This window comes from Anolis sagrei, chromosome 4 (assembly GCF_037176765.1).
Source record: "Anolis sagrei isolate rAnoSag1 chromosome 4, rAnoSag1.mat, whole genome shotgun sequence".
In the NCBI taxonomy this organism is placed as follows: domain Eukaryota; kingdom Metazoa; phylum Chordata; class Lepidosauria; order Squamata; family Dactyloidae; genus Anolis; species Anolis sagrei.
This window is the reverse complement of record NC_090024.1, coordinates 123845291-124936680: the sequence shown is the minus strand read 5'-3', so window position 1 is coordinate 124936680 and position 1091390 is coordinate 123845291. Positions and strand designations below refer to the sequence as shown.

General features: G+C 42.8%; 4 protein-coding genes across 14 annotated transcripts; 3 read left to right on the top strand and 1 right to left on the bottom strand.

The window, feature by feature from the left end:
• Positions 1-4984: 4984 nt before the first annotated feature.
• KIAA1614 (KIAA1614 ortholog) lies at positions 4985-55945 on the top strand. Of its 5 annotated transcripts, none has more exons than XM_060774460.2 (11): positions 4985-5447; positions 10129-10221; positions 15512-16504; positions 22652-22715; positions 29831-29974; positions 35467-37148; positions 39581-39767; positions 45223-45493; positions 47918-48045; positions 49571-49755; positions 52811-55945. In XM_060774460.2, the coding sequence occupies exons 3-11, from the start codon at positions 15538-15540 to the stop codon at positions 53002-53004; spliced, it is 3822 nt and encodes a 1273-aa protein (XP_060630443.2). In that variant the 5' UTR covers positions 4985-5447; positions 10129-10221; positions 15512-15537; the 3' UTR covers positions 53005-55945. The 5 variants fall into 5 exon arrangements, 4 of the variants coding, with proteins under 4 accessions (XP_060630443.2, XP_060630445.2, XP_067323734.1 ...); XM_060774462.2 differs by having other exon boundaries at positions 10126-10221; XR_010909831.1 differs by lacking the exon at positions 4985-5447 and having other exon boundaries at positions 9541-10221; positions 52811-54352; positions 54734-55945.
• Positions 55946-64780: 8835 nt separating this feature from the next.
• On the bottom strand, positions 64781-88669 carry STX6 (syntaxin 6). The gene is made up of 8 exons (XM_060774463.2): positions 88459-88669; positions 84987-85156; positions 83966-84060; positions 77596-77658; positions 75739-75861; positions 74242-74348; positions 72077-72171; positions 64781-70085 (listed from the first exon to the last, which is right to left on the bottom strand). The coding sequence occupies exons 1-8, from the start codon at positions 88491-88493 to the stop codon at positions 70009-70011; spliced, it is 765 nt and encodes a 254-aa protein (XP_060630446.1). The 5' UTR covers positions 88494-88669; the 3' UTR covers positions 64781-70008.
• Positions 88670-102453: 13784 nt separating this feature from the next.
• On the top strand, positions 102454-103429 carry IER5 (immediate early response 5). Its single transcript, XM_060771621.2, has one exon. It carries the CDS (start codon positions 102592-102594, stop codon positions 103105-103107), a length of 516 nt encoding a protein of 171 aa, XP_060627604.2. The 5' UTR covers positions 102454-102591; the 3' UTR covers positions 103108-103429.
• A 362427-nt stretch (positions 103430-465856) lies between these two features.
• On the top strand, positions 465857-1041282 carry CACNA1E (calcium voltage-gated channel subunit alpha1 E). 7 transcript variants are annotated; one of them, XM_060774465.2, is made up of 48 exons: positions 465857-466321; positions 550026-550292; positions 612216-612321; positions 618603-618742; positions 715065-715168; positions 718996-719148; positions 725411-725592; positions 779826-779929; positions 837081-837196; positions 842091-842144; positions 846235-846321; positions 854933-855142; positions 859422-859534; positions 863414-863526; positions 865341-865472; positions 869234-869306; positions 876230-876347; positions 877386-877453; positions 882372-882469; positions 887689-887745; positions 893072-893671; positions 900347-900636; positions 909093-909258; positions 915898-916027; positions 920072-920131; positions 926210-926316; positions 946473-946569; positions 949260-949420; positions 955418-955555; positions 957890-958091; positions 965933-966097; positions 969216-969326; positions 970598-970681; positions 970811-970936; positions 973092-973157; positions 978196-978287; positions 979381-979546; positions 982319-982446; positions 999185-999281; positions 1005683-1005788; positions 1007385-1007492; positions 1009303-1009403; positions 1012729-1012835; positions 1020128-1020236; positions 1027497-1027625; positions 1033154-1033334; positions 1037135-1037325; positions 1039441-1041282. In XM_060774465.2, exons 1-48 carry the CDS (start codon positions 465873-465875, stop codon positions 1039978-1039980), a joined length of 7302 nt encoding a protein of 2433 aa, XP_060630448.2. In that variant the 5' UTR covers positions 465857-465872; the 3' UTR covers positions 1039981-1041282. The 7 variants fall into 7 exon arrangements, with proteins under 7 accessions (XP_060630448.2, XP_067323728.1, XP_067323729.1 ...); XM_067467627.1 differs by lacking the exon at positions 999185-999281 and adding an exon at positions 988667-988763; XM_067467628.1 differs by lacking the exon at positions 887689-887745.
• The last annotated feature ends 50108 nt before the right edge of the window (positions 1041283-1091390 follow it).

Here is a 1091390-nt window from a genome sequence, read left to right as displayed (position 1 = left end):
TCTTCCATGGACTGTACTGGAAGCAAAGCTGGCCAAAAACCGTTAGCATCTAAAGCAGAAAATCTAACTGGCAATTAAGCAATGTAAGACAATCTTATTCAAAGTGGTGATCTCCGGAACAATAATGGTCCCTGAGACATTGGCTGCTGGTCGCTGGTGAGTTTTCACAAAAGAAAAACAATCCAATACCGACAAATATGGATACTGGTCCTTTGTAGATTGGGGTTGCGATTGCTAGTTGCTCACATCAATAGTTTCAGATGCCCTGGTGCTAACAACAAACATAACATAACACAATTAAAACAGAGCAAATTGATTAAAATCTATATATATATAAATGCTCTGTGCATAATGAGTACCTTAAAAACAAAAGAACCACTGAACGAAATCCCACCAAATTTGGCAACAAAACGTCTCACAATACAAGGAGTGACCATCACTCAAAAATTATGATTTTGTCATTTGGGAGTTGAAGTTGCTGGGATTTATAGTTCACCTACAATCAAAGAGCATTCTGAACTCCATCAACGATGGCATTGAACCAAACGTGGCATACAGGACTCCCATGATCAACAGAAAACATTAGAAGGGTTTGGTGGGCATTGACCTTGAGTTTGGGAGTTGTAGTTCACCTACATCCAGAGAGCACTGTGGACTCAAACAATGATGGATCTGGACCAAACCTGACACAAGCACTCAATATGCCCAAATATGAACACAGATGGAGTTTGGGGGAAATAGACCTTGACATTTGGGAGTTCTAGTCACTGGGATTCACAGTCAACCTACAATCAAAGAGCATTCTGAACCCCACCAACGACAGAATCGGGGCAAACTTCCCACACAGAACCCCCATGACCATCAGAAAATACTTCAGGCCATCCAATCCAACTCCCTTCATCAGGGCAAGAAAACGTAATCAAAGTCATCCTGAGAAAAAGCCATCCAGCCATAGATATAGATAGATAGATAGATAGATAGATAGATAGATAGATAGATAGATAGATAGATAGATAGATATGATTCACCCACAGAGAGATATAGTATCATAGATTTGAAAGGGACCCTTCGAGAAGGACAATGATATGTTGCATGTTCCAGGGTGGGCAAACCAGACACTCTCCACATCAACACTGACAAAGAAACAGCAAGAAATACTGTTTACTCACAAGCATAAAGAAATTACATATATTAGAAACCAACACTTTCTCATTACTTTATTTTCCAGATCACCAGACTGAGCCACAGCAACGCATGGCAGGGGACGGCTAGTAGTAATATAAAAATGAATCCTGTGTGTCATGGAACACTTAAATATTAAAATATCTCAAAAACTACACAGCCCCACAAAATCCCATTCACACCATCCCCAGTAGCCTACCCCTGATCATTCCCTAGATGCCCGATTACAACCTGCCTCATAGACAGAGCTATTCAGGTCTCTAGTAATGGTCATTTCTTTCTTTTGTGAGAGGATGGGGAGGGTCGTGACAGTTCAACCACTTGGCAGCAGCAATTTATAGTAGCTGTAGATACACCTGACCATTTCAATTGTATGCAATTATTAATTCATAACAAAACAAAGTGAACTGGCCAGTAATTTAAAATGTTTGCCTACTAAACGTGAGAAGAGCTGGAAGAATCTGAACATCCAGAAGATGGCAACCCTGCAAAATAAGATAAGGCCTTATTGAGATATTCTCCATTTGCAGCATTATTTTTTTAGATTGGTTTCTAGATCAAAATGGTGAGTAAAACCTGACAATGTGATAACACATTAAACGACTTGTAATTTTTTTTTGTGTAATTGGAACATACTGACATCATGAAATGTACTGCTTTGAACTTGGGGCCATCATTTTGAAACAACTTCTAGTACAGTGATGTGTGCTTCAGGGAAGGGTCATCAGGTAAAGTAGACTTTTCTGATAGTTTGATTCAAGGAGGATACATACAGTGTGCTAACACACGCTGTCTTTTAAAACAGGACGTGCTCTTTGCGCCCAATGGGAGACCGGGGTGCCTCGGCTGAGAAGCCCTATGGATTTTCCTAAACAAAGTCTTTAGAAACTTGGAAAGTTTAACAAAATTCTTTATTATTGCTTAGATCTTCAACAAAACACATAAATTCTTCTTAACTTGCCCACAAAGAACAGGCAGCTTGCTTCTTGAACTATTTCTTTTACAAGGAAAACCCTCTGACCCCTCCCTGGGCAATCTGTCTTTAGGCTGGCTGGCGTGGGGCCTTACTCCCGGTTCCAATTTGCTTTTTGGGTACCCGAGTAAACCTTACCGGTCAAAACTTTAGAGATTTTCCAGCTGGAGATCTTTGGATCTATAAAACCGTTTTCTTCAGAAGCTTTAGGTCTGTCTTCCCCAGAGGCTTGTAGAGCTGTGAGGCTGTAAGTTCCCTAGCCAGAGCTTTGAAAACTGTCTTCCCCAGAAACTTTGGGACTATTTCCACCCAGAGCTTTTTAAGAAACGGAGCTTCTCTATAATTGGGAAAAGCTCTCACATGCTGTAACTGAGCTTCTAAACTGTAAGACTGAACTAAAAACTTTCCTTTCCTTCCCAGAACCCTGGGGAATGGGCAGAGCTAAAGAACTTAACGATGATAAGCAGGTGGCTGGCCCTATGGCTGCAGCCTGGAAGGAAGCACCCAACTGCAAAATGCATGGCCAAAACAAACACATGCATAGAAAGGAAATTTAGGCTTCTGATACAGCTGTACCATCACATACAGTTATAACAACAACAACACTATATTTCGCTCTATCTCCCCGAGGGGACTCCAGAGCAGATTACAACATACACAGATAGGCAAACATTCAATACATTTAATGAGATGTTTTGATGTTTAATTGATTGTTATAATGCTATTGTTTTAATTGTTTTTAGCTGTTTTATGATGTTTTAAGCATTGAATTTTGTTATTGTAAACCGCTCTGAGTCACCTGAGGGCTGAGAAGAGTGGTATACAAATATAGCAAATAAATAAATAAATTTAATACAGTGGAATAACAATGACATACAAATACACAGAACAAAGGTAAAGGCTTCCTCTTTCATTTCCGGCTTTCTGGAGATGGTGCTCAACTCTGGCCAAGGGGAGGTGCTCCCGTTCCATTTCCTAGCTGAGGAACTTGTTGTCCATACACACCTCCTGGTCCTGTTGGCGGTATGGCTTCATGGGCGCCTTTGCTACCTTCCCACCTAATTATACCTATTGATCTGCTCACATTTGCATGTTTTTGAACTGCTAGGTTAGCAGGAGCTAGGGCTAACAGCGGGAGCTCACCCTGACCCGTGGCTTCAAACTGTCAACCTTTAGGTCAGCAGATTCAACAGTTCAGTGGTTTAACTCGTGCCACTACAGCCCCATATTGTTCACTTAGAAGTTGCAATTTAAAAAATAAAACTAGTCACCTAGTATTAATTGTATGCCATAACTAAGCCTCCAGAACAGTGGTTCTCAACCTGAGGTCCCCAGATGTTTTTGGCCTACAACTCCCAGAAATCCTAACAGCTGGTAAACTGGCTGGGATTTCTGGGAGTTATAGGCCAAAAACATCTGGGGACCCCAGGTTGAGAACCACTGCTCCAGAACAATATGGCATAGCTAAGCCTCCAGAACACTATGTAACATTGAGTAGAAACCTGGCTGTACCTAGGACCAAGAACTATGATAAAGTGTATTATTATTATTATTATTATTATTATTATTATTATTAACTTTATTTGTACCCCGCTAACATCTCCCGAAGGACGCGATGCGGCTTACAAAGGCCAAGGCCTCAAAACATAGCATAACAATACACAACCTAAAGCAAATCAAAAACAGTTAAAGCAATATTAAAACAACAAGCAATAAAACAATACACCAAGACACAATAAAACTGGGCCGGGCCAGAGTAATGGGTCAGATTAAAAGTGCTGATGTGACAGGTGATATGTAGGATTATAGGGTAAGTGCAGTGTGCCAGCAATCTTAATTTCTACTAAAGTGCTTCTGGGACTTGTTGTTGGAGTTTTCTTATTCTGGAAAGGCACATCGGAATAGCCAGGTCTTCAAGTTCTTCCTAAAGACTGCCAATGTAGGGGCCTGTCTAAGATCTTTGGGGAGGGTGTTCCAGAGTCGGGGGGCCACCACAGAAAAGGCCCTGTCTCGTGTTCCCACCAGACGCGCCTGCGACGTAGGCGGAATCGCGAGCAGGGCCTCTCCAGATGAACGAAGTGAGCGCGTGGGTTCGTAGACGGAGATGCGGTCACGCAGGTAGGATGGTCCCAAACCGTTTAGGGCTTTGTAGGTAAGCACCTGCATCTTAAATTAGGCTCGAAAAATAAACGGCAGCCAATGGAGCTCCTTGAACAGGAGGGTTGACCTCTCTCTTTAAGGAGCACCAGTTAACATCCTGGCCGCTGCCTGTTGGACCAGTTGAAATTTCCGAGCTGTTTTCAAGGGCAGCCCCACGTAGAGCGCATTACAGTAGTCCAATCTAGAGGTGACCAAGGCATGGACCACCCCGGCCAGATCAGCCTTTGCAAGGTATGGTCGCAGTTGGCGCACGAGTCTCAGTTGTGCAAAAGCCTCCCCGGACACCGCCGACGCCTGAGCCTCAAGCGTAAGCGATGAATCCAAGAGGACTCCCAAACTGCGTACCTGTGACTTCAGGGGGAGTGTAACCCCGTCCAACACAGGTTGCCACCTTATACCCCGATCCAGTTTGCATACACCAATTTACTCTAATTTAGCCATCCCTGTTCCCCTCTCATCCTATGCAGACAGCTCTTGAAATTAGGCAGCCACACAAGCGCATTGAATTACATAGCAACAACTCCAAACATTGTAATCTTCCCTATTAGACTGCTGTGTCTATCTTCTGACAGAAATAGCATCTGTGCAAACATCAGTGACAAATCAAATCCCCAGTTTTCTTCTGTCTGATGGGATTTGCAAAATGGGCCGACTACCGGAAATTGAAACATTCTAGTTTGATTCTGTGGCAAGGTAGCAAAGGCCAGGGATGGATGGGGGGATGCCTCCCTCATTTCCTCATACCGTTTGTTGGGGCCTTTTTGGAACAGCTGGAGTCTGGGGGGACACTTTTGGAAGGTGCTGCTAAAAGGGGGTGCATTCCCAATATGTTGAATTCAACAGTCGTGTATTGGGCAGTGCTGGATTAAAACAATTTCATAATCCTAGCGATTTCCTTTGTTGATCAGGATTATGAAACCAATCATGAATATCAAAAGCCACGGCTTAAAGCATCAGTTTGGGACAGATGCCGTGCAGCAATGGATGCAACGGAAAATGCAGCAGACACAGCAAGAATAAAGACTGAAGGTTTCTGTTCCATTCAGTGATTTTCTCCCTGCCTTCTTTTTTCATTCCCAGCAAACAAAACATGTTGGACTGAACTGGGATAGCTGCACAATAGATACTTCAGGTAAGAATCACTTTTTTAAAACATTCATAACTTTTTAACTGCTGTTTATTTTGAACTCTGATAAACTATTTTACAGTTTGGGAATGCATGGCTAGTTCTTTGTGGACCTGTGTACAACGGTAACATTTGAGAGTGTAGAGACAGAGAAAGAAAGGCATTGATCTCTTAATCTCAGAACCTAATCAGAAATAAAGAAGGTAATAATAATAATGATAATAATAATAATTATTATTATTATTTCTGCTGGGACTTCTGGATTCAGACAGACAGAGTTTTGGAGCACAATACTCCTAACCTCACAATCGTGTTAAAAAACAAAGTATGGATTATCGATGTCGCAATCTCAGGTGACAGCAGGATTGCAGAGAAACAACTGGAAAAGCTGACACGATATGAGGATTTAAAGATCGAACTTCAAAGACTCTGGCACAAGCCAGTAAAGGTGGTCCCAGTGGTGATAGGCACACAGTACAGTGCCTAAAGACCTTGGCCTGCACTTCAACACAATTGGCGCTGACAAAATTACCATCTGCCAGCTGCAGATGGGATCTGGGATCTGCACGCATTATTCACCAATACATCACACAGCCCTAGACACTTAGGAAGTGGGTGGGCAGTGGGTTAAACCCCTGAGCCAGCAGGACTGAAGGCCGACAGGTCGCAGGTTCGAATCTGGGGAGAGGCAGATAAGCTCCCTCTATCAGCTCCAGCTCCTCATGCGGGGACATGAGAGAAGCCTCCCACAAGGATGATGAAAACATCAAATCATCCAGGCATCCCCTGGGCAACGTCCTTGCAGACGGCCAATTCTCTCACACCAGAAGCGACTTGCAGTTTCTCAAATTGCTCCTGACACGACCAAAAAAAAAAAAAGGAAGTGTCCGACGTGTGATCCAATTCAACAGCCAGCAGAGTGCCTGCTGTGAACTCATCTTGTTGTGTTTCAAATAATAATAGTAATAGTCATAATCATAATAATTTGGGAAACATGTATTTTGGGGGATTCATGCAACAGGCATTTTAGTTGAAAATCTCACTTCTACATCATTGTGTGATAGTGCAACAAAGTTACCTAGTTTTGCATAAGACAATGCAACAAAGCAAGGGGGGGGGGGGCAGGAGCACTGCCCAGAAGCCATCTGATGGCAGCCTTGACTCCCAGTAAATTTACAGTGGCTGCCAGTAAAATGGGGCGGGCTGTCAGTGTGATGAAGTGGTAAGAGCTAAATTCCACATCAGTTGCGGAAGTGCATTGTCTCCCTTTTGCTGAATCAAATTAAATCCCCTCTACATACATTTGAATGCACCCTTATCCAATCAGAATTTATTATTTTGATTTACTACATATATTTATACCCTACCCTTCTGCCCCCAAGGGAGGACTCAGGGTGGCCTTACAACAATCACTGTACGCATTGTACAGTCTCATAGAAATCAACAATACATTAAAACATTAAAACAATTCATTAAATCAATCAGATTAAACACGCCAGTTAAAATCAATCCAAGTCTGGGTTAAATAATTGTCGCAGAGTCCAAAGTCTTCTTTCCATATTTCCATTGTTCACTAGTCGAACGCCTGGTCCCTCCTTGTTTTGTAGAAGACAGGAGGGAGGTGGCCAGTCTGATGTCCCAGGAGAAGGAGTTCCACAGACGGGGCGCCACTGCCAAGAAGGCCCTGTCTCTCGTCCCCACTAAATGTGTTTGCGATGAGGGTGGGATAGAGAGCACGGCCTCTCCTGATGATGGCCGAGAATCGCAAACTTAGAAGAAAACTGAACATAGTGACTAGGCCAGGTGGACTTACAATAGATGATCCTAAAGTTGATGGGCTTTTGCTGCAGGTTTTATCCATGAACAATAGTGTATCCAAGCAAAATCATAAAGAAATAGAGGATTTTATAGTGAGTTTGGTTCAGGATTTGTTCACTAGTCGAACGCCTGGTCCCACAGCCAAGTCTTCAATTGTCTTCTAGAAGACAGGAGGGAGGTGGCCAGTCTGATGTCCCTGGAGAGGGAGTTCCACAGACGGGGCGCCACCGCCGGGAATGCCCTTTCTCTCGTCCCCACGAAACGCGTTTGCGATGAGGGTGGGATCGAGAGCACAGCCTCTCCTGGTGATGGCCGAGAATCGCGAACTTAGAAGAAAACTGAACATACTGACTCAGCCAAGTGGACTTACAATAGATGATCCTAAAGTTGATGGGCCTTTGGTGCAGATTTTATCCATGAACAATAGTGTATCCAAGCAATATCATCAAGAAATAGAGGATTTTATAGTGAGTTTGGTTCAGAATTTGTTCACTAGTCGAATGCCTGGTCCCAAAGCCAAGAAGGCCACTGCCAAGAAGGCCCTGTCTCTCGTTCCCACTAAATGCGTTTGCGATGAGGGTGGGATTGAGAGCACGGCCTCTCCTGATGATGGCTGAGAATCACGAACTTAGAAGAAAACTGAACATAGTGACTCGGCCAAGTGGACTTACAGTAGATGATCCTAAAGCTGATGGGTCTTTGCTGCAGATTTTATCCATGAACAATAGTGTATCCAAGCTATATCATCAAGAAATACAGGGTTTTATAGTGAGTTTGGTTCAGGATTTGTTCACTAGTCGAACGCCTGGTCCCAAAGCCAAGTCTTCAATTGTCTTCTAAAAGACAAGAGGGAGGTGTCTAGTCTGATGCCCCTGGAGAGGGAGTTCCACAGACGGGGCGCCACTACCGAGAAGGCCCTGTCTCTCGTTCCCACTAAATGCGTTTGCGATGAGGGTGGGATTGAGAGCACGGCCTCTCCTGATGATGGCTGAGAATCGCGAACTTAGAAAAAAACTGAACATACTGTGGACTTACAATAGATGATCCTAAAGTTGATGGGCCTTTGGTGCAGATTTTATCCATGAACAATAGTGTATCCAAGCAATATCATCAAGAAATAGAGGATTTTATAGTGAGTTTGGTTCAGGATTTTTTCACTAGTCAAACGCCTGGTCCCAAAGCCAAGAAGGCCACTGCCAAAAAGGCCCTGTCTCTCGTTCCCACTAAATGCGTTTGCGATGAGGGTGGAATCGAGAGCACAGCCTCTCCTGATGATGGGCGAGAATCGCAAACTTAGAAGAAAACTGAACATACTGACTCGGCCAAGTACACTTACAATAGATGATCCTCAAGTTGATGTGCCTTTGCTGCAGATTTTGTCCATGAACAATAGTGTATCCAAGCAATATCATCAAGAAATAGAGGATTTTATAGTGAGTTTGGTTCAGGATTTGTTCACTAGTCAAACACCTGGTCCCAAACTAGAAGAAAACTAGAAGACAAGAGGGAGGTGGCTAGTCTGATGTTCCTGGAGAGGGAGTTCCACAGATGGGGTGCCACTGCCAAGAAGGCCCTGTCTCTCATCCCCATTCAACGTGTTTGTGATGAGGGTGGGATCGAGAGCAGGCCCCTCCTGATGATCTTAAACTTTGTGATGGTTCGTAACAGGAGATACGTTTGGACAGGTAGCCTGCACCAGAACCGTTTAGGGCTTTAAAGGTTAAAACCAGCACTTTGAATTGTGCTAGGAAGGTGATCGGCAGCCAGTGGAGCTGTTGCAAGAGAGGAGTTGTATGTTCCCTGTATGAATCCTCCTAAACTTCTTGAAAAATGCTGCTTCTCTCTCAAAACGATTTTCCCAGGTCTCTGAGGGTGTTTAAAATTCTAGCCGGCTGCCTACAAAAATGGAGACTCAACAAAGCAAGGGGCATTCCTGAATGGCAGCCAAGGTTGGCCTAGCTTCCCCTCTCCTCCTCCCTATACTTTTCCTCCTTGATTTTTGTCCTCTGAGGGGGGCTTTGGTCCCGAGGTGTAGTGTTACATGCTGGGCCTTTCCCCCCCTCTCCTTTGCACTCAGCTAACTTGAGCCTTTTCATAACATTTCTTCCCGGTTTACATCCAGGCCTCTTCCTCCTCCCTCCTTTTTTGTGCTAGTCGGTAGCCATGGCAACGTGACAGGTCCCTCCACACACAGTGCGGCCTATGTAGAAGCAGGCCGCTCTCGTGGTTTTGGGTTGGATTCCCTGGTATGCGGCTCCTTGCAAAGCAGAAGGCCAATTCCCATTCCCAAGGCTTGTCCACAGCTGGCTTGAGGAAGCAGAGGCAGGCGGGAGAGAGAGGGAAGGAGGGAGAAGAGAGGTCACATTGCTGCTGAGGAGAGTTACTCAAACTCCAAAACTCCCCCCACTCCTCCTTCCTTTTGCTTTCTCCGCATCTTGCTCCCTTTAAGGGGTGTGACGCTTCGAAAGCCGCAGCAGGAAGCGTTATTTTCCTAAAGGCAGTTTGAGGCCTAGCTGGACTCTCTGAGGCCTCCCTATGTGGGATTTCTTTATCTGGGCGAAGGCCGATCCGACCATCCTTGGCTTGCTGATAGGCTCTACCGGTGTCATAAGCACAGCTTTAAAAACAGACAAACTTCTCTTGGGCTGTAAAGAAAACAGTATATCTTTGAATCATGCCTTTTGCTTAAAAAGATCAACCAAAAAAGGTACAGAGTCAATGGAAAGAAATAATATTTATGCCCCAAATCAAAGAGGCCTTATCATCCCGCTTCTCTTCAAGATCTAGAACCTGAGATGACTACAAACCAGAATTTCAACAACGATTTTTGTTTCTATTTCTTTTCATTTGCCTGCCTGGATCTAAGAAGAATGTCGTCCCAGAACGGTGGTTCTCTAGCGTGGCGGTCCACATCACCACACTTTTCATGGAAGCAGAGTTGCTGCTGATACAAAAAGGATTGGTGAGTATAAACCTGTTGGCTTTTCTAGAATATGGTAACTTTACTTCTCTTTTAGAGTGAACCACGTTCCCTTTTGCCTGCAAAATAGTTTGCCTTCTCTTGCCCACAAGTGCATGAAGTGCATTCCATCTGAACATGAGGAAGAACTTCCTGACTGTGAGAGCCGTTCAGCAGTGGAACTCTCTGCCCCAGAGTGTTTATTTATTTATTTATTTGTGTATTTATGTATTTATTTATTTGGGGTTCTTTTACCCCGCCCTTCCCACCCCGAAGGGGACTCAGGGCGGCTTACAAAAGCAAAGGCACAATTTGATGCCTGCATCATAAAGACAATCAAACACAAAATTACATCAATACACAGTTAACAACAAATATACATTATAACCATAAAATCAAGTGTGGTGGAGGCTCCTTCTTTGGAGGCTTTTAAGCAGAGGCTGGATGGCCATCTCACATATTTATACATGGCTATGAATATGTGGCTTCCTCTCACATATTCATAGCCATGTATAAATATGTGAGAGGAAGCCACAGGGAGGAGGGAGCAAGCTTGTTTTCTGCTTCCTTGGAGACTAGGACGCGGAACAATGGCTTCAAACTACAAGAGAGGAGATTCCATCTGAACATGAGGAAGAACTTCCTGACTGTGAGAGCCTTTCAGCAGTGGAACTCTCTGCCCCGGAGTGTGGTGGAGGCTCCTTCTTTGGAGGCTTTTAAGAAGAGGCTGGATGGCCATCTGTCAGGGGTGATTTGAATGCAATATTCCTGATTCTTGGCAGGGGGTTGGACTGGATGGCCCATGAGGTCTCTTCCATCTCTATGATTCTATGAAGAACTTCCTGACTGTGAGAGCTGTTCAGCAGTGGAACTCTCTGCCCCGGAGTGTGGTGGAAGCTCCTTCTTTGGAAGCTTTTAAACAGAGGCTGGATGGCCATCTGTCAGGGGTGATTTGAATGCAATATTCCTGCTTCTTGGCAGGGGGTTGGACTGGATGGCCCATGAGGTCTCTTCCAACTCTTTGATTCTATGAAGAACTTCCTGACTGTGAGAGCCGTTCAGCAGTGGAACTCTCTGCCCCAGAGTGTGGTGGAGGTTCCTTCTTTGGAAGCTTTTAAGCAGAGGCTGGATGGCCATCTGTCAGGGGTGATTTGAATGCAATATTCCTGCTTCTTGGCAGGGGGTTGGACTGGATGGCCCATGAGGTCTATTCCAACTCTTTGATTCTATGTCAGTGTTTCCTGCTAACTGGAATTGAGGGTTGGGATGAAAATAGGAGACAAATATCAAATCCAGGATTCAGTGGCAGAAGTGGCATCTCAGTTAAGGCTTCCCCTGTACATCTTAATTAATTATTTTATTTTATTTATTTTGGATATTTGTACCCCGCCCTTCTCAACCCCCTGTGAGGGGGGACTCAGAGCAACTTCCAGCCGGCACATATTTGATGCCTACAGATAAACGCAATAAATACATACCAAAACCAATAATTAAATAGTTAAAAACATTAAGTTAATACAATAAAATCTACAAAAATAAACCATCCTAGTGGCTATTGTCTAGCCAAATTCTGTAGATTGGAGAGACCATCAAGCTTGCCCATAGTCCATTTCCATGGCAATTGTCGTCATTGTCATAGTCAAGTCTGCATAGATCGGCCAAAGGCCTGGTCCCACATCCACGTGAGAGCCCCCGTGGCACAGTGGGTTAAAGCGCTGAGCTGCTGAGCTTGTTGACCGAAAGGTCGCAGTTCAGTTTCGGGGAGCGATGTGAGCTTCCACTGTCAGCCCTAGCTTCTGCCAACCTAGCAGTTCGAAAACATGCAAATGTGAGTAGATCAATAGGTACTGCTCCGGCGGGAAGGTAATGGCGCTCCATGCAGTCATGCCGGCCACATGACCTTGGAGGTGTCTATGGAAAATGCTGGCTCTTCAGCTTAGAAATGGAGATGAGCACCACACCCCAGAGTCAGATATGACTGGACTTAATGTCAGGGGACAACATTTACCTTTTTTTTAAAGGAGAGAATGGATGAAGATGACCTAATTTCCCTAAGAAGTGAATTCTACAGGTGGGGGGCCACCACTGAGAAGGCCCTGTCCCTCGTTCCCACCAAGCGCGTTTGCGACAAAAGTGGGGCCAAGAGCAGGGTCTCTCCAGAAGATCTTAAACTCCTAGATGGGACATAGAAAGAGATACATTCGGACAGGTAATCTGAAAGTCATTGTAAGTAGGAACCAAAAGCTGCTTGCTTTTCTACTTTCTGTATTACTTTGTGCAAGATGAGAATAGTAGTGCTGTTTAGCCAGGACCTTATCACATTGGGATACAATCCATTTATATCAGTATGCATCCCATATATTTTTAGGACTGGATGCATACTGTATTGAGACGGGATGCATACTCTCCTCATCACACCTGATTATTACAATTCTTATGATTGGAAAATACTGTGCTTTGACTCATCATACAATGGAAGGCTGGCTCCTCCCATTCAGAACACCCTCTACATCACTCTATAATGTTTTAAAAAGTATAATTGCTGATGAGATGCATACAGATTTTCCTATCACACACAGAAACAGCACTTTAGCAATGTATTTCAAAAAACACGATTAGAATTCTGTCTGCAAATACTCAATTTCTGCGATGCTTTGCAGACGGATTCTGACAGAATACTGACAGGATGAGGCAAATGTCATATGAAGGGACCTGTTCAAAATCATTCTCAAACAGTCTCAAAAATGGTGTATATCCTAATGTGGTAAAATCCCCAGTTGCCTCAGTACCAGTTTAGGTCTTGGCAAACATGTGACCTTGTCTAGTTCTGGATTTGGCCTTAGATAGCAGACTCCCCAGCTCACAGTCAGAGTGATGTAACGGCTGAAAGAATTGATGGTCCAAAATGGATGTGAATTGGAGCTGGCATTTATTGTGGTTTCCAGCAAGCCAGCATCATCTCTGTACTCTAATCCAGAGGTGATCTATGTCCTGCATTGTTTTTTCTTGTCATTGCTTCTAAAATCTTCTTGAAGATCTTTACCTTCCAATCGCAACCATCATTGAACTGGTAACTTTATTAAATCATCAGAGTCATGCATTGTATTGCTAAAGTATGGGCGAGTCTCAATTTACATTGAAGTTGTGTTCCTGTTCTTGCAGTGTAAATTGAGACTGAAGAAAATGGGGAAGACATTCAAGTTTAGGAGGGTGTTTTTCTGATGGTGCCACAAAGTTAATGAATTTACTCAAACCACAGTTCAAGAAGCTAATTTTTTCTAGGTTAGAGAAGTAGGGACCAGAAGAGGCAGTGTGCTGGTCTCTAGAGGGCTTAGACATGGTGAACTTGTTGCCTTTAGATGGAAACTCTTCCTCATGGGAGCACACAGAGAGCAACTGCTAAGAACTGTGTTTATTTATTTGTTTGTTTCCAACATTTCTACCCCGCCCTTCTCAACCCCCGAGGGGGGACTCAGAGCAGCTTACACAGGAAACAGTTTGATGCCACAACATACGAAACAATTATAACAGATATAACAACAATTTAAAACAGTAAGTTAAAACAATCTAAAACATTATCAGTCATATAACAATTTCCAGTTCAGTTCAACCTCCAGTTCAGTTCAACCTTCCAGTTCAGTTGTCATGCCTGTGTCATGAATGACTTTTCAATAACTTTGAAGCATAGGTTCTTTTTATTACAATTTCTAGTGTGAGAAGGTCTATCATATTACAGAAAACATTTGGACAAAGAATGACATTGGACATACATACAGATTCTATGCAACTACATTGGATTCACAATTACATTGGTTAACAAACAAACAAAGGGGAATTAAATTTTCACTCAACATTCACACAGATGTACATGCATTCATCCACATGCAACCAAAATCTTACCATATCATTTTTTCACTCCTTGGAGAAGCACCTGTTAGGCCAGACCCTGCTTTCCTGCAGCCTGCCAATGCATAGTTCCATAACTTCCATAACACCAAAACTTCAAATCTCTGAGATATCAAAACTTCTTTCCCTAAGCACAATCCCAAGAGCAAGATCTCTGTTTTCCATACAGCAGAACCTGACTCCCTGCACAAAATCTTAGACTCCAAAAGCACACTTCTTCCTCTTCACTTGAGAAAGAAGCCCCAAAGTGACCAGACTGCTCCCGTGCAGATCTGCCACTATCTGAATACACCATCTCTCTCCTTCCATGGAGCAGAGCATGGCGGGTGAACAGCGTCTCTGTCTGTCACAATTTGATCATTATTAGACTGAGTTTTTTATAGGAATATTCTGTTGATATAGTCCCAAAGTTGTAAATTAATGATAAACATCTTCCATCCTGTATCCATCCCAGTTTCCTGGCCAGATGTTGATCTTCTTGATTGGTGTTGATCTATATATAAGATATAGTATGTAGTAAACACAGCTCTGACAATGGTTATTGAGCAGAATTTCAGTAGTTGACATACTTAAGCTCCTTTCAATACTCAGGGTAAGCAGACGAAATCTATATAAATAAAAATGTAATGTTCGTTTGTGGGATTAACAGAACTCAAAAACCACTGGATGAACTGACACCAAATTTGGACACAAGACACCTAACAACCCAATGTATGTCTTATGTCCTTCACTCAAAAAAATTGATATTGTCATTTGAGAGTTGTAGTTGCTGGGATGTATAGTTCACTTGCAATCAAAGAGCATTCTGAACCCCACCAACGATGGAATTGAACCAAACGTGTTACACAGTTCTCCCATGAGCAACAGAAAATACTGGAAGTGTTTGGTGGGCAGTGTCCTTTGGTTTTAGTTCACCTACATCCAGAGAGCACTGTGGACTCAAACAATGATGGATCTGGACCAAACTCTACACGAATATGCCCAAATGTGAACCCTGGCAGAATTTGGGGAAAATAGAATCTTGACATTTGGGAGTTGTAGTTGCTGGGATTTGTAGTTCACCTACAATCACAGAGCATTCTGAACCCCACCAACAATAGAATTGGGCCAAACCTCCCACAAAGAACCCTCATGACCACCAGAGTGGGCCACAGCAAGGCGTGGCAGGGGATGGCTAGTAGTATAGATAAAAAATAAATGTTTCAATGTACAAATTATAGAAGTTATGCAGAATTGTCTTGTGGTGTTATTAGTATTTTGAGTGCAGAAATATAACAGAACTGTATACCACTTAAGTCTTCCTTGGTATGCATTATCTTTGGAGAATTACCTCCTGCCAAGCAAACAAGGATTTGTTCACATTGCTTTTCTTGTTTCTCCATGAAAGGTCTGTTGCCTACTGGTAGTGGAAACATGGATGGAAATTTCCCTACTGAAAAGAGGAAAGTCTTGAAAAGCATGAAGCAATGCATCAAAAATATTTCTAGATCCAAACATCCCCTTGAAAGCCCTGAGGAGATAGACAATTATTGCCTCAATGGCCCAGCATGGGTCCCAGTTGGACTTTCAGGGAATCCATGCAAGGGGACCTCTGTTTTGGAATCCAAGGTCAAAGCACTAAAAGAGAAGAGGGGTGTCACTAAGCAGGCTGAAGCACCATCCCAGGAACGGACTTCTATCAAAAAAAGTAAAGCCTGGAAAGGAAAGCCACCAAAAGACCCTGCTTCTCAGGATGCAGTTGTGGAACCACAGGCTCAGATTCGCACCTACCTGACAGATGTGCTGTTGGACAGTGCTGATTACCCACATTCCAGACAAAAGGAATCTCTAGAAGCAATCCCAGCAAGTTCACATGGCAGTGATTTTGAAAAGCATACAGGATCTAAGGCAGAAGAAGAACCTACAAACGTTGCCTGGATGTCACCTGAGGAGTTCCGGAGGCTTCGCGGAAGAAATATTCAGGATAAAAAGGGCTGTTCAGGAAGAACGACAAAAAGGGCATCCCGAAATGGTCTCTATGGAGCCAGCTCCCTAAAGGACCTTTCCTGCCTCCAGAAATCTTTTGAGGAAGTAAATGGTGGAGAAGGCCACCTAGTTCAAGTCAGAGATGTTGAAAGCTGTTCATTTGGCCACCCAACTGACACTTGTGGGATGGCAACAACAGGACGCCTTTGGAGGACGGAGAGCTGGGACAGTCTTGGCAGTGGTGGAAGCCATGCCACCACCCTGTCCCTGGCAGACAGAGTGGAAAAGAATCGATCTATGCTCCAGGAGATGCTGAACATGTCACAGCTTAATAACTGCTCTTCACATGAACTGCATACCCTCCATCGTCACAAGAAGGAAGCCTCAGCCCTTGGGAATGATGGGCCCAGTAATGGTATGTACATATGAGGGGAATGGAGCATTAGAAATTAAATGGTCTTTGTAATTAGGAGTTTGTGAACATACAAATGAGGAGAATTTAGAAAGCACTGTAGCAGAGAGCCACAACATAATTGAATCTCCCTTCCCACATTCAGTCCTGGCTTCCTTTTCCTTGGAGAGGGTTTTTAGGTATCTTATGTTTGTTGTTGTTCATTCGTTCAGTCATTTCCGACTGTTCGTGGTCTCATGGACCAGCCCACACCAGAGCTCCTTGTTGGCCGTCACCACCCCCAGCTCCTTCAAGGTCAATCCAGACACTTCAAGGATGTCATCCATCCATCTTGCCCTTGGTCTCTCTTCCTTTTCCTTACCATTTTCCCCAGCATAACTGTCTTCTCTAAGCTTTCCTTTTTTCTCATGATGTGGCCAAAATACTTCATCTTGGCCTCTACTATCCTTCCCTCCAATGAGCAGTCGGGCTTTATTTCTTGAAGTATGGACTGGTTGGAGCTTCTCGCGATCCAAGGCACTCTCAGAACTTTCCTCCAACACCAAAAGCATCTCTCTTATTTCGCTCAGCCTTCCCTATGGTCCAGCTCTCACATCCGTAGATGACTATCGGGAATCTTATAGGCTTCACTAAATAAAACACTGAAGAATCACTCAGTCAAAGAATGTACTTTTTCAGATACTGTTAAATTATTTACTGTCTATGGGAAAGTGTAGTGAAAACGACGAAGACCTGCTGTCTAATTACAAACAACAACACAAACAAGTTCCCAAAGTTTCATGTCATGCCAATGTGGCCAAAAGAAAATGCGAAAATAGAAAAAGTTTGAATTCATAGTAAATCTAATTAAATTACTGTATATAGTACTCATGGACAAGTCTAGAAATGTCCGTCAAAAAAGTCAACTCCAAAAAACTGGGTCGACTTATCCACAGGTAAATGAAATCACTTTACCATAACTCTTATATACCGTAACTCTTATCAATAAAGGAACCTCTTGAGAAGAGTGCTTAAAGGAGAGAGTTTAGTCTGTACCATGAGAACCTAAAAGAAATACCCACTCTTCCCACTCTCTGCCATGGTGCCATTGTGCTTTGTTGAATGCTAGGGCAAGAAAATGGCAGTGATGGCCAAGCGATGCATTCCTCATATGTAGAATGACCCTCGATTTATCTATAGAAATCTAAAATTTTAGTTCCAAAAACTGTCCTTATTTTATAAGATTAATTTATACATGAGTATATATCATGTGTGATCACTAACTATGACACAGGAAGGAAAGGACTAAATATGTCATTCTTTCCAGATGCTGGGATCACTAAAGAAAGTGTGCACGCAAGTACACTGCTTGTTTTACTCCTTGTGAGAGAGAAGTAAATAATGGACAGGGGCAGGATGAATTGGTTCCACTGAAAGCAAAACTTGCTTGCTATTCTTGAAAGTTAATGTTTCTGGGTCAAAAGAGACAAGACGTTGTACCTGCAATTCAAAGAATTGCTCCATTAAGCGATATAAACAATCTGATCATGAAAACATATTATTTTTCTCAAACGTTAATTTTACATGCCTTACCCTTTATTTCAGCCATGTGGCCCTTCAATGACACAATTCAGCTTCTTCTCAAAGTCAAACAAAGCCTTCTGCTTAGCCCCCATCTTAACCCAGTCCTTTTTTAGATTGTGTTGTAGCTCATTTTTTCCAGGTGCATCCAGAGATCATTCTTCCATCTAGCATTCTTGTGAGATGCCTTTTCTACCACCCTCTTCCCTTTTCTATTTACAAAACAAAATATTTCCTTGAATGGAGATTCGACCCCTACAGAAATCTTGTGATTCTCCTGGTGTTTCAGAAAGGGTATTGTTTAAACGTATGATTTGGAAGGGGAGGGATGATTCAGACCCACTTCCAATATACTGCAGATCATGATGCTTTGGATAAATAACCATAACCCGCTCTCTCTCCCCGAAAGGACTCAGGGCAGCTAGTATTCCCACATTTAAATTATCTGTTCACATTTAACCGTCGGTAACAATTAGGCATGGATAGAGTCTCCTGGATAACTAGTTGCTCGTAATAATTTCGTTAAAATTACCTTTTTGAAACGATATCAGAGCTTTTTTAAAAACCGGAAATCCCTTTCCCTTCCTAAGCTTTTTCTGCCATTTTTGTTACGACTCAGGAAGTGAGTCGGAAATTATTCAGCTTTTTCCCGCTTCTGGTCCCTGGCCTCAGATCAAGCCAGAGAAGCTGGTTTTAAACGAGAGAAGGAAGGAATTTCCTGGCCTCGGCTCAAGCCAGAGAAGCCAGTTTTAAACCAGAGAAGGAAAGAATTTCCTGGCCTCGACTCAAGCCAGAGAAGCCAGTTTTAAACCAGAGAAGGAGTGAATTTCCTCCGCTTGCTTTTCCCCGCTTCTGGTCCCTGGCCTCGGCTCAAGCCAGAGAAGCCAGTTTTAAACCAGAGAAGGAATGAATTTCCTCCGCTTGCTTTTCCCCGCTTCTGGTCCCTGGCCTCGGCTCAAGTCAGAGAAGCCAGTTTTAAACCAGAGAAGAAATGAATTTCCTCCGCTTGCTTTTCCCCGCTTCTGGTCTCTGGCCTCGGCTCAAGTCAGAGAAGCCAGTTTTAAACCAGAGAAGGAAATAATTTCCTGGCCTCAGCTCAAGCCAGTTTTAAACCAGAGAAGGAAGGAATTTCCTGGCCTCGACTCAAGCCAGAGAAGCCAGTTTTAAACCAGAGAAGGAATGAATTTCCTCCGCTTGCTTTTCCCCGCTTCTGGTCCCTGGCCTCGGCTCAAGTCAGAGAAGCCAGTTTTAAACCAGAGAAGGAATGAATTTCCTCCGCTTGCTTTTCCCCGCTTCTGGTCCCTGGCCTCGGCTCAAGCCAGAGAAGCCAGTTTTAAACCAGAGAAGGAATGAATTTTCTCCGCTTGCTTTTCCCCGCTTCTGGTCCCTGGCCTCGGTTCAAGTCAGAGAAGCCAGTTTTAAACCAGAGAAGAAATGAATTTCCTCCGCTTGCTTTTCCCCGCTTCTGGTCTCTGGCCTTGGCTCAAGTCAGAGAAGCCAGTTTTAAACCAGAGAAGGAAATAATTTCCTGGCCTCAGCTCAAGCCAGTTTTAAACCAGAGAAGGAAGGAATTTCCTGGCCTCGACTCAAGCCAGAGAAGCCAGTTTTAAACCAGAGAAGGAATGAATTTCCTCCGCTTGCTTTTCCCCGCTTCTGGTCCCTGGCCTCGGCTCAAGTCAGAGAAGCCAGTTTTAAACCAGAGAAGGAATGAATTTCCTCCGCTTGTTTTTCCCCGCTTCTGGTCCCTGGCCTCGGCTCAAGCCAGAGAAGCCAGTTTTAAACCAGAGAAGGAATGGATTTCCTCTGCTTGCTTTTCCCTGCTTCTGGTCCCTGGCTTTGGCTCAAGCCAGAGAAGCCAGTTTTAAACCAGAGAAGGAAGGAATTTCCTCTGCTTGCTTTCCCCCGCTTCTGGAGTAAAACAACTACTTTCAAAGTAAAGACCACCCAATGAAACAGGAAATAACACTTTCAAACCATTAATGAAAGGATTAGGAATTCTTGGAAGTTTTGAAAAGTTTTGAATTTTTTTTTCTTTGAAAATTGGAATTGACTTTAGAATCAAACCACCAGTGTCCCCTACATCCGAAACGAGTTTTGAATCATTTTTTTTTCAACCAAGCCTAGTAACCATTGTTGTGGACTACTATCAGGCGAAAGGCCCCTTTCCTTTAGTACATAAAAGTGAGAATTTCAGTTAATTCCAATGGCAGTTTTTTCCCTTTGACTGTTGTGATTTGCTATCTCTATTTCTTTTCATTCCCTTGAATTTTCCTATCCCCCTTCCGACCCTCACTTTCACCAAGATTAAATTGGAATCCTTACAGCATTTGCTTCAGTGTACATCTCAATGAAGTCAATGAGTTGATATTTGTGCCTTTAAAAACATTCAGAAATGAGATGAAGGAAAGAAGATATTGCGGCCCCTTCTACACTGCCCTGTGTTCCAGGATGTGATCCCAGATTATCCGCTTTGAAGTGGATTATATGAGTCTCTACTACCATATAATCTGGGATAATCAGATAATCTGGGACCAGATCCTGGAATATAGGTCAGTGTAGAAGGGGTCTGCCTTTTCTGACTCAAAGCAGAAATTCTTAGTAAACACATATTAGATTACATTGTATTTGTGGTAGCTTCAAATGACTTGGCATGATTGAAAAAATAAGTATTTTAAAATCAAATAGAGGATTTTTATTATAAAAAGGATTACACATGACTAATGAGACTTTGTATGTCTTGGATACCTGGATGATTTGAGGGGAAGAGATGGGCAACGTAGGCAATAGCACAACCACAGAATCAGCACCATGCCTCTAACCATTCCCACTTGAGAAGCAAAACAATTTAAAACCAAATTATGTGAATAGGAATATTTCCCCAATAAACCATGTGAATTGCTACAATGATTTAAAATGAACTGTTGTGATTCTAATGTTTTAAAAATGGTAGCATCAATATCTAAAAGAAGTATATCTTCTCTTATGAATTTACTCACACTTGTGGCCAATATTCTGATTTCAAGACCTTTTGTACTTATTCCCGGGAACCTGGTTTGGGTTGTCATTACGTTTTTCATGTGCTGCTGAAAATAACAATGCCATACTGGTGTCTATCTACAGGTGTTATGTTTGCTAGGTAAAGACTTCAGTCGTTCTTGTGCAATCTTATCTTACCAAAATATTGGGAAGAGAACTGACATGCTGAGTCAAAACAAAGATCCTAAATAGAAGTGCAGTGAGTTGATTGCCATTTGTTTATGTCCAGTATATAAAAAGATAAATGGCATGGATAGCTAGTTAGCAAATTTATAGGTGTAATTTTTTCCAGGCATGGACTACTTGTCTTAAAAGGACATGGTGGTTACCCTGAGCCTACTTTTTAAGAGTTTCATGAAATAATGTGTTTAACCAAAAAGATTCGGTTTTGTACAAGTGCTATGTGGTAGGTGGGAATAGTAATTAAAACCAGGGGGAAAATCATATCACGCTACATGATATGTATACAATTATTTTTCTGTGTCCACATCTTTTGGGATTTGCTGACATCAGAAGCAAACTTAAAACTAAACAAGCAAAAGTCCAAACAATAAGCTGTATCTTGGATCATACTATCTTGGAATGTGGGTCCACAGGCCAATTTTCTGCTCTGTGAACCCTCTGGAGGCTGCAAACCCAACCCAAAAAACGTGAAAGTGTCTATGAATCATAGACTCATAGAGTTGGAAGAGACCTTGTGAGCTATCAAGTCCAACCCCCTGCCAAGAAGCAGGAAAATCACATTCAAAGCACCCCTGACAGATGACCATCCAGCCTCTGCTTAAAAGGCTCCAGAGGAGGAGCCTCCACCACAGTCTGGGGCAGAGAGTTCAACTGCTGAACAGCTCCCACAGTTAGGCAGTTCTTCCTCATGTTCAGGTGGAATCTCCTTTCCTGAAATTTGAAATTAAAATACATATATTGTAATATGTAATGCAAGGGTGCTGTAAATTTTTAAAAGGTGAACACATGAGGCTAGTAAGCTTCGGTCTGATGGAGCCACACTCTTCTGTTGGGCTGTGGGTCACCAGCCTTGCGATGTTCTCAAACTGGTGTCATTTGTGACACCTTCAAAACTTACCCCTCAGTTTTGAAGACCTCATGAATGAGACCAGTTTGAAATTTTAGCAATGTAATTGAGCGAGTCCATCAACCTTGACCTGATAAGAGTGGTGTGGCTTCCCAAACAGTCTCATTTACACTGCCTGCCATCCTGACATGTTATGCCTGTGATGTTGGGTGCATTATATTTGAGGACAAATCATTTTTTTTGTAATGTGTACCGTTGAAATTGAAGTGTGCATTACATTCAATGGCACATTATACTCGAGTAAATATGGTAAGTTCAGTCAGAGGGAGAAAGTGGTGTGTGTGTGGATGAGTGATGGTGAGAGCATTGTTGACTTGGATAACGGCACTTTAGAGAAATACAGATTTGGGTATGAAGGGCACAGAGCTCAAAATACCTTTCTCTAGAAGACATGCATTTTTCATGTCCTGCTTCTTTACATGTGACAAAATTGATTAAGTGTTTCTCTTGTTGTATATCTACAGAGATTTTGCCAAATGATGTGGACTGGGATTCTGGTGTTTCCTTACAAGATTCTGAAAACTACCGGTAAGGTTACAGAAATCTAACAGTCAGTCCTACTTCAGTACTGGAAAAAGGAACCATTTTTTTATTTAATGTTGAATTTTCCTCCTTGGAAATAGTTTTTCCACATGATCCACCTCAGACTTTTATGAGTTTGAATAGATTTGTATCAGATCCATCCAGATAGAGCAGCTTTTCTCTTTGATTATGACCTTCCGAGCATCACTGTAAACACATTTAGCAGCTCTGAAGAGCCATTACCAGAGCTACATACCTGGTGTCAGTACTGTCCCACTCCTGTTATATTTCAATCTCTGGCCCTTCAGATGTTTCAGCCTATTAGTCTCATAATTCCTTTACATTGGTCTTAATAGTGGCCAGGGCTACTGGAAGTGGAAATCTGAAACATCAGAAGACCAACATTTCCCCATCCTTGGTCTATGCAATGACACCAGAACTGGTCGTTGATACTTCTTAGCTAATTGTTGGTGTCAAACAACAAGAAGAAATGGACAAATTGTTACAGGGGAAAAACGATAGAATTGTTGCGTGTTTTTAATATCTTATTCTGAGTTGCTAACTCTTTAACTCAGAATAAGATTTTAAAAAATCTTATCCTGAGTTGCTAACTCTTTAACTAGGAGCCCCCAGTAGCGCAGTGGGTTAAACCGCTGAGCTGCTGAGCTTGTTGACTGAAAGGTTGCAGGTTCGAATCCAGGGAGCGGTGTGTGCTTCAGCGGTCAGCCCCAGTTTCTGCCAACCTAGCAGTTCAAAAACATGCAAATGTGAGTAGATCAATAGCGGGAAGGTAACGGCGCTCCATGCAGTCATGCCGGCCACATGACGTTGGAGGTGCCTATGGACAACGCTGGCTCTTTGCCTTAGAAATGGAGATGAGCGCCACACCCCAGAGTCGGACACAACTGGACTTAATGTCAGGGGAAAACATTTTCCTTTACTAACTCTTTAACTTTAATGTTGAAATACCTGTATTTGCATATACATACATTACGAGAGAATTTGGAGATTGGACCAGGTCTAAATATACACACGCACAAACTTTGAGATTAGACCCAAGTCTAAACACAAAATCATTGATGATTCCTATATGATTTATACACATAGCTCAAAAGTCATTTTATACACAATAGTTATAACAATTTTCTGAATTGAACAAAGTTTATGGAAAGTGAACCACCTGAAAGTCAAAGAGTGACTATTGCAGCCACACATGTTGACTGTTTTGGATTTTAGAGCATTTCAGATTTTAGAATACTGGATAAAGAGATGCTAAATTTGTACCATTATTAGAAAGATCGTAGTGGTTTCCTTTTCATTCTTAGTTATTGTGCTGTCACGCGCTGGGCCTATAGCAGTTGGCTTTTGAACAGGACGTGCTCTTTGTGCCCAGCGGGAAGCCGGGGTGCCTCGAGTGAGAGGCCCTGGGGATTTTCCCATACAGAGTCTAGAAGCTTGAAAGGTTAACCAAGTCCTTTATTATTGCTTAAGTCTTCAACAAACAATCAAATACTTCTTAGATCTTCAACAAATCAAACAAATGCTTCAAGGCTTTGAATCAACTGGTGGCTTTCTTAATCTTGTCCACAAGGGACAGGCAACTGTCTTCGTGAACTGTTTCTTTTCTTTAAGAGGAAAACCCTTTTTAACCCCTCCTTGGGCAATCTACTTTCTAAACTTTGCTGGTGTGGGCTCTACTCCTGGCTCCAAACTGCTTCTTGGGTCCCGAGTAGACCTACCAGTCAAGGCTTTGTAGATTCTCCAGCTGGAGTCCTTTGGGACTGTTCCCCCCCCCCCCCCCCCAGAATTTCCTCCGGATGCTGTAAGAAATGAAGCTTCTCTACAGGTGGAGCTAATCCACATCCTGTAGCTAAGCTTTCCAATGCAAGACTAACCTAAAATGGCTCCCTCTCCTCCCAGAGCCCTGGGGAAAGGGGCGGAACCAAAACTTAACCATGATTGATGGGTCATTGGCCCTATAATTGCAAACCAAGGGAAGCCACCTTATTGCAAAATGCATGGAACTTTGGGATACATGCAAACACTCAAAGAAGGAAAAGTAAGTTGGAGCTTTTGGTACAGATGTACCAGCACAGTTATCTTAGTAAAAATCTTAAAATATGTCATCATTATTCCTGAATTGCAGTGGTAGGAAAGTCAGGTTAGAAAATGATGGCTTGTTGACTGCCTCCTGGTTAATTTGTGGCTGAAGTACATAATATTTGAACCCAGGATTTTCTGGTTCATACAATCACACCAGCTCAAATTAGGGTGATTAATTTAGTAGATAGGTGCATGTTTGTGTTCTACATTTAAGGAAATAAAAGTTTCAGAGGAAATTTACAAATAATAATAATAATCATTATTTATACCCCGCCACCATCTCCCCAAAGGGGACTCGGGGTGGCTTACATGAGGCCTAGCCCGATAATACAATTACAGTAAAAATACATACAAAACAGCAAAATAACATAGCAATAAAATAAGCGAAACAGAAGAATAAAATAAAACAGTGCAAAATTCAAAGAAAAAAACCAACACAGAGAGCAGGCCAAATGTATGAGATAAAATGATAAAACTCTGGGAGAGATCGCAATGAAAAGAATATATTTGTAAGGGTGGAGCACACAGAAAATAAAGGAGAGAGCAGTTGGAGGTGGTCAACCTGCTGGGATGTCTTATTGCCCCCTTCTCTTTCCTAGAATATTTCTTACAAGATTAAAGATTCTCAAACTCTGATTGTGTAAATATGAAGAGTAAGTCAATTCAGGATGGAGGTAGTAGTTCTTGACAATTTGAAGTATCTGACTTGATGTCATTATTCACATTTCTTTACGGGTCTCATGCAATAATTTGCATTATGAGAAATCTATAGGTTTCTGTGTGGTGTTTGCTAAAATATTTGCTTTTGTCTGGGTAAGCTCTGCCTGTAGGAAGGTATGATTCATCTCCTTTCTGCCTTCATCCTTCTGTAAGGCACACAGAAAAACTGTTGGAGGCATCTGATGCTGTAACAATGTCTTGGGTCATTTTGATGGCTTCCATTCATGCTAAATGTCTTAGCAAAGCTTCTTTGTAGGCTTTGGTCGATGACTCCGAGGATGTTTCGTATGTAAACAAATGGTCAGGTCCATTCCCCTTTCTAAGCTGAAAGGAAAAGCAGTGTGGGTGTATATAAGTATCTGTAGCTTTGTTGTGGAGACTGTGCTGAAAGAGTTAAGCTGAGGCCATCTGAAGTAACGCTCCGAGCAGATTAAAATAATCACCAGGATTATGGACAGGGCCAATGGGGAGGTTCTGAGTGAGCATGTTGAGTGGGGGCGGATAGAAGAGGAAAATGGGTCAGATGTTGAGTCAGTGGAAAGTAAGACTGATGGCACCCACATTTTTGGTGTTGCAGTAGCCGTGAAAAAAATAAAACAGAATAAGGAACATACTGTCCAGCTGCACTCAAGATGTCAACTACTTCTGTATGTATCAAGAACAATTTGGATTTTTGAAGCAGACAATATAAGAAGTTGCTACCAAATAATCTAACAGAAGATCCAGTGTGGTTTAGAACTTGAGTCACTGACTTGGTACAATCCTATTCCTAAAAGTTGGATTAAATTAATGCAGTGCGTCTTATTTCTTAGTAAATATCCCAAGGATAGCACTGTAAAAATCCTAAATTCAAATATATGTTTCCTCGCTTATCTTTAGACAGTAGTTCTCTCTCTCCTCAGTCTATCATATACACTGTCCTATCTCCCAGTGTTTTAAAATTTTATTCTTGCCCAGTGAAATCTTTTGTGTTTTAATGTTGATTTTATATTGTTGTGTCGCTTATTATATTGGTTTTGCATTTTATGTATTTTATTTTTGGATTTGTTGTGTTTTGTGTTATATTGTTGTGTACTGTACTGATGGGTGTGACCTCATGTAAGCCGCACCGAGTCCCCCTGGGGGAGATGGAGCGGGGTATAAATAATTTTATTATTATTATTATTATTATTATTATTATTTACACAAAATCACAGTATGACACAGCAAACGAGATCTATATGCTGGATTTCGTATTACAAAATCACAAGTCAAACACTTCCCAAGTGTCTAGGACTGTGTGATGTATTTTTGAATGATGCGCACAGATCCAAGTAAGGTGGCCTTTTGCAGTTGACAGATCGTGATTTTGTCGATGTTTATTGTTTCCAAATGCCATCTGAGATCTTTTGGCACGGCACCCAGTGCGCCAATGACCACTGGGACTACCTGTGTATGCCAGAGTCTTTATTATTATTAGGCTGGTTGTGAGAGTAAATAGGAAGAGACCTGTGAGCTTCTTTGCAGAAGGACAAAACACAAATACCTAGTTAAGTGAGTGTGAACCAGTGAGCAAAATCTTCACAGTGCCAGTCAGCTTTTTAAAAATAGAAATGACACCACCTTATAAGAATATTTTCCTCAAGGCAGTAACTTTATAGCAAAACATAAGATCTTATCTCTACACATGTAGATAATGTTTTCTTCTATTTGTGGTAGTGATGGAGAATTACATTCCTAATTAGGGAAAGTTGTGATGGAGAATTACATTCCTAATTAGGGGAGAGTAAAATGTTATAGTAAAATGCATTAAATATTTGCCTAATAAACACTGGCTTGCATCATTTTGTGAACATTATGTATTTTCTTTGGAGAGGTAATTTTGCTTTGAAGCTAAAGTTAATCTTTTGAAATAAGGGCACTATGTTGTAGAGCATTTATTGTTCATTGTAAAGATGTTCACCTTTTTGCCTTGCCATTATTTGTGATAAAATATATTTTAGGTTTATTTGGTTCTTGAGGTGTGCTTGAAAATCCAGAGCTAGCCATGCAACTAGTCATGAACTCGGTTGACACATGTTTGGCTATTCTAAGCAGCTGTGCTAACATCTCTGACATCCTGTGCGCCAAATGATTCATGCCAGTTCCCACTTCAATGCCTGGAATAATTTTCAAGTTTTCCGTAGACAATATGAAGAACAGTTTTAAAAAAACTTTACCCACTTTAATACTCATGTATCTTTCAAAGCTTTGGATAAAAGGACATTTTGTAATTGTGTTATACATCTATAAATCCTAATTTTAATAATCTATAAATATGTTTTTTTCAAAGTGTATATAGTCTTATGCCCATTTTGCATGGTCACTTAGGCTCATGAGCTGTCTGTTTTAAGTTTCTATCCAGGGTGGTTTAATCCTAGTAGGGATGGAAATAATATTTCAAAATACTGTATATACTTGTGTATAAGCCTAGTTTTTCAGTCATTTTTTTAGGCTGAAAAAGTCTCCCCCGGCTTATACTTGAGTCAAGGTTATTTATTATTTTACTTTGTTGTTGTTATTATTATTTTTGTTGTTTTACTTTATTATTCTTGTTATTACATTTATTATTTTACTCTATTTATTATTGTTATTGCTACATTTATTATTTTACTCTATTATTGTTATTATTACATTTATTATTTTACTCTATTATTATTATTATTTTACTCTATTTATTATTATTGGAAGGATACGTAAGCATCTTTACATTGAAGAAGGTTAGAATAATGGTTGAATCAGAGTTGGACAGTCTTATGTTGAATTACAGTTTTATGTAAATATTCAAAAACATTTAACCAACTGATGCCTCAATTAATGTAATTTTATTGGTTTCTATTTTTATTTTGAAATTTACCAGTAGCTGCTGAATTTCCCACCCTCGGCTTATATTCGAGTCAATCAATTTCCCCAGTTTTTTGTGGTAAAATTAGGTGCCTCGGCTTATATTCGGGTCAGCTTATACTCAAGTATATATGGTAATTAAAATGCTGGGTTAAATGTATTATCTTCAGTTTTAAGAAACTATGAGAGAAATCCTGAACAGATGAGAATCTTCACAGTTTGGAATTTATTGTGTCCAAAATTTGTCAGTGGCTGTTAGTGCCAAAACAGCAATGTTGGCAAAAAATCCACCTCACTACCTCTGAGGATGCTTGCCATAGATGCAGGCGAAACGTCAGGAGAAAATGCCTCTAGAACATGGCCCTATAGCCCGAAAAAACCCACAAGAACCTAGTGATTTCAGCCATGAAAGCCTTCGACAATACAATGCTATTAGTTATCCAGAAAAGGCTGTAATTGGTAACATAATCTGAACAAATTTCACATGTGTACAAAACAACCTGATGTACAAAACACCACCGGAGCCCCCAGTGGTGCAGTGGGTTAAACCGCTGACCTGCTGAGCTTGTTGATCGAAAGGTCGTAGGTTTGAATCTAGGGAGCGGCATGAGCTTGTGCTGTCCGCCCCAGCTTCTGCCAACCTAGCAGTTCGAAAACATACAAATGTGAGTAGATCAATAGGTGCCGCTCCAGCGGGAAGGTAACGGCTCTCCATACTTGAGTATAAGCCTAGTTTTTCAGTCCTTTTTTTAGGCTGAAAAAGTCTCCCCCAGCTTATACTCGAGTCAAGGTTATTTATTATTTTACTTTGTTGTTGTTATTATTGTTGTTTTACTTTATTATTGTTGTTATTACATTTATTATTTTACTCTATTTATTATTGTTATTGTTACATTTATTATTTTACTCTATTATTGATATTATTTTATTCTATTATTATTGGAAGGATACGTAAGCCGGCCACATGACCTCAGAGGTGTCTATGGACAATGCCGGCTCTTTGGCTTAGAAATAGAGATGAGCACCACACCCCAGAGTCGGACACGACTGGACTTAATGTCAGGGGAAAACCTTTACCTTTACAAAACAACCACAACATAAATCTGAAATTATGAATAGCCTTCAAAAATTGGGCAGTCACCGAAGACATTCTGGTAGCAAGAAAAAGTAATTCTAAAATCAGTCCTTGCTTCCTTAAAAAAATGTATATGCCAGTTTGATCACTGATATACTTAGACATCCCTTTAGTATTGATGTGACTGAGTAAGATGCCACCTAGTGTCAACTCAGGCTTCTGTAAAGGCCCTGAACCCAGCTTTGGTGAGTGTACAGTTTGCCCACTACAGTTTGCTGCTGTCACTGTTAAACCACTCTTAATCCTTGTTATTTTTTTCCCCTAATCCCGCTCTCCTTGCTCCCTGCTGCCTTGCTTGCAGGGCCTTTGTTCCCAGCCAGGAGCTGGAGCTGAGCCCTAGGCATGAACAGGCTAAGCAACTGCTACAGAGAGCGCGTATGAAGGCCAGAACAAACCCCCTTCGAGCTAGCCATAACATCCTGCCTACTTTCTCCCAGCAAAGGAGGTAAGACCATGGATTTTCTACAAAATTGTCAGTGTTTTCAAAAGGGAGGGAAGCAGAAAAAGGAATGTGTGTAATCTTCAGTGTGTGTTTCTCTGCTTTAACTTGTGTTTTACATGTACATGGACTGCTTATTTCACATTTTTAAATCACAAAGAGCACAAATCCGCTACAAGTTGTGGTACACAAAACACAAAGCTAAATATATTCTTTCAGTTAATATAATGCAATATTGAAGAAATAACAATTTACAGTTTTATATAGTGTGGCATACAGCAGTATATAATGAATTACAAACTTGGTTTACACAGTGGTTATACAACCGTAGCAAAAGTCTTTCTTGGTGTAAAGCCAACTTCTCTATAGGCCATGAAGTCCCTTACTCTAGAGAAGGATACTCTTGAGTGAGGTTTTCAGTTTCTTGTAAGAAGATACCCACACTTCTCTTGAGGGCATAAAATCCCTTACTTTAGAGAAAGTTACTCTTGAGTAAGTTTTGAGTTTCTTATATGAAGATATCCACTACTTTAGAGAAAGTTACTCTTGAGTAAGTTTAGAGTTTCTTGTATGAAGATATCCACGACCGGTTTCGACTAAAGTCTTCCTCAGGTGGAGAATTGTAGAGAGTAATGAAGTGGACATCAAGTTCATCACAATAACAATGCTTCCTTGGATGTTTCATACAGTGAGACAGTGGATCTACAGGGAATATACACAAGTGGCTAGAACATGTCCCACAAGGGATAAACATTTGCATATTATGATAACATGTAAGGTATACATAACAAAAAAGGCCTAGATACTTACAACAGGTTCTCAAGGGCCGTGCTCTGCAAAGGTATGTTTCTGTAGCAAGCCCATGGCCAACAGATAGAAACAAGTTTATAAAGTAAAGCAATTAAAAGGGCCGAACCCAGGTAGAGCAAGTCATGAAACTGTTAAAGAGCTATATATTATAATTTACATGAAACATTGGAATTAAATGGTGTCATTCAGGCCATTCGGATGTACAGTTTTAAGGGTGAAAATCCAAAAGGCTTCACGCTATAGTAATTTAGTACATAAACCAATCATCATCATCATCATCATCTGTATTATTCTTGAATGCAGTTAATCTGGCCCTGAAGACATTACCTTGCTATTCCTTTACTACCGCTTTACCTATTTTGGGCTGCCGTCCCCTTAGCTCACCATTTAGAGCCGTGGTTCTCAACCTTCCTAATGCCGCAACCCCTTAATACAGTTCCTCATGTTGTGGTACCCCCCAACCATAACATTATTTTTGTTGCTACTTCGTAACTATAATTTTGCTACTGCAATGAATCATAATGTAAATATCTGATATGCAGGATGTAATATCATTCACTGAACCAAATTTGGCACAAACACCTGAAATGCTCAAATTTGAATACTGGTGGGGTTGATTTTGTCATTTAGGAGTTGTAGTTGCTGGGATTTATAGTTCACCTACAATCAAAGAACATTCTGGGCTCCACCAACAATGGCATTGAGCCAAACTTGACATACAGAACTCGCACGACCAACAGAAAATACTGGAAGGGTTTGGTGGGCATTGGCCTTGAGTTTTGGAGTTGTAGTTCACCTACCTCCAGAGAGCACTGTGGAGTTAAACAATGATGGACCAAACTTGGCACGAATACTCAATACACCCAAATGTCAAGCCTGGTGGAGTCTGGGGAAAATAGACCTTGACATTTGGGAGTTGTTGTTGCTGGGATTTATAGTTAATCTACAATCAGAGTATTCTGAACCCTACCACTGATAGAATTGGGACAAACTTCCCACACAGAACCCCCATGACCAACAGAAAATACTGCTTTCTGGTGGTCTTTGACGACCCCTCTGACACTCCCTCGTGACCCACCCAGGGGTCCCGATCCCAGGTTGAGAAACGCTGATTTAGAGTTTTTTTTATTTACAGAGAAGACTGCGACAAAGAATATATTGAACATTTTGGCTTTCTCTCTTTCTACTGTTAGAATTTCACCATCTTCTCCATGCAATAGCCCTGTCTTTTCTTTTTATAATAATAATAATAATAATAATAATAATAATAATAAACAATATTTATACCCCGCCACCATCTCCCCCAAAGGGGACTCGGGGCGGCTTACATGAGGCCAAGCCCAATAATATAATACAGTAAAATACATACAAGACAGCAAAATAGCATAACAATAAAATAAATGAAATGTAAGAATAAAATAAAACAGTGCAAAATTCAAGGAGAGAAACAAACAGTGGGCGGGCCAGATGTACGATATAAAATGATAAAACTCTTGGAGAAATAGCAATGAAAAGGATATATATGTAAGGGAGGAGCACATTGGGGACAGAACAATGGAGTCAAACCTAAAACAGGTGGAGGAAGTGCAATATGGGGACTGCATTGTGGGAGAAAAGACAACAGGAAAGAAATATATGGTCACTCTCCATTTTCTTCTTCTTTTTCCTCTAAACCTGCACATATAATTCATTATTATTATTTTTAACTTCTTTAGCAAGCCTGTTCACTTTCTAAGCTTTCCTTTTTCTGAATTTCCCCAAACAAATACTTACATTTGTTTGTATTACTCTACAGTGATTTCCCCTTTCTCCCATTTCTCCCAATTCCTTTAAATTTTGGTTCATCTGAAAGTTCTTTGTACATTCACCGTAGGTTCTTTATACACATCCTACTTTGCTTTCTCCCTTGAATTCTTTGCCATTGTATTCAGTAAATCCCCTTTAACAAATTCTCATGCATCATAAACACCCTTTGAGGTTTTCTGACCATGGGATTTTACCTGGTATTTTCCTAAGCTTTTTGAATTCAACTTTCTCAAAGTCCAGAGTGCATACATTTGGTTTCCTATATCCTCTGTATAACAGACCCCCAAGAGGATATGATCATTCCCACTCAAGGTTCCCTTCTTTTACTCAATTGACCAGTTCATCTCTGTTGGTTAGGATCAAATCTAAAATAGCTGAACTGACAGTAGCCTTTCTGAGCTATCTTTGTTTTTTTTTCTTCCTAGATAAAAATGCAAAGACATGCTTTTGCATATATCAAAGCTTTGATCATTTTATTAGGGTTACATTTTTATACCACTTGTTGTATCCTTACCTCCCCCTGCCATAATTTGCTAGCTATTGCTTTTTAGTCTCGCAACTCTTATTTTTTAGGATCCTGTCCCTGCCTGATTCATGCCGATTATCTTTAAGTAGCCTGTGGTTGGGCTTCTGTCTTCAAAATGCAACTGTAGAAAGCAGTGGCATATTATTAGGATCCTTATAAAGAGCACATGTCATGTCAGTGTGATGTAGAAAGAGGAAGGTAGAATTTCTTGGGAGAAGTATAATAAGTACTCTATATTCTGGCGTATTAGACTAATTTTTAACCCAAGAAAATCTTCTCAAAAGTCAGGGGTTGTCTTATACACAGGAATCGTCTTATACGTGGGAGTCGTCTTATATGCAGGAGTAGCCTTATGCATGGGAGTCGTCTTATATGCGGGAGTAGTCTTATACGCTGGGAATCGTCTTATAGAGCGGGTGCTAAAACTTCCAATCCGGATTGGAGAATCTGTGGTTGCTGCATATTGTGGGGGGAGCTCAAAAATGGCAGTGGCCGCATCCCTGCCGTATGCTGTGGCTGTATGAAAGCATTAAGGGCAACGCTGTACAAGTATAGAATCATAGAATCAAAGAATCAAAGAGTTGGAAGAGACCTCATGGGCCATCCAGTCCAACCCCCTGCCAAGAAGCAGGAATATTGCATTCAAATCACCCCTGACAAATGGCCATCCAGCCTCTGCTTAAAAACTTCCAAAGAAGGAGCCTCCACCACACTCCGGGGCAGAGAGTTCCACTGCTGAACGGCTCTCACAGTCAGGAAGTTCTTCCTAATGTTCAGATGGAATCTCCTCTCTTGTAGTTTGAAGCCATTGTTCCGCGTCCTAGTCTCCAAGGAAGCAGAAAACAAGCTTGCTCCCTCCTCCCTGTGGCTTCCTCTCACATATTTATACATGGCTATCATATCTCCTCTATGGTAGAAGAAAATCCGTTCATCAGGATTCATGGACTTAATGCAGTCCCGATGGTGAGGTGAAGGGGCGCCTCATCAGGAAGGTGTAAGTGAAGGGCGGAGCAAGCTGCAGGCGTCCGGGGCACCCGTGGTATGGAAAAAAGAGATAGAGTGGCTCTGAGCCGAGAAAAACACACCTTTTTTACCTGTCTGGCCTGCCCTTGTATCCTATTACTATACCTCCTCCTCTGCTTCTCAGATCTTGTTCCTGAAGACTGCAGTAAATGGTGCAGGTGCGCATTTGCGAGATCTGAGAGGCTGAGAAGGAGGTACAGTAATAGGAAAATTACCATATTGAAATCAAATCTGATGCTTTTTAAATTTTTATTTGGTGTGTGTTGGAAGAGGGGTAGTCTTATACGGCGAGTATATCACAAACTCTATATTTATTTATTTATTTATTTACGACATTTATATGCCGCCCTTCTCACCCCGAAGGGGACTCAGAGCGGCTTACAAGGTATATATACATACAATATATTATTAACATAGTACAATATCAGTTTTAAATATTGCTATATTGCACTATATCAATTATACTGTAATATTATTAGTAATATTACATGTAATATAAATATATAATTATAATATCATATTATTATTGGTAGTATTATATGGCATTACATTACAATATTATAAATATTATATGTATATACAATATATTATATATTAAATTATATTATTAGAATAGCACAGGAGACAAGGTGGAACTGTCCCCTGGCCCCCCTTTCTTCACTCTGGCCCAGAGCCGCAGTTGGTGCTGGGGGGAGGGGTCCCCAATGGATGGGAAATGCAGCAGACAAGATGGTGCTGTCCCCTGGCCTCCCCTCTCTTTGCTCTGGCCCAGAGCAGTAGTTGGTGCTGGGGGGAGGGGTCCCCAACGGATGACAAATGCAGGAGATAAGGCGGTGCTGTCCCCTGGCCTGGAAAAGTTGGGGGTTGTCTTATACGCCCAGTGGTCTTATGTGCCGGAATATACGGTAATATTCTTTATTCAAGCCTCTTCAACCTGTGGCCCTCCTGGTGTTTTGGACTTTAGCTCCCAGGATTCCTGGCCATTAGACAAGCTGGCTAAGGCTTCTGAGTGTTGGAGGCCCAAACACCTAGAGAGCCATATGTTGAAGAGGCCTGTTGTAAGGTCTAGCTCAGGTATAGGCAAACTTTGACCCTCTAGGTATTCTGGATTTCAATCTCCAGAAATCCCAAACAGCTTGCCGACAGTTAGGAACTATGGAAGTTGAAGTCCAAAACATCTGGAAGGCCAAGGTTTGCCCATGTCTAGTCTAGCTCTTAATTATGCTGCTTTAAGCCAAGTAATACCTCCAGAGTTTGGAAATAGATCAGGTTGTATTTGGGCATTTCAGTTTGACAGAATTCAACGATCGTCTCTCTCTGTTTTGTGCCTCAGGGATCCATGTGAAATATCTGCTACAAAAGAAAATTTTGTCCTGAAGGATGGAGACTCCCATGCCAGTGGAAACTTGAGTGACTCATCCAGTGGGGAGTCCAGCTGTGGGCAGCAGAGGAAACGAGGGCCATCCCCGTCCCGAGTGCGTTTTGAGGATGAGTCGGCACGGGATGCTGAGGTCCGCTACTTGGAACGCTTGCAGCAACGTCAAAAGCGGGTCTTGGATTCAGTTCTCTTATCTCTGGGCCATGGTCCACTGGTCTCCAAACCAGATCTTTCAAATTATATAAATGGTGACCTCCAGCGTAAAGAGAATGGCATCTGCAAACCTGGTTGGAAACAGCAGAGCACACAGCAGGCGGCAGTCACTCACCAAAGCAGCAGGGGACGCGCCGAGAAGGGGACATCTCTGGTGGTCAACAAAGAGGGGAAATGCAGTGCCTGCGGGTCTTACGTCAGCAAATTGGCAAGTAGGAACCCTGATATCAGTGTAAACCAAACTGGGAGTGACATGCATAAAACGTGTAATGTCATACCACAAAGCAAACATGAACACAAGGAGCTCAGCACTTCTCAGGAGGACACGTGTATAAGGCCTCTTGGGCCCAAAGGAACTCCGCTGTGGATTCTTCCTTCTCGACAGCGTGTTTACACAGAACGCATCAGGGAGACTTACATTGGGGAAGTGACTTGTATAGATGACGTGGACTCGGCTTTAGATAGTACCACTGACACATCAGATAGTTACCGGACAGACAGTGAAGAAGCTGGTACCATCAGTCAACAAACAGTGTTCAAAACTCATTGGCACAGCGGGCCTGGTCCAGATTCTAGGCTACTTTGTCCTTCACAGAAGGAAGCCAAGAGTATGAAAAATGAGGAGGAGAGGCATTGGAGTAATGCCAGCAACAACCCTTACAGAGATGAACTCCAAGATAATGTGCCTAGCATTAAGAAAGGAGATCCTGAGTTAGGTGCTAATGAAACAAATCAATGTAAGGTTAAGGGAGCTTCTGAAATAAAAAGCCAGGCAAACAAAATTATTTCTAGCAAAGCAATCTCCAGAGGCAATCATCCTGTGGATGTGTATCCAGTAGCCAAGAAAGGCAAGGACCAAGGAGCCAAGACCCAGTTTAGGGAACCGATACCCACTGTCCACTCTCAACAGTTGCCCTCTTACAAGGCGCCTGATAGTTTAATAAACTCCTTAAACAAGAAATCAATGGAAAGCTTCAGTCACAAGCCAAGCAACAATTTAAGTCAAGGAACAGATCCTTCTCGGCAGCTAAATAAGGAGATGGCTGCTGGTTTCAACCTAGAAAATCAAGTACCTGCACTTGGTGCCACTGGAAAAACCCACTCCTCCCCTTTGCCTTACAGGAGGACTGTTTTAACAGGCAGCTATAACCTGGCCAGCCCTGATACTGGACAGGTAGAAGAAGCCAATGAACTGCCAGTTTATTCAACCTCTCCTAATATCCATAACACATGTATCTCTCAAATAGCAGAGCAGAATGGCATGCAAAGTCCAAAGATGTTTTCTAAGCGTCAGCTGTTGGCCTTGTCCACCAATAACTGCAATAATACCTATGCAAAGCGCCAGTCAAAAACCTCAGTGACTGCCACGGTGAAGAGTAAAGAAGAACAACTCCAGAACAGCCAGAAGATTGGCAAAAAACATGGTAAGTGAGCATGCTGATCTGTGACAGTCGCAATGAGGGAGGCTCTTCAGTTATGCAAGTCACATTGATTCGTCTACCTCAGGGGACCTCAAACTAAGGCCTGAGGGCCGGATATGGCCCTCCAAGTCATTTACCCGGTCCTTGCTCAGGGTCAACCTAAGTCTGAAATGACTTGAAAGCACACAACAACAATAACAATCCTATCTCATCAGCCAAAAGCAGGCCCACACTTCTGATTGAAATACTCATAAGTTTATATTTGTCAAAATTGTTCTTCTTTTTAATTATTGTATTGTTTTAAAGTGGTTTTTTGCACTACAAATAAGATATGTGCAGTGTGCATAGGAATTCATTCATTTTTTTCTTCAAATTATAATCTGGCCCTCCAACAGTTTGAGGGACTGTGACCTGGCCCTCTGTTTAAAAAATTTGAGGACCCCTGGTCTACATTATATGTTTTTGCTTATTTTCATGTTTTAGATTCTGTATAAATATTTTAATTTCTTCAGAATATTAATTTAGATTCTTTAAAGAATAGCTTCAGAGTAGCTGGGAGCATAGCAGTGGTTATGTAAGAAGGTAAGCAAAATTGAAAGGTCAAATTGTGAGAGATGTGTAGACAAGAAAGCAGGAAAACTGGGATGTACAAAACACTGTAACACAGGCATAGGCAAACTTCATCCCTCCAGGTGTTTTGGACTTCCAGCTCCCAGAAATCCCAGCTCGTTTACCGGCTGTTAGGAATTGTAGGAGCTGTAATCCAAACCACCTGGAGGGCTGAAGTTCGCCCATGCTCGCTATAACACATACTTAGCCCCACAACCCAACATAAGGGGACCTTTGCTGATCCTACCAGAAGTCCATTTATTTATTTATTTATTTATTTATTTATTTATTGACTATATTTATATACCAACCCTCTCAACCCACAGGCGACTCGGGGCGGTTTACAGTCGGTACCAAGACCATAAAATACAATTACAATACAGTATTGTAATTACAATTACAAGCATCCTCAGAGGTAGTGAGGTCTGTTGGAACTACCTCTGAGGATGCTTGCCATAGATGCAGGCGAAACGTCAGGAGAGAATGCCTCTAGACCATGGCCATATAGCCCGAAAAACCTACAACAACCCAGTGATTCCGGCCATGAAAGCCTTCGACAATACAATTACAACAAGATTTAAAACATTAAGATAATATAAAACCATAGCATAGTCAATGAAAACATATATTATTAGGGCCTCCTTGCTAAAACATTGTCCAATCACATCGTCCAACCATTCCATTTTCCTATGTCTGTTACACTGTGTTTGGAAACGCCTGCTCAAAAAGCCAAGTGTTGCCTCTTTTCTGAAAGGTTAAAAGGGAGGGGCCCAATTTGATATCCCTAGGGAGGGCATTCCATAGCTGAGGGCCCACCACTGAGAAGGCCCTGTCTCTCGTCCCCGTCCGCTGTACTTGTGACAAAAATGGGATTGAGAGCAGGGCCTCCCCAGACGATCTTAAGGTCCTGGAAGGTTCATAAGGAGAGATGTGTTTAGACAGGTAAGTTGGGCCAGAACCATTTAGGGCAGTGGTTCTCAAACTGTGGATCCCCAGATGTTTTGGGCTTCAACTCCCAGAAATCCTAACAGCTGGTAAACTGGCTGGATTTCTGGGAGCTGTAGGCCAAAACACCAAGGAACCCACAGGTTGAGAACCACTGATTTAGGGCATTATAGGCTTTATCTACTTCAATATTCCGCTTCCTACTGAGGCTGAAAGCAAACTATATCTCATTCTCAGTACTGTTTTCACTTGTGTGAGAGAGGAAAATGCAGGAAAGAAGTAATGCTGGAAATGACAGGGTAGCAGATGTCTCCTCTCTTAATCGCAGTATGTAGTACATAAGGCTTATAATGTCATTTCCTGTCCTAAAGTGAAAGTTCATGCAATCAGTCTCCTTTCTCCAAAGCTAAAATAAATAATAAGTGAATGATGATGATGATGATGATGATGATGGTGGTGGTGATGATGATAGAGAAACCTTTTTGTTTGTAATCTCCATTTCTAGGGTTAACTCAAGAAATTGTTCAGAAGAAATGAGTGAAGCAAGGGTTCTCTAACAAATTTGTCACTGCCCTTAGCAAGCTACTGTTTTCTAGCATTCTTTGGAGTGAGGTGGGAAATGAGTAACCCTCTGTGGACTGTACTTGCCATCTATCCTAGGTAGTACAATCACTGGTGACAAATAATGGGAGGCCCATGCATTCCACATGAAAAGCTATGGCATTTAAATTAATATAAACTAAAGGGTAACCCCTCTAATGGTCAGAAATTGATAGAAAATCATCTGACATAGATCTTTGTCTTTCTATATGTTAAGTTCTGTTATGCTTACAGAATGGTAAGTCCGTCCAAGAGCAGTAATTGGAAATGTCTTGTTCTAGGAAGTCCATCACCCCCAGTGTGTGGTGCTCCTCCTGTTAATTCCCGAGCCACAAATTGTATTGCCATCAGTCACTCCCTGACAACTGAGGAGACCAACTCTTCAATTTCTGGTCATTCTGTCATTAAGGAAGCTCCGGCAACAGGGGCACAGAAGACAAAGTCAGTCCAAGCAAGCACAGTCCAGCGGTAGGTAAAGATGCTATGCATTGTGAGAAAGTGGGGGCATGGATGCTTATGGAAGGAGTGGTTGTGAAACAGCATGCAAAGGACCTTACTGATGGTGGTTTCCACTCAATCTTGGAACATCTCTTCCAAAATTTAAATCTTATTAGTGAGAAGAAGCAAGTGTCCCCATTAGCTAGCTGGTGTGATTGGCTTTGTAGTTTATCACATTTGGAAGGCACCAATGTAGACAAAACCTGATGAAGACATTCTTCAGACTGGGTCTGCCCCGCTCCTCTTTGTGTTGCTGTCACTTTTTCTGTGGAAGGTGGCTAATAAATAAGAGAATCTTTCGGAACCTGATTTGTTTTTTGCTCTGGAAACATTGAGAGAAACAACTAGAAACGCTGACATGATATGAGGGTTTAAAGATCGAACTGCAAAGACTGCACAAGCCAATAAAGGTGATCCCAGTGGTGATCAGCACACTGGGTGCAGTGCCTAAAGACCTTGGCCTACACTTAAACACAATCGGCGCTGAAAAAATTACCAGCTGCCAGCTGCAGAGGGCCGCCTTACTGGGATCTGCATGCATTATTCGCCAGTACATCACACAGTCCTAGACACTTGGGAAGTGTCCGACGTGTGATCCAATACAACAACCAGCAGAGTGAACTTGTCTGCTGTGGACTCATCTTGTTGTGCTTCAAATAATAATAATAATAATAATAATAATAATAATAATAATAATAATAATTTATTTATTTATATTCCGCTCTGTCTCCCCGAAGGGACTCAGGGTGGATTCCAAACATAAAAGGCAAACATTCAACATGCCCGAATACAACAACAATGCATCAGTGAATCTGAGCAAAGCTTTTATCGGGTTGTTGTAGGTTTTTCGGGCTATATGGCCATGGTCTAGAGGCATTCTCTCCTGACATTTCACTTGCATCTATGGCAAGCATTCTCAGAGGTAGTGAGGTCTGTTGGAACTAAGAAAAAGGGTTTATATATCTGTGGAATGACCAGGGTGGGACAAAGGACTCTTGTCTGCTGGAGCTAGGTGTGAATGTTTCAACTGGCCACCTTGATTAGCATATAATGGCCTGACAGTGCCTCGAGCAAACTTTTGTTGGTAGGTGATTAGATGTCCTTGTTTGTTTCCTCTCTGTTGTTGTGCTGTTGTAATTTTAGAGTTTTTTTTAATACTGGTAGCCAGATTTTGTTCATTTTCATGGTTTCCTCCTTTCTGTTGATATTGTCCACATGCTTGTGGATTTCAATGGCTTCTCTGTGTATTCTGACATGGTGGTTGTGAGAGTGGTCCAGCATTTCTGTGTTCTCAAATAAAATGCTGTGTCCAGGCTGGTTCATCAGGTGCTCTGCTATGGCTGACTTCTCTGGTTGAAGTAGTCTGCAGTGTCTTTCATGTTCCTTGATTCGTGTTTGGGCAATGCTGTGTTTGGTGGTCCCTATGTAGACTCGGAAAAAAAAACCACATTCACACCTAGCTCCAGCAGACAAGAGTCCTTTGTCTCACCCTGGTCATTCCACAGATATATAAACCCTTTTTACTAGTTCCAACAGACCTCACTACCTTTGAGGATGCTTGCCATAGATGCAGGCGAAACGTCAGGAGAGAATGCCTCTAGACCATGGCCATATAGTCCGAAAAACCTACAATAACCCAGTGATTCCAGCCATGAAAGCCTTCGACAATACAAAGCTTTAATCGATGTTGCTTGCCTTGAGTTGGATAGAAAACTTCTGAAGAGTGCAAGAAGATGCTTATATGTATCTGTTGTCTGTCTGATTATAAAATGGTATAATCAGCATTTAATGTTTGTATATGTGTTCTGTGATCTGCCCTGAGTCCCCTTCGGGGTGAGAAAGGCGGAATATAAGTACTGTAAAATAAGAATGAAAAAATCAGTTGGAAGCTCTGTTAGAGACCTCTCAAGGGAATCAGAATAAGCCTGTTTGAGAACTCAAATAGCCTGCGATTTGAATGAACTTAGTACTCATATTTTTCTAACCTACATAGCTTGCATGCTTTCTCTAATGCCTCTCTCCCAGCCAGCCAATTTCTCTTCATAATAAAGTGCAATATGGAGGGGAGGTTTTTGAAGAGTGAAAGAGAGAAACTATGACCTTTCATAGAATCATAGAATCAAAGAGTTGGTTGGAAGAGACCTCATGGGCCATCCAATCCAACCCCCTGCCAAGAAGCAGGAATATTGCATTCAAAGCACCCCTGACAGATGGCCATCCAGCCTCTGTTTAAAAGCTTCCAAAGAAGGAGCCTCCACCACACTCCGGGGCAGAGAGTTCCACTGCTGAACGGCTCTCACAGTCAGGAAGTTCTTCCTCATGTTCAGATGGAATCTCCTTTCTTGTAGTTTGAAGCCATTGTTCCGTGTCCTAGTCTCCAGGGAAGCAGAAAACAAGCTTGCTCCCTCCTCCCTGTGGCTTCCTCTCACATATTTATACATGGCTATCATATCTCCTCTCAGCCTTCTCTTCTTCAGGCTAAACATGCCCAGCTCCTTAAGCCGCTCCTCATAGGGCTTGTTCTCCAGATCCTTGATCATTTTAGTCACCTTCCTCTGGACACATTCCAGCTTGTCATTATCTCTCTTAAATTGTGGTGCCCAGAATTGGACACAATATTCCAGGTGTGGTCTAACCAAAACAGAATAGAGGGGTAGCATGATTTCCCTAGATCTAGACACTATGCTCCTATTGATTCAGGCCAAAATCCCACTGGGTTTTTTTTGCCGCCGCATCACATTGTTGGCTCATGTTTAACTTGTTGTCCACGAGGACTCCAAGATCTTTTTCACACGTACTGCTCTTGGGCCAGGCATTGTCCCCCATTCTGTATCTTTGCGTTTCGTTTTTCCTGCTATCATAATTTCAAACTTCATTGTAAAAAAAGAAACACACTTTTAAAATCCTAATTCATTTACTAAATTCTTGCCTAAACTAACACTTAGTTTCCCTGAACATGCTGGGTTCCCTGTGGTATAGCTGTGTACACCATCAAAGGCTGTAAAAGGGGGTATAGCTTTTCCTGTTCGTTCTGATAAAATGTCTGCTGTAACTCTTCTTCCATCACTTTTATCCCATTGTAATTGTCCTTCATTTGGACCCAGGTGGGTGTGCTGCTCTCATAGCAGTACCTCTGTAGCCCAAGCTTTTCATTATTTCTGCCAGCTAGCCCCATCTTTTTGGTTCTGCCAGCTGACTCTGAATCTAGTTACCTTTCCCACTTCTGCCTCCCTGAAATCTGCCTTGACCTGCTTCTCTATTCCTGCCAAAATCCCCATAAAGTAGTTGCCATGGCTACAGATCTTGGTCCTCAGAAATTAAGCCTCTTCCACTTTACCAAGAGATTATGTCTAAAATTGTACAAAAAGGCACCCTATTGTTTCTTTCAATATAGTGTTTTAAAATGTCTGATTTATTCACAAAGGCAAACATGTTTAACAAAGTAAATAATGCACTCAGTTTTTAGTATGTTGTCATCTAACTATCTATATAAATAAAAATGTAATGTTAGCTTGTGGGATTAACATAACTCAAAAACCACTGAATGAATTGACCCCAAATTTGGACACGATACACCTATCAGGCCAACAAGTTTATTTATTTATCGTGTCATCAGCAATCATACCATTGTATTACATTTCTAACAGAACAAAACAAACACACAGGTTAAAAAAACCAAAAAAAACCCCACAGATTTTGCAAACGTGGTAGTTGGTTAAATGTCCTTTGACCAATATCTGGCCACTTGGAGTGCCTCTGGTGTTGCCGCAAGAAGGTCCTCCATTGTGCATGTGGCAGGGCTCAGGGTGCATTGCAGCAGGTGGTCAGTGGTTTGTTCTTCTCCGCACTCGCATGCCGAGGATTCCACCCTGTAGCCCCATTTCTTAAGATTGGCTCTGCATCTCGTGGTGCCAGAGCGCAGTCTGTTCAGCGCCTTCCAAGTCGCCCAGTCTTCTGTGTGCCCAGGGGGGAGTCTCTCATCTGGTATCACCCACGGATTGAGGTGCTGGGTTTGGGCCTGCCACTTTTGGACTCTCGCTTGCTGAGGTGTTCCAGCTAGTGTCTCTGTAGATCTAAGAAAACTATGTCTTGATTTAAGTCGTTGATGTGCTGGCTGATACCCAAACAGGGGATGAGCTGGAGATGTCCCTGCCTTGGTCCTTTCACTATTGGCTGCTACTTCCCGGCGGATGTCAGGTGGTGCAATACTGGCTAAGCAGTGTAATTTCTCCAGTGGTGTAGGGCGCAGACACCCTGTAATAATGCGGCATGTCTCATTAAGAGCCACATCTACTGTTTTAGTGTGGTGAGATGTGTTCCACACTGGGCATGCGTACTCAGCAGCAGAGTAGCATAGCGCAAGGGCAGATGTCTTCAGTGTGTCTGGTTGTGACCCCCAGGTTGTGCCAGTCAGCTTTCGTATGATGTTGTTTCTAGCGCCCACTTTTTGCTTGATGTTCAGGCAGTGCTTCTTGTAGGTCAGAGCACGGTCCAAAGTGACTCCCAGATATTTGGGTGTGCTGCAATGCTCCAGTGGGATTCCTTCCCAGGTAATCCTCAGAGCTCAGGATGCTTGTCTGTTCTTAAGGCGAAAGGCGCATGTCTGTGTTTTAGATGCATTAGGGATCAGTTGGTTTTCCCTGTAATAGGCAGTAAGAGCACCTAGAGCTTCGGAGAGCTTCTGTTCAACCATCTCAAAGCTCCCTGCTTGAGTGATAAGGCCAACAAGTAACAATCACTCATAAAAACACTGAAAAACACAGAAGGGACTTAAAAAGCCAAAAAACCCCAAAAATACATTACAACACATGCACAAAACCACACACAAACATATATGCAAACACATTTATACACAAATATATACATACAAAAAACACATACACAGACTGGGCCACAGCAACGCGTGGCAGGGGACGGCTAGTTTGGAAATAAAATAAAGCAAGCATATGCAAACTGCCTTCAGCACCGGCAAAATTTAATTTAGATCACTATGGTCCTTGCAATATTCCTACCAAGTGAGGTTGCAGGAAAGATTTCTCCCATGGCGTGTTTATGAAGGTCAGAGAGTCAGTATTGAATGGAACAGGAATGGACAATGAAACGGGATAGTGGGAGAAATCCATTATCCTTAGGAGTGCTTCTAGATAGAGTAGTTCTGCCAGTCAAAAATGTGGTGCATGTATTTCATCTTTTCCTCCTTCATGGATTGTTGAGGAGAGAAAAGAAGACAAAATAGTGGGGAAACAACAGGGTTTACAAGTACAGGGTGCAGCAGCATAACTTCCTTTTTTCAAAACTTAATAAAACTATATTTGAAGCCATATAACGTTTTGTAAAGCCATCCCGCATTTATTAAAATCTGAAAAATTACGTTGGGAGCAGTCATGTTTCATAATTGTCTTGACTGGTTTCTTTCCTCTTCCAGCAAACCCATAGAAATCTTCCCTGAAACAAAAAAGAAACAGTTTGCCAAGAAAGGGGGTACCTCTTCTTCCTCCTCCTCTGCATCAGGACTCAAGAAATTCTTCTCCAGCTTGAGCCAGAACACCAAGCAGAAGCTGGGCAGGTTCCGGTGCTACAGCATGGAGCAAATTTCTGCCCCAGAGCCAGGAGCACTGCCCACTGAGGAACCAGGCCTAGACACTACTAGATCGCCTAAAATGAAGAAAGCACCCTCCTTGCAGTCTTTGCAGCTGGTGAGTCCAAAGTGTGTTTGTTAGATGCTTTTAATGAGGTTATAACTCCATAGTGGGCTGCATCCCTTCAATTGAAGACTGTCTATTTCTAATTTCCATGGGAGCAAAAATGCAGCTCAGTAGTTCAGTGCATGCAACCTAGAACTTTTCCCAAAATTGTTTCCAATATGCTATGGTTCTGTGGCAATTTCCTAGGAAATTAGTCAATATGGAAAGTGATTGATGGAGTCTGAAAATTCATTGTGTAAGGAATGATGACTAATCAGTTAAAGCCACCAAGATGAACATAATAACCAATGGAGCAAACCTTTTTCCAACCCCCAGCCTGACCAATATTGTTTTCTGTCTCCAAACAACATGGAAAAACAAAATGGAATGAAATATCTATCTATCTATCTATCTATCTATCTATCTATCTATCTATCTATCTATCTTCAGTTGTTATATGATGATGGTGATGATAATGATAATGGGATTTTGGCCTGCATCAATAGGAGTATAGTGTCTAGATCAGGGGTCCTCAAACTAAGGCCCGGGGGCCGGATACGGCCCTCCAAGGTCATTTACCCGGCCCTCGCTCAAGGTCAACCTAAGTCTGAAACGACTTGAAAGCACACAATAACAACAACAACTACAACAACAACAACAATCCTATCTCATCAGCTAAAAGCGGGTCCACACTTCCCATTGAAATACTAATAAGCTTATATTTATTATAATTGTTCTTCGTTTTAATTATTGTATTGTTTTAAAGTGTTTTTGCACTACAAATAAGATATGTGCACTGTGCATAGGAATTCATGCATATTTTTTTCAAATTATAATCCGGTCCTCCAACAGTTTGAGGAACTGTGACCTGGGCCTCTGATTAAAAAGTTTGAGGACCCTTGGTCTATATCTAGGGAAGTCATGCTCCCCCTCTATTCTGCCTTTGTTAGACCACACCTGGAAAACTGTGTCCAATTCTGGGCACCACAATTGAAGAGATATTGACAAGCTGGAATGTGTCCAGAGGAGGGCAACTAAAATGATCAAGGGTCTGGAGAACAAGCCCTATGAGAAGCGGCTTAAGGAGCTGGGCATGTTTAGCCTGAAGAAGAGAAGGCTGAGAGGAGATATGATAGCCATGTATAAATTTGTGTGAGGAAGTCACAGGGAAGAGGGAGCAAGCTTGTTTTCTGCTTCCCTGGAGACTAGGACGCGGAACAATGGCTTCAAACTACAAGAAAGGATATTCCATCTGAACATGAGGAAGAACTTCCTGACTGTGAAAGCCGTTCAGCAGTGGAACTCTCTGCCCCAGAGTGTGGTGGAGGCTCCTTCTTTGGAAGCTTTTAAACAGAGGCTGGATGGCCATCTGTCAGGGGTGATTTGAATACAATATTCCTGCTTCTTGGCAGGGGATTGGACTGAATGGCCCATGAGGTCTCTTCCAAGTCTTTGATTCTATGATTCTAATAATAATAATAATAATAATAATAATAATAATAATAATATTTATACTCTGCTCCATCTCCCCCAAGGGGACTCGGTGCGGCTTACATGAGGCCATGTCCATCAGTACAATACACAACAATATAACACAAAACCATAATAAAGCCAAAAAAATAAAATGCATGAAATGCAAAACAATGTAATAAGCAACACAACAATATAAAATCGTTGTTGTGAGCATTTCACTCTATTTCACTTTGTAACATTTATATTTGATCAGAAGTGCTCCCTTAAACTCTTTTGTCTGCTTCCCAACTCTATAATACGGGGTTTTTGGAGACTCCATTCCAATTTCCAAGAAAAAATATTTGTAGTAAACCCCTGGAGAGTCACCTTTTCCAGGGGTTTAGCTGAGCATCTTTCAGAAATGTTCCTGTTTTAAATAAGGTTTTAAATTCTCTGTGTTATTGTTTATATGTGAGTTATATTAATTGTACTGTTTTATTTGCTTGCTGTTTTGTTTTTTACTGATGTGTTGTTGGGCTTGGCCTCATGTAAGCCGCCCCAAGTCTCCTTGGGGAGATGGTGGCAGGGTATAAATAAAGTATTATTATTATTATTATTATTATTATTATTATTATTATTCCTGTGCCATGTTATGTTGACACCATGTTATGTTATAGCTTGTTTTCTATGACTGGGATTAAGGTTTGCGATCTTCATCTCATTTTATTATTACATGACCTGATTGTATATTATGACAACAGGATTTCTTGTGATTTCCCAGAACATGGATAGGTAGAAAGCCTATCCATATCCTTCTAATAAAAGACAAGTCTTTCCTACATCTTGAAGAGGTCAATATGTAAGAGGTTGGGCAGTGCGCAAGTAAATTATTCAAGGTTTGGAATGGTAATTTTTGTTTACTTGCATCCATTGTATCTCCAGTTTAGTTCTCCAGCCCTTTCAGTAATTTTGTTTGCCCGCTAGGTGTCATCTTTCTGCCAACCAAGAAAAGCCTCTTCTGTTCAAAATCTGCATTCTCTATGGGGCAAAACTGACAGGTCTAGTCTATATCTGCTGGGGGACCCAAAAGAAGAAGATGCTCTTCCTAACAGGTGAGTGACGATGGAGAAGCTGGGAGTGGCTGTTTATGGCTTGGCACCTTTGTCTCTTTTTCCTGCTAGTGCTTGGGAATGCTTACTTTTCTGAACAATATTTCTCAGAATTCCTTGACTTGCGTTACCATTTTTGGCGAGGAATTCTGTTTACTAGGAGTTTAAATGTAAATATTCTATTCTCTGGACCTCAACTAGTATGTTTTGGCTTCCAAACAATACACCTTAATAGTATAATGCATATGTACGAGGGTCGAATGAAAAGTAATGCCTCCACCTTCGTTACTCGGGTTTGGATGGGGATATTTTAATAAATCAAATGCAGAAATAATATTTAGAATGTGCTCTTTAACTACTACTATTCACTTTTCGACACAATCACCAGACAATTGGATACATTTCTGCGAATGCTGAACAAGTTTTCTGAAGCCATCATGGAAGAAGTTGACACTCTGTTTCTGCAACCCATTGTGCACAGATCTTCTGATAGTCAAGCAAAGCAATAATGTGACCCACACATTCTTGTGAAATGCTGATTATGCTTGAAATTTATCTCTGAGTGATATAACGATTGTCCTGAATCAATCTGCCAATCTTTTGCTTGTGAAACTCAGTGGTTGCTGTCACAGGACGTCCAACTCTTTGTTTGTCACGCAAGTCAGATGTTCCCACCTCAATATCTTTAAACTATGGAGCCCTCGGTGGCGCAGTGGGTTAAACCCCTGTGCTGGCAGGACTGAAGACATGGCATTGTAAAACACCTCCCCTGCTTTTTAGCGGTACCTAATTTCTCTAATCACAGCTAAAGCTGTTTTCGAACTACATAGGTAAACAGTGGACAGGGCTGACGGTTGACTGCCCATGCTAACCCAGGGTTCGAACTTGCAACCTTTTGGTTGATAGATCTTATAGTTGCTGATGATTTACCAGCTGTGCTAAACCTCCGGCCATATGTCACAAAATGTGAAAAAGTGTTCCTGGTTTGGAAGTGTTATTTCTGTTTAATTGTGTGGTGCTTACTTTGAAAGTAGTTGTCATACTCCAGAAACTTGGTTTTTGTGGCTGCCACAAACTACATTGAATTGGTTGAGACTGGATGAGATATTTGTTGAAAAACTAGAGCAAAATGTTTTGTGGGATGTCCCGCAAAATCAAAGCTTTTGTAGTTTAATAAACTTTTTCCATGTTTTTTTTTTTTGATAGAGCCGATTAGGAAATGACATTTATAACCCAGGAACAAAAATAGTGTAACATAATGTTATTATTTTACCCTGCATAAATTAAATGTCTGAGAGCAAACTATCCAAATACAGATGTGCTTCTGACAGCAATTTTGATAGTGTTCAGTAATAATGAATAATGTGGTGTTGAGGAAATGATGATACCTGAATTGGCAGTTAAGAGACAAGTAGACTTTTTGGAGTAAGACTGAAAGAAAAAAAAAGAATCAATGCTCCTATCTGAGGCACGTTCCCTTGCCATGCACAACTCTAGTTTCCTTTTTTCTCTTTTCCCCTCCTTCCAGGAAAGCTGGGTCCCAACATCGGCGTTCTCTGAGTGTGGAGGACATTGGCTCTCCAAACTTGATGAGAACTGTGGGGCGAGTGGTGGAAGTTTTCCCAGATGGCACGAGTCAGTTGGAACTGCAGCGCTCCCCTCAGGGCAACTTTGGATTCCGTGTCTCTTCAGGAAATGGCCGTCCTGACACAGGTATTGTTAAGGAAACCAGTCTTCTTAAATCATAACTTGGTGCCGTTAGCTCAAAGTTTCACCTTTTTGTTGCAATGTCTCTCTGTGTTGCAAATGGTATTGTGTGTTCTGCTACCAGTTAACATGGCTATTTTCTGACTTAAACCATCATAATGTGAATCTGCCATAGGACGTTCAGCCTTCCTCTGAAGCTGAGAGAGGATGACTTGCCTAAAGCATCCAGCATTTCCAAGGCTGAGATCTGAACCCTGGTCTCTAGAGTTTTTTTTAAATATTTTTATTACTTTATCATAATTATTACATAATTATTATACATTTGTTTATAGCAGTTACATATTATTCAACACCCTCTTTAACATATAATCTTATTCTTCTGCTTAAGCATTTTATTCCCCTTTTTTCCCACCACTGTGCTCCCCTCCCCCCCATTTCAAGCCACAACTTTTACATATCATCTGTCCAAAATCTCATTTCTTCTTGTGGCGGTAACCTTTCTTCTTTATTTTTTAAACCATTTACAACAAATTTACCCCATACAACATCAAAATCACTTTGTTTCCATATACCTTTTTAACTTTTAATATACATGTCAGCTTATCATTTATGGCCAATTTCCATGCTTCCTTGTACCACTACTCTATTTGTATATTTATTTCTTTTTTCCAGTTCCTTGCTATGAGCAGTCTTGCTATTGTTAATAAATTTGTTATCACTTCTTTATCCTCCTTTTTCAATTGTTTGTTGTTATATAGTGATAATAAGGCTATACTAGGACTTTTCTCAATTTTCATATTCATTGTATCTTCTATTTCTCTAAATACCTTCTCCCAAAAATTATTTACATATTTACATTGCCACCACATATGTATATATGTTCCTGGTTCTTGACACCCTCTCCAACATTTTTTTGAATTTTTTTTATTTATATATGCTATTCTTACTGGTGTCAGATACCACTTCCATATTAGCTTATAATAATTTTCTTTAACCCATATTGATAAGTTTTTAAAATTGTTGCCACTCTGCTTCATTTATTTTTATCCCTAAATCTTCTTCCCAAACCTCTTTAAGGATGATATTTTTTGTATTTCCTTCCTTTATTTCAATTATTATCTTATCTATTTTACTAGTTATTCCTCTCAAATTTTCATGCTCTTCTACAACCCTTCCCTTCTGTATTATTGGTTCAAATTGGTTAAGTTTGCTTCCATTTCTATTATTTTTTCCCCAATTTTTGAGCCATTGTTCTAGTTGTATACAATGGAACCATGTCAATTTTATTTCTTTAAACTCTTCCATAATAAATTCCTTCTTCATTCCCACCTTTATCCAATCCCCTATCTTATCTAACTTTTTATCCATTACTTTTTTTTAGATTTTTTGGAAACTTCTTTTCCATTACAACCGGGGTTATAATTGACCCCTCCATTATTAACTTTCTCCTATATTTGTTCCATACTTCTAATGTATTGCTCAGCATTGGGTTTCTGATTTCCCTAATTTCTTTTCTCGTGAACTGTTTAAAAATATATTCCAAATTTCTTCCACTTCTTCTGAGTCATTACTAAGCCAGTCTGTTCCCTCTTTTTTAACCATTCCTTCTATAGCCAATCTTAATCTACTTGCTTCATAATATTTTTTAATATTAGGCAGTGCTAGTCCACCCTCTTTTTGCGATCTATACTATAACTGTTTATTTAATCTATTTCTTTTACTACCATTGCAGTACTTGTTTATCATTTGTTGCCATCTATTTAGTTCTTCTTCTGTGATTTGAAGTGGCAGCATCCTAAATATAAAATTTATCTTTGGAAGTACTAGGTTCTTGTGGGTTTTTTCGGGCTATAGAGCCATGTTCTAGAGGCATTTCTCCTGACGTTTGAGTTCTGTTAATCCCATGGCTCTATAGCCCGAAAAAACCCACAAGAACCTAGTGATTCCAGCCATGAAAGCCTTCGACAATATATTTGGAAGTATTTTCATTTTTACTAATGCTATTCTTCCAAACCAAGATAAGTGTATATCTTCATACTCTATTAACTTTTTCTGAACCACTTTCCTCAATGTTACTACATTTACCTCTTCCATTTCTTTTTAATCCTTTGTTATTATTACTCCCAGGTATTTTAATTTATTCTTAACTGGTCTCCAGAGTTGTAGTCCAGTACACCATGCTGTATGCAGTGGCACAGTGGGTTAAACCACTGAGCTGCTGAGCTTGTTGATCGAAAGGTGGCAGGTTTGAATCCAGGGAGCGGTGTGAGCTCCGGCAGGAAGGTAACGGCACTCCATGTAGTCATGCCGGTCACATGACCTTGGAGGTGTCTGTGAACAATGCTGGCTTTTTAGCTTAGAAATGGAGATGAGCACCAACCCCCAGAGTTGGACATAACTGGATTTAATGTCAGGGGAAAACCTTTACCTTTATGTTTACCTACACCATCCTGGCTCTTGGGGCAAGATTATCCCCAGGCAGATTGCTCAGGGCTACTCTCTTTCTGACCATTCTTTCTCTCCCATAGCAGCCAGCGTTTCACAGAATTAGACAGGATATCTATATAAATAAAAATGTAATGTTTGTTTGTGGGATTAACAGAACTCAAAAACCACTGGACAAATTGACACCAAATTTGGACACAATACACCAATCAGGCCAATGAGTGACCATCACTCATAAAAACATTGGTTTTGTGCATGCATTGTATTTTTTTTTGTTTTTTGGCTTTTTAGTCTCTTTTGCTGTGTTTTTCAGTGTTTTTATGAGTGATGGTCACTCATTGGCCTAATAGGTGTATTGTGTCCAAATTTGGTGTCAATACATCCAGTTGTTTTTGAGTTCTGTTAATCCCACAAACGAACATTACATTTTTATTTATATAGATTTTTAATATACGCATATTCCACATTCCTTTCCAGTTTTGAGGGTATCTTACTTTATTACAATCTGACTCCCACATTCTTTAGAGGTGGTCCTGCTCCTGGACTCCCTCCAAAATTCCTAGTATTTTAAAAATACATCTCTGTGCTTTTTTTCCTCTTCCTTTCTTCTTGGCAGGCATCTATGTCCAGGAGATGGCAGACCCAAACACAGCTAAACTCTATGCCGGCCTCCTTGGAGCTGGAGATGAGATATTGGAAGTGAACGGTGCCAAGGTTGCTGGGCTGGGCCTGGCCCAGATCAATGAACTGCTCTTATGGTCGGACACACTTGCGGTTAGAGTTCTGAGGCAGAGACCTCTCCGGCGGTAGCAAAGAAGCACTGGGTGACCACAGGGAATTGCTTGAAAGTGAAGTTTTCACTGCCCAACACACACAGAGCCTCTGGTGCCTACTAGGCCTGCCTGGGACTTGGAGCAGAGCCTACTTCCATCTCCATTATCGATGCCTTTCTGACTTGGTCTTGGGTACACCCCAACCTTACGTTTCATTAATGAACACTTTGGGCAGGCAAATGTCTCTCTCCCCCTCCTATTGCCCCTAACAGGGAAGATTTGGCATTGACATCTTGTTTTGGGGTATGTGGGATGAAATGAAAGGGTATCTCCCCACCTCTTAAACATATATATATTCATACACTTCCCCAGCTTTAAAGCCTGAAGGATGCTGGATCATCTAAACATAATAGGCCGAGTGGGCGCATAAAAGACTCCTCAAAGATACGTAGGCTCACAATTTGTCCTTGCTATAGGCATTGCCCTTCATCAAATGACATCTCTTCAAAATGTGGACACCCTGCAAATGGATAGTCTCCTCAGGAAGCTTCCAGGAGTGAAGAGGCTGTCGACTGTTTTGGGTAACTATAGTAACAGCTTCCCTCACTGAAAGGACATTGCCCACTCTGGAAGGCTTTGGCTTGCCTGGGCCAGCTCTCAGTCTCTCTTTGTGCTAATATCAGCCATTTCTGCACTGTGAGTGCCAGCTGTCCAATCTGTTTATTGTTTGTTGTCCTCTTAGGTAAGGTTGAAGCCTGCTCTTAGAGAATTAGCACCTCCTACACATAGTAACTACCAAGGTAAGATCCTAGGGTGCATTATACTTAAAATGTTCCTCAAGGTTATTTGCAGAAAGCCATAAAAGTTTAGATCATGGTTTTTATTGGTTCTGTACTTGCACTTGAACTCTGTTACCTCACAGTAAGAGCTCATGCTGTTCTTTAGAGGATCGGCACCTTTCCTCTACGTGGTCGCTGTGAAATACACACACATGGGTCTCCTGCGCCTGTGCAGGCCGTTTCAGAACTCTCTAAAACAGTGTTTCTCAACCTGGGGGTTGGGATCCCTGGAGGGGTCGTGATGGGTGTCAGAGGGGTCGCCAAAGACCATCAGAAAACATAGTATTTTCTGTTGGTCATGGGGGTTCTGTTTGGGAAGTTTGGCCCAATTCTAACCTTGGTGGGATTCAGAATGTTCTTTGATTGTAGGTGAACGATAAATCCCAGCAACTACAACTCCCAAATGCCAAGTCTATTTTCCCTCAACTCCATCAGAGTTCACATTTGGACATACTGATTTTCATGCCAAGTTTGGTCCAGATCCATCACTGTTTTGAGTCCACAGTGCTCTTGGGACGTAGGTGAACTACAACTCCAAAACTCTAGGTCAGGGGTCCTCAAACTTTTTAAACAGAGGGCCAGGTCATAGTCCCTCAAACTGTTGGAGGACCGGATTATAATTTGATAAAAACATGAATGAATTCCTATGTACACATATCTTATTTGTAGTGCAAAAAAAAAAAAACCCTTTAAAACAATACAATAATTAAAATGAAGAAAAATGTAAACAAATATAAACTTACTAGTATTTAAATGGGAAGTGTAGGCCCGTTTTTGGCTGATGAGATAGGATTGTTGTTGTTGTTGTTGTTGTTGTGTGCTTTCAAGTCATTTCAGACTTAGGTTGATTCTGAGTGAGGACCGGATAAATGACCTTGGAGGGCCGTATCCGGCCCCCGGGTTTTAGTTTGAGGACCCCTGCTCTAGGTCAATGCCCACCAAACCTTTCCAGTATTTTCTGTTGGTCATGGGAGTTCTGTGTGCCACGTTTGGTTCAATTCTATCATTGGTGGAGTTCAGAATGCTCTTTGATTGTTTGTGAACTATAAACCACAGCAACTACAACTCCCAAATGATGGAATCAATCCCCCCCAATCCCACCAGTATTCGAATTTGGGCGTATTGGGTCTTTGTGCCAAATTTGATCCAGTGAATGAAAATATCTCCTGCATAGCAGATATTTACATTACAATTCATAACAGTAGCAAAATGACAGTTGTGAAGTAGTAATGAAAATAATTTTATGGTTGGGAGTCACCATAACATAAGGAACTGTATTAAGGGGTCACAGCATTAGGAAGGTTGAGAACCACTGCTCTAGAAGCTCAAAGGAAACATTTTGGCAGTAGCCCCGCCCATCCTCCCTGTGTCCATAAGCATTGACTGTTTGACTTGACACAAGAAAGATGGCCAGGTGTGTACCTAAACCCATTTTCTTCAAGCACTTTTTTGGAGAGTATTTCAAATTTCTGGGAAAAGGAGTTTGAAAAGGCACTCCAAAAAGAGAGAGTGGTGGCTGCTTCCATTTCAGAGGTTGCAGACTTTTGAGGGATCTTCCAAGTAGTGGCCAGGCAGCCCCATCACCCTACAAGCCAATGTAGCCTGCCTATCACATTATTGTCCTCCATGAAGTTCAGAACATGACAATGGCCTCTTTCTCATGATGCGTTTGGCCTGTAGCATTTCAAGCTACAAGTGGGTTTCATATCACTGAATGTTCATTAGTACAAAAAAAATCATTCTATATAGAAAACCTAGTGAAAGACTAACCCACAGCTTGGCTTGCAAGTAATTTTTAAAAATTACTTTTGGTTTGAAGAAAAAAAACATATTCAATTGTGTAAGCTCCTGCCTGCAAGTTTGAAATTGTTCAACCTGGAGTCAGTCCAGGGAGAATGTGGCCTGAATATGATCTTACTGTTTTGTATCATTTTGTTTTCGAGCTGACTTGGTTTTCCAACCAGCTCAAACGACCAGGTTCACTCCTGAGCCTTGCAGCAAAAAGCTGATTGTGACAGGAGAGGTCTCTGTTTTCAGGGAGCAGATTTGTGTACTGCCATAGGTTGCTCTTGACAGCACTGGGAAACCTCTCTACCTTGGTTCACCATGGTTCGCTGATTAAATTATTTTTTTAAACAATCCTATGCCTTTGGCCTCGAGTGATTGATGGAAAAATAGCATTGTGAATTCAGGGAAAGGTAATGTGGGTGTTCCTTGTCTAAGAAAACCCTATAGAAATCATGGGATCGGAATTAGATGTTTTGTGTGTGTCAGGAGTGATTTGCAAGTCACTTCTGGTGTGAGAGAATTGGCAGTCTACAAGGACATTGTCCAGGGGATGCTCAGGTGTTTGATATTTTACCATCCTGTGGTAGGCTTCTCTCATGTCCCCTCATGGGAAGCTGGAGCTGAGACAGGAGCTTACCCCACTCCCTGGATTTGAACCACCAACCTGTCAGTAAGCAATAAACCTCACTGGAGGAAAAAAAAAAAAAACAACCCTCTAATCTATGGAAGAAAGGAGCTTGAGAGCGAATCCTTGGACAGCAACTAATAATTCCATTGAGCAGCATCTCCTGGGAAAATAAGGTAAGGAATTGGGTTGCTATGAGTTTTCCAGGCTGTATGGCCATGTTTTCCAGAAGCATTCTCTCCTGATGAATGGAGAGAATGCTTCTGGAACATGGCCATACAACCCGGAATACGCATAGCAACCCATTGATTCTGTCCATGAAAGCCTTTGACAACACAAGGTAAGGAACCGATTGAGCTCAGAATGGTGTTTTGTTTGGATCATAACTCCGAGAATCTCCCAACCATAATGACAAGAGATTGTGATGGTTAAAGTGCAAAAAAGCAGCTGTGCAGTCCAAAAAAGTAACTCACTTTTGCTAGTTCTGCTGTGCAGTTCACTATGAGCATAGGAGCTCCATTCTAATCTATGCAAACCAGAATTTAACAAATTTTCTCGTCACCTGCTTAAACATTCAAATCTTGTGCTAACTCAGTAGAAGGAGAAAAAGTATGAGTTGGCATGGCTGCATTTGGGAGAGACATTTAACTGTTTCTGTTACTTGCAATGTTATGGAAGTAGTGTATTGTAATGATTTGTGGGAGGCAATTAATAGCTGGGGACAACCATTGCTAACAGTGCGTTCCATTATCAGAAACCGAGCCTCTGTTGTTTGTCTTCCAAGAATGTTATTTGTATGTCGAAGGGTTAGAGCAGAGCTTTCCAAACTGTGTGTCGTGACACATTAAGTCTGTCGACTGCAGTGTGTAGGCGTGTCATGCAAACATACTGAGTCTCTGCAAAATAAGGCATAAAGCATATATTTTTGAAAAATACCAAATGAAAGCATTTCCCGAGCTATGTAGTGTCCCCATACATTTCATCATTACAATTTCTGTATGTTTGGTTGAACCTCTGGTTTGCTAGTAAAACAGCCAATCCCTTTCCAATGCCAGAGATACAGCTTAATGGTGTAACATTAGAAAATGTTGATCATTTCCGCTACCTTGGCAGCCACCTCTCCACCAAAGTCAACATCGACACCGAAATACAACACCGCCTGAGCTCTGCGAGTGCAGCATTTTTCCGAATGAAGGAGAGAGTGTTTGAGGACTGGGACATCCATAGGGATACAAAGGTGCTTGTTTATAAAGCTATTGTCCTCCCAACCCTGCTATATGCCTGCGAAACGTGGACTATCTACAGACGTCACATGCAACTCCTGGAACGATTCCATCAGCGTTGCCTCCAGAAAATCCTGCAAATCTCTTGGGAAGACAGGCGGACAAACGTCAGCATGCTGGAAGAAGCAAAGACCACCAGCACTGAAGCGATGGTCCTCCGCCATCAACTCCGCTGGACCGGTCACATTGTCTGGATGCCCGACCACCGTCTCCCAAAGCAGTTTCTCTACTCCGAACTCAATAACGGAAAGCGAATGTTGGTGGGCAGGAAAAGAGATTTAATGATGGGCTCAAAGCCAACCTCAAAAACTGTGGCATAGACACGGAGAACTGGGAAGCCCTGGCCCTTGAGAGCTCCAGCTGGAGGTCAGCTGTGACTAGCAGTGCTGCAGAATTTGAAGAGGCACAAATGGAGGGTGAAAGAGAGAAACGTGCCAAGAGAAAGGCGCATCAAGCCAACCCCAACCGAGACCGCCTTCCACCTGGAAACCAATGCCCTCACTGTGGGACAAGATGCAGATCGAAAATAGTGCTCCACAGTCACCTACAGACCCACCAGAATCCTACTCGAACAACGAGGGATCGCCTAAGTAAAGTAAGTAAAACTGAATTAGTGTCGCAAAAGGATGCCTGCCTAGAAAGTGTCACCAATATGAAATGTTCGGAAAGCTCTGGGTTAGAGGAAATGTAAGAAAGTGAAGAGAGCAAAAAGAAATGGTAGCCTTATAGCATAGTACCAAAAATATACATTTACTGGGTTGTTGTAGGTTTTTTCGGGCTATATGGCCATATTCTAGAGACATTCTTTCCCGACGTTACACCTTCATCTATGGCAAGCATCCTCAGAGGTTATGAGGTCTGTTGGAACTAGGAAAAATGGGTTTATATATCTGTGGAATGTCCAGGGTATATAAACCCAATTTTCCTACTTCCAACAGACCTCACTACCTCTGAGGATGCTTGCCATAGATGCAGGCGACACGTCAGGAGAGAATGCCTCTAGAACATGGCCATATAGCCCGAAAAAACGTACAAAAACCCAGTGATTCCGGCCATGAAAGCCTTCGACAATACAATATATGTTTATTTTGACAATAATTTGCATTTTTATTTCTATGAGTGCTTTTCCTAGGGGCCTTGTTTGGCTCTCATGCCACGCATTTGGCAGCAGCCCTAGTAGTCCTTCTTCCAAGTGGCAATTCCGTACTTTACTGGCTCTCTGCGCAGCCCTGGCAAAGGCAGCGGAGAATGGGGCTCTGGCTCCAGTTACCCATGGTTGCCTTGATGCATCAGAGAGGCCTGGGCTCTGCATCAAGACCATCTCGGCCAGCAGCCAAGCCCCCTTCCAGATGCCTTCTCCCTCCACTCCTTGGAGGAGTGATTCCAGCTTTTATTCTTGGCCTCCAGAAGCACATATTTCAAGGCTTATGGCTGCAGGGTGTCTGGACAGACTGCTTTGTTTTCCTCTCATGGGGGAGAGAGGGAGGGTGAGAGCTTGGGCTCCCTGGCAGCACTTGTATTCTCAAGAAAGAGTTGGCAGAAGTCGAAAAGTACACCCTCCCATTCGCTCCTTGAGTGGCCTTTTGCCTTTGCCCAACAAGGCAGGGGCTCTGGCTCCTTGAGAGGCATCTTGGAGGAGGCAAAGACAGGGCTGCTGTCCTTTGAGAGGGTCGAGGGAGCTGGTAAGAGTTGAAACGGTTTTCATATAATCACAGAGTTGGGGGAGATCCCAAGGGCCATCCAGTCCCACCCCATTTGGCTGTGAAGGAACACACAATCCTGACAGATGCCCCTCCCAGCCTCTGATCAAAAACCTCCAGAAGAAGGAGACTCCACCACAGTTTGAGGAGGCTGCTGAAAAGTTCTTATCATCAGAAGGTTCTTCCTAATGTTTAGATCAGGGTGCCCAAACTTTTTATGCCGAGGGGTAGTTCACAGTCCCTCAGCCTGTTGGGGGGCGAGACTATAGTTTGAAAAAAAAAATGAATGCATTCCTATGCACACTGCATATCTTATTTGTAGTGCAAAAACAAAAAAGGAAGAACAATACAATTTTCAGGCAGTGGCATATGCCACCCCAAAATCTGGTGGAGTCTCCTCTGGAGGTTTTTCAGCAGAGGCCATCTGTTGAGAGGGCTTTGATTGTGGCGGGAGGGGAGTAGCTTATATTTGCCGTCTGACTCTCCCCTTTTCTTACCAAGGAAGGGCAGTATTTTTGGAAAATGTGGGGAGACAATGCAGGATGAAGGTGTGGTGGAAAAAGGAAGAAGGAAACTAGAAAGGTGTTCGGCCTCCAGGGCTCACGCTTCCCAGCCATGCAGCAGCAGTTGTGGTGGCAACTGTGAGTGCCTTGGGCAAGCAGGGCAATTGGGGAGCCTTCTGTTGCAAACAAATAAAGAAAAAGTTGCAGGGCAAGAAAGAGAGATAAAGGGGCCACTGGGACAGGATGCCCGAGACTGGAGCAACCCAAGGAGAAGGGGACACTTAGTCGGGGTGAAGGAACACAAGAGGTTGTCATCTCTCTTTTTCTCCTCCCAAGGAGCCCACCTTTTCTGGGGTCCTGATCCCCAAGAAGGAAGGAACGAATGAATGAAAGAGAAGAAGGAAGTCAAAGAAGGGAGGCCTGAAGAGAGAGGGACAGTATAAATTTGAACAGGGGCCACATTTGGCCCCTGGGCTGGACTTCGTACATACCTGGTTTAGGTATGTCTTTGCCTGAACTATGAATTTATTTTTATTTATTTCTTTACAGAATTTATATTCCGCCCTTCTCACCCCGAAGGGACTCAGGGCGGATCACAATACACATGTACATGGCAAACATTCAATGCCATTTTTGACATACAAGACAAGTCTCCTGATTTCCTGGCTGCAGTCTTCATCTGCTGTAATCTTTGCACCTAGAAATACAAAGTCACTGCTTCCATGTTTTCTCCCTCTATTTCCCAGTTATCAATGACACAGATGAGTGTAAAAAGACTTTATATAAAGGAGCTTTTGGATCTGAAGCTTTGTTGACAGAGGTATGCCTATATACAGGCAGTCCCCCTAGTTACAAACATTCAACTTACAAACGACTCATAGTTAAAAACGGGGGTGAAACAACAGGGAGTGAATGAAAACTACCCCTAGGAAGGGAAATTAACTCCTGAAAGACAGAGGGTGGAGTGGTTAGGCCAAAGCTCTGAGAGCTCCTGCCTTTGCTGTGGAGTTCCCCAGGGTGCCATCCTCTCGCCCCTGTTATTTAACATCTACGTCCGGCCACTTACTGGACTGGTGCAGAGCTTTGGCATGGAGTGCTACCAGTATGCAGATGATACCCAGCTACTCTTGCATCTCGAACCTGGGACAACCGGGATTCCTGAGAACTTTAAGCTGTGTTTGGAAGCAGTGATGAGTTGGCTGCGAGCGAGCAGACTAAAAGTGAATCCTGCTAAAACTGAGATACTCTGGCCTGGCCAGCCGCCGGAATTAACCCAGTCTCTGCCTGATTTCGATGGGGAAGCTCTGGTTTCGTCTTCCACTGTTAAAAGCCTTGGGGTTGTGTTGGACTCATCGCTGACGATTGAGGCCCAGATCACTGCCATAAGTAAGCAGGCCTTTTTTCATCTTCGCCAGGCAAGGAAATTGGCATCCTACCTTTCGGTAGAAGCATTGGCAACGGTAATCCACCAACAGTCACCACGAGGTTGGACTATTGCAACGCCTTATATGCTGGCCTTCCGAAGTCAACAACCCAGAAGATTCGGATGGTCCAAAATGCGGTGGCCAGGCTGCTAGCGGGATCATCTCTAAGATCCCATATTACACCGATTCTGCAACAACTGCATTGGCTACCAATAGAACATCAGATCTCTTACAAGATACTGATCCTGACATTTGGAGCTCAAAATGGCCAAGGACCTCTATATCTTAGAGACCGCCTCATTCCTTTTCTCCATCAGTGGTCACCTCGATCCACCCAGGAAAATCTCCTATACATACCAGGCCCTAGGGAGGTACACCTGGAAGCTACACGGCGTAGAGCTTTTTCAACCTATGCTCCAATTCTGTGGAACTCATTGCCTCCATACATTAGAGCAATGTTGGAGTTGCAACCTTTTGTAAAGGCACTCAAGACTTGGCTGTTTGGTTGTGTATCTAAGTAATCAGATCTAATTTGCCAAATAGTCACTGTTGAATGTTTTTATATTGAATGTTTTTATATTGTGTAAATGCTATTTTAGACTAAGTCGCTCGGAGCACCTTGGTGGGGAGCGACTAATTAAGAAATGAAGTGAAGTGAAAGGGTTATCATGGGGAACGGATGTCTTCACTGAAGCTTCCTCACCAATCTTGTTTCCATACCAAGCCAAATTTTTCAAAATCCAATTCGCACAGGGACAGAAAAATGAGATGGTATCTTCTGAACAGGGGCACAGACAACAAAACAAAGACAACGGGGGTTAGCCCTTCCCTATGCTATCAAAGCTTGTGTATGTGTGTGTGTTTTGTGTGTGTGTATGGCTGGAGTTACACTTAAAAAGGTACGCATTCTGGCTTACATATAAATTCAACTTATAAACAAACCTACAGAACCTATCTTGCCCATAACCTGGGGGCTGCCTGTATGTGAGTGCACAGTCTGTCCCATCTACCACCCCACACAGCTGTTCCTAGAGTATCTAGTTTCAGGCCCTGAATATGGAAAAGTACCCTACAAGATTAAAAGATTTTAAAAAATGAAGTGGAGGAAGATTATGCTCCCAGGAACAAGTGTGGGGATCAAATTGGGGCAGTGTGAATGGTTGATGTCTGCCTCAAAGCCAAATCACGCTTTTCCCAACAGCTGCAAAACTCCTACTGCTTGAAATGTAACCAGACTCCACAGGTGCAAGGAGAATTTCCATTTTTAATACTGTAGCAAGATTGTTTTTTTAAAATGATTCCAACAGCATGAAAAAGAAACAGCGGTCGACAAAAATCCATAATTGCATGGTTTATTTTAGTGGTAATGGTTCCTCCTGCCAACGCTTGGATGCTTTCACCTGAGGACATGATGTGCAGCAACCCCTCATCTCATCTTGCCCCTGGATCACAATTTTTTCCATCCAAAATGGTGGTCGCCAGTTATCCTTACTGTGCATTTCAAAACCTATCTGTGGGTGTTTCTTCGGCAAGTTTGAGCCCTCTACAAAAATTCACAGAGCCTAATTTTCAAGTCAAGTGAGCAGGTAATTGAAGTGTATTACTACCTTTAGTTAAATACTTGGTGCTTCACAAAGCACCCAAGAGCACATTTTACTAATAATTTATTTAAAACTTTTATATCCCAATCTTCTCAACCTCCATAGAGGGACAGGAGGGAGATAAGTGTTTCTCCCTCCTTTTGGGTGGGTGATAATCTACAGGAAACAAAATGGTAAATATGTCTCCATTCTGTGCCCCCCCCCCCGCCGCCTTTCTCATCGAGTGATATGCTACATTACACATAATAGCACATATTTCTCAGGGACTGGCGCGACCGATGTGATCATGTCATCTAACATGACTGAGAATTTAGTCCAATCTGCCTTTCTGAAGTTGAATCTTCATTTGAATCAAACTTCCTGAGACCTTATGGTTGGGAACAGTTGGCATACTATTGGTCAGTGCTGTGTGTTTGGGATTGGTGTTCCCACTGATTTAGTGCATTGCTGTACAATGCTGTCACTCACAAATAAGAGGTCTGGGTTATATCCTCGGTGCCATCTCCCGCTGTTGTAGGGTGGTGGGAGCTTACTATCACGAATGAGTGATAGTTTGTGCAGTTCAGACCAGGAGAGGACAGCCTCTCCATTTTTGTCCTCTTGAGCATATCCCCATACATGGCTATGGCTGTTAAAGTCATCCCTTGTTTGGGTATCAGCCAGAACGTCAACGACTTAAAACAAGAAATTAGGTACCACTAAATAGCGGGGGAGGTGTTTTACGATGCCATAAAGAAAGAAGATCAGAAAATGCTGGGCGACCAAAAGGAAGGAGGAAGTACTGACAGCTCTTCATCAAATAGAATAGAGCAGGGGTCCTCAAACTAAGGCCCGGGGGCCGGATACGGCCCTCCAAGGTCATTTATCCGGCCCTCGCTCAGGGTCAACCTAAGTCTGAAACGACTTGGAAGCACACAACAACAATCCTATCTCATCAGCCAAAAGCAGGCCCGCACATCCCATTGAAATACTAATAATTTTATATTTGTTTAAATTGTTCTTTGTTTTCATTGTATTGTTTTAAGTGGGGTTTTTTTGCACTACAAATAAGATATGTGCAGTGTGCATAGGAATTCATTCATGTTTTTTCAAATTATAATCCGGCCCTCCGACAGATTGAAGGACTGTGACCTGGCCCTCTGTTTAAAAAGTTTGAGGACCCCTGATCTACAGGTTCTGGGTTTGAGCCTGCCACTTTTGGACTCTCGCTTGCTGAGGTGTTCCAGTGAGTGTCTCTGTTGCTATAGAGTTGCTAAAATGTGAAAGAGTTGAGGCACACTTTTTCCCCGAAAGAGAACTGGAGACCACCTGTACGCCTTAAAGCAGGGGTCCTCAAACTTTTTAAACAGAGGGCCAGGTCACAGTCCCTCAAACTGTTGTGTGAATGAATTCCTATGTGAACACTGGTGGAGTTTGAGGAAAATAGAATCTTGACATTTGGGAGTTGTAGTTCCTGGGATTTATAGTTCACCTACAATCACAAGCATTCTGAACCCCACCGACGATAGAATTGGGCCAAACCTCCCACACAGAACCCCCATGTGGGCCACAGCAACGCGTGGCAGGGGACGGCTAGTAAGGCACATAAAAAGCAGTATGAAATTAAAATGAGCAGTTGTGACGGATGAATTGGTGCAGTCTTGTCACCTTTGTAAACGGGATGAACAGCTACTTTGTGGTCGCTAACACCTGGGGCAATGAATCTTTGGCCTCTATTGGCTGGCTGGGGAGAAGAGGCATCTTTTTTGTTTCGAAAAGTAAGTCTCAAAAGATTGTTAACCTCGTGTCTAAAAGTAGTCGCTTTATGGAATTTAGTTGGAACAAAAGCACTGCCTGTCCTGAAGTAGCAGCCAAACCAGAAATTGTTCCCACACACAAAGGACCCCTTTGTTGAAGCAGCGCTGTGAAGGCAGCCACTCCAAGGGAGACACCGAGAGTCACACAGGCTTTTGTTACTACAGTCTCACCCTGGGTGTGTGTGTGTGGCTGCATTAAAGACACATGTAATTTAAAGGGGGAAACCACAATAATTCACTTGGTCACTAAGAGACACAGTAGACATCATTACAGTATTTATACAGGAGGTGGAGTGTAAGCAGTTCATTTAAAATGTTAAAAAAACATTATTACAAAAAAAGGTAAAGAATGAGAAAGAGAAGTGTGAGAAACAATGCAGCGGAATACTAGAAAACAAGCTCAGTTCTCACTACAAGCTTCTTCAACGAACACTGAAAGTACATTCATCTCTTTGAGGACAGAGCTTGAATCCCAAAACAACAAATGGACTTTCAGGCCTTCGAGAAATAAGTGTTAAAGACTGATGTACAAAGTAGACATTCTGAAACTTGGGGAAAGCTGGAGTGAGATACCTGGCCAACCGCATGGATTGGCTGTACAGTAGAAGAAGGGAAGAAAAGCTTACTGACACAGTAAAGTAGTGGTGTTCAAAACTTCCTTCCTTTAAGGAACTCCTCCATTCCTCATCAAGGAACTTCTCTGCACCTTTCAGAGAAACAGCAGCATAATGTAGACTGTATTGTCGAAGGCTTTCATGGCCGGAATCACTGGGTTGTTGTAGGTTTTTCGGGCTATATGGCCATGGTCTAGAGGCATTCTCTCCTGACGTTTCGCCTGCATCTATGGCAAGCATCCTCAGAGGTAGTGAGGTAACTCAGGGGACTGCCTGTATATAGGCATACCTCTGTCAACAAAGCTTCAGATTCAAAAGCACCTTTGTAAAAAGTCTTTTTACACTCATCTATCTCTTTTCACCTCCTCTGATTAGCTGGAATTTTTTTGAGCAGCATCAGCTCTGGGAAGATGTTGAAGGAAGGCTGGAGAAACAGACTGTCAGGTTGCATCTGCCTGTCTGCAGCAAACAAAGCAAGAATCAAGAAACATGGAAGGCACTGCAGACTACTTCAACTAGAGAAGTCAGCCATAGCAGAGCACCTGATGAACCAACCTGGACACAGCATATTAATCGAGAACACAGAAATGCTGGACCACTCTCACAACCACCATGTCAGACTACACAGAGAAGCCATTGAAATCCACAAGCATGTGGACAATTTCAACAGAAAGGAGGAAACCATGAAAATGAACAAAATCTGGCTACCAGTATAAAAAAAACTCTAAAATTACAACAGCACACCAACAGAGAGGAAACAAACAAGGACATCTAATCACCTTGCTCGAGGCACTGTCACGCCATTATATGCTAATCAAGGTGGTCAGTTGAAACATTCACACCTAGCTCCAGCAGACAAGAGTCCTTTGTCTCACCCTGGTCATTCCACAGATTTTTCCTTTTTCCTAGTTCCAACAGACCTCACTACCTCTGAGGATGCATGCCATAGATGCAGGCGAAACGTCAGGAGAGAATGCCTCTAGACCATGGCCATATAGCCCGAAAAACCTACAACAACCCAATAATGTAGACTAGTGGTTCTCAACCTGTGGTCCCTGGGTGTTTTGGCCTACAACTCCCAGAAATCCCAGCTAGTTAGGATTTCTGGGAGTTGAAGCCCAAAACATCTAGGGACCCACAGGTTGAGAACCACTGATGTAGACACTTCTAGGACACATAGGGCATGGAGAGAACTGGCTAGACCATTCTGCCTGCTGCCTGTAAGAATGTATTCATCTTCAATGATTTCCCCTGCTCCCAGAGCTCTCTGCTGCAGGCCAGGAGTGATTATGAGTATTTCCCTTTGTACAGGGTGAGGCAGCATAACTTCCTTTTTTAAAATGCTCGCCATTCAGTCGGTTGAAGACGTAGCGGAGTGCTAGTGGTCTCGTTCGAGAGGCGGGAGTATAAAGTTTTGTCCTGACACAGTTCAGTTGCCATCATGCGTTGGAACAGTGAGGAGCGTGCTTTTGCCGTTGAGGCCTACTTTTCGAGCGGATTTGGAGTGGCTGGCCTGCTCTCCAGATTTGGCCCCTTGTGATTTTTTTTCTATGGGGTTTTTTGAAATCCCGTGTTTATGTGAACCGTCCAAGGACCCTACAAGATTTGAAGACCAACATCCAGGAAGAAATTGCCAACATAACGCCTGCTATGCTGGCAAGAGTCATGACAAACACACCCCGGCAGCCTTAGTCCGGGCAGAAGTTGGTCTCCCCTCCATTAGATCACGTGTTCATTTTACCCTATTTAATTATTGGAGAAATGTAAAAGACTCCTCCGTTAGGGTTCTCCCCAAGGGATGTTTTGAACAGCTAGCAAAATGCAAAGTCTGGAATACTAGATACCAGAAGCTGCTGGAATTTCACCCTGCTCTGTCTGATAAGCCTTCTATCTTGAACTCAAGGGAGAAGCTCCAGGAATATATTTTTAATAATTGTGCCCACCATGATAGGCAGGCCATTAACAATTCCAAATTCTCCCACTAGTTTAGACTGTACAAACTTGACCATGATAGGGCTATCTACCTGACTAGGCTCACATTTCCAAAACTTAGACAAGCCTTCACAGCCCTTCATTTTCAAAGTATGCCCACAGCAGTGATTGATGGCAGATATACGGGTACACCTCTGGCTCTTCGTTTATGTGTTTGTGGGGCCCCAGAAATTGAGGATCTGCCTCACTATTTGCTTTTCTGCCCTTTGTATTCTGAACCAGGAACCAAAATCCTGGGGTTATTCTTCACCTCCTTCAGACCAACACTGTATCCGAAAAGATTGTCTATCTCTTGGCTGACACTAACCCTGTGGTTACTCACAAGGTGTCTCTTTTTGCCCTGGCAGCACAGAAAATCCGGGCAAAACTAATCTCTGATATTACAGTTGACTGTGCTGGGGATGCTCTCAACTAATAGTGGCTGTTTATGTAGTTTTAATAATGCTGCATCTATTTGCTTTTACTTGGTTTTTAATTATGCAGGTATGAGTCTGTACATTATGTAATATTTTAAAGGTGCATCTTGCCATCAATATATGTAGCATTTTAATGATTTATAGGATTTTATTATGTATTTCATATTGTATTTAATAATTCGGTGTTTATGTATTTATTTATCTGCCTTGCCTTGTATGTGAAAGACCTATGATCAAAGCATCGAATAAAATGCCGCATTATCACAGGGTGTCTGCGCCCTACATCACTGGAGAAATTACACTGCTTAGCTGGTATTGCACCACCTGACATCCACCGGGAAGTAGCAGTCAATAGTGAAAGGACCAAGGCAGAGACATCTCCAGCTCATCCCCTGTTTGGGTATCAGCCAGCACGTCAACGACTTAAATCTAGACATAGTTTTCTAAGATCTACAGAGACACTCGCTGGAAGATCTCAGCAAGCGAGAGTCCAAAAGTAGCAGGCTCAAACCCAGAACCTCAACCAATGGCTGATACCAAATGAGGACTGGGCGACTTGGAAGGCGCTGAACAGACTGCGCTCTGGCACCACGAGATGCAGAGCCAACCTTCAGAAATGGGGCTACAAAGTGGAATCCTCGACATGCGAGTGTGGAGAAGAGCAAACTACAGACCACCTGTTGCAATGCAACCTGAGCCCTGCCACATGCACAATGGAGGACCTCCTTGCAGGAACACCAGAAGCACTCCGAGTGGCCAGCTACTGGTCAAAGGACATTTAATCAACTACCAAACTCACACATTTTGTATTATGTCTGTTTGTTTGCTTTGTTCTGTTAGAAATGTAATATAATTGACTGGCTGCCCTGACACGAAATAAATAAATCGAATAAACTACATGACTAACGCCTTGGAGAATGGGGGACGTCACCTACTTAATTTGATCTTCAAAATTACGTAAAACAAAACTTTAGGTATGCGCCTGCGGTATAAAAAAAATGATTCATACAATGGGTTTTATTAAGTTTTGAAAAAAGGAAGTTATGCTGCCTCACCCTGTATTAAGCCTGACCAGCATCACTGACCTCTTCACTCAAGGACTCCCACAAGACACCAGGAGCCAAACCTCTTTTATCTATTCAAAGGAAGAAGTGCGATCTGTTTCAGCCACACAATTTTCCTCCCTATCCTACATGATTCATTCTTTAAAACTAGAGACCAAAATCTTTTCTCACAGGATTGGAAAAGGAGGAATTGTTAGCTTCCATTTTTGTAGTTTTCTTCTGCTCTGGACCAGCTTCACTATTGCTGTTGACAAGGTGGTGCAGTTCCACATATCTCTATGTGCATCTAAGATGTTCTCAACCTTAACAGGCGCATGTTACCCATACGCAGGAGAGAGCAATTTAACTGCGATTAAAACCTAGAACTGAAATAATTCAGTCACCAAACAGAAGCAGCTGTTAATGAAAAGCAGTAGAATCAAGAAAGGACAATCCCCCCATGGGCAAGAGTCTTTTTTTCCACAAAGGATCATTTTCAAAACCAAAAATAATTCATACACACAAAAAAAGCAGGCAAGACTTTAGCTACAGAAAGCTGACTGGCTTCCCACTTTGCAACACAGTAAAACTGTTAAAGCTCTGGAAATTGAAATCAAACTATCTCTGCCTGAAGCATGACAGCACAGTATGGTTACCATTCGAACACAGACAGTAGTTTTCACCAAGGTTTCTGCCCAGAAGCAGATATGCCTCACATGAAAGTAAGGGTCAGTATCATTCACCTAGACAAGAGTGGGAATTGCTGAGGCCGTATGTGCAAATGTCCCCTGCCTTCAAGATCTTCCTTAGACTTCTGGGCTCACAGCAATCCTCATTCTGGTTTTGTTTGTCTTCAGAAATGCCCAAAGATGTATTCCTCTGTGCCGTTATTTAACATGGGGGGTGGGAGGGGGGCTACATTTACCTTTCATGAACTGGCAGCACAAACCAGTGTGAATTAGTGACTGCTTTTGCAGACCCATGTGGCTCCATGGTTCTTTGCAAGGCAGTGCTGTAAGCTGTCTTATGAAGAGAATCCACTGGCCAATGTGGCTTTTAAAACACTGCCAAGAGTCCTGTCTTTACAAGCAGAAGAAAGGCATCTGAAGTACTTCCTGGAAACCATTCACACCTGCAGCAGGATGGAAATGGCTCTTTCCCTTCCAATTTGCAGGAAGTGCTTCCTGCGACAGACAGTAGAATTTGGGCATTTCTTTGTTTACCATTATTTCCTCAGCAAGTTGATCATGATGATGAGCAGAAGAGCCACGAGGTTCAGACAGTAATGACATTAGTGTCCATCCACAGAGGAGCACAGTCTCCTGCTCCCAAAACACAGTTCTCATAATGGGAATCGGAGGATTGTCTGGGAGTCCACTGAAAAGGGAGCAAGGAACAGCGCCCAAGTTCCACTTTGTCACAGCACAAAATACAAGATAATCACCACCATCAGGACAGCAAAGAGAATGATAATTGCACACCACTGTCGCCGATCTGCAAAAGAATAGGTACGGGTTAGGCCTCCATTTTTCAGAAAAGCTAAAGAAGAAATACTTTTCCATTTAGTATCCTCTCTAGCATACTAAGCCCCAGAAACTCAAGACACAATAAGAAAAGTGGTGCTGATACGTTGTCCGGACTCATTGTCTAGTCGTTCCATTTTCCAATGTCAATTACTCTGCATTTGCAAACGCTTGTTCAAAAAGCCACGTCTTGACTTTTTTCCGGAATCTTAAAAGGGAGATGGCCGATCTTATATCTATAGGGAGGGCGTTCCACAGCTGAGGGGCCACCACCGAGAAGGCCCTGTCTCTTGTCTCCACCAAACGTACTTGTGACAAAGGCGGTAACGAGAGCAGAGCCTCCCCAGACGATTTTAAGGTCCTGGGTGGTTCATAAGGGGAGATGCGTTCTGACTTGTTTTATTTTTAAATATATTTTTATTGATTTTCTTAGAATACATCAATACATCAATACCTTCAATACTCTTATATTCTGTCCTCAATTCACTACATCAACTATAAGTGTATACTCTTGTATACTTTTTTTCACCTCTGTGTCCCCCCCCCCCCCCCCCCCCCACTTCTGAGCCACCTCAATTTACATTCTCTTTCCAAAATACCATTTCTTCTTGTGGAGGTAATTTCCCATCTACTTCTTTTAAGCCATTCTCAATAAATTTTCCCCAAACTTCATCAAAGTCGTTTTCCTTCCATACCACTTTCCTGATTCTTAACCTACATGTCAATTTATCATTTATTGCTATTTTCCATAGTTCTTTATACCATTCTTCAATTGATATATTTATTTTACCTTTCCAATTATTCGCTATCAGTAATCTTGCTGCAGTTAACATGTTATCTATTGCATCTTTCTCTGGTTTTTTTTTTTAATTTTTTAACGTTATATAGTGACAACAGTGCAATGCTTGCACTTTTCCCTATCTTCATATCGATATAGCTTATAGCTTCTATTTCTCCAAATACATTCCGCTAAAATTCATTTACATATTTACATAGCCACCACATATGTATATATGTACCCACCTCCTGGCAACCCCTCCAACTATTTTTGTGGCATTCCTATTAATATTTGCAATCTTTAATGGTGTTAAGTACCATTTCCAAACCAATTTATAATAATTTTCTTTAACACGTATCGATAAATTCTTTAAATATCTTTGATCCCATAATTGTACCCAATCCACTTCTTTTATTCTAATCCCTAGGTCTTCTTCCCATATCTTTCTTAATGTTGTGCCCTTTATTTTTTCCCCTTAATATCAATTATTATCTTATACAATTTGCTGGTTTTTCCTTTTAACTTGCGTTCGGACCTGTAAGTCTGTATTCCCTTGACATTTTTGTGTGTATTGCTTGGGATTCTGGGGCAAGTTTCAGGGTTCACACCTAGTGAAGCAAATAAATGCTTTAGGACTTTCTCAGTACTCCCCTCCTGCTTATATGTTGCAAGGGAAGCATTACTAATTTCCTCCTTACTCATAGGCATCTAACAAACTCCCAAGAGTTGGGTGGAATGTAGTTTGAAAGCAATACTTCTTTCCAGCAAGATCCTGACCGCACTCATTCTTCCCTACCCACAAAGGTAACTGAGCTTTTGCTTTTGGTATCCTTGAACAACAAAACACAAGAAAAAGTGTGGGATGGAAATTTGAAGAGTCTCCGCCACTAAAGCAAGGACCTCCACCCCTGCAAAAGCTTCCAGATCACCATGCCATTTCGTTTAGCTGACAGTGCACAATGTCACAACTGGTCCTGAAAATTTGAGAAGTCAGTTGTAACCAAAAGATGAGAAAACCCCAAAGAAACTCTATGCTTGACTCAGTGGAATCCCACAGCCAGGAAAATCCAGCAGAGGATTCTGGGAGAGGTTGCCCAACTGGGGCCTTTCTGAGGTCAACCTCTGTCGGTTCCTGCAATGAAGGAAGATGTAATGTGTTCCTCTTAAGACTCCATGCTACTCACCACTGGTCATGTGGGACACTTTTGCAAGCTTCTTCATAACGTTATCTAGTCGTGACTGAGTGCTGTCCATCTCATGAGCAAAATCATCCAACATGCTGGGACCACAGAAAGGGAGACAAGAATATCAGATTATGCAATGGACTTGGTTTTAAAATTTAAAACTTAATTTTATTTTTAAAAAATATTTTATTATTTTATCATCTATATAAATAAAAATGTAATGTTCGTTTGTGGGATTAACAGAACTCTAAAACCACTGGACGAATTGACACCAAATTTGGACACAAGACACCTAACAACCCAATGTATGTCCTTCACTCATTTTTGATTTTGTCATTTGGGAATTTTAGTTTCTGGGATTTCAAATCAAATCATTTATTTCGGTCATTGACCAACACAGAAAATATTTATTGGGATTTATAGATGACCTACAATCAAAGAGCACTCTGAACCCCACCAACGATGGAATTGAACCAAATTTGGCACACAGTTCTCCCATGAGCAACAGAAAATACTGGAAGGGTTTGGTGGGCAGTGTCCTTTGGTTTTGGAGTTGTAGTTCACCTACATCCAGAGATCACTGTGGACGCAAACAATGATGGATCTGGACCAAACTCTATACGAATACTCAATACGCCCAAATGTGAACATTGGTGGAGTTTGGAGGAAATAGAATCTTGACATTTGGGAATTGTAGTTTCTGGGATTTATAGTTCACCTACAATCACAGAGCATTCTGAAGCCCACCAACGATAGGATTGGGCCAAACCTCCCGCACAGAACCCCCATGTGGGCCACAGCAACGTGTGGCAGGGGACGGCTAGTAGTTCAGTACATTTGTTATACATTGTTTATTTTACAGCAGATTCATATATTTCAATACAACCTACCATTCTTTAACTTTTGGCATCTACTGTTATTTTTCTGCCCCCCTCCCCCCTCCCAAGCAACAGCTTTTACATATCATCTGTCCAAAATGTCAGTTCTTCTTGTGGAGATAACTTTCCTTCTTTCTTTTTAAATCTTTTTTCAATAAATTTTCTCCATACTTCATCAAAATAACTTTGTTTCCATATACCTCTTTTAGCTTTTAATATACATTTCAGCTTATCATTTATTGCCAATTTCTATACTTTTTTTGTCGTGTCAGGAGCAACCGCTCCTGTTGTGAGAGAATTGGCCGTCTGCAAGGACGTTGCTCAGGGGACGCCTGGATGATTTTTGATGTTTTATCATCCTTGTGGGAGGCTTCTCTCATGTCCCCACATGAGGAGCTGGACCTAATAGAGGGAGCTCATCCGCCTCTCCCCAGATTCGAACCTGCGACCTGTCGGTCTTCAGTCCTGCCGGCACAGTGCTTTGACCCACTGAGGGCTCCATATACTTCCTTGTACCACTCCTCTATTTGTATATTTATTTCTCTTTTCCAATTCATTGCTATAAGCAGTCTTGCTGACTTAATTTTAAATTTAACTTGGGAAGGGAAGAATGCCGCTTCACTGGAGGTAACTTTTTGCCACAAAGAAAGGGATTTTCTCATCTTTGACATAAGACTTGGGGTATAAGAGTCTGCCTGGCACAAAGGCTAAATTATTTTAGATACCAGGCATTTAAAAAAATACCGATACCATAATTTCAAATCATCTTCTACTTTCATTTTTTATTTAATTTTATGCTTTGTCTAAAATAATAATAATAATAATAATAATAATAATAATAAACCTGCCATCAGAAGGAGGCAAGGGACGGGCAGATGGCTTCACGCGCGGGAGTGCCAGTGGCTCAGGGGGTTGGCTGCCATTTTGGAGGGGGCGCGGCTTCGCGACCCCCAGAAAATGGCCAAACGACCCCCCGAGGGGTCGCAACCCCCAGGTTGAGAACCGCTGTTCTAGTGGATCGGATCAAAGGTCAATCTAATCTAGAACTTTAGGGGCACCTGCACTGTAGAATTAACAGCCATGGCTCAAGGCAAAACTACAACTCCCTTGATTCCATAGCACTGAGTCATGGTAATCAGTGGTGTAAACTGCATCAATTCTATAATGAAGATGCACTCTCCTGCTAAGCCACAGGTTTCAGGAAAGCCCGCAAACATGACACAACATCAAAAACACATTTAATTTTACAGTTGGGAAGGCTGTGACTAAAACATGTTTGGTACTCACACTGCTTGTTCATCTAGCTCCCCTCCAATGCGCTGGGACATGTTCTTTAACACCCCAATGCTGCCGGAGACCAGCTCCAACTGTTCGTCCTGCTGTTCTATGATTAACTGAGGACCAAAAAAGAGGAATGTGTTCATCATTTGTTTTAATGAGAAAGAACGGATAATGTGGAACAAGTCTTAATGTAATCTTCAATTTTTCTTCTTTATAATTGTGCATGCATAGTCTTGATATCCTCCACCCTTGCCTCAACTAGGTATCCAAATACAACCGGTGCCATTTGCAGTTTCCTACACAAACAACCCTAATTTCCTAAGCACCTAAGGACTATCTGTAAGGGAAACCCAGTTTGTTCACCACACACAGAAGATTCCAAGAGGAATGTCTTCACCTCTATGGCTCAAATTCTCTCTTCAGAAGTTCTGTTCTTCTACTTTAGAGTGGGTGATAGTAAGTTAAAAGAGCACTTTGCCTCCCCCTCTCCCAAAATGTTGGTAAATAGTACTGCCCCATGACCACTACAAAGCATCATCTAGGGCAGGGGTCCTCAAACTTTTTAAACAGAGGGCCAGGTCACAGACCTTCAAACTGCGCCCGTACCTTGGGAAGTCTGATCTGGCCACAGTGGTCCACGCTCTTGTTACATCCCAAATAGATTACTGCAACGCGCTCTACGTGGGGTTGCCTTTGAAGACTGTTCGGAAACTTTAATTAGTCCAATGGGCGGCAGCTAGATTACTCACCGTAGCATCATACAGGGAGCATACCACCCACCTGTTATGTCAGCTCCACTGGCTGCCGATCCAGTTCCGAGCACAATTCAAAGTGCTGGTTTTGACCTACAAAACCCTATACGACTCCAGCCCAGTGTACCTGCCCAGTAGACTCAAATCAAGGAAAAGGTTTATGAGAACTACCACTCCTCTTGACGTTCCCCCTGCAACAGCAAGGGTATCCCTCCGGGCAGCTAGAACAGGAAATCCCAACTGGATGCCTCCCCCCGCCCTCCATGAGGGTCTTCCTCCAGGGGCAAATCAAGAATGGGCAACTTGGAATTCCCTGAACAGACTCAGAACTGGAGTGGGCAGAACAAAAGACAACCTGGCAAAATGGCACTACCTAAAAGAATCCCATACCTTGTGTGACAGTAGAGCAGAACAGACAAATCCACATCTGTATGCTTGCTCACTGTGCCCTGCCTCATGTACAGAGGAAGAATTGTTGCAGGCTACAGACAATGCCGTTGCTATTGCCCGTTTTTGGTCAAAAGATATTTAGCCGCCTATGCTCCTTCTATTCTTATCAGTTTTATACTAATTTATGCAATGCTTTTGATACGAAATAAAATACCATTACATTTTTATGGCAAAACCTGATCTACTAATCCCATTAGTATCAGTCAACAAAACTAACTTCTGTCCACAACTCCACCTTTATATACACTATACACAACATTGCTAATGAATACTGTATAGCGAATCATGAGAAATGTCTTACCTGTTGCTGAACTTGCTGATCCTCAATGAAGTTTGAATTCACAGACTGCATTTCACGATCCAAACGACTATATTTGTCAGCTCCAGAACTCCAGCCATGAGTTCCACTTTCTCCCAGAAGGACCTGTGTATCAGTAAAGAAACGGCAAATAAAAATTAAATGCTGTGACTTAAATATGTTTGTATCACACTTCCAAAATCAGTAAGTACCAAGACAGACCATTTATTCTTGGGAGCATTGGATATACTTACAGCTCCTACATAAGAGGAATCATTCGAGGGATTCTCTGGGGATGTTGGGTCAATGAGTGAGGAAGAGGAGGAAAACATCATTGATGAGTCTAGGGGATGGAAAAGGACTACTTGGGAGCAGGAGTCTGATGAAGAGGAACAAAGGAAGAGGATCCGGGATATACTTGCAGCTCCCACAGATGAGGAGTCATTTATGGGTTTCTCTGGGGTGCTGGGTCAAGCAGTGATGAAGATGGGGATGATACATTGGATTGGACTAGGGTAAAAGAAGTACAAGCTGTTTGTGTGGAACTGACGTCTAGTGATACATTTGTGGGGTTTTCTGGAAGTAAGGACTGGCAATTGGGGAATACAACTGAATCTTGGGGGGATCTAAGCCTTGACAGAAGGTGGAGAAGGTGGAGAGATGGGAGTAGACGTTCACGTGTGGAATTGGGATCAGCTGCAAGGGATAACGATGGGGCGGTGGTCAGCTCATCTTCGGATGATGAGGAGTAAGATAAAAGTAGGTTCAGAAACAATGGGTCTTTGCAGAAGGCAAGGTGTTGGTATACGTTTGTGATTTTGGGTATTGCATGGGACTTGTCGCTGCCTGTTCGTATTGGAATTGGGTCCGGGATCTGCAGGTTGGAGTTCCTGATAATGACTTGGACTGACTTCTCGTGAGTGTGAATTCCCCCTCCTTGACTTCGGACTGACTTGACGACGACGCTGCTTTTGTGGATATTGGAACGACGCTAATTCGGATTGCTGCTGCCTTGACTTCGTACTCAGGCTGACTACGGGTTCCTGCTTTGCGGCTTCACTGCTTTGTTAACTGTTTGTGTACCGTGTCTTTTGTTTTAGCTTCAACACATTTAGTTTAATCCGGGTTTTTTGTCTGGATAATCTGGGTTTTACCTTCTGTTACTCATTTTTTAACCAGGACTGGTTGTGGTTTGAGTTTTGACCAGAGGCACTGCAGTTAAGTGTCTCTGTGTCCTTTTGCTTTTGTTTAATAAACTCTGTTTGAGAACTACTTTAAGGCGTCTGTGATTCTGACATCAAATCCCAGGATGTTCTGAAGAAAATCATGTCAATTAAAGCGATACAAAACTAATACATTTGTGCAGGATGGATAAGACCCTTGGTTTGTTTTGCATCGTGAGCAGAAGAGAACCCATTATACTCCATCCTCCTGAGCTGTCATATTATATAGGAAGGCTCTGGGCCCCGGTTTATCAGGATTTTGGGAAACAAGGACCTCTTGCTGCTGATCCACACAAATGCATTCTTTGCAAGAACAGGGACTATTTTTAGAAAGGCAGAGTTACTATCATTGGGCATTTGCCTTGTCAAGAAATATTATCTTGAGCAAAAGCCCCATTCTTACAATGTTATGGAGAATATGTAAATTAATCCCAATGTCTATATACATTCCAGCCTTGGCAGAATTGTTTATAATCTTCAATATAATAACATGAATCTTGCTGCCTTAGCATATCAGAAACTAGGGCAAGTATGAATAATGCACAACATTTAAATACTAATATCCGGTAAAAATGACGTAACCAAACCCAATACATTTTGCAGACAATTTACAAGGCAATCTAACAATAATACTGACCTGCCTGTTCTTCCTTTCAGCCAGAGCTTGAACAGACGTATTTGACATCTGGTCCTTCATATCCTATTTTGTTAAAAAGAATGCAAACATATAACCACATATTTTAAAATTATTATTCTAAGGTAAGTATAACTAACAGGTATATTGGTGTACAAAAACTAAACTGCTTTATCTCCATGACAGGAAATGACTGAAATCCTGTTGGATGTTTTGCACATTGCCTAAGTTCCTCTATGGAAACAGCTGGACATTATCTTTTGATGCAATCTGTTTTCAGTTCAGTTTGTGGAAGTGAAGTAGTAAATATGATATTAATGCACATGCAGATACAGATATCCATGCATCTGTATAAACACAAAAACATAGTTGTGAATCTGGTGGTGGTGGTGGTGGTTGTTGTTGTTGTTGTTGTTATTATTATTATTATTATTATTATTATTATTATTATCTGCATTTCTATACCGCTTTTCTCACCCCTGGGGGGACTCAAAGCGGTTTACAACATAATAAATGGCAAATTCAATGCCTCACATACATATAAAAAAAATCACATATCTAAATCAATAACATATAACTGTAGGTAAAAACCATTAAAACTATAAAAACATCATAGATATAAGCAGAAACATTATTGCTGCAATTAAAAATATAAACCCCTTCTCTTCTCCCCCCCCCCCAACACTCCCCAACTCTCTCTCAAAGCATTTCAGCCCAATTTTATACCCCCCCTGTCCGTCCCCCCCATCCCAACAGACACAATGTTAACTATGTACAGATTGAATACAAAATGGGGAGGGTAAAAAAAAAAGGTCTGCTTTCAGATTTATGTTGTCATTAAACACAGGTGTTATGTAGCAGAATCAATTGTGTATTATTTACACAATGAAAATTGTGTATTATTTACACAATGACACTCTCAATCTCTGTGTCATAATGGGTAGCCCAACTTTACCATCTCTTTATTTCATATCTTCATCTGCTCACAAAAATTTTGAGAACCCCTCAAAGCCCACATTTAGACTTCACTGGACATTTACTTCATATAAGCAATTATCTTGTATGAACAGATGTATAAAACATATCCACGAATAGTTAATTTGGACAAATAGAAAAATACAACAACCGAAACCCACAAAACAGCAATACTTTTACTAGCAACCAAAAACACACCATCACACAAGTTTTTAAATTTTTATCAGGAAACAATATAAAATCATACAGGAGAAGAAAAATGACAATGTTGAGAGTCACATGCCTACATTTTGTCAAGACAATGATTTCTGTGATTGTCAGTTAAGATACTCTGAAGGGAGAGACAACTCTGCTCTTTTACTTGTTCTGTTGCTAATGGAGTTGACATTTTATTGGCTAGATTTTCTGACTCTTTTGTCTCTCAGTGTCCACATGGCCCAAGGGAGGAGTGACCTTTGTCTGTAATGATATCCTTCCAATCCAGACTATCTTAGCCTACAACAACAAAAACAACATCTTGACAAAATGTAGGCTTTAATATTTGCATATCTGGATATTTTAAATTGTATGCTAATACTTCTATGTTATTCTACTTTGAGTCTCCTTTGGGAGAGATAAAGCAGGGAAGAGGAAGAGGAAGAAGAAGAAGAAGAAGAAGAAGAAGAAGAAGAAGAAGAAGAAGAAGAAGAAGAAGAAGAAACAACTTATGACTCTCACATTGCTGTATTATTTTTATTTCTATGTGATTTTTAACACCTTTGCCTGATGTAGAAATCAGTGGGGCTTTGAAAGCCTGTCTGATATATTGTGTGCATTTTTGGTTGCTTTGAGGAGTACAAGTCTGACAGAAAACTTCAAATCCAAAATATATTTACACAGAGAATGATTTTGTATCAGAGTGGGAATGTATATCAACGGTTTCCAAACGTTTTTGGTCATGGAACCCTTCAGAAGACTCCCCACGGAACCCTAACTGCCCCAAAGCATTGCGAACCCCCAAATCTTTCTTTTTTTTATCTATTCCTATTGCCTGAATATTTTGCCTAATGTAGGTTTAGAAATAAAGAGAGTTAAATATTGTTTTAAAAGAATCAGTACATTGAATTTCAATAAGCTCTTCATATTCTGCCACAGACTTTTAAAAAGATATTTATTTATTTTTTAAGAACCTTATGATTCTTTTGTGGAATCCTAGCATTCTGCGGAACAGCCACTGATGTATATAATTGCTCTATAAGGAATATTTATGAGCCACCTTGTTAAAATTCCAAAAACAAAGAATAGTTAGCTGTGTTCTTTTTAGTAGTGGGTGTGGTGAATGCTAATAAAAAACCCACTATGTATACTAATTCATTCCAAAACCAATACAGAGTCACAAAAACAAACATTATTTTAGTAATTGCTTGGCTCCCAACATTAGTAAACATCTGTTTTAGATAAAACAATTGAAACAGAATAACAATTAACATTCATTAGGCAACCTGAACATTATTGTGTATTTGAAAATGCTAATCTTGACAGTTTTTTTATTAGCAAGTGAAATGGAACGGAATCCAAACTTTGATTTTTCTTGATGAATATAAATGGTATCCTATTACTTTAGTTTTGTTTGAGCAGGCTGCTACTTTAGATGTTTTTTTTAAAAAAAATACATTTTTATTGAATATTTTTTACATAGTAGGTTAAAAGAAGAAAGGGGAAGAGAGGAGGGAGAGAAGGGGTGGAGATAAAAAGTATGGGCAAGATGGGGGAAGAAAGGGATTGTTTGGGGAGGGAAAAGAATAAGGGGAGGATAGAAGAAAAACTTTCGGCTTCCAGTCACCTTCGCGTCTGACTTGAAGGTTTCTTTGAATGATTTTTCCATTGAAAGGTTATTCCTCTTGTAGCATTTTTTTATTAGAATGCTATGTTTAATTGTCGTTAAATGTTTCTCATCCATCTGAGGTTTTCCTGGATTAGATAGTTCTTGACTGGGTGTCAAACTGTTTTTGTTATCTTCATCTTTTGGTTTGCCTTCATTAACTGTGTTAATCTATCCAAATTCATGATATCTATTATCTTGACCAGCCACTGTTCTTGTGTAGGGATCTCCTTAGATCTCCAACATCTCGTGTAGCAAATCCTGGCCGCTGTTGTTAGGTAATGAATAAACCTTTATTTATATCCCGCTACCATCTCCCGCAGGACTCAGTGAGGCTTACAAGAGGCCGAGCCCAAAATACATCAGAAACAAAAAACACAACAACAACAACAATACAACAATAAATAACTCATAGCAAAGCAAAACAATAACAAAAATATCATGACGCATTTAAAAACCTGTGGCAGGGCCAAATGTAATGATTAAAATTTTAAAAAATGTTGGGCATGTCCAGGTGAAATAGGATGGATATTTTAAGGATAAGTGGGTGTGCAGACAATTCTCTCTTGTAAAGTGCATTTGGGACATATTGCTTGGGATTCCTTATTCTGGGAAGGCACACGGGAACATCCATGTTTTCAAGCTCCTTCTAAAGACTGCCAATGTTGGGGCATGCCTGATGTCCTTGGGGAGGGAGTTCCAGAGTCGTGGGGCCACCACCGAGAAGGTCCTGTCCTTCGTTTGCGAATTTAATTTGCGCTTGCGAATTAAATATTTTTTCTTCATTAGGTTCCAATTCAATCTCTGATATTCCTAATAAAAAGAGTTCCGGTTTGAATTCAATCTTTGTTTCTAATATCTTCTCAATTTTCCCGTGTATACTTCTCCAATATGATTTGGCAATTCTGCATGACCACCACATGTGAAAAAAGGAGCCGGTTTGTTCGTCACATTTCCAACGTATTTCACTTGTATTTGTATAACATCTAGCAAGCTTTTGTGGGTTAATGTACCATCTGTACATCATCTTCATCCAGTTTTCTCTCAAATCCACAGCACAAATGTATCTTATCTTTCTGTTCCATTTTTTTCCCCCAATGTTCTAGGTCAGGGGTCCTCAAACTATGGCCTGAGGGCCGGATACGGCCTCCAAGGTCATTTACCTGGCCCTCGCTCAGGATCAACCTAAGTCTGAAATGACTTGAAAGCACACAACAACAGCACCACCACCACCACCAACAATCCTATCTCATCAGCCAAAAGCAGGCCCACACTTCCCATTGAAATAATAAGTATATTTGTTAAAATTGTTCTTCATTTTAATTATTGTATTGTTTTAAGGGTTTTTGCACTACAAATAATATATGTGCAGTGTGCATAGGAATTCATTTTTTTTTTCAAATTATAATTCGGCCCTCCAACAGTTAGAGGGACTGTGACGTGGCCCTCTGTTTAAAAACTTTGAGGACCTCTGTTTTAGGTTAATTGGGTGGCCTATATTTTCGGCCCACTTGATCATGCATTCTTTAATCAATTCTGTCTTATTGAACCACTCTATTAGCTTCTTGAAAATTTTCGTTATCAGTTTATTTTCTGAGGTCAGTATTTTGTTCCAGACAGACTCTCGCTGCTACTTTAGATGTTGAATCAATCAGAAAAGTAATCCACATTTGTAGTTTTTATGAACTAGCTAATGGGGTTGCTGGACTACTGTGACTTATTATCTTTCACAAAACATTCTTATCAAAAATATATTTTAATGTCCTTCTGTTTTCCATAGTAAGACATTCAGATGTACTTTTCAGAAGGTGGGAAAGTGAAATAGAAAAAAATGCTACAGGCTGTTTTGCCAATTCAACTGGGAATTTTAAATGGAAGGAGGGGTTCTTGGACTAAAATTTGGCAGCCTTGAGGCCTCACTACTGTAGGCATACCATACTACAAAAAACAGTGGCAATTCATAGCTTACTCTAGCAAAAAGTACAGTATACAATGCTACAGAGTATATCAACTGTACCTTTCTCCCATAAGTGTTAAAAGCCTTGCTTTCCAATGATTTCACTGCATGTCAAATACCCTTTGCTTCCTTGCTAACCAAACATTGCTGCTCCTCTTATACATCAGACTGGCATTTTGAATCTGCAGGTTACAATCCAGAGCCCAGAACATTTTTTTCTCTTAAACGCTTTCTCTCACACACTTGTAAACTGATTTTGAAGCTTTCCCTGCTTTTACCCTGAAGTACAGAGGAAAATGGACAGTTGTTATTACATAATAATACTGGTAATTAATGCATCAAAACAAATGTTGGATGTATTGAACAGGCTGAATAGCAAACTCTTTTCAGTACCTATATATTTAAGTTCAAGATATTTTAACAGAAAAAAATCTTGACTAAAACCCCACACCATCCTCCAAATACTTGTTGATGTATAGCCTATCCTTCATACTCTCCCTAGAAGTTGGGATGATTAAAAGGGCCCCAAGACTGTCATTTGGTACTTAGCGCATATTTTGTGAAGACTTATTCGAAAAAAAGGTTAATGCTTGCTATGATTTTAAAAAGCAGTAAAGAGGAAGACTGCATGACAGATGGATAGGTTAAGTCAAGGACGCCATGGCCCTGAGTCTGCAAGGACTGCTGCAGAGGTGGTGGGTGACTTGAAGGTCTTATTGGGTTACCGTAAGTTAAAGCTGACGTGACAGCAGTAAACAGCCACAATTCTTCATGGGACATCCAGGAAACTTCTGAGGGAACGTTTTATGACAAATCCAGAGCTGCTACCAACATTAGAACATTCAGCAAGACAATGTAATAATTAAACAACAAATAACACTAAAAAGTAGTAAGGTTAATGACACCACCAACTAACTGCTCATAAATATTCAGACAAATTGCTGGATCCATGCCCAAACTCTCAAGGTTTATTAAAACACAGATTTTGTATTTCTTCAATTCTAAGAGGCACTTTCCCTATATGGTAGGTAAAGGTTTTCCCCTGACATTAAGTCCAGTCGTATCCGACTCTGGGGTGTGGTGCTCATCTCCATTTCTAAGCTGAAGAGCCGGCATTCTCCATAGACACCTCCAAGGTCATGTGGCCAACATGACTGCATGGAGCGCCGTTACCTTCCCACCGGAGCGGTACCTATTGATCTACTCACATTTGCATGTTTTCGAACTGCTAGGTTGGCAGAAGCTGGGGCTGACAGCAGAAGCTCACGCTGCTCCCCGGATTCGAACCTGCGACCTTTCGGTCAACAAGCTCAGCAGCTCAGCGGTTTAACCCACTGCGCCACTGGATCTTAGAATCATATAGGTGCTTTCGTATGATGGTATTGAAATTTATGGCACCTTAGAATCAAAGAAATACGATAATTTCTGTAAGCTATTTTTTCAGACTTATCCTCAGAAAAAATGTGTTTCACAATCATTATTCTTATTTTACTGTAGAGCTTTTGCATTCATACTTGGGAGAATTAGTGGTTGCTTTATCTTCTACAACATAATTTCCCCAAGAGACTCAAATGGCTTACCCTAACCACCTGCCGAGTGCTTGTGATGAAGGCTTTTCTTACACCCAGTTCCGTTGCATCGAGGTTGAACTTCCGAGGATTAGCTTCAACAATGCGTTGATAACAGCCAGTTAAGGAAATTGTCTGCTATACAGATTACCCTAATAAGCAGTAAGAAGGCCTTTTAAAAATAACACTGTCATTCCCTAATTGGTTCTATGATAAAAACATGGAATAGGTTTATTAAACTGCAAAAACTTTGTTTTTGCGGGACATCCTGCAGCACATTTTGCTATAGTTTTTCAGTGAATATGTCGTAGATTCTTAACCAATTCAATATAATTTGTGGCATCCACAAAAATGATGTTTCTGGAGTAGAGCAACTACTTTCAAAGTAAGGACCACACAATGAAACAGAAATTACCAGGAACATAACTTTTTTCAAATTTTGTTACATAGTGTAATTATTGTTAACAATAACAATTCATCAGATCATTTTTAGAATGTGCTTCAAAAGTATATGTAAAATGTCTACAATGCTTTGAAACAGAGGCTGGATGGCCATCTGTCGAGGGAGCTTTAATTGTGCTTTTCCTGAATGCCAGGGGGTTGGACTGGATGTCCTATGTGGTCTCTTCCAACTCTATGATTCTATGAGTGTGGCTATTTTATTTTCTGGGTTGTTTTTTTTTAATATACTTGAAACAGACAACTAATATTAAAAGTACTTGTACTTACTTCAATTTTTTTAAACAATTCTGAGGTTCTCAGCTGCCTTGGTATGCCATGGCTATTTAGTATATTTGCCTTTAATAACACTTTTTAAGGAACTATAGCACATGGAAGAGGAAATACAAATGGACTTGTACAGGATAACTTGAAGCATGAGAAGTAACTTTCTGGTATCAACAACATGTACAACATCAGCTATACTGAAACATATTTATTTATTGGATTAAATGACTGTCACAAAACCACCAGGTTTTCTGGATAAATACTACGTAGGTTCATTTAGTTATTGATCAGAGAACCTTAAGGATATTAATAGTTTCATCTAAGTCCTCAAGATCCCACTCAATGCTCCTTAGATTGTTCCTTAGCTCATTGGTGGTCCAGTCAATTTCTTCTCTTGTAGCTGTAGATGGATCTTGCAGGAGCTCCGTCCATCTCTGGAAGAGCCCCTGGGCAGTATTCACTGCCTTTTGAACTTCCCTGGAAATCAAGGAAAATAAATGAATTAAAGATCATTTAAACGTGACAGAACATCTCATTATCATTACTAAGGATGGCAACTTGCTATCTGTAAACACATTTAATACTATGTGGAAGGACCAAGGCAGAGACATCTCCAGCTCATCCCTTGTTTGGGCATCAGCCAGCACGTCAACAACTTAACTCAAGAAATAGTTTTCTAAGATCTACAGAGACACTTGCTGGAACACCTCAGCAAATGAGAGTCCAAAAGTGGCAGGCTCAAACCCAGAGCCTCAATCAATGGCTGATACCCAATGAGAGACTCCCCCCTGGGCACACAGAAAACTGGGCAACTTGGAAGGCGCTGAACAGACTGCACTCTGGCACCACGAGATGCAGAGCCAACCTTCAGAAATGGGGCTACAAAGTGGAATCCACAACATGCAAGTGTGGAGAAGAGGAAACCACAGACCAGCTGCTGCAATGCAACCTGAGCCCTGCTACATGCACAATGGATGACCTTCTTGCGGCAACACCAGAAGCACTCCAAGTGGCCAGTAGTCAAAGGACATTTAATCAACTACCAAGCTTGCAAATTCTGTGTCTTTTGTATGTTTGTTTGTTTGTTCTGTCAAAAATGTAATACAACTGTTCGGTTGCCCGACATGATAAATAAATAAATAACCATATGCTTATGTGCCTGCACTGAAATATCAACTATTTTAAGCTTGATCTTTCATACCATTTAGTATTGGGTAATTGAAATAAAATAGTAGATGTTGTCTATAGAGGGAATCCTTGTAGAGAGAAATCTATAGAGGGAATCCTTGTAGAGAGAAAATTTTGTTAATTTTGGCCCAGCTCTATAATCTGTTAAGGTCCTTTTGAATTCTGATTCTGTCCTCTGGTGCATTAGCTATCCCTCCTAATTTAGTTTCATCTGCCTATTACTGGGAAAACAAGCTGATTCCTAATCCATCTAAAACGCAGATGTGCTTTTCATCTTAAGAACAAGCCTCTCGAGCTCTGAGGATTATCTGGGAAGGAATCCCACTGGAGCATTCCAGCATACCAAAATACTGGACTGTGCTATGACTTACAAGCACTGCTTGATTATCTAGTGGGTACTAGAAATAATATTGTACAAAAGCCCACAGTGCTCTCTGGGTGTAGGTGAACTACAACTCCCAAACTCACAGTCAATGCCCACCAAACCCTTCTATTGTTTTCTGTTGGTGTTGGGGAGTCCTGTGTGCCAGGTTTAGTTCAATACCATCATTGGTGGAGTTCAGAATGCTCTTTGATTTGAAGTAAACTATAAATCCCAGCAACTACAACTCCCAAATGACAAAATCAATATTTTTTTTGATTGATGGTCACTCCTTGGGTGAGTAGGTGTCTTGTGGCCAAATTTGGCAGCAATTCATATAGTAGTTTTTGAGTTCTGTTAATCCCACAAATGAACATTACATTTTTATTTATCTTCTATATCTATAAAAATGCTCTGTGTATGAGTACCTTAAAAACAAAAGAACCAATGAACGAAATCGCACCAAATTTGGCAACAAAACATCTCACAACACAAGGAGTGACCACCACTCAAAAAATATGATTTTGTCATTTGGGAGTTGTAGTTGCTGGGATTTATAGTTCACCTACAATCAAAGAGCATTCTGAACTCCACTAACAATGGAATTGAACCAAACTTGGCATACAGAACTCCCATGACCAACAGAAAATACTGGAAGGGTATGGTGGGCATTGACCTTGAGTTTGGGAGCTGTAGTTCACCTACATCCAGAGAGCACTGTTGTTGTTGTTGTTCATTCGTTCAGTCATCTCCGACTCTTCGTGACCTCATGGACCAGCCCACGCCAGAGCTCCCTGTCGGCCGTCATCACCCCCAGCTCCTTCAAGGTCAGTCCAGTCACTTCAAGGATGCCATCCATCCATCTTGTCCTTGGTCAGCCCCTCTTCCTTTTGCCTTCCACTTTCCCCAGCATAATTGTCTTCTCTAGGCTTTGCTGTCTCCTCATGATGTGGCCAAAGTACTTCAACTTTGTCTCTAGTATCCTTCCCTCCAGTGAGCAGCTGGGCTTTATTTCCTGGAGGATGGACTGATTGGATCTTCTCGCACTGTGGACTCAAACAATGATGGATCTGGACCAAACTTGGCACAAGCACTCAATATGCCCAAATATGAACACAGATGGTGTTTGGGGGAAATAGACCTTGACATTTGGGATTTGTAGTCACTGGGATTCACAGTTCACCTACAACCAGAGAGCATGCTGAACCTCACCAATGACAGAATTGGGGCAAACTTCCCACACAGAACCCCCATAATTAAGGCCATGTGGTCCAGCTCCCTTCACCAGGACAAGAAAACATAATCAAAGCCCTCCTGACAAAGACCCATCCAGCCATAGATACAGATAGATAGATATGATTCACACACACATTTATTTATTTATTTACGACATTTATATGCCGCCCTTCTCACCCCGAAGGGGACTCAGAGCGGTTTACAAGGTATATATACATACAATATACTATTAACATAGTACAATATCAGTTTTAAAAATATTGCTATATTGCACTATATCAATTATACCGTAATATTATTAGTAATATTACATTTAATGTAAATATATAATTATAATATCATATTATTATTATTAGTAGTAGTATATTGCATTACATTACAATATTATAAATATTATATGTATACACAATATATTATATATTATATTATAACATATTATTAGAATAGCACAGGAGACAAGGTGGAACTGTCCCCTGCCCCCCCCCCTTTCTTCACTCCGGCCCAGAGTGGCAGTTGGTGCTGGGGGGAGGGGTCCCCAACTGATGGCAAATGCAGGAGACAAGATGGTGCTGTCCCCTGGTATCATAGATTTGAAAGGGACCCTTAAAGAAAGACAATGATATCTTGCATGTTCCAGGGTGGGCAAACCAGACACTCTCCACATCAACACTGACAAACTAACAGTAAGAAATACTCCTTACCCACAAGCACAAAGAAATTACATATATTAGAAACCAACACTTTCTCGTTACTTTATTTTCCAGATCACCAGACTGGGCCACAGCAACGCGTGGCAGGCGACAGCTAGTATAGATATAAATACAAATAGATATAGGTATTGACATACACATATACATAGGGGGAAAAACCCCGAACCTTTCCTCTAATGAACTTGTCTAAAAGGAAAACAATGGAACTGTTTGGACCAGGTGGAGTCCACCTCCCTCGCAGCTTCCGCTCAGCCAGAGCCAGGCCTCAGCCCCGGCCTACTCACCCTTTCACCACGAAGAAGGGGTCCTCCATGGACATGGCTTGGAGCCCCGCTTTCCCTCAGAACTGCTCCCTCTCCTCCTCCTCCCTTCAGCTGCCCGACGACCCCTTCCTCCCTTCCCCTCCCGTCCCTTCTCTTCCTTTCTCCCTCAGCTGCTGCTTCCAACCCCCTCGGCCATGAGCGCCCCTTTCACGTGACCCTGGGCGCCGCCTATTGGACCAGAAAGCCTGAAGCATTTCCTTGTCACGTGACAGGGGCGCCGGGGATAGCCCCGCCCTCAAACGGTTGTCATAGCATTGTCGAAGGCTTTCATGGCTGGAATCACTAGGTTCTTGTGGGTTTTTTCGGGCTATATGGCCATGTTCTAGAGGCATTCTCTCCTGACGTTTCGCCTGCATCTATGGCAAGCATCCTCAGAGGTAGTGAGGTCTGTTGGAAATAGGAAAAAGGGTTTATATATCTGTGGAATGACCAAGGTGGGGCAAGGAGCTCTCTGCTGAAGATAGGTATGAATGTTTCAGCTGACCACCTTAGAATCATAGAATCATAGAATCAAAGAATGGAAGAGACCTCATGGGCCATCCAGTCCAACCCCATTCTGTCAAGAAGCAGGAATATTGCATTCAAATCACCCCTGACAGATGGCTATCCAGCCTCTGTTTAAAAGCTTCCAAATAAGCAGCCTCCACCACACTCCGGGGCAGAGAGTTCCACTGCTGAACAGCTCTCACAGTCAGGAAGTTCTTCCTCATGTTCAGATGGAATCTCCTCTCTTGTAGTTTGAAGCCATTGTTTCGCGTCCTAGTCTCCAGGGAAGCAGAAAACAAGCTTGCTCCCTCCTCCCTGTGGCTTCCTCTCACATATTTATACATGGCTATCATATCCCCTCTCAGCCTTCTCTTCTTCAGGCTAAACATGCCCAGCTCCTTAAGCCACTCCTCATAGGGCTTGTTCTCCGGACCTTTTATCATTTTAGTCGCTCTCCTCTGGACACATTCCAGCTTGTCAATATCTCTCTTGAATTGTGGTGCCCAGAACTGGACACAATATTCCAGATATGGTCTAACCAAGGCAGAATGGAGTGATAGTATTACTTCCCTGGACCTAGACACTATGCTCCTATTGATGCAGGCCAAAATCCCATTGGCTTTTTTTGCCGCCACATCACATTGTTGGCTCATGTTTAACTTGTTGTCCATGAGGACTCCAAGATCTTTTTCACACGTACTGCTCTCGAGCCAGGCACTGTCCCCCATTCTGTATCTTTGCATTTCGTTTTTCCTGCCAAAGTGGAGTATCTTGCATTTGTCACTGTTGAACTTCATTTTGTTAGTTTTGGCCCATCTCTCTAATCTGTCAAGATTGTTTTGAATCCTGCTCCTGTCCTCTGGAGTATTGGCTATCCCGCCCAATTTGGTGTCATCTGCAAACTTGATGATCATGCCTTCTAGCCCTTCATCTAAGTCATTAATAAAGATGTTGATGTCCTTTGACCAGTAGCTGGCCACTTGGAGTGCTTCTGGTGTTGCCGAAAGAAGGTCCTCCATTGTGCATGTGGCAGTGCTCAGGTTGCATTGCAGGAAGTGGTCAGTGGTTTGCTCCTCTCCACACGTCTCCACTTGGTAGCCCCATTTCTTAAGATTGGCTCTGCATCTCGTGGTGCGAGAGCGCAGTCTGTTCAGTGCCTTCCAAGTCGCCCAGTTTTCTGTGTGCCCAGGAAGGAGTCTCTCATCTGGTATCAGCCATTGGTTGAGGTGCTGGGTTTGAGCCTGCCACTTTTGGACTCTCGCTTGCTGAGGTGTTCCAGCGAGTGTCTCTGTAGATCTTAGAAAACTATTTCTAGATTTAAGTCGCTGACGTGCTGGCTGATACCCAAACAGGGGATGAGCTGGAGATGTCTCTGCCTTGGTCCTTTCACTATTGGCTGCTACTTCCCGGCGGATGTCAGGTGGTGCAATACCGGCTAAACAGTGTAATTTTTCCAGTGGTGTAGGGTGCAGACACCCCGTGATAATGCGGCATGTCTCATTAAGAGCCACATCCACTGTTCTAGTGTGGTGAGATGTGTTCTACACTGAGCATGCATACTCAGCAGCAGAGTAGCACAGCGCAAGGGCAGATGTCTTCACTGTATCTGGTTGTGATCCCCAGGTTGTGCCAGTCAGCTTTTGTATGATATTGTTTCTAGCACCCACTTTTTGCTTGATGTTCAGGCAGTGCTTCTTGTAGGTCAGAGAACGGTCCAGAGTGACTCCCAGGACCATTCTCTGACCTACAAGAAGCACTGCCTGAATATCAAGTTCCAAGACCCTGTGGAGATAAAAATCTATGGATATTCCAGTCTCATGGATAATTTGATAAGAAAGCTAAATGAAGGAAAACATGTGATGGGGATAGGAAAATCATTAATTTCCAAAAGGGGTGTTGCAAAGCTTAAAGGCAAAACAACTATTCCCTTATCTTTAATTATTGCGTGGTCTGAAGTCCTAAATTTCTTCTCTAGAATTGAGGTCTACTTTTTTTCTCATGTTGTTGTTGTTCATTCGTTCAGTCGCTTCCAACTCTTCATGACCTCATGGACCAGCCCACCCCCAGCTCCTTCAAGGTCGAGCCAGTCACTTCAAGGATCCCATCCATCCAGCTTGCCCCTCTTCCTTTTTCCTGCAATTTTCCTCATTTTTCCTGCCATTTCCTGTCTTCTCATGATGTGGCCAAAATACTTCATCTTTGCCTCTACTATCCATCCCTCCAATGAGCAGTCGGGCATCATTTCCTGGAGTATGGGCTGGTTGGATCTTCTGGTGGTCCAAGGCACTCTCAGAACTTTCCTCCAACACCACAGTTCAAAAGCATCTATCTTCCTTCGCTCAGACTTCCCTATGGTCCAGCTCTCACATCCGTAGGTGACTACGGGGAATACCATGGCTTTGACTATGCAGATCTTCATACCAATGTGATGTCTCTACTCTTCACTATTTTATCGAGGTTGGTCCTCCCAAGAAGTAAGTGTCTTTTGATTTCCTGGCTGCAGTCTGCATCTGCAGTAATCTTTGCACCTAGAAATACAAAGTCTGTCATTGCCTCCACGTTTTCTCCCTCTATTTGCCAGTTATCAATCAGTCCGGCTGCCATAATCCTGTTTTTTTTATGTTTAGCTGCAACCCAGCTTTTGCACTTTCTTCTTTCACCTTGATTAGCAGGCTCCTCAGCTCCTCCTCGCTTTCGGCCATCAAAGTGGTATCATCTGCATATCTAAGGTTTATTTATTTATTTATTTCGCATATTTCTACCCCGCCCTTCTCAACCCCCGAGGGGGGACTCAGGGTGGCTTACAAAAGGCACAATTCGATGCCAATAAAACAGACAATAAGATAAAACATGTATCAACAACAATTATAAAACAATTAAAACAATCCACTTATACATCACAATCAATAAAAAACCAATCTAATGATCAACGTTCACCAAGCTCAGAATCCATAAGTTCATTCCACATTGTCAAATCCTATCAATTCTACTCATCATTGTCCTTTGTCTATCTGCCAGATTACCCAAAGGCCTGGTCCCATATCCATGTTTTTAGTTGCCTTCTAAAAGAGAGGAGGGATGTCGATGACCTAATTTCCCCAGGAAGCCAATTCCACAGGCGAGGGGCCACCACCGAGAAGGCCCTGCTCCTCGTCCCCACCAATCTAACTTGTGATAGAGGTGGGGCCGAGAGCAGGGCCTCCCCAGAAGATCTTAAACTCCGAGGTGGGACGTAGAAGGAGATGTGTTCGGACGGGTACACTGGGTCGGAGCCGTATAGGGTTTTGTAGGTCAGAACCAGCACTTTGAATTGCGCTCGGAACTGGATTGGCAGCCAGTGGAGCTGACATAACAGAGGGGTGATATGTTCCCTGTATGATGCTCCAGTGAGCAATCTGGCCGCCCCCCGCTGGACTAACTGAAGTTTCCGAACAGTCTTCAAAGGCAACCCCACGTAGAGTGCGTTGCAGTAATCTATTCGGGATGTAACAAGAGCGTGGACCAATGTGCCAGATCTGACTTCCCAAGGTACGGGCGCAACTGGCGCACAAGTTTTAATTGTGCAAAAGCTCTCCCGGCCACCGCTGAGACCTGGAGTTCCAGACTCAGCGATGAGTCCAGGATCACTCCCAAGCTGCGAACCTGCTTGTTTCTTCCAGCAATTTCTACCCCAGCCTTGCATTCATCAAGCCCCGCACATCGCATGATGTGTTCTGCATACAAGTTGAATAGGTTGGATAGCACTTACAAATGACTAAATACAGATTGATGTCCTTTCCCATCCAAGGCTCCTGTATTGCTGATCACAGTCAGCCACACTTCCACTACTTTTGTGAGTAAAACCTAGAAATAGCCCCGTATTGCCTCTTCCTGCTCCCCCTCTTTGTCGAGACACCAAGATTGCTGGCTCCTTGTTTGATTTGGCATGGGATCTTCTGTCATCCCAGCCTCCTTTGTTCACTCTTTGCCTGCCCTCTTTGCTTTCATTGTGAACTGGAGTGGCACTCCCAAGGCTTGGCCCAGGGTCCGGTCCCTCAGGTGTTTCATTGTCTCAAAGCCCTTGATTCTTGGCAGCGGAATGTGTTATTAAGGCCCTGCTTTTCAATACAAGAGGTGAGTGGAGCGAGGGGGGAAGAAGGGACACACACCCTCCCTCTCTTCATTTGAAGACAAAAATATAAATTGGCACCACGCAGAATATTTCAAAGGCAGTCTCCCATGGATGAGATTCTGCTCATTATTGTGACATGCTCTCAAGGGAGGCAGAGAATTGTGAAAATGCTCACCAGGTATTCAATCGCCAGAGAAACAGACTCGGCAACCTTTTCTGTCTCCTCTGATTTTATTCTTTAAAAGTTATTTCCATTGCAGAGGGCTTGTTAAAGAAGGACCTTTGTTGTCAGCCTTTTGCAGAGGGGATTCTTTAATTCGCACGGACACTCTGCAGTCCCAAACTGGCTTCCACAATCAAACACGAGCCAGCAAAAGTGCTTGTTAGGATACCATTGTTGCGGTGTTTTCTGCGTTGTGATGACTTCTAGCAGCCTAATCAAGCCCATTGCGCACAGGTTTTTGCTCAGAGCCGCAGGGCAGTGTCTTCTTTTTGCAGGCTTGCTGCAGGCTGTGAAGATTTCAATGGCCTTAGATGGGGGAAAGTCCAAGCACAAAAATGAGCATTTCAAATTGACTACATATTGCTTTTTAATAGTATCTTCCATGTTCTAATTTTAATTTATATAAGATTCAAACAGCCTTAATAATAATAATCATCATCATCTATATAAATAAAAATGTAATGTTCATTTGTGGGATTAACAGAACTCAAAAATCACTGGGAGAATTGACACCAAATTTGGACAGCATACACCTAACAACCTAATGTATGTCCTTCACTCATAAAAACACTGAAAAACACAGCAGAAGGGACTTTAAAAGCCCCAAAAAGCTGAATGACGAAAAGCTAAATGACAATACAGAAAAAAGGGAAGAAAGAGGGAGGGAAGGAGAGAAAAAAAGGGGGGGGGGAAGAAAGAAGGAAAGGGAGAAGGAAGCATGGAAGCAAAGAGAGAAGGAAGGAAGGAAAGAGGTAGCGAAGGAAGAAAGGAGAGAAAGAGGGAGGGAAGGAAAAAAGGGGAAGGACGGAAATTTAGAGAAGGAAGGAAGGAGAGAAGGAAAGAAAAAACAGAAAGAAGGAAGGAAAGAGGGAGCGAAGGAAGGGGGAAGATGTAGAGAAAGAGGGAGGGAAGGAAAAATAAGCAAGAAAAGAGAGAGCAGAAGAGAAAAAAGGGGTAGGAAGGAAAGAGATAGAGAAGGAAGGAAAGACTGGAAGGAAGGAAAGAGGGAGTGAAGGAAGGAGGGAAAGAAGGAGAGAAAGAGGGAAGGTTGGCCACAGCAAAGCGTGGTGGGTATAGCTAGTCTATATAAATAAAAATGTAATGTTTGTTTGTGGTATTAACAGAACTCAAAAACCACTGGATGAATTGACACCAAATTTAGACATGAGACACCTAACAACCCAATGTATGTCCTTCACTCAAAAAACTGATTTTGTCATTTGAGAGTTGCAGTATCTGGGATTTATAGTTCACCTACAATCAAAGAGCATTCTGAACTCCACCAACAATGGAATTTAACCAAACTTGGCACACAGAACTCCCATGACCAACAGAAAATACTGGAAGGGTTTGGTGGGCAGTGTCCTTTGGTTTTGGAGTTGTAGTTCACCTACATCCAGAGATCACTGTAGACTCAAACAATGATGGACCAAATTCTACACGAATACTCAGTATGCCCAAATGTGAACACCGGTGGAGTTTGGGGAAAATAGAATCATGACATTTGGGAGTTGTAGTTGCTGAGATTTATTGTTCACCTACAATCACTTACAGAGCATTCTGAACCCCACCAACCAGGCCCGTAGCCAGGATTTCGATTCAAGTGGGGGGGGGGGGGGGGAGCTGAGTTTGTTTCGGGGGGGGGGGGGGGGCTGAGTCTGAGTGAAAGAGGGTCTACCCTAGCAAACATTTTGTATCGTTACCACAATACCCGCATGCATATGAGATATACTGAGTATAGTGATCAGATCATGATATGAATAAACATAGCAGTTTAAATAATGCACCAGTAAGGCCTTTTCACGAACCACCATGAGAATTTCGGGGGAGGGGGGGGGCTACATGCCTCCCACCAACGATAGAATTGGGCCAAACCTCCCACACAGAACCCGCATGTGGACCACAGCAATGCGTAGCAGGGGACAGCTAGTAATTTATATAAATAAAAATGTAATGTTCGTTTGTGGGATTAACATAACTCAAAAACCACTGGACGAATCGACACCAAATTTGGACACAATACACCTATCAGGCCAACAAGTGACCATCACTCATAAAAACACTGAAAAACACAGCGGAAGAGACTTTAAAAATACATTACAACGCATGCACAAAACCACATATATATACGCAAACACACATATACAAAAATATATACACAGATACACACACACAAAGCACATATACATAGACTGGGCCACAGCAACACGTGACAAGGGAAGGCTAGTAATAATAATAATAATCTTTATTTATACCCCACCACCACCTCCCTGACACGTGGTGGCTAACATGAGTCCAAGCCCAAACAAAATTACAATAGAGCGAAAACATATAAACAAGACAATAACAACAAATAAATACTCAGTTATCTATATAAATAAAAATGTAATGTTCGTTTGTGGGATTAACATAACTCAAAAACCACTGGATGAATTGCTGCCAAATTTGGCAAATGGCCACAAGACATCTACTAACCCAAGGAGTGACCATCAATCAAAAAAATGATTTTTGTCATTTGGGAGTTGTAGTTGCTGGGATTTATAGTTCACCTACGATCAAGGACCATTCTGAACTCCACCAATGTTGGAATCGATCCAAACGTGGCACACAGGACTCCCATGACCAACAGAAAATACTGGAAGGGTTTGGTGGGCATTGACCTTGAGTTTGGGAGTTGTAGTACACCTACATCCAGACAGCACTGTGGAGTCAAACAATGATGGATCTGGACCAAACTTGGCATGAATATTCCATATGCTCAACTAGGAACACAGATGGAGCTTGGAGGAAATAGACCTTGACATTTGGGAGTTGTAGTTACTGGGATTTATAGTTAACCTACAATCAAAGAGCATTCTGAACCCCACAAATGATAGAACTGGGGCAAACTTCCCACACAGAACCCCCATACTTAAGGCCATCCAGTCCAACTCCCTTCATCAGGACAAGAAAACATGATCAAATACTGTTGATCCAAAAGCATAAAGAAATTACATATATTAGAAACCAACACTTTCTCATTACTTTATTTTCCAGATCACCAGACTGGGCCACAGCAACACATGGCAGGGACAGCTAGTATGTTTGTTTTTGAAAATGTAATTCAAGATATAGGAGAATTATACACAGCTGTGTAAAATCCCAGCTCTGAACTGGATTATATGCAGCATTTTCCCGAATGAAGCAGAGAGTGTTTGTGGATTGGGACATCCGTAAGGATACCAAGGTGCTTGTTTATAAAGCTATTGTCCTCCCAACCCTGCTATAAGCCTGCGAAACGTGGACTGTCTACAGATGTCACATGCAACTCCTGGAATGATTCCATCAGCGCTGCCTCCGGAAAATCCTGCAAATCTCTTGGGAAGACAAGCAGGCAAATGCCAGCGTGCTGAAATAAGCAAAGACCACCAGCATCGAAGCAATGGTCCTCCGCCATCAACTCTGCTAGATCTGCCACATTGTCCGGATGCCAGACCACCGTCTCCCAAAGCAGTTGCTCTACTCCGAACTCAAGAACAGAAAATGGAATGTTGGTGGACAGGAAAAGAGATTTAAAGACGGCTCAAAGCCAACCTTAAAACTCTGGTATAGACACTGAGAACTGGGAAGCCCTGGCCCTTGAGCGCTCCAGATGGAGGTCAGCTGTGACCAGCAGTGCTGTGGAGTTTGAAGAGGCACAAATGGAGGGCGAAAGAGAGAAACGTGTCAAGAGAAAGGTGCGTCAAGCCAACCCCAACTGGGACGCCTTCCACCTGGAAACCAATGTCCTCACTGCAGAAGATGCAGATCAAGAATAGGGCTCCACAGTCACCTACGGGCCCACCACCAGAACACAGATCTTGGAAGACTATTCTACTCGGATAATGAGGGATCGCCTACGTCATTTTACACAGCTTTGTAAAATCCCACATTATCGGCTCTGAACTGGATTATACGGCAGTGTGGACTTCGATAACCCAGTTCAAAGCAGATATTATGGATTAAAAAAAGGTAAAGGTTTTCCCCTGACATTAAGTCCAGTCATGTCTGACTCTGGGGTGTGGTGCTCATTTCCATTTCCAAGCCGAAGAGCCAGCGTTGTCCGTAGACACCTCCAAGGTCATGTGGCTGGCATGACTGCATGGAGCGCCGTTATTATGGATTACATGCCTTGATATTCTGGGTTATAGGGCTGTGTGGAAGGGCACTAGATCCAGCCTGATCACTCCAGTTGCATCATTCTAGACAAGTCCCACAGGCCCCTTCTACACCACCATATAATCCAGATTATCAAAGCAGCATTGCATGGAGGAGCTATTTTGGGAACTCCTGGCGAGGCGAGGGATTGTGTATTGTCTGCCCAGGTCTTCCAGATCAAGGGGGGCACAGGCACAGGGAAGGTTAACCAGCCCAGACACAGCCCTCCATCTCTGGCCTTGTCCTGGGGAAACGTGGGCGGCGGCCAAGCACTAAGAGAGAGAAAGCAGCCTCACAGTGAGCAGCCCAGAACAATGAGATAGAAGTCCCGCCTCGCCAGCGCCGTCTGATTCGCCAAGAAGCTGGCCAAGGCTACAGGGCGCTGACCAATCCCTACCCCTCGGCAGCCTCACAGAGACAAGGCTGGGCCAATGGCAGCCTCTGCCTGGGAGAAAACATTGGCACATGGGAGACAGCCCGAGAGGACCACGTGACCCGCTCACTCCGCCTGAGAGTGACGAAGGCATTACATCAGTTTGGGTCTGATCGGGGGAGGGGAAGACAACTAGGACCAAAACATTTGCCTTCTTAAAAGGGCGATGCCACAACACAGACGACTTGATGGGACTCGCAACCAAGAGCTCAGGTGGTTCAGGGGTTGGGGAAAAGTGAAAGGGTAGAATCATAGAGTTGGAAGAGACCTCATGGGCCATCCAGTCCAACCCCCTGCCAAGAAGCAGGAATATTGCATTCAAAGCACCCCTGACAGATGACCATCCAGCCTCTGTTTAAAAGCTTCCAAAGAAGGAGCCTCCACCACACTCCGGGGCAGAGAATTCCACTGCTGAACGGCTCTCACAGTCAGGAAGTTCTTCCTCATGTTCAGAGCATTCTGAACCCCACCAATGATGGAACTGAACCAATCTTGGCACTCAGGATTCCCATGACCATCAGAAAACACTGGCAGGGTTTGGTGGGCATGGATCTTGAGTTTGGGAGTTGTAGTTCATCTATATCTGTGGACTCAGACGATGATGGATCAGAACCAGATTTGGGACAAATACTCAATATGCCCAAATGTGAACACTAGTGGAGTTTGGGGGAAATAGACCTTGGTATTTAGGAGTTGTAGTTGCTGGGATTTATAGTTCACTTACAATCAAAGAGCATTCGGATCTCCACCAATGATGGAACTGAACCAATCTTGGCACACAGGACTCCCATGACTATCAGAAAACACCAGCAGGGTTTGGTGGGCATGGATCTTGAGTTTGGGAGTTGTAGTTCATCTACATCTGTGGACTCAAACAATGATGGATCAGGACCAAATTTGGCACAAATACTCAATATGCCCAAATGTGAACACTAGTGGAGTTTGGGGGAAATAGACCTTTGTATTTGGGAGTTGTAGTTGCTGGGATTTATAGTTCACCTACAATCAAAGAGCATTCTGAACCCCACCAACAATAGAATTGAACCTAACTTTCCACACGTAACCCAGATGACCAAAAGAAAATTGTGTGTTATCTGATGGTCTTTGGCGACCCCTCGGACACCCTCTCGCGACCCCCCTCCCCGGGGTCCCGACCCCCAGGTTGAGAAACACTGCTCTAGATGAAATAGCAATGTAGACAAAGCCATAGTGTAATCAGTTTGGGAGTCCTCTTGGATTCATTGCTTACGCTTGAGGCTCAGGCGTCGGCGGTGTCTGGGAGGGCTTTTGCACAATTGAGACTTGTGCGCCAACTGCAACCGTACCTCGCGAAGGCTGATCTGGCCGAGGTGGTCCATGCCTTGGTCACATCTAGATTTGACTACTGTAATGCGCTCTACGTGGGGCGGCTCTTGAAAACGGCTCAGAAATTCCAACTGGTCCAACGGGCAGCAGCCAGGATGTTAACTGGTGCTCCTTGCAGAGAGAGGTCAACCCTCCTGTTCAAGGAGCTCCACTGGCTGCCGTTTATTTTCCAAGCCCAATTTAAGGTGCAGGTGCCATCCTACCTGTGTCACCGCATCTCCGTTTATGAACCCACGCGCTCACTTCGATCATCCGGAGAGGCCCTGCTCGTGATTCCACCTGCGTCGCAGGCGCGTTTGGTGGGGACGCGGGACAGGGCCTTTTCTGTGGTGGCCCCCCGACTCTGGAACACCCTCTCAAAAGATCTTAGACAGGCCCCTACATTGGCAGTCTTTAGGAAGAACTTGAAGACCTGGCTGTTCCGATGTGCCTTTCCAGAATTGGAAAACTCCAACAACAAGTCCCAGAAGCACTTTATTAGAATTAAGATTACTGCACACTGCACTTACCCTATAATCCTTACATATCACCTGTCACATCAGCACTTTTAACCTTGTACCCATTACTCTGGCCCGGCCCGGTTTTATTGTGTCTTTGTGTATTGTTTTATTGTTTGTTGTTTAATATTGCTTTAATTGTTTTTAATTTGCTTTAGGTTTTGTATTGTTATGTTGTGTTTTGAGGCCTTGGCCTTTGTAAGCCGCATCGAGTCCTTCGGGAGATGCTAGCGGGGTACAAATAAAGGTAATAATAATAATAATAATAATAATAATTCCGTTCTTGAGTTCAGAGTAGAGCAACTGCTTTGGGAGACGGTGGTCAGGCATCCGGACAACGTGGCCGGTCCAGCGGAGTTGATGGCAGAGGACCATTGCTTCAATGCTGGTGGTCTTTGCTTCTTCCAGCACGCTGTTTGTCCACTTTTCTTCCCAAGATATTTGCAGGATTTTCTGGAGGCAGCACTGGTGGAATCGTTCCAGGAGTTGCATGTGACGTCTGTAGACAGTCCACGTTTCGCAGGCATAGAGCAGGGTTGGGAGGACAATAGCTTTATAGACAAGCACCTTGGTATCCCTACGGCTGTCCTGGTCCTCAAACACTCTCTGCTTCATTCGGGAAAATGCTGCACTCGCAGAACTCAGGTGGTGTTGTATTTCGGTGTCAATGCTGACTTTGGTGGAGAGGTGGCTGCCAAGGTAGCGGAAATGGTCAACATTTTCTAATGTTACACCATTAAGTTGTATCTCTGGCATTGGGGAGGGGATGGCTGGTGACTGCTGGAAGTTGACCAAGAGAAAATAGTGTGTTATCTGATGGTCTTTGGCCACTCCTCGGACACCCTCGCGACCCCCCCAGGGGTCCCGACCCCCAGGTTGAGAAACACTGCTCTAGATGAAATAGCAATGCAGATGAAGCTATAGTGCAGTAGTTCTCAACCCCAATAATACCGTGACCCCTTAATACATTTCCTCTATGTTGTGGTGACCCCCAACCATCAAATTATTTTCGTTGCTACTTCACAACTGTAATTTTGCTATTGTTATGAATCATCATGTAAATATCTGACATGCAGGATGTGTTTTCATTGATTGGACCAAATTTGGCACAAATACCCAACATGCCCAAATTTGAATGCTGTTGGGGTTGATGGGGGAGTTGATTTTTGTCATTTGGGAGTTTTATTTGCAGGGATTTATAGTTCACCTACAATCAAAGAGCATTCTGAACTCCACCAACAAACTTGGCACACAGAACTTCCAGGACCAACAGAAAATACGAGAAAATGTTGGTGGGCATTAACCTTGTGTTTGGGAGTTGTAGTTCATCTATATCCAGAGAGCACTGTGGACTCAAACAATGACAGACCTAGACCAAACTTGGCAGGAATACTCAATATGCTGAAATGTGAACACTGGTGGAGTTTGGGGAAACTAGACCTTGACATTTGGAAGTTGTAGTTGCTGGGATTTCTAGTTCACCTACAATCAGAGAGCATTCTGAACCCCAGCAACGATAGAATTGTGCCAAACTTTCCACACAGAACACTCATGAGCAACAGAAAATACTGTTCCACCCAGAACAGATCCACCCAGAGGAAAAGTGTTCCTGCCATACATCAAGTGAACCACTGACCGCATAGGGAAGCTGATGAGGAAACACAACATACAAACAATCTACAAACCCACCAAGAAAATCCAACAAATGCTACGTTCAGCAAAGGACAAGAGGGATCCTCTCACCTCTGCAGGAGTCTACCGTATACCATGCAGCTGTGGACAAGTCTACATAGGGACCACCAAACGCAGTGCCCAGACACGCATCAAGGAACATGAAAGGCACTGCAGACTACTACAACCAGAGAAGTCAGCCATAGCAGGGCACCTGATGAACCAGCCTGGACACAGCATATTATTTGAGAACACAGAAATGCTGGACCACACCAACAACCACCATGTCAGACTACACAGAGAAGCCATTGAAATCCACAAGCATGTGGACAATTTCAACAGAAAGGAAAAGACCATGAAAATGAACAAAATCTGGCTACCAGTATTAAAAAACTCTAAAATTATAACAGTTAAACAACAGAGAGGAAAAAAACAGGCACAGATTAACACCTCCCAGCAACAGATTTTCCCAGGCTCAGGCAGGCCTTCAAATGCTAATGAAGGTGATCAGCTAAACATTCACACCTAACTGCAGCAGGGAAGAGCTCCTTGCCCCACCCCAGCCATTCCACAGATATATAAACCCATTTTTCCTACTTCCAACAGACCTCACAACCTCTGAGGATGCTTGCCATAGATGCAGGTGAAACGTCAGGAGAAATGCCTCTAGAACATGGCTCTATAGCCCGAAAAAACCCACAAGAACCTAGTGATTCCAGCCATGAAAGCCTTCGACAATACAGAAAATACTGTGTTTTCTGATAGTCTTTGGTGACCCCTCTGACACCCCTTTGCGACTCCCTCAGGGGTCCCGACCCCCAGGTTGAGAAACACTGCATAGTGTAATCTGATGCTCCCCTCCCCTGCGAGTCGCTGCCCCTTTAAAAGCGTCGCGGGCCCGCTGGGGCTCCCCCGCCCACATTCGAAAACCTTCCCACTCTCTTCTTTTGATTGGGCGCGGGCGCGGAGAGGGGCGGAGTTTGGATTCCAGGCGAGTTGGCTCTTGATTGGCGGGGAGGCGGAGCGGCGGGGTAAAAAGCGCGCGTTCCAGGCAGCCTGGCTCTAATCGGGAGGAGAAGGATGGGGGACGCGTAGTGCTGTCGGAGGTGGAAGCGGAGGCGAGCGTCCGGGCATGGAGTGCCGGCTGGAGGCGCACCGCATCGTGAGCATCTCGCTGGGCAAGATGTACAACGCGCGGTGCCAGCGCGGCGGAGCCAAGCTGCACAAGAACCTCCTGGTCTCGCTGGTCCTGCGCAGCGCGCGCCAGGCTTTCCTGGAAGGAGGAGGAGGAGGAGGAATAGGAGGAACGGGGCTGCCTCCCTTCCTGGCGCCGGGCTGCCCCTGCTGTTGCTCCCGGCTGCCGGCCCCGCCCTTCTGCCCCAGGAAGCGCAGCGCCGCCCGCGAGGAAGAGGAGGAGGAGGGGGTGGAGGAAGGGGAGGCGCCCTCCAAGAAGCCCCGCCGCGAGGAAGAGGAGCCAGGCAGGGAGCCCGGCAACGTGGCCAGCCTCATCTCCATCTTCGGATCCAGCTTCTCGGGACTCTTGAGCAAGAAGGGAGGAGGAGGAGGAGGGCGAGGGAGGCGAAGGCAGGACGAGGAAGAGCCCCTCCGCAGCCTCAGCCCCTGGAGCACCGCCATCGTCGCCTTTTGACCTCTCTAGGAAGCATTGCAGGGAGTCTGGGACTCTCTCCTCCTGGGACTCTCTCCTCCTGGGACTCTCTCCTCCTGGGACTCTCTCCTCCTGGGACTCCCCCCTTGTTGGGTTGTGGCTTCCTGATGGAGTTGTCTTTGAGACCTTGGGGAGGATCTGTTGTTCCCTGGTGTGTCATGTTTTTGGACTACCCTTAGCCACCTTTGTTCTATAAAGGCGGTTGTTGGGGGAGCCTTTTGTACAGTTGTTCCCTTTCTTGGATCGTTGTGGGTTTTTGTATTATTTTGACGTGTGTGATACAGATTAAACACTTTGGATGTTACTGGATTGGCCTCTTCTTTTTTGTGGAGTTTTCTGCACTGCCAGATAAATACCAAAGGTACGCAGTGGGTTAAAGCGCTGAGCTGCTGAGCTTGTTGACCAAAAGGTCGCAGGTTCAATTCCAGGGAGCGGCATGAGCTTCCGCTGTCAGCCCTAGCTTCTGCCAACCTAGCAGTTCGAAAACATGCAAATGTGAGTAGATCAATAGGTACCGCACCGGCGGGAAGGTAACTGCACTCCATGTAGTCATGCTGGCCGCAAGACCTTGGAGGTGTCTATAGACAACGTTGCCTCTTCGGCTTAGAAATGGAGATGAGCACCACACCCCAGAGTCAGACATGATTGGACTTAATGTCAGGGGACTACCTTTACCTTTTTTAATCCATAATATCTGCTTTGAACTGGGTTATCGAAGTCCACACTGCCATATAATCCAGTTCAGAGCCGATAATGTGGGATTTTACAAAGCTGTGTAAAATGACGTAGGCGATCCCTCATTGTCCGAGTAGGATAGTCTTCCAAGATCTGTGTTCTGGCGGTGGGTCCGTAGGTGACTGTGGAGCCCTATTCTTGATCTGCATCTTCTGCAGTGAGGACATTGGTTTCCAGGTGGAAGGCGGTCCTGGTTGGGTTGGCTTGACGCACCTTTCTCTTGACATGTTTCTCTCTTTCGCCCTCCATTCGTGCCTCTTCAAACTCCACAGCACTGCTGGTCACAGCTGACCTCCATCTGTTCCATGGGAGCCCCCGGTGGTTAAACCACTGAGCTGCTAAACTTGTTGACCAAAAGGTCACAGGTTCAAATCTGGGGAGCGGCGTGAGCTTCCGCTGTCAGCCCCAGCTTCTGGCAACCTAGCAGTTCGAAAACATGCAAATGTAAGTAGATCAATAGGTATCGCTCCGGCGGGAAGGTAACTGCACTCCATGTAGTCATGCTGGCCGCAAGACCTTGGAGGTGTCTATAGACAACGTTGCCTCTTCGGCTTAGAAATGGAGATGAGCACCACACCCCAGAGTCAGACATGACTGGACTTAATGTCAGGGGACTACCTTTACCTTTTACTGTTCCATGGGAGCCCCCGGTGGTTAAACCACTGAGCTGCTAAACTTGTTGACCAAAAGGTCACAGGTTCGAATCTGGGGAGCGGTGTGAGCTTCCGCTGTCAGCCCCAGCTTCTGGCAACTTAGCAGTTCGAAAACATGCAAATGTGAGTAGATCAATAGGTACCGCACCGGCGGGAAGGTAACTGCACTCCATGTAGTCATGCTGGCCGCAAGACCTTGGAGGTGTCTATAGACAACGTTGCCTCTTCGGCTTAGAAATGGAGATGAGCACCACACCCCAGAGTCAGACATGATTGGACTTAATGTCAGGGGACTACCTTTACCTTTTACTGTTCCATGGGAGCCCTCGGTGGTTAAACCACTGAGCTGCTAAACTTGTTGACCAAAAGGTCACAGGTTCGAATCTGGGGAGTGGTGTGAGCTTCCGCTGTCAGCCCCAGCTTCTGGCAACCTAGCAGTTTGAAAACATGCAAATGTGAGTAGATCAATAGGTACCACTCTGGCGGGAAGGTAACTGCACTCCATGCAGGCCACATGAGCTTAGAGGTGACTATGGACAACGCCGACTCTTTGGCTTAGAAACAGAGATTAGCACTACACCCCAGAGTCTGGCAGAGGCGGCCCTAGGTAATTTTCAATGATAAGCAAACAGTATTTTGGCACCCCCCCCCCCCCGGCCAACCAATCATTGATATGGAGCAGGAACGAGAGGGGCTAGGCGAGGCTCAAGGGCCCAGCCCCTTCAGGATGAGGATCGCTCGGCAGTGAGGCAAGGAAGCTGAGGCTCCCCCCAGATTGCTAGGGCTGTTGTGAGCCGAGGGGGTGCTCCTCAAGTGGCGGTTGAGGGGCATTTACAGAGGCGCTTTTGCGCCCCTGGCAAAAAAAGTGTACCGCAACCGCTATCTTTACATAATGGACGGGCAGCTCTAGCACCTCATGTGGGGACATGAGAAGCCTCCCACAAGGATTATAAAACATCAAATCATCTGGGCGTCCCCTGGGCAACATCCTTGCAGACGGCCAATACTCTCACACCAGAAGCGACTTGCAGTTTCTCAGGTCGCTTCTGACATGACAAAAAAAAAAAAATCTCCCCGGTGGGGACTTGGAGCAGCTTACATGAGGCCAGGCCCGAACAACAATTACAGTAAACAAGACCTAACCGAAAATGCAAACAGGGATCCATACTTTGCACTTTAACAACACAACCATTCAATGCTAAGGCTTCCTACTGAAATGGAACTGTAGAGGAGAGTCTACTGAACAAGCCAGTACCTGCCACATACCGGTACTGCCATTTGTTGAGGAGTTATGAAGGTGGAGGCGTGACTTTTCATTCAACCCTCGTATGATTTCACATTCTGTTATCTCTCTGCTCTGAGAGAGTCCCACTGTTGATATGAATGAAAAAGTTTGAGAGAGGTGCCTGTCAAGGGGAAGGAGGGAGAAGTAGATGTAATAACCTTCAGATAGGAATGAGCAGCAAAGCAGTTCAGAGAAAAATTGGGCCATAGGAGAGGAGGAAGCTTGAATGGGACCGAGAGCTTTTGTAATAATATGTAGGTTAACAGTAAAAGGCTGCGTGTGCACTTCCGCTTCTGTTTAGACACGAACTTTCTAGTGGGATGCTTCATCCCTTCTGTGGTGTACTTCATAGTTAAGTCCAGAAAGCAATTTGGAAATGGGGAATTGGAAGCCCAAGAAGTCAATTTTGCACTTGCTGTTTGATGGTTGATTGTTTTAAGTGCAAGCAGTAATGGGACGAAAAATTAGCGGCTGGAGATGTTGGAACAAATGTCAAGCCTCCCTGGTTGGCAGCATTCAAAATGGACACTTAAAAAGCTGTTTGAAGAAAGCAAAGATACAGAATGGGGGACAATGCCTGGCTCGAGAGCAGTACGTGTGAAAAAGGGAGGGAGGGAACGAGGGAGAGGCGGACAATAAGGAGGGGAGCTGCTTTCGCAATGCCTTCATCTCACACTCTTGCAAGAAGGACACCACAGTCTTTGCATAAATTAGTACAAAACTAATAAAAATACAAGGAGCGCAGGCGACGAAATATCTTTCGACCCAAAACGGGCAACAGCAACGGCATTGTCTGTAGCCTCCAACAATTCTTCCTCTGTACGTGAGGCAGGGCGTAGTGGACAAGCATACAGATGCGCAGTTTATTTATTATTCGAACGTATATGCCACCACAAGATCTCGCAGTCCTCGTGGACAACAAGTTAAACATGAGCCAACAATGTGATGTGGCGGCAAAAAAAGCCAATGGGATTTTGGCCTGCATCAATTGGAGCCTAGTGTCTAGATCTAGGGAAGTCATGCTACCCCTCTATTCCACTTTGGTTAGACCACACCTGGAATATTGTGTCCAATTCTGGGCACCACAATTCAAGAGAGATCTTGACAAGCTGGAATGTGTCCAGAGGAGGGCGACTAAAATCATCAGGGGTCTGGAGAACAAGCCCTATGAGGAGTGGCTTAAGGAGCTGGGCATGTTTAGCCTGAAGAAGAGAAAGCTGAGAGGAGATATGATAGCCATGTATAAATATGTGAGAGGAAGCCACAGGGAGGAGGGAGCAAGCTTGTTTTCTGCTTCCCTGGAGACAATGGCTTCAATGGCTTCAAATTACAAGAAAGGAGATTCCATCTGGACATGAGGAAGAACTTCCTGACTCCGTATATGAACCCACGCGCTCCCTCCGTTCATCCGGAGAGGCCCTGCTCACGATTCCACCTGTGTCGCAGGCACGTTTGGTGGGGACGAGGGACAGGGCCTTCTCTGTGGTTGCCCCCTAACTTTGGAACACCCTCCCCAAAGACATTAGACTAGCACCTACGTTGGCAGTCTTTAGGAAGAACTTGAAGACCTGGCTATTCCGATGTGCCTTTCCTGAATAGGATAACCTCCAGCACTACGTCCCAGAAGCACTTTATTAGAGCTTAAGACTCTCTGCACATTGCACTTGCCCAGAATCCCAACATATCACCTCTTACACCCAGCACTTTTTTAACCTGTACCCTTCATTGGCCCGGCCCTGGTTTTATTGCGTAATAGTGTAATGTTTTGTTGTTGTTATTGCTTATGTTTTTAATTTGCTTGCATTGTATTGTTATTGTCTGTTGTTGTTGAGGCCTTGGCCTTTGTAAGCCGCATCGAGTCCTTCGGGAGATGCTAGCGGGGTACAAATAAAGTTTAATAATAATAATAATAATAATAATAATAATAATAACTCTGAGAGCCGTCCAGCAGTGGAACTCTCTGCCCCGGAGTGTGGTGGAGGCTCCTTCTTTAGAAGCTTTTAAACAGAGGCTGGATGGCCATCTGTCAGGGGTGATTTAAATGCAATATTCCTGCTTCTTGGCAGGGGGTTGGACTGGATGGCCCATGAGGTCTCTTCCAACTCTTTGATTCTATGACCCTGGAATTTGCCTCCAGTAATGGAAGGAGCTATTTCGAACGGATCTTCAGCTGGTGCGCAGTACTTCGAGGCAATCTATTTGTGGCTTTCTTTAACTGCAAAACACAACATATTTCTTCAAAAAATCTTTTTTAAATGTCATGATGGAAAGCCAGTCAAACTTTCCACGCCTTTAATTAATCCATATTCATATCCAGCGTGCTAGATCAAGGTTTGCATAATGCTCAGCCTTGGAAACCTATTCGGTGACCTTGTGCAAGTCATATTCTTCCAGCCTTAGAAAAAGGCAAAGGCGAACCCTCTCAAAACAAATCTTGCCACAAAAATCCATAATAGGATCTAATGTGAAGACATCAGGAGGGAGCCACCTGCAGTGTGTACCCATGTGCTCCGCAGGGTTTATTTGGGCCGCCCTATGTGATTGATTTTATTATGTTACTAGCTATCCACTGCCACGTGTTGCTGTGGCCCAGTTTGGTGATCTGGAATATAAAGTAATGAGAAAGTTTTGGTTTTCAATATATGAAATTTGTTTTTGCTTGTGGGTAAACAGTATTTCTTGCTGTTTCTTTGTCAGTGTTGATGTGGAGATTGTCTGGTTTGCCTACTCAACATGCAATATATAGTTGTCCTTCTTTAGGGGTCCCTTTGAAATCTATGATACTATATCTCTCTGTGTGTGAATCATATATATATCTATGGCTGGATGGATCTTTGTCAGGAGGGCTTTGATTACGTTTTCTTGCCCTGGTGGAGGGAGTTGGATTGGATGGTATTTTCTGTTGGTCATGGGGGTTCTGTGCGGGAAGTTTGCCCCAGTTCTGTCGTTGGTGGGGTTGAGAATGCTCTTTGATTGTAAGTGAACTGTGAATCTCAGTAACTACAACTCCCAATAGTCATATACAGGGGCGGCTCAACCCATTACGCAAAATAAGCATTTGCAGTATAGTTGATTTTGCCCAGGGGTACTCTTGAGGCACTCTTGGGGGAAAATAGACCTTGACATATGTGAATTGTTACTGGGATGTATAGTTCGCTTATAATCAAAGAGCATTCTGAACTCCACCAATGATGGAATTGAACCAAATATGGCACACAGGACTCCCATGACGAACAGAAAATATATATCAGTGATTGGGTGGGGTGGGGGGTGGGGGCAAAATACTGTTTGTTTACCATTGAAAATTACCTAGGGCCGCCTCTGGTCATATACAACACAGGCAGATACTCACACTGAGTCACACATGAGAGAGAAAGGTGGATTATTTCACCCTTCTTATACAGCCACCTTCAGATAGGTCATCAGTGAAGGAACACTGGCTGAATCAACCCCTTCGCAATAGATCTCAAGTGGTTATGGCTTAGCTATTACCACAACCCCTTAGGTTTTGCATCATGACAATTCACAGTCATTACCCAGGTGCTATCAATATTCCACATGTTCATCAATCAGTATTTTTATATGACTAGAAATACTGTGCCATTTCTATCTAACACATTCTGGGGTAGTAGTACAGGATAGGAAATTTCTGTAGAGAAAGGTTATCTCAAGGGCATGTGCTCAGTGATCCACTTCAGACATCAATGTGTTAGGACAGCATTTCTCAGCCTGGGGGTCGGGATCCCTGAGGGGGTCGCGAGGGGGGTGTCAAAGGGGTCGCCAAAGACCATCAGAAAACAGTATTTTCTGTTGGTCATGGGGGTTCTGTGCGGGAAGTTTGGCCCAATTCTATTGTTGGTGGGGTTCAAAATGGTCTTTGATTGTAAGTGAACTATAAATCCCAGCAACTACAACTCCCAAATGTCAAGGTCTATTTCCCCCAAACTCCACCAGTGTTCACATTTGGGCATATTGAGTATTTGTGCTAAGTTTGGTCCAGATCCATCATTGTTTTTGTTTACAGTGCTTTCTGGATATAGGTGAACTACAACTCCCAAACTCAAGATCAGTGTCATAGAATCATAGAATCATAGAATCAAAGAGTTGGAAGAGACCTCATGGGCCATCCAGTCCAACCCCCTGCCAAGAAGCAGGAATATTGCATTCAAATCACCCCCGACAAATGGCCATCCAGCCTCTGCTTAAAAGCTTCCAAAGAAGAAGCCTCCACCACACTCCGGGGCAGAGAGTTCCACTGCTGAACGGCTCTCACAGTCAGGAAGTTCTTCCTAATGTTCAGATGGAATCTCCTCTCTCCACCAAACCCTTCGAGTATCTTATGTTAGTCATGTTCTGTGTGCCAAGTCTGGTTCAATTCCATCATTGGTGGAGTTCAGAATGCTCTTTGGTGGTAGGTGAACTATAAATCCCAGCAACAACAACTCCCAAATGACAAAACAATCCACCCCCAACCCCACCAGTATTCAAATTTGGGTGTATCTGGTATTTATGCCAAATTTGGTCCAGTAAATGAAAATACATCGTGCATCTCAGATATTTACATCACAACTCATAACAGTAGCCATACATCAAGGGAACCACTGATCGCATAGGGAAGCTGATGAGGAAACACAACATACAAACCACCTACAGACCCACCAAGAAAATCCAACAAAAGGACAAGAGGGATCCTCTCACCTCTGCAGGAGTCTACCGTATACCATGCAGCTGTGGACAGGTCTACATAGGGACCACCAAACGCAGCATTGCCCAAACATGAATCAATGAACATGAAAGGCACTGCAGAAGCCAGAGAAGTCAGCCATAGCAGAGCACCCGATGAACCAGCCTGGACACAGCATATTATTTGAGAACACAGAAATGCTGGACCACTCCAACAACCACCATGTCAGACTACATAGAGAAGCCATTGAAATCCACAAGCATGTGGACAATTTCAACAGAAAAGAAGAGACTATGAAAATGAACAAAATCTGGCTGCCAGTATTAAAAAACTCTAAAATTACAACAGCAAAACAGCAGAGAGGAAACAACCAGGCACATCTTAACACCTCTCAACAAAACATTTTCCCAGGCTCAGCCAGGCCTTCAAATGCTAATGAAGGTGGTCAGCTGAAACATTCACACCTAGCTCCAGCAGACAAGAGTCCTTTGTCTCACCCTGGTCATTCCACAGATATATAAACCCACTTTCCTATTTCCAACAGACCTCACTACCTCTGAGGATGCTTGCCATAGATGCAGGCGAAACGTCAGGAGAAATGCCTCTAGAACATGGCCATATAGCCCGAAAAAACCCACAAGAACCTAGTAGCCAAATTACAATTATGAAGTAGCAACAAAAATAATGTTATGGTTGGAGGTCACCTCAACATGAGGAACTGTATTAAGGGGTTGCGGCATTAGGAAGGTTGAGAAACACTGTTAGAATGTTTTGTTAATATGTTCTGAAGTAGAGCAGTCCGAACACGTCCAGTATAATGACAACAGTGGGAACCAAGGGACGTTTGGCACACACAAATGGAAGAAAACTGTAAATATATCTCATACAGTTTTTGTGTGCAAGTGTCTGAGGAATAGGGAAGTTGGGGATAAATATAACCATGGGAAAGGTGTTTTTTTCTTTTTCTGTGGAAATGACAGAGTAAGGAAGGATGTCAGAGAAAGCTGGAAACTCCACCCAGTTACTAGCAATAAAAGTCACTTGACCAGAATAGGATGCAGTGGTTATTGCTGTAACTGCCTTTCTGATCAGCGCTCTCTCTGTGTTTGGAAACAGAAGTGGTGAGAGCGCATCAGTTGAAACATGCTATAACCAGAATGCGACACAAGTAAAAGCACAAGTAAAATGAAGAATCCTGGTTGGTAATTCAGTAATTCACAACCTCTGAGGATTTATTTATCGTGTCATCAGCAACCAAACCATTGTATTACATTTCTAACAGAACAAAACAAACAAACAGATAAATAACACAGATTTTGCAAACTTGGTAGTTGATTAAATGTCCTTTGACCAGTATCTGGCCACTTGGAGTGCCTCTGATGTTGCCGCAAGAAGGTCCTCCATTGTGCATGTAGCAGGGCTCAGGTTGCATTGCAGCAGGTGGTCAGTGGTTTGCTCTTCTCCGCACTCACATGTCGTGGATTCCACTTTATAGCCCCATTTCTTGAGGTTGGCTCTGCATCTTGTGGTGCCAGAGGGTAGTCTGTTCAGCGCCTTCCAAGTCGCCCAGTCTTCTGTGTGCCCAGGAGGGAGTCTCTCATCTTGTATCACCCACGGATTGAGGTGCTGGGTTTGAGCCTGCCACTTTTGGACTCTCGCTTGCTGAGGTGTTCCAGCGAGTGTCTCTGTAGATCTAAGAAAACTATTTCTTGATTTAAGTCATTGACGTGCTGGCTGATACCCAAACAAGGGATGAGCTGGAGATGTCACTGCCTTGGTGCTTTCACTATTCGCTGCTACTTCCCGGCGGATGTCAGGTGGTGCAATACCGGCTAAGCAGTGTAATTTCTCCAGTGGTGTAGGGCGATGACACCCCATGATAATGCGGCATGTCTCATTAAGAGCCACATCCAGTGTTTTAGTGTGGTGAGATGTGTTCCACACTGGGCATGCATACTCAGCAGCAGAATAGCACAGCGCAAGGGCAGATGTCTTCACTGTGTCTGGTTGTGATCCCCAGGTTGTGCCAGTCAGCTTTCCTCTGAGGATGCTTGCTACAGATGCAGGTGAAATGTCAGGAGAGAATGCTTCTAGAAGATGGCCATACAGCCCGAAAAACCTACAACAACCCAGTGATTCCGGCCATGAAAGCCTTCGACAATACATTAATTCAGTTTTACTAGCAAACCTGAGGCTAAACCAAGCCATGCCCACTCTAAGCCCCGCCGTGCCGCTTCCCGCACACACACATCCTGCCGCACGCACACACACAACCCCACGCTCCATCACTCCCCCGCCACCGCACACACACACGCAACCCCACGCTCCATCACTCCCCCCACCGCCACACACACACAACCCCACGCTCCATCACCCCCCCCCCCGCCGCCGCACACACACACGCAACCCCACTCCCCCCGCCGCCGCACACACACATGCAGCCCCACGCTCCATCACTCCCCCCGCCGCCACACGCACACACGCAACCCCACGCTCCATCACTCCCCCGCCGCCGCACACACACACGCAACCCCACGCTCCATCACTCCCTCCGCCGCCACACACATGCAACCTCACTCCCCCCGCCGCCGCACACACACACACAACCCCACGCTCCATCACTCCCTCGCCGCCGCACACACACACGCAACCCCACTCCCCCCGCTGCCGCACACACACACGCAACCCCATGCTCCATCACTCCCCCGCCGCCGCACACACACACGCAACCCCACTCCCCCCGCCGCCGCACATACACACACGCAACCCCACTCCCCCCACCGCCGCACACACACACGCAACCCCAGGCTCCATCATTCCCCCTGCCGCCGCACACACACACGCAACTCCACGCTACATCACTCCCCAGCCGCTGCACACATACACACGCAACCCCACGCTCCATCACTCCCTCCGCCGCCACACACATGCAACCCCACTCCCCCCGCCGCTGCACACACACGCAACCCCATGCTCCATCACTCCCCCCGCCGCCGGACACACACATGCAACCCCACGCTCCATTACTCCCTCACCGCTGCACACACACACGCAACCCCACGCTCCATCACTCCCCCTGCCGCCACACACACACACGCAACCCCACTCCCCCCGCCGCCGCACACACACACGCAACCCCAGGCTCCCATTCCCCCCGCCGCCGCACACACACACGCAACCCCACGCTCCATCACTCCCTCTGCCGCTGCACACACACACACGCACGCAACCCCACGCTCCTTCACTCCCCCCGCCGCCGCACACACACACGCAACCCCACGCTCCATCACTCCCTCCGCCGCCACACACATGCAACCCCACTCCCCCCGCCGCCGCACACACACACGCAACCCCACGCTCCATCACTCCCTCGCCGCCGCACACACACACGCAACCCCACGCTCCATCACTCCCCCCGCCGCCGCACACACACACGCAACCCCACTCCCCCCCGCCGCCGCACACACACACGCAACCCCAGGCTCCATCATTCCCCCCGCCTCTGCACACACATAATAGTCCAGATATCTACCTCAACTTTGATAAGTTTTACTATAGGCCACAGCAATGCGTGGCAGGGCACAGCTAGTTTATTTATATTTTTAAAAATATATGATTCACATAGAATCAGTTTTCTCCCTCTATTTTCCAGTTGTCAATCATTCTTGTTGCCATAATCTTGGTTTTTTTTTATGTTTAGCTGCAACCCAGCTTTTCTGCTTTCTTCTTTCACCTCGATTAGAAGGCTCCTCAGCTCCTCCTCGCTTTTGGCCATCAGAGTGGTGTCATCTGCATATCTGAGGTTGTTAATGTTTCTTCCAGCAATTTTCACCTCAGCCTTGCATTTGTCAAGCCCTGCACATCGCATGATGTGTTCTGCATACAAGTTGAATAGGTTGGGCGAGAGTATACAACCCTGCCATACGCCTTTCCCAATCTTGAATCAGTCTGTTGTTCCATGGTGAGTTCTTACTGTTGCTACTTGGTCCTTACACAGATTCCTCAGGAGAGAGACAAGGTGGCTTGGGATGCCCATACCACCAAGAACTTGCCACAATTTATTATGATCCACACAGTCAAAGGCTTTAGAATAGTCAATAAAACAGAAATAGATATTTTTCTGAAACTCCCTGCCTTTCTCCATTATCCAGTGGATATTGGCAATCTGGTTTCTCGTTCCTCTGCCTTTTCTAAACCCAGCTTGTACATCTGGCAACTCTCGCTCCATGTATTGCTGGAGTCTTCCTTGCAGGATCTTGAGCATTACCTTACTGGCACAGATGCAGAACTATTGCATTACATTGAAAGGGATTCTGGCAGATTTGCATGAAGAAAAACACTGGAGGCAGAGACTTATTGCCTATGTGTGATGAAGAAGATAGTGGGCACCTATGGGAAAGCACTACAAGTCTGATGAGAGGAGAATAAATGAAAATGAGCGAGGGAGGAGTGGAAGATATGACCAGCTCCTGATTCCTCTCTTTACTTAATGATGCCTCTCAATACTGCCATCTGATAAGATCCTATGACTCTTGATCTCCACTCGGATCTCCACTCGGAAATGGGACGACTCGGAGCAAGTCATATTCTCTCAGCCTCATAGGAAACCAAAAGCAAGGCCTCGCTGAACAAATGTCAAGAAAATCCCCATAAGTCAGAAACAACTCGAAGGCACACAATAACAGCAAGCCACCATCATTGCTGTTTATTTATTTCATGTCAAAACCATTACATTGTTATAAAGCAATGCTTTTGGGTTGGAAAAATTAGCCATTTACAAGAAACGTTGCTCTGGGGATGCCCGACTGTATTTACTCAGTCTTTGAGGAGGCTCTTTCTGTGTCCCCATCATTGCTGTGAATAATTCAGATGTTTAAAGCAAGGCTTAAGAGAGTCAAGAGAGTCTCCAACCCTGGAGAAGGGAGGCCTTTGTCTTGTATTTTTATACCCGTTTGGAAGAAAATGACCTGAGATGACCGACTTCATCAGCCATGTCATCCTGGGAAAATATAACAGCATCTATTCCTGGCCGCCCTCTCCCTCCCTCCCTTTCTCTCTTGTCTCAGCGGCCTGGAATTTAGTGAGTGTCTGAAAGGGAGAAGGAAACATCCGGGGGCTACATTCCTCCCAGGAGCCCTCCTTAGTCTGTGGAGTAACAGCTGGTTGCCGGCTTTAGGGAAAGTGGAGTCGCAACTGGGGCAAGGGCAGGATAAATCTGAAATTGCTGGCAAAATTCTCTATCCATGCTGCTTTCAGGGAGGAGTAGATCAAAACTACTTGTGTGTCATTGAAATATATCCTCATCATACACTTTGGATGTAGGCATTAATAGCCATGTTAGCAGGAGGTTTGTGGAAGTTATGATCCAAAGGAATAACAGCTTTCCTAGGGCTTGAGCTACCCTGGAGAAGGAGGGTTGCTACTCAGGCTTCTTTTCAATTTACTTACTTACTTAGGCGATCCCTCGTCGTCTGAGTAGGATAGTCCTCCAGGATCAGTGTGCAGTGGGTCCGTAGGTGACTGTGGAGCCCTATTCTTGATCTGCATCTTCTCCCGCAGTGAGGACATTGGTTTCCAGGTGGAAGGCAGTCCCGGTCGGGATAGGCTTGACGCGCCTTCCTCTTGGCACATTTCTCTCTTTCGCCCTTCATTCATGCCTCTGCAGCACTGCTGGTCACAGCTGGCCCTTGAGGGCCAGGGCTTCCCAGTTTTCAGTGTCTACGCCAGAGTTTTTAAGGTTGGCTTTGAGCCCATCTTTAAATCTCTTTTCCTGTCCACCAACATTCTGTTTTCCGTTCTTGAGTTCAGAGTAGAGCAACTGTTTTGGGAGACAGAGGTCGGGCATTCGGACAACGTGGCCAGTCCAGCGGAGTTGATGGACCATCGCTTCAATGCTGGTAGTCTTTGCTGCTTCCAGCATGCTGACATTTGTCTGCTTGTCTTTCCAAGAGATTTGCAGGATTTTCCAAAAGCAACGCTGATGGAATAGTTCCAGGAGTTGCATGTGATGTCTGTAGACAGTCCACGTTTCGCAGGCATATAGCAGGGTTGGGAGGACAATAGCTTTATAATCAAGCACCTTGGTATCCCTAAGGATGTCCCGGTCCTCAAACACTCTCTGCTATATTCGGAAAAATGCTGCACTCGCAGAGCTCAGGCGGTGTTGAATTTCAGTGTCGATGTTGACTTTGGTGGAGAGGTGCCAAGGTAGTGGAAATGATCAACATTTTCTAATGTTACGCCATTAAACTGTATCTCTGGCATTGGAGAGGGATTGGCCAGTAACTGCTGGAAGAGCACTTTGGTTTTCTCGATGTTCAATGACAGGCCGAGGTTCTCGAATGCTTCTGCAAAGGTGTTTAGAGTGGCTTGTAGATCTTCTTCTGAATGCGCACAGATGATGTTGATATCAGCATATTGGAGTTCTATAACAGATGTTGTTGTGACCTTGGTATCAAACAACGAAGACATATTTTTAATGGATAACAGTGTCCCAACTCCCAGACAAACAAAAGAGGGGCTCTCGAATCCCATGAGTTCTATTGTGAACTCATGGGATTCGAGATGATTGTCTCTATGAGCCCTGAATCCACAGGTCTGTTGACTTTGCTCCAGTATCCATTGTGTTTCAAAGCAAGATATTGTCCAAAGTGATGGGATAATAATAATAATAATAATAATAATAATAATAATAATAATAATACCTGGCAAAAGAAGGCTCTCCATGGACAGTTCCTGGGAAAAACTGTCAGGTTTTTTGAAAGGCATGTTATTTGAAAGGCAGTCAAGAACCAATGTTGAGGGAAGTCAATAGCAGTAAACTGCTTAAAGTGCAAAAGACAAAGAGTGAATACTGTAAAAAAAACAATCCAGAGCAGAAAAGAAAACTGGCAAAAGAAGGCTCTCCATGGACAGTTCCTGGGAAAAATTGCGAGCCAAATTGGCAAAGAGAAAACATGGTTGTGACTCACAAATGGAACTCTGAAAAAGAAGACAAAGGAGGGCCTGATTCTGGCAGCCCAAGAACAAGCCATTCGAACCAACGCCATCAAAGTCAGAATTGAAAAGTCGACGACAGATCCCAAATGTAGACTCTGCAAGGAAGCAGATGAAACAATAGTTCACATCCTGAGCTGCTGCAAGAAGATTGCGCAGACAGACTACAAGCAGAGGCATAACACCGTTGCTCAGTTGATTCATTGGAACTTGTGCCACAAATACCATCTGCTTGCGACAAAGAACTGGTGGGATCACAAGCCAGAAAAAGTTACAGAGAATGAACATGCCAAACTCCTCTGGGACTTCTGGATTCGGACAGACAGGGTTTTGGAGCATAATATTCCTGACCTCACAATCGTGTTAAAAAACGAAGTATGGATCATTGTGACAGCAGGATTGCAGAGAAACAACTGGAAAAGCTGACACAATATGAGGATTTAAAGATCAAACTGCAAAGACTCTGGCACAAACCAGTAAAGGTGGTCCCAATGGTGATCGGCACACTGGGTGCAGTGCCTAAAGACCTTGGCCTGCACTTAAACACAATCGGCGCTGACAAAATTACGATTTGCCAGCTGCAGAAGGCCACCTTACTGGGATCTGCTCGCATTATTCGCCGATACATCACACAGTACTTGGGAAGTGTCCGATGTGTGATCCAATTCAACAGCCAGCAGAGTGTCTGCTGTGGACTCATCTTGTTGTGTTTCAAATAACAACAACAACAACAACAACAACAACAACAGCTCCTCAAAGCTGAGCCTTTGAGCATAGATCTCCGCAGAGAAAAAAACTTCCCTCCACCACCACTACTGTATTCTAAAAACCCATACAGTTATATCAAGTGTGGCCCAAGCTTGCTGGTTGACCTACATTGCCAGCTGCACATAATAATTACCATCATAAGGTTTTTCTTCAACACACACACATGGGTCCTGCTACAACTTACTGTAACATACAAATTATATAAATGGCTTAGGGCCCTTCCACACAGCCATCTAACCCAGAATATCAAGGCCGAAAATCCCACAATATCTGCTTTGAATTGGGTTAACTGAGTTCACACTGCTATATATCTCAGTTCAGATAATGTGGGATTTTATTCAGCTGTGTAGAAGGGGGCATAGATGGTCAGGGATTATGAGAACTGCCGTCTCTGATGTTTGGTGTTAAATGCAGGGACAATAAGGCCTGAGTGGCCTTATTGTCAGGGCATGGAAAATTCAGATCAGTACAGTGTTTTCCGTATTTTGCAGTCTTAGCTCTATCACCTTGGATAAGAAATAGTCTCCATTACTTCAGAGAATGGTAATGGGAAACAGACTTCTTAGGCTGAACGTATCAAAACAGTTCCACTGGAATTTTGTAATTTCAATTTTCTCCTCTAGCTCTCCAGCTGTTGTTCATTTGCAAGTTGCTAACAGCGTGGTTTGGAAGTAAAAGGAGCAAAAACAGCAAAGGCTGCGTGCAACCTTGTACCCACTTACCAATGGGGCTGCCTTGTATATGGGTTGTTGCAGGTTTTTCGGGCTATATGACCTTGTTCTAGAAGCATTCTCTCCTGACATTTTGCCTCCATCTATGGCAAGCATCCTCAGAGGTTGTGAGGTCACAACCTCTGAGGATGCTTGCCATAGATGCAGGCGAAACATCTGTGGGCGCAGGAGAGAATGCTTCTAGAACAGGGGTCCTCAAACTAAGGCCCGGGGGGCAGATATGGCCCTCCAAGGTCATTTACCTGGCCCTCACTCAGGATCAACCTAAGATGCAAATGACTTGAAAACACACAACAACAACAACAACAGCAATAATAGAATAAGAGAATGAAAGAGTTGAAAGAGACCTCATGGGCCATCCAGTCCAACCCCCTGCCAAGAAGCAGGAATATTGCATTCAAATCACCCCTGACAGATGACCATCCAGCCTCTGTTTAAAAGCTTCCAAAGAAGGAGCCTCCACCACACTCCAGGGCAGAGAGTTCCACTGCTGAACGGCTCTCACAGTCAAGAAGTTCTTCCTCATGTTCAGATGGAATCTCCTTTCTTGTAGTTTGAAGCCATTGTTCCTTGCCCTAATCTCCATGGAAGCAGTAAACAAGCTTGCTCCCTCCTCCCTGTGGCTTCCTCTCACATATTTATACATGGCTATCATACCTCCTCTCATCCTTCTCTTCTTCAGGCTAAACAGCTCCTTAAGCCGCTCCTCATAGGGCTTGTTCTCCAGACCCTTGGTCATTTTAGTCGCCCTCCTCTGGACACATTCCAGCTTGTCAATATCCTATCTCATCAGCCAAAAGCAGGTCTACAATTCCCATTGAAAAACTAATAAGTTTATATTTGTTAAAACTGTTCTTCATTTTAATTGTTGTATTATTTTAAAGTGTTTTTTTGCACTAGAAATAAGATATGTGCAGTGTGCATAGGAATTCATTCATTTTTTTTCTTCAAATTATAATCCGGCCCTCCAACAGTTTGATGGACTGTGACCTGGCCCTCTGTTTAAAAAGTTTGAGGACCCCTGTTCTAGAACATGGCCATATAGCCCGAAAAACCTACAACAACCCAGTGAATCCAGCCATGAAAGCCTTTGACAATACAGCCTTGTATATGATCGCACTGTAAAAGACCCAGCTGGGAAGCAGACTGAAAATGTGTATTATTAATGCAAAAGGAAAGCCATGCCATTGCATTGAATGTAGAAGTAATTCCATGACAAGATAGAACAGTGCTTCCCAATCTTCCTAATGCTGCGACCCCTTAATACAGTTCTTCATGTTGTGGTGACCCCCAAACATAAAATGATTTTCATTGTGACTTCATAACTGTCATTTAACTCCTGTTATGAATTGTCATGTAAATATCTGATACGCAGGATGTATTTTCATTCACTGGACCAAATTTGGCACAATTTTGCCAAATTTGGGGGGGGGGGGGGGTGTTGAGGGATTGATTTTGCCATTTCGGAGTTGTAGTTGCTGGGATTTATAGTTCACCTAAAATCAAAGCGCATTCTGAACTCCACCAGCAATGTAGTTGAACCAAACTTGGCACACAGAACACCTGTGACCAATAGAAAATCCTAAAAGGGTTTGGTGGGACATGGACCTTGGGTTTGGGAGTTGTAATTCACCAACATCCAGAGAGCACTGTGGACTCAAGGAATGATGGAATACACAATATGCCCAAATGTGGACACTGGTAGAGTTTGGGGGAAATAGACCTTGACATTTGGGAATTGTAGTTGCTGGGATTTATAGTTCACCTACAATCAAAGAGCATTCTGAACTCCACCAGTGATGGAATTGAACCAAACTTGGCACACAGAACACCCATGACCGACCGAAAATACTGGAAGGGTTTGGTGGGCATTGACCTTGAGTTTTGGAGTTGTAGTTCACCTCCATCCAGAGAGCATTGTGGCCTCAAACAATGATGGATCTGGACCTAACTTGGCACCAATACTCAATATGCCTAACTGTGAACACTGGTGGAGTTTGGAGGAAACAGACAATGACATTTGGGAGTTATAGTTGTTGGGATGTATAGTTAACCTACAATCAAAGGGCTATCTGAACCCCACCAATGATAGAATTATACCAACATTGGCACACAGAGCTTCCATGAACAACAGAAAAGACTGATGGCCTTTAGCAACCCCTCTGACATCCCCTCACGATCCCTCCAGGGGTCCCGACCCCCAGGTTGAGAAACACTGAGATAGAAGGAAAAATCTATTTCCAAGATACAGTTTGAGAATGGAATGCATATAGGAGGAAAATTGGGGTGGAACCACCCTCCTGAATTGGCTAGCAACTGTCCGTCTGCATTCTGGGATTTCTTTCTCGTCTCTGGCTCTCTTTTTATTTGAACCAGATGGAATACATTCCCCGCCTCCCTGTATTCAGTGGTGTTATGTGTGTGTGTGTGTTTTATATATTTGGAGCACAGCACGTTTGGGAATGACTCCTCCTTTCTTCTTGGTGTGTGTGCCAGATTTCAGCTTGAAAACAGCTGTGGCCAGGATTGGGAAAAGGAAGAGCCTTGTGTAGAAATGAGTTGTTTCAGCACTATCACCTTTGCTAAAGCCTTTGGCTGTAGACTTGGGAGTCATTTTTCACAATAGCTAAGACAGTGAAATAGCTGAGACATTGCCATGCAAAAGGTATAATCACAATTGTATTGCCTGGATGGGTTGTTTTTAAGGATCTAGAATATTGTGTCCAATTCTGGGCACCACAATTCAAGAGAGATATTGACAAGCTGGAATGTGTCCAGAGGAGGGCGACTAAAATGATCAAGGGTCTGGAGAACAAGCCCTATGAGGAGCGGCTTAGGGAACTGGGCATGTTTAGCCTGAAGAAGAGAAGGCTGAGAGGAGATATGATAGCCATGTATAAATATGTGAAAGGAAGCCACAGGGAGGAGGGAGCAAGCTTGTTTTTTGCTTCCTTGGAGACTAGGACGCGGAACAATGGCTTCAAACTACAAGAGAGGAGATTCCATCTGAACATTAGGAAGAACTTCCTGACTGTGAGAGCCGTTCAGCAGTGGAACTCTCTGCCCCGGAGTGTGGTGGAGGCTCCTTCTTTGGAAGCTTTTAAGCAGAGGCTGGATGGCCATTTGTCGGGGGTGATTTGAATGCAATATTCCTGCTTCTTGGCAGGGGGTTGGACTGGATGGCCCATGAGGTCTCTTCCAACTCTTTGATTCTATGATTCTATGATTCTATGATTCTATGAGTGTGTGACTCATTTTTGGCTAAATGGATTCGTATCAGAACTTCCTCACAGTAAATGCCGGTCAACCATGAAGCAAACTCCCTTGGAAAGTGATAGACCCTCCTTCATTGGAGTTTTTTAAAAACAGAGTTTGGATACCCATTTCTACAGCCATGAGGATGTTTGGAACTGAAGGTTAGACTATCTGGCCCTTTGGATCCTTCTCAGTTCTGTGATCTTACATCATCGTCATCATCATCATCATCATCATCATCATCATCATCATCATCATCATGGCAAGCATCCTCAGAGGTAGTGAGGTCTGTTGGAGTTAGGAAAATGGGTTTATATATCTGTGGAATGACTGGGGTGGGGCAAAGAGCGCTTCTCTGCTAGAGCTAGGTGTGAATGTTTCAACTGACCACCTTCATTAGCATTTGAAGGCCTGGCTGAGCCTGGGGGAATCGTTTGTTGGTAGCCTAAACTCTAAAATTACAACAGCAAAACAGCAGAGAGGAAACAACCAGGCACATCTTAACACCTCTCAACAAAAGATTCCCCCAGGCTCAGCCAGGCCTTCAAATGCTAATGAAGGTGGTCAGTTGAAACATTCACACCTAGCTCCAGCAGAGAAGAGCTCTTTGCCCCACCCCAGTCATTCCACAGATATATAAACCCATTGTCCTAATTCCAACAGACCTCACACCTCTGAGGATGCTTGCCATAGATGCAGGCGAAACGTCAGGAGAAATGCCTCTAGAACATGGCTCTATAACCCGAAAAAACCCACAAGAACCTAGTGATTCCAGCCATGAAAGCCGTCGACAATAATAATAATAATAATAATAATAATAATAATAATAATTTTTATTTAATACCCCGCCACCATCTCCTCAATGGGGACTCGGGGTGGCTTACATGAGGCCAAGCCCAACAGAATATTACAATAAAGTAAAACCAAAACACAATAAGAACACAGTAAGACTTCTAAAAAAGCCTTCCCTTGACTCCACAGTGCTGAATAACTACAGACCTATCTCCCACAGACCTATCTCCAACCTCCCTATTTTGGGCAAGGTGCTGGAGCGGGTGGTCGCCTCTCAGCTCCAGGGATTTCTGGATGACATCAACTACCTGGATCAGTCACAGTCTGGTTTCAGACCCGGTCATGGCACCAAGATGGCTTTGGTTGCCTTGGTGGATGACCTCCACAGAGAACTGGACAGGGGGAGTGTGACCATGTTAGTTCTCCTGGACATCTCAGCAGCTTTCGATACCATCGATCATGGTATACTTCTGGGACGACTCTCCGGGATGGGTCTCGGGGGCACGGTTCTGTCATGGCTCCAGTCCTTCCTGGAGGGTTGTTCCCAGTTGGTGAAGCTGGGAGACGCCTGCTTGGACCCCTGGCATTTGACCTGTGGGGTCCCGCAAGGCTCCATTCTGTCTTCCATGCTTTTTAACATCTACATGAAACCGCTGGGTGAGGTCATCCGGAGTTTTGGAGTTGGTTGCCATCTCTACGCAGATAACACGTAACTCCACTACTCTTTTCCATCTAACTCCAAGGAAGCCCCTCAGGTGCTGGGCGAGTGTCTGACCACTGTGGCTGTCTGGATGAGGAAGAACAAGCTGAAGATCAATCCCAACAAGACTGAGGTCCTCCTGGTCAATCGTAAACTGGATCGGGGTATAGGGTGGCAACCGGTGCTGGATGGGGTTACACTCTCCCTGAAATCACAGGTTCGCAGTTTGGGTGTCCTCCTGGATTCATCACTGTCGTTTGAAGCTCAGGCGTCAGCGGTGGCCGGGAGGGCCTTCGCACAATTAAGACTTGTGTGCCAACTGCTACCGTACCTCATGAAGGCAGATCTGGCCAGGGTGGTCCACACCTTAGTCACTTCCAGATTGGACTACTGTAATGCATTCTACGTGGGGCTGCCCTTGAAAACGGCCCGGAAATTCCATTTGGTCCAACAGGCGGGGCCAAGTTGTTAACTGGTGCTCCTTACAGAGAGAGATCAACCCTCCTGTTTAAGGAGCTCCACTGGCTGCCATTCATTTTCCGGTCCCAGTTCAAGGTGCAGGTGCTTACCTACAAAGCCCTAAATGGTTTGGGACCCTCCTACCTACGTGACCGCATCTCTGAGTACGAACCGACACGATCCTTTGTTCATCTGGAGAGGCCCTGCTCACGGTCCCACCTGCATCGCAGGCGCGATTGGTGGGGACGAGGGATAGGGCTTTCTCGGTGGTGGCCCTACTTTCCTGTGAATCCCACACAAGGCTGACACTTTCAATACCAGAGATGTTCGGAGTGGGAGCCGCCCTAAGAGATAAATTATCTCTTGGGAGCATTGCCACTCCACCCCCCCCCCCGTCTCCCAGTCCACATCTGATTTTGCAGAATGAAGTCTGAAATCCTTTTAAATCCTTACTTTTACTCTCGAGGTGCAACGAACCAACCTGGAATTCTATGCATGTGGATTTTAAAAAGCCTCCCACCTTTTGTCTTTACCCTTCTCCTTCCCTGGAACAGAAACAGCCCAGACGGTGTTCAATCCACATGTTGACCTTGTCAGCTGTTGCTGGCAATGAAGCTTTCCACCCTTGAGTAATGCTAGTGAGAGAGCAGCCTCGTACACTCCCTTCCCATCTCTCAAAGTGACCTCTGATGCCAAAGAGAATAGCAGCAACATACCCGTATTTCTTTTTTCAGTAGAACTGATGGGAGTTTCCCATAGGGAAGGTTATCTTGGCTGTGTCACAAGCATTACAAACTCACCCCCACCTCCTCGTGCATCTGTATACAGCGCCATGCTGGGGCTGAGTGAAGTTTCAGCTCTCTTGCCAACATTTATTAATGCAGCCTTTTTAAAAAGCCATCTGCTCTTTCCATCCTGTGCTCCATTTTAGGGAATGCATGAAGCTTGGGAAGGGGGATTTTTCTGCTCTTCCACACTCTCTCTTTCTGCCAACAGTGTCTGACTTTATTTGTCATCTTGGGTTTTGGAGAGCATTTGTCTTGTGCCTAAGGGCAGGTTTGGACATGTCTAATGCAGAGGAAGACTAGCAGGGGAGGGAGAACAATGGAACCTTTTACGGCAGCTCCAGAAGGCTGTTGGTAAAGGAGTATGCATGTTGTTGTTGTTGTTCATTCGTTCAGTCGTCTCCAACTCTTCGTGACTTCATGGACCAGCCCACGCCAGAGCTCCCTGTCAGCCGTCACCACCCCCAGCTCCTTCAAGGTCAATCCAGTCACTTCAGGGATGCCATCCATCCATCTTGTCCTTGGTCGGCCCCTCTTCCTTTTGCCTTCCAGCATAATTGTCTTCTCTAGGCTTTGCTGTCTCCTCATGATGTGGCCAAAGTACTTCAACTTTGTCTCTAGTATCCTTCCCTCCAGTGAGCAGCCGGGCTTTATTTCCTGGAGGATGGACTGGTTGGATCTTCTCGCAGTCCAAGGCACTCTCAGCACTTTCATCCAGCACCACAGCTCAAAAGCATCGATCTTCCTTCGCTCAGCCTTCCCTAAGGTCCAGCTCTCACATCCGTAGGTGACTACACGGAATACCATGGCTTTGACTAGGCGGATCTTTGTTGCCAGTCTGATGTCTCTACTCTTTACTATTTTATCGAGACTGGACATTGCTCTTCTCCCAAGAAGTAAGCGTCTTCTGATTTCCTGGCCACAGTCTGCATCTGCAGTAATCTTTGAGCCTAGAAATACAAAGTCTGTCACGGCCTCCACGTTTTCTCCCTCTATTTCCCAGTTGTCAATCATTCTTGTTGTCATAATCTTGGTTTTTTTGATGTTTAGCTGCAACCCAGCTTTTGCGCTTTCTTCATTCACCTTGATTAGAAGGCTCCTCAGCTCCTCCTCGCTTTCGGCCATCAGAGTGGTGTCATCTGCATATCTGAGGAGTAGGCATAATATGTGAGAATGATCTAAGGCAGTGGGTCTCAACCTGGAGGTCGTGGCCCCCAGGGGGGTCATTAGGCCATTTTCGGGGGTCGCGAAGCTTCCTTGGTTGGCCCCGTCCCCTCCAAAATGGCTGCCGTGTGGGCAGCCTTTCCGCCCGGCCCACACACCTTTCCGAATTCGGAGGGGCGCCTGGGCCTGGCGGAGGGCTGCCCGCAAGGCCTCGCCATGCGGGCAGCCTTTCCGCCCGGCCCATGTGCCTTTCCGAACTTGGAGGGGCGCCTGGGCCAGGCAGAAAGGCTGCCCGGATTGCCGAGCTCGGTCCAGATACATTGGTGTTTGGGTTCACAGTGCTCTCTGCATGGAGGTCAACTACAACTTCAAATCAAGGTAAATTTCCCCTAAAGACCTTCGGTATTTTTTGCTGGCCATGGGGTTCTGTGTGCCAAGTTAAGTCCAATACCGTGTTTGGTGGAGCTTTACAAATTGCAGGAGGAACTGTAACTCCTACATGTCTGAACATATTTTCTCCAAACTTCTCCAGTATTTTCTATTGATAATGGGAGTTCTGTATGCCAAGTTTGGTTCAATTCCATTGTTGTATTGTCAAAGGCTTTCATGGCTGGAATCACTAGGTTCTTGTGGGTTTTTTTGGGCTATAGGGCCATGTTCTAGAGGCATTTCTCCTGACGTTTCGCCTGCATCTATGGCAAGCATCCTCAGAGGATGCTTGCCATAGATGCAGGTGAAACGTCAGGAGAAATGCCTCTAGAACATGGCCCTTTTGCCTGCATCTATGGCAAGCATCCTCAGAGGATGCTTGCCATAGATGCAGGCGAAACGTCAGGAGAAATGCCTCTAGAACATGGCCCTATAGCCCGAAAAAACCCCACAAGAACCTAATTCCATTGTTGTTGGAGTTCAGAATGCTCTTTGATGGCAGGGGAACTATACATCCCCCTAACTGCAACTCTCAAATGTCAATATCTGTTTCCCTCAAATTCCACCAGTGTTCAAATTTGGGCATATTGAGTATTTGTGCCAAGTTGGGTTCAAATGCACAGTCGTTCACAGTGCTCTCCATTTGTAGGTGAACTACATCTCCTGTAAATCATTGTCAATTCCTCCCAGCCCCCTCCAGTATTTTCTGTTGATCTGTGTGCCAAGTTTTATCCAGGTCTATAATTTGTAGGGGTCTCAGTGGTTTGGGGAAGTCAGAGCTGAATTGGTTGAAGGTACTGCAAATCCCATCATCCATACTCCCCGAGCATATTGTTTTTGTAATCAATCACTATGCTTTAATTATGTTCAATTTCTAACAATGAAAATACATCATGCATATCACATGTTTCCATTATGATTCATAAGAGTAGCAAAATTACCATTATGAAATAGCAACGAAAATATGTTTGGGGGTCACCACAACATAAGGAACTTTATTTAGGGGTCATGGCATTAGAAAGGTTGAGAACCACTGATCTAAGGGTAAGATGCTGTAGTCTAGAGAGTCCCTGGTTCAGGTTTGACTTAAGTCATGAGCCTCCAAGTGAAAGGACAAACAAGGCATAAGTGTAGTGGTTAGCTAGGACCCCGGATAAAAGGATCTGTGCCTGGTGAGCGTGTGCTAAACCAAAAGGGAGAGGGCAGAAAAACAACTCACCAGGTTGAAGACAAGCCTCAGAGGTTTAATACAAGGGATATAAGTACAAGCAAGATGCTTCAAATGTACAAGCATAAAATACAGAGGAAAGCAAGACATCTTATACAGTTTGACAGCCATTCAAACTTCCTGCTTCCTCTTCTAGTTGGCTGAAAAAGATGCCAGTCAGGATCTGTGCCCCTATTGGCTGGGGCTCTGCTGATGTCGCCACCTTCAGGCAGAGATTCCCTTGGCAGGCAAGTGACAGGCAAGTAGCATCACTCATAGATTGCTTAGCAATTAATGAATAATTTGCACATGAAATAGTAACAACAATGAGAGAGACATTGTGTCCAATTCTGGGCACCACAATTGAAGAGAGATATTGACAAGCTGGAATGTGTCCAGAGGAGGGCGACTAAAATGACCTAGCGTCTGGAGAACAAGCCCTATGAGGAGTGGCTTAAAGAGCTGGGCATGTTTAGCCTGAAGAAGAGAAGGCTGAGAGGAGACATCATAGCCATGTATAAATACGTGAGAGGAAGTCATAGGGAGGAGGGAGCGAACTTGTTTTCTGCTGCCATGGAGGCTAGGGCGCGGAACAATGGCTTCAAACTACAAGAAAGGAGATTCCATCTGAACATGAGGAAGAACTTCCTGACTGTGAGAGCTGTTCAGCAGTGGAACTCTCTGCCCCGGAGTGTGGTAGAGGCTCCTTCTTTGGAAGCTTTTAAACAGAGGCTGGATGGCCATCTGTCGGAAGTGCTTTGAATGCAATTTTCCTGCTTCTTGGAAGGGAGTTATTTATTTATTTATTTATTTATTTATTATTTACAGCTTTTATATTCCGCCCTTCTCACCCAGGGCGGATTACAGTGTACACATATATATGGCAAACATTCAATGCCAATTTTTGACATATAAACATATACAGACATACACAGAGGCTATTTAACTTTTTCTGGCCGCCAGGGGAGCTGTCGCTTTCATCGTCCATCTGCGACACTGATGAAGCACTTCCACATTCCCCCCATGCTTCCCCTCTGGAATGCTTTGCTGGAGTCTTCTTTTTATGGCCTCATAAATCAGTTAATTTAGCCTCCCCACACTTTAAGGTGGTACCTTATTTTCCTTCTTGACAGATGCAACTGTCTTTCGGGTTGCAAAGGTCGACAACAGGCTACACACAATTGGTTGGAAACCCACTCCAACCCGGGCTGGCTTCGAACTCATGACCTTTTTGGTCAGAGTGATCTTAATGCAGCTGACACTCAGCCAGCTGCGCCACAATCCCGGTGGATTGGACTGCATGGCCCATGAGGCCTCTTCCAACTCTATGATTCTATGATTCTAAGACATGTCCCACGCTTACTTCTTGGGAGGAGAGCAATGTCCAGTCTCGATAAAATAGTAAAGAGTAGAGACATCTGACTGGCAACAAAGATCCGCCTAGTCAAATGGTATACCCTGTAGTCACCTACGGATGTGAGAGCTGGACCTTAGGGAAGGCTGAGCGAAGGAAGATCGATGCTTTTGAGCTGTGGTGTTGGAGGAAACTGCTGAGAGTGCCTTGGACTGCGAGAAGATCCAACCAGTCCATCCTCCAGGAAATAAAGCCCGACTGCTCATTGGAGGGAAGGATACTAGAGACAAAGTTGAAGTACTTTGGCCACATCATGAGGAGACAGCAAAGCCTAGAGAAGACAATTATGCTGGGGAAAGTGGAAGGAAAAAGGAAGAGGGGCCGACCAAGGGCAAGATGGATGGATGGCATCCTTGAAGTGACTGGACTGACCTTGAAGGAGCTGGGGGTGGTGACGGCCGACAGGGAGCTCTGGCGTGGGCGGGTCCATGAGGTCACGAAGAGTCGGACGAATGAACAACAACAAAGACATGTCCCACATTTGGATTCCAGGGAGAATCAGCGGGTAAGGAGGCGCTGACCTCTTCCACACAGCTATATAAAATCCCACATTACCTGCTTTGAACTGGGTTATATGGCAGTGTGGACTCAGATCACCCACTTCAAAGCAGATATTATGGATTAACTGCCTTGATATCCGCTCTGAGTCCCTCTACGGAGGTTGAGAAGATCGGGATATAAAAGTTTTAAATAAATTTAAATAAATATTCTGGGTTATACGACTGTGTGGAAGGGCCCTTACTCAGCTCTCCCCTCAGGTATCTCATTTCAGTGTTTTCCCCGCAGTTATATGGGGCATAAATGGGGTTGTGGGTGAGAAATGGCAAGGATACAGATGGTTTTGCTACCTCCTGTTCTTTGTCTTGCTGGGTCCATATGCAACCTATGCAGTTGCTCCTGGAGTTCGGCTGAGATTTTCTTTGTGCTAGTATTTATGAAACATCACTGACACAACACTGCGTTTTACAGAGCGGCATATGTGTGCCTGTGCGCACACATCCTGTAATATCTATAAAAGTAACGAGTCTCTGGAGATGGCAATATAAGCACCATTCGGATGAAGCTATAAGAATCATACGGATCCTTTCTTTTCCCATGGCTGATTACAAGTAGAAACGGCTAGATAAAATATTTTTTTCCAAAGGATGCCAAGGACAAGATGAAGGGAGACATAGCATTGTTTAGCATGATTAAAATTCCCTGTAAAGGAAAAAGAAAATCCCACAGCCACTCCTTTCCCTGAATCTCCTTTCTTTCCTTCCTCTCCCTTTCACAATTGCTTGCTTATTTATCTTCCTCTTCTTTTCCACTGGTCGCCAGCTGATTTAAGGCGACTATGTCTTTTTTTTCCCTTCTTTTTTGCTGGAATGGAGAGGCAAAATGAGCTTTTTTTTGCCTGGAGCCTGCAGTCAAAATTCCAATTTAATTTCCAGCAGAGAAATTAATTTTCCAGGCTCTCATTCTTGGATGGAAATAGCTAGCATTCTATCACAAGGTTCCCAAAGTTGGGCTGCATACGACTGATGACTTGAGGTCTCTATAGCCACAGAAATCTATCTTGCTACTAATGACGTCAAATATGGAAATTCATTCTCAGTGACCTGGGAGTAAACTCCGTTGAACTCAGAGGAATTTACTTTTTTTGTAAACATGTCTAGGATTTAATGTAGTGGTTCTAAACCTTCCTAATGCTTCAACCACTTAATACAGTCCCTCATGTTGTGGTGACCCCCTAACCATAACATTGGTTCTGTTGCTACTTCATAACAGTCATTTTACTACAGTTATAAATCATAATGTAAATATCAGATATGCAAGATGTATTTTCATTCACTGGACCAAACTGGGCACAAATACCCACATGTAATGCTAGTGGGGTTGGGTGAGGACCAGGCCCCTAGCCAGGATTTCGATTGGGGGGGGGGTGCTGAATTTTTTTTCAGGGTGGGGGTTCGGGGGGTGAGTTTCAGGGGGGGCTGAGTCTGAGTGAAAGAGGGTCTACCCTAGCAAACCTTTTGTATCGTTACCCCAATACCCCCATGCATATGAGATATATTGAGTATGGTGATCAGATCATGATATGAATAAACAGTTTAAATAATGCACCAGTAAGGCCTTTTCGCGAACCACCATGAGAATTTGGGGGGGGGGGGGGCTGAAGTCCCTCAAGCCCCCCCCCCCCAGCTACATGCCTGGTGAGGACTGATTTTGTAATTTGGGAGTTGTAGTTGCTGGGATTTATAGTTCACCTATAATCAAAGAGCATTCTGAACTCCACCAGCATTGGATTTGAACCTAATTTGCCACACAGAACTCCCATGACCAACGGAAAACACTGGAAGGGTTTGGTGGGCATTGACCTTGAGTTTGGGAGTTGTAGTTCACCTATATCCAGAGAGCACTGTGGACTCATGCAATGGTGGATCTGGACCAAAATTGGCACAAATACTCAATATGTGCAAATGTGAACACTGGTGGAGTCTGGGGAAAATAGACCTTGACTTTTGGGAGTTGTAGTTGCTGGGATTTATAGTTCACTACAATCAAAGAACAATCTGACCTCCACCAACGATAGAATTGGCTCAAACTTCCCACATGGAATCCCCATGACCATCAGAAAATACTGTGTTTTCTGATGGTCTTTGGCGACCCCTCTGACACCGCTTCGCAACCCCCTCAGGGGTCCTGACCTCCAGGTTGAGAAACACTGATTTAATGTATTGTCGAAGGCTTTCATGGCCTGAATCACTGGGTTGTTGTAGGCTTTTTCGGGCTATATGGCCATGTTCTAGAGGTATTCTCTCCTGACGTTTCGCCTGCATCTATGGCAAGCATCCTCAGAGGTAGTGAGGTTTGTTGGAACTAGGAAAGTGGGTTTATATATCTGTGGAATGACCAGGGTGAGATAAAGAACTCTTGCCTGTTGGAGCTAGGTGTGAATGTTTCAACTGACCACCTTGATTAGCATTTATGGCCAGGCAGTGCCTGGGGCAATCTTTTGTTAAGAGGTGATTAGATGTTCCAGATTGTTTCCTCTCTGTTGTTTTCCTGTTGTAATTTTAGAGTTTTTTAATACTGGTAGCCAGTTTTTGTTCATTTTTATGGTTTCCTGATTTCTGTTGAAATATATATCTGTGGAATGACCAGGGTGGGACAAAGGACTCTTGTCTGCTGGAGCTAGGTGTGAATGTTTCAACTGACCACCTTGATTAGCATTTGAATCCTGTCTAGGATTGTTGCTGTATGTTTGGTTCTGCCAGGGAATTTGAGGCCGTTCCACACAGCCTTATATCCCATAACATCAAGGCAGAAAATCCCACATTATCTGAGTGTGGACTCAGATAACCCAGTTCAAAGCAGATATTGTCGAATTTTCCGCCTTGATATTCTGGGATATAGAGCTGTGAGGAAGGGCCCTTGGGGAACAACAATGGGATTACCTTACTCCAGGCTACACACTCCGTCTTTTGCATTTGCTCAATAGCCTCTGAGTGTTTGTGTATATATGTTGTGTGTCTATGGTATTGAATGTTTGCCATGTATATGTACATTGTAATCGACCCCGAGTCCCCTGCGGGGTGAGAAGGGCGGAATATAAATACTGTAAATCTATATAAATAAAAATGTAATGTTCGTTTTGTAAATGTAACTCAAAAACCACTGGGCGAATTGACACCAAATTTGGACACAAGACACCTCTCAGGCCAACGAGTGACCAGCACTCATAAAAACTCTGAAAAACACAGCAGAAGGGACTTAAAAAACAAAAACAAAAAACAAAAAACATAAAAACAACAACATTACAGTGCATGGCAAAACCATATATACAGGGTTAGTCAAAATGCATAGGCCAATAAGCCATTCAATTGAATGGCTTATTGGCCTATGCATTTTGACTAACCCTGTATATACACAAACACACATATATACACACATATATACATATACACACACAAAACACATACACAGAAAGGATGAAGGAAGGGAGAGAAGGAGGGATGGAAGGAGAGCAGGAAGGAAAGAAAGAAGGGTAGAGAAGGAAGGAGGGAGAGAAGAAGGGAAAGAAGGAGGGAAGGAGAGAAAGAAGGAAAGAAAGGTAGATAAGGGAGGAGGGAGAGAAAGAGGAAGAGAAAGAGGGAGAGAAGAAGAAAGAGGGAAGGAGAGAAGGAAGGAAAAAAAGAAGGGTAGAGAAGGAAGGGAGGAGAGAAGGAGGGAAAGAAGGAGGGAAGGAGATAAAGAAGGAAAGATAGAAGGGTAGAGAAGGAAGGAGAGAAGGATGGAGAGAAAGAGGGAAAGAAGGAGAGAAGGAACGAAAGAGAGAAAGAGGGAGGGAAGGTTGGCCACAGCAACGCATGGCGGGTACAGCTAGTCTATATAAATAAAAATGTAATGTTCGTTTGTAGGATTAACATAACTCAAAAACCACTGTATAAATTGCCACCAAATTTTGCCACAAGACACCTACAAACCCAAGGAGTGACCATCACTCAAATATTTGATTTTTTTTCATTTGGAAGTTGTAGTTGCTGGGATGTATAGTTAACCTACAATCAAAGAGCATTCTGAACTCCACCGATGATGGAATCGTACCAAACGTGGCACACAGGACTCCCATGACCAACTGAAAACACTAGAAGAGGTTGGTGAGCATTGACCTTGAGTTTGGGAGTTGTAATTCACCTACATCTAGAGAGCACTGGGGACTGAAACAATGAAGGATCTGGACGAAACTTGCCACGAATATTCCATATGCCAAAATATGAACACAGATGGAGTTTGGGGGAAATAGACTTTGACATTTGGGAGTTGTAGTTGCTGGGATTTATAGTTCACCTACAATCAAAGAGCATTCTGAACCCCACCAACTACCGAATTGGGGCAAATTTCCCACACTGAACCCCATGACCAACAGAAAATACTTAAGGTCATCCAATCCAACTCCCTTCACCAGGGCAAGAAAACGTAATCAAAATCTGCTGACAAAGAGCCATCCAGCCATAGATATAGATAGATGTATATAATTCACACACACAGAGATACAGTACCATAGATCTGAAAGGGACTCCCAAACAAGGACAATTCTATGTTGCATGTTCCAGAGTAGGCCAACCTGGCAATCTCTACATCAACACAAGCATAAAGAAATTACATTTATTAGAAACCGATACTTTCTCATTACTTCATTTTCCAGATCACCAGACAGGGCCACTGCAACATGTGGCAGGGGACAGGTAGTAAATAAATAAATAAATAAATAAATAAATAAAGGGCACATTAGACCAAGACGGACATTAAGATCTTCCGGAGAGGCCCTGCTTCACAAGCACGTTTGGTGGGAACGAGAGACAGGGCCTTCTCTGTGGTGGCCCCTTGGCTATGGAACTCTCTCCCGAGTGAGATTAGATCTGCCCCCTCCCTCTTGTCCTTCAGGAGGCTAGTGAAATCCTGGTTATGGAACGAAGCATTCCCAGAATAATGGCTGAGACTGGTTACAGACCAAAGTGAGTGATCACATATGCAGACTGAGTTGAACATGATTTTACCTTAGCGATTTGGTATATATGTATTTTATCTATATGTATTTTAATCTTGTATTGTGGTATGATGTTTTAACTTGTATTAGTAGCATTGAATCCTTGCTGTAAGCCGGTCCCTCTACAGACATGAGAAGATCGGGATATAAAAGTTTTAAATAAATAAATAAATAAAATATACCTTTCCCAGGCAGGTGAAAATGAACCTCTGCCATTGGGCATTTATGGATTCTTGAGAGGCAGGTTGCGTTTTGGATTTTGTTTCAGAATATTTTGTTTTGGACTATTTTCAAGCCATGGATAGAGAATCCTTGGATGTGGAGGGCTGACTGTACACACATCCTCTTACATGATTTTAGCCCATTTATGGGATGTTACCTTCACTCAGATGAAAATACAAAAACAACATCCACCGAAAGAGTGCTGATCCAGTCTGTTACAACAAAGAGTTGGGGTAGTCAGATTCAAAAGACACAACAGAAGTGCTGATGATGGAGTTAAAACATCTCCCTGGACTCAGCATGACCAGAAAAAAAGAGCTGTGTTGGTTTGGGTCTTGGTTTAGGATTGTGCCGGGAAGAGCCAGGAAAGTGAGTTGCTGTGGACAATTGCCGTAATTTGCTCGGCACCAAAGGGTGTGAGTCTGTCTGTAAGTTTGGATGGCTCTGTACAGCCCTTGGCCCCAGCTCCTCCTGGCCTGATGTTCTTCATTCTGGGGAGGAAGGAATTTTTTTTGTTGTGTCAGGAGCGACTTGAGAGATTGCAAGTCGCTTCTGGTGTGAGAGAATTGACCGTCTGCAAGGACATTGAGGTGCAACTGTTAGGAAGAAATAATATTATTGTAATGGTTGCCCTGCTTCTCCTCCAGCTTAAGGGCTTTTGGCCCTTGTGACAGAGTGGTGCTTTCTCTGGTGTCCTCCACCACAGCCACAAACTGTTTCCATCCTCAACTTGATCTGGCCACAGTGGTCCATGCTCTTGTTACATCCCAAATAGATTACTGCAATGCACTCTACATGGGGTTGTCTTTGAAGACTATTTGGAAACTCCAACTAGTCCATTGGGCGGCAGCTAGACTACTCACTGGAGAGTCATACAGGGAGCACACCACCCCCCTGTTATGTCAGCTCCATTGGCTGCCGGTCCAGTTCTGAGCACAATTTAAAGTGCTGGTCTTGACCTATAAAATCCTATACCAGTGGTTCTCAACTTGTGAGTCCCCAGATGTTTTGGCCTACTACTCCCAGAAATCCTTACAGTTGGTAAACTGGTTGGAAATTCTGGGAGTTGTAGGCTCAAACACCTGGGGACCCACAGGTTGAGAACCACTGTCCTATAGCGTACCTGTCTGAACATATCTCCTTTTACATCCCACCTCGGAGTTTAAGATCTCCTGAGGACGCCCTGCCTCTGTCACAAACGCGCTTGGCAGGGACAAGGGACAGGGCCTTCTCGGTGGTGGCCCCCGGACTGTGGAATTCATTCCCTGGTGAAATTAGATTATTGTTGCATCTCCCAAGAGCCTGGATTGCCCTACCTTTCAGCTGTTTGAGGCTGCTTTCTTTTGCATTTTGTCCCAAGGCTGCTGCAGTTTGCAAGAGCCCTAAAGGTTAATAGTAGCAGGTTTGCAAAGCCAGTCTGCAGGCCTCCTTTGCAGTTATTGGCCCAGAGAGTAACTTTTGAGCCCACCCCTTTTACCAGGCCTGACCTCCATTTTGGAGTCCTCCCTGCCTGTTCAGTTCTGAAGAAGGAATCTGATGTGCTGGAGGCCAGAAAGGTAGCTCCAACAAAACCACTGTAAAAACAATTAAGAATTGAGAACTATTGAGAACAATTGAGAATAGAGAATTGAGATATTATAGTTAGATAAGCTTAATTGAGCTATAGTTAGATAGATTATAAGAGAGTTATAGAGTGTAAAGAAGAATAGATATTGAGCTTTGAGAATTGAGTTTTATAGAGTCTTAGAGAGAGAGAGACTGCATTGCCTTATCTCCAAGGCTAATCTGGAGCTTAGATAGATAGGGAAAGATTTGTTCTTTCTAAAAGACAACAGCTCTGGATTAGGGTGAAGGATCCCTGGATCCCTTTGCCACTTGGGGAAAGGCTGACTCAGTAACTGGTGGAGAAGAGAAAGAAGAAATCTCTATTTGGTTCATCAATTGACTGTTCTGTTTGCAACTTTGAGAAATAAATATCCTTTTTGATGTTCAGAACTTGTAATAGACTCAGTTACAGAAAATCTCAATCTTCTCAAGAAAAGCACCAGCAGTTCACCCAGACATAGGGAACAGCACATCATAGTTTTGTTTTTATAAAAGCGTCTGGGTGTAACGGCACAATTATCAACGTCCCTCATTTTCTTTAGAAAGAAGTTAAAATGTGGCTGTAGGACCAGGCCTTCGGGTAATCTTGCTGACAATGATAGTGCCGATGATGACAATCGCTATGGAAATGGACTATGGTCATGCCTGATGGAGTCTCTAACTACAGAATTTGGCTCAGCTAAGGCCACCAGGCTGTTACTGAAACAGAAACAGATTTTAATTAATTAATGTGATTTAATGTTTTAAATGTATGTAATTATTGGATTTTATTATGCATTTTATTATGTGTACATTGGAGGCATCAAATTGTTGCCGGCTGGAAACCCCCCTGATTCCCCCCCCCCCCGGGGGGGGGGGGTTGAGAAGGGCAGGATACAAATATCTGAAATAAATAAATAAACTTTGCTTTCCTGCTGACAGTCTATTTCCAGGGAAATGTGGGAGCCAGATACCAGGAGCAGACTGCAGTAGGTCAAGGCAGGCAGGATTTGGAGCTTGGGGTTGGCCCGCCAAGCTGGCTGACTGTGTGTGTTAAAAGGAGGAGCAACACTGTTTTTTCTCCATGGTTTTGTCCTGGGGAAAGCAGCACAGAAGTGGAATCATGGCTCTGTCCCAAAGCCTCACACCAAGGAGAGTGGAGTCCCATCAACACAGAACCTCTTTGACATCAGTATTTAACATTGCTGAAGCAAAGCCCATGCCTGCTTCCAAAGGAGATATCCTTGGATTATGGAATCATAGAATCACAAAATGGGAAGTGAGCACAAGGGCAATCCAGTCCAAAACCCTGTCAGGCAGGAAATGCACAATCAAAGCACCTTTGACAGATGGCATCCAGCCTCTGCTTTAAAACCTCAAGAGAAGGAGACTGGGCCCTTCTACACAGCCATGTAACCCAGAATATCAAGGTGAAAAATCCCACAATATCTGCTTTGAACTGGGTTATCTGAGCCCACACTGCCATATATGATCCAGTTCAAAGCAGATAACGTGAGATGTTATTCAGCTGTGTGGAAGGGGCCTCCATCACACTTTGAGGCAACATATTCCATTTTCGAACAGCTCTTACCATCAAGAAGTTTTTCCCAATGTTTAGGTGGAATCTCTTTTCCTGCAATTTGAATCCATTGCTCCATGTCCTACAACTTCACCACATGGGCAAAATTGCCTGTCCTAGGACAGTGCAACCTTATTTATTTATTTATATTTCAAACTTATATGCCGCCACTCCCCTAGGGCTCGGAGCAGCTTACAAGAACAAACTAAAATCTAACACAAATTAAACAACATATCAAAGATCAAAAGCCTGTTGAAACAAATATGTCTTACAAGCCCTTTGGAAAGCTGATAAATCCCGCAAGGCACGGACTTCTGGTGGTAGAATGTTCCTTAATGATGGTGCCACTACTGTGAAGGCTCTGCATCTGGTTGCTGTTAGATGCAAGGTTTTAAAACTGGGGACTTCCAATAAATCTTGGTCCTCTGAGCGGAGGGATCTCTGGGGTTGGTAGGGGGTGAGGCGGTGGAGCCCACTGGATCTCATCATACAACATCGATCTACTTCCGGGGGGCTCCGTGCCTGAAGTGAGGTTGAACTGTCACAAGAGGCAGTGCCGGCAACACAGGAGGCTTCCCATGTTGCATAGAGAAGAATGGGGGGAAGCTGGGTGGTGAGGCTTCCCCCCATGGGATAAGGTGAGGGGCAATGCGAGTGATACAGGGTGCCGAGTTCCCCACCTCGCATGCCAGATTCGCCATGATCCATGGTGAATCATCTAGCTATTGCCCACAATTGTGACCTCAATGTGATGAAGTTCCTAGTCTCCAGAACAGCAGAAAAAACTAACCGCTTATATAACATCCTTCCAAATATTTAAACATAGCTACTGTGTCCCCTATTTTGTCCTACCCCTGAAAGAGACTTTTTTGCATCATCACTATGTGGCATTATGATTTCCTTTTTTCTGAACGTATTGCTATCATTAATATTTATTGATAGGTTTCCAGACCACTAAAAGCTGATTCCTCCTTGACCCCATTGAGCTGTGCAGGGGCTTACTAGCACCATCCCTGGTAGTGAAATATGATATAATAACATAGTAATTTGCTGCTTGAGGGCAAGCCCAAGAATTACAATCAAGCAAAATAAAATACAAACAAGCAAATAATAACATCAAAGTAAAATGCAAACAATAACAAAATATAGGTAAAAGATAAAGGTTGTCCCCTGACATTAAGTCCAGTCATGTCTGACTCTGGGGTGTGGCACTCATCTCTATTTCTAAGCCGAAGAGCTGGCGTTGTCCATAGACACCTCCAAGGTCATGTGGCCGGCATGACTGCATGGAGCACTGTTACCTTCCCACTGGAGCGGTACCTATTGACCTATTGATCTACTCACATTTGCATGTTTTTGAACTGCTAGGTTGGCAGAGGCTAGGGCTGACAGCGGAAGCTCACGCCGCTCCCTGGAATCAAACCTGCGACCTTTCGGTCAACAAGCTCAGCAGCTCAGTTCTTTAACCCACTACGCCACCAGGGGCTCCACAAAATAAAACAAATGCAAAATCAAATGGTAGAGGATTTAAAACACAGTGGGCAGGCCAAATGAAAAGGGTAAAATTTATAAAACCCTGGGTGAGATGGATAAATGGAGTAGTGTGTCTGAGGGGAGACTCGGAAGGGGCGAACAATGGGGTTAAACCTTCACTAAGGGATGAGAGAAAGTGCATCAAGAGGGCAGATTACTGGAACTGACATGGTAGGGGGAATATGTGATCATTGGTCAAAGTCATGCTGGAAGAGACAGATTTTTAGGCCTTTCTTAAAGGATGCAAGGATAGAAGCCGAGGGGCTACCACGGAGAAGGCCCTCTCCCTCGTCCCCACAAGTCACTCTTGCGATGGAGGTGGGAGCGAGAGGAGGGCCTCCCCGGATGATTGTAGAGATTATTCAGGTTCATAGAATGAAATGCAGTCACGAAGGTAGGCGGGTCCCAAACCATTCAGGGCTTTGTAGGTGATAATGTTCTGTCGTGCGCTGGGCCTGTACAGAATTTCCTTTAGAACAGGATGTGCAACCTTTGCCCAGTGGGAAGCCAGGGGGCCCAAAGAGACGTTCTCAGAGGTTTTCCACCACAAATGATCTTTAGGTGGCTTGTGAAGTATAACAAAGTTTTTTATTAACGAACAATCAAACAGAACTTTCTCTTGTCTTCAGTATAGTTAAACAACTGATTCCAGGCTTTTATGCAACTGGTAGCTTTCTAAACTTGCCCACGAAGGACAGGCAACTGTCTTCAATAACTTCTTCTTTACTTTAAAGGAAAATCCCCTTTTTAACTTCTCCCAGGCTGACTGTAATCTAACCCTTACTGATGTGGGCTCCGCTACCGGGTCAAACTGTGTCCCGAAGCACTGTGTGGACCTACCAGTAAGGGCTTGGATTTACTCCAGCTGGAGTTCTTTGGACTTCCAAACTGTTCACCCTCCGAAATTCCTCAAAGCTTTAGGACTGCTTCCCTGGAAATCTTTGGGTGCTCTTAAGACTGTTCTCCCCCGGAAAGTCTTGGATGCTCTTAAGACTGTTTTCCCCTGGAAAGTCTTAAGGGTTGAAGCTTTTGTACAGAGGAAGCTTGCACATGTCCTGTACATTAGCTTTCCCTGCTGAGACTAACTAAAAAATGGCTCCCTTCCCTTCCCAATTGCCCTGAGCAAGGGGTGGAACCAAAACTTAATGATGATGGACAGGTGACTTGCCCTACGACTGCAACCAAAGGAAGCTACCTATCTGCAGAGTCCCAGAAACCTTGGACTGCATACAAACATTCAATACAAAGCAAATAAAGTTGGAGCTCCTGATACAGCCGTACCAGCACACATAACCTGCATCTTGAATTGGGATCGGAAGATGAATGGCAGCCAATTGAGCTCCTTAAACAGGGGGGTAGACCTCTTCCTGTAATTTGCACCAGTTAACAATCTGGCTCCCAATCGTTGGGCCAATTGAAGTTTCCAGGCCGTCTTCAAGGGCAGCCCCACGTAGAGTGCATTGCAATAGTCCAATCTAGAGGTAACTAAGGCATGGACCACCATGGCTAGATCAGACTTCACAAGGTATTGTCACAGCTGGTACACACGTTTTAATTTAAGAGTACTCTGTGTGTGTATTTGTGAACGCACAGAATATCACACACACACATATCAGAATTCCAGCCTTCTCTTAGATGCAGCATATGACCTTTTTTGTTCATACCCATCTCCTCTGTGCAATGCATGTGATAAATCAGGTCAAAACCCAGTTTTCTTGCCATATCATGGCACTCATGGGACCAGTCACCTTGAACAATATAGCTTTTCAGTCTAAACAACTTTACAGGATTGTTTCTAGAAAAACAATGGGATGTGGAGTATGATGTAGAGGTCAGAGAACAAATGATGTACAGTACTTTTAGGTCCCGGAGATAAATGAAATAAAATCAGTTAAGCTGGAATAGCAGAATTGTTATAAGCAACACATGCATCCCAACAGCCTTTAAGAATGTACTGTCGAATGCTTTCATGGCCGGAATCACTGGGTTGTTGTAGTTTTTTTCGGGCTATATGGCCATGTTCTAAAGACATTTTCTCCTGACATTTCGCCTGCATCTATGGCAAGCATCCTCAAAGGTACTGAGGTCTGTTGGAACTAGGAAACATTCACACCTAGCTCCAGTTGAAACATTCACACCTAGCTCCAGAAGACAAGAGTCCTTTGCCCCACTCTGGTCATTCCACAGATATATAAACCCTTTTCCCTAGTTCCAAGAGGGATACGTGCTGGTATAGCTGTACCAGGAGCTCCAATCTAGTTCTCCTAGATTCATCGCTGAGCCTGGAGCCCTAGGTTTCGGCGGTGGTCAAGGGAGCTTTCGCAAAATTAAAACTTGTGCGTCAGCTGCGCCCGTACCTTGGGAAGTCTGACTTGGCCACGTTGGTCCACACTCTGGTTACATCCCGTTTAGATTACTGCAACGCTCTCTACGTGGGGCTGCCTCTGAAGACTGCCTGGAAGCTACAGCTAGTCCAACGCTCGGCAGACAGATTTCTAACGGGTGCTGGGTACAGGGAGCATACAACCCCTCTGTTACGCCAGCTCCACTGGCTGCCAATTAGCTTCCAAGCACAATTCAAAGTGCTGGTTTTGACCTACAAAGCCCTAAACGACTCTGGCCCTGTTTACCTGTCCGAACGGATTCTCCCCTATGAACCATCAAGGTCTTTAAGATCTTCCGGGGGGGGGGGGGGGCTGCTCTTGATCCCACCACTGTCACAATCGCGGTTGGTGGGGACGAGAGACAGGGCCTTCTCGATGGTGGCTCCCCGGTTTTGGAACTCCCTCCCACAGGAGATTAGAACTGCTCCCTCCCTCCTGACGTTCAGGAAGCTAACAAAGACTTGGCTATGGAATGCGGCCTTTGATAACTGAGTCAACTTTGGTCCACATGGAAGGAGAATGATTAACTGTGAATTATGACCAGGAATGTTTTGATGACGTGGCTGTGTGAGTGTGATGATGACGATGTTGTATTGTAATATGTTTTTAATTGTGTAAGGATAATACATTGTGTGGTTTGTATTTTTGTATATGAACACATGTTGTGAACCGGATCTGAGTCCCTCTTGGAGGTGAGAAGATCGGTATAGAAAACTTTTAAATAAATAAAAAAAATTAAAAAATAATTGCTTTATATTAAATGTTTGCTTGCAGTCCAAGGTCCAAGTAAATCCTAGGAAAGTCATGTGTAAAGAAATTCTGCCCAAGACATTCTTAAAGGCTGGGTTGTTGTAGGTCATCATGTACAGGGCCGTAGCCAGAAAAAAATTTCGGGAGGGGTTGAAATTTTCGGGGGGGGGGGGGGTTGAAAATTTCAGGAGGGGTTGAAAATTTCGCGGGGGGGGGGGGGGTTGAAAATTTCGCCTGCCTCCTAGCTCACACTGAAGCAAAAAGCACAGCAGGGGACAGAGCAGCCTTCAATAGCCTGCAGCTCTGCCCTTGTCAACCACCTCCACCAAGTCTGGCCTCCTTAATGAGAGCATTCAACATCCCCCGCCCCCAACTTGGTTGCTTCACTACTGTTCTGTCGCGCGCTGGGCCTGTAAATAATTGTCTCTAGAACAGGATGTGCAACCTTTGCCTAGCAGGAAGCCAGGGGGCCTAAAGAGAAGTTCTCAGAGGTTTCCACCACAAACAATCTTTAGATGGCTTGAGAAGTACAACAAAGTCTTTTATTAATGAACAATCAAACAGAAACTTCTCTTGTCTTCAGTAAAGTTAAGCAAATGATTCCAAGCTTTTAGGCAACTGGTGAATTCCTAATCTTGCCCACGAAGGACAGGCAACTGTCTTCAATAACTTCTTCTTTAAAGGAAAATCCCCTTTTTAACTTCTCCCAGGCTGACTGTAATCTAACCCTTACTGATGTGGGCTCTGCTACCGGGTCAAACAGCAAGGCAGTAGATGTTCTCCAGCTGGAGTTCTTTGGTCTTTAGGGCTGTTTTCCTGGAAATTCTTTGGAGACTCTTAAGACCTTTCTCCCCCGGAAGGTCTTAAGGGTTGAAGCTTTTGTACAGGGGAAGCTTGCACACATCCTATACATAAGCTTACCTTGCTGAGACTAACTAAAAATGGCTCCCTTCCCTTCCCAATTGCCCTGAGCAAGGGGCGGGACCAAAACTTAACAACGATGGACAGATGACTTGCCCTATGACTGCAACCAAAGAAGCCACCTATGTGCAGAGTCCCTGAAACCTAGGTCTGCAAGCAAACATTTAATACAAAGCAAATAAAGTTGGAGCTCCTGGTACAGCTGTATCAGAACAACTACATCAGCTATTGCTGCAAGTAATGACAGTGTGAATAAATTGCTAATATTTGCTTGAGCTAGTGCTTGCAGTTCTGGAGGGACTCTTGATTTTTTGCATCTCATAGACTTAGCATGGGGATTTGGTTAACCAGTTAAAATTCATGAGTAAACCAGGTTTTTTTTTAAAAAAATCTGAAACATTTCGGGGGGGGGGGGGGGGTTTGAACCCCTAACCCCCCCCCCCCTCGCTACGGGCCTGATCATGTATAATTCTTCCCCTTTCTTCCTTTCCAGTTTGTTTCCTCTCCCTCACTTCTATCCCTCTGTATATCATCTGTCTTCTTACCTAATCAATTTGTGGAACGTGCCATCACAAGAGATGGTGGTGGAGGCTGCTAGCCTGTATGGCTTTGCAACAGGATGAGACACATTTCCAGAGGATGGAGATATTAATAGCTCCAAGGGCTGCTTGCTACTTAACACCAGTTGCCAAGGAGGTGTTTTTGCTTGTCAACCTTGGGCTACCTGTGGGCTTCCTGGATGCATCTGGCCCTGCCATTGTGGGGAATAGTATACTCCAAAGGGGATATATTTTGCTTTCTTTATTTGCAGCCAGGAATGGGGGGGGGGGCATCCTCCCTCTGGTAGTCTCCCCCCTTGCTACGCTGCACTTGTTTGCTCTTGATGATTGCCTATTTAGTCGTTAAGCTCCTTTGAAGCATTTTGTGTTGCCAAACTGGGGAGTGAGGGAGTTGTATCTGCAGGCTGCTATACCTCTTTGCCTTGCTAACTCTTTCTTGTGTCAATTATTTATTTATTCACTAGCTGTCCCCTGCCACGCGTTGCTGTGGCCCAGTCTGGTGATCTGGAGAATAAAGTAATGAGAAAGTGTTGGTTTCTAATATATGTAATTCCTTTATGCTTGTGAGTAAACAGTATTTCTTGTTGTTTCTTTGTCAGTGTTGATGTGGAGAGTGTCTGGTTTGCCTACTCTGGAATATGCAACATATCATAGGCCTTCTTTAAGGGTCTCTTTCAAATCTATGATACTATATCTGTGTGTGTGTGAGAGAATCATATCTATCTAGCTAGCTAGCTAGCTATATGACTGGGTGGCTCTTTGTCAGGAGGGCTCTGATTACATTTTCTTGCCCTGGTGAAGAGAGTTGGACTGGATGGCCTTAAGTATTTTCTGTTGGTTATGGGGGTTCTGTGTGGGAAGTTTGCCCCATTTCTGTCATTTGTGGGTTTCAGAATGCTCTTTCCGGCGTTGCTGTTTGTGTGGTTGCGCTCCTGACTGTGCTGGCTGCTCGGCCCGATGTGGTGAGCCTCCTACATCTGCTGTCTCGCTGCTATAGCCGGCCCCAGGGACCGACGGCTCCGCGGACTCCGCGTCGACCCAACTCGGTGTGGGTTCGGTTGGACCGCTGTGGAGCAGCGTTGTGTCACCATTGGGCTTCATCTCGCCGGCTTGATACGCTGTCGCCATTTTGTGGGCCAGTCTGCCTCATTAAAACCTTAGCGGACCCTCATAACACACAGGCCCTAAATAAATTCCATCTTGACGGGCAACAAGCAATAGTGCCAGTTTAATCAACAGCTACCGGCCATTAATTTTTGCTGGTCTGCCCAGTTTCTCCATCACATCCCGGAACATTGAACTTGGCCACCTTTGACCAATTTTTTATATTTTTTATCTTTTTATCTTTACATCTCACTGATCCACTTTTGGACTGTAACGAACTGTATTATCGCTAATCGTTGTCAATTGTTGTTAATTCTAATTGTCTTTGCCGATCCTTTTTGATTGCAATCCATTTTTTCAAGTGTGCTGACCAACTTTGGTTGGATTGACCTCTATCTTATTTGGTGCTGATATTGTTATTGTGTTGACCTCCTTGATGGTGCTAATTAACTTTGGTTGCGCAACCACCTTTCAACTGTACGGACTAAAATCAGTACGGTTGTACAGAGCACTTTAACAACTTCATAAGCTTAGCACTTTATCTTATCTTATTAGCACTTTAAACTTTCTATCTCGGGGACACTTTAATCAATCCTAGCACTTTAATTGACTCGATACATCAGCGTTGAATCAGGCCTCCATGACGCATCTCATTAGGCACCTTGAGATTAATTGTTAGTCACTGCATTTTAATTGTTGACATAACTCCCAATTGCACTTTAAGAGCTTTAACCAAACCCCCTGACTGTATAATCAACTGTTATCCATGCTATTATTTAACTTCTTGCAATTGTTAACTTGGTTACTAATTGCATGTGGGGGACAAAGAAAATGGAATAGCTCCGGGGGACTTGATTATAACATAATAGGAGCAGGAGACGATTGGAGGGTAAAGCCTTGGCAAACTGGATTTGTACTCTATCAAACAGTCTATAATGATTCTTGGCTTACTATTATGGATGTTGAACGCGTCATGGAGGAGGGAGAGGCTTCCGTTAGTCGAGGAGCCCCCATAGAAGTCGTGGTGGGGAAGGGGAGATACGGGAAAGGGAGACCTTTAATTCGGCCTAGGGAACGTGGAACAACATTAGTAATCCCAAATCGGTCTCCTGATACGGTAAGTTGGTGTAACCAGGTTGGCGGTCCCTCCGGATTGAAGGTGGTGCTGTTGAACGCCAGATCTGTCAACGGTAAAACAACTTTTATCCAGGATTTAATCCTGGATGAACGGGCAGATCTGGCGTGCATCACAGAGACCTGGCTGGATGAAGCGGGAGGTGTAAATTTGACCCAGCTCTGTCCACCCGGGTTCTCTGTGCAGCACCAACCGAGATCCGGAGGGCGGGGAGGCGGGGTTGCAGTAGTCTATAGAGATTCCATTCTTCTGACCAGGACCCCCATCCCGCAGTCAACAAATTTTGAATGCGTCCACCTGAGGGTGGGTGACCGGGACAGATTAGGGATTCTGCTAGTGTACCGTCCACCTCGCTGCACTACAGTCTCCCTACCTGAGCTAGCAGGGGTAGTCTCGGACCTGGCATTGGAGTCCCAGCGGCTACTTGTGCTGGGGGACTTCAATGTCCATGCCGAGGCTGCCCTAACGGGAGCGGCTCAGGACTTCATGTCTACCATGGCAACCATGGGGCTGTCCCAACAAATATCTGGCCCCACCCACTGTGCTGGACATACATTGGACTTAGTTTTCTGTCAGGGATGGGAGGAAGGCGGCGGTGTCGAGGAGTTATCCATCTCTCCGTTGCCATGGACCGACCACCATCTGGTCAGCTTTAGACTTACTGCACCCCCTAACCTCCGCAGAGGTGGAGGACCTATTAAAATGGTCCGCCCCAGGAGGCTTATGGATCCGGAGGGATTCCTGATGGCTCTTGGGGAATTCCCCGCCACCTCGGTTGGCGATCCTGTTGATGCCCTGGTCGCTCTCTGGAATGGGGAGATGACCAGAGCAATAGACACGATCGCTCCAGAACGTCCCCTCTCAAGTAGCCGAACTAAACCAGCTCCTTGGTTTACTGAGGAGCTGGCAGCGTTGAAGCGAAAGAAGAGGGAACTAGAGGGCGTGTGGCGTTCGGATCCGAGCGAGCCAAATCGAACACGGTTTGTGGCCTTTTTAAGGTCATACGCCGCGGCAATAAGAGCCGCAAAGAAAATTTTCTTTGCGGCCACTATTGCGTCTGCAAAGAACCGTCCGGCTGAACTGTTCCGAGTTGTCAGAGGCCTGTTAAAACCCACCATTCAGGATGGGTGCCCTGATGACTCGGCGGCTCGCTGTGAAGCCTTTGCTCAGTTCTTTGCAGACAAAGTCGCTTTGATCCGCTCTGGACTGGACACCATATTAACGGCAGTCTCTGAGGATGTAACACGAGCATCTGCTTGTCCAATTTTGATGGATTCATTTCAATTGGTTCAAACCGAGGATGTGGACAAGGTGCTCGGAGGAATGAGAGCTACCACATGCATCCTAGACCCCTGCCCATCCTGGCTTCTAAAGGAGGCCAGAGGGGGATTGGCCGAGTGGGTTAAGGTGGTGGTTAATGCCTCCCTTCGGGAAGGCATATTTCCAGCCAGCTTAAAGCAAGCTGTGATAAAACCGCTGTTGAAGAAACCATCACTGGACCCCACTCAATTGGTTAACTATCGGCCTGTTTCCAATCTCCCCTTTTTGGGCAAAGTCATGGAACGTGTGGTGGCCTCACAACTCCAGGCATTCTTGGTAGACACGGATTATCTGGATCCGGCACAGTCTGGCTTCAGGCCGGGGCATGGTACTGAGACAGCCTTGGTCGCCTTAGTGGATGATCTCCGTCGGGAGCTCGACAGGGGGAGTGTGTCCTTGTTGGTGCTACTCGACCTCTCAGCGGCCTTCGATACCGTCGACCACGGTATCCTTCTGGGACGCCTCGCGGGAATGGGACTCGGAGGTACTGCTTTGCAGTGGCTCCGGTCATTCCTCGAGGGTCGGTCTCAGATGGTGTTACTGGGGGACTCCTGTTCAACCCCACAGCCTTTGTCTTGTGGGGTTCCTCAGGGTTCAATACTGTCCCCCATGTTGTTTAACATCTACATGAAGCCGCTGGGCGAGATCATCCGGAGTTTCGGGGTGCGGTGTCATCTGTACGCAGATGATGTCCAACTCTGTCACTCCTTCCCACCTGCTACTAAGGTGGCTGTCGAAGTCCTGAACCGGTGCTTGGCCGCTGTGACGGTCTGGATGGGGGCGAACAAATTGAAACTGAATCCAGACAAGACAGAGGTACTCCTGGTTAGTCGCAGGGCCGAACAGGGTATAGGGTTACAGCCTGTGTTAGACGGGGTCGCACTCCCCCTGAAGACACAGGTTCGCAGTTTGGGTGTGATCCTGGATTCATCGCTGAGCCTGGATCCCCAGGTTTCGGCGGTGACCAGGGGAGCATTCGCACAGTTAAGACTCGTGCGCCAACTGCGACCGTACCTTGGGAAGTCTGACTTGGCCACGGTAGTCCACGCTCTGGTTACATCCCGCCTCGACTACTGCAACGCTCTCTACGTGGGGTTGCCTTTGAAGACGGCCCGGAAGCTCCAACTAGTCCAACGGGCGGCAGCCATGGTACTAACAGGAGCAGGGCGCAGGGAGCATACAACTCCTCTGCTGTACCAGCTCCACTGGCTGCCGATTAGCTACCGGACCCAATTCAAAGTGCTGGCTTTGGCCTTTAAAGCCCTAAACGGTTCTGGCCCAACATATCTATCCGAACGTATCTCGACCTATCAGCCCACCAGGACCCTAAGATCTTCAGGAGAGGCCCTTCTCTCAATCCCGCCTGCTTCACAGGTGCGGTTGGCGGGAACGAGAGATAGGGCCTTTTCTGTGGTGGCCCCTCGGCTTTGGAATGCCCTCCCTATAGAGATAAGAACAGCCTCTTCACTGATGGTATTTCGTAAAAAACTGAAAACTTGGATGTTCGAGCAAGCCTTCGATTAACCCGATGCAAGGAATTCTCGACCTAGGACCGGCAATTACCGACAACGAATCAGGATCATGGCTAAACTAAGAGAAGCATTGGTCTGTATTGGTGGCCCAATACTGTGGAATGTACATGTTGTGTTTTTATATTTTAACTGGAATATTGTCGTTTTATTATTGTTGTTGTAAACCGCGATGAGTCGCCGTTTTAGGCTGAGATATCGGTGGTATACAAGCGTATTAAATAAATAAATAAATAAATAAATAATTGTAGTGAACTATAAATCCCAGTAACTACAAATCCCAAATGTCAAGGTCTATTTCCTCCAAACTCCATCTATGTTCATATTTAGGCATATGGAATTTTTGTGTCAAGTTTGGTCCAGATCCATCATTGTTTGAGTCCACAGTGCTCTCTGGATGTAGGTGAACTACAACTCCCAAACTCAAGGTCAATGCCCACCAAACCCTTCCAGTGTGTTCTGTTGGTCATGGAAGTCCTGTATGCCATGTTTGGTTGAATTCCATCATTGGTGGAGTTCAGAATGCTCTGATTGTAGGTGAACTGTAAATCGCAGCAACTACAACTCCCATATGTCAAGGTCTATTTCCCTTAAACTCCGTCTGTGTTCATATTTGGGCATATGGAATATTCGTGCCAAGTTTGGTCCAGATCCATCATTGTTTGAGTCCACAGTGCTCTCTGGATGTGGGTGAACTATAATTCCCAAACTCAAGGTCAATGTCCACCAAATCTTTCCAGTTTTTTCTGTTGGTCATGGGAGCCCTGTGTGCTAAGTTTGGCCTAATTCCATCATTGGTGGAGTTCAGAATGCTTATTGATTGTAGGTAAACTATAAATCCCAACAACGACAATTCCCAAATGACAAAATCTTTTTTTTTTAGTGGAGGACATACATTGGGTTGTTAGGTGTCTTGTGTCCAAATTTGGTGTCAATTCCCCCAGTGGCTTTTGAGTTCTGATGGTAGCACGAACTAACATTACATTTTTATTTATATAGATTTACCATATTTGTATACTGCCCTTCTCAGCCCTCATGCGACTCAGGGCGGTTTACAATGGCAACAATTTGATGCCCAAAAACACCATAAAACATTAACACATAATATAAAACCATAACAAGAATATTAAAACATAGATAATTTGCGTCTCTTAATAAAAAACATTGTCCCATCTCGTCGTCTAGTCATTCCAATTCGTATGTCTTTTACCTTGCATTTTCAAATGTTTGCTCAAACAACCAGGTCTTGACTCTTTTCCGAAATGTTAAGAGGGAGGGGGCTGATCTAATGTCCCTAGGAAAGGCATTCCATAGCTGAGGGGCCACCACTGAGAAGGCCCTGTCTCTCATCCCCACCAAACGTGTTTGTGACACAGGTAGGATCGAGAGCAGGGCCTCCCCGGACTATCTTAAAGTCCTAGCAGGTTCATAAGGGAAGATGCGTTCAGACAGGTAAGTTGGGCCAGAACCATTTAGGGGAGTGGTTCTCAACCTTTCTAACACCGTGACCCCTAAATATGCTTTCTCGTGTTGTGGTGACCCCCAACCATAAAATTATCTCGTGGTGCCAGAGCGCAGTCTGTTCAGTGCCTTCCAGGTTGCCCAGTCCTCTGTGTGCCCAGGAGGGAATCTCTCATTTGGTATCAGCCATTGGTTGAGGTTCTGGGTTTGGGCCTGCCACTTTTGGACTCTCGCTTGCTGAGGTGTTCCAGCGAGTGTTTCTCTAGATCTTAGAAAACTATTTCTAGATTTAAGTTGTTGACATGCTGGCTACCCAAAGAGTGGATGAGCTGGAGATGTCTCTGCCTTGGTCCTTTCACTATTGGCTGCTACTTCCCGGCGAATATCAGGTGGTGCAATACCGGCTAAGCAGTGTAATTTCTCCAGTGGTGTAGGGCGCAGACACCCTGTGATAATGTGGCATGTCTCATTAAGAGCCACATCCACTGTTTTAGTGTGGTGAGATGTGTTCCACACTGGGCATGCGTACTCAGCAGCAGAGTAGCACAGCGCAAGGGCAGATGTCTTCACTGTATCTGGTTGTGATCCCCAGGTTGTGCCAGTCAGCTTTCGTATGATATTGTTTCTGGCACCCACTTTTTGCTTGATGTTCAGGCAGTGCTTCTTGTAGGTCAGAGCACGGTCCAGAGTGACTCCCAGGTATTTGGGTGCTGATTTGTGTAAATTATACTGGATGTTGGTATTCTGTCACGCACTGGGCCTGTAATAATTGTCTTTTGAAATAGGATGTGCACCTTGTGCTCAGCGGGAAGCCAGGGTGCCAATGAAAGAGGCCCTCGAGGATTTTCCTGAAGAAAGGGTCTTTAGATGGCTTGAAACAAAGTCCTTTATTATTGAACAAATTAAACAGATATTTCTCAAATCTTCAATGAGTCAAACAAATGCTTCAAGACTTTAAATAATAGAATCATAGAATCAAAGAGTTGGAAGAGACCTCATGGGCCATCCAGTCCAACCCCCTGCCAAGAAGCAGGAATATTGCATTCAAATCACCCCTGACAGATGGCCATCCAGCCTCTGTTTAAAAGCTTCCAAAGAAGGAGCCTCCACAACACTCCGGGGCAGAGAGTTCCACTGCTGAACGGCTCTTACAGTCAGGAAGTTCTTCCTCTTGTTCAGATGGAATCTACTCTCTTGTAGTTTGAAGCCATTGTTCCACGTCCTAGTCTCCAAGGAAGCAGAAAACAAGCTTGCTCCCTCCTCCCTGTGGCTTCCTCTCACATATTTATACATAGCTATCATATCTCCTCTCAGCCTTCTCTTCTTCAGGCTAAACATGCCCAGCTCCTTAAGCCGCTCCTCATAGGGCTTGTTCTCCAGACTCTTGATCATTTGAGTCGCCCTCCTCTGGACACATTCCAGCTTGTCAATATCTCTCTTGAATTGTGGTGCCCAGAATTGGACACAATATTCCAGGTGTGGTCTAACCAGAGCAGAATAGAGGGGTAGCATTACTTCCCTAGATCTAGACACTATGCTCCTATTGATGCAGGCCAAAATCCCATTAGCTTTTTTTGCCGACACATCACATCAAATCAACTGGTGGCTTCCTTCGTCTTGTCCACAAGGGACAGGCAACTGTCTTCGTTAATTGTTCTTATACTTTGAGAGGAAAACCCCTTTTTAACCTCTCCCAGACTGTCTGTTATCTAAGTTTCGTTGGTGTGGGATCTACTACTAATTCCAAACTGCGTCTTGGCACCGAGTAAACCTACCAGACAAAGCTTGTAGATTCTCCAGCTGGAGTTCTTTGGGTCTGTAAACCTGTTTTCCTTCTGGAATTTCTTTAAGACTTTAGGACTGTTTCCCTCAGATGCTGTAAGGCTGAGAGGCTGCAAGCTCCCAGACAGAGCTTTGGGAATTTTCCCCTGGAATGTCTTGAGAAATGAAGCTTTTCTGCAGGTGAAGCTTGTCCATGTCCTCTAACTTAGCTTTCCTCACTAAGACTAACTAAAAATTGCCCCCTCTTCCCTTCCCGTCTCCCTGGGAGAAGGGGCGGATCCAAACTTAACAATGATAGACAAGTGGCTTTCCCTATGACTGCAAACCGAAGGAAGCCACCTTTTTGCAGAATCCCTGAAACTTTGGAATGCAGGCAAACATTTAATAGAAAGAAAATAAAGTTGGAGCTTCTGGTACAGACGTACCAGCACAGTTGGAGTGTGTGCTGTCGCACGCTGGGCCTGTGCATCAGACTGTAGACAGGACATACATTCTGTGTGCCCTACAGGACGCCGGGGCTGCCTCAGATTAAAGGCCCTTGGACCTCCCCAAAACAAAGTTCTGTAGAGGCTTAAAGTAAGTCCAACAAAGTTCTTTATTGATGAAAACAAACAGGTACTTTAAAGCATTCTTAACAGTCTATTGCAGTGGTTCTCAACCTACCTAATGTCACGACCTCTTAATACAGTTCCTTATGTTGTGGTGACCCCCAACCATAACATTATTTTTGTTGCTTCTTCTCAACTGTAATTTTGATATGGTTCTGAATCATAATGTAAATATCTGATATGCAGGATGGATTTTCATTCACTGGACCAAATTTGGCCCAAATACCCGATACGCCCAAATTTGAATACTGGTGGGGTTGGAGGAGATTGATGTTGTCGTTTGGGAGTTGTAGTGGCTGGGATTTATAGTTCGCCTACAATCAGAGAGCTTTCTGAACTCCACTAACAACGGAATTGAATCAGACCTGGCCACACAGAAATCCCATGACCAACAGAAAATGCTAGAACAGCTTGGTGGGCATTGACCTTGAGTTTGGGAGTTGTAGTTCACCTACATCCAGAGAGCACTGTGAACTCAAAGAATGATCAATCTGGACCAAACTTGGCACAAACACTCAATATGTCCAAATGTGGAGTTAGACCTTGACATTTGGGAGTTGGAGTTGCTGGGATTTACAGTTCACCTACAATCAAAGAGCATTCTGAACCCCACCAATGATAGAATCATAGAATCAAAGAGTTGGAAGAGACCTCATGGGCCATCCAGTCCAACCCCCTGCCAAGAAGCAGGAATATTGCATTCAAATCACCCCTGACAGATGGCCATCCAGCCTCTGTTTAAAAGAATTAGGCCAAACTTCCCACACAGAACCCCCACGATCATCAGAAAATATTGTATATTCTGATGGTCTTCGGGGACCCCTCTGACACCCCCTCGCGACCCCCCCAGGGGTCCCGACCCTCAGGTTGAGAAACACTGGTCTATTGGCTCTTGCAATCTTGTTCACTGGGAACAGGCACTATCTTCTTAACTGTAATTAACTAATGGGGAAATCCTTAACCTCTAATCTGGGCAGTCTGTACTTGCCTCTGTTGGCGTGGAGCCCCTTCCATGAGCGACCCTTGCCAAGCAGAGCTTTGTAGACTTCCAGGGGAAAAGAAGGAGTTCAGTTTCAGTGATGGCTGACTGAAGTCCCTCAGCGAAGGAGCTGCAAGGCTGTATAACTCCAGTCGGGCTGTAGGCTGTATATCTCCCCGGCCAAGCCGTAGAAGACGAAGCTTTCTACAGGAGCTCTTCGTTTTATGTCCTGTGCGAAAGCTGCTCTGTGTAGACTGAACTCAAAATGGCTCCTGTTCCCACTAAAACTCAAAAAGGGGCGGGACTAGGAACCTAACTATAATTGACAGGTGGCTTGCCCTATGATTGCAGCCAAAAGAAGCCACCTATCTGCAGAGTCCCTGAAATTTAGGACTGCAACAAACATTAAATGCAAAGCAAACAAAATTGGAGCTCCTGGTACAGTTGTACCTGCACAGAGTGAGCTTATGATGTTGGTGCTTGTGACTCTGTGGCCCACTGTGTGTGCGTGATTGTGTGCTACCAATGAAGATTTCTGTTTATGCCTATTTCCCGAAGGATATAGCTGATGGCCAGGATACCTCTTTTGTCTATCCTTTTCTGGTGTGCTGCAAAGCAAGTGAAAGGAAGGATTTCTTGAGATTGATGGGGAATTTGTGGCTTCCTAGCCTTGATCTGAGCAACGAAGGTGGTAAAAGGCAGATTAATGGTGGATTTGTGCAGAAGGCAGGGAATGGGAGGCATTTCTGTAAAAGGGCTGAGGTCAAGGAGTAGTGGATGGATGCACCTTTCCAAGATGCAGCATTTTAGGGGACGGCGACAGAATAGAGAGCACTCAGGAGGAAATGCTGTAAAAATAAACAGCACCAATAGATCATGAGGTAAAAAGGTCACCCTCTAAAAGGTCTAGGCACACCGGGCAGCCTAATTGCTCCTCGCCTTTCTCTGTCTAGTAAATGGAAAGCTGTAAAGTCCAGGGGTTAATGCCTTCTCCAGCTGGGACCTAGTGGTTGGTCTTGGAAACAGGAGTTCAGCATTTTATTCCCTGAGGTCAACTGTTTTATTGCACTTTTCTTGATGGGTGCAGTGGGAAAGTACTGGCTTCTTCCCTTTTGCAGATCTGCCTTCTAAATGAAAGACCAAGAAGTAGGAATCATATAAGGGGTAGCCATGTTGGCTGTAAATCACAATAACACAAAATCCACAAATGGCCAACCACAATGCACAAAATGCTTCATGCAAGCTTTCAAAGCTCCACTGGTTATTATTAAGGGAAAGATGAAAAAGTTTTAAGAAAATTATCCAGGAGACGAAAGAAAAGAAAAGCAACTTTTTATCAGATGTTGTTTCCATTGTCATTCTGTTGATTTGGAGGATTCGCAATGGATGCAGAGGCCATTCCCATGCTGCCTAGCTATGGATCCTCGCTTTCTGTAAGGACTTGGCATGAAGGCAACACACTGATCCAGTTCCGAGCACAATTCAGAGTGCTGGTTCTGACCTACAAAACCCTATACGGCTCCGACCCAGTGTACCTGTCCGAACACATCTCCTTCTATGTCCCACCGCGGAGTTTAAGATCTTCTGGGGAGGCCCTGCTCTCGGCCCCACCTTTATCACAAGTGAGGCTGGTGGGGACGAAGGACAGGGCCTTCTCAGTGGTGGCCCCTCACCTGTGGAATTCACTCCCCGGGGAAATCAGGTCATCAACATCTCTCCTCTCCTTCAGAAGGACATGGATATGGGACCAGGCATTTGGGTAATCTGGCAGACTAACAAGGTAATGAAGATGGATGGATGGCATCCTTGAAGTGACTGGACTGACCTTGAAGGAGCTGGGGGTGGTGACGGCCGACAGGGAGCTCTGGCGTGGGCTGGTCCATGAGGTCACGAAGAGTCGGAGACGACTGAACGAATGAACAACAACAACAACAAGGTAATGATGACTAGAGTTGGAAAGGATTATGGTAATGCTATTGACAGATTTTAGAACTTGATGAACGCGGGCTGTAGATCGGTTTTTAGTTGATATTGTATTAATTGTATGTTTTTAACTATTGTGTTTATTGTTATTGCATTTTTATTGTAATTGTTTGCATTAAATTGTGCCGGATGTAAGCCGCCCTGAGTCCCCCCTAGGGGGTGAGAAGGGTGGGGTAAAATGACCAAAATAAATAAATAAATAAATAAAATAATCCTAGAGGACCATCCTACTCGGACAACGAGGGATCGCCTAAGCAGGTAAGTAAAGGGTTAATGCCTGTGAGTTACAAATATAGGAATTCTTTCTATAAGCCTGTCAATAATAAGAGGAGAGATGTTAACTATCTGATTTCCCCAGGGAGTGAATTCCACAGGCGAGGGGCCACCACTGAGAAGGCCCTGTCCCTCGTCCCCACCAGCCTCACTTGTGATAAAGGTGGGGCCGAGAGCAGGGCCTCCCCAGAAGATCTTAAACTCCGCAGTGGGACATAGAATTTCTATCATCCTGTCAAGCCCCCAGTGGCGCAGTGGGTTAAACCCCTGTGCCAGCAGGACTGAAGACCGACAGGTCACAGGTTCGAATCCGGGGAGAGGCGGATGAGCTCCCTCTATCAGCTCCAGTTCCCCAAGCGGGGACATGAGAGAAGCCTCCCACAAGGATGATAAAAACATCAAATCATCCGGGTGTCCCCTGGGCAACGCCCTTGAAGACAGCCAATTCTCTCACACCAGAAGCGACTTACAGTTTCTCAAGTCGCTCCTGACACGACAAATAGTAATAATAATAATAATAATAATAATAATAATAATAATAAAACACTTTATTTGTACCCCGCTACCATCTCCCCAAGGGACTCGGTGCGGCTTACATGAGGCCGAGCCCAAATACAACAATACAAGCAATAATAACAACAATACAAACAATTAAAATAGAAACATAAACAATAAAAATGTAGCAATTAACAATAAGACAACACACAATTAAAACTGTGGGTAGGCCAAATGTAAAGTTAAAATTGGAAGACTCTAAACTTGGGATCTGTTGTTGACTTTTCAATTCTGGCTTTGATGGCATTTGTTCTAATGGCTTGTTCTTGTGCTGCCAGAATCAGGCCCTCCATCTCCTTTTTTCAGAGTTCCATTTGTGAGTCACAACCATGTTTTCTCTTTGCCAATTTGACTCGCAATTTTTCCCAGGAACTGTCCATGGAGAGCCTTCTTTCGCCAGTTTTCTTTTCTGCTCTGGATTGTTTTTTTTACGGTATTCACTCTTTGTCTTTTGCACTTTAAGCAGTTTACTGCTATTGACTTCCCTCAATGTTGGTTCTTGACTGCCTTTCAAATAACCTGCCAGTGCATGTTTCTCTTCTTCTACTGTTTGCTTCACTTGCAGAAGGCCTCTGCCTCCTGATTTTCTGGGCAGGTAAAGTCTGTCGACATCAGTACGCGGGTGTAATTGCCATAATCATCATCATCATCATCATCATCATCATCATCATCATCATGCAAACATTCAGGTGTTAGGAACTAATAAATAGTGCACTTGTTCTCCTGATTCAGGCATGAGAAACAGAACTGAAATTGGACTCAATGGCCCTTTAGGCAGAGGACTCTCCAGGGGCATCCCTTGAAACAGAGTGTTCCCATAAAGCAGGGCTTGGCCAATTTGTGCGCCATCCTGGTGCAGGTATAAACCAGCTCAGAAGGAAAGCTTTCCCCATGGTCAAAGATGAGTATGGTTGTGCTGTCGCATGCTGGGCCTGTGCATAAGACTGTAGACAGGACATAAATTCTGTGTGCCCAACGAGACGCCGGGGCTGCGTCAGATTAAAGGCCTTTGGATTTCCTTAAAACAGAGTCTTTAGATTGCTCAAAGGTACAACAAAGTTCTTTATTAATGAAAACAAACAGGTACTTTAAGGCTTTCTTAAAAGTCTATTGGCTCTCTCTCAGTTTTGTCCACAGGGAACAGGCACTATCTTCATAAACTGTATTTTAACAAATGGGGAAATCTTTAACTTCTAATCTGGGCAGTCTGTCTTTGCCTCTGTTGGCGTGGAGCCCCTGCATCCGGTACCAACTGCTTCTGGCTTCCGTGAGTGACTCTTACCAAACAGAGCTTTGTAGACTTCCAGGGAAAGAGGAGTTCAGGATTCAGTGATGGCTGACTGAAGTCCTTCAGCAAAGGAGCTGTAGGGCTGTATAACCCCAGTCAAGCTGTAGGCTGTATATCTCCCCAGCCAAGCCATAGAAGACGAAGCTTTCTACAGGAGCTCTTGGTATTATGTCCTGCATAGAAGGCTTCTCTGTGTGGACTGAACCCAAACCAGCTCCTATTTCCTCCAAAACCCAAAAAGGGGGTGGGACCAGGGAACCTAACTATAATTGACAGATGGCTAGCCCTATGATTGCAACCAAAAGAGGACACCTATCTGCAGAGTCCCTGAAACTTAGGACTACAACAAACATTCAATGCAAAGCAAACAAAATTGGAGCTCCTGGTACAGCTGTACCTGCACAATGGTCTCTGTCTAAAAGCTGCCTTCAAGCAGAGAACAAGCCATCTTTATGCGGGCAGGGCTTCTCCTTAGCTGTCCTTTCTCTGCCTGGGGGCAATGGTAGAAACACCATCCTTTCTCCTTGTTTCTCAGAGTGTATTACTGGAGGATGGAGGCAAGAAATTGGTGAATCAGTACTGACAAATCCACTGCTTTCTGTTTTTCGTTGAAAGATTCCGGGAGTTGCTTGAGGCATTTGTGGGATTTATTTTTGTCAGCAAAGAAAGATCTGGGACAACAAAAACTCTGTAAGCTAACATTTCTTTCCTCCTCACAAACCTCAAAGTAGGCCAGTTCAAAATTATGACTATGTGCTGCTCGCCATCTCCAGGCCATAGCCAAGGAAGTATATGTTAGTATATGCAATACCTTTTCCTGACCAAAGGAATGAGGGAATCGACTTCTTAAAAAATTATGGAAGCTGGCACAAGCGGCACAAACATTATTCACTTGGTTGTTGTAGGTTTTTTCGGGCTATATGGCCATGGTCTAGAGGCATTTTCTCCTGACGTTTCGCCTGCATCTATGGCAAGCATCCTCAGAGGTAGCAAGCATCCTCAGAGGCACTACCTCTGAGGATGCTTGCCATAGATGCAGGTGAAACGTCAGGAGAGAATGCTTCTAGACCAGGGGTCCACAAACTTTTTAAACAGAGGGCCAGGTCACAGTCCCTCAAACTGTTGGAGGGCCAGATTATAATTTTTTTAAAAAAAGAATGAGTTCCTATGCACACTGCACATATCTTATTTGCAGTGCAAAAAATACTTAAATACAATACGATAATTAAAATAAAGAACATTTTTTAACAAATATAAACTTATTAGTATTTCAATGGGAAGTGTGAACCTGCTTTTGGCTGATGAGATAGGATTGTTGTTGTTATTGTTGTGTGCTTTCAAATCATTTCATACTTAGGTTGACCCTGAGCGAGGGCCGAGTAAATGACCTTGGACGGCCATATCTGGCCCCCGGGCCTTAGTTTGAGGACCCCTGCTCTAGACCATGGCCATATAGCCCGAAAAAACCTACAACAACCCAGTGATTCTGGCCATGAAAGCCTTCGACAATACATTATTTACTTGAACTGCACAGATCTGGTCCCTTAAGGGATTTTTTCAGGACCACAGTCACCTCTAAACTTAAATGATCCCAAATAAATTAATTGAATAGCAATTTTATGCTGAGTTGGGAATGATGCTTTCGGGTAGGGAGAGAGAGCACTTGAAGGGGTGAAAAATATTTACATCTGGGGAGGACACACTTTGAGGTCTAGATATGGCTGTGTAATCATATCTCTGTGTTATCTCCCTGCTTAATAACAATTTTAAGAGGAAATAATACAGAATAGTATGGTTATTTATTTATTTATCGTGTCAGGAGCAAACCAAACAGTTGTATTGCATTTTTAACAAACAAACAAACAAACAAACAAACAAACAAACAAACATAGAAAACACAAAGTTTGCAAGCTTGGTAGTTGATTAAATGTCCTTTGACTAGTATCTGGCCACTTGGAGTGCCTCTGGTGTTGCTGCAAAAAGGTCTTCCATTGTGCATGTAGCAGGGCTCAGGTTGCATTGTAGCAGGTGGTCTGTGGTGTGCTCTTCTCCACACTCGCATGTCGTGGATTCCACTTTGTAGCCCCATTTCTTAAGGTTGGCTCTGCATCTCATGAGTGCAGTCTGTTCAGCGCCTTCTAAGTCACCCAGTTTTCTGTATGCCCAGAGGGGAGTCTCTCATTTGGTATCAGCCACTGATTGAGGTTTTAGGTTTGAGCCTGCCAGTTTTGGACTCTCGCTTGCTGAGGTGTTCCAGAGAGTGTCTCTGTAGATCTTAGAAAACTATTTCTTGATTTAAGTCATTGGCGTGCAGGCTGATACCCAAACAGAGGATGGGCTGGAGATATCTCTGCCTTGGTCCTTTCACTATTGGTTGCTATTTCCCAGCGGATGTCAGGTAGTGCAGTACTGGCTAAACAGTGTAATTTCTCCAATGGTGTAGGGCGCAGACACCCTGTGATAATGCAGTATGTCTCATTAAGAGCCACATCTACTGTTTTAGCGTGGTGAGATGTGTTCCACACTGGGAATGCATACTCAGCAGCAGAGAAGCATAGCGCAAGGGCAGATGTCTTCACTGTGTCTGGTTGTGATCCCCAGGTTGTGCCAGTCAGCTTTCATATGATATTATTTCTAGCGCCCACTTTTTGCTTGATGTTCAGGCAGTGCTTCTTGTAGGTCAGAGCATGGTGCAGGGTAATTCCCAGGAATTTGGGTGTGCTGCAATGCTCCAGTGGAATTCCTTCCCAGATAATCCTCAGTGCTTGGGATGCTTGTCTGTTCTTAAGGTGAAAAGCACATGTCTGTGTTTTAGATGGATTAGGGATCAGATGGTTCTCCCCTAATAGACAGTAAGAGCACCTAGAGCAAAGAAAAAGTGATTCTTCAGGGTTTCAAGAAACCACCCCCTCCATCATGTCTACAGTCCCATCTTGGAGTCTCTCTCATCTTCTGCCAACTGACAAAGAGTCCTTCTGAGTCCCTGGCCACTTGTGGCTTAGATCTCCTCAATATTTTGGTTGCTATATCTTCAACACAATGGGAAGGCAAAATGTGTCCCGTTTGTTGCTATCTCAACTTTGCAATGTTTTCTAATGACAAGATAGTCCTCCAACCAGAACTCCCCTTCCTGCTGAAAGTCACATCTTATTTCTATCTTGCAAAATGAAACACTTTTGCAAGTCCCCTAAGCTTTTTCTGTGTAAGTTAGGCCTCCTAGTGTCATCCTAGTGCTTCTCGAAATGACTCACTTTTGACCCTGGCCACAAACCACCACCTCCAGATGTTCAAAGTTACTCCACCAGAGCAATGTCCTCCTCTGTAGCTTTTCTAGTAGGAATTCTACTCCAAGATATATTTTGGAATCCACTTTTGTCCTCATTTTTTACATTTTTAAATCAATTTTTATCTTAATAGTCCCCCGTGGCATTCTGAGTCCCTCCATGGAGGTAGAGAAGAATGGGATATAAAAGTTCTAAATAAATAATGGGTTAAACCCTTGTACCAGCAGGACTGCTGACCGAAAGGTCGGTGGTTCAAATCCAGGGAGCAGGGTGAGCTCCCATCTGTCAGCTCCAGCTTCCTATGCGGGGAACATTAGAGAAGCCTCTCAAAGGATGATAAAACATCCAGGCATTCCCTGGGGAATGTCCTTCCAGACTGCCAATTCTCTCACACCAGAAGCGACTTGCAGTTTCTCAAGTCACAAAAAAACTTTTTTTAAAAAAAATATATATTGTAAACCATCTTAAATCTGATTTTGGGAAAAAAAGGCAGGATATAAATTCAATCAATCAACTCAATTGAGTAAACCTTCCTAATTCTGCCTTTAGCAAAAAGGTTGATGCTCAGACATTAGGAAATTATCATTATTATCTATTGAAAGGCATTGTCTTCTCTAACTGAATAGCTATAACTTCTACTAAAAACAGGCTTAGCAGTCAAATGATGGCTAGATGTTTTTCTCCTTGTCAAACACAGACCTCTTGAGGGCATGCCTGGTAGTGCGCCAAGGAATGAAAAAGTAGCTAAGCAACAGTTGCCATAGAACAGGGATGTCAAAGTCATTTTTATTGAGGGCCCCATCAGCCTTATGGTTGCCATCAAAGGGCTGCTGAATCCATGGATGGAGAATTAGTGGATACAAAGGGCCATCTATAATTCACATAGTGGTCGGTGCACTTTAGTTTTATCTCCAGTTTGCATCATCAGATGTTGCTGAATGACAGCTCCCATTGCTTTTGATGATCCATCATGCAGACTGGGGATAATGGGAATTCCAATCCAACTGCACTTGTGGCTCTGAGGATGAGGAAAGGTTAAAGGACATTGTAAGGTCAGACATCATATGCACAAGTGTTGTATCTCAATTCAAACCCCATTCTCCTGACTCAACAGAACAAAGTCCAGCCTGGGTTGTTGTAAGTTTTTTCCGGGCTGTATGGCCATGGTCTAGAGGCATTCTCTCCTGACGTTTCGCCTGCATCTATGGCAAGCATCCTCAGAGGTAGTGAGGTCTGTTGGAAGTAGGAAAAAGGTTTATATATCTGTGGAATGACCAGGGTGAGACAAAGGACTCTTGTCTGCTGGAGCTAGGTGTGAATGTTTCAACTGACCACCTTGATTAGCATACAATGGCCTGACATTGCCTAGGGCAAACTTTTGTTGAGAGGTAATTAGATGTCCAGCCTTCCAGGTGTTCCTGCATCACACTTCCCATCAGTTGTAGTCATTATGTCTAATGATAAGGAATTCATGAATTGTAGTCCAGCGTCTGAAGAGCCCAATCTTTCCCAACTCTTGGAGTAAAACTAACTGGTGGACAGTTAACCTTTTTGGACATTTTGTGATTCCAAATCCCATTGACATGAAAAATACTGATTTTACTCGAATCTAGTGTGCCATTGAACCTAATGGGCACCTCAATTTTCAAGACCCGGAAACAAACAAACCGACAAAAAGAAAGAAAGATAGATAGAAAGAAAAGGATTTGCTGGCAAATACTGTGCTGCGAAAAGGGGATGAAAAGAAGGTGCAAGAAGGAAGGGGAGAAAAAAGTCTTGAAAGAATAGACACAGACAGGGGTGGCTCAACCTATTACACAAAGTAAGCATTCGCAGTATGGTTGATTTTGCCCAGGGGCGCTCTTGAGGCACTCTTGGGGGAAAAATAGACCTTGACATATGCGAGCTGTAGTTACTGGGATGTATAGTTCACCTACAATCAAAGAGCATTCTGAACTCCACCAATGATAGAATTGAACCAAATATGGCACACAGAACTCCCATGACGAACAGAAAATATATATCAATGATTGGTTGGGGGGCGGGGTGCCAAAATACTCTTTGCTTACTGTTGAAAATTACCTAGGGCCGCCTCTGGACACAGAGAGGGAAAGATAATGGTAAGAAGGTGTAAGAAAGAAAAGACAGAGGAAACAAAAGGTGGAAGGGAGAGATAAATAAAAGGAAAGGAGTTCTGTGATGGCAGAGCCAAGGTTGGCTCCACTGAGGGAAAGTCCCCTGCAAGCCAGGGTGAAGGAGGTTACCTTCGCTACTGCTTCCTCCTCCACTTTGGTGCCTTTACTATCCACTTGCTGTGCTCTGGCTGCTTGTAGCGCTCTTCGCTGTCCTATTCTTTCTGAAGGTCCTGTTTGTGCCATGAACCCTGATTGCGCCAAAGGCCCTGGTTGCACCACAGACCCCACTCATGCTAAAGGCTCTGCTTTTGCCAAAGGCCCTGCTTGCACTGCAAGTCCCAGTCATACCAAAAGCCCCAACCCTGTGAAGGCCCTGCTTGTGCCACAGTTGCCTTTGCTCGTTGCTTTCTGCATGCCTCAGGAGCCAAGGATGAAGTGATGAAGGCGTTTGCAGAGGAGGAAGAAGAGCAGCAGCCTTCTTGGCTCCTGGGGTCTGCAGCAGGCTGGGAAAGCAGTTGGCAAAGCAGTGAGCTGGCAAAGCAGTGAGTGGCTGTAGGAGCCTAGGAGGAATAGGCAAAGGTGGTGGTGGAATGGCCTCCCCGGATCCTGGGACCTGTGGCCACCTTTGCATTTTCCTCCTTTCTTGGGTTGCTGCCTCATCAGGGCTAGCTCCTTTGCCAGCCACAGTGTTAGAGCCTGGTCAGATTCTGAGTGCTCAGAAGATGAGGAAGGAGATACTGTGATAGATTCAGTATCTGTCTCTCTGCTCTGAATGCAATATTCCTGCTTCTTGGCAGGGGGTTGGACTGGATGGCCCATGAGGTCTCTTCCAACTCTATAATTCTATGATTCTATGAGAGGGCCCAGAGGAGGATAGAAGTGGTTTGGAGAGAGTTGTTTTGAAATCTCCTGGCAGTTCCCATGAAACTGGAGAAGGTGATATCAGTTCTTATGAGAACCTTCCAGAAGTGCAGGCAGAGAGAAATGTGGGAGATGAATGTTTGTCCAGATCTAGGCACATGAAACTTCAGAGGCAGAGAGTACAACAAAGACAAACTCGTTTTTTTTCCAGAGGCTTAGAGGTAAAGCAAGGAAAAGCAGGTGTGTGGGGAATGATGTTATGGGAGAGACTGAGGCCTTTAAAAGTGGTTTCTTCTGGTACAATCCTTTGTGACAGCAATATATTCAATGTAAAAGGAATCACCTTTTCTGGGTTGTTGTAGGTTTTCTTCGGGCTATATGGCCATGTTCTAGAGGCATTTCTCCTGACGTTTCGCCTGCATCTATGGCAAGCATCCTCAGAGGTAGTGAGGTCTGTTGGAACTAGGAAAAAGGGGGTTTATATATCTGTGGAATGACCAAGGTGGGGCAAAGGACTCTTGTCTGCTGGAACTAGGTGTGAATGTTTCAACTGACCACCTTGATTAGCATTTGATTGCCTGGTAGTGCCTGGAGCAATCTTTTGTTGAGAGGTGATTAGATGTCCTTGTTTGTTTCCTCTCTGTTGTTGTGTTGTTCTAATTTTAGAGTTTTTTTAATACTGGTAGCCAGATTTTGTTCATTTTCATGGTTTCCTCCTTTTTGTTGAAATTGTCCACATGCTTGTCCACATCCTTGTGGGTTTCAATGGCTTCTCTGTGTAGTCTGACATGGTGGTTATTGGAGTGATCCACCTTTCCTCATTCTGGCAATAAAACAGTAAACTAAATAGTAAACTATTTATGACTGCCATCTTGAGTCCCTATATCGGGATACGTTTTTAAAAAGATAATACTGATCTCGATTGTTTTCTAGATACTCAAATATATGCAAGAGGAACATTGGTTACCCATCTCTCCAAAAGAACTATGAAATTTACCAGATGATCTTGAATCAATTGCTGACAGAGTTGTGAGGATAAAGTGAGGCAGGAGCGGGGAGAGGAGAGCCAAGAGAGCATGGATTTGAATTCAGATTAGAACCAAGAAGTAACTTCTTTGCGCCATGCGTTCTCTCGATATGCAGAGTGTTGCTCTTCTCTCATCTATTTCTATTACTGTGTCTGCTGTTAACCATAGTGACTCCTTGGAGTGCTATATAAATAGCAAACAGTACTTAAGGCTTCCTTGAACAATGACTGAATGAATCTAAGGAATTATTTAGGTTTTATTTTGGGGAACTGTTTAATGGTTACCTTCCTAATGTAATTTTTTTTGTGAAACATTGCAGTGCCCATTAGAGTTAATTGCACCCTGCCTCCTTGAACTCCTTTCTCTGTCTCTTTCCCCCAGTTGGAAATGTGCCTTTTTAAAATAGTTCCTTCTGATAGGGAAAGTTATCAGAAACTGCCCATTTATAGAATCATAGAATCATAGAGTTGGAAGAGACCTCATGGGCCATCCAGTCCAACCCCCTGCCAAGAAGCAGGAATATTGCATTCAAAGCACCCTCGACAGATGGCCATCCAGCCTCTGTTTAAAAGCTTCCAAAGAAGGAGCCTCCACCACATTCCGGGGCAGAGAGTTCCACTGCTGAACGGCTTTGCATTATATGTGGCAAATTTCACTGGCAACTCCAGTTGTGCCACAGCTTTGCCATGGAGCCCACTGGCTTCCACTACATGTGGGAAGTACTTCCGGGGCAGCTCCAGAGCAAAACTGTAGTGGAACCGGAGTCAACAGCTCTGAAAAAAAGCTGCCAGTGGCAACACAGGAGGCTTCCCATGTTGCATTGCCCTCAGCAGGCATGTAGCCGGGGGGGTGGGGGGTGGGGGGGTGGGGGTGCTTGGGGGCTTCAGTCCCAACCGAAATTCTCATGGTGGTCCGCGAGAAGGCTTTACTGGTACATGTTTATTCATATCATGATCTGATCACCATGCTCAATATATCCCATATGCATGGGGGTATTGGGGTAACAATACAAAAGGTTTGCTAGGGTAGACCCTCTTTCACTCAAACTCAGCCCCCCTGAACCAAACTCAGCCCCCCCGAAACAAATTCCTGGCTACGGGCCTAGCCCTCAGTGGAGTCCCCGGTGGCACAGTTGGTTAAACCCCTGTGCCAGCAGGACTGAAGACCGACAGGCCGCAGGTTCGAATCCGGGGAGAGGCAGATGACCTCCCTCTACCAACTCCAGCTCCTCATGCAGGGACATGAGAGAAGCCTCTCACAAAGATGATAAAAACATCATATCATCCGGGCATCCCCTGGGCAACGTCCTTGCAGACGGCGAATTCTCTCACACCAGAAGTGACTTGCAGATTCTCAAGTCGCTCCTGACACGACACACAAAAAAATTTGACCTCGGTGGGGCAGCCGGCCAGCAGATGCTTCCTCCCATTTGATGAGGGAGGAGGAAGCCAGAATGGTGTGAGGCATGGGGTGATAGGTCCCAGGGCATCCTGGGTTACTGCTGCCAGGATCACCACAATCTGCGGGGATCCGCAGCTATTTCGGCGGTGTGTTAATTCCTTCCTCAGATTTGGGAAGGCTGCAGTTAGTAAATCTAGACATTGCTCAGAAAACCTTCTGAAGGAAAGGTTATAATGTTGTAGTGTATTTATTTTCCAATCTTTTCATCTTCAATAGAAGCTTACAAGTTGCAGAACATTCTGGGTCACATACAAAAGATCATTTCCTACAAAGCTAAGGTGATGACCCTCATGGTATCCCACTGCAAACTGTCTTTGAGATAGTTTTGAAAGGCTTCTTTGATCAGAGTAGGGAAACGGTTACCCTCCAGAGTTTTTGGGCATCAGCTCCTACCAACATGGTAAGTGGTTGAGGAGAGTTGTTCTTCTTTAATAAATGGAGGGCTGCAGCTCCTTCGTTCCTGCCTTGGGAGCTCAGCAGATATTTCTTGTTAAGATAGCCATTAATGGCAACATTTCCTCACAAAACCCCACATCTTTCCATGTGGTGCAGACTTATGTATTATTATTTACTTTATTTCTATCCTGTTCCTCCTCAACCCCTGAAGGGGACTCAGGACGGCTTACATTTGGCAGCAGTTTGATACCACTACATATAACAAAGCAATATAATAACAATTAAAACAATAAGTAAAACATTAATTAAAACAGTAAAAAAACAGTATTAACAGCCGCATCATCATTCCAGTCAATTCCATATCAGTTCCATGTCCATAGTGCTATCTATGTCTGTTGTCCAAAAGCCTGATCCTAGAACTACGACTTCCATTTCTTCCGAAATGACAGGAGGGATGGAGCCGATCTTTCCTCAGGGGGCACAGCCCTGTCTCTCGTCCCCACCAGACGTATTTGTGACACTGGTGGGAGCGAGAGCAGGACCTCCCCAGATTATCTTAAACTGTGAGGTAGAGGGAAATGCGTTCGGACAAGTAAGCTGGGCCAGAACTGGATAGGGCTTTATAGGTCAAAACCAGCACTTTGAATTGAGCTCGGAAATGGATTGGCAGCCAGTGGAGCTGACACAACAAGGAATAATATGCTCCCTGTATGTCACTCCTGTTAGCAGTCTGGCTGCTGCCCTTTGTACTAGTTGTAATTTCTGAACAGTCTACAAAGGCAGCCCCACGTAGAGTGCATTGCAGTACTCTATTTGGGATATAACAAGAGCGTGGACCACCGTAGCCAGATTAGACTTCCCACTTTATGGTTTGTCTTTGACACTTTATGGTTTGTCAATACTTCACTGGCATTACACAAACTAGACGGTAGCTTCTACCATTCCCAATCTTTGATCTACCCTGGTTAGGGCCATTGGGAGTTGCAATTGCATAACTTTCAGAAGGCCAAACCTCCTTCTTCCACAGTCTGTACAAATTCACATTTCACACCCCAGTCCTCTCTGAAAACTCTACCTCAAGCCTGAACCTGGTACTCTACTGCTGAGTTATGGGATCCTGGGATGTCATCCCACAAGGGGGTGGGATGGTGGTGGTGCCAATCATTAACTGTGTGACGGTTGGATTAGTGAACATTGAGAAAACCAGTCACCAGCCAGTCCCTCTCCAATGCCAGAAATACAGCTTAATGGTGTAACATTAGAAAATGTTGACCATTTCTGCTACCTTGGCAGCCACCTCTCCACAAAAGTCAACATTGACACTGAAATCCAACACTGCCTGAGCTCTGTAAGTGCAGTTTTTCCCCCGAATGAAGCACAGAGTGTTTGAGGACTGGGACATCCGTAGGGATACCAAGGTGCTTGTTGATAAAACTATTGTCCTCCCAACCCTGCTAAACGCCTGCGAGACATGGACTGTCTACAGACATCACATGCAACTCCTGGAACGACTCCATCAGAGCTTCCTCCAGAAAATCTTGCAAATCTCTTGGAAAGACAAGAGGACAAATGTCAGCATGCTGGAAGAAGCAAAGACCACCAGCATTGAAGCGATGGTCCTCCGCCATCAACTCCGCTGAACCGGCCACGTTGTCCAGATGCCCGACCACCGTCTCCCAAAGCAGTTGCTCTACTCCGAACTCAAGAACAGAAAATTGAATGTTGGTGGACAGGAAAAGAGATTTAAAGACAGGCTCAAAGCCAACCTGGCAACTCTGGCATAGACACTGAGAACTGAGAAACCCTGGCCCTTGACCGCTCCAGCTGGAGGTCAGCTGTGACCAGCAGTGCTGTAGAATTTGAAGAAGCACAAATGAAGGGCGAAAGAGAGAAACTTGCCAAGAGGAAGGTGCGTCAAGCCAACCCCGACCGGGAACACCTTCCACCTGGAAACCAATGCCTTCACTGCGGGAGAACATGCAGAATAAGGAAAACTCTTAGCAATATGTCCTCAAATGCACTTTAATACTGATTTAGGATTGTTTATGTGCCCTCATCTTTCTTTGAAAACCCTATCCTGGTTTGCCTTACCTTGTTTCATGTCCAGCACTTTTAAATTTTAATTACTACATTTGGGCCAGCCATAGGTTTTTGAATGCTGTATGTTGTTGTTATTGTTTATTGCTTATTGTGTATTTTTTGTTTTTGAGTTTTATTTCAACTGTTTGTATTGATTATTTGTTATTGCTTTTGTTTATTGATGTGCTGTGGGCTTGGCCTCATGTAAGCCACACCGAGTCTGTTCTGTTGTGCGCTGGGCCTGTAAAGAATTTCCTTTAGAACAGGATGTGCAACCTTTGCCCAGCAGGAAGCCAGGGGCCTAAAGAGAAATTCTCAGAGGGTTTTCACCACAAATAGTCTTTAGATGGCTTGTGAAGTACAACAAAGTCTTTTATTAATGAACAATCAAACAGAAACTTCTCTTGTTTTCAGTAAAGTTAAGCAAATGATTCCAAGCTTTTAGGCAACTGGTGAATTCCTAATCTTGCCCACGAAGGACAGGCAACTGTCTTCAATAACTTCTTCTTTAAAGGAAAATCCCCTTTTTAACTTCTCCGAGGCTGACTGTAATCTAACCCTTACTGATGTGGGCTCCGCTACTGGGTCGAATTGCGTCTTGAATGCCGAGTGGACCTACCAGTAAGGCAGTAGACTCTCCAGCTGGAGTTCTGTGGTCTTTAGGGCTGTTTTCCTGGAAATTCTTGTATGCTCTTAAAACTGTCCCCCCGGAAATCTTAAGGGTTGAAGCTTTTATACAGGGGAAGCTTGCACACGTCCTGTACGTTAGCTTTCCTTGATGAGACTAACTAAAAAATGGCTCCCTAAGGGGCGGGACCAAAACTTAACAATGATGGACAGGTGACTTGCCCTATGACTGCAACCAAAGGAAGCCACCTATCTGCAGAGTCCCTGAAACCCAGGACTGCAAGCAAACATTTAATACAAAGCAAATAAAGTTGGAACTCCTGGTACAGCTGTACCAGAACTGACACTGAGAACTGGGAAGCCCTGGCCCTTGAGTGCTCCAGCTGGAGGTCAGCTGTGACCAGCAGTGCTGCAGAATTTGAAGAGGCACGAATGAAGGGCGAAAGAGAGAAATGTGCCAAGAGGAAGGTGAGTCAAGCCAACCCTGACCAGGACCGCCTTCCACTTGGAAACCAATGCCCTCACTGTGGGAGAAGATGCAGATCAAGAATAGGGCTCCAGAGTCACCTCCGGACCCACCGTTAGTACACTGGTCTTGGAAGACTATCCTGCTCGGACAATGAGGGATCACCTAAGTAAAGTAAGTAAGGGTTAGAGCAGTGGTTCTCAACCTGGGGTCCCCAGATGTTTTTGGCCTACAACTCCCAGAAATCCCAGCCAGTTTACCAGCTGTTAGGATTTCTGGGAGTTGAAGGCCAAAAACAGCTGGGGACCTCAGGTTGAGAACCACTGAGTTAGAGCAATATGATTATACAGAGGGCAAAGTCTTCTGCCAAATGGTTCTTTTGGGAATGGTTATCCTGAGCATCTGACGGATTTCACTTTCAGCCGCAGGGTCCTGAAATGAGATAAATGGCTGTGAAATTGGTATGGCTGTTCTGAGACTTGCCATCAGGTGGCATTGCAGGCCATCCTTGGGCTGTTGCTGCAAATAACAACAGGTGCCCAGCCACCAACCAGCCTTGGTTTCTCCCTCCTCCATGAAGTGACCTTTTTAGTAGTTCTCTGCTTCAGCCTCCAGAGTATGTCTTACATTTCTCACCACCTAGCTAACCTTTGCTGTGGGAATATTTTTGCAGAAAATCAGAATCCCGTTATGCTGTATTTTCAGGCTCTATAGGTGAATTTTTGGTTCTGTGGATATTACTTGTAAAGAAGAAGCTACCAAAGGAATTAAGGGCTTGTTCAAGAGACGTTCCTATCTGAAGCAGAACAACAAATGGCACCTATTCTGTCCTCCCAAAAGTCAAACTGTACAATTTCTTCAATGGTCGTATTTATTTTAATAGCCAAAGCAAAAAATATCACCACTGTTTTTCTCCCTACTAGGCATGAGATATTGACAAGCTGGAATGTGTCCAGAGGAGGGCGACTAAAATGATCAAGGGTCTGGAGAACAAGCCCTATGAGGAGCGGCTTAAGGAGCTGGGCATGTTTAGCCTGAAGAAGAGAAGGCTGAGAGGAGATATGATAGCCATGTATAAATATGTGAGAGGAAGCCACAGGGAGGAGGGAGCAAGCTTGTTTTCTGCTTCCTTGGAGACTAGGATGTGGAACAATGGCTTCAAACTACAAGAAAGGAGATTCCATCTGAACATTAGGAAGAAATTCCTGACTGTGAGAGCCGTTCAGCAGTGGAACTCTCTGCCCTGGAGTGTGGTGGAGGCTCCTTCTTTGCAAGCTTTTAAACAGAGGCTGGATGGCCATCTGTCAGGGGTGATTTAAATGCAATATTCCTGCTTCTTGGCAGGGGGTTGGACTGGATGGCCCATGAGGTCTCTTCCAACTCTTTGATTCTATGATTCTATGCAAGATGGTGATTTCGGCTTGTGACTTTTTCCTCTGTGCCAAGAAGCAAATGTTAAGCTGCAGCAATGCAAACAAAGAACTGAGGCTATGTAAACATGGAGAGGTTGCGCTTGGCTCCATGCCGCTTCCATTGAAATATGCAAGGCTGTTTATTTTGGCAAAGATGAAAAGAAAGGCTGCTTTGAACTGTGGCCTGAACTAGTCTCCGTACTCCTCTCCTGTTTTGGAATCCATCCTTTACCTTTTCTCAAATCAGTGAACAGCTGTCATTCAATGTCATGGTTTTAAAAAAAGCAAATCAAAGCTAAAGCATGTAGTGATGAGTTGTCAAAGGCTTTCATGGCCAGAATCACTGGGATGCTCTGATTTTTTAGGGTTGTGTAGCCATGTTGCATCGGTAGGAGCATAGTGTCTAGATCAGCGATTCTCAACCTGGGGGTCGCTGGGCCATTTTCTGGGGGTCGCGAAGGCGCCTCGGTTGGCCCCACGCCCTCAAAATGGTTGCATGAGGTCTCTCTCGTGTCCCTCGCGCTCCCACTGGCTGGCAAAGGGGGTCACCACAATATGAGGAAGCATATTTAGGGGTCACAGGCTTAGAAAGATTGAGAACCACTGGTCTAGATCTAGGAAAGTCATGACACCCCTCTATTCTGCCTTAGTTAGACCACACCTGGAATATTGTGTCCAGTTCTGGGCACTACAATTGAAGAGAGATATTGACAAGCTGGAATGTGTCCAGAGGAGGGCAACTAAAATGAACAAGGGCCTGGAAAACAAGCCCTATGAGGAGCGGCTTAAAGAGCTAGGCATGTTTAGCCTGAAGAAGAGAAGGCTGAGAAGAGACATGATAGCCATGTATAAATACGTGAGAAGAAGTCACAGGGAGGAGGGAGCAAGCTTGTTTTCTGGACACTAGGACACGGAACAATGGCTTCAAACTACAAGAAAGGAGATTCCATCTGAATATTATGAAGAACTTCCTGATTGTGAGAGCCGTTCAGCGGTGGAACTCTCTGCCCCGGAGTGTGGTAGAGGCTCCTTCTTTGGAAGCTTTTAAACAGAGGCTGGATGGCCATCTGTCTGGGGTGCTTTGAATGCAATATTCCTGCTTCTTGGCAGGGGGTTGGACTGGATGGCCCATGAGGTCTCTTCCAACTCTATGATTCTAAGCATTCTCTCTTGATATTTCACCTGCATCTGTGGCTGGCATCTTCAGAGGGTCTGTTAGCAATAATAATAATAATAATAATAATAATAATAATAATCTTTATTTATATCCCACCACCATCTCCCCAAAGGAGACTCAGAGCGGCTTACATGAGGCCAGCCCAACAATACATTACAGCAAAATAAAATATATAAACAACAAAATAATATCACAATAATATAAATAAACCAATCAAGTTAAATAAACAGTACAAAATAACATAATGGATAGTAAAACACAGTGGGTGAGCCAAATGTACGACATGAAATGATAAAACACTGGATGAGATAGCAATGAAAAGGTACATTTGTGGGGGAGGAGCTCATAGGGGACTGAATAGTGGAATTAGACTTTCAATAAGGTGGGGGAAAGTGCAATACGAGGGAAACAGTGATAGTGAAACAACAGGACTGGAATATATGGTCACTCTCCAAAGGCACGTCAGAAAAGCCAAGTCTTTAGATCTTTCTTAAAGGTTGCTAAGGTGGGGGTTTGCCTAATCTCACCAGGTAGTGAGTTCCAAAGTTGGGGAGGCACAGCGGAGAAGGCTTTCTCCTTCGTTCCCACAAATTGTGCCTGTGATAGAGGAAGAGATGAGAAGAGGGCCTCACCCGAGGATTGGAGGGAACGTGCAGGTTTGTGGAAGGAGATGCAGTCACGAAGGTAGGCAGGTCCCAAACCATTTGCAGTGATTCTCAACCTGTGGGTCCCCAGATGTTTTGGCTTACAACTCCCAGAAATTTATTTATTTATTTATTTATTTACTTTGCTTGTATACCGCAGTTTCTCAGCCCGTAGGCGACTCAATGCGGTCACAACAAGAGCAAAAAGACAATCATATACAATTTAAAAACCATTAAGAGCATAATATACAAAGTAATGACACATCAATAACAACACATTAACGTCTCGTAACTAGAATCGTGATCCAATTCATCGTCTATAATTCCGTTCCTATATTCATCGTATTCATTACACTGTTTATCCGAATGCCTGTTCAAACAGCCAGGTTTTTAGTTTTCTTAGAAACACCATTAACGTAGGAGCTGATCTAATGTCCATGGGAAGGGCGTTCCGCAGCCGAGGGGCCACCACAGAGAAGGCCTTGTCCCTCGTCCCCGCCAGCCGTGCTTGTGATGCAGGCGGGATCGAGAGCAGGGCCTCCCCAGAAGATCTTAGAGTCCTGGTGGGTTCATAGGCAGAGATACGTTCGGATAGGTAGCTTGGGCCCTAACCGTTTAGGGCTTTATAGGCCAACGCCAGCACTTTGAATTGAGCCCGGTAGCAAATCGGCAGCCAGTGGAGCTGGTGCAGCAGAGGAGTTGTATGCTCCCTGCGCTCCGCTCCTGTTAGTATCATGACTGCCGAGCGTTGGACTAGCTGGAGCTTCCGAGCCGTCTTCAAAGGCAACCCGACGTAGAGAGCCAGTTTGCTAGCTGTTAGGATTTCTGGGAGTTGTAGGCCAAAACATCTGGGGACCCACAGGTTGAGAACCACTGGTTTAGGGCTTCATAGGTGATAACCTGCACCTTGAATTGGGACTGGAAAATGAATGGCAGCCAATGGAGCTCCTTAAACAGGGAAGTTGACTGCTCCCTGTAATTCGCCCCAGTCAGTAGTCTGGCTGCCGAAGTTTGGACAAATGGAAGTTTCTGGGCCGTCTTCAAGGGAAGCCCCATGTAGAGTGCATTTCAGTAGTCCAGTCTAGAGTTAACTAAGGCGTGGACCACCATGGTCAGACCTCACGAGGTATGGTCGCAAGCTTTAATTGTGCGAAGGCCCTCCCAGTCACCGCCGACACCTGCGCATCAAGCGTCAGTGCTGAATCTAGGAGGATCCCCGTGCTGCAGACCTGTGACTTCAGGGGGAGTGTAACCCCGTCAATCACAGGTTGCTACCCAATACCCCGAGGAATCAAGTGGAGTGTATACATATCTATGGAATGTCTGGGTGGGAGAAAGAACCCATGTCTGTTTCAAACCTGAAATCTTGGCTGTTCTGATGTGCCTTTGGAGAGTGACCATCTATCCCATTTCTGTCTGCTCCATCTATAGTGTTGTCCCTATGTTGCACTTTCCTCCATCCTAAACTGAAAGTCTACATCATTGTTTATCCTTTTTGGGCTCCTCTCGATTAAATATTTTCTCGTTCTACCTCATCTAGGGTTTTATCATTTTACCTTGTTCATTTGGCCTGCCCATTCTGTTTCGATTTTATATTGTGCTAACTTGCTTTATTTATTTTATTTTGCAAAATGCAATTTTGTTGTCTGCATCTTGCATTTTATTTTGCTGTATTGTACTGTTGGGCTGGGCCTTTCGTTAGCTGCCCTGAGTCCCCTTTGGGGAGATGGTGGCGGGGTATAAATAAAGATTATTATTACTATTACTATTATTATTAGGCAGTGTTCTGGTACAGCTGTACCAGGAACTCCAATTTTGTTTGCTTTGCATTGAATGTTTGTTCAGTCCTAAGTTTCAGACACTCTGCAACGATAATGGACAGGTGGCTTCTTTTGGTTGCAGTTATAGGGCAAGCCACCTGTCCATTATCGTTGAGTTTGGTCCTGTCCCTTGCTCAGGGCAATTGGGAAGGGAAGGGGGGGATTTTTTCAGTTAGTCTCAGCTAGGAAGTCAATGTACAGGACATGTACAGACTTTCTCCTGTACAAAGGCTTCAACCCTTAAGACTTCCCAGGGGAGAACAGTCTTAAGAGCATCTAAAGATTCCCAAAGGTTCTCAGGAAAACAGCCTTACAGCCCTGAGGAATTTCAGAGGGAATAACAGCTTTAAACATCAAGAACTCCAGCTAAGTGACTACAGGCCTACTGGTAGGTCCACTCGGTTTTGAGACGCAGTTCAGCCCGGTAGTGGATCCACATCAGTCAGATCTAGGTTCACAGTTAGCCTGGGAGGAGCTAGAAAGGGATTTTCCTTGGAAGTAAAGCAAAGAAACAGTTAGAAGCCACCAGTTGTTTGAAACCTGGAAGCATTTGTTTAATCTTTGAAGACAAAAGAAGTTTCTGTTTAGTTGTTCATCAATAAAAGACTTTGTTGTATTTAAGCTCAAGCCTTGTAAAGACTGTTTAATGGGGGGAAATTCTCTAAGGGCTTCTCTTCGGGCCCCCTGGCTTCCCGTTGGTCTAAAGTTGTACGTCCTGTTTTAAAAGCACTTCGTTTCAAGCCCAGCGGCGACAGAACAGGCAGCATTCAACAGAATGGGTAAAGTATGCAGGTTAGAGAATATAGCACCCCAGATTATGACTCCATGATCTAAACCCCAACATTTTCTAGATCTTATAGTCAGTGGCTTAAAGAAGGACTGTCCTTAAACTCCATTTCTAGCTCTTTCTTCCAAAGTCTGAATAATGTTTTTATGTGTTTTATAGAAATGAGCATCTTTCGCCCATTTTCCCTTCCCAGACCTCATTTTTATGCCTTTCCCTCCTACCTCTTTGCCATCTGTCCATTAACTCTACACGGAGGCAAGAATTAATTTTAATTACGGGAACAACATGGTCTTCTCTGATCAATAAATTAACCTTTGCTACCACCAGAGTAATAAAATAAAAACTTAGGGGAATGACTAAAATGAAATCAGGTTGGGGTTTCCTTCATTGTCTTCTTCATATAGCAAAGCAAACTCATTCTGCTACGTATGTATATGTGAGTCTATGTCTTTCTACTTTCTAGCATAGTTACAAGATTGTGCTTCCTTCCTGGGAAAGCCCTGAAAGGAGCATCAGTTTGATTCTAAAGAAACAACCACAGCAGTGTTGTATTTGCCTCCCAGGTCACCTCCCCTAATTTACAAGTGGCCTCATTATAGTAAAGTCATTTCCACCAGATGTCTAAATACAGTATATTCCATGGGAGTGATTTCTTCTTCTTACATTCAGCCACAGTGTCATGAAATCATGCTTGGCCTAGGGTTGGAAGGTGCTCTAAATATCAATATGGAACCATATTCTTACCTGCCTATCCAGTCCAAAACTGGTCAGTTCATAGGAGACAGACCTATATAAGGTTTGCCTTACATTCTCAGAAGAGAAGGACTTCTCATCGGAGTTCTCGGCTCCTATGAGATAGGTCTGCCTTATGCACTATTCTCTCAGGTGCCTATAGAGGTGAGATATAGATGCTAGGCACACCTGTAATGGGCAGATTCTCATTGGAGGCCACTTTGTTTTGTATTTATTTATTTATTTACAGTATTTATATTTCGCCCTTCTCATCCCTTCTCACGGCCCTTGAGTGCTCCAGCTGGAGGTCAGCTGTGACCAGCAGTGCTGCAGAATTTGAAGAGGCACGAATGGAGGGCGAAAGAGAGAAATGTGCCAAGAGGAAGGCGCGTCAAGCCAATCCCGACCTTCCACCTGGAAACCAATGCCCTCACTACGGGAGAAGATGCAGATCAAGAATAGGGCTCCACAGTCACCTATGGACCTACCAGAACACTGATCCTGGAAGACTATCCTACTTGGCCATTGAGGGATCCGCTAATTAAGTAAGTAAGGCTTCTAGGGGGATAGTGTCCTCACATCAGGGATCACATCAAAGTGGTCTTCCTTCCTGGCCTTCCACAGAGACATATGGGACACAGAGGTGGGGTATAACGTAGCCAGGCCCCAGGGGATTAATACTTCACTAATAAATCCTCTAACACATACCCACATGTTCCTTCAGCTGCTCTATAGCACACAGCTGGCTACCACTTTGAAGAATCAGTTTAAAGGATTTTTGATTACTATGGCTCCAACTGGACACCAACACAATCCTGTCCCAAAGCGCTTTGATGTGTGATGAGGAAACGTGAACGTGTATTGGTATAGTTGCTGCCACCACTCAAATGGATTTGAGAAACTATCTTGAGGTAAACCTTGTTGTTCACCAGCCCTCCCCTTTAACTCCCTTGAAAATGATTGAGATAAAAAGATGTTAAAAATTATTGGAACAGATTCTATGGAATGATTAAATGCTGAGGCTGCTTTGAAGGTTAAACTAGAACAAAGTTTAATTATATACTTGAACACACAACTAAATTCTTCTATGAGGTACACAAGCATATTTGGTTAACAAAGCACAATCTTCTTAAATGGTTTCTTGGTCTTAACAAGCTTGATGGTTTCCTTGACTGGGTTTCTTTTCTTTAACGTGAGCAACATCTACACACATGTTCAACATCTACACAAATGACCAGCCACTGCCAGAAGGGACAGAGAGTTTCATCTATGCTGATGATCGTGCCATTACTGCTCAAGCAGGGAGCTTTGAGATGGTTGAACAGAAGCTCTCCGAAGCTCTGAGTGCTCTTACTGCCTATTACAGGGAAAACCAACTGATCCCTAATCCATCTAAAACACAGACATGCGCCTTTCACCTTAAGAACAGACAAGCATCCCAAGCTCTGAGGATTACCTGGGAAGGAATCCCACTGGAGCATTGCAGCACACCCAAATACCTGGAAGTCACTTTGGACCATTCTCTGACCTACAAGAAGCACTGCCTGAACATCAAACAAAACGTGGGCGCTAGAAACAACATCATACGAAAGCTGACTGGCACAACCTGGGGATCACAACCAGACACAGTGAAGACATCTGCCCTTGCGCTATGCTACCCTGCTGCTGAGTATGCATGCCCAGTGTGGAACACATCTCACCACACTAAAACAGTAGATGTGGCTCTTAATGAGACATGCCGCATTATCACAGGGTGTCTGCGCCCCACACCACTGGAGAAATTACACTGCTTAGCCGGTATTGCACCACCTGACATCCGCCGGGAAGTAGCAGCCAATAGTGAAAGGACCAAGGCATCTCCAGCTCATCCCCTGTTTGGGCATCAGCCAGCACGTCAACGACTTAAATCAAGACATAGTTTTCTTAGATCTACAGAGACACTCGCTGGAACACCCCAGCAAGCGAGAGTCCAAAAGTGGCAGGCCCAAACCTAGCACCTCAATCCATGGGTGATACCAGATGAGAGACTCCCCCCTGGGCACTCAGAAGACTGGGCGACTTGGAAGGCGCTGAACAGACTGCGCTCTGGCACCACGAGATGCAGAGCCAATCTTAAGAAATGGGGCTACAGGGTGGAATCCTCGGCATGCGAGTGCGGAGAAGAACAAACCACTGAGCACCTGCTGCAATGCACCCTGAGCCCTGCCACATGCACAAGGGAGGACCTTCTTGCGGCAACACCAGAGGCACTCCAAGTGGCCAGATACTGGTCAAAGGACATTTAACCAAATACCAAATTTGCAAAATCTGTGTGTTTTTTTCCTTTTTCTTTTTAATCTCTGTGTTTGTTTTGCTCTGTTAGAATTGTAATACAATGGTTGCTGATGACACGATAAATAAATAAATAAACGTGAGCAAGTTCCCTCACTCTACCTTGAATCTAGTAGCAATGAGTCCCTCTGACAAACCACTCCTGGCTGTCCCCAGAGTATCTAGCTTTCCTCCTCACAGAGATCCCTAATAGCTAAGATACCCTGTCCCCTAGAGAGTAAAAACAACTTGTGTTCTAACATTCACACAAGTCCACAGGTGGCTATCTTGACCCTTCCGGCCAATCTCTATAGACACACCTGCCTCCAAACACACTCTCACGGGAAAACTTGAGCTCACTAGAAATCCACCTGCTTCCCTCTCTGTCAGAAGCTGCCTGCCTTTTAACACTCACAGCTCCGGCTCCTCCCATCTGTCCTAGCCAATCCTGGGATAGCTGAACTCCTCCCCTCTGCTGATCTGCCTCTCCTAAGATGTCTGCCTCACTGTACTACCTTCCTAACATGGAGGCCGGCTTACTGACTTCTAGGCTTCGGCTTCAGCCTACAAAGGTACGTGTCATGATATCCAATAAACCTTAATCCTCAAAATCATCAGTCAATCAACCATAGAAAAATCTATTGTTCTGGCCTAATTTACCTGTCCAAATGCATTCCAGCTTTTTCATGAGGATATTCTGGCCACCAGGGAAGCTGTTGCTTCATCATCCATTTGTGACACTGATGAAGAACTTCCTCATTCTTTGCATGCTTGCTGGAGATTTTTATGGCATTGTAAATTAGCCTCCCTACATAAGCGGTACCTAAATTTCCTACTTGACAGATGCAACTGTCTTACGGGCTGCAGAGGTCGATAGCAAGTTACACAAATTGGTCGGAAGCTCACTCCAACCCGGGTTGGCTTTGAACTCATGACCTTTTGGTCAGTACTGATCTTAATGCAGCTGACTCCCAGCCAGCTGTGCCACATGGTGCATGATGCCTTCTACAGTGCTTGGATGAGCTTATTTTTGGATTACCACTTGGAATTGCAGTCCAACAACAATGCCTTTCCATGCTGTAGTCTTTCAGATATCCTAGACCCAGGCATGTAGCCGGGGGGGGGGGGGGGGGGGGGGGTTCACCCCCCCCCCCGAATTTCTCATTGTGGTCTGTGAAAAGGCCTTACTGGTACATTATATAAACTGTTATGTTTATTTATATCATGATCTGATCACCATGCTCAATATATCCCATATGCATGGGGGTATTGGGGTAATGATACAAAAGGTTTGCTAGGATAGACCCTCTTTCACTCAGACTCAGCGCCCCCCCCCCCCCACCTGTGAATCAGAATCCTGGCTATGGGCCTGACCCAACCCATTTAGGACTATGTAAATGAACATCTCCAACACTGAAATTGTGCTTGAAGACAACATGGATCCAGAAGCAGATTATCACATCCCTACTTGAACAAGAAAGCTCCATGCAAAGCATTTAGCATCAGCTGTAGAGTTCAAACCCTTTCAAAACCTAGCCCTACATGTACTGTATTGCAATAATCCAGTTTGGATGCAAGCAAGACATGTCTTGCCATGGCCACATGCCTCCTTTTTACACAGAATGGCACAACTTATTTCTTTGAAGCTGTGCAAAATTTGCTTCAGGCTACAGCCTTTGTCTGTTCAGTGCCAGGTCTAGACGTATTCCCAATCCTTGACACTGGTCCTTTAGGAGAGATGACACTCCATCCAGATTTGGCAGAATTCCTAATCCTGGATTAGTTTTCCTCCTAGCCAGAAGCATTTCTGTTTGCTCTGGATTAAGCTGCTATTTGCTACCACACATTCAGAGCACTCATTACTATTCCCAGAAAACTGTTTGGGATTTGATAGGATGGGGAAGCCAGATCATAGCACCTTTCATTTTAAAAAAATACATAGTATGTGTACCAACTGGCACCTTATTGAGACTAAAGGATACCAGCACCTAATCATAATCATCATCATCATCATCATCATAATCATCATCATCATCATCATCTTTATTTATATCCTGCCACCATCTCCCCAAAGGGGACTCGGGACAGCTTACATGAGACCAAGCCCGGACAACATATTACAGAAAAATAAAACCAAAACATAAGCAACAAGCAACAGCATCAAAATTATACTAAAAAAACATATTAATACAGTAAAAATAACATTACAATAAACACAATCACAGTGACAGTGGGCGGGCCACATGTGCAAGATAAAATGTTAAAAAACCCGAATGAGATAAGAATAGGAGCAAGTTATTTGCAGGAATCTCATAAAGAAACACAGGGTTGCGAAACTAAACTTCCCATTAGGGGGTGTGTACTCCAGTGACAGAAGCATGGAGGGGAGTAGTAGTGTCATGTTGTACACCTACTCACCAAAGGCGCAGCAGAAGAGCCAGGTTTTAAGGTTCTTTTTAAAGGTTTCTAGTGGAGGGGCTTTCCTGATCTCTCTAGGTAATGAGTACCAGAGTCGGGAAGCCACAGAGGAGAAGGCTCTCTCCCTTGTGCCCACAAGATGAAATAGATTTTCACTGAAAAGTTGGCATGCATTACAAAATTGCTTAGAAGATCACTAAGACGGGCTATTACACATTCCTTTCTGGGCACTATCAGTGTGGTTTGAGTCTATGAGAAAGGAAGGGAACCTTTTCGTCATGCCAAACTAATCTGATTTCTTTTTTCGATAGATTTACAAGCTGGGTAGATGTGGGGAATGCCATGGATGTAGCGTACCTGGATTTCAGTAAGGCCTTCAACAAGGTCCTCCATGACCTTCTGGCAAACAAACTAATCAAATGTGGGCTAGGCAAAACTATGGTTAGGTGGATCTGTAATTGGTTAAGCGGACGAACTCAGAGGGTGCTTACCAATGCTTCCTTTTCATCTTGGAAAGAAGTGACGAGCAGAGTGCCGCAGGGTTCTGTCTTAAGCCCAGTTCTGTTCAACATCTTTATTAATGACTTAGATGAAGGGTTAGAAGGCCTGATCATCAAGTTTGCAGATGACACCAAATTGGGAGGGATAGCCAATACTCCAGAAGGCAGGAGCAGAATTCAAAATGATCTGAACAGATTAGGGAGATGGGCCAAAACTAACAAAATGAAGTTCAACAGTGACAAATGCAAGATACTCCACTTAGGCAGAAAAAAGGAAATGCAAAGATACAGAATGGGGAACACATGGCTTGAGAGCAGTACGCGTGAAAAAGATCTTGGGGTCCTCATGTACAACAAGTTAAACATGAGCCAACAATATGATGCGGTGGCAAACAAAACCAATGGGATTTTGGCCTGCATAAATAAGAGTATAGTGTCTAGATCAGGGGTCCTCAAACTAAGGCCCAGGGGCCAGATACGACCCTCCAAGGTCATTTGCCCAGCCCTTGCTCAGGGTCAACCTACATCTGAAATGACTTGAAAGCATACAACAACACAACAACAACAACAATCCTATCTCATCAGCGAAAATCAGGCCCACACTTCCCATTGAAATACTAATAAGTTTATATTTGTTAAAATTGTTCTTCATTTTAATTATTGTATTGTTTTAAGTCTTTTTTGCACTATAAATAAGATATGTGCAGTGTGCACAGGAATTCATTCATGCTTTTTTCAAATTATTATCCGGCCCTCCAACAGTTTGAGGGACTGTGATCTGGCCCTCTGTTTAAAACGTTTGAGGACCCCTGGTCTAGATCCAGGGAAGTCATGCTACCCCCTCTATTCTGCCTTGGTCAGACCACATCTGGAATATTGTGTTCAATTCTGGGCACCACAATTGAGGAGAGATATTGACAAGCTGGAATGTGTCCAGAGGAGGGCAACTAACATGATAAAGGGGCTGGAGAACAAGCCCTATGAGGAGCGGCTTAAAGAACTGGGCATGTTTAGCCTGCAGAAGAGAAGGCTGAGAGGAGACATGATAGCCATGTATAAATATGTGAGGGGAAGTCATAGGGAGGAGGGAGCAAGCTTGTTTTCTACTGCCTTGGAGACTAGGATGCAGAGCAATGGCTTCAAACTACAGGAAAGGAGATCCCACCTGAACAACAGGAAGAACTTCCTGACTGTGAGAGCTCCTTGAGATTTATTTTAATTGCTTTGTATTGTTGTTGTTATTGCTTGTATTGATGTATTGTGGACTTGGCCTTATGTAAGCCACACCGAGTCCCTTGGGGAGATGGTAGTGGGGTACAAATAAAGTATTATTATTATTATTATTATTATTATTATTATTCTATGGAGGCTTTTAAACAGAGGCCGGGTGGCCATCTGTTGGGGGTGCTTTAAATGCAAATATCCTACTTCTTGGCAGGGGGTTGGACTGGATAGCCCGCAAGGTCTCTTCCAACTCTATGATTCAATGACACAAGGACCAAATTCATATTTAATATAAAGCTTTTATGGTTAGTGACTAAGGGTCCTTTCACAGTGTGAGTTTCCACACTATAATCTTAGGCTCCCTTTCAGAGAAATTGGGAACAAGAGTAAAAGAGAACTGCTTGCTGTTTGTACTTTCAGCAAATGGTGGTAATACAATACAGAGTTACATCCCAATCTTCCAAAGGTAAGGAAAAAAAATCAATGTGATGATCAGCCAAACTTCTTTCTTAAAAGCATTGTCTGAATCTCCAGGGGAAGAATAGAAACTTCAGCATTACAGGCAGCACCCAGGAGAGAGTGTCTGGTGGATGGGAAAGGAGGAGGGAGGAAATAAGTAGTATCCAGGTGTTTTCCCCGGCCAGTAATGTATAATAAGCTCCACAAAAGTGACCTTTAATGTCAATGTGTTCAATCTAACCTGCTGTGAAAGACCAGCAAGACCTCTGTTGTCTGGCGTCTGATCTCCTGATACAAATGGGAGAAGAAGGGCTGGAGTAGGAGGAGAGGAAGAAGGTAAAGCTTAGAAAAGGAGGGAGGAAGTATGCATCCATCAAGAAACACAGCCGAAAGGCTTTTGGGTGGATCTAAAAGGCAGATCGGAAATATGAGCAAGAGGGCAAAGGACCCCTCAACATTTCATTGCAACGCTGTCACTCTTCAGTTCTAAGGCCCCTTATACACTGCATATAAAATCCAGATTATCTGCTTTGGACTGGATTATATGGCAGTGTAGAAGGGGCCTAAGACACACCTTTCCCCCCATAAAACATATTTAAAAATGGGGTGCATCTTAGAACTGCAGATGTATATATCTTATATATTTTTGTTGGTGGCGGTGGTACTGGAATTAGTGTGCATCTTACAATTGATGGCATTTTAGGTAAAGGTAAAGGTTTCCCCCTGACATTAAGTCTAGTCGTGTCTGACTCTGGGGTGTGGTGCTCATCTCTATTTCTAAGCCGAAGAGCCGACGTTGTCCGTAGACATCTCCAAGGTCATGTGGCCAGTATGACTGCATGGAGCAGCGTTACCTTCCCGCCGGTGCGGTACCTATTGATCTACTCACATTTGCATTTTTTCGACCAGCTAGGTTGGCAGAAGCTAGGGCTGACAGTGGAAGCTCACGACACTCCCCAGATTCGAACCTGCGATCTTTCGGTCAACAAGCTCAGTAGCTCAGCGCTTTAACTCACTGCGCCACCGGTGGCTCCCTATGGCAATTTACAATTTAAGAAATATGGTATTTTGCTTATGTGCAACTCAGGACTGTCCTGTTAAAAGTGGCACCTCATCAGGAAGTTGATTTTGGAAGGCATGAGCTAATAGCCATTTAATTTATTATAACTGTATTTTTTTTCTTGATCAGGAGAGGGAGGAGTATGTGTGAAATGTGGTGTCTTCACTGTCAAAAGAGTTTGACCAACCTTTGGGTTGTTGCTGATTCATGGACAGGTGGTAGGAAGCTGAAGATGTTGTTCGGTAGTGTCATGTATTATGTTCTGCAGTTGATAGTCGTTGGTGATGGAAGGGTTAATGTAAGTCTTAGTTCTAAAGGGTTGAGTAATCTATAACTAAGAGTTTATGGGTGAACGCAACTCAGGGTGGAGGCATGCAAGAGATAGTTTGCAGCTGGGTGTTTCTGAAAATAAGGAGTTAGCGTTGGGACTGATCTTTGGGAGAAAAGTATTTGTTTCTTATTTTGGTGGTAGATGCTGCTGGTTTTCCCCCCAGGGTTTGTGGATTTTTGGTGTCCTGACCTGTCTCCTGTACCTTTGGAATCCTGGAACTGGCTTTTGACTACGGTATAGACTCTTGATCCCTGGACTTTGTTTATTGAACTCTCGGCGTTTGACCACTAGACTGGACTGTTTGACTACGGAGATATCTTGAACCTTGAACAAAGCCAACCTTAAAAACTCTGGCAACCTTAAAAACCCTTCTGTAACTGTCCGTTATATTTATATGTGGATGTATGTCAGTGTATGTATCTGTTTTATGCTTGTTCTGTATTTTATATGTAGATGTATGCAAAATAAAAAGTTTAATAAAAAAAAACTCTGGCATAGACTCTGAAAAATGGGAAGCCCTGGCCCTTGAGCGCTCCAGTTGGAGGTCAGCTGTGAACTGCAGAATTTGAAGAGGCATGAATGGAGGGCGAAAGAGAGAAACATGCCAAGAGGAAGGCACATCAAGCCAACCCCGACCGGGACTGCCTTCAGCCTGGAAACCGATGCCCTCAGTGGGAGAAGATGCAGATCAAGAATAGGGCTCCACAGTCATCTACGGACCCACCATCAGGATACTACACTTGGAAGACCATCATCCTCGGACTATGAGGGATCGCCTAAATAAGTAAGTAATCTTGAACCTGCAACAGTGTTTGCTGTTTTTGTTTTATATTCTGTGCCTGAGTGCAATCTTTATGCTAACCAAGGTGGTCAGTTGAAACATTCACACCTAGCTCCAGCAGACAAAAGTTCTTTGTCCCACCCTGGTCATTCCACAGATATATAAACCGTTTTTTCTACTTCCAACAGGCCTCACTACCTCTGAGGATGCTTGCCATAGATGCAGGCGAAACGTCAGGAGAAATTCCTCTAGAACATGGCCATATAGCCCGAAAAAACCTACAACAACCCAGTGATTCCAGTGATGAAAGCCTTTGACAATGCAATTTTTATGTTTTATATTTTGGACTATTAAAACAACGAGGAAGTAAATACTGTTTTAATTAAACTATTTTATACAAACTGGGTTTTTGTTGGGTTCGTCTCTGCCTCTGTAAAGGCAGAGCCCTGGCATCGTGACATGTAGGAGGCTTTATAGAGATGGCTTCAAGGTCTTTTAAAGGAACTGCTATTCAAACCTTTAAACCTGAGAACTAAAACTTATTTTCATAGAGAACTGGGATTCAATATCTAGCAGGAAGTTTTTTTTTTAACATTTGACTGTGAAAACATAACTGTGAAGAGATCTTTGTTTCCTCTCTTCTCAGGAACGAGGTGCATATCACTTCTGTGGTTTACGTAAGCCTCTTTGCTGCCTTGCTGTGTCCCACTTGGCTTGTCTCCTATATGACTCTTTCTTTGTGGAGGAAGTAATTAGCACTTGTGTTTGCTCAGTTAAACTGCAGCCAAAGCAACTGGGGATGGGGAGAGAAAAGGAGGGAGCTGATGGCCATGTGCCATTGGATGGCAGAAGAGACCCCTGGGTAGTTAGCCAACTTCATATTTCCCACTGCTCATAATTACAGTTTACCCAGCAAGGAGCTCCCTACTGCCCAGTGGGGCACCTGCTCTCCTGGGTGGAAAGAGGGCAGAGAAGAGACAATAGAGAGAGCCAGAGGTCACTTGACTGTGCCAGCCAGCGAGCCCCTGCGGAGGTGGTAGCCTTGAAGCAGCCTCTAAAGGCATTTGTGCATTTTTAAGAGCTGGAGTCTATGCAGGTTTACTCCAAAGTCACACAGCACTCCATACAAACAACTGCCTTATGACTCCATCACATTGAGAGGGGAAAGCATGGGTGACCGTCCCTTTAAGGTAGAGTATTGCTCCTCTTACATCTTCAGCAGCCCCATTTTGAGTTCTGCCTCCCCATCACAGTCACACATGGAAACTTAAGAGCTGGCAATACATTCATCTTACATTCATCAAAAGATCAGTATTACTTTAAACAAGTTCAATATTATTTTGAAATCACTTATTTCCATGGGATCTGCTTTGCCCCAAACTCCATAGGATACAAGAGGCTATTATCCAGGTTAAAACCATTGCTTTCCATGAGATCCTATGGTTCTTCATCAAAGCCTACGGGATACAACGTACTGCTGACAGTTGGGCAATGAAACAGGATGGAAAACATTTGATAACCCTAACCCTAACCCTAACCCCATCCCACCTTTTTTCCAGTTGTAAACATGGAAGTACAGTACAATAAGAGGTAGGAGCTTTGAACATAATTGCTGACCTGTGTTCAGAGTTCCCTCCTTTCAGGGCATTTCAAAACGATCTTGACAGACTAGAGAGATGGGCCAAAACTAACAAAATGAAGTTCAACAGTGACAAATGCAAGATTTGGAAGGAAAAACGAAATGCAAAGATACAGAATGGGGGACGATGCCTGGCTCGAGAGCAGTATGTGTGAAAAAGATCTTGGAGTCCTCATGGACAACAAGTTAAACATGAGCCAACAATGTGATGTGATGGCAAAAAAAGCCAATGGGATTTTGGCCTGCATCAATAGGAGCATAGTGTCTAGATCTAGAGAAGTAATGCTACCCCTCTATTCTGCTCTGGTTAGACCACACCTGGAATATTGTGTCCAATTCTGCGCACCACAATTCAAGAGAGATATTGACAAGCTGGAATGTGTCCAGAGGAGGGCGACTAAAATGATCAAGGGTCTAGAGAACAAGCCCTATGAGGAGCGGCTTAAGGAGCTGGGCATGTTTAGCCTGAAGAAGAGAAGGCTGAGAGGAGATATGATAGCCATGTATAAATATGTGAGAGGAAGCCACATTTACCAACCTTCACAGCAAAGAAAGGGGGAAACTCTGGTAATTGAACTCATCACAATGAGAAATATCCCCCTGATAGGACACTTCAACCTCTTTCCAAACATGAAGAGGCACTGAGCTCATTACATATTCCAGGGTTGAAAAGAATAATAGAATACTAGAATCATAGAATCAAAGAGTTGGAAGAGACCTCATGGACCATTCAGTCCAACCCCCTGCCAAGAAGCAGGAATATTGCATTCAAATCACCCCTGACAGATGGCCATCCAGCCTCTGTTTAAAATCTTCCAAAGAAGGAGCCTCCACCACACTCCAGGGCAGAGAGTTCCACTGCTGAACGGCTCTCATAGTCAGGAAGTTCTTCCTCATGTTCAGATGGAATCTCCTTTCTTGTAGTTTGAAGCCATTGTTTCGTGTCCTAGGCTCCAGGGAAGCAGAAAACAGCAAAAAGTCACTCAGAATATTGTAAAAGCAAGAAAGCTTTTCCTACGTTAATTCCTCTGTCCACTGATTTGTGTTACAAGATATCCCGTGACACACACACATTGAAAAGATATGTTGCCAACTAAACATATATATTGTGCATCATTTCAAATCTTTTGGCCTAAATACCTTTTTCCATTAAGCACACACACATTCTCAGAGCTAGCATGTGTGAACCACCTGGGTGGGGAATGTGGGAATGAATCTAGCTCTTACCTAAATGCCTCTGTGGCTCTCACAGGGCTGGATTGTTTCGCAACTGCTCTCAAGGTGTAAAAGTTGTTGGTACTCTGCTGGCACCTTACTGTGCCGTGAGCCAGCTGAGGAAGAAGCAAAGTTAAGCAATGAGCAAGCTACTTGACAGACTTCCATGGCTAACGTTATATTTCCGTGAAGGTACATGAAAATCAAACTGCATCCACCCACATCCTACAAATACATTTCCAGATGGAACTGGGATCCCCAAAGCAGCAAATATGTTGTTGTTGTTGTTCATTTGTTCAGTCATCTCCGACTCTTCGTGACCTCATGGACCAGCCCACGCCAGAGCTCCCTGTCGGCCGTTACCACCCCCAGCTCCCTCAAGGTCAGTCCAGTCACTTCAAGGATGCCATCCATCCATCTTGCCCTTGGTCGGCCCCTCTTCCTTTTTCCTTCCACTTTCCCCAGCATAATTGTCTTCTCTAGGCTTTCCTGTCTCCTCATGATGTGGCCAAAGTACTTCAACTTTGTCTCTAGTATCCTTCCCTCCAATGAGCAGTCGGGCTTTATTTCCTGGAGGATGGACTGGTTGGATCTTCTCGCAGTCCAAGGCACTCTCAGAACTTTCCTCCAACACCACAGTTCAAAAGCATCGATCTTCCTTCGCTCAGCCTTCCCTAAGGTCCAGCTCTCACATCCATAGGTTACTACAGGGAATACCATGGCTTTGACTAGGCGGATCTTTGTTGCCAGTCTGATGTCTCTACACTATTTTATCAAGACTGGACATTGCTCTCCTCCCAAGAAGTAAGCGTCTCCTGATTTCCTGGCCACAGTCTGCATCTGCAGTAATCTTTGCCCCTAGAAATACAAAGTCTGTCACTGCCTCCACCGTTTCTCCCTCTATTTTCCAGTTGTCAATCATTCTTGTTGCCATAATCTTGGTTTTTTTGATATTTAGCTACAACCCGGCTTTTGCGCTTTCTTCTTTCACCTTGATTAGAAGGCTCCTCAGCTCCTCCTCGTTTTCGGCCATCAGAGTGGTGTCATCTGCATATCTGAGGTTGTTAATGTTTCTTCCGGCAATTTTCACCCCAGCTTTGCATTCATCCAGTCCTGCACATCGCATGATGTGTTCTGCATACAAGTTAAAAAGGTTGGGTGAGAGTATGCAGCCTTGCCGTACGCCTTTCCCAATCTTGAACCAGTCTGTTGTTCCGTGGTCAGTTCTGACTGTTGCTACTTGGTCCTTGTACAGATTCCTCAGGAGAGAGACAAGGTGGCTTGGGATGCCCATCCCACTAAGAACTTGCCACAATTTATTATGATCCACACAGTCAAAGGCTTTAGAATAGTCAATGAAGCAGAAGTAGATGTTTTTCTGAAACTCCCTGCCTTTCTCTCTCCATTATCCAGCGGATATTGGCAATCTGGTCTCTCGTTCCTCTGCCTTTTCTAAACCCAGCTTGAACATCTGGCAACTCTCGCTCCATGTATTGCTGGAGTCTTCCTTGCAGGATCTTGAGCATTACCTTACTGGCATGAGAAATAAGGGCCACTGTACGGAAGTTGGAGCAGTCTTTCGCATTTCCCTTTTTTGGTATGGGGATATAAGTGGATTTTTTCCAGTCTGATGGCCATTCTTGTGTTTTCCATATTTGCTGGCAAATGGCATGCATCACCTCGACAGCATCATCTTTTAAGATTTTAAACAGTTCAGCTGGGATCCTGTCGTCTCCTGCTGCCTTGTTGTTAGCAATGCTTCTTAAGGCCCATTCAACTTCACTCCTCAGGATGTCTGGTTCTAATTCATTCACCACACCATCAAAAATATCCTCAATATTATTATCCTTCCTATACAGATCTTCTGTATAGTCTCGCCACCTTCTCTTGATCTCTTCAGCTTCTGTTAGGTCCCTGCCCTCTTTGTTTCTTATCATACCAATTTTTGCCTGAAATTTACCTCCAATGTTTCTAATTTTCTGGAAGAGGTCTCTTGTCCTTCCTATTCTGTTGTCTTCTTCCACTTCCATGCATTGCTTATTTAAAAATAGTTCCTTATCTCTTCTGGCTAACCTCTGGAATTGCGCATTTAACTGGGCATATCTCCCCTTACTATCACTGTTTCCTTTTGCTTTCCTCCTTTCTTGGGCTACTTCCAGTGTCTCAGCAGACAACCATTTTGCCTTCTTGGTTTTCTTTTTCTTTGGAACGTACTTTGTTGCCGCCTCCTGAACAATGTCGCGGACTTCTGTCCATAGTTCTTCTGGGACTCTGTTTACTAAATCTAGTCCTTCAAATCTGTTCTTCACTTCCACTGTATATTCGCTAGGAATGTTAGTGAGATCATATCTAACTGGTCTGTGTATTTTCCCTGATCTCTTTAGTTTTATTCTAAATTGGGCAATAAGAAGTTCGTGATCTGAGCTACAGTCAGCCCCTGGTCTTGTTTTCACCGACTGGATGGATGTCCGCCACCTTTGGCTGCAAAGGATGTAGTCAATCTGATTTCGGTGCTGACCATCTGGTGAGGTCCATGTATAAAGCCGTCTTTTAGGTTGTTGGAAGAAAGTATTCGTTATACACAGCGAGTTTTCCTGGCAGAATTCTATCAGCCTGCGTCCCGCTTCATTTTGTTCTCCCAGACCATGCTTGCCTGTGATCCCAGTTGTCATTTGACTTCCCACCTTGGCATTCCAGTCTCCTGTAATGAAAATAATGTCTCTTTTTGGTGTATTATCCAGTAGGTCCTGCAGATCCTCATAGAACTGATCTACTTCTGCTTCTTCAGCAGCTGTGGTTGGGGCGTATATTTGGATCACTGTAATGTTGAAGGGCTTTCCTTGCACTCGAATTGAGATCATTCTGTCATTTTTTGGGTTGTATCCAAGCACCGCTTTAGCGAATTTCTTATTAATTATGAAGGCTACTCCATTTCTTCGATGTTCCTCTTGTCCGCAGTAGTAGATCTGGTGGTCATCTGATGTGAAGTGGCCCATTCCAGTCCATTTCAGTTCGCTGACCCCCAGAATGTCTATCTTTAGTCTTGACATCTCACCAATAACAACATCCAATTTGCCCTGGCTCATAGATCTTACATTCCAGGTTCCTATGGTGTGTTGATCTTTAGAGCATCGGATTCGTCGTTCACCTCCAGTACCGTCGGCCGCTAGCCTTCCTTTCGGCTTTGAGCTAGCTGCGTCATCACATCTGGGGCTAGTTGAACTTATCCTCTGCTCCTCCCCAGTAGCATTTTGGCCATCTTCCGACCTGGGAGTCCCATCTTCCAATGGCATACCGACATATCTCTGGTTATACTGGTCCATTTAGTTTTCTTGGCAAGGATACTGGAGTGGTTTGCCATTGCCTTCCCCAGGGATCACGCTTGGTCTGACCTCTCTGCCACGACCGTCCCGTCTTGGATGGCCCTTCACGGTTTTGCTCATGACATCATTGAGGTGCTCAAGCTCCAGCGCACCGACAAGGCGGTGATCCTTTGCTGGAGGCAGCAAATATACTCCCTAGTAAATAGAGGTAATTGGATTACTCAACTCCACCTTTTCCTTTCCTGTTCTTCAAGACGGACTGTCCCCCTTGTTTTTAAAACCCACAAGAACTGAGTGATTCCGGCCATAAAAGCCTTCGACAATACATTGAATCATAGAACTGTTATGTCTTGTAAATGTAATCTTATGTCTAGTGGGGCAATTAATCAATGACTGTTTTTTTTCCCTCAGCCTCCAAGTAAAGTGGACAAATTGTACAGACATTGAGCCTGCTGAGAGGATGCATTAAATTTAGCAATGCCATATGTCCTTACTTGTCTTGCTGTCTCCCCAAGAAAAATGTCCCTTTGTTTGCATAGCTTGGACATAAAGTATTTTGCTGCCAAGTTGCATTATGACTGGGAATATTTATTTCACGGAGCAAACCATCTCTCATTTCTTGGACATACTAGTAACTAGTAACATTAAGCCACATCTGTTAGCATTTCTCTAAAATGAGAATATTTTCATGGGCTGGTATTGTTCACTGAGCACAAACGCTTAAAGGCTGAAGCTGGGACAAAAGGCAAGATTTATTTCGCAGTATGAAAATATGTTCTTCTAATATACAAGATGAAGATGTGTGGTTCAGTGGACTAATGCAAACTTGGGCAGGTGAGTTCAATACATAGCTGAACAGCAGTGCCACAGAATAGTCACCTCACTGAATTCTATGTTGGCTTGAAATCACAGTGTGCAGTTATTAACACTCTCTGAAAGAGAGTGTTAATAACTGTCTTCCATGCTTTTTAACATCTACATGAAACCACTGGGAGAGGTCATCCGGAGTTTTGGAGTTGGGTGCCATCTCTACGCAGATGACACACAACTCTACTACTCTTTTCCAAGGAAGCCCCTCGAGTACTAGATGAGTGCCTGACTGCTGTGGCTGTCTGGATGAGGATGAACAAGCTGAAGATTAATCCCGACAAGACAGAGGTCCTCCTGGTCGATCGTAAACCAGATCGGGGTATAGGGTGGCAATCTGTGCTGGACGGGGTTGCACTCCCCCTGAAGTCACAGGTCCACAGTTTGGGTGTCCTCCTGGATTCTTCACTTACACTTGAGGCTCAGGCATCGGCGGTGGCTGGGAAGGCCTTTGCACAATTAAGACTCGTGCGTCAACTGCGACCGTACCTCGGGAAGGCGGATCTGGCAAGGGTGGTCCATGTCTTAATCAACTCTAGACTGGATTACTGTAATGCACTCTACATGGGTCTGCCCTTGAAAACGGCTCGGAAATTCCAGATGGTCCAACGAGCGGCAGCCATGTTGTTAACTGGGGCTCCTTACAGAGAACGGTCAACCCTCTTGTTCAAGGAGCTCCACTGGTTGCCATTCATTTTCTGGACCCAATTCAAGGTGTAGGTTCTCACCTACAAAGCCGTGAACGGTTTGGGACCCGCCTACCTGCATGACCACATCTCTGTATACGAACCCACACAATCTCTTCGATCATCTGGAGAGGCCCTGCTCTTGATCCCACCTGCATCGCAGGCGCGATTGGTGGGGACGAAAGAGAGGGCCTTTTCGGTGGTGGCCCCTCGACTCTGGAACTCACTTCCTAAGGACATCAGGCAGGCCCCAACTCTGGCAGTCTTTAGGAGGAGCTTGAAGACCTGGTTGTTCCAGTGTCCTTCCCAGAATAATGATTCCATAGCACTTTGTCCTCTAAAGCACTTTACATTTTTTAGGTCTGCTTGTATGTTTTCCACAAACACCCCATCACTTTTTCGCCCATGTTCCAGTATTTTTTTCAATTTTAATTTTACGTTTGGCCTTCCCACAGTTTTAATTGTGTGTTGTCTTATTGTTAATTTTTCATTATTTTATTGTCCATGTTTTTATTTTAATTGCTTGTATTGTTGTTATTATTGCTTGTATTGTTGTATTTGGGCTCAGCCTCATGTAAGCCGCACCGAGTCCCTTGGGGAGATGGTAGCGGGGTACAAATAAAGTATTATTATAATTATAATTATTATATAGAATTTACTGAAGGCTGTGTAAGAACTGTTCTGAACTCATTGGTTGTGCCACAATTGTTAGTCTCAGTTAGAATAAAGCCACTGAATCAGTGAGAAGCACATAGAAGCTCAGAGTAGTAGTAGTAGTAGTAGTAGTAATACTAATACTAATACTAATAATACTTTATTTATATTCTGCTTTATCTCCCCAGAGGGGCACAGAGTGAATTGCAGTTTTACATACAGAAGGCAAACATTTAATGCCCTTTTACACAGTAAAAGTCCCAGCCAGCTGCGCCGGGACTGTGGCGCAGCTGGCTGGGAGTCAGCTGCATTAAGATCACTACTGACCGAAAGGTCATGAGTTCGAAGCCAGCCCAGGTCGGAGTGTGCTTCCGACCTTTGTGTAGCTTGCTGTTGACCTTTGCAGCCCAAAAGACAGTTGCATCAGTCAATTAGGAAATTTAGGTACCGCTTATGCGGGGAGGCTAATTTAACTAATTTATGATGCCATAAAATCTCCAGCAAGCAAGCAAAAAAGATTGAGGAAATACGCCATCAGTGTCTCAAATGGACGGTAAAGCAACAGCTCCCCTGGTGGCCAGAATACCCTCATGAAAGCTGGAAAGTTAAATAGCCTCTATATATGTTGTGTGTCTATGGTATTGAATGTTTGCCATGTATATGTACGTTGTAATCTGCCCTGAGACTCCTGCAGGGTGAGAAGGGCAAATATAAATACTGTAAATAAATAAATAAATAAACAACATACAATGCACAAACAGATGTAAAGGCCTTCTCCTTTCCATCCAATTGACACCAAATTTGGACACAAGACACCCAAGGAGTGACCATCACTCAAAAAATTATGATTTTGTCATTTAGGAGTTGTAGTTGCTGGGATTTATAGTTCACCTACAATCAAAGAGCATTCCGAACTCCACCAATGATGGAATTGAACCAAACATGGCACACAGGACTCCCATGACTAACAGAAAACACTAAAAGGGTTTGGTGGGCATTTACCTTGACTTTGGGAGTTGTAGTTCACCTACATCCAGAGAGCACTGTGGACTCAAACAATGATGGATCTGGACCAAACTTGGCACGGATATTTCATATGCCCAAATATGAACACAGATGGAGTTTGGGGAAAATAGACCTTGACATTTGGGAGTTGTAGTTATTGGGATTTATAGCTCACCTACAATCAAAGAGCATTCTGAACCCCACCAATGACATTACTTTATTTTCCAGATTGCAAGACCGGGCCACAGCAATGCCTGGCAGGGGACGGTTAGTGTATAATATAGATCTATAATTTAGATCGTGTTTACATGTATGCATGGACTCTTGACCTATATCAAGAATCACATCTACTACTGCCTTATATGAGATAAATTATGTGTTAGCCAAGCAATTTGTTTTTGGGGACAGACAAGTAAAATCCCTGCCAAAAGGATACAAATGAGAAATCATCTTCCACTTCAGTGACTCTCTTGCAAGCTTGCAAAGTAACGTGCCACCTATTCATGGAAAAAGTGCTTGCTGTTTCTAATCCATAGACAAATTAGGAGTTAATAGATATTGGCATGTTTGTGCAAAAGGGTAGACTGCTAACATCTGAAGGGGGAAGGACTGGAATGTGTGTGAGGCTTAGAGAGGCTTAAATGGTGTGCTTGACATGACTTGACATTGCAATTGATTGTGGCAATCATTTCCACTTGGTGTATACAAAAGTGAAACGTTTGATCAGAGCACACTCGATGGGCAATCCCAGCGGACTGGCAGAGGCATATGCCAAACAACAGTTGGAGCAAAAGGAATTGCTCTGCTGTATGTCAGAGGGAGGAAAGTGACACTGAGTTAGCAAATAACCAGAGAGGGTTCTTGTCTATAGGCCTATATTTCCTTCTGAGTCCACATTGGAAAGCTGTTTCATCCACTTTTGTTCATTTTTAGAGTAGTTAAGAAGAACCATTCGACTTCAGAGGAGCCTCTTCACTTTATTTTTCTGTATGAGAGTCACTGTTCTGCGTGTGTTGCTGTTCTGTCGCGCGCTGGGCCTGTAACAGCTGTACTTTTCTATAGGACGTCTACTTTAAGCCCAGCGGGAAGCCAGGGGTGCCTCAAAGAGAGGTTCTCAGGGATTTTTCTGAAGTGATAGTCTTTAGAGTCTTTGATGATGCAACAAAGTCTTTATTATGGAACAAACAACACATCTTCAGTGGTTCAAACAACACTTCAAGGCTTTCTTAGTCTATTTATTTATTTATTATTATTTATTTCGCATATTTCTACCCCACCTTTCTCAGCCCCTGAGGGGGGACTCAAGGCGGCTTACAAAATACAATACAAACAATAGAGAAAAAACATGTCAAAAGCAATTATAAAACAATTAAAACCATCAATTACACAACACAATCAATCAATAAAACCAGTCTAATGCTCAACGTTCGCCAGCTCAGAATCCATAAATTCATTCCACATTGTCAAATCCTATCCATTCCAGTTGTCGTTGTCCTTTGTCTATCTGCCAGATCACCCAAAGGCCTGGTCCCACATCCATGTTTTTAGTTTCCTTCTAAAAGAGAGGAGGGATGTCGATGACCTAATTTCCCCGGGAAGTGAATTCCACAGGCGAGGGGCCACCACCAAGAAGGCCCTGCTCCTTGTCCCCACCAATCTCACTTGTGATAGAGGTATGGCCGAGAGCAGGGCCTCCCCAGAAGATCTCAAACTTCGAGGTAGAAGGAAATGCGTTCAGAAAGATATGCTGGGCCAGAACCATATAGGGTTTTGTAGGTCAAAACCAGCGCTTTGAATTGTGCTTGGAACTGGATCGGCAGCCAGTGGAGCTGACATAACAGAGGGGTGGTATGCTCCCTGTATGATGCTCTGGTGAGTAATATGGCTGCCGCCCCCTGGACTAGTTTCTGAACAGTCTTCAAAGGCAACCCCATGTAGAGTGCATTACAGTAATCTATTCGGGATGTAACAAGAGCGTGGACCACTGTGGCCAGTCCTCAATGGACTGGCACCTGACTTTAACTAACTAAACTTTCTCTGTAGGAAAACCTCTTTTAAACCTCTCCCAGGCTGCTTTCTATCTATGCCTCATCGGTGTGGGACCTACTACCGATTCCAAATGCGTCTGGGTATCGAGTAGATCTACCAGCCGAGGCTTGAAGATATTTCAGCTAGAGTTCCATGGATCTGTAATGCTGTTTTCCCTTCAAGAATTCCTAGAAACTTCAGGGCTGTTCCCTCTGATGCTGTGAGGCTGAGAGGCTGTGAGCGCTCAGCCAGAGCTTTTGGGACCTTTCTCCTGGAATTTCTGTATCCCCGGATGTTACTTTTTCCCTGGATGGTTAATTCTCCTGGATGCTCTTGAGAAAGGAAGCTTTTCTACGGGACGAGCTGGTTTACGTCCTATAGCTTAGCTACCTTGTGTGAGACTGCTCAAAAAATGGCTCCTTTCCCTCCCAGAGCCCAGAACAAGGGAAAGAACCAAAGCTTAATTATGATGGACAGGAGGCCTGTCCTATAACTGCAAAACAGATAACAGACGGAAAATAAAGTTGAAGCTCCTGGTATGGCCATACCAGCACAGTTGCCCTGAAAGGCAAGAAACATTGGTTTTTCTTTGTTTATACGATCTGAAGAGAAACCAGAGTATACCAATTCTTTGTTTTTTAAAGTAATTTGTATTAATTGAAAAAGCAGATAAACAAACCTACGAACAACCAAATATAATAATCTATATAAATAAAAATGTAATGTTTGTTTGTGGGATGAACATAACTCAAAAACCACTAGACAAATGGCTACCAAATTTGGACACAAGACACCAACTAACCCATGGAGTGACCATCACTCAAAAAATGGATTTTCTCATTTGGGATTTGTAGTTGCTGGGATTTACAATTCACCTACAATCAAAGAGCATTCTGAACCCTACCAATGATGGAATAGAACCAAACTTAGCACATAGGAATCCCACAACCAATTCTGGAAGGGTTTGGTGGGCACTGACCTTGAGTTTGGAAGTTGTAGTTCACCTACATCCAGAGAGCACTGTGGACTCAAACAATGATGGATCTGGACCAAACTTGGCACGAATATTTCATATGCCCAAATGTGAATACAGATGCAGTTTGGGGGAAAATAGACCTTGTCATTTGGGAGTTGTAGTAACTGGAATTTATAGTTTACCTACAATCAAAGAGCATTCTGAACCCCACCAACAATAGAATTGGGCCAAACCTCCCACACAGAACTCCCATGACTAACAGAAAATATTGTGTTTTCTGGTGGTATTTGGTGACCCTTCTGACACCCCCTCACAACCCCCCCCCCAGTGGTCCTAACTGCCAAGTTGAGGAATTAGCCAGGAATACTGACAGTGGGAACAAGACCTTGCTTATGGTCTGTTTCTTTTATTCCCGAGGAAGGTTAAGGTAAAGGTAAAGGTAGTCCCCTGACATTAAGTCCAGTCATGTCTGACTCTGGGGTGTGGTGCTCATCTCCATTTCTAAGCCGAAGAGCCAGTGTTGTCCGTAGACACCTCCAAGGTCATGTGGCCGGCATGACTGCATGGAGCGCCGTTACCTTCCCGCCGGAGCGGTACCTATTGATCTACTCACATTTGCATGTTTTTGAACTGCTAGGTTGGCAGAAGCTAGGGCTGACAGCGGAAGCTCATGCCGCTCCCCAGAATCGAACCTGCGACCTTTCAATCAACAAGCTCAGCAGCTCAGTGCTTCAACCCGCTGCGCCACCGGGGGCTCGAGGAAGGTTAGGCCAAGGTTATTTGGCTAGATTCCAAAAAGTGGGAATTTGGTTTGGAATTATAATCAGGGATTAGTTTCCTGAGATAATGTCCTGTTTGTTAACTCTAGATTTGAACCCAGTACCCATCTGAGAATTGTACATCAAACGTAACCAAAAGCTTTTGTGCCATTCACTTACAGAAACCATTACGCATTTGTACCAGAAGAGTTTAAGCCTGTTAAATAAACGTTTTATTATAGTTAACACATTACAGCAGCCTGTGTGTGAACATCATTGGTATTTAAACCCTCTGAGGACAACAAACACCATAGTAACACAGAAGGGTGTTACTAAGTATCCTCTCCACACATATAATTCAGCCTGAATACTAAGCAATAAGGTGGCAGCGTACCCCAATTGAAGAAACATTTCAGGCTTAATTCAAATATATATTCAGTTACCTCCTTCCTGTGCTATTCATTATAATTTTGGTGAAGCAGCATTTGGATTATTCTTATATCTTTCCCTGTCTGATAAATTCAAAATATTTTAATTTCTTTTCTACTACTCAGCCTTCCTCTCCTGATAAACCTTATAATTGGTGGCACAGCAGTGTGATCCTTCCTGGGATAGTCTTTATAGGCGCCATAGGTGCCGATTTGTTAGCCGTCCTGAGTCCCTCTGCAGAGGTTGAGATAGGACGGGATATAAAAGCTCTAAATAAATAAATAATGAATAAATGAGTTGGTCATCTAGCATCTCCAACACATAGAACTCTGGTTTCATCATAAGTTTGACCTTAACAATTTGTTGCATTGGAACTGAGAGCATATTTCTACCATATTTCATTGCATAATAGTCACCATCACGCAATAGTTACACCCCCATTTTGGTGTATTTCTGTATTTCTCACATAATAGTCACACCCCTGCCTACACTCCTGTCCCTTGGAGCAGCCTCCATAGCTTCAAGGGGATGGCACATGTGTTGTTGTAAGTCATAGCAAGACCAAGGATGTGTGTGTGTGTGAGTTGGAAAAAAACCTTTACGGTGTTAATTATTATATGCAGCTGGTAATGTAGGTCAACCAGCAAGCTTGGATCACACCCAATGTGGCATATCTGTATGGGTTTTTTTAGAATACAGTTTGGGTGTGGGTGGTGGAGAGCTTCTGGAGAGCTTTAGGAGAGCCTTTTCTCTGAGGAGATCTATGCTCTTAGGCTTTGCTCTGGGGAGCAGCATGGAGAAGCTACTCTGAAGGAGGCTATGGTGGAATAGCTATTTACTCAAGGTTTATGTTTTTGCTCTCTCATTTGATTTAGGATGAAGATGCCTTATTTTGTGTTACTTACAAGAACTATGTAAGTTTCCTGCACTGTTTGATTTTTGTATGCAAGTTTATGTTCCATTTCTGCTGAGTAAAGAGTAAAGATTTTTCTGTTTATTTTTCATCTTGTCTATGAGTCTATTGCATTTGGACTTTGGGCGCTGGGTAAAATCCGCTGCTGTGCAACAACATGGATGGGTGAAGTTGCAATAGCTTGGAGGCTTCCTTCAGCTGCTGACAGCCAAGATAGGCCTCTATTCTGTCCAGCAGGTACCTGTGTGGATGAAGGCTGTGGTGAAGGCAAGAACTGCCTCCTATCATCAAAGCCTGATGCTTCTTGAAACTCTTACAGGTGTTTATCTCTGACTCAGTTCCTCGCAGTTGTCATATACAGCTGAGATATGCATTTCTTATTGTTCTCTGGACTGAATAAAAGCACACAATTTTCTGCAGGCCAGGCATCACAGGGAATGGGGCTCTTAAGACATCAGTTGCTTTGGCAACATATGCTATTTGGGAGAAAAAAACCCCACACCATTCATTGGATAAATATAGCAACCCTTACCTCCTTTGATCCATGTGTAGATGTAATTTTCTGTTAAGGGAATAAAATCTGAATGACAGGAGGAGAAAAATAAAAGAAAATAAATGTGTGACGGGCAAATAGGAAAATGTATGATGTAGAGACTGACTGGTTGTGCAATGTCAGTGTGAAAATCGGCAGTTTCTTATGCTGGAATCCCTTGAATTTATAGTCTATTGCTAAATCTGTAACTTTTTAAAAAATCAAGTAATCTGGAGAAAAGAAGAAACCCAAGAAGGAAATGTTGACAAGAATATTGCAGCCAGCCAGAGAATCTTGTAGTTAGTATGGAAACTCATTAAGGCAGAGTTTTTTTGGTCGTGTCAGGAGCAAGTCGCTGCTGGTGTGAGAGAATTGGCCATCTGCAAGGATGTTGCCAGGGAACACCTGGATGATTTGATGTTTTTATCATCCTTGTGGGAGGCTTCTCTCATGTCCCCACATGAGGAGCTGGAGCTGATAGAGGGAGCTCATCCGCCTCTCCCCGCATTCGAACATGCGACCTGTCAGTCTTCAGTTCTGCCTGCACAAGGGTTTAACCCACTGCGCCACCAGTGAGGATACTCTTTCTCTCTGCGTATTGTAATACCCATTCTTTTTTTAAAAATAAATGGTTGATTCACATATACAGATATATTGCATGACTAGCCGTCCCCTGCCAGGCATTGCTGTGGCCCAGCCTGGTGATCTGGAAAATAAAGTAATGACAAAGTGTTGGTTTCTAATCTATGTAATGTCTTTCTGCTTGTGTGTAAACAGTATTTCTTGCTGTTTCTTTGTTAGTGTTGATGTGGAGATTGTCTGGTTTGCCTACTCTGGAACATGCAATATAGAATTGTCCTTCTTTAGGGGGCCCTTTCAAGCCCATGATACTATATCTCTCTCTGTGTGAATCATATATATCTCTATATCTATGGCTGGATGGCTCTTTGTCAGGTGGGCTTCGTTGATGTTTTCTTGCCCGCAGTGAGGGCATTGGTTTCCAGGTGGAAGGCGGTCTCAGCCTGGGTTGGCTTGGTTCCTCTTGGCACGCTTCTCCCTTTCACCCTCCATTCGTGCCCCTTCAAATTCTGCAGCACTGCTGGTCACAGCTGACCTCCAGCTGGAGTGGTCAAGGGCCAGGGCTTCCCAGTTCTCAGTGTCTATGCCAGAGTTTTTAAGGTTGGCTTTGAGCCCATCTTTAAATCTCTTTTCCTGTCCACCAACATTCCGTTTTCCGTTCTTGAGTTCGGAGTAGAGCAACTGCTTTGGGAGACGGTGGTCGGGCATCCGGATAATGTGGCTGGTCCAGCGGAGTTGATGGCGGAGGACCATCACTTCAATGCTGGTGGTCTTTGCTTCTTTCAGCACGCTGACGTTTGTCCGCCTGTCTTCCCAAGAGATTTGCAGGATTTTCCAGAGGCAGCGCTGATGGAATCGTTCCAGGAGTTGAATGTGACGTCTGTAGACAGTCCACGTCTCGCAGGCATATAACAGGGTTGGGAAGACAACAGCTCTATAAACAAGCACCTTGGTATCCCTACGGGTGTCCCAGTCCTCAAACACTCTCTGCTTCATTTGGAAAAATGCTGCGCTCGCAGAGCTCAGGCAGTGTTGTATTTCGGTGTCGATGTTGACTTTGGTGGAGAGGTGGCTGCCAACGTAGTGAAAATGATCAACATTTTCTAATGTTACACCATTAAGCTGTATCACTGGCATTGGAGAGGGGTTGGCTGGTGTCTGCTGGAACAGCACCTTGATTTTTTCAATGTTCAATGACAGGCTGAGCTTCTCGTATGCTTCTGCAAAGGTGTTTAAGGTGGCTTGTAGATCTTCTTCTGAATGCGCATAGATGACGTTGTCACCAGCATACTGGAGTTCTATAACAGATGTTGTAACCTTGGTTTTGGCTTTCAGTCTGCTGAGATTGAATAGCTTGCCATCTGTCCGAGCGATGATTTCTATCAACAAGGGAATTATTTATTTATTTATTTACTATACTTGTATATACTATACTATATACAAGTATAGTAAATAAATAAATAATAAAGAGGAGTTTGTCATTGTTTTCAAAGGAAGGGGCCAAACATAGCTTTCCGTTCTTAGTTATACTTACTTCTATGGGAAGCCTTTTAAGAATGGAAAACGGACTGCTGATAGATTCCACAAGAAGAATCCCTGCAGCAGCACACTTTTATATTTTACTAGCGGTCCCCTGCCACACATTGCTGTGGCCCAGTCTGTTGATCTGGAAAATAAAGTAATTAGAAAGTGCTGGTTTCTAATATATGTAATATCTTTATGCTTGTGGGTAAACAGTATTTCTTGCTGGATTGTCGAAGGCTTTCATGGCTTTCATGGCCGGAATCACTGGGTTGTTGTAGGTTTTTCTGGGCTATATGGCCATGTTCTAGAGTATTTCTTGCTGTTTCTTTGTCAGTGTTGATGTGGAGATTGTCTGGTTTGCCTACTCTGGAACACGCAACATATAATTGTTCTTTTTTAGGGGCCCCTTTCAAATCTATGATACTATATCTGTATGTGTGTGTGAATCATATCTATCTATATCTATGGCTGGATGGCTCTCTGTCAGGAGGGCTTTGATTACGTTTTCTTGCCCTGCTGAAGGGAGTTGGACTGGATGGCCTTAAGTATTTTCTCTTGGTCATGGGGGTTCTGTGTGGGAAGTTTGCCCCAGTTCTGTCATTCGTGGGGTTCATTCAGAATGGTCTTTGATTGTAGGTGAACTATAAATCCCAGTAACTACAACTCCCAAATGCCAAGGTCTATTTCCCCCAAACTCCATCTGTGTTCCTATTTGGGCATATGGAATATTCATGCCGTGTGGTCCAGATCCATCATTGTCTGAGTCCACTGTGCTCTCTGGATGTAGATGAACTACAACTCTCAAACTCAAGGTCAATGCCCACCAAACGCTGCTAGTATTTTCTGTTAATCATGGGAGGCCTGTGTGCCAAGTTTGGTTCAATTCGATCGTTGGTGGAGTTCATACTGCTCTTTGATTGTAGGTGAACTATAAATCCCAGTAACTACAACTCCCAAATGACAAAATCATAATTTTTTGAGTGATGGTCATTCCTTGTGTTGTGAGACGTTTTGTTGCCACATTTGGTGTGATTTTGTTCATTGGTTCTTTTGTTTTTAGGGTACTCATTATGCACAGAGCATTTTTATATATATAGATGGTATATAACCACCAAAGAAATAATGTTGTTGTTCATTCGTTCAGTCGTCTCCGACTCTTCGTGACCTCATGGACCAGCCCATGCCAGAGCTCCCTGTCGGCCGTCACCACCCCCAGCTCCCTCAAGGTCAGTCCAGTCACTTCAAGGATGCCATCCATCCATCTTGCCCTTGGTCGGCCCCTCTTCCTTTTGCTAATAAATCAAACACTCGAAACATTGGTACAAGTTCAACTACAATGATTTTCTTTTCCCACAGGATAGTTATGCAATGTCAAATCAAACTATTCAAGGACCTGAGGTGGGACCTGAATGATTTCTTATTAATTAAAATGGAAGCGTATATGCTTCCAATAAATTGCATAAAGAAAAAAAAATATAAACAAGAGAGGGGAAACATTATTTATTCAACAGTTATGAAATATTTCTTAGCTTTTTTAACCGTTTTTCTGATAGCTGATAAAGAAGGCAAGGATGAAGCAGCACATTGCTTTCTGAACTAAATGTACCTACTCACTCCACGCCTTTAATGTATGCCCTGAGCTGAACCATTATTTATTCTGCACCATTTTGTTGCAAACAGTCACTGTGATTTCCCTGCAGGCATTTACATTTTTTTTTAAAAAAAATCCTCTTTGTACATATCAGTCTGAGAGATATTTTTTCTTCCTGCAGATGTTGGTTCTATCAGTGATTTTCTTGGGTTTTTTAAAATTAATATTTTATTTATTTATTATTTATTTATTTGATGCACTTATTAACCGCCATTCTCAGCCCATAAGGGCGACTCATGGCGGTGTACAGTACACATAAAAGACAATTACAAAAAAGCCAGTTTCAACAACATATAAACTATACAACAATTACAGACTACACTAAAAATCCGCTTCGTCTCTTAGTGGAATCATAGCCAGTCTCATATTCCTTGTTCCATTCCAGTTCTCATTACCGTATTGTTTAGCACTTAATTAAATGCCCTCTCGAACAGCCATGTCTTAAGGCTTTTTCGAAAGGACATGAGGGAAGGCGCCTGTCTGATGTGTGCAGGGAGAGTGTTCCACAGCCGGGGGGCCACCACCGAGAAGGCCCTCTCCCTCGTCCCCGCCAGCCGTGCCTGTGAGGCAGGCGGGATCGAGAGAAGGGCCTCCCCAGACGATCTCAAGGTCCTCGTGGGCTCGTAGGCCAAGATGCGGTCGGAAAGGTATTTTGGGCCGGAACCGTTTAGGGCTTTGTAGGCCAAAACCAGCACCTTGAATTGGGTCCGGTAGCAAATCGGCAGCCAGTGGAGCTGGGACAACAAGGGCGTTGTGTGCTCCCTGCCACCCGCTCCAGTTAGTAACATGGCTGCCGCGCGCTGAACCAGCTGAAGCTTCCGGGCCGTCTTCAAGGGCAGCCCCACGTAGAGAGCGTTGCAGTAGTCCAGGCGGGTTATTTTTGTTTTTCTAGTACAGAAAGTTTGGTAAGTGGAACAAGTGGGGGGGGGGGGGGGTTAGGATTCTCGAACTCTTCACCTGCTTTCTCAATTGTAGGGAATGGAAATCATGAGTGTCAGAGGAGTTTTATCATATTTACTCGATTGGTTTATGCCTGCTGGTAGAGCACTTTGGTTTTCTAAGTGTTCAGTGAGTGGCCAAGCTTTTCATATTAGAGAGATGGGCCAAAACTAACAAAATGAAGTTCAACAGGGACAAATGCAAGATTCTCCACTTTGGCAGGAAAAACAAAATGCAAAGATACAGAATGGGGGACAATGCCTGGCTCGAGAGCAGTACGTGTGAAAAAGATCTTGGAGTCCTTGTGGACAACAAGTTAAACATGAGCCAACAATGTGATGTGGCGGCAAACAAAGCCAATGGGATTTTGGCCTGCATCAATAGGAGCATAGTGTCTAGATCTAAGGAAGTAATGCTACCCCTCTATTCCACTTTGGTTAGACCACACCTGGAATATTGTGTACAATTCTGGGCACCACAATTCAAGAGAGATATTGACAAGCTGGAATGTGTCCAGAGGAGGGCGACTAAAATGATCAAGGGTCTGGAGAACAAGCCCTACGGGGAGCGGCTTAGGGAACTGGGCATGTTTAGCCTGAAGAAGAGAAGGCTGAGAGGAGATATGATAGCCATGTATAAATATGTGAGAGGAAGCCACAGGGAGGAGGGAGCAAGCTTGTTTTCTGCTTCCCTGGAGACTAGGACGCGGAACAATGGCTTCAAACTGCAAGGGAGGAGATTCCATCTGAACATTAGAAAGAACTTCCTGACTGTGAGAGCCATTCGGCAGTGGAACTCTCTGCCCCGGAGTGTGGTGGAGGCTCCTTCCTTGGAAGCTTTTAAGCAGAGGCTGGATGGCCATCTGTCAGGGGTGATTTGAATGCAATATTCCTGCTTCTTGGCAGGGGGTTGGACTGGATGGCCCATGAGGTCTCTTCCAACTCTTTGATTCTATGATTCTATGATTCTATATGCTTCTGCGAAAGGTGATTTCTTCTGAATGAGCACAGACGTTATCGTCAGCATATTTGAGAAATCGTTGTGACTTTATTTTTTACTTTGAGCCTGCTGAGGTTTTTAGTACAAGTAGAGGACATTGGTGGTGCAGCCAGAGGCAGCCCTAGGTAATTTTCAACAGTAAGCAAACAGTATTTTGGCGCCCCCCCCCCCCCCAACCAATCACTGATATATATTTTCTGTTCATTGTGGGAGTTCTGTGTGCCATATTTGGTTCAATTCCATCATTGGTGGAGTTCAGAATGCTCTTTGATTGTAGGTGAAATATACATCCCAGTAACTACAACTCGCATATGTCAAGGTCTATTTTCCCCCAAGAGCGCCTCAAGAGTGCCCCTGGGCAAAATCAACTATACTGCAAATGCTTACTTTGCATAATGGGTTGAGCCGCCCCTGGGTGCAGCAGGTTAAAACGCTGAGCTGCTGAACTTGCTGACCGAAAGATTGCTGACCGAAAGGGAGCGGGAGCTTCTGCCAACTTAGCAGTTCAAAAACATGCAAATGTGAGTAGATCAATAGGTACCGCCTTGGCGAGGAGGTAACGACACTCCATGCAGTCATGCTGGCCACATGACCTTGAAGTGTCTATGGACAACGCTGGCTTTTCAGCTAGGAAATGGGGACGAGGGCCACCTTTTTGCTAAATTGCATAGCCAAAAGTGATGTGCGCATTATTTATTTATTTATTTATTTTGAGCTTTTATAACCTGGTCTTCTCGACCTCCGGTTCACAACAGGAGATTCATAGACAAATAGTATAAACATAAAACATCATAATACATTAATACATAAAATACATTAAAATACAGATCATACATTTACATAAGGCCAGGTCGTCAGAGTAAGATCCGATGGTGCATTTGAATCATGCATGCAAACTTGCCTGCACCCCTCTGAACTTGGCAGACTCCACCTGACAGACTTGGCTTCCCAACCGGTCCCATCCTAAACCTGTAACTGATACAGTAGTATGACTAGGTAGGAAACTATGGGGGCAGCATGTCCTGGGTCAGAACAGATTTGGCACTCTTAAAACAATTGCCTTTCTTTCTGCTTACATACTCCCTTGCTTGTTTTCGTTGCTCACTCCTATCTAGTGACCCTTGGTAGCCTCAAAGTCAGTGCATCTCTACTCCAAGGTTCAGCACACACTTCCAAAGATTTATCCATGTTGCTGAAGTTATTGAGGGGATGTGGTCCTGTACCTTAGATAGGTCCTTTGTTGTCTGAACTAAAACTTGGAGCAGATTTATTGTCTCACTAGCTGTTCCCTGCCACATGTTGCTATGGCCTAGTCTGGTGATCTTGAAAATAAAGTAATGAGAAAGTGCTGGTTTCTAACATGTTATTTCTTTATGTTTGTGGGTAAACAGTATTTCTTGTTGTTTTTTTTGTCAGCGTTGATGTGGAGATTGTCTGGTTTGCCTACTCTGGAACATGCAACATATCATTGTCCTTTGTTAGGGGTCCCTTTCAAATCTATGATACTATATCTCTCTCTGTGTGAATCATTTATATATATATCTATGGCTGAATGGCTCTTTGTTAGGAGGGTTTTGATTATGTTTTCTTGCCCTGGTGAAGGGAGTCAGACTGGATGGCCTTGAGTATTTTCTGTTGGTCATGGGGGGTTCTGTGTAGGAAGTTTGCCCCAATTCTGTCGTTGGTGGGGTTCAGAATGTTCTTTGATTGTAGGTGAACTATAAATCCCAGTAACTACAACTCCCAAATGTCAACATCTATTTTCCCCAAACTCCATCTATGTTCATATTTGAGCATGTGGAATGTTCGTGCCAAGTTTGATCCAGCATTTTCAGTATTTTCTGTTGGCCATGGGACTCCTTCTTCTTCTGGCACACTCGCTGGAACACCCCAGCAAGCAAGAGTCCAAAAGTGGCAGGCTCAAACCCAGAACCTCAATCAATGGCTAATACCAAATGAGAGACTCCCCCCTGGGCACATAGAAAACTGGGCGACTTGGAAGGCGCTGAACAGACTGCGCTCTGGTACCACGAGATGCAGAGCCAACCTCAAGAAATGGGGCCACAAAGTGGAATCCACGACATGCGAGTGTGGAGAAGAGCAAACCATTGACCACCTGCTGCAGTGCACCCTGAGCCCTGCCACATGCACAATGGAGGACCTCCTTGCAGCAACACCAGAGGCACTCCAAGTGGCCAGCTACTGGTCAAAGATCATTTAATGAACTACCAAGCTTGCAAACTCTGTTTTGTCTGTTTGTTAAAAATTTGTTAAAAATGTAATACAATTGTCTGGTTGATACTGACACGATAAATAAATAATATGGGACTCCTGTATGGCGCGTTTGGTTCAATTCCATCATTGGTGGAGTTTAGAATGCTCTTTGATTGTAGGTGAACTATAAATCCCAGCAACTACAACTCCCAAATGACAAAATAATTTTTTGAGTGATGGTCACTCCTTGGGTTAGTAGGTGTCTTGCGGCCAAATTTGGTGGCAATTTGTCGAGTGGTTTTTGAGTTATGTTAATCCCACGAACGAACATTACATTTTTATTTATATGGACTAACCATCCCCTGCCATGCGTTGTTGTGGCCCAGTCTGTGTTTGTGTTTTGTGTGTGTATATATGTGTGTATGTGTGTATATATATTTGTGTATATATGTGGTTTTGCGAATGCATTATAATGTATTTTTTATTTTTGGGCTTTTAAAGTCTCCTCTGCTGTATTTTTCAGTGTTTTTATGTGTGATGGTCACTCGTTGGCCTGAGAGGTGTCTTGTGCCCAAATTTGGTGCCAATTCATCCAGTGGTTTTTGAGTTATGTTAATCCCACAAATCAACATTACATTTTTATTTATATAGACTAGCCGTTGCTGTGGCCCAGTTTGGTGAGCTGGAAAATCAAGTAATGAGAAAGTGTTGGTTTCTAATATATGTAATTTCTTGATGCTTGTGGGTTTCTTTGCAGTGTTGGTGTTGAGATGGTATGGTTTGCCCACTCTGGAATATGCAACATATCATTGTCCTTCTTTAGTGGTCCCTTTCAAATCTAGGATACTATATCTGTCATAGACACACATACACACACACAAACACACACACGTGTGTGTGAATCATATCTATCTATATCTATGGCTGGATGGCTCTTTGTCAGGAGAGCTTTGATTATGTTTTCTTTCCCTGGTGAAGGGAGTTGGACCGGATGGCCTTCAGGCAGCATTTCTCAACCTGTGGTTCAGGACCCGGGGGGGGGGGGGGAGTCATGAGGGGTTGTCAGAAGGGTCTCCCAAGACCACCAGAAAACACAGTATTTTCTGTTGGTTGAGGGTGTTCTATGTGGGAGGTTTAGCCCAAGTCTATCGTTGGTGGGGTTCAGAATGCTCTTTGATTGTAGGTGAACTATAAATCCGAGTAGCTACAACTCCCAAATGACAAAATCCATTTTTTGAGTGGACATACATTGGGTTGTTAGGTGCCCTGTGTCCAAATTTGGTGTCCATTCGCCCAGTGGTTTTTGAGTTCTGTTAATCCCACAAACGAACATTACATTTTTATTTATATAGAAGATTGACATGGAAGCCACCAGTCACCAGATCTCTGATCAAAGCACTTGTGTTATTCATGATCAGTCTTTAGATTCCTCTGTGTGCAACTCAAGGTCTGTTTCTTGAGACTCTTCCTCAGTATCTGCTCTTTCTGCTATGCTTTTTACCTGGATCACCAGCTTGACAGCTAAACTGCAAGCTACATTAAATATGCCACATGCGGTTTAAGATCCCTCTCTTTTCTACTTAAGTAATTATACACAGCTGTAGTCTCGATCAGGGCCAAGATATGTGGGTGGGAGAGGTTTAAACCTTACCTTCCATCTGTTTTTTAATTTATGTGATAGTTAAAAAAGAAAATAACTGTCAACTGACTGCTTCCTTTGTTCACAGTATCACCTTTCCTATTCTTATAAAACCCTGCCCACTGCTTTAATTCTTTTTATGGGTTTCAAGAAAGACTTTAAAAGTAGTCACTAAACACTGGAGATGAAGTCAAGGCAGTAAGCTGCATGCATGCAACAGTCCAGGGGTGGGATATGCAAGCATGTAGACTAGAGGAAGGTTACTGCAAACCACAAGTTGGATGTAGCATGTTCAGAATAATGACATTATTCATAGCACATTGCTTTGTGATGCCTTTGAGGAACGAGGGGTAATATCTTTAGTTTTCAATACATTTTTCAGAATTTTGGGAATGCTATTATGATTTGTTATGGCAAATCTGGCTTATTTGTTGAGGCAAATCATTTATTTGGGGTTGTTGGATTTCTTTGGCCAATTTTTGGGATATTTTAGTTAAAAATTAAGAATATTACTGAAATAAATGTTTGACCAGGGTATAAATCCAACCAACAGTGCTAGAGTGAAGAGAGAGGGGGCCAGTGGACAGTTCCCTCTTGTCTCCTGCATATGTCATAAGTTGGGGACATCTCCCCCCAGCGCCAACTGCCGCTCTGGCCAGAGTGAAGAGAGAGGGGGCCAGGGGACAGTTCCACCTTGTCTCCTGCATATGTCATGAGTTGGGGACCCCTCCCTCCTCACCAACTGCTGCTTTGCCAAAATGAAGAGAGAGGGGGCAGGGGGACAGTTCCACCTTGTCTCCTGTATATGTCATGAGTTGGGGACCCCTCCCTCTTCACCAACTGCTGCTTTGCCAAAATGAAGAGAGAGGGGGCCAGGGGACAGTTCCACCTTGTCTCCTGCCTATGTCATCATTTGGGGACCCCTCTCCCCAGCACCAACCGCTGCTCTAGGCCAGAGTGAAGAGAGAAGGGGCCAGGGGACAGTTCCGCCTTGTCTCCTGCATATGTCATCAGTTAGGGACCCCTCTCCCCAGCACCAACTGCTGTTCTGGGCCAGAGTGAAGAGAGAGGGGGCCAGGGGACAGTTCCACCTTATCTCCTGCATGTGTCATCAGTTGGGGGCCCCTCTCCCGAGCACCAACCATAGCTCTGGGCCAGAGCGAAGAGAGAGGGGGGCATAAGACAGTTCCACCTTGTCTCCTGCATATATCATCAGTTGGGGACCCCTCCCCCCAGCACCAACTGCTGCTCTGGGCCATAGTGAAGAGAGAGGAGCCCAGGGGGCAGTTCCACCTTATTCCCTGCATGTGCCATCAGTTAGGGACCCCTCCCCCATCACAAAATCCGGCTCTGGACCAGAGTGAAGAGAGAGGGGGCCAGAGGACAGTTCAATCTTGTCTCCTGCATATGTCATCAGTTAGGCACCCCTCCCCCCAGCACCAACTGCTGCTCTGGGCCAGAACAAAGAGAGAGGGGGCCATAAGACGGTTCCACCTTGTCTCCTGTGCTATGCTAGTAATATAATATACTATAATGTAATATAATATAATAGAATGTAATATAATATATATACATATAATATTTATAATATTATAATGCAATACAATATAATATTACTACTACTAATAATATGATATTATAATTATATATTTTATATGACATGTAATATTACTAATAATATTACAATATAATGGTATAGTACAATATAGTAATATATAATACTAATATTGTACTATGCTAATAATATAATATATATTGTATGTATATATATCTTGCAAGCCGCTCTGAGTTCCTTCAGAATGGAAGGGTGGCATATAAATGTCGTAAATTAAATAAATAAATAAATAGCTAAAGTAGACTCCTGATTCAGATCGCTGAAATCCACTTCCCTTTGCAGAGGTTCCTCTGACCTTCACAAACTCTGCTTTCTCTCAATTTCTACAGCTATTGAGTTTCTGCTACACCACACTGATTGTGATGTCTAGTAGTGTAATAATGCATTTTGAAAAGCAGGCATTCGGCATGACAGTTGCAGTAAACAAGGTCTGAAGGTGAATCACCAAATACAGACAGCTGTTTTCATCTCTGAATACCACCAGCACTGCCACATTTAAAACAAAACAAAACCAATACTGTTCTAGCAGATTTTGTCTACATCCCAAACAGGTCTTTTGTAAAGCTAACAACTCCTAAGTTTTCAAGCCATCCTGGTATCCTGTTTGTTACTTATGTAGGCATAAATCTGACCCCTGGCATTGTAATCCACTTTTGGGGTTCTAACAGAGGCTTCAATGTTCAATTAGCCGCACAAAAAGGAATGGGCTTTCTGTCACAGAGATACAACCAGTGCCTGGTTGTGTAGTGAAGATACAAACTGACCATAGAGTCTGCTACAACCCCAGTTTGACCCAGCCACATCTATTGAGATGATCATCAGTTCCAGATACCTACTGTGTACACTGGATTAACTGTATTGTGCCAATCAGAGCTCACCCATTAAGCTCATCAAGGATTTTTTAACATATTGCCACACTGCATTCCTTCCGATTACACCCCTTTCAGAGGCAGACCATTAAATGGACTGATACTTCAAATGCTCCAATAATAGTTTATTGAATTTCCCACCACAACCACCAAGAGCCAATCGGTGATGACTATGGAGTCCTCAGCCACTCACAGTATGGATCCTAGTGAGACAGGGTTTCTTGAATAGCTAGGTAAAGGTAAAGGTTTTCCCCTGACATTAAGCCCAGTTGTGTCCGACTCTGGTGCTTATCCCCATTTCTAAGCTGAAGAGCCGGCATTGTCCATAGACACCTCCAAGGTCATGTGGCCAGCATGACTGCATGGAGCACTCTTACTTTTCTGACCTATTGATCTACTCACATTTGCATGTTTTTTAACTGCTAGGTTGGCAGAAGCTGGGGCTAACAGTGGAAGCTCACGACGCTCCCCAGATTCGAACCTGCAACCTTTTGGTCAACAAGTTTAGCATCTCAGTGGTTTAACTCACTGCGCCATCGGGGGCTCCATTTGAATAGCTATTAAATGAAATAAAAATGCTCTGAATTGTCAAAGGCTTTCATGGCCGGAGTCACTGGGTTGTTGTAGGGTTTTTCGGGCTAAATGGCCATGTTCTAGAGGCATTCTCTCCTGACCTTTTGCCTGCATCTATGGCAAGCATCCTCAGAGGTAGTGAGGTCTGTTGGAACTAGGAAAATGGGTTTATATATCTGTGGAATGACCAAGGTGAGACCAAGAACTCTTGTCTGTTGGAGCTAGGTGTGAATGTTTCAACTAAGCACCCTGATTAGCATTTGATGGCCTGGCAGTGCCTGGGGCAATCTTTTGTTGAGAGGTGATTAGATGTCCTTGATTGTTACCTCTCTGTTGTTTTGCTGTTGTAATTTTAGAGTTTTTTTTTAATACTGGTAGCCAGAAATTGTTCATTTTCATGGTTTCCTCTGTTCTGTTGAAATTGTCCACATGCTTGTGGATTTTAATGGCTTGTCTGTGTAGTCTGACATGGTGGTTTTTAGAGTGGTCTATTTGAATGCTCTGTTTTTCACAACTGTGGTATCTTAGTACTTTGGAGCGCTTTCTGCGCTGACAACTTCTTTGTCCATCGAGAACAAACCTCTGGTTTTACTTTCTAACCTATCTGTGTCTGAATTGGCCTTCTGAATCGGCTTGACACACTGCACTTTCGAACCCATGGTTTTGCTGTAGCTGAAATCACTTAACAGCACGAGCGGATGGCATTGAATTTATGATTTATTCAGACGTACTGACCTTTTGTAAGTTGTATAATTGTTTTAATGTATTTCTGTACTATTGTATCATGATGTTTACTGTGGTTTATCTATTGTATTTTAACCCTCTGCTGTTAGCCGGCCTGAGTCCCTCTTTGGAAGTTGAGAAGACCGGGTTATAAAAGCTCGAAATAAATAATAAAATGAATCTAACACTTGTGAGTTCTGTTGGTTCAGTGCACCTACTCTGCTCAGGTCTAACAATTAAATTGAGGCCATTAATGTTGGAATTAACATCCATTATTCTGAGACTTAATGAGGTACTCTGAAGATTTCATCACATTTCCCATCACTCTATCTCAGCTTGCTTTATAGTTGGAGTGCTGAAATGGTGGGGGAGGCAAGGGCTTGGCATATCTTCCCTCTCTCCTGCTGCTTCCATGGCTCCACTTTTAATGTCCCCTCCCAAAGTGTAGTTGCTGAAAAATAAAAAGATGATGAGGGGGCACAATTACACATGTTGTGGTGTAACACATAGTTAACCCCTTAGGCATGACTAATGGTTGCTGCCGTGTTCCTCCCATTGTCTATTAACAGAAACACGTCCCTTTCTAAGTGCAGTACACCTACAAGGTAAGAAGAGTGCCCTGCTCTAGAAAAAGCAAGATGAATAGCGGTGTGTTACTAAACAATGGTCTGATTTGCTCGACTGTATTCGCTATTCAAAGGAGAAATGGGTTTACAGCTGCAGTGGGGATTTTTACCACTCTTGTCAGCCTGTTCCATTTGGTGACAAATACCGTAAGTGGAGGAGTAGTAAGAACTGATGAAGCTTTTACAGCTCTTGACAAGAACGTTATGGAGTTTTTCAAGGGGCATTTGCCATGCGTGGGCCTTAATGGAAAGCTAAAGGTTGTAAACTAAAAAAAATGTACATCTGCCACCTCGTAAGCAGATTGTAAACTGAATGTTGCAAAGACCTCTTCAGAAAATATTCACAATCAAGGTCTTATTAGACTGAATGTTGGGTAAATAAAGGCAACAAGTTTTGAGACGTCACAGAGTCTTTATGGAGGAATGAAGAGCTCTGTGGTACTGATAAGCCCATTACCATATATTCTGGTGTATAAGACTACTTTTTAACCCAAGAAAATCTTCCCAAAAGTCAGGGGTCATCTTATACGTGGGGTCGTCTTATACGCGGAGTAGTCTTATACATGGGAGTAGTCTTATACACTGGAGTAGTCTTTGTTGCGACCCAGGGCAGGAAACTGGACCCTCAGACAACAATCCACCACACTTGGTTTCAGGAAAACAATCCTTTTTTATTGATGAAAGATGAACACAAAATAGAAGAAAAAAATACAAAGGTAAAATGCCATAGTAAAAATCAGCAACAAGAAATGTCCATAAACAAGATCATGAAACCCACAGCTAAACTGCTGAGTCCTGGAACCTGTTAGCAAATCACTAACCGTACTTAGGGCAACTAGAAAACCTCCGAGGAACAAGGCTACTTGGATCAGGAGACCTGCAAACGCTGGCACATGAATCTGGAACGATGCCTGGTCTGAAGCTGGATTCAGAACAGGCATATTTAAGGCCAAGAAATCTATTGCGAGACACGCCTGAAGATTTTGTTTGGATTTCCTTCAATCTAGCTGACCTGCGTAAACATTGGGCTTCTCCCCGATTCTGCCAAATCTGCCCCCGGCTATCCTCATTAGGATTCTCTGGAGAGCTAAAACTGGGAGGAAAAGGGAGTGAACAGTCGCCGCTTGGCTCAGAATGTATGTTCTCATGGGAATCTTGACTTTTGCTTTCCAAGGCTGTAGGATTTTCACTACTCAAACCATCATAATCTAAATTGGCCTCAGAATTCACATTGACATCTACATGGGCATCAGGAAATTCAGGAAATACAATCAGAGAGTCAGAGTCAGGTTCACACACAGGCTGAACGCCAACAGTCTTATACACGGGAGTAGTCTTACAGAGCGGGTGCTGATACTTCCAATCGGATTGGAGAATCTGTGGATGCCGCATATGGTGGGGGGAGCTCAAAAATGGCAAAGGCCGTGTCCCTGCCATATGCAGTGACTGTATGAAAGCATTAAGGGCGACACTGCACAAGTACAGTAGAAGAAAATCCATTTATCAGGATTCGTGGACTTAATGCAGTTCCGATGGTGAGGTGAAGGGGCACTTCACCAGGAAGGTGTAAGTGAAGGGCGAAGCTAGCTGCAGGCATCTGGGGTATGGAAAAAAGAGATAGAGTGGCTCTGGGCCCAGACAAACACCCCTCTTTTACCTGTCTGACCTCCTCCTCTGCCTCTCAGATCTCGCTCCTGAAGACTGCAGTGAAGTGGTCCAGGTGCACATGTGAGAGATCTGAGAGAAGGAGGTACAGTAATAGGAAAATTACCATATTGAAATCAAATCTGATGCTTTAAATTTTTTTTTGGTGTGCGTTGGAAGATGGGTAGTCTTATACGGCAAATATATCCCAAACTCTATATTTTAACTGGAAAAGTTGGGGTCGTCTTATAAGCCCAGTCGTCTTATATGCCAGAATATACAGTACTTTCTGTCCCATAAAATATGCCACTTGAAACATGCTGGGTTTTATTTCTTTTCCTTCTATCTTCCTGCTGCATCCATACCTTGGGAAGTCAGACTTGGCCATGGCGGTCCACACTCTCATTACATCCAGGATAGACTACTGCAACACACTCTAGGTGAGGTTGCTTTTGAAGACTGCTCAGAAGCTTCAAATAGTCCAACAGGAGGCAGCCAGGTTAATAACTGGGGTGGCATACAGGGAGCATACAACTCTGGAGTCTATTCGTCCAGTGGTTTTTGAGTTATCTTAATCCCACAAACAAACATTACATTTTTATTTATATAGATTTGATAGTTAGCAATCAAACTCCAGCTTAAATTCTGTTGCTAGTCCTGCCTAAAGTAGATCCATTGAATAAATGATATTTACTTATGTGTTGATTTACCATTCAACAATTTATTGAATGGATCTACTGTACTTGGGACTAAATAAGAGGATTCCAGCTTATATCTTTGGTTAGTTATCACATTTCTTTGATTACAGTAAAACCAGATTGCTAGAAATCTAGCCCAATGGAAAATCAAGGGCTCTGTTGTTTTTGTGTTTATTTGTGAATCTGTACTATTCTGATGAGTTAATTAAATACAGAATGAATATTTTAAAAGCCTAGCAAGCAAGGAGTGATTGCTTTAATAAACAGAAGCTATTCAGTATTTACTTCATTATTTTAAAGAAGAAATACGCTTTTAGTAATAAGAAAATGTCTTTGAAATTTACCATATTTAGCTGATTACATAGAAGGCATGTGAATTATCTTTTGTAATGAAACAGATGTAGCATAGTCTTAATTTTATTGTTCCAGATGCTGGGAAGAACTAGGAAAGGGCCCTTGTACTGCACAGAATGGGTGCTTGTGGTGGATGGGACACCTCATTTTCAAATGGTAACTTTGAAAATGTCTTGGTGACTCTGAGATTTTGCTTACACAATTGCAAACATCATAGCAGCCTGACCTTGATGAAACGGGAATCTTAGATTGGGCTGACCGTTTGGAATTCAGAGTTCAAAGGAGTGTGAGAATAGCCAACAAGAAGCTATTTTGTTGATCAATGTTAAATTTTTGATGTATAGCTCTATGTTGTAATGTGGCAGAATTGGCAGAAATAGGGTAGCAACAGTAGAGGCAAAGTTAATTTGCATACATGCAGCTGATTGGTCGTATGCAGATGAGTGTAGGCCAGGATTTGAAAGGGCCACAGAGCCAGAAAGGCAGTTGGAGGGAAGAGAGCTGAACATTCCAAAGGGGTGAAGTTAAGTTTAAAAATAGGCAGTTAGAAAGTCAAAAAGTTTCAGTTAGGGATTCCTGTTTGTGAAGGACAGTTAGGAACTTCTGTGAGAGAAAAGCAGTTAGGAAAATGGAGCTTAAGTTTTAAGGAAAATAAAGAAGTGCCAGTGTGGTTTAAGGCAAAATATAGTTCTGTCAAGAATGTATGAAAAAGTAACATATTTGTTGATGTGAAACAGTTGAAGTTTGATAAGAAAAGTTAACTAAGTGAATGATATTGAATGTAAGACTCAAGACTGTAACAGAACACACAAATGTAACCATAAGCGTTGGAGCCAGAAGCTATAAATAAACTTTGTTACTTTGTTTACTACAAGAGTGTCTCAAGCCTGTAATATAAAAGCCTCAAGGAAAAATCTCACAAGAAAGCCCCAGCCAATTTAAAAAGGGGAAAATACATCTGTACAAGGCAGTAAAAAGATTTAAAAGAAAATATTTTCCCCCACATCGTCACACAATAAAAGACACCTGAAAAAGGACTGAAGTAGTGAAAGGTTGTCACAGAGGTCAGAGGCCAAAGAAATGCTTTCATGTATTGCAAAGAATATTAAGCAGTGTGCTTGAAAACAAACCTTTGTCAGAGCAACTTCTCACTCAACCAAGCAGCTTGGGCTCGTTTTCCTGTGTCCAGAGTCTTGGGATATTGTCATGTTCTCTGGGACTTTGTATCGTTGGTGCCATTTGGAATTCTGCTTTACAGCGCTATGTTTTATTAATCTTTGGAACACTATTTGCTTTTTAAACTTTTCATCATTTACTTTTTAATAAACTACAAAGACTTCAGTCTGTGTGCAGTTCTGGTGATTTCAGCAAGGTGAATCTATTCTGAGATGCAACACACGGGAGGCTTCCCATATTGCACAGGAAGCAATGGGAAAAAGCCACACAGTTGAAGCCTCCCCTCACGGGATCAGCTTCCTGCCAAGCCAGATGATTCAGGGCATGGGGCGATGAGTTCCCTATTCCCCCTGATGATGATCAATAGATTCGCTAGGATGCATGGCGATTCCTGTGGTCCATGTTATGGGGTTGTAAGACAGTGGAATACCATGGCTGGAATCCCTGATTGGCCATGGATACCCATTGAGTGATTTCGCATGTGCCATACTCTCTGTCTTCAAGAAACGCAATAGCGAACCTACTCTGAAAAATCTTGCCGAGAAAACCTTATGATGAGTGCATCTCTATGTGCCTTCTGTGACGGCGCGAGTGGCGCCACCTATGTGTAGAACTGTTAGTTGCAAGATTTAAACTGTTGTATCATGCTTAATCCTGCCCCTTTTACCCTGCTTATGTATAGTTGTATGGATTGGTTACTTATAGCTGTCAATCAGTACTGTTTGGCTTCACCTCTTCCTGCAGGAGGGGAGTGCTTCCTTTCTTTTCATTCTGCCATCAGAGTTCCTACCATATGGATGTGAGTAAGAGACTTGACTCTGAAAGACCCTAATTTAAATTACCTCTTAGCATCAGTTCTTGGGAAGTCTCAAGCGCCTTCAAACCGGTTCTTTTGGCACCAAAGGAAGATCCCGAGTCTTCAAACATAGGCCATCTGAACTGGGGTTGTGGTTTGCTCCGGCATTCACAGCCATTGAGGAAAGAGGAAACTTGGTGAGGCTTCTCAGCTTCAAAGAACCTTGGACCCAGGACTAATTGGGACTGTATCGTATATTTTCCTTCACCCCTCTGAAGTTTCCAGCTCATTGCTTTAAGAAATAACTCTTTGTGATAAATAAAACTTATTTTGAGTTATTTACAGAGTTTTGGGTTTTTGGGAGTTCCAGTTTCCTATAGGAGGGCAAGAAGCAATCCCCTGGGGGAGAGATGCCAGGCGCAACGGCACACCTTCAATTCACCTATTGATCTATGATAGGATCACTGATAAATCGAGGTCAATCTGAGGGCACAAACAAACCTCTTTGACTCGCTTACCATGAGCATGTTTACATTGACATTGAATGGATCTTCTAAATGGAAGCAGTCATACAGAGGTGAGTTTCCCCTTGTCCTTTCCCAAATTTGGGGCCTGTATTTACTATTAAAATGAAGAAATTAATCTGGGTGTCACTATTCTTACTGCACATGCCCAGAAGCGTTTGTCAATAGATCAATCAGTTTGAACTTTAATTTGATATTTTAGCTTATGGATTTTTTACAATGCCCTTTTCGATTCTTGTAAGGCACTTTGAGTCTAAGCCTGGGGAAAAGGCAGGATAGAAATAATCAGAATTGATGAGCAAGAAAAAAACCTCTTAATCACCAGATTTACCAATTTAAGTGCATGCTTATTTACTCATTTATAAAAATTGATTTTTTTTACTCTCTCTTGTCAGTGGTGGCCACAAAATGAGAAGACAAGAAAACATAGAATAGACAATGATGCTGGGGAAAATGGAAGGAAAAAGGATGAGAGGCCGACCAAGGGCAAGATGGATGGATGGTATCCTTGCTGTGACTGGCTTGACTTTGAAGGAGTTGGGGGTGGTGACAGTCAACAGGGAGCTCTGGTGTGGGCTGGTCCATGAGGTCACAAAGAGTCGGAAGAGACCGAACTAATAAACAACAACTTGTTGGAGTGGAAAAAAACTTTTGTTTTTGTGTTAATGTATATGTTATCCCACACTTCCTTCAATCACTTAGAAGGACATCTGTCAGAAATGTCTAAAAAAATTCATTTAATGATGGAGATGTCAAGCTAAAGAGGGCTCCCTTTTCATGTCAGGTGGACTTCTAAAAGTTATTGGTCTAAGATTTATATCTTAATCCTAAAATCAATTTAAAGTTAGATTTTGTAACATTACCACAAATAGTAATTAAATAATAATGTTAAGTGTATTACAGATAAAGATCCAGATGGTAAATATGGAATACATCTTTGCCAAATGACAACAGCAGCAAGAATATTGTTTTGCTCAAACTGGTTTTGATGATGGAAGAATTAATCATTAAGGTCACCGAACTAGCTGAAGTAACCAAATTAATGTGAATTTTCAAGGAGAAGATTTTTGAAGGATGAGAACAATTATTGACCTTTTCAGCATTAAGAAATCGAATCTAACAGTGCAATAATGTATGCTTATGATTATTCTTAAAACTGTTTAGTTGGATTTGTAATGGTAATATTATTTTGATTTCTCTTTTCATTATAATAAGTATATGGGGAAGGGGATGTCTGATTCCCTGCTTTAATTTAGATATATGTCTCTTCCTTTATCTTTCTGTCTCTTGTGCTTTTCCTTTCCTTTCTTTTTCTTTTGCATTTCTTTATTTTCTAAATATATAAATCTTACCTTATTTATTTGTTAATTAAACTTTGACTACGACTAACTTTTGTTTTGGGTATTTTAATATGTATTTTATGAAAATATGTTTTAATATGTGTATTCTACTGAGTGTTTTAAAATGACTTGAGAGCAGTGTGTGTGAAAAAGATCCTGGAGTCCTCATGGACAACAAGTTAAACATGAGCCAACAATGTGATGAGGCGGCAAAAAAAGGCCAATGGGATTTTGGCCTGCATCAATAGGAGCATAGTGTCTAGATCTAGGGAAGTCATGCTACCCATGCTCTATTCTGCTTTGGTTAGACCACACCTGGAATATTGTGACCAATTCTGGGCACCACAATTCAAGAGAGATATTGACAAGCTGGAATGTGTCCAGAGGAGGGTGACAAAAATGATCAAAGGTCTGGAGAACAAGCCCTATGAGGAGCGGCTTAAGGAGCTGGGCATGTTTAGCCTGAAGAAGAGAAGGCTGAGAGGAGATATGATAGCCATGTATCAATATGTGAGAGGAAGCCACAGGGAGGAGGGAGCAAGCTTGTTTTCTGCTTCCTTGGAGACTAGGACGCGGAACAATGGCTTCAAACTACAAGAGAGGAGATTCCATCTGAACATGAGGAAGAACTTCCTGACTGTGAGGGCCTTTCAGCAGTGGAACTCTCTGCCCCGGACTGTGGTGGGGGCTCCTTCTTTGGAAGCTTATTTATTTATTTATTTATTTATTTATTTGGGGTTCTTTTACCCCGCCCTTCTCACCGCGAAGGGGACTCAGGGCGGCTTACAAAAGCAAGGCACAATTTGATGCTTGCATCATAAAAACAATCAACACAAAATTACATCAATACACAGTTAACACCAAATATACATTATAACCATAAAATCAATAAAACCAAATACAAACCCAGTTTCTCCTCTTACATGGTCAGCGTTCGCTACTCATAGATCTAGTTTTACGTTCCACTTCATCAATCCTGCTGGACTTACTCGCCTGGTTGTCTGATTTAATTGCCGGAGTGCCCAAAGGCCTGGTCCCATAACCAAGTCTTCACCCTTCTCCTAAAGGCGAGGAGGGATGATGATGCCCTGATTTCCCCCAGGAGTGAGTTCCATAGGTGAGGGGCCACCACTGAGAAAGCCCTGCTCCTCGTCCCCACCAGCCTCACTTGTGACAGTGGTGGGGTTGAGAGCAGGGCCTCCCCAGATGATCTCAGACTCCGAGGCTTTTAAACAGAGGATGGATGGCCATCTGTCAGGGATGATTTGAATACAATATTCCTGCTTCTTGGCAGGGGGTTGGACTGGATGGCCCATGAGGTCTCTTCCAACTCTTCGATTCTATGATTCTATGATTATGTGTTTTGATTATGTGTTTTAGCAATGTTGTAACCCACCTTGAGCTGTGAGGAGAGGTGGGTAAGAAATAATAATAATCCAGTTCTTGTGGGTTTTTTCGGGCTATATGGCCATGTTCTAGAGGCATTTCTCCTGACGTTTCGCCTGCATCTATGGCAAGCATCCTCAGAGGTGAGATCTGCTTGCCATAGATGCAGGCGAAACGTCAGGAGAAATGCCTCTAGAACATGGCCATATAGCCCGAAAAAAACCACAAGAACTGAGTGATTCCGGCCATGAAAGCCTTCGACAATACAATAATAATAATAATAATAATAATAATAATAAATATAGTACATGTGAAAACACCTGGGCCATACCTGTCATAAGATACACTGCTGGCATCATAAACTGGACACAGGCAGAACTGGACAATATGAACAGAAAAACAAGAAAACCCATGACCATTCATAATTCACTACATCCTTGCAGTGATGTTGACCGGCTCTATCTGCCAAGAAAGTCTGGTGGCAGAGGACTCTTACAAGTAAAACAAGCGGTCAAAGAAGAAAAACACGCCCTGGCAGAATATGTCAAGGAAAGCCAAGAACCTGCTTAAATTGAAGTCAATAATCCGAAACTTCTCAAAGCACAGCATACAAAGAGTCAGTACAAGAAAACTGCACTCAAATCAAATCAAATCCTTTATTTCGGTCATTGACCAGCACAGGAAATAGAGTGCCAAAAGATCTCAGCCGGCATTTGGAAACAATAAACATAGACAAAATCACGATCTGTCAACTGCAAAAGGCCACCTTACTTGGATCTGCGCACATCATTCGAAAATACATCACACAGTCCTAGACGCTTGGGAAGTGTTCGACTTGTGATTTTGTGATACGAAATCCAGCATATAGATCTAGTTTGCTGTGACATACTGTGTTTTTGCGTCAGTAAAATAATTTAGTACTAGTGTTAATAATAAATACATTTCAAAAGGGTGCCTGTTACATGCACTTGACATGTTAAAAAACAGTCTCTTGCCTGATTCAGCAAGCAAAAAAATCCCCCTTATCTCTTTTGTGGGTAGGATCCTTTCAGTGTGTCTGGGGGCCAGGCTGCACCCTAATAATTTGGGATGGGCCACACACACTATTACTGAAACCCCTCTCCCAATATAGTGGCAAATTGCACTGCCAAACATCGGTGTAAAAGTGAGAAAGGCCATAATTGTTGGTTTCAAAGGCTTGTAGTAGTTTGTCACTAGGTTTTGGTGATGTGATTTGCTGTCAAAACTCAGCAGTAGAGGCAGAGGCGATGGGAACCATAAAATGGTCTTGGAATGTGTAAACATTACACAAGCTCCAGGCTGCAGTCCACATGATCAGGAAATTGTTTTCTATTTTCTTTTCTTTTTTAGGACAGAACATTTCAGCCACCTACCGCTCTGGTTACATCCTGCATAGACTACTGCAGCGCGCTCTACGTGGGGTTGCCTTTTAAAACTGTTCAGATGCTTCAAATGGTCCAGTGGGCGGCAGCCAGGCTACTAACGGGAGCAGTGCTTAGGAAGCACACAACATTGCTGTTGCGCCAACTCCACTGGCTCCTAATTTGCTACTGGGCACAATTCAAAGTGCTGGATTTAGCCTATAAAGCCCTAAATGGTTCTTGCCCAACTTACCTATCTAAATGTGTCTCCCCTTACGAACCTTCCATGAATTTAAGATAATCTGGGGAGGCCCTGCTCTCGATCCCACCTGCCTCACAGGTACGCTTGGCAGGGACGAGGGACAAGGCCTTCTCAGTGGTGGCCCCTCAGCTGTGGAACTCCCTTCCTGGGGATATTAGATCAGCCCCCTCCCTCCTGACCTTTATGTAAAAACCTGGCTCTTTGAGCAAGCTTTTGGAACCTCATTGTAAACTCAGTATTGTGGACGAATATGGAATGGCTTAACGATGCAAATGGACATGGATTTAAATCCAGAAGTAATTGATTTTTATAAAATTGCTATTTATTTATTTATTTATCCAACTTGTATACCGCTATTCCCAATTTGGCTCAGAGCGGTTTACAGAAACAGATTAAAATAATACAATTAGCTTTAAAATGACCATAACAATAACCATAGGCAGCGAGAACAGGCATAGCCCGGGTTGTTCACCCATCAAAAGCTTGTCGGAAAAGAAAAGTTTTACAGGCTTTCCGAAAAGTAAGTAGGTCTCGGATGGTTCGAGTTTCGACCGGCAAGGCATTCCATAAATAAGGGGCCATGATCGAGAAGGCTCTATGCCTAGTAGATGACAAATGATAGGTCCGGATGTTAGGGACTGCAAGCAGATTTTGGTCTTCAGATCGGAGTAATCTCTGGGGTTGGTAGGGGGATAAGCGGGCTCTTAGGTACGCCGGCCCCAGACCATATAAGGCCTTAAAGGTTAGTACCAGCACCTTGAAAGTGATCCGGTACTCAATCGGTAGCCAATGCAGCTGTTGGAGAATTGGGGTAATACGACACCTCATATAAAATTTTATATGAATTTTATTATGTGATTTAACCTGTTTCAAACATGTATTTATGTGTGTTCGGCATCTAATTGTTGCCAGTTTGTACGCCGCCCTGAGTTGCCTTCGGGCCGAAAAGGGCGGGATAAAAGTGTGGTAAATTAATTAATTAAATAAATAATGCTTAGACCAAATTATTCATTATCCACCTAAACATTAGGAAGTTCATGATTGGCAGCGAGATATGCTGCCTTGGAGTGTGGCGGAGTCTCCTTCTCTCAAAGATTTTAAGCAGAGTTTGTATGGCCATCTGTCAGGAATGCTTGGATTGTGTGTTCCTGCACGGCAGGGATCTGGACTGGATGGACCTTGTGTTCTCTATTGACTCTGTGATTTTATAAAGTGGGAGGAAACAGGGCAGCTGTTTCCAGGGACAAGAGGAAAGTGCTTGGCCCTCTGCATGTCACCTTAAGCCTGTGGATTCTCTGCCCACCTACGAAGGTGTGCCAAAACATGGCAGGAAACAGGAGTACTTCAACTTCACTCTCTGACAAGCTGTCATATGGAGATGGAAGTTGTCAGGTGCTGACTGAAGCCTCCTGGAGGAGAAGAAAATTTGGGGTTTGCTTATTTGTGAGATTGGCAGTGGAAAATCTTAAATTGCTCTCTCTCACAAGGATAATCTTGATAACAACCTCCTACTGTGAAGACTCCAAAAGTGCAGTTGGATGTGTTGATCAAAAACAATTTCTATCTGTTTTCATCTGTACCAGGAGAAGGGCTTTTGTGAAGCCACCCACAAATATAATGGTAGTTCATATAAATATATAATTGCTGGGGAAATCTATTTCCTTTTCAGGGACTGTAGGGGATAGCAGCAAAACTTAGGAGAACAAGGAAGTCCAAAGGGGATGGCAAATGATATTGATGTCCCTCTTGATCAGAAAATCTTGGGGCTTTGACTCTGCAAGATCTACTAGCTGGACTCTCTTCATATTCATCTAGGTCAGCATTTCTCAACTTGAGGGTCGGGACCTCTGGGAGGGCTGTAAGGGGGGTGCCAGAGGGGTTGACAAAGACAATCAGAAAACACAGTATTTTCTGTTGGTCATGGTGGTTCTGTGTGGGAGGTTTGGCCCAATTCTATCATTGGTGGAGTTCAGAATGCTCTTTGATTGTAGGCGAACTATAAATCCCAGCAACTACAACTGCCAAATGTCAAGATCTATTTTCCCCAAACTCCAACAGTGTTCACATTTGGGCATATTGCATCTTTGTGTAGAGTTTGGTCCAGATCCATCATTGTTGGATTCCACAGTGTTCTCTGGAGGTAGGTGAACTATAACTCCAAAACTCAAGGTCAGTGCCCACCAAACCCTTCCAGGAAATTCTGTTGGTCATGGGATTTCTGTGTGCTAAGTCTGGTTCAATTTCATTGTACCTTTGGAAGTCTGACTTGGCCACAGTGGTCCACGCTCTGGTTACATCCCGTATAGACTACTGCAACGCTCTCTACATGGGGTTGCCTCTGAAGACTGCCCGAAAGCTGCAATTATTCCAATGAGTGGCAGCCAGATTACTAATAGGAGCGGGGTACAGGGAGAATACTACTGCTCTTTTGCGCCAGCTCCACTGGCTGCCAATTAGCTTCCGAGCACAATTCAAAGTGCTGGTGTTGACCTATAAATCCCGAAATGACTCTGGCCCAGTTTGCTTGTCCGAACGGATTCTCCCCTATGAACCATCAAGGTTGTTAAGATCTTCTGGAGGGGCCCTGCTCTCAGTCCCACCACCTTCGCAAGCATGTCTGGTGGGGACGAGGGACAGGGCCTTCTCGTTGGTGGCCCCTCGGGTCTGGAACTCTCTCCCACCGGAGATTAGAACTGCCCCTTCTCTCCTGACGTTTACAAAGCTGGTGAAAACTTGGCTTTGGAATATAGCATTTGATGAGTGAGTCCATAACTCTTGACCACACGGACGGATGATGTTGAATTGTGATTTCATTCTGACGACTTGGCCTTATGTAATTATATGTTTGTATTTTAATGTATTTTATGGATTAGTGTATTATGAAGTGTGATGTTTTTATACTATTGTTTATGAATCTCTTGTTGTGAACCGGCCTGAGTCCCTCTTCGGAGGTCAAGAAGACCGGATTATAAAAGCTCTAAATAAATAAATAAATAATTGTTGTCATTCTGAATGCTCCTTGATTGTAGATTAACTATAAATCCCAGCAACTAAAACTCCCATATGACAAAATCACCCACCCCCCCAATCCCAACAGTATTCAAACTTTGACATATTGGGTATTTGTGCCAAATTTGGTCCAGTGAATGAAAATACATCCTGCATATCAGATATTTACATGACAATTCATAACAGTAGCAAAATTACAGTATGAAGTAGCAACTAAAGTAATTTTATGGTTGGGGGTCACCACAACATGAAGAACTGTATTAAGGGGTCGTGGCATTAGGAAGGTTGAGAACCACTGATCTAGGTCATGACAAGACTAATTGAAGGTTCTTCTATGTTTGTTGTTCATGTGCAATACCAATGCACTGCTTGGGTGTTAAATGCAATGATATTAATCTTTTCAGACCTGAGGCCCATCAGTTGAAACCTTTACTTTTGGTTCCACATTATCTGCTTTGAATGGGATTATCTGAGTCTACACTGGATTATCTGAGTCTTAACTACATAAACCAGTTAAAAGAAGTTGATTTTATACAGCTGTGTAGAAGGGGCCTCTGTGAAACACATGAACACTAGGTAATGAAACACCAGTCTGCTTAAGTATGTAAGGAAAATGGGGAGTCATCGAATCATAGAATCATAGAGTTGGAAGAGACTTCATGGGCCATCCAGTCCAACCCCCTGCCAAGAAGCAGGAATATTGCATTCAAAGCACCCCTGACAGATGGCTATCCAGCCTCTGTTTAAAAGCTTCCAAAAAAGGAGCCTCCACCACACACCAGAGCAGAGAGTTCCACTGCTGAATGGCTCTCATAGTCAGGAAGTTCTTCCTAATGTTCAGATGGAATCTCCTTTCTTGTAGTTTGAAGCCATTGTTCCGCGTCCTAGTCTTCAGGGAAGCAGAAAACAAGCTTGCTCCCTCCTCCCTGTGGCTTCCTCTCACATATTTATACATGGCTATCATGTCTCCTCTCAGCCTTCTCTTCTTCAGGCTAAACATGCCCAGCTCTTTAAGCCGCTTCTCATAGGGCTTGTTTTCCAGACCTTGATCATTTTCGTCGCCCTCCTCTGGACACATTCCAGCTTGTCAATATCTGCCTTCAATTGTGGTGCCCAGAATTGGACACAATATTCCAGGTGTAGAATCAAAACATTTACTTTTGATTCCACATTATCTTCTTTGAACTGGATTATCTGAGTCTACATTGCCATATGAACCAGTTCAATAAAGTCGATCTGGATTTTATACAGCTGTGTAGCAGGGGCCTATGTGAAACACATGAACACTGGGTAATAAAACATAATCCTGTTTAAGTATGTAAGGAAAGTGTGAAGATTTCAAGTGTTCAGAAAGGAGGACAATGATGCCACTTCATACTCCCCTTCCCATGGCCAGATATGGAAATGTGTTTGGTTAAAGAATAGTAAGGGTTATAGAATTTTGGCTAGTATTCAGTTCCTACCAAGGTCATTACTTGTTTTGCATCTGGAAGTGTATGTAGACATACCATGTCTCATTTTAGGATGAATGGCTCCCAAGTCCTTTAGATGGCTGCAGTAAGCCCTGGCGGGGACGAGAGATAGGGCCTTCTCGGTGGTGGCTCCTCGGCTGTGGAACGCCCTTCCTACGGACATTAGACTAGCACCATCTCTAATGGTATTCCGCAAAAAGGTGAAGACCTGGATGTTTGTGCAGGCGTTTGAGTAATTTAGTGCAATCTGGTAATGGAACATAGGAATGGAACAATGGACGACGAACCTGGACTACGCTTGGATGATGAGAAGATTGGGTACGGTTGTTTTTTGTAATAATTGTGCATTGTAATTGCTTATTGGTAATTTATGGATAATGTGTTAAGTCAATTGTTATATGTTGTATGGAACCACTGCTGTTTCTACTGTTTGTGAACCGCTGTGAGTCGCCTTCGGGCTTGAGATACAGCAGTATATAAGCAAAGTAAATAATAATAATAATAAATAAGTACCTTGGGCATTTAAACCAGTGCTTAGCTGGGTTGTTGTAGGTTTTTTTGGCCATGTTCTAGAGGCATGGCCATATAGCCCGAAAAAACCTACAACAACCCAGTGATTCCAGCCATGAAAACCTTCGACAATACAGTGCTTAACTGTTTTTCTGTAGCCAACCCTTCTTATCATTACAGAGCCATTTGCAGTGGTTCTCAACCTGTGGGTCCCCAGGTGTTTTGGCCTACAACTCCCAGAAATCCCAGCCAGTTTACCAGCTGTTAGGATTTCTTGGAGTTGAAGGCCAAAACATCTGGGGACCCACAGGTTGAGAACCACTGTGTTATAGTGATTAGAGTGTTGTACTGGGATGTAGAAATACATCTTGTAGTCCCCATTCAGCCGCGAAATTCACTAAGGTGACCACCAACCGACCTTTATATTTCTCTCCCCTCTTTCTCTTGGCACTCATAGGGTTGTTGTGAAGATTAAATCGGGATGCCAAGAGGCAAAGAGGCAGAATATAAAAGTATCCAATAAATAAAGCAAATGAGACTTTGATGATTTATAGCTCCATGTGACACTTTCCCCATGAACAATGGAAATTTCAGCTGGAGACATAATAGGGTTTTTTTTGTTTTGCGTGTTGAAAATGGTGCAAGACAGAGACTGTTGCTCATGATTTTTGCAATCATTGCAATGGAAATTGGCAAGATGGTAATGCATTTCTGTGATTACATTTTCGAGTGTATATATTGTATGCACATAGTAGGTGGGTGGCTATTCCAGATGGTATCATTTTACATCAGTGGGAAAATAGGATGGCTGTCGTAATATCAATAAAACTTTTGCCAGCCAAAAATTCCTCTTTAATTTTGCTTAACTCCCATGTGATTAAATCTGTAATAGAGAATATAAGCACACTCTTCCTGATGCCCTGAAAGGTGTCTAATGTGTGTAAAACCCAGGATGGATCTACACTGCCATATGATGTAGCTTGAATCTGTATTATATGAGGTAGACCCAAGTAATGCAGTTAAATTATATGGCAGTGTAGATCCATCCCCAAATTTCCTATGTCCAGAAAACTAGAGGTGTATTCTGAGAGACTCTGTGTATGGGGAGAACAAAGAGTGGAAGATATCAAACATTTCTTAATTGACTGTCCAGCATATGCTGAACTACGATACAGATATTTACATCCAATATTATCCCGCTGCAGGTCCCCCAACAGAAATGATCTTCTGACATCCCTCTTGCAAAGACAAGAAAGATCCACCATAATCAGAGTAAGCCTTTTAATTCTGAAAACTATCAAGAAAATAAGATTCTGGCTGTAAATAGAATGTCAGCTGATGTCCTCTTCTTTTTGCCTTGTATTTTATTCATGTTGCATTTTGAAATGGCCATATGACTAGTCAAATAAATAATAATATTATTAAGGGAATATCCAGAATTAATGCACCATATAAAATATGCACAGGCACCACCTAAAATATGAATGGGTGCTCACCAAATATATAATAACGCAGCAAGTAATTAGATTTTAACTTAAATTATATAGATGGGGAAATCCATATAAAATAATCCCAATGCTGCTCAGCCAAAATTATAACGCACACAAAAGGAAGAGGGAGTATGGTTGCTGAACCAACTGTATATTTAAAAGTTAGGAAATGGGAACCACTTGAACTGAGAGACTTAAAAATGATTCTTCAAATGAATTCCGCTGCCACCATTTCAATATTAATCAGGCTGAGGCAATATGGAGTTTGTTTTGTAACACATACAGTGCCACTGTAGTTTCTTAGAGGCTGCTGTGAAGCTTACTTATCGTGTCATCCGCAACCAGAACATTGTAAAAGCTGTGAAGCTGACTTTTAGTAATACTTTGACCACAAAGGTATTCACACTGAGGCTGGTATAAATTGATAAAAATAACAAGAACGTTTATTGAACAGGCTTGAATTAATCAGGTACAAATGCTTAATGGTTTCAGTAAAATACTGACATAAAAAGCTTGTGGTTGCGTTAGAGTCAAGATCTTAAAAACTTCTGGGTTACAAGTCTTCAAAGTTCCACCACAGAAAATTACTTCAGGAAATGAATCTCTGAAAGTAACTCTCAAAAATGCCCTTTAGGAATCTAGCCAAAAACCCTGAACTAGACTTCCTTAGGAATTGAACAGTCCACTAATGGAGTACTGCTCCTCCACAGTATTCTAGCTATTTACTCAATAGCTACTCTGAATACTTCACAAAAGACTAACCCAAACTCAAACTCGCTCTCACTAACACCAACACTTCTTCTCTCTCTAACACCCAACTCCAACTGACTAAACTGGGACTTCAAGCCTCAGTTTAAAAGACACTTTCCCCTCTAAACCACTTAGGCTCTGCCCCTATCTTCCTAACCAATCCAAGCCTTCTATTTTCCCTCTAAGACTGGAACACACCCCTTCAAGGCAAACCTAACTAAGATGGCTTCTCCCTCTCTCCCTTTTCTAAAATGGATACTGTGGCTTCACCAGGCCCACTCCCTTTAGGCTTCAGCCAGCCTGCTAGGGTAAGGGATTCATTACACACCACTTTGACTTCTGTGGTTTGATGCTATGGAATTATGGAAATTATAGTTTTACATAGTTTTATCCTTCTCTATCAGAGGGTGCTGATGCCAGAACAAACTAAAAATCTCAGGACTCCATGACATTGAACAATGGCATTTAAAAGTGTGGTCAAACTGCATTAATTCTACTTTGCTAACACACCCCAAGTGACAGAAATCTGTTTTTTGGTGGATCAGTCCTTATCACATTGAGAAATTTCTCCATCATAGGACACTTCAGCCTCTTTTTAAGCATGGAGAGGCACTGTGCTCATCACATGAGTTGAACAACTTCCAGCTGTCATGCATAGTCCTCTGTGGTTGAAAAGAGGCAGAGATGTCCTGAAAGTGGGGACTCCAACAATTGACCTCATCACATTGAGAAATGTCTTCCTCATAGGACACTTCAGACTCTTTTCAAGCATGGAGAGGCACGGATCTCATCACATGTTCCAGGGCTGAAAAGAGGCTGAAATGCCCTGAAAGGAGGGAATGTATGTATGTATGTATGTATTTATTTCAAACATTTGTACCCCACCCTTCTCAATCCCCCCCCCCCCCCGGGGGACAGACGGACTCAGAGAGGCTTACATTCGGCACAATTCAATGGCATTACACATAAATAATACATACAGTAATACATATAAAACACAGTAAATTGATTACAAAATTAGTTTAAAATAAAAAGTACAATGATAAATAAAACAATAATTTATCTGTCTAGCCTGGTCTAAAAATGAATTCAGCAAATGCAACACAATCAGAAACCTATCCATAGTCTATTTTCCATTACATTATCGTCATTGTCATTGTCAATTATCTGCAGGCTACTTGAAGGCCTGGTTTCATAACCACATTTTTAATTTTCTCTTGAAGGCGAGGAGGGATACTGCTGATCTGATTTCGCTGGGGAGTTAGTTCCACAAGCAGGGGGCCACCACCGAGAAGGCCCTGTCCCTCATGTTACGCCAGCTCCACTGGCTGCCAGTTTGCTACTGGGCACAATTCAAAGTGCTGGCTTTGGCCTATAAAGCCCTAAATGGCCCCAGCCCAAATTACCTGTCCGAATGCATCTCCCCCTATGTACCATCATGGAGATTAAGATCCTCTCAGAAGGCCCTGCTTTTCGTCCTGCCATTGTCACAGGCACGATTGGTGGAGACGAGAGACAGGGCCTTCTTGGTTATTGCTCCCCAGCTATGGAACTCCTTTCCTGGTGAGATCAGGTCGGCCCCCTCCCTCCTGTCCTTTCGAAGGATGGTAAAAACTTGGCTGTGGGACCAAGCTTTCGGGACAGGGCAATGAAGCCACAGTGGGAAAGATGACCAGGCCAATTGGACTTGGGAGCTCCTCTTGGATTCCTCTTGGATTCATCACAGCTTGGGAATCCTCTTGGATTCATCACTTACGCTTGAGGCTCAGGTGTCGGCGTTGTCCGGGAGGGCTTTTGCACAGCTAAGACTTGTGTGCCCGCTGCAATCGTACCTCGCAAAGGTTGATTTGGCCGGGGTGGTCCATGCCTTGGTCACCTCTAGATTGGATTACTGTAATGCGCTCTACGTGGGACTGCCCTTGAAAACGGCTCGGAAATTCCAACTGGTCCAACGGGCGGCGGCCAGGATGTTAACCGGCGCTCCTTACAGAGAGAGGTCAACCCTCCTGTTTAAGGAGCTCCATTGGCTGCTGTTTACCTACTGAACCCAATTCAAGGTGCAGGTGCTTACCTACAAAGCCCTAAACGGTTTGGGACCTGCCTACCTGCGTGACCGCATCTCCGTCTATGAACCCACGTGCTCCCTTCGTTCATCCGGAGAGGCCCTGGTCGCGATCCCACCTTTGTTGCAGGCGCATTTGGTGGGGACAAGGGACAGGGCCTTCTCTGTGGTTGCCCCCCGACATTGGAACACCCTCCCCAAAGATATTAGACTAGCACCTGGCTATTCTTTAGGAAGAACTTGAAGACCTGGCTATTCCGATGTGCCTTTCCAGAATAGGATAACCCCCAGCACTATGTCCTAGAAGCACTTTATTAGAGTTTAAGACTCTCTGCACATTGCACTTGCCCAGAATTCCAACATACCACCTGTCACACTCAGCACTTTTTTAACCTGTACCCATCACTGGCCCGGCCCTGGTTTTTTATTGCATAATGGTGTAATGTTTTGTTATTGCTTATGTTTTTAATTTGCTTTGTATTGTATTGTTATTGTTTGCTGTTGTTGCGTTGAGGCCTTGGCCTTTGTAAGCTGCATCGAATCCTTCGGGAGATGCTAGCGGGGTACAAATAAAGTTTAATAATTTAATAATAATAATCCCTGTCACCAAAGGTGGGGCTGAGAGCAGGGCCTCCCCAGAAGATCTTGAATTTTGAGGTGGAACATAGAGGGAGATATGTTCAGACAGGTAATCTGGGCCGGAGCTGTATAGAGTAGGCCTGGGCGGTTTCGTTCGTTAATTTTGTAATTCGTTAAATATTCGTTATTTTTAACAATTACAAAACGATTACAAAACTTATTTTCAAACCCGGAAGTGTTTTTAAATATCGAAACGGCATCCTCCATCTTTTTTACGAGCTTCCGCCCGTTTCGGAAATGACGTTTTAGGGATGGAGGATGCTGGGTGCGCCGGGAGCCAATCCGGCGCTCCCAAGCACCGTGGCTCATTGTGATTGGGCGGGCTGCCCTTTAAAAGCGGCTCCGCGTGGCCGCATCGCTCATTGCGAAGGAGACGGGAGGTGCGGGAGGGAGGCTTGGTTGGCTCTTGGCTGCTTGCTTGCATTCATTCATTCATTCATTCATTCATTGCTTGCTTGCATTCATTCATTCATTGCTTGTGCTTGCATTCATTCATTCATTCATTGCTGGGAGCAGCGGGGAGGCTTTGCCCTGTTTTCGCCCCACAACAGGGCAGGGCAAGCATTTTGTTAATTTTCCATTTTTAAATATTTCTGATAAATATATTTCTTTTATTCTTTAAAAAATTCAAAAAATATTCTAAAAAAAAGAAAAAAACCTTGTGTGCCTGTGTGTGTGTTTGTCCCTGTCCTGTGGCTGTGTTCGCTCCACAACAGGGCAAGCATTTTGTTAAAAATTTTCCATTTTTAAATATTTCTGATAAATATTTCTTTTATTCTTAAAAAAATTCAAAAAATATTCTAAAAAAAGAAAAAAAAGTGATTTGCGCATGCGCGGGGGGTCCGCCATCTTAACGAATCGATTCGTTAATAATAACGAAATTTCGTAAATACCGAACTTTTTTAAAGGAAAATTTTGTAATTCTTTTAAATAACGAAACGCAAAACCCCCCCAAAAACTAATCGATTTTAGAAACAAATTTTTGCGTTGTTACCCAGGCCTAGTATAGAGCTTTGTAGGTCAAGACCAGCACTTTGAATTGTACTTGGAATTGGACCGGCAGCCAGTGGAGCAGACATAACAGAGGGGTGGTATGCTCTCTGTATGATGCTCCAGTGAGTAGTCTAGCTGCCACCTGCTGGACTAGTTGAAGTTTTTTTTTTTTTTTTTAATAATTTTTATTGAATTTTTCACCATTATAAACATAAAAGAAAACGAATAATAACGTGATCGTACACTAATAACCCACCACCACACCTATAAAGCCCCAAAACACCCAAAAAGAGAAAAAGGAAAAATTAAAAAACACTAAACATCCTACTCTATACCCTAGTGTGACTTCCTTTCTTCTTACTTTCCTCTAATATTTTTTCCATTACCTCCTCTTCTTCTTTTCTTTATTTCCAATATCACTGGTTAATATACTAACAAGGAGGATTTTATACCTTTTCTTCCCACTCTCTTATTTAAGTTTCTTTTAACCATTCTCTCTTTTCAATATATTCTTCGACAGGGTTCCAATCTGTTTGTTTCATCCCTTGTCCATTACATTGTCTTAGCCAATATGTTAACTCATCCATATCTTTAATATCCATAATTTTTTTAATCCAATCCATTTTTTGAGGGATTTTCTCCTGTTTCCACACTTTGGCTAATACCATTCTCGCTGCTGTAATTAAAAAGGTAAATAGTTTTTCAATATTCTTGTCTTTGAATATATCCGAATCAAACATACCCAATAGATACATTTCTGGCCTAAACGGAAATTCCTTTTTTAGTATTATTTTACATTCTTTGTGAATCATTTTCCAATATTCATTAATTTTTCCACATGACCACCAAAGGTGGTAGAAAGTGCCTTCTTGGCTTTTGCATTTCCAACACTTATTGTCAATCTGTTTATTCATAATATTCAATTTTTGAGGAGTCATATACCACCTATGTAGCATCTTCAACCAGTTTTCCTGGAGGTCCGATGCATAGGTGTATTTCAACCTCTTTGTCCATATAACTTCCCATTCTTCAAGTCGGATTACCCTTCCAATATTTTTGGCCCATCGTATCATAGAGTCTTTTATAACTTCTCTTTCTGTTGCCCATTCCAGCAACTTTCTATAAATTTTTGTAATTGTCTTTTTCCCCCCTTTCTGTATTTTATCCCAAAAATCTTCTTTAGTTCCAAATCCCTTTTCTTTATCTTGTTTAAATACTTCCTGCACTTGTCTATAATGCAGCCATGAAACATTTTTGAATTTACTTCTGATTTCTTCCTGTGATTTCAGCACATACGTATCTCCTCTTTTAATTAACAAATCACCATATGTCGGCCAATATGTCCAACCAAGAAGTCGTCTTTGATTTGCTTCTAGGGGCGAAACCCATTGGGGAGTTTTCTCGAAAAAATAGTTTTTGTAATGCTCCCAAGTTTTCAGCAATGATGACCTAATGAAATGATTCCCGAAATTCTTTTCTTTATGCTTTCCTTCATACCAAATATATGAATGCCACCCTTTTCTTAGATCGAAACCTTCTAACGTTAAAATTTTTATATTAACCAATTTACTCCATTCTAAGATCCACATTAGGGCGGCTGCTTCATAATATAATTTCAAATTGGGTAAACCAAATCCTCCCTTTTCCTTCGCCGTATTCATAATTGTTGCATTAATTCTAGGTTTTTTGTTTTTCCAAACAAATTTCGTAATATTACTATTCCATTCTTTAAAGTAGTTATTGTTCCTTATAATTGGCAAGTTTTGAAAAAGATATAACATTTTAGGCAGGATATTCATTTTAACCGTTGAAGTTTTTGATCAGTCTTCAAAGGCAGCCCCACATAGAGCAGATTGCAGGGAACTCTGAACATGGGCTAGCAATCTAACTCTTATTGCGCTTTACTCCCTTTTGACTGTGGAGCTTCTCAGTTGCCTCCCTCCCTTCCCTACAAGGTCTTTCAGCATCCTTCATAAGTAGTGCATATGGGGGAGTTTGAATGAGTCTGGCACTTGGGGGCTGTAGCAATGAATGAGCCTGTCATTATGGTTTTGTCTAAAGCATTTTCTGTGGGAAGTCAGGGGTATGACAAAGGAAAACAATGAATGAAGGATTGCAGCTGTTCTCCAGTGGAGGACCAATTTACCTGCAGAGGTGGAATCTGTGACCATTACGCCATTGGTGCAGGTGTTGTTGTTGTTCATTCGTTCAGTCGTCTCCGACTCTTCGTGACCTCATGGACCAGTCCACGCCAGAGCTCCCTGTCGGCCGTCACCACCCCCAGCTCCCTCAAGGTCAGTCCGGTCACTTCAAGGATGCCATCCATCCATCTTGCCCTTGGTCAGCCCCTCTTCCTTTTTCCTTCCACTTTCCCCAGCATAATTGTCTTCTCTAGGCTTTCCTGTCTCCTCATGATGTGGCCAAGGTATTTCAATTTTGTCTCTAGTATCTTTCCCTCCAGTGAGCAGTCGGGCTTTATTTCCTGGAGGATGGACTGGTTGGATCTTCTCGCAGTCCAAGGCACTCTCAGAACTTTCCTCCAGCACCACAGTTCAAAAGCATCGATCTTCCTTCACTCAGCCTTCCCTAAGGTCCAGCTCTCACATCCGTAGGTTACTACAGGGAATACCATGGCTTTGACTAGGCGGATCTTTGTTGCCAGTCTGATGTCTCTACTCTTTATTATTTTGTCGAGACTGGACATTGCTCTCTTCCCAAGAAGTAAGCATCTTCTGATTTCCTGGCTACAGTCTGCATCTGCAGTAATCTTTGCACCTAGAAATACAAAGTCTGTCACGGCCTCCACGGTTTCTCCCTCTATTTTCCAGTTGTCAATCATTCTTGTTGCCATAATCTTGGTTTTTTTGACGTTTAGCTGCAATCCGGCTTTTGCGCTTTCTTCTTTCACCTTGATTAGAAGGCTCCTCAGCTCCTCCTTGCTTTCAGCCATCAGAGTGGTGTCATCTGCATATCTGAGGTTGTTAATGTTTCTTCCAGCAATTTTCACCCCAGCTTTGCATTCATTGAGCCCCGCACATCGCATGATGTGTTCTGCATACAAGTTAAAAAGGTTGGGTGAGAGTATGCAGCCTTGCCGTACGCCTTTCCCAATCTTGAACCAGTCTGTTGTTCCGTGGTCAGTTCTGACTGTTGCTACTTGGTCCTTGTACAGATTCCTCAGGAGAGAGACAAGGTGGCTTGGTATGCCTATCCCAAGTGCAGGTGAGAGAAAGCAAAAGGGAGGAGATGATTTGCAGGCTGAATTGAGAGAGATTTTGAGCAAAGGAGGATGCTTTATTTAAAGTGGCGGATTCTTGTCCTTGAGACGCTGCTGTAGAAGGCATGGTATGTTCTCTCCACTAAACATAGCAGGGATATTTCCTAGTGAAGTGGTCTTTACAAGGACAATACATTCTCTCACTCACTCACTCACACATACCTTCTAGGGAAATAAAATGATGTGGCATTGCCCTTGGAACCAATTACTGCTAAGATGTATAAAGGAATAATCATAGAATAACAGAGTTGGAAGAGACTACATGGGCCATTTCGTCCTACCCTCTGCCATGCAGGAAAAGCACAATCAAAGCACCTCTGACAGATGGCCATCCAGCTTCTGCGTAAAAGCCTCCAAGGAAGGAGCTTGGAAGAAGAGAGATTGGAAAAGTGACTTTTTGGAGTATATAATGGTGGGCTTTTAAGAATGACTCTTAAGGTTAGTACTTTGATATTTGGCTTATGCCTTTTTCTGTCTGATAGGTCTATGGTCTTAGAAAGCGGCATCCTGACTGTGAAAAGTTTATTTATTTATTTATTTACAGTATTTATATTCCGCCCTTCTCACCCCGCAGGGGACTCAGGGCAGATTACATTGTACACATATATGGCAAACATTCAATGCCAATTTGACATACAATGTATACAAACATACACAGAGAGGTGGGCATGGCCAAGCACAGCGCCGTTCTTACCCATGCCCACCTCCTTCCTCTTTGCATCGGCGGCTTTGCAAGGTGGGCTTTGCGAGGTGGGCTTTGCAAGGTGGGCTTTGCGAGGTGGGCTTTGCAAGGTGGGCTTTGCGAGGTGGGCTTTGCAAGGTGGGCTTTGCGAGGTGGGCTTTGCAAGGTGGGCTTTGCAAGGTGGGCTTTGCGAGGTGGGCGTGGCTACGCCCAACTCTTCCGCATTGCTGTTGTCACTGGTAGCCACGCCCACCTTGCAACGCCCACCTCACAAAGCCGCTGATGCAAAGAGGAAGGAGGTGGGCGTGGGTAAGAACAGCTGTTCCTGAAGGCCACGGCCCTAGCATTTACGATTCACTGCCGGAAGTCGTAAGGAAGATGGCGGACATGGCTTTGATATGGCAAAAACACTTCCGGGTTGCCAAAACATGTCGATATCACTTCTAAAGGTATTTTATTTATGATTTCATAACGATATTAGAAATTAATGAGCTGGATCAACCAAGCCTACTTTGTAGCTAAGAACCTGCACCTTAAATTGGGACTGAAAATGAACAGCAGCCAGTGGAGCTCCTTGAACAGGAGGGTTGACCTCTCCCTGTAAGGAGCACCAGGTAACAACCTGGCAGCTGCCCGTTGTACCAATTGAAATTTCCGGGCTGTTTTCAAGGGCAGCCCCACGTAGAGTGCATTACAGTAGTTCAATCTGGAGGTGACTAAGGCATGGACCACCCTGGCCAGATCCACCTGAAGTCCTAATTAACTTGACTATCTCATTAGCCGAAAGCAGCTCCACACTTTCCATTGAAACACTGGTAAATTTATGCTGGTTAAAATTTTTCTTTATTTTATATTGTATTATTCTTTCACTTGCATTTGTTCTTGGCCAGAACATAATCAAAGCCTTTGTCTCTGTCTGCGCTTCCTAGTGAGTCTTTAATCTGGAACCGATTGTTAGCGTAAATGCTTGCCTGGCTGGACTCTCATTTAATTGGGTCTAAATTTCAACTTCACTACAAATAAGATAAGTGCAGTGTGCATAAGAATTCATAGTTTTTCAGACTATAGTCTAGCCCTCCAAAAGTATTCGTGTTCTGGTACAGCCGCACCAGGAGCTCCAGCTTATCTTGCTATTTGTTGATTAGGTTCTTGTGGGTTTTTTCGGGCTATAGAGCCATGTTCTAGAGGCATTTCTCCTGACGTTTCGCCTACATCTATGGCAAGCATCCTCAGAGGTAGTGAGGTCCTCAGCAGGGCCGTAGCCAGAAAAAAATTTCGGGGAGGGTTGACAATTTGGGGGGGGGGGGGGGTGTTGAAAATTTCAGGGAGGGTTGAAAATTTCGGGGGGGGGGGGGGTTGAAACCTGCCTCCTAGCTGACGCTGAAGCAAAGAGCACAGCAGGGGGCAGAGCAACCTTCAATAGCCTGCAGCTCCGCCCCTGTCAACCACCTCCACCAAGTCTGGCCTCCTTAATGAGAGCATTCAGCACACACACACCCAACTTGGTTGCTTCACTACATCGGCTATTGCTGCAAGTAATGACAGTGTGAATAAATTGTCAATATTTGCTTGAGATAGTGCTTGCAGTTCTGGAGGGACTCTTAATTTTTTGCATCTCATATACTTAGCATGGGGATTTGGTTAACCAGTTAAAATTCATAAACCAGTTTTTTTTTAAAAAATCAGAAACATTTCGGGGGGGGGGGTTGAACCCCTAAAACCACTCCCTCGCTACAGGCCTGGTCCTCAGAGGTAGTGAGGTATTTGTTGATTACTGCATGTATTTTAAAGTTCTATGTCTTTGCAGTTAGATGGCTTTCCTTACTTTGCAGTTATTGGGTCAATTGCTTGTCAATTATCATTAGGTTCCTTGGTCCCGCCCTACTTTTGGGCTTTGGAGGGAAGGTGAGCCATTTTGTTAGTTAGTCTCAGCCAGGTTAGCTTTTGCATAGGATGTGTGTAACTTCCCCTGTACAAAGGCTTCAAGCTTTGGGAATTTCCAGAATTATAGAAATTCCAACAGAAACAGAAAAGAAAGAACTCCAGAGGAGAACAGCTTTAAGAGTCTCCCAAGAACTCCAGGGAAGCATTCCCACAGCTTTGGGAATTTCCAGGAAAACAGCCTTAAAGACTAAAGAACTCCAGCTGGAGAATATCCACTGCCTTGCTGGTAGGTCCACTCGGCGTCCGAGAAGCAGTTCGGCCCGGTAGCGGAGCACACATCACAGGGGGTTGGATTTCAGCCAGCCTGGGAGAAGTTAAAAAGGGGAATTTTCCTTTAAAGAAAACGTTATTGAAGACAGTGCCTGTCCCCTGTGAACAAGATTGAGAGAACCAATACTTTATCAAGAAAGCCTTGAAGTTCCTGTTTGATTTCATTAATAAAAGACTTTGCTGTACTTATCTAGCTGTCTGAAGATTCTTTGTAGTGGAAACCTCTGAGAACTTCTCCTTAGGCCCCTGGCTTCCTGCTGGGCAAAGGTTACACATCCTATTTTTAAAGTCAACTAACTAAAGGCCCAGCGGCGACAGAACAATTAGGGACTGTGAAATGGCCCTCGGCTTTAAAAATTTGAGGATCTCTGGATTAAGCAGCATATTTTACTTGCATTTAGAAATCAGTGTGTGTGTTTTGTAAGATTTGCTTCGCTTGTCTTCATCTTTACTTACTGTTGCCCCTTCTTCCTCTGACTCTTTTTGTGGGGCAACAATTACTCATAGGTTTAGAAAGCTTCCTTTTTGAACTACAACTTCTTGAATCTCCCAGAGAGGTCTTGGGAACTAAAAGGTAACTAATTTGAGTTCCAGTCTTGCTTATATTATTATGAAAAGCTCGGGATATATTTGAAAGTGCTACACAAGTACTGATGCTAATTACCGACAACAATGGCAACAATTTATTTGGCCAGACTGTGCTCATAAAACGATTGCTTTCATCGTTTCGTGATGGATTGGGTTGCTGCTGGTTTTCTGTAGTTGGTTTTTAAATGTGCGCAATAAATGTCAGAAAGACAGATTATAAATGTTTGCGAGAAATGTGCTGGGTTGGATGCAGAATTAGTCACATTTTGAGCAAATCCACTAGAGTTAATAAGATTTACATGACCAGCAAGTACTTTAAGATGGCACCAAATTCTTCGGTGTCTTTGTATGTACGCTTAGAAGTTACGATAGAAGGGCCTAAAATGGTTTCAGGATGGAGTAAAATTTATTTATTTACTTTATTTGTATACCGCTCTTCTCAGCCCTTAGGCGACTCAGAGCGGTTAACAACACAGTTACAATATACATAGTACAAAATCATTGGACATTTAAAGCAATAGTAACAATTAATTAAACATCAGACATCAAACATTAATATAACAAATCCATCACGTCTCATCGATAGAATCAGAATCCAGTCTCATTATCCTTATTCCGCGTTCCAATAATCGATTACACTGCCTAGTTGAATGCCTGTTCGAAAAGCCAGGTTTTCACTTTCCTCCGGAATGCCAACAGGGAGGGGGCCGATCTGATTTCTGTAGGAAGGGAGTTCCACAGCCGAGGGGCCACCGCTGAGAAGGCCCTGTCTCTCGTCCTCGCCAGGCGTGCTTGTGAAGCTGGCGGGATCGAGAGAAGGGCCTCCCCGGATGATCTTAATGTCCTAATTGGTTCATAGGAGGAGATACGTTCAGACAGGTAGGTCGGGCCAGAACCGTTTAGGACTTTAAAGGCTAAAGCCAGCACTGAATTGTGCCCAGTAGCAAATTGGGAGATACCATTCTTTTCAACTGATAAATTTGAGAAGTCTTTCCTAAACAAAGCGATCCCCTTTGCCCACCCCACACACCAGCAATCCCATCAGTTATAAAAATACATTTTCTCTTCCAAACTTCAGGTTTTATTTATTTATTTATTTGCAGTATTTATATTCCACCCTTCTCACCCCGCAGGGGACTCAGGGCAGATTACAATGTACATACACATGGCAAACATTCAATGCCACAGACACACAACATATATAGACAGACACTCAGGGGCTATTTAACATTCCAGCTTTTCTTGAGGGTATTCTGGCCACCAGGGGAGCTGTCCCTTCACCGACCATTTATGACACTGATGAAGTACTTCCTCATTCTTTGCGTGCTTGCTGGAGATTTTTATGGCCTCGTAAATTAGTTAAACTTGCCTCCCCGCATAAGCGGTACCTTAATTTCCTACTTGACAGATGCAACTGTCTTTCGGGCTGCAAAGGTCGACAGCAAGCTACACAAAATTGGTTGGAAGCTCACTCCGACCTGGGCTGGCTTTGAACTCATGAGCTTTTGGTCAGTAGTGATCTTAATGCAGCTGACTCCCAGCCAGCTGGGAATCTTATATGAGGGGTATTTTTAAAGTAAGGTCCGTTTTGTTGTAGACACTAGTAGTTCATGCACATACCACAACGAGCGCGTGCGTCGTGTACCGGCATGCCTCGGGAACAACTGTGCTCAGTTTCCACTCTGTAGCTAACTTGTACGTTTCTGTTCTGTGCTTTAAAAATGTTTAAGACTATCAACTCACCCGCCGCATGTGAGGTTTGCTCAGTGATATGGTTTTGGTCAGCAAGGAACCTGCCTGCTGCAGAAATTCATCGACAGATTTGTGAAGTGTACGGTGATACTGTTATGAGTGGAAGCAAAGTGTGTAAGTGGGTACGACAATTCAAAGATGGCCGTGACAACGTCCATGATGAGGACCGCTCCAGTCGCCCTTCTTTGATTACAGTGAACTCTTGGTTATCAGAGCAGGCGGCAAGTTTTTATGAAGAGAGTATTTTAAAATTGGTTCAGAGGTATGATAAGTGTTTGAACAAACTTGGCAACAATGTCAAAAAATAGAATGAAATATGTACTTTCTGAAAATAAATTTACTTTTTTGAAACAAACTTTCGTTGTGCACTTATGTTAGAATGGACTTTACTTAAAAAATACCCCTCGTATATACATACTTGGGAATAAACTCCACTGAATCAGTGAATCAGTGACACCTGATTATAAATATGTGCCCATAGCTTTACACTGTATCCCTGGCTGTTTTCAGAGAAATCAAACTGAACCATAATCTCCGAGCCCTGAAATGGCAGAACTAAACTTTGAAGACTGTTTGGAAGCTTCAAATGGTCCAATGAAAGGAAGCCAGGTTAATAACTGGAGTGGCATACAGGGAGCATACAACTCCCATGTTACACCAGCTCCACTGGCTGCCAGTTTGCTACCAGGTACAATTCAAAGTGCTGGCTTTGGTCTATAAAGCCCTAAACGGCCTTGGCCCAAATTACCTGTCTGAACGCATCTCCCCCTATGAACCATTGCGGAGATTAAGATCTTCCAGGGAGGCCCTGCTTTCCATCCCGCCATTGTCACAGGCGCGATTGGTGGGGACGAGAGACAGGGCCTTCTCGGTGATTGCTCCCTGGCTATGGAACTCCCTTCCTCGTGAGATCAGGTCGGCCCCCTCCCTCCTGTCCTTTAGAAGGAGGGTAAAAACTTGGCTGTGGGACCAAGCATTCGGGACAGGACAATAAAGTGGCAATAGTAAAGATGACCAGGCCAATGATTTGACGCAGATGACTAGGACGGTTTTAAATGGTGTATTTTAATATTTTGATAAATGTTTTTTAATGTTTATATATTGTACGGCATATACCTGGCATTGAATGTTTGCCGTGTATATGCCGTGCTCCGCCCTGAGTCCCCTTTGGGGTGAGAAGGGCGGAATATAAATGTTTTAAATAAATAAATAAATAAATAAATAAATAAATAAATAAATATGCTTATTTTAGGTTTTATTGGATTTTAAACATTTTCTTACACGAACTACAACTTTGGGGAAAACTTACACTGAAAGAAAACATTGTGATCCTTAAGTTCTGTGACTTGGTTGGTAGAGCACAGCTTGTAATGTTTTCTTTGCCTCATTATGTTGCTAAATACCTAGTTGAAAATGTATTTAATTGTTTTATTCGTAAGGACACATATCTATTGCTACTCTAATATAGTGTCATGCACTTATAGACCACACCATATAAATATGTTGGTGGTGATGATACTTACTTACTTAGGTGATCCCTCATAGTCTGAGTATGATGGTCCTCCAAGGTTCTGTCAGTGGGTCCGTAGGTGACTGTGGAACCCAATTCTTGATCTGCGGAGTTGATGGGAGAGGACCATTACTTCAATGCTGGTGCTCTTTGCTTCTTCCAGCACACTGACATTTGCCCACTTCTCTTCTCAAAAGATTTGCAGGATTTTCTGGAGGCAGCGCTGATGGAATCGTTCTTGGAGTTGCATGTGACGTCTGTAGACAGTCCACGTCTCACAAGCGTAAAGCAGTGTTGGGAGGACAATAGCTTTATAAACAAGCACCTTGGTATCCGAACGGATGTCCCGGTCCTCAAACACTTTCTGCTTCATTCAAAAAAAGGCAGCACTCGCAGAGCTCAGGCAGTGTTGAATTTCAGTGTCAATGTTGACTTTTGTGGAGAGGTGGCTGCCAAGGTAGCGGAAATGGCACATTACACTGAAAGAAAACATTGTGATTCTTAAGTTCTGTGACTTTGGTTGGTAGAGCACAGCTTATAATTTTTCTTTGCCTCATTATATTGCTAAATACCAAGTTGAAATGTAACATTTTCTAATGTTACACCATTAAGCTGTATTTCTGGCATTGGAGAGGGATTGGCTGGTGACTGCTGGAAGAACACTTTGGTTTTCTCAATGTTTAATGACAGGCCGAGGTGCTCGTATGCTTCTGCGAAGGTGTTTAGAGTGGCTTATAGGTCTTCTTCTGAATGTGCACAGAAATGATGATAATGACACCTAGAATCAGAGAATCATAGAATCACAGAGTTGGAAGAGACCTCATGGGCCATCCAGTCCAACCCCCTGCCAAGAAACAGGAATATTGCATTCAAAGCACCCCTGATAGATGGTCATCCAGCCTCTGTTTAAAAGCTTTCAAAGAAGGAGCCTCCACCATACTCTGGGGCAGAGAGTTCCCCTGCTGAATGGCTCTCACAGTCAGGAAGTTCTTCCTCATGTTCAGATGGAATCTCCTGTGTCCTTTGTGTGCCTTTTATGAACTGAAATTTTTGCAAAACCTCATACAATTTTCCCTTGCAGAATTTTTTGCTCAACTATTTATGGTGTTCTTGGCTTAGAATGCTTGTGTGAATACAGATAGCTTTCCTTAGTTGGTTTACTCTCAGTTGTATTTTTTGAGAACATTGTTAGAAAATGAGGCTAATTAGTCCCTCTGTTTCAGTCTTCAGTCTTGCCTTTCCATTTGCACTTTGTAGACATATCAATTTTGTTCTCCTAACCATCCATCTCCCAGGAAAGCGCAAAGTTGTGTTTACCTTCTTCTTAGGCTTTTCATTACACAAATGCTGGCTATATATTTTAATAAGCATTTCCTCCACTGCTTGGTGTGGGCAGAAGCAGTCTCATTGCACTGCTCTGGAGTAAAACATTTGCCCTCTCAATTGTTTTGTTCTACCATTCCTGCAGTATGAGGTTTTAGCTCTCTGTACCTTGCTTTGGGCATTCTTGTCCCTGTACACACATTTATTTGCTATACTTGCTATACTTGTATACCGCCGTTTCTCAGCCTAGCCGGCGACTCAACGCGGTTTACAACAACTTATAACAAACAACAGTATACAGTTTAAAAACATAGAAACACAATCCACAATACATATATCAATAAACAATCCAATTCATCTCTTGACTAAAATCGCGATCCAGTTTCGTCGTCCAAATTGCCAGTCCTTCAATCATTACACTTATTGCACTGAGTTAACCGAACGCCTGCTCGAACATCCAGGTTTTTAGTCTTTTCCGGAATACCATCAATGAGGGGGCTGATCTTACCTCCATGGGGAGGGCGTTCCATAGCCGCGGGGCCACCACAGAAAAGGCCCTGTCTCTCGTCCCCGCCAGCCGCACCTGTGAAGCAGGCGGGATAGAGAGCAGGCCCCCCCCAGCAGATCTTAGGGTCCTGGTGGGCTGATAGGCCGAGATACGTTCGGATAGGTAAATTGGGCCAGAACCGTTTAGGGCTTTAAAGGCCAACGCCAGCACTTTGAATTGAGCCCGGTAGCAGATCGGCAGCCAGTGGAGCTGGTGCAGCAGAGGAGTTGTATGCTCCCTGCGCTCCGCTCCAGTTAGTATCATGGCTGCCGAGCGTTGGACTAATTGGAGCTTCCGGGCCGTCTTCAAAGGCAACCCCACGTAGAGAGCGTTGCAGTAGTCTAAACGGGATGTAACCAGAGCGTGGACTACCGTAGCCAAGTCAGACTTCCCAAGGTACGGGCGCAGTTGGCGCACGAGTTTTAACTGTGCGAATGCTCCCCTGGTCACCGCTGAAACCTGGGGTTCCAGGCTCAACGATGAGTCCAGGATCACACCCAAACTGCGAACCTGTATCTTCAGGGGAACACATGTTCATTTCATGTATTTTTATCCCTTTGTATGTCAATTTGAAATCCAGCTGGGGTAGATGTGAACAGAGGCTTACTGCAAGAATGTTAGCACTGTTCCATCATTAACAGTCTCATATTTTCATTTCCTGCTTGCTGGTCGTCTTTTAAGACTCTGGTGGTAAACAACATTGACACTGAAATACTACGCTGCCTGAGCTCTGCGAGTGCAGCATTTTTCTGAATGAAGCACAGAGTGTTTGAAGACTGGGACATCTGTAGGGATACCAAGATGCTTGTCTATAAAGCTATTGTCTTCCCAAACCTGCTATACACCTGTAGTTCCAACAGACCTCACTACCTCTGAGGATGCTTGCCATAGATGTAGGCGAAACGTTAGGAGAGAATGCCTAACCACCGTCATCAATAGCTCTTGCAAGGGCTATACAAGCACTACTGTAAATGCTCTTAAATACACTGGGGTTTTTTCATGGCTCTTCAGTTTAAGAATGAGCCATATTTGAAATCTGCCTCTGCTCCTGAAATCTGATGTGGCATTTCTGTTTCCAGCTTTAAAGTTCAACATTTAGGGGATTAAAAGATGATGTTCAGTTTCATATTTGACACCACATAATAAGACTCCAGGGACACAACCTAAGCAGGCTTTTCAGAGAGATTTTCCACCGCAGTGTATTCCTACTGGTTTGGCACTGATAATGCTGCCAAGGGTAGACTCTGAAATGCTGGCACACTGTTAGCAGGAGTGAAACTGCTATTCCCCTTGTACACAGAACGGCATGCCCTGCCTTTGGCTAGATAGGGATATGCACTCTTCTCAGTGCCCAAAGTGGGTTTTCCTGGCAGCAGCAAATGCTTTAGGAATTGTACTGACAGCTTGAATTGAACAGAGGCTACAAATTCTGATTCATCCCCATAGAACAGGTGAAGGGGTGAGCATTCACACTGATTTGTATTTTGAAACTATGAAGCGTTTTATTTTGGAGGGTCAGGAGGAAGGAAAGCAAAACCAAAGGACATCTGCTCAACAGGAGCTCCCCCTCACCGCCAGGGTTCAGCTACCCTTGTCATAAAATTGTAACCATGGAAACATCAGACTCCCTATCATCCTTTGGTCCCTGAACAACCCTAGATGATCAGAGGGTAACTTGTTCTCAAATATTTTGTTCTGAAGGATGAATCACAGTGTTGGAAGGACCATCTTAGACAGGGACGGCTCATCCATTACGCGAAGTAAGCGGTCGCAGAACACTTTTTTTTGCCAGGGGCGCAGAGGCGCCTCTGTAAAAGCCCCTTGACCTCCACTTGAGGAGCGTCCCCTCAGCTCACAACAACCCTAGCAGTCCAGGGGGAGCCTCGGCTTTCTTGCCTTGCTGCCGGGTGATCCTCGTTCCCAAAGGGGCCGGACCTAGCCTCGTTCCTGCTCCACCCGGCCACCAGGTGTGCGAGCAGAGCCAGCACTCAATCGTTCTCCATGTTCGATCCCTTCCCATGACCGGCTCCCATGACCGGCTCCACCCGCCTCCTCTCCTCTCCCCAATCTGTGGGTGGGCCAAGGGGCGGAGCCGCCACGCCTGGCCTGCTTTGGGTCCGGAGGCATGTCTGAAGACCCCAGCGTGCACACCAAAAGTCGCCTCTTCTCCTGACTTTCTCTTCAGCCATTGGGACCAAGAGAGAGAGAGAAAGAAAGAGCCCCTCCGGCTGAAGGTATCTCCCACCTCCGCTCCCTCCTTTGTTTTTGCGCCTACCTTCAGGAAAGGTGGGCATCTCCACCTCTCTCTCTCTCTCTTGGTCCCAATGGCTGAGGAGAAAGTCAGGAGAAGAGGTGACTTTTGGTGCACACGCCGGGGTCTTCAGGCACGTCTCTGGACCCAAAGCGGGCCAGGCAAGGGAGCAAATGCGGCAAGTGTAGTTACTGGGATGTATAGTTCACCTATAACCAAAGAGCATTCTGAACTCCACCCATGATGGAATTGAACCAAATATGGCACACAGAACTCCCACGACGAACAGAAAATATATATCAATGATTGGTTGGGGGGGGGGGGGGGCGCCAAAATACTGTTTGCTTACCGTTGAAAATTACCTAGGGCCGCCTCTGATCTTAGACCAACCTCCTTTTCATACAGCTCAAGCACTCCTGAGAGGTGGCCATTCAATCTCTGTTTGAAACCCTCAGAAAAGGAGAGTCCACTATCTGTTTATGCGGTTCATTCTACTGTTAAACAGCCATCACAATAAAGACTTAAGATCTTCTTTCTAACATTTAGGTGGAATCTGTTCTTGTAATTTGAATCCCTTAGTTCATGTTCTAGTCCAGCGATTCTCAATATCAATATCTCAACAGGCTGCATTTGCATTTGATTGGATCCATCAGCTACCTCAAAGAAGTAGCTGATGGACAACCTGGGGATCACAACCAGACACAGTGAAGACATCCGCCCTTGCGCTATGCTACTCTGCTGCTGAGTATGCATGCCCAGTGTGGAACACATCTCACCACATTAAAGCAGTGGATGTGGCTCTTAATGAGACATGCCGCATCATCACGGGGTGTCTGCACCCTACGCCTCTGAAGAAATTACACTGCTAAGCCGGTATTGCACCACCTGACATCCGCCGGGAAGTAGCAGCCAATAGTGAAAGGACCAAGGCAGTGACATCTCCAGCTCATCGCTTGTTTGGGCATCAGCCAGCACGCCAACGACTTAAATCAAGAAATAATTTTCTAAGATCTACAGAGACACTTGCTAAAACACCTAAGCAAGCGAGAGTCCAAAAGTGGCAGGCTCAAACCCAGAGCCTCAATCAATGGCTGATACCCAATGAGAGACTCCCCCTGGGCACACAGAAAACTGGGTGACTTGGAAGGCGCTGAACAGACTGCGCTCTGGCACCACGAGATGCAGAGCCAACCTTAAGAAATGGGGCTACAAAGTGGAATCCACAACATGTGAGTGTGGAGAAGAGCAAACTACAGACCACTTACTGCAATGCAACCTGAGCCCTGCTACATGCACAATGGAGGACCTTCTTGCGGCAACACCAGAAGCACTCCAAGTGGCCAGATACTGGTCAAAGGACATTTAATCAAGTACCAAGCTTGCAAACTCTGTGTCTTTTGTATATTTGTTTGTTTGTTCTGTCAAAAATGTAATACAACTGTTTGGTTGCCTGACACGATAAATAAATGACCTCAATGGAACCCATACAACTTGAGGCAATGTAAAGGATAACAGGAACCGGATTGTCCACAATTCCCTTGAGTCACCACTTGGACTATATACAATATTTGCAATCCCAGCATGAGGATTCCAAGGGATAATCATGCCATTGTGTTTGGAAATGGTAGTCTCCCTCTTTGTTATTCCCAGCCATTGGGCATTTGTCATGAAAATATCATTGCAGATAAATATGGATTTAATATGATGTGTGGGAATGAATGGAAGAATGGAAGATGAATGTATGGATGGAGCTAATAATTTTGGAGACACCAGTAAAAGACCCAGGCCTGCAATGACTAACTATTTATTTTATTTTATTTTTATTTTGAACATTTTTACCCCGCCCTTCTCAACCCCTGGGGGGATGCAGGGCGGCTTGCAATTGGCAATAATTCAATGCCGCATCATAAAATACAGAATATCAAAAATAACAATTAAACATGAACATTAATAAATAAAGATTAAAACAGTATACTTACACTCTGATTAGCTATTGCCCGTCTGGTGGCTGTTTAGCTAGCCTTCTATTAATGATTACTCCGCTTAACTTATCCAAATCCTCTTCCATGCCATAATCAAACATTATCAATTGTCCTTTAACCTGATTGCCCGAAGGCCTGGTCCCACAGCCACGTTTTAACCATTTTTCTAAAGGTGAGGAGGGATGACAATGACCTAATTTCCCCGGGGGGCAAATTCCACAGGCCACCACCGAGAAGGCCCTGTCCCTTGTCCCCACCAAGAGTGTTTGAGACAAAGGCAGGGCCGAGGGCAGGGCCTCCCCAGACGATCTTAAGCTCCAAGGTGGGACGTAGAAGGAGATACGTTCGGACAGGTATGCTGGACCGGAGCCGTATAGGGTTTTATAACAACCTGCTTGCTGGATTGTAATTAAAAGTTGCTAATGAGATCGGAAAAGTATACTCTGATAAGAATTGGGACAGTTATAACAGAAATGTTTACAATGTTAAGAAGGAAGTCAACATAAGATCAACAGCAATCAAGAAGATCAACATCTGGCCAGGAAACTGAGATGGATCCAGGATGGAAGACGACTATTATTAATTTACAACTCTGGGACAACATCAACAGAATATTCCTATAAAGGACTCAGTCTAATAATGCTCTAAAAATGGGTAAATCTGGAGAAGCACTTGCTCTTTTCCTCAATAATTTTCCAGAGTGTGTGTACAGCTTTACTAGCTGTATTTGCGAACAGTGGCTTAGTATTGCTGATGACTACATGCAATATCTATATATATAAATCTGTTCTGGGCATTAAATGGAGCTGCAAAACTCAAAAAACCCCCAACGGAAATTAACCAAAATTCCCATGTACCTACCACAACCCACAAGGTACAAACAAATCAAATCAAAGTAAAAAACAACACAACAACACACTCACAAAATGACAAAACAACTGAGCATGCGCAATGGCACCCAGCCGCAAGTTCCCTGGCGCGCGCACATGCCCTGCCGGCCAACGCTCCCTCCGCGCAAGCCATGCCCCCATCCTCCCGCCGCGCCGCTTCCCACCCTGTCAAAACCATCCCTCCGCCCCTCCTTCATCTAACCCCGCCCACGCCGCCTCCAAGCCCCGCCCACTTTTAACCCCACCCACCCCCTTCCCCCTTGTCAAAACCATCTCTCGGCGGGCGCGTGATGTCACCCAGATGGGGCGCGGGACAGTGATGTCAGCGGCGCCAGTGGAAGGAAGGGAGAGAGAGAGAGAGAGAGAGGAGAGTGAGGCCTGCCTCCCTCCAGGGCCTTCCCCAACACAATATCCCCGCCAGGTAGGCCTCAGAACCACCTCTCGAGACAAGTTGAGAAGACAAGGGGGAAGGAAGGAAAGTAAGAGAAAGAAGGAAGAAGAAAAGGAAAGAAAAGGAAAGATGGAAGGAAAGATACGAGAGACAGCAGAAGAGAAAGAAAAAGGGGGAAGGAAGGAAAGAGGTAGAGAAGAAAGAAATGAGAGAAAGAGGGAGGGAAAGAAAAAGGGGGAAGGAAGGAAGGAGAGAAGGAAAGAAAAAAGGGAATGAAGGAAGGAAAGAGGGAGTGAAGGAAGGGGGAAGATGTAGAGAAAGAGGGAGGGAAGGAAAGAGAGAAGGAAGAAAAGGGAGATAGCAGAAGAGAAAGAAAAAGGGGGAAGGAAGGAAAGAGAAATTGAAGGAAGAGGAGAAGGAAAGATGGGAAGGAAGGAAGGAGGGAAAGAAGGAGAGAAAGAGGGAAGGTTGGCCACAGCAAATAAAAAGTGAAAGAAGGAAGGAAACATGGAGGGAAGAAAGGAGGCAAAGGAAGAAAGGGGGAGGGAATGAAGGAAAGAGAGAAGGTACCTCTCTTTCATGTTGTTCATTCGTTCAGTCGTCTCCGACTCTTCATGACCTCATGGACCAGCCCACGCCAGAGCTCCCTGTCGGCCGTCACCACCCCCAGCTCCTTCAAGGTCAGTCCAGTCACTGAGTTGCCAGATGTTCAGGCTGGGTTTAGAAAAGGCAGAGGAACGAGAGACCAGATTGCCAATATCCACTGGATAATGGAGAAAGGCAGGGAGTTTCAGAAAAACATCTACTTCTGCTTCATTGACTATTCTAAAGCCTTTGACTGTGTGGATCACAATAAATTGTGGCAAGTTCTTGGTGGGATGGGCATACCAAGCCACCTTGTCTCTCTCCTGAGGAATCTGTACAAGGACCAAGCAGCAACAGTAAGAACTGACCACGGAACAACAGACTGGTTCAAGATTGGGAAAGGCGTACAGCAAGGCTGCATACTCTCGCCCAACCTTTTTAACTTGTATGCAGAACACATCATGCGATGTGCGGGGCTTGATGAATGCAAAGCTGGGGTGAAAATTGCTGGAAGAAACATTAACAATCTCAGATATGCAGATGACACCACTCTGATGGCCGAAAGCGAGGAGGAGCTGAGGAGCCTTCTAATCAAGGTGAAAGAAGAAAGCGCAAAAGCTGGGTTGCAGCTAAACATCAAAAAAACCAAGATTATGGCAACCTCTCTTTCATAATAGACCAGCTATCTACCTCTACTATGAAAAGATTTACTATAGGCCACAGCAACGCGTGGCAGGGCACAGCTAGTATAAAATAAAAATGGTCCCAGCATCATAACTATCAGTTCAACAGTGCAATTCAAGGGGGAAATGTTTGAATAATCACCCAAGATCAGCACAAGGGGGGGGGGGGGGGGATACCATCACCTCTCAATGTACGCCTGTTCAAGGTGTGCACAAAAAGACAACAACCAAAAAGTCCTCACACTGTGGCACATGTTGTTTTTTTAAATAATTTTTATTGAAGTATTTTCATCGTTACACACATACATACAAGCATTTATATATTCACATAGACCGGTTACAGTATCGATCCCAACAGTTGAATCCATACCAAGAGGTCTTATATATACCTGTCCCTATCTATGCTTACATATAATCCACGCATACCTGGGAGGGGAGGGGTGGGGCATGGGTACGGAGGGGGTGTGTGTGGGTGGGGTGTGGTGATTTGGGAAGTGTTAGTGTGCTGTTTTCCATACAACCGGTTGACTTCCCAACCTTCTGCGAGGTGTCTAATTGTTTCCTTATTTTCTTTATTATTGCGTTGCTCTCGTCAACTTTCGAATTTTTCATATCTTAATATTTTTCCTTTCTTTTAAGTATCATCTAAGTGGATGCCAATCTACTTTTCTCTTTTTACTTACATCATACACTATATTCGCTAATGAATCTAGTTCCATGTAATCAGGGCCGTAGCCAGAAAATTTTTTTGGGGAGGGTTGAAAATTTCGGGGGGGGGGGGGGGGTTGAAACCTGCCTCCTAGCTCACGCTGAAGCAAAGAGCACAGCAGAGGGCAGAGCAACCTTCAATAGCCTGCAGCTCCACCCCTGTCAACCACCTCCACCAAGTCTGGCCTCCTTAATGAGTTGCTTGGTTGCTTCAGTACATTGGCTATTGCTGCAAGTAATGACAGTGTGAATAAATTGTCAATATTTGCTTGAGATAGTGTTTACAGTTCTGGAGGGACTCTTAATTTTTTGCTTCTCATAGACTTAGCATGGGGATTTGGTTAGCCAGTTAAAATTCATGAGTAAACCAGTTTTTTTAAAAAAAATCTGAAACATTTCGGGGGGAGGGGTTGAACCCCTAAAACCACCCCCTCGCTACAGGCCTGCATGTAATCCTTTATTTTAAGTAGCCAAGACTCTACTGAAGGCAGCTCCCTCGATTTCCATCTACTTGCAAACACAGTTCTTGCTGCTGCCGATAAGTGATATAATAACATCTCCTTATTGCGTTCCAGCCCAAAATCTAATAGGTGTAGTAGGTAATATTCTGCCTTTAACTCAAATTTTGTTTGTAATACACCTTGTATAATGTAGATGAATCTCCCTCCAGAATATCCTTGTTCTCTTACACTGCCACCAAATATGTAGATATGAGCCCACCTTAGTACCACATTTCCAGCAGTTTGGGTTTGAGCTCTTATAGAATTTCGCCAATCTCTGAGGTGTTAAATGCCAGCGTACAAACATCTTGTACCAGCTCTCTGTGATGTTTATCGATTTGGTGAATTTTGTTTTAACTTTCCATATATCCTCCCAGTCTTTTAACAAGATGGAATGCCCCAGGTCTGTTGACACTGTGGCACATGTTGACGTGTTCTAATGTTTATCCTAAGCATTGTTTGATTGTGTAAAAATGGAGCAAATGTTTCTACTTGATTTCTTGGAATGAAATGCTCAATGAGACTTTGGTGTTTCTTTTGTTTTGCTTTTCCCCAGGACTGGAATTTTTAATGTGGTGGCGGCACTAATAATTAGAGAGATGCAAGTGTTTAAGCACTGTGAATAATTAGGGGCATACGTGATGTAACTGGAAAGCCCGAGGAGCCTAGCATCACATGGGTAAACAAGCATGTGTGTGTTTTCCACTGCTTTCTCCTCCTTTCCCCTTCTCACAACTGGATGTCAGAGAGCCAGTTACCATGGCTACTAAATGGAATCCGTGCACTGAATTATTAAACTGGGCCTGTTCTTTGGAGCCAGTGCTACTGGTAATGAAGTCAAGTTAGGTGGCGGCGCGTGTACAGCAAATGCATTTGTCAGACTATTGAATGGCAATTGCTCGTTTGGAAGGATGCTCTCATGGCACTGGGACAGAATAAGCGGGTGATGGCCAAAGGGTACCAAGACCAGTCCAGGGATGGTCTATGACCGGGATGCATTGAGTCAGTACTACATTTTATTCCAGGCTTTTAAAGGTGGATCTGTAATTGGTTAAGCGGATGAACCTAGAGGGAAGAAAGTGACGAGCGGAGTGCCGCAGGGTTCCATCCTGAGCCCGATCCTGTTCAACATCTTTATTAATGACTTGGATGAAGGAGATTCCATCTGAACATTAGGAAGAACTTCCTGACTGTGAGAACCGTTCAGCAGTGGAACTCTCTGCCCCGGAGTGTGGTGGAGGCTCCTTCTTTGGAAGCTTTTAAACAGAGGCTGGATGGCCATCTGTCAGGGGTGATTTGAATGCAATATTCCTGCTTCTTGGCAGGGGGTTGGACTGAATGGCCCATGAGGTCTCTTCCAACACTATGATTCTATGATTCTATACTTTACTTACTTAGGCGATCCCTCGTAGTCCAAGGATGATGGTCATCCAAGTTTGGTGTCCTGGCGGTGGGTCTGTAGGTGACTGTGGAGCCCTATTCTTGATCTGCATCTTCTTCTGCAGTGAGGGCATTGGTTTCCAGGTGGAAGGCAGTCTCGGTCGGGGTTAACTTGACGCGCCTTCCTCTTGGCATGTTTCTCTCTTTCACCCTCCATTCATGCCTCTTCAGATTCTATTCTATGAAGGGCTAGAAAGCATGATCATCAAGTTTGCAGATGACACCAAATTGGGAGGTGCAATAGTATCCCACTTCGCTGACACCAATTTGCAATGGTGTCCCACCAATTTGTAAAGATTGCCGTTCTAATGCCACCGAATGCCACAAATTTGCAATGAGATTTGTTTGTTAGCAACACTGGCCAATCTGCGAAGGTATTCCATCTACTACTGTTTAAATCTCCAAAGGTTTGCTAATTTATAAAAGGTGTGGATAATTATAGATTTGAGAACTTTGTATGTACCTTGGTTCGTAATACAGTTCACTCTTCTGTATAACACAACTTGTATTTGACTTTTACTGTAGTGAAACCCTTTCTTAAACAATGTTTCCTGAGGTGAATAGCCTTCCTGTTTGATCCTTTCTTGATCAAACCCTAGATCTCTAGTTCTTTCCTAACTAGTGATCTAAACAAGCTTCCCTTAGTCCTTTCTGACTAATGAAACTAATCAGGTTTCCCCCTTCAACCGTCCTAGACTGAAGAAACCTCTGGCTGTTCACACACACTGCTTCTCCACTTCCCTCTCTCCTCTCTCAACTGCTCACTCCGAACTCCAAACCCTAACAAACTGCTTCTTTTCAAAACGCAGATAGATTTCTCTTGCTAGGCTCCGCCCACTTTCCACTCTCTCCTGCCTGGTCTCCTTGGCAACGCCACAATGGATACAACTAGTTATCTCTAGCTTTCAGCTACTGTTACCAAACAAATAGTTAAACAGTTCAAATACATATACCTAGTTTCAATAACTTCCTTACAGAGGGATAGCCAATACTCCATGCCCAGGACCAGAATTCAAAACGATCTTGACAGATTAGAGAGATGGGCCAAAACTAACAAAATGAAGTTCAACAGTGACAAATGCAAGATACTCCACTTAGGCAGAAAAAAATGAAATGCAAAGATACAAAATGGGGGATGTGTGGCTCGAGGGCAGTACGTGTGAAAAAGATCTTGGAGTCCTCGTGGACAACAAGTTAAACATGAGCTAACAATGTGATGCGGCGGCAAAAAAAAGCCAGTGGTATTTTGGCCTGCATCAATAGAAGCATCGTGTCTAGATCTAGGGAAGTCATGCTATCACTCTCTTCAGCCTTGGTTAGACCACATCTGAAATATTGTGTCTAATTTTGGGCACCACAATTAAAGAGAGATATTGACAAGCTGGAATGTGTCCAGAGGAGGGCAATTAAAATGATCAAGCATCTGGAGAACAAGGCCTATGAGGAGTGGCTTAAAGAGCTGAGCATGTTTAGGCTGAAGAAGAGAAGTCTGAAAGGAGACATGTTAGCCATGTATAAATATGTGAGAGGAAGCCACAGGGAGGAGGGAGCAAGCGTGTTTTCTGCTCCCCTGGAGACTAGGATGCAATGGAAGAATGCCTTCAAACTACAAGAAAGGAGATTCCATCTTAACATGAGGAAGAACTTCCTGACTGTGAGAGCCTGTGGAACTCTCTGACCTGGCATGTGGCAGGGGCTCCTTCTTTGAAAGCTTTTAAACAGCGGCTGGATGGCCATCTGTCAGGGGTGCTTTGAAAGCAATTTTCCTTTGATAGGGGGTTGGACTGGATGGCCCATGAGGTCTCTTCCAACTCTATGATTCTATGATTTTATGATTCTAAGACCTCCCCAGAGTTGCAGAACACATTTTGAGGACTGGGGTCAGGGGCACAGATCTGAAACTGAAAGCAAGTTCAGCAACTGGCATGGAGACCACAAGTTGCATCTGCAGATCATCCTTTCAGCCTAAAGACTAGAGTCTGAGATAAACAGTAAGCTCAGAGGTCTTCAGCCTTTTCACATCCAGGAGCAGAGGCAGGGGCGGCTCAACCCATTACGCAAAGTAAGCATTTGCAGTATAGTTGATTTTGCCCAGGGGCACTCTTGAGGCGCTCTTGGGGGAAAATAGACCTTGACATATGCGAGTTGTAGTTACTGGGATGTATAGTTCACCTACAATCAAAGAGCATTCTGAGCTCCACCAATGATGGAATTGAACCAAATATGGCACTCAGAACTCCCATGATGAACAGAAAATATACATCAGTGATTGGTTGGGGGGGGGGGGGGTGCGCCAAAATACTGTCTGCTTACCGTTGAAAATTACCTAGGGCCGCCTCTGAGCAGAGAAGAGACTTTTCGTCTGCATGTGTGACAGGAGAGAATGCTATTGGAACATGGTCATACAGCCCAAAAATCTCAAAGAAACCCAGTGATTCTGGCCAGGAAAGCCTTTCACAACACAAGAGAAAAGTTCTTAAAACTGGAACTTGCAGTATCTCTTGGCCACCATGGCCAGAGGCAGATGAGGCTTAAAAATGAGCTTTTCCAAAATACTCTCTGGAAGCAGCCTAGAACCCAAACATGCCACTGGGGGTCCAGTTCCTCTTTTCATTGACATGTTTTCTGCAAAATATTTGCTTGGTGATGGTGACACTACTTCAGACCACTTTAGGTCAGGTCATAATTTGACCACTGTACTAGATCCTGTTTGCTGTTATTAGTATTGTCCCTGAGCACCTACTGAATGATAATGATGATGATGATAATAATAATAATAATAATAATAATACTTTATTTATACCCTGCCATCATCTCCACAAGGGAACTTGGGGTGGCTTACATGAGGCCAAGCCCAACAACACATCAGTAAAAACAAAACAGCAAGCAAAATAAAACAGTACAATTAATATAACTCACATATAAACAATAACATACAGAATTTAAAACCTTATGGCCGGGCCAGATGTAATAAATTAATTTTTTAAGAAAAAAACACTGGGCGTGATATATGGCTTCACATATATACACTAAATAAATACCTAGCACAGTCGTTCTCAATCTGTGGGTCCCCAGGTGTTTTGGCCTACAACTCCCAGAAATCCCAGCCAGTTTACCAGCTGTTAGGATTTCTGGGAGTTGAAGGCCAAAAACATCTGGGGGGCCCAGGTTGAGAACCACTGATAGCAGATAACAGAACTAGTTATCTCATGAAGCCAGAGTTCATAGGATCAGAGAAGCGCTTTTGTTTGTTTGGTTTTCCCCTGACATTAAGTCCAGTCGTGTCCAACTCTGGCGTGTGGTGCTCATCTCCATTTCCAAGCCGAAGAGCCGCCGTTGTCCGTAGACACCTCCAGGGTCATGTTGCTGGCATGACTACATGGAGTGCCGTTATCTTCCTGCTGGAACAGTACCTATTGATCTACTCACATTTGCATGCTTTCGAACTGCTAAGTTGGCAGAAGCTGGAGCTGACAGCGGAAGCTCACACCGCTCCCCGGATTTGAACCTGTGACCTTTTGGTCAACAAACTCAGCAGCTCAGCGCTTTAACCCACTGCACCCCCGGGGGGGGGGGGGTTGGTTGTAGAAGCGCTACAACTCTTGAATTGCAAGTGATGACATCAGTTTCCTCATCGCTTTCCCTCCATTTGTTTGTTCTCTCTGAGTTTAGCAGCAGTTTTTTGCAGTAGTTGGTATTTTGTTTGAACTTTTCCTAGGAACAATATATTGTTCTGATCTATTGTTGTCATACAAAAGCCTTGAGTGGCCAATTAAAGCTCATTAACTTTACAAAAGACATGTTTCTGTTACAGATCAAAACAGATACAGATTTGTTGCTACAGATCCACATGTCTGATTTTTTTTCCTTAGGAGTATGTCTGTGGGGATTGTCATTATAAGTGCCTACATTCCAAAATTACTTTTTATTGATTGACTGATTCATTTTAACACTAAGAATCTAATTTTCAAAGTAATAGATATATTCAAATAAAAAAAAGAGAAAAAACGGAAAAAGGCATATAACTAAAACACAGTAAATCTCTGACATTCTCTCCCCAGTCCTAACTGTAATGAAAAGAAAAAGAAAAAAGAGATCTATATAAATAAAAATGTAGTGTTCGTTTGTGGTATTCACAGAACTCAAAAACCACTGGACGAATTGACACCAAATTTGAACACAATACATCTATCAGGCCAATGTATGTCCTTCAATTAAAAATTAAAAAATTTGGGAGTTGTAGTTGCTGGGATTTATAGTTCACCTACAATTAAAGAACATTCTGAACTCCACCAATGATGGAATTGAACCAATCTTGGGACACAGAACTCCCATGATCAACAGAAAACACTACAAGAGTTTGGTGGGCATTGACGTTGAGTTTGGGAGTTGTAGTTCACCTACATCCAGATATCACTGTGGACTCAAACAATGATGGATCTGGACCAAACTCTACACGAATACTCAATATACCCAAAAGTGAACACTGGTGGAGTTTGGAGAAAATAGAATCTTGACATTTGGGAGTTGTAGTTGCTGGGATTTATAGTTCACCTACAATCACAGAGCATTCTGAACCCCACCCATGACAGAATTGGGCCAAACCTTCCACACAGAGCCCCCATGTGGGCCACAGTAATGCGTGGCAGGGGACGGCTAGTATATAATAAAATAACATGTATTGATTTCTGGTAAAAAAAATTGGATTCCTGCATTGCTCCCATTGTAAGATGCCATTGATTGTGAGACACACTCTAATTTCAGTACCACTGCTAACAACAAACATGCATAAGAAACACCTACTTTTAGAGGTGGTTATATAGGAAAAAAGTCTCAGAACTGAAGAAATATAGTAATTTACGGTTATGTAGAAGTCTTAGACCAGTAACTTTTTGCCTTCTTACAAGTCCACCACATGTGAAAAAAAGCCTGCCTTTGCTTGACATCACCAACATTAGTTTGAAACATTTTAGGATATTTTCAGAAGTTTATTTCGATTATATACCATCTATACACCATCTCACACACTTTTTTTAAAAATATATATATACAAAATAAATTATATATTTGGACCACATGGCTTTATGACTTTGGCAAACTTTCTGTGAATAAATTTTGTCCTGAAAATCCTATCGTAGGGTTGCCATAAAGTAGAACTAATTTGAAGGCACATAACAACAGCAGCAAACCTACTTGAAGGCACATAACAACATATCAGCCTCCTCCCAGTGTCATCGAGGGCATCGGAGGCCCCCGCTTTCAAGTTGGTCTAACCGCAGCGGAGAGTTCTGCAGTTCCTGGAAGCCATAATTGGGACAAACTGATGAAATGTGCCCCAACAGACAGCTCAAACAGGGACTACACACAGCTTCTATGCCTTTCTATCACTTTCCCCAAGCCCTAACTTTGTAACAATTCCCCTAATAAAGGTACTTGAATTTGCAACTTTTTAACTCTCTAGCTTGATACTCTGTGTCACTTTTTGCCTGAACTATCTAAATGCATGAATTCTAAGTTTTCCGGGCTGCAGGAGACTGCGAGCCTGCCCGGAATGCCTCCCTGGCGTTCCGGGGACACCAGATCCACGTCGCTTCAAACCGCGGATATGGAATCTCTCCTTTCAGATCTCCGTATCCACAAAATGGCGGATCGGCTCTGTTTTAATGACTTATTTTTCTGTGTCAAATTCTAACCCTATCTGCCATTTCGCTTTTCTGATTTTGGGTCCCTACGCTCAGGAAATAACCTCTCAAGTTTTGAGAATATATTTTATTAGAAACAGATGATTGTCAAAAGTGCCGGTTCCATTGAAATTATCACATTCTCTACATTCAGATATGTCTACATTTACCCATGATTCACTGTCTTCTTTAAAAGAAATCACATGATGAAAAATAAACAGACTAAAGGGGTCTGTGCTGGTTTAGAAGCTTGATTAGATTTTTTTTAAATGACAAACTCATAATACACCACCTGTCTGGTGTTTGTTTGCAGAAGATTGCAGCTATCCCAACAGCATGCTTGGTAAAGCTAAACAACCGACCCTAGTTTATTCATTTGGAAAGTTTCCACATTACTCTAATTAGCAGGCGGTTCTAATAAATAGCAGAAGAAGATATAACTGGATAGTTTTTGTGTTCCTTCTACCTTGGTAAAATATTTATAGAAATATTTGCTCTGACAGGGCATAGAATCCTATGGGGCCCATATGCTCAGGATTCTGAACCAGCTTTTTTTTTTTTACTTCTCAGAGTAATATAATGCTATGCTCTGTTAATTGGCTAGTATTTAGGATGAAAGCAAGCCAAGGAATTCAAGATTCTGCTACTGACTTTGCTTGGATGACCATCTAAATGTGGTCCATGGACCGCCATTGCTCCGTAAGAATTAAAATATGGTCCACGGCCTCACTGTTACTACACCATTGACTGGTTTCGCAAAACTCTCTTATAGTTCCAAGGCTCATTAAATATGTTTTTCTGTGGGTGAGCAGATGGCGACTACTGGATGGCATATGTTCTGTATCGGAAAATAGAGCTGATGTGGTCTATCCAATGCAATTTTCTGAATCAGCACCTCAAATAACCAAACCAAATCTAAAGTTGAACAAAAACTTATTCGTAGCCCTTTTGGTACTAATGTGGGAGAGTGGTCCCTGGTCAAAAAAAAAAAAAAAGTTGGGAACCACTGATCTAAATTCATGCTCTCCAAACTAAAGAGCGGTCGAGAGACAGTCCTCTCTTTGAAGTGCTAAACAGTCCTGGTTTGTATTTCTGTTGAAATAATTTTCATTTACAGATTTATTTACATTTCTGGCATCTTGTATTCGCTTTCTGTGATATTTTTCTCCTTTTCTGGCAGAGTTTAAGTGGCTATCCTAGGCTTTTGATTTTTCTGTGGTGTGAATGTTTCAACTGACCACCTTGATTAGCATTTGATGGCCTGGCATTTCAATGGCTTTTCTGTGTAGTCTGCCATTGAAATCCACAAGCATGTGGACAGTTTCAACAGAAAGGAGGAAACCATGAAAATGAACAAAATCTGGTTACCAGTATTAAAAATACTCTAAAATTATAACTGTCAGGACTCGGTTTCCTGGCCTTGGATGTTGGCGCAAAAAACCGGATTCCTGACATGGAGGACTGATAAGGATTTGCAGCTGGTGGCCTTGGGAGGGGCAGTTGGTGGTTTGGCGGGGAATATTGAGCGGGATTCTTGGTCGGCAGGAAGAGGGGATTCGAATGTGGGGGAGGGTATATAAGGGTTGACTTGCGTCTGTATGCCAATCCTGGCTTTCATTGTGTATATGCATCCAGTAGTAAAAGTTTCCTGATTGATTACGGATTGGTGTCCTGTGTCCTTTCTGGGAGCGGCTGCTGTGAGCTTACATTAAGCCAGGATTCATCGGTGCCATCCCACGGCCGTGGTGAGGTACCCCTATGCAACAGGAGGAAGATCCAACGGAGGGGGGAGAACCAGCCTCCCCTTTTGAGAATGCGGAAGAGGAGCTGGAGAGAGTGAATGCCTTGGCTTCATCGACTGCGTACGCCCAGCCCAACGGAGTCACACAGAGGCGAGTGAAGGGGGCAGGGGCAGCAACGAGAGAAAGCAGCGGGCTAGATTTTCCCTCCCCGCAGAGGTTGGATTTCCTGGAGGAAAAGATGGCATCAATGGAGACCACCCTCACGATGATGTCAAAGGTGATGGAGCGGCTGGCCCCCCTGTTAGAGGAACCACCACCCCGAGGGGAATCGATGTGGAGCGCGGAGGAGAGGAGTGACCGGGGACCCGGGGCACGTCCTAAAGCGCAGACGAGTTGGAGGGCCGCTGCGGAGAGCGATGAGGAGGAGGAATGACCCCGGGGACTGACGTCCCAGCAGACGTTCCTGGTGCCCCCGGCCGGAGCCGGGCGCGGCACAGGGCGTCAGGAATTGCCCCCGGAGCAGCGAGGGCTCCAGGGAGGGCCACCGCGAGCGGAGAACCGGGAGAGGCAGCCCCTTCTCTACCAACCTAGAAGGGAGGAGCTGAGGATCGGGTTCGGAGGAGAAGCCGGGAACCTCGCGTACTTCCTGACTATGGTGAGGGGATATCTAGAAGATAACGCCCTTACCTTCGGATCGGAGGCAAGCAGGGTGCGAGCAGTGGGCGCAGCACTGAGAGGGGGAGCAGCGGAGTGGTACGTCCAGCTCCACGCCAGGCACGACCCATGTTTGGGATCTACGAGGCGATTCCTGGCTGCGATGGAGGCACGCTTCAGGGATCCGCTCGAGAGGGTCTGGGCGAGGGAAAAGCTGCAGACGATAACCCAAGGACATCGCTCCGTGTCCGAGTACGTGGAGGAATTCCAGTTGAGGGCGGAGAAGGTGCCAGAGTGGTCCAATACCACCAAGGTCCAGATATTCAAAGAGGGCCTGCGGAAAGAAATCTTGACCTGGGCACTTCATCGTGACGATCCGGAGGAGATAGGCGGATGGATTGAGCTGGCCGGCCGCATCGAGACAACCTTGGCACAGGTCAAGAGGCATCAAGGGGCAGCGCCACAGCAGATGAGAGCAAAGGAGGAGAATCGGAGGACGGAGAGAGGCACGGTCGGGAAAGCCCCAACCGGAGGGCCCAAGGAGCAGAGGGGCGGCTGTTTTGTATGCGGTCGCCTTGGCCATCGGGCTGCCGAATGTCGACAAAGGAAAGGGGGAGAGTCCCATTTCCCAAAGTTCAAACCGGCTGCAGGGAAGAGAGCGGAGGAGAGCCCCCCTTCTAGGGCCCCAGTGGGAGATCTGGTGAGTCACAGCCCGGGAATGCTGGTGTTCCCGATCAGGCTAGAAGGGGAGGGGAAGTGGGCCAGCTGCAAAGCCCTCATGGATTGCGGCTGCTCAAGAAACATTATGACCCCAGAATTAGCGGACGAACTGAAATGTGAGAAAACCCCCTTGCAGAGCCCCATAGCATTCTCGCAGCTAGATGGATCAGTGGCGGCTGGGGCCCCGGCGCGATTTGAAGTGGGAGAAGTGAGATGTAAAGTGGGGAGCTGGGAAGGCAGCATAACCTTTGTAGTATCCCCTATGGCTACTTACAATGTAATACTGGGGATGCCATGGTTAAAGGAAGCCAACCCACAGATCAATTGGAGGGAAGGCAGCATAACATTCCAGAGCGAGGGGGAAGAAGGCACGGCAGGCGGAGTGCAGGAAATTCCCCCTGAGTACAGAGACTTCGAGGATGTATTTGACGAAAAGGAAGCAGATCAGCTTCCCCCTCCTAGGAGGGTCGAAGTAAAGATTGAACTCAATGAGGATGCTAAGTTACCCAGGAGTAGATTATACCCCATGTCGATCAAGGAGATGGAGGAACTGAGGAAATATGTTGATAAAAACTTGGCCCGAGGGTTTATAAGGCCATCCGAATCACCCTTGGGAGCCCCAGTGCTGTTTAGGCACAAAAAGGACGGCTCGTTGAGGCTGTGCGTGGACTATAGGGGGCTGAACGCAGTGAGCACCACCAACAACTACCCCATGCCACTAACTAAGGACTTGCTATCGAGACTATCAGAAGCAAGGGTGTTCACGAAAATTGACTTGATCGAGGCTTATCATAAGCTGCGCATAAGGCCCGAGGACAGGTGGAAAACGGCGTTCACCTGCGCGCTCGGCCATTTAGAATTTTCCGTCTGTCCTTTTGGGTTAAAAGGCTCTGGATCAGCATTTATGCAAATGATTAATGAGGTGTTACACCCATTATTGTATCGCGGGGTGTTTTGCTTTGTGGACGATGTAATTGTGTTTACCCGGGATAGACGATCTCATATCAAATTGGTGAGAGAGGTGCTCCAGAAATTGAGGGAGGAAAAATTGTTTGCAAAGCTGCCAAAATGTGAGTTCAATAAGGAGCAGATAGATTTCCTGGGATACCGAATCTCCAAGGGAGGGATAGCAATGGATCCGGCAAAGGTGGAGGATGTCAGGGGGTGGAGCCCTCCCCAAACGCGCAAACAGTTGCAATCATTCCTAGGATTTGCAAATTTCTACCGGGGTTTCATAGAGGACTTTGCTCAGGTAACATTGCCCCTAACTGAACTGCTAAAAACAAAGGGAAAGGGGGAAACGGTAAAGGTACGATCCCCGGGAGCAAAGCTAAATTGGTCACAGAGTGCCAAAGAGCTTTTGAAGAACTGAAACGCAGATTCACTGAGGAACCAGTCTTAATCCACCCCGATTTGACCAAACCGTTCGTAATCCATTGTGACGCATCAGATTGGGCTTACGGGGTGGCCCTGATGCAAAGGGACCCAGAAGGGAGGTTGAAACCCTGCGGGTTCATCTCAAAAAAGTTCAGCGAAACTGAACGGAACTGGCCAGTGTGGGAGAAGGAGGCCCTGTCAGTAGTGAGAGCTCTAGAAACATGGAGGCACCTATTAGAGGGAAGCGGCATCCCCTTTGAAGTGTGGACCGACCAGAAAAACTTACAATACCTCACTTCACCCAGGCAATTGTCAGCAAAGCAAATAAGATGGGGACAATATTTCAGCAGGTTTGATTTTAAGCTGCGGTTCCAAAAGGGAAAACAAAATGTAATCGCAGACACGTTGTCAAGAATGCCAGAGGATGGAGGGAGGGGGCGAGGCCCAAAGGGGAGCATATTCTCAGAGCGGCAGTGGGGCATGGCAGTGCAAACCCGAGCACAAACGGAGCGCAGTCAAAAACTGGTGGGGGTTGAGAGCAAGGACGGGGGATGGGAGGAGGAGATAAGGCAAGCATGCAGGGAGGATGAGTGGCTAGAAAGAAATAAGGAAAAGGTGGAATGGAAGGATGGATTGGGATTTGTACACAAGAAGTTATACATCCCAGGCAACCTGAGGGAAAAGATGATGGTCAGATGCCATGGCAACAAGGGAGCAGGACACTGGGGAGTAACGAAAACCCTGAAAATGTTGGCACGTCAGTGTTGGTGGCCCAGGATGAGGGGTGACACCAAAATGTATGTATCCCGATGTAATGCGTGTGCACAAAATAAGGCAACCACACAAAAGCCAACGGGGTTATTGCAAAAGGTGGCAGAACCATCCAAACCCTGGAGGGTGATTGCTATGGACTTTGTGGGCGAACTCCCAATTAGCCGAGGTCAACGTTACATATGGACGGTGATGGATCTGTTCTCAAAGCAAGCGCATTTCATAGCACTGCCTAAATTGCCATCTGCAGAGAAATTGGCTGAGTTGTTTATCAAACATATCTACCGGTTGCATGGTTGCCCGGACCAGGTGATTAGTGACCGAGGGGTGCAATTCACGGCCCGATTCTGGGAAAGATTCATGCAGTTGATGGGGGTGGAAAGGACCTTAAGTTCAGCGTTCCATCCCATGACCAATGGGGGGGTCGAGCGCACACAACAGACCTTGGGACTGTTCCTAAGGACATACACAAACCAATGCCAAACCGATTGGGCTGATCTACTCCCGTTTGCAGAAATTGCATACAATGGGGCCTGTCACGCATCCACAGGGAAATCCCCCTTTGAGGTAGTATACGGCATGGAAGTAACCCCTTTACCCAAACTGCCGAGTTGGGGGGAGGAACTGGAGGGAGAGGAAGGATGGCCAGACAAAATGAAAGCGAACTGGGAGGAAGTGGCAAAATCACTACGAGAGGCCCAACGAAAATATAAATTGTTTGCAGATCGGAAAAGGAGGGAAGGTGAAAGATTGGAAGAAGGGGATTTAGTGTGGCTGAGCACCAAAAACCTCAAGCTAAATACCCCCTCTCGGAAATTGTCTCCCAAATACATTGGTCCCTTCAGGATTTCTGACAAAATAAATGAAGTGACATATACTTTGAAACTACCTAAGGTGTTGGGGAAAGTACACCCAACGTTCCATTGTAATTTGTTGAAAAAATACCAAGGTCCGCTAGACAAAGAAGGGACATGATGGTGACGTGTGTTTCCCTTCCAGGAAGAAGAGGAGGTGGAGGGGGACGTTATGTCAGGACTCGGTTTCCTGGCCTTGGATGTTGGCGCAAAAAACCGGATTCCTGACATGGAGGACAGATAAGGATTTGCAGCTGGTGGCCTTGGGAGGGGCAGTTGGTGGTTTGGCGGGGAATATTGAGCGGGATTCTTGGTCGGCGGGAAGAGGGGATTCGAATGTGGGGGAGGGTATATAAGGGTTGGCTTGCGTCTGTATGCCAATCCTGGCTTTCATTGTGTATATGCATCCAGTAGTAAAAGTTTCCTGATTGATTACGGATTGGCGTCCTGTGTCCTTTCTGGGAGCGGCTGCTGTGAGCTTACAATAACAGCAAAACAATGGAGAGGAAACAAACAAGGACATCTAATCACCTCTCAACAAAAGATTGCCCCAGGCACTGCCAGGCCATCAAATGCTAATCAAGGTAGTCAGTTGAAACATTCACACCTAGCTCCAACAGACAAGAGTTCTTTGTCCCACCCTGGTCATTACACAGATATATAAACCCACTTTCCTAGTTCCAACATATCTCTGAGGATGCTTGCCATAGATGCAGGCGAAACGTCAGGAGAGAATGACTCTAGAACATGGCCATATAGCCCGAAAAAATCTACAACAACCCAGTGATTCCGGCCATGAAAGCCTTCGACAATACATTAAACAAACTGTGTTTATAGTGATGTAACACCCAAGTGAAGTGCAGAGGCACTCTTACTGTTGTTCAGTTGGACAACTTAAGGTCAAAGCCAGCATGATGAAGCTAGGTGTGTTTGTGGTTCATGTACTTTTGCCTCCATCTGGTCTCATCTCCAGCCATGTGGGATAAGTCGTTGCTAGCTGCAGAAGAGCTGCTTTGCCTCACTGCTGTCAGGTAGAAAGCTCACAAGTTTGTTTCTTTGTCCTGTTTCTTAGACAGTTGTCCTTTAAAATGTACACATATTGTTTTCTAAGGTGGAGTGCTTTAAGGAAGGGGTTCTTTAACAGCTTACTTGCCAACCCTGTAAATCAGTGGTTCTCAACCTGGGGGTCGGGACCCCTAGAGGGGTCACAAGGGAGTGTCAGAGGGGTCACTAAAGACCATCAGAAAACACAGTATTTTCTGTTGGTCATGGAGGTTCTATGTGGGAAGTTTGGCCCAATTCCGTTGTCGGTGTGGTTCAGAATGTTCTTTGATTGTAGGTGAACTATAAATCCCAGCAACTACAACTCCCAAAAGTCAAGGTCTATTTTCCCCAGGCTCCACCAGTGTTCACATTTGTGCATATTGAGTATTTGTGCCAAGTTTGATCCAGATCCACCATTGCGTGAGTCCACAGTGCTCTCTGGATGTACGTGAACTACAACTCCCAAGCTAAAGGTCAATACCCACCAAACCCTTCCAGTGTTTTCCGTTGGTCATGGGAGTTCTGTGTGGCAAATTAGGTTCAAATCTATCGCTGGTGGAGTTCAGAATGCTCTTTGATTTTAGGTGAACTATAAATCCCAGCAACTACAACTCCCAAATTACAAAGTCAATCTTCCCCCAACCCCACTAGCATTTACATGTGGGTGCACTGGGTATTTGTGCCCAGTTTGGTCCAGTGAATGAAAATACATCTTGCATATCTGGTATTTACATTATGATTTATAACAGTAGGAAAATGACTGTGATGAAGTCGCAACAAAAACAATGTTATGGTTGGGGGTCACCACCACAGGAGGGACTGTATTCAGGGGTCACTGCATTAGGAAGGTGGAGAACCACTGCTGTAAATACTGCAGGTTGCTGCTATCAGATTTGTGCAATGTCTAAAACAACCACTAGGTGGCATTCAGAAACCTTTTACTGTTGCCAAATTTGTCGCAACCCCAACATTGAGCTAAGGTGACCCCATTGGGATCCACAGTTTTAAACACAGTGCTTTGAAAATGAGGGAGGAAGGAAGACAAGGAGAAAATGGTTTCACGGAGCACAGGAATTTTGTTACTCTGTTCGCTATTCTTATAATCACAAAGGCTGACAACTTCTCACTATAAAAAAAGGAAAGTAGAAATTCCCAGAAATCTGTATCTTCTAGGCTTGGGCGGTTTTGTTCGTTAATTTCGTAATTCGGTATTGATTCGTATTTAAATTAGCTTACGATCCAATATTGAGCCATGCAGGAATAGTGTGAGGAATAAATTAGATTCGAAACAATTTTTTCAATTTATTTCATAATTATTTTGTAACTATTTAGTAATTATTTTGTAATTATTTCGTAATTATTTCGTAATTATTTTCGCATGTCTGGTGCAAGTTTTATAGTTGTTGTGTGTTTTATCACACCAACAGTCAACAACAGAGGGAGAGGGAAGCTTCAGAAGTTCCCCCTGTCCCATTTGGAGGTTTTTTTAGCATATTGTGCAATCGCGTCCGCCATTAACGAATCAATTCGTAATTATACGAAATTTCGTATATATTTCAAAATTTTTAAAAGTAAAATTTCGGAATTCTTTAAAAAAACGAAACGCAAGGGCCCCCTAAAAACGAAACGAGTTTAGAACCACTTTTTTCGTGGTTACCCGAGCCTAGTATCTTCTGTTAAACAGTCACCTTATTTTTGTTGGAAGTTGACATTAATAAAGAATAAGGTCCTGGCCTTTGCCGAGTGGCTGAACTTATTATTTTTACTACTAGCAGAAGTAGTTTAATTTCTTATGTAGGTTATAGCATATATTTTTTTTGTCGTGCCAGGAGCGACTTGAGAAACTGCAAGTTGCTTCTGGTGTGAGAGAATTGGCAGCTGTCCACAGGCAAGATTTTTCCCATTAGTTTCTGAACCTTGTATATTCTATATGCTTGTTTTGAATGACAGGACACAGGAAATTGCTGACCTGCCTCACAGCATGACAGTTATAAAAACAGCCTGAGCATTTTAGTTGGTGTGTTTCCAGACAGATGGCTCTTAGTACTAAGGAGTCATTTCTTTGCTATGAATTCCCAGTGGAATAGCAACGGACTTTCTACACTACCAGATGATATTGTATTTTTGCTGTGTGCATATGTTTGCTCTGTTCTGTTCATACCACCACCCTTAGTGCAACAACCTGAGATGCTATCTCTATGCAGATGATATCCAAATCTGTCACTCCTTCTCACCTGTCACCAAGGAGGCTGTCCAGACTCTGAACCGGTGCTTGGCTGCTGTGTTGGACTGGATGAGAGCTAACAAATTGAAACTGAATCCAGACAAGACAGAGGTCCTACTGGTCAGTCGCAAGGCCGAACAGGGCATAGGGTTACAGCCTGTGTTAGATGGGGTTACACTCTCCCTGAAGATGCAGGTTCGCAGCTTGGGAGTGATCCTGGACTCATCGCTGAGCCTGGAACCCCAGGTCTCAGCGGTGGCCGGGAGAGCTTTCGCACAATTAAAACTTGTGCACCAGCTGCGCCCGTACCTTGGGAAGTCTGATCTGGCCACAATGGTCCACACTCTTGTTACATCCCGAATAGATTACTGCAACGTGCTCTACGTGGGGTTGCCTTTGAAGACTGTTCAGAAACTTCAACTAGTCCAGCGGGCGGCAGCTAGACTGCTCACTGGAGCACCATACAGAGAGCATACCATCCCTCTGTTATGTCAGCTCCACTGGCTACCGATTCAGTTCCGAGCACAATTCAAAGTGCTGGTCTTGGCATGAATATTCCATATGCCCAAATGTGAACACTGATGGAGTTTGGGGGAAATAGACCTTGACATTTGGGAGTTGTAGTTACTGGGATTTATAGTTCACTTACAATCAAAAAGCATTCTGAACCCCACCAACGACAGATTTAGGCCAAACTTCCCACACATAACCCCCATGACCAATAGAAAATACTAAGGCCATCCAGACCAACTCCCTTCACCAGGGCAAGAAAACTTAATCAAAGCCCTCCTGACAAAGAGCCATCCAGCCGTAGATATAGATATGATTCATACACAGAGATATATTATCATAGATTTGAAAGGGACCCCCTAAAGATGGACAATTATATGTTGCATGTTCCAGAGGAGGCAAATCAGACAAAGAAGCAGCAAGAAATACTGTTTACCCTCAAGCATAAAGAAATTACATATATTAGAAACTTTACTTTATTTTCCAGATCACCAGACTGGGCCACAGCAATGTGTAGCAGGGGACGGCTAGTAAATAAATAAATGTTCAGCTTTGCAAATATATATATATATATATCACTAAAAAGAAGGGTAGTTATAGTGCTGTAATGAACCTCAGTTCCCAAGGCAAACAAAGCTCAAGGGTCTGTCAAAATGAAACCGAGCTACAGCTGAACCAAAACAACGTTTTATTGATTATGCGAAGGTGTTAAGTGAGATTCAGCAAGAAAACCAAAAAAGCAAAGTTAGCATGCATCCCTTCATGTGATCAAAGTAGCTCTTTCATCACAGCTGCTGCTCACTGGGGTCCACATGACAAACTAGATGCCACCTCAATGCACTGGATTGGACTACAATCTATTTTACACCCCCTTAGGAAGAGATCAAAGAATCCGACTTCCCTCTGATCTTTATATATTTTCCTCCCTCGTTCTGAGAAGTACTGATACCTTTTCAGGTAAAGGTGCAGGGAGATCACATTCTTATAATTTGAGCTAAATTTGTATAGTCTACTAGACAAAGTCCACTACCGAAAGCTGCATTTTATTTTATCCTGCCCTCTAACAAGCCTGCTTTATTAACTAAATGCTCAATTACTGGGCTATGCATCTAAATCAGTGGTTCTCAACCTATGGGTCCCAGATGTTTTGGCCTTCAACTCCCAGAAATCCTAACAGCTGGTAAACTGGCTGGGATTTCTGGAAGTTGTAGGCCTAAACACCTGGGGACCCATAGGCTGAGAACCACTGATCTAAATCAACCTATGGCTTTCCCACTTTTGCTTGATGTTCAGGCAGTGCTTCTTGTAGGTCAGGGCACGGCCCAGAGTGACTCCCAGGTATTTGGGTGTGCTGCAATGCTCCAGTGGGATTCCTTCCCAGGTAATCCTCAGAGCTCAGGATGCTTGTCTGTTCTTGAGGTGAAAAGCACATGTTTGTGTTTTAGATGGGTTGGGGATCAGCTGGTTTCCCCTATAATAGGCAGTCAGAGCACCTAGAGCTTCGGAGAGCTTCTGTTCTACCATCTCAAAGTCCCTGCTTGAGCAGTGATGGCACAATCATCAGCATAGATGAAACTCTCTGTCCCTTCTGGCAGTGGCTGGTCATTTGTGTAGATGTTGTACATGGATGGAGCAAGCACGCTCCCCTGAAGCAGGCCGTTCTTCTGTTTCCGCCATGTGCTTCTCTGGCCCTGGAACTCAACAAAAAAACTCCTGTTTTGTAGCAGGTTTCCTATGAGGCAGGTGAGATGGTAGTCCTTTGTGATATTATACATTTTTCTCAGGAGGAGGTGGTGGTTCACAGTATCATAGGCTGCTGACATGTCTATGAAGAGAGCTCCTGTGATCTGCTGCCTTTCAAAGCCATCTTCTATGTGCTGAGTCAGGGTCAGCACTTGCGATGTGCAGCTTTTGTCTTTCCTGAAGCCAGAAACAATAGAAACAATATCATATGAAAGCTGACTGGCACAACCTGGGGATCACAACCAGACACAGTGAAGACATCTGCCCTTGCGCTATGCTACTCTGCTGCTGAGTGTACATGCCCAGTGTGGAACACATCTCATCACACTAAAACAGTAGATGTGGCTCTTAATGACACATGTCACATTATCGTGGGGTGTCTGCGCCCTACATTACTGGAGAAATTACACTGTTTAGCCGGTATTGCACCACCTGACATCTGCTGGGAAGTAGCAGCCAATAGTGAAAGGAACAAGACAGTGACATCTCCAGCTCATCCCCTGTTTGGGTATCAGCCAGCACGTCAACGACTTAAATGAAGAAATAGTTGCACTATGCTACTCTGCTGCTGAGTACGCATGCCCAGTGTGGAACACATCTCACCACACTAAAACAGTAGATGTGGCACTTAATGAGACATTTTATTTTTTGGCTTTTAAAGTCTCTTCTGCTGTGTTTTCCAGTGCTTTTATGAGCCCAGTCTGTGTATATGTGTTTTGTGTGTGTGTATATGTGTGTGTGTATGTGGTTTTGTGCATGTGCATTGTTTTGCATTTTTGGCTTTTAAGTCCCTTCCACTGTGTTTTCAGTGTTTTCATCAGTGATGGTCACTTGTTGGCCTGATAGGTGTATTGTGTCTAAATTTGATGTCAATTCGTCCAGTGGTTTTTGAGTTATGTTAATCCCACAAACGAACATTACATTTTTATTTATATAGATACTAGCGGTCCCCTGCCACACGTTGCTGTGGCCCAGTCTGGTGATCTGGAAAATAAAGTAATGAGAAAGTGTTGGTTTCTAATATACATAATGTCTTTATACTTGTGGGTAAACCGTATTTCTTGCTGTTTCTTTGCCAGTATTGATGTGGAGATTGTCTAGTTTGCCTACTCTGGAAGATGCAACACAGAATTGTCCTTCTTTAGGGGTCCCTTTCAAATCTAGGATACTATATCTGCCATAAACATGTGTGTGTGAATCATATATATTTATCTATATCTGTGGCGGGATGGCTCTTTTTCAGGAGGTTTTCTTGCTCAGGTGAAGGGAATTGGACGGAATGGCCTTAAGACAGCATTTCTCAACCTGGGGTTTGGGACCCGTGGGGGGGTTGCGAGAGGGTGTCAGAAGGGTCACCAAAGACCACCAGAAAACCCAGTATTTTCTGTTGGTCATGAAGGTTCTGCGTGGGAGGTTTGGCCCAATTCTGTCGGTGGGTTCAGAATGCTTCTTGATTGTAGGTGAACTTTAAATCCCAGTAACTACAACTCCAAAATGTGAAGGTCTATTTCCCCCAAACTCCTTCTGTGTTTATATTTGGGCATATGGAATATTCGTGCCAAGTTTGGTCCAGATCCATCATTGTTTGAGTCCACAGTGCTCTCTAGATGTAGGTGAACTACAATTCCAAAATTCAAGGTCAATGCCCACCAAACCCTTTTAGTGTTTTCTAGTGTTCATGGGAGCTCTGTGTCCCAAGCTTGGTTCACTTCCATCGTTGGTGGGGTTCAGAATGCTCTTTGATTGTTAGGCAAACTATAAATCCCAGCAACTACAATTCCCAAATGACATAATCAAATTTTTTTTTAGTGAAGGACATACATTAGGTTGTTAGGTGTCTTGTGCCCAAATTTGGTGTCAATTTGTCCAGTGGTTTTTGAGTTATGTTAATCCCACAAACGAACATTACATTTTTATTTATATAGATATATGCTATACCTTTGTAATGCTGTTTTCTCTAAAGTAGTGATGCAGAGCATCCCCCCCCCAAGTATTTTGTAGTTCGCCAAGGGCTGGACAATGGATTCTGCTGCTTCCTGACCCAGCACACATAACTGGGTTCCTGTTTCCTCTCTGTGAATTCTCTGGCTTGTGCACTGGACCCTGGCCCCTGATCGGGGAAATGTAGTTCTCCAAAGGACATTGCTCCACTCTCCACTACTTGCAGATTCTTTGCGGACCTTTCTGCCTTCTCTGATTGACTTGGTGCCCTAGCATCACGGACTTCCTCCCTGAACTCCAAAAGCCAAGCCGCTTGGGAAGCATGGCCCCCGCCTGTGGGTGCATGCCCTTGTTACAAAGGATCATACCTCAGGAACTCTGCTGATTGCCTTTATTAACTGCCTTGGCTGCCAGGTGGGAGGGGATTCTAGGTTTTCTGAACCAGCTTCGGAGTCGGCCCACTGGGGAGGGATTCTCTAGGTCTCGGTAACAAATTCCTGGCGGGGGGTAGCGAACATCCACGTTTGAGGCCTGGAATAGCAACTCAGCTTGCTTTTGCGGACTTGGCTGGAGCTACGCTGGAAAGGGAGCCCTCCCCTTTCGGACTGCCTAGCTGTCCAAGTGCTGATCGCCTCGAGCTCTCCTGCTAGGGGACCGTTCGGGCTCTAGCCTGCCAGCGGTTGGGGGGGCTACCCTGATTAGCCACTTCAGTGTGGGGCTACCAGGAGAGATGGGCGCATGTTATTCTGGGGTCAAACGTCCTGCTTCATCAGAAACATCTTTTGGGAAGATACTGGCGGAATGGGGCAGGGTTGCGTCGCCGACGCAGGCCAGTAGGGTAAAAATCGCATGGAGAGGTGGCCCTCCAGGCCCTCAGCAGGTGGAGTTTCGTGGCCCCTCATGGCAGTCGGATCGCTGTGAGGGGGCCAAGAGGACCGAAACCGCCTCTGCCTCATGCTTTTTGCCATGTGCCGGAGGGAGGTGGAAGGGGAGGTAGTTGTGGCCAACTCCTACCATGCAAGGGGAAGGTAACAAAGCCCCAACCCCCCAGGAAACCCCCTCCAGACCCCTTCACCCTCTCCCTTTGGAAGAAATTGCTTGTTCCCCTACCATCCCATTCCCATTTCCCTTTACCCAATCTCCCTGACTCCTTCCTTCCCTTCCCAACCCCTCCATTTCCCTATTCCCTATTTATGATGCATTTATATGCCCCTCTGTTTGTTTGTCTTTTTTCACTGCTCCTTGAGGAAATGATCAGGGAAATTCTTTGCTCTCCTCCTCTCCTGCTTTCTCCTGTGCCACCTTTTTTCCTTCCTTCAGATGGAAAAGGGAGGCCTTGCTCATTCCCCTCTTCACCAAGCTACTACATCCCTTTCTTTCAAAAGCTGAATCTTCAGTGCCTGTTTATTTATAATAAACAGTGTTTCCCCTCACCAGGAGAGACCCTGCCACTGATGTGACTCAGCTGCCTTGCAAAAAGTCTCTCTCTCGCCTGGTTTCCCTGACCCAAGAACTCTCTTCCTCTCCCCTTCTCTTCTGTGCAACTACAAAACCCATTTTTCAGGGGCAGTCACCAATGTCCCTGCCTTTCCTTTGTTTTCTCTTCACTCACCAACTCCCCTTTTTTGCTTTCAAACCCCTCCTCCCTCTCTCCTCTTGCAAACAAAGGGAGGTGTAAGGGGGGGGGGGACCTTTTTCCTGCTCCTGTTTCCTTTTGCCAAGTAAAGTTTGCTGGGTTTCTCTCTCTCTCTCTCTCTTCTCCCTCCCCTCCCATCTTCTAAGAAGCCAGCATTCTGTGAATTTTTTTTCCTCTATCCCCCAGAGAAATCCTGCTGCTCCCTCTTACCTCCTTCTCCAAAAACCTAAGGAAGGGATGTTCCAGAAGCATTCCCTCCTGACGTTTCACCCACATCTATGGTTAAGTCTCTCACACACGCAGTCCCTCGGACGCTTTTTTCCTTCCTGGCCCTTCCTCCCTCCCCTTTCCCTGAGCGCATGTATGTGTATGTCTAAATTATCCCATTAACTGCCTTAAATATGAAGGGGGCGTCGAGGTCCAGGGGTCCCCTCTGCACAGTGAAGAGGCCCAGATCGAACTGTGGGACCCATAATCCACTCCTGGCACTGAGGACAACTACCTGGGTGAGGTGAACAATGGGAGGTCTGTGGACTTTCCTGTGTGGAACCCAGATGGCACAGGAGGATCCCACAGAGAGCAGGACCAGACCCCATGCCGCCCAGAAGAGACAGCCCCTCCTAGAGGCTGATCTGAGCCCCCACGGGGGAATGCCATCGCAGGAGGAGCAACCAGGATCCCACAGCAACTGCCATGAAGGAAGGAGGCCCTGCCCGTTCCAGAGGCTGTGCAGAGGAGTGGCCCAAAAGGAGACCACTGACATCCCCACTAGGTATGAGAGTTTTTTTTCTCCCTTTTGTTTCCCCACTAACTACCCTTGGGCTGGGAAAGGGGGGGGGTGGGAAGGGGCTGTAAACCTTCTTTCTGACTGTCCTAGACTCTACCCCTGAGTCTCTGTGATGATGGAGAGCCGGACCTGTCTGCGGTCACCAGGAGGCGCCACGCCAGAAGGAGTAGCCAGACTGTGCCCCATCTTCTCCCTCCCCCAAGCGCCAAGGGAGGAGCCAGCGCCCCCAGGAGGCCTGAGGACCACTGCCAGATGGGAGAATTCCACCGTGTGCTATCCTTCTTCATTGGGAACTCACTCGGGACTCCTGAATGCTCCATGCTGGCTGCCATCACAGACTCCATCATCCCCTGCCTCCACCGTCTTCGCCTTCTTACTTCAGTCTTTTTTTTCCTCCAACCCAAAGGACATTCTGCCACTGGTCTCTCCCACCCGGCTGGGTCCTGCTGTTGTTGCTTGAGTTGGGCCCCGAAATAATCAACAGAATACAATCTAATCAGTCTAGAAAGAGGCCCTGGGTGCTTGGGGGGGGGATTGTCGAGGCTTGAGGAAATGAGTGTGACCATTTCCCAGCCTCGAAGGGAGGATTTGATGCAGAGCATCCCCCCCCAAGTATTTTGTAGTTCGCCAAGGGCTGGACAATGGATTCTGCTGCTTCCTGACCCAGCACACATAACTGGGTTCCTGTTTCCTCTCTGTGAATTCTCTGGCTTGTGCACTGGACCCTGGCCCCTGATCGGGGAAATGTAGTTCTCCAAAGGACATTGCTCCACTCTCCACTACTTGCAGATTCTTTGCGGACCTTTCTGCCTTCTCTGATTGACTTGGTGCCCTAGCATCACGGACTTCCTCCCTGAACTCCAAAAGCCAAGCCGCTTGGGAAGCATGGCCCCCGCCTGTGGGTGCATGCCCTTGTTACAAAGGATCATACCTCAGGAACTCTGCTGATTGCCTTTATTAATTGCTGTGGGTTTTCTAATAAACTTTACTGGGATGGGGATCTTTCCTATGAAATCTATGAAGAATATATATGAAGTATATGATATGTAATGAGATGAAATGAAATGAGATGTACCCTCACCTTTTCCTTGCCTTTTCCCCCCTTGAACTTTACCCTACAAAGAGTATGTGACCTGGGGATTACAGTTTAAGGAATCCAATTTCCTTGGAAGAAACTCCATTCATATTGACATTGCATGGATAAATACTGGCAAATCTATGGCTTTGTTTTCAGAGTCAGACGAACAAAGGCCAGAGATTTTGTCAGCCAAAAGCCCGGAAAAACAGACTGATTAAAATCAATCATGGTGTTTGTGTATGCTCCCTTGTGTCAAAGGATCTCCTTTGCCTACAGGGTTGAGATCCAGACACCATCCATAGCCTCCCTTTTTGCTCATACACATCTTTTATCAAGACCCAGGAAATCCCTTGTTCTCCCCATCCGCCTCCCTGCCGTGAAGAGACAAAAGGTGTTCCATCAGCGGGCAGTCGCCTCCCAGGCATTCCGCCCCTCTGCGCTGTCAAACTAGAGCCCGCCTCCTGGCCGCTGATTGGACAATCTCTGGAGGCGCTCCGAGGGCTCCGATTGGCCCTCTGGAGGCAACAGCGGCCGGCGATTGGAGGGAGGGTGGGACCAGCGGCCAAGCCTCCTCCCAGCTGTTCCGGAGCCGGCCAATCAGGACAGAGGGAACTGACAGGAGGCGGGCGGGGGATTCAAACCTGGATTTCTTTGTTTTGCCTGTATAAATATGCCTGAAATTCACTGTACTGTATGCTTATAGAGGAAATATCCCTGTAATGCATCCTTTTCAGCTGAATCGCTAAATAAACGCCTCGGTCGTAGACTTCTCTTCAGCCTCTGGCGAGATTGATCTTCAGTAACTTTGCGTCTTCTTGAATTGGCGTCCGCTGGCCGCTCGCCAAGGTCAGGACCCCATTCGAGGTCCTTTGGGTCTCCCCTCGCTGGGAGAACCCCCCCAAAAGAGCTCGATATCAGTAGCATCAAGGGGTGAAATGCTATACTTCTGTATCATTGTTTTAAAATAACTTTCCAAACGCTTTTGCTCGTCATCACTATTACCTGTCTTGTTAAAATGGCAGTGACTGAACAGCCTTTTCCTTCATCATTAAAGAAACCATGCTTCAATTTGAGTGACATTTTGTTGTTACTTTGATATTTTTTAAATAAAAAAATACCAGTGGAAAAGTGCTTCAGTGTTACTTAAAGGTTATGACGAATAGACCTTTAAGTAACAGGTGACAAATGGCAATAGTTCTAGTGAATCTGTGCTGACTCATGATCGGTTCATCTGTCTGATAGATCAGTGCCCAGATCAAAAACACCCTTCTTTAAACAGGCAGAAGAGAGACGACATCTGAGCACAATCTGTTATTCTTCCATCTCTTTTAAAGAAGTCAGGTTTTCTCTGGTTAAGAAAAAGACAGAACTGTTGGAAATGCCTAGAGAAGGATTCCAAATGAACGAACCATGGAAATTATATACCAGATCCTTACCTGGAAGTGGTTTTGCAGGGCATAAGTGCTATTGTGTATTTACAAGACATAAACCAACATCATTTTAGCAGTCTTCAAACTAGTCACAAGTTCAATTTCCTACTTGACTGGGTGACACAGATCCTGCCATAATTTCTCAACCTAACCAACCTGTTGTAAGGATAAAGTTGAATGACAAACTTTGGACTCTTGGGCAAAGGAAGCGAATGTTCTCATTCATAACTTGGAAAGAAATTGGAAATTTTTAAGTTTTAACAGATTGGAGAGAAGGTTGGCTAAAACTAACAAAGTGAAGTTCAACAGGGACAAATGCAAGATACTCCACTTAGGCTGAAAAAAATGAAATGCAAAAATACAGAATCACTTCACTTTCACTTAGGCGATCCCTCGTTTTCTGAGGATGATTGTCTTCCAGTGTTCTTGTGGGTCCGTATGTGGCTGTGGAGCCCTATTCTTGCTCTGCATCTTCTTCCGCAGTGAGGGCATTGGTTTCCAGGTGGAAGGCGGTCTCGGTCGGGGTTGGCTTGACGCGCCTTCCTCTTGGCACGCTTCTCCCTTTCGCCCTCCATTCGTGCCTCTTCAAATTCTGCAGCACTGCTGGTCACAGCTGACCTCCAGCTGGAGCCAGGGCTTCCCAGTTCTCAGTGTCTATGCCAGAGTTTTTAAGGTCGGCTTTGAGCCCATCTTTAAATCTCTTTTCCTGCCCACCAACATTCCGTTTTCCGTTCTTAAGTTTGGAGTAGAGCAACTGCTTTGGGAGACGGTGGTCTGGGATCCGGACAATGTGGCTGGTCCAGCGGAGTTGATGGTGGAGGACCATCGCTTCAATGCTGGAGGTCTTTGCTTTGCAAAGGAAACAAATGTTCTCATTCATAACTTGGAAAGAAATTGGACATTTTAAAGTTTTAACAGATTGGAGAGATGATTGGCCAAAACTAACAAAATGAAGTTCAACAGGGACAAATGCAAGATACCCCACTTAGGCAGAAAAAAATGAAATGCAAAGATACAGAATGGGGGACGCCTGACTCGACAGCAGTATGTGTGAAAATGATCTTGGAGTCCTTGTGGACAACAAGTTGAACGTGAGCCAACAATGTAATGCGGCAGCTTAAAAAACCAATGGGATTGGATATTGTTGAATAAAGAAGACTTTTTGAATATAGAAGGAAATGATCTAAGAGTAGGATGGCATGCTTATTTATGGTATGAAAGGGAAAAGAAAGAAAAGAGTTTTGGTAATCATTTTGTGAGAGCATCCCTATTAAGAGTATGGCAAAAATATAAAAGATACTTTTATTCTAAAACACCTTTATGGGTCTCTCCCATGGAAGCAAACCAGCGAAGACTTTTAGGATGGAGAAAATGGCCAATCTACAAAGATTTGTTAAACAAAGTTACCAACAATATTAAGTCTTGTCGAAGGCTTTCATGGCTGGAATCACTAGGTTCTTGTGGGTTTTTTCGGGCTATAGGGCCATGTTCTAGAGGCATTTCTCCTGACGTTTCGCCTGCATCTATGGCAAGCATCCTCAGAGGTAGTGAGGTCTGTTGGAATTAGGACAATAGGTTTATATATGTGGAATGGCTGGGGTGGGGCAAGTCTACATAGGGACCACCAAACGCAGCATTGCCCAGACATGCATCAAGGAACATGAAAGGCACTGCAGACTACTTCAACCAGAGAAGTCAGCCATAGCAGAGCACCTGATGAACCAGCCTGGACACAGCATATTATTTGAGAACACAGAAATGCTGGACCACACCAACAACCACCATGTCAGACTACACAGAGAAGCCATTGAAATCCACAAGCATGTGGACAATTTCAACAGAAAGGAAGAGACCATGAAAATGAACAAAATCTGGCAACCAGTATTAAAAAACTCTAAAATTATAACAGCAAAACAACATAGAGGACCAACCAGGCACAGATTAACACCTCCCAGCAAGAGATTTTCCCAGGCTCAGGCAGGCCTTCAAATGCTAATGAAGGTGATCAGCTGAACATTCACACCTAACTGCAGCAGGGAAGAGCTCTGTGCCCCACCCCAGCCATTCCACAGATATATAAACCCATTGTCCTAATTCCAACAGACCTCACTACCTTTGAGGATGCTTGCCATAGATGCAGGCGAAACGTCAGGAGAAATGCCTCTAGAACATGGCTCTATAGCCCGAAAAAACCCACAAGAACCTAATATTAAGTCTTATGAGGAATTAAAACAAAATTTTTCTAATACTTGATTATATGCAAATTAAAGAATATTACAATCAAGATAAAAAAAATTGGATTTTCCTGGGAGGAAACAGCGTGGGATAAAATTTTAAAATTGGAAAAGAAAGTAATATCAAATATTTATAATATATTACTTACCTGGCTGACTGAAAAAGAACAGGTTAAAAACTGTATGAAAAAATGGGCTCAAAATTTAAGAAGACCAATTCAAATGAGGGAATGGGAACAGAAGGTCTATTTCCTCCAAACTCCATCTGTGTTCATATTTGGGCATATGGAATTTTTGTGTCAAGTTTAGTCCAGATCCATCATTGTTTGAGTCCACAGTGCTCTCTGGATGTAGGTGAACTACAACTCCCAAACTCAAGGTCAATGCCCACCAAACCCTTCCAGTGTGTTCTGTTGGTCATGGAAGTCCTGTATGCCATGTTTGGTTCAATTCCATCATTGGTGGAATTCAGAATGCTCTTTGATTGTAGGTGAACTATAAATCCCAGTAACCACAACTCCCAAATGTCATGGTCTATTTCCCTTAAACTCCATCTGTGTTCATATTTGGGCATATGGAATATTCGTGCCAAGTTTGGTCCAGATCCATTATTATTATTATTATTATTATTATTATTATTATTATTATTAACTTTATTTGTACCCCGCTAGCATCTCCCGAAGGACTCGATGCGGCTTACACGGGCCGAAGCCTCAAAACACAATACAATAGAAAAAACATAACACAGCAATAAACAAAGCAAATCAAAACAATTAAGCAAAATAACAACAATGACAATAATATCAAGACACTATTAAAACTGGTTCGGCCGGCACAATGGGGTACAGGGGTTAAAAGTGCTGAAATGGCAGGAGGAACGTAGGATTAAAAGTGCGGTGTGCAGCAACATTGGTTGTGCTAAAGTGCTTCAAGGACTTGGGATGGGGATTCCTAATCTGCGAAGGCACATCGGAACAGCCAAGTTTTTAGGTTCCTTCTGAAAACTGCTAGAGTAGGGGCCTGACGAAGATCTTTTGGAAGGGCATTCCAGAGTCAGGGGGCCGCCACAGAGAAAGCCCTGTCCCGTGTTCCCACCAAGCGCGCTTGCGACGTAGGTGGGATCACGAGCAGGGCCTCCCCAGATGACCGGAGCGAGCGTGTGGGTTCGTAGATGGAGATGCGGTCACGCAGGTAGGGTGTTTGAGTCCACAGTGCTCTCTGGATGTGGGTGAACTATAATTCTCAAACTCAAGGTCAATGTCCACCAAACCCTTCCAGTTTTTCCTGTTGGTCATGGGAGCCCTGTGTGCTAAGTTTGGCCCAATTCCATCATTGGTGGAGTTCAGAATGCTCTTTGATTGTAGGTAAACTATAAATCCCAGCAACGACAATTCCCAAATGACAAACTCATTTTTTTTTAGTGGAGGACATAAATTGGACTGTTAGGTGTCTTGTGTCCAAATTTGGTGTCAATTCCCCCAGTGGTTTTTGAGTTCTGATGGTAGCACAAACTAACATTACATTTTTATTTATATAGATCCCCACCCCTCTTTATTAATCCATCTTAACACCAGGACTGATCTTGCAATTAGGCAGACAATAGCCCCAGGTGGCAGAAGCCGTGTGAGTGTTGGTGGGTGGCTAGTAGCAGTGCCTAGGTATCTCTTTGGAGCCTGCCCTCGGGTGCTATGGAGGACTTTTCTCTTTTCATCAATGCGGAAGGTAAGATTCAGCAGATAGTCCAGTATACTTCTGTGTGTCAGAGGGAGATTGCCTTCTTGTCCCTTGCTTTTGGAAGTGAAATATCTTAAGCTGGTTCTGTTGGGTGCTTATACTGGAAACAGGGTGAGGAGGGAGAGAATGCTCAAGCAGGGAACTTTGAGATGGTTGAACAAAAGCTCTCCGAAGCTCTAGGTGTTCTTACTGCCTAATATTAATATTAATAATAATAATAATAATAATCATCATCATCATCATCATCATCATCATCTTTATTTGTACCTCGCTACCATCTCTCCATGGGACTCGTGCGGCTTACATGAGGCCAAGCCCAAAGTAAATCAAACAAAACATCAATAAACAATCAATAAAATACAAATCATATAAATCACATAAACAAAAAGCAATCAATAGTGACAAAAACAATTTAACAAATGGCCAGGACAAATGTAATAGATTAAAATTGAAAATATGCTGACGTGAACAAGGTAAAATATAACTAGGATAAGATTTTTCGGAGAGAAATGAGGGAGCATAGTCCATGCTAAGTCAGTATTAAAGTGCATTGTGAGACACTGAGAACTGGAAAGCCCTGACCCTTGAGTACGCCAGCTGGAGGTCAGCTGTAACCAGCAGTGCTGCAGAATTCGAGGAGGCACGAGTGGAGGGTGAAAGAGAGAAACGTGCCATGAGGAAGGCACGTCAAGCCAACCCCGACCGGGACCGCCTTCCACCTGGAAACCAATGCCTTCACTGTGGGAGAAGATGCGGGTCAAGAATAGGGCTCCACAGCCACCTACGAATCCACAAGGAAACCTATCATGGAAGACCATCTTACTCGTCCAACGAGGGATTGCCTAAGAAGAAGGCATTGTGAGGACATACTGCTGAGAGTTCTCCTTATTCTGGGAAGGCACACTGGAACAACCACGTTTTCAGGCTCCTCCTAAAGACTGCCAGTGTTGGGGCATGTCTAATGTCCCTGGGAAGTGAATTCCAGAGTCGGGGGCCACCACCGAGAAGGCCCTCTCCCTCGTCCCCACCAATCGTGCCTGCCTATTATAGGGAAAACCAGCTGATCCCTGATTGATCTAAAACACAGACATGTGCTTTCCACCTTAAGAACAGACAAGCATTCCGAGCTCTGAGGATTACCTGGGAAGGAATCCCACTGGAGCATTGCAGCACACCCAAATACCTGGGAGTCACTCTGGACCGTGCTCTGACCTACAAGAAGCACTGCCTGAATATCAAGCAAGAAGTGGGTGCTAGAAACAATATCATACGAAAGCTGACTGGCATAACCTGGGGATCACAACCAGACACAGTGAAGACATCTGCCCTTGCGCTATGCTACTCTGCTGCTGAGTGTACATGCCCAGTGTGGAACACATCTCATCACGCTAAAACAGTAGATGTGGCTCTTAATGACACATGTCACATTATCGTGGGGTGTCTGCGCCCTACATTACTGGAGAAATTACACTGTTTAGCCGGTATTGCACCACCTGACATCTGCTGGGAAGTAGCAGCCAATAGTGAAAGGAACAAGACAGTGACATCTCCAGCTCATCCCCTGTTTGGGTATCAGCCAGCACGTCAACGACTTAAATGAAGAAATAGTTTTCTTAGATCTACAGAGACACTCGCTGAAACACCTCAGCAAGCAAGAGTCCAAAAGTGGCAGGCTCAAACCCAGAACCTCAATCTATGTCTGATACAAAATGAGAGACTCCCCCCTGGGCACACAGAAAACTGGACGACTTGGAAGGCGCTGAACAGACTGCGCTCTGGCACCACGAGATGCAGAGCCAACCTTAAGAAATGGGGCTACAAAGTGGAATCCACAACATGCGAGTGTGGAGAAGAGCAAACTACAGACCACCTGCTGCAATGCAACCTGAGCCCTGCTACATGCACAATGGAGGACCTTCTTATAGTAACACCAGAGGCACTCCAAGTAGCCAGCTACTGGTCAAAGGACATTTAATCGACTACCAGGCTTGCAAACTTTGTATTTTGTTTGTTTGTTAAAAAATGCAATACAACTGTTTGGTTTGCTCCTGACACGATAAATAAATAAACCATGAAATGCACTGACATACTCACAGTCAAACTGGGATGTTGAATCAGTAGTGATTGGGAACTCTTTAGAGACTAAAACACATACTGATGACATCTCTATGGGCTGCTGTGACTCAATGAAATGCATATAGAAACCATATCAAAGTTAAGAACCAGTAGTATGTCTACAGTATTTTTCAGATATAGTTTGGGTATTCCACGTACCCTATAATACTCTAAAGCAGTGTTTCTCAAACTCTGCTCCCCCAGGTGTTTTGGACTTCAGCTCCAGAAATCCCAGCTGTTAGGAATTGAGAGTGTTGAAATCCAAAACATCTGGAGGAATAGAGTTTGAGAAACACTGCTCCAAAGGAAAAGGAACATTTATCCTGGTAGCTCAAAGACTCATAAACTTGATGAAGACAATTGACTTGACAGGGAAATAATAAATTTGTACAGCAAAGATTGAAAAAAAAATGAGCCATATAAAATGAGGCTGGATGGCCATCTGTCGGGGGTGATTTGAATGCAATATTCCTGCTTCTTGGCAGGGGGTTGGACTGGATGGCCCATGAGGTCTCTTCCAACTCTTTGATTCTATGATTCTATGACTATAGTTGTGCAAATCAGGCTCATGAAACATGACTTCAAATCCTGGTTCTACCACTGATTTAACAGATGGCTTTGGTACTTCATTCACTATCGTGCCCTGTCCATTTGCAAAAATGGAATTAAACATCTGCCTCAGTTATTGTAAAACCTGATAAAGAAGGATGTATTTATTGCATCTTATGTGAAACTTTTGCAAACCAGCATTCTTCACTTAAAGCCAACATAAAATACAACATATTCCATAGCTGTTACGAGTTCAAGCCTGTCTTTTTTCCAAGGAGCTCAGGATGACATGCTTGGGGATATCGCCTTGTATCCTTACAACAAGTTTGTGGTAGTGTATTGTTGAAGGCTTTCATGGCCGGAATCACTGGGTTGTTGTAGGTTTTTTTCGGGCTATATGGCCATGGTCTCAGGCATGTAGCTGGAGAGGGGGGGGGGGGCTCGGGGGGCTTCAGCCCCCCCCCCCCACTAAAATTTTCATGGTGGTTCACGAAAAGGCCTTAATGGTGCATTATTTAAACTGTTATGTTTATTCATATCATGATCTGATCACCTTAACTTTAACTTAGGCGATCCCTCGTTGGACGAGTAAGATGGTCTTCCATTATGGATTTCCTTGTGGGTCCGTATGTGGCTGTGGAGCCCTATTCTTGCTCTGCATCTTCTTCCGCAGTGAGGGCATTGGTTTCCAGGTGGAAGGCGGTCCCGGTCGGGGTTGGCTTGACGCGCCTTCCTCCTGGCACGTTTCTCTCTTTCACCCTCCACTCGTGCCTCCTCAAATTCTGCAGCACTGCTGGTCACAGCTGACCTCCAGCTGGAGCGCTCAAGGGCCAGGGCTTCTGATCTGATCTGATCACCATGCTCAATATATTCCATATGCATGGGGGTATTGGGGTAATGATCCAAAAGGTTTGCTAGGCTAGACCCTCTTTCACTCAGACTCAGCCCCCCCGAAACTCAGCCCCCCCGAACCCCCCCTGAAAAAAAAATTCAGCCCCCCCCCCGAAACGAAATCTTGGCTACGGGCCTGCATGGTCTAGAGGCATTCTAAGAGCGGGATACAGAGACCATACGACCCCTCTGTTACGCCAGCTCCACTGGCTGCCGATTAGCTTCCAAAGCCTAAATGACTCCAGCCCAGTTTACCTGTCCGAACGGATTCTCCCCTATGAACCATCAAGGTTATTAAGATCTTCCGGGGGGGGGGGGGAGCTGCTCTCGGTCCCATCACCCTCGCAATCATGGTTGGTGGGGACGAGGGACATGGCCTTCTCGGTGGTGGCTCCCCGGCTTTGGAACTCCCTCCCACTAGAGATTAGATCTGCTCCCTCCCTCCTGACTTTCAGGAAACTACTAAAGACCTGGCTCTGGAATGTGGCATTCGAGGACTGAATCTATAACCTCCGCCCACAAGGAAGGAGGATGATGAACTGTGACTATGACTATGACTATGACTGGATTGACGACTTGGCTTAGGTAATTGTGATGACGATGTTTTTATTGTACTTTATTGTACTATTTTAATCTGTAATGACGTTGCAATTTGTTGTACTTATATATTATTGTATTTGCATATATGTTGTAAACCGACCTGAGTCCCTCATTGAGGTGAGAAGGCCGGTATAGAAAACGTCTAAATAAATAAATAAATAAATAATCTCCTGACGTTTCGCCTGCATCTATGGCAAGCATCCTCAGAGGTAGTGAGGTCTGTTGGAACTAGGAAAAAAAGTTTATATATCTGTGGAATGACCAGGGTGGGACAAAGGACTCTTGTCTGCTGGAGCTAGGTGTGAATGTTTCAACTGACCACCTTGATTAGCATATAATGGGCTGACAGTGCCTGGAGCAAACTTTTGTTGAGAGGTGATTACATGTCCTTGTTTGTTTCCTCTCTGTTGTTGTGCTGTTGTAATTTTAGAAAAGAAAGGAGGAAAGGAGAAAACTATGAAAATGAACAGAAAATGAACAGAAAGAAGGAAACCATGAAAATGAACAAAATCTGGCTAGCAGTATTAAAAAACTAATTTTAGAGTTTTTTTAATACTGGTAGCCAGATTTTGTTCATTTTCATGGTTTCCTCCTTTCTGTTGAAATTGTCCACATGCTTGTGTATTTCAATGGCTTCTCTGTGTAGTCTGACATGGTGGTTGTTAATTACAAATTAAATTAAATTAAAATTACAACAGCACAACAACAGAGAGGAAACGAACAAGGACATCTAATCACCTCTCAACAAAAGTTTGCTCCAGGCACTGTCAGGCCATTATATGCTAATCAAGGTGGTCAGTTGAAACATTCACACCTAGCTCCAGCAGACAAGAGTCCTTTGTCCCACCCTGGTCATTCCACAGATATATAAACCCTTTTCCCTAGTAACAACAGACCTCACTACCTCTGAGGATGCTTGCCATAGATGCAGGCAAAACGACAGGAGAGAATGCCTCTAGACCATGGCTATATAGCCCGAAAAAACCTACAACAACCAAGTTTCTGGTAGTTGTTACAGTAAGTCATAGCAGGATCAAGTGTGTGTTAAAGAAAAAACCTTATGATGTTAATTATGTACAGCTGGTAATGTAGGTCAGCCAGCATGTTTGGGCCACACCCGATGAGCTATAACTGGATGGATTTTAGAATACAGTTTGGAGAAGCAAGATGCTGTAATGCTGCTATGCCAGTGGTTCTCAACTTGTGGGTCCCCAGATTTTTTGGCCTTTAATTCCCAGGAATCAGAACAGCTGGAAAATTGGCTGGGATTTCTGGGACTCGTAGGCCAAAACACCTGGGGACCTACAGGTTGAGGACCACCGTGCTGTGCTCTAACAGCGATGCTCTTTGCTATGGTAGAATAGCTATTTACTCAAGGTTTATGTTTTGCTCTCTCATTTGAATGAAAATGAAGAAGCCTTTTTTCTGTGTTACTTATAAGGACTATGTAAGTTTGTTGCACGGTTTGATTTTGTATGCAACATTGCAAGTTTATGCCTCTGTTGATAAGAGTTAAGTTTTTCTGTCCTTTTTTCCTCTTGTTTGTGTGTCTTTTTGCATGGGATTTGGCTAAAACATGCTTTGCGCAACAGTAGTGTGGTCTAAGAAATAGTGATTTACAACTAACTCTTCATACAAAGAGAAACTTTAAACCAGCTCAAGCTTTATTGATTCTATATTCATCAAAATGTTACACACCTTGCCAGTTAGAAGCAGGAATCAACATACCGGTAACTGTTCATACGACAGATGTTGTATACTATAATATAATATATTTCAAACAAATGAGTGAAAAAAGCCCCACAATATCCAACATCAATGAACATAAACCAAATGCTTCTTCCAAGAATCAATTCAAACCAAGTTTTGGAAAGCTTGTTTGTGGGTTCTCCCTGTCCATGAATGCAACCAATCATGGATTTTAAAATATATAACATGGTACAATATGTACTATATTTGTGAAGATGGAGAAAGATGTGAGACTGTAGAACAGCGTTTCTCAACCTGGAGGTTGGGGCCCCTGGGGTGGGGGGTGTCGCGAAAGGGTGCCAGAGTGGTCACCATAAGAAAACACAGTATTTTCTGTTGGTTGTGGGGGTTCTGTGTGGGAAGTTTGGCCCAATTCTTTCATTGATGGGGTTCAGAATGCTCTTTGACTGTAGGTGAACTATAAATCCCAGCAACTACAACTCCCAAATGTCAAGGTCTATTTTCCCCAAACTCCACCTGTGTTCACATTTGGGCATATTGAGTATTTGCGCCAAATTTGGTCCAGATCCATTATTCTTTGAGTCCACAGTGCTCTCTGGATGTTGGTGAACTACAACTCCCAAACTCAAGGTCAATGCCTACCAATTCCTTCTAGTGTTGTCTGTTGATCAAGATCCATCATTGTTTGAGTCCACAGTGCTCTCTAGATGTAGGTGAACTTCAATTCCAAAATTCAAGGTCAATGCGCACCAAACCCTTCTAGTATTTTCTGTTGGCCATGGGAGTTCTGTGTGGGAAATGTGGTTGGATTCCATCGTTGGTGGAATTCAGAATGCTCTCTGATTGTAGGTTAACTATAAATCCCAGTAACTACAACTCTCAAATGACAAAATGAACCCCTCCAACCCCATGAGTATTCAAATTTGGGTGTATTGGTTATTTGTGCCAAATTTGGTCCAGTGAATTATTGGATATTAATATTACGATTCATAACAGTAGCAGTTATGAAGTAGCAACAAAAATAATGTTATGGCTGGGGGTCACCACAACATGAGGAACTGAATTAAGGGTTCACATCATAAGAGAGACAGAGAATGTGTGAAATGGTGGGAGGCACAGGTTTATGCAGAGCACTACACTTGGATTCCCATTATTTCACACATTCAGTAGAATATACTACGCTACACAAATTCAGAAGAGTATATGCTATGCTACTTGTGGCATTCATTATGAAGAGAGACTGAAGATCTGTGAAATGGTATGAAGCCAAGCATAATGTCTCCCTACAGTCTTGCAAACACAGTATGTATTATGCCATTTTGTCTAATGAGATTTGACCATCCATGTACATATTTTGGTGCAGTCATGGAACCATGCCCCCTGTTGCACTCCAGGACAGGAAAAGCCCTATGACTTTAAACACCACACCATTGGATGGAAAACAATCCTTTTATTGAAGATAGTTAAAAAGCAATAAGGTAAAAACACTTTAAAGAAATAGGTAAATCCAATTAGGTAGGAAGAATAGCAGGAACAAATTAGTCCAGAGTAATAGTCCAGCAAAGTCCATAAAAAGAAAGGCAAAACTTCCCAAATAAAATGCAAGGAATCAAGATGAATCCAAGGCATGAATTTAGAGCATAAAATCCATGAATCATAACTATGAAACAAAGGCAATTAAAACATGAACTTCCCAAGCTAAACTTCCATGAACAAGAACGAGATCTTGACTTGATTCCAAACAATGCTTCATCTGACTACATATCCTGTACTTAAGACTTTTATCTCTTTGTTAGCTAAGTCTCTAGCATTCAGAAACTGGTTTTGTTTTAACTGAGAATTTCTTAGCTTTTTCTCTCGGAGCCTGGCAGACCGCCGAAGCCACTGTTCGGCTCTCCTGTTTTGACTAATCTCCTCGCGTCTCTTTGCTCATTATCTGTTTGCTCATTAATTTCTGCAGCTGGGCCAGGTGCCGAGCTGTTTTCATGTTCCCTATCACGGGAACTCTCTGGTAACAATTCAGAAAGCCATCATCCCCTCAGGGACATTCTCATGGGAAACTATACTTTGAACAGGGATATCCTGGTTATTCTCTGCATCACAATTATTGCCATCTTGAAACTCATCTTGAAACTCATTGACATCACTCCTCACATCCAAAGCACCCTGATCCTGGAACATAATCACAGGCTGAGCTACAACACCCCCATGAATACAGAGGGCTGACTGTACATATGCATGCATGCAGCATACAGGCACACCAATACTGCAATAGGCCTTGCTTGTTGGTACTTTCCCCCGTAAAGTTACTCCTCTTATTTTGCCTCCTGAGTGTGTGTTGTTGAAAGTCTGTTAACAAGAGTTGATAAACACTAATATTCTTCAGTTTTTACCTTCTACCAGGCTTTAGTCCCTCCAAAAGGGTGGGGATAGAACACATGAACACCTCTAAAAAACATGGAGGTAAATGCACATACACAAATACTGGGGCACCATGTATTGTGCAGTCTGCCATTTTAAAGGCAGCAGTTGTTGAGGTTTATTTTAAGCTCTTGTTAACACAGCATAAGTCTGTGTTTCCCTGGGCTATTTCCAAATAAATAAACAGTCTACATAAATAGGCACAATTATCCAGAAGGAAGGATATAAATATGAGAGATAAACAAGATGCAACAGACACAGTGAAGTCTCTAGCAATGCATGGTGGCAGTGAGGGTGGGCTGCTTGGTATGTTACAAGGGTACGTAAATGCTTACATTAGGGTGGCCATTGGGTTTGGTGTCCTCTCTAGTGGACTCTCCAGGAAAATCCAGTTTAAAGTAGAGGAGAACCATACCAAAAGTGGTTTTCTGGGGAACTGAGAATGTCTCTTCATATTTAGGCAGCAGAATCTAAAGTGGGTCATGGGGGCTCTGTGTGCCAAGTTTGGTCCTGATCCATCATTGGTGTGGGTCACAGTGGTCTCAGGAAGTGAGTGAAGATATTGGAAGTCCCATTGCCCATGGTTCATCCTCCTTCAAACTGCACCAGGATGTAACATGGGTTAAGGAAGTTCTGTATGCCAAATTTGATCTTGATGTGGATATGCTATTGTGTATTTTGTTTGCCAGGGGAAGTTGTTTTGTGCATGCACTGTAGCGTCTTTTTGTTGTTGTTTTTTTAAAACTTTTTAAATGCCTTCCACTGGGTTTTTCAGTGTTTTTATAAGTAACGGTCACTTGTTGGCCTGATAGGTGTATTTGTCCAAAACTGGTCTCAATTCATCCAGTGGTTTTTGAGTTATGTTAATCCCACAAACAAACATTACAATTTTATTTATATAGACTAGCCATACCCTGCCACACGTTGCTGTGGCCCAGTCTGGTGATCTGGGGGAGAAAAAAAAAAACGAATGAGAAAGTGTTGGTTTTTAATATATGCAATTTCTTTATGCTTGTGGGTAAACAGTATCTCTTGTTGTTTCTTTGTCACTGTTGATGTGGAGATTGTCTGGTTTGCCTACTCTGGAACATGCAACATATAATTGTCCATCTTTAGGGGTCCCTTTCAAATCTATGATACAATATATGTGAGAGGAAGCCACAGGGAGGAGGGAGCAAGCTTGTTTTCTGCTTCCATGGTCACGGAACAATGGCTTCAAATTACAAGAGAGGAGATTCCATCTGAACATGAGGAAGAACTTCCTGACTGTGAGGAGCCGTTCAGCAGCGGAACTCTCTGCCCCGGAGTGTGGTGGAGGCTCCTTTTTTGGAAGCTTTTAAACAGAGGCTGGATGGCCATCTGGCAGGGGTGATTTGAATGCAATATTCCTGCTTCTTGACAGGAAGTTGGACTGGATGGCCCATGAGGTCTCTTCCAACTCTTTGATTCTATGATTCTATATCTGTGTGTGTATGTGTGAATTATATCTATTTATCTATATCTATGGCTGGATGGCTCTTTGTCAGGAGGGCTTTGATTATGTTTTCTTGTCCTGATGAAGAGAGTTGGACTGGATGGCCTTAAGTATTTCCTGTTGGTTATGGGGGCTCTGTGTGGGAAGTCTGCCCCAAATCTGTCGGTGTGGTTCAGAATGCTCTTTGATTGTTGGTGAACTATAAATCCCAGTAACTACAACTCCCAATTGTCAAGGTCTATTTTCCCCAAACTCCATCTGTGTTCATTGAGTCCACAGTGCTCCCTAGATGTAGGTGAACTACAAGTCCCAAACTTAAGCTCAATGCCCACCAAACACTTCCAGTGTTTTCTGTTGTTCATGGGAGTTCTGTGTGCCATGTTTGGTTAAATTCCATCGTTTGTGGAGTTTAGAATGCTCTTTGATTGTAGGTGAACTATAAATCCCAGCAACTACAACTCCCAAATGCCAAGGTCTATTTCCCTTAAACTCCATCTGTGTTCATATTTCGGCATATTGAATATTCGTGCCAAGTTTGGTCCAGATCCATCATTATTTGAGTCCACAGTGCTCTCTGGATGTGGGTGAACTACAATTCCCAAACTCAAGGTCAATGTCCACCAAACCCTTCCAGTTTTTTCTGTTGGTCATGGGAGCCCTGCGTGCTAAGTTTGGCCCAATTCCATCATTGATGGAGTTCAGAATGCTCTTTGATTGTAGGTAAATTATAAATCCCAGCAACTACCACTCCCAAATGACAAAATCGATTTTTTTAGTGATGGTCACTCCTTGGGTTAGTAGGTGTCTTGTGGCCAAATTTGGTGGCAATTAGTCCAGCGGTTTTTGAGTTATGTTCTGCTAGGGAGTAAGCAGAACTGAGTTATGTTAATCCCACAAACAAACATTACATTTTTATTTCTATAGACTAGCCGTCCCCTGCCACATGTTGCTGTGGCCCACATGGGAGTTCTGTGTGGGAGGTTTGGCCAAATTCCATCGTTGATGGGGTTCAGAATGCTCTGTGATTGTAGGTGAACTACAACTCCCGAATGTCAAGATTCTATTTTCCCCAAACTCTACCAGTGTTTACATTTGGGCATATTGAGTATTTTTGCCAAGTTTGGTCCAGATCCATCATTGTTTGAGTCCACAGTGCTCCCTAGATGTAGGTGAACTACAACTCCCAAACATAAGCTCAATGCCCACCAAACCCTTGCAGTGTTTTCTGTTGTTCATGGGAGTTCTGTGTGCCATGTTTCGTTAAATTCCATTGTTGGTGGAGTTCAGAATGCTCTTTGATTGTAGATGAACTATAAATCCCAGCAACTACCGCTCCTAAATGACAAAATCAATTTTTTTGTGATGGTCACTCCTTGGGTTAGTAGGTGTCTTGTGGCCACATTTGGTGTCAATTCGTCCAGTGGTTTTTGAGTTATGTTAATCCCACAAACAAACATTACATTTTTATTTCTATAGATGGTGATCCTGTCTCCTCTCATCATGGTGAACTTCCTCAAAGTTGTGGCCGGTTTGCTTCCAATGGACTTTCTCTCTCTCTCTCTCTCTCTCTCTATATATATATATATATAATGTTTTTTTCTCATGTATATATATATTATATTTCTATATTTCTATATTTCTCTATTTCTATTTATATATATATATATAGAGAGAGAGAGAGAGAGAGAGAGAAAGTCCATTTACTGGAGTATAGAGAAAGGATATAGGAAAGTATAAGAGAAGAAAGAAGATCAAGAATATAGGGGATGGTGGATGGGGTGGGGGGGTGATACAGAAAACTACCGCTCCCAAATGACAAATCAATTTTTTAGTGATGGTCACTCCTTGGGTTAGTAGGTGTCTTGTGGCCAAATTTGGTGTCAATTCGTCCAGTGGTTTTTTGAGTTATGTTAATCCAACAAACAAACATTACATTTTTATTTCTATAGATGGTGATCCTGTCTCCTCTCATCATGGTGAACTTCCTCAAAGTTGTGGCCGGTTTGCTTCCAATTGACTTTCTCTCTCTCTCTCTCTCTCTCTCTCTCTATATATATATATATATATATAAAATGTTTTTCTCATATATATATATATATATATATATATATATATATATATAATATACATTATATATATTTCTCTATTTCTATTTCTATATATATATTATACAGAGAACTACCCCTCCCAAATGACAAATCAATTTTTTAGTGATGGTCACTCCTTGGGTTAGTAGGTGTCTTGTGGCCAAATTTGGTGTCAATTCGTCCAGTGGTTTTTGAGTTATGTTAATCCCACAAACAAACATTACATTTTTATCTCTATAGATGGTGATCCTGTCTCCTCTCAGCATGGTGAACTTCCTCAAAGTTGTGGCTGGTTTGCTTCCAAAGCTCCTTTCACAACTTCCAGCCAAATAATAGACAGTAAGCAGAACTGGGCTGTATATTTGAGAGATTTTAAAGACTTTTTCCACTCACTCCTCTTGCCAAATTGCCAAGAAATGAGCTACAGGTGTCCAAACTTTCATCAACCCAGCTGATCAAAATGACCAGAGATAGGAAAGGCAAGCACCAGTTTCTCAGACCCCTCACCCCAAATAGTCTTGGATATCTTATGATGCTTGGACACTTCTCTTACTGTTTTGCTTTTGCTTGATTCCCTGTTCTGCTTTGCGATTTCCCTGATCTTCGTCTCTGGGTTTGTATATGTGTGAGATCTCTCTCTCTCTCCCTTTCTCTCTGCTTGTCAGAATTTTCTTTTCCACTGTGTGGGCAGGAGTCAGATTTTTACCATCTCGGTTTTCATCCTCTCCCTGCCGTCTTTCCTTCTGCCCCTTCCCACCTCTCCTTCTTCTTCTGCCTTTCTCTCCATCCTCAGTCCTTTTATCCGTTCAATATTTATTTCCCTCCACCTTTTCCTCCTCCCTTTCCTTCTCTCCTCCCTCTTTCAGTCTTCTTTTCTCTTCCATGTAGAAATAATGCTTCTTTAATGCTACCACAGTCCAGATCCTGGAGCCATGCAAGTGATCCAAGGTAAGTGCTTCTTTTAGCTTTGCCTATGTTTGCAAGGATGTCTATCTGGGGGTAGATTGCTAGCTTTCTTAAAGTAGACAATGCCACTTTAATTTTTTTTAAAAAAATTACTTATTATTTTTTGCCGTCATACATAAAAGGAATCCTAGACGGAGCTGATCTCAGTGCAATGCTGCTACCTGTTGGGGAGAAATGGATGGCTTCAGGACTCCCCAGTCTCTTTCCCAATGGTTACTATTTGCTTCCCATTGTACACACACATTGGCATCTTAGCTGAATTTTACCTTACCTCGAATGGCTTTTCTTTTTAGTACTACTTTTATGGCAATGCTGGACAGCGACATAGATGCTTTTTGCTCATCTTGAGGATGATCAGCAGATTTAAGAGCAACCTGGTCAGAGGTAAGAGCATGACAGTCTCTTTGCCATCCTTTCCTCTGTATGCCCAGGAATAGCTTGGTGAAGGTATTAGGTGGGTGAATGGGGTACTGCCCCCTCCACTACACCTCTATTTACAAAGATGCATTTGCAAAGACCCCTCTCCAACCCTCTTTGTGTGTTTTTAAAGTTTTAAAGAGGTACTTCAGTCAAGAGGAGTGATGCTCTCTGCTTGTCTTTGCTGCCTTCTGGCCGGAGAAAGTTTTTATTAAGGTAGCCTTAGTGCATCCAGAGGTTACTCAGTTTTTTTAAGGTGGATCCCTTTAAGGTATTTATTTATCATGTCATCAGCAACCATACCATTGTATTACATTTCTAACAGAACAAAACAAACAAACAGATTTAAAAAAACACAAATTTTGCAAAACTTGGTAGTTGATTAAATGTCCTTTGACCAGTATCTGGCCACTTGGAGTGCCTCTGGTGTTGCCGCAAGGAGGTCCTCCATCGTGCATGTGGCAGGGCTCAGGTTGCATTGCAGCAGATGGTCTGTTGTTTGCTCTTCTCCACACTTGTATGTCGTGGATTCCACTTTGTAGCCCCATTTCTTAAGGTTGGCTCTGCATCTCGTGGTGCCAGAGCGCAGTCTGTTCAGCGCCTTCCTAGTCGCCCAGTCTTCTGTGTGCCCAGGGGGGAGGCTCTCATCTGGTATCACCCACGGACTGAGGTGCTGGGTTTGAGCCTGCCACTTTTGGACTCTCGCTTGCTGAGGTGTTCCAGCGAGTGTCTCTGTAGATCTAAGAAAACTATTTCTTGATTTAAGTCGTTGACGTGCTGGCTGATACCCAAACAAGGGATGAGCTGGATATGTCACTGCCTTGGTCCTTTCACTATTGGCTGCTACTTCCTGGTGGATGTCAGATGGTGCGATAGAATAATAGAATCATAGAATCAAAGAGTTGGAAGAGACCTCATGGGCCATCCAGTCCAACCCCCTGCCAAGAAGCAGGGATATTGCATTCAAATCACCCTTGACAGATGGCCATCCAGCCTCCGTTTAAAAGCTTCCAAAGAAGGAGCCTCCACCACACTCCGGGGCAGAGAGTTCCACTGCTGAACGGCTCTCAAAATCAGGACGTTCTTCCTCATGTTCAGATGGAATCTCCTCTCTTGAAGTTTGAAGCCATTGTTTTGCATCCTAGTCTCCAGGGAAGCAGAAAACAAGCTTGCTCCCTCCTCCCTGTGGCTTCCTCTCACATATTTATACATGGCTATCATATCTCCTCTTAGCCTTCTCTTCTTCAGGCTAAACATGCACAGCTCCTTAAGCCTCTCCTCATAGGGCTTGTTCTCCAGACCCTTGACCATTTTAGTTGCCCTCCTCTGGACACATTCCAGCTTGTCAATATCTCTCTTGAATTGTGGTGCCCAGAATTGGACACAATATTCCAGGTGTGGTCTAACCAAAGCGGAATAGAGGGGTAGCATTACTTCGCTAGATCTAGACACTATGCTCCTATTGATGCAGGCCAAAATCCCATTGGCTTTTTTTGCCGCCACATCACATTGTTGGCTCATGTTTAACTTGTTGTCCACGAGGACTCCAAGATCTTTTTCACACGTACTCCTCTCGAGCCAGGCATTGTCCCCCATTCTGTATCTTTGCATTTCGTTTTTTCTGCCAGAGTGGAGTATCTTGCATTTGTCACTGTTCAACTTCATTTTGTTAGTTTTGGCCCATCCCTCTAATCTGTCAAGATCATTTTGAATCCTGCTCCTGTCCTCTGGAGTGTTGGCTATCCCTCCCAATACCGGCTAAACAATGTAATTTCTCCAGTGGTGTAGGGCGCAGACAACCCGTGATAATGTGACATGTCTCATTAAGAGCCACATCCACTGTTTTACCATGGTGAAATGTGTTCCATACTGGGCATGTGTACTCAGCAGCAGAGTAGCATAGTGCAAGGGCAAATGTCTTCACTGTGTCTGGTTGTGATCCCCAGGTTGTGCCAGTCAGCTTTTGTATGATATTGTTTCTAGCACCCACTTTTTGCTTGATGTTCAGGCAGTGCTTCTAGCAATAGTTCCCTTTAAGGTGAACTATTGCTAAAATATACAAGGGTAGGACTGGACCGTTCATGGCTGTTTTAAAAGACCAAGGAATGACAGGCTTTTTGTTGTTTGTTTGACTTCTCTCCTCCTCCTCCTCCCCCAAAATATTGCATCTTTTATTTTGTCAGTTTAATTGTCAACTTGTTAATGTTAAGAGTCATAATCTTGCTTCATTCACAATTTTGGACCGCCATTCATTGGGGTTTCTAGAGAGTCTTTTCAGCTAATTCATGTCACATTCTGGCCATGTGCTTAGTACAAGTGTTCCCTGTCACACCATATGTGATTCATTTCTACTTTTGGAGGCTGAATCAGAATTTGGGAAAGTGTTTGACTTCATCTCTCCCTCCTCCCAGCACAAATGGACTTGAATCTCAGCCCCCTTCGACACTGTCATATTATCCAGATTATCTGTGGTCCCCTCCACAAGGCTGTATAAAAACCCACACTGAACCGGGTTATATGGCAATGTGGGATCAGATAATCCAGTTCAAAGCAGATATTGTGGATTATCTGCCTTGATGTTCTTGGTTATATTATTTATTATTTACTAGCTGTCCCCTGCCATGCATTGCTGTGGCCCAGTCTGTTGATCTGGAAAATAAAGTAACGAGAAAGTGTTGGTTTCTAATATATGTAATGTCTTGATGCTTGTGGTTAAACAGTATTTCTTAGAATCATAGAATCAATCATAGAATCAAAGAGTTGGAAGAGACCTCATGGGCCATCCAGTCCAACCCCCTGCCAAGAAGCAGGAATATTGCATTCAAATCACCCCTGACAGATGGCCATCCAGCCTCTGCTTAAAAGCTTCCAAAGAAGGAGATTCCACCACACTCCGGGGCAGAGAGTTCCACTGCTGAACGGCTCTCACAGTCAGGAAGTTCTTCCTAATGTTCAGATTGAATCTCCTCTCTTGTAGTTTGAAGCCATTGTTCCGCGTCCTAGTCTCCAAGGAAGCAGAAAACAAGCTTGCTCCCTCCTCCCTGTGGCTTCCTCTCACATATTTATACATGGTTATCATATCTCCTCTCAGCCTTCTCTTCTTCAGGCTAAACATGCCCAGTTCCCTAAGCCGCTCCTCACAGGGCTTGTTCTCCAGACCCTTGATCATTTTAGTCGCCCTCCTCTGGACACATTCCAGCTTGTCAATATCTCTCTTGAATTGTGGTGCCCAGAATTGGACACAATATTCCAGATGTGGTCTAACCAAAGCAGAATAGAGGGGTAGCATTACTTCCTTAGTAATGCTGTTTCTTTGTCAGTGTTGATGTGGAGAGTGTCTGGTTTGCCTACTCTGGATCATGCAATAATAATAATAATAATAATAATAATACTTTATTTATACCCCGCTACCATCTCCCCAAGGGATTCAGTGCAGCTTACATGAGGCCAAGCCGACAGCACATCAATAAAAAATCAATAACAACAAGCAATACAAAACAGTCAAAATAAATGTCATAAACAAAAAAGCAGTAAACATTAACACGGAATGTTAAAAGGGAGGGGGCTGATCTGATATCCCTAGGAAGGGCATTCCATAGCCGAGGGGCCACCACTGAGAAGGCCTTGTCTCTCGTCCCCACCAGGCGTACTTGTGACGAAGGCAACATCTCCTCCTACAAACCTGCCCGTTCCCTTCGTTCTTTGGGGGAGGCCCTTCTTTCGCCCCCTCCATTATCACAGACCCGACTTAAGGGAACGAGGGAGAGAACTTTCTCCTCTTTGGCCCCTCGACTCTGGAACGCATTACCTAGCGAGATTAGGCTAGCCCCTTCCTTAGAAATTTTAAAGAAGAACCTCAAGACGTGGCTTTTCCGTTGCCAGGTCACAGACCCTCAAACTGTTGGAGGGCCGGATTATACTTGGAAAAGAACATGAATGAATTCCTATGCACACTGCATATATCCTATTTGTAGTGCAAAAAACCAAAAACAATACAATAATTAAAATGAAGAACAATTTTAACAAATATAAACTTATTAGTATTTCAATGAGAAGTGCCCGCCTGCTTTTGCCTGATGAGATAGGATTGTTGTTGTTGTTGTGTGCTTTCATTTCGGATTTAGGTTGACCCTGAGTGAGGGCCAGGTAAATGACCTTGGAGGGCCGTATCTGGGCCCCGGACCTTAGTTTGAGGACCCCTGGCCTAGATGGTTCATAAGGGGAGATGCGTTTGGACAGGTAGGTTGGGCCAGAATAGTTTAGGGCTTTATTGGGTAAAGCCAGTACTTTGAATTGTGCCCAGTAGTAAACTGGCAGCCTGTGGAGCTGGCGCAACAGAGGAGTTGTGTGCTCCCTGAATGCCGCTCCTGTTAGCAATCTGGCTGCCGTTAGTTGCACCATTTGAAGCTTCTAGACAGTCTTCAAAGGCAGCCCCACATAGAGTGTGTTGTGGTAGTCTATTTGTTTGTGTTTTTTCACTACAAATATGATATGTATAATATGCATAGAGATTTGCTCATTATTTTTGTTCCAAATTATAGTCTGATGGATCGTGAACCGGCCCTTGTCTTAAAAAGTTTGAAATCCTTAAAATCCTTTTCCATTGGTTTCCAAGCATGTTTTAGCTTAGTCTTAGACAAAGTGTACACTTGTCTCTGCTGTGCTTGGTATACTCAGGTAGGAGTAGGAGGTAGACAATTCCTTAACTATTATTTCTTCCTCTAATTAGGTTGTGTCAGCTCTCTAATTAACTCCCTGCTTCTTAACAATTGTGGGACAGGGAAGAGATTTATTTTATTTTGTTTGGGTGACAGGTTACTACTTGAAGGATCACAATTCTTCCATGTTATGTTTGTCTCATGCCTACTTTTCGAACAGTGGCTTTTCCGTTGGTCTGCTTCTAAGGAAGTGTGCGTTTGAAATGCTTTCTCAACAATAGAATTGACAAGGTATCCATCCAAGAGCTGAGCAGTTTCAAAATGCACACCATCTCAACAAGATCAAGCAAGGTATGATTCGGAGAAGGAAATCAAAAGGTCAAACAAGAGAAGAGAGAAGCAATTTTGTCGCTGTGCAGAGCGAAAATGAATCCATTCATGCTCATTTGTGATGTAATCTAACTATTGTATTCCTTTTTGCATAGTATGATGAAATACTATTTCTGAATGTGAAAATGCACAAATGCACAAGCTGCAATATATTTTCTTCGTGGTACGTAAGTGGGAACTTCATAAATGCCAGCACACAAACAACTCTCTCTGCTAACATGACCACATACGGCATCTGACAAAGGAGGCTGTCAACCCCAAATGCTTATGACATGATAAATGGCCTTTAATTGTCTTTTCGAAGACAGATAATTTTTCTGACAGCGGCAGATTAACATGGCTCCCACTCTAGAATCTGCTGATGTTGAAGCCCATTAGACATTGTCTTGACTTCCTTTCCTATTGCAAACTGCTCAATTTCTCTTCAGTTTGGGGACTCATGTCAGAACATGAGCACATTAATTCGCTCTACCCAAGAGTCTTCCCTATCTGGAATAACATTCATTTATCAACTCATTAAAATTATCCAGACTTTTCTTTCTTTTTCTCTTTGAGGATCAATCTTGAGGTCTCTTTTGAGAAATGTTGATTGGGATATGATGAGTAACGTGTCCCAATACTGTAGCTCTGAGTTATTTCTTTCTGTTCATTGGCACTGCCAACACCTCTTCCATTATACAATTCTGTAGTGTGTTTTCAAGGACATAAATGATGCTTCCTTTCCCCCCTTCTCTTGTCCCAAATGTAACATGAAGTAACTTCGGTTCTCCTTTCTGCTGATATTGGAATATAGAGATTCCCAATTCCCCTAATAATAATAATAATAATAATAATAATAATAAACTTGCCCAGCTCTTTAAGCTGCTCCAATACAACAATCAGCAGAGTGTCTGCTGTGGACTTATCTTGTTGTGTTACAAATAATAATAATATAATAAGGCCTCTGGCATAAACCAGTATAGGTGGTCCCAGTGGTCATCGGCACACTGGGTGCCCTGCCAAAAGATCTCAGCTGGCATTTGGAAACCATAAACATTGACAAAATCACAATCTGTCAACTGTAAAAGACCACCTTTCCTGGACCTGCACGCATCATTCGAAAATACATCACACAGTCCTAGATGCTTGAGAAGTGTTCGACTTGTGATTTTGTGATACAAAATCCAGCATATAGAACTCGTTTGCTGTGATATACTGTGCTCTTTAAGCTGCTCCTCATAGGGCTTGTTCTCTAGACCCATGATCATTTTAGTCACCCTCCTCTGGACACATTTCAGCTTGTCAATATCTCTTTTCAATTGTGGTGCCCATAACTGGACACAGTGTGATTCCAGATATGGTCTAACCAAGGCAAAATAGAGGGGTAGCATGACTTCCCTGGATCTATTTATGTAGGTCAAAACTGTTGTACAGCAGCAGATTTTAGCCACGTCCCATGCAAAAGACACACAAGCAACAGGTAAAAGGAACAGAAAAACTTTACCCTTTACTCAGCAGAGATAGAACATAAACTTGCAGTGTTGCATACAAAATCAAACAGTGCAACAAACTTATATAGTCCTTGTAAGTAACACAGAATAAGGCTTCTTCATCTTCATTCAAATGAGAGAGCAAAACATAAACTTTGAGTAAATAGCTATTCCACCACAGCAAAGATCATAGCTGTTAAATCACAGCAGCATTACAGCATATTGCTTCTCCAAACTGTATTCTAAGATCCATACAGTTATACCACACTGGGTGTGACTCAAACATGCTGGCTGACCTACATTACCAGCTGCACATAATATTTAACACACACTTGATCCTGTTACAACTTACTGTAACAAAACCTCCATTGGCTTTTTTAGCTGAAGCATCACATTGTTGGCTCATGTTTAACTTGTTCTCTACAAGGACTCCAAGATCTTTTTCACATATACTGCTGTCAAGCCAGGCGTCCCCCATTCTGTATCTTTGCATTACATTTTTTCTGCCTAAGTGAAGTATTACACATTTGTCCCTGTAGAACTTCATTTTATTAGTTCTGGCCCATCTCTCTGATCTGTTAACATCGTTTTGAATTCTACTCCTGTCTTCTGGAGTATTGGCTATCCCTCCCAATTTGATGTCGTCTGCAAACTTGATGATCATGCCTTCTAACCCTTCATCTAAGTCATTAATAAAGATGTTGAACAGGACCAGGCCCAGGAGGGAACCCTGCTGATGGCACTCCGCTCGTCACTTCTTTCCAGGATGAAGAGGAAGCATTGGTGAGCACCCTCTGGGTTTGTCCACTTAACCAATTACAGATCCACCTCACCATATTTTTGCCTAGCCCACATTTGACTAGTTTGTTTGCCAGAAGGTCATGGAGATTGTGTTGAATAGATTTCTGTCATGGAGTAACTTGAATTAGTTGGCTGAGAGCATTCAGAGATAGGGAAGGTGTTCTGGAATTCTATATTAAAGTATCTCTAACAACAGCAACAACTGAAATAAATTGTGCAAATTAACTTAGATTTCCCAGCCAATTTTTAATAAACCTTTAAAATAACTTTACTGAAGGCAAAGAAATAACTGTAACAACAAAACAAAACCACATGCAGTAATAAAGCATATGCTAAACAAAAAAAAACCATTAAATTTATTAAAATGACTTCCAGCGAGAGCCTCTAAAAGTATATAACTCCATATATCATTATTACTCTCTCTAATTAAGATGGAAACAAATAAACATATCCCTATCACCGGATTATTTCTATATAATTAGTTTAAATATCAACTAAGAATAAATATATTCACATTTATTTCAGTTGACAAAGTAATATATAATAACTATACATTTACTCAGTAAATGTATTCAAGTAACTCCTCAAACCCTAGCCAATTTTATATATGTCTCCTTGGAAGAAATTTTCAGGGTAGTCTCTTGAGGCTTCTTTCCACATATGTTTGAATGAGTTTGTAATTTGCATTGATTTTGTTGGACTTCCTTTGCAAAAATTGGATTTTTGGGTTTATTGTGGTCAATAAACTGGGGAAGAAGAGTGTTAATGGGGAGTAGCAAGTTTCACGCTCTCACTCTCTTTTGCAAACCCTCTCTGAACTAGTATTGCCCGAAAATCCCAGGATAGGTTGCTGGTGATATGCATGGCCCATAGTAAGGGACTCTATGGGCCCTTCCACACAGCCAGGGGCGGCTCAACCATTACGCAAAGTAAGCATTCGCAGTATAGTTGATTTTGCCCAGGGGTGCTTTTGAGGCACTCTTGGGGGAAAATAGACCTTGACATATGCGACTTGTAGTTACTGGGATGTATAGTTCACCTACAATCAAAGAGCATTCTGAACTCCACCAATGATGGAATTGAACCAAATATGGCACACAGAACTCCCACGACGAACAGAAAAAAAATATCAATGATTAGTTGGGGGGGGGGGGGCGGCACCAAAATACTGTTTGCTTACCGTTGAAAATTACCTGGGGCCGCCTCTGCACACAGCCATATAACGCAGAATATCAAGACAGATAATCCACAATATCTGCTTTGAACTGAATTATTTGAGTCCATACTGCCATATAATCCAGTTCAGTGTGGATTTTATACATTTCCTAAGAAAGAAAATTCAAAACATCTGGAGTATCAAAGATCTAGATCAGTGGTTCTCAACCAGGTATTATGGCCTACAACTCCCAGAAATCCCAGGCAGTTTACCAGCTGCCAGGATTTCTAGGAGTTGGAGGCCAAAACATCTGGGGACCCACAGCCCTATGAAGAGCGGCTTAAGGAGCTGGGCATGTTTAGCCTGAGGAAGAGAAGGCTGAGAGGAGATATGATAGCCATGTATAAATATGTGAGAGGAAGCCACAGGGAGGAGGGAGCAAGCTTGTTTTCTGCTTCCCTGGAGACTAGAGCATGGAACAATGGCTTCAAACTACAAAAAAGGAGATTCCATCTGAACATGAGGAAGAACTTCCTGACTGTGAGAGCCGTTCAGCAGTGGAACTCTCTGCCCCGGAGCGTGGTGGAGGCTCCTTCTTTGGAAGCTTTTAAACAGAGGCTGGATGGCCATCTGTCAGGGGTGATTTGAATGCAATATTCCTGCTTTTTGGCAGGGGGTTGGACTAGATGGCCCATGAGGTCTCTTCCAACTCTTTGATTCTATGATTCTAGGTTAAGAACCACTGGTCTAGATAGTATAATTTCCTGAAACAGTGCCTTTAATTTCACTTAAAAAAAGTTAGTTTGAGTTTATGTTTTGTTGTGATCCTCAGTGCTCATACTAATTATTTTACCTTAAATCAAAACATGAACTGGAGTATTGCTCTCCCCCCTGGTTTGTAACTGCTGCTTGTGATACAAGTGACAACACAGAACTTTGTGCCTTACCAATGCCTGTCTATGAGTCTTTAAAAAGCTCCTTCTAATACCTCCACAATATTAGGTGTGTTCTCTCACTGCTCATGTTTAATGTATACATTATGTGAGTGTGTGACATGCAGTCATTTCCAGAAGTGTTGTGTGGTTTCCAGGCTGTATGGCCATGTTCTAAGAGCCTTTTCTCCTGGTGTTTTGCTTGCATCTGTGGTTGGCATCTTCAGAGGATCCTCTGAAGATACCAGCCACAGATGCAGGTGAAACAGCCGGAGAAAAGGCTGCTAGAACATGGCCATACAGCCTGGAAACCACACAACACTCCAGTGATTCCGGCCGTGAAATCTTTCGACAATAAATGATTTTCAGGCTAGGGATCATTTTCCAATTTATGAAGGTATCAAGGTAGTTGGTGGAGCCAAGAGAAAAGTAGAAGGGATAAAAAAGAGGGTGTATATAGATGTAATTTTTACCCCTTTGGACATTCCTACACCCGGCATGGAAAGCCCAGATCAATTTTGTGCATATTTGTTCAGATATAAGCCCCAGTGTATCATCTCTCCTGCCTGCATTCCACAGTTCAGTTCTATGCATTAATTTAAAGTTATACCTTTATATACCTTCTTATCACTAAATGGAGATAAGAACAGGATAAGCTTGGAGAGTTCACAGAAGCTATGAAATCAGACCTGGACAGACAAATCCATATATATATATATATATCTTTATTGGTTTTATTTTGCAAGTTAAAATTAGATAGAAAGAGAAAAAAAAAGAGAAAGGAGAGAGAAAATTAAAGCAAAAAAGGGGGGGGGGGGAGGGGGTAGTGGGATATTTATAAATCTTCCTAAATCTTGACCGTGGGCCTGGATTGTTGGGTTCTTCGTTGCCAATTCTTAACTAGATTGATTGTCTGCTCCAAGTGATTGAACTATTCTTTGTTCTTCTATTCATAGCATAATCTTCACCTTCTCCCCTTTCAGAACGTTGATTAGTTGTGACCAGTCCATCTCTTTTCTAGTTATGTTTTGGTTGTGAGCAAGTTGTTGAGTTAGTAAATCCATTTTCATAATCGCTATCATTTTTGTCAAGCTAGCATGTTTGGGCTAATGTGCCAAGTTCTAAGATATTGCTAGATAATGAGAATTTTCCAAAGTGCTCCATTGACATCTTTTAAAATACGAAAGGTAATTGCTAATGTATATGACGCGGCAATAAAGGCCACAAAGAAATCCTTCTTTGTGGCCAATATTGCATCCGCAAAGAACCGTCCGGTGGAGCTGTTTCGAGTCGTCAGAGGCCTGTTAAATCCCACTGCTCCGAATGTGCACCCTGACAACTTGGCAGCCTGCTGTGAAGCATTTGCTCGGTTCTTTGCAGACAAAGTCGCTTTGATCCATTCCGATTTGGACACCATGTTAATGGCAGTCTCTGAGGATGTAACACGAGCATCTGCTTGTCCAATTTTGATGGAGTCATTTCCATTGGTGAAACCCGAGGATGCAGACAAGATACTTGGAGGAATGAGAGCGACCACATACATCCTAGCGGGGACGAGAGACAGGGCCTTCTCAGTGGTGGCCCCTCGGCTATGGAACGCCCTCCCCAAGGAGATTAGATTAGCTCCCTCACTCTTAATGTTTCAGAGACAAGGTAAGACATGGATATATGAGCAAGCCAAGCCATCAAATGCTAATTAAGGTGGTCAGTTGAAACATTCACACCTAGCTCCAGCAGACAAGAGTCCTTTGTCCCACCTTGGTCATTCCACAGATATATAAACCCTTTTTTCCTAGTTCCAACAGACCTCACTACCTCTGAGGATGCTTGCCATAGATGCAGGCGAAACGTCAGGAGAAAATGCCTCTAGAACATGGCCATATAGCCCGGAAAAACCTACAACAACCCACTATATGAGCAAGTGTTTACAAATGCAGAGTAACTGACATAGGAAATGGAATCACTCGACAATGGAACTTGAACAACATTATTTAACTAGGAGAAGCTGATGATAATGATGTTTGTTTTTATTGTTTTATTGTTTTCATTGTTGCTTCTATTGTGGTTTTATACTGTTTAAATGTTTAATTTGTATTTTGTTGTTATGTGTACTGACTTGTTGTAAACCGCCTTGAGTTGCCGATAAGGCTGATAAAGGCGGTATACAAGTACAGTAAATAAATAAATAGTGTTCCATAGCCCTGGAAATGCATTTTTGCTTAAGATCATAGGAACATTGGAGGATTATGACCAGGGCCACCTCATCTAGTAGTCTCAGCAAGTAGAGGAAAATTATAGGTAGTTGCTTACAAAGACTCATTTCCTTCCAAAATATTCAACTGAATAGATCTTATAGGTGTCGCTGGCCACATCGAACAAATACTTCAAAATTAATTTTGTTCCCCGCCGTGTACTAGAAGCTGGAACAAGTTGGGAAAAGAGAAACTTCTGGAAAAACTGCCAAAATGGCTATGGCATTATGGAATGTACCATTTTCCTAGTAACGGATCCATTGTTCCAATGTGTGCTAGATGGCATCGTGCTGTTCAATGAGTTGTAAAATTGCAGCTTGTAGTCTAGGAATTGGGCCAGCTGAAATAATTATACTGTTTCTTAACAAATACCCCTGTACTTTGAAGCGGCATTGTCTTAAGAAATGTCTCTTATCCACCTCCTGCTGGAAACATCTGTGTAGCTGTTGCTTGAATAGCTTCTTTGGCTGGTGTATGCCAGGGCATCTTTTACCTGAACTTCATCTCAGGTGCCAGATTAGCTTCAGGACTAGTATCCAGCCTAGTGTTTCCTTCAGTGGCAAGTAGAGCATCTCCTGGCCAGCCTGTACCATGTCTTTCCTGGCACAAACAATACTTGTAGAGCCAAAAGGTTCACAAACAATTCCCTTTGCTGCTTTATTTTGCCTTCTAGAGACCTTCATGTCAATCATTTCTCATACTGCAGATCCAAACTGCAACAGTGGCTGTTCCCTCTTTCGAAAGAAGTAATTGTAGTTCATATGGGACACCATGGATCAGTGGTTCTCAACGTTCCTCATGCTGTGACCCCTTAATACAATTCTGCATGTTGTGGTGACCCCCAACCATAAAATTATTATCGTTGTTACTTCAAAACTGTCATTTTGCTACTGTTATGCATCGTAATGTAAATATCTGATATGCAGGATGTATTTTCATTCACTGGACCAAATTTGGCACAAATACCTGATATGCCCAAATACTGGTGGGGTTGGAGGTAGGTTGATTTTGTCATTTGAGAATTGTAGTTGCTGGGATTTATAGTTCACCTGCAATCAAAGAGCATTCTGAACTCCACCAACAATGGAATTGGGCTAAACTTGGCACACTGAACTCCCATGACTAACAGAAAATACTGGAGGGGTTTGGTGGGCATTGGCCTTGAGTTTTGGAGTTGTAGTTCGCCTACATCCAGAGACCATTGTGGACTCAAACAATGATGGATCTGGGACTAAACTTGGCACGAATACTCAATATGACCAAATGTGAACACTAGTGGAGTCTGGGGAAAATAGTCCTTGACATTTTGGGAGTTGTAGTTGCTGGAATTTATAGTTCACCTACAATCAAAGAGCATTCTGAATGCCACCAATGATAGAATAGAACATCCCACACAGAACCCCCATGACCAACAGAAAATACTGTGTTTTCTGATGGTCCTTTGTGACCCCTCCAGGGGTCCCGACCCCCAGGTTGAGAACCACTGCCATGGATGCTTACCATTCCCAGCACTCTTTGGACAGGTTCATACAATTGCCAACTAGGAAGGGACCACAAGGACTATTTAGCTTAACTCACTGCCCTGAAGGAAAGCACAATTACAGCACCATCCTTACAGCTCAAGTTACATAAAACAGATAAAGATATTTGTAGCAATGTATCCCTGTGAGACTGTTCAGATGGCACTGATGCTATTTGCAGTCATAAGAGTTCTGAGCTGAGTTGCAGGTCACACAGGGGGCAATGGCAAGGTGCTCTACTGTTCCAGAACACCCCACCAACCGTACTTGGGCACCATGTCTCTTAATTTTTTCTTTTTCCTTCTCCTTGAAACAATCATTTTCTAACAGATAAATTCCAGGCACAATTTTAGCAATAACTTTATTTTTGCTACATTTTGTGTGTGGCTGTTTTGGTGATTCTACACTTTCCCAAAATCTCTATGCAATCTATCTATATAAATAAAAATGTAATGTTCGTTTGTAGGATTAACAGAACTCAAAAACCACTGGGGGAATTGACACCAAATTTGGACACAATACACCTAACAACCCAATGTATGTCCTTCACTGAAAAACACAGCAGAAGGGACTTAAAATGCCCCAAAAAGCTAAATGACAATACAGAAAAAAGGGAAGAAAGAGGGGGGGAAGGGGAGGAAAAAAAAGAAAGAAAGAAAAGGAAAAGAGGGAGGGAAAGAAAGAAGGAAAGGGAGAAAGAAGTATGGAAGCAAAGAGAGAAGGAAGGAAAGAGGTAGAGAAGGAAAAAAGTAGAGAAAAAGGGAGGGAAAGAAAAAGGGGGAAGGAAGAAAAGTTAGAGAAGGAAGGAGATTAGGAAAGAAAAAAGGGAAAGAAGGAAAGAAAGAGGGAGTGAAGGAAGGGGGAAGATGTAGTAAAAGAGGGAGGGAAGGAAAGAAGGAAAGAGAGAAGAAAGAAAAGTGAGACAGCAGAAGAGAAAGAAAAAGAAGAAAGAAAGGAAAGAGATAGAGAAGGAAGGGAGAAGAGAAGGAAAGACGGGAAGGAAGGAAAGAAAGAGGGAATGAAGGAAGGAGGGAAAGAAGGAGAGAAAGAGGGAAGTTTGGCCACAGAAATGCGTGGCGGGTACAGCTAGTATAAATAAAAAATGTGATGTTCGTTTGTGGGATTAACATAACTCAAAAACCACTGGACGAATTGCCGCCAAATGTGGCCACAAGACACCTACTAACCCAAGGAGTGACCATCACTCAAAAACAATTGATTTTGTCATTTGGGAGTTGTAGTTGCTGGGATGTATAGTTTACCTACAATCAAAGAGCATTCTGAACTCCACCAATGATAGAATTGATCAACATGATCAACAGAAAACACTAGAAGGGTTTTCTTGAGTTTGGGAGTTGTAGTTCACCTATATCCAGAGAGTACTGTGGACTCCAACAATGATGGATCTGAACCAAACTTGGCACAAATATTCTAAATGCCCAAATATGAACACAGATGGAGTTCGGGGGAAATAGACCTTGACATTTGGAAGTTGTAGTTAATGGGATTTATAGTTTACCTACAATCAAAGAGCATTCTGAACTCCACCAGTGACAGAATTAGGGCACGCTTCCCATACAGAACCTCCATGACCAACAAAAAATACTTAAGGCCACCCAGTCCAACTCCCTTTACCAGGGCAAAAAAAGTAATGAAAACCCTCCTGACAAAGAGCCATCCAGCTATAGATATATATATATATATATATATATATATATATATATATATATATATATATATGATTCACACACACAGAGATATAGTATCATAGATTTGAAATGGACCCCTAAAGAAGGGCAATTATATGTTGCCTGTTCCAGAGTAGGCAAACCAGACAATCTCCACATCAACACTGACAAAGAAACAGCAAGAAATACTGTTTACCCACAAGCATAAAGAAATTACATATATTAGAAGCTATCACTTTCTCATTACTTTATTTTCCAGATCACCAGACTGGGCCACAGCAATGCGTGGCAGGGGATGGCTAGTTGTTTATTAAGAAAACAGTGCCAGTTGTGTCCAGAAACTTCTACAGATAGGCGAACTATTTGAAATTATTCCTGATGATATCAAAGCTTTCTGGGTTTTCTAAACCACAGAACCCTTTAGGTAGTAAACAAAGCACATTTTGTTTTTTGTTTTTCTCTCTTTTGCAACTGCCCATTCAATTGTGGCTGGATGATATAGTGTCTGGTGGAGTGTCCAGGTAGCTCCCATATTAGGTATTTTGTTTGCCTTTTTCTTCTATAACTCTATTCCACTCTGTAGATTTTCCTTTTTTAAAAAAATGATCTGCAACTTCTTTCTCTTCCCTTAAATCTTCAAACCCCAATTTCAATGTAGAATTTTACAATCCTCCGAGCGTACTATATATTGTGCTGTTACGAATGTACCTTAAGAAACTAGTGTTCTGTCTTTGCAAGGGATTGTAAACTAATGTCTTGTCTCTCCCCGTGTGGTTCTATAAAACTGATTGCATTGAATCTCACTGTGCTCCTGTGTGAGAGCAAGAGGCTTTAGCAGTATGAGATATTTGGATATATGAAGCTATCTTACAGGGCTGTAAAAGAAAGTGCAAAAGCTGGGTTGCAATTAAACATAAAAAAACCAAGATTATTGCAACGAGACTGATGGATAACTGGCAAATAGAGGGAGAAAATGTGGAGGCAGTGACAGACTTTGTATTTCTAGGTGCAAAGATTACTGCAGACGCAGGAGATGCTTACTTCTTGGGAGGAGAGCAATGTCCAGTCTCGATAAAATAGTGAGGAGTAGAGACATCACACTGGCAACCAAGATCTGCATAGTTGTGTTGTTCACTCGTTCAGTCGTCTCTGACTCTTCGTGACCTCATGGACCAGCCCACGCCAGAGCTCCCGGTCAGCCGTCACCACCCCCAGCTCCTTCAGGATCAGTCCAGTCACTTCAAGGATGCCATCCATCCATCTTGCCCTTGGTCGGCCCCTCTTCCTTTTGCCTTCCACTTTCCCCAGCATAATTATCTTCTCTAGGCTTTCCTGTCTCCTCATGATGTGGCCAAAAGACTTCAACATAGTTAAAGCAATGGTATTCCCCGTAGTCACCTACGGATGTGAGAGCTGGATCATAGGGAAGGCGGAGCGAAGGAAGATAGATGCTTTTGCATTTTTGAATTTCTGTTGCTGTATTAAAAAAAACTCACTTTTTAAGTATATTAAATTTTCTTGAACCTCATCAATCTCAATTTTATCCAATTCTTTTTTTTGGCACTTAGTTTTATATATGTTTGTTTATCTACCTTTCTAATATAATCCTTCTACAGCTCTTCTATATCTTTATTCAAACTCTTTTCCCTTTCTTCTTCTTTCCTCTTTAATTTGCTTGCCTCTTTTATGCATAAGCCTCTTATCACCGCCTTCATTGTATCCCACAGTATTCCTTTTGATGCGTCCCCTTCATTTATTTTCCATATTTCTTGCCATTCGACGCTTACTTTTTCCACGATCTTTTTATAGTTCAGTATCATAGAATCATAGAATCAAAGAGTTGGAAGACACCTCATGGGCCACCCAGTCCAACCCCCTGCCAAGAAGCAGGAATATTGTATTCAAATCACCCCCGACAGATGGCCATCCAGCCTCTGTTTAAAAGCTTCCAAAGAAGGAGCCTCCACCACAATCTGGGGCAGAGAGTTCCACTGCTGAACGGCTCTCACAGTTAGGAAGTTCTTCCTCATGTTCAGATGGAATCTCCTTTCTTGTAGTTTGAAGCCATTGTTTCATGTCCTAGTCTCCATGGAAGCAGAAAACAAGCTTTCTCCTTCCTCCCTGTGGCTTCCTCTCACATATTTATACATGGCTATCATAGCTCCTCTCAGCCTTCTCTTCTTCAGGCTAAACATGCCCAGCTCCTTAAGCTGCTCCTCATAAGGCTTGTTCTCCAGACCCTTGATCATTAGTGTCGCTTAGTGTTTAGTCGCCTAGTATCCTAGTGTTTAACCTCCACCTTTTTATTTTTTCATAGTCACATTTTAACACATTTTCCATTGACACCAAGGCATGATCAGAGACCCTTATGTTACTAATATTTGCATTTAACAATTTACTCAACATATTTGCAGAAACAAAAAAGGTAATATATTCTTGTGTATACTTTATGTATAGCAGAATAAAATGTGTATTTCTTTTCGTCACCCTTTACCACCCTCCATACATCCTTTAAATGCCATTTATTCATAATTTTACTTAAGTCTGTTAATACACTCTTTATTCTTTGCATTGTTTTGTCTTTTTCTTCATCCATACAACAATTACAATTTCCTCCAAAGATAATATTTTGCTGGTGGTAGTTTTCTACTTGATAGATGCTTTGAACTGTGGGGTTGGAGGAAAGTTCTGAGAGTGCCTTGGACCGTGAGAAAATCTAACCAGTCCATACTTCTATGCCAGAGTTTTTAAGGTTGGCTTTGAGCCCATCTTTAAATCTCTTTTCCTGCCCACCAACTTTCCATTTTCTGTTCTTGAGTTTGGAGTAGAGCAACTGCTTTGGGAGACAGTGGTCGGGCATTCGGACAACATGGCCAGTCCAGTAGAGTTGATGGCGGAGGACCATCACTGCAATGCTGGTGGTCTTTGCTTCTTCCAGTACACTGTCATTTGTTCACTTGTCTTCCCAAGAGATCTGCAGGATTTTTCAGAGGCAGTGCAGGTGGAATCATTCCAGGAGTTGCATGTGAGGTCTTTATATAGTCCATGTCTCGCAGGCATATAGCAGGATTCGGAGGACAATAGCTTTATAAACAAGCACCTTGGTATCCCTACGGATGTCTCGGTCCTCAAACAGTCTCTGCTTCATTCGGAAAAATGATATTTATTTATCGTGTCATCAGCAACCAGACATTTGTATTACATTTTAAACAAAAACAAACAAACAGACAAAACACAGAATTTGCAAGCTTGGTAGTTGATTAAATGTCCTTTGACCAGTTGCTGGCCACTTGGAGTGCTTCTGGTGTTGCTGCAAGAAGGTCCTCCATTGTGCATGTGGCAGGGCTCAGGTTACATTGCAGCAGGTGGTCTGTAGTTTGCTCTTCTCCACACTCGCATGTCGTGGATTCAACTTTGTAGCCCCATTTCTTGAGATTGGCTCTGCATCTCGTGGTGCCAGAGCGCAGTCTGTTCAGCGCCTTCCAAGTCGCCCAGTCTTCTGTGTGCCCAGGGGGGAGTCTCTCATTTAGTATCAGCCATTGATTGAGGTTCTGGGTTTGAGCCTGCCACTTTTGGACTCTCGCTTGCTGGGGTGTTCCAGCAAGTGTCTCTGTAGATCTTAGAAAACTATTTCTAGATTTAAGTCGTTGACGTGCTGGCTGATACCCAAACAAGGGATGGGCTGGAGATGTCACTGCCTTGGTCCTTTCAATATTGGCTGCTACTTCCTGGCGGATGTCAGGTGGTGCAATACCGGCTAAACAGTGTAATTTCTCCAGTGGTGTAGGGCGCAGACAACCCGTGATAATGTGGCATGTCTCATTAAGAGCCACATCCACTGTTTTAGCGTGGTGAGATGCGTTCCGCATCAGGCTGGCATACTCAGCAGCAGAGTAGCATAGCGCAAGGACAGATGTCTTCACTGTGTCTGGTTGTGATCCCCAGGTTGTGCTAGTAAGCTTTCGTATGATATTGTTTCTAGCGCCCACTTTTTGCTTGATATTCAGGCAGTGCTTCTTGTAGGTCAGAGCACGGTCCAGAGTGACTCCCAGGTATTTGGGGTGTGCTGCAATGCTCCAGTGGGATTCCTTCCCAGGTGATCCTCAGAGCTCGGGATGCTTGTCTGTTCTTATGGTGAAAGGCACATGTCTGTGTTTTAGATGGATTAGGGATCAGCTCGTTTCCCCTGTAATAGGCAGTAAGAGCACCTAGAGCTTCGGAGAGCTTCTGTTCTACCATCTCAAAGCTCCCTGCTTGAGCAGTAATGGCACGATCATCAGCATAGATGAAGCTCTCTGTCCCTTCTGGCAGTAGCTGGTCATTTGTGTAGATGTTGAACATGGATGGAGCAAGCATGCTTCCCTGAGGCAGGCCGTTCTTCTGTTTCCGCCATCTGTTTCTCTGGCCCTGGATCTCAACAAAGAAGCTCCTGTTTTGTAGCAGGTTTCCTATGAGGTGGGTGAGATGGTAGTCCTTTGTGATATTATACATTTTTCTCAGGAGGAGGCGGTGGTTTATGGTATCATAAGCCGCTGACAGGTCTATGAAGCCAGCTCCTGTGATTTGCTGCCTTTCAAAGCCATCTTCTATGTGCTGAGTCAGATTCAGCACTTGTTATGTGCTGCACTCACAGAGCTCAGGCGGTGTTGTATTTCAGTGTCAATGTTGACTTTTGTGGAGAGGTGGCTGCCAAGGTAGCAGAAATGGTCAACATTTTCTAACAGGAGTAAAACCATTTCCCTCTCTTTTCCTGTTATTTCCCCACCCATGTCCCTGTCATGGGTGGGAAAATATGGGGAGCGGGAATAACCAGCGAAAACGGGGAAATTGTTTCCCTCCATCAATCCCCCCCCCCCCCCAAATGGACTGTCCATCTTGACAATTACGGCTAAACATTCATGTCATTCTTTCCAAACTGCAAAGGCAATTTTCTTGGTATGGAAACAGAATGTGGTCAGGTTATTCCATCTTAGATTTTGATCTGAAAAAAAAAGTTCATTCTGGGACAGTACAACCCTTTTGGCAGATAGCAAAAATATTTCTTACCACCGCGCTAATAATTTTGACTAGGATGTTATTAAATCAAATTCTTGACTCAGATTTTAATATACGAAAAGGTTTAAAATATATATAGTGCATGACTGTCTCACTTAACTGGCAGATATTATAATGAAGGACCTGGGAATAATTCATTAGTTGAAGATGGGGGTGGGGGAGCTCTAATGCTGATTGAAATAGGGCAAAAAAGAAAGAAAAGAATGTGAAAGGAAAATCTATATGATAGTACATTAAGGTATGAAGCAACCTTAACAGAGCTTATTCCAAATAAACTGTTCATTCCGTAAATTGCTGAGGAAACCCAGGGAACATATGGAATTTGGGGAAAAACCTATGCCAATTCTTTAATGTATTTGGTAAACTAAAGATGTTTACAAATATATGTCATCTGGATTGGGAGAACAGAACCCGATAAGTAAAGTGTTTCCAGGGAGGTGAAACTAGATTTCTGAGCATGTGCCAAATAATAATAACAAAACATTTTGTTCGAATGATATTTGTTTCCATTACTTACTTTCTTACTTACTTAGGTAATCCCTCATTGTCCGAGTTGGATAGTCTTCCAGGATTAGTGTGCTTGCGGTTGGTCTGTAGATGACTGTGGAGCCCTATTCTTGATTTGCATCTTCTCCTGCAGTGTGGGCATTGGTTTCCAGGTGGAAGGCGGTCCCAGTCAGGGTTGGCTTGATGCGCCTTCCTCTTGGCATGTTTCTCTTTCGCCCTCCATTCGTGCTTCTTCAAATTCTACAGCACTGCTGGTCACAGCTGACCTCCATCTGGAGCGCTCACAGGCCAGGGCTTCCCAATTCTCAGTGTCTATGCCAGAGGTTTTAAGGTTGGCTTTGAGCTCATCTTTAAATCTCTTTTCCTGTCCACCAACATTCAGTTTTCTGTTCTTGAGTTCGGAATAGAGCACCTGCTTTGGGAGACGGTGGTCAGGCATCCGGACAACGTGGCCAGTCCAGCGGAGTTGATGGCGGAGGACCATGGCTTCAATGCTGGTGGTCTTTGCTTCTTCCAGCACGTTGACATTTGTCTGCTTGGCTACCCAAGAGATTTGTTTGTTTCCATTAAGCATGTATGAATATGTAGGTCAAGTAATAAATACCAGAAGTGTAAGCTTTTACTGAGTTCTAAGAAATGCGGGGTATTTATTCCTGATGGATCCAGTGGCTATACTTGCTTTGTTAGGTTAAGATTAATTCTGTCAGAAGACATCAAAGGGGGGCTATTTAGCTGTTACATCAGATGGAAACGCATTAAAACTCTCCCATTGAATGAGAGACTTTTCAGAGTATTTGGGGCATTGCTTAGTAATTAACTTCTATACGTCATCTTTCTCCCAATAGAAGACCCAAAATGGCCCAGTCTGTGTATATGTGTTTTGTGTGTGTGTATATGTGTGTGTGTATGTGGTTTTGTGCATGTGCTGTAGCATTGTTTTGCATTTTTGGCTTTTAAGTCCCTTCCACTGTGTTCTTCAATGTTTTCATCAGTGATGGTCACTTGTTGGCCTGATAGGTGAATTGTGTCCAAATTTGGTATCAATTCAATCAGGGGTTTTTGAGTTACGTTAATCCCACAAACGAACATTACTGGGCGTTGCTGTGGCCCAGTCTGGTTATCTGGAAAATAAAGTAATTAGAAAGTGTTGGTTTCTAACATATATAATGTCTTTACACTTGAGGGTAAACACTATTTCTTGCTGTTTCTTTGTCAGTGTTAATGTGGTGATTGTCTGCTTTGCCTACTCTGGAACATGCAACATATCATAGTCCTTCTTTAGGGGTCCCTTTCAAATCTATGATACTATATCTCTGTGTGCGTGAATCATATATACATCTATCTATATCTATGGCTGGATGGCTCTTTGTCAGGAGGCCGACTAAAATGATCAAGGATCTGGAGAAGAAGCCCTATGAGGAGTGGCTTAAGGAGCTGGGCATGTTTAGCCTGAAGAAGAGAAGGCTGAGAGGAGATATGATAGCCATGTATAAATGTGTGTGTGTGTGTGTGTGTGAATCATATATATCTATCTATACCAGGGTTCCACAAACTTTTTAAACAGAGGGCCAGGTCACAGTCCCTCAAACTATTGGAGGGCTGGATTATAATGTGAAAAAAACATGAATGAATTCCTATGTACACTGCACATATTTTATTTGTAGTGCAAAAAACACTTTAAAACAATACAATAATTAAAATGAAGAACAATTTTAATAAACATAAGCTTATTAGTATTTCAATGGGAAGTGTGGGCCTGCTTTTGGCTGATGAGATAGGATTGTTGTTGTTGTTGCTGTTGTTGTGTGCTTTCAAGTCATTTCAGACTTAGGTTGACGCTGAGCGAGAGCTGGGTAAATGATCTTGGAGGGCCGCATCCGGCCCCCGGGCCTTAGTTTGAGGACCCATGATCTATATCTATGGCTGGATGGCTCTCTGTTGGGAGGGCTTTGATTACAGTTTTCTTGCTTTTGTGAAGGGAGTTGGACTGGATGGCTTTAAGTATTTTCTGTTGGTCATGGGGATTCTGTGTGGGAAGTTTGCCCCAATTCTGTCATTGGTGGGGTTCAGAATCCTCTTTGATTGTAGGCAAACTATAAATCCCATTAACTACAACTCCCAAATGTCAAGATCTATTTCCCACAAACTCTATTTGTGTTCATATCTGGGCATTTGGAATATTCGTGCCAAGTTTGGTCCAGATCCATCATTGTTGGAGTCCACAGTACTCTCTGGATGTAGGTGAATTACAACTCCCAAACTCATGGTCAATGCTCACCACACCCTTCTTGTGCTTTCTGTTGGTCATGGGAATCCTGCATGCCACGTTTGGTTCAATTCCATCGTTGGTGGGGTTCAGAATGCTCTTTGATTGTAGGTTAACTATAAATCCCCGCAACTACAACTCCCAAATGGGAAAATCATTTTTTTTTGAGTGAAGGACATACATTGGGTTGTTAGGTGTATGCTGTCCAAATTTAGTGTCAATTGGCTCACTGGTTTTTGAGTTCTGTTAATACCACAAACAAACATTACATTTTTATTTATATAGATTAAACACACAGTTGAAACCTGTTGTCTCCAAAAGTTTTATTCTACAGTTTTTAATCAACATTGATCAAAAAATAGTTTAAAAACACATTAGATCATATTGAAATGGATAAAAGCATAACACAGCCAGATAAAAGAACTTTATTCTGTGGTAAGTTAGGTGTAAAGGTCTAAATAGAAGTCCCTTTGTGTTTTGAAGCCTTTCATGGCCAGAATCACTGGGTTGCTGTGAGTTTTCTGGGATGTATGGCCATGATCCAGAAGTATTCTCTCCTGATGTTTTGCCCACATCTATGGCAGGCATCCTCAGAGGTTGTGAGGTCCGTTGGAAACTATTTATTTATTTATTTCGGGTACTTCTACCCCGCTCTACTCAACCCCCTAAGGGGGACTCGGCAGCTTCCAGCCGGCATACGTTTGATGCCTACAATTCAACACAATAAATACATAGTAACAATAATTATAAACAGTTAAAACATTACATTAATACAATAAATAGCCAGCCTGGTGGCCATCGTTTCTCCAAGTCCATAATTAATAAATTCATTCCGCTTATCATAGTCTGTTTCCAAAGCTTTAGTCATCATTATCCTTGTCAGTCTGCCAGATTACCCAAAGGCCTGGTCCCATATCCATGTTTTTAATTTTCTTCTGAAAGAGAGGAAAGATGATGATGATCTAATTTCCCCGGGGAGTGAATTCCACAGGCGGGGGGCCACCACCAAAAAGGCCCTGTCCCCCGTCCCCGCCAATCTAATCTGTGACGAGGGTGGGGCCGAGAGCAGGGCCCCTCCAGAAGATCTTAAATTCCTAGGCGGGATGTAGAAGGAGATACGTTCGGACAGGTATGCTGGGCCGGTGCCGTATATGCAACTGAGGTTTATATATCTGTGGAATGTCCAGAGTGGGAGCAAGAACTCTTGTCTATTCGAGACATGTGTGACTATTGCAATTGGCCACCTTGATTAGCATTGAATGGCCTTGCAGCTTCAAAGCCTGGCTGGTTCCTGCCAGGGGGAATCCTTTGTTGGGAGGTGTTAGCTGGTCTTTGCCTTCTGTTGGAAGGAGATCAGATAGGTGGCCAACTGAGCCATTGGAAAGTTCTGCATCCTCATCAAATGCTTTTTGACAAAACATCCCAATCCCCCAGATCTTAAAGGTAAGGCAGAGAAATGATATAACAGTGGATATGGCCTTTCTGATAATCTGGATCCAAGCCATTATTGTATGGGCAAGCTAATATTATTAGAACGAAAGAAGGACAAACACAAGTGAAATGGAGATTATTTATTGTTTACTGGAATAAGGAAGTACAAATTACAGCTTAGCCATTTGCTGCATTGAGAACGCTATCATTATCAAACATGTATATAAAAGTTTAATGGTCAATAAAATGTATAAAATTCAATTGCTGTTATTTTGTGCAAATCAGCTCTGACTGATGGAGACCCTGTTTTATTAGTAAGGTTTAATATCCAGAAGCAGTTTGCCATTTCTGTTCCCTTCAGTGGAGAGTGTGACTTGCTCAAAGTCATCTATCGGCATGGCATGGATGAGCAAACACTCAAACCTTGGTCTCCATGAGTCCCAGTCCAACCTTCTAGCTGCAACACCATGGTGGCTCTCTGAATGTTCAATAGCCTGGGAATATTATATAGGTTAAATATCCCTTAATTCAGGTGTGTCAAACTCATTTTCATCAATAGCCATATCAGTCTTATGGTTGTCTTCAAAGTGCCGTTGAATCCATGAACAGAGAAACGATAATTTTTGGTGCACCAGACCGGGGTATAGGGTGGCAACCTGTGCTGGACAGGGTTGCACTACCCCTGAAGCCACAGGTCTGCAGTTTGGGGGTCCTCCTGGATTCTTCACTTACGTTTGAGGCTCAGGCGTCAGTGGTGGCCGGGAGGGCCTTTGTACAATTAAGACTCATGCGCCAACTGCGACCGTACCTCGGGAAGGCAGATCTGGCCAAAGTGGTCCACGCCTTAGTCACCTCTAGACTGGATTACTGCAATGCACTCTACGTGGGGCTGCCCTTGAAAATGGCCCAGAAATTTCAGATGATCCAACGGGTGGCAGCCAGGTTGTTAACTGGGGCTCCTTACATGGAGCGGTCATCCCTCCTGTTCAAGGAGCCCACTGGCTGCCATTCATTTACCGGACCCAATTCAAGGTGCAGGTTCTTATTTATTTATTATTTATTTTATTTGCTGCATTTATTAACCGCCGTTCTCAGCCCTTTAGGGCGACTCACGGCGGTGTACAATATATAAAAGACAGTTTACAATCAAGCCATAACAACAAAAATCAATATATCACTAATACACAGTTATCTAATTACACTAAAAATCCGCTCCGTCTTATAGTAGAATCATAACCAATCTCGTAATCCATATTCCGTTCCAGTTGTCATTTCCAGTTACTGTAGCACTCAGTTAAATGCCTTCTCAAATAGCCATGTCTTGAGGCTCTTACGGAAGGACATAAGGGAGGGCGCCTGTCTGATGTCAGCAGGGAGGGTGTTCCACATCCGGGGGGCCACCACCGAGAAGGCCCTCTCTCTCGTCCCCGCCAGACGTGCCTGTGAAGCAGGCGGGATCGAGAGAAGGGCCTCCCCGGACGATCTCAAGGTCCTCGTGGGCTCATAGGCCGAGATGCGGTCTGAAAGGTATTTTGGGCCGGAACCGTTTAGGATACCTACAAAGCCCTGAATGTTTTGGACCCGCCTATCTGCATGACCGCATCTCCATATACTAGGCCCGTACCCAGGATTTCGATTCGGGGGGGGGGGGGGGGGCTGAGTTTTTCACCTGTTTTTCAGGTGGATGGCAACCATATTTGCTCAATGTAAATAGAACTCTCTACACTGATAGTTCTCCCTCCCTCCCTCCCTCCACTCCATGATTAAGTCAAGGCAGCCCACCCACTAAATCCAGCACAGTGACTCAGAGACTTTTCATACATGGGTATGAATCACTCACTCAGTGCGACACTGATGACTTTTTAGTGACAGCTGAAGAGTCTTTTTTTTTTTTAAGCTCATCTTCCTTTTCCTTTCAGAGCCCAACCCATTCCTGCTTAAACAAGCTCCTTGGTTTAGAATTGGGAAAGCAGGCTGTAGTTGAGTGAGATTTGCTACTCATAAGAAACACAAGTAGTGAACTTCACTATAAGAAATTATGTTGGAACTTCCTAGTGCAGCGGCTAACAATGTCATGATAACTACACCTGATGAACCAGCCTGGACACAGCATATTATTTGAGAACACAGAAATGCTGGACCACACCAACAACCACCATGTCAGACTACACAGAGAAGCCATTGAAATCCACAAGCATGTGGACAATTTCAACAGAAAGGAGGAGACCATGAAAATGAACAAAATCTGGCTACCAGTATTAAAAAAAACTCTAAAATTACAACAGCAAAACAGCAGAGAGGAAACAACCAGGCACATCTTAACACCTCTCAACAAAAGATTTTCCCAGGCTCAGCCAGGCCTTCAAATGCTAATGAAGGTGGTCAGTTGAAACATTCACACCTAGCTCCAGCAGAGAAGAGCTCCTTGCCCCACCCCAGCCGTTCCACAGATATATAAACCCATTGTCCTAATTCCAACAGACCTCACTACCTCTGAGGATGCTTGCCATAGATGCAGGCGAAACGTCAGGAGAAATGCCTCTAGAACATGGCCCTATAGCCCGAAAAAACCCACAAGAACCTAGTGATTCCAGCCATGAAAGCCTTCGACAATACAATGTCATGATAAGATTAGCTGTTTGGACTGTGGCAAAACTGTTGTTTTGTTATCACACATGGGGAGGAAAAGAGCTGGAGTGATACATGAACAGTCAATGTATAAACTCGGTGACATGTCACCGTTACAGGTCATGTTGGAATCTGATGAGTTGCCAGATTTCAGGTCTGGACAGCACTTTGCTACGACTGAGTAGTTAGGCAGGAGAAGAGAAAGAAAGAAGTACAGCTCTGCTAAATTCCTACATTTATTTTTTTATATACAACTAGCCGTCCCCTGCCACGCATTGCTGTGGCCCAGTCTGGTGATCTGGAAAATTAAGTAATGGTTTCTAATATATGTAATTTCTTTATGCTTGTGGGTAAACAGTATTCCTTGTTGTTTCTATGTCAGTGTTGATGTGGAGATTGTCTGGTTTGCCTACTTTGGAACATATAACATATAATTGTCCGTCTTTAGGGGTCCCTTTCAAATTGATGATACTATATCTCTGTGCGTGTGAATCATATATATCTATATCTATGGCTGGATGGCTCTTTGTCAGGAGGACTTTGTGTTTTCTTTCCCTGATGAAGGGAGTTGGATTGGATGGCCTTAAGTATTTTCTGATGGTCATCTGTGTTGGAAGTTTGCCCCGATTCTGTCGTTCATGGGATTCAGAATGCTCTTTGAACTATAAATCCCAGCAACTACAACTCTCAAATGACAAGGTCTATTTTCCCCAAACTCCATCTGTGTTCATATTTGGGCACAGGCATGTAGCCGGGGGGGAGGGGGGCTTGAGGGGCTTCAGCCCCCCCCCCCCGAAATTCTCATGGTGGTTCGCGAAAAGGCCTTACTGGTGCATTATTTAAACTGTTATGTTTATTCATATCATGATCTGATCACCATACTCAATATATCCCATATGCATGGGGGTATTGGGGTAACGATACAAAAGGTTTGCTAGGCTAGACCCTCTTTCACTCAGACTCAGCCCCCCCCTGAAACTCAGCCCCCCCAAAAAAACCCCTGAAAAAAATTCAGCCCCCCCCCCCCCCCCCCCGGAAACGAAATCCTGGCTACGGGCCTGTTTGGGCATATTGAGGATTCGTGCCAAGTTTGGTCCAGATCCATCATTGTTTGAGTCCACAGTGCTCTCTAGATGTAGGTGAACTACAACTCCCAAACTCAAGGTCAATGCCCACCAAACCCTTCCAATATTTTCTGTTGGTCATGGGAGTTCTGTGTACCAAGTTTGGTTCAATTCCATCGTTGTTGGAATTCAGAATGCTCTTTGATTGTAGGTGAGCTATAAATCCCAGCAACTACAACTCCCAAATGACGAAATCATAATTTTTTGAGTGATGGTCACTTCTTGCGTTGTGAGACATTTAGTTGCCAAATTTGGTGTGATTTCGTTCATTGGTTCTTTTGTTTTTAAGGTACTCATTATGCACAGAGCATTTATATATATATAGATAGATACAGATAGATGTGTATACCTGACTGTTAATTATTTCAGTCACCTAGAACAGATGCAATGAACAAATCCAGTAAATAAGCTGGCAGTAGCTTTTCTTCACCCAAGTGTAGCTGTGGCCAAGAAAGCCACACCACCTCAGATCTTCTAATTTGCATCCAGGTAGCATAGAAGGATCTCTGTCCCAAATGGGGACGGGCATCCTTGTGTTCCATATATATCTAGAGTTTTTGTCAGTCCAAGGCCTGCATGAAGTACTAGACTATAGATTCCATTTTCAGAGAATCATAGAATCAAAGAGCTGGAAGAGACCTCATGGGCCATCCAGTCCAACCCTCTGCCAAGAAGCAGGAATATTGCATTCAAATCACCCCTGACAGATGGCCATCCAGCCTCTGTTTAAAAGCTTCCAAAGAAGGAGCCTCCACTACACTCCGGGGCAGTGAGTTCCACTGCTGAATGGCTCTCACAGTCAGGAAGTTCTTCCTCATGTTCAGATGGAATCTCCTTTCTTGTAGTTTGAAGCTATTGTTCCTTGTCCTAATCTCCTTGGAAGCAGTAAACAAGCTTGCTCCCTCCTCCCTGTGGCTTCCTCTCACATATTTATACATAGCTATCATATCCCCTCTCAGCCTTCTCTTCTTCAGGCTAAACATACCCAGCTCCTTAAGCCGCTCCTCATAGGGCTTGTTCTCCAGACCCTTGAACATTTTAGTCGCCCTCCTCTGGACACATTCCAGCTTGTCAATATCTCTCTTGATTTGTGGTGCCTGGAATTGGACACAATATTCCAGATGTGGTCTAACCAAAGCAGAATAGAGGGGTACTTCAGCACTTCAGCTATGGAGTGATGGGCATTGCCATCCAGCACATCAGGATGGCATTAGATTAGAGATGGCTGATATTAAGATGTTAGTTCAATGAGGCAACTCTGCCTGCAGAAAGATCCAGAGAATCTGGAAATCTCATTGAGCAAAATTGTGGGAATACTGGCACTGCAACTGCATATTGATTTAATAACATATGTTGGATCCAATTGTTCTCTTCTGTTGCATCCTGCTGCTTCCTCTGAATAGATGATTTCACTCCTTTCTTCAGCATCACCTACCAATGCACTCTAAAAAATCCAGTCTGTAGGACTGTAAAATCTCTGAGACAGATTTTGATACTTTGTAGGTCTAAAGCAAGAGAGGGATGAGAATGAAAATCCCATTTTCTCAGGCCCTGGATGTGTAAGTACATCATTAGGGACCTTATCACATTAAGTGAAGGATGCCACAGATCGTGGCGAATCTGTTGGGCCCAAAGTGGGGAGTGGGGAACACAATGCCCCACATTGCCCAGCTTCCCCCTTTCCCCATCGCTCGGGGGAAGCGTCCACTGCCTGGCTTCTTCCCATTGTTGGCAATGCAACATGGAAAGCGTTCCCTATTGGTGCTGCAGTGGCATATGCTGGTTCCCCATCACTTTTGCCACAGAGACCCACCAAAAATAGATGTACATTGTGGGATGGGAGCCGGTGGGTTCCGTGGCAAAAGTGAAGAGGAACCGGCGTATGACGGCCAATTTTGCCCATCTAATGAGGTCATTGGTCTTGGTCATAATGCCTCAACTGCTGTGGTCCATTATACTTTGTCCTGATCCTGATCAGCCCTCCAGTGGAAATATTTTTATTTTGCCAATTTTTAAAAAAAGAATTCAAGGTTGGAAAATGATCATTTGTGCTTGGGACACAGCCATGCTTGCATACAAGGTTTAGTTCATTGTCGTGTCAGGAGCAACCTGAGGAACTGCAAGTCGCTTCTGGTGTGAGAGAATTGGCCGTCTGCAAGGACGTTGCCCAGGGGACGCCCGGATGATTTAATGTTTTATCATCCTTGTGGGAGGCTTCTCTCATGTCCCCGCATGAGGAGCTGGAGCTGATAGAGGGAGCTCATCTGCCTCTCCCCAGATTCAAACCTGCGACCTGTCGGTCTTCAGTCCTGCCAGCACAGGGGTTTAACCCACTGCGCCACCGGGGGGGGTGGATTCTTTGTTGATGTGAGATCTCTAAAGTAGTTGCCAAAGCATGTGGGAAAAACTGATTCTTGAGGACACTTTCAGGTGGAAAACTTTTGTCATTCAACCCAGACACTAGTTAAAATAAATCAGGCTAGGAAAATTGAGCTAGTACGATGGAGGAACAGCAAATGCAATATAATGGCTGAGAGGATCAGATATTCAAATACCTTCTTAGCAACCAACACACTTGGTCTCTTTAAGCAAGTCATACTCTCCCTTTCAACATGGGTCTAGCTTAAAAGACTGTAAGAGTTAGTGATCTTCCTTTGAAGTACTGTAAACACTCTAATACTGTAATTGCAATTGCTATCATGTTAGCTACAACTAATGTAACAGTGATTATTTGCACATTACCACCTATCCAGGTCCTGCACTTTAACATGGTCCCTTTCTGGCACTTCTTTGAGTTCCCCCAGAGGTGAAAAAGGCAGAATATAAATACTGTAAAAAAATAAATAAACTTCTAATACTTTAATAGCCTAAGGACATTTGCCTCCTAGCCAAACCTTTCGATTGTTGCACTTTCCCTGGCTGTACTTAGGATTCATTGCACTTAGTAATTATGAAGCGAACCCAGCACTTTATTTTCTCAGCCATGATATTGCTTTTAATTGTTTTTATAACGTTGTCTGATTTTCTGTTTAAAAGTTTATGTTTTAATTGTTTTTATAATGTATTGTCGGAGGTTTTCATGGCTGGAATCACTGGGTTGTTGTAGTTTTTTTCGGGATATATGGCCTTGTTCTAGAGGCGTTCTCTCTTGACATTTCGCCTGCATCTATGGCAAGCATCCTCAGAGGTAGTGAGGTCTGTTGGAACTAGCAAATTGTTTTTATAATGTTGTCTGATTTTAGGTTTTAAATGGCGTATTTTAATATTGAGATATTTTTTTAATTTTTATGTATGCGTATATGAATTCTTGTCCCGGCATTGAATGTTTGCTGTATATATGCTGTGCTCCACCCTGTCCCCTTCAGGGTGAGAGGGCGGAATATAAATGTTTTAAATCTATATAAATAAAAATGTAATGTTCATTTGTGGGATTAAATTTAAATCTATATAAATAAAAATGTAATGTTCGTTTGTGGGAGAGGTCAACCCTCCTGTTTAAGGAGCTCCATTGGCTGCCGTTCATTTTTCAAGGTGCAGGTGCTTACCTACAAAGCCCTAAACAGTTTGGGACCAGCCTACCTTCGTGACTGCATCTCCGTACATGAACCCATACGATCTCTCCGATCATCTGGAGAGGCCCTGCTCACGATCCCACCTGCGTCGCAAGCGTGATTGGTGGGGACGAGGGACAGGGCCTTCTCCATGGTGGCCCCCCAACTCTGGAACTCTCTCCCCAAGGACATCAGACAAGCCCCAACGTTGGCAGTCTTTAGGAAGAGCTTGAAGACGTGGCTGTTCCAGTGTGCCTTTCCAGAATAGGAAACTCCTAGCATCATGTCCCAAATGCACTTTATTAGAGATTTAAGATTGTCTGCATACCGCACTTATCTCCAAAAACCTATCCATCTCACCTGTCATGTTCAGCATTTTAAAATTTTAATCATTACATTTGGCCCGGACTTAGTTTTAAATGTGTCATGGTGTTATTGTCTAATATTTATTGGTATTGTTCTAATGTTTATTGCTTGTTTTATGAGTTTATTTATTGTTGTATTTGTTATGCTGTTGTTTTATTTATAGTCCTTCGGAAGATGTTAGCGGGGTATAAATAAAGGATTATTATTATTATTATTATTATTATTATTATTATTATTATTATTGGGCATGTCCCTTTGTAAGCTGCCCCGAGTCCCTTTGGGGAGATGGAGGTGGGGTATAAAAATAAAGTTATTATGGCTGAATGAGCACTCAAAATCCCAAGTAGCTTATTTGGTGGTGTTGTCATCTGACCTCTGCTGTTATACCCAATAGTTACAATGCTTAATTTTTATCTGGAAAAAACAGTGCTTGCTGATTAGGATACACTGAAAAGTGCACAGTGATAGTGGTTTTTCTGTTCAGTTGGCAACCAAGCAACTCATGCTCTCTTGTTTTTGAATACTGATTCTAAGACCATTAAAAAAATTGCTAGAGCAGAACCATTGGGCCATGTAATCCTGATCTCTTTCCCACTCGCCATGGGCGACTAAAATGATCAAGGGTCTGGAGAACAAGCCCTATGAGGAGCGGCTTAAGGAGCTGGGCATGTTTAGCCTGAAGAAGAGAAGGCTGAGAGGAGATATGATAGCCATGTTTAAATATGTGAGAGGAAGCCACAGGGAGGAGGGAACAAGCTTGTTTTCTGCTTCCCTGGAGACTAGGACGCGGAACAATGGCTTCAAACTACAAGAAAGGAGATTCCATCTGAACATGAGGAAGAACTTCCTGACTGTGAGAGCCGTTCAGCAGTGGAACTCTCTGCCCCGGAGTGTGGTGGAGGCTCCTTCTTTGGAAGCTTTTAAACAGAGGCTGGATGGCCATCTGTCAGGGGTGATTTGAATGCAATATTCCTGCTTCTTGGCAGGGGGTTGGACTGGATGGTCCATGAGGTCTCTTCCAACTCTTTGATTCTTTGAGATACCTGTCTCTCGTGTTAGGAAGCTCATAAGTAGAACATGATGGAAAGATCTTTCTGTTGCTGTTGTTGTTTGTTACCAGTTTCAGCAAGGTCACAGTTTCTCAGTGTTATGCAATCATCATTGTGGGTTAATCCAACGAATATTCATTTAAAAACTCTGTGTAGGCAGTCATTATCACATTTTTGGCAATGATTCCAATAATCAAATTATGCATTGCATGAATTAAACACTTCAAAATTTTCCCTTAGGTCTGCCAGTGACATGCACTAAATGACTTGGAGTTCTAGCATTCACAAAAAGAAAAAGACCTTAATATCATTCACCTTTTTGGAGCTAAATTAACCCAAGCCATGTGTTCTATGTAAAATTATATTTCTCCACTATTTCTTAGACAAACTCTCTTGGGCTATTCTGTTGCCTAGTTGGACTATGAAACATTGTTTTCACAAATACATTCTGAACTGCAATGACCAGGAGCCTAAAATAGGAAACAGCGATAAAACATAGGTGCGGAATGAGAGAAGGTAACTCATATTATTATGGAGAAAGTAATCAGAGGCAATTTATTTATTTATCATGTCAGGAGCAAACCAAACAGTTGTATTGCATTTTTTAACAAACAAACAAACAAACTACGAAGTTTGTCCTTTGACCAGTAGCTGGAGTGCCTCTGGTGTTGCTGCAAGAAGGTCCTCCATTGTCCATGTAGCAGGGCTCAGGTTGCATTGCAGCAGGTGGTCTGTAGTTTGCTCTTTTCCGCACTCGCATGCCGTGGATTCCACTTTGTAGCCCCATTTCTTAAAGTTGGCTCTGCATCTCGTGGTGCCAGAGTGTAGTCTGTTCAGCGCCTTCCAAGTCGCCCAGTTTTCTGTGTGCCCGGGGGGGGGGGGGGGGTCTCTCATTTGGTATCAGCCATTGATTGAGGTTCTGGGTTTTAGCCTGCCACTTTTGGACTCTCGCTTGCTGAGGTGTTCCAGCGAGTGTCTCTGTAGATCTTAGAAAACTATTTCTTGACTTAAGTCATTGACATGCTGGCTGATACCCAAACAGGGGATGAGCTGGAGATGTCACTGCCTTGGTCCTTTCACTATTGGCTGCTACTTCCCGGTGGATGTCAGGTGGTGCGATACCGGCTAGACAGTGTAATTTCTCCAGTGGTGTAGGGCGCAGACACCCCGTGATAATGCGGCATGTCTCATTAAGAGCCACATCTTCTGTTTTAGCGTGGTGAGATGTATTCCACACTGGGCATGCATACTCAGCAGCAGAGTAGCAGAGGTAATGGAATATGAAGTGTCTTTGTTTTTGATAAACACCGATAGTATAAGTACAACACAAAGGACTTTGGCTTCTGAATGGATGGAAAGCCCAAATACCTTCCTAAAAGGAAGCAGATAATGGGACTGAGAGACAGGGGAGTTGTTGTTTATTTGTTCAGTCGCTTCCTACTCTTCGTGATCTCATGGACCAGCCCATGCCAGGGCTCCCTGTTGGCCGTCACCACCCCGAGCTCCTTCAGAGTCAAGCCAGTCACTTCAAGGATACCATCCATCCATCTTGCCCTTGGTCAGCCCCTCTTCCTTTTTCCTTCCATTTCCCCCAGCATCATTGTCTTCTCTAAGCTTTCCTGTCTTCTCATGATGTGGCCAAAGTACTTCATCTTTGCCTCTAATATCCTTTCATTCAATGAGCAGTTGGGCTTTATTTCCTGAAGTATGGACTGGTTGGATCTTCTCATGGTCCAAGGCACTCTCAGAACTTTCCTCCACCACCACGGTTCAAAAGCATCTATCTTCCCTCGCTCAGCCTTCCCTGTGATCCAGCTCTCACATTTGTAGGTGACTATGGGGAATACCATTGCTTTGGCTGTGTGGATCTTCATTGCCAGTGTGATGTAGAATCATAGAATCATAGATGTCTCTACTCTTCACTATTTTATTGAGATTAGTCATTGCTCTCCTCCCAAGAAGTAAACGTCTTCTGATTTCCTCTTTCACTGAGATAGGGGAGAAGTGTTCATTAAAAAAAAACCATGTTTAAATGTTACCTGTGGACTCAGTATTAGAGAAGCAGAAACAAAACTTTAGATTATTCCTGATGCCATGATGGTGCTAAGGTTTGGCATATTTCAAAGACAAAACTGGGCATACTTAGAATGTTCCCTTTTTTAAAAAAACAACAACAAGGCATCAATAATAATAAATAGAGCCTTTGTGTATTTCCTTGATGTAGCATAAATGCAAAACAAGTAATAAAGCATGAATGGGAAAAGAGAGGACAGAAATGTTAGTACAAAGTCCAATAGTAAAACAGTGCTGACTCAGTTCCCACTGCCACCCTCTACAGGACCATTAAGTTCCCAGAATCTAAAATTATGTATCTGCACTAGCATTTCAAAGGCACTTCAGTGTATAAAGCAATTTAGATGCATTGTGTGAGTAGTTCTTATCACCCTATTAATCAGTAGTTGTAGCCTGTTTTCAGATCTCTCTGTCTTTGTATGTGTGGGACTAGTTTATCATATATTGCAGCCCCAGAGGCCACCTGAAGCGATTTCAGCTAGGACCGTAGATAAGAAGGTCCGTCCCCGGTGAGGTTCTGCTAAACCAGATCAGCCAGGATAAAGAACAAACACCTCAGGTTGAATTCAAACTACAGAGGTGTATTACAGTTTGGCCTAAAGGGATGCACGTACCAGCCAATGCACAAAATGTACAATTGTAACTCCATAGAAAAATACAAGACATTTTATTCACTTTTGACAGCTATTCCAACTTCCCATGCCTCCTCCTGACTGGTTGAGAAAATGAGTCGGCTAGGATCTACACAGGGATTGGACAGATATTTCCCTGATGTGATTGATAGGAGGAGGGGATCTCCATGACAGGAAGAAGAAATACTGATTATTGGTAGGTTTAAAATTTATTTATTTATTTATTTACTTCATTTGTATACCGCCATTCTCAGCCCTAAGGCGACTCATAGCGGTTTACAACAAGCAAAAACAAGGCGAACAATCAAGGCAAAAATTCAATGCGACATCAACAAGGTACTTAAAAACAGTTAACACAGAAACAAATTAAACAATTTAACAGTCATAAACATTCAGTGGCGTCTCATAACTAGAATCATGATCCAAACTCGTCAGTCGTAGTTCCATTTCCTGAAATTAATTGCACTGCTTATTCAAACGCCTGTTCAAATAACCAGGTTTTCACTTTCCTCCGGAATACCATCAATGAGGGGGCCAATCTGATGTCCTTGGGAAGGGCGTTCCACAGCCGAGGGGCCACGACCGAAAAGGCCCTGTCTCTCGTCCCTGCCAGCCGCGCCTGCCAGCAGGGCCTCCCCGGAAGATCTCTAAGTCCTAGTGGGTTCGTAGGTGGAGATGCAATCGGATAGGTAACTTGGGCCAGAACCGTTTAGGGCTTTATAGGCCCTGAATTGGGCCAGGTAGCAAATTGGTAGCCAATGGAGCTGGCGCAATAGAGGGGTTGTATGCTCCCTGTGTGCCGCCCCTGTTAGTATCATGGCTGCCACACGCTGGACCAATTGAAGCTTCCGAGCCGTCTTCAATGGCAACCCCATGTAGAGAGCGTTGCAGTAGTCTAAACGGGATGTAACAAGAGCGTGGACTACCGTGGCCAAGTCAGTCCAGTCCATTGTAGACACCCACATGGAGAGTGCAAAATGAAGTGTCCAGTTCCACAGAGACAAAGGTGCAAGACCCGAAAAACAAAAGGTGACAATCCTGGCCAATCAGAGGCTTGGGTGCTTCTTCAGAAGGCTAATATATTCATACCTGTTTTGCCTTCTCTTCCATGGGAATGGTAAGCCTCCAATTATAACTACACAAGTAAACACCCTAAGCCCATCTTGGTGATAAAGGGATAATCTGTCTTACACACATACACAAAAGGCCTGATATTATCTGGCTTGCGAGTCCGCTGGAGGGACCTTCCTTAATTGTTCAGTGATCTCAGTTCCCAAGAGCTTATCTAAATAGGAGGAACTGGGGAAGCAGATGTCTCCATGATACATTTTATACAGTTTTATAGATTTAGAAATTGATATAGTACACAACTGATTGGCCTACCTTACGGGGTTGGTGTAAAAGCATTAAACCGGGCTGGCTTGGAAAAGCTAAGTAGAGCAGGGGGGGGGGGGGGTGAAACGATTGTCCTCCATAGCTGGAAGGACAGTCTGACTGGCTGATGAAACTGGAAGGAATTGCTTAGCAATGGAAATTGGCAGAACTAAAGGGAAAGGAAGGAGCAAAGGCAGCCATAGTTTAGTTCAGTTAGGACAGTGGTTCTCAACCTTCTTAATGCCACGACCCCTTAAAACAGTTCCTCGTGTGGTGGTGACCCCCAACCGTAACATTATTTTCGTTGCTACTTCATAACTGTAATTTTGCTACTGTTATGAATTGTAATGTAATATCTGATATGCAAGATGTATTTTCAAATCCCAGATACCTGATATGCCCAAATTTGAATACTGGTGGGATGGGAGTGATTGATTTTGTCATTTGGGAATGTTGGAGTTGCTGGGATTTATAGTTCGCCTAAAATCAAAGAGCCTTCTGAACTCCACCAATGATGGAATTGAATCAAACTTGGCACACAGAATTCCCATGACCAAGAGAAAATACTGGGAGGGCCTGATGGACATTGACCTTGAGTTTTTGGAGTTGTAGTTCACCAACACCCAGAGAACACTGTGGACTCAAACAATGGTGGATCTGGACCAAACTTGGCACCAATACTCAATATGCCCAAATGTGAACACTGGTGGAGTTTGGGGAAAATAGACCTTGCCATTTGGGAGTTGTAGTTGTTGGGATTTATAGTTCAGTCACAATGAAATAGCATTCTGAACGCCACCAATGATAGAATTGGACCAAACTTCCCACACAGAACCCCCATCACCAACAGAAAATACTATATTTTCTGATGGTCTTTGGCGACCCCTCTGACACCCCCTTGCGACCCCCACAGGGGTCCCGACCCCCAGGTTGAGAAACACTGAGTTAGGAGTTTGGAATTTGAAGGGTTGGTTCGGAGTTTTGAAGGGGAAGGAAGGAAGGAAGAGTTTTGGGAACTGTTGTTAAAAGATACCTCTTTGAGGAAAATAGTTAGGCCTCTATAGTATAAGAGGGCTTTTTGTATTCCTGTGTGTGGAACATTGCTTTTAAGGAACTCAAGTTAAAAGGCCATTCTCTGTAAAGTTAAGCCTGACATTTTATTGAAACCATTACACATCTTTCTGTTCAACAACAAAATAAACAACATATTCTTCCCTCAGTTCTTGTGGGTTTTTTCGGGCTATATGGCCATGTTCTAGAGGCATTTCTCCTGACGTTTCGCCTGCATCTATGGCAGGCATCCTCAGAGACCTCACCCTCTGAGGATGCCTGCCATAGATGCAGGCGAAACGTCAGGAGAAATGCCTCTAGAACATGGCCATATAGCCCGAAAAAACCCACAAGAACTGAGTGATTCCGGCCATGAAAGCCTTCGACAACATATTCTTGTTTCATTTCACCTGAAGAGTTTGTGTGTCTTCTTAAACATTCTGGCAAGGAGGTGACCTAGGAAACAATAGAAGGTGGCAGAAAAAGAAATCTTATTAAATATTTGGTGGCAGCAAAGAAAAATATAATATACAGTGTGCTGCACTCCAGAACAGGAATAACCCTCTGACTTCAAAACACCACACGTTGAGTATAATCCTTTTTTTATTGAAGATAAGTAAAAGCAACAAAGTTAAAAAAAAGCACTTCAAGGGAATACGTAAATCCAATTAGGTAAGAAGATAAGCAAGGAGAAAATAGATGGGGCAGAGTAAGCACTTGTCTGTTGCCACTCTTCTCACAGAAAGATACGTTTCCTTTTTTGATAAGAGTTAAGGTATATTGATCTGTGGATAGGTCGCCATTGGATTTTTTTGGTTGATTTTTTTAAACGAAAATTTCTAGACTTATACATGAATATCTAGGGTAATTAATAAGGTAAAGGTAAAGGTAGTCCCCTGACATTAAGTCCAGTCATGTCTGACTCTGGGGTGTGGTGCTCATCTCCATTTCTAAGCCGAAGAGCCAGCGTTGTCCGTAGACACCTCCAAGGTCATGTGGCTGGCATGACTGCATGGAGCGCTGTTACCTTCCCGCCAGAGCGGTACCTATTGATCTACTCACATTTGCATGTTTTCGAACTGCTAGGTTGGCAGGAGCTAGGGCTGACAGCGGAAGCTCACGCCGCTCCTCAGAATCGAACCTGCAACCTTTCGATCAACAAGCTCAGCAGCTCAGTGCTTTAACCCACTGCGCCACCGGGGGCTCAGGGTAATTAATATGCAAACAAAAAGAAAAGAGGACTAAGTCTGGCAGATACTGCCTTTTCTTCTCTCCCTCCAAGACCAGGGCAATGGCAGTGTCCTGTTTTGCTCTTAAAAATAGCCTCAATACAAAATTGAAAGTAAAAGAAAAATGCTTTACTCCAGCAAACAAAATAAGCAAACGCAATTGAAAAAGAAAACAAGGAAGTCTTACTACAAACGCCAATGAAAGTCTTTTGCAAAAGTCCCATCAAAATCAGCAGACAATAAGGCACAGATCACAAAGCAGGTTCCAGCAGTAACAGAGATGTTGTTAGCAGCGAAAAGCTAAGTTCTCCTGCTTCTGATTTATACCCCATGCAGGAGGGCTTAGGGCAGTGTTTCTCAACCTGGGGGTCGGGACCCCTGAGGGGGTCGCGAAGGGGTGTCAGAGGGGTCGCCAAAGACCATCAGAAAACACAGTATTTTCTGATGTTCATGGGGATTCCATGTAGGAAATTTGAGCCAATTTTATCATTGGTGGAGTTCTGAATGTTCTTTGATTGTAATGAACTATAAATCCCAGCAATTACAACTCCCCAAAGTCAAGGTCTATTTTCCCCAGGCTCCACCAGTGTTCACATTTGTGCATATTGAGTATTTGTGCCAAGTTTGGTCCAGATCCACCATTGTGTGAGTCCACAGTGCTCTCTGGATATAGGTGAACTACAACTCCCAAACTCAAGGTCAATGCCCACCAAACCCTTCCAGTGTTTTCTGTTGGGCATGGGAGTTTTGTGTGGCTAATTAGGTTCAAATCCATTGCTGGTGGAGCCCAGAATGCTCTTTGATTATAGGTGAACTACAAATCCCAGCAACTACAACTTCCAAATTACAAAATCAATCCTCCCCCAACCCCACTAACATTTAGATGTGGGTGCATTGGGTATTTGTGCCCAGTTTGGTCCAGTGAATGAAAATACATCTTGCATATCTGATATTTACATTATGATTTATAACAGTCGTAAAATGACTGTTATGATGTAGCAACAAAAACAATGTTATGATTGGGGGTCTCCACAACATGAGGGACTGTATTCAGGAGTCACGGCATTAGGAAGGTTGAGAACCACTGGCTTAGGGTGTCACCCAATTAGGTCATCAATCTTTTAGCCACTAATCGAGCTGACCGCCGTCTGTTCTCTGACTCCTTCCGTCTTTCTACAAAAGTAGGCACCTGCAAAGCCTCATTGTCGGATTCTTCTTCCTCTCCCTCCAAGACCTGAGCACCTCCCTGCTCCCCTTCCTCTTCTGACGATGAGGAACCCCTAACAGGCAGGTGGGGTGGGAGGAAGGCCTTTCATCCATGGTGAGCATCACAGAGCCATGCAAAACTATTTCTTCTTTCCTTTCAGCACCTCCTCGCAATCCACACTCATTTCTCAGCCTGATGCACAGCTCAGTTCCCTGGGCAGAGGGCCTCACAGATCCAACTAATGGAATGTTTTGACATCTCTGCATTATTCCGACACTTATTTTCAGCTGTAGGGAATAAGAAAAGAAGAAAGAAAATGTGGCAATGGTGCTCTCAACTGCTGTTGTAGCAGCCATGGCAGGGAGGCACTTCTTCCTTTGCAAGAACTCTAAACAGGTGCACCCTCAAAATGATGTTTTTAAAACATGTAAACAAGGAATGGCAGTGCCCTTCTTAAGGACTGCCTTGCTATCTGACATGAATTCATATATATTCAGAGAATACATTTGTAGAAGGTTTCTTCTGACTTTGGCAGGTACGCATCCCAAAACAGTGGTTGTTTTGGGATGCTTTGAAAAACCTTTCTCTTCTTTTAATCTTAGGGTCCATCCAGACAGGCCTTTAAAGCGAGACCTATCTTAATTTTATTGGAGGCGTCCAAATGCCACCTCCCATAAAACTGAATTAATTCAGAACAAAGCAGGGTTTACCTGCTTTATATTGAATTAATTAGATATTCCATTAGATCCGGGCCTTCTTGAAAGGCCCAGGTCTAATGGTGTTGTGACACAGTTGGAATCAGAGGGTGTTTCTGACTAGGATGATGGGATTCAGGTTCACAGTGTGGTTCAAGATGTCCCTGCTATAAACAGTGAAGCAGAAGGGCAGTTTCCCACAGCAAGGCCTGAGAGCGTAGAGACTGAAGATAGCAGCCAGTTGCAGATTGACTCTGAAAGAGAAGATAGCTCTTTGCCTAGGCTGCTAACTAACAGATTGACCTTGATGAAATGGGAACGTTAGATAGGGCCGCTCGGTTGGAATTCCATGTCCAAAGGAGTGAAAGGATTGCAAACAAGAGGGAAGCTAGAGGCCAACGAAACACCTTCATGTTTGCAAAGGATATATTACAGGAGGTTTGAGATCAGATCTTTGTCAAAGCAACTTCCGCGTTCACCTAAGAAGTTTGCCTAAGCTAGGCTGGATTTACCTTGCAGTTTTTGTGTTCATGATTCTAGGACTTTGTCATGTTCTCTTGGGTCTTGTTTTGCTGATGCCTATTTAGATTATGCTTCAAGTGCTATGTTATCCTGATCTTTGAAAACATTACTTTTGCTTTGAAAAACCTTTTACCTTTTACTCTTAATAAACCATAAAAACTATTGTCTTTACTAATAATATAATATAATATATTGGAATGAGGATTGGAATGAGAGGATATATCTCTTTTTAAATTGTTATTGCACTGTCTTTTTTGTCTAAATGCACTTAATTGTTTTTGCTTTTGTATTGTATTGATGGCATCAAATTGTGCCGATATGTAGACCGCCCTGAGTCGCCTGCGGGCTGATATGGGTGGGATATAAGTGATGTAAATAAATAAATAAATAAATATTGTATATACATATAATATTTATAATATTATAATGTAATACAATATACTAGTAATAATAATTCAATATTATAATTATAATTATATATTTACATTACATGTAATATTACTAATAATATTACAATATAATGGTATAGTACAATATAGTAATATATAATACTGACATTGTACTATGCTAATAATATAATATATTGTATGAAAATATATATTGTAAGCCGCTCTGAGTCCCCTTCGGGGTGAGAAGGGCGGCATATAAATGCCGTAAATAAATAAATAAATAAATAAATATTGGCTGTGTGCAGTTTGGTGTCCTTCAGCAAGGTGATTCTACTCTGAGGTGCAACAAATGGGGCATTGGGCCTGTGGGGACTCACCCCAGGGTAGTTCCATGACCAACCGGAACTACCCAAGGGTAAGTCCCCACAGCCATCTCACTTGTTTTGAGCTCTTGGAAATGACACACAAGGAATCTGGGGCGGGGGTGAGGAGTGATTTTCCTCCTCATTCCCTGTCTCCTGGTGCATCATTTCTAAGTGCCAAGAGGACTGAAGATCACCTTAATGGAGGCTTGGTAAGTTTTTAAAAAAGAAAATTAAAACTTGTTTTGGGGGACCTCGAGATGGCACCTATACAACCCTCCAGGAAAGCCTGTCTTTTTTTTTTTTTTTTGCAAAGGGTGTGTGGGGACAGAAATGCATGCCAAAGCAGGTTTTAAAAACCCACTTGGTGCACATTTCTGTCATGTGTGGAAGTGCCCTTAGATATTTCCGAAGTTTGTCTTTGTCTTGATTGTGTCCCTATAACACAGTGGTTCTCAACCTGGGGTCCCCAGATGTTTTTGGCCTACAACTCCCAGAAATCCCAGCCAGTTTACCAGCTGTTAGGATTTCTGGTAATTGAAGGCCAAAAACATCTGGGGACCCCAGGTTGAGAATCACTGCTATAACAGTTGCTACATGAGAGATTCTCCAGTGCAGAATTGTATAAATCCCAGATTCAGATAGGATGGAATTGACTGTGTAGTGTAGATACTTATTTATTTCATGGTGTTTTGGAGGAATTGTGCTTATAGCAAACTGTGATCTTATATTCACAGTTTTTCCCATGGAGATAGCCAGCTCCAAAAAGGTTGATGTATGTTCCAATCGGCTTTCCCTGGGAAATCTGTTTTGTGTGGAGCTGGGCCAATCTTTTTTGCAGGTAAATGTGTGAGATTAACAATCTGCATCCAGAGATGTTTTACACATAAAAAAGTTTGGATGGGATGCTGCCTCTTTTGGGTACTGCCCACTTGATTCCAAGTCAAAATATTTCCTTTGTTTGGTTTATTCATCCAGTGCATTAGTGGGACTGTTGACATAAACTCCATTGACACTCGGCACTTTGTGAATTGATGGCAGCTAGTTTTACAGTTGTTTTAAAAATTGTATTATTTTGATTTTATGTAACTTGTTTTATACTCATGTACCGTTTTAACCTCTTGTATGTTATATATGCACCCTGGGGTGTCTTTGTAAGCCACCCCAAGTCCCTTTGGGGAGATGGTGGCAGGATATAAATGAATTTTTTCATTGTCACCATCATCATCATCATCATCTAGATCAGTGTTTCTCAACCTGGGGGTCGGGATCCCTAGGGAGGTCGTGAGAGGGTGTCAGAGGGGTCACCAAAGACACAGTATTTTCTGTTGGTCATGGGGGTTCTATGTGGGAAGCTTGTCCCAATTCGGTCATTGGTGAGGTTCAGAGTGCTCTGTGATTGTAGGTGAACTATAAATCCCAGCCACTACAACTCCAAAATGCCAAGGTCTGTTTTCCCCAAACTCCACTAGTGTTCATATTTGGGCATATTGGGTATCTGTGTCAAGTTTGGTCCAGATCAATCATTATTTGAGTACACAGTGCTCTCTGGAAGTAGGTGAACTACAACTCCAAAATTCAAGGTCAATGCCCACCCACGAAACCCTTCCAGTATTTTCTTTTGGTCATGGGAGTTCTGTATGCCAAGTTTGGTTCAACTCCATCCTTGGTGGAATTCAGAATCCTCTTTGCTTGCAGGTGAACTTTAAATCCCAGGAATTACAACTCCCAAATGACAAAATGCACCCCCCCCCCGAACCCACCAGTATTCAAATTTGGATGTAGCGGATATTTGTGCCAAATTTGGTCCAGTGAACGAAGATACATCCTGCATATCAGATATTTACATTACGATTCATAACAGTAGCAAAATTACAGTTATGAAGTAACAAACAAAAGGAATGCGGGGAATGCCGTGGATGTAGCATACCTGTCTTTCAGTAAGGCCTTCGACAAGGTCCCCCATGACCTTCTGGCAAGGAAACTAGTCCAATGTGGGCTAGGCAAAACTACAGTTAGGTGGATCTGTAATTGGTTAAATGGACGAACCCAGAGGGTGATTCTCACCAATGCTTCCTCTTCATCTTGGAAAGAAGTGATGAGCGGAGTGCCGCAGGGTTCCGTCCTGGGCCCGGTCCTGTTCAACATCTTTATTAATGACTTAGATGAAGGGCTAGAAGGCAGGATCATCAAGTTTGCAGACGACACCAAATTGGGAGGGATAGCCAATACTCCAGAGGACAGGAGCAGGATTCAAAACGATCTTGACAGATTAGAGAGATGGGCCAAAACTAATAAAATGAAGTTCAACAGTGACAAATGCAAGATACTCCACTTTGGCAGGAAAAACGAAATGCAAAGATACAGAATGGGAGACGCCTGGCTCGAGAGCAGTACGTGTGAAAAAGATCTTGGAGTCCTCGTGGGGAGGAAGGTGAACATGAGCCAGGAATGTGATGTGGCGGCAAAAAAAGCCAATGGGATTTTGGCCTGCATCAATAGGAGCATAGTGTCTAGATCTAGGGAAGTAATGCTACCCCTCTATTCTGTTTTGGTTAGACCACATCTGGAATATTGCGTCCAATTCTGGGCACCACAATTCAAGAGAGATATTGACAAGCTGGAATGTGTCCAAAGGAGAGCGACTAAAATGATAAAAGGTCTGGAGAACAAGCCCTATGAGGAGCAGCTTAAGGAGCTGGGCATGTTTAGCCTGAAGGAGAGAAGGCTGAGAGGGGATATGATAGCCATGTATAAATATGTGAGAGGAAGCCACAGGGAGGAGGGAGCAAGCTTGTTTTCTGCTTCCCTGGAGACTAGGACGCGGAACAATGGCTTCAAACTACAAGAGAGGAGATTCCATCTGAACATGAGGAAGAACTTCCTGACTGTGAGAGCCGTTCAGCAGTGGAACTCTTTGCCCCGGAGTGTGGTGGAGGCTCCTTCTTTGGAAGCTGTTAAACAGAGGCTGGATGGCCATCTGTTAGGGGTGATTTGAATGCAATATTCCTGCTTGGCAGGGGGTTGGACTGGATGTCCCATGAGGTCTCTTCCAACTCTTTGATTCTATGATTCTATGATTCTATGATTCTATGATTCTAATGTTAGGGTTGGGGGTCACCACCACATGAGGAACTGTATTAAGGGGTCGCGGCATTAGGAAGGTTGAGAAACACTGATCTAGATATTGCAGAGAACCACAAACCAGTCAAATTATTTTGATATATGAAGCATAAAAATCTCAAAAGACCTTTTCTTATCCCCAGGAGGCTGCCCCACTCTTGGCTATATTTATATCTTTTTAGATATAAAGATGTTCCTACTACTCCTGTAATTCCCACACTGGGACCTGCTGCATCTTTTAGTATAACTGAAATGCCAAAAGATTGTCTCTTTCAATCTGAATCTTGGCATTTTGTGTGGTATGCGCTGCTGTTGATCCTGTTCAGTGAACTTTAGATTACATCACTGGCTAGTCTTCATATGGCAAAAAAACCTCAAAAATATTATTTCCAGATCTTACATTGCACCATTATTTCTGTTTATAGCTCACATAACTGAATCCTTTTCCTTCTGGCACTGCAGCCCCCAGAGACAGATTTGCTACATATGTTTAGACTTGTAAAACAATTTAGTTATTGCAAGAAGATATGATTAGATAAATAAATGTTGTGTTTTGGGCTACATGCTTTATGGTCCTGCATCTTATATGATGGTGATAATTTCCAGCCATTTGGATTCTGAGCGTTAATCAGAAAGTCTAGATTGCCAGATCTGTCTTAATTCCAAACAAATTATCTTAAAGGCTTGGAAATCAGCTGAGTTAAGAAACTCTGCTCCTGCAGCTGTCACTTGTATAGCTGTCAATGGGGTGAGGAAAAGGTATTCAGAGAAAGATCGGTGTGTATGTGTCGGGGTGGGTGGAGAGACATGTTTTTGTGAAGCAAGAATGCCTTTAAATTACTTTACTATGCAAAGTCAGATCAGTATTCCTTGGCTGTTCACACTTCTCTTTCCTTAGGCACCTTTTTTGCTCTTTCTCTCTTTTTCATCTCCTCTGGAATAACAGATCATTAATTGTCAGAGCTTGATAAAACCGATTTTCAATATTTGATGTTTTTTAAGTGGCTGATTTGTGTGGTTCATTTTTTGTCTGGAACATTAGTAAGATGCATAAAGCATCTTGATGAAACTACTGGTAATGAGTTTTTGGAACTAATAATTTATTACAAATCTGAAGAACTAGAAGCAGATGAATGAAGGCCCAGTAGTCTAGATGAGTAGAAGACCCTGTGCCCATTCCCACCCAATATCTCTGTTTGGAGGGCTTTCTGGGTTGTCAAGAGTAGGCTGATCTAGGCTGATCTCTGGAGAACATAGTAAATGCCCCACTTATCTGGGTACTTGATTTGGGACGACTTTCCGGGATTGGCCTTGGGGGCACGGTTCTATCGTGGCTCCGTTCTTTCCTAGAGGGTCGTTCCCAGTTGGTGAAGCTGGGAGACACCTGCTCGGACCCCTGGCCTTTGACCTGTGGGATCCCACAAGGTTCCATTCTATCTCCCATGCTTTTCAACATCTACATGAAACCGCTGGGTGAGGTCATCTGGAGTTTTGGAGTTGGTTGCCATCTCTACGCAGATGACACACAACTCTACTACTCTTTTCCACCTAACTCCAAGGAAGCCCCTCGGGTTCTGGACAAGTGTCTGACCGCTGTGGTTGTCTGGATGAGGAAGAACAAGCCGAAGATCAATCCTGACAAGACAGAGGTCCTCCTGGTCGATCGTAAACCGGATCGGGGTATAGGGTGGCAACCTCTGCTGGACGGTGTTACACTCCCCCTGAAGTCACAGGTCCGCAGTTTGGGTGTCCTCCTGGACTCATCACTGTCGCTTGAAACTCAGGAGTCGGTGGTGGCCGGGAGGGCCTTCGCACAATTAAGACTCGTGCGCCAACTGCGACCGTACCTCGTGAAGGCGGATCTGGCCAGGGTGGTGCATGCCTTAGTCACTTCCAGATTGGACTACTGTAATGCACTCTATGTGGGGCTGCCCTTGAAAACGGCCCGGAAATTTCAATTGGTCCAACGGGCGGCGGCCAGGTTGTTAACTGGTGCTCCTTACAACCCTCCTGTTTAAGGAGCTCCACTGGCTGCCATTCATTTTCTGGTCCCAATTCAAGGTGCAGGTGCTTACCTACAAAGCTCTAAATGGTTTGGGACCCGCCTACCTGCGTGACCGCATCTCTGTGTATGAACCCACATGATCTCTTCGTTCATCTGGAGAGGTCCTGGTCACGATCCCACCGGCATCGCAAGCACTTTCTTGGTGGTGGCCCCTCGACTCTGGAACTCTCTCCCTAAGGACATCAAGCAGGCCCCGTCGCTAGCAATCTTCAGGAGGAGCTTGAAAACGTGGTTGTTCCAGTGTGCCTTTCCAGAATAAGGAAACTCCTAGCATTATGTCCCAACGCACTTTATCAGAGATCCAGGATATCTGCATACCCATCCCTCTCCAAACACCCCACCTTGTCACGCCCAGCACTTTTAATTTTAATTTTAATTATTACACTTGGCCCGGCCATTGTTTTTAATTGCGTCATTGGGTGTTGTTAATGTTATTGCTTTGTTTTTTGAGTTATTGTGTTGTTGTTGCTGCTGTTTTAATTGTTGTATTTGGGCTCGGCCTCTTGTAAGCTGCACCGAGTCCTTCGGGAAATGGTAGCGGGGTACAAATAAAGGATTATTATTATTATTATTATTAAGGGCTGATGGTAGCCCAAATTCCCCCTTTAAATTCTAAAATTGACTTCAAAATGGAGCAAAGAAAAAACAACTTGATGCAAAGGAGATGGGTTTGCTTAACCTTTTCCTAAACATCTTTTCACTTACAAATATGTCTGGAATCTTACTTCATGTTATGTATATGGGTAAATTTGTGCACACTTAAGGTGAAGTTGAAAGTACAAAACAATAAAGCCTTAGACACAGAAAAAAAAAGTTGTGTAATATTGGCCTGGAATAAACTGATTTCTGAATTTGTGTAGTTGACAGAAGTTGAGCCCGAATTGGTTTGAACAAAATGATTTGTAATGTTTGGTGACCTGTTTTGTATAATATCTGAAAACAGAATAGGGAGGAGGGAGCTGCAAAGCCCGCCAAAACAGATTAAGGGAGCCAGATTTCATCGGCTCCTGGAAAGGAAGGGGTTAATACCTGAAGCAAGAGTCTGCCACAGGGCTCCTGGAGAAGGTGGGATTAACTGTAGTGCCTTTTCTGCTTCCCCAACAGTGGAAAAGTTTCCTAGGCTCCTCCTCCAGAGAGGATCCTGTTGGGGAATTCACTTTCCCAGCAGGTTGCATGGGGCGGGCATTAAAAAGTCACTCTCTGAGTCCATCTTGGAGCATGATGGAAGTTTCTCTGTTTCTCGACCAATAAAAAGCCTAATTGTGTCCATGCTCTGATTGGCTGAGAAAGGACACAAGCCGTGACTACAATTCCCAGAACCCTCTCTTGTGGTTTGTCTTATTTTATTTATTTCAATTAAAGCCTGTGCGCCAGCTGCGCCCGTACCTTGGGAAGTCTGACTTGGCCACGATAGTCCACGCTCTCGTTACATCCCGTATAGACTACTGCAACGCTCTCTATGTGGGGTTGCCTCTGAAGACTGTCTGGAAGCTTCAACTGGTCCCAACGGACAGCAGCCAGATTGCTAACTGGAGCGGCTCTCAGGGAGCATACAACTCCCCGTTGCGCCAGCTCCACTGGCTGCCAGTTTGCTACTGGGCACAATTCAAAGTGCTGGTTTAAACCTTTAAAGCCCTAAACGGTTCTGGCCCAACTTACCTGTCCGATAGGCTTGGGCGGTTTCGTTCGTTAATTTCGTAATTTGTTATTAATTCGTATTTAAATTAGCTTACGATCCAATATCGAGTCATGCAGGAATAGTGTGAGGAGTAAATTAGATTCGAAACAATTTTTTCAATTTATTTCGTAATTATTTTGTAATTATTTCGTAATTATTTTGTAATTATTTCGTAATTATTTTGTAATTATTTCGTAATTATTTTCGCATGTCTGGTGCAAGTTTTATAGTTGTTGTTTGTTTTATCACACCAACAGTCAACAAAAGAGGGAGAGGGAATCTTCAGAAGTTCCCCCTGTCCCATTTGGAAGTTTTTTTAGCATATTACGCAATCGCGTCTGCCATTAACAAATCAATTCATAATTATACAAAATTTCGTATATTTCGAAATTTTTAAAAGGAAAATTTTGGAATTATTAAAAAAAAACGAAACGCAAGGGTCCCCTAAAAACAAAACGAGTTTAGAACCATATTTTTCCGTGGTTACCCAAGCCTACTGTCTGAACGTATCTCCCCTTATGAACCATCTAGAACCTTCATATATCAAAATAGTTTTGGGACAAAACAGGAAAACTTTGCTTTGTGCTGAAGTAATTTGTCAGCTGGGAAGGCCTGGGTCTTTCAGAAGACCCCGGTCTTTCCAGTTGTGGGTGCTGTGTAGATGGGGACTGTGGAATCACATCATGTGACTTCCAGCACCCATCTATGCAGCTGTCTTGGTTTTCTTGGGATCCTGGAGCCCAGAAAACCCAAAACAGCCCACACCCTCTCCCAAAACGCCTTCAAAAGTCTTAAAAAAAGAAAACAACTCACCCGGCTGCCATTCCCCCTTCTACAGAGCTCTCTTGACACGTACCAATGATGTGCCAGGAGAACACCGGAGAAGGCTGGGCGAGTTGTTTATCTTTTTAAAGGCTTTTTTTTTGGGGGGGGGGGAGTTGTGCCCCGGTGCTCTGCCAAAAAACCCAGCAGGGCATCTCAACCACCCCCCCCCCCGAAAGCATGCGCCAGGCGCAATTGTGTTTTTAAAATGTGATTGCTCCTGGCTTAAAAGGCTGTGTGGAACCACCCTAGGTTAAGACTATACACCTGTAACACGGCCTTCCTCTTTTCCTATTAATATATTAATAATTAATATACTTTATATATATATTCCACTCTCCATTTTGATTAATGATTGAGTCGAGATATAGGAAATCTGCATGTTGGTTTTTGCAAAAGTTCTGTCACTGCTCTGCTTGCCTCCTCACTGGATGCAGACAAAGGTTTCCGATCATCCATTTGTCTTGTCCCTCATTTTCTGTGACATGCAATTCAAATAACCCAGATCTACACCATTTATTTTGAGCTAGGTTTTCCCCAAGGCAGAAACAGTTGTAACCTGAAACTGAGGAGGACATGTTAGCAGAATCTGTCAAGGCAGTTGTCACAATAATGTGTAAAGATGTCAATATTTGCAGATTTCACTTTTGCAATTAAGAAAAGATAATTTTTGAAAATGTTATCCCAACTGGGCCAAACTGCAAGAACTTTTGCACATTTGGAGATACTGCATTAGGATTTTTTTGCGGGTGGGGTTGTGAAATATGTTTTTTTTGTGTGTGTGTAAACAGAGGCAGCCCTAGGTAATTTTCAACGGTAAGCAAACAGTATTTTGGTGCCGCCCCCCCCCCCCCCAAACCAATCACTGATAAATATTTTCTGTTTGTCGTGGGAGTTCTGTGTACCATATTTGGTTAATTTCCATCATTGGTGGAGTTCAGAATGCTCTCTGATTGTAGGTGAACTATACATCCCAGTAACTACAACTTGCATATGTCAAGGTCTATTTTCCCCCAAGAGCGCCTCAAGAGCGCCCCTGGGCAAAATCAACTATACTGAAAATGCTTACTTTGTGTAATGGGTTGAGCCGCCTCTGTGTGCAAACTCCAACATTTTGTGTATTTATTCAAAGTATTGTGCTTCCTGTGGGCATTTTTGGGTTTTGCACAAATCTAAGGTTTCTATGCCAACAAAGTGTTTGGATGTTTGATTGATTGTTTGCAATTGTTCATGAAATAATAATAAAATGATGATGAGTATGAGCAGGCATCAGCTTGTACAGAAATATGCTATAAGAAACTAAATCTCCTGTTCAGATCTCATCTCAGCTGTGAACTCACCAGGTAAGTCACCTGCTCATCTCTCTGTAGCCCTCCTGCCTGTTGTAATTGATAGAGAGGATTCATTGGCTAAGAATGACCTATTTATTTATCATGTCATCAGCAACGATACCATTGTATTACAATTCTAACAGAACAAAACAAACACACAGATTAAAAAGAAAGAAAAGAAAGAAGAAAAAAACACACAGATTTTGCAAACTTGGTAGTTGGTTAAATGTCCTTTGACCAGTATCTGACCACTTGGAGTGCCTCTGGTGTTGCCGCAAGAAGATCCTCCATGGTGCATGTGGCAGGGCTCAGGTTGCATTGCAGCAGGTGGTCAGTGGTTTGCTCTTCTCCACACTCGCATGCCGAGGATTCCACCCTGTAGCCCCATTTCTTAAGGTTGGCTCTGCATCTCGTGGTGCCAGAGCGCAGTCTGTTCAGCGCCTTCCAAGTCGCCCAGTCTTCTGTGTGCCCAGGGGGGAGTCTCTCATTTGGTATCACCCATGGATTGAGGTGCTGGGTTTGGGCCTGCCATTTTTGGACTCTCGCTTGCTGGGGTGTTCCAGCGAGTGTCTCTGTAGATCTAAGAAAACTATTATTATTATTATTATTATTATTATTATTATTATTAAACTTTATTTGTACCCCGCTAGCATCTCCCGAAGGATTTGATGCGGCTTACACAGGCCGAGGCCTCAACACACAACACAACAATACAATCTAAGCAAATCAAACAATTAAAAACAGAATAAAGCAGAATAAACAACAGGCACAATACAGTAAACACAATAAAACTGGGCCGGGCCAGAGCAATGGGTACAAGATTAAAAGTGCTGATGTGACAGGAGGTGTATATAGGGCTTCCAGGGCAAGTGCGATGTGCGATGTGCAGCAATCATTGGTTCTGATAAAGTGCTTATGGGACTTGGTGGTGGAGATTTCCTAATCTGGGAAGGCGCATCGGAAAAGCCAGGTCTTCAAGTTCTTTCTGAAGACAGCCAATGTAGGGGCCTGTCTAAGGTCTTTGGGGAGGGTGTTCCAGAGTCGGGGGGCCACCACGGAAAAGGCCCTGTCCCGCCTGTTCTTAAGGTGAAAGGCGCATGTCTGTGTTTTAGATGGATTAGGGATCAGTTGGTTTTCCCTGTAATAGGCAGTAAGAGCACCTAGAGCTTCGGATGTCTTGATTTCAGTCGTTGATGTGCTGGCTGATACCCAAACAGGGGATGAGCTGGAGATGTCTCTGCCTTGGTCCTTTCACTATTGGCTGCTACTTCCCGGTGGATGTCAGGTGGTGCGATACCGGCTAAGCAGTGTAATTTCTCCAGTGGTGTAGGGCGCAGACACCCTGTGATAATGCGGCATGTCTCATTAAGAGCCACATCTACTGTTTTAGTGTGGTGAGATGTGTTCCACACTGGGCATGCATACTCAGCAGCAGAGTAGCATAGCACAAGGGCAGATGTCTTCACTGTGTCTGGTTGTGATCCCCAGGTTGTGCCAGTCAGCTTTCGTATGATGTTGTTTCTAGCGCCCACTTTTTGCTTGATGTTCAGGCAGTGCTTCTTGTAGATCAGAGCACGGTCCAAGTGACTCCCAGGTATTTGGGTGTATTGCAATGCTCCAGTGGGATTCCTTCCGAGGTAATCCTCAGAGCTCGGGATGCTTGCCTGTTCTTAAGGTGAAAGGCGCATGTCTGTGTTTTAGATGGATTAGGGATCAGTTGGTTTTCCCTGTAATAGGCAGTAAGAGCACCTACAGCTTCGGAGAGCTTCTTTTCAACCATCTCAAAGCTCCCTGCTTGAGCGGTAAGAATGACCTATGAAGTGGATGGAGTTGCCATGATCATGGGAAGTTGATTGATGTTTCCCTAGACAAATCATGCACACTGTCTCCCCACTTTAACCACCCAAACTAGGAAATTATAACACAACAGAAGTGGGAAAGGAGTTAATTATCTGTTTTTTGTATTACTAAAAAGAAATGTTTTTGAAGTAGTCTCCCATACGAAAACTACAGAAAAGATGTCATTTATTTATTTATTTATTTATCAATCATGTCAGGGGCAGACCAAACAAATTGCACTGCATTTTTTAACAAACAAACAAACAGAACACAAAGTTTGCAAGCTTGGTAGTTGATTAAATGTCCTTTGACCAGTATCTGGCCACTTGGAGTGCTTCCGGTGTTGCTGCAAGAAGGTCCTCCATTGTGCATGTGGCAGGGCTCAGGTTGCATTGCAGCAGGTGGTCAGTGGTTTGCTCCTCTCCACACTCGCATGTTGTGGATTCCAGTTTGTAGCCCCATTTCTTAAGGTTGGCTCTGCATCTTGTGGTGCATGTCATGCGATAAGCCCCAAATAAAGGTGCTAATACTCCTGAAGTAATTGCAATTTAACGTCCTCTTGCGGAAAAGCCCAAAGGTGAACCTTCCATGGGGATTTCATGGGATGGTTTGTTCAGATGAGGCTTGGCATTGGCTTCTTCAGAGAGGGAGAAAGTGTGATTTGCCCAAGGTCAGTTGGGTTTCGAATTAAAGGTGCAGGTGCTTACCTACAAAGCCCTAAACGGTTTGGTACCCGCGTACCTGCGTGACCGCTTCTCTGTGTACGAACCCACACGATCTCTACGCTCATCTGGAGAGGCCCTGCTTACGATCCCACCTGCATTGCAAGCGCGATTGGTGGGTACAAGGGATAGGGCTTTCTCGGTGGTGGCGCCTCGACTCTGGAACTCTCTCCCTAAAGACATCCGGCAGGCCCCGTCGCTACCAATCTTTAGGAGGAGCTTGAAAACATTGTTCCAGTGTGCCTTTCCAGAATAAGGAAACTCCTAGCGTTATGTCCCAACGTACTTTATCAGAGATTTAGGATATCTGTATGCCCATCCCCCTCCAAACTCCCCACCTTGCCATGCCCAGCACTTTTAATTTTTAATTATTACATTTGACCCAGCCAGTGTTTTAATTGCGTCATTGGGTGTTGTTAATGTTATTGCTTTGTTTTTGAGTTATTGCATTGTTGTTGTTGTTGTTGTTGTTTTATTGTTGTATTTGGGCTTGGCCTCTTGTAAGCCATACCGAGTCCTTCGGGAGATGGTAGCGGGGTACAAATAAAGGATTATTATTATTATTATTATTATGAACAGGACGTTCGGACATTGGTCTTAGACACGTAAACCCTATACCCTCCTGCCTCATCTTCTAAGCTGTCCATTAACTGCTGTTGCCATAGATCACTGCTCTCTAATTGCTTCCTTCCTTATTAACCTTTAAAAAATAAGGCATGTGTAGAGTGAGTAAAGTGTTCATGGGAGAAGAAAAGAAAGTGGGGCATTTAAGATGGTGATACTCACTATTTGACATATTCTTCCCTCATAATTAAGCATGCTCTTACATTTTTCGTTTTTAAATGTGAGTCAAAGGCAAACCGATATCACTGTTCAATGGAGAAAAAGTTGCGGGCCTGAAAATAATTGTTCTTTTATGATTTTGGGGTGCTGAAAACGAAAATGACATTTAAAAATGTATATTGGCTCTAGTTTTTATGATATAAGCAATCATGTGATCACGTATGGTTGAAAAAATGCATGTTGCGACTTACACTATGGAACATTCTAGATTATTCTAGAAAGTTTGATGATGCAGTATTAGTGCTGTGTGCAAAAGCCAGAAAGCCCTATATAAGGCCAGACTTTTGAACGGTGAGGGTCAGTCAGTTGAAGACTGAGACAGTATCGTTAAACATCGTTTTACATTGTTCTTTTTACTGTAGTTATGCCTCGCACGTGTGTAAATAAAGCACTATGGAAAAAAGATATCAAGGTAAATGGACTCCGTCAATGCTGTCAGATTACTGCTGGAGCATTGTAAGAGACAATCCTTTCCTTGAATACAAAAGAAAAGTCAAGAGAAGCAAACAGGATATAAACTCAAGTCACGATTAAAGCGGCCTTTAAACTTTCAGACTTTTCAACTGCATTAGGCCTACTAATATAGTTTCTTGCTGCACAAACATAAACAATAGACTAATTAAATAAATATTTCTCATGTATAAACTATTGGCAATATAATTTGACTAAAATTTAGTAAATATTCACAGTTTATATACATGCAGTAAGGTTAGGCGCATTATCATAATATTAACGAATTACCTATTGTGGAGAAAATTGAAATAGCTGTTGCCTAAAAACCAGAGCCAATTAACACATTTAATTATTATATTTGAATTCAGCATGTTAAATTTATTAAGAAACGGCACATTTCGTTTCCGCAACTGAGAAAAACTGAAAATTTGTAGAACAGTGTATTTTGCAAGCCTATTTATTATTTATTTATTTACTTCATTTGTATACCGCCATTCTCAGCCCTAAGGCGACTCATAGCGGTTTACAACAAGCAAAAACAAGGCGAACAATCAAGGCAAAAATTCAATGCGGTATCAACAAGGTACTTAAAAACAGTTAACACAGAAACAAATTAAACAATTTAACAGTAATAAACATTCAGTGGCGTCTCATAACTAGAATCATGATCCAAACTCGTCAGTCGTAGTTCCATTTCCTGAAATTAATTGCACTGCTTATTCAAACGCCTGTTCAAATAACCAGTTTTTCACTTTTCTCCGGAATACCATCAATGAGGGGGCCAATCTGATGTCCGTGGGAAGGGCGTTCCATAGCCGAGGGGCCACCACCGAGAAGGCCCTGTCTCTCGTCCCTGCCAGCCGCATCTGTGTTGCAGGCGGGATCGAGAGCAGGGCCTCCCCGGAAGATCTCAAAGTCCTAGTGGGTTCGTAGGTGGAGATGCGATCGGATAGGTAACTTGGGCCAGAACCGTTTAGGGCTTTATAGGCCAAAGCCAGCACTTTGAATTGGGCCCGGTAGCAAATTGGTAGCCAATGGAGCTGGCGCAACAGAGGGGTTGTATGCTCCCTGTGTGCCGCCCCTGTATCATGGCTGCCACACGCTGGACCAATTGAAGCTTCCGAGCCGTCTTCAATGGCAACCCCACGTAGAGAGCATTGCAGTACTCTAAACAGGATGTAACAAGAGCGTGGACTACCGTGGCCAAGTCAGAGTTCCCAAGGTACGGGCGCAGCTGGCTACTATAGTACAACCTTCTATATATTTTACTGTTATAGATAGTGTACATATCTAATAGTGGCTTAACTTGTGCAGTTTCTCAAGTCGCTCCTGACATGAAAAAAGTGGTTTAATGTAGCAGTGTGTATTGTAAGTTTATGATTGTTGCATGTACATTCCATACCATGAAATGTAAGTGGTTTATGCATATTTGTGAAAAAGTAAATAGTAATAAATAATGTAAAAGCTGTGCTTGACACTGCTAAGTGCACTGGTGGACCCATGTTTATGCTGAGTATTCTTGGGAATGCCACCCTTCAGTTGGAAAGCAGAAGATGCTGCCTTTGTTTGCGATCATTATGTAATAACAATCATTACTAGCAGTGGGAAGAAAAATGTTTCTGTACTGAGCTCCGGCATATGTATTGGTATGAGACTCAGTGAAAGGGAAGTGTGGGTTGCAACACTTCCTGCTGGAGAAAATCTTTTAAGCTGTGAAATGGCTTCTAAAGATGATGCAGCAAAGCCCCTATTGTTCGCCAGTTCTTCATGCAGCCTTGAAGAAACATATTTAACATGATCTCAGCTATTCCCTGCATTTGCAAAGTGTGAATCTTGCCACAAAGGGTATTTTCTAACAGGAACCTTCTCTGCTCATATAATGTCTGTTTAAAATCAAGAGGTGTTCAAGAAAAAGAGAGAAAGAGACAGTAAGAATCTTATTGGGTTGTTGTAGATTTTTTCGGGCTATATGGCCATGGTCTAGAGCAGGGGTCCCCAAACTACGGCCCGCAGGCCACTTCCGGCCCACCAAGGGCCCTTATTTGGCCCGCGGAGGAGGAGCGCCCCCCCACACAGTGCCCCTCCCTTGGCTGGCTCACGCTATCCGTCAGGCCCGATGGACAGCATGAGCCAGCCAAGAGCGGCTGCTCCACATGGTCTACTCGCGTGTAAAGCACCTTGTGAGGTGCTTTACTCGCAAGTAGGCTGCGCGGGCCTGCTCCTCCCTTGGCAGGCTCACGCTATCTGTCAGGCCCGATGGACAGCGTGAGCCAGCCAAGGGAGGCTGTTCTGCGTGGTCTACTCGCGTGTAAAGCACCTTGCGAGGTGCTTTACTCGCAAGTAGGCCACGCCGGGCTGCTCCCCCTTTGGCAGGCTCACGCTATCAGTCAGGCCCGATGGGCAGCGTTAGCCAGCCAAGGGAGGCTGCCCCGGCACTCCATGCAGTCATGCTGGCCACATGACCTTGGAAGTGTCTACGGACAACGCCGGCTCTTTGACTTAGAAATGCAGATGAGCACCACACCCCAGAGTCAGACATGACTGGACTTCATGTCAGAGGAAAATCTTTAACCAGGAAAATTGTGGAAGATCCAGGGTGGGAGAAAGAACTCTTGTCTGTTGGAGTTCCCCTGTGTTTGAGTGTTGTTCTTTATTTACAGTTATAATTTTAGAGTTTTTAAAATACTGGTAGCCAGATTTTGTTCAGACTAGAAATAGGAAGATTTCCCATTCTCTGCTCCTGGAATTACTGCCTAAAGAGGGCTAGAAAGTACCCCCTCTAAGGGTCCTTCCACACAACAAAATAAGATATGTGCAATGTCCATAGGAATTTTTAAATTGATTTTTTTAAAAAAACTATAGTCCGACCCTCCATCGGTCTGAAGGACAGTAAACTGGCCCCCGGTTTAAAAAATTTGAGGACCCCTGGTCTAGAGCCATTCTCTCCTGACATTTCGCCTGCATCTATGGCAAGCATCCTCAGAGGTAGTGAGGTCTGTTGGAACTAGGAAAAAAGGGTTTATATATCTGTGGAATGACCAGGGTGAGACAAAGGACTCTTGTCTGCTGGAGCTAGGTGTGAATGTTTCAACTGACCACCTTGATAAGGATATAATGGCCTGACAGTGCCTAGAGCAAACTTTTGTTGAGAGGTGGTTAGAGGTCCTTGTTTGTTTCCTCTCTGTTGTTGTGCTGTTGTAATTTTAATTTAATTTGTAACTCTCACAACCACCATGTCAGACTACACAGAGAAGCCATTGAAATAGCCAAGCATGTGGACAATTTCAACAGAAAGGAGGAAACCATGAAAATGAACAAAATCTGGCTACCAGTATTAAAAAAAACCTCTAAAATTACAACAGCACAACAACAGAGAGGAAACAAACAGGGACAAAGACTCGCTGGTTTGTAAGTTTTTGAAAATATTAATAAAAATTAAAAAAAATATTTACGTCCAGTGGAGGCCAGGGACCCTGGAAGTGCGGCGGCTTGAGGCACGGCAGGGAAGACCTGTTGTGATGAATTCCCTACCTGTTAGGCTTGGAAAAGCTTAGAAAAGTAGGCCCAGGAACTTTGGCAGCCATTTTAAATATTATTTCCTGGAGGGGGTGTGCTTAGGAACAGCTTGGAGGGAAATGAGGGGAGTTAGTGATTGGCTGGGAGAGAGTGGGTGGAGCTTAACTTAGAAAAGGAAAAAAAATGGCTTTAAGGGTGTGTTTTAAAACCCTATCAGCTCAGATTGAGTCTGGGTGTCAGAGAAGTAAGAGTTAGGAGTTTGGAGTAGAGAAGAGAGAGTCAGGGAAGCCTAAAGTGGACAGTTAGCTAGCAGAAATAGCTAGTGAGAAGATTTTACAGCTATTAGGGAAGATAGCTGGTGGAGGAGTGTAGAGATAGATCCAGAAAAGGACTATATGTGGTGGAGTTTAGAATTACTTTCAGAGAAGAAATCCTGTCAGTAATTTCTGGAGGGAGAGAAGAGTGTTATTTGCAACTAAGTTTGAACTGCTTAAAGAAACCACACGCTTTTAAGTCAATACTTCAGAACAGCTAAGCTTAATGCCTGTTTTGTTCAAGTTCTCTTAAATAAACATCATTGTTTTATTGTTCACAACACCTGTCTCACGTGTTCCTCTGTGGGTGAAGTTTTAAAAGCAGTTTCCTGCAGCAATCAAAAGTCTAATGGTGGCAGCGTATATTTTAAAAGAGTAATCTTTTTAGTTTTATCTCAAGCACAAGCCTGAGTGCAAATCCAACACATTTTCGCCTTAAAAGTAAGCCTCAAGTAAGCCAAGGGCTTAACATTGCTTTTAAGTTTGGTGGTGACTAGAGTTCTTTCAAAAGGGTTTTTCAGCCAGAAGAAAGTTCCAGCTGTAGTGCAGCTTATTACAGCTTTTTTATTTTAATTTTTAATTACAGAAGTCATATTCTATCACAAGTGGTGTACAAGCATTTGGGATTTATATTGCCCAAATAGCCTCTATCATGAGTTGACTACGGGCTGAGAGAGTGCGGTATACAAATGAAGTAAATAATTAGTAAATAATAAATTATACGTGGTTGTCATCTTGTGGGATTTTTAGTCCCTACCTTTTACATTTGGCTTGCAGCGGTTGGGATTTAGTGCCAAATAAGCCCCTTTCCATTATAATTGGTGGCAAGTGCTGGGATTTACACTTAAGTAATCCCTCAATTTTTATACCTGTCTCCCTGGCCTCCACAGACTTTGGAAGTGTGGCAGCCTGAGGTGTGGTGGGGAAGGCCTGCCTCCCTGGCCTGGTGCTACCTGCATGGCTCTGAGGGCTTTGCCAGGGTCTGCAGAGGCCAGGGAGGCAGGCAGGTGCCCTTGGGATGGGCGAGGGGGTGGGTAAGGAAGCAAAGGCAAGAAAATAATATATAATATATATAAAATAATGTATAAATATTAAAATGAATCTGGTGTTTCTTCTTTGCGGATTTTCACTTATCCTGGAATAGAACCCCCACGATAAGTGAGGGAACACTGTAATATAATATAATATCTATATAAATAAAAATGTAATGTTCGTTTGTGGTATTCACAGAACTCAAAAACCACTGGACGAATTGACACCAAATTTGGACACAAGACACCTATCAGGCCAATGTATGTCCTTCACTCACAAAATTGATTTTGTCATTTGGGAGTTGTAGTTACTGGGATTTATAGTTCACCTACAATCAAGAACATTCTGAACTCCACCAATGATGGAATTGAACCAATCTTGGGACACAGAACTCCCATGATCAACAGAAAACACTACAAGAGTTTGGGGGCATTGACATTGAGTTTGGGAGTTGTAGTCCACCTACATCCAGAGGTCACTGTGGACTCAAACAATGATGGATCTGGACCAAACTCTACACAAATACTCAATATGCCCAAAAGTGAACACTGGTGGAGTTTGGAGAAAATAGAATCTTGACATTTGGGAGTTGTAGTTGCTGGGATTTATAGTTCACCTACAATCACAGATCATTCCGAACCCCACCAACAATGGAATTGAACCAAACCTTCCACACAGAACCCCCATGTAGGCCACAGCAATGCGTGGCAGGGGACGGCTAATAATACAATACAATACAATACAATACAATACAATACAATACAATACAAACTTGTTTCTTTGACTTCTTTCCGAGAAGAGATACATTAGTAAAACAAATGCATTGACATAACATTAAAATAAAACTGAACATAGCAGAGGTGTCCTTTTAAACTGGCTTTTTGGCCAGTAGGGAGATATCACGTGTCTGTTGCTTCTCATAAAATAGGTGTAGCAGTGAAAACCAAAGCATCTTTTCTTCAAAAAGTCATTAATTGCTTCAGAATGTCAGTTACTTAGAAGTGAGAATGCCATTTTGCAGAGGTTCCTTACGGCTAATAGGAAAAAAAAACCTAATCACTTCCTTTCATGTCTGTTTTGGCTCTTTAATGATGAAGTTTTTGTCATCTTTTCCTCACTCATACTGAAAAGTGTTAATCTCATTTGGTTGATTGGTGTTTAAAACCAAAGCTCTGTGTTGTTGGAGCATTCATTTAAAAGGACACCTCTGCTATGAAACTCCATCAGAGGCAGGTAGAAGCGGTTCTCTCTTATAGGTCAGGGTTGGAAATGGCAATCTTCTACAAGCCTCCTATACTAGTTATTTGTTATGTGTCCCATTCTGGGCACCACAATTGAAAAGAGATATTGACAAGCTGGAATGTGTCCAGAGGATGGTGACTAAAATAATCAAGGGTCTGGAGAACAAGCCCTATGAGGAGCGGCTTAAAGAACTGGGCATGTTTAGCCTGAAGAAGGCTGAGAGGAGACATGATAGTCATGTATAAATATGTGAGAGGAAGTCATAGAGAGGAGGGAGCGAACTTGTTTTCTGCTTCCCTGGAGACTAGGACACGGAACAATGGCTTCAAACTACAAGAGAGGAGATTCCATCTGAACATGAGAAAGAACTTCCTGACTGTGAGAGCTGTTCAGCAGTGGAACTCTCTTCCCCAGAGTGTGGTAGAGGCTCCTTCTTTGGAAGCTGTTAAACAGAGGCTGGGTGGCCATCTGCCAGGGGTGCTTAGAATGCAATTTTCCTACTTCTTGGCAGGGGGTTGGACTGGATGGCCCATGAGGTCTCTTCCAACTCTATGATTCCATGATTCTATATAATTGAGATTATTTACTATATTGTATATAATAGAGGCATTGTAGAACAGAAAACACGCCGTTTTGTTTTGCTGATTTGTTCCAGTTATAATATTGTACTTAGACGAGAGCTGTCGTCCCTGTTTATAGAAATGCATGATTGCTCCTTCCTATGGAAAGAAGTGGTTTAAAACAGCATCCCTATTTCAAGGGCCCAATGGGTGTTGATGCAGAACAATTGGATTCAGGCATGTAGCCGGGGGGGGGGGGGGGGGAGGCTTGAGGGGCTTCAGCCCCCCCCCCCCCCCAAAATTCTCATGGTGGTTCGCGAAAAGGCCTTACTGGTACTGCTATGTTTATTCATATCATGATCTGATCACCATACTCAATATATCCCATATGCATGGGGGTATTGGGGCAATGATACAAAAGGTTTGCTAGGCTAGACCCTCTTTCACTCAGACTCAGCCCCCCCCCCCCGAAACTCAGCCGCCCCCGAAACCCCCCCTGAAAAAAATTCAGCCCCTCCCCCCCCAAACGAAATCCTGGCTACAGGCCTGATTGGATCCCATGGATAGCAATTGTTTAAATCAGCATCCCTATTTCATGGGCTCAATGGGTTTTGAGAGAATAATTGAATCCCATGGAAAGCAATGTTTTAAAGCAGCATGGGTCAAATAGGTTTAGATGCAGGGCTATTGCATCCCATGAAAAACAAATGGTTTAAAACAGCATCCCTATCAAGGATTCAATGGACTTTGATGCAGAATTATTGGATCCCATGGAAAGCAATGGTTTAAAACAGTATCCCTGTCTCCAGTGGGTTTAGATGCCGAACAACTGGATCCCATTGAAAGCAGCGTTTGAAAACAGCATCCCTGTCTCAAGGGTCCAATGGGTTTAGATGCAGAAAACTATTGCATCCCATGGAAAGGGATTCTTGCAGATTTGCCTGTAGGAAAAAAAAAGCTGGGGGAGGAGGTTGTGTGTGATGAGGACACCTACGGGAAAGTCTGATGAGAGGAGAATGAATGAAAATGAGCAAGGGAGGACTGGAAGGTATGATCAGCTTCCAATTCCTCTTTTTTACTTAACAATGCCTCTCAATACTGCTATCTTTTATGAGCCAAGTCATCACACACAAAGTTAACTTACTTAGGCGATCCCTCATTGGACGAGTAAGATGGTCTTCCATTATGGGTTTCCTTGTGGATTCGTAGGTGGCTGTGGAGCCCTATTCTTGACCCGCATCTTCTCCCACAGTGAAGGCATTGGTTTCCAGGTGGAAGGCGGTCCCGGTCGGGGTTGGCTTGGCGCGCCTTCTTCCTGGCACGTTTCTCTCTTTTACCCTCCACTCATGCCTCCTCGAATTCTGCAGCACTGCTGGTCACAGCTGACCTCTAGCTGGAGCGCTCAAGGGCCAGGGCTTCCCAGTTCTCAGTGTCCATGCCAGAGTTTTTAAGGTTGGCTTTGAGCCCATCTTTAAATCTCTTTTCCTGTCCACCGACATTCCGTTTTCCGTTCTTGAGTTCAGAGTAGAGCAACTGCTTTGAGAGACGGTGGTCAGGCATCCGGACAACGTGGCCAGTCCAGCGGAGTTGATGGCAGAGGACCATCGCTTCAATGCTGGTGGTCTTTGCTTCTTCCAGCACGCTGACATTTGTCCGCTTGTCTTCCCAAGAGATTTGCAGGATTTTCCGGACGCAGCGCTGATGGAATCGTTCCAGGAGTTGCATGTGACATCTGTAGACAGTCCACGTCTCGCAGGCATATAGCAGGGTTGGGAGAACAATAGCTTTATAGACAAGCACCTTGGTATCCCTACGGATGTCCTGGTTCTCAAACACTCTCTGTTTCATTCGGGAAAATGCTGCACTCGCAGAGCTCAGGCGGTGTTGTATTTCGGTGTCGATGTCGACTTTGGTGGAGAGGTGGCTGCCAAGGTAGCGGAAGTGGTCAACATTTTCTAATGTTACACCATTAAGTTGTATCTCTGGCATTGGGGAGGGGATGGCTGGTGTCTCCTGGAACAGCACCTTGGTTTTTTCGATGTTCAGTGACAGGCCAAGTTTTGTGTATGCTTCTGCAAAGGTGTTTAGAGTGGCTTGTAGATCTTCTTCTGAATGCGCACAGATGACATTGTCATCAGCATACTGGAGTTCTGTAACAGATGTTGTTGTAACCTTGGTTTTGGCTTTCAGTCTGCTGAGGTTAAACAGCTTGCCATCTGTCCGATAGATGACTTCCACTCCGGTGGGAAGCTTCCCGTCAACAAAGTTAACTGGGCTAGAGTCAATCTGCATGCTACTCATGTTATCGCATGACAATAAGGTCCTAAGCCAAATTTGTTGTGGGATTTTATGGACCTGAGAGTGCATAATTCTCTCAAGATCACTGGGGTTTTCAGGTCTGAGTGGGAATCAAACCCTGTTCTCCATGGCCTAATGCTCAAATGACTGCACTTTTGCACTCCAGGACAGGAAAAGCCCTCTGACTGTAAACACCACATTGTTGATTGGAAAACAATCCTTTTATTGAAGATAGTTAAAAAGCAGCAAGTAAAAAGCACTTTAAAGAAATATGGTAAATCCGATAAGGTAAGAAGAGAAGCAGGAGCATAAATAGTCCAGGGTAAAGTTCAGCAAAGTCCATAAAAACAAAGTCCACACTTCTCTAATATAATTCAGAAAACCAGGAAACATTAATCCAAGGCATGAGTAGGCATTCATATAATCCAAGAATCCAAATTATGAAACAAGAAACAAGAATCTTGAAACGAGAACGAGAACTTCCCTTGATTCCAAATGATGCTTCATCTGACTGTATTTCTCATACTTGGAACTTTTATCCCCTTGTTAAGCTATCCCAAGCACTCAGAAATTGGTTTTGCCTTAATTGAGATTCCCTTATCTTTTTCTGTTGGATTCTAGCAGACCGCCGAAGCCACTATTCGGCCTGCCTGTTTTGACTAATCTCCTGCCTCCTATTTGCTCATTAAGTTTTCAAGCTGGGCCAGGTGCCCAGTTGTTTTCAAGCCCCAAATCCATTCTCATGGGAAACTACACTTTGCACAGGGGTCTCCTGGTCCTTCTCTGCATCAGTGTCATTGACCAAACCATTGCCATCTTGAAATTCATTGGCATCACTTCCCACATCCAAAGCACCCTGATCCTGAAACACATCACAAGCTGAACTCCAACATGCACTATGCTAGCTCATAGTTACATGCTAATCACTCTCCCCTTTTCCAATATAAGTCCTGGCAAAAATTAATTTGCTGGTTAACAATGTCCATTGTCAGAGTCTAGAAATAAGTACTTCAAATTACTAGTTAAGTTTCTGTTGTGCTAATTAGCTCTCATGTCCCCGAAAGAGGCATTTGCTCGGTTCTTTGCGGACAAAGTCGCTTTGATCCGCTCTGGCCTGGATACCACGTTAACGGCAGTCTCTGAGGATGTAACACGAGCATCTGCTTGTCCGATTTTGATGGATTCATTTCAATTGGTGAAACCCGAGGATGTGGACAAGATACTTGGAGGAATGAGAGCTACCACATGCATCCTAGACCCCTGCCCATCCTGGCTTCTAAAGGAGGCCAGAGGGGGATTGGCCGAGTGGGTGGAGGTGGTGGTTAATGCCTCCCTTCGGGAAGGCAATATTCCAGCCAGCTTAAAACAAGCTGTAATAAAACCGCTGTTGAAAAAACCATCACTAGACCCCACTCAATTCGTCAACTATCGGCCTGTTTCCAATCTTCCCTTTTTGAGCAAAGTCCTGGAACGTGTGGTGGCCTCACAACTCCAGGTATTCTTGGTAGACACTGATTATCTGGATCCGGCACAGTCTGGCTTTAGGCCGGGACATGGTACCGAGACAGCCCTGGTCGCCTTAGTGGATGATCTCCGCAGAGAGCTCGACAGGGGGAGTGTGTCCCTGTTGGTCCTGCTGGATCTCTCAGCGGCCTTCGATACCGTCGACCACGGTATCCTTCTGGGACGCCTCGCGGGAATGGGCCTTGGTGGCACTGTTTTACAGTGGCTCGGGTCCTTCCTAGAGGGTCGTACCCAGAAGGTGTTGATGGGGGACAGCTGCTCGTCCTCACAACCTTTGTCTTGTGGGGTCCCGCAGGGTTCAATACTGTCCCCCATGTTGTTTAACATCTACATGAAGCCGTTGGGAGAGATCATCCGGAGTTTCGGGGTGCGGTGTTATCTGTACGCAGATGATGTCCAACTCTGTCACTCCTTTCCACCTACTTCTAAGGAGGCTGTTCAGGTCCTGAACCGGTGCTTGGCTGCTGTGTCGGACTGGATGAGGGTGAACAAATTGAAGTTGAATCCAGACAAGACAGAGGCACTCCTGGTCAGTCGAAAGGCCGAACGGGGCATAGGGTTACAGCCTGTGTTGGACGGGGTTACACTCCCCCTGAAGACGCAGGTTCGCAGCTTGGGTGTGACCCTGGATTCATAGCTGAGCCTGGAGCCTCAGGTCTCAGCGGTGGCCAGGGGAGCATTTGCACAGCTTCGGCTCGTGCGCCAGCTGCGCCCGTACCTCGGGAAGTCGGACTTGGCCACGGTAGTCCACGCTCTGGTCACATCCCGCATAGATTACTGCAACGCGCTCTACGTGGGGCTGCCCTTGAAGACTGCCCGGAAGCTCCAGATGGTCCAGCGCTCGGCAGCCAGGTTGCTAACAGGAGCAGCTCTCAGGGAGCATACCACTCCTCTGTTGAGCCAGCTCCACTGGCTGCCAATTCCCTACCGGGCACAATTCAAGGTGCTGGCATTAGCCTACAAAGCCCTAAACGGTTCCGGCCCCACCTACCTCTCCGAACGCATCTCCTCCTATGAACCGACACGGACATTAAGATCGTCCGGGGAGGCCCTGCTCTCGGTTCCGCCTGCGTCACAGGCACGGTTGGCGGGAACGAGAGACAGGGCCTTCTCGGTGGTGGCCCCTCGGTTATGGAATGCCCTACCAAGCGACATCAGACAGGCCCCTTCGTTGCTGGCATTTAGGAAGAAGCTCAAAACCTGGCTTTTTGAGCAAGCGTTTGGCTAATCAGCGCAATTGTACACAGAATGACGGTAAACTGAACATAGGAACGGTATAAGAATATGAGACTGGATCTTGGTTGCGATCGAGGCACTGTATGAATGGTTGTGTGTTTGTTATTGGGTATGCTGTGTTTTAATTGTTATTGTTGTGGTAATTAATATTGTGTAAACCGCATTGAGTCACCTATTATAGGTTGAGAAACGCGGTATAGAAATAAAGCAAATAAATAAATAAATAAATAAATAAACTAACAGAACTCATTGTTTTCATAGTTCAATGAATAAATGATTGCTGAGGTGGCCTCAAAGAATGGATGTTTGTGTGTCACACATTTCAGGAATGTAGAATCTCCAAACAACTGGCCTAGACTATATTTGAGACAGAGATGGAAGTATTTATTATTTATTTATTTACTTTATTTATATACCGCTTTTCTCAACCCTCAGGCGACTCAAAGCGGTGAACAACACCAATACAAACATCACGAGACAAGTACAGGGCAATTAAAAACAATTGTAACATAAATCATTAAACATCCGTATAACAATCATTAGCGCCTCAACAGTAAAATCAGAGTATTGTCGAAGGCTTTCATGGCCAGAATCCATGGGTTGTTGTAGGTTTTTCCGGGCTATATGGCCATGTTCTGGAGGCAATTTTTCTCCTGACGTTTCGCCTGCATCTATGGCAAGCATGACCTCATTACCTCTGAGGATGCCATATAGCCCAGAAAAACCTACAACAACCCAGTAAAATCAGAATCCAGTCTCATCATCCATTATTCCATATTCCTATGTTCAATTACACTGTTTAATCAAATGCTTGTTCGAACAGCAGGGTCTTCACTTTCCTCCGAAATGCCAGCAGGGAGGGGGCCGATCTGATATCTGCAGGCAGGGCATTCCACAGCCGAGGGGCCACCACTGAGAAGGCTCTTTTTCTCGTTCCCGCCAAGCACGCCTGTGATGCAGGCAGGACAGAGAGCAAGGGCCCCCCAGATGATATTAGTGTCCTAGCCGGTTCATAGGAGGAGATGCGTTCGGAGAGGTAAGTAGGGCCAGAACCGTTTAGGGCTTTATAGGCTAACGGCAGCACTTTGAATTGTGCCCGGTAGCAAACTGGCAGCCAGTGCAGCTGGCGCAACAGAGGAGTAGTATGCTCCCTGAGTGCCACTCCTGTTAGCAACCTGGCTGCTGAACGCTGGATCATTTGAAGCTTCCGAGCAGTCTTCAAAGGCAACCCCACGTAGAGAGCGTTGCAGTAGTCTATACAGGATGTAACCAGAGCATGGACTACCGTGGCCAAGTCAAACTTCCCAAGGTACGGGCACAGCTGGCGCACAAGTTTTAACTGTGCAAATGCTCCCCTGGTAACCGCTGAAACCTGGGGTTCCAGGCTCAGCGACGAGTCCAAGATCACACCCAAGCTGCGAACCTGCGTCTTCAGGGGGAGTGTAACCCCGTCCAACGCAGGCTGTAACCCTATGCCCTGTTCGGCCTTGCGACTGACCAGGAGTACCTCTGTCTTGTCTGGATTCGATTTCAATTTGTTCGCCCTCATCCAGACTGTTTAGAGCCCCCGGTGGCGCAGTGGGTTAAAGCACTGTGCCGGCAGGACTGAAGACCGACAGGTCGCAGGTTCGAATCCGGGGAGAGGTGGATGAGCTCCCTCTATCAGCTCCAGCTCCTCATGCGGGGACATGAGAGAAGCCTCCCACAAGGATGATAAAACATCAAAATCATCCAGGCGTCCCCTGGGCAACATCCTTGCAGATGGCCAATTCTCTCACACCAGGAGTCACTCCTGACACGACAAAAAAAAAAAAAAATCCAGACTGTTACAGCGGCCAAGCACCGGTTCAGGACCTGAACAGCTTCCTTAGTAGCAGGTGGAAAGGAGTGACAGAGTTGGACATCATCCACGTACAGATGTCACCGTACCCCGAAACTCCGGATGATCTCCCCCAGCGGCTTTATGTAGATGTTAAACAACATGGGAGACAATATTGATAAAGTAAAGAGAAGATCCTGCAGTTTTCCTTCAGATTTGTCTACCTACCCCTGCCCTTACCCTAAGTTGGCTGGTCTCCTCAGCCTCTCCTGGCCCTATCCCAAAATTCATTAAATAAAACACTTTAAATACATTCAAAGGATGTGGGACATTGGGTAAGACACTTCAAAAGTTTCCCCGGCTGAAAAACATTTTTGGAAGAGCCCACAAGGAAATGAGAACAATCATGATAAACATACATGCCATTCTCTGTTAACTCTGTAATTTCTTTTAATAATGAACGATTTAATTATTAGTTAATGAGTAATGCAATGAATTAATTTTCCAACTTCCAACGTCAATCATAAGAAATTATGGCTTCCAGCTATTAACTTTTTATAACTATTGTTGCAAACTCTGGAATAGCACTGAAGAAATATCTGAAAAGGCACAAGTTACCCATTTCTGCACCTGAAAAGCAGTAGTAGCACAATGCAATTTATAAGTGCTAACTGAACACTGTGTAGTAATGAGTAGGACTTGGAAATGACTGGTTACAAATAACCACACTATTGGCTTATTTTCTCAGTAAGAGAGGCAATACCCAATTACATTATGATTGAGGCTAATTTTACCCCTTTGTAAAATGTAACCTCTTAGGTCAGTGTTTCTCAACCTGGGGGTCGGGACCCCTGGAGGGGTCGCGAGGGGGTGTCAGAGGGGTCACCAAACACAACCAGAAAACACAGTATTTTCTGTTGGTCATGGAGGTTCTGTGTGGGAAGTTTGACCCAATTCAATCGTTGGTAGGGTTCAGAATGCCCTTTGATTGTAGGTGAACTATAAATCCCAGCAACTACAACTTCCAAATGTCAAGGTCTATTTTCCCCAAACTCCACTAGTGTTTACATTTGGGCATATTGAGAACTCGTGCCAAGTTTGGTCCAGATCCATCGTTGTTTGAGTCCACAGTGCTCTCTTGATGTAGGTGAACTATAACTCCAAAACTCAAGGTCAATGCCCACCATCATAGAATCAAAGAATTGGAAGAGACCTCATGGGCCATCCAGTCCAACCCCCTGCCAAGAAGCAGGAATATTGCATTCAAATCACCCCTGACATCATCATCACCATAACCATCATAGGTGGCTGAGTATGACACCCTTCCAAAGGCAAGTTTGATGGTGGGTCTGTGACTGTGATGACCTATTCTGGATCTGTATGGTCTTTCACACTGAAAATGTAAATTTCCAGATAGAAGGCAGTCACAAAGGTTTGCTTGGGATGCTTTTTTCTTGGCACGTTTCTCCCTTTTGCTCTCTATTCATGCCTCTTCAAAATCCCAAGTACCATAGGAACAGCTGATCTCCAGGGTAGCAGGGCTTCCCAGTTCTTGATGTTTATATCACTTTTTTGGTTAGATTTAAATCTATCTTTAAATCCCTTTTGTTGTCCACTGGCATTTTTTTCTGTTCTTAAGATTTGTGTGTGTGTCAGGAGCGACTTGAGAAACTGCAGGTTGCTTCTGGTGTGAGAGAATTGGCCGTCTGCAAGGACGTTCCCTTCCAGTATTTTCTGTTGGTCATGGGAGTTCTGTGTGCCAAGTTTGATTCAATTCCATCATTGGTGGAGTTCAGAATGCTCTTTGATTGTAGGTGAACTATACATCCCAGCAACAACAACTCTCACAGGACAAAATCAATACCCTCCCCCAATCCCACCAGTATTGAAATTTGGGTGTATTGGGTATTTTTTATTATTTGCAATATTTGTATGGAGATTCAGGGTAGTTAGCAGTGTTGGCAACAATTCAATGCCATCGATAAAACAGTATATTTATTTATTTATTTACTTTGCTTATATACTGCAGTTCTCAGCCCAGGGGCGACTCACTGCGGTGTACAACATAGAAAAACAAGGTGCAAAATACAAGACACAGTATAAAATAATCTACAATTCATCATTATCAAAAACATCCTCATCAAAAACATCATCATTACTACCAAAGCCATTCCGTGTCGTCTCATCGTCAAAACCACAATCCAGTATCATTTTCCGTTGTATAAAACATTAAAATTGACCCTCCCCTAATAAAGCATTAAACATTATTAAACACATCACATAAAATAACATCACTTATCACACAGAGACACAGCCATTGTAATAAGCAATCCTGGGTCATTGCACTTTCAACTTTAACTTTGAACATTCCTATGATGGGAGAGTGCTTGGTTCCACAGCCAGGTCTTTAGCTGTTTCCTAAAGGTCAGGAGGGAGGGGGTGGACCTGATCTTACTCAGGAAGGAGTTCTACAGCTGTGGGGCCACCACTGAGAAGGCCCTGTCCCTCATCCCCACCCGCCACCCCTGTGAGAGCAGGACCTCCCTGGAAGAGAAACAAAATAGAAATGTGGAAAACAAACCACAGTTTGTTTCATCATCATTAGTCAAATAATATGAATACATTATGGTTACGATAATATATTTGGATGCTTAAAATGTCCTAAACTCTGAACAGGTGGTCCATGTTCATTATATCTAGTATCTTTTCTAGCCAATCTTCCTTCGATGGTATTTTAAAAAGACCATAGATTTAATTTGGTCAAAAGTGTTCTGTCTAGACCTCTGTCTGGTGCGTTATCACTGAAGCACAAGTTTCCACTGATTGTCTCTTTGTGTTGTCGAAGGCATTCTTGGCCGGAATCACTGGCTTGCTGTGAATTTTTGGGCTGCATGGCTATGTTCCAGCAGCATTCTCTCCTGACATTTTGCCTGCACATGTAGCTGATATCTTCAGACTTCTCATCTGCATCTGTGGCTCTTCAAGCCTCTGTAGATGCCAGCCACAGATGCCGGTAAAACATCAGGAGAAAGTGCTACTGGAACATGACCATCTGCCCCAAAAACATCAATCCACTTATCTCTTTGTTTCTAAGGTTAATGTAGAGATCTGTTGCAATCCTTATTTTGTCTCCAAACTCTCGCAAGAACAATTCGCGCTGCTGATGTTAGGTAAACAAACAACTTGTCTGAGTTTATATCCCAATCCATGTTGCCCATCCCTAAGAGGCAATGATCTGGTTTTAAGGGAATAGTTATTTACAGAATATTTTGACATACTTCTTGGATTATTTTCCAGAAAGGCTTCCACTTTTTTAACCTGCTTATTCTCAATGACTAACTGCTCTCATTTCTGTCCAGACTAAAACTGGTATCCCCATTTTGGACGGTTGGGCAGGAGGACAGGAGATGCAGAGTTTTCTTGGTGATGGCACCACAGCTTTGAAATACCACCGTAGTTGAGGTTTGATAGGCTTCTTTTTGGCAGAAACTGTAATCACTTTTGTTTTGACAGGTTTTTAATGTGCAATTTCTGCTGTTATTTTAAAAGTGTTTGTTTTTGAGATGCAATTTTGTCTTCAGATTAAATAGTTTTGTCTTGAAATAACAGTACCGTGCTTCTTTGATGTGAGCTGCTCTGGGTTACTTTTTGAGCAACACAACGGAGTGAATGGTGTTGTCGGCAAGAATGTTGTCACTCATTTGAGCCTTCCAGCGAATTAGAGAATTTTGTAATGCTGAGCTTTAGTACTGTATCACTGTGTGTATGTGTACATCTGTGTGAGTGCAAGTGGCAAGGCATTTTAGAGGAGAAACCCATCAGAAGCCTACAAGCTGCGTCTAGGGAACCGGCCTTGAAGATATGAATATGTTGGTCTGTAGTGAACCTTGTGCAAGAAATGGCCAACCACAAATTAATCCAGGATGAAAGGCTGGCAACTGACAAGTTCTTGTTGCTATGGGAACTAACAACATCAAAGAGGTAGAGGTCAACTGGGAGAGACCTTGGAGAGGGAAAATGAACCATCGTTTTGGCAGAAAACAGCTCTCTTGGCAACCTGTTGAGGTTCTGTGAGAAGTTTTTGCCAGAATGCCAAGGAGAGTTTTACCTTTTAGATGGTTGGAGACCTTCCTCAATATATAGGGGATGGGAGACCAGGAAACTAAAACTCTGTTGTTGTTCATTCGTTCAGTCATTTCGACTCTTCATGACCTCATGGACCAGCCCACGCCAGAGCTCCCTGTTGGCCATCACCACCCCCAGCTCCTTCAAGGTCAATCCAGTCACGTCAAGGATCCCATCCATCCATCATGCCCTTGGTCACCCCCTCTTCCTTTTTCCTTCCATTTTCCCCAGCATCATTGTCTTCTCTAAGCTTCCCTGTCTCCTCATGATGTGGCCAAAGTACTTCAACTTTGTCTCGAATATCCTTCCCTCCAATGACCAGTCGGGGTTTATCTCCTGAAGTATGGACTGGTTGGATCTTCTCGCAGTCCAAGGCACTCTCAGAACTTTCCTCCAACACCACAGCTCAAAAGCATCTATCTTCCTTCGCTCAGCCTTCCCTATGGTCCAGCTCTCACATCCATAGGTGACTACAGGGAATACAATTGCTTTAACTATGTGGATCTTCGTTGTCAGTGTGATGTCTCTACTCTTCACCATTTTATCGAGAATGGACATTGCTCTCCTCCCAAGAAGTAAGCGTCTCCTGATTTTCTGGCTGCAGTCTGCGTCTGTAGTAATCTTTGCACCTAGAAATACAAAGTCTGCCACTGCCTCTACGATTCCCCCCTCTATTTCCCAGTTGTCAATGATTCTTGTTGCCATAATCTTGTTTTTTTTTTATGTTTAACTGCAAGCCAGCTTTTGCGCTTTCTTCTTTCACCTTGATTAGAAGGCTCCTCAGCTCCTCCTCGCTTTCAGCCATCAAAGTGGTGTCATCTGCATATCTAAGATTGTTAATGTTTCTTCCAGCAATTTTTACCCCAGCCTTGCATTCGTCAAGCCCTGCACATTGCATGATGTGTTCTGCATACGTATAGGGGATGGGAGACCAGGAAAATAAAACTCTGAATCTCTCTAAATATTGGTGCCTAAGAGGGATCCTCCAGTCTAGAGTTTGGAAGTGTCATCTTTTTGGATTACAACTCATAGAACCCCATGGGCCATCTAGTCCAGCACCTTGCCATGCAGGAAAAGCACAAAGTACTTCTGACAGATGGCCATCCAACCTCTGTTGAAAAGCCTCCAAAGAAGACGTTTCCACCACACTCCAAGGTAGTGAGTCAAGAAGTTCTTCCTAATATTTATTTATCGTGTCATCAGCAACCATTGTATTACAATTCTAACAGAGCAAAACAAACACAGAGATTAAAAAGAAAAAGAAAAAAAAAAGAAAAAAAAGAAAAAGAAAGAAAGAAAAAAAAACCCACACAGATTTTGTAAATTTGGTATTTGGTTAAATGTCCTTTGACCAGTATCTGGCCACTTGGAGTGCCTCTGGGTTGCCGCAAGAAGGTCCTCCATCGTGCATGTGGCAGGGCTCAGGGTGCATTGCAGCAGGTGGTCAGTGGTTTGTTCTTCTCCGCACTCGCATGCTGAGGATTCCACCCTGTAGCCCCATTTCTTAAGATTGGCTCTGCATCTCGTGGTGCCAGAGCGCAATCTGTTCAGCGCCTTCCAAGTCGCCCAGTCTTCTGAGTGCCCAGGGGGGAGTCTCTCATCTGGTATCATCTATGAATTGAGGTGCTGGGTTTGGGCCTGCCACTTTTGGACTCTCGCTTGCTGGGGTGTTCCAGCGAGTGTCTCTGTAGATCTAAGAAAACTATGTCTTGATTTAAGTCGTTGACGTGCTGGCTGATGCCCAAACAGGGGATGAGCTGGAGATGTCTCTGCCTTGGTCCTTTCATTATTGGCTGCTACTTCCCGGCGGATGTCAGGTGGTGCAATACCGGCTAAGCAGTGTAATTTCTCCAGTGGTGTGGGGCGCAGACACCCCGTGATAATGCGGCATGTCTCATTAAGAGCCACATCCACTGTTTTAGTGTGATGAGATGTGTTCCACACTGGGCATGCATACTCAGCAGCAGAGTAGCATAGCGCAAGGGCAGATGTCTTCACTAATGTTCCTAATGTTCAGGTGGAATCTTCTTTCTTGTCATTTGAACCCATTGCTCCAAGTCCTAGTCTCCAGGGCAGCAGAAAATTTATTATTTACTAGCCGTCCCCTGCCACACGTTGCTGTTGCTCGATCTGGTGATCTGGAAAATAAAGTAATGAGAAAGTGTTGGTTTCTAATATTTGTAATTTCTTTATGCTTGTGGGTAAACAGTATTTCTTGCTGTTTCTTTGTCAGTGTTGATGTGGAGAGTGTCTGGTTTGCCCACCCTAGAACATGCAACATATCATTGTCCTTCTATAAGGGTCCCTTTCAAATCTATGCTACTATATCTGTGTGTGTGTATTATTAGCCGTCCCCTGCCACACGTTGCTGTGGCTTGATCTGGTGATCTGGAAAATAAAGTAATGAGAAAGTGTTGGTTTCTAACATATGTAATTTATTTCTGCTTATGGGTAAACAGTATTTCTTGTTTCTATGTCAGTGTTGATATGGAGATTGTGTGGTTTGTCTACTCTGGAACAGGCAACATATAATTGTCCTTCTTTAGGGGTCCCTTTCAAATCTATGATATTGTAGCTTTCTGTGTGTGTGAATCATATATATCTATCTATATCTATGGCTGGATGGCTTTTTGTCAGGAGGGCTTTGATTACATTTTCATGCCCTGGTGAAGGGAGTTGGACTGGATGGCCTTAAGTATTTTTTATTGGTCATGGGGGTTCTGTGTGGGAAATATGCCCCAATTCTGTCATTCGTGGGGTTCGGAATGTTCTTTTATTGCAGGTGAACTATAAATCCCAGTAACTACAACCCCCAAATGTCAAGGTCTATTTCCCCCAAACTCCATCTGTGTTTATATTGATATAGGATTCTGGCAATTATATTCGGTACAGAGCAAGCTGTGCAAATATACAATGCGTGAATTTCACACTCGATAACTTCCAAAAAGTGAATTGTCTTCTCAAACCTACCTCCTACTTGAGCATTTCTTTCAGGGATGTGTTTCTCTCTCAATCCAACTTTTTTAGAATTCATACAGTGAAGCTTTGGATTTCTTGCCCCCAAAACATTGGAAATGAAGTACTACAGGCATGGGTGCCTGTTTGGGCAAATCCTAAGGCTTTCCTAAGGCTCGATCAGGGGGTTGAACCACTCCTGAATTGATCTGGCAAATTTGGATCCCCAAGATCCATATGTCATTGGCTTTCTCAAATGACCAAGTTTTAAGAATATTAAGACATCTGCTGTTCTTGGGCTCTGCCAGGAATAATAATGATTGCCTGCAATCTATCTTATGCAAACTTACTTGAGAGACGATGACACTGAACACATGGAGAACTTCTTTATGAACACATTGTGCTTGGAAGAGTCTTCATATTTAAGGCGTGAGAATGGATGGGAAATGAAATTCGTTCTCCTCCTGCAAGTAAGCAATAAAAAATACTGCCTACCAATACTGGGCCCCCTCAGCGTACACACCTTACACACAATTCTGGAGGCCTGACTAGAAGACCATCTTGCAACATTACATTTTCAGGAATGCAGCTATTATGCTGAAAATGTTGGTGTAGTAGGTTGTGCAGAGTGTGTTTTAGCCAAGTTTTAGCCAAGTCCCATGCAGAAGACACAAAGGCAAGAGGAAAAAAGAAACAGATTTTATTTATTTACAGCTTTTATATTCCGCCCTTCTCACCCCGCAGGGGACTCAGGGCGGATTACAGTGTACACATATATGGCAAACATTCAATGCCAATTTTTGACATACAAACATATACAGACATACACAGAGGCTATTTAACTTTTCTGGCCGCCAGGGAAGCTGTCGCTTTCATCGTCCACCTGCGATGCTGATGAAGCACTTCCACATTCCCCGCTGCAATGCTTTGCTGGAGTCTTCTTTATGACCTCATAAATCAGTTAATTTAGCCAGAAAAACAGAAAAACTTTACTCTTATCAACAGAGGCATAAACTTGCAGTGTTGCATATAAAATCAAACAGTGCGATAAACTTACATAGTCCTTGTAAGTAACACAGAATAAGGCTTCTTCATCTTCATTCAAATGAGAGAGCGAAACATAAACCTTGAGTAAACAGCTATTCCACTATAGCAAAGAGCATCGCTGTTAGAGCATAGCAGCATTACAGCATATTGCTTCTCCAAACTGTATTCACCGGGTATGGCCCAAACATGCTGGCTGACCTACATTACCAGCTGCACATAATAATTAACATCATAAGGTTTTTCTTTGACACACACTTGATCTTGCTACCACTTACTGTAACATAGTATAAGAACTGAAAATTTAGCAAGTCTGTTTTAGTGGCCTGATTAACTTTATTCTCACAATAGCTGACCTATGATCTGTATTATTTTGCTGAACTCTTCCATTTGTGGTATGCTAGAAATGCTGTAACTGCAATATTATTTGCTCATGACCACCTTACTTACTTACTTAGGCGATCCCTCGTAGTCCGAGGATGATGGTCCTCCAAGTTTGGTGTCCTGGGAGTGGGTTCGAAGTCGGCTGTGGAGCCCTATTCTTGATCTGCATCTTCTCCCACAGTGAGGGCATTGATTTCCAGGTGGGAGGCGTTCTCGGTCGGGGTTGGCTTGACACGTCTTCCTCTTGGCACGTTTCTCTCTTTCACCCTCCATTCATGCCTCTTCAAATTCTGCAGCACTGCTGGTCACAGCTGACCTCCATGGCCACCAACCTGATGTTGGTATCAGACCCTCAGAAGCATACCCGTGAACAAGAAGTATTAAAAACATGCTGTACAGGTCACATAGACCTCGGATAAGGAATACCACATATGCAATAAATATTGCTCATGTGCACATTGTCTTTGTCTGTGTAACTCTGAAGTTCTATAAAATATGAATGTATGAAATTAACGGTATCTGTCTCTACTGGTGCTGTGAGCACTAGGTTGGACTAAAAGCAGTGCTGGACTTTGGTCAAAGTCATTGTTTTTTTTCTGCTCTGTCTCAGAGCTCACCATAGTTTCATGTCCTACCTGGGAGGATACTCTAGAGTTGTCATTTCAGTCCTACACAATAAAAGTATATATTTTCCAGCTTCCATGCATCTATGTGATAATAAGTGTGTGGTATGGGAGATCCAATCCACAGAGTCAATATCCATGGTTTCTCTTACCCATGTTCCCAAAAATATTCCTCTGCCCCAGAAGTGTTTGCGAGTCTCTCTAGGTCCTCAAGTGTGATTCTATGGTATGCTTCTACCCAGCATATAGTGAAAATATAGAATTCATACAGCGAAGAATTCATACACTACACCCGGAGTGTAGTAGAGGCTCCCTCTTTGAAAGCTTTTAAACAGAGGCTGGATGGCCATCTGTCAGGGGTGCTTTGAATGCAATATTCCTGCTTCTTGGCATGGGGTTGGACTGGATGGCCCATGAGGTCTCTTCTAACTCTATGACTCTATGATTCTAGGAAGGTGGCCAATCTGATGTCCCTGGGGAGGGAGTTGTACAGATGGGGGGCAACTGCAGAGAAGGCCCTGACCCTCGTCCTCACCAGATCAAGATCAAGTGCAGGGCCTTTCCATTGGGATCAAGAGCAGGGCCTTTCCATTGCAGGAAGCAGGGGCGGCTCGTCCATTATGCGAAGTAAGCGGTCGCAGAACACTTTTTTTTTTGCCAGGGGCGCTGAGGCGCCTCTGTAAATGCCCTTTGACCACCACTTGAGGAGCGCCCCCTCAGCTCACAACAGCCCTAGCAGTCTGGGGGGAGCTTCGGCTTTCTTGCCTCGCTGCCGGGCGATCCTCTTCCCAAAGGGGCCGGGCCCTTGAGCCTCGCCTAGCCCCTCTCGTTCCTGCTCCACCCAGCCACAGGGTGCGCGAGCAGAGCTGGCGCTCAATCGGTCTCCGTGTTCGATCCCTTCCCCATGACCGGCTCCCTTTCCTGATCCCCGGTGTTCCACCCGCCTCCTCTCCTCTCCCCAATCCACAGGTGGGCCAAGGGGCAGAGCCGTCGCGCCCGCTTCGGGTCCAGAGGCGTGTCTGAAGACCCCAGGTGAACTATACATTCCAGTAACTACACTTGCCGCACTTGCTCCCTTACCTGTCCCGTTTTGGGTCCGGAGGCATGCCTGAAGACCCAGCGTGTGCACCAAAAGTCACCTCTTCTCCTGACTTTCTCTTCAGCCATTGGGACAAAGAGAGAGAGAGAGAGAGAGAGAGAGAGAGAGAGAGAGAGAGAGAAAGAGAGAGAGAGAGCCCTTCTGGCTGGAGGTATCTCCCACCTCCGCTCCCTCCTTTGTTTTTGCACCACCTCTCCCTCTCTCTCTCTCTCTCTCTCTCTCTCTCTCTCGGTCCCAATGGCTGAGGAGAAAGTCAGGAGAAGAGGTGACTTTTGGTGCACACGCTGGGTCTTCAGGCATGCCTCCGGACCCAAAACGGAACAGGTAAGGGAGCAAGTGCGGCAAGTGTAGTTACTGGAATGTATAGTTCACCTGCAATTAAAGAGCATTCTGAACTCCCACAACGAACAGAAAATATATATCAATGATTGGTTGGGGGGGGGGGCAAAATACTGTTTGCTTACCATTGAAAATTACCTAGGGCCGCCTCTGGCAGGAAGTGAAAGTAATTCAGCCATAGAACAGTCATATTCCCTGCATTTGCATGTCTTTGGTTACTTTGTCAGCCCCTGTTCCTTGGATGCCTAAATGATATTTAAGAACGTCAGTTGACGTTTTATGTTATTTCAATGCTAAAAATTTGAGGGTATTGGAATTCGTATTTGAGGAGGGGATTCCCTCATTTTGTCCTCCTCATAATTATGGACTTTCTTTTTACGAGGAAGGTAGACAACGGCCAAGTTTGTCTTCACGCTAGAAAACACATAGACATCCAAAATTGCTTTACTGTCAAAGAATGTTAGCAAAATGTAGGAACTGGAAAGAGGACAAAATATAGAAGACCCGAGGATGTTGTTGGTAACAGAAGAGTTCTAAATATATTTGTGTTCTAAAATGCTAGAGACCTGTTGATGCCAGAAGGAAGGGGATGAGATGATCTGTCTGTACAAACAGCAGGACAGATTGGAGTGCTCGGATGGGAGGCTTACATTCTAACTTCTCAGCTCAGATGCCAGTTGCCAACAGGCATTCTTTTTTAGACACTGTGCCCATAGCATTCAGTACCCCAGGTAAAGAAAAAGTAACATTGCGGAAATGGATTAAGGCATGGAAACATTTTTTTCCTTTTAGATGTTCATGTGAACTGATTTATAAAAGGCTATTAGGTAAAGGTAAAGGTAGTCCCCTGACATTAAGTCCAGTCATGTCCGACTCTGGGGTGTGGTGCTCATCTCCATTTCCAAGCCGAAGAGCCAGCGTTGTCCGTAGACACCTCCAAGGTCATGTGGCCGGCATGACTGCATGGAGCGCTGTTACCTTCCCGCCGGAGCGGTACCTATTGATCTACTCACATTTGCATGTTTTCGAACTGCTAGGTTGGCAGAAGCTAGGGCTGACAGCGGAAGCTCACGCCGCTCCCCGGAATCGAACCTGCAACCTTTTGATCAACAAGCTCAACAGCTCAGTGCTTTAACCCACTGTGCCACCGGGGGCTCCGGCTATTACAACATCTATATAAATAAAAATGTAATGTTGGTTTGTGGGATTAACAGAACTCAAAAACCAATGGACAAATTGACACCAAATTTGGACACAAGACACATAACAACCCAATGTATGTCCTTCACTAAAAAAATTGGTTTTGTCATTTGGGAGTTGTAGTTGCTGGGATTTATAGTTCACCTACAATCAAAGAACATTCTGAACCCCACCAACGATGGAATGGAACCAAACTTGGCACACAGTTCTCCCATGACCAACAGAAAATACTGGAAGGGTTTGGTGGGCAGTGTCCTTTGGTTTTGGAGTTGTAGTTCACCTACATCCACAGGCAGGCATGTAGCCGGGGGGGGGGGGGGGCTCAGGGGGCTTCAGCCCCCCCGAAATTCTCATGGTGATTCGCGAAAAGGCCTTACTGGTGCATTATTTAAACTGTTATGTTTATTCATATCATGATCTGATCACCATACTCAATATATCCCATATTTATTTATTTATTTATTTACTTTACTTCTATACCGCTATTCAATACACCAATATAAAAACAGTTAACAACCTAATCAATACACAGTTAGTACACAAATTACTATAATAACCAATCACTAGCATCTGCATTGGGGGTATTGGGGTAATGATACAAAAGGTTTGCTAGGCTAGACCCTCTTTCACTCAGACTCAGCCCCCCCCCCCGAAACTCACCCCCCCGACACCGCCCCTGAAAAAAATTCACACACCCCCACCCCCCCCGAAACGAAATCCTGGCTACGGGCCTGTCCACAGGTCACTGTGGACTCAAACAATGATGGATCAGGACCAAACTCAACACGAATACTCAATATGCCCAGATGTGAACACTGGTGGAGTTTGGGGGAAAATAGAATCTTGACATTTGGGAGTTGTAGTTTCTGGGATTTATAGTTCACCTACAATCAAAGAACATTCTGAACCCCACCAACGATAGAATTGGGCCAAACCTCCCACACAGAACCCCCATGTGGGCCACAGCAATGCGTGGCTTGGGACGGCTAGTCTATATAAATAAAAATGCAATGTTCATTTGTGGGATTAACAGAACTCAAAAACCACTGGGGGAATTGACACCAAATTTGGACACAAGACAACCCAATGTATATCCTTCACTTATAAACACTGAAAAACACAGCAGAAGAGAGTTAAAAAGCCCCCAAAAGCTAAATGATGAAAAGCTAAATGACAATACAGAAAAAAAGGGAAGAAAGAGGGAGGGAAGGGGAGAAAAGAAAGAAAGAAAAGAAAAAAAGAGGGAAAGAAAGAAAGAAAGAAGGAAAGGGAGAAGGAAGCATGGAAGCAAAGAGAGAAGGAAGGAAGGAAAGAGGTAGAGAAGGAAGGAAGGAGAGAAAGAGGGAAGGAAAGAAAAGGGGAAGGAAGGAAAGTTAGATAAGGAAGGAAGGAGAGAAGCAAAGAAAAAAGGGAAAGAAGGAAGGAAAGAGGGAGTGAAGGAAGGGGGAAGATTTAGAGAAAGACGGAGGGAAGGAATGAAGGAAAGAGAGAAGGAAGAAAAGAGACAGCAGAAGAGAAAGAAAAAGGGGAAAGGAAGGAAAGAGATAGAGAAGGAAGGAAGACGGGAAGGAAGGAAGGAAAAAGGGAGCGAAGGAAGGGGGGAAAGAAGGAGAGAAAGAGGGAAGGTTGTCCACAGCAACACGTGGTGGTTACAATTAGTTTTAAAATAAATGTTTTAAGAACTTTTCTGTTCCAAATGTAGGAAATAAATCTTTTGCTCCATTTTGTACCCTGAAACCAAATAGTTTATTATTTTGCTTGTCCTTTCTGGGTCCCTTAAGTATTTCTTTCTTTTAAAAAAAGAACCAATATATTTAATGGGTGGAATTTCTGTTCACGATCTATGTGCGAGGGGGTTGCTAATTATTCTTCACAACTATATTGCACCAAGTTCAAAGTGAGAAGCTGCACTGAATGTCAGTCTTTCATTGGAAGAATTTTGTGGCTGCTGGTAGCACTTGGCCTGCCCTAAGCAAGGCTGGCACATGAATTATTGCTTTAATTATCCAGGAATCTTACCCAAAGGCAACATTCTCCGTTTTAATTTTGGTTTGCTGTGGTATGTTCCAGCTCTCTCCCGCTCCTGATCTTGTAATCGGTAATGCTGAAAACATCCCTGAGGGACTTAGACTAGGACACAGATGACTGGTGTACAAGAAAGCTTTTATTAATGCTGAGAAATGTTGCAGTTTGATTCCAAGTGTGTGTGAGGGGGAGAAAATCCTTTCCATTATAGCGTGGCTAGACAGAGAGACAGAAAGCACTGTTGCACTTCCCCTCTGGAGGCCGTCATAGCTAAAGCAGGCTGTGGTTTTGATTTCATGTGCTTTTGTCAACAAGTTGTTCCTATCTTCAAGAAGGGGAAAAAAAAGGACCCAAACAATGACTGTCCAGTCACCCGCATTATCACAGGGTGTCTGCGCCCTACACCACTGAAGAAATTATACTGTTTAGCCGGTATTGCACCACCTGGCATTCGCCGGGAAGTAGCAACCAATAGTGAAAGGACCAAGGCAGTGACATCTCCGACCCATCCTCTGTTTGGGTATCAGCCAGCATGCCAATGACTTAAATCAAGAAATAATTTTCTAAGATCTACAGAGACACTCACTGGAACACCTCAGCAAGCGAGAGTCCAAAAGTGGCAGGCTCAAACCCAGAACCTCAATCAATGGCTGATACCAAATGAGAAACTCCCTCCTGGGCAGACAGAAAACTTGGAAGGCGCTGAACAGACTGCGCTCTGGTACCACAAGATGCAGAGCCAACCTTAAGAAATGGGGCTACAAAGTGGAATCCACGACATGCGAGTATGGAGAAGAGCAAACCACAGACCACCTGCTGCAATGCAACCTGAGCCCTGCCACATCCACGATGGAGGACCTTTTTGCAGCAACACCAGAGGCACTCCAAGTGACCAGCTACAAGGACATTTAATAGAATACCAAGTTTGCAAATTTTGTGTTTTGTTTGTTTGTCTATTTTTTAATGCAATGCAACTGGTTTGGTTCGCTCCTGACACAATAAATAAATAAGCCGGACATCAATTCCAGATCATTCAGAAGGCAATCTGCAATCACTTAGAAAGGAATGCTGTGATTACTAAAAGTCATCATGGATTTTTCCAAAAACAATTCTCGCCAGACTAATCTTATCTCTTTTTTTATAGTTACAAGCTTGGTAGATGCAGGGAATGCTGTGGATGTAGCATATCTTTATTTCAGTAAGATCTTCAACAAAGTCCTCCATGACCTTCTTGCAAGCAAGCTAGTCGTAGGTGGGCCAGGCAATACTACTATTAGGTGGATCTGTAATTGGTTAAGTGAACAAACCCAAAGGGTGCTCACCAATGGTTCCGCTTCATCTTGGAAAGAAGTGACTAGTGGAGTGTTGCAGGGTTCATCCCTGGGCACAGTATTGTTTAGCATCTTTATTAATGACTTGGATGTAGGTTTAGAAGGCATACTTATCCAATTTACAGATGACACCAAATTGGGAGGGGTAGCTAATACTCCAGAGGACATGATCAGAATTTAAAAAGAGCTGGGTCAAAATCTTGAAGAACTTGGTGTGTTTAGCCTGCTGAAGAGAAGGTTGAGAGGAAACGTGATAGCCATATATAAATATGTGAAAGGGTGTCATGAGGAAGAAGGAGCAGGCTTATTTTCTGCTGCCCTGGAAACTAGGACTAGGAGCAATGGGTTCAAATTACAGGAAAGGAGATTCCACCTGAACATTAGGAAGAACTCCCTGACAGTGTGAGCTGTTCAACAGTGGAACTCTCTGGTGGAAGCTCCTTCCTTGAAAACTTTCAAACAGAGACTGGATGGCCATCAGTCAGGGATACCTTGATTGTACTTTTCCTGCATGCCAGGGGATTGGACTAGATGGACCATGTGGTCTCTTCCAACTCTATTATTTTAACATTCTAATAGCTGTCCCCTGCCACACATTGCTGTGGCCCAGTCTATGTATATGTGTTTTGTGTGTGTATATATTTGTATATATGTGCTTCTGCGCATGTGTTGTTATGTATTTTTAATTTATTGGCTTTTTAAGTCTCTTCCGCTGTGTTTTTCAGGGTTTTTACGAGTGATGGTCATTTGTTGGCCTGATAGGTGTCTTGTGTCCAAATTTGTTGTCAATTCGCCCAGTGGTTGTTGAGTTATGTTAATCCCACAAACAAACATTGCATTTTTATTTATATAGATGACTAGCTGTCCCCTGCCACGCGTTGCTGTGGCCCAGTCTTTTGATCTGGAAAATAAAGTAATGAGAAAGTGTTGGTTTCTAATATATGTAATTTCTTTATGCTTGTGGGTAAACAGTATTCCTTGCTGTTTCTTTGTCAGTGTTGAGTGTCTTGTTTGCCCACCCTGGAACATGCAACATACCATTGTTCTGCTTTAAGGGTCCCTTTCAAATCTATGATACTATATCTCTCTGTGTGTGAATCATATCTATATCTATGGCTGGATGGCTCTTTGTCAGGAGGACTTTGATTACGTTTTCTTCCCCTGATGAAGGGAGTTGGATTGGATGGCCTTAAGTATTTTCTGTTGGTCATGGGGATTCTGTGTGGGAAGTTTGTCCCGATTCTGTCGTTCGTGGGGTTCAGAATGCTTTTTGATTGTAGGTGAACTGTGACTCCCGGTGACTACAACTCCCAAATGTCAAGGTCTATTTCCCATAAACTCCATCTGTGTTCATATTTGGGCGTATTGAGTGCTTGTGCCAAGTTTGGTCCAGATCCATCATTGTTTGAGTCCATAGTGTTCTCTGGATGTAGGTGAACTACAACTCCCAAACTCAAGGTCAATGCCCACCAAACCCTTCCAGTATTTTCTGTTGGTCATGGAAATTCTGTGTGCTGAGTTTGGTTCAATTGCATCGTTGATGGAGTTCAGAATGATCTTTGATTGTAGGTGAACTATAAATCCCAGCAACTACAACTCCCAAATGACAAAATCATATTTTTTGAGTGATGGTCACTCCTTGAGTTGTGAGATGTTTTGTTGCCAAATTTGGTGTGATTTCGTTCATTGGTTCTTCTGTTTTTAAGGTACTCATTACGCACAGAACATGTATATATATATAGATTCTAAGTGTGATTGGAACCATTTTTAGTGCTACTTTAAGATGAGCAAAAGGTGGATGATGAGGAAGGCTCAGCAAGGTCAGGCATTTGATGTGGCAGTTCAGCCAAGATGATGCAGGTCAGGCCCGTAGCCAGGATTTCGTTTCGGGGGGGGGGGGGCTAATTTTTTTCAGGGGGGTTTCAGGGGGGTGTGTGTGTGAGTTTTTTGGGGGGGCTGAGTCTGAGTGAAAGAGGGTCTAGCCTAGCAAACCTTTTGTATCATTACCCCAATACCCCCATGCATATGGGATATATTGAGTATGGTGATCAGATCATGATATGAATAAACATAACAGTTTAAATAATGCACCAGTAAGGCCAGTATTTTCTGTTGGTCATGGGAGTTCCATTTGCCAAGATTAGTTCCATTCCATCGTTGGTGAAGTTCAGAATGCTCTTTGATTGTAGGCAGGGCCGTAGCCAGAAAAAAATTTCGGGGAGGGTTGACAATTTCGGCGGGGTGGTGGTGAAAATTTCGGGGGGGGGGGTGAAACCTGCCTCCTAGCTCACGCTGAATCAAAGAGCACAGCAGGGGGCAGAGCAACCTTCAATAGCCTGCAGCTCCGCCCCTGTCAACCACCTCCACCAAGTCTGGCCTCCTTAATGAGAGCATTCAACACACACACACACAACTTGGTTGCTTCACTACATTGGCTATTGCTGCAAGTAATGACAGTGTGAATAAATTGTCAATATTTGCCTGAGATAGTGCTTGCAGTTCTGGGGGGACTCTTGATTTTTGGCATCTCATAGACTTAGCATGGGGATTTGGTTAACCAGTTAAAATTCATGAGTAAACCAGTTTTTTAAAAAAAAAAATCTGAAACATTTCGGGGGGGGGGGGGGTTAAACCCCTAAAACCACCCCTCGCTACAGGCCTGATTCTAGGTGAACTATAAATCCCAGCAACTACAACTCCCAAATGACAAAATCAATTTTTTTAGAATGAAGGACATACATTGGCCTGATAAGTGTCTTGTGTCCAAATTTGGCGTCAATTCGTCCAGTGGTTTTTGAGTTCTGTTCATCCCACAAACGAACATTACATTTTTATTTATATAAATTATTATTTGAAACACAACAAGATGAGTCCACAGCAGACAAGATCACTCTGCTGGCTGTTGTATTGGATCACATGTTGGACACTTCCTAAATGTCCAGGACTCTGATGTATTGGCGAATAATGCGTGCAGATCCCAGTTGGGTTGCCTTCTGCAGCTGGCAGATGGTTATCTTGTCAGCGCCGATTGTGTTTAAGTGCAGGCCAAGGTCTTTAGGCACTGCACCCAGCATGCCGATCACCACTGGGACCATCTTGACTGGCTTGTGCCAGAGTCTTTGCAGTTTGATCTTTAAATCCTCATATCGTGTCAGCTTTTCCAGTTGTTTCTCTTCAATCCTGCTGCCACCTGGGATTGCAACATCGACAATCCAGACTTTGTTTTTTAACATGATTGTGAGGTCCGGAGTATTGAGGGAAGGAAGCATAGGTTTCTGCAAGCTAAAAGAGTCGGGAGGCTGTCATTTATAGCTAACAGCAGAAGCAGCACTTTGTTGCTGCTGTTGTTCTCTGAACCCTTTCTCTCACCCATAGCTTTTAATAATTCATGGTCTACTTTATTTCCACAGACAAGATTAAGTAAATAATGGGGATGTTATTTCTTGAAACTACTGATACTATATAGAAGTTTTATGGTTCTTTTTCTCAAGCAATATTGAATTTTGATTCTTATTGGAAAACAGGAATAAATCACGAAGGGAAATGTTTATATCCTTGCAGATCAGTATTGATGGTTGGTTGAAACATTGCCTTGGCAGAGATTAAGTATAATGAAGTTGTTTGATATAAGGATCCCCAAGTGGGGAACTAGGTAAGGAAAAGAAAAAATATAATTTTAGAGGAGGGAATTTATTTGTCGTGTCAGGACAACCAGTCAAATTATTAGGGCTGGGCGGTTTCGTTTTGTTAATTCGTAATTCGTTAATAATTCGTTAATTTTTTCAATTACAAAACGATAACGAACCATTCTGGAGCAATTATTAAAAAAAAACGAATTTTCAAAAACGTTTTGTAAATGCTTCGTATTTTGATATTGTATTCGTTTCGTTATTGTTTTGAGGTCGTTTCGTTATTATTTCCGCATGTCTGGGCCAGTTTTATGGTTTAATTAGTGAAAAAAAATTATAACATCACACCAACAGTCAACAACAGAGGGAGAGGGAAGCTTCAGAAGGTTTTGGAGGTTTTTTAGCGTATTTCGCGGTCGCTCCGCCATTAACGAATCGATTCGTTATTGTTTCGGAAATCGATTCGTTAATTTTTTACCATTTACGAAATTTCGTAAATATCGAACTTTTTAAAAGGAAAATTTTGTAATTATTTTAAATATCGAAACAAAAAAAACCCCCAAATACAAATCGATTTTAGAAACAAATTTTTCCGTTGTTACCCAGGCCTACAAATTATATCACATTTCTAACAGAACAAAGCAAACAAACAGACAAAATACAAAATTTGTGAGTTTGGTAGTTGATTAAATGTCCTTTGACCAGTATCTGGCCACTTGGAGTGCTTCTGGTGTTGCTGCAAGAAGGTCCTCCATGGTGCATGTGGCAGGGCTCAGGTTGCATTGCAGCAGGTGGTCAGTGGTTTGCTCCTCTCCCAGGCCTGTAGCCAGGATTTCGTTGGGGGGAGGGGGCTGAATTTTGGGGGGGGGGGTGAGTCTGAGTGAAAGAGGGTCTAGCCTAGCAAACCTTTTGTATCGTTACCCCAATACCTCCATGCATAAGGGATATATTGAGTATGGTGATCAGATCATGATATGAATAAACATAACAGTTTCAATAATGCACCAGTAAGGCCTTTTCGCCATGAGAATTTCGGGGGGGGGGGGGGGAGCTGAAGCCCCCCGAGCCCCCCCCCCCCCGGCTACATGCCTGTCCTCTCCACATTCGCATGTCGAGGATTCCACTTTGTAGCCCCATTTCTGAAGGTTGGCTCTGCATCTCGTGGTGCCAGAGCGCAGTCTGTTCAGCGCCTTCCAAGTCGCCCAATCTTCTGTGTGCCCAGGGGGGAGTCTCTCATTTGGTATCAGCCATTGGTTGAGGTTCTGGGTTTGAGCTTGCCACTTTTGGACTCTCACTTGCTGAGGTGTTCCAGCGAGTGTCTCTGTAGATCTTAGAAAACTATTTCTAGATTTAAGTCATTGACGTGCTGGCTGATACCCAAACAGGGGATGAGCTGGAGATGTCTCTGCCTTGGTCCTTTCACTATTGGCTGCTACTTCCCGGCGGATGTCAGGTGGTGCAATACCGGCTAAGCAGTGTAATTTCTCCAGTGGTGTAGGGCGCAGGCACCCCATGATAATGCGGCATGTCTCATTAAGAGCCACATCCACTGTTTTAGTGTGGTGAGATGTGTTCCACACTGGGCATGCATACTCAGCAGCAGAGTAGCACAGTGCAAGGGCAGATGTCTTCATTGTATCTGGTTGTGATCCTCAGGTTGTGCCAGTTAGCTTTCGTATGATATTGTTTCTAGCACCCACATTTTGCTTGATGTTCAGGCAGTGCTTCTTGTAGGTAAGAGCACGGTCCAGAGTGACTCCCAGGTACTTGGGTGCGCTGCAATGCTCCAGTGGGATTCCTTCCCAGGTGATCTTCACAGCTCGGGATGCTTGTCTGTTCTTGAGATGAAAGGCACATGTCTGTGTTTTGGATGGGTTGGGGATCAGCTGGTTTTCCCTGTAGAGGAGGGAAGAAAAACAACAAGAACAGCCACCTGTAGTGGGAGCCATAAGGAATCTCTTATGTTCACCCCCTCCCCCTCAAACCATTCTAATTTGGTGGAGACAGTGCTAAGTATTCCTCTGCTGTACCGTGGTTTCAGCTGCTTTTAAAAATGTCAGTTTCTCTTACCCTACCTTCACCCCCGACTGCAAGAATCAGGCCTTCTGTCTCCTTCTTCAGGGTTCCATTTGTGAGCCATAACCAGGTCTTCTCCTTGACAACTTTTCCTTAAATTTGGTCAAGGAACTGCCCATGCAATGCTTTGTTATGCCAGCTATCAGCTCTGGTTTGGAGTGCAGTTTTCTTGTACTGATTCTTTGTCTAATGTGCTTTGAGAAGTTTCTGATTATTGACTTCAATTAAAGCAAGTTCTTGGCTTTCCTTTACATATTGTGCCAGATTATTATTATTATTATTATTATTATTATTATTATTATTATTATTGTCAATGAAATGATAATGAGCTTTTGTTTAGACGTCCTCTGTTTGGGATGTGTTAACTGGCACTTGATTGTTTGCTGTCTGGAGTTTTCCTGTTTCTGAGTGGTGTTCATTGGGAGAACTCCAGGCAGCAAACAATCAAGTGCCAGTTAACACCTCCTCACTGATTGACTTTGCAGCTTCATGGCTACTCAGTGCTAATTGCAACATTCACGCTTGCTTTAAACAGACAAGGGTTCTTTCTCCCACACTGGACATTCCTATACATACACACACACACACACACACACACACACTCCACTTGCTTCACTGCCAACAGAGCCTCTGAAGATGCCAGCCACGGATGCAGGCAAAATGTCAGGAGAGAATGCTACTGGAGCATGGCCATACAGCCCCCCAAAAACACCTCACAGCAACACAGCCGGACTAGATCCCCTCCAGTCCGGCTTCCGTGTGGGGCATGGGACAGAGACTGTGCTGGTCTCCATCACAGATCACCTTCGATGCCAGCTTGACCAGGGTGGGTCAGCGCTGCTTGTGTTATTGGATCTCACAGCAGCATTTGACACAGTCGACCACAATCTTTTGACCCACCGCCTTGCTGTTGCTGGAGTCAGGGGGACAGCTTTAAACTGGCTGTCCTCCTTTCTTCACAACCTTAGACAGCGAGTGGAAAGGGGAGGCCTGGTCTCTGAGAGGTCCCCTCTATCTTGTGGGGTTCCTCAGGGGGCCATTCTCTCCCCTCTGTTATTTAACATCTATATGCGACCACTTGCTCAGCTGGTTCGAGGTTTTGGGCTTGAGTGTTACCAGTACGCTGATGACACTCAGCTGGTGCTGAAGATGGAAGGCCGACCGGACTCTGTACCCGATTGTTTCCATCAGTGCCTCGAGGCCGTTACTGGATGGCTGCGTGCCAGCAGGTTGAGGGTGCACCCAGCAAAGACGGAGATCCTATGGCTGGGTCAACCGGGCAGTGGGGATATCCAGCTGCCTACCCTGGATGGTGAGGCGCTATGCCCATCATCATTGGTAAAGAGTCTGGGAGTCCTTTTGGATGATGGAGGCCCAGGTCTCCGCCGTTAGCAGAACCGCTTTTTTTCATCTGCGGCAGGCTAGACGGCTGCCCCCTACCTGTCTAGGGACAACCTAGCTATGGTAATCCAGGCTACGGTCATCTCAAGACTGGACTACTGTAACACCCTCTACATTGGCCTTCCTCTGTCGGTGATCCGAAAGCTCAAGTTGGTACAAAACGCAGCTGTTCGGCTTCTTGCGGGAATTCCGATGAGATGCCACATAACACCAATCTTACTGCAGCTGCATTGGTTACCAATTGAGCACCGGATCACTTTCAAAGTGATGGTACTCACCTTTAAGGCCTTGCACGGTCTGGAGCCAATGTACCTGAGGGACCGCCTCACCCGCTACCAACCCCAGAGATCCCTCCGTTCTGAGGACCAAGATCTATTGGAAATTCCCAGTGTCAAGACCCTGCGTCTAACAGCAACCAGACGTAGAGCCTTTACAGCAGTGGCACCATCACTCTGGAATACTCTGCCACCGGAAGTCCATGCCTTGCGGGACTTATCAGCTTTCCGCAGGGCATGTAAGACATACCTGTTTCAACAGGCCTTTGATTTTTGATATTGCTGTTTTTAAATTGTTTTTAAATTGTTTTTAAATTGTGTTAGATTTTAGCCATTCTTGTAAGCCGCTCCGAGCCCCAGGGGAGTGGCGGCATAAAAGTACGAATAATAAATAAATAAATAAATAAATAAATAAATAAACTCAGTGATTCCAGCCATGAAAGCCTTCAACAACATATATGAGGATAAGTTGCATTCTTCCTGTGCATGCAGCTCATTACATGCTGCATTTAGCAACTCTTAGGCCTGGGTAACAACGCAAAAATTTGTTTCTAAAATCTATTAGTTTTTGGGGTTTTTTTGCGTTTCGTTATTTAAAAGAATTACAAAATTTTCCTTTAAAAAAGTTCGGTATTTACGAAATTTCGTTATTATTAACGAATTGATTCGTTAAGATGGCGGACCCCTGCGCATGCGCAAATCACTTCCGAAACTTCGTTATTGATGCGGGGTCGATTCGTTAAGGTAATAACGAATCGATTCGTTAAAATGGCGGACGCGATTTGCGCATGCGCAAAAACAACTTCCGAACTTCGTTATTATATACGAATCGATTCGTTATTATAATAATAACGAATCGATTCGTTAAAATGGCAGACGCGATTGCGCAATGCTAAATGCTCTATAAACAAAATCATTTCATAAAATAAATCAATAAAATAATCAAATACAACAAGATATTAAGATAAAGATATTAAATAAAAAAGTAATAAGATAAAGTAGCCAAAACTGAGTCAATAATGAAAAAAAAAATTTTTTTTAAGAATATTTTTTGAATTTTTTGAAGAATAAAAGAAATATATTTTTCAGCAATATTTAAAAATGGAAAATTAACAAAATGCTTGCCCTGTTGTGGAGCGAACACAGCCACAGGACAGGGACAAACGCACACACAGGCACACAAGTTTCTTTTCTTTTTTTAGAATATTTTTTGAATTTTTTGAAGAATAAAAGAAATATATTTTTCAGAAATATTTAAAAATGTAGGGCGAAAACGGGGCAAAGCCTCCCCGCTGCTCCCAGCCCAGGGAATGAATGCAAGCAATGAATGAATGCAAGCAAGCCAAGCCTCCCTCCCGAACCTCCGTCTCCTCGCCTTCCCCAGCAATGAGCAATGCGGCCACGTGGAGCCGCTTTTAAAGGGCAGCCCGCCCAATCACAATGAGCCACAGTGCTTGGGAGCGTCGGATTGGCTCCCGGCGCACCCAGCATCCTCCATCCCTAAAATGTCATTTCCGAAATGGGCGGAAGCTCGTAAAAAAGATGGAGGATGCCGTTTCGATATTTAAAAACACTTCCGGGTTTGAAAATAAGTTTTGTAATCGTTTTGTAATTGCTAAAAATAATGAATATTTAACGAATTACAAAATTAACAAACGAAACCGCCCAGGCCTAGCAACTCTGAATCCTAGGACTGGGAAAGAGGCAGAAGGAAGATGCCCATAAGTAGAAGCAGCAGAAATATAATCTTTGCAGTAGCTGACATTCTTATCATTCATTTTCAGATTTCATTTTTAAACAGCTCCGAAATGCTTTCCCAGTTTCCCACAATTACAATATTATGCTCCCTTCACAATATGGGGTGCAGATAATTAATATTTCAACAATATGTTTAAAATGATGGGGGAAGTGGCTTGGGAGTTAATCAGTACTTTTCTGTCTAATTAACAACCTTCTTAATAGAGTGATTACTTTGATTTTTGTCCTCATTTAAAAATGTTCGTATTATAGCTTATCAGGGTGCAGCACCTCAATGCTCCTTTAATTTTCCTGTGTTGTTTTCTAATTTAATATTTTTAAACTTGTATTTTTGAATGTATTTTGTTTAAAATTGTAATGGAAAATGTGCTTATACTATCTGAAATATTAAGTAGGAGATTAAAAATGCTTGCTGCTTAAAATGCATGCTACATCTACACCAATGGTGATTTCATTACTCTTCAATTTTTCTCTAAAATCTGGGACTTTTGTTATAAAAAAAGGCACAAAAGGCACACCAGGAAAAACTTCAGAAGACTACAACTAGATGATGCTTCCATATGAATTCATGCTGTTAAAATATGAGTGGATCAGCCACGATGATTCCCCCACAAATCGTTATTTGGAAGAGTCACTGCAGCAAAACTTATTTATTATTGATACCCATTTTGTGGTTTACTCTTAATTTCCCATCTAAGGACCTACTTTGCAGCAAGTAACCACACATGTTTCACAGGGAATCCTTGTCTGTTGATGGGGATTATCCATAGATCCGATACTTTTTATGGCAAATCTTGTACCCAGGAGAAGATGAGCAAAGAAACATACCATTTCACTGGACAGCTAGGACCACATTGCCCAACCTCTTGACATTAAGAAATACACAACTAAACCACTCCTCAGATCTGGTGTCTCAACCTCATTTCCTATTATTTATTTATTTATTTACAGTATTTATATTCCGCCCTTCTCACCCCGCAGGGGTCTTGGTGTGATGGCGCAAGTGGCGCCACCTATGTGTAAAACTGTTAGTTGCAAGACTTAAGCTGTTGTATCATGTTTAATCCTGCCCCTTTTTACCCTGCTTATGTATAGTTGTATGGATTGGTTACTTATAGCTGTCAATCAGTACTGTTTGGCTCCACCCCTTCCTGCAGGAGGGGAGAGCTTCCTTTTCTTTCTCATTCTGCCATCAGAGTTTCTACCATATGGACATGAGTAAGAGACTTGGCTCTAAAAGACCCTGATTTAAATTACCTCTTAGCATCAATTCTGAGGTTTTTTACCCTTGGGACTCATGCTTTATGTCCAGATCGTCTTGGACAACATTGAGGAGACCCAAGCGCCTTCAAACCGGTTCTTTTGGCACCAAAGGAAGATCCTGAGTCTTCAAAACATAGGCCATCTGAACTTGGGTTGTGGTTTGCCCTGGCATTCACAACCATTGAGGAAAGAGGAAACTTGGTGAGGCTTCTCAGCTTCAAACCCCTTGGACCCAGGACTAATTAAGTCTATAACGTATATTTTCCTTCACCCCTCTGAAGTTTTCCAGCTCATTGCTTTAAAGAAATGACTTTGTGATAAATAAAACTTATTTTGAGTTATTTACAGTATTTTGGGTTCTTGAAAGTTCCAGTTTCCTATAGGACGGCAAGAAGCAATCCCCTGGGGGAAAGATGCCACATCCATCCCTTCTTTATTGAGAATAATAGCCCCCAGGCGCGACGGCACACTTGGGGCAGATTACAATGTACACATACATGGTAAACATTCAATGCCATAGACACACAACATATATAGACAGACACACAGAGGCTATTTAACTTTCCAGCTTTTTCATGAGGGTATTCTGGCCACCAGGGGAGCTGTTGGTTCACCGTCCATTTGTGACACTGATGAAGTACTTCCTCATTCTTTGCATGCTTGCTGGAGATTTTTATGGCATCATAAATTAGCCTCCCCACTAAGTGGTACCTAAATTTCCTACTTGACAGATGCAACTGTCTTTCGGGCTTCAAAGGTCGACAGCAAGCAACACAAATTGGTCAGAAGCTCACTCTGACCAGGGCTGGCTTCGAACTCATGACCTTTTGGTCAGTAGTGATCTTAATGCAGCTGACCCCCAGCCAGTTGCGCCTCAGATTCCTGTTTATAATCTCAGGCTAGTGTTATTCAAGTAGATTGTAGCCTTGTGCACAAAAAAAAAATGGGTGGGTTGAGGTAGCAAGCATTTTTTCAAAAGCATCCATAGGTTACCCAATGCTTAACATGGTATTTCCTTCTTTTTTCAACTTCACATTTGTATAATGTGGCATTGAAATGGCACATTTTTCTATTATTTGTTCTTGCACTTTTACAGCTGGCTTATACACACTTGCTTTTCTGATATGGAGATGATAGGTAGGCAGGGAAGACGCGCGAGGGAGAAGGGAAAGGTGCGCGCCTTTCTCTCCTCCCATGCCTTGTGCACGCCTTTACTGCTGCTGCCGAAGAAGCCGCACACCTTTCCCTTCTCCCTCGCGCGTCTTCTCTGCCTCCGCCGCCGAAGAAGGTGTGCACGTGGCAAGAGAGGAAGGGGAGTGGCGCGCACTTGCCCTGCCCCCCTCACTCCATGCGCGGCTTTCCTGCGTCCTCCCGCCACTGCCCCCGCCACCGTGGCCACGCATGGGACAAGAAGGTGCGCGCACGGCAAGAGAGGAAGGGGAGCGGCGAGCACTTTCCCCTCCCCCCTCGCCCCATGCGTGGCTTTTCTGCTTCCTCCCGCCACTGCCCCCCGCCACTGCGGCCGCGCATGGGACCAGGAAGAAGGAGAACAAGCCTGCGGAAAAGCCTGCTACAGGGGCTTCCTCCTCCTCTGCCACCGCCGAGGAAAGCTCGTGCTCCGCGAGGTGGGGAGGAGGGAATGGTCATCTGTCAAATTGACCAGTAGCAGCTGCATTTCTCACCCTCAGCTTATACTCGAGTCAATAAGATTTCCCAGTTTTTTGTGGTAAAATTAGGTGCCTCGGCTTATATTCGGGTCGGCTTATACTCGAGTATATACGATACATCAAGGTGATGCAACCAAGACACAGGGAAGAATATACTCTTCTTCTGCTCCCTCCTCCATTCTTGTTCTGGTTGTCTGCTGAAAATACTCAAACATCAGTTCTCTCTAAATATATGCTATACCAGGATAATTAGAAACCAGACAGATTGTACCTGTTGACATATGTGGTTGTGGGAAGAAGACAAATGAGCACCCTCTTTCAAACTGTGGTTGATTCCCAGCAGTGTTATTTGCCTCAAACTGTTTTAGGATGTGCATAATGATTTCCAGCAGTGGTCGTATATTTTCTTGACTAGTTCATATGGGTTAAGTTTCGTATTATGTTTGCTTGTGCTCCTGAATGTTTAGATAACAATGATTGCTGTTGCTGTTGTCGTTATTTCTATAAGTATCCCTTCCTTTTGGCAATAGTTTTGAGGGGACTTCATAGTGTGTCTCAAGAAATGCTATGGAGCAATAGAGCAATTGACTCAAGCATTACATTCTGATTAAGCAAAAGTAATAGGAAAAAACGGTGACACAGACCTTGTTAAGTGTTGTAGATGTAAAAGGAATATCTACAAAATAACATACGATCCCTTAACATTAGGTTAAGGTAGTCCCCTGACATTAAGTCCCGTCATGTCTGACTCTGGGGTGTGGTGCTCATCTCCATTTCTAAGCCGAAGAGCCAGCGTTGTCCGTAGACACCTCCAAGGTCATGTGGCCAGCATGACTGCATGGAGCGCCGTTACCTTCCCACCGGAGTGGTACCTATTGATCTACTCACATTTGCATGTTTTCGAACTGCTAGGTTGGCAGAAGCTAGGGCTGACAGCGGAAGCTCACACTGCTCCCCGGAATCGAACCTGCGACCTTTCGATCAACAAGCTCAGCAGCTCAGTGCTTTAACCCACTGCGCCACCGGGGGCCCTTAACATTAAATGTTCAGATTTTTAATTTTTTTTATTGAGTTTTACAGGACTGATAGATCTAACAAACAACAAATAACAAATAACATCTACAAAATTTACATACTGACCACCCTATAACAATAACATACAGAACACTTAATATGACATTTTCCCTCTAACTTCCAGATACCTCAAATGAGCATTAGTCTTCTTTCTTTTAGATTTTGTGCAATGAGTCAGGTTCTGCTGTATGGAAAACAGAGATCTGGTCCTTGGCATTGCTCTTAGGGATTACATCAGCAGAACATTCCCATAAAAGACTCAGTCTAATAATGCTCAAAGTGTGGCAGACCTGAGGAGTCTGTTCCACCCGCTATGCTCTGCTCCATGGGAAGGAGAGAGATAGTGTACCTATGGGTAGTGGCAGATTTGCACGGGAGCACTCTGGTCACTTTGGGGCTTCTTTCTCAAGCGAAGAGGAAGAAGTGCAATTTTGGAGTCTTAGACTTTGTGTTTTCCATACAGGTTCTGCTGTATGGAAAACAGAGATTTGGTCCTTGGCATTGTTCTTAGGGAAAGAAGTTTTGGCATTTCGGCGTTTTGAAGTTTTGGCGTTATGGAACTATGCATTGACAGGCTTCAGAAAAGCAGGGAGAAAAGGATATGGTAATATTTGAATGCTTGAGGATGAATGTGTGTACATGTGGTATGAATGTTGAGTGAAAATGTAATTCCTCTTTGGTTGTTTGTTAGCCATATAATTGTAAATCCAATCTTGTTGCATAGAATCTGTATGTCCAATGTCATTCTTTTGTCTAAATGTTTTTCTGTAATCTGATATACCCTCTCACCCTGGAAATTGCAATCAAAAGAAACCATGCTTTAAAGTTATTGAAAAGTCATTCATGACACATGGCCTCATCATTACTACGCTGTTGCCTTGAAACCATGCAACAACGAGAGCTACTGTTCTCACAAAGCCAAGGCAACGGGGATGTTGGGAGGGGAGAGGCTGACTACCCACGAAAGATTACTACTACCCAGAGGCGGCCCTAGGTAATTTTCAATGGTAAGCAAACAGTATTTTGCCCCCCCCCCCCCACACCAATCACTGATATATATTTTCTGTTCGTTGTGGGAGTTCTGTGTGCCATATTTGGTCCAATTCCATCATTGGTGGAGTTCAGAATGCTCTTTGATCGTAGGTGAACTATACATCCCAGTAACTACAACTCGCATATGTCAAGATCTATTTCCCCCCAAGAGCGCCTCAAGAGCACCCCTGTGCAAAATCAACTATACTGCAAATGCTTACTTTGCGTAATGGGTTGAGCCGCCCCTGCTACTACCACATCTGCTCTAGATGATTAAATATGGTTTTCTGTGAGCGAGCAGATGGCGACTACTGGATGGCATATGTTCTGTATCAGAAACTAGAGCTGATGTGGTCTATCCAATGTAATTTTCTGAATCAGCACCCCAGATAACCAAACCGAACCAAACGTTGACTAAAAACTGATTCGTCACCTTTTTGGTACTAATGTTGGAGAGTGGTCTCTTGTCAAAGTGATCCCTGGTCAAAAAAAGGTTGGGAACCACTGATCTAGTTAGATGTTCTTTTGGGCAAGTCCAATAGAAAGCAATGGTACCTCCCTTATGATAACTGCAGAGTGATTTGATCATATAAACCTAAGAATACATAGATCTTAAAACAATAATAATGGTTCAATGTATTGTCGAAGGCTTTCATGGCCGGAATCACTGGGTTCTTGTTGGTTTTTTCGGGCTATATGGCCATGTTCTAGAACATGGCCATATAGCCCGAAAAAACCTACAACAACCCAATAATGATGGTTTTTGAAGATAATAATAGCTGAAAGGTACAGATGCATATATCTTGCAGTCCAATTCCAATTATATGTATTTGAAAATATGGCTCACTGCTTTCAGTGGAAATTGCTTATGAGCAGGACTGCAGCTTTATAGTCTGAGTCACTGTAATATTACTTACCCAGAAATAAATTCCACTACATTCAGTGGACTATATGGATGGCTTGTTTGGGAATGCAGACATTCACTTTAGTTATTTGGATGTAAATCTTATTGAAGTTGGTGAAAGGCCTACTTCAAATGTGGACACTAGGCCTGTTTGATCAAGAAAAAATTTGTTTCTAAATTCGATTCTTAATTGGGGTGTTTTTTTGTTTCGATATTAAAAATATTTACAAAACTTTCAAAAAAAATGTTTTGTTATTTACGAATTTTCGTTATTATTTACAAAACATTTTTGAAAAAAAATTTTTCTTGATCAAACAGGCTAAGTGTGAATGTTGCAGTAATGGTCACCTTGATTAGCATTGAATGGCTTTCTCCCACCCTGGACATTCCATAGATAATATTAGATGATATATAACTCACCATTTGCCTAGTTTCCAACAGACCTCTGAGGATGCCTGCCATAGATGTGGGCAAAATGTCAGGAGAGAATGCTTCTGGAACATGGTCATACAGCCCTGAAAAGTCACACAAGCCGGATGGCGCGCGGAGGCCGCTTGTGAGCCCGCGCGTGCCATCCAATGGGCTCCGGCGCCCCCCTCCTCCTCCTCCTCCTCCTCTTCTTCCTCCCAGCTGGGAGGAAGAGGAGGAGGAGGAGGAGGAGGGGGGGGGGCGCAGGAGCCAGAGCCGGATGGCGCGCGGAGGCCGCTTGTGAGCCCGCGCGCGCCATCCAATGGGCTCCGGCGCCCCCCTCCTCCTCCTCCTCCTCCTCTTCTTCCTCCCAGCTGGGAGGAAGAGGAGGAGGAGGAGGAGGAGGAGGGGGGGCGCAGGAGCCAGAGCCGGATGGCGCGCGGAGGCCGCTTGTGAGCCCGCGCGCGCCATCCAATGGGCTCCGGCGCCCCCCCTCCTCCTCCTCCTCCTCCTCTTCTTCCTCCCAGCTGGGAGGAAGAGGAGGAGGAGGAGGAGGAGGAGGGGGGCGCAGGAGCCAGAGCCGGATGGCGCGCGGAGGCCGCTTGTGAGCCCGCGCGCGCCATCCAATGGGCTCCGGCGCCCCCCTCCTCCTCCTCCTCCTCCTCTTCTTCCTCCCAGCTGGGAGGAAGAGGAGGAGGAGGAGGAGGGGGGCGCAGGAGCCAGAGCCGGATGGCGCGCGGAGGCCGCTTGTGAGCCCGCGCGCGCCATCCAATGGGCTCCGGCGCCCCCCTCCTCCTCCTCCTCCTCCTCTTCTTCCTCCCAGCTGGGAGGAGGAGGAGGAGGAGGAGGAGGGGGGCGCAGGAGCCAGAGCCGGATGGCGCGCGGAGGCCGCTTGTGAGCCCGCGCGCGCCATCCAATGGGCTCCGGCGCCCCCCTCCTCCTCCTCCTCCTCCTCTTCTTCCTCCCAGCTGGGAGGAAGAGGAGGAGGAGGAGGAGGAGGAGGGGGGCGCAGGAGCCAGAGCCGGATGGCGCGCGGAGGCCGCTTGTGAGCCCGCGCGCGCCATCCAATGGGCTCCGGCGCCCCCCTCCTCCTCCTCCTCCTCCTCTTCTTCCTCCCAGCTGGGAGGAGGAGGAGGAGGAGGAGGAGGGGGGCGCAGGAGCCAGAGCCGGATGGCGCGCGGAGGCCGCTTGTGAGCCCGCACGCGCCATCCAATGGGCTCCGGCGCCCCCCTCCTCCTCCTCCTCCTCCTCTTCTTCCTCCCAGCTGGGAGGAAGAGGAGGAGGAGGAGGAGGGGGGCGCAGGAGCCAGAGCCGGATGGCGCGCGGAGGCCGCTTGTGAGCCCGCGCGCGCCATCCAATGGGCTCCGGCGCCCCCCTCCTCCTCCTCCTCCTCCTCTTCTTCCTCCCAGCTGGGAGGAGGAGGAGGAGGAGGAGGAGGGGGGCGCAGGAGCCAGAGCCGGATGGCGCGCGGAGGCCGCTTGTGAGCCCGCGCGCGCCATCCAATGGGTTCCGGAGGAAGAGGAGGAGCCAGAGCCGGATGGCGCGCTCAGCAGCAGCCTCCATGCAATTAACGAGCGGAGCTTCAGCTCGTAAAATACATGGGGCTGCTGCTTCGATATTTTTAAACCCTTCCGGGTTTAAAAATATGTTTTGATATCACTTCGGATATGCAAAAAATAACGATTTTAATACGAATTAACGAATTAACGAAACGAAACCGACAGGCCTAGTGGACACCCAGAGAATTGAGTTGGTAATATTATGCATCTCTCCTGTCCCCCAGTCCTGTGTATTGCTGGGGGGCAGATGTGTTTTTTTCCTTTTTCTTTCCTATGAAACCTAACTAGCACATTATACGCAAAGGCACTTGCCACCTGTTAGAGAAATATTTTTAGAATCCTGGAGGAGTTGTAGTAATTGTTAATGTTACTTGTTTTAATTGGTTTATTTGGGTAGATGTGTAGCCTGATCCTTGCCATGTTTTGTTGGAAGTAAGTCCACTGTCTTCAGCAGTTTATTGCCAAGCAGACTGACGGACTTGCATGTTGACAAGAAAATGTGCCTGATTAATTGGGGATAATGTTAATAGGTGGATCGTAGCTTGTTTTCTAGGGCTATTTTTGTCTTATCATGTTAAAATTTACAGTAAGAGTAAAATATTCAAGATGACTTTTCTTCCTAATGATGACTGGCAACTTACAGTTTCATAAATGGAACCATTTTGCTTTTTCCATTCGAGTTTTGAAAAGCACCTATATTTAGGTTGCACCAATAATCAAATTAATTTAAAATTAATGCATTGGAGAAGAACATGGGATTAACAGAAATAATGTAATGAGTTGACAGCCCATTATCTTGTGGAAAAGCAAAGAAGATGGAATCTGTGATCAGAAGTGTCTCCATCACTGTGGAAGTGATGCAGGCAGAAGGAAGAGAAAATAGATCCTGGCGCCTGTGAGTGTTTGTCTCTCACTCCCAGCCCTGTCACCACCTGCTTCATAGAGCTAAAACTATAGCTGTTGATAGTGAATTCTTTAAACCTGTGGAGACCATGAATTCTTTAGATCTAAGTGGAAGACACAGACAGGCAAAAGTTGTTCGTCTACATCAGGGGTCCTCAAACTAAGGCCAGAGGGCCAGATATGGCCCTCCAAGGTCATTTACCTGGCCCTTGCTCAGGCTCAACCTAAGTCTGAAATGACTTGCAAGCATACAACAACAACAACAACAACAACAACAATCCTAACTCATCAGCCAAAAGCAAGCCCACACTTCCCATTGAAATACTAATAAGCTTATATTCGTTAAAATTGTTCTTCATTTTAATTATTGTATTGTTGCTCTGTCACACACTGGGTCTGAACAAATTGTCTTTATTCTATAGGACGTTGTAATAAAGATCAACGTCAACTTAGGCAGGGGGGACAAACAATCCACCCACTGCCCTACAGTGTAAAGATGTTAACGTTCAGCTGGACACTACTTTAATGACGATAAACAACTATGACAAGGGGGAAAGACTCTCTTATCCCACCTCAGTAATATTATTCAGTGACCAACTATGTTAATGATGTTAATTGCCGATGTAATTGATAGATTCGCCGCCACCACCTCAATTAATGTCTGAGGAAAACATAAGTGTGAATGTGAAATAGGTAAAGTATATTCAAGCCCTTAGTTCTTCTTTGATAACTGTTTCTTTCGCTGACTGGACTGGAACTAAGTTGTCTTTAGGCTAGCTGAGATCTAATTAGTGTGACAGACCGAGGCAGGCACCAGTTTAAAGATGAAATAAGCAACAGGTTTATTGAAACTTGGTGAACAAATCAACTCTTAACAAGAGTGGTACAAAAGCGTATTGCTGTTACTTGAGGCTTAGCTGGTTAGACAGGCAGTCTTCTCTTAGGACTTTAACTTTTGTTCCCTGTGAGTTCCTTGTTTCACACTGTTCACTAACTCTGACACAGTGTGTCCCTGAGAACAGCCCCACTGACTGCCTCACAGAGCAAACCAGGCTTTCCTTCACTGACCCTACTCTGTACAGTGTTTCAGGAACCTCTGCCTATCCTATGCTCTAATCCCAAGGCTCACTTCAAAAGTTTTCCCTGTCTAAATTCCTCTCAGCTCCCTCTTCCTAAATATACTTCTTCACTCTACAATGTTTAAAACTCTTCTCTCCAGCTTGTCAAATAAGACAGCCTTTTCCCCCTCTCAAACCTAACTCCTCCCCTGACTGCTCTAGCCAATCAGGAGTCGGCTGACTCCTCCCTCTTGCCTCTTAGCTCTCCAGCCTATCTCTCAACATGTCAGCTACTGACTTTCCAGGCTTCGGCCTTCCTGGCAAAAGGTTAGATTCATGACAGACATATACTTTAAACCAAGTGGGCAGCCGAGGTGCCTCAAAGAGAGATTCTTAGGAATTTCCTGAAGTGATGGTCTTTAGAGTCTTTAATGGTACAAGGAAGTCTTTATTAAGGAACAAATAACAAATCTTCAAACAACACTTCAAGGCTTTCTTATTCTAGTCTTTAAGAGACTGGCACTGACTTGGATTAACTGTACTTTCTCAGAATGAGGAAGAACCCTTTATAATCTCTCCCAGGCTGTCTATCATCTGGGCCTCGCTGGTCTGGGTCTTACTACCGATCCCAAATGCGTCTGGACATCAAGTTAACCTACCAGCAAAGCTTGAAGCTATTTCCACTGGAATTATGTGGTTCTGTAATGCTGTCCTGTGGGAACTTCAGGGCTGTTTTCCCCTCTGGTGCTGTGAGGCTGAGATGCTGTGAGCTCTCAGCCAGAGCAGGGCCTCCCTGGATGATCAAAGGGATCGTGTGGGTTGTGGTCACGCAGGTACGCGATTGGTGGAGACGAGAGAGAGGGCCTTTTCGGTGGTGACCCCTCGACTCTGGAACTCACTCCCTAAAGACATCAGACAGGCTCCAACTTTGGCAGTTTTCAGGAGGAATTTGAAGACGTGGCTGTTCCAGTGTGCCTTCCCGGATTAATGACCCATAGCACTTTGTCCTCCAAAGCACTTTACATTTCTTTAGGTCTGCTCGTATGCCCTTCCATAAACACCAGCATCACCTTCCGTTCATGTCCCAGCATTATTTCCAATTTTAACCTAACATTTGGCCTTCCCACTGTTTTTAATTATGTATTGTCTTATTGATAATGTTTTTTTTATTGTGTATGTGTTTTTAATTGTTTGTATTGTTGTTATTATTGCTTGTGTTGTTGTGTTTGGGCTCGGCCCCATGTAAGCCGCACCGAGTCCCTTGGGGAGATGGTAGCGGGGTACAAATAAAGTATTATTATTATTATTATTATTATTATTGTATGAAGTCACTTCATTATGCAGTATGCCAGAAAGTCCATTCATTTGGCCTGTTGCTTTCCACTCTGAGGCCAGGAGGCCTCCAGGGTCTCATGCGCAAACCTTTTCTACTACAGAGACAGTGATGCACATGGGCACCCTCACTGAATATTTCACACAATCCGATTCTGATTCTGATTCAACCACTCAAAAATGAGGCTGATGTTTGGAAATGCTTCATGTTCTGTTTCACATAGCAGAGAAAACATAAAACCTGCCCAAAGGGACTAATTTCCTGGATTTAAGAGAAGGTTAGGATCATTAATACAGGACTATTCCACCAGCAATTAAGCGAACTATCATGAAAGGGCTCCTTCCTGTGGAGACCAGAACTTGAGAATGTTTTTTTTTTGGAGGTTCTGGAAGGTATTGTTTAAAGTGGGGGTGGGCATAGGGGAGAAACAGCCTTTCTAAGCTTTAATTTGGGAAAAATTCATAGCCTCAGAGGAAGTCGCACTCCCTCTGAACAAATCTTGTGAAGAAAAACCCATGATAGGTTCACCTGAGGATCAGCATGAGTTGGAAACAACTTGAAGACACACATCAACATAGTTCAATAGCTGTTCTAAGAGGCAGGGGGCAGACAGGGAGAAGGAAATGTGAGCATTGGCGGGCTGTTACTGGAAATAAAATCTTAGTTTTACTATTTTTTAAAGTGTAGTTACAGAGAAAGAAAGAGTAGAGAAAAGGGGAAAGTGGGGGGAGTGCATACGCCATGAATAAGTGATATAAGCTGATCCCATTTCCAAATACACATTACTCAAAGTGTCTATAAAATATAGCAGGAAGATTATGTGATTATTGATTAATACATGTGGTGAATAGTTATCTTTCCAATCTTGGTATAAGATTTTAGCAACAATAAAAACACACACGATCCACACAAATGGAACATTACATTTTACGCCACAGGGATACAACTTAAAAGTAAAAGTTGAGTCTACAAATGCGAAACATTTTTCTGATATGAAGCGGATACATCAAGCTAAAAAGAGATAGCCAAGGAACATGGCCACATCATATAACTCTGTCTAGATCTAGGGAAGTAATGCTACCCCTCTATCCTGGAATATTGAGTCCAATTCTGTTCACCACAATTGAAGGGAGATGTTGACAAGCTGGAATGTGTCCAGAGAAGGGCGACTAAAATGATCAAGGGTCTGGAGAACAAGCCCTATTGATATCGAGCTCCCTTTTGGAGGGTTCTCCCAGCGAGGGGGAACCCTGGAGACCTCTAATGGGGTCTTGACCTTGGCGAGCTGCCAGCAGAAGCCAATCCAAAGCGCACAATATTAAGAATTAATCTCGCCAGAGGCTGAAGAGGTACCCAGCGACCGAAGCGTTTATTTAGCGATTCAGCTGAAAAGGATGCATTACAGGGATATTTCCTCAAGTAAGCATACAGTACAGTGATTTTCAGGCATATTTATACAGACAGAACAAAGGAATCCTGGCTTGAATCTCCCGCCCGCCTCCTGTCAGTCCCCTCTGTCCTGGTTGGCCGGCTCTGGAACAGCTGGGAGGAGGCTTGGCCGCTGGTCCCACCCTCCCTCCAATCGCCGGCCGCTGTTGCCTCCAGAGGGCCAATCAGAGCCCTCGGAGCGCCTCCAGAGATTGTCCAATCAGCGGCCAGGAGGCGGGCTCTAGTTTGACAGCGCAGAGGGGCGGAATGCCTGGGAGGCGTCTGCCAGCTGATGGAACACCTTTTGTCTCTTCACGGCAGGGAGGCGGATGGGGAGAACAAGGGATTTCCTGGGTCCTGATAAAAGATGTGTATAGGCAAAAAGGGTGGCTATGGGTGGTGTCTGGATCTTCAACCTTGTGGGCAAAGAGATCCTTTGTCACAAGGGAGCATGCACAAACACCATAATTGATGCAATCAGTCTGTCTTTTGGTTGACAAATCTCTGGCTTTTGTTTGTCTGAACTCTGAAAAACAAAGCCATAGATTTGCCAGTATTTTCCATGCAATGTCAATATGGATGGAGTTTCTTCCAAGGAAATTGGATTCCTTAAACTGCAATCCCCAGGTCACATACTCTTTTGTAGGGCAAAGTTCAAGAGGGGAAAGGCAAGGAAAGGGGTGAGGGTGCACCTCATTTCATTACATTCCATATTACACACACTTCATACATATATTCTTTACAGTCTTTCATAGTTCATAGATTTCATAGGAAAGATCCCCATCCCAGTAAAGTTTATTAGAAAACCCACAGCAATTTAATAAAGGCAATCAGCAGAGTTCCTGAGGTATGATCCTTTGCAACAAGGGCACGCACCCACAGGCGGGGGCCATGCTTCTCAAGCGGCTGGGTTTGGAGTTCATAGAGGAAGTCCGTGGCGCTAGGGCACCAAGTCAATCAGAGAAGGCAGAAAGGTCCGCAAAGAATCCGCAAATGGTGGAGAGTGGGGCAATGTCCTTTGGAGAACTACATTTCCCTGATCTTTGGGCCAGGGTCCAGTGCACAAGCCAGAGAATTCACAGAGAGAAAACAGGGACCCAGTTATGTGTGCTGGGTCAGGAAGCGGCAGAATCCATTGTCTGGCCCTTGGCGAACTACAAATGCTTGGGGGGGGGATGCTCTGCATCACTATGAGGAGTGGCTTAAAGAGCTGGGCATGTTTAGCCTGAAGAAGAGAAGGCTGAGAGGAGATATGATAGCCATGTATAAATATGTGAGAGGAAGCCACAGGGAGGAGGGAGCAAGCTTGTTTTCTGCTTCTCTGGAGACTACGACAAGGAACAATGGCTTCAAACTACAAGAGAGGAGATTCCATCTGAACATGAGGAAGAACTTCCTGACTGTGAGAGCCGTTCAGCAGTGGAACTCTCTGCTTCGGAGTGTGGTGGAGGCTCCTTCTTTGGAAGCTTTTAAACAGGCTGGATGGCCATCTGTCAGGGGTGATTTGAATGCAATATTCCTGCTTCTTGGCAGGCGGTTGGACTGGATGGCCCATGAGGTTTCTTCCAACTCTTTGATTTTATGATTCTATGATTCTATCTGTATTATGTTGCCAACATTAAGTTGAAGTAGACAATTTCCATCTAAACAGACTCAATGTTATCTAATATGTGGTGGACCTTTGATATCTGCTGTGGTTTGGTTCCAGGAAACCCATCACAAAAAATTATGATTTTGTCATTTGGGAGTTATAGTTGCTGAAATTTATAGTTCACCTACAATCAAAGAGCATTCTGAATTCCATCAACGATGGAATTGAACCAAACTTGGCACCCCGAACTCCCATGATCAACAGAAAATACTGGAAGGGTTTGGTGGGCATTGACCTTGAGTTTGGGAGTTGTAGTTCACCTACATCCAGAGATCACTGTGGACTCAAACAATGATGGATCTGGACCAAACTTGGCATGAGCACTCAATACGCCCAAATATGAACACGGATAGAGTTTGGGGGAAATAGACCTTGACATTTGGGAGTTGTAGTCACTGGGATTCACAGTTCACCTACAATCAAAGAGCATTCTGAACCCCATGAACGACAGAATCGGGGCAAACTTCCCACACAGAACCCCCCTGACTATCAGAAAATACTTAAGGCCATCCAATCCAACTTCCTTCATCGGGACAAGAAAATGTAATCAAAGTCCTCCTGGCAAAGAGCCATCCAGCCATAGATAGAGATAGATAGATAGATATGATTCATACACACACACAGATATAGTAGCATAGATTTGAAAGGGACCCTTAAAGAAGGACAATGATATGTTGCATGTTCCAGGGTGTGCAAACCAGAAACTCTCCTCATCAACATTGACAAATACTGTTTACCCACAAACATAAAGAAATTACAAATATTAGAAACCAACACTTTCTCATTACTTTATTTTCCAGATCACCAGACTGGGCCACAGCAACGCGTGGCAGGGGATGGCTAGTGGCATAGTAAAATAGTATAGAATGAAAAAGAAAATCAATGTTTATTTTTTTGGAATGTATTTTTCATGGTTGAAACCATGAATGCAGAATCCCAGCAAACAGAGTGCTGATGCTACCCAAAACATACGTTTTACTGCACTGAACATAGTTTTAAATATATATAAAAATTAGATATTGTACAGGACAAATGGTTTTACTAAACTGATTCTCAGACGTCTGGTGGCATAATCTCAGCCTGAACCTGATTTGTTAAGAACATTCCAGTCTCCTGCTTCTTCCTTGCTCCCATGACTCAGTCTTGCTATTGAAACTGAGTCATACTCAAACCCAGTGGAAAAATACCTTTATGACCCACAAAGACCTGAGTGCACAACTCTGTTGGTGGCTCATACTGATGCTCTGCCTGGCCCAGTTCTGATGAGATGATGGCCTCTGATGGTACATACAGCAGATAGGTTTGGAGGGTCAGGATAAAGGTACAGTTCACATGTCAAGAGGACTTGATATGAACTGAGGGTTGCATAGATCTGTATGGAATTGGGATGTAGTTATCTCTGTTCATTATAGAATCATAGAATCACAGAGTTGGAAGAGACCTCATGGGTCATCCAGTCCAACCCCTGCCAAGAAGCAGGAAATTTGCATTCAAAGCACCCCCGACAGATGGCCATCCAGCCTCTGTTTAAAAGCTTCCAAAGAAGGAGCCTACACCACACTCCGGAGCAGAGAGTTCCACCGCTGAACGGCTCTCACAGTCAGGAAGTTCTTCCTCATGTTCAGATGGAATCTCCTTTCTTGTAGTTTGAAGCCATTGTTCCGCGTCCTAGTCTCCAGGGAAGCAGAAAACAAGCTTGCTCCCTAGGCATGTAGCCGAGGGGGGGGGGGGTCGGGGGGGGGCTTTAGCCCCCCCCCCCCCAAATTTTCATGGTGGTTCGCGAAAAGGCCTTACTGGTGCATTATTTAAACTGTTATGTTTATTCATATCATGATCTGATCACCATACTCAATATATCCCATATGCATGGGGGTATTGGGGTAATGATACAAAAGGTTTGCTAGGCTAGACCCTCTTTCACTCAGACTCAGCTCCCCCCGAAACTCAGCCCCCCCTGAAAAAAATTCAGCCCCCCCCCCCCCCCCCGAAACGAAATCCTGGCTACGGGCCTGTTGCTCCCTTCTCCCTATGACTTCCTCTCACATATTTATACATGGCTATCATGTCTCCTCTCAGCCTTCTCTTCTTTGTCTTTGGCAATTACACCCATAATTGGTGGTTCAGAAGTAACTTGACAAATGATAAAGCTATTTTTTTGTAGATTTTCCTTTGTGTATATCTATATGTACAGTAGGCCCTTGGTATCTGTTAGGGTTTGGTTCCAGTATCTCCTTGGATACCAAAATCTGTGGATGCTCAAGTAAAATGGTGCCCCTTATATAAAATTTCTAAATCAAGGTTTGGATTTTTAAAAATATCATCATGCCATGAATGGTTGACTCTGTGGATGCAGACTATATGGATACAGACTGTATTTGAACTATTCCACATGGCCCTTCAGCTGTCAGGCTGTTGAAAAATGAAAAAACAGAATACAAATGCAGGCATAACATTTTGACCCAGGTGTTTACTTAGTAAAGTCTCAGATCCTATTATAATCGAGTTGCTGGGTTACAGTGAAAACAAAGATGCACTTTGGTGGAGAAATCCGTGTTTCCTCTAGTTAGACTGCAAAAGGCAAATATTTTGGTGTTGCTCTCTTGCAGTTGGCCAAGGGAGGCAGGAAGAGATTAATGACCCAGTCCCATGACTCACCTGGATTTTGTTAGTTGTATGACATGATACATAACAAGTAGAGTCTTTGTGGTTAGTTTATCTGTTGTGGTTCTGTTCTAAACACTATATGCAGAAGGTTTCTGTGAGTTGTTCGGGCTGTATGGCAATGTCCCAGTAGTATTCTCCCTTGATATTTCGCCTGCATCTGTGGCTGGCATCTTCAGAGGATCAGTTAGCAATAATAATAATGTATTGTCGCAGGCTTTCATGGCTGGAATCACTGGGTTGTTGTAGGTTTTTTCGGGCTATATGGCCATGGTTTAGAGGCATTCTCTCCTGACGTTTCGCCTGCATCTATGGCAAGCATCCTCAGAGGTAGTGAGGTCTGTTGGAACTAGAAAAAAGGGTTTATATATCTGTGGAATGACCAGGGTGGGACAAAGGACTCTTGTCTGCTGGAGCTAGGTGTGAATGTTTCAACTGACCACTTTGATTAGCATATAATGGCCTGACAGTGCCTAGAGCAAACTTTTGTTGTGAGGTGATTAGATGTCCTTATTTGTTTCCTCTCTGTTGTTGTGCTGTTGGAATTTTAGAGTTTTTTAATACTGGTAGCCAGATTTTGTTCATTTTCATGGTTTCCTCCTTTCTGTTGAAATTGTCCACATGCTTGTATATTTGAATGGCTTCTCTGTGTAGTCTGACATGGTGGTTGTTGGAGTGGTCCAGCATTTCTGTGTTCTCAAATAAAATGCTGTGTCCAGGTTGGTTCATCAGGTGCTCTGCTATGGCTGACTTCTCTGGTTGAAGTAGTCTGCAGTGCCTTTCATGTTCCTTGATTCGTGTTTGGGCAATGCTGTGTTTGGTGGTCCCTATGTAGACTTTTCCACAGCTGCATGGTACACGGTAGACTCCTGCAGAAGTGAGAGGATCCCTCTTGTCCTTTGCTGAACGTAGCATTTGTTGGATTTTCTTGGTGGGTCTGTAGATAGTTTGTATGTTGTGTTTCCTCATCAGCTTCCCTATGTGGTCAGTGGTTCCCTTGATGTATGGCAAGAACACTTTTCCTCTGGGTGGATCTTCATCTTTACTCTCATGGCTTGTTCTCGGTCTTGCAGCTCTTCTGATGTCTGAGGTGGAGTATCCATTGGCCTGGAGAGCTCAGTTGAGGTGGTTCAGTTCATCTTGGAGGAGGTGGGGTTCGCAGAAATGAGAGGCAGACTACTTCAACCAGAGAAATCAGCCATAGCAGAGCACCTGATGAACCAACCTGGACACAGCATTTTTGAAAACACCATAGAAATGGAGTTATTCTGGAACAGGAACAACCAGATAGATTGTGGAATTAAATATCGTTAAGTTGATGACTTGAGTTTTCCAGGTGAGACAGTTCACCCTATGGGAAGACCACCCGAAAAAAGGAGACCAGGGAACCTGGAAGGCTACGATTTGCCCATCCAAGATATAAAGTCATGGCAAATTTTCCCACTTTATTTGTGTTCTTAAAGCTAAAATGTTATCTGGGTTGGAAGGTGCTAACTAGAATAGAACTCCATCATTGTTTGTATACACACAACATGTTTATTGCAATGTCATACCCCTTTATCTGTTGTGGATCCATCTTACAGAATCCAGGGATTTGGAGTTCGATATGATACTTTGAATTCTCTTTTGCTTTTTCCTGTACTTCATCGTCATCCTTGGCTGAGAATTCTAAATGTCCCAAGAAACTATAAACCGAGAATTCCAAAGGATGGCACCATGGCAGTTAAGTGGGAATCAGATTGGTATAATGTGTAGTGTAGATATTGTGCTGGTACAGCTGTACCAGGAGCTCCAACTCTATTTGCTTTGTATTGGATGTTTGTTTGCAGTCCTAGGTTTCAGGGACTCTGCAGTAGGGTGGCTTCCTTTGGTTGCAGTCATAGGGCAAGTCACCTGTCCATCATCATTAAGTTTTGGTCCCGCCCCTTGCTCAGGGCAATTGGGAAGGGAAGGGAGCCATTTTTTAGTTAGTCTCAGCAAGGAAAGCTAATGTACAGGATGTGTGCAAGCTTCCCCTGTACAAAAGCTTCAACCCTTAAGACTTTCCGGGGGAAAACAGTCTTAAGAGTCTCCAAAATTTTCCAGGAAAACAGCCCTAAAGACCAAAGAACTCCAGCTGGAGAACATCTAAACCTTTAGTGGTAGGTCCACCTGGTGCTTCGAGACACAGTTCGACCCAGTAGCGGAGCCCACATCAGTAAGGGTTAGATTACTGGGAGAAGTTAAAAAGGGGGATTTTCCTTTAAAGTAAAGAAGAAGTTATTGAAGACAGTTGCCTGTCCTTCGTGGGCAAGATTAGGAAGTCACCAGTTGCATAAAGCTTGGAAGCATTTGTTTAGCTTTATTGAAGACAAGAGAAGGTTCTGTTTGGTTGTTCATTAATAAAAGACTTTGTTATACTTCACAAGCCATCTAAAGATCATTTGTGGTGGAAAACCTCTGAGAACTTCTCCTTGGGCAAAGGTTGCACGTCCTGTTCTAAAGGAAATTTTTTACAGGCCCAGCGCACGACAGAACACATATGCTCATAGCCTTTTTGTTCACAAAGTATGTTGGGAATGTTAAGCTGAAGGTCCAAATGTGAGGTATAATCTGTTATTTATGAATTTGTTATCCTGAATATAATAAACATTTCAACAACCATTTTTAAATGTTGAAATGAGAAGAACATGAAAGACTAAACGTTGATTCACGTTGTTTTCATTCATTTGGAGAATGATTGGGCCATTTTTGGCCATTTTAATTTTTTTTTTGTAAAATTACAAGCAACAAATTATCAATGTCTTATTCATGGCATAAACCCATTTTATCTTTTCAGAGAAGCATTTATGTTAATTAATTAATTTTAATCTAATATTAAAATGTTAGTACCAAACTCTAGTTGCTTCAAACGCAGTAAAGGTGGGAGACTGGGTGTGTCGGAGAACCTTGGGATTCACATTATAACATTATCACAACTAGAAAGGGTTTTATTTAAATGGAATTAACTGTTGCTGAAATGTTTGCCTCTCATGCATATTTATGCCACCATTTTTTTCTTAGCAAGCAAAGCTGAGGACGTGATAAAATGGGGATTGGAGAATCTTTTCTCTTTTCAAAGCTGAACTCTTTTTGTGTTTGTGTCAGCAGAACAGAATTCCCTATTCATTGGTGGCAAATTGCGCCAAGAGAGTGGGGAGAATAAAAATTGGAGGAAGATTGGGGAAGCAAAGAAAAAGAATGAGAACTGCAGAGGCAAGAGTGGCCAGACTTAGGAAGATGAGCACTTCACCATGTATGCTTGAAGCTGCAGAATGACAGATGTAGAAGATGACTTTTTTTTTGTCGTGTCAGGAGCGACCTGAGAAACTGCAAGTCACTCCTGTTGTGAGAGAATTGGCCGTCTGCAAGGACGTTGCCCAGGGGACGCCCAGATGATTTGATGTTTTTATCATCCTTGTGGGAGGCTTCTCTCATGTCCCCGCATGAGGAGCTGGAGCTGATAGAGGGAGCTCATCTGCCTCTCCCCGGATTCGAACCTGTGACCTGTCGGTCTTCAGTCCTGCCGGCACAGGGGTTTAACCCACTGCGCCACCGGGGGCTCCAGAAGATGACTAAGATTAAGGGTCACCTTTTCCTGAAAGGGCAGGACAAGAATTAGGATTACACTCCTATGCTGGCAGTTTGGCAATTCTGCCTTCAGCACTCAGGTTTGCCAGTCTGTCTTTGCACTTGTGAGCTGTCCAACAAGGATTGGGATGACCAGTCTCAGGACATCTTGATAATTCAATTGCTTTCTTTGGGCTTTGTTTTAGGGATGTGGTGTTTGTGGCCCTTCAGATATTGCTGAATGGCTACTCCTTATGCCTTGGTGTTGTTGAAAAAAAAACCCAATCTCTTCTCAAAATAATAACTTAAATTAAGTCTCTGGAACATGTTGACTAGAGCAGGGGAGGAGGAGGGAAGCACAGAACCCCTCAGTATGCTCCGCTGAACCCCAAGGGCTCCATGGAGCACACTTTGAGAACCTACCTGTCCGATTGCATGTCCGAACGCATCATCTCTTATGAACCTGCTAGGACAGTGGTTCTCAACATTCCTAATGCCGTGACATCTTAATACAATTCCTCATGTTGTGATGATCCCCAGCCATTAAATTGTTTTCATTGCTTCTTCATAATTGTAATTTTGCTAGTTATGAATCGTTATGTAAATATCTGGTAAGCAGGATGTATTCTGTGTATTGTCGAAGGCTTTCATGGCTGGAATCACTAGGTTCTTGTGGGTTTTTTTCGGGCTATAGGGCTATGTTCTAGAGGCATTTCTCCTGACGTTTCGCCTGCATCTATGGCAAGCATCCTCAGAGGTAGTGAGGTCTGTTGGAAATAGGACAATGGGTTTATATATCTGTGGAATGACTGGGGTGGGGCAAAGAGCTCTTCTCTGCTAGAGGTAGGTGTGAATGTTTTAGCTGACCACCTTCATTAGCATTTGAAGGCCTGCCTGAGCCTGGGAAAACCTTTTTTTGTTGAGAGGTTGACAGGCACATCTTAACACCTACAATCAAAGAGCATTCGGAACTCCACCAATGATGGAATTGAACCAAATATGGCACACAGAACTCCCACGATGAACAGAAAATATATATCAATGATTAGTTGGGGGGGGGGGGGGTTGTGCCAAAATACTGTTTGCATACCGTTGAAAATTACCTAGGGCCACCTCTGGGTGTAAACTGAATTCAAAGTGAAGACGTCTGTACTCTGAACAGAAGGGAGATGTGAATGTGGAATCTTGCACTTCCCAGTAAGTACAGGCAAAAGCAAACTGCTGTACTCTCTCCTAGCTTGTATTTTCCCCTCTTTAATAACTTAGGCACTCTGATGTTGCTTGGCCACAAATATCCTGGTTTTTATCTGTGAAGCATTGCAGGATATGGAAAAAAATTATTCCTAAAAGAGTACATTATGATCTTTGGAGAGGTAGCTAGATTTATACTCTTTAACATTTCCCATATGAAAACAGGGATCCATGTGGCTGAGTGGCATGACTGTGGACAAATGGCAAAATAATAATAAAAAACTTTATTTATACCTCGCCACCATCTCCCCAATGGGGACTCGGAGCGGCTTACATGGGGCCAAGCCCGGACAACATATTACAGCAAAAATAAAACCAAAACATAAACAGCAAGCAACAGCATCAAAATTACATGAAACAAACCATATGAATACAATAACAAAATAACATTGCAATAAACGCAATCGCAGTGACAGTGGGCGGGCCACATGTACAGAATAAAATGTTAAAAAACTTTAATGAGATAAGAATAGGTGCAAGTTATTTGCAGGAGGTCATAAAGAAACACAGGGTTGTGAAACTAAACTTCCCATTAGGGGGGCATGTACAGGCCCGTAGCCGGGATTTCGATTCTGGGCGGGGGGGGGGGGGGGTTGAGTTTTTTTCAGGGGGGGTTGGGGGGGCTGAGTTTTGGGGGGGGGGGCTGAGTCTGAGTGAAAGAGGGTCTACCCTAGCAAACCTTTTGTATCATTACCCCAATACCCCCATGCATATGGGATATATTGAGTATGGTGATCAGATCATTATATGAATAAACATAACAGTTTAAATAACGCACCAGTAAGGCTTTTTTGCGAACCATCATGAGAATTTCGGGGGGGAGGGTGAAGCCCCTCAAGCCCCCCCCCCCCCTCTGGCTACATGTTGGGTGTGTATTCTAATGACAGAGACGTTGAGGGGAGCAGTAGTTGTGCATCTACTCGCCAAAGGTGCCGCAGAAGAGCCAGGTTTTAAGGTTCTTTTAAAAAGTTCCTGGTGTAGGGGTTTTTCTGATCTCTCCAGGTAATGAGTTCCAACTTCTCTGTGTAAAAACAGTGTCCAGACACCCTGCTAGCTGCTTCCAAGCTTTTCAGAAATTCCTTGAATTCCTATGACCATTGGGGAGGAATCCACGCCATTGATTCCTGCAGTATCTCTCATACTGTACAAAAAGACTTCCTTTTGTCAGACAACTTGGTGAGATTTACTGGAAAACTTAGGAAAATTTCTTATAGGTGCTTTCTGTCTCGCCAGGGTTAACGGATCCTCTTTGATGGGTCTGGCCAGTTTCTGTCCTTAATCCTTAAGGCAGGACCTCCCAAATTCGTGTTCGACTTCAATGTGTTCTTAGAGATGTTTCCTCTCAGGTATAAAAACTCCAGTATTTTAAAAATTCACTTCCTCCTCCCCGCTTTTACGGGTCAGGCACTCATAACAACTGCTAATGTGGAGGGTTGATGATAGTCTCTTATGAGAAACACAGGGAGCTTTTGAGTAGGGGGATCCATTTTGCAGACATGTCTGTGCACAATAGACACTCATTTAGGAAGACATTGCACATCTCCCCTTTGAGCTTCTTTTTCAAGGAGTCTATTGTTCTAGTCTCTCTGGGGTGTTCTTACTCTTGGGTGCTGAATTGGAGATTTGCATGATCTTATAATTGCCTTAGTAGGTCGATTTAAGTAATGACATATATTGTGGTTTCTGACTCACCACAGCAAATGGCAACAATTGTAGTGAGAATGTCTCCTCGATGGCTTTGCACAGTTTAATAAGAGCTTAGTTATGATGATGGGGATTATTAATTTTGTGAACAATATGGGGGACTGCTTGGGAGGGAACGAACAGTGAAATGAGCAGCCAGAAACCCCAACGGATTATGAGAGTTGTAGGAAAGAATGGCAGAAGGAAGTCTGAAGGAGCTTTTGCATCTGCAGAGATCTATTGTTCTTGCCAAGGACAATGGTGCTCACTCATCAGGCTTTTCCTGGAGCTCACGTGTTTAATTAGAGCCTTAGCCTGCATTTGGATTCTGAGTTCTCAAACTACACTTCAATGCTTCTCTATTTGAAAAACTCTTTCTGGGTCTCTCTTTCACATACATACCTCTTTCATTTTCTCTTGAACTTCTTTCACTCTCATATTTTGTGACAAGTTGTGCTGACCTTGCAGTCCTCCTGAAATCCCAGCCACTTTACCAGCTGTTAGGATTTCTGGGAGTTGACGGCCAAAAACATCTTGGGACCCCAGGTTGAGAACCACTGGTCTTGAGCCAGGGAAGTCATGTTACACCTCTATTCTGCCTTGGTTACACCACACCTGGAATATTATGCCCAATTCTGGTCACCACAATTGAAGGGAGATGTTGATGAGCTGGAATGTATCCAAAGGAGGGTGACTAAAATGATCAAGGGTCTGGAGAACAAGCCCTGTGAGGAGCGGCTTAAAGAGCTGGGCATGTTTAGCCTGAAGAAGAGAAGGCTGAGAGGAGACATGATAGAAATGTATAAATATGTGAGGGGAAGTAATAGGAAGGAGGAAGCAAGCTTGTTTTCTGCTGCCCTGGAGACTAGGACGTGGAACAATAGCTTCAAATTACAAGAAAGGAGATTCCATCTGAACATGAGGAAGAACTTCCTGACTGTGAGAGCTGTTCGGCAGTGGAACTCTCCACCCCAGAATGTGGCAGAGGCTTTTCATCATCCATCTACGACACTGATTAAATACTTCCGCATTCCCTCATGCTTTTTTGCTGGAGTGCTTTGCTGGAGTCTTTTTTATGGCCTCATAAATTCATTAATTTAGCCTCCCCACACTTTAAGGTGGTACCTAATTTTCCTGCTTGACAGATGCAACTGTCTTTTGGGTTGCAAAGGTCGACAACAGGCTACACAATTGGTTGGAAACCCACTCCAACCCGGGCTGGCTTCGAACTCATGACCTTTTGGTCAGAGTGATCTTAATGCAGTTGACACTCAGCCAGCTGCGCCACAATCCCAGTAACTACAAATTCCAAATGTCAAGGTCTATTTCCCCCAAACTCCACTTGTGTTCATATTTGGGCACATGGCATATTTGTGCTAAGTTTGGTCCAGATCCATCATTGCTTGAGTCTACAGTGCTCTCTAGATTTAAGAGAACTACAACTCCCAAACCCAAGGTCAATGCCCACCAAACCCTTCTAGTGTTTTCTGTTGGCCATGTGAGTTCTGTGTGCCTTGTTTGATTTACTTCCATCAGTGGTGGATTTCAGAATGCTCTTTGATTGTAGGTGAACTATAAATCCCAGAAACTACAACTCCCAAATGACAAAATTATAATTTTTTGAGTGATGGTCACTCCTTGTGTTGTGAGACGTTTAGTTGCCAAATTTGGTGTGATTTCGTTTTTTTAGTGAAGGACATACATTGGGTTGTTAGGTGTCTTGTGTCCAAATTTGATGTCAATTCATCCAGTGGTTTTTGAGTTCTGTTAATCCCACAAACAAACATTACATTTTATTTATACAGATTCATTTTTAGGTTACGATTGTAACTGTATTTCATTATTATTGTGCTCCGCTTGAGCAAATTTCTTGGCAACATATAAATACAAATGAATGCAAATAAAAATAACAGTATACCAGCCTCAGTCTTGAGTGTCGACATCATGCTGATTCCCATGGCTTTTGGTTTTCATGTCTTCTAGGCATTCAGCTTGTTTTCACAATCCCTTCACCTGCCATAAAGGCACAAGCTTGGTTTCTGAATGTTTTACTTCATCCCCAGCAGTGATGTAAAAACTGTTTAGAGGTTTTGGAACAGTGATTGCAAAGAGGGAGGAAAGGTTGTCATCCGGATGATGAGCCATGTGCAGAAAACACTCTGACGCATTTACTTACTTGACAGCGTGTTTCCCTCCCGCTCACTAGACTGCATAGTCATGAATCCTGCCTGATGCATGATTGATGGTGTGCTTGTCAGCTCTGACAGTGATGATGAGTGGTTGGAGCTGCAGACCATCCGCTTTCAGCAACCTGTAGTAGCTGCAGAAGAACTCTTAGCATTCCCAGCAGGAGGAGCAAGCAAAAGTCAGTACTTCAGTGCAGACTTTTGAAGAGTTAACTACTCCTTCTCATGTGCAATTTCACAGAGAGCAGGCTCAATTGCACAGGTCTGCTAGATTAGCTGAGAAGCAGGCTATCCACAAGCAACACTTGTGGCCTTAACATAAAAGGCTCTTGAGTTCACAGTCCTGCTGCTGGAGGCAACGTCTTGCTGGGTGGTGTTATTGTGAACTTGTATGACTGAGGTTATGAACCCTGGACTGGACTGAGACTTAAGTACTTTGGATTCTGTCTTGCAATTAGTTTTTTAAATATCTTTATTAGAAAACTAGCTGTCCCCTGCCACACGTTGCTGTGGCCCAGTCTGTTGATCTGGAAAATGAAGTAATGAGAAAGTGTTGGTTTCTAATATATGTAATTTCTTTATGCTTGTGGGTAAACAGTATTTCTTGTTGTTTCTTTGTCAGTGTTGACGTGGAGATTGTCTGGTTTACCCACTCTGGAACATGCAACATATAATTGTCGTTCTTTAGGGCTCCTTTTCAAATCTATGATACTATCTCTCTCTCTCTCTCTCTCTCTCTGTGAATCATATATATCTATCTCTATCAGTGGTTCTCAACCTGGGGTCCCCAGATGTTTTTAGCCTACAACTCCCAGAAATCCCAGCCAGTTTACTAGCTGTTAGGATTTCTGGGAGTTGAAGGCCAAAAGTATCTGGGGACCCCAGGTTGAGAACCACTGATCTATATCTATGGCTGGATGGCTCTTTGTCAGGAGGGCTTTGATTACGTTTTCTTGCCCTGATGAAGGGAGTTGGATTGGATGGCCTTAAGTATTTTCTGTTGGTCATGGGGGTTCTGTGTGGGAAGTTTGCCCCGATTCTGTCGTTCGTGGGGTTCAGAATGCCCTTTGATTGTAGGTGAACTGTGAATCCCAGTAACTACAACTCCCAAATGTCTATTTCCTCCAAACTCCATCTGTGTTCATATTTGGGCGTATTGAGTGCTTATGCCAAGTTTGGTCCAGATCCATCATTGTTTGAGTCCACAGTGCTCTCTGGATGTAGGTGAACTACAACTCTCAAGGTCAATGTCCACCAAACCCTTCCAGTATTTTCTGTTGGTCATGGGAGTCCTGTATGCCCCGGTTGGTTCAATTCTATTTGATTGTAGGTGAACTATAAATCCCAGCAACTACAACTCCCTATCTCCCTCTCTCTCTCTCTCTCTCTCTCTCTCTCTCTCTCATACAAATGATAAAATCATAATTTTTTGAGTGATGGTCACTCCTTGTGTTGTGAGATTTTTTTTGTCAAATTTGGTGTGATTTCATCCATTGATTCTTTTGTTTTTAAGGTACACATTATGCACAGAGCATTTTTATATATATAGATTTCCAGTTTTACAAAAAAAGGGGGAAAGGGAAGGGGAGGAGTTTTATGGGAAGGGAAAACTCTGTGGGAGGTCAGAGGGATTTCCATACAAATGAATCTGCTCCACATTTTGGTTTGATTCTTAAAGGACTAATATATGTTGTTTGGACCTGGGAACACTTCTCTAAAGCTCCAGTCTAATCTTCAATATAGATTGATTGCCTAGCTGACATGGTAGGTACTAGCTACCACTTTGCTCCGTCTTTGGTTTATGGCTACTTCAGGTTGCAGAAAACCAAAACACTTGCCATGATAATTTCTACACCTATTTCTTATCCCAAATCTTCTGTGAGAATGCAGAACTTATTGTGAGAAGGAGAATTTTACTACAGATCGAATATCACTTGTCTGGAAATCTGAAATAATCCAAAATTGTCCACATGAGTGACTGAGATACTGACATTTTGGCTTTCTGATGTGTCAATGTACACAAATGAATACTGTTTACAAAATTACTTTCAGATTATGTGCAAATGGTGTGAATGCTACATTAATGGATTTGCTGGATAAACTTGGGTCCTATCTCTAAGAATAATTATATAATACAAATATTCCAAAATCTGAACTCCAAAGGACTCTGATCATAAGCATTTTGGATAAGTGATATTGTTGATCTCAAGTAGTGTAGTTAGAGGGCCTACAAGCTTTTGACATGGTGAATCACTGCTTCTTTGCCTATTTTGCTCTGATAACTATTGCATAACACTTGGGATATGTTTCTGGATTTCACATGGATACAAAAAACTACAGATAACCTATAAACACTACTGAAATGAAGGACTTCCAGCCCAAGAATAACAGAGTTGCACTAGATTAGACAGCACCTGGAATATTGTGTCCAATTCTGGGCACCACAATTGAAGAGAGATATTGACAAGCTGGAATGTATCCAGAGGAGGGTGACTAAAATGATCAAGGCTCCGGAGAACAAGCCCTATGAGGAGCGGCTTAAGGAGCTGGGCATGTTTAGCCTAAAGAAGAGAAGGCTGAGAGGAGATATGATAGCCATGTATAAATATGTGAGAGGAAGCCACAGGGAGGAGGGAGCAAGCTTGTTTTCTGTTTCCCTGGAGATTAGGACGTGGAACTATGGCTTCAAACTACAAGAAAGGAGATTCCATCTGAGCATTAGGAAGAACTTCCTGACTGTGAGAGCCGTTCAGCAGTGGAACTCTCTGCCCTGGAGCATGGTGGAGGCTCCTTCTTTGGAAGCTTTTAAACAGAGGCTGGATGGCCATCTGTCAGGGGTGCTTTGAATGCAATATTCCTGCTTCTTGGCAGCGGGTTGGACTGGATGGCCCATGAGGTCTCTTCCAACACTTTGATTCTATGATTCTAGAGGACCTAGAAAATGCCTAGAGATTTTGTATCTGCAGTAACAGTACCTGAGATTTTCTTTATTTATTTCTGACAAAACAGGACATCACTAGGCATTCATCATTTTAAAAATTAAAAATGGTTTCCTGGTTACTTCCATACAATTTCATGAGACCAGGAAAGTTCTCTGAAGAAGAAAAAAACCCAGATGTGTGTATGAACTGTCCTAGGTCCCTTCCATACAGCCTTATATATCAGAATATCAAAGCAGAAAATCCCACATTATCTGAATGTGGACTCAGATAACCCAGTTCAAAGCAGAGATTGAGGGATTTTCTGCCTTGATTTTCTGGGATATAGGGCTGTGTGGATGGGCACTAATTCCTGTAAGACTTTGGGGTTTCTATGGCATTACAGCATATATTAGGCCTGTGCGATTTCGTTCGTTAATTCGTTATTTCGTAATTAAATCGTTATTTTTACCATATCCGAAGCGATTTCAAAACACATTTTCAAACCCGGAAGGGTTTAAAAATATCGAAACAGCAGCCCCATATATTTTACGAGCTTCAGCTCGTGTCGTTAATGGGATGGAGGCTGCTGCGCTGCCTGAGTGCTGCTGCTGGTGCCTGGGAGCCAATCCGGCGCTCCCAAGCACCCCAGCAGTGCACCGTGGCAGGAGCCGATTGGATGGCGCGCGCGCGCGCTCACCCTTACAACCGGCCTCCGCGCGCCATCCGGCTGCGGCTCCTGCGCCCTCCTCCTCCTCCTCCTCCTCCTCCTAGCACTTCCTGCAACACAGCTGGGAGGAGGAGGAGGAGGAGGGGGGCGCAGGAGCCGGAGCCGATTGGATGGCGCGCGGAGGCCGGTTGTAAGGGTGAGCGCGCGCTCCTGCGCCCTCCTCCTCCTCCTCCTCCTCCTGACACTTCCTGCAACACAGCTGGGAGGAGGAGGAGGAGGAGGGCGCAGGAGCGCGCGCTCACCCTTACAACCGGCCTCCGCGCGCCATCCGGCTCCGGCTCCTGCGCCCTCCTCCTCCTCCTCCTCCTCCCAGCTGTGTTGCAGGAAGTGTCAGGAGGAGGAGGAGGAGGAGGAGGGCGCAGGAGCCGGAGCCGGATGGCGCGCGGAGGCCGGTTGTGTGAGTTTTCAGGGCTGTATGTATGACCATGTTCCAGAAGCATTCTCTCCTGACATTTTGCCCACATCTATGGCAGGCATCCTCAGAGGTCTGTTGGAAACTAGGCAAATGGAGTTATCTAATATCTATGGAATGTCCAGGGTGGGAGAAATGAAAGCCATTCAATGCTAATCAAGGTGACCATTACTGCAACATTCACACTTACAAAATGTTTTGTAAATATTAACGAAATTTCGTAAATAACAAAACATTTTTTTGAAAAGTTTTGTAAATATTTTAAATATCGAAACAAAAAAACACTCCAATTACAAATCGATTTTAGAAACAAATTTTTTCTTGATCAAACAGGCCTAGCATATATCACATCAGCAGTCCTCAATTTGGCACCATCAATATTTTTTTTCATGTCAGGAGTGACTTGAGAAACTGTAAGTTGCTTCTGGTGTGAGAGAATTCGCCTTCTGCAAGGATGTTGCTCAGGATACACCCGGATGTTTTTTTAAATGTTTTTATTATTTATTTATTTACAACATTTATATGCCGCCCTCCCACCCCGAAGGGGACTCAGAGCAGCTTACAAGATATATACACACACACACACACACACACACACACACACATATACACACACACACACATTTATATACATATATATATACATACATATAATATATTATATTATTAGCATAGTACAATATCAGTATTAAATATTACTATATTGTACTATACCATTGTATTGTAATATTATTAGTAATATTACATGTAATATAAATATATAATTATAATATTAGTATTATATTGCATTACATTATAATATTATAAATATCATATTATATTATATTATATTAGAATAGCACAGGAGACAAGGTGGAACTGTCTTCTGCCCCCCCCCCCCCCCTTCATTCTGGCCCAGAGTAGCAATTTTACCATCCTTGTGGGAGGCTTCTCTCATGTTCCCGCATGGGGTGCTGGAGCTGATACAAGGAGCTCATCCACACTCTCCCTGGATTCAAACCACTGACCTGTCGGTCTTCAATCCTGCCATTGCACCACCATTGCACCCATTGCATCACCGGGGGTCCTAACATCCCCATCATTCCCTAATAGCACTGTCATGGCTTGGATGATGAGAACCAGGATTGTGGCGCAGCAGGCTGAGTGTCAGCTGCATTAAGATCACTCTGACCAAAAGGTCATGAGTTCGAAGCCAGCCCGGGTTGGAGTGGGTTTCCAACCAATTATGTGTAGCCTGTTGTTGACCTTTGCAACCTGAAAGACAGTTGCATCTGTCAAGTAGGAAAATAAGGTACCACCTTAAAAGTGTGGGGAGGCTAAATTAACTGATTTGTGAGGCCATAAAGAAGACTCCAGCAAAGCATTCCAGTGGGGAAGCATGCGGGGAATGCGGAAGTGCTTCATCAGCATCACAGATGGACAATGAAAGTGACAGCTCCCCGGCGGCCAGAAAAAAAGTTAAATAGCCTCTGTGTATGTCTGTATATGTTTGTATGTCAAAAACTGGCATTGAATGTTTGCCATATATGTGTACATTGTAATCCGCCCTGAGTCCCCTGCGGGGTGAGAAGGGCAGAATATAAAAGCTGTAAATAATAATAATAATAATAATAATAATAATAATAATAATAATAATAAACTTGGGCACAATTGGCTTGGATGACAAGAACTGTAGTCCAACAAATCTGGGAGGCTCTTTGTGTGGAGAAATCAACATGCGGTCTTGGAAATTTTTTCTGCATTTTCTTTCATCTCAGGGTCTTAATATTTAAAGCTGATTTATGTACCGAACATACGTCATAGCTCTTGGTTCTTAGTACTTTTAGATAAATGTGCTAGAAGCAAGGGAATGTTCGTGATTCTAGCTTAAGTACAATACTAGCAGAATGGATTCTTTTTTTAAAAAGGCATTAGATTGCTTTTGAAAGTGACTGAGCAGGAAAAAAAACATTTTGGAGAAAGAAAAATCTGCAGTTTTTTGACGGAAATAAATAATTTCTCCTCAAAATGTTCCATTCCAGGTTACTGATGACTGTGCAGAGAGAATTGAGGGCCTCTAGTAATGAAAGACACAAATATAAATGGGGGATATTTTCACTTACCAACTGACACTGCTTTCTTTCTTGGCGTATGGAATATGGCTTTCTTTTTACCTTTAAATTACTAAATTCCCCACTGTATCCCTCGTAGCGAACATTTCAGTGTTCAGAGTAGAGCTACCTTTTTTCGTAGACATTCCAACAATTCCTTTATAAATAAGCCTTGCTCCAGTGCAGCATTCTGAGAATTGAGGACAACATTGATACTGGACTGGAAACTACTGTGGTTTGAAATACTGCAGTCTGCAAAGCCTGCCTCTGGCTCTGTGGAACTCGAAATTCTTTCAGTGCCTGTCTCTGAAAGGAATCAAGGTCTGTTTGAAATGAACGTTTCGTACATACCTTTTTTTTTCAGCAGGGCTCTCTCTATCTTTAAGGTTTGATCAAACAGTTCATGCCTCTAAAACTATAACAGCTAAACAACAGAGAGGAAAAAAACCAGGCACAGATTAACACCTCCCAGCAACAGATTTCCCAGGCTGAGGCAGGCCTTCAAATGCTAATGAAGGTGATCAGCTAAACATTCACACCTAACTGCAGCAGGGAAGAGCTCCTTGCCCCACCCCAGCCATTCCACAGATATATAAACCCACTGTCCTAATTCCAACAGACCTCACACCTCTGAGGATGCTTGCCATAGATGCAGGCGAAACGTCAGGAGAAATGCCTCTAGAACATGGCTCTATAGCCCGAAAAAACCCACAAGAACCTAGTGATTCCAGCCATGAAAGCCTTCAACAATACAGTTCATGCCTCTATTCTTCAAGGGTCTATAGCACTGTTTCTCAACCTGGGGGTCGGGACCCCTGTGGGGGTCGCGAGGGGGTGTCAGAGGGGTTGCCAAAGACCATCAGAAAACACAGTGTTTTCTGTTGGTCATGGGGGTTCTGTGCCATCGCACCTGGGGGCTATTATTCTCAATAAAGGAGGGATGGACGCTCTGGTTACATCCCGTCTAGACTACTACAACGCTCTCTACGTGGGGTTGCCTTTGAAGACGGCTCGGAAGCTCCAGCTAGTCCAACGCTCGGCAGCCATGATACTAACAGGAGCGGAGCGCAGGGAGCATACAACTCCTCTGCTGCACCAGCTCCACTGGCTGCCGATTTGCTACTGGGCTCAATTCAAAGTGCTGGCGTTGGCCTATAAAGCCCTAAACAGTTCTGGCCCAAGTTACCTATCCGAACGTATCTCTGCCTATCAGCCCGCCAGGACCCTAAGATCTTCTGGGGAGGCCCTGCTCTCTATCCCGCCTGCTTCACAGGTGCGGCTGGCGGGGACGAGAGACAGGGCCTTTTCTGTGGTGGCCCCCCCGGCTGTGGAACGCCCTTCCTATGGAGGTAAGATCAGCCCCCTCGCCAATGGTGTTCCAAAGAAGAAAAAAAACTTGGATGTTTGAATGGGCATTCGGTTAAACAGTGCAATGAATGTGATGATTACAGGAATGGAAATTTGGACGACGGATTGGATCACGACTCTAGTTATGAGATGCATTGTGTTGTCTATTGTTGTGTCAATATTGTATATTATGCTTTTATGGTTTTAAATTGTATATCGTTGATTGATTCTTATCCTTGTTGTAAACCGCGTTGAGTCGCCTGTTGGGCTGAGAAACTGCCGTATACAAGTAAAGTAAATAAAATAAAATAAATCTTTCCCCCAGGGGATTGCTTCTTGCCCTCCTATAGGAAACTGGAACTCCCAAAAACCCAAAATGCTGTAAATAACTCAAAATAAGTTTTATTTATCACAAAGTCATTTCTTTAAAGCAGTGAGTTGGAAAACTTCAGAGGGGTGAAGGAAAACATACGTTACAATCTTAATTAGTCCTGGATCTGAGGGGTTTGAAGCTGAGAAGTCTCACTAAGTTTACTCTTTCCTCAATGGCTGTGAATGCCGGAGCAAACCACAACCCCAGTTCAGATGGCCTATGTTTTGAAGACTCAGGATCTTCCTTTGGTACCAAAAGAACCGGTTTGAAGGCGCTTGGGTCTCCTCAATGTTGTCCAGGACGATCTGGACATAAAGCATGAGTCCCAAGGGTAAAAAAACCTCAGAGTTGATGCTAAAAGGTAACTTAAATCAGGGTCTTTCAGAGTCAAGTCTCTTACTCATGTGCATGTGGTATGAACTCTGCTGGCAGAATGAGAAAGAAAAGGGAAGCACTCCCCTCCTGCAGGAAGAGGTGGAGCCAAACAGTACTGATTGACAGCTATAAGTAACCAATCCATACAACTATACATAAGCAGGGTAAAAGGGGCAGGATTAAGCATGATACAATGGTTTAAATCTTGCAACTAACAGTTCTATACATAGGTGGCGCCATTCGCGCCATCACAGGTTCTGTGTGAGAAGTTTGGTCCAATTCTGTCGTTGGTGGAGTTCAGAATGTTATTTCATTGTGGGTGAACTATAGGTCCCAGCAACTACAACTCCCAAATGTCAAGGTCTATTTTCCTCAAACTCCTCCAGTGTTCACATTTGGGCATATTGAGTATTCGTGCCAAGTTTGATCCAGATCCATCTTTATTTGAGTCCACAGTGCTCTCTGGACTACAACTCCAAAACTCAAGGCCAATGCCCACCAAATCCTTCCAGTATTTTCCGTTGGTCATGGGAATTCTTTGTGCCAAGTTTGATTCAATTCCATCACTGGTGAAGTTGAGAAGCCTCTTTGATTGTAGGTGAACTATAAATCCCAGCAACTCCAACACTTCCAAATGACAAAATCAATCCCCCCAACCCCACCAGTAATCAAATTTGGGTATATTGGGCATTTGTGCATCCTGCATATCAGATATTTACATTTCGATTCATAACCGTAGCAAAATTACAGTTATGAAGTAGCAACCAAAATAACGTTATGGTTGGGGGTCACCACCACATGAAGAATTGTACTAAGGGGTCGCGGCATTAGTAAGGTTGAGAACCACTGGTCTATAGGTAACAAAGTGCATGTGTTCCTGAGGCATTCCTTCTTTAAAAGAAAGTTTGGGAGCGGAGGCAGAAATAACATAGGAAGAGTGTTGGAGCTCAACCTGTGATTGTGTTTCAGGATCAGGGTGCTTTGGATGTGGGGAGTGATGTCAATGAGTTTCAAGATGGCAATGGTTTGGTCAATGATATTGATGCAGAGAATGAACAGGAGATCAAGACACTCTACTTGTTTGTTGTTGTTCATTCATTCAGTCGTCTCCGACTCTTCGTGACCTCGTGGACCAGCCCACGCCAGAGCTCCCTGTCGGCCGTCACCACCCTAGCTCCTTCAAGGTCAGTCCAGTCACTTCAAGGATGCCATCCATCCATCTTGCCCTTGGTCGGCCCCTCTTCCTTTTTCCTTCCATTTTCCCCATCATCATTGTCTTCTCTAGGCTTTGCTGTCTCCTCATGATGTGGCCAAAGTACTTCAACTTTGTCTCTAGTATCCTTCCCTCCAATGAGCAGTCGGGCTTTATTTCCTGGAGGATGGACTGGTTGGATCTTCTTGCAGTCCAAGGCACTCTCAGAACTTTCCTCCAACACCACAGCTCAAAAGCATCTATCTTCCTTCGCTCAGCCTTCCCTAAGGTCCAGCTCTCACATCCGTAGGTTACTACAGGGAATACCATGGCTTTGACTATGTGGATCTTTGTGGGAATGTAATAATGTAATCTCCAAAATCCGAGCACATAACTGATAATATGCTAAAATAATATCACAGTATGTAAGTACTACTGAACTCAAGAGGATGTCTAGGCAAATGGGTATAAATTGCAGCCTAATTGACTATCTTGACAAAGCAATTAGAAAGTTTATTGGTGTTATTACTGCTATTTATAGGTTTCTTTTCATCATAACAACTTCCAAAGTGGAAGGCAGAAGAAAAAGAATAATAAATTCAACAAAACCAAATGACTAATAGGAGTAAAACCATCAAAGAGCCAATAAAACCATACCCTGCCTAAAATCTTCAGTTTAAAAGTCTGATTAATTTCATCATTGGAACTGCGTGCGTGCCAGCTAGTAGCTAGTAGTTTTGCTCACAAGAAACCAAATAAGAGTCTAATAATAATGAGATGCATATTTGTTCATGTCTACTCAAAACTAAGCCCTAGACCAGGGGTCCTCAAACTAAGGCCCGGGGGCTGAATACGGCCCTTCAAGGTCATTTACCCGCCCCTCGCTCAGGGTCAACCTAAGTCTGAAACGACTTGAAAGCACACAACAACAACAACAATCCTATCTCATCAGCCAAAAGCAGGCCCACACTTCCCATCGAAATACTAATAAGCTTATATTTGTTAAAATTGTTCTTCATTTTAATGATTGTATTGTTTTAAAGTGTTTTTTTTTGCACTACAAATAAGATATGTGCAGTGTGCATAGGAATTCATTCATGTTTTTTACAAATTATAATCCGGCCCTCCAACAGTTTGAGGGACTGTGACCTGGCCCTCTGTTTAAAAAGTTTGAGGACCCTTACCCTAGACTGTTAAATGATGATCTTAGGAACCCCTTTGGCAGAGAAGGCTGAAGACCTCTCCACCGGTCCTTCTCTTCCTTTTTGGTGTTGGTGAACTACAACTCCCAAAATTCAAAAACACCCCTGCCCAATGCCACCAGTATTCAATGTTGGTCATGTAGGTAATGTGCCAATTTTTGTGAAGATTCATTGTGGGCTGGGTTCAGAGTTAACCATAAATCCCAGCAATTATAACTTTCAAATGTCATGGTCTATTTTTCCCAAACTCCACCAGTGTTCACATCTGGGCATATTGGATATTCGTGCCATGTTTGGTCCAGAACTATCATTGCTTGAGTCCACAGCTATCTGGATGTAGGTGAACTACAACTCCAAAACTCAAGGTCAATGCCCAACAAACCCTTCCAGTATTTTCTCTTGGTCATGGAAGTTCTGTGGGCCAAGTTTGGTTCAGTTTCATTGTTGGTGGAGTTCAGAATGCTCTTTGATTGTAGATGAACTATACATCCCAGCAACTACAACTCCCAAATGAAAAAACCAATGCCCCCACCAACCCCACCAGTATTCAGATTTGGGCGTATTGGGTATTTGTGCCAAATTTGGCCCAGTGAATGAAAGCACATCCTGCATATCTGATATTTACATGACGATTCATAACAGTAGCAAAATCACAGGAAGTAGCAACAAAAATAAAGTTATGGTTGGGGGTCACCACAACATGAGGAACTGTATTAATGGTCGCAGCAGTAGGAAGGTTGAGAACCACTGAATTAGATGGTCTCCAGACCTTCTGGATCAGCATCTCCTATGAGCCGTAGCTAGGAGATATAGTCCAAAAAGCCACTTTTCCAAACTTTGATGCAGGTTCCACTCATCCCCACTTCTACCCATGTGTAAACTCTAAAATGTTGCACGGAGAACCATCTCAACCAAGTTGCCCACTTGTACTCTAGTGAATATAATTTTTTAAAAATATGAATAGCTAGATATCAAATTAACTTAGAATGTTGTTTTCTTGATACTAACTATATCAGCTTTTCAAGAATTTCTGGCAAAATAAAGGTTTGGGCTAGTCATCTGAGACAAATTTCTAATTACTGTATATACTCGAGTATAAGCCTAGTTTTTCAGACCTTTTTGGGGGCTGAAAAAGTCCCACTCGGCTTATACTTGAGTCAAAGTTATTTATTATTTTACTCTGTTATAAATACGTAATAAATGTATTATTATTATTATTATTATTACATTTATTATTTTACTTTATTATTGTTGTTATTATTACATTTATTATTTTACTCTATTTATTACTGTTGTTATTATTACATTTATTATTTTACTCTATTTATTTTTATTGGAAGGGTATGCAAGTTTTATGTAAAAATCACAGTTTTATATAAATATTCAAAAAGATTTAACCTTCTGATGCTTCAATTAATATAATTTTATTGGTATCTATTTTTATTTTGAAATTTACCAGCATTTGTTGCATTTCCCATCCTCGGCTTATACTCGAGTCAATCTATTTTCCCAGTTTTTTGTGGTAAAATTAAGTGCCTTGGCTTATATTCAGGTCAGTTTATACTCGAGTATATACGGTAACTATGGAGGAGACAGTAAACTACAACAGAGAGGACCAGATAATAAGTAAAAATTTGATTAGGATGAAGAATCAAATTAAAATGGTACACATGAGTGGAATCCCTTGTCACCTAATATTTCCCATTTGCTGGAATACTGTGCCACCTAATCTTTCCACACAGGTAGAATCCTTCTCATTTAATCTCTTGTTAACTAGTTGGAATCGCTTATCACTGAATGTCTTCCCACCTGGGTGGAATCCATTGTCACCTCATCTCTTCCTACCCAGATAGAATTTTTGACATTTAATCTCTTCATAACCAGTTGTAATCCATTGTCACCTAATCTCCTCCAATCTGAGCGGAATCACCTGTCACCTCATCTCTTCCCACCCAGATGGAATACTTTGTCACTAAATCTCTTCCCACCAGGGGCGGCTCAACCCATTACGCAAAGTAAGCATTTGCAGTATAGTTGATTTTGCCCAGAGGGGCTCTTGAGGCACTCTTGGGGGAAAATAGACCTTGACATGCGAGTTGTAGTTACTGGGATGTATAGTTCACCTACAATCAAAGAGCATTCTGAACTCCACCAATGATGGAATTGAACTAAATATGGCACACAGAACTCCCATGATGAATAGAAAATATATATCAGTGATTGGTTGGGGGGGGGGGGGCGCCAAAATACTGTTCGCTTACCGTTGAAAATTACCTAAGGTCGCCTCTGCTTCCCACCCAGGTAGAATCCTTGTCACCTAATCTCTTTGCATTTTGGTGGATTCCCTTTATACCTAATTTCTAGGGCTGGGCGGTTTCGTTTCATTAATTCGTAATTCGTTAAAAATTCGTTATTTTTTTTGTAACGAAGCGATAACGAACAATTCTGGAGCAACTTAAAAACGAAACGAATTTTTAAATTCATTTCGTAAATGCTTCGGATTCGTTATGTATTCGTTTCGTTATCGGTTTGAGGTCGTTTCGTTATTATTTCCGCATGTCTGGGGCAAGTTTTATAGTTGTTTTTTGTTTAATGAGTGAAAAAAAAATTATAATATCACACCAACAGTCAACAACAGAGGGAGAGGGAAGCTTCAGAAGTTCCCCCTGTCCCATTTGGAGGTTTTTTAGCGTATTGCGCAGTCGCGTCCGCCATTAACGAATCGATTCGTTATTGTTTCGTATTTGTTTCGTTAATGTTTTGTAATTTTTTTAACATTTACGAAATTTCATAAATATCGAACTTTTTAAAAGAAAAATTTCGGAATTCTTTTAAATATCGAAACGCAAAAACCCCCAAAAAACGAATCGATTTTAGAAACAAATTTTTCCGTTGTTACCCAGGCCTACTAATTTCTCCTCACTTGTGTGGAATCCTTTGTCACCCAACCTCTTTTCATCTGGCTGAACTGCCTTGTCACCCTATCTCTTCCCACCTGGCTGAACTGTCTTGTCATCTAATCTCTTCCCACCTGGCTGAAATGTCACCTAATCTCTTCCCACCCAGATGCAATCTTGTCTCACCTAATGTCTTCCCACCTAAGAAGAATACTTGTCATTAAAACTCTTCCTAATGAGTTGGAATCTGTTGTCACCTAATTTCTTCTCACCTGGCTGGAATCCGTTGTCACCTCATCTATTCACACCCAAATACAATCCTTGTCATTTAATGTCTTGCTAGCCATTTGGAGTCCCATGTAACCTAATAATTTCTTCCCAATATGGATGTTGCAATACTGATCTTGCAGATACAATTTTGAAGTACATTGATGAAGGCCAACAATAAGCCATCATAAAATTTCAGAGTTTGAGTGATCAAAGCTCTTTGATGCAATTCTATCGATGCTATTTATCATCATCATAATCATCATCATCATCATTTAATTACTTATTAATCACCCTCTATCCAAGATGCTCTAGGTGATTTACAAGCTAAATTGTAAAGGATAAAAATACATACATACAGATATTGATAAAACACAGATCAAAAGCTCTAGTAAAACGCCAGGTCTTAAGTGCTAGGGTAAAAGGCCCTAACTCACGCACGACTCTCATATAGGGCGGCAAGGAATTCCATAAGGCAGGGGCAGAAATAGAAAAAGCCCTGCGTCTGGTCCTTTCCAAGTGCACTTCTCTAGGAACTGGTATATAAAGTAAGTCACGTTGGGATGGTCGTTGCGACCTCCGATGATGGGAGAATGAGAGACGGTACCTAAGATACGATGAACCCTGGCCGTAAAGAATTTTAAAGGTCAGAACTAGCATCTTATATAGACCACGGTAATCAGCTGGAAGCCAATGCAAATGCCGCAACACTGGTGTTATATGGCATTTCATGGGTGTTCTTGTGAGTAGCCTGGCTGCCGCTTTCTAAACAATACGGACCTTTAGGGTCATAGACATCGGAAGGCCAACATACAGGACGTTGCAATAGTCCAGCCTAGACGTGACCGTGGCATGGATGACAGTTGCAAGAGCCTCATCAGATAGGTAGGGTGCCAGTTGCCTCACTTGTCGTAGATGGAAAAAGGCCTGTTTGCTGGCAGCAGCGACCTGAGCTTCCATTGTCAGTTGCAAATCCAAAATGACACCCAAGCTCTTAAAGGTAGGCGAAGGAGATAGGGCAGCACCATCGAAGGTGGGTAGCAAATGGGTCAGACCAATCGAGCGGCCATGTCAGAGAATCTCAGTCTTCGCTGGGTTCACCTTCAGTCTACTAGCACTTAGCCAGTTCGACAGAGCCTCCAGACATAAGGTGAAATTGTCTGGTATTGACGTTGCTCCAGGCTCCAAACGCAGAAGGAGTTGGGTGTCTTCCACATATTGATAGCAGTCTAGGCCGAAACTCCGAGCCAAACTAGCAAGGGGTCTAACATAGATATTGAAGAGAAAAGGGGAGAGAATTGCACTTTGGGGTACCCCACATAGGAGAGGAGATCTTTAAGAGACTTGATCCCTATACTCCACGCATTGGCTCCGGTTTCGGATAAACAAGTCAAATCAATTGAGGGCCTGACCGCGAACTCCGGGTATGGCAAGATGGTGAATCATTAGATCGTAGTCAACGGTGTCAAACATTGCAGTAAGGTCGAGAAATACCAGTAGTGCTGATCCGCCGCTATCAGACTGGCGACGAAGTTCATCTGTAATGGCAACCAGGACTGTCTCTATCCCATGGCCAGGGCGGAAACCTGACTGGAAAGGGTCTAGGCTGGCTGTGTCATCCAAAAATTGTTGCAATTGGCCCAGTACAGCCCGCTCTATCATCTTGGCTAAGAATGGAAGGTTAGAGACAGGACGATAATTGGCAAGTGTCGTGGGATCCAAGCTAGGCTTCTTTAGCAAGGGACGAACCCTTGCCTCTTTTAGGTTGTCTGGGAAGAGAGTTCAAGAGAGTCATTGATTGTATTACTCAACTGATCGAGTAGACCTTCCAGGCAGCTCTTAACCAGCCAAGAGGGGCACGGATCAAGGGAACAGGTGGTTGGCTTTGCAGCAGCCAGGATTCTGGTAACATCTTCCCTGTCAAACGGAGTATTTATGATTTTAAGGTGCTGATAATGTATCTTGGTTTAGGGATGTCAGGGGTTTGATCAAAAGAATTCAAAATTCTTCTAGGGTTAGGATTAGCAAAAGTGGTGCTGACCAGTATAGGTGGCCCGATGGTCATAGTTGTGGAAGGGTCTAGTGTACAATTTTAGTCAGAAATTTTAGTCTAGGAAGTCTGGGAGTTGTATTACAAAAAAAAAAAAAAATTCCCAAGATCTGGTTCCTACCTCCACAAATGTATTGGCCTTTTAAACACATTTAGATAGCTTTTGCTTCCCTTTTCATCCTTTTTAAAGTCATTCCTGGTCATTTTTGCCTTCCCTTTGTCACCCTTTCTTCGCTTTATTCATAGTTTCAACCAAATAACTTATCATTATAGTGCTTAAAATATGATGTTTTGTTTGAAAGACATTCCTGCTTTTAAAAATGAACAATTCCTCCCTTGGGAAAAATTCCCAGCTGAGAGACACTTCAGCCTTTCATTGTTTCCAAAAATACTGTTCTCCCACTGAGACATGCTGTTTTTGTAGATGGACCACCTGGGTTGTGCTGGGCATCTTTTTGACTATCCTCATGAGACATAGAGTGAGGATATAATACCATAGGAATCTGTTAAGACAGAGCAGTCACTAAAGCTCAAAATTGCCGAAAAACACAAGAAAGAAAGAAAAGAGGGAAAGAGAATCATTTCTCTTTAACCCTCCCACCCACTTTCATAACTGTGTAAGTGTTTACATACCGCATAGGGAAGCTGATGAGGAAACACAACATACAAACAATCTACAAACCCACCAAGAAAATCCAATAAATGCTACATTCAGCAAAGGACAAAAGGGATCCTCTCACCTCTGCAGGAGTCTACCGTATACCATGCAGTTGTGGACAAGTCTACATAGGGACCACCAAACGCAGCATTGCCCAAACACGAATCAAGGAACATGAATGGCACTGCAGACAACTTCAGCCAGAGAAGTCAGCCATAGCAGAGCACCTGATGAACCAACCTGGACACAGCATATTATTTGAGAACACAAAAACGCTGGACCACTCTCACAACCACCATGTTAGACTACACAGAGAAACCATTGAAATCCACAAACGTGGACAATTTCAACAGAAAGGAAGAAACCATGAAAATGAACAAAATCTGGCTACCAGTATTAAAAAATTCTAAAATTGCAACAGCAAAAACAGCAGAGAGAAAAACAGGCAGGGACATCTAATCACCTTTCAAGAAGAGTTTGCTCCAGGCACAGTCAGCCCATTGTATGCTAATCAAGGTGGTCAGTTGAAAGATTCACACCTAGCCCAACTTACAAAAGCCCTTTGTCTCACCCTGGTCATTCCACAGATATATAAACCCAATTTTTTCAAATTCCAGCAGACCTCACCTCTGAGGATGCTTGCCATAGATTCAGGCGAAACGTCAGGAGAAATGCCTCTAGAACATGGCCATATAGCCCGAAAAAACCCACAAGAACTGAGTGTTTACATAACTCTTTTTAATTATGATGTAGATACTGTATAATATAGACAAAACATGATGCAGTCTTTTAGCACAGTTATTCCTGTTAAAAATTATTAATTCATTATTCCTCCATGTTTAGAGAGGTCCCCAACTTTAACATTTCTCAAATGAAGGTATTCCATGTGGTTGCAAACCTGTCTGTTCTGTGTGCATTTTAAACCATTCTTATTTTTAGTTAATCTACCATCATTTGGGTAGATATTCAATCTAGATAGAGTCATGCTACCCCTCTATTCTGCCTTGGTTAGACCACACCTGGGATATTGTGTCCAATTCTGGGCACCACAATTCAAGAGAGATATTGACAAGCTGGAATGTGTCCAGAGGAGGGCGACTAAAACGATCAAGGGTCTGAAGAACCAGCCCTATGAGGAGCGGCTTAAAGAGCTGGGCATGTTTAGCCTGAAGAAGAGAAGGCTGAGAGGAGACATGATAGCCATGTATAAATATGTGAGAGGAAGTCACAGGGAGGAGGGAGCAAACTTGTTTTCTGCTGCCCCGGAGACTAGGACACAGAAAAATGGCTTCAAGCTACAAGAAAGGAGATTCCATCTGAACACGAGGAAGAACTTCCTGACTGTTAAAGTCATTCAGTAGTGGAACTCTCTGCCCTGGAGTGTGGTGGAGGCTCCTTCTTTGGAAGCTTTTAAACAGAGGCTGGATGGCCATCTGTCAGGGGTGATTTGAATGCAATATTCCTGCTTCTTGGCAGGGGGTTGGACTGGATGGCCCATGAGGTCTCTTCCAATTCTTTGATTCTATGATTCTATGATTCTATGTCCCAGTCTCCATCTGTGAAATGTTAGAGGACCAGTATGCTTTTAAAAAATTACAATGAAAATTGCTTGATAGGTTTAGGTTAATCTGCTGTCATGCCTCTGGATGTGGCAGCTGTCAGCCCCAGGGTCTTTGCTTCTGTTCGTCATGAGAAACAAATAAAGCCGTGCATTTTAAAGTAGCAATGCACTACTTTGGAGCAACTTGCTTGCTGCTGGAGACTCACAAGAAGTGTTCCTGCCATACATCAAGGGAACCACTGACCGCATAGGGAAGCTGATGAGGAAACACAACATACAAACAATCTACAAACCCACCAAGAAAATCCAACAAATGCTACGTTCAGCAAAGGACAAGAGGGATCCTCTCACCTCTGCTGGAGTCTACCGTATACCATGCAGCTGTGGACAAGTCTACATAGTCTACCACCAAACGCAGCATTGCCCAAACACAAATCAAGGAACATGAAAGGCACTGCAGACTCCTTCAACCAGAGAAGTCAGCCATAGCAGAGCACCTGATGAACCAGCCTGGACACAGCATATTATTTGAGAACACAGAAATGCTGGACCACACCAACAACCACCATGTCAGACTACACAGAGAAGCCATTGAAATCCACAAGCATGTGGACAATTTCAACAGAAAGGAAGAGACCATGAAAATGAACAAAATCTGGCTACCAGTATTAAAAAACTCTAAAATTATAACAGCTAAACAACAGAGAGGAAAAAACCAGGCACAGATTAACACCTCCCAGCAACAGATTTTCCCAGGCGCAGGCAGGCCTTCCAATGCTAATGAAGGTGATCAGCTAAACATTCACACCTAACTGCAGCAGGGAAGAGCTCCTTGCCCCACCCCAGCCATTCCACAGATATATATAAACCCATTGTCCTAATTCCAACAGACCTCTACCTCTGAGGATGCTTGCCATAGATGCAGGCGAAACGTCAGGAGAAATGCCTCTAGAACATGGCTCTATAGCCCGAAAAAACCCACAAGAACCTACTCACAAGAAGCTCTAAGAGCAACAGAGTGATTTACAACAAAGGAAAGAACAGGAAAGTTTTTTGAAACAGTTCTCCATGAATCAATCCGAGAGAACCTGCCCCATCTTCTGAAGGGTTTTGAAGGGTTTAATTCATCCTCCTCTCTCATGCCTTTGAGCTCTCCACTCACATTCTACATCATTTCATGCATTTTTCCACATTCCTCTCACCTCTCTGTGACCAATGACTAATCCGCTGCATGCTCAAATGGAAGGCACACAGAGCAAGAAAAATAGATTAGCTGCCTTGATAATTACCTAGTCAGGATATGGTGGAGATGTGAAATGAAGTGAGTTCGACAGCTGAGAGACAAGCAGAAATTCTGGAGTGACAGAAACTAGGGCTTTGGAACCTGAAAGGTGATGGCAGATCTAAATTGTAGCTGTAGTTATTGTGGTTGGAGAGTGTGAATACTGCTTCCTAAAGAGCCACATGTTGTATTTGTTTGTCCTGAGATCTTGCCTGCTTTTTGCATAGTTCTGCAATGGAAATCTTGCTGTAATGTGTCGCTAGTAAGCAATGTCATTAAAATCACCTCTTAGTGAATTTTATTCTTGGTAAGGATAAATGAATACATCCCATTGTAAAATTGCTTTGGTATATGCCTGTTAGTAACTTTACTTACTTAGGCAATCCCTCGTAGTCCAAGGATGATGGTCCTCCAAGGTCGGTGTTCTGGCGGTGGGTCCGTAGGCGACTGTGGAGCCCTGTTCTTGATCTACATCTTTTCCCACAGTGAGAGCATTGGCAGGCGGTCCCGGTTGGGGTTGGGTTGACGCGCCTTCCTCTTGGCACATTTCTCTCTTTCGCCCTCCATTCGTGCCTCTTCAAATTCTACAGCACTGCTGGTCACAGCTGACCTCCAGCTGGAGCGCTCAAGGGCCAGGGCTTCCCAGTTCTCAGTGTCTATGCCAGAGTTTTTAAGGTTGGCTTTGAGTCCATCTTTAAATCTGTTTTCCTGTCCTCCAACATTCTGTTTTGCATTCTTGAGTTCAGAATAGAACAACTGCTTTGGGAAACGGTGGTCAGGCATCCGGACAATGTGGCCAGTCCAGCGGAGTTGATGGCGGAGGACCATCGCTTCAATGCTGGTAGTCTTTGCATCTTTCAGCATGCTGACATTTGTCCGCTTGTCTTCCCAAGAGATTTGCAGGATTTTTCGGAGGCAGCGCTGATGTAATCGTTCCAGGAGTTGCATGTGACGTTGGTAGACTGTCCACATCTCGCAAGCATATAGCAGGGTTGGGAAGACAACAGCTTTATAACCAAATTTGAGAGGAAATTGTTTACTTACATCCCCATATAATTTTGAAAGCAAAGGTCTTTATAAAGGTCTTCATAAAGGTGTTTAAAACATAGTCTGGACCCTACACACCATCATAGCATCATAGAGTTGGAATAGACCTCATGGACCATCCAGTCCAACCACCTGCCAAGAAGAAGGAAAATTGCATTCAAAGCACCCCTGACAGATGGCCATCCAGCCTCTGTTTAAAAGCTTCCAAAGAAGGAGCGTCTACCACACCCAGGGCAAAGAGTTCCACTGCTGAACAGCTAGCTCTCACAGTCAGGAAGTTCTACCTAATCTTCTGACAGAATCTCCTTTCTTGTAGTTTGAAGCCATTGTTCCGCGTCCTAGTCTCCAGGGCAGCAGAAAACAAGTTCGCTCCCTCCTCCCTCTGACTTCCTCTCACATATTTATATTTATTTATTTACTGTATTTGTATATCGCCTTTCTCAGCCTATCTGCGACTCAAAACGATACATGACTATCATTTCTCCTGTCAGCCTTCTCTTCTTCAGGCTAAACATGCCCAGCTCTTTAAGCCACTCCTCATAGGACCTGTTCTCCAGACGCTTGATCATTTTAGTTACTTTCCTCTGGACACATTCCAGCTTATCAATATCTCTCTTCAATTGTGGTGCCCAGAAATGGACACAATATTCCAGGCGTGGTCTAACCAAGACATTCATTCCCTACCCAGTGATGGTGCACAGAAGACACCTTTCTTCTGCTGTACCATCTCCACCTGTACCAGGGATCCGCAAACTTTTTAAACTCCTCATAGGGCTTGTTCTCCAGTCCCTTGATCATTTTAGTCGCCTTCCTCTGGACACATTCCAGCTTGTCAACATCTCTCTTGAATTGTGGTGCCCAGAATTGGACACAATATTCCAGGTGTGGTCTAAGCAAAGCAGAATAGAGGGGTAGCATTACTTCCCTAGATCTAGACACTATGCTCCTATTGTTGCGGGCCAAAATCCCGTTGGCTTTTTTTTGCTGCCACATCACATTGTTGGCTCATGTTTAACTTGTTGTCCACGAGGACTCCAAGATCTTTTTCACACGTACCACTCTCAAGCCAGGCATTGTCCCCCATTCTATATCTTTGCATTTCGTTTTTCCTGCCTAAGTGGAGTATCTTGCATTTGTCACTGTTGAACTTCATTTTCTTAGTTTTGGCCCATCTCTCTAATCTGTCAAGATCGCTTTGAATCCTGCTCCTGTCCTCTGGAGTATTGGCTATCCCTCCCAATTTGGTGTCGTCTGCAAACTTGATGATCATGCCTTCTAGCCCTTCATCTATTTATTTATTTATTAATGCACTTGTATACCGCTAATATCTCAGCCTAAATCGGCGACTCATTGCGGTTTACAACACTTAAAAAACAACAATATTCAGTTTAAAAGCATAAAACACATATACAATACAAATTATTGGGCCACCAATAACAATCCAATGCATCTCGTAACTGGAATCGCAATCCAAATTCATCGTCCATGATTACCAATCCTTTAGTCATCATAATTCGTAGCAACGGATTAACCGAATGCTTGTTTAAACATCCATGTCTTCAATCTTTTCCGAAACACCATCAGTGACGGGGCTGATCTTACCTCTATGGGGAGGGTGTTCCAAAGCCGAGGGGCCACCACAGAAAAGGCCCTGTCTCTCGTTCCCGCCAGCCGCACTTGTGAAGCCGGCGGGATAGAGAGCAGGGTCTCCCCAGAAGATCTTAGGGTCCTGGTGGGCTGATAGGCTGAGATACTTTCGGATAGATAAGTTGGGCCAGAACCGTTTAGGGCTTTAAAGGCCAACGCCAGCGCTTTGAATTGAGCCCGGTAGCAGATCGGCAGCCAGTGGAGCTGGTGCAGCAGAGGAGTTGTATGCTCCCTGCGCCCCGCTCCTGTTAGTATCAAGGCTGCCGCCCGTTGGACTAATTGGAGCTTCCGGGCTGTCTTCAAAGGCAACCCTACGTAGAGAGCGTTGCAGTAGTCAAGACGGGAGTCAGTGGTTCTCAACTTTCCTAATGCCGTGACCCCTTAATGCAGTCCCTCATGTTGTGGTGACCCCCAACCATAATATTGTTTTCGTTGCTACTTCATAACAGTAATTTTACTACTGTTATAAATCATAATGTAAATATCTGATATGCAGGATGCATTTTCATTCACTGAACCAAACTGGGCACAAATACCCAATACACCCAAATGTGAATGCTAGTGGGGTTGGAGGAGGATTGATTTTGTAATTTGGGAGTTGTAGTTGCTGGGATTTATAGTTCACTTATAACCAAAGAGCATTCTGAACTCCACCAGCAATGGATTTGAACCAAACTTGGCTCCCATTACCAATGGAAAACACTGGAAGGTTTGATGGGCATTGACCTTGAGTTTGGGAGTTGTAGTTCACCTATATCCAGAGAGCACTGTGGACTCATGCCATGGTGGATCTGGACCAAACTTGGCATTAATACTCAATATGCCCAAATGTGAACACTGGTGGAGTCTAGGGATCTTGACATTTGGGAGTTGTAGTTGCTGGGATTTATAGTTCATTACAATCAAAGAATATTCTGAACTCCACCAACGATAGAATTGGCTCAAACTTCCCCCATGGAATCCCCATGATCATCAGAAAATACTGTCTTTTCTTATGGTCTTTGGCGACCCCTCTCACACCCCCTCGCGACCCCCTCAGGGGTCCCGACCCCCAGGTTGAGAAACACTGATCTAAGTCATTAATAAAGATGTTGAACAGGACCGGGCCCTGGACGAAACCCTGCGGCACTCCACTTGTCACTTCTTTCCAAGATGAAGAGGAAGCATTGGTGAGCACCCTCTGGGTTCATCCATTTAACCAATTACTGAGCCTGGCAATCTGCAGCAACCAAATAAATTAATCCTTTCAAATTGTAGCAAGCTGCTGCTCCTCCAACTAAGTGAGCTGGAGATTTGGACCCAACTCTTTTCTTGTACTTGGAGTTGAGCCACCCAGAATGGGAGAATTTTCACCCTCATCTCCTGCCTGGAGATAACCTATGAAAACTGCAGACTTGGGGCCAGGTGTCGGGTACCTCACTGCTTCTCTGTGCTATTTCTAAATAAGCAGTTATTTTCCCCTTTAAACATGTTATAAGCATTTAGTTCTGCCTCTTTACAAGGGAAAAGCTACTGTAAAGTGCTTTCCCAGGAGCACTCTACTGAAGCGGCAAGCATGAAACTGCTTGGATCCATCCACACTTTTCTCCCGATGTGTGAAATCTCATCAAAAAGGCTAGATTTTTCTATTGGGATGCAAATGAGAGCAAGTATTTTTATCTGACTCTTCCGAGGAGGATTAAGCAGCATCTCTTCATACAGAATCGTGGCAGCTCATGATGTTTGTTGCAAAATGACTTAAGAAAGGCAAAGCGAGGAAGGCAAATTTCTCTTCCTCTGCCATGCCCAGGTTGTGTGCCCAAAGGGAACTGTTAAAGACTTCTGTCAACCCAAAGAATTCCCGATCTACAGTGAAGGCTGTCCATTGCCTCTTACAGATTTCCAAACAGCCTCCACAGTGAAAAATAACTCTACCATTTGTTTACATTGCAGGGAGACTCCCCAATATGTCTTTGTATTGTCGAAGGCCTTCATGGCCAGAATAACTGCATTGTTGTGTGCTTTCCAGGCTGTATGGTCATGTTACAGAAGCATTATCTCCTGATGTTTCACCTGCATCTATGACAAGCATCCTCAGAGGTTGTAAGGTCTGATGAAACATCAGGAGATAATGCTTCTAGAACATGGCCATACAGCCCGGAAAACACACACAACCCTTTATGTCTTACCTTGAATCTCTTTTGTCTGGATTTGCCTCCTTTCCCAACCGAATGATTTAGTGCAGAAATCAGATGGTGATCTCTCCTAAGGATGAGCGCCTTTTGTTTTTATACCCAGTATCAGCAAAACTGTAGTTTGAAGAGGAAGCAAGTTCTGGAGAACAAGCCCTTTGAGGAGTGGCTTAAAGAGCTGGGCATGTTTAGCCTGAAGAAGAGAAGGTTGAAAGGAGACATCATAGCCATGTATAAATATGTGAGAGGAAGTCATAGGGAGAAGGGAGCAAGCTTGTTTTCTGCTGCCCTGGAGACTAGGACGCGGAGCAATGGCTTCAAAGTGCTGGTGTTAACCTATAAAGCCCTAAACGACTCCGGCCCTGTTTACCTCTCCGAATGTATTCTCCCCTACGAACCATCAAGATTATTAAGATCATCTGGAGAGGCCCTGCTCTCGGTCCCACCAGCCTCGCAAGCGCGTCTGGTGGGGACGAGGGACAGGGCCTTCTCGGTGGTGGCCCCTCGACTCTGGAACTCTCTCCCACAGGAGATCAGAACTGCCCCTTCTATCCTGACATTCAGGAAGCAGGTGAAGACGTGGTTATGGAGACAGGCATTCGATGAGTGAGCCAACACCTGGAGATTGGATGGAGGATGATGAACATCAAATTTAGTGGGATGAATGACCATTGTATTTATTGAATGTAATTGTTGTTTTGCTGTTTTAATGTTTTAAGGTTTTATTGCTATATGAAGTACGATGTTTACTGACTGTATGTATTTTATGGTTGGAAACCTGTCTGAGTCCCTCAAGAGAGGTGAGAAGGTCGGTATATAAAACTTTTTAAATAAATAAATAAAAAACTACAAGAAAGGAGATTCCATCTGAACATTAGGAAGAACTTCCTGACTGTGAGAGCTGTTTAGCAGTGGAACTCTCTGCCCCAGGGTGAGGTAGAGGCTCCTTTTTTGGAAGCTTTTGAACAGAGGCTGGATGGCCATCTGTCGGGAGTGCTTTGAATGCAATTTTCCTGCTTCTTGGCAGGGGGTTGGACTGGATGGCCCATGAGGTCTCTTCCAACTCTACGATTTCTAAGTTGTATGACTCTCCATGTGTTATTGGGCTGTGTATCCCGACAGGAGCAGCCAGCTTAGCCAGTGGTGAAGAATAGAGTGAAGGGTCCCTCAGCTGTTACAGGAGTGGTCTACACTTGAAAAATAAATCCATACCCACTTTGATTTGGGTGGTGTGGAAATGCATGGAATAGGACTATTTTGGAAGTAAATTTGCATTGTTTAAACCTTGGATGCAATTTTTTTAAAGTCCTGCTTACCCCAGAATTTCCTGAAAATGCAGATTTTTTTGGATGTGTGATCTGCACTCTAAATCATGCTTGGGTGTAATCAAGGAGGGGGTGCTTGGAAAATTACCTTGGCATCTGTGTTCACTATGGCTTTCATGACCAGAGTCACTGGGTTGTTGTAGGTTTTTCAGGCCATGTTCTAGAAGTATTCTCTGACGTGGCAGCAAAAAACGCGAATAGGATTTTTCCCTGCATCAATTGGAGCATAGTGTCTAGATCTAGGGAACTAATACTACCCCTCTATTCTGCCTTGGTTAGACCACAACTGGAATATTGTGTCCAATTCTGGGCACCACAATTGAAGAGAGATATTGACAAGCTGGAATGTGTCCAGAAGAGGGTGACTAAAATGATCAAGGGTCTGGAGAACAAGCCCTATGAGGAGCGGCTTAAGGAGCTGGGCATGTTTAGCCTGAAGAAGAGAAGGCTGAGAGGAAACATGATAGCCATGCATAAATATGTGAGAGGAAGTCATAGGGAGGAGGGACTGAACTTGTTTTCTGCTGCCCTGGAGACAAGGATGCGGAACAATGCCTTCAAACTACAAGAAAGGAGTGTGCAGAAGTTATTGATACTTTGCATGTTTTAAACTGTATATATATGTGTTTGGGTTAGCTACAGTAACACTGGGGCAGCCTATTTCAGAGATCCTCAGTCAGCGTTACCATGGAGACCAAGGCAAGCTGGCAGAAGGAGAAGTGGGAGGAGCCAAGTGGAGAGAGTTTTGAAAACAGACAGTTTGAGAGTCAGTTAGGAGTTGATTTTGTATCTGAGAGGAGTAAAAGAGTGGAAGTAAAGAGTAGAGTGGGAGAGTGAAGTGTGAAGCAAAGAATTGTGGCTTTGGGAAGCCTGAATAGCTACTGGAGGTTTCTCAGTCTAAGGAGGTTGAAAGGAGAAACATAGCCAGTTTTCTTTAGTCAAGGGAAAGGCTAAAGTATAAACTTGGTAATTTATTTGATCAAGGAAAGATCAAATAGGGAAGATATTCCTGTACTGAAACATTGTTTAGTAATAAGAGCTTCACCTCAGTAAGATACTGTGTAACCTGGAAGAGTGAAATGTTTAACTAACCAAGTATTATTCAAAGTTCTATAAAATAAGTTACAATCTTGCAACCACACGCTTTGTACTCAATAAACCAGTTATCTTTTGTTGAAGACAGTCTCATCTCCATCCATTCTGCGTCTGTATTGCCATATCTCACAGTAATACCTCATATCTCACGTTGGTGGCAGTTACCATAGATTACATATAACAATTGGCCTCCACTATACCAGTTGGTGGCAGAATTCAGAGAAATAAACAATAAATCTCCCTCTACTCTCCTGCCACATGACAGCACGTGTGCTTTCTCTCCACTCTGATCACCTCCTCGCAAGGAGATTCCATCTGAACTTTAGGAAGAACTTCCTGACTGTGAGAGCTGTTCAGCAGTGGAACTCTCTGCCCTGGAATATGGTGGAGGCTCCTTTGGAAGCTTTTAAACAGAGGCTGGATGGCCATCTGTCGGGGGTGCTTTGAATGCAATTTTCCTGCTTCTTGGCAGGAGGTCAGTATCTCTCTTCAGTTGTGATGCCCAGAACTTGACAATATTCCAGGTGTGGTTTCCAGACACCCTTCCAATGGACATTATTTAGTTAAGTTCTTTTGTGTTTGATTTTTCCTGCATTTCCCTCTTTCTTTAATGAAAAGCTCTCCTTCATCTACTGAAGGGCTCTCTTCTGCATAGGTGTTTTAAGGTGAGGGAGGCTTGTGTTTTTCAGTAAATTGCCAAGGTCTTTCGTGCACAATCAGATTCATTTATCTCACCATTGTGACTGTGGTTCAATTGGACAAAGTCATTGTCCACTTTCAAATTTGGACAAACCTGCTCAGCAACCAGACCTTATTTGTTATGCAAATCAGCTCTGGTTCACGGATGCTGTTTTCATCGAAGCGCTTCAGAGTACGTCAGACTGCATTTCCTTGATCTCTGTGACATCTGGTCAAGAAATGCAAACTGTTGAAATGCTTTAGCGTCTGTTGCTACGCAGGGTGTCGCTTACATAAGTGGGAGCGTTTGGCTCTCTCAATCCCTCTGCCAGTTGTCTCCTGTAGCTAACAAGACAGCATCATGAATCCTTTATGGGTTTTGACGGTTCAGCCCGAAGATGCTCAAAGTCTTGCTTATTTCCTCAAAAAGCCCATTCTTTTGCAAGGGATACAACTGTTCTTTAACTGCTTCCTGGCATGCACCAGGATTCCAGTGTGGCGGAGGGGTCTTAGCAGGACTCTGCCTGGTTTAAAGAGAAGCGGACGCTGTGCTGGATTGTTAGTTTCTATCCTTGGCTCTTTATTACCTCTTGGCCATGCTGGGAAAGCAGCTGGTGCAATTATATTGTTCCCTTCTTTTTAGTTGCTGCTGTTCCATTTCTAAGCAGTCTTCTGGGCAGGATGTCTCACATCCTTGATCTCTGGGTATTGTCAGAGGTGGCAAGAGGGAATTTGCCATTCCTTTTGACAGCTAGTGGACATCTGTATACATCGGGCATTTTTGGCCTGCTACATGATGTTGGATCACAACTCCCATAATCGCTCATCATTGGCTGTGCTGGCTAAGGAGGACAGGGGTTGTTTGCTGTCTTCACAACAACACTGAGACCAATCTCAATATATTCTCAGTACCTAAACAAGTAGGTGAGGTGTATATGATCTTCTCCATCACAGGAGGGTTTTTTTGTGTCAGGGTTGACTTGAGAAACCACAAGTTGCTTTCGTTGTAAGAGAATTTATTTAGCTATTTATTTACAGCAGTGGTTCTCAACCTTCCTGATGCCGCGACCCCTTAACACAGTTCCTCATATTGTGGTGACCACCAACCAGCAAATTATTTTCATGACAACTTCACAACTGTAATTTTGCTACTGTTTTGAAGCATAATGTAAATATCTGATATGCAGGATGTATTTTCATTCACTGGACCAAATTTGGTCAGTGAATGAAATACCTGATACACCCAAATCTAAATACTGGTGGCATTGGGTGGGGGATTAATTTTGTCATTTGGGAGTTGTAGTTGCTAGGATTTATAGTTCAACTACAATCAAAGAGCATTCCGAACTCCACCAATGATGGAATTGAACCAAACTTGACACACAGAATTCCCATGACCAATAGAAAATACTAGAAGGGTTTGATGGGCATTGACCTTGAGTTTTGGAGTTGTAGTTCACCTACATCCCAAGAGCATTGTGGACTCAAGCAATAATGGATCTGGACCAAATTTGGCATGAAAATCAATATGCCCAAATGTGAACTCTGCTGGAGTTTGGGGAAAATAGACCTTGACATTGTGAGTTGTAGTTGCTGGGATTTATAGTTCACCTACAATCAAAGAGCATTCTGAACCCCACCAAGATTAGAATTGGGCCAAACTTCCCACACAGAACCCTCATGACTAACAGAAAATTCTGTGTCTTTGGCGACCCCTCTGATACCCCCTTGTGACCCCTCCAGGGGTCCCAACCCCCAGGTTGAGAAACGCTGATTTACAGTATTTATATTCCGCCTATAAAGGCCGAAGAGGATCCTGAACTAATATTTCCCTAACAGATCCCCTCAGACACACACACACACACACACGTTCCTTCAGCTGTTAAACATCTCACAGCTGAACACCACTTTGAAAGATCAGGGTACAGGATTTTACTTCTTTAGGTTCTGGCTGAACACTAACATAATCCTGTCAAAAAGCACTGCATAGTGTGTTGTGTAAATGTGAGGGTATAATGGTAGGGTTGCTGCCACCACTCAAACTTTGGTTTGAGAAATTGTCTTGTTAAACTTGAGGTAAATCTTCTTATACACCAACTCCTTCTATTTGGCTCCTTTCACGTTACTGAATAGTAAAGATGTTGAGATTACTGGAACTTATCTAATGAATAAAGGCTGAGGCAGTTTAAACAGTGAACTAGAGAACACATTTATTAAGATCTTTGAACATACAACTGACTTCTATGAGGTACACAAGCTTATTTTGTTACTGAAGCACAATCCTCTTAAGAAATGGTTTCTTTAAACTTAGGTTCCTTTCTTTACCATGAGCTATTTACTAGGGCTGGGCAACCACGGAAAAATTTGTTTCTAAACTCGATTAGTTTTTAGGGGGTTTTTGCGTTTCGATTTTTAAAAGAATTCCGAAATTTTCCTTAAAAAAAGTTCAAAATTTACGAAATTTCAGAAATTACGAAACAATTACGAAACAATAACGAATCGATTCGTTAATGGTAGACGCGATCATGCAATACGCTAAAAAAACCTCCAAATGGGACAGGGGGAACTTCTGAAGCTTCCCTCTCCCTCTGTTGTTGACTGTTGGTGCGATAATTATATATATTTTTTCACTGAGAAAACAAACAGCAACCCTAAAACTTGCACCAGACATGCGGAAATAATAACGAAACGATTTCGAAACAATTACGAAACAATTACGAAACGAATTGAAAAATTTGTTTCGTTTTTTAGTTGCTCCTGAATGGTTCAATATCGCTTCGTTATAAAAAAAATAACGAATTAATAACGAATTACGAAATTAACGAACGAAATCGCCCAGCCCTACTATTTACCTCACTCTACTCTATACTTTGTAGCAGTGAATTTCTTCGACAAGCCTCTCTTGGCTGTCTCCCAGAGTATCTAAGTTTCCTCAGACTACTCTGTCCCTGAGAATATAACCACTTGTATCCTAACTCAACACAAGAATGCAGGTCTTCACTTTGACTCTCCTAGTCAAACTCTATAGAAGCACCTGCCTTAAACTATTCTCTAACAGGCAAACTCTTAGCTCACTAAGAAAATCTACTCTCTTTCCCCTGTCAGAAATCCTTCTTCTTCTCTCCCTGTCAAAACTGTTTCTCTCCTCTCTGTCAGAACTGACAGCCTTTTTACACTCTCTCCCTCCAACTCCTCCCCTTGGTCTTAGCCAATCAGGAGATAGCTGGGCTCCTCCCCTCTGCTTAGCTGCCTCTCCTAAGATGTCTGCTACACTGAGCTGCCTTACCAACATGAAGGCCGGCTCACTGACTTCTAGGCTGTGACCTACCAAAGATATGAATCACTACACCGCCCTTCTCACCCCGCAGGGGACTCAGGGCAGATTACAATGTACACATATATGGCAAACATTCAATGCCAATTTGACATACAACATATACAGACATACTCAGAGGCTATTTAACTTTTTCTGGCCACCAGGGGAGCTGTCACTTTCATCGTCCATCTGCAACATTGATGAAGTACTTCTGCATTCCCTGCATGCTTTTTGCTGGAGTGCTTTGCTGGAGTCTTGGCTGTCTGCAAGAATGTTGCCGAGGAGACACCTGGATGTTTTGATGTTTTATCATCCTTGTGGGAGGCTTTTCCCATGTCCTTGCAATGGGGAGCTGGAGCTGATAGAGGAAGGTGATCCGCGCTCTCCCTGGATTCGAAAGTGTGACTGTTGTGAAATATATGTTACTCAAGATCATTAGAGTAACATAATATAATAAAATTAATAAATAATAAAATTAAAGAGATATCTGGGCAGGGGGAAACAAAGAATCCCACTGCTGCCACCAGTATAACAAAGTTAGCTGCTGACCATGGGTTAAATATATCAATGACCGATGTTATTGGTAGTATTAGCTGCCACCACCTCAGCTTTATTGGTCTGAGGAACCAAAGGTGTGAATGTGTTTTAGGTAAGGTGTGTTTGCTCTTGGTTCTTCTATTGCTTCTTCACTGGCTGCCTGGACTTTGAAATGGTTTGACAGAGTGAGGCTGACACCAGTTAAAAGTGAACTAGAAAGAGTTTATTGAACTTGGAACAAATATCACCTCATAGCATGAGGGGTACAGAAGCGTAATTCAGTTGCAGAGACTTAGTTGTATTAAACAGTTAGTTCTATTGACCAAAAAGCTTTTAAACCTGTGAGTTTCCTTAAACACACTGTTCTATCCTTAGAAACAGTAACTCTTAGAGAACAGACTCCTGTCTGTCTCACACACAGGGCAGTAAGATATCTTAAACTTCTCTTAAGCTTAATAAGACAAAACTCTCTTTTACTGGTCCTCTCAACACAGTAAAACCCTAGCCTTTGTCTCAACCTTATTCCCTAACCTTAAGGCTCACTTACTAGCTTTCTTTCCTGTCAGAACCCTATTTTAGCTTCCTCTCCTAAAATCTCATCCTTCTGTGTCTGATGTTAAGACACTTCTCTCCCTCTGTCAAAAGCTGACAGCTTATTTTCCCTCTCTCCACCGACTCCTCCCCTAATTGCTCTACCCAATCAGGAGTCGGCTTGACTCCTCCTCCTGCCTCTGCCTGCCTTTCAAGCTGAAAGCTACTGATATTCAGGCTTTGGCCTGGTCGCCTAAAAGGTAGATTTCACTACATCCGCGCTCTCCCTGGATTCAACAGTGCGACTGTTGCGAAATATATGTTACTCGAGATCATTAGAGTACTTTTGGAGAAGGAAGAAGATGGAGACAGTTTGTCCGATTTCCAAGGCTTTATTACTATCTCTGCAGAGTATAGGGTGAACAGCTCAAATGACTGTCACAACTGAGGTCTGAATCACTTCAAACTTTTATAGCAGAATATCACTCTTTCCATACATGCACAGAAAGAGTCTGACATTTACATAATACAATCATTAACAGATGTTTCCATGTATAGTTTCCAAGGACATCTTTATCAGGTCTTGGCAGCCACATTGTGACCCCAAACATCTGCTTGATTATATAACTTATCCCAACCTTCACCCGTTACCCTAAGATGACTATTATATGTTCAATTCCTTAAATCTCTAATTAAATTATAACTTTTATATGCTTATAACATAAGATTTGATCAAGGCAATCTCCTCTAATCAATCCAGCCTTAATTACTTCATTATAACTTATTTCTTGATATGAAGACCATGAAAGAATTTACTTAGATGAAACTCTTCTGAAATTGCCTGCTATTTACATTAAGTGGTCAGAGGATGGCGCTCTCTCACCATATGAACTTAGATGTTCCAAGTCTTGGATCGATACTGTTGATTTCTTTGTCCTGCCAAACTGACCCCTGGTCTAGTGTCAATCAATGTCATCTGTAGGTTTCTCATGCTTGCAAATTTACACATTAGAAATGGTCTTTTCAGGATCAGGTAGGAACATGAATCTTCTATTTTATTCTAAATTATTATGATTTCCCTTTATTATTTTATTTTCTCCTAACAGCTGCCACACGACCAGTTCTGGGGAGGTGGTGTGTACTTTCATGTAATGTCTGACTTACAGTGACCCTAAAGCAAACTATCATCGTGTAAGGAAAGCTTACCTGTCTGAATGCATCTCTCCTTATGAACCTTCTAGTACTCTAAGATCTTCTGGGGAGGCCCTGCTCTCGCTCCTGCCGTCTTCACAGATGTGCTTGGTGGGGACAAAAGACAGGGCCTTCTCAGCAGTGGCCCCTCAGCTGTGGAACTCCCTTCCTAGGGACATTCGATCAGTCCTCTCCCTCCTAACATTTTGAAAACAAGTCAAAACCTGGCTTTTCGAGCAAGCTTTTGCAAATGCAGTGTAACTGACAAATTTAGACCCATGGAATGACTGGATGATGCAATTGGAAAATATTTTAGTAATGAGACGCTGAGTACTTATGTTTTTACTGGTTTTACATGGTTTTATATTATATGTTAATTGTTTTAAATGGTAATTTATGTTGTCGGGGGCATTGAATTGTCCCGACTGTAAACCGCCTTGAGTCACCTTCGGGCTGAGAACGGCGGTACATAAATTTTATTTATTTATTTATTTACAGATTTTATATTCCGCCCTTCTCACCCCGCAGGGGACTCAGGGCGGATTACAGTGTACACATATATGGCAAACATTCAATGCCAATTTTAACATACAACATATACAGACATACACAGAGGCTATTTAACTTTTTCTGGCTGCCAGGGGAGCTGTCGCTTTCATCGTCCATCTGCGACACTGATGAAGTACTTCCGCATTCCCCGCATGCTTTCTGCTGGAGTGCTTTGCTGGAGTCTTTTTTATGGCCTCATAAATCAGTTAATTTAGCCTCCACACGCTTTAAGGTGGTACCTAATTTTCCTACTTGACAGATGCAACTGTCTTTTGGGTTGCAAAGGTCGACAACAGGCTACACAACTGGTTGGAAACCCACTCCAACGCGGCTGGCTTCGAACTCATGACCTTTTGGTCAGAGTGATCTTAATGCAGCTGACACTCAGCCAGCTGCACCACAATCCTGGTAAATATGGTAAATAAATGAACAAACAAACAAATAAATTTTCTTAGCAGAATTTGCTAAGAGGGTGTTTAACCTTGCCTTCCTCAGAGAGAGAGTATGACGTGCACAAGGGCACCCAGTGGGTTTCTACGGGCTTCCAGTGTCCCAATCCTATACTGAAACCATTACACCACATTGGCTCTCAAACTAACAAGATATTTCAGGGCAACTTACAAAGACCAGGTTATTAATCACATTAAGCTCAGGTTTAAAGTGAGTTAATATTTGCCCCATGGGATAAGCAGCACAGAGAATTTCCGTAATTAAGAACCAGCCCTTCTATTTGTGTCTTTTCGCCTGTGTGTAGGAGGTAAAAACTTGATTTGTCTACCTCAATGCTTTTATAAGGGAGAGAAGCTTAATTCTGTGCAGTATTAATTCCTTTCTTTAAAACTTTGCTACATAAGTTCTTTGCTGTATCTCAGTATCATACTGTGGCATAAAGTGATTAATATAATCATATGTCTTTGTGGTAATGTTTGTGTTGCCTGGGATATGGCCCACCATTCGTTTTGAAGGGATTTAGGCTCCATGTCAGCTGTAAGGCTGATAATATTTTTTGCTGTTGATATTTGTTGCATCCATTAATCAGGAGCACAGTCACCTTTTACACACAGGTAGCCTTGGTCAGTTGTAACATCATATGAATCTCCTGGAGAAGCTTCCTGCCAGACCTCAATACTATGAACGAAGTCAATGATTTCTTGAGCCTAGTTCTTCAAGGCCTTGAATCTTTTGTGATGGAAAAATTCAGTGCAAAATGTGTTGTAGAATCATAGAATCATAGAGTTGGACGAGACCTTGTGGGCCATCCAGTCCAACCCCCTGCCAAGAAGCAGGAAAATTGCATTCAAAACACTCCCGGCAGATGGCCATCCAGCTTCTGTTTAAAAGCTTCCAAAGAAGGAGCCTCCACCACACTCTGGGGCAGAGAGTTCCACTGCTGAACAGCTCTCACAGTCAGGAAGTTCTTCCTCATGTTCAGATAGAATCTCCTTTCTTGTAGGCCCTCCTTTCACCCCTACCAATCTCACAAGCTCATCTTGTGGGCAAAAGGGAGAGACTCTTCTCCTCTGTGGCTCCCAGACTTTGGAACTCATTACCTGGAGAGATCAGGAAAGCCCCTTCTCTAGAAACATTCGAAAAGAACCTTAAAACCTGGCTCTTCCGCTACACCTTTGGCGAGTAGGTGCACAATATGACACCATTGCACCCCTCAACGCTCTTCCCACTGGAATACACGCCCCCCCCCCCAATGGGAAGTTGAGCTTCACAACTCTGTGTGTTTTTATGAGTTCCCTGCAAATAACTTGCTCCTATTTTTATCTCATTAGAATCTTTTAAGCGTTTTATCCTGTACATGTGGCCCACCCATTGTTATTGTGATTGTGCTTATATAAACTGTGTCTATATATTTTTTCCTTTAAGTAATTTTGATGTTCTTTGTTGTTTATGTTCTGGTTTTATTTTGTTGTAATATGTTGTCTGGGCTTGGCCCCGTGCGCCAACTGCGACCGTACCTCGTGAAGGCGGATCTGGCAAGGGTGGTCCATGCCTTAATCACCTCCAGATTGGACTACTGTAATGCACTCTATGTGGGGCTACCCTTGAAAACGACCCGGAAATTCCAACTGGTTCAACGAGCGGCGGCCAGGTTGCTAACTGGAGCTCCTTACAGGGAGCGGTCAACCCTCCTGTTTAAGGAGCTCCATTGGCTGCTGTTCATTTACCAGACCCAATTCAAGGTGCAGGTGCTTACCTACAAAGCCCTAAACGGTTTCGGACCCACCTACCTGAATGACCACATCTCTGTGTACGAACCCACACGATCTCTTCGATCATCTGGAGAGGCCCTCCTCACGCTCCCACCACCGTCGCAAGCGCGATTGGTGGGGACGAGGGAGAGGGCCTTCTCGGTGGTGGCCCCTCGACTCTGGAACTCACTCCCCAGGGATATTAGACAAGCCCCAACTCTGGCAGTCTTTAGGAGGAGCCTGAAAACATGGCTGTTTCAGTGTGCCGTCCCAGAATAAGGAAACTCCCAGCAATATGTCCTCAAATGCACTTTAATAATGGTTTTGGATTGTCTGCACATTTCTTCCCTCTTCAAAACATTATTCCAATTACATGCTACCTGTTTATGTCCAGCATTATTTTTTAAATTTTTAATTATTGCATTTGGCCCATTTTAAATGCGTCGCATTTTAAATGCGTCGTGTTATTGTTATTGTTTTTGCTATTTTGCTATGAGTTTTGTATTGTTTTTGTATTATTGGTGTTATTGTTATTGTTGTGTTTGGGCTCGGCCTCATGTAAACCGCACCGAGTCCCTCGGGAGATGGTAGCGGGGTACAAATAAAGTCTTATTATTATATTATTATTATGTAAGCCACTCCGAGTCCCCATTGGGGAGATGGTGGCAGGGTATAAATAAAGATTATTGTTGTTGTTGTTGTAGTAGTAGTTTGAAGCCATTGTTCCGCATCCTAGTCTCCAGGGCAGCAGAAAACAAGCTTGCTCCCTCCTCCCTATGACTTCCTCTCACATATTTATACATGGTTATCATGTCTCCTCTCAGCCTGCTCTTCTTCAGGCTAAACATGCCCAGCTCTTTAAGCTGCTCCTCATATGGCTTGTGTAAGAAGGCTCCCCTCTTCACCACTGGATCAGCTTAGACATTTCCTAATATGCAATAAAAGCAGTGACAGCAATACCGACATCATCCCAGCCTACATTTTTCCCCTCTTGGGTCCCTTGGTCTTTGGTTAACTCAGGAGCAATTTTGTTTTCAGTGAAGTGTGAAAAGCTACAAACTCAATAATGTTAGTTAAAGCACAGGCAGGATGTCTTAAAGATTAAAAGTGAATGGGACATCAAATTAATGGGATGAGGCTGTTCAGAGTGGTGATATTTTACCCTGCCAAAATGCTGTGAGGTCTTCGGGGTTGTACAGGCAATTGTGATGCTTTAGAGAATGGGCTATGGCTGTGGTTTTAATTGCTTTCAAATACTCAATGTTTGAGTAACCTTTTCTGTATTGACATGCCTGCCAAAAAATTCCTATGTGTCTGCCATGGAAATCTAGGGTGCCGCCTTCTGGGTTGTGTTAATTGATATGAAACGCTCATATAATATCTTAAAAAGCACCTTTCCACAGTCAATGCTAAGGCCATTTCTGCATTCAGGCATACTTTTCATAAGTCCGTACCTCAAAAGAAAACAGGTTGGAAGAGAAGAGAGGCTGTCATGGGAAATGTATTGTCGAGGGCTTTCATGGCCGGAATCACTGGGTTGTTGTAGGTTTTTTCGGGCTATATGGCCATGGTCTAGAGGCATGCATCCTCAGAGGTAGTGAGGTCTGTTGGAACTAGGAAAAAGGGTTTATATATCAGTGGAATGACCAGGGTGGGACAAAGGACTCTTGTTTGCTGGAGCTAGGTGTGAATGTTTCAACTGACCACCTTGATTATCATATAATGGCCTGACAGTGCCTGGAGCAAACTTTTGTTGAGAGGTGATTAGATGTCATTCTTTGTTTCCTCTCTGTTGTTGTGCTGTTGTAATTTTAGAGTTTTTTTATTACTGGTAGCCAGATTTTGTTCATTTTCATGGTTTCCTCCTATCTGTTGAAATTGTCCACCTGCTTGTGGATTTCAATGGCTTCTCTGTGTAGCCTGACATGGTGGTTGTGAGAGTGGCCCAGCATTTCTGTGTTCTCAAATAAAATGCTGTGTCCAGATTGGTTCATCAGGTGCTCTGCTATGTCTGACTTCTCTGGTTGAAGTAGTCTGCAGTGCCTTTCATGTTCCTTGATTCATGTTTGGGCAATGCTGAGTTTGGTGGTCCCTATGTAGACTTGTCCACAGCTGCATGGTACACGGTAGACTCCTGCAGAAGTGAGAGGATCCCTCTTGTCCTTTGCTGAACGTAGCATTTGTTGGATTTTCTTGGTGGGTCTGTAGATAGTTTGTATGTTGTGTTTCCTCATCAGCTTCCCTATGCGGTCAGTGGTTCCCTTGGCAGACTGTGCAAAAAGAATCTGCGAACCCCACCTCCTCTAAGATGGACTGAACCACCTCAACTGGGCTCTACAGGCCAATGGATACTCCGCCTCAGACATCAGAAGAGCTTTTTTTTTTTTTTGGTCATGTCAGGAGTGATTTGAGAAACTGCAAGTCACTTCTGGTGTGAGAGAATTGGCCGTCTGCAAGGAAGTTGCCCAGGAGACGCCTGGATGATTTGATGTTTTTATCATCCTTGTGGGAGGCTTCTCTCATGTCCCCGTATGAGGAGCTGGAGCTGATAGAGGGAGCTCATCTGCCTCTCCCCGGATTTGAACCTGCAACCTGTCGGTCTTCAGTCCTGCCGGCACAGGGGTTTAACCCACTGCGCCACCGGGGACTCCATATAAGAAGAGCTGCAAGACCGAGAACAAGCCACGAGATTAAAGACGAAGATCCACCCACTCTCACAACCACCAATTTTATTTGGTGTGCGTTGGAAGTTGGGGGTCGTCTTATATGCCCAGTTGTCTTATATGCCGGAATATATGGTAGATCAATAGGTACCACTTCGGCGGGAAGGTAATGGCACTTCATGCAGTAATGTTGACCACATGACCAAGGAGGTGTCTACGGACAACGCTGGCTCTTTGGCTTAGAAATGGAAATGAGCACTACCTCCCAGAGTCGGTCTTGACTTAATGTCAAGTTGAAACCTTTACTTTTACTTATGGCCACCTCAAGGCTCTGCTTCCTGTCTGGGTGCATTACTCTGGCCAACATACTTTTTGGTACCTCAAAAGTTAGTTCTGTTTCTGGGTATATCTGACCTGCTGATTCCTGAAACTTCAGTCATTATCCCCTATCACAGTGTTTCTCAACCTTCCTAATGCTGTGACCCCTTAATCCAGTTCCTCATGTTGTGGTGACCCCCAGCCATAACATTATTTTTATTGCTACTTCATAACTGTAATTTTGCTACTGTTATGAATCATAACATTGATATCTAATAATTCACTGGAACAAATTTGGCGCAAATACCCAATACGCCCAAATTTGAATACTGGTGGGGTTGGGATTGATTTTGTCATATGAGAGTTGTAGTTGCTGGGATTTATAGTTAACCTACAATCAGAGAGCATTCCAAACTCCACCAATGATGGAATTCAACCAAACTTCCCACACAGAACTCCCATGTCCAACAGAAAATACTGGAAGGGTTTCGTGCGCATTGACCTTGAATTTTGGAGTTGTAGTTCACGTACACCCAGAGAGCACTGTGGACTCAAACAATGATGGATCTGGACCAAATTTGGTGCAAATACTCAATATGCCCAAATGTGAACACTGGTGGAGTTTGGGGAAAATAGACCTTGACATTTGGGAATTGTAGTTGCTGGGATTTATAGTCCACCTACAGTCAAAGAGCATTCTGAACCCCACCAACAAAAGAATTAGGCCAAACTTCCTACACAGAACCCCACAACCAACAGAAAATACTGTGTTTTCTGATGGTGACCCCTCTGGCACCCTTTCGCACCCCCCCCCCCGGGGTCCCGACCCCCAGGTTGAGAAACGCTGCCCTATCACGCTCGAGTTTTTGAAAAAACAGAAATATGCCATCTACCAATCACCAACTCCTTATTCATAGAAAACCAAGATAATGAATAACTAAGAAATGTCCAAGAATGATAAAGGGTCTGGAGAACAAGCCCTATGAGGAGCAGCTTAAGGAGCTGGGCATGTTTAGCCTGAAGAAGAGAAGGCTGAGAGGAGATATGATAGCCATGTATAAATATGTGAGAGGAAGCCACAGGGAGGAGGGAGCAAGCTTGTTTTCTGCTTCCTTGCAGACTAGGACGTGGAACAATGGCTTCAAACTACAAGAGAGGAGATTCCATCTGAACATGAGGAAGAACTTCCTGACTGTGAGAGCCGTTCAGCAGTGGAACTCTCTGCCCCGGAGTGTGGTGGAGGCTCCTTTTTTGGAAGCTTTTAAACAGAGGCTGGATGGCCATCTGTCAGGGGTGATTTGAATGCAATATTCCTGCTTCTTGGCAGGGGGTTGGACTGGATGGCCCATGAGGTCTCTTCCAACTCTTTGATTCTATGATTCTATGATTCTATCTAGAACTGATGTGATCTATCCAATGCAATTTTCTGAATCTGCACCCCAAATAACCCCAGGAAGAGGCCTAAAAACCAAGACACCAGTATCTTTTTTTTTTGTTGGTCTATGTCTTCTTTCTCTTAGTTCTTATAGACTTGTGTCACCTCTCCGCTCCATTCTAATGTGGCTTATTTTGGTGAGAAGCTGCTGCTTTGTTCAGAAAGACACCCTGTTGCTCATTCCTCCTGACTGAAAAGCCTTGACATTTTCTCAAATGCCACATTTACTCTGCCTCATTTCTTCCCAGCCACAAGCAGCATTGGTTGACTCACTGACATTGCTGTCCTTGTGAAAGTGCTCAGGTGAGAGAATGAGATCCTAAAGCACAAAAGAGTCAAAGCGAATGCTACAGGTACCAGGGGAGAGTTTGGTATCTTGAGGTACAGCACCATCTACTGCTTGAGACACTGCTTTGCATTTCTTTCCTTAATTCATATCCAGTGCACATGAATTAAGTAGCTGACTGGAGGAAACTTTGCTGTCTTAATGGACAGAAAAGGTGACAGTGGATGCAGAGGCAAAAAGAAATGTAGAACAGCCTAGCAGAGTTCCAGAGAAACGCCACTACTTCTAGTGTTTACATCCCTTTCCTGGGTAGGTAATCACATTGGAAACTTTTGAGAATGTTTTGTGCTATTTTAATCAAACAAGGTTACAGAGTCTCATCTGCATGGTTTAAAATATTGTACTTGTTTATATAACAGCGTTTTGGGTTGTTGTAGGTTTTTCGGGCTATATGGCCATGTTCTAGAAGCATTCTCTCCTGACGTTTTGCCTGCATCCATGGCAAGCATCCTTAGAGGTTGTGAGGTCTGTTGGAAACTAGGAAAATTGGGTTTCTATTAGCACTTAATAGGAAATCACAGGAGTGGCACAGGAATGGATGAATGAGGGCCAGATTCACTGCCTTCTACAACAACAACAACAACAACAACAACAACAACAACAACTTTATTTATATACTGCTCTGTCTCCCCAAGGGGACTCAGAGCGGTTTCCAAATAACATAAACAGCGGGTTGTTGTAGGTTATTTCGGGCTATAGGGCCATGGTCTAGAGGCATTTTCTCCCGACGTTTCACCTGCATCTATGGCAAGCATCCTCAAAGGTAGCGAGGTCTGTTGGAACTAGGAAAAGGGGTTTATATATCTCTGGAATGACCAGGGTGAGACCAAGGACTCTTGTCTGCTGGAGCTAGGTGTGAATGTTTCAGCTGACCATCTTGATTAGCATTTGATGGCCTGGCAGTGCCTGGGGCAATCTTTTGTTGAGAGGTGATTAGATGTTCCAGATTGTTTCCTCTCTGTTGTTGTGCTGTTGTAATTTTAGAGTTTTTTTTAATACTGGTAGCCAGATTTTGTTCATTTTCATGGTTTCCTCCTTTCTGTTGAAATTGTCCACATGCTCAACAAAATCACCTCTCAACAAAAGTTTGCTCTAGGCACTGTCAGGCCATTAAATGCTAATCAAGGTGGTCAGTTTTTCCAACGGTCTGAGGGACAGTGAACTGGCCCCCGGTTTAAAAAGTTTGAGGACCCCTGGTCTAGATAAACAGAGAAAAAATTCCTATGCACATTGCACATATCTTATTTTGCTGTGTGGAAGGGCCCTTAGAGGGGGTTCTTTCTAGCCCTCTTTAGGCAGTAATTCCAGGAGCAGAGAATGAGAAATCTTCCTATTTCTAGTCTGAACAAAATCTGGCTACCAATATTAAAAAAACCCTCTAAAATTATAACTGTAAATAAAGAACAACACTCAAACACAGGGGAACTCCAGACAAGAAACAATCAGGGCCAGCTAATCACCTCTCAACAAAGGATTCCCCCTAAGAACTGTCAGGCTATGAAATGGTAATCAAGGTGGCCAATTGAAACATTCATACCTACCTCCAACAGACAAGAGTTCTTTCTCCCACCCTGGATCTTCCACAATTTTCATAGTTAAAGGTTTTCCTCTGACATGAAGTCCAGTCATGTCTGACTCTGGGGTGTGGTGCTCGTTTGCATTTCTAAGTCGAAGAGCCAGCGTTGTCCGTAGACACCTCCAAGGTAATGTGGCCGGCATGACTGCATGGAGAGCTGGGGCAGCCTCCCTTGGCTGGCTCACGCTGCCCATCGGGCCCGATGGGCAGCGTGAGCCTGCCAAGGGAGGAGCAGCACCGCGTGGCCTACTCTCACGTAAAGCACCTTGCGAGGTGCTTTACGTGAGAGTAGGCCACGCAGAGCAGCTGCCCTTGGCTGGCTCACGCTGCCCATCAGGCATGATGGGCAGCGTGAGCCTGCCAAGGGAGGAGCAGTACCGCATGGCCTACTCTCCCGTAAAGCACCTTGCGAAGTGCTTTACGCGAGAGTAGGCCGTGTGGATCAGCTGCTCTTGGCTGGCTCACGCTGCCCATCGGGCCTCACGGATAGTGTGAGCCAGCCAAGGGAGGGGCACTGTGTGTGGGAGGGCACTCCTCCTCCGCAGGCCGGATAAGTGCCCTTGGCAGGCCAGAAGTGGCCCGCGGGCCGTAGTTTGAGGACCCCTGGTAGAGACTAACATACTATCCTTCTCTGTCTAGGCCCTCTTTTGGATTCTGCCTGGATAATGGAACCGTACCAAAAAGTCTTCAGTAATGCCAGGGGTTCCCAGGAAATAGTTGAAGAGAAATCAACTGTCATCTGGATCTCCAAAATAAAATTGTTTTGTATAGTAACAGAGCCCACTATTTCCTGAGACTTGTTTCCTGCTTGGTGGTACCCATTACTGGAAAGGAGGCGGTGGGGCGGGGGTATTACATGCATATTCGCTTACGTGGGAGTAAGTGTCATTAAACCAAGTGGGATTTTATTCTGAATAGGCACGCCTTGCAGTTGATTCATGTATGAAGGAAGACTAAAGTGATCTGCCTGCAATTCTGAAGTTGCTTCCTGTATATGCAGACTGCATTTGGCAACCACCCACCGCTAGATTGTATCCCTATATTTTTCTCAGATTGAAATTCATCCCAATTTATACCTTTTGCAGCCCCCAACCCAGAGCAGGGTCGCACTGGGAAACAGACAAAGAGAGAAAGCAAATGCACAGAAGGTGTGATGTATTTTTGATAGCTATCTGTTCAGAAATATACAAGCATCATACGGTATATATAAAGCAAGCAGATTTTCAAAGCAGATTGTATAATAACTAAACCTGCATTGGTTTCTTTAAGTGAAATATTTACAGAGACCACTGCCAAGCCTTCATTTTCAATTGATTACAAAAATATACCTCTGCGCTCTCTCTGTCTGCTTATATTCACTTTTCAAGGTTTGTCTCTTTTTCATTCTAGAGGCAGAAGTGAGGCTTCCAGTCATGATGAACAATTAAGCTAGCATTTTCTTCCATCCATAGTGAAGATACCTGTTCACAATAACCAGATTAGTCAAGCAAAATGTGTATTGACCAGTCTTTGGAAAGATTTCACTAGAAGAAGAAGAATATTGTATTGTTGAAGGCTTTCATGGCTGGAATCACTGGGTTGTTGTAAGTTTTTTCGGGCTATATGGTCTTGTTCTAAAGGCATTTTCTCCTGACGTTTCACCTGCATCTATGGCAAGCATCCTCAGCGGTAGTGAGGTACCTCTGAGGATGCTTGCCATAGATGCAGGTGAAACGTCAGGAGAAAATGCCTTTAGAACATGGCCATATAGCCCGAAAAAACCTACAACAACCAAGAAGAACTTTATTTTTCTACCCCGAATCCATCTCCCCGAAGGGACTCAGGGTGGCTTATATGGGGCCCAAGCCCAGGCAGAATACAATTAAAATAAAGCAATAACAATTAAAATAACATCAAACCAGCATAAAACAACATAACAAAAATGACTAGCAACAACAATAACAGCAGACTAATTTTGGAGGCGGCGGGGGGGGGGGGGAGGAAAACCACCACGTGAACTAGTTAAAGGATAAAGTGGTTTAGTAAGGTAGATGGCAATGAATAACGGCATAGGAAAAATCATGGAAACAGAGCAAATTAACAGGATTCGTTAATATAATATAGTGTGACGGCGTGTGTGGCGCCACCTATATGTAGAATATGTAGAACACCTCCCAAGAAAGTGTTGTTGGGGGACACCTGTTCTACCCCACAACCATTGTCTTGTGGGGTTCCTCAGGGCTCAATCTTGTCTCCTATGTTGTTTAACATCTACATGAAGCCGTTGGGGGAGATCATCCGGAGTTTCGAGGTACGGTGTCATCTGTACGCAGATGATGTCCAACTCTGTCACTCCTTCCCACCTGCTACTAAGGAGGCTGTCGAAGTCCTGAACCGGTGCTTGGCCGCTGTAATGGTCTGGATGAGGGTGAACAAATTGAAATTGAATCCAGGCAAGACAGAGGTACTCTTGGTCAGTTGTAAGGCCAAACAGGGCATAGGGTTACAGCCTGTGTTGGACGGAGTTACACTCCCCCTGAAGACGCAGGTTCGCAGCCTGGGTGTGATCCTGGACTCATCGCTGAGCCTGCAACCCCAGGTCTCAGCGGTGACCAGGGGAGCATTCGCACATTTAAAACTTGCGCGCCAGCTGCGCCCGTACCTTGGGAAGTCTGACTTGGCCACGGTAGTCCGCGCTCTGGTTGCATCCCGTATAGATTACTGCAACACTCTCTATGTGGGGTTGCCTCGGAAGACTGCTCGGAAGCTTCAAATGGTCCAACGATCGGCAGCCAGGATGCTAACAGGAGCGGCACTCAGGGAACATACAACTCCTCTGTTGCGCCAGCTCCACTGGCTGCCAATTTGTTACCGGGCACAATTCAAAGTGCTGGCTTTAGCCTTTAAAGCCCTAAATGGTTCTGGCCTGACCTATCTGTCCGAACGCATCTCCTCCTATGAACCAGTTAAGACGTTAAGATCGTCTGGGGATGCCCTGTTCTCCATCCCGCCGGCTTCACAAGCACGTCTGGCAGGGACGAGAGACAGGGCCTTCTCAGTAGTGGTCGGCCCCCTCCTTACTGGCATTCCGGAAGAGTGTGAAGACCTGGCTTTTCGAACAGGCTTTCAACTAAGCAGTACAATTGAGTGATTATTGGAATGGAATAATGGACAACGAGATCAGATGCTGATTCTATTGATGAGACATGATGGATTGTTATATTGCTGTACTGTTGTATCGATTCAGGTGTTAATTAATTGATATTACTGTTTTAATTGATTACTGATTTTGTATCGTCTTGTTGAAACTGGTTGTTAACCGCTCTGAGTCACCTGAGGGCTGAGAAGAGCGGTATATAAATGAAGCAAATAAATAAATAAATAAATGCCACCATGGTAGTAACATGGGAGTCTTCTTGTGTTGCCTTCTCAGTAGTAGGGGGAAGCTGGGGGGCAACATTTCCCCGATTGGATGAGGGGCATGTAAGGCGGGCAATGTGGGGTGTGGAGTGACGGGTTCTCCATGCCCCCCACCAGGAGCCCATGGATTCACTACAATGCGGGGCAAATCCATGGGCCTTTATGATGAGGTCCTATTTCTCAATTCTTGTTGTCCAGTGTGTTGTGTGGATATGGCAGTGCACAGTTAATATGGATTTATTAAGAGGAATAATAGAATCATAGAGTTGGAAGAGACCTCATGGGCCATCCAGTCTGTCATGATTCGTACCATTGTAGGCCGAAACTGAAGCCTAGAAGTCAGTAAGCCGGCCTCCATGTTGGTAAGGTAGTACAGTGAGGCAGACATCTTAGGAGAGGCAGATCAGCAGAGGGGAGGAGCTCAGCTATGCCAGGATTGGCTAAGACTGATGGGAGGAGCCGGAGCTGTGAGTGTAAAAAGGCAGGCAGCTTCTGACAGAGAGAGAGATTGGATTGTGATCTGAAGGGAAGTGGGTGGATTTTTAGTGAGCTCAAGTTTTCCTGTGAGAGACTGTTTGAAGGCAGGTGTGTCTATAGAGATTGGCCGGGAGGGTCAAGATAGCCACCTGTGGACTTGTGTGAGTGTTAGAACACAAGTTGTTTTTACTCACTAGGGGACAGGGTATCTTAGCTATTAGGGATCTCTGTGAGGAGGGAAGCTAGATACTCAGGGGTGGTTTGTCAGAGGGACTCATTGCTACTAGATTTAAGGTAGAGTGAGGGAACTTGCTCACGTTAAAGAAAAGAAACCCAGCTAAGGAAACCATCAAGCTTGTTAAGACCAAGAAACCATTTAAGAAGATTGTGCTTTGTTAATTAAATATGCTTGTGTACCTCATAGAAGAAGTTAGTTGTGTGTTCAAGTATACAAATAAACTTTGTTCTAGTTCAACCTTCAAAGCAGCCTCAGCATTGAATAATTCCATAGAATCTGTTCCAGTAATTTTAACCTCTTTTTACCTCAGACATTTTAAAGGGAGTTAAAGGGGAGGGCTGGTGAACAACGGGGTTTACATCAGGCATAACATCAAGATAATTTCTCAAATCCATTTGAGTGGTGGCAGCAACTATACCAATACACATTCACGTTTCTTCAACACACATCAAAGCACTTTGGGACAGGATTGTGTTGGTGTCCAGTTGGAGCCGTAGTAATCAAAAATCCTTTACACTGATTCTTCAAAGTGGTAACCAGCTGTGGGCTATATAGCAGCTGAAGGAACATGTGGGTGTGTGTGTTAGGGGGTTTATTAGTGAAGTATTCATCCCCTGGGTCCTGACTACATTATACAGTCCAACCCCCCGCCAAGAAGCGGGAAAATTGCATTAAAAGCACCCCCAACAGATGGCCATCCAGCCTCTGTTTAAAAGCTTCCAAAGAAGGAGTCTCTACCACACTCTGGGGTAGAGAGTTCCACTACTGAACAGCTCTCACAGTTAGGAAGTTCTTCCTAATGTTCAGATGGAATCTCCTTTCTTGTAGTTTGAAGCCATTGTTCCGCATCCTAGTCTCCAGGGCAGCAGAAAAAAGCTTGCTCCCTCCTCCCTATGACTTCCTCTCACATATTTATACATAGCTATCATGTCTCCTCTCAGCCTTCTCTTCTTCAAGCTAAACATGCCCAGCTCTTTAAGCCGCTCCTCATAGGGCTTGTTCTCCAGACCACTGATCATTTTAGTCGCCCTCCTCTGGACAATTTCCAGCTTGTCAATACCTCTCTTCAATTATGATGCCCAGAATTGGACACAGTATTCCAGGTGTGGTCTAACCAAGGTAGAATAGAGAGGTAGCATGACTTCCCTGGATCTAGACACTACACTCCTATTGATGGAGGCCAAAACCCCATTGGCTTTTTTTGCCATCACATCACATTGTTGGCTCATGTTTGACTTGTTGTCCATGAGGACCCCAAGGTCTTTTTCACACGTACTGCTCTCGAGACATGCTCTCTTCTTCTTCTTCTTCTTAGGCAATCCCTCGCTTTCTGAGGATGATTGTCTTCCAGTATTCTTGTGGGTCCGTATGTGGCTGTGGAGCCCTATTCTTGCTCTGCATCTTCTTCCGCAGTGAAGGCATTGGTTTCCAGGTGGAAGGCGCCTTCCTCTTGGCACGCTTCTCCCTTTTGCCTTTCATTCGTGCCTCTTCAAATTCTGCAGCACTGCTGGACACAGCTGACCTCCAGCAGGAGCGGTCAAGGGCCAGGGCTTCCCAGTTCTCAGTGTCTATGCCAGAGTATTTAAGGTTGGCTTTGAGCCCATCTTTAAATCTCTTTTCCTGTCCACTAACATTCGGTTTTCAGTTGTTGAGTTCGGAGTAGAGCAACAGCTTTGGGAGACGCTGGTCGGGCATCCGGACAACGTGGCCAGTCCAGTGGAGTTGATGGTGGAGGACCATCGCTTCAATGCTGGTGGTCTCTGCTTCTTCCAGCACGCTGACGTTTGGCCGCTTGTCTTCCCAAGATATTTGCAGGATTTTCCGGAGGCAGCGCTGATGGAATCTTTCCAGGAGTTGCATGTGACGTCTGTAGACAGTCCACGTTTCGCAGGCATAGAGCAGGGTTGGGAGGACAATAGCTCTATAAACAAGCACCTTGGTATCCCTACGGATGTCCCGGTCCTCAAACACTCTCTGCTTCATTCGGAAAAATGCTGCACTCGCAGAGCTCAGGCGGTGTTGTATTTTGGTGTCGATGTTGACTTTGGTGGAGAGGTTGCTGCCAAGGTAGCGGAAATTATCAACATTTTCTAATGTTACACCATTAAGCTGTATCACTGGCATTAGAGAGGGGTTGGTTGGTGTCTGCTGGAACAGCACCTTGGTTTTTTAAATGTTCAATGACAGGCTGAGCTTCTCATATGCTTCTGCGAAGGTGTTTAGAGTGGCTTGTAGATCTTCTTCTGAATGCACACAGACAACGTTGTCATCAGCATACTGGAGTTCTATAACAGATGTTGTTGTAACCTTGGTTTTGGCTTTCAGTCTGCTGAGGTTGAATAGCTTGCCATCTGTCCGATAGATGATTTCCATTCCGGTGGGAAGCTTCCCATCGAGACATGCATCCCCCATTCTGTATCTTTGCATTTCCTTTTTTCTGCCTAAGTGGAGTGTCTTGTATTTGTCACTGTTGAACTTCATTTTGTTAGTTTTGGCCCATCTCTCTAATCTGTTAAGATTGATTTGAAATCTGCTTCTACTCTGACCTCCAGGTGCGGCCTTAATCTGCCACAGAGTCCTGTTGCTAACTTTTCTTCCCTTCCTTTGCCTCCACAGAGTGATGCCCTGTAGGTGTATCCATGATGCTCAGCCTCAGCACATGTTCCATCAGCACTCACATGCTCTCTGAGGCAGGTTTTCCTGTGGATGGAGCCCCTGAATTGGAAAATGATCCCCACAGATGTGTGCTGGCCCTGCCAGAAGAAGAGGAATGGCGAAAGCACAGGCTCGGACCAATGCAGTCTACTCAGTCTTGCAACTTGCTTGACCCAGAGACCTTGAGTGATGCTCTTGTCTCACGGACTGCCAGCTTTGACGCCCTCTATGAGCTGCGTTCACAGGACATGGAATCCAGTTTGGGTTTGGATGGCAGCAGCACTTTTGATGTGGGGCAGAGCCAGCTTCTCCCTGTGAGCCCTGAAGTCATCAAGCGCCGGCGAGGAGGACTGATTGAACAGCGGGATATCGTTAAAGCGCATGAAGCTCATAAGATACAGAGCACGCCACAAGCAAGGCGGAAGGAGTGGGAGTAAGTATGTGGCCGGATTTAAAGCATCTTCCCCTCACTCTTAAATGCCTGGCAGAGGAATATTGTTCTTGCTTCTCTCTTTAGCTCAAGTAAAACCAAGCAGAGCTAGGGAAATTTTTCAAAATGAAAAATCTGTATGTCAAGGATTTTTGTAACATTGTAAAGACTAATGAGCAGAATGAAGTTGGTAGTGTCAGCTCTCGTAAAATAAGCCTACAGTGCATCTGAGGAAGTAGACTTAGGACCTCATCACATTGATAGTGGGGGACAGTGGGGGAAACTGCGGAGCAGGATACTGCTTTGTCCCCTTACCATGGTTATTCATGGCTACCATCCCATGTACTTCCCTGCTGTCCCTGGCTTCGTATATAGGAGTCGGGTAGTCGCGAAGTCCAACAAAGCCCCACCGGAAGTCGTTCTGCGTCATTGGATGGGCTTTGGTGTGCTGGCAGTGTACAAAGATGGAGAAAACCATTGATGTGATGAGAGCTTATGCTACCGACTTTGTTGTATCAGTCTCTAAGAAGAAACACAATCCCTTTACATACAGAATTAGGAAAAGTTACTTTTTGGATTTATTTATTTATTTATAGACTGCAAGTCGCTTCTGGTGTGAGAGAATTGGCCGTCTGCAAGGACGTTGCCCAGGGGATGCCCGGATGATTAGATTTTTTTTATCATCCTTGTGGGAGGCTTCTCTCATGTCCTCGCATGAGGAGCTGGAGCTGATAGAGGGAGCTCATCCGCCTCTCCCTGGATTCGAACCTGCAACCTGTCGGTCTTCAGTCCTGCCAGCACAGGGGTTTAACCCACTGCGCCACCGGGGACTTTTTGGATTGATACTCCCAGATTCTCTCAAACAGCATGACCAGTATCCATTGTTGCTAGGGGATTGTGGTAGTTCAAAAATAATGTTTCTAAGATATGTGACCTAGTGTGGAGTTTTCTCAATAGCCAACTGAGTGCCTGGGGAAAACCATCTTACACCTTACCAAGTTTGATTAAAACTTGACTGCTTGAGAAATTTCTGTGGGACCTGTTAGCTTGCTTTGAGTTTTGTAAGTGTTCCTACTGAATTATGATGCAGTTTTCATCTAAGACACTTCAGAAACCCTCTTCACGTCAGTGTGGATATCAGAGGTACATGGATTAATGGTTAGATGGGGTGTAAGACAAGCTTACATTGGGTTGGGTTGTTGTAGGTTTTTTCGGGCTATATGGCCATGTTCTAGAGGCATTCTCTCCTGACGTTTCGCCTGCATCTATGGCAAGCATCCTCAGAGGTAGTGAGGTCTAGGTTCTTGTAGGTTTTTTCGGGCTATAGGGCCATGTTCTAGAGGCATTCTCTCCTGACGTTTCGCCTGCATCTGTGGCAAGCATCCTCAGAGGTAGTGAGGTTTGTTGGAACTAGGAAAAAGGGTTTATATATCTGTGGAATGACCAGGGTGGGACAAAGGACTCTTGTCTGCTGGAGCTAGGTGTGAATGCTTCAACTGACCACCTTGATTAGCATTTGATAGCCTGGAAGTGCCTGGAGCAATCTTTTGTTGAGAGGTGATTAGATATCCCTGATTGCTTTCCCTCTGCTGTTTTGCTGTTTTAATTTTAGAGTTTTTTAATACTGGTAGCCAGATTTTGTTCATTTTCATGGTTTCCTCCTTTCTGTTGAAATTGTTCACATGTTTGTGGATTTCAATTGCTTCTCTGAGTAGTCTGACATGGTGGTTGTGAGAATGATCCAGCATTTCTGTGTTCTCAAATAATATGCCGTGTCCAGGTTGGTTCATCAGGTGCTCTGCTATGGCTGATTTCTCTGGTTGAAGTAGTCTGCAGTGCCTTTCATGTTCCTTGATTCGTGTTTGGGCAATGCTGCGTTTGGTGGTCCCTATGTAGACTTGTCCATAACTGCATGGTATACGGTAAACTCCTGCAGAAGTGAGAGGATCCCTCTTGTCCTTTGCTGAACGTATCCTTTGTTAGATTTTCTTGCTGGGTCTGTAGATAGTTTGTATGTTGTGTTTCCTCATCAGCTTCCCTATGCGATCAGTGGTTCCCTTGATGTATGGCAAGAACACTTTCCCTCTTTGTCTTGACTCTCGTGGCTTGTTCTCAGTCTTGCAGTTTTTCTGTCTGAGGTGGAGTATCCATTGGCCTGTAGAGCCCAGTTGAGGTGGTTCAGTCCATCTTAGAGGAGGTGGGGTTCGCAAATTCTTTTTGCACAGTCTGCCAAGGCTTTAATGGTGCTTCTTTTTTTACTTGGGTGATGGTTGGAGTTTTTATGTAGATATCTATCTCTGTGTGTGGGTTTTCTGGCAACGGTGTGACCCAATTGTTGATCTGGTTTGCGGATGACTAGGACATTAGAAAAAGCAGTCTCCCTTCATTTTCTTTTTCCATGGTGAACTGGATGTTTGGGTGGATGCTGTTGAGATGGTCCAGGAACCTGTTTAGTTCTTCTTCTTCATGGCTCCAAATGGTGAAAGTGTCATCCACATATCTGAACCATATAGTGGGCTTTTTTTGTTGTTGTTTCAAGGTCTTGTTTTTCAAAGTGTTCCATGTAGAAATTAGCTATGACCGGGCTGAGAGGGCTCCCCATAGCTACATCTTTCTGTTCGTAGAACTCATTGTCCCACTGAAAGTAGCTGGTGGTGAGGCAATGTTGAAACAGAGCTGTGATGTCTTCTGGGAACATCTGATTGATTAGTGCAATGGTGCCTGCTACCGGGACCATGGTAAATAGAGACACCACATTGAAGCTGATCAGTTTGTCGTTGGTATTTAGCTTGAGATTGCTGATTTTTTCAATGAGGTGGGCTGAGTCCTTGATGTAGTGTGTAGTGAGCCCAATATAGCTTTGTAGCTGTGCAACAAGAACCCAGTGATTCCAGCCATGAAAGCCTTTGACATTACATTGGGTCGTTGTAGGTTTTTTTGGGCTATATGGCCATGTTCTGGAGGCATTCTCTCCTGACGTTTCGCCTGCATCTATGGCAAGCATCCTCAGAAGTAGTAGGAAGCTTACATTCTCATTTGATTTTCTTCTAGAACACATTGTATTATGAATGGGAGATTACAGAAGGCCAACCCCTTGTTTGCAGGCAAAAATGCGAGGCTCACATTTTCAGAATTACTAAGCAAAGGTATATTGAGAATACCCCTTTTATGGGAATTGCAAATCTTGGTCTTGTCGCCATATCTGTTCTCTTTGGTCCATGCCAAATATTCGCAATCTTCATCATGAAGCAAAAATTCCATCCACCGCATCTTGCAATTCTTCACATTATGTTTGCAATATAAAGAAAAGCCTAAAATAAGATGTCAAATATTTTCCAGACTAGATTGAATTGTGTTCAGATCACAGTAATTTGGAAGGTTTTGGCGACAGCAGTCAAATCTGTAATCAGGGAAGATTGAATTGTGTTCAGATCACAGTAATTTGGAAGGCTTTGGCTGTAGCACAGTCAAATTGTAGTCAGGGAAAATAATATATCATGTACACAATTGGAACCTGCAACAGAATCCTGTGATGTTCCTGTTTGGGATTCCAACTTTAGCTTTAAGTAGATTTGGCATATGCAGTATACAGTAAATGCATGCTTTTCTCTTTCCCTTCCCTCTAATAATCAGCTAGCAGTTCATGCTAATAAAATGTGTTCCATCTTGTGTCACGGTTTCCCATTGTTTAGCAATCTCATGAAATTAGTTTTTCACTTTTGTAAACCTTTGAGTCCCTCTAGGCCTCTTGACATATTCCTTTTGTATGTAAATTATGATGTTTCGGTTGTTGTAGGTTTTTTTCGGGCTATATGGCCATGGTCTAGAGGCATTCTCTCCTGACGTTCTGCCTGCATCTATGGCAAGCATCCTCAGAGGTAGTGAGGTCTGTTGGAACTAGGAAAAAAGGTTTATATATCTGTGGAATGACCAGGGTGGGACAAAGGACTCTTGTCTGCTGGAGCTAGGTGTGAAAGTTTCAACTGACCACCTCGATTAGCATACAATGGCCTGACTGTGCCTGGAGCAAAATTGTGTTGAGAGGTGATTAGATGTCCTTGCTTGTTTCCTCTCTGTTGTGCTGTTGCAATTTTAGAGTTTTTTAATACTGGTAGCCAGATTTTGTTCATTTTCATGGTTTCCTCCTTTCTGTTGAAATTGTCCACATGCTTGTGTATTTCAATGGCTTCTCTGTGTAGTCTGACATGGTGGTTGTTGGTGTGGTCCAGCATTTCTGTGTTCTCAAATAATATGCTGTGTCCAGGTTGGTTCATCAGGTGCTCTGCTATGGCTGACTTCTCTGGTTGAAATAGTCTGCAGTGCCTTTCATGTTCCTTGATTTGTGTTTGGGCAATGCTGCATTTGGTGGTCCCTATGTAGACTTGAAAAAGTGTTCTTGCCATACATCAAGGGAACCACTGACTGCATAGGGAAGCTGATGAGGAAACACAACATACAAACTATCTACAGACCCACCAAGGAAATCCAACAAATGCTTCGTTCAGCAAAGGACAAGGGGGATCCTCTCACTTCTGCAGGAGTCTACCGTGTACCATGCACCTGTGGGCAAGTCTACATAGGGACCACCAAACGCAGCATTGCCCAAACACGAATCAAGGAACATGAAAGGCACTGCAGACTACTTCAACCAGAGAAGTCAGCCATAGCAGAGCACCTGATGAACCAATCTGGACACAGCATTTTATGTGAGAACACAGAAATGCTGGACCACTCTCACAACCACCATGTCAGACTACACAGAGAGCCATTGAAATACGCAAGCATGTGGACAATTTCAACAGAAAGGAGGAAACCATGAAAATGAACAAACTCTGGCTACCAGTAATAAAAAAACCTCTAAAATTGCAACAGCACAACAACAAAGAGGAAATAAACAAGGACATCTAATCACCTCTCCACAAAAGTTTGCTCCAGGCACAGTCAGGCCATTGTATGCTAATCAAGGTGGTCAGTTGAAACATTCACACCTAGCTCCAGCAGACAAGAGTCCTTTGTCCCACCCTGGTCATTCCACAGATATATAAACCCTTGTTCCTATTCTAACAGACCTCACTACCTCTGAGGATGCTTGCCGTAGATGCAGGCGAAACGTCAGGAGAGAATGCCTCTAGACCATGGCCATATAGTCCGAAAAAACCTACAACAACCCAGTGATTCCGGCCGTGAAAGCCTTCGACAATACTTATTATTCCTCCAGGAGGCACAATTTAAGATTTCAGTCGAGTGGAGCACAACTAGACTCTTGCATACCTGATGATAGCAATGTGTTTTGAAGTGATTTTCTAGATTATATGTTATTTATGTTGTTTGACATAGCACTTGTATGGGTGTGCCAGAGGTTTTGGTTTGGTTTTTTTTTTCTTTCACTGTTATTCAGGACTGTTTAAAAATAATACTCCAACTCGCTCTGAGTTCTTGAGGACACAACTGATTTATGCAGTATATATGCTAAGTATCATTGCTGCACTTGGTAAAAGAGGATGCAGATGTACATGAATATAAGATGAATGTGGAAATCCTCCTCTGAAAACCTTTTTTGCGAGAGGGTGTGAAGGCCAATCCACTGAAGCCATGTAGTCTTCTCAGCTTCTGCCTGGCCAGAGGTTACCTGCCAGGAGACAGTCTCCATGGCAGCTCTGCCTGGAATACGTCAAGCCCTTAGCAAAGTTCCTATCTCTGTAATTGCACCAGGGAACAAAGAGAAAGCTAGGTCTGGTGGTTCCCAGTGCTCAGCATTGCTAAGCAACTGGGTAGCTGCAATTTGCAAAGCCTGGAAATAGTAGTCACTTCTAAAACCTCATTGTAAATATTGTAGACTTGCATTATGATTAGGCAACCACAAGCTGGATGACTTGGAGTGGCCTCAGGGGCTTTACAGCTGACCTCACTAGATCACCACCCAGTAGCAAAGATACACCTTTCAATGTGTATCACAGTTATTTTCTATCACTTAAATAAATAGAATAAATGAACTGACAACCTTGCCACAGGGCTGCCAGAATTGCCATGCATTGTGGTGAATCCAGCAAATCTCTTCGTGAGGCATGGGGAACCTGTCGCTCCATGGCCTGCATCGCCTGGCTCCTCAGTCAGCTGATCCTATAGGGATCCCCCATTGTTTTCTATGGCAGCACGGGTAGCTTCCCATGTTGACATGGTGGCAGCATATGCTGGCTTCACCGTACATTATCCACAAGGTCTTGCTGGTGTTGTTTGATGAGAGCCAGTGGGCTCCATGGATGACCTAGGGCTTAACCGGAATATGCCGCCAGTTTAAGCCCTGTATAATGAGGTGGAGAGAGAAAGAAGTTGGTAGCATATGCTTTCATAGAGTGCTTCATCAGATGCATGGTGTCAGATGTCTAGGAACAGATAGAGCTTTATGAGCAAAGTATATGTGTACTGTAATGAGTGACAAGTTCAATTTTAATTATGGCGGTTGCAGGACAAAACCAGAAGGAACGATATTGGCCAAAGACAAGGAGAATAGATAGATAGATAGATAGATAGATAGATAGATAGATAGATAGATAGATAGAGTGTGAACTAGAATTTCAGGAAATCATTGTTTCTCTTCAACCAGATTTCAATAGAATTGAGTGTATGGACACTTTCCATTTCTGCTGTTTCTCTTTCCAAACTTTCTTTAGAGTTTTGGGGAGAGGAAAGAGGAGCAAAGGCAGGGAGGAGAATCTTTGCTATGTCCAATTGTTGATAGTGCGTCTTAACTTTACAATAAATCCAAGGATGGAACATAAAAGGAGGCCGTCTGTAGGTGGCTAGAAAGAAATTAAAATCATGGTTTTGGGACCATGCTTTTGGACAGTAGATGTATATAGCACTTTAGAGGGACATTGACTGGAACTGTAATATGACTGATGAGACTCTTTTACTGTTTTAATGATGGCTGATGTATTGTTTTAATTATGATTTATGTTCAATTGTGGTTTTATTATTGTAAATGTTATGTAGTGGCATCGTATCAATGCCCATTGTAAGCCGTCCTGAGTCCCCCTTCGGGGGTAGAGCAGTGACGGGGTAGAAATACCAGAAATAAATAAATACTGTCTATTTCTGTAGTGGTGCTCCTGATGAAGCCACCGATATATAAAGAAATCGCAAACAATCTCTATCTGCTCCTAGCACCTTGTTAACAAAGCTCCCCTTTTCCCAGTGTAAAAGTGTAGAATGTTCCTCTCAACCCAACTCACCCGTGATAGTGTTCATTTACTTGGAGGTTGGAGTCATGTGTCAGAAAATTTCCATGAGGACTCTTGGAGCACCTCTTGAGGGTGGAAATGACCATAATTTTGTTATTGTACTCCAAATGCTTTCACTACTCCACTTTCAGTGTAGGTTGAATCATTCAGTTTATGAATACTATAACATGTGTATGTTCTAGCACCTTAGTAGAGCTCATTATATTATAATTACGATATTGGCGGATGTGTTGGCACTTGGCCTCTTAACCCAGCCTGTGCTGTCGCACGCTGGGCCTGTGCATAAGACTGTAGACAGGACATAAATTCTGTGTGCCCAACGGGATGCCGGGGCTGCCTCAGATTAAAGGCCTTTGGATTTCCTTAAAACACAGTCTCTAGAATGCTTAAAGGTTCAACAAAGTTCTTTATTAATGAAAACAAACAGGTACTTTAAGGCTTTCTTAACAGTCTATTGGCTCTTTCAATCTTGTCCACAGGGAACAGGCACTATCTTCATGACTGGTATTTTAACTAATGGGGAAATCCTTAACTTCTAATCTGGGCAGTCTTTCTTTGCCTCTGTTGGCGTGGAGCTCCTACACCCGGTACCAACTGCTTCTGGCTTCCACGAGTGACCCTTACGAAGCAGAGCTTTGTAGACTTCCAGGGGAAAAAGGAGTTCAGGTTTCAGTGATGGCTGACTGAAGTCCCTCAGCAAAGGAGCTGTAAGGCTGTATGATCCTCGGCCAAGCTGTAGGCTGTATAACCCTGGCAAAGCTGTAGAAGACGAAGCTTTCTACAGGAGCTCTTGGTTTCATGTCCTGTGTGAAAGGCTTCTCTGTGTAGACTGAACTCAAAATGGCTCCTATTCCCTCTAAAACTCAAAAAGGGGGCGGGACCAGAGAACCGAACTATAATTGACAGGTGGCTTGCCCTATGATTGCAGCCAAAAGAAGCCACCTATCTGCAGAGTCCCTGAAACTTAGGACTGCAACAAACATTCAATGCAAAGCAAACAAAATTGGAGCTCCTGGTACAGCTGTACCTGCACACAGCCACAACACACAACATCCAAGCCACAAGAAGAGTGGGGAGCAGCTCCTGGCCTTTGCACTTTCCACCTCATCACAAAAGGCTAAAATTGGCAGCATACACTGATTTTAGCCCAGGCCACCCATGGAGCTAGCCAGCTCCCATCACATGACACCACCCTGAACTACATTTCCCAGAATTCTGCAGGAGCAATTCTCACAATTGGCAGATGATTTGCCTCCACTCTATAAGACTGGTGGGAAAATCTCCGTAGACACTATTATAAATCTGGCCAAGGTGGTCCACGCCTTAGTCACCTCTAGACTGGATTACTGCAATGCACTCTATGTGGGGCTGCCCTTGAAAACGGCCCGGAAAATTCAGATGATCCAACGGGCGGCAGCCAGGTTGTTAACTGGGGCTCCTTACAGGGAGCGGTCATCCCTCCTGTTCAAGGAGCTCCACTGGCTGCCATTCATCTACCGGACCCAATTCAAGGTTCAGGTTCTTACCTACAAAGCCTTGAACGGTTTGGGACCCGCCTACCTACGTTATCGCATCTCTGTATACGAACCCACACGAGCCCTTCGATCTTCTGGAGAGGCCCTGCTCTCGATCCCACCAGCATCACAGGCGAGTTTGGTGGGGACGAGGGAGAGGGCCTTTTCGGTGGTGGCCCCTCGATTCTGGAACTCACTCCCTAAAGACATCAGACAGGGCCGAACCCTGGCAGTCTTCAGGAGAAGCTTGAAGACGTGGCTGTTCCAGTGTGCCTTCCCGGAATAATGAATCCCATAGCACTTTGTCCTCCAAAGCACTTTACATTTTCCTGAGTCTGCTTGTATACCCTCCACAAACACTAGTATCACCTTTCGTTCATGGCCCAGCATTATTTCCAATTTTAACTCTACATTTGACCTTCCCACTGTTTTAATTATGTGTTGCTTTTTTGATAATGTTGTGTATTTATTGTCTATGTTTTTTTAATTGCTTGTATTGATGTTTTCATAGAATCATAGAATCCTAGAGTTGGAAGAGACCTCATGGGCCATCCAGTCCAACCCCCTGCCAAGAAGCAGGAATATTGCATTCAAATCACCCCCTGACAGATGGCCATCCAGCCTCTGTTTAAAAGCTTCCAAAGAAGGAGCCTCCACCACACTCCGGGGCAGAGAGTTCCACTGCTGAACGGCTCTCACAGTCAGGAAGTTCTTCCTCATGTTCAGATGGAATCTCCTCTCTTGTAGTTTGAAGCCATTGTTCCACTTCAACAATATCGCTTTTATTGTTGTGTCTGGGCTCGGCCTCATGTAAGCCACACGAGTCCCTTGGGGAGATGGTAGCGGGGTACAAATAAAGTTAATAAATAAATAATAAATAGGGACTGATGATCCGACGTGGAATAAGACAGCTCCCAATGTTCTGAATTCATTGCACTATAAAGTACAGTAGTCATGGAATTGCTTCAGAATGCGCGCTGCTAATCACAGATGTATTCTTGCCCAGATCAGCAAGCTGTAAATAGCTAGTTATTAATAATTATCCTGTTTCCCAAGAACTGAGACATAAATAAGTTATATAACTTTACTTTTGTATGTTTATTTATTTGTATAGGCAAGAGGCATGTGGCATTATTGGGTGGAGGAGCTTAGGTGCTGGATCATGCTCTTTTATGGGTGTTGAAGTAACAGGTCTTTTGACTTACTTGGTCTTCAGCTGAGGGATACAGCTCTGCCAAAAGCAAAGGTCCTACAATTAGGTAGATGGAGGCAACAGATATGGGGGGAAAGGTTACAGCCACTGATATAGTCTTCTCTCTTGCGGAACAATAGCTTGTCTTGTGGGTTCTCTTCAACTACCACAACTAGCCTTGGATATACAGATGACACCACTTTGATGGCCGACAGCGAGGAGGAGCTGAGGAGCCTCCTAATCAAGGTTAAAGAAGAAAGTGCAAAAGCTGGGTTGCAACTAAGCATCAAAAAAACCAATATTATGGCAACAAGAATGATTGTCAACTGGGAAATAGAGGGAGAAAACGTGGAGGCAGTGACAGACTTTGTATTTCTAGGCACAAAGATTACTGCAGATGCAGACTGCAGCCAGGAAATCAGGAGACGCTTACTTCTTGGGAGGAGAGCAATGACCAATTTCAATAAAATAGTGAAGAGTCAAGACATCACACTGGCAACAAAGCTCTGCATAGTTAAAGTAATGGTATTCCCCATAGTCACCTATGGATGTGAGAGCTGGATCATAGGGAAGGCTGAGCAAAGAAAGATAGATGCTTTTGAACTGTGGTGCTGGAGGAAAGTTCTGAGAATGCCTTGGACTGCCAGAAGATCCAACCAGTCCATACTTCAGGAAATAAAGCCCGACTGCTCATTGGAGGGAAGGATAGTAGAGGCAAAGATGAAGTATTTTGGCCACATCATGAGAAGAAAGGAAAGCTTAGAGAAGACAATGATGCTGGGGAAAATGGAAGGAAAAAGGAAGAGGGGCTGACCAAGGGCAAGATGGATGGATGGGACCTTGAAGGAGCTGGGGGTGGTGACAGCAACAGGAAGCTCTGGCGTGGGCTGGTCCATGAGGTCACAAAGAGTCAGAAACGACTGAATGAATGAACAACAAGAAGAAGATGTGATTGGATTCTAGTGGTATGTGCTTATAGGCACAGGGTAGAATTATGGCATTAAATGATTGTTTTTTATGTTGTGAGCCGCCCAGAGTTCCCACGGTGAGATAGGCCAGGATAGAAATAAAGTTTTACTTACTTACTTACTCGCTTATTTTCTTGAAAATAGGTATTAGAGCTTGGAAAAACAAAACCTTCAAAATACAGGTAACACTTCCACAATTCCAGTGGCATTTGAAGCAGCAGTTGCCGACCTCCTCCAGAAAAAAAAGTGCTTGCTTACTTACTTAGGCGATTTCATTGGCCAAGTAAGATAGTCTTCCAGGATCAGAATTCTTGTGAGTCTGTAGGTGGCTGTGGAGCCCTATTCTTGATCTGCATCTTCTTCCACAGTGAGAGCATTGGTTTCCAGGTGGAAGGCAATCTCGGTCGGGGTTGGCTTGATGCACCTTCCTCTTGGCACGTTTCTCTCTTTCATCCTCCACTCGTGCCTCTTCAAATTCTGCAGCACTGCTGGTCACAGCTGACTCCCAGCTGGAGCACTCAAGGGCCAGGGCTTCCCAGTTCTCAGTGTCTATGCCAGAGTTGGCTTTGAGCCCATCTTTAAATCTCTTTTCCTGCCCTCCAACATTCCGTTTTCCATTCTTGAGTTCGGAATAGAGCAACTGCTTTGGGAGACGGTGGTCGGGCATCCGGACAACGTGGCCGGTCCAGCGGAGTTGATGGCGGAGGACTATCACTTCAGTGCTGGTGGTTTTGCTTCTTCCAGCACACTGACGTTTGTCTGCCTGTCTTCCCAAGAGATTTGCAGGATTTTTCGGAGGCAGCGCTGATGGAACCGTTCCAGGAGTTGCATGTGACATCTGTAGACAGTCCACGTTTCACAGGCATATAGCAGGGTTGGGAGGACAATAGCTTTATAAACAAGCACTTTGGTATCCCTATGGAAGTCCCAGTACTCAAACACTCTCTTGCTTTATTCGGAAAAATGCTGAGCTCGCAGAGCTCAGGCGGTGTTGTATTTTGGTGTAGATGTTGACTTTGATAGAGAGGTGGCTGCCAAGGTAGCGGAAATGATCAACATTTTCTAATGTTACATTTTCTAATGTGAGAGGAAGCCACAGGGAGGAGGGAGCAAGCTTGTTTTCTGCTTCCTTGGAGACTAGGACATGGAACAATGGCTTCAAACTACAAGAGAGGAGATTCCATCTGAACATGAGGAAGAACTTCCTGACTGTGAGAGCTGTTCAGCAGTGGAACTCTCTGCCCCGGAGTGTGGTGGAGGCTCCTTCTTTGGAAGCTTTTAAATAGAGGCTGGATGGCCCTCTGTCAGGGGTGATTTGAATGCAATATTCCTGCTTCTTGGCAGGGGGTTGGACTGGATGGCCCATGAGGTCTCTTCCAATTCTTTGATTCTATGATTCTATGATTAAGTGGTATCTCTGGCATTGGAAAGGGGTTGGCCGGTGACTGCTGGAACAGCACTTTGGTTTTCTCGATGTTTAATGACAGGCTGAGCTTCTCATATGCTTCTGCAAAGGTATTTAGAGTGGCTTGTAGATCTTCTTCTGAATGCACACAGACGACGTTGTCATCAGCATACTGGAGTTCTATAACAGATGTTGTTGTAGTTGCCGACCTCCTCCAGAAAAAAAAGTGCATTAGCATCCCGGCAGGTAGATAGACTGGCTGTGGCTCTCTGCCAGGTGAACAGGACAATTCCGGGTTTACTGCATGAAATGTGTGAAAGCCATGAAGTGTGTAGAGCTTCTCCATATGCTGTCCCATCCCATCCCTGTTGTAATGGTGGGTGGGTGAATGTAGAAGCCTTCCAGTCAAACTGAAGGTGTCTTTCTAGGCTCATTGGATTGATAGGTAGACATAGAACACACAGGGGAGGGGAAGCATGTAGGGGAGAAAATAGGTGTTTTATTTTGACATATCAGGTAGCTTAATGATATGCTGAAGCCTTCTATATTTGAGAAATGATGCTCTGGACTTCAAGCATCCGCCTACTACTGCTCAGCATATGTCTATATTTCTTTTCCTCCTCTGTATTTACAGAGGACTTCAGAATGTTAGCATCTTAGTTGGTATAACAGTAACTTCCAAAAATTTGATTGTCAGGAATATGAACACTTCACTTGACGTTTCACTTGCCACAGCTATTTCACATAAGCAACTCATCATTTAGCATTGCAGCCAATATGCATGTGTGAAAGTATTGTTAGATGTATGCTCTCTCTCAACATATCCTCCCCAGGATTGGGGAGGGGGGGGGGACCGCTAGACCACTATCTTGGCCTAAGAAAACCCTAATTTCAATCCCTGATGTATCAAATAAAAAGGATCAGGAAACAGGGATTGAGAACAACCTATGCGCCGGGACTGTGGCACAGCTGGCTGGGAGTCAGCTGCATTAAGATCACTAATGACTGAAAGGTCAAGAGGTCGAAGCCAGCCCAGGTCGGAGTGAGCTTCCGACCAATTTTGTGTAGCTTGCTGTTGACCTTTGCAGCCCAAAAGACAATTGCATCTGTCAAGTAGGAAATTTAGGTACCTCTTATCCGGGGAGGCAAATTTAACTAATTTATGAGGCCATAAAAATCTCCAGCAAGCATGCAAAGAATGAGGAAGTACTTCATCAGTGTCACAAATGGTCAGTGAAGGGACAGCTCCCCCGGTGGTGAGAATACCCTCAAGAAAAGCTGGAATGTTAAATTGCCTCTGTGTCTGTCTATATATGCTGTGTGTCTATGGCATTGAATGTTTGCCATGTGTATGTACATTGTAATCCGCCCAGAGTCCCCTGCGGGGTGAGAAGGGCAGAATATAAATACTGTAAATAAGTAAATCTATATAAATAAATTTGCAATCATGCCGGCCACATGACCTTGGAGGTGTCTACTGACAACGCTGGCTCTTCGGCTTAGAAATGGAGATGAGCACCACACCCCAGAGTCAAACATGACTGGACTTAATGTCAGGGGACTACCTTTACCTATATAAATAAAAATGTAATGTTCGTTTGTGGGATTAACAGAACTCAAAAACCACTGGACGATTGACACCAAATTTGGACACAAGACACCTAACAACCCAATATATGTCCTTCACTCAAAAAAAATGATTTTGTCATTTGGGAGTTGTAGTTGCTGGGATTTATAGTTCACCTACAATCAAAGAACATTCTGAACCCCACCAACGATGGATTTGAACCAAACTTGGCACACAGTTCTCCCATGGCCAACAGAAAATACTGGAAGGGTTTGGTTTTGGAGTTGTAGTTCACCTACATCCAGAGATCACTCAAACAATAATGGATCTGGACCAAACTCTACACGAATACTCACTATGCCCAAATGTGAACACTGGTGGAGTTTGGGGAAAATAGAATCTTGACATTTGGGAGTTATAGTTGCTGGGATTTATAGTTCACCTACAATCACAGAGCATTCTGAACCCCACAAATGATAGAATTGGGCCAAGCCTCCCACACAGAACCCCCATGTGGGCCACAGCAACGCGTGGCAGGGGATGGCTAGTCACAAATAAATATGTCCCAAACCCTAGTGGGCTGCCACCAGGTGGAGTTGAAAATTCTGACTGGAGTAGATGCACAAATAGTTTAACTCAGAAGCTGGCATAAGAGAGATTCCTGTGCTCCTCTAAGAATATGTCATGGAGATTAACAGAACTCAGAGAAAAATGCATTAGGTTTAGTAACCTTTGAATGTCAGTACTCACTAATTGCTAATTTGCATGTTTGGAGACTTCCTGCATGTTTGCTTTCTTCCTACATCACGCTAGCCTACAGACATTTTCTTCTTCTTCCCTCTTTCTCCTCTATATGACTCCATACTTGATTCTGCACATGTTTTAGTAATTAAAGCTATTTTTTTATGATTTACAAAGATGAAACATTTATTTTCTCTACTAGGCTTTTGGATTGTTATTGTTCAGCATCTGTGTTGCCAGCTTCATTACACCATTTCAGAGAGCAAGTACTATTTCTCACATTTACCAATAAATTCAAACCTCATATGTAGAACAACAGCATAATCCAATTTGTAGAGTTGTGTAGATGTTGGGCGAATGCCTGTATGTAATCCAAAGCAAAGAAAAATCAAATTGGTTCATGTGTTGTGCATTCTTGCTGCAAACAAAGTTGGCAGGATGGGCAATGGGAGACATCAATTTCCAGGACCAGCAGTGGAAGGGACCAGGACCAGCCAAGGATGTTTTGGCTCCTTTGTAGAAATATGTGATGTGTCCCTTCCTTATACATGAGCAAATGAGACTAGTAGTTGAATTTTACTTCAACAGTATTAATGGAAAGGAATAACCATGTTGATCAACCTAGTTGTGGTTGTTGTTGTTCATTCGTTCAGTCGTTTCCAACTCTTCGTGACCTCATGGACCAGTCCACACCAGACCTCCTGTCGGCTGTCACCACCCCCAGCTCTTTCAAGGTTAATCCAGTCACTTCAAGGATCCCATCCACCCATCTTGCCCTTGGTCGGACCCTCTTCCTTTTTCCTTCCATTTTCCCCAGCATAATTGTCTTCTCTAAGCTTTCCTTTCGTCTCATCATGTGGCCAAAGTACTTCATCTTGGCCTCTCCTCTTCTACCCTCCAATGAGCAGTCAGGTTTTATTTCTTGAAGTATGGACTGGTTGGATCTTCTCGCAGTCCAAGGCACTCTCAGAACTTTCCTCCAGCACCACAGTTCAAAAGCATCTATCTTCCTTCGCTCAGCCTTCCCTAAGGTCCAGCTCTCACATCTGTAGGTGACTATGGGGAATACCATTGCTTTAACTATGCAGATCTTTGTTGCCAGTGTGATGTCTCTACTCTTCACTATTTTATTGAGATTGGACATTGTTCACCTCCCAAGAAGTGTCTCCTGATTTCCTGGCTGCAGTCTGCATCTGCAGCAGTCTTTGAACCACGAAATGACATTTTACATTCACCCTTTACATTTTTTAAATACAGGCAGCTTCGAGTTACAAACATTTGACTTATAAATTATTCATAGTTAAGAACAGGGGTGAGACAACAGAAGTGAGAGAAATCTACCCATCAGAAGGGAAATTCACTCCTGGAAGAGTTATTATCATGGGGAATAATAATAATAACAACAACAACAACAACACTTTATTTGAACCCCACTACCATCTCCCTAAGGGACTCGGTGCGGCTTACATGAGGCCGAGCCCAAATACAACAATACAGACAATAAACAACAGTACAAGCAATTAAAAATAAAAACATAGGCAATAAAAATATACAACATTATCAATAAGACAACACACAATTAAAAACAGTGGGAAGGCCAAATGTACAGTTAAAATTGGAAATAATTATGGGACATAGACGAAAAGGAGATGGTGGTGTTTGCGGAAGGGCATATGAGCAGACCCAAAGAAATGTAAAGTGCTTTGGAGGACAAAGTGCTATGGGATCATTATTCCAGGAAGGCACACTGGAGCAGCCACGTCTTCAAGCTCCTCCTGAAGACTGCCAAAGTTGGGGCCTGTCTGATGTCTTTAGGGAGTGTGTTCCAGAGTGGAGGGGCCACCACCGAAAAGGCCCTCTCTCTCATCCCCACCAACTGCGCCTGCGATGCTGGTGGGATCAAGAGCAGGGCCTCTCCGGATGATCGAAGGGATCGTGTGGGTTCGTATATGGAAATGCGGTCACGCATGTAGGCGGGTCCCAAACCATTCAGGGCTTTTTAGGTAAGAACCTGCACCTTGAATTGGGCCCGGTCAATGAATGGCAGCCAGTGGAGCTCCTTGAACAGGAGAGTTGACCGCTCCCTGTAAGGAGCCCCAGTTAACAACCTGACTGCTGCCCGTTGTATCATCTGAAATTTCCGGGTTGTTTTCAAGGGTAGCCCCACGTAGAGTACATTGCAGTAATCCAGTCTAGAGGTAACTAAGGCGTGGACCACTTTGGCCAGATCCGCCTTCCTGAGGTATGGTCACAGTTGGCACACGAGTCTTAATTGTGCAAAGGCCCTCCCAGCCACCACCGACGCTTGAGCCTCAAACATAAGTGAAGTATCCAGGAGGACCCCCAAACTGCAGACCTGTGGCTTCAGGGGGAGTGCAACCCCATCCAGCACAGGTTGCCACCCTATACCCCAGTCTGGTTTTCCATTGACCAGGAGGACCTCTGTCTTGTCGGGATTAATCTTCAGCTTGTTCTTCCTAATCCAGACAGCCACAGCGGTCAGGCACTCGTCTAGCACTCAAGGGGCTTCCTTAGAGTTAGGTGGAAAAGAATAGTAGAGTTGTGTGTCATCTGCGTAGAGATGGCACTCAACTCCAAAACTCCAGATGACCTCACCCAGTGGTTTCATGTAGATGTTAAAAAGCATGGGTGACAGAATGGAACATTGAAGGACCCCACAGGTCAAAGGCCAGGGGTCCGAGCAGGTGTCTCCCAGCTTCACTATCTGGGATCGACCCTCCAGGAAGGACCGGAGCCACGACAAAGCCGTACCTCCTAGGCCCATCCCGGAGAGGCGTCCCAGAAGGATACCATGATCGATGGTATCGAAAGCCGCTGAGATGTCCAAGAGAACCAACAGGGTCACACAAGTTTTATCACCAATCCTCCGAAACAAGCCAATGTTTTCAAAATCCAATTATAACAGGGACAGAAAGTACGATGAACAGGGACACAGACAGCTAAACCAACAGTACAGGTATGTTCCTTCCCTATGCTATCTAAAGGGACAGGGCCTTCTCTGTGGTGGCCCCTTGGCTGTGGAACGCCCTTCCCATGGACATAAGATCAGCTCCGACGTTAATGGTGTTTCGGAAAAAGCTAAAAACCTGGTTGTTCGAACAGGCATTCAGATAAACGGTGCAATGAATATGATGAATATAGGAATGGAATTACAGACGACGAATTGGATCACGATTTTAGTTACGAGACGTTGTTGTGTTGTTGTTGATGTGCCATTATTGTATATTGTGCTTTCATGGTTTTTAAATCGTTCTGCTATTTTGTTATGACTGTTTTTGCTATGCTGTGAACCGCGTTGAGTCACTTACGGGCTGAGAAACTGCGGTATACAAGCAAAGTAAATAAATAAATAAATAAATAAATAAAGCTTATACACATACACAGGATGGAGTTACATTCAAAAATGTAGCTGTTTTGACTTACATACAATTTCAACTTAAGAACAAATTTACAGAGCCTATCTTGTTTGTAACATAAGGCAAACAGCAGTGGAAACTTCTTGGTTGTGTACCTAACAACACATACTAAGTACACTAGGACACATATTGTAAGTATACTACAAAGGCGGAATGCAATTTCTTATCAGTTCAAATTGCTGTAGTCAGGTCACGCACCAGTACTCTATCCTTAATGGTCATGGCTATTATAAATGATTTAATTAAGACAGCAGCACTCTTTCATTATTTAGACAGTATGTTCCTTTTGGTCTCAGCTGCCAAGAGTTATGGCAGTCATATCCTCCCTATTTTGGTATTCGTGTCACTAATGCACTGCTATAGTTTCCAAAGACTTAATTAAATCAGCAAAATACTATGTTAAACTAACATTTAGCCTGGCTGGAATCCCCCAGAGTCAGAAAAGACATGGGGAAAGGAACAAAACTCTTGCTAATTCTTCTCAGTATTGCATCTACATATGATAGCAGAGGTTAGTATGAACTCATTTTTCTCATGCGTTCTCAAATGTGAGAAAGTCAAAGAAAGATCAATTTAATTTCTGACTTTTTAACTTTGCCTTATTCCTCCATGCTTTTAAGGACAAATTGGAATTGTCTCTAACCTTGTGCCAATTTGTGGCCTATATTATGGACTAACAAGAAAGGCAAGAAAAATGCAATCTTGATCAACAAAAGAAGTCTCCATTGTTTGGTGATTCTATCTTCCTTTGCTCAGCCTTCCCTACAGTCCAGCTCTTCCATCCTTAGGTGTTTATTTTATTTATTTATCGTGTTAGGCAACCGAACAGTTGTATTACATTTTTGACAGAACAAACAAACAAACAAACATACAAAAGACACAGGGTTTGCTAGCTTGGTAGTTGATTAAATGTCCTTTGACCAGTATCTGGCCACTTGGAGTGCTTCTGGTGTTGCTGCAAGAAGGTCCTCCATTGTGCATGTGGCAGGGCTCAGGGTGCATTGCAGCAGGTGGTCAGTGGTTTGCTCTCCTCCACACTCGCATGTTGTGGATTCCACTTTGTAGCCCCATTTCTGAAGGTTGGCTCTGCATCTCGTGGTGCCAGAGCACAGTCTGTTCAGCGCTTTCCAAGTCGCCCAATCCTCTGTGTGCCCAGGGGGGAATCATTTGGTATCAGCCATTGGTTGAGGTTCTGGATTTGAGCCTGCCACTTTTGGACTCTCACTTGCTGAGGTGTTCCAGTGAGTGTCTCTGTAGATCTTAGAAAACTATTTCTTTATTTAAGTCATTGACGTGCTGGCTGATACCCAAACAAGGAATGAGCTGAAGATGTCTCTGCCTTGGTCCTTTCGCTATTGGCTGCTACTTCCCGGCGGATGTCAGGTGGTGCAATACCAGCTAAGCAGTGTAATTTCTCCAGTGGTGTAGGGCGCAGACACCCCATAATAATGCGGCATTAAGAGCCACATCTACTGTTTTAGTGTGGTGAGATGTGTTCCACACTGGGCATGCATACTCAGCAGCAGAGTAGCACAGCGCAAGGGCAGATGTCTTCACTGTGTCTGGTTGTGATCCCCAGATTGTGCCAGTAAGCTTTCGTATGATATTGTTTCTAGCACCCACTTTTTGCTTGATGTTCAGGCAGTGCTTCTTGTAGGTCAGGGCACGGTCCAGAGTGTCTCCCAGGTATTTGGGTGTGCTGCAATGCTCCAGTGGGATTCCTTCCCAGTTGATCCTCAGAGCTCGGGATGCTTGTCTGTTCTTGAGATGAAAAGCACATGGATTAGGGATTAGCTGGTTTTCCCTGTAATAGGCAGTAAGAGCATCTAGAGCTTCAGAGAGCTTCTGTTCAACCATCTCAAAGCTCCCTGCTTGAACAGTAATGGCACGATCATCAGCATAGATGAAGCTCTCTGTCCCTTCTGGCAATGGCTGGTCATTTGTGTAGATGTTGAACATGGATGGGGCAAGCACGCTTCCCTGAGACAGACTGTTCTTCTGTTTCCGCCATCTGCTTCTCTGGCCCTCTAACTCAACAAAGAAAGCTCCTGTTTTGTAGCAGGTTTCCTATGAGGCGGGTGAGGTGGTAGTCCTTTGTGATATTATACATTTTTCTCAGGAGGAGACGGTGGTTTATTTATTTATTTATTTATTTATTTATTTACAGTTCTTATATTCCGCCCTTCTCACCCCGCAGGGGACTCAGGGCGGATTACAGTAAACACATATATGGCAAACATTCAATGCCAGTTTGACAGACAACAAATACAGACAAATACACCAAGGCTATTTAACTTTTTTCTGGCCGCCAGGGGAGCTGCTGCTTTTCATCGTCCATCAGCGACACCGATGAAGTTCTTCCGCATTCCACATTCCCCGGAGTCTTCTTTCTTTATGGCCTCATAAATTAGTTAAATTCAGCCTCCCACACTTTAAGGTGGTACCTTATTTTCCTACTTGACAGATGCAACTGTCTTTCGGGTTGCAAAGGTCGACAATGGGCTACACAATGGCTGGACACCCACTCCAGCCCGGGCTGGCCTCGAACTCATGACCTTTTGGTCAGAGTGATCTTAATACAGCTGACACTCAGCCAGCTGAGCCACAATCCTGGTTTACAGTATCATAGGCTGCTGGCAGGTCCATGAAGACAGTTCCTGTGATCTGCTGCCTTTCAAAGCCATCTTCTATGTGCTGAGTCAGGTTCAGCACTTGCGATGTGCAGCTTTTACCTTTCCTGAAGCCAGCTTGCTGTGGGATCAGACATGGGTCTATTTTTTCCGTAATTCTATGCAAATAGGTCTCTCCAGAACTTTGTAGAGGTGGCACAACAGGGAGACTGGTCTATAGCTTTTTGGGTCATTACGGTCTTTGCCTGGCTTCAAGATGGTGACGACTCTTGTTTTCCTCCAGATTTTGGGGATCTGACAGGATGCAGTGCAGTTGTTCATCAGCTCCAGCAGCCAGTGCCTTGCCTTTGGACCAAAGGTCTTGATTTGTTCCCTCCGTAGATCATCCAGGCCAGCTGCTTTGCCATTCTTACATTTATTGAGAGCCATGTCCAATTCAGTAGATGTAAAGGGTTCATGAAGGTTGTTGTTCTCAATCTCTTGTTGTCTGGCTATTGGTTTCTTTCCTACTTTGGTGGCAAAGTTGGGTTTCCCATTCTTCAAGAGTTGGTGTGCATCCTTAGGTTACTACGGGGAATACCATTGCTTCAACTATGTAGATCTTTGTTGCTAATGTGATGTCTCTTCTCTTCGTTATTTTATCGAGATTGGTCATTGCTCTCCTCCCAAGAAGGAAACGTCTTCTGATTTCCTGGCTGCAGTCTGCATCTGCAGTAGTCTTTGCACCTAGAAATACAAAGTCTGTCACTACCTCCACGTTTAATCCCTCTATTTGCCAGCTATCAATCAGTCTTGTTGCCATAATCTTGGTTTTTTATGTTTAACTGCAACCCAGCTTTTGCACTTTCTTCTTTCACCTTGATTAGATGGCTCCTCAATTCCTCCTCGCTTTTGGCCATCAAAGTAGTATCATCTGCATATCTAAGGTTGTTAATGTTTCTTCCAGCAATTTTCACCCCAGCCTTACTTTCGTCAAGCCCCAGACATCGCATGATGTGTTCTGCATACAAGTTGAATAGGTTGGGTGAGAGTATACAACCCTGCCGTATGCCTTTTCCAATCTTGAACCAGTCTGTTGTTCCGTGGTCAGTTCTTACTGTTGCTACTTGGTCCTTATACAGATTCCTCAGGAGAGAAACAAGATGGCTTGGTATACCCATACCACGAAGAACTTGCCACAATTTATTATGATCCACACAGTCAAAGGCTTATGACTACAACATAAACAAACAAACACAAACAACAAAAAACAAAGGCTTAAGACTACAAACAACTCCCACTATAATTCCACAACTCCCATTATAATGAGCCCTCCTCCGTAAATTACTTGCTTCTCTCTTTTATTTCGCCCGAGCTTTTAATTAGTTTTAATCAGTTTGTCCTTTAATCATTACATGTAGCCTGCCCATTGTTACTGTGCTTGTGCATATTGTAATTTTTATATTGTTATGTATTCATATGTTTTATGTAACTATTATGTTATTGTTTATTGTTTGCATTTTGGTTGTGTTTTGGTTTTTCTTTATTGTCATTTGGCTTGGCCTCATGTAAGCCACTCCGAGTCCCCATCGGGGAGATGGTGGCGGGGTATAAATAAAGATTATTATTATTATTATTATTATTATTATTATTATTATTATTAAGGCTACAACATATAAGGTGGTTGGAAAATATAGGTTCTGTGCAGGATATGTAAAAAGAGACTGGCCTCATCCTATTTCTAATTTAGATAACAATAACAATACACATATCTTAAAACTGGAGGGGTAGACAAATCATTTCTGAATATACAATGAAGCAATAAGTAAACGGTTTTGTTTTTAAAGCGAAAGGTTAAATGCATATTGATTTGTAAAGCGCTGATAAAGAGAAATAAGAAAACAAATGTTGCAAAAAGGAGGAAGAGGTTCTTGTTGTGTGTCTCCAAGCCATTTCTGACTGATGGTAGTCACAAGAGGACCCTATCATGGCAGTATCTCAGCAACATTTTTCAGAGGGGAGTTGCCCTTGCCTTCCTCTGAAGCTGAGAGAGTATCACTTTCCCAAGTTGTACCACTGAGTGTCCATCACCGAGTGGGGATTTGAAACATGGTGTTGCAAACCAGAGCAGGAAACTGGACCCTCAGACAACAATCCACCATGCTTGGCTTCAGAAAAACAATCTTTTTTATTGATGAAAGATGAATACAAAATAGAGGAAAAAATGCAAATGTAAAAAGCCACAGTAAAAATCAGCAACAAGAAATGTCCATAAACAAGATCATTAAACCCACAGCTAAACTGCTGAATCCTGGAAACTGTTAGCAAATCACTAACTGTACTTAGGGCAACTAGAAAAACCTTAGTGCAACAAGGCTACTTGGATCAGGAGACCTGCAAACGCTGGCACATGAATCTGGAATGATGCCTGGTCTGAAGCTATATTCAGAGCAGTCATATTTAAGGCCAAGAAATCTATTGCGAGACCGCCTTAAGATTTTGTTTGGATTTCCTTCAATCTGGCTGACCTGCGTAAACATTGGGCTTCTCCCCGACTCTGCCAAATCTGCCCCCGCCTATTCTCATTAGGCAGGCCAGATGCCTGATTCTCTGGAGAGCTAAATCTGGGAGGAAAAGGGAGTGAACCATCTCCACTTGGCCCGGAATGTATGTTCTCATGGGAATCTTGACTTTCGCTTTCCAAGGCTGTAGGAGTTTCACTACTCAACCCATCCTCATCTAAACTGGCCTCAGAATTCACATGGGCATCAGGAAATACATGAACATCAGGAAATACAATCAGAGAGTCAGGTTCAATTCACACACAGGCTGAGCCCCAACACATGGCCTCCCAGTATCCCAGTCCAATGTCCTAGTATCCTAGTCTATTATGTTAGCTCTTAAAGGGAAAAATACAGAGTTTAATAAGCACAGAGAAGGAGAGCATGCCAAGTTCGAGGAGGAGACCATGAATAAATCAGAGATATGAGATCAGCAGGAGTAAGGGAAAGAATGACTTTAGAAGTAATTAACAGAGCCTTAAATTGGATGCAAAGTAGACAACATTGTCCGTTGAACAGAAATGAAGCATAATTATATTTGCATGTGGAAAATACTCAGCTGGGCTACATCAGTAAGCACAAATTAGACAAATCTAAAAATGGGGTGAGGAAAAAGCAAGTTAAAGATTTTCAGAATGGTCCAACCGAAACAAAATAAGGAAATGAAAAAAAAAATAGCCCAAAGCTGTTACAAGACTAACTTCTAGCAGTTTTTGACATTTGTAAATGAGACAACTCAGCTAATGATGACATCGGAAGAGAAGGCAAAGGAGAAGGGTCAAAAGATAATACCAAAGGCCTCTTGCGGCTTTGAGCAGCAGGGACTTTTGAAGCTGTAGTTGAATAGAAGCTGACTTTTTAAAAAGGATCTGTTTTCGAAATGATGCTTCCAGTCTTCCATTGCTAATGCTGATGAAAGCCATGTTTGGCCAGGCTAAACACAATGCTAATTAATTACCAGTCAGTTCAGAGACTGGTGGCTAAAAAGAGCTCATTGAGAAGCCAGATTAAAATCCTCAGTGTTTTAATGCTCTCTTTCTCTCTCTCCATCATCTCATGGTATGGGATATAAAGTGAAACATGTTACCACAGTATCCAACCCTGTAGCAGTACCCTTTATATGAAAAGCTATATAGTATACAGCTTCCCAGACTACAAAGCAGAGTTCAATGAGAGATTCATGGGCAGCAAAGCATAACTTGCTGCCTTAGAAAAGCTCCCCAGCTTTAAATAGCCTTTTATTTCAGAGATAACAGGAAGTGAAACTTGTGAATCCAATGGAAAACTTTGCAAAGTACATAACACCATCTCAAATCTGGATTCTTCTTCCACTCAAAGAAATAAATATGACAGAATTGCAGAATTGTCTGGAAACGAGAATGCATTTATAACTTTATTTTTATACCCTGCCTCCATCTCCCCGAAGGGACTCGGGGTGGCTTACGAAGGGACAAGCCCAAAAATACAGATTAAAAACAAGGACAGAAAATACAAACAACAAACAAAAATCAATTAAAAATCAATAAAAACATCATAATCAGACAACATCATAATTAATTAAAAATAAATTAAAAATCAATAAAAAACATCATAATCAGACATCATAATTAATTAAAAATAAATTAAAAATCAATAAAAACATCGTAATCAGACAACATGTATCAAATGCTGGTTTTGGGCTCATAATTTCTATATGCAATAATTCCTACATAGAGCCACGGGAAAGTGCAAGAGACATACAGCTCGGCTTGAAGGATAGTGTCCTTAACTATTAACATATCAAAAGTGCGAAGAAGGGACTAATCAAAGTGTGGAAGCTAGGTAGGGTTGGAAAAATATTCTTTAGTGAACTGCCTAGCCAAAGGCACAGTGGAATAACCAAGTTTTTAATTCCTTGCGAAAAATTAGCAGTGTGGGGGCCCATCTGATCTCCCTAGGGAGAGAGTTCCAGAGATGAGGAACTCTCTCCACAGAGAGGGCCTTTTCCTTCATCCCCACCAACCATGCTTGAGGCGGCAGTGGAAGCAAGAGAAGAGCCTCACCAGATGATCTTAGAGTGTGCATTGGTTCGTAGGGGAAGATGCGATCACCAAGATAGGCGAGTCCCGAATTGCATTGGGTTGTTATCTAATTTAATGCTTCTGCAAAGGAAAGGCCAAGTAGTTATCAACTCTCCTTTATTTATCTAGGGAGGTATTGTAAAAATGCCACCATTTTGTAACGACAACACCAGATGTCGTAGGGTTGTCACTTTTTTATCAGGGTCTCCTACTAGTTGTAATGGATTTACAAAATTGATAACACAGCTAATAGCTTGTAATACTTTGTTGGTCTTTCTTCAATGTATAGCGCGGCTTGACTTGAAAGTATTCGTAACAGAGACTTGGCTTTAAGAGAAACAGTAACAAGTTTATTGAAGTATAGAAGAAGCTTAATGGTTTCAATGTTTCTCAACTCTTAGAGGCACATTTCTTTAGAAGTTATATTTATAACATTTAATAAAACAACTCTTAAGAGGACTGTTCCTTCCACTAGACAGATTTTAAACTTATTTTCCTTCAAAATGTGTTTCTTAACAGATTACTTCAGGTACTAGCTTCCTTATATTATTTCTGTTGCAGTAAAGATGCTCACTGGGTTTCTCTCCTCCTTTTTTACTCATACACTAACTACTAATCTAAATAAGTCAACTTGACCTATCTAAATCTCATAGGCTAAAAGCCTAAACCTTCCTGGTTCTCAACACAGTAGAATCAGCCTTCCCTGTAGTTCTCTAACTACACTGTTTCCCTGATTCTCAACATGGTAGAACCAGCCTTTCCTGCAGTTCTCAGACTACAGACTGCTTTCCTGGTTCTCAACACAGTAGAACCAGCCTTTCCTGCAGTTCACAGACTACAGACTGACCGTTTTAAAATGCCTGCCCTGCCAAAAGGCAGTTGACTTTGCCCCTTTTTCCTTGGCAACCCAGCTCAGAGTGAGCTGAGCTGGCTACCATCCCCCCAGTTATGTTATTTTAAATACTTACCCTTTTTAAACACCTATCTATAATTATACATAACTGTAGGTTAAAATGTATACTTCACCACAGGTATGGTCACAATGTACACAGTACAGTTGCCTTGTAGGAGGGTATTTATGGGCAAAGTGATCTTGAAATTTAAGCAGAGGTGGGGATTGTCCAACTTTCCATATGCTGTGGCCTTCCACTCCCAGTATTCATTTCTATTAGCTATCCTGTTGTAGTGATTTCAGCTAGGATCATGGATAAGGAGGTCCATGCTTGGCAGGATTCTGCTAAGCCAGATCAGCCAAGACTAAAAACAAGTACTCCAGGTTGAAGGGAAACTACAGAGGTTTATTACAGTATGGCTAAAAGGAATGTAAGTGCCCGTAAAGCACTTCAAAATGTACAAGCATAAATTCACAGAAAAATATATGGCATTTTATGCAGTTCTAACAGCTATTCAGAATTCTTGCGCCTCCCCCTGATTGGCTGAGAAACCATGCCAACTAGAATCAATACAAGTATTGGCTTGAGGTTTTTCTGAGGTCACGGGGAGAAGAAGGAGATCCCTGTAGTGGGAAGAACAGTGGATGGTTGCTCAGTTTAAAGGTCCAGTTGGGTGTAGAGACGCTTTCTGGGAGGGTGCAAAGCTGGGGGAAGTGATGACATGGGTATGCAGATGATTCCTTAATTAACTTATGTGCCCAATTCTGTGGAGCCAAATGTGCAAGACCCAAAGACAAAAGGTGACTGTCCCAAATAATTAGAGACTTGGTTTCTTACTCCAAAAAATTAATGTATTTATATTTGTTTAGTCTTCTTTTCTGTGGGAGTGACAAGCCTCCAGCTCTTAAACAGGTAAACATCTTAAGCTCATTTGTCTCAAATATACACACAAAGGGTTTGATGTTATCTGGCTTAAGAGATAGCTGGAAAGACCTTTGTGAATTATCTGGTGATTTCTGTTCCCAGAAGCTTATTGAAAAAGAGAACACAGGGATGTCAGATGTCTTCAGGACACATGTGATACAGGTTTAAACATTTAAGAATTGATACAGTACACAAACAATACAAGTTACACAAAAGTATCTTTATTAGGGCTGGGCGGTTTAGTTTCGTAATTCGTTAAAAATTCGTTATTTTTTTTTATAACGAAGCGATAACGAACCATTTAGGAGCAACTAAAAAACGAAACGAATTTTTAAATTTGTTTCGTAATTGTTTCGAATTCGTTATGTATTCGTTTTGTTATCGTTTTGAAATCGTTTCGTTATTATTTCCGCATGTCTGGGGCAAGTTTTATAGTTGTTGTTTGTTTAATCAGTGAAAGAAAATTATAAATATCACACCAACAGTCAACAACAGAGGGAGAGGGAAGCTTCAGAAGTTCCCCCTGTCCCATTTGGAGGTTTTTTAGCTTATTGCGCGGTCGCGTCCGCCATTAACGAATCGATTCGTAATTGTTTTGTAATTGTTTCGTAATTGTTTTGTAATTTACGAAATTTCGTAAATATCGAACTTTTTTAAAGGAAAATTTCGGAATTCTTTTAAATAACAAAACGCAAAAACCCCTAAAAAACGAATAGATTTTAGAAACAAATTTTTCCGTGGTTGGACAGCCCTAATCTTTATACATTTATTAAAGGGGGTTTGATAAAATTTGGGGTACAGCTGCTGCTGGGTCCTACTGGTACCTCTAGTGGCACTGACATTTCAAAACTTTGAAACTACGGAAAATGTTTTAAAAATAAAGAAAAAACATATTTCTTGCTATCTCATTTTGTTCATCAAATCCCGATAGCACTTTGAGAACTGTTAGACACTACAGATCAATATCATTGATCCCCTACTCAAAAGTATTCATTTGAAGATCTCTCTTCAGTGTTAAATTAGAGATTTTCTGTAGTGGATAAACATCCTGTACAAAGCAACAGATTTTAAAGTGGGTTGTCAGAATTATCATGTTGGCTGCGTGATGGGGTGGAAGTAGCAACAAATTATATAAGTTTTTTCACAGATAATCCAATTACTTAACAGTGTTTTTGAATTGGAAGCATGGAGGAGAGGGGGTTTAGTGGCACATGCTTATTTCTGCAGTCTATTTTAGTAGTTCGGCACAAAAAGTCATTAGTTATTAAAGTTAGTTATTGTTGCCACATTACAACACAATCTCTGAAAATTGCCTTTATTTTTCAGTTTTTTAAAAGTAGATCTTTGCTTTACTTGCTATTAAAAAAACAACTAAAATTATTACTTTGAGGAACTTTTAGAAATAACCCATCATAATGCCCTTTGTTGTAAAACACTCCTAAACTGTAACTATAAAAAAACAATTTAAGCCTGTCAAAGTTATACTGCAAAATAAATGAAATTATCCTTTGTTATGATATGATTGGAATATAACTTAGTTGTATCCACCATTATTACAAAAAGGAATTTATGGTCAACAATGTACAAGGGGTATTTTTTAAGTAAGGTCCGTTGGAACATAAGTACACAACGAAAATTTATTTCAAAAGAGTAAATTTATTTTCAGAAAGTAGAATACTTTATAGACTGTATTCCACCCAAAGAGAAATTGAGGATCCCTGACGTTAACCATTCATCTCCTACACTTAGGATCTCATCACATTGAGGTCCTTGGTATGGTACACCTATAAGTCAGTGAGGCAAATTGTGGGGCAGTGGGGTGAATCTAGTGCCCAGTGCCCCATATCACCCGCACCACCCACTTACCCATCACACATTGGAAAGCATAGCTTTCCGGTGTGATCTCGCATTTTCCCCATGATGCCTAATTGGAACATGAGTAGTCTCCCATGTTCAGGTTTCCCCTTCTCATCATAGTTTCCTGACACAGCTGGCACGGAGCTCCACGGGAACTGGATTTACATCATGGGATGAGATTCGGCAGGGGTCACTGCGACAAGGAAGTGTCATAGGATGGGGAATTTAGGTAATGTGCTGAGGTCCTTAGATTAATTCTCAGATTTCCATTCTCAGACCCCCCCCCCCCCCCCCTTAGCTTTTCTTCTCTAAGCAAAATGTGCCAAAATGCAGGTCATGATATGATACAAAATCAGAATATATAAAGTGCCATGAAGTCTTTTTCATTTTTTGGGCGTTATTGTTAGAGCTTGGAAGTAACTTGAAACAAATAACTATTTGGTTGTAATTAATGTGTTTATTGAAAAATGAATGTAGAACTACAGTATACAGTGATAGGTATGTTGTGGATGTTGATGTAATGATGAGGTTTGAAGGAGAAAAGTGTATTAGTTTCTAGAGTTCAGATATCTGTTTAAAAACCAATGGCATAAAAGTAAAAATTATTTTAAGCAGCAAAAGTTTTAAAGTTTTAAACATTTTACTTAAAGAAATGGAACTGTATTTGTTTTAGGTAGGGTTTGAATTTTTTTGTTGTTGTCTGACTTATGGCAACACTAAGGTGATCCTATCATGAGGTTTTCATGGCAAGAATTTGTTCAGAGGATGTTTTCTATTGCCTTCCTCTGAGGCTGACAAAGTATAATGAGTCCAAGGTCACCCATCAGGTTTCCTTTGCTGAAGGGAGATTTGAATTCTGCTTTCCAGTGTCATAAAGCAAAGTTCAAACCACCACATCTTCCTGTAACTATAACAACTAACTTAATGATTTTTCCAAAAGAAAATGTCCAAGCTCTGGTAATGTTATATGAAAACCACCTTGAGTCCCTAAATCAGAAGAAAAGCCGCTTTGAGTCTTCTTGTGGAAAGAAAAAGTGAAGTATGAATAAACATAATCATAATAAACATAATAATAAACATAATAATAATAAGGCAGGATAAGAAAAGAAGAAAAAGGCTGGATAAGAAGGAAAAAGAAGGGAGAGGTATGAAATTAAGAAACTAAAAAGGAAAGACAAAATGGAGGAAGGGGAAGTGTGGGGAAAAGGGAGAATGGGAAAAGAAAGGATTGAGGGAATAAAGAAAGAGAAAAATAACAAATTAAAAGAAAGTGGGGAAAGTGTGTGAGGGCCCGTCCAGACAAATAATGCGCCAGGAGAGCGGCGGGGGGGGGGGGGAAGGAAAATTGCTCTACCCCGCTCTCCTGGCACGCCATTTCCACACACTGAGCCGGCCAAGGCTTATAATGGAGGATGGGTACATTTTTATTACTTTTCTAAAGGGTCTGGGGGCTTGGGGGGGGGGGGCAGGGTAGGGCCTCCAGACGTCATCTCTTGCTAGTCCCAAGAGAACATGTGGACACCCACCCCAGAAAGCCGGGTGAGAGAAAGAAAAGCAGGGAAAGAAAGAAAGAAGGAAAGGGAAAGGGAAAGGGAAAGGGAAAGGGAAAGGGAAAGGGAAAGGGAAAGGGAAAGGAAAGGGGGGGAAGAAATAAAAAGAAGAGTGAAGGAAGTAAAGAAAAGGGAAGAAAAGAGAAAGGGAAGCAGGAATTGAATGAAGGGGAAGGAAGGAAAGAAAGGGAAAGAAGGGTTGAAGGGAGGAGAAAGAGAAAGAATGGAAGGGAAAGGAGAGGAAAGGAGGAAACAAGAAGGTAGAGGTATATGAATGACAGAGAAGGAAGGAAAGATCCACAGAGAAAAGGCTAACCCAGGCAATGTCATGTATATATACTGGTAATATTAATAAAAATGGAAATTATAGCCTTAGGTATTGTCTGGATTTTTTTGTCTCTCTGCTTCTCTAGCTGTCTTCTGAAAGCTGTAATGAAGAACTTTGTGTGAAAGGGAAGGACTTTTTTTTTCCTATAGAGAGATTTGAAGATGATAATTTTGTAGTGCACTGTCTTGGTATTGACAGGCAAGATCATTGTGTAGGCCATGATCTTTAGAGCAAATCTTGTGCCAGAGTATGCTGATGCAGGGAAATTCATGAAATCCAAAAGTCAATTTCATCTATATAAATAAAAATGTAATATTCGTTTGTGGGATTAACATAATGCAAAAACCACTGGACAAAGCGTCACCAAATTTGGACACAATACACCTATCAGGCCAACGAGTGTCCATCATTCATAAAAACACTGAAAACACAGCAGAAGAGACTTAAAAAGCAAAAAAAAGAACCCCAACAAAATTACATTACAATGCACGCACAAAATCACATATATACACAAACACACACATATATATACAAAAATATATACGCACACACATATATATACAGATATACACACAAACACATATACACAGATTGGACCACAGCAAAGCGTGGCAGGGGACGGCTAGAATTTACATAGTGTTCTGGTACAGCTGTACCAGGAGCTCCAACTTTATTTGCTTTGTATTAAATGTTTGGTTGCAGTCCTGGGTTTCAGGGACTCTGCAGATAGGTGGCTTCCTTTGGTTGCAGTCATAGGGGAAGTCACCTGTCTATCATCGTTAAGTTTTGATCCCACCCCTTGCTCAGGGCAATTGGGAAGGGAGCCATTTTTTAGTTAGTCTCAGCAAGGAAAGCTAATGTACAGGACGTGTGCAAGCTTCCCCTGTACAAAAGCTTCAACCCTTAAGACTTTCTGGGGGGAAACAGCCTTAAGTGCATCCAAGATTTTCCGGGGGAAAACCGTCTTAAGAGTCTTCAAAGATTTCCAGGAAAACAGCCCTAAAGACCAAAGAACTCCAGCTGGAGAATATTTAAGCCTTTACTGGTAGGTCCACTCGGTGCTTCGAGATGCAGTTCGACCCGGTAGCGGAGCCCACATCAGTAAGGGTTAGATTACAGTCAGCCTGGGAGAAGTTAAAAAGGGGATTTTCCATTTAAAGTAAAGAAGAAGTTATTGAAGACAGTTGCCTGTCCTTGTGGGCAAGATTAGGAAGTCATCAGTTGTATACAGCTTGGAAGCATTTGTTTAGCTTTATTGAAAACAAGAGAACTTTCTGTTTGACTGTTCATTAATAAAAGACTTTGTTATACTTCACAAGCCATCTAAAGGTCATTTGTGGTGGAAAACCTCTGAGAACTTCTCCTTGGGCCCCCTGGCTTCCCGCTGGGCAAAAGTTGCACGTCCTGTCTTAAAGGAAATTCTTTACAGGCCCAGCGTGTGACAGAACACATAGGGATGGTAGCTCGACTTCCCTAAAAGTTCATCATGCTGGATTTTGCTAGCACTGGCTGTAGGGTTCCCATTTATGTGCCACAACTGGTGTCAAAATTCTATTTAATGATTGACAGTTTCAATTGAAGTAAAGGGCATGGCAGGCAGTAAATGGATGGATTTCTAATTTTTAAAATGCACATCCTTGGCTGCAGCACAATTGTCTAAGGCTTAACCTAAGAAATGATAATATTTTCCAGAAAACATGGAGCTGAGAGAACTATGTTAATCAACTGAAATGACAAATATTTTTAGGGGGGAGTGGCAGGAGCCATATGCCATGTCTACATAAGAACAGCCATGTGCTACTTCCAGATGGTGACTGTTGACAAACTGTCAATCCAAGTCTATACCAGGCTTCTGACAGTGGCCAGATCCAGATGTCTTGAGGCTTATTAACAATGAATACAGTGTTGAAATACTCTTCAGCTCTCCATTTTGCAGCTTGCTATCACTTGACTTTCTTATCAATCCATGTCCCTTTTAATACTGGCTAACTAGCTGTCCCCTGCCACGCATTGCTGTGGCCCAGTCTGGTGATCTGGAAAATAAAGTAATGAGAAAGTGTTGGTTTCTAATATATGTAACTCCTTTATGCTTGTGAGTAAACAAACAGTATTTCTTGTTTCTTTGTCAGTGTTGATGTGGAGAGTGTCTGGTTTGCCTACTCTGGAACATGCAACATATTATATAGTCCTTCTTTAAGGGTCTCTTTCAAATCTATGATACTATATCTGTGTGCGCGTGTGTGAATCATATCTATCTATCTATATTTATGACTGGATGGCTCTTTGTCGGGAGGGCTCTGATTACATTTTCTTGCCCTGGTGAAGAGAGTTGGACTGGATGGCCCCTTAAGTATTTTCTGTTGGTCATGGAGGCTCTGTGTGGGAAGTTTGCCCCATTTCTGTCGTTTGTGGGTTTCAGAATGCTCTTTAATTGTAGTGAACTATAAATCCCAGTAACTACAAATCCCAAATGTCAAGGTATATTTCCTCCAAACTCCATCTGTGTTCATATTTAGGCATATGGAAATTTTGTGTCAAGTTTGGTCCAGATCCATCATTGTTTGAGTCCACAGTGCTCTCTGGAAGTAGGTGAACTACAACTCCCAAACTCAAGGTCAATGCCCACCAAACCCTTCCGGTGTGTTCTGTTGGTCATGGAAGTCCTGTATGCTATGTTTGGTTGAATTCCATCATTGGTGGAGTTCAGAATGCTCTTTGATTGTAGGTGAACTATAAATCCCAGTAACTTCAATTTCCAAATGTCAAGGTCTATTTCCCTTAAACTCCATTTGTGTTCATATTTGGGCATTTGGAATATTCGTGCCAAGTTTTGTCCAGATCCATCATTGTTTGAGTCCACAGTGCTCTCTGGATGTGGGTGAACTATAATTCCCAAACTCAAGGTCCGTGTCCACCAAACCCTTCTAGTTTTTTCTGTTGGTCATGGGAGCCCTGTGTGCTATGTTTGGCCCAATTCCATCATTGGTGGAGTTCAGAATGCTCTTTGATTGTAGGTAAACTATAAATCCCAGCAACAAGAATTCCCAAATGACAAATGACAAAAAAATTTTTTGAGTGGAGGACATAAATTGGACTGTTAGGTGTCTTGTGTCCAAATTTGGTGTCAATTCCCCCAGTGGTTTTTGAGTTCTGATGGTAGCACGAACTAATATTACATTTTTATTTATATAGATGTGCAGGCAAGTGTCCCTGCATTTTGCAAAAATTGATGGGCAAAACCAAGCAAATACCAGAACTCATACAGATTTCATTTGGAAGCCAAGGTGTAGTCAAGGCAGTCCAAGGTCCAAATGGGAAAAGCAGTCCAGAGACAACTCCAAAGTTGAGGAGGCTGTTGCAAAAAAGATTAATCTGCATTACACACCAAAGTTCAAATATCCACAAAGCCAGACAGTATTAAGTAGGGTCATTAAGAACTGTTGGAGCTGGTTGTTTACAGCAATGGAATGACCTTGGTTGACCCAATTTATAGCCAGCAGTAAATCAGATTGGCTGCCCTCATTAGCTTAGCGTCTTCCATTTAAAGACTACCAGAGTGGTTCCTGACCCTTTGTTCCTGGTATTTTGATTTACAATGTTCTACTGGGTATAGTGTCTCTGTATTCTTCTGATTTTCCAGAGTTGCCTGAGGCCCCTTCCACACAGCAGCATAAAATCCATACTGAACTGGATTATATGGCAGTGTGTACTCAGATAACCCAGTTCAAAGCAGGTAGCCCAAAGAGGCTTACTTCAGGTAGAATATGGTACCACCACAGAATCATAGAATCAAAGAGTTGGAAGAGACCTCATGGGCCATCCAGTCCAACCCCCTGCCAAGAAGCAGGAATATTGCATTCAAATCACCCCTGACAGATGGCCATCCAGCCTCTGTTTAAAAGCTTCCAAAGAAGGAGCCTCCACCACACTCCAAGGCAGAGAGTTCCACTGCTGAACGGCTCTCACAGTCAGGAAGTTCTTCCTCATGTTCAGATGGAATCTCCTCTCTTGTAGTTTGAAGCCATTGTTCCGCGTTCTAGTCTCCAAGGAAGGAGAAAACAAGCTTGCTCCCTCCTCCCTGTGGCTTCCTCTCACATATTTATACATGGCTATCATATCTCCTCTCAGCCTTCTCTTCTTCAAGCTAAACATGCCCAGCTCCTTAAGCCGCTCCTCATAGGGCTTGTTCTCCAGACCCTTGATAATTTTAGTCGCCCTCCTCCGGACACATTCCAGCTTGTCAATATCTCTCTTGAATTGTGGTGTCCAGAATTGGACACAATATTCCAGGTGTGGTCTAACCAAAGCAGAACTCTGCTCTTTATAAAGAATTCCAGTTCTGGGATCACTTGATGATCTAGCTGGTGGGAGAACTCCGTTCTGGCTTTAGTATTATTGGTTCATTCCAGTGTAGGGGCTCTTATTATTTATTAATTTTACCAGCCGCCCCCTGCCATGCGTTACCCAGTCTGGTGATCTGGAAAATAAAGTAATGAGAAAGTGTTGGTTTCTAATATATGTAATTTATTTATGCTTGTGGGCAATTTTTTGTTGTTTCTTTGTCATTGTTGATGTGGTTTGCCTACTCTGGAACATGCAACATATCATTGTCCATCTTTAGGGGTCCCTTTCAAATCTATGATACTGTATCTGCGTGTGTGTGTGTGAATAATATATATCTATCTATATCTATGGCTGGATGGCTCTTTTTCAGGAGGGCTTTGATTACATTTTCCTGCCCTGGTGAAGGGAGTTGGACTGGATGGCCTTAAGGCAGCATTTCTGTTGGTCATGGGAGTTCTCTGTGGGAAGTTTGGTCCAATTCTCTCGTTGGTGTGGTTCAGAATGCTCTTTGATTGTAGGTGAACTATAAATCCCAGTAACTACAACTCCCAAATGTCAAGGTCTATTTTCCCCACACTCCATCTGTATTCATATTTGGATATATGGAATATTCGTGCCAAGTTTGGTCCAGATCCATCATTGTTTGAGTCCACAGTGCTCTCTGGATGTAGGTGAACTACAACTCCCAAACTCAACGCCAATGCCCACCAAACCCTTCTAGTGTTTTCTGTTGGTCATGAGGGTTTGGTTCAATTCCATTGTTGGTGGAGCTCAGAATGCTCTTTGATTGTAGGTGAACTATAAACCCCAGCGACTACATCTCCCAAATGACAAAATCAGTTTTTTTGAGTGAAGGACATACATTGGGTTGTTAGGTGTCCTGTGCCCAAATTTGGTATCAATTCGTCCAGTGGTTTTTGAGTTCTGTAATTCCCACAAACGAGCATTACATTTTTATTTATATAGATTGATTTATTTATTTGAGAAATTTATATCCCACCTTTCTCTGAGGACAGACCAAGGTGGCTGCAACAGAACAAAAAAACCTGAAGTACAAACCTGCATAAAATCATAAATATTTGGAATAGGAAACACTTAAAATATAAACATTAAAACCAACTTATTTGGCTTAATTAAAGGCTTTCTTGAAAAGAATTATCTCCACCCTACTACCATGCAATTAGAGCACTATTATATTAATTTAACTTGGCTTTATCTTATGGAATCCTGAAATGACAGCTTGGGGAGGGGCATTAAATATTCTCAGCCAGATTGCGATACTAAAAACACCAGAATTCCTTAGAATGCAGCCGTGGTCCTGACATCCATATCACGTAAATCCAAGGTGCATCTACACTGTAAAATGAATTCAGTTTGACACCACTTGAATTGCCATGCCTTGATGCTACAGGATCATGAGACTTGTAGTTTGATGAGGCACAGCACTACTTTCCAACCAAGGTTAAAAACCTCATAAAACTACAAATTCCATAAAACCAGAGTACTGAGCTATGGTAGTTAAAGTGGTTTCAAATTGTGTTAATTTTACTGTGTAGATGCACCCCCAAAGAACTATAATTGGGCAGTGCGAGAAATTTATTTATTTATTTATTTGCAGCTTTTATATTCCGCCCTTCTCACCCCGCAGGGGACTCAGGCCGGATTACAGTGTACACATATATGGCAAACATTCAATGCCAATTTTTGACATACAAACATATACAGACATACACAGAGGCTATTTAACTTTTTTCTGGCCGCCAGGGGAGCTGTTGCTTTCATAGTCCATCTGTGACGCTGATGAAGCACCTCCGCATTCCCCACATGCTTCCCCGCTGGAATGCTTTGCTGGAGTCTTCTTTATGGCCTCATAAATCAGTTAATTTAGCCTCCCCACACTTTAAGGTGGTACCTTATTTACCTACTTGGCAGATGCAACTGTCTTTCGGGTTGCAAAGGTCGACAACAGGCTACACACAATTGGCTGGAAACCCACTCCAACCCGGGCTGGCTTCGAACTCAAGACCTTTTGGTCAGAGTGATCTTAATGCAGCTGACACTCAGCCAGCTGCACCACAATCCCGGTGCTTGTTGTTGCTATGTGCTTTCAAGTCATTTCAGACTTAGGTTGACCCTGAGTGAGGTCCGGGTAAATGACTTTAGAGGGTGTTCTGTCGGGCGCTGGGCCTGTAACAGCTGTCTTTTATATAGGACGTATACTTTAAGCCCAGCGGGAAGCCGGGGCGCCTCAAAGAGAGGTTCTCAGGGATTTTTCTGAAGTAATGGTCTTTAGAGTCTTTAATGATACAACAAAGCCTTTATTATGGAACAAACAACAAATCTTCAATGGTTCAAACAACACTTCAAGGCTTTATAGTCTAGTCCTCAATGGACTGGTACCTGACTTTAATTAACTGTACTTTCTCTGTAGGAAAAAGCCCTATTTAACCTCTCCCAGGCTGTTTACTATCTATGCCTCATCGGTGTGGGTCCTACTACCGATTCCAAATGCGTCTGGGCATCGAGTAGACCTACTAGCCGAGGCTTGTAGGTATTTCAGATGGAGTTCCGTGGATCTGTAATGCTGTCCTCCCTCAGAGAATTCTTTGAAAATCTCAGGGTTGTTTTCCCTCTGATTGCTGTGAGGCTGAGAGGCTGTGAGCTCTTAGCCAGAGCCTTGGGACCTTTTCCCTGGAATTTCTGTTTCTGTTTCCCCGGATGTTCTTGAGAAAAGAAGCTTTTCTACAGGACGAGCTGGTCTACATCTTATAGTTTAGCTTCCTTATGTGAGACTGCCCAAAAATGGCTCCTTTCCCTCCCAGAGCCCTAAACAAGGGGCGGAACCAAAGCTTAATTATGATGGACAGGAAGCCTGCCCTATGACTGCAAACAGATAACAGAAAGAAAATAAAGTTGGAGCTCCTGGTACAGCCGTACCAGCACAGAGGGCTATATCTGGCCCCCGGGCCTTAGTTTGAGGACCCCTGCTCTAAAGTATGATCTGCCCAAGGTCATCCAGTATGTTTCCACAGCCAAGTGAGGAGTTGTAGTCCAGCATTCTAACACTACACCACACTGGGTCTCTGTGTGTAGTACAAGCCTTCTGCTCCAGTCTTCCTTTTTGCTGTGCTGCCTCTTTAAAGAATCAGTTCCCTATAGCTACACAAGTGGGACACTATCATAGAGTACAGAAGCTGAGAGAAAAACGACTCCGAGCTAATTATACAAAAACTTTGGAACAGCTGGAGGCGGTTTTACTGCAAATTGTAGTGTGATATGTTTAAAGTCTCATTTGCTTGTATAGCAATGAAAACAAACAGAAGTTTGTTTTATGTATGCGATGGTTCCAGTCATTTTAAGATCAGACATTTGGGCCATAAATCTGCAATTGGATATTAGTTTCGTTACTATTCAGAGTGTGCCCCAGCTTTTTCAGCATGAATTGTTGTAATTTTTATGATTATAAGAAAAAAGAGATCACAACTAGAAGAAGAAGACTTTATTTAGATTTAGATTTATATTCCGCCCTTCTTGGCCCGAAGGGGACTCAGGGCGGGTCACACCACACATACATGGCAAAGATTCAATGCCGATTTTGTATAGACAATACACAGAAAGACAGAACAGAAAGGAAGTGTTGTTGACTCAGTGTCCAGTTGTGGTTTTTGTGTGTGCCAAGGAAGGTGAATCCACCCACAGTGGGTTCTGTTGCTCCATTCTCTATGACGAAGAGCCCTCAGGACTTCCTCCTTCCTTTTTGGTTGCCCAGCATTTTCTGATCTTCTTTCTTTATGGCGTCATAAAACACCTCCCCCACTTTTAGCGGTACCTAATTTTTCTAATTACAGCTAAAGCTGTTTTTGAACTGCTTAGGGAAACAGTGAGCAGGGCTAACAGTCGACCGCTCACACCGACCTGGGGCTTTGAACTTGCAATTTTTCGGATGACAGAGCTTCTAGTTGCTGGTGATTTATCAGCTGTGCTAAACCTCTGGCCCCAACTATTCCCAACTTGTTGGTGCGAGATTTAATTTAGTTAATATCTAGCTTAATCAATAAAATTTTAATTGCAATTTGACTGTAATGAATATCAACCTACAAAGTTATGTTACTTCAAAAAAGCTTCAAGTTTTGAAACATTGAAATATTAACAAAAACTGCTGTGCTGTCAGAATTAGAGATATTGTATCCACTAGGCTTGGGCCCAAATCAGTTTGACTGAAAACGATTTGTAATATTTGGTAGTCCATTTCATGTAATCACCCAAAAATAGAACAGGGAGAACAGAACCAAAAAGCTGGGCAAAATGGATCAAGAGAGGCAGCCTTATCGGCTACTGGAGAGGATAGAGTTAAATCTGCAATATACCTGAGGCAGTGGTGTGCTGGTACAGCAGTACCAGAAGCTCCCACTTTATTTGCCTTGTTTTAAGTGTTTGCTTGCAGCTCAAGGCTTGGGATTCTGCAGAAGGGTGGCTTCCTGTTAAAGTTTGCAGTTATAGGGCAGGCCCCCTGTCAATCATCGTTAAGTTTGGTTCTGCCCCCTGTTCAGGACAATTGAGAAGGGAAGGGAGCCATTTTCAGTCAGTCTCAGCAAGGAAAGTCAATGTACAGGACGTATACAGACTTCTCCTGTACAAAGGCTTCAACCCTTAAGACTTTCCAGGGGAGAACAGTCTTAAGAGCAAAAGGATTCCCGAAGATTCCCAGGGAAACAGCCCTAAAGCTCTGAGGAATTTTGGAGGGAAAAGCAGCTTTGAATATCAAAGAACTCCAGCTGAAGTGACTACAGGCCGACTGGTAGGTCCACTCGGTGCTTTGAGACGCAGTTCAACCCGGTAGTGGAGCCCACATCAATTAGGTTTAGGTTCACAGTCAGCCTGGGAGAAGTTTGGAAAGGGATTTTCCTTTAGAGTAAAAGTAACAGTTAGAAGCCACCAGTTGCTCAAAGGCCTGGAAGCATTTGTTTAACCTTTTGAAGACAAAAGAAGTTTCTGTTGATTGTTCACCAATAAAAGACTTTGTTATATTTCACAAACCCTCTAAAGACTGTTTATGGTGAAAATCCTTACGAATTTCTCTTTGGGCCCCCTGGCTTCCCGCTGGGCTAAAGTTACACGTCCTGTTTTAAAAGCAATTTATTTCAAGCCTAGCACGCGACAGAACAAGTGGTCTGCTGTGAAACTCCTGGAGAAGATGGGATTACCTGCAATGCCATTCCCTCAGCCCCCGGCAGCAAAGTGTACTGTCCATTTATTTTGGAAAAGTTCCCTAAGTTACTCCTCCAGAGTGGGTCCTACTGGGAGCTTGCTTTCCCAACAGCACCTTCAAGAAATAAAGGTTTTAGGCAGTTGAACTTAGAAGCCTGTTTCATAACTATCTAGGTGCTCATTCATTTTAAAGACAGGTTGGTTAAGGTCAGAATTTGATATTAGTGTATATCTAGCTAGCAAACATTTGCCCATCTTATAGTTTTGAAAACCCATTCTTGCTTCCCTAGTCCCTGACATATTTTCTATGATATGGTGACTCAAACCATAGTAGGAGGTGCTGGTTACTACTGGTTAGCTACAAAATGTATCAGCTTAGTTCCATGCCCCCATGGTCATCTTTCTTGGGTATCTATTTTATTTGAATATACAATGCAGTGGGTCCATTTGTTTCATCTATTTAGAAGAAAAACCTCCTCCTGAGAAAAATGTATAATATCACAAAGGACTACCACCTCATCCACCTCATAGGAAACCTGCTACAAAACAGGAGCTTTTTTGTTGAGTTCCAGGGCCAGAGAAGCAGATGGCGGAAACAGAAGAACGGCCTGCCTCAGGGGAGCGTGCTTGCCCCATCCATGTTCAACATCTACACAAATGACCAGTCACTGCCAGAAGGGACAGAGAGTTTCATCTATGCTGATGATTGTGCCATTACTGCTCAAGCAGGGAGCTTTGAGATGGTAGAACGGAAGCTTTCCGAAGCTCTAGGTCAGTGGTTCTCAACCTGGGGTCCCCAGATGTTTTTGGCCTTCAACTCCCAGAAATCCTAACAGCTGGTAAACTGACTGGGATTTCTGGGAGTTGTAGGCCAAAAACATCTGGGGACCCCAGGTTGAGAACCACTGCTTTAGGTGCTATTACTGCCTATTACAGGGAAAACCAGCTGATCCCCAACCCATCTAAAACCCTGACATGTGCCTTTCATCTCAAGAACAGAGAAGCATCCTGATATCTGAAGATCACCTGGGAAGGAATCCCACTGGAGCATTGCAGCGCACCCAAATACCTGGGAGTCACTCTGGACCGTGCTCTTACGTACAAGAAGCACTGCCTGAACATCAAGCAAAAAGTGGGTGCTAGAAACAATATCATACGAAAGCTGATGGGCACAACTTGGGGATCACAACCAGATACAGTGAAGACATCTGCCCTTGCGCTGTGCTACTCTGCTGCCGAGTACGCATGTCCAGTGTGGAACACATCTCACCGCACTAAAACAGTGGATGTGGCTCTTAATGAGACATACCGCATTATCACGGGGTGTATGTGCCCTACACCACTGGAGAAATTACACTGCTTAGCCGGTATTGCACCACCTGACATTCGCCGGGAAGTAGCAGCCAATAGTAAAAGGACCAAGGCAGAAACATCTCCAGCTCATCCCCTGTTTGGGTATCAGCCAGCACATCAACGACTTAAATCTAGAAATAGTTTTTTAAGATCTACAGAGACACTCGCTGGAACACCTCAGCAAGCGAGAGTCCAAAAGTGGCAGGCTCAAACCCAGAACCTCAACCAATGGCTGATACCAAATGAGAGACTCCTCCCTGGGCACACAGAGGACTGGGCGACTTGGAAGGCGCTGAACAGACTGCGCTCTTACACCACGAGATGCAGATCAGAAATGGGGCTACAAAGTGGAATCCTCGACATGCAAATGTGGAGAGGAGCAAACTACAGACCACCTGCTGCAATGCAACCTGAGCCCTGCCACATGCACAATGGAGGACCTTCTTGCGGCAACACCGGGGGCACCCCAAGTGGCCAGCTACTGGTCAAAGGACATTTAGTCAACTACCAAACTCACAAATTTTGTATTTTGTCTGTTTGTTTGCTTTGTTCTGTTAGAAATGTAATATAATTGACTGGCTGCTCTGACACGACAAATAAAGAAGAAAAACATATGAACCAATATGCATTTAAGGCATTAATTTAAACTCCAGGTTAGTTTGTATGGTGAACGTTAGAAAGCACCCAGGTCATCCCACATTATCAGTATTATTGAACCCTGTAATTTCCTCCTTTGGTTTCCATTTCTATTCCTATTGTAGTAAAGAGACATTCATAATAGTGTTCTTTAAACTGTCCAGGGTCAGAGAGAGACATGTGAGTATTTGCAGTTGACTTGTATCTTTTGAATAGTTCCTAGTCATCTGCCAATTCTCTCTAGAATTTGCTTCCCTTTGAGAGAGATTAGGATGAGAAGCAACCTAAATTGAATATATTTGTGGAATGCAACAAGTACATAGCCTTGTCATTAACAATTTTTCGGTTGCTATTGGTGACTATAAGTTGTCCACAGGTGGTGGCTTTTAGTTCATGGTTTGCAGCATGTTCCTCAGTATACTCCTAGGCATTAGGAGAAAAATTCATTCTCTGCAAGTTGGTAATTGGTAGATCACACACATCCCTCCCTAGGAATCAGTGATCCTTACAGACTCACCAGGCCTAATGGGAAATAACTGTTCTGGTTGTGTGCAATTTATTTTTTCTATGTTTAAATGGTTCTCCACCAGGTGCTAACGGTATTAGTAAAGGTACTTCAGTTCCATTAATATGAAGAAAAATATTCTAGTATTCACAGAATAAACATGGATCAGTATGCTTCTCCACCTTAAGAATGAAGCTATTGTTCAGGGGAGCATGGTCTGTCATTTCAAGAAGGATTTTTAAATGAACTTGGATAACAATGTTTAACCCCAGCCACTCCCACCCAAACTGAGATTCAAAGGAATTGATGGCATCAATTCAATAATTCAGTACAAGTACTGTATAATTTGTGAAAGTGACCACCACCACCCACATGCATTTCTGTGCAAATTGACTGAGAACAGCCTTTAAAACATATTGTCAGAGTGTTTCCCAGAAAGGAGCTTGGGGCATATGTTGCAGATTGCTGTGCAAGGTTCTTAGGCCCAGATTTGCTTAATAGTTCTGGTCTCATTGATTTATAGATGTCTCCAAGAAGCAATTGAAGGTCTTTTAAATCAAATTTATTTATTTATTTCATATATTTAATATATTTATAACCAGAAGCGACCCTAGGTAATTTTAAACAGTAAGCCATCAGTATTTGCCCCCCCCCCCCCCAACCAATCACTGATATATATTTTCTAGGGCTGGTCAATTCGTTTCGTTAATTCGTAATTCGTTAAAAAATTCGTTAATTTTTGAATTACGAAACGATTACAAAACTTTTTTTTTAACCTGGAAGTGTTTTTAAATATCGAAACGGCAGGCGCCAAAAAATTTTGTATTTCCGTCCATTTCGGAAATACGTAAGATGGCCGCCTGCCGATGCTTGCTGGGAGCTCTCCTCTCTCGGCGCCGGCTGAGCAAGCGAGCGAGCGGCGAGCGAGAGAGGCGAGCGAGGCATTCTCTCCTGACGTTTTGCCTGCATCTATGGCAAGCATCCTCAGAGGTAGTGAGGTCTGTTGGAAGTAGGAAAAAGGGTTTATATTTATGTGGAATAATGACCAGGATGGGACAAAGGACTCTTGTCTGCTGGAGCGAGGTGTGAATGTTTCAACTGACCACCTTGATTAGCATTTGATGGCTTGGCAGTGCCTGGAGCAATCTTTTGTTGAGAGGTGATTAGATGTCCCTGATTGGGTTGTTGTAGGTTTTTTCAGGCTATATGGCCATGGCCTAGAGGCATTTTCTCCTGACTTTTCGCCTGCATCTATGGCGAGCGAGAGGGGCGAGCGAGCGGTGAGCGAGCGGCGAGCGAGAGGGCCCGCCAGAGTGAGTGCCTGCCTTCCCTCCTTAATAATAATTTTAATTTCTCCTCCCTATTCTACTAAATTAATAATTAAATTTAAAAAATATTTAAAAATATTGGAAAAAAAGGGCGCCATCTTTACAAAATGTTTTGTAAATATTTACGAAATTTCGTAAATACCGAACCTTTTTTTTTGGAAAATTTTGTAATTATTTTAAATATCGAAACAAAAAAAAACCCCAATTACAAATCGATTTTAGAAACAAATTTTTGCGTTGTTACCCAGGCCTAATATTTTCTGTTCTTCGAGGGAGTTTTGTGTGCCATATTTGGTTCAATTCCATCACTGGTGGAGTTCAGAATGCTCTTTGATTGTAGGTGAACTATACATCCCAGTAACTACAACTTGCATATGTCAAGGTTTATTTCCCCCCAAGAGCGCCTCAAGAGCGCCCCTGGGCAAAATCAACTATACTGCAAATGCTTACTTTGCGTAATGGGTTGAGCCGCCCCTGTTTATAACTCACCCTTCTCAGCCCTGAGGGGTGACTCAGGGTGGCCTCACAACAAGCACCGTACGATGCTATCACCATCATAAACAATCAACAAATACATTAAAACAATTCATTAAAACAATCGATTAAACACGCCAGTTAAAAACCAAATCCAAGTCTGGGGTAGTACAGTGTCACAAGTTGCCTGAGTCTTTTTTCCATTTGCCACTATTCACTAGTCGAACGCCTGGTCCCAAAACCAAGTCTTCAGTTTTATTCTAAAAGACAGGAGGGAGGTGGCCTGTCTGATGTTCTGGGGAGAGAGTTCCACAGACTGGGGGCCACTGCCAAGAAGGACCTGTTTCTCGTCCCCACCAATCGCGTTTGCGATGGTGGTGGGATGAAGCAGGGCCTCTCCTGATGATCTTAAACTCCATGATGGGTTGGTAACAGAAGATATGTTTAGACAGGTAGTCTGGGCCAGAACCGTTTAGGGCTTTAAAGGTTAAAACCAGCACTTTGAATTCTGCTCGGAAGCTGATTGGCAGCCAGTGGAGCTGGCGTAACAGAAGAGTTGTGTGCTCCCTGTACGCTGCTCCGGTGAGCAACCTGGCTACCGACAGCTGGACTAGTTGAAACTTCTGGGCAGTCTTCAAAGGCAGCACCATGTAGAGTGCATTGCAGTAGTCTATTTGGGATGTAACAAGAGCATGGACCACCGTAGCCAGACTTCCCAAAGTGTTCAATGACAGGCCGATCTTCTCGTATGCTTCTGCATATGACGCAATAAGCAAGCATGCAAAGAATGAGGAAGTACTCCATCAGTGTCACAAACGGACGTGAAGTGACAGCTCCCCTGGTGGCCAGAATACCGTCATGAAAAAGCTGGAATGTTAAATAGCCTCTGTTTGTCTGTCTATATATGTTGTGTGTCTATGGCATTGAATGTTTGCCATGTCTATGTACATTGTAATCCACCCTGAGTCCCCTGTGGGGTGAGAAGGACAGAATATAAATACTGTAAATAAATAAATAAATAAATAAATAACTTGCTAATTACAAAGTAAAAGCACAGAGACTAATATGGTAGGAAAGCGGTCCCAAATCTATATTTTGTCATGGGTGTGTGTGTGTGTGTGTGTGAGAGAGAGAGCACTGAAAAAATGTTCTCAAAATACTATGTCCTTCTTGAGTACTGAGGACCTTATCACATTGGGATATAATCCATTTATGTCAGTATGCATCCCATATTTTTAAAGAACTGGATGCATACTATATTGAGACGGGATGCATACTCTCTAATTATATAATTTTTGATGCTTGTGGGTAAACAGTATTTCTTGCTGTTTCTTTGTCAGTGTTGATGTGGAGATTGTCTGGTTTGCCTACTCTGGAACATGCAACATATAATTGTCCTTCTCTAGGGGTCCCTTTCAAATCTATGATACTATATCTCTATGGCTGGATGGTTCTTCATCAGGAGGGCTTTGATCACATTTTCTTGCCCTGGTGAAGGCAGTTGGACTGGGTGGCCTTAAGTATTTTCTGTTGGTCATGGGAGTTCTGTGTGGAAAGTTTGCCTCAATTCTGTCATTGGTGTGGTTCAGAATGCTCTTTGATTGTAGGTGAACTATAAATCCCAGTAACTACAACCCCCAAATGTCAAGATCTATTTCCCCCAAGCTCCATCTGTGTTCATATTTGGACATATGGAATATTCATGCCAAGTTTGGTCCAGATCCATCATTGTTTGAGTGCACAGTGCTCTCTGGATGTAGGTGAACTACAACTCTCAAACTCAAGGTCAATGTCACCAAGCCCTGCTAATGTTTTCTGTTGGTCATGGGAGTCCTGTGTGCCATGTTTGGTTCTATTTCATCATTGGTGGAGTTCCGAATGCTCTTTGATTGTAGGTGTACTATAAATCCCAGTAACTACAACTCCCAAATGACAAAATCAATTTTTTAAAGTGATGGTCACTCCTTGGGTTAGTAGGCGTCTTGTGGCCAAATTTTTGTCAATTCACCCAGTAGTTTTTGAGTTATGTTAATCCCACAAACAAACATTACATTTTTATTTATATAGATGTTCACTCATTGGCCCAGTAGGTGTATTGTGCCGTCGTGCCTGGGGCTACTATTCTCAATAAAGGAGGGGTGGATGTGGCATCTTTCCCCCAGGGAATTGTTTCTTGCCCTCCTATAGGAAACTGGAACTCCCCAAAACCCAAAACTCTGTAAATAGCTCAAAGTAAGTTTTATTTATCACAAAATCATTTCTTCAAAGCAATGAACTGGAAAACTTTAGAGGGGTGAAGGAAAACATACATTACAGTCTCAATTAGCCCTGGGTCCAAGCTGAGAAGCCTCACCAAGTTTCCTCTTTTCTCAATGGCTGTGAATGCCAAAGCAAACCACAACCCCAGTTCGGATGGCCTATGTTTTGAAGGCTCAGGATCTTCCTCTGGTGCCAAAAGAACCGGCTTGAAGGCGCTTGGGATCTCCTCAATGTTATCCAGGACGATCTGGACATAAAGCATGAGTCCCAAGGGTAAAAAACCTCAGAACTGGTGCTAAGAGGTAACTTAAATCAGGGCCCTTTAGAATCAAGTCTTTTACTCATGTCCATGTGGTATGAACTTTGATGGCAGAATGAAAAGAAAAAAGGAAGCTCTCCCCTCCTGCAGGAAGAGGTGGAGCCAAACAGTACTGATTGACAGCTACAAGCAACCAATCCATACAACTATACATAAGTAGGGTAAAAAGGGGCAGGATTAAGCATGAAACAACAGTTTAAATCTTACAACTAACTGTTCTACACATAGGTCGTGCCATTCACGTCATAGAATCATAGAATCATAGAATCAAAGAGTTGGAAGAGACCTCATGGGCCATCCAGTCCAACCCCCTGTCAAGAAGCAGGAATATTGCATTCAAATCACCCCTGACAGATGGCCATCCAGCCTCTGTTTAAAAGCTTCCAAAGAAGGAGCCTCCACCACACTCCGGGGCAGAGAGTTCCACTGCTGAACGGCTCTCACAGTCAGGAAGTTCTTCCTCATGTTCAGATGGAATCTCCTCTCTTGTAGTTTGAAGCCATTGTTCCACGTCCTAGTCTCCATGGAAGCAGAAAACAAGCTTGCTCCCTCCTCCCTGTGGCTTCCTCTCACATATTTATACATGGCTATCATATCCCCTCTCAACCTTCTCTTCTTCAGGCTAAACATGCCCAGCTTCTTAAGCTGCTCCTCATAGGGCTTTTTCTCCAGACCTTTTATCATTTTAGTCGTCCTCCTCTGGACACATTCCAGCTTGTCAATATCTCTCTTGAATTGTGGTGCCCAGAATTGGACACAATATTCCAGATGTGGTATAACCAAAACAGAATAGAGGGGTAGCATTACTTCCCTAGGTCTGGACACTATGCTCCTATTGATCCCATTGGCTTTTTTTTTGCCGCCACATCACATTGTTGGCTCGTTTAACTTGTCTTCACATGTATTGTGTCCAGATTTGGTGTCAATTCCCCCAGTGGTTTTTGAGTTATGTTAATCCCATAAACGAACATTACATTTTCATTTATATAGATGTATATCCCACTCTCTCTCACCCCAAGGGGGACTCAGATTGGCTTACAACATGGCAATATTCAATGCCACATACACAAGGTTCTGAGAATTGGATAAAGGAAAAAAGGCACAATTAACAGGCAAAATGATGTTATAGGACCCCTTTCTTTTCAGAAGTTTAGTAAACCTGAACTCCTTAAATCAGTTGGCACAGATTTTCATGGCAATTAAAACAGCAGATTTTGTTACACAGAGAGAGCAGCAAAGCACAGATGGCTAGCTGGTGGGGGGTGGTGGTGGTGGTTCTATGCAAAGAACAAGAAAAGGAAAGAACAAAAGGAGTGGAACTGACCCTAATGTGTCTTACAGAGACATAAAGTATTTTCATTGATGAACATGCATACGCGTTGGAAATTGGCAAGTCGGTTGATGCCATCCTATCACTGCATGTGCTGACAAGGAAGGCCAGCACAAACAAAATTGAGCCAGTCACCCATTTGGCTGGTGAATCAGAAATGCGTGTTAATTTTGGTAGTGTCACAATCCAAGCTCATCTTGTTGAACATTCGTGTTCCAGAGACTGGTTGATATGAAAATCCTAAATTAAGTCTTCCCATGTGTAGAAGTCTCTGTTCTGGAAGGTTTCACAGCAGTTCTTGTACAGCCCTTTGCTTAAGAACCAGTTCCACTACTGTGTACCTTCTACAGCATCATCTGGCATTATTTATTTATTATTTATTTACAGTATTTATATTCCACCCTTCTCACCACGCAGGGGACTCAGGACGGATTACAAAGTATATATACATCTTCACTTCACTTCATTTCACTTTATTTCTTAATTAGTCGCACTCCACCAAGGTGCTCCGAGCGACTTACAATCTAAAATAGCATTTACACAACATAAAAACATTCAACAGTGACTATTTGGCAAATTAGATCTGATTACTTAAATGCACAACCAAACAGCCAAGTCTTGAGTGGCTTTACAAAAGGTTGCAACTCCGACATTGCTCTAATGTATGGATTTCAGTAAGGCCTTCGACAAGGTCCCCCATGATCTTCTGACAAACAAACTAGTCCAATGTGGGCTAGGCAAAACTATGGTGAGGTGGATCAGTAATTGGTTAAATGGACAAACCCAGAGGGTGCTCACTAATGCTTCTGGAAAGAAGTGACGAGTGGAGTGCCACAAGCAGGTTTCCGTCATGGGCCTGGTCCTGTTCAACATCTTTATTAATGACTTAGATGAAGGGCTAGAAGGCATGATCATCAAGTTTGCAGACGACATCAAATTGGGAGGGATAGCCAATACTCCAGAGGACAGGAGCAGAATTCAAAACGATCTTGACAGATTAGAGAGATGGGCCAAAACTAACAAAAAATGAAGTTCAACAGTGACAAATGCAAGATACTCCACTTTGGCAGGAAAAACAAAATGCAAAGATACAAAATGGGGGATGCCTCGCTCGAGAGCAGTACGTGTGAAAAATATCTTGGAGTCCTCGTGGACAACAAGTTAAACATGAGCCAACAATGTGATGTGGCGGCAAAAAAAGCCAATGGGTTTTGGCCTGTATCAATAGGAGCCTAGTGTCTAGATCTAAGGAAGTCATGCTACCCCTCTATTCCGCCTTGGTTAGACCACACCTGGAATATTGTGTCCAATTCTGGGCACCACAATTGAAGAGAGATATTGACAAGCTGGAATGTGTCCAGAGGAGGGCGACTAAAATGATCAAGGGTCTGGAGAACAAGCCCTATGAGGAGCGGCTTAAGGAGCTGGGCATGTTTAGCCTGAAGAAGAGAAGGCTGAGAGGAGATATGATAGCCATGTATAAATATGTGAGAGGAAGCCACAGGGAGGAGGGAGCAAGCTTGTTTTCTGCTTTCCTGGGGACTAGGACGCGAAACAATGGCTACAAACTACAAGAAAGGAGATTCCATCTGAACATGAGGAAGAACTTCCTGACTGTGAGAGCCGTTCAGCAGTGGAACTCTCTGCCCCAGAGTATGGTGGAGGCTCCTTCTTTGGAAGCTTTTAAGCAGAGGCTGGATGGCCATTTGTTAGGGGTGATTTGAATGCAATATTCCTGCTTCTTGGCAGGGGGTTGGACTGGATGGCCCATGAGGTCTCTTCCAACACTTTGATTCTATGATTCTATGGAGGCAAAGAGTTCCACAGAATCGGAGCATAGGTCGAAAAAGCTCTACGCCTTGTAGCTTCCAGGTGTAGGGCCCGGTATGTATAGGAGATTTTCCTGGGTGGATCGAGGTGACCAGACCACTGATGGAGAAAAGGAATGTAAAGGTCCTTGGCCATTTTGAGCTCTAAATGTCAGGATCACTATATTGTAAGAGATCCAATGTTCTATTGGTAGCCAATGCAGTTATTGCAGAATCGGTGTAATATGGGATCTTATAATTGATCCCGCTAGCAGCCTGGCCGCTGCATTTTGGACCATCCGAATCTTCTGGGTTGTTGACTTCGGAAGGCCGGCATATAAGGCATTGCAATAGTCCAACCTCGTGGTGACTGTTGCATGAATTACCATTGCCAATGCTTCTACCGAAAGGTAAGATGCCAATTTCCTTGTCTGATGAAGATGAAAAAAGGCCTGCTTACTTATGGCAGTGATCTGGGCCTCCTTCGTCAGCGATGAGTCCAACACAACCCCAAGGCTTTTAACAGTGGCAGATGGAACCAGAGCTTCCCCATTGAAATCAGGCAGAGACTGGATTAATTCTGGCGGCTGGCCGGACCAGAGTATCTCAGTTTTTGCAGGATTCACTTTTAGTCTGCTCGCTCTCAGCCAACTCATCACTGCTTCCAAACACAGCCTAAAGTTCTCAGGAATCGCGGTTGTCCCAGGTTCGAGACACAAGAGTAGCTGGGTATCATCTGCATACTGGTAGCACTCTATGCCAAAGCTCCGCACCAGTCCAGCAAGTGGTTGGACGTAGATGTTAAATAACAGGGGCGAGAGGATAGCACCCTGGGGAACTCCACAGCAAAGGCAGGAGCAAACATTCAATGCCATTGATACACAACATATATAGACAGACACACAGAGGCTATTTAACATTCCAGCTTTTTCATGAGGGTATTCTGGCCACCAGGGGAGCTGTCACTTCACCGTCCATTTGTTTTTGTTTTTGTTTTTGTTTTGTTTTTGTCGTGTCAGGAGCATCCTGTTGTGAGAGAATTGGCCGTCTACAAGGACGTTGCCCAGGGGACGCCCGGATTATTTTTGATGTTTTATCATCCTTTTGGGAGGCTTCTCTCATGTCCCCGCATGAGGAGCTGGAGCTGATAGAGGGAGCTCATCTGCCTCTCCCTGGATTCGAACCTGCGACCTGTCGGTCTTCAGTCCTGCCGGCACAGGGGTTTAACCCACTGCACCACTGGGGGCTTCGCCGTCCATTTGTGACACTGATGGAGTACTTCCTCATTCTTTGCATGCTTGCTGGAGATTTTTTTTATGATGTTGTAAATTAGTTAGTAAATTAGCACCCCCCCCCCCTAAATTTCCTACTTGACAGATGCAACTATCTTTCAGGCTGCAAAGGTCGACAGCAAACTACACAAATTGGTCGGAAACTCACTCTGACCTAGGCTGGCTTCAAACTCATGACCTTGAAGCCTCCTTAATACCCCTGAGTCCCAGCCAGCTGCACCACAGTCCCAGTGCTGTATTTAATGTACTGTAGTGTATAGATGGAGTGTATAGATGGAGCCCCCGGTGGCGCAGTGGGTTAAAGCACTGAGCTGCTGAGCTTGTTGATCGAAAGGTCGCAGGTTCGATTCCGGGGAGCGGCGTGAGCTTCCGCTGTCAGCCCTAGCTTCTGCCAACCTAGCAGTTCGAAAACATGCAAATGTGAGTAGATCAATAGGTACCACTCCGGCGGGAAGGTAACGGCGCTCCATGCAGTCATGCCGGCCACATGACCTTGGAGGTGTCTACGGACAGCTCTGGCTCTTCGGCTTAGAAATGGAGATGAGCACCACACCCCAGAGTCAGACATGACTGGACTTAATGTCAGGGGAATACCTTTACCTTTACCTTAGTATATATATATAAATACAATGTAGTGTATTTAATCCAGTGTATTAGCTATACTAGCCGAAATGAGCTCAGTTTTGGATTTGCTGTGCTCATGAGTCCTGGATTTTAACTATAATGGGAAGGTCTGGTCTGTAATAATCTTTCTGTTGCATTATTAAGAACCTTGTTTATCTAAAGTCAAGGAAAGCTTGAGAACTTCTTTGCAAAGAAGAGGGAGAAACAAGAAGTCAGCTCATTTTGTTAAATGTGTGTTTGGTACACTCTCTTTCTCCCTCTGTCAGGAGATAAACATTGGCAGCAGGCCTGGAACCTGTGGGATACTAGGCAGGAATTCAACCTTTTGCTGCCACCAAGCTTTGGCCAAAGAAGGGAATGCTACCACAGGGAATCCAGCCAGATTCGCTGGCAAACCTTTTAGTAGCAACTAGCTGTCCCCTGCCATGCTTTGCTGTGGCCCAGTCTGGTGATCTAGAAAATAAAGTAATGAGAAAGTGTTGGTTTCTAATATATGTAATTCCTTTATGCTTATGAGTAAACAGTATTTCTTGTTGTTTCTTTGTCAGTGTTGATGTGGAGAGTGTCTGGTTTGCCTACTCTGGAATATGCAACATATCATAGTCCTTCTTTAAGGGTCTCTTTCAAATCTATGATACTATATCTGTGCCTGTGTGTGAGAATCATATCTATCTATCTATATTTATGACTGGATGGCTCTTTGTCAGGAGGGCTCTGATTACATTTTCTTGCCCTGGTGAAGAGAGTTGGACTGGATGCCCTTAAGCATTTTCTGTTGGTCATGGGGGTTCTGTGTGGGACGTTTGCCCCACTTCTGTCATTTGTGGGTTTCAGAATGCTCTTTAATTGTAGGTAAAGGTAAAGGTAGTCCCCTGACATTAAGTCCAGTCATGTCTGACTCTGGGGTGTAGTGCTCATCTCCATTTCTAAGCCGAAGAGCCAGCGTTGTCCATAGACACCTCCAAGGTCATGTGGCCGGCATGACTGCATGGAGCGCCGTTACCTTCCTGCGGGAGCGGTACCTATTGATCTACTCACATTTGCATGTTTTCGAACTGCTAGGTTGGCAGAAGCTAGGGCTGACAGCGGAAGCTCATGCCGCTCCCCGGAATCTAACCTGCGACCTTCCGATCAACAAGCTCAGCAGCTCAGTGCTTTAACCCACTGCACCACCGGGGGCTTTAATTGTAGTGAACTATAAATCCCAGTAAGTACAAATCCCAAATGTCAAGGTCTATTTCCTCCCAACTCCATCTGTGTTCACATTTGGGCATATTGAGTATTCATGTCAAGTTTGGTCCAGATCCATCATTGTTCGAGTCCACAGTGCTCTCTGGATGTAGGTGAACTACAACTCCCAAACTCAAGGTCAATGCCCACCAAACCCTTCCAGTATGTTCTGTTGGTCATGGAAGTCCTGTATGCTGTGTTTGGTTCAATTCCATCATTGGTGGAGTTCAGAATGCTCTTTGATTGTAGATGAACTATAAATCCCACTAACTACAAATCCCAAATATCAAGTTCTATTTCCTCCAAACTCCATCTGTGTTCATATTTGGGCATTTGGAATATTCGTGCCAAGTTTGGTCCAGATCCATCATTGTTTGAGTCCACAGTGCTCTCTGGATGTGGGTGAACTATAATTCCCAAACTCAAGGTCAATGTCCACCAAACTCTACAAGAATACTCAATATGTCCAAATGTGAACACTGGTGGAGTTTGGGGAATATAGACATTTGGGAGTTATAGTTGCTGTGATTTATACTTCACTTACAGTCAAAGAGCATTCTGAACCTCTCCAACGATAGAATTGGGCCAAACCTCCCACACAGAACCCCCATGTGGGCCACAGCAACATGTGGCAGGTGACGGCTAGTAAATAAATAAATTCAAAATGCTTATAGGACATACAAAATTGCCTGTCTTCCAAACTAGACTTTTGGGAACAACTTATCATGTAGGTAAAGGTAAAGGTTTTTCCCTGACTTTAAGTCCAGTCATGTCTGACTCATCTCCATTTCTAAGATGAAGAGCTGGCGTTGTCCGTAGATGCCTCTTCATGTGGCTGGCATGACTGCATGGAGCACTGTTACCTTCCCGCTGGAGCGGTACCAATTGATCTACTCACATTTGCATGTTTTTGAACTCTTAGGAAGTCAACCGTCCTGTTTAAGGAGCTCCATTGGCTGCCGTTCATCTTCCTGTCCCAATTCAAGGTGCAGGTGCTTACCTACAAAGCCCTAAATGGTTTGGGACCCGCCTACCTGCGTGACTGCATCTCCGTATATGAACCCACACATTCCCTTCGATCATCTGGAGAGGCCCTGCTCACGATCCCACCTGCGTCACAGGCGCATTTGGTGGGGACGAGGGACAGGGCCTTCTCTGTGGTGGCCCCCCAACTCTGGAACTCTCTCCCCAAGGACATCAGACAAGCCCCAACGCTGGCTGTCTTTAGGAAGAGCCTGAAGACCTGGCTGTTCCAGTGTGCCTTTCCAGAATAGGAAACTCCTGGCATCAAGTCCCAAATGCACTTTGTTAGAGATTCAGGATTATTTGCACATTGCACCTACCTCCAAATACCTCTACATTTCACTTGTCAAGTCTAGCACTTTAAATTTTGTCTATTACATTTGGCCCAGCCCTTGGTTTTAAATGCATCACTGTGTCATTGTTTTTTATTGTTCCAATGCTTTGCTTAATGTTTTTATTTGCTTATGACTTTTATTGTGTATGTGTATGTTATTGTTTGTTGGCGGCCTTGGCCTTTGTAAGCCACATCGAGTCCTTCGGGAGATTTTGCGGGGTATAAATAAAGTTAATAATAATAATAATAATAATAATAAATAATAGGCTGGCAGAAGCTGGGGCTAACAGTAGGAGCTCAGCCTGCTCCCTGGATTCAAACCTGTGATCTTTCAATCAGCAAGTTCAGCAGCTCAGTCATTTAACCCACTGCACCACTGGGATTATATGGGATTAAGGTGTTTTGAAAAATAGCTTGTTTATCTCAATCTTTTTTTTTATGCTATCCCATTTTTGCAAGCTGGAAACAGAATATGCACAACAATATTATTAGAAATAGCCAGTAGATGGCACCTTAGTTGCAGGAAGGAACTTTGGAAGGCAAACAAAAAGCCCTTTTGGATTTATAACAGGAGTGTAGAGGAGGCTTTTCTCACTTCATTATATCACTGTAATATTGTTCCCATGTGTGCTTCAAATCTGGATTATGGAATGACAAGAATATGTTCAGTGTATTGGCTGTCACGCGAAGATTCCCATTTCAGATCTCTAGTTTCTTTTGAGAAATGTTAACAGTAATCTACACATCAAGGTAGTTGCATGGCTGCACATGACAGAGCCTTATTCAGTACTCTCTTTTTATGTCAGGGATGCAATGCAGTTGAGATTTACAGTGATGCTTCCATGCCAGCCGTTTCCTGTTGCATACCTTTGTTTTGTTCACTGACTTTGTTCTTACTTACTTACTTACTTACTTAGGCGATCCCTCGTTGGACGAGTAAGATGGTCTTCCATTATGGATTTCCTTGTGGGTCCGTATGTGGCTGTGGAGCCCTATTCTTGCTCTGCATCTTCTTCCGCAGTGAGGGCATTGGTTTCCAGGTGGAAGGCGGTCCCGGTCGGGGTTGGCTTGACGCGCTTTCCTCCTGGCACGTTTCACTCTTTCACCCTCCACTTGTGCCTCCTCAAATTCTGCAGCACTGCTGGTCACAGCTGTCCTCCAGCTGGAGCGCTCAAGGGCCAGGGCTTCCCAGTTCTCAGTGTCCATGCCAGAGTTTTTAAGGTTGGCTTTGAGCCCATCTTTAAATCTCTTTTCCTGTCCACCAACGTTCCGTTTTCCGTTCTTAAGTTCGGAGTAGAGCAGCTGCTTTGGGAGACGGTGGTCAGGCGTCCGGACAACGTGGCCGGCCCAGCGGAGTTGATGTTGGAGGACCATCGCTTCAATGCTGGTGGTCTTTGCTTCTTCCAGCACACTGACGTTTGTCCGCTTGTCTTCCCAGGAGATTTGCAGGATTTTCCGGAGGCAGCGCTGATGGAAACGTTCCAGGAGCTGCATGTGACGTCTGTAAACAGTCCACGTCTCACAGGCATATAGCAGGGTTGGGAGGACAATAGCTTTATAAACAAGCACCTTGGTATCCCTACGGATGTCCTGGTCCTCAAACACTCTCTGCTTCATTCTGGAAAATGCTGCACTTGCAGAGCTCAGGCGGTGTTGTATTTCGGCGTCGATGTTGACTTTGGTGGAGAGGTGGCTGCCAAGGTAGCGGAAATGGTCCACATTTTCTAATGTTACGCCATTAAGCTGTATTACTGGCATTGGAGAGGGATTGGCTGGCGACTGCTGGAACAGCACCTTGGTTTTCTCAATGTTCAGTGACAGGCCGAGCTTCTCATATGCTTCTGCGAAGGTGTTTGACTTTGTTCAGGGCAATGTTGTCCTTGAATTTTTGCCACGTTCTGGTTTTTTTTCTCTCCCTCTGAATCTCTTTTATCCTTTTTAGGCCACAGAAAAACCTGCCTTTACAAAAATTGAAGCTGTAGCAGTTTCCAAAGATAAAGACTTCTTAACACATTGTTTACCATTTTTTAAAAAGTCATAGTTCAGGTGTGTTTTGAGTGAAGTCTCACTGCCTAAGAGCAAGCATTTCTGCCTCTTTCCACTTTTGCTTTTCAGGGTGATACAATCCTTTTTCAATTTGTATTTTTGGTTTTTTAAAAGAAAAAGATTTAAAAATATTTGTGCAGTGCTGCTTAAGTTAAAAAGCACTTTGATGCAAATAAAAAAACTGTGATCCCTCAGTTCTTTCTGGCCAGCATTGTTCTAGTAATACTACTACTACTAATAATAATACACTTTATTTATATTCCACTTCATCTCCCCAGAGGGACTCAGAGCAGATTACAATACACATATAAGGCAAACTTTCAATGTATTTTTATATGGACTGTTCAGTCGCTGCTGGACCTGAAGTGAAGTGCCTTTAAAAGAGGATGTATGGCTTGGATCCAGCGGGAAGCCAGGGGGCCCTAAAAGAAGCCTTTAGAGAAATTTCCTTTATTAAACAGTCTTTAGGAGGCTTGAGATTAAATATAACAGTCTTTTATTGATGAACAAACAGGAATTGTAAAGCTTTCTTGGTAAAGAAACCAGTTCTCTCAAACTTGTCCACAGGGAACAGGCACTATCTTCAATAACTTTGGTCAAAAGAAAATTCCCCTTTCTAGCTCCTCCCAGGCTACTGTGAACCTAAACCTGACTGATTTGAATCCACTACCGGCTGAACTGCGTCTCAGAACCGTGCAGACGTACAAGCAGGCCTGTAGTCACTTAGCTGGAGATCTTGACAATTAGAGCTGTTATTCCCTCCGAAATTCCTCAGGGCTGTAAGGCTGTTTCCCCGGAACCTTTGGGAATCTTTAGAGGCTCTTAAGACTGTTCTCCCCCGGGAAGTCTTGAGGGACAAAGCCTTTGCACAGGAAGACGTCTGTATACATCCTCTGCATAGACTTCCTTTGCCGAGACTAACTGAAAAATAGCCCCTCCCCTCCAAAAAATCCAGAGAGGGGCAGGACCAGGGATCCTAACTATAATTGACAGGTGGCTTGCCCTATGAATGCAGCCAAAGGAAGCCACCTATTTGCAAAGTCCCTGCAACTTAGGACTATGAAAAAACACTCAGTGCAAAACACAAAACTGGAGCCCCTGGAACAGCCATTCCAGAACATGGACAGTGCTGGTACGGCTGTACCAGGAGCTCCAGCTTTATTTTCTTTCTGTTATCTGTTTGCAGTCATAGCGCAGGCCTCCTGTCCATCATAATTAAGCTTTGGTTCCGCTCCTTGTTCAGGGCTCTGGGAGGGAAAGAAGCCATTTTTTTTGGGCAGTCTCACATAAGGAAGCTAAACTATAGGACGTAGACCAGCTCGTCCCGTAGAAAAGCTTCTTTTCTCAAGAACATCCGGGGAAACAGAAACAGAAATTCCAGGGAAAAGGTCCCAAGGCTCTGGCTGAGAGCTCACAACCTCTCAGCCTCACAGCAATCAGAGGGAAAACAGCCCTGAAGTTCTCAAAGAATTCTCTGAGGGAGGACAGCACTACAGATCCACGGAACTCCATCTGAAATATCTACAAGCCTCAGCTGGTAGGTCTACTCGATACCCAGACGCATTTGGAATCGGTAGTAGGACCCACACCGATGAGGCATAGATAGTAAACAGCCTGGGAGAGGTTAAATAGGGTTTTTTCCTACAGAGAAAGTACAGTTAATTAAAGTCAGGTACCAGTCCATTGAGGACTAGAGTAAGAAAGCCTTGAAGTGTTGTTTGAACCATTGAAGATTTGTTGTTGTTCCATAATAAAGACTTTGTTGTATCATTAAAGACTCTAAAGACCATTACTTCAGAAAAATCCCTGAGAACCTCTCTTTGAGGCGCCCTGGCTTCCCGCTGGGCTTAAAGTATACGTCCTATAGAAAAGACAGCTGTTACAGGCCCAGCGCGCAACAGAATGTGGACAACGACACACAACAGCACACAATACACAGATAAGGTAAAGGCCTTTCCCTTTTTCCATCTCTAGTGTCTGGAGGCGATGCTCAACTTCCGGCTATGGGGAAGTTCATTTTCTGTGTCGAAGGAGCCATGCTGTCCGTAGACATCTCTGATCTTTTTGCCGGCATGTCTGCATGGGGCACCCTTTTGACCTTCCCACTGAGATGGTGCCTATTGATCTACTTGCATTGCATGCTTTCGAATCGCTAGGTTGGCAGAAGCTAGGACTGACAATTGGGAGCTCACCCCAACTCACGGCTCCAAAATGTTGACCCATCAATCAGCAGCTTTTCATGCAGATAGCAGCTTTAACTGCTGTGCTACCGTGTCCCCTTCTAGTACTGTGCATTGTTTCCTCAAAATTAGAATCATAGTTGGAAGGGGCCTTATGTGGTGTAGAGTCCAACCTCTTGCTCGGTGCAGGATCTCCATAGAACATCTCAAGCAGTCAAGCCTCTTTCTGAAGGTATTGTTGCCTTCCAGGACAGGAAAAGCCCTCTGACTTTAAACACCACAGCATTGGATGGAAAACAATCCTTTTATTGAAGATACTTAAAAAGCAGTAAGGTAAAAAAAAAAAAAACACTTTAAAGAAATAGGTAAATCCAATTAGGTAGGAAGATTAGCAGGAGCAAAGTAGCCCAGGGTAATAGTTCAGCAAAGTCCATAAAAACAAAGTCAAAACTTACCAAATAAAATGCAAGAAATCATGAATCATGAGTCCAAGACATGAATATAGAAGCATAAAATCCAAGAATCAAAACCATGAAACAAAGGCACTTAAAACATGAATTTTCCAAAGAAAGTTTCCATGAACAAGGACGAGATCTTGACTTGATTCCAAACAATGCTTCATCTGACTACATATCCTGTACTTGGGACTTTTATCTCCTTGTTAGCTGTATCTCTAGCACTCAGAAATTGGTCTCGCTTTAGCTGAGAATTTCTTATCTTTTTTTCTCTCAGAGCCTGGCAGAGCACCGAAGGCACTATTCGGCTCTCTTGTTTTGACTGATCTCCTCCTGTCTATCTATTTGCTCATTTATTTCTGCAGCTGGGCCAGGTGCTGAGCTGTTTTTATGTACCCTATCATGGGAACTCTCTGGTAACAATTCGGAAAGCACACCATCATCCCCACACCCCTCAGGGACATTCTCATGGGAAACTACACTTTGAACAGGGATCTCCTGGTCATTCTCTGCATCAATATCCTTGGCCAAACCATTGCCATCTTGAAACTCATCTTGCAACTCATTGACATCACTCCCCACATCCAATGCACCCTGATCCTGAAACACATTCACAGGCTGAGCTCCAACAGGTATCCAGAAGGGGCTTTTAAGCAGAGGCCATCTGTCGGGGTGCTGCTTTGAATACGCTTTTCCTGCTTCTTGGCAGGGGGTTGGACTGGATGGCCCACAAGGTCTCTTCCAACTCTGTGATTCTAGGATTCCATGACTCAGTTCCCTGCATGATGTAATGCTTTGAGTGTATTGTCGAAGTGCTTTGAGTGTTAGGTTACAATTGTGGAAACCATCATTTGAATCCTTGCTTGGCCATGGAAATACACTGGGTGACCTTGGGCAAGTAACACTTTCTTAGCCCCAGAAGAAAGCAATGGCAACTTTTTCCACAAGAAATCTTCCCAAGAAAACCACATTTATTTATTTATTTAGAATTTTATATACCGGTCTTCTCACCTCCGATGAGGGACTCAGGCCGGTTCACAACAGATGATTCATACACAATAGTTTAAAACATCACATCACATAATACAATAATATAAAAACACATTAAAATACAATCATATAATTACATAAGGCCAAGTCGTCAGAATGAAATCACAATTCAACATCATCCGTCCGTGAGGTCAAGAGTTATTGACTCACTCATCAAATGCCAGATTCCAGAGCCAAGTTTTCACCAGCTTTCTACAAGTCAGGAGAGAAGGGGCAGTTCTAATCTCCAATAGGAGAGAGTTCCAGAGCCAAGGGGCCACCACTGAGAAGGCCCTGTCCCTCGTCCCCACCAGACGCGATTGCGAGGGTGGTGGGACTGAGAGCAGGGCCCCTCCAGAAGATCTTAACAACCTTGATGGTTCATAGGGGAGAATCCGTTTGGACAGGTAAACTGGGCCGGAGTCGTTTAGGGATTTATAGGTCAACACCAGCACTTTGAATTGTGCTCGGAAGCTAATTGGCAGCCAGTGGAGCTGGTGCAACAGAGGAGTAGTATGCTCCCTGTACCCCGCTCCTGTTAGTAATCTGGCTGCCGCTCGTTGGACTAATTGCAGCTTCCGGGCAGTCTTCAGAGGCAACTCCCACATAGAGAGCGTTGCAGTAGTCTATACGGGATGTAACCAGAGCATGATAGGTTCATATAATTACGATTGCTATAATTAGACATAATTAGAAATGACTTGAATGCAATTTTATCATTACTGGCCTAAGCAAAGGCTGGTTATTGCTCTGTGCTCTATGTGAGGCATTAAGGTTGGTCCAGAGGTTGCCACTACTGCAGAATGGTCCTGCTGGGCTTCTGAATGACACTGCCTTTCAGGAGCACCTAACATCTGTACTAAAAGGTTTGTGCTGGCTGCCTATGTGCTACCAGGCCAAGGTTTCATTGGCAGTGTTTAAAGCCTTAAAACAGGGGTCCACAAACTTTTTAAACAGAGGGCCAGGTCACAGTCCCTCAAACTGTCGGAGGGCCGGATTATAATTTGAAAAAAGCATGAATGAATTCCTATGCACACATCTTATTTGTAGTGCAAAAAACACTAAAAAACAATACAATAATTAAAATGAAGAACAATTTTAACAAATATAAACTTATTAGTATTTCAATGGGAAGTGTGGGCCTGCTTTTGGCTGATGAGATAGGATTGTTGTTATTGTTTTGTGCTTTCAAGTAGTTTCAGACTTAGGCTGACCCTGAGGGAGGGCCGGGTAAATGACCTTGGAGGGCTGTATCTGGTCCTCGGGCCTTAGTTTGAGGACCCCTGCCTTAAAACAATTTGGGATTTTGTTAGTAAGCGAGACCAACATTTCCCATGTACAGATGGTCCTTGAGACCATCTAGAGCAGCGTTTCTCAACCTGTGGGGGTCGCGAAGGAATGTCAGAGGGGTCACCAAAGACCAGCGGAAAACACAGTATTTTCTGTTGGTCATAGGGGTTCTGTGTGGGAAGTTTGGCCCAATTCTAACGTTGGTGGTGTTCAGAATGCTCTTCGATTGTAGGTGAACTATAAATCCCAGCAACTACAACTCCCAATGTCAAGGTCTATTCTCCCAAAACTCCACCAGTATTCACATTTGGGCATATTGAGTATTCATGCCCAGTTTGGTCCAGATCCTTCATTGTTTGAGTCCACAGTGCTCTCAAAATATAGGTAAACTATAACTGCCAAACTCAAGGTCAATGCCCACCAAACCCTTCCAGTATTTTCTGTTGGTCATGGAAGTACTGTTTGCCAAGTTTGGTTGAATTCCACCATTGGTGGAATTCAGAATGCTCTTTGATTGTAGGTGAACTATAAATCCCAGCAACAACTTCCAGATCACAAAATCAACCCCCCCCCCCAATATTGGCATATTGGGTATTTGTGCCAAATTTGGTTTGTTGAATGAAAATACATCCTGCATATGATATTTACACGACGATTCGTAACAGTAGCAAAATAATCATTGTGAAGTAGCAACAAAAATAATGTTATGGTTGGGGGTCACCACAACATGAGGAACAGTATTAAGGGGTCACGATATTAGGAAGTTTGAGAAACACTGATCTATAGAGATGCTCTTGCTCCCAATGTTGCCAGATGCTCCTACAGTCTGCCCTCTAGTCAATCAGAACTGGACATTTAGTGTGGTGGCACCTCTTCCATCAAATCATCTATATATATAAAAAGAGAAAGGGCGTTCAACGGGACAGTAAAACGCGAAAACCCCTGGACCAAAACTCCCCAAATTTGGTGTGCACATACCTCAACCCACAAGGTATGCACAACTCTCATCAAAATAGTAAACAACATTTCAACAAACCCACAATTTTGAAAACAAAGGGAGCATGTGCAGAGGCGCCCCAGCGCAAGTCCCCCGCCGCGTGCACATTGCCGGACAACGCTCCCTCGCCGCAAACCACGCCCCCTCCCTTTGCCGCCCCGCCCCTACCCGCCCTGACTCACTTCTTTCCTTCCTCCACCTCCTCCTCCGCCTCTGACCACGCCCCCTCCACGGAAGCCATGCCCCCTCCCTTCGCCGCCCTGCCCTTTCCCGCCCTGACTCAATCCTTCCCTCCTCCCACACCCCCTCCGGGAAGTCATGCCCCCTTCCTTTGCCCCCCCACCCCTTCCCGCACTTCCGCTCCCTCGCCTGTCAGTCTTGCTCCCAGCACTTCCGGCGGAACCGCCATAACAACCGATGTCTTGCCGAGCGACGCGGTGGTTGCAGCCTCCTAGGCGGCGGGCCCAATCAAGGAAGAGGAAAAACATCAAAGGAAGGAAGGAAACAGAGAAGGAAACATGGAAGCAAAGAGCGAAGGAAGGAAGGAAGGAAGGAAAGAGGTAGAGAAGGAAGAAAAGAGAGAAAGAGGAAAAGAAGAGGGGTGGAAAGAAATGGGTAGAGAAAGAAGGAAGGAGATAAGGAAAGAAAAGGAAGGAAAGAGGAGCGAAGGAAGAAGAGAAAGAAAGAGAAAGAGGGGGGAAGGAAGGACAGACAAAAGGAAGAATGGAAACAAAAACCAAAGGAAGGAAGGAAGGAAAGAGGCAGAGAAGGAAGAAAGAGAAAGGGAAAGAAAAGAAAAAAGGAAGAAGGAAAGAGGAAGAGAAGGAAGGAAGGAGAGAAGGAAAGAAGAAAAGGGAATGAGGCAAAGAAGGAGAGAAAGAGGGAGGTAAGGTGGGCCACAGCAACGCGTGGCAGGGTACAGCTAGTTTTTCTATAAAAACAAACATACTCCAACATATTTTGAAAATAATTGTGTAAGCACTTCCTCTTTAGTCTAACCTAGCCTGTAGTAAACTGACCATGTAAGCACTGTGCCTTGATATGTATATTTACTTTTTAAATATATATTATGCCTAATTTAAGTACACAGCTTTGAAATTACAGGGTCTAAGCAGTATAGAAATATTTGTAAAGAAATATTAAATACTAAAATACCCTTTTCTAGGCTGTAAATTGGGATGTTGGGAGAGAGGAGAAGACTAACAATACTCCCCATTTTTAATTGGGTTGAGTCATTTGGAATCTGCATTCCTTTAAATGTATGAATTGGTTACAGCTATGATACTGAGAAATGAGTCACAAAGATTTTTTTTCCCTTTGCCATAAATTTGGAACTGCGATGTTGGAGAGTGGGGTGATCTTTTCCACACCAGAATAGGAATTTGTTTTGTTTTGGTTTTTGATATGACGTTTCCAAAGGTACAGCTTTTTTCATACATTTTTTAAAAAACAACTTGAGATTTAAAGTGTTCCAATGTAGAGAGAGCAATACTCGTAAATTGATTCACCCGGGCAAAGGGCTTCAAGTGCTTGGCTCATAAAAATCTGTCTTTGAGGACCTCATCACTTTAGACAATTTCCCTGTTTCTAGACACTGTTAAATTGAAGTCCCTTGGTAGCTATCACATGACGCAAGCCTACTTCTGATGGTTGCCCAACAGTCATTAAAAATGTGTGTTATTTGGAGCTGGCAATCTACCTGCTCCAGCTGTCTGTACAAGACCAGTTGTGATGACCAGTTGTGATGGCAACTGGTCATTTTCACCATGCAAAACCATTTTGTCACGTCAGTTGGTGGGCAAAAAGTAGGCAGTTACAACCATTAACCGTAAATCTTCTCTTGCTGCCATTACTTCCTCGGGTCTTGTTCCGTCTCCCAGGAGCCTGGTTTGCCCTACCTTTCAGCTGCTTAAGGCTGCTTGTGCTGTCGCATGCTGGACCTGTGCATAAGACTGTAGTCAAGACATAAATTCTGTGTGCCCAACGGGATGCCGGGGTTGCCTCAGATTAAAGGCCCTTGGATTCTCCCAAAAAGAGTCTTTAGAGTGCTTAAAGGTTCAACAAAGTTCTTTATTGATGAAAACAAACAAGTACTTTCAAGCTTTCTTAACAGTCTATTGACTCTTGCAATCTTGTTCACTGGGAACAGGCACTATCTTCATAACTGGTATTTTACTAATGGGGAAATCCTTAACTTCTAATCTGGGCAGTCTGTACTTGCCTCTGTTGGCGTGGAGCCCCTGCACCCGGTACCAACTGCGTCTGGCTTCCGCGAGCGACCCTTACCAAGCAGAGCTTTGTAGACTTCCAGGGAAAAAGATGTTCAGGTTTCAGTGATGGCTGACTGAAGTCCTTCAGCAAAGAGCTGTAAGGCTGTATAATCCATGGCCAAGCTGTGGGCTGTATCTCCCCAGCCAAGCTGTGGGGCTGTATTTCCTCGGCCAAGCCATAGAAGACGAAGCTTTCTACAGGAGCTCTTGGTTTTATGTCCTGTATGAAAAGCTTCTCTGTGTGGACTGAACTCAAAAACGCTCCTATTCCCTCCAAAAACCCAAAGGGGGCGGGACCAGGGAACCTAACTATAATTGACAGGTGGCTTGCCCTATGATTGCAGCCAAAAGGAGCCACCTATCTGCAGAGTCCCTAAATCTTAGGACTGCAACAAACATTCAATGCAAAGCAAACAAAATTGGAGCTCCTGGATCAGCTGTTCCAGAACACTGCTTTCTTTTGCATTTTGTCCCAGGGCTGTTGCAGTTTGCAAGAGCCCCAAAGGTTAATAGTAGCAAGTCTGCAAGCCAGTCTGCAGGCCTCCTTTGCAATTATTGGCCCAAAGAGTAACTTCTGAGCCCGCCCCTTTTACCAGGTCAGACCTCCATTTTGGAGTCCTCCCTGCCTTCAGTTTGGAAAGAAAGTCCTGATATGCTGGAAGCTATCAAGGAAACCCTAGAGAAAACCATCGCAAGTACTAAACTAAACTGAATAAATTGGGCTGTAGATAAAAGGTTAAATAATTTAGGATAGAAAGGTCAATTAGGCTATAGATAGAAATAACTATATATAAACTAAATATAAGTAAATTGGGCTTATAGATAGATAGAAAGGCTTAGGGAGCTATTGAGCTATAGAGGAGTTTATTGAGCTATAGAACTTGCAACCTTTTGGTTGATAGATTTTATAATTGCTGATGATTTACAAGCCGTGCTAAACCTCTGGCCTTGGGAGTTATAGCAGCGTACCTAGTAGCCATGTGGACCAAAACAGTACTTCTTAATCTATCAGTTAGCTGGATGGGGGTGGGGGCTGGCAATCCCACATTTCACATATGCCAGGAACTGGTACTATATTTGTGTTATATTTATTTCCTCTTTCTTGAAAACTCTCTGCAGAAAAGCAGACAATGCCAGCCAGAGAAGCCCTCATCAGGACTCACCATTTTGGGTATCAACCGTGTAAGGGATTCTGGAAGATGGAGTCCAATAAAGTAACATATCCAAGCTCTGGTTCTGAATTTTGAATTCCAATGTTTGTCTTTCAAAGCTGTGAAGTGGCTGAAACTGAACTCCTTTGAGGTGCACAAAACAATTCCTCTCTCTGCGTGTAATTGAAATATTACTGGGCCTGCTATAAAGTGACTCATTCTTGTATATATGTAAATAAATCAAGTATTTGAAAGCAATTGTAAGTCTCCAATGAAGCAAAGAAAACAAAATCTGGTGGTAATGTTATCATGGGGACTTCAAAGCATTTGGAGCATCAGTGGAAGGGTACTTACCATATTTATTGTTTTGTTCCTTATGACTTGAGTTCAGTCCTATTATTTATGGATCGCTGTGAATTTAGTGTCTTACGTTATGTCTACTCTTTCCAAATTAAGTGTAAGGGGAAAAATGTACAAGACAAAAATGTGGAAACCTCTCATAACAAGGTGTTGGTTGCATTTTGGAATGTGTTGGTTCCTCATCTATTTTTTGGGGAGAGGCTTTTGTTTTATATTTTGTTTTTTACAATAGTTGATACCGCTGTGTGACCAAAGTCAACAACACTTGGTACATTGTGCCAAAGGAGGCAGTGCTCACTCTCAGTGCCCAGAAATGATATTTGCTGATTTCACAGAATGGAGCCACACATGCACTAGTGGCCTGGATGTCATGCCAGAAAGAGTGGCAACATTTGGCTTGCTGCAGGGGATCGTTGCTTGGCCGCTGGCCATGCTACAAGCAGAATTAACACAAGCGAAAGGAGCTGTGAAGTCAGGAGTTATGCCATCATTTTTAACTTGGAGAGATATTGTAAGGATCTTTGAGTGAAATTTGCAAATGCTAAACAAGGGGCTTTGAATGAAATTAACAGAAAAAGAGAAACATACTCTTTCTCTGTAGAAAAAGAGCAACATAGAAGAAAATGTTTTTAAGAAACAAGATGTGACATGTAGAGGTCGGAAGTTGTATTGTGGTTAAGTTCAAAGGTTGTGGTTAAGCGCAGAGTCTTCAGGTACAAGAAGTAGGCCTGGGTAACAACGGAAAAATTTGTTTCTAAAATTGATTCGTTTTTTTGGGGGGGTTTGCGTTTCGATTTTTAAAAGAATTCCGACATTTTTCTTTTAAAAAGTTCGATATTTACGAAATTTCGTAAATGTTAAAAAAATTACGAAACAATAACGAATCGATTTCGAAACAATAACGAATCGATTCGTTGATGGCGGACGCGACCGCGAAATATGCTAAAAAACCTCCAAATGGAACAGGGGGAACTTCTGAAGCTTCCCTCTCCCTCTGTTGTTGACTGTTGGTGTGATATTATAATTTTTTCACTAATTAAACAAAAAACAACTATAAAACTTGCCCCAGACATGCGGAAATAATAACGAAACGACTTCAAAACGATAACGAAACAAATACATAACAAATCCGAAACAATTACGAAACGAATTTAAAAATTCGTTTTGTTTTTAAGTTGCTCCAGAATGGTTCGTTATTGCTTCGTTATAAAAAAAATAACGAATTTTTAACGAATTACGAATTAACGAAACGAAACCGCCCAGCCCTAACAAGAAGGTACTTTCTATCAAAAGGTCAAGGGAGGGGGCTGGAAAGAGAGTAATTTCCATGACAAAAAAATGTTCTTGTTTACTTGAGGTTATATATCGGTGGTCAAAAGCCAAGGGGACGCTGCAGTCACTGGAAGGGTAGCATCTACATATGCTGCCAGGCTGTCCGTCTTCTTCATGAAGAAACTAAAATAAACCTTGTTTTTTGATCTTTTTAGGGGGACTGTCTCCTTCCTTTCATGCTCCCGTGATGTGGGCCTAAGAAGACCCAATTTAGGGTCTCTAACAGTATGTATTAGACAAATGCTCAATATAGGCTACAAACTTTTTAAACAGAGGGCCAGGTCACAGTCCCTCAAACTGTTGGAGGGCCGGATTATAATTTGAAAAAAATATATGATTGAATTCCTATGCACACAGCACATATCTTATTTGTCGTGCAACAAACACTTAAAAACAACACATTAATTAAAATGAAGAACAATTTTAACGAATATAAACTTATTAGTATTTCAATGGGAAGTGTGGGCCTGCTTTTGGCTGATGGGATTGTTGTTATTGTTGTTGTTGTTGTGTGCTTTCAAGTAATTTCAGACTTAGGTTGACCCTGAGGGAGGGCCGGGTAAATGACCTTGGAGGGCCGTATCCAGCCCCTGGGCCTTAGTTTGAGGACCGGAGCCCCCGGTGGCGCAGTGGGTTAAACCCCTGTGCCGGCAGGACTGAAGACCGACAGGTCGCAGGTTCGAATCCGGGGAGAGGCGGATGAGCTCCCTCTATCAGCTCCAGCTCCTCATGCGGGGACATGAGAGAAGCCTCCCACGAGGATGACAAAACATCAAATCATCTGGGTGTCCCCTAGGCAACGTCCTTGTGGATGGCCAATTCTCTCACACCAGAAGCGACTTGCAGTTTCTCAGGTCGCTCCTGACACGACAAAAAAAAAGTTTGAGGACCCTTGGACTACATCAGATTATTAGGCTACATCAGATTACTTTTTCCTGTAAGAAATCAGTCAGATTTTTCTTTAGTCTTTGGTTGATAAACTCTCAACTCTCTGTAGAAAAGAGCACCGGGATTGTGGCGCAGCTGGCTGAATGTCAGCTGCATTAAGATCACTCTGACCAAAGGTCATGAGTTCGAAGCCAACCCGGATTGGAGTGGGTTTCCAACCAATTGTGTAGCCTGTTGTCGACCTTTGCAACCCAAAAGACAGTTGCATCTGTCAAGTAGGAAAATTAGGTACCACCTTAAAGTGTGGGGAGGCTAAATTAACTAATTTATGAGGCCATAAAAAGACTCCAGCAAAGCACTCCAGCAAAAGCATGCGGGGAATGCGGAAGTACTTCATCAGTGTCACAGATGGACGATGAAAGCGACAGCTCCCCTGGTGGCCAGAAAAAGTTAAATAGCCTCTGTGTATGTCTGTATATGTTGTATGTCAAAATTGGCATTGAATGTTTGCCATATATGTGTACACTGTAATCCCCCCTGAGTCCCCTGCGGGGTGAGAAGGGTGGAATATAAAACTGTAAATATATAAATAAATAAATAAATAAATAAATAAACTGGCAATGAATGAGGCCATGTTGGTTTGCATAGAATGAGCAAGAAGAGCTGAGGCTACATCTGTAGAGAGTTTGGACTGTGTTTCCTCTCTGTGGATTTGATCTTAGCCATTACATGGAACAAAGATACCTGGCTCTGTGCTCAATTTTCCAGCCACTCCGAGTTTCCTCAAGGAAGAGCCAGTCTGTAAGTGAGAGATCAATATGCATACAACATGATTCTGCTCCTCGTGGCATCTTTTGTCTTTTGGGACACCAGAGTGCTATAAAGATGTAAACTTCAGTCGATATGGTGAATCACTCTGTCGCTATGTAATCCTGTCTCTGCAGATATGGCCTCAAGTAAACGAACCATGTCTATGGATAATGTGTTGTTAGTATGATATCCAGAAATCGAATTTTCTTGCCAGGGTTGTCTGTGTCCATACACCCAAGTGAATGCAAAAGCCTTACTGAAGTCGAGCAGGAATTTAAAAGGGTCTGGCCCTGAAGGAGAGACCCTGCAGACCCACCAAAGAAGACTCGCTACAATGGTGAACAGAAGAAGCCGCGATTTGACAATCAGCTGTTTCCTTTTAAAATATATATTCTCAAAAATAAAAAGGTTATTCCCAGAGTGCAGGAACCTGAAATGCAAAAAGCGAGATAGCAGATAGTGTTAGAATTTAGCTAGGAAAAATATGGCACCAAAATGGAGTTGTTTCGTCAACTCGTGGATACAGGGGCCCGAGGGGTTTCCGTATCCGTGGTTTGAAGAAACGCAGATTCGGCCTCCCTGTGATGCCTGGAAGGCATCCCAGGCGGGCCAGCGGCTGCCCACGGACTGGAAAAGGGTAAATTCATGCATTACATACTGGTGAGTAAGGAAAAGGAAACAATATATCACTATGAAGAGGTGAAGGTTACAATTCAATTAGCCTTTATTAGGGGTTTTGTTACAATGTTTGGGCTTGGGGAGAGAAGCAAAAGGAGAGAGCTCAAGGTTGCAAGGAGTCCTTGGTTGAGTCTGCTCCTGGGGCACATTTCATCAGCGCTGGCCCAACGGGGCATCCAGGAACTGAGGAATTCCCTGCAGCTGGTCAGATCAACTGGAAGGCAGGGGTCTGGGGCTAGTGTTAGAATTCTAGTGTTAGAATTTAGCTAGGGAAAATATGGCACCAAAATGGAGTTGTTTCGTCAACTCGTGGATACAGGGGCTCGAGGGGTTTCCGTATCCGTGGTTTGAAGAAACGCAGATTCACCTGGAAGGCATCTCAGGCGGGCCAGCGGCTGCCCGCGGACTGGAAAAGGGTAAATTCATGCATTACATACTGGTGAGTCAGGAAAAGGACACAATATATCAATATGAAGAGGTGAAGGTTCAATTAACCTTTATTAGGGGTTTTGTTACGATGTTTGGGCTTGGGGAGAGAAGCAAAAGGAGGGAGCTCAAGGTTGCAAAGAGTCCTTGGTTGAGGCTGCTCCTGGGGCACATTTCATCAGCGCTGGCCCAACGGGGCATCCAGGAACTGAGGAACTCCCTGCAGCTGGTCAGATCAACTGGAAGGCAGGGGTCTGGGGCGGATTAGACCTCACTACAAACTAATCCAATATGATATTAGTCAACATAGTGGGATCTGAGAAACATATTCAGAAGTAGCAGTGTTGGCGATAAAGTAAAACCCTAAATCCAGAAAGGAGCCATGCCTTTAAGAGCCGAGAAAGAAGTTAAAAATCATGTAAGAAAAGTTAAGTCGTTACAATCACAGGCCTACAATTTGTCTCAGATATTACTGTGTTGTTATTTAAAATGGTCTGACTCAGAAGGATTTCATTTGAGGCAAATAGTCTTCCTTAGCCTCTGTGAGAATCAGAGACAAAGGGCAATAAACGACACTGGTAATATTTCAACTCCATTAGCAACAGACAAGTTACTTCCCTAGAGATCCAGCAGTCCTTGTGATCTGAAACCATTTAATCTGGAAACTTGATAGAAGTGCATTTGAAGCAGTGTGTAGTATAGGCCTATTTCACAGTGCATCACCTTTCAAGGATACCTGGGAAGCAGTCGAGGAGAGGGCATTCTTAAAGTTGCCCCCACTTTTATGGGATGCCCTTCTTTGGTAAACTGAGTAGTCATCACTAGCATGATTTCATTTAGCCGTGGTGGCACAATGGATTAAACCAGTGTTTCTCAACCTGGGGGTTGGGACCCCTGGGGGTGTCATAGGGGTCGCCAAAGACCATCAGAAAACACAGTATTTGCTTTTGGTCATGAGGGTTCTGTGCGGGAAGTTTGGCCCAATTGTATCGTTGGTGGGGTACAGAATGCTCTTTGATTGTAAGTGAACTATAAATCCCAGCAACTACAACTCCCAAGTGCCAAGGCCTATTTTCTCCAAACTTGACCTGTGTTCACATTTCGGCATATTGAGCATTTGTGCCAAGTTTGGTTCAGATCTACCATTGGTTGAGTCCACAGTACTCTCTGGGCGTAGGCAAACTACAACTCTAAAACTCAAGGTCAATGCTCACCAAACGCTTCCTGTATTTTCTGTTGGTAATGGGAGTTCTGTGTGCCAAGTTTGGTTCAGTTACATCTTTGGTGGAATTCCAAATGCTCTTTAATTGAAGGTTAACTATAAATCCCAGGAACGACAACTCCCAAATGACAAATTCAGCCCCCCCCCCTCCAACCCCACCAGTACTCCAATTTGGGTGTATTGGTTATTTGTGCCAAATTTGGTCCAGTGAATGAAAATACACCCTGCATATCAGATATTTACATTATAATTCACAACAGGAGCAAAATTACAGTTATGAAGTTGCAACGAGAATAATGTTATGATTGGGGGTCACCACAACATAGGGAACTGTATTAAGGGGTCGCGGCATTAGGAAGGTTGAGAAACACTGGATTAAACCCTTGTGCCGGCTGAATTGTTGACCTGAAGATATGAAAGTTGGTTCAAATCCATGAAATGGGATGAGGTCCCATCTGTCAGCCCCAGCTTCCCATGCAGGGACATGAGAGAAGCCTCCCACAGAATGGTAACACATCCGGGCGTCCCCTGGACAGCGTTCTTGCAGACGGCCGAGTCTCTCACATCAGAAGTGACTTGCATTATATTCTCAATTCGCTTCTGACATGATAAAAAAATAGAAACAATATAAAAATTATTCCATTCTGATTTTAGATGCCTGTATTTAATCTGCAGATATACTTACTAGGCATGTGCAATCCATGGTTCTAAATGGTTCTAAAGTACTTACAAAACTAAAGTTCTGGTGGTGAAAACTAGGGGGTGCTGGCGCTTTGCTTCTACAGTGTTGCTAAAGTTCTGGTGGTGAAAATTTCAGAACTCTAACAAAACTTTCAAAATGTCATTATTATTTCATTATTGGTGATTTTTTTTTACGACAGAACCTATTAGGAACTGCCTTTTATAATGAAATTTTGAGAGTTGTGTTAGAGTTCTGAAAGTTTCACCACCAGAACTTTAACAACACTGTAGAAGCAAAGCACTAGCGCCCCCTAGTTTTCACCACCAGAACTTTAATTTTGTAAGTACTTTACAACCATTTAGAACCATGGATTGCACATGCCTACATATCAGGGGAGTTGTTTTCTCTTTGAGGTTTTACTACTTGCACTTGTTATTTTGGATTGGGTGATTTGGACATAGGAATTTTGCTTCAGGATTGGGCTTATTCGCCATTTCTGCTTTTATTTGGTTGGATGAATAGGCTCTTAGGCTACCTTGTGTTTAGTGTTTTGCTCAGTTCAAAGCAGCTTTGTAGACTTTTAAAATGAAAAGCAATATGCCCATTCTTAAATAATAAATAAAATATCTATTGTCGAAGGCTTTCATGGCCAGAATCACTAGGTTGTTGTAGGTTTTTTGGGCTGTATGGCCATGGTCTAGAGGCATTCTCTCCTGACGTTTCGCCTGCATCTATGGCAAGCATCCTCAGGGGTAGTGAGGTCTGTTGGAACTAGGCAATAGGGTTTATATATCTGTGGAATGACCAGGGTGAGACAAATGACTTTTGTCTGCTGGAGCTAGGTGTGAATGTTTCAACTGACCACCTTGATTAGCATATAATGGCCTGACAGAGCCTGGAGCAAAATTCCTCTCTGTTGTTGTGCTGTTGTAATTTTAGAGTTTTTTTAATACTGGTAGCCAGATTTTGTTCATTTTCATGGTTTCCTCCTTTCTGTTGAAATTGTCCACATGCTTGTGGATTTCAATGGCTTCTCTGTGTAGTCTGACATGGTGGTTGTGAGAGTGGTCCAGCATTTCTGTGTTCTCAAATAAAATGCTGTGTCCAGGTTGGTTCATCAAGTGCTTTAAAAAACTCTAAAATTGCAACAGCACAACAACAGAGAGGAAGCAGGCAGGGACATCTAATTACCTCTCAACAAAAGTTTGCTCCAGGCTCTGTCAGGCCATTATATGCTAATCAAGGTGGTCACTTGAAACATTCACACCTAGTTCCAGCAGACAAGAGTCCTTTGTCTCACCCTGGTCATTCCACAGATATAGAAACCCCTTTTCCTAGTTCCAACAGACCTCACTACCTCTGAGGATGCTTGCCATAGATGCAGGTGAAACGTCAGGAGAGAATGCCTCTAGACCATGGCCATATAGCCTGAAAAAACCTACAACAACCTAATAAAATACCTGCTTATCTAAGTGATTTGTTGTGATGAAGAAGTGTGTGTGAGATTACAGAAGGAGAGCTTGGATTTCTCTGGCTTTATTCTGCACTTACCTGAAACATGTAAACAAGCATTGCATCCCCCCTTCGCACGCAGGTACATCTGGCTCTTTTCCACGTGTTCTAGAACTCACGATTTTACTATTCATTGAGCTTTCACTGGGCTACTTGTATACTGTGAACATTTCTACAGGTTCTTGGCATCTTTTCTTTCCTCCCTTGCTCCATCTGTTGTATCACTTTTCCTCCAAGTTGCTATGGACAGCATTACTCAGCTTTATGCCATTTTTATATCCCGCAAACTCTATTAGGTAGGGATGGGAGAGAATGATGTACCCAAAGCCATCAGGTCAATTTTGTGGTTGAATGTGGATGTGAATCCACGTTTTCCAAATTCGCTTGCTTCCACGGTGGCTCTCCTTTCCTGTTCTTTGTGTCCTAACCCAAATGTGTCAAGATCATTTTATGTGGCCCTGCAGGTGCCGAGCCACAACTCCTATATTCCTCATTATTAGACATCATGATTAGAGTTTATTGGAGTTGTGTTACAGTAACATTTGGAAGGCTGCTGTTTGTTATGTTTTGTAAGGAGAGTGGGGTTTGAATTTGAAAATAAAGTTTGTGGATATGATGTGTGACTTTAAAATGCCCTTTAACCTTTCCCCAACTTCAGAACTACAAGAGCTGCTGGTTGCAGGTCCCATCATCCCCAGTCTGCATGATAGATAAACAAGGCTGATGAGAGTTGTTGTTCAAATAATAATAATAATAATAATAATAATAATAACACTTTATTTGTACCCCGCTACCATCTCCCCAAGGGACTCGGTGCGGCTTACTTGAGGCCGAGCCCAAACACAACAATACAAGCAATAATAACAACAATACAAGCAACAATACATGCAATTCTGGAGTAAAACAACTACTTTCAAAGTAAAGACCACCCAATGGAACAGGAAATTATTTTATTATTATTATTAAACTTTATTTGTACCCCGCTAGCATCTCCCGAAGGACTCGATGCGGCTTACAAAGGCCAAGGCCTCAATACACAACATAACAATACACTTAAAGCAAATTAAAAACAATTAAAGCAGTATTAAAACAACAAAACCACAAGCAATAAACAATACATCAAACAAAACTGGGCCGGGCCAGAGTAAAGGGTACAGGATTAAAAAGTGCTGATGTGACAGGTGATATGTAAGGATTATAGGGCAAGTGCAGTGTGCAGTGTGCGGCAGTCTTAATTCTAATAAAGTGCATCTGGGACTTGGTATTGGAGATTTCCTAATAGGTTGCCACCCTATACCCCGGTCAGGTTTACGATTGACCAGGAGGACCTCTGTCTTGTCGGGATTGATCTTCAGCTTGTTCCTCCTCATCCAGATAGACACAGAGGCCAGGCACTCGTCCAGCACCTGAGAGGCCTCCTTGGAATTGGGTGGAAATGAGTAGTAGAGTTGTGTGTCATCTGCGTAGAGGTGGCACCTAACTCCAAAACTCTGGATGACCTCTCCCAGCGGTTTCATGTAGATGTTAAAAAGCATGGAAGACAGAATGGAGCCTTGCGGGACCCCACAGGTCAAGGGCCAGGGGTCCGAGCAGGCGTCTCCCAGCTTCACTAACTGGGATCGACCCTCCAGGAAGGATCGGAGCCACGACAGAACCGTGCCCCCGAGACCCATCCCAGAGGGACGACCCAGAAGGATACCATGATCCATGGTATCGAAAGCCGCTGAGATGTCCAAGAGAACCAACAGAGTCACACTCCCCCTGTCTAGCTCTCTACGGAGGTCATCCACCAAGGCGACCAAGGCTGTCTCGGTGCCGTGACCAGGCCTGAAACCAGACTGAGACTGATCTAGGTATCTGATGTCGTCCAAAAAGCCCTGGAGCTGGGAGGCGACCACCCGCTCCAGCACCTTACCCAAAAAAGGGAGGTTGGAGATCGGTCTGTAATTGTTCAGCACCGTGGAGTCAAGGGAAGTCTTTTTGAGGAGTGGCCGAACCACAGCCTGTTTCAAATTAGATGGAAAAATCCCTTGCTCCAACGATGCATTAATGATCAACACAAACCAATCAACCAGCCCCTCCTTGGCCGATTTAATTAGCCAAGATGGGCAAGGGTCTAGAGTCGAAGTGGTCGCCCTCACAGCCCCAAGGATCTCTTCCATGGTCTCAGGAAGAACAAGCCTAAAAGAATCCCACAAAATTGGACAAGCAGATGCCTCAATCACCTCACCTGGTACTGTGATGAAATTGGAGTCGAGCTCGAGACATATCTGAGCAACTTTGCCTGCAAAATGGTGTGCGAACTTGCAACACCGAGTTGCTGGGTCGTCGAAGGTCTCCTCCACCACAGGTAAATGAAGGAGTTCCCCGACAACCCGAAACAGCTCCGATGATCTATTTGCTGCAGACGCTATACGGGTGGTCGTGAAAGATTCCCTGGCCACCTGAATAGCCACGGAATATGCCTTAAGAGAGGCTTTAGCCCGTGCTTGGTCAGACACGTCCCAGGATTTCCTCCAAATGCGCTCTAGGCCCCTTCTCTTTAAAACCATTAAGGAAGAATTCGGAAGTCTCGGAAGTTATGAAAAGTTTTGAACTTTTTTTTTGTGAAAATCTGAATCGACTTTAGAATTGACACATTTTTTGGGCTCAAACAAGCCTACTTTTTACCCATGGCACTTTGGTTTCCCTCACATGCTTTCCTTATACAGACCTACGGTTGGCATATGGCCTTCTTGGTCCCATTCAGGCCAACGTGGTGGTGGCGGCAGGTGTCTCCCCATCCTTGCCCCAAAAGATTTATAGTCAGCATGACAATCCTGGTGGCAATATAGAAATAATTCAGCAATTATCTACTGCATTTTTGCTAAAGCAAAATCTGAACTGGCAGGTAGGGACCGCTCAGTTTCACCCAGTCTTTTTTACAAGACTATTTTATCCCAAAATTATTTGGGACACTGGGAGTGGCTGCAGTAAATAACAGTCTGGGGTGCCAACCACAGCAGCATCAATCACAGATTTGGACAGAGGTCTGAGGTTTCTGCCTTTTTTCAGTTTTGTACAGATGTATGTAATGTAATAACGTCTGGCATTTATCAGCAGGCTTGCGTATTTGAAAGTACTCAAGGACAACAGACTCAAAAGCAATGCAAATGTCAGTTTAAAAAGAATAACATCCCTTGTTCTTTAAATGCCAAACATTAATCTAAACAGCAATCATCTATGAGCATTTACAATATGTCAGCTCAATGTCCAGCCAATTCTGCTACATTCCAATCATGCTGAGATGCCCTGGTTTGAGGCATCCAATTGCAAGCTTTCTTAGATATGTTTTGCTGGGGAGAAGTTTTCTTCTAGAGTTGGAAAGGCGGGGGGTTGTGGTTTGAGACAAGAGGACACGGATGGGCAGAAAACACCCCATATTGTCATGCTCATTCCTGGGTATGTTGCAAGCAATTGCATAAAAGAAAAGAATGGGAAATTGGGTTGTTGTAGGTTTTTTCAGGCTATGTGGACATGGTCTAGAGGCATTCTCTCCTGATGTTTCACCTGTATCTATGGCAAGCATCCTCAGAGGTAGTGAGGTCTGTTGGAACTAGGAAAAAGGGTTTATATATCTGTGGAATGACCAAGGACTCTTGTCTGCTGGAGCTAGGTGTGAATGTTTCAATTGACCACCTTCATTAGCATATAATGGCCTGACAGTGCCTGGAGCAAACTTTTCTTGAGAGGTGATTAGATGCCCTTGTTTGTTTCCTCTCTGTTGTTGGAAACAGACCTCACTACCTCTGAGGTTGCTTGCCATAGATGCAGGCAAAACGTCAGGAGAGAATGCCTCTAGACCATGGCCATATAGCCCGAAAAAACTTACAACAACCCAGTGATTCCGGCCATGAAAGCCTTCAACAATACATAGAATGGGAAATATTCATTCATTCATTCATTTACTATACTTGTATACTGCCTTTCTCAGCCTATTGGTGACTCAAGGCGGTTTACAACAAGGTAGTACACACAATAGCAAAATACAGATTAAGCATGAAAGCAATATAAAACCACAATAGGAACAATAAAAACCAACATCATTATCATTACTGTCTTCTAGTTAAAAACGTTGTCCAAATTCCATTGTCTAGTGATTCCATTTCCTTTGTCAGTTACTCTGCATTTGTAAACGCTTGCTCATATAACCGTGTCTTACCTTGTCTCCGAAACATTAAGAGTGAGGGAGCCAATCTAATCTCTTTAGAGAGGGTATTCCATAGCCGAGGGGCCACCACAGAGAAGGCCCTGTCTCTCGTCCCCGCCAAGCGTATTTGTGACGCAGATGGAGTCGAGAGAAGGGCCTCCCTGGATGATCTTAAAGTCCTAGATGGTTCATAAGGGGAAGTGCCTGCTCGAACAGCCAGGTTTTGACTTTTCTTTAGAAAATCAAAAGGGAGGGAGCTAATCTAATGTGCCTAGGAAGGGCGTGCCATAGCCGAGAGGCCACCACAGAGAAGGCCCTGTCTCTCATCCCCGCCAAGCGTATTTGTGACGCAGATGGAGTCGAGAGAAGGGCCTCCCTGGATGATATTAAAGTCCTAGATGGTTCATAAGGGGAAGTGCCTGCTCGAACAGCCAGGTTTTGACTTTTCTTTAGAAAATCAAAAGGGAGGGAGCTAATCTAATGTGCCTAGGAAGGGCGTGCCATAGCCGAGAGGCCACCACAGAGAAGGCCCTGTCTCTCATCCCCGCCAAGCGTATTTGTGACGCAGATGGAGTCGAGAGAAGGGCCTCCCTGGATGATCTTAAAGTCCTAGATGGTTCATAAGGGGAAGTGCCTGCTCGAACAGCCAGGTTTTGACTTTTCTTCAGAAAATCAAAAGGGAGGGAGCTGATCTAATGTGCCTAGGAAGGGCGTGCCATAGCCGAGGGGCCACCACTGAGAAGGCCCTGTCTCTCGTCCCCGCCAAGCATATTTGTGATGCAGATGGAGTCGAGAGCAGGGCCCTGGGCGATCTTAAAGTCCTAGGTGGTTCATAAGGGGAGATGCGTTCGGACAGATAGGTTGGGCTAGAACCATTTAGGGCTTTGTAGGCTAAAGCCAGCACTTTGAATTGTGCCCGGTAGGAGACTGGCAGCCAGTGGAGCTGGCGCAGCAAAGGAGTTGTATGCTCCCTGAGCGCCGCTCCTGTTAGCAATCTGGCTGCCGTCTGTTGGACCATTTGAAGCTTCCGGACATATTCAGAACTACATTCAAGTCCCATTTTCTTTCTATGAATTTTATTTCCAGTTTGAGGGATGCAGGGAGGGAGTGCTGCTAAGAGCATGTGATGGCCTTGCTGCATGGCCAGCTGTAGTAAAAAAGTAACTTTTCCAAAGTTGCTGCAAAGGCACCTATGTCAGCAAATGATAGCTTTTGAAGGACAGTTTTCTGGCAGCCTGGACATCTCAGCTGGGTTTTCTTAAGCTCATCTGGGGAATGGGCATTGCTCTTCATTTTCCAGATTTTCATTCCATCTCCATTCACATATCTGCACGTTAAAAAGAAAGAAAAGAAACAGAGTTACAAAGAGAGAAATGGAAGCCATCTTCAGACTCTTATTAAAAGTCAGCAGCTATTGAGAAGTTATCTATGAAGAAATAACCTAGTGGGCTCTTTGTGTGTGGTTTGCGTTTTCCTATTCAGTGATTTTATATGTATTTATTTATTTACTAGCCGTCCCCTGCCACACGTTGCTGTGGCCCACATGTGGGTTCTATGTGGGAGGTTTGGCCCAATTCTATCGTTGGTGGGGTTCAGAATGCTCTGTGATTGTAGGTGAACTATAAATCCCAGCAACTACAACTCCCAAATGTCAAGATTCTATTTTCAGCAAACTGCACCAGTGTTCACATTTGGGCATATTGAGTATTCTTGTAGAGTTTGGTCCAGATCCATCATTGTTTAAGTCCACAGTGATCTCTGGATGTAGGTGAACTACATCTCCAAAACCAAAGGACACTGCCCACCAAACCCTTCCAGTATTTTCTGTTGGCCATGGGAGTAATGTTTGCCAAGTTTGGTTCAATTCCATTGTTGATGGGGTTCAGAATGTTCTTTGATTGTAGGTGAACTATAAATCCCAGCAACTACAACTCCCAAGTGACAAAATCAATTTTTTAAGTGAAGGACATACATTGGGTTGTTAGGTGACTTGTGTCCAAATTTGGTGTCAATTCCCCCAGTGGTTTTTGAACTCCCATGACCAACAGAAAATACTGGAAGGATTTGGTGGATATTGACCTTGAATTTGGGAGTTGTAGTTCACCTACATCCAGAGAGCACTGTGAACTCAAACAATAATGGATCTGGACCAAACTTGGCACAAGCACTCAATATGCCCAAATATGAACACAGAGGGAGTTTGGGTGAAATAGACCTTGACATTTGGGATTCACAGTTCACCTACAATCAAAGAGCATTCTGAACCTCACGAACAACAGAATTGGGACAAACTTCCCACACAGAACCCCCATGACCAACAGAAAATACTTAAGGCCATCCAATCCAACTCCCTTCATTAGGGCAAGAAAACATAATCAAAGCCCTCCTGACAAAGAGCCATCCAGCCATAGATATAGATAGATAGATAGATAGATAGATAGATAGATAGATAGATAGTAGGCTTGGGCAGTTTCGTTCATTAATTTCGTAATTCGTTATTAATTCGTATTTAAATTAGCTTACGATCCAATATTGAGCCATGCAGGACTACTGTGAGGAGTAATTAAGAATCGAAACAATTTTTCCAATTTATTTTGTAATTGTTTCGTAATTGTTTCGTAATTATTTCCGTATGTCTGGTGCAAGTTTTATAGTTGTTGTTTGTTTTATCAGTGATAAAAAATAAATTATCACACTAACAGTCAACAACAGAGGGAGAGGGAAGCTTCAGAAGTTCCCCCGTCCCATTTGGAGGGTTTTTTAGCATATTGCGCAACCGCGTCCGCCATTAATGAATCGATTCGTAATTTTACGAAATTTCGTATATTTCGAACTTTTTTAAAGGAAAATTTCGGAATTCTTTTAAAAAAACGAAACGCAAAGGCCCCCTAAAAACGAAACGAGTTTAGAACCAAATTTTTCCGTGGTTACCCAAGCCTAATAGATAGATATTAGGCCTGTTTGATCAAGAAAAAATTTGTTTCTAAAATCGATTTGTAATTGGGGTGTTTTTTTGTTTCGATATTTAAAATATTTACAAAACTTTCCAAAAAATGTTTTGTTATTTACGAAATTTCGTAAATATTTACAAAACATTTTGTAAGTGTGAATGTTGCAGTAATGGTCACCTTGATTAGCATTGAATGGCTTTCATTTCTCCCACCCTGGACATTCCATAGATAAACTCCATTTGCCTAGTTTCCAACAGACCTCTGAGGATGCCTGCCATAGATGTGGGCAAAATGTCAGGAGAGAATGCTTCTGGAACATGGTCATACACTCATACAGCCCTGAAAACTCACACAACCGGCCTCCGCGCGCCATCCAATCGGCTCCGGCTCCTGCGCCCTCCTCCTCCTCCTCCTCCTCCTCCCAGCTGTGTTGCAGGAAGTGCCAGGAGGAGGAGGAGGAGCAGGAGGGCGCAGGAGCCGGAGCCGATTGGATGGCGCGCGGAGGCTCACCCTTACAACCGGCCTCCGCGCGCCATCCAATCGGCTCCGGCTCCTGCGCCCTCCTCCTCCTCCTCCTCCTCCTCCCAGCTGTGTTGCAGGAAGTGCCAGGAGGAGGAGGAGGAGCAGGAGGGCGCAGGAGCCGGAGCCGATTGGATGGCGCGCGGAGGCCGGTTGTAAGGGTGAGCGCGCACGGGCCGGGCGCCCAACAGGCAGGGGCGGTGCACTGCTGGGGTGCTTGGGAGCGCCGGATTGGCTCCCAGGCACCAGCAGCACTCAGCAGCCTCCATCCCATTAACGACACGCGCTGAAGCTCGTAAAATATATGGGGCTGCTGTTTCGATATTTTTAAACCCTTCCGGGTTTGAAAATGTGTTTTGAAATCGCGTCGGATGTGGTAAAAATAACGAATTAATAACGAAATAACGAATTAACGAACGAAACCGCACAGGCCTAATAGATATGATTCACACACAAACAGATATAGTAGCCTAGATTTGAAAGGGACCCTTAAAGAAGTACAATGATATGTTGTGGGCAAACCAGACACTCTCCACATCAACACTGACAAAGAAATAGCAAGACATACTGTTTACCCACAAGCATCAATACATTACATATATTAGAAACCAACATGTTCTCATTACTTTATTTTCCAGATCAACAGACTGGGCCACAGCAACATGTGGTGAGGGACAGCTAGTTGTTGTTGTTATTATTGATGACCCTCCGCATTCCTTTCTTTCTTATCCTCTTTTGGGAAAATTACTCTGGTTGTTAAAACAGAAAATCATTCTCCCTCCTCCCCTCTCTGCTGTGTGTGTGTAGAAAGGGGGGAGATGCATAGAAGGGCACACAAGCTTAGTCAAAGCCATTGTTAGCATTCACTCCTGTTTCAGAATAATGGTATTAATTCTCTTGTGAAAGGTACATGTGTGGGAGAAAGAGAGGGAGATGGATGCTTCTTTCCCCACTCCTTTCAGGAATAAATTGAGAGTCTTTTCTCCTTTTAAGCAGGAAGATGGAGCCGGCTGCAAGGAAGTTGAAACACTTTGCTCTCTAACTAGAGCAGAGTGGGCTGCAACCTGTTTCTCCACCTCTTCTCATCCTCGCTCTCACCCAATTGCAATTTTCTCCCTTTCCTGATGGGCAGATGGAAGGGCTTGGATCACAGCCCCTTTCCTGTCTGATTTTGACAACCACCCCGAGTGCCTCTAGATTGGATCCTTGGTGGGGGTCCAAGGAAGGAAGTGGAGAAGGGGAGAAGCCCTGTTTTATTATTATTATTTTGGTGATTGTCCTTAAACAAAGCCAGGAGGAGGAGGAAAAGGAGGAGCAGGAGAACGCCTCTGATTAAAAGCCCAGCCTCGGTGCAGAGATCTCCATGGGAAAAAAAAGGGGCTGAATCTGAGCTTGCTTCTTCCAGCTTGCACACACACATTCTCTCTCATACATACATCCACACGCACACCTACCTACCTCCTTTTAGGAGAATTCTGGCCATTCTCTGAAGCATTCGGCATGGCTTTTGTTTGCTGAGTTGGCTCAGTTGTAGGTGGGATTTTCTTCCCCTTTTTCTTTCAAAAATGCCTTGTGCTTTGTATTGAAAGGATTGTATGCCTGGCTACTAAGTGCTGTTTCCAGAGGAATGGAGGAGTCTATGAACGTGTGGCTTTGAAAGCATCAACAAGGAAGAGGCTAGCGGGGGTGCTTTTTGTGGGAAGACCACCACCCTGCTCCTCCCCGCTCACCTTCATTGCTGTTGGACTGCTTCTTTTTGAGCAGGAGGGGAGCCTTGATCAGATCACTTCTCTCTTTTCCTTCTAGAATGGCTCGTTTTGGAGAAGCGATGGCTGGCAGGGTGGGATCCGGCGATGGAGCCACCGAACAGAACAGGAACCGCCAGGGAACCCCTGCACCCCCAGGAGGAACCCCGGTAGCGTACAAGCAAACCAAAGCCCAGCGGGCCAGGACGATGGCACTGTACAACCCCATACCTGTCCGACAGAACTGCTTCACAGTCAACAGATCTCTCTTCATCTTTGGGGAAGATAATATTGTCAGGAAATATGCCAAGAAGCTCATCGACTGGCCATATCCTTTCTTGTTCCCTCTTCTCCTGCCCCTTCCCAAGCTGAGTTTTACATATCATGCATGGTACCTGCTAAACCGGCAACGTGGGTAAAGGTAAGCTCTCCTGGCTCCCATTTCATTCTGTATCCGGCCACATGGAGAGGGTGCCACTAAGGAAACGTATGTCAGATCTACCCTCACTTTTTAATTTTCACCACTTCTATAAGGTTAGTTGTCTTTCTAGTTTTTCTGATGTTGCAACCTGTCTGTCTTCTCACCTTGCTACAGGTGAGGTCTGTTATCTCTGTGTTGCACGGGTTGGCTCTTTAGGGAAAGCCACAGCCCAAATTATTGGCTGCAGAGATCCGGAATAGAATGCAATGGATCCAGCCAAGTCTAGAGAATACAAGTTCTCCAGAATCTTGATGGGAAAGTAATGCATGAGGAAAGGGGGACTTGAGTTCATATTTAATCAGTAACTTACTATATAGAGTAGTGTTTCTCAACCTGGGGGTCGGGACCCCTGAGGGGGTCATGAAGGGGTGTCAGAGGGGTCGCCAAAGACCATCAGAAAACACAGTATTTTCTGTTGGTCATGGGGGTTCTGTGTGGAAAGTTTCTATCATTGGTGGGGTTCAGAACGCTCCTTGATTGTAGGTGAACTATAAATCCCAGTATCTACAACTCCCAAATGTCAAAGTCTATTTTTCCCAAACCCCATCAGTGTTCACATTTGGGCATACTGAGTATCCGTACCAAGTTTGGTCCAGATCCATCATTGTTTGAGCCCATAGTGCTGTCTGGATGTAGGCGAACTACAACTCCCAAACTCAAGGTCAACGCCCACCAAACCCTTTCAGGATTTTCTGTTGATCATGGGAGTTCTCTGTCCCAACTTTGGTTCAATACCATTGTTGGTGGGGTTCAGAATGCTCTTTGTTTACATATTAACTATAAATCCCAGCAACTACAACTCCCAAATGACAAAATCAATGCTCCCGCCAACCCCACCAGTATTCAAATTTGGGCATACTGGGTATTTGTGCCAAATTTGCTCCAGTGAATGAAAATACATCCTGCAGATCATTATTTACATGGCCATTCATAATGTTAGGGTTATGGTTGGGGGTCACCACAACATGAAGAACTGCATTAAGGGGTCGCGGCATTAGGAAGGTTGAGAACCACTGATATAGGGTGTCATCAAGTTTTGTTGGGTTTGGTTTTGTCATATGGCCTAAGGGCTAATCAATAAAATCATTACCTCTTTTCAAAGCCCAATTTTTATGTAGCATTCTCAAGAGACTCCTCCACTCAATTGTAAAGGTTTATTCTGTGTAGTCAATAAATGTATCTTTTATTTATTTATTTATTTATTTACAACATTTATACGCCATCCTTCTCACCCTGAAGGGGACTCAGAGCAGCCAAGAAGATATATATATAGTCGAAGGCTTTCATGGCCGGAATCACTAGGTTGTTGTAGGTTTTTCGGGCTATATGGCCATGTTCTAGAGCAGTGTTTCTCAACTGGGGGTCGGGACCCCTGGGGGGGTCGTGAGAGGGTGTCTGAGGGGTCGCCAAAGACCATCAGATCACACACTATTTTCTCTTGGTCATCTGCGTTACGTGTGGAACGTTAGGTCCAATTCTATTGTTGGTGGGGTTCAGAATGCTCTTTGATTGTAGGTGAACTATAAATCCCAGCAACTACAACTCCCAAATACCAAAGTCTATTTCCCCCAAACTCCACCAGTGTTCACATTTGGGCATATTGAGTATTTATGCCAAATTTGGTCCTGATCCATCATTGTTTGAGTCCACAGATGTAGATGAACTACAACTCCCAAACTCAAGATCCATGCCCACCAAACCCTGCTAGTGTTTTCTGATGGTCATGGGAGTCCTGTGTGCCAAGATTGGTTCAGTTCCATCACTGGTGGAGATCAGAATGCTCTTTGATTGTAGATGAACTATAAATTCCAGCAAGTACAACTCTCAAATGATAAAACTAGTCCCTCCCCCCAACCCCACTAGTATTAAAATTTGGGAATATTGGGTATTTGTGCCAAATTTTGTTCAGTGAAAGAAAATACATCCTGCATATCAGATATTTATATTACGATTCATAACAGTAGCAAAATTACATTTATGAAGTAACAATGAAAATAATTTTATGGTTGGGGGTCACCACAACATGAGGAACTGTATTAAGGGGTCGCGGCATCAGGAAGGTTGAGAGCCACTGTTCTAGAGGCATTCTCTCCTGACATTTCGCCTGCATCTATGGCAAGCATCTTCAGAGGTAGTGAGGTCTGTTGGAACTAGGAAAATGGGTTTATATATCTGTGGAATGACCAGGGTGGGGCAAAGAACTCTTGTCTGTTGGAGCTAGGCGTGAATGTTTCAACTGACCACCTCGATTAGCATTTGATGGCCTGGCAGTTGTTTGGTGTGGCCATGTTCTAGAGGCATTCTCTCCTGACGTTTCGCCTGCATCTAGGACAAGCATCCTCAGAGGTAGTGAGGTAGTGCGGATGCTTGCCATAGATGCAGGCGAAACGTCAGGAGAGAATGCCTCTAGAACATGGCCATATGGCCCAAAAAAACCTACAACGACCCTATACACACACACACACACATACCATATATTATATTATTAGCATATTACAATATCAGTATTATATATTACTATATTGTACTATATCATTATATTGTAATATTATTATTAATATGACATGTAATATAAAATATATTATTATAATATCATATCATTATTGTTAGTATTATATTGTATTACATTATAATACTATAACTATTATATGCATATACAATATATTAATGTAATCCACATTGAAATCCACAAGCATGTGGACAATTTCAATAGAAAGGAAGAAACCATGAAAATGAACAAAATCTGGCTACCAGTATTAAAAAAAACTCAAAAATTACAACCGCAAAACAACAGAGAGTAAACAATCAGGCACATCAAATCACTTTCAACAAAAGATTCCCCCCAGGCACTTCCAAGCCATTAAATGCTAATCAAGGTGGTCAGTTGAAACATTCACACCTAGCTGCAGCAGACAAAAGTCCTTTGTCCCACCCTGGTCATTCCACAGATATATAAACTCATTTTCCTAGTTCCAACAGACCTCACTACCTCTGAGGATGCTTGCCATAGATGCAGGCGAAACGTCAGGAGAGAATGCCTTTAGAACATGGCCATATAGCCCAGAAAAACCTACAACAACCCTACAATATATTATATTATTAGCATCGCAGAAGAGACAAGGTGGAACTGACCCCTGCCCCCCCCCCTTCACTCTGGCCCAGAGCAGCAGTTAGTGCTGGGTGGAGGGGTCTCCAACTAATGACATATGCAGGAGACAAGATGGAACTGTCCCCTGCCCCCCTTTCTTCACTCTGCCCCCTCCATTCTTCACTCTTTTGACTTTTTTCAACCTTTTGCAAGAAATCCATCCTCAATAGGCATTGCATTCTTTTGATTTGAGTGAGTTTGGTATGTTGCAAGTGTAGGCAAGCGTTTATATTGCACAGAACTCTTCGGCAGGCTGAAGGAACCTTCATTTATAGCAATGGAAGTTGATTTAGGTGAAATAATTACCTTATTATTGACTGAAACAAAAGTGTGAGTAGAATAATTTGTGGACCCTCTTTCACTTTGTAGACAGCAGACAATCCCTTCCCATTCTTCTCCTAAATGGGAAAAACCCCTTGAAAGATTGCATATACCTTTGATTGCAATGTGCCATGGATTTTTTTCTATAATACCTTCCTCATTACCTTAGCTCATATATAGTACAGTAGTTTTCTTGCAGAAATAAACATGTGGACATTTCTGCGGGTTTTTTTTTTGGTCATGTCAGGAGTGACTTGAGAAACTGCAAGTCGCTTCTGGTGCAAGAGAATTGGCCGTCTGCAAGGACATTGTCCAGGGGACGCCCGGATGTTTTGATGTTTTATCATCCTTGTGGGAGGCTTCTCTCATGTCCCCGCATGAGGAGCTGGAGCTGATAGAGGGAGCTCATCCGCACTCTCTCTGGATTTGAACCTGCGACCTGTCGGTCTTCAGTCCTGCCAGCACAGGGGTTTAACCCACTGTGCCACCGGGGGCCTTCTCAGTGGTGCCCCCCCCCCTCCCGTCTCTGGAATGCCCTTCCAAGGGAAATAAGACAGGCCTCATCCCTCCCCTCCTTTCGTAAGATCTTGAAGACCTGGTGGTTTCAACAAGCCTTTGAAAATGACCAGTTCTAACTCAGCCCTACACATTGTCGAATACGGCCTTATTCTTCCTACTAGTTACCCAGATTCTTTCCTCTAATCGGCCCCAGAATGAACAGCCACAGATCCGTACCTAATATTATCGTTGCCTGCCATAGCATTGCATAGCATTGCACTTAATTCTCGGGCCCCGGAAAAATGTTTGGACTTGCACAAATCTTGGCCCGGCAATTTTTAATTGCCTTTTTTTTGCCTTGAACAGGTAGAATTACTTTTAATATGTGTGTGTTATGGCGACAATTTTTATGCTTATATTTTGTTTGTTAATCTTATTGTTATGTTGTGTTTACTCTGTACGTTTTGTGATGTTACTTGGGAACCGCTCTGAATCCCCTCAGGGAGATGGAGCAGTATATAAATAAAGTTGTTGCTGTTATAATAATAATAATAATAATAATAATAATTATTATTATTATTATTATTATTATTATTATTATTATCCGTCCCCTGCTACGCATTGCTGTGGCCCAGTCTAGTGATCTGGAAAATAAAGTAATGGTTTCTAATATATGTAATTCCTTTATGCTTGTGGCTAAACAGTATTCCTTGTTGTTTCTATGTCAGTGTTGATGTGGAGATTGTCTGGTTTGCCTACTCGGGAACATGCGACATATAATTGTCGTGTTTTAGGGGTCCCTTCCAAATCTATCTATATCTCTCTGTGTGAATCATAACTATCTATCTATCTATCTATCTATCTATCTATCTATCTATCTATCTATATCTATGGCTGGATGGCTCTTTCTCAGGAGGGCTTTGATTACGTTTTCTTGCCCTGGTGAAGGGAGTTGGACTGGTCATGGGGGTCCTGTGTGGGAAGTTTGCCCCAATTCTGTCATTGGTGGGGTTCAACATGCTCTTTGATTGTAGGTGAAGTATAAATCCCAGAGACTACAACTCCCAAATGTCAGGGTCTATTTCCCACAAACTCCACCAGAATTCACATTTGGGCAAATTGAGGATTCGTGCCAAGTTTGGTCCAGATCCATCATTGTTTGAGTTCACAGTGCTCTCTAGATGTAGGTGAACTAAAACTCCCAAACACAAGATCAATGCTCACCAAACCCTTCTAGTATTTTCTGTTGGTCATGGGAGTCCTGTGTCCCAAGATTGGTTCCATTCCATCATTGGTGGAGTTCAGAATGCTGTTTGATTGTAGGTGAACTGCAAATCCCAAGAACTACAACTCCCAAATTACAAAATCACGTTTTCTTGCCCTGGTGAAGGGAGTTGGACTGGATGGCCTTAAGTATGGTGGTTCTGTGTGGGAAGTTTGCCCCAATTCTGTCATTGGTGGGGTTCAGCATGCTCTTTAGGGGTCCCTTTCAAATCTATGATACTATATGTCTCTCTGTGTGTGAATAATATATATCTATCTATATCTATGGCTGGATGGCTCTTTGTCAGGAGGACTTTGATTACATTTTCCTGCCCTGGTGAAGGGAGTTGGACTGGATGGCCTTAAGGCAGCATTTCTGTTGGTCATGGGAGTTCTCTGTGGGAAGTTTGGCCCAATTCTCTCGTTGGTGTTGTTCAGAGTGCTCTTTGATTGTAGGTGAACTATAAATCCCAGTAACTACAACTCCCAAATGTCAGGGTCTATTTCCCCCAAACTCCATCTGTGGTTCATATTTGGGCATATGTTTGAGGACACAAACAATCTATCATTGTTTGTGTCCTCAGTGCTCTCTGGATATAGGTGAACTACAACTCCCAAACTCAAGGTCAATGCCCACCAAACCTTTCTAGTATTATCTGTTGGTCATGGGAGTCCTGTGTCCCAAGACTGGTTCAATTCCATCACTGGTGGAGTTCAGAATGCTCTTTGATTTAGGGGAACTATAAAGCCCAGCAACTACAACTCCCAAATGACAAACTCAATTTTTTTTGAGAGAAGGACATACATTGGGTTGTTAGGTATGTTGTGTCCAAATTTGGTGTCAATTTCCCTAGTGGATTTTGAGTTTTGTTAATCCCACAAACGAACATTACATTTTTATTTATATAGATTATTATTGGGAGGGCATTGGATTGAAGGGAGTCTTTTCATTGCCACCTCAGTCACTGTTGTGTTGTTGCCCTGTTGAAAGAGGCCAGATACTGTCCTCCCAAGAGTTGGGAACTGGGGCTCATGACAGTTGAACCACATTAAGACAAGTGGTTTTTGAGTTCTGTTAATCCCACAAACAATCATTACATTTTTATTTATATAGATAATTATTGGGAGGGCATTGGATTGAGGGGAGTCTTTTCATTGTTGTGTTGTTGCCCTGTTGAAAGAGGCCAGATACTGTCCTCCCAAGAGTTGGAAACTGGGGCTCATGACAGTTGAACCACATTAAGACAAGTGGTTTTTGAGTTCTGTTAATCCCACAAACGAACATTACATTTGTATTTATATAGATTATTATTGGGAGGGCATTGGATTGAGGGGAGTCTTTTCATTGTTGTGTTGTTGCCCTGTTGAAAGAGGCCAGATACTGTCCTCCCAAGAGTTGGGAACTGGGGCTCATGACAGTCGAACCACATTAAGACAAGTGGTGTTTGTGTTCTGTTAACCCCACAAACAAACATTACATTTTTATTTATATAGATTATTATTGGGAGGGCATTGGATTGAGGGGAGTCTTTTCATTGCCACCTCAGTCACTGTTGTGTTGTTGCCCTGTTGAAAGAGGCCAGATACTGTCCTCCCAAGAGTTGGGAACTGGGGCTCATGACAGTCGAACCACATTAAGACAAGTGGTTTTTGAGTTCTGTTAATCCCACAAACGATCATTACATTTTTATTTATATAGATTATTATTGGGGGGCATTGGATTGAGGGGAGTCTTTTCGTTGCCACCTCAGTCACTGTTGTGTTGTTGCCCTGTTGAAAGAGGCCAGATACTGTCCTCCCAATAGTTGGGAACTGGGGCTCATGACAGTTGAACCACATTAAGACAAGTGGTTTTTGAGTTCTGTCAATCCCACAAACGAACATTACATTTGTATTTATATAGATTATTATTGGGAGGGCATTGGATTGAGGGGAGTTTTTTCATTGTTGTGTTGTTGCCCTGTTGAAAGAGGCCAGATACTGTCCTCCCAAGATTTGGGAACTGGGGCTCATGACAGTTGAACCACATTAAGACAAGTGGTTTTTGAGTTCTGTTAATCCCACAAACGAACATTACATTTGTATTTATATAGATTATTATTGGGAGGGCATTGGATTGAGGGGAGTCTTTTCATTGTTGTGTTGTTGCCCTGTTGAAAGAGGCCAGATACTGTCCTCCCAAGAGTTGGGAACTGGGGCTCATGACAGTTGAACCACATTAAGACAAGTGGTTTTTGAGTTCTGTTAATCCCACAAACGAACATTACATTTTTATTTATATAGATTATTATTGGGAGGGCATTGGATTGAGGGGAGTCTTTTCATTGTTGTGTTGTTGCCCTGTTGAAAGAGGCCAGATACTGTCCTCCCAAGAGTTGGGAACTGGGGCTCATGACAGTTGAACCACATTAAGACAAGTGGTTTTTGAGTTCTGTTAATCCCACAAACGAACATTACATTTTTATTTATATAGATTATTATTGGGAGGGCATTGGATTGAGGGGAGTCTTTTCATTGTTGTGTTGTTGCCCTGTTGAAAGAGGCCAGATACTGTCCTCCCAAGAGTTGGGAACTGGGGCGCATGACAGTTGAACCACATTACGACAAGTGGTTTTTGAGTTCTGTTAATCCCACAAACGAACATTACATTTTTATTTATATAGATTATTATTGGGAGGGCATTGGATTGAGGGGAGTCTTTTCATTGCCACCTCAGGCCCTGTTGTGTTGTTGCTCTGTTGAAAGAGGCCAGATACTGTCCTCCCAAGAGTTGGGAACTGAGGCTCATGACAGTTGAACCACATTAAGACAAGTGGTTTTTGAGTTCTGTTAATTCCACAAACGAACATTACATTTTGATTTGTATAGATTATTATTGGGGGGGCATTGGATTGAGGGGAGTCTTTTCATTGTTGTGTTGTTGCCCTGTTGAAAGAGGCCAGATACTGTCCTCCCAAGAGTTGGGAACTGGGGCTCATGACAGTTGAACCACATTAAGACAAGTGGTTTTTGAATTCTGTTAATCCCACAAACGAACATTGCCTTTTTATTTATATAGATTATTATTGGGAGGGCATTGGATTGAGGGGAGTCTTTTCATTGTTGTGTTGTTGCCCTGTTGAAAGAGGCCAGATACTGTCCTCCTAAGAGTTGGGAACTGGGGCACATGACAGTTGAACCACATTACGACATGGGCGATTTAAATCTGACTGTAGCTGGATGCATTAGCTGTTTTGTTGCCATGAGCGAATCAAAACTCAACCCTCCTCCTCTCTTTGGGAGGGATCTAAGGCACAAGACACTAAAGCATGAAGTTATTGCTTTAACTACCTCAAGCCCACCCACGCCCACCATTTCTTCCTGCCAGGCTTTTGTACGGCTGATTTCTAGCTCAAGCAGTTCAGACAAATGGCTCTTTTCACCACACTTGGCACACCTGGGCTGCCTGTTGAGGGGGTTGGTCCCCATTGTGGAGGAGATTGTGCCCTTTTGTCTGAACCGAGCCACGGCTAAGCAGTACTGATAGTGTAATCAGCCCCAGGGAAAGGACCCTCTGCCCCCAGCCCAGCAGGCCAAAGAACACGCTTCATTCAGCACCATGGACAGGTCAGGGTGTTTCCGTTGAATGCTCACTCTAGGCTCCCGGCTCCTTCATGCTTGCCGAATTCGCCTTAGCATGCTATGACCTGCCTTTTTGTACATGCTGTGATGGTGGTGAAAGAATACTACAAAGCAAGGTCTTTCCCACTATTTCAGAGTGTGTTTATCTATAGGGTGGCGATTCTAATTGGAATCGTTCTCATGCAAATCATTATGTGATTAATTTTCATCCTGGCTTCAAAAGTCGCTCAATTCCAAATTGAACCCATTTGCTGTGAAGGGAAATGTGTGATGTGAAAGATCCTGCCTCTTTCTCTGAGCTGCCCCACCCAGACCAAGGCATCTGGTGTGAGATGGTGGCTGAAAAAGTTCTCTGTTCTTTTAGCTAAGGGTATGCATAGAAGGTGTGTTGATCTTTAGAGCATCGGATTCGTCGTTCACCTCCAGTACCGTTGGCCGCTAGCCTTCCTTTCGGCTTTGAGCTAGCTGCGTCATCACATCTGGGGCTAGTTGAACTTATCCTCTGCTCCTCCTCAGTAGCATTTTGGCCATCTTCCGACCTGGGAGTCCCATCTTCCAATGGCATACCGACATATCTCTGGTTGTACTGGTCCATTTAGTTTTCTTGGCAAGGATACTGGAGTGGTTTGCCATTGCCTTCCCCAGGGATCACGCTTGGTCTGACCTCTCTGCCACAACCGTCCCGTCTTGGGTGTCCCTTCACGGTTTCGCTCATGATATCATTGAGGTGCTCAAGCTCCAGCGCCCCGAGCTCACTGGAGGGAAAGATACTAGAGACAAAGTTGAAGTACTTTGGCCACATCATGAGGAGACAGGAAAGCCTAGAGAAGACAATTATGCTGGGGAAAGTGGAAGGCAAAAGGAAGAGGGGCCGACCAAGGGCAAGATGGATGGATGGCATCCTTGAAGTGACTGGACTGACCTTGAGGGAGCTGGGGGTGGTGACGGCCGACAGGGAGCTCTGGCGTGGGCTGGTCCATGAGGTCACGAAGAGTCGGAGACGACTGAACGAATGAACAACAATGCATAGAAGGAAGGCCTGTATATAATAATAATAATCATCATCATCATCATTATCATCATCATCTATATAAATAAAAAATGTAATATAAATAAAAATAAGACTGTAACTCCCAAATGACAAACTCAATTTTTTGAGTGAAGGACATACATTGAGTTGTTACGTGTCTTGTGTCCAAATTTGGTGTCAATTCGTCCAACGGTTTGTGGGATTCACAGAACTCAAAAACCGTTGGACGAATTGACACCAAATTTGGACACAAGACACCTAACAACCCAATGTATGTCCTTCACTCAAAAAAAATGATTTTGTCATTTGGGAATTGTCGTTGCTGGGATTTATAGTTTACCTACAATCAAAGATGTGTGATGCAATTCAACAGCCAGCAGAGTGTCTACTGTGGACTCATCTTGTTGTGTTTCAAATAATAATAATAATAATAATAATAATAATAATAATAATAATCTTTATTTATACCCCGCCACCATCTCCCCAATGGGAACATGAGGCCGAGCCCAAGAATAATACAATATAAAACAATTAAAAAATATTAAACACAACAAAATACACAATGCAACAAAATGAAATAAACCATACAAAATAACATAATAAAACCAATATATACGGAATTGACAGGGAGACATTTGGCAGGAAGAACTGCAATTTTTGAATTGCTTGTTTCCCCTCTTTTGTATGTTCTAGATTGCACTTAACTCAAAGAGAATGGCTATGACATGATCCTGGCCTTTTGTCTGCCTACTCCACCCTTGGTTATGGTGAAGAAATCCAGAAACTGCTTATTGTGCAAAACCTTTCAGCAGCAGCATTTCTCAGTCACTTTTTAATGACTGCAAAACGTAATATTCAAAATGCCTTACTCAGCAGTATCAAATAACAGGGCCATATGGAATCAGGTCCAGAGACAGTGACACTGTATCTTCATATCAATAAGCAGGGCACCACAATGCAGCCACCGTAAGGACAGTACCAATAGCCTAAGCAGGAAAATTAAAGCCAAGTCAATAGATGCCTCTTATAGCAACATATAGGTCTCTCATTGGAGGATCCTTCCTTCTTTATATTTTCAAAACAATGCTTGTAGTGCACTTATTCCTCTGTCTTTGCACACCAAGGGAAGGTAGGCGAAGTGCAATGGATGCTGCCATAATGGATCAAGAATTGCAGCCTTGTCTGTCCCTAAATTGCCCTCTGCACTAGATGTCTAGAGAAGGGGTTCTCAAACTTTTTCAGCTGTGGGACCCTGTTTGAAGCAAAACTTTTGTTGTGGAGCCTCAATAAATGTCTATATATTATATTCATTATATTATATTATGAATAATAATAATAATATTTGGGAAGTGTCCAACACGTGATCTGATACAACAGCCAGCATAGTGACCTTGTTTGCTGTGTACTAGAATCACAGAATCATAGAATCAAAGAGTTGGAAGAGACCGCATGGGCCATCCAGTCCAACCCCCTGCCAAGAAGCAGGAATATTGCATTCAAATCACCCCTGACAGATGGCCATCCAGCCTCTGTTTAAAAGCTTCCAAAGAAGGAGCCTCCACCACATCCTTAGGTGACTATGGGGAATACCATTGCTTTAACTATGCGGATCTTGGTTGCCATTGTGGTGTCTCTACTCTTCACTATTTTATCGAGATTGGACATTGCTCTCCTCCCAAGAAGTAATGTGACTTATTAGGTGACAGCTAGATTAAGGCAGGTATGGACTTTTCAAGCAGCTTTCCTAGTTACCAAAGTCTGTTGGAAGAATTTATGTTGATTCAGATGTCTCAAAATTGTGTGGTTCATGTACATTCGGAAGCAAGTGTGTTTAATGATGCACGAGAGTTATATATCCAGCATATGGCTTGATGTTTAATGAATACATTATAGTACATATCAACACTTTGGTACATGCAACAACTTCTCTTAATCATGGCCTATGGGTCACTCGTATAGAAGAAAAGAAAATCAACCCTTCCTCACAAATTATTTTTCCAAAGAAAAAAAGGTTGTTGCTTCAGATACATTTAAGTGTATTTCCTAAGTAATATACTGTTTTGCAGAGCTTGTTTGATTTTTTTTTCCTTTTTGCTACACCTCTTAGAAATCTACTGTCACAATGTGTGGCCATACTGACAACAGGGTTCTGGGAATGGTAGTCCAAAACAAGAAAGAAATTCCAAGTACCTTATTGAATATAATAATAATAATAATAATAATAATAATAATAACCTGCCTAACTGCGTGACCGCATCTCCATATATGAACCCACATGATCCCTTCGATCAGCTGGAGAGGCCCTGCTCTCGATCCCACTAGCATCGCAGGCGCGATTGGCGGGGACGAGAGAGAGGGCCTTTTCGGTGGTGGCCCCTCGACTCTGGAACGCACTCCCTAAAGACATCAGACAGGCCCCAACTTTGGCAGTCTTCAGGACGAGCTTGAAGACGTTGCTGTTCCAGTGTGCCTTCCCGGAATAATGATCTCATAGCACTTTGTCTGGAGCCCCCGGTGGCGCAGTGGGTTAAAGCACTGAGCTGCTGAGCTTGTTGATCGAAAGGTCGCAGGTTCGATTCCGGGGAGCGGCGTGAGCTTCCGCTGTCAGCCCTAGCTTCTGCCAACCTAGCAGTTCAAAAACATGCAAATGTGAGTAGATCAATAGGTACTGCTCCGGCGGGAAGGTAACAGTGCTCCATGCAGTCATGCCAGCCACATGACCTTGGAGGTGTCTATGGACAACGCTGGCTCTTCGGCTTAGAAATGGAGATGAGCACCACACCCCAGAGTCAGACATGACTGGACTTAATGTCAGGGGACTACATTTACCTTTTAGCACTTTGTCCTCCAAATCACTTAATAATAATGATGATGATATAATGATAATAATAATAATAAACTTTATTTATATCCCACCACCATCTCCCCAAGGGGACTCAGGACAGCTTACATGAAGCCAAGCCCGACAATACATACATCAGTAAAACAACATTATTATTATTATATCACCCACTGGGTTTCCATGGCGGAGCAGGGATTTAGTCCCCAGTCTCCCAATGTCCTAGTCCAACACTCAAACCACGAAACCACAGAGAACCAGGTTCTCTGAACCTCTTATCCTAAGCCTTTTAGTGAAACCTCTTTTGCTTTGAGCAAAACCTGCTTTGCTTTCCAAAAGTCTAAATTTTACAAACTGCTTCTCTATGTGTTCTGGCTCGATGAAGTGTCTTAGTAGACATATGTGCAGAATGTTTTCCTGCCCCCATCCATGCAGCTCTTTTCGGGTGTGCATCATTTATTCGCTTAAGGTGTTTCATTGCCATGAATTTGCCAAGGTATTAGTCATCTTCAGTTTGTACTTTATGGCAGTGATTTGTTACTTTTCCTTGTTATTAATAGCAATTTGTTTTCTTTACCATATAGAATAATAGAAGACAATTGTATCAATACTTATCATTTATACTGCAAGAATATACCAATTATAAGTATGGCTGAAGGCAAGAAGCTCAGATGATGTCTCCTACTAATCTGCAGGGCCTTTCACAGCAAGCACCTACTTCAGCCTGTCTATTAGCAGAGTCCAACTGCCAGCATCCAAACTTACATACACACCATATAGTACATTCATGGATTCAGGTTTTCATCCAAATTTTCATAGTTGCAATATGTACAAGTATACAAACAGGATATGCAGATCCACTTTCTCTCTTTTACTTGCAAACAACCAGAGTCATCAGATATTCACATACAACATGGGCAGATACTCACACTGAGTCACACAGGAGAGAGAAACATGGATTCTTTCATCCTCTTTATATAGCCTCACCACACACACTTGGGTTAGATTACAACTGCATTTCAAATCTTCTAAGACATAACGATGCCAGCTTGACCAAGGTGGGTCGGCTCTGCTTGTGTTATTGGATCTCACAGCAGCATTTGACACAGTCGATTACAATCTTCTGATCCATCGCCTTGCTGTTGTTGGAGTCAGGGGGACAGCTTTAAATTGGCTGTCCTCCTTCCTTCACAACCATGGACAGCGAGTGGAGAGGGGAGGCCTGGTCTCTGAGTGTCCCCTCTATTTTGCGGGGTTCCTCAAGGGGCCATTCTCTCCCCTCTGTTATTTAACATCTACATTCGCCCACTTGCTCAGCTGGTTCGAGGTTTTGGGCTTGAGTGTTACCAGTACGCTGATGACACTCAGCTTATGTTGAAGATGGAAGGCCGACCGGACTCTGTACCCGATAATTTTCATCAATGCCTTGAGGCCATTACTGCATGCCAGCAGGTTGAGGGTGAACCCGGCAAAAATGGAAATTCTGTGGCTGGGTCGACTGGGCAGTGGGGATATCCAGCTGCCTACCCTGGATGACAAGGCACTATGCCCGTCATCATTGGTAAAGAGTCTGGGAGTCCTTTTGGGCCCTCTGCTGACGATGGAGGCCCAGGTCTCTGCCGTTAGCAGAACCACTTTCTTTCATCTGCGGCAGGCTAGACGGCTGGCCCCCTACCTGTCCAGGGATGACCTAGCTACGGTGATCCAGGCTACAGTCATCTCAAGACTGGACTACTGTAATGCCCTCTACATTGGCCTTCCTCTACTGGTGATCCAGAAGCTCAAGTTGGTACAAAATGCAGTTGCTCGGCTTCTTGCGAGAACTCCAGTGAGATGCCATAAAACACCAATTTTATTGCAACTGCATTGGTTACCAATTGAGCACCGGTTCACTTTTAAAGTGATGGTGCTTACCTTTAAGGCCTTGTATGGTCTGGGGCCGATGTACCTGAGGGACCACCTCACCCCCTACCAACCCCAGAGATCCCTCCGCTCTGAGGACCAAGATTTATTGGAAGTTCCCAATTTTAAAACCTTGCGTCTAACAGCAACCAGACGCAGAGCCTTCACAGTAGTGGCACCATTGTTATGGAACACTCTGCCACCAGAAGTCTGTGCCTTGCGGGATTTATCAGCTTTCCACTGGGCTTGTAAGACATATTTGTCTTTTGATCTTTGATATGTTGTTTAATTTGTGTTAGTTTTTAGTTTGTTCTTGTAAGCCGCTCCGAGCCCTAGGGGAGTGGCGGCATATAAGATATATATATATATATATATATATATATATATATATATATATATATCTCTGTGTGTGTGTGTGTGTGTGTATAACAGCAAGAAAGAATAATCATATCTAGAGAGCGTGAGCAGTAGTATTATGTGGCTAGCATCCTGTATCTTTAAGATGCATGTTAGAGCTGTCTGAACATTATGGATCCGCAAGGATCTGTTTGGTCAAAGCCAAGCAGCTCCTCTTGCCTTCTGTCTACTTCATATTATAAAGAAAGGAATATTTTATGTACTGAAAAAATGTTGTTTCCATCTACCCACTGAAGCGTTAAAAAGTTTCTACTAATAAATTTAAATTAAACATTGAATGAAAGTAGTTAGTTAGTCATCCCTTAAGTATTCATAATGAGCTATGAGAATTTGACCTCCTTAAATCTCCTGTCGACATAAACCTTCATTTTCTGTTCAAATGTCATCCTGTGTCTTAATTAAAAAGGATGGAGTTCTGATTTCTGCCTCATGATATACATTTACTGAGCAGGTCCTTGTTTCTGATGAACCAGAAAGCTTTCAGAAGGATTTCCTAACCCTTGTAGGATCATATTCCTATGGTAATTATCTTACCCACTTACTGCAGTTAAATATCCCTTCTCTGAAATGCTTGGGAAAAGAAGCATTTTGGATTTTGAAAAACCCGTATTTCCATATACATGCATAATGAGTTATTGTAGAGATGGGATCCAAGTCTAAACATTAATTAATGTATTTTTATATACATACTAGCTGTCCCCTGCCACGTGTTGCTGTGGCCCAGTCTGGTGATCTGGAAAATAAAGTAATGAGAAAGCATTGGTTTCTAATCTATGTAATTTCTTGATGCTTGTGGGTAAATAGTATTTCTTGTTGTTACTTTTTCAGTGTTGATGTGGAGATTGTCTGGTTTGCCCACTCTAGAAAATGCAACATATCATTGTCCTTCTTTAGGGGTCCCTTTCAAATCTATGATGCGATATCTGTGTATGTGTGTGCAGGGGCGGCTCAACCCATTATGCAAAATAAGCATTTGCAGTATAGTTGATTTTGCCCAAGTGTGCTCTTGAGGCACTTTTGGGGGAAAATAGACCTTGACATATGTGTGTTGTAGCTACTGGGATGTATAGTTCACCTACAATCAAAGAGCATTCTGAACTCCACCAAAGATGGAATTGAACCAAATATGGCACACAGAACTCCCAGGATGAACAGAATATATATATCAGTGATTGGTTTGGGGGGGGGGGGCGCCAAAATACTGTTTGCTTACCGTTGAAAATTACCTAGGGCCGCCTCTGTGTGTAAATCATATCTATCTATCTATCTATCTATCTATCTATCTATCTATATATGTGGTTGGATGGCTCTTTGTCAGGAGGGCTCTAATTACATTTCCTTGCCCTGGTGAAGAGAATTGGACTGGATGGCCTTAAGTATTTTCTGTTGGTCAGGAGGGTTCTGTGTGAGAAATTTGCCCCAATTCCGTCGTTTGTGGGATTCAGAATGCTCTTTGATTGTAAGTGAACTATAAATCCCTGTATCGACAAATCCCAAATGTCAAGGTCTATTTCCCCCAAACTCCATCTGTGTTCATATTTGGGCATATGGAATATTTGTGCCAAGTTTGGTCCAGATCCCTCATTGTTTGAATACACAGTGCTCTCTGGATGTAGGTGAACTACAACTCCCAAACTCAAAGTCAATGCCCACCAAACCCTTCTAGTGTTTTCTGTTGGTCATGGGAGTTTTGTGTGCCATGTTTGGTTCAATTCCATCATTGATGGAGTTCTGAATGCTCTTTGATTGTAAGTAAACTATAAATCCCAGCAACTACAACTCCCAAATGACAAAATCAAAAATTTTGTGTGTGAAGGACATACATTGCGTTGTTAGGTGTATGCTGTCCAAATTTTGTGCCAATTGGCCCACTGGTTTTTGGGTTCTGTTAATCCCACAAACGAACATTACATTTTTATTTATAAAGATTTTACACACAGAATGAAGGGAATTTTATACACAATATTTTAAAATAATTTTGTGCCTCAAACAAAGTTTATGTGTATTGAACAATGAGAAAGCAAAGGTACTACAGTTTCAGCCACTCATATGGTCAATTTGCAGTTTTGGAGTATTTTGGATTTTGGAATTCAGGATAAGGGATGCTTAGCCTGTAATGTGGAGACAGTCAACACTCAGAGGGATCAGCCATTTTAATGCTTGGGTTTAGGGCACACAGTTTCTTGGATTTGCAGAGACCTAAAGAACAACATAAGGACTTCATCACACAGCCGGTGGAGGTGCTCCTCTAAGGGTGAGGCATAGAGCCCTCATCTTGCCTCACCTCGCCAGCTGAGAGGGCAATCACATGGAATTGGAAGCGAGGAACACGCGTAGTGTGCACAGCTTCCCCCCATGGAGCTGGCAACACAGGAGGCTTCCCATGTTGCTAGATCCATGCCAGCTACATGGGGAAAAGTTGTGTAAACCACGTGTGCTCCTCACTTCTCTTTATGTGATTATCCTGTTGGCTGGCGAGACAAGGCGATGCGTTGCAAGATGAAGGCTCTACGCCTCGCCCTAAAGAGGAGCTCCACCACCACTCGCCACTGGCCATGTAACGAGGTCCAAGATGGAGATGATGTTTCAGAAGCAGTACCTAATGGCCAAATAGTGTGGAGGATGTATTGTCTAAGATGGGTAAGAAGTCAAGATTCAGAGGTAGCAATCTAAGGATTTCAAACTCTGGGCTTCTAGATGTTTAGGACTACAACACTCATAATTCTTCAAAAATGAGTATGTTGCTTGGGGCTTTTCGATGTCTGGAAGACCAAAGTTAGGGAACCATTGAAAGGGATTCCAGTTCCAGAATACAAAGATGGGCTAGTTATAGGATTTCAGTACATAATTTCTTCTAAATCAGCAAACTTGATGGTGCTTTTAAAACAAATAAACAACATTGATAAGTATTGTCTAAGGCTTTCATGGCCGGAATCACTGTTTGTTGTAGGTTTTTTCGGGCTATATGGCCATGTTCTAGAGGCATTCTCTCCTGACATTTCGCCTGCATCTATGGCAAGCATAGTGAGGTCTGTTGGAACTAGGAAAATGGGTTTATATATCTGTGGAATGACCAGGGTGGGACAAAGAACTCTTGTCTGTTGGAGCTAGTTGTTTCTAAAGGCTAAATAGAGAGCACTGGATGCTTAGTGAATTATGCATTGATAACGCAGGCTCTCTCCAGGATTATGTGATCTTTATCGATGGACCAAATCTTTCAGTTGGATTTGAAGGAAAGATACTGGTTTCTTTCAGAAAACAATGTTTGTTAACGTATCTTGGAAAGGTTAGGGGTTCTGTTTTTTTTTTTTTTGGATCATCTTTCATCATCATCATCATCATCATCATCATCATCATTTAATAACTTATTAATCGCCCTCCATCTGAGAATGCTCCAGGCGATTTACAGCTAAATTATAAAAGATAAAATACATACATACAAAAATTAAAAATTAACAGAGATCGAATGCTCTAGTAAAAAGCCAGGTCTTAAGTGCGAGAGTAAAAGGCCCTCAGTCACGCATGGCTCTCATGTAGGGCGGCAAGGAATTCCACAAGGCAGGGGCAGAAATAGAAAAAGCCCTGCGTCTGGTCCTTTCCAAGTCCACTTCTCTAGGACCCGGTATATGGAGTAAGTCACATTGGGCTGGTCGTTGCGACCTCCGATGATGGGAGAAGGAGAGGCGGTCCCTAAGGTACGATGGACCCTGGCCGTAAAGGGTTTTAAAGGTCAGAGCTAGCATCTTATACAGGCCACGGTACTCAGTTGGAAGCCAATGTAAATGTTGCAGCACTGGTGTTATATGGCATTTCATGGGCGTTCTTGTGAGTAGCCTGGCTGCCGCATTCTGAACAATACGAAGCTTTCGGGTCGTAGACATCGGAAGGCCCACATACAGGGCATTGCAATAGTCCAGCCTAGATGTGACCGTGGCATGGATGACAGTTGCCAGAGCCTCGTCAGATAGGTAGGGTGCCAGTTGCCTCACGTGTCGTAGATGGAAAAAGGCCTGTTTGCTGGCAGCAGCGACCTGAGCTTCCATTGTCAGCTGTGAATCCAGGATGACACCTAAGCTCTTAACAGTGGTCGATGGAGATAGGGCGGCACCATCGAAGGTGGGTAATGGAGGAGTCAGACCTGCCGGGCGGCCATGCCAGAGAATCTCAGTCTTCGCCAGGTTCACCTTCAGTCTGCTAGCACGTAGCCAGTTTGACAGAGCTTCCAGAAATAGGGTGAAATTGTCTGGAATTGACGTTGCTCCAGGCGCAGGAGTTGGGTATCGTCTGCATATTGATAGCAGTCCAGGCCGAAACTCCGAGCCAAACTAGCAAGGGGTCTAACGTAGATGTTGAAGAGAAGAGGAAAGAGAATTGCACCTTGGGGGACCCCACATAGGAGGGGGGATCTATCGGAGACTTGATCCATGTACTCCACGCGTTGACTCCGGTTCCAGAGAAATGAGTTGAACCAATTAAGGGCCATATCTTAATTGATATGTTATTGCTTTTAAATGTTTTATGATGTTGTTGGCATCAAATTGCTATCTTATGAACCGCCCCAAGTTGCCTGTAGCAAATGTAGCAAATAAATAAATAAAAAGGTTCTTGTAGGTTTTTTCGGGCTATAGGGCCATGTTCTAGAGGCATTTCTCCTGACGTTTCACCTGCATCTATGGCAGGCATCCTCAGAGGTAGTGAGGTCTGTTGGAACTAGGAAAATGGGTATATATATCTGTGGAATGACTGGGGTGGGGCAAAGAGCTCTCTGCTGAAGCTAGGTGTGAATGTTTCAGCTGACCACCTTCATTAGCATTTGAAGGCCTGGCTGAGCCTGGGAAAATGTTCTGTTGAGAGGTGTTAAGATGTGCCTGGTTGTTTCCTCTCTGCTGCTTTGCTGTAGTAATTTTAGAGTTTTTTTAATACTGGTAGCCAGATTTTGTTCATTTTCATGGTCTCCAATAAATAAAATTGGTCGTCTTCTGCACTGCAGAGCTGGACATGCATGACAGTTCTACGCCTGCGTGTTGTCATGAAAGGAAAACTTGGTCACTTGATTCTGCTCATTTTGTGAACTAACCTCATGTGGATGACTTAGAAAAAAGCAAACCGGCGATTATGGTGATAGAGGAAGCATTGGGTTGCTTCATCCAAATCAGTTGACTGATAAAAATAACTAGCTGGTGGTGATTCAGTCATATATATCTGCTGGGTGAGTGTATAATAATTATACCAGCAGCCTGTGCTGTTTTGCTTTCCAATGTAAATAGAGGGTGAAACATAGGTTGAAATGCATTTTTTCATTTGGGGTTTCCTGGGGAGCAAGCTGATCCTTAGGCATTTCAGATCTCAAAACCAGATTTAGCGGCATCTGAGCAGTGCTGCTCTTTTTGCTTCTAATATGCGGAGCAGTAAATGAAATTTATTTCTGCTATTATTAAGGAAGCATCTTAGCGAGTTTTTAAAAAGATCCATTGTAGCCTAAGTAAAAATCTAAAACACGTTCAGAAGCCTTCAGCCTCTTGTCTGCTCAGATGTTTTGTTTCTTTATTAGCATAGAAGCAGGCAAGTGGCCAGGCCTCCTTTCTTGATTTCATTTACATGGCTGCTTGGAAAGTTACAATTTAGTTAGGCAATGAGATGGAAAGTGCAGGCCATCAATATCTGGGCAATTCATCTTCTATTAATCATATTTGACCACAAAGGGAGACCCAAAACAAATGTTCTAGGCTTATAAAGGCTAAGCAGAGAGCATTGGATGCTTAGTGAATTATGCATTGATAGTGCAGGCTCTCTCCAGGATTATGTGATCTTTATCGATGGGCCAAATCTTTCAGTTGGATTTGGAGGAAAGATATTGGTTTCTTTCAGAAAACAATGTTTTTGAACATAGCTTGGAAAGGTTAGCTTTTCTGGATCATATATCTCAGGAACACTCAAAGAGATATAGTTCCACAAATTTAATGCTTCTAAGCTCTGGTTTTGACATTAACCCAATGGAATGATTACACAGTCCAACAAGAATACTGTATATACTCGAGTATAAGCCGACCCAAATATAAGCCGAGGCACCTAATTTTACCACAAAAAACTGGGAAAACGGATTGACTCGAGTCAGGCCCGTAGCCAGGATTTCAATTCGGGGGGGGGGGGGGGGCTGAATTTTTTTCAGGGGGGGTTTGGGGGGGTGAGTTTCCGGGGGGGGGGAGTTGAGTCTGAGTGAAAGAGTGTCTACCCTAGCAAACCTTTTGTATCGTTACCCCAAAACCCCCATGCATATGGGATATATTGAGTATGGTGATCAGATCATGATATGAATAAACATAACAGTTTAAATAATGCACCAGTAAGACCTTTTCGTGAACCACCATGAGAATTTCGGGGGGGGGCTGAAGCCCCTCAAGCCCCCCCCCCCCCCCGCCGGCTGGCCGCGCGGTGAGACCCAGAGAAGGAGAGAGTGGCCAAAGCAGAGGGTGTCCGCAATGGGCGGAGTGGTGCCGGGTGGGCATGGCCAGGCCAGGCCACGCGGGCAGGAGAAAGGCCCTCAGCGGGCCGCATACAGCCCGCGGGCCGTAGTTTGGGGACCCCTGATCTAAACGCTCCGTGCCAGAATCATATTGGTGTGATTATTCTGCATGTTTCATTCAGTGCTGTGTTCACCTGCTTTGCATGGACATATTTATTCCAAACAGGCCAGGCATACTCATCAGTTGAGTAAAACAGGGCTAGGGCTGATGTTTTATTGTCCTTCACCATTGACTGTGCTGGTTGAGAATGATGGGAATGGTTACTCAACACAATCCAGAGCATCATACATAACTAATCATTGGTGTACTGCACTTGCTGCTTTGAGTAACCTCTTGTGGGGTTTCTGCAGGAGAACTTCCTAGTAGGAACCCTTTGTTAGGAAGCCTACATCAGCAAGGAAACAACACAGGGAAATACATTGATGCCCATCTTGAAATGCATTTTTTAAAAATTCATAAATAACACAACATCAGAAAACAGCTGCCTCTCCCCCAACACCTGGAACCAGTTGTTTCTAGCCTGTTGTTTGTGTTGTCCTATATGGTGCTGTTTCTTTTGCTTTTTGTTCCTTTTATTTCAAGCGTTTGTGGGGAGAAGGTATGCTGGTAGGTCCTTCTTTTTGACAGCAGAAGAGAAGGAAGGAAGGAGGGAGCGGTGCCCTGTCAGATGGTGAATTGAAACAGAGGCAGCGGTTACCATGGCAATGCCAAGTTGCATCCAATTGCTATGGCAACCAAAGTATAAAAAAACTCAATAAGGCAAGGGAAAAAAAATCACATGGCATGACTTTTATTTTAATGAAGAGTCGGAAAGCACAACATCTTTTAACGAAAAGAATTGGTTAAAAAAAAGGTGTTTTTGTGTTGCTGCATTTTCTATGTGAAGTTATTTTTTTCTAAAAAAAACATCCCACATCCCAAACCCCTGGGTATTCAATGCATAAGTGAAAGCAGGTGAATGAATAAGGTCAAAATGCATAGCATAATTTATGCAAAGCAGTTTATGATGGAATTTGTTTAGGTTCTTTTGTCCCATTCCATCTGGATGGTTCGGAGCAGTTTTCGACAGTTTAAAATCCTTTTCATGAATTAACACTAAAAAAAATATGGATTTTTAAAGGCTTTCACACGCTGACTATCCTAGGATCTTAACCAAGACCCCAAACCTCCATCTAATTAAGTTTCTCCCTTTTTAAAAATTCAAATAGCAGGCTTGCAAAGATGATTCTATAGAATCAGGACATTAAGATCGTCTGGGGAGGCCCTGCTCTCGGTCCCGCCCGCATCGCAGGCGCGGTTGGCAGGGACGAGAGACAGGGCCTTCTCGGTGGTGGCCCCTCGGCTATGGAACGCCCTACCTGTGGACATCAGACAGGCCCCTTCACTGCTGGCATTCCGGAGGAAGGTCAAGACTTGGCTCTACGAACAAGCGTTTGGCTAAATAATGCAATGAAATACAGTAAGACGGTACAATTGATCACAGGAATTAGTATAAAGGATTATGATTACGGATTCTGATTCTGATTTGTTTGCTGAGGCGCATATCTATGATTATGATTGTTTTGACCTGATGTTTTGTATAATGTGTTTTAACTGCCTTCTTGATGTTGTTGTGTTGACCTTTACTATGTAAACCGCCTTGAGTCGCCATTTCGGCAGAGAAAGGCGGTATAGAAGTAAAGCAAACAATAAATAAATAAATAAATAAATAGAACAGAGCTTGGGAATGTGTGGGCCTCAAGATGTTGCTGGACAGCTCAATAAAATCCCACATTATCTCCTTTGGACTGGATTATATGGCAGTATGGACTCAGATAACTTCAAAGCAAATATTGTAGGTATTGTTGAAGGCTTTCATGGCTAGAATTACCGGGTTGTTGTAGTTTTTTCGGGCTATATGGCCATGTTCTAGAAGCATTCTCTCCTGACGTTTCACCAGCATCAGATCCCATAGCACTTTGTCCCTCTAAAGCACTTAATATTTTTTAGGTCTGCTCATATGTCTTTCCACAAATGCCACTATCACCTTTTCGTCCATGTTCAGTGCTATTTCCAATTTTAATTTTACATTTGGCCTTCCCATAGTTTTAATTGTATGTTGTCTTAATGATAATGTTATATGTTTATGTTTTATTTTAATTGCTTGTATTGTTGTTATTATTGCTTGTATTGTTGTGTTCAGGCTCGGCCTCATGTAAGCCGCACCAAGTCCCTTGGGGAGATGGTAGCAGGGTACAAATAAAGTGTTATTATTATTATTATTATTATTATTATTATTATTATTATCTATGGCAGGCATACTCAGAGGTTGTGACCTCACAACCTCTGAGGATGCTTGCCATAGATGCAGGTGAAATGTCAGGAGGGAATGCTTCTAGAACAGTAGTTCTCAATCTTCCTAATGCCACGACTCCTTAATACGCTTCCTCATGTTATGGTGACCCCCAACCCTAAAATTAGTTTTGTTGCTACTTCATAACTGTCATTTTGCTGCTGTTATGAATCATAATGTAAATATCTGATATGCAGGAAGTATTTTCTTACACTGGACCAAATTTGGCACAAATACCCAGTACACCCAAATTTGAATACTGGTGGGATTGGGGGAGAGTATTGATTTTGTCCTGTGGGAGTTGTAGTTGCTGGAATTTATAGTTTACCTACAATCAAAGAGCATTCTGAACTCCATCAACGATGGAATTGAATCAAACTTGGCACACAGAACTCCCATGACCAACAGAAAATACTGGAAGGATTTGGTGGTCCACAGTGCTCTCTGGATGTAGGTGAACTACAACTCCAAAACTTAAGGTTTGGGTTTGGTGGGCATTGACCTTGAGTTTTGGAGTTGTAGTTTACCTACATCCAGAGAGCACCGTGGACTCAAACAAGGATGGATCTGGACCAAACTTGGCACAAATTCTCACTATGCCCAAATGTAAACACTAGTGGGGTTTGGTGAAAATAGACCTTGACATGTGGGAGTTGCAGTTGCTGGGATTTATAGTTCACCTACAATCAAAGAGCATTCTGAACCCTACCAACAATTGAATTGGGTCAAACTTCCCACAAAGAATCTCCATGACCAACAGAAAGTACTGTGTTTTCTGGTGGTCTTTGGTGACCCCTCTGACACTCCCTCGTGACCCCTCCAGGGGCCCCGACCCCCAGGTTGAGAAACACTGTTCTAGAACATGGCCATATAGCCCGAAAAACCTACAACAACCCAGATATTGTAGGATTTTCCACCATGATATTCTGGGTTATGTGGCTGTGCAGATGGGCCCATGGACTCCCATTAGTCTTTCAGCGATTTCATGTGAAAAGAGCAACATTAGAATATAATTGCAAGGTTAACCGCATGGTACCCAAGGCAATATTTATATTATTTTAATTCTGCCTTTGCCTCCAAAACTGGGACTCGAGACAGTCCACACAATTAAAACAAATACACTGTGGATAAAAACTGTGTCTTGTGAAAAATGTAATTACACTATAATATAAAAAACCTGTGAAAGCACCCATTACAAAACTAAAATGATAAAAAGCAAGTATAGCCTCTCTGCTGGTGGAAGTACAGAAAAGAGAATTACTAGGGGCCCTTCCACACAGCCATATAACCCAGAATATCAAGACAGATAATCCACAATATCTGTTTTGAGCTGGATTATCTGAGCCACACTGCCATATATATATATATATATATATATATATATATATATATATATTGTTGTTGTTGTTGTTCATTCGTTCAGTCGTCTCCGACTCTTCGTGACCTCATGGACCAGCCCACGCCAGAGCTCCCTGTCGGCCGTTACCACCCTCAGCTCCTTCAAGGTCAGTCCAGTCACTTCAAGGATGCCATCCATCCATCTTGCCCTTGGTCAGCCCCTCTTCCTTTTGCCTTCCACTTTCCCCAGCATAATTGTCTTCTCTAGGCTTTCCTGTCTCCTCATGATGTGGCCAAAGTACTTCAACTTTGTCTCTAGTATCTTTCCCTCCAGTGAGCAGTCGGGCTTTATTTCCTGGAGGATGGACTGGTTGGATCTTCTTGCAGTCCAAGGCACTCTCAGAACTTTCCTCCAACACCACAGCTCAAAAGCATCGATCTTCCTTCGCTCAGCCTTCCCTAAGGTCCAGCTCTCACATCCGTAGGTGACTACAGGGAATACCATGGCTTGGACTAGGCGGATCTTTGTTGCCAGTCTGATGTCTCTACTCTTTACTATTTTATCGAAACTGGACATTGCTCTCCTCCCAAGAAGTAAGCGTCTTCTGATTTCCTGGCTACAGTCTGCATCTGCAGTAATCTTTGCACCTAGAAATACAAAGTCTGTCACGGCCTCCACGGTTTCTCCCTCTATTTTCCAGTTGTCTATCATTCTTGTTGCCATAATCTTGGTTTTTTTGACATTTAGCTGCAACCCGGCTTTTGCGCTTTCTTCTTTCACCTTGATTAGAAGGCTCCTCAGCTCCTCCTCGCTTTCGGCCATCAGAGTGGTGTCATCTGCATATCTGAGGTTGTTAATGTTTCTTCCAGCAATTTTCACCCCAGCTTTGCATTCATCCAGCCCCGCACATCGCATGATGTGTTCTGCATAGACGTTAAAAAGGTTGGGTGAGAGGATGCAGCCTTGCCGTATGCCTTTCCCAATCTTGAACCAGTCTGTTGTTCCGTGGTCAGTTCTGACTGTTGCTACTTGGTCCTTATACAGATTCCTCAGGAGAGAGAAAAGGTGGCTTGGGATGCCCATCCCACCAAGAACTTGCCACAATTTATTATGATCCACACAGTCAAAGGCTTTAGAATAGTCAATGAAGCAGAAGTAGATGTTTTTCTGAAACTCCCTGCCTTTCTCCATTATCCAGCGGATATTGGCAATCTGGTCTCTCGTTCCTCTGCCTTTTCTAAACCCAGCTTGAACATCTGGCAACTCTCGCTCCATGTATTGCTGGAGTCTTCCTTGCAGGATCTTGAGCATTACCTTACTGGCATGAGAAATAAGGGCCACTGTACGGAAGTTTGAGCAGTCTTTCGCATTTCCCTTTTTTGGTATGGGGATATAAGTTGATTTTTTCCAGTCTGATGGCCATTCTTGTGTTTTCCATATTTGCTGGCAAATGGCATGCATCACCTTGACAGCATCATCTTTTAAGATTTTAAACAGTTCAGCTGGGATCCCGTCGTCTCCTGCTGCCTTGTTGTTAGCAATGCTTCTTAAGGCCCATTCAACCTCACTCCTCAGGATGTCTGGTTCTAATTCATTCACCACACCGTTAAAACTATCCTCAATATTATTATCCTTCCTATACAGATCTTCTGTATAGTCTTGCCACCTTCTCTTGATCTCTTCAGCTTCTGTTAGGTCCCTGCCATTTTTGTTTCTTATCATATCAATTTTTGCCTGAAATTTACCTCCAATGTTTCTAATTTTCTGGAAGAGGTCTCTTGTCCTTCCTATTCTGTTGTCTTCTTCCACTTCCATGCATTGCTTATTTAAAAATAGTTCCTTATCTCTTCTGGCTAACCTCTGGAATTGCGCATTTAACTGGGCATATCTCCCCTTATCCCTGTTTCCTTTTGCTTTCCTCCTTTCTTGGGCTACTTCCAGTGTCTCAGCAGACAACCATTTTGCCTTCTTGGTTTTCTTTTTCTTTGGAATGTACTTTGTTGCCGTCTCCTGAACAATGTCTCGGACTTCTGTCCATAGTTCTTCTGGGACTCTGTTTACTAAATCTAGTCCTTCAAATCTGTTCTTCACTTCCACTGTATATTCGCTCGGAATGTTAGTGAGATCATATCTAACTGGTCTGTGTATTTTCCCTGATCTCTTTAGTTTTATTCTAAATTGGGCAATAAGATATATATATATATATATATATATATATATATATATATATATATATATAGCATTATATATATATTATATATTATATATATATATAGCATTGCATAAATTAGTATAAAACTGATAAAAATAGAAGGAGTGCAAGCGGCTAAATATCCTTGGACCAAAAACGGGTGACAGCAATGGCATTGTCTGTAGCCTCCAACAATTCTTCCTCTGTACATGAGGCAAGGCATCGTGGACAAGCATACAGATGCAGAGTTGTCTGTTCTGCTCCTCAGTCACACAAGGTGTGGGATTCTTTTAGGTAGTGCCATTTCGCCAGGTTGTCTTTTGATCTGCCCACTCCGCTTCTGAGTCTGTTCGGGGACTTCCAAGTTGCCCATTCTTGGTTTCCCCCTGGAGGAAGACCCTCATGGGGGGGGGGGGGGCATCCAGTTGGGGTTTCCTGGTCTAGCTGCCCAGAGGGATACCCTTGCTGTTGCTGGGGGGACACCAAGAGGAGTGGTAGTTCTCATAAAACTTTCCCTTGATTTGAGTCTACTGGGAGGAGGCTGGTAGCCATGTAGTGGGTGAGTTTCACGGTGTTCAACCTTATTTCTCTTACATTTAGCAGCAACTTCCCATCACATATTGGGGGGGGGGGGGCAATGCCAGCTAGCTTGTAGAGTTTATCAACAGGTGTAGGTGTAAGACATCCTGTGATTATTCCGCATTTTTCATTAAATGCTATGTTCACCTGCTTTGCATGGGCAGAACTATGCCAAACAAGGCAGGCATACTCGGTAGTTAGGTAAGACAAGGCTAGGGATAATGTTCTTACTAATTTTGGGTCTGCACCCCATGTGCTGCCAGTAAGTTTCCACAGGATGTTATTGCGTGTAGCTACTTTGTGCTTGGTGTTCAAGCAGTGTTTCCTATATGCTAGTGTTCGATCTAAGGTGATAACAAGATATTTAGGATGGAAACAATGACAATGCCAGATAACCCAGTTTAATGTGGATTTTATACAGCTGAGTGGAAGGGGCCTAGGAAGAGAATTCCAGAACCTAGGAGCAGCCACTGAGAAGGCCCTCTTTGATAATCCAGTAAGACTTTAACAGTTCCACCTTGTTTGCAAAGTACACGTCCATGAATAAATATGCTTTGTACTGCCCCGGTTAAATAATAATGTTCTGGTATTCAGTGTTGATAGGATTGTCACCGAAATGGCCTTTGAGAAACAAGAGAGGGGGAGATACTAGAACTTTGGAGGAACGCCATAGCTTGCAGAGGCTGTATAAAATACACAGTAACATATCCTGTGCAACAGCAGTAGACATAATACTGTGCAAATAGCCCAATTAGAATGGCATATGTTCAGTAGTAGGGTTGCCAGATTCAAAACTGGAGATGCCTTTTATACCTTTAATGGTTGTGTAGAAGTGGGAATTTTAGCTGCTGTTGCTTGTCATGGTACCAAGTAACCTTTTGTTGAAGGCTTTCACAGCCGGAATCACCGGAGTGTTGTGTGGTTTCTGTGTTCTAGCAGTTTTTTCTCCTGGTGTTTTGCCTGCATCTGTGGCTGGCATCTTCAGGTTTATTTATTTATTGTGTCAGGAGCAAACCAAACAGTTGTATTGCATTTTTAAACAAACAAACAAACCACAAAGTTTGCAAGTTTGGTAGTTGATTAAATGTCCTTTGACCAGTAGCTTGCCACTTGGAGTGCATCTGGTGTTACTATAAGAAGGTCCTCCATTGTGCGTGTAGCAGGGCTCAGGTTGCATTGCAGCGGGTGGTCGGTAGTGTGCTTTTCTCCACACTCGCATGTCATGGATTCCCCTTTGTGGCCCCGTTTTTGAAGGTTGGCTCTGCATCTCGTGGTACCAGAATGCAGTCTGTTCAGCGCCTTCCTAGTCCCCCAGTTTTCTGTGTGCCCAGGAGGGAGTCTCTCATTTGGTATCAGCTATTGATTGAGGTGCTGGGTTTGAGCCTGCCACTTTTGGACTCTCGCTTGCTGAGGTGTTCCAGCGAGTGTCTCTGTAGATCTTAGAAAACTATTTCTTGATTTAAGTCGTTGACGTGCTGGCTGATACCCAAACAGGGGATGATCTGTAGATATCACTGCCTTGGTCCTTTTACTATTGGTTGCTACTTTCAGGCGGATGTCAGGTGGTGCTATACCGGCTAAACAGTGTAATTTCTCCAGTGGTGTAGGGCGCAGACACCCCATGATAATGCGGCATCAGGGGCGGCTCAACCCATTACGCAAAGTAAGCATTTGCAGTATAGTTGATTTTGCCCAGGGGCGCTCTTGAGGCGCTCTTGGGGGAAAATAGACCTTGACATATGCAAGTTGTAGTTACTGGGATGTATAGTTCACCTACAAGCATTCTGAACTCCACCAATGATGGAATTGAACCAAATATGGCACACAGAACTCCCACGACGAACGGAAAATATATATCAGTGATTGGTTGAGGGAGGGGACGCCAAAATACTGTTTGCTTACTGTTGAAAATTACCTAGGGCCGCCTCTGTGCAGCATGTCTCATTAAGGGCCACATCTACTGTTTTATAGTGGTGAGATGTGTTCCACACTGGGCATGCGTACTCAGCAGCAGAGTAACAAAATGCAAGGGCAGATGTCTTCACTGTGTCTTGTTGTGATCCCCAGGTTGTGCCAGTCAGCTCTTCAGATTTTTTTTTGTTGTGTCAGGAGCAATTTGAGAAACTGCAAGTCGCTTCTGGTGTGAGAGAATTGGCCGTCTGCAAGGACATTGCCCGGATATTTTGATGTTTTACCATCCTTGTGGGAGGCCTCTCACATGTCCCGGCAATGGGGAGCTGGAGCTGATAGAGGGAGCTCATCCATGCTCTCCCCAGATTCGAACCTGCAACCTTCAGTCCTGCCGGCACAGGGATTTAACCCACTGCACCACTGGGGGCTCCTTCAGATGATCTGATAGTACTCAAGCAAGTATGTATATTTGGATGTGAGGTTTTGTTATGCAGTGCAAATTACAATAATTTGAACTTTATTTCACTTGATGGGTCAGGCATTGCACTGCAATCTTGACGTATAGGATATGCAGTTTAATGACACTTTTGGACATGGAAGGGGAGCTGAATTTTCAGTTTTCTCTGTCTGTGACAGGTCTTTAATGGTCTGCACATGGGAATCCATGACAAAAGAAACAGCCAAGTTTGGCTATTTGGAGTTCACGTATTCATATAAATCAAATCCATATGTATGAGCATTTGATCAAGGGCTTTGCAATGGATGCACATGGGAGGGCCTTTGATGATATAGTATTTGCAAGTTGCACTTCTCATTACCCAGTGAAAATGCAAGTATGTAGGATGGTCTGCTGGAGAGTGAAAATTCCAGAAGGAACTAAATTTTTCAAGTGTCAAGGCAGATTGCAGCATGATTATGTACATGATTACCCAAAGCCTTAAAAGTGTTAGATCATTATTTAATGTCTTGTTCTGAAGCAGAAGAAGTGAAATGTGTTTTCCTATCAACTGGGAAATGAGTGTCTTTCTTTTGCTCCAGAAGAAGAAATAGTGACCAGTTAGAACTAAATGCATCCTAGACTTCAACACTTTGTGTATAAGTAGCCCAAGAAATTTTTCTGCCTAAAGCAAAGCAGCATATGGTTGTTGTAGGTTTTTCGGGCTATATGGCCATGGTCTAGAGGCATTCTCTCCTGACGTTTCACCCACAAGCCCACATACTGCACTGGCTATGCCGCACCAAACAATTCTTACAAATAATAGCTGGTAGACTGTGCAATTGAGATTTTTATTTTGAAGCATGTAGTGGGAAGCTAGGCTGCTTTGATGTATTGTCGAAGGCTTTCATGGCCAGAATCACTGGGTTGTTGTAGGTTTTTTCGGGCTATATGGCCATGGTGTAGAGGCATTCTCTCCTAACGTTTCGCCTGCATCTATGGCAAGCATCCTCAGAGGTAGTGAGGTCTGTTGGAACTAGGGAAAAGGGTTTTGTGGGAATTCCTTTCAGAGATTCATTTCCTGAAGTAATTTTCTGTGTTGAAACATTAAGACTTGAAACCCAGAAGTTTTTAAGATCTCTTCTCAAACGTAACCACAAACTTTGTATGCCAGATTTTTACTGAAACCATCAAGCATTTGTACCTGAAATATCCAAGTTTGTTCAAAAAAAGTATTGTTATTTTTACCAACTTATACCAGCCTCAGTGTGAATACCTTTGTGGCAAAAGTGTTATTCAAGCCAGCCTTTTAGCAGCCTCTAAGAAAACTAGAGTAACACAGAGTGTGTTACTGAAGAACCTCTCAATAGTACCTCAGCCTGTTCATTAGTAATATGGTGGCAGCGAAAACCTTTTAAAGAATTCTTTTAAGTCTCACAGTTCCAGTGATTCCTAGTTCCTAGCTTCTAAATATTCTGTTGGTTCAACAACTAATCTCCCTCTATATTTTTGGTGAGCTAATCGGTAGTGGTGTCATCGTGATCATTTGAAGGAGCAGCGGTTTGATCTTTATAATTTGGTGGTACAGCGGTGTGAATGTTATAATATGCTTTCTATTTTGTTTTAGTATTAAATATTAAGTTTATTTCAAATTGCTGTTCTTGTTTTGGGTAGAAAAGGACAGAAATACCGACAATTTAGACTTCCATCCCTGGTATGTGCCATGCTACCTCTATAGCAGTCATGATTATTACCGATGGCCTACCAGAAAGGCTAAAGCAAAGTTCTTCATAAAGTAAATATTTAGGCATTCTTAGCCATAGCTAGGTGTTGAAAACACACAGATAGTGCAAGATGATATCTCCCAGCCTTCTTCACCATTAGTTAAAGCTGGGGCAATGTGTGGTCACAACTAATTTAAATTCTTTTATATTCTACTAGCCGTCCCCTAGCACGCGTTGCTGTGGCCCAGTCTGTGTATATGTGTTTTGTGTGTGTATATGTGTTTTTGCGTGTGTGTGTGAGAGAGAGTATGGTTTTGCACATGCACTGTAATGTATTCTTTGGTTTTGGGGTTTTTAAGTCCCTTCTGCTGTGTTTTTCAGTGTTTTAATGAGTGATGGTCACTTGTTGGCATAATAGGTGTTTTGTGTCCAAATTTCGTGTCAATTTGTCCAGTGGTTTTTGAGTTGTGTTAATCCCATAAACGAACATTACATTTTTATTTATATAGACTTAGGTTGGAATTAGGACCATGTTACCAAACTCTCATCATATACCTGGCTACTCCAAAAGGATATTTACTATTATTCATATTATATTATTGTTATATTATTTCTATTTATAATTCTAAGGTAGAGAGGAAGGACGGTAATACCTGGATTATTGGATTATTTATTATTATTTTAATCTATATATATAAAAATGCTCTGTGCATAATGAGTTCCTTAAAAACAAAAGAACCAATGAACCAAATCACACCAAATTTGGCAACAAAACGTCTCACAACACAAGGAGTGACCATCACTCAAAAATTATGATTTTGTCATTTGGGAGTTGTAGTTACTGGGATTTATAGTTCACCTACAATCAAAGAGCATTCTGAACTCCACCAATGATGGAATTGTGCGAAACCTGGCACACAGAACTTCCATGACCAACAGAAAATATTGGAAGAGTTTGGTGAGCACTGACCTTGAGTTTGGGAGTTGTAGTTCACCTACATCCAGAGAGCACTGTGGACTCAAACAATGATGGATCTGGATCAAACTTGGCACAAGCACTCAATACGCCCAAATATGAACACAGATAGAGTTTGGGGAAAATAGACCTTGACATTTGGGAGTTGTAGTCACTGGGATTCACAGTTCATCTACAATCAAAGAGCGTTCTGAACCCCACCAATGACAGAATTGGGGCAATCTTCCCACACAGAACCCCCATGACCAACAGAAAATACTTAAGGCCATCCAGTCCAACTCCCTTCAACTCATATAGTAGGGTTCCCATGAGATCCTAGGAAATCTAGAACTCTGGGGGTAAGCAATTTAGCACATTCCCTATACTTTTTGTAGCTTCTTTATGTGTGTGTAAAGGTCTTCTTATTAGATTCTTTACAAAGTAATTCTTTGAGGTATATTAAGCACAAAATTTCGTTTTCACGGCAGGACAACCCTTTTACCCAATTTGCGTCTCTCTGATCTTACCTCTTTCTAAAGGATTTTGAACTGGCAGCTGTTTTGCAACAGCTTCTGCCTTAATCTGTTCCCTGCCACCCACTGCTATTTCCAAAAAGAGAGCTTTCTTAACCATACCATTGCAAAAAACTGATTTCAGAGATACATACAAAGAGGTTCTGATAGACTATTCTGCAAATAGAGAATTTTATTTTTTCACAAGAAGCCACAGTGCTTTTAAAGCAAGACCTTCGACCTCATCAGATAGGCCGATTTGCCCATTGTATGCTACTTCACCTCCCTTTATGGTACGGAGCCCTTCTCATGATGTAAAGGGACTTCCAGCCAGGCTCCATGCTGAAAAGGGAAGTGAAGCGGCACACGCTGCCACTTTGGCAATAAGGGAGGCTTCCTGTGTTGCCTTCACTTCAATTGGGGGGAAGCGAGGCAGCTACGCTTCCCCTCATGGGATGACGGAGAAGGTAAGGTGGGTAATATGGGGTGTGGAACAGCGGCTTCTCCATGCTCCCTCAATTCACCTCAGATACACTTCAATTAAGGGTGAATCCATGGACCTTTATACAAGGGTTGAATGAAAAGTAATGCCTCCACCTTTGTAACTCCTTAACAGATGGCAGTACTGGTATGCAGTAGGTACTGACTTGTTCAGTAGATTCTCCTCTACAATTCCATTTTGGTGGGAAGCCTTATTTATTTATTTAGAGCTTTTATAACCCGGTCTTCTCAACCTCCGAAGAGGGACTCAGGCCCGCTCACAACAGAAGATTCGTAGACAATAGTATAAAAACATCACAACCTCATAATAAACTAATTCATAAAATACATTAAAATACAATCATAAAATTACATAAGGCCAGGTCGTCAGAGTGAAATCACAATTCATCACCATCTGTCAATGTGGTCAAGAGTTATTGACTCAATCATCAAATGCCATATTCCAAAGTCAAGATTTCACCAACTTTCTAAAAGTCAGGAGAGAAGGGGCAGATCTAATCTCCAGCAGGAGAGTTCCAGAGCCAAGGGGTGTCTGCTGGAATAGTAACTTGGTTTTTTCAATGTTCAATGACAGGCTGAGCTTCTCCTATGCTTCTGCAAAGGTGTTTAGAGTGGCTTGTAGATCTTCTTCTGAATGCGCACAGGCGACGTCATCAGCATACTGGAGTTCTATAACAGATGTTGTTGTAACCTTGGTTTTGGCTTTCAGTCTGCTGAGGTTGAATAGCTTGCCATCTGTCCGATAGATGATTTCCACTCCGGTGGGAAGCTTCCCATCAACAAGTCCCATGCCCACGAGGTGTCTTAGAAGGATACCATGACCAACTGTTCGAAGGCCGCTGAGAGGTCCAGGTAAACCAACAGGGACACATTCCCCCTGTCTAGTTCCTGGCATAGATTATCCACCAAGGTGACCAAGGCTGTTTCAATTCCAAACAATTAAGTGATTGCAGAGAGATTTTGTTGAGGGAACCCTCCACCCCTGTTAGCTCTCCCTTTCCCCACCATAATGCTTTTTGTCTTGGATGAAAGCGCAGGGGACTGCAACAGCAATGAGATATAGCTCGCAATTCATTTGGGGGTACTTTAAACACCCATGTTTTAAAAATTCTCCATCCCATTCTCTCTTACATTTTATCCCCCATCTGCAGTACACGGGCAACAATATAGAAATGCCTTACAGGGCAATACCGTGCTGCAGTATTTTATGTTTAAACACACTCAACACTTTCAAGAAGAAACCAGCCTTCTGGTACTGTTCTGCCTCTAATTGCAGCTTGATCCGCACCAATTAACAAAGAACATTTTTGCAAGTTGTACTTGTCATCCAGATTTTACTGTTCTGATGGAACTAAAGTTATTGCCTATTTTTATCTGTACCTTTCAATTGTGAAGGCCAAGGGAGTTTGCAGAATCTCACATTATTTAAAAATACACCGCTATTGGAAGAGTGGAATCAAATCAAGAAAGACCTACTGTGCAACCTGAGCTAGGAAATAATTTATGCCCAAACAACTGCATAACATATATTGTAAATATGTGATATCAGGCTCATAAATTCTTCCAGGCAGTTGCATTGTATTAACAACAGGCTCTGGTCTAGCTCTTATGGTCCATTTTCCTGCAATCAGTTCTGTTACCAAGAGACAGCTGATACAATGGGCTATACTGTCATATGAGCTTTTTATCGTCATTTCTTCTCTCAGAGCCCTGACTATATAGAGATCCTGGAGCAATATTTATTTATTGATTTATTTACCGCATTTGCATACTGCCTTTCTCAGCCAGAGGCGACTCAAGGCGGTTCACAGTTGGCAGCAATTTGATGCCATAACAATTATCAAAATACAGTTTAAAAAATTATAAAAACAATTAAAACATTTAAAACGCTTGATACTTGTTATTACTGTTATGATGTTTGTGCTATTTTAATTTGTAATTTGCTGTTGTTTTTCTTTTAATCTGTATGTTGCCTGGGCTTGGGCCCCATGTAAGCCGCCCTGAGTCCCCTTGGGGAGATGGAGGCGGGGTAGAAAAATAAACAAATTCTTCTACTTCTTCTTCTACTACTCTACTTCTTCTTCTTCTACTACTACTTCTTCTTCTTCAACTTATTCTTCTTCAACTTCTTCTTCAACAACTTCTTCTTCAACAACTTCTTCTTCTACTTCTACTTCTGCTTCTGTTGCAACCCAGAGCAGGAAACGAGGCCCTAAGATAACCATCCACCACACTTGACTGGGAAAAAACAATCCTTTTTTATTGATGAAAAATAGTTACCAAATAAAGGAAAATGCAAAGTCAAAAGCCACAGAAAATCAGCAAACATGAATGTCCAAGAACAAGATCAAAAACCCAAAGCCACACTGTAAAATACTGGAACCTGTTAGCAATCCACTAACCGTACTTGGTGTCCTAGAAATCTCTCAAGACGATGGCCAGAGGAACCGGGAGAACTGCCAAGGTCTTCATCAATCTAAAACGATGCCTGAACTGAGAAAGTCAGCCCGGTGGAAGGCACTTAAAGCCGAGGAATTGGTTTCGTGATATGCCTCCCTTCTTTGAAGCCCTTGTTTGTTTTTCTTTTAATCTCGAAGACCTTCGCAAGCTGAGTGATTCACTCCTGTCTTGCCAGATCTGCCCCCTTCTATTCTCATTAAGGTTCCCAGGTGCAGAAGGGAGTGAAAGGTCATTGCTTCCCTCTGAAACATTCTCATGAACACTGGTACTTTCGTTTTCCAAATCTACAGAAGTTTCTTCCTCACTAATTTCAGGAGCATTGTCACTAATTTCAGGATCATTGACATCAAGAAGTACGTTTTCATTAGCATCAGGAAGTACATTTTCATTAGCATCAGTAAATATATTTTCATTAGCATCAGGAGGTACAAATAGAGAATCAGGTTCAAACTCAGGCTGAACCCCAACGGCTTCTTCTTCTTTGTTGTAAAGAAGAGCCATTTAGTTGTAGTGATTCTTACCTAGTAGGCCGGAAAAGAAGCCTGGATAACAGTGTGGCAATCCTCCATTTTGAGAGTGTATACCAGGGACGCAGCCATCTTGAGTGAGGATAGCTAGAAGATTGGAGGAGTTTGAGGTCTCCTGACATTGGCTAGAGCAGATGGGAGGAGCCAAGTCTTAAAAGGGAAAAGAGGAGAAGAGAGTTGGGAGCTGGTGGAAGAAGTAGTGTTTTTGGAAACTGGGTTTTCAAAGAGAGAGCATCTGTGTCAGGCAGGGAAAGGTCAAGCAGCAACCTGATTTCTTGTGGGATATAGCACAAGGGATTAGCTCTCTAGACTGAGTTAGTTAGCTGTAAGAACTCTGGAAGAGTTAGCTGATAACTCAGGGGACTACCTAGGTTAGGTTAGTCAGAAACTCATTGCTATTTCTCGGAAGTAGAGTGAGGGATTTCTGTAACCAGCAGCTATATCTGTTTGAATAGCTCTGTATGTAACTAAGTGAAGAAGCTCTTTTCAAGCAATCATCAAGCTATAGTACACTTTTGTAACAAGTCAAGGGTTTTGTGCCTCTCAGAAGAAGAAGTTAGTTGTCTGTTGTTTGTATAAATAAATCTTTTTCTATTTAACTTTCAAAAAGGTCTCTATCGTTCCTCAATCTATCAGTAATCCTTTGTGATAATTCTAGCCTCTTTAACATCCTAATGCCACAGAAATGTCTCTTATCCAAACAGTCATTTTGGGAGCTAAGGGAAGAGTTGTGTTGGCAGAAGGGGAAAAGTTTACCTCAGAAACTCAATTAAAATATCCTAAGGCATCTTGGGTTGGTGGCAACCTTAAACCAAAAGAAGACTGAAGCAGTGTTCACTCTACCATTACACATTCTATCTAGCATCAACTCGCTACCATACTATTGTCCAGTAGTGGTGTATTACATATAATCCTTTACAGTGGTGTTCAGCTGTGGGATATATTATAGTACATAACATGCGCTTCTCTATAATTGGCGCCAGTGGCGAGATTGATATCACATACGCTTCTTTATAGTAGACATATTTATTTATTTATCGTGTCATCAGCAACCATTGTATTACTATTCTAACAGAGCAAAACAAACACACAGATTAAAAAGAAAAAGAAAAAAGGCAGATCACAGGAGCTGTCTTCATAGACTTGTCAGCTGCCTATGATACTGTGAACCACCGCCTCATCCTGAGAAAAATGTATAATATCACAAAGGATTACCACCTCACCCGCCTCATAGGACACCTGCTACAAAACAGGAGCTTTTTTGTTGAGTCCAGGGCCAGAGAAGCAGATGGCGGAAATAGAAGAACGGCCTGCCTCAGGGGAGCGTGCTTGCTCCATCCATGTTCAACATCTATACAAATGACCAGCCACTGCCAGAAGGGACAGAGAGTTTCATCTATGCTGATGATCGTGCCATTACTGCTCAAGCAGGGAGCTTTGAGATGGTAGAACAGAAGCTCTCAGAAGCTCTAGGTGCTCTTACTGCCTATTACAGGGAAAACCAACTGATCCCTAATCCATCTAAAACACAGACATGCGCCTTTCACCTTAAGAACAAGCAAGCATCCCGAGCTCTGAGGATTACCTGGGAAGGAATCCCACTGGAGCATTGCAAGACACCCAAATACCTGGGAGTCACTTTGGACCCTGCTCTGACCTACAAGAAGCACTGCCTGAACATCAAACAAAAAGTGGGCACTAGAAACAACATCATACGAAAGCTGACTGGCACAACCTGGGGATCACAACCAGACACAGTGAAGACATCTGCCCTTGCGCTATGCTACTCTGCTGCTGAGTATGCATGCCCAGTGTAGAACACATCTCACCACACTAAAACAGTAGATGTGGCTCTTAATGAGACATTCCGCATTATCACAGGGTGTCTGCGCCCCACACCACTGGAGAAATTACACTGCTTAGCTGGTATTGCACCACCTGACATCCGCCGGGAAGTTGCAGCCAATAGTGAAAGGACCAAGGCAGAGACATCTCCAGCTCATCCCCTGTTTGGGTATCAGCCAGCACATCAATGACTTAAATCAAGACATAGTTTTCTTAGATCTACAGAGACACTCGCTGGAACACCCCAGCAAGCGAGAGTCCAAAAGTGGCAGGCCCAAACCCAGCACCTCAATTCATGGGTGTTACCAGATGAGAGACTCCCCCCTGGGCACTCAGAAGACTGGGCGACTTGGAAGGCGCTGAACAGACTGCGCTCTGGCACCACGAGATGTAGAGCCAATCTTAAGAAATGGGGCTACAGGGTGGAATCCTCGGCATGCGAGTGCGGAGAAGAACAAACCACTGACCACCTGCTGCATTGCAACCTGAGCCCTGCCACATGCACGATGGAGGACCTTCTTGCAGCAACACCAGAGGCACTCCAAGTGGCCAGATACTGGTCAAAGGATATTTAACCAACTACCAAATTTGCAAAATCTGTGTGTTTTTTTTCTTTTATAGTAGACATGATTTCTATGTATTCTGAATTCTTGTTGTATACCTTCAAGTCGTTTCTGATTCATAGGGACCTTAAGATGAATCCATCATAGGGTTAGAGTTCTTTGAGGTTGTGTGAAGGTGGCTTTCCCAAATCCAACCAACGGGTTTCCATGGCTGAGTGACAAATGAAACCTTTATTTCCAGACTCCTAGTCCAACACTCAAATCAATACACTACACTGGCTTTCTGTGCTCTGAATTAGCACAATTCAAGGACTGGTTCATCTCCTTGGTATGAATTCAGCTTCAAAAGAACATCTTTAGTTCTCGGTTACAAAGTAGTCTTCTCCAGTGGATAAAGAGCAGCAAACTGTTTGCTCAGTTTTCCGTTTTGTTAGCCCCAAACTGGCAGTAAAAAGAGGACTCACAACATCAATTCTACTCCCACCAATCACAACCTCTCACATTCTTAATTATTGGGAAGGAAATTGAACAAATGGCAGGTGTAATGCAGAGCTGGCTGAAATGAGCATTGTTGCTAAGGAAACAAGTAAACTGTCCCAAAGAGGGGGAAATATTAGGTGAATGGAGATAAAGCTGTAAGAGAAGAACTCTCATTTTATTATTTCCCTGATGATCCTGTATGAACAGCTAGGCTGGGGAGAAGCTTTAGTTTCAGAGCCTGGGGAAGGCTTTGGTATTAATAGGTCTTGAAGTGGCTAGACATTTTGTCTAATTAGAAACACCTAGGAAGGAAAGCAGAGGTAGGCAGGCAGGAAGGCAAGGCTGCATCATTATATATACGTTGGATGTACACAGTTGCAAACTTTCTTAATCATAGAATCAAAGAGTTGGAAGAGACCTCATGGGCCATCCAATCCAACCCCCTGCCAAGAAGCAGGAAAATTGCATTCAAAGCACCCCCGACAGATGGCCATCCAGCCTCTGTTTAAAAGCTTCCAAAGAAGGAGCCTCCACCACACTCCGGGGCAGAGAGTTCCACTGCTGAACAGCTCTCAAAGTCAGAAAGATCTTCCTAATGTTAAGGTGGAATCTCCTTTCCTGTAGATTAAAGCCATTGTTTCGCATCCTAGTCTCCAGGGTAGCTTCCTCCCTATGACTTCCCCTCACATATTTATACATGGCTATCATGTCTCCTCTTAGCCTTCTCTTCTGCAGGCTAAACATGCCTAGCTCTTTAAGCCGCTCCTCATAGGGCTTGTTCTCCAGACTCTTGATCATTTTAGTTGCCCTCCTCTGGACACATTCCAGCTTGTCAACATCTCCCTTCAACTGCATTCCCCAGAATTGGACACAATACTCCATGTGTGGTCTAACCAAGGCAGAATAGACGGGTAGCATAACTTCCCTGGATCTAGACACTATACTCCTATTGATGCAGGCCAAAATCCTGTTGGCTTTTTTTGCCGCTGCATCACATTGTTGGCTCATGTTTACCTTGTTGTCCACGAGGACTCCAAGATCTTTTTTCACACATACTGCTCTCGAGCCACACGTCTCCCATTCGGTATCTTTGCATATTGCTATATAAGAGACACTTTACAATCCAAAAAGTTGTGGCAGACCAAAGGAGTCTTGTTCACCCACCACTCTTCTCCAAGGATGTTAGAGTTCAGCCTGTGATTGTGTTTCAAGATCAAGGTGCTTTGGATGTGGGGAATGATGCCAATGAGGGCCAAGATGGCAATGGTTTGGTCAATGATATTAATGCAGAGAAGGAAATAGAGACGCTAGTTCAAAGTGTAGTTTCCCATGAGAATGTTCCTACAGGGTATAGGGAGTTTACTCCCCGAATTGCTCCCAGATAGTTCCCAGGATTTGGGGCTTGAAAACAACTTGGCACCTGCAGGAACTAATGAGCATATAGACAGGTGGGTGGAAATTAGCCAAAACAGACAGCTCGACCAAGGCCTTTGACGTTCTGCCAGGCTTCGGCAGATAAGGATGAGAGGCATTCAGGGAAAACGAAACCAATTTCTGAGTGCTTGGAATGGCTGAATGTGAGGATATAAAGTTTGAACTTTGCTAAACCCTACCTTGGACTACTTTGTTCCTGCTTATCTTCTTACCTAATTGGAATTACCTCTTCTCTAAAAGTGTCTTTTTACCTTGCTGCTTTTACTTATTTTCAATCAAAAAGTATTGTTTTCCTACTAAATGTATGGTGTATTGTTGAAGGCTTTCATGGCCGGAATCACTGGGTTGTTGTAGGTTTTTTCGGACTATATGGCTATTAATTTTACAGTGTAGATACATCCATGAACATAATAAGATGGCCAAGAAAGCATTATCTGTGCAATTTCCTCCTTAGCAGGCTCTTATTAAAGGTCAAGAACAAGGCTAATAAAAAATGACCAACCCTAAAGTTATTTTAAAGTGAATCTCAGATCTCCACCTAAATCCACTTTTATTCTTATGTTAACTTACTTGTTTAGAAGACTATTTAAATTTTCCCATTACATCAAATGTTTGGATATTATTCATCGTCAGTATAATGGAGGAAGATAAGAAAGGTAGTTGTATACTGAGAAGAGGGAACCTCTGTGTGTCAGTGCTGTAGAGGACATGCTGTCCCTGCTCACATTTCCTTTTCTGTTTTGAGTATTAATAACTCCCAATACTCTGTGCAGAGAGGAGTGCTTACAATGGGGAATGTGAGTTCTGAGGCCTTTTTCTTTCAAAAGGAAATGTCAAAGAGAACTGACAGATTATATCTACCTTGTTCAACTTGGCTCCTTAAATGTCCTTTTACTTCAAATTGCAAAGCATCTTTCTGCAGTAATTATAAAAAGCACCTGCACTGATATTTCAGTTGAATAGATTTATTACTTAATTGGTTCGCCAGCAGATGGGTTCAAAAGCAGGATGGCTCTATTGTAGTCTATATAACCTGGGATTGCAAGGTTTTCAGAGAACAGTTTCACAGGACTTCTATTTAAAAAAAAACCCCAAACCAAACCACCCTACTCTCCCGCTTCATTCACTAAATTTTCATTGGCGGCAAGTCAGGAAATCTCATTATCTATGTATAACCATTCATAGTTTCCCTTTCTTCTACCATGGAAAATCAATTTAGTCTGACTTGGCCACGGTAGTCCACGCTCTGGTTACATCCCGCCTAGACTACTGCAAAGCTCTCTACGTGGGGCTGCCCTTGAAGACAGCCCGGAAGCTTCAATTAGTCCAACGTGCGGCAGCCATGATTCTAACAGGAGCGGAGCGCAGGGAGCATACAACCCCCCTGTTGCGCCAGCTCCACTGGCTGCCGATCTGCTACCGGGCTCAATTCAAGGTGTTGGCGTTGGCCTATAAAGCTCTAAATGGTTCTGGCCCAAGATACCTATCTGACCGCATCTCAGCCTATGAACCCACCAGAACTTTGAGATCTTCCGGGGAGGCCCTGCTCTCAGTCCCGCCGGCTTCTCAAGCACGGTTAGCGGGGACGAGAGATAGGGCCTTCTCGGTGGTGTCCCCTCGGCTGTGGAACGCCCTTCCTACGGACATTAGGCTGGCACCATCCCTCATGGCATTCCGAAAAAAGTTGAAGACCTGGATGTTTCTGCAGGCGTTCGAGTAATCTAGTGCAATATTTGGTAATTGAACATAGGAATGGAACAATGGACGATGAATCTGGACTACGCTTTGACGATGAGACGATTGGGTTTGGTTATGGTAATAACTGTTATTATAATTGCTTATTGTTTATTAGTGGATATTGTGTTAAGTGGTTTATTGTTATGTGTTGCAATGAATTATTGCTGTTTTCATTGTGTGTGAACCGCTGTGAGTCGCCTCCGGGCTGAGAACAGCGGTATATAAGCAAAGTAAATAAATAAATAAGAGATAAAATAGCTGCATGGTGCATTCTGATGGCCTTTCCCCTAGAAATGCCTTGCTTAGAGCCTATTTATTTATTTATTTATTTACTATATTATACCACTTTATTCAGCCCTCGGGCGACTCAAAGCAGTTTACAGTAGCAAAAGTCAATGCTCAAAACGGCTAACATATAGTCAATTATTAAAGATAAATATGCAAGGGGCATCACTAAAAACAAAAGCAGAAGAGCTCATGGGGATCAAGTATCCAACACTGCGCAGAGGAGCTCAATTGCCATTCTTTAATATCTTAAGACAAGAGGGGGCCACTTCACACCGGCAGCGCTCAAGCTGTTTGAAGCTAAGTCATTAGCCCAACTCTTGTATGGGGCTCAGCTGGGCCCCTCCCCCAGTTTTGCCCCATTAGAGCTGGTGCAGTCAAAGTTTCTGAAATCGGCCTTGCAGGTCCCTAAATGCGTTTCTAATGCCACCCTGCAACTAGAGGCTTTATGAGAGTGGAGGCCAAGGTGTGGGTGGCCATACTCAACCTCTGGCTCAGACTATCCCGTGCACCCTTTGGTCTTGCCCCACTAACCATGAAGGATGACTTCCAATCCACATGGAAGCAGGCGGTAGCATCAAAAATCTCCTCATTGGAATTCTCTCCAGGTCTACTATTCGCTATGGATTACAATCAAGCCAAAGCACTTATTAAACAACGTATCACAGACACAGAGCAACAACTAGATCTGGCCTCGGTTCCAACCTTCCTTATCAATGAAGGCAGCAGATATCTTACCTCCCCATGGCATATTTAACAAATTTAGAGGCTCCCATTCATCGAAGGGCTTTCATCCTGGCTCGATGCCACGCTCTTCCATCAGCTGTACTCGAAGGCCGCTACCAGAAGATCCCTTTCCCAGAGAGACTCTGCCCCTGTGACTTGGGTCATGTAGAAACAATAGAACATGTGCTCCTTCAGTGCCCGTTCTACAGGGATATCCATGCCAGGCTTATCTTACCTCTGTTATACAAGCACCCAGGCCATTCAGGACAATTTTATACCTCCATGCTACTTGCAGATATTAATTAAGCTACAACCTACAATATTGCAAAGTTCTGTGGAGCAGCATACAAAATCCATCAGGGAATGACTAGTCCCAAAAGTTAACTGTGTGTCCAGTAATCTTCTTCCCTGAATCTACAATTTGGTGATGGATCTGGGCATTGTATGTTTTTACCCTGTTTCCCCTTCCGCTCCCTCACCCAAATTGTGCTTCAGTAGTTATATTTATATTTTTAATGTACCAAACATACCAAGTTTGTATGACAATGTGATTCTATTTCCTGTGCTGGTCAATGACCGAAATAAATGATTTGATTGATTTGAAGAATTAGCATCAATAGAACCAACTGTCATGAACCAGATGCCTTAAAGGAGCCAGACACAAACTAAAGGTCCAAACAATGTTTATTAACACAACAAAACATAGGGACCACCAAACGCAGCATTGCCCAAACACGAATCAAGGAACATGAAAGGCACTGCAGACTACTTCAACCAGAGAAGTCAGCCATAGCAGAGCACCTGATGAACCAGCCTGGACACAGCATATTATTTGAGATCACAGAAATGCTGGACCACTCCAACAACCACCATGTCAGACTACACAGAGAAGCCATTGAAATCCACAAGCATGTGGACAATTTCAACAGAAAGGAGGAGACCATGAAAATGAACAAAATCTGGCTACCAGTATTAAAAAACTCTAAAATCACAACAACAAAACAGCAGAGAGGAAACAACCAGGCACATCTTAACACCTCTCAACAGAACATTTTCCCAGGCTCAGGCAGGCCTTCAAATGCTAATGCAGGCCTTCAAATGCTAAGGTGGTCAGCTGAAACATTCACACCTAGCTTCAGCAGAGAGCTCTCTGCCCCACCCCAGTCATTCCACAGATATATAAACCCATTTTCCTATTTCCAACAGACCTCACTACCTCTGAGGATGCTTGCCATAGATGCAGGCGAAACGTCAGGAGAGAATGCCTCTAGACCATGACCCTATAGCCCGAAAAAACCTACAAGAACCTAGTGATTCCAGCCATGAAAACCTTCGACAGTACATACAACAAAAATAGCTTAGAAACACTTAGTGTTATTAGCAATAACTAAAAAGACTGCAGCAACTGCTGTTCAAAAAACAAAAACGTAGCAAATTATCCGGATTATGCTGGAATATAATCTGGGATAACAAAAGCTCTAGCAAACTGCTTCAAAATCACAGAGTTCAATAACTAAGAGGAAACAAGGTGGAAGCAAGCAAAATCGTAGTCCAGAAACAGTCCCAAGTCAAAACACGTTCAAAAGCAGAAGATAAAGTCCAGGAAGCAATGTCGTCGTCCAAAAACTATCCGGAGTCAAAACGGGAGTGGAAGTCAGCACTTACGAGATTACAGTCTGTAGAAGCACGGTAACACAGCAATCTGCAGTCCCAGGACCCAAGTCAAGAGTAATGGCAGCAAGTCCCAAGCACGAATACAACACTTTGCCTACTGCAAAGTCCCCAATGTTTGATACCTTATTTTATCCTATAACTCATTATCGGATGATGAACTGCTCTCCATCTTGTCTTCATCTCTCTCAGCTGCCTTATCTTCCACAGCTGCTCCCCACCGCCCGTCTCTCCAACTTTTCCAGCGCCTATCAAGACTTAGATCACCCCATGTATTACCAGGTTGCCAGTTTCCCGAAAACCCTTCAAACTCATCACTAGATGTTGGTTGTGTACATATGTCCCTGATCTCTTGCACACGGGTCCAGTCCAGCCCATCCTCCTCTCTGTTATCACTCCCAGTCCCATCACTCCCCATGAACCCCATAAAGTCTTCCTCCTCCATTGGAGCATTAAGTATTTCACGGATCCGCTTCCTTTCCTGTTCTCCATCTGACTCTTGTTCCCGAATAACCCGCTTCAAACCTCTACTCCCATCTCCCTCCTCCTCCATTTCAGAATCTGAGAAACCTTCGAACGAATCAGTATCTGTTGGTGTCATGAATATCTCCCTAATTCGTTTCCTTTGCTGCTCTTGTTCAAGCACCTGAGCAGCCCTCTTTCCCCTTCTACTACCAGTTGTAGCTTGACCAGCACACTCTACTACAACACCAACCATGTCATGATTTCAGTATCGCCAAATCAAAGAAAACTTTAACATAGATAATAAGATAGGTTTTGAAGCAAAAGATACATTTTGGGATAAAGTCCTAAGAACAGACACAAAATTAATTTAAAAAATATACCAACAATTACTAATTTGATCTACGGAAATCGATCAAGTTAAGGATAACATGATAAGCTGGTCAAAAGATATAGGCCACTCCATACTGATTGCAGAATGGAAAGAGATTTCGTTAAAGAAATTAAGATATTCCTATGCAATGGATCTCAAGGAAAACTGGTATAAAATCTTTTATAGATGGTACCTAACACCAGAAATACTTTCAAAAATTAGCAAAGGCAAAACGAAAGATGAATGTTGGAAGTGTGGAAAAGACAAAGGCAACTTTATCCACATGTGGTGGAAGTGTAAGAAAATAAAGGATTTTTGGTACCAAATACATAAGAAGATATAGCAGATCCTACATATAAAATTTGATCCAAAACCAGAAACACTGCCGCTAGGGATCTTGGATCTCAAAATGGATAAAAATACAGACAAGATATTTTTTACCTAATAGCGGCTGCTAGAATGACCCTGGCCAAAGTATGGAGATTCAAGGAAATACCCATAGTGGAACATTGGATGATAAAGGTACTGGACATAATAAATATGGACATACTAACCCAAAAAAAATTCAAACAATATAATCAAACCTCAAAGAACGGACTGGAAAAAAATTCTGGAATATGTAAAAGAAGAAAATGAAGAAGTATATATTAGAACCTTATAACAGAAACTCAAAGGAGAAATAAAATAAAAGGAGTACTAAAACAATTTTATTCAAAGAATTCAGCAGTGATAACTATAAATGATGGAGTGACAAACGAAATAAAAGTGACTAGAGGAACTAGACAAGGGTGCCCTTTGTCCCCAATATTATTTGCTATGGTGATAGAACTTTTTGCTAATAATATAAGGAACGATAAAAATTTAGAAGGATTAGGAAAAAAGGAGAAACAGAAGGTGAGCTTATTCGCTGACGATACATTGTTATTTATAGAAAATATAGCGGAGAAAATAGATAGAATAAAAGAACATTTGGAGATATTTGGGAAAGCAACGGGATTACAAGTTAATTGGAATAAGTCAGAAATGATGCTACTCAATTATACAAGAGAAGAAGAAAAAAAATTTATAGAGCAGAGAAAAATGGGAATAAGAATTAAGAATAAATTAAAATACTTGGGAGTAATAATAACTAAGGATTTAAAAGAGATAGAGGAAGTAAATGTAGTAACTTTAAGAAAAGAAGTTCAGAAAAAGTTAATAGAGTACGAAGGTATACATTTATCCTGGTTTGGAAGAATAGCATTAGTAAAAATGAAAATACTTCCAAAGATAAATTTTATATTTAGAATGTTACCACTTCAAATTACAGAAGAAGAGCTAATTAGATGGCAACAAATGATTAATAAGTACTGCAATGGAAGTAAAAGAAATAGGCTAAATAAACAGTTATGGTATAGATCGCAAAAGGAGGGTGGACTAGCACTACCTAATATAAAAAAATATTATGAAGCAAGTAGATTAAATTTGGTTATAGAAGGAATGGTTAAAAAAGAGGGAATAGATTGGCTTAGTAATGAATCAGGAAAAGTGGAAGATGAAACTTGGAATATATTTTTTAAACAATTTACTAGAAAAGAACTGAGGGAAATTAGAAACCCAATGCTGAGCAACATACTGAAAGTATGGAATAAATACAAGGGGAGGTTAATAAAGGAAGGATCAATTATAACCCCAATAGTGATGGAAAAGAAATTCCCAAAAAATTTAAAAAAAGCAATGGATAAAAAGGTAAGGGAAATAAATTTAGATAGAATAGGGGATTGGATGAAGGCGGAAATGAAGAGGGAAAGGATGTTGGAAGAGTTTAAAGAAATAAAATTATCATGGTTTCATTGTATACAACTAGAACAATGGTTAATAAACTGGAAAAAAAATAATAGAAACGGAAACCAACTCAATCAATTTGAACAAATAATACAGAAGGGAAGGGCAGTAGAAGAGCACGAAAACTTGAGAGGTATAATTAGCAAAATCTATAAGATACTAATTGAAATGAAGGATGGGAAAACGAAAAAGAGTACCCTTAAGGAGATTTGGGAAGAGGATTTAGGGATAAAAATAAGTGAAATAGAGTGGCAACAGTTATGGGGACAAAGACATTTAAAAAACCTATCGATACGTGTTAAAGAAAATTATTACAAGTTAATATGGAAGTGGTACTTAACACCGGTAAGAATAGCATATATGAATAAAAACAATTCAACAAATTGTTGGAGAGGATGTAAAGAACCAGGAACATATATACATATGTGGTGGCAATGTAAATATGTAAATAACTTTTGGGAGAAAGTATTTAGAGAAATAGAAAGCATAATGAATATGAAAATAGACAAAAGTCCTAGTATAGCCTTATTATCATTATATACCAATAAGCAACTGAAAAAGGAGGATAAAGATGCGATAACAAACTTACTAACTATAGCAAGACTGCTCATAGCAAGGAATTGGAAAAAAGAAATGAATATACGAATAGAGGAGTGGTACAAGGAAGCATGGAAAATGGCATTAAATGATAAACTGACATGTATATTAAAGGTTAAAAAAGGTATATGGAAACAAAGTGATTTTGATGCTATATGGGGTAAATTTGTGGTAAATGGATTAAAAAATAAGGAAGGAAAATTACCGTCACAAGAAGAAATGAAATTTTGGACAGATGAAATGTAAAAAATGTGGCTTGAGACGGGTGGAGGGGAGCACAGAGGTGAAAAAAGGGGAAAAAAAAGAGAAAAGGGGAGGAAATGTCAAAGCAAAACAACAAAACAATATGTTAAAGAGGTTGATGTATAAAATGCAACAGTATGTAATAATTGTGATAAATCAATAATAAAAAAAAAAAAAAAAAAAAAGAAACTCAAAGGAAATATCAATACGAAACCAACGACAACACAAATGAAGATAAGGAGAAAAAAAATTGAACAATTGTGACATCCTGGAAGATCCTGGAAGTACTTCACCCAACCCTACCCTTTGTGTTTTTAATTATTTTTTTCTTTAAATATATCTTCACTATCCTATTTTCCTACTTTCTTTCACAAGATTTATTGTTCCCACTCTTTTTAAGTAAATAAAATGAAAAATAATTTTAAAACATTTTTTAAAAAACATCATAGAACAGTTAAAAACAATTAAAACAATAGCATAATAAACAATCATTATAAAGTCAATAAAACATCTCATTAGCGCCTCTTAGTTACAATCAAGATCCAATCTCATCATCCAATTGTTCCTAGGACCTCATCCCACGAGGAGGAGAAAGCAAGGAAATTGTCTTCTTAACATAACATTTGTTCCGTTCTGTTTATAAGGAAAGTGGATAAAATAGTTAGTCACCCCTATGACATTCAATGTACTTTTGTCTGTTTCTACTATAATCCTCCACTTTGTGACTCTAGTTTCTGCCCAGTTGTCGTCTTCCTTTTTAAGAAGGGTAACTTTGCAATTGCCGAAGTCTGAAATCTAGGTCTTTAAAAAGAGGAAAATATAGCCACAGTGGTGTTATATCAAAATTGTGCAACTCCTGAAGAATAAATTATTTCTTAAAAATATTGTAATATTCATGCAAGATATTCATGCAAAATATTCATGCAAGAGAATTAAGGGCAAGAAAAGGAGCTTGAGACCGCTCACAGGAATGCTCACTCTTTAATGCTGCTAAAATGATCAAACACAAGTGAACCTGACAATTCCCAACCCACATGTAAATAAGGGCCTTTACCCATTTCTGTGTGAATCAAGCCGGTTAGAGAAATGGTCTGTCCCCTTGATTGTTATTTTGAGAAGTTGCTCTTTTCCCAGGGATATGAGAAAGAAATGAAAGGCCTGTTTTTTAAATAACACTTGGAGACCTGACAGCCCTGATTTTTACAATTTAGTAACTGGCAGATATAAATATTAGATGTAGAAATGGAATTAATAACTGGTATGTATAAATTAAAATGCAGACTAGCAAAAAAAATGTTGCAATGTGGATGGAGTATTCCTGTCCTGGAGTTCAATCTGTTTTAGCCTGATTCAGAAGATGAGGAAGGGGATGCTAGGATAGATTCAGAGGGCTCAGAGAAGGATAGAAGTGGCCTGGAGAGAGTTGTTTTGGAATCTCCCGGCAGTTCCCACGAGACTGGAGAAAGCAATATCAGTTCTCATGAGAACCTGCCAGAAGTGCAAACTGAGAAAAATGTGGGAGACAAATGTTTGTATAGGTCAAAGTGATTGGAACTGCGGAGACAGAGCATGCAACAAAGACAGGCTTTCCTTTCCCCAGAGGCTTAGAGATAAGAAAAGGGGAATCAGGTGTGTGGGAAATGATGTTATTGGAGGGATTGAGGCTTTGTAAAGTGGTTCCCGCTGGTACAATCATTTGTGAGAGCAACATTGTATTCAGGTGAACAGCTCTTGGGTCTTGGTCCTATGTTCTTGGAATTCATGTATTCAAGTTTTTAAGTTTGTTCTTGCTTCTGGCATAGGTTGCCTGCTGTAGCGAGGGAGGGAGACTATTTCCTCTTTTAAAAACCACTTTGCTGCCTTATATTAGTTCAGTTTCTTCTTTTATATTGGCTGGGACTTTCTGTATGCTGTTAAACCTTTGTACTTTATATCACAGGCAATGAAACACTCTTGTGTATAACAAAGTAACACAGTTTATTTATAACTTCTGGCTCCAACGCTTGTGGTTACATTTGTGTTTTGTTGCAATCTTGAGGCTTACAGTCAGTATCATTTACTTGGTTAACTTTTCTGAATAAACTATCAATGTTTCACATTCACAAACATGTTACTTGCTTTACACACTCTTGGCTGAATTATATTCTGAACTAAGGCAACACTAGCCTTCTTTATGTACCTTAAAACTCGAGCTCTATTTAACTAATTGCTTCTCTTTATCAGAAGTCTTTAACACATCTTCACAACTGCTTATTTCTATCAGGCACTCAAAAACCAACTCTCCTCTTCACACACAGATTCCTAACTGTCATTTCCCCTCACTCTAACTGCCTCACTCTAACTGCCTCTTTCAGAACCTTGGCTCTGCCCCTTTGGAATGTTCAGCTCTGATCTCCCCAACTGTCATTTTGGCCTAGCAGCCTTTTCAAATCCTGGGCCTACACTAATCTGCATATGACCAATCGGCTTCACATATGCAAATGAATCCTATCTCTGCTGTTGCTACCCTGTCTGTGCCTATTCTTCCCTATTCTTCTGCCATATGTAAACATAGAGCTATACACCAAAACTTTAACATAGAGTAGCAATTTCACTACACCTGCCTTGGATTTATGCTATCTTATTTATGGATATTTTTGTGGATTGATCCTGGAGATAGTATTTGAAAGGAAATAAACTTTTAAACTTTGATTCTCTCTTTTGAATTTGCTTATTTTATATATACTCTTCTTTAAATAAACATTTACTTACTGGATTATCTGAACAGAGTGTGGTTTGTGGGGAAAAGGTGTTTCAGGGCTCTAGTGCAACAAGCCAGCCATGCCTTCTTTCAATGTCTTTCATTCCACTCTTCTTCCCTGCTAAACAGTTATTTTCTTTCCAAAGTGATATGAGTGTGATCAATTCCCAATTGCTTTTAGGTTCCCTCCTTACTGCTATTTTTTAAAGTTCTGTAAAGCCTTAGAGTCCCCCAGATCTGTTGGTAACTCTCTTCTGTATAGGTATGACTGTTTTGGCTATGATTGCCAGTCAGGGAATTAATTTACTGTTGGTATAAAACAATTGTGTGCGCTGGGTTGTTGTAGGTTTTTCGGGCTAGATGGCCATGTTCTAGAAGCATTCTCTCCTGATGTTTTGCCTGCATCTATGGCAAGCATCCTCAGAGGTTGTGAGGTCCATAGATGCAGGTGAAACGTCAGGAGAGAATGCTTCTAGAACATGGCCATCTAGCCCGAAAAACCTACAATGACCCAGTGATTCCAGCCACGAAAGCCTTCGACAATATATTGTGTGTGCATTTGTCTTTATTTTGCACCATCCTGAAAATGCTGTAAGGTAGTATAATCTACTTGTTTTTAAAGAGCATATAAACAATTTAAAGCATTTAATTGTAAGGAAAAACAGACTTGCGTCGAGTGCAGTTCTGCGAACTCTGCCTTCATTTTGAGCTAGCCAAATGAATCTGTTACCCAAGAGATTTGTCTTCCAGTTGCAACACCAGCAAAATAAATGCTTTCCCCCTTTGAGCCAGTATTAATTACTTACAGGTTTTTGGAGAAATGAAAAAAGGTGAAAGAAATAAAAGTCTAAAAAAGATAGGTGATTCTAGTCCAAATATTTTATTTCCCATGGCTTTGCTGGAATTTTTCCTGGTTGAAGGTTGAAAAAGTCTGTATGCCATGAGGCATGTCGACTAGCATTTGCTTTACATAGAATCGTAGAATCATAGAATCAAAGAGTTGGAAGAGACCTCATGGGCCATGCAGTCCAACCCCCTGCCAAGAAGCAGGAATATTGCATTCAAATCACCCCTGACAGATGACCATCCAGCCTCTGTTTAAAAGCTTCCAAAGAAGGAGCCTCCACTACACTCCGAGGCAGAGAGTTCCACTGCTGAACGGCTCTCACAGTCAGGAAGTTCTTCCTCATGTTCAGATGGAATCTCCTCTCTTGTAGTTTGAAGCCATTGTTTCGCGTCCTAGTCTCCAGGGAAGCAGAAAACAAGATTGCTCCCTCCTCCCTGTGGCTTCCTCTCACATATTTACCCATGGCTATCATATCTCCTCTCAGCCTTCTCTTCTTCAGGCTAAACATGCCCAGTTCCCTAAGCCGCTCCTCATAGGGCTTGTTCTCCAGACCCTTGATCATTTTAGTCGCCCTCCTCTGGACACATTCCAGCTTGTCAATATCTCTCTTGAACTGTGGAGCCCAGAATTGGACACAATATTCCAGGTGTGGTCTAACCAAAGCAGAATAGAGGGATAGCATTACTTCCCTAGATCTAAACACTATGCTCCTATTGATGCAGGCCAAAATCCCATTGGCTTTTTTTGCCACCACATCACATTGTTGGCTCATGTTTAATTTGTTTTCCACGCGTACTCCAAGATCTTTTTTGTACGTACTGCTCTTGAGCCAGGCATCGTCCCCCATTCTGTATCTTTGCATTTTGTTTTTTTCTGCCTAAGTGGAGTATCTTGCATTTGTCACTGTTGAACTTCGTTTTGTTAGTTTTGGCCCATCTCTCTAATCTGTCAAGATCGTTTTGAATCCTGCTCCTGTCCTCTGGAGTATTGGCTATCCCTCCCAATTTGGTGTCGCCTACAAACTTGATGATCCTGCCTTCTAGCCCTTCATCTAAGTCATTAATAAAGATGTTGAACAGGACCGGGCCCAGGACAGAACCCTGCGTCACTCCACTCGTCACTTCTTTCCAAGATGAAGAGGAAGCATTCGTGAGCACCCTCCGGGTTCGTCCATTTAACCCATTACATAAAATCACAAGGGAATCAAAAAGGTTGTAGGAGAATATTTGGAGACCTGAGTAGGTGTTCAGTGAGATTCCTTCAGCTTCATTTAATTCATCATCATCATCATTTAATTACTTATTAATCGCCCTCCATACGAGAATGCTCTAGGCAATTTACAGCTAAATTGTAAAAGATAAAATACATACATACAAAAATTAAAAATTAATCAACATGTCCTTCTATCTATAGCACATTTAGAGCTATAGGGGACATCGTAACTACTGTAGACTTGCCCTTACAAATGTTAGTTTGTAGCCCCTCTTTGGCAAATGGGAAAATTGCAATGGGTGATTTTTCTTTTCAAGAAAATTAATAGAGATCTCATCTGAGTCCACTTATTTACCATTATATTATTGGGCTAATAGAATACATGAACATCTGTTATGTGTAGATTCTTTTTAAACAGAGGTTAGATGGCCACTTCTCAGCCTGCTTTAGTGGTGGATTTCTCGCAGGGGTTTGGGCAGGGTGGCCCTCCCATCAACTTTATAGATCACCTTGATGGTGGATCTGTAACTTGAAGATCTCTTGGATCTGAATCTGAGGACCCATTGGACTTAATTGGTAAGCAAAGTCCCCAATGTCCCTGCACAGATACCTTTAACAAGGTAGCAAAAGTCGAGGTCATCTTTGACTGTGTCCTTATAGGTTGTTGGCTTCCTGTTTGATAGCTTGTGTCATGAGAGGGTAAGTGGCCATCTCATGCCACTGGTTATTATAAAGCTCATTTATTGGCCATGTGCCAAGATTGGTATTACTTTTATGGGGAAGGAACATTGATTCAGATAGCTTGGCTGATAATGAAATACAAGGCACAAAGGCAAAATCTCTCGCGCATTGCTGTAAGTGTAATGAGTAACGTTGTCTTTCTTGCAGGAATACTGCTTATTTGTTTCAGTCCTGTGCTGCAAAAAGCAGAACACTCACTTTGCTTAGCATAGACAGCCTTTTAATAGTATCCGAGCTTCGCTTCAGTGAATGTCATAAGAAAACAATGTTGTACTGATATACTTTATTTGTTAATAATTTTGTTTTTGAATAGTTTCTTCAGCTACTTCTGGTTTCTTTTTCAGTTAAAACAACATCAATCCTTATTCTCCAATTATTTCCCTCAGGAAGTTTACTCATCACATTATACTGCAGTGTTGTAGGGCTATTATTCCACTTGAATTCCTGTGGAATCTTGGGGTTTGCAGTTTAGGAAAAGGTATTTCGAATTCTCAGCCAGAGACCTCACCAAACTACAACCCCCAGAATTCCAGCATTTATTATTCATGGAAGGTGTGACGATATTTCCCTACTTCAGTCCTTTTTCAGGTGTCTTTTTATGTGTGACGATGTGGGGGGTGGGGATATTTTCTTTTCAATCTTTTTACTGCCTTGTATTGATGTATTTTTCCCTTTTTAAATTGGCTGGGGCTTTCTTGTGAGCTTTTACCTTGAGGCTTTTATATTACAGGCTTGAGATACTCTTGTAGTAAACGAAGTAACACAGTTTATTTATAGCTTCTGGCTCCAACGCTTATGGTTACATTTGTTTGTTCCGTTACAGTCTTGAGCCTTACATTCAATATCATTCACTTAGTTAACCTTTCTTATCAAACTTCAACTGTTTTACATCAACAAATATGTTACTTTTTCATACACTCTTGACAGAACTATATTCTGCCTTAAACCACACTGGCACTTCTTTATTTTCCTTAAAACTTAAGCTCCATTTTCCTAACTTCTTTTCTCTCACAGAAGTTCCTAACTGTCCTTCACAAACAGGAATCCCTAAATCAACTTTTCTGACTCTCTCACTGCCTATTTTTAAACTTAACTCCGCCTCTTTGGAATGTTCAGCTCTCTTCCCCCCAACTGCCATCCTGGCTCAGTGGCCCTTTCAAATCCTGGCCTACACTCATCTGCATACGACCAATCGACGTATGCAAATTAATCTTGCCTCTACTGTTGCTACCTAATTTCTGCCAATTCTGCCACATTGCAACATAGAGCTATACATCAAAAATTTAACATAGATCAACAAATTCGCTACAGAAGGACATTAAAATAAGCACTGTTAGTATATCTTAGTACTTCATCATCTAGTACACCCACAACTCATCCCTGTTCCCTGTCTGCAGTGATAGAAGTAGGAAAATTCTTCTCTAGGCTGCTACATGCTCTTACATTCCTATCCAACAATATTCATTCTTGAGATCAATCATTTATTTCTCTCACTGCAGAAGTTTGTACACTTCCAAGCACCCATGGGAGCCAAGTCCTGGCTCACTGCCTCAAATATGAGACTTGCAAGCCTATTACATGAACAGGTGATATTCCCCTCCCAGCTATTGTCCTCCCAACCCTGCTATATGCCTGCGAAATGTGGACTGTCTACAGACGTCACATGCAACTCCTGGAACGATTCTATCAGCGCTGCCTCCGGAAAATCCTGCAAATCTCTTGGGAAGACAAGCAGACAAACGTCAGCGTGCTGGAAGAAGCAAAGACCACGAGTATTGAAGCTATGGTCCTCAACTCCACTGACCATCAACTCCGCTGGGCCAGCCACGTTGTCCGGATGCCTGACCACCGTCTCCCAAAGCAGTTGCTCTACTCTGTACTTAAGAATGGAAAACGGAACGTTGGTGGACAGGAAAAGAGATTTAAAGATGCCCTCAAAGCCAACCTTAAAATCTCTGGCATAGACACTGAGAACTGGGAAGCCCTGGCCCTTGAGCGCTCCAGCTGGAGGTCAGCTGTGACCAGCAGTGCTGCAGAATTCGAGGAGGCACGAGTGGAGGGTGAAAGAGAGAAACGTGCCAGGACGAAGACGCGTCAAGCCAACCCCGACCGGGACCGCCTTCCACCTGGAAACCAATGCCTTCACTGTGGGAGAAGATGCAGGTCAAGAATAGGGCTCCACAGCCATCTGTGAATCCACAAGGAAACCCATCATGGAAGACCATCTTACTCGTCCAACGAGGGATCGCCTAAGTAAGTAAGTAATTCCCCTCATCCGGTATCAGGTAACATATAGGAAACACTGCATGAACACAAAGCACAAAGTAGCTGCACGCAGTGACATCCTGTGGAAACTTACTGGCAGCACATGGGGTGCAGATCCAAAATTAATAAGAACATCAGCCCTAGCCTTGTCTTACACAACTGCCGAGAATCCTGCCCTGTTTGGCACAAGTCTACCCATGTGAAACAGGTGAACATAGCATTGAACGAAACATGCAGAATAATGACAGGATGTCTTAAACCTATGTCTGTTGATAAACTCTACAAACTAGCTGGCATTGCCCCCCCCCACCCTACCCCCGATGTGCGATGTGAAGTTGCTGCTAACTGTGAGAGAAATAAGGTTGAACACTGTGAAAGCCATCCACTACATGGCAACCACCCTCGGCTATGGTGCCACCACTGAAATATTAGATCGGAGATATCTAATATCTCCCCAGAGATATTAGATCGGCTCCCACTCTCCTAACATTCCGGAAAAAAAGTCAAAACCTGGCTTTGTGAGCAGGCTTTCTCAAATGCAATGTAGTAAATAATTACTTGACCTCCGAATGGCTGGACAATTGCAATCGGATAATGATTCTGAAAAGTAATTATGGAGGATTTATGTTTTATTTTTTATTGATTGTATTGTTTATGGAATTTTAAGGATGTTTATATGCTTTTAACTGTTTATATTATTGTGGCATCGAATTGTGCTGTTTTGTAAACCGCCCTGAGTCGCCCTCGGGCTATCAAGGGCGGCATAGAAATACAGTAAATAAATATAAACAATAAACAATAAATAATATTTATTTGGACTGGATGGCCCATGATGGACTGGATGGCCCATGAGATCTCTTCCAACTCTTTGATTCTATGAGTCTAATATATTTTAATATAGTTAAATTGTTTTTATGACATATGTTGTGTCCCCATACATTTAGGTGTGCTAATAAAATTGAATTATTATGTTATGAAATTATGCATGTCTAAAAGTGTGTCAATAACATGAAATGTTTGGAAAGTTCTGGTCTAGTCATATACCAGTGAACACTGTCTAGTTCAGGACATACGAGATGGCTTATTGTTAGAGCTCTAAAATGGCCGGGGCGATGGAAACAAACTAATCCAATGTGGGCTAGGCAAAACTACAGTGAGGTGGATCTGTAATTGGTTAAATGGACGAACCCAGAGGGTGATTCTCACCAATGCTTCCTCTTCATCCTGGAAAGAAGTGACGAGCGGAGTGCCGCAGGGTTCGTCCTGGGCCCGGTCCTGTTCAACATCTTTATTAATGACTTAGATGAAGGGCTAGAAGGCATGATCATCAAGTTTGCAGACGACACCAAATTGGGAGGGATAGCCAATACTCCAGAGGACAGGAGCAGGATTCAAAACAATCTTGACAGATTAGAGAGATGGGCCAAAACTAACAAAATGAAGTTCAACAGTGACAAATGCGAGATACTCCACTTTGGCAGAAAAAACAAAATGCAGAGATACAGAATGGGGGATGATGTCTGGCTCGAGAGCAGTACGTGTGAAAAAGATCTTGGAGTCCTCATGGACAACAAGTTAAACATGAGCCAACAATGTGATGTGGCAGCAAAAAAAGCCAATGGGATTTTGGCCTGCATCAATAGGAGCATAGTGTTTAGATCTAGGGAAGTAATGCTACCCCTCGATTCCACTTAAGTTAGACCACACCTGGAATATTGTATCCAATTCTGGGCACCACAATTGAAGAGAGATATTAACAAGCTGGAATGTGTCCAGAGGAGGACGACTAAAATGATCAAGGGTCTGGAGAACAAGCCCTATGAGGAGTGGCTTAAGGAGCTGGCCATGTTTAGCCTGAAGAAGAGAAGGCTGAGAGGAGATATGATAGCCATGTATAAATATGTGAGAGGAAACCACAGGAGGAGGGAGCAATCTTGTTTTCTGCTTCCCTGGAGACCAGGACGCAGAACAATGGCTTCAGACTACAAGAAAGGAGTTTCCATCTGAACATGAGGAAGAACTTCCTGACTGTGAGAGCCATTCAGCAGTGGAACTCTCTGCCCCGGAGTGTGGTGGAGGCTCCTTCTTTGGAGGCTTTTAAACAGAGGCTGGATGGCCATCTGTCAGGGGTGATTTGAATGCAATATTCCTGCTTCTTGGCAGGGGGTTGGACTGGATGGCCCATGAGGTCTCTTCCAACTCTTTGATTCTATGAAACATGTTCAAGATTTGATTTGAGTCGAGGGAGAATGAGAAAGATGAAACTGAGAGAAAAGGAGACAGTTTGAAGAGGGCCAAAACCATGCGAGTTTTGGCTTAATTATTTGAGAAATTGGTTCATCCCGGCCTTACTGACCTTGACAACTCACACTACATTGTTAAAACCAATCTCTTCCTACGCAGCCAGTTGGAAAGTGGAACTCTGCGGCACATAATATTAATAACAATTATAATAATATTTTTCAGCTCCTTAATGCACTGTTCACTGAGATAACTTCCCCCTCCTGGCCACCCTCAAGCAACAGTTCAATTGTCAATAGCAGAGGCTGACAGATCATTCTTTTCAATAGTTCCTAGTGGAACACTTAGTTTAAGCACAAAGGACCTCTTGCATGCCGTCAGCATGGGATGAGCCCCGCTACAGACTGGTGCTGCTTTTCAGATGGCAGTGAGCCAGCCCTGACAATCATTGTTTTGTGTTGTCGAATTGCCTCGAGAGGCTGACAAAGTTGACACCCTGGGGCAACCATAAAAGGAGATCAGACACTTTTTCTGGACAATTAGTTCCTGAAATCCAGTCTAAATCGCTGTTGTGACTTACTGACTTTTGTGTGCAAATGTGTTTAGCCCACTCACCCTCTAATGATTTTCAGTTTGCTTTTGTGACATTATTCTCACAAGAACCCTTGAACTTTACAAATGTGTGGGGATCTGAGCTGAGTTTTTCTGTTCTTTACCTGCCTATGAGCTTTCTGACTTAAAACTACCGAGGTTGTTTCCTACATGATGAAGAACTTGTCTTTGTAAAAAGACAGCTGCCAATACACTTTGCTCTTTCCTTTATTGCTCACAGCTTTCAAATAGCTTTATCAGAGTGCTTCACTACACTCCACACCAAACTGAAGGCTCATCTTTCTTATTGTGTGTGTGTGTGTGTCTGAGCGAGAGAGCGAGATTAATAAATGGTCACTGATCAGTAATGGATGGAGTAATAAAAGGGTTGCGCGAAAGTGAGTGAGCAAGGAAGCTGATGAATCTAGAGCAGTGTATTGTCGAAGGTTTTCATGGCCGGAATCACTGGGTTGTTGTAGGTTTTTCCGGGTTATATGGCCATGTTCTAGAGGTATTTTCTCCTGATGTTTCGCCTGCATCTATGGCAAGCATCCTCAGAGGTTGTGAGGTCTGTTGGAAGTAGGAAAATGGGTTTAAATATCTGTGGCCTTGTCTGTGTTTGCAAGTTCTTTGCGGATGGTGTGAAGGAGAAACGTCAGGAGAAAATGCCTCTAGAACATGGCCATATAGCCCGGAAAAACCTACAACAACCCAATCTAGAGCAGTGTTTCTCAACCTGGGGGTCGGGACCCCTGAGGGGGTCGCAAAGGGGTGTCAGAGGGGTTGCCAAAGACCATCAGAAACCACAGTATTTTCATGGGGTCATGGGGATTCCATGTGGGAAGTTTGAGCCAATTCTATCATTGGTGGAGTTCAGAATGTTCTTTGATTGTGTTGTTGTTCATTCGTTCAGTCGTCTCCGACTCTTCGTGACCTCATGGACCAGCCCACGCCAGAGCTCCCTGTCGGCCATCACCACCCCCAGCTCCTTCAAGGTCAGTCCAGTCACTTCAAGGATGCCATCCATCCATCTTGCCCTTGGTCGGTCCCTCTTCCTTTTGCCTTCCACTTTCCCCAGCATAATTGTCTTCTCTAGGCTTTGCTGTCTCCTCATGATGTGGCCAAAGTACTTCAAATTTGTCTCTAGTATCCTTCCCTCCAGTGAGCAGTCGGGCTTTATTTCCTGGAGGATGGACTGGTTGGATCTTCTCACAGTTGGATCTTCTCTTTGATTGTAATGAACTATAAATCCCAGCAACTACAACTCCCAAAAGTCAAGGTCTATTTCCCCCAGGCTCCACCAGTGTTCACATTTGCAGATATAGAGTATTTGTGCCAAGTTTGGTCCAGATCCACCATTGCATGCATCCACAGTGCTCTCTGGATATAGGTGAACTACAACTTCCAAACTCAAGGTCAATACCCACCAAACCCTTCCAGTGTTTTCCGTTGGTCATGGGAGTTCTGTGTGACAAATTAGGTTCAAATCCATCGCTGGTGGAGTTCAGAATGCTCTTTGATTATAGGTGAACTATAAATCCCAGCAACTACAACTCCCAAATTACAAAATCAATCCTCCCCCAACCCCACTAGCATTTACATGTAGGTGCATTGGGTATTTGTGCCCAGTTTGGTCCGGTGAATGAATATACATCTTGCATATCTGATATTTACATTATGATTTATAACAGTAGTAAAATGATTGTTATGAAGTAGCAACAAAAACAATGTTATGGTTGGGGGTCACCACAACATGAGGGATTGTATTAAGGGGTCGCGGCATTAGGAAGGTTGAGAACCACTGATCTAGAGTTTTGTTCCACTTTTGTTGTTTTCCTTGTTTTCCTTAACTTTGTGATCCACTCCTTTTGAATACATGATTCTGGCAACCATCATTGCGAACTGCATCGTTCTGGCCCTGGAACAGCATCTCCCCGAGGATGATAAGACGCCTATGTCTCGGCGATTAGTAAGTTGAATTTGGTTGATTCCCTTCACTTCTTTTTTTTCTCTTTACCTGGATATTGGATGCTGTTTGAGTTCTCAGTATCAAAGCCAGATGTACCAATGGTGAATCTGATGGCTATAAAAAAAAAGCCAACATTTTATTTATTTTATTTTATTTACTGTATTTATATTCCACTCTTCTCACCCCGCAGGGGACTCAGGGCGGATTACAATGTACATGGCAAACATTCAATGCCATAGACACACAACCTATATAGACAGACACTCAGAGGCTATTTAACATTCCAGCTTCTGGCCACCAGGGGAGCTGTTGCTTCCTCATTCTTTGCATACTTCCTGGAGATTTTTATGGCCTCGTAAATCAGTTAAATTGGCCTCCCCACAAAGTGGTACCTAATTTCCCTACTTGACGGATGCAACTGTCTTTCGGGCTGCAAAGGTCGACAACAAGCTACACAATTTTGGTCGGGAGCTCACTCTGACCCAGGCTGGCTTTGAACTCATGACCTTTCGGTCAGTAGTGATCTTAATTCAGCTGACGCCCAGCCAGCTGTGCCACAGTCCTGGTCCTTCAAAAGTGGTAATGAGACAAAACACCCCTTCAGTGTTTCTGTAGTATTTGAGATATTATCCTGACTGATGTTATTTTTTGATAGGAAACTGCAGGATATGTTTACAGCATTTCTGGGTCACTAGAAGTGTGACTTCTCATGCATTATTTGACTATTTGAGTGTTTGCAGGCATGATGATGATTATAATAATCTATATAAATAAAAATGTAGTGTTCGTTTGTGGGATTAACAGAACTCAAAAACCACTGGGGGAATTGACACCAAATTTGGACACAAGACACGTAACAACCCAATGTATGTCCTTCACTCATTAAAAACAAAAAACACAGCAGAAGGGACTTAAAAAGCCCCCAAAACCTAAATGACGAAAAGCTAAATGACAATACAGAAAAAGGAAGAAAGAGGGATGGAAGGGGAGAAAAGAAAGAAAGAAAGAAAAGAAAGAGGGAGGGAAAGAAAGAAGGAAAGGGAGAAGGAAGCATGGAAGCAAAGAGAGAAGGAAGGAAAGAGGTAGAGAAGGAAGAGAGAAAGAGGGAGGGAAAGAAAAAGGGGGAAGGAAGGAGAGAAGGAAAGAAGGAAGGAAAGAGGGAGCAAAGAAGGGGGGACGATGTAGAGAAAGAGGGAGGGAAGGAAAGAGAAGGAAGAAAAGAAAGCCAGCAGAAGAGAAAGAAAGGGGGGGGGGAAGGAAAGAGATAGAGAAGGAAGGAAGAAGAGAAGGAACGATGGGAAGGAAGGAAGGAAGGAAGGAAGGAAAGAGGGAGTGAAGGAAGGAGTGAAAGAAGGAGAGAAAGAGGGAAGGTTGGCCGCAGCAACGCGTGGCGGGTACAGCTAGTAATAAATATAATAATAAATATAAGAATATAATATACTAATATATAATAATAATAATAATAATAATAATAATAATTTGTGAAAGGCTTTCATGGCCGGAATCACTGGGTTGTTGTAGGTTTTCTGGACTATACGGCCATGTTCTAGAACCATGATGGCGAACCTATGACACGTGTGTCAGCACTGACACGCGTAGCCATTTTCGATGACACACAGCCGCATGTGGCCGCATACAGAGAAGATGGGGCTGCATCCCAAGAAGGACATTTCATCTTCGGCTCCTACACCAGCATTTTTCTATTATGCCGAGATATATGGCATTATAGAAAAAGCAGGGAAGTTAAATAATTAGTTTTTGGTTTATTAAATACAGTTCTATATTACAATAATAAATTTTTGTTATTAAACTATAAATATCATGAAATTATGGTTTTTTTCTCGAAGTGACACCTCACTCGAGTTATGCTCGGTTTTTTGGCGAGCATTGACACACCAAGCTCAAAAGATTGCCCATCATTGTTCTAGAACATGGCCATATAGCCCGGAAAACCTACAACAACCCAATAATAATAATAATAATAATAATAATAATAATAATAAATGACTCTGGCACAAGCCAGTCAAGGTGGTCCCAGTGGTGATTGGCACACTAGGTGCAGTGCCTAAAGACCTTGGCCTGCACTTAAAAACAATCGCCACTGACAAAATTACCATCTGTCAGCTGCAGAAGGCCACCTTACTGGGATCTGCATGCATTATTCGCTGATACATCACACAGTCCTTGTCATTGTTATAGATATCTGTGTTTCTTTGACAAAAAAACAACCCTATCGGAACAAGGAATTTCACTAAAAGAGTATTTCATAAGAAGAAACTATGTAACTATGGAAATAGAAAATCAAAAGATCCTAGTATGCTGCATCTATTCCCCCAATGGCCCCAAAACCAAATTCGTAGAAAGCCTAACAGACAAAATATTAGGACAAGAATATGATAGCCTTGTAATCATGGGTGATTTCAACGGGGTAATGGACGCCACTAGGGATAAATCTAAAAATATAAAGGGAAAGAACAAAAAAGGAAAACAGGCTAGTGTCCTTCCAAAATCGTTCCAGAGACTCAAAGAAGAATTCAACTTACAAGACACCTGGCGGGTTCACAACCAAGAGGAAGAGGATTACACTCATCTATCAGCAAGACATAATACTTGGGCTAGAATTGATATGATTTGGACATCGAACAACTTAACATCAAAGGTATCCAACATCAAAATATTAAGTAGAGACTACTCAGATAATTGTGCATTAACAATGACCATAAATCATGTTCGTAAAGGCAGGAGATGGAGATTAAATGATAACCTCCTAAAGAAGGAAAAAGACATAGAGAAAAATCTAAAATTGATGAGCGAATTCTTTGAGATCAACGACACACCACAAATGAAGATAGAGATCCTGTGGGATGCCTTCAAAGCTACAGTGCGAGGGTTCCTCATTCAACAAAACTCAATAAGAAACAAAATCAAGAGACAAAGATCTGAAGATATTAACAACTCCATTGAGAACGCAGAAAAAGAACTAAAGAAAAACCCTATGAACCTCATAGCGAAGAGAGACTTAGAACGACTACATAAGCAAAAACAAGAACTAGATACAGAACAGCTGGCCAATAAATTAAAATTCATAAAACAAAACTCATTTCAAAACGCAAATAAACCAGGCCGCTGGCTCGCCCGTAGGATAAGGAAAAAAATCCAAACAAACTATGTTGTGAGGCTAAGAAAAGATGATAAAAACTTAGTAACAGATAAGGAAATCATCAACGAATTTCAAAACTTTTTTCAGGCACTTTATGCAAACGATCAAATCCCTGGCGACAAGGTGGCCACATACATAGGAAAACAAAAACTGGAAAAAATAACAGAAATACAAAGAAAAGACCTAAACAGAGAAATCACGGATGAAGAAATAGACACGGCAATTAAGAACCTCAAAAACAACAAAGCGCCCGGCCCGGACGGCTTCACGGGAACATTTTACAAAACCATGAAAGAAGCCATCCGCCCCTATCTAAAAAGACTCATGAACAAAATAATGACAGAAAAAGCAATACCTGACTCATGGAAAGTAGCACACATTACATTAATCCATAAAGAAGACTCAGACCCTTGTAATGCAAAAAACTACAGACCAATATCACTTTTAAACATAAATTACAAAATCTTCACAAACATCCTAGCCAATAGATTAAAGCAATTCTTAAACAGATGGATCGGAGAGGAACAAACTGGCTTCCTCCCAGGAAGGCAAATCAGGGACAATGTAAGAACAATCATAAATGTCTTAGAATATTATGATATACACCACCAGAAAGAACTGGCCCTGCTGGCACTAGACGCCGAAAAGGCGTTTGACAGCCTAAACTGGGATTTTGTGAAGCTGCTACTTAAGGAATTAGATATAGGACATCAACTGGAAAACGCCATAGAAGCTATCTACAGCAATCAAAGAGCAACTTTATGGATAAATGGTTGTCCCTCCGAAGAAATCACCATAAACAAAGGGACGCGCCAGGGGTGCCCGATGTCGCCATTAATTTACATCATGGCAATGGAGATTTTATTGAAAAATATAAGAGAAGACCCAAACCTCCAAGGTTTACAAATAGCTAAACACGCTTTCAAATATAGAGCTTTTGCAGACGATTTAATCTGCATTATCGAAAACCCTGAAGAAAAAATTGGAAAATGGCTGGAGAAAATCGAGGAATACGGAGCGGTGGCCGGACTCAAACTGAACAAAAAGAAAACCATGATATTGACAAAAAACATCTCTAAACCAAAACAAGAAGAACTGACCAGGAAGACAGGGATTCCAGTAACTTCCAAAATCAAATATTTGGGGATACAGATCACGGCAAAGAACTCACAACTTTTACAGAACAATTACGAAACTAAATGGAAAAAAATTAGGGAAGAAATGAAGAGATGGAGGAACTTAGATCTATCGCTGCTAGGGAGGATCGCAGCCGTAAAAATGAATATCCTCCCTCAAATGACATACCTCTTTCAAAATTTACCAGTAATAAGAACAAACAAACTATTTAAGACCTGGAAAAAAGACCTTTTACAATACATCTGGAAGGGACGGAAACCAAGAATTAAATTCACAAACTTGATTGATCGAAAGAGAAGAGGTGGATTCGGTTTTCCGGACTTCCAACTATACTATGAGGCGTGTTGTCTGACATGGATCAAGGACTGGATCCGATTAGACAAGACCAAAATTCTCACATTGGAGGGGTTTGATCTAAGATCTGGGTGGCACTCCTATCTTTGGTACTCGAAGGTTAAAATTGAAAAAAATTTCAAAAACCACTTCGTAAGATCTGCTTTGATAAAAATATGGGCCAAGTACAAAGATAGACTATATCCAAAAACCCCGATGTGGCTCTCTCCCTTGGAGGCCCAGCAGAGAAGACTACTTGGGGGGGTATGCTGGCCCAAATACAGAGAGATCTTGAAGAAAACTAACGGCACTTTCACCCTGAAACCGCAAGAAGAAATTTCATCATCTTTCAATAACATATCCTGGTTTCAATATGCACAGCTGAATGAATATTTCAAGAAAGATAAAGATTTAGGGTTCTGCGAAAAGGACAAATTCTGGGAAACCATAGTAAGACGAGATAGGAAAAATATTACAAACACCTATTTAATCCTGTTGGATTGGGCAACGGAAAAGGAAGTTATAAAGGAAAGTATGATAAAATGGGCTGCCAACATCGGAAGATCTATAAACTATGACGAATGGGAACAACTATGGAACAACAAGATGAAGTACATGTATGCTACGGATCTTAAGGAAAACTATTACAAAATGATATATAGATGGCATATAACACCGCACAAGCTCAGCTTAATGTATAATAAAACCTCAAACAAATGTTGGAAGTGTAGATCCCAAGTAGGAACTTTTTACCACCTTTGGTGGACTTGTCCAATAGCTCACGACTATTGGAAAATAATTAAGGAAACCATCCAGAAGATATTAAATACAAAAATCCAGTTGAAACCGGAATACTTCCTGCTGGGAATCACAGATAACGACATCAACCTTGACTCAAACCAAGACATACTCTTCAGCTACTGTTCAACAGCTGCCAGAATCGTTTACGCCAGGAAATGGAAACAAAAAGATTCCAGCACAATGGAAGACTGGTTATTAAAACTGTGTGACTTAAAAAACATGGACAAGCTAACGTATTACCTAAAAGACTACTCAGGCATCCCAACAAGAAGAACAGACTGGAAACAATTCGAGGACTTTATGAAGAATTACTAAGAACCTTATAGACATTTGGAACCACAAAAGCAATTAAAAACACAATGGAAGAAAGAGGAATGCAAAGAGTAAGAGCCGAGACATAAAACTCAAAGTTAATGATAAGCAAGAAAGACACGGGATACGCCGAAAGGACGTTCGGGAAGTCAACACACCACCCCCTCCTTCCTCCCTCTTTTCCCTTTCCCGTAACCCTCCCACTCCCCCCCCCCCCACCCTAGCCACAACCTCCCCTGCCCCACCCTTCCCTCTGCATAATTATTTTTGTAAAACTACAATAAAGATATATATATATATATATAAAAGAAGAAAACAATTCACTAGATGTCTAGAATTATTGGGATATGTCATATAGACCCATTGATTCAACAGGACTTATATGCTGCTTACTTTTCAAAGCCCCTCATTAAATAAAATATATTTTTGTACAAATACCCTAGTGTCAAGTCTTGAAATGTAAGTATGGATATACCATTTCTTCCTGGATATTTGCTGATCTTGTTTCTTTGAACTGTTCTTTGCTCTTTCCCTGTAGGAGAAGACAGAACCTTATTTCATTGGGATATTTTGCTTTGAAGCTGGCATTAAAATTGTGGCTTTGGGATTTGTTTTCCATAAGGGCTCCTACCTGCGCAATGGATGGAATGTAATGGATTTCATCGTCGTTCTGAGTGGGTAAGTCCTTAGTATTTTGAAGGGTAAAAGAGGGACTGGGATTCTCATGAGACTGAACATTGTGAGTGGAAAGAACTTCTCTGGATCCATTCTGTTGTGTAGCACTCCAAGCCTATCTGTATTGATGGCAACGAAAATGAAAGGGAATATATCTCCTATATGACCATCCTGGTATAATTCTTATTACCTATTTATTGGGGACTTTAAAGCTGCTTCTACCTGAAACTGTATTATGTGTGCTTTTCTCAAGTGATGGTTTCTTTTGAAAGCTGATGGTGAAGAATAGTGTAAAAGTCTAAAACCTTCTGAAAGCACTTTTTAGTTGTGGGACAAGGCAAGGACATGCGGTAGGCACAACATAGTTGTTTTTGCCGATGTTTTAGTGGTGAGTTGAATGATTATAATAGCAAGAGTGGCAATTTATGCCCCCTGATGTAATTGCTTTTGTTGTGTTTTGCCGAAGACACCCACACATATCATTGTAGTCATCATGGAGGGTTTTGTTTGTTCAGTAATTGTGATTTTTCCAGGATTTCTGAAAGCATGGAGATGAGCCTTCTGAGCATACAGCTGCTCTTGAGTGGCTCGGTTTACCAGTATAATGAATGTTCATATAGGTGGCTGCAGAGCCTACAACCACAATACTGTCTTCTCCATGCCTTCATTGCATGGAGAATTTGGAAAAGGATGCAGGATAAATGAAAGTTGCTTGTGAGCTTGGTTAAGGTCCCTGTTTGGATTATAGGCAGTACAGGAGTTGCAAACATCTGACTTAGAACCTTAGTGCACTTGGTGCTTTTGGTCCCATTCTCCTCTTTGGGGATGGAGTCTGCAAGGTAAGTTGTGTTTTGGGTAGCTACCCATATTTTTCTCCCTTTCCCCTCATCTGATGGTGGTGACCAGGAGAGCATTTGCACAGTTAAAACTTGTGCGCCAGCTGCGCCCGTACCTTGGGAAGTCTGACTTGGCCACAGTAGTCCACGCTCTGATTACATCCCATATAGACTACTGCAATGCGCTCTACGTGGGGTTGCCTTTGAAGACTGTTCGGAAGCTTCGATTGGTCCAGCGGACTGCAGCCAGATTACTAACAGGAGTGGTGCTCAGGGAGCATACAACTCCTCTGCTGCGCCAGCTCCACTGGCTGCCAGTTTGCTACTGGGCACAATTCAAAGTGCTGGCTTTAGCCCAGAGGTGGCCCTAGGTAATTTTCAACGGTAAGAAAACAATATTTTGGTGCCCCCCCCCCCCCACCAATCACTGATATATATTTTCTGTTCGTCGTGGGAGTTCTGTGTGCCATACTTGGTTCAATTCCATCATTGGTGGAGTTCAGAATGCTCTTTGATTGTAGGTGAACTATACATCCCAGTAACTACAACTCGCATATGTCAAGGTCTATTTTCCCCCAAGAGCACCTCAAGAGCGCCCTGGGGAAAATAAACTATACTGCAAATGCTTACTTTCCGTAATGGGTTGAGCCACCCCTGCTTTAGCCTATAAATATACATTTGGCAGGGAGGAGAGACAGGGCCTTCTCAGTGGTGGCCTCTTGGCTATGGAATGCCCTTCCTAGGAACATTAGATTGGCTCCTTCCCTTTTGATTTTCCAAAGAAAAGTCAAAACCTGGTTGTTCGAGCAGGCGTTTGAAAAGGCAGTGTAACAGACATTGGATTTTGGAACAATTGGATTATGAGTTTGGATGACGTTTTTATTCAGGAGATGAAATGACTTGGTTTTTTTTTTTTTACTATTGTTATGGTCTTAATTGATATGCTATTGCTTTTAAATGTTTTAAAGTTTTTATGATGTTGTTGGCATTGAATTGTTGCCTTGTGAAGCACCCCAAGGTGGCAATGTATGTTGCTGCCCTTTCCCCCATCTGACGGAGACACAAACAGGGCATCAGCACCACTTGTTCCGTTCGCTAGGTGTGATGTGGGAAGGAGGGAGGGCACGTGGTGCACCACGCCTGCCAAAAGCCCTAAGTGTGATAAGGTCCTAAAGACAGGTTAGTGGGAAGAGGTCCTTCAGAATGAATCATAGCTACAAAGGGAAGTGAGACAACAGAAAGTGAGAGGAAGTCTGTCCCTTGGAAGGGAAATTCACTCCTGGAAGAATTATCATTGGAAAAGGATGTTTCCAGTGAAGCTTTATCACCAACAAGCCATTATTTTTCAAAACTCAGTTATCGCAGGGGCAGAAAGTGAGGTGAAATCTGAACAGGGACACAGACATACATATATGAGGGGTATTTTTTAAGTAAGGTCCGTTGGAACATAAGTACACAACGAAAGTTTATTTCAAAAAAGTCAATATATTTTCAGAAAGTACATACTTCACTCTATTTTTCGACATAGTTGCCAAGTTTGTTCAAACACTTATCATACCTCTGAACCAATTTTAAAATACCCTCTTCAAAAAAACTTGCTGCCTGCTCCGATAACCAAATCATCTGTAATCAAAGAAGGGCGACCGGAGCGGTCCTCATCATGGACGTTGTCATGGCCATCTTTGAATTGTCGTACCCACTTACGCACTTTACTTTCACTCATAACAGTATCAGCGTACACTTCACAAATCTGTCAATGAATTTCTGCAGCAGGCAGGTTCCTTGCTGACAAAAACCGTATCACTGAGCGAACCTCACATGCGGCGAGTGAGTTGATAGTCTTAAACATTTTTAAAGCACAGAACAGAACTGTACAGGTTAGCTACAGAGCGGAAACTGAGCACAGTTGTTCCCGAGGCATGCCGGTACACGACGCACGTGCTCGTTGCGGTATGCGCGCGAACTACTAGTGTCTACAACAAAACGGACCTTACTTAAAAAATACCCCTTGTATTTTGAGCTGGAATTACACTTAAAAAATCTACCTGTTCCAGCTTACATGCAAATTCAACTTAAGAACAAACCTACAGAATTTATCTTGTTCATAACAAAATAGCCCATAGGGTCTCCCAGACAGCATTCTGGGAATTGTAGTCCAAAAATATTTTTTTCCAAGCTATGATTGTATGTGCAAGAAAACATGGGAACTAGGCTATTGTATGCCTCCCCCCCCCCCCCCCGGGTGCAATTCTCTGCCTTCTTCTCCAGAGTGTCTATGCTGGTAAAGTTGAAATAAATGTTTTCTGAGAACAGAAGAAAAAGCGTAGTCTATTTGTGATGCAATCTGTAGCCTTCATCTGATCAACCATCTTGCAAATGAAAGCGCATTGGAGAAAAAGCACCTGTGCCTTTTTATAAAACTGGTAATTACTTCACAAGCTGGTATGCTGAATGTTATCTATTTCTAAGATTTACAGGTTTAGTTACCCCTGAAGAAATTGCCTGATGCTAAATCCATTGAACCTTAATAAAATGTTTCAAGTGCAGTGGGCCTTGGAAGCCACTTGGGTTTCTTCCCAGAATACCAAAAGCTGCAGATGTTTAAGTCCCATTAGATACAATGGCATATTAACATTTTGTCTTTAATATAAATGGCAATTTCAGTATTTGCTTTCTCTGTGTGTGTGTGTGTGTATTTCAGTCTTTGGATGTAGAACTTGTGAATATGGAGGATGGACTCTATAGAATCATAGAATCAAAGAGTTGGAAGAGACCTCATGGGCCATCCAGTCCAACCCCCTGCCAAGAAGCAGGAATATTGCATTCAAATCACCCCCGACAGATGGCCATCCAGCCTCTGTTTAAAAGCTTCCAAAGAAGGAGCCTCCACCACACTCCGGGGCAGAGAGTTCCACTGCTGAACGGCTCTCACAGTCAGGAAGTTCTTCCTCATGTTCCACCCTATACATTGTAAAGTTTTCTTTACTTTATTTGGCCTCATGTAAGCCGCCCCGAGTCCCCGTCGGGGAGATGGTGGCGGGGTATAAATTTATTTTATTTTATTTAGAATTTTTATATACTGGTCTTCTCAACCTCCGGAGAGAGACTCAGGCCGGTTTACAACAAGATTAATAAACAATAGTTTAAAACATCACACCCCATAATACACTAATACATAAAATACATTAAAAAGCAATAATATAATTACATAAGGCCAAGTCGTCAAAGTGAAATCACAATTCATCACCATCCGTCTGTGTGGTCAGAAGTTATTGACTCACTCATCAAATGCTAAATTCCAGAGCCAAGTTTTCACCAGCTTTCTAAAAGTTAGGAGAGAAGAGGCAGTTCTAATCTCCAGTGGGAGAGAGTTCCAGAGCCGAGGGGCCACCACCGAGAAGGCCCTGTCCCTCGTCCCCACCAGACGCGATTGTGAGGGTGGTGGGACCGAGAGCAGGGCCCTTCCAGAAGATCTTAACAACCTTGATGGTTCATAGGGGAGAATCTGTTCGGACAGGTTTATTATTATTAATACTTTTATATTGATGCCTTCCATTTTTTCCTTAATATAGAAATGAACAAATAGCACATCCATACTGTACACAGAGGTTGGGGAACATTTAGCTCTCTAGTTTTTTTTTTATATTGCGTCAGAAGCAACTTGAGAAAATTCAAGTTGCTTCTGGTGTGAGAGTTGGCCATCTGCAGGGACGTTGCCCAGGGGACACCCAGATATTTTACCATCCTGTGAGAGGCTTCTTTCGTGTCCCCGCATGGGAAGCTGAAGCTGACAGACATAAGCTTGCCTCATCTTATGGGTTCGAACCACCAACCTTCAGGTCAGCAGTTCAGCCGGCACAAGGGTTTAACCCATTGTACCACCGCGGCTCTCTATATAAAGATGTTGTTGCTCTGTTATCTCTCATTATCTCTAACTTTTGGAAATACTGGGGAGGGCCAACTTATTTATACCCCAGTTGTTTCTCTGCAATCCTGCTGTCACCTGGGATTGCAACATCGATGATTCATACTTTGTTTTTTAACACGATTTTGAGGTCGGGAGTATTATGCTCCAAAACTCTGTCTGTCTAAATCTGGAAGTTCCAGAGGCGTTTGACGTGTTCATTCTCTGTAACTTTTACTGGCTTGTGATCCCACCAGTTCTTTGTCACAGGCAGATGATATTTGTGGTACAAGTTCCAATGAATCATCTGAGCAATGGTGTTGTGCCTCTGCTTGTAGTCTGTTTGCTCGATCTTCTTGCAGCAGCTCAGGATGTGATCTATTGTTTCGTCTGCTTCCTTGCAGAGTCTAAATTTGGGATCTGTTGTCAACTTGTCAATTATTATTATTATTATTATTAATATTATTATGTTACTAGTCATGGAGATTTCCACCACATGCGTGGCAGTGATAGTTACTGCTGGGGCTTTGCTTCAATCCAAATGGGATCCTACTGAAATGGCATAATCAGGTCTTGAAGTGTCTGTGTTCTGATACAGCTGTACCAAGAGCTCCAATTTTGTTTGCTTTGCATTGAATGTTTGTTTGCAGTCCTAAGTTTCAGGGACTCTGCAGATAGGTGGCTTCTTTGGTTGCAGTTATAGGGCAAGCTGCCTGTCCATCATCATTAAGTTTGGTCCCACCCCTTGCTCAGGGCAATTGGGAAGGGAAGGGAACCATTTTAGTTAGTCTCAGCAAGGAAAGCTAATGTACAGGACGTGTGTAAAGCTTCCCCTGTACAAAAGCTTCAACCTTTAAGAATTTCCAGGGTTACAGAAATTCCAACAGAAACAGAAGGAAAAGAGTCTCCAAAGACTTTCCAGGGGAACAGCCCTAAATATCAAAGAACTCTAGCTGAAGAGACTGCAGGCCTTGCTGGTAGGTCCACTCGGTGCTTTGAGATGCAGTTCAACCCGGTAGTGGTGCCCACATCAGTTAGGTTTAAGTTTACAGTCAGCCTGGGAGAAGTTAAAAAGGGGATTTTCCTTTAAAGTAAAGAAGAAGTTATTGAAGACAGTTGCCTGTCCTTCGTGGGCAAGATTAGGAATTCACCAGTTACCTAAAAACTTGGAATCATTTGCTTAATTTTACTGAAGACAAGAGAAGTTTCTGTTTTATTGTTCATTAATAAAAGACTTTGTTGTACTTCTCAAGCCATCTAAAGACTATTTGTGGTGGAAACCTCTGAGAACTTCTCTTTGGGCCCCCTGGCTTCCCGTTGGGCAAAGGTTGCACGTCCTGTTTTAAAGACAATTATTTACAGCCCCAACGCGCGACAGAACAGTCAGTGTGATAAAGAAAAAGAATAATAGAGTGGGCATGATAATACTATTTCAAGCAAGGTGGAAAATATTGTTTCTTCTTTGAGGTAATTTCCAAAAAAGTATTCCACAAGCAGCACAGAACTGGTCAGGCTTTGCAACAAAGTCATTAGCAACCACTAAGGAGGATCAAATATGGGAAAGCATTAGTTTCTAATTAGCATAATTATCAACATTAGAAAGTTGCTTATTAAGCATATGTGCTGCCTTAGCATTCATTGTCTGTGGGAAATGGAACACTATATTGCAGTTGACTTTAATTGCTATCCTTTACTTCCAGTCGCAGCAGGGGAAATATCTGAGGAATGAATGGTTCTGAAAAAATCAGATTTTCATCTGGAGTAGGAGGTGGTCTTTTGGTAGGTCGGGAAGTTGAAGGCGACAGTGTTACACCAGTGAGATCTCAGATAGTATAGCATTTTTTATAAAAAAAGCTGTCAGATCAGACATGAGGTCTCTGTGTATCCATAGGAAATCTGCAACTTCACTGCCTAAACCAGGAAATACAGGGATTATGGCAAAGGGCAGGATTCTGTTTAGCCTCATAATCTGCAGTTGTTTTCCCACTTCCATCCAGGACAGATCACACAAGATCAGGAGGAGCTTCAGATGCCTAAATCTTGTTATACAGGGATTGTGGCAAAGGAAATACAAGGAGTGGGTGGAGGGAGACAGGAAAGAGAATGGGAGAGTTGCAGGAGGCATGGTTTCCAGGGAAATAAGGCAGAAAAGAGCTCAGAAAGAGTATGTGGCAGGTCAACATACAAATTATAGTGTGTGTGTGTTTATTTTTGCAATGGTTGCAAACATTTCCAATAAGAGATCATAAACCTGTGATGGGAAACATAGGCCTGTAACTTTCAAATAATAATAATAATAATCTATATAAATAAAAATGTAATGTTCGTTTGTGGGATTAACAGAACTCAAAAACCACTGGACAAATTGACACCAGATTTGGACATAGTACATCTAACAACCCAATGTATGTTCTTCACTCAAAAAAATGATTTTGTCATTTGGGAGTTGTAGTTGCTGGGATTTATAGTTAACCTACAATGAAAGAGCATTCTGTGCCCCATCAATGATGGAATTGAACCAAACGTGGCACACAGTTCTTCCATGACCAACAGAAAATACTGGAAGGGTTTGGTGGGCGGTGTCCTTTGATTTTGGAGTTGTAGTTCACCTACATCCAGAGATCACTGTGGACTCAAACAATGATGGATCTGGACCAAACTCTACACAAATATGTATTGTCGAAGGCTTTCATGGCTGGAATCACTAGGTTCTTGTGGGTTTTTTCGGGCTATAGGGCCATGTTCTAGAGGCATTTCTCCTGACGTTTCGCCTGCATCTATGGCAAGCATCCTCAGAGGTAGTGTACACAAATACTCAATATGCCCAAATGTGAACATTGGTGGAGTTCCGGGAAAATAGAATCTTGACATTTGGGAGTTGTAGTTGCTGGGATTTATAGTTCACCTACAATCAAAGAGCATTCTGAACCCCACCAACGATAGAATTGGGCCAAACCTCCCACACAGAACCCCCATGTGGGCCACAGCAACGCATGGCAGGGGACGGCTAGTAATAATAATAATAACAACAACAACAAAAACAATAATAATAATAATAATAAACAAAGGCACAACTCTGTGGCCCAAATGATTCACTGGAACTTATGTCACAAGTACCACCTGCCAGCAATAAAGAATTGGTGGGATCATAAACCGGCAAAGGTAGTGGGAAATGAACACGCAAAAATACTGTGGGACTTTCGAATCCAGACTGACAAAGTTTTGGAACACAATACACCAGACATCACGATTGTGGAAAAGAAAAAAGTTTGGATTATTAATGTAGCTATACCAGGTGAGTTGCATTGAGGAAAAACAAGAAAAACTCAACCGTTATCAGGACCTCAAAATTGAACTGCAAAGGCTCTGGCATAAACCATTACAGGTGGTCCCAGTGGTCATCGGCACACTGGGTGCCATGCCAAAAAATTACAGCCGGCATTTGGAAACAATAAACATCGACAAAATCATGATCTGTTAACTGCAAAAGGCCATCTTACTTGGATCTGCGTGCATCATTTGAAAATACATCACATAGTCCTAGACGCTTGGGAAGTGTTCGACTTGTGATTTTGTGATACGAAATCCAACATATAGATCTTATTTACTGTGACATATTGTGTTTTTGTATAAGTAAAATAATAATAATAATAATAATAATAATAATAATAATAATAAATTGTAGAGGACAGCATTCACAGAATTTGTTTACATTTTCCCATTTTAGTATATTTCTGTAAAAACTTCATCCCACAAAACAGGTCAAGTGTTTGGGAGGGTAGGTTTTCCATAAAGCTCCAACATACTCTGTTTTGTAATTTAATGGAAGATTTTCCTACCTCTATCACACCTAATCCTTCTCTCTGCTTTCTTTGAGAGTTATCTGTTTGATTTGCCATTACACAGTGAAGACTTGTTTCCCACACTGTCCCTCCCCATTTTATTTTCTTTTTTTAACTTCTCTCTTTCTCGGGAGTTCAACTTTGTTTTGTTGTTGTTTATTTGTTCAGTTGTTCAGTTGGTGACCTCATGGACCAGCCCATGCCAGAGTTCCCTGTCGGCCTTCACCACCCCCAGCTCATTCAAGGTCAAGCCAGTCACTTCAAGAATACCATCCATCTATCTTGCTCTTGGTCGGCCCCTCTTCCTTTTTCCATTTTCCCCAGCATCATTGTCTTCTCTAAGCTTTCCTTTCTTCTCATGATGTGGCCAAAGTACTTCAACTTTGTCTCTACTATCCTTCCCTCCAATGAGCAGTCGGGCTTTATTTCCTGATGTATGGACCGTTTGGATCTTCTTGCAGTCCAAGGCACTCTCAGAACTTTCCTCCAGCACCACAGCTCAAAAGCATCTATTTTCCTTTGCCCAGCATTCCCTAAGGTCCAGCTCTCACATCCAGAGGTGACTACAGGGAATACCATTGCTTTAACTATGAGGAGTTCAACTTACAGCCCACAATACCAACATATACATTATTATTGAGTTCTTACAGGAGAGAGAATTAGGGGAGGGGGGAATGAAGTTTTAGCTCTCTCAAATCTTTCTCTTTTCATAGGAATACAAAAGCAGCATAGTAGGAGTTTCAGAAAGAGTTCAAAAGGACTTTTATGACCCAACACAGGAAGAGGGAGCAGAAAGCTTGCTAAGGTTACAGAGACACGAAGTACAAAATTTGCATGCTTGCTATTTTCTCCTGAATGTTCTGAATATGTCAATTGCTATAACTCCTCAATCCCAAAATGGTAACGGTGGCAGAAAGGAATCAATTCTGCCCATCTCGGCTTCTCCCTCCATGTTGTGTGATCCCTACCTTAACATCAGATTGGTTCTGGAAAAGACATGAGCAGGAAGGAGCACATAATTCACTCCAGTGAGACCACTGTGACTTAGCCTTCCTGGACTTACTTGTGGGAGTAATTCTTGCTTACCTTCCCACAGGAGAAATAAAGTTGGCCTATTGCAGTGTTAATGAGTATGTAAAATGTTTTTACGTTTTCTGGATGCAAAAGATGACAGTCTTTTTGCTTTTGTAATAGTTGCATGGGGGAGAAAAACGTTTGTTAGCTAGGTTTAAACAGATTATCTCTTACCTTACAGCAGTGTTTCTCAACCTGGGGGTCGGGACCCCTAATGGGGTCGTGAAGGGGTGTCAAAGGGGTCGCCAAAGACCATCAGAAAACACAGTATTTTCTGATGGTCATGGGGATTCCATGTGGGTAGTTTGAGCCAATTCTATCATTGGTGGAGTTCAGAATGTTCTTTGATTGTAATGAACTATAAATCCCAGCAATTACAACTCCCAAAAGTCAAGGCTCCACCAGTGTTCACATTTGCGCATATTAAGTATTTGTGCCAATACTTTGGTCCAGATCCACCATTGTTCGAGTCCACAGTGCTCTCTGGATATAAGTGAACTACAATTCCCAAACTCAAGGTCAATACCCACCAAACCCTTCCAGTGTTTTCCGTTGGTCCTGGGAGTTCTGTGTGGCAAATTAGGTTCAAATCCATCGCTGGTGGAGTTCAGAATCCTCTTTGATTATAGGTGAACTATAAATCCCAGCAACTACAACTCCCAAATGACAAAATCAATCCTCCCCCAACCTCACTAGCATTTACATGTGGGTGCATTGGGTATTTGTGCCCAGTTTGGTCCAGTGAATGAAAATACATCTTGCATATCAGATATTTACATTATGATTTATAACAATAGTAAAATGACTGTTATGAAGTCGCAACAAAAACAATGTTATGGTTGGGGGTCACCACAACATGAGGATCTGGATTAAGGGGTCACGGCATTAGGAAGGTTGAGAACCACTGCCTTACAGGAAGATCATGCCCCAGGGAACTTTCTCTGGCAGTTGCCTTGGGATTCGTTTTACAAGCCCAGGGACAGGAATCAAATGATTCCAAACAACACACTCGTGAAAGATATACATCAACATGTATTTATTTATTTACTTCATTTTTATCCTTCCTTTCTTCTGATATAGGGACTCAAATAGCAGACACAACACAAACATAGCATATCTGGATTTAATAAGTTATTAAGTAACACCAAACAGGGAAATATTGTCTGTGATATTTAAACATTTGCTCCTTAAAATAATCTATATCAGCATTTCTCAACCTGCGGGTCAGGACTACTAGGGTGTGTGTGTGTGTGAGGGAATGTCAAAAGGTCGCCAAAGACCATCAGAAAACACAATATTTTCTGTTGGACATGAGGGTTTTGTGTGGAAAGTTTGGACCAATTCTATTGTTGGTAGGGTTCAGAATGCTCTTTGATTGTAGGTGAGCTATAAATCCCAGCAAGTACAACTCCAAAATGTCTATTTCCCACATATATACACATATTCACAAATATATACAAACATATACACACATATATATATACACACAAAACACATATACAGAGACTGGGCTACAGCAAGGTGTGGCAGAGGACGGCTATCTATATAAATAAAAATGTGATGTTCATTTGTGAGATTAACATAACTCAAAAACCACTGGGTGAATTGACACCAAATTTGGACACAATACACCTATCAGGCCAACAAGTGACCACCATTCATAAAAACACTAAAAAGCACAGCGGAAGAAACTTTAAAAGCAAAAAATATATACAATGCATGCACAAAACCACATATATACACACTAAACACATATACACAGACTGGGCCACAGCAAAGTATGGCAGGGGACAGCTAGTAGAATAATGGAGTTGGAAGAGACCACACGGGCCATCCAGTCCAACTGCCTGCCATGCAGGAAAATCACAATCAAAGCACCTATGGCAGATAGCCACACAGTCTCTATTGAAAAGCCTTCAAAAAGCAGTGAGTTCCACTGTTTAACAACTCTTATGATCAATAAATTATTTCTTTCTCCTTTTCTGTACTTTGAACTCATTGTTCCAAGACCTACAACTTTTTCACCTGTGCCATTGCGCCGGCAATCACCAGCAAAAGGGAAGGTGCGCTGGGTGGTTTGTGGCACCCTGTGCACCCTCCCTCCTCCCCTCATCACATAGGGAGGATGGGAGAGAGTGCTTTGGCACTCTCCCTCCCCTCATCAGACAGCAGAAAGGGCGGCTGTCTGGCTTTAGGATTTTTCCGGTGTCAAGCTGTAGTGGTGGAGTTTAAGGAAGTGCAGTAGACATCCCTAGCACGAATATGAAGTCGTTTGCCACACTAAAAATACTAGTATTTCATATGACGGAAAGTGAATGCAGACAGCTGTAATTCTGCATCTTGCATCTTTGATCTCTTCTTTACCTGCAGCATCCACACCCTGTCATGGGGCTTGATCAAAGCATATGGTTTTCTGAGGCCAACGATGAGATGATGCTTTGCTTGCATTCCTAAAAAAACTTATCAGACTAACAATGACACCTTTTGAAATGGGATATCAAACCAGCATGCAGTAAGGCCCCTTCTACACTGCCATATGAAATCCAAATTATCTGCTTTAAACTGGATTATATGCCAGTGTAGACTCATATAATCCAGTTCAAAGCACTTAATGTGGTTCATCTGCTTTGATAATCTGGATTATACGGCAGTATACATGTGGCCAAAGATAGATTAGGCACACCAAATAGCTCTGTGCCCCAGTGCTTTATCTCTACTGTGTCCCTTCCCCATAGCATTTACCACCTGAGTTGGCTGCCTCATTGTGCCTAATGGCATAAACCCACTGTAAAAGTACAGACTGTGCTGCCGTTGTTTATTCAGTTCTTAAGTGAACAAATAATTGTTGTTTCATAAGAACCCACTTGCCTTCTAGCAGTATTCCCGAAAGAACTGCAATTGGCTCTAGCTTGTTTTGCCAACTGTTGGTTGTACCAAGCACCTGACAAGCTGTATTGATGAAATTCCCTTTTCCGAACAACTGGCAAAGTACAAGAGCTATGTCCCTTTGTGCATTTCTACCATAAGAAAAAATACTATAACAAGACAAGGGTACAGTCAAAAGACTGCCAACCAATCAAGATAAGTTGGCACATTATCAAAACCTTCATAGTAGTGCTTTTATTGCCCTAAGGAAATATATTTATTTAAAATAAGAGAACAGACTTTTTTCATTCTCTAAAGGGAAGAATGCCTTTCATTTTCGCCTTTTAATTCAGTCTTAACACCAACACAGAAGAATAAATTTTGCCTTGAAAAATAAGTGCATTTTTGTATGAGGCCAGCATGGTATAGTGATTTGAGTGTTGGACTATGACTCTGGAGACTAGAGTTCAAATCCCTGCTTTGCCATGAAAACCAACTGGGTTACTTTGGGAAAGTTGCTTTCCTTCAGCCTCAGAGGAAAGCAAGGACAAATCCCCTGTGAAGATATTTTATTTATTTATTTATTTACTAGCGGTCCCCTGCCACACGTTGCTGTGGCCCAGTCTGGTGATCTGGAAAATAATGAGAAAGTGTTGGTTTTTAATATATGTAATGTCTTTATGCTTGTGGGTAAACAGTATTTCTTGCTGTGTCTTGGCCAGTGTTGATGGGGAGATTGTCTGGTTTGCCACATATCATTGTCCTTCTTTAGGAGTCCCATTCAAATCTTTGATACTGCATCTGTCATATACATATATGTGTGTCTGTGAATGGCTGGATGGCCCTTTGTCAGGAGGGCTTTGATTATGTTTTCTTGCCCTGGTGAAGGGAGTTGGACTGAATGGCCTTAAGGCAGCATTTCTTAACTTGGGAAGTCAAGACCCCGGGGAGGGGGGGGGTGTCAGAAGGGTCACCAAAGACCACCAGAAAACACAGTATTTTCTGTATTGTCGAAGGCTTTCATGGCTGGCATCACTAGGTTCTTGTGGGTTTTTTCGGGCTATAGAGCCATGTTCTAGAGGCATTTCTCCTGACGTTTCGCCTGCATCTATGGCAAGCATCCTCAGAGGTAGTGAGGATGCTTGCTCACTACCTCTGAGGATGCTTGCCATAGATGCAGGCGAAACGTCAGGAGAAATGCCTCTAGAACATGGCTCTATAGCCCAAAAAACCCCACAAGAACCTACAGTATTTTCTGTTGGTCATGAGGGTTCTGTGTGGGAAGTTTGCACCAATTCTGTCGTTGGTGGGGTTCAGATTGCTCCTTGATTGTAGGGGAATTATAAATCCCAGTAACTACAACTCCCAAATGTCAAGGTCTATTTCCCCCAAACTCTCTGGATGTAAGTGAACTAGAACTCCAAAACTCAAGGTCAATGCCCACCAAGCCCTCCCAGTATTTTCAGTTGGTCAGGGGAGTCCTGTGTGCGAAGTTTGGTTCAATTCCATCGTTGGTGGAGTTCAGAATGGTCTTTGATTATAGGTGAACTACTAGCCGTCTCCTGCCACATGTTGCTGTGGCCCAGTCTTTGTATAAGTGTTTTGTGTGCATCAAGCCCGTAGCCAGGATTTCATTTCGGCGGGGGGGGGGGGGGGGGGCTGATTTTTTTCAGGGGGGTTTCGGGGGGGCTGAGTTTCGGGGGGGGGGGCTGAGTCTGACTGAAAGAGGGTCTAGCCTAGCAAACCTTTTGTATCATTACCCCAATACCCCCATGCATATGGGATATATTGAGTATGGTGATCAGATCATGATATGAATAAACATAACAGTTTAAATAATGCACCATTAAGGCCTTTTTGCGAACCACCATGAAAATTTCGGGGGGGGGGGCTGAAGCCCCCCGAGCCCCCCCTCCCGGCTACATGCCTGGTGTGCATATATATGTGTATATGTGTGGGTATATATTTGTGTATATGTGTAGATATGTGTGCTTGTGTATATAAGTGGTTTTGCGCATGCGTTGCAATGCATTTTTTTTCTTTTTAAGTCTCTTCTGCTGTGTTTTTCAGTGTTTTTATGAGTGATGGTCACTCGTTGGCCTGATAGGTATATTGTGTCCAAATTTGGTGTCAGTTCGCCCAGTGGTTTTTGAGTTATGTTAATCCCACAAACGGACATTACATTTTTATTTATACAGATACACACACACACACATGTACACATATATTCAAAAACAGATATAATAAAGAAAAATGGAGAAATAGTTTAAAAGAAAAATGTTTGTTGACTTCCATGGGTTTCTTCGGAGTGGGTTCTTCCTTGTCTTTCTCTTATCTTATATTTTTTTCAACTTCTTTGTCTTTTCTATCCCTTTCTTTCCCCCTTTCCTTCCTCCTACTCTTTTTCTTTCCTCTTCTCCTTCCTTCTATATTAGTGTGTCTCTCTTTTTCGATCTTAAATAACCTGTTACTTTCAACCAGTCTGTTTCCTTTATCGGGATCCCCTTATTTTTAGATATTAGAAATGTTAGTCTGTCCATATTTCTTCATTTTTTTCCATCCAAGCTTCATATTCTGGGATGTCTTCCTTTTTCCAAAATCTTATGGGTGATTCTGTATTCTTAAAGGGACGTCACCCATGCTTTCCCTCTCAGTGTGATGAGGTGGACAGTCTTTTGTACATGATATGGTGGGACTGGATAATGGAGAAAGGCAGGGAGTTTCAGAAAAACATCTACTTCTGCTTCATTGACTATTCTAAAGCCTTTGACTGTGTGGATCATAATAAATTGTGGCAAGTTCTTAGTGGGATGGGCATCCCAAGCCACCTTGTCTCTCTCCTGAGGAATCTGTACAAGGACCAAGTAGCAACAGTCAGAACTGACCACGGAACAACAGACTGGTTCAAGATTGGGAAAGGCGTACGGCAAGGCTGCATACTCTCACCCAACCTTTTTAACTTGTATGCAGAACACATCATGCGATGTGCGGGGCTGGATGAATGCAAAGCTGGGGTGAAAATTGCTGGAAGAAACATTAACAACCTCAGATATGCAGATGACACCACTCTGATGGCCGAAAGCGAGGAGGAGCTGAGGAGCCTTCTAATCAAGGTGAAAGAGGAAAGCGCAAAAGCCGGGTTGCAGCTAAACGTCAAAAAAACCAAGATTATGGCAACAAGAATGATTGACAACTGGAAAATAGAGGGAGAAACCGTGGAGGCCGTGACAGACTTTGTATTTCTAGGTGCAAAGATTACTGCAGATGCAGACTGTAGCCAGGAAATCAGAAGACGCTTACTTCTTGGGAGGAGAGCAATGTCCAGTCTCGATAAAATAGTGAAGAGTAGAGACATCACACTGGCAACAAAGATCTGCCTAGTCAAAGCCATGGTATTCCCTGTAGTAACCTACGGATGTGAGAGCTGGACCTTAGGGAAGGCTGAGCGAAGGAAGATCGATGCTTTTGAGCTGTGGTGTTGGAGGAAAGTGCTGAGAGTGCCTTGGACTGCGAGAAGATCCAACCAGTCCATCCTCCAGGAAATAATGCCCGACTGCTCACTGGAGGGAAAGATACTAGAGACAAAGTTGAAGTATTTTGGCCACATCATGAGGAGACAGGAAAGCCTAGAGAAGACAATTATGCTGGGGAAAGTGGAAGGCAAAAGGAAGAGGGGCCGACCAAGGGCAAGATGGATGGATGGCATCCTTGAAGTGACTGGACTGACCTTGAGGGAGCTGGGGGTGGTAACGGCCGACAGGGAGCTCTGGCGTGGGCTGGTCCATGAGGTCACGAAGAGTCGGAGACGACTGAACGAATGAACAAAAACAATGGTGGGACTGTGATCCTGTCTTCTGCCAGAGGCACAAAGTTGTCTTGGACTGGCCCTCCTCAGCACAGTGTTAGACAGACATCCCTGCCCTTCTCTGCAACTTGGAGAAATGCAGGGGTTTATTGTTTTGTTTCCCCCCCATCCCTTGTCCTTCCTGATCCCACAGTTGGCCCTGGAAGGCAGAAAGAGCTCAGCCCACTGCATCTTATTGCGAGAAAAGTCAAATGTCAAGGATTTAAGAGGCATATACTAGTGATAATGCCAAAGAGGCTGTGTGGGTAGAGGAGAGAAGTAAGACTGGCAGCAGTGACAAACTACAGACAGTGCTTCAGGGTCAGGCCAGAGAATTAAAAAGGAACATAACAGAGTAAAGCAAGAAGTAGAGGCTGTGAGCTAGCTGTTGCTTTGTTGCACATGGAAACATCCAGTTCAAATGTACCCAGGCTGCCCAGGGGTCTCATTCATTCACTCACTCATTCAGGCATTTGTGGCATCCATACTCGCACTTTGCAGCTGGAGGAACGCTCAGCTCAGTTTCTACATTGATGAATAAAAACAGGGCTGCTCTCAAGTTTTACAACCTTTTAAAATGACACAGAAGGGGATGGGGAAGGAGCAATGGGAGTGCTCTCCCGTCTTTCTCCATCACATCAGCAACATTTTAACTAAGGAACTCCATGCCAGTATCTTCTTATTCATGTGCATGAGTCATATAATTCTCAAATTGGAACTCATAGAATCATAGAATCATAGAATCAAAGAGTTGGAAGGGACCTCATGGGCCATCCAGTCCAACCCCCTGCCAAGAAGCAGGAATATTGCATTCAGAGCACCCCTGACAAATGGCCATCCAGCCTCTGCTTAAAAGCTTCCAAAGAAGGAGCCTCCACCACACTCCGGGGCAGAGAGTTCCACTGCTGAACGGCTCTCACAGTCAGGAAGTTCTTCCTAATGTTCAGATGGAATCTCCTCTCTTGTAGTTTGAAGCCATTGTTCCGCGTCCTAGTCTCCAAGGAAGCAGAAAACAAGCTTGCTCCCTCCTCCCTGTGGCTTCCTCTCACATATTTATACATGGCTATCATATCTCCTCTCAGCCTTCTCTTCTTCAGGCTAAACATGCCCAGTTCCCTAAGCCGCTCCTCATAGGGCTTGTTCTCCAGACCCTTGATCATTTTAGTCGCCCTCCTCTGGACACATTCCAGCTTGTCAATATCTCTCTTGAATTGTGGTGCCCAGAATTGGACACAATATTCCAGATGTGGTCTAACCAAAGCAGAATAGAGGGGTAGAATTACTTCCTTAGATCTAGACACTATGCTCCTATTGATGCAGGCCAAAATCCCATTGGCCTGCATCAATAGGAGCATGCAGAGGAAGGCTCACAGAAGTGCAGGATCAAGTGAGGAGCTGTGTAAAGGCACTCGGCCTTTAGAAATCTGTGTTATAATTTACAGAGATACAACAAACTCAAGGAGCTTCACCAGTCTTCCAGGAAACTAATGACAAACTCTGCTAGCTTGACCAGTAGGGGATTTGGGGAGTTATAATCCAGAAAAGTAACTTACCTGTGCCCTGCAATGGACTATGTATGTTCTTCCTTCTAGTGTAGACAACCTGATGTGTCTATACTTTGGGGGCTGGGAGTGCACACTTTCCAGTTCTTCATTGTAATATATTTATTGAAAGTCTCATCTCAGAGTGGTAAAGTCTTCCCATTGATTCATTTTTGGGTTCAATACCATTCTGCTAATTTACCTGCTTTTTTATATCTGATTTTTGTCATTTGATATAGAAAACTTTTGGTATGTTCTGTTTTTCAGTTCATCCTTATTCACATACAATCAGAAAGGCACCAAGCTAATTAAACACTGGTGTATTTTTAGGAGTCGTTGAAGGTGACTTTAGGAATGACATTGTATCTCAGCTATTACTTACCTCACAGGAGTGACGTAGGGCTAAAATGGTGTACAGGAAAGCTAACCATTTGCATTATAAATTTTACAGTACTCTTGAGCATTTTATAAGACGAGTAGGTTAACAATGCAATGAATAATGTATTCTGGTAACCTGACTTGAGCATAAAGTTGCCCTTTTGCTCTTCCTTTTCCTCTTGTCTCTTGGTGTCTGTGCTTTCTGTAGAAAAGACTGTATCATGCATTATTGGACCTCTGACAATTTAATTATAACTTTCCTTGGGTTGAAATGATTTTTTCCTCTTTCAAATGAGTTGAGAATAATAATTAGCCAAGGTAAAGACTAGAGATGAGGACTTCAGTGTGGAGAAGTATTTTGGATGTTAGCCTCCAGGTGTCTTGCTAGATAGCCCAACAATAGAGAATTTTAGGGTGTTGCTGTCTAAAACTTCTGGAGGGTTTAATGCTTGCCATCCATGCCCTAGACCAGACGTTCTAGACCAGCGGTTTTCAATCATTGGGTCCCCAGATGTTTTGACCTTCAACTCCCATAAATCCTAACAGCTGGTAAACTGGCTGGGATTTCTAGGAGTTGTAGGCTAAAATACACGTTGAGATCCACTGCCCTGGACTAGAGTTCCTTAAACTGTGCTCCTCCCAATGTTTTGGACTTCAGCTCCCACAATTCCCAACACCTGGTAAACTATTATTATTATCATTATTATTATTATCTTTATTTATACCCCGCAAAATCTCCCGAAGGACTCGATGCGTCTTACAATGGCCAAGGCCGCCGCCAACAACAACATACAAATATAACAGTAAAACTCATAAGCAAATAATAAAACATCAAGCAAAACAATACAAAACAATCAAAACAATAAAACTGGCTGGGATTTCTGGGATCTCTGGGAGCTGAAGCCCAAAACACCTGTGAGAGCACAGTTTGAGAAATACTGCCCTAAACTATTGCAGATGACTCTTACTAGCAGGCACTAATAATCAATGCTCTTTAGAAAGTTATGTGTCTCCCCTTACAAACCATCGAGGACTCTAGATCGTCTGGGGATGTCCTGCTCTCGGTCCCGCCTTCATCTCAAGTATGTTCGGTGGGGACGAGAGACAGGGCCTTCTCAGTGGTGGCTTTGGAACACCCTCCCTAGGGAGATTAGATCTGCTCCCTCCCTCTTAACGTTTTCGAGGCAAGTTTGAGCAGTTTGAGCAAGCGTTTACAAATGCAGAGTTCAGAATGCTCTTTGATTGTAGGTGAACTGTAAATCCCAGTAACTACAACTGCCAAATGTCAAGGTCTATTTCCCCCAAACTGAATCTGTGTTCATATTTGGGCATATGGAAAATTCATGCCAAGTTTGGTCCAGACCCATCATTGTTTCAGTCTACAGTGCTCTTGGGATGTAGGTAAACTACAATTCCCAAACTCAAGGTCAATGCCCACCAAACCCTTCCAGTATTTTCTGCTTGTCATGGGAGTTCTGTGTGCCAAGTTTGGTTCAATTCCATCATTGGTGGAGTTCAGAATGCTCTATGATTGTAGGTGAACTGTAAGTCCCAGCAACTACAACTCCCAAATGACAAAATCAATTTTTTGAGTGAAGGACATACATTGGGTTGTTAGGTGTATGTTGTCCAAATTTGGTGTCAATTCCTCCAGTGGTTTTTGAGTTCCGATGGTAGCACAAACTAACATTACATTTTTATTTAGATAGATAGATAGATAGATAGATAGATAGATAGATAGATAGATAGATAGATAGATAGATGGTGAAGGGAGTTGAGCAGAAAAGGCCAGGGGTGATCAAAGAGAGAAAAATACTTTTAGTTTCTCAGTTACCTTTTCCTGTGGATCAGTAAGCCTCTGATAAAAAATAGTTTCTCCATCCAGATGTGGAGTGTAGCCCTCCAGTTCATGAATTAAAGTGGGTAAGATTAATTTCAGATAGCATATAGGGCAATTATGTTTTTGATATTACAGTGTGTTTATTTTCGAAAATCAATTCCCATCTTTGTTAATATAGGGACTGCCACGTTTTCTGCTCTATGCTTTACAGAGGCTCCGTGTGCTCCAATTAGTGCTGGTAACAAGTTCCAGTAATTGCTGGCTTTTCCAAGGGGAAAACTATCATTTCCTAGGGGAGAGTACACATTGATTCTTTGCTCCACATATCTTTACAGCAACCAGAGATCTTTTTTTTTTTGAAGCAGGCTCCTGAAGAACAAACAAAACACCCTTCTTAACTTTAAATCAGTCCAGGACAGACTCTTGATGAATAAATGAGGTCTGTATTCAGCAGGTGCAGAAGTTCTTTCAGCACTGCATCATGGCTATGGAAAGAAAGAGATACCGTATATACCCGAGTATAAGCCGACCCGAATATAAGCCGAGGCACCTAATTTTACCACAAAAAACTGGGGAAACGTATTGACTCGAGTGTAAGCCGAGAGTGGGAAATACAGCCGCTACAGGTAAATTTCAAAATAAAAATAGATACCAATAAAATTGCATTAATTGATGTTCTTGAATATTTACATTAAAATGTCATTTGAGGTAAGACTGTCCAACTCTGATTAAATCATTATTCTAACCTTCTTTGGTGTAAATGTACTTACATATCCTTACAACAATAATAAAGAGAGAAAAATAATAATAGTAATAATAATAATAGTAATAATAATAATAATAGAGTAAAATAATGGAAATGCAATAATAACAGTAATAATAGAGTAAAATAATAACTGCAATAACAATAACAATAATAAATAGAATATTAAATGTAATAATAATAATAATAATAATAATAATAGGACAAAATGTATTGTCAAAGGCTTTCATGGCCGGAATCACTGGGTTGTTGTAGGATTTTCGGGCTATATGGCTATGTTCTAGAGGCATTCTCTCCTGACGTTTCGCCTGCATCTATGGAAAGCATCCTCAGAAGTAGTGAGGTCTGTTGGAACTAGGAAAATGGGTGTGGCGAGTGAGGGAGTCTATTTTCTTATTAAAAAGATAAACCTCTTTATTGCCTTATACTGATTCAGTTTCTTCTTTTATATTAGCTGGGACTTTCTGTATGCTGTTTAACCTTTGTACAGGCAATGAGACACTCTTGTGTATAACCAAGTAACACGGTTTATTTATAACTTCTGGCTCCAGCGCTTGTGATTACATTTGTATTTTGTTGCAATCTTGAGGCTTTCAGTCAGTATCATATACTTGGTTTACTTTTCTGAATAGATTTTCAATGTTTCACATTCACAAACATGTTACTTGCTTTACACACTCTTGACTGAAATTATATTCACCACTGGCTTTCTTTATGTTCCTTAAAACTTATGTTCTATTTAACTAACTGTTTCACTATATCAGTAGTCTTTAACACATCTTCATAACTGTTTATTTCTAACAGGCACTCAAAAAACCAACTATCCTTTTCACACACAGATTCCTAACTCTTTCCTCTCACAGAAGTTCCTAACTGTCTCTCACAAACAGGAATCCCTAACTCACTCTTTTGACTCTCTAACTGCCTATTTTTAAACCTTGGCTCCACCCCTTTGGAATGTTCAGCTCTGCTCTCTCTCCAACTGTCATTTTGGCCTAGCAGCCTTTTCAAATCCTGGGCCTACTCTAATCTGCATATAACCAATCGGCTTCACATATGCAAATAAATCCTATCTCTGCTGTTGCTACCCTGTCTGCGCCTATTCTTCCCTATCTGCCATATGTAAACATAGAACTATACACCAAAATTTTAACATAGAGTAGCAATTTCGCTACTCTGTGGAATATCTGTGGGTTGATCAGGGTGGGACAAAGAACTCTTGTCTGCTGTAGCTAGGTGTGAATGTTTCAACTGGCCACCTTGATTAGCATTGCCTGGGGCAATCTTTTGTTGAGAGGTGATTAGATGTCCCTGATTGTTTTCCCTCTGTTGTTTTACTGTTGTAATTTTAGAGTTTTTTAATACTGGTAGCCAGATTTTGTTCATTTTCATGGTTTCCTCCTTTCTGTTGAAATTGTCCACATGCTTGTGGATTTCAGTGGCTTCTCTGTGTAGTCTGACATGGTGGTTGTGAGAGTGGTCCAGCATTTCTGTCTTCTCAAATATTATGCTGTGTCCAATAGGGCAAAATACTGTAAATGTAATAATAATAGAGTAAAATAATACATGAAATAAAAATAATACTAATAACAGAGTAAAATAATAAATAACCTGGATTCGAGTATAAGCCGAGGGGAGCTTTTTCAGCCTAAAAAAGGAGGCTGAAAAACTAGGTTTCTACTCGAGTATATACAGTACTTGATGCAGACTACTTCAACCAGAGAAATCAGCCATAGCAGAGCACCTGATGAACCAACCTGGACACAGCATGTTATTTGAGAGCACAGAAATGCTGGACCACTCTCACAACCACCATGTCAGACTACACAGAGAAGCCACAAGCATGTGGACAATTTCAACAGAAAGGAGGAAACCATGAACATGAACAAAATCTGGCTACCAGTATTAAAAAACTCTAAAATTACAACAGCACAACAACAGAGAGGAAACAAACAAGGACGAAAAACCTACAACAACCCAATGACAATACAGCTTCTGCAGGTGCACGAAAGTGAGGCTATTTCATCTGAGAAATGTTGAAGCAAAATTAGACATTTTCAAACTACAACTGCCAGAATCCCCAAGACAACTTGACCACGGGGAGTTGTCATGACCCAAATCTAACTTGTCCAAGCTCTACGTATTTCATACATTTAATTTCTTGGGTATGATCTGGCAATTAAAACCCACTGAGCAGGATTATACACATAATAGACAAAACATTAATAAAGGGTTAAAGAATTAGATGGGCTGAAATGGAGCATTTGTACCACAGAAGGACAGCAACCTTCTCCATTATTTGTTTTATCCGTACACTGTTATAATTATGGGCAAAGCTGTTTGGACTTCCACCGCATACATCAGGGATTATTTGTGCTACCTCTGGTTGGGACTTCATATCCTTATGTGGTCAAATAATGTGTCACCTTGTCACATTAGATATTTATTGTTATGTTGAGTAGCACAGACTGGATCTTCTAGGGGGACCTTTCCCCTGTAGACTGGAATTGAATTTCCCTATCAATCTATCCCCAGGTGGTTCCTTGGTATTTACAGCCCTTTGTCTCAGGCTGAGTTTCATGTAAGGCTCCCTGCTAAGCATGAGACAAAGGATGTAAAGCTTCTGAAAGTGTGGGTGGCAATGGACAAGAGAACATGGATGATAAATTAACCAATGGTCATGGGGAATAATGGAGTCATCTGGGAATTTTAGGATGTTACAAGACAAAGAGGGTAGCCCATCATGGTATAGAGATATACGTATATAGACCTTCCGTTTAGGGGTGGGATCACAGGAAGTCCCTGGAAAGAAGGGACGAGCAGAGTGCCGCAGGGTTCCGTCCTGGGCCCGGTTCTGTTCAACATCTTTATTAATGACTTAGATGAAGGGCTAGAAGGCATGATCATCAAGTTTGCAGACAACACCAAATTGGGAGAGATAGCCAATACTCCAGAGGACAGGAGCAGGATTCAAAACGATCTTGACAGATTAGAGAGATGGACCAAAACTAACAAAATGAAGTTCAACAGGGACAAATGCACGATACTCCACTTAGGCAGAAAAAACGAAGTGCAAAGATACAGAATGGAGTATGCACGGTTCGGGAGCAGTACGTGTGAAAAAGATCTTGGGGTCCTCGAGGACAACAAGTTAAACATGAGGCAACAATGTCATGTAGTGGCAAAAAAGCCAGTGGGATTTTGGCCTGCATCAGTAGGAGTCTAGTGTCTAGATCTAGGGAAGTCATGCTACCCCTCTATTCTGCTTTGGTTAGATCGCACCTGGAATATTGTGTCCAATTCTGGGCACCACAATAAAAGAGAGATATTGACAAGCTGGAATGTGTCCAGAGGAGGACGACTAAAATGATCAAGGGTCTGGAGAACGAGCCCTATGAGGAGCAGCTTAAAGAGCTGGGCATGTTTAGCCTGAGGAAGAGAAGGCTGAGAGGAGACATGATAGCCATGTATAAATATGTGAGAGGAAGTCACAGGGAGGAGGGAGCAAGCTTGTTTTCTGCTTCCCTGGAGACTAGGACACGAAACAATGGCTTCAAACTACAAGAAAGGAGATTCCATCTGAACATGAGGAAGAACTTCCTGACTGTGAGAGCTGTTCAGCAGTGGAACTCTCTGCCCCGGAGTGTGGTGGAGGCTCCTTCTTTGGAAGCTTTTAAACAGAGGCTGGATGGCCATCTGTCAGGGGTGCTTTGAATACAATATTCCTGCTTCTTGGCATGGGGGTTGGACTGGATAGCCCATGAGGTCTCTTCCAACTCTAGGATTCTATGATTCTATGAAGTCTTCACCTGCACTGACTGGTGAAGACTTTCAGTGCTAGCTGGATGGCAGGGGAGAGTGGAGAACCTTGAACTGTTTGGCTTCTTTTATTATTTGGCTACTTTCTAGACCAGCTTTTCACAACCTGGGGGTCGGGATCCCTGGTTGGGGGGGGGGTATGTGTGGGTGTCAGAGGGGTCGCTAAAGACCATCAGAAAACACATTATTTTCTGTTGATCATGGGGGTTCTGTGTGGGAAATTTGGCCCAATTCTCTCGTTGGTGGGGTTCAGAATGCTCTTTGATTGTAGGTGAACTATAAATCCCAGCAACTACAACTCCTAAATGTCAAGATCTGTTTTCCCACACTCCACCAGTCCACCAGTACTTTCAGTACTACAACTAAAGAACTCAATCTCAATGCCCACCAAACCCTTCCAGTATTTTCTGTTGGTCATGGGTGTTCTGTGTGCCAAGTTTGCTTCAATTCCATCATTGGTGGTGTTCAGAATGTTCTTTGATTGTAGGTGAACTATAAATCCCAGCAACTACAACTCCCAAATGACAAAATCAATCCCCCACAACCCCACCAGTATACAAATTTGCATATTAGGTATTTGTGCCAAATTTGTTCCAGTGAATGAAAATACTTCCTGCATATCAGACTGTTATGATTCATAACAATAGCAAAATGACAGTTATGAAGTAGTAACAAAAATAATTTTCTTGTTGTGGGGGGGGGGGGGGGGTCACCACAACAGGAGGAACTGAATTAAGGGGTCACGGCATTCGTAAGGTTGAGAGCCATTGTTCTAGACATTTCACACAACTTCATACATTCATAGAGTGATAGAAATGACATGAGGCATGAAGTCCAGATGTAGCATTTTAAATTTGGATAAGCTATTAGGCCTGGGCGATCCAGTTCGTTAATTTCGTTATTTGTTATTGATTCGTATTTAAATTAGCTTACGATCCAATATCGAGCCATGCAGGAATAGTGTGAGGAGTAATTAAGAATCGAAACAATTTTTTCCAATTTTCGTAATTATTTCGTAATTATTTTCATATGTCTGGTGCATTATATTGTATATTATATTATATTACTATATTATATAACTATATTATTATTATGTTATATTATAATTGTATATTATAATATAATATTATAATATATAATATAATATATAATAATAATATAATATACAATAAGCACGGTTGGCGGGGACGAGGGATAGGGCCTTCTCGGTGGTGGCTCCTCGGCTGTGGAATGCCCTTCCTGTAGAGGTTAGGCTGGCACCATCTCTCATGACATTCCGTAGAAAGTTGAAGACCTGGATGTTTGTGCAGGCGTTTGAGTAATTCAGTGCAATTCTGGAAATTTGAACATAGGAACGGAACAATGGACGACGAATTTGGATTACGCTTAGAATAATGAGGCGATTGCGATAACTGTGTATTGATGTTGGTTTATTAGCTAGTAATGGAAATGTGTAAGTTAATTGTTTTGCATATTAATTATTGCTGTTTTTATTGTCCTTGTTGTTTGCTGTCTGGAAACCGCTGTGAGTCGCCCTCGGGCTTGAGATACAGCGGTATACAAGAATAGTAAATAAATAAATAAATAAATAATATACAACAATATAATAATATAATATAATATAATATAATATAATATAATACAATATAATATAATATAGTTGTTGTTTGTTTTATCACACCAACAGTCAACAGAAGTTTCCTCTGTCCCATTTGGAGTTTTTTTTAGCATATTAGCATATTTAGAGAGGAGATTCCATCTGAACATTAGGAAGAACTTCCTGACTGTGAGAGCCGTTCAGCAGTGGAACTCTCTGCCCCGGAGTGTGGTGGAGGCTCCTTCTTTGGAAGCTTTTAAGCAGAGGCTGGATGGCCATCTGTCAGGGGTGATTTGAATGCAATATTCCTGCTTCCTGGCAGGGGGTTGGACTGGATGGCCCATGAGGTCTCTTCCAACTCTTTGATTCTATGATTCTATGATTCTATTGCGCAATCGATTCGTAATTTACGAAATTTTGGAAATTTCAAAATTTTGAAATCTTAAATTTCGGAAATCCTCAGAATTTCGAAACGCTAGCGCACCCTAGAAACGAAACGAGTTTAGAACCAATTTTTTTCTTGATCGCCCAAGCCTATAAGCTATGTCTCCCAGTCTTGTGTCATCCACAAATTTGATAAGGATTGTCTTCATCCCATCATCTAAATATCGAAGAGCATCAGACACAAGACAGAACCTCTGGCACTCCACTTAAGACCTCTTTGTAGTTTGAAGCACAGTCACTACTGGCAACTCTTTCCAACCAATTATGGATCCATCTGATGATCTTTCCATCTGTTCCGCATTTAGTCAGTTTGCTAGTCAACAAAGCATGAAGCATTGGCAGTATATCTGACCTAGGAAAGCTTACACCACAATAAGTCTTTCAACTACTGATAAAATGATCCCAACTAAGTAAATTAGGGACCACAGCAGCCCATAGCCTTGATCTGATTTTCCAGACTCAGTTTACATATATCACCCCCTCTCTCCGTCCATTCTTTCGCTGAGATTGGGCTATTAAAATGCTCTGCTTGTACCAGAAGTCTCACTGCTCTGGGGGAAATGGAATTATTGTTTGAAGAAGTCTCTCTCACACACACATATACAAACACTGAAAATGTCCTTTTTACCTAAGTACATTTGATAGCCTAAATTGGAACAACTGGAAGGGGTTTAAAGGCTTAAATGTGTTGGACTGGCACGAGAGGGCAAAGGGAACAAAAAACAAAAAAAAACTGTCATCGGCTTCTTTTCAGAATTTATTTTCAGATCTGTGGGCAGAGGAACCAAGGAGAAAGTCAATGTGTTCAGAGAGAGAAGCATAGTTATTTTTGCTGCACATACTAATTACAGTATGCAAAGGGATTTGGTAGCACCTCAGAGATTGAGAGAAAGAAGTTGGCAGCACAAACTTTTGTAGACGAAGCATTTATCTACACTGTAAAATTAATGCAGTGCCACACCACTTTAACTGCAATGGTTCAATGGTATGGAATCCTAGAGCTGTCGTTTTATAAGATCTTTAGATTTCCCTGCGAAATAGTGCTTGTTTTCTGCTTTCCTGGAGACTAGGACCCAGAACAATGGCTTCAAACGACAAGAAAGGAGATTCCATCTGAACATGAGGAAGAACTTTCTGACTGTGGGAGCCATTCAGCAGTGGAACTCTCTGCCCTGGGGTGTGGTGGAGGCTCCTTCTTTGGAAGCTTTTAAACAGAGGCTGGATGGCCATCTGTTAGGGGTGCTTTGAATGCAATATTCCTGCTTCTTGGCAGGGGGTTGGACTGGATGGCCCATGAGGTCTCTTCCAACTCTAGGATTCTATGACTCACCAGACAACTCTTAGATTCCACAGCATTGAGCCATGGCAGTTAAAGTGGTGTCAAACTGCATTATAGAATTTAGTTGTCTCTAAAGTGCTACAAGATCTCTTTGGATACTGATATTCCAGCACGGTTATGTCTTTGTAGACCAATTTCTGTAATATGCTGTCTTTTCACTTTTGTTTTATTTCTGAATGGGAATACTTAATTATCAGAAAGTACTGCCAGTCTGTCCATCTGTCCATCCATCCATCTTTCAATAATAATAATAATAATAATAATAATAATACTTTATAATACTTTATTTATACCCCACCACCATCTCCCCAAGGGGACTCGGGGAGATGCCCAACAACACATCAGTAAAAACAACAAAGCAATAAGCAAATAAAACAATACAATTAATATAACTCACATATAGACAATAACACTCAAAAATTAAAAAACCTATCCATCTTCTCTGCCCAGAGACAATATCCTTTGAGTACACCATAGGTATCTGTGGATAGTAGCAACTGTGGCAGAGATACACTGACATCCCAGCCACTCCCATTTAGATGGAATGAATTTGACTCAAGTTGTGATGGCATTGGCAGAATACCTGGAGAACAAGCCCTATGAATTTGGTGATGGATCTGGGCATTGTATGTTTTTACCCTGTTTCCCCTTCTGCTCCCTCACCCACATTGTGTTTTTAGTAGTTATATTTATATTTTTAATGTACCAAACATGCCAGGTTTGTATGGAAATGTGACACTATTTCCTGTGCTGGTCAATGACCGAAATAAATGTTTTGATTTGATTTGAAGCCCTATGAGGAGCGGCTTAAAGAGCTGGTCATGTTTAGCCTGAAGAAGAGAAGGCTGAGAGGAGACATGATAACCCTAACCCTAACCGCATCTCCTACCACAAACCTGCACGATCTCTTCAATCCGCTGAAGAGGCCCTTCTCTCGCCCTTCCTCTATCACAGACTCGTCTTATGGGAACAAGGGAGAGGGCCTTTTCCGCTGTGTCTCCTCACTTTTGGAATTCGCTGCCTAGGGAGATCAGGCAAGCCCCCACACTAGCTGGTTTAAAGAAAGACCTAAAATCCTGGCTCTTCTGTTGTGCTTTTGGAGAATGACCACTCAACCCATCTGGTTGTCTTAGCCTATAGCTGCGCTCTCTCTCTCTCTCTCTCTCTCTCTCCCCCCCCCCCCCCCCCACAAAATGGCTAAATCCCATGGTTCCTCCTTGTTGGGCTCCTCTCCTACAAATGCACTTTTATCCCTCACTCAGGGTTTTAAACTTTTAACATTTTACCTATTACATTTGGCCCGCCCTCTGTGTCAGGTTTTACTATATGCTTTATATTGTTTATAAGGGCGGTCTACATATCGGCACAATTCGATGCCATCAATTCATACATTCAAAAAGCAAAAACAATTAAGTGCATTTAGACAAAAAAAAAAACAGTGCAATAACAGTTTTAAAAGAGCTATGTCCTCTCGTTCCAATTCTTGATTTTGTTATTTCATATTTTGTTATAATGTATTTTTATTGTGTGTTCATTACTTTGTATTATTTTGGGCTTGGCCTCATGTTAGCCGCCCCGAGTCCACCTTTGAGGAGATGGTGGCGGGTTATAAATAAAGTGTATTATTATCATTATCATTATCATTATTATATGATAACCATGTATAAATATGTGAGAGGAAGTCTTAGGGAGGAGGGAACAAGCTTGCTTTCTGCTGCCCTGGAGACTAGGACGTGGAACAATGGTTTCAAACTACAAGAAAGGAGATTCCATCTGAACATTTGGAAGAACTTCCTGACTGTGAGAGCCGTTCAGCTCTGATTGTGAGAGCTGTGAGCTCTACCACACTCTCTGCCCCAGAGTGTGGTAGAGGCTCCTTCTTTGGGTGCTTTTAAACAGAGGCTGGATGGCCATCTGTCAGGGGTGCTTTGAATGCAATTTTCCTGCTTCTTGGCAGGGGGTTGGACTGGATGGCCCGTGAGGTCTCTTCCAACTCTATGATTCTATGAATAGCAGTTTTAGCGGCATTTCTTGAACAGAAGCTATTTTCTCCCAGTTTATCATGGACCACCTCTCTCCCTCAGGTGTGTTGTACCTTCAAGTTGCCTTTCAACTTATGGCAACCCCATGAATTTTTTATAGGGTATTCTTAGGCAAGGAATACCCAAAGCGGTTTTGCCAGTTCTTTCCTCTGAAATATAGCCTACAACACCTGGTATTCACAGATGAGAAATCCAGGGAAAGGCTTTCACACAATCCCTCCCTCTCCCAGCATGTCTCTAAGCTCTTTTTTGCTAACATTTTGAGTTTACATTGAACCTTCTATTATAAAGCTGTGCTGGGGATCATTTAGATCAAATTCCAAGATTCAAATCTTTGAATATTTCTACCTCCCTCTCTTGTTTTTCCATTAATTAAGCTCTGAACAATTTGGGCTGCAACCACCTTTCAAAAGCATACAACAAAAGTCAGTATAATTCAAGGAAACTTCAGCAAGCCAGTATCTGTGTATATGGATTTTTTTAAAAATCAAAGAACATGGAGTTTTGATTTGTCACTTCATTAAATGTGGTTGCTCACTCTTTTATTTTTCTTCATACTCCACTGTAAAATATTTTATGTCTTGAGTGTTTTAAAAGGTTTTGAATGAGTCGAGTATTGAGTAACAAGTTGACCTGCTACCGTTCAAAGAGTATAGAAATATTTCAGGCACAAAAGAATGTGGTCCTTTCAACACTAGCGCATTGATTGTTACAAACCTTCATAGGCATAAGCAGCCTTTCTTTTTGTGAGTTTGTACTATAGCTCTCAGAATCCCCCAGCTAATAGGAGTAGTCTCAGAAGGTGTCTTTCCCAAACTCTGGACATAACAGCAGTCCTTTTGGGTCAGACTTAGGATCTATCTTGTTCAGCATTGTGTGCTCATTGCAAATTCAGATACACAACGGGCACTGAGCTGAAAAAAAAATGGATATACTGTACATGAAGAATGGGGAATGTAAGGTCTGCTGGCTTCTTGTGACTCACAGAGCCCACTTCGTGGTCCTCTAAAGCAGCGTTTCTCAACCTAGGGGTCGGGACTCCTGGGGGGGAGGGGATGGGGGTTGTCAGAGGGGTTGCCAAAGACCATCAGAAAACAGTATTTTTATTTATTCTGTTGGTCTGGGAGTTCTGGGTGGGACGTTTGGCCCAATTCTCTCATTGGTGGGGTTCAGAATGCTCTTTGATTGTAGGTGAACTATAAATCCCAGCAACTGCAACTTCCAAATGTCATGGTCTGTTCCTCCAAACTCCACCAGTGTTCACATTTGGGCCTATTGAACATTCATGCCAAGTTTGGTTCAGATCTATCCTTGCTTGAGTCCACAGTGCTCTCTGTGAACTATAACTCCAAAACCCAGGGTCAATGCCCACCAAACTGTTCCAGTATTTTCTCTTGGTCATGGGAGTTCTGTGTTCCAAGATTGGTTCAATTCCATCATTGGTCAAGTTCAGAATGCTCTTTGATTGTAGGTGAACTATAAATCTCCCAGATTTCAAGGTCTATTTTCCCCAAACTCCACCAGTGTGCACATTTGGGCATATCGAGCATTCGTGCCAAGTTTGGTCCAGATCCGTCCTTGCTTGAGTCCACAGTGCTCTCTGGAGGTAGGTGAACTACAACTTCAAAACTCAAGGTCGATGCCCCCCTGTACAGAAGTGTTTATTATAATGTGTTTAAAAATGTATTTGTGTTTTACATTGGTTGCCTATGGCTGGAGCGGCCCAGCTGTGAGAGATATGTTGCCATGGAAACAAGGCAGAAGAGGAGGTGGGAGGAGCTTAGAGAGAAAAAGGTTTGAAAGTGACAGTTAAGTTTCAGTCAGGAGGAAGAGACCCTGAGAGAGTAGCAGAGTCAAATAGGGACTCTGAGAGAGTAACTCAGTCAGGAGGAAGAGACCCTGAGAGAGTAGCAGAGTCAGATAGGGACTCTGAGAGAGTAGCAGAGTCAGGGAAGAGACTCTGAGGAGTGAAGAAGTGTAGAGTTAGTTTAGTGTTCGTGAATATTTCTTCAGCCAGGGAGCTGAAGGGTAAAACCTCGTTAGATTACTTTGGTTAAAAGGACTAACTGAGGCTTTGTATGATCGCCAGTCGGTGGAAGACTGGAGTTCTATTATTTGATCCAGTATAGATCAAACAGTGAGAATATTCACAGCAGGGAACACTGAATAATAAAACCTTCACCAGAGCAAGAGTTTATAAGTTGTAACATCAAAAGCCTGAATTGTATCTCAACCAAGTCATATTGTAACCATCAAGTATATGCCAAGCTGAACATCTTTATATTGCAACCACAAGCTTCGTTCAACAATAAACTTGTTCTCTTTGTTATTTTTAAAACTGCCTCATCTCCATTGATTTTACGTTCGGTGCATTCCACTCTACCGAAATTACCTCACAACATAAACAGAGACTAACAGAGACTTTAATACCAGCGTCTCTATACATTATGGTGGCAGTTTAATTAGCATTGACAGAGGTTCTTTACAATTGTTGGTGGCATTAATACTTCTTTGCACCCCCAAACCCTTTCAGTATTTTTTCATGGCCATGGGAGTTTTGTGTGCCAAGATTGGTTCAACTCTATTGTTGGGGGGTTCAGAATGCTCTTTGATTATAGATGAACTATAAATCCCAGCAGCTACAACTCCGAAATGACAAATCCCCAACCCCACCAGTATTCAAATTTGGGCGTATCAGGTATTTCTGCCAAATTTGGTCCAGTGAATGAAAATACATCCTGAATATCAGATATTTACATGACGATTCATAACAGTAGCAAAATTAGAGTTCTGAAGTAGCAACGATGTTATGGTTGGGGTTCACCACAACATCAGGAACTATATTAAGGGGTCGTAGCATTAGGAAGGCCGAGAAACACTGCTCTAAAGCCTGGTAGTAGTCCCTGAAGCCCCTCACTTTGAAAAAGAAAAATTAGAACTATTGTTTTTGATTCCATCATGAAGAATTTTCTCTACACACAATTTACTCTACTACCCAAGACTTTCCAGTTCCCTGAAACTATCAGAAAATCAAAACAAAACAGCAACTGGAGGTGATCTGATGTCACATATGGTTCATTGGGAAGTGTAAGTGTTGACCACAGGGCAAAACTATACTTGGATTTTGTCGAAGGCTTTCATGGCCGGAATCACTGGGTTGTTGTAGGTTTTTTCGGGCTATATGACCATGTTCTAGAGGCATTCTCTCCTGACGTTTTGCCTGCATCTATGGCAAGCATCCTCAGAGGTAGTGAGGCACTACCTCTGAGGATGCTTGCCATAGATGCAGGCAAAACGTCAGGAGAGAATGCTTCTAGAACATGGCCATATAGCCCAAAAAAACCTACAACAACCCACTATACTTGAATTCTTTTGCACAACTCTCCCTCCATTCCACTATGTAGACTGAGGGCCAAATAGGATGTTATAAGGAAAGTATATTCCTGCAATTCACTATTTTCCTTTCCACACTAGGATTTCATGAACATCTCTCAGCAATCAGATTTGCTAATTCAGTCCATCTTTGCTTTCCAGTGACCGGTCTCAAAACAAAGCAAGATAAATGCATAGTATTAGGATTAAGACAATCACAAGATGTCTTTTATCATTTGGGAGACAACCTGTGTAGAATTCATGTTAAACATATTGTCTCATTTGACCCTTACTCTGAATATAGACATTCCACTTTCGCTCCCAGTGCTGCCAGCTGGTGATAAACCTATCTGTCATAAATGTGTCATACTTTTTAAAAACGCCTTCTACATTTTTCCTTCCACATATATCTGCATACATTTAGGATACTGGTAGAATGTATTTATCTGCAGTGTGATAGCTCTGCTGTATGGGTGGGATGTATGTGAATAAAGCAACCACATGAGCTCACTCCCACACTGATGTGCATGTTCACATGTGAGTAAGAAAGAGACCTATGCTAGAATTGATCACCACATATGGGAATAATAGGCAGGAGTCTACTTTGTCAGGTATACAAAATGGGAAGTGAAGGTTTTATGTATTATGCAGAGGAAAATCCAAAGATACGTTTGAACCGAAAACACAAGAGGATCTGGCCAAGAAATAGACATTGTGCCATCGCGCCTGGGAGTTATTATTCTCAATAAAGGAGGGATAGACGTGGCACCTTTCCCCCAGGGGATTGCTTCTTGTCCTCCTATAGGAAACTGGAACTCCCAAAAACCCAAAACACTGTAAATAGCTCAAAATAAGTTTTATTTATCACAAAGTCATTTCTTCAAAGCATTGAGCTGGAAAACTTTAGAGGGGTGAAGGAAAACATACATTACAGTCTCAATTAGTCCTGGGTCCAAGGGGTTTGAAGCTGAGAAGCCTCACCAAGTTTCCTCTTTCCTCAATGGCTGTGAATGCCGGAGCAAACCACAACCCCAGTTCAGATGGCCTATGTTTTGAAGATTCAGGATCTTCCTTTGGTGCCAAAAGAACCGGCTTGAAGGCGCCTGGGTCTCCTCAATAATTGTCCAGGACGATCTGGACATAAAGCATGAGTCCCAGGGGTAAAAAACCTCAGAACTGGTGCTAAGAGGTAACCTAAATCAGGGTCCTTTAGAGTCAGGTCTCTTACTCACGTCCATCTGGTACGAACTCTGAAGGCAGAATGAAAAGGAAAGGAAGTTCTCCCCTCTTGCAGGAAGAGGTGGAGCCAAACTGTACTGATTGACAGCTACAAGCAACCAATCCATACAACTATACATAAACAGGGTAAAAGGGGCAAGATTAAGCATGATACAACAGTTTAAATCTTACAACTAACAGTTCTATACAGAGGTGGCGCCACTCGCGATGTCACAGACATTTAACGTGGTTTCAGTATGCTCAGATAAAAGAATCTTTCAACCAGGACAAGAAGTTAGGCTTTAATGACAATGAAGAATTTTGGGACAAATTATTAAAATCAGAAAAGAAAAATATAACAAAAATCTATAACAAACTTCTAGACTACAGAGACAGAGGGAGTAAAAAACTGTATGATAAACTGGACAAAAAACACTGGCAAACAAATAAAAATTTAGGAATGGGAGCAACTATGGAAAAAGAAATTAAGATATACATATTCATCCGATCTCAAAGAAAATTGGCTCAAAATATTTCATAGATGGTATATAACCCACCCCCCCCCCCCCCAAATTAGGACTAATGCATAAAAATATACGAACAAATTGTTGGAAATGTTAATCACATGAGGGAAGTTTCTTCCGCACTCCAACACCACAGCTCAAAAGCATCGATCTTCCTTCACTCAGCCTTCCCTAAGGTCCAGCTCTCACATCCGTAGGTTACTACAGGGAATACCATGGCTTTGACTAGGCGGATCTTTGTTGCCAGTCTGATGTCTCTACTCTTTACGATTTTATCGAGACTGGACATTGCTCTCCTCCCAAGAAGGAAGCGTCTTCTGATTTCCTGGCCACAGTCTGCATCTGCAGTAATCTTTGCGCCTAGAAATACAAAGTCTGTCACGGCCTCCACATTTTCTCCCTCTATTTTCCAGTTGTCAGTGAAGTATACTGTCCATTTATTTACTTATTTATTTCCAACATTTCTACCCTACCCTTCTCAACTCAGTGCGGCTTACACTCAGCACAATTTGATACCGCAACATACAAACAAATACAACAAACAAGTCAACAATTTTAAACAATAGATTAAAAAAAACATTAAATTAAAACAAGTTAAGAGAATTATTGTCAAACCATATAGCCATTGTATTGTCGAAGGCTTTCATAGCCAGAATCACTGGGTTGTTGTAGGTTTTTCCGGGCTATAGGGCCATGTTCTAGAGGCATTTTCTCCTGACGTTTTGCCTGCATCTATGGCAAGCATCCTCAGAGGTAGTGAGATCTGTTGGAAGTAGGAAATTGGGTTTATATATCTGTGGAATGACTAGGGTGGGACAAAGAACTCCTGTCTGTTGGAGCTAGGTGTGAATGATTCAACTGCCCACCTTGATTAGCATTTAATGGCTTGGAAGTGCCTGGGGGGAATCCTTTGTTCAGAGTGATTTGATGTGCCTGATTGTTTACTATCTGTTGTTTTGCTGTTGTAATTTTTGAGTTTTTTTTTAATACTGGTAGCCAGATTTTATTCATTTTCATGGTTTGCTCCTTTCTGTTGAAATTGTCCACATGCTTGTGTATTTCAATGGCTTCTCTGTGTAGTCTGACATGGTGGTTGTGAGAGTGGTCCAGCATTTCTGTGTTCTCAAATAATATGCTGTGTGATGAGCAGGCCCATAGCCAGGATTTCGTTTCGGGGGGGGGGGGGGGTTGGGGGTTGGGGCTGAATTTTTTTTCAGGGGGGGTGTTTCGGGGGGGACTGAGTTTCGGGGGGGCTGAGTCTGAGTGGAAGAGGGTCTAGCCTAGCAAACCTTTTGTATCATTACCCCAATACCCCCATGCATATGGGATATATTGAGTATGGTGATCAGATCATGATATGAATAAACATAACAGTTTAAATAATGCACCAGTAAGGCCTTTTCGCGAACCATCATGAGAATTTCGGGGGGGGGGGGGGGGCGGCGGCGGCTGAAGCCCCTCAAGCCCCCCCCCCCCGGCTACATGCCTGGTGATGAGCCAACCTGGACACAGCATATTATTTGAGAACACAGAAATGCTGGACCACTCTCACAACCACCATGTCAGACTACACAGTTATGGTAACTATTTGAAATAATTCTAAAAAAATTCAGTAGATTGGTGAATTGTTCTGAAACTTGGCAGACCTGAAGTTGTAAATGGGTTCTAGAACCGAGGTAGGTTTCGTGCAGATAGGCCTTAAAATGAACAAGAAGTGAGCATTAAAAATTTCCCATTGTCGCCAATGGGCCGAATCTTTGCCGAATGAAAACAGCAACACTCCTCCCAATTTGAGTAATTTCCCAGTAAACAGAATGAGGGGTTAGCTGAAAATGGACCCCGAATCGGCATGCCTTTTGGCCGAATTGCGTACACTTACCAGGCATGCTGTGTCTTCGTGTTAATATCATTCTAATCTAACCATGATTTTCAAATGGCACTTTTGATGAATTAGGAAAACAGAGATAAAAAGGCTGTACGGACCCCAGCAGCAATTTCTTTTAGGCTTCTATGTCTAATTTGTAGTGTCCTGCTGGTTGCAAATGTTGTCTGTTAACAGTTTCATGGAATTTGGCTTCTATTGATTTTTTCTTTTAAGCCTAATGCAGCATCTAAAACTATTTCCAGCTTTGTTCTTATAAAGACTTCCTATTTTCTTTTTTACTTCTATTTTCCACCATTCAGAGAACTTGACTGATTTGTCTAGAGACAGAAGTAGATCTGAGTAACAGCTGGATTTATTTTTATTTTCAAAAAATGGGATATCAAACATGTTTTTTTTTTTGGTTTCTGATTCCCTGCGGTAGTTGCAGGTGCAGCCTGAAAGCATAATCTCTCCTCACTAGATCCCAATTTGAATGTTGGCAAACACCTTTTGTTTCATCTCAAGTCTTTGATCTACTGCACATGTTAAACTGGCCCCCGGGCCAAATCGTGGCAGCCCAGATTCTGGACAGCAGCTGCTGTATTCCCCATCATAGAATCATAGAATCATAGAATCAAAGAGTTGGAAGAGACCTCATGGGCCATCCAGTCCAACCCCCTGCCAAGAAGCAGGAATATTGCATTCAAATCACCCCTGACAAATGGCCATCCAGCCTCTGCTTAAAAGCTTCCAAAGAAGGAGCCTCCACCACACTCTGGGGCAGAGAGTTCCACTGCTGAACGGCTCTCACAGTCAGGAAGTTCTTCCTCATGTTCAGATGGAATCTCCTCTCTTGTAGTTTGAAGCCATTGTTCCGCGTCCTAGTCTCCAAGGAAGCAGAAAACAAGCTTGCTCCCTCATCCCTGTGGCTTCCTCTCACATATTTATACATGGCTATCATATCTCCTCTCAGCCTTCTCTTCTTCAGGCTAAACATGCCCAGTTCATTACGCATCATAATTAGAGCGAATGGAAGTTGTATTACAGTAATATCTAGAAGGCTGCAGTTGATTCTGTATAGTCAGGATAGTGGAGTTTGAATTTAGAGCAAGACTTGTGGATATGATGTCTGTTCAAATGTCCTTTAACCTTTCCCCAACCTCATAGCCATCAGTGCTGTTGGGTTGCAATTGCCATTATCCCCAGTCTGCATGGTGGATAACCAAAAATGTTGTTGTTCAATCATATCTGTGTGTGTGTGTATATATATATATATATATATATATATATATTAGGCCTGGGTAACAACGGAAAAATTTGTTTCTAAAATCGATTTGTATTTGGGGTTTTTTTTTGTTTCGATATTTAAAATAATTACAAAATTTTCCTTTTAAAAGTTCGATATTTACGAAATTTCGTAAATGGTAAAAAATTAACGAATCAATTTCCGAAACAATAACGAATCGATTCGTTAATGGCGGACGCGACCGCGAAACACGCTAAAAAACCTCCAAAACCTTCTGAAGCTTCCCTCTCCCTCTGTTGTTGACTGTTGGTGTGATATTATAATTTTTTTTCACTAATTAAACCATAAAACTGGCCCAGACATGCGGAAATAATAACGAAACGACCTCAAAACAATAACGAAACAAATACAATATCGAAATACGAAGCATGTACAAAACGTTTTTGAAAATTCGTTTTTTTTAATAATTGCTCCAGAATGGTTCGTTATCGTTTTGTAATTGAAAAAATTAACGAATTATTAACGAATTACGAATTAACAAAACAAAACCGCCCAGCCCTAAGATATATATATATATATATATATATATATATATATATATATGGTAAAGGTTGTCCCCTGACATTAAGTCCAGTCATGTCTGACTCTGGGGTGTGGTGCTCATCTCCATTTCTAAGCCGAAGAGCCAGCGTTGTCCATAGACACCTCCAAGGTCATGTGGCCAGCATGACTGCATGGAGCGCCATTATCTTCCTGCTGGAGCGGTACCTATTGATCTACTAATATTTGCATGTTTTCGAACTGCTAGGTTGGCAGAAGCTGGGGGTAACAGCGGAAGCTCACGGCACTCCCTGGAATTGATCCTGTGACCTTTCAGTCAACAAGCTCAGCAGCTCAGCGCTTTAACCCACTTCGCCACCGGGGGCTCCTATATATATATAACTAGCGGTCCCCTGCCACGCGTTGCTGTGGCCCAGTCTGGTGATTTGGAAAAGAAAGTAATGAGAAAGTGTTGGTTTCTAATATATGTAATATGTTTATGCTTGTGGGTAAACATTTCTTGCTGGGTTTTTTTTGTCAGTGTTGATGCAGAGATCGTCTGGTTTGCCTACTCTGGAACATGCAACATATCATTGTACTTCTTTAGGGGTCCCTTTCAAATCTAGGATACTGCATCTGCCATATGTGTGTGTGTGTGTGTGTGTGTGCACGAATGGCTGGGTGGCCCTTTGTCAGGAGTGAAGGGAGTTGGAGTGGATGGTCTTAAGGCAGCATTTCTCAACCTGGGAAGTCAAGACCCCAGGTGGGGGGGGGGTCACCAGGGGGGTGTCAGAAGGGTCAGAAAGACCACCAGAAAACAGTATTTTCTGTGTGGGATGTTTGGCCCAATTCCATTGTTGGTGGGGCTCGGAATGCTCTTTGCTTGTAGGTGAACTATAAATCCCACTAACTACAACTCCCAAATGTCAAGGTCTATTTCCCCCCAAACTCCATCTGTGTTTATATTTGGGCATATTGAGTATTTGTGCCAAGTTTGGTCCAGATCCATCATTGTTTGAGCCCACAGTGCTGTCTAGGTGAACTACAACTCCAAAACCCAAGGTCATTGCTCTCTAAACCCTTCTAGTGTTTTCTGTTGGTCATGGGAGTTCTGTGTGCCAAGTTTGGTTCAATTCCATCGTTGGTGGCGTTCAGAATGCTCTTTGGTTATAGGTGAACTATAAATCCCAGCAACTACAACTCCCAAATGACAAAATCATAATTTTTTGAGTGATGGTCACTCCTTGTGTCGTGAGACGTTTTGTTGCCAAATTTGGTGTGATTTCGTTCATTGGTTCTTCCAGAAGATCTTAATAACCTTGATGGTTCATAGGGGAGAATCCGTTTGGACAGGTAAACTGGGCCAGAGTAATTTAGGGCTTTATAGGTCAAGACCAGCACTTTGAATTGTGCTTGGAAGCTAATCGGCAGCCAGTGGAGCTGGCGTAACAGAGGGGTCGTATGGTCTCTGTACCCCGCTCCTGTTAGCAATCTGGCTGCCGCTCGTTGGACTGATTGAAGCTTCCGGGCAGTCTTCAGAGGCAACCCCACATAAAACAATAACATAAGCATTATCAATAGGACAACACACTTTAAAATCTATGGGTAGGCCAAATGTAATTCAAATTAAAGGATTAAAAAATAATGCTGGACATGGGCGAAAATGATGGGGAGGTTTGTGGGAACATACGAGCAGACCTAAAGCAATATAAAGTGCTTGGAGGACGAAGTGCTATGGGATCATTATTCTGGGAAGGCACACTGGAACAACCACGTCTTCAAGCTCCTCTAAAAGACTGCCAAAGTTGGGGCATGCCCGATGTCCTTAGGGAATGAGTTCCAGAGTCGAGGGGCCACCACCGAAAAGGCCCTCTCCCTCGTCCCCACCAATCGCGCTTGCGATGCAGGTGGGAGCATGAGCAGGGCCTCTCCAGATGATCGAAGAGATTGTGTGGGTTCGTATACAGAGATAATAATTTAAGAACATCGGCCCTGGCCTTGTCTTACTCTGCACCCCATGTGCTGCCAGTAAGTTTCCGCAGGATGTATTGTCGAAGGCTTTCATGGCCGAAATCACTGGGTTGTTGTAGGTTTTTCCAGGCTATATGGCTATGTTCTGGAGGCAATTTTTTTCTCCTGACGTTTCGCCTGCATCTATGGCAAGCATCCTCAGAGGTAGTGAGGTCTGTTGGAAATAGGAAAAAGGGATTATATTATCTGTGGAATGACCAGGGTGAGACAAAGGACTTTTTCTGCTGGGGCTAGGTGTGAATGTTTCAGCTGATCACCTTGATTAGCATTCAATGGCTTGGAAGTGCCTGGGGGGGGGAATCCTTTGTTGAGAGTGATTTTATGTGCCTGTTTGTTTCCCCTCTGTTGTTTTGCTGTTGTAATTTTTGAGTTTTTTAATATTGGTAGCCAGATTTTGTTCATTTTCATGGTTTCTTCCTTTCTGTTGAAATTGTCCACATGCTTGTGGATTTCAATGGCTTCTCTGTGTAGTCTGACATGGTGGTTGTGAGAGTGGTCCAGCACTTCTGTCTTCTCAATTGATATGCTGTGTCCAGGTTGGTTCATCAGGTGCTCTGCTATGGCTGATTTCTCTGGTTGGAGTAGTTTGCAGTGCCTTTCATGTTCCTTGATGCGTGTCTGGGCGCTGCGTTTGGTGGTCCCTATGTAGACTTGTCCACAGCTGCATGGTACACGGTAGACTCCTGCAGAGGTGAGAGGATCCCTCTTGTCCTTTGCTGAATGTTGCATTTGTTGGATTTTCTTGGTGGGTCTGTAAGTGGTTTGTATGTTGTGTTTCCTCATCAGTTTCCCTATGCGGTCAGTGGTTCCCTTGATGTATGGCAAGAACACTTTTCCTCTGGGTGGATCTTCATCTTTACTCTCGTGGCTTGTTCTCGGTCTTGCAGCTCTTCTGATGCCTGAGGTGGAGTATCCATTGGCCTGTAGAGCCCAGTTGAGGTGGTTCAGTTCATCTTGGAGAAGGTGGGGTTCGCAGATTCTTTTTGCACGATCTGCCAAGGCTTTAATTGTGCTTCTTTTTTGACTTGGGTGATGGTTGGAGTTTTTATGTAGATATCTATCCGTGTGTGTGGGTTTTCTGTAAACGGTGTGACCGTTTCCGCAGGATGTTATTGCATGCAGCAGGAATTCTGCTTTAAACTACCAGATAATCTGAGATAAAGAGAAAACCTGGGATCAGATCCTGGGATATAGGTCCTGTTTGGAAGGACCCTGGCCAACTTTTCTTTTTGTGTGTTTTTAAGCTCAGTATCTATTGCATCACACCACCATCTGAGCTACTTTGGCTTAGTGTACAGTGAGGCCCACATAAGCCCTTCCTTTTGCTGATGAATGGGTCTGTCTTAAAAGGCATACAGTCAAAGGCACAAACTAATTATCTGATCAGCCCAGGCGAAGCTTTCATTTCATTTTATTCCATTCCCTAGCCCCACTCCACCCTCTTTCTTTCTTTGTGAATCATGACGCCTGCCAGTCAGTTACCTACATGAAACCTTCCAGTCCTCTCCCTCTCTCAGACAATTAGCAAAGTGTTTGGTCTTCTGGTTTGGATGAATAATTAATTTGCCCACTTTGTGAATGATTCATAGACCATATGCCAAGGTGGCAGGATGTGTGTGTGTGTTTGTATGACACAGTCACTTTCTGCAAAAGGCACCATTGCTACCCTCCCTCCTTCTACCAAATGGAGGATGGGGCAAGACAGTGCATCCCCTCCTTTGAGTTGGTCGACTTTTTCCTTCTCTGGCATGCCCCTGCTATTGGGTCTAACTGCAGTTTAACCTGCAAATGTTAGCAGACGACGTTGCCTACTTTCATGCCCACATCTCGGCAAATCAAATTGCAACTTAAAGGTATCAAGGGAGGGCTTCTGAATGGTATTTATTTGTCGTGTCAGGACGACCAGTCAAATTATATTACATTTCTAACAGAACAAAGCAAACAAACAGACAAAATACAAAATTTGTGGGTTTGGTAGTTGATTAAATGTCCTTTGACCAGTATCTGGCCACTTGGAGTGCCTCTGGTGTTGCTGCAAGAAGGTCCTCCATTGTGCATGTGGCAGGGCTCAGGTTGCATTGCAGCAGGTGGTCTGTGGTTTGCTCCTCTCCACACTTACATGTCTAGGATTTCACTTTGTAGCCCCATTTCTGAAGGTTGGCTTTGCATTTCATGGTGCCAGAGCGCAGTCTGTTCAGTGCCCTACAAGTTGCCCAGTCCTCTGTGTGCCCAGGGGGAGTCTCTCATTTGGTATCAGCCATTGGTTGAGGTTCTGGGTTTGAGCCTGCCACTTTTGGACTCTCACTTGCTGAGGTGTTCCAGCGAGTGTCTCTGTAGATCTTAGAAAACTATTTCTAGATTTAAGTCGTTGACGTGCTGGCTGATACCCAAACAGGGGATGAGCTGGAGATGTCTCTGCCTTGGTCCTTTCACTATTGGCTGCAACTTCCCGGTGGACGTCAGGTGGTGCAATACCGACTAAGCAGTGTAATTTCTCCAGTGGTGTAGGGCGCAGACACCCCGTGATAATGCGGCATGTCTCATTAAGAGCCACATCCACTGTTTTAGTGGGGTGAGATGTGTTCCACACTGGGCATGCATACTCAGCAGCAGAGTAGCATAGCGCAAGGGCAGATGTCTTCACTGTATCTGGTTGTGATCCCCAGGTTGTGCCAGTCAGCTTTCGTATGATATTGTTTCTAGCACCCACGTTTTGCTTGATGTTCAGGCAGTGCTTCTTGTAGGTAAGAGCATGGTCCAGAGTGACTCCCAGGTATTTGGGTGTGCTGCAATGCTCCAGTGGGATTCCTTCCCAGATAATCCTCAGAGCTCAGGATGCTTCTCTATTTTTGGGATGAAAGGCACATGTCTGTGTTTTGGATGGGTTGGGGATCAGCTGGTTTTCCCTGTAATAGGCAGTAAGAGCCTATTCATAAAGCTTTCATACAGTCGCTATTCTGAATGATATTATCATATATTCCGGCTTATAAGACGACTGGGCATATAAGAGGACCCCCAACTTTTTCAGTTAAAATATAGAGTTTGGGATATACTCGCCATATAAGACTACCCTTCTTCCAACACACACCAAATAAAATTTTTAAAAGCATCAGATTTGATTTCAATATGGTAATTTTCCTATTACTGTACCTCCTTCTCTGCCTCTCAGATCTCGCACCTGCGCACCTGCACCACTTCACTGCAGTCTTCAGGAGCGAGATCTGAGAGGCAGAGGAGGAGGTACGGTAATAGGATACAAGGGCGGGCCAGACAGGTAAAAGAGGTGTGTTTTTCTGGGTCCAGAGCCACTCTATCTCTTTTTTCCATACCCCGGGCGCCCCGGATACCTGCAGCTTGCTCCGCCCTTCACTTACACCTTCCCGGTGAGGCACTCCTTCACCTCACCATCGGGACCACCTTAAGTTCACGAATCCTGATGAATGGATTTTCTTCTATCGTACTTGTACAGCGTCGCCCTTAATGCTTTCATACAGTTGCTGCATACGGCAGGGATGTGGCCACTGCCATTTTTGAGCTCCCCCCACAATATGCAGCAACAACAGATTCTCCAATTCAGACTGGAAGTTTCAGCACCCGCTCTATAAGATGACTTACACCATATAAGACTACTCCCACATATAAGCCGCATCGAGTCCTGCGGGAGATGCTAGCGGGGTACAAATAAAGTTAATAATAATAATAATAATAATAATAATAAGACGACTCCCACATATAAGACGACTCCCATGCATAGGCTACTCCAGCATATAAGATGACTCCCATGTATAAGATGACTCCCATGTATAAGACTACTCCCGCGTATAAGATGACCCCCTGGCTTTTGAGAAGATATTCTTGGGTTAAAAAGTAGTCTAATACACCAGAATATACGGTATATTTGCTATTCAAACAAATACAGGCAGTCCCCAAGTTACAAACATCTGACTTACATATGACTCATAGTTCAAAAAAGGGGTGAGATTTTTTTCATGTCAGGAAAAACTTGAGAAACTGCAAGTCACTTCTGATGTGAGAGAATTGGCCGTCTGCAAGGACGTTGCCCAGGGGATGCCTGGATGTTTTGATGTTTTACCATCCTTGTGGGAGGCTTCTCTCATGTCCCCGCATGGGGAGCTGGAGCTGACAGAGGGAGCTCACCCACGCTCTCCCCAGATTCAAACCTGTGACCTGTCAGTCTTCAGTCCTGCTGGCACAAGGGTTTAACCCATTGCACCACCGGTGGTGAGACAACAGGAAGTGAGAGAAATCTACCCCTAGATTTCTGGAAAAATCAGACACATCCAAAAGCAGATCCACACTTCCCACTGAAATACTAATAAGCTTATATTTGTTAAAATTGTTCTTAATTTTAATTATTTAATTGTTTTTAAGTGTTTTTTGCACTACAAATAAGATATGTGCAATGTGCATAGGAATTCATTCATTTTTTAAAAAAATTATAATCCGGCCCTCCAACAGTTGTGACCCGGCCCTCTGTTTAAAAAGTTTGAGGACCCCTGGTTTAGAGCTTTATAGGGAATCCTTTGTTGGGAGGTTGATTCTTGTCTGGATTTCCCTTGCTTTGTTGGGGGTTGCTCTTTATTTACTGACCTGATATTTGATTTTTTTAAATACTGGTAGCCAGATTTTGTTCATTTTCATGGTTTCTTCCTTTCAGCTGAAATTGTCCAGTGGTCCAGCATGAAAGCCTTCGACAACCTATCAAAGTTGTCTCATTACAACTTTATTGCCTCCTTACTTCCAGGGCCATCATTTCAGAGGAGGGAAGGGGGAAAGCATTCAGCTCTCCAAATGGGAAACCAGTGCTAATTGCAGTTTCACGTGTGTGTGGATGTAGCAGAGAACACTGCTACGCAATCATTGCTAATTTTAACTTACATTTGGTTTCATGCCAGTGCCAACTTAGAACTGTTCCCTTTTCTGCTGTCATGTAGGAATGTTACAGATTGTGAAATGGCCTTGGAGTTAAAGAGCTGGGGTTGTAGGGTAGGAAACTATAAGGAAAACTTTGAAATAAGATGCAAACCGCACAGACCAGAGGAAAGGATCAGTGCTCGTTCACAGCTCCAGTCACAGCTCAGGGAGAACTGTTAATATCATTTTCATTTCCTTTTTTAACTGTTAGAAAAGGTGAGATCAACTGACATGGAATGAAATATCATGCACCTCGGCTAGAGGTGTCAGAATTCATCATTACGAGAATATTTCATAATTTTACAGAATGCTGTAGCTCTCAAATATTCTGACTACAAGTAGTGCTTGGTATTATTGGGTTTTTTTTTGTTTCAGGTCATGTCAGGTCTTCACCCAATCTACAATTTAAAGTTGACTTTCTTGTAGTGTGCTGTCGCACGCTGGGCCTGTGCACATGACTGTAGACAGGACATAACTTCTGTGTGCCCAATGGGACGCCGGGGCTGCATCAAATTTAAGGCCCTTGGACCTCCCCACAAACAAAGTTCTGTAGAGGCTTAAAGTAAGTCCAACAAAGTTCTTTATTGATGAAAACAAACAGGTACTTTCAAGCTTTCTTAACAGTCTGTTGGCTCTTGCAATCTTGTTCACTGGGAACAGGCACTATCTTCATAACTGTAATTAACTAATGGGGAAATCCTTAACTTCTAATCTGGGCAGTCTGTACTTGCCTCTGTTGGCGTGGAGCCCCTGCACCCGGTACCAACTGCGTCTGGCTTCCGCGAGAGACCCTTGCTAAGCAGAGCTTTGTAGACTTCCAGGGGAAAAGAAGGAGTTCAGGTTTCAGTGATGGCTGACTGAAGTCCCTCAGCGAAGGAGCTGTAAGGCTTTATAACTCCAGTCGAGCTGTAGGTTGTATATCTCCCCGGCCAAGCCATAGAAGACGAAGCTTTCTACAGGAGCTCTTCATTTTATGTCCTGTGCTAAAGCTGCTCTGTGTAGACTGAACTCAAAATGGCTCCTATTCCTACTAAAACTCAAAAAGGGGCAGGACCAGGGAACCTAACAATAATTGACAGGTGGCTTTCCCTATGATTGCAGCCAAAAGAAGCCACCTATCTGCAGAGTACCTGAAACTTAGGACTGCAACAAACATTAAATGCAAAGCAAACAAAATTGGAGCTCCTGGTGCAGTTGTACCAGCACATGTAGGGATGTAGTCTTTGGGTTTTCCTTTATCCTCGATGCTCATTTCTCAAGTCTTTCACCTTGTTACTATGTACTGTTTTATTTACTTTTATGTTTTTTGTCATTTGGGATTTTTGTCATTTGGATGAAAGGGATTGTCTGCTCCACCCCTTCCATCCCAGAAGAGCTAGCTCTTATGGGATGCCTACTAACATCTTTGTTAGCTTTCTCCTTTCCATACAATAGGTAGGCATACCAACCAAATCTTAGATTGTGCCCCAGTAGATTAAATAAAGTTCTATTTTCTTATTTAATCCAGTCCTTTAACCAGCTAAAGCCTGCAGCTTCATAATCTATATATATATAAATGCTCTGTGCATAATGAGTACCTTAAAAACAAAAGAACCAATGAACGAAATCACACCAAATTTGGCAACAAAATGTCTCACAACACAAGGAGTGACAATCACTCAAAAATTTTGATTTTGTCATTTGGGAGTTGTAGTTGATGGGATTTATAGTTCACCGAAATATCGAAGAGCATTCTGAACTCCATCAACGATAGAATTGAACCAAACTTGGCACACAGAACGCCCATGACCAACAGAAAAAACTGGAAGGGTTTTGGTGGGCATTGATCTTGAGTTTGGGAGTTATAGTTCACCTACATCCAGAGTGCACCATGGACTGAAACAATGATGGATCTGGACCAAACTTGGAACAAGCACTCAATACGCCCAAATATGAACACAGATGGAATTTGGGGGAAATAGACCTCGAAATTTGGGAGTTGTCGTCACTGGGATTCACAGTTCACCTACAATCAAAGAGCGTTCTGAACCCCACGAATGGCAGAATTGGGGCAAACTTCCCACACTGAACCCCCATGACCAACAGAAAATACTTAAGGCCATCCAATCCAACTTGCTTCATCGGGGCAAGAAAACGTAATTAAAGTTCTCCTGACAAAGAGCCACCCAGCCATAGATATAGATATAGATATATATATATATATAGAGAGAGAGAGAGAGAGAGAGAGATATGATTAACACACACACAGATATAGTATCATAGATTTGAAAGAAGGACAATGATATCTTGCATGTTCCAGGGTGGGCAAACCAGACACTCTCCACATCAACACTGACAAAAAACAGCAAGAAATACTGTTTACCCACAAGCATCAAGAAATTACATAGATTAGAAACAACACTTTCTCATTACTTTATTTTCCAGATCAACAGACTGGGCCACAGCAACGCATGGCAGGGGACAGCTAGTAGTATCTAAAATCTGGAAGCACCAATCCTCCTCTATCTGTTGTATCTATTATATTTCTATATGCAATTCTAACCATTTTCCCATTCCATCTAAATTTAACTAATTCTTTTCTCCATTTCTCAAAAACATTCACTCCCTTAATTTTCAGTAAATTTTGAAACAGAAACAGCATTTTTGGTAAAATCAGGAACTTTCTTGGTAGTAAGAGCAGTTTGGCAATAGACCCAACAGCTAGAGGCAGAGGGGTCTCCTCTGAGTGGCTTCAAAAACAGGCTGGACAGCTGCCTACAAGAGATGCTTTAGCTGAGATTTTGCACTGAACAGGAAGTTGGCTCCTTTCAACTGTGATTCTGTATCTTCCAATGTTTCCAGTCCAGATCCAACCCAAGGAGTAAAAAAAAATAGTTAGTACCAGGACTAAGGTCAGGTGGTCATACACTTTCCCACTATTATGAGAAGTATTTTATTTGCATTTAATTTATAGTAATTATAAATGCACACATACGCGTATATAAAATTATGCAGATGTCTGTGTTCTCTTTTGTCCTTCTGTTTTTTTTCCCTTTGTCCCTTATTATTTAAGGGCAAACCATGTAATTAATGTAACCCATAGTTTAGTCTTTCATCTCTTTTCTCTTTTGCCACAATAGTAACAATATTTTGTTTAAACAAAGGAAATCTGTTCAAAATTAGTTTAAAAATAGAAGACAAATTTGGGTTGTTGTAGGTTCTTCCGGGCTATATGGCCATGTTCTGGAGGCAATTTTTCTCCTGACGTTTCACCTGCATCTATGGCAAGCATCCTCAACTACCTCTGAGGATGCTTGCCATAGATGCAGGCGAAACGTCAGGAGAAAAATTGGCTCCAGAACATGGCCATATAGCCCGGAAAAACCTACAACAACCCAGTGATCCCGGCCATGAAAGCCTTCGACAATACGAAGACAAATTTGCTTGGTACTTACCTACTGATATGATAGTCTTGTGTTCTCTATTGTGAAGAGGCGGACCTAGAGTTAGCACCCAGCATGGCAGGGGAAGCGGCTCCTGTTCCATTATCCAGGCAGGGGCCGCAAGGGGGCACTAGACAGAGATAGTCCATTTTATGGGGTTGTGCAGCGAATTTTGGCCAATGCCCAAAGTCCAAATGCAAAAAGACTCACAGATCAGAGTAAAAATGAAACAAAAAAAATCTTTACTCTTATTTATTATTATTATTATTATTATTATTATTATCTTTATTTATACCCCGCTAACATCTCCCGAAGGACTCGGTGCGGCTTACAAAGGCCAAGGCCCTCAATAAAACAACAGCATAACAAATACAACAATAAAACTCATAAGGCAAACCAATAAATATTAAAGCAATAACAGTAAAACATTAAAAACAATAACATCATGACACATTTAAAAACTAAGGCCGGGCCAAATGTAATGAATAAAATTCAAAGTCCTGGACATGACAGGTGAAATGTAAGGATTTTAGGGTAGGTGCGATGTGCAGGCAATCTTAAATCTCTAATAAAGTGCGTTTGGGACATGATGCTGGGAGTTTCCTATTCTGGAAAGGCACACTGGAACAGCCAGGTCTTCAAGCTCTTCCTAAAGACTGCCAGCGTTGGGGATTGTCTGATGTCCTTGGGGAGAGAGTTCCAGAGTCGGGGACTACCACAGAGAAGGCCCTGTCCCTCGTCCCCACCAAACGCGCTTGCGACGCAGGTGGGATCGTGAGCAGGGCCTCTCCAGATGCAGAGATATAAACTTGCATACCAAAAATCAAACAATGCAAGAAACTTATATAGTCCACAAAATAAGGCATCACCATCTTACAGCAGAATAGAGAGCAAAAATAAACCTTGGATAAATAGCTATTTCACCATAGCTTCCTTTAGAGTAGCTTCTCCAGCATCCACCAGCTCTCCGATACTCAAAACCCACCAACAACAACCTATACCCACACTGTAAAAACACATACAGATATACACCATCTCTAGCACCCCTTTGCGGCATCCACTTGGATAATGGAACAGTACTGTTTCCCCCTGTTTTGCTGTGCAGTAATTTGAGAAACTGCAAGACTCTTCTGGTGCGAGAGAATTGGCTGTCTGCAAGGACATTGTTCAGGGGACTCCTGGATGTTTTGATGTTTTACCATCCTTGTGGGAGGCTTTTCGTCTGGAATTTTTTTTCCGTCATGTCAGGAGTGACTTGAGAAACTGCAGGTCGCTTCTGGTGTGAGAGAATTAGCCATCTGCAAGGATGTTGGCCAGGGGACGCCCAGATGTTTTGATGTTTTACCATCCTTGTGGGAGGCTTCTCTCATGTCCTCGCATGAGGAGCCGAAGCTGATAGAGGGAGCTCATCCATAGAATTATTGAGTTGGAAGAGACCTTGCGGACCATAGAATTATAGAATCATAGAGTTGGAAGAGACCTCATGGGCCATCCAGTCCAACCCCCTGCCAAGAAGCAGGAATATTGCATTCAAAGCACCCCTGACAGATGGCCATCCAGCCTCTGTTTAAAAGCTTCCAAAGAAGGAGCCTCCACCACATTCCGGGGCAGAGAGTTCCACTGCTGAACGGCTCTCACAGTCAGGAAGTTCTTCCTCATGTTCAGATGGAATCGCCTTTCCTGTAGTTTGAAGCCATTTTTCCATGTCCTATTCTCCAGGGCAGCAGAAAACAAGCTTGCTCCCTACTCCCTGTGACTTCCTCTCACATATTTATACATGGCTATCATATCTCCTCTCAACCTTCTCTTCTTCAGGCTAAACATGCCCAATTCTTTAAGCTGCTCTTCATAGGGCTTGTTCTCTAGACCCTTAATCTGAACACATTCCAGCTTGTCAACATCTCTCTTCAATTGTGGTGCCCAGAATTGGACACAATATTTAAGGTGTGGTCTAACCAAAGCAGAATAGAGTGGTAGCATTACTTCCCTAGATCTAGACACTATCCTCCTATTGATGCAGGCCAAAGTCCCATTGGCTTTTTTTTTTGCTGCTACGTGACATTGTTGGCTCATGTTTAACTTACTGTCCACGAGGACCCCAAGATCTTTTTCACATGTACTGCTCTCGAGCCACACGTCCCCTATTCTGTATCTTTGCATTTCATTTTTTTCTGCCTAAGTGGAGTATCTTGCATTTGTCCCTGTTGAACTTCATTTTGTTAGCTTTGGCCCATCTCTCTAATCTATCAAGATTCAGTCCATCCAGTCCAACCCCTGCCAAGAAGCAGGAAAATCGCATTCAAAGCAATAATGGAACAATACTGGGAAATGCAACTCTGAACCTACCATTAGATCATATCAAAATCTTTAATTTTGGTGCCTAAACCTGCTCGTAACATGGGGTAGTTTGTCCTAGTGGCCAGTTCCTATCCCATCCTGGTTCATTCAGAACTTATATACAGTAAGGTGTTGTTGTTGTTTTTTTGGAGAGATGGGGGTTAAAAGGTAATGCTTGTGCAAGACCCAAAACAAATCAATATATTACTAAATCACTAGTAACTCAAGAAGGAAACTTTGCAATTAAAAACTTAAAACCTGTGTGTAAATAAAATCTCAGTCTAATTACGAGCACATCAACCTTTCCCTGTTGCCTCCGAAGCACATATCTCATGCCGATGATTGCTTACTAATCTATTGCACCATTCTTGTTAGCATCCTCTTCTCCTTCCACTTCCCTGAAATAGATCATTGGTTGCTTGCTGCTTTCTGTTTTGCTTGGTTTCGATTTCTTTTTTTTTCTCTGAAGGAGTTTCAAACGTAGTCTTTTACCTATTAGACCTACAAAAAAACACCCTCGTGCTCTCTCTTTTTGGTGCTTATGATGAAAAAGCATGAGATCACTGTGATTTTTATAGATCAAACCTGGCAGCATTTCGAAATCAAATTGGATGGTGATATGTCATTTTAATATGGGCCTCTAAGTAAAAACAAGAAATAATTATTCGTTTTTAATACAAGCAGTCCATATAAAGCAAGTTAATTTTAAATGCTGGATGGGTGTGAGTTACTGTGAATGTCTAGAAAAATGCCTGTAGCCGTACCAAAATATTCTGCTTCCCTCTCAATTCCTTTTACGTTGGTTCTGAGGAATAATCTCCATATCTGAGTACCCTCAGAGATATATATTTAGCTAATTTAGTTAAAAAGCCGACCCAAAAATCCTGGGTTACATATTTATTATTTATTTATTTGCAGCATTAATATTCCACCCTTCTCACCCCGCAGGGGACTCAGGGTGGATTACAGTGTACACATATATGGCAAACATTCAATGCCAATTTTGGCATACAACATATACAGACATAAGTAAAGGTAGTCCCCTGACATTAAGTCCAGTCATGTCTGACTCTGGGGGGTGGTGTTCATCTCCATTTCTAAGCCGAAGAGCCAGCGTTGTCCGTAGACACCTCCAAGGTCATGTGGCCGGCATGACTGCATGGAGCGCCGTTACCTTCCCGCCGGAGCGGTACATATTGATCTACTCACATTTGCATGTTTTCGAACTGCTAGGTTGGCAGAAGCTAGGGCTGACAGCGGAAGCTCACGCCGCTCCCCGGAATCGAACCTGCGACCTTTCGATCAACAAGCTCAGCAGCTCAGTGCTTTAACCCACTGCGCCACCGGGGGCTCCTATATACAGACATACACAGAGGTTATTTAACTTTTTCTGGCCACCAGGGGAGCTGTCGCTTTCATCGTCCATCTGCGACACTGATGAAGTACTTCCGCATTCCCCGCATGCTTTTTTGCTGGAGTGCTTTGCTGGAGTCTTTTTGATGGCCTCATAAATTAGTTAATTTAGCCTCCCCACAATTTAAGGTGGTACCTAATTTTCCTACTTGACAGATGCAAGTGTCTTTCGGGTTGCAAAGGTCGACAACAAGCTACACAATTGGCCGGAAGCTCACTTCGACCCAGGCTGGTTTCGAACTCATGACCTTTTGGTCAGTAGTGATCTTTAATGCAGTTGACACCAAGCCATCTGCTCCACAGTCCCTGTTTAGACTCCTATATTGAAGTTGAGCACAATTTACACAGTTATGCATGCCAAACTTTTCAGCAGATGGATATTCAAGCATATTTTTGTTACAGGAAACATTTTGCTTCCTCGTCTGGAATTTTTTTTTGTCATGTCAGGAGTCACTTGAGAAACTGCAAGTCGCTTCTGGTGTGAGAGAATTGACCGTCTGCAAGGACGTTGCTCAGGGGACACCCGGATGTTTTTGATGTTTTATCATCCTTGTGGGAGGCTTGCGAGGACATGAGGAGCTGGAGCTGATAGAGGGAGCTCATCCACTCTCTGTGGATTCGAACCTGCAACCTGTCGGTCTTCAGTCCTGCTGGCACAAGGTGGTGAAATAACAGGAAGTGAGAGAACTCTACCCCTAGATAGAGTTCCTCCAGGGGCAAATCAAGAATGGGCAACTTGGAAGTCCCTAAACAGACTCAGAAGTGGAGTGGGAAGATCAAAAGACAACCTGGCAAAATGGCACTACCTAAAAGAATCCCATACCTTGTGTGACTGTGGAGCAGAACAGACAACTCTGCATCTGTATGCTTGTCCACTATGTTCTGCCTCATGTACAGAGGAAGAATTGTTGGAGGCTACAGACAATGCCATTGCTGTCACCCATTTTTGGTCAAAAGACATTTAGCTGCCTGCACTCCTTCTATTTTTATCAGTTTTATACAAATTTATGCAATGCTTTTGATAGGTCCTTTATCTGGGAATCTAGCAGCAGTTCAAAGCCTCCTAAGACAATTCATTATGTCCATACTGTATATGCAAATACAGGCATTACAAAATGAACTTCTAACTGTCCCAATCAGAGGCTGGATGTCCATCTGTCAGGGGTGCTTTGAATGCAATATTCCTGCTTCTTGGCAGGGGTTGGACTGGATGGCCCATGAGGTCTTTTCCAACTCTATGATTCTATGGTTCTATTCTGTCTACAAACTAGGTATATATGATTCCGATGGGACAGTTCATAAGTTTTCTAATGCAAACATACAGTACTATTTCAGACCAATTTATGTAATCCTGGGTGCATCTATACTGCGGAATTAATGCATTTTAATTTACTTTATCTGCCATGGCTCAGTGCAGTGCGCTAGTATAGTAAATGTTCTGTCACGCGCTGGGCTTGAAATGAAGTGCCTATAAAACAGGACGTGCAGCTTGAGCCCAGCGGGAAGCCAGGGGGCCTGAAGAGAAGCTCTTAGGGATTTTCCACCACAAACAGTCCTTAGAGGGCTTGTGAAATATAACAAAGTCTTTTATTGAGCAACAATCAAACAGAAACTTCTCTTGTCTTCAAAAGGTTAAACAAATGCTTCCAAGCTTTATGCAACGGGTGACTTCCTAATCTTGCCCACGAAGGACAGGCAACTGTCTTCAATAACTTCTTCTTTACTTTAAATGGAAAATCCCCCTTTTAACTTCTCCCAGGCTGACTGTAATCTAACCCTTACTGATGTGGGCTCCACTACTGGGTCGAACTGCGTGTCAAAGCACCGAGTGGACCTACCAGCAATGCCTGTAGTCTCTTCAGCTGGAGTTCTTTGATATTCAAAGCTGTTTTTCCCTCCAAAATTCCTCAGAGCTTTAGGGCTGTTTCCCTGGGAATCTCTGGATGCTCTTAAGACTGTTTTCCCCCGGAAAGTCTTAAGGGTCGAAGCTTTTACACAGGAGAAGCCTGTACACATCCTGTACATTAGTTATCCTTGCTGAGACTGACCAAAATGGTTCCTATTCCTCTCAGAGCCTGAACAGGGGGTGGAACCAAAGCTTAATAATGATGGACAGGTGACCTGCCCTATAACTGCAAGCTTTAACAGGAAGCCACCCTTCTGCAGAATCCCAAGCCTTGGACTGCAAGCAAACATTTAATACAAAGCAAATAAAGCTGGAGCTTCTAGTACGGCCGTACCAGCACAGTAAAGTTTATTGATTAGTCCATTTTCAGTGCAGTGGAATCATGGAAAGTGTAGTTTTACATGACCTTTAGCCTTCTTGATCAAAGAATGCAGGTGACTTACTAAATTACAACTCCCAGAATTCCATACATCAGAGCCATGGTGTTTAAAGTGATGTCAAATTGCAGTAATTCTACAATGTAGATGCACCCTTCCTCTCCTTGCCCTCCTTCTTATTTCATTTTGAGATATTTTGACATATTTTGTCAAAGGTGATTAGACTTTTTAAAAATACCTCTCACCCTGCAAATATTTAAACATGGCAAAGATAAAATAGTCTAAAGCCCTTGTGAGATCATTTCCAAGTGATTTCGATGTCAGATTTCCCCCCATTCTTATAATAATTTGAATTTGGAGGCAATAAAGAGACCTGAGTGCCAGTCAAATTAAAATCTTTTCACTGCATCACATCTTCTACAGGCATGTAAATATGCGAAGTTCAGGCACTGATCCAGTGCCATCTTGTGATGCTCATCAAACTGATTTAATCTAGGGAAAATATTTAAACGTGGCTCTGTGTATGTTTCAAAAGTGACGACTGCGATACTGGATGTTTGAAATCACCTTCCTTATAATTTCCTTGCTTCCTTCTGTCAAAGCTAGTTTCTAGTCCTTTTGGGTTCAAAGACACGCTTCAGAGTGTGTGGGCAAGGAAATCTCACATGGGCGGCTGAATAAGTTTCTCAGCAGATGGATTTCAGTACCTTCTGTACCGTGCTAACCCTCTTATGCCACCCAGCAATAAAAGGAAGCACGGTAAATTATGCAACACAGCAAAAATGGTTGGATATTATGTAAAACGTAAGTGTGTGCATGCATGAGCCATAAATGTATATATAGATTTGTTTAAATTGCATAATTTTTAACACTTTTAAGTTTTTTTGCTACATAATTTGGATATTCCAGCAGAGAATGGGTTTTATTTCTTAGATGACTTGGGCAACAGTTAATTGAAGGCTGTTTGGTCTTCTGCTTGAAACAGATGTCAGAGCTACACTAATGATGAAAAAGAGGGCTGAAAGAGCATACTGGCATATTGGCTAATAGCACCACATCTAAGCGTTTACATTATTATTAGATGAGGCATTTTTTAAAGATATTTTTGTCAGGAAAAAAAATTACTAGTTCCTGCAATTAGCAAGTTTACTTCCTCTGCTCAGCCTTTTTCATGGCACCCTCACTGCTGTAGGCTGAGCTGTAAGTTTTAACATTATTCAGAATTTTTAAGCAAAGGGATGTGATCTTAGCATGTGGCGTTGCAATCAAAGCCTGTACGGGTTGAAAGCTTTTGCTGTTTGCTTCTCCTGCTCCTGTTATTCAAACTCATCCCATCTCTAACAGCTAGTTTGGACTGCTCATGCAGTAGCTGTCGTCACCATTTTGACTAAACTCCATCCTATCTCACTTGATGTCAGATTCTGCCCTGCATCTCATAGTCCAGGTAGTGGTGTAGTGGAGCCAAGAATTGCAGAGTTGGTAATGCTGAGATATTTTGATCATCATCATCATCATCATCATCTAATAACTTATTAATCGCCCTCCATCCGAGAATGCTCTAGGCGATTTACAGCTAAATTATAAAAGATAAAATGCATACATACAAAAATTAAAAATTAACAGAGATCGAATGCTCTAGTAAAAAGCCAGGTCTTAAGTGTGAGAGTAAAAGGCCCTAAGTCACACATGGCTCTCATATAGGGCGGCAAGGAATTCCACAAGGCAGGGGCAGAAGTAGAAAAAATCCTGCGTCTGGTCCTTTCCAAGTGCACTTCTCTAGGACCTGGTATATGGAGTAAGTCACGTTGGGCTGGTCGTTGCGACCTCCGATGATGGGAGAAGGAGAGGCGGTCCCTAAGGTACAATGGATCCTGGCCGTAAAGAGTTTTAAAGGTCAGAACTAGCATCTTATACAGGCCACGGTACTCAGTTGGAAGCCAATGTAAATGTTGCAGCACTGGTGTTATATGGCATTTCATGGGCGTTCTTGTGAGTAACCTGGCTGCCGCATTCTGAACAATACGAAGTTTTTAGGTCGTAGACATCGGAAGGCCCACATACAGGGCGTTGCAATAGTCCAGCTTAGATGTGACCGTGGCATGGATGACAGTTGCCAGAGCCTCGTCAGATAGGTAGGGTGCTAGTTGCCTCGCTTGTCGTAGATGGAAAAAGGACTGTTTGCTGGCAGCAGCGACCTGAGCTTCCATTGTCAGCTGTGAATCCAGGATGACACCTAAGCTCTTAACAGTGGTCGATGGAGATAGGGCAGCACCATCGAAGGTCGGTAATGGAGGAGTCAGACCTGCCGGGTGGCCATGCCAGAGAATCTCAGTCTTCGCTGGGTTCACCTTCAGTCTGCTAGCATGTAGTCAGTTTGACAGAGCTTCCAGACATAGGGTGAAATTGTCTGGAATTGACGTTGCTCCAGGCTCCAGGCGCAGAAGGAGCTGGGTATCGTCTGCATATTGGTAGCAGTCCAGGCCGAAACTCCGAGCCAAACTAGCAAGGGGTCTAACGTAGATGTTGAAGAGAAGAGGAGAGAGAATTGCACCTTGGGGGACCCCACATAGGAGGGGGGATCTATCGGAGACTTGATCCATGTACTCCACGCGTTGACTCCGGTTCCAGAGAAATGAGTTGAACCAATTGAGGGCCTGACCACGAACTCTGGACATGGCAAGATGGTGAATCATTAGATCATAGTCGACGGTGTCAAACGGTGCGGTAAGGTCGAGAAGTACCAGTAGTGTGGATCCACCGTTGTCAGACTGGCGACGGAGTTCATCCGTAATGGCAACCAGGACTGTCTCCGTCCCATGACCCGGGCGAAAACCTGGCTGGAAAGGGTCCAGGCCGGCTGTGTCATCCAGGAATTGTTGCAATTGTCCCAGTACAGCCCACTCTATCACCTTGCCTAAGAATGGCAGATTAGAAACAGGACGGTAATTGGCAAGGGTCATAGGATCCAAGCTAGGTTTCTTTAACAAGGGACAAACCCTTGCCTCTTTTAGGTTGTCCGGAAAAAAACCCTGCTCAAGAGAGCCATTCATTATACTGCACAACGGATCGAGTAGACCTTCCAAGCAGCTCTTGATCAGCCAAGAGGGGCACGGATCAAAAGAACAGGTGGTTGCTTTTGCAGTAGCCAGAATTCTGGCGACATCCTCCGTGTGAAGCGGTGTAAATTGATCGAAGATAGGCCCGCTAAGCGGCCACAAGGTCTCCAGCTCACTCAAAGTGTCAACTGTGGGAGGGAGTTCCTGCCGAAGCATGGTAATTTTGTTAGTGAAAAATTCCTGGAATGCCAAAGCTGTAATAGGCATAGTTGTTGGGTTCTGGATTAAAGGAGCTGGACTAATCAAGGCACGAACAATTACCTTTCACTTTGCCCCTCAAAGAGCCCGTGTAGTGTTTTGAACCTGCGACCTGTTGGTCTTCAGTCCTGCTGGCACAGGGGTTTAACCCACTGTGCCACCGGGGGCTCATGGCAGTCATGGTGAGGGCCTGCATTTGGAGCTATGTCACTATGCCACCGTGTCCCTGCTCCAAAGACCTGTAATGGTACCTGAAATCAGCCTCCACATCTTTCTTCTAGTAGGACTGCTTCTCCTTTAAAGCTCAAGTTACAAGGAAAGAGAAGAGATGGAATTTAGCTCATGCAAAACACTGTTGCATGAGCAGAATGAGATGCAGTGGATTGTGACATTAGAGCCAATTAAGGAAAGCATATCTATCTACCTAGAGCTCTGGGCCTCTTTGGCTTAATTAGACCCCAGGCCAGCGAGCACTGAAGCTTGTGCCCAGTAGAGATCAATGCAGCTCCTTTTGTGCCTAAGTAGGGCACATGTACCGCTACTTTGCTCACCAACTGTGCTGCAATGCCAGAGGAAAACTATCAGTGCTGATTGCTACCAGCATATTTTTTTTTTAAATGGCAAGACTTGAATGCACACTTCAAATATATACTCCAGAATTTCACGGTGAAAATGTTTTACATTGATGCAGCCCAACCTCCCCACACCAAGTGTCACTGGCTTCTATACAATTCCATGTCATGGACATAGACACCATCAGTTATTGCGCACGGTTGAGAGGTTTATTGAGCATAAGGTAAAGGTTTCCCCTGACATTAAGTCTAGTCATGTCCGACTCTGAGGGGTGGTGCTCATCACAATTTCTAAGCTAAAGAGCCAGCGTTGTCAGTAGACACCTCCAAGGTCATGTGGCCGGTATGACTGCATGGAGCACTGTTATTGAGCATATTTGATATTAAATGGGCATATTTGATAGCAACGGCTTTGGGAGACAGTAGTCAGGCATCCGGACAACGTGGCCAGTCCAGCAAAGTTGATAGTGGAGGGCCATCGCTTCAGTGATGGTGGTCTTTGCTTCTTCCAGCACACTGACATTTGTCTACTTGTCTTCCCAAGATATTTGCAGGATTTTTCAGAGGCAACACTGATAGAATCGTTCCAGGAGTTGCATGTGACGTCTGTAGACAGTTCACGTCTCGCAGGCGTACAGCAGGGTTGGGAGGACAATAGCTTTATAAACAAGCACCTTGGTATCCCTACGGATGTTCCGATCCTCAAACACTCTGTGTTTCTTTCGGAAAAATACTGCACTTGCAGAGCTCAAGCGGTGATGTATTTCAGAGTCAAATTTCAGCACAACAGTAATACCAACTATCGAAACATAACTTTTTAATTTTGAATACACTTCTCATACATTCTTATGAGAAAGTAGTAAGGTAGGTCAGTATTCTAATCAACATTTTGTAACTTGAAAATGGAGAGGGGGTAATGGAGACAGGGAACAAATTTTGATAGATAGTAATAATAATAATAATAATAATAATAATAATAATAATAATAATAGTTTGGTTTATTACCACCTCTCCTTGCAACTCGGGGTAGGTTACAACATTGCTAAAACACATAATCAAGACACATAATCATTTTAAAACACTCAGCAGAATCACATATTAAAATGTAGTTCCATAAAATACATATTAAAATACACAGAACAAAAGTTTGGAACTTGAGTTAGTAATTTGGAGCTCAGTATCCTAGCTATTATATTCCACCAGCTCAAATTCAAAATTCACATTCAGTTTCTAAATCTAAGAAATAAACTTCTTCTAGTCTCATAAATCCTAACTGTATTGGCTTTGATTTCTAGAAGCTGTGATCTAAAACATTTGGGGACCCCTGTGGTGTTTGTTTTGCTGTCTTTGCCCCTGTTCAGAAAATTTCACCCCACCTTCTGTCTCTGTAAAATTGGATATTGAAAAAAAATGGCTTGTTGTGGAAACAAAGATTGGTGATACGACTTCAGTGGAGACACCTTTCCCCTATGAGAACTCTTTTAGGAGTGACTTTCCCTTCCTAGGAGTCGATTTCTATTGTCTCACCCCATTTTTAACTATGAGTTATTTGGGTTGTTGTAGGTTTTTCCGGGCTATATGGCCATGTTCTGGAGGCAATTTTTCTCTTGACGTTTGGCCTGCATCTATGGCAAGCATCCTCAGAGGTAGTGAGGTAGTGACCTCACTACCACTACCTAGTGAGGTAGTGACCAATGCAGTTAGGATTTATGAGACTACAAGAAGTTTATTTCTTAGATTTAGAAACTGAATGTGAATTTTGAATTTGAGCTGGTGGAATATAATGCCTAGGATACTTAGCTCCAAATTACTAACTCAAGTCCCAAACTTTTGTTCTGTGTATTTTAATATGTATTTTATGGCTATATGGCCATGTTCTGGAGGCAATTTTTCTCCTGACGTTTCGCCTGCATCTATGGCAAGCATCCTCAGAGGTAGTGAGGTAGTGACCTCACTACCTCTGAGGATGCTTGCCATAGATGCAGGCGAGACGTCAGGAGAAAAATTGCCTCCAGAACATGGCCATATAGCCCGGAAAAACCTACAACAACCCAGTGATTCCGGCCATGAAAGCCTTCGACAATACATATGAGTTATTTGTAAGTGTAATGTTTGTAATTTGGAGGCTGACCTATGTATGTAAATGTAAGTATTCCAAAATCCCCCCAAAAATAATAATCTGAAAACCAAAATACTTCTGGTTTCAATGATTCCAGTAAGGAATGCTCAGTCTGTTTTGTTTGTTTTTTTCTTGGAAGGGGGATAAAAAATTGATGGGCATGCTTCCAGTGTGATTTTTTTTAAAAAAGAGAGATCTCTGTATTGATTGGTAACTAGCATGTCAAGGAGAAGATGCTAAGCCAGACTCCTGTGGTTTAAACTGGAGGAGCCTTTGAAATTACTTACACACAGCAAGATGTTAGATTAAATCTATCACGTCTTACGAACTGTGCTTGTGTTTTGGTGGATCTGACTTTGGCTATTTCTTGTCCAGTTGTGACAGCTCTGTTTTGTAAAGATTATCGTTTTCTTGGTGAGTACATCTATGGTTCAAAAGAATGAGCAGTGAAGAAACCAAGCCATGCTAGAGTTAAACACAGAGGACCTATAAAAGCAGAAGTCAACATGGTCAATGTAAATGTATGAATGCAAAAAGCAGTCTAAAAGGGTCTCCTAAGAGAATAGTCCTATAAACAAGCCAAATGTCAGGATGCAATGATCCCGAATAGTGGCCATAGAGCTGACGCCTTGCAACAAAACATTGGCTGTCCTAAATTATCTTAGTGTTTTATTTATTACTAGCGGTCCCCTGCCACGTGTTGCTGTGGCCCAGTCTGGTGATTTGGAAAATAAAGTAATGAGAAAGTGTTGGTTTCTAATATATGTAATGTTTGATGCTTGAGGGAAAACAGTATTTCTTGTTTCTTTGTCAGTGTTGATGTGGAGATTGTCTGGTTTGCCCACCCTGGAACATGCAACATATAATTGTCCTTCTTTAGGGGCTTCCTTCAAATCTATGATACTATATCTGTGTGTGTGTGAATCATATATATCTATCTATATCTATGGCTGGATGGCTCTTTGTCAGGTGGGCTTTGATTATGTTTTTTTGCCCTGGTAAAGGGAGTTGGACTGGATGGTCGTAAGTATGGGGGTTCTGTGTGGGAAGTTTGCCCCAATTCTGTCGTTGGTGGGGTTCAGCATGCTCTTTGATTGTAGGTGAACTATACATCCCAGAAACTACAACTCCCAAATGTCAGGATGTATTTTCCCCAAACTCCACCAGTATTCACATTTGAGCATATTTAGTATTCATGTAGAGTTTGGTCCAGATCTATCATTGTTTGAATCCACAGTGATCTCTGGGTGTAGGTGAACTACAACTCCAAAACCAAAAGACACTGCCCACTAAACCCTTCCAGTATTTTCTGTTGGTCATGGGAGAACTGGGTGCCAAGTTTGGTTCAGTTCTCTCGTTGGTGGGGTTCAGAATGCTCTTTGATTGTAGGTGAACTATAAATCCCAAGAACTACAACTCCCAAATGACAAAATAAAAAAAATGAGTGAAGGACATACATTGGATTGTTAGGTGTCTTGTGTCCAAATTTGGTGTCAATTCCCCCAGTGGTTTTTGAGTTCTGGTAATATCACAAATGAACATTACATTTTTATTTATATAGATTATTATTTATTTACAGTATTTATATTCCGCTCTTCTCACCCCGCAGGGAATTCAGGGCGGATTACAATGTACATATACATGGCAAACATTCAATGCAATAGACACACAACATATATAAACAGACACTCAGAGGCCATTAACTTTCCACCTTCTGGCCACCAGGGGAGCTGTTGCTTCCTCATTCTTTACCCCTTCACTAGAAATGTTCAAAAAGAACCTTAAAACCTGGCTCTTCCACTTTGCCTTTGGCGAGTAGGTGCACAACATGACACTATTGCTTCCCTCAATGCTTCTGCCACTGAAGTACACACCACGTTGGGGAGTCACAGAGGAGAAGGCTCTCTCTCTTGTGCCCACAAGACGAGCTTGTGAAACTGGCAGGGGCATAAGGAGGGCCTCTCCCGAAGATCGAAGGGCCCGGGTCACAACCTCTGAGGATGCTTGCCATAGATGCAGGCAAAATGTCAGTATAGAATGCTTCCAAAACATGGCCATATAGCCCGAAAAACCTACTACAACTTAGTGATTCCGGCCGTGAAAGCCTTCGACAATACAAAGAAGTTGTCACCACATTTTCCTCCAACAATGCATTTGAAATGACACCACCACCACACCATGTTACTTCACAGCATTTCAGTGAGTTTGGGGGAAGCATTGTGTAGCAGCCATGGCCACTAGACTATTTGAAAGAGCACCACTGGTTCTGTAGGAGGTAGGGAGAAAGGCTTCTTGTTTATTATGACTAGATAAAGCTCTCTGATTTTCCAAAATATTGGTATTTTTCCCTATTCTCTCTAAAGATTATAGGAAACAAAGGCATGCACACACAATCAAGGCTTGTAATGATTTTTGGTAGAGTTGGTGTTCTGGTACAGTTGTACCAGGAGCTCCAATTTTGTTTGCTTTGCATTGAATGTTTGTTTGCAGTCCTAAGTTTCAGGGACTCTGCAGATAGGTGGCTTCTTTTGGTTGCAGTTATAGGGCAAGTCACCTGTCCATCATCATTAAATTTTGGTCCCGCCCCTTGCTCAGGGCAATTGGGAAGGGAAGGTAGCCATTTTTTTAGTTAGTCTCAGCAAGGAAAGCTATGTACAGGACGTGTGTAAAGCTTCCCCTGTACAAAAGCTTCAACATTTAGGAATTTCCAGGGAAGTATCCCCACAGCTTTGAGATTTTCCAGGGTTACAGAAATTCCAACAGAAACAGAAGGAAAAGAGTCTCCAAAGACTTTCCAGGGAAACAGCCCTAAAGATCAAACAACTCCAGTTGAAGAGACTACAGGCCTTGCTGGTAGGTCCACTCGGTGCTTTGAGACGCAGTTCAACCTGGTAGTGGTGCCCACATCAGTTAGGTTTAAGTTTCAGTCAGCCTGGGAGAAGTTAAAAAGGGGATTTTCCTTTAAAGAAGAAGTTATTGAAGGTAGTTGCCTGTCGTTCGTGGGCAAGTTTAGGAATTCACCAGTTGCCCAAAAGCTTGGAATCATTTACTTAACTTTACTGAAGACAAGAGAAGTTTCGGTTTGATTGTTCATTAATAAAAGACTTTGTTGTACTTCTCAAACCATCTAAAGACTGTTTGTAGTGGAAACCTCTGAGAACTTCTCTTTAGGCCCCCTGGCTTCCCGTTGGGCAAAGGTTGCACGTCCTGTTTTAAAGACAACTATTTGCAGGCCCAGCGCGTGACAGAACAGTTGGTCAAAGGATATTTCACTGTGGATTGTCATTAAGCTGCATATGGCTGCAAGGAGATGTGAATATGTAGATACTGCAGCCTTTGGTGATCTTAATGGGACCTTCCCACCCCTTGTCACATTTTCACTTTATTATTTTTAGCGTCTCTTCACCATTTCCCCCCATGTTCTCCCATTCTCTCTTCAGTAAAGGCTTTTGTTGCTTTCATTCCACATCTACATGATCTGATTCACAGCCTACTCTTCTCCATATCTTGTGACATGCATAGTCCACCCACTATATATAGTCACACTTCATTATATTAATCATGAACATGTTTCATCTTCTCTTAGCTTTCAATCATACCACATTCTATGGTTGAACAGTGAATAAAACTGCTTAAATATACAGCTCTGCATTCATCCCCGTTAGCTGTATTTGGAAATTGTCTTTTCAATTAGTTATCAGTTCACTGACTAGGTGGGTGCATGGACTATGTTAGGTAATATTTGGATTTAGATCTTCTTTCAAAATATGGTCATGCATGCTGACCTCTAATGAGTTATCTTGAGACCAACTGCATGTTACATTATTCACACCAACCATCCTTCCCCAAACACAATGCTTGAAACACCCATTGTATTCTGAAAATAAAGCAGGGTCCCAGCCTGTTCTCCTTTCCTAATATAGATTGAGGATCTGTGGCATTTTTCTGATGAAAATAATCTCCATGGGCCTTAAAATGCTGCTTATGCCAAACAGCATCTGCTGAGGAAGAATTCAGAATGTGCTGGTACAGCTGTACCAGAAGCTCCCACTTTATTTGCCTTGTATTAAGTGTTTGTTTGCAGCCCAAGGCTTGGGATTCTGCAGAAGGGTGGCTTCCTGTTAAAGTTTGCAGTTATAGGGCAGTCTATCATCGTTAAGTTTTGTTCCGCCCCCTGTTAAGGACAATTGAGAAGGGAAGGGAGCCATTTTCAGTCAGTCTCAGCAAAGAAAGTCAATGTACAAGACGTGTACAGACTTCTCCTGTACAAAGGCTTCAACCCTTAAGACTTCCCAGGGGAGAACAGTCTTAAGAGCGAAAGGATTCCCCAAGATTCCCAGGGAAACAGCCCTAAAGCTCTGAGGAATTTCGGAGGGAAAAACAGCTTTGAATATCTAAGAACTCCAGCTGAAGTGATTACAGGCCTACTGGTAGGTCCACTCGGTGCTTTGAGACGCAGTTCAACCCGGTAGTGGCGCCCACATCAGTTAGGTTTAGGTTCACAGTTAGCCTGGGAGAAGTTTGGAAAGGGATCTTCCTTTAGAGTAAAGTAACAGTTAGAAGCCACCAGTTGCACAAAGTCTGGAAGCATTTTTTTAACCCTTTGACAACAAAGGAAGTTTCTGTTGATTGTTCACCAATAAAAGACTTTGTTATATTTTACAAGCCCTCTAGAGACTGTTTATGGTGAAAATCCTTCCGAATTTCTCTTTGGGCCCCCTGGCTTCCCGCTGGGCTAAAGTTGCACGTTCTGTTTTAAAAGAAAATTTGTTTCAAGCCCAATGCGCGACAGAACACAGAACATAAGACTTTAAAAACCAAAGCTCGCTAAGATTTGAGTTAGAGGGTTATAAAATCAAATCATATTAATTTTACTAGCCATCCCTGCCACGCATTGCTGTGGCCCAGTCTGGTGATCTGGAAAATAAACTAATAAGAAAGTGTTGGTTTCTAATATATGTAATTTCTTTATGCTTGTGGATAAACACAGCATTTCTTGCTGTCTCTTTGTCAGTGTTGATGTGGAGATTGTCTGGTTTGCCTGCTCTGGAATGTGCAACATATAATTGTCCTTCTTTAGGGGTCCCCTTCAAACCTATGATACTATATCTGTCATATATGTATATATATGTGTATGTGTGAATTATATCTATATATCTATACCTATGGTTGGATAACTCTTTGTCAGAAGGGCTTTGGTTATGTTTTCTTGCCCTGGTGAAGGGGGTTGGCCTGGATGGCCTTATTTATTTACATTATTTCTATCTCTTAAGGCACCATTTCTCAACCTGGGGGTCGGGATCCCTGCGGAGGTCATAAAGGGGTGTTAGAGGGGTTGCCAAAGACCATCAGAAAACACAGGAGTTTTTGTTGGTCATGGGGGTTCTGTGTGAAAAGTTTGGCCCAATTCTGTCGTTGGTGGGGTTTCGAATGCTCTTTGATTGAAGGTGAACTATAAATCCCAGAAATTACAACTCCCAAATGTCAAGGTCTATTTTCCCAAAACTCCACCAGTGTTCATATTTGGGCATATGGAGTATTTGTGCCAAGTTGGGGCTAGATCCATCGTTGTTTGGGTCCACAGTGCTCTTTGGATGTAGGTAAACTATAACTCCAAAACTCAAGGTCAATACCTACCAAACCCTTCTACTGTTTTCTGTTGGTCCTGGAAGCCCTGTGTGCCAGGTTTGGTTCAATTCCATCGTTAGTGAAGTTCAAACTGCTCTTTGATTGTAGGTGAACTATAAATCCCAGCAACTACAACTCCCAAATGACAAAATCAATATTTTTGAGTGATGGTCACTCCTTGGCTTGATAGGTGAATTGTGTCCAAATTCGGTGTCAATTTGCCCAGTGGTTTTTGAGTTATGTTAATCCCACACACGAACATTACATTTTATTTATATAGATGATTAATAAGTAATTTTAGGGCACTGAGCTCACTGAATATCTTTAAATTATTCGTTAATTTTATATGTGATGCCAGGAAAAGGTGGCATATGCTACCGCAGTTGGCACCATTGCCCTCTAGTGTTGTGTTCTTTTTTAAATTGGCTCCTTTTGTACTCCTCAAGCTGCCAGATGCCAGTTACCTTGGACTACACACCCTCACCATTCAGTTGTGTAATCTATGATCCTACACATGTGGAAACTGCCCAGTTAAAATTGATTGCTGTCAATCAACGAATAAAACAAATGTGTTTTATCACTGCATCTCTCTTATTTTCATCCCCACTGTGGCAATGTGTATGCTATTCCCGCCTTCATTAAACACTGTGAATGTTTTTGTGATTAGTTTTATTTAGCTATGTCACAATGTCCATTGCTAAACACTATGTTAATACAATATACCTGCCAGAACAAATTGAAGACTACCAGGATACTTCTGTATGACAAAAGAATCACATAAAAGGGGGGGGGGGGGGAGAAAATGACAAAACTATAATAATATAGTTTAGACTACTGCAACGCTCTCTACGTGGGGTTGCTTTTGAAGATGGCCCGGAAGCTCCAACTGGTCCAACGGGCGGCAGCCATGATACTAACAGGAGCGGGACGCAGGGAGCATACAACCCCCCTGCTGTACCAGCTCCACTGGCTGCTGATCTGCTACCGGGCTCAATTCAAGGTGCTGGCATTGGCCTATAAAGCCCTAAATGGTTCCGGCCCAAGATACCTAACTGACCGCCTCTCGGCCTATGAGCCCACAAGGACTTTGAGATCTTCCGGGGACGCCCTGCTCTCGATCCCGCCTGCGTCACAGGCACGGCTGGCAGGGACGAGAGATAGGGCCTTCTCGGTGGTGGCTCCTCGGCTGTGGAACACCCTTCCCGTGGACATCAGGCTAGCTCCCTCCCTGTTGATATTCCACAGGAAATTAAAGACCTGGCTGTTTAAGAAGGCATTTGAACAAGAAGTGCAATGATTGGTAATCACCTGACCCCCTTTGCAGTCCATTGCCGACAGCCTTGGAAATTTGTAGCCGATGTTTTGATCTGTTACTGCAAAAAGTTCCAAATTTTGATCTGCCAAAAAATCACAAATACTACCAGACTAATACTAACATCCATCCAGCTCTTTCTTTGAAATGATCTCCAAAGAAATGGGTTCTGGAGTATCATGGACAATGTAAAAATTAATTAACTCTCCTATAATAATAATAATAATCATCATCATCATCATCAACATCATCATCATCATCATCTTTATTTATACCCTGCCGCCATCTCAACGACTGGGATTTGGGGCACCTAAATGAAGCCAAGCCGGTGGCAGTGTAATATGTAATTTGGGGGGGGGGGGGGTATTTAGAGAAATAGAGAATATAATGAACATCAAAATAGAAAGAAGTCCTACTTTAGCTTTATTATCATTATCTATATAAATAAAAATGTAATGTTAATTTGTGGGATTAACAGAACTCAAAAACCACCGGACGAATTGCCCCCAAATTTGGCCATAAGACACCTACTAACCCAAAGAGTGACCATCACTCAAAAATTGATTTGGTCATTTGAGAGTTGTAGTTGCTGGGATTTATAGTTCACCTACCATCAAAGAGCATTCTGAACTCTACCAATTATGGCATTGAACCAAACAAGGCACACAGGACTCCCATGAGCAACAGAAAATACTAGAAGGGTTTGGTGGCCATTGACATTGAGTTTGGGAATTGTGGTACACCTACATCCACAGAGCACTGTGGACTCAAACAATGATGGATCTGGACCAAACTTGGCATGAGTATTCCATGTACCCAACTAGGAACTCAGATGGAGCTTGGGGGAAATAGAACTTGACATTTGGGAGTTGTAGTTACTGGGATTTATAGTTCACCTACAAAGAGCATTCTGAACCCCATGAACGATAGAATTGGGTCACACTCCCCACACAGAACCCTATGACAAATAGAAAATACTTAAGGCCATCCAGTCCAACTCCTTTCACCAGGACAAGAAATCATAATCAAATACTGTTTACCAACAAGCATAAAGAAATTACATATGTCAGAAACCAACACTTTCTCGTTACTTTATTTTCCAGATCACCAGACTGGGTCACAGCAACGCCTGGCAGGGGGAGGCTAGTCTTCTATAATAGACGACATGTGGATATTCTAAATGTGAGAGAGGGGCTTAATAAATACATCTTCTAGTCTATTAGAAACAAACACTTTCTCATTACTTTATTTTCCAGATCACCAGACCGGGCCACAGCAAGGTGTGGCAGGGGATGGCTAGTCTATATAAATAAAAATGTAATGTTCATTTGTGGGACTAACATAATTCAAAAACCACCGGACTATTTGCCCCAAATGCCAGTAAGGTAATGCTCAAGATCCTGCAAGGAAGACTCCAGCAATACATGGAGCAAGATTTGCCAGATGTTCAAGCTGGGTTTAGAAAAGGCAGAGGAACGAGAGACCGAATTGCCAATATCCGCTGGATAATGGAGAAAGGCAGGGAGTTTCAGAAAAACATCTATTTCTGCTTCATTGACTATTCTAAAGCCTTTGACTGTGTGGATCATAATAAATTGTGGCAAGTCTTTGGTGGGATGGGCATCCCAAGCCACCTTGTCTCTCTCCTGAGGAATCTGTACAAGGACCAAGTAGCAACAGTCAGAACTGACCACGGAACAACAGACTGGTTCAAGATTGGGAAAGGAGTACGGCAGGCCCGTAGCCAGGATTTCATTTCGGGGGGGGGGGGGCTGAATTTTTTTCGGGGGGGGTTCGGGGGGGCTGAGTTTCGGGGGGGGGGCTGAGTCTGAGTGAAAGAGGGTCTAGCCTAGCAAACCTTTTGTATCATTACCCCAATACCCCCGTGCATATGAGATATATTGAGTATGGTGATCAGATCGTGATATGAATAAACATAACAGTTTAAATAATGCATCATTAAGGCCTTTTCGCGAACCACCATGAAAATTTCGGGGGGGGGGGGGCTGAAGCCCCCCCAAGCCCCCCCCCCCCGGCTACATGCCTGGCGTACGGCAAGCTGCATCCTCTCACCCAACCTTTTTAACTTGTATGCAGAACACATCATGCGATGTGCGGGGCTTGATGAATGCAAAGTTGGGGTGAAAATTGCTGGAAGAAACATTAACAACCTCAGATATGCAGATGACACCATTGAAAATTGTTCTGTTGTGAAGAACAATTTTCACAAATATAAACTTATTAGTATTTCAATGGGAAGTTTGGGCCAGCTTTTGACTGATGAGATAGGATTGTTGTTGTTGTTGTTGTTGTTGTTGTTGTTGTTGTTGTGTGCTTTCAAGTTGTTTCAGACTTAGGTTGACCCCGAGCGAGGACCAGGTAAATGACCTTGAAGGGCCGTCTCTGGCCCCTGGGCTTAGTTTGAGGACCCCTGCTGTAGAGCATACCGTCCAGTATTTCACAGAAGAAAATGGGGACACATGTTGCTGAGCTATATTGAACTGTGATCAAAATGATATGGCCAGGCAACAAGAGGGCAAAAGGTACTAATGAGGAAGGACACCAAAAACCCACTATATCAAGTTGAGAAACCTTGGATTTATATAATGAATTTAGGGAAATTTGGAGGGGAAAAAAGAGGCAGACATCAATAAATACAATATTCTGTGAACTGCATGATTAACAGTAAACGCAATGTTATATAACACATTATTATAAAACCACAATTTATCAGACCTACTCAGAAATACAGTTTTTTCTCAGATCCATGGTCACTGCTTGAAATCTGTATTCAGACCCACTCCCTCTGCCCAATATGCATTATGTAGTGAATCATCCCTCAAGATGTATACATTTCCTTGAGCTAGGCATATCCTTCCACCCTATTCTTCTTTACAGGGCAGCAGTTAGGATAAAAATGGGAACGATGAGTAAAAGTAATGCACAGTATTTGTGGTTCTAAGACAGGGGTCCTCAAACTTTTTAAACCGGGGGCCAGTTCACTGTCCCTCAGACCGATGGAGGGCCGGACTACAGTTTTTTTAAAAAATCAATTAAAAAAATGCCTATGCACATTGCACATATCTTATTTTGCTGTGTGGAAGGGCGCTTAGAGGGGGTTCTTTCTAGTCCTCTTTAGGCAGTAATTCCAGGAGCAGAGAATGGGAAATCTATTTCTAGTCTGAACAAAATCTGGCTACCAGTATTTAAAAAAAATTCTAAAATTATAACTGTAAATAAAGAAACACTCCAACATAGGGGAACTCCAGACAAGAAACAATCAGGGCCAGCTAATCACCTCTCAAGAAAGGATTCTCCCTCAAAACTGTCAGGCTATGAAATAGTAATCAAGGTGGTCAATTGAAACATTCATACCTACCTCCAACAGACAAGAGTTCTTTCTCCCACCCTGAGTCTTCCACAATTTTCCTAGTTAAAGGTTTTCCTCTGACATGAAGTCCAGTCGTGTCCGACTCTGGGGTGTGGAGCTCATCTGCATTTCTAAGTCGAAGAGCCGGCATTGTCCGTAGATACCTCCAAGGTCATGTGGCCGGCATGACTGCATGGAGCGCCGGGGCAGCCTCCCTTGGCTGGCTCCTGCTGCACATCGGGCCTGACAGATAGCGTGAGCCTGCCAAGGGAGGAGCAGCACCGCGCAGCCTACTCTCGCATAAAGCGCCTTGCAATGTGCTTTACGTGAGAGTAGGCCGTGCAGGGCAGCTGCTCTTGGCTGGCTCACACTGCCCATCAGGCCTGACGGATAACGTGAGCCAACCAAGGGAGGGGCACTGTCTGTGGGGGGGGGAGCTCCTCCTCCGCGGGCCGGATAAGTGCCCTTGACGGGCTGGAAGTGGCCCGCGGGCCTTAGTTTGGGGACCCCTGTTCTAAGACATCAACAGAATGCAATTAGTTAAGAAATATACTGCTGGAAGAAACACAGAAGTCATAAAAGAAATCCACCCATCTCAATGCCGTTTTACAATATCTCATTTAGGCTACACCCATGAACACCTTTACCCAGGAGTAAGTCCTGCTGACACTCATTTAATCTTACTTCGGAATAGATGTGTGTAAGTCTACTAATGTAAATGGATTATTGCTCTGCAGAAGAAAACTCTCATAGTAGATAGTAGGGTTGGATAGGTTCGCTCGAATGTGGTGTAATTCGGAAAAAAATCTGATGTTTTAGTCTTCTGAAGGGACTTCTGCCACATTTCTGTGAGGCTGTGGTCCTCTATATTTTCAACTCACCTTGCGTGATTAATTTCAGGGATGCAGAAGTGAGTCGGAATTATGATGAAGCGTTTTTAATGCAACTAAGCCAATCAGGGGTTACGGGGAGGGGAGGAGTTTGCGGTGTGGGGCACGGCAGCCTTTTCAAGTACTGTGACCTGCGTGTGCAGTACGGCTGATCCATCTCCTTATGGCCATAATGGAATAAACCTCGTTTTTGATCTACTCCTGAGACTGGACCTTTTGGCTGTTTGCTTCCCGCGACCGGACCTTCAATAGGGGCCAACATTTGGGGTCCCTTACACTATGAGTAATTGCTTCTAGATAGCTTTCCTTCGAAATTCATATTACCCAGTCACACAAAGCAAATGTATGTTTTTCTACAAACTTCCTTTGTTCTTCTCAGCTCTCCTTGTTTCAGGCCCCTTCTACACTGCCATATAAAATACAGATTATCTGCTTTGAACTGGATTATATGGCAGTGTGGACTCATATAACCCAGTTCAAAGAAGATAATGTGGATTATCTCCTTTGCTGATCTGGATTATATGGTAGTATAGAAGGGCCCTCAGACACACAAAAACACTTCTCTTAAAAGGCCAAAACCTATCTCTACTGTAAGCTACAAGGGAAAATATTGATTTCAGAAAGTTATATATGACTAATTATAAAGTAAAAAGAGGGGCAAAGAAGACAGTGCCATATTGTCTTCAGTGTCATCAGTTGGGAGCCCCTTCCCCAACACCAACTGCTACTCTGGGACCAGAGTAAAGAGAGGTCCAGGAAGATATTGTATTTATTTTATTTATTGTATTGTATTTTACTTGTAAGCCACTCTGAGAAAAACCTCTTCACTCTTATACTGATTCAGTTTCTTCTTTTTATTAGCTGGGACTTTCTGTGTACTGTTTAACCTTAGTACAGGCACTGAGACACACTTCTGTATAACAAAGTAACACAGTTTATTTATAACTTCTGGCTCCAATGCTTGTGGTTACATTTGAGTTTTGTTGCAATCTTGAGGCTTACAGTCAGTATAATATACTTGGTTTACTTTTCTGAAGTAGACTTTCAATGTTTCACATTCACAAACATGTTACTTGCTTTACACATTCTTGACTGAAATTATATTCTGACTAAAGCACCACTGGCTTTCTTTATGTTCCTAAAACTTTAGCTCTATTTAACTAACTGTTTCTCTATATCAGAAGTCTTTAACACATCTTCATAACTGCTTATTTCTAACAGGAGTTCCTAACACTTTTCTCTCACAGAAGTTCCTAACTGTCTCTCACAAACAGGAATCCCTAACTCTTCTCACAAACAGCAATTCCTAACTCACTCTTTTTACTCTCTAACTGCCTATTTTTAAACTTTGGCTCCACCCCTTTGGAATGTTCAGCTCTTCTCTCTCCAGCTGTCATTTTGGCCTAGCAACCTTTTCAAATCCTGGGCCTACGCTAATCTGCATATGACCAATTGGCTTCCATATGCAAATGAATCCTATCTCTGCTGTTGCTACCCTGTCTGTGCCTATTCTTCCCTATCTGCCATATGTAAACATAGAGCTATACACCAAAAATTTAACATAGAGTAGCAATTTCACTACAGTGGCATATACATATCTTAAATAAATAAATAATTGAACCATCCCATCTTCCCCTCTCCTTTCAGCAGCCCAGAGCAACCAAGTCTAGAGCCAATCTAAACCATTTGCAACCATTTGCTAAAGTTAAAGTGTTCCTTGTGTTGGTTTGGGGCTTCCTTTTGTCAGATTCTGTTTGTAGTGATGTCAAACCCTCATTGATATGAAAGGCAATAATGCAAAATAAATTACTCTTATTTTTGGAGAAAAATGGCCTGGGAAAGAGAATTTTTCACCAAAGAAGTTGTGTGGGGTCCATTTAAGTATACTTTATTTGAAAAGGTGTCAATTGTGTAATATGTAGGTTGGCTATCATTTCTCCCCTCGCTAATCATTACGTAGAGTAATTTACATGAATTACTACTTACTCTTTGTTATTGGTACTCTGGTACATAGAAGGGTGATATCCTGAGCCACTTCCTAGAGGTGTGTCAAACTTTCTTAAAAATGTCATGATTATATAGCAACTTTGGAAATAATAGCTTTTCATGTTGTATTTAATGGAAATGGTGGTAGGTGTGCTTTCTGGGAAATTTTGCTTCAAGGTATTTGGAACAAATCTTCATAATTGATATTGAATGAGGTAGATTTCATGTGAATTGTCTTGCGATTCCAGGCATGCTGCCTTTTCAAAAGTAGATATTGAAGATTATTTATTTCATATGCCATTGTTACAAAGTAAGTTTTGAAAGAGATTTCCCACTCAACATAGGCCTGTTTTAGTTTTCTTATTGTGACTCATAGCGGTACCTAGAAATGGTTCCTCCAGTCTGTTTTTCTGGATCTTGGGCAAGCCAATCTGAAAAGTTCTGAATTGGAGGCAAGAAGATGATAAATGAAATATATCAGTAACTTTGTCCTTCCTTCTCATCCATCATTGTAAACAACAATAACAACAACAACAACAACAATGGTATTTGTTGGGAAAGTGTTAGCTGTGACATTGGGTTGTTGTAGGTTTTTGCGGGCTAAATGGCCATGTTCTAGAGGCACTCTCTCCTGATGTTTTGCCTACATCTATGGCAAGCATCCTCAGAGGTAGTGAGGTCTGTTGGAACTAGGAAAAAGGGTTTATATATCTGTGGAATGACCAGAGTGAGACAAAGGACTCTTGTCTGCTGTCAGAATTATCAGTGGTGAGCATAATAACTATTCAGTATAAACATTAAAGAACAGCCATAAAATTGTTCAGAGTTTGATCTTGAATGCCTCAGGGAAGAAGCATTTAAATTATCTTGTGGATACCGCCTCCGCCAAACTTCTGACCAAAATTCTCCCTTCTTCCTCATATCTGCAATCTGAATTGTATGAGTTCTAGATTGGGAAAGTTTGGGAGCCAACCATATATTAGGATTTTAATTATTATATTACCTGTACTCTTCATGGACATATGGAGAGAAAGAGAGAGAGGTCTTCGGGGTAATGTAGCAATGACTGTCACTCCATCTTCCATGCCCGGGAACTTTCCTCTGATCAATGTGCTTTTAAGGGCTCCTTTATTACCTTCTGTCACGATGCCAAGACTCTGCCTTATTCAGGTAGAGATGAACCAAACAAATATCCAGTTTGTATCAAGCAGTTTAATTAAAACAGCACTTACTTTCTGGCTGTTTTAATAGTCCAAAATATAAAACATAAAGATTGCACTCAGCCACAGAATATAAAACAAAAACAGCAAACACTGTTGCATATTCAAGATAACTCCATAGTCAAAAGGTCCAGTCCAGTGGTCAAACGCCGAGAGTTCAATAAACAAAGTCCAGGGATCAAGAGTCTATACCAGGGGTCCTCAAACTAAGGTCCAGGGGCTGGATATGGCCCTCCAAGGTCATTTACCTGGCCCTCACTCAGGGTCAATTTAAATCTGAAATGACTTGAAAGCACACAACAACAATCCTATCTCAACAGCCAAAAGCAAGCCCACACTTCCCATTGAAATACTAATAAGTTTATATTTGTAAAAAATGTTTTTCATTTTAATTATTGTATTTTTGAAGTGTTTCTTGCACTACAAATAAGATATGTGCAGTGTGCATAAGAATTCATTCATGTTTTTTTTTCAAATTATAATCTGGCCCTCCAACAGTTTGAGGAACTGTGACCTGGCCCTCTGTTTAAAATGTTTGAGGACCCCTGGTCTATACCTTAGTCAGAAGCCAGTCCAAAGATTCAAGGTTCCAGGATTCCAAAGGTTCAGGAGACAGGTCAGGACACCGAATATGCACAAACCTGGGGGGGAAACCATCAGCATCTACCACCAAGATAAAACAAATCTTTTTCTCCCAAGGCTAGTTCCTTATATTCAGGAACACCCAGCTGCAACCCATCTCTTGCATACCTCCACCCTTAATTACCCAACCCTTTAGAACTAAGATTTACATTAAGCCTTCCATCACCAACTGCTAGGCCTGCCACCACCAACCACCATCAACTGAAGAACATGATACATGCTAAAAATGGTACCTAGTTTATCTACTTGCATTTCTGCTTTCAACCTGCTAGGTGGGTAGGTGAGCTGGGGCTAACAACAGGTGCTCATCCCACCCAGTCTCGAACTTCTGACCTTCCAATCAGCAGAATTTTACTGCAGCACAGCAGTTTAGCCTGCTATGCAAACCTGGCCCCTTTCTAGCTCATATAAGAAGCCACTGCTTTTTGTGAAGAGATATACGTATCTTGCAGGCACACTGCAGCTGATGTGAAGTGATAAAATATGGGAGATAATATTATATACAAGACTGCATATGCTGTGCAAAAACAAACTAGCCAGTAATCTTGCAACAAAAACACAGTTTAGCAGCTTGTAAAAACTCAGCAACATATATTGCTTTTGGCTGACCAAAGTGACATTTTTGATTCAGTTTTCTATTAGTTAGTTTGCAGTGCAGTAAACCCTGTTGAACACTGTGTTTTTTCAGCAGAGAGTATAGTTCTGTGTTTGAAACTGGAAAGCCAGCTTGATCCCTGTGGCCATTTTCAAAGTGAGAAAGTAAATACAAAGTACAAGAAGTCTTAACCGAAGATTCAGTGATCATGATGAAAGTTGGTGTGCAAATCCAAGAGCAACATTCTGCATGAGAAATACAAACTTAGCTATTAGGCTTGGGCAATCCATGGTTCTAAATGGTTCTAAAGTACTTACAAAACTAAAGTTCTGGTGGTGAAAATTTCAGAACTCTAACAAAACTTTCAAAATTTAATTATTATTTCATTATTGGTGATTTTAATGACAGAACCAATTAGGAACTACCATTTATTATGAAATTTTGAGAGTTTTGTTGGAGTTCTGAAATTTTCACCACCAGAACTTTAGTTTTGTAAGTATTTTAGAACCATTTAGAACCATGGATTGCCCAAGCCTACTAGCTATAGCTCCACACGTGTATTCAAGAGGGGAATGTAACATGGGAAATACAATCAAGTGTGAGTTATTCCTTCCGGACTTCACAATGGAAGCTGGCGTACTTGTTCAAAACATGCAAAGTTTCAAATATAAAGCTCAACATGGCTTCTTTCTTTTAAAGGAAAGACAATGCAGGGAAATCCCACAACACACAAATGACACAATCCAATATATGAAGCGAGATAATTTTAATTGTGTCTCACAAATGCATGTATTGTTCTCCCTCCACTAGTCTATATAAATAAAAATGTAATGTTCGCTTGTGGTATTCACAGAACTCAAAAACCACTGGACGAATTGACACCAAATTTGGAAACAACCCAATGTATGTCCTTCACTCAAAGAAATTGATTTTGTCATTTGGGAGTTGTAGCTGCTGGGATTTATAGTTCACCTACAATCAAAGAGCATTCTGAACTCCACCAATGATGGAATTGAACCAAACTTGGCAAACAGTTCTCCCATGACCAACAGAAAATACTAGAAGGGTTTGGTGGGTATTGACCTTGAGTACTGGAGATGTAGTTCACCTACATCCAGAGAGCACTGTGGACTCAAACAATGATGGATCTGGACCAAACTTGCCACGAATACTCAATATGCCCAAATATGAACACTGCTGGAGTTCGGGGGAAATAGAATCTTGACATTTGGGAGTTGTAGTTGCTGGGATTTATAGTTCACCTACAATCACAGACCATTCTGAACCCCACCAATGATAGAATTGGGCCAAACCTCCCACACAGAATCCCCAAGTGGGCCACAGCAACGCGTGGCAAGGGACGGCTAGTGTTTATGTAAAAATTAGAACATTAGAAGGCCAAATTTCATGCAAAACGGTATCTTCTTTTTGAGTGTTGCATAATCATTCAATCCACCCACACAAGAGAGAGAAACTCTCAATTTAAAGATTTAAACTGAGGGTTTTATTTTAGGAAGTTGCATTTTGTTACCAACAATACCATAGTTTGTGAGTTTTTGGGTCTGCCATAGAATGGCAGCCCACACAAGCACACGCATAGAGTCCTGCTTCTGTGGCTTTTTTGGCAAGACTGTGCAGCAGAGTCACATCTAACAAGAGCGTCGGGCACAGCCAACTTTTCTGGTTAACCTAATGATGAATGGAATAACTATACCTTTCAATTCATCCTGTTCACATTTGTCATAATAAACAGGAGGAGCAGAGGGGGAACAAATCTGTTGCCACTACCTCTTTTGCTGATGTGAAATAGTTTCTCCTGTCTTGGTATCCTAGGAAACAGAATTTTTGTTATTGAAGGAAGCCTGGTTTTATCCAACTATATACTGGGGAGAGTGAAAAACATTATGAAGAAATAAGGGTGGTTAATTGCGCAGCAAGGGAGACATAGCCAAGAGCCATGTTGGCCTATAATTAGGTGAATTAGTAGAACAATGACCCAATTTTCTCTGGTTTCTGGACGGGCGCACAAAACTCAGATGGCTGCTTCTTATCACTGCTTGTCTGTGCCTGTGTTCTTGCTCTTCTGTTTTCTTAAATCTGGCAGACAGCCTCCCCTAATTTGTCATAATAACCCCCCCCCCCCCCCCCCCCCAGAATTTCACAAGTTGACACATAGGTTGAAGGCAGCATTGATCTAGGGTGCTTTCCAAAGGTGGTTATAGTTGAAATAGTCCTTTCAGTTGGGTGTGTAATTGGTATTTGTCATTTCCACTGGCTACCGTTCATTTTCCCATCCCAATACAAGGTGCAGGTGCTTACCTACAAAGCCCTAAACTCTTGTGGGTTTTTTCGGGCTATATGGCCATGTTCTAGAGGCATTTCTCCTGACGTTTCGCCTGCATCTATGGCAGGCATCCTCAGAGGTGAGGTCAGACCTCACCTCTGAGGATGCCTGCCATAGATGCAGGCGAAACGTCAGGAGAAATGCCTCTAGAACATGGCCATATAGCCCGAAAAAACCCACAAGAACTGAGTGATTCCGGCCATGAAAGCCTTCGACAAAGCCCTAAACTGTTTGGGACCCGACTACCTGCGTGACTGCATTTCGGTGTACGAACCCACACAATCTCTTCAATCTTCCGGGGAGGCCTTGTTCGCGATCCCACCTGCATCGCAAGCACGATTGGTGGGCACAAGGGACAGGGCCTTCTCTGTAGTGGCCCCTCGACTCTGGAACTCACTCCCCAAAGATATCAGGCAGGCCCCAAAGTTGGCAATCTTTAGGAGGAGCTGTTTCAGTGTGCCTTCCCAGAATAGGAAACTACAAGCACTTTGTCCCAAATGCACTTTACGAGAGATTTAGGTCTGTCCACATGCCCTACCTATTCGCCAAATACCTATCCATTTTACCCAGTCATGCCCAGCTTTTTAAAATTTTTAACCATTACATTTGGCCCTGACATTGGTTTTAATTGTGTAGTGTTTACTGTTAATGTTTACTGTTTGGTTTTTTTATTTACTCCTGTATTGTTGTTGTCTTTTATTGTTGCATTGGGTCTCGGCCTATTGTAAGCCACACCGAGTCCTTTGGGAGATGGTAGCGGGGTATAAATAAAGGTTTATTAATTTTTTTATTATTATTATTATTATTATTTCAAACTCTTACCAAATCAGTTTTTGTGTACCACAGGGCACTCAAGGCTGAACAGTCTGTAAACTGTGCAGAAGCTTGCACCAATACATAATATAATATAAGGCCCAAGCTACCTATCCGAACGTATCTCTGCCTACGAACCCACCAGGACTCTAAGATCTTCTGGGGAGGCCCTGCTCTCAATCCCGCCTGCATCACAAGCACGGCTGGCGGGGATGAGGGACAGGGCCTTCTCTGTGGTGGCCCCCCGGCTGTGGAACATCCTTCCCATGGACATTAGATCAGCTCCTACGCTAATGGTGTTTCGAAGGAAACTAAAAACCTGGCTGTTTGAACAGGCATTCGGATAAACAGTGCAATGAATATGATGAATATAGGAACGGAATTACGGACGACGAATTGGATCACGATTCTAGTGACGAGACGTTAAGGTGTTGTATTGATGTGTCATTACTTTGTATACTATGCTCTTAATGGTTTTTAAATTGTATGCTGTTATGATTGTCTTTTTGCTCTTGTTGTGAACCGCGTTGAGTCGCCTACGGGCTGAGAAACTGCGGTATACAAGCAAAGTAAATAAATAAATAAATAAATAAATAAATATAATACCCTACCTCGTAAAGATGACAGCCCACCTTTCCAAATGTCAGCCCAGGTAGATGCAATGGTCAGGAGCACTTGCTACCGGCTTCAGTTCATATGTCAGTTGTGCTCCTTGCAAGACTTAGAAAGCCTAAAGATGGTAGTGCATGCACTAGTAACCTCAAGGTTGGACTTCTGCAATGCGCTTTACATTGAACTACCGCTGTACCAAGTTTGGAAATTCCAATTTGTTCAAAAAACAGCAGCCAGATTTAGCGATGTAGCTGGGGGGGGGGGGGGTCAACTCCCCCCCCCCAAAAAATGTGTCAGGTTTTTAAAAACCCTGGTTTATTCATGAATTGGTTAACTAGTTAATATTCATGAATAAACCAGGTTTTTTTTTTAATAAAAAAAACTGACACATTTGGGGGGAATTGAACCCATAACACACACACATCCCACCCCCCAGCTATAGTCCTGGCCAGATTGGTTGCAGGAACATCCAAGAGTGAGCATATCATACCTATAGTATAGTCACTCCAACAGTTTATTTCCTATATTTATACCCTGCCCTTCTCACCTCTGAGGGGGGACTCAGGGCAGCCAATTAGTTTCTGGGTAAAATATAAAGTGTTGGTTTTGACATTTAAAACCCCACATGATTTGGGTCCAGATTACTTACAAGATCATCTTCTTCTGTACAATTCACCTCAGACACTTAGATCTTATGGGGGGCATCTACTCCAGCTTGCCAAAACCCAACTTGCGACTGTCACCCAGAGGACCTTTTCACTGGCCACCCCAAGACTGTGGAATGACCTGCCAGAAGAGGGTGGACAGCTAGATCAGCTCTTGGAATTTAAGACACAACTGGAGTCCTTAGCTCTTTCAGGAGTTTTAAGTTGTGAATTTTAGTCTACATTTCATCATTGGATTTTAACTTGTATTTTAACTCTGTGTTGTATGTGTTTTAATAGTGTTTGGTCTCTTGGTTTAATTATGTTGTGATCCATGAGCCTTAGAGATAAGTGGGTAATAATAATAATAGGAGGGGGGAAAGGAAGGGGCCTGAGGCTATTAGGAATGGTGGGAGTTGGTCCAATGCGGTTTTCTGGCATTGTATATTTCTGCCCCTTCTGTGATTGTTCATTTGTATTTTGATTCTGTAGCTCACTTGTTGATGGGTGTCCAGAATCAGCAGCAGTCCTTTTTATCCTGGGCATCATCCAAGCCAGTATAGACTTGGTTTTGGTTTGCTTCTCCATAGTGCTAATGGGTTAGGTGCTATTAGTTCCACTCCTCAGCTAAGACCTTTCAGGCTTGGTTGGACGTGCTGGTAGTTACACTACTGCCAGCACAGCTCTCAGCATCTTTGGAGCAGTTAAGCCCCCACCACCCCAAGGTGGCATCCATCGGGGTGACAAAACTGACAAAGATTTAGAACAGAATACGCCAGACATCACGATTGTGGAAAAGAAAAAAGTTTGGATTATTGATGTCGCCATATCGGGTAACAGTTGTATTGAGGAAAAACAATAGGAAAAACTCAGCCGTTATCAGGACCTCAAAATCGAACTGCAAAGGCTCTGGCATAAACCAGTACAGGTGGTCCCAGTGGTCATTAGTTTTTGGGTAAAGTATAAAGTGTTGGTTTTGACCTTAAAAACCCCACATGATTTGGGTTTAGATTGCCTACAGATTACCTACAGGATCTCAGATTACCTACAAGATCTCAGCCGGCATTTGGAAACAATAAACATTGACAAAAATCACAATCTCTCAACTACAAAAGACAGCCTTACTTGGATCTGCGTGCATCGTTCGAAAATACATCACACAGTTCTAGATGCTTGGGAAGTGTTTGACTTAAGATTTTGTGATATGAAATCCAGCATATATCTCTCATTTGCTGTGACATACTGTGTTTTTGTGTCAGTAAAATATAATAATAATAATAATTATTATTATTATTATTATTATTATTTTACCAGAGTATTATATACAAATGATCTGTACGTTAGGTCTGTGATCTTTTGCAGGGATAGCTCAAGGTGTTTGATGACTAGCAAGCACATATATTTGCATTCTAAAACTTAGAGATTATTCCCTACACCAGTTTTGAAAACTGTTGTGCTTGTTCTTGGACCTACACACATATACACACACTGCTCCCCCCTATTTCTCATATATTTAGGCAGATTTTTCTGGAGTCCTTCGCTCTTCTTTACATGTCACAGTAAGCTTCACTGGCTGTGATCTGTTTTCCACTTAATCCCTTTCCTTAGTCTGTTGGATTTTTCTCCTCCCCTTGAATCTCATCTCAAATACCATTCAAATCGTTTGCCTGCTTCTTAGTTTCTTTCTTCCCACTTTTGGTATCCAGACTTAGTTCTTTTTATCACAACTCTGGTTTCTGAGCAAATTATATACTTTTAGAACATGAAAAGAGCAAGATTGCCCAAATTTTGAAGAAAGATAATAGGAGGAGGAGGAGGAATTATTATCATTATGATTATTGGGTTGTTGTAGGTTTTTTCGGGCTATATGGCCATGTTCTAGAGCAGTGGTTCTCAACCTGGGGTCCCCAGATGTTTTTGGCCTACAACTCCCAGAAATCCCAGCCAGTTTACCAGCTGTTAGGATTTTTGGAAGTTGAAGGCCAAAAACATCTGGGGACCCCAGGTTGAGAACCACTGTTCTGGAGGCATTCTCTCCTGACGTTTTGCCTGTATCTATTGCAAGCATCCTCAGAGGTTGTGAGGTCTGTTGGAACTCGAAAATGGGGTTTATATATCTGTGGAATGACCAGGGTGGGACAAAGAACTCCTGTCTGTTGGAGCTAGGTGTGAATGTTTCAGTTGGCCACCTTGATTAGCATTTGATGGCCTGGCAGTGCCTGGGAGAATCTTTTGTTGAGAGGTCATTAGCTGTCCCTGATTGTTTCCTCTCTGTTGTTTTGCTGTTGTAATTTTAGAGTTTTTTTTTAATACTGGTAGCCAGATTTTGTTCATTTTCATGGTTTCCTCCTTTCTGTTAAAATTGTCCACATGCTTGTGGAGTTCAATGGCTTCTCTGTGTAGTCTGACGTGGTGATTATTATGATAATAATAATCATTATGATTATTTGTGCTAGGCAGGATGATGGCGATCTGGGTGTAGAGGAACTTTCTATAGATCCTTTGATCACCTATATATCTAAATGGATTCCCAGTGAATCTTGCAGAATTTCCTCTTGTCATGGCAAATGATACTGTCAAAATCCTTGTTGGTGGCTAGAATGGCAGGGTAGTCGGTATAGTGGATATACAATTATCACTGAGCATTCCCTATCACAGAACCAAGCCTATTGGTTTACTACAGCGTTAGCAGTGATGAAAGAGATGCAAAAGAAACTAGGAAGATATCTGAAATCACACAAGTGATAACTCACTGGAAGGGCAACTCCATGGTGATAGTGACAGCAAGGTAATCCTACTTCCTTGCCACAATTGCATTTGTCATGTAGCAGAGCTGTCTCAAGTGATCAGGGCTTCTTATGCTATGCGTCACAAGAACAGAATGTAGACCACTCAACAGCTCACTGTGAAGAATTTGCCAGACAAAATTGCTTCAATCTGCTGTCTTGGATGTTTGATTTGATGCAGAAAGAATGGATAAAATGTTGACTGTTGCTTCTCTGATGTTATTGGATACATTTTTTATTCAGCTCATGGAATTTGGATAGGATCGTTGCAGAAGTGAGGCCCAGCACATATGTATTGTATTCATTCCCTTCCTAGCTGAATGCATATATGAAGCGGTTAATGACTTGCTACTATAAGGAAGGCTTCCAACCTGTGGTAAGACTTTACCAAACACACACACCACATTAGATAATATGAGTCTTATAAATCATACAACTCCTCTGTTGCGCCAGCTCCACTGGCTGCCAGTCTGCTACCGGGCACAATTCAAAGTGCTGGCTTTAGCCTATAAAGCCCTAAACAGTTCTGGCCCAACTTACCTGTCCAAACACATCTCTCCTTATGAACCTTCCAGGACTTTAAGATCATCTGGGGAGGCTCTGCTCTCGATCCCGCCTTCATCACAAGCACAGCTGACGGGGACAAGAGACAGGGCCTTCTCAGTGGATCTGGCCAAGGTGGTCCACACCTTAGTCACCTCTAGATTGTATTACTGCAATACACTCTATGTGGGGCTGCCATTGAAAATGGCCCTGAAATTTCAGATGATCCAACGGACGGCAGCCAGGTCATCCCTCCTGTTCAAGGAGCTCCACTGGCTGCCATTCATCTACCGGACCCAATTCAAGGTGCAGGTTCTCACCTACAAAGCCCTGAATGGTTTGGGACCCGCCTACCTATGTGATCGCATCTCTGTATACGAACCCACACGATCCCTTTGATCATCCGGAGAGGCCCTGCTCTCGATCCCACCAGCATCGCAGGCGCGATTGGTGGGGACAAGAGAGAGGGCCTTTTCAGTGGTGGCCCCTTAACTCTGGAACTCACTCCCTAAAGACATCAGACAGGCTCCAACTTTGGCAGTCTTCAGGAGGAACTTGAAGATGTGGCTGTTCCAGTGTGCCTTCCCGGAATAATGACCCCATAGCACTTTGTCCTCCAAAGCACTTTACATTTCTTTAAGTCTGCTCATGTGCCCTTCCACAAACACCAGTATCACCTTCCGTTCATGTCCCAGCATTACTTCCAATTTTAGCTCTACATTTGGCCTCCCACTGTTTTTAATTATGTGTTGTTTTATTGATAATGTTGTGTATCTTATTGTTTATGTGTTTTTTAATTGCTTGTACTGTGTTATTATTGCTTGTATTGTTATGTTTGGGTTCGGCCTCATGTAAGCCACACCGAGATGGTAGCGGGAGATGGTAGCGGGGTACAAATAAAGTATTATTATTATTATTATTATTATTATTATTATTATTATTATAGTGGTGGCCCCTCGGCTATGGAACACTCTCCCTAAGGACATCAGATTGGCCCCCTCCGTTTTAACATTTTGGAAGAGAGCTAAAACTTGACTTTTTGAGCAGGCATTTTCAAATACAATGTAACAGACATAGGAAAATGGAATGGTTTGATGATGTGATTGGACGGTGTTTTTAACGAGGAGACCCTAATGATACATATTTTATTGATTTTATTGATTCTGTTATGGTTGTATTATTCAATTGTTTTATTATATTGAAATTGTATTTTATGGTCTTGGTGCCAATTGTAAACTGTCCCGGGTCGCCTGCGGGCTGGGAGGAATGGTATATAAATGCAGTAAATAAATAAATAATAAATAATAAATAATTTGGCTAATTCAACATGTAGCAGCCTCCCAGTTCCAGGGATTTCTAGATGGAACAGATTATTTAGAATGATCTCAATCTAACTTCAGGCTTGGCTATGGGATAGAAACAGCATTAGTCACCTTGGTAGATGACCTGTATGGAGACTGGACAGAGAAAATGTGCCCATGCTAGTTGAGCTAAACCTCTCTGTAATTTCCTGTACCAGCTACAACGGTATCCTAAGGATGCCTCTCTAGAATACAACTTGGCAAACTGTTCTATGATGACTGTAGACTTTCCCAAAGGGACAAACCCTGAAGTTGGCTTTTTTTGTCCCCTATGCTGTTTTTCATAGACATATAATCTCTGTGAATGGTTACTTAGAATTTCAGAGTTTGGGGTCACTATTGTACTGATAGTTCAGTCAATATTCGGCCATTGTGTACTCATAGTAATGGACTGGATGAAGGCGAACAAATGGAAACTATATGCAGACAACGCAGAGGTACTCTTGATCAAGTGAAAGGCAGCACAATGAATAATTTATTTATTTTATTTACAGCATTTCTACCCTGCTCTTCTCACCCCTGCAGGGGGACTCAGAGCGGCTAACAATCGCAATGATTCGATGCCGCAATAATTACAATTACAAAAGCAAAATAAAGTCATACAATATAATAAATTAAAACAACATTAGTTATCCAATCATAAAAACATTTCCATTATAGCAACCGTCTGGTCCAATTCACTGGTTTGGTTTTGTTGGTTTTTTGTCATAACAGGAGCATCCTGTTGTGAGAGAATTGTCCGTCTGCAAGGACGTTGCCCAGGAGACTCCGGATGATTTTTGATGTTTTGTCAGCCTTGTGGGAGGCTTCTCTCATGTCCCTGCATGAGGAGCTGGAGCTGATAGAGGGAGCTCATCCACCTCTCCCCGGATTTGAACCTGCAATCTGTCAGTCTTCAGTCCTGTCGGCACCGGGCTTTAACCCACTGCGCCACCGGGGGCTCCTAATTCACTGTTCAGGTGTCATTATATCCTCCCTCCTTCCTTTCAGAAGAAAACTGAAGATGTAATTGTGGAACCCGGCTTTTGGTTAATTCACTGTTCAGGTGCTGTTATATCCATTAGCCAAAAGCCTGGTTCCACAATTACGTCTTCAGTTTTCTTCTGGAGGGAGGGAGGACACCAATCTAATTTCGCTGGGGAGTGAATTCCACAGACGGGGGGTCACCACCGAGAAAGTCCTGTCCCTCATCTCCACCAGCCGCGTTTGCGAAGCTGGTGTGACCGAGAGCAGGGCCTCCCAGGCAGATCTTAGACTACGAGGCGGAACGTAGAGGGAGATACGTTCTGACAAGTAAGCAGGGCTGGAATCGTATAGGGCTTTATAGGCCAAGACCAGCACTTTGAACTGTGCTTGGAAATGGACCGGCAGCCAGTGGAGTTGACGTAATGGGGGGTGGGGAGTGGTATGCTCCCTGTACGATGCTCCAGTGAGCAATCTGGCTGCCGCCCATTGGGCTAGTTGAAGTTTCCGAACAGTCTTCATAGGCAACCCCATGTAGAGTGCGTTGCAGTAATCTATTCGGGATGTAACCAGAGTGTGGACCACCATGGCCAGATCAGGATTCAGCTTGTGCTGAGTGGGGTCACACTCCTCCTGAAACCTCAGGTTCACAGTCTGGACTCAGCCTATGGATGCCCAGATTTTAGCCCCAATACTGTGTTTACACTGTTAAAGCTTGTGAACTATCTTTGCCTGTTCATGAACATGTCAGATCAAAGGTTTGGTTGGCTACTAGGGCTGGGTAACCACGGAAAAATTTGTTTCTAAACTCGATTCATTTTTAAGGGGTCCATCACATTTCGTTTCTTTAAAGAATTCCGAAATTTTCCTTTTAAAAATTTTGAAATATACGAAATTTTGTAAATTTCGAATCGATTCGTTAATGGTGGACGCAATTGCGCAATATGCTAAAAAACCTCCAAATATGCTAAAAATATGCTGAAAAAACCTCCAAATGGGACAGGGGGAACTTCTGAAGCTTCCCTCTCCCTCTGTTGTTGACTGTTGGTGTGATAAAACAAACAACAACTATAAAACTTGCACCAGGCATGCGAAAATAATTACGAAACAATTTCGAAACAATTTCGAAATAATTACGAAATAAATTGAAAAATTGTTTCGAATTTATTTAACTTCTCACACTATTCCAAAATGGCTCAATATCGAATCGTAAGCTAATTTAAATATGAATTAATAACGAATTACGAAATTAACGAACGAAACCACCCAGCCCTATTGGCTACCTCTCTGCTTTCTTTTCAATGACTGACAAAGACTTTTAAAATTTAGGCACACTTTCAACTTTCTGGTTGTGATAGAATTTTTTTTACATGGGATTTACATGTTAATCTCCAAATTTTAAAATTTTATCTTCATATTTTAATTTAATTTTAATATGATTGGTTCTCTGTTTTTAAATATATATATTTTAGTTGTATTTTTAACCTTCATTGTGAAGTGTCTTGGGTACCCCTTTGGGAGCAATATGGGAAATAAGCTAAATAAATAAGTAAATTAGAACATGAACATCTGAAATGTTAGAGTCAAACAGAATAGGATTAGCAAAGAGGCTGGCAGACAAAAAATCAATTATGGTAAGGCCTTTGTGTTCTAGCGTCTAGCATCCTTCTAAATGGAACTGCAATTTCTCTACAGTGACACTGATTTCAGGAGACAAATTTTTCAATAGCTGATATTGCCTGATAGAAATTGTGTGTGTGTAGGCTTTGTCGCTAAGGAAGAAGATAAATTGTTGATTTTCATTCATAGATCTTAATAAACATATTGTCCTGAATGACTTTTATTCAGGACAAAAGAAGGTTGTTCTTCTACAAGTATATTTATTTCCTCTTTCTGAACTTCTAATATAGTGTATAGAGTGGACCTACACGCTTGGGACCTGCCACCTTGGTAAGATTGTCAACCCTGCCAGTTTTTTAGTTAAACTTTCCTGGATGATCCCTGTAGCTCAGTATTTCTCAACCTGGGGGTCGGGAACCCTGAGGGGGTTGTGAGGGGGTGTCAAAGGGGTCGCCAAAGACCACCAGAAAACATAGTATTTTCTAGGTTCTTGTGGGTTTTTTTGGGCTATAAGGCCATGTTCTAGAGGCATTTCTCCTGACGTTTTGCCTGCATCTATGGCAAGCATCTTCAGAGGTAGTGAGGTCTGTTGGAAATAGGAAAATGGGTTTATATATCTGTGGAATGGCTGGGGTGGGGCAAAGAGCTCTTCTCTGCTAGAGCTAGATGTGAATGTTTCAACTGACCACCTTCATTAGCATTTGAAGGCCTGCCTGAGCCTGGGAAAATGTTTTGTTCAGAGGTGTTAAGATGTGCCTGGTTGTTTCCTCTCTGCTGTTTTGCTGTTGTAATTTTAGAGTTTTTTTAATACTGGTAGCCAGATTTTGTTCATTTTCATGGTCTCTTCCTTTCTGTTGAAATTGTCCACATGCTTGTGGATTTCAATGGCTTCTCTGTGTAGTCTGACATGGTGGTTGTTGGTGTGGTCCAGCATTTCTGTGTTCTCAAATAATATGCTGTGTCCAGGCTAGTTCATCAGGTGCTCTGCTATGGCTGACTTCTCTGGTTGAAGTAGTCTGCAGTGCCTTTCATGTTCCTTGATTCGTGTTTGGGCAATGCTGCGTTTGGTGGTCCCTATGTAGACTGCATGGTATACGGTAGACTCCTGCAGAGGTGAGAGGATCCCTCTTGTCCTATTTCCAACAGACCTCACTACCTCTGAGGATGCTTGCCATAGATACAGGCGAAACGTCAGGAGAAATGCCTCTAGAACAGGGGTCCACAAACTTTTTAAACAGAGGGCCAGGTCACAGTTCCTCAAACTGTTGGAGGGCCAGATTATAATTTGAAAAAAAAACATGAATGAATTCCTATGCATACCACATAACTTATTTGTAGTGCAAAAATCACTTAAAAACAACACAACAATTAAAATGAAGAACAATTTAACAAATATAAACTTATTAGTATCTCAATGGGAAGTATGGGCCTGCTTTTGGCTCATGAGATAGGATTGTTGTCATTGTTGTTGTGTGCTTTCAAGTCGTTTCAGACTTAGGTTAACCCTGAGCGAGGGCCAGATAAATGACCTTGGAGGGCCGCATCCAGCCCCCGGGCCTTAGTTTGAGGACCCCTGCTCTAGAACATGGCCCTATAGCCCGAAAAAACCCACAAGAACCTAGTGATTCCAGCCATGAAAGCCTTTGACAATACATAGTATTTTCTGTTGGTCATTGGGATTCCATGTGGGAAGTTTGACCCAATTCTATTGTTGGTCGAGTTCAGAATGCTCTTTGATTGTAGGTGAACTATAAATCCCAACAACTACAACTCCCAAATGTCAAGGTCTATTTTCCCCAGACTCCACCAGTGTTCTCATTTGGGCATATTGAGTATTCGTGCCAGGTTTGGTCCAGATCCATCATTGCATGAATCCACAGCACTCCTCTGGATATAGGTGAACTACAACTCCCAAACTCAAGGTCAATGTTCACCAAACCCTTCCAGTATTTTCTATTGGTCATGGGAGTTCTGTGTGCTAAGTTCGGTTTAAATCCATCGCTGGTGGAGTTCAGAATGCTCTTTGATTATAAGTGAACTATAAATCCCAGCAACTACAACTCCCAAATTACAAAATCAATCCTCCCCCAACCCCACTTGCATTCACATTTGGGCATATTAGGCAATTTCACCACAGTGACACTGATTTCAGGAGACAAATTTTTCAATAGCTGATATTGCCTGATAGAAATTGTTTGTGTGTAGGCTTTGTCGCTAAGGAAGAATTTAGTCCAGTGAATGAAAATACATCCTGCATATTGGATATTTACATTACGATTTATAACAGTAGCAAAATGACAGGTATCAAGTAGCAACGAAAACAATATTATGGTTGGGGGTCACCACAAGATATGGAACTGCATTAAGGGGTCACGGCATTTGCAAGGTTGAGAACCACTGCTGTAGCTTGTTTTCTAGTTTGTGACACTGATGGTGTAAAGAAACATTTGAAAAAAAATATTAATCTTGAGAAGTTGTCAGTTGTTACTTGAGGAAAGACTCATATCTTCACAGGGCTGACTCTGCATTGGATTGATTGTACCCCAGGGGAAGATAAAACTGATGCCATGAAGAAAAGTAGCAATTTTGAAGAGTAACATTTCATCTACAGTCATTTATGAGCCTGGGTTATAATTATGCAGGATGCTGAATGGACTGGTGTGTTGTGATATTGGCTGGGAGGATGGAGAAGACATTTAATGGCCTTGTGCTATCAACAAAATGTATGCAGTTGGTCCACAGAGCTGGCTTTCTTATAATAATCACTTAATTGATATATTATCTGTGATTTAAATGTAATATTTCACTAGTTTTTTGGGGGGATAAATATTTACCAATAAAAATTAACAATATCAATCATAATCGTGGCACACTGCGTCTCATGCAGCTCCACAGGTCCTCAATGAGCCAATGTTGTTGAGAAGGAAGCAATGCAGATTTTAGCCCATATTTTAAAGGGGATGTCCAGTTAGCTGAATCATATTCTGGCCACTTTTCTCTGTTCCATTTTTTTTTCTGCCTGTTATGATGAATTCCATCATACGAGCCCTCACTTGAAGCACAAAAACAGTGAGAGGTGACCTTTATCGAGTCTACTTTTACTTTATTAGTTTCTTGTTTTATCAAGTTTCTCACCTGTCAATTTTAGAAGCTTAATTTCTTTTGCTTTGTATGTTTTATATGATTCCCTCGATCAATAACATTTGAAGATGTATCTAATAATCCACCTTCTTTTCTTGTACAAACTTTTCTGTTGACCTGAAATGAAAAGCAAATGCAATGCATAATGGAAAAATGTTTGTTGTAGAGAAAATCTAGGATTTTTACTTTGTATTTTATATGAATCGTAAGAGACAAATTTGACAATCCTTCTGAAATATTGAAAAGGAAATAAAAAAGCATGGCTTCTGCACACATTTATTGTGTCAAAATGGAATTACCCTGTGTGACGATGTGTAATTTTATTTCTATGGTTATGTGTTGTTTAAACAGTAGTTAATAAACGGTAAGTATGTAGGATTATATTTATATTTGATTATATTGATTATATTTATATATGTAGGATTATATTTGTAGGATCTCTAGATAGTGGCTGGTTTGGCTTGAGCAGAGTTGCCATAGCAACGGGGGCGGAGCCAACTGTCACTTCACGGGGCAGCTGTTTGAAAGTGGCAGTCTGTGACCGGTAGAGTTACAGGGAAGACTGATTTCTCTAGTGGGAGAAACAGGGAACTAGTCTGTGACCAAAGAGTTACAGGAGAAGGTAGTTGATCCTGTGGTGTGTGGAAAACCATCAGGAATACTATAGTTAGAGAAATATAGGGAAGACTGGTTCTTTAATATTAAGAATCAGGGTTTGGCTGGGAGCCAATTCTGTTAAATAAGCCTTTTAGCTTATTTGTTTTATTAGGACAGTTGTCCAGGAAAGATACATCTGCTTATAGAAACCTTTTAAAGTCTGTACCTAAAGTTACTCATGAAACCTTACTAATGTAACCTATCAAGATTTGTGCCTCTTGTGAAGAAACAATCGAATATGTTATACCTTGCTTGTTCCAATAAAATTGTTACTGTTCTCCTCAAGTCTTGCCTGATACAGTTTCTCCTAAGTCAAACAGCCTGCATAAGTAGAAAAACCAAACCAGGGACATTAAACGCTACACTATCAAATAAATAAATACTTCTGTAACTAATAGTCCCTTTATAAACCAGCTCCTAAGTTGATGCTGAGAATTACAGGGCTTCCTCACAAATTTGGTGGCAGTAATTTTACGCTCCTTCACACCCTGAAATTCCTAAATAACAACAACAACAACAACAACAACAACAACAACAACACTTTATTTAAGTTCGAGGTCAACGTAATGCTTTCATGCTTGGGAAACATATTTAACGATCTGATTGAAGTCAATCCTTTGTCAGTGCAATGTTGCTTACACCCTGTTAACTTCTTTGGAATTACCTCGGCTTTTGGGAAAAGCTTTTAGCTCTTTGGGACTTTGGTTTTGATCTTAGTTTTTGGGGACCTTGCCATGCTGCCATGGACTCTTGTTTAACCAATGCTAAAGGATTATACTTCATGTTATTTGCCTTTGGATCTTGGAAACTTTGCCTTTGCATTTAAGACTCTGTTTTGGCTATTGAACTTTTGCAACTATATTTCTATGTTTTTGATTTTTCTTTTTCTTCAATAAACTACAAAACCTACAGCCTTGGTGTGCGGTGGTGTCTTGAGCAAGGTGAATCTATCCTGAGTTGCGACAGTATGTATTGTTGATGTTAATTGGAAACCGCTCTGAGTCCCCCCAGGGAGATAGAGCGGTATATAAATAAAGTTTTATTTTATTACTAGCCGTTCCCTGCCATGCGTTGCTGTGGCCCAGTCTGTTGATCTGGAAAATAAAGTAATGGTTTCTAATCTATGTAATTTCTTTATGCTTGTGGGTAAACAGTATTTCTTGTCTCTTTGTCAGTGTTAATGTGGAGATTGTCTGGTTTGCCTACTCTGGAATATGCAATATATCATTTTCCTTCTTTAGGGTCCCTTTCAAATCTAGGATACTATATCTGTTTGTGTGTGTGTGAATCATATCTATCTATCTATCTCTATGGCTGGATGGCTCTTTGTCAGGAGGGCTTTGATTAGATTTTCTTGCCCTAGTGAAGAGAGTTGGACTGGATGTCCTTAAGTATTTTCCGTTGGTGATGGGGGTTCTGTGTGGGAAATTTGCCCCAATTCTGTCGTTTGTGGGGTTCAGAATGCTCTTTGATTGTAGGTAAACTATAAATCCCAGTAACTACAACTCCCAAATGTCAAGGTCTATTTCTTCCAAACTCCATCTGTGTTGATATTTGGGCATATTGAGTGCTTGTGCCAGGGCCGTAGCCAGAAAAAAAATTCGATAGGGGTTGAAATTTTCGGGGGGGGGGGGTTGAAACCTGCCTCCTTACTCACGCTGAAGCAAAGAGCACAGCAGAGGGCAGAGCAGCCTTCCATAGCCAGCAGCTCTGCCCCTGTCAACCACCTCCACCAAGTCTGACTTCCTTAGTGAGAACATTCAACACACACACACCCAACTTGGTTGCTTCACTACATCGGCTATTGCTGCAAGTAATGACAGTGTGAATAAATTGTCAATATTTGCCTGAGTTAGTGCTTGCAGTTCTGGAGGGACTCTTAATTTTTTGCATCTCATAGACTTAGCATGGCGATTTGGTTAACCAGTTAAAATTCATGAGTAAACCAGTTTTTTTAAAAAAATCTGAAACATTTCGGGGGGGGGGGGTTGAATCCCTAACCCCCCCCCCCTCGCTACAGGTTTGACTTGTGCCAAGTTTGGTCCAGATCCATCATTGTTTGAGTCCACAGTGGTCTCTGGATGTAGGTGAACTACAACTCCCAAACTCAAGGTCAATGCCCACCAAACCCTTCTAGTGTTTTCATGGGAGTTCTGTGTGCCAAGTTTGGTTCAATTCCATCGTTCATGGAGTTCTGAATGCTCTTTGATTGTAGGTGAACTATAAATCCCAGCAACTACAACCCCAAAATGACAAAGTCATATTTTTTTTGAGTGATGGTCACTCCTTGTGTTGTGAGACGTTTTGTTGCCAAATTTGGTGTGATTTTGTTCATTGGTTCTTTTGTTTTTAAGGTACTCATTATGCACAGAGCATTTATATATATATAGATTGGTGGGGGTGGGGGGAGCAAAATACAGTTTGCTTACTGTTGAAAATTACCTAAGGCCGCCTCTGTTTGTGGGGTTCAGAATGCTCTTTGATTGTAGGTGAACTGTGAATCCCAGTGACTACAACTCCCAAATGTGAAGGCCTATTTCCCCCAAACTCCATCTGTGTTGATATTTGGGCATATTGAGTGCTTGTGCCAAGTTTGGTCCAGATCCATCATTGTTTGAGTCCACAGTACTCTCTGGATGTAGGTGAACTACAACTCCCAAACTCAATGTCAATGCCCACCAAACCCTTCTAGTGTTTTCTCTCGGTCATGCGAGTCCTGTGTGTCACATTTGGTTCAATTCCATCATTGGTGGGGTTCAGAATGCTCTTTGATTGTAGGTAAACTATAAATCCCAGCAACGACAATTCCCAAATGACAAAATCAATTTTTTTGAGTGAAGGACATACATTGGGTTGTTAGGTGTCTTGTGTCCAAATTTGGTGTCAATTCGTCCAGTGATTTTTGAGTTCTGTTAATCTCACAAACGAACATTACATTTTTATTTATATAGATGTGTTCTGGCGACAATTTTCATGCTTATATTGTTTTGTTCATCTTATGGCTATGTTGTATTGTTGATGTTACTTGGAAACCGCTCTGAGTCCCCCCAGGGAGATAGAGCAGTATATAAATAAAGTTTTATTTTATTATTTCATTACTATGCCCTAAATGTATTGTCGAAGGCTTTCATGGCTGGAATCACTGGGTTGTTGTAGGTTTTTCCAGGCTATATGGCCATGTTCTAGAGGCATTTTCTCCTGACGTTTCGCCTGCATCTATGGCAAGCATCCTCAGAGGTAGTGAGGTCTTTTTTCCTAGTTCCAACAGACCTCACTACCTCTGAGGATGCTTGCCATAGATGCAGGTGAAACGTCAGTAGAGAATGCCTCTAGAACATGGCCATATAGCCCGGAAAGGCCTACAACAACCTATGCCCTAGATATCAAGCTTCCAGGGACTTCAATTCCAGTTCAACTTTCAAGGCTGCCATGGAATCTTGGAATTTGTAGTTTCAGAAGATATTCAGAATTTTCTATCAGAAAGTTCAGTTTTCCTAAAATGCATATCCCACGATGCTGTAGCCATGGCAATTAAAGTGGAATCAAAATGCATTCATTGTATAGTGCAAATGTGCCCCAGGTGTTTTTGTACTGAAGCACTGGGTTGCGCTTGTCGCTTCTGGTGCGAAAGGATCAGATGGAGCTTGAAAATGTGAGTCCCACCACCAGTGTGTATATTTTAATTGCTGCACAGCTAACAGATGCTAAGTTTAGACAGAGAAATGGCTGTTGAGTCACAGTGGAGGGTAAGGTGCACCAATTCTGGCTGTCAGGTGCCTGGTGTGCGGAACGCCCCCTCCTGCAGGCAGGGAGGGAGGCATATGCGCTTTGCCCCAAATCTATCTTTAGTAACTTTTCTCTTTTTCTTGTTTATCTCCAGAATTCTTGCCACAGCAGGGACGCATTTCAACACCCATGTGGACCTCCGGACTCTGCGGGCAGTGAGGGTTCTCAGACCCTTGAAGCTTGTCTCGGGCATTCCTAGTAAGCATCTTTGCCTCCTGTTTTCCTCTTCCTGTTTTTTTGCAGAGCAATACTGGTGTTTTATCATATGCATCCATAGAATCATATAATAAATAATAATAAAACTTTATTTATACCCTGTTGCCATCTCCCCAAGGGACTCGGAGCAGCTTACATGAGGCCAAGCCCGACAACTCAGCAACAAAACAAAAAACAATAAGTAAAACAATACAATTAATGGGTTGTTGCAGGTTTTCTGGGCTATATGGCCATGTTCTAGAGGTATTTTCTCCTGACGTTTCACCTGCATCTATGGCAAGCATCCTCAGAGGTAGTGAGGTCTGTAATGAGCGTGACTACTATGGGAGCCAGTATTAAGAGCATCCAAAGAAGCATACATCCCTTCCACTACTCAATTCAGAAGCATACATCCCTTGTTGTTGTTGTTGTTGTTCATTCGTTCAGTCGTCTCCGACTCTTCGTGACCTCATGGACCAGCCTACGCCAGAGCTCCCTGTCGGCCGTTACCACCCCCAGCTCCCTCAAGGTCAGTCCAGTCACTTCAAGGATGCCATCCATCCATCTTGCCCTTGGTCGGCCCCTCCTCCTTTTGCCTTTCACTTTCCCCAGCATAATTGTCTTCTCTAGGTTTTCCTGTCTCCTCATGATGTGGCCAAAGTACTTCAACTTTGTCTCTAGTATCTTTCCCTCCAGTGAGCAGTCGGGCTTTATTTCCTGGAGGATGGACTAGTTGGATCTTCTCGCAGTCCAAGGCACTCTCAGCACTTTCCTCCAACACCACAGCTCAAAAGCATCGATCTTCCTTCGCTCAGCCTTCCCTAAGGTCCAGCTCTCACATCTGTAGGGAATACCATGGCTTTGACTAGGCGGATCTTTGTTGCCAGTCTGATGTCTCTACTCTTCACTATTTTATCGAGACTGGACATTGCTCTCCTCCCAAGAAGTAAGCGTCTTCTGATTTCCTGGCCACAGTCTGCATCTGCAGTAATCTTTGCACCTAGAAATACAAAGTCTGTCACGGCCTCCATGGTTTCTCCCTCTATTTTCCAGTTGTCAATCATTCTTGTTGCCATAATCTTGGTTTTTTTGACGTTTAGCTGCAACCCAGCTTTTGCGCTTTCTTCTTTCACCTTGATTAGAAGGCTCTTCAGGTCCTCCTCGCTTTCGGCCATCAGAGTGGTGTCATCTGCATATCTGAGGTTGTTAATGTTTCTTCCAGCAATTTTCACCCCAGCTTTGCATTCATCAAGCCCCGCACATCGCATGATGTGTTCTGCATACAAGTTAAAAAGGTTGGGTGAGAGGATGCAGCCTTGCCGGACGCCTTTCCCAATCTTGAACCAGTCTGTTGTTCCGTGGTCAGTTCTGACTGTTGCTACTTGGTCCTTGTACAGATTCCTCAGGAGAGAGGCAAGGTGGCTTGGTATGCCCATCCCACCAAGAACTTGCCACAATTTATTATGATCCACACAGTCAAAGGCTTTAGAATAGTCAATACAGCCCTTACACTACTCAATTTCCACATTGTTCATTTTAATACAGAGCTTGCAACCTGCATGCACAAGGGTGGCCAGTCTGGGGGCCTCATGTCATGCTTGTTTTTACTATTCCACCTATTATTATTATTATTATTATTATTATTATTAATAATAATAATAATAATAATAACTTTATTTTTATACCCCATCAACCATCTCCCCGGCTTACAAGGGACAAGTCCAGAATTACGATTAAAACACACAAGTAAAACACTTTAACCAATTAAAACATCAGACAAAACAAATACAACACAGGGTTGTTGTAGGTGTTTTTGGGCTGTATGGCCATGGTCTAGAGGTTTTGCCTGCATCTATGGCAAGCATCCTCAGAGGTAGTGAGGTCTGTTGGAACTAGGAAAAAGGGTTTATATATCTGTGGAATGACCAGGGTGGGAGAAATGACTCTTGTCTGCTGGAGCTAGGTGTGAATGTTTCAACTGACCACCTTGATTAGCATTTAATGGCTTGGAAGTGCCTGAGGGAATCTTTCTTTGAGAGGTGGTTTGATGTACCTGATTGTTTACTCTCTGTTTTTTTTCTGTTGTAATTTTAGAGTTTTTTTAATACTGGTAACTGTTGTAAAAAATTACAGCAGCAAAACATCAGAGAGTAAATAATCAGGCACATCAAATCACCTCTCAAAGAAAGATTCCCCCAGGCACTTCCAAGCCATTAAATGCTAATTAGGATGGTCAGTTGAAACATTCACACCTAGCTCCAGCAGACAAAAGTCCTTTGTCCCACCCTGGTCATTCCACAGATATATAAACCCTTTTTCCTAGTTCCAACAAACCTCACTACCTCTGAGGATGCTTGCCATAGATGCAGGCGTAACGTCAGGAGAAAATGCCTCAAGAACATGGCCATATAGCCCGGAAAACCTACAACAACCCAGTGATTCCGGCCATGAAAGTCTTCGACAATACAATACAATTAATATAACATGTAAACAATAACACACAAGGATTTAAAACCTATGGCCGGGCCAAATGTGATAATTTAAAGTTTAAAAAATAAATGCTTCCAATCATAGAGTTGGAAGAGAACTCCAGTCCAACCCCTTTCTGCCAAGAAGCAGGAAAATCGCATTCAAAGCACCCCCGACAGATGGCCATCCAGCCACTGTTTAAAAGCTTCCAAAGAAGGAGCCTCTACCTCACTCCAGGGCAGAGAGCTCCATTGCTGAACAGTTCTCACAGTCAGGAAGTTCGTCCTAATGTTCAGGTGGAATCTCCTTTCTTGTAGTTTGAAGCCATTGTTCCATGTCCTAGTCTCCAGGGCAGCAAAAAACAAGCTTACTCCCTCCTCCCTGTGACTTCCTCTCACATATTTATACATGGCTATCATGTCTTCTTTCAGCCTTCTCTTCTTCAGGCTAAACATGCCCAGGTCTTTAAGCCGCTCCTCATAGGTATTGTTCTCCAGACCCTTGATCATTTTAGTCGTCCTCCTCTGGACACATTCCAGCTTGTCAATATCTCTCATTGATTGTGGTGCTCAGAATTGGACACAATATTCCAGGTGCGGTCTAACCAAGGCAGAATACCAATCTTGATAAAATAGTGAAGAGTAGCGACATCACACTGGAAACAAAGATCCGCATAGTTAAAGCAATGGTATTCCCTGTAGTCACCTACGGATGTGAGAGCTGGACCATAGGGAAGACTGAGCAAAGGAAGATATATGCTTTTGAACTGTGGTGTTGGAGGAAAGTTCTGAGAGTGCCTTGGACCACGAGAAGATCCAACCAGTCCATACTTCAAGAAATAAAGCCTGATTGCTCATTGGAGGGAAGGATAGTAGAAGCCAAGACGAAGTTCTTTGGCCACATCATGAGAAGAAAAGAAAGCTTAGAGAAGAGTATGATGCTGGGGAAAATGGAAGGAAAAAGGAAGAGGGGTCAACCAAGGGCAAGATGGATGGATGGTATTCTTGAAGTGACTGGATTGACCTTGAAGGAGCTGGGGGTGGTGACGACCGACAGGGAGCTCTGGCGTGGACTGGTCCATGAAGTCACGAAGAGTCGGAAACGACTGAACGAATGAACAACAACAACAACATGGGACAAGCAGGCACCCCATTTTTGCTTGTTGATTGCTTATTCTGTTTATTGTATATGACTGCTTCCTGTACTTCATTACTTCTTCCAGGACCAAACTGCCAATTGCCAAATTGTATGTGTAGATTCTCTTTCAATGCTTTCCCTGTTGCAGAAAAAATGTTATGATTACTGGATATGGCGATGGTCACCATGTTTAGTTACAGTGTCCCTTTTTCTTTTTATCCAAGGTTTGCAGATTGTACTTAAATCCATCATGAAGGCAATGGTGCCTCTCCTCCAGATTGGCCTGCTCCTTTTCTTCGCTATTCTGATGTTTGCCATCATTGGCCTGGAATTCTATAGTGGGAAGCTGCACCGGGCTTGTTATGTGAACAATTCAGGTGAGGAATACTTTCTGTTCCCAATTCCTTTTCTGACTTTATTCTTCCCCTTGGCTTTTCAAATGCAGACATAGTATGACCATATATGTGGCTGTTGTGCATAGTCTTTTGCTTCTACTGTAGCCACAGCTAATACAGACATAGGGTGGTGTGTGATTTCCAGGCTGTATGGCTATGTTCTAGCAGCATTTTCTCCTGATGCATCTGTGACTGGCATCTCTGGAGGACCCCAAGTTTCGGCGGTGACCAGGGGAGCATTTGCACAGTTAAAACTTGTGCGCCAGCTGCACCTGTACCTTGGGAAGTCTGACTTGGCCATGGTGGTCCACACTCTTGTTACATCCTGAATAGATTACTGTAATGTGCTCTATGTGGGGTTGTCTTTGAAGACTGTTTGGAAACTTCAAATGGTCCAACGGGTGGCAGCCAGGTTACTAACAGGAGCGGCACTCAGGGAGCACACTACTCCTCTGTTGCATCAGCTTCACTGGCTGCCAATTTGCTACCGAGCACAATTTGAAAGTGTTGGCTTTAGCCTGTAAAGCCTAAACATTTTCAGCCCAGCTTACCTGTCCGAACGTATCTCGTCCTATGAGCTGAAGATCGGCTGGGGAGGCCTTGCTCTCGATCCCACCTGCCTCGCAAATGTGATTGGCAGAGATGAAGGACAGAGCTGTGATGAAGTGTGAGTTTTAATCTAAAGTTATGTATAATAATGGATAGGTGTTTAAAAGGGTAAGTATTTAAACTAGCATAACTGGGGGGATGGTAGCCAGCTCAACTCACTTTGAGCTGGCTTGCCATGGAAAAAGGGGTGGAGCCAACTGCCACTTGGCAGGGCAGCCATTTTAAAACAGTTAGTCTGTAGTCAGCGAACTACAGGGAAGGCTGGTTCTGTTGTGTGTTGAGAACCAGTGAAGTAGTCTGTAGTCTAAGAACTACAGGGAAAGGCTGATTCTACTGTGTTGAGAATCAGGAAGGTTTTGGCTTTTAGCCTGTGTAGTTTAGATAGGTCGAGTTGACTTATTTATATTAATAGTTAGTGTATGAGCAAAAGGGGGAGAGAAGCCTAATAAGAATCTTTACTGCAACAGAAATAACATAAGGAAAGAATAAGCTTGTGCCTGAAGTAATCTGTTAAAGAAAGAAACACATTTTGAAGGAAAATAAGTTTGAAACCTGTTTAGTGGAAGGAATAGTCCTCTTAAGAGTTGTTTTATGAAATGTTATAAATGTAACCTCTGAAGATATGTGCCTCTAAGGGTTAAGAAACATTGAAACTATCAAGCTTCTTCTATACTTCAATAAACTTGTTACAGTTTCTTCTAAAGCCAAGTCTCTTACAAATACTTTCAAGTTAAGCCACACTACACCTCGAAGAAAGACCAATTCAATATTACAACTCATTAGTTGTGTTATCAATTGGGTTACGTCCTAGCATAACTGGGGGGATGGTAGCCACCTCAACTCACTTTGAGCTGGGTGGCTCCTTTACAAACCGTTACAAACTGGTGCATCTTTACAAGGGCCTTCTCAGTGGTGCCCTCCTCCCCCCGGCTATGGAATTCCCTCCCCAGGAATATTAGATCGGCCCCCTCCCTCCTGACTTTCTGAAAAAAAAACTGGCTCTTTGAGCAAGCTTTTGAGAATGCAGCGGAATACATAATACCGATCTATGAATGATGAACATGGAATGGCCAGATGATGTTACTGGATAATGTTTTTAACAGGATGACACCGATGAGTATATGCTTTAACCGTTTTTATTAGGGCTGGGCGGTTTCGTTTCGTTAATTCGTAATTCGTTAATAATTCGTTAATTTTTTCAATTACAAAACGATAATGAACCATTCTGGAGCAATTATTAAAAAAAACGAATTTTCAAAAACATTTTGTAAATGCTTCGTATTTCGATATTGTATTCGTTTCGTTATTGTTTTGAGGTCGTTTCGTTATTATTTCCGCATGTCTGGGCCAGTTTTATGGTTTAATTAGTGAAAAAAAAATATAATATCACACCAACAGTCAACAACAGAGGGAGAGGGAAGCTTCAGAAGGTTTTGGAGGTTTTTTAGCATATTTCGCGGTCGCGTCCGCCATTAACAAATCAATTTGTTATTGTTTCGGAAATCGATTCGTTAATTTTTTACCATTTACGAAATTTCGTAAATATCGAACTTTTTAAAAGGAAAATTTTGTAATTATTTTAAATATCGAAACAAAAAAAAACCCCAAATACAAATCGATTTTAGAAACAAATTTTTCCGTTGTTACCCAGGCCTAGTTTTTATATATGTTTTATATTGTAATGTTGATTGTTTTTAATGGCACTTTTATGAATGCCTGGCATCGAATTGTGTCAATCTGTAACCCGCATAGAGTCGATGTATGGCTGAGAAAAGCGGGCTATAAATATCGTAAATAAACAAATAAATCCTCTGAAGATGCCAGCCACAGATTCAGGCAAAACATCAGGAGAAAACGCTGCTATATAACACGGTCATACAACCCGCAAGCCACCCAACACCCCAGTGATTCAGGTCATGAAAGATTTTGACAAAACAATAGAGACCTATGTGTTGTCAAAAGCTTTCATGGCCAGAATCACTGGGTTGCTGCAAGCTTTCCGGGCTGTATGGCCATGCTCCAAGTTTCCAACAGACTTCACAACCTCTGGAGATGCCTACCATAGAAACATCAGAAGAGAATGCTTCTGGAACATGGCCGTACAGCCAGGAAGGCATGCAGCAATCCAATACAGACTTAGCTTGGGAATCACTGAGAACAAAGGTAGTCTAGCAGAGTTCTGAGATACAAATACATAGTTAAAAGCTTTAAAAATGATTTTAAAGAAACCAATAAGGCAGGGTAGCTTTTCATCGAGCTGAAATCTTCATAGAAATATCCTTACACTTTGTTGACATCACCCTGAAAAACCTCTGCGTGCAAATACACACTTGGGGAGGTTTATTGAAACTAGCCTGTGCAGGCAAGGTTTTTGTTTAGCTTTCTTTTGTGTTTGTTGGGTGGAAGTGGGTGGATGTTTGCATGGCAGCACTGATACTTTGGGCGTCAACATTAACGTCATTGTTTCGCGATGAGAATAGAAAAAGAAAAATCCCAACTGCTTGGAACCAGCGCTGCACAGTGAAAACCAGAACGTAGTTAAAATCAAATCACTACCAGATGGCATCTGTGGCTGTAAGATTCTGTATTCCTGTAATGAGGGTGACTACTCTGTTGTATTTATGTGTTGTCGAAGGCTTTCATGGCCGGAATCACTGGGTTGTTGTAGGTTTTTTCGGGCTGTATGGCCATGGTCTAGAGGCATTCTCTCCTGACGTTTCGCCTGCATCTATGGCAAGCATCCTCAGAGGTAGTGAGGTCTGTTGGAACTAGGAAAAAGGATTTATATATCTGTGGAATGACCAGGGTGAGACAAAGGACTCTTGTCTGCTGGAGCTAGGTGTGAATGTTTCAACTGACCACCTTGATTAGCATACAATGGGCTGACTGTGCCTGGAGCAATCTTTTGTTGAGAGGTGATTAGATGTCCTTGTTTGTTTCCTCTCTGTTGATGTGCTTTTTGTAATTTTAGAGTTTTTTTAATACTAGTAGCCATATTTTGTTCATTTTCATGGTTTCCTCCTTTCTGTTGAAATTGTCCACATGCTTGTGGATTTCAATGGCTTCTCTGTGTAGTCAGACATGGTAGTTGTTGGAGTGATCCAGCATTTCTGTGTTCTCGAATAATATGCTGTGTCCAGGTTGGTTCATCAGGTGCTCTGCAATGGCTGACTTCTCTGGTTGAAGTAGTCTGCAGTGCCTTTCATGTTCCTTGATTCGTGTTTGGGCAATGCTGTGTTTGGTGGTCCCTATGTAGACTTGTCCACAGCTGCATGGTATACAGTAGACTCCTCTCAACAAAAGATTGCTCCAGGCACTGTCAGGCAATCAAATGCTAATCAAGGTGGCCAGTTGAAACATTCACACCTAGCTCCAGCAGACAAGAGTCCTTTGTCCCACCCTGGTCATTCCACAGATATATAAACCCTTTTTCCTAGTTCCAACAGACATCACTACCTCTGGGGATGCTTGCCATAGATGCAGGTGAAACGTCAGGAGAGAATGCCTCTAGAACATGACCATATAGCCCGAAAAAACCTACAACAACCCATGAATTAATTCCTATGCACACTGCACATATCTTATTTGTAGTGTAAATAACACTTAAAAACAATTCAATAATTAAAATGAAGAACCATTTTAACAAATATAAACTTATTAGTATTTCAATGGAAAGTGTGGGCCTACTTTTGGCTGATGAGATAGGATTGTTGTTGTTGTTGTTGTTGTTGTTGTTATGTGCTTTCAAGTCATTTCAGACTTAGTTTGACCCTGAGCGAGGGCCGGGTAAATGACCTTGGAGGGCCGTATTCGGACCCCGGGCCTTAGTTTGAGGACCCTGCTCTAGAACATGGTCATATAGCCCAAAAAAAACCTACAATAACCCATAATATAGATTATCAAAGGAAATCATACAGGGACATGAGAGAAGCCTCCCACAAGGATAGTAACACATCAAAAACATCTGGGCATCCCCTGAAAACATCCTTGCAGACAGCCAATTCTCTCACACCAGAGAGTGAGTTTCTCAAGTCGCTCCTGATACAACAAAAAAAATCAAAGGAAATAATCTACATTATCTGCGTTGAACTTGATTATATGAGTTTACACTGCCACATAATCCAGTTCAAAGCAGATAATCTGGATTTTATATGGCAGTGAAGAAGGAGCCTGTGATTGTACCAATATCCTGCCCAATGAGTTTTTGCTGCTGCACAAAAGCTGGCAACTTCAGCTGTATTTCAGAAGACTGGTCAACCAAAAGATAATCAGTATAAAACCTTTCAGGTCACCCTGGAATATTTTGTAAAATTGGATTAGTAAAATGTTGCCAAAGTTCTTGATAAAAAAAGCACTACAATAAAACATTCTCCCCAGTTTCTACCACCTCAGTCTCACAGGAACATAGGTGTTTACTAGGGCTGGGCGATTTCGTTTTGTTAATTCGTAATTCGTTAATAATTCGTTAATTTTGTTGATTACGAAGCGATAACGAACCATTCTGGAGCAATTTGTTTAAAAAATGAATTTTTAAACACGTTTTGTAAATGCTTCGTATTTCGTTATTGTATTCGTTTCGTTATTGTTCTGAGGTCGTTTCGTTATTATTTCCGCATGTCTGGGGCAAGTTTTTTGTTTAATTAGTGAAAAAAAATTATAATATCACACCAACAGTCAACAACAGAGGGAGAGAGAAGCTTCAGAAGTTTTTGGAGGTTTTTTAGCGTATTTCGCGGTCGCGTCCGCCATTAACGAATCGATTCGTTATTGTTTCGGAAATCGATTCGTTAATGTTTTGTAATTTTTTTCACATTTACGAAATTTCGTAAATATCGAACTTTTTTAAAGGAAAATTTTGTAATTATTTTAAATAACGAAACGCAAAAACCCCCCAAAAACGAATCTATTTTAGAAACAAATTTTTCCGTTGTTACCCAGGCCTAGTGTTTACAGTATCATATCATCCCTTCAGTAATGCAGAAGGTAGCACATTGAATTTAACCAAAGAGAATGCCTTCCTATATTCTGGGACAATTAGGTTACTTAGGCACTCTGCAGGAAAAAGAGCCCTCCTATTGTCTTTGAACATATATTAAAATGATGCAAATGAAAATACATGCAAAAATCAACAAAATATAGAACATTGACTTTAAAGTGCAAAATAAACAGTATTCCAGGATAAAACATGTTTCAAAAATCAATTTTCTGCTGTGAAAAAAACAAGATGAAACACAATTTTCAGCCATCCTGTTCCTCAATCTAAAAGTGATGATAGGAAGCAGGCAATGGTTGCAACTGTCATCAGCTCTTACTGCCCCTGTCCATCTAAAGAAGATGGTTACACATGTGTCAGAGGGTGGAGGGATGGGTCCTACTTTAACCTCTCCCTCTGCCATTCAGATACAGAAAGAGGGGTTGGTGATGGCCCCCCTCCCTGGGGCCTTAAGCAGCTGCCTTATGATGCCTCCCCTTGATCTCAGACCAGTTGATAACCATCTGAGGAATCTCAACATTTCCTTTGAAAAGGCATGGTATAGGAAGGTCCTGTTTCACTGTGATTGTCTTGGTAAGTATGGTTGCCGTTTTTTACAAATTCATTTCTGTACCATTTGGTTTAATTTGTGTGTGACTGCAGGTGAATTACAAGAGCTGGACCCACCTCATCCTTGTGGGGTGCAAGGATGCCCTGCAGGTTACGAGTGCAGAGACTGGATTGGTCCCAACGATGGGATCACTCAGTTTGACAACATTCTCTTTGCTGTGTTGACTGTCTTCCAGTGCATTACCATGGAAGGATGGACTACAGTGCTGTACAATGTGAGTAAGACGTATGAGGAAGGACTGGGATACTCTGGTGGGAAGCAACCGGGTTGGACACAGCATTTTCTTTGTTAAAATTTGGCTGGGTATACATTTTCAATGGGAATGTAAGGACTTAACTTGGCATACATTTGGTTACATTCTGTTTGCAATTTACCTGATCTATTCAGGTGCAGTGGGTTAAAGCACTAAGCTACTAAGCTTGTTGACCAAAAGGTTGCAGGTTTGATTCCGGGTAGTGGCGTGAGCTTCCACTGTCAGCCCCAGCTTCTGCCAACCTAGCAGTTCAAAAACATGCAAATGTGAGTAGATCAATAGGTACCCCTTCGGCAGGAAACAGCGCTCCATGCAGTCCACATGACCTTGGAAGTGTTTACGGACAATGCTGGCTCTTCGGCTTAGAAATGGAGATGAGCACCACACCCCAGAGTCGAACACGACTGGACTTAATGTCAGGGGAAAACCTTTACCTTTACTATTCATATTATTTCTTCCTTCAATGTGTGGCGTTATGTAAGTTGTGGCCACTTCATGTGATCTAGAGCTAAAATTTAGGGGTCTTTGCCAGGAGGCAGAGACCAATTAGACTCATCAAAGAGTTCTTTTTCCCTGGCAAGACAGAGAAGCATCCCATATTTTTCCCTGATTTCCCAATGAAAAGTCTCACCAGTTGAAGAAAAGCCATTGAGGTTTAATGCGATTCAGCTGAAACGGATGCAAAGCTGCAATAATTCGCCAAAGCTAAGTATGAGGGGAATACACCAATACAGTCATATTTATAGCAAATTCAAAGTTGCAGAGTTCAAACTCCCCGCCCCGGCTTCCCTGTTGTCCCCTGCCATGATTGGGCGATGGGCTCCAGTGGTCCATAGGAACCAATGGGGAGACCTCTGTCATCTGGTGGCGACAGCCAATCAGGAGAGATGGAGGCGGGATGAGGGAGCACAAAGGAATCTGGGAAAGGAGTAAACAAAGGAAATGCCATGCCATGTGGCCGGCGAGACAAAGGGAAAATCTCAAGCCAGCCTGATCTATTGTACTTTGAGTGGAATGAATAATCAGAGCAAAGGCAAAAGGTTTTTTTGAGGACCCTTTGTCCTTCAGGAGGAAATATGATTAAGATTTTTGCCAAAGGAGCAAGCTGAGGTCTGGGCAATTCCTCCGAGGGCCACCAGCTGCCCAGGCTATTGTTCATGCAAAGGGAAGTTGTGGATAAAAAAATATCCTGGAATGTTTGGGGCTTTGTAGTCCCTTTGGTGGAGTTTCTTCATGTATATAGGGGAAACAAAGGGCAGAGGAAAAGGGGAAAGGCTTCTGCCACACAAAGAATTCAGAAAACACATTTCATATATCTAAAGTTCATAAAAGGCAAGATTTCATAAGGTTTGTCCATGTGGAGGGAAAGAGTGTCCATAGGGGATGGCTAAAATGCAAGGGTGTTGCACAAAGGTCCTGGCAGGAGTTCTAGAGTGGCCCAAATGGACCTGGTGTCTCTGGAAACTAGCTTTGCTCCCCGTCCTTGGAGAACTACAGCTCCCGAGAGAGGCAGAGACCCCAAGGTCTAGCTATTCCCGAAGTTTCATGGGGTCCTCATTGTTGTTAAGGCCTTGGCAAATTGACCAAGACTTAACCCCTATTGTGCAGTCTGGTACCTTTGTCCTTTGCAGAACTATAAGTTACCATCCCTTGTTAGGGGGGAGGAGCATGCTCGATGTCACATGTACCATGATGAATCAGGCATATGTTTGTTTGTAAAGCATAATATGTCATTTTTAATTACTCCTTTATCAAAGTACATAATGGCTGGACAGTGTAGGATTTTAACATTCCAAACGTCAAAATCCTACAATGTTCTAATAAAGCAACTATAGTTTTCCCTCAGTTAAAGCATACTTTTGGTACAGGAATTCTTCTGCGAGTATGGACAACAGTCTCGTTCAGATTGCTTGTGATGAGTAAGACTTGCTTCCAGATGGTTAGGTGGGAAAGTTTTGTAACTGGCCTCATTTATTTATTTATTTTCTTTCAGGCTGTCAATTTGTATGTGTGCGTAGGAAGGCCACAGTGTAATTTGTTTTTTGTTTTTTTTGTGGACTAGTAACTTTTCTAGACACTTTCCAAAGCAGGTTAAATATATATAATCCGATCTTTGCTGCTCTGGTATATGATAAGCAGTCCCTGGTTAAACCTGTAAAGCTTTCTCCATATTAAGAATATGAGTTATTTTGAGCTAGAAACAGATGGAAGGTTTAGGGTTTTTTGTTCTTTTCAGAAGGAATTTTTGGAAGAAGGGATCATTGCTTGTGGTGGGTACAGTCATCTCACTTTTAACTACAGTAAATCTTGAATTTTTCAGAAACCGGTAGGACCTGTTATGTCAGGAAATATGTATGTACCATAGGGTTGTGCATTTGGGGTAAACCTTGACCCGTTTTGTGTTCCAGCTTTTGGTGGGGGCCTTGATCCATTTTTTGGGAACCTCCCAAAATTGGGAGTGCAGGTATCTGTTTTCACTCTGGGGTGGTGAAAGATCCTGGCATGCACTTCAAGTAGCTTTTTACCTGCTGTCTCTACTCTAGAGGAGCCACTCAGTTGCAAGCACTTTCAGGCTCACATGCTTTTTGGGCCTATACACCACACACGCACTCGCTTTTGAAGGCAAGGAGGCAAAAAATCCTGTTTCTTACTCTAGAGGAGGTGCTCGACTGCAGGCACTGGCAAGCATGCATGCTTTCTGGGCCTGCACGCTACACATATACACTCTTTCCAAGGCAAAGGAAGCAAATTTTGGGAGACACTCGGCTTCAGGTGTTCACACTTTCTCTCCCTGGTTACACCATGCTAGCCAGCCACGCACTCTCCAAGGCGTTTTAAGGAGGCTTCCCACTTCCAGGTAAGGAAGAGGGATGTCCTAGAATCATAGAATGATAGTTGGAAGAGACCTCATAGGCCATCCAGTCCAACCCCCTGCCAAGAAGCAGGAAAATTGCATTCAAAGCACCTCTGACAGATGGACATCCAGCCTCTGTTTAAAAGCTTCCAAAGAAGGAGCCTCCACCACACTCCAGGGCAGAGAGTTCCACTGCTGAACAGCTCTCACAGTCAGGAAGTTCTTCCTCATGTTCAGATGGAATCTCCTTTCTTGTAGTTTGAAACCATTGTTCCATTGCGTCCTAGTCTCCAGAGCAGCAGAAAACAAGTTAGCTCCCTCCTCCCTATGACTTCCTCTCACATACTTATACATGGCTATAATGTCTCCTCTCCACCTTCTCTTCTTCAGGCTAAACATGCCCAGCTCTTTAACCTGGAAGAGGAGAGTAGTTTTCAGGGAATGAGGGTTTACTTTTTGTTTCCTGGGGATTAATAAAAAAATCTTTGCCCAGCGGGAAGCCAGGGGGCCAAAGAGAAGTTCTCAGAGGTTTTCCACAAATGATCTTTAGATGGCTTGTGAAGTATAAAAAGTTCTTTATTAATGAACAATCAAACAGAAACTTCTCTTGTCTTCAATAAAAATAAACGAATGATTCCAGGCTTTTATGCAACTGGTGACTTCCTAATCTTGCCCACAAAGGACAGGCAACTGTCTTCAATAACTTCTTCTTTACTTTAAAGGAAAATCCCCTTTTTAACTTCTCCCAGGCTGACTGTAATCTAACCCTTACTGATGTGGGCTCGCTACCGGGTCGAACTGCTTCTCGAACGCCGAGTGGACCTACCAGTAAAGGCTTAGATGTTCTCCAGCTGGAGTTCTTTGGTCTTTAGGGCTGTTTCCCTGGAAATCTTTGGAGACTCTTAAGACTGTTCTCCCCCAGAAAGTCTTGGATGTTCTTAAGACTGTTTCCCCCTGGAAAGTCTTAAGGGTAGAAGCTTTTGTACAGGGGAAGCTTGCACACATCCTGTACATTAGCTTTCCTTTCTGAGACTAACTAAAAATGGCCCTTCCCTTCCCAATTGCCCTGAGCAAAGGGCGGAACCAAAACTTAACAATCATAGTATCATAGAATCAAAGAGTTGGAAGAGACCTCATGGGCCATCCAGTCCAACCCCCTGCCCAGAAGCAGGAATATTGCATTCAAATCACCCCTGACAGATGACCATCCTTCAACCATAAAGAAGGAGCCTCCACCACACTCCGGGGCAGAGAGTTCCACTGCTGAACGGCTCTCACAGTCAGGAAGTTCTTCCTCATGTTCAGATGGAATCTCCTCTCTTGTAGTTTGAAGCCATTGTTCCGCGTCCTAGTCTCCAGGGAAGCAGAAAACAAGCTTGCTCCCTCCTCCCTGTGGCTTCCTCTCACATATTTATACATGGCTATCATATCCCCTCTCAGCCTTCTCTTCTTCAGGCTAAACATGCCCAGCTCCTTAAGCCGCTCCTCATAGGGCTTGTTCTCCAGACCTTTTATCATTTTAGTCGCTCTCCTCTGGACACATTCCAGCTTGTCAATATCTCTCTTGAATTGTGGTGCCCAGAATTGGACAGGTGACTTGCCCTATGACTGCAACCAAAGGAAGCCACCTATCTGCAGAGTCCCTGAAACCTTGGACTGCAAGTAAACATTTAATACAAAGCAAATAAATTTGGAGCTCCTGGTACAGCCATACCAGAACATTCAGCTTGTTGTACATGTTCAACAAGTTGACAACAGTACATGTTTTGCATGTACTGTTGTTGAACCAGCCCCCCCCCCATCCTGTATCTGCATTTCATGTCCCTTTCCATCTCTTCCTCTCTCCTTTTTCCCAATGCTACAAAAGGCAATAGTATCCATACTGAAGTGGAATAATTCCATTATAAGTATGTGACAGAACTCCTTGAGGGATTTGATCATATAACTAAGCTTGAAGGCCTGGCAGACACCCACGGGTGAAGTAGGCAGCAAAGAAGAACATTACTCTTAATGCTGGTGTTGAACTGCAGGCTGGTGACTGTGCTTCTCCTGTTGGGAAGGGGCATCGCAGCCTTGCAATTGGGTTGGTGCCATTCCCTTTCCTCTGGGAAACAAAGCCCTTGTTTCTTGGTTCCTGCTGTTTGTGCTACTGTAAATAGCGACAAATACCAGCCTTCAGCACCACAGAAAGATTACTGCAGTGAATAATTATTAGTGTTTTGTCTGAATATGAGAGACAGGGAGATTGCTCTTCTCTCTCTCAAGAGACTAAAGTTATTTGTTGATATCGTACATTCAGTTTAAGGGCAGAGCGGAAATGAATGTCAAAATTGTGAACTTGTTCATTATAGCACTGGTATCTTTTTCATTTTGGAAGATGTTATTACATTGATTGCATTTCTTTTATATATTTTTTCTAATTGTCGTCTGTGCTGAGGCTGTTTTTAAGGGATATAAAATTAAAAATCAATGGAACAAACAATCCATCCATCCATTTGTTTGTTTCATTAATCTATTTGTTTTTCTCATTCTATTGTCAGAACCTCGGGGCAGATGACAATTTTAAAAAGCAGTCAACTCCAATCAATACAATCACACCCATTAAAAATTAAGAACTCATAAATAATAGCTATAAAGCATCGTAGCAACAACACATTTTAATACAATCAGTTGAGTCAAAAATAAAATCCATATCGTCTTACTACATGCTTTTCACTAGTAATTAAACCAAATAGGTCTGTAGAATTTCTTTAGAAAAGGAAGAAGGTGCCATCATCAATAGTGCCTTGCATCATATTTATTTTTGATTCTTCTGAAATCTCAGTTTGTTAATCAAAGTCAATTCTGAATAATAATAATAATAATAATAATAATAATAATAATACTTTATTTATACCCCACCACCATCTCCCCAAGGGACTCAGAGCGGCTTACATGAGGCCAATAGGCTTGGGCAATCCATGGTTCTAAATGGTTCTAAAGTATTGTCGAAGGCTTTTAGGGATATATAACAGAATCACTCAGTTCTTGTGGGTTTTTTCGGGCTATATGGCCATGTTCTAGAGACATTTCTCCTGACGTTTCGCCTGCATCTATGGCAAGCTTCCTCAGAGGTGAGGTCTGCTGGAGCTGGGGAAAAAAGGGGTTTATATATCTGTGGAAAGACCAGGGTGAGACACAAGGCTTTTGTAAGTTGGGCTAGGTGTGAATCTTTTCAATTGACCACCTTGATTAGCATACAATGGACTGACTGTGCCTGGAGCAAACTCTTCTTGAAAGGTGATTAGATGTCCCTGCCTGTTTTTCTCTCTGCTGTTTTAATTTTAGCGAGTTCTTTGCGGATGGTGTGAATTCTCTCTCTTAAGAGGTTGCGTTCCAGGCGGTCATAGATCCGGTGAGCCTGTGGTGTTTTGAAAGTCCTTTTAGCTGCGAGAAATTGTGGGATGGTATCTGTGTCTCTGCAGCGTAGAAGGAAAGTCAGGGAGCACAGTAGATGTGCTTTCCTGGTCCTTAGTTTCTCCAATTTCTGTGTGTCTTGGAACAGTTTCTCCCCGTAGAGATGTTCAATGTATTGTCGAAGGCTTTCATGGCCGGAATCACTCAGTTCTTGTGGGTTTTTTCGGGCTATATGGCCATGTTCTAGAGGCTTTTCTCCTGACGTTTCGCCTGCATCTATGGCAAGCTTCCTCAGAGGGTGAGGTCTGCTGGAGCTGGGAAAAAAAGGGGTTTATATATCTGTGGAAAGACCAGGGTGAGACACAAGGCTTTTGTAAGTTGGGCTAGGTGTGAATCTTTTCAATTGACCACCTTGATTAGCATACAATGGACTGACTGTGCCTGGAGCAAACTCTTCTTGAAAGGTGATTAGATCTATGACCTCCTGGAACGCAACCTCTTAAGAGAGAGAATTCACACCATCCGCAAAAAACTCGCTAAAATTAAAACAGCAGAGAGAAAAACAGGCAGGGACATCTAATCACCTTTTTTTCCCAGCTCCAGCAGACCTCACCTCTGAGGAAGCTTGCCATAGATGCAGGCGAAACGTCAGGAGAAATGCCTCTAGAACATGGCCATATAGCCCGAAAAAACCCACAAGAACTGGGTTCTAAAGTACTTACAAAACTAAAGTTCTGGTGGTGAAAATTTCAGAACTCTAACAAAACTTTCAAAATGTAATTATTATTTCATTATTGGTGATTTTAATGACAGAACCAATTAGGAACTGCCATTTATTATGAAATTTTGAGAGTTTTGTTAGAGTTCTGAAATTTTCACCACCAGAACTTTAGTTTTGTAAGTACTTTAGAACCATTTAGAACCATGGATTGCCCAAGCCTAGAGGCCAAGCCTGACAATACATACATCAGTAAATCAACACAGCAATAAACAAGAAAAAAAATAAAACTACAATACAAATCTATATATATATAAATGCTCTGTGCATAATGAGTGCCTTAAAAACAAAAGAACCCATGAATGAAATCACACCAAATTTGGCAACAAAATGTCTCACAACACAAGGAGTGACCATCACTCAAAAATTATGATTTTGTCATTTGGGAGTTGTAGTTGCTGGGATTTATAGTTCACCTACAATCAAAGAGCATTCCGAACTCCGTCAACGATGGAATTGAACCAAACTTGGCACACAGAACTCCCATGACCAACAGAAAATATAAATATGGCATTGACCTTGAGTTTGGGAGTTGTAGTTCACCTACATCCAGAGAGCACTGTGGACTCAAACAATGATGGATCTGGACCAAACTTGGCACAAGCACCCAGTACGCCCAAATATGAACACAGATGGAGTTTGGGGAAAATAAACCTTGACATTTGGGAGTTGTAGTCACTGGGATTCACAGTTCACCTACAATCAAAGAGCGTTCTGAACCCCACGAACGACAGAATTGGGGCAACCTTCCCACATTACCAACAGAAAATACTTAAGGCCATCCAATCCAACTCCCTTCATCAAGGCAAGAAAATGTAATCAAAGTCCTCCTGAGAAAGAGCCATCCAGCCATAGATATAGATAGATAGATAGATAGATAGATAGATAGATAGATAGATAGATAGATAGATATGATTCACACACAGAGAGATATAGTGTCATAGATTTGAAAGAGACCCTTAAAGAAGGACAATGGTATGTTGCATGTTCCAGGGTGGGCAAACCAGACACTCTCCACATCAACACTGACAAGGAAACAACAAGAAATACTGTTTACCCACAAGCATAAAGAAATTACATATATTAGAAACCAACATTTTCTCATTACTTTATTTTCCAGATCAACAGACTGGGCCACAGCAACACGTGGCAGGAGGGCAGCTAGTATTATATAAAATACTAACATTTCAAAGTATCTACTATAATAAAGGGAGGGGTGATGTTGTCACCAAACATTAAGTCCAATATCATATCTTCTTCCATATTTTCTTCCAGTTACTTCAATTTTAGACCACCACCCAAAGATTCCCTTCCATTTAATCAGGAGTTCTTAATGTTCTTTATACTTCACTTTGCTTGATGAATATCTGAACTAAAGCAAAGTGAAAGACCCAGCTTGTGAAACACACTGGGAAGGGGAGGAGGGAGATTATTCCTATGGAATTAATTTATCCAGTATAGAGACAGATGTAAGGTTTTAAATACCCCAAAATAGAATCATAGAATCAAAGAGTTGGAAGAGACCTCATGGGCCATCCAGTCCAGACCCCTGCCAAGAAGCAGGAATATTGCATTCAAATCACCCCTGACAGATGGCCATCCAGCCTCTGTTTAAAATCTTCCAAAGAAGGAGCCTCCACCATACTCCGGGGCAGAGAGTTCCACTGCTGAACGGCTCTCACAGTCAGGAAGTTCTTCCTCATGTTCAGATGGAATCGCCTTTCTTGTAGTTTGGTTTTGGCTGGTTTTGGAAGCTAAGTAGGATCAGCCCTTGGATGGGAGATTGTCAATTAAGACCACATGCTGTAGACGATACTTCTGAGGAAGGAACTGGCAAAACTACCTGTGAGTAATCCTTGTCTAGGAAAGCTGTATGAAATTCATGGGGTCATCATAAGTCAGCAATCCAGTTGAAGGCACTTATGAACATGGGGAAGATGTGCAATTTCCTTGTGGTTCATCACTGTGGGCCCAAACTAGACACAGTTCAAAAGATAAATGGAAACAATAGCAGATTTGGACTGTTTATTCTTACTTTTTACATGCCCATGTATAGCGAAATTAAAGCTAGCGTAGAACAAAGGCTGATCCTAAGTGACCGAATTACTTGGTAGTAATAGCCGCCACCACCTCAGAATTGTTGGCCTAAGGAACCAAAGGGTGTGAATGTATTATAGGTAATAGATGTTTGAGCACTTGATTTTCTATGGCTTCTTCCACTGGATGACTGAATTTTAAAAATGTGTTGAGAGAATGAGTTCTGAGGGAAACGAATGGATTGAGGCATACAACAGTTAAAAGTTAACTAAGAAAGACTTTATTTAAACTTTATATATTAACAACAACTCGTTGGAAATGAGTGGTACAGAAGCTTGATTCAGTTGCAGTAACTTGGTTGCTTATAACAAACAGTTCCCCTGACAGAATAGCTTTTACAGCTGTGAGTCCCTTTAACAAACTGTTCTATCTTTAGACACAGTTTCTCTTAGAGCACAGACTCCAGTCTGCCTCACTCACTGGGCTATAAGGTATCTTTAAACCTCTCCTAAGTTTAATAAGACACAGCTCTCTTTTACTAGTCCTCTCAACGTAGTAAAACTCTAGCTTAATGTCTTCACCTTATTCCCAAACCTATAGGCTCACTAAAAGCTCTTCTTCTGTCAGTTCCCTGCTGAAACTTCCTATCTCAAAATTCACAACCTTCTCTCTCTCTAGTCTAAACCCTTCTTCTCTGTTAAAATCCCTTCTCCCTTTCTGTCAAACTAGACAGCTGCTTTCCCTCTCTAAGCTGACTCCACCCCCAATTGCTACACCCAATCAGGAGTCAGCCTGACTCCTCCTCCTGCTCTCTTGAATACCAAGATGCCAGACACTGCTATGCAGGCTTCGGCCTAGCCGACTAAAAGGTAGATCTATCACACCTTGAAACTGATTTTATAACTGCACCGCTTATTCAGCACCAGTAGTCCTGAGTACTCCATAGAAAGGCCAAATTCCTTGCTCAGGTGGATTATGATCAACAAATGCTTGTCTACCCATGCAGTATAATAACATACAACAGTGGTTCTCAATCTGTGGGTCCCCAGGTGTTTTGGCCTACAACTCCCAGAAATCCCAGCTAGTTTACCAACTGGAGTTGAAGGCCAAAACATCTGGGGACCCACAGGTTGAGAACCACTGACGTACAAGGAAGGTGATGCAGTGAATTGCCCGACAAACTTCAAACAGGTCACTATTCCTAAATACTCTACAAATGGGAAGGTCATGTTCAGAGAACAGTGAAGATGGAAAGTCATTCAAAGGTGGACATATTGCCTTTCTCATGAGAGACAAACTGATTGTGAGGAGGGTGTCAGGGGATAGCAAAACCCTCACTGGGTAGATACATTATTTATAGTTCTTTCTCCCATTGCTGCACATGGGACTAATTGTCTCAGGGCAAGCAAATTAATTCAAACTAGAACACTACAGAATCTCTTATCAGAAGTTAGCAGAGATTTACTGTGACCTTGTGCAGCTAACTGTTTTAATAAGAAAACACTTTAACTCAGGCTTTCATCCAAACTCATGATGGAGACTTTAATCTTGACTTGTTGCTTTTGTACAACTATGTACAGACATCAGGATCCCCTGATATCCTATCAGTATATACGAAGATATACTCACAAGTGATGTACAATGAGAAGGATAGATGCATGGCAAGAAGGCATCATGGCAAGACCAGCACATGGCAAGAGATTATGGCAAGAAATCTGAATGGCGAGTGGGGGAGCACATGCCAGCCACTTACTTGTATACCCATAGGCTTCTTATCATAAATCGGGGACAAAAGGAAATTATACAATGCTCGTCGTGTCTGTCACATGGTCATGACTGAGCTCCTTAAGCCTGTCCCTCCAGTTCCACATCACCACTTACTTAACTCTTCAGTGGATGTGTATGACCACATATCTATTAGAACTGTATTTTCCAGGAATGAACAGTGGAGTTACAGACAATGCATACCTACCTAACATTGCATTATCTACCTAACAGAGGGTTCATCACAATGCTATGAACATGGCAGTGGGATACATGCAATTGAAGAGCACAGGGTGGCTTGTGCTCATTGATAGCTCTATAGTACAGATAGCTGTCCTAAGTTGCCCTTCAAAAACAGCCTTAATACAATGTTGAAAGTAAAAGAAAAATGCTTTACTTCAGCAAACACAAAGGATAAGCGAATGCAATGGAAAAATGCAAAAGAAAGTAAGGCAGTCTTAATGCAGACTCAAATTAAAGTCTCTTACAAAATCCCAAAAGAAACAGCAGTCTTTCATCAAAGAACGGGCAATGATCACTAAGTTCTTAGCAGCAGACACAAAGCAGGCTCAATTGGAGTGAAAACAGCAGAGTTGTTATTACCAGCGAAAGCTGGCTACTCCTGCTTCTGATTTATAGCCCTGAATTCCCCATGCAGGAGGTGCTAGGGAGACTCCCAATTAGTTCAGCGTTTCTAGCAGCTATTCTAGCTGAATGCCACCTGTGCTATGTGTTCTTTTGTCTCTCTAGAAATATGGGCACTTGCACAACCTCATCGTCTGATTCTTCTTCTCCCTCCGATTCCTGAGCACTTCCCTGCTCCCCTTCCTCTTCCGAAGATGAGGAATTCCTAACATTAGCCCAAGAAGATTCTATATTATAGCTGGACAAGCAGGCCAGAAGTGACCTGGCATTGCCTATGGATTTATACTCCAGAATGATAGAACTTTAAAGAGAGCATCAAGCCCTACAAAGATGCAAAATTAACCTTATTTGGACTGTGATCCTTTACCCACCTACTGAACTCAGTTGTAGTTCTTACATCTGACTAGATAAGTGCTTACATCTGACTTTGCCTCACAATAACACCAAAAGCTATATTAGGCTAAGGATGGTGGAGGCCTTTTAAAGTATCTTGACTGAAGAAGGATTCGAACCCATATGTCCCTGGCCTCTTTGATGCAAACTAATTTTAAGAAAAAGTAATTGTACAGCTATATGTTTGTATTACCATCAGCATAGCACAACATTGTGGTCCCATCTAAACTGCCATATATTTCAGGATCTGATCCCAGATTACCTGCTTTAAACTGGATTATATGCCAGATAATTTGGGATAAGAAGGTAATCTGGGATCAGATCCTGGGCTATAGGAACAGTGTGGAAGAGGCCTGTGTTATGTACCCTTTGGGTAAGGAAAAGTGGAAATGAGAGAGTTGTCTAGAGTTGTCCGAGAGATGCTTCACAAAGGAAGGCCTTGAAGGGAAATCAAATTATGTTGTGATCAAAAACAGCATTTAATTTCCCTTGTGTTTTTTATTTTGTTTTTGGTGTTGATGTTTCATCATTATTAATGAGAGAATAGCAGAAGAAGGAACAGTGTATTAGCGTTTAATGAAGATATAACAGTACAGGACTGTAACGTGTATTTACTTGCCTTGTGTCTGTTATATATCTAGATAACAATATTTAACATGCATGGATATTTGGTTGTTTTTGAAAGTTGGTATCAGCACTCTGATGCCTTTCAAGTAAAAAGATATTTCAGAGGTTCAACATCTGCAAAGCTACAGAGAATAATAACCAGTTTTTACATTGCAAAAGTAAAACATACTTGTTTCAGCAAATTAACAGTATCAAACAACAAAACCAAAACTTTTTGCAGATCAGGTTTTGAAAATTGCAGGTAATAAAGCAAATATATGAAACATGAAACATTTCTACAAATGAAGAAGGTGGGCTTCTGGCCAGTAATCCCATTTGATGGACAGGAACATTGTACTTTGGGAGTGACAAATGGAATAGGGGAAGGGAACACACAGGTTCAGATTTAGTCTGTTCCCCGCAAAGTTTGTTATTACCAAGTTTTATCTATAAAGGAAGAGGTGGATATATACTGAGCAGGAACAAAGGAAGCCAGTTTTCCAAAAGGAGGTTGTGGGGCGTAGCATTGCACATAACTGAATACGTGATGCCACACCACATATGTAGTTTTCTGCCACCACTTTAATACCTGGGACATACTCTGTTTCTGTCCTTTTACAGCTGCCTTTCCTTTTGACTCAGTGAGGGGAAAAAGAATTTCCTTTCTAAATCCCTTTACCACCTTGTACTGCTGCAGTTTCCCTTTTAAATTGGCTGGGGCTTTCTTGTGAGCTGTTTAACCTTTGTGCTTTATATCACAGGCTTGAGACACTCTGGTAAGCAACAAAGTAACAAAGTTTATTTATAGCTTCTGGTTCCAATGCTTTATGGTTACAAGTGTGCTTTGTTACAGTCTCGAGTCTTACATTCAGTATCATTCACTTGATTAACTTTTCCTATGAAACTCTCTGTTTCACATCAACGAAAATATTACATTCTTCATATACTCTTGGCTGAACTATATTCTGACTTAGGCCACACTGGCACCTTTTATTTTTCCTTAAACCTTGAGCTCCATTTCCCAACTGCTTCTCTCTAACCAAGGTTCCTAAGTGCTCCTATGTTTTTTTTTTAACTGACAATCTCTAACTGCCTCTTTCAAACTTGACTCCGCCCCCTTAGAATGTTCAGTTCTGTAACTACCATTCTGGCTCAGCGGCCTTTTCAAATCCTGGCATAATCTCATCTGCATATGACCAATCGGCTTCACATATGCAAATTAATCCTGCCTTCACTGTTGCTACCCTATTTGAGCCAATTCTTCCCTATCAACCATATTGTAACCTAGAGCTACACACCAAAAATAAAACATAGACATAAAATTCACTACAGAGGTGCTAAGAAGCATGGGGTGAAGAGAAAAGTTTCTAATTAACATGCATGTTGAGGCAGAAGGACAGAATAAAGACCAGATTTGTACCAAAGATGCTTGGAAGAAGTTCAATGTAATTTAAAAAATGAGATATTGAGAAATCTGTCGATGTTATGTACACAATGTATTGTGACTGCATTGAATAAATAAAACTTGCATGAGGCAGAAATAAAAATACAGTTTATGGAAATTCTTGCTGTGCTGCTTTATGCCATGGGTCGAAAATGTTAACCAGAAATTGGTTAACATTTTCTCCCTGTTTTCTCACTGGAACACAAGTTTTCTCACTGAAAAACAATAGTCCTCCTTCTGTATCCAACATGAAAACCAAAGCCAGTCAGTCGTATAGGACCACAGTTAAAGAGGATCCGTGCCTGGTGAGCCATATGTTAAAAATCGGCTAGACCAGGACAAAGAAATCAACACACCAAGTTGATAACAAGTCACAGAGGTTTATTTCAGTTTGGCCGAAAGGGATGCAAGTACAGTAAACATACAGAGAAATGCAAGGTACCTTATACAATTCTGATAGTTATTCAGACTTCCTGCCTCCTAACCTGATTGGCCAGAGAAGAGGCTGGTTAGGATCCATGCCAGGATTGGCTGGCAGGGGGAAATGGAAGCCAGGGATTGGTCAGAGTGAAGGATCAATCAGCTGTAGTGACACCCCCTGGGAGGGCACAGTCTGTGAAATAGAGACATCAAAATATACAGGAGAAAGATTAAAATGCAGTAGACAGAGAACATGAGTTTAAAATTCATAGTTAAAATTGACTAAGTAGGCCTGTTGGAAGATATACATCTTCAGTTGTCTCTTAAATTCTGACAGATGATTTAGCTTTCAAATATCTTCCAGCAAATTATTCCCCAGTCTTAGGGAATGCCTTCTCAATCAACTGGTCGATGAAAAAGTCCTCTTGGTGATAGTTCTGGATGGTTGGAGTAGTCACCCCCAAGAGGATCTCAATGTCCTAAGGGACGGATTGTATGGAGGAAGGTGATCCTGTACGTAACCTGGATCCAAACCATGTAGGGCTTCAAACATCAAAACCAACACTTTGTTTTTCCCCCCCAGAAACTAAATGGCAACCAGTGGAACGACTGTAGTATAGGTGTAATATGCTCACTCCTGGATGTTCCTGTAACTAGTCTGGCAGCTGTATTTTGAACTAATTGAAGTTTCTGAACTTAGTGCAGAGGTAGCCCAATGTAAAACACATTGCAGAAATCCAACCTTGAGGTTATTGGCATGTGCACTACCATCTTTAAGTCCCCCAGTTCTAGGAAGGGATGCAGCTGGTGTATCAGGTGAAGCTGATAGTGAGCACTCCTGACCTGAGTTGACATTTGGAGAGACAGATCCAGGAGTACTCCCAAGTTGCAAACACGGTCTGGTTGATACACCTCAGTACCTTATTTATTTATTTATTTACAGGATTTATATTCTGCCCTTCTCACCCTGCAGAGGACTCAGGGCGGATTACACTGTACATGGCAAACATTCAATGCCATAGACACACAACATATAAAAACAGTCACAGAGGCAATTTAACTGTTGCAACCCAAATCAGGAAACTGGACCATCAGACAACAATCCACCACACTTGGCTTCAGGAAACAATCCTTTTTTATTGATAAAAGATGAATACAAAATAGAGGAAAAAATGCAAAAGTAAAAAAACACAGTGAAAATCAGCAACAAGAAATGTCCATAAACAAGATCATGAAACCCACAGCAAAACTGCTGAAACCTGGAACCTGTTAGCAAATCACTAACCGTACTTAGGACATCTAGAAAACCTCCGAGGAACAAGGCTACTTGAATCAGGAGACCTGCAAACGCTGGCACCTGAATCTGGAACGATGCCTGGTCTGAAGCTGTATTCAGAACAGTCATATTTAAGGCCAAGAAATCTATTGCAAGACACGCCTGAGGATTTGGTTTGGATTTCCTTCCATCTGGCTGACCTACGTAAACATTCGGTTTCTCCCCGACTCTGCCAAATCTGCCCCCGCTTATCCTCATTAGGCAGGCCAGATGCCTGATTCTCTGGAGAGCTAAAACTGGGAGGAAAAGGGAGTGAACCGTTTCTGCTTGGCTCGGAATGTATGTTCTCATGGGAATTTTGACTTTCGCTTTCCAAGGCTGCAGGGTTTTCACGACTCAACCCATCATCATTTAAATTGGCCTCAGAATTCACATGGGCATCACGAAATACATGAGCATCAGGAAATACAATCAGAGAGTCAGGGTCAAGTCCACACACAGGCTGAACCCCAACACTAACATTCCAGCTTTTCTTGAGGGTATTCTGGCCACCATGGTCCCTTCACCGACCATTTGTGACACTGATGAAGTACTTCCTCTTTCTTTGCATGCTTGCTGGAGATTTTTTTGCCTCCTCGCATAAGCGGTACCTAAATTTCCTATTTGAAAGATGCAACTTTCTTTTGGGCTGCAAAGGCCGACAGCAAACTACACAAAATTGGTCGGAAGCTCACTCTGACCCAGGCTGGCTTTGAACTCATGACCTTACGGTCAGTAGTGATCTTAATGCAGCTGACTCCCAGCCAGCTGTGCCACAGTCCTAGTACCTTTTATGGCAAGGACCTCTATCTTATCTGCCCATTACCTTCTCCAGGCATTCATTCAGAGGAGACACACTATTCTTAGCCGAGGCTGTTTTTGCAGGTATGGAGTAATTTATTTGGGTGTCATCAGCATACTGATAGCAACCTGCTTCATGCCTCCAGATGCTCTCAACCACCATCTGATATCTGCCTGAGAGGTGCAACCAAAACCACTGCAACACAGTGCCTCTGAACCCACCCACCCACCCACCCCCAGTGCCCCAGCATTCCAGAAGAATACGATAATGGTGGCTGAGAGGTCTAGAAGCACCAACAGGGACACACAACCCTTGTCAGTGTAAAGATGGAGATCATCCATTAAGGCCATAACAATCTCTGTATCCTGCTCTGAAGTCTGCTTGAAATGGGTCAAGGAAGTGTGTCATCCAAGACTGCCTGGAGTTGAATGGCAACAGCCTTCTCAATCGCCTTGCCCAAAAAAAGAAGGTTAGGGACTGGTATATAAAAAATGGAAGGGGAAGAATTCTCTAGGAGGTAACTTTGTTAAACTTTCGCAGTAAAATTCAACAAAATCTAGCATCTCTCCTGAAAGACAAACCAGTTTTATTTGGCACAAGCTTTTGTTGATTGCAGCCCGCTTCATCAGATGCAGGGATGTGTTTTCTCAGTTGTTAAATATGAATGCACATTTGGGGTGAGAAGATGTAATTACCAAGGAAAGTTGCTAATGAAAAATTTAAATACACAAACAATTATCCACGCTTTAACTGGAATTAGCAAAGACCAGTTTGATGGGAGGACAGACAGATAGTATAGAGCACTGCTTCTTAAACTGTGGGTCCTGACGCTTAATGGAGTCTTTTTTTTAAAAAAAGTTTTCAAATATACAATGATAAAATCATGAACATTATTTTAGTGAGTACAGGGTAAAGAAAGAAAAAAAGGGGGGGAACGAGAGAAGAAGAAAGAAAAAAGGGGGGATATAAATAGGTGAGGAGAAGAGAAAAAGAAAAAGGAAGAGAAGAAAGAAAAAAAAACAAGTAAATGTAGGTGATTGAAACCTCCACCTTTCTCTAACATGGCATTCAAAATTCCATCCAAACAACTCTTCTAGTTTGTTCTTTTTCCATTTTGCAAGCATCAGTAGTTTCATATTTCTCTCCTTTTTACTTCTGTTCTTCCTTTCTTTTGCTCCTTCCTTTGTCTTCCTCCCGCCTTTCCTATCTTCTTCTCTCCTTTTTCCTCTCTCATCCCTTCCTCCTCACCCTTCTTCTCTTTTCTTCCTCTTTTCTCACATTCCCTGTATTATTTGCTTTGTCTTTTTAACTTATTGTTGATCTTACTTCTCGTTCTCTTAAGTGTTATCATATTAGTATCTTAATCTTGTTTTCCTTTAGCCATTCTTTAACGGGGTTCCAGTTTGTTGCTTTAATGGGTGTGTTTTGTGCACAAGCTAATATCATAGAATCATAGAATCATAGAATCAAAGAGTTGGAAGAGACCTCATGGGCCATCCAGTCCAACCCCCTGCCAAGAAGCAGGAATATTGCATTCAAATCACCCCTGACAAATGGCCATCCAGCCTCTGCTTAAAAGCTTCCAAAGAAGGAGCCTCCACCACACTCCGGGGCAGAGAGTTCCACTGCTGAACGGCCCTCACAGTCAGGAAGTTCTTCCTAATGTTCAGATGGAATCTCCTCTCTTGTAGTTTGAAGCCATTGTTCCGCGTCCTAGTCTCCAAGGAAGCAGAAAACAAGCTTGCTCCCTCCTCCCTGTGGCTTCCTCTCACATATTTATACATGGCTATCATATCTCCTCTCAGCCTTCTCTTCTTCAGGCTAAACATGCCCAGTTCCCCAAGCCGCTCCTCATAGGGCTTGTTCTCCAGACCCTTGATCATTTTAGTCGCCCTCCTCTGGACACATTCCAGCTTGTCAATATCTCTCTTGAATTGTGGTGCCCAGAATTGGACACAATATTCCAGGTGTGGTCTAACCAAAGCAGAATAGAGGGGTAGCATGACTTCCTTAGATCTAGACACTATGCTCCTATTGATGCAGGCCAAAATCCCATTGGCTTTTTTTGCCGCCACATCACATTGTTGGCTCATGTTTAACTTGTTGTCCACGAGGACTCCAAGATCTTTTTCACACGTTTGTTTGTTAGGTGGTCCATGTTCATAATGTCCATGATCTTCTCCATCCACTCTTCTTTTGTTGGTATTATATTTTGTCTCCATACTCTAGCCAGTAGAATACGAGCTGCTGTCATTAGATAAATAAATAATTCATCTGTTTCCTTATCCCACTTGCTATTGGTTAGTCCTAATAGGTAACATTCGGGTTTAAGGGGGATTTTCCTCTTCAGAATTTTCTGGCATGCCTCCTGTATTATCTTCCAGAAAGGCCTCACCTTCATACAGGACCACCACATGTGGTGGAAGGTCCCCTCCTTAATTCCGCAGTTCCAGCATTTATTACATAAATAATGGGGTCCTTTTAACTCAATGTTGGGGGTCACAAAAATGGCATCAGTAAGCATTTTCTGAATGCCACCAATTCTGCACAAATGTGTTAACAACAATGTGTAGTGTTTACAGAAGACTGTGCAGAAAATGCTTCAGCTGTACTCCACAAAAAAGAAGAACCAGGCTGTTTAGGAAGCCTTGCAAATATTGATTTATTACCTGCAAAAGTTTTGTTTTACACCTATTTTATATATCCGTATACCTGGCATCATAAAATAAATTGAGTGGAAAGTGGTCACAAATGGAAAAAAAACGTTTAATAAACCCTAGTATAGATGACCAGGCTGTTTAGGAATTCTTGCAAATACTGATTTATTACCTGCAAAAGTTTTATCTTTACACCTATTTTATATATCCATATACCTGGAATCACAGAAAAAATGGGTGGAAAGCAGTCACAAATGGAAAAATGTTTAATAAACCCTGGTATAGATGACCTTCCTAAAATGTACACTGTGAAAGATCGTTAAGTTGCTCTATTTCCTAGTTATACAAAAAATATTTTATCTGTTTCCCTGAAAGAAATCAGGCCATACTTTTTTTCTTCTGTTACTGTTGATGATGAAAGAACAGCCAAAACAGAAGGATCTGGTGAGAATACTGCTATTTATGCATAACGAATTGTTGTTATTCTTTTATTTTCACTGCACTAGGAGATGTTTTTAATTTAATTTAATTTTAAAAACATTTATATTCCACCCTTCTCACCCCGCGGGGAATCAGGGCGGAGAACAACATATATTCGGCATACATTCAATGCCCGGGCATAAAACCATAAATATATATACAGACATTAAAATCACTTTTTGTTGTTCATTCGTTCAGTCGTCTCCGACTCTTCGTGACCTCATGGACCAGCCCACGCCAGAGCTCCCTGTCGGCCGTCACCACGCCCAGCTCCAAGGTCAGTCCAGTCACTTCAAGGATGCCATCCATCCATCTTGCCCTTGGTCGGCCCCTCTTCCTTTTTCCTTCCACTTTCCCCAGCATAATTGTCTTCTCCAGGCTTTCCTGTCTCCTCATGATGTGGCCAAAGTACTTCAACTTTGTCTCTAGTATCCTTCCCTCCAGTGAGAAGTTGCTTTAAAACCATCTCAGGACACCATTTTGCCTCATTACACTGCCCCAAAGGCTTGGTCCCACAACCAGGTCGTCACCATCCTTCTGAAGGACAGGAGGGAAGGGGCTGATCTAATATTGCCAGGAAGGGAGTTCCATAACTGGGGGGCAATCACTGAGAAGGTCCTGTCTCTCATCCCTGCCAAACGTACCTGTGATGGTGGCGGGACCGAGAGCAGGGCCTCCCCAGAAGATCTTATTTTCCGCAGTGGTTCGTAAAGTGAGATGCGTTCAAACAGGTAAACTGGACCGGGGCTTTATAGGGGCTTTGCTGGCTTCGGAGGAAGGGAAGCGGCATGTCTACTTGGCCTTTGCCTTGTGGCTCTCGGTCTTCTTGGGGAGGAGCATGGCCTAGGGTTAGGGTTAGTTTGAATTGTGCCCAGTAGCAAATAGGCAGCCAGTGGAGCTGACATAACATGGGAGTTGTGTGCTTCCTGTATGCCGCCCCAGTTATTAACTTGGCTGCCTCTTGTTGGACTATTTGAAGCTTCCGAACCGTCTTCAAAGGCAACCTCACGTAGAGCACGTTGCAGTAGTCTACCCTGTATATGGTTTTCTTCTTCATGTTAATTTTCTCAGCCTTGTAAGTAAGGTTGAGCCAAGGACACATGATAATTTCCTTTACCGAGCAGAGATTTGAATTTAGGTCTTCCTGTTCCAACAGTTTAACAGAATTCTTTCAGATCAGTTGTCAAAATGGCATGAATGTTGGAACATAATGGAAGCAAAATGCAACAATTAATGTACCTAATTTGCATAGTTAGAATAATGTCTTCAGTCTGCATTTTAATGCCATGTTTTGGAGAAGTGGAATATGGCAACTGTAAACATGAAACCAGAGAGTTTTGTAACATTATGCTATTCACATAAAACGTGAAACTCCAGAAGAAAATTCATGATTGTTTTCATCCCCTTGGTGTAGGGCAGTGGTTCTCAACCTTCCTAATGCCGCGACCCCTTAGTACAGGTCCTCATGTTGTGGTGACCCCCAACCATAATGTTATTTTTGTTGCTACTTCACAACTGTAATTTTGCTACTGTTATGATTCGTAATCTAAATATATTATATGCAGGATGTATTTTCAGTCACTGGAACAAATTTGGCACAAATACCTAATACGCCCAAATTTGAATATTGGTGAGGTTGGGAGTGATTGATTTTGTCATTTGGTAATGCTGGAGTTGCTGGGATTTATAGTTCACCTAAAATCAAAGAGCCTTCTGAACCCCACCAATGATGGAATTGAATCAAACTTGGCACACAGAATTCCCATGACCAAGAGAAAATACTGGGAAGGTCTGGTGGACATTGACCTTGAGATTTTTGGAGTTGTAGTTCACCTACTTCCAGAGAACACTGTGGACTCAAGCAATGATGGATCTGGATCAAACTTGGCACAAATACTCAATATGCCCAAATGTGAACACTGGTAGAGTTTGGAGAAAATAGACCTTGCCATTTGGGAGTTGTAATTGTTGGGATTTATAGTTCACTCACAATGAAATAGCATTCTGAACTCCACCGATAGAACTGGACCAAACTTTCCACACAGAACCCCCATGACCAACAGAAAATACTATGTTTTCTACAAAAAAAACCAAAACAAAACAAAGAAAGATACTAACTCTGGAGGGCTTCAATTTGTCACAGGGCTGGCATGGATACTTGTGGAGGGGAAAAGCAGAGAAAGAAAGGAAATTCAGAAATCACCTGACCAGAGCCTCCCTCCTGCAAATATGGAATAGATACAAAGATAGGCTATACAGCAAGACCCCCCTCTGGTTCGTGCCCAACGAAGCACACCACTTGAGGGAAATACCCAGAGAGCAGTGGCTAACATATGCCCAACTATTTAAGATAAACCCACAGGAGATTAAGCTTAAATCTCAGGAAGAACTTAAACAAATAGATAAAACCATTTCCTGGTTTCAGTACCAACAAATACTAGAAAACTTTAAAATAGACACTAAAATGGGATTTCAAACACAGGAAACATTCTGGGATAAGATAATAAAATCAGAAAAGAAAATAATTAAAAATATATACCAACAATTGCTAATATGGATAACAGAAACAGAGCAGGTAAAGGGAAATATGCTACAATGGTCTAAAGATATAGGAAGATCAATAAACATGACAGAATGGGAGGAAGTCTGATCAACAAAATAAAATACACCTATGCATCTGAAATGAAGGAGAACTAGTATAAATCTTTTTATAGATGGTATCTCACGCCCGATAAAATATCCAAGTTCAGCAGAGGTAAAATTAGTGATGTCTGTTGGAGATGCGGAAAGCAAAAAGGAAACTATATCCACATGTGGTGGAAATGCAACAAGATTAAGACCTTCTGGCACAAAGTCAAAAAAATAATGGAAGTCATATTAAAGGAAAAAATAGAACTCAAACCTGAGGTAATGTTACTGGGAATTATAGACTCCATCAAAGACAAGAATTCGGAAAAACTGTTCTTTTACTTCACTACAGCTGCAAGAATAGTGACAGCCAGAATTTGGAAATCTAAAGAAACCCCCACAGTGGAGCAATGGTTGCTAAAAATATGGGATATTATGAATATGGACATCCTAACCCAAAAAATATCGCAGAGCATAGTAAAACCACCCAAGACTAATTGGGGAATCTTTTTAGAATACATTAAAGGGCTGTACAATGAAATTTATATCAGTACCGCGCAGTGAAGAAACTCAAAGGTTTATCAGTAAGAAACGGACAACTGTATCATGACTAGATCAGACAATAAAGGGACTAAAGTACTGTTTACTTCCCGGTAATCTGCCCAGCAACTCCTGGAAGTATTTTAAGGGCACTTTGGGGAATAGTTACTGATGTCGGTATAGCTGTTGTTGTCATGTTGTAGTGTCGTACCCAGCTGTTGTTTGTTTGTTTGTATTGTTTCTATGTACTATCTCACTCTCTATCAGCTCCTCTAAGAGCAATATATTCCATATATATATATATATATATATATATATATATATATATAAATACTATGTTTTCTGATGGTCTTTTGCGACCCCTCTGATACCCCGTCGCGACCCCCACGGGGGTCCCGACCCCCAGGTTGAGAAACACTGGTATAGAGTGTGATGAGTTTGTGCCTGGGGTCTCCAATGCTTTACACCACTTCATGAGGGTTCCCTATTGTTCTCTATCTCTGCTCTTAAGGAAAGTAGCAAAGGATATGCTAGATTATTTAATTTAGTAAAGCTGCCTCTGGGAATACTTTCAGTTCTCATTTCCTCAGAAATTGCTATATGTTCTTAACATCCTTAAAACAAATATAATTGTTACCAAAATGAAATGAATATTTAAGAGCTTTCATTTGAAATCACACTGCGTATTACATTTCATCTTCTTTAATGTAACAGTAGGGCACTCAAATTCTCAGCCTAAAAAGCAAGCCTAGGCCTGCTTTCTGTGTTTGAAGGAATTCTCCCATGACCTGGGGGCCTAAGGTTGCTTGATCTACAGCTCCAGAATTCCTTATGTAGGAAAGGACATGCATACAATTTATTGTCGAAGGCTTTCATGGCTGGAATCACTAGGTTCTTGTGGGTTTTTTCGGGCTATATGGCCATGTTCTAGAGGCATTTCTCCTGACATTTCGCCTGCATCTATGGCAAGCATCCTCAGAGGTAGTGAGGTCTGTTGGAAGAGACCTCACTACCTCTGAGGATGCTTGCCATAGATGCAGGCGAAACGTCAGGAGAAATGCCTCTAGAACATGGCCATATAGCCCGAAAAAACCCACAAGAACCTATGCATACAATTGTTTGTCTGGATAAGGTATGGGTGGTTTTATCTGGTTTGGTATGGGTGGTTTTGTTCAGAATTTTTCATTGTGGAGGAGTACAACTGAAATGGGGTGCAAATATTCAGATTTTAAATAGGGCCCCTGTAGGACAAATACAAGGGTTGAATTAATAGTAATGTAATAGTAATGCCTCCACCTTTGTTACTTGGGTTTGGGTGGGAATATTTTAATAAATCAAACGCAGAAATAATCCTTAGAATGTGCTCTTTAACTGCCACTATTCACTTTTCTGCATATTCAGCCTTCCCTGGTTTAAAACTGGCTTCTTTGGCTTGAGACAGAAGTGGGGAAAGCAAAGGCAGGAAATTCAGCCTTCCCTGGATTAAAACTAGCTTCTCTGGCTTGAGCCGAGGCCAGGGACCAGGATAATTTCCGACTCACTTCCTGAGTTGGAAGAAAAATGACAAGACTGGCTTCGGAAGGGCAAAGAGACTTTCGGTTTCCTAAAAAAGTTCAAAATCGCTTCAAAAAGGTACTTTACTCTATTTTTCGACATAGTTGCCAAGTTTGTTCAAACACTTATCATACTTCTGAACCAATTTTAAAATACCCTCTTCATAAAAACTTGCCCCCTGCTCCGATAACCGAATCGTCTGTAATCAAAGAAGGGCGACCGGAGCGATCCTCATCATGGACATTGTCACGACCATCTTTGAATTGTCGTACCCACTTACGCACTTTGCTTTCACTCATAACAGTATCACCGTACACTTCACAAATCTGTCGATGGATTTCTGCAGCAGGCAGGTTCCTTGCTGACAAAAACCGTATCACTGAGCGAACCTCACATGCAGCGGGTGAGTTGATAGTCTTAAACATTTTTTAAAGCACAGAACAGAACCGTACAGGTTAGCTACAGAGTGGAAACTGAGCACAGTTGTTCCCGAGGCATGCCGATACACGACGCACGTGCTCGTTGCGGTATGCGCGCGAACTACTAGTGTCTACAACAAAACGGACCTTACTTTAAAAATACCCCTCGTAGTTATTGCATTGAGATAGAAAGGCTACTGTTAGCATCACCTCACAGTAATCCCTGTGTGAAGCCTCATTCTCCTGCCAGCATCACAGTAACTTGAATCAACAAACTTATTTCCAGACCTACGGATGAGTCTTCAGTTTCTCTGCAACAATGATAGACTGTATGGTTATGTGCATCAACAGTATCTTGATTTGGAATATATGAGTCAGCATTCATGTTACAAAATCGTGTCCATGAATAATAAAACATGTAACACTGGTTCACCTGAGGCAAACTATCAGCAGTATCTAGTTCTTATATTTATTGTCATGTTTTTGTTTGTTAACTGACCTAGCAAGTTATGAAAGTCTAGGTTCCTGCCTGCAGCAGGTCAACTGTGGCTGCATTGTGTCAGAGGAGGTGGCAGTTCCAGAGCAGGCAGTGGCATGGAGCAGGAATAAAATCGACATGGGAAATGGTCATGGATGCTGTGTTGTCTGAAGATAGGGATGGTGGCAGTAAAAGCCAAAGGTGCCCTGCTAGCTCCTGATCTCAGTGTTTTTCACTGCACATGAATGTAGCAGACTAGCTTAAGGGGTACAGCACCTCACAGCTCCTCTGTGCTCTAAGCTGCCCCCTCACCAATCTGTGACACCTTTATTTTGTCTAATAGTAGTGCTGGCTCAGATGAGTAATAATAATAATAATAATAATAATAATAATAATAATAATAATTCAGTTCTTGTGGGTTTTTTCGGGCTATATGGCCATGTTCTAGAGGCATTTCTCCTGACGTTTCACCTGCATCTATGGCAAGCATCCTCAGAGGTGAGGTCTAGAAATGCCTCTAGAACATGGCCATATAGCCCGAAAAAACCCACAAGAATTGAGTGATTCCAGCCATGAAAGCCTTCGACAATACAATAATAATAATAATAACCTTTACTTATATTCCGCCACCATCTCCCCATGGGGACTCGGGGCGGCTTACACGAGGCCAAGCCCAACAATACAGCAATGCAAATAAACAACATACAACGGCAGTAAAATATAAAAAGAAAAAGAAAATACAAGATACAAAGGGCCCTGGTCACTGCTGGGATCTGGGAAAACATCTCCCAAATGCCATATACCAGCATAGGTGTGGGAAACATACTTCACTTTACTATATGGATTAAATGAAGAAACAGTCAGAAGGGAGGGGAAAGAAAATGCAGTCATCTCCATTGGTACCATAGATACACCACAATGGCCCCCAGTGACCAGTAGGGAGATACAAAGTCTGATCTCATCACTTAAAAATGGTAAAGCCCCAGGGCCAGATCGAATACCCCCGAATTTCTAAAAAATAATATCTCATGGTGGACGGCCTTCCTAGCCCCCCTCTTCACACACATCAACCGCACAGCCTTAATTCCTGCCTCATGGTCAAAATCTACTCTAATCCCAATATTTTAAAAAGGGGATAAAATGATCCAGGGAATTACCGCCCCATCAGTTTATTTTTGGTAGTAGGCAAACTTTATGCTTGCCATTTATATAGCAAGCTTCTAGTCTGGTTAGACTCAGAAAACGTAATAGGTGAGAAACAGGCAGGCTTTAGAAAAGGGAGGTCTACCATGGACCACTGTATCGTGTTAAGCCACCTAGCAGAAAAATACCAAAACCCTCCCTACAAAGGACTAATTACCGTGTTTATAGATCTAAAAGTTGCCTTTGACTCTATTCCAAGAAATTTGCTATGGCAAAAACTAGAGAAGACCACAATTGACAAAAGATTGCTCTGGTTAATTAAGAGCTTATATTCAATATAAATAAACATCAGGCAATGTAAAATCACAATAATTTAAACACAGAAAATAAAACACAGTGGGCAGGGTCGATAGCAAGAATTAAAAAGTTTAAAAACACTAGGTGAGTTGGCAATGTATTGTATCTGGACAGGGGATCAGAGGGACGAAAGCAGGGTTTAATTGCACTAATAGGTAGAAAATAGAGTGCTTCCGAGGACATTATTTTGCAAGGTTTGGTCAGGTCAGGGTTATAGTACAGTTTGTCCTTCCTGAAAGTCACACTGGAACAGCCAGGTTTTCAAGCTCTTTCTAAAGACTGCTAGGTGGGAGCTTGCCTAATTTCTCTGGGGAGCGAATTCCAGAGTCTAGGGGCCACCACAGAGAAGGCCCTCTCCCTCATCCCCACAAGTCGCACTTGTGATGGAGGCGGGAGCACAAGGGCCTCTCTTGAAGATCAAAGGGATCCTGTAGGTTCATAAAAGGGAATGTGATCATGAAGGTAGGTGGGTCCCAAACCATTCCGGGATTTGTTGGTAAGTACCTGCACCTTGAATTGGGACTGGAAAATAAACGGCAGCCAATGGAGCACCTTAAACAGGGGAGTAGATCACTCCCTGTAATTTGCACCAGTTAGAAGTCTGGCTGTCGCTGGTTGGACCAGTTGGAATTTCCAGGCCATCTTCAAGGGCAGCCCCACGTAGAGCACATTGCAGTAGTCCAATCTAGAGGTAACTAAGGCATGGACCATTGTGGCCAAATCCAACTACATGAGGTACGGTCGCAGCTGGCGACAGAGTATGTGTACATGCTCCCTTGCTTAGAATACTAGTTGATATTTTCACATTTGGCAGTTGCTTGCTGTAATGTCAATAGTTTCTGCAAACTATTTTTATTTCTGTTCATACTAGCTTTGTTCCTCACCTCCCCACAAAACAATATATTATGTACATAACACTAGTAGCCCTCTCACAGGATCTGTTTTTAAAAATGTGACACCGAATTTGCTGTAAGTAATTTATCTTGTGCAAATCTAACCTTTCTACCTGAACATGTTTTTTATTAGAAACACTGCTGCTCTTCTTGTGCTTGTTAACATTGTTGAAACCTTGCCCACTCATAGTTAAACATTCTTCCAAAAGTCCTTACACATAATAGTAAAGTATTACACCAGTATAAATCAACAGGAATATGGCCTGTATTTTGACATACACAACATAGGCTGATATTAAAGATATATTAGAAAATCGGATTTTTACTTATTTCATTCTCACAAGCAAAGTACCGATTTTCCTTAGTGGAATTGCAAGAGCTTTGTGCATTTTGCAGTGATTTTTTCCCCACATTTCAGGGCTTTTGTTTCAAATTTTGTGAATGGTGTTTTTTCAAAACAAATTGCTTTTATACCAAACACATATGAACAAAAACATTGGCTTCCCTCAGTCCCACCACTGTCACAGGTACAACTGTTGGGGACATGAGAGAGGGGCTTCTTGATGGTGGCTCCCCGGCCCTGGAATACCTTCCCTAGAGAGATTAGATTAGCCCCAAACTTAAAATCATGGCTGTTTACACCGGCCTTTGACGTGGAGTGGTGTATTATGGTTTTATGTGATGACGTTGACCATTGTTGCTTGGCACTTTAGTTCGTGATTGAAAAAGCTCAAAGACTCACAGGTTTGATTGTGTTTTAAACTCTTAATTTTATCCATTGATGCTGTCCATTCTTTGTATTCAATTGGTGGCCTTTTGCAGTTGACAGATCATGATTTTGTCCATGTTTATTGTTTCCAAATGCCGGCTGAGATCTTTTGGCATGGCACCCAGTGTGCCGATGACCACTGGGACCACCTGTAGTGGTTTATGCCAGAGCCTTTGAAATAGTAATATAATAATATCTAATAATAATATCTAATAATAATAATAATAATAATAATAATATTACTAGCCATCCCCTGCCACACGTTGCTGTCGTCCAGTCTGTGTATATCTGTTTTGTGTGTGTATATATGTGTGTATGTGTGTGCAGATATTTGGGTGCATGTGTTGTAATGTATTTTTTATTTTTTTGGCTTCTCTTCCACTGTGTTTTTCTGTGTTATTATGTGTGATGGTCACTCCTTGGCCTGATAGATGTATTGTGTCCAAATTTGGTGTCAGTTCGCTCAGTGGTTTTTGAGTTACGTTAATCTCACAAACTAACGTTATATTTTTATTTATATAAAAGGTAAAGGTAATCCCCTGACATTAAGTCCAGTCATGTCTGACTCTGGGGTGTGGTGCTCATCTCCATTTCTAAGCTGAAGAGCCGCCGTTGTCCGTAGACATCTCCAAGGTCATGTGGCCGGCATGACTACATGGAGCGCCGTTACCTTCCCGCTGGAGCGGTACCTATTGATCTACTCATATTTGCATGTTTTTGAACTGCTAGGTTGGCAGAAGCTAGGGCTGACAGCGAAAGCTCACGCCACTCCCCGGAATTGAACCTGCGACCTTTCGATCAACAAGCTCAGCAGCTCAGTGCTTTAACCCACTGCGCCACCGGGGGCTTCTTTATTTATATAGATAACAACAAAGTGCACTTCAAGCCCAAATCACCCAAGCTTCAGTCAGCCAAAAAAGCATGCCTACTGTACATTCTTGACTTGTGTCAAATCGAAGGAAGATCTGTGATTCACTTTGATATGAGATTGAGGGCTCAGAAAATAAACATTTTATTCATTTATTTATTTATTATTCGAACTTATATGCCGCCACTCCCCTGGGGCTCGGAGCGGCTTACAAGAACAGGCTAAAATCTAACAAAATTTTTAAAAAATTTAAAACAATTTAAAAACAGCAATATCAGAGATCAAAAGCCTGTCGAAACAGGTATGTCTTACATGCCCTGCTGAAAGCTGATAAGTCCCGCGAGGCACGGACTTCAGGTGGCAGAGTATTCCAGACCGATGGTGCCACTGCTGTAAAGGCTCTGCGTCTGGTTGCTGTTAGACGCAAGGTCTTGACACTGGGAATTTCCAATAGATCTTGGTCCTCAGAACGGAGGGATCTCTGGGGTTGGTAGGGGGTGAGGCGGTCCCTCAGGTACATCAGTCCCAGACCATGCAAGGCCTTAAAGGTGAGTACCATCACTTTGAAAGTGATCCAGTGCTCAATTGGTAACCAATACAGCTGTAGTAAGATTGGTGTTATGTGGCATCTCATCGGAATTCCCGCAAGAAGCCGAGCAGCTGCATTTTGTACCAACTTGAGCTTCCGGATCACCGACAGAGGAAGGCCAATGTAGAGGGCGTTACATTAGTCCAGTCTTGAGATGACCGTAGCCTGGATCACCGTAGCTAGGTCGTCCCTGGACAGGTAGGGGGCCAGCCGTCTAGCCTGCTGCAGCTGAAAAAAAGCGGTTCTGCTAACGGCGGAGACCTGAGCCTCCATCGTCAGCAGAGGGTCCAAAAGGACTCCCAGACTCTTTACCAAAGATGATGGGTGTAGCACCTTACCATCCAGGGTAGGCAACTGGATATCCCCACTGCCCAGTCGACCCAGCCATAGGATCTCCGCCTTTGCTGGATTCACCCTCAACCTGCTGGCACACAGCCATCCAGTAACGGCCTCGAGGCACTGATGGAAACATGCTCTGGGTACAAAATCAGTTTACGTCAGCAACTAGTTCACTAGGGGAGACAGTGGGAGACAAAAAAAATGATTCTGTTAAATAGATACAATTAAAATTTATGGACTCAGAATACAAAGTCCATGCATTTTGTTCTGTCTCTGCATTTTGGCACAGAAAGAAAGAGAATTTTGTGTTGTATTTTCCCCTTTCTAGTAATAGTGCTTTGATATTGGAAGATGGTTTCTCTCACCCGAAGGTTTTGCTGTTCTTTGGCTGGAACAGGCTTTACTTTTTCCAAGATTGAGCTTTGGCCCTGCGAGACCATCCTTGGAAGTGTTGAAGCACCAGTTTCATTGCTTAATTGAATCCATGCTTGCTCAAGAAGGCTAGAGATATTTGAAACAAAAAGGCGTCGGATCAGGCAGGCAAAATGGATTAAGAAAGATTAATTCATCCTTGTTCACAGGAATTCTGATATGGTAAGGGAAAGTTCAAAAGGGTGGTTTCTCAAATAAGCTATAGCCAGGGATACTTACGAGAAGCTGATAATGAGCCGGAATTCATCAAGATGGGCAAGCTGCTCCCCTTTTCATAAGGGAAAATAATTTATTTCATATTAAAGCCAAATCAATCTCCCTACAAGTCTGCCTCAATCTTCACCCTAGTTCCTGCCAGTCTTCCTCTCAAATATCTTGTTCCTTTCCTCTTAAAGCTGAAATTTACTTTGAGGCAGCAGAAGTACACATAGGCATGGCACCTAAGGTGGAAGTCTGTTCCTTTTTATTCCCTTGATTCCTCATCTAGACAATGGCAAGCTGCTCTGGAACGTGATAGAGCAAAAGGGATTGTGGTCCATGGGATGTCTTGTTTTCCTAGTGAGTGTACACTTTGGAACCCGTAGCCAGGATTTTGATCTGGGGGGGGGGGGGGCTGAGTTTTTTTTCAGGGGGGGTTTCGGGGGGGGGGTGAGTTTCGGGGGGGGCTGAGTCTGAGTGAAAGAGGGTCTACCCTAGCAAACCTTTTGCATCATTACCCCAATACCCCCATGCATATGGGATATATTGAGTATGGTGATCAGATCATGATATGAATAAACATAACAGTTTAAATAATGCACCAGTAAGGCCTTTTCGTGAACCACCAGGCTACATGCCTGTTTGGGACAATAACAAGTTGTGCTTGACCCATAAGGGTTACGTTGCAAAAAACTGCACATCTAGTTTTACAAAGTTAAGTGTCCAAATATGCGCCATCTATAGAAATAAAAATGTAATGTTCGTTGGTGGGATTCACAGAACTCAAAAACCACTGGACGTATTGACACCAAATTTGGACACAAGACACCTAACAACCCAATGTATGCCCTTCACTAAAAAAAAATTGATTTTGTCATTTGGGAGTTGTAGTTGCTGGGATTTATAGTTCACCTACAATGAAAGAGCATTCTGAACCCCACCAACGATGGAATTAAATCAAACTTGGCACACAGAACTCCCTTGACCAACAGAAAATACTGGAAGGGTTTGGTGGAGTTGTAGTTCACCTACATCCAGAGATTACTGTGGACTCAAACAATGATGGATCTGGACCAAACTCTACACAAATACTCAATATGCCCAAATGTGAACACTGGTGGAGTCTGGGGAAAATAGAATCTTGACATTTGGGAGTTGTAGTTGCTGGGATTTATAGTTCACCTACAATCACAGAGCATTCTGAACCCCATCAACAATAGAATTGGGCCAAACCTCCCATACAGAACCCCCATGTGGTCCGCAGCAACACGTGGCGGGGACGACTAGTCTATATAAATAAAAATGTAATGTTCGTTTGTGGGATTAACATAACTCAAAAACCACTGGATAAATTGCTGCCAAATTTGGCCACAAAACACCTACTAACCCAAGGAGTGACTACCACTCAACAATTTTTATTTTGTCATTTGGGAGCTATAGTTGCTGGGATTTATAGTTCACCTACAATCAAAGAGCATTCTGAACTCCACCAATGATGGAATTGGACCTATCTTGGTACACAGAACTCTCATGAACAACAGAAAACACTAGAAGGGTTTGGTGGGCATTGACCTTGAGTTTGGGAGTTGTGGTTCACCTACATCCAGAGAGCACTGTGGACTCAAACAATGATGGATCTGAACCAAACTTGGCACTGATATTCAAAATGCCCAAATATGAACACAGATGGAGTTTGGGGAAAATAGACCTTGACATTTGGGAGTTGTAGTCACTGGGATTCACAGTTCACCTACAATCAAAGAGCATTGTGAACCCTACCAACGATGGAATTAAATCAAACTTGGCACACAGAACTCCCAGACCAACAGAAAATACTGGAAGGGTTTGTTGGGCAGTGTCCTTTGGGTTTGGAGTTGTAGTTCACCTACATCCAGAGATCACTGTGGACTCAAACAATGATGGATCTGGACCAAACTCTACACAAATACTCAATATGCCCAAATGTGAACACAGATGGAGTTTGGGGGAAATAGACCTTGACATTTGGGAGTTGTAGTTACTGGGATTTATAGTTCACCTACAATCAATGAACATACTGAACTGCACGAACTACAGAATGGGGCAAACTTCCCACACAGAACTCCCATAACCAACAGAAAATACTTAAGACCATCCAGTCCAACTCCCTTCACCAGGGCAAGAAAATGTAATCCCTCCTGACAAAGAGGCATCCAGTCATAGATATCCATAGATATACGAGGGGTATTTTTAAAGTAAGGTCCGTTTTGTTGTCGACACTACTAGTTCGCGCGCATACCGCAACGAGCGCATGCGTCGTGTACCGGCATGCCTCGGCAACAACTGTGCTCAGTTTCCGCTCTGTAGCTAACCTGTACGGTTCTGTTCTGTGCTTTAAAAATGTTTAAGACTATCAACTCACCCGCCACATGTGAGGTTCGCTCAGTGATACGGTTTTTGTCAGCAAGGAACATGCAAATCATTTCCCCCCCCCCCCAAAAAAAACAATATTCCAGTGGTTTCTTTTATTTCACTTATTTCAGATCCCCCAACAGTATTCAAAAGCTGCATATACCTTTTGTAAGAATCTCCAACCTGTGGGTTGCTTTCAATGTCTTATTAAGCAAAAGATGTAAAGTTTTTCATTTGTCATCTTTAAATCAAGTAGAGTTATTACTTCAAACTGGGGGAAAAAACCTTACTGAATTTATCATTATTTTCCTAGAACGTGAAGGTTACTGTCCATTTTGACTTCTTTTTTCCATGACAAGTATTCCTGCTGGCTCTCTCTCAGCATAATATTAGGTGCCAGTGCCTCTGTACTGGCACTTCTATTAAGAGTCCCCTCCCATTAAAGATAAACGTTGTCCCCTGACATTAAGTCCAGTCATGTCTGACTCTGGGGTGTGGTGCTCATCTCCATCTCTAAGCCGAAGAGCCGGCGTTGTCCATAGACATCTCCAAGGTCATGTGGCCAGCATGACTGCCTAGAGCGCCGTTACCTTCCCGCAGGAGCGGTGCCTATTGATCTACTCACATTTGCATGTTTTCAAACTGTTAGGTTGGCAGAAGCTAGAGCTGACAGCGGAAGCTCACGCCACTCCCTGGAATCGAACCTGTGGCCTTTCGGTCAACAAGCTCAGCAGCCACCGGGGGCTCCCATTAGTCAGGCAGATTTAATTTGATCACTTAAGCTTATACTTCATTACAGCTATCTGTTTCTGGTACCAATCCACTCCACAATGGGTTACAATGAGTACATTCTCTTTTGAAAAATTGCTTGATAAAGAAATTGGTGGCTTTTATTTCACAGAACAAAGACTAGCTAGCTTAGAAGTATAGATTATTACTGCTTTCCAAAGGAATTTCAGAACAGCTCTGTGGCATTCATAGGAGTGATGGTACGGAAGTTAAAGCCTAGCTTTCAAGCAAATCCTACAGTTGAAAACAAAATTTTGTAGGACATCTTTAAAAAAATAAACAAATAAAAAAATAAAAAATAAAAAAATAATAATCATCACCATCATCATCCTATGGGTTTGGGTGTTCATACCTTGTCTACAGGGACTTACTTACTTAGGTGATCCCTCGTAGTCCGAGGATGATGGTCCTCCAAGGTTGGTGTCCTAGCAGTGGGTGCGTAGTTGACTGTGGAGCCCTATTCTTGACCTGCATGTTCTCCTGCAGTGAGGGCATCAGTTTCCAGGTGGAAGGCGGTCCCGGTAGGGGTTGGCTTGACACGCCTTCCTCTTGGCACATTTCTCTCTTTCACCCTCCATTTGTGCCTCTTCAAATTTTACAGCTGACCTCCAGCTGGAGCGCTCAAGGGCCAGGGCTTCCCAGTTCTCAGTGTCTATGCCAGAGTTTTTAAGGTTCGCTTTGAGCCCATCTTTAAATCTCCTTTACACAGACTGGGCCACAGCAACGTCTGGCAGGGGACGGCTAGTATGTTATATTTATGCAGTCTTACAATTACAAACAGCCCTTTGAAGGCAGCCATAAGGGGCCCTCTGTGAAAATGCATTTGACACCCCTGATCTACATGGAGGACTTTCTATCTCATCAGACAGGACGATTTGCCCATCGTACACTGCTTCCCCTCCATTTTCAGCATAGAGCCCTTCACATAATGTACAGATACTTCCAATCAGGCTCAGTGCTGAAAAAGGAGAGGAAGCATCATACACCACCACCACAACAACATGGGAGCCAATAAGTTCTTGTGGGTTTTTTTCGGGCTATATGGCAATGTTCTAGAGGCATTTCTCCTGACATTTCGCCTGCATCTATGGCAAGCATCCTCAGAGGTGAGGTCTGTTGGAACTGGGAAAGGGGGGTTTATATATCTTCCCTATGCAGTCAGTGGTTCCCTTGATGTATGGCAAGATGAGGAAACACAACATACGAACCACCTACAGACCTACTAAGAAAATCCAACAAATGCTACGTTCAGCAAAGGACAAGAGGGATCCTCTCACCTCTGCAGGAGTCCACCGTGTACCATGCAGCTGTGGACAAGTCTACATAGGGACCACCAAACGCAGCATTGCCTAAACAAGAATCAAGGAACATGAAAGGCACTGCAGACTACTTCAGCCAGAGAAATCAGCCATAGCAGAGCACCTGATGACCCAACCTGGATGATGACCCAACATTTGAGAACAACCTGATGACCCAACATTTTATTTGAGAACACAAAAATGCTGGACCACTCTCACAACCACCATGTCAGACTACACAGAGAAGCCATTGAAATACACAAACATGTGGACAATTTCAGCAGAAAGGAGGAAACCATGAAAATGAACAAGATCTGGCTACCAATATTAAAAAATTCTAAAATTGCAACAGCAAAAACAGCAGAGAGGAAACAGGCAGGGACATCTTATTATCTTTCAAGAAGAGTTTGCTCCAGGCACAGTCAGCCCATTGTATGCTAATCTAAGTGGTCAGTTGAAATATTCACACCTAGCCCAACTGACAAAAGTCCTTTGTCTCACCCTGGTCATTCCACAGATATATAAACCCCCTTTTCCCAGTTCCAACAGACCTCACCTCTGAGGATGCTTGCCATAGATGTAGGCGAAATGTCAGGAGAAATGCCTCTAGAACATGGCCATATAGCCCGAAAAAACCCACAAGAACTTAGTGATTCCAGCCATGAAAGCCTTCGACAATACATTGAACATGGGAGCCTTCACATGTTTCCTTCCCCGCAAAAGAAGCTGGATGGCAACAAGGTAAGGCAGATGATGCGGGGCATGGAGCTGAGGCTTCTCCACTCCAGAAACCAGGAGTGAATCCATGGGCCTGTTTGATGAGGTCCTTAGGGGGTGTTGTCCTAGTTAAAATGGAGTGTTCTTTGTGTGCATGAGAAGCTGGTTGAGTTTAGGAGTGAAAACTCTCTGTAGGGAGGTGAAGAATGGATAAGGGTGGCATTGACAGGGATGTGGCACTCCTGCCCTTCACAATAGCCAGCATTGTTTTTTGGGGGGACTAGGGAACATACTGGCAGAAGAGCATCCCATTAAGAAAACCTTTTAGCTGTTATTGCTTCAATGTATTGTCAAAGGCTTTCATGGCTGGAATCACTGGGTTGTTGTAGGTTTTTTCGGGCTATATGGTCATGTTCTAGAGGTATTCTCTCCTGACGTTTCGCCTGCATCTATGGCAAGCATCCTCTGAAGATGTGACCTCACAACCTCTGAGGATGTGACCTCACAACCTCTGAGGATGCTTGCCATAGATGCAGGCGAAACGTTACGAGAAAATGCCTCTAGAACATGGCCATATAGCCCGAAAAAACCTACAACAACCCTGTTATTGCTTCTTTTCTCTTAGTGAACTCCCACCGTTTCAGCTCATTTGCAAAATGGGCCTCTAGCTAGAAGCTCTTCATTTAACCTTGCATCCACCTCAAGACCTCTTATGTGCCTAAGTGCTGTGGTGGGTTGAGAGGTGATAAGTACATGCCTTTGAAGAAATAAATAACTATTTCCCCTTGGAATGGTAATTCTGGTTAGAAAGCATGGGCAAAGTACCACCACTTGGATGTTCCTAGATTGTGACTGCATTAGCTCTAGTTAGTATAGCTGGTGGTTATGAGTGCGGTTTGCTGCAGTTTAAAACATCTAGAGAAGTGGTTCCCAACATTTGATCCTCCTGATTTTTTTGGACATCAACTCCCAGAAATTCCCAGTTTCTGGGAATTGTGGGAGCTGAAGTCCAAAATATCTGGGAGACCAAAGGTTGGGAACCACTGATTTAGAAGGCTGCATTTTAGCCACAACTGTGTGTAACTCTGAGAAAGACAACATTCAATTCACAATGCATCCAAGCATTATGAGAAAGACAGATGTGTAAGTAAGACCTGTTAATTATTATTTTCTTTGGGATCACTCAACATGAATAAGTTTGTGCTTCCGATATTGTCATTCTTCTCCCTCACTTCACCCTTGGCTTTCTTGGGTCTGCCTCCAACTGTCACTGGGAGAATCAGCACTGAAATAATTAAATATTTTGGGCATTTCTGCTGTTGAGCTCCAATGGCTAAAAATGCAAAGATATAGCCAGAAAGGAAATCAAAGATGGATTTTAGTTCTAGTTGGTTGCTTCTGGTTGGTAGAACAGAAGCTTTCCGAAGCTCTGGGTGCTCTTACTACCTATTACAGGGAAAACCAGCTGATCTCCAACCCACCTAAAACACAGACATGTGCCTTTCATCTCAAGAACAGAGAAGCATCCCGAGCTCTAAAGATCACCTGGGAAGGAATCCCACTGGAGCATTGCAGCGCACCCAAATACCTCGGAGTCACTCTGGATCATGCTCTTACCTACAAGAAGCATTGCCTGAACATCAAGCAAAAAGTGGGTGCCAGAAACAATATCATACGAAAGCTGACTGGCACAACCTGGGGATCACAACCAGATACAGTGAAGACATCTGCCCTTGCGCTGTGCTACTCCGCTGCTGAGTATGCATGCCCACATCTCACCACATTAAAACAGTGGATGTGGCTCTTAATGAGACATGCCGCATTATCACGGGATGTCTGCGCCCTACACCACTGGAGAAATTACACTGTCCAGCCGGTATCGCACCACCTTCATCTGACGGGAAGTAGCAGCCAATAGTGAAAGGACCAAGGCAGAGACATCTCCAGCTCATCCCCTGTTTCGGTATCAGCCAGCACGTCAACAATATAATCTAGAAATAGTTTTCTAAGATCTACAGAGACACTCGCTGGAAAACCTCAGCAAGCGACAGTTCAAAAGTGGCAGGCTCAAACCCAGAACCTCAACCAATGGCTGATACCAAATGAGAGACTCCCCCCTGGGCACACAGAAGACTGGGCGACTTGGAAGGCGCTGAACAGTCTGCGCTCTGGCACCACGAGATGCAGAGCCAACCTTCAGAAATGGGGGTACAAAGTGGAATCTTCGACATGCGAGTGCGGAGAAGAGCAAACTACAGACCACCTGCTGCAATGCACCCTGAGCCCCGCCATATGCAACATGGAGAACCTTCTTGCAGCAACACCAGAGGCACTCTAAGTGGCCAGCTACTGGTCAAAGGACATTTAATCAACTACCAAACTCACACGTTTTGTATTCTCTCTGTTTGTTTGCTTTGTTCTGTTAGAAATGTAATATATTTGACTGGCTGCCCTGACACGAGAAATAAGTTCTAGTTGTGTGTGTATTCATGTGTGACACACACACATACTTGTAATACATCTGCTAAGAGTTAAGGGTGTTGATTAAATTTTTATACCCACTTTGCCAGACTGAGAGAAAAGGAGAGAGGAAAAGATACAAGAAATGTCATTACTTTGTGAAAATGGCAATCTCAAAAACTTGGCACAGTCCAGGGGCAGTGTTCCAGCAATTCACATAACATTCCTCTCTAATATTCCCATTGAACTCAATGGAACTTACTTCATAGGATTGTGTGGTTAATAAAGTTAAATCAGCAAAGTGTGATGAAAAATAGGTGTGTTGTGCCTGCATCTTCTGCTAGATGAAATAAAACTAAACCAAAACCTAACCATATAATTAATGTAGCAATAGATAATAACAGTAGTAGTGTGAGAGTATAACCCAGAAGAAGAAATACCCATCTTTTTTTTGGTCGTGTCAGGAGCGACTTGAGGAACTGCAAGTTGCTTCTGGTGTGAGAGAATTGGCCGTCTGCAAGGACGTTGCCCAGGGGATGCCCGGATGATTTGATGTTTTTATCATCCTTGTGGGAGGCTTCTCTCATGTCCCCACATGAGGAGCTGGAGCTGATAGAGGGAGCTCATCCGCCTCTCCCCGCATTCGAACCTGCGACCTATTGGTCGTCAGTCCTGCCGGCACAGGAGTTTAACCCACTGCGCCACCAGGGGCTCCCCATACCCATCAAGAAATACTCTTTAGAACATGGCCATATAGCCCGAAAAAACCTACAACGACCCAGAAGAAATACCCATCAAGATAATCTAAATACAATGATTATTGCATTTTATTTATTATTCATTTACAGTATTTATATTCCACCCTTCTCACCCTGCAGGGGACTCAGGGCAGATTGCAATGTACATATACATGGCAAACATTCAATGCCATAGACACATAACAAATATAGGCTTGGTTGATCAAGAAAAAATTTGGTTCTAAACTCGTTTCGTATCTAGGGGGTGCCCACGTTTCTAATCTGAAAGGATTTCTGAAATTTCAGATTTCAAATTTTCGATATTTACGAAATTACATAAAGAGATGAAAACAGCACCTTCTGTGAATTTTCATTTGTTTCCTAAATAATAATAATAATCATCATCATCATCATCATCATATTTATTTATTTGTCGTGTCAGAACAACCAGTCAAATTATATTACATTTCTAACAAAACAAAGCAAACAAGCAGATTACAAAATTTGTGAGTATGAGAGTTGATTAAATGTCCTTTGACCAGTATCTGGCCACTTGGAGTGCCTCTGGTGTTGCTGCAAGAAGGTCCTCCCTTGTGCATGTGGCAGGGCTCAGGGTGCATTGCAGCAGGTGGTCAGTGGTTTGCTCCTCTCCACACTCGCATGTCGAGGATTCCACTTTGTAGCCCCATTTCTGAAGGTTGGCTCTGCATCTCGTGGTGCCAGAGCGCAGTCTGTTCAGTGCCTTCCAGGTCGCCCAGTCCTCTGTGTGCCCAGGGGGGAGTCTCTCATTGGGTATCAGCCATTGGTTGAGGTTCTGGGTTTGGGCCTGCCACTTTTGGACTCTCACTTGCTGAGGTGTTCCAGTGAGTGTCTCTGTAGATCTTAGAAAACTATTTCTAGATTTAAGTCGTTGACGTGCTGGCTGATACCCAAACAGGGGATGGGCTGGAGATGTCTCTGCCTTGGTCCTTTCACTATTGGCTGCTACTTCCCGGCGGATGTCAGGTGGTGCAATACCGGCTAGACAGTGTAATTTTTCCAGTGGTGTAGGGCGCAGGCACCCTGTGATAATGCGGCATGTCTCATTAAGAGCCACATCCACTGCTTTAGTGTGGTGAGATGTGTTCCACACTGGGCATGCATACTCAGCAGCAGAGTAGCATAGCGCAAGGGCAGATGTCTTCACTGTATCTGGTTGTGATCCCCAGGTTGTGCCAGTCAGCTTTCGTATGATATCATCATCATCATCATCATCATTATCATAAATCTGCAAAGGTCATGGAAAATGAATACGCAAAAGTACTGTGGGACTTTCGAATCCAGACTGACAAAGTTTTAGAACACAATACACCAGACATCACGATTGTGGAAAAGAAAAAAGTCTGGATTATTGATATTGCCATATTGGGTGACAGTTGTATTGAGGAAAAACAACAGGAAAAACTCAGCTGCTATCAAGACCTCAAAGTCGAACTACAAAGGCTCTGGCATAAACCAGCACAGGTGGCCCCAGTGGTCATTGGCGCACTGGGTGCTGTAGCAAAAGATCTCAGCCGCCATTTGGAAACAATAAACATCGACAAAATCACGATCTGTCAATTGCAAAAGGCCACCTTACTTGGATCTGCGGGCATCATTCGAAAATACATCACACAGTCCTAGACGCTTGAGAAGTGTTCGACTTGTGATTTTGTGATACGAAATCCAGCATATAGATCTCGTTTGCTGTGACATACTGTGCTTTTGTGTCAGTAAAATAATAATAATAATAATAATAATAATAATAAAACTTTATTTATACCCCACCACCATCTCCCCAAGGGAGCTCGGAGCGGCTTACATGAGGCCAAGCCCAACAACACATCAGTAAAAACAACAAAGCAATAAGCAAATAATACAAATAATATAACTTACATATAGACAATAACACGCAGCAATTTAAAAACCTATGGCAGGGCCAGATGTATTAGTTAAAATTTAAAAAATAAACGCTGGGCATGAACAGAGGTAGGATGTATCTAGTAGGAGGGTTTAAAAAGAAATGTAGGGAGAGCAACCCAATGGGTAGTTAAAGTGCTTCTGTATATATTGTATTTTTTATTTAGAATATATTGCTCATTGAGGAGCTGAAAGAAAGAGAAAGAAGAAAAAAGAGAACAGCAGAAGAGAAGGGAAAGGGGAAGGGGAGTTGAATGTACAAAAAGAGATGGGACCAATGATTATTGGTAAGATTAGCAATACAATGCTTTGATACCAGGGATTACACTGTAGGGGGAGAGGGGGAGGGGGGAGGTGATTTGTGGACCTTGACTCTATCCCTACCCACCACCTTGCATGTGACCCCAAGTGATGTTAAAAGTACTTCCAGGAAATTCTGGGCAGGTAATTTAGGAATGGACAATACCTTGTCCCGCCTTGACTACTGCAACGCTCTCTACGTGGGGCTGCCCTTGAAGACGGCCCGGAAGCTTCAGCTAGTCCAGCGCGCGGCAGCCATGTTACTAACTGGAGCGGGACGCAGGGAGCACACAACGCCCTTGTTGTTCCAGCTCCACTGGCTGCCGATCTGCTACCGGGCCCAATTTAAGGTGCTGGTGTTATCCTACAAAGCCCTAAACGGTTCCGGCCGAAAATACCTTTCGGACCGCATCTCGGCCTATGAGCCTACGAGGACCTTAAGATCGTCCGGGGAGGCCCTTCTCTCGATCCCGCCTGCCTCACAGGCACGTCTGGCGGGGACGAGAGAGAGGGCCTTCTCGGTGGTGGCCCCCCGGCTGTGGAACGCCCTCCCTGGTGACATCAGACAGGCGCCCTCCCTTATGTCCTTCCGTAAGAGCCTGAAGACATGGCTATTCGAGAAGGCATTCAATTAAGTGCTACAGCAACTGGAAATGACAACTGGAACGGAATATGACCACGAGACTGATTATGATTCTACTATAAGACGAAGCGGATTTTTTAGTGTAATTAGATGTTTGTGTAGTAGTGATATGTTGTTTTCTGTCATGTTGGCTCACTGTAAATTGTCTTTTATGTGTTGTACACCGCCGCGAGTCGCCCCAGGGCTGAGAGCGGCGGTTAATAAATGCAGCAAATAAATAAATAAATAAATAAATTGTTCTGTTTATCAATCATTCGTCGGTTTATTAATGATACTCCTTTGAGGTCCTTTACTATTTAGCACTGATATAAATTTCGTTGTTTAATTTTTTTATGAATTCTATGAAGTTTGTCCAATTGGTTCTAGACGGTTTTGATATATTCTGAGATATTTTATGAGTTAGTATGTCCATGTTCATTATATCCCATACTTTTAGCAACCACTGATCCACTGTGGGGATTTCTATAGATTTCCAGACCCTGGCTAACACTGTTCTAGCAGCTGTAGTAAAGTAAAAGAACAGTTTGTCCGAATTTTTGTCTTGGAAAGGGTCTGTGATTCCCAATAACATTGCTTCTGGTTTAAATTTTATTTTTTCCCCTAATATTAGCTCTATTGTTTTATTGGTCTCGTGCCAGAAAGCTTTTATTTTTCTGCATTTCCACCACATGTGGATGTAATTTCCTTTATGCTTCCCACATTTCCAGCATGTATCCTTGACTTTCCCTTTACTAAACTTGGCTATTTTGTCAGGTGTGAAATACCATCTGTAGAATGATTTATACCAATTTTCTTTCATCTCGGATGCATAAGTGTATTTGATTTTTTGGCGCCAGACTTCCTCCCATTCTGACATGTTTATCGATCTTCCTATATCTCTAGACCACTGGATCATATTCCGCTTGACCTGTTCTGTTTCTGTTGCCCATGTTAATAATTGTTGATATGATCTTTTAATCAGCTTGGTTTCTGTTTTTATTATCTTATCCCAGAATGTTTCTTGTATCTGAAATCCCATTTTAGCATCAATTTTGAAATTCTCTAATATTTGTTGATATTGAAACCATGAAATGGTTTTATCAATTTGTTTAAGTTCTTCCTGGGATTTTAATTTTGTCTCTCGGAAACTTTTTTTCAGAAGTTGGGCATACGTAAGCCATTTTTCTCTGGGTAGGTCTCTCAGGTGTTGCGCTTCGTTGGGCGAAAACCAGAGGGGAGTCTTTCTATAAAATCTATCTTTGTATCTATCCCAAACTTGTAGTTAAAGTGCTTCTGAGGACATTTTGCAGGGAATTGTTTCCTTTATTCAGGGAAGGCACACTGGAACAGCCACGTTTTCAGGCTCCTCCTGACTGCCAATGTGGGGGCTTGCCTGATATCCTTGGGAAGTGAGTTCCATAGTCGGGGGGCCACCATAGAGAAGGCCCTCTCCCTCGTCCCCACCAATCACGCCTGCGAAGGGGGCGGGAGCGAGAGCAGGGCATCTCCTGATGATCGAAGAGATCGCGTGGGTTCCAAGGCCCTGCAGCAAATTCTGTTCTCCAATTGGAAAATAGAAGTGGGGCTCAAGAAGACCTTGTCATTCAGCATCTGCTTCCCAAGGTTATTGCTTTGCTCTAATGGTAGGACTCTAAATAAGAATTATTATCTTTATGCAACCCTTACGAAGGTTTTGAATTCTATGGATGGGAATTGCTTTGCTGCAAATTAATAAAGTTAAGGGGCAGTATGATAGAAATAAAATATAATTGTCTGCTGAGCACTGTCAGGTTGGACAATTAAAACCTCATGGGGTGCATAATACCTTAAGAAACATCTATTAAATTGAAATATTCTTGTTTGATTAGCTTAATATCTCACCATTTCCCTTATGGAGTTCAGGAGTTCTCATTCCAAGATCTTTTTAAGAATCAAGTGGTAGTAATACAAAATCTTCTTATAGTGCTTGGATGTTACTCTCTGGCAAGGTCTGATCTGTGAGACAGCCAAAAAGCAAAAGTGACTTTACAGCGGATCTAATTAGCCATACTTTATTTCAACAGGGGAATAAATGAAATCTTCCTTTTATAAAATACTAGCTTGGGGACCCGGCGCTGCCTGGGTTATTTGAGGAAGGCATTGTGTGTCAAGGTTGGTCTTTATCAGTTATTTATGTGGCTCGCAGTGCTCTCAGGGAGTTAGTGAAGGTACTGCGAGTCCCATCGTCCATGGTCTAGCCTCCTCGAAACTGCACCAGGATGTAGAATGGGTCATGGGGGCTCTGTGTGCCAAGTTTGGTCTTGATCAGTCATTGGATTAGGGTCGCAGCGGTCTCGGGAAGTGAGTGAAGGTACTTCAAGTCCCATCATCCTTGGTCCATCCTCCTCCAAACTGCACCAGGATGTAGAGTGGGTCATGGGGGCTATGTGTGCCAAGTTTGGTCTTGTTCAGTCATTGGATGAGGATCGTGGTGGTCTCAGAAAGCGAGGTACTTCAAGTCCCATCATCCATGATCTGCCCTCCTCCAAACCACAGTAGGATGTAGAGTGGGTCATGGGGGCTCAGTGTGCCAAGTTTGGTCTTTATTGGTTTTTGTTGGGGGACACAGTGGTCTCTGGGAACCACACAGTTTGAAAGTACTACAGATCCCATAATCCATGGTCCACGTCCCGCAAACTGCACCAGGACATAAAGGGTTTCATGGGGGTTATGTGTGCCAAGTTTGGTTGAGGTGCTCACCCGTGTTGGTCACAGTGGCCTGTGAAAGTAGCAGCCAATCAGAAAGCTGCCACATACACTTCCGCCCTTCCGCCCTCCACATACAAACATAGATAGATAGATAGATAGATAGATAGATAGATAGATAGATAGATAGATAGATTTGCCATACTCAAGTACTCAGGCTATTGGAGGCAGCTTCCTCAGTCTGAACTGAAATTTTACCAAATGTTGAAGCTGATTGTGTTTTTAAATTTGGATTTCGATGTACATTTAAACTGAGCACCCAACTTTCACATAACATTCACCTGGCTACACTTAAACAAATGAATAAAACGTTTATTAAATTCTGTCTCAAACAGTTTGTCAGATATTGTTTATTGCCCACTAGATACTATTAAATGTTGATTGCAATTCTGCCAGATTGTTCCCCATGTGCTATAATTTGTTCGATATGAACTGCTCCTTGTCAGCTTGCTGTTTAAAATCAGTGGCCAGACTTAGATAACAAGACAAAGTTTGACCACTGCTTTTAAACAGCAAGCTAATTACTAGACTTGGTTGATGTTAAAAAATGGTTCAAAAATCCTTTCGGATGGTGGTTCGATTCGGAATTGAATTCCGATTTTTTCCGAAAAAAATGGAACTTTCCGAAATTTCCGAATTGCTTTGTTAATTTGCACAATATGCGAAAAACAGTATGGGATTTCTAGTGTCTTCTTAGGCAACTCACAGCATACAAAGAAAAAAACAAACAGCCCTGAGAGCTTTTGGGGCCTTTTGAGCGGATTTCACCAGTTAGGGAAGTATAGGAAGGAAGGTATGGGATTTCTAGTGTCTTCTTCGGCAACTCACAGAAAACAAAGAAAATAACAAACAGCCCTGTCTTTTTTGCCTTGGAAGCTGATTTCACTACTTAGAGAAGTAGAGTTTGTGTTGAAAGAGTGGCTTGAATTGATGGGAGATGTGCAACTGTCATATGTTCCACAGTTGATGATGGTTGGTGGTGGTAGACCTGGCCGTTGGTGAAGGCAGGGTTAATGTAAGTCTTGGTTCTAAAGGGCTGAGTAGTTTGTAAGTAATAGTTTACAGGTAAAAGCATTTAAGGGTGGAGGTGTGCTGGAGATGGGTTGCAGCTGGATGTTACTGGATTTAAGGAGCTAACTTTGAGACTGATTTTTGGGAGAAAAATATCTGTTGCATTTTGGTGGTGAATGCTGGTGGTTTTTCCTCCAGGTCTGTTGGATTTTTGGTATCCTGACCTATCTCCTGTAATCTTGGAACCTTTGGACTGGCTTTTGACTACGGTATGGACTTTTGATCCCTGGACTTTGTTTATTGAACTCTCGGCATTAAACCATTGGACTGGACCCTTGTGACTACAAAGTTATTTTTGCTATCAATTTTTGTTTATTCTGTAGCTGTGTGCTATCTTTCTGTTTTATATTTTAGACTATAAAAACAGCCAGCAACTCAGAGGTTGTGAGGTCTGTTGGAACTAGGAAAATGGGTTTATATATCTGTGGAATGACCAGGGTGGGACAAAGAAGTCTTGTCTGTTGGAGCTAGACGTGAATATTTCAACTGACCACCTTGATTAGAATTTGATGGCTCGTCAATTGTTTGGTGTGGCTTGTTAGTGCCTGGGGCAATCTTCTGTTGAAAGGTGATTAGATGTGCCTGATTGTTTCCTCTCTGTTGTTTTGAGTTATGTGATAGCCATTCAGACATTCCCCCTCCTCCAAAAGAGGGATCTGAACAATTAGTTGAATGAGGCAGCAGAGTAGCTCTTCTATAAGGTCTTCACATTCTATTCCATAAGAGCCTGGTGTTCTGGGGGAGAACAGGGGAAACATGCATGGTGGGGAAAAGCTCTGTCCTGGTCACCCAGACTCCACAAAAGTTGACAAAGGTCCCTATGAGCAGTGAGCAGCCAAAGTCCATTCATAAAACAGGAGGTTCATTCATAAAAAGGAGGTCCAATTCATAAAAATCATCAAATTGGCCTGATGCTGACCTGGGTCATGGGGGTGACACATCAGGGGTTCTTTTCTGGAGTTTGCGGGCACCATGGGGTGCCACTTTGAGGCAACACATGCAAGAAAAAAAGGTTTACAAACATCGTTATCATGCGGGACCATGGGCCATGAAAAAAAGCCTTCGTTTCCCACATGGGGGGGGGGGGTCTGAGCAACATAGGGGTCTGTTCAGCAGAAAGTGAGATGGCAGTCTTGGAATTCATCAAGGAAGAAGATGGCACCGATTTGGAGTGGATCGGTTAACCTGCGGATATTGAGACCGCGTGGGTCTCCATATCCGTGGTTTAAAGGAATGCAGTTTCGGGCTCCCTGGGGTGCTGCAGGCACTAACCTCCACCCAGATATCCTGGATAATTTTTTAAAAGGAAGCAGGAGTCAGTATTGACAGGTTCGTATTAATTTTCTCTACTGGTATAGAATCATAGAATCATAGAATCAAAGAGTTGGAAGAGACCTCATGGGCCATCCAGTCCAACCCCCTGCCAAGAAGCAGGAATATTGCATTCAAAGCACCCCTGACAGATGGCCATCCAGCCTCTGTTTAAAAGCTTCCAAAGAAGGAGCCTCCACCACACTCTAGGGCAGAGAGTTCCACTGCTGAACGGCTCTCACAGTCAGGAAGTTCTTCCTCATGTTCAGATTTCCATCTCCTCTCTTGTAGTTTGAAGCCATTGTTCTGCGTCCTAGTCTCCAGGGAAGCAGAAAACAAGCTTGCTCCCTCCTCCCTGTGGCTTCCTCTCACATATTTATACATGGCTATCATATCCCCTCTCAGCCTTCTCTTCTTCAGGCTAAACATGTCCAGCTCCTTAAGCCGCTCCTCATAGGGCTTGTTCTCCAGACCCTTGATCATTTTAGTCACTCTCCTCTGGACACATTCCAGTTTGTCAATATCTCTCTTGAATTGTGGTGCCCAGAATTGGACACAATATTCCAGGTGTTGTCTAACCAAAGCAGAATAGAGGGGTAGCATGACTTCCCTAGATCTAGACACTATGCTCCTATTGATGCAGGCCAAAATCCCATTGGCTTTTTTTTGCCGCCACATCACATTGTTGGCTCATGTTTAACTTGTTGTCCACAAGCACTCCAAGATCTTTTTCACACGTACTGCTCTCAAGCCAGGCATTGTCCCCCATTCTGTATCTTTGCATTTCGTTTTTCCTGCCAAAGTGTATGGTATGTTTTTTTTACTACACAATAAAAACTTTCCACTACAACTATTTAAAGGCAAAGGCCATGGAAGAGACTTGTTGGAAGATAACAAGATGATGCTAATAATACCTCTCAAAAGAAAAAGTAAAGCATATAAGCTGGAGATGTGGCGAATCTCCTAATGCCAAACCCTGAATTGGAAAATTCTAGTGACATGGTCACATTTGCCAATCACAATAAATAATTTAGGATGGGACAAAAAAAAATAGAGATTGTGAAGAGTTCCAAAAGGTTTTCGCTAAACTGGAAAAATGGTCTTTCAAATGGTGGATATAAAGTAAGTGAAAACAAGTGTAAGCTGATGTATTTAGGAGAAAGAACATACCACTTTTGCGTAGTCACTGATGGGATGTGAGCTGGCAGCAGTTGAGCAAAGGATCTTGGTTGCTATTTCGTTATAATCCCCTCTTTCTGTTCAGTGTATCTTCCTCCCACATGCACAAGCATGGAAGATATTATATGTAGCCTTTTTTAATCCCTGGGAGGATTCAAATTCAATCGTTGTCTTAATAATTTTTGCTGCTTACTCATGTAAGTGCACTTCCATTAATTTCTGAAGGGGTTTCGATCCGTATGAGTTTTCATGACTGAGGTCCCTTCCACACAGCTGAATAAAATCCAACATTATCTTCTTTGAACTGGAATATATGGCATATAATCCAGTTCACTCCAGATTTTCTGCTTTGATATTCTGGGTTATATGACTGTGTGAAGAGCCCTGAATATCTAAACTCAGCACTGACCATGTTTTGTTTTGGTTTTTTCCCGGGGGGGGGGGGGGGGGCGCAAACACTTTTCCAGAGTCCATGCATCCATGTGCATCCCTGATACTGACTTCAGGGACTTTAACTGAAAGTCCAGATTTTGATTTGGGCACAACCATCGGCCCAACACTCCTCCACCTTCTACCCAGTGGCGCAATGGGTTAAACCCTTGTGCCAGCAGGATTGAAGACCGACAGGTCAGAGGTTCGAATCTGGGGACAGCATGGATGAGCTCCCTCTATCAGCCCCCCCCCCCCGAAATCCTCAGGGTGGTCCACGAGAAGGCCTTATTGGCAGGGGCGGCTCAACCCATTACGCAAAGTAAGCATTTGCAGTATAGTTGATTTTGCCAGGGGCGCTCTTGGAGAAAAATAGACCTTGACATATGTGAGTTGTAGATACTGGGATGTATAGTTCACCTACAATCAAAGAGCATTCTGAACTCCACCAATGATGGAATTGAACCAAATATGGCACACAGAACTCCCACGACGAACAGAAAATATATATCAATGATTGGTTGGGGGGGGGGGTCGCCAAAATACTGTTTCCTTACCATTGAAAATTACCTAGGGCTGCCTCTGAACACAGTACATCACCAAGTATCAAAGAATTATTAAAACCATAAAACAATCTCAACGGCGGAGTCGCCGTTCCAGTCCTTGTCCCACTAAAAGCTGCATAGATCTATTGTCCGAAAGCCTGAAGCTATAGGTGACAAGTTTCTTGCCTACTTGCATCTGCTGGATGTTTCTGCTCACATGGATTTTCTTTTTTGGGTAGTTTTCATGGCAGAGTGAAAATTCATATATTTGCTAAAAAAAAAAAAAAGGAGTAGAACCTGCCCTTGGTTTTGTCCAGCCTGGATATAAGATAGGAGCTGGTTAGTTCCTCACCTTTGCCAAGTTTGTTCCCTTATTTATTTATTTGCCACACTTTTATCCCGTCCTTTTTAGCCCAAAGGCGACTCAGGGCGACGTACAGACTGGCAACACTTAGATGTTAGCCAGAAACATGGAAGAGGCCAGCTGGAATGGGTGGGAAATTGCAAAGTAGCATAAATAATACAACAAACCAAGGGTTCTAGCTACTTTAAAAATAATATTTTTACTGTGCTTCTCTTTGGAGATTGTTCCTTTAAAGAGGTTTGATGTATTTGGAAATGCGGTACTGATGAGTCAGATAAAGACGAGGGTTTAATTAATGTTAAAGAAAGCACAGAAAGAAGAACTGTTCATTCCAAGAGGATTGATGCTGTATCCCTCAGACAGTCACGTTCTGCTGCATCACTGTAATGGCCAACGTCATGGGCAGGGCAACTTGCCAAGAGGACAAAAGAAGTATGAAAGAAGAGTGGAGGGCAGAGCCTTATTAAAAGGCCATGAATAACCATGTTAGAGTCTGGAGCAATCTTACCTTTAAATGGTGCATCTCTTGCTCCTGGCTCTGATGTCTTAGTCTCCTTCTGTACATCTTTATAAAATCCAGATTATCTGCCTTGAACTGGATTATATGGCAGTGTAGACTCAAATAATCCAGTTCAAAACAGATAATGTAGATTATCTTACTTTATATTCTGTGTTATATGGCAGTGTAGAAGAGCCCTCAGGTAGTTTCCCTTCTGTTCCTCTGAATTTCAGCTAGGATGAATGTTCTGGGACAGCCGCACTAGGAGCTCCAGCTTATCTTGCTATTTGTTGATTGCTGCATGTATTTTAAAGTTCTATGCCTTTGCAGTTAGATTGCTTTCCTTACTTTGCAGTTATTGGGTCAATTGCTTGTCAATTATTATTAGGTTCCCTAGTCCCGCCCCCTTTTTGGGCTTCGGAGGGAAGTGAGCCATTTTGTTAGTTAGTCTCAGTATAGGATGTGTGTAACTTCCCCTGTACAAAGGCTTCAACCTTTAAGAATCTCCAGGGAAAGAACACCAGGGAAGCATTCCCACAGCCTTAAGCAATCCAGGGGAGAACAGCTTTAAGAACTCCGGGAAAACAGCCTTAAAGACTAAAGAACTCCAGCTGGAGAACATCCACTGCCTTGCTGGTAGGTCCTCTCGGCGTCCGAGAAGCAGTTCAGCCCGGTAGCAGAGCACGCATCAGCTCTGGGTTGGATTTTAGTCAGCCTGGGAGAAAACTGACTAAATCCAGGGTTGGATTTTAGTCAGCCTGAGAGAAGTTAAAAAGGGGAATGTTCCTTTAAAGAAAAGTTATTGAAGATAGTGCCTGTCCCCTGTGGACAAGATTGAGAGAACCAATAGACTATCAAGAAAGCCTTGTAGTTCCTGTTTGATTTCATTAATAAAAGACTTTGTTGTATTGTTCAAGCCATCTGAAGATTCTTTTGTAGAGGAAGCCCCTGAGAACTTTTCCTTGGGCCCCTTGGCTTCCCGCTGGGCAAAGGTTACACATCCTATTACAAAGCCAACCAGATACAGGCCCAGCGGTGACAGTACAATGAATTAATGCAATTTGGTAAATAGCTTACTTACTTACTTACTTAGGTGATCCCTCGTTGTCTGAGTAGGATAGTCTTTCAAGATCAATGTACTGGTGGGTCCGTAAGTGACTGTGGAGCCCTATTCTTGACCTGCATCTTCTCCCACAGTGAGGGCATTGGTTTCCGGTGGAAGACTGTCTTGGTCAGAGTTGGTTTGATGCGCCTTCCTCTTGGCACACTTCTCTCTTTCACCCTCCATTCATGCCTCTTCAAATTCTACAGCACTGTTAGTCACAGCTGATCTCTAGCTGGAGTGCTGAAGGGCCAGGGCTTCCCAGTTCTCAGTGTCTATGCCAGAGTTTTTAAGGTTGGCTTTGAGCCCGTCTTTAAATCTCTTTTCCTGTCCACCAACATTCTGTTTTCCGTTCTTGAGTTCGGAGTAGAGCAACTACTTTGGGAGACGGTGATCGGGCATCCGGCAGAGTTGATGGCGGAGGACCATAGCTTCAATGCTGGTGGTCTTTCCTTCTTCTAGTGAAATGACAGGGAGAAGGTTTCAGGAAAAGAGACAAAGGGAGTTCTGGAGGTCTAAAAAAGCACGGAGTTTATTACCAGCTGGGCCTCTGGTGTGGACTAGCGCCCAAAAGCAAACCAGAGCACCCAATCAAGGGGCTGATTGCCTTTTATAGTTTTCAGATTCAAGCAAACAAAGAACATGCTTCTACATACATTGATCTCATTCCTGCGTCATCTTAGCATCAAATTCTACCTTCTAACATGCAAAAGCATGTCTGTGTTTCTAAAGAGACGGCATAGCTTCATCAATCAAGGGGCCCACTTTGAGTTGTCAGGCTGAAGAGGCATTGGCTCTTTCCTTAGAACCTAGATGTACCAGGCCGTTGCTAGCCGGGCTTATCTCCTGGAATGTATAGATAACAGGTCCCCCTTCTCCTCCCTCCTGCCGTGCCTGGGACATAGCTTGGTTGTCTTGTCAGAATTCTTTCTATACAGAGAGAGAAAGCCTGATTTTTCTATACATTTAAAGTACATACAATTTTATGCATAAATCAATAAATATCTATTTTTCCAATATCTCCTCATCACTAATATGCTGACATTTGTCCATTTGTCTTCCCAAGAGATTTGCAACACATAGTTAACAGTGATACTATTAATATTGTATTGGGCCTTGCAAAAAGTGTAAAGTGGAGAAAACAAATGAAGTAGCCCATAGTCAAAAAGTCATAAACTTCTCATATATTGTCATGATCTCAAATCCTCCCATTTTTAGCAATGTAAATACATCTAGTAGTGATTATATTGCACCTTTATTGATACCACTCCACTGGCAGCCAACTAGTTTTGGTGCAAAGTTCAAAGTGTGTTAGTTACTAACTTTAAAGCCCTACATGGTTTGGGTCTAGGTTAGCTATGAGATTGCCACCTCCCATATAGTCTGCTCCATAAACTCAGGTATTCTGAGGAGTATTTACTCCAGTCGACCCAGTTGGCAGTGGTCATCCAGAAGGGAATTGATTGGGGAATGACATGCCAAAAGAGATTTGAGAGTTCAATACACTGCCTGAATTTAAAACAGTACTAAAGACTTGTCTTTTCTGCCAGGCCTAGATTGATGCTTTGTACATTATGATTTTGTAGTCATGAATTTTAAATTATGTATTGGTTGTTTCAATAATGAGTGTATATGTTATTTTAAACTGTTTACCTGGGTTGTGTGTTTTTAAATGATTATGTACATTGTATTTTAATATGTCATTGACTTGATCTATGGAATACTAATACTAATAATATTTATTTATTTATTTATTTATTTATTTATTTACAGTATTTATATTCCACACTTCTCACCCCACAGGGGACTCAGGGTGGATTCCAATGTACATATACATGGCAAACATTCAGTGCCATAGACACACAATATATTTAGACAGACACACAGAGGCTATTTAACATTCCAGCTTTTTCATGAGAGTATTCTGGCCACCAGGGGAGCTGTCACTTCGCCGTCCATTTGTGACACTGATGAAGTACTTCCTCATTCTTTGCATCCTTGCTGGAGATTTTTATGGCATCGTAAATTAGCCTCCCTGCATAAGCAGTAGCAGTACCTAAATTTCCTACTTGACAGATGCAACTGTCTTTCGGGCTGCAAAGGTACTTCCTCATTCTTTGCATCCTTGCTGGAGATTTTTATGGTGCCGTAAATTAGCCTCCCCACATAAACGATACCTAAATTTCCTACTTGACAGATGCAACTGTCTTTCGGGCTGCAAAGGTACTTCCTCATTCTTTGCATGCTTGCTGGAGATTTTTATGGTGCCGTAAATTAACCTCCTGACATAAGCGGTACCTAAATTTCCTACTTGACATATGCAACTGTCTTTCGGGCTGCAAAGGTACTTCCTCATTCTTTGCATGCTTGCTGGAGATTTTTATGGTGCCTTAAATTAGCCTCCCCACATAAGCGGTTTCTAAATTTCCTACTTGATAGATGCAACTATCTTTCAGGCTGCAAAGGTCGACAGCAAGCTACACAAATTGTTCGGAAGCTCACTCCGACCCGGGCTAGCTTCAAACTCATGACCTTTTTGGTCAGTAGTGATCTTAATACAGCTGACTCCCAGCCAGCTGCGCCACAGTCCCGGTGCAAGTCTATTTAGCACAGACTTCTGAAGTACCTCAGTACTCAACTCTATTTAGCACAGAGTTCTGAAGTACCTCATCATCCTTTTGATACTTCCAGTATGTGTCCTTTTTTTAAAAGGGATTGTTTGTATTCTTTAGCTTTGTTCACTTTTATGCACAGATAGGCAAGAGCGAAGCAGCAAATAATTCCCACAAACAGTGTTATACACCTGGAAATATACTGTAGTTCAAACATTAGTATTTATGCCAAGGCAAATGTGTTGCAGCTTTACTTAACTGCTATTTCTGGCGGCTTCTTCTTTCAGACCAATGATGCCTTAGGAGCCACCTGGAACTGGCTGTACTTCATCCCACTCATCATCATTGGATCATTCTTCGTTCTCAACCTCGTCCTGGGAGTGCTTTCTGGGTAAGTCATTTTTTTCACTCAACAATATTTCCGAAAGAAGCTAGTGACTAATTTTGTGAAGGGTTTGTTCACTTCACCTCGTGGTCTGTTCCTATCTACAGATGTGATCACCAAAGCTTCCAGAGCAAGTTGAAGGTTAACCAACTTTTTGTACCATCAAATTGCGTAGACTAGATGAAAGCCCCCCCCCCCCATCCATAGGTTCAAAGCAACTTTGTTATTGTAAAACAGTTAGTTGTCTTAAGATGCCACAAGACAATTTGTCATGTTGGTACTATTGCCTGGGTGTTGGCTACTTGTCACGGAAGTGTCTTAACACAGGTTTTTCCAGGGCTGGATTCTCACCTACATACCTGTGCTGTGCTTCTTCCTAAAAGGATCCCTATTCATTCATGTGGTGTGAGACAGTTTGAAAAATGCATGAATAAGACTATCTGTGGAGGACCAATTCATGAAGTGCGGGAGACTAATAACTACTGAGCATAACTGTGCCTCTGAGTATTAGCTTCTCTGGAACATAGAGGCTGATATTCTCAGACAGACTGTCTGACCCTTCCTCAAGGACACAGTTTGAAGCTGTGTTACTTTTGGATCAGTAGGTAAATGAATCTTGTAGCACCCTTGAGACTAGCTGAAAGAAAGAAGTTGATAGCATCAGCTTTCAACAAGTAGACTTCAGTCTACAAAAGCTTCTGCTGCCAATGTCTTTCAGTTAGTCTCAGAGCTGCTGCAAGGTTGCTTTGCATACCTCCTTAAGGGGCGAGTGCCAATCCAGCCTTTCGAAACACGTGAGAGTGTGAGAAAGTTGGAAGGCCCAATGGGAATGTCACAAATATTCATAAATGTATTGTCAAAGGCTTTCATGGCCGGAATCACTGGGTTGTTGTAGGTTTTTTTGGGCTATATGGCCATGGTTTAGAGGCATTCTCTCCTGACGTTTCACCTGCATCTATGGCAAGCATCCTCAGAGGTAGTGAGGATGCTTGCCATAGATGCAGGCGAAAAGTCAGGAGAGAATGCTTCTAGACCAGTGGTTCTCAAGCTTCCTAATGCCATGACCCCTTAATACAATCCCTCATGTTGTGGTGACCCCCAAACCATAATATTGTTTTTGTTACTACTTCATAACAGTCATTTTACTACTGTTATAAATCATAATGCAGGATGCATTTTCATTCACTGGAACAAACCGGGCACAAATACCCAATACACCCAAATGTGAATGCTAGTGGGGTTGGGGGAGGATTGATTTTGTAATTTGGAAGTTGTAGTTGCTGAGATTTATAGTTCACTTATAATCAAAGAGCATTCTGAACTCCACCAGCGATGGATTTGAACCAAACTTGGTTCCCATGACCAATGGAAAACACTGGAAGGGTTTGATGGGCATTGATCCTGAGTTTGTAGTTCACCAATATCCAGAGAGCACTGTGGACTCATGCAATGGTGGATCTGGACCAAACTTGGCACGAATACTCAATATGCCCAAATGTGAACACTGGTGGAGTCTGGGGAAAATAGATCTTGACATTTGGGAGTTGTAGTTGCTGGGATTTATAGTTCATTACAATAAAAGAACATTCTGAACTCCACCAACAATAAAATTGGCTCAAACTTCCCACATGGAATCTCCATGACCATCAGAAAATACTGTGTTTTCTTATCGTCTTTGGCGACCCCTCTGACACCCCCTCACGACCCCCTCAGGGTTCCCGACCCCCAGGTTGAGAAACACTGCTCTAGACCATGGCCATATAGCCTGAAAAAACCTACAACAACCCATTCATAAATGTTCTCATCCACAAGAAAGGTTCTCTTGATGACAGCAAAACATGAATGAGAACATGTGTGAATATGTAAATATGTAAAAATTAAAACAGATTACTTTTGTTTGTCTTTTTGGACATTTCAAGCAACATCAACACTGGCAAAAAGGCAAATTTTTATGCCGCAATGTATTGGGGTCAGGAATAAGTTTCAGTCCAAGTTTTATTACAAAATAATAATACAAACATCTCAGAACCGCATGTCCGAAAATTGGAAAGAAACAACCTTTACTAGAACAAAGTGGAGGATCTTCCTGAATCAGTTTTTCCCCCAAATCATGCTGAAGTATTATTGCATGTATGTTTATCCCACAACTATAATATGAATTAGTAAACATTTTATGCAAGGGGGACATTCAGAAAAACCTATTTTTGGCCAAGAAGAAGGAAACTATACATGTCTCCAGGATGCTATCAATCAAGTCATTTATTTCGGTCACAGACCAGCACAGGAAATCGAAGTCACAGTTTCATACAAACTTGGTACATTAAAAATATAAATATAAATACTGAAGCACAATAGGGGTGAGGGAGCGGAAGGGGAAACAGGGTAAAAACATACAATGCACAGGTCCATCAGCAAATTATAGATTCAGGGAAGATAGTTACTGGACACACAGTTAACTTTTGGGACTAGTCATCCCCTGACGGATTTTGTATGCTGCTCCACAGAACTTTGCAACATTTTAGGTTGCAGCTGAATTAGTATCTACAAGTAGGAGGGAGGTATAAAATTGTCCTGAATGGCCTGGGTGCTTGTATATCAGAGGTAAGATAAGCCTGGCACGGATATCCCTGTAGAACGGGCACTGAAGGAGCACATGTTCTATTGTTTCTACATGACCCGAGCCACAGGGGCAGAGTCTCTCTGGGAAAGGGATCTTCCAGTAGCGGTCTTTGAGTACAGCTGATGGGAGAGCGTGGCATCGAGCCAGGGTGAAAGCCGTTCGATTAATAGGAACCTCTACGTTGGTTAAATGTACCATAGGGGAGGCAAGATATCTGCTGTTTTTGTTGATAAGGAAGAATGGAACCGAGGCCAGATCTAGTTGGCAATCTGTGTTTGTGATACGTTGTTTAATAAGCGCTTTGGCTTTATTGTAACCCATAGCGAATAGTAGACCTAGAGGAAATCCCAATGAGGAGATTTTGGATGCTACCGCCTGCTTCCAAGTCATCCTCCATGGTTAGTGGGGCAAGACCAAGGGGTGCACGGGATAGTCTGAGCCAGAGGTTGAGTATGGCCAATCACACCCTGGCCTCAACCCTCATAAAGCCCGTCTGTAGTTGCAGGGTGGCATTCAGGTACCTGCAAGGCCGATCTCAGAAACGTTGACTGAACCAGCTCTAATGGGGCAAAACTGGGGAAGGGGCCCAGCTGAGCCCCATACAAGTGTTGGGCTAATGATTTCGCTTCAAACAGTTTGAGTGCTGCCAGTGTAAAGTGACCCCCTCTTGACTTAAGATATTTAAGAATGGCAATTGAGCTCCTCTACGCAGTGTTGGCTACTTGATCTCCATGACCTCTTCTGCTACGGTTAAACTGAAGGACTACACCTCGATATTTGAAGCATGTGACTTGTTCAATTTTATGACCGTCTATGCGCCAAGAGTAACTCCTGGGTCTTTTAGCAAAAGCCATGATTTTGGTTTATTGTAATTAAGTTGGAGCTGATCTGCGTTGCAATGTTGTATTAATGCTCTCAGAGCTCTTTTGAGCCCAATGGGTGTTCTAGAAAAAACAGCATCATCATCAGCATAAAACAAGATGATGTGTCTTCCCGCCAGCTTTGGGGGTGGAAGTCCATGTTTTGAAGCAGGATGCTATCATTTCTTGGAATCTGTATCTAGTCTTCCAGATATTTTGCTCAGCCGTTTGAGTACAAGGAACAGACTTGGTTACATTAGTCCAAGAAATCAGTGCAGCCACTGAAGGGACAGTTAACATAATGGGGGTGGGGGAGATGATTCATTGTGTGGGCATGACCCGAGTGAATGAGATTAAGATAATGTGGTTTGTCATTGTTTGTATATAAATGGAAGCACTGTATTTTTTTTTTATTCCTGAGGAAATGGGAGTTTTAATGGAAACCATCAGGTTGGGCTTGAAAATATTTGGAACTTCTGGTATCCATGGCAATGAGCCATGCGGCCACTCAGGCATGTTCTGAAATGATATCAGGAGCTTAGAGTATGAGGAAGAACAGAGAACAACAAATTGAAGGAAATTGACTTTCTTCTTGTACATTTTCTCGTCCCGTATTCTCCTTTCTTGAGTTGTATGAGGAGGCACATCACCGAAACTTGACAATGTTGAATGATGAACCCAAATTGCCTCTGTTAGCAACAATCATAATTTATGTTTTTAACTGTTAAGGATTACCCCTTCCCACCATTCAGGCAGCAGGAGACGATGGGATCCCAGCTGAACTGTTTAAAATCTTAAAAGATGATGCTGTCAAGGTGATGCATGCCATATGCCAGCAAATATGGAAAACACAAGAATGGCCATCAGACTGGAAAAAATCAACGTATATTCCCATACCAAAAAAGGGAAATGCGAAAGACTGCTCCAACTTCCGTACAGTGGCCCTTATTTCTCATGCCAGTAAGGTAATGCTCAAGATCCTGCAAGGAAGACTCCAGCAATACATGGAGAGAGAGTTGCCAGATGTTCAAGCTGGGTTTAGGAAAGGCAGAGGAACCAGAGACCAGATTGCCAATATCCGCTGGATAATGGAGAAAGGCAGGGAGTTTCAGAAAAACATCCATTTCTGCTTCATTGACTACTCTAAAGCCTTTGACTGTGTGGATCATAATAAATTGTGGCAAGTTCTTGGTGGGATGGGCATCCCAAGCCACCTTGTCTCTCTCCTGAGGAATCTGTACAAAGACCAAGTAGCAACAGTCAGAACTGACCACGGAACAACAGACTGGTTCAAGATTGGGAAAGGCGTACGGCAAGGCTGCATACTCTCACCCAACCTTTTTAACTTGTATGCAGAACACATCATGCGATGTGCGGGGCTTGATGAATGCAAAGCTGGGGTGAAAATTGCTGGAAGAAACATTAACAACCTCAGATATGCAGATGACACCACTCTGATGCCTGAAAGCGAGGAGGAGCTGAGGAGCCTTCTAATCAAGGTGAAAGAAGAAAGCGCAAAAGCTGGGTTGCAGCTAAACATAAAAAAAACCAAGATTATGGCAACAAGAATGATTGACAACTGGAAAACAGAGGGAGAAAATGTGGAGGCAGTGACAGACTTTGTATTTCTAGGTGCAAAGATTACTGCAGATGCAGACTGTGGCCAGGAAATCAGAAGACGCTTACTTCTTGGGAGGAGAGCAATGTCCAGTCTCGATAAAATAGTAAAGAGCAGAGACATCACACTGGCAACAAAGATCTGCCTAGTCAAAGCTATGGTATTCCCTGTAGTAACCTACGGATGTGAGAGCTGGACCTTAGGGAAGGCTGAGCGAAGGAAGATCGATGCTTTTGAACTGTGGTGTTGGAGGAAAGTTCTGAGAGTGCCTTGGACTGCGAGAAGATCCAACCAGTCCATCCTCCAGGAAATAAAGCCCGACTGCTCATTGGAGGGAAGGATACTAGAGACAAAGCTGAAGTACTTTGGCCACATCGTGAGGAGACAGCAAAGCCTAGAGAAGACAACTATGCTGGGGAAAGTGGAAGGCAAAAGGAAGAGGGGCTGACCAAGGGCAAGATGGATGGATGGCATCCTTGAAGTGACTGGACTGACCTTGAAGGAGCTGGGGGTGGTGACGGCCTACAGGGAGCTCTGGCGTGGGCTGGTCCATGAGGTCACGAAGAGTCGGAGATGACTGAACGAATGAACAACAACCATTCAGGGTTTACGTTTTCTTTTTTGAAACTTTTGATCAATTTAATTATTGGAAAACTGAGAAGATAAAAATCTCTATAAACCAAAAGGCAAAGTATAAACCAGTGGTTCTCAACCTGGGGTCGCCAGATGTTTTTGGCCTTCAACTCCCAGAAATCCTAACAGCTGGTAAACTGGCTGGGATTTCTGGGAGTTGTAGGCCAAAAACACCTGGGGACCCAGGTTGAGAACCACTGGAAACCATAGTTTAAAATATATTTCCAAGAATAGATATAGCTGGATATTTCCTGACACAGTTGTGGAATGGGAGAATTCTAGTATGCTATTGATAGAGTCATAGACCTAGCAGTGGACTCATAGGGCATGGAGTTCAACCTCCCGCTCAATTCAGGTTTTCCAGGTAAAGCATCTCCAGTAATTCCCTGTCCAAACTCTTTCTGAAGACTTCAAGAGAAGCAAGCCCCACTACGTATTGTCGAAGGCTTTCATGGCCGGAAACACTGGGTTGTTGTAGGTTTTTTCGGGCTATATGTCCATGGTCTAGAGGCATTCTCTCCTGACGTTTTGCCTGCATCTATGGCAAGCATCTTCAGAGGTAGTGAGGTCTGTTGGAACTAGGAAAAGGGGTTTATATATCTGTGGAATGACCAGGGTGAGACAAAGGACTCTTGTCTGCTGGAGCTAGATGTGAATGTTTCAACTGACCACCATGATTAGCATTTGATAGCCTGACAGTGCCTAGAGCAAACTTTGTTGAGAGGTGATTAGATGTCCTTGTTTGTTTCCTTTCTGTTGTTGTGCTGTTGTGTAGGAATTCATTCATATATATTTTTTCAAATTATAATCCATGTGCCGTCGTGCCTGGGGGCTATAACTCTTAGTGAAAGAGGCATGGATGTGGCATCTTTCCCCCAGCGGATTGCTTCTTGCCCTCCTTTAGGAAAACTGGAACTCCCAAGGACCAAAACACTGTAGATAACTCAAAATAGATTTTATTGTTCACAAAGAGTTATCTCTTTAAGGCTATAAGCTGGAAGTTTCAAAGGGGGAAAATAAAATATGCATTACAGTCTCTGGTTGTCTTGGGTCCAAGGAGTTTTGCAGCTGAGAAGCTTTTCCAGGTCCCTCTTTCTCAATGGCTGTGAATATCGGAATAATCACAACCCCAATTCCAATGGCCTATATTTTGAAGGCACAAAGCCTTCCTCTGATGCCAAAGAACTGGTTTGAAGGCGCTTGAGACTTCTCAACATCGTCCAGGTTGATCTGAACATGAAGCATAAGTCTCAAGGGTAAGAACCTTAGAATTGGTGCTGAGAGGTAACTTAATCAAGGGTTTCAGAGCCAAGTCTCTCTCTCACGTCCATCTGATAGAAAGTTTGATGGTGGAATGGAAAAGGAAACACTGTCCTGCTCTCTAGGAAGAGGTGGGGTCAAACAATTGAGCAGGAGGAGCAATTCAACTGATGCAAACAACATTGATTGATAGCTATAAATAACCAATCAATCCAACTATACATTTACAGGATAAAAAGGCAAAATCGGGCATGATACAACAGTTCAAATCCTGCAACTTACAGTTCTACATATAAGTGGCGCCACTCGCCACGTATCCAACAGTTTGAGGAACTGTGACATCGCAGGCTGGGAGTGGACAGACTCCATGGTGCAAGTAGAGTAGGACCATAATAGGGCAGGCAATTTAGTCCTTCTGATTTATTTGTCGTGTCAGGGCAACCTGTGAACTGTATTACATTTCTAACAGAACAAAACAAACAGACAGAAAAAATACAAAATTTGCGAGTTTGGTAGTTGATTAAATGTCCTTTAACCAGTAGCTGGCCACTTGGAGTGCTTCTGGTGTTGCTGCAAGAAGGTCCTCCATTGTGCATGTGGCAGGGTTCAGGCTGCATTGCAGCAGGTGGTCAGTGGTTTGCTCTTCTCCACACTTGCATGTCGTGGATTCCACTTGGTAGCCCCATTTCTTAAGGTTGGCTCTGCATCTTGTGGCGCCAGAGCGCAGTCTGTTCAGCGCCTTCCAAGTCGCCCAGTCTTTTGTGTGCCCAGGGGGGAGTCTCTCATTTGGTATCAGCCATTGGTTGAGGTTCTGGGTTTGAGCCTGCCACTTTTGGACTCTCGCTTGCTGAGGTGTTTCAGTGAGTGTTTCTGTAGATCTTAGAAAACTATTTCTAGATTTAAGTCGTTGACGTGCTGGCTGATACCCAAACAGGGGATGAGCTGGAGATGTCTCTGCCTTGGTCCTTTCACTATTGGCTGCTACTTCCCGGCTGATGTCAGGTGGTGCAATACCGGCTAAGCAGGGTAGTTTCTCCAGTGGTGTAGAGCGCAGACAGCTCGTGATAATGCGGCATGTCTCATTAAGAGCCACATCCACTGTTTTAAAATGGTGAGATGTGTTCCACACTGGGCATGAGTACTCAGCAGCAGAGTAGCATAGCGCAAGGGCAGATGTCTTCACTGTGTCTGGTTGTGATCCCCAGGTTTTGCCAGTCAGCTTTTGTATGATATTGTTTCTAGCACCCACTTTTTGCTTGATGTTCAGGCAGTGCTTCTTGTAGGTAAGAGCACGGTCCAGAGTGACTCCCAGGTATTTGGGTGTGTTGCAATGCTCCAGTGGGATTCCTTCCCATGTGATACTTAGAGCTCGGGATGCTTCTCTGTTCTTGAGATGAAAAGCCCGTCTGATGAGGTCTATAGTCAAGAGGTGATCTGCCCAAAGATGTTCTTGGCAGTGTCATCAGTGGCCACATGAATAAGGAAAAGGTGTTATGATCTGTGTTTTTGATGAGTTTAGACATCAAGATACATGCTACAGGAAGACAACACACTTCCCAATTCATCCTATCAGGCTGGCACACAAATGCCTCCTTACCCTTGAGCAATTCATCACCAACCACCAGCATCTTTCTTTTCTTCTTGTAATTGATTACCTCGACTCCTTCTTTAGCAGATAGTATCCCTTGTTACTAATTTTCCTGTTTGAACATGTTCACTGGTACTATTCACATGTTTAGTTGTAGGGATTCTGAATCTGTTTTGTATACTCTGCTCCTGACACTGGCTTTACTCCAGGGTGTTTCTGCACTGTTACGGGCCACTACATTTTCCATGGCACTTTTCCCTGTTGGTTTTGTATGGTCAGCTCTCCCTGTATTCTATCCAAGAAGTCCTCCTGTTTTCTGATGCATTAAGGACACACAATCCATAGCTATAGCTCTTCCAAGAGAGCAACCAATTTGCACCTGCTGCAGGTGGTTAATGAAGTTTTCTGGCAAGACAGATATTTTCTATAGCCATCTCTTCAGTTATTTTTCTCCCCTTGCTCACTCCTCTATTCTCATTTCCCTCCTGTATTTGTTGAAAATTTCTTCCAAGATAGCACTGCTGTTTCCATGCACTTTAGCAGATCTTGGTCTCCTAATCGCCTCTCCCACCCTCTTTGATCTGCTCCCATTCCGGACCAAAGAAGCAGATATATCATCTAATGTGTAGTCCCAAATCAAATATTTAAAAAATGTTTAAGTTGTAGTTTTTGGTTTTAGTAGCTGGGATACTAAAGTTTTAGTAGATGGGATACTGGTGTTGGAGGAAAGTTCTGAGAGTGCGTTGGACCACCGGAAGATCCAACCAGTCCATACTTCAGGAAATAAAGCCCGACTGCTCATTGGAGGGAAGGATAGTAGAGGCAAAGATGAAGTACTTTGGCCACATCATGAGAAGAAAGGAAAGCAATGATGCTGGGGAAAATGGAAGGAAAAAGGAAGAGGGGCCGACCAAGGGCAAGATGGATGGATGGTATCCTTGAAGTGACTGGATTGACCTTGAACGAGGGAGGGAGACTATTTTTTTATTTACTAAAAACCTCATGCTGGCCACATGGCTTTGGACGTGTCTACGGCAATGCCAGATCTTTGGCTTAGAAATGAAGATGAGCACCAACCCCCAGAATCAGACACAACTAGACTTAATGTCAGGGAAAACCTTTAGAATCATAGAATCAAAGAGTTGGAAGAGACCTCATGGGCCATCCAGTCCAACCCCCTGCCAAGAAGCCGGAATATTGCATTCAAAGCACCCCCATCCAGCCTCTGTTTAAAAGCTTCCAAAAAAGGAGCCCCCACCACACTCTGGGGCAGAGAGTTCCACTGCTGAACGGCTCTCACAGTCAGGAAGTTCTTCCTCATATTCAGATGGAATCTTCTCTCTTGTAGTTTGAAGCCATTGTTCTGCGTCCTAGTCTCCAGGGAAGCAGAAAACAAGCTTGCTCCCTCCTCCCTGTGACTTCCTTTCACATATTTATACATGGCTATCATATCTCCTCTCAGCCTTCTCTTCTCCAGGCTAAACATGCCCAGCTCCTTAAGCCGCTCCTCATAGGGCCTGTTCTCCAGACCCTTGATCATTTTAGTCGCCTTCCTCTGGACACATTTCAGCTTGTCAATATCTCTCTTCAATTGTGGTGCCCAGAATTGGACACAATATTCCAGGTGTGGTCTAACCAAATCAGAATAGAAGGGTAGCATTACTTCCCTAGATCTAGACACTATACTCCTATTGATGCAGGCCAAAATCCCATTGGCTTTTTTGCCACCACATGACATTGTTGGCTCATGTTTAACTTGTTGTCCACGAGGACTCCAAGATCTTTTTCACACGTACTGCTCCCTAGCCAGGCATTGTCCCCCATTCTGTATCTTTGCATTTCGTTTTTCCTGCCAAAGTGGAGTATCTTGCATTTGTCACTGTTGAACCATGAATGACAAAGCTGCAAGATCATGCAGCCTAGCTTAGGCAAGCTCCTTAGATAAACGCGAAGTTACTTTGACAAAGATCTGGTCTCAAACACACTGTTTAATACCCTTTGCAAAACATGAAGGCATTTCTCTGGCCTCTGGCCTCCCTCTTGTTAGCTATCCTTTCACTCCTTCGAATTCAGAATTCCAACCTGTCAGCCCAATCTAAAGTTCCCATATCGTCAAGGTCAGTCTGTTCGTTAGTATTAGTCTGTTTTCCTGCTTGCTCATTATCAGACTGAGAACCAGGCTGAGAGCTGTCCTCCTTCTCTGAGTCAAACTGCACCTGGCTATTTTCAGTATCAACACTCTCATGCCTTACTATGGGAAACTGCATTTCTTCACTGTCTATAACAGGGACATTTTGAACCAAACTGTGAACCTGAGTCCCATCATCCGCAACAGAAACACTCTCTGATTCCAGCTGAGTCACAACAGATGGTCCATAGACCACAGGTTGAGAACCACTGTTCTACGAGGTAATTTCCTCTCTTTATGTCAATCTGGCATGTTAGCCTTAGAATGAAATGTGCAGCAACATGTGTAGCTTTTACTACCTTTTGACCATTCTCTATTTCTTCCCCTCATGGTATGACCAGGAGTAATCGTTTTTTGCTTTAATTTTTCATTTGTCACAGTTCACCTCTGAGCCTTAAATTGTGGTTAATCTTTATTATGTATTGCTGAAGGCTTTCATGGCTGGAATCACTGGGTTGTTGTAGGTTTTTTCGGGCTATATGGACATGTTCTAGAGGCATTCTCTCCTGATGTTTCGCCTGCATCTATGGCAAGCATCCTCAGAGGTAGCGAGGTCTGTTGGAACTAGGAAAAAGGGTTTATATATCTCTAAAATTGCAACAGCATGACAACAGAGAGGAAACAAACAAGGACATCTAATTACCTCTCAACAAAATGTTCCAGGCACAGTCAGTCCATTGTATGCTAATCAAGGTGGTCAGTTGAAACATTAATACCTAGCTCCAGCAGACAAAAGTCCTTTGTCTCACCTTGGTCATTCCACAGATATATAATAGGGCTGGGCGGTTTCGTTTCGTTAATTCGTAATTCGTTAATAATTCGTTAATTTTTTCAATTACAAAACGATAATGAACCATTCTGGAGCAATTATTAAAAAAAACGAATTTTCAAAAACATTTTGTAAATGCTTCGTATTTCGATATTGTATTCGTTTCGTTATTGTTTTGAGGTCGTTTCGTTATTATTTCCGCATGTCTGGGCCAGTTTTATGGTTTAATTAGTGAAAAAAAAAATATAATATCACACCAACAGTCAACAACAGAGGGAGAGGGAAGCTTCAGAAGGTTTTGGAGGTTTTTTAGCATATTTCGCGGTCGCGTCCGCCATTAACAAATCGATTCGTTATTGTTTCGGAAATCGATTCGTTAATTTTTTACCATTTACGAAATTTCGTAAATATCGAACTTTTTAAAAGGAAAATTTTGTAATTATTTTAAATATCGAAACAAAAAAAAACCCCAAATACAAATCGATTTTAGAAACAAATTTTTCCGTTGTTACCCAGGCCTAATATATAAACCCATTTTCCTAGTTCCAACAGACTTCACTACCTCTGAGGATGCTTGCCATAGATGCAGGCGAAACGTCAGGAGAGAATGCCTCTTTTTTTTTTTTTGTCGTGTCAGAGCAACCAGTCCATTATATTACATTTCTAACAGAACAAAGCAAACAAATAGAAAAATACAAAACTTGTGGGTTTGGTAGTTGGTTAAATGTCCTTTGACCAGTATCTGGCCACTTGGAGTGCTTCCGGTGTTGCTGCAAGAAGGTCCTCCATTGTGCATGTAGCAGGGCTCAGGTTGCATTGCAGCAGGTGGTCAGTGGTTTGCTCTTCTCCACACTCGCATGTCGAGGATTCCACTTTGTAGCCCCATTTCTGAAGGTTGGCTCTGCATCTCGTGGTGCCAGAGCACAGTCTGTTCAGTGCCTTCCAAGTCGCCCAGTCTTCTGTGTGCCCAGGAGGGAGTCTCTCATTTGGTATCAGCCATTGGTTGAGGTGCTGGGTTTGAGCCTGCCACTTTTGGACTCTCGCTTGCTGAGGTGTTCCAGCGAGTGTCTCTGTAGATCTTAGAAAACTATGTCTAGATTTAAGTCGTTGACGTGCTGGCTGATACCCAAACAGGGGATGAGCTGGAGACGTCTCTGCCTTGGTCCTTTCACTATTGGCTGCTACTTCCCGGCAGATGTCGGGTGTTGCAATACCGGCTAAGCAGTGTAATTTCTCCAGTGGTGTAGGGCGCAGACACCCCGTGATAATGCGGCATGTCTCATTAAGAGCCACATCCACTAGAATGCCTCTAGACCATGGCCATACAGCCCAAAAAAACCTACAACAACCCAATCTTTATTATGCTGTGTTGAAGAGTAACGCCCAGATTTAAAGTTGGCTTGTTTAGTTGAAATCAACCATATTGTTAGGTTTTGAGGAATGACAAGATGTGTTTAATCAAAAATGGAAGCAAAAACTTCCAGTTTCCTCCTTATGTGACTGTATCGGTGGGGGAAAGGTGGGAGCTTGTGCAGCTAATTTCCATCCTGGTAATGATCATGACTTCCTATCATGTTAACTGAATTTGACCATTGAGAATATTATTTGTTTTATCCAGACCATCTGTATACCACAGAAAACATCAGAGAAGTGCTACAAATAGCTCCAAGGGCAGTTTTGAGAAAAACACAAATAATTGCTACAACTGAAGCCAAATAGCAATAAGGGTGGCGGGATGTTCTTTGGGTAAACCTCCACCGTCTGCTTAGGTCACACAGAGACATTCATAACTCTTGGTTATTAGTGTCTGGGGATCAGTCAGCATAACATCAATGGCTCAGCTTGGTGCATCTTGTATCAAAAATACTTCATTTCAGAGGAGAAAAGAAAGAAACCTCTCTAAAGTCAGCTAGAGTGAATAGGTTATTAACAAATCTCCCAACCTACTCTATAATTATGTGGCACTTAATGAGTTTCCTCTGGATATGCCATTCTTTTTCATTTCCTACTTTTAAAATGGTTATGGATGACTTCTGAAGCCTGCTGCACAGTTGGGGCATTTATTTATCCCCATTGTAAACCTCAAAAGAAACAGCCTAAGCCTACTTCATGTTATATTTACAGGCAAGGGAGCAGTTGGAAGGAGAATGGGAATGAAAGACAGAGGAGATGGAAATGTGGACTTTGGGCAAAGATATGATTCTGGCAAGAGCAGAAAAGTGGTTGTGACAGAACATTGTCATTTCAGATGACAAAATTGGGAATAATGTTGCACCTCACGGTAAGATCACCTTGCTTGAGACACCAAAGAACACACCAGCAATAATCTTTATGGTTTATTGCAATAAAAGATAAAAAGTTCAGAAGGCAAAAGTATATTTCAAAAGATCAATCCAAGGTAACTTAGGCAAACAAGATCCATGAAGACACAGGCAAGGCAAAGTCCCATGAGAACATGACAAAGTCCTGAAACGTAAACATGAAAACTGCAAGATAAATCCAAAGTCTCTTGGATGAAGCGGGAAGTTGCTCTGACACTGAGGCATGTTCAAACAGCCTATTTAATACCCTTTGGACAACATGAAGGCGTTCCTATGGCCCCGAGCCCCGTTCTCTCGCCTGTTGGTGATCCTGACACTCCTTTGGGCCTTAGAATCATAGAATTATAGACTCATAGAATCAAAGAGTTGGAAAAGACCTCATGTGCCATCCAGTCCAACCCCCTGCCAAGAAGCAGGAATATTGCATTCAAATCATCCCTGACAGATGGCCATCCAGCCTCTGTTTAAAAGCTTCCAAAGAAGGAGCCTCCACCACACTCCGGGGCAGAGAGTTCCACTGCTGAACGGCTCTCACAGTCAGGAAGTTTTTCCTCATGTTCAGGTGGAATCTCCTTTCTTGTAGTTTGAAGCCATTGTTTCGTGTCCTAGTCTCCAGGGAAGCAGAAAACAAGCTTGCTCCTCCCTCTCACATATTTATACATGGCTATCATATCTCCTCTCAGCCTTCTCTTCTTCAGGCTAAACATGCCCAGCTCCTTAAGCTGCTCCTCATAGGGCTTGTTCTCCAGACCCTTGATCATTTTAGTCGCCCTCTGGACACATTCCAGCTTGTCAATATCTCTCTTGAATTGTGGTGCCCAGAATTGGACACAATATTCCAAGTGTGATCTAACCAAGGCAGAATAGAGGGGTAGCATGACTTCTCTAGATCTAGACACTATGCTCCTATTGATGCAGGGCAAAATCCCATTGGCTTTTTTTGCCGCCACATTACATTGTTGGCTCATGTTTAACTTGTTGTCCACGAGTACTGCTCTCGAGCCAGACGTCCCCCATTCTGTAACTTTGCATTTCATTTTTCCTGCCAAAGTGGAGTATCTTGCATTTGTCACTGTTGAACTTCATTTTGTTAGTTTTGGCCCATCTCTCTAATCTGTCAAGATCGTTTTGAATTCTGCTCCTCTCTTCTGGAGTATTGGCTATCCCTTCCAATTTAGTGTCGTCTGTAAACTTGATGATCCTGCCTTCTAGCCCTTCATCTAAGTCATTAATAAAGATGTTGAACAGGATCGGGCCCAGGACGGGACCCTGCAGCACTCCACTCGTCACTTCTTTCCAGGATGAAGAGGAAGCATTGGTGAGCATCCTCTGGGTTCATCCATTTAACCAATTACAGATCCACCTCACTGTAGTTTTGCCTAGCCCACATTGGACTAGTTTCCTTGCCAGAAGGTCGTGGGGAACCTTGTCGAAGGCCTTTCTGAAATCAAGGTACGCTACATCCACGGCATTCCCCGCATCTACCCAGCTTGTAACTCTATCGGAAAAAGAGATGAGATTAGTCTGGCATGACTTGTTTTTGATAAATCCATGTTGACTATTAGCAATGACTGCATTTGTTTTTAAGTGTTTGCAGACCACTTCCTTAACAATCTTTTCCAGAATCTTGCCTGGTATTGACGTGAGGCTGACCGGACGGTAATTGTTTGGGTCATCCTTTTTTCCCTTCTTGAAGATTGGGGCTTGCCTAATCTCCCTGAGGAGGGTGTTCCAAAGTCAGGGGGCCACCATCGAGAAGGCCCTCTCCGTCGTCTCCACCAGCCATGCTTGCAAAGGTAGTGAGAACGAGAGGACCCCCCCCCCCCCCTTTACTGGATCTTAGAGCCTGAGCCGGTTCATAGTACGGTCACAAAGATAGGCTAAATTCCCACTAAATTCCAACTCCTGCCCTAAGTGGTGCCTTTGGAGATGACAACATAGTTTTATGCATCTTATTGCATTCTAAAGCTTTAATCTCTAACCTGACTTTGAACAAAACACTTAGTGTCTACTCTATTTGGGTTGTTCTCGTGTTTATTGTGTGTGATGACATGCTCAGAAATACCAATTGTCAGTTTCTCAAATTTCCTTCTCTTGATAAAATGATTAGAATCGGTGTAAGAGAACTGTCTGGATTGCTTGAGCAACAGATCAGATTTTGGCTGATTTAAGACCTTGTCCAGACTTTGATTCAGATATAGCTGGGTTTGGCAAAAAGGTTGCTCCAGTAATGTTGGCAGACAGTCTCCAAAAGGGAACAATCTGGGCCAAATTTCTATTCTTAGCTTGCTAGGACTTTGGAGATAATTGAATGTAGTTCATTACTGGCTACTACATACCTATTTTTTAAGCTAATTTGGATTTGGAAATCTTATGAGCCTTGTGTTATTGGCTTGAGAACTAGCTTAAAAAGTTAATTTTTTTCAAAAAAAGAGAAAAGAATGAATGTTAGAGACTGGTCTGTACTTATTAAGTCTCGGGGTATCAAAGGAGGGTTTTTCAGCAGTGGTTTATCTACTGCTTCTAAAAAAAAAAAAGAGGATAGAAAATTCCCTTCCCTGAAAGATGTATTGATAATGTGTTGTATTTGAAACCTAATTGCATCTTCTCCCTGGATGACCAGCCAAGGAGGGCAGGGATCAAGAAAGCAGGTTGTCCTCCTTTTTTTTCCGGCAGCTTTGTCTACTTCAGCAGTACTTTACAAATGAATTTATCTGTTGCGTATGAACGAATCTAATAAAATGAAGGAGGAGGCAAGTTCCCCACCCTGGAAATATATTTTTCTCTCAAAAAGAAAATGCATGATGCTATGCCATTATTCTTAGCCCTCACCCCTTATATTATGAGCACGGCATGGCATTATCTTATTTCAGAGTAACATCATCTTCCCGAGGTTGGGTCTGTGACTTTTTTTTTCGTGTTGGGAGCGATTTGAGAAACCGCAGTCGCTTCTGGCATTGCCCAGGGGATGCCAGGATGTTTTGACATTTTGCCATCTTTGTGGGAGGCTTCTCTCATTTCCCTGCATGGGGAGCTGGAGCTGACAGAGGGAGCTCATCTACACTCTCCCCAGATTCTAACTACTGACCTGTTGGTCTTCAGTCCTGCCGGCACAAGGGTTTAACCCATTGTGCCACCGGAGGTGCCAGCACGTCAACGACTTAAATCTAGACATAGTTTTCTAAGATCTACAGAGAAACTCGCTGGAACACCTCAGTAAGCGAGAGCCCAAAAGTGGCAGGCTCAAACCCAGAACCTCAACCAATGGCTGATACCAAATGAGAGACTCCCCCCTGGGCACACAGAGGACTGGGTGACTTGGAAGGTGCTGAACGGACTGCGCTTGGGCACTACAAGATGCAGAGCCAACCTTCAGAAATGGGGCCACAAAGAATCCACAACATGCAAGTGTGGAGAAGAGCAAACCACTGACCACCTGCTGCAATGCAGCCTGAGCCCTGCCACATGCACAATGGAGGACCTTCTTGCAGCAACACCAGAAGCACTCCAAGTGGCCAGCTACTGGTCAAAGGACATTTAATCAACTACCAAACTCACAAATTTTGTATTTTGTCTGTTTGTTTGCTTTGTTCTGTTAGAAATGTAATATAATTGACTGGTTGCCCTGACACGACAAATAAATAGTTGGAATCTTCGTTATTCAGAATAAAGTTGGAAAGATTAACTTTTTGAAGAGATTTCGAACTTTTTTAGGAAACCAAAAGTCCCCTTGCCCTTCCGAAGCTAGTCTCGCCATTTTTTTTCCGACTCAGGAAGTGAGTTGGAAATGATTCAGCTTTTCCCTCTCTTCTGGTCCCTGGCCTCAGGTCAAGCCAGAGAAGCTAGTTATAAACCAGAGAAGGGTGAATTAAATGTCCTCCCGTTTGCTTCCCCCCCCCCCCCCCCGCTTATGGCTCAAGCCAGAGAAGTGAGTTATAAACCAGAGAACAGTGAATTTCTTCCAATTAGCTCCCCCCCCCCCCCCCCACACACACACACTTCTGGCTCAAGCCAGAGAAGTGAGTTATAAACCAGAGAAGGGCGAATTTCCTCCAGATTGCACCCCCCCCCCTGCTTCTGGCTCAAGCCAGAGAAGTGAGTTATAAACCAGAGAAGGGTGAATTTCCTCTGCTTGCTTTTCCCTGCTCCTGGAGTAAAACAACTACTTTCAAAGTAAAGACCACCCAATGAAATGGGAAATAACACTTTCAAACCATTAACGAAAGGATTCGGAAGTTTCGGAAGTTTCGAAAAGTTTTGAACATTTTTTTCTGTAAAAATTGGAATTGACTTTAGAATCGAACCACCAGCGCCCCCTACATCTGAAACAAGTTTTGAACCAATATTTTTATCAAACAAGGATATTTCAAAATAAGAAAGTAAATTTATCTACCTTTTACTCTGCCAAGAAAATTAAACCCAACCATCTCTATCTTGGGCCTCTTCTTTCTTTTTAGCACCCTCTTCTACTAAAGATTTGAAAGAAAAGGATAATATTATAATTAAAGGATCCCTTTGCCAACATGTCTTTGGCTTAAGTTTTTCCTTCTTTCACATTTCCATCTCCAGGGAATATTCTTCATCTCTTATAAGAGGCTTCTGAATTGACACTGCAATCCTTTAAGCTTTGCCTAATTTAATTTTTTCCAAGCCAGTTCTAAGACATACACAGCAAATGATGAATAAGATTGCATATTCACAATTAAGAATGGAAGTGTGTGTCTTAGCGTGTATTTCCAGGACAGGAAAGCGGATTTGCTGGCTGCACACCAGACCTGAAAATATATTCCATGTTCAGTCTAGAAAAGGGATGCTCAAATAAAAAATTTTTTGATGGAGTAAAATTGAAACTGGCTTTTAAATGTTTGTGATTGTTTTAATAGGATTGTGTTTATGTTTTATAATGTTTTATTTTGGTATGGTTTTTGTGTTGTTTAGCAATTGAATGTTTTGCCCTATGTTGGAAACCACCCTGAGTACTCTCAAGGAGATAGGGCAGTATATAAATAAAGTTTTATTATTTATTATTGCTTGTTGAGAAAGGAAATAATGAATATAGACAGATTAACATATTGGATAACACCTAACCAAGGGATACAAAAAAAAAAAAGACAAACTGGGACCTAGTAAAAGATCATTTTAAAAACTAAAACTAAACTAAAACTAGAATTAAGAATCTAATAGAGGACAAATACACAAAAGAAGAGAGGTCGTTCGAGTTACATGAGTATCGGTTTGAGGACAGTAAAGGAATATAAATAAGACAATGAGTATGAAGATCAAACTGACCATCAAGGAGTAGATGGAAGTTACAAATTATATACATATATATATATATATATATATATATATATATATATATATATACACATACATACACACACACACACTAGCCGTCCCCTGCCACGCGTTGCTGTAGCCTGGTGATCTGGAAAAATAAAGTAATGAGAAAGTGTTGGTTTCTAATATATGTAATTTTTTATGCTTGTGGGTACACAGTATTTCTTGCTGTTTCTTTGTCAGTGTTGATGTGAAGATGATCTGCTTTGCCTCCTCTGGAACATCAACATTGTCGTTCTTTAGGGGTCCCTTTCAAATCAATGATACTGTGTGTGTGTATGTGTGAAACATATCTATCTATCTATCTATCTATCTATCTATCTCTATCTATCATCTATCTATCTATCTATCTATCTATCTATCTATCTATATGCCTAGATGGCTCTTTGTCAGGAGGGCTTTGATTATGTTTTCTTGCCCTGGTGAATGGATAGCCTTAAGTATTTTCTGTTGGTCATGGGGGTTCTGTTTGGGAAGTTTGGCCCAATTCTGTCGTTGGTGGGGTTCGGAATGCTCTTTGATTGTAGGTGAACTATAAATCCCAGTTACTACAACTCCCAAATGTCAAGGTCTATTTTCCCCAAACTCCATCTATGTTCATATTTGAGCATATGGAATATTTGTGCCAAGTTTGGTCCATATCAGTCATTGTTTGAGTCCACAGTGCTCTCTGGATGTAGGTGAACTACAACTCCCAAACTCAAGATCAACGCCCACCAAACCCTTCCAGTATTTTCTGTTTGTCGTGGGAGTTCTGTGTGACAAGTTTGGTTCAATTCCATCATTGGTGGAGTTCAGAATGCTCTTTGATTGTAAGTTAATTATAAATCCCAGCAACTACAACTCCCAAATGACAAAATCAATTTTTTGAGTGATGGTCACTCCTTGGGTTAGTAGGTGTCTTGTGGCCAAATTTGGTGGCAATTTGTCCAGTAGTTTTTGAGTTATGTTAATCCCACAAACGAACATTACATTTCTATTTATATAGATACTAGCTGTACCCGCCAAGCATTGCTGTGGCCAATCTTCCCTACATCTCTCTCTCTCTCTCTCTCTCTCTCTCTTTCTTTCTTTCTTTCTTCCTTCCTTCCTTTCTTTCTTTCTTTCTTTCTTTCTTTCTCTCCTTCCCTCCCTCTTTCCTTCATTCCCTCTTTTTCTTTCCCTTCTTCTTTCTTCCTTCTCTACCTGTTTCTTTTCTCGCTTCCTTTGCTCTTTGGTTCCACCCTTCCATGTCTCCTTCCTTCCTTCCCTCCCTCCCTCTTTCTTTCCTTCCTTCTGTCCTTCCTTCCTTCTCTACCTTTCTTTCTTTCTTTCCTTCTCTCCTTCTTTCCCTCTTTCTCTCCCTCCTTCTCACCTTCCTTCCTTTCTTTCCCCTTTCTGTGTATGTGTTTTGTGTGTACATATACGTGTGTATATATTTCGGTATATATTTGTGTATATGTGTATACATGTGTGTTTGTGTACATATGTGGTTTTGCGCATGCGTTGTAATGTATTTTTCTGTTTTTTGGCTTTTTGAGTCTCTTCTGCTGTATTTTCCAGTGTTTTTAGGAAGAAGAGAACCACCAGCGCCCCCTACATCTGAAACAAGTTTTGAACCAATATTTTTATCAAACAAGGATATTTCAAAATAAGAAAGTAAATTTATCTACCTTTTACTCTGCCAAGAAAATTAAACCCAACCATCTCTATCTTGGGCCTCTTCTTTCTTTTTAGCACCCTCTTCTACTAAAGATTTGAAAGAAAAGGATAATATTATAATTAAAGGATCCCTTTGCCAACATGTCTTTGGCTTAAGTTTTTCCTTCTTTCACATTTCCATCTCCAGGGAATATTCTTCATCTCTTATAAGAGGCTTCTGAATTGACACTGCAATCCTTTAAGCTTTGCCTAATTTAATTTTTTCCAAGCCAGTTCTAAGACATACACAGCAAATGATGAATAAGATTGCATATTCACAATTAAGAATGGAAGTGTGTGTCTTAGCGTGTATTTCCAGGACAGGAAAGCGGATTTGCTGGCTGCACACCAGACCTGAAAATATATTCCATGTTCAGTCTAGAAAAGGGATGCTCAAATAAAAAAATTTTTGATGGAGTAAAATTGAAACTGGCTTTTAAATGTTTGTGATTGTTTTAATAGGATTGTGTTTATGTTTTATAATGTTTTATTTTGGTATGGTTTTTGTGTTGTTTAGCAATTGAATGTTTTGCCCTATGTTGGAAACCACCCTGAGTACTCTCAAGGAGATAGGGCAGTATATAAATAAAGTTTTATTATTTATTATTGCTTGTTGAGAAAGGAAATAATGAATATAGACAGATTAACATATTGGATAACACCTAACCAAGGGATACAAAAAAAAAAAAAAGACAAACTGGGACCTAGTAAAAGATCATTTTAAAAACTAAAACTAAACTAAAACTAGAATTAAGAATCTAATAGAGGACAAATACACAAAAGAAGAGAGGTCGTTCGAGTTACATGAGTATCGGTTTGAGGACAGTAAAGGAATATAAATAAGACAATGAGTATGAAGATCAAACTGACCATCAAGGAGTAGATGGAAGTTACAAATTATATACATATATATATATATATATATATATATATATATATACACACATACATACACACACACACACTAGCCGTCCCCTGCCACGCGTTGCTGTAGCCTGGTGATCTGGAAAAATAAAGTAATGAGAAAGTGTTGGTTTCTAATATATGTAATTTTTTATGCTTGTGGGTACACAGTATTTCTTGCTGTTTCTTTGTCAGTGTTGATGTGAAGATGATCTGCTTTGCCTCCTCTGGAACATCAACATTGTCGTTCTTTAGGGGTCCCTTTCAAATCAATGATACTGTGTGTGTGTATGTGTGAAACATATCTATCTATCTATCTATCTATCTATCTATCTATCTCTATCTATCATCTATCTATCTATCTATCTATCTATCTATCTATCTATCTATATGCCTAGATGGCTCTTTGTCAGGAGGGCTTTGATTATGTTTTCTTGCCCTGGTGAATGGATAGCCTTAAGTATTTTCTGTTGGTCATGGGGGTTCTGTTTGGGAAGTTTGGCCCAATTCTGTCGTTGGTGGGGTTCGGAATGCTCTTTGATTGTAGGTGAACTATAAATCCCAGTTACTACAACTCCCAAATGTCAAGGTCTATTTTCCCCAAACTCCATCTATGTTCATATTTGAGCATATGGAATATTTGTGCCAAGTTTGGTCCATATCAGTCATTGTTTGAGTCCACAGTGCTCTCTGGATGTAGGTGAACTACAACTCCCAAACTCAAGATCAACGCCCACCAAACCCTTCCAGTATTTTCTGTTTGTCGTGGGAGTTCTGTGTGACAAGTTTGGTTCAATTCCATCATTGGTGGAGTTCAGAATGCTCTTTGATTGTAAGTTAATTATAAATCCCAGCAACTACAACTCCCAAATGACAAAATCAATTTTTTGAGTGATGGTCACTCCTTGGGTTAGTAGGTGTCTTGTGGCCAAATTTGGTGGCAATTTGTCCAGTAGTTTTTGAGTTATGTTAATCCCACAAACGAACATTACATTTCTATTTATATAGATACTAGCTGTACCCGCCAAGCATTGCTGTGGCCAATCTTCCCTACATCTCTCTCTCTCTCTCTCTCTCTCTCTTTCTTTCTTTCTTTCTTCCTTCCTTCCTTTCTTTCTTTCTTTCTTTCTTTCTTTCTTTCTTTCTCTCCTTCCCTCCCTCTTTCCTTCATTCCCTCTTTTTCTTTCCCTTCTTCTTTCTTCCTTCTCTACCTGTTTCTTTTCTCGCTTCCTTTGCTCTTTGGTTCCACCCTTCCATGTCTCCTTCCTTCCTTCCCTCCCTCCCTCTTTCTTTCCTTCCTTCTGTCCTTCCTTCCTTCTCTACCTTTCTTTCTTTCTTTCCTTCTCTCCTTCTTTCCCTCTTTCTCTCCCTCCTTCTCACCTTCCTTCCTTTCTTTCCCCTTTCTGTGTATGTGTTTTGTGTGTACATATACGTGTGTATATATTTCGGTATATATTTGTGTATATGTGTATACATGTGTGTTTGTGTACATATGTGGTTTTGCGCATGCGTTGTAATGTATTTTTCTGTTTTTTGGCTTTTTGAGTCTCTTCTGCTGTATTTTCCAGTGTTTTTAGGAGTGATGGTCACTCGTTGGCCTGAGAGGTGTCTTGTGTCAAAATTTCGTGACAATTCATCCAGTGGTTTTTGAGTTATGTTAATCCCACAAACAAACATGACATTTTTATTTATATATATATACTAGCTTGGGGACCCGGCGTTGCCCGGGTTATTAGAGAAAGTGGATAATGGCGGTTCTGTGTGCCAAGTTTGGTCTTGATTGGTCATTACATGAGGGTTGCACCAGTCTTGGGAAGTGAGTGGAGGTACTTGAAGTCCCATCATCCATAGTCTGTTCTCTCCCAAACCTCACCAGAATGTTGAGTTGGCCATGGGGGCTCTGTGTGCCAAGTTTGGTCTTCATCAGTCATTGGATGAGGGTCTCAGTAGTTTCACTAAGTGAGTGAAGGAACTGCAAGTCCCATCGTCCATGGTGCATCATCCTCCAAACCGCACCAGGATGTAGAGTGCATCATGGAGACCCGGTGTGCCAAGTTTGGTCCTTATCGGAAATTGGATGATGGTTGCAGTGGTCTCAGGAATTGAGCGAAGATACTGCAAGTCCCATAATCCATGCTCGATCCACAGTCAAACCACACCATGGCGTGAAGTGGGTCATGAGAGGTCTATGTGCCAAGTTTGGTGTTGTTTAGTCATTGTTGAGGGTAGCAGCAGTCTCGGAAAGCGAGTAGGGGTACTTCAAGTTCCATCATCCATGGTATGCCCTACTCCAAACCGCAGTAGGATGTAGAGTGGGTCATGGGGGCTCTGTGTGCCAAGTTTGGTTTTGTTCGGACATTAGATGAGGGTTGCAGCACTCTTGGGAAGAGAGTGGAGGTACTTGAAGTCCTATCATCCATGGTCTGTCCTCCTCGAAAGTACAGCAGGATGTAGAGTGGGTCATGGGGACTCTCTGTACCAAGTTTGGTCTTGATCAATCATTGGTAAGGGTCTCAGTGGTCTCAGGAAGTGAGTGAAGTGACTGCAAGTCCCATCATCCATTGTCAACTTCTTCCAAACCGCACCAGGATGTAGAGTGGGTCATGCGGGCTCTCTGTGTAAATTGTGGTCCTGATCCATCATTGTTTGCAGTTATAATGGTTTTAGGAAGGGAGTGCAGGTATTGCAAGTCCCATCGTCCATGGTGCATTTCCTCCAAGCATCACCAGGATGTAGAGTGCGTCATGGAGACTCAGTGTGCCAAGTTCGGTCTTTATCGGTAATTGGATGAGGGTTGCAGTGGTCTCAAGAACTGAGCAAAGGTACTGCAAGTCCCATAATCCATGGTCCATCCCCGGCCAAACCACACCAGGACATAAAGTGGGTCATGAGAGGTCTCTGTGCGAAGTTTGGTCCTGATCAGTCATTGGATGAGGTTAACAGCGGTCTCAGAATGTGAGTGGTGGTACTGCAAGTCCCATCATCCATGGTTCATACTCCTCCAAACTGCGGTAGGATGTCGAGTGGGTGATGGGGGCTCTGTGTGCCAATTTCGGTCTGTATTGAGAGTGTTCTGACCCAGCCCCCGGCCTTTCCTTTCCTCTCTTTGTCATCTCGGAATGTTGGATTTGAGGCTGGCCAATCAGAGACCATATGCAAATTTCCTTCTGTCATGCCCCGTTTCTGCCATGAACCCGCTTCTCCACCAGGGGCTCCTATTGAAGCTGCCCAATCAGAGACCATATGCAAATAGCACCACAGCGGCAGCCAATCAGAACGCTGGCACAAACACCTTCCGCCCTCCGCACCTCTGTCCTTCCCATACAAACAAACACTCTTCTTTATTATATATACAGATTAGCTGTCCCCTGCCACGCGTTGCTGTGGCCCAGTCTGTTGATCTGGAAAATAAAGTAATGAGAAGATGTTGGTTTCTAATATATGTAATTTCTTTATGCTTGTGGGTAAACAGTATGTCTTGCTATTTCTTTGTCAATGTTGATGTGGAGAGTGTCTGGTTTTCCCACCCTGGAACATGCAATATACCATTGTACTTCTTTAAGGGCCCTTTTCAAATCTAGAATACTATATCTGTGTATGTGTGAATCATATCTCTATCTATCTATCTATCTATCTATCTATCTATCTATCTATACCTATGGCTGGATGGCTCTTTGTCAGGAGGACTTTGATTATGTTTTCTTGCCCTGATGAAGGGAGTTGGACTGGATGGCCTTAAGTATTTTCTGTTGGTCATGGGGGCTCTGTGTGGGAAGTTTGCCCCGATTCTGTCGTTTGTGGGGTTCAGAATGCTCTTTGATTGTAGGTGAACTATAAATCCCATTTACTACAACTCCCAAATATCAAGGTCTATTTCCCCCAAGCTCCATCTGTGTTCATATTTGGGCATATGGAATATTTGTGCCAAGTTTGGTCCATATCAGTCATTGTTTGAGTCCACAGTGCTCTCTGGATGTAGGTGAACTACAACTCCCAAACTCAAGGTCAATGCCCACCAAACCCTTCCAATATTTTCTGTTGGTCATGGGAGTTCTGTGTGCCAAGTTTGGTTCAATTCCATCGTTGGTGGAGTTCAGAATGCTCTTTGATTGTAAGTTAATTATAAATCCCAGCAACTACAACTCCCAAATGACAAAATCAACTGCTCCAACCCCGCCAGTAGTCAAATTTGGGCATATTGTGTATTTGTGCCAAGTTTAGTGCAGTGAATAAGAATACATCCTGCAGATCAGATGTTTACATTACTATTCATAACAATTTTTGAGTGATGGTCACTCTTTGTGTTGTGAGATGTTTTGTTGCCAAATTTGGTGTGATTTCATTCATTGGTTCTTTTGTTTTTAAGGTACTCATTATGCACAGAGCATTTTATATATATAGAAGATTAGTTTTTTTATCTTTTCTACCTCTATTTTTTCTTTCTTTCTTTTTTCTTCTGCCTTCTTTTGCCTTGCCCATTGTTCCCCCACTTTCCATGTAATTCTATATTCATAATAAACATTATTTTTTAAAGAAAGAGAAAGGAGGTAAGAAATTTATGAAGAAGAAGAATCCTTCAAGCATAGAAAAATGGTGCAGGAGTGTGAAGGAAAGGAAAACGAACACTGAAACAGCGAGGGGCTTTGAGAATGCAATTCTTAGGGGAAAAATGTGATAAAATCTCATGTTGTACATTAGTGTGGGTTTCTGTATGTGTGTGCATGCATTGGAATATGCAATGTAATATCAGGTCACAGAGGGAAAATAAACTTTGAAAATTCCAGTTGCCATGGAAACTTAGTGAGCAATGCAATGAGCTGTAGATGTTGCATCTTTCAGCTCCTAGTGCATTGAAAACACAGGCATAGCCTGGAAAAAAAGATGTGGATAGCAGAAGAGAGACACTCAAAAAAGTATTTTCTAGCAGTCACAGCTATCATATAGTAGACGGGACAGCAGGAAGGTGCATATGTGCACACTAGTAGTGTGCAAAATTTCAGGGGTAATTAATAAGTCGCATACATTTGTATAAATTTGCACAAATGAACTGTACTTATGATTCAAAATTGAGCCACTCTGAATTGAAACAAAACAAAACAGCTCCTTTGGGGTTCTGAGCGGGGTGGGTGCGGGGTGGATGTTAGATTTCATTAATATTTCATTGATTTTTTTTTCCAAAGTAGACTCCATGGGATAAAAGGGAAAGGCTGAGCGAGCTGCATCACATGCTCTTTCTCAGCCAATTACAGTTTGGACTTCAAATCCCAGGATTCCCTGCCCTCGCTAGGAATGGCAGCTGCATCTTTCGTCCCCCGTCCCCCACGCAACCTGTGTGTCATGTTGTCAGGGCTCTGTTGCAACCCAGAGCAGGAAACTGGACCCTCAGACAACCATCCACCATACTTGACTTCAGGAAAACAATCCTTTTTTATTGATGAAAGATGAATACAAAATAGAGGAAAAATGCAAAGGTAAAATGTCACAGTAAAAATCAGCAACAAGAAATGTCCATAAACAAGATCATAAAACCCACAGCAAAACTGCTGAATCCTGGAACCTGTTAGCAATCCACTAACCATACTTGGAACAACTAGAAAACCTCCGAGGAACAAAGCCACTTGAATCAGGAGACCTGCAAAAGTTTGCACATGAATCTGGAACGATGCCAAGTCTGAAGCTGCATTCAGGCCAGGCATACTTAAGGCTGAGAAATCTATTGCGAGACACGCCTGATGTTTTTGTTTGCATTTCTCTCAATCTGGCTGACCTACGTAAAATTTGTGATTCTCCCTGGCTCTTCCAAATCTGCCCCTGCCCATCCTCATTAGGCAGACCAGGTGGCAGATTCTCTGGAGAACTAAGGCTGGGAGGAAAAGGGAGTGAAACTTCTGCGCTCAACTCGGAATGGGTGTTCTCATGGGAATTTTGACTTTCACTTTCCACTCCCCCTGAAGTCACAGGTCCGCAGTTTGGGTGTCCTCTTGGACTCATCACTTACGCTTGAGGCTCAGGCGTTGGCGGTGGCCAGGAGGGCTTTTGCACAATTGAGACTTGTGCGCTAACTGCGACCATACCTCTTGAAGCCTGATCTGGCTGGGGCGGTCCATGCCTTGGTCACCTCCAGATTGGACTACTGTATGGCGCTCTACGTGGGGCTGCCCTTAAAAATGACTCAGAAATTCCAACTGGTCCAATGGGCGGCGGCCAGGTTGTTAACTGGTGCTCCTTACAGAAAGAGGTCAACCCTCCTGTTTAAGGAGCTCCATTGGCTGCCGTTCATTTTCCGGTCCCAATTCAAGGTGCAGGTGCTTACCTACAAAGCCCTAAACGGTTTGGGGCCCGCCTACCTGCGTGACCGCATCTCTGATCATCTGGAGAGGCCCTGCTCACGATTCCACCTGCGTCGCAAGCGTGTTTGGTGGAGACGAGGGGCAGGGCCTTCTTTGTGGTAGCCCCCCGACTCTGGAACTCTCTCCCCAAGGACATCAGACAAGCCCCAACGTTGGCAGTCTTTAGGAACAGCGTGCCTTTCCAGTGTGCCTTTCCAGAATAGGAAACTCCTAGCATCATGTCCCAAATGCACTTTATTACAGATTTAAGATTGTCTGCATACCGCACCCATCTCTAAAAACCTTACACTCCACCTGTCATGTCCAGCACTTTTAAATTTTATTCATTACATTGGCCCGGCCTAGTTTTAAATGCGTCATGGTGTTATTGTTTTTATGTTTATTGTTATTGCTTAAATGTTTATTGTTTTGTTTTATGAGTTTTATTGTATTTGTTATGCTGTTGTTTTATTGTGGGCCTTGGCCTTTGTAAGCCGCACCGAGTCCTTCGGGAGATGTTAGCGGGGTATAAATAAAGTAAATAAATAAATAAATAATAATAATGGATCATCAATCTGTATTCCTTTTCCTTTTAAACAGAACATTTGTTCATTTGAACATCTGCTTGGAACCTGGATGCAGTTGAATCATTTTAGTGAGAATGAGGCCTAATTTGGAAGGCAGGTCTGAAAAGGTTGCTTGAGATATGAGCCTATAGACAAGAAAAACACAAGGTCTATTCTTGATATTATATGAGCATGATCAAAGCATATCAAGCAAATAATAAGCGTTGATAGGAAACTCAACACTTCGAAAATCCTGGTCTGCAGAGCAGAACAGCATCTCTGTGTGCATGCCAATAATGTCAATATTGTACTAGGTGGTGATTTTTTAAAAGTCAGGGAAACTTGTAAAGCAGGGAAGAATATGAGCCATCGCTGTTCCAAACAACCAGACGTGCTGTTAGATTGGTGCCTTTGTGTGTATGGCAACAGATGGTATCTCTTGACCCTCATTAAGTGAGCTCTTCTGGTTCCCATCACAACCTTTAATTCTTCTTTCAGTGCCTCTGTGATCAGTGGGTACTTCTGTTCTTGCAAATAAAATATCATTACGATATAAATATTGTGATATTTAGACTGGAACATAAAAGTCATTGTATAAGCTGAGTGCCCCCAAGGTTATACCTCAGATTTCTTGAAATGAGAGAACTAATTGGGCTAGATTGGTAGTCATTATGCTTATCCAACTATTCAAATCAGGAGAATAACAGAATGTAAATGGGGAGCCGTTTCTATATGCGAAATGTGTTCCTTTCCATACAACTATAATAATAATAATAATAATAATAATAATAATAATAATAATAATACTTTATTTATACTCCGCTCCATCTCCCTCAGGGGGACTCAGTGCGGCTTACATGAGGCCACGCCCATCGATACAATACAAGCAATATAACACAAAACACAATAAAACAAGCAAAATACACACATATATATATATATATAAATGCTCTGTGCATAATGAGTACTTTAAAAACAAAAGAACCAATGAACGAAATCACACCAAATTTGGCAACAAAACGTCTCACAACACAAGGAATGACCATCACTCAAAAAATTATGATTTTGTAATTTGGGAGTTGTAGTTGCTGGGATTTATAGTTCACCTACAATCAAAGAGCATTCTGAACTCCATCAACGATGGAATTGAACCAAACTTGGCACACAGGACTCCCATGACCAACAGAAAATACTGGAATGGTTTGGTGGGCATTGACCTTGAGTTTGGGAGTTGTAGTTCACCTACATCCAGAGAGCACTGTGGACTCAAACAATGATGAATCTGGAACAAACTTGTCACAAGCACTCAATACACCCAAATATGAACACAGATGGAGTTTGGGGGAAAATTGGGAGTTGTAGTTGCTGGGATTTATAGTTCACCTACAATCAAAGAGTGTTCTGAACTGCGCCAGTGACAGAATTGGGCCAAACTTCCCACACAGAACCCCCCATGAGCAGCAGAAAATAGGCCATCCAGTCCAACTCCCTTCACCAGGGCAAGAAAACGTAATCAAAGCTCTCCTGACAAAGAGCCATCCAGCTATAGATATAGATAGATAGATAGATAGATGTTATTCACACACACACAGATATAGCATCATAGATTTGAAAGGGACCCCTAAAGAAGGACAATTATATGTTCTATGTTCCAGAGTAGGCAAACCAGACACTCTCCACATCAACACTGACAAAGAAAAGCAAGAAATACTGTTTATCCACAAGCAGAAAGAAATTACATATATTAGAAACCAACACTTTCTCATTACTTTAGTTTTCAGATCAACAGACTGGGCCACAGCAACGCATGGCAAGGGACAGCTAGTATATGTGTGTGTGTGTGTGTGTGTGTGTGTGTGATTTGGTTTTATAACAACTATATCAGTGGCTTGGCTTTTCGAATTAATGTTTCAAAGAAGAACAAGCTGGTTATATGTTCTATTTGGTGCTCAAATGATGAATATACGTTCCTAGTCCAGAATCAAACCATACAGTGGGCAAAATGTGATGTGGTCACAGACAGGGACCTATATAGTACTTAATTTGTGGAAACCCCCTTCATTGAAGCGGTACTTCCTTTGTCCTTAAACAAGTTAGGATTTCGTCATATTGAAGAACGTAGAATGTATTGTGCTTTGTAAATTGTTTTAATATCCACAGATAATGCTGTTGAACTACAAATATTTCTAAATCAATACAGATATGAATTTGCGTTGTTCTACATCTTTTAGAATACCGTATATTCTGGTGTATAAGACTACTTTTTAACCCAAGAAAATCTTCTCAAAAGTCAGGGGTCGTCTTATACGCTGAAGTAGTCTTATACACGGGAGTCATCTTATATGCTGGAGTAGCCTTATTCATGGGAGTCATCTTATATTTGGGAGTAGTCTTATACGCTGGGAGTCGTCTTATAGAGTGGGTGCCTATACTTCAAATCTGGATTGGAGAATCTGTGGTTGTGTTGCAACTCAGGGTAGTTTTCACCTTGCTCAAGACACCACCACACACCAAGGCTGTAGGTTTTGTAGTTTATTGAGAAAAAGCAAAATCAAAACAGAGAAATAAAGATGCAAAAGTTCAATAGGCAAAACAGAGTCCTAAGTGCAAAGACAAAGTTCCCAAGATCCAAAGGCAAGTAATATGAAGCATAATCCCATAGCAATGGTCAAACAAGAGTCCATGGCAGACAGGTGAAATCAGGAACAAAATCCAAGTCCCAAAGAAGTCAGAAGGGTTCTGCAAAAGCCAAGGTAATTCCACAGAAGTTCACAGGGAAAGAGCAACATTGGACTGACAGAAAATGCCTGTCAGCTACATCATTAAATAAGTTTCCCTGACATGAAAGCATTGCATTGACTTTTGGCTTCCCTCTTGCTGGCTAGATGTGTGTTTCTGCGAACTCTTAATTGTAAACGATCCTGTCTATTCATTAATTCACTATCATCTTCAAGGCTGCACTCATTATCTTGACCCAAGGGGCAGGTTTCGCTCGGCGACTTAAGAAGGGGCGCTCCAGAGCAATTGTATCTATTGCCCTAATCAACTCCCTATTCCAGTGGGCGACCAGGGCATCGACAGAATCACCATCCAAGGCAGCGGAAACATCCCCTAGAGCCATCAGGAGTCCTTCTGGATCCATAAGCCTCCTGGGGCGGACAATCTTAATGGGTCCACCACTCCTGCGGAGGTTAGAAGTTGCGGCAAGTCTAAACTTGATCAGGTGGTGGTCAGTCCATGGCAAAGACGAGATTGATAACTCCTCCACACCGCCACCTTCTTCCCAGCCCTGACAGAAGACCAAGTCAAGTGTGTGTCCAGCACAGTGGGTAGGGCCAGATATTAGTTGGGACAGCCCCATAGTTGCCATGGTGGCCATGAAGTCCTGAGCCGCTCCTGAAAGAGTGGTCTCTGCATGGACATTGAAGTCCCCCAGCACTACAACCCACCGGGACTCCAATGCCAGGCCCGAGACCAACTCTGCAAGCTCAGGTAGGGCAGCCATGGTGCAGTGGGGTGGTCGGTACACCAACAACAGCCCTATTCTGTCCCGGTCTCCTAACCTCAGGTGGACACATTCAAACAAGGTCGACTGTAAGGCTGGGCACCTGACCAAGGAGATGGAATCTTTATAGACTATTGCAACTCCACCTCCCCGCCCCCCGGATCTCGGTTGGTGCTGCACGGCATAACCTGGTGGGCAAAGCTGCATTGCCATCTGTCGGGGGTGCTTTGAATGCAATTTTTCTGCTTCTTGGCAGGGGGGTTAGACTAGATGGCCTACGATTTCTCTTCCAACTCCATGATTCAAATTTCCTTTTCCTATATGACTGTCAATGGCACAGGAGCACCCGCCCCCAGCCGCCTGATCTCATCTAGCAGTTAAAAGTCAACAAGACATCCTGCTTGCATCTTATTTGTAGCACAAAAGAATCAATAATGCAAGACATGCTACCATGATAAATGCCTTCTCTGTTTTTCCTCACATACCCTTATGTTCCGGGTATCATCATCAGAGCACATCTGTCATTTTAGATTGTCTGGAGTGACTATAAGGTGAATGGTCCTGCCAAAACGGTCAGTCATTGTTTAGCTTTTCTTCCGATCTGCGTAGGATTTAAAGTTTCCCAGGACATCACCCAGCAAACAGTGTCAGCTTGTAATGTGTGTGTGTGTGAGAGAGAAAGAGTTTGGGAACAAGCTGTATCAAAATTATCATAAGAAGAAATCAAATGCCGCATTATTTTCTCCATTGACTTCGTCAGTTTGGCTGCGTTGTTTGAATTTTAAAGCCACACCTAATTCCCGCAAATATAATTTTTCAGTGGCTTTTTGTTGTAGCTGAAACGCATGAGTTGATTACAACAACACTTGCCAGAATCAAGGCTAATGGGCATACAGTTTTCTCTCTCACACTCCCTTAATGGAATAAAGCTATTTCTCAGCTGTTTTTTTCTCTGGTCAGGCTTTTATTTACTCATGAGCTGCTAAAGCTTCCCTAGCCTCCTTTCCTATTTGAAACTTTTCCATTAATTCCTGTTTGTATCCAAGTTTGGTGACTCTCATGTCTTGTGTTTGCTTCCTGTTCTCCTGTCGGATGTGCTTCAGTTTCCAATGTTAGGGTGGTCTTTTGCATATTGCCAGGAAAGATGAAATGCATCACCATCAAAGAGTGAGAGCGAGTGAGAGAACAGAGATTTCTATGAAATGTCCATTTTTTGAATTACTATAATTTAAATAACAACACAGTGCCTCTCACTGTGCTAAAATAGGAGGCCTGTCATTTCCTAGACAGGCCAACTAATAATTGTTGATAATAAAAGTCGATAACAGATCCCAAGTGTAGACTCTGCAGGGAAGCAGATGAAACAATAGATCACATCCTCAGCTGCTGCAAGAAGATTGAACAGACAGACTACAAGCAGAGGCATAACACCATTGCTCAGATTTATTATTTTTTTGTCGTGTCAGGAGCGACTTGAGAAATTGCAAGTCGCTTCTGGTGTGAGAGAATTGGCTGTATGCAAGGACGTTGCTCAGGGGACGCCAGGATGTTTTGATGTTTTATCATCCTTGTGGGAGGCGTCTCTCATGTCCCCGCATGAGGAGCTGGAGCTGATAGAGGGAGCTCATCCGCGCTCTCCCCGGATTCGAACCTGTGACCTGTCAGTCTTCAGTCCTGTCGGCACAGGGGTTTAACCCACCGGGGGCTTCTGATTTCTCAGATGATTCATTGGAACTTTTTTTTTTAAATCTTTATTAAAAATTATTTACAATTAGAACAAAAAGGGAGAAGAAAGAAAAAGAGGGAAAAAAGAAGAAAGAAAAATGTATAGAAAAGGGAAAAAAGTATTAAGTCAATAAGCCAGTGTCTTCAGAAGTATGATAAATCTGTGTGTGCGTGTGTGCAAATGAGAAAGAGAGAAGAAAGCAAAGAGAGATAGAAAAGAGGAAAGAAAAGGAGAAGAAAAAAAGACAACTAACTGGTGGGATCACAAGCCGGAAAAAGTTACAGAAAATGAACACATCAAACTCCTCCGGGACTTCTGAATTCAGACAGACAGAGTTTTGGAGCACAATAATCCTGCCCTCACAATCGTGTTAAAAAACAAAGTATGGATTGTCAATGTCGCAATCCCAGGTGACAGTAGGATTGAAGAGAAACAACTGGAAAAGCTGACACAATATGACGATTTAAAGATCGAACTGCAAAGACTATGGCACAAGCCAGTCAAGGTGGTCCCAGTGGTGATCAGCACACTGGGTGCAGTGCCTAAAGACCTTGGCCTGCACTTAAACACAATAGGCACTGACAAAATTACCATCTGCCAGTTGCAAAAGGCCACCTTACTGGGATCTGCACACATTATTTGCTGATACATCACACAGTCCTAGACTGTGCCATCGCGCCTGGGGGCTATAACTCTTAATGGGAGAGGCATGGACGTGGCATCTTTCCCCAGGGATTGCTTCTTGCCCTCCTATAGGAAACTGGAGCTCCCAAAGACCAAAACACAACCGATAACTCGAAATTGTATTTATTGTTCACAATGAGTTATCTTTCTCAGGCATAAGCTTGATGTTTCAACAGGGATAAAGGAAATATACTTTACAATCTCTGAAGTCCAAGGAGTTTGCAGCTGAGAAGCTTTTCCTGTTTCCTCTTTCCTCAATGGCTGTGAATGCCGGAGCAAACCACAACCCCAGTTCAAATGGCCTATGTTTGAAGACTTAGGATCTTCCTCTGGTGCCAAAAGAACCGGTTTGAAGGCGCTTGAGACTTCCAACGTCGTTCAGGTTGGTCTGAACATGAAGCATAAGTCTCAAGGGTAAAAAAACCCCTCAGAACTGGTGCTGAGAGGTAATTTAAGCAGGGGCTTTTAGAGCCAAGTCTCTTACGTCCATCCGATAGAAACTCTGATGGCAGAATAAAAAGGGAAGCACTCCCCTCCTCCAGAAAGAGGTGGAGCCAAACAATACTGATTGACAGCTATAAGTAACCAATCCATCCAACTATACATAAGCAGGGTAAAAAGGCAGGATTAAGCGTGATACAACAGTTTAAATCTTGCAACTAACAGTTCTACACATAGGTGGCGCCACTCGCGCCATCACATAGACACTTGGGAAGTGTCCAACATGTGATCCAATACAACAGCCAGCAGAGTAATCTTATCTGTTGTGGGCTCATCTTGTTGTGTTTCAAATAATAATAATAATAATAATAATAATAATAATAATAATAATAATAGTAATCTTTATTTATACCTCCCCAAAGGGGACTCGGGGCGGCTAACATAAGGGCTTGCCCAAGGATACAATACAGCAAAATAAAATACAGAATGCAGAGAACAAAAATTACATCAGAATAAAATACATACAGTAGCAAAATAAAATAAAACATCAGAATAAAATACATACAGTAGCTAAATAAAATAAATAAAGCAAATTAACACAATATAAAAATGAACAGAATGGGCAGGCCAAATGGACGAGGTAAAATGATAAAACCCTGGATGAGGTAGGAATAGAAAACATGTAATTGAGGGGAGCCCAAAAAGGATAAACAGTGGGGTAAGCTTTCAGTTTAGGATGGGGGAAAGTGCATCATAGGGGCAACACTGGAGATGGAACAAACAGAAATGGGATAAATGGTCACTCTCCAAAGCCACATCGGAATAGCCAAGTTTTCAAGTTTTTCTTGAAGGCTTCTAAGGTGCGGACTTGCCTAATCTCACCAGGTAGTGAGTTCCAAAGTCAGGGAGCCACAATAGAGAAGGCTTTCTCCCTCGTTCCCACAAGTCTTGCCTGTGATAGAGGAAGAGGTGAAAGGAGGGTCTCCCCAGATGATCGGAGAGATCGTAGAGGTTGGTGGTAGGAGATGTGGTCATGAAGACAGGCGGGTCCCAAACTGTTTAGAGCTTTATAGGTAATAACCTGCACCTTGAATTAGGACCGGAAAATGAACAGCAGTCAGTGGAGCTCTTTAAACAGGGGGAGTTGACCACTCCCTGTAATTTGCCCCAGTTATTAATCTGGCTGCCGAACGTTGGACCAATGGAATTTTCTGGGCCATCTTCAAGGGAAACCCCATGTAGAGTGCATTGCAATAGTCCAGTCTAGAGGTAACTACGACATGGACCACTGTGATCAAGTCAGACTTCACGAGGTATGGCACACAAGTTGTGCCGTCCGCCCAGACAATATAAAAAAAACTGCGACGTGCTTCTCTCTATGCCTGAGCGAACTGCGGGTATCTATATTGAGAAACTTGAGATACTTAGCAACTGAGACTATTACTGGTTTAAACATCAAAAAAGGATATTTATTTATTCAAAGTCCTTGAAGACTTGGCACAGTTCATCAAAGTTGCAAACAAACAGTCAATAGATGAAACTACAAAAATATTCTTTCTTTTCTTTAGTTACAGAGGTAACCCTTTCTCAAGACAGCAGATAAGATCCTGGAATCTTATCACCCTAACCTTAAGCTGTTGTGGTTTAGAAAAAAGCAGGTTTTTTCCCTATCTATAACTTAAGGTTAGTTCTGGAGACAAAGCAGTTAAGATTCTCTCTCTATAACAGTGGTTCTCAACCTTCCTAATGCCGTGACCCCTTAATACACTTCCTCATGTCATGGTGACCCCCAACCATAACATGATTTTCATTGCTACTTCCTAACTGTGATGTTGCTACTGTTATGAATTGTAATGTAAATATCTGACATGCAGGATGTATTCCCATTCACTGGACCCAATTTGGAGCAAATACCCGATACGCCTACCTGCGTGACCGCATCTCCATCTACGAACCCACACGCTCACTTCGATCATCTGGGGAGGCCCTGCTCGTGATCCCACCCACGTCGCAAGCGCGCTTGGTGGGGACACGGGACAGGGCCTTCTCTGTAGCGGCCCCCCGACTTTGGAATGCCCTTCCAAAAGATCTCCGACAGGCCCCCTCTTTAGCAGTTTTCAGAAGGAACCTAAAAACCTGGCTGTTCCGATGTGCCTTCTCAGATTAGGAATTCCCCCATCCCAAGTCCTAGAAGCACTTTAGCACAACCGATGTTACTGCACACCGCACCTTTTAATCCATGTTCCTCCTGCCATTTCAGCATTTTAACCCTGTACCCCATTGCGCCGGCCGAACCAGTTTTAATTGTGTCTTGATGTAGTTATTGTTGTTATTTTGCTTCATTGTTTTGATTTGCTTGTCTATTATCTATATATATAAATTTGTTAGGGGCATCCAACGAGGAAACAAAACTCAAAAAACCCCCAACGAAACTTAACCAAAATCCCCATGCCCATAACACAACCCACAAGGTACAAACATACCTACTCAAAATGAAAAACAACACAACAACACACTCAAAATGGCAAAAAAACAAAACTCAAAAATCCCCCAACGAAACTTAACCAAAATTCCCATGCCCATAACACAACCCACAAGGTACAAACATATCTACTCAAAATGAAAAACAACACAACAACACACTCACAAAACGGCAAAACAACAAAACTCAAAAATCCCCCAACGAAACTTAACCAAATTTCCCATGCCCATAACACAACCCACAAGGTACAAACATATCTACTCAAAATAAAAAACAACACAACAACACACTCACAAAACGGCAAAACAACAAAACTCAAAAATCCCCCAACGAAACTTAACCAAATTTCCCATGCCCATAACACAACCCACAAGGTACAAACATATCTACTCAAAATGAAAAACAACACAACAACACACTCACAAAATGGCAAAACAACTGAGCATGCGCATTGGCGCCCAGCCGCAAGTTCCCTGGCGCGCGTACATGCCCTTCCGGCCAACGTTCCCTCTGCGGAAACCATGCCCACTCCAAGCCCCGCCCCGCCGCTTCCCACACACACACACACCCCTGCCGCACACACACACACAACCCCACACTCCATCACTTCCCCCGCTGCCGCACGCACGCACACACGCAACCCCACTCCCCCCGCCGCCGCACACACACGCAACCCCACGCTCCATCACTCCCCCCGCCGCCGCACGCACACACGCAACCCCACTCCCCCCACCGCCGCACACACACACACAACCCCACGCTCCATCACTCCCCCCCGCCGCCGCACACACACACGCAACCCCACGCTCCATCACTCCCCCCGCCGCTGCACACACACACGCAACCCCACGCTCCATCACTCCCCCACCCCAATCTTACCTCCTTTTACTTCACGCCCCCTCCAAACCCCACCCCGCCCCTTCCCGCCCTGTCAAAATCTAGGAAAGACAGGAAGGAAGGAAAGAAGGAAGAAAGAGAAAGGGAGGTAAAGAAAAAGGGGGAAGGAAGGAAAGTTAGAGAAAGAAGGAAGAAGAAAAGGAAAGAAAAGGAAAGATGGAAGGAAAGAAAAGAGAGACAGCAGAAAAGAAAGAAAAAGGGGGAAGGAAGGAAAGAGATAGAGAAAGAAGAGGAGAAGGAAAGATGGGAGGGAAGGAAGGAAGGAGGGAAAGAAGGAGAGAAAGAGGGAAGATTGGCCACAGCAACACGTGGCGGGTAAAGGTTGTTATTTCTATTATTATTATTATTATGCTATTGTTCCTATGAGACCCTTTTAGTGGGAATGGGAGAGGTGTCAGGTCCCAGAGGCAATGCATTGCATTATGGTTATTGTTATGATGGTGGTAAAATAAAAGGAAATAAAAAGTGAAAGATGAAAGCAAACAGGGAGGGAAGAAAGGCAAAGGAAGAAAGGGGGAGGGAATGAAGGAAAGAGAGAAGGATGAAACCAAGTAGTGAAAGAAAGAAAGAGGTAGAGAAGGAAGAAAGGAGAGAAAGTGGGAGGAAAAGGGGGAAGGAATAGGTAGGTACCTCTCTTTCATAATAGTCCAGATATCTACCTCAACTTTGATAAGTTTTACTATAGGCCACAGCAACGCGTGGCAGGGCACAGCTAGTTGTCTTATGTTTTATTGTATTGTGTTTTGAGGCTTCGGCCTGTGTAAGCCGCATCGAGTCCTGCGGGAGATGCTAGCGGGGTACAAATAAAGTTAATAATAATAATAATAATAATAATAATAATAATAATAATACGTCCAAATCTGAATACTGGTGGGGTTGGGGGGGATTGATTTTGTCATTTGGGAGCTGTAGTTGCTGGGATTTATAGTTCACCTACAATCAAAGAGCATTATGAACTCCACCAATGATGGAATAGAAGCAATCTTGAAACACAGAACTCCCATAACCAACTGAAAATACTGGAAGGTTTTGGTGGGCATTGACCTTGAGTTTGGGAGTTGCAGTTCACCTACATCCAGAGAGCACTGTAGACTCAAATAATGATGGATCTGGACCAAACTTCACCTGAATACTCAATATGCTCAAATGTGAACACAGGTGGAGTTTGAGGAAGTACACCTTGACATTTTGGAGTTGTAGTTACTGGGATTTATAGTTCACCTACAATCAAAGAGCATTCTGAACCCCACCAAAGAAGGAATTGGGCCAACATTCCCACATAGAATCCCCATGACCAACAGACAGTACTGTGTTTTCTGATGGTCTTTGGTGACCCTTCTGACAACCCCTTGTGACCCCTCCAGGGGTCCCGACCCCCAGGTTGAGAAACACTGCTCTATAACTATATAACTCAATCTTCTCAATTAACCTTATCTGTCTATAATATCTCAATACAGCTCAATACACAATATACTATCTATATTAACTCAATATAGCTTAATACTTATCTATAATGTATAATATACTATCTATAGCTTAATATAGCTTACTCAATTTAGTTTTTGCAATGGTTTCCCCAGAGCTAACTGCCTAGCCATCAGCACGTCTGAAGTCTTTCCTCAAACTGAAAAGGCAGGGGAGAATCTAAAATGGGGATCTTTCCCTGGGAGAAAAGGCGGTCCCTAAACTCAAAGAGCTGCTCTCTAAGCCAATGGTTGCAAAGAGGCCTGCAAACTCAGATACTATTAACTTTTATGACTCTTGCAAAGCTGCAGCAGCCCTGGGAGAAAATGCAAGAGGAAGCAACCTCAAGCAACTTTGTTGTTGTTCATTCGTTCAGTCGTCTCTGACTCTTCGTGACCTCATGGACCAGCCCACGGCAGAGCTCCCTGTCGGCCGTCACCACCCCCAGCTCCTTCAAGGTCAGTCCAGTCACTTCAAGGATGCCATCCATCCATCTTGCCCTTGGTCGGCCCCTCTTCCTATTACCTTCGATTTTCCCCAGCATAATTGTCTTCTCTAAGCTTTGCTGTATACTCATGATGTGGGCAAAGTACTTCAACTTTGTCTCTAGTATCCTTCCCTCCAATGAGCAGTCGGGCTTTATTTCCTGGAGGATGGACTGGTTGGATCTTCTCGCAGTCCAAGGCACTCTCAGCACTTTCCTCCAACACCACAGTTCAAAAGCATCTATCTTTCTTCGCTCAGCCTTCCCTAAGGTCCAGCTCTCACATCCGTAGGTTACTACAGGGAATACCATGGCTTTGACTATGCGGATCTTTGTTGCCAGTGTGATGTCTCTACTCTTTACTATTTTATCGAGATTGGACATTGCTCTCCTCCCAAGAAGGAAGCGTCTTCTGATTTCCTGGCCACAGTCTGCATCTGCATTAATCTTTGCACCTAGAAATACAAAGTCTGTCACGGCCTCCACATTTTCTCCCTCTATTTTCCAGTTGTCAATCATTCTTATTGCCATAATCTTGGTTTATTTGATGTTTAGCTGCAACACAGCTTTTGCGCTTTCTTCTTTCACCTTGATTAGAATATACTATCTATACTAACTCAATATAGCTTAATACTTAATACTAGTATATTATACATTATAGTATATTATAATGTATAATATACTATATATAGCTTAATATAACTTACTCAGTTTTTGCAATGGTTTTCCCAGAGCTGCCTAGCCATCAACACGTCTGAAGTCTTTCCTCAAACTGAAAAGGCAGGGGAGAATCTAAAATGGGGATCTTTCCCTGGGAGAAAAGGCGGTCCCTAAACTCAAAGAGCTACTCTCTAAGCCAATAGTTGCAAAGAGGCCTGCAGACTCTGATACTATTAACTTTTAAGACTCTTGCAAAGCTGCAGCAGCCCTGGGAGAAAATGCAAGAGGAAGCAACCTCAAGCAACTATAAAGTAAGGCAAATCAGGCTCCTGGGAGACGGAACACAAGTTTTAGTTGTGCGGAGGCCCATCCAGCCATCGCTAGAAAAAGTTTACGGTTCTTTGCCTTTAAAAAGAACTCAAGTTTGACAGCCCTTTAAATAGAGACATCTTTGAACAGAATATTGTCCTTGAGTAGCCCTTCAAATGAGGAACTTAAAGTACAAGGTATGGCTTCCCCACCTTTCTTTCTGTGAATAGGAGAAGCCTGTAATTTTAGTCTAGCAAGTACAGTTTAGGAGAATCATTTAGAAATACAGTAGGAAACAATGCTTTGAGGCAAAATTAGACATCACCGCATTATCTGCACTGTGAGAGTAGTTGCCTCTTTAAAAGCATTTCCAGCCACATACACACTCACATGTGCCCACTCACCATTATGCATTCATATAGGCTCACCCTGACTAGTAAACTCTGGGAGCAGACATACCAGCTCCTTTTGGGTAGGAAAGCTTACCACAGGGCTTTCACAGGAGTGAGACATTTTCCTTGTGAACAACACCCTTTGTTCTTCAAGACTCTTTCATGCTGTATTTAGAAATGTGGTGGGGGTGTGGAATGGAAAGCACACTTCCCTGTGGTCCTGCTCTTCATACCCCATAGGTTTTGTACCAGCAACTGTATTGTGGCTGAGGTGTATAATGAGAGAAGCCTTCATGAGTACCTGCACCACGGGCTTTAAAGGTTTTTCATTACTGCGTGTTGTGCTTATTTGTCAGGTCTGCAAATGTGAAATGCAGAGATATTATTCCTCTATTAATTTAGCATTTTAATATGCCTTTTTTTTTTTTGTTGGTCGTGTCAGGAGCGACTTGAAGTTTCAGAGAACATGCAGAATGAAGCATATTGGCTGTCCCTTCCTTTTTCTCTCCCCCCCCCCTTTAAGAGAGTAAAGTTCTGCAAATATTCCTTTGTGTAAACGAGGGCCCATGACATCTATTAAAGTGCCAATCCGGGAGTGCAAGTAAAGAATAGTGGAAATGAACTCTTGATGTTCAGTTGCGCTAACTGTTTTTCAGTAACTGCAACTAGCTTTAGCCCTTAACCGCATTATACACAGTTTGTAGCCAAGCACAATTTCGCCCAGTGCAATTCTCCTTCCAACAGTGCCTACTCAAAGGCCTCTAGAGCAGTATTTCTCAACCTGGGGGTCGGGACCCCTAGGGGGGTCACAAGGGGGTGTCAGAGGGGTCACCAAAGACAGTATTTTCTATTGGTCATGGGAGTTCTGTGTGAGAAGTTTGGCCCAATTCTATCATTGGTGGGGTTCAGACTGTGCTTTGATTGTAGGTGAACTATAAATCCCAACAACTACATCTCCCAAATGTCAAGGTCTATTTCCCCCAAATTCCACCAGTGTTTACATTTGGGCATATTGAATATTCATGTAGAGTTAGGTCCAGATCCATCATTGTTTGAGTCCACAGTGTTCTCTGGATGTAAGTGAACTACAACTCCAAAACTCAAGGTCAGTGCCCACCAAATCCTTCCAGTATTTTTTGTTGGTCATGGGAGTTCTGTGTGCCAAGTTTGGTTCCATTCCATCATTGATGGAGTTGAGAATGCTCTTTGATTGTAGGTGAACTATAAATCCCAACAACTACAACTCCCAAATGTCAAGGTCTATAATCCCCAAACTGCACCAGTGTTCACATTTGGGCATAATGAATATTCATGCCAAGTTCGGACCAGATCCATCATTGTTTGAGTCCTCAGTGCTCTCTGGATGGAAGTGAACTACAACTCCAAAACTCAAGGTCACAGTCCATCAAATCTTTCCAGTATTTTCTGTTGGTCATGGAGTTCTGTGTGCCAAGTTTGGTTCAGTTCCATCATTGGCGGAGTTCAGAATGCTATTTGATTGTAGGTTAACTATAAATCCCAGCAACTACAAATCCCAAATGACAAAACCAACCGCTCCAACCCCGCCAGTAGTCAAATTTGGGCATATTGTGTATTTGTGCCAAGTTTAGTGCAGTGAATAAGAATAAATCCTGCAGATCAGATGTTTACATTACTATTCATTACAATAGCAAAATTACAGTTATGAAGTAGCAACGAAAATAATTGGATGGTTGGGGGTCACCACAACATGGGGAACTGTAATAAGGGGTCACGGCATTAGGAAGGTTGAGAAACACTGCTCTAGAGCATTCACAAGTGGCATGGAAGCCACAGTCTGCCATTTGACTCTAGCATTTTAAGAAATTTTGCCTCTGGTGATGGGGTTTCCTTCGTCGGATCAGAAAGTGAACTTTTCTATCCTGCCTGACTGCTTGGCACCCTCTCCTAAAGAGCTTCATTTATGCTCTAAGCATTTGCAAGATGTTGTTTGCTTGCGTTTTTGCCTTAGTAAGGGTAGAAAGCCTATGATACCAGCATGTATTTGCACTCTTGTCCTATTTCATCTAGCTCAAGGACATAATTGTATGACTCTAACACCACAACTGGGTTCATACTGAGTCCTTAGGCCAGAGAACCCAAGAATGCTGAGTGATGTCCTCTCCTTACTCCACTTCTTTTTTGAAAGTAAATGGTGACTGGAATCCCTAGTTTTGAATGTTGCCAGCAAAGTACAGCCTAATTCCTATTCTATTTACCACAGAAGATAGATAAGTTGATGGTCAAGGTCTGAGTGTATGACAACCATGGGATTTTACTTATCCATGCTGATGGAGGTGCCAGGACTGTGCCCCTCAAAGAAAGATGACTTTCTTTGAGGGGCACAGAAAGAGGGGAGGGCGACTAAAATGATCAAGGGTCTGGAGAACAAGCCCTATGAGGAGCGGCTTGGGGAGCTGGGCATGTTTAGCCTGAAGAAGAGAAGGCTGAGAGGAGATATGATAGCCATGTATAAATATGTGAGAGGAAGCCACAGGGAGGAGGGAGCAAGCTTGTTTTCTGCTTCCTTGGAGACTAGAACGCGGAACAATGGCTTCAAACTACAAGAGAGGAGATTCCATCTGAACATTAGGAAAAACTTCCTGACTGTGAGAGCTGTTCAGCAGTGGAACTCTCTGTCCCGGAGTGTGGTGGAGGCTCCTTCTTTGGAAGCTTTTAAGCAGAGGCTGGATGACCATTTGTCAGGAGTGATTTGAATGCAATATTCCTGCTTCTTGGCAGGGGGTTGGACTGGATGGCCCATGAGGTCTCTTCCAACTCTTTGATTCTATGATTCTATGTATACAAAGAACATTATTATTATTATTATTTACAGCTTTTATATTCCACCCTTCTTACCCCGCAGGGGACTCAGGGGAGATTACAGTGTACACATATATGGCAAACATTCAATGCCAATTTTTGACATACAAACCTATATAGACATACACAGAGGCTATTTAACTTTTTCTGGTTGCCAGGGGAGCTGTCACTTTCATCGTCCATCTGTGATGCTGATGAAGCACTTCCGCATTCCCCGCATGCTTCCCCGCTGGAATGCTTTGCTGGAGTCTTCTTTATGGCCTTATAAATCAGTTAATTTAGCCTCCCCAAACTTTAAGGTGGTACCTAATTTTCCTACTTGACAGATGCAACTGTCTTTCGGGTTGCAAAGGTTGACAACAGGCTACACAATTGGTTGGAAGCCCACTCTAACCCGGGCTGGCTTCGAACTCATGACCTTTTGGTCAGAGTGATCTTAATGCAGCTGACACTCAGCCAGCTACGCCACAATCCCAGTGCAAGATGTGGACAGTGCTGAGTAGTTGCAGAAGTTGCTGACAGAATAATAATAATAATAATAATAATAATAATAATACTTTATTTATATACCGCTCTATCTCCCTGGGGGGATTAAGAGTGGTTTCCAAGTAACATCATCAATACATACAGAGTAAACAACATAACCATAAGATTAACAAAATAATATAAGCATAATATGGTTGCCCATAACACATATATATTAAAAGTTATCCTGCCTGTTCAAGGCAATTTAAAAGGCCGGGCTGAGATTAGTGCAAACTCAAAAATTCTAGGGGACCTGGGAATTAAGTGCAGTGTTGTAGCAGAGTCTATGGCTATTAATTTATGGGGCCTATTAGAGGAAGTAACTTTGGTAATTGGTAGGAAGAATAAGACCGTATTCAACAATGTCTAGGGCTGAGCTAGAACTAGTCATTCTCAAAGACTTGTTGAAACTTCCAGGTCTTCAAGCTCTTATGAAAGGAGGGGAGGGATGGGACCTGTCTAATTTCCCCGGGGAGGGTGTTCCAGAGGTGGGGGGGGGGGCACCACTAGGGACGGCTCAAGCAATAGGCAAATTATGCTTTTGTGTAGAGCTCGCCTTCCCGGGGGGGGGGGGGGGTACTCTTGAGGAGCTCTTGAGGCGCCCCCGCCCTGGACAACACACAAAGGCAGCTTGCTCTCCCTCCCTCCTTCCCTCACAAGTGTGCACGTGCGTGCGTCATCTTCCTCTCCTCCTCCTCCTCCTCCTCCTCCTCCTCCTCCTCCTCCTCCTCCTCCTCTTCGCAGGCCAAGGGAGACAACAACGCCTATCCCCTCCCTTCTTTCCTGCCTTCTGAGAAAGAGAAAGACCCGAACGGGCAATAACAACAGCAGCAGCTGTGGTGTTGGCTAGGACCTGGATGCGGAGCCGCATGCCAAATGGGCAGGGCTAACTCAAAAGGTGTGAGGATGGATTGTAATCTCATCTAACACTGGATGAATCTGCATCCTCTGATCTTCCTTCCAATTTACCAGGAGCACCTCTGTCTTATCTGGATTAAGTTTCAATTTGCCTTATTTCAGTGGGAATCAGTCTCCCTGAAAATACTGTGTGATGGCCGTCTTCTTTGGAGGCCATTTGGGAGGAAGCTGAGTGAGCACCCTTAGAAATACAATACTGTATATTAGAAGATGCAATATTTGTTGAATCTAGCAAGGCTTCTCTTCTTTTAAATGTTGTTATGATTCTACAGGAAAAATGGATTGTGGGAAAGGAAATGACACTGAAAAAAATGTTCAAAATTTTCAAAACTTCCAAGACTGCTGAATCCTCCCTTAGTGGTTTGAAAGTGTTATTTCCTGTTTCATTGGGTGGTCTTTACTTTGAAAGTAGTTGATTTACTCCAGAAAGGGGGGGGGGGAGGGAGCAAAGGAAGGAAATTCATCCACTCTGGTTTAAAAGACTTCCTAGGCTTGAGACAGAAGCGAGGGAAGAGGAAAGGTAGGAAATTCATCCAGTCTGGTTTAAAACGCTTCCCAGGCTTGAGACAGAAGCGAGGGGAGAGGAAAGGCAGGAAATTCATCCAGTCTGGTTTAAAACGCTTCCCAGGCTTGAGACAGAAGCGAGGGGAGAGGAAAGGTAGGAAATTCATCCAGTCTGGTTTAAAACGCTTCCCAGGCTTGAGACAGAAGCAAGGGGAGAGGAAAGGCAGGAAATTCATCCAGTCTGGTTTAAAACGCTTCCCAGGCTTGAGACCAAAAACGAAGGAAAGGAAAGGCAGGAAATCCATCCACTCTGGTTTAAAACACTTCCCAGGCTTGAGACCAGAAGTGGGGAAAATCTGAATAATTTACAACTCACTTAGTGCTTTCTAACAGAAATGGCGGAAGGGCAAAGGGACTTCTGGTTTCCCTAAAAACTTCGAAATAGCTTCAAAAAGCAAATCTTTCCAAATTTATTCCGAATTACGAAGATTCTGACTAAACCTAACCATGTCTAGTAGTAAGCATTGATAATGCTAATGTATCCTAGAAAAATCACCTCTGAACCGTCCTAGTTTTTGCTCTCTGGCAGTTTTTTCCAGTTAGTTTTTTAAACTGTAGTGTTTTTCTAGCCTTATACATCCCATGTTCCTGGGTAATTAAAGTAGTATGAGAAGTCCCTTTCCTCACTGAGACTGCCATCTACTTGCCTTGATATGGTGGTGTAGTCAACTGCTTGCTGATGTGCTGAAGAAAAGATGAATCCAGTTGTATTCATGGCTGAATGAACCTGTCCATACAAATATCCAGTGAAAATCTGTAGGTTACACAAAATATTGCATATGTGAACTGACTTTAACTCAAACTAAGCTTTTTCATGGAGCCAGTTTTTAAGGCCAAGCCAAACTGTGTCAAACGACTGTATCTATTTGTTTTATTATGGTATTTCCAACCCCATAATCACTTTTATGTCTTCAAGTAAACATTGGTTGCCTACAAGATGAGATGGAATCTGGAAACACTGGAGAATATGGAACTATTTTGGATAAGATCTTATTAATTATGCCTTCGCATAATTAATTATTTCTTGGTTTCTTGGTTGCTTTTTTTCCTTCTTCTGGGATTGCTACACAGAACAAATGCTTCACTTTTCCTCTTCACATTTTGATCATTTTCTCATTTAAAAATATTTTATTGACCGAGCCCCCACTTTTCAGCTCTCTACTTCTCCTTTTCTATTTAGTTAAACATGCATAGTCAACTCTCAAAGTAGGTTACAAAACGTGTCAAATTTAAATAGAACACTGTGAAATCCAATTAACAACTTAGTAACTAAAAATACCCAAACTGCCATTGAGAATAGATATGTCTTCAGGGTTCTTCTAAAGGACAACGATGGGGCTGGGGAATATGACACTGTTCTGTAGAAGTATGGTGTCACTATTGAAAACCCTTGCCCCTGTGTTTGCTAGTCTGGTTGGTCTCAGAGTTGAACAAACAAGAACAATATTGCCTTGTCGCTTCATAATGCAGGTGTGCTGGTACAGCTGTACCAAGAGCTCCAACTTTATTTTCTTTCTGTTATCTGTTTGCAGTCATAGGGCAGGCCTTCTGTCCATCATAATTAAGCTTTGGTTCTGCCCCTTGTTCAGGGCTCTGGGAGGGAAAGGAGCCATTTTTGGGGCAGTCTCACATAAGGAAGCTAAACTATAGGACGTAGACCAGCTCGTCCTGTAGAAAAGCTTCTTTTCTCAAGAACATCCGGGGAAATAGAAACAGAAATTCCAGGGAAAAGGTCCCAAGGCTCTGGCTGAGAACTCACAGCCTCTCAGCCTCACAGCAATCAGAGGGAAAACAGCCCTGAGGTTTCAAAGAATTCTCTGAGGGAGGACAGCACTACAAATCCATGGAACTCCATCTGAAATATCTACAAGCCTCAACTGGTAGGTCTACTCAATACCCAGACACATTTGGAATCGGTAGTAGGACCCACACCGATGAGGCATAGATAGTAAACAGCCTGGGAGAGGTTAAATAGGGTTTTTTCATACAGAGAAAGTACAGTTAATTAAAGTCAGGTACCAGTCCATTGAGGACTAGACTAAGAAAGCCTTGAAGTGTTGTTTGAACCATTTAAGATTTGTTGTTTGTTCCATAATAAAGACTTCGTTGTATCATTAAAGACTCTAAAGACCATTACTTCAGAAAAATCCCTGAGAACCTCTCTTTGAGGCTCCCTGGCTTCCCGCTGGGCTTAAAGTATACATCCTATAGAAAAGACAGCTGTTACAGGCAGGTAGGGAGACACCAATGAAAGTTATACTTTACATCACTTGATCCTAAATTATATAGAGATTTAAAGATTCTACCAACACTTTAAATCAAGTTTAGAAATTCACTGACAAACAATATAGTTATCTCACCACCTAATACATACTAACACTTAGGTAGCTTACAAAGGCTCTTCAAAGGCATCTACATAGACTCCACTGCAGTAATCCAACCCGAATATCACTCCTGTTTGGTTCACCAAGTTACAGTCCATTCTCTCTAGATGGGGTGCAGCTCTGGAAGACCAGCAGAAGTTTGTACTTCGGGTTACCATTGCCATCTGAAGTTCCTTGGAGCCAGGACCAATAGCAGCCTCAAATTAGGCATGCACATTTTCAGTAAGAATGTAATCCTATCTCAATTTAGTTATAAACTTTCATCCATCCTACACACAATTCTTCTGGTTGAACTGAGTAAAGTTTAGAATTCTTCACCTTTGTCTGTACTCACAGCTTCTTGACAAACAGCTAGAAACAAAAAAACAAACCACTTCTCGGATTTCTTCAACATACGATGATGCTTTCCTTCAGATCAGTGTTTCTCAACCTTCCTAATGCCGTGGCCCCCTAATACAGTTCCTCATGTTGCGGTGACCCCCAACCATAAAATTATTTTCATTTTTATTACACAACTGTAATTTTGCCTACTGTTATGAATCATAATGTAAATATCTGATAGGCAGGATATATTTTCATTTACTGGACCAAATTTGGCGCAAATACCCAATATGCCCAAATTTGAATACTGGTGGGGTTGCGGGGAGGGACTGGTTTTATCATTTGAGAGTTGTACTTACTGGGATTTATAGTTCACCTACAATCAAAGAACATTCTGATCTCCACCAATGATGGAACTGAACCAATCTTGGCACACAGGACTCCCATGACCAACATAAAACACTAGCAGGGCTTGGTGGGCATGGATCTTGAGTTTGGGAGTTGCAGTTCATCTACACCTGTGGACTCAAACAATGATGGATCAGGACCAAATTTGGCACAAATACTCAATATGCCCAAATGTGAACACTAGTGGAGTTTGGGGGAAATAGACCTTGGCATTTGGGAGTTGTAGTTGCTGGGATTTATAGTTCACCTACAATCAAAGAGCATTCTGAACAATCAAACAATAGAATTGGACCTAACTTTCCACACATAACCCAGATGACCAAGAGAAAATAATATGTTTTCTGATAGTCTTTGGTGACCCCTTGGACACCCTCCCGCGACCCCCCGAGTGGTCGTGACCCCCAGGTTGAGAAACACTGCTTCAGATCTTTGGATAACTTATCCCAGTGCAATGGCTACTATTAGGCTTGATTGGTCAAAAAAAAAAAAAGGTTCAAAACTCGTTTCTGATGTAGGGGACGCTGGTGGTTCGATTCTAAAGTCAATTCCGATTTTCACCAAAAAAATGTTCAAAACTTTTCGGAACTTCTGAGACTTTCAAATCTTTTTGTTACTGGTTTGAAAGTGTTCTTTCCTGTTTCATTGGGTGGTCTTTACTTTGAAAGTAGTTGTTTTACTCCAGAAGCGGGGGAAAGCAAGCGGAGGAAATTCCTTCCTTCTCTGGTTTAAAACTGGCTTCTCTGGCTTGAGCCGAGGCCAGGAACCAGAAGCAAAGAAAAGCTGAATCATTTCCGACTCTCTTCATGAGTCGTAACAAAAAATGCGGGAAAAGCTTTGGAAGGGCAAAGGGACTACCAGTTTTCTTAAAAACTTCAAAATCGCTTCAAAAAAGGTAATTTTTTCAACTTTATTCCGAATTATGAAGATTCCGATGGTACCTAACCATGCCTAACTGCTTATGTATTTTTGTGGTCCTTTCTGGTAAATTTCACTCCATTGGTAAGATTGGAGTACTAGTGATCATAAATCACAGCCTGTGGGCTGAATCTAGCCCACTGTATTATTTCATGTTGCCCTCCAGATGCTGGACTACAACTCCCATATTCCTTAACAATAGACATCATTTCTAGAGCTTTTGGGAGTTGTGATACAGTCAGGGGCGGTTCAACCCATTACGCAAAGTAAGCATTCACAGTATAGTTGATTTTGCCCAAGGGCGCTCTTGAGGCGCTCTTGGGGGAAAATAGACCTTGACGTATGTGAGTTGTAATTAGTTACTGGGATATATAGTTCATCTACAATCAAAGAGCATTCTGAACTCCACCAATGATGGAATTGAACCAAATGTGGCATACAGAACTCCCACGACGAACAGAAAATATATATCAATGATTGGTTGGGGGGGGGGGGCACTCAAAATACTGTTTGCTTACCGTTGAAAATTATCTAGGGCTGCCTCTGGATACAGTAATCTCTGAAAGGCTGCAGTTTACTCTGTTTAGTCAGGATAGTGAGGTTCGAATTTAGACACAAGGCTTGTGGATATAGAGTCTGACATTAAAATGTCATTTACCCATTCCCCAAATTCAAGTGTTGGTGGGCTGGAATTCCCATTATTACCAGATAATCAAAATGATGGGAGTTGTCACAGTAACATTTGGGGACCAAAACTGGCTAAAAACTAAAGAGCACTGACCACTATGTAAAACAAAACATCACAGATAGCCCTTTATATCTATGGATTTTTTTTACTCATGGATTCAACGGCCTTAAGTGAAAATGGATTGACAGCTCTGTCATAAAGTTGGATTACCAAGAGCCTTAAGATGGATGTAAAAAGAGTGGTACATATTCTCCAAAAGTACACAATGAGTGTCACATTTACTTACTTCCTTACTTACTTAAGTGATCCCTCATTCTCCGAGTATAATGGCCTTCCAAGTGTAGTTGGCCCGGACTGGATTTTAGACTCTGATTTTAATAGGCGTGTGTTAATCAATTATTTTAATTATTGTTTTAATATTTTTAATATTTTAATATGTTGTTGATTGTTTTATTATGATGACACCGTATGGTGTTTGTGAGGCCGTCCTGAGTCCCCCCTCGGAGGTGAGAAGGGCGGGGTATAAAAATGGGAAATAAAATAAATAAATAAATAAATATTATAAATATATTTATTTATTTATTTATTTACCTAACTTATATACCGCTGTTCTCAGCCCGAAGGCGACTCACAGCGGTTCACAACAAATATGAACAGCAAAAATTCAGTGCTACAGTATAGAAACAGTTAACAACCTAACACATTACACAATTAATAAACAGTTACTACAATACCCATTCACTGTCGTCTCGTCATTAAAAACATGTTCCAGATTCGTCATCCATTGTTCCATTCCAGTGTTCATTAATCAATCATTGCACTAATTATTGGAACGCCTGCTCAAACAGCCAGGTCTTCACTTTTTTGCGGAATACCATTAGAGATGGTGCTAGTCTAATGTCCGTAGGAAGGGCGTTCCACAGCCGAGGAGCCACCACCGAGAAGGCCCTATCTCTCGTCCCCGCCAGCCGAGCTTGAGAAGCAGGCGGGATCGAGAGCAGGGTCTCCCTGGAAGATCTCAAAGTCCTGGTGGGTTCATAAGCAGAGATGCGGTCGGATAGGTAGCTTGGGCCGGAATAAATAAATAGTGTCTTCATAGTGGATACGTAGGTGACTGTGGAGCCCTATTCTTGATCTGCATGTTCTTCCACAGTGAGGACATCGGTTTCCAGGTGGAAGACCTTTTTTCCACATAGTATGTTAATAGTCTTTCATTTTTTAAAAAATAATGTTAAATGTATGTTTATGTAGGCTTATACATGACCGTTAGTGGCTGCCCCGTTCAAGATGCTGACCAAATCCTTACTTGCTTAGTAGACGTAGTCACATTACATTTTGTGGACTACCTTTAAAAAAAAGAGCTTGGGCAGTCTATGCAGTTGCAGCTGCCATGGAGGTTCAATTTTCATCAACTCTCCCCACCTTACTAATGATGAGGGATGATATGAATAGTAATTCATCACTTTGAGGTAGTGGTTGTGGTGGTGGTGGTGGGGGGGGGGATGTCTGCCCCTTCCATTAGATATTTACTATGGAAGAACTGCTTATCTTTCCGAAGTGTGGAGGCAAATCTATCCAAACCTTTCTCCTGTGTCTATTTTATGTGTGTGTGTGTGTTTGGGGGGGGGGGGGGGGGGGTTGGGAGGAAAACATGAATCCTAGAACTGAACAGGCAAAGAGACAAAGACTGCTTTTTCACTTGATTCATTTGGATTATTTTTGCTTCTATATCTTGTTCTCTGCCAGAGTGTCAGTTTTGCAGATGTGACAAGGAAGAGAAAGTAGATGCTGTGTGGGATCCATAAAGCTTCCCTCTTGTGGGAATTGTGTGGTTACCAAGGGAGCCCAGAGTCTTACCGGAGGGACCTTGACTACGCTTTTGCTCCCCCTCCTGTCTTTCCTTGAGCCCACCTTCCACAGATCCTTTGACTATACAGCAAGGCTGCAGCAAAAATTCCCTTTGACTAATGCATCCACCACACCCACATCCCAACAGCAATATTTCAGCCTTTCTCTGTGTGAGGATATATTTGTGTGTGTTTGTGTGCCAGCACACACTTGCAGGCTAATATATGAGGGAAAGGAGGAGAGAGAATCTTTTGATTTCTGAAAGTCAGTGCAGCAAATGAGAGGAATATTAAGTATATCAGGGAGATAAGCGAGGTTGGGTTTGGGCAGCAAGGCAGCTGTAACCCTGCCCTCTGAATTATGCACAAGCGCTGCTTTTATCTGCCTTCCCCTGGACTGTAAGGCAAAGCTATCAGCTTTTGAGTGTGCAACTTTCAAAATCCTCCTACTCTTTCTGTTTCTTTTGTCAAGGTTGCCTGCAACAACTGCTCCAGCCTCCCACTTCCCCTCCATACCATTTAAAATTGTCCTTGGAAAGCGATGCCCAGTATAGTTTGTGCCTAAGGGCTCTTCCAGACAGGCCTTTAACGTGAGACTTGTCTCGCTTTTACAAATGACGCCTCCAGGAGAAGCAAATTAATGTGGAGTAAATCAGGTTTTACCAGTTTACTCTGCCTTAATAAACACCTGGTAAGATTCGGACCTTAAGCTAAAGTCCGAATCTTACCAGATGTTGGCCCTGTGTGGATTGACTCTTAGGACTGCACCATGTGATCTCAGGGTGCGATCTCAGCTATCTCAGACTTTTGGGCTCCTCTCTCCCTCCCCAGCCCCCCATTTGGGCCCCAAAACTTATCAGGGAGGACCTGACAGTCATGGAGCCTCTCTGGAGAATCCTTTGGAGTAAAGGAAATGGTGTGTCAGGGGGATGAGGACGAGGGTTTTCCCTCCTCATCCCTCCTATCTCCTGATGTGCCATTTCATCAACTGAGGAGGACTCACTGTGTTAGAGACCCTAATTTGGGTCTTCTTAGGTCCACATCACAGGAACACATAAGGAAGGAGACAGTCCCAAAAAAGATAAAAAAACAAGGTTTATTTTAGTTTCTTCATGAAGAAGATGGACAGCCTGGCAGCATACGCAGATGCTACCCTTCAAGTGACTGCCGCACCCTGCCTCTTTTTCTACTGACTCAAGTAATAGGTCATGGAAAGTACTCTCTTTCCAGCCCCTCTCCCTTGACCTTTTGATGGAAAGTACCTTCTTGTACCTGCAGACTCGGCGCTTAACCACAACCTTTGAACTTAACCACAACACAACTTCCGACCTCTACATATCACATCTTGTTTCTTAAAAACATTTTTTTCCGTGTTGCTCCTTTTCTACAGAGAAAGGGTATATTTCTCTTTTGCTGTTAATTTCATTCAAAGCCCTTTGCTTAGCATTTGCAAATTTCACTCAAAGACCCTTTGACTTGCAATGGCATGTAGCCACTCTTCCTCCACAGGAAAAGCTCAGGGTTTGTGCTGGGGGTAGCAACTGGGGGTGGCAATACAAGCAGGTGATTTTAACTCATTTCTGCATGGGTTTTAGCTCTGTTTGGAAGTGCCCTGTGTATTTTTAAAAGGATGTATTAATAAGGAATGGTGCAACTATCTACTTCCTGTTTCTGTAAGCTGAGCCTGGGAGAGGGGGTTGACAAGTGTGGTACAATGAATTGAAGCAGAGGATGACAATCACTGCCACCACATTTTCCTGAACCAGAGGACTGTATATAGTGTGTATGTGTGTGTGTGTGTGTTTACCACTTGTAGTTTAAACACAACCAACATGCACAAACACTCATGCACACAAAACACCCACAGAGAGAACTTAGAAATACTAAAGTTACAAGTGTTCTTTACATACAACAAATTATTTTTCTTGCCTGTTAGGATAGAATTTTGAAAAGCCACTTAATGCAAGAGGAAAGGCTCTTCATTGGTCAGCAAGCAACATCTTCTAGTTACTTATGAGGGTTGAATGAAAAGTAATGCCTCCACCTTCGTTACTTGGGTTTGGATGGGAATATTTTAATAAATCAAATGCAGAAATAATCCTTAGATTGTGGTCTTTAACTACCACTATTCACTTTTCCACATAATCACCAGACAATTGGATACATTTCTGTCAATGATGAACAAGTTTTCTGAAGCCATCACCAAGTCGACACTGTTTCCGCAACCAGCATCTCACAGTTCTCTCAACATCTTCATTAGAAGCATAATGATGTCCCCGCAGATCTTCTTTCATTATTGGGAACAGATGGAAGTCAGACGGTGCTAAATCTGGACTGTATGGAGGATGCCATACGGTGGTGAGATCCAGTTTCTGAAGTCTCAAGTCTGTGCACTTTCATTTCAGGCGTCAGGATCCTGGGTACCCATCGTGCACAGACCTTCCAATAGCCAAGCAAAGCAATAATGTGACCCATACGTTCTTGTGAAATACTGATTATGCTTGAAATTTCTCTCTGAGTGATATCACGATCAACCTGAATCAATCTGTCAACCTTTTGCTTGTGAAACTTGGTGGTTGCTGTCACAGGACGTCCAACTCTTTGTATGTCACGCAAGTCAGATGTTCGCATCTCAACATCTTTAAACTTACTCGCCCAACAACACACAGTACTCACATCAACACAATCACCAGAAACAGCTTGCATTCTCTGATGAATCTCCTTTGGGGTGAGACCTTCTGCTGTCAAGAATTCAATGACTGCACGTTGCTTAAGTTGCATTGACCGACTTCGCATAATTCGCACTTTAACAACTGTTTAATGCTAAAGCTTCCTGCCAAAATGGAACTGTAAAGGACAGTCTACTGAACAGGTCAGTACTTGCTGCATACTAGTACTGCCATCTGTTGAGGAGTTACAAAGGTGGAGGCATTACTTTCATTCAACCCTCATAATAAGAATAATGAATGTATTTTAGAAGTGTTTTGGCAGTATTTTTTTAAGTTTTCAAGTTTTTTTCAAGTTTAACCCATTTTAATGTCAATTCACTCCTGTCCGCAAAATAATGAAAAACAATTGAAAAACAAAAGGCACAGTCAATTCCTGTTAAAACTTAGATGGGAGACTGTCAATGAAGACCAAGGACTGTAGTCTATATTTCAGAGAAAGGAACTGACAAAACCTGTCTAAGAAAACCTTGGTCACTATAAGTTGACAGGTGACTTGAAAGCACACGCAGAGTGCAGTGAGTTATTTAACAGTGTAGAAGATAAAACTAATAAGATCATTGTTACAATAATGGAAAAATCCGTTTCTGTGCCTTTAAGACATTTGATGAATTATCGTGATCACAATACTACTTTTGAGATAAATTACGGAACTGACTGACTGCCCCTTGGACGATGACTTAAACTGGTGACTGTTGACTCTTGAATGTTTTATACTGTTTTTATACTGTTTTATATTGTTATATTGTATTTAAACTGCATATTTATGGTTTTGGTTGTGGGCACCATGGGGTGCCGTTTTGAGTCCCTCTGCGGAGGTCGAGATAGGATGGTATACAAATATCCGAAATAAATATTACACAAATAATGTGCTGTACAGACACACAGTGGAAGATGATGGCAAAGATCAGGGACTCTCTTTTCCTAAACTTAATCCATTGATATGTAGAGGACTAGATCAAGGGATATTTTCATCAGTTTCAGAGTTCACAGACTCTCAACCGAATTACAGGGTCTCTAACTAACAGTGGTTTGAGGAGAAGAAAGGAACAATCTTGAGCCTTCTTCAACTACTTAGACCAAAGGTGAATATGGACATAGTAATAAATCAATCCAGATGTCTGGCAATCAGTCCCATCTCATGAGATCTTCGCTTTTCACATCAGAATCACTGATCCCTTTTTTCTATGTTTGTGTTTTCCTCCATGCATTATGACTCAATGATAATGACTCTCTGCCATAATAGTACAAGCTGGAGGTTGCCAAAACTCTGACTTGGTCTTGACATTCTACCTTTACAGGGAATTTGCCAAAGAAAGAGAGCGAGTGGAAAATCGTCGGGCTTTCATGAAACTGAGGAGACAGCAGCAGATTGAACGGGAACTGAATGGCTACCGAGCATGGATAGATAAAGCAGGTAAAGGAGGAATGAGCACTGATACCTTTAAAGACAGATCTTATGTGTGGAACTAAAACAATTTTAGAACAATAGGAATCTGTAAAAATGCAAAGAGTTGTCAAAGCCTGAAAGCTAATGCATACATTCATGCCTTTTGTGCCCTAACGTAAGGTGTCATTATAATACACTAGCCGTCCCCTGGCACACGTTGCTGTGGCCCTCATGGGGGGTTCTGTGTGGGAGGTTTGGCCCAATTCTATCATTGGTGGGGTTCAGAAGGCTCTGTGATTGTAGGTGAACTATAAAACCCAGCAACTACAACTCCCAAATGTCAAGTTTCTATTTTCCCCAAACTCTACCAGTGTTTACATTTGAGTATTCATGTAGAGTTTGGTCCAGATCCATCATTGTTTGAGTCCACAGTGATCTCTGGATGTAGGTGAACTACAACTCCAAAACCAAAGGACACTGCCCACCAAACCCTTCCAGTATTTTCTGTTGGTCATGGGAGAACTGTGTACCAAGTTTGGTTCAATCCCATCATTGGTGGGGTTCGGAATGCTCTCTGATTATAGGTGAACTATAAATCCCAGCAACTACAACTCCCAAATGACAAAAAATTTTTTTTGAGTGAAGGACATACATTGGGTTGTTAGGTGTCTTGTGTCCAAATTTGGTGTCAATTCGTCCAGTGGTTTTTGAGTTCTGTTAATCCACAAACGAACATAACATTTTTATTTATATAGATAGTTCATATGCTGTAGGACCCATAATGAAAGCAGCAATACTGAGGCAAATTATATTTTGCAAGCATAATTATATACTTACGATAATGTACAATTTTTTCCAGGTACTGGTAGCATGTTCCAAGTATAACTTGGTGTTTGAATCAAGGTTCGAAATTCAGAACTCCATTCTACCAACAATTTGACTCTCCTAAGATAATAACAATAATAATAATAATATTTTGTCGTGTCAGGAGCGACCTGAGAAACTGCAAGTCGCTTCTGGTGTGAGATAATTGGCCGTTTCCAAGGACGTTGCCCAGGGGACGCCCAGATGATTTGATGTTTTATCATCCTTGTGGGAGGCTTCTCTCATGTCCCCGCATGAGGAGCTGGAGCTGATAGAGGGAGCTCATCCTCCTCTCCCCGGATTCATACTGTGACCTGTTGGTCTTCAGTCCTGCCAGCACAGGGGTTTAACCTACTGCGTCACCAGGGGCTCCTAATTAATAATAATATTAATAAACTTTATTTATACCCCGCCACCATCTTCCCAATGGAGAGTCGGAGCAGCTTACATGGGGCCAAGCCCGGACAACATTACAGCAAAATAAAACCAGCGCATAAACAACAAACAACATCATCAAAATTACATAAAAGAAGAAAAAAAATATAAACACAGTCATAAAATAACATTCCAATAAGCACAATATAGCTAGGTTATAAAACTGGAGCAATACATAATGGTTTCAGCTAATAGACCTGACCCTTTTATGGAACTGTCACAAGTTTGTGAGTTTTATCAATATCTACACTTGGCATGGATTTTTTTTTTTGTTGTGTCAGGAGCAAGTTGCTTCTGGTGTGAGAGAATTGGCCGTCTGCAAGGATGTTGCCCAGGGGACGCCTGGATGATTTGATGTTTTTATCATCCTTGTGGGAGTCTTCTCTCATGTCCCCGCACGAGGAGCTGGAGCTGATAGAGGGAGCTCATCCGCCTCTCCCCGGATTCGAACCTGCGACCTGTCGGTCTTCAGTCCTGCCGGCACAGGGGTTTAACCCACTGCGCCACCAGGGACTCCACTTGACATGGCTACCCTATGCCCATAGCTTCCTTGCATAAGGATTTGTTCAGACATCTGATTTTTCTTGAGTCTCACGTCACTGCCTCTCTTCCTTCACTTTTCCTGCTTCGTAGTTGCCTGATGGTTTTGACCAATTTTGTTCCAACTTTCATCATAAAATTGACCTTTGTCTTTTTCCGAAACCAACTTAGCTGCTCAAAAACTCAAAACTGAAGTGCGCATTGCAATTTATGGTGCACTAGATTTGAGTAATATGGGGCCCCCGGTGGCGCAGTGGGTTAAAGCACTGAGCTGCTGAGCTTGTTGTTTGAAAGGTCGCAGGTTCGATTCCGGGGAGCGGCCTGAGCTTCCGCTGTCAGCCCTAGCTTCTGCCAACCTAGCAGTTTGAAAACATGCAAATGTGAGTAGATCAATAGGTACCGCTCCGGCGGGAAGGTAACAGCGCTCCATGCAGTCATGCCGGCCACATGACCTTGGAGGTGTCTACGGACAACGCTGGCTCTTCGGCTTAGAAATGGAGATGAGCACCACACCCCAGAGTCAGACATGACTGGACTTAATGTCAGGGGACTACCTTTACCTTTACCTTTAGATTTGAGTAAATACAGGGTATTTTTTCTCTTCGTTGGCACTGTTTGCAATTGTGCTTTCAGTATGTCACTTTTAAGAAACTAGAGAAGAAAAATGGATTCCCCTAACACTGTGGAGACCACAATCCACTGATTGTGGTAATATGAAAATAACTAATCATGATTTAGTCCTGGTTGGGAAACAAAATTTGTAATAGTAACAACAATAATGGTAGTAAGCCGTAGAATGACCTCGCTTTAATAACCATTTTCTTCATTAAAAAAAAGAATAATAATAATAAAAAAGAAAATAACTAAATTAACTCAATGTATATATTACAAATACACATATCAAAAAAACAGGACTGCCACATTCACATTAAGTAGAAACAACTGGCTCTTCTCTTGAAGTATAAAACAAAGTCTTTGTGTGAGTAAATTTCCTGTTCTTTATTACATATGAGTAGACTCCAGTAGTCACATGAATTGACTCCAACCTATGACCGGTTTCGACTCACAAGAGCCTTCGTCAGGTGGTTGGGTCTACAAACAACACATATCATGAATACACACATACAATTGAACAATTTGTTATATCAAGTTTGTAAGAATATATACAGACACTTTACTTACTCAAATTATCACAAAAAGCTCAACTTTTGAGGTGAGAAATTCACCAACAGTCTTCTGTAGGGATGGATCCTAAGGGGACATAGATAGTGGCTAAAGGTAATATTACATTGTAACATGAGTTATAAACTATACATAGAGAAAGATAATATCTATGAAACAAAAATAATATAATACTCACAGCTAGTCTTTGTTGAGCAATCTATATAACAAGCCACAAGAGTAAAGATGAAGATCCACCCAGAGGAAAAGTGTTCCTGCCATACATCAAGGGCACCACTGAACGCATAGGGAAGCTGATGAGGAAACACAACATACAAACAATCTACAAACCCACCAAGAAAATCCAACAAATGCTACATTCAGCAAAGGACAAGAGGGATCCTCTCACCTCTGCAGGAGTCTACCGTGTACCATGCAGCTGTGGACAAGTCTACATAGGGACCACCAAACGCAGCGCCCAGACACGCATCAAGGAACATGAAAGGCACTGCAGACTACTTCAAGCAGAGAAGTCAGCCATAGCAGAGCACCTGATGAACCAGCCTGGACACAGCATATTATTTGAGAACACAGAAATGCTGGACCACTCCAACAACCACCATTGCAGACTACACAGAGAAGCCATTGAAATCCACAAGCATGTGGACAATTTCAACAGAAAGGAAGAGACCATGAAAATGAACAAAATCTGGCTACCAGTATTAAAAAAACTCTAAAATTACAACAGCAAAACAACAGAGAGGAAACAACCAGGCACAGATTAACACCTCCCAGCAAGAGATTTTCCCAGGCTCAGGCAGGCCTTCAAATGCTAATGAAGGTGATCAGCTGAAACATTCACACCTAACTGCAGCAGGGAAGAGCTCCTTGCCCCACCCCAGCCATTCCACAGATATATAAACCCTTTGTCCTAATTCCAACAGACCTCACTACCTCTGAGGATGCTTGCCATAGATGCAGGTGAAACGTCAGGAGAAATGCCTCTAGAACATGGCTCTATGGCCCGAAAAATCCCACAAGAACCTAATATATAACCCATTGCTATATCAGTAGTGGGTTGAGTTATTTTGATCCTATACTCGCCACAGAATAAAACTCCTTGTAGGGTATATTGCTCAACAAATTCCCAAATTCAGTATCCTATTTTGAGTGTTTGCCAGAGCAACAGTGATTTTATCACCCACAACCCAACACATTGTATGAGTAGAAATCCAGTTCAGTTTTACAAAACAAATAATGTGAAATAGTTTTTCTCTGGAGGACAACATGCTGGTTGAGGAAATTCTGGGAGGTTTTTTACAAAAATAAAGTTTCTAAACTCTTCTATTGGGTGGCATCTTTTATGAAATAGCTGTTTTTATTATTGCATTTCTGTTCTCTGCATTGATAATCCTTAATAGAGTTAATGTATTTTTTGCTGTTCTTCAAATTTTATTTTGAAAGACTTTAGTAGTGTGAGTTTCTTCTTTGAGTCTTTAAAAATATTTATAGTTTGGGGTTTTTTTTTTGCAAATTAAAATTAGGTAGAAAAAAGAGAAAGAGAAAGAAAAAATGGAAAAGGAAAGAAAAATATAATATGAAGAAAAATATTATAATAATAAAGAAAAATACTTGATTCTTAAGGTTTTATTTCTTTGTTATTAGAAATCTCAGAATGAGACTAAACTCTTGAAGCTTCAAACTCTTGAGTCCTGGCAACTCCCAATATGTAAAATTGTGTTCTTATAATGGTGGTGCTCTATTTTACTTTATTATCTGCCTTCCTTCTTTTTATAACCCTTCTTTCCCCCACATTCTGTTGAGATCTATGTCTTTTCTTTAATTACTGTGCTGGAACCTTTTTTAGTAAATAGATGACAAATATATTCTTAAAGTGTTTAATTTTACCCCTTTTGTGTAGAGGAAGTAATGCTGGCTGAAGAGAACAAAAATTCTGGAACGTCAGCTTTAGAAGGTAAGAAAATACGGAAAATTCAATATTATTTTAATGAATTATGTCACACCTGGAGGTTTGGACTTCATTTCCCAAGATTCCTAGCAGTAGGTTAACTTGGCTGGTAGTTAAAGTCTCAGGCCTCATCTATATTGGCATATAATGCAGTTTAACTGCATTGACCTGCGTTATATGAGTCAACACTGCCATATAGTGGAGTTCAATGCAGTTAAACAACGTTACGAAACTGCATTGCATGACAGTGTAAATGGGACCTCAAAGATCTGTAGGACCAAAGGTGTATGCACAGCAACAACAATGCTTTTCCCAGTGCTGTCTTTCCTTTCCATTGTCCCAAATATGAAATTAATATTTGGGACTGTGGAGCAGCTGGCTGGGAATCAGCTGCATTTGAAATAGCAGGGAGAAGGTTTCAGGAAAAGGAGAGAGATCCTGAGATCTGAAAAGCACGGCTTTTATTTCCAGCTGGGGCCCTGGAGTGGATTTGTGTCCCAAAGCAAACCAGAGAAAATGATAGAGGGGCAGACTGTGGCTTTTATAGATTCCAGGTTCAAGCAAACAAAGAACATGCTTCTACATACATTTACATCATTCACTGCATCATCTTAGCATCAAATTCTACCTTCTAACATGCAAAAAGCATGTCTCTGTGTTTCTAAAGAGCAAGCATCCATCAATCAAGGGGCCCACTTTGACTTGTCAAGAGGCTCCTTACTTAGAAGGAAGACACTGGGCCTTTCGTACCAGCCTCTGTGGCTTATCTCTTTCTTGGAATGTCCTCCTCCCTCTTGGCTGTGCCTGGGACGTAGCTCGCTTGTCCATTCTTTCTACACAGCGAGAGAGAGCCTGATTTTTCTATACATTTCAGTAATTGAAAAATACATACAATGTATACATAAATCAATAAATATCTAATTTTCCAATATCTCCTCATCACATTAAGATCACTACTGACCCAAAAGGTCACGAGTCCAAAGCCAGCCCAGGTCAGAGTGAGCTTCTGGCCAATTTGTGTAGCTTGTTGACGACCTTTGCATCCTGAAAGACAGTTGCATCTGTCAAGTAGGAAAATTAGGTACCACTTATGTGGGGAGGCTAATTTAACTAACTTACGAGGCCATAAAAATGTCCAGCAAGCATGCGGGGAATGAGGAAGTACTTCATCAGTGTCGCAGATGGACGGTGAAGCAACAGCTCCCCTGGTGGCTAGAAAAAGTTGGAATGCTAAATAGCCTCTTACTGTCTGTCTACATGTGTGGAGTTAAGACTTGGAAAGGACCTCCTCTCTGGACTACAGTGAGAGGCAAAAGAGACATTTTGCCATCATTAATAATATAATAAACCTTTATTTATACCCCGCTAACATCTCCCGAAGGACTTGGTGTGGCTTACAAGAGGCTGAGGCCCAACACATCAGTAAAACAACAGCATAACAAATACAACAATAAATAAACTAATAAAAGCAAAACAATAAGCATTAAAACAATAACAGTACACAATAGACAATAACACCACGACGCATTTAAAACTAAGGTTTAAAACTAAAGATTAAAAATTTTAAAAATGCTGGGCATGACCAGGTGAAATGAATACGTTTTTGGAGATAGGTGCGGTATGTAGACAATCTTAAATCTCCAGTAAAGTGCATTTGGGACATGATGCTTGGAGTTTCCTATTCTGGGAAGGCACACTGGAACAGCCAGGTCTTCAAGCTCTTCCTAAAGACTGCCAATGTAGGGGCCTGTTTGATGTCCTTGGGGAGAGAGTTCCAGAGTCGGGGGGCCACCACAGAGAAGGCCCTGTCCCTCGTCCCGATCAATTGCGCTTGTGCCGCAGGTGGGATCATAAGCAGGGCCTCTCCAGATGATCGAAGAGATTGTGTGGGTTCGTATACGGAGATACGGTCACGTAGGTAGGCCGTAACTCGTATATGGAGATATGGTCACATAGGTAGGCCGTAATCATTGCAACTGTATTTACACACGCAGTCTTTACTTTCTCCCAAAAGAAATCATGACTTCCAGGAAACACTAATACAGCACAGCATCCATTCAGAATTGATCCTGCTTTCTACCAGCATAGCCCACCTCTTCATTTACATTAGTTCTGTGGTTGATAAGTCTAAAGTGCATGGAGTTTATCTCACAAAGCAGGCAAATTACAATTACATCAGGATAACCGAATCTTTGTCTTGGACTTATCACAGGATGTTACTCCATTCCTACCACTTCCTGGCTGGACACAGCCCTGAAAGCATTTCTCGTATAAAGCTAAATTATATGTTAATTGCCTTCTTTTGTAAAATAAATGCCTTCCTACAGTCTGCCACCACAAAAAAGCAGTCATCAGTCTAAGGCAGGGGTCCTCAAACGTTTTAAACAGAGGGCCAGGTCACAGGACCTCAAACTGCTGGAGGGCCGGATTATAATTGGGAAAAAAATGAATTAATTCATATACACTGCAATATCTTATTCATAGTGCAAAAACACTTTCAAAATACATTAATTAAAAATGAAGAACAATTTTAACAAATATAAACTTATTAGTATTTAAATGGGAAATGTGGGTCTGCTTTTGGTAGATGAGATAGGATTGTTGTTGTTGTTGTTGTGTTGAGATTAACTTCACAATTCAGCAGTAGATCAGTTGCACAACTTCAGCGCTTTCCAGTAGCTTTTTCCTGCACAGTATTTTCAGTCAACTGCTCCCACAGCCTGCAGTCACTCTGGAACCTTTTACATACACTTGAGCACATGCCCGGCCATTGCCAGTTTTACCATTGTCTTTCCCCCAGTCTAGATGATATTACAGACTTACCACAGCACACAGTTATATCTTGTCTTAGCAGACAGGTTCTTTTAGTTACATATAACCTTCGACGAACAACATCACAGCACAAGGAGAAATATACACTGTACATGACTTCCTTATATACAGCTCTATACATAGCAATCTCTGATTGGTTCCCAACTCATTAACTTCACTCAGACCCAGGATTACATCATTCACAATCACCTGGACTAGGCCAGAACACATTCCCCAAATGAAGTTCTATATACAGTTAATGCATGACTCAGCATTTCCAATAGAAGCCCATTAGCAGTGCATGACTCAGCTATATTACATTACAGTACATTGTAAAACCTGACATGTTGTGTGCTTTCAAGTCGTTTCAGACTTAGGTTGACCCTGAGCGAGGGCCAGGTAAATGACCTTGGAAGGCTGTATCCGGCCCCCAGGCCTTAGTTTGAGGACCCCTGGTCTAAGGTTACTACCCTGCTCCTGAAACAGCTACACTGGCTCCCAGTGTGTTTCCGGGCACAATTCAAGGTGCTGGCTTTAGCCTATAAAGCCCTAAATGGTTTGGGCCCAACCTACTTGAAAACCGCAACTCCTCCTACAAGACCACACAAGCCCTAAGAACATTAGGAGAGGCCCTTCCCTGAGTCCTACTGCCATCACAAGTGTGGTTAGTGGAAATGAGAGAGAGGACCTTCTCGGTGGTGGCCCCGTGGCTCTGGAACTCTCTCCTTAGAGAGGTGCGATTGGCCCCCTCCTTGTTGACCTTTCATTCCCAAATTAAAACTTTCTTGTGGAACCAGGTTTTTCCTGATGATTTATAATTGACAACAGCCAGATAGCTGCTGGTAACATCCACTTCTGAACGCTATCCCAGAGCTGGCAATGTTGTTACATGGCCAAATGGAAACAATGATTTTAAGATTTTAGTACAACTTATTTTATGGATAACCTCAGTGGCTGAAAGTTCCGGGAAAATTTTAATGGTATATGTCATAATTTACTGATTTGTTACATATTATTTATGTAATGTGCTATTTGTTTCATTTGGTTTTTTAGATTATGATGTTTTTGTCTGAATTTGTATGTTGTATAATTTCTATTTTTAATCTTTGTACGCCGCTTTGAATCCCACCCATAGGAGAAAAGCGGGAATAAATAAATAAATAAGGTTATGACAATGTTGTTCTGCTGTATCTGTGAATTGCCTGCTTCACGTGATGCACTCCTACATTGAGAAATGCATAGGGTAGAAGTGCTCACCGTTCTACCTTTTCCTCTCCCTTTCTAGTTCTCAGGAGAGCAACCATTAAAAGAAACCGGACAGAAGTCATGAATCGTGACTCCAGTGATGAGCGTGTAGATATCTCTTCAGTGGGTAAGACTGAGACAAGATATCAGTGTATATGACCTAATTCTGTTTAAACTGCAGAGGTATTTCTTGGGGGGGGGGGGGTGGGGTTTGTCCTAAATGCAAAATACTTTTGAAAAGAGAGGCTTCTTACTTCTTACTTATTTACTACTTAGGCGATCCCTCGTTGTCTGAGTAGGATAGTCTTCCAAGATCAGTGTACTGTGGGTGCGTCCGTAGGTGACTGGAGCCCTATTCTTGCTCTGCATCTTCTCCCGCAGTGAGGGCATTGGTTTCCAGGTGGAAGGTGGTCCCGGTCGGGGTTGGCTTGATGCGCCTTCCTCTTGGCACGATTCTCTCTTTCACTCTCCATTCGTGCCTCTTCAAATTCTACAGCATTGCTGGTCATAGCTGACCTCCACCTGGAGCGTTCAAGGGCCAGGGCTTCCCAGTTCTCAGTGTCTATGCCAGAGTTTTTAAGGTTGGCTTTGAGACCATCTTTAAGTCTCTTTTCCTGCCCATCAACATTCCATTTTCTGTTCTTGAGTTCGGAGTAGAGCAACTACTTAGCTGGGAAAAGTTAAATATGTTATCAGTCATCAATTACTGCTATTGTGAATGATCACTGTGCTTATTTTGCGCTCATTTAAACTTGAATTAAATTGTCACAGTGTATAATTTTTGCATTTCATTGCCATCTAATCCCACCTCTCTACCCTTTTGTTTCCCCTCTCTATCCTTTTGTATATATGCATGTGGGCTATGTATAACATTTCCTATAGCTGTTGAAGCAGACCGTAATCCACAAAATCTTATGCTGTAATAAATATATCACTCTTCCTAAGTATTGCAAATCTTTTTCTTTTTTTCTTTTTTTTATGCAGCTGACTAATGTTGCTAATGTTCGTAGCTTTGTGGTAGAGGGGATTCAGGCCAGTACAGCTTCCTATGAAAGGGTGTGAAATGTTGCATGTTTTGGAATTTTCCCTTCTATGCAACACTATAATTGAAAGTGTAGCCAATAGGTACTGTGTTCTCTTTTACCCAGCCATCCTTAAAAAGGTACTAGCACAGTAGGCTTGGATGGTCTAAAAAAAAAAAGGTTCAAAACTTGTTTCGGATGTAGTGGTTCAATTTGGAATTGAATTCTGAATTTTTCCGAAAAAATCGGAACTTTCTGAAATTTCCAAATTGCTTTGTTAATGGCGGACGCGATTATGCAATACGTGAAAAACAGCAAAGGGTACTGGGCAAACTTCAGGGGATTCTCTCTCCCTGATTTCAAAAGTTAGGGAAGTATAGGCATGAATGTATGGAATTTCTAGTTTCTTCTGAGCCAACTCACAGCAAACAAAGGAAAAAAAACCCAAACAGCCCTGCGAGCTTTTGGAGCCTTTTGAGCTGATTTCACAGGTTAGGGAAGTATAGGCATGAAAGTATGAGATTTCTAGTGTCTTCTTAGGCAACTCACAGCAAACAAAGAAAAAAACAACAACCCCGAGAGCTTTTGGGGCCTTTTGAGCAGATTTCACAAGTTAGGGAAGCATAGGCATAAGCATGGGGATTTCTAGTGTCTTCTTAGGCAACTCACAGCAAACAAAGAAAATAGCAAACAGCCCTGTCCTTTTTGCCTTGTAATCTGATTTCACTACTTTGGGAAGGAGAGTTTGTGTTTTCTTTTCTTTTTTTCCTAGTAAATTTTTATTAAGCATTGAAAAGAGAAAGAGTATTATTTACATGAAAAGTGGTGGAACAATGTGGTACTAGAAAAGGAAGATCTAGTAACAAATGCTGGAAATGCAGGAAAGAAGTTGGCACATTTATCCATGTATGGTGGAAATGTAAAGAAACCAAATCCTTCTGGCGGGAAATACATAAAAAGATGGAATTAATTTTACAAATGAAATGTAATTTCAAGCCGGAGTATTTCCTATTGGGCTTAACAGACTTTGAAATGGAAGCTAATACAAATAAAAAATTTATTTACCTCATAACAGCAGCCAGGATTAAATTTGCACAAGTATGGAAAACAAATAAAATCTCAACTATAGAAAACTGGTTACTGAAGATCTGGGATATAATGAATATGGATTTACTCACACAAAGACTAACAGACAATAACACAGTGAGACAAAAAACGAATTGGGAAAAATTCATAGTCTTTATTAGGAAGGAGAACCCAGAAATATTTTTGCAAGAACAATAAGAAACTTCAAAGACCAACGGCAAAAAGAAACTAGAAGGCAAAACTAGAAAATGGAAGGAAAAGAATGGCCAATACAACCGGAGAAAACCTGAAAGCCATCTCATTTTCCTTCTATTTTATCCCCCCCCCCCCTTCCCGTTGCTTTTTCTTCTTCTTTTTTCTTCTTTTTTTCTCCTCCGCTGTCCCTTTCTGGTCCTTTCCATATCCCTACTTTCCTATCCCATTTCCTACTGTCCTAATACAAAATGTTCCCACACTTTCATAGTAAAACTATATATCCATATTCTTCTGTCTTTTTCTCTTTCCTTTTTTTCTTTTTTTCTTCTTCTCTTTTCGTTTCTCACACTCCAACTTATTGGAGTTTAATTTTCTATGCAAGGAAAAAAATCAATAAAAATATTTTTTTAAAAGAAAAGAGTCTAAAACAAACAAAAAAACCCCTGTCCTCAGCCTTATTTACATGAAAAGTGGTGGAACAATGTGCTTATAGAAAAGTAGAAAACCTAATAAATAGAGAGGGGGAAAAGGAATAAAAAAGTAAAAAGAAAAAGTATCTTGACTTCTATTCCAAGCTTTGTGATTCTTATTGTCATTTTTTTATTTAGTCTATTCCCTTAATTTTGTTCCATTGTTACATTCTCTGCTTGCTTTATTGTACTCCTGGAAAAGATCCACAAAAGAGAGTTTGTGTTCAAAGTGTGGCTTGAATTGATGGGAGATCTAGTTCATTTGAGGCAATGTGCAACACAAACTAAAAAACATTGAGGCCAGAGAGAAAAGCTACAACGTTGGCTTTTAAAAATGTTGGAGTGAATGCTTTGGTTCCTCCATGTTGCTCCTTCCACCCACGCCACTCACCCACACACTACCCTCGCGGTGCCCACCTGACCCAAACCCTAACAGCAACAACACAAGTGGCAAGGCAGGCTGCTCACTGCCCAGCCAGCCAGGCAGGCAGGCAGCCAGGCATGGCTGGCATCAGCCCTTCTCTCAGCCCTTCTCTCAGCCCTTCTTCTTTTCTGCTTGCTTGCCTGCCGTATTTTTCTTCCAACCTCCCTTCAACAAAACCTTCCTTCCCTTAGTCTTAGTCTTTATCTTTCTCTTTCTCTGTTGCAACCCAGAGCAGGAAACTGGACCCTCAGACAACAATCCACCACACTTGGCTTCAGGAAAAACTTTTTTATTGATGAAAGATGAATACAAAATAGAGGAAAAATGCAAAGGTAACAAGTCACAGTAAAAATCAGCAACAAGAAATGTCCATAAACAAGATCATGAAACCCACAGCAAAACTGCTGAATCCTGGAACCTGTTAGCAATCCACTAACAGTACTTGGAACAACTAGAAAACCTCCGAGGAACAAGTCCACTTGAATCAGAAGACCTGCAAAAGCTTGCACATGAATCTGGAACGATGCCTGGTCTGAAGCTGTATTCAGAACAGTCATATTTAAGGCCAAGAAATCTATTGCGAGACACGCCTGAAGATTTTGTTTGGATTTCTTTCAATCTTGCTGACCTGCGTAAACATTGTGCTTCTCCCCGACTCTGCCAAATCTGCCCCCGCCTATCCTTATTAGGCAGGCCAGGTGTCTGATTCTCCGGAGAGCTAAGACTGAGAGGGAAAGGGAGTGAACCGTCTCCGCTCAGCTCGGAATGTATGTTCTCATGGGAATCTTGACTTTCACTTTCCAAGGCTGTAGGATTTTCACTACTCAAACCATCATCATCTAAATTGGCCTCAGAATTCCCATTGACATCTACATGGGCATCAGGAAATACAATCAGAGAGTCAGGTTCAAGTTCACACACAGGTTGAACCTCAACATTCTCCCTTCTCCCTTCCCTTCCTGGCTCCGAATGAGCCTCTGAGCCATGTGCTCCCCTTTGTATACAGCAATGGCTGCCAGTGCCGAAACCCCTCCCCTCCCCAAAACCCTTCCCTTGATTGGCTGGAAGGGGAAGCAAGGAGCCTCCCAGCCTCCCAGCAGGCTAGAGGGCTGAAAATACACTGAATAATTTCCAACTCACTTCCTGAGTCCTAAGAAAAATGGCGGAAAAACCTTCGGAAGGGCAAAGGGACTTCTGGGTTTTTTAAATGCTTCGAAATTGCTTCAAAAAGGTAACTTTAATGAAATTATTACGAGTAACGAGTAATCCGACGCAGCTCTATCCATGCCTATAGCATAGTCTCCCTTTCCTCCAAGCCTCATACCTCCTGCAGGTAATGGGAACATCTCATCATCGCCCTTTGCTAGTGCTGCCAGAAGAACAGGTTGTCATGCAACAAGGAGCCGCAGAACAAAGGAGTTAATTGCAAACTTGACTGGAATAAGTAATACACACAGTGCATTTTGTTTATTGAACCCAATTAGATGAACACAAATAATAAACAGTCTGGGATTTGTGTGTGTGTCAAAAAGCCTGGCGAAATGTTTTTGAATAATGTGTATTCTTAAACACTTCTTGCTTAGGCAGTATAGGGGTCTGTAAAAATATGTGTCTGTATTTTCATTCGTGTCTGCAGCATGAATGTACATCAAAACAAAAGGACTCTGCTTACTATGGTTTAGTTCTGGTAAATTAATGCCTTTGATTCAGCAGATTTGGTTTTATGTTGATTGCTTAGAACATTTGTACCAGTGGCTTTATGTTTGTTATTATTCACTACTTTGAAGCTTTTGTATCTGTAAACACACATATTGTTCACAAACATAAATGTGGCCCAGGCTAAATATTTTCTTCTTTTTCTTCTTGAATAATAGGCATGGGATGAGAAAGAACTGGTTTCTCAAAATAATATTGTACTGATTTGTGTACATGATTATTTCTCTCACACACATACTCATACACAGGGCAAGCAGCCAATTTGAGTTCTCTCTGTTGCGCAGCAAGCAGATATTAGCCACGTCCCATGCACAAGACACACAGACAAAAGTAGAAATGAACAGGAAAACATCTTTACTGTTAATGTTGTTGTTGTTCATTCGTTCAGTCGTTTCCGACTCTTCGTGACCTCATGGACCAGCCCACGCCAGAGCTCCCTGTCGGCCATCACCACCCCCAGCTCCTTCAAGGTCAGTCCAGTCACTTCAAGGATGCCATCCATCCATCTTGCCCTTGGTCGGCCCCTCTTCCTTTTACCTTCCACTTTCCCCAGCATAATTGTCTTCTCTAGGCTTTGCTGTCTCCTCATGATGTGGCCAAAGTACTTCAACTTTGTCTCTAGTATCTTTCCCTCCAATGAGCAGTCGGGCTTTATTTCCTGGAGGATGGACTGGTTGGATCTTCTCACAATTCAAGGCACTCTCAGAACTTTCCTCCAGCACCACAGCTCAAAAGCCTCTATCTTCCTTCGCTCAGCCTTCCCTAAGGTCCAGCTCTCACATCCGTAGGTTACTACAGGGAATACCATGGCGTTGACTAGGCAGATCTTTGTTGCCAGTCTGATGTCTCTACTCTTTACTATTTTATCGAGATTGGACATTGCTCTCCTCCCAAGAAGTAAACATCTCCCGATTTCCTGGCCACAGTCTGCATCTGCAGTAATCTTTGCACCTAGAAATACAAAGTCTGTCACGGCCTCCACATTTTCTCCCTCTATTTTCCAGTTGTCAATCATTCTTGTTGCCATAATCTTGGTTTTTTTATGTTTAGCTGCAACCCAGCTTTTGCGCTTTCTTCTTTCACCTTGATTAGAAGGCTCCTCAGCTCCTCCTCGCCTTACTGGTGCATTATTTAAACTGTTTATTCATATCATGATCTGATCACCATGTTCGATATATCCCATATGCATTGGGGTATTGGGGTAACAATACAAAAGGTTTGCTAGGGTAGACCCTCTTTCACTCAGACTCAGCCCCCCCCCCCCGAAACAAACTCAGCCCCCCCCCGAATCGAAATCCTGGCTATGGGCCTGACCCTATCAGTTGTGGTCCAAGATTGCTGGTTGACCTACATTACCAGCTGCACATAATAATTACCATCATGAGGTTTTTCTTCAACACACACACACTTGGTCCTACTACATCATACTGTAGCACTCCCCCCCCACCCACCCACCTCGCCCCACACACAGAAGATATGTGCAGAAGAAATTCCAGTTCTTTTAAAAAAATATTTTATTGATATTTTCCACAATGTACATTAGGGAGAGGAGGGAGCAGGGTAAAACTTATTCAAGTTATTGTTAGTACTTTAATAGATTTTAGCACTGTGAGAGCCGTTCAGCAAAGGAACTCTCTGCCCCAGAGTGTGGTGGAGGCTCCTTCTTTGGAAGCTTTTAAACAGAGGCTGGATGGCCATCTGTCAGGAGTGATTTGAATGCAATATTCCTGCTTCTTGGCAGGGGGTTGGACTGGATGGCCCATGAGGTCTCTTCCAACTCTTTGATTCTATGATTCTATGATTCTACATGTCTAATGAATCATCACGGAAAGGGAAAATGTTGTGAAGGGCAAGTAAACAAAGCATTTTATAACATTATATTATGTTACATCCAAGTTTTTAGTTTCTATTATCTTGACATCCTTTCTTTTAACTATGGTACAAATGTTTTTGAAAAGTCAGGGCCCTTCCACACAGTCATGTAACCCAGAATATCAAGGCAGAAGACCCCACAAAATCTGCTTTGAACTGGGTTATCTAAGTCCATGCTGCCATATATTCCAGTTCAAAGCAGATCATGTGGGATTTTATTCAGCTGTGTGGAAGGAGCTTCAATGTTTCTTCTGTATAAAGGAGGTAGCTTGTTGTTCTTTAAATTTACTGTTCATCTCTTCTTTTAATAAGTCTCTATATCTTTTTAGTTATCTTCTTCCTTTATTTTTTCTTTCTTTTGTTCATCTTTTTAGACATTCTTCTTAGGGCCCTTCCACACAGCCATATAACCCAGAACATCCCACAATATCTGCTTTGAACTGGGTTATTTGAGTCCACACTGCCATATATTCCAGTTCAAAGCACATAATATGGGATTTTACTCAGCTGTGTGGAAAGGGCCTTAGTTTTACCTGTTGTGTTCCTTCTTTTTGTTACAAACCAGTCTTAGGAAAATGTTTTCTAAATCTGTTTGTTAGCACATTAGTGTTATACATACTTAATCAACCTTCACAGAAGCATACGAGAAGCTCGGCCTGTCACTGGACACCGAGAAAACCAAAGTGCTCCTCCAGCAGTCACCAGCCAACCCCTCTCCAATGCGAGAGATATAGCTTAATGGTGTAATATTAGAAAATGTTGATCATTTCCGCTACCTTGGCAGCCACCTCTCCACCAAAGTCAGCATTGACACCGAAATACAACACTGCCTGAGCTTTGCGAGTGCAGCATTTTTCCGAATGAAGCAGAGAGTGTTTGGGGACTGGGACATCCATAGGGATAACAAGGTGCTTGTTTATAAAGCTATTGTCCTCCCAACCCTGCTAGATGCTTGCGAAACGTGGACTATCTACAGACATCACATGCAACTCCTGGAACGATTCCATCAGCGCTACCTCTGGAAAATCCTGCAAGTCTCTTGGGAAGACAGGTGGACAAACATCAGCGTGCTGAAAGAAGCAAAGACCACCAGGATTGAAGCGATGGTCCTCTGCCATCAACTCCACTGGACTGGCCACGTTGTCCGGATGCCCAACCACCATCTCCCAAAGCAGTTACTCTACTTCGAACTCAAGAATGGAAAACAGAATGTTGGTGGGCAGGAAAAGAGATTTAAAGATGGGCTCAAAGTCAACCTTAAAAACTCTGGCATAGACACTGAGAACTGGGAAGCCCTGGCCCTTGAGCGCTTCAGCTGGAAGTCAGCTGTGACCAGCAGTGCTGCAGAATTTGAAGAGGCACAAATGGAGGATGAAAGAGAGAAATGTGCCAAGAGAAAGGCGTGTCAAGCCAACCCCGACCGGGACCGCCTTCCACCTGGAAACCAATGCCCTCACTGCGGGAGACGATACAGATCAAGAATAGGGCTCTACAGTCACCTACGGACCCACCAGAATACTGATCCTGGAAGACTATCCTACTTGGCTAACGAGGGATCGCCTAAGTAAGTAAAGTAAGTAAAAGTAATCAACCAAATAGCTACTATCTACTATATATCTTTATCCTTCCACTACACAGTTTCTTTTCTATGAGGGATTTGACCACATTAACCACCTTAACCACATATATGTGTATCAATTTTCAAATGCTTAGTCATCAGGTTTAAGATAACATTCTGAATCTGTTAACACACACATCTGTTTTCAAATTTTTAGTCACCAAGTTTAACAAGGGCTCTTCTTTATAAATCCAGTTCTTTGTGTTGCTCAAGGTCTCCGTGAGATAGTGGTTTTACCCTGTATTTATAAACATTTGAATAGGAGAAATTTGGCTTGTGCATTTTGCCATTTCTAGAATACTCATGCTTACTTATTTTTCCCGATCCCCCCATAGGTACCCCACTTGCCCGAGCCAGCATCAAGAGTGCTAAATTGGATGGAGCGTCTTACTTCCGACATAAGGAACGCCTCCTGCGCATCTCTGTCCGTCACATGGTGAAATCCCAGGTGTTCTACTGGCTCGTCTTGAGTATAGTGGCTCTCAACACTGCCTGTGTGGCCATTGTCCATCACGACCAACCTCCGTGGCTCACACATCTCCTCTGTAAGTAGTGGGGTTCTGTGTTGTTTATGTATTGCGCTTGCAGAACTATCAGAGAACAGAACAACAAGTCCTGGCCTGGAGCCAACTGCATGTGTAAGCAGAGACGTGTTTCTTCCAGGAAACACAGGCATATGGCTTGGTTTTTTCACTTCCAGGAAAGGGCGGTGATAATTCCCTATCATTCTTGCACTAATTGTGGAGCCTGAGCTCATTTTTGATCTCAGAGGTTCTGATCAGAATTATTATATAGACATTCACTCCTGTGGAGAGTCCAAATACCCGAAAAGTAACACACCCTATCTGATCTTGGAAGCTAAGCAGGTTCAGTCTTGATTACTACTTGAATGGAAAGCTGCCAGCAAGTACTACATGCGGTAGATTATATTTCAGAGGAGGGAACTGGCAAAACCCCTTCTGAATATTCCTTGCCTAACAAAGCCCTGTGAAATTCATGCGGACACTATACGTCAACAGGTGACACATATGCACATAAACTCCAGTGAAGCTGTATTGCTCAGAAGTAGCATGAGACCAGAGACAAGTTCCTTTGCAATCTCCCTCTTTAATACTACTGTATATGTGAAGTCGAGCATGCCCCCCCCCCCCCACAATAAGGGATGGTAACTTATAGTTCTGCAAAGGGCAAGGGTACCAGACTGCACAAAGGGGTTAAGTCTTGGTCAATTTGCCAAGACACTAACAATAACAAGGACCCCATGAGGCTTTCAGGGAAGAGCCTGGCCTTGGGGTCCCAGTCCTTGGAAGGAGTTGTAGTTTCCCAAGGACCAAGGACCAGCTCGATCTTGGCACTGCAGGAATCCATTTCTTGGCTCAGTGGAAATCACCAAGCTCCCTTTGTGACTGTTGGACTTCCTTCAAAACCTTTTTGACTCTAATGAACTCATTTTTACATATGAATTTCCTCCGCATGAACCATGGACACATGTTTTATTAAAAATTATTATTTAAATCAATTTCTCTGGCGGGTGGGGGGGGGGAGCGGTGCTTGATATGAATTTCTTGTGATTCCTATATTTCCCCATGTATTTTTCCCTCATCTTTGCCCTGGCCCCAAACCCACTGCCCTCTTCCCCTCCCTTTGGGGAAACTCATCAAGGAAGCTGCCAGCTGTGTTGAAAGTGCAATCAGCAGTCACAAAAAAAAAACCCTTATCTTGATATTCATGCATGGAACTATAAACTTGAGGGTCTTTTGGTTGGTCTCGGAGTTGGGCTGCCAAACAAAGGACCTCACCAGGCATCTTTGATCACATCACCCTGGGGGGCGGAAGACCCTCGAAAAGTCTTTCCCCCCGAAACTGTTTTTCCTTTCAAAACTTGCCACAACAAATATTCACCCCAGCTTCTTCATTGTGTCATATCTGATGGCGACAGGAAAACTCGGATAAAGCAATCAACGCTTTGATCACATCCATCAAAAGACAATAGACTGGGCATCCTTTGCAGGCCGGAGTCTCGGACTCAGGACCCCCAAGGCATGAATTCCATTAATCCATTCACAAACCCATTGTTTCTTCTTCGTCCCGCCTCCCCTCTTCTGATTCGCCAGAGCGCCGAGGCGGTAGGAGCTCCCCAATTGGTTCCTGCACCGCGGAGGAGCTCTGTGATTGGATCTGGCGCAGGGCAGGCGGCCGAACAGGGCATAGGAAGGTCGAACAGGGCATAGGGTTACAGCCTGAAGATGCAGGTTCGCAGCTTGGGTGTGATCCTGGATTCATCACTGAAGCTGGAACCCCAGGTCTCAGTGATGACCAGGGGAGCATTTGCACAATTAAAACTTGTGCGCCAGCTGTGCTCGTACCTTGGGAAGTCTGACTTGGCCACGGTGGTCCATGCTCTGGTTACATCCCGTATAGACTACTGCAATACACTCTACGTGGGGTTGCCTTTGAAAACTGCACGGAAGCTTCAAATGGTCCAACGTGTGGCTGCCAGGTTACTAACAGGAGCTGCACTCAGGGAGCATACAACTCCACTGGCTGCCAGTTTGCTACCAGGCACAATTCAAAGTGCTGGCTTTAGCTTATAAAGCCCTAAACGGTTTCGGCCCAGCTTACCTGTCCAAATGCATCCCACCCTATGAGCCTTCTAGGAAGTTAAGATCATCTGAGGAGGCCCTGCTCTTGCTCCTGCCTGCCTCACAGACACGTCTGGCAGGGATGAGAGACAGGGCCTTTTCTGTGGTGGCCCCTCGGTGTGGAACTCCTTGCCTAGAGACATTAGATCGGCCCCCTCCCTCCTGACCTTTCGAAAAAGAGTGAAAAGCTGGCTCTTCGAGCAAGCGTTTGGAACTCCAGCATGACCAAATAAACTCAAAGTGAAATGTGAACAAGTAATGGCTAAGACGATGTAAACGGATGCGGAATTGAATTGGAAGACATAGTTTTATAGTGTTTATTGTTCTATTGTTTTATGGTTTTATATATATTATGATGTGTTTTTATTACTTTTACCCGATGTATGCATTCATTTATGGCATCTAATTGTTACTGATCTGTACGCCGCCCTGAATCGCCTTCGGGCTGAAATGGGGGGGATAAAAGTAACATAAATAAATAATAAATAATAAATTAAACATAGAAGTATTCATGTTGATCCCACCCCCAAAATCCCCATTTGTCATTTACTGGTTACCACTTTTTTGTGCCATTTTAATTCTTCACTTTATTTATTTATTTACATTATTTCTATCCCGCCCATTTCAGCCCGAAGGCGACTCAGGGCGGTAACAGCTACTAGCTGTATTTACTTTAATTTGAGCCATTCTGCTTGTTAACATGTTGATTATATCATCCTTCTTCCATGAGATGGCATCATGGATGACTGTAAACAAAACCATGTGAGCCAAAAATGTATGTGAAAAGGAAGCTGCAGTGAGTAGAATGAATCGGGCTTAACAGCAATGTGAATAATATCCAGCTGAGTGAGTGTTTTTTTGGCAGCATGGAGCATAATCATTTCTCAGATAATGCCCAAATTAGTGAATATTCAGCAGTATTCCACTTAATGATTAAGATAAAACTCCAGGGACTCTTGATTAATGAAGAAACCTTAGACTTGGGCTGTATCAATATGATATATATATATTTGCCCATTTCACTGTATGTACATCTCATATGCAGGATCTTCTATGAAGCGTTTCATTTCAATCCTTGTTTAAACAAAAATAAGGATCTGAGGATCACCTGCGAAAGAATCCCACTGGAGCATTGCAACACACCCAAATACCTGGGAGTCACTCTGGACCGTGCTCTTACCTACAAGAAGCACTGCCTGAACATCAACCAAAAAGTGGGTGCTAGAAACAATATCATACACAAGCTGACTGGCACAACCTGGGGATCACAACCAGATACAGTGAAGACATCTGCCCTTGCACTATGCTACTCTGCTGCTGAGTTTGCATGCCTAGTGTGGAACACATCTCACCACGCTAAAACAGTAGATGTGGCTCTTAATGAGACATGCCGCATTATCACAGGGTGTCTGCGCCCTACACCACTGGAGAAATTACACTACTTATCCGGTATTGCACCACCTGACATCTGCCAGGAAGTAGCAGCCAATAGTGAAAGGACCAAGGCAGAGACATCTCCAGCTCATCCCCTGTCAATGACTTAAATCTAGACATAGTTTTCTAAGATCTACAGAGACACTCGCTGGAACACCTCAGCTAGCGAGAGTCCAAAAGTGGCAGGCTCAAACCCAGAACCTCAACCAATGGATGATACCAAATGAGAGACTCCCCGCTGGGCACACAGAAAACTGGGCGACTTGGAAGGCGCTGAACAGACTGAGCTCTGGCACCACGAGATGCAGAGCCAATCTTCAGAAATGGGGCTACAAAGTAGAATCCTTGACTTGCGAGTGTGGAGAAGAGCAAACCACAGACCAACTGATGCAATGCAACCTGAGCCCTACCACATGCACAATGGAGGACCTTCTTGCAGCAACATCAGAAGCACTCCAAGTGGCCAGCTACTGGTCAAAGCTACCAAACTTGCACATTTTGTATTTTGTCTGTTTGTTTGTTTTGTTCTGTTAGAAATGTAATACAATTGACTGGTTGCCCTGATACGACAAATAAAAAGGAGATAATGCTTCTGGAACATGGCCAAACAGCCTGGAAAACTCACAGCAACCCAGTGATTCTGGCCATGAAAGCCTTCGACAGCACACTACTACAAAGTTTTAATTCCAATCATGGGTGCATGAAAACTGAGACGGGTGCCTAATACTATTGAATGTCTTTCTTTCAGACTATGCAGAATTTATTTTTCTGGGGCTCTTCCTCCTAGAGATGTCCTTGAAGATGTATGGAATGGGGCCACGTCTTTACTTCCATTCTTCCTTCAACTGCTTTGACTGTGGGGTAAGCGGTACCCAGACAAGCTGCACAACACAAGGAAGGGAATAAACTCTAGGAAGAGACCATTGATGTGAATAGAAGTAGCAGTGCATCAAGGAAGGGAAATTTACTGTGTACTTTAACATACACTGATCATTCAGACATATAATGGACTATATCTTTGGATATTTATCTTTGGAAGAGAGAGGGTGGCAAAAGACAGTTCCATCTTGTCTCCTGCTTATATCATCAGTTGGGAGCCCCCCCCCTTCAGCACCAACTGTTGCTCTGTCCAGTGTGAAGAGAGAGGGGGGCGGAAGACAGTTCCATCTTGTCTCCTGTGCTTTACTAATAATATAATGTAACATTTATAATATTACTAGCCGTCCCCTGCCACACATTGCTGTGGCCCACATGGGGGTTCTGTGTGGGAGGTTTGGCCCAATTCTATCGTTGGTGGGGTTCAGAATGCTCTGTGATTGTAGGTGAACTACAAATCCCAGCAACTACAACTCCCAAATGTCAAGATTCTATTTTCCCCAAACTCCACTAGTGCTCAGATTTGGGCATATTGAGTGCTTGTGCCAAGTTTGGTCCAGATCCATCATTGTTTGAGTCCACAGTGATCTCTGGATGTAGGTGAACTACAACTCCCAAACTCAAGGTCAATGCCCAACAAACCCTTCCAGTATTTTCTGTTGGTCGTGGGAGAACTGTGTGCCAAGTTTGGTTCAATTCCATCATTGGTGGGGTTCAGAATGCTCTTTGATTGTAGGTGAACTACAAATCCCAGCAACTACAACTCCCAAATGTCAAGATTCTATTTTCCCCAAACTCTACCAGTGCTCACATTTGGGCATATTGAGTGCTTGTGCCAAGTTTGGTCCAGATCCATCATTGTTTGAGTCCACAGTGATCTCTGGATGTAGGTGAACTACAACTCCCAAACTCAAGGTCAATGTCCACCAAACCGTTCCAGTATTTTCTGTTGGTCATGGGAGAACTATGTGCCAAGTTTGGTTGAATTCCATCATTGGTGGGGTTCAGAATGCTCTTTGATTGTAGGTGAACTATAAATCCCAGCAATTACAACTCCCAAATATCAAGATTCTGTTTTCCCCAAACTCCACCAGTGTTCACATTTGGGCATTTTGAGTATTTGTGTAGAGTTTGGTCCAGATCCATCCTTGTTTGAGTCCACAGTGCTCTCTGGGTGTAGGTGAACTACAACTCCAAAACCAAAGGACACTGCCCACCAAACCCTTCGAGTATTTTCCATAGGTTGTGGGAGAACTGTGTGCCAAGTTTGGTTCAATTCCATCATTGGTGGGGTGCAGAATGCTCTTTGATTGTAGTTGAACTATACATGCCAGCAACTACAACTCCCAAATGACAAAATCAATTTTTTGAGTGAAGGACATACATTGAGTTGTTAGGTGTCTTGTGTCTATATTTGGTATCAATTCGTCCAGTGGTTTTGGAGTTCTGTGAATACCACAAATGAACATTACATTTTTATTTATATAGATAATGTAATACAATACAATACTACTAATAATACAATATTATAATGATATATTTTATATTACATGTAATCTATATAAATAAAAATGTAATGTTTGTTTGTGGGATTAACAGAACTCAAAAACCACTGGACAAATTGACACCAAATTTGGACACAAGACACCTAACAACCCAAGGAGTGATCATCACTCCAAAAAATTGATTTTGTCATTTGAGAGTTGTAGTTGCTGGGATTTATAGTTCACCTACTATCAAAGAGCATTTTGAACTCAAGCAATGATGGAATTGAACCAAACTTGGCATACAGGACTCCCATGACCAACAGAAAACTCTTGAAGGGTTTGGTGGGCATTGACCTTGAGTTTGGGAGTTGTAGTTCACCTACATCCAGAGAGTACTGTGGACTCAAACAATGATGTATCTAGACCAAACTTGGCACAAATATTCCATATGCCCAAATATGAACACAGATGGAGTTTGGGGGAAATAGACTTTGACCTTTGGGATTTGTAGTTGCTCAGATTTATAGTTCACCTACAATCAAAGAGCATTCTGAATCCCACCAAAGACAGAATTGGGGCAAACTTCCCACACAGTACCCCCATGAACAACAGAAAATACTCAAGGCCATCCAGTCCAACTCCCTTCTCCAGGGGAGGAAAACGTAATCAAAGCCCTCCTGACAAAGAGCCATCCAGCGATAGATGTAGATAGATTTATATGATTCACACACAGAGAGATATAGTATCATAGGTTTGAAGGACAATTATATGTTGCATGCTCCAGAGTAGGCCAACCAGACAATCTCTACATCACCACAAGCATAAAGAAATGACATATATTAGAAACCATCACTTTCTCATTACTTTATTTTCCAGATCACCAGACTGGGCCACAGCAACGTGTGGCAGGGGATGGCTAGTATTACTAATAATATTACAATATAATGGTATAGTACAATATAGTAATATATGATACTGATATCGTACTATGCTAATAATTTAATATATTGTATGTATATATATCTTGTAAACTGCTCTAAGTCCCCTTTGGGGTGAGAAGGGCAGCATATAAATGTAATTAATCTATCTATCTCTCTCTCTCTCTCTCTCTCTCTCTCTCTCTCTCTATATATATATATATATATATATATATATATATAAATGATCTGTGCGTAATGAGTACCTTAAAAACAAAAAACTACTGGACCAAATGACCCCAAATTTGGCAACAAAACTCCTCACAATCCAAGGAGTGGCCATCACTGAAAAAAAAACCCCACAAAACACCTTTAAATTCAAAATATTACTATATTAAATACTCATAGAATAGAGTTAGAAGGGACTCTACCACAGTATTGCGGGAGAACAGACTGGAAAGAATGACAGAAGAAAGGAGGGAGGGAAAAAGGGAAGGAATGTAGGAGGGAAAGGGGGGAGGAAGGAAAGAGAGAAGGAGAGAGGGAAAGAAGAAAGGAGGGAAGGAAAGAGGGAAGGAAGGGAGAGAAGGAAGGAAGGAAAGAAAGAGGTACCGAAGGAAAGAAGAATACAAAGTAGAAAGGAAAGAAAAAGCGGAGGAAATGCAAGAAAGAGGTAAAGAAGGAAGGAGAAAAGGAAATAAAAAGTGAAAGAAGGCAGGAAACAGGGAGGGAAGAAAGGAGACAAAGGAAGAAGTAGAGAAAGGGGGAGAAAAGGAAGAAAAGAGAAGGAAGGATGAAACCAAAGAGCGAAAGAAGGAATGAAAAAAAGAGGTAGAGAAGGATGAAAGGAGAGAAAGGGGAAGATAAAGGGGGGAAGGAATAGGTAGGTACTTCTCTTTCATAATAGTCCAGATATCTACCTCTACTTTGAAAATTCTTACTATAGGCCACAGCAACGTGTGGCAGGGCACAGCAAGTATTACAATATAATGGTATAGTACAATATAGTAATATATGATACTGATATCTTACTATGCTAATAATATAATATATTATATGTATATATATCTTGTAAACTGCTCTGAGTCCCCTTCGCGGTGAGAAGGGCGGCGTTAACATGGCGTAAATAAATAAATAATAATAATAAATAAATAAATCTTCAAACTCAGTTTTTGAACACTTGTAAAGATGTTTCTGGAAGAGGCAAGGAGAATAAGGAAAGTGGTATAAATGTTTACAGAAACAAAATCTGTACCTAGTTGCTTGAGTTATGTATATTAATTTGTGCATATGAATGTCTGTGTGTGTATAGGAGAGAGCTCGAAAGAGAGAGGGGAGAACACATAAATATGTGGAGTATCTCTTAAGCTGTAGGTGTAGCTATATGGCAGCTTACTTTTCCAGTAATGGGTAATTTTGTTACTTATTTGGTTTCCTTCTTTTTGCATTTGATCTCTCAGGTCACAGTGGGGAGCATCTTTGAAGTGGTTTGGGCCATCTTCAGACCTGGCACTTCTTTTGGGATTAGTGTAATGCGAGCCTTGAGACTTCTGAGGATTTTCAAAGTAACAAAGTGAGTAGAACAAAGGAATGAATTTCCCTGTTTCCTTCAGTGATCCCGAACAAGATTATTTCTTCAAACTTTTTTACTGTAGCTTAGTTCCCCCTGTTCCATTGGCCATGTTGCTTGTCTTTCCCCTTTATAGTCTTTCATATTTGTTAATTAAATTCCAGACATACACACACATACAAGATAAAAGAGGCGGTGGTCTCTCCCCTGCTGAAGAAACCAGACTTAGATTGTTCGGTTCCCTCCAGTTACCGCCCAGTTTCGAATCTCTCATTCTTGGGCAAGGTGATTGAGAGGGCAGCAGCGGAGCAGTTGCAGCAATTCCTAGACGACACAGCCAGACTAGATCCCTTCCAGTCCGGCTTCCGTGCAGGGCACGGGACAGAGACTGTGCTGGTCTCCATTACGGATCACCTTCGATGCCAGCTTGACCAGAGCGGGTAGGCGCTGCTTGTGTTATTGGATCTCACAACAGCATTTGACACAGTCGACCACAATCTTTTGATCCATCGCCTTGCTGCTGTTGGAGTCAGGGGGACAGCTTTAAATTAGCTGTCCTCCTTTCTTCACAACCGTGGACAGCGAGTGGAGAGGGGAGGCCTGGTCTCTGAGAGGTCCCCTCTATCTTGTGGGGTTCCTCAGGGGGCCATTCTCTCCCCTCTGTTGTTTATATGCGACCACTTGCTCAGCTGGTTCGAGATTTTGAGCTTGAGTGTTACCAGTATGCTGATGACACTCAGCTGGTGTTGAAGATGGAAGGCCGACCGGACTCTGTACCCGATTATTTCCATCAGTGCCTTGAGGCCGTTACTGGATGGCTGCGTGCCAGCAGGTTGAGGGTGAATCCAGCAAAGACGGAGATCCTATGGCTGGGTCGACCGGGCAGTGGGGACATCCAGCTGCCTACCCTGGATGGCGAGGCGCTACATCCGTCATCATTGGTAAAGAGTCTGGGAGTCCTTTTGGACGATGGAGGCCCAGGTCTCTGCCGTTAGCAGAACCGCCTTTTTTCATCTGCAGCAGGCTAGATGGCTGGCCCCCTACCTGTCCAGGGACGACCTAGCTACGGTGATCCAGGCCACGGTCATCTCAAGACTGGACTACTGTAACGCCCTCTACATTGGCCTTCCTCTGTCGGTGATCCGGAAGGTCAAGTTGGTACAAAATGCAGCTGCTCGGCTTCTTGCGGGAATTCCGATGGGATGCCACGTAACACCAATCTTACTACAGCTGCATTGGTTACCAATTGAGCACCAGGTCACTTTCAAAGTGATGGTACTCACTTTTAAGGCCTTGCATGGTCTGGGGCCGATGTACCTGAGGGACCGCCTCACCCTCTACCAACCCCAGAGATCCCTTCGTTCTGAGGACCAAGATTTGTTGGAAATTCCCAATGTCAAGACCTTGCGTCTAACAGTAACCAGACGCAGAGTCTTTACAGCAGTGGCACCATCGCTCTGGAATACTCTGCCACCTGAAGTCCGTGCATTGCGGGACTTATCAGCTTTCTGCAGGGCATGTAAGACATACCTGTTTTGACAGGCCTTTGACTTTTAATATTGTTGTTTTTAAATTGTTTTTAAATTGTTTTTAAATTGTGTTAGATTTTAGCCTGTTCTTGTAAGCCACTCTGAGCCCCAGGGAAGTGGCAGCATATAAGTTCGAATAATAAATAAATAAATAAATAAATAATCAAATACACCCCCTTCTATGCTGCACCTATGCACCTCTGAATTTTGGCCACCCAAAGCTATCTGAAATGAAACAGTCTTCCAATGCTTTTGGAAGCATGCTATAGTAACATCTGGATTTTCCAGGTATTGGGCTTCCTTGAGGAATTTGGTGGTCTCACTGATGAGTTCTATGAAGTCTATTATCAGCCTCCTCTTCCTCCTTTTCCTCTTCATTGTAGTCTTTGCCCTGCTTGGGATGCAGCTGTTTGGTGGAAGGTAAGTGGATCACTAGACAAAGATGGCATGCTTCTTTGAAATGCCTGTGCCAACGTGGGTTATTCAGGCAGTCGCCAAGTTATGAATAATAAGATAGTGTCTGTAGATTTGTTCTTAAGTTGAATTTGTATGTGGGACAGAACAGGTACATTTTTAAGTGTAACCAACCTTTCTGTCCTTGTGATAATTGGATTTAAAAAAATGGCTTGTTATGGAAACAAGGATTGGTGATAAAACTTCAACCGAGATGTACAATACAATTTCAGGAAAGGTTAGAGGATAAAAGAGACAAGGAAAGGTGGGTGATCTGCTGTTTGATTTACAAAAGGTTTCTCCGAATGTGTAATTTTTACTTTCTTTCACTCTCAGATTTAATTTTATGATAACTCTTTTGGGAGTGAATTTCCCTTACTAGGGGTAGATTTCTCTCACTTCCTGTTGTCTCACCCCTCTTCTTAACTGTGAGTCATTTGTACATCAGTTGTTTGTAACTTGGAGACGGACTGTAAAGTATACGTTTTGTCAGGTGCTCTTAAGAAATGGTGAGCAATTCTTTGCTGTTTTCCTCCAGTTTATGGTGGCTTGATCATGCTGATTTCTGAACAAAGGCCTTGGAAGTTAAAAACGGAGCTGCATTTTTCCCTGTATCTCCAGGTGCACTGTACAAGCATTAAGTTTCACTGCCTTCTGCAAAATTTTTCAGTTATCCTTTTGAAAGACTGAGAGCCTTTTAGAAAGGTATGCACTGTTAGGAGCTCCCGGTGGCACAGTGGGTTAAAGTGCTGAGCTGCTGGGCTTGTTGACCGAAAGGTCACAGATTCAATTCTACGCCCGTCATCATTGGTAAAGAGTCTGGGAGTCCTTTTGGACCCTCTGCTGACGATGGAGGCCCAGATCTCCGCCGTTAGCAGAACCGCTTTTTTTCATCTGCGGCAGGTAGATGGTTGGCCCCCAATCTGTCCAGGGACGACCTAGCTACGGTGATCCAGGCCACGGTCATCTCAAGACTGGACTACTGTAACGCCCTCTACATTGGCCTTCCTCTGTCGGTGATCCAGAAGCTCAAGTTGGTACAAAATGCAGCTGCTCGGCTTCTTGCGGGAATTCCAATGAGATGCCACATAACACCAATCTTACTACAGCTGCATTGGTTACCAATTGAGCATCGGATCACTTTCATAGTGATGGTACTCACCTTTAAGGCCTTGCACAGTCTGGGGCCGATGTACCTGAGGGACCGCCTCTCCCCCTACCAACCCCAGAGATTCCTCCGTTCTGAGGACCAAGATTTGTTGGAAATTCCCAGTGTCAAGACCTTGCATCTAACAGCAACCAGACGCAGAGCCTTTACAGCAGTGGCACCATCACTCTGGAATACTCTGTCACCTGAAGTCCGTGCCTTGCGGGACTTATCAGCTTTCCGCAGGGCATGTAAGACATACCTGTTTCGACAGGCCTTTGATTTTTAATATTACTGTTTTTAAATTGTTTTAAATTGTTTTTAAATTGTGTTAGATTTTAGCCATTTTTGTAAGCCGCTCCGAGCCCCAGGGGAGTGGCAGCATATAAGTTTGAATAATAAACTTATGGCGTGAGCTTCCACTGTCAGCCCCAGCTTCTGCCAACCTAGCAGTTCAAAAACATGAACAATATGAGTAGATCAATAAGTATCGCTCTAGCGGAAAGGTAGCGGCGCTCCATGCAGTCATGCCGGCCACATGACCTTGGAGGTGTTTACGGACAACACCAGCTCTTCGGCTTAGAAATGGAGATGAGCACCACACCCCAGAGTTGGACATGACTGGACTTAATGTCAGGGGACAACCTTTACCTTTACTATGCACTGCTATCAGAACTCATGAAGTTATGATAGAGCTGCATGGTTCGGCTAGTGATAGGGAGACATAGTTTAATAACTTATGCAGATCTCTATTCCTGCCCCTGTCTATTGTTCCAGTTATATTGACCTTCTGAGTTCTGTTTCCATTTTCTTCTGACACCTTATTCTACGAGGGGCTGCTGATAAGTCTTTGGCTTTGTCATCTTTTTTATTTTTATGATAATGCATGTTACATCACATGAAAGCCTTACGTGTCTCATATATGTTTGCAAAATTTTGTATTTGTAGCTTATGGCAACAGTGATCTAGGCACGCGGGAAAACAAAATGGCAGAGTCTAAGGCGATATTCACAGCAAATGAGAGCAGAGGAGTGATAAAATTCTTGTTTCTGCAAGGAAAGTCTGCGAAGGATATTCATGGTGATATGTCGCAGCATTGGGGATCAATGCCCTTAATATTCTACAGTTAAGAACTGGGTTGCCAAATTTAAAACGGGCCACTTCAGCACCAATGATAAGGAACATCCTGGACGACCGAGGGTGGTTGTTGTTCCGGAGATCGTTGATGCTGTGCACAACCTCATACTGGAAAATTGGTGAATTTCAGCTAAAGGAATAGCAGACATCATAGAGATTTCTCGTTAACATGTTTGCGTCATTATCGAACATGAAGAAGCTATCTGCAAAGTGGGTCCCCAAATGTTTGACAACAAATCAGAAAAGCATGCGAGTGAAAACTTCCTGGTCCATTTGTCAGTGTTTCCGGACTGATAAGAGTCTTCTAGACTGACTGATCACTATGGACAAGACCTGGATTTATTTGTATGACCCTGAAATGAAGGAGCAGTCAAAAGAGTGGAGGCACAGTAGTTCTCTTCATCCAAAGAAGTTCAGAGTCTAAAAATCAGTCACTAAGTGGATGGCATCTGTGTTCTGGGATAAGGAGGGCGTGCTGCTAGTGGACTACCTTCAAAATGGTTCCATCATCAATGCAAGGTATTACATTGAACTTTTTGGACCAATTGAAGGCCAAAAGGTGCCACAAGCTGTCCAAAGGAATCTTGTTCTTGCAAGACAACACCTCCGCTCAGACTGCACAAGCGACCATGGCAAAACTGGTGGAGCTAGACTTCCAGATGGTTGACCACCCACCTTATTCATCGGATCTAGCTCCCTCTGACTATCATCTGTTTCCAAACCTGAAGAAACACCTCAAGGGTACCAAATTTCACACCATTTCTGATGCCATGGCTGCTACAGATGACTGATTTGAGTCACAACCAAAATCCTTCTTTTTGCAAGGCTTTCAGAACTTGGAATACCGATGTAAGAAGTGTGGTGATATCAGTGGAGAGTATGTGGAATAAATGGAAAGTTTCATCTTCCTATCTCATTTCTTTCTGGGTAAATCCAAAGACTCATCAGCAGCCCCTCATATTCCAAAAGAACATATATCTTCTCCTTTGCCTCTGCCTCTGCCTCTTATCTCCATTCTGTTCATTTGTCTCTATCTCTGTCTTTCTGGTGGATAAAAATTTTGAATCTTATGTGCTGAGATGGTGGCTCTGATGTCAGGGTCTAGTGAACCTGTTTCAGGTTTTACTCTAAATATCCCCAGAGGTATCCAAGGTGATACACCTTTTTAAAGAATAGACATCAGCACCTTGGGCAGGGATTTTAAGAGTAAACCTGGCACAATTTCACCGAATTACTGATTTATTGCGCACCTCTTGCTTCTTACTAAGGAATTTGGGTGGAGAGGCACATGACAACAGATGTACCATGCAGATGGGGGGGGGGGGGAATACAATTTCAGGAAAAGTTAGAGAGGATGAAAGAGACAAGGAAAGGTGGGTGATCTGCTGTTTGATTTACAAAAGATTTCTCCAAATGTGTAATTTTTACTTTCTTCCACTCTCAGATTTAATTTCATGGATGGAACTCCTTCTGCAAACTTTGATACCTTCCCTGCAGCCATCATGACTGTTTTTCAGGTATGTGTTGCACTCCAGGTCAGGAAAAAGCCATCTGACTTTAAAATACACCACACGAAGAGTGAAGAAACAAATCTTCTTTTATTGAAGCTTAGTAAATAGCCAGGAGAAATAAATGCTTGTAAGAAAGTAAGGAAGTTCCAAAAAGTAATAAGTCCATAAAAGGTAGTAACACAAAGCAATGTCCACACCAGATATAAAAGCAATGCAAGACAGCATTTATCCAGACAGGAATCAACAGGATGCAAAGACAATCCAAAAGGCTAAAAAACTCAACAGGGACAAGACCCCTTGAACAGCATTTCCATGGCACATGAACTTGATTTCCAAACTATGCCTGATCTAAAAGGTTTCCCCTTGAGGCAAAGCTTATATCCCAAAACTCAGAAATTGGTTTCGCTTTCCCCCACATTTACCCTTTATCAGATGAAGCCTTTCAGAGTGACTTAAACACTGAGTTTGCTGTCTATCCTGGCTAATCTCCAGCTGCCTATTCTTCAGCTAATTCCCATTTATGTTTCGCCTCTACTGGGGAAATCCACAGTGGAGTACTACTAAAAAAATCTGGGTTTATATTTTTCCCATGTTTTAATTAATGAGGTTCTTATGTAATGGTCGCTGAAACCTTTCTCAACTTTCCTCTTGTAGTACCACATATAGCTGTGCCAACCAGCTCTAAGATTGTGACCTTCTAGAGTTAGCATTGAGTTATTTTCTAATGTGGCCCATTCTTTTATCACAACTAGGTTACAGGCTTCATAGTATGCCTTAAAATTTGATAGTCCCAAACCGCCTCTTTTTCTTTCGTCTGTCAATATTTTTAAACTTATTCTTGGTTTTCTGTTCTTCCATATAAATTTTGTTATATCTGAGTTCCACTTATTGAATAAAAAATCATTTCTAATCACTGATGACATAAAATGAAGAAAAAAGTCTGTCTGTAAAATTAAACATATCTAGGTTCATTTCAAACATTATATATTATAATTCACTATGAAATGTTCACCTTAACTTCTACATTCAAAACATGTGAACAGGAAAATAACATTAACAATTATCTTATTCAGAAATACAAATCATTGAGGGTCATATGAATCTGTGTATCTCTCATTCTTTAGTTTTTCAATTAACTATGAATATTTTTAAAAAACAAAAAAAGTTTTTTGATTTTGAATTGAATATCAAATCCAAAAAAGCCATGTTCTCCATTATTTTAATTTTAGACTCAGATCAAAAATACAAAATGGAAAAATGAGTTACCGGACCTAATTTGATTTTAATTTTTAATTTATTGGGTTTACAAGAGCTGGTTTGATTGTCAATTGAAAGAAAGAACAAATTATACATGGATTGAAAAGACTCATTGCATATTCAAAAATGGTTTTGATCATCTTCTGGTAAAATATAACATAGCTTTTTTGTACGTGTTTATTATTATTATTATTATTATTATTATTATTATTATTATTTACAGCTTTTATATTCCGCCCTTCTCACCCCGCAGGGGACTCAGGGCGGATTACAGTGTACACATACATGGCAAACATTCAGTGCCAATTTTTGACATACAAACATATACAGACATACACAGGGTCTATTTAACTTTTTCTGGCCGCCAGAGGAGCTGTCGCTTTCATCGTCCATCTGCGACGCTGATGAAGCACTTCCGCATTCCCCGCATGCTTCCCCGCTGGAATGCTTTCCTAGAGTCTTCTTTATGGCCTCATAAATCAGTTAATTTAGCCTCCCCACAGTTTAAGGTGGTACCTAAATTTCCTACTTGACAGATGCAACTGTCTTTTGGGTTGCAAAGGCCGACAACAGGCTACACAATTGGTTGGAAACCCACTCCAGCCCGGGCTGGCTTCGAACTCATGACCTTTTTTTGGTCAGAGTGATCTTAATGCAGCTGACATTCAGCCAGCTGCACCACAATCCTGGTGCATTTTATACTGTGTTTATACAGTATTTTATACTGTGGTTAACAGTGCTGGAGGGCCACATATTATTAATTTTATGATGGGCTGAGGGCTGGTGAAAATTTGAACATGGGCCACAATTGGCCCCCGGGTCAGATTTTGGACATGCCTGCACTAGACTGTGATTTTGAAATAACGAGTTAGTGTTAATGACAAATGCTAGTTTTCCTAGTTCACTAAATTTTCTGATGTCTCCTCTTCGCTCTATTCTCTGTTAAAACATTCATTTTTTTCTACCTGTACAATCAAGTCCCCCATTGACTTGTGCCGGCTCCCTGATGCTCTATGTTCCTTGTCCTTGTGAGAAAGCTCTCTCCATGTCTTACTCACAAGTTGGATTCATTTGCTCATCTCCTTTCCCCCCTCTTCTTCCATTTTAAGTACTATAGAACTTCATTTGCCCTCAAACCCCTTTGATTCTTTTGATTCTGAATCTCCTACTGGTCTTTTTTGTGTGCCAGAAACTGCATAGTTTTCTAAATTCAGCAAGGCACATCTTTTCTTTTCCATTAAATGAATTCTTTCTCAACAATAACTCAACAAAGACTTCAAAGAACATTATCTTCTTGAAGATTCCTACTACCTCGAAACTAAGAGATAACATGCATAGTGTTTGAAGCAGCCCTTACTTTACTATACCAGTTCAGAGTGCAGGTGAAAAATTACATTTTTTAAAAAATGAAGAAACCTCCAGAACACAGGAAACTAAAATGCTTTGAGATTCTATCCTACTCCGGCCCTGTTTACCTCTCCGAACGTATTCTCCCCTACGAACCATCAAGATTATTAAGATCATCTGGAGAGGCCCTGCTCTCAGTCCCACCAGCCTCCTGGTGGGGACGAGGGACAGGGCCTTCTTGGTGGTGGCCCCGCGACTCTGGAACTCTCTCCCTCTGGAGGCCTGAACCGCCCCATCCATCCTAACATTTAGGAAACGGGTAAAGACGTGGCTGTGGAGTCAGGCCTTCGAGGAATGAGACAGCACCATAGGACTCTGGATGGAAGTGGATATAGATCCATCTTAATAGGACGACTGACCACTGTAGTTTTATATTTAGTGTTTTTAAAGTTGTTTTTGTAATTGTGATATATGATATTTTAATGAGTGTATATGTTTTTTATGGCTGGAAACCGGGCTGAGTCCCTCAATGAGGTTGAGAAGCTCGGTATAGAAAACTGTGAAATAAAATAAATAAATAAGTGTATTTATCCCCAAATTCTAATTTTCTGCATACAGGAAATAGCTTTTATAGATTTTATTAAAAAGAGGCCCACAGTATTTAGATATAAGACCCTCTGATCTACAGTCTATACTTGTATAGTCTAGCAAGAACTAATTTAGTAGTTTAGTTCTTAATGTTTCATTTTAGGTCCTTCTTAAAAATTCAATACTCTTTGTATTGTCGAAGGCTTTCATGGCCGGAATCACTGGGTTGTTGTAGGTTTTCTCGGGTTGTATGGCCATGGTCTAGAGGCATTCTCTCCTGACATTTCGCCTGCATCTATGGCAAGCATCCTCAGAGGTAGTGAGGTCTGTTGGAACTAGGAAAAAGGGTTTATATATCTGTGAAATGACCAGGGTGGGACAAAGGACTCTTGTCTGCTGGGGCTAGGTGTGAATGTTTCAACTGACCACCTTGATTAACATACAATGGGCTGACTGTGCCTGGAGCAAACTTTTGTTGAGAGGTAATTAGATGTCCCTGCCTGCTTCCTCTCTGTTGTTGTGCTGTTGCAATTTTAGAGTTTTTTTAATACTGGTAGCCAGATTTTGTTCATTTTCATGGTTTCCTCCTTTCTGTTGAAATTGTTCACATGCTTGTGGATTTCAGTGGCTTCTCTGTGTAGTCTGACATGGTGATTGTGAGAGTGGTCCAGCATTTCTGTGTTCTCAAATAAAATGCTGTGTCCAGGTTGGTTCATCGGGTGCTCTGCTATGGCTGATTTCTCTGGTTTTCTAGATGTCCTAGTCATCCGCAAACCAGATCAACAATTGGGTCACACCATTTACAGAAACCCCCCCCCCCCCACACACATAGATATCTACATAAAAACTCCAACCATCACCCAAGTCAAAAAAAGAAGCACCATTAAAGCCTTGGCAGACCGTGCAAAAAGAATCTGCGAACCCCACCTCCTCCAAGATGAACTGAACCACCTCAGCTGAGCTCTACAGGCCAATGGATATTCCACCTCAGACATCAGAAGATCCACCCAGACGAAAAGTGTTCTTGTCATACATCAAGGGAACCACTGATCGCATAGGGAAGCTGATGAGGAAACACAACATACAAACTATCTTCAGACCTACTAAGAAAATACAACAAATGCTACGTTCAGCAAAGGACAAGAGGGATCCTCTCACTTCTGCAGGAGTCCATCGTGTACCATGCAGCTGTGGACAAGTCTACATAGGGGCCACCAAATGCAGCATTGCCCAAACACGAATCAAGGAACATGAAAGGCACTGCAGACTACTTCAACCAAAGAAATCAGCCATAGCAGAGCACCTGATGAACCAACCTGGACACAGCATATTATTTGAGAACACATACATGCTGGACCACTCTCACAACCACCATGTCAGACTACACAGAGAAGCCATTGAAATCCACAAGCATGTGGACAATTTCAACAGAAAGGAGGAAACCATGAAAATGAACAAAATCTGGCTACCAGTATTAAAAAACTCTAAAATTGCAACAGCACAACAGAGAGGAAACAAACAAGGACATCTCATCACCTCTCAACAAAAGTTGGCTCCAGGCACTATAAGGCCATTATATGCTAATCAAGGTGATCAGTTGAAACATTCGCACCTAGCTCCAGCAGACAAGAGTCCCTTGTCTCATCCTGGTCATTCCACAGATATATAATCCCTTTTTCCTAGTTCCAACAGACCTCACTACCTCTGAGGATGCTTGCCATAGATGCAGGTGAAACGTCAGGAGAGAATGCCTCTAGACCATGACCATATAGCCCGAAAAAAACCTACAACAACTCAGTACTCTTTGTTTTACTGAGATAATTTCTCCATCAAAATGTTGTGTGCCTTCTCAGTATAGGCAGTGGTATTCTGTTGCTTTGTTATAAAAACAATAAAATACTTGGAGGCTAATGAAAAATAGATCCTTGGCTCCATCCCAGCTACCACTGAGGAGCCCCCGGTGGCGCAGTGGGTTAAACCCCTGTGCCGGCAGGACTGAAAACCGACAGGTCGCAGGTTCGAATCCGGTGAGAGGCGGATGAGCACCCTCTATCAGCTCCAGCTCCTCATACAGGAACATGAGAGAAGCAGTCACAACTCCATCATGCCTAGGCCTACTAACCAATAAAAGGTCTTTCCTCCATTGAACTGCCATTGTTGCAGCATCCGAGGGAAAGAAATGGAGAGAAGAAGAAACAGGCGGGGAACTGGAAAATGTACAATTTGCAAGTTGAACTGGAAGCATTTTTGGCTAAAGGGCAGATTGTAAGTATAGGCCTGTGCAATCAATAAAAAAATGTTTCATTAAGAAACTAGGGGGCAGGAGGTGAAATCATTTCTGAAGTGTTTCCAAAATTGGACGGGGTCTGTATCATAACCATAACAAGTTAACTACTTTTTTGCTACTTTTCATTGGGCCATAGGGAAAACTTCAGGAGTGACCTTCTCCCTCATTGTCAGAGATATTGACATGAAATTTGCTATAATAATAGAACATATTTACCACTGTTAGCCCATCAAGTTTCAGAGCGTTTCACTCATCCACTGATTTTTGGAGAATTTTCAAAGTTTTTACAAACAACATTTTTTAAAGAAAACTGCAAGAACTATCACCTTGACTTTTCTATACAACGACACAAGATTACAGGGGATCATGCCCCCAAGTTTCAGAAATATTCATACAACTACTGAGTTTTGGGAATTTTCAAAAAGTTTTGACAAAAACTTGCTATAATAATAGAACACATTTACCACTGTTGGCCCATCAAGTTTCAGAGCGTTTCACTCATCCCCTGTTTTTTGGAGAATTTTCAAAAATTTTACAAACAACATTTGTTTTTTTTAAAAAAAAAACCTGCAAGAACGATCACCTTGACCTTTCTATACAATCACACAAGATTACAGGGGATCATTCCCCCAAGTTTCAGAAATATTCATACAACTACTGAGTTTAGGGAATTTTCAAAAAGTTTTGACAAAAACTATTTTTAAATCCACAACGGCTATCTCATCAAATGTCTCTCATAGAACTTCAATTTAGGGATTTATTCTCAGCCCAACACTGATTTACTTGCTAATATTGAAGTATCAGTCAATCTTCCTCTTTGCAGATTCAACAATTTTATTGGAACTCTGGCTGCTTCTAGGAGGGACAAATCTCTCCCCTATCCTAATTGGAGCTTTGTGATGCTGAGCAGAACTCTGGGAAATGGCGTGTAGGGCAGGACCTTTTGAATTCTCTGCCATAGGGCTCCTTGCTTTCCCAAACTACATTTCCCAGAAATCTATGCTCTCTCAGTCTTTTTCCCAGATAACTCTACTTATCCCACCCTCATGCTTTTTTCTCCACATAGTGAGAGGGCATTAATTTAAAGAGGAATGGCAGCTTTTTTTGGCTTCACTTGTGCTGAAAATAAAACTGACTTTGATAGGCTTCCGAGCATCACAGAATTCAAACAAAAAAGTACGGTGAATTTTGATTTTTAAGTTTTTGTGTGGGTATCCCCCCGCCCCACATGTTTCTTAATATCTATTTGTATACACAAAACTTACAAATTAGATACAACTTAATAATTAAAAACAAAATTTTGCACACCCCTAAAATATTTCTGATAGAGATGGAGACGGTTTCTTTGTGTGTGTGTGATTTGTTTTTTATAGAACCTCCACTCCTATTCTGGCAGCTTTCCCCAAGGAAAATAACCATGCAATTGTAACATAACTACTTGTTTGTTTAGATCTTGACAGGTGAAGACTGGAATGAAGTGATGTACAATGGGATCCGCTCTCAAGGTGGTGTCAGCTCAGGAATGTGGTCATCTATCTATTTCATTGTTCTCACACTGTTTGGAAACTGTATCCTTCAAATTGTGCTATTTTGAAGCTGATTGTGATGTTGCATTTTGCAAGTATCAGCACCATGGAGAGCAAGAGTATGAGCATGTCTGTTGACATGATCACCTTTACTTGGATTTTAACAGCTAGTGATAAATCTCTCTAAAACCTAGATGGCCTTTTTGTGCTGCTAGATAAACCACGTGTCACCCAGTAAGTCCATGAATTTCATCAAGTTTCCTGGAGCTCCCGGTGGCGCAGTGGGTTAAAGCCCTGTGCCGGCATGACTGAAGACTGACAGGTTGCAGGTTCGAATCCGGGGAGAGGCGGATGAGCTCCCTCTATCGACTCCAGCTCCTCATGCGGGGACATGAGAGAAGCCTCCCACAAGGATGATAAAAACATCAAAATCATTCGGGCGTCCCCTGGGCAATGTCCTTGCAGATGGCCAATTCTCTCACACCAGAAGCGACTTGCAGTTTCTCAAGTCGCTCCTGACACGACCAGAAAAAAAATCAAGTTTCCTTAGGAAGTAATATTCAGACAATTCCTTCATCTGAAACAGAACTTTATAACCATAAGGGGCTTAAACCATTGCTGGTGGATTGTTTGCTGGTGGATTGTTGGCATTTATCAAGTCCAGTTCTCATGAGTCAACTCACTTTTGCCCTGTCTGCCTTTCTGGTCTGTAATCCCATGATTTATATGGGTGTCAGACACTGGAATAGCTATGTTAAAATGGCAGTACCAGAATAGTGCTGAGATAGTATGGCATTCTTTATAATTGTGAGAGATATAGTATAGCCATTAAGATTTTATTCGCATTCTCCTTATTTATTTATTTTATTTACCATATTTATATACCGCGCTCAGCCCAGAGGAGACTCGGAGCCCTTGCCCCGTATGACTCCATCTTTCACTCACGTTTGGAGTAATGTCAACTGAAAACTGGGGAAAACTGTTTCAACACTTACCACAAAGTAGGGTGCACCCAATTGGTTTAATGAGCTGCACGTAGTTGATCCAATCAAATGGTTTATACACCCTCAACGTTTTTAGATACTCTGCTTAATGTCTTCTTGGCCATTGCTGTGGACAACTTAGCCAATGCACAGGAGCTGACAAAGGTAAATATAAACCATTTTAATACATATCACTCAATTTCTTTTAAGGGTTATCCAGATCTCTATGTAATTCCTAACCATACCAATAACATGTTAATGGAGCATAACATGATCTGCTATTTGTAAAAGCTGAGACACAAATATGAGGGGTATTTTTTAAGTAAGGTCCATTGGAACATAAGTACACAACGAAAGTTTATTTCAAAAAAGTAAATTTATTTTCAGAAAGTACATACTTCACTCTATTTTTTGACATAGTTGCCAAGTTTGTTCATGCACTTATCATACCTCTGAACCAATTTTAATACCCTGTTCTCACGAATCCTTGCTTCAACTGAAGCCACCAAATCGTCTGTAATCAAAGAAGGGCGACCGAAGCGGTCGTCATCATGGACGTTGTCATGGCCATCTTTGAATTGTCGTACCCACTTACGCACTTTGCTTTCACTCATAACAATATCACCGTACACTTCACAAATCTGTCGATGAATTTCTGCAGCAGGCAGGTTCCTTGCTGACAAAAACCATATCACTGAGCGAACCTCACATGCGGCGGGTGAGTTGATATTCTTAAACATTTTTAAAGCACAGAACAGAACCGTACAGGTTAGCTACAGAGCGGAAACTGAGCACAGTTGTTCCCGAGGCATGCCGGTACGCGACACACGTGTTCGTTGCGTTATGCGCGCGAACTACTAGTGTCTACAACAAAACGGACCTTACTTAAAAAATACCCCTCATATTACAGAATGCCAAGAACTCCACTCTAGAATATGCAAAATCATAACAAAACATGCTTGCCTGAGTTATTAATACCAAATATGTGCCCTGCTTTCCAACAGCTCAAATTCTTTTTAGTGGGACATGCCCAGTAAAAGCTCATAGATAACCCTTCCCTCCCAGATTACCTGATCATTCTTTTTCTTTACAGGGGCTGAATTTTATTACTGATGGTGTTTTGCGAGCACAGCACTAGAAACGTCATTTATTTTCCTCTGCTGTCCAATACTGCTGCAGTGATCATTAGTTAATAATTATGGCTTGGGTCCATGCCAAGAAAGGTTTCACTGGGAATTGGTGTTTGGTTGTTTTCCAAGATACCACCCAGAGCTAGTTGAGCAGATGAAACCACGGCTGCTTTCAGAGTGATATGTTGATAGACATGCGAAGATTGCATGCCATATCTTCAGTTTCCAGCCCACCTTCATCATTCTCTTGTACTGCCTGGATGCCGAGCAGATCCTCTAGCACAAACATAACTCTGACAGGGTTAATGGAATTAAATTGAGCATAATAGTCTGTTGCATTGTCCATTTTACCTCTGGGAGAGATTAAATATTCATCTCCCTAATAATGAAGACCTTTAGAATTTTATGCCTATAATTACGAAAATGACACCTAGAAGTTTGTGAAAGTTTAAGTGAAGTCTGAAATTATAACGACAATGAAATCTGGGTTGTTGTAGATTTTTTCGGGCTATATGGCCATGGTCTAGAGGCATTCTCTCCTGACATTTCGCCTGCATCTATGGCAAGCATCCTCAGAGGTAGTGAGGTCTGTTGGAACTAGGAAAAGGGGTTTATATATCTGTGGAATGACCAGGGTGGGACAAAGGACTCTTGTCTTCTGGAGCTAGGTACGAATGTTTCCACTGACCACCTTGATTAGCATATAATGGCCTGACAATGCCTGGAGCAAACTTTTGTTGAGATGTGATTAGATGTCCTTGTTTGTTTCCTCTCTGTTTTTGTGCTGTTGTGATTTTAGAATTTTTTAATACTGGTAGCCAGATTTTGTTCAGATCTGGCCAGAGAAATCAGCCATAGCAGAGCACCTGATGAACCAACCCGGACACAGCATTTTATTTGAGAACACAGAAATGCTGGACCACACCAACAACCACCATGTCAGACTACACAGAGAAGCCATTGAAATCCACAAGCATGTAGACAATTTCAACAGAAAGGAAGAGACTATGAAAATGAACAAAATCTGGCTAGTACCAGATTTTTTTATCTTGGAATACAGTTGTTGCAGATATCTCAAAATATTATTTGTGGTGATAAGGAATCTGTAGGCTTCACCTAACAACTAAAGGGGTCATTGGAAAGAAAAAGGCCAAGAACCCCTGTGTTAGTGGCACATACAAATATGAGTTAATCATACGCCTCTCAATATTCTTTTCAGTCAATGTGGAGGTTAGTATTCCCTTCCTCTCTCTGCACTGATGAAAGCTGTTCTGTTCCAACTTACTGTGCTATGCTGATCCATACAAAATACTGACTACACAGTCATAAAAAGCCAATCATTAAAGGAAAACAGGGTATTAAGCTAGGCTATTCAACAAGACAAATGGAAATTACAAAGTACAGATTCATGAAAGTAATGTAGAATAAAATCAACAGCTGTCTATTGCTCACACAGCGCTTTCACAGTCTACTACTAACACACCTATGTCTCACAAATGAATGAAGAAATGATGGAGGAGTTTTTTGCTGAATGAACTGTTTACTAGGGATAGAACTGGAGTGAGTTCATACACTGTGGACACGTCACAGAGAAGTTGGGGAAGCAAGGCAGAAGAAAGAATCATAGAATCATAGAATCAAAGAGTTGGAAGAGACCTCATGGGCCATCCAGTCCAACCCCCTGCCAAGAAGCAGGAATATTGCATTCAAATCACCCCTGACAGATGGCCATCCAGCCTCTGTTTAAAAGCTTCCAAAGAAGGAGCCTCCACCACACAAGAAACTGTGACACTCTCTTCTCTCATTACTTTGATGAATTTTAGCTGGCAACACTTTGTGCATGCTGTGGGGGATTGGGGCAAACTGGAGGGATGTGGAGATTGCAGAGTGGGGAGAGGTACTAGGTGGAGACCAGTTTTCGATGAAGTTTTATTAAATCAGGGAACATCACTCAAACCATGGATTGAAGACAAGGGAGGGAGATAAGCTGGAGAGGGGAATGGGCCCGGGTGGGGGTCCCATAGAGGTGGTGTCAGGAAGGGGGAGAAATGGGGGGGAGAGATCCAAAACATTAATGTGGCCTATGTGGAAGAACTCTTATAATTCCAAATCGAGCTCCTAACAAAGTTAAGCTGAGTACCCAGGATGCTAGTTCCTCCAGGTTAAGAGTGGTGCTGTTTAATGCCAGGTCAGTTAAAGGGAAAATATCAACCATTCTGGATTTAATCATTGAAGAACACACAAACCTGGTGTGTATAATGGAGACTTGGTTGGACAAGGCTGGGGAAGTTAATCTCTCACAGCTCTGTCCACTGGGTTACTCCATGCAGCACCAGTCAAGACTTGGAGGGCAGGGAGGTGGAGTCGCAGTAGACTATAAGGATTCTATCCCTCTGACCAGGTGTACCACCCCACAGTCAACATGGTACTGAAACAACCTTGGTCGCCTTACCAGATGATCTATCCCAGGAACTAGACAGGGGGAATGTGTCCCTGTTGGTTCTGCTGGACCTCTCAGCGGCCTTCGATACTGTTCTGTGTTGCAGTGGCTCCAGTCCTTCCTGGGGAGATGATCCCCGAAGGTGTTATTGAGAGACACCTGTTCAACCCCACAACCTTTGTCTTGTGCAATCCCACAGGGTTCAGTATTGTCCCCCATGTTGTTTAAAAGCCGCTGGAGGAGATCATCTGGAGTACGGTGTTACCTGTACGCAGATAACATCCAGATCTGTCACTCCTTCCCACCTGTTACTATGGAAGCTGTCCAGACCTTGAACCTGTGCTTGGCAGCCATATCAGACTGGATGAGGACTAAAAAATTGACATTGAATCCAGACAAGACAGAGGTACTCCTGGTCAGTCAAAAGGCCGAACAGGGCATAGGGCTACAGCCTGTGTTGGATGGGGTTACACTCCCCCTCAGAGTCACAGCTTGGGAGTCCTCCTGGACTCATCGCTGAGCCTGGAACCCCAAGTCTCGGTGGTGGCCAGGTGAGCTTTTGCACAGGTAAAACTAGTGTGTCAGCTGCACCCATAGCTTGGGAAGTCTGATCTGGCTACAGTGGTCCACGCTCTGGTTATTTCCCAAATAGATTACTGCAATTGCACTCTACGCAGAGTTGCCTTTGAAGACTGTTCAGAAACTCCAACTAGTCCAACAGACGGCAGCCAGATTACTCACTGGAGCGACATACAGGGAGCATACCACCCCCCTGTTATGTCAGCTCCACTAGCTGCCAGTCCATTTCCGAGCACAATTCAAAGTGCTGGTCTCGACCTATAAAGCCCTATACCGTTCTGGCCCAGCTTACTTGTCCAAACATATACTATCCACCCCAGAGTTTAAGATCATCCGGGAAGGCCCTGCTCTTGATCCTGCCCCTTTGCAAGCGTGATTGGCGAGGATGACAGGGACTTCTCAGTGGTGCCCCTCCCCCCCACACTCTCCAATAAAATTAGGTTGGCTCCATCTCTCCTTTCCTTTAGGAAAACAAGCTCAAATCATGGTTTTGGGACCAGGCATTTCAGTAGCAGGCTTAGCAATAACCACAATGATTCTTGAGAATTGATAATGGGCTAGCTTCGGACTGGGACTCTGGACGCTGAATTGGATTTGGATGGGGCTATATTTTTAATAATGTTAGCAATGTTTTAAATGGATATTTGTGATTTAATGTTTTAACTAATGTTTAATTTGTGTTATATTGCTTTGTCTGTATGTATTGGCATCTAATTGTTGATGCTTGTAAGCTGCCCTGAGTCCGTGCCCCCCCCTCCCCCCGGGGTCTGGAAGGACGGGATACAAATGTTTGAAATAAAATTTGAAATATAAACAGACCTGCCCTACATCATGATGTAACCTAATACCCTGACTGATAACACAGCTCAGGCATTCATAGTGCATGAAATATTATTCTGTATTTTCCTCTTTTAATTAGTTCTTTTGTGTTTAGGATGAGCAGGAAGAAGAAGAAGCTTTTAATCAGAAGCACGCACTGCAGAAAGCCAAGGAAGTCAGTCCTATGTCTGCTCCCAACATGCCTGCAATAGAGTGAGTTGCCAGTCTCATTCATCATTGGTCACCATCTCTCTAAATCCTCATATTTGTTACCATCATGGCTATTGTGTTCACATAAGAAAGAAAGAGTTGGGAGGGGTGTCACTGCTTAACATTCACCTATAGCAATGGTTCTCAACCTGGGGTCCCCAGATGTTTTTGGCCTTTAACTCCCAGAAATCCTAACAGCTGGTAAACTGGCTGGGATTTCTGGGAGTTGTAGGCCAAAAATATCTGGGAAGCCCAGGTTGAGAACCACTGACCTACAGAGTTTTTGATGGCTTATTTCTCAGATGAAACATCTGAGAAACTTCAAGTAAACACAAAAAGAATTTGACATGGTGACGAAACTGCTGAAAAAGATTGACTGTGTATTCCATCAACACTATATTTCTCAAAAAGTTTTGGTGTATTCTGAGCAAAGATCTCCGCTTAAGACTGCAAGGATTCACTCTTGATCTAAGGGGCTGAAATGGATTAGTTGGTTCAAACTAATATGAAAAGGGAAAGGTGTGTTATTAAACTAGTAGGCATTAAACTAGTTTGCATGTTTCAGCAATTTGTTGGAAAGGCCTTTTTTTGGTGCAAACATCTCAAAATTGTCCAATTTATCCTCACCAGATGCCAAATCAAAACATTGGTCCTTCTAGCTAAGTACTGCATAGTAGTTTCCAGGGTTTGAGACCTAAGAAATGTTTCTGAGTTAGAAAATAGATTAGCAACTGGAAATAAGAGATGTAAGTTGGGATATGGTGGTGGAGGGAGGGAGTCAAGACAGAGTGGTATAAAATTATGCATGAGATGATCAAACTGGCAAGTTCCTTATGCATTCCAAAAGTCAGATTTTGCATCAGCTGAATTTTCTAGACCAGTGGTTCTCAACCTGGGGTCCCCAGGTGTTTTTGGCCTTCAACTCCCAGAAATCCTAACAGCTGGTGAACTGGCTGGGATTTCTGGGAGTTGTAGGCCAACAACATCTGGGGACCCCAGGTTGAGAACCACTGTTCTAAACTATCTTTACAGTATCCCAGCCTGTTATCTCCAGATAGGATCCCAAATGGTGAGCCATCCCAAGATGGTAAAAGGAACAAATGGTCTTAGATCAGGGAGCACCTCCCAAGCTGTGTACCTAACTCTTCAGGAGAGAGCAACACTGTCCAAATCTGGTTGCAGATCTCTACCTTGATCAGCAATCTTCTTAGCCAATAAGCCTACCATTTTATAGGATTAGTTTTCAGTTTCTTTGGTCTCACCCACTACAGAACTGCATCCAGATACTAGGCTTGGTTGATTTTAAAAAAGGTTCAAGACTCATTTCAGATGTAGGGGACGCTGGTGGTTCAATTCTAAAGTCAATTCCGATTTTCACAGAATTTTTTTTTCAAAACATTTCGAAACTTCCAAGACTTCCGAATCCTTTCGTTAATGGTTTGAAAGTGATATTTCCTGTTTCATTGGGTGATCTTTACTTTGAAAATGTTTTGATAAGAAAGGCCACTCAAATTCAGTTTTTATTTGATCTGATAGCTTCTTTTTCTAAGGTAATCTTTTTCCTGAGTAAGTGCACACACCTTTTATTCTGATGGCACATGGAAAGTGATGTTTTTGAATCATCTGGATTTTCTTGGCAAGATTTTCTGGGTATATTACAATAAAATATGTATGTTGAAGTTACTAACATTAGCAGAAATCCCCCCCCCCCATCCCTCATGCATCATGCATCAATTGAAGGATAGCGTGTAGAAGAAAGAGAGGAGAGAGTGAAAATGAAGGTTCCAGTGTCAAACAAAGTCAAACAAACACAATCACTATTATGAAAATAATGTGAGAAAAGTATGTAATGGTGTACTGTATGAAATGATATGAACGCATGTTTGCTGTCAATGTGTGCATGGATATGAGTATGTGCAAGCCACAAGGATTTGATGTCAGACGATTTCCTGTGGTGTCACAGGAGAGTGGTTTCGTATGTATTAGTTGATAGTTTTTGTGCAGTGAATATGATGTGTCGACAAGATGACTGGTATATAGCCGGCCTGCATATTATGTGAGCTCATGAATGTGGTTTCATTTATAAGCAAATAACTTTGAATACCATATGATTGTTTGGGGGGGGGGGCTAGAAATGCCTAGAAAAATGTTATCTCTATGTCCTGAGTTGCCCTTCAAAAAACAGCCTTTAAACAATTTTGAAAGTATAAGAAAAATGCTTTGCTCCAGCAAACACAAAGGATAAGCAAATGCAATTGAAAAGTACACAGGAAAACAAGGAAGTCTTAATCTAGATCAGTGGTTCTCAACCTTCCTAATGCCGTGACCCCTTAATAGAGTTCCTCATGAGAAGGTGACCCCCAACCATAACATTATTTTGTTGTTACTTCACAACTGTAATTTTGCTACTGTTATGAATCATAATGTAAATATCTGATATGCAGGATGTATTTTCATTCACTAGACCAAATTTGGCACAAATACACAATATGCCCAAATTTGAATACTGGTGGGGTTGGGGGGGGGGTTGATTTTGTGATTTGGGAGTTGTAGTTGCTGGGATTCATAGTTCACCTACAATCAAAGAGCATTCTGAACTCCATCAATAGTAGAATTGTACCAAACTTGGCACACGGAACTCCCATGACCAACAGGGTTTGGTAGGCATTGACCTTGAATTCTGGAGTTGCAGTTCACCTACATCCAGGGAGCACTGTGGATTCAAACAATGATAGATCTGGACTGAATTTGGCACAAATATTCAATATGCCCAAATGTGAACACCAGTGGAGTTTGGAGAAAATAGACCTTGACATTTGGGAGTTATATTTGCTGGGGTTGGTAGTTCACCTACAATAAAAGAGCATTTTGAAACCCCCCCCCCCATGTTAGAATTGGGCCAAACTTCCCACACAGAACCCCCATGACCAACAGAAAATACTGTGTTTTCTGATAGTCTTTGGTGACCCCTCTGACAGCCCCTCGCAACCCCCTCAGGGGTCCCGACCCCCAGGTTGAGAAACGCTGATCTAGATACAAATTTAATTCTCTTACAAAGTTCCAAAAGAAACACCAGTCTTCCATCAGACAGCAGGCAATGAACTAAGTTCTTAGCAGCAGACACAAAGCAGATTCCGTGTGTTGTAGTTAGTTGTATTGCTGCTTCTTTCCAAGATACATCATACAGCAGCCATTCCTTCTACTTCCACTCATTGGGAGAGGGGGTGAGCAGCAATCATTGCAAACAGGGAAGCAATGCAAATCATGGAAGTCAGTTTAAAATGCTTTCATATTTCTAGAATAGTAGCAGATAGGTATTTAAGGCATGCATTTATCTTGCTACTTTATAATTGAGTCTGGCTACATATCTGATCTATCTTAATGTCTTGAAAGGCAATCCTGAGTATGACCCCAGATCCCCAAGGTCTGAAAAAGATTTCCTTTTTCTTGAAATCCTTTTTCTTGAAACAGCGCTCCATGCAGTCATGCCGGCCACATGACCTTGGAGGTGTCTACGGACAACGCTGGTTCTTCGGCTTAGAAATGGAGATGAGCACCACACCCCAGAATCAGACATGACTGGACTTAATGTCAGGGGACTACCTTTACCTTTCTTGAAATGCTAAGAATTTACAATGCTTGTTTTTAGAGTCCAGTTCTCAGAATTTTCTAGCCCAGGGGTCCTCAAACTAAGGCCCGAGGGCTGGATACGGCTCTCCAAGGTCATGTACCCGGCCCATGCTCAGGGTCAACCTAAGTCTGAAATGACTTGAAAGCGCACAAAAACAACAACAATCCTATCTGATCAGCCAAAAGCAGGCCCACACTTCCCATTTAAATACTAATAAGATTATATTTGTAAAAGAAAATTCTTCATTTTAATTATTGTATTGTTTTTAAGCGTTTTTGCACTACAAATTACATATATGCAGTGTGATAGGAATTTATTCATGGGGTTTTTTTCCACATTATAATCCAGCCCTCCAACAATTTGAGGAGCTGTGACCTGGCTCTCTGTTTAAAAAGTCTGAGGACCCCTGTTCTAGCCAATAGGCGGGGAGATTCTGGGAATTGTCTCAAAGAAAGGAGAAGATTTCCTCATTTATGCCCATCCACATCCTTCTGCAGATGTCATTTTGTTTGCATATAAGCAAATGCAGAAAAATTGATCCCAAATGTCAATATCCTCAACATTCAGTTGAGTAGACTAGAAATGACACCAGTGCGCTGTGTGTTGTTATGGTTATGGGTTCCTCAAGTTGACTTAAGGTGACTCCATCACAGGGTTTTCTCAGAAAGATTTTTGCAGAGGTGGACTTGCCAACGCCTTCCTCTGAGATTGAGAGCTTGTTAAATGCCCAGAGATATTAAATGGATTTCTATGGTTGAGCAGGGAAGCCAGCCTCATTTTCCCATGTCCAGCAGTCAGAACACTACTTAATCTATATAAATAAAAATGTAATGTTCGTTTGTGGTATTCACAGAACTCAAAAACCACTGGACAAATTGACACCAAATTTGGACACAAGACACCTAACAACCCAATGTTTGTCCTTCACTAAAAAAAAAATATGATTTTGCCATTTGGGAGTTGTAGTTGCTGGGATTTATACTTCACCTACAATCAAAGAGTATTCTGAACCCCACCAACGATGGAATTGAACCAAACTTGGCACACAGTTCTCCCATGACCAACAGAAAATACTGAAGGGTTTGGTGGGCAGTGTCCTTTGGTTTTGGAGTTGTAGTTCACCTACATCCAGAGATCATTGTGGACTCAAACAATGATGGATCTGGACTAAACTCTACGAATACTCAATATGCCCAAATGTGAACACTGGTGGACTTTGGGGAAAATAGAATCTTGACATTTGGGAGTTGTAGTTGCTGGGATTTATAGTTCACCTACAATCACAGAGCATTCTGAACCCCACCAATGATAGAATTGGGCCAAACCTCCTACACAGAACCCCCATGTGGGCCACAGCAACGCGTGGCACAGGATAGCTAGTTGTGTATAAATGTACATTCCCTCCTTGGCTCGCTTCATATTTAAGGTTTACTGCTTCTGTGAAAGGAATAGATTATGAACTGTCTCTGAGCACAAGTTTCACAAAGTGCTGGTGGTTTTCTATTTGCTTACATGTAAGGTTCTCTTCACTGGGAGTCCTGAGACCCAGTGTGATTGCCATGGACTGAACCCATTCATTTTTCTTCCCCAGAAGAGACAGAAGGAGGAGACACCACATGTCGATGTGGGAACCACGCAGCAGCAATCTGTATGTGTGCATGTGTTGCTTGTTGTGAGAGGTTATGTGTGTTTGTGGAATTTGCGTGTGTAGCCAGTATTCCATGTTAGTATGTATGGATGTATTTCTGTTCTTTGGGTGTTCTGTCTGAACAAATGTGGCCCTATAATCTGAGTCCATTGTATGTTTGTGTGTATGCATCTATGTATATATGTGTATGTGTGTTTGCACTGTATACAGCTGTGTGCTGCAAAGAGATGTGTACACGAACCATCTAAAGTAGCTCTATGATTATTATTTGTGTGTGTGTGTGTGTGTACATTTCTATTTTCTCTGTGTGTGAAAATTAATGGTTGTACTCTGAGTGTTTGTTGATGTGTTTCAAACAGAGTGTGTGTTTGTGTGTCTATGTATGCCTGTTCTGGTATGTCTACTTGTTCAGTTTTTGTCTGTGCACTGTTATAATACTTTATAAACTGTCCCCCACCCTCCAAAAAACATAAAATCAGTACTATAGATATTCCTATTACAGAAAAGTCACATTTTTCAGACTTTTAAGTCCCCTTTTCTGTAGACTGTCTTGAGAAAGAGTGGGAGACTAGGTAAGCGCTAACAGTGGAACACAGGTTCTGGTTTTGGGAGATCATATCAGGAAAGGGTATGCCTTGAGTGAGGAAAATTCCTGCCTCGGAAAGGAGCTGGGATTAGTAAATAATCTGGCATTTTCATCCTGTACATGTTTACTTATAAGGATGGAGGCTTATTTTCAAGTAAATTCATTTCGGATTGTGACCATAGTTAGTGGAACAGGAGAGGAGAAGACCTCAACCAGTGTCTGTCCAGCTCTCGAGATGAGAATACTGGATTTGCTAAATGGTCGAGATATATTTGCTCTGAAGCTTAGCTGCAGGGCTTGGTGCTGCATGCCTCCCTTTTGCTGCCCTTACCTGAAGCACCTGCATGTATTTCCTTCAGCTCTTACTACCCTGCCATCTTTAGCCTGCTTACTCTGTAGAGAGGTAAAGGACATGTCTCATTTGTTTATTTGATGGGCCAATCTTGACACACCCTTGTGTTTGCATGCAGCTCATCAGACAATCCTTGTCACGTCCATGTTTTGTGGTCAATATTACTTGTTTAAATGCACTGTAAATTTATTTAAAATTTAAATACATGCAGTCAATAGCCACATGCTTAAGCATTATGCTAGGTTGGGTGGATGGGAGAGCAGATCAACCAACCATCTATCTTGGGGAATGTGTCTCCTCTGTTGTGTTTATTCTCCTGTTGTTTGTGATTGCATGTGAAATGTAGGGTGGGAATCTTTTCTAGTTATTTGTTGATCTCATATAAGTGGGCTTGGTTATCTCATATTCCTGCAGATAATGATATTTTGAAGAGCCCAGGAACCCCTTTGGCCACTAGGGTTATTCTCTCATGATCCGGAGATGATGACGTTATGAAGGGCCAGGAAATTCCTTTATAATAATAATAATAATAATAATAATAATAATAATAATAAGGTTTTTGTGGATTTTTTCGGGCTATAGGGCCATGTTCTAGAGGCATTTCTCCTGACGTTTCACCTGCATCTATGGCAAGCATCCTCAGAGGTAGTGAGGTCTCTAGTGACCTCACTACCTCTGAGGATGCTTGCCATAGATGCAGGCGAAACGTCAGGAGAACTGCCTCTAGAACATGGCCCTATGGCCCGAAAAAACCCACAAGAACCTAGTGATTCCAGCCATGAAAACCTTCGACAATACAATAATAATAGTAATAATAATAATAATAATAATAATAATTTATTTATTTACATTATTTCTATCCCGCCCATTTCAGCCCGAAGGCGACTCAGGGCGGTATACACAGTCGGCACAATTCGATGCCGAAACCAAATACATACATTAATAAAGCAAAAACATCAAGTGCAATTAAACATAAACGACAGTGCATAATAAACAATTTAAAAAGAAACTATGTCATCTCGTTCAAATCTTCATCCGTTACATTGTCTTGGCCGTTCCTTGGTCAATTTCCAACTCTAGTTTGTCTGTTTACTCCGAGGTTCCGAATGTTTTCTCCAAGAGCCAAGTTTTTACTCTTTTTTGGATAGTCAGAAGGGAGGGGGCTGACCTAATATCCCTAGAGAGGGAGTTCCACATCCGGGGAGGCCACCACAGAGAAGGCCCTGTCTCTCGTCCCCACCAAGCGTGCTTGCGAAGCAGACGGGATCGAGAGCAGGGCCTCTCCAGACGATCTTAAGTTCCTGGAGGGTTCATAGGGAGAGATGCGTTCAGTTAGATAGACTGGGCCAGAACCATTTAGGGCTTTATAGGCTAAAGCCAGCACTTTGAATTGAGCCCAGTAGCAGACTGGCAGCCAGTGGACCTGATTTGACAGAGGAGTTGCTCCCTGAACCCTGCTCCTGTTAGCAACCTGGCTGCCGCATGCTGGACCATTTGAAGCTTCTGGACCGTCTTCAAAGGCAACCCCATGTAGAGCGCATTGCAGTAATCTATATGGGATGTAACCAGAGCGTGGACTACCGTAGCCAAGTCAGACTTCCCAAGGTACGGGCGCAGCTAGCGCACAAGTTTTAATTGTGCAAATGCTCCCCTGGTCACCGCCGAAACCTGGAGATCCAGACTCAGTGATGAATCCAGGATTGCACCCAATCTGCGAACCTGTGTTTTCAGGGGGAGTGTAACCCCGTCTAACACAGGCTGTAACCCTATGCCCTGTTCGGCCTTTCGACTGACCTCTGTCTTGTCTGGATTCAATCTCAATTTGTTCGCCCTCATCCAGTCCGACACAGCGGCCAAGCACCGGTTCAGGACCTGAACAGCCTCCTTAGTAGTAGGTGGAAATGAGTGACAGAGTTGGACATCATCTGTGTAAAGATAACACCGCACCCTGAAACTCTGGATGATCTCCCCAGTGGCTTCATGTAGATGTTAAACAACATGGGGGACAGTATAGAGCTCTGCGGGACCCCACAAGACAATGGTTGTGAGGTCGAGCAATTGTCCCCCAATAACACCTTCTGAGTGCGATTCTCTAGGAAGGACCTGAGCCACTGCAAAACAGTGCCACCAAGGCCCATTCCCGCGGGGCGTCCCAGAAGGATACCATGGTTGACGGTATCGAAGGCTGCTGAGAGGTCCAGCAGAACCAACAGGGACACACTCCCCCTGTCTAGCTCCCGGCGAAGATCATCTACTAATAATAAACAACTTTATTTGTACCCCTCCACCATCTCCCCCAATGGGGACTCGGGGCAGCTTAATAATAATAATAATAATAATAATAATAATAATAATAATAACTTTATTTATATACCGCTCCATCTCCCTAAGGGGACTCAGAGTAGTTCCCAAGTAACATCACAAAACATACAAAGTAAAAACAACATAACCATAAGATTAACAAAACAAAATATAAGCATAAAAATTGTCGCCATAACACACATATATTAAAAGTAATCCTGCCTGTTTAAGGCAATTTAAACATTTAAAAGGCCGGGCCAAGATTTGTGCAAGCCCAAAAATTCTAGGGGGCCCGGGAATTAAGTGCAATGCTATGGCAGGCAACAATAATATTAGGTACGGGTCTGTGGCCAAGCCCAAACAACAAATTACAATAAAATAAGATACAAATTACAATAAAATAAACAACATAGCTTTAAAGTATAAAACAGATAAGCATAATAAACAATATGCACAAAACATAAAAAAGCAGTAAACCAAACATAATGACAATGAGAGGGCCGCATGTACATAAAATGATTTTAAAACTCAGGGTGAGATAAAGGAGCAGAATTATTTGTAGAGAGACAGGGAAATAGACAGATAATAATAATAATAATAATAATAATAATAATAATAATAATAAAAGCAATAATAACTTTGGGTTGTTGTAGATTTTTCCGGGCTATATGGCCATGTTCTGGAGGCAATTTTTCTCCTGACGTTTCGCCTGCATCTATGGCAAGCATCCTCAGAGGTAATGACTTCATTACCTCTCATTACCTCTCATTACCTCATGACCTCATTACCTCTGAGGATGCTTGCCATAGATGCAGGCAAAACGTCAGGAGAAAAATTGCCTTCAGAACATGGCCATATAGCCCGGTAAAACCTACAACAACCCATGGATTCCGGCCATGAAAACCTTCGGCAATACAATAATAACTTTATTTGTACCCCGCTACCATCTCCCCAGTGGCGCAGTGGGTTAAACCCCTGTGCCGGCAGGACTGAAGACCTACAGGTCGCAGGTTCGAATCCAGGGAGAGGTAGATGAGCTCCCTCTGTCAGCTCCAGCTCCCCAAGCGGGGACATGAGAGAAGCCTCCCACAAGGATGATAAAAACATCAAATCATCGGGGCATCCCCTGGGCAACATCCTTGCAGACGGCCAATTCTCTCACACCAGAAGCGACTTGCAGTTTCTCAAGTCACTCCTGACATGACAAAAAAAAAAACACCATCTCCCCAAGGGACTTGGTGCGGCTTACATGAGGCCAAGCCCACAACACATACAATAAATAAAAGCAATAACAATCATCAATACAAAACAGTTAAAATAAACTCAAAACAGAAAATATGCAATAAGCAATAACTATAACATATCACAACATACAGCATTTAAAAAAACCTATGGCTGGGCCAAATGTAATAATTCAAATTCAATATCAAACAGACCTTCATACAAGGGGGGGGGTATTCCTAGCACAAGAATGTTGAGGGGAGCAATAGCATAAGATTATGTGACTACTCTCCGAAAGCGCAATGGCAGAGCCAGGTCTTGAGATTCTTTTAAAAAGTTTCTAAGGTAGGGGCGAAAGATCGCAGGTTCGATTCCGGGGAGCGGCGTGAGCCTCCGCTGTCAGCCCTAGCTTCTGCCAACCTAGCAGTTCGAAAACATGCAAATGTGAGTAGATCAATAGGTACCGCTTCGGCGGGAAGGTAACGGCGCTCCATGCAGTTATGCCAGCCACATGACCTTGGAGGTGTCTATGGACAACGCTGGCTCTTCAGCTTAGAAATGGAGATGAGCACCACACCCCAGAGTCAGACATGACTGGACTTAATGTCAGGGGACTACCTTTACCTAAGGTAGGGGCTTTCCTAATCTCTCCGGGCAATGAGTTCCAGAGTTGGGGGGCACAGAGGGGTTGTAAGGGAGTTTATTATAGTATAGAGTTTATTTGTGAAATGCAGAGAAATAGAAAACCAAGCCCCAGTATGTGGTTTTTGGATGGTCCCAGTTGCATGCTGTATATATTGGTATGTGTGTTCTTGTGTTTCTGACAGGGCACAGATGGACTGAATCCCTTTGTTTTCCTTTCCCAGGAGGGAGAGGAGAAGGCGGCATCACATGTCTGTCTGGGAACAGCGGACCAGCCAGCTCCGCCGACACATGCAGATGTCCAGCCAAGAGGGCATCAACAATGAGGACCCTCCTTTGCTCAATCCTCATGCCAGCATTTTTCGTAGGAGGAAGCCACTGGAAAATTCTGGCCTTGAAAAGAATGAGGAGGGTCAAGCGGACAGGTCGGAGAGGACAAATGGAGAAGGCCAGGACCCACAGAACTCTGGTTCCAATCCCTGCCCAAGCATTCAGGAAAACCAGAGGAGCCCATCTTCTCGACCCAAAAGGGAATGGGAAGAATGGCATCACAAATCATTTCATGGGAACTGTGACCTGAATGAGCCGGAAGGTGGAGGAAGTGGGGGTTTTGAGGAGCGAGCCCGCCTTCGACAAAGTCAGAGGCGAAGTCGGCACCGTAGGGTGAGAACAGAGGCAAAGGAGCACAGGGCAGCCAGCCAGGAGATGGCCCCAGAAGAAGCTGCGCCAGTCGAGGGAGAGCAGAATGTGGAGCAGAAGAAAAATGAGGAGGAAAAGGAGGCCTTGATTGAAAAGGAGCAGGGGACTGGTGAGGACCTGAAAATGTAAGTGTTGTCTCTGCATTTTCTTCTCTATAGAGGAATGTTCCCACATATGATGGAAAGATATAAGGGAATTCTATGCTACCTTTGAGACTGAGAAAAAGGAAATTTTATCACAAGCTTTCGTGGACTTTGTTCTGCTTCCTTAGGTAAAGCAGACTAATTATTATTTTTATTTATTTCCAGCATTTCTACCTCGTCCTTCTCAACACCCGAAGAGGGACTCGGGACGGCTTACATTTGGCACAATTTTTTAATGAATTTTATTGAGTTTTCAAAGTGACAGTATATTAAAATTATGGGGAAATGTTGAGGTGGTTAAAGGAGGATGGGTATGTCGAGAAAATTGGGAAGAAAGAGGGATGAGTTAGAATAAAAAATCTGATCCTATGTGTATCAATGCAAACTTGCACAGGCACTCGGCCCATAGCCAGGATTTCAATTCGGAGGGGGGGGGGGCTGAGTTTGTTTTTTGGGGGGGGGGGCTGAATCTGAGTGAAAGAGGGTCTACCCTAGCAAACCTTTTGTATCGTTACCCCAATACCCCCATGCATATGGGATATATTGAGCATGGGGATCAGATCATGATATGAATAAACATAACAGTTTAAATAATGCACCAGTAAGGCCTTTTCGCGAACCACCATGAGAATTTCGGGGGGGGGGGGGCTGAAGCTCCCCAAGCCCCCCCCCCCCCCCCCCCCCAGCTACATGCCTGGCACTCATCCTTGTTTTATGATGGAATCTTTTCTCTTTTAAAAAAAACTCTGCTTGTTACTTGGTGCGTTATTGCATAATTTCCACAGAATATAATTATGTTACTTTTTTATAGCTAATTTTTACGATGATTGTGCCATTACTGCTCAAGCAGGGAGCTTTGAGATGGTTGAACAGAAGCTCTCCGAAGCTCTAGGTGCTCTTACTGCCTATTACAGGGAAAACCAGCTGATCCCTAATCCATCTAAAACACAGACATGTGCCTTTCACCTTAAGAACAGACAAGCATCCCGAGCTCTGAGGATTACCTGGGAAGGAATCCCACTGGAGCATTGCAGCGCACCCAAATACCTGGGAGTCACTCTGGACCATTCTCTGACCTACAAGAAGCGCTGCCTGAACATCAAGCAAAAAGTGGGCGCTAGAAACAATATCATACGAAAGCTGACTGGCACAACCTGTGGATCACAACCAGACACAGTGAAGACATCTGCCCTTGCGCTTTGCTACTCTCCTGCTGAGTACGCATGCCCAGTGTGGAACACATTTCACCACGCTAAAACAGTGGATGTGACTCTTAATGAGACATGCCGCATTATCACGGGGTGTCTGTGCCCTACACCACTGGAGAAATTAAACTGCTTAGCTGGTATCACACCATCTGACATCTGCCGGGAAGTAGCAGCCAATAGTGAAAGGACCAAGGCAGAGACATCTCCAGCTCATCCCCTGTTTGGGTATCAGCCAGCACGTCAATTACATAACTCAAGAAATAGTTTTCATAGATCTACAGAGACACTCGCTAGAACACCTCAGCAAGCGAGAGTCGAAAAGTGGCAGGCTCAAACCCAGCACCTCAATCCGTGGGTGACACCAGATGAGAGACTCCCCCGTGGGCACACAGAAGACTGGGCGACTTGGAACGCGCTGAACAGACTGCGCTCTGGCACCACGAGATGCAGAGCCAATCTTAAGAAATGGGGCTACAAAGTGGAATCCACGACATGCGAGTGTGGAGAAAAGCAAACCACTGACCACCTGCTGCAATGCAACCTGACCCCTGCCACATGCACAATGGAGGACCTTCTTGTGGCACTCCAAGTGGCCAGATACTGGTCAAAGGACATTTAATCAACTACCAAGCTTGCAAAATTTGTGGGTTTTTTATCTGTTTGTTTGTTTTGTTCTGTTAGAAATGTAATACAATGGTCTGGTTGCTGATGACACAATAAATAAATAGCTGATTTTTAGACATACTGTCTGGCTGTTTCCTCTCAGCTTTGAAAATTGTTCTTGCTCTCTCTTAAATCTACGTGTATAGTTCTGTACGTGATTCATGCTACAAGCACTATTGCTTCAATAACCTAAGAAGCATGGGTGAAAAACATAGTGTAAGAATCTCTGTAATTTTTGTCCTTGTAACAGGTAGCAAAGCAACTAAAGGAAGATCTAAGCAAAATTCTACGTGCTTCAAATATCAAACCTCTCTGTCGCAAAGGCTATTCTGTCGCTAGACTATCAGAATGTTCTTGGTGATTTTTTGGGGTATTCCCTGCACCATTTAATTAAAGACTAGGTAGTTTCAGAGGCAGAGGTTTTTTATTGTGTCTTCAGCAACCATACCATTGTATTACATTTCTAACAGAACAAAACAAACAAGCAGATCAAAAAAACACAAATTTTGCAAACTTGGTAGTTGATTAAATGTCCTCTGACCAGTATCTGGCCACTTGGAGTGCCTCTGGTGTTGCTGCAAGAAGGTCCTCCATTGTGCATGTGGCAGGGCTCAAGTTGCATTGCAGCAGGTGGTCAGTGGTTTGCTCTTCTCCACACTCGCATGTTGAGGATTCAACTTTCTAGCCCAATTTCTTAAGATTGGCTCTGCATCTCGTGGTGCCAGAGCGCAGTCTGTTCAGCACCTTCCAAGTCGCCCAGCCCTCTGTGTGCCCGGGGGGGGGGGGGGGAAGTCTCTCAACTGGTATCACCCATGGATTGAGGTGCTGGGTTTGAGCCTGCCACTTTTGGACTCTCACTTGCTATGGTGTTTCTGCGAATGTCTCTGTAGATCTTAGAAAACTATTTCTTGATTTAAGTCGTGCTGGCTGATACACAAACAAGAGATGAGCTGGAGATGTCACAGCCTTTGTCTTTTCACTACTGGCTGCTACTTTCCGGCGGATGTCAGGTGGTGTAATACCGGCTAAGCAGTGTAATTTTTCCAGTGGTGTAGGGCTCAGACACCCTGTGATAATGCGGCATTTCTCATTAGGAGCCACATCCACTGTTTTAGTGTGGTGAGATGTGTTCCACACTGGGCATGCGTACTCAGCAGCAGAGTAGCATAGCACAAGGGCAGATGTCTTCACTGTGTCTGGTTGTGATCCCCAGGTTGTGCCAGTCAGCTTGCGTATGATATTGTTTCTAGCGCCCACTTTTTGCTTGATGTTCAGGCAGTGCTTCTTGTAGGTAAGAGCACGGTCCAGAGTGACTCCCAGGTATTTGGGTGTGCTGCAATGCTCCAGTGGGATTCCTTCCCAGGTAATCCTCAGAGCACGGGATGCTTGTCTGTTCTTGAGATGAAAGGCACATGTCTGTGTTTTTTATGGATTAGGGATTAGTTGGTTTTCCCTGTAGTAGGCAGTAAGAGCAGTAAGAGCACCTAGAGCTTCTAAGAGCTTCTGTTCAATCATCTCAAAGCTCCCTGCTTGAGCGGTAATGGCACTATCATTTTTTTTTGGGGGGGGGGGGGTGTACATTTTAGATGTAATTTTATTTAATTAAAAAGAGTGAGAGAAACTATTCTGCCCAGCTTGACCCTCTGGGCAATTTACATCAAAATATCTGAAAGACAAAGTCTCTTAAAGTAGACATTAAATTGTAATTATTTTAGTTTTAATTAAGCATGCAGTAAAAAGTGCATGAGCTGTGAGTGAATTCCTATAAAAGCCCATATGTATTCTATCACTGGGGAAAGTGTAATAAGAATTCACTTAGTCGTACGGTTCTACACTAAAACAATTTCATCAGGTCTTAAAAGGCCAGCAATATTTAAATAAGTTAGGAAAGGATTTGCCTGTCAATCTTCTATGGAGTTTAATCTTGCCCTCAGTTTCTGTGTTTCATTTGCCTATAATAGTTGAGTGTATCCAGTTCATGACCAATCTGAAATGACAAAATCCTAACAGTGCATGGGTCTCAATATTCTTGATATCTATTATTAAGACATAGTATGATTGGCCAGTTTCCAATCTCCCCTATTTGGGCAAAGTCATGGAACGTGTGGTGGCTTCGCAACTCCAAGAGTTCTTGGTAGGCACTGATTATCTAGATCCAGCACAGTCTGGCTTTAGGCCGGGACATGGAACTGAAACAGCCTTGGTCACCTTAGTAGATGATCTACGCCGGGAGCTAGACAAGGGGAGTGTGTCCCTGTTGGTTCTGCTGGACCTCTCAGCAGCCTTCGATACTGTTGATCACTGTATCCTTCTGGGATACCTCGCAGGAATGGGACTTGGGGGTACTGCTCTCCAGTGGCTTCAGTCCTTCCTGGAGGTGACACCTGTTCGACTCCACAACCATTGTCTTATGGAGTCCGTCAGGGTTCAGTACTGTCCCTGATGTTGTTTAACATCTACATGAAGCTGCTGGGGGAGATCATCCGGAGTTTCAAAGTACAATGTTATGATGTCCAAATCTGTCACTCCTTCCCACTCATTACTAAGGAGGCTGTTCAGACCTTGAACCGGTGCTTGGCCACTGTGTCAGACTGGATGAGGGCTAACAGATTGAAACTGAATCCAGACAAGACAGAGGTTCTCCTAATCCAGGAGTCCACAAATTTTTTAAACGCAGGGCCAGGTCACAGTCCCTCAAATTGTTGGAGGGCCAGATTATAATTTGAAAAAACATGAATGAATTCCTCATTTCAGATAGACTCAGATTTGTTGTACTTGTCTAATGGGGCATATTTTGACATCAGAATGTCTGCTGGACCTCTCAGCGGCCTTCGATACAGTTGACCACGGTATCCTTCTGGGACGCCTCACAGAGATGGGCCTTGGAGGTACTGTCTTGCAGTGGCTCCAGTCCTTCTTGGAGGGACGGTCCCAGAGGGTGTTATTGGGTGACACCTGTTCGGCTCCACAACCATAGCTCTGTGGAGTCCCTCAGGGTTCAGTACTGTTCCCGATGTTGTTTAACATCTACATGAAGCTGCTGGGGGAGATCATCCAGAGTTTCGGAGCAAAGTGTTATCTGTACGCAGATGACGTCCAAATCTGCCACTCCTTCCCACCTGTTACTAAGGAGGCTGTTCAGACCTTGAACCGGTGCTTGGCCACTGTGTCGGACTGGATGAGGGCTAACAAATTGAAATTGAATCCAGACAAGACAGAGGTTCTCCTGGTCAGTCGAAAGGCCGAACAGGGCATAGGGTTACAGCCTGTGTTGGATGGGGTCACACTCCCCCTGAAGACGCAGGTTCGCAGCTTGGGTATGATCCTGGATTCATCGCTGAGCCTGGAACCTCAGGTCTCGGTGGTGGCCAAAGGAGCTTTTGCACAGTTAAAGCTTGTGCGCCAGCTGTGCCCGTACCTTGGGAAGTCTGACTTGGCCACGGTGGTCCACGCTCTGGTTACATCCTGAATAGATTACTGCAACGCACTCTACGTGGGGTTGCCTTTGAAGACTGTTGGGAGACTTCAACTAGTCCAACGGCCAGCAGCCAGATTACTCACCGGAGCACCATACAGGGAGCATACCACCCCCCTGCTGCGTCGGCTCCACAGGCTGCCGGTCCACCTCCGAGCACAATTCAAAGTGCTGGTCTTGGCCTATAAAACCCTATATGGCTCTGCCCCAGCTTACTTATCTGAACGTATCTCTCTCAACGTTCCACCTTATAATTTAAGATCTACTGGGGAGGCCCTGCTTTCGGTCCCACCGGCGTCACAAACGCGTCTGGTGGGGACGAGGGACAGGGCCTTCTCAGTGGTGGCCCCTTGCTTGTGGAATTCGCTCCCCAATGCGATTAGATCGGCGTCCTCCCTCCTCACTTAGGAAAAAACTAATGTGGTGGTTTTGGAGTCAGGCTTTCGGCTAGTGGACTTCGCAGCACTTAGACACTGAACTGGACCACAGGATTATGACAACAGGAAACGGATATGTGATTTTGATTAGGCAACTATGTTTGTATATGAGTATGTGATTTTAATTAATGTTATTGTTAATTTTTTATGTATTTGATTTTATGTTGTTGTATTGATATTATGGCATTGAATTGTTGCCCATGTAAGCCGCCCTGAGTCCCCCCTCGGGGGTGAGAAGGGTGGGGTAGAAGCGATGTAAATTAATTAATTAATTAATTAATTAATGTTTAAGCATTAATAAAAGGTTGGAATGTTGGGGTGACCTTTCTGTATCCACTTCTAATGACTGTTATGCAGGCATGTAGGCGGGGGGGGGGGCTTGAGGGGCTAAACCCCCTCCCCCGAAATTCTCATGGTGGTTCGCGGAAAGGCCTTACTGGTGCATTATTTAAACTGTTATGTTTATTCATATCATGATCTGATCACCATGCTCAATATATCCCATCTGCATGGGGGTATTGGGGTAATGATACAAAAGGTTTGCTAGGGTAGACCCTCTTTCACTCAGACTCACCCCCCCCCCCCGAAACTCAGCCCCCCTGAACCCCCCCTGAAATTTTTTACCCCCCCCCCGAAACGAAATCCTGGCTACGGGCCTGCTGTTATGATTCCTAATATGCTGGCTTTAATTAACTATAGGGTCAAACTGTAAGGGTCTGCAATGAAGAAGTGTCAAAGTTTCTCTCTGCTCCCTTGCACTATTTTAAATTTTAACTTTTAACTTTCTTTGAGAACTTTTTATTCTTTGTTCTGCCATTTCTCTCTCTGCCATTTGATCTCCTTGTGATACTCTTTTTCTCCATTCTCCACACAGAACCAATGAAGTCCCAGTAAATGATGCTGGCCTTCATGTGGCCACTCAAGAAACCAACTCTTCCGAAGGCCATCTTGATTTGAGCAAAAGCAAGGATGTCAGTCCAGTCGAGCAAGATGGTAACAGCCCAGACACAAGTGAGCAAGCACTGTTGGGTGACCTGCCAAAGGAGACAGGCCGGACTATCAGCAGAAGTGAACCAGATCTCTCCTCCATCACAACCAACGTGGAGAAACTCACCGAGAGCACTACCATCATGATTGATGTTCAAGACTCTGCTGTGGTACAGAGTGAGGATCTGTCTCTTTTCATGCTTTATATCAAAACTCAGTCTGTTAAGAGAGTTGTAAAAATGCCATACATGCCAAAAAATCTTCCTCTCAGCATAGGCTGAACATTGGGAATCTCACTGGCTCACTGTGCACCTGGGTGTAAATCTTTTTGTGTTTTCCATACTTGGTTAATTTTTCAATTACATGTGAAACTCAGAACATTTATGAATGATCATGTGGAGCCAGGTCCATTGGCAAACATTTTATTCTGAAATAATCTGACTATTTAGTCTGTGTCATTATATCGATGAAAGGCATTTTTCCAAACTTAAATGTGATTGTTGCAGGCAGTAAATTAGAGCCATATTTCTGTATTGTCGAAGGCTTTCATGGCCGGAATCACTGGGTTGTTGTAGGTTTTTTCGGGCTATATGGCCATGGTCTGGAGGCATTCTCTCCTGACGTTTCGCCTGCATCTATGGCAAGCATCCTCAGAGGTAATGAGGTCTGTTGGGACTAGGAAAAAGGGTTTATATATCTGTGGAATGACCAGGGTGAGACAAAGGACTCTTGTCTGCTGGAGCTAGGTGTGAATGTTTCAACTGACCACCTTGATTATCATACAATGACCTGACAGTGCCTCGAGCAAACTTTTGTTGAGAGGTGATTAGATGTCCTTGTTTGTTTCCTCTCTGTTGTTGTGCTGTTGCAATTTTAGAGTTTTTTTAATACTGGTAGCCAGATTTTGTTCATTTTCATAGTTTCCTCTTTTCTGTTGAAATTGTCCACATGCTTGTGTATTCCAATGGCTTCTCTGTGTAGTCTGACATGGTGGTTGTGAGAGTGGTCCAGCATTTCTGTGTTCTCAAATAAAATGCTGTGTCCAGGCTGGTTCATCAGGTGCTCTGCTATGGCTGATTTCTCTGGCTGAAGTAGTCTGCAGTGCCTTTCATGTTCCTTGATTCGTGTTTGGACAATGCTGCGTTTGGTGGTCCCTATGTAGACTTGTCCACAGCTGCATGGTATACGGTAGACTCCTGCAGAGGTGAGAGGATCCCTCTTGTCCTTTGCTGAACGTAGCATTTGTTGGATTTTCTTGGTGGGTCTGTAGATAGTTTGTATGTTGTGTTTCCTCATCAGCTTCCCTATGCGGTCAGTGGTTCCCTTGATGTATGGCAAGAACACTTTTCCTCTGGGTGGATCTTCGTCTTGACTCTCATGGCTTGTTCTTGGTCTTGCAGCTCTTCTGATGTCTGAGGTGGAGTATCCATTGGCCTGTAGAGCCCAGTTTAGGTGGTTCAGTTCATCTTGAAGGAAGTGGGGTTCGCAGATTCTTTTTGCAAGGTCTGCCAAGGCTTTAATGGTGCTTCTGTTTTGACTTGGGTGATGGTTGGAGTTCACTCCTTGCTTCCTTTTATATTTTACTTTTATATCACCTTTTCCTATTTCTTCTTTGTCTATTCTTGTTCTCCCTCCCCAAAGCTATCTAGGGGGGACATAATGTTTCACCTTAGAGCCTTGGTCTATCTTGGCCTATCTCCTTTTATGATTCTTTTCAAGTTTCTATTCAAAGCCTCACCTTTGACTTGATTTCCAGGAATGTACCCAACCTTTTCCAGCCCTTTACCATCTCAGGCCCCCACATGGCAGAACATTGTCAAGTTTTCTTCAGTGTTTTGTGTTGTATGTTTAGGTTACACCATAAAATTTGCTTCTCGCCCTCCCATCTGCATTTTCCCCTATTCCTTCCCCTCCCAGGTTCTGAGAAAAGAGATCACTTGCCTCATAGCATGAAAAGGCAGAAGAACATCTACTAACACTCTCCCATTAATTTATGATGTTAAAAAGAGACAGAGCTCTGTATTCCAATTTGGATTTCCAAGGTGTCAACTGGGATATCCAATCTGAACTGTCAAGATTAGGCATGTGCGATCAATAAAAAAATGTTTCAAAACTCATTACAAAATTAGGGGGTGCTGGCATTTCATCTCTAAAGTGTTTCTAAAGTATGGTTAATTAAAATTTCACTACTATAATGAAGTAATTATTAAATAGTAAGGGGGAAACGTTGTGTCCAGAGTCAAACATGACTGGATTTCATGTCAGGGGAAAACCTTTACCTTTACTATAATGAGAGTAACAAAATCTCATTATTTTTTATTATAGTAATTTGACATAATTACAATTGGGAAACCTTCAGGGGCTCCATTCTCCCTCATTTTTACAGCTATTGGGGTGAAACTTGCTACAACGGTAGAACACATTTACCACTGTTAGCCCATCAAATGTCAAAATGTTTCATTTGTCCATGGATTTTTGGGGAATTTTCAAATTTTAAAACAATTTTTTAAAAAAACTACAAGAGCTATTTTCTTGAATTTTCTACACAATGACACAAGATAACAGGGGATCATTCCCCCAACTTTCAGAAATATTTATACATCTACTGATTTTAGGAAACTTAATTTTTTTGTCAAAACAATTTTTTAAAAGCCATAACAGCTATCTCATTGAATCTCTCTCATATTAACCAATAGAACTTACGGGTTGTTGTAGGTTTTTTCGGGATATATGGCCATGTTCTAGAGGCATTCTCTCCTGACATTTTGCCTGCATCTATGGCAAGCATCCTCAGTGGTAGTGAGGTCCATTGGAACTAGGAAAAAGGGGTTATATATCTGTGGAATGACCAGGGTGAGACAAAGGACTTCAGTTTAGGGATTTCTTCCCAGTGCAAAAATTTCCTTACTAGAAGTATAAGTCAGTCCTCCTATATGCAAATTCAACAATTGATTGGAACTCTGGCTGGCTGCTGCTATGGAGGGACAAATCTCTCCCCTATCCTGATTCGGCTTTATGAGCTGAGCAGAATTCTGGGAAATGTAGTTTAGGGCTGGGCCTTTTGAATTCACTGGCAAAGGGCTCCTTGCCTTCCCAAACAACATTTCCGAGAATTCAATGCTTTCTTTTCCAGAGAACTCTGCTGTCTCCCTGCTGCTTCCTTCTCCTAATGGTGAGAGGTCATTTATTTAAGGAGGAAAGGCAGCCTTTTTGGCTTTGCTTTGCTTCCTTGCGCTGAAAATGAAATTGACTTTGGGAGGCTTCCAAGATTTACAAAATTCAAACAAAAAAGTATTTAGTAAGTTTTGATTTTCACGTTTTTGATGTGGGCCACACTCACATGTCGGATATCACCTTGTTATGAATTTAACAAGTTTGATCTGACTTACGAAGACTAATGAAAAAATTGTACACCCCTCTTCAAGATAATGACTCTTTAGTCAATTTTACCCTTTCTTCATTGCGAAGACTGTTTGCTTTGAAGTTCTGAAAAACATCTACTTCCACCTTAAAAAAAAACACTGGAAATTTCTCACATTTTCCATCAACATTGACCTTTATCAGTACAAGATTCTTCCCTTCAGTCTTTCCACTGCATCTTTCTTTACCAACTGCTTGACCGAAGTCATCTCATTTCTTAGGATGCACCAGATTCAGATTTGTCCTCATTTGGATAATAAGCTGTTGGTAGCCCTTTCCTGAGAAAGTTGTAACAACATCACTGTTCTGTTGCGCGCTGGGCCTTTAAATAATTGTCTTTAGAATACGATGTGCAACCTTTGCCCAGCGGGAAGCCAGGGGCCCCAAAGAGAAGTTCTCAGAGGGTTTCACCACAAATAGTCTTTAGATGGCTTGTGAAGTACAACAAAGTCCTTTATTAGTGAACAAACAAACAGAAACTTCTCTCATCTTCAGTAAAATTAGGCAAATGATTCCAAGCTTTTAGGCAACTGGTGAATTCCTAATCTTGCCCACGAAGGACAGGCAACTGTCTTCAATAACTTCTTCTTTACTTTAAAGGAAAATCCCCTTTTTAACTTCTCCCAGGCTGACTGTAATCTAACCCTTACTGACGTGGGCTCCGCTACCGGGTCAAACTGTGTCTCAAATGCTGAGTGGACCTACCAGTAAGGTATTAGATGTTCTCCAGCTGGAGTTCTTTGGTCTTTAGGGCTGTTTTTCCTGGAAATTCTTAGGAGACTCTTGAAACTGTTCTCCCCGGAATTCTTTAAGGCTTTATTTATTTATTTATTGTTCTTATACCCGCTACCATCTCCCGCAGGACTCGGTGCGGCTTACATAAGGCCAAGCCCCACAACATCACAAAACAACCACAACAAAACAATGAATAAGTTATAAAAGCAAAAAAAAAACCCCCAACAATACAGGAATAACACGACACATAGAATAGAATCATAGAATCAAAGAGTTGGAAGAGACCTCATGGGTCATCCAGTCCAACCCCCTGCCAAGAAGCAGGAATATTGCATTCAAATCACCCCTGACAGATGGCCATCCAGCCTCTGTTTAAAAGCTTCCAAAGAAGGAGCCTCCACCACACTCCGGGGCAGAGAGTTCCACATTTTAAAAACATGAGGCAGGGCCAAATGTGAACATTTAAAGTTAAAAACTGGGGAGTTCAAGGGAGATAGGAGGACTGTTTTGGGATAGGTAGACGTGCAGACAATTCTAAATCTCTCATAAAGTGCATTAAGGACATATTGCTTAGGATTCCTTTTTCTGGGAAGGCACACTGGAACATCCACATTTTCAAGCTCCTTCTAAAGACTGCCAGTGTTGGGGCCTGCCTGATGTCCTTAGGGAGGGAGTTCCAGAGTCGTGGGGCCACCACTGAGAAGGCCCTGTCCCTCGTTCCCAACAATCGCGCCTGTGAAGCCGGTGGGATCGTGAGCAGGGCCTCTCCAGATGAACAAAGTGATCGTGTGGGTTCGTATACAGAAATGCTTTCCAGGCTTCCCTGGAAAATCTTAAAGGTTGAAACCTTTGTACAGGGGAAGCTTGCACACATCCTATACATAAGCTAACCTTCTTGAGACTAACTAAAAATGGCTCCCTTCCTTTCCCAATTGCCCTGAGCAAGGGGCGGGACCAAAACTTAACGTTGATGGACAGGTGACTTGCCCTATGACTGCAGCCAAAAGAAGCCACCTATCTGCAGAGTCCCCGAAACACAGGACTGCAACCAAACATTCAATGCAAAGCAAATAAAATTGGAGCTCCTGGTACAGCTGTACCAGAACAATCACATTCAATCTGTTTTACATAACCCTAATCTTTAGATCAATATAACGAAATCAGTTCTAGAGGCAATGAAATAGTTGAGTATGTTTTCCATCTGGAAGATGTCAGACAGGATGCTCAGCCCAATTAGTTTGTTCCTCTGCATGCTGATTGCATTCTCCTGTCACTCGCTTTTACACATACTCTTCACCTTCAAGGTGGAATATTTTACATGCCGATATTAATTAAATGGCACCATTGAAAAGTGTCTTGTTAAAAGTCACTTTTGTCTGTCTTTGTTTGACAGCCTCTCATGCTTGCTCGCTCTTTCCCCCTTTCATCTCCTTCTAACAAACTGCACAACTAGGAAGTGAGAATGTAAAACAGCAATCATTTCTTACACCTCGCCTGTAGAAATGGGAGCCCAGCCTGCCGATGCATAGGGTTTGTAGTACAGCAACTGTACAAAGAAATTGGAGACAGGCTCTCTATGTGCTGTGATTTCCACAGGAGAACTAGAAAAGTACAGTGCACTAATGGTGCAATTTTCTGGGTTTTGAAGATATCTGCTTTTGGGTTGTTGTAGGTTTTTTCGGGCTGTATGGCCATGGTCTACAGGCATTCTCTCCTGACGTTTCGCCTGCATCTATGGCAAGCATCCTCAGAGGTAGTGAGGTCTGTTAGAACTAGGAACAAGGGTTTATATATCTGTGGAATGACCAGGGTGGGACAAAGGACTCTTGTCTGCTGGAGCTAAGTGTGAATGTTTCAACTGACCACCTTGATTAGCATACAATGGGCTGACTGTGCCTGGGGCAAACTTTTGTTGAGAGGTAATTAGATGTCCCTGCCTGCCTCCTCTCTGTTGTTGTGCTGTTGCAATTTTAGAGTTTTTTAATTCTGGCTGATGCTGATATGGAGGTGCAGCAGTTCCTTGTCTGTGTTTGCGAGTTCTTTGCGGATGGTGTGAATTCTCTCTCGTAAGAGGTTGCGTTCCAGGCGGCCATAGATCCGGTAAGCCCGTGGTGTTTTGAAAGTCCTTTTCGCTGCGAGAAATTGTGGGATGGTATCTGTGTCTCTGCAGCATAGAAGGAAAGTCAGGGAGCACAGTAGATGTGCTTTCCTGGTCCTTAGTTTCTCCAATTTCCGTGTGTCTTGGAACACTTTCTCCCCGTAGAGATGTTCAATGTATTGTCGAAGGCTTTCATGGCTGGAATCACTAGGTTCTTGTAGGTTTTATCGGGCTGTAGGGCCATGTTCTAGAGGCATTTCTCCTGACGTTTCACCTGCATCTATGGCAAGCATCCTCAGAGGTAGTGAGGTCTGTTGGAAATAGGAAAATGGGTTTATATATCTGTGGAATGACTGGGGTGGGGCAAAGAGCTCTCTGCTGAAGCTAGGTGTGAATGTTTCAGCTGACCACCTTCATTAGCATTTGAAGGCCTGGCTGAGCCTGGGAAAATGTTCTGTTGAGAGTGTTGGTTGCCAGTGTGATGTCTCTGTAGCATATATTAGTCCTTCCTTAACACCTTGCTAGTCCTCCCTTGAAGGCAAAGGCAATTTCATTTCACAAGGAGGAATATTTTTTCTGGGCAGGACAATCTACTAGAAGAGACAATTCCAATTTTGAATCAATAGCCTATAAGGATCTGATGACGCATCCTCTAGGTCAGTGGTTCTCAACCTGGGGTCCCCAGATGTTTTTGGCCTACAACTCCCAGAAATCCCAGCCAGTTTATCAGCTGTTAGGATTTCTGGGAGTTGAAGGCCAAAAACATCTGGGGACCCCAGGTTGAGAACCACTGCTCTAGGTAGTTTCTGCAAATATTTTGTTAACATGAGACTGGAGATGGAGGGTAAGATCATATAGAGATGCATGTTTTGGCCAGCAGCTCCTTGGCTATGTTTGGATGTGTTCTTTGTTCCGATCCATTTCTAGAATGTAGTGTGGGGAGATAGGTTGAAATCATCTTACCCTCCCTCTCTTGTTTTCCCACTTCTTATTTTAGACTGTGAATATCTTGGGAGCAAAGACCTGTCTGCATTTCCTTTATATAATGACTATATGCTATGAATAATTCAGCAGACCATCTGAAAGACCATCTCTCCCAGCATGAGCCAGCCTGACACTTAAATTGTTGGGGGAGATTTTTCTTTGGTCCCAATCATTGCCACCAAATGTGAGGATGTGCGAGAAGGCCTTCTCAGCAGCTGTTTGTAGGTGTGGAGCTCTTCTCTAAAGAAAACTACCCTACTCCCCTTCTGCTTTGTTTTCAGCTTAGTCAGACAGGTCTATGACAGTTAACTGATTGTGGAGAAGAGCTTTTTAATGGTGGTGGTATAGTACTTTTATTTTTATACTCCTATCCCCGAATCAAACTCAGCCCCTCCCGAATCGAAATCCTGGCTACGGGCCTGAAACTGGGCGATAGGTACTAGGTATGGTGGCGTCTAGGCATGGTTTTTTCAAGAGAGGGTGGACCACTGCTTCTTTCAGGCTATCTGAAAAAATTCCTTGCTCCTTAAGGGATCTCATAGTCCCTCCCAGCACTCCTTAACCAACATCAGAAGAAAATGCTGCTAGAACACGGCCATACAGCCCAGAAACCACACAACACTCTGTATTTGATTGTATTTAACCACATTATTATGAGGCTTTTAGCTGTATTTTGTTTCAATCTGTGCTGTAAAGCACTTTAGGTCCTTAACTGGTGACATATTGGGGGATAGATGGATAGATAGATAGATAGTAGGGCTGGGCAACGACAGAAAAAATTGTTTCTAAACTCGATTCGTTTTTAGGGGGTTTTTGCGTTTTGATTTTTAAAAGAATTCCGAAATTTTTCTTTAAAAAAGTTCGAAATTTACGAAATTTTGGAAATTACGAAACAATTACGAATCGATTACGGATTGATTCGTTAATGGCGGACGCGACCGCGCAATACGCTAAAAAAACCTCCAAATGGGACAGGGGGAACTTCTGAAGCTTCCCTCTCCCTCTGTTGTTGACTGTTGGTGTGATAATTATATTTTTTTTTCACTGATAAAACAAACAACAACTATAAAACTTGCACCAGACATGCGGAAATAATAACGAAACGATTTCGAAACGATTTCAAAACAATTACAAAACAATTACGAAACGAATTGAAAAATTTGTTTTGATTTTTAGTTGCTCCTGAATGGTTCAATATCACTTCGTTATAAAAAAAATAACGAATTAATAACGAATTACGAAATTAACGAACGAAACCGCCCAACCCTAATAGATAGATAGATAATAATAAAAATCTGTCCCTCGAGAAACTCATCAAGAGTCCCTTGTGAACCTCTTTCTTTGCCTTGTATATCTTCACCACTCAATGCAGTAACAGAACACCTTCACTTCACAGTTAGCAACAAGACAGATGGAGAGGCCAGCCCTCTGAAGGAACCAGAGACCAAGGAGGAGGAGGAGGAGGTAGAAGTAGAAAAGAAGAAACCAAAAAAGAAGAAATCTGCAACAGGAAAACCAATGGTGCCACACAGCTCCATGTTCATATTCAGCACCACAAACCCGTGAGATATATTGCTTTTTGGTTTTTAATATTTTTCACTGCATAATATAGTTTTGCCAACTGCTTTGTGAAATTGAAAGCTTACAATGTGTATTTTACTAAGACGATAATAGGTAACAAATGAAAAGCTTTATTGAGTGAAAGCTTGCATGTCACTATTAGCGTTCTACTTGCTCTGTGTATCTATAGGATGTAGTGTACATTTTTAATGATGTGGAATGATAGATCCCAGGATCTTACATAAATTGAACCTGAGCCCTAAACACATTCATACTAGAATCTTTCAGGAGAGATTCCCTGACCGTGCATTCTGATCAGCTCACACAAAGCAAACTCATCTGATGCGCAAACAGGAAATCTCCAGCCTTGAACCTTTATTCAGAAAGTTTGATTGTTTCATAATTCCGTGCCCTAGCAAAATTCTAAAATATGCAAGCAAAGTTTATTGATTAGTCCACTGACCATATCAACATTAAAAACAAAAACAGAAACGTACACAAATAGACAATTTATTTATCGTGTCATCACCAACCATACCATTATATTACAATTCCAACAGAGCAAAAACAAACACACAGATTAAAAAGAAAAAGAAAAAAAACACAGATTTTGCAAATTTGGTAGTTGGTTAAATGTCCTTTGACCAGTATCTGGCCACTTGGAGTGCCTCTGGTGTTGCCGCAAGAAGGTCCTCCATCGTGCATGTGGCAGGGCTCAGTTTGCATTGCAGCAGGTGGTCAGTGGTTTGTTCTTCTCCGCACTCGCATGCCGAGGATTCCACCCTGTAGCCCCATTTCTTAAGATTGGCTCTGCATCTCGTGGTGCCAGAGCGCAGTCTGTTTAGCGCCTTCCAAGTCGCCCAGTCTTCTGTGTGCCCCGGGGGGTGTCTCTCATCTGGTATCACCCATGGATTGAGGTGCTGGGTTTGGGCCTGCCACTTTTGGACTCTCACTTGCTGGGGTGTTCCAGCGAGCGTCTCTGTAGATCTAAGAAAACTATTTCTTGATTTAAATCGTTGACGTGCTGGCTGATACCCAAACAGGGGATGAGCTGGAGATGTCTCTGCCTTGGTCCTTTCACTATTGGCTGCTACTTCCCGACGGATGTCAGGTGGTGCAATACCGGCTAAGCAGTGTAATTTCTCCAGTGGTGTAGGGCGCAGACACCCCGTGATAATGCGGCATTATCACAATAATCACTATCCTTGTTGTTCATTCGTTCAGGTGTTTCCAACTCTTCGTGACCTCATGGACCAGCCCACACCAGAGCTCCCTGTTGGCCGTCACCACCCCCAGCTCCTTCAAGGTCAATCCAGTCACTCCAAGGATGCCATCCATCCATCATGTCCTTGGTTGGCCCCTCTTCCTTTTTCCTTCCATGTTCCCCAGCATCATTGTCTTCTCTAAGCTTTCCTTTCTTCTCATGATGAATCACTATCCTAAGACTCCCATAATAGTGAACTAACGTACATTCAAACTTGATTAAGTTAAAAGGTAATTTAAAATATAATCATTAAAATGTCAAGGTAAAATTACAAACCACAAAAATTAAAAACAATTAAAAACAAAATACAACAATACAAGCAATTTTAAAACAATAAAACAATAACATAAACCTTATCAATAGGACAACACACTTTAAAATCTATGGGTAAGCCAAATGTAATTAAAATTAAAAAATGGGTGAAAAAGTGATGGGGCAGTTTGTGGAAACATATAAGCAGACCTAAAACAATTTAAAGTGCTTTGGAGGATGAAGTGCTATGGGATCATTATTCTGGGAAGGCGCACTCGAACAACCACGTCTTCAAGCTCCTCCTAAAGGCTACCAGAGTTCGGGCATGCCTGATGTCCTTAGGAAGTGAGTTCCAGAGTTGAGGAGCCACCACCGAAAAGGCCCTCTCTCTCGTCCGCACCAATCGCACTTGTGATGCAGGTGGAAGCGTGAGCAGGGCCTCTCCAGATGATCGAAGAGATTGTGTGGGTTCGTATACAGAGATGCGGTCACGGAGGTAGGCGGGTCCCAAACCGTTCAGGGCTTTGTAGGTGAGAACCTGCACCTTGAATTGGGTCCGGAAAATGAATGGCAGCCTGTAGAGCTCCTTAAACAGGAGGGTTGACCACTCCCTGTAAGGAGCCCCGGTTAACAACCTGGCTGCCGCCCGTTGGACCATCTGGAATTTCCAAGCCATTTTCAAGAGCAGCCCCACATAGAGTGGATTACAGTAATCCAGTCTAGAGGTGACTAAGGCCTAGACCACCCTGGCCAGATCCGCCTTCCCAAGGTACGGTCGCAGTTGGCACACAAGTCTTAATTGTGCAAAGGCCCTCCCAGCCACCGCCGATGCCTGAGTCTCAAGCGTAAGTGATGAATCCAGGAGGACACCCAAACTGCGGACCTGTGACTTCAGGGGGAGTGTAACCCCGTCCAACACAGGTTGCCACCCTATACCCCGATCCGGTTTACAATCTACCAGGAGGACCTCTGTCTTCTAATTGCACTCTGTCCAGAAAAGGGAGAGCAAGCGACATATGCTGCCACTTCCGCCACAACACAGAAGCCTTCCCGTGTTGCCTAACTAGCAATGGGGGGAAGCCGGGCAGCAACGCTTCACCCCATGTGATGGCGTCCAAGACAAGTCGTATAATAGGGAGCATGGAGTGACGGCTTCTTCACATCCTTCACCAAGAGCCCATGGATTTGCCACAATGCGTGGCAAATCCATGGGCCTTTGTGATGAGGTCTTTACAGAAATGCACACATGCCTTCTAGAGTGCTGAGCGGCATAATGCCTGAATCGCCTGCCCCAAAGATCATGCACATCACAGGGATGCTCCTCTATCAATGCCCTGTACTGGAACTGTATTGGAACTGTTGCCTAATTGTGCCCCTGACTGCTCAGTTAAATCTTCAATTTGACGTAAAGGGTTCACTAAGCCACATTCTCTCATATTCTCATCTGCACTATGGCAATGATACTACTGACTTGCCTAAATGCATTAGAGACTATGCTCAAGTCAACATTTTACTTATTTATTAGCTGCTACAGTTATATTAATTGCTGATTTGGGAACTTGCCCTTCAAACACTTTACACTCCTCTAAGGATCAGTGTAGACATGACACCATCCACACAACTAGCAGTTGCTTGAAGTGAATATTTTATAAATACAGTATATCTCAGTTAATGAAGTATGAGTGCTCCTGGGCATTATGTCTTTAACAGAAACTTTGATAGCGGATGCAGGAAAAAAATATATGGAAAACTAGGGATTGTTTCCTTCATAGAAAAAAAGGAGGAATATTTTCACTCAAAACTTTGCCCATATGAAATGAAACACCTGGGTCAGGTAAGAGTGGCGAAAACATTCTGAATCTTCTTGAGAACACTTCTTCCAAAATGCCTCCAAGGAAGACTTTGGCTTTCATCAGCCTCCACTTTTTAATTATTTCCATTTTGTTGGCATTTGAAGGAATTGTCACCAACAGATTTCTTCCTGATGAAATTACAGGATAATCATCATCATCATCATCATCATCATTATTTATACCCCGCCACCATCTCCCCAAAGGGACTCAGGACGGCTTACATGAGGCCAAGCCTGAAAAGCACCGGGATTGTGGCGCAGCTGGCTGAGTGTCAGCTGCATTAAAGATCACTCTGACCAAAAGGTCATGAATTTGAAGCCATCCCGGGTTGGAGTGGGTTTCCAACCAATTGTGTGTAGCCTGTTGTCGACCTTTGCAACCCGAAAGACAGTTGCATCTGTCAAATAGGAAAATTAGGTACCACCTTAAAGTGTGGGGAGGCTAAATTAACTAATTTATGAGGCCATAAAGAAGACTCCAGCAAAGCATTCCAGCGGGGAAGCAGGCAGGGAATGCGGAAGTACTTCATCAGCGTCGCAGATGGACGATGAAAGCGACAGCTCCCCTGGCGGCCAGAAAAAGTTAAATAGCCTCTGTATATGTCTGTATATGTTTGTATGTCAAAAATTGGCATTGAATGTTTGCCATATATGTGTACCCTGAGTCCCCTGCGGGGTGAGAAGAGCGGAATATAAAAGCTGTAAATAAATAATAAATAAATAATACATACATCCGTAAGTCAACACAGCAATAAAATAAAAGAAAGAAAATAATAAATAATAAAAATACAATACAATACAAAACCATTATAAATAGCATATCAGCAATAAAACAAAACAATTAAAAACAAAAGAGTCCAACACGGTGGGCAGGGCCAAATCTAATAGATTACAAATTTACAACACTGGGTGTGAGCAGCAGTAAAATAAACCTAACAGGTTTTTAGAGGGTAAGGTAGGGTTGATTGACCCAACAGATAAAATAAAGTGCTTCAGAGGACATTTTGCAGAAAATTGGTCAGAACAAGGAATTATTGTTTCGTCTGAGAAGGCACATTGGAACAACCAAGTTTTCAAGCTCCTCCTAAAGACTGCCAATGTGGGGGCTTGCCTAATATTCCTGGGGAGTGAGTTCCAGAGTCGAAGGGCCACCACAGAAAAGGCCCTCTCCCTTGTCCCTGGACGATCAAAGTGATTGTGTGGAAACACAGCAGGAGTGAAATGGTCAAAGCCCCTTACGCTACTCCAGACCAGGATTGAGGTCCAGCACTTATTATTTACTAAAAGAAAATACCTACACAAGTAATTACACTGTTCTACAAATTTTCAGTTTTTCTGTTACGGAAACAAAATGTGCCGTTTCTTAATAAATTTAACATGCTGAATTCAAATATAATAATTAAATGTGTTAATTGGCTCTGGTTTTTATGCAACAGCTATTTCAATTTTCTCCACAATAGGTAATTCGTTAATATTATGATAATGCGCCTAACCTTACTGCATGTATATAAACCGTGAATATTTACTAAATTTTAGTCAAATTATATTGCCAATAGTTTATACATGAGAAATATTTATTTAATTAGTCTATTGTTTATGTTTGTGCAGCAAGAAACTATATTAGTAGGCCTAATGCAGTTAAAAAGTCTGAAAGTTTAAATGTCGCTTTAATCATGACTTTAGTTTATATCCTGTTTGCTTCTCTTGACTTTTCTTTTGTATTCAAGGAAAGGATTGTCTCTTACAATGCTCCAGCAGTAGTCTGACAGCATTGACGGAGTCCATTTGCCTTGATATCTTTTTTCCATAGTGCTTTATTTACACACGTGCGAGGCATAACTACAGTAATGTAAAATGATGTTTAACGATACTGTCTCAGTCTTCAACTAACTGACCCTTACCGTTCAAAAGTCTGGCCTTATATAGGGCTTTCTGGCTTTTGCACACGGCACTAATACTGCGTCATCAAACTTTCTAGAATATTCTAGAATCTTCCATAGTGTAAGTCGCAACATGCATTTTTTCAACCATACGTGATCACGTGATTGCTTATATCATAAAAACTAGAGCCAATATACATTTTTAAATGTCATTTTCGTTTTCAGCACCCCAAAATCATAAAAGAACAGCTATTTTCAGGCCCGCAACTTTCTAGAATCTTCCATAGTGTAAGTCGCAACATGCATTTTTTCAACCATATGTGATCACGTGATTGCTTATATCATAAAAACTAGAGCCAATATACATTTTTAAATGTCATTTTTGTTTTCAGCACCCCAAAATCATAAAAGAACAACTATTTTCAGGCCCGAAACTTTTTCTCCATTGAACAGTGTTATTTAATCTTTTTTAAAAAAACAAAAACAAAATCCCGCTTAACTTCTTGTAGAGGCACTCCCAAGACCGGAGCGGTCCTCATCATGAACGTTGTCACGGCCATTTTTGAATTGTCGTACCCACTTACGCACTTTGCTTTCGCTCATAACAGTATCACCGTAAACTTCACAAATCTGTCGATGAATTTCTGCAGCAGGCAGGTTCCTTGCTGACAAAAACCGTATCAGTGAGCGAACCTCACATGCAGAGGGTGAGTTGATAGTCTTAAACATTTTCAAAGCACAGAACAGAACTGTACAGGTTAGCTACAGAGCAGAAACTGAGCACAGTTGTTCCCGAGGCATGCCAGTACACGACGCACGCGCTCGTTGCGGTATGCGTGCAAACTACTAGTGTCTACAACAAAACGGACCTTACTTAAAAAATACCCCTTGTATTACAGCAGAATAAAACCAAGAACATAAACAACAAACAGCATCATCAAAATTACATAGAAGAACAAATAAAATAAAACAAAACATTCCAATAAACACAGTTACGATAACAGTGAGCGGGCCACATGTACAGGATAAAACAATTAAAAGACTAATGAGATAAAAATAGGAGCAGGTTATTTGCAGGGAGGTCATAGAAACAGAGTTGTGAAACTAAACTTCCTCAGAATACATCTGAATACACTTGTCAAGAGTAAGAATGGTTGTCATCTGAAAACATGCCATTAAGCAGAGCTGGGATGCTTCCAGATAGCAATCTTGTTGTGCAGTCATCCTGCCACGTTCACGGCATGTTCAGGAGCAGCCCTACCTCAGGCTGAATACTCTGAAATGTTACAAAAATGTGCCAGGTGATGGCAATTTTCATGACAAGAGTAGCATCTCATGTCGGTGGCAAGGCTTTGGCTGCTGCAGTAACCAACCTGTCTTCTCTCCCTGACAGAATCCGAAGGGCCTGCCATTACATTGTCAACCTGCGTTATTTTGAGATGTGCATTCTTCTGGTGATTGCAGCGAGCAGCATTGCTTTGGCAGCAGAGGACCCCGTCTTGACCAACTCAGAGAGGAATAAAGTGATTACTACGTTTCTTGACCATTCTGCCCTGCCATGAGAAGCTAATGTAAATGAGCTCCAATTCCTCAGCTAAATACCCACTTTTCAGCCCAGTGCAAATTTGAACTCCGCTTCCTTGGGTTCAGGTTTAACTGGGCTGTGCCATTTCAGACTGTAGTACAGGCTTAGATATTTTTATTATTCCCTCAGAAATATTCTCTCAGATTTAGACAGATAGTGAAGTAGCTTGTGAAGAGAGAAAGGATTTGTGTTAACCATTACCAAGGCAGGCATGAGTGTGTTTGTTGGTTTTAATGTTCAGGAAGCTTATATGGTGCTCGGTGTGTTGATGACAGTCAGCTCTTAGGCCTGGGCGGTTTCGTTCGTTAATTTTGTAATTCGTTAAATATTCGTTAATTTTAGCAATTACGAAACGATTACAAAACTTATTTTTAAACCCGGAAGTGTTTTTAAATATCGAAACGGCAGGCGCCAAAAAATTTTGTATTTCCGTCCATTTCGGAAATACGTAAGATGGCTTGGCTAGATGCTTGCTGGGAGCTCTCCTCTCTCTCCTTTCCTTAGCCAGTCAGAGGCAGAGCCTGAAAGAGGAGGAGGAGGAGGAGAGGGCGGGGAAGGCGCTGGCTGAGCAAGCGAGCGAGAGGGCGAGCGACCCTCAGCGGGAAGGCGGCCCGTCCCTCCTTCCTCACCTTTGCGGTGGGTGTGCTTCTTCGTTCTCCCAATTCCCAATTCCTTAGCGGAGGGCTGTGCTTCGTTCTCCCAATTCCTTAGCGGAGGGCTGGGCTAGATGGCCTTTGGGGAGCCCTTCTCCCAATTTCGCATTGCTTCCGGAGGAGCCGGGCCCGACTCGGCGGCAGCGCTTGAGGGCCCGCCAGAGTGAGTGCCTGCCTTCCCTCCTTAATAATAATTTCTCCTCCCTATTCTACTAAATTAATAATTAAATTTAAAAAATATTGAAAAAATATTGAAAAAATATTGAAAAAATATTTTAAAAAAGAGCGCCATCTTTACAAAATGTTTTGTAAATATTAACGAAATTTCGTAAATACCGAACTTTTTTAATGGAAAATTTTGTAATTATTTTAAATATCGAAACAAAAAAAAAACCCCCAAATACAAATCGATTTTAGAAACAAATTTTTGCGTTGTTACCCAGGCCTATTAGCTCTATCTCTCCTTTCAACTGAGCCAGGAGAGAACATGCAAGTGTTGAATCAGGATCTGGACGCTGCCTGTATATCTCTATTCCTCTGGGGAGATGTAAGATAGTAAGCCTGCAGGAAAAATTTCTTTTTAAAAAAAAAAAAAAGATGTTTTGTAGGCTTGGGCGATCAAGAAAAAATTTGGTTCTAAACTCATTTCGTATCTAGGGAGCTCCCGCGTTTCTAATATGATAGAATTTCCGAAATTTCCAATTTTAAAATTTCAATATTTACGAAATTTTGTAAATATACGAATCGATGCGTTAATGGCGGACACGAAAAAAACCTCCAAACGGGACAGGGGAACTTCTGAAGCTTCCTTCTCCTTCTGTTGTTGACTGTTGGTGATAAAACTAACAACTAACCAAAACCAAACTCCAGTCTTTAAAACGTTTTAAAATGGCTTGTAATAATAATACTAATACTAATAATAATAATAGTTTTAACCTCGGAGAAGGAGAGAGGAGAGAGAGAGAGGAGGGGGAAATCTCTATTCCAGTTTGACAATGCTTCTCAATAATAATAATAATAATAATAATAACAACAAACCCCCTTCTGCCTTCATGCAGGTAGTGCACAATTAAAGAACTCCTAAAAGATGGCCATCCATTCTTAATAATAATAATACCAATACTAATAATACTAATACTAATAATAATAATAGTTTTAACCTCGGAGAAGGAGAGAGGAGAGAGAGAGAGGAGGGGGGAAATCTCTATTCCGATTTGACAATGCTTCTCAATAATAATAATAATAATAACTAACCCCCTTCTGCCTTCATGCAAGGAGTGCACAATTAAAGCACTCCTAAAAGATGGCCATCCATTCTTAATAATACTACTACTACTACTACTAATAATAATAATAATAGTTTTAACCTCGGAGAAGGAGAGAGGAGAGAGAGAGAGAGAGGAGGGGGGAAATCTCTATTCCGATTTGACAATGCTTCTCAATAATAATAATAATAATAATAATAATAATAATAACAACAACAACAAACCCCCTTCTGCCTTCATGCAGGTAGTGCACAATTAAAGCACTCCTAAAAGATGGCCATCCATTCTTAATAATAATAATAATACTAATACTACTACTACTACTAATAATAATAATAGTTTTAACCTCGGAGAAGGAGAGAGGAGGGAGAGAGAGGAGGGGGGAAATCTCTATTCCGATTTGACAATGCTTCTCAATAATAATAATAACAACAACAACAAACCCCCTTCTGCCTTCATGCAGGTAGTGCACAATTAAAGCACTCCTAAAAGATGGCCATCCATTCTTAATACTACTACTACTACTACTACTAATAATAATAATAATAATAGTTTTAACCTCGGAGAAGGAGAGAGGAGAGAGAGAGAGGAGGGGGGAAATCTCTATTCCGATTTGACAATGCTTCTCAATAATAATAATAATAATAATAACTAACCCCCTTCTGCCTTCATGCAAGGAGTGCACAATTAAAGCACTCCTAAAAGATGGCCATCCATTCTTAATACTACTACTACTACTACTACTAATAATAATAATAATAGTTTTAACCTCGGAGAAGGAGAGAGGAGAGAGAGAGAGGAGGGGGAAATCTCTATTCCGGTTTGACAATGCTTCTCAATAATAATAATAATAATAATAATAATAATAACATTAACAACAAACCCCCTTCTGCCTTCATGCAGGTAGTGCACAATTAAAGCACTCCTAAAAGACGGCCATCCATTCTTAATAATACTAATACTACTACTACTAATAATAATAATAGTTTTAACCTCGGAGAAGGAGAGAGGAGAGAGAGAGAGGAGGGGGGAAATCTCTATTCCGGTTTGACAATGCTTCTCAATAATAATAATATTAATAATAATAATAACAACAACAAACCCCCTTCTGCCTTCATGAAGGTAGTGCACAATTAAAGCACTCCTAAAAGATGGCCATCCATTCTTAATAATACTAATACTAATAATAATAATAACAACAATAACAACAAACCCCCTTCTGCCTTCATGCAGGTAGTGCACAATTAAAGCACTCCTAAAAGATGGCCATCCATTCTTAATAATACTAATACTAATACTACTACTACTACTAATAATAATAATAATAATAGTTTTAACCTCGGAGAAGGAGAGAGGAGAGAGAGAGAGAGAGGAGGGGGGAAATCTCTATTCCGGTTTGACAATGCTTCTCAATAATAATAATAATAATAATAATAATAATAATAATAGTTTTAACCCCTGCCCAGGTGGTTAGGCAGGCACCAGGCAGGTCTCTGTGAGTGCTGCACTGCTGTGTCCTCCTTGCCCAATGCAGGCCAGAGTGACGAACAAAGTGAGATGACCAGCAGGAGGAGAGGGGAAATTGATCCGCTTAAGCGGAGGCCAGGGAACCGGAAGTGGGGTAAATGCCAACCGCTTGCAACCAGGGAGAGGGGAGGGAAACTGTGAGTTTTTAAAACTTGCACCAGACATCCGAAATAATTACGAAAAATGGGGAAATTGTTTCAATTCTTAATTACTTCTCACACTATTCCTGCATGGCTCGATATTGGATCGTAAGCTAATTTAAATACGAATGCATAACGAGTAATGAAAATAATGATCTGGATCACCCAAGCCTAATGTTTTGTGCATGTAGAGGAAAAATTATTAAGGGTCTTGGGCAATTGAGATGGAAACGGCAGAAAACCCCCCATATGTAGCTGCTGGCCAGCATATTTGAAAGTATTTTGAAAGCATAATGTAGTTGCTGCTGAAATGTGTGAGGTTTCTCATTAAAGATAAATGGATAGACACAAACACAGATATATACACATACTTCATCCTTCCCTTTCTCCTTGACAGGTCCTGAGGTATTTTGACTATGTTTTCACCGGTGTGTTTACCTTTGAGATGGTTATTAAGGTAAGAGACCAAATTGTAGAAAAAAAAATAGACTTCATGTTCATTTCATACATAGTGTTGTAGTTCGGTTTTCAGTGTAATGGTAGGGAGGGCCGTAGCCAGGATTTCGTTTCGGGGGGGGGGGGGGGCTGAATTTTTTTCAGGGGGGGTTTCAGGGGGGCTGAGTTTCGGGGGGGGGGCTGAGTCTGAGTGAAAGAGGGTCTAGCCTAGCAAACCTTTTCTATCATTACCCCAATACCCCCATGCATATGGGATATATTGAGTACGGTGATCAGATCATGATATGAATAAACATAACAGTTTAAATAATGCACCAGTAAGGCCTTTTCGTGAACCACCATGAGAATTTCGGGGGGGGGCTGAAGCCCCTCAAGCCCCCCCCCCCCCCCCCGGGCTACATGCCTGATGGTAGGGTCATGTTAAAGATCCGATCTTGAACTTTTCTTATGTGCTGCCACCTCCTGGCAGATGAGACTGGCTCTCAGTGATGCCTACTTAGTACTTAACATTTCTTCTACTGAATAAAAGAGAAAAATGTATTGTCGAAGGCTTTCATGGCTGGAATTACTGGGTTGTTGTAGGTTTTTTCGGGCTATATGGCCATGTTTAGAGGCATTCTCTCCTTACGTTTCGCCTGCATCTATGGCAAGCATCCTCAGAGGTAGTGAGGTAGAGACCTCACTACCTTTGAGGATGCTTGCCATAGACGCAGGCGAAATGTCAGGAGAGAATGCCTCTAGAACATGGCCTTATAGCCCGAAAAAACCTACAACAACCCAAAGGGGAAAATGCTACCCTTTCTCTCTTCAATGAAATGTATTTTCAATAAATTAAAGTGGTTCCTTGGATGAATTGTCAGAGTTTGTTGGAGCTCCTGTCCTTGATATACTGCAAGCTTTTGGTAACCATGGGTATCCTTGAGCTCCAATAGCGTTACTAGCTTCTTTAGTTTGTCCTTGCCTTGATTTTCCTGTCCTTCTATAAACTTCTCCTGCCTATCAAGAGACTTTGTCGTTGTAGCAAATCATCTTTGTGTGCAAGTCACAAAAGCTACCCTATATTTTGCTTTGCCCTCTTTCTGTTGTGTATCCTTTCCTCCGTGGCAGACCTTCCTTTGAGATAGACCATGCTGAGTTTATTTCCTGCTCCTTTCTCTCATGTATTTTATTGTTTTATTGCATTATTATATTTTTATTTATTTAATTGTGATGTTTGTTTTGTTGTTTTGGTTTTATTTTGTTGTACTGATGGGCTTGGCCTCATGTAAGCCACCCTGAGTCCCCTTTGGGGAGATGGCGGCAGGGTATAAATAAAGATTATTATTATTATTATTATTATTATTATTATTATTATTATTATTTTACTGACACAAAAGCACAGTATGTCACAGCAAATGAGATCTATATGATGGATTTCGTATCACAAAATCACAAGTCGAACACTTCCCAAGCATCTAGGACTGTGTGATGTATTTGTGAATGATGTGCACAGATCCAAGTAAGGTGGCCTTTTGCAATTGGCAGATAGTGATTTTGTCGATGTTTATTGTTTCCAAATGCTGGCTGAGATCTTTTGGCACGACACCCAGTGGTGCCCGAACCATTTGATGTACCTTGGGAAGTCTGACTTGGCCACGGTAGTCCACGCTCTGGTTACATCCCGTATAGACTACTGCAACACTCTCTACGTGGGGTTGCCTTTGAAGACTGCTTGGAAGCTTCAAATGGTCCAGTGCTCAGCAGCCAGGTTGCTAACAGGAGCGGCACTCAGGGAGCATACTATGTTGCGCCAGCTCCACTGGCTGCCAGTTTGCTACTGGGCACAATTCAAAGTGCTGGCTTTAGCCTATAAAGCCCTAAACGGTTCTGGCCCTACTTACCTCTCCGAACGCATCTCCTCCTATGAACCGACTAGGACACTAAGATCATCTGGGGAGGCCCTGCTCTCTATCCCGCCTGCATCACAGGCGCGCTTGGCGGGGACGAGAGACAGGGCCTTCTCAGTGGTAGCCCTGCTGGTGTTTCGGAAGAAAGTGAAGACCTGGCTGTTCGAACAAGCATTTGATTAAACAGTGTAATTGAGCATAGGAATACGGAATAATAGATGATGAGACTGGATTCTGATTTTACTGTTGAGGCGCTAATGATTGTTATACTGATGTTAATGAGTTATGTTATAATGGTTTTTAATTGCCCTATACTTGTTTTGTGATATTATGTATTGATGTTGTTCACCGCTTTGAGTCGCCTGAGGGCTGAGAAAAGCGATATAGAAATAAAGTAAATAAATAAATAAATAAATCTGGAGGTGATTGATTTCACAGATCTAGAGAGCCCACTATATTTATGTATATTTTGTGTCTTCTGCTCTGAAGAGCATTCCAAAATCTTAATGTGTGAAGCCCTCTAAAATGATGTATTCTTATGGAGAGAGGGGTTTACTAGGCCTGGGTAACAACGGAAAAATTTGTTTCTAAAATCGATTTGTATTTGGGGGGTTTTTTTGTTTCGATATTTAAAATAATTACAAAATTTTCCCTTAAAAAAGTTCGGTATTTACGAAATTTCGTTAATATTAACGAATCAATTCGTTAAAATGGCGGACGCGGTTGCGCGACGTGAAAATAATAGTTTTAATAATAGTTTTAACCTCGGAGAAGGAAAGAGGGGGGAAAGAGAGAGAGAGGAGGGGTGAAACAAACCACTTTCTGCCTTCGTGAATGTAAGGGACAGTCAAAGCAGTACTGAAAGATGGCCATCCATTCTTAATAATAATAATAATAATAATAATAAATATAATTAATATAACAGTTTTAACCTGGAGAAGGAAAGGGGGGGGAAGGAGAGAGAGAGGAGGGTGGGTGAGATCTCTATTCTGGTTTGACAATGCTTCTTCTCAATAATAATAATAATAATAATAATAATAATAACAAACCACTTTCTGCCTTCGTGAATGTAAGGGACAGTCAAAGCACTACTGAAAGATGGCCATCCATTCTTAATAATAATAATAATAAATATAATTAATATAACAGTTTTAACCTGGAGAAGGAAAGGGGGGGAAGGAGAGAGAGAGGAGGGTGGGTGAGATCTCTATTCTGGTTTGACAATGCTTCTTCTCAATAATAATAATAATAATAATAATAATAATAACAAATCACTTTCTGCCTTCGTGAATGTAAGGGACAGTCAAAGCACTACTGAAAGATGGCCATCCATTCTTAATAATAATAATAATAATAATAATAATAATAATAAATATAATTAATATAATAGTTTTAACCTGGAGAAGGAAAGAGGTTAGGCAGGCAACAGGCAGGTCTCTGAGTGCTGCACTGCTGTGTCTCTTTGCCCAATGCACACTCAGGCCAGAGTGAGGAACGAGGTGAGGTGATGACAGGAGGAGAGGAGAATTTGATCCACTTAAGCAGAGGCCAGGGACCCGGAAGTGGGGTAAATGCCGACCGCTTGCAACCAGGGAGAGGGGAGGGAAACAACTATCAAACTTGCACCAGACACATACGGAAATAATAACGAAACAATAACAAAACAATTACGAAATAGCTTCAAAAATTCGTTTCATTTTTTAGTTGCTCCTGGATGGTTTGTTATCGCTTCGTTTACCCAAAAAATAACGAATTATTAACGAATTACGAAATTAACGAACGAAACCGCCCAGCCCTAGGGTTTACAGATTGGATAATATTGAAAATTTTTGTATGGCTTTAAAAAGTGAATTAGAACCACGGGAAACCCCACTTTCTTAGCCCTTGAGCAACTTTGTTAAAACCAGTTAGGACAAGAAAAGAGTTGGCCAGGTTGTTGGTTTGATGTTGGTTTACGGCAACATGTTGTGTGACTTCCTTTTTGTAGGTGGCGGGTGTTGGCCTCAGTGGGAACAGAATGTGAAATATTTTCTTGCATTAGAAAAGGAAAATTGGATACACCCCTACCTTTTTTAGAATAACTTTTTACACATCCCTGTCATGCCTCAAATGTCACTCCCACGGACCAGGGCTTCTAAAATTAGACACCAGCTTGGTGTTCGGGAAGCTAAATTGGCATGCTAGCTTTTAGACATTTCTGGCAAACCTGAAAGGGTATATGTTTTATTTAACCTGGGATCTCTAATGAACATATATGGATGCTATATGTCACAATAGGCATAGGGAAGGAACCTCGGGGCTTAACCACATAAGACATGCTCTTCTCAGTCATTCCAAAGACCCAGCTTGTAAAATACTCTGTTACAAAAGGGATCAACTGGATGCCTCTAGGGTAGCTATGTTAATTTCAATCCTGCACTATCCCATTTTTTAAAGCCATGCAAGCTAGTGACGATCACCAATCAGTGACTCCATATACTCAGAATTTGAGTCAGCATGCGACATAAGCCCCTTCTACATTGACATATAATCCCAATTATCAAAGCAGATAATCCACGTTATCTGCTTTGAACTGGATTATATGAGTTCTACACTACCATATAATCCAATTCAAGTAAATAATCTGGATTTTAAATAGCAGTGTAGAAGGGGCCATAATCAGCCAAGTGCTGAGCCTCAGTAATCCCTCTTCAGGAGGAAGCAAAACATTTTTAAAGTCCTTACCAAAACAGTGTGGATAGGGAAAAGAAAAAAAATTAATATATTGTCAAAGGCTTTCATGGCCAGAATCACTGGGTTGTTGTAGGTTCTAGAAGCATTCTTTCCTGATGTTTCGCCTGCATCTGTGGCAGGCACCCTCAATGGTTGCAAAGTTGGTTGGAAGTTTTGTTTCTTTACTTGATTCAAATCCATTTGAGAAGATTCTCCTCATTTGTTTTGTGCCATTAAAATTGCTTTGTTTTTAAGCAGAGTGCTTCCCTGTGCTACTGATTAGGTATTGGAGGTATTTGAAATATGTTTATTTTACAAAAGTGGTGTTGAGGTTCAGCCTGTGTGTGAACTTGAACCTGATTCTCTGATTGTATTTCCTGATGCCAATGTAGATGTCAATGAGAATTCTGAGGCCAATTTAGATTATGATGGTTTGAGTAGTGAAAGTCCTACAGCCTTGGAAAGTTAAAAGTCAGAATTCCCATGAGAACATGCATTCCAAGCCGAGCAGAGACGTTTCACTCCCTTTTCCTCCCAGTCTTAGTTCTCCAGAGAATCTGACACCTGGTCTCCCTAATGAGGATAGGCGGGGGCAGATTTGGCAGAGCCGGGGTGAAGTACAAAGTTTACGTAGGTCAGCCAGATTGAGAGAAATGCAAACAACATCTTCAGGCGTGTCTCGCAATAGATTTCTCGGTCTTAAGTATGCCTGGCCTGAATGCAGCTTTAGACCAAGCATCGTTTTAGATTCATGTGCAAGCTTTTCCAGGTCTCCTGATTCAAGTGACCTTCGGAGATTTTTCTAGTTGTTCCAAGTACGGTTAGTGGATTGCTAACAGGTTCCAGGATTCAGCAGTTTTGCTGTTTATTTCATGATCTTGTTTGTGGACATTTCTTGTTCCTGATTTTTACTGTGACTTTTTACCTTTGCATATTTCTTCTATCTTGTATTCATCTTTCATTAATAAAAAAGGATTTTTTCCTGAAGTCAAGTGTGGTGGATTGTTGTCTGAGGGTCCAGTTTCCTGCTCTGGGTTGCAACAAGTGGCATATGTTGACAAGGTTATCTCCTCCATGTATACTTCCCGTGTTAATCTTTTTCTATGATTTAAAAATGTGTTTTTAAAAAGACGTGCTCCCCGGTTTCAGAACTGTAGTACATCTCTCATTTGTTTGCTTTTAGTTTTGATGTGGACACAAACAAGTGTGCTTTTCCTCAATGATCTTTCATTATGTGATAATGAAATACTGTGATATTGGTGTTGGCACAAGCAGAAGATTATTTCCGATGAGGCTTTTTTCCTGCGATCAACCAAGTGTACTTTAAAAATGGAATTTGATTTGATCATTCCTCTCTTGTTTACTGTCTTCTGGGCATTCAAGATTTAAATATGGAGGATACACAGAGGGGAGCTTTTGTTATAATATCCAGATATTTTCATTGCTATTAGTCTGATTAAATTGCCTCCATCTTTCAACAGATGATAGATCAGGGATTGATCCTACAAGACGGCTCCTATTTCCGAGATCTTTGGAACATCTTGGATTTCATTGTGGTGGTCGGAGCACTGATGGCCTTTGCTTTGGCGTAAGTCTCTTCATTTTGGGAACTTCTGCTCTGTTGAGACCCTAATTTTGGAAATAGTTCTCCCTCTCTTCAAGGCCTTACTGCTATGTCATTCTGCCTCAAGAACTCCCCAGGCTGGTGTTTGGAAACTCAACCAAGATAAAATCCTTGTCTTCATTACCTGGAGTAAAAAGATGTATGCAATTTTTTGAAATGAAAAGACTGACAATGGAGAAATTGTTGCGTTTGATGGGAGGGAGGGCAAAAAACACAATTAAGCCACAAGATCATAGGGGTATGTTTTTGTAGTCTCATTTTAGACCTTTTTTGCCATGAGAACATGTCAATACAGTGTTCCCACTAGGCTTGGTTGATCAAGAAAAAAAATGGTTCTAAACTCGTTTTGTATATAGGTGGCGCTGGCGTTTCGATTTTAAAATTATTTCTCGAATTTTCTTGAAAAAAAGCTTGGGAATAGCAAAAATCTGAATAGCTTCGTTTACTACGTTAATGGAAGGTGCCCTCCCCCCTGTTAGTTTAAAATCTTGCAGTTTCCCTGGCGACAAGCAGCGATGCGGTTTCCCCCAGTGGCCATCAGGAAGAGCTGGGCATAGCCACGGCCACCTCATTCCTGTGCCACCCATCGCCATTAGCAGTTGCTCAGAGAAGGGAAACTGCGAGATTAGTTTTAAAATCTTGCAGTTTCCCTTCCCTGGGTGGGTGACTGCGAACGGCGATGGGTGGCAGGGGAATGAGGTGGGCATGGCTACACTTAGCTCTTCTTGACGGCCCCTGGGGGTGTGGCCTTCAGGAAGAGCTGTTCTTACCCACGCCCACCTCCTTCCTCTTTGCATCCGCGGCTTTGCGAGGTGGGCTTTGCAAGGTGGGCATGGCTACGGCCAGCTCTTCTGCATCACCACTTGTCGCCAGGGAGGTAGCCACGCCCACCTCGCAAAGCCCACCTCGCAAAGCCGCCGATGCAAAGAGGAAGGAGGTGGGCGTGGGTAAGAACAGCTGTTCCTGAAGACCACGCCTTAAGCATTTACGATTCACTGTCGGAAGTCGTAAGGAAGATGGCGGACGCGGCTTCGATATGGCAAAAACACTTCCGGGTTGCCAAAACGTGTCGATATTGCTCCAAAAGGTAATTTATTTAAGATTTCATTACGAGTTAAGAAACGTACGACTTGGATCAACCAACTCTAGTTCCTTCACTTATCACGAGGGTTACGTTCCAGGACCATCCACGATAAGTGAAAGACTGCGATGCAGGGATGCTATACTGTATATGGACAGTATAGTTCTGCCCACTCCTCTCTCCCCCTCCTCTCTCGCTCTCTCTCTCCCTCTCCTCTTTTCTCCTCCCTCCCTCCCTCCCTCCCTCCCTACCCCCTTCTCTTGCTGGAGCCACCCTTCTTCTTTCCTCCCTGCTTTCCCACTGGCATGGGGCTCTCACCTGGTCGCCCAAGGAAGAAGCCCCAGTGGAAGCTGCCTTGGCAGCCCTCTCCAGGCTATATGCCAACCATACACACACCTCCCTCACAGCCCGCTGCCTCCGCCAGCCAGGGCGACACTTCCAGCTTCCAAAGAAGAAACCCTGGCAGAAGCTGCCTTGGCGGCCCTCTCTGGCCTTCTTCGGGCTCTTTGCCAACCACACATACACCTATCTGTGAGTAACTCAGCAGCTCAAGTCTGGGGCAGCATCTATGCTGGAGAAACAACACTCTTTGATAATGGGTATACAGTGTTCCCTCGCTACTTGTATTTTAAATTCTTTTTTTAAAACCTGCGAAACAGCAAGTCCACGTGAAGTGAACCGCGAAATAGCGAGGGCACACTGTAGTAATAAAGAAACGCATCTCCACAAATGCATAATTGTTGAGATTAACTTCACAATTCAGCAGCAGATCAGTTGCACAACTTCAGCGCTTTCCAGTAGCTTCTTCCTGCACAGTATTTTCAGTCAACTGCTCCCACAGCCTGCAGTCACTCCGGAACATTTTACAGACACTTGAGCACATGCCCGGCCATTGTCAGTTTTACCATTGTCTTTTCCCCTGTCTAGATGACATTACAAACTTACCACAGCATACAGTTATATCTTGTCTTAGCAGACAGGTTCTTTTAATTACATATAGCCTTCGACGAACAACATCACAGCACAAGGAGAAATATACACTGTACATGACTTCCTTATATACAATTCATTTACACATAGCAATCTCTGATTGGTTCCCAACTCATTGACTTAACTCAAACCCAGGATTGCATCATTCACAATCACCTGGACTAGGCCAGAACACATTCCCCAAATGGAGTTCTATATACAGTTAATGCATGACTCAGCATTTCCAATAGAAGCCCATTAGCAGTGCATGACTCCGCTATATTACATTACAATACATTGTAAAACCTGACAGATTCTAAGTATGTGAACATCTCAGTACGTTCATCACAAAACATATACAATTAATTCAGACTTTTTAGGTCATCTATAAAGCTATATAATTACCTAATTGGTGATTATATTATCTTCAATTAGGGTTCATGTAAACAGATCTAAACCATGTATTGATGAAGGCTTTCATGGCTGGAATCACTAGGTTGTAGGTTTTTTCGGGTTATATGGCCATGTTCTAGAGGCATGTTCTCCTGACGTTTCGCCTGCATCTATGGTAAGCATCCTCAGAAGTAGTGAGGTCTGTTGGAACTAGGAAAATGGATTTATTTATCTGTGGAATGACCAGGGTGGGACAAAGGACTCCTGTCTGTTGGAGCTAGGTGTGAATGTTTCAACTGCCCACCTTGATTAGCATTTGATGGCCTGGCAGTGCCTGGGGCAATCTTTTGTTGAGAGGTGATTAGATGTGCCCGATTGTTTCCTCTCTGTTGTTTTGCTGTTGTAATTTTAGTGTTTTTTAATACTGGTAGCCAAGGAACATGAAAGGCACTGCAGACTACTTCAATCAGAGGAGTCAGCCATAGCAGAGCACCTGATGAACCAACCTGGACACAGCATATTTTTTGAGAACACAGAAATGTTTGACCACTGTGTCAGACTACACAAAGAAGCCACTGACCTCCACAAGCTTGTGGACAATTTCAACAGAAAGGAGGAAACCATGAAAATGAACAAAATCTGGCTACCAGTATTAAAAAAAACCTCTAAAATTACAACAGCAAAATAACAGAGAAAAAACAATCTGGGACATCTAATCACCTCCCAACAAAAGATTCCCCCAGGCACTGCCAGGCCATCAAATGCTAATCAAGGTGGGCAGTTGAAACATTCACACCTAGCTCCAGCAGACAAGAGTCCTTTGTCCCACCCTGGTCATTCCACAGATATATAAACCCATTTTCCTACTTCCAACAGACCTCACTACCTCAGAGAATGCTTGCCATAGATGCAGGCGAAACGTCAGGAGAAAATTCCTCTAGAACATGGCCATATATCCCCCCAAAAAACTACAATAACCCAGATCTAAACCACTTCACAACATAATTCAATGCCATGTCTTACCTTGGCATGTTCCTGAGAAACGGCACATTTATGAGAGCACTGAGAGTGCTCTATAAAAATCCAGAACTGTAGCTACCTTGAGTGAAAGCCAGGAGAAATAAACCAGGTTAGGTGAGGATATGAATGTGTGTTAAAAGGATTGTGTACATTCAATGCAGTATAACACAATACTAGTGACAGAATTTTGGTTTACAAAGAAAACTAGTTTTGGAAGGATGGATTTGGAGCAAAGAAACAGCAGGATGGATGAATGTGTTTTAGCCCTTTCCTTTTATTGCTCTATACCAGATACATGCACACACACACACACATACACACACAGTTGTATGTCTTCAAATGTTTGTTTACTCTCACATGTAATTCTGTGCATGTACTGGGTCATCACTGTCTGCAGTTAATAGTGAGTTGCACTGTTTGTGCTTGGTTTTGTTGTGTTCGGTATACTGCAAATCAAGCATGAGAGATATGTTACTGAGGGCCAAACTGGACATTATTGGGGAAATGCATAACTTCGGGTCCCTTTTTACAAATAATTTTTTGCCTAAGAAAAGGATGTCTTGAAGGCAAGCACACATACAACTTAGCAGTCCCAAGGAGTTACCCACTTCAACAACAGGATAGTGGCTTGCTTTAAAGAATGGGTCCTCAAACTAAGGCCCGAGGGCCGGATATGGCCCTCCAAGGTCATTTACTCAGCCCTCGCTCAGGGTCAACCTAAGTCTGAAATGACTTGAAAGCACACAACAACAACAACAATCCTATCTCATCAGCCAAAAGCAGGTCCACACTTCCCACTGAAATACTAATAAGTTTATATTTGTTAAAATTGTTCTTCATTTTAATTATTGTATTCTTTTTGAATGGATTTTTTGCACTACAAATAAGATATGTGCAGTGTGCATAGGAATTCATTCGTGTTTTTTCTAAAATTATAATCTGGCCTCCAACAATTTGAGGAACTGTGACCTGACCCTCTGTTTAAAAAGTTTGTGGACCCCTGCTTTAAAGGCTGCAGACATTATTAAAAACCTGATAGTTGTGTTTATGCATTGATTTTTTTATACCTTAACTTTCTTTGAAGAGAGAGTCCACTTTTCACAGGGAAACTCACAAGAATGACTAGAATGGTAAGAGTAAAAACATTAAAAATGTAATGTTAAAATACGAGGGGTATTTTTTAAGTAAGGTCCATTGGAACATAAGTACACAACGAAAGTTTATTTCAAAAAAGTAAATTTATTTTCAGAAAGTACATACTTCACTCTATTTTTCGACATAGTTGCCAAGTTTGTTCAAACACTTCTCATACCTCTGAACCCATTTTAAAATACCCTCTTCATAAAAACTTGCCGCCTGCTCCGATAACCAAATATTCTGTAATCAAAGAAGGGCGACTAGAGTGGTCCTCATCATGGACGTTGTCACGGCCATCTTTGAATTGTCGTACCCACTTACGCACTTTGCTTTCACTCATAACAGTATCACCGTACACTTCACAAATCTGTCGATGAATTTCTGCAGCAGGCAGGTTCCTTGCTGACAAAAACTGTATCACTGAGTGAACCTCACATGCGGAGGGTGAGTTGATAGTCTTAAACATTTTTAAAGCACAGAACAGAACCGTACAGGTTAGCTACAAAGCGGAAACTGAGCACAGTTGTTCCCGAGGCATGCCGGTACACGACGCATGCGCTCGTTGCGTTATGCACACGAACTACTAGTGTCTACAACAAAACGGACCTTACTTAAAAAATACCCCTCGTACTACAATTGGAATATTTGAACACAACTAAAATAAAAGCAATTTAAAAGCATCATAAGAAATTGTACATTAGTAAATATGTATTGTCGGAGGCTTTCATGGCCGGAACCACTGGGTTGTTGTAGGTTCGGGCTATATGGCCATGTTCTAGAGGCATTCTCTCCTGACATTTCGCCTACATCTATGGCAAGCATCCTCAAAGGTAGTGACCTCACTACCTCTGAGGACGCTTGCCATAGATGCAGGCAAAACGTCAGGAGAGAATGCCCTAGAACCATGATGGCGAACCTATGACACGTGTGTCAGCACTGACACGCATAGCCATTTTTGATGACACGTGGCCACATGCGGCTGCATACACAGAAGAATGGGCCGCATCCCGAGAAGGACATTTTATCCTCAGCTCCTGCACCAGCATTTTTCCATAATGCCGAGATATATGGCATTGTAAAAAAAGCAGGTAAGTTAAATAATTAGCTTTTTGGTTTATTAAATACAGTTATATATTACAATAATATATTTTGTTATATTGGGGGTTTTTTTCTCAAAGTGACACCCCACCTGAGTTATGCTCAGTTTTTTGGCGAGTTTTGACACACCAAGCTCAAAATGTTGCCCATCACTGCCCTAGAACATAATAATAATAATAATAATAATAATAATAATAATAATAATACTTAATAATAATCCCCACTAACATCTCCCGAAGGACTTGGTGTGGCTTACAAGAGGCCGAGGCCCAACACATCACTAAAACAACATAACAAATACAACAAATAAGTAAACTCATAAAAGAAAGCAATAAACATTAAAACAATAGCAATAAACATTAGACAATAACACCACGACGCATTTAAAATGAAGGCCGGGCCAAATGTAAAGATTAAAAATTTAAAAAATGCTGGGCATGGCAGGTGAAATGAATAGGTTTTTGGAGATTGGTGCGGTGTGCAGACTATCTTAAATCTCTAGTAAAGTGTATTTGGGACATGATGCTTGGAGTTTCCTATTCTGGGAAGGCACACTGGAACAACCACGTCTTCAAGCTCTTCCCAAAGACTGCCAACACTGGGGCTTGTCTGATGTCCTTGGGGAGAGAGTTCCAGAGTCGGGGGGCCATCACAGAGAAGGCCCTGTCCCTCGTCCCCACCAATCGCGCTTGCGACGCAGGTGGGATCGTGAGCAGGGCCTCTCCAGATGATCGGAGAGATCGTGTGGGTTCGTATACGGAGATGCCATATAGCCCGAAAAAACCTACAACAACCCATCAATAAATAGTTTATGACCCACCTGTTAGAAGCTGTATCCTGCCAGCCATTTCCAGGGCTTACTGAAATCAAAAGGACAACAAGGAAGGGCCATCCTAGCATAGCTGAAAGACAAGCTCCAGAACTTAGGAGCAGCCACCAAAAAAGCCCTTTTTTCTGTTGTGTTCTGAATGGTATATGTGGTTTGCAAACACGTATTAGTCATTCTTTTTTTAATGTACTGTATGATGTGAATGTTGATAAATGGAATCAGGAAGTGAGAGGCAGGTGGGTTCGGTGATGGAAAATAGTGAAATGTAAGGATATCAAGAGTGTGAGATGGGGTTGTTGCTTTTCTCAGATGCAAATCTTCTTCCAACAGTCTCCTTCTTGTTCCTTTGCTCTCTGCTGATGGCCCATTTCCTGATCTTTTCTGTTTTCTTTCCATCTGTCTATCGATCTGGCTTTGTGACTGTACATCTGGGCCTTTATCCACAGGAATGCTTTGGGGTAATTATCCTTTTTGTTTCTCTTTTGGGGACAAAGTGAGGGTGACACAGTATGAATGGAAGAAACTGGTGTGCTTATCTGTCACATTACTATCAGGTTACACAAGCCTCCTCCACCTTCCCGTTAGAAAAACACTTTCTAAGAGGGTTATCAGAAAGCACAAAGTGACAGGTGCTCAGAGAGAGCTTCCAACGCCACCTGATTCTGATATTTACTTTCTGAATGTTATATGTTACTATGAATTGTTTTCTGTTAAAACAATGTTTGTACTGCAATATTGACAGAACTAAGAAATACTGCTTTTTGGATTGCAACTCTTAGAAAATCTCCATCCAACATAGCCTCTGCCAACTGGAAATTTGGGAGTAGTAGTTCAAAAAGATATTTTTCCCAGTCCTGAGCCTTATTTAGCCTATGTCGTCTATGTAGCAGAGATTTCAGATTCCATATAGATTTTCTAAGATAGTGTGGTCCTCAAGATATTTGGAGATTATTTCATTTGGGGTTGAATTACCCTGCTACACTGGTGAGGGATGATGGAAGTTATAGACCCAAAACATTTGGTGACAATAATAATAATAATAATAATAATAATAATAATAATCTATATAAAAAATGTAATGTTCGTTTGTGGGATTAACAGAACTCAGAAACCACTGGACTAATTGACACCAAATTTGGCCAGCATACACCTAACAAGCCAATGTATGTCCTTAACTCAAATTTTTTGATTTTGTCATTTGGGAGTTGTAGTTGCTGGGATTTATAGTTCAACAACAATCAAAGAGCATTCTGAACCCCACCAATGATGGAGTTGAACCAATCTTGGCACACAGGACTCCCCTGACCAACAGAAAAAGGTTTGGTGGGCATTGACCTTGAGTTTGGGAGTTGTAGTTCACCTATATCAAGACTCAAACAATGATGGATCTGGACCAAACTTGGCATGAATACTTCATGTGCCCAAATATGAACACAGATGGAGTTTGGGGAAAATAGATGTTGACATTTGGGAGTTGTAGTTCCTGCGATTTATAGTTCACCTACAATCAAAGAGCATTCTGAACCCCATAACCAACAGAATTGGGGCAAATTTCCCACACAGAACCCACATGGCCAACAGAAAATACTTAAGGCTATCCAGTCCAACTCTCTTCACCAGAGCAAGAAAATCTAATCAAAGCCCTCATGACAAAGAGCCATCCAACCATAGACAGAGATAGATAGATATGATTCACATACACAGAGATATAGTATCATAGATTTGAAAGGGACTCCTAAAGAAGGACAATGATATGTAGCATATTCCAGAGTAGGCAAACCAGACACTCTCCACATCAACACTGACAAAGAAACAATAAGAAATACTGTTTACCCTCAAGCATAAAGAAATAACATAGATTAGAAACCATTACTTCATTTTCCAGATCACCAGACTGGACCACAGCAACGCGTGGCAGGGGACGGCTAGTAATAGAATAAAATCTAACTGTAAGATAGCCTAGACCAGGCTTTCTTAAACTTTTACATGGCCCAAGAATATGTCTAACAATCAACATCTACTAATAACAAACCAGCATTTGGAAGACTTGCCGAACAGGCTGTTTTTTCCATTTTATGAAGTACAGCTGAAGCATGACCTAGAGCAGTGGTTCTCAACCTTCCTAATGCCGTGACCCCTTAATACAGTTCCTCGTGTCATGATGACCCCCAACCATAATATTCTTTTCTTTGCTACTTCACTGTAATTTTGCTACTGTTATGAATCGTAATGTAATTATCTCATATTCAGGATGTATTTTCATTCACTGGATCAAATTTGGCACAAATACCCAAATTGGAATACTGATGGAATTTGGGGGAAAATAGAACTTGATATTTGGGAGGTGTAATTGCTGGGATTTATAGTTTATCTACAATCAAAGAGCATTCTGAAAGATGGAGTTGAACCAAACTTGGCACACAGAATTCCCATGACCAACAGAAAATACTGGAAGGGTTTGGTGGGTATTAACCTTGAGTTTTGGAGTTGTAGTTCACCTACACCCAAAGAGCACTGTGGACTGAAACAATAATAGATATTGACATGAATACTCAATATGCCCAATTGTGAACGCTGGTGGAATTTGGAGGAAAATAGACCTTGACATATGGGAGTTGTAGTTGCTGGGATTTATAGTTCACCTACATTCAATGAACATTCTGAACCCCACCAACCATAGAATTGGGTCAAACTTCCCACACAGAACCCCTATGACCAAAAGAAAATACTGTGTTTTCTGATGGTCTTTAGTGACCCTTCTGACACCCCTTTGCGACCCCCCCCCCAGGGGTCCCGACCCCCAGGTTGAGAAACGCTGACCTAGAGTCCACTGTAAACACTGCCCAACCGATTCAAGTAAATGTCTAAAGCAGCCACTAGGAACCTCTTCACACGTGCCACTGGAATTGCCACAGATCATGGTGATTCTGGCAGTGCCTGTAGGTGAGCGTGGGGATCTCAGCTTCCCCCGTTGATCCAAGGCAACATGGGAAGTCTCCCGTGTTGCCATGGTGGCAGCATGCGCTGATTCACCTTCCCTTTCATGCAAGTCCGCCGGAAGTTGTAGTGCATCATGGGATGGGAGCTGGCAGGCTCCATGGTGAAAGGAAAGGCAAACTGGTGCATTCTGCCAATTACAACCCAGTGTGATGAGGTCGTGATGTTCAGAAAATGTTCATACAGTAGTTGCCAATTTTAGGGACCCCAACATTGAGCTAAGGGGACCCCATTTAGAGTCGAGACCTGCAGTTTAGGAAGCAGTGACCTAGAGTAGCTCTACTCTCTGGTGGCACATTTCGTAAAAGCAAGTTGTTCATGTAGAAGTCCAATGCTGTCTCTATCTTGAACCTGACATAGTCCATTCTTTTCTTCCATAAGGAAAGGATGACTGAACAGGGATGACAGTATATAGGTTCAGAGCGTTACCTCCTTAGAGCATCGGAGCTGCTGTGTAATTGTCCAGTACATATGCATGTACCTGTTGCATGGATGTCTTGTCTATGAACACACCCAGACAAGTGTGAATGAACTATATTTTTTAGAATTGATTGTAGTTAGGGTCTTATATGTGATGGTCATTACAAGGATGGGATACAATATGAGGCAGGTATGGCTAGTTTACAGCTGACAACCAGTTACTACTTTGTTTTGTTTTATAAAAGCCTTATTAAACAAAAAGCCAGTCAAAGATAGCCATTCACCCACTGTTCTGTCGCGCGCTGGGCCTGTAAAGAATTTCGTTTAGAACAGGACGTGCAACCTTTGCCCAATGGGAAGCCAGGGGGGCCCAAGGAGAAGTTCTCAGAGGTTTTCCACCACAAATGATCTTTAGTTGGCTTGTGAAGTATAACAAAGTCTTTTATTAATGAACAATCAAACAGAAACTTCTCTTGTCTTCAATAAAGCTAAACAAATGCTTCCAGGCTTTATGCAACTGGTGGCTTCCTAATCTTGCCCACGAAGGACAGGCAACTGTCTTCAATAACTTCTTCTTTACTTTAAAGGAAAATCCCCTTTTTAACTTCTCCCAGGCTGACTGTAATCTAACCCTTACTGATGTGGGCTCTGCTACCAGGTCGAACTGCATCTCGAAGCACCGAGTGGACCTACCAGTAAAGGCTTAGATATTCTCCAGCGGGAGTTCTTTGGTCTTTAGGGCTGTTTTCCTGGAAATCTTTGGATGCTCTTAAGACTGTTTTCCCTTGGAAAGTCTTGGATGCTCTTAAGACTGTTTCCTCCCAGAAAGTCTTAAGGATTGAAGCTTTTGTACAGGGGAAGCTTGCACACGTCCTGTACATTAGCTTTCCTTGCTGAGACTGACTAAAAAATGGCTCCCTTCCCTTCCCAATTGTCCTGAACAGGGGCAGAACCAAAACTTAACGATGATGGACAGGTGATTTGCCCTATGACTGCAATCAAAGGAAGCCACCTTCCTGCAGAATCCCTGACTGCAAGCAAACATTTAATACAAAGCAAATAAATTTGGAGCTCCTGGTACAGCCGTACCAGCACACTCACAGTAAACAAACTAATTTCACACCAGTGTAACATTCAACTTTCTGAAGAAGTAAATTGATATCCATGAGAAATCATATGAATGGGAATATGTGGCCCTCCAAGTGATTTTGGGTTAAGTGCCCATAATTTCTTCCTGGTGGCAATGCTAATGAGGACTAATGTAGAGATGGGAAGGCTGGAAAAAAATAAAAAAATGGGGGGGGGGGGAACAGAAGAGTTTTTTTCCCATTTTTTCCCAAAGCCATTTCCCACCCCCCACCCCAGAAAAATTGAAAAAGAAGTGTGCAGAAACAAAAAGTCACAGAAATCTTTCATTAAGGTCTTCATGTTATATAGTTTGAATACCATGTCATAGATATATTATTTATCATTGGAAAAGATAAATATTCTACGCACTTTTCATTTTTTCCAGAAAAAATGGCTTTGGAAAAAAACGGGGGAAAACTGTTTTCGCCCCTAATTTTCCCCCGTTTTTTTTCCAGGCCTTCCCATATCTAGGCTAATGTTACTTGCAGCTTACTTCATATGGACATATAGTTTATATTTTGATTGATTTGTTGTTCCTGTATGTCACATTTCTCTTAGATTGGGATTTAAAGTGACTCTTAAATAAAATTAATTTAACAAACCAGGTATCCATAACTGACAAGAGACGTTGGTCTCCCAGAGTTCTAGTTTAAGACTCAAATCTTTACATAAGACTACACCCTCCACCTTTAAAAATACAAGTGAATTTTTTTTTGTCGTGTCTGGAGCAACTTGAGAAACTGCAAGTCGCTTCTGGTGTGAGAGAATTGGCCGTCTTCAAGGATGTTGCCCAGGGGACGCCCGGATGATTTGATGTTTTATCATCCTTGTGGGAGGCTTCTCTCATGTCCCTGCATGAAGAGCTGGAGCTGATAGAGGGAGCTCATTCGCCTCTCCCTGGATTCGAACCTGCGACCTGTTGGTCTTCAGTCCTGCCGGCACAGGGGTTTAACCCAGTGCACCACCAGGGGCTCCTACAAGTGAAATAATACAACATAACAATTAAAAACGATTATAAATATTTATTTATTTATTTGCAGTATTTATATTCCGCCCTTCTCACCCCGCAGGGGACTCAGGGCGGATTACAATGCACATAAAAGGTAAAGGTAGTCCCCTGACATTAAATCCAGTCATGTCTGACTCTGGGATGTGGTGCTCATCTCCATTTCTAAGCTGAAGAGCCAGCATTGTCCGTAAACACCTCCAAGGTCATGTGGCCGGCATGACTGCATGGAGCGCCGTTACCTTCCCGCCAGAGCGGTACCTATTGATCTACTCACATTTGCATGTTTTCGAACTGCTAGGTTGGCAGAAGCTAGGGCTGACAGCGGAAGCTCACGCCGCTCCCCGGAATCGAACCTGCAACCTTTCGATCAACAAGCTCAGCAGCTCAGTGCTTTAACCCACTGCGCCACATATACATATACATATACATGGAAAATATTCAATGCCATAGACACAAAACATATATAGACAGACTCACAGAGGCTATTTAACTTTCCAGCTTCTTGAGAGTATGCTTTGAATTCCGGCCACTGGGGGAGCTGTTGCTTCACCATCCACTTGTGACACTGATGGAGTACTTCCTCATTCTTTTGCACGCTGCTGGAGAGCTTTATGGCATCGTAAATTAGTTAAATTAGCCTCCCCGCATAAGCGGTACCTAAATTTCCTACTTGACAGGTGCAACTGTCTTTTGGGCTGCAAAGGTCAAATATATCATTTAAATCAAGTTAAAGTTCATCAGATTAATCAGTGGGGTCTTTTTCTAATTAGTCTTGACTGGAAAGGTAGAGAAGAGTGTATGCTCACCAGAAAACAAAACATAGGCGGGTTAATAGGTAATTTCTGATACTGGCCAGATGGCAAAGCAGCAAGGTTCTATATATTTATAATGAGGCCTGTTTTGTTTCCTACGCTGATAGAGAACCCGGAAAGGGAGAGGGGAGAAAAAGCATTTCTCCAAATACTCATTACCAAACCTTGCATTGGGTCAACCAGTTAAAACCTTCGTTGGCTAAGGCCATCTATTCTTGTTTTCCTGAAAGAAAATGCACAAATGACTTTTTGCACAGCCCTACTATTTACCATCAAAAAGTGGTCTTGTATCATATTTTGCTTTGTGTTTTTAGAACTCCATACAGAGCCCTAGAGCGAAAAATAATAATAATATCCAGATCAATGGCTGTTGCTCTCCCCTAATTAGGTTTTTAATCTCAAACTTCAGGAATATAATGTTCTTTAATATTCTGGGGTGCAACACTCTGTAATTTCAAGTACTAAAATTCTTTTAATTAAATCCAGCTCTGCAATCAGTTAAAATTCAAAGCTTAATTTCCAGTTGTGCGAACAAAGCATAATCTTGCCACCTTCCTTTTTGATATATTATTTTAGTAGCTTCTCTTATTATTATATGCACTCACAGGATTAATTTGGGTTAATGTTGGTGTATGATTAAAAGAGCAGTATTGATATAATCCATGTCGATAATATTTTCTCACTGTGCCAAGGAACTGAAGGGAATAGATGGATGAGTCTTACTCATGAACACACACCCAGGACACCCATGGACTCCAGATGGCAAGGGAAGATCAGTAGTAGAAGGCAAGCTGTCTTTGGGGGAAGCATATTTTCCACTGCTGATCTTCTCATTCAGGAATTCCCAATAAGCTTTCATGATACGTGGGTTTCCCCAGGACAAAAGCTTGGAAAAGGTACCTTGGAGAGCGGGGGGAAACGATTGTTCCTACCAACAACAGAGATGTTTTTGAAGTTCAAATACGTGACATTTCTAAGCTCATCCACATCACAATTTCTTTAAAAAGCTGTTAGTCAAAAAAGGACATTCTTTATCATCATCATCATCTTTATTTATACCCCGCCACCATCTCCCCAGTGGCGCAGTGGGTTAAACCCCTGTACCAGCAGGACTGAGACCGACAGGTTGCAGGTTCAAATCCAGGGAGAGACAGATGAGCTCCCTCTATTAGCTCCAGCTCCTCATGCGGGGACATGAGAGAAGCCTTCCACAAGGATGATAAAACATCCAATCATCCGGGCGTCCCCTGGGCAACGTCCTTGCAGACGGCCAATTCTCTCACACCAGAAGCGACTTGCAGTTTCTCAGGTCGCTCCTGACACGACAAAAAAAAAAATCTCCCCAATGGGGACTCGGGGTGGCTAACATGAGGCCAAGCCCCCCCCCCCCCCAACTACAGTACAACACAATATAATACAGAATGCAAAAACAAAACTTACATCAGAAAATAATTACAGTAGCAACACAAAAGAATAAAATGCTCTCTACGTGGGGTTGCCTTTGAAGACAGCTCGGAAGCTTCAACTAGTCCAACGCTTGGCAGCCATGATTCTAACAGGAGCGGAACGCAGGGAGCATACAACCCCCCTGTTGCGCCAACTCCACTGGCTACCGATTTGCTACCGGGCTCAATTCAAAGTGCTGGCGTTGACCTTTAAAGCCCTAAACGGTTCCGGCCCAAGCTACCTATCCGACCGCATCTCGGCCTATGAACCCACCAGGACTTTGAGATCTTCCGGGGAGGCCCTGCTCTCGATCCCGCCAGCTTCACAAGCACGGCTGGCGGGGACGAGAGATAGGGCCTTCTCGGTGGTGGCTCCCCGGCTGTGGAACGCCCTTCCCACAGACATTAGATTAGCACCATCTCTAATGGTATTCCCCAAAAAAGTAAAGACCTGGTTATTTGTGCAGGCGTTTGAATAATTAGTACAATGATTGGTAATGACATAGGAATGGAACAATGGATGACGAATCTGGATCATGTTTTTTTAGTGATGAGACGCTAATGAATGGTTATTATAGTAATTGTGTACTAACTGTGTGTTAGATTAGGTTATTAACTGTTTTTATATTGGTGCATTGAATTTTACTGTGTCTTGTGTCTTGTGAACCGCTGTGAGTCGCCTCCGGGCTGAGAACAGCGGTATAGAAATAAAGTAAATAAATAAATAATAAATAAAACAAATTAACACAATATAAAAGTCAGACTGGAAGGGCAGGCCAGATGGACAAGCTAAAATGATAATATGATAAAACCCTGGGTGAGGTAGGAATATAAAATGTGTAGGTAAGAGGAGCCCACGAAAGATAGTGGGGTAATAATAATAATAACAATAATAATAATAATAATAATAATCCTTTATTTATACCCCGCTAACATCTCCCGAAGGACTTGGTGCGGCTTACAAGAGGCCGAGGCCCAACACATCAATAAAACAACAGCATAACAAATACAACAATAAATAACTCATAAAACAAGCAATAAACATTAAAACAATACCAATTAACATTAGACGATAACACCATGACACATTTAAAACTAAGGCCGGACCAATGTAATAATTAAAAATTTAAAAATGCTGTGCCTGACAGGTGAAATGGATAGGTTTTTGGAGATAGGTGCAATGTGCAGACAATCTTAAATCTCTAATAAAGTGCATTTGGGACATGATGCTTGGAGTTTCCTATTCTGGGAAGGCACACTGGAACAACCACGTACTCAAACTCTTCCTAAAGACTGCCAATGTTAGGGCTTGTCTGATGTCCTTGGGGGGAGAGAGTTCCAGAGTCGGGGGGCCACCACGGAGAAGGCCCTGTCCCTCGTCCCCACCAATCGTGCTTGCGACACAGGTGGGATCGTGAGCAGGACCTCTCACATAAGGCTTTCAGTCTAGGGCATTGGAGAATGCAACATAGAGGCAACACTATAGATGAGGCAAACAGAAGTGGAATAAATAGTCACTCTCTGAAGGCACATTGGAAAAGCCAGGGTTTCAAGTTTTTCTTGAAATCTGCTAAGGGAGGGAGGGGGGCATACAAAATGGCTGTTGTATTCCAGATTTAGAGTCATTGTTTTAAGAAACTTCAAAAAGAAGCCATTGCAAGAATGATAATGATAATGATAATGATAATAATGATAATAATAATAATATATTTATACCCCATCACCATCTACCCGAAGGGACTCGGGGCGGCTTACATGAGGCCAATACAGATACAACAATACATCAACAAACAAGCAAGCAAATAAAACAATATAAATAATACAGTTGAACATATAAGCAATAATACACAACAGATTTAAAAACATTCTGGCAGGGCCAGGTGTAGAATTAAAATTTTAAAACCCTGAGCATGTACAGAGTAGGGTATGTCTAAGCATGGGGGTTTTAAAAAGTGATATGGGGGATCAATCCAACGGATAGATAAAGTGCTTCAGAGGATGTATAGAAGGAAATTGGTCAGATCGGGCATTATTTCCTTCATTCAGGGAAGGCACACTGGAACAGCCACATTTTCAAATTCCTCCTAAAGACTGCCAAAGTGGGGGCTTGTCTGATATCTTTAGGTAGAGAGTTCCAGAGTCGGGGGGCCACCATAGAGAGGACCCTCCCCCTTGTCCCCATCAATCGCGCCTGCGAAGGGAACGGGAGTGAGAGCAGTGCCTCTCCAGATGAATGAAGAGATTGTGTGGGTTCGTAAACAGAAATGCGGTCACGCAGGTAGGTGGGTCCCAAACCGTTCAGGGCTTTGTAGGTAAGAACCTGCACCTTGAATTGGGACCGGAAGATGATCGGCAGCCAATGGAGCTCCTTAAACAGGCAAGATTGGTGTCTTCCTGAAAGAGCAAAATCCTAAGTTTCCAAAATCCTATATGTTATCCTTTTTTACCCCACAGATGGAGCCCCCGGTGGCGCAGTGGGTTAGATCCCTGTGCCGGCAGGACTGAAGACCGACAGGTCGCAGGTTCGAATCTGGGGAGAGGCGGATGAGCTCCCTCTATCAGCTCCAGCTCCTCATGTGGGGACATGAGAGAAGCCTCCCACAAAGACTCTCCAAGATGGTCTTCCCTCTCCTGCCCCCCCCCCCCGTTCCCCCTCCAGTACTCCATGGAGTAAACCTTTAAGGAAGAATTGGAAAGCTTTCTGTGTGCTTCGTCATTTGAAGATCTGGCTATTATTTTGTATTCCACCACCCCCTTCCAAAAACACCCACGGGTAGACTAAAAGTTTTGTCTTTCTAACTTGCATGGAAGAGTTTTAGAATTTAACTATGTCATCTCATACCAATGACAACTTAAATCTATGTAGAAGGAAGTAATGCTGTTTCTGCTATAATAATTGGTAGAACTGTGTATTAAACCATCCTGAGCAATGAGACATTTTGCTATTTCAATTTGATGAAGTATGAGCGAGATAATTGCTTAGGCCTACCAGGCATGTAAGCATATGACGCTTCGAGCCTAGTGGCACAGTGCCTTTGGTGACAGATGGTTTTGCTCAGCAAGAGTGTCAGATCACCCATTTTAACCTTGTTATCTCATTCTTGCTCGCAATAATAGCATTTGAAAGCACCAGTCAGTTCTAGCAATAAGAGAATACTCTTGCAGGGGGAGAATGGGTTTTTTGTTTTTGTTTTTATAGCCTTAGACTTCATGATCCAGGAGACCAAGGATTTTGTTTTTTATATATATATAATAATTTTATTGAGATTTTTCTTCAACAAGGAAAGAGGGAGAACAATCCACGTGACAGGAAAGTAGGAAATTGAGGGAGGGGGTAAGGTAGTGTGGGGGAGAGAGGATGTGTTAAGAACCAAAAGAAAAAGAGATAGAGAAAAGAATATATATATATATATATATATATATATATAATCAAGGACCTCCAGTTCAGTCCGCAGAGGTGCGGGCGTTGAGTTGCTTATGTCTTCTTATGGTCTCATTCGCACCATAATCGATGTTAATTCGTAGTGGCGAATGTTAAATATTAAGTTTACAAAAAAGTTCACAAAAGCCATGAACATATTAGAGAACTGGCTTAAAGTGTTCCATCGATGGCATTTGACAGCTGTCCAACTTTCTAAATTTAATGAAAAACTCGATAGTTTATGTTGGAAATGCAGGAAAGAAACGGGAACTTACTATCATTTATTCTGGAGTTGTAAGGAGATCCAAAAATTTTAGACTTTGGTCCATAAACATACACAAAATATAATTAAAACAAAATTCGATATGAAACCTGAATATTATTTGTTGAACATAACAAATCTTGATTTAAAGAAAAATGAGGAAAACATCTTTTTTTATCTGTCAGCAGCGGCAAGAATATTAATTGCACAAAAATGGAAAATGAAAGAAATCCCTTCCAATGAGGATTGGATTAAGAAAATAGTAGAATATATGGCTCTGGATAGGCTTTCTTACTTACTAAGGGTACAAAGTAATGAAAAGCCAACAAACTGGAACCAACTAAAAGAGTACCTAAGAGGAAAAACCAAGGATTTTGTAATGTTAATATTGGACCATCTTCTTGCTTTATTATTATTTAACATGAGCCATAGTCAATGCTTGGGAAAGCATGAATTGTTGGGAGAGGTCAAATGTCGCCCTTCTAAAAGGTAACTTTGCTCGTTTCTGGGCATGGTTTTAAGATTGTGTTCTGTGGACCCCCAAGAACTCGGTACTCATGGAAGACAAGTGTAGTGAAATTGCTACTCTATGTTAAAGCTTTGGTGTATAGCTCTATGTTTACATATGGCAGATAGGGAAGAATAGGCACAGACAGGGTAGCAACAGCAGAGATAGGATTCATTTGCATATGGGAAGCCGATTGGTCATATGCAGATTAGTGTAGGCCCAGGATTTGAAAAGGCTGTTAGGCCAAAATGACAGTTGGGGAGAGCAGAGCTGAACATTCCAAAGGGGCGGAGCCAAGGGTCTGAAAGAGGCAGTTAGAGTGTGGGAGTTTGAAAATGACAGGAATCTGTGTTTGAAGAGGAGAGTTGGTTTTTGAGTGTCTGATAGAAATAAGCCGTTATGAAGATGTGTTAAAGACTTCTGATATAGAGAAGCAGTTAGTTAAATAGATCTCGAGTTTTAAGGAACATAAAGAAGAATAGTGTTGCCTTAGTTTAAAATATAATTCAGCCAAGAGTGTGTAAAGCAAGTAACATGTTTGTGAATGTGAAACATTGATAGTTTATTCAGGAAAGTTAACCAAGTAAATGATACTGATTGTAAGCCTCAAGAATGCAACAAAACACAAATGTAACCACAAGCGTTGGAGCCAGAAGTTATAAATAAACTGTGTTACTTCGTTATACACAAGAGTGTTTCATTGCCTGTGATATAAAATACAAAGGTTTAACAGTACACAGAAAGTCCCAGCCAATATAAAAGAAGAAACTGAATCAGTATAAGGTAGTAAAGAGGTTTTTAAAGAGGAAAATCTCTCTCTCCCTCGCTACAACAAGCTTTCTGGTATGGCAGCCTACCAGCCAGATTCAAATCTGTAATGGAATTCAGAAAGATCAGTAGCCATTGTGGCTTCAGGGCTGTGGGAATTATAGCCCCAAAAAGAAAACTTTTCAAGCTCTGCAATCTGATTCCAAAGTGTATAAATGTTATGGAAATTATGGAAATCATGATCAATAGCAGTGAAAGAACTCAAAGCAAGGAAAAGAAATGGCAATGTGGTGTTCTTTTGTGTCTTCTTCATATCAGCCCCCTACACAAAATATAAAAGTACAGAGCAAGAGAAAAACTGTTCATTGTGTCACAGTAAATTTCCTTCCAAGGAATTACATGTTTGGCAGGATGATTACCCATCTGCATTAAGCACTCATAGTAACAAGCACTTCTTCACACTTCTCGTCCAATATTATGCAAAGTTGGGCATACTTGATATGCCTACTTGTGCTGCACAGCTATAAGGGTGGGAGTAAATTCTTGGGAAAATAATGAATTTAAGCACATAATATATAAACTACTCTGTAGAATGGTCTGTTATGAGCCCTGGAAAATCTGTCTCCAGAAGATACAAGCTTTTTAAAAGAATTATTCAACATTATATATGTGGGCTTTTTAAAATAATAAGGTATTTCAGAAAGATATCTTTTCTGCATCATTCTTTTAATTGTAAGTTCACCCTGTCTTTGGGAGATTCATTTTGTTCTCTTCCTTTTGTCTTGTTATTTTGGGTGGGTTGTTTCTCCTTCCAATTGTGCAGGACCAACAAAGGTCGGGACATTAAAACTATCAAGTCTCTTCGTGTTCTCCGAGTCTTGAGACCATTGAAGACCATCAAGAGGTTGCCAAAACTCAAGGTATGGTTCTTTTCACTCACTCTCTTTATTTAGATTGGCTCCAATTTGAGAAATATATAAATGGTGACCACTGTCACTGTTAGATGGTTTAAGAGATCCCTTGTTCTGTTACAGTGAACCAAAAGCAAAGGAGAAAAGAATACTTATTCCTTCAATAGTTGTATGGATCATTGGTATGGTTTGGCTTCGTCTACTAGACTTGTTTAGGTTCGCTTCGTTAAAACCTTAAATTTGTTAAAACCTACTGAATTTGGTCTTTTGAATCAATTTTGAACCATGCAGGAAAAGTAAGAGGTATAATTACGATTTGAACTACTTACCCTTTTTATTCATAAATATTTCGTAATGTTCGGAAGTCTCCCAAGGCTATTTAATTTTCACAAGCATTAAGCAACTTTGGTAAAGTTTTGCTTCCCCTCCCGGGCAATGCAAAGGAGGGAGGAGGTGAGTGTGCCTAAGCACAGCCATTGTTGTAGTTTGTGAAGGGAAGTTTTGGAAAGTTTCCAGAAGTTTCAGAAAGTTTTGAAAAATTTTTTTTTAAGGAAGTGACTTTAGAATCGAACCACCAGCGCCCCCTACATCCAAAACGAGTTTTGAACCATTTTTTTTAATCAAACAAGCCTAGCGTCTACTACAAGTTAATTTTTGAAAACACTTTAACACTTTAATTCCCATGGCTTCTCCCAAATAATTCAAAGAACTGCAATTTGGTAACCCTTGTCTCTTTTGCAAAGTTCAGTTCTCAAGATGTTTAAAGCAGATATAATAACAATTAAGTCACTTTAAATGGGAATAAGAAGACCTGTATCTGATTGTCATCTCTTTTTGACCCAGTTGTTAGAAGCACTCATTTACAAGTTGTAACCCTATGTTGTATGAGAAATAACCATAATGCTGTCAAACAGCTTCAGTTTTCTGCTGGAAGTGCTGCTTCTAGTACAGTCTATCTTTTTGATTAAAACATCAATGTGAGATTAGTTTCTGGTTTTATTTGTCATGTCAGGGCAACCAGTGAATTATATTACATTTCTAACAGAACAAAGCAAACAAACAGACAAAATACAAAATTTGTGAGTTTGGTAGTTGATTAAATGTCCTTTGACCAGTATCTGGCCACTTGGAATCCTTCTGGTGTTGCCGCAAGAAGGTCCTCCATTGTGCATGTGGCAGGGTTCATGTTGCATTGCAGCAGGTGGTCAGTGGTTTGTTCCTCTTCACACTTGCATGTCGAGGATTCCACTTTGTAGCCCCATTTCTTGAGGTTGGATCTGCATCTTGTAGTGCCAGAGCACAGTAAGTTCAGCGCCTTCCAAGTCGCCCAGTCCTCTGTGTGCCCAGGGGGGAGTCTCTCATTTGGTATCAGCCATTGGTTGAGGTTCTGGGTTTGAGCCTGCCACTTTTGGACTCTCGTTTGCTGAGGTGTTCCAGCGAGTGTCTCTGTAGATCTTAGAAAACTATTTCCAGATTTAAGTCATTGACTTGCTGGCTGATATCCAAGCAGGGGATGAGCTGGAGATGTCCCTGCCTTGGTCCTTTCACTATTGGCTGCTACTTCCCGGCGGATGTCATTTGGTGCAATACCGGCTAAGAAGTGTAATTTCTCCAGTGGTGTAGGGCGCAGACACCCCGTGATAATGCGGCATGTCTCATTTAGAGTCACATCCACTATTTTAGTGTGGTGAGATGTGTTCCACACTGGGCATGCATACTCAGCAGCAGAGTAGCACAGCGCAAGGGCAGATATCTTCACTGTGTCTAGCTGTGATCTCCAGGTTGTGCCAGTCAGCTTTCGTATGATATTGTTTCTAGCACCCACTTTTTGAAGTTCAGGCAGTGCTTCTTGTAGGTAAGAGCATGGTCCAGAGTGACTCCCAGGTATTTGGGTGCGCTGCAAAGCTCCAGTGGGATTCCTTGTCTGTTTGGGATGCTTGTCTGTTCTTGAGATGAAAAGCACATGTCTGTGTTTTAGATGGGTTGGGGATCATCTGGTTTTCCCTGTAATAGGCAGTAAGAGCACCTAGAGCTTCAGAGAGCTTCTGTTCTACCATCTCAAAGCTCCCTGCTTGAGCGGTGATGGCACAATCATCAGCGTAGATTAAACTCTCTGTCCCTTCTGGCAGTGGCTGGTCATTTGTGTAGATGTCGAACATGGATGGGTGGTCATTAATCCATGGGAATAATCAATCAGAAGGTTGCATCCAATGGTGAAAGGGGGCAAGTTTGTTGGTGAGGGGAACCAGAAGCAAAATAAGCCATAGTAACTGGATCATATAGTTCTTTGCCTCTCTGTCCCTTTTTCACTCTTCTTCACACATGCACGTGCAAAGTAAAAGAGGAGATGCTATTCACAGGATTGTCATGAAGAATAACAGTTGGCCTGTAGCATCCAGAGTTCCAACTTAATATTTCCTCACCATGTAACATGTTGTACTGTAATCAGTGTGACTTAAACATTACATTTGTAAATACTCGTGATAGTAAAGAATACGGAAGAATATAAATGACTAATTATCGTAGACATTTTTGCTTTTTGGTGTTTCCCATATCAGATGTTCACCTTGATGTGGAAAAGAAAATACTTGAAAACACCTTGACTAATGATACCTTTCAGGCCCCTTATGTCCTCTTTGAGAAAAGTGTTATTATTTGCATACGATGAATCACACCTTATGGGTTTGCCTCCCTCTCAGGCAGTCTTTGATTGCGTTGTAACATCACTGAAGAATGTCTTCAACATACTAATTGTCTACAAGCTCTTCATGTTCATCTTTGCCGTCATTGCAGTCCAGCTCTTCAAGGGCAAATTCTTCTACTGTACAGACAGCTCAAAAGATACAGAGAAAGATTGCATGTAAGTACAGCAGAATAGTCTAACTATATATCTAATGTATTGTCGAAGGCTTTCATGGCTGAAATCACTGAGTTGTTGTAGGTTTTTCTGGGTTATATGGCCATGTGCTAGAGGCATTTTCTCCTGACGTTTCGCCTGCATCTATGGCAAGCATCCTCAGAGGTAGTGAGGTCTGTTGGAAATAGGAAAATGGGTTTATATATCTGTGGAATGACCAGGGTGGGACAAAGGACTCTTATTTGCTGGAGCTAGGTGTGAATGTTTCAACTGACCACCTTAATTAGCATTTGATGGCTTGGCAGTGCCTGGGGGAATCTTTTGTTGAGAGGTGATTAGATGTGCCTGATTGTTTACTCTCTGTTGTTTTGCTGTTGTAATTTTAGAGTTTTTTAATATTGGTAACCAAATTTTGTTCATTTTCATGGTTTCCTCCTTTCTGTTGAAATTGTCTACATGCTTGTGGATTTCAGTGGCTTCTCTGTGTAGTCTGACATGGTGGTTGTGAGAGTGGTCCAGCATTTCCGTGTTCTCAAATAATATGCTGTGTCCAGGCTGGTTCATCAGGTGCTCTGCTATGGCTGACTTCTCTGGTTGAAGGAGTCTGCAGTGCCTTTCATGTTCCTTGATTTGTGTTTGGGCAATGCTGCGTTTGGTGGTCCCTATGTAGACTTATCCACAACTGCATGGTATACGGTAGACTCTTGCAGAAATGAGAGAAGAAATGCTGGACCACTCTCACAACCATCATGTCAGACTACACAGAGAAGCCATTGAAATCCACAAGCATGTGGACAATTTCAACAGAAAGGAGGAAACCATGAAAATGAACAAAATCTGGCTACCAGTATTAAAAAAAACTCTAAAATTACAACAGCAAAACAACAGAGAGTAAACAATCAGGCACATCTAGTTACCTCTCAACAAAAGATTCCCCCAGGCCATCAAATGCTAATTAAGGTGGTCAGTTGAAACATTCACACCTAGCTCCAACAGACAAGAGTCCTTTGTCCCACCCTGGTCATTCCACAGATATATAAACCCATTGTCCTATTTCCAACAGACCTCACTACCTCTGAGGATGCTTGCCATAGATGCAGGCGAAACGTCAGGAGAAAATGCCTCTAGAACATGGCCATATAACCTGGAAAAACCTACAACAACTATATATCTAATCACAAATGATTTTTGTACACTTTCTTCTAGGAAATATTTGGAGCGGTCCACACTAAATCCCACAATAGCCTTCTTTCAGGATTGTATACATCGTAGGAGTTCAGGGGTCCTTAAGAGTTTTCAATTAGTAGCTTAGCTTTTTAAAAGGCTAAGCTACTATATCCTCTTGAGTAGGTAGAGACCACAGTTTCACTTTTGAATGAGCCTGTTTTAGTTCAGACTGATGGGAAGACAAGTTTCTTTCAGAAAGAATTCTGCCCAGAGGCCTTAAGGTGAAAAAATGCATTTTAGTCCTCATTTTGAGTTGCCAATTGGCTGAGAAAGGGGGTATACAAATACAGTAAATAAATAAAAAAAAATTCAGAGATTGGAGGAGGTCTCTTGGTGATTCTTAATCCATTCAGTTCTAATTCTTATTTTGCAGGGCTTTTTTCTTTTTTTTTCTTTTTTTCTTTTTTGAGCATGTAGTTCTATGCTTGTTGTTATTGTGTACCTTCATGTTCTCAATTAGGGGTCCTCAAACTTTTTAAACAGAGGGCCAGGTCACAGTCCCTCAAACTGTTGGAGGGCCAGATTATAATTTGAAAAAAACATGAATGAATTCCTATGCACACTGGACGTATCTTATCTGTAGTGCAAAAAACACTTAAAAACAATGCTATAATTCAAATGAAGAACAATTTTAACAAATATAAAATGATTAGTATTTCAATGGGAAGTGTGGGCCTACTTTTGGGTGATGAGATAGGATTGTTGTTGTTGTTTTGTGCTTTCAAGTCGTTTCAGACTTAGGTTGACCCTGAGCGAGGGCCAGGTAAATTTATTTATTTATTTACTATATTTGTATACCGCCCCTCTCAGCCTGAAGGTGACTCGAGGTGGTTTACATTTGGCAATCAATGCCCTACAAGATAAAAATGCAGTCAAAAACAATTACATATAAAATAACCATGTAAAAAAACAAATAAACAATTAACAATTAAAAGCATAAAATACAAATCTCAGCGTCTCATCGTTAAAATAATTTTCCGTCGCATCGTCTTTGTCATTCCATGAGTCTCAATCAATCAGTTATACTGTGTCTGCAAATGCCTGCTCGAATCGCCAGGTTTTAACTCTCTTTTGAAATGTCAGGAGGGAGGGGGCCAATCTAATGTTCTATAGCCGAGGGGCCACCGCTGAGAAGGCTTTGCCTCTCGTTCCTGCCAACCAGATCTGCGAGGAAGGTGGGAATGAAAGCAGGGCCTCTCCGGAAGATCTTAAACACTTAGATGGTTCATAGGAAGAGATGCGTTCGGACAGGTAAACCGGACCAGAACCGTTTAGGGCTTTAAAGGCTAAAGCCAGCACTTTGAATTGTGCCTGGTAGCAAACTGGCAGCCAGTGGAGCTGGCGCAACAGAGGAGTTGTGTGCTCTCTGAGTGCCGCTCCTGTTAACAACCTGGCTGCTGTCCTTTGGACCAATTGAAGCTTCCAATCATCATCATCATCATCATCATCATCATCATCATATGTAATTACTTATTAATCGCCCTCCATCCAAGAATGCTCTAGGCGATTTACAGCTAACAGTCTTCAAAGGCAGCCTTCAAAGGCAGCCCCAAGTAGAGAGCATTGCAGTAGTCTATACGGGATGTAACCAGAGCGTGGACTACCATAAATGACCTTGGAGGGCCGCATCCGGCCCCCGGACCTTAGTTTGAGGACCCCTGTTCTAAATTATGGCAGCCCTAATACCTTAAGTTTGCCATAATTAAGAACTTGAAGGCATACAACAACAAACAACAACAAGAGCAACAACAACAACAACAACAACAACAAACACAGAACTGCATGAAACCTTTCAATGTGTCTAGGTGTGGGTGGAAAGCTTTGTTTAGGTGTATCGCCTTCCTTTGATTCTGTGAAAGATTGTGGCTTGGGTTTTCATGATAGAGCAGGAATTTGAACCTTGGTCTCAAAGAATCCTAGTTCAACTCTCAAACTACACTTTTTAATATCCAAATATATACAACGATCTCAGTAACCTGATGTCTATTCTATAGCTGTAGAATAGCATATGTTACTTCTGTTATGGTCCATCTGGAGTCGGAAAATACGAGAACATAGAGTCCCACTTTCTGTTTTTTTCTTTCATCAAGGCTAAAGTATTTATTTATTTGCTTCATCTGGGCATGTTTAGCCTGAAGAAGAGAAAGCTGAGAGGAGATATGATAGCCATGTATAAATATGTGAGAGGAAGCCACAGGGAGGAGGAAGCAAGCTTGTTTTCTGCTTCCTTGGAGACTAGGACGCGGAACAATGGCTTCAAACTACAAGAGAGGAGATTCCATCTGAACATTAGGAGGAACTTCCTGACTGTGAGAGCTGTTCAGCAGTGGAACTCTCTGCCCCGGAGTGTGGTGGAGGCTCCTTCTTTGGAAGCTTTTAAGCAGAGGCTGGATGGCCATTTGTCAGGGGTGATTTGAATGCAATATTCCTGCTTCTTGGCAGGGGGATGGACTGGATGGCCCAAGAGGTCTCTTCCAGCTCTTTGATTCTATGATTCTATGATTCATTTATACTCCACCTTTCTCACTCCACAAGGGACTCAAGGCAGCTTACAGCTCCGGCAAAAATACAATGCCGGTAAAAAACGACAATAAAACAATAACGTATGCTTTGTATTCATTTGATATGGCCTCTGTGCTGACCATACTAAATCTTACAGGGCCTTTAAAAAGCCTTTTGTGTTCTACTCAAAGAGGGGAAAAAATGAATTCCCAATAGTCTCCCAGAACTTTGCTCATTGGGTGACCTGTACAATTTTACAGGAATATTGGCAGACTGACGAGTTCTTCCCTTGAGTTGTTAAAGCATGTTCTACCAGAGCTTACATAAACATGTACACCAGGGTGAGTGATCTGGAGCTTTCCAAATGATGTATTGTTCAGGAATAGATAGCCCACATGTGCAAGGGGATCACTCAAATAACAACAAATACTGCTAAGTAATCTGTTTTTATTTCTGCCTCCTTCACCCTGATAGTATACCAAGTGAATTAATTTCTTAGCATCCTTTCCTTTAAACAATCCAGTAGCAGTTATTCCATATGCGAGGCCATTTCCCTCATTCCTCTAATACAGTGGTTCTCAACCTGTGAGTCTCCAGATGTTTTGGCCTTCAACTCCCAGAAATCCAATAGCTGGTAAACTGGCTGGAATTTCTGGGAGTTGTAGGCCAAAACATCTTGGGACCCACAGGTTGAGAACCACTGCTGTAATATATGCTGTCCTGAGTCCCTCTGTGGAGGTTGAGAAAGGACGAGATATAAAAGCCCTCAATAAATAATCTATATAAATAAAAATGTAATGTTCGTTTGTGGGATTAACAGAACTCAAAAACCACTGGACGAATTGACATCAAATTTGGACACAAGACACCTAACAACCCAATGTATGTTCTTCACTCAAAAATTGATTTTGTCATTTGGGAGTTGTACTTGCTGGGATTTATAGTTCACCTACAATCAAAGAGCATTCTGAATCCCACCAATGATGGAATTGAACCAAACCTGACACACAGTTCTCCCATGACCAGCAGAAATTACTGGAAGCGATTGATGGGCAGTGTCCTTTGGTTTTGGAGTTGTAGTTCACCTACATCTGGAGATCACTGGACACAAACAGTGATGGATCTGGACCAAACTCTACACAAATACTCAATATGCCCAAATGTGAACACTGGTGGAGTTTGGGAAAAATAGAATCTTGACATTTGGGAGTTGTAGTTGCTGGAATTTATAGCTCACCTACAATCACAGAGAGCCCCCGGTGGCGCAGTGGGTTAAAGCACTGAGCTGCTGAGCTTGTTGATCGAAAGGTCGCAGGTTCGATTCCGGGGAGCGGCGTGAGCTTCTGCTGTCAGCCCTAGCTTCTGCCAACCTAGCAGTTCGAAAACATGCAAATGTGAGTAGATCAATAGGTACCGCTCCGGCGGGAAGGTAACGGCGCTCCATGCAGTCATGCCGGCCACATGACCTTGGAGGTGTCTACGGACAACGCTGGCTTTTCGGCTTAGAAATGGAGATGAGCACCACACCCCAGAGTCAGACATGACTGGACTTAATGTCAGGGGACTACCTTTACCTTTACCTTACAATCACAGAGCATTCTGAACCCCACCAACGATAGAATTGGGCCAAACCTCCCACACAGAATCCCCATGTGGTCCACAGCAACGCGTGGCCGGGGGGTGGCTAGTAAATAAAATAAATATGCATCACGTTTTGTAAATTCAAATATAATCAGAGCAACTCATACAGTAAGCCGAGGCCATCCAGCCTCGGCTTTTAAGCAGAGGCTGGTTGGCCATCTGTCAGGGGTGATTTGAATGCAATATTCCTGCTTCTTGGCAGGGGGTTGGACTGGATGGCCCATGAGGTCTCTTCCAACTCTTTGATTCTATGATTCTATATGCATCACAATAATGCATGCATCTCTGTACTTTAAAGATGCCACCTGTCATACTTTGTGATGGTAAGTGTCTCAGCAACTCAGCAAAAAGATTCCCTTAGATCAGTGTTTTTCAACCTTCCTAATGCCACAACCCCTTAATACAGTTCCTCATGTCGTGGTGACCCCCAACCATAAAAATTCTTTCATTGCTACTTCATAACTGTAATTTTGCTACTATTATTACAATAAAATAAAACCATATAAGACATTTTAAGCAAATAAGACAATTTAAGCAAATTGAAACTAAAAAAGGTAGACATTGTCTGATACAAAGAAAATTCTATAGAATCGCTAATCTAGAGGCTAATGACATCTCCCATTATTACAGAGGCAACTATGTGGACCATGAGAAAAATCTGATGGAAGTGAAATGCCGTCAATGGAAGCGCCATGAATTCCACTATGATAATATCATTTGGGCTTTGCTCACCCTCTTCACTGTCTCCACTGGAGAAGGATGGCCACAGTGAGTATTTCCCTTGGCCTCTCTAGTGATGCTAGGAATTAAGCAGTGTACCTTAGTGCAAAACTATTCCAGTCATATGGGATTTGCTTGTACATTTATATTTCAATGACAAAAGTAAATGTAAGGTGTTAAATTTTGTTTCTAAGGTTAAAATGATTCAGAGCCAAGACTCAGGGTTAAATGCCTCTTCGTTGTTGTCGAAGGAATGTTTGCACTGAGCTTGGTGCATATAGATCAGCTCTTAGACTGAGGGCCCTTCCACACAGCCCTATATCCCAGAATATCAAGGCAGAAAATCCCACAATATCTGCTTTGAACTGGGTTATCTGAGTCCACACTGCCATATATTCCAGTTCAAAGTAGATATTGTGGGATTTTCTGCCTTATTTATTTATTTATTTATTTATTTATTTATTTATCATGTCAGGAGCAACCAGACCGTTGTATTACATTTTTAACAAAACAAACAAACAGACAGACAGACAGACAAAACAAAAAGTTTGCAAGCTTGGTAGTTGATTAAATGTCCTTTGACCAGTAGCTGGCCACTTGGAGTGCCTCTGGTGTCCTCCATTATGCATGTAGCAGGGCTCAGGTTGCATTGCAGCAGGTGGTCTGTAGTTTGCTCTTCTCCGCACTCGCATGTTGTGGATTCCACTTTGTAGCCCCATTTCTTAAGGTTGGCTCTGCATCTCGTGGTGCCAGAGCGCAGTCTGTTCAGTGCCTTCCAAGTTGCCCAGTTTTCTGTGTGTCCAGGCGGGGAGTCTCTCATTTGGTATCAGCCATTGATTGAGGTTCTGGGTTTTAGCCTGCCACTTTTGGACTCTCGCTTGCTGAGGTGTTCCAGCGAGTGTCTCTGTAGATCTTAGAAAACTATTTCTTGATTTAAGTCGTTGACATGCTGGTTCAAGAGATGAGCTGGAAATGTCACTGCCTTGGTCCTTTCACTATTGGTTGCTACTTCCCGGCGGATGTCAGGTGGTGCAATACTGGCTAGACAGTGTCATTTCTCCAGTGGTGTAGGGCACAGACTCCCCGTGATAATGCAGCATGTCTCATTAAGAGCCACATCCACTGTTTTAGCATGGTGAGATGTATTCCACACTGGAAATGCTTACTCAGCAGCAGAGTAGCATAGCGCAAGGGCAGATGTCTTAACATTGTCTGGTTGTGATCCACAGGTTGTGCCAGTCAGCTTTCTTACGATATTGTTTCTAGCATCCACTTTTTGCTTGATATTCAGGCAGTGCTTCTTGTAGGTCAGGGCACGGTCCAGAGTGACTCCCAGATATTTGGGTGTGCTGCAGGCCCGTAGCCAGGATTTCGTTTCGGGGGGGGGGGGGCTGAATTTTTTTCAGGGGGGGTTTCAGGGGGGGACTGAGTTTCGGGGGGGGGGCTGAGTCTGAATGAAAGAGGGTCTAGCCTAGCAAACCTTTTGTATCATTACCCCAATAACCCCATGCATATGGGATATATTGAGTATGGTGATCAGATCATGATATGAATAAACTTAACAGTTTAAATAATGCACCAGTAAGGCCTTTTCGTGAACCACCATGAGAATTTTGGGGGGGGGGGGGATGAAGCCCCCTGAGCCCCCCCCCCCCCCTTGGCTACATGCCTGGTGTGCTGCAATGCTCCAGTGGGATTCCTTCCCAGGTAATCCTCAGAGCTTGGGATGCTTGTCTGTTCTTAAGGTGAAAAGCACATGTCTGTGTTTTAGATGGATTAGGGATCAGCTGGTTTTCCCTGTAATAGGCGGTAAGGGCATCTAGAGCTTCGGAGAGCTTCTGTTCCACCATCTCAAAGCTCCCTGCTTGAGCAGTAATGGCATGATCATCAGCATAGATGAAACTCTCTGTCCCTTCTGGCAGTGGCTGGTCATTTGTGTAAATGTTGAACATGGATGGAGCAAGCACGCTCCCCTGAGGCAGGCCGTTCTTCTGTGTCCGCCATCTGCTTCTCTGGACCTGGAACTCAACAAAAAAGCTTCTGTTTTGTAGCAGGTTTCCTATGAGGCGGGTGAGATGGTAGTCCTTTGTGATATTATATATTTTTCTCAGGAGGAAGCGGTGGTTTACAGTATCATAAGCTGCTGACAGGTCTATGAAGACAGCTCCTGTGATCTGCTGCCTTTCAAAGCCATCTTCTATTTACTGAGTCTGCCTTGATATTGTTGGATATAGGACTGTGTAGAAGGGCCCTGGGACACCCATCCGATTTATGCAGTTTTGTCCTAGCAAAGTTAAATTGGTATAAGGATTGAAGATGGCTATGCCATTAACATCTGACTTTTCTCTCTCTCTCACTCTTTCACACTCACTCTGCTTCCAGGGTTTTGCAGCATTCTGTGGATGTCACCGAGGAGGACCGTGGCCCCAGCCGCAGCAACCGCATGGAGATGTCCATTTTTTATGTGGTGTATTTTGTAGTCTTTCCTTTTTTCTTCGTTAATATCTTTGTGGCTCTCATCATCATCACTTTCCAGGAGCAAGGAGACAAAATGATGGAGGAATGCAGTCTTGAAAAAAATGAGGTAATATATACAAATAAGAGAAAATGATGTGGGGATTATGTCGTTTTTTTCTTGAAGAGGAGCCAGATGGATCATTCAAAAGTTTCTGGGTTTACAGAGTTGCAGTACAAGCTTACTAATAGCATTTTATCATGAGAGGTTTAACAATATTCTTTTTGTTAAAGGTCTTAGAAACGTGGGAGAGTAATTTTACAAAATGAATTGCTAATTTTTAAAAATTTATGAATAGTTGCAGCTAAACCACCAGTTGATTATCAATTTGAAAGCAGGTGTGTCATACCTTTAAATGCAACTGTCTATGCACCACTTTTCTGAGAAGTGGATAAGGATGTAATTTCGTGTCATACCATTCTCTCTGATGTAGACAATTGGTACACAAATCAACATCATGATAACCATCTGATGCAATTTTTAGGGCTGGTCATGGCATGAGAACTGTCAGTAATCCTGGGGTTCAAGAAAAATATTGTCCATGCCTACCATCAATCATCATACTACATCTGAAGCATATTTACTTGTGTTTCCACTTTTTGAAAAACATTCAGAGAAGGTGACGTGCATACAACAGAACCAAATGCCTTTCATTCATGTTTGAGATAGTAGTCACATCTCAGACAGCTTTTGAATACCAGGAGTGCTATTGGGCAGGAACAGACCTGTAAACCCATGTGACTGTAGGAAGAGCTCTCTCTGTATATGTGTAATGACAGGTGGGCATTTGGCAGATTTTGCACCTTTTGATTCTAATTTTCAGGACTAAAATGAAAAATTGAATTTTGAAGGAGTGCTTGTAGGTAGAATGAAACGTGGAGTTTTCAGTGTGATGGGGGGGGGGGGGGGGGAGTCCAGAAGACATCTTCAGCTCCACCATAATTATGGCTGAATCCACACAAGGGCTATATTGGACCAGGGTTTAGCACAGATGGTAAATCACCAGCAGTTATAAGATCTACCAACAGAAAGGTTGCCAGTCTGAAGCCCTGGGTCGGCATGAGCTGCTGACTGTCAAACCCAGCTAACTGTTGACCTAAGCTGTTTGAAAACAGCTTGAGCTGTAATTAGAGAAGTTAGGTACCACGTAGGCATTTTATGACACGATGAAGGAAAAGATCTTAAAATGCCAGATGGAGGAAGTCCTGATGGCTCTTTGTCATAGAGGGTGGAGCGACAGCACCCTCCTGTGGCTGGATTTCGATCACAAACTTTCCAAGGCACCAAAAAGCTGAACATTGGTTGACACAACATACCTGCTTCTTTAATGTCTGTCTCTGTATTGTCTATCCAAAATGGCATTGAATGTTTGCCATGTATGTGTACTGTGATCTGCCCTGATTCCCCTTGGGGAGATAGGGCGGAATATAAATTAATATTCGTGAAACACAACAAGATGAGTCCACAGCAGACACTCTGCTGGCTGCTGAATTGGATCACACGTCGGACACTTCCCAAGTGTCTAGGACTGTGTGATGTATCGGCGAATAATGTGTGCAGATCCCAGTAAGGTGGCCTTCTGCAGCTAGCAGATTGTAATTTTGTCAGCACCGATTGTGTTTAAGTGCAGGCCAAGGTCTTTAGGCATTGCACCCAGTGAGCCGACCACCTCATTTACTGGTTTGTGCCAGAGTCTTTGCAGTACAATCTTTAAATCATCATATCGTATCTGCTTCTCCAGTTGTTTTTCTACAATCCTGCTGTCACCTGGGATATAATAATATTATTATTATATCCCATATTATATTATATTATTATAATAATATTATTATTATATCCCATATTATATTATTAATAATATAATTATAATATAATATAAATTATTATTATTATAACTATTATTATTACTAGCTGTACCTGCCACACGTTGCTGTAGCCAACCTTCCCTCCCTATTTCTCTCCTTCCTTCTTTCTTTCTCTCCTTCCTTCCCTCTTTTTCTTTCCCTTCTTCTTTCTTCCTTTTCTACCTGTTTCTTTACTCGCTTCCTTTGCTCTTTGGTTCCATCTTTCCTTGTCTCTTTCCTTCCCTCCCTCTTTCTCTCTTTCGTTCCTTCTCTCCTTCCTTCCCTCTTTCACTTTATTTCATTATCTCCCTCCTTCTCTCCTTCCTTCCTTCTCTACTCTTCTTTCTCTCCTTCCCTCCGTCTTTCCCTCTTTCTCTCCCTCCTTCTCTCCTTCCTTCTCTACCCTTCTTTCTTTGCTTATCTCCTTCCCTCCTTCTTTCCCTCCTTCTCTCCTTCCTTCCTTCTCTACCCTTCTTTCTTTCCTTCCTTTTCTCCTTCCTTCCTTCCTTCTCTCCTTCTTTCCCTTCTTCTCTCCCTCCTTCCTTCTCTACCTACTGTTCCTTCTTTCTCTCCTTCCCTCCTTCTGTCTCTCCTTCTTTCCCTCCTTCCTTCTCTACCCTTCTTTCTTTCCTTCACTCCCTCCTTCCTTCCTCCTTTCTGTTTATGTGTTTTGTGTGTGTATATGCATATATGTGTGTTTATGTGTTTTCTGTGTGTGTATATGTGTGGGTGAGAGAGTGGTTTGCGCATGCATTGTAATGCTTTTTTTTTTTGGCTTTTTAAGTCCCTTCTGCTGTGTTTTTCAGTGTTTTTATGAGTGATGATCACTCATTGGCCTGAGAGGTGTCTTAAGTCCAAATTTGGTGTCAATTCGTCCAGTGGTTTTTGAGTTATGTTAATCACACAAATGAACATTACATTTTTATTTATATAGATTTTTATTATTATTATATCCCAACTCCAGTGTGCAGTATCCTGCCTGGATTTGATCCCATTACTATCACACTCACCCATTTTAATCTAAACTCAAATTAGTCTTGAAAGCCTCACTTTTTCCCCACCTACTCACATCAGTAGACAATAATATTTCTACCCATGCTCATATATTCATTATATCAGATTATTTTTGGCCACACAAGTACAGTTTCCTTCTTCATGGTCAGCATACAGATATACATATATTAACATACTCAAATCCATCTTGTTTTTCTGTTAATCTTACCACCAACCTGCACTCCCTGGGATGTCTCCTTTGCCCCTTTCTCTTCTCCTTTTTGTATGTAACCCCACAAGGCCCTCTTCATCCTCTGTGTATGATGTGTGTGGAGAGAGCAGGATGAGAGGATAGAAGGAAGAGAGAGTGAGGCTAGGTGAGATAACAATAGCAGCAGGAGAAGGGGATTTCAACCCATCAGCTGTTTCCCCCAATTGATCTGTTTCTCTTCTGCAGCTTTGAAGCTTTGCTGAGCTTTGTTTGCAAAAGCTTGCAGCCTTTGATCTATTTCTTCACATATGCATGTTCCAATCTATCACTGCCTATGGGAGAGAAAGCACTGCATATCTGTGTGCAAATGAAAACATACTTTGAAATCACAGTAGTTGCATGCAGAACATCTTATTAAGCCCAGACCCATTGATGCCAATGCTGCAAGGGAAGCAGATAGGAGGTCTGACAGCTGCTTCTCTGGTGATCTCCTCAAGGGATCTGATCTTAATCAGGATTGTATACAGGCCCGTAGCGAGGGGGGGGGGATTAGGGGTTCAACCCCCCCCCGAAATGTTTCAGATTTTTTTTAAAAAACCTGGTTTACTCATGTATTTTAACTGGTTAACCCAATTCCCATGCTAAATCTATGAGATGCAAAAAATAAAGAGTCCCTCCAGAACTGCAAGCACTATCTCAAGCAAATATTAGCAATTTATTCACACTGTCATTACTTGCAGCAATAGCTGATGTAGTTGTTCTGGTACAGCTGTACCAGGAGCTCCAACTTTATTTGCTTTGTATTAAATGTTTGCTTGCAGTCCTAGGTTTCAGGGACTCTGCAGATAGGTGGCTTCTTTGGTTGCAGTCATAGGGCAAGTCACCTGTCCATCATTGTTAAGTTTTGGTTCCGCCCCTTGCTCAGGGCAATTGGGAAGGGAAGGGAGCCATTTTTAGTTAGTCTCAGTAAGGTAAGCTTATGTATAGGATGTGTGCAAGCTTCCCCTGTACAAAAGCTTCAACCCTTAAGACCTTCCAGGGGAGAAAGGTCTTAAGAGTCTCCAAAGAATTTCCAGGAAAACAGCCCTAAAGACCAAAGAACTCCAGCTGGAGAACATCTACTGCCTTGCTGGTAGGTCCACTCAACGTTCGAGATGCAGTTCGACCCGGTAGCGGAGCCCACATCAGTAAGGGTTAGATTACAGTCAGCCTGGGAGAAGTTAAAAAGGGGATTTTCCTTTAAAGAAGAAGTTATTGAAGACAGTTGCCTGTCCTTCGTGGGCAAGATTAGGAATTCAGCTGTTGCCTAAAAGCTTGGAATCATTTGCTTAACTTTACTGAAGACAAGAGAAGTTTCTGTTTGATTGTTCATTAATAAAAGACTTTGTTGTACTTCTCAAGCCATCTAAAGACTCTTTGTGGTGGAAAACTCAGAGAACTTCTCTTTAGGCCCCCTGGCTTCCCGCTGGGCAAAGGTTGCACATCCTGTTCTAAAGACAATTATTTACAGGCCCAGAACGTGACAGAACAGTAGTGAAGCAACCAAGTTGGGGGCGGGGGATGTTGAATGTTCTCATTAAGGAGGCCAGACTTGGTGGAGGTGGTTGACAAGGGCGTAGCTACAGGCTATTGAATGCTGCTCTGCCCCCTGCTGTGCTCTTTGCTTCAGCGTGAGCTAGGAGGCAGGTTTCAACACCCCCCTCGTGAAATTTTCAACCCCCCCCCCCGGAAATTTCAACACCTCCCGAATTTTTTTTCTGGCTACGGCCCTGATTGTATATACCCCTATTATGCCCAAATCCATCATGGCCTACAAGGGCAGTGGCTGCTCCTATAAAGGTGGCATTCCCTCTCCCCTCCCCTCCCCTTGTCTGGCTCCCTCTGCCCTCCCCAGTCTGTGACCACCAGCCCTCCTTCATCCTATTCTTCCTGTCCCATCCATTTCCTCTCATCTCAGCCTTAGAGAGAATAACAGGCCTCAGCATCTCGCCAGTTTGATTCCATCCCCAAAAATGTTTACCACTGACTAAGCCTGACTTCACTGAATACAGATAAACACCAGTGTAATTAAACTATCTAATAAAATAGTGTAGGGTAGTAATCCCTGCCTCCTAATCCCTGCAATTATGGAGGGACAACTGTATTAAATTTAATTTAATAAAATATATTTAATAAAATGTAATCCCAATACACCAGCAAGCAGAGAATCTCAGATATTTGATATGTTAATACAGTATCTCCATGCACATACTGAACAGACAAAATGGTAGCGCCATGTTTGTCAGGTGAGGATGCTAAGCTCAATGCCCACCAACCTGTTCTGCTCTACAACCATCCAACCCTCAATTTTACCCAAATCTACAGTTTTTTCCTAACAATTAGAAGTATAAAGGGTTTTTAAAAATACTGTATTTCCTGGTGTATAAAGACTACTTTTTAACCCATGAAAATCTTCTCAAAAGTCAGGGGCCGTCTTATACACCAGGTGTCATCTTATAGGGTTGGTGCTGAAATTTCCAAATCAGAATGGAGAATCTGTGGTTGCCCCATATGTTGGGGGAAGCTCAAAAACGGCCGTGGCCACATCCCCGCCATATGCGGTGACCACATGAATGCAGCAAGGGTGGCGCTGTACAAGTACCATCCCCCTGCTATGCCAGCTCCACTGGCTGCTGGTCCATCTCCGAGACCACTTCAGAGTGCTGGTTTTGACCTATAAAGCTCTATACCTTTCTCGCCCAGCTTACTTGTCTGGACGCATCCATCCCTACGTTCCGCCGCGTAATCTAAGATCATCCGGGGAGGCCCTGCTCTCGCTTCCCTCAACAGCACAAATGCGTCTGGCGGGGACGAGAGACAGGGCCTTCTCAGCTGTGGCCCCTCGCCTATGGAACACACTCCCAAATTAGGTGAGATCCGCTCCCTCCCTCCAGACTTTTAGGAAAAAATTAAAATCATGGTTTTGGGACCAGGCCTTCGGGCAGTAGAAGTAAATGTATGCAGCATCTCAGAAGAACAATGCCTGAAATGGCAATTCGACAGATGAGACTGTTTTATTGTTTTGATTATTGTTTTATTGCTTGTGGATGTATTGTTTTTAACTTGATTTGTATCTAATTGTAGTGTATAATTGTAATTGTTTGTACTGGCATTGAATTTTGCCATTACTTATGCGTAAACCGCTTTGAGTCTCCCTCGGGGTGAGAAAAGCGGTATACAAATACTATCAATAAATAAATAAATAAATAAGGTAGAAGAAAATCCACTCACCGGAAGTGGAAAGAAGTGACTTAACGCAGTCCCGATGACAAGGTGAGGGGGGCGCCTCACGGGGAAGGTGTAAGTGAAGGGCAGGCATCCGGGACGCCCAGAGTATGGAAAAAAGTGCATAGAGTGGCGCTGTGCCCAGAAAAACACACGTCTTCCACCCATCTGGCCTGCCCTTAATCCTATTACTGTACCTCCTTCTCTGCCACTCAGGTCTCGCTCCTGAGGACTGAAGTGAAGCAACACAGGTGCGCACGTGCGAGATCTGAGAGGCAGAGAAGGATGTACAGTAATAGGAAAATTACCATATTGAAATCAATTCTAATGTTTTTTAAATGTTTATTTGGTATGTGTTGGAAAAAGGGTAGTCTTATATGGCAAGTATATCCCAAACTCTATATTGTAACTGGAAAAGTTGGGGATCATCTTATATGCCCAGTCGTCTTATACGCCGGAAAATACGGTACATTAAAGCCCTTAGACAAGGAAAGAAACTGCTTTCATTTTAAATCAGAAGAACATAATGTGTTCCAGAGGACAGGAGCAGGATTCGAAACCATCTTGACAGATTAGAAAGAGGGGCCAAAACTAACAAAATGAAGTACAAGAGAGACAAATGCAAGATACTCCACTTTGGCAGGAAAAACGAAATGCAAAGATACAGAATGGGGGACACTTGGCTTGAGAGCAGTACGTGTGAAAAAGATCTTGGAGTCCTCGTGGACAACAAGTTAAACATGAGCCAACAATGTGATGTGGCGGCAAAAAAAGCCAATGGGATTTTGGCCTGCATCAATAGGAGCATAGTGTCTAGATCTAAGGAAGTCATGCGACCCCTCTATTCTGCTTTGGTTAGACCACACCTGGAATATTGTGTCCAATTCTGGGCACCACAGTTCAAGAGAGATATTGACAAGCTGGAATGTGTCCAGAGGAGGGAGACTGAAATGATCAATGGTCTGGAGAACAAGCCCTATGAGGAGCGGCTTAAGGAGCTGGGCATGTTTAGCCTGAAGAAGAGAAGGCTGAGAGGAGACATGATAGCCATGTATAAATATGTGAGAGGAAGCCACAGGGAGGAGGGAGCAAGCATGTTTTCTGCTTCCTTGGAGACTAGGATGCGGAACAATGTCTTCAAACTTCAAGAGAGGAGATTCCATCTGAACATGAGGAAAAACTTCCTGACTGTGAGAGCCGTTCAGCAGTGGAACTCTCTGCCCCGGAGTGTGGTGGAGGCTCCTTCTTTGGAAGCTTTTAAACATAGGCTGGATGGCCATCAGTCAGGGGTGATTTGAATGCAATATTCCTGCTTCTTGGCAGGGGGTTGGACTGGATGGCCCATGAGGTCTCTTCCAACTCTTTGATTCTATGATTGGGATCAAGATAAATATGAATTATTCTGCATTTGTGTATGTAAAGTCTATAATTATTTTCTTTCACTTGTATTCCTTGTCTATATACATAATTAGTCACTTAAACATGAATATAATACTGTGCTTCTGTAAGCCTCTCAGTGCACTATATGTAATAACTAGCAATAATATGTACACCAGTTGACAGATTCTATTGCTTTCTTCCTTTTTTCTCTTTTCCAGAGAGCGTGCATTGACTTTGCTATTAGTGCTAAACCCCTCACCCGCTACATGCCTCAAAACCGACACACTTTTCAATACAGAGTCTGGCACTTTGTGGTCTCTCCATCATTTGAATATACCATAATGGCCATGATAGCACTAAATACTATTGTTCTAATGATGAAGGTAAGATGGATTTCGGGTGCTGTTTAAAGGTTTGCCCATAATTTCAATGGTGTGATCCAGTCAGAACATTTTAAATATAACTGTCATATGGGAAGTTCACTCTCTTTCATTTTGATCCAAATTCTCAGTTATAAATAGGCTATAAACAAATTGGTTGAATGTTTGAAGATGGCTTATAATTATGAGTTGGAGAAGCTGGCAGTCTCCTAGGGTGTCTAAGCTGAGCTAAAAGGGGACCCAAGCCAAACCCAATACCTATATTTAATTATTGTCATGAGAAACTATACAGGGATCTGCATCCTACAACATTGGAGAAATTACACTGTTTAGCCACTGTTGTACCACCTGACATCCATTAGGAACTAGCAACAACTAGTGAAAGGACCGAGGCAGTGACATCTCTGGCCCATCCCTTGTTCGGATATCGCCAACACACCAACGACTTAAATCAAGAAGTAGTTTTCTAAGATCTACAGAGACACTCGCTGGAACACCCCAGCAAGTGAGAGTCCAAAAGTGGCAGGCTCAAACCCAGAACCTCAATCAATGCCTGATACCTGATGAGAGACTCCCTCCTGGGCACACAGAAAACTGGGCGACTTGGAAGGCGCTGAACAGACTGCGCTCTGGCACCACGAGATGCAGAGCCAACCTTAAGAAATGGGGCTACAAAGTGGAATCCACAACATGCGAGTGTGGAGAAGAGCAAACCACAGATCACCTACTGCAATGCAACCTGAGCCCTGCTACATGCACAATGGAGGACCTTCTTATAGCAACACCAAAGGCACTCCAAGTAGCCAGCTACTGGTCAAAGGACATTTAATAGAATGCCAAGTTTGCAAACTTTGTGTTTTGTTTGTTTGTTTGTTTTAATGCAATACAACTGTTTGGTTCACTCCTGATATGATAAATAAATAAATAGGAAACCATACATTTAAGCAATGTGTCTACAAATATGATTGGCATTACCTTTGGCCTAATACATATTCAGATGTTGACAGTGTGGCAGGCTGGTGTTCCTTACCTGTTGCTATTACTTGGAAGAAAAGCTCGCAGCATTAATGGTAACTAGGTCACAACTCACATTCATATTGTCGCTGTGTGAAGAACATATGACTTCAGAAATACAAAGAATGTCTTGCTGCCTTGAGCTTCCTGCATCTGGATCTGTTGCTGTGTTCATTTTAATTGTTCTGGTTTAACCATTTTTAAAAGACATTTTCATAAGTACCCAGGTCAAGATACGTGCCTATACTTCACCATAGTAGATGGTATGGTGACATCTACCCCACTTGTGCTACAAAACTATTGGGCATACAAGGCAGTTGCTAGGCTTGGTAACTTTGTTACTAAAACTATATGTTCTCGAGCAGTGGTTCTCAATCTGTGGGTCCCCAGATGTTTTGGCCTTCAGCGCTCAGCAATCCTTACAGCTGGTAAACTGCCTGGAATTTCTGGAAGTTGTAGGCCAAAACACCTGGGGACCCACAGGTTGAGAACCACTGCTCTAGAGTAAGAATAATTTTCTGCAAAAAATGCTCTACCATTGAGCCGTGACGTCTTGTCACTTAGAAATGCACATAAAGGCTAACCCATGTGTTATGTTCAGAGGCAGCCGTAGGTAATTTTCAACGGTAAGCAAACAGTATTTTGGTGCGCCCTCCCCCCAAGCAATCACTGATATATATTTTCTGTTCGTCGTGGGAGTTCTGTGTGCCATATTTGGTTCAATTCCATCATTGGTGGAGTTCAGAATGTTCTTTGATTGTAGGTGAACTATACATCCCAGTAACTACAACTCGCATATGTCAAGGTCTATTTCCCCCCAAGAGCGCCTCAAGAGCGCCCCTGGGCAAAATCAACTATACTGCGAATGCTTACTTTGTGTAATGGGTTGAGCCGACCCTGGTTATGTTTTAGATAGGGAGTGATATACTTAAAATGTAACATATGAATGTAATTAATGGTTGACAAGAAACCATAATTAGTTGTAGATCCAGGTTGGTTATGTAATTCTTGAAAATCTTGATTTCTTGTGCTCTTTAAGGTTTTCTACCTATTTCGGCAGATGTATTAAGAGCCTGATAACACAAATATATCACATACCCTACTTTGAACCTCCGCTTTTACCAGAATTTCCCATCAGACATCAAATAATATCTACAGTATCTTCTGGTGTATAAAACTACTTTTTCACCCAAGAAAATCTTCTCAAAAGTCAGGGGTCGTCTTATACGCAGGAGTAGTATTATACACAGGAGTTGTCTTATATGCGGGAGTAGTCTTATACACTGGGAGTCATCGTATAGAGCGGGTTTCTGGATTGGAGAATCTGTGGTTGCTGCATATTATGGGGGAGCTCAAAAACGGCAGTGGCCGCAACCCTGCCATATGCAGCGACTGCATGAAAGCATTAAGGGCGACGCTGAACAAGTATGGTAGAAGAAAATCCATTCATCAGGATTTGTGGACTTAATGCAGTCCCGATGGTGAGGTGAAGGGGTGCCTCAACGGGAAGGTGAAAGTGAAGGGTGGAGCAAGCTGCAGGCTTCCGGGGCGCCTGGGGTAGAGTGGCTCTGGGCCCAGAAAAACACAACTCTTTTACTTGTCTGGCCAGCCCTTGTATCCTATTACCGTACCTCCTCCTCTGCCTCTCAGATCTTGTTCCTGAAGACTGTAATGAAGTGGTGCAAGTGCGCATGTGCGAGATCTGAGAGGCAGAGAAGGAGGTACAGTAATAGGAAAATTACCATATTGAAATCAAATCTGATGCTTTTATTAGGTAACTGTTAATTGCATTTACTTTTCTGACTTGTTACACCTTATATACAAAACAGCTTCAACATACCAATCTATAGCGTAGTGAGAAAAATAAAAGGTGGCACTCTAGCAGTCATCTCTAACCAGAATGGATAATGTTACTCCAAATGAGAAGACAATCTGTTTTTGTTTGTAAACCTAATCCCTCCATAATATGACAAATATCTGTTGTTAAATGAATGTAGCACGTTCATTTCTAATGAGAATGTGTAAAACAGTGGCAAATGTTTGGGTTGTTATATTGGTGCAAATGGAGTTCAGCCTATTATGCTTCCCCCTTCTCTCTTTTTGGCAGTACTATTCTGCTCCCTACACCTATGAACTGGCTCTGAAGTACCTGAACATTGCTTTTACCATGGTTTTCTCACTAGAATGTGTCCTGAAAATTATAGCCTTTGGATTTCTGGTAAGTTTCAGAATATTTTGGGTTGCATGTTAACTTTCCGGTTATTTGAAATCTAGTTTGCTCTTAATAAAATGCCTTTCTAGGTCAGATCAAGATATTTCCATCATGTTTATGTTCTCGCTAGTTTGGAGGAAAGATAATAATAATAACAACAACAACAACAACAACAACAACAACAACAATAATAAAACTTTATTTATACCCTGCTACCATCTCCCCAAGGGACTCGGTGCGACTTACATGAGGCCGAGCCCAAAGTACAACAACAGTAAAAGCAATAAGAAAACGATCAATACAACAGTTAAAATAAATCTCATAAACAAAAGTAAACAATAAACAGTAACAATAACAACAAGCATTTAAAACCTATGGCTGGGCCAAATGTAATAATTTTAAATTTAAAAAAATTAAAAATAATCCTGGGCATGGACAAGGTACGATATAACTGGGATAGAGTTTTCAGGTAGAGCTGGGGCACGCAGACAATCCTAAATCAGTGATAAAGTGCATTTAGGGACTTATTGCTGAGTGTATTTCCTTACTCTGGGAAGGCACACTGGAACAACCACGTTTTCAGGCTCCTCCTAAAGATACAATAGATCAAGCAGCTGTTTGACTCTCTGGATATCTGGTATGTGGAGAGATACATTTTAGGTGTCCAGTTGACACCAAGTTATATATGATCAAACATATAGGTAAACATGATTGATCAGTAGATTCCTTCTGGAAAGCAAAACTCAGATTTGAGAAGAATGCTTCAATAGATGGATCAGATCTGACAAAGAAATTTTTAAAAGAAGTTGATGGTGATGACGAGGATTCTTAAGGTTGTTGAATGTGACTGTGACCTCATGGATATGAATCATGAGTAAAAATCCCAGCCTTGTCATAATTCCACTGTATTTTTTGGTAACAGTAGTATCCCAGCCCTAATTGAATTAGATGAGAATGTAGGGTTTCCCCCTGTATGTACACCCAGCTATAATAGGAAGCATCCATACTGTAGAATTAATGCAGTTTGACACCACTTTAACTCCCATGGCTCAATGATATGAAATCCTAGGACTTGGTAGAGAAAGCTGAACACTTTGAAAACTACATAAAATGACATTGAGCCATGGCACCTAAAGTACTGCATTAATTCTACAGTGTAGATACATCCTTAGTTATATGTGCAGTTTTTGATCTCTACAGGATATTATTATTATCTGGATGTTCACAATGTGGTTTAATCTGCCCCTTTCTTCCCCTCTCTTCACATTTTCTTGCAGAATTATTTCCGTGACACCTGGAACATCTTTGATTTCATTACTGTAATTGGTAGTATTACCGAGATTATCTTGACGGATAGCAAGGTGAAGCTCCTTTCCCTTCTCCCTCCTTGTTCTTCATGAGAGTTGAAAGCATGGGGATAGATGTGATTTTTTTTTCTTTAACTGTTTCTTTATTTCTTTTTCTCACTCATGTTCTGATATTTTTAATAGCTGGTAAATACCAGCAGCTTCAACATGAGCTTTCTAAAATTATTCCGAGCTGCCCGTCTCATCAAACTACTTCGCCAAGGTTACACCATCCGAATTTTGCTGTGGACTTTTGTACAGTCATTCAAGGTAAAATTTGACATCTTGTTTACTTTCCAAGTTTAGACATAGTCTCCACAACCTGAACTGCAGATATTTTCATTCAGAGTGTCATACACCACAAAATAGTGCAATTCCTTACGAAAGGATTTGGTAGCAGATCCTACCTGCAGAAATGGGTGGTGCTAATAAAATGATCGGCCCCCAGAGATTATGAAATATGAAATATGCTTGAATGCTCTGGGGGATTTTTTTAGCTGATATAGCTGGTGATTCTGTCGACGCCTTGATTTTATTATGGAATGGAGAAATGGGCAGTGCTTTGGGCAGTGAAGCAGTTGAATAATGACTAAAGTGTACATGTCACAAGTCTTGGAGCAAATGCAATCAGAAATCAGTTGATTCTTAGTTGTGCCTACTATGCAGCAATGAGAGAGCCCAAAAAGTCATATTATATTACTAGGAATGCAACCTCAACCTCCCACTAAGTAGGTGTTGTGACTGGGCACCAAAGATTGTATCACACAGCAGTTTAAGGGTTAACAAAAGTCTTTAATGAGTCTCTGGTAGACTAACAGCACTTGAGCAGCAGTGCTAGTTAACAAAACAAAAGGCCTTCTGGCAAGTAAACAAAGGAGGGAGAAAAGCCGGATTATCCCAGGACTCAAACTCAGGGAAAGAGGAAAGCAGGAGCAAACGCTGGCGTTGATAAACATGGAGTCAAACGGTCCTTGGTCATATACAGGCAGGAGCAGTAAACAAAGTCCAGAAAGCAGTTGCGTGGTCCAGGAACGTTTCCAAAGTCAGGGGCAAGGAGAAGTCACTTACGTAGTCCAATCCGAAGTCAAGGCACAAGAAGACACAATAACTGGAAACCCAGGACCCAAACAGAGGTTAGGCAGCACAAACGCTTTGTCCCCTGCAAAGCTACATATCCCAGAGCTCCCATTTTTATTAACAGTCACTATCGCTTGATTGGCTATAATCGCTATCATCTGGTTCATCTCCCCCAGCTGCTGGCTCGTTACCTTGCCAACGCTGCCATCATTGATCTAATTCAGAATCCTGCCAAGATGTACCTTCCTGCCATGTACTTTGGAATCCCTCGAACTCGTCACTGGACGTGGGCTGATTACATATGTCCTGAATTTCCCTAACCCGAGTCCAGTCCAATTCCTCCTCCATGTCCTCATTACTGGCTTCCAGTTCATCTGCACTGGAATTGTCAGCTGTATCTTTAAGCCTTTTACTCAACGTTTCCTCATCACTATCAGACTCATTGGCAACCCGCTTTACTCCCCGGTAATCCCCTTCTTCCAGATCCTCGGGTCTAAACCCTGCAAAATCTTCCATATCGCTAGGCGCTAAGAAAATATCTCGAATACGCTCCAGCTGACGCTGATCCAGCTCTGACTCAGCATTACTCCTCCTTTCCTTACAACCGGTAGCAGCTTTGCTGCCAAGACGCTGAGCCACAACAGTAGGATTATTTCAAGTGGTGATGAGCCCTTTGGTTACATCAGTAGAGTTCAACTATGCAACTCATGACCACGCACTGTGAAATAATTGCTGTGTACTTCGAGGAAAAAGTTGATCATCTGAAGAATTTGATACTACACCTTTTAGAGTTTCTAGGGAGGTTGTCCAGTACTCGACTGCATAATTTGTGCAGAGCCTAGATGCAGCTATGAGCTAAACGAAGACCAGTAAACTGAAACTGAATACTGATGATATACATTCTGTGGACTGGTGGTTCTCGGGTCCGGGGGTTGTGTAAATAATCTGTATTGGATGGGGTTGCCTGAAGGACCAGGTGTGTAGCTAAGAAGTACTTCTCAATCTATCCATGTCACTGGACGCCGAGGTGGATTCTGTGTCATAGAGTGGTTGGCACCAGTTTCAACTGGTGTGTCAACTATGGATTTTCCTGGAGAGAGATAACCAGTCCTCACTTTTCCCATGCTGTGCAGCTCTGCTAAAGCAAATGAGTTAAACACAACATTCTTCAGAAAAAATGAAAACCCACTTCCGTTATGTTGACATTACTTTAATATCTTTTGGTCTCACTGTGTCAGCAACCTTCATTAGTTGTATTTTATGAAGGAAAAGCAGGATATATTTATTTTACATTAGTAATTGTTGCTAATATAATAAAACACACCTATGTAATGTTTTCCACTTTCAGGCCCTTCCTTATGTCTGCCTCCTGATTGCGATGCTCTTCTTCATTTATGCAATCATTGGCATGCAGGTAAGTAAATTTTAGAAATACCGCTCATCTCACTCTTGTCATGTCAGGGGACTAAGTAAAGTTTCACAAGATCAGCATACAGAACATATACTCCATGTTGAGAGCACTTTTGGGAAGTAACTTTTGGAGATTAGGGGCACAAGGTTTCTACAAAAGTATAAAAATCACAACTAACAGGTTACGAACAGGAGTGGCTCTCAGGGGGCATACAAGCCCCCTGTTGCACCAGCTCCACTGGCTGCCAGTTTGCTACAGGGCACAATTCAAAGTGCTGGCTTTGGCCTATAAAGCCCTAAACCAGTGGTTCACAACCTGTGGGTCCCCAGGTGTTTTGGCCTACAACTCCCAGAAATCTCAGCCAGTTTACCAGCTGTTAGGATTTCTGGGAGTTGAAGGCCAAAACATCTAAGGAACCTACAGGTTGAGAACCACTGTCCTAAACAGTTCTGGCCCAACTTACCTGTCCAAATGCATCTCCCTTTATGAGCCATTGAGGACTTTAAGATCGTCTGGGGAGGCCCTGCTATTGCTCCCACCTTCATCACAAGTACTTCTGGTGGGGACGAGGGACAGGGCCTTCTCAGTGGTGGCCCCTCGGCTATGGAACACCCTCCCAAGTGAGATCAGATTGGCTTCTTCGCTCATAACATTTCGGAAAAAACTCAAGACATGGCTATTCGAGCAAGTGTTTGCAAATACTGAGTAACGGACATAGGAATCAGAGCAACTACATGATGAGACTGGACAATGTTTTTAAAGAGAATTTATTGATTTATATTTTATTGTTACTGTTATGATTTTATTGATGTTAATGTTTTCATATTGTACTTGTGTTTCTATGGCATTGAATTTTGCCTTGTAAACCACCTCGAGTCGCCGAAATACATAAACAAACAAACAAACAAACAAACAATCTCGATCTCGCTCCAAACCATATTTAACACACACAAAATGTACCTGCACTGACTGGTTGGCTGAACTTGGCCACATGCAGATTCTCTTGTGCACTCAGATGGGCAGGTGGAAGGTAGTTAATGGGATGTGTGTTTCCCTGTATATCCATTCACTAATTCGTGTTGCTGGGCGGGGGATGATGTGGGAACATGAGGAAGAATGGGATGGTGGGGGGAGGGCAAGGGAAGCCTGAAAGGGCAATGCCACCCTATAATCTTGCACATCACTTGCCCTCCTCACTCTACCCAACTATTCCTTTCCTGAGCACACAAGAGAACCCGCACAAGTGCCCATTCTCTTCATGTCTCACCCACATCTCATCCCATCCTCTTCCATCTGCCTGCCCAAGCAAGTGACTGCATAGGGACTCTCATACATCCTTTCTCCTCATGCTCCCCCAGCATATCTCCTTTCTCCAAGTCTCCCTGCTCAAGCGAGTGACTGTGTGAAGGAATACACATTCCCACCCCCATCTCTTCCCCTCACCACACTTATGTGAGTGAGCATCTGATAAAATGTGTGCATGCACCTTCCTTTCCCATGGTTCCTATCCCATCTCACCCCCACTTGTTTGAGCAAGCATACAAGGGAACACACACGTCCAACCTGTAGCCACCCACTCAAACATGTGAGTGAATAAGTCCACAATAGCATGAATATGTATATCCTTCTTCCTTGCACTGCCTTGTTCTATTACTTCCCCCTTTGCGCAGTTAAATGAGCAAGGGAATGCATGAGTGTACTCTTCTTTCCCCACCAAACTTCCCTGTCCCATCCCCTTACACACCTGAGCAAGTGCACAAAGAAATGCATGTGTGTACCCACTCCTCTCGCATTCCTCTGCCTCAGTCCTATCTTTCCCACCCGAATGAGTGAATGCATGAGAAAATGCATTCTCAGCCAGGACCAGCCACCCTACCAATTTGTTCCTTGCAGCAGCCAAAGATTTGACTGCTGATTAAGCCCGATTTCATTTGAATGCAGCTGAAGATGAATAGTGGTGTTATCAACATCCCTATTAAAAATGGAATATAGCAGCGTAAATCATCTGCAAATAATAAAATCTGTAAAGCTTAAACTTGCATATATGGAGGGATGTGAATTTTTTGTTGTAGTTCTTTTAAAAAAAATCCACTGCCATGATTTTTTTTTTATAATCATGAAAACAAGTAACTTGTTATATTATTTATTTATTTATTTATTTCGATTGCTTCTACCCCGCCCTCCTCACCCCGGAGGGGACTCAGGGTGGCTTACAAAAGCAAGGCACAATTCGATGCCTGCATCACATAACAACAAAAGACAATAACATCAGTTAACAAAAACAGCAATTCTGGCAGTAACATAATTAACAGAAACAATAATTATTATAGGCAAAAACAACTATAAAACTAATAAGAGCAATAAAACCAATACAAACCTCATTGACGGTCAGCGTTTCACAATCTCATAGTCAAATTCCAATTCCACAATTGTCAGTCCTTTCAGTCCTATCCATCTGGCTGCCATGTCTAAATGTCAGATTGCCCAAAGGCCTGGTCCCACAACCACGTCTTTACCTTCCTCCTGAAGGAGAGGAGGGATGTTGATACCCTAATTTCCCCCGGGAGTGAGTTCCACCACTGAGAAGGCCCTGCTCCTCGTCCCCACCAGCCTCACTTGTGATAGCTGTGGGGTCAAGAGCAGGGCCTCCCCAGATGATCTCAAATTCCGGGGTGGGACGTAGAGGGAGATACGTTCGGACAGATACACTGGACCGGAACCGTAAAGGGTTTTGTAGGTCAAAACCAGCACCTTGAATTGTGCCCGGAATTGAACCAGCAGCCAGTGGAGCTGACACAGCAGGGGAGTGGTATGCTCCCTGTATGTCGCTCCAATAAGCAATCTGGCTGCCGCTCGCTGGACCAGTTGAAGTTTCCGAACAGTCTTCAAGGACAACCCCACGTAGAGTGCGTTGCAGTAGTCTATATGGGATGTAACAAGATTTAGAACTTTTATATCCCATTCTTCTCTACCTCCGTGAAGGGACTCAGAACGGCTAACAGCAAAAATTCAATGCTAAGCAATAAATAACATTTTAAAACAATATACATAAAACAATAGGTTAAAAATATTAAAATAGATATAAAACCATTCACCAAGTTAAAAACATCGTCCAACTCAGTCCGCACATTATGGTTCAATAACTTTAGTCTTTACTTTATATTACTTATTTCATCAATAATTACTTTTGCTTTCTGTTATTTTTGGAGGGAGGGGCAGAGTATTGATGATAGAAGAACATAAAACATGAAAAAATATTTTTACATAGTATAACAGTGAAAATACTCCTTAAAGGTAACTTTTAAAAGTAGCTACAAACCTATCTATTATGCCAATAAAATAACTTTCCATTGATTCATGGTATTTTTGAAATGTGGCCATCATTATCCACAGCAAATACTCTTATGCAAACTGCTTCCTTTCAATGAGAGAAGCTCTGTTGATGTTTTATTACATAAAATGTAATGTGTAGACTGTCCCTAGCAATCATCATGTTGATTAAATGAAATACTGCATTTTTTTTTAAAAAAAAGGGAAGAGTGGAGGATTTAATTTATCTTTTTCTCTGAAGAATATCATTTGGTATCTAGCTGCCATAGTCTGCTTTACTGAACCAGATACAACCGGGGAGAGCTAAAAGTTGTCACCATACATTTCTTTCATTCCATTTGTTTCCCCAGTTATGCCAAATTTGCAGCTTTTAGACATGTAATGTATGGAGTTGGTTAACAGGTATAAAAGTTAAATGAATGTACTAGGCTTGTGTGATAAAAAAAAAAGTTCAAAACTTATTTCGGATGTAGGGGGCACCGGTGGTTTGATTCGGAAGTCAATTCCGATTTTCACAGAAAAAAATGTTCGAAACTTTTTGAAACTTCTGTGACTTCCGAATCGTTCCTTAATGGTTTGAAAGTGTTACTTCCTGTCTCATTGGGCGGTCTTTACTTTGAAAGTAGTTGTTTTACTCCAGAAAGGGGGTGGGGAGCAAAGGCAGGAAATACATCCAGTTTGTTTTTAAACTCTGCCCAGGCTCCAGCCGAGTAGCGAAGGGAAAGGAATGGCAGGAAATACATCCAGTTTGTTTTAGACTCTGCCCAGGCTCCAGCCCAGAAGCAGGGAAAAGCTGGATCATTTCCGACTCACTTACTGCTTCGTAACAGAAATGGCGGGAAAAGCTTTGGAAGGACAAAGGGACTTCCAATTTCCTTAAAAACTTCAAAATCGCTTCAAAAAGCAAATCTTTCTGAATTTAATCCGAATTACGAAGATTCCGACCGAACCTAACCATGTCTAGAATGTACCTACCATGAGTGGCAATAGCTCTGCTATTCTGCCCAAATTTTAGGGAGAAAAATTATAATCTCAGTTACACCAACCACAATTATTTCTGGGTTGTTGTAGGGTTTTTTTGGGCTATATGGCCATGTTCTGGAGGCATTCTCTCCTAGGAGAGAATAGCCATGTAGGCTGAAAAAACCTACAACAACCCAGTGATTCTGGCCATGAAAGCCTTCATCAATACACAATTATTTCCCTTTTCCAAATTGCCCAAATTTTAGGGAGAAAAATTATAATCTCAGTTACACTAACCACAATCATTTCTGGGTTGTTGTAGGTTTTTTTCGGGCTATATGGCCATGTTCTGGAGGCATTCTCTCCTAGGAGAGAATGGCCATATAGCCTGAAAAAACCTACAACAACCCAGTGATTCTGGCCATGAAAGCCTTTGTCAATACACAATTATTTCCCTTTTCCAAATTGCCCAAATTTTAGGGAGAAAAATTATAATCTCAGTTACACCAACCACAATTATTTCCCTTTGCCTTGGAGCTGTTGTGATCCCTCAGAGACAGGAGATACAAGGAGACTACAATTCCTTTGCACATGACTGGGTTGGAAAACTACTCTCACAATACTTCATTTAATTTCATTTTTGCACATAACTGGGCTGGAAAACTTCTACTCTCACAATATTTCATTTAATTTCATTTTTGCATCATCAACCTTGCTATATTGAGTTTTAATTTGTCTTTGTCTTTAGGTTTTTGGGAATATCAAATTAGATGAAGAAAGTCACATAAACCGTCACAACAACTTTCGCAGCTTCCTAGGTTCTCTCATGCTTCTCTTCAGGTAACTAGACTTCTGCAAGCAGTTGACTAATGATCTTCTTCCAGCTTAATGGGTTACAATTTATACATGCCTGCACCACCATTTTCTTTATTTTCTGTGTTTGAACATTCTTTTTCCTATGTAAAGTTTAGCCATGTTCAGAAGCCAGTTAACATTCTACAAAAGGCAGAACGGCACTAAAAGGATCTGTGGACAAAAATTGCTGTTTACCCTCCCTGAAGTAACAGAAGTCTGCAATGTTCTTTCTGTTACCATCCACTGCTTCATCATGACCCATTAACCTAGGAAAATGTCTGCCAAAATGAGAATCAGCTTTCCTACAAGAATGCACAACATCTAATTAGATACAGAGGTAGTGCTCCCATGTACCTTCCTCCAAAATCTGATTGGGTCTAATTAGAAATCATACTTAGCCGCCTTGCTTTCTTTTCTAATTGGACATAATCAAATTGGTGAGTTAACAATGATGTATTGATGTAAGCCTGGCGTTCTGCACGAACACTATCAGGAAGATGTTTGTGAAGCATGAACAATGTGGTAAAGATGACTGGAATGGAACAAGGAATATGAGATTGGTTATGATTCCACTATGAGACGAAGCGGATTTTTAGTGTAGTTTTTGTAATTGTTATGTAGTTTATATGTTGTTGTAATTGCCTCTTTGTAAATTGTCTTTTATATGTGTGTACACCGCCATGAGTCGCCCTAAAGGGCTGAGAATGGCGGTTAATAAATGCATCAAATAAATAAATAAATAAATATTTGGAAGGGACTATGAAAATGGTTGCATATCCCAGCTTGTGTTCAATGTTATTCACCAACTGCATTCATGTGGAATCTTGATAAAGTAATTCAGTAAATTAGCTAAATTTGTCTCAGTACAAACTGTGCTTGCGTGGACTAGTTACCCCTCTCCATCACCACTACCACCTCTAATTCTATTTGGATAACAATATATGATGTCTGAAATAGAATTTCTGACCGCTGTCTGACTCAATCACAGGCCAGTCCTGGACACAATGACATTAGAAATGCAAAGAAAATTTGCTGAGCAAAGCAGTAAACTTGCATGGTGGGTTTATTTTGCCTGCAGGAGTGCTACGGGGGAGGCATGGCAGGAGATCATGCTTTCATGCCTAGGAGGTAAAGGATGTGAGTCAGACACCACAGCAACATCTGGACAAAATGCGAGTGAGCAGTGCGGCACAGATCTGGCATATGTTTACTTTGTCTCCTTCATCTTCTTCTGCTCTTTTTTGGTGAGTTCTCCCTTGCCTAGCTTCTACATTCTAGCCTTATTAACAAATCATGCTCCAACATGGATTAATGGAATAAAATATACAGTAGAATCAAGAAAGTATTGGTTCCATTTTCACCTACTCTTTATATATATATATACACACACACATACATACACGAGGGGTATTTTTTAAGTAAGGTCCGTTTGAACATAAGTACACAACAAAAGTTTATTTAAAAAAAGTAAATTTATTTTCACTCTATTTTTCGACATAGTTGCCAAGTTTGTTCAAACACTTATCATACCTCTGAACCAATTTTAAAATGCCTTCTTCATAAAAACTTGCCGCCACCAAAAGCCACCAAATTGTCTGTAATCAAAGAAGGGCGACCAGAGCGGTCCTCATCATGGACGTTGTCACAGCCATCTTTGGATTGTCGTACCCACTTATGCACTTTGCTTTCACTCATAACAGTATCACCGTATATAAGGATCAACCTGAGCTCTATGTGTTTCTTAAGGTATTACTGCCACCACTCAAATAGCTTTTGAGAATATAACTTGATGTTATGTGTGAGGTAAAACTTGATGTGCCCCAGCCCTTCCTGTAACTCCTCCTAAAGTGTCAGAGGTGAAAAGATGCTAGACATTTACTGGAACCGACTTGAGAGAATGAATCAATGTGAGGACTTCATGTAAAGTTGAACTAGAATAAAGTTTATTTGAATATATTAGAACAAACAACTGGATTCTTCTTTGAATCACGAAAACATATATGATCAGCACAGCACAATCTTCTTAAACAGTTAACTAAGACTTAACAAGCTTGCTGAACTTCTCAACTGGGTATTGGCAACCCAGTTCTTCGACGTGAGCAATTTCCTTCAGCGCATCTAGATCCCACTAGAATACTCTTTAGAGTGTATAAAAACTAGTGTGTTTTCCTCTCCCACCAGTTCACAGGCGGCTATTTGGCTCTCCAGGCCACTCTATAGCCACTCCTGCCTTGCCAACACTCTCCCTCCGGAAATCTTCCACTCACTCTCAAACTACCCTCTTCCCTCAGCTTGAAATCCAATTCTCTTTCTCTACTCTTAAAAACCTCAAAATCCCTTCTCTCTCTGACTGATGTTAAATCACTTCTCTCTCTGACTGATGTTAAATCACTTCTCTCTCTGACTGATGTTAAATCACTTCTCTCTGTGTCAGAAGCTGCCTACCTTCCTTTTACACTGAAAGCTTCAGCTCCTCCCATCTGTCCTAGTCAATCCTGGGGCAGCTAAACTCCTCCCCTCTGCTGAACTGGCTTTCCTTGCATTTTTCCTCACTAAGATGGAGGCCAGCTTACTGTCTTTGAGGCTTCGGCTTCGGCCTACAAAAGGTATGATTCACTACACCGTACACTTCACAAATCTGTCGATGAATTTCTGCAGCAGGCAGGTTCCTTGCTGACAAAAACCATATCACTGAGCGAACCTCACATGCGGAGGGTGAGTTGATAGTCTTAAACATTTTTAAAGCACAAAACAGAACCGTACAGGTTAGCTACAGAACAGAAACCGAGCACAGTTGTTCCCGAGACATGCCGGTATGCGACGCACACGCTCGTTGCAGTATGCGCGCGAACTACTAGTGTCTACAACAAAACGGACCTTACTTAAAAAATACCCCTCGTATTATTATTATTATTATAGGACATACACATACACAAATACAACAGTTACAATTCCCACCACCACCATGGGGATTATTTTCTTTCACATATTAATCCTTTTGGAGACAAGTCTTCTAGATTTACATACTGCATAACATTTGTATTCTATTTCTTATGGCCTGATCTCTAGACTTATTCATAATATAATTCTTGACCTGGTTCCATCTTTCTTCAACTTCTTCAACTTCTGTTTTCATTACATTTTGAATCATTTAATTTTACATCCATAGTTTCAAATTCCATTTGGTCCACCATATACTGATATCATTTATTTACTGTCCACTTTGATTTGTCTTTCCATCCCAATACTATCACCGAGCCCCCGGTGGCGCAGTGGGTTAAACCCCTGTGCCGGCAGGACTGAAGACCGACAGGTCTCACGTTCGAATCCGGGGAGAGGCGGATGAGCTCCCTTTATCAACTCCCGCTCCTCATGCTGGACATGAGAGAAGCCTCCCAGAAAGATGATAAAAACATCAAATCATCCGGGCATCCCCTGGGCAACATCCTTGCAGTCGGCCAATTCTCTCACACCAGAAACGACTTGCAGTTTCTCAAGTTGCTCCTGACACGACAAAAAAAAACCTGCTCTTATGCACTCAATTATTGCTTCTTTTATTTCCCTGCAATTGCCCATTCCCTCTGTTTGTACTAAGACCGCCATTTCGTTTGTTATAACCCAATCAGTCCCTAATATTTGGTTTGACACATTTTGCATTGTCTGCCAGAAATATTGTACTTATTCGCATTCCCACATCATATATATAAACCACCCTTTTTGTTGACATCCATGCCAACACTGACTTGTCCCCTTTTTATAATAGCATGCTAATTGACAAAAAAAAGATTTTCACCTACTCAAATGATAAAGCATAGTATAATATAATGTCATCATTGTGGTTAGTTACTGAAATAATTGTAACCTTATAACAAGAGCAGTCTGCAACATAGACAAAAAAAGTGGCTCTGAAAGGAGTTGCATAAGTAGCTTGTTGTGTGTTTCTTCTCAAAGTTTTCCTCCCAATATCTACTTATTATTTGATCTTTGTACATTCTGCTTGTTACCTCTGTGCCTAGATGCTCAATCTCTTTGTGGCTGTCATCATGGACAATTTTGAATACCTGACTCGAGATTCCTCCATCTTAGGACCACACCACCTTGATGAATTTGTGCGGATCTGGGCAGAGTATGACAGGGCTGCATGGTACGTAGGCTCACTATGTTCTTGTGTACTTCAACAGTTTTGTTTAGACATAAAGTCCAAGTCAAGCAAGAATGGAAAGGAAATATATTTTCTCAGTCTTGCTTCCAAAAAATGTTCTTGAATGACACTCCACTGACTTTTGGAACAGTCAAAACAATTCAGAGACTGAACTGAGGTTTAAAAATAGAAGCTTTTTATTTATTTATTTTTAAAATCTAAGGTATATATGTTCCATATATTCAGAAGCAACCAGCTTCTGGAAATCTTTTTAAATAAGAGCATTTCCACACTTTTTGTAGCAGTTATCACTACCACATATCAGAGAAATAAACATTACAGGCATGCATCCTCTACTCATTGTCTAAACCAGGGGTCCACAAACTTTTTAAACAGAGGGCCAGGTCACAGTCCCTCAAACTGTTGGAGGGCCGGATAATAATAAAAAAATGAATGAATTCCTATACACACTGCACATATCTTATTTGTAGTGCAAAAGACATTTAAAAACAATACAATAATTAAACTGTAGAACAATTTTAACAAATATAAACTTATTGTCGAAGGCTTTCATGGCCAGAATCACTGGTTTGTTGTAGGTTTTCCTGGCTATATGGCCATGTTCTAGAGGCATTTTCTCCTGACGTTTCGCCTGCATCTATGGCAAGCATCCTCAGAGGTAGTGAGGTTTGTTGGAAGTAGGAAAATGGGTTTATATATCTGTGGAATGACCAGGATGGGACAAAGGACTTTTGTCTGCTGGAGCTAGGTGTGAATGTTTCAACTGACCAGCTTGATTAGCATTTGATGGCTTGGAAGTGCCTGGGGGAATCTTTCTTTGAGAGGTGATTTGATGTGCCTGATTGTTTACTCTTTGTTGTTTTGCTGTTGTAATTTTTGAGTTTTTTTAATACTGGTAGCCAGATTTTGTTCATTTTCATGGTCTCTTCCTTTCTGTTGAAATTGTCCACATGCTTGTGGATTCCAATGGCTTCTCTGTGTAGTCTGACATGGTGGTTGTAAGAGTGGTCCAGCATTTTTGTGTTCTCAAATAAAATGCTGTGTCCAGGTTGGTTCATCTGGTGCTCTGCTATGGCTGACTTCTCTGGTTGAAGTAGTCTGCAGTGCCTTTCATGTCCCTTGATTCGTGTTTGGGCAATGCTGCGTTTGGTGGTCCCTATGTAGACTTGTCCATAGCTGCATGGTATACGGTAGACTCCTGCAGAAGTGAGAGCATGTGGACAATTTCAACAGAAAGGAAGAAACCATGAAAATGAATAAAATCTGGCTACCAGTATTAAAAAACTCAAAAATTACAACAGTAAAACAATAGAGAGTAAACAATCAGGCACATCAAATCACCTCTCAAAGAAAGATTCCCCCAGGCACTTCCAAACCATTAAATGCTAATCAAGGTGGTCAGTTGAAACATTCAAACCTAGCTCCAGCAGACAAAAGTCCTTTGTCCCACCCTGGTCTTTCCACAGATATATAAACCCATTTTCCTACTTCCAACAGACCTCACTACCTCTGAGGATGCTTGCCATAGATGCAGGCGAAACGTCAGGAGAAAATGCCTCTAGAACATGGCCATATTGCCCGGAAAACCTACAACAACCCAAATATAAACTTACTAGTATTTCAATGGGAAGTGTGGGCCTGCTTTTGGCTGATGAGATAGGATTGTTGTTGTTGTTGTTGTTGTGTGCTTTCAAGTCATTTCAGACTTAGGTTGACCCTGAGCAACGGACGGGTAAACGACCTTGGAGGGCTGTATCCGGCCCTCGGGCCTTAGTTTGAGGACCCCTGATCTAAAGACACTGGAGAGCCAATGTGTAAACTAGACTTAATGTTCAATCTTTTGATTTTTTTTTCCTGTGGCATCTTTGTGAAATATAGAGATAGTAACACTATTTTAAAATAATTTAGTACAATGTACTGAAAAATCATGTTGTCATGGACATGGGCACCCTTATATTTAATGTATTCACTTCAGTCATTCTTAGCCAGACATTTCTGGCATGTTTCAAAGAGGCTACTTTAGGTCTCCTTATGAGAGTTTCAATGTTCCCAGTGTTTTGTTGTGATGGTGCTTAGCCAATGCCTTGTTTGACATCGTAAGCAACCTTATGCTGGGTCTGAAAAAGGATAGCTTGAAAGTGTTGTTTTTCAAATCTTTCTTCAGCTGGTATCGGAACTGCCCGTTCTGTCAGGGATGATATAAAATCCCCATAAATGTTCAATTTTTTTTAAATGGATCATTTCTGATTTTTTTGCAATCTGAAAATTTCACAAAGTGGACAAAATTTCCCTTTACCTAGCTGAAATATAATTATGTTATTCTGTGAAATAATTGAGTCAGATTCTATTAGCTCATGGCCCTTCATGTTTTTCAGCGAGACTGGATTTTTTCTTCTTTTGTAGTGATAAAAGACAGACACTGAATGCAACAAAAAACATAGATTAGAAAGAGGAGCTGGGACTGAATATCCCATTTGGAATTAGAGCTGAAGCATAGAGAGAATAAGAACATAAGAACGAAAGTGGCGGCAAAAAAAGCCAATGGGATTTTGGCCTGCATCAATAGGAGCATAGTGTCTAGATCTAAGGAAGTAATGTTACCCCTCTATTCTGCTTTGGTTAGACCACATCTGGAATATTGTGTCCAATTCTGGGCACCACAATTGAAGAGAGATATTGACAAGCTGGAATGTGTCCAGAGGAGGGCGACTAAAATGATCAAGGGTCTGGAGAACAAGCCCCATGAGGAACGGCTTAGGGAACTGGGCATGTTTAGCCTGAAGAAGAGAAGGCTGAGAGGAGATATGATAGCCATGTATAAATATGTGAGAGGAAGCCACAGGGAGGAGGGAGCAAGCTTGTTTTCTGCTTCCTTGGAGACTAGGATGCGGAACAATGGCTTCAAACTACAAGAGAGGAGATTCCATCTGAACATGAGGAAGAATTTCCTGACTGTGAGAGCCGTTCAGCAGTGGAACTCTCTGCCCCAGAGTGTGGTGGAGGCTCCTTCTTTGGAAGCTTTTAAGCAGAGGCTGGATGACCATCTGTCAGGGGTGATTTGAATGCAATATTCCTGCTTCTTGGCAGGGGGTTGGACTGGATAGTCCATGAGGTCTCTTCCAACTCTTTGATTCTATGATTCTATGATTCTAAGTAGATCAGACTAAAGACCTATCTAGTCCTACTTTCTATTCACAAAGGTGGCTATAATGCATTCTCTAGAGCAGGGATCCTCAAACTATGGCCTGGGGGCCGGATATGGCCCTCCAAGGGCATTTACCCGGCCCTCGCTCAGGGTCAACCTAAGTCTTGAAAGTACACAAGAAACAACAACAACAATCCTATCTCATCAGCCAAAAGCAGGACCACACTTCCCATTGAAATACTAATAAGTTTATATTTGTTAACATTGTTCTTCATTTAAACCACTGAGCTGCTAAGCTTGTTGACCGGAAGGTCGCAGGTTCGAATCCAGGGAGCGGTGTGAGCTTCCGCTGTCAGCCCCAGCTTCTGCCAACCTAGCAGTTCGAAAACATGCAAAATGTGAGTAGATCAATAGGTGGGAAGGTAATGGTGCTCCATGCAGTCATACCGGCCACATGACCTTGGAGGTGTCTACAGACAACGCCGGCTCTTCGGCTTAGAAATGGAGATGAGCCTCAGAGTCCCAGAGTCGGACACGACTGGACTTAATGTCAGGGGGGAACTTTTACCTTTACCATCTCGTTTTAAAATGTTTTTCTTTTTGCACTACAAATAAGATATGTGCAGAGTGCATAGAAATTCATTCATTTTTTTTCAAATTATAATCCGGCCCTCCAACTGTTTGAGGGACTGTGACCTGGACCTCTGTTTACAAAGTTTGAGGACCCCTGTTCTAGAGTAACATGAGTACAATTGTACCCTCCATCTTGTGTTCCCCAGACATGTATCTATATAGATGATATAGGTATATATTGTGATATCTAGGGATTGATTACAGTAATATTCCTCCATTAAATCTGTCTGCACAGCACAGGTCAGGATGGGATATAGATACCTATACAGATAAAGACATTACACATAGAAAAGTAACACATCAATAATGTGGAGAGACTAGGGAACTATTTTTTGTAATTATATCTGCAGAAGGGAAGATCGAGAGAAGATATGATTGCCATGTTTAAATATCTGAATGAATGTCATAAGAAAGAGGGGGCAAGTGTGTTTTCTGAGGCCCTGGAGACTAAGACTCAGAGTCATGGGTTCAAATGACAGGAAAGGAGATTCCACCTGAACATTAAGAACAACTTCTTGGCTGTGAGAGCTGTTCAATAGTGGAACTCTCTGCCTCGGAGTCTGGTGAAAGTCCCATCTTTGCAGGCTTTTAAACAGAGGCTGGATGACCATCTGTTGGGGGTGGTTTGATTGTGCTTTTCTTGCATGGCAGAATGGGGTTGGACTGAACGGCCCATATGGTGTCTTCCAGCTCTATGATTCTGTGATTTTACTTTTGAAGTTACTTTTTCCACAGGGTATATCAGTATTTATTTATCGTGTCAGGAGCGAACCAAAACAGTTGTATTGCATTACAAACAAACAAAACACAAAGTTTGCAGACTTGTTATTCTTTTAAATGTATATCAGTTAAAACATGTGATCTTCAGCCTGACTTTTTAGGGATCAGAAACTGTGGCCATAGCAAGTTTCCGTCCTCAGATGTTGCATATACAAGGGGTATTTTTTAAGTAAGGTCCGTTTGAACATAAGTACACAACGAAAGTTTATTTCAAAAAAGTAAATTTATTTTCAGAAAGTACATACGTCACTCTGTTTTTCGACATAGTTGCCATGTTTGTTCAAACACTTATCATACCTCTGAACCAGTTTTAAAATACCCTCTTCACGAATCCTCGCTTCAACTGAAGCCACCAAATCGTCTGTAATCAAAGAAGGGCGACCGGAGCGGTCCTCATCGTGGACGTTGTCACGGCCATCTTTGAATTGTCGTACCCACTTATGCACTTTGCTTTCACTCATAACAGTATCACCTTACACTTCACAAATCTGTCGATGAATTTCTGCAGCAGGCAGGTTCCTTGCTGACAAAAACTGTATCACTGAGCGAACCTCACATGCGGCGGGTGAGTTGATAGTCTTAAACATTTTTAAAGCACAGAACAGAACCGTACAGGTTAGCTACAGAGCGGAAACCGAGCACAGTTGTTCCCGAGGCATGCCGGTACACGACGCATGCGCTCGTTGCAGTATGCGCACGAACTACTGGTGTCTACAACAAAACAGTCCTTACTTTAAAAATACCCCTCGTATCTCAAGTTTGCATGAGATCGTAACCATTTAAAGCATTTTAACGACGTTTCTATGGACTCAAACTGTAAAGGAGAGATTTCTTGATCATGTAGCTTCAAACTGTCCCACAAAGAATTGCATTTTGATATAACAATGCTACAGTTACAAATCAAGTTATCATAGCTTTCACTAACTTTGCACACTATCATTCGCTTCTGTCCTGCACATGGCAACAAAACAGTTCAATTTTCCTTTTGGCAAGGTCTCTTTCAGTACCCTGAACAGCTTCATGAAATAGATTTTCCATATATTGATCATTTTGAATCTGATTATCAGGAACTATGAAGTATGGAATGTCATTAATATAGCTTTTTCCTTTAACAGAGCAAATTATTGAACTCTCCTAGAGTGGAGATAAGCAATCTTGGACTCTACTTTGATTTTTAGCAATGCTTTGATCATTGATTTCCATATGCAAAAAGTTTTAAATTAAACCGATGTAAGCACTTCAACTCACATCTGTAGATTAAAGTGTATTGATTTCCCTCAAATCGCTGACTGTGAAAAACATTTCCTGACTTTTCCCAGGTGAAGGATAGTTTATGTTGGACCCTAGACAGCAAGTAGGCATCTTATCGTTTCCTCAGATCGTTTTTAACCTCTTCATAGCCTTTCCTGGAATCTACTTTACTTCTATATGTCTTAATTAGAAGAAGGTATTCTATCTGAGTTGGGAACAAAGTGGAATGGAGAAGGTGGTAGCTGTGTTTTCACAGGAGTCGATTGTCTTGAACGTTTTCCTACCTAGCAATAAAAGGAGAAAATGGACATTTCTGGTGCTACCGTTATGCACTTGATTCCTCTTTCCCATTTCCTGAGTAGCCCTATTAACCCACCTGTGCTTTCTTTCCAGTGGCAGGATCCTGTATAAGGATATGTACAAATTAGTACGGGTGATATCGCCTCCTCTGGGCCTGGGAGAGAACTGCCCCTACAGGGTGGCTTGCAAGGTTTGCCTCCCGTTCCCCAGCCACAGCCCGGCAGTAGGGACATCCCATTAAACCCACATTCCCTTGTGTACCCCACTGCACCTCACAAGGGAACTTTGGCATTGCTTTCCTTCGAGTTTAAAGAGATCCAAATCTTCTCAGAACCAGCAGCTGTTACAGGCAGGAGGATGTATGGAAGGAAGACTGAGCTCACAACGTAAACCTAGTGTCTAGATCCAGGGAAGTCGTGCTGCCCCTCTATTCTGCCTTGGTTAGACCACATCTGGAATATTGTGTCCAATTCTGAGCACCACAATTGAAGAGCAATATTGACAAACTGGAATGTGTCCAGAGGAGGGTGACTAAAATGATTAAGGGTCTGGAGAACAAGCCCTATGAGGAGCGGCTTAAGGAGCTGGGCATGTTTAGCCTAAAGAGCTGGGCTTCTTTAGCCTGAGGAAGAGAAGGCTGAGAGGAGACATGATAGCCAGCCATGTATAAATATGTGAGGGGAAGTCATAGGGAGGAGGGAGCAAGCTTGTTTTCTGCTGCCCTGGAGACTAGGATGTGGAACAATGGGATTCTGAGATTGAGGATATCTATAATAATGTACCTTCAATTCACTGGCATGCCAGCTGGGGAGATGAAGCTTGTGAAGAAGGCTCCTATAAAAGCTATGTGCAGAGAGTCTTAACTCTAATAAAGTGCTTCTGGGACATAGTGCTGGAGATTATCCTATTCTGGGAAGGCACATCTGAATAGCCAGGTCTTCAAGTTCTTCCTAAAGACTGCCAACGTGGGTGCTAGTCTAATGCCTTTGGGGAGGGTGTTCCAGAGTCGGGGGGCAACCACAGAGAAGGCCCTGTCCCTCGTCCCCACCAAACGCGCCTGTGACGCGTGGGATCGCAAGCAGGGCCTCTCCGGATGAACGAAGGGAATGCGTGGGTTCATAAACGGAGATGCAGTCACGCAGGTAGACAGGTCCCAAACCATTCAGGGCATGGTAGGTAAGCACCTGCACCTTGAATTGAGCTCAGTAGGTAAACGGCAGCCAATGGAGCTCCTTAAACAGGAGGGTTGACCTCTCTCTGTAAGGAGCGCCAGTTAACATCCTGGCCGCTGCCCGTTGGACCAGTTGGAATTTCCGAGCCGTTTTCAAGGGCAGCCCCACGTAGAGCGCATTACAGTAATCCAATCTAGAGTTCCTCCTTCTCTTTCTGAAATCAACTATTCCTCAAGAATAAGCCTCTGTTTCTCTGCATTTTCTCTTCATTCCTCCAGGATATTATGATTGTCAGAATAATTTATAAAATCCAATCATTGACTTTGGGGAAACAGACACTGTGGCACAGGCAAGTGGTGGGTGGGCTCTGCGATAATTTGATTTTTACAATATTAACATTCAGGATTATTTTCCATAGTCTGACCTTCATCATTTTCTTTGCCCAGTGCTTCACCACACCAATCCTCACTTTTCTACATTTCTTTTCAACCTAAATAGCTGGATCTTGACTCCATTTCAGTCTTTCACAACCAAAACAAATCAAGCATTGCCTTTTTGAAGACCAGGAATGCAGTTCAAGTTCAGAAACTACTGGAACATGCTCATTAATGTCATGGTATACACAATAGCTAGCAGTGATAACATCTGTACATTATTTTCAGAACACTCTGTCTAATAAGAGCATTGTGGAGTTTGCCCCTACTCCTCGGTAGAAACAGAGCACGATTATCAGGATGGCACAAGGAGTGATCCACCACACATGGCTTCCATGTAGCATCTCGATCAGTAGTAGTTCGCATTCTTTTTCTCTCAAAGAAGCACACAAGGCTGCATCAGCTCTGGTGATAAGGTCATTTTTGTTTTTAAGAGCAATAATGCTTTGGATCCAGAAAATATCGGAGGGGTAGGATATAAGTTTGCAAAGTTTGAATAGATAGGATAACAAAGTATACTGGAGTTTACAGTGGATGCTATATGTGATTCTTTAGTGTTGTGACCATAGAATAAAGGTCATTATGGCTAAGGCATTGAGATGTGGAAAGTAAGTCATGTAATTATTTGGTATTTGTCCCTTTTACATTATTTGAGGAAGAAACATTGGAAAATATTTTGGCTGAGAATAGAGAAAAGAGACAGATTGTATCAACAATGCAAAAAAAAAATGAATTGAGCTTGTTTTGTGTGTGGAGAATTCACAAGGAAGTCATACAAGAGATTAGTGGCAATGCAGGAATTACAACTGATAAACACTGGGACAGTGAAAGAGGTACCAAATGATCAGAAGCTCTCAACTTACTTGGTATTCTTCACCATGTTGAAGAGCAATGGTACACCTTGATTGGTTTTGACTCTCAAATATCTAAATTAGTTTGTGAGATAACTTGAGATTCAAAATAAACTCTGCAGACTATAAAGGAAATCTTTGCAAAAAATGACCTTATGGTATTTATAGATTTAAAAGACGCATACCTTCATGTGCTGATGGTTGTGGAGCTGCAGTGGCACAATGGGTTAAATGCTTGTGCCGGATGAACTGCTGACCCGAAGGTCAGTGGTTTGAATCTGCGAGATGGGATAAGCTCCTGTCTGTCAGCTCCAGCTTCCTATGCAAGGACATGAGAGAAGCCTCCCACAGGATTGTAAAACATCCAGGCATCCCCTGGGCAACCTCCTAGCAAATGGCCAATTTTTTCATACCAGAAGCGACTTGCTGTTTCTCAAATTGTTTCTGACATGATTTTTTTAAAAGCACAGAAGTATTTGAGATTTTGATATGCGGGGGAACATTTGGATTGGTTTCCGCACCAAAAATATTTACGAAGATATTGGTTCCCTTGATAGCTTATCATCAACAAGAAATTCATTTATTTCCTTTTCTGGATGACATCTTCTTAAAAGTGGAGTTGGGACAGAAACTGATACATGACCTGAAATTGACAATTTCTGATTCAGAGACCTCTGGATTTCTAATAAATTATGAAAAGAGCCATTTTACACCAACAATGGAAACAGTTCATCTGGGAGTGTTAATAAATTCTGGATTGAGAAGGATGAGTTTAACTGAGAAAAGAAAGGAGAAGTTACATGTAACATTAGCACATCTATCTGATAGCTTTGCAGTCAGAAGAGATGATAGAATTAGCCAGGATTTTGGGAATTATTATTTTCATGATATAATTGGTAACATGAAAAAGGTCCCACGCTCAACCTTTCCAGTGATTTTTGATGGGATATCAGCAGCAAATAGGAAAAAAGAGTTATTATCAAAAGAAATATCCGCAGTTTTGCAGAACAAACTGAAATAGTAGTTATGGGACAGCAATTTAGAGGGGGATTGCCTTTAATTATAAAGGAATTGATGCAACAAATGTTGTTGTTCATTCGTTCAGTCGTCTCCGACTCTTCGTGACCTCATGGACCAGCCCACGCCAGAGCTCCCTGTCGGCCATCACCACCCCCAGCTCCTTCAAGGTCAGTCCAGTCACTTCAAGGATACAACCCATCCATCTTGCCCTTGGTCGGCCCCTCTTCCTTTTACCTTCCACTTTCCCCAGCATAATTGTCTTCTCCAGGCTTTGCTGTCTCCTCATGATGTGGCCAAAGTACTTCAACTTTGTCTCTAGTATCCTTCCCTCCAATGAGCAGTCGGGCTTTATTTCCTGGAGGATGGACTGGTTGGATCTTCTCGCAGTCCAAGGCACTCTCAGCACTTTCCTCCAGCACCACAGCTCAAAAGCATCGATCTTCCTTCGCTCAGCCTTCCCTAAGGACCAGCTCTCACATCCGTAGGTTACTACCTGGGAATACCATGGCTTTGACTAGGCGGATCTTTGTTGCCAGTGTGATGTCTCTACTCTTTACGATTTTATCGAGACTGGACATGGCTCTCCTCCCAAGAAGTAAGCGTCTTCTGATTTCCTGGCCACAGTCTGCATCTGCAGTAATCTTTGCACCTAGAAATACAAAGTCTGTCACGGCCTCCACATTTTCTCCCTCTATTTTCCAGTTTTCAATCATTCTTGTTGCCATAATCTTGGTTTTTTTGACGTTTAGCTGCAACCCAGCTTTTGCACTTTCTTCTTTCACCTTGATTAGAAGGCTCCTCAGCTCCTCCTCGCTTTCGGCCATCAGAGTGGTGTCGATGCAACAAATGCGAGCTTGAAAATATGGGGAGTTCCTAAACAGATGGGGTCTGTGTGTCAGATGGACAAGTTTCACAATATCAGTTGTCTGAAACTGAAAGCAGTATGACTGGTGTTGAGCTGCAAATCCAAAGAGACAATATGACAGTCAGAGCATATGTCTCAAATCAGTTTGGCCTGAGTTTGTTTCTTCTGATAACAGTATCCAAAAAACTGTTCCAAAGCGCAGATAGGAATTTAAACTCAATATTTGCAGTAATGAGAATTTTGTGTGTTTGTGCAGTGCAGAAAGGCCAAGAAAGGAAACGGCAGGTGGAGGCAGAACTCAGGAATAGAATATGACTTTTTTCAGTTGAGACCACAACTTTGTAGTAACTAGTACATTAGCAAAGTGCATATTAGTTTTTTATGTCTTGACACAAGTGAAATGCGAAGGAGTCTGGAGCAGCGTTACATGATCTAATTTTGTGTGAAAATTGGAAAATCTCATTCCAGTTATTGAGTACAGTTTATGGTGATGCTGTTTTCTCTTCAACCCAAGGCTTTGGATGGCAGAAGACATTCAAGGATGGAATTGAGAGATATCCCATTGAGAGATATCCATAAGGCAGTGGGATTTGTAAAGTTTAGTTACTTTGTGCGATTATAAACTAGATGTGTTTGGAAGAACGGTTCTGCAGTCTGTGTTATAGGATTACATCCCACCCGTGATTGTAAGCTTGGGAATTTCTCATATGTGGTGCATTGTTCCTCTGCCATCCTGAGAATGAGAGATTGGATTTATCTTGAAGGTTTATTTTGGGATTGCATGATAAGTAAGCCACATCTTTGGGTGGAGATGAGACAATAGATAGTTTAGATGTTAAGCTTATGGATACTTATGTTCTCCCGGAGAATAAGAGGGGGCTCTAATGGAAACCTACTGAAAAAGGATGTGGGCACCTGCCTGTCTGGATGACATGCAGGAGCAGGGGCGGCTCAACCCATTATGCAAAGTAAGCCTTTGCAGTATAGTTGATTTTGCCCAGGGGCGCTCTTGAGGCGCTCTTGGGGGAAAATAGACCTTGACATATGCGAGTTGTAGTTACTGGGATGTATAAGGTAAAGTTTGTACCCTGACATTAAGTCCAGTCATGTCTGACTCTGGGGAGTGGTGCTCATCTCCATTTTGTAAGCCGAAGAGCTGGCGTCATCCATAGACACCTCCAAGGTCATGTGGCTGGCATGACTGCATGGAGCAGTTCACCTAAAATCAAAGAGCATTCTGAACTCCACCAATGATGGAAAAGAACCAAATATGGCACACAAAACTCCCACGATGAACAGAAAATATATATCAGTGATTAGTTGGGGGGGGGGGGGGCAAAATACTGTTTGCTTGCCGTTGAAAATTACCTAGGGCCGCCTCTGTGCAAGAGGAACCCATGTGTGGTGGATTGCTTCTTATGCCATTCCAGAATGAACCTTCAGAGTATGTCCAATCTCTTATGTATTTTCTGTTTCTTCTATCAGTGTTAGGAGCCCACATAATGACTTAGCCCTTATAACTCATAAAAAAACACGAGTCTTTTGCTTTAAGTAGAAATAAAATGAAGTTCTATTCACTGTATACAAAACAAGACAGACGCCAAAATATAACAAAAACATTATCTTCAGTGAGTCCTCTTCAATCAATGGCGATATGCAGACATGTAACAGAATAATATACAGTCTCTCTTACTTAGTTGTCCATAGAGACCTTGTCTTGACATAAACATTATCTTCAGGATGCTGCAGAACTGCTCCCAGCACAAAACAAAGTTTTTTTCAGCTCAAAACGAGTCCTCAAGAAAAGCTTAGAATGCAATGCTCAAAATTTCCAAACATTTAGTGCCTTACTATACACATGAACTAATATCACACTCAATTAACCCACCGGAGCCCCCGGTGGCGCAGTGAGTTAAACCCCTGTGCCGGCAGGACTGAAGACTGACAGGTCGCAGGTTCGAATCTGGGGAGAGGCGGATGAGCTCCCTCTACCAGCTCCAGCTCCTCATACGGGGATATGAGAGAAGCCTCCCACAAGGATGGTAAAACATCAAATCATCCAGGCGTCCCCTGGGCAACGTCCTTGCAGACGGCCAATTCTCTCACACCAGAAGTGACTTGCAGATTCTCAAGTCTCTCCTGACACGACAAAGAAAAAACCCATAACAGCTGCAACAGAAAAAAAAACTCTGACTTAGTAAGACTTAGAAAAAGCCCGTTGCAAACCCCTAGTAGCAACATCTCCCACTAGTACTTCCATTTGTGATGAATAACTTTGTCTAGATGGGCCAGAAAGTCTTGTGATTTTCTGATTTGTGGGCCAAACATTTGGCCAAAATATTAAAAGATTACTTGGCAAATTGTTAATTAAGTTTTAAAGGTAAATATCTTATATTTTCGGCACATATTAAATAGAAAGGAACTTTTTAATCAAATGTTCTCCATTTTTCTGTAAATATCCAAATAATCATATAATCCTCCCTCATTTTTCAGTGTAACTTGTTCCACAGAAGTATGCACTTTTTGTTATATTCCCTTCTTTTTTACATGAGATTTCACTTCAAGATTTCAGAACTATGATTTACTCCATTGCTCACCGTAAAATGATATATAATTCCCATTTTGAAACGTTTCACTGCAAGATGTGAGGACTATGAAGGTCAAAATTGGGAAGGAAAGAAGTAAATGGCAATCAGAAGTATTGGTTTTACCTTGAAGCTGACAGTTTTACAAAACGATTTCAAGGACGTGATTGTCCTGAAAAAAACATATCTGCTAGTGAAGCTTCTCTCTTATGGAAAGGGTAGTGTAAAATAGGTTTTTTTAATGACATTTATATGCTGCCCTTCTCACCCCGAAGGGGACTCAGAGCGGCTTACAAGATATATATACATACAATATATTATATTATTAGCATAGTGCAATATCAGTATTAAATATTACTATATTGTACTATACCATTATATTGTAATATTATTAGTGATATTACATGTAATATAAATATATAATTATAATATCAATTAATATTATTAGTATTGTATTGCATTACATTATAATATTATAAATATTAGGCCTGGGTAACAACGGAAAAATTTGTTTCTAAAATTGATTTGTATTTGGGGGGTTTTTTTGTTTCGATATTTAAAATAATTACAAAATTTTCCCTTAAAAAAGTTCGATATTTACGAAATTTCGTAAATGGTAAAAAATTAACGAATCGATTTCCGAAACAATAACAAGTCGATTCGTTAATGGCGGACGCGACCGCGAAATACGCTAAAAAACCTCTAAAAACTTCTGAAGCTTCCCTCTCCCTCTGTTGTTGACTGTTGGTATGATATTATAATTTTTTTTCACTAATTAAACCATAAAACTGGCCCAGACATGCGGAAATAATAACGAAACGACCTCAAAACAATAACGAAACGAACACAATAACGAAATACGAAGCATTTACAAAACGCATTTAAAAATTCGGTTTTTTTAATAATTGCTCCAGAATGGTTCGTTATCGTTTTGTAAATGGAAAAATAAACGAATTATTAACGAATTACGAATTAACGAAACGAAACCGCCCAGGCCTAATAAATATATGTTTTAATGATGTACTAGTCTGTTTTACTGTCAACAAATACATGCTTAAAATAGAGGTCAATAGGCCTCCATTGACCTCCATCAGCACATGAAGGTATGCGTCTTTTAAATCTATTTGGGGAAAGTGCAGGCCCATAGCCGGAGGGGGGGGGGCTTGAGGGGCTTCATCCCCCCCCCCCCGAAATTCTCATGGTGGTCCGCAAGAAGGCCTTACCGGTACATTATTTAAACTGTTACGTTTATACATATCATGATCTGATCACCATGCTCAATATATCCCATATGCATGGGGGTATTGGGCTAATGATACAAAAGGTTGGCTAGGGTAGATCCTGCCCCCCCCCCCCGAATCAAACTCAACCCCAGCCCCCCGAATCAAAATCCTGCCTACGGGTCTGGAAAAGTGGATGAAAAAATATTTACAATAATTAAGCATGTTACTCGAAACAAGTTGAATAAATAAATTAATTCATTTATTTAATATCTCCTTCCTAAAAGACTCTTCTAGGCATTTAATGTGGTGGTTATTTCTCTTGACAACTAAAAAAACAATTGTCCAGTGTTATAACCGTGGTGTCATCATGTTCATCTGGTTCAAATATAGGTTGTGGTTGGTTGGTATAAGTTTTGCATAACTGCTTAATAAGTAGAATGCAAGGCTGCTTCATAGTCTTAGTGTCTCTTACCTCGGCAGAAGTGATAAATCCTTTTGTCAGCATGGTTCTCAACCTGGAGTCCCCAGATGTTTCTGGCCTACAACTCCCAGAAATCCCAGCCAGTTTATTATTATTATAATATTATTATTATTACACTTTATTTGTACCCCGCTACCATCTCCCCAAGGGACTTGGTGCGGCTTACATGAGACCGAGTCCAAACACAACAACACAGACAATAAACAACAATACAACACAATTAAAAAAACATAGGCAATGAAATATACAACATTATCACTAAGACAACACACAATTAAAAACAGTGGGAAGGCCAAATGTAAAGTTAAAATTGGAAATAATGTTGGGACATAGGCGAAAGGAGAAACAGTGTTTGTAAGGGCATACTAGCAGACCAAAAGAAATGTAAAGTGCTTTAGAGGACAAAGTGCTATAATATAATTGTTCCGGGAAGGCACACTGGAACAGCCACATCTTCAAGCTCCTTCTGAAGACTGCCAGAGTTGGGGCCTGTCTGATGTCTTTAGGGAGTGCGTTCCAGAGTTGAGGGGCCACCACGGAAAAGGCCCTCTCTCTCGTCCCCACCAATTGTGCCTGCGATGCTGGTGGGATCGAGAGCAGGGCCTCTCCAGATGATCAAAGGGATCATGTGGGTTCATATATGGAGATGCGGTCACGCAGGTAGGCGGGTCCCAAACCATTCAGGGCTTTGTAGGTAAGAACCTGCACCTTGAATTGGGTCCGGTAGATTAATGGCAGCCAGTGGAGCTCCTTGAACAGAAGGGTTGACCGCTCCCTGTAAGGAGCACCAGTTAACAACCTGGCTGCCGCCTGTTGGATCATCTGAAATTTCCGGGCCGTTTTCAAGGGCAGCCCCACATAGAGTGCATTGCAGTAATCCAGTCTAGAGGTGACTAAGGCATGGAGCACTTTGGCCAGATCCGCCTTCCTGAGGTACGGTCGCAGTTGGCGCACGAGTCTTAATTCTGCAGTTTACTAGCTGGGGTGTCAAAAACATCTGGGGGCCCCAGGTTGAGAACCACTAAGCTAAAGTCAGGATGATGTTGCTTTCCATGCGATTTAAGACTCAGTTCCTTTTAATAAATTGCACACTGAGTATGGTATAGCACACTGTGATCAGCAAGTCACAACACAGAGAAGACCGTCCAGGTTGCTTTCAAATGTGGGCGCCCATATGAACCTTGATCCCCAGAAGGCCAAACAGCTGCCTCTGTCAAGACTCTTTAAACTCTGACCAGGTGGAATCTCAAGTTGCATGTGTGAAAGAATCGGGAGGAGGTGGGAGCATGGCATGTAGAATTTTCTTCTTGCTTTTTTTCTCAGCCACTGAGCATGCCTTTGCACCAGCGCATGGTGGGAAAGGACTCCATCCTAGAGCTGGATGGAAGCAAACAGACACATTCCTTTGAGAAGCTGTCCTGGTTCACTACCCTCCTATGCAAGATGCTACTTTCCGATTGCATAGACACGATCAAAGAGGGAAGCGCCTGCCACTTCAGCCGTGGGTTATGTGGCAACATGAATTGCAGGACTCAGTAGAGAAACAAAGAAGGGACCGCTCTAGTTCTGCTAATTCATTGAGGCGTTCCCCACCATATCCTGAATAACCCCTTGTTGAAGTGTTGTGAATCTTGATTTATGCCACTTGCACACAGCCCTGGGAAAGATCTGGACTAACGGTGACAGGTTGAAGGAAGAGCTGGGCATAGAAAGACTTCATAGACATACAGAAAGGCAGGCGATTCCTGGGTCTGTGTGAGGCGTGCTATAAATCGACATCAGCACAGGCTGCCTTGAATGATTTGCATTGATTAATGGGTTTCCTGTTCTTTCCTGTTTTGTCTGTTTTTTTGTTTTCTCTCTTCTGTTCCCTGTATTCTATTTCATTTGGCGGTTTGGGCCTCTGGGAATGCCTTTTTCTTCTTCGTCTCTCTGCATCTTCCCCCCATTTCCTTTGTCCTCTTTCCCCTCCATGAGCAGTGGCCGCATCCATTACACTGAGATGTATGAAATGCTGACTCTCATGTCCCCACCACTAGGCCTCGGCAAGAGATGTCCCTCCAAAGTTGCTTATAAGGTAGAACAACCCTTCTTTCCTTTACGGGCTACTGATCAGCAAGAAATGGGAAAGGCATATCATGGGAAAAATGGGGTGGTGGGAAGAGCTTACCAACAAGTAAGCTGCTTGGGCCTTTTCAAGATGATTTGCTTTCAAGACAAACTGTGTTCGCATCTTAAATGTTTAAAAATTGCTACTCATCACTAACATGGAATGGCAGCACTGCCATTACTTGAGCGGATAGTGTGGTAGTCAGCAGACGTTGGATGTCAGGTGGTAAATTTCACTATAGGAAATACAGAACACATATGTAGTATAGTAGTATATGTAGTAGGCATGTGCAATCCATGGTTCTAAATGGTTCTAAAGTACTTACAAAACTAGTGGTGAAAACTAGGGGGTGTTGGTGCTTTGGTTCCACAGTGTTGCTAACTGTTGCGACCCAGAGCAGGAAACTGGACGCTCAGACAACAATCCACCACACTTGACTTCAGGAAAAACAATCCTTTTTATTGAAGAAAGATGAGTACAAAAATAGAGGAAATACGCAAGGTGAAAAGCCACAGTAAAAATCAGCAACAAGAAATGTCCATGAACAAGATCAAAAACCCACAGTAACACTGCTAAATCCTGGAACCTGTTAGCAATCCACTAACCGTACTTGAAGCAACTAGAAAGCCTCTTAGGAATAAGGCCACTGGAATCAGGAGACCTGCCAAGGATGATGCTTGAATCTGGAACGATGCCTGGTCTGAAGATGCATCCAGGCGAGAGGTACTTAAGGCCGAGAAATCTATTACGTGACACACCTGCAGGCTTTGTTTGCATTTCTCTCAGTCTAGCTGACCTTCGTAAACTTTGAGATTCTCCCCTGCTCTGCCAAATCTGCCCTCTCCTATCCTCATTAGAGAGACCAGGTGTCAGATTCTCTGGAGAGCTAAGACTGGGAAGAAAAGGGAGTGAATGTTCATTGCTTGTCTCTGAAATATTTTCATGGGAATTTGGACTTTCACTTTCCAAGGTTGCAGGAGTTTCACTACACAAACCGTCATCTTCTACATTGCCCTCAGAATCAACATCTTCATTAGCATCATTAGCATCAGGAAATACAATCAGAGAATCAGGTTCAGGTTCACACACAGGCTGAACCCCAACACTAAAGTTCTGGTGGTGAAAATTTCAGAACTCTAACAAAACTTTCAAAATTTCATTATTATTTCATTATTGGTGAATTTTACGACAGAACCTCCTGGGAACTGCCATTTATAATGAAATTTTGAAAGTTGTGTTAGAGTTCTGAAAGTTTCACCACTAGAACTTTAGCAACACTGTGGAAGCAAAGCACCAGCGCCCCTTAGTTTTCACCACCAGAACTTTAGTTTTGTAAATAGTTTAGAACCATGGATTGCACATGCCTAATATGTAGTATAGACTGAAGAAGAAAAAACAGAATGTAATGGAGAGGTACTCCTTAGGACTAGATCTGAGGTGGGCAACTGTGTCAGGCTTGGGTTACTGACTGGACACCCAGGGAAATTCCTCCATGTCCCCAAAGCACATTTTGGAAGAAAAGTTTTCAAAAAAAATGTCACACTCAAAAAATATATTTTAAAAAAAACACTTCAAGGGACTCAGTTCGGGCTCCCGACATGGTGAAAAATGTCCTATACTCTCCCTAGAGAGAATTCTGAGGCATTCTGGTGCAATGTATTGTTGAAGGCTTTCATGGCTGGAATCACTGGCTTGTTGTAGGTTTTTTGGGCTATATGGCCATGTTCTAGAAGCATTCTCTCCTGACGTTTCGCCTACAAGTATCGCAAGCATCCTCACAACCTCTGAGGATTGTTGTAGGTTTTTTTGGGCTGTATGACTATGTTCTAGAGGCATTCTCTCCTGATGTTTCGCCTGCATATAGGGCAAGCATCCTCAGAGGTAGTGAGGGAACCTCTGAGGATGCTTGCCATAGATGCAGACAAAATGTGAGGAGAGAATGCTTCTAGAACAGGGCCATATAGCCCAAAAAACCTACAACAACCTAGAAGCATTCTCTTCTAACGTTTTGCCTGCATCTATGACAAGCATCCTCAGAGGTTGTGATGATGCTTGCCATAGATGCAGGTGAAATGTCAGGAGAGAATGCTTCTAGAACATGGCTATATAGCCCAAAAAACCTACAACAAACCTCATTCTGGTGCATTTTTTTCTTATTTTTCTTTCTTATGTTTCCTCCCTTTCTTTCTTGGTGGCCCTAAAGACCACAAAACCAAACTTATGGCGTGTGAGCAGCCCAAAGGCCACACTTTATCCCTTGAATTAAACACTTGTGAAGAATTTTTGATATATGGTAAAGTACAGTTATTGAATCATATAAGCTCTAATGGTCTGGAGACTTCTGTTCAGAGGCAGAGCAAATGTTCCCTTTCTATAAAATCCCAGATTCCATTTTAAAATTCCAGTTAAATAGCTCAGTTACTGGGGATAGAAATTCTTCCCCTCTGAAAACATGGTACGCAACTGTGATTTAAAGTAGATGTTACTGAGTTGGATTTTTTTTTTTTGTCATGTCAGGAGTGACTTGAGAAACCAAGCCGCTTCTGGTGTGAGAGAATTGGCCGTCTGCAAGGACGTTGCCCAGGGGATGCCTGGATGATTTGATGTTTTATCATCCTTGTGGGAGGCTTCTCCCATGTCCCTGCATGAGGAGCTGGAGCTGATAGAGGGAGCTCATCCGCCTCTCCCCAGATTCGAACCTGTGACCTGTCGGTCTTCAGTCTTTAAATTTTTAAAGCAAAACAACTGCCTGCCGATTACAAAGAGAGAATATGGGAAGAGACTCTTAACGAAAAAGCAGTGCAGTCCCTGTATTGTCGGAGGCTTTCATGGCCGGAATCACTGGGTTGTTGTAGGTTATTTTTTCAGGCTGTACGGCCATGTTCTAGAGGCATTCTCTCCTGACGTTTCGCCTGCATCTATGGCAAGTATCCTCAACAACCTACAACAACCCAGTACAGTCCCTGTTTGACCTAATGTACATGTGAGGATGGATAGATGAAGGTCACATCTAGTAAAAAGGATGTTGACATGTTTATCAAGTTGAAATCTTCCAAGTTGGCCTCTAGAACATGGTCATACAGCCCGAAAAAAACCTACAACAACCCAGTACAGTCCCTGTTTGACCTAATGTACATGTGAGGATGGATAGATGAAGGTCACATCTAGTAAAAAGGATGTTGACATGTTTATCAAGTTGAAATCTTCCAAGTTGGCCTCTAGAACATGGCCATACAGCCCGAAAAAACCTACAACAACCCAGTACAGTCCCTGTTTGACCTAATGTACATGTGAGGATGGATAGATGAAGGTCACATCTAGTAAAAAGGATGTTGACATGTTTATCAAGTTGAAATCTTCCAAGTTGGCCTCTAGAACATGGCCATACAGCCCGAAAAAAACCTACAACAACCCAGTACAGTCCCTGTTTGACCTAATGTACATGTGAGGATGGATAGATGAAGGTCACATCTAGTAAAAAGGATGTTGACATGTTTATCAAGTTGAAATCTTCCAAGTTGGCCTCTAGAACATGGCCATACAGCCTGAAAAAACCTACAACAACCCAGTACAGTCCCTGTTTGACCTAATGTACATGTGAGGATGGATAGATGAAGGTCATATCTAGTAAAAAGGATGTTGACATGTTTATCAAGTTGAAATCTTCCAAGTTGGCCTCTAGAACATGGTCATACAGCCCGAAAAAACCTACAACAACCCAGTACAGTCCCTGTTTGACCTAATGTACATGTGAGGATGGATAGATGAAGGTCACATCTAGTAAAAAGGATGTTGACATGTTTATCAAGTTGAAATCTTCCAAGTTGGTCTCTAGAACATGGCCATACAGCCCGAAAAAACCTACAACAACCCAGTACAGTCCCTGTTTGACCTAATGTACATATGAGGATGGATAGATGAAGGTCACATCTAGTAAAAAGGATGTTGACATGTTTATCAAGTTGAAATCTTCCAAGTTGGCCTCTAGAACATGGCCATACAGCCCGAAAAAACCTACAACAACTCAGTACAGTCCCTGTTTGACATAATGTACATGGATAGATGAAGGTCACATCTAGTAAAAGGATGTTGACATGTTTATCAAATTGAAATCTTCCAAGTTGGCCTCTAGAACATGGCCATACAGCCCGAAAAACCTACAACAACCCAGTACAGTCCCTGTTTGACCTAATGTACATGTGAGGATGGATAGATGAAGGTTACATCTAGTAAAAAGGATGTTGACATGTTTATCAAGTTGAAATCTTCCAAGTTGGCCTCTAGAACATGGCCATACAGCTCGAAAAACCTACAACAACCCAGTACAGTCTCTGTTTGACATAATGTACATGGATAGATGAAGGTGACATCTAGTAAAAAGGATGCTGACATGTTTATCAAGTTGAAATCTTCCAAGTTGGCCTCTAGAACATGGTCATACAGCCCGAAAAAAACCTACAACAACCCAGTACAGTCCCTGTTTGACCTAATGTACATGTGAGGATGGATAGATGAAGGTCACATCTAGTAAAAAGGATGTTGACATGTTTATCAAGTTGAAATCTTCCAAGTTGGCCTCTAGAACATGGCCATACAGCCCGAAAAAACCTACAACAACCCAGTACAGTCCCTGTTTGACCTAATGTACATGTGAGGATGGATAGATGAAGGTCACATCTAGTAAAAAGGATGTTGACATGTTTATCAAATTGAAATCTTCCAAGTTGGCCTCTAGAACATGGCCATACAGCCCGAAAAACCTACAACAACCCAGTACAGTCCCTGTTTGACCTAATGTACATGTGAGGATGGATAGATGAAGGTTACATCTAGTAAAAAGGATGTTGACATGTTTATCAAGTTGAAATCTTCCAAGTTGGCCTCTAGAACATGGCCATACAGCTCGAAAAACCTACAACAACCCAGTACAGTCTCTGTTTGACATAATGTACATGGATAGATGAAGGTCACATCTAGTAAAAAGGATGCTGACATGTTTATCAAGTTGAAATCTTCCAAGTTGGCCTCTAGAACATGGCCATACAGCCCGAAAAAACCTACAACAACCCAGTACAGTCCCTGTTTGACATAATGTACATGGATAGATGAAGGTCACATCTAGTAAAAGGATGTTGACATGTTTATCAAATTGAAATCTTCCAAGTTGGCCTCTAGAACATGGCCATACAGCCCGAAAAACCTACAACAACCCAGTACAGTCCCTGTTTGACCTAATGTACATGTGAAGATGGATAGATGAAGGTCACATCTAGTAAAAAGGATGTTGACATGTTTATCAAGTTGAAATCTTCCAACTTGGAAGCTGCAGATCAGGTTCTTGGTACACATGGCATGAAATGTAGCTGTGGGTGGGTGAGAGAATACACACTGCTCGACTCTAACAGTATAATCCTATTATGTTACCCAGTTGCAAACAAACAAAACTTCAGAAATGTACGTCCTTGACATTTTAGTTTGAATGCTACAAGGACGGTTAAACAATAATCTTAAGTGTAATTATATTGGATTGGCAGTCTATTACTTTATTCAGGATTTACCTAAGGATAGTTTATCTTCATTTTTTTCCATGACAGCTGTTACTTGCACTTGACTCTACATGTTCCCAGAATCACATGGTCTTTTTATCTCCTGTTTCTGTATATGGAAGCCTGTTTACTGTTTGAGCCTCGAATGATGCTGAATGCGTGGTGCTTCCAAAAGTGCCCAGAATAAGGGTGGTGGGTACAGCAGTGATGGGTAACATAAGAATGCACAAAGCAATGTATACTCTCTGGGAAGTGGATTTGGCCATTTCATTTCCCCATTCTGGGGGAAAAGGAGCATGACCCACCCACTCCTGCCTTGGTCATTAGTTTCTCTCCATTTGCATTTTTCTCCCACTTCTTCAACCTCAAACAAGTTGGAATCATTGCATGGCAATCATGTGCTGCCAAATGTAAACTTTAAAAAAAAAAACCTCAAAAAGGGGGCGCCAGGATGTAGCTGGGTAATAGGTTAAAAGAGCCCAGAATCTGAATCAAATCCAACAATTTCTAAATGCAATCAAACCAAAAACAAACAAAATGAAAATGGCTCTGTATTGAAGATGCAGAAGACCCCTGGGGCCGTCTCTCCTTGCAAGTCAGTAAAAAGACACGGATTCTTGATAAAATGACTAAAAGAACAAAAGCCAGCACATGGAAGGGGGACTGTGATGTGAATTGGGAGGACGGAGGGGGCGATCCTTGCCCTCCTTTTTGGATATGCTGTTTTATGCATTCTAAGCCTTTTTCCTCGTGTTTCCCTGATACGTTTTCCGATGCTGTTTTTGCCTGCTTCCCCTCCCTGACCCCCACTCTCTTGTGCAGAGACTGGTCCTGATGAACATGCCTGTGGCCGAGGACAACACTGTCCATTTCACTTCCACTTTGATGGCCTTGATCCGAACAGCTCTGGATATTAAGATTGCAAAAGGTAAAATAGCAAGTTGGGGGCAGGGGAGCCAGAAATGTCAGAGCCACAGTAGTTGTGTTGAGATTAACTTCACAATTCAGCAACAGATCAGTTTGTCAGAGTTAGACTCTCCAGTCTCGGCACAGCAAGCGTGTGGTTTCAAAATAAACAAACTCAGGCAGCATTCTTCTTAAAGTTTCAAAGTAGCTTTACTTAAAGTGTCTATATACAAAGGACTACATGATGGAACTAAAGATGGCGACGAACAAAGCATAGCAAGAAGACACAGCAAACAAGAGATCCGCCCTTCTGTGTTATCTATGTTCTTGGTACTCCCTAGTTTTTCTCAGGGCAAAGGAATGTCGTGTTATCACAGTTTCACTGTCTGGCCTGTAACTTTGTAACAATAACATATGTGAGCTGAACAGTAAATGAACATGACTGAATCCATCTTTAAGAAGCAAAACTAATACATTATAATACTAATGCAAACACATTGAAAAACATACATACATATGAAATAACTATTCTGACACAGTTGCTCAACTTCAGCGCTTTCCAGTAGCTTCTTCCTGCACAGTATTTTCAGTCAACTGCTCCCACAGTCTGCAGTCACTCTGGAACCTTTTACAGACACTTGAGCACATGCCCGGCCATTGTCAGTTTTACCATTGTCTTTCCCCTAGTCTAGATGATATTACAGACTTACCACAGCACACAGTTCTATCTTGTCTTAGCAGACAGGTTCTTTTAGTTACATATAGCCTTCGACGAACAACAACACAGCACAAGGAGAGATATACACTGTACATGACTTCCTTATATACAATTCATTTACACATAGCAATCACCGATTGGGTCCCAACACATTGACTCAATTCAAACCCAGGATTGCATCATTCACAATCACCTGGACTAGGCCAGAACACATTCCCCAAATGAAGTTCTATATACAGTTAATGCATGACTCAGCATTCCCAATAGAAGCCCATTAGCAGTGCATGACTCAGCTATATTACATTGCAAAACATTGTAAAACCTGACAAGTTGTCAATTAAGAAATTTGCCAAGACTGTTGAAAAACCTGAATGTTCAATGGCGAGAATAAACCTTCCTAGTGGTTTAATAACCTTCATGCTTTTGAATAATTTGTGTTAAGACAAATGCTACATTTTAAGAGTTTAAGACATAGAGTGTACCTTTGCTTTCCGTATAATACATCTATTTTCTAGGGATAAGCACTGATAAACCAGTTATGTGGATGTTCAGAATGAATGCTTATTTATTTTCTATACTGATTATATTACATCTCTTTTCGCTAACTATTGCCCACTGTGCATACTATCACTGACCCTCTGATCCATGCATTCACTATGGGTGCTTCCAGACAGGCCCCAAAATGCCTGTTCGGCTTTTACTGGAGGCATCCAAACAACGCCTCCAGTAAAAGCAAATTAATTCAGGACAATTAATTAGATACCCCATTAGATCTGGGAACCCTGGGACATGCTGACAGTGAAGATGGTTTATGCTACATTGTAATGTTATTATTCAGCTGGACAAAATAGGGAGTCTGGCTGTCCCCTGGCCGACGTCTTTTTTCCTGCTTTCTTTCAGGCGGTGCGGAATGGCAGCAGCTTGACTCAGAGCTCCAGAAGGAGATTCTGACCATCTGGCCTCACCTTTCACAAAAGCAGCTAGATGTATTGGTACCCATGCCAAAAAGTAAGTCATTTTTGGTTGTCCTGGTTTTTCATTGAAGCAGATATTTCACACAAATTATGGGCTTCTTCATACAGGTCAAATAGTTTGGGAGGTTGCAGTATTTGTTGCTATAGTTTTGGAGTTTTGTGAAATATCCAGTGTTTATCTTCTCTAAGCCCCACAAAAAGGTTTGGTGTCCTAGAACTACTACCGTATATTCTGGTGTATAAGACTACTTTTTAACCCAAGAAAATCTCAAATGTCAGGGGTCGTCTTATATACGGGATCATCTTATATGCAGGAGTAGTCTTATACATGGGAGTGGTCATATACACGGGAGTAGTCTTATATATGGGAGTAGTCTTATACGCGAGAGTAGTCTTATACACTGGAGTTGTCTTATAGAGCGAGTGCTGAAACTTCCAATAGGATTGGAGAATCTGTGGTTGCTGCATATGGTTGGGGAAGCTCAAAATGGCAATGGCCGTATCCCTGCTGTATGCTGCGACTGTATGAAAGCATTAAGGGCAACGCTGTACAAGTACGGTAGAAGAAAATCCATTCATCAGGATTGCTTGACCGAAACGTTTGCAGTTCGAATCCGTGAGACAGGATGAGCTCCTGTCTGTCAGCTCCAGCTTTTCATGTGGAGACTGCTTGACTGAAAGGTTGGCAGTTCGAATCCGTGAGACGGGATGAGCTCCTGTCTGTCAGCTCCAGCTTTTCATGTGGGGACATGGGAGAAGCCTTCCACAGGATGGTAAAACATCCAGGAGTCCCCTGGGCAACATCCTTGCAGACAGCCAATTTTCTCGCACCAGAAGTGACTTGCAGTTTCTCAAGTTGCTCCTGAGATGGAAAAAAAAGGAACTTATGGAGAAAGGAAGAAACATTTCTGGAAGTATTGAGACTTTATCCTTGTCACACCATTTGGAAGTGCAACCTTGTCCTGAATTGAATCTAATTCCTTTCTTGAAATACGCCAGGTTTCCTTCCCTTATGTTTTTCCTCCTCTCTCTCTCATTGATTTCACGCCACATCTAGATTCAGCCAATGTTTGAGAAATGGGTTTCAGCTATTTCTACAGAGCCTTCTTTATTATACAGAAGTCATAGCCAAAGCACTAAATTTCTGTCATTGTTCAGCTTTAGAATAATTTGGATTTGGTGCAAACATCCCCTTTTTCGGGTTTGCTGTGAGTTTTTTGGGGCTGTATGGTCATACTCCAGTAGCATTCTTTCCTGATGTTTCACTCGCATCTATGGCAGGCAAAGCTCTGAGGATGCAGATGAAATGTCAGGAGAGAATGCTACTGAAACATGGCCATACAGCCCAAAAACTCACAACAACCCAGTGATTCTGGCCACGAAAGCCTTCAACAACACCCCCCCCCTTTCCTTTCTTATCTTGAACTTGTGTTCTAGAAAAAAATAGTCATTTTTTATTGGCAGTGGCCGGTTTCAGAAAACTCAAAAAATACTGCAAAGGTGAGAAACATTCCATTTTAGGAGAATAATGGATTGATTTGAACTACGTGGAAAATAAAATGAAAAGTTCTTGATAATATCAAGAGCTCTTGGAAATATTTCAGGATGAAGAAACTGCAGTGTGAACTTTCAAAACAAAATCAGTTTGTATAGGCACGAACACTGGGACTTTCAGATATATTTTTCCCTTGTCAGGAGGGTCCCAGAGTTGTATAAGGTACAGTTTCCTTTCCTCGCCATACAATAAATTACTGTCCTGTTTTCAAAAGTCTGCAAATCTGTTGTCACATTGTAAAAGATCAATTTGAAATTATATCAAATGCTACTTTTTTCTTAACCTCCAGCTACAGACTTGACAGTTGGGAAAATCTACGCAGCCATGATGATCATGGACTATTATAAGCAGAGTAAAGCTAAGAAACAAAGGCAACAGCTGGAAGAACAGGTATTATTCCACCATATCAGCACAGGTTACCCTGCTGCATTGCAAATTAAAGTGGAATATTAGTTGAAAATTGGATTTGAAAGGACCGTGGGACAACTGTTGTTCTTGCTTGTAATCTATGATGTGCTTGAAACTTGCCCTAACTATTGATTTCTACAATAATTTGTAATTATCTGCCTAATTATTGTGCATATATTTTGCTCTTCTTCCAAGAAGCTTAGAAGCTCATTTATTTATTTATTTAAAACTGTTATATCCCAATCTTCTCCACCTCCGTAGAGGGAGTCAGACTGGCTAACAGCAAAAATTCAATGCCAAATACAGTCTAAAACATCATACAAACAATAAAAGGCTAAAATACAAATAGATTTAAACATATAAGCCAGGCCACCAAGATAAAATCATGTCCAGTTCGGTCCGCATATGTAATCAGTAACTTTAGTCTATAGCCGGTCTCAGCCCTTATTCCGGGAATGCTTCTTTCCATAGCCAGGATTTCACTAGCTTCCTGAACATCAGAAGGGAGGAGGCAGATCTAATCTCAGTTAGGAGAGAGTTCCATAGCCGAGGGGCCACCACAGAAAAGGCCCTGTCTCTCGTTCCCACCAGATGCGGTTGCGAAAGTGGTGGGACCAAGAGCAGGACCCCTCCCAAAGATCTTAACCACCTTGATGGTTTATAGAGGAGAATACGTTTGGACAGGAAAACTGGGCCGGAACCGTATAGGGTTTTGTAGGCCAACACCAGCACTTTGAATTGTGCTCAGAAGCTAATTGGCAGCCAGAGGAACTGGTGCAACAAAGGAGTTGTGCACTCGCTGTACCCCACTCCCGTTAGTAACCTGGCTGCCAAATGTTGGACTAATTGCAGCTTCCGAGCAGTCTTCAGAGGCAACCCCACATAGGGGGTGTTGCAGTAATCTATACGGGACGTAACTAGAGCATGGACTACCGTGGCCAAGTCAGACTTCCCAAGGTATAGGTGCAGCTGGCGCACAAGTTTTTAACTGTGCAAAAGCTCTCCCGGCCACCGTCGAGACCTGGGATTCAAGGCTCAGCGATGAGTCCAGGATCACTCCCAGGCTGTGAACCTGCGCCTTCAGGGGGAGTGTAACCCCGTCAAGCACAGGCTGTAACCCTATGCCCTGTTCGGCCTTTCGACTGACCAGGAGTACCTCTGTCTTGTCTGGATTTAGTTTCAATTTGTTTGCCCTCATCCAGTCCATTACAGCAGCCAAGCACCAGTTCAGAACTTGAACAGCCTAGCTTACATGCAGTCCACAGAAAGCTTCCCATCCAGAAAATATACAGAGCAGTGATGGCTCCAGAGTGAAATATGAGCCAGAGAAGATGGCATAGGAATGATATGCAACAATTATGTTTTCTTTAAATAACTGCTGGTGCCTAGCACAATTTCCTTAGTCAAAAAAGTAAGTTCAATAGAAATGTAGAAAATTGTACATTTATCTTGGATTTGAATTCATACAAACCTGTCCTACCTTCATCTCATCCTGATCCAGGAAAGATAATTTCTCAAATTCCAAACTTGGTGTTGTTTTTCACCCCTTCTTCCCTATATCATGTTAGTATAGGCCACTGCTTCTTAAACTGTAGTCCCCAACCCCAAATTTGGTCCCCTTGTCTCAATGTTGGAGTCACAAAAGTTATAGCAACAGTAAAAGGTCACCCATTTACACAATGTCCATTTACACAAACAGCGCTCCATGGAGTCATGCTGGCCACATGACCTTGGAGGTGTCTACGGACAACGCTGGGTCTTTGGCTTAGAAATGGAGATGAGCACCAACCCCCAGAGTCAGATATGACTGGACTTAATGTCAGGGGAAAACCTTTACCTACCTACACAATGTGCAGTATTTATAGTAGACTCTACAGAAAATGTTTCAGATGGATTTTATCAAAAGGAAAATTAGCCTGTTTCACAAAGACTTGATAATATTTATTTATTTTCAGTAGATGCTTGATTGTTATTCTTATTTTATATACCTGTATACCTGGGGTCATATAAAAATTTATCCGGTGGAAAGTGTCATGAGTGGAGAAAGTTTAAGAAACCTAATATAGGCCACCAGAATCAAACAAGAATTTAATGATTTACATGTCAGCCCTGTTCACAAAAACAGAGTGGGCTGATGGTTTGGGTTTGGTTTTTTTACATCAAAAGAAGAGGATGAGATAGTCCCTCTGCCAGTATTTGACATTAATGTGTGGATTTCTCCTCCTCTGCACTGTAATACTGGGAGCTAGACTGCTGGAGGAGGGAGGACAAGTATGATTTCCCTACATTCTTATCCAGATATACAGATACACCACACACATCCTGCGGAAACTTACTGGCGGCACATGGGGTGCACACCCAAAATTAATAAGTGCATCAGCCCTAGCCCTGCCTTACTCAACTGCCGAGTATGCCTGCCCTGTTTGGCATAGGTCTGTCCATGCAAAGCAGGTGAACATAGCACTGAATGAAACATGCAGAATAATCACAGGATGTCTTAAACCTACACCTGTTGATATACTCTACAAGCTAGCTGGCATTGCCCGCCCTGATGTGTGACGTGAAGTTGCTGCTAAATGTGAGAGAAATAAGATTGAACACCGTGAAAGCCACCCACTACATGGCTACCAGCCTCCTCGCAGTAGACTCAAATCAAGGAAAAGCTTTATGAGAACTACCACTCCTCTTGGCGTCCCCCCAGCAACAGCAAGGGTATCCCTCTGGGCAGTTAGACCAGGACATCTGAACTGGATGGCCCCCCACGAGGGTCTTCCTCCAGGGGCAAACCAAGAATGGGCAACTTGGAAGTCCCTGAACAGACTCAGAAGCGGAGTGGGCAGATCAAAAGACAACCTGACAAAATGGCACTACCTAAAAGAATCCCACACCTTATGTGACTGTTGAGCAGAACAGACAACTCCGCCGCTTGTCCACTATGCCCTGCCTCATGTACAGAGGAAGAATTGTTGGAGGCTACAGACAATGCCATTGCTGTTGCCCATTTTTGGTCGAAAGATATTTAGCTACCCGCGCTCCTTCTATTTATATCGGTTTTATACTAATTTATGCAATGCTTTTGATATGAAATAAATAAATAAAACCACACACATACCTTTTGTTGTAAAGTGAAGGCTATTCCATCCCATAACCTGGTATATAAACAAATTAGGCAGGTATGAATAAGCCATTTGAATAAATATGAATTAGTCACTGTGGTTTTTCTTATCATGTCTAGTTTGATTCTTAACGTATATTCAGTCAACTGTTCCTAAAAAAGTGTTTTTTTCCCTTCTGTTTTGTAATTTAGAAAAATGCCCCAATGTTCCAGCGCATGGAGCCTTCCTCTCTTCCTCAGGAGATCATTTCTAATGCCAAAGCTTTACCTTACCTCCAGCAAGAAACCTTTTCAGGACTGTAAGTGTAGACGTTTGAGTCAGCAGCATGTTCACATTGACCTTGTACAGTTATGCGCGAACCAATTGTACAGGTGTGGATGATTATGGAGGGAATTAATCTCAGGCCTCAATTGTGTATAAGAATATATTATAGAGGAAGCCAATTATTACTTGTAAATTAAGGTAACTGCCACCAACGTGAGGTATTTGAGGTACCACCGATGAGATCTGGCTTTACAGATGCAGATTAATTGAGATGAGACGGTCTTCAACAAAAGATAACAAGTTTATTGTGTACAAAGCGTATGGTTGCAGGCTGTTAAATAACTTATAGAACTTTGAATATCACTTGGTTTGTAATACAGTCCACTCTTCCAAATAACACAGCTCGTGGCTAACTTTTACAGAGGTGAAGCTCTTTAGTGAACAACGTTTCCTACTATGAATAACCTTCCAATTTGATCTTTCCTTGATCAAATCTCTGATCTCTAGTCCTTCCTTGACTAGGAATCTTAACAAGCTTCCTTTAGTCTTCCTTGACTAAAGAAACTGGCCAGGTTTTTCTCTTCAGCCCTTCCAGCCTGAAAAAACCTCCAGCTGCTCACACACACCTCTCTCCCAGGCTTTTTTTTAAGCCTCTACACTCTCTGCCCCTTTTCCAAAGACGCACATAACTTTTCCTGCTTGGCTCCGCCCACTTCTCACTCTCCTGAGCTAGCCTGCCCGGTCTCCTTGGCAACGCTCACTGTGGATTCAAACCAGATAACTCTAGTTTTAGCTACTGTTACAAACACAAATATATATTCTAACAGTTAAACACATACATAGTATCAATGACTTCTGCACAACCTTTATATTACAGTTAAAGCCCTTAATAATGCTACCAGTGCAAAGATGTAATAAAAAGAACCAAATAGTGGGAAGGAGATCTGAAACAGATCCAAATGTCTTAATAATAAATAACCCAGTGCACTCTTAGACTGAGGTTCTCAGCTTGGCATCAGATGATATCGTCTTTAATGCTTACTAGAAATATCCTTTTTTTTTTTTTACATTTCGTTCTTCAACGCAAAATTCAAAAAAACACCTTTTTGTGCAGAAAAAAATGTGCAAAAAGTTCCAACATGCTGGAAAAAGTTGCAATAGTTTCTGAATGTATTATGTATTGAGATACTGTTTCTCACATAGAATAAGACAGTTGGTGAAAATGTTTTATATGCCTAATGCTTACCAAGGTTTCTTGTCTCTATTTTTAAAAGAATTGGGAATGAGATTGGATAGTGGGCAGCCACACATGAGGAATTTTGTTTTGCTGGTGGCAGAGCGGGCTATTTGCTAAAACGTTTTCCAAAAAGAGACATAAAGGGGAAAGGGCAACCTATTTCTCCTTCTGTCCATCTGGTAAACTTGGGGTACGGATGTGAAGTGGCTCAAAATTTATCAGACATTGGGAAAGCTGGTTGGAAAAGATGAGAACAACCAGCATACAGTTGGGAAAGAGGTCCATCTGATGAGGTCATATGAAGTTGTATGAGGCAGTGTGTGATCAAAAAAAAAAAAGAATTTTTGTATGTGTTATAATGTGAGCTGAGTTGAAGAGAGATGAGAAGTCCCTTCTTCCAAATACGATTCTGTCTTTGCAATTGCAATGTCTTAGCCACAGAAGCAACCTCTTTAATTGGTAGCCCTACTACATTTGTTTATTCTTCCTTTTTCATACTAGAGAATGTTTGTTAAGGAAAACTTCAAGAATAGCTTCATCATTATTATTATTTATTTCTGGTATTTATATCCCAGATAAATGGAGCCCCCGGTGGTGCAGTGGGTTAAACCCCTGTGCCGGCAGGACTGAAGACCGACAGGTCGCAGGTTCGAATCTGGGGAGAGGCTGATGAGCTCCCTCTATCAGCTCCAGCTCCTCATGCGGGGACATGAGAGAAGCCTCCCACAAGGATGATAAAAACATCAAAATCATCCAGGCGTCCCCTGGGCAACGTCCTTGCAGACGGCCAATTCTCTCACACCAGGAGTCACTCCTGACACGACAAAAAAAGAAATTATATCCCATCTCTTCTCTACCCGAAAGGGGGACTCAGGATGGCTTACATAGGCAGCAATTTGATGCCGTTACATGAACAATTAATACAATAACCATTAAACAAAAACCATCAAACCATTAAAATACATAAAATACATAAGCCATTAATTAAACAGTATAAAATCTTAATAACTAATAAAACCGTATCCTCATGTAAATCATCTTTCCAGTCCATTTCAACCAAAGTGCTGCTTTATGTCTGCAGACCGAAGGCCTGGTCCCGCGACCACAATTTTACTTTCTTCCTGAAAACCAGGAGGGATGGGGTCAATCGTACCTCATTTGGAAGCGCGTTCCACAGGCGGGGGGCCACCGCCGAGAAGGCCCTGTCCCCCGTCCCCACCAGCCGCGTTTGCGATGTTGGTGGAAGCGAGAGCAGAGCCTCCCCAGATGATCTTAGGTTACGAGGTGGGACGTAGAGGCAGATGCATTCAGACAAGTAAGCTGGGCTAGAACCATATAGAGCTTTATAGGTCAAAACCAACACTATGGAGAATGACCCCCAAAAGAGAGACCTGTTGCGATATATTGTGTTTTGCAAGCATTTTTTTCTGTTGTAGATAAGTGTATTTATTTGTTTGTTTGTTTAAAACATTTATATTCCGCCCTTCTCACCCTGAAGGGGACTCAGAGTGGAGCACAGCATATATATGGCAAACATTCAACAAGAATTCATTATTGTGATGTGGCGGCAAAAAAAGCCAATGGGATTTTGGCCTGCATCAATAGGAGCATAGTGTCTAGATCTAAGGAAGTAATGCTACCCCTCTATTCTGCTTTGGTTAGACCACATCTGGAATATTGTGTCCAATTCTGGGCACCACAATTCAAGAGAGATATTGACAAGCTGGAATGTGTCCAGAGGAGGGCGACTAAAATGATCAAGGGTCTGGAGAACAAGCCCTATGAGGAGCGGCTTAGGGAACTGGGCATGTTTAGCCTGAAGAAGAGAAGGCTGAGAGGAGATATGATAGCCATGTATAAATATGTGAGAGGAAGCCACAGGGAGGAGGGAGCAAGCTTGTTTTCTGCTTCCTTGGAGACTAGGACGCGGAACAATGGCTTCAAACTACAAGAGAGGAGATTCCATCTGAACATGAGGAAGAACTTCCTGACTGTGAGAGCCCTTCAGCAGTGGAACTCTCTGCCCCGGAGTGTGGTGGAGGCTCCTTCTTTGGAAGCTTTTAAGCAGAGGCTGGATGGCCATTTGTCAGGGGTGATTTGAATGCAATATTCCTGCTTCTTGGCAGGGGGTTGGACTGGATGGCCCATGAGGTCTCTTCCAAGTCTTTGATTCTATGATTCTATGATATGCATACATAAACATTAAAACATTAAACATTAACAGAAACATTAAACATTAAACATTAACATGGGCTGATCCATGAAGTCACAAAGAGTCGGAAACGACTGAACGAATGAACAACAACAAACATTAAAAAGATTTATCTCAATATTAAAATATACTGTTTAAACCATCTTGGTCATCTTGCTTCCAAATTATGACCTGCATTGAGATTCATGGGCGCATTATCTTGTCTTCTAGTTTCACCAGCTGGCCTAGGAGCCACCGGTGGCGCAGTGGGTTAAACCCCTGTGCCGTCAGGACTGAAGACCGATAGGTCACATGTTCAGCGCGGATGAGCTCCCTCTATCAGCTCCAGCTCCTCATGCGGGGACATGAGAGAAGCCTCCCATAAGGATGATAAAACATCAAAACATCCGGGCATTCTCTGGGCAACGTCCTTGCAGACGGCCAATTCTCTCATACCAGAAGCGACTTGCAGTTTCTCAAGTTGCTCCTGACATGACAAAAAAAAAAAACAGTTGGCCAATTTTTTGTGATTGGCCATCTCAGAACCAGTTCAGCAATTGTTTTTTTATTAATGGGCCTTTACTCTAATGTCCCTCCTGTCCATGAAAGCTTCATAAAAATCCAGATATGGTTACCAGTCTAAAAAAATTGGAAGGTTTCTGATTTAAGGTATAGGGCAGTTATTAATACAGTACTAACAACAGGGTATTTTACTATGGAGAGGTCCATAATTTTCCTTAAATGGGATGGAGAAAACACAGAACTGGAAACTATTTCTAATAAAGAAAATTATATTATATTATATTATATTATATTATATTATATTTATTATATTATTTAGAACTTTTATATACCGGTCTTCTCGACCTCCGGAGAGGGACCCAGGCCGGTTTACAACAAAAATTCATAAACAATAGTTTAAAACATCACATCCCATAATACAGTAATACATAAAATACATTAAAAAGCAATCATATAATAACATAAAGCCAAGTCGTCAAAATGAAATCACAATTCATCACAATCCATTCGTGTGGTCAAGGGTTGTTGACTCACTCATCAAATGCTAAATTCCAGAGCCAAGTTTTCACCAGCTTTCTAAAAGTCAGGAGAGATGGGGCAGTTCTAATCTCCAGTGGGAGAGAGTTCTAGAGCCAAGGGGCCACCACCGAGAAGGCCCTGTCCCTCATCCCCACCAGACGCAATTACGAGGGTGGTGGGACAGAGAGCAGGGCCCCTCCAGAAGATCTTAACAACCTTGATGGTTCATAGGGGGGAATCCGTTTGGACAGGTAAACTGGGCCGGAGTCGTTTAGGAATTTATAGGTCAACACCAGCACTGTGAATTGTGCTCGGAAGCTAATTGGCAGCCAGTGGAGCTGGCGCAACAGAGGAGTAGTATGCTCAGAGGAGTAGCATTAAATACCTAGGTATACTTACTGCTCTTTTCTGATTCCACCTTCAAAGTTTCCCAGTCATAATCTATGGCAGTATTATCTGTGTATGTGTGCTGGTCCAGATACGGAGAGAAAAAACGTTGACTGCATTTTTCAAACTGAAACCTAGGAATAACTCGGAATAAAAATATCTCTCAAAGAACCACCTACATGTTCAAAACTTCCTCCCTGTGTAGGATTTACCCATAGTCAGGACACTGGAAAGATTTCATTGCTCAGTCCTTACTGAACTAGATTTGGCCTGTCAGCCATCACCAAATGTTACGTAAGGACTAAGATCCCAGCACTATTTGCTGAAACTGCATATTGATATCATTAGTCACAAGTTTTGAGATGGTTGTTCTGCTGATGTCCTTATTTCTGGTGCTTTCTCCCTTCTATACAATCCAAGTAAAATAAAAGCCCTATAAAATTAAAATGTATAAACTTTTTTTTAGAAAGGCTTAAAATTAAAACCTAATATTCCAGGCCATTCAAACACACCCTCCATATTCGGTGAAAATCTATTGTGTGTGTGTGATGTATCATGACAGCAGTAAAAATGAACTTTCAGACTAGCAATGCAATATTCAAAAGGACTGGGGGAGAAAAGCATTGCATTAATTGTTCTCCTAAGTTATGCATCTGGCAAACTTTCCTATGAAAATAATATCACAAAACAGGCATTCCCACTAAGAAGAAACTATTTGTAATATAAGATATTTACTTTTGATACCCTATACACTAGGGATCTAAATAATAATAATAATAATAATAATGATGATGATGATGATGATGGAGCCACCGGTGGCGCAGTGGGTTAAAGCCCTGTGCTGGCAGGACTGAAGACCGACAGGTCGCAGGTTCGAATCCGGGGAGAGGCAGATGAGCTCCCTCTATCAGCTCCAGCTCCTCATGCGGGGACATGAGAGAAGCCTCCCACAAGGATGATAAAACATCAAAACCATCCGGCGTCCCCTGGGCAACATCCTTGCAGTCGGCCAATTCTCTCACAACAGGATGTTCCTGACACGACTAATAATAATAATAATAATAATAATAATAATAATAATAAACTTTATTTATACCCCGTTCCATCTCCCCCAGGGGGACTCGGGGCGGCTTACATGAAGCCACGCCCATCAGTACGATCAGGCCCGTAGCCAGGATTTTGATTTGCGGGGGAGGGGGGCTGAGTCTGAGTAAAAGATGGTCTACCCTAGCAAACCTTTTGTATTGTTACCCCAATACCCCCATGCATATGGGATATATTGAGCATGGTGATCAGATCATGATATGAATAAGCATAACAGTTTAAATAATGCACCAGTAAGGCCTTCTCGCGGACCACCATGAGAATTTCAGAGGGGGGGGTGAAGCCCCTCAAGCCCCCCCCCTCCCCCCCGGCTACATGCCTGAATACAATAAACAAAATATTACACAAAAGCATAAAAAAACCAGAAAATAAAATACATAAAATGCAAAATAAATATAATAGATGACACAGCAATATAAAATCACAAAAACACAAAAGAATTGCACTGGGCGGGGCCAAATTCAAAGATAAAATTTTAAAACACTGGGAGATAGGACAATGTAAAATTGTCGGGAAGGGGGATCCAGGGATGAGGAAGGATTTAATTGCATGAACTATAAAATAAAGTGCTTCTGGGGTCATTTTATGCAAAGTTTGGTCAGGGAGTGTCTTACATTCAATCATTGAAGGCACATTGGAATAACCAGGTTTTCAGGTTCCTCCTGAAGATTGCCAGCGTGGGGGCTTGCTTAATATCTCTGGGGAGTGAATTCCAGAGCCAGGGGGCCACTACAGAGAAGGCCCTCTCTCTTGTCCCCACAAGTCGCACTTGCGATGTGGGCGGGAGCAAGAGATGGGCCTCTCCGGAAAATCGAAGGGGTTGTGTGGGTTCATAGACGGAAATGCGGTCGCGCAGGTAGGCGGGTCCCAAACCATTCAGGGCTTTGTAGGTCAAAACCTGCACCTTGAATTGGGCCTGGAAAACAAATGTCAGCCAGTGGAGCTCCTTAAACAGGAGGGTTGACCGCTCTGTGTAATTTGCACCAGTTAATAATCTGGCTGCCGCCTGTTGTACCAATGGATTTGTTACACATCGTGCCAAATCCATGGTCTCCCAGTGGGGGGCATGGAGAACACATTGCTCTATGCCCCACGTTGTGTGACTTACTATGACCCCCATCCCATGTCCATCCTGTAATGGGCTATGTCGTGAAAGGGGAGAAGCGTCGTATGACAATCTAAGTAGCCCATCTGATGAGGTTGCCGATCTCTACAGTTATGGTGTTCCTAGAAAGTGTAATTTCTCATTATGAAGCCTAGTTTATAATGAAATAGGATTAGATTTTCTTTTCTAGAGATTTAGCTAAATAACCAATAGAAGCAACACTGTGGTGATTTGTGATTTGAAATTGGATTATCCTTGCAGGAGCAGCCGGAGTGGGTTCCCCTCCTTGAGTCCACTCTCTCCCCAAGAGATATTCCAGTTGGCTTGCATGGACCCAACCCAAGGGGAATACCAGGAACAGCAATCTCTGGTAAATCAATGGGCTATTACAGATTACTCTTCCACTGACCTATTTTGTACTGCTGTTTTTAAGGGGAATCCTTGAGGTATCGCGCAATTTCTTTTGCTTGATTTAATGTCTTCATATTCTACCTATACAAATAATTTGATTGATTCTATCTTTTCTCTCTCTTTCTTTGTAGAATTTATTTATTGAAAATATTCTGTCCTTGATAATGACAAATGATAGTATGATTATGATTATGGTTATTATTGACTTCACTTTTTTCCTAATACAGGGACTGTGTATATGTTAAATTGGGGGGGGGGGGCAGAATTCAGAGTGACGTCACAGGTCAAAGTTGAACAGGAATCTTCCAGTGCCACTTCCTGAGAGCTCCCCTTCTAGTAAAACCAGAGTCGCTATAGAACAGTGTTTCTCAACCTTCCTAATGCCACGACCCCTTAATACAGTTCCTCATGTTGTGGTGACCCACAACCATAAAATTACTTTTGTTGCTACTTCATAACTGTAATTTTGCTACTGTTATGAATTGTAATGTAAATATCTGATATGCAGGATGCATTTTCATTCACTGGGCCAAATTTGGCACAAATACTTTATACACCCAAATTTGAATATTGGTGGGGGAATTTTTAGGGGGGTTGATTTTGTCATTTGGGAGTTGTAGTTGCTGGGATTTATAGTTCACCTACAATCAAAGAGCATTCTGAACTCCACCAACGATGGAATTGAACCGATCTTGGCACACAGAATTCCCATGACCAACAGAAAATACTGCAAGGGTTTGGTGGGCATGATCTTGAATTTTGGAGTTGTAGTTCACCTACATCCAGAGAGTACTGTGGACTCAAATTATGGATCTGGATTAAACTTGGCACAAATACTCAATATGCCCAAATGTGAACCCTGGTGGAGTTTGGGGAAAATAGACCTTGATATTATAGAGTTGTAGTTGCTGGGATTTATAGTTCACCTACAATCAAAGAGCATTCTGAACCCCACCAATGATAGAATTGGGCCAAACTTCCCACAGATAACCCATGACCAACAGAAAATAGTGTACTGTGTTTTCTGATGGCCTTTAGTGACCCCTCTTACACCCCCTCGCGACCCCTCCAGGGGTCCCGACCCCCAGGTTGAGAAATGCTGCTATAGAACATCCCCGTACTGACCATGTTCAGTATTATCAAAGGCAACCAAGAAGTCCAGAAGAACCAATAGGGATACACTTCTCTTGTTTAGTTACAGGTGTGGGTCATTCATTATAATAACAAAAGCTGTTTTCATCCCATGACCACGTATGGAACCAGACTCAGATTGACCTAGATCTATCTCACTCAGAAATGCCTGGAAATGAGAGGCTACCATACACACTGGTATTTTGCTGAAAAATAGAAAATTGGGGATTGGTCAATCATTATCCAATGCATTATGATTCATTGATTTTTTTTCTTCTTCAATACATGTCCCATAACCCACTCAACCACCCCCCTCTTGCCCGTTGGGTAAACTAAGAAGGACAAGGATCTAGTACATGTGTGGTGGTTTTTGGCCTGTCAAGAGTCCTAACTTCTTCTTGGACTGCGCAAATTGGAAAGTACCCGAAAGGATTGGACAAAGCAGAGTCCAGAGTTACATTCTGGAAGTAGGTTCAGCTATAAACTGCAACAAATCTAGACAATTTTATCTGGAAGGGCCAGATTCTCCACCACCTACTAACATGGAAGCTGCCGTCTGTTACTGTGCCCAATTCTTGTAGTGCACATTTGTCTAACTCTTCCTGAATGAAATGAGAGTAAATCAGGAAGCCAGGAACAGCTGAGTTGAAGGATGTTGGGTTACCAAATACTAAATTTAAAATCTGGATAAATCTGAATCAAGAATCTATAATGTTGAAATGCTTCATATGGTTTGAACAGCCTACAACAGTGGTTCTCAATCTGTGGATCCCCAACTGTTTTGGCCTACAACTCCCAGAAATCCCAGCCAATTTTCAAGCTGTTAGGATTTCTGGGAACTGAAGGCTAAAACATCTGGGGACCCACAGGTTGAGAACCTCTGGACTAGAACATTGTATCTACACTGTTATATAAAACAGTGTAGCATTCACATTAGCCTGGCTATAAGATTTTAAATCCAGATTTATCCAGGGTTAAAAATCCCAGCAAAGATCCAGATCTTTGTGGGTCCTTTGGCAGTGTAGACTACCAACTTAGATCACCATGTGCAATCCCAGATGGTGTCCCCACAGTCGTCCCATGGTCTCCAGATTCAGGCAGCCTGGGGAGATGCTATTCCAGTGCCTTCCTTCCCACACCCATTCCCGGTCCATCACTTCCTAATGACACCAGGATGAGAAACTATGGAAGCACAGACCATGCAGAAAGAGTAGGGCATGCTTTTCTGCCCTTTCCTATAGGAATGGGATGCAGGGAAGATAGGAATATCAGTCCATGCCCGGCTGTGCTGAACTGGCATTGGCTTGGCTGGACTGTGTGGCTGATCCCTCTTCTTCGGAGACAAAATAGAGTTTTGCATCTATGTGGAGACAAAATGCAGCTATGTGGAAGGGCCCAAGATGTTGGATCAGAGAAGACCCCTGAATTCAAGAAAGACCCAATCCAGTAGCACTCTTCCTGAAATGTCTTGTCATACCATTTACTAGGAGTCTGTCACAGCTGCTCATGATATAACTATTGCTACCAGTTCTATATAATAGATCTGGTAACCTTTAGAGGTTCTGCTAGATATTCAGCACCACCAATAAACACAATAGCCTGACTTTGCTGTCTTGTCACTACCACCAAAAAATAAAACTTCTAATAGACAGAGCCTTTTGAATGAGTGGGATCTGGGAGGACTTTTTCCATACCACACCTGACTATGGATCCCCAGGTAAACCCAAGTGAAATGGGAGAAGTTCCAGCAGATTGGAGGAGGGCCAATGTGGTCCCAATCTTCAAGAAGGGAAAAAAGGATGACCCAAACAATTACCGTCCGGTCAGCCTCACGTCGATACCAGGCAAGATTCTGGAAGAGATTGTTAAGGAAGTGGTCTGCAAACACTTAGAAACAAATGTGGTCATCGCTAATAGTCAACATGGATTTATCAAAAACATGCTAGACTAATCTGACCTTTTTTTCAATAGAGTTACAAGCTGTATAGATGCATGGAATGCTGTGGGTGTAGCGTACCTGGATTTCAGTAAGGCCTTCGACAAGGTCCCCCATGACAAACTAGTCCAATGTGGGCTAGGCAAAACTACGGTTAGGTGCATCTGTAATTGGTTAAATGGACGAACCCAGATGGTGCTCACGAATGCTTCCTCTTCATCTTGGAAAGAAGTGACGAGCGGAGTGCCATCAGCAGGGTTCGGTCCTGGGCCTGGTCCTGTTCAACATCTTTATTAATGACTTAGATGAAGGGTTAGAAGGCAGGATCATCAAGTTTGCAGACGACACCAAATTGGGAGGGATAGCCAATACTCCAGAGGACAGGAGCAGGATTCAAAACGATCTTGACAGATTAGAGAGATGGGCCAAAACTAACAAAATGAAGTTCAACAGGGACAAATGCAAGATACTCCACTTAGGCAGAAAAAACAAAATGCAAAGATACAGAATGGGGGCGCTTGGCTCGAGAGCAGTACATGTCAAAATGATCTTGGGGTCCTCATGGACAGCAAGTTAAACATGAGCCAACAATGTCGTGTGGCAGCAAAAAAAGCCACTGGGATTTTGGCCTGCATCAAGAGGAGCATAGTGTCTAGATCTAGGGAAGTAATGCTACCCCTCTATTCCGCCTTGGTTAGACCACAGCTGGAATATTGTGTCCAATTCTGGGCACCACAATTCAAGAGAGATATTGACAAGCTGGAATGTGTCCAGAGGAGGGCGACTAAAATGATCAAGGGTCTGGAGAACAAGCCCTATGAGGAGCGGCTTAAGGAGCTGAGCATGTTTAGCCTGACGAAGAGAAGGCTGAGAGGAGATGTGATAGCCATGTATAAATATGTGAGAGGAAGTCACAGGGAGGAGGGAGCAAGCTTGTTTTCTGCTTCACTGGAGACTAGGATTGTTTCGTGGAACAATGGCTTCAAACTACAAGAAAGGAGATTCCATCTCAACATGAGGAAGAACTTCCTGACTGTGAGAGCTGTTCAGCAGTGGATGTCTCTGCCCCGGAGTGTGGTGGAGACTCGTTCTTTGGAAGCTTTTAAACAGAGGCTGGATGGCCATCTGTCAGGGGTGCTTTGAATGCCATATTCCTGCTTCTTGGCAAGAGGTTGGACTGGATGGCCCATGAGGTCTCTTCCAACTCTATGATTCTATGACTCTATGAAACAATGACTGAAAAATGGTAAAATGCAGTGAACAAATAAGCCAGATCCCCAGAATGTTGACAATTTTTCTAATGCCATTATGATGCTTTCTCACATAAACTGTTTGAAAATATTTGACCCACCATGTTCATTAGAGCTTTTGATGATGGTGTTTTTTTCACAGGTTGCTTCCCTTTTATTCTATGTAGACATTTCATCAGGTGGTTTATGTAAGACTGAGGAATGGTATCTAATCCTTCCGGATTTGTGTTCATCTTGTCTTGAGCGCCGGTGTCCATGGTTCTAACTGAACTGTTGATTCACATCACACAAATGTGGACATGTTCCTCTGGTTCACCTTACACTTTCTAGTTAGCAACATTAATGTTCGTGTGTTTCTATGGTTATATACATGTATGTGCATCTGTACACCACACTGACACTTGTTGAACTGCAGTGCTATATAAGTGTGCATTTCCAGTCCGCTCCATGTGCTTCTCAGAGTGTAACACTATATCCATAAATGTTGTATCTGGCATACACACAAATATATACAAATGCATCTCTTTGTCCTATATTGCTTGTCAATCTGAAGAGAGACAGACTAATCTTTTGTGGCGTCTTTCATACTAATGATACAGTGCTCACCAAGTTTCTTCAAGAAATATATATATATTCTTTATCATCATTATCTGCAAATGGGCCTTGCACACAACCATAAGATCCTAACAAATTATGGAGGCCTGGAAAAGTCCTTACTGGTCAGACTTTAATTGGTCAGATAGATGGATACTTGGATGTACGAGGGTTAAATGAAAAGTAATGTCTCCACCTTCAGAACTCCTCAACAGATGGCAGTACTGGTATGCAGCAGGTACTGGCTTGTTCAATAGACTCTCCTCTACAGTTCCATTTTGGCGGGAAACCTTAGCATTGAACAGTTGTGTTGTTAAAGTGCAAAGTATGGAACCCTGCGCAGACGCTCAGTCAATGCGACTTAAGCAACGTGCAGTCATTAAATTCTTGACAGTAGAAGGTGTTACCCCAAAAGAAATTCATCAGAGAATGCAAGCTGTTTATGGTGATTGTGTTGTTGTGAGTACTGTGTGTCATTGGGAGAGTAAGTTTAAAGCTGTTGCAGTGGGAACATCTAACTTGTGTGATTGTGGCACCTCAGGATAAGTTTCACTTTGCTCTCAAACACCACCAGACCATGGCTGTAGGATTTATAGTTTATTGTAAAAGTTCCAAAAGAAGGCAAAGGTTAAGTTAATACAAAGTTCCAAAGTTCAGGTAAAATGCACGGTACAGATCCAGCCCAGAAATCCTTCAGAGGCAATCAAAGTAAACAGGAATCAAGAAGCACACCCTTGTGCCCAGCAGCTTAGCCCAAAAGCCACACGAAGGAATCCAATGCAGAAGCATGAAACAGCTAGCAGATAGCCACGTTGAAACTGACAGCTAAGAATGGCCCGAAGCAGCCCTAAATACATTTTGCACATCAAAACAATCTAGCTTCCCACAGACTGCTTTCCCATTGCTCCCTTGACCTGTGGCTGACCTAATTGGCTGCGATCCGAGAGCTCCGTCTCACGGTTTCGCTATCCCTTTGAAGGAGCACCTGGCCCTCCTCCTTATCAGCAACATCCCTGTCCTGTGAGAACTGCTTCTCCAGCTCAACTGCAGGCTGAGAAAACTGTGAAAACTGAAAACCATCAGACTCAGGGGCCTGTTGAACCACAACAGTGATAAACAAAGAGTTGGACGTCCTGTGACAGCAACCACTGAGTTCCACAAGCAAAAGGTTGACAGATTGATTCAGGACAATTGTCATATCATTTCTTTATTTACAGTATTTGTATACCGCTTTTCTCACCCCGAGGGGGACTCAAAGCAGTTTACACGCAAGTCATGGCAAAAATTCAATGCCAGTACAAATTACAATTACAATTAGACATAAATCAAATTAAAAAATACATCCATGATCAATAAAACAATCAACAAAACAATAAAACAGTCACGTCCGTCAAATCGCCATTCCAGTCATTGTCTTTCCGAAATGCTGCATACATTTACTTCTACTGCCCGAAGGCCTGGTCCCAAAATCATGATTTCAGAGAGAGAAATTTCAAGCATAATCAGCATTTCACAATAACGTGTGGGTCACGTTTTTGCTTTGCTTGGCTATCAGAAGATCTGTGCATGATGGGTACCCAGGATGGTGATGCCTGAAATGAAAGCACACAAACTTGAAACTTCAGAGACTGGATCTCATCACCATACGACATCCTTCATACAGTCCAGATTTAGCACCGTCAGGCTTCCATCTGTTCCCGATAATGAAAGAAGATCTGCGGGGACATCATTATGCTTCTGATGAAGATGCTGAGAGAACTGTGAGACGCTGGTTGCGGAAACAGAGTGTCGACTTCTTCCGTGACAGCGTCAGAAAACTTGTTCATCGTTGGCAGAAATGTATCCAATTGTCTGGTGATTTTGTGGAAAAGTGAATAGTGGTAGTTAAAGAGCACATTCTAAGGATTATTTCTGCATTTGATTTATTAAGATATTCCCATCCAAATCCAAGTAACGAAGGTGGGAGGCATTACTTTTCATTCAACCCTCGTAAGAACAATTATCCAGAAAAAGGAACCTGGACTGGATTTCCACACTCACTCAGACTGAAAACAATATACCTGTTCTCCAGTAAAATTATAATTGCTGTTGAATTTGTAACAATTTTAAGCATATTTGTCTTGGAAGAGAACTACACTAAGTATAGATTACTGACTCTTTCTCATGAGCACAAAACCTTCCTTATGCTCTATATACACCTCTGTTGTATAGCCATTGCTAATACAGTGGTGGAAAAGACTTTACCTGAAGGTGGCAAGCAGTGTAATCGAACAAAACCCCATGAGCTTGGCTGTGTGTTTATTTCCAGGAGCCAGAGGTTAGAGAGTTTAAAAGAGTGCAGCCCTCTAACTGTGGCAGCTACCTCCCGGTGGATACTCAGGAACGAGCGGTATCTGGGAGGGCTTCTTCCATGCCACGTCTGACTGTGGATCCCCAGGTAAACCCAAATGAAACAATGACTGAACAACAGGATTATAATATTACATAAGATACACAATTCTTCTTCCACATGAGTTTGTTGCATAGCTTTATTAGTGTCTAATAAGTTAGCTGTTTATACCGATCCAAAGAAGTTGCTGGTTCCAGAATCCAATGTAGTGCTTCAGTGAGACAAGGAACACTTATAGCTTCCTAGTTTTTCCAGTTGGTGACCGGGAAAATACGAGGGATATTTTTTAAGTAAGGTCCGTTTTGTTGTAGACACTAGTAGTTCGCGCACATACCGCTCGTCGTGTACCGGCCTTCCTCGAAAACAACTGTGCTCAGTTGCTAACCTGTACGGTTCTGTTCTGTGCTTTAAAAATGTTTAAGACTATCAACTCACGCTCCGCATGTGAGGTTCGCTCAGTGATACGGTTTTTGTCAGCAAGGAACCTGCCTGCTGCAGAAATTCATCGACAGATTTGTGAAGTGTACGGTGATACTGTTATGAGTGAAAGCAAAGTGCGTAAGTGGGTACGACAATTCAGAGATGGCCGTGACAACGTCCATGATGAGGAGCGCTCCGGTCGCCCTTCTTTGATTACAGACGATTTGGTGGCTTCAGTTGAAGCGAGGATTCGTGAGAACAGGCGCTTCACAATAACAGGTCTCTCAAACGAATTTCCTGACATGTCGAGATCAGTGCTTTACAACATTGTTTCTGAACACCCAAAGTTTAGGAAAATGTGCTCCAGTTGGGTCCCGAAACTCCTAACAGAGGACCACAAAAACCAAAGATTTGAGTGTGCGATCAAATCAAATAGTCTGTAATCAAAGAAGGGCGACCGGAGCGGTCCTCATCATGGACGTTGTCACCAGGGGCGGTTCATCCATTATGCAAAGTAAGCGGTTGCAGTACACTTTTTTGCCAGGGGCGCAGAGGCACCTCTGTAAATGCCCCTCAACCACTACTTGAAGAGCGCCCCCTTGGCTCACAACAGCTCTAGCAGTCTGGGGGGAGCCTCGGCTTCCTTGCCTCACTGCTGGGCGATCCTCTTCCCGAAGGGGCCGGGCCCTTGAGCCTCGCCTAGCCCCTCTCATTCCTGCTCCATATCAATGATTGGTTGGGGGGGGGGGCACCAAAATACTGTTTGCTTACCATTGAAAATTACCTAGGGCCGCCTCTGGTTGTCACAACCATCTTTGAATTGTCATACCCACTTACGCACTTTGCTTTCACTCATAACAGTATCACCGTAAACTTCACAAATCTGTCGATGAATTTCTGCAGCAGGCAGGTTCCTTGCTGACAAAAACCGTATCACTGAGTGAACCTCACATGCGGAGGGTGAATTGATAGTCTTAAACATTTTTAAAGCACAGAACAGAACCGTACAGGTCAGCTACAGAGCGGAAACTGAGCACAGTTGTTCCCAAGGCATGCCGGTACACGACGCATGTGCTCATTGCGGTATGCGCATGAACTACTAGTGTCTACAACAAAACGGACCTTACTTAAAAAATACCCCTCGTAGATTTAGCTAAGTCTCCAAGATCATCGTGAGGCAAAGTATGGAAGCAAACCTTAGCACCCCAGCTATCACCCAAATTGCTTATAGTCTGAAATGAAAGCGTTAGAGGCATCATCTTCCTATCCTACTTCGGCCATTGTTGGCAACCGCAAGAATGCCAACAGCTTGGAAGACCCCATCTCCCACTTGGAAAGTATTTATTTTTCTTGACATTCATTGTCTTCTCTTTCAAGTCTTTTCCCATTGTCTACATGCCTGCTGCCAAGCATCCTGTCCTGAACAGTCTTGGCCATTCTTCATCCCTTTGTCTGTTGAGCAAAGTTTTTTCTGTCTGTTTGTCTCATAATCAGGTCTGATTAATAGAGATACAAATTATTCCAGGTTTGAAATTGGAAGCCTATCTTACCTTGCAGCAGTAAAAACAATTGTCTCGCACTGGAGGAACTTGGTAACAGAATGGTCCAGTTAATGTCTATTGTGTCAACCCCGTATGCCCTGCATAAGCAAACAGCAAGGGGAGTAAAGACCTTTAGCAATTTGCAGATGAATTTGTGCTTGACAGCAAGGGCAGCATGACAGCTTGTTTCTGTTTTTCTGTCATATTTGCTCCCAGAATAACTGTTTCCAAATCTGTAAGTCAGATGCTGTCACTCTCTTGCCATGAGATGCACAGAGGGGCTTCCAGTGACAGCTCACTAAAGCCACATGATAGAGGAAGACGGAAGGGGAAACTCATATTTCGTGCCAAGATAGGCACTTCCAGATTGAAGGATGGTATCAGTGGGAAGGAAATGTGCAAAAAAGCAAATAAATGTAAAAAAAAAAATAGCAGGAAGTAGGCCGATGGATACATTGAAAAGCCAAGATAGAGGAGTAAGTGAATTAAAGTTGAATCATGATAATTATGAAACCAAGAAGAAGGAAATGAGGACTGAATTTATGAATGCAAAAGAGCAAATTGTCAGGAGAGGTTATATTTTGATAATGATTATGGGGGAGAATGGAAGACAAAATTAGAATTCATTGTCATTTAATCGCACGGCAGATCGGCCTCTCACTAAAGTAATAAACCTGTTCTGCAGCATCAGATAGTAGCGTAGGCTCCCGTGTCAATATTTCTCCATATAAAACAACCAACATAGTGAATTAATAGGAGCCCCCGGTGGCGCAGTGGGTTAAACCCCTGTGCTGGCAGGACTGAAGACCGACAGGTTGCAGGTTCGAATCTGGGGAGAGGCGGATGAGCTCCCTCTATCAGCTCCAGCTCCTCATGCGGGGACATGAGAGTAGCCTCCCACAAGGATGATAAAACATCAAAATCATCCGGGCGTCCCCTGGGCAACGTCCTTGCAGATGGCCTATTCCCTCACACCAGAAGCAACATGCAGTTTCTCAGGTCGCTCCTGACACAACCAAAAAAAAAAAGTTAATTAATATGCCAGACCAAAGGCTAGGGTAGAGCTTTTCCCCCCATTGGCATGCTAGATTATTATTATTATTATTATTATTATTATTATTATTATTGGAAACACAACAAGATGAGTCCACAGCGGACACTCTGCTGGCTGTCTGACACTTCCCAAGTGTCTAGGACTGTGTGATGTATTGGTGAATAATAATAATAATAATCCTTTATTTGTACCCCGCCACCATCTCCCGAAGGACTCGGTGCAGCTTACAAGAGGCCAAGCCCAAATACAACAGTAAAAGCAACAACAATACAGCAAAATAACTCAAAAAACAAGGCAATAACATTAACAACACACAATGACGCAATTAAAATCTATGGCAGGGCCAAATGTAATAATTAAAATTAAAAGGTGCTGGGCATGACCAGGTGAGGTGTTTGGAGGGGGATGGGCATGCAGATCCCAGTAAAGTGGCCTTTTGCAGCTGGCAGATGGTAATTTTGTCAGCGCCGATTGTGTTTAAGTGCAGGCCAAAGTCTTTAGGCACTGTACCCAGTGTGCCGATCACCACTGGGACCACCTTGACTGGCTTGTGCATTATTATTATTATTATTATTATTATTATTATTATTATTAAACACAACAAGATGAATCCACAGCAGACACTATTCTGGCTGTTGAATTGGATCACACGTCGGACACGTCCCAAGTATCTAGGACTGTGTGATGTATCGGCGAATAATGTGTGCAGATCCCAGTAAGGTGCCTTTCTGCAGCTGGCAGATGGTAATTTGGTCAGCCGCGATTGTGTTTAAGTGCAGGCCAAAGTCTTTAGGCACTGCACCCAGTGTGCCGATCACCACTGGGACCACCTTTAGTGGTTTGCGCCAGAGTCTTTGCAGTTCAATTTTTAAATCCTCATATTGTGTCAGCTTTTCCAGTTGTTTCTCTTCAATCCTGCTGTCACCTGGGATTGCGACATTATTATTATTATTATTATTATTATTATTATTATTATCCAAGGATTTTCATTCTTGTATGAGCTTTTCCGCTACAGTGCAAAGTAGTAGTATAGCCTAAACAGTTTACAATTGTACTCAAAGGTAGGCCACTAAGCTACCCTGAAGTTATGATGTTAATTTTTTTTTTGTTGTGTCAGGAGCGACTTGAGAAACTGCAAGTCACTTCTGGTGTGAGAGAATTGGCCGTCTGCAAGGACGTTGCCCAGGGGACGCCCGGATGATTTGATGTTTTTATTATCCTTGTGGGAGGCTTCTCTCATTGCCCCGCTTGGGGAGCTGGAGCTGACTGAGGGAGCTCATCCGCCTCTCCCCGGATTCAAACCTGCGACCTGTCGGTCTTCGGTCCTGCCGGCACAGGGGTTTAACCCACTGCGCCACCGGGGGCTCCTATGATGTTAATAGGAATAGGTGTTAATAGGAATATGATGTTAATAGGAATATACAATAAATTTGGCTACTTGCAAGATTTTTGCAATGAAAGTTTGTTCTGCTGCAGAACTAATTCTCCACTTTGGGTTGCCATTTGCATCCTTTTAGCCACTGCTTTTTTTTCAAATTCTAGCTATGTACAAAGAAAAAAAAAAGATCAGTAACCAATCTTTCTAAACACACTATCCAAAATGGGGCCAATTGAACCATTGTAATTTATGTAGTAATTGTATATTCAGCTGGGTTTTTTTCAGCAGTAGAATCACTGTAGTTGGGACAAACAACTAGATCAAGGTGTTGACTTTCAGTAATCACTACAGTGCTCTCGTGATGGTTAACTCAGTTTAGTTGGTAGACTAGTGAGTCGACATGGCAGAACTGACACTATGAAGAAATAATTGACCACTGGTGTGTCAGTGACAACCTCTTCGCAGTATTTCAGAACCTGCCTAAAAATAACTGTCACAATGAACTAGAATAAATACATATTGCCATTACTGGGTAGAATCTGTTTTTATACCCATATCTACCTCTAAGTTAGAAATATTTGACTCCAAAGACAAAAATGTCTTTCCAATTTTATACATAAGTATCATCTGATCTGTTTAAATTAAGCAGAAGATTCTGTAGAACCAATATGACTTGACAAAGTTCTTAATCCCTCTCTCAACAGGATTTTGGAGTGATTGGAATCCAGTAACAGGTCAGGAATTTGGCAAAATGGAGTCCCTAACTCAGTAGATAGGACATGCTACGAATAGTGTAACATAATAATAATAATAATAATAATAATAATAATAATAATAATAATCTTTATTTAATACTCCCCCCATTGGGGAGATGGTGATGGGGCAATAATCTTTATTATATAATATTTATAATAATCTTTATTCAATACCTCGCCATTTCTGAATTTCTGAGTAAATTCAGAAATAACTAAAACAATTAACCTTATCTGAAGTACATATATGACACAAATTAAGTCTCAGATGCTCCTCCAGATTTCTCTGGGGTTAAATATCTTAGATTATCCCTATCCTACACTAACATTAAACACCTTGAACTCTCGTAATGGCAAACTTTCCTCCTGCAAAGCAGAGAGATCATGCCAGGCACTAACCATCCTTCCACTTCCTCCGGATGCATTTCTAGGTGGTTACAGATCCAGGCTCCATGAGACGTTCATTTTCTACTATCCGAGACAAACGGACTAACACCTCCTGGTTAGATGAATTCTCCATGGAAAAGAGCAGTGAAAACACCTATAAGTCCCGCCGTCGCAGTTACCACTCTGCACTGTACCTATCTTCACGGCGCCTCAACACAGATTCAGGTAATTTGAGCATGACAGTGAGATGTGTGTATTTGTTATAAGATTAAAGGTGAGGTTGAGTATTCTGAAGTGACAAAGTTTCAGATCCTTCCTCAACAATTTGAAGAAAATTCAATTTTTATTTGAAAAGAATTCACAAACTATTGTGAAATTGGGTTGTTGTAGGTTTTTTTGGGCTATATGGCCATGGTCTAGAGGCATTTTCTCCTGACGTTTCGCCTGCATCTATGGCAAGCATCCTCAGAGGTAGTGAGGTCTGTGGGAACTAGGAAAATGGGTTTATATATCTGTGAAATGACCAGGGTGGGACAAAGGACTTTTGTCTGCTGGAACTAGGTGTGAATGTTTCAACTGACCACCTTGATTAGCATTTAATGGCTTGGAAGTGCCTGGGGGAATCTTTTGTTGAGAGGTGATTTGATGTGCTTGTTTTGCTGTTGTAATTTTTGAGTTTTTTAATAGTGGTAGCCAGATTTTGTTCATTTTCATGGTTTCTTCACAGCATATTATTTGAGAACACAGAAATGCTGGACCACTCTCACAACCACCATGTCAGACTACACAGAGAAGCCACTGAAATACACAAGCATGTGGACAATTTCAACAGAAAGGAGGAAACCATGAAAATGAACAAAATCTGGCTACCAGTATTAAAAAACTCAAAAATTACAACAGCAAAACATCGAGAGTAAACAATCAGGCACATCAAATCACCTATCAACAAAAGATTCCCCCAGGCGAAACGTCAGGGGAAAATGCCTCTAGACCATGGCCATATAGCCCGAAAAAACCTACAACAACCCAGTGATTTTAGCCATGAAAGCCTTCGACAATACTGTGAAATTTCCCCATAAGGTTTTAAATAATATAGAATCATAATGAAAAAGCTTGCAAACTTTGTGTTTTGTTTGTTTGTTTGTTTGTTTAAAAAAACGAAATACAACTGTTCGGTTTGCTCCTGACACAATAAATAAATAATGAAATAATAATAATAATAATCTGGAAGGACCTTCAGTCAGGACTGTTACTTGATGGTGACATTGTGATTCTCTCCATTTCCTCCTTTTGCGTGCAGCTTGTATGTTTGAATGTATGACCCACCCACTGCTGATTTGCTCCAATATCCTTCCTTCTGAAACTGTTTCTCCTTAATTATTTTTAATGGCATTGAGTAGTGTGTCCCACTGACTTAATCCAGGTTAGTCCTACACAAACTAACCTGAAAAAAGTCAGTGGGACACTCTTATTTATATATTTATCTGTGTCACTTTTATCCCGCCCATATCAGCCTGAAGGCGACTCAGGGCGGCGTACAAATTGGCACAGTTAGATGCCATATAAAAATACATAAATCAGTTAAAAGCAAAAAAATCACATTACAATACATTTAAAAACCGTAAAAGCAATAACAATAAAAATTATAAAAACTATGTCTTCTTGTTCAAATCCTCAACCGTTCCATCATCTTAGCCGTTCCTAGTTCATATTCCAATTCGAGTTTATCTGGTCAAGCTGAAGTTCCAAACGCTTGCTCAAAGAGCCAGGTTTTTACTCTTTTTTCAAAGATCAGGAAGGAGGGGGCCGATCTAATATCCCTAGGCAGGGAGTTCCACAGCCGGGGGGTCACCACTGAGAAGGCCCTGTCTCTCGTCCCCGCCAGACATGCCTGTGAAGCAGGCAGGATCGAGAGCAGGGCCTCCTCAGACAATCTCAACTTCCTGGAAGATTCATAGGGAGAGATGCTTTCGGATAGATAAGCTGGCCGGAACCGTTTAGGGCTGGAGACGAGGTTAATTGATGCATATATCTACGGCTAAGCTACATTGGTTTTAAGTTGATAAGTTCCTATATATTTGTATTCTATTTTAATAGGATCAGACGTATGTTGTATGTTGTATCTTGTGTTTGCACTGTCTGTTTTTGATAAGGCCAACTGGCTAATCAATAAAAATTGTTGTTGTTGTTGTTGTTGTTGTTGTTTAGAGCTTCTGACCAAATATGGATAGGCTCATGATATGAGTTAAGGGGTTAGTTAATCTGTGTAAGGTGACTTTGCTGAACTACTGCTCTTCTTTACTGTGGATTAAGTGTAAGGCATAAATGGGAATTCTGTACTACTCCAGATATTATTATTATTATTATTATTATTATTATTATTATTATTTGCTTTATTTCTATACCGCAACTTGTTAAATGGCAACTTCCAGCATCCCTAACAATCAGCTATGCTGGCTGAGTCTGCTGGGGGATGTATGCCAACTTCATCTGAAGGGTCCACATAATTCCCACCTCAACTTTAAGAATATGCACGTCTCTCTTCTTTCTGATCAAGTGAGTTCAGCTTGCATTAAATTGAATATGTTTTTGCCAAGAATAGGTTGAAAACACAAGAGCTGCAAACAGGCCATCCAAGACTTAAAGGGAAAGATGATAGACCAAATGCAGAATAACCTGGAACAACTCCAAAGGATACTTGGCAAGCAGCGTGTCATTTGGAACATGCTTATGAAAAGGAAGGGGGAACTAAAGCTGCTTTATTGTGGGTGTTGTGGCATATTCATTGTATGTGTGAAAAGATGTGGGCTGCAACATTCTGTGCATCTAAGTGTACAGGAATGCTGTGATTTCATGCGGATGTACTATAGGGAGTTGAGGAAGTTCAAACAAGGACTGAACAGTGCTAAACTACTCTTCTCCTAAGTATCCTGATGAAGAAATGTTCATGGATATATTCAAAGATGGAGGAGCTTCACAAACGGAGTCCCCTTCTACACTGCCCCTATATCCCAGGATTGGATCCCAGATTATCTGCTTTAAACTGGATTATTTCAGCCTCCACTACCAAATAACCTGGGATAAATAGATTATCTGGGATCAGATCCTGCTGCTGTGGCCAGAGTGAAGAGAGAGGGGGGCAGGAGACAGTTCCATCTTTTCTCCTGTGCTTTACTAATATAATATAATATATTGTATATACACATAATATTTATAATATTATAATGTAATACAATATAATACTAATAATAATACAACATTATGATTAAATATTTTACATTACATGTAATATTACTAATAATATTACAATATAATGGTATAGTACCATATAGTAATATATTTATTTATTTAGTACATTTCTATACCGCCCCTGTCAGCCTTTTGGCGACTCGAGGCGGTTTACAAGGTAAGAATTCAATGCCACCAAGGACACAATTACAATATACAATATAAAGCCTGGGTCGAAGTGAGCTTCCAACCAATTTGTGTAGCTTGCTGTCGACCTTCGTAGCCCGAAAGATAGTTGCATCTGTCAAGTAGGAAATTTAGGTACTGCTTATGCGGAGAGGCTAATTTAACTAATTTATGAGACCATAAAAATCTCCAGCGAGCATGCAAAGAATGAGGAAGTACTTCATCAGTGTCACAAATGGACGGTGAAGTGACAGCTCCCCTGGTGGCCAGAATACCCTCATGAAAAAACTGGAATAGTCTCTGAGTGTCTGTCTATATATGTTGTGTGTCTATGGCATTGAATGTTTGCCATGTATATGTACATTGTAATCCGCCTTGAGTCCCCTGTGGGGTGAGAAGGGCGGAATATAAATACTATAAATAAATAATAAAAGAGTTGAAACATATGGTTGTATGAATGTGGTAGGTTTTGACCTTGTGTGTAGAATAGAAGGAAAGTGGTCGCTAGTGCCAAAGATTATTTAGAAGGATAATGAAGCCATCCTATGGTTATTACATATTGATTCAGGGTTTGGAACATATGATTGAGTATCTCTGTGGATTTTACACAGGCCATCGATCTGACACACATCGGTCGGGCGGCAGAGAAAGAGGCCGATCCAAGGAACGGAAGCACCTCCTCTCTCCAGACATTTCCCGTTGCAACTCAGAGGAAAGGAGTCCACAAGCAGATGGTGATTCACCAGAGCGACGGCAGTCTAGGTCTCCCAGTGAAGGCAGATCGCAGACTCCCAACAGACAGGTGAGTGTGTGAAGCTGCAAGATAATGTAGGTAGAGGGACTATCCACCTCACCACACATGCCAATTTTCCTGTTGTATGCTACTTCCTCTTCACTTTCAGCATAGAGCCCATTACTTAGGCGATCCCTCGTAGCCCAAGGGTGATGGTCCTCCAAGTTCGGTGTCCTGGCGGTGGGTCTGTAGGTGACTGTGGAGCCCTATTCTTGATCTGCAGCTTCTCCCACAGTGAGGGCATTGGTTTCCAGGGGGAAGATGGTCCCGGTCGGGGTTGGCTTGACGCGCCTTCGTCTTGGCACGTTTTCTCTTTCACCCTCCATTCATGCCTCTTCAAATTCTGCAGCACTACAGGTCAGAGTTGACCTCCAGCTGGAGTGCTCAAGGGCCAGGGCTTCCCAATTCTCAGTGTCTATGCCAGAGTTTTTGAGGTTGGCTTTGAGCCCATTAGAGAGGCACAGGCCAGGAGATGAAGTGGACACGCCACTGCGGCAACATGGGAGCTTTCCCGTATTGCCTTACTAGCAATGTGGGAAAGCCAGACGTCAACACTTCCTCCATGGGATGAGGGGCAAGCTAATTCATGCGATGTGGGATGTGGAACAATGGTTTCTCCATGCCCCCTGCTGGGAGCCCATGGATTCATACTATGCTGGGTAAATTCATGGGCCTTTATGATGAGGTCGTATGAGACAGGCAAATGCTGCAAGCATCTATTTTATTGTAAACATGTAATGCAAGACAATCCCTTAAGGGTCAGAAGACAAATACAGCTTAGTAATGACAGAATTCTGTTGGTCATTGAAGGAGTAAACAGATAATCTGGAGGGAGGGGAATGGTATGGACTACCCTATATCAGAAGAAGGTATGACAGGAATTTATTTATTTATCGTGTCAGGAGCAAACCAAACAGTTGTATTGCATTTTTAACAAACAAACAAACAAACAAAGCACAAAGTTTGCAAGCTTGGTAGTTGATTAAATGTCCTTTGACCAGTAGCTGGCCACTTGGAGTGCCTCTGGTGTTACTATAAGAAGCTCCTCCATTGTGCACGTAGCAGGGCTCCGGTTGCATTGCCCAGATGGTCAGTGGTTTGCTCCTCTCCACACTCGCATGTCGTGGATTCCACTTTGTAGCCCCATTTCTTAAGGTTGGCTCTGCATCTCGTGCTTCCAGAGCATAGTCTGTTCAGCACCTTCCAAGTCGCCCAGTTTTCTGTGTGCCCAGGAGGCAGTCTCTCCTTTGCTATCAGCCATTGATTGAGGTGCTGGGTTTGAGACTGCCACTTTTGGACTCTCGCTTGCTGAGGTGTTCCAGCGAGTGTCTCTGTAGATCTTAGAAAACTATTTCTTGATTTAAGTCATTGACATGCTTGCTGATACCCAAACAGGGGATGAGCTGGAGATGTCACTGCCTTGGTCCTTTCACTATTGGCTGCTACTTCCCGGCGGATGTCAGGTGGTGCAATACCAGCTAAACAGTGTAATTTCTCCAGTGGTATAGGGCACAGGCACCCCATGATAATGTGGCATGTCTCATTAAGAGCCATGACAGGAAGGTAGATTGGGAGTTTTGTATGCTGCAAACTTTTTGTTTATTCTATTCATTTATTATATGAGGCATCTCAAAATCCATACTCGCCACAGAATAAAACTCCTTGCAGAGTACATTGCTCAACAAAGAATAGCTGATCCACACCTCCAGAAGACTGTTGGTGAATTTCTCACCTCAAAAGTTGAGCTTTTTTTGATAATTTGAACCCAACTGCCTGATGAAGGCTCTTGTGAGTCGAAACCAGTTGATGGTTGGAGTCCATTCATGTGACTACTGGAGTCTAAAGGTAAAGGTAAAGGTAGTCCCCTGACATTAAGTCCAGTCATGTCTGACTCTGGGGTGTGGTGCTCATCTCCATTTCTAAGCCGAAGAGCCAGCGTTGTCCGTAGACACCTCCAAGGTCATGTGGCCGGCATGACTGCATATGTAATATGTAATACTCATATGTAATAAAGAACAGGACATTTACTCACACTTATATATTTATATAGATTCAGGACAACAAACATTTGACCTGTTATTTCCAAGCTTTTTTATATGTACTCTTTTCTCTCTCTCTCTCCAGGGCACAGGTTCCTTGAGTGAGAGTTCAATCCCATCCATATCTGATACCAGCACACCCAGGCGGAGCCGCCGTCAGCTCCCTCCAGTGCCGCCAAAGCCCCGCCCCCTCATCTCCTATGCTGCAATGATGCAACATTGTGGTGACACCTCCCCGAATCCTGATGACAGCGAGGGTGGCTCCCCTCTGCTTTCCGGCACTCTGGAGACAAACAACCCCTGCTTGACTGAGTCTTCCAGTTCCCCGACGGGAAAGCAGAGCCTTCTCTCCACCCCTCAGCGCTACATCTCAGAGCCTTACCTGATGCTTCAGGATGACTCCCATGCTTCAGACTGTGGTGAGGAGGAGACACTCACCTTTGAGGCTGCTGTGGCCACCAGCCTTGGCCGCTCCAACACAATTGCATCAGGCCCTCGCTCAAGGCACAGCTGGCAGATGCCCAATGGGCACTACCGGAGAAGGAGGAGAGGGGCATCACAGGGAGTGATGTGTGGGGCTGGTATTGATGTACTTAGCGATACGGAGGAAGATGACAAGTGCTAGAGGCTGCCTCCCCTTCTTCCCGCTCTCCTCTGACGCATGCCGTTTGCCACATTTGAAATGAATTGAGTCGGAAGTCCAATGCGGCAGATACCAAGCCTTTGTGCAAAAAAGAAAAAGGGTGCAACTCATTGGTTTTATTTTTGTTCATCTTCCTTTTTAAAAAAATGCACAAAAAGCATTTGATTAGCTCCTGCATCCATGGACCTAGAAAAAAAGTGTACCTATTTGTTAAGTGGAAATGAAACATGGAACAGCAACCATCAGCCCAACAGTCACATGGGTCTCCTTCCTGAAAAAGCCAGGAGTATTTGGAGAGGCAGAAGATGCTACAAAAGTGTAATCAGAAACATACTGGGTACAACGGGGCTATTAACAATATTACTTTGACCCCAGACACTTGCCTGGGCAAAAAAAGGAAGGAAGGAGTAGTCAAGTTGGTGCTTTGGAAGGTATGTGACCTCGGGTCCCCTTTCCTATAGTTCAACCAACATGAGGAATAGGAGTGATCCGTTCCTCTAGAGGTCTTGCCCAAGGTAGAAGGCACAACATAAGGCTTTCTTGCACAGTCTGTTGCTTTCAGTTCTTCAAAAAGTGAACCATGCTTGTGATGAAACTGAGAGACTGCGATGAGGAGAAAGCAGGCCAAAGGCAGTAGAGGTTGCCCATAGTAATGAGAAGGATTTACTTAGAATGACACCAACCCCATGTTTTATACCATGGCCAATCTGATAAGGATGGAACAAGGACAGGGTCACTGCCATGCTAAATGTATATAACCCACCATACTCAGACATATATGTATATTCTGAGTTCAGAATGTGTAGAAAGAGTGTGCGTGGATGCATATATCTATGCTGCATATACAGACATGCCCATATGTAGAGATTTATTTTGATAAGCCAGTTTCTGTATTAGTATCAGGACAGTCTATTGTCTTACCTTCCAAGATTGGGAGCCATTTTTCCTGTGGGAATTCTGTGGAGCTTCAGAAGTGATGTGCCCATGACATTCTGTAATTTTTTTTTATCGCGTCCGGAGAGATTTGAGAAACCGCAAGTCACTTCTGGTGTGAGAGAATTGGCCGTCTGCAAGGACGTTGCCCAGGGGACGCCCGGATGGTTTTGATGTTTTATCATCCTTGGGGGAGTCTTCTCTCATGTCCCCGCATGAGGAGCTGGAGCTGGTAGAGGGAGCTCATCCGCCTCTTCCCGGATTCGAACCTGCGACCTGTCGGTCTTCAGTCCTGCCGGCACAGGGGTTTAACCCACTGTGCTACCGGGGGCTCATTCCGTAAATGCTTGTCTGGGACACCCCCCCCCCCCCCACTCCCCAACAACAAAAAGCACAAACAGAGAGAGACGCATGGCACAATCTAGACAAGAGTAAAGGTCTCTAAAGAGGCAGGGTACTTGGTTTTCCGTTCAAATGAACATTTCTGTTTTATTCTACCTTGATTAACATTTGTATGGGTTTAGGGAAGAGCATGCTGGCATTATATCATGGAATTTAATGGCTCAGGAACAAGGCATCTAGATGTTTATTTTGAGAATATTCCTAGATATTCTCACTCACTGGTCTGATTGCAAAAATAGAGCTCTTTCTAAATTCTTAGCAATGCTCCTTAAAATCAGGGTCATTAGCAAACTGTACAAAAGTCAATGGATACACTTCCAATTATTTATCTATCATCTATCTATCTATCTATCTATCTATCTATCTATCTATCTATCTATTTATTTCGAGTACTTCCACCCCGCCCTTCTCAACCCCCTAGGGGGGACTCAGGGCGGCTTACAACCGGCACAATTCGATGCCAACAATTCAACAAATAAAATACATCGCAACAGTAATCACAAATAGTTAAAAACAATCAATTATTACAATAACAACTAAAAGAAGCCAATCTAGTGGCTAACGTTCACCGAGTTCTAAAAATCCATAAGTCCATTCAGCATTATCATAGTCCTTTCCAATCTCTGGTCGTCATTACCTTGTCAGTCTGCCAGATTACCCAAAGGCCTTTTCCCATATCCATGTTTTCAACTTCGTTCTGAAGGAAAGGAGGGATGTCGATGACCTAATTTCCCCGGGGAGTGAATTCCACAGGCGAGGGGCCACCACTGAGAAGGCCCTGTCCCTCGTCCCCACCAGTCTCACTTGTGATAAAGGTGGGGCCAAAAGCAGGGCCTCCCCAGAATATCTTAAACTCCGAGGTGGGACATAGAAGGAGATACGTTCGGACATGTACGCAGGGCCGGAGCCGTATAGGGTTTTATAGGTCAAAACTAGCACTTTGAATTGTGTTCGGAATTAGAAATCCACAAGCATGTGGACAATTTCAACAGAATGGAGGAAACCATGAAAATGAAAAAAATCTGGCTACCAGTATTAAAAAACTCTAAAATTAGAACAGCACAACAACAGAGAGGAAACAAACAAGGACATCTAATTACCTCTCAACAAAAGATTGCTCCAGGCACTGCCAGGCAATCAAATGTTAATCAAGGTGATCGGTTGAAACATTCATACCTAGCTCCAAAAGACAAGAGTCCTTTGTCCCACCCTGGTCATTCCACAGATATATAAACCCTTTTTCCTAATTCCAACAGACCTCACTACCTCTGAGGATGCTTTCCATAGATGCAGGCGAAACGTCAGGAGAAAAAGCCTTTAGACCATGGCCATATAGCCCGAAAAAACCTACAACAACCCAGTGATTCCGGCCATGAAAGCCTTTGACAATATGATAGCTATTTTCCTTTCCCCTTGTGGAGCTTCGTAGGCATTACAACACCATTTTGGGGTTGAGGATGCATATATTAACACATAATTCTTCACGCATCTAGCCATGAGTACTTATATTTCTATTACATTAAATACTATTAAGCACTACCACGTTCAGCTCAGCACTTAAAAGTAGGGTGTAGATTCAGACTAACCACCTGAGTTTTCCCCAATATACCATTTCTTTAAAGATATGTTAATTGCGCTTTATTAAATAATTTTCATTTGCATTGAATTTCTTATAGTTAAACCTATGTTCAAAGTGAATGATGGCTAGAATGAAATTTAAGATAGGTGATTCTCAGGGTAGAATACCATTTTCTTTTACAACACACATTTCCAATTACTAACCAAGAGTAATAAATCATCCCCTCCACCCTGGGAAATTTATAGAAAATAGCATTTGGGGGTTTTTCTTGTGTGAAGAATCCGGAGGGAGTACTCAGTTCTTGATACTCTTTTTCAGGTTCCTTTTCCCACAGCTAGGCATTCTGAGAGACAAATGAGGGATGGTGGGAATTGCAGAAAATGTTTGGTGGAAAGACTGGTGTGTGGGAAAGGATTAAGCAACACTTCTGTTTGCCTCATTATACGAGGGGTATTTTTTAAGTAAGGTCCATTGGAACATAAGTACACAACGAAAGTTTATTTCAAAAAAGTAAATTTATTTTCAGAAAGTACATACTTTACTCTATTTTTCGACATAGTTCCCAAGTTTGTTCAAACACTTATCATACCTCTGAACCAATTTTAAAATACCCTCTTCATAAAAACTTGCCGCCTGCTCCGATAACCAAGAGTTCACTGTAATCAAAGAAGGGCAACCGGAGCGGTCCTCATCATGGACTTTGTCACGGCCATCTTTGAATTGTCGTACCCACTTACGCACTTTGCTTTCACTCATAACAGTATCACCGTACACTTCACAAATCTGTCGATGAATTTCTGCAGCAGGCAGGTTCCTTGCTGACAAAAACCGTATCACTGAGCGAACCTCACATGTGGCGGGTGAGTTGATAGTCTTAAACATTTTTAAAGCACAGAGCAGAACCGTACAGGTTAGCTACAGAGCGGAAACTGAGCACAGTTGTTCCCGAGGCATGCCGGTACACGACGCATGCACTCGTTGCAGTATGTGCGCGAACTACTAGTGTCTACAACAAAACGGACCTTACTTAAAAAATACTCCTCGTATAATTGTAGCTCTCATTATCAACAATTAAACTATCACCCAATAATATCACTACATTTATATCCAGCTATTCCTTGAAGGAACTTGTTTCCTTGAAAGAACTACACTGTGCTGCTACCTCTAGTAATAAACCCTTTGATGTTTATTAACTCAGCAATAGATACAGAGCCAAGGTCACCCAGTAAGCTTCATAGCAGAGCAGGTATTTGAACCCATGGCTCCCAGCACTTGCCCTACACTCTAATCAACCACTTAATCACATGGAGCCTTTTTAGCATCCTAGGATGCTTCCTCTCCAATTCAGTGATGGATGGACACACTTCCCAAGGTACGGGCGCTGCTGGCACACACATTTTAATTGTGCGAAAGTTCCCCTGGCCACCACTGTAACCTGAGATTCCAGGTTCAGTGATGAGTCTGGGAGGACCCCCAAGCTGCGAACCCGTGCCTTCAAGAGGAGTAACCCTATACCATGTTCGGCCTTGCGACTGACCAGGAGGACCTCTGTCTTGTCTGGATTCAACTTCAATTTGCTCACCCTCATCCAGACCATCACAGCAGCCAGGCACCAGTTTAGAACTCGGACAGCCTCCTTAGCATTGGGTGGAAATGAGTGATAGAGTTGGACATCATCTGCGTACAGATGGCATCAGATTCCAAAACTCCTGATTATTTCATCCAACAGCTTCATGTAGATGTTAAACAACATGAGGGACAATAGTGAGCCCTGTGGGACCCCGCAAGACAATGGCTGTGGGGCCGAGCAGGAGTCCCCCAACAACACCTGGGTACTACCCTTGTTGAGATTAACTTCACAATTCAGCAGCAGATCAGTTGCACAACTTCAGCACTTTCCAGTAGCTTCTTCCTGCACAGTATTTTCAGTCAACTGCTCCCACAGCCTGCAGTCACTCTGGAACCTTTTACATACACTTGAGTACATGCCCGACCATTGTCAGTTTTACCATTGTCTTTCCCCCAGTCTAGATGATATTACAAACTTACCACAGCATACAGTTATATCTTGTCTTAGCAGACAGGTTCTTTTAATTACATATAGCCTTCGACGAACAACATCACAGCACAAGGAGAGATATACACTGTATATGACTTCCTTATATACAATTCATTTACACATAGCAATCTCTGATTGGTTCCCAACTCATTAACTTAACTCTGACCCAGGATTACATCATTCACAATCACCTGGACTAGGCCAGAACACATTCCCCAAATGAAGTTCTATATACAGTTAATGCATGACTCAGCATTTCCAATAGATGCCCATTAGCAGTGCATGACTCAGCTATATTATATTACAATACATTGGTAGTTGATTAAATGTCCTTTGACCAGTAGCTGGCCACTTGGAGTGCCTCTGGTGGGCTTGGGATTAATCAACTCTTATCCTTATCAACAGGCCCTAAAGATAGCATTTGTTAAATTTATAGCATATTCCTCACAAAATTCTTTGTTTTGCTGACCAAAAAGTTTTCCACAGATTAGTGAGCCATTATCAGAAAGGAAGGGTTACATCAGTGGTTCTCAACCTTCCTAATGCCTCGAGCCCCTTAATACAGTCCCTCATGTTGTGGTGGTCCCCGAACATAACATTACTTTCATTGCTACTTCATAACTATAATTTTGCTACTGTTATGAATCGTCATATAAATACCTGATACGCAGGATCTATTTCCTTTTACTGGACCAAATTTGACAAAAATACCCGATATGCCCAAATTCAAATACTGGTGGGGTTGAGGGGGATTGATTTTGTCATTTGGAAGTTGTAGTTGCTGGGATTTATAGTTCACCTACAATCAAAGAGCAATCTGAACTCCACCAACAATGGAATTGAACCAAACTTGGCACTCAGAACTCTCATGACCAACAGAAAATACTGGAAGGGTTTGGTGGGCATTGACCTTGAGTTTGGGAGTTGTAGTTCACCTAAATCCAGAGAGCACTGCAAACTCAAACAATCATAGATCGGGACCAAACTTGGCACGAATACTCATTATGCCCAAATGTGAGCACTGGTGGCAGGCCCGTAGCCAGGATTTTGATTTTGGGGGGGGGGGGGGGCTGAATTTAATTCGGGGGGGGGCTGAGTCTGAGTGAAAGAGGGGGTCTGTCCAAGCAAACCTTTTGTATCATTACCCCAATACCCCCATGCATATGGGATATATTGAGCATGGTGATCAGAGAACGATATGAATAAACATAGCAGTTTAAATAATGTACCAGTAAGGCCTTCTCGTGAACCACCATGAAAATTTGGGGGGGGGGGGAGGGCTTCTGACACCCCCTTGTAACCCCCCCCCCCCCAGGGGTCCTGATCCCCAGGTTGAGAAACACTGGTTTATTATTTTTTATTATTTTTTTATTATTATTATTTACTTTATTTATATAGCGCTTTTCTCAGCCCTCAGGCGACTCAAAGCAGTGAACAACATCAGTACAAAATATCACAAAACAAGTATAGGGCAATTAAAAACAATTATCACATAATTCATTAACATCAGAATAACAATCATTAGCGCCTCAACAGTAAAATCAGAATCCAGTCTCATCATCCATTATTCCATATTCCTATGTTCAATTACACTGTTTAATCAAATGCTTGTTTGAACAGCCAGGTCTTCACTTTCCTCCGAAACGCCAGCAGGGAGGGGGCCGATCTGATATCTGCAGGCAGGGCGTTCCACAGCCGAGGGGCCACCACTGAGAAGGCCCTGCCTCTCGTCCCCGCCAAGCGCGCCTATGATGCAGGCGGGATCGAGAGCAGGACCTCCCCAGACAGGCATGTAGCCAGGGGGGGGCTCGGGGGGCTTCAGCCCCCCCCCCCCGAAATTCTCATGGTGGTTCGCGAAAAGGCCTTACTGGTGCATTATTTAAACTGTTATGTTTATTAATATCATGATTTGATCACCATTCTCAATATATCCCATATGTATGGGGGTATTGGGGTAATGATACAAAAGGTTTGCTAGGCTAGACCCTCTTTCACTCAGACTCAGCCCCCCCCCCCGAAACTCAGCCCCCATGCGAAACCCCCCCCATGAAAAATTTTTAGCCCCCCCCCCCCCCGAAACGAAATCCTGGCTACGGGCCTGTCCCCAGATGATCTTAGTGTTTACATTGAGTGGGAATAAAATGGTATGGCTGGGGTACTTGTTTTGATGTGTCAGTGGGAGCATTAATAGAATCATAGAATCATAGGGTTGGAAGAGACCTCATGGGCCATCCAGTCCAACCCCCTGCCAAGAAGCAGGAATATTGCATTCAAAGCACCCCTGACAGATGGCCATCCAGCCTCTGTTTAAAAGCCTCCAAAGAAGGAGCCTCCACCACACTCAGGGGCAGAGAGTTCCACTGCTGAACGGCTTCATAAAGTTCCATTCTACTAGGATTAGATTATTATTTTATTCTTGTACCATGTCCAACTGATGCTGAAATGGGGACCCATCTTATTTCAGAGCCGACTGCCACTCTTGGCACAGTTGAACTGGGGCCAGTAAGTGTTGGGACAAGGTTTGGCTATACGATGTACACAAATGGACCTTGTAACTGCAAGAGTCTTGAGGTTTTTGGGTGGTGGGAGGGGGAGCTAAGAAAAAGGCAAATTTTCAAGCTGACCTTTAGCTAAAGCTTCCAACAACCTCATATGCTATGTAAAACATTGGTACTGCCATCCATGTTTCATAGCCTCAAGAAGGCTTTCCAATTGCCAAGCTCTTTTCTGCTAATTTTCAATTGCTGCCATACTCAAAGAATTGTGCCACAAAAGCATGTGAGAAGAAGAGCGTTTGGTTCAAAAACCGCCCAAAGACAATTGCTGTGAACCTAAGCAACACTTTCGACAGAACAGGAGCACAACAGAGGACGGGAATAGCATTTCCAAGAGGATGTTTGGTGAGGTCTGGACAAAAATTTGACTTAACCTTTATGAAATCCAAGAGGGAGAAGAACTTCAATTTGACTAAGTACCAAACCTTGCTTCAGCAGAGGCCGAACACACTGGTTGAACTGAAAGGACACTTCTTAATTATGTGTCTATATCAAAAGAAGACTGAGTAGGTAAGCTGCGGCAGGTACTTGCACCAAGATGCCTCTCGTAAGCACCTGAAGCCATCTTCATCTCAGTTTGACAGGAAGACCAGTGAGCAGCAAATGGAGGTTGCACTCTGTCTTGGTGATGCTTTGCTGGCAGGTCTCCTTACGGGTGCCTCCCTTTGTGGTTTCCTCAATGTGAAGCTTCTGGCTAGTCATGGAAGCCGCTGGACCTCCATTCATTGGGATGGACTCGGAGCACCTTACTCAAAGGCAGACAATGCGTTCAGCACTGCATGTTGACGAGGTGGATATATTGTAACATAAAATGCTTGTTTGGATTCAAAATAAATGACAAAAATTTACAAAGCTGTAAAACTTTAATGGTTTTTTGTCAAAGAAAAAAATAATAAAAACTTGTTGTAAAGAATTATTCTCTGCCTTTCACTATTGTGGGTTTTTAAAGTATAACATTGACCAACACACATTTGAGTGACCCATATGTTAGCCTCTTTCTGGGTATATTTGACCCACTGATTCCAAAATGGCACCAGTTTTCCCCTATCAACTTTAGTTTTTGAGATCTATATAAATAATAATAACACTGTTCTACAAATTTTCAGTTTTCCTCAGTTGCGGAAACGAAATGTGCCATTTCTTAATAAATTTAACATGCTGAATTCAAATATAATAATTAAATGTGTTAATTGGCTCTGGTTTTTATGAAACAGCTATTTCAATTTTCTCCACAATAGGTAATTCGTTAATATTATGATAATGCGCCTAACCTTACTGCCTGTATATAAACCGTGAATATTTACTAAATTTTAGTCAAATTATATTGCCAATAGTTTATACATGAGAAATATTTATTTAATTAGTCTATTGTTTATCTTTGTGCAGCAAGAAACTATATTAGTAGGCCTAATGCAGTTGAAAAGTCTGAAAGTTTAAATGTCGCTTTAATTGTGACTTTAGTTTATATCCTGTTTGCTTCTCTTGACTTTTCTTTTGTATTCAAGGAAAGGATTGTCTCTTACAATGCTCCAGCAGTAGTCTGACAGCATTGACGGAGTCCATTTGCCTTGATATCTTTTTTCCATAGTGCTTTATTGACACACGTGCGAGGCATAACTACAGTCAAAAGAACAATGTAAAACGTTTAACGATACTGTCTCAGTCTTCAACTGACTGACCCTCACCGTTCAAAAGTCTGGCCTTATATAGGGCTTTCTGGCTTTTGCACACGACACTAATAGTGCGTCATCAAACCTTCTAGAATATTCTAGAATCTTCCATAGTGTAAGTCGCAACATGCATTTTTTCAACCATACGTGATCACGTGATTGCTTATATCATAAAAACTAGAGCCGATATACATTTTTAAATGTCATTTTCGTTTTCAGCACCCCAAAATCATAAAAGAACAGCTATTTTCAGGCCCACAACTTTCTAGAATCTTCCATAGTGTAAGTCGCAACATGCATTTTTTTCAACCATACGTGATCACGTGATTGCTTATATCATAAAAACTAGAGCCAATATACATTTTTAAATGTCATTTTCGTTTTCAGCACCCCAAAATCATAAAAGAACAACTATTTTCAGGTCCGCAACTTTTTCTCCATTGAACAGTGTAATCTATATATATATAAATGCTCTGTGCATAATGAGTACCTTAAAAACAAAAGAACCAATGAACGAAATCGCACCAAATTTGGCAACAAAACGTCTCACTACACAAGGAGTGACCATCACTCAAAAAGTTATGATTTTGTCATTTGGGAGTTGTAGTTGCTGGGATTTATAGTTCACCTATAATTAAAGAGCATTCTGAACTCCACCAACAATGGAATTGAACCAAACAGGACTCCCCTGACCAACAGAAAACACTAGAAAGGATTGGTGGCCATTGACCTTGGGTTTTGGAGTTGTAGTTCACCTATATCTAGAGAGCACTGTGGACTCAAACAATGATGGTTCTGGACCAAACTTGGCACAAGCACTCAATATGCCCAAATATGAACACAGATGGAGTTTGGGGGAAATAGACCTTGACATTTGGGAGTTGTAGTTACTAGGATTTATAGTTCACCTACAATTAAGGAGCATTCTGAACCCCACCAACGACAGAATTGGGCAAATGTCCCACACAGAACCCCAATGACCAACAGAAAATTCTGTGTTATCTGGTGGTCTTTGCAAACCCTTCTGACACCCCCCTGGTGACCCCCCACCCCCGGGGTCTTAACTTCCCAGGTTGAGAAATGCTGCCTTAAGGCCATCCAGTCTAACTTCCTTCACCAGGGCAAGAAATCAGAGCCCTCCTGACAAAAAGGGCCATCCAGCTATTCACACACATACATATATGTATAGGACAGATGCAGTATTCTAGATTTGAAAGGGATCCCTAAAGAAGGACAACAGTATGTTGCATATTCCAGAGTAGGCAAACCAGACACTCTCCACATCAACACTGGCAAAGAAACAGCAAGAAATTCTGTTTACCCACAAGCAGAAAGAAATTACATATATTAGAAACCAACACTTTCTCATTACTTTATTTTCCAGATCACCAGACTGGGCCACAGCAGCGTGTGGCAGGGGACCGCTAGTAATAATAATAATAATAATAATAATAATAAACCTTTATTTGTACCCCGCTACCATCTCTCGAAGGACTTGTTGCGGCTTACACAAGGCCGAGCCCAAAAACAACAAAAAACAACAACACTAATACAGCAAAATAAAGCAAAACAAGCAATACGTAATGACGCAGTTAAAAACAAATAAAAATGTAATGTTCGTTTGTGGCCTTAACATAACTCAAAAACCACTGGACAAATTGACACCAAATTTGGACACAATACACCTGTAATGGAATATACGAGGGTGTTACAAGTGATGAGAGAGAACGGTGTGTATGTAATGGTAGGTTTGCTGCCACCACCCCAAACTACAGTTTGAGGAATTGTCTTGTTGTTGTCCTTGAGGTAAAATGTCCCTATACACCGGCTCTTCCTTTTGGCTCCCTTTCTGGTGACTGAACTGTGGAGATGTGGAAGGTGACTGGATCTAACTTACTATGATAAAACAAGGCTGAGGCAGATCGACGGTAAACTAGAGAACAGGTTTATTGAAATATTTGAAGCAGACAACTCATTACCGAGAAGTACTACGCGTAGTTTGTTTCTGAAGCACAGACTTATCAAGCAAATGGTTTCTTTAGAAGGAGTAACTTTTTCTTAACGTGAGCTACTTTCCTCACACTATCCTATAACATGTACCAATGCGTTTCTTGGACCAGCCGCCCTTGGCTGCTTTCTAGAGTATCTAGATTTTCCCTGGACTACTCTAAACTGTAGGGAAATAAATCCACTTGTATTCTGTCCTAATACAAGTAAACAAGTCTTCACTTTGACTGCCCCAGTCAAACTACACAGAAGCCCTTGCTCTTATTATTCCCTAACAGTCTAATTCCTAGCTCACTCAGAAACTCTCTTCTCCCTCTGTCAGAAATGACAGGCTCCTTTTCACTCTCCTTCAACTCCTCCCCTAGGGGTCTGAACCAATCAGAAGTTAGCTGACTCCTCCCCTTGCCTCTCTGCCTATACCAATATGTCAGCCATCCTGAGCTGCCTTCCCAACATGGAGGCCAGCTCACTGACTCCCAGGCTGCGGCCTACGAAGCAAAGGTATGAGTTCATTACAACACCTATCAGGCCAACAAGTGACCATCACTCATAAAAACACTAAAAAATACAGCAGAAGAGACTTAAAAAGCCAGTTGACACCAAATTTGGGCAGCATACACCAGGGGTCCTCAAACTAAGGCCCGGGAGCCGGATACGGTCCTCCAAGGTCATTTACCCGGCCCTTGCTTGGGGTCAACCTAAGTCTGAAATGACTTCAAAGCACACAACAACAACCCTATCTCATCAGCCAAAAGCAGGCCCACACTTCCCATTGAAATACTAATAATTTTACATTCGTTAAAATTGTTCTTCATTTTAATTATTGTATTGTTTTAAGTGGTTTTTTGCACTACAAATAAGATATTTGCAGTGAGCATAGGAATTCGTTCCTGTTTTTTTCAAATTATAAGCCGGCCCTCCAACAGTTTGACGGACTGTGACCTGACCCTCTGTTTAAAAAGTTTGAGGACCCCTGGCATACACCTAATAACCCAAGGTATGTCCTTCACTCAAAATTTTTTGATTTTATCATTTGGGAGTTGTAGTTGCTGAGATTTATAGTTCACCTACAATCAAAGAGCATTCTGAACTCCACCAACTATGGCATTGAACCAAACGTGGCATACAGGCAGGGGTGGCTCAACCAATTACAAAAAGTAAGCATTCGCAGTATAGTTGATTTTGCCTAGGGGCACTCTTGAGGTGCTCTTGGGGGAAAATAGACCTTGACATATGTAAGTTGTAGTTACTGGGATGTATAATTCACCTAAAATCAAAGAGCATTCTGAACTCCACCAATGGTGGAATTGAACCAAATATGGCACACAGAACTCCCATGATGAACAGAAAATATATATCAATGATTGGTTGGGGGGCGGGGGGGGGGGGGGGGGAGCGCCAAAATACTGTTTGCTTACTGTTGAAAATTACCTAGGGCTGCCTCTGCATACAGGACTCCCATGACCAACAGAAAATACTGGAAGGGTTTGGTGGGCATTGACCTTAAGTTTGGGAGTTGTAGTTCACCTACATCCAGAGAGCACTGTGGACTCAAACAATGATAGATCTGGACCAAACTTGGCACAAGCACTCAATATGCCCAAATATGAACACAGATGGAGTTTGGGGGAAATAGACCTTGACATTTGGGAGTTGTAGTTACTGGGATTTATAGTTCAACCATATCTTAGAAGATTAAGAAGAAAAAAATACCAAGATTAATCATCAGATCAATAATCTGTAACTGAACTTTGCTGAAACCAAATCCTTTATTTTAAAAAATCAGTTTGTTGAAGACCTACTCTACAAAACTCAATAACAGATAAAGGAAATTGCTTGGCTCATCTTGGAACATTTTTATTTGAAAAGTCAGATAGGTCATTCAAGAGTCCAGTTACTTCTACAAGAGCCTGAAAGGGATGTGATAAATGGCTGTGAATGTAAGGAGGAAAATGAGGATGATATGGGTTTCATTAACTGTAACTGAGGTCAGAGCAAGTGGTAATGGGCCGAAACTGAGAAGAGAAAGTGAAGATGGAAAGTACTCCACAGAAATATAATAACTGAATGTGTTGTCCTCATGACAACCATGCCATATTTCCCCAGAGATGGGTGGAATTATGCCGTCCCTGCTGCAGACTTTGTGTTCTGTATTTTGCGTTGGTTTGTGTTGCAACCCAGAGCAAGAAACTGGGCCCTCTTGACAATAATTCACCACACTTGACTACAGGAATACAATCCTTTTTATTGAAAAACGTTGAATGCAAAGCAGAGGAAAAATCAGAAGTAAATAAAAAACATAGCAAAACAGCAACAAGCAATGTCCATGAACGAGTCCATAAAAAAACACAGCAAACGATGATTTACCCTTGATGATTCATGAAATCTGCTAGCTCCCAGCTAACGGCACTTGGAACAACTTGAGAAACTACGAGAAACTCAGCCACTTGAATCAGGAGGCCTCCACAGGCATGCACTTGGAAACCTAAACGATGCCTGGTCTGAAGGCAGCTTCAGACCCGGCACTCTTAAAGGAGAGAAATCTATTATGAGACATACCTAAAGTTTTTGTTTGCATTTCTCTCAATCTTTCTGACCTCTGTAAATTTTGTGCTTCTCCCCTGCTCTGCCAAATCTGCCCCCTCCTTCCCTCATTAGGTTGACCAGGTGTCAGATTCTCTGGGGAACTAAGGATGGGAGAAAAGGGAGTGAATCTTCTCCACAAGGGAGTGAAACTTCTCCGCTTGGTTCGGAATGAATGTTTTCATGGGAACTTTGACTTTCACTTTCCAAGGGTGTAGGATTTTCACTATTCAACCCATCATCAGTATTAACATCTACATTGGCCTCAGAATCAACATTGACATCTACATTGGCATCAGGAAATACAATCAAAGAATCAGGTACAGGGTCACACAGAGGCTGAACCCCAACGGTTTGCTATATTCTCTGGCCTCCTATTGCTCTCTACATCCTCAGATTGGAGTCCAACCCCCTGCCAAGAAGCAGGAATATTGCATTCAAATCACCCCTGACAGAATCCAGCCTCTGTTTAAAAGCTTCCAAAGAAGGAGCCTCCACCACACTCCGGGGCAGAGAGTTCCACTGCTGAACGGCTCTCACAGTCAGGAAGTTCTTCCTCGTGTTCAGATGGAATCTCCTCTCTTGTAGTTTGAAGCCATTGTTCCGCGTCCTAGTCTCCAGGGAAGCAGAAAACAAGCTTGCTCCCTCCTCCCTGTGGCTTCCTCTCACATATTTATACAGGGCTATCATCTCTCCTCTCAGCCTTCTCTTCTTCAGGCTAAACATGCCCAGCTCCTTAAGCCGATCCTCATAGGGCTTGTTCTCCAGACCCTTGATCATTTTAGTCGCCCTCCTCTGGACACATTCCAGCTTGTCAATATCTCTCTTGAATTGTGGTGCCCAGAATTGGACACAATATTCCAGGTGTGGTCTAACCAAAGCGGAATAGAAGGGTAGCATTACTTCCCTAGATCTAGACACTATGCTCCTAATGATGCAGGCCAAAATCCCATTGACATTTTTTGCTGCCACATCACATTGTTGGCTCATGTTTAACTTGTTGTCCACGAGGACTCCAAGATCTTTTTCACACGTCCTGCTCTCGAGCCAGGCGTCCCCCATTCTGTATCTTTGCATTTCGTTTTTCCTGCCAAAGTGGAGTATCTTGCATTTGTCCCTGTTGAACTTCATTTTGTTAGTTTTGGCCCATCTCTCTAATCTGTCAAGATCGTTTTGAATTCTGCTCCTGTCCTCTGGAGTATTGGCTATCCCTCCCAATTTGGTGTCGTCTGTGAACGGTCAACAGGGAGCTCTGGCGTGAACTGCTCCATGAGGTCACAAAGAGACGGAAGCGACTGAATGAATGAACAACAACAACAATGCATCATTTCCCCCATGTGTACCTTCCCCACAAATACGAGACATAGTTGGAAATTTCATTTATAATAAACAAATCTGGAGTCATTGCTAGTGGGGCAAGACTATAAGTTTGGCAAAACTGAGAAAACAACCCCTCTAGTGGGCTTCCTTGGCTCTGTTTTTGACAATCTCACATAAGCTGACAGGAGTCTGAGTCATCCTATCATTATGATAGATTGGGTGAGCACACTATATTTGAGACAATGGGAATGCAGATCATTACTCTTAATAATAGATTTGGGGGAGGAAGCATAGATATAAATATAGATGAAACCAAGACCATAGAACAAGTGCTTCAAGATTGCTATGAATGGTGCAGGAAAACCAGTGTGAGCTCTGCTGGTTCAAAGATTCATCCTTCCTTCCTTAGGTGATCCCTTGTTGGATGAGTAAGATGGTCTTCCATGATGGGTTTCCTTGTGGATTCGTAGGTGACTGTGGAGCCCTATTCTTGACCCGCATCTTCTCCCACAGTGAAGGCATTGGTTTCCAGGTGGAAGGTGGTCCCGGTCGGGGTTGGCTTGATGCACCTTCCTCCTGGCACGCCTCTCTCTTTCACCCTCCACTCTTGCCTCCTCGAATTCTGCAGCACTGCTGGTCACAGCTGACCTCCAGCTGGAGCGCTCAAGGGCCAGTGTTTCCCAGTTCTCAGTGTCTATGCCAGAGATCTTAAGGTTGGCTTTGAGCCCATCTTTAAATCTCTTTTCCTGTCCACCAACGTTCTGTTTTCTGTTCTTAAGTTCAGAGTAGAGCAACTGCTTTGGGAGACGGTGGTCAGGCATCCGGACAACGTGGCCGGTCCAGCGGAGTTGATGGCATAGGACCATCACTTCAATGCTTGTGGTCTTTGCTTCTTCCAGCACGCTGACGTTTGTCCGCTTGTCTTCCCAAGAGATTTGCAGGATTTTCCGGAGGCAGCGCTGATGGGATCGTTCCAGGAGTTGCATGTGACGTCTGTAGACAGTCCACGTTTCGCAGGCATAGAGCAGGGTTGGGAGGACAATAGCTTTATAGACAAGCACCTTGGTATCCCTACGGATGTCCCGGTCCTCAAACACTCTCTGCTTCATTCAGGAAAATGCAGCAACCACAGAGCTCAGGCGGTGTTGTATTTCAGCATCGATGTTGACTTTGGTGGAGAGGTGGCTGCCAAGGTAGCGGAAATGGTCAACATTTTCTAATGTTATACCATTAAGTTGTATCTCTGGCATTGGGGAGGGGATGGCTGGTGACTGCTGGAACAGCACTCTGGTTTTCTCGCCTTGTTGACTGGAAGCTTCCCACTGGAGTGGAAGTCATCTATCGGACAGATGGCAAACTGTTTAACCTCAGCAGACTGAAAGCCAAAACCAAGATTACAACAACATCTGTTATAGAACTCCAGTATGCTGATGACAATGTCATCTGTGTGCATCTGTGTGTAATTTTTGAGTCTACCTTATACCATGCAGCTGTGGACAAGTCTACATAGGGATCACCAAACGCAGCATTACCCAAACATGAATCAAGGAACATGAAAGGCACTGCAGACTACTTCAACCAGAGAAGTCAGCCATAGCAGAGCACCTGATGAACCAACCTGGACACAGCATTTTATTTGAGAACACAGAAATGCTGGACCACTCTCACAACTACCATGTTAGACTACACAGAGAAGCCATTGAAGCAATTTCAACAGAAAGGATGAAACCATTAATATGAACAAAATCTGGCTACCAGTATTAAAAAAACTCAAAAATTACAATAGCAAAACAATCAGACACATCAAATCACTCTCAACGGAAGATTCCCCCCAGGCACTTCCAAGCCATTAAATGCTAATCAAGGTGGTCAGTTGAAACATTCACACCTAGCTCCAGCAGACAAAAGTCCTTTGTTTTTGTCATTTGAGAGTTGTAGTCTCTCAAATGACATTCCACAGTAGAATGGTCATTCCACAGATATATAAACCCATTTTCCTACTTCCAACAAACCTCACTACATCTGAGGATGCTTGCCATAGATGCAGGCGAAACGTCAGGAGAAAATTCCTCCAGAATATGGCCATATAGCCCGGAAAAACCTACAACAACCCAGTTATTGTTGTTGTTGCTGCTGTTATTCCTTTTCTCTTCTTTAACTATTCCCTCTCCTCTATTATTTCCTACTTACTCTTCATATTATTGTTCCACCACTTTACATGTAAAAACAAAATACTATTCTTTTTCCTCCCCCTTCCCTTACCCCAAATATATATATATATATATATAGAGAGAGAGAGAGAGAGAGAGCGAGAGCGAGAGAGAGAGAGAGAGAGAGAGAGAGAGAGAGAGAGAGAGAGAGAGAGATCAGGACAATTGGTCTCTTGAATTCTGATGAAACAGCCACAGTAATGTTGGTTGCAGGGTTCTGGAAGTTGTAAATACAAAAAGTCATTTTCCAAGTTGTTTAAAGATATAGATAGGAATTTGGTCCCCACCCACCCACCCTCTTTGGATCAGGTGGATCTTGCTAGATTAAGAATGCAATCTGAAGCAATTCAATGTATATTAAGACTCCAGTCCTGTGGTTGTGTTCTGAAGTACCCAAGCTTCCCCAGACCTCGCAGCCAATAGAGCAGTGTTTCTCAACCTGGGGGTCGGGACCCCCAGAGGGGTCATGAGGGGGTATCAGAGGGGTCACCAAAGACCATGAGAAAACAGTATTTTCTGTTAGTCATGGGGGTGCTGTGTAGGAGGTTTGTCCCAATTCTATCATTGGGATGTTCGGAATGCTCTTTGATTTAAGTGAATTATAAATCCCTGCAACCACAACTCCCAAATGTCAAGGTCTACTTTTCTCAAACTCCACCAGTGTTCAAATTTGGACATATTGAGTATCTGTGCCAAATTTGGTCCAGATCCATCATTGTTTGTGCTCTCTGAATGTAGGTGAACTACAACTCCCAAACTCAAGGTCTATACCCACCAAACCCTCCCAGTATTTTCTGTTAGTCATAGGAGTTCTGTGTACCAAGATTGGTTCGATTCCATCGTTGGTGGAGTTCAAAATGCTCTTTGATTGTAGGTAAATCCCAGCGACTACAACTCTCAAATGACAAAATCAATCAATCCCCTCCTAAACCCACCAGTATTCAAATGTGGGTGTATCAGGTATTTGTGCCAAATTTGGTCCAGTGAATGAAAATACATCCTGCATATCAGATATTTACATTATGATTCATAACAGTTGCAACATTACACTGTGAAGTAGCAACAAAAATAATTTTATGGTTAGGGGTCACCGCAACATGAGGGACTGTATTAAGGGGTCACGGCATTATGAAGGTTGAGAAATACTGCAATAGAGAACATTGTAGTATACCTTTCTGTATCAATCAAGTGTACCAGCAATGTGAGCATCATCACTGCAGTTTTCCCGTTCTCACAACAGCAGCAAACTATTTCTCACAGCAGTGGTTGTCAGTCATTGTGTGGATAAGGGATTATAGACAAATTATAGGAGAAAGTTTTAAATAATACACATCCTGGAAAAATCCTAAATTGTGTTCCTGGGGAGAGCTGAGTGTACAGGACAGGGACAGGGTGAAATGCAGGGAGGAAAGAATAATAGAAGACTACAGTTAAGGTTCATCATTAGTTCTTGTTACTTCCCTGGGGACATCACAAAGCCAGTGATTTCAGGGCTGGAACATTTGCCTTTCCATATGAAAACAAGAATGAAAGAAAATGGGGTCAGCCAATGCTGTTAGCAAAGCCAGAATAGCTTTATTGGTAAGAATTCTGAGTGAATTGTTCCCCAGTATATGCACTCCATACCCTTTTGGACTCTAGTTTGACTTAAGTGCAACAGTTGGACATCTTAAGGACATTTAAGCACCTGCCTAAAATTCTTTATCAAACTTTGCCCAGGAAAGCATGTTCCCTTCCACGCCAGGTGCCCCACCACTCCTGCACCCAAGAACACTGAACTTATTAGGCATGGTTAGGTTTGGTTGGAATCTTCGTAATTCGGAATAAATTTAGAAAGATTTGCTTTTTGAAGCGACTTCGAAGTTTTTAAGGAAACTGGAAGTCTCTTTGCCCTTCTGAAGCTTTTTCTGCTATTTCTGTTACAAAACAATAAGTGAGTTGTGTACGAACCCACACGATCTCTTTGTTCCTCTGGAGAGGCCCTACTCACGATCCCACCTCCATCGCAAGTGCGATTGGTGGGGACGAGGGATAGGGCCTTCTCGGTGGTGGCCCCTCGACTCTGGAACTCGCTCCCCAAGGACATTAGGCATGCCCCAACTCTGGCAGTCTTTGAGAGGAGCCTGAAAACGTGGTTGTTCCAGTGTGCTTTCCCAGAATAAGGAAACCCTAAGCAACATGTCCCTAATCGCACTTTACTAATTATCTAGGATTGTCTGCTCACTCCATCTCTCTCCAAATACCTATCCTAGTTATATGTCACCTTGTCATGCCCAGCATTTTTAAAAGTTTAATTATTACATTTGGCCCTGCCATAGGTTTTTTAATGCATCGTGGTGTTATTGTTACTGTTTATTGCTTTGTTTATGAGTTTATTTATTGTTTGTATTGCTGTTGTTGCTTTTTTATTGATGTATTTGGGCTCGGCCTCTTGTAAGCCACACCGAGTCCTTTGGAAGATGGTAGCGGGGTATAAATAAAGGTTTATTATTCTTTCCCCGCTTCTAGTCCCTGGCCACTTTTAAAACCGAGTGGCTGACTTTCCTCCCTCTCCTCTCCCTGTGAGCCTGGGAAGCGTTTTAAAACCGAGTCACTGTCTTTCCTCCCTCTCCTCTCCCCATGAGCCTGGGAAGTGGTTTAAAACCGAGTGGCTGAATTTCCTCCCTGTCCTCTCCCCGTGAGCCTGGGAAGCATTTTAAATCCGAGTGGCTGTCTTTCTTCCCTCTCCTCTCCCTGCGAGTCTGGGAAGCATTTTAAAACCAAATTGATGACTTTTCTCCCTCTTCTCTCCCCTTGTGAGCCTGGGAAGCATTTTAAAAGCAAGTGGCTAACTTTCCTCCCTCTCCTCTCCCCATGAGCCTGGGAAGCATTTTAAAACCAAGTGAATGACTTTCATCCCTTTGCTTCCCCCCCCCCTTTTTCTGGAGTAAAACAACTACTTTCAAAGTAAAGACCACCCAATGAAACAGAAAATATCACTTTCAAACTGGTCTAGAGCTAAAATTTAGGGGTCTTTGCCAGGAGGCAGAGACCAGTTAGACTCCTCAAAGAGTTCTTTTTTCCCTGGTGAGACAGAGAAGCATCCCATATTTTTCCCTGATTTCCCAATGAAAAGTCTTACCAGTTGAAGAAAGGCCATCGAAGTTTATTGCGATTCAGCTGAAACGGATGCAAAGCTGCAATCATTCGCCAGCAGAGCATAAAGAAATACATTTGCTACAGCCATTTATATAGAGTTTTCAAAGTTGCAGAGTTCAAACTTCCCGTCCCAGCTTCCCTGTTGTTCCCTGCCATGATTGGGCAATGGGCTCCAGTGGTCCGTAGGAAGCAATGGGGAGACCTCTGCCACCTGGTGGCGACAGCCAATCAGGAGAGATGGAGGCGGGATGAGGGAATTGACTTTAGAATCGAACCACCAGCGCCACCTACATCTGAAACGAGTTTTGAACCATTTTTTTTTGGATCAAACAATCCTAATGGATATGTGTGTGTGTGTGTGTGTGTGTGTGCGCGCGTGTTTGTCCCTCCTGTGTCTTTTAATTCAATTTGCAAATGACTTAATTTGTGTTTTCTTTCATGCAATTGTTTCACAACAGCAGTCTTACTTTCACGTCTCCTCTCTGAGATGAACAGTACATGTGTCTAATGGACAAACTAATATTTATAAGACAGGACTGACAAACCACAAGGCCTTGCATGTGCTTTATTAACAACTTCCCTAGCTGTGAATCAATAATGGGTGGAGGGAATCTGCTTCACATGACTATAAAGCCCCGAAGCAGCTGCTATGTGTAGCTTAATGTTAGGGCCAGCACTATTAATTCTCCATGAAGATGAAAATATACAAGAAATTATATGACTGTAACCAAACTTGCATCAGCCAAAAGAGGCTTTGTGGCCAAGGCCGCACGTGGGCTTACTGTTGCCACAGCACTTGCCTACACACTGACTGCAGGTTGCCCTTCCTCTGCACAGAGCTTTGTGCAAAGAGTTGATGCAGAGCATTTACGTAAGCTGACATTTCATTCTATTCTCGATATTTTAACAATGCTGTAATGTGGGCAGGCATGGCAGGCTTTCTGCCACAGAAGCAATGAGAAGAGCGGGCGGGGAGAGAGATTTCAATATCCTGTACTAAGTTCTTCCTCCGCTGATGGAAGAAGGGCCTGGAGGCTGAGATGACCCAAGAATGAGAAGCTGGATCCAACTCCAGGATTATGGTCATGCCAACCCACCCATCCACTCATAGAATCATAGAATCAAAGAGTTGGAAGAGACCTCATGGGCCATCCAGTCCAACCCCCTGCCAAGAAGCAGGAATATTGCATTCAAATCACCCCTGACACATGGCCATCCAGCCTCTGTTTAAAAGCTTCCAAAGAAGGAGCCTTCACCACACTCCAGGGCAGAGAGTTCCACTGTTGAACGGCTCTCACAGTCAAGAAGTTCTTCCTCATGTTCAGATGGACTCTACTGTCAAGTAGGAAAAAATAAAATTATTATTATTATTATTATCATTAGAATCATAGAATCAGAGTTGGAAGCGACCTCATGGACCATGCAGACCAAACCCCTGCCAAGAAGCAGGAATATTGCATTCAAATCACCCCTGACACATGGCCATCCAGCCTCTGTTTAAAAGCTTCCAAAGAAGGAGCCTCCACCACACTCCGGGGCAGAGAGTTCCACTGCTGAACGGCTCTCACAGTCAAGAAATTCTTCCTCATGTTCAGATGGAATCTCCTTTCTTGTAGTTTGAAGCCATTGTTTCGCGTCCTAGTCTCCAGGGAAGGAGAAAACAAACTTGTTCCCTCCTCCCTGTGGCTTCCTCTCACATATTTATACATGGCTATCATATCTCCTCTCAGCCTTCTCTTCTTCAGGCTAGACATGCCCAGCTCCTTAAGCTGCTCCTCATAGGGCTTGTTCTCCAGACCCATGATCATTTTAGTCGCCCTCCTCTGGACACATTCCAGATTGTCAATATCTCTCTTCAGTTAATATTATTATCATTATTATTACGACCACCATCATCATTAAGGTGTTATTTAAAGACAGACTGTATTTACAGCCAATGTCAGGTGGAAGATATTGTCCACTATATGTGAACTTTTCCCTCATATAGTGACCCAAGAGAGAGATTTTGGAAACCCTTGCTGGCAAATGGAAATGGGAACTCTTTTTGAGAATTGGTTCAATTTCTTTTGATTGGTACCAACAGCTATATTACACATAAAGTGGCTCTTTTTCCTTTGACTGCACAAAAAGATTAGAAAGAGCGAGTTAGATAAAATTGCCAAAATTGTCATGGAGACTCGAAGTGTTCATTTGATTGTCTTGTTGGCAACTTCAAATTTCACCTGTAATTTGAATTGTTTATACCTTTTCTACTAGCCTGGTAACAACTTTGGTTACTGTACATAAAATCTGAGTACTATTTTTACTGTTTCCCTTATAGAATCACAATTGGAAAAGACCACAACGACCACTCAGATGAACCTTCTGCCATGCAGAACTATGCAATCAAACCACTCCCAACACTCCCATTCAGCCTTGTTTTCCTTCTTTAGAGCCTAAAATTTAAGTCTGTTGCAAAATGATGGCATTTCAAGGAATCGCTTACCAAGAGAAGACCAATTTGTGTTATTTATATTTGAAAGGTGTTCTCCTGTACATTTTTGAGAGGTCTTGTTGTCTTTCCCACATATAGACACTTGGATCGTACAGCATAAATACCAAAAATGCTATGCAAGCAATAAAGTGGGCTAAACCAAATTTCTGTTTGTGTGCTGGTACAGCTGTACCAGAAGCTCCCACTTTATTTGCCTTGTATTAAGTGTTTGCTTGCAGCCCAAGGCTTGGGATTCTGCAGAAAGGTGGCTTCCTGTTAAAGTTTGCAGTTATAGGGCAGGCCCCCTGTCCATCATCGTTAAGTTTGGTTCCGCCCCCTGTTCAGGACAATTGAGAAGGGAAGGGAGCCATTTTCAGTCAGTCTCAGCAAGGAAAGTCAATGTACAGGATGTGTACAGATTTCTCCTGTACAAAGGCTTCAACCCTTAAGACTTCCCAGGGGAGAACAGTCTTAAGAGCATCTAAAGATTCCCAAAGGTTCCCAGGGAAACAGCCTTACAACCCCGAGGAATTTCGGAGGGAATAACAGCTTTAAACATCAAGAACTCCAGCTAAGCGACTACAGGCCTACTGGTAGGTCCACTCGGTTTTGAGATGCAGTTCAGCCCGGTAGTGGATCCACATCAGTTAGGTTTAGGATCACAGTTAGCCTGAGAGAAGTTTGGAAAGGGATTTTCCTTTAGAGTAAAAGTAACGGTTAGAAGCCACCAGTTGCACAAAAGCCTGGAAGCATTTGTTCAACCTTTTGAAGACAAAAGAAGTTTCTGTTGATTGTTCACCAATAAAAGACTTTGTTATATTTTACAAGCCCTCTAGAGACTGTTTATGGTGAAAATCCTTAAGAATTTCTCTTCGGGGCCCCTGGCTTCCCGCTGGGCTAAAGTTGCACATCCTGTTTTAAAGGCAATTCGTTTCAAGTCGAGCGTGCGACAGAACAGTTTGTTTGCACATTTTGTAAATTGTCAGTTAGAGCTATGCATGCAATAGATACAAGGCAGCAAGGGTGGTTTCCTATGGGACTGGCTACATGCATCAAATATTTTTAGATGTTTCATTTTGTTTCCTCAAATGGCTGTTCAACAAAGTATCTCCAATTCTGGTTATGTTAAATGAAATCTGGGATTCTCAAAAACATATGAGAGACATTCCAAATGTGAGAAACAAAAATTTGGACACTTCCTCAGTAAGTCACTTCTTGAAATGCCATGATCCCATAAATAATAATAATAATAATAATAATAATAATAATAATAAATAATAAATAATAATAATAATAACAATGAAGCAGATGAAACAATAGATCATATCCCCAGCTGCTGCAAGAAGATCGTGCAGACAGACTATAAGCAGACGCATAACACCGTTGCTCAGATGATTCATTGGAACTTGTGCCACAAATACCAATTGCCTGCAACAAAGACCTGGTGGGATCACAAGCCGGAAAAAGTTACAGAAAATGAACACGTCAAACTACTCTGGACTTCCAAATTCAGACTGACAGAGTTTTGGAGCACAATACTCCTGACCTCATGATCGTGGATTGTCGATGTTGCAATCCCAGGTGACAGCAAGATTGAAGAGAAATAACTGAAAAAGCTGACATGATATGAGGATTTAAAGACCGAACTGCAAAGACTGTGGCACAAGCCAGTCGAGGTGGTCCCAGTGGTGATCAGCACACTGGGTGCAGTGCCTAAAGACCTTGGCCTGCACTTAAACACAATCGGCACTGACAAGATTACCATCTGGCAGCTGCAAAAGGCCACCCTACTAGGATCTGCACTCATTATTCACTGATACATCACACAGTCCTAGACACTTGGGAAGTGTCCAACATGTGAGCCAATACAACAGCCAGTAGAGTGTCTGCTGTGGACTTACCTTGTTGTGTTTCAAATAATAATAATAATAATAATAATACCAACAACAACAACAACAACAACAACAATTTGCCTTTTGAATCCTACACCTTTTCCCCATAGAACTGGGGGAATCATCTGCATACCCATCACACAGTCCTAGACACCTGGGACGTGTCCAACGTGTGATCCAATTCAACAGCCAGCATAGTGTCTGCTGTGGATTCATCTTGTTGTGATAATAATAATAATAATAATAATAATAATAATAATAATAATAATGCACAAGCCAGTCAAGGTGGTCCCAGTGGTGATCGGCACCCTGGGTGCAGTGCCTAAAGACCTTGGCCTGCACTTAAACACAATCAGCGCTGACAAGATTACCATCTGGCAGCTGCAAAAGGCCACCCTACTAGGATCTGCACACATTATTCGCTGATACATCACACAATCCTAGACACTTGGGAAGTGTCCAACGTGTGATCCAATACAACAGCCAGCAGAGTGATCTTGTTTGCTGTGGATTCATCTTGTTGTGTTTCTAACAATAATAATAATAATAATAATAATAATAATAATAATAATAGCATTCCATACAGTTATGCCGGCCACATGACCTTGGAGGTGTCTACAGACAACGCTGGCTCTTCGGCTTAGCAATGGAGATGAGCACCAACCCCCAAAGTCGGACACGACTGGCCTTAATGTCAGAGGAAAACCTTTACCTTTACCTAAATAATAATAATGATTATACTGGGATATTACACAAAGGCAGACATGCACTAAACACTTTTCCCTATAAAATTTATACTCAAGAAAAGAGGCAACTCTTAGGATTAATGTGGAGGTACAGAATGGTTTCCAATTGGCAAAGGCTGCATTTTATCACACTGTTTAATTTATGTGCAGAACATATCCTACAGAAAGGTGGATTAAAGGAAGAAGGCGTGAAAACTGGAGGAAGGAACACGAACAATAGAAGATATACAGATGGCATCATAATACTAGCAGAAAATAGCAAAGATTTGGAACAACTATTAAGGAAAGGAAAGGAAGAGAGTGCAAAAGCGGGGCTATTGCTGATAATTAAGAGAACAAAAATAATGATGCCTGATTACTTACATAACTTTAAAGGATGATGAACACATTGAAATAACTGAGAACTTTTCATACATTGGCTCAGTGATGAATCAGATTGGAGGTTATAGTCAAGAAGTCATAAGAAGGTTAGGACCTTCTTATGAAGGAACTACATAAAATCGAATGTATGAAGTTATTTCATTGATTACCAAAGTTAGGATCATCCAGGCTACAATATTCCTGTGTATGGTTTTGAAAGCTGGAGAAAGCTGGGAGGAAGATAATAAATTTATCTCAAATGTGATGATGGAGGAGAGTTGTATGGATACCACGAACTGCCAAAATGATAAATAAATGGATCTGGATTAAAGTCCCCTTTGGAACCATAATAATAATAATAATAATAATAATAATAATAATAATAATAATAATAATAATAATTATAATAACTTTATTTTTATACCCCACCAACCATCTCCCCTAGGACCAAACTAATGCTAAACACACTTTTGCCATATCATGATATGACATCAACTCTGGGACTGTGGCGCAGCTGGCTGGGAGTCAGATGCATTAAGATCACTACTGACCCAAAGGTCGTGAGTTCGAAGCCAGCCTGGGTCGGAGTGAGCTTCCGACCAATTTGTGTAGCTTGCTGTCAATCTCTGCAGCCCGAAAGACAGTTGAATCTGTCAAGTAGGAAATTTAAGTACTGCTTATGCGAGGAGGCTAATTTACAACACCATAAAAATCTCCAGCAAGCATGCAAAGAATGAGGAAGTACTTCATAAGTGTCACAAATGGACGGTAAAGTGACAGCTCCCCTGGTGGCCAGAATACCCTGATGAAAAAGCTGGAATGTTAAATAGCCTCTGTCTATATATGTTGTGTGTCTATGGCATTGAATGTTTGCCATGTATATGTACATTATAATCCGCCCTGAGTCCCCTGTGGGGTGAGAAGGGCGGAATATAAATACTGTAAATAAATAAATAAAATTACTTATTGGAAATGTTTAGAAACGTGGGATGCAATAGGAAAAAACAAAGGGTCTGTCAACAACAGGATGTTTTGGTATTCTATATGTTGAGGCCAATTTATCAATAACTAATCATAATTAATTATAATCTATCTATATCTATATCTATGTATGTATATATATATATATATATATATATATATATATATGCTCTGTGCATAATGAGTACCTTAAAAACAAAAGAACCAATGAACAAATTCACACCAAATTTGGCAACAAAACGTCTCACAACACAAGGAGTGACCATCACTCAAAAAATTATGATTTTGTCATTTGGGAGTTGTAGTTGCTGGGATTTATAGTTCACCTACAATCAAAGAGCACGCTGAACTCCATCAATGATGGAATTGAACCAAACTTGGCACACAGAACTCCCACAACCAACAGAAAACACTAGAAGGGTTTGGTGGGCATTGACCTTAAGTTTGGGAGTTGTAGTTCACCTCATCCAGAGAGCACTGTGGACTCAAACAATGATGGATTTGGACCAAACTTGGCACAAGCACTCAATACGCCCAAATATGAATACAGATGGAGTTTGGGGGAAATAGACCTTGACATTTGGGAGTTGTAGTCACTGGGACACATAGTTCACTTACAATCAAAGAGCATTCTGAACCCCATGGACGACAGAATCGGGGCAAACTTCCCACACAGAACCCCCATGACCAACAGAAAATACTTAAGGCCATCCAATCCAACTCCCTTCATCAGGGCAAGAAAACGTAATCAAAGTCCTCCTGACAAAGAGCCATCCAGCCATAGATAGATAGATAGAGATAGATATGATTCACACACACACATATTATCAAAGATTTGAAAGAAGGACAATTATATGTTGCATGTTCCACAGTAGGCAAACCAGACAATCTCTACATTAACACTGACATAGAAACAACAAGGAATACTGTTTACCCACAAGCATAAAGGAATTACATATATTATAAACCATTACTTTATTTTCCAGATCACCAGACTGGGTCACAGCAACGCGTGGCAGGGGATGGCTAGTTATCTATATAAATAAAAATGTAATGTTCGTTTGTGGGATTAACATAACTCAAAAACCACTGGATGAATTGACACCAAATTTGGACATAAGTCACTTCTCAGGCCAACGAGTGACCATCACTCATAAAAACAATGAAAAGCACAGCAGAAGAGACTTATAAAGCCAAAAATCAAAAATATACATTACAACTCATGCGCAATACTACATATATACACAAACACACACACACATATATACATATACACAATATATATACAGACATATATGCACACACAAAACACATACACACAGAATGGGAGAAGGAAGGAAGGAAGGAAGGAAGGAAGGAAGGAAGGAAGGAGAGAAAGAAGGAAGGAAAGAAGGAAGGAAAGAAACAGATAAAGGTAGAGAAGGAAGGAAGGAGAGAAGGAGATAAAAAAGTGAAAGAAGGAAGGAAAGAGAGAGGGAAGGGAGGAGAGAAGGAATGAAAGGGAGAAAGAAAGAGGGAAAGAAGAAAGGAGACTAGGTAAGATGGAACCAAAGAGCAAAGGAAGTGAGGAAAGAAACAGGTAGAGAAGGAAGAAAGAAGGGAATGAAGAAAGGAAAGGAAAGGAAAGGAAAGGAGGGAAGGAAAGGAGGGAAGGAAGGAAGGAAGGAAGGAAGGAAGGAAGGAAGGAAGGAAGGAAGGAAGGAAGGAGAGAAAGAAAGAAAGAAAGAAAGAAAGAAAGAAAGAAGAGAAAGAGGGAGGGAAGGTTGGCCACAGCAACGCGTGGTGGGTACTGCTAGTTATTAATAACAATTTAATCACACAGATATTGACTGGAAAGGTGACACTCAGAATTTGAGGAAGAGAAAAGTAAAGAGCTTTGAAAAAACTCATAGACAGAATTCATTATACACGCCTAGCCCATGGTCACATTTTAACTATGCTTTTCTTTGTCTTTTTACTTCTCATCTTTTTCTCCCTTTCTTTGAAATCATACCTTTCAAATCCAATGTTATTTTAAAGAGAGATGTCACTTGGAAGAGCTGAAGGAAGTTTGCATAAGTAACTGAAGGGGAACTGTCAAGCTTGTATGTTACAAAAACAGCACTCATTTCACTGCTGAGCATCTGCCACAAAGCATGCCTTGAAATACTGGAGGCCTCGGTGGGACACATGTCATTTTGAGTGAAATGTCCTAGTTCTGTATGCTGTAATTATCCATTTGCAGTGTTTGCAAAGAAAGTGCAATCTGCTCAGAAAGCAGCAAGCTTATGCTGTCCCACAGCGGTTCAGAAGAGTCGCTTCATGCCGTCGTGGCTGGAACAGGGAGCCAGGAAGTCAATGGTTCAAACTTTACCATAGTCCCAGCCATAGAGGGCATTTGATGTCATTGGGGCAAGGAACCCCCTATAGATTTTAGTTTGAACGTGTATGTTTTGCAAAATGCTGAATCTTTGTGGGCAGCGGGCAATGCCCTGGATAGCTTCTTTACAGTTCAGAATAAAATATGGAACAGCTTCACAACTTGCAAAGATTTAAGCTCCCGCCAACCCACACTGCTAAATCTATTGCTGTTAACTTATAGCTAACTGTCTGTTTTCACATTTATACTATATGGGAATAGGCCGAGTGTGCTGGTACGGCTGTACCAGGAGCTCCAACTTTATTTTCTTTCTGTTATCTGTTTTGCAGTCATAGGACAGGCCTCCTGTCCATCATAATTAAGCTTTGGTTCCGCTCCTTGTTCTGGGCTCTATTTTTGGTCAGTCTCACACAAGGTAGCTAAGCTATAGGACATAGACCAGCTCGTCCCATAGAAAAGCTTCCTTTCTCAATAGCATCCAGGGAAAAATAACATCCGGGTATACAGAAGCAGAAATTCCAGGAGAAAGGTCCCAAAAGCTCTGGCTGAGAGCTCACAGCCTCACAGCAATCAGAGGGAAAACAGCCCTGAAGTTTCTAAGAATTCTCGAAGGGAGAACAGCATTACAGATCCATGGAACTCCAGCTGAAATATCTTCAAGCCTCGGCTGGTAGGTCTACACAATACCCAGACGCATTTGGAATCAGTAGTAGGTGCCACACCGATGAGGCAGAGATAGAAAGCAGCCTGGGAGAGGTTAAAAAGGGTTTTTCCTACAGAGAAAGTTTAGTTAATCAGTCAGGTGCCAGTCCATTGAGGACTAGACTAAGAAAGCCTTGAAGTATTGTTTGAACCATTGAAGATTTGTTGTTTGTTCCAAAATAAAGACTTTGTTGTATCATCGAAGACTCTAAAGACCATAACTTCAGAAAAATCCCTGAGAACCTCTCTTTGAGGCCCCCTATTAAAGTATACTTTCTATAGAAAAGTACAGCTGTTACAGGCCCAGTGCGCGACAGAACACTAAGCGAAGGAAGATAGATGCTTTCCTCCAACTGTGGTGTTGGAGGAAAGCTCTGAGAGTGCCTTGGACCACGAGAAGATCCAACCAGACCATACTTCAGGAAATACGGCCCGATTGCTCATTGGAGGGAAGGATAGTAGAGACAAAGATGAAGTACTTTGGCCACATCATGAGAAGACAGGAAAGCTTAGAATCATAGAATCATAGAGTTGAAAGAGACCTCATGGGCTATCCAGTCCAACCCCCCTCCTGCCAAGAAGCAGAAATATTACATTCAAAGCACCCCTGCCAGATGGCCATCCAGCCTCTGTTTAAAAGCTTCCAAAGAAGGAGCCTCCATCACACTCCGGGGCAGAGAGTTCCACTGCTGAATGGCTCTCACAGTCAGGAAGTTCTTCCTCATGTTCAGCCATACTTTTCTTTTCTCCGAAAAGGATGTCTCTTGGTATTATCTCTCCTATGTTTGCTGCAACATGGTGACATCAATAATCCAAACTTTTTTCTTTTCCACAATTGTGATGTCTGGTGTGTTGTGTTCCAAAACTTGGTCAGTCTGGATTCGAAAGACCCACGGTATTTTTGCGTGTTCATTTTCCACTACCTTTGCAGTTTTATGATCCCACCAATTCTTTACTGCTGGCAGGTGGTACTTATGACATAAGTTCCAGTGAATCATTTGGGCCACAAAGTTGTGCCTTTGTTTGTTTGTTTGTTTGTTTGCTGTTGTTATTGCTGTTTTTGTTGCCAGTTACAGAATTTTCAGCCTTCTTCCCTTCCATTTCTAGCTTATCTTTTCTCTGCCTTTACATGTTCCATTTATTTTAGTGTTAATTATCTCTGAATTATCTCTGTTTTCTTTCTTTGCCAAAAAAAATCAAAACACATCCTTTTTCTTCTTTTTATGACCTTTTCTTTTTTAGCACAATCAAATCAGAAATGGTATTGGAGACTTCGCATCAGTGGAAGATTGTTAAAAGGGGGAAAGGTTGAAACTACATAAAATGCTCTGGTTGTTCTTGCCCTCTGACCAGATTTATGACAGACTGTCAGAACTAAATGGATAAATGACATCATCGGGTCTTGCTACTCTCAGAGCAAGCCTTTGTTTTGCCTGTTTTTTTGTATCTATTCACTTATTCAAAGCAAAGCAAAGCAAAGCAAAGCATGGAATCAAATTATATATTACACACACATACATACACACAGATCATGGCATAGATTTTGAAAAGATGTAATTAGGAGGCAATGCAAGTCACAAGGTATTCTAAAAGAAGAACATAAAATATTTCTAAAACTGGGAAAGAAATCCTTTTCCTTTCTTCTAAAATTGAATGAAAGTAGATCCAAATTTATATTAGTGTAAACAGAGGTGGCCCTAGGTAATTTTCAATGGTAAGCAAACAGTATTTTGCCCCCCCCCCCCAACCAATCACTGATATAAATTTTCTGTTCGTTGTGGGAGTTCTGTGTGCCATATTTGGTTCAGTTCCATCATTGGTGGAGTTCAGAATGTTCTTTGATTGTAGGTGAACTATACATCCCAGTAACTACAACTCACATAAGTCAAGGTCTATTTTCCCCCAAGAGCGCCTCAAGAGTGCCCCTGGGCAAAATCAACTATACTGCAAAGGCTTACTTTGCATTGAGCCGCCCCTGAGTGTAAACCTAAACGTGCTCACACAAAATTAAAGCCTGTTGACTTCAATGCGATATATTTTCCATTGTGTATTTAAAATTTACTCCTGAATGTCCCAATAGTTTCTTTAATAAAAGCGTGACAACTGTGGGAGGTTGGTGGGCTGTATTACAGTCTTTGATACCTTGGGAGGCAACACATCCCACAACTGCAAACACACACACACACACACACACACACACACAAATGTCCCTTCTCAATTACCAGGAGACTTCAAGTAAGAAATGTGATTTATTTATGTATTTTAAAAAAACACTTTCTGTGTTTCAAAGTTTCAAAATGTCAAAGGTGTAGGAGATTCCAGTAGGACCTACCAGCAGCCGTATCCTGAACTCTTATCAAATCTAAACTCTTTAATAAATATATATAAAACCTAGCCGTCCCCTGTCACGCGTTGCTGTGGCCCACTCTGGTGGTCATGGGGGTTCGGTGTGGGAGATTTGGCCCAATTCTATCGTTGCTGGGGTTCAGAATGCTCTGTGATTGTAGGTGAACTACAAATCCCGGCAACTACAACACCCAAATGTCAAGATTCTATTTTCCCCAAACTCCACCAGTGTTCACATTTGGGCATAGTGAGTATTCGTGTAGGCTTTGGTCCAGATCCATCATTGTTTGAGTGCTCTCTGGATGTAGGTTAACTACAACTCCAAAACCAAAGGACACTGCCTACCAAACCCTTCCAGTATTTTCTGTTGGTCATGGGAGTACTGTGTGCTAAGTTTGGTTCAATTCCATCGTTGGTGGGGTTCAGAATGCTCTTTGATTGTAGGTGAACTATGAATCCCAACAACTACAACTACCAAATGACAAAATCATTTTGTTTGAGTGAAGGATATACAGGGTTAGTCAAAATGCATAGGCCAATAAGCCATTCAATTGAATGGCTTATTGGCCTATGCATTTTGACTAACCCTGTACATTGGGTTGTTAGGTGTCTTGTGTCCAAATTTGGTGTCAATTCGCCCAGTGGTTTTTGAGTTATGTTAATCCCACAAACGAACATTACATTTTTATTTATATAGATTATACTTTTAAGTAATTTATAGTGCTTGTGTATTGTATCAATTCTCAAATGTATAAACTGCACAAAACAAAACAGAAAAACACCACCACATAAAAAAACAGATTATATGTGAATGAAAGCCTCTCAAAGATAGAATCATTTTTTCCCAGCAGAATAAAATGCTTTTCTTTTTTTCTAGTGAAGCATTCAATTTTTTCATTTTCCAAAAAATAAAATTATTAGGGATCTTATAATATGTTTTTCAAACATGTATGAGGAAATCTTGGTGATTTCAAATATCATGTGTACAAACGCAATGAATAACCAAGGTTGTCAGAACTGATTCGACATTGCTGGACCACTACTCTTTATTTCTTCCAGTTGACCTGGTCAACAATCCCCATCTTTCATGCCTAATGCTGGAATAGAATCATAGAGTCATAGAATCAAAGAGTTGGAAGAGACCTCATGGGCCATCCAGTCCAACCCCCTGCCAAGAAGCAGGAATATTGCATTCAAATCACCCCTGACAGATGGCCATCCAGCCTCTGAATATAGAGGGAGCACATAGTTTCCAGGTAGCAGAAGGGTTGTGAGAAGAAATGAAGGAGTTTGTATGCTGTTCAAAGGCACAACTTTTACAAAAGAAATTAATGGCATGTCTGTGAGTGACATCTCACCTAATTCTGTTATTGTGATTGAGTGGGGGGGGGGGGAGTAGAAGAGCTAGACCTTTAGTACTTTGCCCTTTCCATCCTTTAATTTGTTATTCTCAGCTGACAGAGCCAATCTAAAAGGGGAAAAAGTCATTGTCAACAAAATCTTTGACAAGTACCAGAAAAAGCACCCATCCTTGTTTATCCCCAAAATTGGAATAAGCTATTGTTATCTCAAACACCTCTAGAACATGGCTATATAGCCCAAAAAAACCTACAACAACCCTCCTGTTTAAGGAGCTCCATTGGCTGCCGTTCATTTTCCGGTCCCAATTCAAGGTGCAGGTGCTTACCTACAAAGCCCTAAACGGTTTGGGACCCACCTACCTGCGTGACCGCATCTCTGTGTATGAACCCACACAATCTCTTCGTCCATCTGGAGAGGCCCTACTCACGATCCCACCTTCATCGCAAGCGCGGTTGGTGGGGATGAGGGACAGGGCCTTCTCGGTGGTGGCCCCTCGACTCTGGAACTCGCTCCCGAAGGACATTAGGCATTCCCCAACTCTGGCAGTCTTTAAGAGGAGCCTGAAAACATGGTTGTTCCAGTGTGCCTTCCCAGAATAAGGAAACCCTAAGCAACATGTCCCTAATCGCACTTTACTAATGATCTAGGATTGTCTGCTCGCTCCATCTCTCTCCAAATACCTATCCAAGTTATATGTCACCTTGTCATGCCCAGCATTAAAATTTTAATTATTACATTTGGCCCTGCCATAGATTTTTCATGCGTCGTGGTCTTATTGATACTGTATTGTCGAAGGCTTTCATGGCCGGGATCACTGGGTTGTTGTAGGTTTTTCCGGGCTATATGGCCATGTTCTGGAGGCAATTTTTCTCCTGACGTTTCGCCTGCATCTATGGCAAGCATCCTCAGAGGTAGTGAGTTCTGTTCCTACTTCCAACAGAAATGGTATTGGAGACTGTTCCTACTTCCAACAGACCTCACTACCTCTGAGGATGCTTGCCATAGATGCAGGCGAAACGTCAGGAGAAAAATTGCCTCCAGAACATGGCCATATAGCCCGGAAAAACCTACAACAACCCTTATTGATACTGTTTATTGCTTTGTTTATGAGTTTATGTATTGTCTGTATTGCTGTTGCTGTTTTTACTGATGTATTTGGGCTTGGCCTCTTGTAAGCCACACCGAGTCCTTCGAGAGATGGTAGCGGGGTATAAATAAAGGATTATTATTATTATTATTAGTCATCTCTTTCAGTTCACTTCTTGATTATTATTATTATTGTCGTGTCAGGAGCGACTTGAGAAACTGCAAGTCACTTCTGTTGTTCTGTTCTGATGTCAACTGTTGAGAGATGTGATGACATATACCTGGGATTGCCCAGGAAGACACCACACCGGCATACTGGAGCAGTGTCTAGTTAGAAAAAAAAGAGCATAGATATTTTTGAGGAGTGGGAAATCTCCCCCTCCCATCCTGCAGCTCCGAGAAGAACAGCAAAAAGACCCAGCACAATATATAACACAAATATACACATTAGGATTGTGGGATAGGCTTTCTCTTGGCAGTCTGGGAATGGTGCCAATCCTCGTTCTGGGATCAGTGTGTGACTAATCACTGAGTTAAATCGTGTCCTTGGTGCATCTGTTTTTCTCTGTCTGCTGTATAGAAAATGAGCACATTCCAAGCCTACACATGCTGGCCACCTTCCAACCTGTATTTCTGCCTAGCAAAAGTGAGATGGGATTATGATCTTCTCCCTGGGGCCATTTGGAGAGTCATTACCTTTAATCTCACATCACAAATAATCCAAATTAAACAGGTATCCATTTGCCCCAGTTTTACTCTCTGGACTAAAACCACTCTGAAGCAATCCAGGGAACCATTACTTCATAGCACTGAGGCTGGGGCTGCCCTGAGACATTTTTTGCTATCCAAGTCTTATGGCAAGATGGTGCTCTCCCTTCCAGGAATAGAAGCTGCTTGAACAGAGTGATTGGACATCATCTGAGCAAAACAGTGTGCACAAGGCCTATGCGAGTCTATCTATTCTATCAGGCTTTTGCGAACTGTTTGTGAGTAGCTTTTAATGGTATAACGTTTTGCTGATCTTCGGTATTCTTGAAATGAATTTTAAATGTTTTGTATTGACTGGATTTTTAAATAACACACACACACAAATCTGCTCTTTTTGTATCCTTTAAATCTGTATTGGTTTCATAATTTTTAATCCATCAAGTCCCATTGCTGTTAACAATAGTCACCACTTCTTCTTTTTTGACATTTGTCCGCTTGTCTTCCCAAGAGATCTGCAGGATTTTCCGGAGGCAGAGCTGATGGAATCGTTCCAGGAGTTGCATGTGATGTCTGTAGACAGTCCACGTCTCGCAAGCATAAAGCAGGGTTGGGAGGACAATAGCCTTATAAACAAGCACCTTGGTATCCCTACGGATGTCCCGGTCCTCAAACACTCTCTGCTTCCTTCAGGAAAAAGCTGCACTCGCAGAGCTCAGGCAGTGTTGAATTTCGGTGTTAATGTTGACTTTTGTGGAGAGGTGGCTGCCAAGGTAACGGAAATGATCAACAAACAGACAAACGTCAGCGTGCTGGAAGAAGCAAAGACCACCAGCATTGAAGCGATGGTCCTCCGCCATCAACTCCACTGGTCCAGCCACGTTGTCCCGATGCCCAACCACCGTCTCCCAAAGCAGTTGCTCTACTCTGAACTCAAGAACGGAAAATGGAATGTTGGTGGGCTCGAAAAGAGATTTAAACATAGGGTCAAAGCCAACCTTAAAAATTCTGGCATAGACACTGAGAACTGGAAAGCCCTGGCACTCCAGCTGGAGGTCAGCTGTGACTTGCAGTGCTGTAGAATTTGAAGAGACATGAATGGAACGTGCCAAGAGGAAAGGGCATCAAGCCACCCCCGACCGAGACTGCCTTCCACCTGGAAACCAATGCCCTCACTGCGGGAGAAGATGCAGATCAAGAATAGGGCTCCACAGTCACCTACAGACCCACCAGTACACTGATCTTGGAAGACTATCCTACTCGGACAATGAGGGTTTGCCTAACTAAAGTCACCACTGCTAAGGGCAATTTTGCAAGCATGGTTACCACAAACACGCTCAAAAGAATCTGAATGGTTACAATGCCAATCAGATATGTATGTAGTTTCCTCACTCTGCTTAATAGTAGGGCTAACCCAGCTCAAGGATCTGTAGTGCTAGAGTCAATGCCACATTTCTGTGTGTGGACAAGGAGGACATTGTGTTACAGTAAGTTGTAGCAGGACTGTGTGTCTGTGTGTTGAAAAACCTTATGATGCTAATTATTATGTGCAGCTGGTAACGTAGGTCAACCAGCAATCTTGGACCACACCCAATAGGGTATAACTGTATGGGTTTTTAGAATATAGTTCTGGAGAGCTTTTTCTCTGTGGAGATCTATGCTCAAAGGCTCTGTTCTGAGAAGCAGATTGGAGAGAAACCGTTATGCTGCTCTAAAGGAGGCTATGGTGGAATAGCTGTTTGCTCAAGGTTTATGTTTTGCTTTCTCATTTGACTTAAGATGAAGAGGCCTTATTTTGTGTTACTTGCAAAGACTGTCAGGTTTTACAATGTATTGTAATGTAATATAGCTAAGTCATGCACTGCTAATGGGCTTCTATTGGAAATGCTGAGTCATGCATTAACTGTATATAGGGAATCATTTGGGGAATGTGTTCTGGCCTAGTCCAGGTGATTGTGAATAATGTGGAGAGCGACTAATTAAGAAATAAAGTGATGATGATGATGATGATGATGATGATGATGTAATCCTGGGTCTGAATTAAGTTAATGAGTTGGGAACCAATCAGTGATTGCTATGTGTAAATGAATTGTATATAAGGAAGTCATGTACAGTGTATATTTATCTCCTTGTGCTGTGATGTTGTTCGTCGAAGGCTCTATGTAATTAAAAGAACCTGTCTGCTAAGACAAGATATAACTGCATGCTGTGGTAAGTTTGTAATGTCATCTAGACTGGGGAAAAGACAATGGTAAAACTGACAATGGTCGGGCATGTGCTCAAGTGTCTGTAAAAGGTTCCAGAGTGACTGCAGGCTGTGGGAGCAGTTGACTGAAAATACTGTGTAGGAAGAAGCTACTGGAAAGCGCTGAAGTTGTGCAACTCATCTGAATTGTGAAGTTAATCTCAACAAAGACTATGTAAGTTTCTTGCACTGGTTTTTTTTTTTGTATGCAACATTGCAAATTTGTATTTCATCTCTGCTATTAAGAGTAAAGATTTCTTATTCATTTCTACTCTTGTCTATGAGTCTTGTGCATGGGACGTAGCTAAGATCGCTTGCTACGCAACACATTGATCCTTAGGGGCTGCTTTTAACTCAAGCCAGTCTCCCATCTCTGTCCATTAGGTGTCTTTTCAGGGACAAAATGCTGGCTGAAGGAGCCATGGCAAAAATGTTGCGTGAAATAAAGTCGGTTTTTAAGAATCCCCTTTGATCAAAATGCACCAAATCCCCAAATTAGTAATGTTTTTTTAGAACAGAGTATAAAGTCACTGTCAATTAAACAAAATGGTGTTTTGAACACTTAATATTTGCCTTAGGTGGTTTTAATGGGCAGGTGAATCATGTCTTAAATGGTGTGGAGGAGTGAAAGGAAGATGTTACCATGAGATCAGCAATCAAACTTCGCCTTGCTCTTCTAGGAGACAATGGCAGTGCGAATGTTGTTGAAGTTGCTCTCTCTATGTTGGATACTCTGCCCCCATACAAGACAAGCTGAACATTTAAGAAAATTTGCCTACACAGTGAGTACAGCGGCATAACTAGCTTTAGGATATCAGAGAGCAGTCAAACAAAGAACAACCAACTGTAAAGTGTACTTTTGGCTTCAAGGAGAGAGCTCTGAGTATAACCAAGACCAAATGCAAATAGATGGTCAACATATGTGTTCTGTTGCATGCTGGGCCTGTAAAGAATTTCCTTTAGAACAGGACGTGCAACCTTTGCCCAGCGGGAATCCAGGGGGCCCAAAGAGAAGTTCTCAGAGGTTTTCCACCAAAAATAGTCTTTAGATGGCTTGTGGAGTATAACAAAGTCTTTTATCAATGAGCAATCAAACAGAAACTTCTCTTGTCTTCAATAAAGCTAAACAAATGATTCCAGGCTTTAATGCAACCGGTAGCTTCCTAAATTTGCCCACAAAGGACAGGCAACTGTCTTCAATAACTTCTTCTTTACTTTAAAGGAAAGTCCCCTTTTTAACTTCTCCCAGGCTGACTGTAATCTAACCCTTACTGATGTGGGTGGAGCCCCCGGTGATGCAGTTGGTTAAAGCCCTGTGCCGGCAGGATTGAAGACTGATAGGTCGCAGGTTAAATAATAATATTGACAGAAAAGGAATTTGAAATACCAAAACGCAGTTTTACTACAGACTTGATAATATTCTCAAGTGTTCCAGAAGCTTTAAATCAAGTTACTAACACTCTCTTAACATTAAGCTTAAATATTGTGATTTAAAATGAATAGAGAATTAATGGTATGGTAATACTTGAGTGAAGTGTTACCAAATTCAATATCTTTAAGAGAAGTTCTACAGAAGTGTAGTCCATTACATATACTATATACCTACTTTTCTCTTCTTGGCATATTATAGACATATGTGTATTCAATCCCTACGGATGTCCCAGTCCTCAAACACTCTCTGCTTCGTTCAGAAAAATGCTGCACTCGCAGCTTAGGCACTGTTGAATTTCGGTGTCAATGTTGACTTTTGTGGAGAGGTGACTGCCAAGGTAGCGGAAATGGTCAACATTTTCTAATATTACACCATTAAGCTGTATTTCTGGCATTGGAGAGGGACTGGCTAGTGACTGCTGGTTTTGGTTTTCTCGATGTTTAATGACAGCTTCTCGTATGCTTCTGCGAAGGTGTTTAGAGTGGCTTGTAGGTCTTCTGAATGCACACACATGATGTTGTCATCAGCATACTGGAGTTCTATAACAGATGTTGTTGTAACCTTGGTTTTGGCTTTCAGTCTGCTGAGGGTTGAATTGCTTGCCATCTGTCCAATAGATGGTTTCCACTCCGGTGAAGCCCACAACTGCTACATGGTATGATTGTGCTTTTCACATTCAGCATGCAAACATATAGTAAAAACCACTACAATATCGAACAAAGCCTTTTCATTGCAGACCCAAGTAATAGCACATATAAAGAAATGTTTCTTTTGCAAATCGTCTTTTTGACCAAGCTTTGCTTGCTTTTTGTTTTACACCAGAGAGCATTAAAACACAGCATGCATCTCCCCTCTCATTCTCAGCTTTATGAAGGAAGAAAGGGAGGGGGAAGTTACTAAATATAATAACTATACAAGGATACTTGTGATTTTGGAAGGAAATTCAAGGTGAGCCATGAAGCACTGAACACCTAATTATTTTTTTTCTACAGATGCAAAAATGCCGGTGTAGCTTTATAACCGTTATTGCAAGGATATCTTCTGACAACCTTTAATAACAGCTATTTCAAGGTCAAGCTTGTCTCAAGGTAGTCTGCAATTATCATCCTGCAAGAGTCCTCATTGTGGAGTTGTCTGGAAGGAACAACAACTTGACTTCACAGAAGGGTTGGCTTGAGGACAAATGGATATACAATACAACGTCCTTTCCCACCAAACCGGTATTCACACAGTTTCATCCAGGGGCGGCTCATCCATTACGCAAAGTAAGCGGTTGCAGTACACTTTTTTTTGCCAGGGGCGCAGAGGCGCCTCTGTAAATGCCCCTTGACCACCACTTGAGGAGCGCCCCCTCTGCTCACAACAGCCCTAGCAGTCCGGGGGAAGCCTTGGCAACCCATTACACAAAGTAAGCATTTGCAGTATAGTTGATTTTGCCCAGGGGCACTCTTGAGGCACTCTTGGGGAAAAATAGACCTTGACATATGTGAGTTGTAGTTACAATCAAAGAGCATTCTGAACTCCACCAATGATGGAATTGAACCAAATATGGCACACAAAACTCCCATGATGAACAGAAAATATATATCAACGATTGGGTGGGTGGGGGTGCGGGGCGCCAAAATACTGTTTGCTTACCATTGAAAATTACCTAGGGCCGCCTCTGGTTTCACCTACCTGAAGGCCCGTAGCCAGGATTTTGATTCGGGGTGGGGGCTCTGGATCCTGACACGACAAAAAATATATATCTCAGACAGCAGACATGGCGGAAGGCCTGTGGTTGAGACTCTTGACTACCCTTCTCCGACTCCATGTGCCCTAGCCCTGCCATGCAGGCCAGAGATAATGGCATGGTAGTCTATACATGCAATGGAAAGGTTACTTCAGGGAGCTTCTACAGACTATCAGCAAAGACATTGCTGGACTTGCTGGAACTGTCACCTGACTCAGAAGGCAACTTTATATATTGAAATGTATAAGCCCTCCATGCCACCTTTCACTTATACTCAATGTACAAGCTCTCCTTAGGACTTTATTACAGCAGACTTTCAGTTGAAACATTCACACCTAGCTCCAGCAGACAAGAGCCCTTTGTCTTACCCTGGTCATTCCACAGATATATAAACTATTTTGCCTAGTTCCAACAGACCTCACTACGTCTGAGGATGCTTGCCAAACGTCAGGAGAGAATGCCTCTAGACCATGGCCATATAGCCCGAAAAAACCTACAACAACTCAGTGATTCCGGCCATGAAAGCCTTCGACAATACGTTTTCACCAAGATGTTCTGTATGTTACTAGGGCAACAGCAACACTAAAGTTTATGGTATAAAAATTGTGACTGTGCAGCTGACTGAGCTGCAAAAGCTCATAACCATGGAGAGAAAAGGCATAAATGCTCAGCTCCTCCAAAACATCCTCCTGGTTTTTTCTTTGAACAAAGAGAGCCTGGCTACCACTCTTAATGGATGGCACTTGCACTGCCTGGCTAGATATTTATTACCTGTTGTATCAACTGAACATAACAGATTTACAATTCTTAATTGTGCTTCAGCTTCTTTCCTACTATCTACTACTAACACCCTCACATGGTACATAATTCAAAACCCATAGCGACAATTTCTTGGTTCTTGTAGGTTCTTGTAGGTTTTTTCGGGCTATAGGGCCATGTTCTAGAGGCATTTCTCCTGACGTTTCGCCTGCATCTATGGCAAGCATCCTCAGACTATTTATTTATTTATTTATTTAAAACATTTATATTCCGCCATTCTCATCCCAAAGGGGACTCAGGGCGGAGAACAGCATATACACAGCAAACATTCATTGCCAGGACACAAATTCATATACACATATATAAACATTAAAAAAATCAAAATATTAAAATACACCATTTTAAACCGTCCTAGTCGTCCTCATCAAATCTAATTGGCCTGATCATCTTTCCTATTGCCGCTTTATTGCCCTGTCCTGAAAGCTTTGGTCCCACAGCCAAGTTTTTACCATCCTTCTAAAGGACAGGAGGGAGGGTGCTGACCTGATCTCACCAGGAAGGAAGTTCCATAGCCGGGGAGCAATCACCGAGAAGGCCCTGTCCCTCATCCCCACCAATCGCACCTGTGACAATGGCGGGATGGAAAGCAGGGCCTCCACAGAGGATCTTAATCTCTGTGATGGTACATAGGAGGAGATGCATTCAGACAGGTAATTTAGGCCAGGGCCGTTTAGGGCTTTATAGGCCAAAGCCAGCACTTTGAATTGTGCCCAGTAGCAAACTGGCAGCCAGTGGAGCTGGCGTAACATGGGAGTTGTATTCTCCCTGTATGCCACCCCAGTTATTAACCTGGCTGCTTCTCATTGGACTATTTGAAACTTCCGAGCAGTCTTCAAAGATAACTCCACATAGAGTGCATTGCAGTAGTCTATCCTAGATGTAACGAGAGTGTGGACCACCATGGCCAAGTCTGACTTCCCAAGGTATGGGCACAGCTGGCACACAAGTTTTAATTGTGTGAATGCTCCCCTGGCCACCACTGCAACCTGGGTTTCCAGGTTCAGTGATGAGTCCAGGAGGACCCCCAAGCTGCGAACCTGTGCCTTCAAGGGGAGTGTAACCCCATCCAGCACAGGTTGTGACCCTATACCCTGTTCGGCCTTGCGACTGACCAGGAGGACCTCTGTCTTGTCTGGATTCAACTTCAATTTGCTCGCCCTCATCCAGACCATCACAGCGGCCAGGCACCAGTTCAGGACTTGGACAGCCTTCTTAGCATCTGGTGGAAATGGGTGATAGAGTTGGATGTCATTTGCATACAGATGGCATCGGACTTCAAAACTCCAGATGATCTCTGGATTAAATGCAGTGCCAAATCATATAATCTAGTTATGCCGCGCCAGTTATTAACCTGGCTGCCTCTTGTTGGACTATTTGAAGCTTCCAAGCAGTCTTCAAAGGCAACCCCACGTAGAGTGCATTGCAGTAGTCTATCCTAGATGTAACGAGAGCGTGGACCACTGTGGCCAAGTCTGACTTCTCAAGGTACGGGCACAGCTGGCACACAAGTTTTATTGTGCGAACGCTCCCCTGGCCACCAATGCAACCTGGGTTTCCAGGTTCAGTGATGAATCCAGGAGAACTCCCAAGCTGCGAAATTTAATCTAACACTTGATGCTGGAATACCCAAAATTAGCCATTCTTACAACTTCATGTGTGTGTTCAGCCCCATGATAGCTCAGTGTAGCCTGATTCTATATGCTTGTTCACCCAGACAAGCTGGAAAAGGTTACAGAGAATGAACACATCAAGCTACTGTGGGACTTCCGGATTCAGACAGACAGAGTTTTGGAGCACAATACTCCTGACCTCATGATCGTGTTAAAAAACAAAGTATGGATTGTCAATGTTGCAATCCCAGGTGAGAGCAGGATTGAAGAGAAACAACTGAAAAAGCTCACATGATATGAGGATTTAAAGATCGAACTGCAAAGACTCTGGCACAAACCAGTCAAGGTGGTCCCAGTGGTGATCGGCACACTGGGTGCAGTGCCTAAAGACCTTGGCCTGTACTTAAACAAAATCACCGCTGACAAGATTACCATCTGCCAGCTACAAAAGACCACCTTACTGGGATCTGCATGCATTATTCACCGATACATCACACAGTCCTAGACACTTGGGAAGTGTCCGACATGTGATCCAATTCAACAGCCAGCAGAGTGTCTGCTGTGGACACATCTTGTTGTGTTTCTAATAATAATAGTAATAGTAAGCAGAGTGTGATAAGGTCTTGACAGTTGTTGTTGTTCTGTTTCTTATTGTGATATGGCCTAAGGGCTAATCAATAAAATTACTTACTAATAATAGTAATAATAATAATAATAATAATAATAATAATAATAATATTTATTTATACCCTGCCACTGAAGCCAAACTAGACTTTTGGGGGGTCAACTCCAAGGAGAGATGACCCTTAGTTCCCACAAAAGAGGGAACACTACCTTGGCAAGCCTTCAGAGAAGCCTGATTCCAGCAATTTTATTTAATATTAATAATTGAAATGAGACCCTTGCCAAAGTGAAGAAGAGGCATCGAGGTGTTTATTAGCGATTCAGCTGAGATCGATGCAAGTGGGAATAGTTCCACCACAAGCATGCAGGAGCACAGTGATACAGGCATATTTATAGGCAAAATACAGGAAAACATTTCAAATTTTTTCCGCCCGCCCCTCTCCACTCGGCTTCTCTCTGATTGGTTAGGCATTGTTTTGGCCAGCAAAGGTTGATTTCATTATGAAAAGTTTTCCTGCCTTAGATCTGATAAGGTGTGTCTTCTGATGGATTTTGAGAAGGGAACAAACAGGGACCCCAGGGGGTCAGCCTTGTCCCTTTGTGATTCAATCAAAATGTCCAAAGAAAATTTCCCAGCCTGCCAGACAAAGCAAACAAGAGGATGTTTCAACTTGCTATTGTTCATGCAAAATGGTTTCGAGGAAGCTTGACTCTCCCTCAGGCATTTTTAACAGTCCTTGGTTACATTTTTCTGGGGCAAAGAGCAAAAGGGAGTGGGGCAAAAGATATTTCATAGCAAGATACATACATTCAAATCATAAGCATTTCATGGCAACAAAACCCCATCTTTGTCCCACATCCTAAGTATATTTAATAAAAGGATTAATTTTCATGAAGAAGCCTGAAGTCCAATGTTTTAAAAGGTATTTGAGGAAAGTTCATGAGGGAGATAGTATGTACTGAAGTCCAATGAGACTATGGGAATCTCTTAGTTCCACATAGTCTGGAGTCTATGAGTTGACATGTTTCGTCTCAAGTGGCAGTCTGGTTCCACGCCTTGTTGTGTAGTCTGGTGCCCTTGCCCTTTGCAGAACTATAAGTCACTATCCCTTATTTGGAGGGGGGGAGGGGTGCTCGACATCACCACCACCTCCCCAAAGGGAACTCGGAGTGGCTTACATGAGGCCAAGTCCAGTGATACATTACAGCAAAATAAAATGTAAACAACAAAAATAATATTACAGTAAAACAAATAAGCCATTCAAGTAAAATAAACAGTGCAAAATAACATAATGGAAAATCAAACTCAGTGGGCGGGCCAAATGCACAACACAAAATGATAAAACTCTGGATGAGATAGCAATGAAGAAGGTCTATTTGTGGGGGTGGTGCACTGTGCTCAATAAATCCATGATGGGTATCAATTGGCAGAATGAAGGTTAAACATAATTATACATTAAAATGTTAGCTGGGGGCAGCTTTAGTCTTTGGGTAAATTCTATTTTCCCACACTCCACTTTAGATTTCAACGTGCCAAGAAAATTTCACTTTAATTTATATTTGGCTGTGTTTAAATGGGGGTGTAAAAGATCAACCCTAGATGGGACAGGTATCCCTTCCTATATGGGCCACAAACCTGTTCTTTCTAGGACTGGCATCTGCTCCTTACCTGAAATGTTTCAAGGTTGGAAAGCTTTTCCTTTTATATATACCAGTGTTTCTCAACTTTCCTAATGCCGTGACCCCTTAATACAGTTCCTCATGTTGTGGTGACCCCTAACCATAAAATTATTTTTGTTGCTATTTCACAACTGTTATTTTGCTACTCTTATGAATTGTCATGTAAATATCATATGCAGGATGTATTTGCATTCAATGAAATAAATTTGGCACAAATAACCAATATGCCCAAATTTGTATACTGGCAGGGTTGGGGGGAGGTGGTTGATTTTGTGATTTGTAAGTTGTAGTTGCTGGGATTTATAGTTCACCTATAATCAAAGAGCATTCTGAATTCCACCAATGATGGAACTGAACCAAACTTGGCACACAAAACTTCCATGACGCACAGAAAATACTGGAAGGGTTTGGTGGGCATTGACCTTGAGTTTGGGAGTTGTAGTTCACGTATATCCTGAGAGCACTGTGGACTCAATGATGGATCTGACCAAACTTGGCACAAATACTCAATATGCCCAAATGTGAACACTGGTGGGAAAAACAGACCTTGACATTTGGGAGTTGTAGTGGCTGGGACAATATCATACAAAAGCTGACTGGCACAACCTGGGGATCACAACCAGACACAGTGAAGACATCTGCCCTTGCGCTATGCTACTCTGCTGCTGAGTATACATGCCCGGTGTGGAATACACCTCACCACGCTGAAACAGTGGATGTGGCTCTTAATGAGACATGCCACATTATCATGGGGTGTCTGCGCCCTACATCACTGGAGAAATTACACTGTCTAACCCAGGGGTCCCCAAACTTTTTAAACAGAGGGCCAGGTAACAGTCCCTCAAACTGTTGGAGGGCAAGATTATAATTTTTTTTAAAAAAAACATGAATCCCTATGCACGTTGCACATATCTTATTTGTAGTGTAAAAAAACACTTAAAACAATACAATAATTAAAATGAGGAACAATGTTAACAAATATAAACCTATTAGTATTTCAATGGAAAATGTGGGCCTGCTTTTGGCTGATAAGATAGCATTGCTGTTGTTGTTATGTACTTTCAAGTCGTTTCAGACTTAGGCTGACCCTCAGCGAGGGCTGGGTAAATAACCTTGGAGGGCCGCATCTGGCCCCCGGACCTTAGTTTGAGGACCCCTGGTCTAGCCGCTATCGCACCACCTGACATCCACTGGGAAGTAGCAGCCAATAGTGAAAGGACCAAGGCAGAGACATCTCCAGATCATCCCATGTTTGGGTATCAGCCAGCATGTCAACAACTTAAATCAAGACATAGTTTTCTAAGATCTACAGAGACACTCACTGGAATACCCCAGCAAGCGAGAGTCCAAAAGTAGCAGGCTCAAACCCAGAACCTCAATCAATGGCTGATACCCAATGAGAGACTCCCCCCTGGGCACATAGAAAACTGGGTGACTTGGAAGGCACTGAACAGACTGCGCTCTGGCACCACGAGATGCAGAGCCAACCTCAAGAAATGGGACTACAAAGTGGAATCCATGACATGCGAGTGTGGAGAAGAGCAAACTACAGATCACCTGCTGCAATGCTACATGCACAATGGAGGACCTCCTTGCAGCAACACCAGAGGCACTCCAAGTGGCCAGCTACTGGTCAAAAGACATTTAATCAACTACCAAGCTTGCAAATTCTGTGTTTTGTCTGTCTGTCTGTTTGTTTTTGTTAAAAATGTAATACAAATGTCTGGTTGCTGATGACACAATAAATAGTTCACCTACAACCAGGCCCGTAGCCAGGATTTCGTTTCGAAGGGGGGGGGCTGAATTTTTTTCAGGGGAGGTTTCGGGGGGGGGCTGAGTTTCGGGGTGGGGGCTGAGTCTGAGTGAAAGAGGGTCTACCCTAGCAAACCTTTTGTATCATTACCCCAATACCCCCATGCATATGGGATATATTGAGTATGGTGATCAGATCATGATATGAATAAACATAACAGTTTAAGTAATGCACCAGTAAGGCCTTTTCGCGAACCACCATGAGAATTTCGTGGGGGGGGGGGCTGAAGCCCCCGAGGGCCCCCCCCCCCCCCCCGGCTACATGCCTGCCTACAACGAAGAGCATTCTGAACCCCATCAACGATAGAACTTCCCACACAGAACCCCCATGATCAACAGAAAATACTGTGTTTTCTGGTGGTCTTTGGCGACCCCTCTGGCATCCCTTCGCAACCCCTACAGGGGTCCCAACCCCCCAAGTTGAGAAACGCTGATATAGACTGTCCCACTCAAATGGATAAAAATGCATGCATCATGTAATTTGTGAATATGGACAAGAGTGAAATATTTAGTTATTTGAAGTCAATACTTCAGTTGGGTGTTTAGATAGAAAACAACATTGTTAATAGCTACATTCTGATTGTCAACTTTGCATGTCATAAATTTTGGCTGTTCCTTACTGCATGTTTTCAAAATCTGGCAACACTAGGCACAACAGAAAAAAATGTTAGAATCTCCTGCTGCTTTTGAATTTTTAGAGGATATGAAACAAAGCCAGATCAAAGCTTGAGAAGAGTGCTCTTCTGGGGATCAATTAGTAGAATCCCTCAGGAAGAAAGACCACTGACCATGTGTTTTGTGGAAAGGGCCTGCAAGATGCTGTCCAAAAAAAACCAAAAAGGTAGCTGTGATTCCCTGGCCAACTGGGTCAAAGTGAGGCAGATCTCTCTCCCCCCCCCCCCCCCCCAATTTATCACCCTTCTAAGATCTACAGAGACACTCACTGGAATACCCCAGCAAGCGAGAGTCCAAAAGTAGCAGGCTCAAACTAGTCAACACCACTTCCCTGGTATATTGCTGCACAGCCACAACCATAGAATCCTTGAGTTGGAAGAGACCTCATGGGCCACCCAGTCCAATGCCTTTCTGCCAAGAAGCAGGAAAATTACATTCAAAGCACCCCTGACAGATGGTCATCCAGCCTCTGTTTAAAAGCTTCCAAAGAAGGAGCCTCTGCCACACTCCGGAGCAGAGAGTTCCACTGCTGAACAGCTCTCATCGTCAGGAAGTTCTTCCTAATGTTCAGATGGAATCTCCTTTCTTGTAGTTTGAAGCCATTGTCCCGCGTCCTAGTCTCCAAGGAAGCTGAAAACAAGTTTGCTCCCTCCTTCCTATGACTTCCTCACACATATTTATACATGGCTATCATGTCTCCTCTCAGCCTTCCTTCTTCAGGCTAAACATGCCCAGGTCCTTAAGCCACTCCTCATTGGGCTTGTTCTCAGGCCCTTGATCTTTTTAGTCGCCTTCTTCTGGACACATTCCAGCTTGTCAATATCTCTCTTCAATTGTGGTGCCCAGAATTGGACACAATATTCCAGGTGTGGTCTAACCAAGGCGGAAGAGAAGGGGAGCATGTCTTCCCTGGATCTAGACACTATTCTCCTATTGATGCAGGCCAAAATCCTGTTGGCTTTTTTTGCCGCCACAACACATTGTTGGCTCATGTTTAACTTGTTGTCCACGAGGACTCCAAAATCTTTTTCACACGTACTGCTCTCGAGCAAGGCGTCCCCCATTCTGTATCTTTGCATTTCATTTTTTCTGCCTAAGTGGAGTGTCTTGCATTTGTCACTGTTGAACTTCATTTTGTTAGTTCTGGCCCATCTCTCTAATCTGTCAAGATCATTTTGAATTCTGTTCAGTCCTCTGGAGTATTGGCTATTCCTCCCAATTTAGTGTCGTCTGCAAACTTGATGATCATGCCTTCTAGCCCTTCATCTAAGTCATTAATAAAGATGTTGAACAGGACCGGGCCCAGGACGGAACCCTGCTTATGGCACTCCACTCGTCACTTCTTTCCAGGATGAAGGAGAAGCATTGGTGAGCACCCTCTGGGTTCGTCCATTTAACCAATTACAGATTCACCTCATCGTAGTTTTGCCTAGCCCACATTGGGCTAGTTTGTTTGCCAAAAGGTCATGAGGGACCTTGTCAAAAACCTTACTGAAATCCAGATACGCTACATTATTATTATTAATATTATTATTATTATTTAATAATAGATACTACATTATTATTTATTATTATTACATCCACGGCATTTCCCGCATCTACCCAGCTTGTAACTCTATCGAAAAAAGAGATCAGATTAGTCTGGCATGACTTGTTTTTGATAAATCCATGTTCTTTGGTCCGCACCCATGCTTGAGTTTTGGACCCATTCTGTTCCCTATACCACACATGGAACTTCAATTTTCTTTAAGAAATAATACATGAGCCATTGAATCAATTTAATTATAAAGTGTGGCTTTTTCTGTGAATAAAAAAATGCTGCCTAATTAGTTGCAAAGCAGAACAAAATTATAAACAAGACAGCTATTCTATGTGATGAATGTTCTTGGAGTATGTGTGAATGAATTTCAATTGCCGGGCCTAGCATGTGAAATGTGTGGTCGGTTGGGGCAGAGTAATACAGTAAGCAAAGCAAGTCCACAGGCGAGGGAACAGCACCATCTTGTGAATATCTTTTAAATATGTTTCCTATTTAACTAAATCAACCACCTACCTCATTTCCCCTGATAGCAGCAAGATAGTAGTGTTAGGAGGTGTGGGGCTTGTTGGAAAGCAACCAAAGACGGCCTTATGAATTCCATAAGGTTTTCTTAGGTAAGGAATACTCAGAGGTGGTTTTGTTAACATGGTTTCATCCATCTATTAGCAAGCAAAACCTTTTGTATTCTGGTGGCCTTTCACAACTGAATGTCTTTAAAGGAAAAACCTCAAACTCCCCAGGTATTAGTAGTCTGGCAGGATCAGGGAGGATCTGGTGCTTTTAGGACAGTTTGTAGGCATGGTTAGCTCCAATAATCTTCATTATTTGGAATAAAGTCGGAAAGATTAACTTTTTAAAGTGATTTTGAACTTTTTTAGGAAATCAGAAGTCCCCTTGCCCTTCCGAAGCTAGTCTCGCCATTTTTTTTCCAACTCAGGAAGTGAGTCGGAAATGATTCAGCTTTCCCCCCACTTCTGGTCCCTGGCCTCAGCTCAAACCAGAGAAGCCAGTTATAAACCAGAGAAGGGTGAGTTAAATTTCCTCCCATTTGCTTTTTCTGCTTCTGGCTCAAGCCAGAGAAGTTAGTTATAAACCAGAGAAGGGTGAATTTCCTCCCGTTTGCTTTTCCCGCTTCTGGCTCAAGCCAGAGAAGCCAGTTATAAACCAGAGAAGGGTGAATTAAATTGCCTCCCATTTGCTTTTCCCCACTTCTGGCTCAAGCCAGAGAAGTGGTTTATAAACCAGCGAAGGGTGAATTTCCTCCCGTTTGCTTTTCCCACTTCTGGCTCAAGCCAGAGAAGCCAGTTTCAAACCAGAGAAGGGTGAATTTCCTCCCGTTTGCTTTTCCCACTTCTGGCTCAAGCCAGAGAAGCCAGTTATAAACCAGAGAAGGGTAAATTTCCTCCCGTTTGCTTTTCCCGCTTCTGGCTCAAGCCAGAGAAGCCAGTTTTAAACCAGAGGTGAATTTCCTCCCGTTTGCTTTTCCCGCTTCTGGCTCAAGCCAGAGAAGCCAGTTATAAACCAGAGAAGGGTGAATTTCCTCCCGTTTGCTTTTCCCGCTTCTGGCTCAAGCCAGAGAAGCCAGTTTTAAACCAGAGAAGGGTGAATTTCCTCCCATTTGCTTTTCTCGCTTCTGGCTCAAGCCAGAGAAGCCAGTTATAAACCAGAGAAAGGTGAATTAAATTTCCTCCCATTTGCTTTTCCTGTTTCTGGCTCAAGCCAGAGAAGCCAGTTATAAACCAGAGAAGGGCAAAT

What these genes read in the sequence shown, in the direction of transcription:
- IER5 (XM_060771621.2), top strand. Translation starts at nt 102,592, where the DNA reads ATGGAGTGCCGGCTGGAGGCGCACCGCATCGTGAGCATCTCGCTGGGC.
- KIAA1614 (XM_060774460.2), top strand. Translation starts at nt 15,538, where the DNA reads ATGGATGGAAATTTCCCTACTGAAAAGAGGAAAGTCTTGAAAAGCATG. An exon ending in CAAGATTCTGAAAACTACCG is followed by an intron (nt 22,716 to 29,830) that starts GTAAGGTTACAG and finishes CCTTGCTTGCAG; the next exon opens with GGCCTTTGTTCCCAGCCAGG. An exon ending in GAAGATTGGCAAAAAACATG is followed by an intron (nt 37,149 to 39,580) that starts GTAAGTGAGCAT and finishes GTCTTGTTCTAG; the next exon opens with GAAGTCCATCACCCCCAGTG.
- CACNA1E (XM_060774465.2), top strand. Translation starts at nt 465,873, where the DNA reads ATGATGCTCAGCCTCAGCACATGTTCCATCAGCACTCACATGCTCTCT. An exon ending in GCTTGTCTCGGGCATTCCTA is followed by an intron (nt 715,169 to 718,995) that starts GTAAGCATCTTT and finishes TTTTTATCCAAG; the next exon opens with GTTTGCAGATTGTACTTAAA. An exon ending in GAGTATGACAGGGCTGCATG is followed by an intron (nt 982,447 to 999,184) that starts GTACGTAGGCTC and finishes CTCCATGAGCAG; the next exon opens with TGGCCGCATCCATTACACTG.
- STX6 (XM_060774463.2), bottom strand. Translation starts at nt 88,493, where the DNA reads ATGTCCATGGAGGACCCCTTCTTCGTGGTGAAAGG. An exon ending in ATCAGCAAGTTCAGCAACAG is followed by an intron (nt 74,349 to 75,738) that starts GTAAGACATTTC and finishes TTTGGTCCTCAG; the next exon opens with TTAATCATAGAACAGCAGGA. An exon ending in GAGCTAGATGAACAAGCAGT is followed by an intron (nt 72,172 to 74,241) that starts GTGAGTACCAAA and finishes CTGTGGTCCCAG; the next exon opens with CATGTTGGATGATTTTGCTC.